General features: G+C 43.3%; 6 protein-coding genes, 2 long non-coding RNA genes, 1 other non-coding gene and 1 pseudogene across 17 annotated transcripts; 4 read left to right on the forward strand and 6 right to left on the reverse strand.

The window, feature by feature from the left end:
* The first annotated feature begins 28,721 nt into the window (after window positions 1-28,721).
* Window positions 28,722-223,937, forward strand: CIT (citron rho-interacting serine/threonine kinase). Of its 7 annotated transcripts, none has more exons than XM_074402162.1 (49): window positions 28,745-28,794; window positions 29,824-29,932; window positions 37,757-37,898; window positions 48,954-49,129; window positions 54,766-54,867; window positions 71,029-71,171; window positions 72,092-72,185; window positions 79,888-80,091; window positions 82,306-82,459; window positions 105,007-105,190; window positions 123,717-123,822; window positions 124,716-124,859; window positions 126,140-126,259; window positions 131,650-131,820; window positions 132,091-132,141; window positions 132,650-132,703; window positions 135,898-136,038; window positions 137,919-138,044; window positions 141,818-141,913; window positions 148,077-148,193; window positions 150,755-150,864; window positions 152,226-152,400; window positions 157,570-157,767; window positions 166,497-166,550; window positions 173,415-173,612; window positions 174,391-174,584; window positions 178,097-178,232; window positions 179,730-179,834; window positions 187,031-187,171; window positions 187,900-188,007; window positions 189,606-189,768; window positions 190,055-190,219; window positions 195,057-195,194; window positions 195,743-195,923; window positions 196,110-196,201; window positions 196,718-196,822; window positions 197,067-197,236; window positions 198,314-198,358; window positions 198,789-198,869; window positions 199,023-199,158; window positions 201,366-201,505; window positions 205,265-205,357; window positions 208,183-208,291; window positions 208,390-208,518; window positions 209,287-209,367; window positions 211,758-211,836; window positions 211,971-212,150; window positions 219,633-219,936; window positions 221,471-222,673. In XM_074402162.1, exons 2-49 carry the CDS (start codon window positions 29,837-29,839, stop codon window positions 221,492-221,494), a joined length of 6,255 nt encoding a protein of 2,084 aa, XP_074258263.1. In that variant the 5' UTR covers window positions 28,745-28,794; window positions 29,824-29,836; the 3' UTR covers window positions 221,495-222,673. The 7 variants fall into 7 exon arrangements, with proteins under 7 accessions (XP_003932242.2, XP_074258267.1, XP_074258263.1 ...); XM_074402163.1 differs by having other exon boundaries at window positions 219,636-219,936; XM_074402164.1 differs by having other exon boundaries at window positions 189,651-189,768.
* A 4,601-nt stretch (window positions 223,938-228,538) lies between these two features.
* On the reverse strand, window positions 228,539-241,879 carry PRKAB1 (protein kinase AMP-activated non-catalytic subunit beta 1). Its single transcript, XM_003932194.4, has 7 exons — window positions 241,340-241,879; window positions 237,391-237,554; window positions 235,652-235,745; window positions 235,255-235,369; window positions 233,034-233,167; window positions 230,131-230,199; window positions 228,539-229,880 (listed from the first exon to the last, which is right to left on the reverse strand). The coding sequence occupies exons 1-7, from the start codon at window positions 241,496-241,498 to the stop codon at window positions 229,803-229,805; spliced, it is 813 nt and encodes a 270-aa protein (XP_003932243.2). The 5' UTR covers window positions 241,499-241,879; the 3' UTR covers window positions 228,539-229,802.
* Window positions 241,880-268,379: 26,500 nt separating this feature from the next.
* Window positions 268,380-318,690, reverse strand: TMEM233 (transmembrane protein 233). Of its 2 annotated transcripts, none has more exons than XM_003932196.4 (3): window positions 318,260-318,656; window positions 282,212-282,348; window positions 268,380-270,785 (listed from the first exon to the last, which is right to left on the reverse strand). In XM_003932196.4, exons 1-3 carry the CDS (start codon window positions 318,443-318,445, stop codon window positions 270,779-270,781), a joined length of 330 nt encoding a protein of 109 aa, XP_003932245.1. In that variant the 5' UTR covers window positions 318,446-318,656; the 3' UTR covers window positions 268,380-270,778. The 2 variants fall into 2 exon arrangements, with proteins under 2 accessions (XP_003932245.1, XP_074258269.1); XM_074402168.1 differs by lacking the exon at window positions 268,380-270,785 and adding an exon at window positions 270,794-275,979 and having other exon boundaries at window positions 318,260-318,690.
* Window positions 317,321-535,263, forward strand: LOC104652046 (uncharacterized). Its single transcript, XR_745399.3, has 3 exons — window positions 317,321-318,115; window positions 356,937-357,035; window positions 534,983-535,263. It is a non-coding gene; the product is annotated as an uncharacterized LOC104652046 (long non-coding RNA).
* CCDC60 (coiled-coil domain containing 60) lies at window positions 370,841-587,133 on the reverse strand. The gene is made up of 14 exons (XM_003932195.2): window positions 586,604-587,133; window positions 493,528-493,607; window positions 447,080-447,250; window positions 439,436-439,543; window positions 429,729-429,836; window positions 417,376-417,466; window positions 411,494-411,728; window positions 399,551-399,635; window positions 396,154-396,225; window positions 393,363-393,425; window positions 392,558-392,683; window positions 382,195-382,326; window positions 379,877-380,066; window positions 370,841-371,266 (listed from the first exon to the last, which is right to left on the reverse strand). The coding sequence occupies exons 1-14, from the start codon at window positions 586,691-586,693 to the stop codon at window positions 371,165-371,167; spliced, it is 1,653 nt and encodes a 550-aa protein (XP_003932244.1). The 5' UTR covers window positions 586,694-587,133; the 3' UTR covers window positions 370,841-371,164.
* Window positions 587,134-657,806: 70,673 nt separating this feature from the next.
* LOC101052490 (keratin, type II cytoskeletal 8-like) lies at window positions 657,807-673,701 on the reverse strand (annotated as a pseudogene).
* Window positions 673,702-729,814: 56,113 nt separating this feature from the next.
* Window positions 729,815-748,196, reverse strand: HSPB8 (heat shock protein family B (small) member 8). Its single transcript, XM_003932197.4, has 3 exons — window positions 747,314-748,196; window positions 739,319-739,382; window positions 729,815-730,852 (listed from the first exon to the last, which is right to left on the reverse strand). Exons 1-3 carry the CDS (start codon window positions 747,678-747,680, stop codon window positions 730,693-730,695), a joined length of 591 nt encoding a protein of 196 aa, XP_003932246.1. The 5' UTR covers window positions 747,681-748,196; the 3' UTR covers window positions 729,815-730,692.
* Window positions 748,197-762,549: 14,353 nt separating this feature from the next.
* On the reverse strand, window positions 762,550-937,600 carry SRRM4 (serine/arginine repetitive matrix 4). 2 transcript variants are annotated; one of them, XM_039472431.2, is made up of 13 exons: window positions 936,879-937,600; window positions 817,455-817,601; window positions 810,680-810,766; window positions 808,378-808,449; window positions 805,275-805,301; window positions 803,150-803,200; window positions 798,720-798,818; window positions 794,467-794,623; window positions 779,362-779,666; window positions 774,182-774,385; window positions 771,827-771,916; window positions 771,080-771,220; window positions 762,550-768,990 (listed from the first exon to the last, which is right to left on the reverse strand). In XM_039472431.2, exons 1-13 carry the CDS (start codon window positions 937,007-937,009, stop codon window positions 768,687-768,689), a joined length of 1,815 nt encoding a protein of 604 aa, XP_039328365.1. In that variant the 5' UTR covers window positions 937,010-937,600; the 3' UTR covers window positions 762,550-768,686. The 2 variants fall into 2 exon arrangements, with proteins under 2 accessions (XP_039328365.1, XP_010341234.2); XM_010342932.3 differs by having other exon boundaries at window positions 771,827-771,937; window positions 936,879-937,597.
* Window positions 937,601-1,053,865: 116,265 nt separating this feature from the next.
* LOC120365195 (small nucleolar RNA SNORA38) lies at window positions 1,053,866-1,053,996 on the forward strand. The gene has a single exon (XR_005580203.1). It is a non-coding gene; the product is annotated as a small nucleolar RNA SNORA38 (small nucleolar RNA).
* Window positions 1,053,997-1,111,144: 57,148 nt separating this feature from the next.
* Window positions 1,111,145-1,137,980, forward strand: LOC141584983 (uncharacterized). Its single transcript, XR_012518264.1, has 3 exons — window positions 1,111,145-1,111,296; window positions 1,111,640-1,111,721; window positions 1,137,773-1,137,980. It is a non-coding gene; the product is annotated as an uncharacterized LOC141584983 (long non-coding RNA).
* The last annotated feature ends 15,453 nt before the right edge of the window (window positions 1,137,981-1,153,433 follow it).

Consider the following 1,153,433-nt stretch of genomic DNA (forward strand, 5'->3'; position numbering starts at 1 on the left):
TTTTATATAAATGCAATCATACAGCATGTATTCTTTTGTTTTTTGGGGGTGTGTTTTTGAGACAGAGTCTCGCTTTGGGACCCAGGCTGAAGTGCAGTGGTGTGATCACAGCTTACTGCAACCTTGATCTCCCAGGCCCAAGGGATCCTCCCACCTCAGCCTCCCAAGTAGCTGGGACTACAAGTGCATGCCACCATGCCTAGCTAATTTTTATTTTATTTTTTGTAGATATGGGGTTTCACTATATTGCCTATGCTAGTCTCAAACTCCCAGGATCAAGCAGTCCTCCTGCCTTGGCCTCCCCAGATGCTGGGATTACAAGCGTGAGCCACTGCCTTCAGTTTTATGCTGTCTTCTGAATGTGGCTTCTTTCACTCGGCATAATGGTTTTGAGATTTATTTATTTTTATTTATTTTATTGTTTGTATCAATAGCACATACTTTTTTTTTTTTGAGACGGAGTCTTGCTTTTTAACCCAGGCTGGAGTACAATGGCGAGATCTCAGCTCACTGCAACCTTCACTCCTGGGTTTATGTGATTCTCCTGCCTCAGCCTCCAGAGTAACTGGGATTACAGGCATGCACCACCATGGCCGGCTAATTTTTGTGTTTTTAGTAGAGATGGGGCTTCACCATGTTGGCCAGGCTGGTCTCGAACTCCTGACCTCAGGTGACCTGCCCACCTTGGCTTTCCAAAGTGCTGGCATTACAGTTGTGAGCCACTGTGCCCGGCTGCACGTACCTTTTTATTGTTGAGTAGAACTCCACTGTATGGATAGACCACCATTTGTTTATTCTGCTTTTCCTTTTTTACGTTAAATTGGGAAGAAAAGAAATTCTTACAACATTGGCACTTCTTATTTAGGAACAGGTCATCCCTCTCTTCTCACTCAGGCCTCGTTTTTAGGTCTGTAGTCAAGCTTTACAGTTTTCTTTATGAACTTCCTTGCTCTTTTCTTATTGTGTTGATTTCCAGGAACCTGATAGTTTGTTGTTACTGGAAGAAAATCATTTCTCTTTAACGTTAGCTCAATGGTGGTTGCTAGTATAATGGACAGATATTGATTTTGTGCGTAATGTGCATTCATCTTATATTGGGCTATCATTTGGAATGCTTGGTGGTTCTGATACCTTTTTTAGTTGAGTCCCTTGGATTTTGGTGGGTTTACAGTCTCATCAGCTGTAAATAATAACGTGATCTCTTTCTTTTTTTTTTTTTTGAGACAAAATCTCACTCTGTAACCCTGACTGGAGTGCAGCGATGTGATCTTGGCTGACTGCAACTTCCATCTCCCCAGGTTCAAGCAATTCTCCTGCCTCAGCCTCCTGAGTAACTCAGATTACAGGCACATGCCACCATGCCTGGCTAATTTTTGAATTTTTTAGTAGAGATGGGCTTTCACCATGTTGGCCAGACTGGTCTTGAACTCCTGACCTCAGGTGATCACTTTGCCTTGATCTCCCAAAGTGCTGGGATTACAGGTGTGAGCCACCATGCCTGGCCTTTTCTTTTTCTTTTTCTTTTTCTTTTCTTTTTTTTTTTTTTTTGACACACCATCTCACTCCATCATCCAGGCTGGAGTGCAGTGGCATGATCATGGCTCACTACAACCTCAACCTCCCGGGCTGAAGTGATCCTCCTACTGCAGCCTCCCAAGTACCCAAGTAGCTGGGACTGTTAGCACCCACCACCATAGCTGGCTAATTTTTATTTTTTTTTTTGTAGAGAAGGTGGGGGGTGGAGAGACAGTCTCATTTTGTTACACAGGCTGGTCTCGAACTCCTGAACTCAGCGATCTTCCTGCCCCAGCCTCCCTGGGCTGTGATCTCCTTTTCTGAGAGTGACGCTCCTTTTTCTTAAACGTGTAATCTCTGAGGAAAGGGAGAAAAATGGGAGGGAGATGGTTGGGGTGCAGGGCTAGGGAGACGGAAAGAGGAGACAAAATGAAGCAGCTTGAACTCCTGATGTTGGGTGGGACAAGAATGAGTTAAGTGGACTCCTTGGAGCTTAGCTGAGAGAGGTAATTAGAAAAGTCCAAGCAAAGGGCTGGGCACGGCGGCTCAAACCTGTAATCCTAGCACTTTGCGAGGCCGAGGCGGGTGGATCACGAGGTCAAGAGATCGAGACCATCCTGGTCAACATGGTGAAACCCCGTCTCTACTAAAAATACAAAAAATTAGCTGGGCATGGTGGCGCATGCCTGTAATCCCAGCTACTCAGGAGGCTGAGGCAGGAGAATTGCCTGAACCCAGGAGGTGGAGGTTGCGGTGAGCCGAGATCACGCCATTGCACTCCAGCCTGGGTAACAAGAGCAAAACTCTGTCTGAAAAAAAATAAATAAATAAATAAAGAAAAGTCCAAGCAAGAGTCCATTTCCTACATCAGAAAATTGTACAAGGTGTGGTCCTTTTCCTTTATTTTAGTCTCTGCCCCAAGCATCAGAGGATTTTTGAATGGAGGAAGGGGCAGCATGTAAGAGCAGACCACTCCCCACAAACCATTCTTTCTCTCCACTCCAAACTGGGCCTATCGGGGAGGGGAACAGGAGACGATGCATCAGACAGCACTATCAGGTACTTCGGGGCCTTGCACCCTGGTTCATGCCTGTAATCCCAGCACTTTGAGAGGCTGAGGCAGGAGGACTGCTTGAGCCTAGGCATTCTAGATCAGCCTGGTTAACAAAGTGAGAACGCATCTCTACAAAAAGTATAAAAAATTAGCTGGGAGTGGTGGCGTGTGCCTGTAGTCCCAGCTACTCAGGAGGCTGAGGGGAGAGAATTGTTTGAGCCTCGGGAGGTCAAGGCTGCAGTGAGCTGTGATCATACCACTGCATTACAACCTGGGCAATGGAGCAAGTTCCTATCTCAAATAAAGGGGGTTGAGTGTGGGCACTCTGGGAGAACTGATAACGTGGGAGCTATGAGGTGACGCCTCTTTTTTTTTTTTTTTTTTTTTTTTTTTTTTTTTTTTTTTTTTGAGACTGAGTCTTGCTCTGTTGCCAGGCTGGAGTGTGGTGGTGCGATCTCAGGTCACCGCAACCTCCGACTCCCTGGTTCAAGCGATTCTCCTGCCTCAGCCTCCCGAGTAGCTGGGATTACAGGCACCTGCCACCATGCTCAGCTAATTTTTGTATTTTTAGTAGAGACGGGGTTTTACCATGTTGGCCAGGATGGTCTCGATCTCTTGACCTTGCGATCTACCCCCCTCAACCTCCCAAAGTGCTGGGATTACAGGCATGAACCATGGCACCCGGCCGGGATGTCTCTTAAGGGTGGAAAAGGAAGATTCAGCAGAGAGTGATTGAAGGAAGAGACTGGAAAAATAATAATTCGGTTCAGTTTTGGACATAATGTTCAACAAACCAGTTGTTTTTACAATGTCAACTGTATTTCTACTATCCCTGTTTTAGGAAGTGTGCAATTAAGCCCAGAGAAGACGTTGCCATTTGGGACAAAAGCCCACTTACCTAATCTTTGTAGAAACATCCCTCTCTGAGTCAGACTTGCATCTTGACTTTCATGGCACTACCAGATGGGCAGCACCAGATAAAGCATGTCAAGGATTTTGTGTCATTAGGACAGGCACTGGTGAAAACGGGGGCTGCCCCTGCAGCTACTCTATTGGGCCACTAGATAGCGCTTCTGCTTTGAGGAGGTAAAAATGCTAAACCAAGCAATGGTGCTTTAGGTGGTTTAAAGTTAAGAAAGCAAGTAACGGAAGTAATTCCCAAGGCAGGACTCTAAAGTCTAACTCTGAAGTCTATTTGGAAGAGAAGTACAGGTGCTCATTAGGCAGTGTGGAATGAGTGTGATCTAGAAAATTGCTTGCATTCCATATGAAAAAAATGCTTGCATTGCATATGAAAAATTTATATTGCTAAACAAGTAAATTAAAAAGACACAATGAGGTACCACTTTGTCTCCATTAGGATGGCTATTATATATAATATAATATAGATATTAAATGGAAGTAATAGACTATTTATAACATATTTACAATACATGTATAATCATATATATATAAAATGGAAAATAATTTAAGTATTGGTTAGAATGTAAAGAATTTGGGCCGGGCGCGGTGGCTCAAGCCTGTAATCCCAGCACTTTGGGAGGCCGAGGCGGGTGGATCACAAGGTCAAGAGATCGAGACCATCTTGGTCAACATGGTGAAACCCTGTCTCTACTAAAAATACAAAAAAAAAAATAGCTGGGCATGGTGGTGCGTGCCTGTAATCCCAGCTACTCAGGAGGCTGAGGCAGGAGAATTGCCTGAACCCGGGAGGCGGAGGTTGCGGTGAGCCGAGATCGCGCCATTGCACTTCAGCCTGGGTAACAAGAGCGAAACTCCGTCTCAAAAAAAAAAAAAGAATTTGGAACCCTGATTCATTACTGGTGGGAATTTCAAATGGTGCATCCACTTTGAGAAAGTTTGGTGGTTCTTCAAAAAGTGAAACAGAATTGATGTATGATCCACTCTAGGTATATAAATGTACCCAAAAGAATGGAAAGCAAGGACTCTGAAAGATATTTGTACAGCAACATTCTTTCAGAAAACAGAAGCCACCCACGTGTTTATCAACAGATGATTGGATAAACAATATGTGGTATACACATGCAATGGAATATTTATTCAGTCATAAAATGGAATGAAGTTCTAATACATGTTACAATGTGGATGAACCTTGAAAACATGCTAAGCGAAATAAGCTGGACATGAAAGGATGCTTTACGATATCATTTCACTTATATGAGGTACCTAAAATGAGCAAATTCATAGAGACAGAAAGTAGAATAGAGCTTAAGAAAGCAGAGACCGGGTATGGTGGCTCATGACTGTAATCCCATCATTTTGGGAGGCCAAGGCAGGCAGATCAACTGAGGTCAGGAGTTTGAGACCAGCCTGACCAACATGGTGAAACCCCATCTCTACTAAAAATACAAAAATTAGCCAGGTGTGCTGGTGCATGCCTGTAATCCCAGCTACTTGGGAAGCTGAAGCAGGAGAATCACTTGAACTCAGGTGGCAGAGGTTACAGTGAGCCAAGATTGTGCCACTGCCCTCCAGTCTGGGTGACAGAGCGAGGGTGGGACTTCGTCTCAAAAAATAATAATAATAAATAAAATAAAGAAAGTGGAAGAGAGGTTGCCAAAGGAAAATGGAAAGATATTGCTTCATAGATACAGAGTTTGTTTGGGATGATGACAAAGTTCTGAAAATGGGCAGTGGTCATGATTCACTGCACAATATTGTGATTATACTTAATGCCACTGAATTGTATGCTCAAGAATAGTTAAATAGGCCAGGGGCCAGTTGCAGTGGCTCACACCTATAATCTCAGCACTTTGGGAGGCCGAGGTGGGCAGATCACCTGAGGTCAGAGTTCTAGATCGGCCTGGCAAAACCCTGTCTATACAAAAATTACAAAAATACGGGAGCACACATGGTGACATGCTCCTATAATCCCAGCTACTAGGGAGGCTGAGGCAGGAGAATAACTTGAACCTGGGAGGCAGAGGTTGCATGGTGCTGAGATCGTGCCACTCCACTCCAGCCTGGGCAACAGAGTAAGACTCTGTCTCAAAATAAAAATACAAATAAATATAAAGAATAGTTGAATGGATAAAATTATGCTGTGTATATTTTACCACAATAAAAATAAATAAATAGCTGGACAACATGGTGAAACCCCATCTCTATGAAAAACAAAATTACAAAAATTAGCCAGGCATGGTGGTGCATGCCTGTAATCCCAGCTACTTGGGAGGCTGAGGCAGGAGAATCACTTGAACCCAGGTGGTAGAGGTTACCAAGAGCCAAGATTGTGCCACTGTACTCCAGCCTGGGCAACAAGTGAGACTCCATCTTAAAAAAAAAAAAAAAGAAAGAAAAAAGAAAGGAAAAAATATAAATAAAGCTATGCCCTCCTATCTTTGTTCTTGGCTAAGAAAGCTGCTGCTGACATTTTATTAGCTAACTTGCAGTTGCATGTAAATGCCTATAATCAAAATACACCAAGGCGGACAGATCTCTTGAGCCAGGAGTTTGAGACCAGCTTGGGCAATATGGTAAAACCCCATCTCTACAAAAAGTGCAAAAGTTAGCCGGCCATGGTGGTGCATGCCTGTAGTTCAAGCTACTCAGGAGTCTGAGGCATGAGGATCACCTGAACCTGGGAAGTCGAGGCTGCAGTAAGCTGAGATCGTGCCACTGCATTTCTGCCTGGGTGATAGAGTGAGACCCTGTCTCAAAAAACAAAAAAACAAACAAAAAATAACAAAGAGAAAAGGAATACAAATATATGAAAGGATGCTCAACTAAAACTATACTGAGACAGCATTTAAAAAAAAATCTATTGCATAGCATAGACAACACATTTCAATAACATGCTGTGTCAGCAAAGATGAATAAAAGGCACCTTTGTACAACTCTAGTAGGGCTGTAAACTGGTGCTGCCCCTCTGGAGGGCATTTTAAGGATATCACTAAACTTCACTGAAGAGAGCATCTGACCCAGCGAAACTGCATTTAAACATTTATCATACAGATAAACTTGCACATGTGAAATATATATATATAAAAGTTACTCTTTGCCGCATTGTTTGATGTAGCAGTACATTAGAGACAATCTAAATGTCCATCATCTGGGGGCTGATTAAATAAAGTTTGATATAACCATTCCATGGAATACTCTGCAGCTATAAAAAAGAAATAAATTATAGCACTCTGAGAGGCTGAGGCAGAGGATTACTTGAGCTCAGGAGTTCAACCCTAGCCTGGGTAACAGCAAGACCTCGCCTCTACAAGAACACTAAAGTCATTCGGTTATGTGGCAGGTGCCTGAAGTCCTGCCTCCTCAGGAGGCTGAGGTGGGTGGATTGCCTGAGTACAGGAGGCCGCAGTGAGCCATGATTATGCCTCTGCACTCCAGCCTGGGTGACAGAGAGAGACCCTGTCTAAAAAAAAAAAAAAAAAAAAAGAAGAGAAAGAAGCTAGAAGCTCTTTATGTGGTAATAGAATTGCTATAAATAGATTTTGAGTCAGGGTCTCGCTCTGTCACCCAGGTTGGAGCTCAATGGCACGATCATAGTTCACTGCAGACTCCTGGCTCAAGTGATCCTCCCCCACCTCAGCCTCCTGAGTAGCTGGGTCTACAGGTGCACGCCACCATGCCCAGCTAGTTTTTGCATTTTTAGTACAGACAGGGTTTCACCATGTTGGCCAGGCTGGTCTCAAACTCCTGGCCTCAAACAATCCTCCTTGGTCTCCTAAAGTACTTATGAAGCGGGAAATCTGAGCTTTGGAGAAACTAATGGGGTAGCAGGAGGAATTTATTTAATGTGATCATGGGCCCAGTGGAATTGCTTCTCAAGACTGAGCAAAGTATGAAGAGACTGAGGGCCTTTTAAGCATCTTTGTGATGCAGGATGACACAGCAGGAAGTAATTTTACAGAACCAAGGACCAAGAACGGTTATTTAACCTGTAACATGTCTTGTGATGTATGTTACATTTGAAAAATAGCATTTTGAGAAACACATTGTACATTCTTTGGGTGTTTTCTTGCTCTGTGACCTTGCAGCTGGTCAGCAAGAAAAACAGGAGTCTTGAGATGCCTGGGAACTTTGCTGAGAAGGTGGGGATAATAGACAAGGTAGGTTTTACAGGGAGTTAGTTAATTTTAAGCAGAGCTGGGGTTTAGGTTTCATATTGAACACAACACAGTAAACTGGCTTTATTGTACAGCAATTGCAAATTATTAATTTCCCTCTTCATTTCCTCCCTTTATTGCTTTTTATTAATACTTTAATAGGAAGCAACACTTACAGGTGTGAGCCATCATGCCCAGCCCAGACTGCCATATATATAGTCTTTATTTTATGTTTGAGACAGAGTTTCGCTCTTGTCACCCAGGCTGGAGTCCAATAATGTGATCTCGGCTCACTGAAACTTCTGTCTGCCAGGTTCAAGCGATTCACCTGCCTCAGCCTCCCGAGTAGCTGGGATTATAGGCAAAAGCCAAAACGTCTGGCTAATTTTTTATATTTTTAGTAGAGACGGGGTTTCACCATGTTGGCCAGGCTGATCTTGAACTCCTGACCTCAGATGATCCACCCGCCTCAGCTTCTCAAAGTGTTGGGATTACAGGCATGAGCCACTGCGCCTAGCCGAGGGTGCCATATTTTTAGGTGCGAAAAGCAAATTGCAGAGGAGTACACATTATACTCTACTATAATTTGTAGTAAAAATGTATTGAAAACAGGCAGGGGATGGTGGCTGATGACTATGATCCCAGCACTTTGGGAGGCCAAGGTGGGAAGATCACTTGACCCCAGGAGTTTGAGACCGGCTTGGGCAACATAGTGAGAGTTTATCTCTATAAAAATAAAAATGAGAAAAAATTAGCCTGGCATAATGGTTTGCACCTGTAGTCCCAACTACTTAGGGGGCTGAGATGGGAGGATCACTTGAGTTCAACAGGTTGAGGCTGCAGTGAGCCATGATCATACCACTGCACTCCATCTTGGGTGACAGAGTAAGACCCTATCTCTTAAAATACGTATTAAAAACACAATATGTAAATATGTGCTTTTTATGTATTTAATTAAATTAATTTATTTATTTGGAGACAGTGCCTCACTCCATGGCATGGGCTGGAGTGCAGTGGCATGATCTTGGCTCACTGCAACCTCTGCCTCCCAGGTTCAAGTGATTCCCCTGCCTCAGCCTCCTAAGTAGCTGGAATTACAGGCACCTGCCACTATGCCTGGCTAATTTTTGGGGGGCGATTTTTAGTAGAAACAGAGTCTCAGTATATTGGCAGCTGGTCTCAAACTCCTGACCTCAAGTGATCCACCCAGCTTGGCCTCCCAAAGTGCTGTGATTACAGGTGTGAGCCACCGTGCCTGGCCACAAACTGCTAGTTTAATGAGTATTAGGGATGAGGTGATGGGGAGTGATCAGAGCAATAGAGACTGATCAAAGAAAGACGTGACCAAACGTGCAAATGTTTCGTAAAAGATGCCCTGAAGTGTTAAGACAAAGGGAGTGTATGGAGGGGCAACCATTGTCCAGACTAAACTATCAGCTCCTTGAGGACAGGGATTGTGTCCTATGTAATCCAGGGATTGGGGTTGTAGAGTCATAAGGACTCTATGAAATCAATGCAACTCATCACCAGTATAGACAGAATAAATGTTGCCTCCTGCATACACATATGAGAAATTTTCTTTATTCTTTCTTTTTTTTTTTTTTTTTTTGAGAAAGGTTCTCATTCTGTTGCTTAGGCTGGAGTACAATGGCACAATTGCAGCTCATCGCAACCTTGAACTCCTGGGCTCAAGTGATCCTCCCATCTCAGCCTCCCAAATGGCTGGGACTACAGGAGCACGTCACCATGCCCAGCTAATTTTTTTATTTTGGGTAGAGATGAGGTCTTGCTATGTTCCCCAAGCTGGTCTCAAACTCCTAGGCTCAAGCAGTCCCCTCTCCTTGGCCTCCCAAAGTGCTGGGATTACAGATGTTAGCCACTGTCCCTGGTAAAATATGAACTTTTTCTGTGGAATATCACTCTGGGAGGAATAATATGAAATTCACTCATTGATACCTTTATGAAGAGGAAATGGTAGTCTGGAGGGAGATATTCTCTTTGGATGTGCCTTTTGAGTTTGAACTATGTAAATATATGCTTTGCCCAAAAGTAAGTAAATAAATGGAAAAGCAGATGACTAATCCCCAAAATTTTGCTCAAAACTAGTTGCGTGGAGTTAAGAAAAGGCAAAAGGGAAACAAGATAGATAGTAATGATTTTGACATTGGTAATGATACGAGTAGCCAATGTTTATTCAATGCTTTCTGTATGCCAGACCTTGATTATAAAATGCATTTGTATGTGGTGGTTGCAGAATAGTCCCTCAAATGATGACTATGTCCTAATCCCTATAAATGTTACCTTATTTAGAAAAAGGGTCTTTGAAGATGTGATTAAGGATCTTGAGATGGCCAGGTGCAGTGGCTCACACATGTAATCCCAGCACTTTGGGAGGCCGAGGCAGGTGGCTCACCTAAGGTCAGGAGTTTGAGACTAGCCTGGCCAACATGGCAAAAACCTGTCTCTACTAAAAATACAAAAATTAGGTGGGTGTGGTGGGAGGTGCTTGTAATCCCAGCTAGTAGGGAGGCTGAGGCAGGAGAATCACTTGAAGGAGAATCACTCCAGGAGATGGAGGTTACAGTGAGCCCAGATCTTGTCATCTCATCACTGCACTCCAACCTGGGTGACAGAGTGAGACTCTGTCTGAAAAAAAAAAAAAAAAAAAAAAAGGATCTTGAGATGGGAATATTGTTCTGGATTCTATCATATATATATATATATATATATATATATATATATATATTTTTTTTTTTTGGAGACGGAGTCTTGCTCAGCCATCCAGGCAGGAGTGCAGTAGTGCAGTCACGGCTAACTGTAACCTCCACCTTCTGGGCTCAAGCAATCCTCCCACCTTAACCTACCAAGTAGCTGGGACCATAGGCATGCACCACCAAGCCCAGCTAATTTTTTTATTTTTTTGTAGACAGGGTCTCACTGTGTTGTCCAGGCTGGTCTCGAACTCCTGGGCTCAAGTGATCCTCCCAAAGTGCTGGATTAGAGATGTGAACCACCATGCCCAGCCACATATATTCTTTTAAGAGGGAGGCAAAGGGACATTGGACAACATACAGAGAAGAAGGTGATGTGAAGACAGAGCAGAGGGAGACCTAAGATGCTAGGCTTGAATATTAAAGTGATATGGCCACAAGCCAAGGAATGCTGGCAGCTACCAGAAGCTGAGTAAGGCAAGGCAAAGATTCTCCCTAGAGCCTCCTGAGGGAGTGCATCCCTTGCTGATGCTTTGATTTCAGCCAAGCAATAGTGATTTTGCATTCCTAGCCTCTAGAACTATGAGGTAATACATTTCATTTGCTTTTTGTCACCACGTTGCTGAAAGTTTGTTATAGCAGCCATTGGAAGTGGACACGCATTTCAAAACCAAAGTATTCAACTAAGTCCTCATCTTTATCCCTCACTGTGTTCGGAGGTTAAGGGACACTGATTTCTTTCAATTTGATACTCAGGGCTCTCTTGCTTCTCTTCCTCCAGCTTTATTCAGGTGTAATCAACAAATACAAATTGTGTACATTTACAGTGTGCAACATGAGGTTTGATGTATGTATATACATTATGAAATGATTAAATCAAGCTAATTAACATATTTACCACCTCAACTTTATTTGTGGTGAGAACATTTAACATCTACTCTTTTTTTTTTTTTTTCTTTTTGAGTTAGAGTCTCCCTCTGTCACCCAGGCTAGAGTGCATTGGTATGATCTCCACTCATTGCAACTTCCAGCTCGCGGGTTCAAGTGATTCTCATGCCTCAGCCTCCTGAGTAGCTGGGATTACAGGTGCCTGCCACCATGTCCAGCTAATTTTTGTATTTTTAGTAGAGACGAGGTTTCATCATATTGGACCAGGCTGGTCTCAAACTCCTGCCCTCAGGTGATCTGCCTGCCTTGGCCTCCCAAAGTGCTGGGATTACAGGCGTGAGCCACTGCCCCTGGCCAACATTTACTCTTTTAGCTAATTTCAAGCATACAATACATTGTTATTAACTAGAGTCAGCATGCAGTACAACAGATCTCCTGAATTTATTCATCTTATCAACTGAAACTTTTTACCCACTGACCAGCCTCTTCCTGTCCGGGCTCCCGTTCGCTCCTGGGTCTTTGAATGTGCTGTTCCCTCTGCCTGAAATATTTTCTCCCACCCTTTCCCTGGTTAACTCCCACCACTCCTTCTGATACCCGCTCAGAGAGCACTTCACCAGAAAAGCGTTTACAGCTTCTCTTCCTAACTTCGGGTTTGTATACTCCCAGATGAACATTCTCTAAGATAAAGACCCCTGGAAGAAACCCAGGTCAGGAGCAAATTATGTAACGTATTTCTTATAACAGCCAGGGAGGTAGGTGTTATGATCTTATTTTATAGACGACAAAATGGAGACAAAAAGACATTACATAATTTGCCTACAATCACACAGGTAATAAGGGGCCTAGCTAGAAGTTTAACCCAAGTCTGCCAACTCCAGAAAGATGTGTGTGTGTGTGTATAGTGGGTGTATGTATATTGTGTATGTACACACATGCATATACACACATACACATATATACACATATGTATATATATTGTGTATATGTTATATATTGTGTATATGTGTATATGTGTGTATGTATATATGTATATTTGTGTATATATGTGTATTCTGATGGATAAATATGTGTATATGTATGGATAAATATGTATTTGTATGTATACACATATGTATATGTGTATATGTGTGTATGTATGCATGTATATGTGTTTCTGTATATCTGTGTATATATGTGCAGGTATATATGTATATGTGTATGTGTGTATATATGTATATATGTGTGATTATATGTATATATGTGTGTGTAAATATATGGATATTTATATATTTACACATGTAAATCCACATATTTACACATACGCACACATATATACACATATATGTATGTGTGTATATGCATGTGTATATGTGTGTATATATATGGGTGTGTATGTATAATATGTGTATATGTATATGTGTATGTATGTATATGTATGTGTATATATCTTTGATTGGTTCTGCATTTCTGGAGAACCCTGAATAATATAGTCTCACTTTTTTGTCATTTTAATTTCATTGCCTTTATGAAGTTGTAATAATGGTTGCTCTTTTAAAATTATTTGAACAGCGCCGGGCGCGGTGGCTCAAGCCTGTAATCCCAGCACTTTGGGAGGCCGAGGCGGGTGGATCACGAGGTCGAGAGATCGAGACCATCCTGGTCAACATGGTGAAACCCCGTCTCTACTAAAAGTGCAAAAAATTAGCTGGGCATGGTGGCACGTGCCTGTAATCCCAGCTACTCAGGAGGCTGAGGCAGGAGAATTGCCTGACCCCAGGAGGCGGAGGTTGCAGTGAGCCGAGATCGCGCCATTGCACTCCAGCCTGGGTAACAAGAGCGAAACTCCGTCTCAAAAAAAAAAAAAATTATTTGAACATTTAGAAATATTAAAATATTATTTAAAATAAAAATAAAGTAATAGAACCATGTGCTGTGACATGCATCTGTAGTCCTAGCTACTTGAGGGGCTGAGGCAGGATTGCTTGAACCCAGGAGTTCAAGGCTGCAGTAAGCTATGATCATGCCTGTGGATAGCCACCATACTCCAGCCTGGGCAATATAATGAGACTCTGTCTTTAAAGAAAACAAAATAAAATATTATAAAACAAAAAATATTATAAAATGAACATTAAAAATTTAAAAACAATCTTCTTATTTTGCAAAATAAGTTGTTACAATCCTATGTCAGTGACACACACACACACACACACACACACACACACACACAAATTTGATCATCTGCAAAGTCTCCTAGCCTAGCTTGGGAACCAGCTGGCCTAAACTTGTTCCCTTGTGCTTTATTTTGGAGAACATCACGGCTTCTTCGGTTTCTGTCCAGTTTTCCCTTGGTGGACCAGGAAATGGAAGGCAGGAGTTCAGAATGAAGGCTATAGAGGGCACATGCTGGCATTCTCCCTTTATGTAATACGTGGGAAGTAAAGGGCTGATGTGACAGCTTCTAAAAACTATGCAGGGAGGTGCCACTTCCCACCCATTAGGACGCCTACTGCCCAACAGAAAACAACAAGTGTTGACGAGGTTGTAGATAAATTGGAACCCTGATGCATTGCTGATGGGAATCTAAAATGATGCAACTACTGTGGGAAACAGAATGGTGGTTCCTTAAATAACTCAAAATAGAATTTCCTTATGATCCAGCAATTCCACTTCTGGAGATCTATCCAAAATAATTGAAATCAGGGATTCAGAGATATTTGTACATAGTATTCACAATAGCCAAAATGTAGAAGTAAACCCAAGTGCTCATCAACGGATGAATGGGGGCCAGGCACAGTGGCTCACGCTTGTAATTTCAGCACTTTGGGAGGCTGAGGCAGGTGGATCACATGGTGAAATCCCATCTCTACTAAAAATACAAAAAATTAGCCAGGTGTGGTGGTGCATGCCTGTAATCACAGCTACTTAGGAGGCCGAGGCACAAGAATTGCTTGAACCCAGTAGGCAGAGGTTGCAGTGAGCTGAAATAGCGCCACTGTACTCCAGCCTGGGCAACAGAGTGAGATTATGATAAAATAATTTTTAAAAAGGAAAGGAGGGAAAATACAAGAAAACAACAACAACAAAAAAGAAAAAAAAAAAAAAAGAGAAGAAAAAGGGAAGCAGGAAGGCCAGAAAGATAAGGAAATGTGAGAAATAAAGGGGTCAGAAAGAGAGAGGGAGGGGAAGAAAAGGAGAATCGAGATGCTCCATTCACTACACTATTCACTTTGAAGATGGCAAATGAAGCCATGAATCAAAGAATGTAGGTGGCTTCTAAAAGCTGAAAAAGGCAAGGGTCAGGATTTTTCCCTTAGAGACTCTAGTATTTTGATCTTAGTATGTGATACCTGTGTTGGGCTTTTGACCTCTAGCACCATAAGAGAAGAACTTTGTATTCTTATAGGTTGGGCTTGGTGGCTCATGCCTGTAATCCCAGCACTTTGGGAAACCAAGTCAGGAGGATTACATGAAGCCAGGAGTTCAAGATCAGCCTGGGTAACATAGCAAGACCCTGTCTCTACAGGAAAAAATGGTGGCATGTACTTTTGTGTATGTGATTTTGTCACTGCACTCCACCCTGGGGGGCAATGTGAAACCTTGTCTCAAAAAACAAACAAACAAACAAACAAACAAACAAACAAAAAAACAAGGCCAGGCATAGTGGCTCACATCTGTAATCCCAGCACTTTAGGAGGCCGAGGCAGGCAGATCACCTGAGGTTGGGAGCTCGAGAGCCTGACCAACATAGAGAAACCCCATGTCTCTACTAAAAACACAAAAACCCAAAAACCCCATCTCTACCAAAAATATAAATTAGCTGGGTGTGGTGGCGCATTCCTGTAATCCCAGCTACTCAAGAGGCCGAAGCAGGAGAATCGCTTGAACCCGAGAGGCAGAGGTTTCGGTGAGTCAAGATCGCGCCGTTTCACTTTGGTCTGGGCAACAAGAACGAAACTCCATCTTAAAACAACAACAACAACAACAACAACAACTGTATTGTTTAAAGCCACTATATGTATGGTCATTTGTTACAGCAGCTATAGGAAGCGAATATACCGGCCTCCCTACTGTTTATTGAGTACATCAGGCTCCCTCCTACCACATGACCTTTGTCCTTGCTGATCCTGCTCTACCCCAGTTATCTGCATGGTATTTTCCCACATTTGGGGACTTTACTCCATCAAGCTGCTCCTGACCACTTTGTTTAAGATTGCAACCCTCCCCTGTATTCTAGGAGCCTTTCTCCTGGTTCATTTTCCCCCTCGATACCATGTTTTACCTCTATTTTGTATTTTTTATTTTTTTTGCAACAGGGCCTCAGTCTGTCCTCCAGGCTGGCAGTTTTGCAATCTCAGCTCACTGCAATCTTCGCCTCCCAGGCTCAAGCACTCCTCCCACCTCAGCCTCCAGAGTAGGTGGGACCACAGGTGCACGCCACCACGCCCATCTAATTTTTTGTATTTTTGGTAGATATGGGGTTTCACCATGTTGCTCAGGCTGGTCTCAAACTCCTGACTTCAGGTGATTCACCTGCCGCGACCTCCCAAAGTACTGAAATCACAGGATATTTTGCTTCTTAATCTTGCTTGTTGTGTGTCTCCACCCACTGGAACATGAGCTTCACAGGTCATGGATGTTTATACGGTTTATCTCCTGCTGTTTTTCCAACACCTAAAACAGTCCCAGCAAATAGTAGGCATTCAATAAACGTTGAGTGAGTGAATGGATAAATGAATGACTGAAGTCTGAGAAAGCCTTCCTATTCCTCCTACAAAATAAATAGTCTGGTACTTTAATTCCCGTATTTTTAATTTTCATCTCTCTTGTTATTTATTTATTTATTTTTCTGAGGCAGAGTCTTGCTCTGTTGCCCAGGCTGGAGTGTAGTGGCATGATCTTGGCACAATGCAACCTCTGCCTCCCAGATTCAAGCAATTCTGCCTCAGCCTCCTGAGTAGCTGGGATTCCAGGTGGCTACCACCATGCCCAGTTAATTTTTGTATTTTTAGTGGAGACAGGGTTTCATCACGTTGGCCAGACTGGTCTCAAACTCCTGACCACCTGCCTCAGCCTCCCTGGAATTATAGGCGTGAGCCACTGCGCCTGGCCTCTAGTCATCTCTTCAATGGCTTTTACTGATGTTTTTCTGTTTTTTGTTTGTTCGTTGTTGTTGTTGTTCTTCCAGAATGACTGCTTCTAGATATTTATTCCATGTTCTGATTCAAACCCATCAACAGTCACAAAATTCTCACATGGAAACTTAAAGCAAAGTGGCTTTTACACCTGATCTTTATATCTAGCACTTTATTGAATTATAGGTAAATTGGTTCATTCATCCACACATTAATTCAGAGAATACAAATGTATTGAGAGCCTAGCAAAGGCCAGGCACTGTGAAAGATATTGTGGATTGTCGCCTCTACCAAGACAGGCATGATTCTTGCTCTTGGCCCGGTGCGGTGGCTCATGCCTGTAATCCTAGCACTTTGGGAGACTGAGGTGAGAGGATCACTTGAGCTCAGGAGTTTGACACCAGCCTGGGCAACATAGTGAGATCCTGTCTCTAAAAAAAATAAATAAATAAAAGAAAAGAAAAAAGATTCTCTCTCCTGCAGCTCAAGTGTATGGGCATAGGAGAGGGACTTAAAAATAAGTATTATGTTGACAAGAAAGTTTGAGAGTCAATTAAATTAATTAATTAATTTATGTATTTATTTTGAGACAAAGTCTCACTCTGTTACCCAGGCTGGAATGACAATCTCGGCTTACTGCAACCTCCGCTTCCTGGGTTCAAGGGATTTTCTTGCTTCAGCCTCTCAAGTAGCTGGGATTATAGGTGCCTGCCACCATACACAGATAATTTTTTTTGTGCATTTTGGTAAAGAAGGGGTTTCCCCATGTTGGCCAGGCTGGTCTTCAACTCCTGACCTCAAGCAATCTACGTGCCTCGACCTCTTATAGTGCTGGGATTGCAAGAGTAAGCCACCACGCCTGACTAAGAGTCAATTTTATTAAAAAATTATTATTATATGAAGACCTAAGATAAGCCCAAATGAAAGATATAGGCCGGGCAGTGGTGTATATATACCTTTGCCTCCCAGGCTCAAGCATTCCTTCCACCTCAGCCTCCTGAGTAGTTGGGACCGTAGCTACACGTCACCACGACCAGCTAATTTTTTGTATTTTTGGTAGAGATGGGGTTAAATTTATATATATGTGTTTACACACACACACACACACACACACTCCCGACTGAGAGTCAATTTTATTAAAAAGTTGTTATTATATGCAGACCTTAGATAAGCCCAAATGAAAGATATAGATCTGGCAGTGGTGCAATCTCAGCTCGTCTTAGGTTTGCATATAATGATAACTTTTTAATAAAATTGACTCTTGGCTGAATGCAGTGGCTCACGCCTGTAATCCCAGCACTTTGGGAGGCCGAGTCAGGTGGATCACAAGGTCAATAGTTCAAGACCAGACTGGCCGACACGGTGAAACCCCATCTCTATTAAAAAAAATACAAAAATTTTAAAAATACAAAAATTAGCTGGGTACGGTGGCTCATGCCTGTAATCCCAGCTACTTGGGAGGCTGAGGTAGGAGAATTGCTTGAACCGGGGCCTGGGAGGCGAAGGTTGCAGTGAGCCGAGATTGCACCAGGTTGCAGTGAGCTGAGTTTGCACTCCAACCTGGGCTACAGAGTGAGATTTCATCTCAAAAAAAAAAAAAAAAAAAAATTGACTCTCAGTTGGGTATATATATATATATATATATATATATATATATATATATATATAATTTTTTTAAAACAGAGTCTTGCTTTGTCACCCAGGCTGGAGTGCAACGCATTTCAGCCTCCACCTCTGGGGCTCAAGCAATACTCCCACCTCAGCTCCCCAAGTAGCTGGGACTACAGGCACACACCACCATGCCTGGCTAATTTTTATATATTTTTTGTAGAGATGGGGTTTCACCATGTTGCCCAGGCTGGTCTGAAGCTCCTTGCCTCAAGAGAGTTGCTCACTTTGACTTCCAAAGTGCTGAGATTACAGGTGCGAGCCACCATGCCCATCCAATGTAGATCATGTTTAATCATATTCCTAGGACAAGATATTTGGCTTCTTGGAGCTTAGCCAAGCCGTGAGACACAGTTTCCAATAAGTATATGCTTCTCATCAATTTTGAGAGATTGGCATTAATCTAGTCTCTAGTAGATTAGACATCAGTAACAATTATGTTAAGTGTACAGAGAGGGGACCCGAACCACTGTACAAATTTGATAAAAATTTTTAAAAGCTGTCCTTTGAGAATAATTGGTGTGTGTCAGGTGCCTGAGTTTCTTGCATTATAAATGGCTTGGGAATTATAAAACACTCCTGCAGTCAGTGGGCTGAAGGATTAGAGGTATGTTTTTATGCCTTATAACATTTTTGAAGAAACACAATTAATGAACATACCCAAGCACTGTAGAAAAATTGCCTAAATCAAATGGCAGGGAGGCTAATTACCATTTAATTGAGTTTTGAAAATTTAGCTTTTCTTGTTAAAAGCTTTGTCTCAGGTCAAACGGGGGAAAAAAACCTTCGGAAATCATTTATTGAAACTTGGAGAAAACATTTGGAAAGTGATGGGATCAGAATGAACGTTCTAACAATCAGTTAAAATTGTCATAATATTTAAAAACTGGGAAATGTGTTTTGGTTATTTTGTGAGCTCTGGTGGCTTAATTAAAGTATATTTAATGAATTCATTGAGAATGTTCACATCATACAGTTACAGCAGGTGTTTTTCAATCCAGGGTGATCTTGTCCTCCAGGGGCTATTTGGCAGTGTCTGGAGCCACCTTCGGTTGCCATGGCTGGGGTGTGTGTGCTAGTGGGCAGAGGCCAGGGGTACTAGAATGCATAGGACAGAGCCTTCACAACAAAAAATTATCTAGCCCCAAATCTCAACAATGCTGGGGCTGAAAAACCCTGAGTTACAATGATGTTTCACATTTATTAACTGGCTTTAGAAATTTTTTTCCATTAAAAAAAATTGAAGCTGGGCACAGTGGTTCATGCCTGTAATCCCAAGGTCCTGGGAGGCTGAGGTGGGAGAATTGCTTGAGGCCAGGAGTTCAAGACCAGCTTGGGCAACAAAGCAAGATCTTGTCTCTGCAAAAAGAAACAAACAAACAAAAATAAATAAATAAATAAATAAATAAATAAATAAATAAATAAATTCTCTGGGCATGTTGGCATGCACCTGTAGTCCTAGCTATTTGGGAGGCTGAGGCGGGAAGATCACTTGAGCCCAGGAGTTTGAGGTCACAGTGAACTATGATTGTGCCATTGCACTCCAGCCTGGGTGACGGAGTGAGATCCCATCTCTAAAAATATTTTTGAAATTGAGATACAATTCACAGATCACAAATTTTACTCTCTAAAAGTGTATGATTCAGCGATTTTTAGTATATTTACAAAGTTGTGTAACCATCACTACTTTCTAATTCCAGAACATTTTTGTCACCTCAAAAAGAAACCCTGTACAGACCTATTAGAATGGTCAGAATCCAGAACGCTGACAATACCAAGTGTTGGCAAGGATGTGGAGCAGCAGGAAATTTTGTTCATTGCTGAATGCAAAATGGTACAGCCACTTTGGAAGACAGTTATGTGTTTTCTTATAAAAAAGTACACATATTCTTACCATATAACCTAGCAATCACACTCCTTGGTATTTACCCAGAGGAACTGAAAACATGTCCACACAAAACCCTGCACACAGATTCTGTAACAGCTTTATTCACAACTGCCAAAACTTGGAAGGAACCATGATGTCCTCCAGCAGGTCGTGAATAAATAAATTGTGGTATATCCAGACAATGGAATATTATTCAGTGCCAAAAAGAAATGAGGTATCAAGTCATGTAAAAAACGCAGAGGAAACTTAAATGTGTATTCCTCAGTGAAAGATGCCAGTCTGAAAAGACTACATGCTGATTCCGACTACATGACATTCTTTAAAAGGTAAAACTATGGAGACAGTAAAAATATCAGTGGTTGCCAGGGACTGGAGAAACCAAAGAATGAATAAATATGCAAAGCACAGAGGATTTTTAGCAGTGAAAAGACTGTATGATACTATATTGGTGGATACATGTCATTATACACCTGTTCAAACCCATAGAATGAATAATACCAAGAGTGTAAACTTGAATTTTTAGTCATAATAATGTTTCTTTCTCTCTCTCTCTTTTTTCTCTTCCTCTCTCTCTCCCTTCCTCCATCCCTCCCTCCCTTTCTCGTTCCCTTCCTTCCTCCCTTCCTTCCTCTCTCCCTCCCTCCCTTCCTTCTCTTTCCTTTCTATTTGATTGGCTTCTGCTCTGTTGCCCTGGTTGGAGTGCAGTCATAGCTCACTGCAGCCTTGACCTCCCAGGATCAAGCAATCCATCCATCTCAGCCACCAGAGTAGCTGGGACTACAGGTGTGTGCCACCATGTGTCAGTTAATTTTTAAATTTTATTTTTTTGTAGAGACAGAGTCTTGGTATGTTGCCCAGGCTGGTCTTGAACTCCTGGACTCAAGCAATCCTCCTGTCTCAGCCTCCCAAATTGCTGGGAGATAATAATGTTTCATCCCATTCATCAATTGTAAAAAATGTACCACCTTGGTAGAGGATAGTGATAAAGGGACAGCCTAGGTATGTGTGAGGACAGAAGATAGAAGGGACATCTTTGTACCTTCCTCTCAATTTTGCTGTGAATCTAAAACTTCTTTAAAAAAATAAAATCCGAGAACAAAAACAAAAACCGCAGTGGATCCGCTACACACCTGTTGAAGTCACTAACAATGAAAAAAAAAAAAAAAGAAAGAAAGAAAGAAAGAAGGAAACTCTGTACTACCCAGTACCCATTAGTAATCAGTTCCTGTCTCCGCAGCCCACTAATCTACCTTTCATCTCTATGGATTTACATGCTCTTAGATATTTCATGTAAATGGAATTTTACAATATGTGGCCTTTTGCATTTGCATTCTTTCACTGAGCATCACGTTTTTGAGGCTCATCCACATCGTAGCATGGTTAAGCAGTTCATTCCTTTTTATGGTCAAATAATATTCCATTGCATGGCGAGATGCCATCTTTTGTTTATCCGTTCATCAGCTGATGCACATTTGGGTAGTTCCCACTTTTCGGCTCTTGTGAATAGTGCTGTCAGGACCATCTGTATAGAAGTTTACGTCTGGACATATGTTTTTATTTCTTGTGGGCATATACCTAGGCATGAAACTGTTGGGTCATATGATTGCTCTATGTTTAACTTTTTTTTCTTTTCTGAGACAGTTTCATTCTTGTTGCCCAGGCTGGAGTGCAATGGCACGATCTTGGCTCACTGCAACCTCCACCTCTCAGGTTCAAGTGATTCTCCTGCCTCAGCCTCCCGAGTAGCTGGGATTACAGACATGCACCACCACACTCAGCTAATTTTGTATTTTTAGTAGAGATGGGGTTTTACCATGTAAGCCAGGCTGGTCTCAAACTTCTGAGCTCAAGTGATCCACCCACCTTGGCCCCCCAAAGTGCTGGGATTACAGGTGTGAACCACTGAGCCCGGCCTCTGTGTTTAACTTTTTGAGGAATTGCCAAACTGTTTTCCAAAGTGGCTGCATCATTTTACATCCTGACCAGCAGTTCAGGAGGGATACAGTTTCTTGCACCCTCACCAGTGCTTGTTATTGTCTTTCTGTTTATTTCTAGCTGTCCTAGAGGACATGAAGTGTTATTGTGATTTGGATTTGCATTTCTCTAATGACTAATGTTGTTGAGCCTCTTTTCATGTGCTTTTTGGCTATTTGCATATCTTCTTTGGAGAACTGTCTCTTCAAATCTTTTGCTTGTTTTGAAATTGGGTTATTTGTTTTTTATTGTCTGATTGTAGGAATTCTTTATGCATAATGGATGCTAGTTTCTCATTAGATATTTGATTTACAACTTTTTCTCCCAGTTTGTGAGTTGCTGGCTTTGGATTTTACAAAGCATTTCACATCTCTTAGCTTTTAAATCTCACAATAGCTAGACATAAATTTAGGCTCAAAGAGGTTAAATGATGTGTGTAGAATCAGAAGTTTGTTCACTTGTGAATTCCATAAACTTTTATTGAGAACGTACAAAGTTGACTGTCGCTAGGCTAGAAAGAGAACAAGTGTCTAGACTTTGATTTCCATTTCAGTTTTAAAAAATATTTTATTTCATTTTTTGAGACAGAGTCTCACTCTGTCACCCAGCCTGGAGTGCAGTGGCGAGATCTCGGCTCACTACAATCTCCGCCTCCTGGGTTCAAGCGATTTTCCTGCCTCAGCCTTCCAAGCAGTTGGGATTACAGGCATGCGCCACCACGCCTGGCTAATTTTTGTACTTTCAGTAGAGATGGGGTTTTACCATGTTGGTCAGGCTGGTCTTGAACTCATGACCTCAGATGATTCTCCTGCCTCCGCCTCCCAAAGTGCTAGAATTACAGGTGTAAGCCACCATGCCTGGTCTCCATTTCAGTTTAGAGCCTCAAATGGAACATCATTGGAATGAGGAAAGGGAGGGGAGAGAAAAGGAGAGAAAAAAGAAGAGAGGAAACCAAGCTGTATGTCCCTTGCTTGTGTGTGGTGCTTGGGAATCTCTTCCTTTTGTATACCCATCGTCACATAAGGCTCCAAATATGAAAACGTGAAACACGTATTTTAGAATTCAGTCTTTACTTAAGCTGAGTATAACCCATACTCCCTTGTTTCCCTCTGTTACCCAGGCTGGAGTGCAGTGGTGTGATCTCGGCTCACTGCAACTTCTCTGCCTCCCAGCTTCAAGCAAATCTCCTACCTCAGCCTCCTGAGTAGCTGGGATTATAGGAATGTGCCACCAAGCCTGGCTAATTTTTATATTTTTAGTAGAGACAAGGTTTCACCATGTTGGTTAGGGTGGTCTTGAACTCCAGACCTCAGGTGATCCACCAGCCTTGGCCTCCCAAAGTGCTGGGATTCTAGGAGTGAGCCACTGTGCCCAACCCCTTCTGTTAAATTACTTAGCCATCACGCTCTTGGTTTCACCAGATGGATCACATGGCAGGGACTGGAAGGCCCATTCTGAGGTCTCTACTTCGCATCTGAGCCAGTGTGAGAATGGCTTCTTTCCACAGGGGCAGACTCTTGTTAACAAAGACTGATGATAAAGCCACACTGTCAGTTTATTAAATTACAATGAAAAATACACTTTGACATTTGATTTGTAGTATATTTGCCCTCTTTAGGCAAATGGTTCATGAGATTGGCTGCACGTTGGGATGGCTTGGTGTATTAGTCCATTTTCACACTGCTGATAAAGACATACCCGAGACTGGGAAATTTACAAAAGAAAGAGTTTTAATGAACTTACAGTTCCACATGGCTGGGGAAGCCTCACAATCATGGGAGAATGCAAGGAGAAGCAACTCATATCTCACGTGGATGGCAGCAAACAACAGAAGAGAGCATGTGCAGGGAAACTCTCCCTTAGAAAACCACCTGATCTCATAAGACTTATTCACTATCACGAGAGCAGCACTGGAAAGACCTGCCCCCATGGTTCAATTACCTCCCACCAGGTCCCTCCCACAACATGTGGAATTCAAGATGACATTTGGGTGGGGACACAGCCAAACCATATCACTTGGGGAGCTTCATCAATGCCCAATCCCTAGGCTTGATTCTGGAACAGTGAAATGAGGATCTCTAAAGATGGGTCCCAGGTATCAGTGTTATTTCATTTTATTTTTGAGACAGTTTTGCTCTGTCACCCAGGCTGGAGTGCAATGGCATGATCTCTGCTCTCTACAACCTCCGCCTCCTGGGTTCAACTGATTCTCCTGCCTCAGCCTCCTCAAAAGCTGGGATTACAGGCGCGTGCCAGCATGCCTGGCTACATTTTGTATTTTTAGTACAGATGGGGTTTCACCATATTGGCCAGGCTGGTCTCGAACTTCCGACCTCATGATCTGCCAGCCTCAGCCTCCCAAAGTGCTGGGATTACAGGTATAAGCCATTGTACCCGGCCATCAGTGTTATTTTAAAGCTCCCCAGGTGATCTCAGTGTGAATGTAAGGTTGTGAACCACTGCTTCCGAAATACCCGCAACATGAGAAGGTATAACAAGAGGTGTGTGTAGAATCAGAAGGCAGTTCATTTGTAAATTCTATCTATTCTATGTAGGCACTTCTATCGATAGCCTACAAAGTTGATTGTTGGTAGGCTGGAAAGGAGTAATTAAATTGTAATCAAATGGACATGGAGTTAGAGTTCATCATTTAGTCCACAAACATTTATAAATATTGAGTGCTAGGTGCTGGGTTAAACATAAGTCAATACAGTTTTGTGGTTATCAAAATGGGCTTTAGAATGAAAGAACCAGTACAAGTCCTGGCTCCACTGTTTACCACTGTGTGACTTAATTTCTCTAAGCTTAAGTTTCTCTGCTGGTAAAAAGGGGGTAGTAACAATAGTGCCTACTTCAGGGGCTTGCTTGAGAATTATGTCAAATGATGCAGTGTTTCCCAAATTTCAAGATTTGTTTTAAAGCTATACCCAGGTGCAACCTGTACTACTGTTTACTTAATATTTCCTTTCCTGGCTCATTTTTTCTGCTTAAATATTTCCTTTGGTCTCATTCCCAAGTAGTTTCATCTATGAAATACCTGTTTTGATGGGCTATAGTTTTTTCTAATACAAGTAAAATATATAATTTCACAAATGGTGCCTTTTTTTTTTGCCACCTGAAAGTGTTGCTCATACCAGATGGGAACACATTTTTGGAAAATAGGGATATTTGCATCTGAGCCAGTGTGAGAGTGAGTCCTTTCCATAGGGGCAGATGCTAATAATAGTGCCTACTTCAGGGGCTATTGAAAGGATATGACTTGCACACAGAAAGCACTCAGCTAATTATAATTATTCTTTCTCTCTTCTTCTTTTTTTTTTTTTTTTGAGACGGAGTTTCGCTCTTGTTACCCAGGCTGGAGTGCAATGGCTCACCGCAACCTCCGCCTCCTGGGTTCAGGCAATTCTCCTGCCTCAGCCTCCTGAGTAGCTGGGATTATAGGCACGCGCCACCATGCCCAGCTAATTTTTTGTATTTTTAGTAGAGACGGGGTTTCACCATGTTGACCAGGATGGTCTCGATCTCTTGACCTCGTGATCCACCCACCTCGGCCTCCCAAAGTGCTGGGATTATAGGCTTGAGCCACCACGCTCGGCCTCTCTCTTCTTTTTGTTTTTTTTTTTTTTTTGAGATGGAGTTTCACGCTTGTTGCCCAGGCTGGAGCGCAGTGGCGTGATCTTGGCTCACCACAACCTCTGCCTCCCAGGTTTAAGTGGTTCTCCTGCCTCACCCTCCCGAGCAGCAGGAATTACAGGTGCACACCACCACACCTGGATCATTTTGTATTTTTAATAGAGACTGGGTTTCTCCATGTCGGTCAGGCTGGTCTTGAACTTCCAACCTCATGTGATTCACCCACCTTGGCCTCTTAAAGTGTTGGGATTACAGGAGTGAGCCACAACACCCGGCCTTTTTTTTTTTTTTTTTTTTTGAGATGGAGTCTCACTCTCTCACCCAGGCTGGAGTGCGGTGGCGAGATTTTGGCTTACTGCAACCTCCGCCTCCAATGTTCAAGCGGTTCTCCTGCCTTACCCTCCTGAGTAGCTGGGATTACAGACATTTGCCACCACATCCGGCTAATTTTTGTATTTTTAGTAGAGATGGGGTTTCACCATGTTGGCCAGGCTGGTCTCAAACTCGTGACCTCATGATCCACCCAGCTTGGCTTCCCAATGTGTTAGGATTACATGTGTGAGCCATTGTGTCTGGCCAGTTGTTCCCTTAATATAGAAGTTTCTGGGCTTGGCGTAGTAGCTCACACCTGTTATAAATCCCAGCACTTTGGAAGGTCAGAGCAGGATGGTTGTATGAGTCCAGGAGTTTGAGACCAGCTTGGGCAACATAGGGAGACCCCATCTCCACCAAAAAAAAAAAAAAAAAAAAAAAATACCAGGGACGGTGGTACATGCCTGAGGGAGGGCTGAGGTGGGAGGATCACTTGAGTCTGGAGAGGTGGTAGCTGCAGAGAGCCATGATTATGCCACTGAACTCCTGGGTGACAATGAGATTTTTTTTTTTTTTAAAAGGTGCTTGATAAATAGTAGCTGTCTATTATTGACCCCAGGAACAAGAAGTAAATTATGTTTGGGGAAGGAAAAAACAAACAAACAAATACGTATTAAGCAAGCCTGTAGCTTTAATTATGTGCTAGTGTGCGGCCGTGTGTGTGTGTGTGTGTGAGAGAGAGAGAGAGAGAGAGAGAGAGAGAGAAAGAAAGAGAGAGAAAGAGAGAGAGATGACAGAGAGAGAGAGAGAGAGAGAAAGAGAAAGAACACACTCCAGTTCTGTCTACTGTAGAATTAAGAGAGTACCAAAAGGACTTTACATATATAAATAAAACACACACACACACACACACACACACACACAGAAGTGCACACATACACACAATTTAATTATTATAAAACCATATCCATGTTACATCCATATTGTTGATATCTAGGTTAAAAAAATAGATCATAGTAGCATCTCAACCCTCTGAAAGGCCTCCATCTCTACCCCAGGTCATTGCTATTCTGACTTTTGCTTTCTTTATGATTTTGCCATTTCTTTTAACAGCTTGCACCAACATAATACATCCCTCTTTAAACAATGTTGCTTTGTTTTGTTGGCTTTGAGAATTTATATGAGTGGAATCATGCATCATTGTCTTGCTTCCTTCATTAGGCCTTATTTTGAGACTCATTATGTCTGTGGCTAGTTGCAGTTTATTCTTTTTTATTGCTGTATGAAAACACTGCAATAGACAATTTTATCTTTTCTACTGCTGATGGACATTTGTGTTGCATTCAGTTTTTTGCCAGCACGATTTTGTATTCTTATACACATCTCTTGGTGTACATAAGTAGGAGTTTCCTGCCGGGCATGGTGGCTCAGGTCTGTAATCTCAGCATTTTGGGAGGCCAAGATGGGCGGATCACTTGAGGTCAGATCAGCCTGACTTCAGTGAAAATGGTGAAAATACTCTCTACTTAAAAATACAAAAAATGAGCCAGGCGTGATGGCAGGTGCCTGTAGTCCCAGATACTCTGGAGGCTGAGACAGGAGAATCGCTTGATGGAGGTTGCAGTGAGCCAAGATCATGTCACTGCACTCCAGCGTGAGAGACAGAGCAAGACTCCATCTCTAAATAAATAAATAAATAAATAGGAGTTTCTGTTAGGTAGAGAAACTACTCCTAGCAATAGTTACAGAATGCACAAATCTTCAATGTTAACAAATAATACCAAACTTTTTTTTTTTTTCAAATTTCAAACAGATCGTATCCATTTACACGTCTACGGGTACTGTATAAGTGTGTGTACTTCCACATCTTCGCACACATTGTCACATCCTTTTGTTCTCGAATTTGAGTGTGTGTTTCTCACCGTGACTTTATTTTTCATATTTTCTGATTATGAAAGAGGTTGACACCTTTCATACATTTGTTGGCCATCTGGATTTCCCTTTTGGTGAAGTGCCTGTTTAAGTATCTCGCCTATAATTTATTTTAAAGTGTCCTTTCAGATGGTCTCAATGACTTTCACCAATTCCTTACAGGGCAGTCAGCTGGGAGATGCAGTCATCAAGGCAGGTTGAAGTCAAGCTCAAAAGATTTGCAGCTGCCGTGCGTGGTGGCTCAAGCCTGTAATCCCAGCACTTTGGGAGGCCGAGGCGGGTGGATCACGAGGTCAAGAGATCGAGACCATCCTGGTCAACATGGTGAAACCCCGTCTCTACTAAAAAAAAAATACAAAAAATTAGCTGGGCATTGTGGCGCGTGCCTGTAATCCCAGCTACTCAGGAGGCTGAGGCAGGAGAATTGCCTGAATCCAGGAGGCAGAGGTTGCAGTGAGCCGAGATCGCGCCATTGCACTCTAGCCTAGGTAACAAGAGCGAAACTCCGTCTAAAAAAAAAAAAAAAAAAAAAAGATTTGCAGCTGTAGCAGAGAACGACTGGGTTTCCCCAGGTAACGAGTACTTCTACTTTAGCCACAGGAGTGAGACAAGAAGACCCAGCAGAGCGGCCTGGCTGCCTTCCTCCTCGCTGGTGGTCGAGAGCAGGGCACAACGCCCTGGCGACCTCCTCAGGGATCCTAGATAAACTGTCGCGTCCCCAAACGCAGCATCCTGCGTAACCGCCAATTTCAAACTTCCGAGACCTGCCCTGCAGGCTTTGCCCTTCCCCTTTTCCCATTGGTCGCGAGTCAAAGGAAGAAACAATTGATTGGCTCTCCTCGTCACTTCCTCCGTCCCTTCAAGGACATGGGCGGGACCTGGCTGAGACGCCCACGTCTATCATAGGAGTGGGCACGCTGATTGGTCCAGACACGGCTGAGACCCGCCTGCACCGTTCTTCGGATTCAAACGCGACGGCGGGAGGCGCGGGGCGGAGTATATTGCAGACCAGCGGGATCCACTGAGCGTGAGTCTGATTCCCCAGCCCCAATTCTACCGCACCCCGCTCTGCAAGGCCAGGGGAGGGCTGCCTCCACCCACACCAGTCCCAGCTTTCCCTTCCGCCGCGGGAGGCTTAGAGGGTCTTCCTGGGCTGTCTGTGCGCGCGCCCACCCTCCTTGGGAGCTGAGGGGTGCGCCGGGTGGTGCCGGGGCGGGAGGTTCGTTCCTTCCCTAAACCGGGCGGAGTCCTGTGTCTCTTCAGCTCTGCCTCCTGTCAGCACCAACTGTATTATTCTGCCCAGTGCAGTCAGCCAGTTCCTTACTACCTGCGTGATCTTAGCAATTTACTTAACCTCTCTGTTTCATTGTCTTCATACCCCGTGCCCACCCCATCACCTCCTTGATGCCCCCACCTCTTTGGCTCTGCTCCAGTGCCTCTGGCCTCCCTGTTACTGTTGGAGAGGCCAGGTCCTGCCTCAGGGCTTTTGCCTTGGCTGTTCTTTTGCCAGGGATGTCTTTCTTTCCCCAGATATCCTCACGGCTTGCTGGTCACCCACTTCAGATCTTCAAGTCTTGAGTCAAGCGGTGGCTTCTCAGTGAAGTCTTCTTTTACCACACTAAAAATTGCACCGTCTCACCCACGTTGTCCTTATTTTGCTCGCTTTTGTTTTTACCCCATAGCACTTAACACCTTCCAACAAGCTGTAGAGTTTGCTTATTTCAGTCATTCATTTAATAATTATTTATTCACACCTATTCTGTGCCAGAGTACGTGTGCCCCCATGGAAAAATCTCTGCCCTTGTGGACCTTCCATTCTAACGGGGGAGATAAACACATTTATAAGAAAGAGAGTATGTCAGATAAGTGTATCACCTCCTTTTATGGTGAGTGAAAGTCTTGTGTTTAATCTCCATGATTAGAGTGAGCTTCCTAAAACTGGAGTTGTAGCTGATTTTCGCTTCCTTGCCCCTGATATCTTGAGGGAGATCAGGATCTCTCAAGCCCTTCCTGCCCAAACCATAGGACATGCTTGGCTTTTCTGATATCCTTTCAGCACCAGTGGGGAGATGCTGAAGTTCAAATATGGAGTGCGGAATCCTTTGGATGCCGGTGCTGCTGAACCCATTGCCAGCCGGGCCTCCAGGCTGAATCTGTTCTTCCAGGTAACAGCCTCACCTGCCAACTTTGCTCACCTGTGTGTTTCCTTGGAACCTCCTTGTCACTCACCTTTGCTTTTATTTATTTAGAGTCTCACTCTGTCGCTCAGGCTGGAGTACAGTGGTGCAATCTCGGTTCACTGCAACCTCTGCCTCCCAGGTTCAAGCAGTTCTCCTGCCTCAGCCTCAGAGTAGCTGGGACTGCAGGCACCTGCCACCACGCCTGGCTAAGTTTTGTATTTTTTTTTTTTTTTTAGTAGAGATGGAGTTTCACCGTGTTGATCAGGCTGGGCTCAAACTCCTGGCCTCAAGTGATCTACCTGTCTTGGCCTCCCAAAGTGCTGGGATTACAGGTGTGAGCCACCGTGCTCTGTCTGCTTTTATTATAGGACCAAGGATAATATTTTAGGAGAAATTCTGTTTTGTTTGAAACAAGGGCTTCTGTTAACTATAGGCCTGTGCCACTATGCCCGGCCAAGTTTTTAATTTTCTGTAGGGATGGGGTCTTGTTATGCTGCTCAGGCACGTATCAAACACCTGGCATCAAGTGAGCCTCCTGCCTTGACCTCCTAAAGTACTGGAGTCATAGGTGTGAGCCACTGCACCTGGCCCTCTATTTGGAGTTTTGTTTTATTTTTTTTGAGACAGAGTCACACTGTGGCCCAGGCTGGAGTGCAGTGGCCCAGTCTTGGCTCACTGCAACCTCTGCCTCCTGGTTTCAAGCGATTCTCCTGCCTCAGCCTCCTGAGTAGCTGGGATTACTGGTGCGAACCACCATGCCCAGCTAAATTTTGTATTTTTAGTAGAGATGGGGTTTCACCATGTTTGTCAGACTGGTCTCAAACTCCTGACCTTGTGATCCACCTGCCTCTGCCTCCCAAGTGCTGGGATTACAGGCATGACACACAGCACCCGGCCCTATTTGGAGTTTTATATATGTACTGATTGTATTGGAAAAAGGACAATGCAGAAGTTGATAGCTGAACTTGCCTCAGAAGGGAGATCTTTTCATATTTCTTACACTTTATACTTCTGTACTAAAGTTTGTTCATTGTTTGATTGATTGATTGACAGGGAGGGTCTCACTCTGTGGTCCAGTCTGGGGTGCAGTGGCACAATCATGGCTCACTGCAGCCTTGACCTCCTGGGCTCGAGGTATCCTCCCACTTCAGCCTCCCGAGTAGCTGGGACCACAGGTGCGGGCTACCACACCTGGCTAATTTTTGTATTTTTGTAGAGATAAGGTTTCATCATGTTACCCAGGCAGGTCTCGAACTCCTGGGCTCAAGTGATCCACCTGTCACAGCCTCCCAAAGTGCTGGGTTTACAGGTATGAGCTGCTGCACCAAGTTTGTCCTTTTATTAAAGAAAGAAAAATAAGAAAGACACTTTTTTTTTTTTTTGAGATGGAGTCTCGCACTGTCACCCAAATTGAAGTACAGTGGTGTGATCTTGGCTCACTGCAACCTCCGCCTCCCAGGTTTAAGCAATTCTCGTGCCTCAAACTCCCAAGCAGCTGGGACTACAGGCACGTGCCACCACGCCCAGCTAATTTTTTGTATTTTTAGTAGAGATGGGGTTTCACCGTGTTAGCCAAGATGGTCTCGATCTCCTGACCTTGTGATCCGCCTGCCTTGGCATCCCAAAGTGTTGAGATTACAGGTGTAAGCCACCACGCCTGGTCAAAGATGCTTTTTCAAACTACAATTTCAGTGGGTATAATCCTATTCTTTTTCATTGCAGGGATGTTTACTTTTTAAATTTAAAAAAAGTTTTGATGAATACCACACCTGTTTAACCCACACTCCTCTCAAGATAAAAGTTTTCATCACTCCAGAAGCATGAAAAGTTAATGATATAAGATTACTTCCAAATAGATTTTTAAATCTTTTGTTTCTGATGGATATGATGTATGTGGAACACTGGTGAAGTAGAAATCCTTGTTTGATTTATGTATTCCCAAGTCAGGGGGACGATAGAGACCATGAAGATTTAGAATTGAATCCCAGTCCCAGCACTTGTTAGCTGTGTGACTTTGGGTGAGTCAATGACCTTTTCTGAGTTCATTTGCTGTTCTCTAGAACAGAGGTTGTAAACCTGTAATCCCAGCATTTGGGCAGATCACTTGCGGTCAGGAGTTTGAGACCAGCCTGGCCAACATGGTGAAACCTCATCTCTACTAAAAATACAGAAAATTAGTTGTGGCATGCGCCTGTAATCCCAGCTAATTTGGAGGCTGAAGCAGGAGAATCACTTGAACCCAGGAAGCAGAGGTTGCAGTGAGCCGAGATCCTGCCACTGCACTCTAGCCTGGGTGAGAGAGTGAGTGAGATTTCATCTTAAAACAAAGATAAAATAGAGGCTGGTTCCTAGTCCACAGGGTTGTTGTGAGGATTAAATAAGATAGTCCATATAAAGCATTTAGCACCTTGCCTGGCTCTTGGTAAATTCCTCATAAACAGATGCTAATTATTGTTAATACTCAGCATAGAGTGGTATTAGTTATAATATTAATACTAAATTTGTTTCCTTAATAGTAAATTATATTTAGGAAGGTAGTTATGTAGGATACCTGTAAGATGATGAACAATGATGTATTCTTGATAACTTTTTTTTTCTCCAAAATATTGGTATTGAGTGTTTAAACGGATCCGAGTCTAAACCGAAAGCTTAGGTTGTTGTGTGGGACCATCCGCATCAGCATTTTAAGTCTTGACATATTTTTCACAAATTAATAGTCTATCTCTTTTATTTATATTTTAAAGATGGGGTTTCACCATATTGGTCTGACTGGTCTTGAACTCCTGACCTCAGGCGATCCGCCCACCTCAGCCTCCTAAATTGCAGGCGTGAGCCACCGCACCTGGCTCAATAGTCTATCTCTAACCGTAGTTGGGTGGAGGGTTGCCGCTTTTCAGCCCCTTTATCCTGTCATGTTACTTCAAAATATCTCCAACTTGCTGGGTGTGGTGGCTCACACTTATAATCCCAGCACTTTGGGAGGCTGAAGTGGGTGGATTGCTTGAGGTCAGGAGTTTGAGACCAGCCCTGGCAACATGGTAAGACCCCCGTCTCTACTAAACACAAAAAATAGCTGGCTGTGATGGCGTGTGCCTGTAGTCCCAGCTACTTGAGAGGCTTGAGCCTGGGAGACAGAGCCAAGATCATGTCACTGCACTTTAGCTTGGGTGACAGAGCAAGACCCTGTATCCAAAACAAAGCAAAACAAAAATCTCCAACTTATTAAGGGCTTTTCATGTGCTGATTATGTAATAGCTATGGCTTCCAATGTGTCTGGCATAACTGGCATGTTCCTGATATCTCTCTTCAGTCTCATAACAGAGGTAAGGACTATTTTTATTTAAACTTTAAATAGGAGGCAATAGGCCAGGTGTGTGGTGGCTCACGCCTGTAATTCCAGTACTTTGGGAGGCAGAGGCGGGTGGATTGTTTGAGTCCAAGAGTTCAAGATTAGCCTGGGCAAAATGGTGGGGAAACCCTGTCTCTACAAAAAATACAAAAAATTACCCAGGAGGTCGGGCGTGGTGGTGCACACCTGTAATCCCAGCACTTTGGGAGGCCAAGGTGGGCGGATCACAAGGTCAAGAGATCAAGACCATCCAGGCCAACATGGTGAAACCCCATCTCTACTAAAAATACAAAAATTAGCTGGGCGGTGTGGTGGTGCGTGCCTGTAGTCCTAGCTACTTGGGAGGCTGAGGCAGGAGAATTGCTTGAACTAGGGAGGCGGAGGTTGCAGTGAGCCGAGATTGTGCCACTACACTCCATCCTGGTGACAGAGTGAGACTCCGTCCCAAAAATAAATTAGCCAGGCATGGTGGCGTGTGCCTGTAGTCCCAGCTACTCAGGAGGCTGAGGTGGGAGCATTGCTCGGGCCAGTTGCAGTAAGCTGCGATTATGACACTGCTCTCCAGGCTGGGCGACAGAGCGAGACCCTGTTTCTAAATAAATACATAAATAGGAGACAACAGATATAGACAGATATAGAGGTAGGTAAGGCCTTGCCCAAGATCATGCACGTTGGGTCTTGCAGATCGAGCTAAGATGAGACTCCATCTTTGGTTGGTCCGACTCCAAGGGCTGACCACATAGCTGTTGGGCCACACTGCCTGTGCGTGTCAGTTTATTAAGAATGTCTTGTATTCAGTCATTATAACAGGAAGAATTATGGGTAAACCCTCAGTTCATCTCTTTTTAATGCTGAGTTCCCTCTGCTATTATTGCAAGTGTAGTAGATACCTATCATTTGCCTTGAGTGATCAGGTAAGGATACTGTTTGTTTTTTCCCCATATAGTGCTATTTTAATGAGGTTAAGATACAGTAGCAATTTTATTTTCCATTCAGGTAAGTACCTTAGTTTCATTTGTCTAAACTAAGTGTCCATTTGTCTTTTTTCCTTCTACTCAACAGGATTTTTTTTTTTTTTTTGAGATGGAGTTTCGCTCTTGTTACCCAGCCTGGAGTGCAATGGCGCGATCTCGGCTCACCGCAACCTCCGCCTCCTGGGTTCAGGCAATTCTCCTGCCTCAGCCTCCTGAGTAGCTGGGATGACAGGCACGTGCCACCATGCCTAGCTAATTTTTTGTATTTTTAGTAGAGACGGAGTTTCACCATGTTGACCAGGATGGTCTCGATCTCTCGACCTCGTGATCCACCCGCCTCAGCCTCCCAAAGTGCTGGGATTACAGGCTTGAGCCACCGCGCCCGGCGGATTTTTTGACATGTTTTAGGTCAGTGATTATCAGACTCTCAGCCAGCAAAAATTCCCAAATTGCCGGGCAGACATAGGTTTTTCAACATTTTATTTTGCCAAGTGAGGATGTAAAAAAAAAAAACCCTTATTATTTTCGGCCCTTTTATTTCATCAAGGGCATTTTAAGAAACAACAAAAGAGGAAGAACATCATCTCAGAATAAAGGACCATTTTTAAATTTGAATACATTTAGTTTTATAAAAGAGATGTCATGTGATGTTCATTTTTTTCTCATTTCACTGCAGGCTGTTGAAAACTTTGTTAAGAACCAGTACTGTATTTGGGAACCCCTGCTGTAGGTGGTCTGAACTCTTGAAGAATAGAAGAAACAAAGCGTTTTATTTTTCTGAGTTAGTGGCAGCTGTTACTAAAGTGACAGATATGGTGACCTTCCTGACTGACGTCTGACTCTCTTGGGGACTAGGGTCTCATTCTGTTGCCCAGGCTGGAGTGCGGCAATGTGACCTTGGCTCACTGTTGCCTTGACTTCTTGGACTCAAGTGATCTTCCTACCTCAGCCTCACGAGTGGCTAGGACTACAAAATCATGCCACTACATATGGCTAATTTATTTTATTTTTTTTTGGAGAGATGGGGTCTCCCGTGTTGCCACGACTGGTCTTGAATTCCTGGGCTCAAGTGATCCTCCCACCTTGGCCTCCCAAAGTGCTGGGATTCCAGGTGTGAGCCACCTTGCCCTGCTGGGGAACTTGTTAATGAAACAGATTCTAGGCTACAATCTGAAAAATTCTAATTCAGTAGGTTGTGGCGGAGGGGGATTGGACCAGAGAATCTTTTTTTTTTTTTCTTAAATTATCCAGTTCTCTTGTGATTCAAACGCAGCCAGTTTGTTTCTGTTATCAAGTGCTGTGTAACAAAGCACTCACAAAGTTTAAAGCAGCAGTGATTTATTTTTTCTTAGGATTCTATGGTTTGGCTGGACTCAGCTAGTTGGCTCTTCTGCTGCATCCTGTGATGTCAGCTGGGGTCACTTGTGGGACTACATTCAGCTGGGATTATGTCTGGGACTGGAACATGTGGGTGCTGACTGCTGGCTGGGGCGCCTTAGTGTTTCTCACGTGGCTTCTCTTCTCCATGAGGGCTTTCAGTAGTGTAGCCCACGACTCATAACTTTTTTTTGTAAGTAATAAATACTTTAGCCTGGGTGCGGTGGCTCACGCCTGTAATCCCAGCACTTTGGGAGGCAAGGCGGGTAGATCACGAGGTCAAGGGATCAAGATCATCCTGGCCAACATGGTGAAACCCCGTCTCTACTAAAATGCAAAAAAAAAATTAGCCAGGCATGGGGGTGTGTGCCTGTAGTCCCAGCTACTTGGGAGGCAGGGGAATCGCTTGAACCCAGGAGGCAGAGGTTGCAGTGAGCTGAGATTGCATCACTGCACTCCAGCCTGGCGACCGAGTGAGACTCTGTTTCAAAAAAATAACAAGAAAATAAATAAATACTTTAGGCTTTTGCGGGTCCTGTAGTCTCTGTTGCAACTACTCAACTTGGCCATGGTAGCACAAAAGTAGGCATAGACAATATGTAAATGATGGATGTGGCTGTGTTTCAGTCAATCTTATAAAAAGTCTGTGGGCTGGATTTGGCCCAAGGGCTATAGATTGCAGACCCTTGGTCTAACCCAAGCATCTTTGCTTGGTGGCTGGCTTCCCAAAAGTGGCAGCTGGTAAGATGCTGCTGCTGCTACTGCTTTTTTTTTTTTTCTCCCTGAGAGGGAGTCTCACTCTGTCGCTCAGGCCTCCTGGGTTCAAGTAATTCTCATGCCTCAGCCTCCCAAGTAGCTGGGATTACAGGCATCGCTACCACACCCACTAATTTTTGTATTTTAGTAGAGACAGGGTTTCACCATGTTGGCCCGACTGGTTTCAAACTCCTGACCTCAAGTGATCTACCTGCCTGGGCCTCCCAAAGTGCTGGGATTACAGGTGTGAGCCACTGTGCCCAGCTGCTGGCAAGCTTCTTAAAGGCACTGCCCTGAACTGGCACAGTGTCACTTGTGTCACATTCTTTTGGTTGAAGAGAGTCTCAGAGATGGCACAGATTCAAAGGGAGGAGAAATAGACTCCAGTGCTTAAAGGAAGGAATAACATGTGCCTACAGAATTAGAGAAACAGTTGGAGGCCATCTTTGCAGAGAGACCACGCAATCCATGGCTTGGCACATGGGAATCACTGCTCTATACCAGAGATGCAAACTTGTGTCTTTGGGTGCTGAGCAGTGAGTATCAGTGAGTCAAGCCGGCTAGTTGGAAGATGGAGTCAGACCTGCAGTGAACTCCGAAACACATCTGTTGCGTGAGATACAGTAGCAATTTTGTTTTCCTGGAGGGGCAGCATTACTCAGCTTCGGCTCAGCATCATCAGGCAGGAAGGTGAGGCAGTGTTGCTGGATCTGCCAGTGTTTCAAGAGAAGCCAGAGACTCCATTTTTATTTTTTGTATGGAATCTCTTGATTTTGAAATATTCGCAGATAATTCAAATTATCTTAAACACTACAGGCCAAACAAAACATGTCTGTGGGCCAGAGACAGTCTGCCAGTTTGTAACTGTTTCTCCAGATCATGAGTAAATTTGGCTTTATGATAGTCACTCCGTTCTCATTACTCTAGGTTGTTCAAATGCATTTAAAAAGCTGAAATTATAGGAATAAACCCCTGGGCACACATGAAAGAAGTGAAAAACCATTGTTTTCTATTGTAGAAACACGAAAGCATGTCAGAGCCAGAGGACCCAGAGGAAATATTCTCGATAGCCTCAGACTCTTAGGAACGAAGGACCTTTTCTTGTTAAGGGCCATGCTTGCAGTTTTTCCTCCCAGGTGCTGGTGAAAGAAACCCACAGATCTGGAATCATAGAAGTGATACCATGATGACTGTCAGTTGACGTTGCTTTAAGGAATGAAGCCACAGAATTGTGCTGTTAGCATGTCGTGAGCAGTTAGTTGAGTTGGTGGCTTGTAATTACTCTGTGTGGATGTTATTGATCAAAGCTTTTCATTATTGACAGTGTCTCCATCTGCTGTTTGCTGTTTTTAGGGGAAACCACCCTTTATGACTCAACAGCAGATGTCTCCTCTTTCCCGAGAAGGGATATTAGATGCCCTCTTTGTTCTCTTTGAAGAGTGCAGTCAGCCTGCTCTGATGAAGATTAAGCATGTGAGCAACTTTGTCCGGAAGTGTAAGTTTGGGGAACTTTTTCTTGAAAAGTTTTCTGAGAGTGAAAACTAGAAATATGCTTGAGGCAGAACGAGTTAGTTGATAGTAGAGGGTAAAAACTCTGGTCTATGTAAGACAGATCCAGGTTCAAGTTCAGGCTGCACCTGTTGTAGCTGGGAGACCAGGTGAGTTGGGCTTTTGGCTGCAAGTGACAAACTCAATTCAAAGACTTAATTTAGGCCAGGTGCAGTGGCCCATACCTATAATCTCAGACTTTTGGGAAGCTGAGGTGGGTGAATCACTTGAGCCCAGGAGTTCAAGACCAGCTTGGGCAACATGGTGAAACCCCATCTCTACAAAAAATACAAAAATTAGCTGGGTGGTGGCTTGCACCTGTGGTCCCAGCTGCTCAGGTGGGAAGATCACTGGAACCCAGGAGGTTGAGGCTCAGTGAGCTGTGATTGTGCATTGCATTCTAGTCTGGGTGACAGAGTGAGACCCTGTGTGAATAAAAGAGTGAATTTACTGGCTCGTGGAACTGAGAAATCCAGGAATGAGTTAAGTTTTAGCTTTAGGAATGGCTGGTTCCAGAAATCTCAATAATGTCCCCTGGCCCCATCCTTATACTCACTCAGGACTGACTTTCTATTAGGCAGAGTAGGCCTGGTGCTTAGGACCTGTGATATTTACTTTTAATGAATTTAATTAGTTTTAATTAACTTAATTAAATTTTAATTTGTTTTAAAATTATAGGAAAAAATGAACATAATCATGTATAATGATTCTGGATGACATTCATCTTTATATCAATGTAGTCATAAAATGTAATTTTTGCTTTTTTTGGAGACAAGGTCTTGCTCTGTTGCCCCAGGCTGGAGTGCAGTGGCGTATCACGGCTCACTGCAGTTTCAACTTTGCTGGTTCAAGCAATCCTTCTGCCTCAGTGGCTGCGACTACAGGTTCACATACCACGCCCAGCTAATTTTTTTTTTTTTTTTTGGTAGAGATGGGTTCTTACTGTGCTGCCCAGGCTTGTCTCAAACGCCAGGCTTCAACCAATCTTCCTGTTTCAGCCTCCCAAAGCTTTGGGATTACACATGTGAGTCCCCATGCTGGCCCCATAAAATATAATTTTTGAATTCTTTTTTGTTTTTAATGGAGGAAGGGGCTGAGGAGGGCAAAAGTACCTTGGGCCTATGAAGTCATATATTGGCCTGGCCTTCACCCTGTTTCTGACTTGGCTTGACTTCCATGTGACAGGGTGGTTGGCTGCTGGTGTCCCAGTTTCATATTCTGACATTAGTGTTTTTCAACCAGTGGGTGATTTTTGCCCACTGGAGATGTTTTCGATGTCCTAGTGTCAGTTAATGGATAAGGCCAGAGATGATACCAAACATCCTACAGGGCACAAAGCAGCCCATTATAACATAGAATTGTCTAGCCCACAATGCCAAGAGTGCTGAATTTGAGAAACCCTGCCTTGTACAACATTGCTATGCAACCAATCACCCTAAATATTAGTGACTTAAAACAATAGTCATTGTGGCTGGGTGAGGTGGCTCATGCCTGTAATCGTAGCATTTTGGGAGGCTGAGGCAGGCAGATTACTTGAGGTCAGGAGTTTGAGACCAGCCTGGCCAACATGGTGAAACCCTGTCTCTACTAAAAGTACTAACATTAGCCAATTGTGGTGGTGGGTGCCTGTAATCCCAGCTACTTTGGAGGCTGAGACAGGAGAATCGCTTGGATCTGGGAGGTGGAGGTTGCAGTGAGCTAAGATCTCACCATTGCACTCCAGTCTGGGCAATGAGTGAGACTCTATCTTTTTAAAGAAAAATAAGTCATTGTATTACCTCTCACGTGCTTTAGATTGATTGGACTGAGCTGGGGATTCCTAGGCTCTGTATTACGTTGGCCAGAATTGCAGTCACCTGGAGCTCTCCTGAGCTGGACTGTTTGTGAGGGCTCACTCAGTGTGTGGTGCCCTGGCTGGGAGGCTGGGCACCAAACAGCTGGGCCTCTTGCTCTTTCTTCATGAAGTCTCAGGGCCTTTGCTGTCCAGATGGCACCTCTATGTGGTCTCTACATCAGAAGTCAAGGAACTACAGCCTGTAATGCCGATTTTGTAAACAAAGTTTCACTGGAACATGGTCATACCCATTTGTACAGTGCCTATGGTTGCTTTGACACTACAACAGCATTTTATTTCATTTTATTTTTTTAGAGACAAGGTCTGACCCTGGCTGGAGTGCAGCAGCATAATCATAGCTTACTGCAGCCTCCAACTCCTGGGTTCAAGCGATCCTCTTGTCTCAGCCTCCTTAGTAGCTAGGACTGTAGGCCCATACCACCACTAATGGCTAATTTTAACATTTTTGTAGAGATGGGATCTTGTGAGATTACCTAGGCTGGTCTTGAACTCTTGGCCTCAAGCAATCCTCCCACCTTGGCCTCCCCAAATGCTTGGATTACAGGCATGGGCCACTGTGCCCTGCCGACAACAGCATTTCAGTAGTTGTGATAGAGATCAAATGACCCTCAAAGCCCAAAATATTTCCTGTTTGGCCCTTTTTGAAAAGGCTTGCTGAGCTCTGAGCTACACCACAGTCTCTTTAACAGGGCGGCCTCGACGGCAGCTCAGGGTTTCCAAAACACAAAAGTAGAAGATGCTGGGCTTTCTTTTGCTTTCTTTCTTTCTTTCTTTTTTTCTTTCTTTCTTTTTTTTTTTTTTTTGAGACAGAGTCTTGCTCTGTTGCCCAGGCTAGAGTGCAGTGGCATGATCTTGGCTCACTGCAGTCTCCACCTCCCAGGTTCAAGTGATTCTCCTGCCTCAGCCTCTTGAGTAGCTGAGACTACAGGTGTCTGCCACCATGCCCGGCTAATTTTTTTTTTTTTTTTTTGTATTTTTAGTAGAGACAGGGTTTCACAGTGTTAGCCATGATGGTCTCGATCTCCTGACTTCATGATCTACCCTCCTTGGCCTCCCAAAATGCTAGGATTACGGGCGTGAGCCACTGTGCCTGGCCAGCTGCCAGGCTTTCTTAGGGCTTATCCTAGGAGGGACATAGGATCTCTTTGGCTGCGCTCTATTGTTTGATGCATGTTCTAGGGTTGCCCGGATTCCACCTGAAAGGAAACTACACAAAGGCATGCAGCCCAGGAGGCACAGGCATTGGGCACTGTTTTCGGAGACTGGCTACCACACCCTGCCCAATTGTTACCTTCCATTATCAAGATTAATACAGTCACAGGGAAGATTCTAACTTGCCTCTGCTTTGGTCATTTGCCTGCCAGGAGGTGAGGTATTATGATCGATTTTGTTGGAGTGCCCAAATGGGTCAGGGCAGTGTGCTTACCAGGACTTCATGGAATAGGGGAGCACGTGGTTATGCAAAGGAGCTGGAGATGCTGAGTAGAAAAAAGTCAGCATATGTTCACTATAATGCCCTTCAATATTTTACAGGTACTTTGTTCTCAGTTTTCTCATCTGCAAAACAAGAATAATGTATATCCCTTTTTTTTTTTTTTTTTTGAGGTGTAGTCTTGCTCTGTTGTCCAGGCTGGAGTGCAGTGGACAAGTGATTCTCATGCCTCAGCCTCCTGAGTAGCTGGGACTACAGGTGTGCACCACCACACTCAGCTAGATTTTGTATTTGTTTTTAGTAGAGATGGGGTTTTACCATGTTGGTCAGGCTGGTCTCAAACTCCTGATCTCAAGTGATCTGCCTGCCTCGGCCTCCCAAAGTGCTGGGATTACAGGCGTAAGCCACCGCGCCTGGTGGGCATAATGTATATCTAATGAAGCTGTGTTGGAATCGCATGAGTTAATGGATAGACCAGACTAGTGTTGCCTGGCACACAGCAGACACTCAATAAATGTTACCCAGGAATCGTAACTGTGAACTTCAGCAACATTTAATATATTACATATCTTCAAAATGTACTTGAGGTATTCATCATTCTGTTTTTGTTTGAATAAGCTCCTGCCTTCTTTTTTGTGAATATTTAAATTTTTAAGTAGGGAGTGGGAGGGGAAGGAAATTACGTGATGAGGCTAGCTTACTGAGCCATCTGCAGGCACCTTCATTAGTCTTGAGATTGTCCTCTGGTTACTTAACAGCGGTGAATTATAGAACCATTTAGTGATCAGGAGAGTTGGTTTAGTGGAATGTAGATTCTTTCTAATAGAACCCTCTTCCAGGGAAATGTTTCATATATTTGAAGAGGTCTCCTGGGACTGGTTAAGAGGCCGTGATTGAAAATGGGTGATTACATTGGTATGGTTTTTTCCCCCACTTTTTGAGTGTCTGTTTTGGAATGTAAGCTTTGCTTTTCCATGTAGAGAAGGATCTATCAGCTGCTTCTGCCCAGGTTTCTTGAATCTTCCCATAGGGATGGAGATTTTCTCTGGAGACTGTTAGAGAAAATGGAACAGAGTGTAGCTCTGAAGGATGTCCCCAGCAGAAGTACCCCTACCTTGGGCCAAGGGAGGGAAGGGAAGGGAATGAGCATCTGGGAACCAGGGAAGGGATTTTTGTCTTTCTTAATTAGACTTACATCCCCAGTGCCTAAAACAGTGTCTGGCATATGTTAGGTCTTTGATAAATACTTGTTGAATGAGTGTATTGCTCAGTGAACAAAATAAATGGCAAACATTAAGCACAGTATCAGATAATTTGTGTAAAAACTAAACAGCAGTGTGATATTAAAACTTGCACAAAGGCCAGGCACGGTGGCTCACGCCTGTAATCCCAGCACTTTGGGATGCTGAGATGCATGGATCTTTGAGCTCAGGATTTTGAAACCAACCTGGGCAACATGGCGAAACCCTATCTGTACAAAAATACAAAAATTAGCTGGGGCATCATGGCACACATCTGTGGTCTGAGCTACTTGGGAGGCTGAGGCTGGAGAACTGCTTGAAGCTGGGAGGTGGGGGTTGCAGTAAGCCAAGATTGTGCCCCTGCACCCTAGCCTGGGTGATAGAGTGAGACCCTGTCTCAAAAAACAAAACAATACCCCCCCCCCCAAAAAAAAAACAAAGCAAAACAAAACAAAAACAAAACCACCACCACAACAAAAAAACTTGCACAGAAAAGTGTTGATAATTGTCAAAGTTGGGCTGGTATTGACAATTTGACAGTAGCTGTACCCTTTCAGCTATATTTGCTATAGACAAAACCTTCATTTACAACTTTAGTACTAATAGGCAAATGATAACTTTTGAAAAGTTTTTTTCTTTCTTTTTTTTGAGATGGAGTCTTGATCTGTCACCAGGCTGGAGTGCAGTGACGTGATCCTGGCTCACTGCAACCTCTGCCTCCTGGTTCAAGCAATTCTCCGCCTCAGCCTCCCAAGTAGCTGGGACTACAGGTGGGTGCCACGACCAGCTAATTTTTGTATTTTTAGGGGAGACGGGGTTTCACCATGTTGGCCAGGATGGTCTCGATCTCTTGACCTCGTGATCCGCCTGCCTTGGCCTCCCAATACTGGGATTACAGTCGTGAGCCAGGGTGCCCAGGCCCCCCTCCCCCGTTTTTTTTCTTTCTTATTGCAAACATAATACATAATGCAAAGTTAAATATAGAAGGTTAAATGTATGTCTGAGTCTGTTTGGGCTGTGGTAATAGATACATTAGATTTGGCAATTTATAAACAACAGAAATTGATTGCTCACTGTTGTGAAGACTGGGAAGTCCAAGATCAAGGTGCCCACAAATCTGGTATCTGGTGATGGCTCTCTACTTCAAAGATGGTGTCTCCTTGCTGTATCTTCACCTGGCAGAAGGGGCAAAAGTGATTCCTTCAGCCTTTTTTCTTTATGTTTAAAACTTTTATTTTAGGTTCGGGATACATATGTGGGTTTTTTATATAGGTAAACTTGTCATGGGGGTTTATTACAGATTATTTTGTCATGCAGGTACTAAGCCTAGCAATTAATAGTTATTTTTTTCTGATCGTCTCCCTCCTCCCACCCTCCATCTTCAAGTGGGCCCGTGTCTGTTGTTCCCTTCTTTGTGTCCTGTGTTCTCATCCTTTAGCTCCACTTACACGTGAGAACATGTGGTATTTGGTTTTTTGTTCTTGCATTAGTTTGCTAAGGATAATCTCAGTGTTTTTTTCTTTCTTTTTTTTTTTTTTTGAGCTAGAGTCTCATTCTGTCACCTAGGTTGGAGTGCACTGGTACGATCTCGGCTCACTGCAACCTCTGCCTCCCAGGTTCAAGTGATTCTCTTGCCTTAGCTGCCAGAGTAGCTGGGACTATAGGTGTGTGCCACTGCGCCCGGCTCATTTTTGTAATTTTAGTAGAGACAGGGTTTCACCATGCTGGCCAGGCTGGTCTCTAACTCCTGACCTTGTGATCTGCTCACCTCAGCCTCCCAAAGTGCTGGGATTACAGGCATGAGCCACTGTGCCCGACCCAATGTCAGCCTCTTTTATAAGGGGATTAATCCCATTCATGGGGATGGAGCCCTCTTGATTTAATCACTTCCCTAAAAGTTCTACCTTTTTTTTTTTTTTTCTGACACAGAATCTTGCTCTGTTATCCAGGTTGGCGTGCAGTGGCACTATCTTGGCTCACTGCAACCTCTGCCTCCCAGGTTCAAGTGATTCTCCTACCTCAGCCTCCCAAGTAGCTGGGATTATAGGTGCCTGCCACCACACTTGGCTAATTTGTTTTGTATTTTTAGTAGTGTCAGGGTTTCACCATGTTGGCCAGGCTGGTCTTGAACTCCTGACCTCAAGTGATTCACCCAAAATGCTGGGATTACAGGCATGAGCTATTTTGCCCATCCTCTAAAAGTCCTACCTCTTAATAGTATCACACTGGGAATTATATTTTGACATGTGAATTCTGTGGGGGCGAGGGGCACAAACATTTAGATTATAGCCCATCACATACGTAGTTAGGAAAAAATCCTTCAAAATCTTACCTGAGACAATCATTGCCAACAGATTGGTGTATAATATTCCAGTTGTGTGTGTGTGTGTGCCTAAAAAACATTTATTGTGGAAATTTATAAATATACCTCAATGTGGCCAGGTATGGTGCCTCACACCTGTAATCCTGGCACTTTGAGATGCCAAGGTGGCTGGATCACTTGAGGTCAGGAGTTTGAGACCAGTCTGACCAAACTGATGAAACCCAGTCTCTCCTAAAAATACAAAAATTAGCCAGATGTGATGGGTGCTTGTAGTTTTAGCTACTCAGGAGACTGAGGCACGAGAATTGCCTGAACCCTGGAGACAGAGGTTGCAGTGAGTCAAGACCATGCCGCTGCACTCCAGCTAGGGTGACAAAGTGAGACTCCATCCCAGAAACAAACAAATAACCAGGGAACACTCCCTGGCTATAAGGAATATGTGTTCTAATGGAGACTGAGCCATCTTGTTCTGTTTAACAGTGCCCAACATTCTTTTATATGGGCGGACTTGTAGGTTGTTTCAACTTTCCTGTTGATGAACCTTTAGGTGGTTTCTGATTATTTTTCTGTTACAACAGTTCTCATCATGAACATCTTTGTATGCGTCTTTTTTGAGCACATGTGCAAGTATTTCTATGGAGAATGGATGATTCCTAGAAATTGGATTACTGTGTTCCAAAAAAGAAAACAATACACCTAGCTATGTTGGCTTTTGGCCCTGGGTCCGGATGATTATCTGACAGTTATTCTCTGACTGCATTTTCACTGTGCTTTGAGTCCTTATCTCTACCTCATTAATATTCGACACCCACTGGGCTCTTAGATACTGTAACTAAAAGTGTACAGAGATGAAGAGTGAGGTGATGGTTTTGGGGTCACAGAAGCAGCTGGTATAGGGAGAAGTAGTGAAGTTTTTTTGTTTTTTGGATGCAGAATCTTACTCTGTTCCCCAGGCTGGAGTGCAATGGCATGTCTTGGCTCACTGCAACCTCTACCTCCCAGGTTTCAGTGATTCTCACGCCTCAGCGTCCCTGAGTAGCTGGGATTATAGGTGTGCGTCACCACACCTGGCTAATTTTTGTATTTTTAGTAGAGACAGGGTTTCACCATGTTGGCCAGGCTGGTCTTGAACTCCTGACCTCAGGTGATCTGCCTAACTCGGCCTCCCAAAGTGCTGGGATTACAGGCTTGAGCCACTCAGCCTGGCCATGCTTTTTTTTTTTTTTTTTTTTTTTTTAAATAATCATAGGCTTGAATGTAGCCTCTCATCTGTTCACCTTAATAATCCAAAAGCCTTTAGATAAAGAAATGGAGATTTGGAATGGCTTCTCAGAATTCGGAGAGAGTACTGTACTGGTTTTGCCTGCAAAGCAATGCGGCCTGTCTCCTTGTACAGTTGAGATGCCTGGTGGTTGCCAGTGAGAGACCCAGAGTTATTAAGTTGGATACCACTGAAGCAACTTTGTAAACAATCTAAGGCATAATAAAGAATTAGGAGAGATTGGCTTTCTGTATGAGCAAAAACAAAATCAAGTTAGATCCAGTAAGGTTTTGGGGAATTATAATTCAAAACTCAAATACTCGATCTGGAAGAAACTTGGAAAGAGACAGGGAAGGAAGACAGGGCTTGTCACAGCATGGTCAGGGCAAAAGGAAAACACTGTGCAGCTTTTACTTTTGCTTCTTCACAGCATTCCCCATGCAGGTGCCCTAGATTTGGTTTTTACAGTGGTCATGATTTCATGCAGATCCACCCACCACTCTTGCCTGGTTCCCCAAGGGACCAAGGGAAGGTGTATTTAGGATGACTGCTAAAGTGAGAGGTGTGGTCTGTGGCTAAGAAGACTCTCGATACCATGGCGCTTATCATCTATGCCTTTGACCCAGGAGATTTCAACTCTACCCATGCAACAAAGGAAGGGCAATAGCAGGGGGTGCACTCCCCTTGGCCTCCCAAAGTGCTGGATTCCAGAGAGCCACTGAGCCTGGCCAGTCATGTCTCTTAAAAAAAAAAAAACAACTCTGGGCGTGGTGGCTCACGCCTGTAATTCCAGCACTTTGGGAGGCCAAAGCAGGCGGATCATGAGGTCAGGAGTTCAAGACCAGCCTGGCCAACATGGTGAAGTCCTGTCTCCACTAAATATACAAAAATTAGCTGGGCGTGGTGGTGCATTCCTGTGATCCCAGCTACTCAGGAGGCTGAGGCAGGAGAATTGCTTGAACCTGGGAGGTGGAGGTTGTGATGAGCCAAGATCATGCTACTGCACTCCAGCCTAGGCAACAGAGCCAGACTACGTCTCAAGAAAAAAAAAAAAAAAAAAAGTGAAAAAAATTACATTGGCCAGCTCATTAAAATGCCACTCATTGACTATTGGTATGAAATGGCTTTCCCTTTGATGGACCAAGTCCGTCTCATTGTGTGAGCCACTTGCAGGGCTGAGTATGACTCAGAATGTAGCTCCTAAGCTTATCTACTGCCCAGCCATTGACATGGCCATCGCTTCCAGTTCCTAGAAGATTCCAGTGTGTGTTTGGGATTTTAAGACAGTATCTTGGTCTTCAGTGTGGCATCTTTCTGTTGGATTCTCCAGGGTAATTTTGATTATAAGCGTTGCTTGCCTGCTTTGGGTGTGTAATGCCTGTGTATGATGCTGTTCCCTTGTAATGTGCACAATTAAATTTTTGGGTCAGCCCCTGCTGCTCCCCCTTCATTCCTGCAAGTCATTAGAGTCATTGCACATCTAGCGATGTCTCAGGTCAGCATCTCTAGAGGGTTAATAAACATATTAGATTCCAGATCCACTGTCTGTTTAGTCCATACTTCATATGTTGAGTATATTCGACTGAAAGATTAGACTTGGAAAAAGAATAAGACTGTATGGTAAGAGTAAGAAAAAGACAGTCACAGCTGGGTGTGGTGTCTCACACCTGTAATCCTAGCGTTTTGTGAGACTGAGGTGGGTGGATCACGAGGTCAAGAGATCAAGACCATCCTGGCCAACATAGTGAAACCCTGTCTCTACTAAAAATTTAAAAAATTAGCTGGGTGTGGTGGCATGTGCCTGTAGTCCCAGCCACTTGGGAGGCTGAGGCAGGAGAATTGCTTGAACTCAGGGAGCAGATGATGCAGTGAACCGAGATCATGTCACTGCACTCCAGCCTGGTGATAGAGCGAGACTCTGTCTCAAACAAAAAAAAGAAAAAGAAAAAGATGGTTGCAAATCCATTCAGAGGTGTGGCATGTCAGCCCTGCAGAGCAAATGTCAGGGCCCCATTTGGTTCTCTGAGCCCTAAGCCCTTCTGCCCCTGACTTTTTTTTTTTTTTTTTTAAGAGACTAGAGTTTCACTCTGTCACCCAGATTGGAATGCAGTGGCATGATCTCAGCTCACTGCAACCTCTGCCTCCTAGGTTCAAGTGATTCTCGTGCCTCTGCTTCCCGAATAGCTGGAATTACAGGCACTCATCACCACACCTGGGTACTTTCTGCATTTTTAGTAGAGATGGGGTTTTGCCACGTTGGCCAGGCTGGTCTCCAACTCCTGACCTCCAGTGATCTGCTTGCCTTGGCCTCCCAAAGTACTAGGATTACAGGCATCAGCCACCTTGCCTGGCCCCCTTTGCCCCTTTAAGCACCACCACATATTAGATCTGCGAAGGCGTTACTGATACAATCCAAGGAAGATGAAACTTGGGCTGGTGGGATAAAACTAAGCACATATAGTTAGAATGGAATGATCTGGAAGCCAGGTCCCAGGTTGGTGAAAATTAGACTCATGTTGACTATGTCACACCGTAAACTAGTCTAAATGCTGATAAGCATGCTTCACCAAACACTGCCCTGCAGCCTGCAGAGAGGAAGAAGAAAAACATAATTTGTATCTTCTTTCCCTATTTTCTGAGTCTATGGGATTCAAATTGTAGCTGCCATGGAAACTGTACTTTGGAATTTCTGGAGCCCTTAATTTTAACTTTAACATATAAAAACACTTTTGTACTGATTTTATAATTATTCATGATGGATGAGAAAGTGAATGTCTTTGACAGTGAGGGAAGACGCTATATGAACGCTTTTTTCTTTTTTTTTCTTTCATAAAGATGCATATATTTGCATGCTTTATTTACCTGGGGGTAACTCTTGCATCTTTTGCAGATTCCGACACCATAGCTGAGTTACAGGAGCTCCAGCCTTCGGCAAAGGACTTTGAAATCAGAAGTCTTGTAGGTTGTGGTCACTTTGCTGAAGTGCAGGTGGTAAGAGAGAAAGCAACTGGGGACATCTATGCCATGAAAGTGATGAAGAAGAAGGCCTTATTGGCCCAGGAGCAGGTAGGAGCATTTTAACATCATGCTTTTCCCCTTTCTGTACCAGAGTGTTCATTGTAAAGACAGTAAATCTGCTGCACTTAGATTGAGGAAGCTTTCCTCTGTGACTCTGTATTTAATTATGGTTGGGGCAAAAAGGTCTCTCGTGTTCTTAGCTCATCTTCTTGAACTGATGTTGGCTAATTTTGAAGACTCACAAATTCCTCTTGATTTATCGTGTTTCTATGGTTGTATTTTATTTCAGAGCCAAGTTGGCCTTTTAACTAATGAATTTAAGACGATCTTTTATGACCACTAGCTGGGGACTCAGAATATACATATGGTGGGGTGAATCAGGTTGCTTTCGTACACGCTTTAGATATTTGTGTTGTGGGCATATGGATTTGGTTTTAAAACAGGCCTTTGAAGAAATCAAATAGAATTCTTTGTCATATGGCTAGGCAGTTGCTTGAGAGCAGGTAGAACATTATCTTTTTGATTGTGGAATTTTTCTTTCTTTTAAACAAGGCTGCTGTCTCTAGACATATTGATTCATTTGCTGTGTTTTAGAGAGATGGCCATCAGCCTTGGAATTCAGAGAGTAATTCATTACTTACATTTTCGTGCACATGATGTGTCTGATAATGTACCCAGCTCTGCAGGAAGCTTGCAAAAGGAATAGAAGTCCCATGGCTGTTATTTTCAGAGTTTAAAAACAACCTTGGAAAGTGGAGGAAAAATGCAAATGTATAAAAAGCAGGTGCCTACCAGCTAAAGTATCACAGAAGCAGGACAGCAATTAGCAAATTAATTAACGGTGATGTGAGGGGAGATGCTGTGGGTGAGCAAGGGACAGTTAGGGACAGTTAGGGACAGTTCTCACTGATGGGAGGAAATGTAGGTTCTGGGCAGCGAGAAGTGATGAGAACATGTTGGGTAGAAGTGTGACATTCTGGAGTACTAGAATGCTATGCAAGTGTGTGTGTGGGGGTGTGTGTGTGTTCAGTGGTTCAGAACAGACTGGGAAATGGCGAAATGAGGACATTTGGGTGGGGAGGGGGAAACGGGTGGGAAACTCAAGAACCTTTTTTTAAAAAATTGTGGTAAAATATATATAACATAAAGTGTACCATTTTAACCATTTTAAAATGTGCAACTGAGTGGCATTCAGTGCATTCATGATGTTGTACAACCATGACCACTCTCCATTTCCAGAGCTTTTCTACCAAACGGAAACTCTATCCACTATACAGTACCTCTGCATTCCCCTGAGAACCAGTCTCTGAACTGTGGTTTACTTTGTGAGGCCGCTGGGGATTATTTAGGCCTCTGGAAGGAGGAGGTTGGGATCAGAGTCTGGCCCTGTGGACTTCAGTGACTTTGTATGGCCTCCAATCAGAGAAGCAGCAGAGGGCAGGAAGCTGCTTGTCAGAATCTAAGAGTGATGTGGCTTTTGTGTTTAGGAATAAAATGTGAGCCACATAATAGGAAAAGTGACAGGACATGGCAGATAATTTGGAAGAGAAGAGTGGAAGATGCTCAATCAGCGTCCCAGCTCTGAGAAAGAACTGTGCCTCATCAGTTCACGCTGTCTGAGCATCTGCTCTATCTGGTATGTTTCTAGGTCCTTGGGAAGAGGCATTAAACGTAGCCCCGACCTTGTGATGCTTATGTTTTCGATGGGAAATAGTGCGTGTAAAAACAAAATAATCCAACAGACCACACGGCAGGCAAATAATAGAGATACTCAAATAGGTGCCCCTTCCTCCAGGCGAATGGCCTGAAATGACTGTGTGGAAGTGTGGGCTGGGGGCTTATAAAATTATACACATACAGGCGCTAACTAAAGCCGCCTATTCATTCCTTAAGAGGATACATTTAAGAGAAAAGTAGGGTCCTTAACTGAGCCATGGGGAGGATTTGGAATTTAAGGGCATGAGAGGAGAGGCCAGCACAAGGAGTGAAGGAAAGGATGTGCCAGAGAGGAGGGAGGGGTGCTGTTCTGTAAGCAAGGCCTGCCACCTGGCAGAGGCCCGCACACCCACCCAGGGCTCTGTGACAACTGGAAGGGGTCCTCAGAGACCGTTTGTATAATTTTAGAGACAGGGTCTCACTGTTATTCATACTTGAATGCAGTGGTGTGGTCATAGCTCTCTGTGTCCTCTAACTCCTGGGCTTAAGTGATCCTCCCGCCTCAGCCTCTCAAGTAGCTGGGACCATAGGCATGTGCTGCCACATCCAGTTAACTTTATTATTATTATTATTGTTTGAGACAGAGTCTTACTCTGTCACCTAGACTAGAGTGCAGAGGCGTGATCTCAGCTCTCTGAAATCTCTGCCTCCTGGGTTCAAGCAATTCTCCTGCCTCAGCCACCTGACTAGCTGGGATTACAGGTGGCTAATTTTTGCATTTTTAGTAGAGATGGAGTTTCACCATGTTGACCAGGCTGGTCTTGAACTCCTGACCTCAAGTGATCCTCCCACTTCGGCCTCCCAAAGTGCTGGGATTACAGGTGTGAGCCACCAGGCCTGGCCAACAGTCACAAATTTATAGAAAAGCTGTAAGTACAGTATAGTCAGGGTTCTTAGGAGAAATGGAACCAGCAGCACATATATATAAAATCATCTCCTGGATTGTACGTTGACACATAAGACTAATCATCACATACAGTATAAACAATTTTTTTTCTTGAACCATTTGATATATACACACACTGAATATATACATATAAACACAGAATGTATATATACATAGAATATATATGCATACAGAATATGTATACAGAAATATATATGTATACATGCATAGACTGTATTTACATATATATGCATATATATTTAACTTATTTTAAGCAGTTGACTTACACAGGTTTTTTTTTTTTTTTGAGACAGGGTCTCTCTCTGTCACCCAGGGTGGAATGCAGTGGTGAGATCTCAGCTCACTGCAACCTCTGCCTCCCCGGTTCAAGTGATTCTCTTGCCTCAGCCCCCTGAGTATTGTGCTACCATGCCCAGCTAATTTTTGTATTTTTTAGTCGAGATGGAGTTTTACCATATTGGCCAGGCTGGTCTTGAACTCCTGACCTCAAATGATCTGCCTGCCTCCGTCTCCCAAAGTGCTGAGATTACAGGCATGAACCACCACGCCTGGCCGCCATAATGTCTTTTAGAATAAAACGATCAGGTTGAGAATCACACGTGACACTTAGTTGTCCTGTCTCTTTAGTCTCCTCCAGTCTGGAGCAGTTCTTTGATTTTTCCTGGACTTTCATGACCTTGACAATTCTGATGATTATAGGCCAGTTATTTTGTAAAATGTGGATTTGTCTGATGTTGCTCATGTTTAGATTCAGGGTCTAGATCTTTGGCCGAAATATCAGACTAGATGCTTTGTTCTTGCTGCATCCAAGCAGGTGACTCTGAGTTTCAGTTTGTTACATTAATGTTGATGCTCACTTTGATCACTTGATTAAGGTGGTGCCAGCTATGCTTTTCCACTTGTGGAGTTACTTCTTTCTCCTTCATAATTTTATTTGTTTAACTTTTTTTAGAGACAGGGTCTTGCTTGGTCATCCAAGCTGGAGTGCAGTGGTACGATCTTGGCTCACTGCAGCCTTGAACTCCCGGGCTCAAGTAATCTACCTGCCACAGTCCCCTGAGTAGCTGGGACTATAGGCGTGCATTACCACACCTGGCTAATTTTTGTATTGTAGAGATGGGGTCTCACTATGTTGCCCAGGCTGGTCTCTAACTCCTGGCCTTAAGCTGTCTTCCTGCCTTGGCCTCCCAAAGTGTTGGGATTACAGGCATGAGACACTGCCCCCACCCCCCTTTGTAATTAAAAAAGTATTCTGTGGGGAGTTACTTTCAAATGATGGAAATACTTACATCTATGTGGACTTGCATTTTCCTATTTTGGTCAGTGAGTTATAATCCATTTCTGTTGCTACTTTTTTTTTTCTTTTTTTGAGATGGAGTCTCTGTTGCCCAGGCTGGAGTGCAGTGGTGTGATCTTGGCTCACTGCAACCTCTGCCTCCCAGGTTCAAGCAGTTCTTCTGCCTCAACCTCCTGAGTAGCTGGGACTACAGATGCATGCCTCTACACCCGGCTAATTTTTTGTATTTTTTAGTAGAGATGGGGTTTCACTGTGTTGCCCAGGTTGGTCAAGAACTCCTGAGCTCAAGCAATTTGCCTGCCTCAACTGGGCCTGGTGGTTCATGCCTGTAACCTGTCACTACTTTTATACTTGAATTGTTCCCAACTTGGCCATTGAAAACCTTTTTAGGTTAGCTTTTGTGTCCTTTTGACACATCCCCATGATTCATTGAATACTTTCCTGCTTTCTGATATAGCAAGATGTTCAGATTCTTTTGGTACTTTTACTTTCTCTGCCCTGGCTCTAGCATCAGTCATTTCTCAGAGGAGCCCTATTCCTTTCAATGGACAATGGTGTTTAGAGGCCAAGATCTGGGTACTGGATGTTTTCATTGTTACTGAGGTGTCACTGCTCCCAGACCCCTTTCAGTGGATAGCACTAAGGAATACACCTATGTATATACAATATATTTACCTACACATGCATGTATGCATGCGCACACACACACACATACATTTACATCTCTGTTTGTGTATCTATCTCTATATATTGAAACCTGTGGCTGGGCACAGTGGCTCATGTCTTTAATCTCAGCATTTTGGGAGGCTGAGGTAAGAGGAATCACTTGAGGCCAGTAGTTCAAGACCAGCTTGGGAAACATAGCGAGACTCTATCTTTACAAAAAGAAAAAAGGAAAACCATAAGTTGACACCAGTACCCCAATTCCAATCCAACTTCAGGGTTCATTTTAGTTTTCATCCTTTCCATGTTTGCAATTCTATTCTCTGACGTTATAGCCTTAATATGTTTACTTATTTTATGCAGCTGTGTGCATCCAGTCTACCGTCTCTTTTGCTATCCCACCTCCCCTTGGTGGGTCCAAATAATCTGCTGGGTTGCCCTTTCACATGGATGTCTTTCCATGTGGGCCCTGTGTGGGCCCATGATATTGGGCTGCCCCTGCACATGGTTGCTGTCCTCCTCACGTTGCTTGGGACTGGCACCCTGTCCTGGGCCACCATGACTCTCCCCATAACCAGCATGGATGCTTACCTTGTTCCACACCAGCAAATGACTTTAGGACTGAATTGTTCAGGAAGAGAATAAGAAGAGAAAAATGTTTACATTTAAAGAAAGGGAGTTTAAAGAAATATGTTAGGTAAAGCAGGTAATATACGGAGCTGGCAAAAATTGTGACCAAAGTAGGTGAATGATTGAGATTTAGGCAGTTCTGGGCTAAGTGACAGCCCCTCCCTCCCTTCCTCCCTCCCTCCCTCCCCTCCCTCTCCTCCTTCCCTCCCCTCCCTCCTCCTTCCCTCCCCTCCCTCTCCTTCCTCCCTCCTTACCCTCTCCCCCCTCCCTTCCCCTCCCTCTCTCCCTCCGTCCCTCCCTCCCTTCCTTCCTCCCTCCATTCCTCCCTCCCTTCCTTCCTTTTTCTTTTCTTTGATTTTTTTTTTTTTTAAAGCTAGAAACATCAGTTTAGGCATAATGACAGAGGCAAAGGCTTTTTTCCTTTCACGCTGAGTTCTTTGTAATTGTCTAAGTGGTTTCTTTTTTCCCTAGGTTTCGTTTTTTGAGGAAGAACGAAATATATTATCTCGAAGCACAAGCCCTTGGATCCCCCAATTACAGTATGCCTTTCAGGACAAAAATCACCTGTATCTGGTGAGTCTTTACATCTGTCTCTCTGGAATTAGCCTAGCACTCTGACACTCAGATGCATGTGGTAAACTGAATGTGGTTCTTGCCCATGTGGTCTCATTCATTCAAAGACTTTCTTGCCTTATAGGTGTCTCCCTGGTGTCCTTGCTATAAAGATCAAGAGCAAACCCATTTAGAAACAACCTCGTTGATTGTTGGATACTGTACCTGTGGCTTTAAGGCAATAATAGGAAATCATTTATTGGGGGAATAGTCTGTTATTGCCTATAAAATAAACTTACTTTAATTTTTATTTATTTATTTTTGCTTTAATTTTTAAAAACTTCCTGTGTTAGCTTGCGTAGGAGAAAAATATAAGATAATAATGCATGGTTGTTATGAGAAAATGCAAACACTGCAGATAGCCATGGAATGAAGTTAAAGGGAAAGCTCTCCATTTTCTTTTCTTTTTTTTTTTTTTTTTTTGAGACATTGTCTTGCTCTGTCACCCAGGCTGGACTGCAGTGGCACCCTCTTGGCTCACTGTAATCTCTGCCTCCCAGGTTCAAGCAATTCTTCTGCCTCAACGTCCCAAGTAGCGGGGATTACAGGTACATGTCACCACGCCCAGCTAACTTTTGTGTTTTTAGCAGAGATGGGGTTTTACCATGTTGGCCAGGCTGGTCGCAAACTCCTGACCTCAAGTGATCCACCTGCCTTGGCCTCCCAGTGTTGGGATTACAGGCGTGACCCACTGCACTTGGCCTCTCAATTTTCTTTTCTTTTTTTTTTTTTTTTTTTTTTTTTTGAGACAGAGTTTCGCTCTTGTTACCCAGGCTGGAGTGCAATGGCGCGATCTCGGCTCACTGCAACCTCCGCCTCCTGAGTTCAAGCAATTCTCTTGCCTCAGCCTCCTGAGTAGCTGGGATTACAGGCACGTGCCACCATGCCCAGCTAATTTTTTGTATTTTTAGTAGAGACGGGGTTTCACCATGTTGACCAGGATGGTCTCGATCTCTCGACCTCGTGATCCACCCGCCTCGGCCTCCCAAAGTGCTGGGATTACAGGCTTGAGCCACCGCGCCCGGCTCAATTTTATTTTCTAATCCTCCTCTTTAGGAGAAGACAGATGGTTAAATATGCTCTTTCTTTCTGACCCTTAACTATGCTCTGTGGGAGCATGGTGGGGGATATTTCTTTTCTTCTTTTTTTGAAACTGGTCGCACTCTGCCACTTAGGCTGGAGTGCAGTGATATGAACATGGCTTACTGCAGCCTCAACTTCCTGGGCTCCAGCAATTCTCCCACCTCAGCCTCCCAAGTAGCTGGGATCACAGATGTACACCCTGCGCCTGGCTAATTTTTGTATTTTTAGTAGAGACGGAGTTTTGCCACATTGCCCAGGCTGGATTCGAACTCCTGAGCTCAAGCAATCTTCCTGCCTCAGCCTTCCAAAGTGCTGGGATTACAGGTGTGAGCCACCACGCCCAGCCCCAGTGGGGGCTATTTTTCTATACTCATGTCTATAGTTTGCTTTATAAAAATGGTATGTTACTCTCTGCTTGGCTCTCCAGCTTGCTTTTTGCTTTTCATGAGTGTATTTCAGACAGCCTTTCTTCCTTGTCAGTAATACAGGTTTACTTGATTCTTTTGAGCAGTGGCATAATTTTCCCTGGTGTGTATAGATCATAAATTAGAGAATGCTAAAATTCATTTTGGGACCTTGTTTAGGTTCTTGAGGGATTAAATTCCTAAATTTAAAAAGTGTATCCTAGAAACAATTTCTGTTCCTAATTCAGCCCTTAAAAGAAGACTATCATGTTTCCCTGAATGGCGATAAACATTTACAGAGGCTCACGGAAGAGAAAAGGGGAGGAGAGAGATGAACTCCCATCTGTCTTAAACTTCTGCTGGCCAGTTTTTGGGGAATTTGCTGCTTTTATTCCTGACCTAAAATAAATAGTTTATTTGTCTTGGTTTCATATTAGTCGAGAACCCAATGCCTGTAGAGTTTTCCTCGTCCTCTGAGTGAGGACATTCACATACAAGTATATTGGAAGACTGGCCTTGACTAACCACATGTGCCTTCAGAACCAATGGCACAGCTCTTGTTTATGGCCTGAAATACCCTTTCCTTAAATATTGCCTTAGAGGCTTTCCTTCCTTGAGACCTGGGGCATGGAGCCCTCACCTTCACAAATGACCTTGATATGTTTCTAGGGTTGCTGATGTTCCAGGACATTTGTTGCAGACGTAGTATTTACCTTGTGCTCTCTGCATCTTAAAGAGCTTGTCATGTTTGAATGTATTAACAGGTTTTTTTTTTTTTTGAGACAAAGTCTTGCTCTGTCGCCCAGGCTGGTGTCGCCCAGGCTGGAATGCAGTGGTTCAATCTCAGCTCACTGCAACCTCCACCTCCCAGGATCAAGCAATTCTCTTGTCTCAGCCTCCCCAGTAGCTGGGATTACATATGCGTGCCACCATACCCAGCTGATTTTTGTATTTTTAGTAGAGACAAGGTTTCCCCATGTTGGCCAGGCTGGTCTCAAATTCCTGACCTCAGGTGATCCGCCTGCCTCCGCCTCTCAAAATGTTGGGATTATAGGCGCGAGCTACTGCTCCTTTTTTTTTTTTTTTTTTTTTTCCCCCCGAGATGGAGTCTTCCTCTGTCACCCAGGCTAGAGTGCAGTTGTGCCATCTCTGCTCACTGCAACCTCCGCCTCCAGGGTTCAAATGATTTCCTATCTTATCCTTCCATGTACCTGGGACTACAGAAGTGTGCTACCGTGTCCAGCTAATTTTTGTATTTTTAGTAGAGACGGGTTTCGCCATGTTTGTCAGGCTGGTCTTGAACTCCTGACCTCAGGTAATCCACCCGTTGGCTTCCCAAAGTGTTGGGATTACAGGCGTGAGCCACTGCACCCAGCCTCAGGAATCTTTATTAAGAAGTTTCCTTAAAACAGTAAGGCTTTTGTTTCTTTTGGTTCATGTTTATTGTTGTTTTAGGTATATATTTTTTTCTTTTTTCTTTTTTAAAGCGATGAGATCTCACTCTGTTGCAGTGGCATGATCATAGCTCACTGTAACCTCAAATTCCAGGGCTCAAGGGATCCTCCTGTCTCAGCCTCTTGAGTAGCTGGGACTATAGGTGGGAACCACCACACCGAGCTAATTTTTAAATTTTTTTGTAGAGATCGGGGTCTCACTATGTTGCTTAGCCTGGTTTTGAACTCTTGGTCTCAAGCCATCCTGCTGCCTTGGTTTCCCAAATTGTTGGGATTACAGGCATGAACCACCATACCCAGCCTGTTTTAGATATTTTAATTAGAGCTCTGCAAGAGATTTAAAACTCTAGCTTGTGAAGATAAACTTGATTTTCAAGGCAGCACAGAATCTTAGCAGTCCTGGGGTTAGGAAGGGCTTTGATGTTTTTGGACCAAAGTTGAGAGTCCATAGTTTTCTGGTCTACCTTGCACTGCTCCAGAAACTCATATTTATCTTCTCTGAGTTGAAGAGCCCACCTTCTCGGTGTCTAGTCTCAGGCAGCTTATTCTTCTTTAAAGTTAGCTTTATTGAAATGCTTTGGGATTTTCACACCATCAAGGTCCATTTTGGTAGAGGCGTTGACAAACTTTGAGAGTTCTGTGTCAAGGAACTCAGTTGAGGATTTAGTGGTCCATGTGGCAGCCTACTGCTCAGTAGCTTCAGGGAAACCACTGCTTGTCTCCTCCCTGGCCAGTGAGGATGATCAGAGGAGCCCGAGCAGGGAATGGCCAAATGTTTTTTTACATGTTGATGGTAGTGCTTTGTTTCATGTCTGAACAGTTCTCAGATCACATCTTCAGGAAGGTACTATCTGGGCATTTCGATAATTTCTCACTTTGATGTCATCATTCTTATTACCACCACCTAGCTTTGTCATAGTAGAAAGAACTTTCCTTTTTCTTAATTGTGGTTGTGGCTTTGATTTTTTTTTTTGAGGCCAAGTCTTGCTCTGTTGCCCAGGCTGGAGTTCAGTGGCATGATCTTGGCTCACTGCAGCCTCCACCTCCTAGGTTCAAGTGATTCTCCTGTCTCAGCCTCTCAAGTAGCTGGGATTACAGGCACCCACTACCATGCCCTGGTAATTTTTATATTTTTAGTAGAGACAGGGTGTCACCATGTTGGCCAGGCTGGTCTTGAACTCTGACCTCAGGTGATCTGTCCGCCTCAGCCTCCCAAAGTGCTGGGATTACAGCCATGAGCCACCACACCTGGCCACCTTTTTCTTCTTAATTGTGGATTTAACTGCTGTGAACATCTGCTTGGGCGTAGCCTTCCTGGAGTGCGTCTTGGATTGGGTTTCTGTTCTGGGACAGGCTCCCAGATATAGGGGCTTCCCTATTGATCTCTACACTGACCTCAGCATTCTTAGCTTGGCTTTTCCATCCACCATCTTACGATACAGGAGGGTTCTTAATACAGCTGTTTTTAGGAGTTCTGGTTGCTTCAGCACATTGATACTTGGGTTCAATGACATTTTTACTCCCTTCTTTTGTAGCTCAATTGGGTATTACTGATGAAATTTTATAATTACTAATATTTCCTTATCTCCATTTTCTTCTCAAGTACTTTACTTTGTTGCTTTACAGTAAAATGCTTGCTAAGGGTACAGTTTCACATAAAAATGCAAACTCAGCATGGAAATTAAGATACGATCATAGGTCTGCCATCCCTTATCTGTAATTCTGAAATACCTAGAGTTCTGAATAACCTCAAGTTCTTTTGTTACTTGTTTATCAGCAAAACCTGACTTGAACTCAGCTTTTGGCAAATGATCCAAGCTCTCTTCAGGCTCTTTTTAGTCTTTATTCATTCCCTTTAGTGTAACTTCACTGTTTGCTATAAAATGTTGAATGTGTTTGATTACAAGGTGATGTTCCAGACCTTTCTGAGGGTGTTACATTATATAAAGTGTATGTGTGGCCGGGCACAGTGGCTCATGCCTGTAATCCCAGCACTTTGGGAGGCCCAGGCTGGTGGATCACCTGAGTTCAGGAGTTCAAGACCAGCCTGGCCAACATGATGAAACCCAGTCTCTACTAAAAATACAAAAATTAGCCAGGCATGTTGGTGGGTGCCTGTAATCCCAGCTACTCTGGAGGCTGAGGCAGGAGAATCCCTTGAACCCAGGAGGTAGAGGTTGCAGTGAGTCAGCATCCTGCCACTGCACTCCAGCCTAGGTGACAGAGCAAGACTCTTTGTCAAAAAATAATAATAATTAATGAAATGTATGTACCACTTTACCTTTCTAAAATCTGAAAAATTCTGAATCTGGAAGCCCATTCTGCTGCAAGATAAGGGGAGCCTGGATTATGTTGGTGCTGTATAGTCCTGGAATTCTACTCTATTGGCCACTTTTATATCAACAAATCTTTGAAGTTTGGGGAAACTTACATATCATGCTCCCCTGGCAGCTGAACATTAATTTGTAATGCTAATGCACTTTCATTGAAGATACATTTAATTAATTATTATTTTTTTGAGACGGAGTCTCACTCTGTCACCTAGGGTGGAGTGCAGTGGTGCTATCTCAGCTCACTGCAGCCTTCAGCTTTTGGATTAAGTGATCTTCTACCTCAGCCTCCCAGGTAGCTGGGATTGCAAACATGCATCACCACACAAGGCTAATTTTCAAATTTTTAGTAATGATGGGGTTTCACCATGTTGGCCAGGCTGGTCTTGAACTCCTGGCCTCCAGTGATCCGCCCACCTTGGCCTCTTGAAGTGCTAGGATTGTAGGCATGAGCCACCAGCCTGAAGATACATTTTATTTATTTTTTTTATTTTCAGAGACAGAGTCTTACTCTGTCACCCAGACTGGAGTGCCCAGATCTTGACTTACTGCAACCTCCGTCTCCCAGATTTAAGCAACTCTCCTGCCTCAGCCTCCTGAGTAGCTGGGATTATAGGCACGTGCCATCACGCCTGGCTAATTTATGTCTTTTTAGTAGAGACAGGGTTTCACCATGTTGACCAGGCTGGTCTTGAACTCCTGACCTCATAATCCACCTGCCTCAGCCTCCCAAAGTGCTGGAATTACAGGCGTGAGCCACTGCGCCTGGCCCTGAAGATACATTTTAAATCGATGAATATATAATGGGATTCTACCTCCTGTGGAATATCCCTCCTGGCTGTCTCTTCTTTCTAGTCTTGCCTCTGCTGTGTGGGTTTCAGGCCTCCATCTTCTCTTGCCTGTGTTGCTGTGATAACCTCCTAAGGATTCTCCCTGCCATCTGTCTGGCCCTCCTCCCAGGTCTTCCACATACTGCAGCCAAGTCATCTTGCTGTTAAAACCCTTCAAGACTCCCTGCTGTCCTTTGGATGAAGTCCAGACTCTTCCACGTGACTTACCAGGACTTTCTCACACTTGCCCCCAGCCTCCTCACTTACTGTTTCTTTCTACCTTATATCCATCCTGAACTTCCTTTGGTTCTTTGACCTTGCCTCTGACCTTTTTGCATGCTGTTCACTCTTTCCCTGTTTACCTTGCTAACTCCTCTTTCTCCTTCTGGGTTGGATCACATTTCACTTCTTCCAGAACCCCCTCCTAGACCCTGTACTTCTGGGATGGTGCCTTTCTACTGTATGCTTATTGCACTCCGTACTTCTCCTTCATGAGTGGGTGTTGGTTTGTCCTACTAGGCTACTTCATCCAGAAAGGGAGAGTAGAACTTTACCAAGTGAATGCTTACACAATATTTTTTGGATGAATATGTGATTAATTTCATAGAAATTTGATTTACATTCAGATTTACTTATTGTATTATGGAACTCACATTATGTTCTCAGTAGGAGTTATTTTCTTTAACATGTGTAATTCAAGATCCAGTGAGATTTTCAAAATTTGGAATACAGTGCAAGGAAATTGAACTTGAGTTCTTTTGCGTTTTAATGGTTAAAAATTTCCCATTTGTGATGACATACCAGTAAGTGTGGCTTACTGTTTTCTGGTCTATAGAAAATTGTTGCAGACTCCATCATAATGTCTGGTTCTACATAACAAGGCTAGTCCTCAATTCTGTAGGTGGCCCATGGAAACAGTGCTCTGTTGATCTGGTTCATGAAGAAATCTGTTCAATTCTGTATAACAGATGCCTTCATCAGTGTCCTTCCATGAAGGAGCTGATCTTCACAAAGAACACATAGTTTTACATCTAACCACTTGTAGTAGTTTTTTTTTTTTTTGAGATGGAGTTGCTCTGTTGCCCAGGCTGGAGTACAGTGGCCACCTCCTGGTTCAAGCGATTCTCCTGCCTCAGCCTCCTGAGTAGCTGAGATAGGTGAATACCACCATGCCTGGCTAATTGTATTTTTAGTAGAGAGAGGGTTTCACCATGTTGATCAGGCTAGTCTCAAACTCCTGACCTTGTGATCCACCCACCTCAGTCTCCCAAAGTGCTGCTGGGATTACAGGCATGAGCCACCGTGCCCTGCCAGTATTGTTTTGTCTAAATTCTTTGTACTGATGTTTTTCCTACTGTGGTTCTCTTCAGGCTACCCTTGCTCTGAGCCTGCAATTGACCTATGGACTTCTTTTCCCTGCTGTGACCTTACAATGACTTCCTGTGTTCACTCCAAATATTTCTCCCTAGTTGCATATAGAGATGTATTAGTTAAGGTACATGCTTTGTTGCTGTATCACAGAGACCCCAATGTACAGTCCAGACTAGTAGAGCAGCTCTGTTGTATGTGTCAATTCTGGGTCCCAGGTTCCTTCCACGTTGTGACTCCCCATTCCTTAGGATGTTGTCATCTTTTACATGGCTGAAGTTGGGCCATTTCATGTCTTTGTTCCAGCTGGCTGTTAGGAAAACAGAGCAGAAGCTCAGACTAAGCAACTTTTTTATACATAAAATGCAATGATGTGGAAGTTGGACACATCATTTCCTCTCACATTTTTTCGAGCAGAACAGTCATGTGCCTGCACATCTAGCTGCTAAGGAGACTGGGAATTTTACTGTCAGCTGTGTGGCCTCTGTTGAGCTAAAATTCTTATTACTATGGAAGAAGGGAAGGATGGATTTGGGGGCACAGTTAATAGTCTGCCACAGAGGCTAAAATAGCTGCTTTTGGCTGGGCATAGTGTCTCAGGCCTGTAATTTCAGCACTTTGGGAGGCCAAGGCTAGTGGATCACTTGAGGTCAGGAGTTTGAGACCAGCCTGGCCAGCATGGTGAAACCCTGTCTCTACCAAAGATAGAAAAATTAGCTGGGTGTGCTGGCAGGCACCTGTAATCCCAGCTACTCCAGAGGCTGAGGCAGGAGAATTGCTTGAGCCTGGGAGGCGGAGGTTGCAGTGAACCATAATCGCGCCACTGCACTCCAGGCTGGGTGACAGAGTGAGACTCCATCTCAAAAAAAAAAAGACCCTCAAAAGAGAAGAAACAGCTGTTTTTGTAGGAAATACAAGTTAGACCTGAGCTTTGAAGCCAGGCCCATAATTTCACCTTCCATATTCTTACTCAAGGCATTATATATACTTCTGGATCCAAAACCACTGGTACTAGGAGGCCCTGCTAGGGATTAGTTCTCTATATTTCTTATCTTGCTTTCAACCCACACCTGTGCAATTTTTATGGGCATTTCAAACTAGTTTCCTATGTAGGAACAATTTGAAAGTGGGCTGTTTCTAGGCTTTTATGAATACCACCCTATGCTGTCATTGGGAATCTGAAGGGAGTTAATGAACACAGCTCCATTGTTTACTTCAGTGAAATGTGGCAGCTTACGATAGTTTTGACAGTGAGACATGTGCTGTTTTGATCTCTCTGCTAAGATTATCTGATTTTTCAGGCATGTCTTAAAACTCACCAGGCCTGTTCACATGCTGCTGCTTCTGAAGCCAGGGTTTGGAAGCCAGCTGCCCATCAGAATGAGGCTGTGACTTAGAATATTGGTTCTTGTTTTATTACCATTCCTTGTTTGGTCTCTCCAGAGTCACTGGCCTTTTCGGCTTCAATTTTCTCATTGATGAAATGAGATATTAATTTCTCTTATTGACTTCAATTCAGTTGCCGAGTGTATTATTGCCTTTGGGAGGTTCTTTGAGTTTTCTGTGCCTTCGAAATCTTTGTTTTTTTATTCTGGTGTTTTGAGGCATGTTTCCAGTGAGTGCATTTACACTTTTACCATTTTAGGAGCCACAATTTAATTGTGTTGTCCCAGCTTGCTTGGCCCCGTCCCCAGAGTTTCTGATTCAGTAAGCCTGGGGTGGGGCCCAAGAATTTGCATTTCTTCTTCTTCTTTCTTTTTTCGATCCAGAGTCTTACTGTGTCATCCAAGCTGGGGTGCAGTGGCACAGTTGTAGCTCACTGCAGCCTCAAACTTCTGGGCTCAAGCCATCCTCCCACCTCACCCTCTTGAGTAGCTGCGAATACAGGCACACAGTACCACGCCTGGCTACCTTTTAAATTTTTTATAGAGATTGGATCTCACTGTGTTGCCCAAGCTATTCTTGAACTCCTGGGCTGAAGCAATCCTCCTGCTTCAGCCTCCCAGAGTGCTGGCATTCCAGGCATGAGCCACTGCACTTGGCCAAGGCTTTGCATTTCAAACTAGTTTCCAAGTAATGCTGCTGCTGGTCCAGGGACCTCACTTTGAGAACCATTGTCGTATAGCTGTAGTTACAGTTAGTTTTTGGTTCTAGCTTCTTCCTTTGTCCCTTCAGTAATAGTGTACACATCTGAAATCCCTGCCTTTGCTCTTTCAGGCCCAGGCATGGCACCTGTCCCCTCTTTTGCTAGCCCTGGGGTGCTTCATCATCCCAAGTTTATTTTTCTTCTCCTGATCTGAACTTTTGTAAATAGCCCCTTCCCTAATGAATGTCCTCAATTCCTTGGTTTAGTGTTCTGTCTGTTTCTTGCCAAGACTCTGGATGATTCAATACTGAGTGAGGATTTTTTGCATAGATGGATGAATCAGGATGGGTTTCATGTTTTCTAAGATAAAGGGCCTTCTCTCATTTTCTCCTTGGTCAAAGTGACTAAGAGAAAAAGAGATTTCATTCTCAAGAAGAATAATATAGGGCCTCTGCTTAGAGGCCACTCTGCTCTGAGGACCTCTTCTCTCCTTTCTCATGCCAGAGATCAAGAACATTGGGCAGAGTGGATAATGATGCTGCAGGCATCATTACATTTTCATGGCACTTTCAGTTGTGCTGAGCGTGCAAGTTTTTCAAGGAGACATTTCTAAGAGGTGGCTAGCACAGCATGCCTCTAATGCCCTATGTGAACTGGAATAGAGTACTAAATAACTGTTCAATATTCAGCCCATCCCTGCATATGCAAGCGCGCACGTGGGTGCATTGCATATGTGTGTGTGCACATTTGTCCTTCGTTTCAAATGCAACACCATGGCTGGAAATTGCCTTCCTAGTACTGGGGTATGGATGCAAACACCAACAGAGAAGCAGCCGCTACTTCCAAACTGAACACATGTGAGATTTGCCCTTTAATTAGCATCTGCAGCTGCTGCCATTAGAAGGGTCTGTCTCTGTTGGCCTGAAAGTCTTTGCTTTAAAAGAGCAAGTCCGTTATAGCTCCAAGCCAGGCTCGTCTGTCAGCTGCTGTGCTTTCTCTGCCATCAGCAGGGTTGCCACATTGTTTTGGGGTGTTTCACTCTAGGACTGTTTCATCCTCCTGTGCCCATGGCCTTTGATTACTGTGCCTTGGTGATCACCATTTGGGTGACCTGCAGCTGCTCATTGTGTGTGCAGGAGTCATCTCCAGTCTTTGCAAGGATAGAAGATCATTGGCTTCAGTGCTGATGGACTGGTTATTTCCCAGGCCTTTGTTGTCAGTAATCTTGTCTTGATATGCAGAGAGCCTCCAGGTAGTCACTGAAAAAAATAAGAGCAACAGAAGTGATGGCTCTATGAAAGCCAAGTTTCATTAAGGGTGTTGCTGCTATAGAAACTTTTAGTTCACTTGGGGTAGCGAGCCACATTGGTTCCACAGCCTCCTCAGCAGTGGGTCCCAACACAGCGCTGGGCTAGCTGCATCTGAATCATCCCAGTAGCTCCTTAAAACTGTAGATTCCTGGGTCACACCATGGAGTGTGATCCATGAAGTCTGGGGTTATTCCCTGGAATCCTTTAAGCTCCCTAAGTGGTTGGGATGGGAAAGAGATGTACTTTACCCTACTATACTGCCTATTATTATTTTAAAATTCTTGCTGGGTGCGGTGACTCACACCTGTAATCCCAACACTTTGGAAGTCGAGGCGGGCAGATCACTTGAGGTCAGGAGTTTGAGACCAGCCTGGCCAATATGATGAAATACCATCTCTATGAAAAATTAAAAAATTAGCTAGGTGTGGTGGTGCATGCCTGTAGTTCCAGCTATTTGGGAGGCTGAAGCAGGAGGATTGCTTGAACCTGGAGGTAGAGGTTGCAGTGAGCCAAGTTCATGCCACTGCACTCCAGCCTGGGTGACAGAGCAAGACTTTGTCTCAAAAAAAAAAAATTCTTTTTTATTACACCAGAATGTCAGCTGTGTGGAGGTGGGGATTTTTTTCTGTTTTATTCACTGCTGTTACTCTAATACAGGGGTCCCCAAACTGCGGCCCGTGGGCCGCGTGCGGCCCCCTGAGGCCATTTATCCGGCCCCCGCCGCACTTCAGGAAGGGGCACCTCTTTCATTGGTGGTCAGTGAGAGGAGCACAGGATGCATTCGCATCCTGTGATCCTGGAGTACTGTATGTGGCAGCACCGTATCCTGTGATCCTGGAGTACTGTATGTGGCAGCACCGTATCCTGTGATCCTGGAGTACTGTATGTGGTGGTGCCGCAAAGCGTGGCATCTCTCACATACAGTACTACTTCCGGTGTCGCGGGACGCATGTGTCACGGCTCCGGAATTACGTCATATGACGCACATCCGGTCTGCAGCTGCCGCGCCCCACATCACCGGAAGCAGTGTGAAATAACAGCAGAAGTTGGAAGAAAGGCAAAGCACTATAACCATTACTACACAGTACAATGGCCCCCACACTCCCCAAAATGTACAACAACATAATGGCCCCTATAAACTCCCTTTGCCCAAAAGTCTCCCCCTACATTACTACACACCGTGTTTCCCCTATTATAAGACGCTGTCTTATATTAATTTTACCCCCAAAAGACAGGGGCTGTCTTATTTTTAGGAGGTGTCTTATAATAAGGGAAACATGCAGCAGTGGGCTTCCCACAGAAGAGGCCCACCACTGCTGCAGATGTCCAGGACGCTGTATACACAGTGTCACAGGCTGATCACCGCCATCCCTGTATACAGCACTGGAGGCGGTGCTGGGCCTGTGACACTGTGTACCACTGTCTGGGATAGTGGAGGCAGCAGCGCTGGCTGTGAAGGGTGTCACACCTTGCATAGTCTGGCCCTCCCAACGGTCTGAGGGACAGTGAACTGGCCCCCTGTGTAAAAAGTTTGAGGACCCCTGCTCTAATATCTAGAATAGTGGCTGGCACGTGATAGGCACTCAAATATTGCTTTAGATGAGTCTGTCTTATTTTCTTTTAAATTTTTTATTTATATTAGAGGTGGGGGTTTCACTATGTAGCCCAAGCTGGTCTCAAACTCCTGGCCTCAAGTGATTCTACTGCCTCAGCCTCCCAAAGTGCTAAGATAGGCATGAACCATCGTACCTGGCTTGTCTCATCATTTTTAAGAAGCACTTCTCGGCCGGGCGCGGTGGCTCAAGCCTGTCATCCCAGCACTTTGGGAGGCCGGGTGGCGGGTGGATCACGAGGTCAAGAGATCGAGACCATCCTGGTCATCATGGTGAAACCCGTCTCTACTAATAATACAAAAAATTAGCTGGGCATGGTGGCGCGTGCCTGCAATCCCAGCTACTCAGGAGGCTGAGACAGGAGAATTGCCTGAACCCAGGAGGTGGAGGTTGCGGTGAGCCGAGATCGCGCCGTTGCACTCCAGCCTGGGTAACGAGTGAAACTCCATCTCAAAAAAAAAAAAAAAAAAAAAAAAAAAATGAAGCACTTCTCCTGGTGATTCTGATGGGCAGTCAGGCTTGGGAAGCTCTAACCTAGAGGACCTGCAGTTGTCTTGGGGTAGAAGCCAAGCCTATCCTGGTTTTTGGGATCAGTGCCTCACTGGTTATCTCTGAATAGTAAAAGTCAGGGACAGCTGTGAATGGACCCTCTGGTACAACCTGGGTGACCACTTTGTCCTGAACTTCTTCATCATTTTCTGCTGACCCTGGTCTTTGGTTTACAGCAAGTCACCTGGTAAGAAGACTTGAAGATTCCTAGTTTGTTACTTCACATAATGCTTTTGGAACCTCTTGGTATCATTTGTAACAATCCAAACGTGTTTTCTGAAAGCATTTAAGTCCTGGGTCTTTACTGTATCTTTAAGCTTTAACAGCATGATGATTGAATGAGCCTGGATCAGCCACATACAAGCTGTCTTCTCCATGGGCTCTATTCATACTAGAATGAGCAGCTATACCCTAATAGCTGGGATGTGGGTAACGTCTTGGGATACCCACATTTACTCAGTAAATGTCTGAACTACATTCTCCTAATGGTGCACTGTTGGAATTTTTAGCGAGGTAACCTGGAACAGAGTTGGTGGGCCAAGTTTGATTAGGATCTTTGTTAAGGACCCGGTCTATTTAGAGGTCTGCCATTGAGTGTCTGTTTTGGCCACAGGTTGTGAAGCATGCTGTATAGCAGCTGTTGTAATTTTTTTTTGCGTGTTTTCGCCATCAACCCTGGTTTTGAAGAAATGGAAAGTTGTTTCTTAAACTGATCTGGTTTGGGAGGAGATTTTCAGTTCAGGGAATTGGATCTTCTGAATAGAAGCAAAGAATACAGGTCTTTTTGCCTCTCTAAGAGCTGGCTTTTGTTTTCTGAACATTTTACCGGTCATTGCAATGGAATGCCAGGAGTAGCTGCCAAATACTAAGCTGTGTTCCGTTTGTCAGTTCTTAAGAGTTGCCAGTGGCTGCTCTGCCATGCATTTGACTTTCTCAGCCTTAGACTTACCAAGCCATACTGTTTTTTTCACATCTTTAATACAGCATAGGAAATTTATAACTGTAGTGTGTCATCATAAATATGCATTGTTCTTATTTTAAGACATTTCAGTACTAAAAGTGTAAGTACTTCTGTTATTATCTGTGAATTTCTTTCCTTTTTCTTTTTTTGGATATTTAAGACCTTTTTAATGGCAATATATATTTAAAACAGACATATAATTAACATTCACCCACATACCCACGGCCTGTGGAGAACCAGGTTGGGATGAGTGGGTGAGCTCCAGGCAGCCAGGTGGCTCCTGTGGGCTCCTCGAGGACTGGGGTGAGTAACTTCTGTAGGAACTTGGGGGAAAGAAAGTGTATATGTTAGGTGCTGCCCCTGCTAAGTGTTCTTGTTCATTAGTCAAATTTTTTCCGCAATTGCTGTACAAATGGAACCTTACTCATCAAATGTAATTGTCCAGTGTCTGGCTTAATGTCTGCTATTGTCAGGAACCACATGAATGGAGTAGACTCCCAGGTTATAAGGAGCCCTTGGGAAGGAAGTGTGAGTCACTGGCTTCTCCAGGGGTCTCTGGTTTGAGGTTATCTTGGTGCTGGGCGCACTTCCTGGACCAGCCTTCGGGGCTCTGTGCAGATGCTCTACTTCTGACTTGTCTAGAGCTTTCTTCTAATTCTGGACTAAAAGCAAGCAGGAGTTTGGAGGATGATGGTGAGAATTCACATCCCCGAGTTGGCTTTTGGAATGCAGTAGTTTGTGAGATTTAGTGTTTTTTTAAAGAAGTATATTCAGATCTTGCCTTTTTCCTGAAAGCATATGAGACAACTTCCAAGACATTTATAGCATGGCTAATAAAATGGGAAATCAGGGCGAAGGACGGGAGAACTCAATAAGGGTTATATGGCTACAGCAGTTGTCAAAAAGGGTTCTAGCTTCTTGCTGGCCAGAGCAAAAAGGATCATGCAGTAAAGTGTGGGGGGTGGGGGGAAGGATGGGAATTGAATGGTAGGTGAAGACTTCATGCTGGTGCCAGGCACTGTGCCAGGCCCTCTGAGGACCTTGTCTTACTTAATCCTCACACAGTGCCGCAAAGCAGATTAGTCTTATCCCTGTTTTAGAGAGGATGAAACTGAAAGGCAGAGAGGTGAAGTCACCAGCAGGAGGTTGAAGCCACCCAGGCTAACTGGCCTCATGGCCACCTAGGGACTCAGGAATATCACACCTATTTATCATCAAAAGGAGGAAGGATTTTAGTTTCTTGGGTTAGAAGAATTTCTTTGTGCTAATCAAACATTTTACTTTAGGCTTAATAGTCTTCAGGACTTTCTTCCTGTGTATTTACCAACACATGTAATAATTCATTATTACAAAAAAGGGTTCGTACTTTATTCTTTACAGGCTTTCACTTTATATTGTCATGGACAGTTTTCCATGGCAGTATGAATAAATGGAATCTGTTTTTAATATCTTTGCCTTATCCCATTGTTTACATATATCGTATTTTAGTCAGTCTCTACCAGATGGATATTTGAATGATTCCCATGATTTTTTCCCCTGTTACAAACAATACTGCAAGGAATCTATTTATCTGCAAACTGTTGTAAGTAACTGTAAAGTAAATTGTTACAAGTGGGATTACTAGGTCAAAGGGGACATTTTCACATTTAAATTTTTAATAGAGGCTGTCAGTTGCCTTCCTCACAGACTATAAAAGGAAAAGATTGTATCACATTTATTGCAAGCCTTCTGTATTCTGCTGGGTGCTGAGGGGAATACAGAAAGGATATAAGAGAGTTGGTTGCCCTCTAGGAATATCCGTCTATACTGTACCTAATCCTAGGGAATGTCTGGGGTGTCAGCTTATGGGTGGGGAAGTGGGTGGATTTAATTCAACTTTTCAAGCTTGCCTTGCAAACACTGTGCATGGTATCTGGAACTAGTCTTTCATGATATTGATTCCCCTGGGTAACAGATGTAATTTCCTTAGGGCAGGGACTCCATCCTACGTGACTTACAGTATGCCTTACACATCTTCTTTGCTTTGTGGAGGGTCTTTGTTATTATAATACGTCAGGTGATATTTGAGGATCTAATTGAGGCATTCTCTATTTTTGGGTGTGTGAAGAATTAATAACTTTGGCATTCTGTACAGGTCATGGAATATCAGCCTGGAGGGGACTTGCTGTCACTTTTGAATAGATATGAGGACCAATTAGATGAAAATCTGATTCAGTTTTACCTGGCTGAACTGATTTTGGCTGTTCACAGTGTTCATCAGATGGGATACGTGCATCGGTAAGTGAGACACTCTGGTAGCCCGTTGAAGATTTTTCTGTGTCGCAGAAGAGTTTCCTGCATGGAAATGAGTGGGTAAATGATTTCAGGATCAAAATAATGCTCCATCCAATTTTTAGCCAGTCTACCAGTAACTGACTTAAAGCAAGCTTTCCAAAATGGAGGACAGTTCAGCTTGCCCGTCCAGCAGTGCAATAGATCTAGAGTTGTAATGTGCTCAAGTTTGCTAGTAGGATCTGTTCATGTAGCTAAATAAGACTGGGAACTCTTGCATGGGTTCTTTGGGTTATATGATAGAAAAACTGAATTTGGTTTGCAGAAGGAAATGGTATACCACATAGTAGTGAAAGAGCGTGGAATTGTACTTCTCTAACTCTGCCCATTAGTAATCTACAAAGATATTCTTCAGAATACTCAGTTGATAAGTGGTTCTTCGTGTCTTCACTCATCTGATGTTTTATGTACATCTGCGAATGTTGTAGGAATACAATGATTGCTAGTCTAGGAATCACAAAATCTGAGATAGAGTCTCAGCCTTTCCATTGGCTAACTGCATGACCTTGGGAAAATTTCATAGCTCCTTTTGGCTTTAGTTTTCGTAATGTAAAAGATGTGTCTCCAGGAGAAATAATCCATTGACTAGTGTGTGTTTCCTTTCCTTTCTCTTTCTTTTCTTTCCCTCCTGCCCTTCCTCTCTCCCTCTTTCTCTCTCCCTTTCCCTCCTTCCCTCTCTCTCTCTTCCTTCCTTTTGGTTAATATTGCTTTGCAAAATGTATGCTAATCATTTATATCCACCAATAGAGGAGGTCTATATAGCAGAATACATAAACAAAGATTTTTGGCTCAATTGAGATTCTAGGTCAGCAGTTTCTTGCTGATTGGGATGGAGGAGGCAATTCATGGTCCTGATTTTCTTACAGAGACATCAAGCCCGAGAACATTCTCATTGACCGCACAGGACACATCAAGCTGGTGGATTTTGGATCAGCTGCGAAAATGAATTCAAACAAGATGGTAACAACATGGAATAAGAGAGCTTAATAGAGTCTACACTAAAAAGTATTCTTGGTCCCCCTAAGTTTGGGAAGTGTTGGGATAAAATGGTGAACAACATTTTGGAACCTTTGGCAGTGTATGGGGATGGGGACAGGGACACAGAACTATTTCCCAGACTGTGGCACCTTTTTGTGTATAGTGCCTGTTAATACCCAACACGACATTTCTAGGAGCATTCTTATAGTTTGGTTTGAAAGAAAGGAAAATACTTATTTTGTATCTCCCTTCATTTTCCTTGCCTGTTATAGACTGTCTTCTGTTACCTTTTTTACTTTAAAATATTTCGATGAAATGGAACCTCCTGTATCTCAAATCCTCTATTTCCTATGCAGCAAAATTGAAATTAATCACTGGAGCATTTGAACCAAATATCCTTAAGTGTTAAGGATCAGGTGCTCAAAATGTCATTTTTAAGTCTTGGATCTTGGGTAGAAATTAAACTGTATTCCACATGCTAAGTAGGACGGAAGGAGGCAAGGAGGGTAGCTATTGAGATCAAGAGTGAGAATACTTTAGGAAAAAGATGACAAAGTAAAAAAAGGATTAGAGTTTGAAAATCTTCTAATAAAGTTGGTATGTACTAAAATATGAATTTTGAAGTCAACTCTGCAAAAAGGGATAGGTCTAAGAGAAAATCGACTTAGGTTTTAAGACTGATTCTACAACTGAACCACTTGGTGACCTAGACAAATCCTTGGGAAGTTGGTCTTTTATGCTTTCTCTAGAAAAAAATGATTCTAGTTAAAATGCACAATGTAATAGGTTAGAGAAGCTGCTCTTCTAAATGTCACCTAAGTCTGAGAGTTAAATCCTTTCTATAAAGGACAATAGGTAAAATTTTCTTTTTTTTCTTAAACTGCTTCCAGAAAGGTAGATATTATTAGGTCGATGTTAAGAAAAGGCTTGGAGTTGCATTAACTTTTTGCTCTCTAGCATCTGGCCTGTCTGTTCTGCAGACCTGAGACCTACTTGAGATCATTTTCTTGGTGTTCAAGCCCTTGGAAAAATAAGTTCCCTATGTTGTCCAGTGTCAGAGCTTCTCAACCTCAGTACTATTCATTTTTCAGGTTATTTTCTTGTAATCTGTTCAATTGATCATTACATTAAGAACTAGATTATATTGCTATAACTACAAAGCATTTTATGTTTGAAAAATTACGTACAATTTAGAAACAGGCATGAAAACTTAGGTATTGAATGTAGTGGAATAAAGCACAAAAAAAGTTAAAATAATGCAAAGTTTTATCACTTATGATTAAAAACATTATATGGGCTGGGTGCAGTGCCTCAAGCCTGTAATCCCAGCACTTTGGGAGGTCAAGGTGGGAGGATTGCTTCAGTTTGAGACCAGCCTGGGCAACAAAATGAAACCTAGTCTCTACAGAAAATCAAAAAATTAGCCAGGCATGGTGGTACACACTTGTGGCCCTAGCCACATGGGAGGCCAAGACAGGAGGATCGCTGGAGCCCAGGAGGTTGAGGCTGCAATGTGCCATGTTTGCACCACTGCATTCCAGCCTGGGTGACAAAGCAGGACCCTGTCTCAAAACAAAACAAATTTATATGCTACATTCATGAAATTAAAAAACAATCATGCATTTAGAAATAAATGGAAGCATAAGTACATTGATAATGTAACCTAAGCATTACTGACATTTTGATCTGAATAATTCTTTGTTGTGGGGGCTGCCCTGTATATAAGATGTTTAGCTGCATCCCTGACCCCTGTCTCCTAGAAGCCATTAGCACCCTCCCTTCCAGTTGTGATAACCAAAAATGTCTCTAGACATTGCCAGATGTGCCTGGGGTGAGAGGGTTGGGGGGAGTGGGGTTTGAGGACTCTCAGTTGATCATGACTGCAGTAGATTGAGAAGCATCAGAAAGCTAATTAGACAGGAATATGTGTTTGCAGTAAGAAAACCTATTCAGAAAAACTAATCAAGAGCCAAAGTTACTGCTTGGTAAATAAATAGGAATTAGGAAGAAGACCCTATCTCTGTGTCTGGAGTCATTCTCTTCAGAGCCCTTGGTGGAGAGACAGGGTTCTCATTAATTTCAGGTTTCTATTTTTCAGTGCTTCAAACTGCCCTTTTCAGTTTTAATTGTATCAACTTTCACTAGGGGAGTGGGGGAGGCGTAGGGGGGTGGGTAGGGGGTGGGAACCTACCAGGTTTATTTGAAACACAAGGCTCAACCTCTGATTGTTTTGGTCAAGGCGGTAGGGCACTCAATACCACACACTTGAGAATATTGCCTCTCTTTTTCCCTTGTGCTTTTAGGGTTGGCATGTGACAAGCAGATAAGAAGAAAATTTTCACATTAAGTCCAAAGTCCCTTTTGTTATAGAAGAGCAATAATCTGCAAACTAGATCAAGTCAAGAGTGGATATAAAATTATAGTTTTGGGGGGGAATCTTTTTTTTAATTAAAAAAGAAATTTCTGTTTTGAGATGGAGTCTCACTCTGTCGCCCAGGCTGGAGTGCAATGGCGTGATCTCGGCTCACTGCAACCTTCGCCTCCTGGGTTCAAGCAATTCTCCTGCCTCAGCCTCCTGAGTAGCTGGGATTATAGGTGTGTGCCATCCTGCCTGGCTAATATTTTGTGTTTTTAGTAGAGACAGGGTTTCACCATGTTGGTCAGGCTGGTCTCGAACTCCTGACCTTGTGATCCGCCCACCTTGCCCTCCCAAAGTGCTGGAATTACAGACATGAGCCACCGTGCCTGGCTGGGGGGATATTTTTAATAGTGGTATTGGGTTAAACATATTTTCTTTAAATGAAATGTATGTAGGCCTAAAGTAGGTTCTAAATGTTGCCTGTACTCATAGTATACCATATAAAATATAATCCACATTTGCTGAAATTACCATATATTACTTACCCCAAATCAATCAATCCCTTCCCTATTACCCCCACATATTATCTTGGTATTTTGGATACCTGTGAATCTTAGATCTGTTCAGTTTTCCATTATCCATTGTCTTATTTCAAGCTTTTCATTCAGAACATTGCTTTGGAGTATTTTCTGTTAATAAACACAGGGGCCTAGTGACTGTAGGACCTGCCAGGTTAGGTCACCCACTTCACTTTATTAGAATCTCGAAGAATGGTGAACAGCTGAGTTCCAATCTGTCTCATTCGGCTCTCATGAAAAGAGCTGTAAAGAGATTGTACATAAACCACATTATATAGCATGGTAAGTGGTAATCAACCCCATTTAGCAGTTGCAACCCCACAAAAGATAGCCCTTTCTAGATTTACGTAGGAGTGAAAAGCTTTATTTTCCACAATAGGAGCAACATAGTGAGAACTCCTTTTCCCCCTGTTTCTGCAGGTATATATTTATGCCCTAGGCATCTTGACGGGTAAAGTTAGGTTTAAATAGTTTTAAGTTTAAGCATTTTTTTTTTTTTTTTTTTTTAATACAGAGTCTTGCTCTGTCACCCAGGCTGGAGTGCAGTGGGTAATCTCGGTTCACTGCAACCTCTGCCTCCTGGATTCAAGTGATTCTCCTGCCTCAGCTCCCCGAGTAGCTGGGATTACAGGTTCCTGCCACCATGCCTGGCTAATTTTTGTATTTTTAGTAGAGACAGGGTTTCACCATGTTTAAGCATTTTGTGGAAGGAAAGGGGTTAGGAGGAGGAAGACATTCATCTTCTTTCTTCCTCGTCTGCCTTTTGTTAGTAAAAGACTCTGCTAAGTTAAGTCTTTTTTTCCTCCCTCCCTCCCTTGTCTCCCTCCCTCTTTCCCTCTCTCCCTCCCTTTCTTCCTTCCTCCCTCTTTGAGTTCTCCTCCTTCCTTCCTTTTTTTCTTTTCCTTCTCCCCTTTTCTACCAAAATATGGCAGACTCTTCTCTCCCCTAGTCATTCTCATATAGTCTTCTGAACTTGTTTATTTTCTTCCCTGTCAATACAGTAAAAATTAACAAAGTTTGCTGGGCATGGTGGCTCATGCCTGTAATCCCAGCACTTTGGGAGGCTGAAGTGAGCAGATCACCTGAGGTCAGGAGTTTGAGATCAGCCTGGACAACATGGCGAAACCCAGACTCTACTAAGAAAAAATACAAAAATTAGCTGGGTGTGGTGGCGTGCTATAGTCTTAGCTACTCAGGAGGCTGAGGCAGGAGAATCGCTTGAGCCCAGTGGGTGGAGGTTGCAGTGAGCCCAGTTGCATTCTTGTACTACAGCCTGGGTGACAGAGCAAGACTGCCTCAAAAAAAAAAAAAAAAAAAAAAAAAATTAACTAAGTTAAGTAATATTTGGGCCCTATCAGATAGTGTCTTCCTGCAGGCAGGCTGGCCCCTTAGTACATGTTTACTTTTAATATCTCACTCAGATTAGCTGACTGAATTGCCACCAGAGGAGAGTGAAAGCATATTGCAAAATCATAATCAGGACGTATGAGATTACATGCTGAACTGGTTTAATGTGCTTGAGAGTCAGTGACTAATGCGAACTTAGCAGTTGTTAGTTGTCATTAAAAACGTTTATTAATTACTATCACAAACTTAGAGATTTGTTAATTCACAAAAAGTAATGCCTTCATTAATCACTATTAAGCACTTAAGAGTAAGCCAGCGGGTATTTTTCCCTTCATAGCTTTCTAGTACAAATTAATAAAATTTAGAAAATTAGAAAAATGATTGTGCATAAATGTGTATAATCATGTATCTGTTAGGGGGCAAAAATTAGTTTAGGAATTATCTTTCTTTGATAAGTCTCTTCATTAGTTAGAAAATGAGGCACTGGGGCCAGGCACGGTGGCTCATGTCTGTAATTCCAGCACTTTGGGAGGTCGAGGTAGGCGAATCACAAGGTCAGGAATTCGAGACCATCCTGGCTAACATGGTGAAACCCTGTCTCTATTAAAAATACAAAAAATTAGATGGGCATGGTGGTGGGTGCCTGTAGTCCTAGCTACTCAGGAGGCTGAGGCAAGAGAATCGCTTGAACCCCAGAGGCGGAGGTTGCAGTGAGCCAAGATCGCGCCATTGCACTCCAGCCTGGCAACACAGCAAGACTTTGTCTCAAAAAAAAAAAAAAAAAAAGAAGAGAAAATGAGGCCTTGGAAATTCCTACTGTTTGGCTGGGTTGCCCTGATAAACATGCCCCACTCATTTCTTTTTTTGCAACTCTTTGGTTGTGAACAAGTCACTGTGCCCTATGAGCCACAAATTAGGAAAACGAAATATTCCTGAACAGTCTGGCAATAAAACAAAATCCAACAAGTGCAAATGGTATGTATTGGACAATTGCATAGTTGTCCAATTTTAACCTAATTACAAGGCAATTAGGCATAAAGGTTAAGCATTTAATCAACAGTACAGTAGCATTACCATTACCTACTCAAGCCAAGATGTTAGTTTTCCGTCTCTTGTTTATTTAAAAAGTAGCTATAGCTCATTGTCAACGCATTTTTACCAGAACCCTTTAGTTTAATCCTAATCCTGTGCTGAGCTCATTAACATTTACAAATGTATTAAAAAACAGAACCAGCCCAGATTTTCCATCATATCAAGTCCTCTCCTTGACTTAAGCTACTTTCAGTTCCTCAAGCTTAAGTCACCCTGTGGTTTTGTCTTAGACCAAATATTTTCCCCTTTCTCTCCCTTTCTGTCCATCAAGCCAGTCCTGCCTGTGGGTTTCTTGGATGGTGTGACCAACTCACTTTCTTGAAGGGGTACTTACAGTGGAAGTTTTATTGCCCAAAGCAGTGGACAGTCAGTGTCAGGAATGATTGTATCACACTGCTTTCTGGGTTTAGGGCTTGGAAAAACCTATGTCAGAATGTGGACCCGAGGGAAGGGGTGAAAAGAGAGAGGAGGGGAGAATGGGTCTGTTTCCTATAATGAGAAGGTCTCATGGCAGAGGAATGGATGAGATTAAAGTTACAGGCTGGAAGAGCTTCATCCAGAATCAACCCTGGGGAGAGGAGACCTCATAATGTCCTCGCTAAACATTCACTTTCCTCTCCATACCCAGGTAAAGCAAAGCAAATTTACTTTCTTGGTATAAAGCCCAGCCTTCAAGGTATGTGGGCTTACACACAAAATCCCTTGGCTCATTCGGGCACTTACCATAATGAGGAGAAAGTTCTTTTGTGCCTTATAACTGCTGACCTGAGAGAAGCCCATTATGATATAGAGTTATAGGACAGCTGGTCAACACAGTATTTAACTAAAGTTAGGGCCGCTTGGTTTTGATGGGGAGAAAGGTTAGAGAGGGAATCTTTAGACTTCAAATTTCATGGCTCAGTAAAACTTCAAAATAATTTTGAAGTCCAAAGGGGTTGCCAGCCTACTAATTGCCCAGACAGGGGTGGTTATGAGGGGAAGAAAACCTTCTTTCATCAACAGTATATCAAGAAACAAAGGACATTTAAAGACTAAAAAAGTCAGAAAGACAGATTTTCAGAAAAAAAGGACAGTCCTTTAAATGGGTTACATTTAGCTTTATAAAATGATCTATACTGTCCTAATCTTTCTTTGCTAAGGTCAAGTGCTAGGGTGCCACTGGATGATAAGCCCCTGGGGTTCTGAACAGTGGGGGAGGGAATGACAAGAACAAGGGTTGGGGTGAGGAAAAGGAACTCATTAACCTTGGGCCCTGGGTAGAAGTTAATTATCACGTCTTGCCCTGCGGGTGCCCTTCGAGTAGGAATGCTAACTACAAAAGCAGTTTTCCAAATTTTTGAACTTGAGATTCGTAATATTGTATTGCCAGCTAGCCACCAGTTTTCTACTCCCCTCTCCCTTCCCTTCCTCTCCCCTTTCCCCTCCCCTTCCCCTCCTCTCCCTTCTCCTCCCCTCTCCCTTCTCCCCCCATCTTCCCCCTCCCTTTCCTCTCCCTCTCCTCCTCTCCGTTCCCCTCCTTTCTCTCTTCTCACCTCTCCCCTCCTTTCTCCCATCCTCTCCCCTCCCCGCCTTCCTTTCCCTCCCCTCTTTTATTTTTTTTTGACAGAGTTTTGCTGTCACCTAGGCTGGAGTGCAGTGGCACAATCTTGGCTCACTGAAACCTTCACCTCCTGGGTTCAAGTGATTCTTGTGCCTCAGCCTCCCAAGTAGCTGGGACCACAGGTTTGTGCCACTATGCTTGGCTAATTTTTGTATTTTTAGTAGAGATGGGTCTTCATCATGTTGGCCAGGCTGTTCTCAAACTCCTGGCCTCAAGTGATGATCCACCCGCCTTGGCCTCTCAAAGTGTTGGAATTACAGATGTAAGCCACAGCATCTGGCCCACTGCCAGTTTTCTAGTGATGGTTAGGTTGATCTTTTAGATTCATTTTTAGAGTTTATTATTTTGCTGTTATCATAAGTAAGAGAAGTTCTTTCATATCAACAACTTGTATGAGGAAAGACATCTTTCATTCCCATTATATACCCAGCTCTCATTCATATAAGCAAAGCAGGTATATCATCAACAACTCTTGCCCTTTTGCCCTTGGATTGGATTATACGCTTTGTGCTTTTTTTTTTTTTTTTTTTTTTTTTTAATTAGTAAAGCGTTTGCATTTCCTGACAGTGTGCCACTTGATGGCAGGTTTAAGTGCCTGGGAGAATAGTAATCAGTGGCAAATCAGCTTGTGTCTGAAATGTGGCTGTTGGCAGTCTACTTGAGGATAATTGAAAGTTTGCTGTATTCATTTTATTTATGGGATTCTAGGTGAGTGCTAGACTCCCAGTTGGGACCCCAGATTACATGGCTCCTGAAGTGCTGACTGTGATGAATGGGGATGGAAAAGGCACCTATGGCCTAGACTGTGACTGGTGGTCGGTGGGCGTGATTGCCTATGAGATGATTTATGGGAGATCCCCCTTCGCAGAGGGAACTTCCGCCAGAACCTTCAATAACATCATGAACTTCCAGGTAAAGAGTCCTTAGAAGATTTGGAAGTCATATTGAGAAACGTTATTTAAACATTGTGCAAATAAATGTTTATAGAATGTTGTTTAAAAATTGTGTGTGAATATTTTATAGGTATTGTGTAAATGAATGTTTATAGAATGTTAGATGTTATTTAAAAATTGTGCAAATGAACGTTTCAGTGGTGCTGGAAAATAATAGCAAATACTTAAATCACACTTAACTTTGTGCTAAAGGGTATTCTAAACATTTTATTAATTGTATTTCATGGAATCTCAGCTGCCAATAATTATAAGACTACCATTATTTTATGTGCTGCTAAGAAAGAAAAACTGCCAGTGAGTCTATGATATTTTTTGATTATAAAATGCATCTTGATTTCAGTGCTATTAAAAGTGAGTCTTAGAATTGAGGAGATATAGTTTAGTAGTTGGGTAATCTTCAAACAACCCTGTGAGGTAAGTATTATTATTTTCATTTATAGATGAGGCAACCAAAGCACTGAAGGTTAAATAAACTTTCCCAAAATAACATAGGCAGTTTTGCTCTGAAGTCCATGATCTTGATTGTTCGATATACTCCTTCTTAGTACTAACTATTGAATATAGTATTAAAATTCAATGAGGAAATGAATTAGAAATACCATTACATACATACATATATATATATATATAGAGAGAGAGAGAGAGAGAGAGAGAGAGAGAGAGTGTGTGTGTGTGTGTGTGTGTGTGTGTGTGTGTTTTACTTTATATATATACAAAGTAAAACTTTTTTTATTTTGAGATGGAGTCTCGCTCTGTCTCTCTCTGTCGCCCAGGCTGGAGTGCAGTGGCCTGATCTTGGCTCACTGCAACCTCCACCTCCCAGGTTCAAGCAGTTCTTCTAGCTCAGCCTCCCGAGTAGCTGAGATTACAGGCACCTGCCACCGTGCCCAGCTAATTCTTGCATTTTTAGTAGAGATGGGGTTTCACCACGTTGGCCAGGCTGGTCTCTAACTCCTGACCTCAGGCAATCCACCCACCTTGGCCTTCCAAAGTGCTGGGATTACAGGTGTGAGCCACCGCCCCCAGCCTAAAGTAAAACTATTTTTTACTAACTGTACTTTCCACTACATTAAGCCTATTTCTTTCTTTCTTTCTTTTTTTTTTTGAGATGGAGTCCTGCCCTGTTACCCAGGCTGGAGTGTAGCAGCATGATCTTGGCTCACTGCAACCTCTGCCTCCTGGGTTCAGGTGATTGTCATGCCTCGGTCTCCTGAGTAGCTGGAATTACAGACATGCACTACCATGCCTGGCTAATTTTTGTATTTTTCGTAGAAGTGGGGTTTCACCATGTTGGCCAGGCTGGTCTTGAACTCCTGACCTCAGGTGATCCACCAGCCTCAGCCTCCCAAAGTGTTGGGATTACAGGCATGAGCCACTGCACCTGGCTCATGAAGCTCCTTTCTTAAGGCTCTGATAAATGTGTATTTCTTAGTTTCAACCAAAAGGAAAAAGAATGTATTTCCTAGGTTTTTGTATCTCACCCAATTTTCATCTTTCTGGAATGCTTAATATATATTTTTATGTACATACATTATTTGTTATTCTTGAGCCTCCTCTTGAGTTCAAATTTCCCCTTAGATGACTCTTGGGGCTAATTTATTTCCTTCCCTTGAGCTTACTCACTCACTCATTCATTCATTCAGTAATGAGTGTGCGTTACCATACCAGGTACTGTTAGGTTCCAGGTTTACAGGGGTGAGCAGAAGAAGCAGGCCCTCCCTGCCTTCTTTCTTTTTCATCACACCAAAATCACAGCACATTGTGTATTTGCAAAAGTAGAGTACAGAGGGAACATGCAGAAAGGAGTTATAGGATAGAAAAGGTAGCCAAGGAAAGCAGCGAGAATAGCGTGATTTGTTCAGGGAGCTTTAAATAGCTCATTATTGTTGGACAGCAAAGGGAGAGATGGGGAGCGTGGGGAGATGAGATGGGTAGGGGAGCTGGGGTCAAGCCATGGAGGATGCTGAACCCCTACAAAGGAACTCAGCCTATTGATGTGAACAGGCCACTTATTTTGGGAACATGCCTTTGGTCCAAAGGGATGAGGGCATGAGACTTTCTTCTTTAAAAAACAAAAAAAGAAACTTGCATATATGAGAAATACTTTCTTCACTATGGGGCATGAGAAACGGAATCCCTGCTAAGGAAATAATTCTTTTATTTTTTGGAACAGCGGTTTTTGAAGTTTCCAGATGACCCTAAAGTGAGCAGTGACTTTCTTGATCTGATTCAAAGTTTGTTGTGTGGCCAGAAAGAGAGGCTGAAGTTTGAAGGCCTTTGCTGCCATCCTTTCTTCTCTAAAATTGACTGGAATAACATTCGTAACTGTAAGTAGGGCTGTTTTCCTTGATTTGGGATGTTGGGATTATGAAACACTCAAAAGAGATCTAAGATTATTCTGGCCCAAAGAAGCTTCTGTAAATTACATAAATAAAGGCTTTAATTATCTATGGGAGTAGTAAAGGCTAATGATATAGCTGTCTTTGAGTAATAATTCTGGTTTAAAATTGTTTCTGTAGAACTGGGTCATTTATCACACTCTGTGTCTATGTGGCCTTTAGAACATTACCCTCAGTAAGTTCGAGGCACAGATGAATGGAGTTTGAAGGTTGTCACTTGGTTTGACACTTTCTTCCAAGAGAAAAAGTGGATCTACGTGTTTTGTTCACATTATTAGGAAAAAGACTCAGATTAGGGAACAGGTCCAGATTGTTCTGCTAATGTTTGAGTTTACACAAAAACCATGAACACCTCCCTGTGTGTGTTCATTTGTTTCCCTCCATAATATTTATCTTAGCTCACAAGCATGTAAAAACTATAATGTATATGCACAGTAGATTCATTCATACATCACTTTTTATAATCATTTAGTGCAAACTGAATGAATTCGTTAAAAACAAAGACCTGGTTTATTATCAACAGAAACCACACTCTTTTTTTCTTTTACCAATTGGTGATCTTTTAAAAATCTTTTCAATTCTTGGATGTGTTGTTGATTGAATGTGATCTAATAACTGGACCCAATGATCAGCATGGATTAGAGCCAGGAGGAAGACAGTTGGCCTGTTTGAGTATGTGTTTTGTTTTTGGTGATGGAGGGAGGTTGGGAAATGGGATCTATTTCTAGGTGTCAAAACCAGGCTTTTGATTGGAGATGTGTTTTAATTATAGCTGCTTGCATCTTCAGCTAGGACATAGTATGGTAAAAATTCTGTATCGTCCAGTAGTAAGCCATTTCGATGGTTTCTCTAACCTTCTGCTGAAATATTTAAGTAGGTTGCATTTCCAGAAATCTTTCTTGGCGAACATTTTTATTATTCAGGCGGTCACATTGCTTTATTTTTCTAAATAAATAGACATCGTCCCACAAACCTCTAAGGTTCAAACCTTTTAATCAGGACATTTTCAGGACATTCTTCCTTTTATGCTTTTAGAAAGATTTGATAGACTTTCTTTTAGATGCTCTTCAAGTACTTAATCTTTTCTTGTCTTGCCTTTTTATCTCTGTAATCTTCTTGAATACGCAGTCCTTTTTCTTATTCATGAACTTGCTTCTTGAGCAGTGATTACCTGAGTAAAGTTACAGTAGTCCCCTACCCTCCTATCTGTGGGGCATATGTTCCAAGACCCCCAGTGGATGTGTGAAACTGATGATAGTACTGAAACTCATCTACCTTTTTTCCTATGCATACATGCCTATGTTATGTAAAGCTTAACTTATAAATTAGGCATAATATATTTGACTCCCAGCTTCCCAGTAGTGACTCTGAAAACTCACAAAATGTATTTGCCTTAAAAATTTCACTTTATTTTTGAGACGGAGTTTTGCTCTTGTTACCCACGCTGGAGTGCAATGGCGTGATCTCAGCTCACCGCATCCTCCGACTCCCGGGTTCAGGCGATCATCCTGCCTCAGCCTTCCAGATAGCTGGGATTACAGGCATGCGCCACCTGTAATTTTGTATTTTTAGTAGAGATGGGGTTTCTTAATGCTGGTCAGGCTGGTCTGGAACTCCCAACCTCAGGTGATCTGCCCACCTCGGCCTCCCAAAGTTTTGGGATTATAGGTACGAGCCACTACGCCTGGCCAAAAAATTCTTTTCATTTAAATAAATCTTTCATTATTTATTTATTTACTTTTGAGACAGAGTCTCATTCTGTAAGACAGGCAGGAGTGTAGTGGTATGATCATGGCTCACTGCAGCCTTGACCTCCCGAGCTCAAACAGTCCTTCTACCTTAGCCTCCCCAGTAGCTAGGACCACAGATGTGTGCCATCACCCCTGCTAATTTTTTTGTATTTGTAGAGATGTGGTTTCACCAGGTTGCCCAGACTGGTCTGGAACTCCTGAGCTCAAGGGATCCTCCTGCTTTGGCCTCCTGAAATGTTGGGAATACAGGTGTGAACCATTACACCTGGCCCTAATTTTAATAAATCTTTTATTTTGGAATAATATTAGATTTATAGAAAAGTTGCAAAGACAGTATGGAAGAGTTCCCACATAGCCTTCACCCAGTTTTCCCCAGTGTTAACTCCATTTATTTATTTATTTAGAGACACATTCTCCCTCTGTTGCACACGCTGGAGCGCAGTGGTGCGATCTTAGCTTACCATAACCTTCGCCTCCTGGGTTCAGGTGATTCTCCTGCCTCAGCCTCCTAAGTAGCTGGGACCACAGGCATGTGGCTCCACGCCCAGCTAATTTTTGTAGTTTTATTAGAAATGGGGTTTCACCATGTTGGCCAGGCTGGTCTCGAACTCCTGACCTCAGGGGATCCACCCACCTCGGCCTCCCAAAGTGCTGTGAGCCACCATGCCTGGCCCCAAATGTTAACTCTTACGTAACAGTGTCACTGTCAAAGTAGGTGTTTGAAAAGCTATTTTTCAGAACTAGTATTGGTACTTTACTGTTGACTACACTTCAGACTTCTTTTGGATCTTACCAATTCTCCCAGTCTTGTCCCTTTTCTGTTCTGGGAATCAATCCGTGGTTCCATATTGTAGTTAGGATGTTTGTATTTGATGGGACTAGCCCTAGTTTAGATACTTAGTGTAGCTCAGCCAGCAGGACGGAACCTCATGTACACTGAGGATTGGTAGTGTGTTTTCCTGGTGGTTTTATGGCATTTCTGACTATGCAGAGAGGCATGGTCTTAATTTCAGTGTCTTCTAGCAAATTTTCCTGTTTTACACCAACCTCTGATCCCTGTGTTATTTGCAATCAACTCAGAGATTTATGATTGAAAACATTGCTTGACTCTGCGCTCTTTAAGCTGTTTTCTAACTAGGTAACTGTAACATCAATTATGCTTTTATCTAGTAGTGTTTTTCATAAACACATGTTGAGTGATTTTCATCAACCAAAATACTTCAAATCATTAAGTTTCCCAAGTTCATGGTTGCTGCTTAAATGCCTGGTGGTTCCAGGCTGTCGAATATTTCCGCCTTCTACAATAAGAGACTGTCCCTTGTTAAAAGCAACATTAGCCTTTGTGCTGTTTCACCCCTAATTCTTCTTTTTCTTGTTGTAACCAATGAAAGGAAGTACTGCTTAACACAGCAGGTAATAATCTTCTAAAACTCATTATCTCAAGAGGTGGTCCTGGCAGGATATATAAATGCAATTTAAGAAAGGTCTGGGCAAATTTATGAATGACAGAACTGGGAGTGGCTGCCGAGAGAAACTAGGATGCGCCTTGAGTTTGACACTGAGGTCAGGCGCAGCTTCGCACCCTCCTGGGTCCTGCAGGCAGCACCCCATGAACCAGGCATCTGACCCAGTTCCAGGACACTTATTCTTCCAGCAAGTCGAACACTCTGTGATGAGTGACTGCCACACTCATGGGTCACCAGGCTCTCATTATACTGTTTCATTTCCAGCCTCCCACAAGATTGGTTTTTCAGCTGCTTATTTATTATTATCATTATTTCAAAGCTGCTTTCCAAGTTTCAGTGAGGGGTTTCTTAAGCGTACCAGCTGCCCTGGTTGTGCTGTTCTGGCGATGTTTCAGATGCTGGGCCAGATTCTGGCTGTACCCAGCCTGATTTTTCTGGGCTTCAGGAGAGCTGAAGCCAATCAGAGCGCCTCTTTCATGCCTTTGAGATGATGCCTACCTTGCCTGGCATTGTGTACCTGCTCCTGTCCATGGGAAAGTTTTGCTGTCTGGTTCTGTCTTCTATCAACATCTTTTAAAATATCTTCCCCCAAGGCATCGTGACGTCAACGGAACCAGCACATTTGTACCTTTTATCCAAGGCCGCCATATCTCAACAGTGAGAAATGCGTAAGGCAAGCAGTGATCATGGATTATTTCCTAGGACATTTATGGCTAATGCTCTAGAGAACTCGTATGGTCTGCTGTGTCTGACATGGGCTTTTTCTCTTGAGTTGTCTTTCTTTTGCTATTCTCAGAAAGACACATTTCTTGCCAAATTATCCTGATTTTTCAGGTCCTCAGCATTTGTTAGCGGAAAGTACATTTTGTTTCCATCCGGCAGTGACTCAGTGGTGGTCCCATGCTGATGACACACTGAGATATTCTTCTTCCAAATAGGTATCCTTTTGGTTGTTGCTGATTATTTGCTAACTGGCTCTGAATGGTGCTAATGAAACTTCGAGCATATAATATGGTTGCTCAGTAAACCTGAGGGAAGACAGTCTTTGGTTTAGGGGAGAGGGATTCTGTGCCTATTCAGCTTCAGGTAAAATTCTTAGAATTTTTTTTGTGTGTAGAAAGCATAACGTAGCTCCTTGGGTTTTTCTAGTACTTTAGTATGGTTGGAAATATTGTTTAGGGAGCACCTATTCTGTGCTCACCACTAGGTTTTCAAGTATATTACACTATACTCCTTCAAAACACTTCTGTCAAATGTAAGGATTATTATACTCATTTTACAGATGTGGATGCCATGGTAACTTGGCCAGCGTCACATGGGTAGTGAATAAAGGATTCTGGATTTGGGCGGAGGTCTAGGTAATTCCAAAGCCCATGTTCTTTCTACAATACCATATATGCCTTTGCATAAGTCATTGTTATAAGTCATAATATTTGCGATGATGGCAAATAATAAACCATGTCACACTAGAGAGTGATTTTCATCTCTAGGTCTATTTAAGAACATTTGGAATTGCAGAAATTGATTTTTTTTTTAAGTGATGGAGTCTTGCTATCTTTCTTTGCCCAGGCTGATCTCAAACTCGTGGGCTCAAGTGATCATCCTCCCTTGGCCTCCCAAAGTAATTGATTACAGGCATGACCCACCATGCCCAGCCTAGAATTACAGGAGTTTTTGAATTGACGATTCACTCTACTATTTGCATTTCTATAGTATATTAAGTGCTATGTCAGGTGCTGTTTGTTGCTCCATTGATGAACACATTTGGATATGGCCCTGCCTTCATTGAGTTTAGAGTCTAAGAGCCTTACTGGTCTTTTGCTTGAATAGAGCTGTGGTCCTGTTAAATTGCTGTACCTCCAAATGGTGGGAAGTTGAATTCTTTGTAGGCCTCCCCTCACTGGTTTACTGAACCAAATGTGCTTGATTTTAAACAAAATGCAGACCGTAGGCTGTGACCTGGTGATCCCTTCCCCACATATAGCATCCTGCTAACCTAAACTCTTCCCACGTCTCAGATCTAGCCTGGGAAAGGACAATGTTGGATCGATGGCCTGCTTCTAATCTTGGGATTTCTAGTCTCTAGATGAATTGAGAAGACTCAGGATGTGTCCTGTTTTCTGTTTATTTAGAACAGGGTTTTTCAACCTTGGCACTGTTGACATTTGGGGCCAGTTAATTCTTTGCCGTGGGAGCTGTTGTGTGAATTGCAGGACACTGAACAGCATACCTGTCCTTTCTCCATGGATACCAGTAGCACCCTCCCCCTGCAATTGCAACAACCAAAAATGTCTCTAGATGTTGCCCAGTCTCCCCTTGGGGGCTACAGTCACCTTCACTTGAGAACCCTTGATTTGAAAGAATTGGCCAAGTTGTTACCAGGAGAGAGAACATCACAATAATCTGAATCTCTTGATACTGCCACTGTTAACAAATAGTAAAACTATTACCTTGAGGCAGTAGGACCTTGCTACTCAGAGTGTGGTCCCTGGACCGGCAGCATCAGCATCACGTGGGAGCTTGTTAGAGCTTCAGAGACTCAGGCCTGCTGAGACAGAAGCTGCGTTTTAATAAGGATCCTCAGGGGATTTCTGTGCCTACTGGAGTTGCAAAGCCCTGCACAAGAAGATATTAGATTCTAGCCTTAGTTTCTTGCTCATCTTTGTGGGTCTTCCTCATTTTGTCTTCAAGCTTAAGGTATGGGGAGGTGAACTTTTTGGGTAAGGACTCCTGTGGGTGAATGGGACTGCTTAGAACTGCTGGGTTTTAGGCCTTGCCTTGAGGAATTTAAAGCTTTTCTCCTAGACAGACATTGCATCCTTCGTATCCTTCACAACGGTGGTTTGACCTAATCTCTGCCTTCTGATAGCAGAAAGACCTTTTCTTGCCTCCCCAAACCCCACTTTACTGTTGTCCCATATTGGCTTTTAATTAAGAATGGTAAGTGCTCTTCATTAACATATTTGTATATCTGTGATATTACCATGGCATTTATTGAGCACCTGCTATGTGCCAGGAGCTCTGCAAAGTGCTTTATGCTTATTATCGTTCCATTTATTCTTCCTCAAACCTCTGTGAGGCAGGTCCTATCACTGGTCCACAATACAGAAGAGGTCATGGAGCCCGAAGTTGGCAGTGGTAGGAGTCAAACTCAGGTCTTCCTGACTCCAAGTTCTCTTTGCTTTTGTTTATTTGAAAAAGTGGTATAGCCCATAGCAAAAACTTCACATTATACGGAAGGTTATACAGTGAAAAATGCCTCCTTCCTACCCCACACCCAACCCCTCTCCCTCAAGTGAACCACTATTGTCAGTTTCTCATAGAACTTTCTGGAATATTCTGTATTCCTATAACACTAGCACAACCTATCCTCTTAACATCTTTATGCCGCCTCTCAAGAATTCAGTAACTTTTATTGGCAAATATTTTCCCGTATCGTTGAAATGAATGGAGCAGTCCTTATACTTCATTCGTTTAAGCGTGGCCCTACCATGCTTATCCTTTGAATCTGCCACTCAGCCATTGGTTTCTGATAAGCAGTGATCTTCTTCCCAAATGAAAACCCCTATGACTATTTTTTTTTAAATAAGGCCATGGCTAATGTATCCTTTTGGTTTTAACATTATTTTTTCATTTATTTATTTAGTGTCCTGCCTTTAGAATTTCTTTATTTCAATTGCTTGTGCATTTGGGGGCGGGGAGAGAGAGAGAGAGAGAGAGAGAGTGAGTGAGTGTGTGTGTGTGTGTGTGTGTGTGTATGTGGCATGTGAGCATGCATGTATTTGTTTTGGGCCTTTTAAAATTCATCTTGTTTGTGTGTGCATTTTTTTGGGGCCTTTTAAAGTTCTTATTTGGGGCTTCTTGTCATTTGAGCAGTTGTCTGGTCACGTTTTATTTTCTAAGCTAGTTCCATGATGATAGATGTACTTCTCTTGATTGGCCCTTAAATGTATCTTTCTTTTGGACAGCCACTTACTTCAGGGGCAGGAGGAAGTGAGGAAGAGGAGTTGGGTCTGTTTGGAGTATCAATGTGGAGGGGAAGGGGAGCAAGAGTGGGGGATGCTAAAGTAGTGATGGTAGAAATTCAACTTACTAGACCAGGAGCGTGTGGGCACCACCTACTCAAGCAAAAAAAGAACAATGAAGAGATGTAGTCAGTAGCTGTTATAATCTCTTATGGGATATGCAGGCAAATATTTATGTGTCTCTTGGGGACTGTTCTGTTTTTAGAGGGTAAATTATTGATGAGAAAAAATAGGCTAAAAAGAGCTAAATGCTTAAGAATTAGGATTATAGGATTTCCCCCCTCAAGTCTGAATTTAGAAACTACATCCAGAGATGTTAAAAATACGTAATTTTTTTTTTTTTTTTTTTTTTGAGACGGAGTTTCACTCTTGTTACCCAGGCTGGAGTGCAATGGTGCGATCTCGGCTCACCACAACCTCCACCTCCTGGGTTCAGGCAATTCTCCTGCCTCAGCCTCCTGAGTAGCTGGGATTACAGGCACGCGCCACCGTACCCAGCTAATTTTTTGTATTTTTAGTAGAGACGGGGTTTCACCATGTTGACCAGGATGGTCTCGATCTCTTGACCTCGTGATCCACCCGCCTCGGCCTCCCAAAGTGCTGGGATTACAGGCTTGAGCCACCACACCCGGCTAAAAATATGTAATATTCTACTTTATTCTAAGATAAATTGAGGACAGCTTATTCTAGAGATAATTGCAATATTAAAAATATAACAATTAATAAATAGAGAAATCTAGATGAAAGAAGTCTGAGGGTAGGGAAATAAAGTCAGGGTTAAAATTAAAAACAAGGAAGTTCCTGTTAAGTTGCCAACGGAAGAATGATTTGGGACTCTTAGTCTCCAGTGCCCAAGGCACAAAGGAGAATATGATCAGTTACAAGAGCCCCAGTACCATGAGAAAACAGTCCAGAATGCTTTGCTCAGAGAAGACCCAATTTTCTGAATACTGAGCCCTGAGGAATTTCACCATTGGGTGAAATGGTGAAATTCCCCTGTGACCTGGGGGGCCCCATCCCTCGGTTATGTACCCCGGCAGTTTCCATAGGACTCTTCCTTCTGGGCCTCTTAGTGTAAGCCAACAGTGCAATGCCCAATCCAAGTTTGGTAAATCAATTCTAAGTGAGATAAATTAATGCCTTTTTTGGGGAAAGATGGGAAACAAAGAGTGGGTTTGTTGGAGAGCCCATAAATCGGAGTGTTCAACCCTTAAATTCTCACTTGTGGGAAAACCTTTCACAACCAAGTAAACGTGGAAATGATTTGGCCAAAGATTCAAAATGATATTAAACATCTGGGACTTTATGCAGCAGCCAGTTCTCTAATCAATTCTATGAGTGTGGTGATTGCAGTTATGCTCATTTTCTGAGGGCGAAGTTTGGATGGAACTAAAGAGGGCGGTTGGCAGGAATCAAAAGAGATGAAAGCCTCAGGACAAAGAGTTAGAGGCCCAGGTGGTTCATGACTGGGAGTTTGGAAACGATTTCTGGTGTCTCACTTCAGAGAAAATAAATATAGCCAACTCTGCTCATCTGTGGTGATGGAACATTCAACTATAGCATTGACAGTTTGGGATCTAAGGCCACCCTTCCAGCACTTCAAAATTCTGACTTATAAAGGACACACACACAGAACAGATAGCCAGATAGGGACCAAAATAGCCACTTTATTCTTCGCAGGGCAAGCACTCGGTAAGTTCTGATGCAGGGCTCTGGTTAGTTTGCCCATCCTACCGACAGAGAAGAATGGTGGTCTTCCCTTATCAACATGGGGGCCTGATGGAAATAAGGAGGGTAAGAGAGGTCGCTTGGTTGAGTGCCTGCTACGCCTGGGCCTAGGCAGTAAAAGAGTAAGTTTTAAGCTTGACCCTTACTTTCAAGACATAGCAATTCTACCTTCTAGTAAAACATGGCCAAATAAATGTCTGCTCTGCATGAGTCAAATTACCTCCTCCTTCGTTGGAGGAGTGAGTAGAAGGGTGACACTAGCCAGGCATGGTGGCTCATGCCTATAATCTCAGCACTTCGGAAAGCTGAGGTGAGCAGATCACCTGAGGCCAGGAGTTCAAAACCAACTTGGCAAATATGGAGATACCTGTCTCTACTAAAAATAGAAAAAATTAGCTGGGCATGGTGGCTCATGCCTGTAATCTCAGCTACTTGGGAGGCTGAGGCAGGAGAATTGCTTGAACCCAGGAGGCAGAGGTTGAGGTGAGCCAAGATTGCGCCATTGCACTATAACCTGGGCAACAAGAGTGAAACTCTGTCTCAGAAACAACAACAACAACAACAAAAACCAAAACCCACCACCAACAAACAGGAGGCTGAGAATAGATGTGTGTGTTTCTTCAACATTAATACCTTATAGAGTGAAGGAACCTGTGTGTAAGCTCCTTAGACCTGAGAAGGATTGGAGACAAAATATCTTCCTTCCCAACAGTTGGAAACAACTTTGTTGAGCAATAATAGACATATAATATGTCACATGTATATTAAGTTTGACATGCACCTGTGAGACCATCACTAGGCTCAAGATAATGAACATATTTGTTCATCACCCCAAATAATTTCCTTCTGTCCCCCCTTCTCCTCCCCATCCCTTCCCTTGTCCCCAGGCAATGACTGATGTCTTCTTCTTAATGCAGTTTGTATGTTCTAAACTTTAGAAAATAAAGTTATATGCTTCAATATACATTGAAGCATACAACAGGTACTTACTTTGTCTTCTTCCACTCGACATTATTCTGAGATCCATCCACACTGTAGGAGGTATCACAGTTCATTTCTTTTGATTGCTGAGTAGTATTCCATTGAGTGGATATACCACAATTTGTTTATCCAGTCACCCACTGATGAACAATATGGATTTTTTACAGTTTTTGGCTATTTGAAATAGAGTTGCATTTATCATTCCTGTGCAAGTCTCTGGACATGTGCATTCATTCCTCTTTGGTAAGTATCTAGGGGTGAAACGGCTATGCCATGGGGTAGGCATATGTTCAACTTTTCAAGAAACTACCAAACTTTTCCCAAGTGGTCATCTCATTTTATATTCCCATCAACAGTGGTAGATATAAGAGATCCTCCTCCACCTCCTTGCCAATACTCCAACAGTTGGATTTAAAGTCACTCATATTTTACAGTATAGTCAGCTGTGGAGGTAAGTTATTTTCAAATTAGATTAGAAAATTTGGAATATTCATATATATATATATATATATGTATGTGTATATATATATATATATATATATATATATATATATATATATGTATATGTGCTTTTTTTTTCATGCCACTGACTTGATGAAGAAGCTGGGTCACTGTCCTTTAGAATATTGTCTACCTTCTGGATATGTCTCTTAGCTTCCTCAGTAGGGGGGCGGTGGTGGTGGTTTTGTGTTTTTTCTTCCAGGCCCTATAAACCAGAAAGCAGCTCCAAAAGCTAAAATAGATTCTGACTTGGCTTTTCTTGGGCAAGCATATTTAATAGAGGGGATTCCATTGGCCTAAGAGGGAACAATTTTTTTTTTTTTTTTTGAGATAAAATATTGCTCTGTCACTCAGGCTAGAGTCCAGTGTCATGATCTCGACCCACTGCAACCTTTTCCTCCCACTTCAAGTGATTCTCTTGCCTCAGCCTCCTGAGTAGCTGGGGTTATAGGCCTGTACCACCATACCTGGCTAATTTTTTAATTTTTCATAGAGACGAGGTTTCACCACATTGGCCAGCCGGTTTCGAACTCCTGACCTAAAGTGATCTGCTCACCTCGGCCTCCCAAAGTGTTGAGATTATAGGCACGAGCCACCACAACTGGCAGGGAACAGTTGAGCATCAGAAAGATGACAGTGGCTTGGAGCATATCAAATATATAAAAATTCATGGGTCTATGATGATACTGAAAAAGACATCTCATTGGTCTCTCTCTTGAAGGTTGCTGAGGCCCCAGCTCCTTACTCTGAATGTTGCTAACTACAGGGAAAGCACCAAGCATTTATCTTGCTTTCCTTTTGAGTGGTATGCGAGGGTATCCAAATAGTTGATATGCTAATAAAGGTAGAAGGAATGATGAAATTAGAAAAACCACCATTTTGCAGTCTTAATGGAATAATGGCACCAGACAGCGATCATTAATGGCTGCTGAAGCCATTGAGTGATTGGAAGGAACTTTATGGCAGAGGGATCAGGCTGATATCACAAGAAGGGAGACAGGCAGATGTTAACGTGCCCTCTAATGACATGCAGTAGTAAGTAGACTGCACATCCTGGGCAGTATCCTTGCCAAAAGAATTTCACATGAATGTCTGAAAGGCCTTGGATTTAACTGCCAATTTAACAGAAAACAGAGGGGATAGAGAAATGTGCTAAATGATGCCACAAGGTTATAACCAACCAAGTCCAGAATGTGGGAAGTTCTATGAGGATGCACGGTCCAGTTTCTTAAACCAATAAATGACATTAAAGAAAAAGAGAGAAAGACAGACAGACAGACAGACACACAGAGATAGAGACAGCGTTACAGGTTAAAAGAGACATATGAACCAAATCATTGTGTGGACCTTGGCTGGATCCTGAGTCAAACAAATCAATTATAAAGAGACATTTTTGAGATAGTTGGAAAAAACCAAACACAGGCATGGTATTAGATAATGTTAAGTTACTGTAAATTTTGTTGTGTGTGATGAGAGTTTTAAAAAAGTGGTTATATTTTTTAAAAAAGTCATTATATATATAAAAAATCTTTATATGTTAGAGCAGTGGATCTCAACGGAGAATGATTTTGCCCTGCAGGGGACATTTGGCAGTCTCTGGAGACTCTTTTTTTTTTTTTTTTTTTCTGAGATGAAATCTTGCTCTGTCGCCCAGGCTGGAGTGCAGTGGCACGATCTTGGCTAACTGACTACAGCTTCTACCTCCAGGTTTAAACTATTCTCTGGAGACAGTTTTGATTGTTATGACTTGGGGGTGCTGTTAGCATCTAGTGGATAGGTAGAGGCCAGGGATGCTGTTAAACACCCTGTAATACAGATGACAGCCCCCCACAACAAAGAATTTTCCAATCCTAAATGCCAGTAGTGCCACAGATGAGAAATCCTGTGTTAGAAGTACTTATTGCAGTAATTATGGGTGAAGTGTTATGATGTCTGATTTTAATAATGAACAAACAAGCAAACAAGGCAGAGATGGGGGTGGTTGAAATGAGAGTGGGAGTGGCTAGTTGTCGGGGCTGATGATGGGCACATGAGAGTTCATTCTATATTACTACTTTGGTGCATGTGAAAATTTTCATAATAAAAATTTAAGAATAAATCTTTTCACTGTTGGAGAAAAGTTTTGAGAGGCTGAGGCAAGAGGATCACTTGAGGCCAGGAGTTCAAGACTAGCCTGGGCAACATAGCAAGATCCCTGTCTCTACAAAATAATAATAATAATAATAAACTAGCTGGGTGTGGTGGTGTACACCTGTAATCCCAGCTACTTGGGAGACTGAGGTGGGAGGATTGCTTGAGTCCAGGAGTTCAAGGTTATAGTGAGCTATGATTGTGCCTCTGCACTCTCGCCCAGGCATCACAGTGAGATCCTGTCTAAAGTTGGAGAAAAGGATACTAAAGAGATGGGGAAGGTAGCAAAGAATGAATCTAGTCTGATGTGTTCTTGAGTGTAGGTAATTCATGAGGAAGGTACTGAAAGGGAAGATTGCTTGGGCCTATGGCCAGCAGGTGCTGATGAACTAGCTCCTTTACTATTATTTAAATGTGTCCTGGTTGGGTCGGGCACGGTGGCTCACGTCTGTAATCCCAGCACTTTGGGAGGTTGAGGCAGGCAGATCACTTGAGGTCAGGAGTTCGAGACCAGCCTGGCCAACATGGTAAAACCCTGTCTCTACTAAAAATACCAAAAAATTAGCTGGGCATGGTGGCGTGCGCCTGTAATCCCAGCTGCTCAGGAGGCTGAGGCATGAGAATTGCTTGAACCCAGGAGGTGGAGGTTGTGGTGAGCCAAGATGGCACCATTGCACTCCAGCCTGGGCAAAACAGTGAGACCCAGTCTCAAAAAAAAAAAAAAAAAAAAAAAAAAAAAAGTGTCCTGGGGGATATCCACTGGGGTGAAAAACTGGGTATATACAAAATCAGCTTTGCAAAGAAATGCACTCATGACTAGTTGCAATTTGAAACGTTCCTCTTCTGAGTATTTCTAGCCTATGTAGGTGTTTCACAGATTGCTGAGTACCTAGACTGAGAGGGAGAGAAAAAACAAAGTAAAGCTAAAATGTTAAGAAGTCTGGTTAAAGTGCACTCCAGAAGCGAGGAAAAGCATCTCTAAAAGTATCAGTCTGTGGGGAAACATAAGTTGATTACCAAAAACTTAATACCACGCAGCCTCTTAGGAACATGGCTCTCGGGTGTGGCGAGAGCCAGCCAGAGCACACAACTCCATTGAAATCCACCACCAGAGAGGTTATCTGCTTGGCTATTGGCAGCAGACCTTGGCATGGCTTACATTGATTGATGGAAGACTGCTTTAGGAATGCTGTTTTCCTTATTCATTGACTTTGAAGACAGCATTGTAAAAATTGATCACCAGCCCAAATCAATGTTACCCTGAAGTATTTTTATGACTTTTTGGGGAGGCAAAGAGATGGGTTAGTTTTTAATTATTTAAGTCTCTTGGAAACTGAATCTACTTTGTCTTCTTTTTGAACTACTTTTTTGTTTTTCTGAGACAGAGTCTTGCCCTGTTACCCAGGCTAGAATGCAGTGACGCAGCACAGCTGACTGTAGCCTTGACCTTCCAGGCTCAGATGATCCTCCTATCTTAGTCTCCTAGGTAGCTGAGACTATGGGTGTGCATCACCACATCTGGCTAATTTTTTGTATTTTTTTTGTAGAGTCGGGGTTTTGCCATGTTGCCCAGGCTGGACTTGAACTCCCAGACTCAAGTGATCCACCTGCTTTGGCCTCCTAAAGTGCTGGGATTACAGGTGTTAGCCACCAGGCCCAGCCTTGAACTTCTTATATACAAAGTATTGTGTGGGAAAGTCATGCCTGACCATTTCCTAGTGGGAGGGGAGAAACTAAGGGGCTTGCCTGAGGCTTTGGGCAGTGTAATCTGTTCTCATGGGATCGATTACTTCTGTGTATTTAGTAGCCAGCTCTATTTGCTGATCCCCTAATCTGTTCTCTTCGTTCATTCCCACAAGACCTCCGATATGGGATATCGTCCTCTTCCCATTGCAGTCTTTTCTCTCAGAGTCGTTCCTATGATAAGAGTTACCATCAAAATCTCTGCTGTTACATCAGTTGTCAGATTTTGCCACCCTTTTTTTTTTAAGCTGTTGCATTTTTTTTTTTCTTTGAGATGGAATCTTGCTCGTTGCCCAGGCTGGAGGCAGTGCCACCATCTTGGCTCACTGCAACCTCTGCCTCTCGGGTTCAAGGGATTCTCCTGTCCCAGCCTTCCAAGTAGCTGGGATTACAGGCGCACGCCACCACTGCAGGCTAATTTTTGTATTATTATTTTTTTTTAGTAGAGATGGGGTTTCACTATTTTTTAGTAGAGATGGGGTTTCACCAGGCTGGTCTCGAACTCCAGACCTTACATTATCAGCCTGTCTCTGCCACCCAAAGTGCTGGGATTACAGGTGTGGGCCACCATGTCCAGCCAGGTTCTGCTACTTCTTTCTATAACCTGAATGTGGAAAAACTCAAACTGTCTTTGCTCCACTTGCTCACCACAACTGTCAACACCACGGAAGACTTCTGTGACCAAATGTGTGGAGGCTTTCTCCCCACGACCAAGCGAGCGATCAGTTCTGCAGCGGACACCACTAGGGGTCCTCCAGTTCAGTTCTGGCGCAATCCCATAGGTGGAGGGCTCAGTCCCACAAGAATGTCCCCTCTTCAGGCATCACTCGCAAGCCCAGGCCTCTGTAACTTCTCACTGACTGGCTTCAAATTGGGGTTCTTGCAAGCCCCTCTTTGAGTTCAACTGATTGGCTAGAGCTGCTCACAGAACTTTGTAAAACACATGTACCAATTTATTCTAAAGGACGTTGTAAAGGATAAAGATGAAGAGATGTATAGGGCGAGCTTCCATGGCCTCCTGGTCACCCTTCCAGGAACTTCCACGTGTTCAGCTATCCGGAAGCTCTCTGAACCCTGTCCTGTTGGGCCTTTCATGGAGATTCCATTGGATAGGGATGATCAACAGCCATATAGAAATGGGATTGCACAAAAAGGCTATGATCTAATCCTAATAGACTGAGTGGGGAATCCCAGCAAGGCCTGTCTGTTCAGAGTCTTCTTGGACTCTGAGTATAGCATTCATTCCTCCAGGTTATGGGGCAGGGCTTCTTCTGAAATGGGGTCTTCTGACCTACAATCAGACAAGGTAGAGGAAATTTCATTTTTTTTTTTTTTAAAGACAGAGTCTCGCTCTGTGGCCAGGTGCCAGGCTGGGGTGCAGTGGCCTGCCCTTGGCTCATTGCAACCTTCGCCTCCTGGTTTCAAGCAATTCTCCCGCCTTAACCTACCAAGTAGCTGGGACCACAGGTGTATGCCACCACCCCCAGCTAATTTTTGTATTTTAGTAGAGACGAGGTTTTACTCTGTTGGCCAGGATGGTCTTCATCTCTTGACCTTGTGATCTGCCCTCCTAGGCCTCCCAAAGTGCTGGGATTACAGGTGTGAGCCGCTGTGCCTGGCCAAGGTAGAGGACATTTCTTTATGGTCAGCTCCAAGACAGAAAGGTTGGGGAGGATGAGAGTCCTGCCTTGGACAGATGAAAGGAGGGCAGGAGGAAGTCAGAGAGAGACAAAGAGAGAGAAATTCTGTTTTTCAAGGCCTACTTCTAAAGCCTAAAGCATCCCTAAATAAAAAAAAGATTGTAACAAGGAATATGGGAGTCATGAGCCAGGAACCGTGGATGAAAACCTATATATATCTATCTCATAATATTACAAGCCTGTCTCCTGTTAATCCCGTCCTGTTTCTGTTATCATTTCCTTAGTGTAGAATTTGTCATGTTGACTATCGTAGACTTGTCTGTTAGAGGTTTCCTGCACCAGCCTCTTCCACCCATCACTATTGAGATGATTGTATGCGTCTCAGTACTGACACTAACCCAGCACTCTAAAACTCTGGTTTTACATCTGTCAATCCACTAAGACTTCACTTTCATTTTCTTTCCCACCTCATTATTCACTATGCTCTTGGGCTACTGCTCTGGCTTCTGGGGCTTTTCTAAAGTAGTACTTTTCCCCACTTAGCCCATGAAGATACCTTTTAACCAGCTCTTGAGATTAAATCCCTTCTGTGACACTTTCCTGCAGGAACTTGCAAAATGTGCCGCATTCTCCATCGGCAAAACTCGCCATCAGTCAGTTTATGTATTCTCTGCTTTTTACACCCGTCTCTTGACCTCTAAATAACACAAATATTCTCTTCGCTTATTTCACAGTTCTATCTTCATAACATTGATAAGTATGATCACATTAGTGCTCCTGATTTTAAGCAACTGGAAGATAGCCAATTTTTTGGTAATCCTCCTTTAAATTTTAACATAGCGTCTAATTAGTCAATTAACATATTTTAAAGGGGTGAGGGACATCATGGTAGAGAGATGAAGTTGAAAGTGTTTTTGATTGACTGTTAGCGCATGCCCACGGTATTCTAGGCATCGTCCTGATTCATTATATCATCACACAATAATTATTTATGTGCCTTCATCCTTTATGACACAGTGCTGGCTGTTATTCATCTCCCACTTCTGCAGTCCATAGTGATGATTAAAAGTCTTAGGAGTTTTACTAGGCTCCGTTTTTTTTTTTTTTTTTTTTTTTTTTTTTTTTTTTTTTAATATGCCAGTTCTTCATGAATAAATTGGGTACTCTGAAGCATATCATTTCCTGGGTTTCTTGAAGTGGCATGTTGTGTGGAATGGCTCATAGGTCTAAATAATTATCTCCCAGGTAAGGTTCTTGTTATTCATTCATTCCCTTAAAAATCAATATTAAACATTGAATAAGGACAGCCAGGTATTGTTTGAGGTGTCAGTGGGCTATGTTGAAAAATCAAATGTGGGAATGACGTAACTGGAGCTGAAAGGAATACATTAGAAGGAGTCCCAAGAGGACAAATCCATTTGGTTTTCCTTTCCTTGTTTTTTTTTTCGAATATTTTTGATGATGATAATTTTTTCCCCCAAAAGCTTTTAATGAATGTTAGGATTAAAAAAGAGAGAGAGAATTTATAGAAGAGAAATTAACTACAGCTCCTAAAATAGCTCTTTGTTTCTGCTATCTATCTTATAACTGGAAAAAAACCGAAAACACAAAACCTCAAGAACTTACTTGTATAGCCTCTGCCACTAAGGAGACTGTGTTCTGTTGTTACCTCAAACAGGCTGATTTATTAAAAAAAAATTTATATATATATGTGGAAAGTTTTTTTTCTATATTTTTTAGTGGCTTTAACCAGTGAATAATAGATCTTACTGTATGATTTCTTATTTGTTATTAGTGAATGTGGTGGATATGGGGTAGCAGAGGGAGCTGATGATTTCATAATACTGTATCAGAAATGATTAGGGTAGGTACTCATTAACATATTTTTCAGACAGAATAGTGTTGACTTTTAAAACTTCTTCATTTAATTCAAACAAGTACCCTGTTTGTGACCTGTGTTATGTTAGGTGCTCTCTTTACAAGATCCATGTTCTTGCCATTTAATTATATATTTGCTTAGCAAATATTTACTGTGCACCTACTATGCACCTGGCACTGTACTGTGTACTGGGGTGCCATGTGTACTTCCATCAACATAGACTCAAGATCGATATGATTTCAGTAAACTAAAAATACCTGTATTAAAGCCAAAAAAATCACATTTTATGAAGATCAAAAAAGAGACATTTTATATAAAGTACAAGAAATAGAAGAATTATATCCCTAAGATATATGTGATCACATACTTGTTAGTTTTTGGACTTGACCAGATTTTATACAGTCCTTGAAAAATGCAGCATCCAGATTTTAAAGTAGTTCTCTAATCTCTCTTTCTTTGCCTCTATTAGACGTATACTGGATCTTTTCATTCTGTCTTTGTCTTCTGACCTCTCATGATTTCCAGCTCTTTGTCACTGTGTGTTGCATTGTATACAGATGCTTCTTGAACTGTGGTATGCCTGTGAATCACCTGGGGATCTTGTTAGAATGTAGGTTCTGATTCTGTGGGTATGGGGCAGAGCCTGAGATTCTTAAAGAATTAAATTCTAACCAGCTCCTGAGTGATGGTCATAATGCCAGTGTACAGACCATAGCTTAAGTATCAAGGTTCTATGTGATGCCCTCAGATCTAACTGCTAGTTCACTAAGTTTCTCTTCAGCTTTATCTAGTCTGCCATTTAACACATTTAGTGAATTTTTAACCTTAAATTCAAGAGCAAGACTTTTTATTTCTGGAAGTTCAGTTTGGTTTCTTTCAAATGTGCCTGGTTCTTTTTAAGTGTCATGTTCTTTTATTAGAAGTTCTTAAAAAAAAAAAAAAGTTCTACTAATTTACTTTGATAATAAAAATTTATTTTATGGCTCATTTTAGATTGTTCTTTTATCTGCAGCTTTTGGAGGGCCAGTTCTCCCATTTCTTGTATCTGCTGTTGCTCCCGTAATGTGTAGTGTTTGGGTTTTACTTTTTAATTGCGAATTTATTGCTGGTAGGGATTGGAAGGGGAGGGTGTTGGGGTAGGGGAGAAGAGAAAATCCTGTGTGCCCTGGGTTGCAAAAGTGCCTCTACAAGTTGTTCTCTGCTTGTATCTGCCAGTGCTCCAAGGGCTCGGAGACTCTGGACCAGTATTCACGTTAAATTCTTGAATTGTAGCAGTGTACTGTAAATGTGGACACTCTTCCTGAGGTTTACTGTTTCTTCCTATCTGCTTTATTTCCCATTGAAGGGCCCTGGACAAGGGTGAACATCTTCATGATTTTCTGGAGGGCAGAATATTTCCAGTTCCCCTGCTTCTTTTTGGCTTCAGGCTGTGGCTTCTTCCTCTGTCTCAAAGTGGCCCTAAGAAGCCCTTGTTTTCAAACTTTCCTGTTGTACTTGACTGACGAGCTGTCTAGAAGTTTATATCCCTAGCTTTTAATCTTTGCTGTGAATATCTCACCTGTTACCAGCTAGTAGATTTCACATTGACTCCTCTTTCCTTTTTTTATTTTTTTGAGATAGAGTTTCACTCTCGTTCCCCAGGCTGGAGTGCAATGGCACGATCTCGGCTCATTGCAACCTCTGCCTCCCGGGTTCAAGCAATTCTACTGCCTCAGCCTCTCAAGTAGCTGGGATTACAGGCATGTACCACTATCCCCTGCTAATTTTTTTGTATTTTTAGTAGAAATGGGATTTCACCATGTTGACCAGGCTGGTCTTGAACTCCTGACCTCAGGTGATCCAATCGCCTCAGCCTCCCAAGGTGTTTGGATTACAGGCGTGAGTCACCGTGCCTGGCCTACTTCTTCCTTTTAGCTTGAAGATTATCTGCCCTTTTTTCTAATCTCAACTACATTAAGCCAGTTTTGAGCATGGCAAGAGTTTTATAGATGAATCTTATTTTATAGTACAGGATTTCAAAATTGTAATTATTTCACTGCGGGTGGCTTTTACCCTCTATTAATTATATTTCTCACTCAGAAATGGAATTCTATTTTGGTTTCCTAAAGATAAATTAGTATATAGTGGAAAGGAATTAAAGTTCTGCTAGGAATTAAATGATATGATTAATACAAACATCCACATGGATGTGTCTGTGCCCTGCACAGGAAAGAATATTTAATACAGATTTTGCTGTATCTCACTAGCCTTCAAGAACTGCAAGTTCTGTTGTCCTAAACACGTAACTCTTGTGAGCAGTAGCGATAATATCAGGTCATCTTTTTTTTTTTTTTTTTTTTTTTTGAGATGGAGCCTTGCTCTGTCTCCCAGGCTTGAGTGCAGTGGTGCAATCTTGGCTCACTGCAACCTCCGCCTCCGGAGTTCAAGCAATTTTCCTGCCTTAGCCTCCCAAGTAGCTGGGATTATAGGCGTGTGCCACCACATCTGGCTAATTTTTGTATTTTTTTTAGTAGATATGGGGTTTCACCATATTGGTTAGGCTAGTCTCGAACTCCTGAGCTCTGGTGATCCACCCGCCACAGTGCCCGGCCACAGGTCATCTTTATGGAGTGGTTACTGTATGCTAAGAACTGTGCTAATCACTTCATGTGCATTATTTTATTTAAACCTCCCAATAGTCCATTGAAATAGATATTGCCATGTTGAAACTGAGGTTCAGAGAGGTTAAGTGACTTTCCCAGTGTCACAGAGCTAGTAAGTGGTAGAGCTGGGATTTGAACTCAGATTCCAGAACAATTGCCATTAACAAACTGCTATTTGCTTCCATGTTAGTATCATTTGCAAATGTCTCTCCATACATTTCCTCAGTCTTTATCTAAATTTCCTTATTTCAGGATGGAAAATCACCTTTTGATCCTTATGAGATACAATTTCTATTAAAACTTTTTTTTTTCTTGCTATTAAAAATGTACTGGGTAATTGAAATCAGATTGGATTTGAGCCTATGTTGATGGAAATACACATGGAATGTGGGCTGAAGCGTTCAATCTAATTTTTCTTTCCATCAGCTAATTTTTAAAGTATTAAGCAAGTAGATTCTGACACTAACAGGGAAGATTTAAATTCTCTTGAGAGGCTGGAGGTGTTAAATAATTTTCTGATAGTGTACATTTTACATTTCAAATCTTCCTCCCTCTTCCACCTCAACTCCATGTACCTGAAGCTCTGAGAATGTTCTTTTGTACTTCTCAGGAACAGCCAGACCTCTGGCTCTATCTCCTCTCCCCTCCACATCCCTTCCCTGCTCCAATTACTTCCCAGTGCCGCTTCGGATGTTGTTGTCATCGGGGAACTTTGGAAACAGCCAGATAGAGTCTGTAAGCAGAAAACAGACTGCTTGATGCTCATATCTGGCACCCAGCTTTGTCCAGAAAACGAGGAGTTAAAAAGAAGCCTGGGCTGTGAAGGGCTGTGACAACTGTCCTAGGGGGAGCTCTAGCGAGCCCTGGCGGGCAGTGACTCATGCTGCTCTGTCACTGGGATCGGCACTGGCCCCTGGCACACAGGCAGCAGCCAGGTGGGGTTACAGCCAGAGCACGCACGCACGGAGCCGGGAGCATGCAGCCTGCACTGCGGGGGATGTGATGCTCGCCTCTTCAACTCGCCTGGCCGGCCCGCCACGGACGCCTCAGCCCACAACCATGGTAACGCCTCTGGCTGGGGACACCCCCGGGAGCCCACCACGATGGGCAGCCTCCTGGTGACTGATGGACGAGTGTCCACCTCCCTGACCGAGAGCACTTTGTAGGTCGGCAGGAAGTGGAAAGGATGTAACACGCCCCCAGCCGGGAGTGAAGCCCTAAGGAGGTAGGAACCGCATATGTCCGTCCACCGTGCATTCCCACCGTCGGCGCACAGGGGTGCTGTAGATCACCCGTAGGAACTTTATTTGGCTGGTGCTTCATTATGCTGATTAAACTGCAGTGGATTTGATGGGCATGATTGTGCTGGGGAAGAGGCATAATGAACTTAAAAAAAAAAAAAAAGTGGTTAATAAGATCTTGTAGTCGACTTGTCCAGGTATGAATGAAGTAGACTGACTGCAGTGGTATCCTAACAGGAGTTCCAGAACCTCACACATCCCTTTTCCTGGTCCTTCCTCTCATATCGGTTAATCCACGAAATGTCGAAGTTCTATCTTATTTCAGCGATGAGTGCTAATCATGAATAATTTAGACCTGTCTGGAGGAGGGAATCCATAGGTTTAGGTCATCTAGCATCCTGGCACTAGCTAGCGGCTGCTCTGTAGGAGCCTTCTGGAAGGAGCAGGAAGCAGCGGCTTCCCCACGAGTTCCCCAAGTGCTTTCCTTGGCCCAAGTGACCTGTTTGAGTTTGCTCTTCAGTTTACCCCAGGCGGGAAGGCAGCCTGTCTGTGGGTTGGTGGCCATGTTGGCAGAGAAGGGGTTAATCTCTTGTTGCTGTAGGAGCCGAGGTTGCGAGCTAGATTGAAAGCAGGCGCTGCAGTGCCATCGCCAGCGCCGAAGGAGTAAGACGATCTTCTCCGCAACAGTATTGAATCCGGCTGAAAATTTTTTCCTCCCCCTCCTCCTTTCTTGTTTTTCTTTAACCAGCTCCTCCCCCCTTCGTTCCCACCCTCAAGTCTGACGATGACACCTCCAATTTTGATGAACCAGAGAAGAATTCGTGGGTTTCATCCTCTCCGTGCCAGCTGAGCCCCTCAGGTTTCTCGGGTGAAGAACTGCCGTTTGTGGGGTTTTCGTACAGCAAGGCACTGGGAATTCTTGGTAGATCTGAGTAAGTGAAAATTTGACTTCCTAAGGGACCTGCATTGATGCAAGGCTTTTGGAGCCAAAGGTGGTGGTGGTGGGGTGGTGGGGGTAGGTGGGGGGAGTGCAGCGGAGAGAAGCTGCTAGTCGCCTGCATTGGGAAAGCAGTCTACCTGTTAGGGCTTTGCGGGGGTAGCCTGTTCATATTCTCATTTTGCAGTAAGGTACCTGTTCCTGTCTGTGGTATCATAATTGTCAATTGGGTACTTTGGGTTAGTTTTTCAATCTTTGGTCTTCTTTAGAGGGGAGATAGTGGGAGATTTCTAGCAGTGCAGATCCCTGGTCAAAGGAGAAATGTGCAGGAGTTAAGATGAGCTGTCCATCTATCTAACCATCTATGTATCTGTCTCTCAAGTGGGTGGATGGAGGTTGCTATCTTGGCTGTATCAAAAGAATGCTAAAAACCTTGTCTCATAAACTAGAGGTTTCCTGATGGGTTTAACTGAGCTGCAAGTGGCTGAACCAGAGCTCTAACAGAGAGATGGTGCTCGGCTCCTCTCCAAGTATGCTGCAAGATCAGGGATCTGGCAGCTGAGCCTCTGAGCTGGTGGAGCGCTGGCGGCCAGAGAAAGCCCCGTTACTGTGAGCCACCAGGAGGGAGTGTGATGTAGCCGAGTCATTGATTCACAGAAACTGGGCTTAATAGGGGGGGGGGAAACCCAGGATACTGAAAATGGAAATCAAAATATCCCTGTAAACCTCTTGACCTGATAGGTCTTTCTCCATTCTCATAAAAGCTATTGAAAAATGCGTTAACATAGCACTTGGAATTCGAGGGTCCAGGCTTCCAGGAGCCTCCTGGAGTGTCTATAAAATGCAGTAGCTTCTGTGGATGTGGGAGGTCAGTATCTTGCCTCTTTCTCTCATGATACAATGACATTCTGTTTTCAGAGGAGTGAGTTCGCCAGGAAGGTCTTGGACTGGTGGTGTTATTCCCCAGCCACCCTGGCTGCTGCACTTTCAGGTTCTCAGAGGGTAATGTTGGGTTAGTTGCTGCCCACTTAGGAGACGAGCAGAATTTCATATGCTTCTTGGCAACATCTTCCCCTATCTGTTGTATTTGTAGCTTAGATATCGATTTATAGGGATGTTATGTTGGTTCCTGGATGGTGTCTCCCCATGGGTGCTGTTTTGACAGTAACGTTCCTGAAAAGATTTCAGACTATTGGGGAGAATTGGGCATTTGATATGAAATAAGGTCATGGGCTGTGATTGAATGTGAGAGAGATTTTTATGTTGAAAGATGTTGAAGTGGTCTTTCTTCATCCCCCCCCGGGGGCTGGGTTTGAAATTCTGGTTGGATTTTGGTAGTGTTAGATGTGCCCCTCTGTCTGATTTGCTCCATAACCCTAAAGCAATCTGGATAGTTGGTAGGAGAGGCAGAGGGCTAACTAGCTGTTGAATGTGCCATCAGATGGGTTTGAAATGGCTCAGCAGGATTGGGAGGTTTTGCCATTGGCATCAAAGATCAGGGCACAAGTGGAGGACCGATGTGGAAGGCTGCATGGTTAGTGGGCAGCATAACCTTGACACACGCAGCACAGTGAAGGTCACACTTCCGACTGGAAGGACATGTGTGGAGAGTTCTAGTTCTGGTTAGCAATGGGCTGGCTGGGTCAGAATGCAAGCTTGCTTAGGGTTAGCCAGTGATCTGAAAGACCAGAGAGGATTCGAGGGAGTTAGATTTCAGGGGCAAAGGCAGGATGATGTGGGAGATCTTAGGCATTGCAATTAATCTGAAGCAGTGTATGATTAATTACTTATTTTTCAGGAAGACTCGAATGACATCTTTCTGCTTCTCACAGAAATCTCAGTTTAGGGAGTTCTCTGACAGGGGCATTTCAGTATTGAGGCTGAGGCATTCGATAAATATTCGTTGATTTAATTTGCTCATGATCCTTTTCTCCAGAAGTGTTTATGTTGCTTATTGTATTTGAGGATGCACTGTTTCACCTTTGGTAGTTTAAACTATATCCTTAGAGCACAAAATGAGCTGCTGTTCCTGACCCAACTAAATGCTTAGTAAGATTCTTATTTTAAAAAAAGGTCCATGCAAATAAAACTGTGTGTTTTTTATCTGGAAAAAGGCATCAGAGTATTCCTATCGTTGGAGAACTTTATCGTCTTTTGCTTGGCAATGGGGTTGGAATCAGAAATTTTCTTTCATCTTGCATTTTGTTATGTGATGTTGTTGTTGGACTTGGCTGCTCTGCTGTAGGCAGCCCTGTGGGTGATACCTACAGCCTCATTTTAGAAATTCATCCACCTGTTGAATGTAGATGACCCTGGACATATCAGATTATGATTAATTAGAAATTTAATAAAAGAGAGGCGGTGATGAAACTACTTAGCAGCTCCTGCAGTTATATTGACAAAATTTGCTTGGAAAGAGGGGGAGACATATTCTGGGGGTACCACCTTTGCCGCCAGCGACCCCGTGTTTTTTCCTGAGTTTTTCTTTTTCAGCATCACAGGTTTCTATGTACACACCTTGATTACCTGTGCTGTTACTCATTCTTCACACCACGGAAGAAATTGCAGATGCTGCTGTACTGTGCTAAGTAAATTGACCTCAGATTTGTTACTAGTGAATTGAATGAAATGTTCAGAGGTGGAGCTGAATGAACGAGGAGTTTTCGTGGAGAAATTGGCAGTGAGAATGATTTAAATTCTGTGATTGCTCCTCACTTTTTGGGATCCTTATTTTGGGACCCCAGACTATTTTTAAGCCAGCCATTGAGCGCATCATTATTTTAGGCTTAGCAAGAATCTTGATGACAGCATTTCAATGGCTGAGGCGTAGTGGGAGTTCCTTGCAGCTTGAGTTGGTGGGAGCAGGAGGGTTTTAGAGAACTAGGTTTGGTTGTCTTTGGGGTGGGATTATGGTGAAGTTAGCCTTGGAGAGTGAGTATTCGTCTGGTGCCTGTTTTCCTTTTTAACCAACAATAACCCAAACCGAATCCCCAAGCTCTGAATGCCTGGGTATTCCTCTGAGCCTTTCTTTGCTTGAACTTGACAATAGTTGGGTAGTAGCAGGAAACAGCATGCTAAAGTTTTAAAAATAGGCCAGGCGTGGTGGCTCACACCTGTAATCCCAGAGCTTTGGGAGGCCGAGGCAGGTGGATCACAAGTTCAGGAGTTTGAGACCAGCCTGGCCAACACGGTGAAACCCCATCTCTACTAAAAATATAAAAAATTAGCTGGGTGTGGTGGCAGGCGCCTCTAATCCCAGCTACTTGGGAGACTGAGGCAGGAGAAATGTTTGAACCCGGGAGGTGGAGGTTGCAGTGAGCGGAGACCATGCCACAGCACTCCAGGCGAGGCAACAGAGCAAGACTCCGTCTCAAAAAAAAAAAAAAAAAAAAAATTTGAAAAATAAAACAGATCTGAGCACTTTTCCTTCCCCTGTTAGCAAAGGAGACATTTCTTCAGGTTTTTCCTTCTAGTGGAGGGATTACCTCATTTAAGCTCTTGGTGAAGCCATGCATTTCTGCAACCCGTAAGTATAAACTCTAGAACGGGGGTGTCCAATCTTTTGGCTTCCCTGGACCACATTGGAAGAAAAAGAATTGTCTTGGTCCACACATAAAATACATTAACACTAGTGATAGCTGATGAGCTAAAAAAAAAAAAAAAAAAAAAAATCTCATAATGTTTTAAGAAAGCTTACAAATTTGTAAGTTTTGAGCCACATTAAAAGCGATCCTGGGCTGCATGCAGCCCACCAGGCCATGGGTTGGACAAGCTTCCTCTAGAAGGTAAAAATCTGTTCTTTTTATGTTGTTGTTTTAAACATGCTGGTTGTATGTTTTTGCAAGAGTTGGACAACATAGAAGAGTAATGGGATCTTGATGGGACTGGAATTTGTGGGAAGATGGTGTCTGCATAGGCTGTTTTTAGGTAGGGATACTCTCTTCCTTTTGATTTAGGAATTTTTCCTTTCTTCTGAAAAGAAAGTGGTTCTGAAAATACAGCGATGGATCCAGCCATTCAAATACCGTGGAGGAATGAAGAGTGGCTGTTGCCATTGCTTCCCAGATTTTTGGGGAACCAGTTTTTGGTGTCTCTTCCTTGCTCTACTTGGGCTTCTCTGCATGTCAGTTTCCTCAACTGTAAAGTGGAATGACAGTGACAGCTTTCTCATAGGACTTTTGTGGGGATAGATGAAATACATAACACAGCTGGTCTAGTACCTGGCACATGGAAAAGCCTTGATAAACGTTCACTGTTATTATTTTTGTTATTACTAATACACTAGTCTACGTATGTATAGTGTCCTTCTATACACGCCAAGCGAATATGGAAAGGACTTAGCAGTGATTAGGTAGTCCAAAGTCATACCAGATTGGAAACCAAGATTCCCAGGCCCTGGGAATTTTCTTCTAGAGACACTTCACTGTTCTGACCAACTATAAAGGATTAATATGCAGTTGCCAAATACCTGTTGGTAAAAGCTGGTTGTTGGGAGGAGTGGATTGGGGAACAGAATTAGAAGGTCCAGTTCTGGAATGGGTACCTTCCCATCAAGTTGAACAAGTCAAAGCAGGTTATGTTGAAACAATTCAGAGAATGTAAAACAAACACCTTGCTGCAGAATATCGTGGTACAAATGGGATATCTGACTGCTTTGGGAGTTAAGAGAGAAAGGCAAAGTCCAATGAGGGACACTTGATGGGTAATTCCAATTCACAGTTCCTGTTAAATTACATTGTTGGAAATTATCTTTCTTGGAATGTCTGTCCATTTCCCCAAGTAGACTGTGATCTCAAGAGCAAGGCTGGGTCTTACTCATCCTGGTTTTCCTGGAGCAGTAAATATGCATGCTGGGACTGGGCTTGTAAGCATACTAATGGAAAGTAAAATACTAGGGTTGGCTTTTAAAAAGACAGTGGATTTGGATCAATGGGAAGAAAGATAGAGGGAATTTCAGGTGTCAGAATTTCACGTGGGCAGAGTGCTAACAGCAGCCCATCCTTACAGGGCACCAACTCTGTACTAGGCTCTGTTACAAGCACTTTACACAGATTAACTCATTTAAATTGCACAACCAGCCCAAGAGGAAGGTGCCATCATTATTCTTATTTTACAGGTGAGAAAACAGGCATGGGGAGATTAAGCAACTTGCCTAAGATTATGTAGTGGCTTAGCTGAGACTTGAACCCTGTGGATATAAACACCACAAATGGGAAAAGTTAGGAAATTTGTGTGGGGCACCCAGGTTTATGTGCTTGTCAGATGTGGAAGCCATTTGTAGAGAATCACAAATGAGGAGGTTGGGCAGGGTATGATGAGAGCTGACAGGCAGGTCTAAATGCTGGGATTCATTTTCAGTCTCTGCGAGTTTATTGAGTAGGTAGACTGTATAGCTCTTGGATTTCTCAGATTTCTTCCTCTTCTCATTTGGAGACTCTTATCTGGCGCGTGTGTGCCCGCACAAATACATAGACCCACGCGTATATACTCTCTCCCTGAATGTTCTTATTTGCTAAAGCTTAAGCTCAGCAAAGAGAGGAAACTGCACTGACCTTATTCTCCACCGTATCTTCAGGCTGATCATAACAAGTTGCTTAATAAGCATTTGGTTAATCCATCTAAATCATTTTTATGGCGGCAACCCTCATTTTGTTGATGGCTCTACCATCTATGTCTATTCACGTCTACGTTTTGTACTTTCATTTGCCTCCCATCTGTCCTGGGATGGCTTATTCCAGTGGAAGACAGCCTGAACTCGCCAGTCAGTCCTGTTTCCTTTTTAGTGAAATACTTGGAGGTTGGAGGATCTTCCCTTAAAAAGTGTTTTCCTGGCTGGGTGTGGTGGCTCACCTGTAATCCCAGCACTTTGGGAGGCTGAGGCTGGTGGGTCATGAGGTCAGGAGATCAAGATCATCGTGGCCAATATGGTGAAACCCCGACTCTACTAAAAAGTACAAAAGAACAGCTGGGCATGGTGGCCCCACCTGTAGTCCCAGCTACTGGGGAGGCTGCGACAGGGGAATTGCTTGAGCCCAGGAGGCAAAGGTTGCGGTGAGCCGAGATCGCACCATTGCACTCCAGCCTGGCAACAGAGCAAGACTCCGACTCAAAAAGAAAAAAAAAGGGTTTTCCTTTCTATATCCAGCCAAAGGCTCTTGGTCCTTGTGCTTGCTACCTAGATTCCTATTGAAAGAGTCTCGCCTGCAATTTGAATTTTTAAATAGCAGCAATAGCAGAGCCTTCTCCGGTGCACAAAGGCATGCATCTGCTGTATTTCCCAAGCAAGCTCAAAAGCCTTAGCTAGCTTCTGCCCATGGTTACTGCTCTCAGCCACCTCGTGTTGTTCCCATCCCATCATTATCTGGATTAGATGTTTAACATTCGCCTCTGTGTGTTGTGTTGGATTTTCTCCTCTCCTCTTGCTCATTCAGTTTCTTCTTTCTCTTAGTCAAGCACAGCTTGTTCTCCTACTTGCCTTATTCTGTTCTCTATTTAGACTGTGCGTGCCTGCCTTGCAGCCCTGGCAGGACCATTCCACCGCCTTCTCATTTGTCTTAAAGATACCTTTAGGAAATCTAATCCAGACGATCCTAGCCCAGTCCTGAAGATTAGACTCCAGAAGATCTGTCAACTGTGTTTTTTGCTGGCCTACACATGCTAATTTGCATGGTTGCCTGGGATCCCTTAAGAAGACAGTCATTGACTAAATGGCGCTACATGATCCCCAGCTCTGTGCCAGTCTGGCAACTCTGTCTTTGCCTACGTGAATTTCTCCCAGTTCTCTTTGCTTTGCTTGCTGTTCACCTCCTGACCTCTCTCCGACAAACTTCCTGAGAGAAGAGCCTGCACTCAACACCTTTTTCCGCTCCTTCAGCGATACCGAAATGACTGCCCGAGAAGCCGCTGATTGTACCTAACCACCAAATCTGGTGATTTCCATCTCACCATGTGATACCATTAATTACTACATTTCTTCCGGACAACCTTCTGCTTTCTTCTCTTTTGTATTATGGACACTTGGTTTTCCTCCTACCTCTCTGACCGTCATTCTCCTCTTTTGTGGCTGCCATCAGGCTCTTGAAATGTATGCACCATCCCCTCAAGTTCCATCCTCAGTTCTCTTTCTCGTTGGTTTTTGGTGATCTCATTCATTCCTTGACTTTAGTTCTCACCTCCCCATGGCCTCCTCCCGTCGTACACTGTGTTCCTCATCACCAGGATGTTTTACCAGTTTCTCACCATCCCATCCTCTGTTCCCTTCCTACATAGACAGACCCACTCGCTCGCTCAGTAAGCCACTAGGTGCTAGTTTTGGCTTCCTCATTTTATGTAAGAAACTACCACCTTCCCTACCCTTCTAGGCAAGAAAGCTGAGTCATCGTAAATTCTTTTCTTCCTCCTCCGCCATCCCATCAGTTGCCAATTTCTCCAAGTGGCGCCTCTAGGATGACACTTGCATCCATGCCCATCTTTCTGTCTTCTCTGACACCCATCTTAGACTCTTGCTTGGACTATTGCAGTAGCCTGCTCACTGATTCCCTTGCCTCTGGTTTTCCTGGCTGTAATCCATTCTCCACAAAAGTGGAATTTTTCCAAAGCATAGGTTGGATGATGTAATTTGCCAGCTTACACCTTCAACAGCTTCCCAGTGTGCTCAGAATTAATGGCTGCTTCTGAACTTGGTATTCAGTCCTGATCTGCCAAGACCCCAGCTCGCCCGTTCATTCGCGTCTCCTTGTCCTTTACTGAATCGCTTCAGTAGTGTTGTCTGACCAAGCTCTTCAAGGCTCATTAAGGATAGGACCAGGTCTTCCTCTTTTTGCCTGAAACAGTGCCTTGCCCCTGGCAGGTCTTCAGTGAACCTTTGTTGAATTGAATTAGACTAAAATGGCCAGGGATGATACCAATTCCTTCTGCATGGTTTGGACAACTGGTAATGGAGTCTGTTTTCTGTAGAGCACGTCTTGTGTTCCCAGAACCATGCGAGTACTGTATGCGCATTATCTCATTAAATCCTCACAATCTCACTGTAACTCTATGAGGTAGCTGGTATTATCCCTGTTTTACAGATGAAGACACTGACTCAGCAGGATTATTTTCCTGAGGTCCTGAAGGTAGAAACAGTTCCAAGACTTGGAGCCATATCTGGTTGCCTCCGGACTACTGTACTACCTACCCTGCCTCTAAGAGTCATGACTTTGCTAGATTATACAGGAGTTATGGATTTGTCTAATAGTAAAGGTGAGATAATTGGTTTTACTGAGAATCTACTCTTTTAGGTACTATTCTGAGTGTCTGGCAAGCATTTTCCTGTAGCCCCAGCAATAACTCATTATTTTACAGATAAAGAAAATGATGATTGCGACGCTTGAGTTACCTCTTAGGTTCACTCAGCTCGAACCTGGCAGAGGGTGGTCAATTTTCCAAGTTTTAACTTATTTATTTATTTATTTATTTATTTATTTATTTATTTCGAGAGGAGTTTCGTTCTGTTGCCCACGCTGGAGTGCAGTGGTGCAATCTCGGCTTACTGCAACCTCTACCTCCTGAGTTCAAGCGATTCTCATGCCTTAGCCTCCCAAGTAGCTGGGATTACAGGTACCTGCCACCACGCCTGGCTAATTTGTTTTGTATTTTTAGTATCGGTGGGGTTTCACCATGTTGGCCAGGCTGGTCTTGAACTTCTGACCTCAAGTGATCCGCTGGCCTTGGCCTCCCAAAATGCTGGGATTATAGGCATGAGCCACCATGCTTGGTTCAACTTTTAACTTTAGAGCTGATATCAACATGCTTATTTTTTGGGGGGACTGACTATAGCATACCTGTTCAAAGTCCAGGCTTTGGAATCAGATAGACGTGGGCTTAACTCTGGGCTTCACTCCTTGCTTGTTGTGTGAATGAGACATATCACTGCTTTCAGCCTCAATTTCCTCATCTATGAAGTGGAGGGTATAAGATCACCTATCTGATAGGTTTGCCATGGGGACATGAAGTACTCTTTGTGTTGGCGCCATGAGCAGAGTGAGTGTTCATTTCATATTTGCTACTGTTATTTAGGTCTGAGGATAGGTATGGGGTGCTTTGACTCTCTTTTTCTCCCTCTTTCCGCTTTATAAAGACATCTTGCTGGTTTTTACCCATTGAGAGAATCTGGCTCCACGTGGGGGGCCTGACAGATGTCCTAATATCTCCATCCAATTTTTTACTCTGAATGGAGTCCGTGATGTATCACTCAAACCTGCACTTTCTATAAAAATGCTCTCCAGGCTTCTGGTAGGATCCAGTGCCAGTGGGAAGTGTGCATGTTCCCAGCCTAGATGTCACATGCTCCCACCCACCCTGGAAGCACTTGGGTATCCCCTGGATGGGTGAGTCTGTGTGTCATTGTGACATTCCTGTCTCAGAACCAATGCTAGGCATCTGTAGTGCGGGTGCTGGAAAGCTTTTTCATGCCAGCGTACATGCAACACACTTTTCTTTTTGGATTCCTTTGTTCCACAGTGACCTTTAAACTGGCTACCTGGGGCACAGAAGTACTGGCACAGCATTCATTTATTCATTCATTCATTCACTCAACAAATGTATTGTTCTAGTCCTTAAGGCACAGCTCTGAGCGAGACAGATAAGGTCTCTCAAGAAGCTAGCATTTGGTGGGGAGAAACAAAGGAGAAGTAACTACTGTACACACATGAGACAATTTCAGATGGTGGTCAGGGCTCTGAAAGAGTCAGAACTGGGATTGGGACTGCCTGGCAGGGGCCACTTTAGCCTGGGTCCTCAATGAAGGGCTCTCTGAGCTGAGCATGATAATTTGTTCAAGAAGGTTGCATTGCATCCTGAGGTGATGCAGCTTTTAAGTCCATACTGAGCAGCTATGAGGTCCTAGGGGCTATTTGAGAAGCTGGGATATAGCACTGACTATGAGACAGAAATCCCTATCTTCATGGCGCTTATGTGATGGGGGCAGATTCACGTTCTTTCGTTCATTCGTTCATTTGTTCATTCATTCAGCTATTTGAGAGCCTACTATGTGCCAAGCACTTTCTAGGCTCTGGAGAAGTAATAGTGAATGCAAAGAAGCAAGATTCCCTGCCCACACAGACTGCATTCTTCCAGAATGTTCATAAGGAGTTGGTTAGCAAAAACAAGTGGGAAGAGTATTGCAGAGAGAGGAAAGAAGGGCAAAGGCCCCAAGGCTGCCACTAACCTCTGGGTGCTCAGTGAACAGAAGGCATGTTTGGGTAGGGGGAACCTAAGGATACACAGGGAACATGGTCTGAGTTGTGGTTATCAGGGCCTTTAGGTTTGGACTTTGCTCTAATTGCATTGAGTAGAAAGCTTTTGCAGGATTTTGAATAGGGACATGGAATATCTGGGTCTTACTTCACAACGGGTGCCTCTGACCGCTGTGTGGAGGGTGGATAGTGAGGGACAAGAGCTGGATCCAGGGAGGTAAGTGAGGTTATTGCAGTCATCGAGTCAAGAGGCAATGAAATTAACCTGTAAAGTGAGGCACTGGCTTAGAGGTGGGACTGCATTAAAAATCGTGCGAGTAGCTATCTTTTATTAATAGCGTGATTTTTGATAAATGATTCTTGAGCTACATATTAATCATTTCAAAGCAAATGCTCTAATTTAACCAAAGACCACTGCTGGTTGTGTGTGTGTGTGTAGATGTGTGTATTTATATGAGTATGTGTGGTGTGTGTCGTGTGTGTGTGTGGTATCTATATTGTGTGTGTGTGTGTGTGTGTGTGTGTGTGTGTAGGGGGTGCCCCAAAGCTAGAAAGATTTTGACTGTCTTTAGGAGAATAGTGTTTTTCATATTTCCAGGTGTTCCTGATCGGCCCCATTGTGTGTTTTATTTTATTTTATTTTTTGATATGGAGTCTTGCTCTGTCGCCAGGCTGGAGTGCAGTGGCGCGATCTCATATCACTGCAACTTCTGCCTCCCGGGTTCAAGTGATTCTCCTGCTTCAGCCTCTCAAGTAGCTAGGACTATGGGTGTGTGCCACCCAGCTAATTTTTATATTTTTATTAGAGATGGAATTTCACCATGTTGGCCAGGATGGTCTCAATCTCTTGACCTGGTGATCCACTTACCTTGGCCTCCCAAAGTGCTGAGATAACAGGTGTGAACCACTGTGCCCGGCCACCGTTGTGTATTTTAAAGTGGGCTTATAAAATTAGTTTACAGGCCAGGTGCGGTGGCTCACACCTATAATCCCAGAACTTTGGGAGGTCAAGGCAGGTGGATCACGAGCTTCAGGAGATCAAGACCATCCTGGCCAATGTGACGAAACCCCGCCTCTAGTGAAAATACAAAAAAATTAGCTGGGTGTGGTGGCATCTACCTGTAGTCCTGGCTACTCGGGAGACTGAGGCAGGAGAATCGCTTGAACCCAGGAGGCGGAGGTTATAGTGAACCGAGATCATGTCACTGCATTTCAGCCTGGTCACAGAGCAAGACTTCATCTCAAAAAAAAAAAAAAGTAAATAAATAAAATTAGTTCACAAATTTCAGAATGCTCAATCTTAAAAGCCAATATATTTTTGGAAACAGAATGCTGATGAGTTTTTTATTTTTTGCAGCATCTTGCAGTTGCATGTATTTTTAGTGCTACTGGCCAGCACTAAAGGTGGGGCCCTCAGCTGAGCTAATTTTGATTTCCCTCATTTTAGCTTCAAGTACTGATTCTTGATTATCCCAAGAATATCTGGGATTTGTGATCTATGTTATCTGTGATTTGGTGGCATATTTTGCAGCCATAGGGTCCTATTCCTAAGGGAATAAATGGATGGCTTAATGCTTGAGCACGAACTTAATCACAGTAGTGATTAGAGAGTATTCAACACATACACTTGCTTGTAGGATGGAGTACACATTGTATTCTCTTTTGATATGAAATATTCTATTAGCACTATTAAATGATTTTTTTTAAAAAAAAGCTATATCGATTATTTATAGGTACATCATTGGGAAAACTGCATTTTATCATTTTCACTTAAATGTTGAGGTTATAGGTAAAGCGATTTTTAGGTCACATCTAATACATTTTAAGAAAACATGTCTTCCTGTTGCAGTGGTAATGACCAAGCCCACTCTTCCTTCTGTGTCGTATACCATTATCCCTATTAATATTCTGTGGGCTTCTGTAATTATAAAGCAGATGTGTATATCAGGAAGAGATGTTGATTTCAGAGTAAATTTTTCTAGAAAATAGAAGCTGGAAAAAAAGGAAAACCCAAACTTGGCTTCGTGCTCCAAGAGAGAGCACTGCTGTGTGTGGGCGGGTGGCTGCGTGCACCCGCTGCTCAGAAGTGCCTTTTCTCTCCATAGGGATAACTGGCTGTGTATCCGAGATGTGGCCAGGAGTAGGCAAGCAGCGTGTGGGCAGGCTGCATGTTCTTTTATTAGCATCCTCACTGTACTGCATTTTGTCGAGCCCAGAGCATGAACTGGCTTGGGTTTCTAACATCTACCCTGCTTCCCACTTAATACTTCCCTGAACCCTAAAGTGAGGGAAGGAGAGTTGCTCTTGTGGGGTGTGCTTTTTCTGTGGTGGCTGTGGACCAACCTGGCATGGGGATGTTCTTGGGTACCCAGAACTGTCCTGGGCTCAGGCCTGGAGTCAGCTTCTTAACACCAAATGCAGCCAGTCGTGGATGGAGGTCACCGTGTCTTACATGTTCCATTCTCCCTTTCCTCCATGACCTTGCCCCTCTGATCCTCTGTAGCACTTTTCTTGAGTGTGTCCAAGGCCATCTAGCCAAGAAGTAGCAGAATTGGGATTTGAAGCCATGACTGTTCGGTGGTGGAGCCTCAGCTTTGAACTGGGGTTCTACTTCCCGGCACCCCTGCACAAATCGTGGTCACTGGTAGGAGAACATAGAGGTATAGGGCAAGCCCCTTCCTTAGTGCCATGGGATATTAATAATACCCATCTTACAGGGTTGTGGGGAGGATGCAGTGAGGTAACCCATGAAACATTAAACACAGTGCCTAGTACATGGTACGTGCTCAATAAATGAGCACTTGTACTGATGACAAAGGTAGTGGCATTAATTCTTTTTCCTAGATTGTCACTTTCTTGAGGACAGGAATTGCGGTTTCCTTTATACCCTCTACAGCAGAGTTTCTGAACTTGGCACTATTGACTTTTGGGTTGGATAATTCTTGTGGGAGCTGTCCTGTGGATAGTAGGATATTGAGCAGCATCCCTAGCCTCTACCCACTACATATTAATGGCACCCATAGTCATGAAAATAAAAAGTCTAGACGTTGCTACATTGCCCCATTTGAGAACCACTGGTCTGCAGATATCTCTTATGGGGATCACAGGGCTTTTATATTCTATTCTCTCTCTCTTTTGATCTCTCTCTCTCTCTCTCTCCCTCTCATATACACGCTCAGAGAAGGTGGTTAAAAAAATTGTTAAAGTTTGAGAATTTTGAGAACAAAGGAAAAATTTTGGAAGACATTTTAATGAACAGGTAGACTCTGTCCCATTCCAGGGTCAACAGAACTTCGTAATTAGATAGTTTCTTTACTCCAACTCTGTACCCCATTGCCCACTGTTTTACAGTTCTAACCGGTTATAGGAGTTTTCTTATAAACTTTCCTTAAAGCAGTGATAGTATCAGTTTTTTTTTTTTTTTGAGACAGAGTCTTGCTTTTATCACCCAGACTGGAGTACAGTGGCACAATCTTGGCTCACTGCAACCTCCACCTCCTGGGTTCAAGCAATTCTCCTGCCTCAGCTTTCTAAGTAGCTGGGATTACAGGTACCCACCACCACACACAGCTAATTTTTGTATTTTTAGTAGAGAGGGGGTTTCACCATGTTGGCCAGGCTGGTGTTGAACTCCTGACCTCATGATCTGCCCGCCTTGGCCTCCCCAAGTGCTGGGATTACCGGTGTGAGCCATCGCGCCTGGCCAGTATCAGCTCTTTAAATAATACTATGCTTGATGAAGTGGTACTTTTCAGGATAATTTTAGACAAGCAGACTTGCTGCTTGAAGAGGACAGGGTGATATTTGGTAATAATATATATGTGGTAATATGTATGTAATATTATTATAATGTTATATATAGTAATATTTGGTGTATCTGGTAGTTCTGAGGCCAGTCTTGGATCGAACCTCTGAAGCTATGATTTACATTATGGTCAATGTTAGCATAATGCAGTTACCAGCAATAACTTTCTGTTGCTTTGAAAGTCAGAAGGATGGCTAATGAAAATCTTAGAAAAAGAAAATAAATTGTAATATTTCAGAATATTTGCTGGGGAGGATCTGTGCACTCAAGAAATACATACTGAGAACTTACCATTGATGTTAGAGATTGAATCGCCCCATGTCTACATGAAAAATGAATAGAATATAAACATTTTAAATTGAGCCATGTCTGTTTGTAGTATATTTCTTTTATAGAAATTCATGGAAATGGTATATTGTAACTGAATTATTAAAATTAGGGCCAATGGGCTTTAATCGTTATCTAATACCTCTGCGTCGTTTTGAAATTTGTAGCCCACCACCATTCACTTCAAAATTGGGTTCTTACTCAAAGAGTGATGAAAAGTACCCAGTGGTCTGGCCAAAATGCCACATGCCAGTAAATGCTGGGGACGGACATACACTGAGTTTTAAATGGCTAGACCCTAAATCAGAAGCACTTTCTTCTAATTAGCACCATGGTTCTTAGTTCTGTCTGTACGTTACAGTCACTCAGTAGTTTCATACAAATGTTGCTTCCGGGGGCCGTACTCCAAGTCTGTCTGTCTCTGACTTAATTGGTCTGGTTGGGGCCTACACATCAGTTCTTTTTTAAAAGGTCTCCAAGTGATTCTAATGTGTACCTGCACTGAGGACCAGGGAAGGTGTAGGAAGCCTGATGACCTTTACCCTCCAGCCTCATCCTCCAATCCCAGGATTGTTGATGGGATTGTTGCTGCACGCCCAGCTTAGTCATAGCATTCTTACTCTAGCTTTTTTTTTTTTTTTTAAGATGTGATTTGTATTTATTCTTTAAAAAAAAAGAGATTTCTTTAGCCCCTTTATTCTGAAGAGCTCTTAATTGCCGTACTTAGAACTTCTAAACAGTGAGCATTTGTCAAACAGAGAATAGCAGAATGAAGGGGTTGGACCTCGGGTGATGAGGAGGGCTGTCACGTTGTTCTCTGTCTCCTTAGAGTGCCGGCAGGTCGGGGCTGCATGTCTCCTTGCTTCTGGGCCCACGGATAAGTGACCTAGAAATGCCTTTCTTTTTTTTGGTGGGAGGTGACAAAGCAATCTGTTTTGTACCCACAGCAGCACACTTTAAACAAGAAGCCCCACTGGGTCCAGCCTCTTTTGTGTCATCAAGTTTTTCAAGCCCCATCCCACCTATCATCATGCACCCATGCCATCGTTCTTTTAAAAGGGTGCCAGTTTTGTGCTTAAGCACAAGGAGCTGTGACCTGGGCTGTCATCCCTGACGCATGTCATGTCTGAATTTGTGACATGTGGGTGACTTTTGATCTCTGAAGGGCCAGACACTCAGTCTGTGGATCATTACTCTTCCGTGGTGGTTGGGGTCTCATTCTCTAGCCCACCTGAGTGCAATTAGGAATAAAGGAAGTAGCAAAGGAATTTTGCTCAAGGCCATGCCAAGCATTTCATCTTATGTGAAAAAGAAAAGAAGGAGAGTGTGTGTGTGTTGGCTAGATTTAGGTAGAAAACAGGCTGGTGAGAAGCGTAGAACTTGGTTAAAATTTCTAGCCAAAAGTAAGAATTTTAAAAAGATTTATTTCTGGATCCAATCCCTGTTGCCCGTTTCTATGAATAATCACCATTTGTTTTAATGTGAATAATTGCACAGAGCAAATTCAGCCCCCTGAGTTTTATCATTTTAAGCAATTGCTTTAGGCCCGTGAGGCTTGTACTATTTAGGAAGTTTCATGGGTAGTAATGAAAAAAACAATAATGACAGTAGTAACAGGTGACATTTAGTGAGCCCTTGCAGTGTGCCAGGCATTGTACTGAGGGCATTACATGCATTATTTCATTTAATCCTTACGATAACTCTTTGAAGTAGGTTGGTAATTATGCCCATTTTACAGTTAGGTAACTGAGGTTCATAGAGGTCAAATAACTAGTCAGTGGCGGGATCTGATTTTTCTTTTTTAAGAATTTATTTGTCTTGCTCTGTTAACCAGACTGGAGTGCAGTGGCACAATCATAGCTCACTGTAACCATGAACTCCTGAGCTCAAGTGATCCTCCCACCTCAGCCTCTCAAGTAGCTGGGACTAGAGGCATGAGCCACCATGCCCGACTCATTTTTAAACATTTTTTGTAGAGACAGGTGGGTGTGATACCTATAATCCCAGCACTTTGGGAGGCCAAGGTGGGCGGATTGCTTGAGCCCAGGAATTTGAGAGTAGCCTGGGCAACATGGAGAAACCCCACATCTACAAAAAAAATATAAAAATCAGCTGTGGTGGTGTGTGCTTGTAGTTCCGGTTACTTGGGAGGCTGAGGTAGGAAAATCACTTGAGTCTGGGAAGTTGAGGCTGCAGTGACCTGTGATCACGCCACTGCACACCAGCCTGGGCATTGGAGTGAGACCTGCTCTCAAAAAATGCTTTTTTGTTTTTTTGTTTTTTAAAAAAGAGACAGGGTATTGCTGGGTTGCCCAGGCTCGTCTCAAACTTTTGGCCAAGTGATCCTCCTGCCTCAGCCTTCCAAAGTGTTGAGATTATAGGCGTGTGCCACTGTGCCCAGCCCGAGATTTTGAACAGAGGAGCATGACTCGGGGTGTTGACTCATTTGGCTGTCCTACAGTGTGAGTGTGGAAATCTGTCACTGGAGTACAGCAAGTCAGCACTATCAAGCCAGCCCTTGTCATTGCCAGGAGCTACGGGGAGAGAGACGTTTTGCATTGCTGCAGGGAACTGACCTCTTTTAGTCTGGGAAGTGGTTTGGGGCAGCAGAAAGCAGAACTTGCACCTGCTGGTAAGACCTGAGTGGTCATTGACAACTAGCTCTTCAACCCTGTTACCAGGGCAACAAAGATGGGCCCGGGGGCAGTGGTGGGCTCTGCCACAGCTCTCTGTGCGTAAGAACCTATGGCCACTGTTGCTCTGGCCTTGTCCTACACTAATCCCAGTGTTCATATCCAGTGTACCAACCACTGAGGGCAGCTGCCCTGGAATCTCTTTCTCATCTCTGCCTATAATTAACTGCCTCTGGGCACATGCATGAGTTACAGAGACGAGTGTGGGTAAGTTTGTCCTTTCTGTGGGGGGCATCCTTCTGGTCCACTCTCAGGAGGGCATCCTATGTTATTTTTGTGATATTTTCCTAAGAATTGTATAGGAAGTGCGTCAAGCCAACTTGTCTACCCCAGCTCCCTCTTGAGACCAGCAGAAACCATTTATCAACTGGCAGTTTGCTTAATCTCTCTGGGCCTCAATTTCTTCATCTAAAATGAGGAGAATAAATCGTATCTACTTCATAGAGTTGCTGTGGGGAGTAAAGAGTTCAGATGTATCTGTCAGTGAAGGAAAAACAAAAACAAAGCGTTCAAATATATCTAGTATTCAAACAGAACCAGGTATGCAGCCAGTGCCCAATAGGTGTATGAGTTTCCTGTGGCTGCTGTAACAAATTATCACAAACTTAGTGGCTTAAAACAACACATGTTTATTATTTTACAGTTCTAGAGGTCAGAAGTCCAAGATGAGGCTAGGCGTGGTGGCTCACGCCTGTAATCCCAGCATTTTGGGAGGCCGAGGTGGCAGGATCACTTGCGGCCAGGAGTTCCAGACTAACCTATCCAACATGGTGAAACCTCATCTCTACTAAAAATACCAAAATTAGCCAGGCATGGTTGTGAGCACCTGTAATCCCAGCTACTCCAGAGGCTGAGGCAGGAGAATCGCTTGAACCTAGGAGGTGGAGGTTGCAGTGAGCCGATATCACACCATTGCACTCCAGCCTGGACGACAGAACAAGACCCTGTTTCCCCCCAAAAAAAAAAAAAAAAAAAAAAGTCTGGGAGTAGTTTTACTGGGCTGATATCAGTATAGACAAGGCTGCACTCTCTCTGGAAGCTCTAGGGGAGAATCTGTTTCCTTGTCTTTTCCAGCTTCTAGAGTTTGCCTGCATTCCTTGGCTTGTGGCCCCTTCCTTTGTTCAAAGCCATTGGTGTAACATCTTCAGATCTCTGTGACTGATTCCTGCTTCCATCTTATAAGGATCATTATGATTTCATTGTACCCATTCAGATATCCCAGGAGAATCTCCCCATCCCAAGATCCATAACTTAAATCCCATCTGCAAAGTCCCTTTTGCCATGTGTGGTAATATATTCCCAGCTTCCAAAGATTAGGACATGGGCAACTTTAGGGCATTATTTGTCCTAACATCATAAGCATGAGATGTTTTTGTAAAATGAAACAAATGTTGCAGCTTCCTAATGCAGCTTTTTAGGCCCACCCACTGGCCCCCTTGACGTTGGTTTTTCTCTACCTAGGTCTGTTGTGTCGGGTCTGGACTCCCCTGCCAAGACTAGCTCCATGGAAAAGAAACTTCTCATCAAAAGCAAAGAGCTACAAGACTCTCAGGACAAGTGTCACAAGGTATTTATTTCCACAGCCGGCCTCCTTCCTTGCTCCAGGATCCTCCCGTCCGTATATGCCAAGGGATCCGCCCGGGGCCACTGCTGGCTCTGAGCCGCCTGATCCGTAGAGAGCAGGATCTGAAGTCGCGTCTCCAGCAGCTCAGAGGGAGATGAATTCGGGCCTTGCCGTTGCTGTAAATCCTTTAAATCTAAACCAGAGGAGGCCCTGGATTTAAGCAGCCTGTTTCTCAGCATGACCCAGTCAGATGTCTGCTTCTTCCAGCTGGCCTGGGTCCTCACCTGTGGCTGAGATGCATCCCATCTGCTTTGAGTGATGCGAAGTCTCTCTTCCTAGTCTTTTAAAACTCCTGCTTATGTCACTGCGGCCGCTGTGTTGATTACGCTCAACGTCTCTTAGCATTCACTGTTCCTGCCCAGAGGCAACGCTCTGGAAACTAATAAGTCACTGCTTGCCTGGGACTCCTAAGAGTGCAGACGAATAAATATCTCCTTGCCCTGTCCAGGATTTGTCCTCTAGATCTTTGCAAGGAGATGGGGGGGGATCAAGATGGATTTGGGATAAAATTAAAGTGACGTCTGCAAAAAACAAAACAAAAACAAAAGCAAACAGGTGAAAAATGGTGATTGTGGCTTCCTTGCTAACTGGGTTAGAGAAGTGATCAAGTGTGAACCGGGACTTGAATGAGAGGAGTGACTTAGCATTTGGTGACTGTCCTTAACGAAGAACTGTGCGCGCCTGGGCGAAGACACAATGGTATTTCCATCCCAACTTAACCTTTGGCGAATTAGCCTTAGCCCAGACCACCAGGTGGTTTCGGAGGCTACTTGAGATGTGATTGCTCCTAATGAACCCCCACGGGCCTTGTTAACCTGTCGATGTGTTTATTTCAGATGGAGCAGGAAATGACCCGGTTACATCGGAGAGTGTCAGAGGTGGAGGCTGTGCTTAGTCAGAAGGAGGTGGAGCTGAAGGCCTCTGAGACTCAGAGATCCCTCCTGGAGCAGGACCTTGCTACCTACATCACAGAATGCAGTGTGAGCCTTCCCTGAAGCCCCCTTCCCTTGGAGGTGGCACTTCCTGTTGTGTGTGTCTCATCTTGTTTCATGACGGCTCCATGAGGCACATCACAGCCAATGGCAGAGAGTAGAGAGAGGGAGAGCACAAAAGCAAGATCTGTGTTTTGCAGAGTAGTGAGGGCCAGGTGTGAGGTCCCCAGGAAATGAGATTGGACTCATTTCCAGCAGAAAGTGCAGGTAGACAGCTGCTACCACGGAGTCTGGAGATGGGAGTGATCCATCTTTGCTGCAAGTTGCAAAGGATCTTAGCGTCTCCCATCCCAACGTCTCTGATCTGCACTGTGTCTGACCTGAGCAGCCTTGAGAATCAGACTCCCAAATATGTACAGGAAAACTTATTTTGAATCTGCCTGACATCAGTTTTCCATTGGCCAGAACCAGTGTAGCAATAAGAAAATAGCCTTGAAAATCCAGACCCTCTGTCATTATTTACCATGTGACTTTCGTTTTTTTTCTTTCCTTCACAAGAGTAGACTGTCTTCTTCTCCATTGTCTCGTTAAATTTTTCATTCAGGTGTTTTTTAAATGTGCCCAATTAAACAGTCTTAAGAAGTTGAATCACACATTTCTAAAGTTTTTTTCACAAGGGAGAGGAAATCTATAGAACGTGGCTGATTAAGAATAACTGCTATGTTTCCATTCCAGACTTGGCTGCCTTTCAGTGGTGGGTGAAGTTATTCAGCTATGTATTTCAGATATATATTTCAGTGCCATTGAAGCATTAAGGGATTTTTATGGATGAAAGGTGTCCAGGAAAAATAAGCCAGGAGGTAGAAATAGATGACTTAGAGTCTTAAATGACAACTTGGGCAGAGGATATGAAGTCATTGCTACTTTGAAAGAGGCATATGTATTTTAGAGCCCACAAGTAACTGGTATAATAGAAAACACTTTGTAGCCATCCAAATGGTGGTTGTAATAGCTACTGGGTCTTCATAGGTTTTAGTCCTGAACATGCAAGTAAGTATCTCACAGGACAGGTAGATGGTGGCGGGAGACAGGCTGATGTATTTTCCGGCTGGATCCATAAGGTTACCCAGGTTAAGACGATGTTTCTTGAACCAAGGGGTTTTACAGGATGGAGACTGGAATCGGCAACCAACTGGAAGTTGTCAACTGTGATCCGTCACCCGAAACCGTTCTGGTATCTTCGAAGCAGCTTGCAGCTCTCTTAATGAGTCTTTTCAAACAAAGCAGGATCCACAGGGCATCCCTATTAAAATTTTTGCTTTCTGCAGAGCTTAAAGCGAAGTTTGGAGCAAGCACGGATGGAGGTGTCCCAGGAGGATGACAAAGCACTGCAGCTTCTCCATGATATCAGAGAGCAGAGCCGGAAGCTCCAAGAAATCAAAGAGCAGGTAGGCCTGCTTGCCTGGGAGCACAGCGGCATCTTGGCTCGCTCGGACCTCTAATTTCAGGAGAGGCATGTTTGAGAGAGAGAGGAAGAAAGGGAGAAAGAGGAAGGGTGGGGGCAGAGGGGAAGAGAGACAGGTATGTAGGTCATTCAGAAACTTTAGGTTTCCCATAATTTATATACATCATAGGGTTCTTGTTCCAGCTTCTTTTGAAGCTGATACCCCATAATATCTGCTTTTAAAAAATAAAGATGTAGGTTTAGAGCAAGAGTGAGTAAACCTCAGCCTATGGGGCAAATTCTGTCCGACACCGATTTTCTATGGTCCACAAGCTAAGAATGGGTTTTACATTTTTTAAACAGGAGGAAAAAAAAGTCAGAAGAAAAACAATATTTTATGCCATTTGAAATTGATATGAAATTCAAATTTCAGTCTCCATAAATAAAGTTTTTTTTTTGGAACACAGCCATGCTTGGTAATTTACATGTTGGCCATGGCTGCTTTCAGGCTACGAGTCAGAGGTGAGTGGTTGTTACGGAGACCATCTGCCCCCCAAAGCTGAAGCTACTTACTATCTGGCTTTTTACAGCAAAAGTTTGCCAATCCTTGCTCTAGATGGTTTAAAAAAAATAAATTTTTAATAGCTTTTCAGATGCACTTTAAGTTTTTGAGAGAAGCCAGCCTAATTCATAGTTTTACTCGTATACAGAAATATTCTAGAAGAGAAGCTGGAGCCATTCTGGCCGAATCAGGATTAACACTGCATATCTGAGTGCAGAAAGCTGTCCCTCGTGTTTTCAGAAAGGAGAATGGAGACCTTTAAAAAGCCCACACTTTTTTTTTTTTCTTTCTAAATGGGTTTTTCTAAATGGCTCATTTTTGTATTGCCTCATTGTTTCCTTTTTAGCATGGATTTTTCTGTCTTTTGAACAATTGTAAATAGAAACTTTAATGCAGAGATGGCAGTGAGCAATTGGAGAGCTGAACTATCAGCTGCCAGGCAACTCTCATTCACTTCAGAAAATCCAATGGAAACATTGGTGGAAATGAACATTTCTGTCTCTGGGTAGCACCAACCTAGCCATCTGGCTGGAACTAATGCAAGAAACTCCTGCAAATAACTCTATCCATTAATTACTCTTTAAAAAAAGAATTACTGTCTTTGGAGGTTTGTTGCCTTAATATATTTATCATCTGAATATTTTAAAGTTGTGATCGGTTAATATCCTGTTGCTTGATAAAAACCTTATAAATGAATGTGGATAGGAAGGAAACCTTGTAAAAGGATGATCAGATCTTCGATTAATGCAATCTTAGAGGTTTTGAAGGCTGCACATAGGCTTTGAGAAATCTGCTTTGACAGTTGACTCATGCTCTTTTTATCAGCATAGTTTTTCATCCTAAAAGTTTCAAGAGGTAGGAATCATTTTCTCCCATTAGTTCCACATGCCTGGAAATTTACTTTTAGTGACATCCTGGGGAAATGAAAGCTGTGTTTGGCCACCAGAGGGAGCAGCTGGTGTCCATAGATTCCTTAGAAACAGAATTATCAGAACATTTTGAAAAGGTATATGTTGGGGGTTGAGTTCAAAGAAATGTCTTTTATGATTCATACCACAGTTGGCATGCATGTGGGGTCTTAGATTTAATGACTGCTCAAAGTTCCATTGTGGGGAAGAAAACTTAGTGGTTTCAGATTTTACTTTTCATCGGAAGAAGGATTTATTTTATGACTTTTGGTGAGTTTTGTGAGAGCAGGATGTTTGCAGACCAGGAGAAAGCTTTTAATGCTTGCAGCAAACTTTCAGTATTTGGTTTATGGCATATTGATTTCTTGCAGACTTGGGATTTGTTCTCTACTTTCTCTTAAAATCTAACTTTCTGTATGGCTCTTTATTATTATTATTATTATTATTATTATTATTATTATTATTTTGAGATGGAGTCTCACTCTGTTCTCCCAGTCAGGAGTGCAGTGGTGCAATGTCGGCTCACTGCAACCTCCACCTCCTGGGTCCAAGCGATTCTCCTGCCTCAGCCTCCTGAGCAGCTGGGATTATAGGCTCACGCCACCATGCCCAGCTAATTTTTGTATTTTTAGTAGAGATGAGGTTTCAACATGTTGGTCAGGCTGGTCTCGAATTCCTGACCTTGTAATTTGCCCGCCTCGGCCTCCCAAAGTGCTGGGATTACAAGCATGAGCCACTGTGCCTAGCCAGCTCTTTATTTTTTAAAAATATTTTACTTCCACCTAGCTACCCCCTCTAGAGTATTTACATTTGGTTTAAAAGAAAAACACCTTAAAGTCTCATGTGAAAGTGTGATTCATAGACCATTACTAGCAATTTCAGCTTCTTCCTTGCACCCCCACGCAGGAAAGGAGACAAAAGTGTGGGTAACACAGAAGGCACTTGTGTTCTAGGATTTCTGAGTGAATAGGAACATACCTGATCCTTCCTCCCCACAAAATTCTGAAACTCCATTCAGAAGACTTGGGTTAGGTAGGCCTTGAAACCTGGCTGGAATTCCCCATCCTGACCTGACACCCACCCACCAGTCTTTCACTCCATCCTGAGATACGACAGCTATCTCTCAGCGATCTTGCAAACAGACTGGACGATCACCTCTCAGGTTTCTCACGAAGCAGGGATTTGGTTAGCTACTAGATTTATAGGATTTCCTTAAAGTATCCAGCACAATATCAAAGGATCCACAAACGTGTTAGGATTTTCTTTCGCTGCTTGTAGCAGGCTGGGTGCCCTGAGAGCTTGGAGAGCTGACAGAGTGGTTGCCAGGTTCCTGCCTTCCTCCCTCTTACGTGCTGACAGCTCAGGGAAGAGAGATGTTGGGGGGGAAGGAACAGACACTCTGTCCTCACTCTTGACAAAACAGAAATTACATTCCCTTCTCGCCGACATAAATTCAAGAAAGAAAAGGGAGCTTGAGGACAACAGATACTCAAGATTTGGTGTCGATGCCTGTAGCCAGGGCTGGCTTTCCCATTAGCTCTAGCAGGCATGGTATCTAGGGACCACTTTACTTTTAGGGTCTCATAACATGTTTTAATTTTTTCATCAGAAGAAAAAATTGGGCTTAAGTCAGAGACACTGTTTTCATAGATAATTTTTTTTTGCATTTATAGGGGCGCAATTATAAAATGTAATTCTTAATGTTTATTTTTATGGAGGAAGGCAAGGAAGGCTCAGTGCTCACAGTTTTGAAAGCCATAATATGGCCCTAGTTGAGGGATCTAGAAAAACCAATGCACTATTTCACACATAGCTCATGTTCTGCCTTGTGAGTTTATTTTTATTTATTTATTTATTTGAAATGGAGGCTTGCTCTGTTGCCCAGGCTGGAGTGCAGTGGCATAATCTCAGCTCACTGCAACCTCTGCCTCCTGGGTTCAAGTGATCCTCCTGTCTCAGCCTCTCAAGTAGCTGAGATTACAGGCCCCACCACTATGCCCGGCTAATTTTTATATATTTCGTAGAGACAGGGTTTCACCATGTTGGCCAGCCTGGTCTCGAACTCCTAAACTCAAGTGATCCACCCACCTTGGCCTCCCAAAGTGCTGGGATTACAGGCGTGAGCCACTATGCCTGGCCTGCCCTGGGAGTTTAGATAATTGTAAGCAGGTTATAAAGACCTTTGGTTATATAATCCAGCATCACCTGCTTAGTATGCATGACCCAGGAAACCTGTGTGCCCCATGATTCTGGGGATTGACCTTCAATAACAGTATGCTTTTAGGTGGGAGAGAGTGAAGTGAGACCCGTGTTTCATTTGGGCCGTTTTTTCCCGTTCTCCTTTACAGAAAATATAGGGAGATATGTGCTTGCATGGAAGCCATCCAATTTTCGTAAGAGCAGCACCTCCCCTTTAATACGCCCTGGGGGATCACCTGTTACAATGGGATAAAAGGTTTCCTTTATACCCTATTATTTAAACATTGCGATTTATCATTTAGAAGAATACCCTTGCTTAATCGATTATTTCTTAGGAGAAATATTCAAATATTCCTGACCAATTATTTCTTGAGAGAATGGATCTCAGAGATGTTATTGAATATTGTGATTTTCAAAGACATTCTTGATTCAATTCCTTGTATGTTTCATTTTGTATCTCTCTTCTTCTCACCCTGTCGGGCACCTTGGATTACGTAAATGCTCATTCATAATCCTTATACTTTCCCTTGATTTTGCTAACACAGAATATTTTTATACTTTGTTTAAAAGTTTTCAAAATCACTGGTGATTTCTTCTGGTAAACTAAATTCTGAGAAACTTAAATGTAAATGTTTTGATTTCAGAAATGCATTTTGGAAAAGATTGGGCTGTTTGGATCACGTTAGAGGGTTTGCTCAAGGGAACAGGAGAGTTCTTTCCTTGGAATTTTCTCACAAGTTATTTTGACCGAAGCCAGTGTTTTGTGACTCTTCCAAATTTCAGGGTGACTTGCATTGCAAGAGCGATGTTATGGTCATCATTCAGTTTTGGGCCCAGAAAAATTAATGGTGAGAAACTGACATGATGAGTTTCACCTTCCAGAATTCTTTCCACTGAGATTTTCAATTACCCTCTTGTGCTGTCTGAAAGGTTAATTTTAAAACTAGTACCATATCTAATTTGTGTTAGGAGCATATGACTTCTAAAGGACATATCTATATAAATGATTACCCTTGGTGGAAAACTACACGTAAGCAGTTTATCCTTGTTTAAAGAACATCCCTTTCAGCTCTCCTGTGTTAGGCCTTCAGGTTCTGTGTGTATTGTATGGTGTGATTTGCATGTGTGTTCCCAGTGGTTTTACTAATGACACATACTCTACATTAAAACAGGTTTTTTTTTTTTTTTTTTTTTTTTTGAGATGCAGTCTCGCTCTGTTGCCCAGGCTGGGAGTGCAATGGCACGATCTCGGCTTAATGCAACTTCTGCCTCCTGGGTTTAAGTGATTCTCCTGCGTCAGCCTCCTGAATAGCTGGGATTACAGTGTGCCACCATGCCTGGCTAATTTTTGTATTTTTAGTGAAGATGGGGTTTCACCATGATGGTCAGGCTGGTCTCAAACTCTTGACCTCGTGATCTGCCCACCTTGGCCTCCCGAAGTGCTGGGATTACAGGCATGTGCCACAGTGCCTGGCCGAAATGGTTTTAAGGTTTAATGTTTTTTTCTCCCTCATCTTCACTCCGCACTCCTCGCCTTTGCCTACTCAGTGCCTTGTTCTGGGTCCATCTTTCTGCTCTCCTCCTCTCTAGGTCTGTAGGTCTTTTCTTTGCCAATCCTCTTCACTGTGCGTTTTCCCTGTGTGCTTAATACTCTTCCACCCTCACTGCCTGTCTATTCTTTTCGGAATTCTAAAGTTCACTTTTATGTCATTGCCTGCTCTTTAGGAGTACCAGGCTCAAGTGGAAGAAATGAGGTTGATGATGAATCAGTTGGAAGAGGACCTTGTCTCAGCAAGAAGACGGAGTGATCTCTACGAATCGGAGCTGAGAGAGTCTCGGCTTGCCGCCGAAGAATTCAAGCGGAAAGCGACAGAATGTCAGCATAAACTATTGAAGGTAGTCAGCCACCCTCCAGGAGGGGGCTTCATGGGTAAAATCATACATGATCTTAGCAAGAAAGAGGAGAACCTAGTTTAATGAGAAATAACCTAGTTTGAGAAATAATAGGATACCTTGGAAAACTCTTTGTCATTATTTACAGAAGATAACATTATTCTTATTTATTATTATTATCTTGGTCACAAAGCCCAAGAAAGTATCACAGGTCATCTACAGGAATTTTAGGTTGTTGAGATCTCCCAATATGTTGTATCTTTTTAATTTCAGGCTAAGGATCAAGGGAAGCCGGAGGTGGGAGAATATGCTAAGCTGGAGAAGGTACACTTTCCATGATTGGTTTTGCTATTAATATTTGGGGTAGATAACTTTTTTCAGTGGCCCATTGATGAAGAATGTTTGTCATCACTGAATAGAGACCTCTCATTGAGGCTTATTTTGATATCCCCCTTTGGTTGACCACACTTGGCTTTAACTATGGCTCTAAAAGAGGTAAAAGCTCATTTTTGTCATGCCTGCCCACAGCAACAAACCCAGATACTTAGTAAAACGTAATATGAAAATTCTTATTATCTTAAAGCACTGAGTGACTTTGATGCTCTTTTTGCCATTTGTATGTTGCTGGTCCTATATACATCATCAACATGGAGCTTTGCACTGGGACAAAGTCTTCCCTGAGAGGCCACTGTTCTTCCTCTCCATTAGTAGGTTCTGGAAACCCAAAGAAAAAGACCCCATAGAAACCTCAGGAGACTAGGACTGCAATAAATGTAGCAAGATGTTAATGCCAATTTGCCTTTTGCTTTATTTCCCGGGATTTTAATTATAGATCAATGCTGAGCAGCAGCTCAAAATTCAGGAGCTCCAAGAGAAACTGGAGAAGGTAAGCCCGAGGTGATTTTTCAGGAACTTACCCCACCCCCCACCTCCTTTCCAAACATCTTTCTTTGCCTTGTCCCAGAGCACGAAAGATGAAAGAAACAGAATTAGTCACTCAGCGCTGAGGAAAATGAAGGGGGAGTGAGCGATTACCTGAAAATATCAGAGTTCTGAATATAGTTTTTCCTTTTGAGACATGTCAGCAGTGTTTATTTTTAAAAACCAAGCTGTGTGAGACTCTCAAGTAAAAGTTCTAATTATACTACGACAGAACCCAAGAGGCCTGCATCTCTCGCCTCGGGGGGCCTGGCACCTCATTTATGCACATTTGTAAGAAAAGCAGTTCCCCACCCAGACTGTTTTCTGCCAGCCGGAGGCCTGCCCCTCAGAAGGCTGGAGGATCCATGGGGTTGTCACATGACTGGGGAGGGGCGTGGTTTTGGTTTATAGCATCCTGCAAAGTTTGTGCTAAAGGCTCACCTTTTATTTTGTTGTTTAATTATTTAATTAAAACATTTTTTTTTGAAACGGAGGCTCGTTCTGTTGCCTAGGCTGGCGTGCAGTGGTGTGATCTCGGCTCACTGCAACCTCTGCCTTCTGGGTTCAAGGATTCTGCCTCAGCCCATCCCCCATAGTAGCTGAGATTACAGGCACCCACCACTATACCCAGCTAATTTTTGTGTTTTTGGTAGAGACGGGGTTTCACTATGTTGGTCAGGCTAGTCTCAAACTCCTGACTTCAGGTGATCTGTGCGACTCGGACTCCCAAAGTGCTGGGACTGCAGGCATGAGCCACTGTACCTGGCCAAATTATTTAATTTTTTTGAGAAAGGGTCTCACTCTGTCACTTGGGTTGGAGTGCAGGACATGATCATGGCTCACTGCAGCCTTGACTTCCCAGGCTCAGTTGATCCTCCCACCTATACCTCCTAAGTAGCTGGGACTACAGGTGTGCACCACTCTGCCCAGCTGAGTTTCTATATTTTTTGTAGAGATAGGATTTTGCCTTGTTGCCCAGGCTGGTCTCAAATGCCTGGACTCAAGTGATCCACCTACCGTGGCTTCCCAAGATGCTGGGATTATAGGCAAGAGCCACTGTACCTGACCATTTTATCTTGTTTTTAAAATTTTTATTAATTTTTTTCCTAGCTTCTTTAAGGTATAGTTGGCAAATAACTGCATATACTTATAATGTGCAATGTGATGTTTTGGTATATATATACGCACACATTGTGAAATGATTATATCAAGCCAGCTAACAGATCTATCACCTCACATTCTTCTTCTTTTTTTTTTTCTTTTTGTGGTGAGAACATTTAAGAGCAGTTTTCAAGCTCTTCCTTTAGTCGAACATTGGAAATGCTTAATGGAAGGGCCAGAATGACTGTGGTTGTGGGACATACCTTTGGCATGGAGAATGTTTGGGAATGTGTTTGCTGGCTGGGTTTAATACAGCTCTTCTTCTTCCTCCTCCTTTTTTAAAATTGCAGTTAAAAAAAAACCCCACATAACATTAAATTACCATCTTAACCATTTTTAAGTGTACAGTTCAGTTGTACTAAGTTTATTCCCATTACTGGGCAATGGATCTCTGGAACGTTTTCGTCTTGTTCACTGAAACTCTATAACCACCAAACCTGAATTAATCTCATCTCCCTGTGACCTTTCTACTTTCTATTTCTATGATTTTGACTACTTTTATGTACCTCATATAACTGGAATCATACAGTGTTTGTCCTTTTGTGACTGGCTTATTTCATTTAGCATAATGCCCTAAAGTTGCGTTCATGTTGTAGCATGTATCAGAATTTCCTTTTTTTTTTTTTTTTTAAGAGTCTTGCTCTGTCACCCAGGCTGGAGTGCAGTGGTCCGATCTCAGCTCACTGCAACCTCTGCCTCCCGGGTTCAGGTGCTTCTTCTGCCTCATCCTTCCAAGTAGCTGGGATTACAGTTGTGCGCCACCACACCTGGCTTTTTTGCATTTTTAGTAGAGACAGGGTTTCACCATGTCGGCCAGGCTGGTCTTGAACTCCAGACCTTGTGATCCTCCCGCCTCAGCCTCCCAAAGTGCCGGGATTACAGATGTGAGCCACTATGCCCAGCCTAGAATTTCCTTCCTTCTTAAGGCTAAATCATTTTCCATTTCCTAGATATACCACATTTTGCTTACCCACTCTTTGCCCCCTGCTTCCTTATTCTTGAGCCCGCTAATGAAAGCCATCATGGCCATCTTTAGCTAGAAGCTAGTGAGAGGATGCACGCCTCTATCTAGAATTGTGCTCTCCAATCAAAGTGTGAGGGAGTCACAAATATGACTCACAGATGTCATTAAAAATTTTCTAGTAGCCACATTTAAAAACAGCAAAAACAGGCCAGGCCATGTATGGTGGCTCACGCCTGCAATCCCAGCTCTTTGGGAGGCTGAGGCAGGCAGATCACCTGAGGTTAGGAGTTTGAGACCAATGTGATCAACATGGAGAAACCCTGTCTCTACTAAACATACAAAATTAGCCAGGCACGATGGCACATGCCTGTAATCCTAGTTACTTGGGAGGCTGAGGCAGGAGAATCACTTGAACTGGGAGGCAGAGGTTGCAGTGAGCCGAGATAGCACCACTGCACTCCAGCCTGGGCAAAAAGAGCGAAACTCCATCTCAAAAAACAAAAAACAAAACAGGTGAAGTCATATGAATGATATATTTGTTTTAACCTGGTATATCGCAATATTTCCCATAGGAACATTAACAAATGAGATGATTAAAATAAGGAGAAAATTAATGCTTAAAGGCAAATACATTGATACATTGATACCTGACAAATACATCAATCCATGTAGATCTTTCTGTTTTCGTTCACTATGTTGCATTGAATCGAAGATGCTAATGATTGTCAGATACACCATTATCTTAAATAACCCAAGGAAAAAAAGCATCAATTTTAATTGTAGGATGCATTTCAAATTCAGGGATGTTAAAAAAAAAAGTACACCTTAGAATAATGAAATACCGAATAGAATGGATGTGTATATGTTTTGACAAATGGTAAACTCAGTATTACCTGCTTTTTAAAATTTAGGACACTATTGCCATTTTTTTTTTTAAACTATAAGTTCCAGGATACATGTGCAGAATGCTCTGTCACCATTTTTTTATATTAATAAATTCAGCCACCTATCTCCTGTTCCTTCTCTCCTTTTAGGCTGTAAAAGCCAGCACAGAGGCCACCGAGCTGCTGCAGAATATCCGCCAGGCAAAGGAGCGAGCTGAGAGGGAGCTGGAGAAACTGCAGAACCGAGAGGACTCTTCTGAAGGCATCAGAAAGAAGCTGGTGGAAGCCGAGGTGAGCAGGGAACCTCCAGCCCAGGCCCCAGCGGCCTCGGCCTTTGGCTGTGCCCAAGAAAGGAAACTGCCAGACCATCACTTGCATATGTTTGATCAAGCTGCTTTCCCTTCTGAAGATCCCTTTGAAACCTGAGAGGCTTGGAATCACTTCCCCGCAAGGGGAAGAAAGATTTGTCATAGCAGCTTCAAGTAGAAAGATGTCTTCCTAAAAGCTTTTTTCTTGCTGTTTATTTTCCTCTGACCTACTCACTAATCTGGGAGAATTTCTATTTTTATAGGTTCACCGAAGCGCCATCACTGGGTTTTTCTTTCTCTTCCCTCTGTTTTTTCCTTGCCTTTCCCCTCTGTGATATTAATAGCATATTAATTTCCAAGACATCACCTATTACCTGCGTGTCGACGACTCTCAGATCTGTATTTTTGGGCCTCTTCTCTACTTCAAATTCTTTGTTGTTGTTGTTGTTGTTGTTGAAATCATTTGTATAATTTTACCAGAACCACATTAGTGCCTTTTTTTCATTGTAAAAAACTTAAAACAGTACAGAATAATGTAGGATAAAAAGCGATTCTTCTCCTTGACTCCTATGCGCCTCCTCCAGCCCCTTGGTGTCTGTCCCACAGAAGGGGCATGCCATAGTCATTCTCACCCTCCTCCTATTGCTGGATCCTTTGCTTTTCCCTGTCACATTCTTGGTGTGAACCCCCTGGTACATGTCTCTTTGGGGCCATCCTCACCCACATTCATCTGCATTTCCCCCAGCTCCCCTAAATTCCAAATGAGTGTCCGAATTGGTACATCAGATTGAGAATGAACTCAAGTCTCTTCCCCGGCAAGCTGGTTTCCCTTCTCACTTTCCTCATGCCAGGCAGGGCCACCATCATTCATCTGGTCATTCGAGGCTCGAAACCTTGGTGTCATTTCCTCTTTTCTGCACCCCGCTATTCAGTGAGTCCCTCCATCCTGTAAATGCAGCCATCCTGTGTCTCTCCTGTTCATCTCCTGCTTCCCATTTCTGTAGCCCTCCTTATAGTCCAGGGCCTCTCCTCTTAGCTGAGTATATTTAATAATTTCTTGGCCATCTGTCTCCAGCTTCTCCCTCCTTCCAGCTAGCTCACTCAGTGAAAGATTCATGGACCTCAAGGACCAGATTTCTCAGAATTCCCTGCCCCATTCCAAACCTTTCAGGGGTTCTAGAATGCTCAGATGCACCCCTGAACCTGGTACTTGAAACCCTCAACCTTTAACCTTTCTGCTTTTCACCTGCTCTTCCCCTTAACACGTCATGTGCTGTAACCATTCTTGGCTTCCCTGGGGCCCAAACTGGCTCTTGACCTCCGCTGTGTTTCTGCGAATGTGTTTCCCTTTGTCCGAAACATCTTCCCCCTCCTCTCCTGTCCTTCCCACTGCAAAACACCATATACCACCCCTCTCCAGAGCTCATGCCTTTCTGATGTCTTTGCTCAACTGTCCAATTCAAAGTCCTCTTTCCTGCCTGCAACCTCCCGCAGCACTTGGTACCTCTTTGCTTTGTGGTTCTTCCTCCTCTTAAGCTATATTATGATTATTTGTGTTTGTTTTATCTCCTCCAAGGGCAGGAATGATGCCATCTTCCTCTGTATTTTCCGTGAATGCCTAACGTGGCACTTTGCAGATAGTAGGTGCTTGGTAAATATTTGAATGAATGAATGCACTCTTGTAACCTACACAACTGAGTACCTGGATTATAGAGTCTTATTTTCTCTGCTGTTGCTTTGGGGGCCTGAGACTTTTCTTCCTGACTCGAGTGTATGCTTCCTGAGGGCTCTTTCCCTCGGTGCAGGTGTTATGCCCATAGCGGTTACTCCATTAAAACTCTCTGATTGATTCATGATCTACAGGAACGCCGCCATTCTCTGGAGAACAAGGTAAAGAGACTAGAGACCATGGAGCGTAGAGAAAACAGACTGAAGGATGACATCCAGACAAAATCCCAACAGATCCAGCAGATGGCTGATAAAATTCTGGTGAGCAGGAATGAAAGTCGCCAAGTTAAAAGATAACAGGTTAGAGGTTGCAGAGGGAAGGGGGTAAGAAGAAGAGTTAACCATCATAATAAGGGAGGTATCTCCAAGTAGATGAATTAAGTGAGGTGGTTTCAGCATATGCTGCATCGTAGAGTAGTATGAATAACCAAATGATGGACATTTCAGCACTGGTAACAGATCTGTAAATATTATTTTTTGCTCTGTTTGCTACAGCCTGGCATTTTTTTTTTTTTTTTTTTTTTTTTTTTTTTTTTTTTAGTAGAATGTGCATCTATTATTTTCAATACATTTTTTATAGGAGTGTTGACATACTTCTATCAGCAGAGCTTTGGATGGTTGTCAACTTTGCAATGCCAATTTAAAAAGCTGTAGGGGTTTAGACCTTTGAGACTGAAATTCAGATTCTTGCTTTTAGAGAAGAAAGCAATTAGTCATACAGAATTGTTTTGCTAGGAGTAGTATTTGTCATAGATCCATGTTCACCCACTCATTTTCTCTGCTACAGTTGGTTATTATTATTATTTCTTTTTCAATTTCCTTAGATATTGCAGGTCTTTTTTTAGGGTCTGTAGTCATCCTGATTCTGTCTCAGGCTCTGATGACCAAATTAACTTGATCAAGGAAGGCTCAGGTGGTATTTGCAGATGTGTTGAAGTTTTGCCCTTGTTAGGGTGGAAGACAGCACCTTTGAAGGGCTCTCCTTGGACCTCAGTCCCACAGCCAGAAAGTTGACGTCACGTTTGAGAATCAGGGATGACTCGGAGTCCCTTCATATCCCACCTGGGGAGAGACTCTGAAGTCACTGGTCATTCGTCTCCACCCTAAGGAGGCAAGGTGGTGAGCGGGCCACTTCATCTGTCTTCACATCACTTCTGGGAAATGAGTCACCAGCAGCTGTTGGAATTCCACAGTGGCCAACTAAGAGGCCTATACTTGAGACCAAATCAAACTGTTTAAAACTTTACATTTCTGTTTGTGTATATTCATAAATATATGGATGTTCTCGAACCAACAGGTAAAAGAAAAATGGGTTACATTGTTTTGCCATGACACCCAGTCTTTGTATATATGTCTGCACACAAAGACAAATGTGACTGTTAGTCTACCCTTTCTGTTCTCTTGTTCCGTCATCAAAGTTTCTCTTGGCTATTGTCAAGCGTTTGAATTTTATCATGAGTATAAAATTAGATCCCACTGAGATCCCACTGCTGCTGTCCTTTGCTTGGTATAAACAAAGTGGTTAACTCTCTTGTGGTTGCAAAGTGTTTCTCTGTTTAATGGTGATGTGTTCATTCATTCATTCAACAAATATTTAATGAGCTTCTACTATGTGCCAGGCACTGTTCTAGGAGCTGAACTTTAGCAGCAAACAACAGTATTTGCATAACAGGACTGAAGAGTTGATCCAATACATCTAGAAAATATATGTTTGAAAAATGACAACAACAACAAAAAATGCCAAACCACGAAGAAGTCAGATTTTTAGAATATCTGCTCTTCCTAAGGTTCACTTACAATTAAAATGGAGGAGTAGAGAGTTCTGCATTCTTGGATTATGTGTTATAAACTCCCATTCACAAATAGACCAGAAATTTGGTCTTAAAGTTGTCAGTCTCAGATATCTGAGCTTTTTGACTTAATTTTAGATTCTGATTTCCATTCCTGTGCTATCTTATGAAGAATGAAACTGGAGAAAAAAAAAGATGTTATCAAATGATTTCTAACATAAAGGAAAAATAAGTGAATTTCTTTGTCTGAGTATATCTTGCCACCTGCTGGAGTACTTTTGTGGTTGTGACTTCATTTATTTGAAGGTGCCTTTTGCTCAAGAACCCTGTGCTTAGGCTGCAGAGTATCTAGGACATGGGCAAAGAGGGGTCCTTAGTACCATTGTGTAATGATGATGCCTGAACATAGAGCCCCAAATGTCATTGGCTTTAAAATATTTGCTATTCTGATAAGAACTTTCAAAGCAGATAATGGTAGAGTCTTTTGCTTTAATAAAAGAAGTTATTGCAAGAGATTATTTAGCCAAGTATATATCAAACCCTTTAAAATATGTTTTTCTTAATCCTTTTTACTTTCAACTGTTCAAGATCACATCTGTTGAATTGCAGTAGATCTTGTGCACCTGGCCTTAAGATTGAACTTGAGATTGGCCCTCAAAGCCAATGCTTGTAGACTTTAGAATTTCAAAAGCTTAATCACTAACATTTTAAGTGCGTGTGAATCTCAAAGTACTTTCTCACCCCCATTTTATGAACATATCCTGTATAATTTCCTCATTCTTCAAAACCCTCATAATTGCTTCTACTTCAAAAAAAAATTCATAATGGTATAAAGAGATGAAAACTTGGAGTAATGACTTCATTAATAATTAACTGATGGGTCTAGATTCATAAGAATTAATATAGATGCAGCTATCTGTGCATTTACAGAATGTTTTAGTAAATTGAATACTGCCTTTTATAAGGTCAGTTTATAAAACATTGGCAAATGAACTGCTGTAATTTTCAGGTAAATTACAGTTTTGCTTAAAAGCTGCAAACTTGGCTAGGTGTGGTGGCTCACGCCTGTAATCCCAGTACTTTGGGAGGCTGAGGCGGGTGGATCACCTGAAGTCAGAAGTTTGAAACTAGCCTGACCAACATGGTGAAACCCTGTCTCTACTAAAAATACAAAAATTAGCTGGCTGTGGTGGCTCATGCCTGTAATCCCAGTACTTTGGGAGGCTGAGGCAGGTGGATCACCTGAAGTCAGAAGTTCGAAACCAGCCTGACCAACATGGTGAAACCCTGCCTCTACTAAAAATACAAAAATTAGCCGGGTGCGGTGGTGCATGCCTGTAATCCCAGCTACTTAGGAGGCTGAGACACGAGAATTGCTTAAACCCGGGAGGCGGAGGTTGCAGTGAGCCAAGATCGCTCCAGTGCACTCCAACCTGGGCAACAAGAGTGAAATTCCATCTCAAAAAAAAAAGAAAAAAAAAAAGTCTGGAAAGTTAACAATAAAAGAATGAATAGAACATAAATGTAGACTATTTATGTTACTCCAAATTATCTTCTAATCTTTAATGTGTCTGTGTACATTTTTATGTCATTATTATCAGTGTATTGTCTGTGTGGCTTTGTCTTCATTTGCATTGTATCATATGGACATTATATCACATGCACATCTGCAGATAGTCACATATGCCACTTACCAGTCAGTTAAAATAATCATTCAAAATTTGAAGTGCTTGAATCGTAACATTAGTTTTTCTTTTTAGCTAGGGTTCTTGAGCAATAATTTTGTTAATGAAGAAAATACAAAAGTATTGTTAAAAATCATAATAATATATTAAAATGACTTTTCTCGTTTAAGGCTGTCATAGTGAAAATGGCCTGAGGTTCAAGATAGTGGTCAGGGCTTTGTCATGTACTAAACTTTCCAATGTTGCCTTGTTACTCTTATTTCTCTATGCAAAGATGAAGAGCTGCCTTTGTTTGACCTGTCACACTGATGTATTTGTGGTCCCGGGCCTCACAGCCCACCAGCTATGTGTGTATGTGTGTGCAAATACTTGGACTTGGAAAACCCAGGGCCAAGGCACAGTGGTGGTTTCCTTCCCAAGTGCCTTAGGCTAGTAATGGAGGACCAGATGCCCGTTACCTGTGGTACCTGTACCAAAGTCACGTTTCCTGTGAATGTCTAACTTGCATTGGCTGTGTCTTTCCCTCTGCACATCTGACTGTCTTTTCTTTTGTGTCTAGGAGCTTGAAGAGAAGCATCGGGAGGCCCAAGTCTCAGCCCAGCACCTAGAAGTGCACCTGAAACAGAAGGAGCAGCACTATGAGGAAAAAATTAAAGTAAAGACACTTTCTGATCTTCCGTGGCCTTCCTCCTGTAGTACCATGTAGCTCCATCTCTTCCTGGGCACTTTCGGCCACTTCTTACTAGACCAAACTACCGTTTGGGGTGAATACTGTCTTTATTCCATGGTGGGAGATTTCAGAGTGTTACTTAGGTGAAGGATTGGAAAGCTGAAGTTCTAAAAAAAATTTTTTTAAAATGTGGCCATCATTTATCCCAATTTTATCTTTAAAATAATTTAAAAAACTCATTGTTATTTAGTCCATGATCATTTCTATAATTCATTTTCTCTTTTTTTAATTTTTAATTTTCAATTTTTAAACATTTTTAATTTTCATGGGTACACAGTAGGTATATCTATGGGATACATGAGATGTTTTGATACAGGCATGCAATGTGAAATAAACACATCATAGAGAATGGGGTATTCATCCCTTCAAGCATTTATCCTTTGAGTTACAAATAATCTAATTACATTCTTTAAGTTATTTAAAAATATACAATTAAGTTACTATTGACTATAGTCACCCTATTGTTCTATCAAATACTAGGTCTTATTCATTCTATTTTTTTGACAGCCATTAACCATCCCCACCCGCTACGACCCCTTCTACCCTTCCCAGCTTCTGTTAACTGTCCTTCTATACTCTGTTTCCATGAGTTCAATTGATTTCATTTTAGATCCTGCAAATAAGGGAGAACACGCGATGTTTGTTTTTCTGTGCCTGGCTTATTTCAGTTAACATAACAATCTTTAATTCCATCCAGGTTGTTGCATATGAGTGGATCTCATTCCTTTTTATGGTTGAGTAGTACTCCATTGTTGTATATGTACCACATTTTCTTTCTTTTTTTTTTTTCCCCTTCAACTTTTATTTTACGTTCTAGGGTACATGTGCAGGATGTGCAGTTTTGTTACACATAGGTAAACAATGTGTGCTATGGTGCTTGGCTGCATAGATCAATTCCTCACCTAGGTCTTAAGCCCAGCATCCGTTAGCTGTTCTCCCTGTTTTCCTGATGCTCCACCCACTCCCCCCACTCTCCAACAGAGTTTCTGTTGTTCCCTTCCATGTGTCCATATATCACATTTTCTTTATCCATTCATCCATTGATGGACACTTAGGTCGTTTCCAAATCTTAGCTATTGTAAATAGTACTGCAGCAAACCTGGGAGTGCGGTTATCTCTTCGATACACTGATTTCCTTTCTTTTGGGTGTACACCCAGCAGTGGGATTGCCAAATCATATGGTAGCTCGATTTTTCTTTGGCTTTTTCTTTAAAATTTTACTTTGTCTTTAATTTTTCTGAGGCTTACTGTAGTGCGTCTAAATGTGGATTTCTTGGCCACGTGTGGTGGCTCATGCTTATAATCCTAGTACTTTGGGACTTTGGGAGGCCAAGATGGGTGAATCATTTGAGCCTAGGAATTCAAAACCAGCCTGGGCAAGTTGGCGAGAACCTGTGTCTACAAAAAATTCAAAAATTAGCCAGGGGTGGTGGCATACACCTGTAGTCCCAGTTATTTGGGAGGCTGAGATGGGAGAATTGCTTGAATCCAGGAGGTGGGAGGTTGCAGTGAGCCAAGATTGCACCACTGCACTCCAGCCTGGGTGACAGAGTCTGAGACCCTGTCTCAAAAAAAAAAAAAAAAAAAAAAAAAAGTGGATTTCTTTTTACTTATCTTATTCTGCTTGAGATTTACTGGGTTTTAAAAAATTAAAAAAAATTTTTTTTTGTAGAGACATGGTCTTGCTCAGTGCAGTAGGCTCAAGTGATCTTCCCGTCTTAGCCACCCAAGTAGATGGAACTATAGGCACATGCCACCATACTTGGGTATTTAAAAAATGTTTTTTTTTTTGTAGAGATGGGGGGTCTCCTGGGCTTTTGAATAGATTCATATCTTTTTATTAATTCTAGAAAATTAGTGATCATTATATCTCAAATATTTTCCCTTTCCCTTCTCTCTTTTCCTTTTAAGAATTTGATTGGGGCCGGGCATGGTGGCTCACGCCTGTAATCCCAGCACTTTGGAAGGCAGAGGCGGGCAGATCACCTGAGGTCAGGAGTTCAAGACCAGCCTGGCCAATATGGTGAAACCCTGTCTCTACTAAAAATACAAAAAAGTTAGCTAGGCATGGTGGTGTGTGCCTGTAATCTCAACTACTTGGGAGGCTGAGGCAGGAGAATCGCTTGAACCTGGTGAGCAGAGGTTATAGTGAGCCAAGATTTCACCATTGTACTCCAGCATGGGGAATAGAGTGAGACTCTGTCTCAAAAAAGAAAAAAAAAAAAAAAAAAGAATTTGATTGAGCATGAGTTAGATCAGTTCCAATTTAGCTCTTTAAAATATTTTTTATTTCTTTGTGCTATGTTTTGGGTAGGTTCTTCTGACTTATTTTCCAATTTGTGAATTTTTTCTTAGCTGTGTCTAATCTAATTTGCTGTTCCATTGAGGTTTTTTTCCTTCTCCGCTTTTTTTTTTAGGACAGGATCTCATTCTGTCACCCAGGCTGGTGTGCAGTGGTGCAGTCATAGCTCACTACAACCTGGGCTTAAGCAATCCTCCCACCTCAGTCTCCCGAGTAGCTGGGATTATAGGTGCATGCCACCAGGCCTGGCTAATTTTTAAATTTTCTGTTGAATTTTAATTTCGGTTGTATATTTTTTACTTCTAAACATTCTATTTGAGTCTTTCCTTTTTACTTCTAGACATTCTATTTGGGTCTTTCCCAAGTTTGCTAGATTATTTAAGACAATAATCTTCTGTTCCGTGCATTCATTTTCAAGCCAAACTTTTCTTTCTTTAAATGTATTGAGCATAATTATTTTATTGCCTGTATCTGACAGCTCCACATATGAAGCATTTGCAGGTCTGTTTCTGCTCTGTTATTTCTCTTGGTTCTTTGTTATGGTGACTGTTTTATTTTCCTTAAAGAATTATTAATGGAAATTCTTTGAAGCCTTGGATGAAAATGTGTGCCCACCTTGGTGGGTGATCCAGGGCTTTCGTTTCTGCCTTTTCTTGACCATTGAGGCTATAAAAACTGAAACTCAGGTTCATTTGTTTCAGTAAATACCTCAGGTTAAATCCTTATTACCTCTTACTCCTTCTGTTTTTCTTAGTTTTTGGTAATTTCTTATTCTCTTGCCAGCTTGTAGGTGTTTCTGGGAAAATGTTTTTCATATTTTATTTAGCATTTAAATCATTTTCAAGAAAAGGGCTGGCCTGACATGTAGCCCACTGTACTATTAGAAATGGCTGCCACTTCCTTTTAAAATCATATCACATTTTCATTATGATTTGTATCAAGCTTTTAATTCATTCTTATGTTCTTGAGAATCAGATGCTGTTTATTACATCTTGAATATTGTCTCTTCCTTTTTCCAACCAGACATGCAAGGGGGATTTCAATTTTTGTGATGATCTTGTTATTGATTTGGTGGTATTCTCAAAGAGTTGAGTACTTTCTTGGAGCAGCTAACATGTACATGCTCACACAGCATCATCACTGTCACCACCCTGGCATCTTTTACCCCTGGTGTTAGTGTTGGTTGTTTTTCAGCAAAAGAAATAATAGGAGGCCAGGTGTGGTGGTTCACATCTGTAATTTTGGCACTTTGTGGGGGCCAGGGTGGACAGATCACTTGAGTCCAGGAATTCAAGACCAGTCTGTGCAACAAAGTGAGACACCCTCCTCACATTGTCTACAAAAAATACAGAAAATTAGCCAGGCAGGAGGCACACACATGTAGTCTCAGCTACTTGGGAGGCTAAGGTGGGAGGATCGCTGGTTATCAGGAGGTTAAGGCTGCAGTGAGCCATGGAAAGAAATACGGGAAAACAACCCAGAAATGACCTCAAGATGTTCTCCTGTGACGCCTGGTACTTCAAGTTTTAGAAAATTATGAGAATGTATATAGTAGTCCTTGGCACCTTTGCATGATGAAAGTAACCCTTTGTAAAACATATTCTATGATTTGGTTATTATATTGATGTTCCTGTCAAAGCCATATTCTATCTTAAATTGATTTAAATGTCTTTAGTGGAATCTCTTATTTCAAACTTTTTGCTCCCCTTCTCCCCGATACATCTTGTTCATCTTTCTACCAGTTGAACCCTATGAAAGCTAAGAGAGATCCATATGTTCTTTTATTTATCTACTTTTTTTTTTTAAGACACGTTCTTGCTCCATCACCCAGGGTAGAGTGCAGTGGCATGATCATAGCTCACTGGGGCTTCGTTCTCCTAGTTTCAAGCAATCCTCCCATGTTAGCCTCCTGAGTAGCTGGGACTACAGTTATGCCCCACCATGCCCAACTAATTACTGTTTTTTCTACTTTTTGTGGAAATGCAGGGTCTTGCTATGTTGCCCAGGCTGGTCTCAAGCTTCTGTCCCCAGGCATCTCCACCCGTATCAGCCTCCCAAAGTGCTGGGATTATAGGCATGAGCCATCATGCCTGGCCTAATGCATACATTATTGATAGAGGCGTATCCCTTCCAGCCCACACTTACTTCTTACTGGTATCCTTCTTTACCAAAGTTGAGGTCTTATTTTGAACAGAGGCATCCTGAAAATGTGTTCCATTGCTTTAGCACCTCATACAAAATAAAAATCATATGCGGTCTAGATATGTGGTCTCTGCTACCTTCTAGATGGGAAGAAATTTTATATATCCCAAGGAATGTCAGGAAAGATCTTTCTTCTCTACTGGAATCTTTATGAAACCATTTCTTTTAAGCCTGTTCTGCTTTGTGTTTCCTGTTCCAGCCTCTATCAGGCCACTTTGGTAATAATTATGATCATACCCTCGATTCTACCCTGTTCTTGCTCGTAATTTTAGAATCATGCTCAGACATCCAAGAGAGTGGGCCATTTCTCATCCTTTTGAGCTTCTTCCTTTCTCTCATGACCCTGTTCCCACCTTTTGGTCTTCTCTCCCAACTTCCATTCTATTTTTTTCATCAGTCAGTTCTAGTTTAAAGACTTATTTGAAATCTGTTCTTGCCTTTCTTTCTCCTGTGGATTCCCTCCCCGCTGACTGGCTCTTTTTAGGGACGATGTCCCCATGAGCTGTGACAGTCCTTTCACAATAGACATTGTGGGAAAGACAGATTTTAGCCCTATCTGTGACCCCAGCTCTTTCAGCTTTATTCCTAGTATCCTGTTGTCCTTCTTGATGTCATCGATGTTCTCTGGAAAAGCAGAATGGAGCTGCTGTGGTGAGAAACGCAGGGCTGTGGTCAAAGGCTCGGACATGTTATGATGTTGTCTTCTTTTTTCCTTCCTTTTTGCTTGTAGTTTTGGCAACTCATAGGGCTGTGTGTGCCCCAAAGAACATTAGATCAAGCTGGCGATTGGTGATGCCATTACTGTTTTATGTTTCCTCTTGGGAACAGTAGGTGCTTACAGTGGCATTCTAAACACTGAGAACACATGATCTCTCTTCTCCTGGGAAAGGCTTCTCTTCCCAGTGACTTTTTTTTTCCTCCCCCTAGCTGGATCAGAGGAAAGAACCAGGAAAGGAGGCATTTTTTTTCTCTTTCTTTTATGTTGTCTTTTAAATCTATTGACCGTCCACTTACGTTATTGGTGGCCGAAATCCACTTGGCCCTGGTTGTTTCTGAGCATCATCCTTGGTCACACAGGCTTCCCCTGTCTTCGGCATCTCTCCCTCTTGCACACAGCCCAGGAATATCTAGAATTAATTTGTATAAATTAGGAGTGAGGACTATTCTGAAAACTATTGGTGCACTGGTGAAGAAAAAGTTGTCCCCAGGTAATATCTGTAGATTATAGGAAATGTATTCTCTAGGTCTGGATTGAGAGCAATCTTGTTTTCTCCTTCCCTTCTTATTCTGAAGTCTGCTTCATTCTGAATATATCTCTCTGGTCTTCAGGGTGCTGATTTTAAAATAAGTTCTTAGTTCAAGTCAACCTGTTACTTGCCATTGGATGCTAATATTTGACTTTTAAATCCTATCCTGGTTGATAAGCAGACTTTCAATTTTTGCCTTCTCTTTGCCCCAGAATTTGGAGACCTTGGGCCTCTCCCCTGCTTTTCTCCTCTTTCCTAAGTGTTCTCAAGTGTCTATTTAGTCTCCCCTGCTCAGCTTGGCTCCCGAGAACATTCGCTTCTTCTTTTGTTTTTGTAGGTGTTGGACAATCAGATAAAGAAAGACCTGGCCGACAAGGAGACCCTGGAGAACATGATGCAGAGACACGAGGAGGAGGCCCACGAGAAGGGCAAGATTCTCAGCGAACAGAAGGCGGTAGGTAGAAGGAGTTGCCACGCCAGTGTTCAAAGGAGGGTTTTTGAACTATGCCAAGAATCACAGCCCTGAAAAGACTCCATTTCACCTGGGGAATTCTTCCTTCTGTTGAATGCTATGGATTTGGTTGGTAATAGGATGCTTTCTCTGAAACTGTTGCCTTTTTTAAAAGCAACCGAGGTGGTGGCTCTGGATGGCCAGTTTTGTGTTTTTCAAGAACTCATGCTGATTTGCTATCTGCTAACATAATGTCCTCCTTTTTTTTTTTTTTTTTTTTGAGGCGGAGTTTTGCTCTTGTTACCCAGGCTGGAGTGCAATGGCGCGATCTCGGCTCACCGCAACCTCCGCCTCCTGGGTTCAGGCAATTCTCCTGCCTCAGCCTCCTGAGTAGCTGGGATTACAGGCACGAGCCACCATGCCCAGCTAATTTTTTGTATTTTTTTTTTTTAGTAGAGACAGGCTTTCACCATGCTGACCAGGATGGTCTCGATCGCTTGACCTCGTGATCCACCCGCCTCGGCCTCCCAAAGTGCTGGGATTACAGGCTTGAGCCACCGCGCCCGGCCAACATAATGTCCTTCTAAAGGCCCCTGACAACATGGCCAGTGACTCTTGGTCCTCCTGCAATTCTTCAATTCTTTCTTTTTTTTTTTTTTTTTTCTGGGAGGTGGGGTTTTGCTCCAAAGCCCAGGCTGCAATGTGGTGGTGTAGTCATGGCTCACTGCAGCCTCCAACTCCTGGGCACCAAGCGACCCTTTCACCTCACCTTCCCAAGTAGCTGGGTCCACAGGTGTGTGCCCCCATGTTCGGCTAATTTTTAAATTTTCTGTAGAGACAAGATCTTGCTGTATTGCCCAGGCTGGTCTCCAGCTTATGGCCTCAAGCAATCCTTCCACCTTGGTCTTGCTCCCAAAGTACTGGGATTATAGGCCACCCCTCCTGACCCTACACTTCTCTTCTTTTTACATGCTCGTTTTTCTCTTTTCTAATCCACATAGGCAGTTGTCTCAGAAACTTGTTGTCCCTAAAGTTTACCTGTGGTGCTTATTAATCTGCACCCCACCAAGGCTTACCATATCAGAATCTCTCTTTTTTTTTTTTTGAGATGGAGTGTCACTCTGTCACTGGAGTTCAGTGGTGTGATCTTGGCTCACTGCAACCTCTGTCTTCCAGGTTCAAGTGATTCTCCTGCCTCAGCCTCCCAAATAGCTGGGATTACAGGCACCCGCCACCATGCCCAGCTAATTTTTATATTTTTAGTAGAGACGTGGTTTCATCACATTGGCCAGGCCAGTCTCAAACTCTTGACCTCAAGTGATCCGCTTGCCTTAGCCTCCCAAAGTGCTGGGATTACAGGTGTGAGCTACCATGCCTTACCCCACATCAGAATCTCTGAGGGATAATCTTGGGAAATTAAAATTTTAATTAGTACTCCTACACTCCAATTTTTATGATTCATTAAGGTGGGGAGACTTTGCTGTAGAGCAGCTGTCCCCAATCTTTTTAGCACCACGGACTGATTTCGCGGAAGACAATTTTTCCACCAGGGTGGGGTGATGGCTTCGAGATAAAACTGTTCCACCTCATACTATCAGGCATTAAGGCATTTGAACCTTTATTTATTTATTTGCTTATTTATTTCTGAGACAGAGCCTTGCTCTGTCACCCAGGGTGGAGTGCTGTGGTGCAATATTGGCTCACTGCAACCTCTGCCTCCTGAGTTCAAGCGATTTCTCCTGCCTCATACTCCCGAGTAGCTGGGATTACAGGTGTGTACCACCACACCTGGCTAATTTTTGTATTTTTAGTAAAGATGGGGTTTCACAATGTTGGCCAGGCTAGTCTTGAATTTCTGACCTTAGGTGACCCTCCTGCCTGGGACTCCCAAAGTGCTGGAATCATAGGTGTGAGCCACCGCCCCCAGCCCAAGGCATTAGATTCTCATTAAGAGTGGGCAGCCTAGATCCCTCGCATGCACAGGTCATGATAGAGTTTACAGGAGAATCCCATGCCACTGATCTGACAGAGGTAGAGCTCAGGCAGTAATGCTGCTCACTGGCCACTCACCTCCTGCTGTGCAGCCTGGGTCTAACAGGTGGCAGACGGTAATGGAGTACTTGGTCTGTGGCCCGGGGGTTGGAGACCCCTGCTGTGGAAAGTCTAGTCTAGAGCAATAGTAGCTGCGTGAGAAGAAATCACTCAAAAAATGACAGCCCTCGGGGTGATGATAAATATGAATGTGCAGATTCGAGTGAGAGACTCTCGCAGGCCCAGGTCACATGTAGATGAGATGCGGTTTAATAAGGCCTGATTACTCACAGGGTGTTAGGTTCCTGAATAGGTCCTTATGTCTGTTTTAAATGCAAGCCACTTAGCTAGTGTGGGGAGATTTCATTACTGAAAAAACCATTAAGTACCATCCATTTGAGTGGTACCATCTGTGATCCTCAGAGTATTTTTGCCATCATTTCAGACGAAACTTTTACCCTGGCCCACACTGCCCCTATTACTCCCGTTCTCTTGTAATTGTGCATGAGGTTTCATAGGTGCCTGTGTTTCAGATGATCAATGCTATGGATTCCAAGATCAGATCCCTGGAACAGAGGATTGTGGAACTGTCTGAAGCCAATAAACTTGCAGCAAACAGCAGCCTTTTTACCCAAAGGAACATGTAAGTATTCAAATTCTAACTGCCTCCATTTATTATACTTTGGTCTCCTCTCATGCGGCATAAACTCCTTTCTCCTTCTGTCTGGGCTGGAGTAGACTGAATAACTTCTGTATCTCAGCTCAGCTCAGCCCTCGGATACTTATGTCCCATTTTGCCCTGCTTTAAGTGGTGTTACTCTGCCACTTTTGAGTCAGGTTTTCTTAAATGCCTTCAATTACCAACACATTACAGAGTGTTTTGCGCTCTCTAATGAGGCTATTTATAATTTGCTTGTGGAAAGCTGCAGTTCTTGTTCTGCAGACTTGCCTCCTGTAATCAGTAAGAGGAGAAATTGTGTGTGCCCAGTTTGGTCATCCATTTAGTTGTCACTAGGTTAGACCCGTAGGGAAGGAAGTTTGGGATTCAGCAAGGACCCTGTTCCAGGACCACTTCAATCTGAATCTTTTCCCCCAAAGAATTACAATCTCCAGGATTCCCCGCCCCATAGTTTCTCTCTTCAGTGATCTCCCAAAACAGTCCCATCTTAATCTAAACCAGCTTGGTAGGCTGTGTTTTGGGTCTTTGAGTTGTTCTACTGTTTGATACTTCTTTTTTTTTGGAGACGGAATTTCACTCTGTCGCCCAGTCTGGAGTGCAGTGGGGGGATCTTGTCTCACTGCAACTTCCTCCTCTGGGTTCAAGCAGCTCTCTTGCCTCAGCCTCCTGAGTAGCTGGGACTACAGGTGCACACTACCATGCCTGGCTAATTTTTTTTGTATTTTTTAAGTAAAGACAGGGTTTCACCATGTTGCCCAGGCTGGTTTTGAACTCCTAAGCTCAGGCAATCTGCCCGCCTTGGCCTTCCAAAGTGCTAGGATTTTTGGTGTGAGCCACCATCATGCCTGGCCTAGTTTCTGATACTTTTAAGCAGTTTGCTGGAGAGGAAGACCTACAGAGAACTAGAAGGGATACCATCCTTTCTCCTTGTTGCTTCTTTTTCTCCAGGGCCTGCCTTTGTGAGTTGTTGGGGTGCCCTTGTACAGTAATCTAAGGAGGACCCCTTCTGCCCCTATAGACTCAAAGAAGTAATAAACAGGCCTGTCAAAGGAGTGAAATGTTAGTATCTCGTGCATTCCCATGGACCTTACTTAGTCCTTTATGTGAGGGACTGACACTGATTGGTGATGACTAAATTGTCCCCATGTTTGTCAGGCCGGAATCATGCTTACAAGGCCAGGTCAGGAGAGGGCTAACCCAGGACTGGCCCTAGTCCACTTAGTGAGCACACCTGTCTCACTCCGTTTCCGTCTGCCTTCTGCGGAAACGGGCTCAACTCTAACGAGACTATGATTTTGTTTGGATCCTCCCACCACCCCCACCAGGAAGGCCCAAGAAGAGATGATTTCTGAACTCAGGCAACAGAAATTTTACCTGGAGACACAGGCTGGGAAATTGGAAGCCCAGAACCGAAAGCTGGAGGAGCAGCTGGAGAAGATCAGCCACCAAGACCATAGTGACAAGAATCGGCTGCTGGAACTGGAGACAAGACTGCGGGAGGTGAGAGCGAGGGGCGATCTCCTGGGAGGATTTGCTGGGCGATTCGGGATCTGAACAAGCCAGCTTTCAAGCACAGATCAATATGTACACAAGAGACGTTGTACCCGGTGGTTAAGGGGGCAGACTTGAGGCAGGAGAAAAGGGTCTGGAAGCAAGGAACTTATGGCCAATTCATGCCGAATCCAAGAACACCACCAAGGTTTGAGGGCAGGGAATCTGAGGCCCTTGTGCTAACCTATTTTTTTTTTTTTTTTAGACAGAGTGTTGCTCTGTTGTCCAGGCTGGAGTGCAGTGGTGCGATCTTGGCTCACTGCAACCTCTGCCTCCCGGGTTCAAGTGATTCTAATGCCTCAGCCTCGCCAGTAGCTGGGACTACAGGTGCCTGCCACCACACCTGGCCAATTTTTGTATTTTTAGTAGAGACAGGGTTTTGCTGTGTTGGTCATGCTGGTCTTGAACTTCTGACCTCAGGTGAGCCACCTGCCTCAGTTTCCCAAAGTGCTGGCATTACAGGTGTGAGCCATTGCACCCAGCCAATTTGTACTAACTTCCCAAAGCTGGATCAAAAGGAAAACACCTGGGTCTGGGGGCAGGTAACCTAAGGCCAATTAACACAAACTTCCTAAAGCTGAACCAAAAGGAAAATCCCCATGTCCCCATGCCCTGAGTAGCAAAGGGTCGAAGGCTACTCTCCCTGGAACCCTCCTGCCTCCGCCATGGCTCAGATGGAAAGGGAGAGTGCCTTGGATGGGCCGCAGGCCAAGGAGGGACTGTCCCTTCATCTGCATACGGTGTCAGTTCACTTCAGCCTTTACTTAACCACAGACGGGTGCCAGTTCACTTCAGCCTTTACTTAGCCACAGACCAAATTATTTATTCAGATAAGGAGTAACTGATGGGAACCTCAAAAGCAGTACTTAAAACTCAGAAAACTTCCAACCGGGCCCTTGATTCAGTTGCCCGGGCCCACTCTCATCCTGCAGAGTGCATTCTCGCTTTAATAGATCCCTGCTTTTGCTGCTTCATTCCTGTGTTTCGTTCCTTTGTTACTTTGTGCCTTTTGTCCAATTCTTTGTTGGAAATGGACAACTTAGGCCCAAGGCCCTCCCCCTGGTAACAGACTGGGCCATGGGGATCTGGGTTAGAATTCCACCTCCACTTCTTACTGGTTTTGTGACTTCTTACTCGTTTTGCAAGCTGCCTGCCTCGTCTCTGCTGGGCTTCAGTTTCCTCATCTGTAAAATGTCAGTGATAATGTATCTCCTTTATAGGGTCCTGCGGGGATTGTGTCAATTTGTGTGTCTGTCAAATGGGAACAAAGCAATTCCTCCTTTATCGAGATGTGATGAGGGCCTGTGACCTCGTCCATGCTCAGAGCTTAGCTGTGCTGGTTCAGTGCTGGCGGCAGAGATCTGTCTCATAATGACAGTGGGAGATTAAAAGACAAAACCAAATTTAGGTTTGATTGATGGAAGGTTGCTCTCTTCAAAAATACAAGGAAGCTGGGAGGAGCAGCCAGGTTTTGGGGAAGAAAATACGATACATTGGGTTGTAGACATGCTGAGGTTGATTGAAGCTGTAAAGTTACATTTATGTAGTCACTGTGTTTATCAAATGTCTGCTTTGTGTGCCAGTTTGTAGTCTGGGTTTACAGTGGTGGCAAGGCAGAACTGTTCCTGATGTGAGGGCTTTCAGCCTAGCGGCAGGGTTCGCTGGCACCAGCAGAGGCACAACTGGAGTTCAAGACAGTGGTTGCTGGAAGTTGGATACCCGGGCTGGGAGGCAAGACCCAGAGTCTGGTATATAATAGTTGTTCGGTTATTTGTGATGGAATTCTTCAAAGAGCAAATGATCTTTCTTAAGGCAGTTAGACAGCCAGGCTGGGAGGGAAGACACAGTGTCTCATGTAAAATAGTGGCTTAAATATTTGTGATGGATTCTTCAGAAAGCAGATGATCTTTCTTAAGGAAGGTCCTGTTAAGCAGACAGAGGTCTGAAGACTAAGCCTTGGGTAAGACTCATGTTTATGCATGTCTTCATTTGTCCTGGAGTATTGAAATGAAGTCATTTCTCCAAAGGACAGCAAAAACATGTTATCTCATGTTTTTTAGGGGTTGTCCAGGTGTGGACTCCTCCATTAAGGTCACTTGGAGTGTCTGGTTTTATTTTTTATTTTTATTTTTTGTAGCAATGGGGTCTTGCTATGTTGTCTAGGCTGGTCTTGAGCTCCTGGCTTTATTTATTTTTCTTTTATTATCTGCTAGGTCAGGGTTTCTTAGAAGGAGGAGTCCTGGCTTTAAGCAATCCTCCCTCCTTGGCCTCCAAAGTGCTGGGATTACAGGCATGAGCCTTAAGCCTTAGGCGATGGTTTAACTTTCATTATCCAGGCTATACTTTTACACATCTGTAAGTTTAACAGCAAGCTCAGGGGAGAATCACCCTTAAGGTTGTGAGTCTAAACAATCCAAATGGACTTCTCTAGCTTGGGGGCCTTGACTGGCTGTCTCTTGCTTTCCCTGTGCACAAATGTTCCTCTTAGGAGTCTGCCCTGCTGCTGTATCATCTGGGCTATTAAAGTGCCCCAGGGTAGCTGTTGCTTTTTACTTGAATCAGTAGAGCCAGTCCCCCAAGGATGGTAGGAGAAACTTAAAATGCTCCACAAGAGGTTCAGGCTCTATATTCTCCCTGAGAGTTTTGGAGTTTAGCTCTAAATATAACAAGATCAGTCTTTCTTCTTTTGGCCACATGCTGCTGCTGAGATTGCGGGGCAGAGGCTTCCACCTGGAGTCTGATCTGCCTTAAAGGACCCTAGGCCTTCCCCCAACTTTGTGTGTGCATCATTAGGTCTTCTCTAGCCAGGTGTGTGGAGTCACAAAGATGCAGGGCTCCTGGGTTCTTCCTGCATTATACAGCATCCGGCTCCTGCTCCTCCTCTTGAGTCACTGTCACCTGTCTCTCTTGGTTTTGCCAAGTGGCATCAGGAGAATTTTGGGCTTGCTAATAGAGGCCCATGCTGCTGTGGCTGCTGGTGTTTTAGTAAGATAGAAGGGTACGGTGTTTACCCTGCACATGGTCAAGTGCAGTGGTCAGGACATGTAGGCGTGTTGGAGGAATACAGCAACATGTTAATGGACCCTTGAGCCAGACTTTCTGGGCTCAAATGCCAGTTCTGCCTTTTAAAAAGGTTTTTATAGCTGTGTGACATTTGCTCAGCTGCCTAATCTCTCAGTGCCACACTTTGCTTTTCTGTAAAATGGAGGTAGGAGTAGTATGTCTCTCAGTGAGTTGTTCTGAAAGTGAAATGAGTTAATTCAGCACTCAGTGTGTTGTGAGGACCGTATTCATTATCATCACCATCATCACTAGAGACAGATGCTATCCCTGATTTGTTAAGGCCTCCCGGATCTACATGGCCAATCCAGACCTTTCTTTTGAGTTTCTGACCCATTGTCCTAGTAGACATTAGACATCTCCACGTGGATGTCTCCCACGGGACTCAAGTTCAGCATCTCAAGACTGAATTTCTTATCTTTTGCCTCAAACTGGCAATTTATCTCCTATTCCCTGTGATAGCAATGGTCTCACTCTGTCCAGACATGTAGACATGTGGGAAGTCATCTTTTTTTTTACTTTTCTTTTTTTTTTTTTTTTTCTGGGATGGAGTCTCACTGTGTCGCCCAGGCTGGAGTGCAGTGGCGCAATCTTGGCTCATTGCAACCTCCGCCTGCTGGATTCAAGCAATTCTCCTACCCAGCTTCCCGAGTAGCTGGGACTACAGGCATGCATCACCATGCTCAGCTAATTTTTTTTTTTTTTTTAGTAGAGATGGGGTATCACCATGCTGGTCAGGCTTGTCTTGAACTCCTGACCTCGTGATCTGCCCACTTTGGCCTCCCAAAGTGCTGGGATTACAGGTGTGAGCCATTGCACACAGCTGGGAGTCATCTTTGACTCCTTTATGTCCTTTGTTCTCTGCCTCACATCAAATTAACCACTAAATTCTGTTGGTTTTCCAGTTTACATCTTTTGCAAGTCTTCCTTCTCTTCACCCCTATGGCCTTGGGGATGTGGGTGCCATCTTTTCTAGGGAACCTTCTCCAACCCTCTAAACCTGGGTTGGAAGTCTCCTTTTCATCCCTATGGCTTTAAGGGCATAGCTCCTTGCAGTCTGTTCTTGGCAGTCCCCTTAGACAGTGAGCTCTCTGAGGGCAGCAAGCATCTCTGATGCTTGGCATTGATCTTTAGGACAACACTGTCAGTGTTTGGCAGGTCAGTAGACATGCCATGATCTCCCTCACCCCCATACCTTTGGTTGTTTTGCTTCCCCTGCCTGTAATTTTCTTTGTCCTCTTACTTGCTTGCTTGACTCCTGCAAATTCTTCAACAGAATTTAACAGATCTAGAGTGAGCTCCTCCACTCTTCTGCTGTATTCTTGCAATATCCCTGCATATCTTGACCATTGCACTTGACCATGATATATGGTAATGGTTGGTTTTCATTTTTCTCCCCAACTTGAAGGCAGAGACTGCCTTTCATCTCCAGATTCCATTTTCTACAGAAATTGCTGAGTAAATTGTTGTTGAACGGATGGATGAAAGATTGAAGAGATAGGTGGATGGATGAGCAGATGGAGGGAAGAATGATTAACTTCTAATGCGACATTAAAGTGGATTACCTAATGAGGAGACATCAGAACAAGCATGTTTAAAATAAATAGAATTCAGTCTGTTGTTCCATTTACAATCAAATTGAAAAGGTGTCCTTGTTACTAATATGATGTTATTTATATCTGCTTAGCTTTAAATGTTTTTCTAACAAGAGTAATTGTCATTTTCATTTGTGATTCTTGTTGTGTGGCTTTTCCTTTTAAAGTCTTCCCAGGCATTTTAATATATGTAAGTAAGGGGTGGTTAGGAGATATATCCCTTACCTGTTTTTATGCCTGTTGAATTCTGAGATGCATGGAAGTCAGGTCCATTTTGTTGCATCTCCCCCTCTGTGGAATGCTGAGAAGGTGATTTCAAGACCAAGTTTTGGCTGCAGATTGAGCAACAGGTCATGTGATCACTTTCTTTTCTGTTCAGACCAACCAAGGGTTTCTGTCTCTCTCTCATTCTCTCTCTCTCTCTCTCTCTCTCTCTCTCTCTGTCTCTCTCTCTCTCTCTCAGGTCAGTCTAGAGCATGAGGAGCAAAAACTGGAGCTCAAGCGGCAGCTCACAGAGCTACAGCTCTCCCTGCAGGAGCGCGAGTCGCAGTTGACAGCGCTGCAGGCTGCCCGGGCGGCCTTGGAGAGCCAGCTTCGCCAGGCGAAGACAGAGCTGGAAGAGACCACAGCGGAAGCCGAAGAGGAGATCCAGGCCCTCACGGTAGGTCTGGGGAGCAGCATCTTCAGGTTGCTAAAGGCCTCAGCTAGGATGAGTGTGGCACAGAGGATATTGACTCACCCTTAGAAATTCCAGGAGGGGAAATATGATCTGCAGAGATATTCAGTGGCCAGGAAATTGGCTTACGTGGGCTGCGTCTTCATTGGAACTAGTATATGAGCTTGGTTGGTTATATTCAAGCTTTTCTTAGTATCTTGAAAAGTTCCTCCTTTATGTATTTTCCTTCTTTTAAAAAATAATCATTATATTTTAAATTTTGGTTTCAGAGATTTATATATTTTCCTTCTTTTCAAAAAATAATCCTTATATTTTAAATTTTGGTTTCAGTCAAAGTCTGTTTATCTTGGCCTTCTACTTTAGTTTTCAATAATCGTTTAAAATCATAATGATCTTATATCTTATGGTAGTCTTTCTACCATATTTTTATTTTTTGTTTTGGTTAACCTCACTTGTGTTATTTCTTTCTTCCCCCGCCCCCCCAAGATGTAGATTCTGCTTCCTGTCTTTTGTATACATCTGGTATGATCTAGATTGGAAAAATTCTACTGAATGAAAGATTCTTTCTCTAAAAGGGACCTGGCTTCCTTGTTCTTTCTGAGAGACTAGTTTACTTAGCTGGAGAGTATTCTCAGGAGGGAGAACTTGGAGCGGGGGTGTTACTGGATTTAAACCTTAGTTCTTTTTAGAAGTCTGAAATGGAATTTTTGTGGGGCCATTTTCCCCACATTTGATCGTTCCCACAGAGACTGACCCAGAATAACAAAACTCATGAAAATCTGATATGTGAAATGCCAACTTATCCACTTGAAGGGGGAAATGCAATGGCCAGGTTGACTAGGGTACTCTGGGTGGCCAATCTTCAGATTTTCTTTTTCCCACTCAGGGAAGTATACTTAAAAGACCCTGTTACTCTTGGAAGGCTCCCTGGTGGACCTGGACTGTGAGCATAGAAAGCTGAATGAGTTTTAATAGCTAGTGTCAACCAAGCTCACGCATTTCTCATAGTATCATATTGTACCTGGCAAGCAGACAGGCACACACATGCCTACTGGTCAGGGTGCCCTCTCCTGTGGGCTGGGCACAATACAGCTGATTGGGTTTAGTGTTTTTTTTAATAAGCCACCTAAATAGGTACATGATTCATTCTGACTCAACTTGGATGCTGTTCCCATTTCCATCAGTGAACATCTTTAAACCTCTCTTTGATTGGGGTTACTTCTATAGAATGAATGGCCGTGTACATTTTTTGCTTACGATTTACCTAGATGTAATGTACCTACCTATCTATCTATCTATCTACCTACCTACCTACCTACCTACCTACCTACCTATCTTTTTTAACCTAGTTTTGTTCTTAGACGTTATTGCCCATTTGTGGGGTTTGGGGATCCCAGTGTCTGAACCAAACTGGGAATGTGATCTGACAGTGCCAGGGTCTGTATAGGAACAGTTCAAGGAACAGTGGCTTCCAGTATATTTGTGCATCCTAGATTTTCAAAGGACTTACACCAAGTTCAAATATTGACGACACAGTTAGGTTCCATAGTCTCTAGGAGCACACTCATTAAGTGATCCCACATCATGCCCCCAATATTTGCTTTGGCAAAATATAACCACAATATGTCTTTGTGTATACTGTCTTGTTTCACAGTGGACTGAAAACAGTTTGGAGAGATGCAACAGAGTAAAACAGGACAAAATAAGAAACAAAAGGCAAAGAGAAAATACGTCTGTAGAAGAAAAAATGGAGCTAGGAATGAAGTTGATATATAAGAGTTCATGCCAAGAAGGCTTATAGACTTGCTGGAGTTGGGTGGGTGGAGAGAGAGAGAGACAGATAACATTTCTTAGCTTTTACAGGGAGACACCTAAATTTCAACCACTATTATATTTAATGCATTGTATATTAATATTTTCCTCCTGTATGAATACCCAACCTCTGAAAGAAAAAGAGACATCAGTAATTTAACCCATGTTTAATAAGCCCTTGCTGTGGGCCCGGTCCCGTGTCTTTAGCCTTTTCTCCCTAGGGAATTGGCCTGTAATTCCTCAAATCCATTTATTTCGGAGCAGCTGAGAAGGACACATTTATCTTGCTGCTCTGTTGGAATCGGGAAGGAGGGGTGACTGTGTATCTTATCCTGGCCCTGTTTGGAAGGAAGAGAGCATAAAACAGAGTATGTGTCACTGCTCTTTATCTATGGGGAAATTAGTCCTTTAAATCCTTTCTTGCTGCTGGTTGGAATGTGCTGTGTCTGATGGCTGCTGGAAGCCGAGCACAGCAGCAAGTCACGACTTAATTTAGTTAGATGAGATCACTGCTTCAAAGCATCTTAAAAAAAAAAAATAAAGAAACAAACCTCCCTTGGTTTAGAAACTAGGGCTCTATTGCTCTTGCAGATGAAGATGCTGTGGAAAAAACAGGGCTTCTTCAAATGATGGCAGAAGTACCTTCATCCAACAGCTGTTTGCAAACCCATCACACGGAAATCCAAACTCCATTTTCCTTTGTTTCCATTCAGTTTCAAGGCTGTGGGCTTTTTCTTTCCCCCTTATCTTGATTATGTTCCGTAAATCTGGTTATGGACAGCATGTGCTTGTTGCCTGAATGGGTTAGTAGAATTTGTTCTGAAAAATGTCTTTTCCAAGATAAAGAGAAAATGGTCCCAAAATGCAATACTTTCTGACTTTCTCATTGTTTGAGACCCAAGTTGAGACCCTGCACAAGCATCAGTCAAATTAAATCAGCTGGATCTAAAATGATCTCCTAGGAGATTTGTGAGTTTCACAGTAGGCTGTTTTATCAATAAAAGGGAATAGTCAAATCTGCTCTTACTGTTTAATTTTAAGAGGCAGCCATCTCCTAGCCTGTGAAAAGGAGCAGTTACGTTGTTTAGCCTCCACCGCTGGGCCAAATTAGATGGAACGTCATTAAATTGAAGCTCTTCATTGAAGGGCCTTGTCAGTGTAGCTGGGAGGACTTTGTTGATCTTTATGATGCTTGCCTTTTCTCCACTTTCACTTTACCCATCCTATCAAATTTAAACAGAAACATGCTTTTAAGATACTTCAGTACTTATTGCTGGAAAAGAGAAATTTCTGCCTGAACTTGATATTTAAGACTCCACCTCAAGAGAGAGAATTTGAGTCTGCATACCTTACAGCATACGGATATGTGACGCGGTGTAAGCATTGCTCTGAAGAGGACCACCAAGCAAGGGGCGTGGTGTGTGCTCTGTGTACACCAGCCAGGCCTCACGAACGTGTTTTGTGTTTTTGCTCCTGTGTTCTTTTACTGATTCTGTCAAGTGACTAATGTTGAATAATCAAGAGCTGAAAGCTAGAGACACTAATGAAAGGAATCCTTCTCCCTGCAGAGCATGATTATGGTATCTCAAAGTCATCCTCTTTGATTTGTTAAAATCATGAGTCAATGCACGTTCTCATTCTCGTACATAAATATCAAGCCCTCTGTTTAATTAATTAGTAAGCCATCGGCATGATAGCCAAGATGTGAAATCAGGGCATGTAAGGTGACATTCTGACATTCTTGCCTGGTGCCTGCCTTCATCTGGAAAGAGGGTGGGTGTACAGAAGCCTAAGCGTTCTAGAATCCTGACCATGGCTCCCAGAAGGTGGTCAGACATCTACGCGCTTGTTTCCTTTCCTCAATTCTGCGGGTATTTCCCTCCCTCAAAGCTGCATTGTAATTTACTTTCTTCCTCTTGTAACTTTCCTGAAAATTAAGGCATAAATACTCCCAAAACAAAGTATTTCTCTGTTCTTTGTACCAGACTGGCTTCAGACTGTCCCTCCACATTTTTGCCACCCAACTCCTAGGTTAGTGGCTCCCAAAGTGGGTCTGTGGACCCCTGGGGTTTTCCGAAGTCAGATGTTTTTCATTTCCTTTTTTTTCTTTTGAGACAGGGTTTCACTCGGTTGCCCAGGTTGGTGTGCAGTGGCATGATCTCAGCACACTGCAGCCTTGACTTCTAGGCTCAAGAGTGATACTTCTACCTCAGCCTCCCAATTAGCTGGGACTGAAGGTGTATGCCACCACACCCAGTTAACTTTTTAATTTTTTTGCAAAGAAGAGGTTTTGTCATGTTTCCCAGGCTGGTCTTGAACTCCTGGGCTCAAGCAATTCACCTGTCTTGGTCTCTCAAAGTGCTGGGATTACAGACATGAGCCATTACGCCTGGCTGTCAGACTCTTTTCATAACAGTACTAAGATGTCCTTTGCCACTTTTCATTGTGTTAATATTTGCACTGATGGTGCAAAAGCAATGTTAGTGTTATTTTAAGAGAAATAAAAAATAAGTATTTGAAAAATATCTTAGTCTCAATTTCTAATGTTGCAAATGTAGGTAGATACTACATATAAACCAGAGCTCTTTGGGATCCTCAGTAATTTTTAAGAGTGTAGATATTCCCCCTAGCACTTAATACCTAAATAACACTCACACATTTCATTGAGAGCATCCAAAGCTTGTCTTACGTGTTTTTTGCTGTCTTTATGTATATATTCTATTGCATGATCTTTTGCCTTTTTGTGTATTTGTTTTACAACTTATTAAAAAAAAGCATAAAACGTATGACTTACCGTTTTGTTACTGAGATTAGTTCAGTAGTTAAGTGCTTACCCTATGTGTAGTAACCACAACAGGTCAGTTCTACATTTCGTGTTTATATTTCATAAACAATAATAAATCAAAAGCCATAATGACTGACTGTAGTTCATTACATTAATCTTCAGAGAGGATTGCCATTTAATGTGTTGGCATGATCCAAAGGCCCCATAATGATTAATTTTAATGGAAAGGGATCAGTATTAATGACTGAAATTTCAGACTCCAGTGGGAGAGTTAAAAGAGTTTTTAATGGTGCTGTGTTATTTGAAACTTTGCTATTAATAAGAAAGTGGAATAGGGTGTCCCTGTGTCTAAGCCAGTGAACTTTTTTTTATGGTCACTGGTTGTGCTTTGAAGGAGCTAACTCCACTCTCAGCTTCTTGTTTCTGTCTTTGAGAGATTTCACACCAAATGATCATTTAGAGCAGAGATTGGCAAATCACAGGCTAAATTTTGGTCTGTCGCTTGTTTTCTGCAAATAAAGTTTTATTAGAACACAATAGAAACAAACATGTCCATTTGTTTACCTATCGTTTGTGACTGCTTTTGCTCTATGAGGGTAGAGTTGAGCAGTCCTAACCAAAACTGAATGCTCTGGAAACCAAAAATATTCACTATCTGGCATTTTAAGGAAAAAATTTGCTGATCCCTGACCAAAAGTCTATTAACATAGGGCCTTATTCTTCCTCTTGGTGATTGTGAAATGAACTAAAGGGGGTTGTGCGGTCCTTGGGTCCAGGCTGCTGCTTGGTCATAGATGAGATTTTGACAGTAGTTCAGATAGCCACATCTTACTTTAGATAAGTAGTATTCTTCCATTAAAAAAGTAGTACATTTCTCATTATTGCTGGGCAAAAAGCAGATAGATTTTTAGAAAAAAAATTAAGATCTGTTAAATTAGTCCATAAGAATATAGGCTAATTATTTAGGAAGTCAATTCTAAACAATAACTTTTTATTTATAAATCTATGATTCTGTCTGTGCAACGATCTATTTTTTGGTATTTTTTATATTTTTAAATTGATATATCATTGTTACACATATTTTTGAGATACGTATGCTATTTTGATACGTGCATACAATGTGTAGTGATCAAATCAAGGTAACTGGGATATCCATCACCTCAAACATAAATCTTTTCTTTGTATTGGGAACATTATAATTCTCTTATGGCTGTTTTGAGCAACTAATCTATTTTTGTTTATTTTACCATCTCTCCAGGACTCTTCATTCATTTGTGTAAATTCAAATTTCTGGTTGCCATTTTCCATCTGCCTGAAAGACTTCCTTTAATATTTCTTACAGTACATACAGGTCTGCTAGTATCAAATTCTTTCAACTTTTGTTATGTTTGAAAAAGTTTTTATGTTACCTTCATTTTTTAAAAGATATTTTTGCTGAGTATAGAATTTCATGTAGACAGGTATTTTTTGTTTGTTTTGTTTTGTTTTTTATTCCAGCACTTTGAAGATATTGCTTTACTGTGTTCTCGCTTCTCATCCCCACTCTCCTTCCCCACAGAAAGAAATCTGTCTTTCTCATTTTTGTTTCTCTTACTGTAGCATGTATTTTTCTCTGGCTGTTTTTTTTTTTTTTTTTTTTTTTTTTTAAGATTTTATTATTGATTTTAAAAGTTTTATTATAGTGTGCTTTAGGTTAATTTTCTTCACATTTCCCATGCTTGGGACTTGTTGAATATTTTGCATCTGTGGGTTTATGGCTTTCATCAACTTTGGAAAATTTGTGGGCATTATTTCTTCAAATATTTTTTCTGTCTCTTATATTCATTCTTGAACTCTAATTACACGTATGTTAGGTTGAAGTTGTCTCACAACTCCCTGATGCTCTGTATTTTTTGAAAATGTCTTTTTCTTTTCTTATTGTGTTTCATTTTGATTTCTACTTCTTTTCTTCTACTTCAAGTTCACTAATCTTTTCTTCTAAAGTATCTAATATGCCATTATAAACTTATAATAGTATATACGGAAAAACAGACATATTAGAGAAAACATCACAGCTCTAAAATTTTTGACTCAGTTATCTTATAGATGAAATATGGAGACTTTTTTTTTTTTTTTTTTAAGAGAAGGACCGCTCTTACATTTGCCTAAACTGGAGTTAACTGGGTTCTGGGTTCTTATTTGGGTTTTCATATCTAAGCAAATAGGACCATATCCACATTGTCTATCAAGTGAAAAGTCTGTTAGGGCATCTTTGACTCCTCTTTCCTCTTGGCCACACATCTATCAGTAAGTCCTTTTCCTCATGTTTCTAAAGGAGATCTCAGTTTCATCCACTTTCTCTGTTTTTTTATTTTTTTAATTTTTGCCACCATCCTACTCCAAGCTACCATCATCTCTCACTTGAATGGCAGTAACAATACCTTCAGTGGTTTCCCTGTTATGTTCTACTTTTGTTCTATTTTGATCCTCTTCTCCCTGTAGCATCTACAGTGATCTTAAAACAACAGTAAAATCTGTCACTTTCTTTTTTAACATTTTCCATTGGTCTCTAACTAATTGAATTTTGAGTGAAACATAAATTCTTTACTGGACCTTCAAGATTCTTGGTCTCTGCCCTTGGGCCCTATCTGTCATCAGCTTGGGCTATTTTTCTTTTTTCTTCCTTGCTGTGCTTTTTCAAAAGTTGATCACAATTCACAGAAGAATACATTTTATTTGCAATCTAATAGAAGGGAGTACATATACTGTATTTCACTGATTCTAAGGTATCTGAAATCAAGGTATTACAGTCACATACAGACATAAAGATTCATAGTTTGACAGCACTTTTTCTTTCTTAATGTTACATAAAATAGTCACAGGTTTTACAATAGAAAGCACCTTAGATTTGATGAGTTATAGTGTCTAAAGCAGAAGTTTCCTGTAACAGAGCTCATGTTTACTACTCAAGGCACATTCTGATGTTTTCAATTCTGTCTTGTTTATTCTACTTCATTGGCTACAACAAACCAAAAAAAACCCCACTTGTTAGGCTTGCTATTGGGTCACAGCTTGCAGTTTGAAAAACTCTGCTCTAGCCATTCAATTTTTTTGGTGGTGGTTTTTCATCAAATGCACCAGACCCTTTCCTGCCTCAGGGTCTTTGCAAATGCTGCTTCCTCTGCTGTCTCCTGTCCATTGCATGGCTGGCTCCTCATCATACTGTAGGTTTCAGCTTACATGCCACCTCCTCAGAGAAGCCCTCCTTGACTACCCCATCTGAGTAAGTTTCTACCTACCTTTCTTATTCTTCTTTTTTTTTTTTAAACTGTTTCCTGTTTGTTTTCTTTATAACATTTGTCCCAATCTGTAATCATGCACTTATTAATTTCTGGTCTTCCCTCACCAGAAGGAAGGCATAGTTCATGGATGCCTATATCCTTCCACGGTGTCCAGCATGTAGTTTGCACTAAAAAGTCCTTGTCAACTGAACAAATGCTGCTGATTTAAGGCAGCCTTGTCTTGGAGGAAGACTATATATATTTATTTCAAGGTCGATACAGAGTTTTCTGAATGTCAGCAGCTTTTAGTAAACAACACACACACACACACACACACACAAAGTCCGTTTGTCCTGCTGTTGTCCTGTGTGTATGTTTGTGTGTGTGTGTGTGTGTGTGTGTAAGAGAAAGAGAGAGAGAGAGAGAGAGAGAGAGAGAGAGAGAGAGAGAGAAGGAGAGAGAAGGCTATGGAGGAGTCAGTTGGAGGGAAGAGGGAAAATTACTCATCTTTTCAGAATGGGAATAGGACAAATGAAGGAGAGTAAACCTTCATCCTTTATTGCTTTTATTCCCTTTTCTCCTCATAGTCTCTAGGTGTTAATATAAATATTAAAAATATTTGTACAGGGTGTGCATGTGTGGTCTAAAGAGTTAATTGTTATTAACAAAGCATTGTGTATTTCTGTAACTTATTTCTGATGTTGGGGATGATTTGATTAATTAGTTCTTTGAAAAGCAGATGCTGTTGCTGCTTTCTCAGCTTTCCAGGCAAATTGCTATTCTCTATATTTGACCCGTAGCATGTAGAATTGTATTCCACCCTATGAAAAATTTATAATCAACTTCTTACCTTTTAGGCACATAGAGATGAAATCCAGCGCAAATTTGATGCTCTTCGTAACAGCTGTACTGTGAGTATTAATTAACCAAAGACGGTTAAAATAACATGAAACTAAAACAGAGAAGGAAAAGGGGGCATCTCTTTAAAATATCGGTGACTGATTTTTGATACAAACTTGCAGCTTGAAGAAGATAATACGACCAACATTATTTGGAGTTTTTGAGCCCTAGATAACCTGTTTTGGGGAGTTCTTCCAGTTTTAAAAACGGAAACCATTCTTCATGTTTGGGGGAAGAGGGTAGTTGGAACCATTTTTCGTACTTGGGGGAAGAGGATAGTTGGAAGGGTCAAAATAATTCTCACTTGTGGAACCACTAATAGGTTTCAGCAGCTGCAACAAAAATCCCAAGGCAGTTCCCTCTCCTGCCCCAATGTAGAAGGTTCCATGGCTAGCCCAGGTCAGAGACTCTCTGATCACCACAGCAGTTGTATCTGTGAGACTTCTCCAGATTGCTGTCCCTGTGGAGGAAAGACCAACGAGCCCTTCTCCTGGGGACCTAGAAATTGTAACTTCCTTCCAGGCAAAATGTGGCTTTCTAACATGCAAATTCAAAATCTGGGACTCTTTGGGAGATGTTATTTATATTGAGAGAAGTAAATTCTGTGAGTGGATAAGCATCATCCATAGGTTATATAATAGAGTAGGGTCAGTGGGAATTCACAGTCTATTTTTGATCAGAGCGAAGGACTGAAATAGGCCCCTTTCAGAAGATAGGGATGTTCTCCTGATTCATGTGCCCCCTCTTTTCTTTGGCCTTCTTGTTACTTTATTACCTTCTTAGTCCTCAGTGATCTTGTCCTTGTTTGTATTATTTGCATTTGTGAATTTCCAGAAACACCTCCCAGCCTCCACACACATATTTTATTTTCTTCTTATGAGCTCTTTATTTCCTCTTAGTTACTGTAAATGAGATATTAAGTCCTAACAGTATTTTTTTCTTAATTTAGATATAAAATGTATCTAGTAAAGCACATAAAAGTATAGTAATTTTAAGCATACAGCTCAATAAAATATTTACACATATAGACAACTGGGTAACTCCAATGTAGGTCAAGATAAAGAACTTTCTCAGCCCCTAGAAGGCTCCCTCATGTCCGCTTGCTGTTGGCATCCTTCACCCAAAGGGTAACCACTATGCTGACCTCCAATACCGTAGTTTAGTCTTGGCTGTTCTTGAACTTTGTATAAGTGGAATCACAGAGATGTGCTCTTTGGGACTTAGCTTTTTTTTTTTTCACTTAAATGGTCTGTGAGGTTCCGCCATGTTGGTGTACCTATCAATAATTTGTTCTTTTTTTTTTTTTTTTTTTATCACTATGTGGTGTTTCTGATGTATTAATAGAAATATAGTTTGTTTATCCATTCTCCTTGTTGGTAGACGTTTGGATGGCTTCCATAATGGATCTAGCTGTTAGGAAACTGTTATACAAGGCCTTTGGTGGCTGTAAGCACTTATTTCTGGTGAGCGTATCTCCAGAAATGACTAGGCCATGAAATGTGCTTCTGTTTGACTCTAGGAGGGAACTGGCAGATCAGTTTTTTGATCTCCTGATGTGATGGTGGATTGGGATGGGCCTACCTTAATATGTCCGTGGATTTCCTCCATCCCTCCTCCCTTCCTTGAGGAGTTGGGGGGTTCCATTCTGGTAGTTTTCTGCCCTAGACTTTTAGTTTCTTGTTGTCTTAATTTATTATTTTACACAAGAGTTATTTGCTTCTATCACATACATGCATGTGAATAATCACTGAATAAAATGTAGATCATTTTATGACTATGGAATTTTTTATATTACTATTTTTTCCTTAGATAATCTTGGATTTTTAAAAATATGTGCATTAGTAATCCTTTTCCATTCATCTGGAATTCTTTTCTCTTTTTTTAGTCTTTTGGCATAAGAACTTTCTAAAAATCATTTTTTTTACAGCTTTATTGAGGTATAATTGGTGTACTCTAATCTGATGAGTTTTAACATGTGTATATAACTGTGAAACCAGCAAAACAATCAAAATAATGAATTTTGTTTTGGATAATAAGATTATCCAAATTTCATTCTTGAGCAATAAAATCAAAATATTTAGTATATTCATCACCCTCAAAAGTTTCCTTGTACCCCTTTATAATTTTTCTTGTCCCCCATTTTAAAAATTGGGAGTTAAGTTTTAGTGGAATACACTAGTATGTAGAATGCATTTGGTCACTTTGTCATGTAACGCTAATGTTCTCCAAATTTGCATTTTCTGGAATGATGACTTCTAATCTTTGCTTCACTTGCCTCTGGTATTCTGTGGAGAAGCCTCTGGGGGCCTTCCCAAGTGTGTGTGTGGGAACCCGAGAGAGATTCCCTCCATCCACATATACCCACAGCTGGGGAACTTTGTAGTCTAAGCCATGGGCTCTGGAATCAGACAGAGTTCAGTTTATAAACTGGCCTCTTAGTAACCTATGTGATATTATCCTAAGCCTCTCTTTCTTTGTCTGTGAAATGGAGATAACATTGTATATACCCTCAGTTCTAATCAATACCCTCATTGATTGTGTGATGCATAGTTAATTTAATAACTGCTCTTTGGGGGCTGGGTGAGGGAAGAGAGATAGCTGCTAGTTCCAGTATACCACATATCCACATTTCGGAAATAGTACAACTTTTGGAACACTGAGTCATGGGATTTGGTAGTAGTACCTCCCTCGTAAGGTTGCTGTGAGAATTAAATGAGATACATGCAAAATGCTTGCACAGGGCCTGATCCATAGAAAGTACTAAACAGCATTGGTTACTATTATTATTTTATTCTTTTTTGTTTGGAAAATGGCTCTGCTGCTGCTTTAAGAAGTTTGAAAACCACTATTTTAGAACAACATTTGGCCGCAATAGTAGGTCTCAATTACACTTTTGCAAGTTCAAGACCACTTTAAAGTTACTTCAGAGGAGTGTGTTGGAGGTTTTTTTTTTTTTTTTTTTTTTTTTGGCATTGTCCAAGATTGTCTCCGTTAGGAAATGTCATCTTTGTCATTTGAAAATGAGTTATTATGGGAGTTCCCACAACTCCTATAATAACTCAATTGATAGGCGCTCTCATCAGCTTTCAGAAAGCTCATGCACAGTAAGATTTTCAAGCTCAGACCATTTCTATATTTTGAAGACATTTTAAAAAAGGATTTGATTCAATCTGGCGCTTAAAACCCTACCTAAGTCTGTTTTAGAGGGGAGTTGGTGGGCAAACATATGACACAGTTTTAATTATGAATCAATCTGTCAGCTATAAGATTAAAAATAAATAATATGCAAATAGCTGCCTTCAGAAGAGAACCAGGCATTAAAATAGGATTTTAGTCCTGTGTCTTTTTAGCCTGATGCTCATTATCTGACTGGTTTCTTTACCCCTGATGTGCCATTGGACATTTATCTGGTAATTTTCCTCTGCTGATCTTCCAGTTAGGTGTGAGAGGTTCACATCTTCTCAGAACCATGCTAGCCATGAAAAACAACAGATAAGCCCAAACAGAGTTCTTTTTTCTTTTTTTTCTTTTTGACACTGAGAGTAGATTATAGTTTTATATCTTCTCTTCTCTCTTAGAACTGTACCAAGACCTCTTATCTATAAAAACAGCATATAAGAAAGCTCCGCTGGCCCCTGCGTTGTGAAGATACCTCGCCCATCTTATTTTACTGCTGAGATGGAATCAGCCTTTCAGTTTATCTTTTTTATCCTCTGTCTTTGGGGTTAAAAGTTTAACAGACTTATAGTGAACAGATCAGTTGCCCTTGGTGGGGAAAGAATATACCCAGGACCAGAAAGTAGACCTAAGAATTTTTCTTGCACATTCCCTGGATCAGAATCAAGGAGGGTTGTTCTGAATGATCAATATATCTTACCTCCATCATTTCAGTTTTCAAGGATTTGAATTAAAAAGTTGAGAAACACTTCTATCCCTATTTTAGAAAGGCAGTATAGTTTAGGGGCAAGAATAGATTCTTGAGTTTTAGTGTTGGGTTCAAATTCTGGCTTTGTTATTTACAGCAGTGACCTTGGGCAAGTTACCTGGCATCTCTGTTGCTCCAATTTCCCCATCTATAAAACAGAAATAAAATAATACCTACTTCAAAGGACAATAGTGAACATTGCCTATTATTATACCTTTTTTTTTAAAAAACCCCACAAAGACCATTAATTTACTCTCATGTCGTAAGTCAATTTAATATCTGTAAACTCAATAATGTATGTGTGTGTGCGTGGCTGCGTCCAACACTTACTATCACAACTCCAGCAACTTGAAACAAGGTCACAAGCTGTGCTGTGGCTTGGGTAGATAGAATATATGTATAAAAAGTCCAAATCAATTAAAATGCTTTAAATCTCGGCATGGGTACCTTACAAAAACATGTAACACTTCTCTTGTCAAATGGGCAGTGTAGAGATGGTGACCAAATATAGAACCAGCAATCACAAACCAGATACACAGTCAGAGACACGAGACCCTTTGTAAGCTGGATGGCAACAGGGAAATAGAAAGACCCTTTTTATTCCAATGGACCCATCTCAATTGAGTAATACCAAATTGCCTTTTTTTCAAGTGTTTCTTCTTTAGCATTTTGTAATATAATTTTGGGAGAAAAAGAAGAGGTGGCAGAAATGGGATACCATCACAAATGATAAATTGCATTTTTTTTTTGATGAATCAAAGCAGGTATCCAAAATCTTAAATATATCCTTGAATGGCAAGTATATTGTTTTGGCAATGGTGTATTTTCATATGAGTAAACTTTCTATAGTTTATTTAGTCCCCAAGAGGCTTTAAAAATGAAGCATCATCTTGATTATTCATTTTTATTCCTTGTATTTCACACGATACATTAAGGTCAAATAACACATAAAAAAATTCAAAAAATTAAAAAGTAAAACCAGATGACAACTGGGTGCCGTGGCTCATGCCTGTAATCCCAGCACTTTGGGAGACTGAGGCAGGCAGATCATGAGATCACAAGGTTGAGACCAGCCTGGTCAACACAGTGTAACCCCATTTCTAAGATGGGTGTGGTGGCGGGTGCCTGTAATCCCAGCTACTCGGGAGGCTGAGGCAGGAGAATCACTTGAACCTGGGAGGTGGAGGTTGCAGTGAGCTGAGATCATGGGTCCCCGCACTCCAGCCTGGGCAACAGAGTGAGACTCCATCAGGAAAAAAGAAAAAAAAAAAAGCAGATGACAAATATAGTATTCACTCCCATGTCACAGATGGAAAAACCAACCCAGCAAAGGTCAGATGGCTTATTTGGGGTTCCAGAATCCATTTTATAACGTTATCTTCCAAGCCAGCTTGCCCGTCTTATTTTTCTTTGGGAAAGAGGTAGTGGGAGGCATAGTAGTTAAACGGAGACATTTATGAAAAACATCTTAAGGAATGGGTTTTACTATATACAGGAAGGAGATCAGTTGAACTACTAGTGGGTATGATTTTTTCATTGTTTCTGGTTTAGGAGATTTGGCATGTCACAGGAAGGGAAATGCAGGGATCCCATAAGTCATAAGTGTTTGTCTGCTAGGCATGACAAATGTGCAGATTTTCTTTATTTGTCTTTGATAAAGAAGGTATCTGAGCTAAGGACCTGACCAGATAACTTTTATTCCCCCTCTTGTAGCTGACAGTGTACCTCAAAACAGTACATTGGGAATTAATGTGGCTTTTGACATTAAAAAGCAAATTACTAGATCATTAGAGCATGCACTAAAAGGTTATCAGCTCAGTTAACAAAATGAAACGTTGTATTTCCTCTGAGTACATTTGTGGACAAATGTACTTAATTGATGTTCTTTAATTTGTGTGCCTGGGAGGATTTTTTTTTTTTAATTGATAATCAAAGAGGGTTAAAATAGGGAATTAGTCATGAAAGCAATAGCAACATTTCATAAACGAAATCGACTTTAGGTTTAGAAATTGGAAACAATTAATAACTGTAGACTTAACAGCATTTCCTTTTAATTTCCTTCCTTTTGTTACATAAAATTTAATTTACTGCCTGTGTGCTTCAGTCCAACTATTATTAGAAAATTGCCCTTAAACTTCTAAAGTATTACACATAAAAGCTCTCTGCAGGCAGTAATACTGAATCTCAGCAAAGAGAATAGGAAAGCTAAATGCTCTGAAATTGAAGTGATTCTACTACTGAGCAGGAAAGTAATTTAGCAAAACTTGATTAAATCTCTCTCAATAAAATGACAGTTTCATATACATGGCTTCCCATTGTCTGAGAGTGAACTGTATAGTAAAATCCATTAAAGTGATGCTATAGTACAGTATTGTATTTTCGGGGTTTTTCTGAGTTTCCCTTAAGTTTTTTTTCCTTTGTTGTATGAAATTGAATTTATTGCCTATGATATTATTGAATTAACTCCTGGTGTCTTTCTCTGTCAGTCTTCCTTGATAAGAACTTCATTTTGCTCTCTAAGACTATGGCCATCTCCAATAATAAGGTCCTATGGATAGTGTCATGGACATTTTTAGCTTAATTAGCTGTTTGTGATACTTAGTCTATTCTTAATTTGCATTTTCCTTCTGCATTATATTATTTCTGTCAACTTGATCTCATTCAAAATCATCTGTTTCATACAGTGATAACTTTTGATTGCTTTTGCCATATTTTTAATATATGTCCTGAGTTAGAGAGAAAGTGAGTCTTTTTCTGCCACTGCTCGTGTTTAGAGTTAAGTGGGTGAATGTGGGAGCTTGGACGTGGCTCTCAAGGTCGGATGGGCAAACTCATGAACAGCATGTTGATTGCCAATGTCATGTGGGTTCAGAAATCCATAGTCCTAGAAGCAATTTCTCATTTAAACTGAATGTGCTTGGCGTGTAACTAGATTTCTTTCCTCTTTTAGGTAATCACAGACCTGGAGGAGCAGTTAAACCAGCTGACCGAGGACAACGCTGAACTCAACAACCAAAACTTCTATTTGTCCAAACAACTCGATGAGGCTTCTGGCGCCAATGATGAGATTGTACAACTGCGAAGTGAAGTGGACCACCTCCGCCGGGAGATCACGGAACGAGAGATGCAACTCACCAGTCAGAAGCAAGTAAGGAGGGTTAACAGAGTCATGAGATCCCTGGAAGACTTTGAGAAGGACTTTAGGAGGAGTGCTTGGTACAGTCTCCCAAGGGTTCCAAGACTGAACCTCATAAAGTAATTGGGCTCTTTTTATAATCATGTCTTGTTTCGAAGTCTTTAGAGTTTTAAAAATTGCTTTTCAAAATGTGCAGTTCTTCATAATTTTGATTTTAAAACATTGGGCCAGTGTGGTGGCTCCTGACTGTCATCCCAGCATTTTGGGAGGCCGAGGAGGAAGAATCACTGGACTGATCAGGATCAGTCTGGGCTATATGGTGAGATCCCATCTCTAAAAAAAAAGAAAAGATAAAAATTGGCTGGGCTTGGTGGCATGTGCCAGTAGTTCCAGCTTTTCAGGAAGCTGAGGTGGGATGATTGCTTGAACCTAGGAGCTTGAGGCTGCAGTGAACTATGATCATGCCACTGTACTCCAGCCTGGGTGACAGAGCTGGACCCTGTCTCAAAGAAATAAAAATAAAGACAAAAGCGAATGCTTTGGGAGATCAATGTAAACGGCTTGATTTTCCGCTTGGTCACTTTCCCTGGCTTTGCTTTGGGTTCTGCCTCTAAGGTGGCTACAGAAGTGGCCCTTCATGCATTCTTGCCTGGTCCCCTTGGGCTGCAGAAAAACCGCATTTCAAACTGTTGTTAGCAACTTGTGCTTTTCTGAAACTGACCCGACCAAAGTAATCTCCAGGAAATCCTTGTTTAAATACAAGGCACAAATCAGTGGTACTGATTTGCAGACGATGGAGGCTCTGAAGACCACATGCACCATGCTGGAGGAACAGGTCATGGATTTGGAGGCCCTAAACGACGAGCTGCTAGAAAAAGAGCGGCAGTGGGAGGCCTGGAGGAGCGTCCTGGGTGACGAGAAATCCCAGTTTGAGTGTCGGGTTCGAGAGCTGCAGAGGATGTTGGACACCGAGAAACAGAGCAGGTGGGGCTTTGTGTTTGTGGAAAGCTCATGACTGGGAACTGCAGCAGGATTGGCCTGAGAGTTGTGAACAGGGTAATCAGCTCTTCCAGCTGAGACTGAAAAGTTTCCTGGGGCACGAGCCTCCTGGTGCTAAAAACTAGGAGACTCTTGGGCCAACCAGGATGGGGGTGGTCAGCATAGTTGTAAACATGGACACTGTGAGTTGGATTCTGTGGCTGTGGCTGGTATTCATTTTCTCCATGCATGAGGCCTGGGCATCAGGGCAAATACCTCTGTTTTCTTTGCAGAAACATTCTCATCAGGTTTCTTATTAGAGTGACCACAGCAAGACTGTTACCATTTTAATTCTGGTAATGTGCAATGCTTATCTTCACTCTACCCCAGGATTCTTCAACTTTGGCACTATTGACATGTCAGGCTGGGTCATTCTCCGTTATGGGGGCTGTCCTGTGCATTGTAGGATATTGAGCAGCATCCCTAGTCTCTACTTACTAGATGCCACCAACAGCCCCCTTCCCAAGTTGTGACGACAAAAATGTCTCCAGACATTGCCTCCAATATCCCCAGTGTCTCCGTGGTCCCTAGTTGAGAATCACTGCTGAAAAAGAATAGTTAGTGATTTTTTTTTTTTTTTTTTTTGAGACAGAGTCTCACTCTGTCACCCAGGTTGGAGTGCAGTGGCACCATCTCAGTTCACTGCAACCTCCACCTCCCAGGTTCAAGGGATTCTCCTTCCTCAGCCTCCCAGGTAACTGGAATACAGGCGTGTGCCACAATGCCCAGCTGATTTTTTGTGTGTGTTTTTAGTAGATATGGCGTTTCCATGTTGGCCAGGCTGGTCTCGAACTCCTGACCTCAAGTAATTGCCTTCCTTGGCCTCCCAGATTGTTGGGATTACAGGCATGAGCCACTGTGCCTGGCTGTTTCCCCCTCCTTTTTTTTTTTTTTTTTTTTTTTTTTTTTTAGTAGGAAATGGTAATAATCAGTTCAGGCAGTATCAATCCTCTGCTTTCTCACTTTTGTTTCCACAGTTCCGCTAGTATAGATTTCACTTCCTGTGGGGCAACTGTGGCAGTTGTGCATTCCATAGCTCTAAGGGTTGCTGGTCACATTGAAGATGTTATAGATTGGAAGAGTTGTTATGACAGTTTTACAGCTCATGACAGGAAAGTGTTTTGTTTCTGACAAAATTGGTACATGATGACATTTCACAGGTGGAAAGATGTGGTCTAGAAGGACGGGTGCCTCTTTCCAATTTGTACAAAGGCACGATATGGGCTAGTGTGTGCCCCGTGACCTCCTGTCTGCACAGCTGGATTGGATCCATTTTTCATAACCTTGCTCATGTCACCTTCCTCTGAAACTTAGCTTCCTGTGATTCTCTGAGCTCCTCCAGCAAGATACTCTATCCATAGAAATGTTGATCACTGAATTAGTCTGTATCACACTCATTTGGTATCTCTCGCATTTACTTGGCCATACTAGGCTCAACTAAATGTGTCACGTGGATTATGCAAAGTTGAGTTGAGCTCTGAAAGTTTGGAGGTAAAAGATGAGAACCCTTACATTTCAAGAGAAATGGCAGAAATAGTTCCTTTTTGTAGCTCCTCCTTGCTTCCCCACTCAGGGTATTTGTTGACGTGGGGGACTTCTGTTTAACTCTCCTGTTCCAGCATCCGTCTGAATCCTTAGACTCCCCCATCCTTATTGTAAGTTGCAATTGTTTTCCCACAGACCCCTTCCCTCCCTTCCTCAAGTCCAGCTCCTATCCTAGCTATTTCTAGAGACTCACAGAGATCATTTTGGGGGTAGGATCTGGCTTCAGCATCGAGAAATACACAACCATGCATGGAAGGTATAACTATGAACTGTGCTCAGGAAGACTAGCATTAGTCTGCTTTCATTTCATGTCTGCTTTCAGGACAATCGTGAAAGATTGTGCCTTTTTTTTTTCTTTTTTCCGTTTTGGTATTATGTGGGATACTGAGATGAATAAAATATAATTGTTAATCCTTGTCCTCAAGAGGATATGAGTCTGCTGGAGGACATATGCATTCAGATATTTGGGAGAGATGGGAGGCCGAAGTGGGAGGATCACTTGAGGTCAGGAGTTGGAGATCAGCTTGGCCAACATGGTGAAACTCCATCTTTACAAAACATCAAAAATTAGCTGGGTATGGTGGCACACACTTGTGGTCCCAGCTACTTGGGAAGCTGAGACAGGAGACTCACTTGAACATGGGAAGCAGAGGTTGCAGTGAGCCGAGATTATGCCACTGCACTCCAGCCTGGGCCACAGAGTGGGACTCCATCTCAAATACATATAATATATATTTAGGAGAGAAATACAGTTATGCTTTGGATACAGAGCAAGGAGAGGTTGCTTCTGAGAAGAGAAAGTGGGAACAGTTTTATGGAGATCATAGCATTTGAATTTATCCTTGCAGACTGAGTTAGATTTGAGTTTGCAGAGTAGTGAAGGAGGGACTGGCCAGTGGAGGAGATTGTATAAACTGAAGCGTGGAAGTTGAAAGCATAATACCTAAATGGAGGAAGGGAAGTGATTTTTTTCCCAGTTTGCTTCTGGTTTTTCTAATCTTTAGCATTAATTATGGAGACACTCATCAGATTCAAGTTTCAGATTTTTTTTTCTTTCTGTTTTGAGGTAGAGTCTTGCTCTGTTGCCCAGGCTGGAGTACAGTGCAGCAATCTCGGCTCACTGTAACCTCTGCCTCCCAGGTTCGAACGATTCTCCTGTCTCAGTCTCCTGAGTAGCTGGGATTAAAGACGTGTGCCACCACTCTCAGCTAATTTTTTGTATTTTTAGTAGAGGCAGGGTTTCACCATGTTGGCTAGGCTTGTCTTGAACTCCTGACCTCGTGATCCACCTGCCTTGACCTCCCAAAGTGTTGGGATTACAGGTGTGAGCCACTGTGCCTGGCCTCAATTTTCAGTTTCTTGATGAGTACCCACAAACATTTAACTCCTTGCATGTGCTTTTTAAAAATTTTTTTTGGGAGATGGAGTCTTGCTCTGCTGCCCAGGCTGGAGTGCAGTGTAGTGATCTTGGCTCATTGTAGCCTCCACCTCCCAGGTTCAAGTGATTCTCCTGCCTCAGCCTCCCAAGTTGCTAGGATTGGGTTGCGCACCACCATGCCTGGCTAATTTTGTATTTTTAGTAGAGATGGAGTTTCACCATGTTGGCTAGGCTGGTTTTGAACTCCTGACCTCAGGTGATCCACCCACCTTGGCCTCCCAAACTGCTGAGATTATAGGCGAGAGCCACCGTGCCTGGCCTGTTTACAGTATTCTTACCCAAGCCTAACATGGGTCACATCTTTGCTCGGTAAGCTGTTGGAAAAGAAGACAGTTTGGAACTAAGAGTCAAGGTTGGGCATCTCTCTGGCCTGCAGCCTGTTTAGTTGCTCATCAGGATTAGAGACGGACCAGCCTTCTTTCAGCATGTCAGATGTAGGGGGGCTTCCAAAAGCTGACCTGTGTTTTTCTGGCAGGGCGAGGGCCGATCAGCGGATCACCGAGTCTCGCCAGGTGGTGGAGCTGGCAGTGAAGGAACACAAGGCCGAGATTCTTGCTCTGCAGCAGGCTCTCAAAGAGCAGAAGCTGAAGGCTGAGAGCCTCTCTGACAAGGTCAGTGCCCGTCTCTTCTGCTTTTTAGGAAAACATTTTCATTTCCTTCTTTTAAAGACACGCTTGATAAAAATTCAGATGCAATCCATGGCAAACATATTTCATAAGCATATGTTCATGCACTCCAAAAATGTCCCATGGTTTTGCTTTACCATGGGACATTTTTGGTTGGCAGTAGCATGGGTGGGTGTGGTAGGTACTGGGTGATCACAGTCAGCCAGTGCCTTTTTTTTTTTTTTTTTGTTTGAGACGGAGTTTCGCTCGTTACCCAGGCTGGAGTGCAATGGCGCGATCTCGGCTCACTGCAACCTCTGCCTCCTGGGTTCAGGCAATTCTCCTGCCTCAGCCTCCTGAGTAGCTGGGATTACAGGCACGCGCCACCATGCCCAGCTGATTTTTTGTATTTTTAGTAGAGATGGGGTTTCACCATGTTGACCAGGATGGTCTCGATCTCTTGACCTCGTGATCCACCCGCCTCGGCCTCCCAAAGTGCTGGGATTACAGGCTTGAGCCACCGCACCCGGCCCAGCTTTACATGTTTTTATTAAAAAATCATTTAACTGCAGTTTTTTCCTGAGTTATTGAATGTTTTTTGAACATGTGATTCTAAAAAAATAAATTGGATGGAAGTACCTACTTTAATCTTTAAACTTGTATTGGAAATTTGGGCTCCCAATATTTTGCCATATAAATAACAATGTGACGAACTTGAATCTTAATGGACATCCTTGGTTGTTTTCTTACCATTGCTTATATTAATCGAAACAGAATTATTAGATTTAAGGCCAGAGCCCTCTACTCAGGAACGCTCCTAAGTTTCCTGAAACTAGGTTACCATTTTTTTTTAAGCATGAGGAAACTAGATTTATTAGAGATTTATTTATAAGTGAAGCCTTTTATATTTAATGTGTAAAATATTTTTTTTCTAGTTGACTGTTCTTAAAGTGGTAAGCAGCAAAGTCCTTCGTATCTTTTAAAGCTCCAGACTTTGCAGTACCTTATTGTCTTGATCTTCTCCTAATTGGGATGAATCTCTTTCCCAAACCTTTCTTATCAAACTTACGATCTGACAAATCAGTCATTATTTGTGTACATGTCTAGTAATGGGCCTTTCTGACTTGATGTAAGATCCTTGAGAGCTTGGCTATCCTTTGGTCTTAAAAGCTATAATGCAGATAATAAGCATTCAGCATTTGATTATTTAATTAAATTCAGCCAAGGCATGTCAGATAAATAAATCCTTGAGCAGTCATCCTCCTAGAACTTGTCACGGCTATATTTAAGAGCCATCCCTTAGAAATAATTTCCATCCTCATATAATAACCTATGGAGGACTCACCAGTGACATGGACTCTGTATTTTAAAAAAAGCAACCTTTACATTCCGACCTTTAGAACTCAACATTCTTGATTTGTGAAGGTTCGTGGACATTCATAAACGTTGTCAGCATCTAACATTTCTAAATGTGGCATCATGCCAATTTTTCCAAATGTCTAGCTCAATGACCTGGAGAAGAAGCATGCTATGCTTGAAATGAATGCCCGAAGCTTACAGCAGAAGCTGGAGACTGAACGAGAGCTCAAGCAGAGGCTTCTGGAGGAGGTGAGTGTGAAACACCTGGGATAAGGGCCCAGTGGAATTTTTTCTTTTAATAGGATTTATTTTTTGGAGCAGTTTTAGATTCACAGCAAAATTGAACAGAAAGCACAGAGAGTTCCCACATACTCTCTGTCCCCTCCTCTCCCAATGTCCCCAACTATCAACACCCTACCAGAGTGATCCATTTGTTACAGTCAGTGGGCCTGCACTGACACATCACCATCACCGCAAATGCATACTTTAAATTAGGTTCGCTCTTGGTGTTGTACATTCTGTGGGTTTTGACAATTGTAGAATGACAGTTATCCACCTTTACCGTATCATACAGAATAGTTTCACTGCCCTAAGAACCCGCTGTACTCTGTGCTCTGCCTATTCATCCCTCCCCACCCTCCATTCCTGGCAACCAGTCTTTTTTGCTGTCTCCATAGTTTTCCCTTTTCCAGAATGTTGCATATCTGGAATCATACAGTATGTAGCCATTCAGATCAGCTGATTTCACTTAGTAATAAGCATTCAGGTTTCCTCCATGTCTTTTCATGGCTGGTGGCTCATTTATCTCTGGAGTATTTTTTTTTTTTTTTGGTCTTGCTCTGTTGCCCAGGCTAGAGTGTGGTGGTGCAATTAGTACTCACTGCAGCCTTGACTTCCTGGGTTCAGGTGATCCTCCCACCTCAGCCTCCTGAGTAGCTGGGACCATAGGTATATGCCACCATGCTTGACTAATTTTTGTATTTTTTTTGTAGAGACGGGGTTTCCCCATGTTGCCCAGGCTGACTGATTTCAAATCCCTGGGCTCAAGCGATCTACCTGCCTTGGCCTCCCAAAGTGCTGGGATTACAGGCATGCTTCCCCATGCCCTGCCTGGACTTGGAAACAAATTTCTTAAAAAGATTTTTTTATTTCAATAGCTTTAGGGGTACAAGTGTCTTTTTGGTGACATGGATGAATTGTGTGGTGGTGAAGTCTGGGCTTTTAGTGTATCTGTCACCTAAATAGTATACATTGTATCCGGTAGGTAGTTTTTCATTCCTTACTCCCCTCCTCACCTTCTCCCTTCTGAGTCTGCGGTGTCCATTATACCGCTCCGCTCTGTGTGCCTTTGCATACTCATAGCTTAGCTCCCACTTGTAAGTGAGAACATGCAGTATTTGGCTTTCCATTCCAGGTGGAATTTTGAAAGTGACAATTTGTCAGATCCAAATTAGATGTTTTGAAATTGGATTTTCAAGTAAGAGTAGGGGGAGGGTCACATAATACTTGTCTTACGGTATTTAACACATTAAAAGGCTATGTCATGAAGGCCAGAGGGTCTCTGTCATTCTTATCCTTCTACGTGATGCTTAGGAGTGCCAAGCACATAGTGTATGCCAAATAGAAGTTTATTAAATACATGGGTGAATGAATATTGATTTAAATTGTTCTTTAGAGCTAATATCCAAAGTATATTAAGTTTCATGCCCATAGGATATCGATGCAAATTAGCTTCCTGCACAGGGCAGAATTTTATCAGATTATGCTGAGTACCAAATTTCATGAAGGCTTTTGAACATTGGGTTAATTTGGTTAAAAATAATGTGTGCCCTGCTTTTAAGGCATCAAAGACAAGCTCACACTGATCTTGTAAACCCATCCTTTACACAGAACTCTGAGAATCGCTATTTAAATTGATGACTCCCACCCACTCCCCAGCCAGAGCCCTCTGTGTTGAATCACTGATGATTCTGCTTTGTTCTTTAGGATTGACCTGCAAGGACAAATGCATTTTATAAAGATACCTAATGAAAAATTGGACTCCAAAGAGTATTCTGTTTAACCCTTAGTGAGCCTGACAGTTTTAATTAACCAGAATGCCCTGTTCTGGCTGATGAGGTTTTGTCACGATACCCATAGCTCCTGAAGCGCTTTGCTGATAGAAATAATATTGTTGTGCTGTTAAGTTTGAAAAGTATAGTGAAATTTTTGCAGGTGAGTATACAATATTTTATCGAATGATACTTTAAGAAGTATGAGTGGCTGAGGCATGAGGATTGCTTGAGGCGGGAGTTCGAGACCTGTCTAGGCAACATTGTGAGACCCCTATCTCTACCAAACAAAACAAAACAAAACAAAAAAAGTCAGCTAAGTGTGGTGGTATGCACCTGTAGTCCCAGCTACTCAGGAGGCTGAGGTGGGAGAATCACTTGAGCCCAGGAGCTTGAGACTGCATTTAGTACTGATGGCACCCCTGCACTGTACCCTGGGTGACAGAGTGAGATCCTGTCTCAACATAAAAATTAAAATGAAAAATATGGGTGGGAGTTTGGGAAAGTTCTAGAAATGGATGGTGGTGATGGTTATACAATAATATGAATGTACTTAATGCCACTGAACTATACACTTAAAAATGGTTAAAATGGTAAATGTTATGTTATGTGTATTTTGCCACTGTAAAAATCTAAAAAATAAAATACATAGGTGCGCGCACACACACACACACACACACACACATTTGGTGAATACACATAGGATTCACCACACGGCCTTAAGAACAACACTACAATGGAATGTTAGGCCGGGCACGGTGGCTTGCGCCTGTAATCCCAGCACTTCGGGAGGCCGAGGCAGGCGAATCATGAGGTCAGGAGATTGAGACCATCCTGGCCAACAGGGTGAAACCCCGTCTCTTTTAAAAAACAAAACAAAACAAAACAAAACAAAAACACATTAATAAATGTTAAATGTACCTGATGGTCAAATAGAGAATGAGGGTCTTTTATGTGGGATGAATAGACAGTGTTCCCACTGTAGGCACCTCCTGGAAACAGAACAGAAATAATCAATGCCCTTGCCTGTTCTGTTTTTCCTTCTGAGAGGGTGAGCTGGCCCTGACAGCTTAATACTTTGGTCCAAGGTTATGCGGTGAGTCAGTGATGAATCTAGGAATAGAGTGCCGGGATCCCGATTCACTTCACTCCTTCTCACTTCTAACCTACATGAGAACATTTTCAGTTCCCAGGATGTACCTCACAGAAAGTTATTTGAACACAGACATCTGGCTAACATTGAGCCTGACGCAGATTTCAGTGACAGTTGAAACCATTCTGGAACCAAGAATGCTCTTTATTGTCCACATTGTGATTGGGCTCCCTGGTTGGTGTGTGCTGTATAAGCATGTGCCCAAGGTTGCCACCTAAGTGTCCTCTTTGTAGGTACAGAGACTTTTATTTTTTATTTTTATTTATTTATTTTTTTGAGATGAAGTCTCACTGTCACCCAGGCTGCAGGGCAGTGGCATGATCTTGGCTCACTGCAACCTCCACCTCCCAGAGTCAAGCAGTTCTCCTGCCTTAGCCTTTGGAGTAGCTGACAATATAGGTGTGTACCACCACACCCAGGTAAATTTTTTGTTTTTTTTTTTTTTTTAGTAGAGGCAAAGTTTCACCATCTTGGCCCAGCCGGTCTTGAACTCCTGACCTCAAATGATCTGCCTGCCTCAGCATCCCAGTGTGCTAGGATTATAGGCATGAGCCACCATTCCTGGTCTATATGGAGACTTTTAAATGGAGCCAAAATTAAAGTCTCAGAATTGAAAGACTTTTTAAATCATCCAGTCTGAATTTCTAGCACTATTCCCTTTATCTCTGCTCCTGGCAAACTTTACTAATATGGATCTTTCTTTCACATTTTTTCCTCCTGGGCCCAAAATGGCTTCAGAAGTTTTCTCAACATGACATTTTGCAGCCACTATCAGTTCATTGGAAGTAGCACCAGTGATCAAAATCCATTTGCCAGTCCTGGTCAAATTCATCTCTCATCCAAGGTAGAAAATCCCTTTCCCAACCCTCATCATTGGTAGGTGCTGTTGAACCTTGGCCTAAATACTTACAGTGACTTTGGATAGCCCAACTCATTTTTCTGCAACTCTCATTCTTAGAACATTCTTACTTTGAATTAAAACCTTCTACTTTTACCCGTTGGTTCTTTTATATTGAAACACGTGAAATTAGAACATAGTCTGAGATCTCCGGCCAAAATGAGAAATTAATATTGATTAATAGATTACTTGATTAACAGTTTAAATAACTAATGTTTAGTTATCACTTACACATGTGACTCTCTGAGTAGTACTTGACATGAGTTAACTCTTACGGTCCTTGCAACATTCCTGTGAGATAACTGGTTTTATTATCTCTGTGACAGTCAACTAGAGATCCAAGTAGCTTTTCCACTCCAAGTTGCCTTCTCTTTTATTTTTTCAATTTTTTTTTTTTTTTGTAGAGATGGGGTCTGCCTATGTTGCCCAGGCTGGTCTCAAACTCCTGGGCTCAAGTGATCCTCCCACCTTGGCCTCCCAAAGTGCTGGGATTACAAGAGCGACTCACTGTGCCCGGTCAGCTTCTCTTTTTTAAGTGAAACATTTTAGATCCCCCTCAAGTTTTGGATGTTCTTTTCTGGTAGATTTGTCTTTCCACGGGGAGTTTCTGTAAGTCCATGTGGTCTGAATAGCACTGAATACATTGGTATCTTTTCACCTCCATACTGGGCTCTAAAGCTTTGGCAATTACCCAGGCTCTTTGAGTAGTTTTGATTACACCATTGACACCATTGATCTGTTAAATCACTACCTGGCCAGGTGTGGTGGCTCACACCTGTAATCTTAGCACTTTGGGAGGCCAAGGCGGGTAGATCACGAGGTCAAGAGATCGAGACCATCCTGGTTAACACGGTGAAACCCCTTCTCAACTGAAAAATACAAAAAACTAGCTGGACATGGTGACACACGCCTGTAGTCCCAGCTACTCGGGAGGCTGAGGCAGGAGAATCGCTTGAACCTGGGAGGCAGAGGTTGCGGTGAGCTGAGATTGCACTACTGCACTCCAGCCTGGACAACAAGAGCAAAACTGCTTCTCAAAAAAATAAAAAATAAATAAATAAGTAAATCACTACCTACCTATCCACAAATTTACTTTGTCTTAAAAACATCTTTCTGTTCTATATTTATTTAGTTGGCAATGTAAAAAACGCCATCCTATTGAAGTTTTTCATGTTAGTCTTGATCCAGTCTTCCAGCCCACAGGGGTTGTTTCATGGTCTTGTTCTGCTATCCAGCCCCTTTTTTCTCTGTTTTCTGTCACCCTTGTAAAATTGTTGGACAGGTCTAAACACACAGCTAAGGCCCCTCTTTCAGTCTAACACTGACTGATCCATGAACATGCCTCTGTTTGCTTCTCTCTGGGAAGCAGGTAAGTGGTTCTGAAAAACATTTCAGAATACAAATGCCTCTCTTCCTTTTTTTTTTTTTTTTCTTCTGAATAACCAGCCTATTTCTTGGAAAGCTAATGGACAGTTGATGCGTTTATTCTAGAAAAATATTTTGGGCTTGGCTGTCACCAAACAGATTCTCATCCCCAGCACTTGTTTCTCTGGTTTCTGCCTAGTAATTAATGTTGTCCTAAAATAGTGAGAAGAAACTAAAGAGGGTAATTTGCAGAAGAAATCACTCATGCTGCGGAGGAGGGTATCTTAGCTGTTTTCTTTCTTTTTTTCCTGTATTGTAGGGGGGCTCTGTGGTTTGATTCAGAAATTCCAGGTTATGCATATGGGCCAAATGGTCTTTTAGATTTGTTTTTATTTTTTTAGAGATAGGGACTTGCTATGTCACCCAGGCTGGAATACAGTGGCATAATCAGCTCATTGCCACTTTGAACTCATGGGTTCAAGCGATCCTCCCACCTCAGCCTCCTAAAGTCCTGGGATTTTAGGTGTAAGCCACTGTGCCCAGCTCCAAGTGATCTTTAGTTGGTACCTCTTGCCTTGTGGCAGTACTGGTAGAGAAGGGCAGATGGGAGGATGAGAGGGAGCACCTTAACTGAATGGAGGGAAGAAAGAAGGACAAAGGAGATCGAAAGGACATTCACTAAGCACCTAGTATATACTGGGCACTGTGTTTAATATGTCATCCAGTGAGGCAAGCTAGTATACCTGCTTTCAGATGAAGAAACTGAAGCTCTGGGAGGTGATACATACAGACTTTAACAGGTATCAGTGATACGATAAGTGTGAAAGTCAGGATTTAATCCAGGTTAGAGTCCAGCATCCAGGTCTTTCTACTGCAACACGATGCTTTAGGGAATCAGCTACCTCTTAAGAGGAAGGGGAGGTGAGGAGTATAAATGGAAAGAAAAACAGAGCTAGAGTGAAGCAAAGAGACAGAGAGGGCCAGGAAATTCTGAGATTATCAGTGGCTCTGGGCCTGCTGGGATGGAGGGCTTTCAGGGCTGCCATAGACCTTTTGGAATCACCTGTGGTGATGTTTATTGCTTTGAGTAGCTCTCTGTCCCTAACTCTGCAGAGGGCCCAGGCTACCAGGGAAGAGATTATTTGGGCCACAGTAAGTGTAGTTAAGCTATAATCCAGGGTTTGGATAAAATCAAGCACCATCTCATCAGGATACCTGGTTTCTCCTGCTTTTTTAGAAACAGATGTGTTTTAGGAAAAAGAGCCATGAAACCAGCATTTTTATAGCCTGTCCTATTTTCTAGTTATCGTCCATTATAAAAATTGGAGATAGATTTGCCGCACAAAACTATTTTCCATGTACTCAATTGAATTTCTTTCCTGGGTTTTATCGACACTCTGTACTGCAACTGGGATTATTTCTTCTTTTCCCCCCGACGTAGAAATACCACCCACGATTGTGACTATTTGTGTACTTCTTGGGGTCTCTCACCCTGATGGGGCACTTATTAAGTAAAGGATGATAGGATTTCTCTTTGGGTATCCCACACTGCCTGCACAGAGAAATTTCTCATAGTGACAAAATCTTGAAAACAAAAAATAAAGGCAAATTGGAACTCAGTTATCATAGCACTGAGTCGAACTGCCTTCGATGTCAACTCTGATGGCTCATGGTCTTAAGTACCAAAATATCCTCAATTGGAACTCTGTCTGGGAAGGTCAACCCTGGAGTCTGGACTTCTGTGACAGTGGGGATCCTAGGACTTGTTGATCAGCAGAGGTTTCTGTGCTGTGCAAACTCATTTTAACTGTGCTTGCATCCTTTTGGAATAGATGACAATTGGTAATTCTGAATTGAGATGATTTCAAAAGCTGTACTTCTGGTGCTATGCCTGAAATTAGTTTGAAATAGGAACAGCAGGGGAACAAATTGTATTGTGTGCAGTATCAAGCATTTCCCTGGCCCTTCTCCCCACTAGCAAGCCAAATTACAGCAGCAGATGGACCTGCAGAAAAACCACATTTTCCGTCTGACTCAAGGACTGCAAGAAGCTCTAGATCGGGCTGATCTGCTGAAGACAGAAAGAAGTGACCTGGAGTATCAGCTAGAGAACATTCAGGTGAGGACTGGCAAAGGAAATCTGCTGAAAAATGGTCTGCATGGCCGGGCGCAGTGGCTCATGCCTGTAATCCCAGCACTTTGGAAGGCTGAGGTGGGTGCATCACCAGAGGTCAGGCATTTGAGACCAGCCTGGCCAACATGGTGAAACTCCATCTCTACTAAAAATATAAAAATTAGCTGGGCTTGGTGGCGGGTGCCTGTAGTCCCAGCTACTTGGGAGGCTGAGGCAGGAGAATGGCTTGAACCCTGGAGGTGGAGTTTGCAGTGAGCCGAGATTGCGCCACTGCACTCCAGTCTGGACAGCAGATCAAGACTCTGTCTCTAAATAAATAAATAAATAAATAAATAAGGTCTGCAGAGGCTGAGCACAATGGTGCAAAGTCATCTGGTAAAAGCATCGGTATCTTTGTGCTACTTCTTTTGTGTATTTTCCTCAAGATTTTATTTTCAAAGATTTCAGCCATTCAGAGAAGTTGGAAGATTTCTATAGTGACCATGACCTACAATGAACCAGTTGCTATTTTTACTTTTTCACCTATTTATCTATAAATACATCTTTTTTTCTCCTTTGCAGTAAAATTGGGACTAAATAAATACTGACTCAGTACTGTTTGTGTTGGATTTTCATATGTTAATATCCTAACAACTTCACTTTTTAGTTTCTTAAAGTCCCAGCTTTAAAAATATACTTCTGTCTGGGTCTGAGGTTGTTTTCTTGAATTTTAGGTTCTCTATTCTCATGAAAAGGTAAAAATGGAAGGCACTATTTCTCAACAAACCAAACTCATTGATTTTCTGCAAGCCAAAATGGACCAACCTGCTAAAAAGAAAAAGGTGAGTCAAAGTGTTTGAGAAGTGGGAGTTGTCAGTTTCACTCATCATTCATGGTTCAGTGGATACCACTGTGATATACAGTCATAGAAACACAGAAGAAAACCAAGTACACATTTTTTTGTTTGTTTTATTTTGGGTTGAAAAATAGATTTTGGGATAATTACAATAGGTCTGATCAAAAGATATCATTGATCAAGTCTACCAAACTACTTTTTGTTTATGGCCATTGTTAAAGAAGTAATCCCTCCCCAGCCCACATATACATAGAGCAGCTGGGGCAGAGGGGGTGTATGCAGAGAGAAAGATTTATACCTAGTCATGCTTACATGACTCTAGAGGGAGTTAGCAAGTCACGAGGATAGGGCTTCAGCATTTCAGGTCCTTGTACCACACTCCAGAAAGGACTTTAACAGTGGTCTAGTCCAGTCCTTTTGATTGGCTCACAAAGAGACCAGAACTCAGGGAGCTGGATCACCTGCCTGAAGTGTCTGACCGGACAGTTATCCCCTCTGCCAAGTACCAAACATCCCTTTTAGATTGTAAGAGACAAACAGATGACAAACTAGGGGCAGGGTTATAGGTAGCACACATGAGAAGATTGTTTTTCATAAGCCTGATCAATACATGCTTTTCCAAACCACTGAAACCTTCATACTAGGTTTAGCCAGGTGTTCTCAGTTCCAGAAAAGTCTCGGAGGAGCTTGCAGTTTCCTTCCAAATGCAGAAGCATACCATAGTGGCAGTGGCAGTGGTTTTACAGGGGAGGCCTTGATGACTTAGAATACCTAGGAGGAAGGAGTGGAGGACTGAAGTTGACAGTGGTCTCTGTATTTCCGGTGCCATCTTCCCTATAAGGGGATGAGCCCAGCCTTCAGAGGCCGCCTCCCACTAGATGTTGGCTGCATGGGAAGGATTTTCTTGCATGCTGCGTGACTGTATATGGTTGTTATGCTTACGATATTTAATCTTTTTTATTTTAGCAGTGAACTGTTACCTGGTTATGTCACTTGATTTAGTTAGGGTGTTTCCATTTGTATTTTTTTTTAATTAACTTTTTTTTTAAGTTGCATTATTCTGTTTTCCTTTTTTTCATGTAAATATTTCCATTTGCATTCTTTTTTAGTAAGTCCCTTGTTTTGACCTCATTTTAGCATTCCTTTTTAAATTTTGCTTCCTTTTACAAAACACTCATCTCTGTGTCTTGTAACTGAGCATCATGAGGCATATTCCAAGGCAAGAGTGACCTCTGAACCATCTCTCCTGACTCCATACACCATACTCTCCTGATTCCATTTTTTGAATGGGAAAGACTCAAGACATGACTCTCCTGTCTTGGCAATGCTAAAGGAAGAGGTGGCCATTCAAGCATCTTTAATCCTCTTGGTGAAAACTTCCGCACCCCTATTTTTTTCAGCTGGCTGGAACGGGCTGTGGCTCAGCCTACCCTTCCCCCCCTTCACATGCCATTTTTACTAAATACACTTACAGTGAGTATGCTCCTGGCTTTTGTGGTTTGCTCCTCGCGAGTCAGATTTCCTTTAGCTAGTTTCAAGTGCCAGTTTCCAGGAGTTAGGAGATATCTCTGTTTCCATTGCTAGGGTTTATTTAGTCGACGGAAAGAGGACCCTGCTTTGCCCACACAGGTTCCTCTGCAGTACAATGAGCTGAAGCTGGCCCTGGAGAAGGAGAAAGCTCGCTGTGCAGAGCTAGAGGAAGCCCTTCAGAAGACCCGCATTGAGCTCCGGTCTGCCCGGGAGGAAGGTAGGGGCTCGCTCTCTCCAGAGTGCTCAAGGCTGTGGAAAAGGCAGAGGACTGATCTCACTATCAGCCAAGGCTGACTAGTTCAGTGTCTTTGTTTACGGCGCATACGCTTTCCGCCCAGACAGCCCGTGTCTGAAAAACGTATGGCCCCTGTGCGTTTCCAAGTTGACGTGACGCATATTCTTTTAGTTTCGGGTCTTTGAAAGACAGCCCAGGGACGATCCACTTGGCTTGGTCCTCTAGGTGACCCAGCTAACCAAAGGGCATTGTCCTGGTCTCTCTGCAGCTGCCCACCGCAAAGCGACAGACCACCCACACCCATCCACGCCAGCCACCGCGAGGCAGCAGATCGCCATGTCCGCCATCGTGCGGTCTCCAGAGCACCAGCCCAGTGCCATGAGCCTGCTGGCCCCGCCGTCCAGCCGCAGAAAGGAGTCTTCAACTCCAGAGGGTACGTTCTCAAGGGGCCATTGGAGTTGTATGGAAATTTCTTTCAATCAACTAAGACATGCAGGCGTATGGCAAAAATTACAATAATGCTAGAGGATAAGGATTAAGAAGTCAGTCTCCCGGTTCCCCATCCTCAGATTCCTCACCCAGTGTCAACCATTGCTTTCAGCCATTGTATCCTTCCAGTGATAGTTCATGTAGGGATCCACATGTCTATATCATTCATGTATCTTACATTATGTGATTATATTTAAAGAATATGAGAAAATAGGCTGGGCACAGTGGCTCATGTCTAATCCCAGCAGCTTGGGAGGCTGAGGCAGGCAAATCACCTGAGGTCAGGATTTTGAGACCAGCCTGGCCAACATGGTAAAACCTCGTCTCTTCTAAAAATACAAAAATTAGCTCGGTGTGGTGGCATGCTACTGTAGTCCCAGCTACTTGGGAGGCTAAGGCAGTAGAATAGTTTGAATCCAGGAGGTGGAGGTTGCAGTGAGCTAACACCACTGCACTCTAGCCTGCGTGATAAAGTGAGACTTCATCTCAAACAAACAAACAAACAAACAGTATGAAAAGATCTCTCTCTCAGCTCTTTTTTCTTTTATAAATATCGTAACGGTTGCTCATGCCTGTAATCCCAGCATTTTAGGAGGCTGGGGTGGGCAGTTCACCTGAGGTCAGGAGTTCGAGAGCTGCCTAACCAACATGGAGAAACCCTGTCTCTACTAAAAACACAAAATTAGCCAGGCGTGGTGGCACATACCTGTCATCTCAGCTACTTAGGAGGTTGACACAGGAGAATTGCTTGAACCTGGGAGGCAGAGGTTGCAGTGAGCTGAGATCGTGCCACTGCACTCCAGCCTGCGCAACAAGAGGGAAACTCCGTCTCAACAACCACAACAACAAAAAGCACATCTCTCTCTCAGGACTTTTTTCTTCTATAAATATAATAGCACACTACAGTGTACAGTGCAAGACACTTTCATTTCATTAAAATGCTATCTTAGAGGGTTTCATATTAGTACATAAGGACCTACCCCATCCTTTCAGAAAACCTCACGGTATTCTATGGTGTGACTATGCAATTCATCTGTTAAATCAGACTCCTGCTGATGGCCATTTAGGTTGTTTCCAATCCCTTGTTACCGTAAACACCTTGCAGAGGACATCCTGTGCCTCTGTGGGTGTTGTGCCTGGAGGCATTCCTGGGAAATGAATCACTGGGTTAAAGGTTATGTACATTTTAAGTGTTGGTGGTTTGTGCCAATGTCTATTTCTACCGACAGTGTGAGGAGTTTTCTTTCTGGTCTCAAATGTACTCTGTTTATCTAGAGCTGAAAAGAATTTTTTAAAAAGCCAAGAAAGCTGGTTCGGAGTGTCCTAGGAAGACCAGGGTAGAGCTGTGGTTTAGCATCACGGCATTGCAATCAAACCTGTTTTGCTTATAAACCGGATGGTGTTTTGTTGTTGCTGCTGGTTTTTTTTAGCCAGAAGTCCTTTTCTTACATAACTCCTTTAATCAAAGAGCTTTACTTAAAAAAAATTTTTTTTTGAGACAGAGTCTCGCTCTGTCGCCCAGGCTTGGAGAGCAGTAGCGTGATCTCAGCTCATTGCAGCCTCTGCCTCCCAAGTTCAAGTGATTCTTGTGCCTCGGTCTCCCAAATAGTTGGGATTACATGTGTGTGCCATCATGACCCACTAATTTTTTTGTATTTTTACTAGAGACGGGGGTTTCACCATGTGGGCCAGGTTGGTCTTGAACTCCTGACCTCAAGCCATCCACCTGCCTTGGCCTCCCAAGGTACTGAGATTACAGGCATGAGCCACGGTGCCCTACCAAGGAGCTTTACTCTTAAAGTCATTAAAATAGTGATGACAGGCTGGGTGCGGTGGCTCATGCCTGTAATCCCAGCACTTTGGGAGGCCGAGGCAGGTGGATCACGAGGTCAAGAGATGGAGACCATCCTGGCCAACATGGTGAAACCCTGTCTCTACTAAAAACACACAAAAAATTAGCGGGCGTGGTGGCACGCGCCTGTGGTCCCAGCTACTCGGGAGGCTGAGGCGGAAGAATTGCTTGAACCCAGGAGGCATAGGTTGCAGTGAGCCGAGATTGCGCCACTACACTCCGGCCTGGTGACAGAGCAAGACTCCATCTCAAAAAAAAAAAAAAAAAAAAAATTAATTAAAAAAAAATAGTGATGACAACATAGAGGAAAGCAGTGCTTCTGGCTGTGAAACTTCTCTGAATAGTGATAATACTGCAGTACATTGCTTCTTCATGTATATTGCACCAAACCGTTTCAAAGCACATTCCTGTTATTTATTCCTTGCACCTTTCCAAGAAAGGAAGGAGGATGATGTTATAAGGAGATCATATCAGAGTTGGATTCAGAAATTTGGATCCTGAGATTTTCTCTCCATAGTAGTCCCCTATTATCCATGGTTTCACTTTCCATGGTTTTGGTTATATGGTCATCTGCAGTTTGAAAATAATAAATGGAAAATTCCAGCAATAAACAATTGTTAAGTTTTAAATTGTGTGCCATTCCAAGTCGCAGGAAGAAATTGCACTCGATCCTGCTTCATCCTGCCTGGGATGCAAATCATCCCTTTGTCCTGCGTATCCACACTGTATTTGCTCCCTGTTTGTTAGTCACTTAGTACCTGTCTTGGTTATCAGATTGAAAAAACAGTATCTACAGAATTCAGTACCATCTGTGGTTCCCAGCATCCACTGGGATCTCGGAATATAATCCCTGAGCATAAGGGTGGATTACTATATTGAAAGTTGCTTCTAATTAGTTAGGTCACTGTTGAGAGGGTACCTATTAAAAAAAAAAAAAAATCAATCTTGTTATTTTTTTTTTTCTCTTTGTGGAGAACAGGGTCTCACTGCATTGCACAGGCTGGTCTTAAACTCCTAGGCTCAAGCAATCCTCATGCCTCTGCCTTGCTAAGTGCTGGGATTATAGGCATGAACCACTGCACCTGGCTAATGTTCTTGATTTTAATAGTCTGGAATACAAATGTAGGAATCTGTTCTTACATTTAAATTTAAATTCTTATATTCATAAAAGTTGGATTTTAAACAAAAGGAATTTATTCATGGAAAAACTGGACATAAAAGAATTCTTCAGTTTTATATATTTGATAATTAGAAATTCTATAATTCATAATAGTGCTCTTTAAAATTGGATTCTGAAAAGCTCTAGATACATGGAAAATAAAGCTTTCATGACTAAAATGTTTACAACTGATTTAAAAGCTTATGTTTCTTTATGCTCACAGACATCTATGCCATTAGTCAATCTTGTACCACTAATATGTTCTTAAACAAAGACTGATTCCTAATAACTGGATAATGGAGATTTTAGGTTGAGTTTTATAAATCTAGATGCATCTGTTAGTGTTAAAATAGTTTCACAGTCTGTAACTAACCTGTTCTAACGGTTTTATTGACATATAATTTGCTTACTGTACAGTTCACTCATTAAAAATGTACAATTTAGTCTTTTTCAGTAAGTTTACAGGGCTGTGTAACCCTCATCACATTCTAATTTTTTGAATGATTTTGGCACCTCCACCGAAAAATACTCCACACCCATTATCAGTCCCCCACATTCTCCTTCCACTAATGTTCCTCTTGGCAACCGCCAGTCTACTTTCTGTCTCTGTGGATTTGGTCTCTTGGACATTTCATATAGATGAATCATACCGCATGTGGCCTTTTGTGTCTGGGTTCTTTCACGGAATGTAATGTTTTCAAGGTTCACCTGTGTTGTAGCATGTATCAGAACTTCATTCCTTTCATGGCCGAATAATATTCCATTGTATAGATGGCACATCTAATTATCCGTTAATCCATTTGTATTAGTCCATTTTCATGCTGCTCATAAAGACATACCCGAGACTTGGTAGTTTATAAAGAAAAAGAAGTTTAATAGATTCACAGTTCTATGTGGCTGGAGAGGCCTCACAATCGTGGTGGAAGGCAAAAGGCATGTCTTACATGATGGTGGCAAAAGAGAATAAGGACTAAGCGAGAGGGGTTTCCCCTTATAAAACCATCAGATCTTGTGAGACTTTTTTAGTACCACAAGAACAGTAAGGGCGAAATCACCCCCATGATTCTATTATCTTCCACCAGGTCCCTCCAAACACATGGGAATTATGGCAGCTGTAATTCAAGATGAGATTTGAGTGGTGACACAGCCAAATCATATCACCATTGATGGGCATGGGTTGTTTCTACTTTTTAGCTGTCATGAATTATGCTTCTGTGAACATTTATGTGCAGATTTTTGTGGGTACATATGTTTTCAGTCCCCTTGGGTATATGGCTAGGAGTGGAATTGCTGGGTCCTGGGGTAACCATGTTTAACCATTTGTGGAACTACCAGACTGAGTTCCAAAGTAGCTGCACCATTTTCACATTTTCACCAGGAATGTGTGAGGGTTCCAGTTTCTCCACATCCTCTGCAACACTTATTTTCCTTGTTTTAGACTGTAGACATCCTAGTGGTTGTGAAGTGGGATCTGCTTGGGATTTTGATTTGCTTCTCCCTAATGACTAATAATGTTGAGCATCTTTTCATGTTCTCATTGGCCATTTATCCTCTTTGGGGAGGTGTCTATTTGAATTCTTGGCTCATTTTAAAATTGGGTTGTCTTTTTATTATTGAGTTTTAAGAGTGCTTTATATATTCTAGATACGTGTCTCTTATCAGAAATTTGATTTGCAAGTATTTTTTTTCCCATTCTGTGGGTTGTCTTTTCACTTTCCTGTGGGTATTGTTTGCAGTACCCTAATGATTTTTAAAAACATTTTCCTTCAGAATTTAGTCGGCGTCTGAAGGAACGCATGCACCACAATATTCCTCACCGCTTCAACGTAGGACTGAACATGCGAGCCACAAAGTGTGCTGTTTGTTTGGATACTGTGCACTTTGGACGCCAGGCATCCAAATGTCTTGGTAAGATCAGCATCTGTGCATGTGTGCTGGGCACCTGTGTGTCTCCAGCTAAAAAGAGACTATCAGGTGGAGGTGATTTTTTCCTAACTCATCATGTAGTGCATTCATTTTCGAGCTTCTTATTTCAGTGGGAGGATGCTATTTTTCCCCTGTTAAAGCTGTGAGTTTATATATGTCTGCAGCTCATGACTCTAACCTGCTGCTCAAAGTGCCTTGGGCTTTGCTAATTCCCAGCCCCTTTTTGTCAGGCCGGTGTCTCCTACCTTTCCACTGGCTCCAATGGAAACATGCAGACATGTTCTTTACACACCTGTTTGTGGGCAGCGTGGATTGAAGCCTGGAAAACTGGGTCAAGAGCACTTGGCACTTTCGTTTCCCTTTTCTGCATGGGCCTGGCACCAGGGAAGCTCAGGAGACTACCTGCAAGTCAGGGCCAGGCTCTCCAGGCCTGGCTGGGGGTAGAGAAGACCTGGGGTTGGCTGGCAGAGGGAGGGAAGAGTCCAGGGTCGGCGGAGCATGCCCTCAGGTGGCTCACTGTTCTTTTCTAGAATGTCAGGTGATGTGTCACCCCAAGTGCTCCACGTGCTTGCCAGCCACGTGTGGCCTGCCTGCCGAATATGCCACACACTTCACCGAGGCCTTCTGCCGCGACAAAATGAACTCCCCGGGTCTCCAGACCAAGGAGCCCAGCAGCAGCTTGCACCTGGAAGGGTGGATGAAAGTGCCCAGGTACCGTGGCAGGGTGGCTTGGGCTGGAGCAGGTGCTGGCACAAGCCACTTCTGTCCCTGATGTTTTCTAGGGAAATATCTTTTCTAGGAACTCTCCCACCTCTGCCACCCACTCACCCCATCCTCCTCCAGCCTGATGATTCTTCTGAGTTCAGACATTTTTCTTTTCCATCTTTCTTTCTCCAGGAATAACAAACGAGGGCAGCAAGGCTGGGACAGGAAGTACATTGTCTTGGAGGGATCAAAAGTCCTCATTTATGACAGTGAAGCCAGAGAAGGTAAATTAAGAATTCAGGGGGAAGGTCGTTGCACGTGGCTAACCCAGGTCTCCCCAGTGCTGGCGCGAAGGCTTTGTTTTTTGGACTGCCTTGCAAGCCTTCTAGGCTTTTCCATTTTTGAAACTTACAAACCAAATGACTTCTCTAAAGGTTATTGGTGCGATACTCACATCTATAGGTCTCCCCCCTGAAGAACCCGCAGGGCGCTGCCCTGAAGATTCCACCTGCTAATACACCTTCCGAGAACTTCTGCCTCAGTCAACTAACCCATAAATCCGCATCGTCATCAGAAATTTGACTGTGCTACTCATCTGACACACTTTATTTTTTTTATCTTCCCTCTCTGCCTTCTCTGCACACCTCTGTCCCTTCTTTGTTCTCGTGCGCCTCTCTTTACACACGTACCCTGTCTCTCTCTCCCTTGCTGTCTCTCTCGCTCTCTCTTCTCCTCTCTTCTCCCCTTGTTCTTGTTTCTGTTCTTTTGTTTTTCTTTCTGCCCTTCCTCTTTGCACCAAGCTGGACAGAGGCCGGTGGAAGAATTTGAGCTGTGCCTTCCCGACGGGGATGTATCTATTCATGGTGCCGTTGGTGCTTCCGAACTCGCAAATACAGCCAAAGCAGGTGAGGAGGAGCTGGAGGAGCCCTGCCCTGGAGGTGGGCCGGGCTTGGCCAATCAGCAGGGACCGAAGGGGTGGTACAGGGAAGATGGGCTCTGCAAAGGAGGCCCATCTTCCTCTGCTTCCTGCCTTGGCGGTAACTGGGACTTGCTGGTTTGGTGGGATCTCTGATCTCTCAAGGGCCTTCCCTCCCAGTGGTAACGGGGGAAATCCACACCCAATCCTGTGCTCTCTGTGAAATCTCCTAGATGTCCCATACATACTGAAGATGGAATCTCACCCGCACACCACCTGCTGGCCCGGGAGAACCCTCTACTTGCTAGCTCCTAGCTTCCCCGACAAACAGCGCTGGGTCACCGCCTTAGAATCAGTTGTCGCAGGTGGGAGAGTTTCTAGGGAAAAAGCAGAAGCCGATGCTGTGAGTATGAAAACGGGCCCTGGAGGTTGTCTTTGTAAAGGGGGCTGACTTGGTAACTGGTGTTAACAACGAGAATCCCATTGGCCATCTTGATTCCCTTCGGGCTCCTTCTCAAAGGGCTGATGGCTTCAGACTGTCACTGCTGGAAGTCTGGTGGTGATGCAGGGACAAGTACCAGAGTTGCTTGTGTGGCATCATGAGCCATTTAGAATGTGGGAATCAGGGATGTGCTGGTTCATGCCTGTGGTCCCAGCGACCCAGGAGGCCAAGGTGGGAGGATTGCTTGAGCCCAGGAGTTTGAAACCAGACTGGGCAAGATAGCAAGATCCCATCTCTTAAAGAAAGAAAGAAAGTTAGCCAGGTGTGGTGACATGCACCTGTAGTTCCAGCTAGAAGGGAGGCTGAGGCTGGAGGATTGCCTAGGACTTTGAGGCTGCAGTGAACTATGATTGTGCCATTGTACTCCAGCCTGGGCAACAGAGCAAGATTTGGACTCTAAAACCAAAACAAAGCAAAAAGAATGGAGGAATTGGCATCAGCAGCCTACTCTGGTGGATTGTAGACCTTGGCTGTGGTGATGCGACTGCAAATGTACTTATAAGGAAATCCTGTGTCCTGTTTACTCACGAGTTAGTCTGGTTTGGAGCTTGAGTTAGAAGCACTCTGGCCACGAAGCAGTACAATAGACTGCCGGCAGCCCATCCCCTCCAGGAAGGCTTTTCATAAGCGTCTCAGTTGTTTTCGCAGTATTTGCTCTTCCGTAGGCAGCTTTGGAGTCCTACTTATCCTTAAGATGTTAGAAACGTAGGTGTGCTGTGATTGGCATCACCCCACCTAGAATGTTCCAGGATACAAACAGTGCTCATTGCTCATTGGTGTTTGCTCCAGCGAAGACCAAACAGCTCTTTTCAGACACTTCACTCCTAATAAACTCTTTATATGTTAGCAACTGAAAGATTCTTAACCATGAGCCTCTTGAAAAGAGCTTCACTCAGTGGTTAGACCTGTTTGGATGACCTGCTTGTCGTTACACACATGAGCCTTTTACTGAAATCCTTGTTAATATGTGTACAACAGGCCCGAGACTGTGTTTCTTATGAGCTTCTGCCTGCCTGGGTTCAGGTAAAGAGATTTAGAGGCGTGCTGGCTCACTGCTAACACTGCGCCTTTGCATTTCTGCTGCAGCCTGATGGGGGAAGGAGTCTTTCCTGTGTCTAAATAACCCTGAGCAGGTGAAACCTCTTTAGCTTCAGCTTATTTTGTCTCACAGAATAGCTTTCCATGTCTGCTCCTCCCTTATTTCTGCATCCCAGCCAAGTTATCACTCAGATGCTAATTAACAACTGCCCCAGAGAGACCAGTAGCACTCGCATTTTGCATTTGGAGCTCAGATCAAAATATGGGGTGAGCTAAGAGCATATATATGTGTGTTTCTGAGCATTTCCAGGAATAACATGTCCTTAACCTTCTCTTGGTCTCTCTGGATGGTTTAGTCATAGACAGGTCAGCCTCACTATGTCTTCTTTTTTTCTTTCCTTTCACCTATGAAAAGAAATTACTTGGAAACTCCCTGCTGAAACTGGAAGGTGATGACCGTCTAGACATGAACTGCACACTGCCCTTCAGTGACCAGGTAATGTTTGCGTGGGCACGGCCAGCTGGTGTCTGGTTACAGCCACACACCATCAAGAAAGAAAGGGCTGTGGAGGCCTTGTGGCTCCTACTAGAGATTGTTCTGGTGACGTGATTGTGCTTATGTTCTGCCTTCGGACTTCTGCCTTTGCAGGTGGTGTTGGTGGGCACCGAGGAAGGGCTCTACGCCCTGAATGTCTTGAAAAACTCCCTAACCCACGTCCCAGGAATTGGAGCAGTCTTCCAAATTTATATTATCAAGGACCTGGAGAAGCTACTCATGATAGCAGGTGTGAGGCTAAAGGACACGGTGCCTTTTCTTTACTTTGAAGGGAGTCCATATGTTAAGCCACGTTTCATGCTTGTAAAACACAAACTAGCAGAGGGGAGCCGTCGTAGATAAGAGCTCCCCATAGATGGCCAAGCCTCAGCTAATGGACCCCCTCTGTCCAGAGTCAGTTTTCTTCCGGTATCCAGTTTAGCACAATCTGACATTCCCAAAGAACATCCCCCTGGTGTGCCAAGTGAAGAGCGCTAAGCCTCAAAGACTCACTAGAGCCAAACCCTTTGTCCTGATTGCGATGAAACCACTGTGGGCCATGACATTCTGAGAGTTTGCTTACTCTGTTACTCTGTGATCACTCTTGAGTCACCATTTGCTAATATTTTGTCATATTTTTTCTCTCTCTTCCTAACACACACACACACACACACACACACACACTCTCTCTCTCTCTCTCTCTCTCTCTCTCTCTCTCTCTCTCTTTCCTGAACCATTTGAGAGTTAGTTGCAGGTATGATGCCACGTTCTTCAGAATATTAACCTAAGGATGAGGGCGTTCTGTCACATCACCAGGGCACAATTTATTTCTATGTTAGTGACATTAAATTTTTAAAGGGGAAAACAACAATGTATCGATTCAGTGTTTAAAACATCAACAGGGCAGGGCGTGGTGGCTCACGCCTGTAATCCCAGCACTTTGGGAGGCTGAGGTGGGTGGATCATGAGGTCAGGAGTTCAAGACCAACCTGGCCAACATGGTGAAATCCCACCTCTACTAAAAATACAAAAATTAGCTGGGTGTGGTGGTGCACGCCTGTAATACCAGCTACTCAGGAGGCTGAGGCAGAGAATTGATTGAATCCAAGAGGCGGAGGTTGCAGTGAGCTGAGATCGTGCCACTGCACTCCAGCCTGGGCAACAGAGTAAGACTCCGTCTCAGAAAAAAACGAAAAACAAACAGGCCGTTTATTTCAGGCATGTCTGGATCCAGAGACTGACATACTATGGTCAAGAACTGGCCTTTCTTAATCTCAACTTTTTTCTTCCCCCTCTTCCTTGTTTTATTCTTTAGAGCAGTTTTAGATTCACAGCAAAGTTGGAAGGTACAGAGAGCTTCGGTATATGCCCATTGTCATACGTGCCTCCCCGACTACAAACGTCCCCCACCAGAGTGATACATTTGTTGCAATCCGTGAACTGAACTTGACACAGACACTGAGACATCATTGTCACCCTGAGTCTGTAGTTTACATTAGCGTTCTCTCTCGGTGGTGTACATTCTATGGGTTTTGAAAAATGTATGATGGCATGTATCCATACGTAGAGTATCACATAGAATGGTTTCGCGTGCTATACTTTTTACATTTAGGAAATTGACCCTCAGGATAATACAAGTATCCATGATGCTGCCCATAGTTAGATTTTACCTATGGCTCCTGTAATGCCCCAGCATTTGCATTGCATTTAATCATGCCCCTTTAGTCCCCTTTAATGTGGAGCAGTTCCTCAGCCTCTTGTCTCTCCTGACATCCACATACTTGGATAGTCTCAGCCTGTTTCTTCATAGAATGCCCCCTCATTCCTCCCTCACATATTCTTTCTTTACTTTGCTGGGGAACACGTTCGAAAGTACAGTTCACATTCTCCAATTTTATGTCTGTAGAATTCCGCCCTCCTCAGAATCTTGACTAAAAGGCCACTTGTTTTTGTCTTTGATTTAAATCAAGGACCTGGGCTGTGTGTGGTGACTCACACCTGTAATCCCAGCACTTTGGGAGGCCAAGGCAGGCGGATCATGAGGTCAGGAGTTCAAGACCAGCCTTACCAACATGGTGAAACCCCATCTCTACTAAAAAAAAAAAAAAAAATTTAGCCGGGTGTGGTGGTGTGTGCCTGTAATCCCAGCTACTCAGAGGTTGAGGCAGGAGAACTGCTTCAACCCAGAAGGCGGAGGTTGCAATTGAGCCGAGATCACCCCATGGCACTCCAGCCTGGGTGACAGAGTGAGACTCCATCTCAAAATCAACCAGCCAATGAATCAATCAGTCAGTCAGTCAATCAATCAAGGACCTAAAATGTGTTTATAGGGATTTGTGGAAAACTCGGTTCATCTGTGTGGCCTCTCATGACCTACTTGTGACTAGAACTACCATCACCATCCCACACCTTTACTTAACAGCTTCACACTAATGAGAGGTTGCTTTTCCCATTCAGGAGAAGAACGGGCACTGTGTCTTGTGGACGTGAAGAAGGTGAAACAGTCCCTAGCGCAGTCCCACCTTCCCGCCCAGCCAGACATCTCACCCAACATTTTCGAAGCTGTGAAGGGTTGCCACTTGTTTGGGGCTGGCAAGGTAAGCTCTCCTCGGAGTCCCAGTTGGTGGAATGTTCTGGAAATTGGTACTACCTCGTCCCACTGAGCTCATTGATTTGAACCTTCAAGATTGTGTTGATTTAAATAATAAACAAAGAGGGGCTCTCTAAAAAAAAAAGAGATTGATCTGGGAATAAGGCTTTGCAATGGGAATTCACGTGCCATTGTCAACTACCTGGATATCTAGGGAGGTAAAGGAAGACAGAGGTTTGTAAGTCAGGATCCCATAATCTTTTTGAAATAATTATCCTTGGTTTTAAAGATTAGTAACAAGACTGACACCTGTCGGAGTTTGGACAGGTAGTCTCTGGGCAGATGTCCTGGCAGAAGTATGTTTTGTGTAAGATTGCAGTGGGCTTTGTTGTTTTTGCAGAGTCTCTTTTTTGTCAGGCATACAAGTGTGAGAACCCTCTCTTCATGGCCTTCTCCTGCTCTCATTGTCAGGGTTTTCTTAACTTTGGTGCCTCCATTTTGATTCTGACAACTTTCAGAATTGTACATCCTCAAACTAGGTTAAATTTCTGTTGCCTCCTTTAGGGATGTGAAATAATTTGTGTAGCCATGAAATTTGTACAGGTTTTGAATCTAAAGGAAATGTCTGAGAGAAAAATGGGAAGAAAATGAACAAAACTAGAAGGATGATCCATAATTTGAAAATAAGTGTGTATGTGTGTCTCCTGTGTCGGAGAGAGAGAGAAAGAGGGAGGGAGAGAGAGAGAGAGAGAGAGGGAGAGAGAGAGGGAGAGAGGGAGGGGAACCTTAAAAAAAAGATCTAATGTGGATCTCCATGTCTGAACTAGATGAAAGTATGTTTCATTACTAGAAATTTTAAAATTCAAATTCATGGCATTTACTTAAGATAAAGTCAGTTCATGAGAACTCAAGTTAATTCTTTTGTAGCTTCTGGCATATTGAAAATTGGCACATAAAATACCTTTGTTCGCTTCTTTAATCAAAAAGTCAAAAAACAGATGCTGGTGAGGTTGTGAAGAAAAGGGAACACTTATACATTGTTGGTGGGAGTATAAATTAGTTCAACCATTGTGGAAGACTGTGGGGATTCCTCGAACTAAAAACAGAAATACCATTCAACCCAGCAATCCCGTTACTGAATATATACCCAAAGGAATATAAATCATTCTATTATAAAGTCACATGCATGCATATGTTCATTGCAGCCTATTCAAAATAGCAAAGACAGAGAATCAACTTAAATGCCCATCAGTGATAGACTGGGTAAAGAAAATGTGGTACATATACACCATGGCCTACTCTGCAGCTATGAAAAAGAATGAGATCATGTCCTGTGCAGGGACATGGATGGAGATGGTGGCCATTATTCTTAGCAAACTAACGCAGGAGCAGAGAATCAAATACTGCATGTTTTCATTTATAAGTGGGAGCTGAATGATGAGAACACATGGACACATAGAGAGGAATAAAACACACTGAGGCCTATCAGAGGGTGAAGGTTGGGAGGAGGGAGAGGATCAGGAAAGATAAGTAATGGATGCTGGGCTTAATACGTGGGTGATGAAAAAATCTGTACAACAAACCCCCATGACACGAGTTTACTGATATAACAAACCTGCACATGTGCCCCTGAACTTAAAAGTTAAAGTAGAAAATAATAAAAAGGAGTGTCTGTTGGTGTATATACATGTACGTGTTTAACTTTAGGGAAGTCTGAATCAGGTGTTTAGAGACCCCTTGAGGCTACTGGCATTCTACTTTGGAAAACCATCACATTTTGCTCCTCAGAAGACAGCACACTGCATGTTGTTCATTCAGCCACTCAATCAACATTTTTTTTTGGAGACAGATTCTTGCTCTGTTACCCAGGCTGGAGTGCACTAGTGTGATCTCAGCTCACTGCAGCCTCCACCTCCCAGCTTTAAGCAGTTCTTCTTCCTCAGCCTCCCAAGTAGCTGGGACTACAGGTGTGCACCACCACACCAGGACAATTTTTGTATTTTTAGTAGAGATGGGGTTTTGCCACATTGGCCATGCTGGTCTTGAACTCCTGGCCTCAACCCACCTTGGCCTTTCAAAGTGTTGGGATTACAGGCATGAGCCACTGCACCTGGCCAAAAATTTGTTGTCATCGTTTTTGAGACAGAGTCTCACTCTGTTGTCCAGGCTGGAGGGCAGTGGTGCGATCTTGGCTCACTGCAACCTCTGCCTCCTGGCTTCAAGAGATTCTCATGCCTCAGCCTCCCAAGTAACTGGGATTACAGACGTGCTACCACGCCTAGCTAATAAAAATTTGTTTTTTAAATTAGAAATTGTTTTCATTCTAATAACTGTTCAAAACATGTATGGAACATATATATATATATATAAATCATAAAGCCTAATACTGTCGTAAACATCCACACCCACGACCCAGTCCAAGAAATAGAACATTGCTAACAATTTCCGTTTCCCTGTGTGTTCCTCCCTTATTCCAGCCCATCTTCACTCACCCACTGTACCAGCTGCTGGCCTTCATACCAGGACTGATTTGAGCAGTAAGCCCCATTTGGCGAATGATAAAGATCTGGTTGTAGCCAGAGAAGTAAAAGGGTTTCAGCTGTTCTAGGAAAAGAGCGTTTTGATGTAGAACTCTGTATATTTATGAGTTCTTAGCTAAGAACTTTTCTCTTTGGATTGGAATTTTCTCTAAATTTGGGCCGGTGTGATGGCTCACACCTGTAATCCCAGCATTTTGGGAGGCTGAGACAGGTGGATCACTTGAGGCCAGGAGTTCAAGACCAGCCTGGCCAACATAGTGAAACCCCATCTGTACTAAAAATACAAAATTGGCTGGGTGGGGGTGGGTGCATGTCTGTAGTCCCAGATAATTGGTAGGCTGAGGTGGGAGAACTGCTTGAAGCCAGGAGATGGAGGTTTCAGTGAGCCGAGATCATGCTACTGCACTCCAGCCTGGGCAACATAGTGAGACTCCATCTCAAAAAAAAAAAAAAAAAAAAAAAATTCTTTTCTCTAAATCTGTATAGCAGTCTCTACTGCCTTTCCTCTCCCCTCCCTCATTCTTTCTCCTCCCCCTCCCCACAAAGTCAGTTTGTCAAAAGATTCTGTCTCCACTAGAAGGCACATATGTGGGAAATGTGTGTGGTGTTAGGTGGCTCCCTGAAGCCTTCTCTGGATCCCAGGTAAAGCCTTGGTTCTCAACCAGGAGCGATTCTGCCCTACCAGGGGACATTTGGTAATGACTCAAGACTTTTTTTTTTTTCTGAGACGGAATCTCACACTCTGTTTGCATTGCTAGGCTGGAGTGCAGTGGCGCGATCTCGGCTCACTGCAACGTCTGGCTCCCTGGTTCAAGCGTTTCTCCTGCCTCAGCCTCTCAAGTAGCTGGGATTACAGGCACATGCCACCATGCCCAGATAGTTTTTGTATTTTTAGTAGAGATGGGGTTTCACCATGTTGGCTAGGATGGTCTTGATCTCCTGACCTTGTGATCCACCTGCCTCAGCCTCCCAAAGTGCTGGGATCACAGGCATGAGCCACCGTGCCCAGCCTTGAGACATTTTTGATTGTCACAAAAAGAAGTGCTGCAGGCATCTAGTGGGTCAAGGCCAGGGATACTGCTCATATCCCAGCACAGCCCTCCCCGCACCACACAGAAAGATCTGGTCCAAATCATCAGCGCTGAGGTTGAGAGCTTTTCCTAGTTTTGCCCCACAGCTGGTATCACACTGGTGACAGTCTTTTTCTTTTCTTGGTTGCTTTTCAGATTGAGAACGGGCTCTGCATCTGTGCAGCCATGCCCAGCAAAGTCGTCATTCTCCGCTACAATGAAAACCTCAGCAAATACTGCATTCGGAAAGTAAGTTCTGGGTCTTGCCTTGGTTGAATGTGGGAAAGCCAGTCCTGCCAGTCTCAGCAAGCCAATGTGGAAGGTGCGCCATCTTGGGACACAGCCTGGGCCAGGTTCCTTCCACCCTGCAGTCCCTCAGCCTGGTGTGACCTCTGTAGTGAGCGAGATCCTTCCTTTATGGAGGATCCTCTAGGGCCACTAGTAGCTGTGGTTTTCCTCCTTGCTTTTCTTCTCCCATTGGCGAACTGCCTCCCTATTCAGGCCAGTGCATTCAGCCTTTTATTAGAGCAGAAGATTTACTGTTAGGAAGAGATACTGGGAAACGAAAATACAAATAAATAAATAAATAAATAAATAAATAAAAATATCAAAAAAAAAAAAAAAAAAAAAAAAAGAGATACTGGAGACCTTCCTTCGAACCAGTGGAAAAAAGAAAGTGGCTCTTTCTAAGAAGCTAGCAGTCCCAGGTAGCACTTACCAGAATCTTTCTCAAGTTTTACAGGTTTCTATTAATATAACCTGGAATAACCAGTGTCAGCACTATTTTGATATGTAATTAGAGAGCTGTTGCTCCTCGGAGCAGAGTGAGCTGTGATGAGGACTGCAGTGTGGATGAAATGTGTGTTAGATCCTTAAATCTGCCTGGCTTCTGGAGAATGCTATCTGATGTCCCTACCTAGAGTGTCGCACTCTTCCTAAGCCTAATATATTTCTGGTGCTTTCGTGATTAGTCTCAAAAGTGAAACAAGGCCAGGCGCGGTGGCTCATACCTATAATCCTAGCACTTCGGGGGGCCGAGAAGGATGTTTCACTTGAGTTCAGGAGTTTGAGAGCAGCCTGGCCAACATGGTGAAACCCTGTCTCTACTAAAACATACAAAAATTAGCTGGGCGTGGTAGCAAGTGCCTGTAGTCTCAGCTACTTGGGAGGCTGAGGCAGGAGAATTGCTTGCACCTGGGAGGTGGAGGTTGCAGTGAGCTGAGATTGTGCTGCTGCACTCCAGCCTGGGCGGCAGAGCAAGACTCCATCTCAAAAAAAAAAGTGAAATGAAGGGTGAATAACATATAAGGGTCATTACCTGTTAGAGAAACTGCTACATTCTGGGCAGGGTGTTGTTGGTTTAGTTTGTGTGTTCATTGAGTGCCCACCCTACCAGGGACTGAACTGGCTGTTTTTACAAACACCTTTCACAGCAGTTAGAAAAGCAGAGATAGTTATTCCCAATTTTCAGGAAAGACAACTGGAGCTGGCAGAAAATCCTCAGTTACAAAGTTGATACCAAAACTGAAGTTTGATTTTTTTTTCTACCATTTCGCTTTTTCATGCTGCCTCCAAGTTTTCCTATACTTAGTAGGGGACCGAGAAATGTTCAGTGATGATGATAATGCTCGTTAGAATTTGAACTGTCAGCTTTAGGAAAATTCTCAGAAATCATTGCTGCTTTATGATTCTGAGCCACATACTTTGAATTGGTATGCCTGGTTTTTCGATGACATTAGTTGGCCTGAAAATAATCAGGAAGCAGATAATTAAGATGACAATAATAATGATCGTGATGATGACTGTATAGGTAATACAGGTTCAAACTAGACACTTAGAAGCTAGCGAAAAGAAGGAAACCAAAACCATTGCTGTTAACCACCACTGTTAATAGTTGGTGTATTTTTCCAGTCTTTTTTTTCCTCTGATAAGAATGTCGTATTGTTCAAGGTCTGTCTCTTCATTGGAATGGGTTTCTTTCTTTCTTTCTTTCTTTCTTTTTTTTTTTTTTGAGATGCGAGTTTTGCTCGTGTCACCCAGGTTGTAGTGCAATGGTGCAATCTTGGCTCATTGCAACCTCTGCTCCCAGGTTTGAACGATTCTCCTGTCTCAGCCTCCTGAGTAGCTGGGATTACAGGTGCCTGCCACTAATTTTTTGTATTTTCAGTAGAGACAGATTTTCACCATGTTGGCCAGGCTGGTCTTGAACTCCTGACTGCAGGTGATCCACTTGCCTTAGCCTCCCAAAGTGCTGGGATTATAGGCGTGAGCCACTGCGCCTGGCCTGGAATGGTGTTTCTGACCCTGCCTTTTTTTTTTTTTTTTTTTTTTTTGGCTACAGTTTGATCTTCTTTTTTCTTTTCTTTTTTTCTTTTTTTTTTTTTTTTTTTATTTTGAGATGGAGTCTCACTCTGTTGCCTAGGCTGGAGTGCAATGGCACAATCTCAGCTCACCGCAACCTCCGCTTCCCAGGTTCAAGTCATTCTCCTGTATTAGCCTCCTGAGTAGCTAGGATTACAGGCGCCTGCCACCATGCCTGGCTAGTTATTATTATTTTTGTATTCTTAGTAGAAATGGGGTTTCACAATGTTGGCCAGACTGGTCTTGAACTCCTGACCTCATGGCCTCCCAAACTGCTGGGATTACAGGTGTGAGCCACTGTGTCCGGCCAGATCTTATTTTCTTAGTCTTGGGTTGCATGGAACAATAGGAAGAGATAAGAAATGGATCACTGTTCATCCTAAGAGGCATGAAAGGTGAATGGGCTGTGTGCAGTGGCTCGTGCTTGTAATTCCAATGCTTTGGGAGGCTGAGGTGGGAGGATTCCTTAAGCCCAGGAGTTTGAGGCTGCAGTGAGCTGTGATCGCACCACTGTACTCTAACCTAGGCGACAGAGCAAGATCTTGTCTCTAAAAAAAAAAAAAAAAAATGAATGGCTTCTATGACAACGTGAACAAGCTTGGTGAGTTTTCTACAGGGCTTGTCTAGATGCTGTAGGCAGAAACAGAACAGCCGTGGACTATGGCTGCCCTGCATTACCTCTCACATCCTTCTCTTCTACCCTTGTGTCTCAGGAGATAGAGACCTCAGAGCCCTGCAGCTGTATCCACTTCACCAATTACAGTATCCTCATCGGAACCAATAAATTCTATGAAATCGACATGAAGCAGTACACACTTGAGGGTAGGGCCTGCATCCTCTTTCCTACCCCAGCCGTGGCTCAGGCCGTACTGAGACTCGGAACTCATTCCTGAAGCCCCACTTCTCTCCTACCTTTACAGAATTCCTGGATAAGAATGATCATTCCTTGGCACCTGCTGTGTTTGCTGCCTCTTCCAACAGCTTCCCTGTCTCGATAGTGCAGGTGAACAGTGCAGGGCAGCGAGAGGAGTACCTGCTGTGTTTCCACGGTGAGTCGTGGCTGTGCCCACTGCCGTTTTGGATGCTCATGGACACTAGGGACTCATGAGGGTTTGGAGGATGGTACCTGGGGCTCTCGAGCAGATAGGTTTGTCTGGGGGTACCGAGGACATCCTTCCAGCACCACGAAGGCCCCTTGGGGATGCTCCTCTCCACCACCAGATACTAGTGTGGTCTAATCACATTTTCTACAAAGAGCAGGCAGTTTTTTCCTCGTCCATCCCTTGCTCTTTCTTCCTCTCCCTTTCCTTTACTCTCTCTTCCTTTGCCCATTTCACCCTCCCCTCCCCTCCCCTTCCCTCCCCTCCTCTTCCCTCTCCTCCCCTCCCTTTTCTCTCTTTATTTCTTTCCTTGAGTCTGTCCTTTCCTTTGTTTCATTCTTTCTTCTCTTTCTTGGGTCTTTTTCTTTGTTTCATTCTTTTCTTTTCTTTCTTCTTTCCTGGGTCTTTCCATTTTTCCCTCTCTGTCTCTCCTCCTTCCTCTGATCGCTTCATTACCCCCCTCCCCATCTCTTTCTCTGTCCCTCTCCTCCTATTTCTTTCCTTCTTTTCACTTGAGTCTTCTTTCTTTAATAAAATTTAGTAAATTAAAAAAATCCCTCATTTTTAATAAAGCTGAGAGCTGGCTCAGCAGAGGGCCTCTGGTTTTCACAGTGAGTCCCATCTGGCTCTGCTCCTTGTTCTCCCATCAGCCAGTACATCACCGATACTCCCTGCCCTGGGCTGTGCTAATGCCTGTGTGCTCTTGACACCTTGCAGAATTTGGAGTGTTCGTGGATTCTTACGGAAGACGTAGCCGGACAGACGATCTCAAGTGGAGTCGCTTACCTTTGGCCTTCGGTACGTGAGGCTCGGTGTGGGGGGCTTCTCTTTTGCCAGCAGCTGGGGTCCTGGAAAAGAACTGCACATGGAATTTTTTTTTCCCTTAAGCACTGTGCATGTGAATTTCCACTGGATACCAAGTGCCGTGTGTAACAGTCACCTGGAGAACTGTTCATGGAAAGATTCTGAGGCTCGATGAAGAGCTGCCTAAACCAGATCCATCAGCCCACAATCCCAGCTCTGGGAAATATTTGCTAGACTCTCATGTTAGAAAGGAGACCAATCCCCTGTGGATTTACTTCAGTCATTTCCAAAGGCTACATAGTATACCATAGCATAGCCAAATACCTGTTCATTTAACCAGTTCTAATTAGGCAAAGCAGTAAGTTCATGCCTGTTTGTTGTTTTTTTTTTTTTTTTTTTTTTGGTAAGTATAAAAAACACTGTGGTGAACATCCTAGTACTACACTTTGTGCACTTGTCAGATAGTACCCCCTGAGTATAAGTTCCTAAAAGTGGAACTGTTGGATCAAAGACTAAACACACACATGCATACAAATATGTACGTACATATCTGTGTGAATGTTCTGAAATGCCATTGTGGCCCAAATACCTTTCAAGGCTATTTTGTTTCCCTGTTGCTGCATAACAAGCTGTCTGAAAGCTTAGTGACTTAAAACAACAGCTCATCATTGGCCCTGACTCTGTGGCTTCACTGGACAGTTCTGCTTCATATGGTATCAGCAGGGCCACTGGGACAACTAGAAAGCCCGAGACAGTGTCACAAACATGGCATGCAATGAGCGCTGGCCATAATGTGGGCACTCAACTGTGGCTGGTGGCTGGAGGCCTTGTTGCTTTCCATGCGGGCTTCTTCCAGAAGCTGGCAAGCCTGCTCACTTCCGCCACATTCTACTGATTAGAGCAGACCCCAGGGTCAGCCCAGATTCAAGGAACTGTACCAGGGCACGCATACTAGGAAAAAAAAAGTGACTGTAAAAAGTCGAATACCAGGTCTTGCCACCAGGAATAATAGTGCTTTTTCCCTTTAAGGCAGAAAACAGTTCTAGTCCTGTCTGCTCTAGTTTCAGTGACACTGTGATACAGAGATAGGGAATTAAGAAGACCAGCAATGTCTATGGCTGGGCTGGGTGGCTCACGCCTGTAATCCCAGCACTTTGGGAGGCTGAGGCGGGTGGATCACCTGAGATCGGGAGTTCGAGACCAGCCTGACCAACATGAAGAAGCCGTGTCTCTACTAACAATACAAAAAAATTAGCCAGGCGTGGTGGTGCATGCCTGTAATACCAGCTACTTTGGAGGCTGAGGTAGGAGAATCGCTTGAACCTGGGAGGCAGAAGTTGCGGTGAGCCGCGATCGCATCATTGCACTCCAGCCTGGGCAACAAGAGTGAAACTCCATCTCAAAAAAAAAAAAAAAAAAAAAACAACCAGCAATGTCTAAATATCTATGAACCCAGTCTTTTTAAAAATCAAACCCAGACTTTTTAAAAATTGAATTCTTTGAAGATGTTTACAATCAGTTTTGAAAGGTATACAATGAAAAGTCTCACACAGAGTGTCCCTCTCCCAAATTCTCCATCCCTCTTCCTCCAAAGAAAAAAGCTCATATGCGTTTCTTATCCTTCCAGTACTTTATGCAAATACTAGCACATAATAAAATATATACATTCTTTTTCCCACCTTTTAAAAAATCAGTAAGGTAGCATACCTCCCACATTATTCTGAACCTTGCTTATGCAGTGAACAATGTACCTTGGACATTTTTTTCACATCTGTACAAAGAGAGCTTCTTCATGCACGTTTCCAGCTGTGCAGAATTCCATAGATGTATTATAATTTTTTTTTTTTTTGAGAGACCAAATCTTGCTCTGTCACCCAGGCTAGAGTGCAGTGGTATGATCTAGGCTCAACGCAACTTCCCCACAGCCTCAGGTTCAAGCAGTTCTCCTGCCTCAGCCTCCTGATTAGCTGGGATTACAGTCACGCGCCACCATACCCAGCTAATTTTTTGTATTTTTAGTAGAGACAGGTTTCACCATGTTAGCCAGGCTGGTCTTGAACACCTGACTTCAGGTAATCCACCTGCCTTGACCTCCCAAAGTGCTGGGATTATGAGCCACCATGCCCAGCCAGATGTATTAAAATTTATTTAACCAATCCGCTACACTATACACTTGAGTTGTTTTCCATATTCCGCTGTAACAAACTACCCAGCAGTGAACATCCTCAAACATGCATGGTTATTCTGGCACATTGATATGTATTTGTTGGGTGAATTGCTTTACATGGGATTACTGGGTCAAAGAATGCATTGCAGCTAGATTTTGATTTTCCCTCTTTTCATCATTCTTTGGCCCACACTCTTCCTGCATGGTGATCACACAGCCTACAGAGAACCCTATCTGTTTGTGACCCACTTCAACTCACTCGAAGTAATTGAGATCCAGGCACGATCCTCGGCAGGGTAAGCACTGTCCTCCCATGCTTGGAAAACCTCAGCTGTTGGGGTAGGTGTCGGGGCTGGCTGCACCCTTCCTAACCTACCTAGCAATGGACGTAGTCTGCAGTGAAGGTAACTGGAACTCTGGGACTCTGCAGGCCCCCTGCCCGAGCGTATCTGGACATTCCGAACCCACGCTACCTGGGCCCTGCGATTTCCTCGGGAGCGATTTACCTGGCGTCCTCATACCAGGACAAATTACGGGTCATTTGCTGCAAGGGAAACCTCGTGAAGGAGTCTGGCACTGAACACCACCGGGGCCCTTCCACCTCCCGCAGGTAACCAGATTCTCCTCTTCCTCATTACTGGGGCCCACATGCTTTTCTGCAAGACAGAAGGAAATGTTACTAAACCAGTTGAATGATTCCCAATCGCCGCTTTGTCCTTAAACCCAAACCACTCATTTGTTTGCGATCTTTGGCACTGAAATGACACAGACCATTGTGAGCATCGGGAGGATTAGAAAATAACACCTTGTAAAAGTCAGAGGGGAACGGCCTGATCTTTCTCTCATGGGTATTTTCATTGGCTCGATGAGAAATGGAGCGCGCATAAGGCATGGATTACTTTCGCAGGTGTTTTGTGGTGCTAGTTGTTGGGCTTGTGGGAGAGGAATAATGGTGAATAAACCAGACGTCACCCCTCCCTGATGGCACTCACAGCCCAGTGGGAGAGAGATGCCAGCAATCAGATTAGAGCATGGATGGATGAGGCTCTGGTGGGGTGGTTTAAAGCCTGGATGTGGAGGTGAGGGAGGATTTCCCATTGATACGAGGTGGGGGCAGGGAAACCAGTGAGGAGTGCCCAGGTGGGAGGGAAGGAAAGCCATGCCTGGAGGCCCAGAGGTGTGAGGCGGTGAGAGCAGGCCAGAGACTCCCAGGCAGCTAGTGCCTTCCCTGGAATGGAAGACCTCCTGAACAGGATTGAACTGAAACAGCCGTTTATAAAGAAGCAGTTAAATAAATTGAAGTACAGCACAGGAAGGAATGTGATGCAGGCATCTGGGGAAAAATGAATGAAGAACTACTCACACTGACACAGAGCAATCTCCAAGACACATCAAGGCACAGGAGAGTATGCAGAACATGCTACCGCTTGTATTAGAAAGGAGGGGAGGCGGTGCAGTGGCTCACACCTATGATCTCAGCACTTTGGGAGGCCAGGGAGGGCACATCACTTGAACCCAGGAGTTCAAGACCAGCCTGGGCAACGTGGTGAAACCCCATCTCTACAAAAAATACAAGAATTAACCAGGTATAGTGGTGTGTGCCTGTAGTCCCAGCTACTCAGGAGGCTGAGGTGGCAGGATTGCTGGAGCCCAGAAGGCGGAGGTTGTAGTGAGCGAAGATCACTCCATTATACTCCCTCGGGCACAGAGTGAGACCCTATCTCAAAACCAAAAAAGGAGGGGAAGGGCACTTCCAGAATGCCACAGTAAGGACCTCTGACAACCTGTTTCTCCATAAAAGCAACAAGATCACTGGCAATCATGAAAATCAGCTTTTCAGAGCTCTGGAAATTAACCCTAGCCCTGTGAGCGGTCACTTTTGAGGCAGGATGGAACCAAGAGTCACGGCACATGGTTATTGGGCACCTCTGCTTTTCCACCAAGTTCCTGGGATCAAAACCATGCTGAACAAATGTGTTGCAAGAAAAGGCCTCTTTGTCAAAGGCATTCTTTTACATTTTATTTTTAAAATTTTACTTTTTTTTTTTGAATTGATAATCCAATCACAGGGCACAGAATTCAAAGAATAAAAAGGGTGTCCAGCATAGAGCCTCTCTGCTGGTTCTCTCTTGCCTCCTAACTCACCTTACTCTCCTGAGGTCCCCACCCGGGAAGGAACCAATTTTTTGAAGTTTTCATGTTGCCATTTACAGATCCTTTATGGCTGTACATCGAGCCCTCTCCATCTATAGGTTATGCCTCTGTAGATTCAACATACCACAGACGGAAAATATTTGAAAAAATATTGTGTTTGTACTGTACATGTTCAGGCTTTTACAAATTGTTATTATTCCCTAATATTAACAGAGCATTTACATTGTATTAGGTGTTATAAGTAATCTAGAGATGATTTAAAGTATACAATATAATGTGTGTAGGTTATATGCAAATGCCCCCCCCCCACCCCTTTTTTGACACTCGGTCTCCATTGTCTAGGCTGGAATGCAGTGGTATGATCACAGTTTACTGCAGCCTCGACCTCCCTGGGCTCAGATGATCCTCCCACCTCAGCCTACTGAGTAGCTGGGATTACAGGCATGCGCCACCACACCAGGCTAATTTGTTTTGATTTGTTTTGTTTTGGTTTTTTGAGACAGAGTCTCACTGTTGCCCAGGCTAGAGTGCAGTGGTGCGGTCTCTGCTCACTGCAACCTCTGCCTCCCAGGTTCAAGCAATTCTCTTGCCTTGGCCTCCTGGGTAGCTGGGATTACAGGCACCTGCCACCATGCCCGGCTAATTTTTTGTATTTTTAATAGAGTTGGGGTTTCACCATATTGGTTAGACTGATCTTGAACTCCTGACCCCGTGATCTGCCCGCATCAGGCTCCCAAGGTGCTGAGATTACAGGCGTGAGCCACTGTTCTCAGCCTGAATTTTGGTATTTTTTGTAGAGATGGGCTTTCGTCATGTTGCCCAGGCTGGTCTCAAACTCCTGGGCTCAAGTGATCCACCTGCCTCAGCCTCCCAAAGTGCTAGGTTTATAGGCATGAACCTGCATCTGGCCCTACACCAGTTAATAAAGGAGACGTGAGCATCCACAGATTTTGGTCCACAGGAAGTCCTGGAACCAGTCCCCCAGGAGACAACTGTACAAACAAATGAACAGAGGCAGATCCAATGCCCTGAGAGTAGGCCTTTTCCAGGGAGTGTAGCTAGGCAGGTCAGATAGCGACAGTTTTCTGGGGATGGGGCATTTGGGGAGTGTCGATCCTGATCTGCTCCCTCCAGTGGCTACTAGACTTCTGGTTTCACAGCTACTGTGGGTCCAAGGACATTGGTTTCAACTCTACTGAAGATCTGGGGAGAGGGGAGTGGGTATAGGGCAAGTTAAAATGTCACAAAACTTTCAGTTCTCGCTGAGATTCCTTTGTTTGCCTTGCATAAACACTGTTTGGATTGTTGCAGGCCTTTCTTGCAACACATTTGTTTAGCCTAGTTTTGATCCCAGGAACTTGCTGGAAAAGCAGAGGTGCCCAATAACCATGTGCCGTGACTCTTTTGGTTCCATCCTACCTCGAGAGTGACCACTTACAGGGCTAGGGTTAATTTCCAGAGCTCTGAAAAAATTGATTTTGATAATTGCCAGTGATCTTGTTGCTTTTATGGAGAAACAGGTTGTCAGAGGTCCTTACTGTGGCATTCTGGAAGTGCCCTTCCCCTCCTTTTTTGGTTTTGAGATAGGGTCTCACTCTGTGCCCAGGCTGGAGTACAGCGGCGCTATCTTGGCTCACTGCAACCTCTGCCTCTTGGGCTTAAGGGATCCCCCAACTTCAGCTCCTCATCAAGTAGCTGGGACTATAGGCACCTGGCACCACACCTGGCTATTTTTTGTAGAGATGGTATTTCACCATGTTGCTCAGGCTGGTCTTGAACTCCTGGTCTCAAGTGATTTGCCTGCCCTGGCCTCCCAGAGTGCTGGGATTATAGGGGTGAGTCACTGCACGCAACCTCCCTCCTTTTTTTTTTTTGTTTGTTTGGAGACCGAGTTTCGCTCTTGGTGCTCAGCCTGGAGTACAATGGCATGATCTTGGCTCACCGTAACCTCTGTCTCCTGGGTTCAAGCGATTTGCCTGCCTGAGTCTCCCAAGTAGCTAGGATTACAGACATGTACCACCACGCCTGGCTAATTTTTGTATTTTTAATAAGATGGGGTTTTACCACATTGCCCAGGCTGGTCTTGAACTCCCAACCTCAGGTGATCTGCCTGTCTTGGCCTCCCAAAGTGCAGGGATTACAGGCGTGAACCACCATGCTTGGCCTTCCCCTCCTTGTTAATACAAGCGGCAGCATATTCTGCATACTCTCCTGTGCCTTGATGCGTCTTGGAGGTTGCTCCATATCCGTGTGAGAAGTGATGGATGTGTCTCTCCATATCAGTGTGAGAAGTAGTTCTTCGTTCATTTTTCCCTAGATGGTCGCATCACATTCCTTCCCAGGAAGGAATTTGTTTAACTGCTTCTTCATCAATGGCTGGCTGAGTTGTTTCCAGTCTGTTGCTTCAATAAATGACTTTCTCCTTACATCATTTTGCATGCTGAGGAATCTATCTGTAGGATAAATTCCTAGGCAAGGAATGAATGGGTGATGGCTGATGTGCATTTGTAAATCTGATGGACAGTGTGGAGTCTTCTGCCCTGAAGGCTTCTCCTGTTTGCAGTCCCACCAGCTGCGTGTTGAAGTGGGATGGGCCTCCTTTTGACACAGTGCTGGGAGCCAGACCCAGTTCAAAGTATAGGAAGTTTGAAACCTTGGCCTGCAAAGAAGGCCTGAGATTATTTACCCCAGGGAATAATAAAATGATCTAAGATAATCTTCTGGATGGGTTTACCAGTCCTGTGTGTCTACCCTATAAATAGTTATGTGGACCCTGTACCATGTGGCTGGGATACAGAGGTGTAGAAAGCATTCTTCTTATATATTCCAGGGGCCCATAATTTGGTGGAAGAAACACAGCTAATATTACAAAATACTAAGCCCTTGGGCAAGACTGTCCTAATGAGTAGTCTCTCTTTTGTGGATGTATAGGAATTAATCTGAAATGTCTGGTTAGTGTGGTTTTAACCTGAGGAACTTGCTGAAAAACCAGAAGTGCCAATAATTAAATGCTTCTAACTCTTGGCTTGGCCCTGCCTCAAGAGTGCCTGCCTAGCGCGCCACAGTCCTCCCCTGAAAATGTCTAGATCTTCTATAAGTAGTTCCCAAGTCATGCCAGAAACAGATTGAAGTTTTGTAATTAGATTTTTTTCCTCTGTTGCCTCAGTAGATAGGTGGCGAGGCACCTTGCTTTTGAGACCACAGTCTTTCAAATGAGTTGCTTGTTTTGTGGTCCACACAGTTCCAGTTCTAGGAATGAGGGGCAGAAACATGTGTTTGCTTTCCCGTGGTTGCCAGGCATGTCTGGAAAATCAGTAGTTACTTATCTCTCGGCTTATAGAACGATCTTTTGGTTGCTGACTTCTGGCAGTTGAGAATGTAGAAGGCCAACTTGGCCGGGTCTGATTCACTGCAGGCTTCGTTGCCTTGGTCTATTAAGCAGAGCAGGAAATGTAACTCTTTGCCAAAAAAACCATAAAATTGATGTGGTAGATTATGGATCATTAGTGGTTAAGGAGATGGAAGACTGCCCACTTGGTTTGGAATGATGGGTGTGTTCCTTCCTCCCGTTAATCTCAGCTGACGTCCTCAATGGCCTTCCTTGAGCAATCCTTCTTCCCCTGGGCAGTGAGCACCCTCTCATTTGTTTTATGATAGTTCCCTGTGGATACATCGTATCATTTCTTTTCCATTACAAGTAGGCTTAATGTAGTTCTGCTACTCAAACTTTATTTTTTTATTTGTCCTCCAGATTTCAAAGCCATATGGCTAGAGATGAATATAAACCTTGATTTCAAGATGTTGAAATCTGAGTTATCTTAAATCTTACTGCTGCACAGACAGGAGTTCTGGCTTCCTGAGCATTTGCTGTCTGAATCTCCCAATGTTAAGAGTTGCATGGGAAACCAAGAGCAGGGCATGAAACTGTTCACTATGAACTAAGCCCCTATAAAGTTATCTCTGCACACCAACCTCTCTGTTTTACTGTAGAGCAGGAATTGGCAAACTTTTTCTGTACAGGTCTAGGTGGTAAGTATTTTCGGCTTTGTGAGCCATATGGTCTGTCTCAGCTGCTCTACCCTGTTGTGGCCATGCGGAAGCAGCTGTAAGACAATGCATAACCAGATGGGCATGGCTCTATTCCAATAAAACTTTATTTATAAAAGCAGGCATCTTCTGGATTTGGCCCTCAATCCTGTTCTAGAGTCTGTCCTTCACAGTGGGACACTGTCTTTGCTGTCGCTTCTCAATTATGGACATTGACAGAGGCGGTTCTGTTAGTTAGACCAGTAATTGAAGAAAAAAATGAACAAGTTGATAAAATGATAGCCTCCTCCAAAGAGAAGGAGTTAAATATCAAGGATTACGATAGTCCTTTGGGAAAACCACTGATTCTCTAATTTTTTTTTTTTTTTTTAATTTTTAGTTTTACTTTTTAAGAAGCAGGGTCTTGCCATATTGCACAGGCTGGTCTCAAACTTCTGGGCTCAAGTGATTCTCCTTCCTCAGCCTTCCTAATAGCTGGGATTACAGGCATGTATCACTGTGCCCAGCTTTTTCTAGTGTTTTTGAAGAGCCTTCTTTAGGATCTTACTGCAAAAGTCCAATGTGTCCAATGTTGATGTCAGAGCATGTTAGCAACAATTTTGTTGAGAGAATTAGCCCAAAACAAATCATTCTGTGATTCATACTTGGTTCATTTTTGGAATCAGCGTGTAATTGCATTGTAATTTCAATACTAAAAATATCTAGCATAAAATAAATTTGTTTTCTAAGATAAAGCCTCAATTAAACAAAATATGTTTTCAAGTAATAGTCACTATAAATTTTTGTTCCCATTTTAAGTAGGGTCCTTTCCAAGCACAAATTATGCTAAGATAACAGGGACCCTAGTAGTTTTTCAGCTTCTCAAAGGTGGGAAAGAATTGACTCAGAAGGCCACATTGTGTTTCTGGGTCTTACTATATCTTCAGAAATGGAGTTTGGGCCTTGGGTCTGCTGAAATCTTCGCTTGAAATATCCAGGCCAGGAGTGGGTGGAGGGTTAAGTTGGGTCATACAAAAAGGCCCCAGTGTTTTCAACTGTTTGGTTACTAATGATCAGCCTTTGGAGCCTGGGACATTCTCTGCGCCCGCTCTACTATTTTTGTCTGCCCTGCTCAGTTTCCTGACTATATCAGGCCTGATCCCTGTACCTCTCGGTCTTCTTATGACCATGACTGAGAATTCTCAACCTTCTGAGCATCTGCATTCGTATCAGGTGCCAGAGAGACTCCTGGAAAGCCACCTGTGGGGACAGATGACCAAACACCAGGCCCAGGAGTGGGACAGACGAGGCAGTTAACAGTGATGAGGACAGGCTTTCCCCAAACTGTTCCCTTGCACTGAGGGCTTTGGTGGGTCTCTGACTTCTGGGTCTTAGCAGGCTGACCTAGATGAAGATGTCCTTCTGTGCCTTCTAGGCTCTAGAAAATACTAGGTCAGTAGGATATAGTATGGGGCTTATGACATCAAACTGGTCTTTATTGGAATCCCAGCTCTACCACTCATTAGCTCAGGCAAACCACTCCTGTGCATCCCCATTTCCTTGACTGTACAGTGAGGGTCATACTTGTTCATAACTCGAGAGCTGCCGTGATGATTTAATGAGATAATGAGAGATGGCAGGTGAAGAGCTTAGCATAGGCCTGGCACACAGTAGCTGCTCAGTAAATGAAAGCCTGAACGGAGACCAGGAAGGTGGGTTTTCTTTTGTTGCCATCTTTGCTCTCTTCCCCGTCTTTGTTACCAAAATCAAAGTAGCAAAGTCCAAGGAACTCCAGGTCTAATCTCTTGATGATCAGTGGTGAGGCTGGGTGAAGGGGTTGCTCAGGGAAGTCGGAAAATGCCACGCTGGGGTTGTGACCTTGCAGCTCCCTACGTTACTCTTATGTCGCCAGCAGCCCCAACAAGCGAGGCCCACCCACATACAACGAGCACATCACCAAGCGAGTGGCCTCCAGCCCCGCGCCGCCCGAAGGCCCCAGCCACCCCCGAGAGCCAAGCACACCCCACCGCTACCGTGAGGGGCGGACTGAGCTGCGCAGGGACAAGTCTCCTGGCCGCCCCCTGGAGCGGGAGAAGTCCCCGGGCCGGATGCTCAGCACACGGAGAGAGCGGTCCCCCGGGAGGCTGTTTGAAGACAGCAGCAGGGGCCGGCTGCCTGCAGGAGCCGTGAGGACCCCGCTGTCCCAGGTTAACAAGGTGAGGCAGCGTTCTGAGGCCTGCGTGTCTGTCATGGAGGCCAGGAATGACTTGGGGAACTGGGGCCCCCACAGGGCCACTGTTGTTTAAAAAAGAAAGTCCATGACTGTAATTCAGACTTTATGAGACACAGAAGTTTAAGAAGAAAATGTACATTAAGAAATAACTTCCTAAGCAAATGGATAACATGTGTGTGATTAAAAAGGAATAGATATGTGTGTATAACTCAAAATATAATAGTTACCAAAAAATGTTTTCCCCTTCTCCAGAGGCAAATGGTAGCAGTTTCTAGAGCTATTCCATGCATACCAGCAAATATATGTGTGCTCTCCATTTTAAAACACAAATGACAGCATCCTGTCCATGCTTTACTTTTTTCAAACATATATACAGATTCACACACATACACTTTTTTTTTTTTTTTTTTTTTTTGAGAGAGAGCGTCTTGTTCTGTTACCCAGACTGGAGTGCAGTGGTGTGTTTATAGCTCATGGCAGCCTCGAATTCCTGGACTCAAAGGTTCCTCCCACTTCAGCCTCCTGAGTAGCTGGGAATATGGGCTGTAGCCACCATGTCTGGCTAATTTTTCCTCATTTTTTTTTTCAGAGATAGGGTCTTACTATGTTGCCCAGGCTGGAGTGCAGTGGCATGATCATAGCTCACCACAGCTTGGAACTCCTGGGCTCAAGTGATCCTCCAGCCTCAGCCCCTTCAACAACTGGGACTACAGGCTCAAGCCACCATCTGTCTAATTCCCAGCCCCACCCCACCCCACTCTTTTTATTTTTTTTTTAGAGACAGAATGTCACTCTGTTGCCCAGGCCGGTCTTGAACTCCTGGGCTCAAGCAATCCTCCCACCTTGGCCTCCCAAAATGCTGGGATTACAGGCGTGAGTCACCACGCTCGGCCTACACATGTGTATATATAAATTGTTTTTCTGGAAGGCTACACAGAAAGTGTTCACAGTGGTTGCCTTCCAGAAGAACTTTGAACTTTCAGAAATTTCTAAATCATGTGCATGAATTATCTGTGTAATTTTTAGGCTCGCAATTGCGGAGATGGATGGGTGTTGAAAAGAAGGGGCCCCCACAGGCAGGGGATGACTCAAGCGCTTGGTGCCTCCTCAGCAGGCTAGGCGGGCCAAGGAGCCACCTTTCTGCCACTTGGGGCTGATTATCTGGGTGGCATTCTTCTGATGCCACCTGCAGTTCACCTGCTGGTACAGAAAGAAGGAAACGCCATCCATATGGCTTCTTATCCCCCTGATTGACCCATGAAACTGTGTGTGTGCGTACAGATGCTTAAAGCAACACAGGTACACAGCTTTGGGATTTTCCAGTGAGTTTCACTTCCTGACTTCCCCCAGGCTTTGAGGGCTGGCTCTGGAGTGGGTGCTGCCCTGCCGAGCACCCACTGCTAACTGCTGAAGCGAGTAGCCCAGGGGCTGCAATTTCCCATTTGCATCATGTAAAGTGAACACAGCAGCTTCTGGCCTTGGGTGGCTAACACTCCTTCTCCTGGTTTCACTCCTAGGTCTGGGACCAGTCTTCAGTATAAATCCCAGCCAGAGAAACCAACTCCTCATCTCGATCTGCAGGAAAACACCAAACACACTATGGAACTCTGCTGATGGGGACCCCAGCGCCCACGTGCTCAGCCACCCTCTGGCTCAGCGGGGCCCAGACCCACCTCGGCACGGACACCCCTGTCTCCAGGAGGGGCAGGTGGCTGAGGCTCTTCGGAGCCGTCGGCGCTCAGTGTCTGCCCTGGGCACCTCCCTGCAGTCATCTCTTTGCACTTTGTTACTCTTTCAAAGCATTCACAAACTTTTGTACCTAGCTCTAGCCTGTACCAGTTAGTTCATCAAAGGAAACCGACCAGGATGCTAACTACAAGTGGTTAGAATCCTAATTAGATACTTTAAGATCCTAGGATTGGTTGGTTTTTCTTTTTTTTGGTTTCTTTCCTTTTTTTTTTTTTTTTTTTTTAAGAAACAAAATTCTTAATAGATTTGAATAGCAACGTATTTCCTGTTGTAATCATTTTTAGCTAGATCACACCATGGGGTCTTTGCTACTGAAGCATAGTGTAGAAGAGTCCCGGTCAGTTGGCCAACCTCCCGAGCCACGTAGGCTCATCCTTGTTCCTGTCCATTCTCATAGATGGCCCTGCTTTCCCCAGGGTGACATCGTAGCCAAATGTTTACTGTTTTTCATTGCCTTTTATGGCCTTGACAACTTCCCCTCCCACCAGCTGAGAATGTATGGAGGTCAACGGGCCTCAGCTCGGAGGCAGTGACTTGGGGCCAAGGGACCTCAGATGCTTTCCTTCCCCGCCCCCCGGCGTCATCTCCCCAGCCTGCTGTTCCCGCTTTCCATGTAGCTTTGGCCAGGAAAGCATGCAATAGACTTGCTCGGAGCCCAGCACTGCTGGGTCTCGGGGTTGGGGAGGGGATGGGGGCACCCACCTCCCGTCTGTGATGGCATGTTGTTCCCCACTCTGGGATGGGGAAGAGGCCTCTCGGGAGTTCTGCATGGCGGTCCACTGCATGTGCTGCCCCCTCGGGTTGCTCTGCCAATGTATTACTACCATCCCATAGCTCCTGCCGAATCGAGACCCTCTGACGACTTGCTGACTAACTGGCCACCACGAGCTGCAGTCTGTAGCACTGAACAAACAAAAAAAAACGCTCAAGCCTTACGACCAGAGAAGGATTTCAGCAAACCACCACCTCCCACTCAATGTCCCCTCCAAACTTCACACTTCCCTGCCTGCTGAGGATGACTCTGTTCACACCCCATCCAGCGCGGTTCTACCCCACGAAACTGTGACTTCCCAAACGAGCCTTTCCCTAGGGCTAGACCTAAGACCAGGAAGTTGGAGAAAGCAGCCGCAGCTCAATTCTCTTCCAGCTCTGCCCGGGTTGGGAAGTCCTTAGGTGCAGTGCGGCTCCCACTGGGTCCCTGGAGCCTCCGATTAGAGTATGAAATTCCTGGCAACTGGTATAGAACCGACCTAGAGGCTTTGCAGTTGGCAAGCTAACTTGCGGCCTTATTTCTGCCTTTAATCTCCCACAGGCGTCTGTTGCTTTGGGTCCTCCACGACTCTTAGGCCCGCCTCAAGAACCCAGGCAACCTCCTAGGTAGGCTCAAAGGTAGACCCGTTTCCACTGCAGCAGGTGAACACGACCGTGTTTTCAACCGTGTGTCCACAGTTCAGATCCCTTTCCCAATCGCAGCCTGGCCTGCATCCCAACTCCTTCCTGCTCGTGTCTTAACCTAAGTGCTTTCTTGTTTGAAACGCCTACAAACCTCCATGTTCCTGGGTCCTCTGGCAAATGTCCTGCTGTCGCGTTTTATGTGTTGCTTGGACTCTGTGGGGTCATCCTCCCTCCCCTCCCCTCCCGTCCCCAGGGCAGATTTGATTGAATGTTTGCTGAAGTTTTTGTCTCTTGGTCCACAGTATTTGGAAAGGTCACTGAAAATTGGTCTTTCAGTCTTGGCATTTCATTTAGGATCTTCATGAGAAACGGGCTTCTTGAGGCCTGAAAGTGTATATTGTGTGTCTCATCTGTGAACTGCTTCCTGCTATATAGAACTAGCTCAAAAGACTGTACATATTTACAAGAAACTTTATATTCGTAAAAAAAAAAAAAAAGAGGAAATTGAATTGGTTTCTACTTTTTTATTGTACAAGGTGCATTTTTCAACACTTACTTTTGGTTTCAATGGTGGTAGTTGTGGACAGCCATCTTCACTGGAGGGTGGGGAGCCTCGTGTGACCACCAGGATGCCAGCAGGAAATATTGTGAAACAAAATTGCAGTCAAAAGCTTATTAGCATCAATCAAGATTCTAGGTCTCCAAAAGTACAGGCTTTTTCTTCATTACCTTTTTTATTCAGAAGGAGGAAGAGAACACAAGGAATGATTCAAGATCCACCTTGAGAGGAATGAACTTTGTTGTTGAACAATAGTGAAATAAAGCAATGATCTAAAAGTATGTGCTTTAGTGCAATGACCTCTTCTTTGAGAGACCGTGAAAAAAAAAAAAAAAACAAAAAACCAACTATCACCAGCATGTCAATAGAGGTGTATTCTCATGGATGGGACCTTCTTTACATCACGGGAAGGGTAGTGTCCTCTAAAGTGGGATAGGGGATGCCACGTGGTGGTTAGGGCACACTGCTATTCTGGAATTAAGAGAATGGCGGCATTCTCTGCCAAGAGCGTGACATTGTGTAAATTTGGTCAGTACTTCCAATAACCATGAACTGGCTATTAAGGGCATTTTACAGGCTGCAGAGCTGGAAAGCTCTCTAAGCAGTCACATAGGCCATTTGGAAAGGATTACTCAAGAATGGATTACACAGTTCTATAATCAGCTAACCAGGACCAGGTCAGTTCAAGATGTTTTTCATCTGTTGTGATAAGGTCAGCTACAATTTAATGTAGATTTCTTTGTAGGGAAGAATTCAAATCAAAGGTAATTAAAAATGAAAATACTCCCACTTTTAACTAGATGAACTTGTACAGTCTGCAAGATAAATTTTTTCTCATTCTTTAGTTTGTTAGTATAAACTTGCTCAATCCAGACAAATGGGTTTTGGCAAATGGTGATGTTTTTGTTTTCATGGTTCCTGTGGGTTGTACGGTTTGAATTTTTATTTTCTAATGACATAGTCGGACCACAGTCAAAATTGGACTTGCAGAGTCATATCTGACATTCGTTGCTTGTGGTGGGAACCACAGATGCAATTCTGTTCTTTTCGATGTTACTGTTGGGCATGAAAATGTGCCACGAGGTCATAGTTGTAAGAATGAAAATAATTCAGAAGATGAAGTAAAATGTGGACCCTTTCTTTCCTCACAGCTCTCGAAAAATGTCTGTTAAATATCAACCAACCATTTCAGCAATTGTCCTGAGGATTGTGGGAGGCCACAGGAAACTTCCAAAGCTAAGTAAACATGGTTTGGTTTTAAGGAATGTCCCAAGGAAGGGGTTTAAACCCTAAGGAATAGCCTGAAAGAAACAACCAGGAAATTCCACAGCCACACCCTAAAATGAGGCCTAACACTTCATGCTGCCACTCCTGTTTCATAAGCACAAAATTAGATGTCATGTTTTCTGCACTTACAGTTTAATTTTCTCCAGACTAAAGAGGTTGATTGCATAGCAAATTTCATAACCATGTAACTTTAGGATTCGGAGGGTTCAGCCAGAAAGAATTTGCTTAATAGGACCGTCTTCAGAATTGGACCTCTTGAATGTGATTTGCTATAGGAAGCATTCATGGGGCCAGCTCAGCTTCCATTCTCAGAATACAGTGGTTACATTGGCTTGTTCCACTGGTTCTAAGCCATGGGGAGATTTTGCGTCCCTCCTCCCAGAGGACATTTGACAACGTCTGACATTTTTGGTTGTCACAGCTGGGGGGTACTACTGGTATCCAGTGGGCGGAGGTCAGAAATGCTGATCCGCATCCTGCAGTGCCAAGGACAGCCCCCCACTGTAAAGCTTCATCTGGCCCAAAGCCTCAATAGTGCCAAGGTCGAGAAACCTTGGTCTGTTCTAGTTTTAGTCAGATGTCATCTTTGGCAATTTAAATATTGCTAATGATGTCTAAATCATGTGGCTGTGGCTCTAGGCATACAGTGTTGTATGAGAAAATGTTTCTCTTTTCCCTATTCAAATGTTGGAGCTCTGTATCCTGAAGCTGGGAAGGTGGGTGGAGGTAGTGGAAATGGAGTCCAGTGTTGATCACTTTGTTTTCCGTTGAGTCTATCAATGATAACGGAACTCTGTTTGCCCTAGAGTTGTTGTTAGAGGTAGATGAAAGAACCTTGAAAATGACTTTATTACTCTACATAACTCTGCTGTCTTTCAGAGATCCACAAAAATAATAAAAAAACCAAAACATAAAATTGACCCAGAGTATGCACATCTTGGCCTGTTCTCACTGAGGAATCCTTCAGCACTTCTCTTAACCAGCAAATTAGTGGAGAAACAGAAACTAGAGCCTTCTGTGCTGGTATGCCAACTATAATTGTCCTCAGGAGAAAACACGGAAGTTGTAGAGACTGAAATACTCCATTGAGTATTTCAGAAGGGATGGGTGAATTCACTCTAGGAGAGAAGGGAGAAGAGGTAGCAGTAAGAGCTGACATCCTCATCTGGGCAAAGGCCCTTTAGTTGTATGAAAGACAAAAAAGATGATGATGTTGTGGGAGCCAACCCTGAGGGCAGAGCCCAGTGGCTCCTCCCAGAGCCAGTGGCTGGGGTCCCAGAGACGGGGCTCCAGCTGCTGCTCCAGCTTTTGAGATCTTCTCCAAATGTCTGACTCACTACAGTGAGGGTGACTTTTCGAAGGACCCTGTCGATGTTTTTTCAATTGGTTGGGTGACTGGGGTTTTAGAAGAAATGTATACCTATCTACAACTTCCGTGTTTTCTCCTGAGGACAATTATAGTTGGCATACCAGCACAGAAGGCGCTAGTTTCTGTTTCTCCACTAATTTGCTGGTTAAGAGAAGTGCTGAAGGATTCCTCAGAAGCTTTATGATTTGAGGAGTGGTCCATGACTTGTGTCTTCCTCAGTTCATTCAAACCATTTGTAAACACTGGATGTCTCAGTCCATTTAGTGCTGCTTTAACAAAATACCTGACATTTGGTAATTTATAAACAGAAATTAATTTTCTCACAGTTCTAGAGACTGGGAAGTCCAAGATTAAGGCATGGCCAGGTTTGCTTGTCTAGTGAGGGCTACTCTCTGCTTCCAAGATGGCACCGTGTGCTTGGGTCCTCTGGGAGGGAGGAAAGCTGTGTCCTCATGTGGCAGAAGGTACCAGGGCACATGAGCTGAATGCTACCTGAAGCCTCTTTTATATGAACCTTAATTTCATTCATAAGGGGAGGAGCTCTCATGACCTAATCTTTTTTTTTTTTTTTTTTTTTTTGAGACAAAGTCTAGCTCTGTCACCCAGGCTGGACTGCAATGGTATGATCTCAGCTTACTACAACCTCTGCCGGCCAGGTTCAAGCGATTCTCCTGCCTCAGCCTCCCGAGGTGCTGGGATTCCAGGTGCCTGCCACCACACCCAGCTAATTTTTGTATTTTTAGTAGAGACGGAGTTTCGCTGTGTTGGCTGGGCTGCTCTTGAACTCCTGACCTTGTGATCCGCCCACCTCAGCCTCCCAAAGTGCTGGGATTACAAGCGTGAGCCACTGTGCCTGGCTGACCTAATCTCTTCTTAAAAGGCCTACCTCTTAATACTGTCACACTGGGGACATGTGAATTTTGAAGGTGACCCAAATAGCAGAGGAGGATCAGGGAAGTGCCCTGAAAGTGAAATTGTGCTCATACAGGAGGGACTGAATTAAAATGAAATTTTGTTCTTTCCTAGAATGGTTCATTCAGCCTCTGACCTCAGCCGTAGATCGTATCATGATGTTCCAGGTTTTCTCTCTCAGCCTTAGGCGTCTTGGAGATTTCCTAATTGAGCTAGTTGAGGTGCAGGCACAATTTTCCTGTCTGGGCTGTCAACTTCCTGTTTGTGGCCCTAGTCCTGCAATACTGATTGATATTTTGGTATTTTTTAGGCTTTAATTTGGCTAAGTTAATCAGCTTCCAGAGGGAAAAACAGATCTTCATTGAAAAGCAATTTGAGTTAAACTTTGTAAACAGCCCTCACTCATAAAGGAAATGCTCATGGAGAAAGGATTACCTGGTCATAGGATACAGTTAGACATGTGGCTTTGCCCCTGCGATTTAGCCAAAACAAGGTCTCCTTTTCCACCTTTGTAAAATCACCATTAACCCTGAGTCCTTCACTTGTCGGGGGCAGGCTTTCCAACTCTAATGTACTTTGTGTTGCTCTTTAAAGAAAATGAAATCCTTTGAACATGCACAGAGATGTGTTGTCTCTGACCACGTCCTGTTTTGTGTCTCCATCTCAGCCGTGACCTCACCTGGGAGTCCTCTGTGGCCCCAGGGCTTCGAGGACTCTCGGGGTGACTGGCTCCAGTAAACTCGTCTTCCTTTACCTTGCATTTTCAGCTTGAGTTTTCTGCACCAGTGGGAGCTCATCTGCATGCTTTTCTTTCTGCTAAATTTATTTAAACTGTTTCCTGATACCTAAGAAAAGGCTAAAAGAGACACTCATAACCTTCCATCTTTTTGGGAGGAGGGACAGCGCCTCTTTTAGTGGATGAAAACAGCTCTGACTCCACAAATGTCCTGGTATCTCATGCACCAGGGTCATGATCCCAGGCTGTCCTCTGGGGCTTGTTGAGAAGCAAAAGGGAACAAACCCTCTGGCCTGGGGACACTACCAACTTGCCCAAGCCAGGAGCGTCTGCCGTTACGCTCTTCAGCTTCCCCTTGTGACGGGCTGTTCAGAGAGGCTGAGTTTTAGGGGTCCCTTCATCATGGGCTTCCAAATGCTGTGTGAATGGGTGGGTCACAGGAATGGTTCTCAGGCCTGGGCAGCTAGAGCGGCCCTGTCCACTCAGTGCCACAAGAATGGTACTGAAATGGAAGTCTGGAAGAATTCCAGTCTCTTCTCCAAGGGATGGAATAAAATCAGAGCTTGTCCAAGCACATGTCCAATTATCTTTACAAAGCTTTATTGAAATTATACATCAAGGTGACAATAATTCAGTGTTTTGAAAACAGTAACAAAAAAAGAGTGCCCCAAATTCAGGGATACCAAATAAATACTGGCACCCAGGGAACTCATTTCTCCCTCTCCCACTCCCACCAGGAATAAAGGGCATCATAAAGGTAGCTTCTGATGACTGAGGGACAGGAACCTGGGCTAGAGGGCACATCTGTGGCGATCCCTGGAAACTGAGCTGTGTGAAAAGAAGTCTGCTTTGGTCCAAAGGACATCTTCCTGACCAAACTCAGAAGGCTGCTGCAAATTCTACATTCCTTTCGGAGTAAGCAGCAACTGCTGCAGCCTTGCCTGCTAGCTAGGGGCAGAGGTCCTGGGCAAGGTGGTACAGGATCTTGTAAAATCACTGTGATTTGACCACTGTGTAGTTTAACACGGTCACCTTATTATGACTGGAATAAAAAGCTGGACAACCTCCTGGCTGTCAGTCCTCAGGATCATCCAGCTGAATGGAGAAATCCGGTGGTGGGTTGAAAAGTCTGTTCTGAGAACAGATTATTGCTGAGCAGAGTTCCTGTGATTTCTAGTCGTGGTGACTTAAACTGCCTTAAGGCTGCACAGCCAGCCACCTCTGCTTATGAAGAGTACTTAGTGCACATGACTGTAAGGAACAACTGTAAAACTTCATCTAGAAATCAGACAGCTGCTAATTTCTATAGAAGTGACACCTCCCTGGAGCCGAGAGGGACAATCTATTGCTGATTTTGAAGGAGAGGCAAGTACAGTGCTGTACTTAGTTCCACAGCCAGGCCTCAGCAGGGACAAGTGGCCGGCCTTAAAAGCACATGATTGGAGATGTTGTGTGGCCTCAGTCTCTGCTTCCCAGATTTTTACTGGCAAAGGAGTTAGCGTTCATTTTTGGCTTAAGAACTGAGAACGTGGGTTTAGAACTGTACCCAGCCTCATGCACCGTGGGGCCAGGGCTGCAGATCCTCCACCGCCCTCCCTCCTTTCTTGGCCTTGATGAGTCACCGAGGCTCCAAGCCTTGGGAGTGCTGGGAGGACCGCCAGACCGAGGCGCTGCAGGAGCCGCTCTGCCTGGACAAACCTTCAAGCAGGACCAGGGCAGGTACGAAATGTGTTCTGAAGAATGTGAAATGAGCAATATACAGTCCATCCTCTCTGGGAAGTATGCATGTGTGGAGCCTGGCAGTGCACACTGTTGCCTGGGCCACCATCGGCCCCCAGCTCTTCATATGGGCTTGTATAACAAGGTGGTGACGTACTTCTTCTTGTACCGGTGAGTTGCGCTGAGCACCATTACTCCATCCTAAGGAACAAGGTGGAAATGAGCAAAGGCCAGACTAAGTCAGGGGCTCAAGCCTCAGAGTACATGAGAGTCATTAAGGGCTTCATAAAACCACAAATTCCAGGGCCATCTTCAGAACCTGAGCCTGAGGGCCTGTGTCAGACCCTGGAAGCTGCCCTTGAAGTCATTCCCCCCAGGTTATTTCACTGCTGGGAGTCCTAAGAGCACACACTGGGCAACACAGCTGTAACGGGACAGACAATGTCATTACCTTGATGGATAGTGCATACAGGTGGTTCAGCATGACGTGATTGGGCTCAGGGAGCAAAGCTGGATCACACTGTGAGGGAACAAAGCAGCGGTGAGCATCTGGATTTGGAAACCAAGATTCTCTCCTTTATTTCACAGCACCAGCTATCAAAGGACAGGAGACAGCTCTCTCAGGCTGACCTCTCTTCCCAAGTCAGGCAGCACAAGGGCTTATTCAAGGAGATGAGGGTCATGCCTTCTGACCTGAAGGGAGCTCCCTGTATGCCTGCTGGAGGCATCCGTGTGTGTCTCCGGCCAGGCATGTACCCCGGCCTCTTTAAAGTGTGGGCCACGGCTCTGTCCTCTTATGAGAGGGAGGGGCAGGAAGAAAGCAGCTGTCTATTGAAAGCACTTTCAGAGAACACAGGAAGAGACCATCTGTACTAAACGCTCCTGAGCAACAGATTCTAAAACTTGAATCTGTAAGACTCAGACAATGAAACTGACAAATGACAACAGATACCTGGACAAGACACCACTACTCCAGAAAAGCTCCCACAGGGCTGGCACTCAAGAGCTGCTGGCCACACCTTCCTAAGTTTTAAGACAAGCCATAAATCAGGATTTTTTTTGCCATTGTACACCCCCAACTTTTATAAATGCGATTCAAATGGAAAAATGTAGAACAGCTTAGGACCCCAGAGGCTGGGCCAATCACTATGTCAACAAATACTCAGCAAACTCCTGCTGGGAGGCCGTTCAGGGTGGCTGCTGAGAGTCCCAACTACAAGGATCTGGCACCAACCAGTCTGATGTGAATGCTGGCTCAGCTAGTTCCTGTGTGAGCCTGGGAGGCCTTTTTAAAAAATTAATTATTATTTCAAAGATTGACAGATACAATTATGTATATTTACCATGTACAATATGTTGTTCTGAAATATGCATACATTGTGGAATGGCTCAATCAAGCTCATTTACATACGCATAACATGCTTACCATTTTTTTGTGGTGAGAACACTTAAAAGCTGTTTTTAGTGCACTGCTGATGGGCATGTAAATTAGTACAACCATTATGGAAAATGGTATAAAGTTTCCTCAAAAATTATCTAAAATTATCACATGATTTAGCAATCCCACTCCAAGGTATATACTCAAAGGAAAGGAAATCGGCCCGTCCGAGGTGTCGGTGTCTGTACTCCCACGTTCATTGCAGCTCTATTCATAATAGCCAAGATGTGGAATCAAGGTAAGTGTCCAGCAATGGATGAATGGACAAAGAAAATGAGGTGCAGATACACCATGGAATACGACTGAGCCTTAAACAAGGGATCCTGTCGTTTTTGACAGCATGGATAAACCTGGAGGACGTAAGTGAAATGAGCCAGGCACCGAAAGACAAATCCCGTATGATGTCACTTATGTGGAATCCAAAAAATCCAACTCACAGAAGTAGAGAGCAGAGTCGGGGTTACCAGGGAGATTTTGGTTAGACAGGAGGAATAAGTTCAAGAGATCGACTGTACAACATGCTGACTAGTATTAACAACAATGTATTGTATTCTTGAAAATCTCTAAGAGTAGATTTTAAGTGTTCTTCCCACTTCTCTGTGCCTCAGTTTCCCCATCCCTAAAATGGGGGTAATAGCACCTACTTCACATGGTTGTTGTGAGGCTTAAATAAGAATACATGAAAAGCATTTAAGTCTTGTTTGGGGCAATATAAATGTCAACCATTTAGAAATTACAACTGTGACCACAGTTTATGTTAGAGCTTCCTGCTACCTTGGACAGAGGGGTCCTGACATTCTCATATTCCCCGCGCCCTGGGCCACATTCAGCTGGTCTATTCCCAGCAGCAGTCCCCATCAGAGAAGGTGGCTAGTGAGCCTCCCTTTTCTTGAAAAAACAAAGCCTTACTAGCTTGGGAGGGCACTGAAAGTCATCTAACCCACCAACCTTTGTAAAGTTAGAGCTAAGGGAAGTGGTGTCGACTAAGTGGTTCTAAGGCCGAAGCTACGAGTCCTTGAAACTCTGTGGCCTATTTGAGACTGTTGCCAACTCAGTGCTGGAAACACGGTGGGCCCTGCCAGCTGAGGGGTGCTGGTTGGTCCTTACCACTGGCCTCTTCTGGGCCTATACCAGGATGGCCCACCCAGCTGCAGCGGGACTCCCAGCACAGGTGATGACCTGGGAAAGGGAAGTCCTATTGGGGCAGGGTAACACAAGAGACCCTGTCCCAGAAGCCCCGCAGCAACCGCCGTAGGGATGCCTGCCTGTGGACATGTTCATTCCTCGTCTCAGCACACATGCCCTCCACTTCAGGGTTGGGGGTTCAGGAGCAGCATGGCCACTTCACGCACCTCATAAATAGTGCCTCTTAAGAAAGCCGCTTGGACCAAGTTGAATTCCTGAATTCCCAAGAATTAATGGCTGTGCCATCCATTCCAGAGCTAGGTGGACTAAGCGGGCAATCCAGGTTAGATGGAACAGAAAACAGAATCACAAGAGAATAATCGGCTGTTCTTCAGGGTCCAGGAGGACACACACCTCTTTTTTGCATGTAATAATTTCCCGGAGAAGAAACGTGTGTTACCTAGATATCCCAAATTTTGATACAGGAGTACTGATGTTTCTAAAAGCAATTTAATGATTAGAACTAGATTCTAAAATGTGGGGGCCAGAGCCTGAGTTCCAGTATGTAGCATACTAAGAAGGGATGGTGACACATTTTGTCATGAAATGTAAATGGAACAGTGCTCAGGCTGAGGCAGGAGTGAAAGACAAGGAGGCAAGCGCAGAAGGCTTTGCGAGACACTGAGGAGCATCCACCCTCGGACCATCCCCACGGCAGAGGTGGACACAGGAAAGGGAGCAACTGAACATGACCCATGAAGGACAGTCCAAGCAGATGCCTGTGTACTTACAGAAATCCCCGTGTCCTTGTTCAGGATGACCTGGAGGAGATGTGGGGGGAGAATGGGCGGTGCCCGAAAGCGCTCTTCAGGTTTGCAGACGTAGGGCTCCTGATTGTAGGGTCCTGGTGGGGAACTGGACAGCTCTGTTGGGAGATAGGAACAGGACATCTACTTTGAAAATCAGGCATTCTAGGAGCAGCATTATTTATGTTGTCATCTTCTAGTTTTCCTTGTCTCTTGTTCCCTCAATGCAGATTTACATTCCCTTGAAGGATACACAGGTTCCAAGAGTGCAGAACAGAGGAGAGGAGAAACCCTTTTGGAATCTGGGTGACTGGCATAAAACTCAGTAGTCAACTCAGATGCCCTGGGGGAAGACGGAGGCGGTGGCCCAGACAGTAAGTCTGGGTCAGATCATAAGGAGGCTGTTCTCAATAACTTAACCCCCACATGCCATGGCAGAATAATGCTTCCTTCTGGCTTCAGGCTGGGCTGGCAAAGACCACATAGAAGCTGGAAGCTACGTGAGGATTACGTGGCTAAGTCCAGGTTGCGGGCACCACCAGCCACAATTCAAAAGAAGATAAGGCAGTCTGTTTGACGAGGCAATGGAGAAAACAGGCTAAATGAGGCACATTTCAAAACAGAGGGAAGAAAAATTGAAAGCCCAATTTCTAAAAGCTCTTTAACTCCATTACACTCAAGTTCTTTCCAAACTCCTGCTTGAGTATCAGATACACTGAGGAGCTTCTACAAGAGCAGTATTTCATAATGCTGTAACAGCTGCATAGTGACATTTGGCTAGCCAGAAGGTACCAAGCCATCCTCCAAAGAACACGTGGGATGGTTCTGGTGGCCAGATCACGGGGCTGGTCCAGAGAAGATCTGCTATGCCCCAGCTAAGCCAATTCCCTCAATGTCATTTTTTAGGGACAAGCCACTTTCATGTGACCCAACCATATTACAGCAAGAAATTGAGAAAAGCATTAAGTGCAGAAAACTGAGCCATAAAGTAAATTACATTTTGAGGAAGTGTCTAAATAGGAGAAGTCTGTAGAGAATGCTTAACAGTGAGAGGTCCGTTTTCTTTTCCTAGGTGGAAACTTGACTGAAAAGCTTTTAAGTGTCCTAAAATTACATCAATCAGTAAGTTACATATTTTAGAGGATATCTGGGCACACTTCCTCCAGTTCCCTGATTCCCAACTATCTGCAAAAAAAGCTAGGTATCTCTGAAAGATTAATTATCCAGACAAAAGCACACTGATTTTGGATTTCCAAGTCCTGCTCAACAAACTGTCAACCACAGTGACTTCTGAACTGGTAACAAGAAATCCTGGTGGGAGAACTTCCAGACCCAACTAGACAGTGATGAAGAACTGTCCTATAAACTGAACTGAATCTGTTTTCTTAGTGTGCCAGATACTTTCCTGGGGCATCTTTCCACTGCCTCCGTCAGGGTCCAGGAATTGCTAAACCCCCGCCTCCAAGGAGGGGAAGTGTGGTTGGCACCAACACTTCAGACTGCAACCCTCCTCCCCTTGAATTGTACGAATCACGTTCCAGGGAGTTTTTTCCTGTGGGGTTTGGATGGAAAGAATTTACTGAAACCTTGATGCCTGAAAGGCTCTTAGAAGATGGGGAAGTTTTACTGGGTTTGTATTTCTGTACTAAATAGATTCCCATCAAGGAGAGCTGCACTGTGGAAGCCCTTGCCTGTGTGGAGCCTCCTTTTCCCCTGGAGGGATTCTGACAAGGTGCTAATGTACCACACAAGTGACTGCCGAGGTCACTGAGGTGTCCATTTATCACCTGTCAGGCTGAAATTCTTCAGGCACCATGAGTGGGAGGAGATGCAGGCTTCTCCAGTGCTGGGCTGTCACTAACTCTGTCTGACCCTCCAGAGCCTCTTCAGCCCTGGCTCTGGCACGAGATCAAGCTATGGTTCCATTTCTGCTGTCTGCTTTAGCGGAAACAAGTCAGGTCTGCCAAGACCTATTGTGACCTATTGAATACCTATTGAGATGACCAGGGAAATCACTTACAGCTCCCTTGGGGCTAAATTTCAACAACCTGACAGTTAGGAATTAAGGTCTGTGGCATTTAAGGGGGGCTATAATTGCCTATCTGATTGGGCAGCTTCAGATCAAGAAAGGCAAGAGAAACAAGAGTATTTCTAGCCTGTACAGCCCCCACCTGCACACATGTGTATAAAATAACTGTGTTCATACCAGACACATCGGAGCACTTTTGGGAATCCACCATTAAAGCATCAAATACTTCAAAGTCAGTTTTCTTCACTTGAATGATGTTGTTAACTGTGCCAAGCTGGCTGGTTACTATGGGCTGGGAAGAGACAGACAGGCAGAAATCATAACGTGGAAGGTCTGCGGAGTGATTCTTCAGAGGACTTGGAATTCCTGGCTGGAAGGCCTCATCTCCTGGCTAGCCACCCTGCTGATCTTGGTCAAGTATGCCAACTGTCTGACAGTTAGTGCTGCTATCCAGCTCTGCCACACACGGGGACTTTTACTAGCAGGGCAAAGGGAGCTGGCAGCAATCTCCCAGGAAGGTGATTTATTTGTATTGTGCGGATGCCCAGAGGACTAGAGGTGGGAGGAAGAGTACCTCGGAAGGGTCGTGGGTCCACTGACCATCCACCAAGAACTTGTACTGATGCTCTCCTTCCGGCAGATCAAGGATGGCTACAAAGTTATTGTGGCTGTGAGGGACAAAACAAAACATTTTCACATAAAACCAAGAGTTCCTGCAGTAGAACAAACATTTTTAGCCCATTTAGACAATTCAGCATAACGATCTCAATCTGGACAGGCTATAAGGAAGCAGCAGTGTGACACACTTTGCTGAAAACTCACCTCACTCAAATACCAGGAAACCACATCCCTCACCTTAAAAGGTCAACAAGCGTTTGTGCATTCAAGTTTGCAAGGCTCCTGGATGCCAGGGAGGATAATACCAGAAGACAAACAGCAAGCTGCCTAGCTTTACCCTGTCACTTTGCTTTGGGCAGGAGAAGGAATCAACTGAACAGGAAGCTCAAATGTTGCCTAACCACTAAAAAAAAAGAAAAAAACCACTCTGGAAAAACCCTTTTACTGGGTTGTTTGTTCCCTTGACTTGAACTGGCCTGTGACTGCTGTGCTGAGTGGCTCCCTCCTCCTCCAATGGAACTGCTGGAAAGCAGACAGCCCCTGACACCAGTGCAGCCTGCCACACTTCCTCCCTCATTTTATCAAGAATACTCACTAAAGATGTTCTCTCCCTGATAATTTAAGACAGAAATCCATGCTGGGGTTCCTGATAAAATGTCTTACTATAATCCTTGCTAAAGGTGACTACATAGTATTTATTTTTCTTCTCTTTTTGGAGACAAAGTCTTGCTCTGCTGCTCATGCTGGAGTGCAGTGGTGCAACCACAGCTCATTACAGCATTGACCTCTCAGGCTCAAACAATCCTCCCACCCAGGCTCCTGAGTAGCTGGGACTACAGGTGTGCACCACCATACCCAGCTACCTTTTAGTTTTGTTTTGTAGAGATGAGGGTCTCACTATGTTGCCCAAGCTGGTCTTAAACTCCTAGCCTTAAGCAATCCTCTTGCCTCAGCCTCCAAAAGTGCTGGGATTATAGGCACGAGCCATCATGCCCAGCCAATGCGTACTTTTTTTTTTTGAAATGGAGTCTTGCTCTGTTGCCCAGGCTGGAGTGCAATGGCATGATCTTGGCTCACTGCAAACCTCAGCCACCCAGGTTCAAGCAATTCTCCTGCCTCAGTCTCCTGAGTAGATGGGATTACAGGTATGTACTACTATGCCTGGCTAATTTTTTTTTTTTTTGTATTTTTAGTAGGGGCAGGGTTTCACCATATTGGCCAGGCTCATCTTGAACTCCTGACCTCGGGTGATCCGCCCACCTCACCCTCCCAAAGTGCTAGGATTACAGGCAGGAGCCACCGTGCCCGGCCAACTTTTCAAACAAAGTATTATGCAGAGTCAAAGTTAGAAGAAACATCAGATCATCTGGTCCAAAACTCCCTCTTTACAGAAAGGGATACTGAGGCGACCGACAGCCTGGCCAGTGTGGGTCTCAGATTCTCAGCCCGGTGCTCCCTTTCTGCATTAAGAATAGATTTTTGTGTTCCTCTGGCAAAGTCCTGACTGAACAGATAGCTGAGTATCTGAAGTGAAAGAGGTCTGTGACATAGAAACATTCTCCATGCACAGATGTTGCTTTCCTCCAAGAAAGGTGTACTTTAAACCTAGAGACCACTAAGGTTTGCGATTAGAACCTTTTTCACTCAGACATTTGAGAAGAGCGTCTAGATAGTGAACACTCCCCAGGCAATTACCTTCTCGTGAGGGGAAGTTTACTCCAGTTGTTGAAGGACCCAGATAAGTAAACTTCCTTTCCACCCCCCGTCCATCGAAACACAGTTGGCCGAGCCTGGGCGGGAGCTTTATCATTCACTTCCAGATCGTGCTGCCAGGCCAGGAATTCCTCCTTCTCTGGTGCCTAGAAACAGAGCAGTTTATTCAGAGCAAGAAGCCATAAGCAAATTCCCTACAACAGACAATACTGACAATTCATTCTAAAGAGGCAGCTGTTACTATCTAGGTTCATAGTCAGGATTGGAAACTTACTAGTGGTGTCTCAGTTTCCCAGCCTGAAATATATTTTTTAAGGTTGTGGTGAAGACTGAGACAGTCCATGTAAATGCTCTGCATTGTGTCTGACACAGTGAATGCTTACTATTAGCTATTGTTATTAAAGAAGTTGACATCAAAATTCTAGCAGAAACTATAAAACCCACTTGTGATACCACAAATCCAAGACTAGCTTCATAAATGTCATGTTCCTCCCTGAATTAAGCAAGATTTGAAGTAGTCATGTGCACAATGCCTCAGTCCATGACTGACGGTGGATGTGGTGGTCCCATAAGATTATACCATATTATTGGATCTTTCCTATGTTTATATATATATATATACATATATATATACATATATATATATATATATATTTTTTTTTTTTTTTTTTTTTTTTGAGACAGAGTTTCGCTCTTGTTGCCCAGTCTGGAGTGCAATGGCGCGATCTCGGCTCACCGCAACCTCCGCCTCCTGGGTTCAGGCAATTCTCCTGCCTCAGCCTCCTGAGTAGCTGGGATTACAGGCACACACCACCATGCCCAGCTAATTTTTAGTATTTTTAGTAGAGACGGGGTTTCACCATGTTGACCAGGATGGTCTCGATTTCTTGACCTCATGATCCACCCGCCTCAGCCTCCCAAAGTGCTGGGATTACAGGCTTGAGCCACCGCGCCCGGCTCTAGATATATTTAAATACACAAATCCTTAAATATATTTGTGGAATAAGTGTCTACAGTATTCAGTAGAATAACATGCTGTACAGGTTTATAGCCCAGGAGCAATCGGTTACACCATCTAGACTGGGTATAGTAGTTTGGGTCTGTGTCCGCATCCAAATCTCACCTTGAACTGTAATCCCCATAATCCCCATGTATCAAGGGCAGGACCAGGTGGAGGTAAACAATTATGGGGGCAGTTTCCCCCATGCTGTTCTCTGATAGTGAGTCTCATAAGATCTGATGGTTTTATAAGTGTCTGGCATTTACTCTGTTTCCTCTTATTCTCTCTTCTGCTGCCCTGTGAAGAGGTGCCTTTCACCATGATTGTACGTTTCCTAAGACTTCCCCAGCCAGGCGGAACTGAGTCTATTAAACCTCTTTTCTTTATAAATTAGCCAGTCTCTGGTATTTCTACAAAGCAGTGTGATAATGGACTGAGAAACTAGGTGGGTAGTCTAGGTTTGTGTAGGTACACTCTATAATGTTCACACAATGATAAAATCACCTAATAATGTATTCCTCAGAACATGTCCCCATCGTTAAGTGATGGATGACTGTACATGAAAATTTAAGAGGAACAATTCTAGAGCTGTCAACTCGAAAATGGGCAAATCCAGATTTTGAGGAAGGGAAAAACTACTCATAAAGTGCTGTCTAGGCACTGGGGAGTAAAAGGCAAGACAAAGGCTGAACCCTCAGTAGGATAAACGATAACCTCCGGTGTGGTGGGCTCTGTGTAACTGACGTATTCCAGAATAAGTGAGAAATAAACTCATCCAGCTCTATCTGGGTGACATATATGTAGCCTTGCACCTTTCAGATTTTTTTCCTAGTCAGAAGCCAAAGACTTAAAAGAGCAGGAGGTTCAGGCTGGAAAAGACTCTTCAGGGAATTAAGCATGTTTCTAGCACCTTCATTTCAAATACTGACCTCTGCCTGCATTGTGTGAATTATAATAAGATGTACATTATTAAAGAATAACAGACTGGAATCACTTTGCACTAACAATAACTCATTATACCCAAAATAAGTGCACTGGTGTAGTTAAAAGAATTCATGACTTTTTTGGTATCTGGGGCATTCAACCCAGGGCTACATGATTTCAGTAACCTCTAATGAAATGAGAATGGGTGCTGTTTGAAATCATTCCCCATAGATTATGTGTGTGCTCAACATTTCCTGTAGGAGTTTTGGAATAGTAACAGAACAAATACTTCTTGAAGAAAAGAATTTTGATTCTTTTGGTGTCTTGAAGAGCCTTCTTGGGACCAGGGACCAAAATTACTTCCTGGGTAAAGAACGTCAAGTCATTGGAGAAACATGATTCGAAACGTCACTTTGCACACAGCTCTTCAAGAATGCAACAAGTTCAGAAAGCAAGTTCAAACCACAAGTTGTAGGGCCACATAAAAGCAGGTCCTTTGTAGGAGGCTCAAAACTAAAATCCAAAAGAAAGTGTGAGATGTGATCACCTCGCTCCACATGAGGACAAACACAGGTGGAATGAGTTGCCAGGCAATTAAATGGATGATGATTAACATGAAATTGGATACTAACAGGGTATGTCGGGCAGAGGGCAGCTTTATCTTTCCTAAACCTACTTTGTTCCTGGAAACAAGTAGTTCCTTTCAGACATAAAACATAAATACCAGCTGCAAGAATCACTAAGTGTCCTTGGATTGGGCTCTGCAGCTGGAATACCCACCCTATGAAGGTGGTTAACAGGAGCGTGCTTGAAGCAGGAGTCAAAAGTCACCTGAGTTCTTGATGAATTAAAACAGGCTGCACCAGGAAGAAAAATGTTGGCATGGCTTAAAAGTGATTAACTCATATTTAAACAACATCAGAGGGAAGTTCAGTAGCTGCTGACTGCCTCCTTTAGATGGACCCTCACTAGCCCCTGACCTCTAGAAGTCGAATGACTTTTCTATGTCCGCTTTAAAAAAAAAAAAAAGAAGGGTGAGGTTGGGAGCAGTGGCTCATGCCTGTAATCCCATCACTCTGGGAGGCCCAGGCGGGTGGATCGCTTGAGGTCAGGACTTCGCAACCAGCCTGGGCAACATGGTGAAACCCCATCTCTACCCAAAATACAAAAAATTAGCCGGGCATGGTGGCCCATGCCCGTAGTCCCAGCTACTCGGGAGGCTGAGGCAGGAGGATGGCTTGAGCCTGGGAGACAAAGGTTGCAGTGAACCGAGATTGTGCCACTGTCCTCCAGCCTGGGCAACAGAACGAGATCCATCTCAAAAAAAAAAAAAAAAAAAAAAAAAAAGCCTGAACCGGCCAGCACTGTAGCTCACGCCTATAATATCCCAGCACTTCGGGAGTCCGAGGCATGAGCATTGCTTGAACTCAGGAATTCGAGACCAGCCTGGAGAACATAGTGAGACACCGTCTTTAAAAAAATAAGCAGGGTGAATCAAAAGTGTTGACAGAACTAAACACCTCTGGCAACTGCCGTCAGCCGTTTCACGCTTTCAGCTTGTGTATGTACCTGGTTCGCCTCCAAAATGAATAAACTCTCTAACTTTTACAGAAGTTCCAGTCTGTGTAAAGGTGAGGGAATTTGTCTTAAAGCGGCGAAATTAATAACACCTAAGACAAAGGCAGAGGTTGGGATAAAAATGCTGTTAGCTCGACTCTCTGAATTAATTAAGAATTGAAACTCTGTCCCAGAGCTGCTTCTCCTTAATGATGTTAAACGAAGTGCCTGTCTCCTCCCTCGGGATGACTTTTCTCATATTGCTAATTAGACACAGGTTCCTGGACTGCTAAGAGGGCTCTTACGGGACCATCTGGCTTTAAGTGCACCGGGTAAGGTACCACCTCCCTCCTCCTCCTGATGGTTTTCGAAAGGATGTGGCGGGAATTTAGTGGAGGGTTCCTCTCAACATGAGTCAATGGGAACTGGATTCTCCCACACCCCTCGCACCTTGATTTCCTCGGAGTGGAAGAGGTCGGCATCCTCGGGGCTGTCCATCAGGATCTTGGGCCTGTCTCCGTCCTTGGTGCCCCCCGAACTGTCCCTCCGGGGCGTCTTATGGCCACCATGCCGCTCCAGCGCGGCGCGCTCACTGCTCGTGTTGCCCATGATGGGGGTCTGCGGGGACACGGGGAAGCCGGACGGAGCCTCACTGCAAGAAAGGGACCCTGGGCAAGGGACTCCCGGAACCGCGGGTCCCAAGGAGTCGGCGGAAGGTGTCGGAACACCCCCGCCCCGGGCGAGGGTTCGGGCGGGGAGCTGGTTTCAGCCGCGTCAGCTGGGCTGCAGAGCTCTCACAATCGCGGTTTACTTGCCCAGGCGAGCCGCGGCGAGAACCCAAGGAGCGTGAAGATAAACCGACACTTTCTCAAGCGCTCCACCACCCCTCAGCGACTTCCGCTTCCGGCGACTCCGAGAATCGGCCCGGCCTAGGGCGTGGAGGTGGCTGCGGCCGACCAAGCGCGCGACGCTATCTCGATTCCATTTCCGCTTCCGGTCTTGAGCGGTGCGGTTGCAGGTGCCCCTGCGCTGGCTCTGCAGGCCTCGGAGCGCGCAGTCGCAGTCGGCAGCCGCCCGCCTATGCCCGGCTGAGAACGAGGCTGCTGAGGGCCGGCAGGGGGCGGCCCAGCGCTCCGGCCATGGCCGTTCACACGCTGGGCTGAAAATGCCATTAACTGTCTTTGCCTACTTCTAGTTGATTCTACCTACACTCTACAGCCAGAAGGATCTTTCTAAAATGCAAAGCTAATTGAGAAACTCCTCTTCTTAAAGCCCTTTTAATGCACGCGCTGTCACGCTTTACAGTTCATTAGGTTAACCTGGAGAGCTTGTTAAATGCAGCCCCCACTGCAGAGACTTGATTTCTGGAGATTAGGGTCAGGGGTGCAGGCAGTCTTGTAAGTAAAGCGAAAATGGCAGACCATAAGATCTCCAGAAATCTCTTATATCTAGTAGGTTGGGGGTTGTAAAATGCTGGCGTTATTAGTGTATTCTTATTAAATTGAGTGTTTAATCTTTGGATACATAATTTTGCAAGATACCTGGTAATCACTTCGGAAACATCCTTCTGCGTAAGATGCATTAGCGTTTGTCGTTTATCCTAACCAGTGCTTCAACAAGAAGTGCATACAAATACGGTAGTAAAATATTCTCATCTTCTCACTGTCAGTCATTGTCATATTTTGTGTTTTTTTGAGTGTGTGACTATCTCAACATACATTGCTTTTGCTGGGTCAGGTCATGCATTTCACCCACCGAACATTTATTTATCACCTGAAAAGTACCAGACATTGTGCTAAGGAAATGAGGAACACAGGGTGATTAAGGTAAAGTTTCCTGGAGAGAATTTGGCAGTATGCATCAAAATAAAAAATGCACCTTCATTTTGACACACAATTTTATTCCTGGGAAACATCTGCAGAAATACACACAGGAAAATTATTTACAAAATATTTACATGCAAAAATATATTCCAAGATGCACCTGTTCACCCCCCATGCCCCCACATATTTTAATCTCTGAAATTGGATGCGTTTTACGATCAATGGAATCTTAGATTTGGTGTGAAATAAGGAAATGAAAAACTACAGAATCCTATAAGTTGTTCAGAGGGAGAATGGCTAAATGAACAGAATACATTCATTTTGTAGAATACCAAATACCTTTTTGTAGAATACCTTTTTAAAAAGGAAGAAACAATTTTTAGGTCACTATGGGGAAGTGTCTGTGATATTGCAAGGTCCAGAAACAAGTGAGAAAACGATACATATTCAAGAGCATGAGCTCCGAATTCAGCCTGCCCAGGTTCAGATTCTGGTTTTACCATTTAGTAACCAGCACCTGGTGAAATGGGAATAAAAATAACACTGACTTTATAGGCTTGATTTGTGAATTAATTGGGAACACGAATAAAAATGCTTAGCATAGCATTTGACTCTTAGTAAAACACTCAATAACTGTTAGCACTTTTATTAGCACTATTAGGCTTGCAAATGGAAAGTTCTGGAAGGGTATACAACTCATTGTTAATAGTGGTCTTCTCTGGGGAGAAGAGGGAGATTGCAAATAGGAGGAGACAGAAAAGGGACCTTTACTTTTTTGTTTATATAGGTCTACATTGTTTGAAATTTTTTCTATTGTGAGGATGTACTACTTTTTAATTTAAAAACAATTAAAAAAATAAGATATGGCTCTAGCCCCAAAGGAATTAATACAGTACAGTCTGGCACAGACCCAGAAAAAAGCAATAATAGAGCTCAGAAGGGACTTAAGCCAGGCCAGGAAAAGGGATGGGAGCCAGCAGGGTCTTCCTGGAGCTGATTACTGAGAATTTGAATTCACTCAATATAATCAGAAATGTTGAATGTGCTTGCTGAATTAAATAAGCTAAGATACTGTGGATGACCCACGATGACGTCTTTGAGCTGCTTTTCTAACAGGGGTCTTGACTTGGTTACACAAGGCAATGGGGTGTTGAGCTTTGGAATCTCTCCCAAACAGCTGGAGAGATAAGAAAGAACACATGAGCTGTGCATTCCTTATCTGAGCTATGCAGATGCTTTGATGCACTAAGAAAGTTTTCAGACATCTGCTCTAGCTTGAATAAGATAACAGTGAAAGCATGGACCCTTGATGTCAAATAGCAACAACAATATCCTGAGGATGCTGCCAACTGCTGATTGGAAAGTCTTACCGTATTGTATCAAGATTTCATAACAAAGAAATGAACATTGGTATCTATCAGCTATTGGCTAATATTGAAAATCATGGGTAGGGTAGACTCTCCAATTACAAGTCTCTACTTGGTTCCCAACTGTGTCTCTTATGGGTCACTTTGTGTTACTTACCTATGTAACAATAGTTCATGACTTTCCCAAGCATCAGCATGTCTCATCTTTCTCTGATTCTCTGCTGGTGTGGATGTCAGACCACTCCATCTTGGGGGCTGGAGGTGTGCCAGGAAGTACAACTGTTAGCACATTGCTGTGTCAGAGGCATCTTCTACTCACTGCTGTCTGTCTGGCACCAGGGAAAGACAGATGACAAATACCCTAGATTCTCCCCCAAATAAACCAGGGCAATTCTAACAGCCACAGCCAGGAGCACCCCCTAACCCTGCCTTCAAATTTACTCCAGCTGTAAGCACAAAAAGAAATAGGTTTTCAAGTCCTTAAAAGTCACCCAGAGTGAGATAAAATCTCACACCATGGAATATTACGCAGCCATCAAAAACGATGAGTTTGCGTCCTTTGTAGAGACATGGATGAACCTGGAAACCATCATTCTCAGCAAACTGACACAAGAGCAGAAAATCAAACACCGCATGTTCTCACTCATAGGTGGGTGTTGCACAATGAGAACACATGGACACAGGGAGGGGAGCACTACACGCTGGGGTCCATTGGGGGGAAATGGGGGAGGGAGGGGGAGGCGGGAAGGTGGGAAGAGATAGCATGGGGAGAAATGACAGATACAGGTGAGGGGAAGGAAGGCAGCAAACCACACTGCCATGTGTGTACCTATGCAACAATCTTGCATGTTCTTCACATGTACCCCCAAACCTAAAATGCAATTTAAAAAAATCTCATTTATCCTTAAATTTGTGATTAAAAGGGTTAAGGATAATGTTTTGGGGCCTCCTCCATAGGATGAATTACAATTGGTATAGTGGCTGGGCGTGGTGGCTCACACCTGTAATGCCAGCACTTTGGGAGGCAGAGGCAGGCTAATCACCTGAGGCTGGAGTTCAAGACCAGCCTGACCAACAGGAGAAACCCCATCTCTACTCAAAATACAAAATTAGCCGGGTGTGGTGGTGCATGCCTGTAATCCCAGTTACTGGGGAGGCTGAGGCAAGAGAATTGCTTGAACCTGGGAGGTGGAGTTTGTGGTGAGCTGAGATCATGCCATTACACTCCAGCCTGGGCAACAAGAGTGAAACTCTTATTTAAAAAAAAAAAAAATTCAGTATAGCACTTCTGAACTGACCAAATCATTTGTTTTATATAGGGAAGAATCTGAGGCCCAGAGATCAAACAATTTTGCCCGAGGTCACTCAAGTGGTCATAGGTCATACTGAGACTGAACTCTGTATCACCTGGCCACTTCCCGCTACCTCACGGTCATGGCACCTCATCAAAAAGAGCTTTGGCTCCCCAGCTGGTCGATCTACAAATATTTGTACTGTTCTAAAGAACCCTCTCCATGTAGGAACACCCAGGGCTCTGATCACAACTAACTCAATGGCAATATTGAGTGCCAATTATGAGCAAGGCACTGTTGTATACTCTTGGTTACAAGGCTGAATGAAAAAGGGTGAATGAAATCAAGTCCTTGCCCTCCCAAGGAAAGAGTCCACACTCATATGCACGTGTTGTGAGAACATGCAGTATTCTCACTAAACATCGGTGGCTGGAGGAAGAAATTTCACATTTGGACTATGCTGTGGACTAAATTGTATCCCCCCCCAAAATTCATACATTGCCACTCCCCCTACCAATTTGAGAATGTTTGGAGGTGGGGTCTTCAAGGGGTAATTGGGGCTAGATGAGCTTATCCCCCCATGATGAGATCAGTGTGCTTACAGGAAGAGACGCTGGAGAGCTTGCTCGTATGCTTTCTGTTCATGCATGTGCTCAATGAAAAGGCCAAGTGATGACAAAGCAAGAAGGTGGCCACCTGCAACTCGGGGAAAGAGCCCTCACTACGCATCAGCCATGCTGCCCCCCGATGGTATCAGGCCATTCTCAATGCTATGTGTATTGCTATGAAGAAATATTTGAGGTTGTGTAAATGATAAAGGAAAGAGGTTTACTTGGCTTTTGGTTCTGCAGGTTGTACAGGAAGCATGGCTCTGAGTATCTGCTTGGCTTCCTGTGAGGCCTCAGGAAGCCAAGGGGGAGCCGATGTATCACACGGCAAGAGTGGGAGCAAGAAAATAAGTGGGAGGAGGTGCCACACGCTTTCAAACAACCAGATCTTGTGAGGACAGCACCGAGAGGACAGTGCTAAACTATCCATGAGAATTCCACCCCCATGAGGCAGTCATTTCCCACAGTGTTGGAGGTCCCGCCTCCAACATGGGATTACATTTCAACATGAGATTTAGGGGGATACAATATCCAAATTTTGTCACTGACATTAGACTTCCAGCGTTCAGACCTGTGAGAAATAAACTTCTGTTGTTTAAGCCACCCAGTTGATGATTTGTTATAGCAGTCTGTGCTAAGACAGACTAAGATGTGGAGGCTGTTAGGATAAAATTACAAGCTTACTTTTAGGGCTTAACCAGATTTCCACCAGGCCTTCTGAATTTTGCCTAGCCAATGTAAATAACACGTCAATTTTTTTTGTTTGTTTTGTTTGTTTTTTGAGATGGAGTCTTGCCCTGTCACCCAGGGTGGAATGCAATGGTGCAATCTCGGCTCACGGCAACCTCCACCTCCCGGGTTCAAACAATTCTCCTGCCTCAGCCTCCTGAGTAGCTGGGATTTCAGGTGCATGCCAACATGCCCAGCTAATTTTTGTATTTTTATAGAGACGGGGTTTCACCATGTTGGCCAGGCTGGTCTCGAACTCCTGACCTCCTGACTGATCCACCCACCTTGGCCTCCCAAAGTGCTGAGTTTACAGGCGTGAGCCACTGTGCCCAGTCTAACACTGCCAGTGTTTGAGAGAATTGTCCATCTTTTGTTGCTAGGCATTCTCCGTATTCTCTCCTCCCTGAGATGCAAATATCTTTGTGATGGAGAGTCATCAACATAGAAGTAAAAGAAGTTCATTCTACAGCATTTGGTCCAGAAATATTTATAGAGAGCCAATATATGCCAAGCATCATTTTGGATGCTGCGAATAAAGGAGAAACAGGATAGATAATGTCTGTCCTTTTGCAAAGTTAAAGGGCTCCGTGTGTCAGGCAGATATATACAAGCAAACAAATGCATAAGCTGGATAATTTCACAGAGTGGTTACTACCATGCAGGAAACAAAAATGGAGTTACGTGAGAGAGTGAGAGTTACTACTTTAGCTGAAGTGGTCATGGAGCGCTTCCCTGAGGAGGTAACAATTGAGCTGAGACCTCATTAAGAAGTAAGACTAGATAGAAGTTTTGGAGGAGTATTTCAGGCACAGAAGAAATGCAAGTGCAAGGCCCCTGAGGTGGAGGTGAGCTTTGTATGCTAGAGAAACATAAAGAAAATTGATATGATGGTTTGCATATACTGGGAAGCAGGAGGAAAGGCTTGATCCTGTTGGGCCTTGGTTACAACATGCATTCTGGATTTTATTCCATGACAGTGGGACTTCATGGGAGGGTTTAATTATGGGAGTAATGTTATCCGATTCCTGTGATGATTGCTATTATAAATCTTATAATTATCATAGAATTCAGGTATTGAGCTGAGTCTTAGAATTCAGCTGATTGTAAAAATACAAACTTGCAGCAAGCATGGTGGCTCATGCTTGTAATCCCAGCACTTTGGGAGGCTGAGGAGGGCAGATCACGAAGTCAAGAGATTGAGACCAGCCTGGCCAACATGGTAAAATCCTGTCTCTACTAAAAATGCAAAAATTAGCTGGGCATGGTGGCGCATGCCTGAGGTCCCAGCTACTTGGGAGACTGAGGCAGGAGAATTGCTTGAACCCAGGAGGCAGAGTTTGCAGTGAGCCAAGATAGTACTACTGCACTCCAGCCTGGCGACAGAATGAGATGCTGTCTCAAAAAAACAAAACCAAAAATGAAGCAAAACACAACAACAACAACAAAAACAAACTTGCAAATTTTAGAAGTGCAGACTTTTGGGGAAGAGATCTTAATTAGCAAATAACCTCATTTTGTGACTTTTAGGTTGTCTGAGAAAATTCTGTTTCTTGACCTTGGTTGGTGGTTATTAAAGTGTGTGCCCTGTAGTAACTCACTAAGGCATACATTTGTGTGTGTGTGTGTGTGTCTGTGTGTACGTGCATATGTGTGTGTGTCTGTGTGTAGTTTCCTGCATATTTTACTTTTTTAAAGAAGATTTTTTTTTTTAAAGAAATAGCTTCACTTACAGGGCAAGCTGAGACCTAGAAGGCAGAAGTGCCCAACACATTTTTAAAAATAAACTTCACTTCAAGTCTATCCTTTTATTTATTTATTTATTGAGATGGAGTTTCACTCTTGTCACTCAGGCTGGAGTGTAATGGCACGATCTCAGCTCACTCCAACCTCTGCCTCACAGGTTCAAGTGATTCTCCTGCCTCAGCCTCCCTAGTAGCTGGGATTACAGCTGGGATTACCACCACACCTGGCTAATTTCGGTATTTTTAGTAGAGGTGAGGTTTCAGCCTGTTGGCCAGGCTGGTCTGGAACTCCTGACCTCAGGTGATCCACCCTCCTCGGCCTCCCAAAGTGCTGAGATTACAGGGGTGAGCCACTGCACCTGGCCTCTCTAGCCTCTTTTAAGAGCATTGAAGGAATGGAGAAGAAAAGAATGTATGCTTTCTACCACTTTTCTAGAGGACAAGTGAGAAACTAAAGCAGTATCTGGGCAAAGATCCAATGGAGGTGAAAACAGTGAGAGGAAGTCTGTCCCTGTCTTATCTCTTTAAAATGTAAGCTCCCAGCGATTTGAAGATCAAAGTTTCATAATCTTTTTAATATATGCTGTTGGGACCATCATACCCCATCCACACGTGCCCTTCTGTGCATGCCCCAAACTTCCTAACTGTGAGCAGGTGCAATTCTGAAGGGCTTCTGGAGAAAGCTTGGTCGATACAAGGGGGAACCTAAGGGGACCAGAGCAGACACCCTGAGAGAAGCCCTCAGCCAATGACAGAGCAGCCAGCTCCCTTGCCCCTTGGATGTGCTAACTCTAATGAGGTGGTGTCGTTTTTCTGGGGTAATACCCAAGGTTCGATGTCTCATGCTAAAAAAATGGAAGACATGGACACACAAGGAGTGGGTTTAAGAATGAAAGAAAGAAGAGAGTTTCCTTGTGCAGGGGAAGGGGTCCTGAGTGGGCTTCCCCGGGTTTGGGGTGAGATGCAGTTGGTCTTATGGATGGGCTTGAAGAGGAGGTGTATGATTTACATAGGGCGTAGTGGATTGGTTGGACCGGGTGTATCATTTACATAGCTTGTGAAGAGGCTGGCCGTCCCACCCTAACCTTTTATTATGCAAATGGAACTTTACCTGGCTAGTGCTCTGTTACCTGCACACCTGGCAACAAAGAAAAGGGAAGAGGGAAACTCCATGCTGAACATACCTGGTATTGAAGTATCCCTTTTCTATGGGCACAGCTGCTGGTGTTTACCTATGCAAGCTTCCAGCTCGCTTATCTATGCTTGCAGCTTGATTTTTCAGGCTGCCTTTTGTTAAAAAAGAAATGATTTGGGGGCTTCTTTTTTATGAAAAGAAAATCCTTACCGAGGACTCTCTTACCATTACTAACAGCCTAAACAATTTCTTTTTAGCTCTCATATTACTAAGATGTATTCCCTACAGTTTCTCAGAGGTCCCCAGTGGAAATGAACCTTAGATGTCCAGAGGAGTAACTGGATCAAGGAATTCATTGATTGTCTTTTTCCTTTCCTTTATCTCTTTTCAGGGGCATCTTCCAAATAAATACTCAGAAACACCTCCCAAGATGAACTACTTGCGTGAAAATCCTAGTTCAACCACGTAGGTTACAGATAATGGCTTGCTGAATTATATAAAAAGTTAGTGGTCATAGATCATAATTTGGATCTTGTGTCTTGGTTTCTTGTCCAGAGTACTATGAGATTATCATTCTTCATGATATGATAAACCATGGAGACTTTGAAAAACTAGGGATGGGCAGCATTATCATAATAGACAGAAGGTGGAAGGAATCCAAATGTCCATCCAGAGATGAATGTGTGGGCTGGGCACAGTGGCTCACACCTGTAATCCCAGCACTTTGGGAGGCCGAGGCAGGTAGATCAACTTGCGGCCAGGAGTTTGAGACCAGCCTGGCTAACATGGTGACACTCTGTCTGTACTAAAAAATACAAAAAAAATTAGTGGGTGTAGTGGTGCACACCTGTAATCACAGCTTATTGGGAGGCTGAGGCATGAGATTTGCTTGAGCCTGGGAGGTGAAGGTTATAGTGAGTTGAGATTGTGCCACTGCACTCCAACCTGAGTGACAGAGCAAGACTCTGTCTCAACAACCACAACAACGACAAAAGAAAAGAAAAGATGAATGTATAAGCAAATTGTGGTATGTTCATACAGTGGAATATTATTCTGTCATAAGGAATAAAGTACTGATACCTGTTACAATGTAGATGACCTCAAAAATATTAACGTTCTGCTAAGTAACATAAGCCAGACACAAAAGGTCATATATTGTATAATTCCATTTATATGAAATATATAGAATAGCTAAATCCATGTGAATAGAAAGCAGATTGGTGGTGACCATGGGCTTGGGGAAGAGGGAATGAGGACTTTCTTTTGGGATGATGAAAATGTTTTAAAACTTGGCATAGATGGTGGTTGGATGACACTGTGAATGGACTAAGTGCCACTGAATTGTTCACTTTAAAATGTCTACTTTAAAATGAACATTTATGTTCTATGAATTTTGCCTCAATTAAAGAAAATAGGGTTGGTTCCTGAACAAAAGGTAGAGGTGTACAGTTCATCTTTTTTCCAATTTGTTTTCTCCAGCTGTCTTACAAGATGAACTTCTGCCCACCTGTCCTTCTTTGTGTCCCATGACTCATGTCATCTAGTCCATCAGAGCCTAACTAGTTCATGACACTTGTTCTAGCTAACATTTGTTTTTTCAGAGGTCTTCAGTTTTCTAACTGCATTTTAATTCATTTCTTTCTCAATTTTTTATGGCAAAAACTTTTATCTGCCGGGCACTGTGGTAGATGCTGTGGCGAGAATTGTGGACAAAATCAAACCAGGCTCTGTCCTGAGTGCTTACAATCTAGTAGAAACGACAGACATTAAATGAACAATCACCCAACAGTCATCTGTGATAAATGCTAAGAAGGAGGAGCATGACTTAGAGAGAAGGATGTGACCAAGTCCTGAGGTCAGAGGAGGCTTGCCGAAGGAAGTGACAGTCAAGTTGAGATTTGAAAATTGTAGGTGTTAAAGTAAACGTTGTTTATCAAGCCCTTATTATGTGCCTGGCATTGTGTTTGATGTATGAACTCATGAATGCCACCAACAGTCCTTTGAGGGATCTACTATTATTATCATTTGCATTTTACAGAAACAAATGAGGCTCAGAGAGATTAAGGGACTTGCTCAAGGTCACACAACTAGAAAGCCACGAAACCAGCATTCAGACGCAGGCAAGCAGACAGATGTCAAAATTTTAGGCACCATCGATAGATCATTGAGTGAGGGATGAAATAATTTTGGGCCAGCCAATGGATGAGGCTGATCTAGATTATAAGTATAAAATTGGAATGGTCATGCAGAGAGGGAGATTGAACTAGGTGCTCAATTATTTTTACATCTATCGAATTTTCTAGGCTGGATGCAGTGACTCCCAGGACCTTTGGAGGCTGAGATGAGAGGATCGCTTCAGTCCAGGAGTTTGAGACCAGCCTGAGCAACATGGAGAGACCCTATCTTTATTTTGTTTTAAAAAATAAAAATGAGGCCGGGCGCAGTGGCTCAAGCCTGTTATCCCAGCACTTTGGGAGGCCAAGGCGGGCGGATCACGAGGTCGAGAGATCGAGACCATCCTGGTCAACATGGTGAAACCCCGTCTCTACTAAAAATACAAAAAATTAGCTGGGCATGGTGGCGCGTGTCTGTAATCCCAGCTACTCAGGAGGCTGAGGCAGGAGAATTGCCTGAACCCAGGAGGCGGAGGTTGCGGTGAGCCGAGATCGCGCCATTGCACTCCAGCCTGGGTAATAAGAGCGAAACTCCGTCTCAAAACAAACAAACAAACAAACAAAAAAAACCCAAAAAAACAAAAACAAAACAAACAACAACAAAAAAATAAAAATAAAAAAAAATGTTCTAACTACGAATCCATGGTTTTTGGTTTTTCTTTTTTTTTTTTTTTCAGAAGAGCATCAGTTTCTTAATCATGTTTCTTATTGTTACAAAACTCAATAACGATCTGAAAGTTGGAAGCCATGACGTGCTCGGTGTAACATACTAATCAAGAAGGTGGAATCAGTTATTAAATAGTCAATAGGGTTAATAGCAATGACCGTGATCATGGCAGGCAATGCTCCTAGCATCCCCTAGGTGGCAATAAAGAGCAACAAAGACGATTCCGACGGCCTTTCAAAAAATTAAATGTATGTGTTTTAAAGTATGAATGAACGTGGTTAAAAACTTCAAGCACTATGGGAGGGGGTATAGAACCAAAAACAAAAGCACACCTTCTCCTACATCATTAGTTCTTTTCCCCTCAAATAACCTGTCGAGAGTTTCTTGTGTACTTCTTGGAGGTATATTTTGTTATAATTATTATAATTTTTTAACAATTGCAACTATAGAAAAAGTACTTACATCTCTCTTCTTTAAAAATGGAAACAATTAGTACTTTTTTCCTTATCATATCTTTCCATATCAGAACATATAGAACTACCTCATTTAAAAATTTTAATTAAAAATTTTTTTTAAGTTAAAAAAAAATTTCTTAAAAGAGACAGGATCTTGCTATGTTGCCAAGACTGGAGTGCAGTGGCTACTCACAGGCACCATCAATGGCTCACTGCAGCCTCAAAGTCCTGGGCTCAAGTGATCCTCCTGCCTCAGCCTCCTGAGTAGCTGGGACTACAGGTGTGTGCCACATGTCCTGCCACCTCACTTTTGTAATGGCTGCAGATTTCATAACAAGAGGAGTTATATTTATAGAGTGCTTATTGTATAGCTGGCACTGCCCTAAGCACTTTCCTCGCTTGAAGCATTTAATTCTTATAAAGATTTAAGAGATGCATTTTGTTATTAACCCCACTTTACATAAGAAAAAAACAAGACACAATGGAGAAGTAACTTGTCCAATAGCACGAAGCTAGTAAGTGATGAAGCCAGGATTTAGATATAGGAAATTTAACTCTTGAGTCTATGCTCTCATCCACCATGCAAAACTATTGCTGCATAGATGCGCTATATTGCAGCAGGCTTCATTGGTTTTGGCACCAGCGACGGGTTTCATGAGAGGCAATTTTTCCATGGACCAGAATAGGAGGGATGGTTTTGGGATGGTTCAAGCACATTACATTTATTGCATACCTTATTTCTATTATTATTGCATTGTAATATGTAATGAAATAATTATACAGCTCACCGTAACGTAGAATCAATTGGATCCCCGAGCTTGTTTTCCTGCAACTAGACGGTTCCATCTAGGGGTGATAGGAGACAGTGACGGATCATCAGACATTATATTCTCATAAGGAGCGCACAACCTCGATCCCTCACATGTGCAGTTCACAACATGGTTTGAGCTCCTATGGGAGTCTAAGGCTGCCACTGATCTGACAGAAGGCAGAGCTCAGGCAGTAATGTGAGTGATGGGGAGCAGCTGTAAATACAGAAGAAGCTGCACTTGCTCACCTCCTGCTGTGTGGCCTGGTGCCTAACGGGCCATGGTACTCGTCTGTGGCCCAGGCGTTGGGGACCACTGCCTTAATGTACTGAATCTATCATTTCCTTAATATTTTTAAAAAATGTATTTATAAAAAATGTGGTAAGATATACTGTTCTAGAATGTACCTGGGACTTTGGGTTTATTCATATGTGGTAAGGCCAATGGATCAGAAGACTATTGCCATTAAAAATATAGTTTTATTACGCATAGTTCCTGATATGGTGTACCCACCCAACTCTCACCTTGAACTATAGTTCCCACAATTCCCATGTGTTGTGGGAGGGATCTGGTGGGGGGTAATTGAACCATGGGGGTGATTACCTCTATGCTGTTCACCTGACAGTGAGTGAGTGCTTACTATCTCACTATCAGGTGATAGTGTTCTGACTTGATCTGATGGTTTTATAAGGGGCTTTTCCCCCTTTGCTCGGCACTTCTCTCTCCTGCCGCCTTGTGAAGAAGGACGTGTTTGCTTCCCCTTCTGCCATGATTGTGTTTCCTGGGACCTTCCCAGACATATGGAACTGTGAGTCTATTAATACTCTTTTCTTTATAAATTACCCAGTCTCAGGTATTTCTTCATAGCAGCGTGAGAACAGTCTAACACAGTTCCCCAGGGGCAGGAGCACGCCATGCATGCAGAACCACAGGAGAGAACTTTGAGGTTGGTCACAGGCACAGAGGATGAGAGGAAAGCCTAGGAAAAAGCCTTTATTGTGTTGTGTTCCAGGAGGAATGGGCGAGGCAAGGTAAGCAGCTGAGGCAAGCTTAGGATTGGATAGCTTGAATAATTCAGGCCAGCTGTGGGCGATAGAGGTCATCCCTAGTAGTCTGATACTCAACCCTGGGATGATTAGGGCAGAGGAAACTTGCCTCTCAAGAGTAGAAAAGCTGGAGAGAGGAGGCGGTTCAGAGTATGGGCTCTGAATTGGTTGGAATGCATATCGGAGGAAAGTCATCTGCTATGTGTCAGAATGAGCTAACCCTGGGACAAACAGTCTCTTCCAGGTTGGTGAGTCCCAAGATGTCAAGCCTCATAAAAGATAGAAGTGAAAAATGTGATTAATACATATACATAGCATAAAATTTATTGTCTTATCAGTTTTAAAGTGCACAGTTCAGTGACACTAAACACATTTTACGTTATTTTGCAGCCATCATCACCATCTATCCATAAAAGTTTTTTCATCTTGCAAAACTGATACTTTATGCCCTCTAAACAACAACTCCTCATTGTATCTCAGATGCATGGAATCAAACAGTATTTGTCCTTCTGTAACTGGCCTATTTCACTTAGCATAATGTCTTTGAGTTTCATCTATGTTGTAGCATGTATCAGAATTTCTTTCCTTTTTTTTTTTTGCAACAAAGTCTTGCTCTATTGCCCAGGGACAGTGGCGTGATCTCAGCTCACTACAACCTCCACCTCCCAGGTTCAAGCGATTCTCCTGCCTCAGCCTCCCAAGCAGCTGGGACTACAGGCACCTGCCACCACGCCCAGCTAATTTTTCTATTTTTAGTAGAGATGAGGTTTCACCATATTGGCTAAGCTGGTCTTGAACTCCTGACCTTGTGATCTGCCCACCTTGGCATCCCAAAGTGCTGGGGTTACAGGCGTGAGCCACTGTGTTCAGCCAATTTCCTTCCTTTTTAAGGCTGAATCATATTTTATTGCATGCATACACCACAGCCTGTTTATCCATTCATCTGTTGATGGACCCTTCAGTTGCATCTACCTTTTGGCTGTTGTGAATAATGCTTCTATGAAAACAGGTGTGCAAATATTTCTTCATGTTCCCCCCCCCCTTTTTTTTGAGGTGGAGTTTCGCTCTTGTTACCCAGGCTGGAGTGCAATGGCGTGATCTTGGCTCACCACAACCTCTGCCTCCTGGTTTCAGGCAATTCTCCTGCCTCAGCCTCCTGAGTAGCTGGGATTACAGGCATGCGCCACCATGCCCAGCTAATTTTTTTGTATTTTTAGTAGAGACGGAGTTTCACCATGTTGACCAGGATGGTCTTGATCTCTTGACCTGGTGATCCACCTGCCTCGGCCTCCCAAAGTGCTGGGATTACAGGCGTGAGCCACCGTCTTCATGTACCTTTGAGTTCTTTTGGGTATACAGAAGTGGAATTGCCAGATCCTATAGTAATTCTATTTTGAATTTTTGGGGAATTGCCATACTGTTTTTCATAGCCACCGTACCATTTCCTAACAGTATATAAGAGTTCCAGTTTCTCCACATCTTCCTATATTTTCTTCAGACATTTTATCATTTTTAGGTTTTTACATTTAGCTCTATGATCCATTTTGAATCAATTTTTATGTATGGTATGAGTTATGGGTTGAAGTTCATCTTTGGGCATATGGATATCCAATTGTTCCAGCATCATTTGTTGAAAACACTATTCTTTCTCCATTGAATGACCTTTGCACCTTTGCCAAAATTCAATTTACAGCCAGGTGCTGTGGCTCATGCCCATAATCCCAGCACTTTGGAAGGCCGAGGTGGAAGGATTGCTTGAGCCTAGGAGTTTGAAACCAGCCCTGAGGAGCATAGTGGGATCCCATCTCTACAAAAAGTAAAAAATTTATCTGGGCATGGTGGCATGCACCTGTGGTCCCAGCTACTTGGGGGGCTGAGACAGGAGGATCATGTGATCCCAGGTGGTTGAGGTTTCAGTGAGCCATGATCACACTGCACTCCAGCCTGGGAGACAGAGAGACATCCTGTCTCAGAAAACAAAAAAAAAATCAATTGACTTAGTCCAGTGGTGGCTCATACTTGTCCCAGCTACTTGGGAGGCTGAGGTGGGAAGATCGCTTGAGGCCAGGAGTTTCAGACCAGCCTGGGCAACATAGGGAGACTCTATCTCAAAAAAAAAAAAAAAAAAAAAAAAAAATTGACCATATATGTGTAAGTCTATTTGTGAACTCTGTATTTTGTTCCATTGATCTATGTGTCTGTCTTGTAATCAATACCACACTGTCTTTATTTTTTTGTTTTTTATTTAGGAGACCGGGTCTTGCTCTGTCACCCATGCTAGAGTGCAGTGCATGATCATAGTTCACTGTAACTTTGAACTCCTGGGCTCAAGCCTCCTAAGTGGCTAAGACCATATTCTTGTACCACTATGTCTGGCTAATTAAAGAAAATTGTAGAGATGGAGTCTTGCTATGCTGCCCAGGCTGGTCTTTAACTCCTGGCCTCATGTGATCCTCCCATCTCAGCCTCCCAAAACTTACATGTCTGAACCACTGTGCCCAACCTCACACTATCTTGATTACGGTCATTTTATGGTAAGTCTTGAAATCAGGCAGTGTGACTTCTCCAACTTTGCTTTTCTTTGCCAATATTATTTCAGCAATTCCAGTTCTTTTGCCTTTCTATATAAATTTTTAGACTCCAGTTGTCAATGTCTACAAGAAGTCCTGCTGAGATTTTGATTAGACCTGAGAATTATGGTCTTTAATATTTATTCACAAATTTAATATTCCTAGTACTTTTTTTTCTTTAAATACTAATTTCCATCTACTTTCATTTCCCTTTAGGCCAAAGAACTTCTTTTAGGCTTTCTTGTAATGCAGACCTGCTGGCAACAAAGTCTCTTAGTTTTTAACTAAAAATATCTTCCCTTTGCTTTCATTGTTGAGGAATATTTTCACTAGAGCTTGACACCTTTTTTTCTTTCAGCATTTTAAAGTTGTCATTCCACTTTATTATGTATTTCATTGTTTCTGATGAGAAGTCAATTATCTCAATTCCCAGACTTGAAAAAAAAGTCAATTATAATTTTTACCTTTGTTTCCATGTATGTAACATGTCATTTTTCCCTCTGGCTGCCTTTTAGATTTTTTCTTTATCCAGCAGTTTGCCTAGGTGTATTTTCCTTTGCATTTATCCTGATTGGTGGTTTTTTTTTTTTTTTCCCTTCTTGGGTATGTAGGTTGATATTTTTAATAAAATTTAGAAAAATTTATATCAATTTTCTTAAACCTTTAAAATGCTCCATTCTTTCTCTCCTTTTACTTTTTAGAGTCTAATTACATATATGATAGAAGGCTTGATACTTTTCTGCAGATCACTGAAGTTCTGTTTTTTTTCTTTAAATCTTTTTTTTTGCTGCTGCTTCAATTTGGATAATTTTTATTTATCTGCCTTCAAGATCATTGTTCATTTCTTCTGCATGTTTAATCCCACACAAATAATTTATTTCAGAATTTTTTTTTTAGTTCTAGGATTTCCAGGGTTATTTTTGTTTGTTTTCTGTTTTGTTTTTACTTTCTATAGCTTCATGAAACTCTCTACCTCTTTACTTATTAATCTATTCCTCTAGGCTGGGCGTGGTGGCTCATGCCTGTAATCCAAGCACTTTGGAGGCCAACGCGGGTGGATCACCTGAGGTTGGGAGTTCAAGACCAGCCTGACCAACATGGTGAAACCCAGTCTTTAAAAAATAAAAAATAAAAATAAATAAATCTATTCTAGATTATTTAACATATGTACTGGAGTTATTGTAAAATATTTGCCTACTTATTTTGACATCTGCATTGTCTTTGGGTCTGTTTCTATTAACTATGTTTTCTCTTGACTATCATAGTTTCCTGCTTCTTTACATGTTTAGTGATTTTAAAATTTTATACTAGACATTGTGGATAACATAGCAGTGGCTCTGGATTCTATAATCTTTCTCAGTAAAGTGTTGAGGTTTGTTTTACCTGGCAGTTAAATTACAAGTGACTGATTCCTATGTTATGAAGGCATGGTTTGGGGCTTCTTTTGGGTGGGTCTATTTTGGTTTTGTGCCTTCTACATACTAGTTCTTGGATGTGGTCTTTCTGACTAATTTGTGACTTATCTGGGTTTCTACAGAAAGTCTGAGGAATTTAAGCTCCTCTAATTTGGTGGAACTTGAGCAGCAAACTCTGTTTCCCCAGCACTGATCAATGCAGTAGTTCTCACTTTCCTCCAGCTTCTTGTTGTGTTTTGTTTTCTGCTGGGTTCCACATATACAGTTTAAGAGTCAGCCGAGGATTTGAGAGGAGTTTATATTCAGATTTTTAGGTTCCTTTTCTGCGGCTCTATCATTTCTGGGATTTCTCTCATGAAATTCCAGTCACCATGGGGGCCTCAAACTCTAACCTGTGATTCTGTAGCCCGATAAGACTATTGCTTTTGGCTTGAGCTCTGGTCTCTGTGTGCTATGCAGACTGGGTGACCCTTCATAGGAAAAGCCAGGTAAATATGGATGATTCCCATTTCATGAGGATTCTTGCTCCCCCTCCCGTTTTGGCCTGCTATTAGTTGTTCTCAAGTGTCTTCAATTTGTAAAAATGTTTTGCTTAGAGTTTGTAGCTGTACTAGGCAGTGGAATTAGCCCAATGTAATTTACTCCTCTACTACTAAAAGCCAGAAATTGAATTAGTCTCTATTGATGGACATTTTTTTTTTTTTTAGATGGAGTCTGGCTCTGTCACCCAGGCTGGAGTGCAGTGGCGTGATCTTGGCTCACTGCAACCTCCACCTCCCAGATTCAAGCCATTCTCCTGCCTCAGCCTCCCGAGTAGCTGGGATTATAGGTGCCTGCCACAATGCCTGGCTAATTTTTGCATTTTTTTTTTTCAAGTAGAGATGGGGTTTCGCCATGCTGGCCAGGCTGGTCTTGAACTTCCAGCCTCAGGCGATCCACCTGCCTCAGCTTCCCAAAGTGCTGGGATTACAGGCATGAGCCACCACTCCCAGCCTGATGGACATTTTTGTTTCTCATTTTGAACTTTCATAAATAACACTGCCTTGGTATATCTATACAATGTGACTGATTCACATATCCTAGCTTGCCTATCCTGATTGTTTTCTGAGTAAAATAGTGGGAATGATTTCTAAGCAAGGAATCACTAGGTCCAAGGGTACATACCTTTAAATTTTTGCTAGAAATTGTCAAATTTCACCCCAAAAGTGTTACAGCAACAATGTTTGTGATATCCGTTTTGTACATCCCCCTCAACACTAAGCATTATTAATTTTTAAAAATTTTTGGTAATCTAACTAGTAAAATTGTATGCCATCAGTTCCCTAGGCTTTCATTAGTTTATGAGTGAGGTGGGCTAACTTTTTTATTATTAGTCCTTCTACTTAAACTTTACTTGGGTATAGAAATGTTCATTTATTAGAATAAAAATTTCTAAGAGCTACTGTTTACTGAGCAATTCTTAAGGCAGATCTCGACTGGACAATCCTACCCCTGTTGCTACAGTTTTTTTTTGGAATGGGCATGTAACCCAGGCCTGAGCACTGGGTTGAGGAATGGTTGTATGACCTAACTGTTATAGTGAGAATGCAATGGGGGTTTTGTCTGAAGGTTTAGGGTAGAGAGACCTTCCTTCTCTCAAGACATTGATGAGGAATTTGGAGACTGAAGAGCTACTCCCATGAGAGAAGCCAGTTTGAGGTCAAAGAATACGCGAAGGGGGACAAAGCTGAGAAGATCAAAGGGAAACCGAGCCATAGCCTATGAGTTTGTGATGTGCTGAATCCAACCAACCTTGAGGTTGTCTTCTATCTGAAATTTTACATTATGACAACTTGTAATAGTCCTTATCGTTAAAGCCAGTTGAATTTTCCGCTGCTTACAGCCCAAAGCATCCTAAATCATATACTTGGATGGACTCATATTCTTCAGCAATAGGAATGTAGCTCTTTTTTCTTTCCTGTATATATTATTGTGCATAAAAAATGTATCTTAGACATTGAAGTGAGACCTCACAGTTTCTTAAATATGGAATGAGCAGTCATGGAACAGTGGCTCATACCTGTAATCCCAGCAGTTTAGGAGACCGAAGTGAGCAGATCACTTGAGGTCAGGAGTTCAAGACCAGCCTGGCCAACATGATGAAACCCTGTCTCTTCTGAAAATACAAAAATTAGCTGGGCATGGTGGCTCATGCCTGTAATCCCAGCTACTGGGGAGGCTGAGACAGGAGAATCACTTGAACCTGGGGGGTGAAGGCTGCAGAGAGCTGAGATCATGCCACTGCACTCCAGCCTGGGTGACAGAGCAAGACTCCATCTCAACAACAACAACAACAACAACAACAACAACAGCAACAACAACAAATTGAATAAGCGATCCCAAAAGGAAATGTGTTATAATTAATGCAAATCTACCCCAAAAGTTCATCTCAGACAAATTTCCGTCAAGCTTGCAACTAATTAGGGACAATGGGTAACAGGCTATTAGGTCATTACATATTATTATGCATAAAAAGTAGTTTTGTTATTTTTGTGCTTAGTTATGAACTAAACTCTGAGTTAGTTTATGATTTATGGGAGTTAATTGAGTATAATGATGAAGATCAAGAATTTTAGAATCAAATGGCCCAACACTCAGCAGGTGTGTGACCTCGGACAAATTGTTTAACTATTCCATGATCAGTTTCCTCAGATGCAAAGAGAAGTTAATGGTATTTATAGCTAGGGTTGTTAATGATGATCAAATGAGAGAACATGCAAAGGTTTAGCAGAATGCCTGGCAAATAGCAAGCCATAATGTTTGTTATTATAGTTACCCACTATTTTAAAAAAAATGTTTAAACAACTACTTTGGGGGCAGAAGAGCTAAGTTTAGAATTGTAGAATATAGAGACCGAAGAACAAGCCTCACTGAGCCACTGTTTGTCTTCCACATTCACTGGGCATTTGATGATGTGACTCATGTTGAATTTCTAAGGAATAGAGGTGTAATTGTATCTACGTCATTTTTTAAAAGTTTCAGATCAGAAATAAGTCTTAGTGTGAGCCTGAAAATTACCACCAGAGATAAGCCAAAAAACTCAGTTTCTGTTTTACTAAAAGTTTATTACTCTAGAATGTCTTGCTTCTTTTCTTCATTGAAGTTGTGCGATTTTCTTCCAGTTTGTTTCTGGATCCGACACTTACTCAATAAGGCAAAGAAATGTGACATTCTTGAATACTCCAAAGTGTCTTTCTCTATTTATCCCACTAGGGGGTATCCCATCCCCAAGGAGGCTGAGGTTCCTTTGGGTCTGTATTTTTCTTTTTCTTTTTCTCTTTTCTTTTCTTTCTTTTTTTCTTTTCTTTTTTGTTGAGACGGAGTTTTGCTCTTGTTGCCCAGGCTGGAGTGCAGTGGTGCAATCTCAGCTCACTGCAACTTCCACCTCCCTGATTCAAGGGATTCTCCTGCTTCAGACTCTGGAGTAGCTGGGATTACAGGCATGTACCACCTGGCTAATTTTTGTATTTCTGGTAGAGATGGGTTTCACCATGTTGGTCGGGCTGATCTCAAAGTCCTGACCTCAGGTGATCCTCCTGCCTTGGCCTTCCAAAATGCTGGGATTAAAGCTATGAGCCACAGGACCCAGCTGGATCTCTATCTTCTTGAAATGACTTTTTGGTATAAGTTGATTTTCATTTCTTCCTTTTTCTAAACCATCACAATAAGGAACATGTGAGAAAGTTTTGAGACAGGATTTACGGCCAATACCTTGGTTAGCTTCATCTTGCTTTAAAATTCAAGTTTAAATCTTGTCAGATAACGATGTGAAAATAAAGCTACAATGATGGAGGAAGCTTTGACTCAGTGTTCTTCTTCCATTTCTCTCTGCCTTTACACCCTCATTCATTCATTTATTCATGAATTCAACAAATAACTATTGGAAACTTATGTGGCAGGTACCAAGCTAGGGACCCGAAAGACAGAGGTGAACAAGATGAACGTGGTCCCTGCACTCATGGGGGCTCATGATCTGCTGGGACAGATATTAAATGGTAATTGTAAAAACTGTATCTAACTAGCGTTGTGATCTTACCTTGAGTGAAACCATGGGGTGGTGTGAACATGTAAAAGGGAGACCCTCATGTTCTTAAAACGTTGTCATATTAGAGAAGGAGCCTTTGAACAAGAGGCCCTTAATCTGAGACAAAGGAGTGGACATTAGCCAGAGGGAAGGGTACATGGGGAAAAGAACCTTTCATTCATTCAACAGATATCTGTAGAGTATCTGCCATGGGCCAAGCCCTATTCTAGATGCTGGGGACACATCAGTGAACAGAACCAACAGGGTCTCTGCCTTCACAAGGTCAACATCCTTGTGAAGGAGGAGGTAGATAATAAAGAGGATAGTAAGTAAGCAAATGATTAAATAAACAAAAATATTGTTAGTGGTGGCAAACCCCATGGAGGAATTTAAACAGCGTGGTGTGATAGCAAGTGGCAAGGGATGGGGTGGCTGCCTTAGAGATGGGGGTTAGTTTGGTCCTCTCTGAGAAACTGAGACCGAGGGCATGAGGAAGAAAGAACCAGCTATGGAAAATCTGGAGAATGGTGTTATGAACAGAGGAGACAGCACACACAAAGGCCTTGAGACTGGAATGATCTTGTCATGTTTGGGGCCAGTGTGTGGCTGCAGCAGAGTGGGGTGGGGGTGAGGTAGAAGGTGAGATCAGAGAGGCAGCCAAGGGTCTGATCATGTGAGGCTTTGTGGGCCATCATTAAAAGTTTGGATTTTAAAACACCACATGCTCTCACTCATAAGCGGGAGTTGAACAGAGAGAATGCATGGACAAAAGGGGGGGAATATCCCACACTGGTGCCTTTCATGGGGTGAGGGGCAAGGGGAGGGAGAGTATTAGGACAAATACCTATTGCATGTGGGGCTTAAACCTAGATGCTGGGTTGATAGGTGTAGTAAACCACCAGGGCACATGTATACCTATGTAACAAAACTGCACATTCAGCACTTGTATCCCAGAACTTAAAAGAAAGTTTAGATTTTGGTCCAAAAGAGTAGATGCTTCAGAATGAACAGTCCTTTTGACACTGAGGAAGAGAACAGACCCGCTGGCCCTAGAACCCATATCTAGCGGACCATCAACTTGTTAGTGTCCCTGGCATGGTCTTTTATTCCGAAGGGAAAAAAAAATGAAGAATAAAGAAAGTTGTGGAAATTGTACTGATGTCACCTATCAAGGATGAAAGAGCAAAATGACAAGAACAGTCTCCTGATCACTGGTCAACAAGGGGAAATGCTGGTCTTAACTACAAAAGAAACGCTAACTCAGCTACAAAGTCTGCTTGTCAAGGCAAAGTAGCTTTTGTGATTTGGAGTTAAAGATGGACTTTCCAGCATTTTTTTTTTTTTTTTTTTTTTTTTGAAATGGAGTCTCCCTCTGTTGCCGGGCTGGGAGGGATCTCAGTGGTGGGATCTCAGCTCACTACAACCTCTGCCTCCCAGGTTCAAGTGATTCTCCTGCCTCAGCCTCCCAAGTAGCTGGGATCATAGGCACATGCCACCATGCCCAGCTCATTTTTATATTTTTAGTAGAGATGGGGTTTCACCATGTTGGCCAGGATGGTCTTGATCTCCTGATCTGGGGTTTCACCATGTTGGCCAGGATGGTCTTGATCTCCTGATCTGGGGTTTCACCATGTTGGCCAGGATGGTCTTGATCTCCTGATCTAATGGTCCACCTGCCTCAGCCTCCCAAAGGATGGCATGAGCCACCTCACCCAGTCGACCTTCCAGCTTTTAATAATAAAGACCTTTTCAAGGACACACACAAAGAGTTTGGATTTTACAGGCTGGGTATGGTGGCTTACACCTATAATTCCAGCACTTTGGGAGGCAGAGGCAGGAGGACTGCTTGAGGCAAGAAGTTTGAGACTAGCCTGGGCCACATAGCAAGACTCCCATCTCTAGCAAAAAAAAAAAAAAAAAGTTTGAGTTTTAATGCCATGGCAGTCACTGGGTGTGTGGGTTGGGTTTCAGCAGAGGAATGGCTTGATTAAGTCTAGGTTGTGAGCTAACCCCGGCTGCTGTGTGTGTGTTTTAACTGAATGGATGTGCTATGCAGGCAGGATGTAGTAGACAGAATAATGTTCCCCCAAAGATATCCCCACACAGATCCCTGGAACTTGTGACTACGTTGGGTTACATGGCAAAGAGGACTTAAGGGAGCAGATGGAATTAAGGTTACTAATCAGCTGACCTTAAAATAAGGAGATTATCCTGGATCATTCAGGTGGAACCAAAGTAATGACAAGGATCCTTAAGCGGGGAAGAGAGAGGAAAAGGAATCAGAGCAAAAGAGATGCAGCATGAAAAAGACACCTTAAGGGGAGGAGCTAGATACAAAGAAGATAATAAGTGAGTAAACTCGACTTTGCTGACTTTGAAGATGGAAGGGTGTCCTCAGTCAATGAATGTGAATAGCTTCTCGAAGGTGGAAAAGGGAAGAAAAGGGATTCTCTTTACAAGCTTCCAGAAAGGAATCCACCCCTGCCACCATCTTGATTTTGGTCCAGCAAAACCCATTTTAGACTTCTGACCTCCAGAATGGCAATATAATAAATTTGGGTTGTTTAAAGTCATTAAGTTTGCAATATTTGTTATACCAGAGAGCCCTATAAGAAAGCTACTGTAGGCCTGGTGTTGTGGCTTATGCCTGTAGTCCCAGCACTTTGGGAGGCTGAGGTGGGCAGAACACTTGAGGCCAGGAGTTTGAGACTAGCCTGGCCAACATGGTGAAACCCCGTCTCTACCAAAATTACAAAAAATTAGCTGGGTGTGGTGGCACACACCTGTAGTCCCATCTACTCAAGAGGTTGAGGCAGAAGAATTGCTTGAACCCAGGATGCGGAGGTTGCAGTGAGCCAAGATTGTACCACTGTACTCCAGCCTGAGCAACAGAGCAAGACTCCATCTCAAAGAAAAAAAAAAAAAAAAAAAAAGAAAGCTACTATAACTGTCTAGATGAGCTTTGGTAATGGCTCAAGAAATACTTATTTACCTTCCCTCTAGGAGTGTGTTAGGTCCTCTTTCTTGGGGGTGATCAGGTCATTTCTATACAGGCAAGATTTGGCCTTTTGTGAGTTCCTCCCAACGCTTTCACTCCAAAGTACAACTAGTCCCCATGCACGGAATTCCACGTCACCTGGGGGAGTGAACACTTGGTCACAGTGCCAGGAGCAGACAGCTTGGGTGCATCAGTGAACCAGTGTGTGGGTGTGAACTAAGAAAGGCTACACTGTGACAGGAAGAGAGATGAATGCCATGACCAGGTCATTGCAGATTTGACTGGGTGCTCATCTGAGATTTGAAACAGGTACTCCAGTTGAAACTCTCAGATGCCTCATTCAGGCAACACACAGAGGCAACTGTCTAATTCCCTCTTCTCACCCCTGATAAATAGATTTCTACTGGAATGAATGAATGAATGAGTGAATGTATTAGAAAGGGAATTCCTTCTTTCTGTGGCTTCTTCAGCAAGCATAAGTGATGCTTGAATCCTCTTTATGCCTGCCTTTCTTTGTGCTTGTTCAAACCAGAATTCAAAGTATCTTGCTTGGTTCAGGGACCTATTTTTATAGGGCAACCCCCCAGGCTTAAATATTCAGCATTCATGAGTATTTTTTAAAGAATTCGTTGTAACCCACGAGCATGAACTCTATCTTACAAGATTCTTTTTTTTTGTAATTGGTGGCACAGAACAGTCTCTTATATTTAGAAGCTTGAATCTAGGGTTACGTATCAGGATACGTGCATCGTGTGGTTTTGCTGAATGCAGCTGTCCTGCTGCAGGCCAAAGGTAATTTGCTGATCCAGGAGCTGAGGCCAGCAATTTTATATCTGCATCTGTTTCTGCCCATAACTTATGGGCAGAGATAGGGCGACTTCAAGAGCTGTGGCCCTATCAGCCTCAGCAACTCAAAGAATGGTGGGTCCGGGACCGACCCTTCCTTCTCTTGAGTATAGCCAGTGTGTTCGGCTATAAAATGACGCCATAGTACTTTGTTCATGCCTCTGTCTGGGCACACTCATGTTTCCTTCTCGTGTGTGTGTGTGTGGGGTGTGTGTGGGGTGTGTGTGTGTGTGGTGTGTGTGTGTGGTGTGTGTGTGTGGTGTGTGTGGTGTGTGTGTGTGGTGTGTGTGGTGTGTGTGTGTGGTGTGTGTGTGTGTGGGGTGTGTGTGTGTGGTGTGTGTGTGTGGTGTGCGTGTGGTGTGTGTGTGTGGTGTGTGTGTGTATGTGTGTGGTGTGTGTGTGGTGTGTGGGGGGGGAGGGTGTGTGTGTGTGTGGTGTGTGTGTGTGGTGTGTGTGTGTGAGGGGGAGGGTGTGTGTGTGTGTGTGGTGTGTGTGTGGTGTGTGTGTGTGTCTGTTCCCCTCACTGGACTATTGCCACCTTCTCGGGGATCTCAATTAAACATGCTGGAATTCCCAAAGCCTAGCCCAATTTCTGTGGTTGAGTAGTTGCTCTATAAATATTGGTCAAAGGAGGAGATGGATGAGAGTGAGAAACCCACGGGGAAATTGTTTGGAAAGCTATTAGATTACTTTTGCCTTGCATGTGGAAGGTGTAGTAAGAAGTGGCATCCTTAATGTGGACACTGGTTTTTTTTTTTTTGCCCAGCAACTCTCTCTCCTTCTGGTAAAAGCACTTTGGTTTTCCTTTGGGGAACCACCCTTCCTGCACCCTCAATCCATAAAATCTGGGTGGAGCTGAACTCACATTCAGTTCCAGTGATTGAATTCTGACTTCAGGCCTGGCCAGTGAGGGTACCACATGCCCTTGGCCACAGCATCCATTTGTGTTGGCACAGTGGCTACACTTGTTTGTTAATGACAGGTATCCATTTTGATAGGTTGGTTTCTGTTTTATATCAATTGTTCATTATATTGAATCAAACCATTTCCCCCCCCTGGAGCTATTAGGGAAGAAATACTTTCCATGGGCATTGCTAAGCAGGTAGGAAAAAGTCCAAAGCTGTTGGCAGTCGTCTTGCCCCTATTAAACTGAAATGAACTCAGCAAGTTGGGGCTGAGACCTGGAAAGGTAAATGTTTCCAAAAACCCTGTGTGCCTGGATCCACCTGCACTTGAAGCAATCCCTGGAATTTTCCATTTTATGAGCAGTAAACTCTACATTTTGCTCTATTGAGCCAGTTTTTGTAACTGGCTGATCAAAGTCCCTTGGCTGATACAATACACCAATCCCTTTTTATACTGTGCTTTTGCGAGTAGGGCAGGGGCAATCTTAGCTTTGGAGGAAGCTCTGGACAAGCCCATCATCCCAACAAAGACTGTTTTGTTGCCCTTAGAGCTTAGGACCTAGGAGATGCCCAACAAAAATCAGAGGCCCTCTTGTCCCCAAGGATCTCATTTAATGACAGGATTTATTTTATCTTACTTTCACTTTAATGGGACCAACATTTTCAGTGCCTCATAAGAGGACATTTCTGGCCATTAATTAGTTGTGAGTGATGCCTCTCTAGCACCACCCCTGGCCTCTCTGGAGTCTTCCCTGGGGACTGAGGCTGGAATAGATGAGCTTATTTTGGTTACGAAAATCTCTGGAAGGTGGGGAACCCCAAGAAAACACAATTCACACACTGTGGTACACAGGCTTACTTAAAACCATTTTTATTCTGCCTCTCAGCAACACTTTTCATTTGATTTGGGTAAAAGACCAGGGGCCCAAACACACACAAACAAAAGACAGGATGTCAGAAACAGAAGATTCAATCTATTGGAATGATGCTAGCATCTCTGTGTGCTGAGATTTCGTGTCCCTGATTCAATGTCCTCCTGGGACAAGTGCTGGCTCATCACGACATCTGGGTCAAATGACCGGTAGACTCTGATGTTCATCAGCTTTTATTTTTTGCTAGGGTTCTATATATGAAAAAATGCTGAAATTCCCCATTATCCAAGAACAATGGTTTGTATTGGCATAGAACTTAGAATCCCTCACCCCTCCAGGGTTATTCACCTCTATCGTGGCAATTAATTTCCATAACGAACCTGTGAGGTAAGTAGGCAGGCATTCTTATCCCCGTTTTTCAGGTGAAGAAATTTTAGGCATAGAAAGGCTAAGGAACTTGCCTAAAATCAGCTTGCATAGATAGTTAGTGGCCAAAACCACCCCTGCAAAAGCAAAAGGGCATTGGAACTCAGGTAATTTGACTCTCAGCCTCTTATTCATTTATTCATTCAATTAAAATAATCTTCTTTCTTTTTTTCTTGCTCTGTCACTGAGGCTGGAGTGCAGCAGTGCAGTCCTGGCTCACAGCAACCTCTGCTTTCCAGATTCAAGTGATTGTCATGTCTCAGCCTCCCGAGTAGCTGGGATTACGGGCATGTACCTCCATGCCTGGCTAATTTTTGTATTTTTAGTTGAGATGGAGTTTCGCCACATTGGCCAGGATGGTCTCGAGCTCCTGACCTCAAGTGATCCACCCACCTTGGCCTCCCAAAGTGCTGGGATTACAGGCGTGAGCGACCGTGCCTGGCCAGAATAATCTGTCTTTCTTTTGCTTTATTGTCACCAGGTTTCTAACATTAATCCTTTAAAGTGACTTTTGCCACACATACCTATCTGGTGTGTTAATTACTTGATATTTTCTTGAGTTCCCCTGTTTTTCTTAATTTATTTGAACAGAAACAATATATCACATCCCCGACTGTGGGAGGCTGTAGATGGAAGGTAATAAATAAAATAAATACCATGACACAAGACAATAGCATTAAATTCTATCTAGACAGAAGACTCTAAACCCGAGGACTGCTCTTTCTTTGTTAAAAAGGGAAAAGAGCCATTGTGTCGGGCAAGGTGTTAAGGGCCCGCCAGTGCTAAACAGAGACTTTCTCCTTGCTGTAATCAGGATGAAAAAAGAATAGGAAAGGGGAGACATTCTTTGGGATTTGGTATTACTTAAAGTCGTTCCTAGAAACTACTGAAAAGTGATCTTGTGTACCACCAGTGGCACACTCCTCATGCTCTGTGAGACATGGGGTTACTGTGTTCTGGCAGGCAGAATAATGGCATCATTAAACCAGTACGTTCACATCTAAAGGGTTTACATTTGACAGAAAAGAAATACAATGGGTGGCATTTCCAAGTGGCATCCAGGAAAATGAAAGATCTCTTGCCTGAGACTTGCTAGAGAAAGAGAGGAGAGAGAGAGAGATTGGAAAAAAAAAAAAAGCACATTGTATAAATACATCCAGTGTATTTCCAACACTGGGATGAAGAAGGTGCTCATGTGCCTAGAATTGGCCACTAAGTCCATTCTCAGAGTCTGTTTGAGTGAAGAGTGAGGTTGTGGTCAAGTCGACCAACGTGGATGCAAGCAAGAGAGGGGGCCTATTTGAAAACATTAAAGATCAAGACAAAAGGCCAGAAAAGCCCCTTCTTTGGGTCTTCGGTAACCAGATGGGTGAATTCTGGGCATGGGAGTGCTGACTCCCAGAGGAAGAGTTGCTGAAAGTTGAAGTGAGGCTACAACATGTCAGAACAAAAGGAAAAGCAAATCCACAACTTGAGCTCTACTAGACAATTTTAAACATGCTGCAAATGTTTGTGCTCGAAATTGTAAAAACTAGCACTTACTGCTCTTCTAGAAACTTCCCTCTCCCCCTATATGGAGACCCTTGGATCACCCCAGTGAAAAATTATGCGATTTCCTGAGGCTTGCCTCTGGAGGACAGGAGTAGACACCACGGGATTCGCTAAACTGCGACAGTGAGATTTCATTTTTCTTTTTTCTGTTTTCTTTTCATTTTTACAAATCAATGACTTTGGCTGATCCGGCTGTGCAGCTTGAATTTCCTAAAAATTTGGACTTCTTTTTTTTTTTTTCCTTGTTCATTTGCCAGGGACCTGCCTCTGGAGAGTCCTGGAGGAAAAGATCTCACAGTCTGAAGTCAAGGATCCATTCCTCAGAAACTCCTTTGGGGTGTGTGTGGATGAGGTGCATCCTCCATGCTCACAGCCTGCTGACCAACTGCTGATTCCTCAGGAACTGTATGGGGGAGAGAGAGAGAGAGAGAGAGAGAGAGAGAGAGAGAGAGAGAGAGAGAGATCATGGGCTGAGCTTCCCTGGTCGGCTTTCCCAACTCGATGGCTTCCTTATTTGATGGCGATTACTCTGGTTAAACACATGCTGAAATGTACAAGCCCTCCCGCACACCTCTGACTCTAAGCAAGGGCTTCCTTTTGAAAAACATATTCTATTTGGAAAATGTATTTTATCTTACATGTGATAAATGCCAAAAAACAAACAAACAAAGAAAATGAATACGGCAAAATGCCTCTTGAGCATATCTGAACCTCACTCTCCTCCCTGAGGGTTAGTGTGGTAACTCGTAGCAGTTTGATGTGTGTTCACCAGGTGTTCTTCTCTGCATGGAAACTGATCAGTAAGCATTTAGAAATTATATACTTATCATGTGTCTGTGTTTACATAATGGGATCATGCTACAATTTCTTTTTTTGTTTTACTCATTTATTTATTCAGTGCATATTTACATGCCGGGCACTGCTCTAGATGTTGTTGACAGTAGCAGTACCCAACAGTTACCTAGAGAGTGCCGGGCACTGTACTTTGTGCAATTTAACCCTCACAGCCCTAAGAGGTAGGCACTGTTGTTATTTCCATTTGATGTATGAGGAAACAGAGGCACGGACTGCTTAAAAGATATGCCCCAGGGCACACAGCTGCTTAAAGGAAGCACCTGGAATGAAACTCCAGCAGTCTAGCTTGTAAGTAGGCACTTTAAGGGCCATGCTCTGTTATTATGGGCAATAATAGAAATGAAAATGTTCCTGGAGTTCTCATGCCAGTAGGGGGAAACAGACCATAGATACATAATCTGTCAGGGAGTGGTAAGGAAGAAAGGCAAAATTGAGGGAGAGCCTCTTTGTTAAAGTAACATATGAACAAGTGCCAGAAGGAGAGATGGGAACCAGCTGAGTGGCTTTTAGGAGGAAGAGAGTTCCAGGCAGAGGGAACGGCCAGTGCAAAGGCCCTGAGGCGGGAATGTGTGTGTGCGGCTCAGAGAGAAGACTCTGACAGGGCTGAAGTGGAGGGAGTAAAAGGGAGAGAGAGGGAGTGAGAACTGGGAGATAAGGATGGGGAGGTGGCAGCCAGATTATGCCGGGCTTGTAAAGTCATAATAAGAAGGATGTTGGCCGGGTGTGGTGGCTCACACTTGTAATCCCAGCATTTTGGGAGGTTGAGGTGGGCAGATCACCTGAGGTCAGGAGTTTGCGACAGCCTGGCCAACATGGCAAAACCCCGTCTCTACTAAAAATATAAAAATAAGCCAGGCATGGTGGCACTTGCCTGTAATCCCAGCTACTAGGGGGACTGAGGCAGGAGGATTGCTTGAACCTGGGAGGTGGAGGTTGCAGTGAGCCAAGATCGTGCCACTGCACTCCAGCCTGGGCAGCAGAGCAAGACTGTATCTCAAAAAAAGAGAAAGATGCCTTCATGTTTATACTTAAAAAAAAAATAGAGATGGGATCTCTCACTATATAGCCCAGGCTGGTCTTGAACTCCTGGGCTCAAGTGATTCTCCTGCCTTGGTCTCCCAAAGTGCTGGGATTACAGGCATGAACCAGGGCACTTGGCCCTGTCTCTATCTTTAAACTGCAGTGTGGTATACAATCATATGAATACATCTCTACTAATTTAACCTGCCTATTGATGGACATTTAGGTTGTTACAAGGTTTTCCCTATTGCAGACAAAGCTGCAATGAACATTATTGCACATCTGTGGTTCACAACCCTGGCTGCACATTAGAATTACCCAGAGAGCCCTACAATCCACCAATGCCTGGCCCTAACACTGGAGATACTAATTTAATTGGTCTAGGGTGTGCCCTGGGCATTGCTTTAAAAATTTTTTTATTTTAATTTTTTGAGACAGAATCTTGCGCGGTCACCCAGGCTGGAGTGCAGTGGCACGGGTACAGTGGGCTGCAGCCTTGACCTCTTGGGCTCAAGCCAGCCTCGCACCTGAGCCTCCCAAGTAGCTGGGACTACAGGTGCGTGCCACCAAGCCCAGATAATTAAACATTTTTTTTTCACTAGAGATAAGATCTTGTTATGTTGCCCAGGCTGACCTCCAACTCCTGAGGTCTAGTGATCATCTGGTCTCTGCCTCCCAAAGTGCTGGGATTACAAACATGAACCACAGTGCCCAGTGGCATTGACATATTTTTAAAGCCCCCCCAGGTGATTCTAACATGTAGCTAGGGTGAAGCATTACTCTGTTGCATGCATTTTTGTGCACCTGTCTGTAAAACGGATACTGAGAAGTAGAATTGCTGGATTGGTGGGCGCAGCATTTTAGTTTATTAGATATATCCAGATTGACTTTCCAAAAGACTGTCCTAATTTTCTCTTTCACCACTGGTATAGTGTCCAATTTTTCACATTCCTGTCAACCTTGATATTACCCATCTTTTTAATTGTTGCAATCTGGCAGCTTTAATTTGTGCTTTCTTGATTACCAATGAGGTTGAGCATCTTTTTAATGTTCATTCTGATTTCTTCATCAGTGTGCTGCTAGCTTATATCCTTTTCAAAGCAAAAATCCTTCCACTGTTGTTGGCAACCTATCAGATTTGTCTGCATCTCCACTTAACTGAACCAACAGAGAAAGACCCTTCTAAGCTTCTGGAAATAGGTAATGATTCCCATTTTTCATTATGGAATCACAAAAATTCTCTGAGCAAAACAGTTCCCGGAAAGGCTTTCCCCAGCCAACAATGCAGAAAAGAAGAGGGATTTGCTTTTACACTTTTGCAAAACAGGTCAAGTTCTTGCTTCATGTCCACCTTAATATGTATGCCTCCTTCCAATTCTGATGCAATTGAAGAATATTTTGAGGCCAGGAAAGGATTTATTTCAATTTGCTTATGGGAGAGAAGCTTTCCCAGTGCAGAATGGGTCAGTATCTTCTAACTCTGTGCCTGCTAACAAGACACAGTCATGGGACCTTTACTCCTGTTTAAAGGTCAAGTTTTTCCTTAATGAAAACCTTGGAGCACAAAGGCTGTTGTTGCTAAGAATGGCAAATGAGCCAGGCGTGGTGGCTCACGCCTGTAATCCCAGCACTTTGGGAGGCCGAGGCGGGTGGATCATGAGGTCAAGAGATCGAGACCATCCTGCTCAACATGGTGAAACCCCGTCTCTACTAAAAATACAAAAAATTAGCTGGGCATGGTGGCGTGTGCCTGTAATCCCAGCTACTCGGGAGGCTGAGGCAGGAGAATTGCCTGAACCCAGGAGGCGGAGGTTGCAGTGAGCCGAGATCGCGCCATTGCACTCCAGCCTGGGTAACAAGAGCGAAACTCTGACTCTAAAAACAAAACAAAACAAAACAAAAGAATGGCAAATGAGCATTTTTAACACACAGCTGTGTACCTGGATATTTATACCTCAACAAGACCACTCAGAGGTATACATTCAGGGAAGTTGCATTGTATGTGCATTTAACTTATGGCAGATCATCTATTTATGTTCCTCAAAAAGAAAAAAGAGAAGCTGTTTAAATAGAGCTGGAGTTTCTGGCTACCATTTCTGGCTCAATGCTCATGAGTATGGATGGGGATATCACGTCTGTTCCTCCTATGTGAGCCCAGATTGTGGTTCCAGTGTTTAAACAGATGCCATGAATCCTAAACCCAGTTACATACTTCAGCTGGCTCTCAGCCCAAGGAACGGTCACCTCTTCCAACACTGGAAACATTCAACTGGCTGTGCTGGGCTGATCAAGATACCATGTGTGAGTCTCCAATAGGGTGCTCTTCTATGGATACTCCCAAGATCAAGTTTGATTACACACAAAGCTCACCTTGTGCCCTGACATGAGAACGTCACCCCTGAGTAACATGAAGCTCCGGTGGATTACCAGGGTCATCTGAGAATGTCATATTTGTCATACAGGACATTTGCCTCATACCCAAACTTTGTCGTGGTCAACTGTTTTTGCCGCTAAGGATGTTCCACCAAATTCCACAGAGCGTCAGATTAAGTGACCATGAGCCTGATCTCACGGAGAGAGGAAAAGAGTTGGGTGTGGCAGCTCAACCCTGTAATCCCAGCTAACTCAGGGAGCTGAGGTGAGAGGATCACTTGAGGCTGGGAGTTCAAGACAAGCCTGGGAAACATAGTAAGACCCCCATCTCAAAAACAAAAACCAAAACCAAAAGGGAGGGAGGAAGGGCAAATTTGGGAGGTGTGTAACCTTTCCAGGGAAGCTGCAATAACTGAAGCTTCTACCACATATCTTAGGTGTAATATTGTGATGTAATAAGAAATAAATATTTGGTCTCTGCCTCTGGTTCCTGAGACAGAGAGCCTGACACCCTTGTAGACTGGGTGCTAGGATAATCTTTTGTTTTGAAGTTTTGTCTTTGACTCTAGTTTCTGACACAGAGCTCTCAAATCCCTTGGAATTTCCTGGGTGATAGGACTATATTTGTTCTAATGAGGTAACTCTTGGTGGGCTCCTGGATGGCCTCAGGTTGAGGGTAGATTGCCAGGGGAACCAACCATTTGGTCAGAAGGTTGGAACTTCCAGTCCCACCCCCTGGACTCTAGGGAGGAGAAATGCCCTGAAGGTTGAGTTGATCACCAATAGTCAATGATGTAATCGATCATGCCTATGTAATGAAGCCCCCTTGCAAAACCCTAAAGGACAGGGTTGGGAGAGCTTCCGGATTGCTGAATGTGTGGTGGTACTTGGAAGGTGGCACACGTGGACAGGACATGGAAACTCCGTGCCCCTTCCTACATACCTTGCCCTAAGCATTTCTTCCATCCTACTGTTCATCTGTATCCTTGGTAATATCCTTTGTAATATTCTTAGTAATAAATGGATACACGTAAGTAAGTGTTGCCTTGAGTTCTGTGAGCCACTCTAGCACATTAATAGAACCTGAGAAGGGAGTTGTGAAAACCCCCAAATTAGAGCCAGCCAGTCAGAAGCACAGGTCATAACCTGGGGCTTTCAATTAGCATCTAAAATGGGAGGCAGTCTTGGGAGACCAAACCATTATTAACCTGTGGGATCTGACCCTAGCTTCCAGTAGATGGTGTCATAATTGAGCTAAATTATAGGATACCTGGTTGGTAGTCACTGGACAATTGCTTGGCGTGTGGGGGAAACAAAACACATCTGGCCACAGCAGCGCGTTGTGTGGACTGTGTAAGAGAAGAAAGACCGTTTATCTTTTATCTTAGGGATGTAAAAAAGTCTTGTTTGTTGGCGCATGTCCACACAGGGAAGAATGTTCCGCTAGCATCGTAGTTCTGCAACTTTAGTAGAATATTTAGAATTACTTTTGGGGGAAGGTGGCTTGCGATATTTCTAGGCTACTCAGGAAATGAGGTCCAGGAACCTGCATTTTTATAAACATCCCAGATGAATCTGTCGTAGGTGGCTCTGAGGTTTGTGCATTGAGAAACATCCCTAGAATAACCTAACCTTGCTTGAGTCCTCAAGGTATCAGCAGGAAGCAAGAGCCTGCAAATATGTTGGTTTTGACTAGGGATTTGAATTACTCGGATTGATAAATGGACGGTTACTATTTTTAGACATTTCACCTGTGTGATTTATTTCTTCACTTTCTCTAGCAACTTGAGGGCGGAGAGTTTTCTGACTTTGAAAGACTGCAAGTTCATGATCCTGTTTGGATGAGAACAATTCCCTGCTGTCAATGCAGCATTCTATCCAAAACAGTTTAATATTTCAGTTGAATGCTTCCCAGCTCTTAGGAATTTGATGTCATGAAACCCCGTGTTTCACTGTCCCAGCCACCATGTGGCTTATGTAGATATCCTGTAAAATAGGATGAATTTGGGTAAAGACTATCATGATCTGAGATTATGCTGAGGAATAAAACTACCTGGGATTTCAACCATTTGAGCTTTCAATCTGTTCTTTAACATATTGGTTACAGCATTATTGATAAGGATAAAGAATGATTTTTTAAAGGCAGGGAATCTACAATTTTTTAAAAGGCAGGAGTTTACTTCAGACAGTTGTTTTTTTTTTTTTTTTTTTTGAGACAGGGTCTCACTCTTGCTCAGACTAGAGTGCAGTGGTGTGATCATGGCTCACTGCAGCATCAATCTCCTGGGTTAAAAAGATCCTCCTGCCTCAGCCTCCCAAATAGCTAGGACTGCAGGTGTGTACCACCACACCCAGCTAATTTAAAAGAAATACTTTTTGGAGCGACAGGGTCTTGCTATGTTGCCCAGGTTGGTCTCAAACCCCTGGCCTCAAGAGATCCCCCCACCTCAGACCAACGTATTGAATTACAGGTGTGAGCCACCACACCCAACCTCAGACAGCGTTTTGGAATGAAATTAACTCAGAAAACTCACATATTCATGGATTTTTGGCTCATTTTCAGGTTTCGAGTTCTCTAATGTCAGATTTTCCCATCTCCTCTGTGAAAGTAGATTGTTACTAAAGAGCCTCCCTGTGGGTACACCTGCTAGGTGGCTCTTCATTCCCCTCCTTAGTGTTGGGTTAGACATAGCAGATTAGGATGACGAGTTTGCTATAAATGAAAACTGTCCACAAATGGCCACCATTTGCATGTTCTTCCTTGTGGACTTTGGTGGCAGGATATTTGCCAAAGTTAGGAAAGACTGTTCTGCCCGAATCCTCAGGTTGGGAGTAGGGGCAGCTGAAAACTGCAGATGTTCCTGGATCCCCCTTCTGATTTAGCACGTTGGAATCTTTTGAAGTGAGGCTCAGATGCTAACTTTTTTTTTTTTTTTTTTTTTTTTTTGAGACAGTCTTGCTCTATCACCAGGCTGGAGTGCTCTATCACCAGGCAGGAGTGCAGTGGCACAGTCTCGGCTCACTGCAACCTCCGCCTCTCAGGTTCAAGCAATTCTTCTGACTCAGCCTACCTAGTAGCTGGGACTACAGGCATACGCCACTATGCCCAGCTAATTTTTATATTTTTAGTAGAGATGGGGTTTCACCATGTTGCTCAGTATGGTCTCGATCTCTTGACCTTATGATCCACCCACCTCAGTCTCCCAAAGTGCTGGGATTACAGGTGTCAGCCACCCTGCCTGGTCGATGCTAACGTTTTTTTAAACCTCTCCAGGTAACTCTTATGTAGCTTGGGCACTTCTGCCTCAGAAGTTTCACATTGCCATTTAGTTCCTCCCATAAATGCAGGCTCGGAAATTTTATTTCAGGGGATTACTGAGAGATAGACCATGTTACTTGGAAGGCAGAATTTACTTCATTCTCTAATGGCTAGTTCCTTCTTCCCTGCTTCCTTCTTTCTTCTGTCTCTGTCTGCCTGCCTGTCTCTCTCTGTCTCTCTCTCTCGCTTTTAGCCATACACACACATGACAAAGCCTTTAAATTTGAGTTTCTCCATGGAATTATATTTTAAAATTTATTTGATTACTATTTGAGATAGGGTCTCACTCTGTCACGTAGACTAGAGTGTGATGGTGTGATCATAGCTCACTGCAGCCTTGAATTCCTGGGCTCAAGTGATCCTCCCATTTCAGCCTTCCAAATAGCTGAGAATACAGGTATGTGGCACCACACCCAGCTAATTAAAAAAATTCTTTTTTTTTTTTTTTTTTTTTTTTTTTTTTTTAGATATGGGGTCTTGCTATGTTGCCCGGGCTGCTCAAGGAACTCCTGGCCTCAAGAGATCCTTTCATTTCTGCCTCCCAAAGTGCTAGGATTATAGGCATGAGCCATGGTGCCTGGCCTGTTTTTTTCAATAGCAGAGGGAAAGGCATCTAGAAGGAATTTGACCTTACAGATGGGGAAATAATTCCATTCTCATTTTATAGTTAGGGAAATTGAGGCACAGAGAGTTGAATAACTTGCCCAGATGGCCTGTGTGGTAGAAGTAGGATTTGAATCCTGGTAAAGCTAGTGTTAAATCAGAAGCTCCAACCATGGTGAACACTGCCTTTTAGGAAGAAGCAACAGAGAGGCTATTCTGTCTCATACATTTTGTTCCTAAGAAAGCTTCGATCACAAGCAGAGACATCAACCCTTCATCCCCAGATAGAAACATATCTATGAAGGCTGGAGAAAGTCTACATATGAACACTCTAGATCCCTTGCAGCACTTCCTGGATGGAGTGCATGAGCAAACTGATCTTTGAAAGCAAACTGTCCGCTACAGATGGCAAAGTAGATAGTGTCTAGCCTGCAAATGCTTCTTTTGTTTCATGTCCCCGCCATGTGTTTTAGTAATGTGAATTGGTTGTCAACATCTAAAAATCAGGAGATTTTACATAAAAACCCAGCTTTTCAACACCTCTTGAAAAGTGAGCCCGGTGAGGCCTGCATGCTAAGCAGCCACCATTGGAGCAGAATGATGACAGCTTCCTTTAAACTGTGCTTTTGAAATCACCGTGGTCTCCACCACTTTGTATCGTCCTATAGCCAGCCTACTTCGTGTATATCCTCTGCCTGACCCTTGTACTCCTTTGATTTTGTGAACCTTGGCCCTGACTCATCGCACATTTCTGTAGCTTGAAACCTCACCATACTATTTCCCCGTAAATAAGTCCTGGAGTTAGCCACAAAGCAGGTGCTACTTACTGGCCCTTGTTACCGGGTGTACTAGATAGGACACATTGACTTAGAGGCAGTGCAGAGTTTGGCTAGGAACACAGCCTGCAGAACCACGCTATTCTGGTTTGTTTGTTTGTTTGTTTGTTTTGTTTTTTGAGACAGAGTCTTGCTCTGTAGCCCAGGCTGGAGTGCAGTGGTGCAATCTTGGCTCACTGCAACCTCTGCCTCCTGGGTCCTGGTTCAAGTGATTCTCCTGCCTCAGCCTCCTGAGTAGTTGGGATTACAGGTGCATGCCAGTACACCCAGCTAATTTTCATATTTTTAGTAGAGGTGAGGTTTCACTATGTTGGTCAGACTGGTCTTGAATTCTTCACCTCGTGATCTGCACGCCTTGGCCTCCCAAAGTGCTGGGATTACAGGCATGAGCCACTGTGACTGGCCACTATCCTGATTTTAAAACCTACCTTTTCTACTAACTAGCTATGAGACTTTGGGCAAGTCACTAAACCTCTCTGAGCCTCGGTTTCCTCATCTGCAAAATAGGGATAATAATACCTATCTACCTCTTTGGGTTGTTCTGATGACTCAATGAGGATTAATTCACATAAGAGCTTAGAACAGTACCTGACCTACGTCAAGGTCTACGTTAGTGTCAGCAGCTATTATTATAACCTACTTAGCTCAAACACTAATCTAGGCAGTACGTATTTTCACAAGTTCCCAGGAGTCAAGCCAAGGCTTGGCTTCATTCCCTTGGAACACTGTCTTTTGAGTTTCGTTCAAAAGTACAAAGACTTGAATTCTATTTAATAGCATCTTGAATTCTGAGGTCCTTTCCCAGTAATATTGATAATAATAGTAATAATGGTATTAATACATCATTTGTGTTTTTGTGCACCCACTGAAAAGAACAGAGACACCAACCTACGCATCCTGTGGGTCATCCAATTAACCTTTACAATAGCTTTATGACCTGGGTACTACCATTATTCCCATTTTACAGGTGAGGAAACTGGGTTTTGGGAATGTCAAACAATTGGCTGAAGGTCTCACAGTGAATAAATGGTGGCAGGCACCTGGGTCCAGGCAGTTTGATGCCAAAACTGCACTATTAGCTCCACACTCTGTGGCCCCCCTACTCACAAGTTCACAAGCACCTTACACTTTCTCTTAAGAATATAGTCAGGTGCATTCACGTATATTCTTCAACCATCTTTCTCTTTACAGGTCAACATCAAGTTTGTCATCCTGCAGGAAAGAAACTTTGAGTTTTCTTTCATGTTTGAGTGTCCTTTTCTCTTTTCTTTGGCCAAAGCCATTTAACTTTCTTTTGTGACACTAGCTGTTTGGATATCTACACAGCTGACACTGATTGTTCCTGGGTCTGTCTTGTCTGATAGGAAGTTGATCTACCATGACATCTGCTACTGTCTTGGTTGCCAAAGTTGGGTTGGCTGATCTGGAATGTCAAAAGAGGTCTCCTTTGTCAACCAAACGAAAGACGTTGACCTTCTCAGCTCAATGCGTGTAGAACTTTGGTCAAGGGTATAGGAGTAGCCATGCCGCTCTGGCAGAAAAGTGAAAAAATTTCTCAGCATTCTTATCTGTCTTACCAGGAATTACACAGCAAGACCCTGGGCTTGTCATTTCCAGGTCTGGGTTGTCTATCACATGACCTTGCCCACTGTCAAACCTCTGATGGCAAGTCTTATTGATTTGAGCGCCCATCCGAGCTGGTTAGAGAAATCACAATAAATTTGTCCCAGTCCAGAGGGATAATACATCAACAGCATCCATCTCTCTGTGAGATGAGAACTCATTGTCAATAACAAAAATATGTGGTGACTCTTCTGCTGTTAAACTAAGAACAGTTATGCTAGTCTGAGGCAAAAGAAGGTAGGATTTTATTTAGCAGATGACATGCTAGGGCAAAGCAAGTAGCAATCTTAAATATCCCATTTACTCTCCTGCATTTCCCACCCTCTTACAGTTACGTGGAATTATGTGACTGATTTCAATCAATGTGAGCCTAAGCGACATTTGTCGCTAGGCAGTAAAAAGCCCATGTGAGATTCTCCAGTCTTCCTCTCCCCCGCCTTTGCCTGGGGACACCTCATGTTCTAGATTTGAAGTTGGCAAACTACAGCCCACAGACAGATGCCTGTTTTTGTAAATAAAGTTTTATTGGAACACAGCCACGCCTGTTCATTTCTGTATTGTCTATAGCTGCTTTTGTGCTAAAATGGCAGAGCTAAGTAGCTGTGCCAGAGACCATGATCGAGACCATATGGCCTACAAGGCTTACAAGATTTTCTATCTGGCCCTTTACAGACAAAGTTTGTTGATTTCCATTCTCGATAGAGCAGCTGCAAGATGGTGGAGCTTCGTATAGCGTGGGACCCTGAGTGACTGTGTGGAGGAGAGACCTTCCACTGACCTACATGATCCACGTAATGAATCCATATTGTTGATTAAAGAAGGATCAAAACATTCTTTCTTGATAAATGACTCAGTCTGAGGTATTTCTTTATAGCCATGCAGAATGGATTAACACACTACTTTTGTGCTACAAAGACAGAGTTGAGTAGTTGGGACTTTGTCCCTATGTCCAGAGAATGTAAGGCAAAAAATATTTACTATTCAGTCATTTTCCAAGGAAGTTCACGCACTCCTGCACTAGGAGATCCACATTGTTGATGTGTCCCTCTGGACTGGGACAAATTTATTCTGAGAACAAAACATGAAAACCCTTTGGTTTGGGGTTGTGACTGGAGCATAAACTAATCTACTCTAATAGATATCAATAGGCATTTGAGAAAGGACATTCGACATGGGGAGGGATTCAGAAAGCCTACTTACTTCCTTGTGAAGTGAACTGCACAAGAAATGCCGATGATGAGAAGGCCAATGATGATGGAGGCGATGGCCACCCACTTAGCATTCCGCCCGAGCCGCCTGGCTCCTTCGTAGTCTCCGTCGTTGTAGCTGTTCAGAGACTGGGGGACACAAGGAGAGAGCTGGTGATGACAGACACCCCACAGGGAAAGGGGTGGGGGACCGCAGCTGTCCTGATGAAAAGGCTCCAAGAGCCTCTGGTGACTTTGCTCATCTCACTGACAGGCTGCTAAGCAAACAATGCAGTCATCCCCTCCTCCAGGGATCCTTCTCTAAACTCTAAGGATGAGTGAACTGCCCCCTCTGTATTTCCTGATGACTCTTGTCTTAGCATTTACATAATATTTTGTCTCTCCCACCAGCATGTAAGTGCAATGCGGGCAGGGGTCATCGTCTGTCTTTTTTCTTTTTTTTGAGACACAGTTTCACTCTGTCACCCAGGCAGAAGTGCTGTGGCACAAACTTGGCTCATTGCAACCACCGCCTCCCAGGTTCAAGCAATTCTCCTGCCTCAGCATCTTAAGTAGCTGGGATTATAGACTCCTGCCACCACGCCTGGCTAATTTTTGTATTTTTAGTAGAGATGGAGTTTCACCACATTGGCCAGGCTGGTCTCAAACTCCTGACCTCCAGTGATCCACCCACCTCAGCCTTCCAAAGTGCCGGGATTATGGGCATGAGCCACTGTGCCCAGTCGTCTGTCTTGTTCAGCACAGCATACCAGTGCCCAGCGCATTACTTAAGAAGATGCTGCATAAGTATTTGTAGCATAAAAGGACAAATGAGTATGTCTGTCTGGTTCACTTGAACAGGGGCTTGCAAATGATGGCCCATGGGCCAAATCCAGCCTGCTGCCTGGTTTTGTAAGTAAAGCTTACTTGGAACATAGTCATACTCATTTATTTACTATTGTCTGTGGCTATTTGATATAATTTTGTTGTAGGGCAGGTGAGCCCAACATTGGGGCCTAGCCTGGGAAGTTTTTTGGTTTCACTCAGGAAAGAATTTAAGAGTGAGCTGGTGGTAGAAGAAAGCAGCTTTAGGCCAGGAGCGGTGGGTCACACCTGTAATCCCAGCACTTTGGGAGGCCGAGGTGGTGGATCACCTGAGGTCAGAAGTTTGAGACCAGCCTGGCCAACATGGTGAAACTTTGTCTCTACTAAAAATAGAAAAAATTGGCTGGGTGTGGTGGCAGGCACCTGTAATTCCAGCTACTCGGAAGGCTGAGGCAGGAGAATCACTTGAACCTGGGAGGCTGAGGTTGTAGTGACATTGCACTCACTCCAGAGCCCGGGCAACAAGAGTGAAACTCCATCTCAAAAAAAAAAAAACAGCTTTATTGAGGTGGTGGCGTTACAGTCCTGGCTGGGTTACAGCTCCGTGACTGCTCCTGCAGAGCAGGACTATCCCATAGGCAGTGTGTTGAGAGCAGCAGCTCAAGGCAGTGCTACAGTTAGATTTATACTCACTTTTAACTATATGTAAATTAAGGGGCAGCTTGTTCAGAAATTTTTTGAAAAGGAGTGGCAACTTCTGGGTCGTGGCCCTGGAAATGGGTGGCAACTTCCGGGTCATTGCCCTGGAAAGGGGTGGTAACTTCAGGGTGTTGCCATCGCAGTGGTAAACTGTCATGGCACTGGTGAGCATGTCTTACAGAGAGGAGCTTTGAGTACTTCTTCCCTGTTTCAGCCAGTCTTCAGTCTGGTCTGGAGTCAAGTCCTGCCTCCTACCTCAGTTTGGATGTTTGTTTCCTCCAAATCTCATGTGGAAATGTGATCCCTAATGTTGGAGGTGGGGCGTGGTGGGAGAAGTTGGAGTCAGAGGGGCAGACCCTCATTCATGGCCTGCGACCCTCCTTGCAGTAATGAGTGAGTTCTCACTCTGTTGGTTCACATGAGAGCTGGTTGTTTAAAAGAGCCTGGCATCTTTCTCTTGCTGTCTCTGTCTTGCCATATGACACAATATTTTCCCCCTTGCTTTCCATGATGAGTAAAGGCTTCCTGAGTCCTCATAGGAAGAAGATGCTGGTGCTGTGTGTGTATAGCCTGCAGAACCATGAGCCAAACAAACCTCCTTTCTTTATAAATCATTCAGTTTGAGACATTTCGTTACAGCAGTGAAAAATGGACTGATACACTACTTTTGTGTTACAAAGACAGAGTTGAGTAGTTGGGACTTTGTCTCTCTGTCTAGAGAATGTAGGGCCTGCAGGGACAAAAATATTTAGTATTTGGTCATTTCCCAAAGAACTTCACCCACTCCTGCACTAGAAGATCAATTCATGAGGTCAGGGACTTTGGCTGAATTATTCATCTCCATGCCCAAGCCAAGGCTGTCATTCCCAGCTGTTAGAATGTTGAAATACTTTGTACCTGCTGATAAACAGCAGCTACTCTGAAGCTTGGCCCACTTCCCCAATATCGCAGCCATCCTGCTTGCTCTTCTGTATTTCCCCAGGTTTCCCCATGATCCAGCAACGTAAGGGTTATTACTGGGCTCAGCAGTAATAACCCTGATTCTGTGATTCTCTAATTCTGTGCTCATGCCAAACTTGTTAAATATTTAAATATCATCCTTGTTGCTAGTACTCAGAGCGGTGTCTGGCACATTGAGCTCAAGAAATATGTTATTGACTCAATGAGTGAATGAATGTGTCTGTTTCCCTACAGAATGTGAATTTTTTGAGGGCATCTTTGAGTTCTGTAGGACCTAACACAGTGCCAGGCAAAGAAGAGGTATTCAGAGACTGCTTGCTTCTGAGATGAAAGCTAGATACTGTTCTCCCTTTAATAATAAGCCCTCTTGACCAATTGACATCATGTGCCTTCTGATAAAATGCCTGGCAAGGACATTTTATCCATGTAGTTTTCTTTTCTATTTTTTTCTGAGACAGAGTCTTGCTCTGTCACCCAGGCTGGAGTGCTGTGGCATGATCTCAGCTCATTGTAATCTCTGCCTCCTGGGTTCAAGCCATTCTCCTGCCTCAGCCTCCCGAGTAGCTGATACTATGTGTCACCACACCCAGCTAATTTTTGTATTTTTAGCAGAGATGGAGTTTCACCATGTTGGCCAGGCTAGTCTCAAACTTCTGGCCTCAAGCAATCCATTCGCCTCAGCCTCCCAGAGTGATGGGATTACAGGCATGAGCCACTGCACCAGTCCTATGTAGTTTTCTCAATATATTTAACTTTTTTCCAATTAAGAGGGAATAATAGGGCAAGTTCTATTTGAATAATTTTCTGCAAGGCAAATGGCTTGAAATTATTTTTAAAAAGTCACTGTCATGAAAGACATGCACTCCCACCTACCCACCCACATCAGGAGACTCTCCTAGATTAAGGAAAACTAGATAAACCTAACAATTATATGCAATGTATGATCCTTGATCATGTCTGTGATTAACAAATAAGTCGCAATGATAGATATCATTGGGACAATTGTGGAAATTCGAAGGTAGAGTAAATGTCAGATAATAATGTCAAATTTCTTGAGTGTGATACTTGTATTTTGGTTACATAAGAGATTTTTTTTTTCTACAGAAGATACAGGCTGCATTATCTAGAACCGACATTATTGCAACATACACCCAAATTTTCAGCAAAATAAAAATGAAAATGGCAAAAAATGTTAACTAGTGATGCATAGTGGTGATTATATAGGTCATCGTGCTATCTGCTTGCTTATATTTGAGGTCTGCAATTTTTCAAAATAAAAAGAGCACACAGTTTTGAAAAATAAACTCTCTTTATCATCCCACGGCTAAGAGTCACCCAATAGTCATGCTGTAGCCCAAAGAAGACTGGAAATGTGCATTTAAAAGTTATGCATGCGAACACCTTTAGTCTAAGATACTTGGGAGGCTGAGGTGGCAGGATCACCTGGGCCCATGAGTTTGAGGCTGCAGTGAGCTATGATCATGCTACTGCCCTTCAGCCTGAGTGACAGAGTGAGACCCTGTATCAAAAAGCAAAAACAGTTATGTACTGGACTCCAGCAGTGCTGTGAATTATAGATTTCACTGAGAACCACTTCCTTGATTCTGAAATCACAGCACTTCAGTAATAATTGCTCCTCTTCCTGGACTATTAAGAGGGATTAGACGTATGCAGACAATCACAAGCCAGAGAAATACCCCAGCATACCACAGAGCTTTCTGCTTCCGGAACCTTCCATTAATTCTTGGATTGGGGCCACCTTAGTCAGCAACAGACTGGAAGACTCAGCAATGTAGAGGAACTGCTTTCAGGCCTCTTGTGTGAATGAGAGAGCGAGAACCAAAAACAACCTGAGGGATTTCCAGCAAGGTGAGTTCCTGAATTCCAAGTCATGAATTCTGGGAGTTCGCCATCTTGGGTGTTCATTAGAACCACCTGGGTCATTAAAAAAAAAAAAAATACAGAGAAGCAGGCCCTACCCTGGAGAGATTCTGATTTAACTGGTGTGTGGACCAGGCCGCATGTGTTTTGTGTGTGTGACTTTTTCGTTGTGATAAGATATACCTACAAGTTATGCTTTTAAGCATTTTTACGTACATTGTTCAGTAGCATTAGGTATATTCATGTTGTATAACCATGACCACCATCTATCTCTGGAATTTTCATCTTCCCCAATGGAAACTCAATACCTGTTAAATACTCACTCCCATTCACTCTCTCCCTAGCCCTGGACAACCACAGTTCTTTCTGACTCTATAAATTTGACTATTTTGGGTATCTCACCCAAGTGAAAGTATGTAGTATTTGTTTTCTGGGGGGATTGGATTCTTTTACTTGGACATAATAATGTCTTCAAAGTTCATCCATGTTATAGCATGTATCAGAATTTTTTCCCCTTTTAAGGATGAACAATACTCCATTGCAGGGATATATACAATACTCCATTGCAGGGAAATATACAATACTCCGTTGTAGGGATATATACAATATTCCATTGCAGGGTTATATACAATACTCCATTGTAGGGATATATACAATATTCCATTGCAGGGATATATACCATACTCCATTGCAGGGATAGATTGCATTTTGTTTATCTCTTCAGTTGTTGAGAGACACATGGTTTGCTCCTGCATTGCTATTATTATTAATTTTTTTTTTTGAGACGGGGTCTCATTTTGTCACCCAGGTTGGAGTGCAGTGGCACAATCTTGGCTCACTGCAGCCTCGACCTCTCAGACTCAAGTAATCCTTCCACCTCAGCCTCCTGAGTAGCTGGGACTACAGGCACATGCCACTGCACCCAGCTATTTTTTTTTTTTTGTATTTTTGGTAGGGATGGGGTTTTGCCATGTTGCCCAGGCTGGTCTCAAACTCCTGAGCTCAAGCAATCCACCCGCCTCAGCCTCCCAAAATGCTGAGATTACAGGAATAAGCCACGTTGCCCAGGCTATTATTATTTTTAAGCTTCACAGGATTGAAAACATCTAGTCTATGTAACTATCCTTAATGTCTTTCAGGGTCAAGATGCACACCATCTTTAAATTTATTCCAAGGAAGAATGTAATAGAGCATGGGCTTGAAATTCAGAGATCTGAGTTCAAATTCCATGTCTTGTCATCTGTGAGAGCTAAGGCAAGTCATCAACCTTTGTAAGCCTCAGTGCCCTCATCTGTAAATCGGGGGCAATAGTAATCGCACCCACTTCACCTTTGTAGATCTAGTGCATTAGTGGTTGGCATTGGCTCAGCACATAGTGTATGCTTGGTAAATGTCAGCTTTTGCTGTGAATTGCCACTTCCTGGCTTGCTCTTATTCTAAATCTGCAATCTTTGGCGTGTAACAGAATCTTCTTTACCCCTTGCTGGATCAGAATCTTTGGGAATCCAACTTTGAGAAGCTGTTTTAGAGGCTTTACAATCAAAATCACTGCATAGACAGGCGTCCCCAAACTACGGACTGCAGGCCGCATGCTGCCCCCTGAGGCCATTTATCCGGCCCTCCCCACTGCACTTCAGGAAGGGGCACCTCTTTCATTGGTGGTCAGTGAGAGGAGCACAGTATGTGGCGGCCCTCCAACGGTCTGAGGGACAGTGAACTGGTCCCCCATGTAAAAAGTTTGGGGATGCCTGGCATAGAATATTAGAAGCCTAAATTTTGAGCTCATAATCTAGTTTAGAATGATATGAATTCAGACTCTCCCAAACTGACCTATTGTGCTGCCTTGGAAAACACAGTTCTGAGATTAGTCGTGATGATGCATTCATGTTGTTGTAACCATAGGAAAAATAATGAGGTCCCCTCCCTCCCTCCCTGTCTCTCTCTCTCTCTTTCTCTTTCTCGCTTTCTTTCTTAATGGAGTCTTGCTTTGTCACCCAGGCTGGAGGGCAATGGCATGGTCTTGGCCCACTGCAACCTCTGCCTCCCTGGTTCAAGCAATTCTGTTTCAGACTCCTGAGTAGCTGGGATTACAGGTGTCCGCCACCACGCCTGGCTAATTTTTGTATTTTTAGTGGAGACAGGGTTTCACCATGTTGGCCCGGCTGGTCTTGAACTCCTGATCTTGTGATCCACCTGCCTTGGCCTCCCAAAGTGCTGGTATTACAGGCATGAGCCACTGCGACTGGCTGCCCTTCTCTTTCCTAAATGGCAATGGTTGGCTGTTCGGATGAAAAAACAGTTTCATGTTCTCAGTAGCAGTAACCAAATAAGTGGGAAGAATAGCCAGTCTGTGTCATGTAGAAGGGTACATCTATCACCTGTGCATTGCCCATGGGCTCAGGTGAAATGAGGGTCTCTGGGCCATTTGAGTTGTTCGGTATAAGGTAGAGAGGCTGTGCTTGGTGACCTGGCTGAGGGGATTTGGGTGCGAGTCACAGGTAAATCCCACCCCACTTTCATCACCTGCTGCCACTCTGGCACACTGTATGTGACCTTCCTCTCTTTGCAAACCACCATCTTTCCAGGGACGTGTAAGGGAGACCTTGAGTGAATCTAGAAATGGGGCTGCTGTTGGCTTGCAAAACAGATGAAAAACCTCTTTCATTATTAAGTATGGACTCTCCTCTCCCCATGAATCCTTTTCTGAATCCATTCTCTTCCCCGGTACTTGGAAAAAGGGCTGCCCACGGGTAGATTTACTGGGTAAAGTAAGAAGATGGGAGGAGAGACGAGAGTGGGAGACTTTCAGCTCTGAGGTTTCATTGTGAAGGACTTCAGCGGCTGGCAGGTCTCGGGCTTATGGGTAGAGAACTAACAGTGAAGCAGAAAGAATTCTTTCCCTGCCTCCCCAATGTGTCAGCTGTAATTCTTTTCCTCTTTTAATTGGAATTTTCTACTGAGGTTCTCCTGGCAGATGCAACAGACTGAAGCGGTGGAAATGGATTTTAGAGAAAATGCATGGTTTATAAATCTTTTGGTGAAGAGCTTGGAATGTAAACTATTCCATCTGGTGTAGAAGAACTAGGAAGAAATGGGGCAGCTTTAGATGCTCAAAAGTTATATGATCTTACTCTTTTAAAAATTACTAATGCAATTTGTGAACATGTAAAACATGTGAACGCTATGGAAGCATATACAGTAAACAGTAAAGCTCTTTCCCTAATCTTATTTCCCAGAGATAACCCTTATTAGCAGTTTGGTCCATCTGCTTCTAGATTTCTCCCCCCATGAATAACATGAAAAGAAAACTGACACTTTCTCCTGCTCCCTTATGACTAAGCACATCATGTATCACAGGAGAGAGAAATGGCAATTTTCACCCTGAGATAAACCGAGAATAAGAGTCCGTCTGTCTAGTCCTGAACCCTCAAATATTAAAACCTTCAGTACTTCCCATAAATCTCGGCAAAGACAACTTCATCCCTACCTTTTGCAACTATGATGTCTAAACACAGGTTACTTCTTTTGTGGCTATTGTAATATCTTGAGAAAGATACTGTTTTGTTTTCCAGGATCAGATTAATATAAAACAACTTGGTCACCTTGGCAACTTTGCATCTGTTTTCTTTTAAATAATTGTGTTTTTCTTCTTCTCTGGCTAGCTGGTCTTTTTGAAGGTGGATTCCCTTGCATTTGTTTTCAAGTAAAATCTTTGCTTCTCTGTTTGGCCTTATGTCTTTCTTTGACAAAGTAACAATGATAACAGATAAGATTTATGAGGCATTTAATATGTGCCAGACACCGTGTTAAATGTTTTTCAAGGATTATTGTATTGGTCCTCACAATATTACCAGCTAGGTGCCTTGTGGTTTTCATTTTACAGATGGAAAAACTGAGGCACAAAGAAGTCAAAGCAATTTGGCCACAGTCACATGGCTAGTTTGGTGATTGTACACATACATAGGCACAGACGCACAGGAGTTTGCGTGTTTTTTTTTTCTCTTTGTTCTAAGAATATGAATAGGCCAGGTGCAGTGGTTTGTACCTATAATCCCAGCACTTTGGAAGGCTGAGGTAGGAGGATCACTTGAGTCCAAGAGTTCAACATCAGCCTGGGCAACATGGCAAGATCCATGTCTCTATAAAAAACTTTTTTAAATTAGCTGGAGGCCAGGTGTGGTGCCTCACGCCTGTAATTCCCAACACTTTGGAAGACCAAGGCAGGACGATCGCTTGAGTCCAGGAACTCAAGACCAGCTTAGGCAAGGTAGGGAGATCCTATATCTCCAAAAAATTAGGTGGTGTAGTGGTATGTGCTTGTAGGCCCAGCTACTTGGGATGCTGAGGTGGGAAGATTGCTTGAGTTCCAGCGTTCAAGTCTGTGGTGAGCTCCAGCAGGGGTGACAGAGTAATACCCTGTCTCAAAAAAAAAAAAAAATCAGCTAGGTGTGGTGACATGCACCTGTAGTCCCAGCTACTCAGGAGGCAAGAGGATCACTGGAGCACAAGAGTTTAAGGTTACAGTGAGCTATGGTTGGGCCACTGCACTCTAGACTGGGTGACAGAGCAAGACCCTGCCTCTTAAAAAAAAAAAAAGAAATAAAATAGAAATATAAACAGTATTATGCAACATTTGTTCGGCAATCTGCTTTTTTTCTCACTTAATATGGGGTGGGCAACTTCCCAAGCTAGGGTGTCCAAGTCTGTCTTATTCTTTTCTTTCTCCATCCATGATTAAAATAATGAGTTATATTGAGAGACTTCCTGATGTTACATCATCCTTGTATTCTTGGGGAAAGTCTTAATTTGTTATGGTGCAATCTTTTCTTTGTAACTTTTTATTTTCAAACAGCTTCAAACTTACAGAAACACTGTGAGTATGATTATCTTATTCTTTTTAAGGGCTTCCTAGTGGTTCATTTAAATGCTCATGTCTCACCTATAACAACTATAGACATTTAGTTATTTAAAGTTTGTTGAGCTTATATAATATGCTGCAGAGGACATTCTAATTCAGACATTTTTGCCTATGTTTGAGCCTTGGCTTTGGGTGAGTTTCTAGGAATGGAATTGTTGAGTCAAAGGGTGTATGGATTTACATTTGGAGAGATAGAGCCAAATTGTCCTGCAAAAAGTTATCCAAATCTATGCTCCCACTAATCATATTTAAGTGCTCTTTCTCCCACGTCATTGCCAATACTGTATATTATCAATCCATTTTCCCCCATTCTGGTGGGTGAAAAAGAATCTCAAGGTAAAATTCCATTAATCAATGGTGAGGTAGAGCCATCTTTTCACCCTTCAGATATTATCTCCTCACAGAGGACTTTTCAGACCAGCTTATCTAAAACTGGCCAGCTCTCCCTGCTGACCCACACGGTGCCTGGAACATAGAAGGAGATCAATAAATATGTGTTGATTAACAAGTGTATGTATAAATGAATATCTATTGATCCTATGTATTTCTTCTTGATGAGTTTTGTACCCATACCCTTTGTCTAGTTCTCTATTGGTTTGTCTTTTCTTACTGAGCTGTGGGAAACTTTTACATATTATAGGCCAGGACTGTGCAATAGAAATATAATGGGAGACACACAGGTGATTTTTAAATTTTCTAGTAACCACATCAAAAAAGTAAAGATAAGTAGGTGAAATTAACTTCAATAATATGCATTATATTCAATCCAAAATGTCCAAAATATTATCATTCAAAGTTGTGGCACTAGCCATTTTTCAAGTGCTCCAAGTCACATGTGACTAGTGGCAACAGTACTGAATAACTGAATAATATTCCTTGATCTGGTACATATTTTGAAAAATTTTATTCCACTTTCTCCTGGTCTGTCTTTTAAAAAATTATAAAATATTATGATTATAGTATTACTAATATAACTCCTGTGTGAATTGATTTGTACCAATGACAGGTTTTTTTTCTTGAAACAGGATCTCGCTCTGTTACCCAGGCTGGAGTGCAGTGGCCTGATCTTGGCTCATTGCAACCTCAACTTCCCTGGCTCAAGTGATCCTCCCATCTCAGCCTCCCAAGTATCTGGGACTACAGGTGAGTGCTACCACTCCCAGGTAATTTTTGTATTTTTTGTAGAGATGGGGTTTTGCCATGTTGCCCAGGCTAGTCTTGAACTCCAAGCTCAAATTATCTGCCTGCCTTGGCCTCCCAAAGTATTGAGATTACAGACGTGAGCCACCATGTCTAGCCTACTCTTTTTCTGTATGTGCACACGTCTATGGAATTTTGTCCCATTGTATTAGTCCGTTCTCATGCTGCTAACAAAGACATACTTGAGACTGGGCAATTTATAAAGGAAAGAGATTTAATTGACTCACAGTTGAGCATGGCTGGGGAGGCCTCAGGAAACTTACAATTGTGGTGGAAGGGGAAACGAACATGTCCTTCTTCACATGGCAGCAGGAGAGAGAAGAATGAGTGCTGAGTGAAGAGGGAAGCCTCTTATAAAATCATCAGCTCTCATGAGAACTTACTCACTATCACGTGAATAGCATGGGGGAAACTGGCCACATGATTCAATCACCTCCTACCAGGTCCCTCCCATGAGATGTGGGGATTATGAGAACTACAATTCAACATGAGATTTTGGTGAGGATACTGCCAAACCATATCATTGCACTCCTGGCCCCTCTCAAATCTCAAGTGCTCACATTTCAAAACACAATCATGCCTTTCAACAGTCCTCCAAAGTCTCAACTCATTCTAGCATTAACCCAAAAGTCCAAGTCCAAGGTCTCATCTGAGATGAGACAAGTCCCTTCCACCTATGACCTTACAAAACCAAAATCAAGTTAATCACTTCCTAGATACAATAGGGGTATAGGCATTGGGAAAATACATCTGGTCCAAAAGGGATAAATTGGCCAAAGCAAAGGGGTCACAGGCCCCATGCAAGTCTGAAATCCAATAGGACAGTAATTAAACCTTAAAGTTCCAAAATGATCCCCTTTGACTCCATGTCTCACATCCAGCTCACACTGATGCAAGAGGGGGGTTCCTATGGCCTTGGGCAGCTCCACCCCTGTGGCTTTGTAGGGTACAGCCACCCTCCCTGACTGCTTTCATGGGCTAGCATTGAGTGCCTGCAGCTTTTTCAGCCAGGTGCATGGTGCAAGCTGTTGATGGAGCTACCATTCTGGGTTCTGGAGGATGGTGGCTCTCTTCTCACAGCTCCACGAGGCAGTGCCCCAGTGGGGACTCTGTGTGGGGGCTACAACCCCATATTTCCCTTCCACACTTCCCTAGCAGAGGTTCTCCATGAGGGCTCTGCCCCTGCAGCAAATTTCTATCTGGACAGCTAGGCATTCCCATGCATCCTCTGAAATCTAGGTGGAGGTTCCCAAACCTCAATTATTGTCTTCTGTGCATCCTCAAGACTAACACCACATGGAAGCTGCCAAGACTTGGGACTTGCATTGTCTGAGGCAATGGTCCAAGATATAACTTAGCTCCTTTTAGCCACGGTTGGGGCTGAAACAGCTGGGATGCAGGGCACCATGGCCAGAGGCTGCACACAGAGGGGCCTGGCCCTCAGAACTATTTTTGCCTCCTAGGCCTCCAGCCCTGTGATGAGAGGGGCTGCCTTGAAGGTCTGCAACATGCTCTGGAGACATTTTCCCCACTGTCTTGGTGATTAACATTTGGCTCCTTATTACTTATGCAAATTTCTGTAGCTGGCTTGAATTTCTCCCCAGAAGACGGGGTTTTCTTTTCTATCCCATCATCAGGCTGCAAAGTTTTCACACTTTTATGATCTGCTTCCTCTTAAATGCTTTGCCACTTAGAAATTTCTTCTGCCAGATGCTCTAAATCATCTCTCTCAAGTTCAACATTCTATAGATCTCTGGGGCAGAGGCAAAATGTCACTAGTCTGTTTGCATAGCAACAGTGACCTTTACTCCAGTTCCCTACAAGTTTTCCATCTCCATTTAAGACCACCTTAGCCTGGATTTCATTGTCCATATCACTATCAGCATTTTTGTCGAAGCCATTCAACAAGTCTCTAGGAAGTTCTAAACTTTCCCACATCTTCCTGTCTTCTGAGGCCTCCAAGTATCTAGGAAGTTTAAAAGATTCCCACATTTTCTTGTCTTCCTCTGAGCCCTCCAAACTGTTATAACCTCTGCCTGGTACCCAGGTCCAAAGCTGCTTCCACATTTTCTGGTATCTTTATAGCAGCACCCCACTCTCTGCAGTACCAATTTACTGTAACAGTCTGTTCTTGCACTGCTAACAAAGACACACCTAAGATTGGGTAATTTATAAAGAGAAGAGGTTTAATTGACTCACAGTTTCACAGGGCTGGAGAGGGCTCAGGAAACTTAAAATCATGGCAGGAGGGGAAGCAAACATGTCCTTCTTCACATGGTGGCAAGAGAGAGAAGAATGAGTGCCGAGCAAAGGGGGAAGCCCCTTACAAAACCATCAGATCTTGTGAGAACTCACTCACTATCACAAGAACAGCATGGACAAAACCTACCCCATGATTCAATTACCTCCCACTGGGTTCCTCCATGACACATGGGGATTATGGGAGCTGCAAATCAAGATTGAGATTTGGGTGGGGACACAGCCAAACCATATCACCCGTGTAGATTCCAGTAACCATGACTATAATCAGGATATAGAACTGCTCCATTACCACAGAGAAATTCCCCCTGTGATTCCTTGAAAGTTGCACCTTTCCTGCACTTATATTTGTGGTGCTTCGGCATTGCCGAGTTCTTTTCTAAGCTACAGAGCTCATAATTTCATAGACCAACCACCCTTATTTGAGGGTGCTAAGCAGCCAGTTGCTTTCTTCATCCTGCAAAGTCTCTTAAAAAGAAGGGACTTTAGTTTCTTATTTTAATTTTCCTCTGTGATACAAATGGATCTTAGAGTATAGAACAAGAGCATAGTCTAATGTTCTAGGAATTCATGACACTTCAGGCTTAGAATATTGAACACATGGGTTTTCATTACACATTTTATAAGGCATGCAGGAATCTCCTGCAGTGACTCTTCTCTTTGTTCTGGGCTTGGGCTCATGTTAGCAAAACCTAGTAACAGTGTTCAGGTCTTGACCAGTTGCCTTGAACTAGTGAAGGTTGCACTTTGACAGAAAAGTGAGTAAGTTCCTCTCTCCTGTAGTAAACACTAATGATCTCATGATTACTGCATCTGGTTATTTCAAACTTATTTATTCACCCTTCCCTGGATGGACACATGATACCTAAATACCCATGGGAGGAAAGTTGGGCAGGAGTCAGAAGTGAGGGTGACTGTTTCCATGCTGAACCTTAAAAAGGCTGCTGTGGGGGACAGCAAGACAGTCATGAGACTGTGCAGTAGAGACTCCCAACTACCTGTCAGAAGGTACAGGCAACTCCTGGCATCCACACCCCAGAGAAGAAGATACCAGAGTAACCCCATAAATTATGATAACTGGCACTGAATACCAGTAGGTCTAATGTTCTAAGAGTTCATGACACTTCACACCAGACGGCAAAGCTACTCCACTGCCCTAAGCCAGGAAAATTTGGAAAGTAATTTGTCCTTCCCTTCTGGTCTTTAGATCAGGACTCTTGCTACATCCCACATGACACCCTGGATAAGACAGCAGTATCTATAGGATGGCTGCCAGTGTAGACCGGAGATGAAACTCTCCAAAGTTACATTTTTATATCTCCCTGTATTCATGGTTCCCAATCCTAGCTGCACCTTAGAATTGCCTGGGGTCCTTAAAAAATTCCTACACCCAAGCTCCTTCCCAAACCAACTGAATCAGTCTCTTTGGGGGGTCCTCAGCATCAAAAAAAAATTCAGCATAAAAAAATTCCTCTGCAAAAAAAAAATTCTGATGCCATCCCAGCATGAGAATTTTTTTGGAAAGCTTTTTGGGCTATTCAGAGGGGCAGCCAGACTTAAGAACCACTGTCCTAGATGGACAGCTGTTCATTCATTCATTCATTCATTCATTTAAAAACTCCTTCTTTAGTATCACCTGTGTGCCTGGCACTGCTTTCTGCCATCATGGGGCTTATTTTCTTGTGGAGACAAAAAATAAAAAAACATGTAAATAAACAAGATGAACACAGAATATTATTAAGGCAGGAAAAGTGGGGTAGAGGAGGGAGTTTTTTTGAGCGGGAAGCAGGTGACTGAAACCTGAAGGCTTGAGAAGAATCCAGGCCTGCAGAGAGCAGTGGGGAGAGGATGCCTGGCAGGGAGGGTGGCAAGTGCAAAGGTCTAGAGGGGGGGGAAAGAACTTTTTTGTTGAAGGTTTCCCCCCAAAAATGCAGTGTGGCTCAGCTGTAGGAGCAAAAGAAAGAGGCGAGGGGACAAGAGAGGAAAGAGAAGGGTGGGCGAGAGAGAGTTGAGGTAAGGCCAGAGGGGAAACCAGGAGTTATATTAGTAATCATAATGAATCATCATATTAAAATAAGTTAATATTTATTGAATACTTGGTCTCTACCAGGCCCTGGACTAACCACTATATGTGTATCATATAACTTATTCCTTACAATAACCCCCATGGAGATAAAAGTAATCTCATCCCCCGTTTCACAGATGAGAAAACTGAGTCTCAGAGAGGAATGCAAACAGTGGTTCTGTATTCAAAGGTAGCTTTCTAAGGAGACTACAAAGGTGAGCAAAAGTTAGTGCATCCATCCACAAAGCCCTTATGAAAACTATTTTATTACACCCCAGAGAACTTAAGAGCTAGATTTGATGCACTGTTTGAGGCACCAGCACCAGGTAGATGACTTAAATTTAATAAAAATTTGGTTACTGATAGAGAAAATAGGGCAAGTAGATCTCTAAGCTGTGCTACTAATCTCACTGTTAAAAAATTCATTTTTTTTTCTTTGTTCTTGCCACATTCACTCTTGCTCTCTCTGGGTTTTTTTTTTTTTTTTTTTTTTTTTTTTTTTTGGGATGGAGTCTCACTCTCTCACCCAGGCTGAAGTGGTGTGATCTTGGTTCACTACAGCCTCTACTTCCCAGGTTCAAGTGATTTTCCCACCTCAGCCTGCAGAGTAGTTGGGATTACAGACTCACACTACCATGCCCAGCTAATTTTTATATTTTTAGTAGAGATGGACTTTCAGATATTGGCCAGGCTGGTATTGAACTCCTGACCTCGGATGATCCACCTGTGTCAGCCTCCCAAAAATGCTGGGATTACTGGTGGGTAGATGGGATGGGAACATTGTGCTTCCTCAGCTCTAAAGCCTTCCATGGCACCCTATTTCCCTGGGAGAGACTCATATTCTTCATTTTGCCCTTCCCACCCTTGCAGGGGTGGCCCCTGTAGCCTCTCTCATCTTGTTTGGATCCTTTCCCCTTGCTCACTGTCTCCCCCTTTCCTGTCCCCTCTCTTTGTCCAGGTCGTCTCCTCTCTGCTTGTGGCCCTCTTCTCTCTCTGTCTCATGCGGCCAGCATCTGCTCGTTCTGATCTTGGCTGACATGTTGGGACCTTCAAGGCAGCCTCCTCGGGCCTCCTCATCTCTTCATTTTTTATTTTTTGAGACAAGGTGTTACTCTGTTGCCCAGGCTGGAGTGCAGTGGAGCAATCATAGCTCACTGCAGCCTGAAAATCCTGGGCTCAAGCAATTCTCCAGCCTCACCCTCCAGAGTAGCTGGGACTACAGGTGCACACCACCATACCTGACTAATTTTTTTATGTTTTTGGTGGAGACAGGGTCTCCCTATGTTGCCCAGTCTGGTCTCAGACTTCTGTGCTCAAGTGATCATCCTGCCTCAGCCTCCGAAAGTGCTGGGATTGCAGACATGAGCCACTGTGCTCAGCTGGGTCCCCATATCTTGAGTAGGTCCTGTGATCATAGTCAGTGGGTTCTGACTCAGCTCCTGGTTCATTTCCTTCGTGGCTCTTGATGTGAGTCACAGTCATTTGATTCGGTGACTTTTGAGTGTTGGTTCTGCCACCTGAGTATGAGCTCTGTGAAGGCACAGACCATATCTCATTGTACTCATTGCTCCAGTGCCTAATGGAGGGTCTGATACCTAGCATTCCCTTAATATATATTCCTGATAAAAAAAGAAAAAAATTCATCCAGCCAGGTTTTTATTTTCCAACCTGTAGCCCTGCTTTTTTTCTTTTCTTTTTCTTTTTTGAGACAGACTTCTTAGGAATTTGCCCAAATATGTAACCATCTGGGCAGTTGATGATTGCTGGTGTGTAAAAAGAATGCTTGGTTGACCAAACAATTGAGGCTCTACTTCTGTGATCCTAAAGGGATTAATTTTGTTTGTTACCTGAATCTTTTTTTTTCCTCCACACTCTAAAAAATCAGATGATGTACAGATCTGAAAGACTAGATTAATTTTTTAGCTTTCACTTGATTTTATGCAAGAGTCCTGTGAACAGGACTTAATTTGGATCTTAAGTTTCCCAAAGGCAAGAGTTATAGTGGTATCCACCAATTGTTTTATAAAGTGGAGAATCTTCCATGAGACTGAAATTCGGGAGTCATAACCTAGTGTTGGCCTTGGGGATTAAGATTTTTTTCCTAATACTGAAAGGTACTATATCATAGAGGTTGAAGGTGTGGGTTCTGAGCCAGTTTGTCTGGGTTCCATCCCGGTTTTGCCACCTGCTTGTAGAATCATGAGCAAGTCAACTGATGGTACCATGTTCTCTGCTTCTGTAAATGGGGATGATGGTTAAAAAAAAAGTACCTACTTCATGGAATTTCCTGGCAGCTTGACTGGATGAATGCACTGAAAGCTCTTAGCATAGAGCTTGGCACATAACTCACATTTAATAAATGGGAACTATTGTCTAATTTCAGCCATAAGAAGGGAAAGAGTAGGTCTAATGTGACATTTCCTAGGCAACTAAAACATTGTATGCCGTTTTTCCTATGCATTTATTCATTCATTTGACAGTTATTAAGCTGCTACTATATACTGGTGCTCTTGTAAGGCTGGGAACACTAGCCACATATGCTCAGGCGGACAAAGTCCCTGACCTCAAAGAGTTGAAGGAGCCATGCTATAAGCACTCAAGCATATCATTAAAAATGCTCAGGCAGGGAGAAGTGCTTTGAAGGAAATAAGACTGAACATTATGGTAGGGAGGAACTGGTAGTCTATTTGGCCTTCATTTCATACTCCAGATTTACTGATTATTTTCTTTTAAATGGAAACTACCCTCTTCCATCTGCAGCTGCCAATATTAGTGTACGTGTATGTAAATTGCACCACGCTCCATTTTATTACAGACAATGTTATAAACTAGATATATGATTCTTTAATATAGTAGCTGAACCCAAAGGAAAATCAAGTCTTGTAGGAAAGTCTATAAAACTTAGTTTTCCTTATTATTATTATTTTTTGAGACAGGGTCTCACTACATCACCTGGAATGCAGTGGTGCTATGGCTCACTGCAGCTTTGACCTCCTGTGCTCTAGTGATCCTCCCACCTCAGCCTCCCAAGTAGCTGGGACTACAGGTGCACCTCACCATGCTTGGCTAATTTTTTGTATTTTTTGAAGATGGGGTTTTGGTATGTTGGCCAGGCTGGTCTGGAACTCCTGAGCTTAAGCAATCCACCTGCCTTGGCCTCCCCAAATGCTGGGATTATAGGTATGAGCCGTGGCATCTGGCCTCATTTGTAAAATGGGTATAAGAATATCTATGCACAGGCTTGTTGCAAGGCTTAAATGAGATGATGACAAAACGGCCCAGCATTATCTTACTTAAGTTTGAAAACTGCACAGAGAGGTTGGCATTAATGTTTCCATTGTATAGGTGGGAAAACCTAGTGTTGGAGAAGTTAGGTTAAGGAGCAGAGCTGGGATTCAGACTTAAGAATTGAATTCAGAGCCTGGCCCAACATGATGTTTGCCTTTGACTCTGTCCCCAGCCCAGTGTTCATGTTGGGGGCCAAGGGAGGAGCTACAAGCAAAAATGGAAAGCAGTTTTGTGAAAAACTCTGGGATACATAAGCAGACCTCTCAAAAAAGGTTCACAAAGTAGTGAAAGGAGCAAGGGCCAGAAAATCCACAAAAAGGAGAGAAAATATTTGTAATTCACATATCTGATGAAGTATTTGTATCTAGAATATATTTTTTAAAATCTCTTAAACTCAACAATAAAAAGACAAAAACCCAGTTAAAGAAGGGCAAAGTATCTGAATGGACATTTCTTTGAAGAAGATATACAAATTGCCAGTAAGCACAGGAAATGCTCAATATCATTAGTCATTAGGGAAATGCAAACCAAACCTCAAAAAGATACCACTTTGCATCTACTGGGATAGCCACAATAAAAAAGATAATAACATGTGTTACTGAGGATATAGAAAAACTGGAACCCTTGTACAGGGCTGGTGAGATTGCAAAATTGTGTGTGTGCTTTGGAAACAGTCTAGTAGTTCCTCAACAAGTTAAACATATCATTATCATACCACCTAACAATTCCACTCCTAGCTCTACATTGAAGAAAATGGAAAAAATAAAGTTCATCCAAAAAGGTTGTACCTGAATATACATAGCAGCATATTTGTAAAAGCCAAAAAATGGAATCAACCCAATATCCATCAATGAATGAATTAAAAAATACAGTATGAAATATCCATACAATGTAATATTATTCAGCCTTAAAAAGAAGGAAGTACTGATTCATGCTACAACATGGAGGAACCTTCAAAACAGGATGTTAAGTGAAAGAGGCCAGGTATGAAAGATTACATATTGTATGATTCCATTTATAAGAAATATACAGAATAGGTCAGTCCATAGAGATAGCCAATAGATTAGAGGTGGCCAGGGGTTGGGGGGATGGGTAGTTACTGATAATGGATTGTATTAGTCCATTCTCAGGCTATTATGAAGAAATACCCAACACTGGGTAATTTATAAGAAAAGAAGTTTAATTGACTCACAGTTCCACATGGCTGGTGAAGCCTCAGGAAACTTACAATCATGGTGGAAGGCACCTCTTCACAGGGAAGTAGGAGAGAGAATGAGCACTGAGTGAATGGAAGAAGAACCCCTTATAAAACCATCGGATTTCATGAGAACTCACTTGCTATCATGAGAACAGCATGGGGGAAACCACCTCCATGATTAAATTATCTCCCACCACGTCCCTCCCATGACAGATGGGGTTTATGGAAACTGCAATTCAAAATGAGATTTGGGTGAAGACACAGCTAAACCACAACACTCCCACTCATGACTCCTCTCAAATCTCATGTCCTCACATTTCAAAACAGAAAAATGCCCTTCCAACAGTCACCCAAAGTCTTAACTCATTTCAGCATTAACCCCAAAGTCCAGGTCCAAAGTCTCATTGGAGACAAGGCAAGTCCCTTCTGCCTATGAGCCTGTAAAATCAAAAGCAAATTAGTCACTTCCTAGATACAATGGAGGTACAGGCATTGGGTAAATACACCCATTCCAAATGGGAGAAATTGACCAAAACAAAGGATGCAAGTCCAAATTCCAATAGTAGTCATTAAACCTTAAAGTTTCAAAATGATTTACTTTGACTCCATGTCTCACAACCAGGTCACTCTGATGCAAGAGTTGGGCTCCCACGGCCTTGGGCAGCTCTGCTTCTGTGACTTTGCAGGGTATATATCCCCACCCTGGCTGCTTCCATGTCTGGTGTTGAGTGTCAGTGGCTTGCACCAGGTGCACAGTGCAAGCTGTTGGTGGATCTACCACCCTCTTTTCATAGCTCCACTAGGGAGTGCCCCTATGGGGACTCTGTGTGGGGGCTCTGAACCCACATTTCCCTTCCACACTGCCCTAGCAGAAGTTCTTCATGAGGGCTCCCCTCTTGCAGAAAACTTCTGCCTGGACATCCAGGTATTTCCATACATCCTCTGAAATCTAGGAGAAGGTTCTCAAACCTAAATTCTTGACTTCTGTGCACCCTCAGGCCCAACAGCATGTGGGAGTCCCCAAGGCTTGGGGCTTGCACTCTCTGAAGCAATGGCCCAAGTTATACCTTGGCCCCTTTTGGCCATGGCTAGAGCTGAAGCAGCTGGGATGCAGGGCACCACATCTGAGGCTGCACACAGCAGGGAGTCCCTAAACCCATGAAGCCATTTTCTTCTCCTAGGCCTCCAGGACTGTGATGAGAGGGGCTGCCTTGAAGATCTCTGACATGCCCAGGAGACATTTTCCTCATTGTCTTGGTGATTAACATTTGGGTCCTGGTTACTTAGACAAATTCATGCAGCTGGCTTGAATTTCCCCCAGAAAATAGATTTCTCTTTTCTATTGCATTGCTGGGCTGCAAATTTTCCAAACTTTGATGCTCTACTTCCTCTTGAATGCTTTATAACTTAGAAATTTCTTCTGCAAGATGCCCTAAATCATCTCTCTGAAGTTCAAAGTTCCATAGATCTCTAGAGTAGGGGTAACATGCCTCCAGTCTCTGCATAGCAAGAGTAACTTGAATTTCAGTTCCCAAAAAGTTTCTCATCTCCATCTGAGACCATCTCAGCCTGGACTTTATTGTTCATATCACTATCAGCATTTTGGTCAAATCCATTCAGCAAGTCTCTAGGAAATTCCAAATTTTTCCAAATTTTCCTGTCTTCTTCTGAGCCCTGAGACTGTTCCAACCTCTGCCTATTACCCAGTTCCAAAGTCACTTCCACGTTTTCAGGTATCCTTATAGCAGTACCCCACTTCCTCAGTACCTATTTACTGTATTAATTCATTTTCATGCTGCTATGAAGAAATACCTGAGGAAAGCTGGCATTTATCTCCAGGGCCTCCATAGTTTTTGGCTTATAGCAGGTATTCAAAAATTTTCAAATGAATGAATGAATGTAGGAGAACCTCCCTCCTTGCTTTCTGCCCTGAAGGATGGCAGTAGAAAGTTTCCCATATGCTGTGAAACCTCTGGGACCAAGCACCCTGTGGTATACTCAGTGGTGCTTCTTCATGTTGGTTTTAAGCTCTTCTCCCTCATCTAAATTCCCTCTCCCAGCTTTTCTCTTTAAATATAAGAGTCAACCGCCACCCCAATCAGCTTCTTAACCTTGGTGGCAGGGGCTAGAGATGGCCATCATTGGAAGAGAAGGCTGGAGACTCAGGTTTTCTCTGTCTTTGGCCTTGCAGATGTCTATTTGCCACTCCCTCAGCCGCTTTCATTTTCTTCCTCATTGAAAATGAACCTTGGACTTTGCTATAATCAAACATGAATGTGGACAAGAAATTTGGGGGGATGTTTGAAGTGACAGGGACATTCTCACTGCCATCTGCCATTTCCTTCTTTTAGTAGCTACACCAAATAGTGAGTAAGAGAGATCTTTCCAAGGGAAAAGATTATGGGCCACCTCTCCTTCAAAATATATCTTAGGAGTATCAAGTGCCCTCTATGTGGCTGGGAGATAGATCCAAAAAGTGGGCTTATATTAGAGTGAGCTTCTACTTGTGTGGAGAAAGGGGTACTTCTTACCATCTCAGGCTAAAAAACCCCACTGGAATCAGAACAGAAACAACAGCAAAACTGCTGTAAACTCTCCAAGCATCAACTTTGGGGCAGGAGCTGTGTTAAGATGTAGTTTATTTGTCCTTAGTGATCTCCCAGACTAGAACAAAATATCAGAATAAAAGCATTTTTCTTACATTAACTAGAGAGCTGACCATTTGAGCTCTAGAATGATATACTATTTAGAGCAAGAATCACCTTTTGGGGTGGATAAACATCTAATTACTGGTTGGGCATGGTGGCTTACACCTGTAATCCCAGCACTTTTGGAGGCTGAGGTGGAAGGATCTCCTGAACTCAGAAGTTTGGAGACCAGCAAGAAATGCAAAGATTAGTTGAGTGTGGTGTGGTGATGTGTGCCTGTAGTCCCAGCCACTTGAGGGGCTGAGGTGAGGGCTGAGGCTGAGTCTGGAGGATTGCTTGGGCCCGGGTGGTGGGGCTGCCGTGAACCATATTTGTACCATTGTACTCAAGCCTGGGAGCCTGGGAGCCTGGGTGACATAGTAAGACTCTGTAACAAAAAAAAAAAAAAAAAAAAAAAGAAAGAAAGAAAGAAAAGAAAAAAAAAGAAAAAGAAAATTGCTTCTAATTACCAACTTCGTCCTCTTTCTTGTTGAATTCCTTATTAACTTTAGAAAAATGCTCATTTCAGACTAGAAATGAGGTCTAAATACTTTTTATGGAAACTTTGGAAAATATTAAAGTTTTTAATAGGAATATTTGAAATGATAATAGCCAAGATTTGTCAAGAACTTTGCATATATTATCCTATTTAATTCATACGACAATCCCTTGGAGGTGGGTGAGATTGTTTCCAGTTTACAGATGAGGAAATAGAAACCCAGAGAGGTTAAAGAATTCAATGAAAGTCACCTAACAATGAACGGTAATGCCAAAATTCAAACCCTGGTGGGCCTAATGATAGAGTTTGTGCTCTACATATTATAACTCTTCTTTTTTTTTCTTTTCCCTGAGTACCTTCTGCACATCTACGTATTATAACTCTTTATACTATAACTGTCCATAATCCTGCTACTTAGAGAAAATCATTGTAGACAGTTTGAAATACTTTTAAGCCTTTTCTTCCCTCATGCATGTTCATGCTTGTGAGGGTATATATATGGGTATGTGGCTACTTCTAATTGATAAAGAATGAAGGATCTCATCGCACAGACAATTGTGTATTCTGTCCTGTTTTTCCATTTGATCATTCACTCAAGTACAGGCATCCCCAAACTACGGCCCGTGGGCCGCATGTGGCCCCCTGAGGCCATTTATCCGGCCCCCCGCCGCACTTCAGGCAGGGGCACCTCTTTCATTGGTGGTCAGTGAGAGGAGCACAGTATATGGCGGCCCTCCAATGGTCTGAGGGACAGTGAACTGGCCCCCTGTGTAAAAAGTTTGGGGACACCTGCTCAAGCATTTCCCTGCATCATAAAAATTCTTCAAAAGCATTATCCTAACTGTGATGTAGTACTCTGTTATAAATAGATAAATTACTCTTTACTTAGCCAATCTCCTATGGTGGAATCAATATTTATATCTTTTTCATATTTATAGCACCAATAATGAATATTAGGCAGTTACTCTGTGCTAGGCACCATGCTTCATATTTAGGAACTCATTTTATAATTTATTTCATAATTAATGCTGGATGAAGAGCTAATACGTAAATACTATGCTTCTCCATTTAGTTCATGGTTTTTCATTTTATCTCTTGGTGAAACTTTGTATACACCTTGTGTGTTTCCTAGGTTTTTTTGGGTACTTCAAATTTTGTTTGCTATTGCTTATATGTCAATATTCTGATCTGTTGAGTTGACAGTACTGAAATCCTAATTTTAGAACATTTTTTCTTTTTCTTTAAACCATGTCTTCTCTCTTTCAAAGCCATCCTCATCTTCATTCCTTTATCTGTAGTACATATTTGGTCAGTGGGGAGTGAGTTTTCTTTCTTTGTCTCTCTTTCTTTCCCAGTGTCTCTTCCTTATTCTCCTCTCCATCTGTAGACTTGCCCAAATTTCTGAACACAGTCTGATACTTTTTTTTTCCAGGTATAATAAACCCTTTTTATATAGATCAATGTTGTTTTAAATCCCAAACTCCTAGATAGCAGGCTCCCACCAAAATAGCTTGATTTATATGAGCACTTAGTAAATATTTAGCAAAACACTTGAATTTTTAGATGACTTTGGGATTTCTAGTTTTGATTTTGTTTGCTCCTGTTTCTACACGTAAAAGTTGTGCTGGGAATTCTGAGACTGGACTTCAAGACTATATAAGGTGCATGTCCTCTTCAGCACCATTAATTCATTCATGTTCATCTGTCTTCTTCTTGGGCTTTTGGGCTTTTTCTCTCCATAAATACTTTCAAGGACAAGTGAGAATTGTCCTTTCGGCTATCTATTGTTAAAGTAAAAACCTAGGGAGGAATTCTGCCAGGCTTGGTTGAGAGTATTGTATGATGCTTCTTATGTTGATGGGGGTAAATCTATTAAAAGAGAAAGCTTTTAGCACATCAAAGCTGTTTCCTATCAAAGTGTAAGGCAGGGCAAGAAGTGGTGGCTCATGCCTCTAATCCCAGCACTTCCGGAGGCTGAAGGGGGCAGATCCCCTGACCATAGGAGTTTGAGACTAGCCTGAATAACATGGTGAACCATCTCTATAAAAAATACAAAAAGATTTAGTTGGGCATGGTAGTGTGTGCCTGTAGTCTCAGCTACCTGGGAGGCTGAACTGGGAGGATCAACTGAGCCGGGGAGGTCAAGGCTGCAGTGATCTGTGGTTGTACCACTACATTCCAGCCTGTGCAACAGAGTAAGACCCTGTCTAAAAAAAAAAAAAAAAAAAAAAAAAAAAAAAAAAAAAAACCAAAAAAACAAACCAAAACCAGAACCAAAACCAACCAAACAAACAAAAGACAGGTATAGCTGTCTGATTATAATGCTTCATGAGGGTAAGGACTGCTGTGTTTGATTTTTTTGGAGAGGCTCACCACATTTCTGAGCCTCAGTTTTCTTGAGGATAAATAAGGAGGACAGTTTTCTTATTTCCCTTGCTGAGATTTTTGCAAGAAACCAGTGAAATTGTGTCAATATGAAATACTTTAAAAAGTAAAGATGCATATATAAATGTTAAAATAACAGCAATAGCGATAGAAATACTACTATAGAAATACTACTATAGGCCGGGTGTGGTGGCTCACGCCTGTAATCCAAGCACTTTGGAGGCCAAGGCAGGCAGATCCCCTGAGGTTGGAAGTTCAAGACCAGCCTGACCAACACGGTGAAACCCCATCTTAAAAAAAAAAAAAAAAAAAAAGAAATACTACTATAAAAATTATCCACAGCAAAGAACAAATGAAGTTATCAAAAGAGGGAGTAAAATAGAGAAAGCCTCCTTTAGTTTGGGGAATAGAAAGGGTAAAGGAAACAGAAAGACAGGTTCCTGAATTTCACCTGTGGCAAAAAAAGAGAGTGAAGGAGGAAGAAAATTAGCAAAAGTTTCACTATGGAGACTCAATAGAAACACCCAACTTAGCCAGGCATGGTGGCTCATGCCTATAATCCCAGCACTTTGGAGGCTGAGGTGGGAAGATCGCTTGAGGCCAGCTTGGGCAACACAGAGAGACCCCGTTTCTACAAAAAAATTAAAAAATTAGCCAGGTATAGTGGCTCATGTCTGTAATTCCAGTGCTTTGGAGACTGGAGTGGGAAGACCACCTGAGCCTGGGGGGTTGAGGCTGCAGTGAAACATGATTGCACCATTGCATTCCAGACTGGGTGTCAGAGTAAGACCAGGTCTCAAAAACAAAACCAAAACAAAGCAAAACAAAAATCATCAAAAAACAACCAAACCAAAAAACACCCAAGTTGGAAGAAAGCGGGAGAGGTGGGTCTACAACGCAAGAATGTTAAGGATGGAGTATCGTGCACTCTTCTTGTATCAACAGCAACTTTTCTCAATAAAGTGAGAGCCAAGGTATCAATAAGAACAGCATTTCCCAAAATGTGTGCTGTGGCATGTTTGACCTTATGATCCAAGAATCTGGGAAAATGCTTAGTAAATGCCCCATGCTATATTGTTCCATTAAAGAACCATTATGCACAGTGGTTTACCAAAGCCTCCAAAGGAAAGAGTTAACTTTTGCTTAATTCAGCATTTAGTTTCTCAATTTAATCCTCTCCTGCACCTGTACCTTTTTTGGTAAAATTTGTTATCACCAGACACAACCGGTTTTCTGAGAAGCACCATTTCGGAAAGTCTGGCTAAATTCTTGCACTTGCAGAACTGGAAATTCTCAGGTATGTTCAGGCTCCCATTTCTGGATAAGGGGCTTTGAGCTAAAGAGTGTCCTGCCCTGAACTAGCAAGCTGAGAACAAAGACAAATTTTCAAATGTGGACCCACTGGTCTGCAGTGTGAACATATTGGTGAGCTCTGGACCAGCCAGGAAAATTATCCTTGGAAACCAAGCCTTGGCCAACCTCTCAGTGACCCTTGGTATTTGCCTGAGTCTCTTGGATATTTTCCAAAAAAATTTTTGGCAGAAATGCAGAACACAGTTGGGGAAGGGAAGCAAATCCTTAGAGATAAAGGTAGGAGCAGACTTCGGCCTATGTAGTCATTCATTTATCAAAGCATTTATTCGTTCATCAAATGTTTGTTGCATGTGGACCTCATGCTTGACATTGTGCTAGGTGCTGGGGCTAACGGTGTAATCTTAAGGGGTTCACCTATGCACATCAGTGCAAGGAAGTAAAGATGATCTGAGAGGAAATCTGTTCAGAGTATAGTGGGCACAGTCTTGAGTGAGAGAGAGGAAGCAATCAAAAAAGGCTTCATGGAGGAGGTGACTTTCTAGCTGAGCCTTGAAAGAGGAGTGTAGTCTGCATTTTAACAAGATCCTCAGGTGATTAAAGTTCTAGAATGTGAGTCCTACCTGGGCTCCCCTTGATGATTATTTGAAGATATTTTCCAAACTCATCATTGACATTCACACATAAGCCAGAAATAGTTTTCTTATGAATTAATGACAAGCTCTACCTCACCCATGGCCTTTTTGGCCAACTTGTTTTATAGCTGCTGTCTTGTTATCTTATCTGCCACTCCTCTGGGCAGATAATGACTTAGAAGGGGAGGTTTGATCTGAATTTCTTTCTTTTTACTTTCGTTTGTTTGTTTTGAGACAGGGCCTTGCTCTGTTGCCCAGGCTGGAGTATGGTGGTGTGATCTTGGTTCACTGCAACCTCTGCCTCCTGGGCTCAAGTGATTTTCCTACCTCTGCCTTTTGTGGATAGCTCGAACAATGGTTGCTCACTACTATGCCCAGCTATTTTTTTTTTTTTTTTTTTTTTTTTGTAGAGATGGTGATTCATCATGTTAACCAAGCTGGTCTCACGCTCCTGAGCTCAGGTGATCCACCTGACTCAGCCTCCCAAAGTGCTGGGATAACAGGCATGAGCTACCATGCGTGGCCCTCTTTTTACTTTTTGTTACGGAAAGTTTTAAATGTATACACAATTTGACAGGATAATATAATAAATCCCCATGTTCTCATAACCCAGCTTCTGCAGTCATGCATTAGTGACCAATCTTGTTTTATCTCTATCCCCACATATTATGTTACAACAAATCCATCCATTACAGCATTTCATCAGTAAATTCAAATGGCCCTTAAAATGTATTTTTTAAAATTAGGAGCATACAGATTCATATGTTGAAGTAGACATAGTCTGTACCAGCAAAAATCTGAAAGGGTTCTAACAGCTGTTTAAATTCTAGATACCCAAATACCAAATGTCAGCAGCCACCAAGTGGCAAAACTTATGAAAGTAACCAATGAAGCAGGGCCATTTGGGGGAAACGTGCATATCTGCAAAATCTATGGGTATCGGGAACGTGGCCTTCCCATGATGACACACTTCAGACAGGGTCTTCATCATCTGGAACCATCTGAATGCTCTTCAGAGCTTCAAGCAAGAAATTCACAAGAAATAAGTCACAGGGGTCTGTAATTTTAATACCCCATTTCTCGGTGGCAATCTCAGGTGTGGAAAGAGCCAGAGAACATTGAGAGAAGTCACAGGGAGAGATCCAATGAATCCACATTCAGTGCTCCAACTTGTGGGCATCGTTAAGCCTTCTGGATCAGTTGCCTGCACCAAGACCTGTTATTTCAAAGTTTACAGACACACCTGATCTTCCCCCATACCTAATTGAAGTCCACCTGAAGCGGTTTTGATGGTTGAGCAGTCAAATCTATGTTTCAAGCTCTGGAGATCTTGGGTCAGATGGAAAGAACACGTGGTTTGGTTTGTCTTTCATCCTGTGAGTATTTACTGACCACTGACCTTATCATCCTCAGCAGATGTGGTCAGACCTGGGGCTTGGCTGTGGCTCACTGGACCAGCCTACAACCAGATAATAGGTTGTGACAAAGCCTTCGGACCAACCATCCATTATCAACTGCATCTTCTGTGGGAGTGAGAGACTGGTTGCCTTGTTTTCAGGAGCCTCTCTCTGTCTCTTTTCTGTGTTGAATCCCTTTTCTGGCTCCCGTGTCTTTTCCTTGACTTACTCCTTTCTTTTTGAGAGGCACATTCTCCCATGACTTCCTGAGAAAAGATGTATGGTGGACAATTTATTTGAGATCTTAAATGTCTGGAAATGTCTTTATTCTTCTCTCTCCCTTGAATGATAATTTAGTTGGGTCTAGAATTGAAGTTGTGAATAATTTTCTTTCAGGATTTTTGAAGTCATCTTTTCACTGTTATTTAGTCTTTAGAAATCCTGATAATTCTGAAGCCATTATTAATCCATATGTGGGATGCTTCCTTTCTTTAAAAGTTTACTGAACTGGAGAGAAATTTTATCCTTGAACATCTGAAATTTCACCAAGATGCGCCTTGGTATGTCTTGCTTCATTCACTTTATTGAGTATTGGGGGATTCTTTTAATCTGAAAACTGATGTATTCAGTTCTGGGATTTTTTTCATATATTACTTCTTTGATAATTTCCTCTCTTTAATTTTCTTTGTTCTTTCCTTTTGGTGGAACTTTCCTTCTAGATGTTAGATTTCTGGGAATGAGTCTCAAATTTTATTATATACATTCTTGAAGATTTTAATTGTTTTTAGAGAATATTTTCCTCCTTTTTTATTGTGGTAAAATATACATAACATGAATTTTGCCATTTTAACTATTTTTAAGTATACAGTTCAATGGCATTATGCACATTCGCATTGTTGGGAATGGATGCTGGGCATCCATTCCCAGAACATTTCCATCTTCAGAACTGAAACTCTGTACCCATCAAACAATAACTCCCTATTTCCCTCTCCTCATAGTCTCTGGCAACCACCATTCTACTTTCTGTCTCATGAATCAGACCACTCTAGGTGTTTCATATAAGTGGAATCATATAATATTTGTCCTTTTGTGACTGGCTTCTTTTATTTAGCATAGTATTTTAAAGGTTGATCCAAGTTGTAGCACGTGTCAGAATTTCCTTGCTTTTAAAGATTGAATAATTTTCCATTTTATATATATACCACATTTTGTTTATTTATTCATCCATTGATGGACACCTGGGTTACTTCCATATTTTCCATCTTTGTGATTTTTATGTTACTTCTTGAGGCTCCCTCAACATTAAATTATAATCCTTCTACTATTTTTATTTTATTTTTTTCAGCTCCAGCTCAAAGGAGCGTCTACTGGTTTTTTTTTTTTTAATCTACCCACATAATTTTTAATTCCTAAGAGATCCGTTTTGCTTCTCTGGCTGTTTTATTTTTTCAACCTGTTCTTGTCTTGTGGACACAATATAGTTTCTTATTCTCTGGGGATGTTACTGACCTAGTCTTGAAGTTTTCTTCTACATCTTGCATTATTTGTTACCTTATACTTCATTTTTTTTTATTTCCGGAAAACCACAGGTCTTTGATTTCAGAAGAGTTTCTCCCATCTGATTATCTTTGGTTGCCTCATCATATTTGAAAGTGAGACACTGAAAAGCTGCTTGGTAGTTTTTTTTGCAGGAGGATGGAGCTTGTTAATGGGTGGGTGGATTGTATCCTTTCTCTAGAGGACTCCTACAAATTTTTTCTTTTGGACTGGTCACATCCTTGGAGAGAAATTCTCCAAGTTCTGTCCAGGAAAGCAATTTGGGGAAGGAGCTTCCTTGTTCAACATTGCAGCTTTCCATTAATCTCATTTTCAGCTTGACACCCAAACTCTTCTCTCTGCTGTGCCTGGTGTCTAGAGTCATTCTGTTTCATCTCACCAGAGAGAAAATCTCTAATCCTTTGCCTGGGTTGGTGAGGAAGTGGGGGCCTGGCTCTGTGGGGTGGCAGACGATCTCTGGATCTCTGGCAGTTCCATGACTTCATAAGCAGACTTTTGAAGATTTCTCCTACCCTGTATTCCTGATATCAAGGCAATATCTTCAGTTAGTACCTCCAATTTCTGGGCTTTCCTAGAGTTTTGCAGAACAAATTGACTTTCTTCTTGTTGGCTACTATTTCTGCAGGATTTAGATTTCAGTGTCATCTACTTTGTAAAATTAGTTGATACCCAACCAGCTATTTTCCATTGTCTAAGATTTTTGTCACCATTCTCATTTCTTCTTCTGTTCTCCTAATTTGTCCTTGAGTGTTTACATCCTTTTAAACTCATTTACAAAAAATTCTGGGTACATTGTAGGTGTATACATTTACGGGGTACATGAGATGTTTTGATACAGGCATGCAATGTGAAATAAGCACATCATGGAGAATGGGGTATCCATCCGCTCAAGCATTTACCATTTACCTTACAGACAATGCAATTACACCCTTCAGTTTATTTTAAAAATGTACAATTAAGTTATTATTGACTATATTCACCCTATTGTGCTACCAAATAGCACTTACTGTCATTTTAAGTGATCTTAGAAGGGATGGGAGTAAAACAGGTAGGTTCAATATTTCATTATTAACCAAAAGTCCTCTTGCTTATTTCAATGTATTTCAGTATGGCATTATTATTTACCTTTAAGCTGCAACAAATTTTTATTCCAGTGACATGTCTACTACTGGTCATTGTTTTTATTCTTATCAAATTTTCTAGTCTGAATATAAACAGAAAAACTGGAAAAGGTAATAGCTTGTATCTCTAGAATCTTCCATTATCATCATCACCATCATCACCATCAATACTTATTGAGTTCTGGTTGTGTTCTAAGAAGTAACATGAAAACGTTTTAACTTTTATTATCTAATCTCCACAATTGCACTTGGGTAAATACTATCACAACCCCCATTTTACAAGGCAGAAAGACCAAGCTTCAGAAAGATCGAGGCACTTGTGTAAAATCACAAGCACATCAAGGAAAAGGATTTTAACTTTAATGGCTGGTCTCTAGACAGGCTCTGTAGACAGGGATGTGTGTGAGACATCTGAGGCAATGGTGTGCATGGGAATCTTGACTGGGGGTGCACCATTCCCCATGAAGGCATTTAGAAATGTAGGAGTATCTGTGGTGGTCTCAGTGATTTGTGTGTGCTACTGGCATTTGGTAGAAAGACTCGAAGTACTAATGTCCTGCCATGCTATGAATTGTCCTCCAATGAAGAATGGACAAATCCCCACACACCTATTGGTAGGTGTGTGAGAGAAGTTCTAATGAAAAGCATATAAGCCACCCAGTAAAAAGTCGTTGGTTATTTTGTATCCATGATTAGAGTGACGAGTTGGTTCGGTTTTGCAAATGATTACATCATGACGTCATCAAGAATTGAGGGTTGGCATGAACTCGTCCTCTGAGTCAGGTAGCAAATTCCAGCTACAAAACTAATAGACAGTGAACTAAGCCTAAATTTGCCAACACTCTTTCAACTTGCCTAGGGCCTCACTTCTTTGAGATCCAGGAGGGCAGAGACCTTGCTGATCTTATTTTCCACTTGATAGAGATAAAGGAATAGCTGGAATAGAGCCCGGTACATAATAGATGCTCAATAAATGGCCAGCTTGTGCTCCTCACCAAGCTATGTGCCCTGGTGCAGCGCTGTGTCTGCATGGAGAAAATGTGCCATCTTCAAATTCACACACAGGTGCAATATGAACTACCAGGAACCCAGTCTAGGGGGAAATTCTTGAGACATGTGTCCCTCAAATTGAGGTTAAGTATGCTTTCAACAAATAGACTTTCAATACATAGAGGAAGAAACACTTCTGTGTCCTTGACAATGCTTGATCCATCAACCTCTAACAGAACAAGACATGCTGGACTAGAACCCATATGTGGTGTGCCACCTCCTAGTCTCCAGGGCCCCAGGACTCCCCTGGATCTACATGGGGTGGTAGAAAGAACACAGAAATCCACAACTTGAAGAACACTCTTCTTGAATGTGTATTTTTCCAAAGTACTTTTCTTTGCCAGCACCTACTCTAATTTGGTGATTTTATGGAAAGCTTCTCAGGCTTGGTTTAATAAATAAAAGTATTGATTGTTTTGAGACTGTTGGCTCTTTTTCTTTACCATTCTGGAAATGAATTATTTTGAGCCTTGTCAATATGTTCCACACAATCCTGTTTATATCGATTTGAATCATCTTACAATCCTTCTGCATTGGGATGGAGTAGTTTTAGTATTGGGAATATGTCCATTCTTCATTGGGGGACAGCCCACAGCATGGCAGGCATTAGTACTTTGGCTCTTTCCACCAAATGCCAGTAATACCCCAAATTATTGAGAGCACCACAAATGCTCCCTCACATTTCTAAATGCCTTCATGGGGAATGGAGCTCCCCCATGGAGATTCCCTGGTACACCACTGTTGTGCCTAAACTTATTATAAATTACAGAGAAGTGAGAGTTGAAAATAGCCAGGACTGAAAATCACAAGACACCCTAGGGGTGTCTTGTCATCTGCAAACGCCTGGCAGAATTGGTCTCCCATCTTCTTTCTGCACACCCTTCCTGTCTCTCTTTGTCCTTTGGACTTTGGAGTCCTTGTGATGAAACTGATCAAGCCCAGAACTGCGCTATGTCAATGGGAAAACACTTCCAGTACCTTAGAGAAAGCGCAACAGGAAGGGTGTAGGACATGTTGTTTAGAATTTGTTTGTTTTCATATGTAACACGATAGCTCCAGGTTCCAAATCTATACATCTGTCTGACAATACTGCACGTACCTGGTACAGTGCCAAGAGCTAGAATGCTTTGTTGTGTTTTATCCTTACAGCATTTTTGCTCAACTTAAAACGGCTTTCACATTCCCATTTTATAGATGAAGAAACCAAGGCTTTAAAAAAGTACGAAACTTGGCCAGGCATGGTGGCTCACGCCTGTAATCCCAGCACTTTGGGAGGCTGAGGCCGGTGGCTCACTTGAGGTCAGGAGTTTGAGACTGGCCCGGGCAACATGGTGAAACCCCGTCTGTTCTAAAAATATAAACATTAGTTGAGCATGGTGGCTCGCATCTGTAGTCTCAGTTGCTTGGGGTGGCTGGGGTGGGAGGATTGCTTGAACCCGGGAGGCGGAGGTTGCAGTAAACTGAGATTGTGCCACTGCACTTCAGCCTGGGTGACAGGTGAGACTCCATTTACAAATAAAAAAAAGAGAGAGATACAAAACTCGTCCATAGTAAACTGTCCCCAATGTCTGTTCTGGCAACAGAATAGTCTCTTGCTATAAAATTATTGAAAAAGGATTAAGGGAGGGAATGGGAAGAGGAGATTAGAAAAAGTAGTTTCAATTCAAAGCATATGCAAACCTCATCTCCCAGGGCATATCAAGCAGCATCATTAGTATCTGACCTGTCATTACCAGCTGGAGTGCCAGTTCATTTCAGACCAATGAAGGAAAAAGCCTTTGCAGGCAGTTTTCTAAGTGGTACTGGGAAAGGGGTGAATTGGCTGCTTCATCAACAAACCACGATAGAATGTGGGCACCAGTTTCAGCCACAGAGTCTGCTGCTGCCTGGAGAATTTGGCGGCAGCATTGTTTCCAGACTCTCCGCAAAAAAAAAAAAAAAAAAAAAAACAAACAAACAAAAAAAAAAACAAACAAACAAAAGAAAAGAAAAAAGAAAGCCAAGATCGGATATCTGGGGAGAGGAAGGAAGGGAGGAAATTGGCTGGTTTGTCGGAAGAAACCGGATGCTATGGCTTCCAGGGATCCAGGATGGGAAAAAATGGTTAATGATTCATCCACACCACTCATTCATGCATGCATTCATTTCATAATACTTATTAAGCATCCACCACGTGCCAGATTTTCTACTAGATGCTGAAACTACAGGAACTGACAAATATCCCTGTCCTCATAGAGCTTATATTTTAACGAGAGGGACACAGACTGTAAACATATAAACAATTAAAAGAGTATATCAGATGGAGAGAAGTATTTTGGTCAAAAGGCAGCAGGGAAGGGGGAGCAGAGCGTGAGCAGGGTGGGTGAGTGGGTGGGGTCCTGATTTTAAACAGTAATCATAGAAGACCTCATGAAGCGACATTTGAGTAAAGACTTTGTAAAAGTACCATGCTTGGCACTGTTCTAAGCAGGCATTTTGCAATTATTATGTCATGAATGCTCCCAACAACCCCAAGAAATATAGCTATGATTTTTCCGGTTTTACAAATGTAACATGATACATTCATGATACATCTGAACTTCAGAGACTGAGGTTCAGAGATGCAGTGACTTCAGAGATCACACAGCTAGAAACTAGGAGAATTGGAATTTGAATACAGACTTGCTTTAACTTTGGCGGCTGAGCGCTTGCATGTCCGTGCATACGCGGCCCACAAACCGGCTTTGGGAAAGGGCAAGTTATGAGTGCAAATGGAGCCTTGCAGGTACCCACCAAGTGCACATGGTGCTACCACCCGTAGGTGGATTTGATGGGAGAGGGGCGGCTGGCGATTTTCACCGGGCTGATTTGGCTCTCAGTCTGTGGCCGGGGAGTTTGGTGGCTCAGCTGCAGGCAAGGTGGGCCGGTGGGGGAGGGAGTGAAACTGCAAGGGTTGTCCCGGGACATTGCCGGCCGGAACCTCACCCCGCCGCCAGCTGCTCCAGTCAATAAGGCAGGGGCCTAGCAAGCGCTCGTCACTCTCCTGGTGGGGTTCGCTCGGGTGTTCCTAGCCGGGTTGAAGGGGGCTAGGGAGCTGAGCTCCGGAAGGGCGGTCTAGAAGCCCCAGCGTCCTCTCCTAGAGAGGCTGGCAGCTCCGGAGGCCGGTGCGCAGAGGGCAGGCAGAGCCACACATTGCGTGGAGTCCCCGAGTGCATTCTTGGGAGAGCCCCCGGCGCGGGACAGAGCGTCGGAGGGGCGCCCGGGAGCCCTGCGGGACACCAAGAGAGGCGAGGGTGGGGCTACTGCACAGCAAACAGGGAGGAACTACGGCGCGCTGGGTAGAAAGAGTAAGAGAGAGACGCACGCACTTTGCTGGTGAGGGGTCACACGAAGAGCTTAAGAAAGGCCTAAAGAGGTAGCGGGTGTGAGCTAGCCTCGGGGGCGGGTGCCTTGGAAAGGGGTTGCAGGAAGGAGGCCAGGAGAAGGAGCCGGGTGTAGGAAGAAGCGAGAGGGAACGCTTGCTTGGACAGAGCGTGCCGTGCCAAAGCGCGAAAACAGCGGGTCAAAGAGGGACATCAGGAATGGCCTGGGGACCCCCGGAAAGTGGCGGAAGCGGTGCCCTTGGCGCAGCAAAGAGAGAAGGGAGCAAACGCTGAGACAGAGACAGTCCTGGGCGCCGGAGAGCAGGAGCCCCCTGCGCATCAGGGAAGGGAACGTAGAGCCTGCGCGCTCAGAGAAAGGGGCTTACCGATGCCTGCTAGGGTGGCGCGCACTGGGGCTCTAGAAAAGAGGGTTGAGAACCCCCAGGTGAGTGCCTAGGAAGGTCAAAGGAGTCAGCAAAGTCTGCGGAAGAACTTCCCCGAGTTGGAGAGGAAACTCATCCTGGAAGCTGGAAGGGAGAGGAGAACTAGGCTGGGAGAAGTTTGATCAGGGCTCTGAGCACCAAGCCGAGTGCAGAGGAGCTGCTGATAATTGCGGGGAGAGCTCTGAGACCCCGAGAAAGGTGAGGAGGAGGTGTGAGGACAAAGAACTCCTAGCGCGCACGAGCGGGAGGAGGTAGTCGCAGAGAACTGGCGGAGTCCCCTGCAGGGGCACGAAGCCGCCCGGGTCTCTCCTCCCAGGCTGCCTCTGGCCGTAATTCACTCACCATTATGGAAAAGACCAAAGCCACGATGTTGATGGGGTACGCAGGGCAGAAACACGAGACGATGGTGAGCCACAGGTAGTTCTTGGGCAAGGGGACGTCCTCCTCGGTTTTGTCATCTTCAGTGTTGGCCTCGGGGCTGCTGTCCAAAGCCCTCTTGAAGTCCGGGCTGGGGGCGTACTGAGACATGGGCGAGGCCGGTGGCGCAGGGAGGGTGGAGGAGCGCACGGTCTGTGTGGTCTAGGGCTCTGGCCGCTGGTTCGTGGCGAGGCTCTGAAAAGCCAGCGGCTCGGGGCTCAAGGGAGACGTGACCTCACCCCTTCTGCGTCCTTCTCCAGCACCCGCCCGGGCTCAGGGACCCCGGCCAAGAGACTCCTCACAAGGAGGAAGGGAGGGAGAAAAGGAGTGACGGGGGGCGGGGAGGACAGAGGGAGCGTCAGCACGAGAAACAGGGGACAGGCAGACGAAGGCACCCCGCTCCCTGAAGGACACACCCAGACACCGTCGGAGGGACCCATAGACTCACACTGAGAAGTCTGGAATAAAAGGAGGCTCCGGGAAGGAGGATGCAAAGGTCCATTAAGTTCCAAATTGGCCAGCCCGCGAGCTAAGGATGACCAGCGCATTTTTAAAAGCCACTTAATTCAAATACATTTAGAGAGGACAAGACCAACCCTATCCAGCTGGCAACAGACTCACTACTTGCTCTTGACTTCAGTGTTTTACCTTAACTGTCTGGTGTGTGGGCATTTGTCTCCTGTGCCTTAGACCTTGAACACTGAGCTCCAGGAATCTCTCCTCCCCCTCGCCCCACTACCCCAGGTGGGCTAGGAACCAGCTGCCCAGCTTTGGCTTCAAAGCTTTCCACACTCTACAGGGAGCTCAAGAGACGGGAGTCCAGTACAGTCACTCAGTGGGCACTGCCCAGTCCGTGCCTGTCCGGGTGTCCTCCCCAGTGTGGAAACAAGGAATTCTTCTCTCCACTTTTCCACCTGCAGGACCCCTGGGGAGAAATGCAGGTAGATAAGGCTGGCCTAGGCAATCTAGGTGGATGAGTGGGTTGGGGAGAAAAGAAAGGTATTCACTTTGGGGACTACAAGGAGAAAAGCAATTGTATCAGTGTCTAAGCTATTCATGAGAGGGCCATATGGACCAGAACTGAGGCTTGAATCCAGACAGAACTGGGAAATTGTCACTTCAGGAAAGTCCCTTCATCTTGCTAAGCTCCTATTTCTCCATCTGAAAAAGGGGAAATAATAATAGTCCCTGCCTCATAAAGTCATAGTGACTCTTCTATGAGTGGTACATTACAGGTAAATCCACATGCTCAATAAATATTAGCTATTATTAGCATGCTATTCCTCCTTATATTCTGAAACATAAAGTGCATTATACAGTATCCTAAACTTGATATCCCTTGCAAATATTTCACCAAAAATCCAGATATTCTGAACTGCAGGACCACAAATAAATGAAAATAATTTGATTATGCACAGTGTCAAAAGCAATTGCTCACATCATCAAAAGATTAATACTCAAAAGTATTAATCATCTTCTTGGCTCCCTCAGAATGTAAGCTGATTGCTTGGGACATTCTCACTTATCTCATGAGCCATTCTTATTTGGTTATCTGCCTACCTCATTGGACTGCACACTCCCCGAGAAAGGGGGTCATCTGGCTCATCTTCGTGTCAGCATCTGGCACAGTTCCTGGTACAAGGGATGTGCTTAGTGTAGCTTTCTGGGTGAACACACGAAGATGAACTAGTACATTCTCCACCATGGCTTCTTTTCCATTTTGATGGATTAATGAAACGGGAATAGCTAGAAGATGAGATTCATCTACTGAATTCTCAACCAAGTCTTTGCATTGGCTGTCCCCTCTGCTTCAGCAGCTTTACTCTGACTGTCACATGGCTCCTCTTTCTTATTCTTCAGGTGACAGCTTAAGTAACTTCCTCAAAGAGAGGTGTTTATTTTTGATTTATCTAGCATAGGTCTCCATCATTAGTTTACACTGGCCAGCTTGTTATTTTGTGTGTGTGTAGTGTGTGTCACAACTGTAATTTATTTCTTTACTTGTCCACTGTCTGTTCTTTCTCTAGACTGTAACCTGTTCAGAACTATATTTCCAGGACTTAAGAATTGTCCTGGCACATAGTAGGAATGCAAGAAATGTTTCTTGAATGAATTGACCAAAATTACTTGGAAGTATTAAAAGAATGATTTTCAGGTCTTGATCAAGACCTACTCGGATTAGAATTTCCCAGGTAGCACCCCAGAAATCTGTACTTTTAATGCCTGAGAAAACTGTATTTTTAGAACACCCCCTGGTGATTCTGGTGCAACTGAGCAATTTCTCAGATCCAAGTTGTCTCTAATTCTTAGGGCACAGTTCTGGATCTTTAGTTTAGAGATTCTCTCAGGTGTCTCAAACTCATTGTGTCAAAGAGGAACTCATTTTCTTCCCCAAGAACCTGCTTCTTAAGGCTTGGTCATTGGTCAATGAACCCTGCCCACTTTTCCAGTCTCTTCTGCCAAATATCTCCTTTCTTATTTATTAACTATTTATTTTTAGAGACAAGAGTCTCACTCTGTTGCCCAGGCTGGAGTGCAGTTGGACAATCACAGCTCACTGCAGCCTCGAACTCCTGGCTTCAAGCAATCCTCCCACCCTGACCTCCCAAAGTGCTGGTATTGCAGGCATGCACCACCATGCCCAGAATTCTCTCCTTTCTTACTGCACTTCAGTTACATAGACATTTTTCCCGCTTTCTCCAACATACCTAACCTTTTCCCACCCCAAAGTCTCTGTACCTACTGTTCCTCCTGGAATGCATTCTCTCTTCTCTAACTATTGGTTCCTTCTTACCCTCCAGGACCCCCTAACTCACATGTTGTCTCCTGACAGAGGCCTTCCCTGGCCATCATATCTAAAGTGGGCTCCATCCTCTTATTCTGCATCCCATTTCCTTGTTTATTTCCTATGTCAGACATGGTCTTATTGATTGATTGATTTGTCTTCTTATTTACTGTCTTTTCCATTAGAAAGGAAGCTCCACAAGGGCAGAGATTTTTTTTTTTCTGTTTTGTTTGCTTTGTTATCCCAAACACCCAGCACCGTGCCTGGCCCTTAGTAGGCGCTCAATAGATAATTCATTGTGTGAATAGACTGTGAATTTAGTCATCCAAGTTAGGCACGTGGCAGCATTCTTCTTCTCTTTCCTTCAGCCTCTCCATGAACTATTCATCAAACGATTGATTCCTTCTCAAATGTGACTCTTCATTCCATGTCCTCGTTCCCCATCCTCCTGGCCTTCCAATTCTGGCTCTAATTCACAGTGAAAAAAGGGCTCTCTGAACCAAATTTGTGATCTGAGCCTAGTGAATTTATTTTAAAAATATTTTTGTTTTTATTTTTCCCCCTTCTTTTCACAGGTGTTGATGAGGCTAGTTAATTTCTTTGGTGCCAGTAGCCCAAGGTTTGGGTGCCAAATGCAATTTTGCTTTTCAAAGTTTTGAACTGTATTGTTCACTGTAACCTACTAGTGTCATCTAAGGAAAGCCAAAAGGTGGGGTTATTGACTCATTTCCTTCTGCCAGGAAAACAGCTGTTTAACATGAGCTGAACACTCTAGAATTGCCAAACATCGACCAAGCACCCACTGTTGCACTGAGTGCATTCCCTGTGTGTATCATCTCGTTTAATTCCTATAGCAAATTTTCTGAGGGAGGTGGTGAGGTTTTCTTTTTCACAAATGAGGAGAGCTAGGGAATATATCAGTGAAGGAACATGCGTAAAGTCTTCTAGCTAAGAGGCGGTGCCAGAATTTGAACTAGGTCTGAGATATTTGTTCAGCTAGCAGGTCCAGGCCAGAAAGGTAAATGGATATCTCTGACATTCATTGGAGTTATTACACTCTGCTCACGGAAGATGGATTAATAGCTTGTTGACTGGTCTAAGATGTAGCAGTGAAATTGCCATCACTTGAAACTTTTCAAATTAAATCGAAATGAAAGTGCCTACACCAGAAAGTGTAATGTATATGGCGCTGGTACTTGAGGGATGCATTAGATCACTCAGTGGGGTTTCTAGCTCTAATTTCCTGAGCTTCACTAATTTTCTCTTGAGAGATCAGTTTATTGCTCTTGGATGAACCCTACTGGCTGATTGCTTAATAATATGGCAATACCTACCCTCTTTAAAATGAGACAGAGGAGAAAGCAACTTTCTAATAGCCAGTCTAGGAGAAGGGAAAGGCTTTACTGCAGCTTTCTGGATTCCGGTGTAGCAACTTATCTTTCTGATCTTTGAAACCAGTTTTATTTTCAAATGTAAAAGTAATATGTATTCATTGTAGAAAATTGAGAAAAACATAAACAGAAAGAGGTATTATCCAAGTAACCACTACAAACAGAAGGGGCTATTTCCTTCTGGTCCTCTTTCTACATGTATATATTATTTTCCACTAAAATGAAATTATATACAACGTTGTTTCCTCTTTTTTTCCACTCAATGTTATATGATAATTAACATCCTTTGCAGATATATTCATGGTCTGCATAATTTCCCACTGATTAAATGGATTATTATTTATGTCATCATGCCCTGATCACTAAATATTGAAGTTATTTTTAGTGTTTGCACATTGTTATTTTAAAAATTGCTGTGATGAATCTCTTTTGTATCTGAGCATCTGCATACATGAACTTTTCTTTGTGAATTGTGATCTTACAGAGTAGATATCAGTCTTTGAAAGGGCAGAGAAAAAATTCAGATGGACTGGTTAAGAAGTTGTATCATGAGATACGTACAAAAGGTATAATTAAAATTTAGAACGAGGAAACAAGCACAGAGTCAATGGACTACAGACATGAGATGCTTCATAAGAGATGAAATGAGACGATTCAAAGAACAACTTCCCAATGCCAAATGGATTCCCGAATCTAACATTCAATGGCAATAGATTGCTGTTGAATCTATGAATGTGTACTGGAAATCTACGCTTTTTTATCTTAGCTATGTCTAGGATTCCAAAATAAAAGTGGGCTGGGGTAGGGGGGTGGGTGGGGTGGGGGTGGAGAGAGAGAGAGAAAAGAGAGAGAGAGAGAGAGAGAGAGAGAGAGAGAGAGAGAGAAGAGAGAGATTGATTCTGCTGATCTGTGAGAATGCAAGACAAAGAGTCCAGATCTTTAGGAAATGGTAAGAGGTTGAAAGCATTTGCTGCCAAATTTCACATTAGTCTCAAGTGCCAGCTGTTAGTAGTCATAAAGTAACTGCTGTGGTCTCAGGGGTTTGCTACAAAATAACAGTGTCTTTTTGGCTAATATTATTAGAAAACCATTTGCCTTTCCACTTTCCAACAACTTTGGTCATCTCAAAAGGAAAAAAAAAAAAAAAGGAAAAACAGAGAAGAGGAAGTATAAGGGGGCAGCTGATCAGAGGAAAGGAAGTATAACGGGGAAGCAGATTCAGTATCCTTCCTTCCTTCCTTCCTTCCTTCCTTCCTTCCTTCCTTCCTCCCTTCCTTCCTTCCTTCCTTCTTTCCTTCCTTTCTTCCTCCCTCCCTCCCTCCCTTCCTTCCTTTCTCTCTCTCTCTCTCTCTCTCTTTCTTTTTCTCTTTCTTTTCTTTTCTGAGTCAGAGTCACCCAGGCTGGAGTACAGTGGTGTGACCTCAGCTCACTGCAGCCTCTTACTTCTGGGTTCAAGTGATTCTCCTGCCTCAGCCTCTCGAGTAGCTGGGATTATAGTTGCCTGCCACCACACCTGTCTAATTTTTGTATTTTCAGTAGAGACGGGGTTCCACCATGTTGGCCAGGCTGGTCTCAAATTCCTGACTTCAGGTGATCCGCCCCCCTTGGCCTTCCAAAGTGCTGTGATTACATGCATGAGCCACCACACCTGGTCTTGTTATTTCTTAAGCCATGCCTTTTCATAAAACTACTTTTGGTCAGGGGACCATATTAAATAAAACTCAGCCTTTCAGGCTTAAAATGCAATTCTTTCCCTATTTGTCCTCCATTGTACCAGATACTAAGAAAGCGGCCACCTGTCACTCTTCTTGCTGAATTGATGATACAAAATGCTGTGTATTGGACCATATGCTGTAGCTCACGGATGAGCTGTTCATAGTAATTAGCAAATATAGCAGTGGTAATGGAAATCAGAGGGAAACTACCCATACTCTAATTTACTGGCTTTGACATTCCTCACTGTCTCTTCTAGTCTGTGGATCCAGGTGCGATTTTCATACACTTGCAGTAAAAGTACACACACAATTTGGCATCTTGATTTTTTTCTAAAAACTTAATGCTCTATACCAAACCCTTTGCAAATTGTGGCCCTCTGCTTAATCATTTTTGATCACTTTAAAAATTGTATGATACTATAACTGTTTTCCTTTTGCTAGGTACTTTTGGGGAATCTGTTATCTTTTGTATTAAAAATAAGAAAGCATGGCTGGGCACTGTGGCTCACACCTGTAATCCCAGCACTTTGGGAGACCGAGGTGGGAAGATTGCTTGAGCCCAGGAGTTTGAAACCAGCCTGGGCAACATGGTGAAACCCCGACTCTACAGAAAATACCAACAAAATTAACAGGGTTTGGTGGTGTGTACCTGTAGTCCTAGCCGGTCAGGAGGCTAAGGTCGGATAATTGATTTTGTCCAAGAGGTTGAGGCTGCAGTGAGCTGTGTTTGTACCAGTGAACTCCAGCCTGGGTGACAAAGTTAGACACACACAAACACACACACACACACACACACACACGGAGCAGGACTTTTAGAGAGGCTTCTAAGCCCTATTTCTTTCCTCTCTTCCCTCACCAACCTACCTAGGAAAGTACCATGGCCTCATCAGAAGAAATGGAGACACTCAAAGCAAGTCTGTCTATGCTGGGAGCATGGGGGAGAGGTCTCATGAAGCAGAATTATTTCCAAAGACTCTGAACTCCAAACCACTTAGGGTTTGAAGGGCTGAAAGTTGGGTAGGGAATTGCAACCAGAGTGACGGATAATGGAGGCACTGGGAGTGGTAGATGAGCAGAGTTGGTCTGGAGAGGGTGATAGGAAGACTGGGTTGGAGGAGATGAGAATTGCACTTTGGTGTGTCCTAGAGAGGGAGAACAAAGTTCCTGCTTGGAGCACACTATTTGGTGCACCTAAGTTAAGGAGGACAGATATTCTGGATTTTTTTGTCAGCCTGTATACTTTATTAGTTACATCTTATTATTCATTAAAAAATATTTATTTGGCTACCCTGTGTCAGGCAGTGTTTGGGTGCTGGAGACAGAGTGACAAGCAAGAAAGCCATGATTCCTACCCTTATGGACAAACAAATAAGATAATTTGGGATGAAGGAAATAAAATAGGATAATGTGATAGTGACTTGGGAGAGTAGAGGATGGGATGCCTAGACAAGGGATGCTAGACATATTCTGTTTAACCCCAGGGCTATGTTCTACCTTTCTCTACCTTGTCGTCTGCTCCAGAAGACCATCATAAATGTTCTACATCAAGGACCAGCAAATAATGGTCCGCTGCCTGTTTTTGTAAATAAAGTTTTATTGGAACACAGCCACACTCATTCATTTATATACTGTCTATAATACAATGGCAGAGTTAAGTAGGTATGACAGAGACTGCATGACTTGAAAAGCTGAAAATACTTACTAGAAAACATTTGTCAACCCCTATTCTATATCAACAAGCTTTCTTGTCTTCTGGTATCGGATGGGTTTGGCCAAGAGGGAGTCCTAGAGAATGGAGAAGAATGGAGGAGTGTGGAGGGTGGTGACAGAGTGGAGTGGTTTCCTCCCTGTCCCCCCTCCTTTCCTTGAGCTGGGTGAATCACTGGGTTGAAAGCCACACATCCTCTAAGGGCAGCTGTCTTCATCGAGCTCTCCTTTTGTATTCTGGAACATTCCTGCCTTCTTCCCTTCAGGCCTAAGAAGGGTAACACCCATCTCTTTCTCGGGGAGTTCTGTCCTATCCCTTATGGGTAGTATCCCCACACTTTCGTAAATAGTCCTTCCTCTAATGTTCCTGCTGTGAATGTGCTGACCGAATCCTGCTGGGTGTATGGCTGATTGAGAACACCTCCTTGGGGATGTAATGTTTGCATAGAGATCTGGTGACTAAGGAGAAGCCAGACATTTGAAGAGCTGAGGAAATAGCATTCCAGGCAATGGGAATGGCATGTGCAAAGGCCTTGGGGTGGAAAAAAAACTCAGAGTGCTTAAGAAACAGAAAGAAGGCCATTGAGAGTAGGAGATAAGATAGAAGAGGTAAGTACAACCAGTCCATGTAGGGTCTTTTCAGCACCAGTAAAGACTCTGGATTTTATTCTAAGAACAGGAAACAAAGGAAACATTTTGTTTTATTTTTGTTCATTTATTTAAAAAAATTTTTTTAAGAGTCTTACTATGTTGCTCAGGCTGGTCTTGAACTCTTGACTTCAAGCAATCCTCCCAAATCAGCCTCCCAAGTAGCTGCAATTATAGGCACGTGCCATTGCATCCAACCTTTAAGTATTTTAACCCAGATTTGGATACGAGCTGATTAATGTTCTTTTTCTGCTAATCAGTTGCATTAACGATTGCCATATATGAGAGTAATCAACTGATCTTGGGAAATTTATTGGAAGGAAGCTTTATTTCATCAGTTCCTAGAAGAGTTAGACTGCTAGGCATTGGGACAGGCAGGAATGAGACAGAACAGATCTGGGGACCTCACCATAAAAGTTAGTCTCTTCTCATCTGGCTCCTAATCGCTAATCTGTGTCTATGGATCAAACTCTAAACTGTTGGAAGAGAGAGTCTGGCTTAAATCAAGTCTAGTGTCCCTTGGATTTCAATTTGTAGTTAGTGTTGTGAAGCAAAGGGATCATCTATCCCTTGATTTGTTCACAAATGCTGCTTGAATGCATGCCTTATACTAGGTTCTGGGGATGCATATGATGATTAGCTAAACAAACCTTGCTTATGCTCTTTGTGGAGCTTGTATTCTAGGGGTAAGTGAGTCCCTTCCTCAAAATAAAAATTAAAAAAAAGCAAACAAAAATTGAGTTATTTGAAGATGTACAAACAAATAATTTCAAAATGCTCCTCAAGGGCAGGGCTTTTATCTGGTCACAGTTGTATATCCTGAGACTGAATAGTGCCTGGCACATAGTAGGTGTTCAACAAAGATTAGTGGACTGACAGCCTGAGACAGATGATGGTAGCAAGATACTTTGATAGAATGGTAAGGGAAGAACTCACTAAGATGTTAACATGTAAGCAGAGATCTGTAGCATGGAAAGAAAAAGGCATGTGAAAAGTAGGGATTTAAGCCCATTAGGCAGGAGGAATCGAATGACCAGAGGCTCTGAAGTGAGAAAGTGCTTGATGACACATTAGGCGTGCACATGTATCTTAGGGAAAGGGGAACTGATGTGAACTAGACACATCCCCTCCAAAAAGATGTAATTCAACAGGCATTTCTGGAAGTGGCTGTGGCATCCTTTAATTGAGAACCTCAAGGGGACTGACGGTAAAGCGAGTTGCCTTGTGAATGATTGAATTGCAGTAGCCCTAAAAATGAGGCTTTCACAATGGATTTTAGTGCTTCAGAGTTGAAGAAGATTTTTTAAATTCCCACATCCACTCTTACGGTTTCTGAAATATTTCAGAGCAAAAGCACCTAATCTTGGGGTTATATGAGCTGAAGAGCCCTTTTGGGCTGGATCTCTGTTGTCCTGTGACCACAAGGAAGAGTGCAGTCTTTCATCCTGGGCTGGTTTTGCTCTTTAGTTCTCTGAAGCCTCTCTTTTCTGACCTCTGTCTCTTTGCCTCTAATTTCTTATACCACCTACCACTGGTTGAAATGATGATGGACACTTTCCATAAAGCAACAACTTTCATCTCAGAGCTTGTGCCTTATACAGCTGTCGTCTGCTCCTCTAAATATGACACCCAAATCTCTTTACCTTCTAATTGCTTGCTGACATTATTTGTACATTGTCAAGGTTACGACATGTACATGTTGTTTTCTATGATATAAAGAAGGTAATTCTTTTGGGCTTTGCCCAAAGGTGGTTTCTCACAATTGAAATCACCAATTGATAGTTTCAGTAGTGTTACGTAAGTATGATTTACTGCAGAATCAAGTAACATGATTGAATTTATAGAGAAGGACCTCATCCTATTTCATTACAGTTGAGTCCTTCAAAGGAGACTATAATTAATAAAAACTGGGAGAAAGGATCATTGGGAGGGCAGAAGTGTATTAGTCCATTTTCACACTGCTGATAAAGGCTTAACTGAGACTGGGTATTTATAAAGAAAAAGAGGTTTAATGGACTCACAGTTCCATGTGCCTGGGGAGGCCTTACCATCATGGTGGAAGGTGAAAGCCACGGCTTACATGGTGACAAGTAAAAGAGAATGAGGCCAAGTAAAAGGGGAAACCCCTCATAAAACCATCAGATCTCGTAAGACATGTTTACTACCACGAGAACAGTATGGAGGAAACTGCCCCCACGATTCAGTTATCTCACACCAGGTCCCTCCCACACATATGGGAATTGTGGGAGCTACAATTCAAGATGAGATCTGGGAGGCGACACAGCCAAACCATATCAAGATTAAGAGGATACAGCATATTGTAACTGTATAACTATTGTTATTTCTAATATATGCCATTCAATTTCATCAAGTTAATCTAGAGTCTTTGTAAGTATATAATTTATCTATTTTGTTTTTAGAGCACTCTAACTTTGTGATCTAATTTAGGCCGTTTGTATTTCATGCTTACTGAATATATGTCATCCTGAGACTTGATTTTATTGCACTCCTGTCTTAATTTCTATAGCTATTAAAAGACTTGTTATTTCATAGGACAAATCCAACCACCTTGCTTTCCTTCTTCAAATCCTCTTGGCTATTCTTGGCTCTTTGTTTTTCTTTGTGAAATGAATTTTTTTAAAAAAAATTTAATTTCAGGTGCAGAGGGCTAGTTAATGTTACTCTTCGCTTCGTTTTACATACTGTCATTGGTTCATTCAAGGCTCTGCCCTTGTTTTGCTTGATTTTTTTAATCCCCTCCATCCCCCAATCTTAGGCACCCACTAAAAGGTCTTTGGCTTATATATCTGGATACATATGTATCATAAGGCATTATTTTGTGTATATATGCTCTTAAATGATACAAACAATATTTTGTAACAGAGACCACCGTTTCTTACCTTTTAAAAGCAAGATGATTTTTGGATGTATTTATGCTGCTGTAGGTACATCTAATTAATTCCTTTTAGCAGCTGGAGAGTATTTCAAAGCATGCATCTATTATAGCTTACTGATACATTTATCTAGTAATGGACATCTAGTGGTCTTTAGCTCCCTATAAGACAAACGCTGTTGCAATGCACATTCTTAAATATGCCAGCTTAGAGTTCTGTGTGAGAGTTTCTATAGAGTATATACATTCAGGGGCATGGTTGCTAAGACCTAGGGTATACATAGATTTTCTTTCACTAACTATCGCTGCATTGTTTTCTAGAATGACTGTACTTGCTTACATGCCCATCAAAATGCATGCAGATTCTTGTTATTAGCTTATTTTCCAGCTTTTGCCAGTCTTATGGAAGTAAATTGGTATCTAACTGTTTTAATTTGCATTTTCTTGATTACTAGTGAGATTGAACATTTATTCATGTATTTTGCAGCCATTCAGATTTCTCTATATGCAAATTATCTGTCAATATATTCTTCTGAATTTTGTATTTCTATTAGAGTTTTCATCTTCTCTTGTTGATTTTGTTTTATTTTCTAGATGTTAATTTCTTGTTTGTTTTATATGTTACAAATATCTTTCAGGTTACCATTTATCTATTAACTATGTGATAACTTTCTTTAAACAGGGAACCTTAATTTTGATGTACCAGCAGTCTTCCACCTATGGTGTGGGATTTTAAATTTTATTTAATAAGTCATTTTCCATTTAGAAGTCACAAAAGTATTATCTGACAGTTTCTTCTACTAGATTTCTGCTTTCACATTTTACATTTACACCCTCAAGGCATTTGGAGCTCACCTTTGTAAAGGTGTGAGTCAGGGATTCACTTTCAGTTTTGTTCAAATAATGAGTTATTAGGTTGGAGCAAAAGTAATTGTGGTTTTGCATTATGTTCAAGGGCAAAAACCACGATTACTTTTGGACCAACCTAGTGGTTTCCTCCAAACCATCCATGATTATACGTTGCTGTAGTTCCCACTTCCCACACCAGTACTGCATGTTTTTTTTTTTATTGCTATGCATTTGTATGACATATTAATATCTGATAGTGTGATTCCTCCTCATTACTTTTTTTTCAACTTTTAAGTTTAGGGGTACATGTGGAGGATGTGCAGGTTTTGTCACACAAGTTAACGTGTGCCGTGGTGGTTGCTGCACGGATCATTCCATGGCCTAGGTATGTAGCCCAGTATGCATTAGCTATTCTTCCTGATGCTCTGCCTTCCTGATGCCCACCCTCCCATCCCCATCTCTAGACCAACTGTGTGTTGTTCCCCATTACTTTTATTAAAAAATTAGCCGAGACAATTCATATTTTCTTTAAATAGGTTTCCTGAAGCACAAACATGTATATTTCATGGATTGAAAAAAATGAAAAGGTTATCAAATCTTCCCAAATTTATTTGTATGTATTCAAGGCTTCTTCTGTGTATTTTGATAATGTTTTATAATTTTCTTCATAATTATAGTCATTATAGTTTTTCTTGCTGTTTAAATGGGATCTATTTTTTCTATTACATATTCTAATTGGTAGTTCTGAGAATGTAGAAAGTATACTGATATTTGTATGTTGTTATTCTGGATATTCTTATTGGTTCTAATGGTTTGTCTACAGATTTTCTTGCATTTTCTGTATAGCTAATCATATTGGTTGAAGAAGCTTCTTTTTCTATTCTTAAACATCATTTATTTTTCTTAATTACAATTTTTGTAACCTGATAGGAAATATTTTCTTCTTACTGACTTCAATGGGGATTCTTCTAGAGTTTCACCAGTACATCTATTTGTGATACATTTTTAAAGAAAATGTTAATTTACTTATTAATTGAAGTTTTGTTGCAATTTTAAAGTATAGCTTTACATGAATATCATTCATATGTGGCCAGAATAGGCATAAGTAAACCTAGGTGATTCAGAGTGAGGTCTTATAATCAGTTGCCATAGTTGTTTTGGATAAATATTGTTTATCATATTAAGCAAGTTTCCATTAAATTATTAATGTAAAAATTATTTATAACTGTTGGATTTTGTTGGTTATTTTTTCTGCATGAGTTGAGATAATTATTCTATTATTTGGTAATTATTTTTTCATTTGTATTTTCTGTTCTTCATTTTCTGAGTCTCCTATTAAATAAATTTTGAATCTGCTAGATTGTCCTTTGTGACTCTTAGTGTTCATATCATATTTTGCATGTCTTTTCCCCCTTAAATTCTTGACCATTTTTCCAGGCTGTACAGCAAATTAAAATTTTAGGTGGTATAACTTTTCATTTCTTAGAGCTCCTTCCTATTTTCTGATAATGTCTTTTCACTAGAGCTTATAATTGTCAACACTAATTATTATTTTAAAATGAATGTCTTCTTGGACCTCTCTGAAGCTACTAACTATAATTTAAAACATTTTCTTGTTTGGGTATAGTGGCTCATTCCTATAATCCCAGCATTTTGGGAGACTGAGGTGAGATGATCGCTTGATCTCAGGAGTTTAAGACCAGCTTGGACAACATAGTGAGACCCCATCTCTACAAAAAAATTAAAAATTAGCCAGGCATGGTAGTGTGGCTGTAGTCTCAGCTACTTGGGAGGCTGAGATGAGAGGATCACTTGACCCCAGGAGGTCAAGACTATTGTAAGCCATGATTGGGCCACTGTACTCCAGCCTGGGCAGCAGAGTGAGACCCTGCCTTAAATAAAAATATTATTTTTTTCTTTTATACCTTCTCTTTTTTTTTGGTCGAAGTTCAGTTGTGCTGTTCGTTCATCTTAGTTCACAAATGTTTGAGGATCCTTGGTTGTCCATTCATATTCAGAGTGGAATTCATTGATTAATACTACCAGCTATCGTGGATTTTCTCCACATTATATAATAGTGTTTTCAGTATGACCTCTTCTTTGAATGGGAGGTCATTATCTTAGATAACCTTCACAGTAGCTATATTAGTTATCTACTGCTGCATAACAAATTATCCCTAAACTTAGCAGCTTGAAACCACAAATATGCAAATATGTATCATTTCACGTGGAGGTATTATCTCATAGTTTCTGTGAGTCAGAAATCTGGGCACAGCTTAGATCGATATCTCTGACTCAGGCTCTCTCACAAGGCTGGAGCTGTAGTCATTGCGAAGCTTGATTGGATGGTGTGGATGGCAGATCCATGTCCAAGCTTACTCACATAGCTGTTGGTTGGCCTCATGCTCTTGGTGACTGTTGGCTGGAGACGTCAATTCCTTACTACCTGGGCCTCTGTAAGGGTACTCACAGCATGGCAGCTTGTTTTGGCAGAACAAGAGCAGATAGAAAGAGAGAGAGAGAGAAAGATGGAGAGGGAGAGAAAGAGGAAGAGAGGGAGAGAGGGAGGGAAGGAGAGAGAGTGAGAGTGAGTCTTTTGAAACCTAATTTCAGAAGTGACATCCCATCATTATTGCTGTATTCTATCGGTTACAAGCGTATCACTAAGTTCAGCACACACTCAAGGGGACTCAAAGGGAGGGCATTATGCAAAGGCATGGATGTTTGAAGGTGGGGATCACTGAGGCCATCCCAGAGGCTGTCCTATTACTAACTTCCAATGAGAAACTGGGGCTTAGCAAGGTTAAATCACTTGCTAACATCCAACAGCAAATGAATGGTGGCTGAGTCTCAGACCCAAATGGATCTGTTCCCAAAGTTTACCCATTCAGTCTCCATACCATGATTTTCCAAAGTGTAGATGCATCCCACAGATGGAATGAATGTAAGACCATTTAAGGTGGTACAGAAAGTCTCAAGTTGGTGTTAAAACCTTTAACCTTCTAACCCCTATTAATCTCCATTTGATCAAGAGGGGGCTGGCCTGGGGCTCCAAGTCTTGGGAAGACAATGTTAGAATTTAACATGGATGTCTTTTAATTGTGTTTACTTTCAGTTTTGTCAAGTAGAAGTGGTTTTAAACTAATGGCAGTGACATAAAATTTTCTCTTAAAATACAGTTTAAAAACACAAACTATATTAAAATAAAACCTTAACTAGCAAAGATGGCACTCAGATATGGAAAACATAGTGAAGGTGATCTGTAGATTACTCAAGTTCGCAAAACACTACCTAAATTATAATGCATCTATCCCGAAAAGAACCTTGTAGATAGTAATTCTTGTGGGCTCAATTGTATTTTCCCCAGTCATTTTATAAATGTGTCAAATGAAATCAAGACAGGGTAAGTGACTTCCTTACAGGTACACAACCCCCATGACCACAGCCCAAGTTCCATGACTCGTATGCCAATGCTTTTTTTTTCTCCTTCTAATACTTCTATTATTTACCAGGCTGAAGCAATTTCTTTTCACCCTCTCTACTCCCACCCCACGATTTCCCATTCACTTTCTTCTAAGTCAGGGTTTCTCCACCTCAAGACCATTGACATTTTGGGGCAGGAGAATTCTTTGTTGTGGGGGCCTGTCCTGTGCCTTGCAGGAGGTTGAGCAGCAGCCCTGGCCTCTACCCACTTCATGCCAGTAGCACCCCCATCCTCAGTTGAGACAACCAGACATGTCTCCAGACATTGCCCAATATTCCCAAGAAGCAGCAAAATCACTCTTGTTAAGCATCACTGCTCTAAAGCAGTGTTTTGTATTTCTGTAAGCTCTCAGGTGCTACTGGTCTGTGGGTGGACCACACTTTGAATAACTACTATAAACTACACAACCTAAAAAGGTAACTGTTCCTGCCTTCCCTCCCCACTCTCCCATTTTTGGAGATGGTGTATATCACAGTTGTAATGCAAAATAACACTCCAGTGCAACATTTGCTATGAATTAAATTAGGTCTCCTACATGGAAGATGGAGATTCTAGCATTAAACTTTCAGAAGCAAATTGTTCCCGAGGGATGGGGACCACACATAATCTAGTTTTATTTCCTATTCTTGGTAAATTAGAAAGCAACTGGATAAATTAAAAGGAAATGTTATCAAAAACAATCATTTTGTTATTTGTGTTATTTTGGAAAAAAAAAAAAAGACCCTTGCCTACATATTTATCAAGTGTGGTTTGAGAAAAGTTTGAAGAATGAGCATGTTTAAAGCGAATGACTCCTAAATGTTTTGTGGCAATCACACAGAGGCTGGGATGAGCTCAGACTCTTGCTCGGCAGCAGAATTGACCATTTTTAATTGCTTAAGAGAGCTTCCTGGGAGCGCTGCACATTAGCCGGGGATGGGAGGCAGTTCCATGTATAAGCAGGAAGGGTTGTAATGCCATCCTAAATGTCTTCAATTATACACTAAGGAGTGGGCTTTCTAACACAATCCGGCAAGAAAGCTTTTCTTGGGCTCCTAGGGAATTTTTGTGCATTAAGAATTAAAACTTTCCTGCATCTTTTTGGCCAAGGAAGGTTCGACATGCTTTTGCTAAGGGACGATTCTTTCTGTTGTTCTTTTGAGAAAGATTGAACGTGGGTTTTTAAAAGTCAGGGCCACAGATGCCAATACTTAACGATTCTCCCTCTCGTTTCTCTTTCTATCCCAGTCAACTGCCTCCTTCTGCATCTTCCCTTTCACGTTTCTGCTCTTTCTGTCTCTTTGATCACTTTGCTTAGCGAATCTGATGAGGGCCAACGTGTGTGTTTCTTCAGTTTCATGACTCTCGCTCTGAGGTGCTGGGTTGGTTTGTGTTCCTTACAAAAACCAAAACAAAACATCACAGTTTCAGGAAATGGGATGTGAAATTGTTTATAGTTATAAGAATTTTCAATCATATGGCCTTGGATGACTTTCGTTTCTTTTCAGGCAGCCAAAGTTTGAGAAGAGCAGAGTTCAAGCGACAATGAAAGAAGTTTCCAATATTAGGGCTAAAATTGGAATGTGATAAATGTTTTTCTGAAGATGCTGTGTAGGCTAGGGAGGTCGGGTTAGATGGGCCAGTGCTCTTCCTGGTTGCTCACCAAAGTCACCTGGGGGAGCTTTCCAAAAGGGAATGATGTATTTTTAGTCTTGGGTTCTAATTCTAGGATCTTTGTTTATTAAAATCCTCCCTTGAGATTTAGATGGAGCCAACCTGGGTCTGGTCCCAAATGGCTTTTAGGAACAGTATCAGCAGAACTGTAAGGTACCTTAGAAAGGCCTGGGGACTCTTTGAGATCCTTCATGATTTTAGAAACTAATTTAAGTCAAAGGTCGTACACTCATGTCCGGGATAATGGTAGCCTATGTAGTGCAGCCGAAGATGGCAGGGCACCTGCCTAGATAAGTCAAATCCCTATCCCCTTGCTTCTCATTTGGGTGACCTCGGACAAGTCACCCAATCTGTGAGAGCCTCAGTTTTCTTGCCTAGAAAATGGGGACAATAGTGACAACTCTAATGGAGTTGTAGCGATGAATAAAGGCGATAGTGCATGTAAAGTGCTTATCACAGTGCCTGGTACGTGATGAGTACTCAGTAAGTCTTAGTTGTTGGAGGCTTTAAAGGGACAAAGTGGGCCAGGCACAGTGGCTCATGCTTGTAATTCCAGCACTTTGAGAGGCTAAGGAAGGCAGATCATGAGGTCAGGAGATCGAGACCATCCTGACCAATATGGCAAAACCTCATCTTTACTAAAAATGCAAAAGTTAGTCCAGTGTGGTGGTGGGTGCATGTAATCCCAGCTACTCAGGAGGCTGAGGCAGGAGAATCGCTTGAACCCAGGAGGTGGAGGTTGCAGTGAGCTGAATTCATGCCACTGCACTCCGCCCTGTGAGACAGAGTGAGACTCCTTTTCAATACATAAATAAATAAATGGACAAAGTGACTTTTATCAAGAGGATTTGAGATGGCATGACATAAGCTAAAGCCATCAGGATGCTTCAAATTAGAGGGTGGAAACTTGAGAGTAGTTGCTGTCAAAATCTAAGCTCATGAAAAGAATAATGGAGAAGGTGTTATGTGTTTACAAGAATGCATGCCCTTTCCTAATTCCCAAACACTTGGGAGAAATCAGTTTAAACCATGAGACAGAAAATATTATTCTGGACACATAGTGAACTTTTGATACTGGGAGGCATACTGGTCTTTTAATTTTTTCTTCTGTTTCTTTAAATACACTTGTTGCCACCACAGGGCCTTTGCATATGCTTTTTCCACCGTCTGGAATGCCATCCTTCTGATCTTTACGTGGTTGGCTCCTTTTTGATATTCAGGCCTCAGCTCCCATGTTACCTGCTCAGCTAAGCCTCCTGTTAGCACATGAGCTAATGTAGCCACTAAGTCACTATCACATCATTTCCCTCCCATGCACTTAATATTGTTTGAAATGATCTTAGAATTCTAACTATTATTATCCTTCTCATCAGCAATCATCATAATCATCATAATCATCATCATCACTATTATTTACCCAACATCTGTCTTCCTCACTAATATGTAAGCCTCACAAAAGCAGAAACTTTCCTTTACCATTGTATCCCAGGAAGTAGAACAGTGCCTGGCATGTAGTAAACACCCACTGAATATCAAGCTAATGAATGAATAAAGTGACTATGAATGTCAAAGACATAATTTTTTATTAAGATATCAGGGTATCTAAAGACAAGCAATCTTAGGACTTGAAGCAACCATTAAGATGATTAACCTCAAAGTGTTCTTTTAAAAATAGATAATGGCATTTTTAGAGATTGGGGCTGGGCTTAGTATTCTGGTGTCCAGATTTGGGCAAGGATACATATGAAGACAAGAGAACTGCATATTTGAAATTAGAACTCCGGCCACAATGGTTGTATTGAGATGGAAAAGTTGAGAATAAATGACCATAGGTTTTGGACCAGATAAACTCTCTTTCCACAACATATCCCAACAATGAATGCCTTCCTTAGGCTGGTGGTTGTGCTTAAGTGCCATCTCTAACATTTAGGGTTCAGTAAGGGTTAATTTCAAAAGGTGACTGAATTTGGCTGGCGGAGCCTCCTTAGTGCTTGAAGAATTGACCTCAGTGTTCAGTGCTAGAAGATTGAAGACATCAGAGCACTAGCAATAAGTAGTTTGTATTAGCACTTAGCTTGGCTCCCTGGTGTCCCGTTGGGAATGGCCATACCCTACACTTTGCTTCACTGGTTGAATGGAAGGAGTTCAGAACAATAAAAAATGCCCAATATCTTCAGCTCAGGTATCTGAGATTCACATTTCCTTTTACAAAAGACATGTTATAATGGAGGCTTCAACCATTCACTCATTCATTCATTCATTTGTTTAGCATACTGTCATCTAATGCCTTCATTATGCGCTGAACTGCATCTCCCCAAAATTTATATGTAGGAGTCCTGGTCCCTATATCCCAGAATGTGACTGTATTTGGAGATAGGGCCTTTAAATAGGGAATTGCATTCAAATGAGGTCAGTGGGGTGGGCCCTAATCTTTTGCTATGCTAGAGCTTGAGTCTACCATTTTATTATTCGTTTTGTTTTATTATTTTATTATTTGTTTTGTTTGTTTCCTCTGTTTTTCTTTACTTGCCTTCCTACAGGTTGCTTGAATACTTTCTGAGATTCCATCTTAATTTATTTCTAGTATTTTTCAATATATTTCTGTAATTTTTGTGGTGGTTTCTCTGGGTAGTGATGTATATGTATGATGACTATATATGCATATCTCCATACACTTACATGCAAATATTATAAATTACATATATATTTATTATGAATTTCCTGATAAAAATGATGTATAACATCCAACTTACAAATAATTAAAATATATAATATACATTTTTTCTTCTTCTTTTTTTAAAATTGTACTTTAGATTATGGGGTACATGTGCAGATCATGCAAGACTGTTACATAGGTATATTCATGGCAAGGTGGTTTGCTGCCTCCATCGCCCATCACCTATACCTGACATTTCTCCCCACGTTATCCCTCCCTTCCCTCCCTCCCACTATCCCTCCTTTAGCCTACTCAATGCACCCCAGTGTGTGATACTCCCCTCTCTGTGTCCACATGTTCTCATTATTCTACACCCACCTATGAGTGAGAACATGCAGTGTTTGATTTTCTGTTCTTGTGTCAGTTTGCTGAGAATGATGGTTTCCAGGTTCATCCATGTTCCTACAAAGGACATGAACTCATCCTTTTATATGACTGCATAGTGTTCTGTGGTATATATGTGCCATATTTTCTTTGTCCAGTCTATCAATGATAGGCATTTGGGTTGGTTCCAGGTCTTTGCTATTGTAAACAGTGCTGTGATGAACATGCGTGTGCATGTGTCTTCATAATAGAACAATTTATAGTCCTTTTGGTATATACCCAGTAACGGGATTGCTGGGTCAAATGGAATTTTTATTTCTAGGTCTTTGAGGAATCACCACACTGTCTTCCACAATGGTTGAACTAATTTACACTCTCACCAACAGTGTAAAAGTGTTCCTATTTCTCCACATCCTCTCCAGCATCTGTTGTCTCCAGATTTTTTTAATGATCGCCATTCTAACTGGCATAAGATGGTATCTCAATGTGGTTTTGATTTGCATTTCTCTAATGATCAGTGATGATGAGCATTTTTCATGTTTCTTGGCTTCATATATGTCTTCTTTTGAAAAGTGTCTGTTCATATCCTTTGCCCACTTATGGATGGGTTTGTTTTTTTCTTGTAAATCTGTTTTCATTCTTTGTAGATTCCGGATATTAGCCCTTTGTCTGATGGGTAGATTGCAAAATTTTTTTCCCATTCTGTTGGTTGTTGGTTTGCACTAATGATTGTTTCTTTTGCTGTACAGAAGCTCTGAAGTTTAATTACATCCTATTTGTCTATTTTGTCTTTTGTTGCCATTACTTTTGAGGTTCTAGTCATGAAGTCCTTGTGAATGCCTATGTCCTGGCTCGTTTTGCCTAGGTTTTCTTTTAGGGTTTTTATGGCATTAGGTCTTACATTTAAGTCCTTAATCCATCTGGAGTTAATTTTAGTGTAAGGTGTCAGGAAAGGGTCCAGTTTCTGCTTTCTGCACATTGCTAGCCAATTTCCCAACACCATTTATTAAGCAGTGGATCCTTTCCCCATTGCTTGTTTTTGTCAGATTTGTCAAAGATCAGATGGTTGTAGATGTGTGGTGTTGCTCCTGAGGCCTCTGTTCTGTTCCATTGGTCTACGTCTCTGTTTTGGTACCAGTACCATGCTGTTTTGATTACTGTAGCCTTGTAGGATAACTTGAAGTCCAGCAGCATGATGCCACCAGCTTTGTTCTTTTTGCTTAAAATTGTCTTGGCTATGCGGGCTCTGTTTTGGTTCCTTATGAAGTTTAAAGTGGCTTTTTTTCAGTTCTGTGAAGAAGGTCTTTGGTAGTTTGATGGGGATAGTGTTAAATCTATAAATTACTTTGGGCAGTATGGCCATTTTCATGGTATTGATTCTTCCTAACCATGAGCATGGAATATTTTCCTATCTGTTTGTGTCTTGTCTTATTTCCTTGAGCAGTGGTTTGTAGTTCTCCTTGAGGAGGTCCCTTACCTCCTTTGTTAGTTGTATTCCGAGGTATTTTTATCTCCTTGCAGCAATTGTGAATGGGAGTTCGCTCTTGATTTGGCTCTCTGTTTGTGTACTATTGGTGTATAGGAATGCTTGTGATTTCTACACATTGATTTTGTATCCTGAGACTTTGCTGAAGTTGTTTATCAGCTTAAGGAGAATTTGGGCTGAGATGATGGGGTCTTCTAAATATACAATCATGTCATCTGCAAATAGTGACAATGTGACTTCCTCCTTTTCGAATTGAATACCCTTTATTTCTTTTTCCTGTCTGATTGCTCTGGTTAAAACTTTCGATACTATATTGAATAAGAGTGGTGAGAGAGGGCATCCTTGTCTAGTGCCAGATTTCAAAGGGAGTGCTTCCAGTTTTTGCCATTCAGTATGATATTGGCAGTGGGTTTGTCATAAACAGCTTTTATTATTTTGTGATACATTACATTGATACCTAGTTTATTGAGAGTTTTTAGCATAAAGGGCAGTTTAATCTTCTCAAAAGCCTTCTCTGTATCTACTGAGGTAATCATGTGGTTTTGTCTTTGGTTCTGTTCATGTGGTGGATAACATTTATGGACTTACATATGTTGAACCAGACTTGCATCCCCGGGATGAAGCTGATTTGATTGTAATGGATAAGCTTTTTGATGTGCTGTTGCAATTAGTTTGCCAGCATTTTATTGAAAATTTTTGCATCTATGTTCATCATGGATATTGGCCTGAAGTTTTCTTTTTTTGTTGGGCCTCTGCCAGGTTTTGGTATCAGGATGATGTTGGTCTTATAAAATGATTTGGGAAGGATTCCCTCTTTCTGGATTGTTTAGAATAGTTTCAGAAGGAAAGGTAACAGTTCCTCTTTGTACATCTGGTAGAATTCAGCTGTGAACCCGTCCAGACCTGGACTTTTTTTTGGTTGGTAGGCTATTAATTGCTGCCTCAACTTCAGCCCTTGTTATTGGTCTATTCAGGATTTCAACTTCTTCCTGGTTTAGTCTTGGTAGGGTGCAAGCATCCAGGAATTTATCCATTTCTTCCAGGTTTACTGGTTTGTGTGCATAGAGGTGTTTGTAGTAATCTCTGATGGTAGTTTGTATTTCTGTGGAATTGGTGGTGATATCCCCTTTATCATTTTTTATTGCATCTATTTCATTCTTCTCTCTTTTCTTTTTTATTAATCCAGCTAGTAGTCTATCTATTTTGTTGATCTTTTTAGAAAACCAGCTCCTGTATTTATTGATTTTTTTGAAGGTTTTTTTGTGTCTCTGTCTCCTTCATTTCTGCTCTAATCTTAGTTATTTCTTGTCTTCTGCTAGCTTTTGAGTTTTTGTGATCTTGCTCCTCTAGCTCTTTCAATTTTGATGATAGGGTGTCAATTTTAGATCTTTTGTCACTTATCATGTGGGCATTTATTGCTATGAATTTCCCTCTAGACACTGCTTTGAATGCGTCCCAGAGATTCTGGTACGTTTGTCTTCATTCTCGTTGGTTTTGAAGAAAATCTTCATTTCTGCCTCTATTTCATTGTTTATCCAGTCTACATTCAGGAGCTAGTCATTCAGTTTCCATGAAGTTGTGTGGTTTTGAGTTAGTTTCTTAATCCTGAGATCTAATTTGATTGCATTGTGGTCTGAGAGACTGTTTGTTGTGATTTCCATTCTTTTGCATTTGCTGAGGAGTGATTTACTTTCAATTATTTGGTCAACTTTAGAGTAAATGCGATGTGGTGCTAAGAAGTATGTATATTCTGTGGCTTTTGGGTGGAGAATTCTGTAGATGTCTATTAGGTCCTCTTGTGCCAGTTCTGCATTCAAGTCCTGGATATCCCTGTTGATTTTGTGTCTTATTGATCTGTCTAATATTGACAGTGGAGTGTTAAAGTCTCCCACTATTATCATGCAGGAGTCTAAGTCTCTTTGCAGGTCATTAAGAACTTGCTTTATGTATCTGGGTGCTCCTCCTCCCTGCTTTCAATTCTCCCTTCTGTGGGATGGGCAGTTCCTTTTCACAAGCCTTCTCAGTGTTAGTCCACGTCTCCACCCTGGTCTGCGCAGACAAGGCATCGGTCTGGCTGGGGCTGCTGGCCTGGGCTGTTGCCTGGGCCTGCAACTCAGGGTAGTTCTCAGCCAGGCGGGGTTTTCCTGGGCTGTGTGCTGCTGAAGTCTCGGAGTGAAGCGCTGTATCTGATTTGGAGTACCAAGGAAGTGATGCCCCCCGCATCCTCCATGCCAGATACACTTCCCAGGTAGGGCAGTGCCCCACCTTGCCTCAGCTTGCCCTCTTCAGGCTGCTTTTGCCACCTTTTTTGGGGTTAATTCCACTGTTCAACCAGTCCCTTTGGAATGAACCTGGTACCTTGCTCACTGATGGCGGATATTGCTCTGGTTCTGTGTCTCACTCGGTGGGAGCTGCGCTCCGGAGAAGCTCCTTTTCGGCCATCTTGGTCCCCCTTCCTAAAAAATATACAATATTTTAATAGTAAATTTCAGATATCCAATTCTCACAGAATTCTTATTGATTTTTGTAAAATTCTTGTATCTCTGGCCAACCTAGGGTTGCACTGATGAATGAGTGTAGTTTTGACATGAATGTTAGTAGATATTTTTGTTTAGGTTAATGAGAAAGGCAAAAATGAAACAAAGAAGACGTGGGAATTTCACTTGTCAATGATATGAACAACTTTTTGCTAAGTTGCATAATAGTTTCAAATACTGGAAGATTATTTCTTCCTTTTTGTTATTCATAACATGACGACTCCTTTTAAGTTTAATTTACCTTGTTAATATTTTATGTATCACTTTTAAAAGTCTAGATCTGGGTTGGCACATTACAGCTGTGGGTCAAATCTGCCCACACCCATTTGTTTATATTTTGTTTATGGCTGCTTTTGTACTGCAATGACAGAGTTTTTTTTTAATGGTGTGAAGTAGGAATCAAATTAAAAATTTTTTAATGAATGGCTTATTGTCCTAGTAGTGTTTATAGCATAGAAGTGTACTTTTCCTAGTGACCTGTGATATTTCTTTTGTCATATGTCTAGTACTGTGTCTGTACTCTCTACTCTGTTTCATTATACTATTTTTAATTTTTGTACCAATAAAGTACTATCCTAATTGCTATCATTTTCTAAGATAAGTCTTGATTTCTTTTTCTTTTCCAAAAAATGTCCTGGCTCTTTTTGGCTTTTTTTTCTCTTTTAGAATTAGCTTTTCAAGTTTCAGAAAAAAACCTTACTAGAATTTTACTGGAAATTACCTACATATTTATATAATCAACTTTGGGGAGAAATATCTTTCTTGATATAAATATGTCTTTAATGTCTTTCAAGGGAGTTGTATAGTTGCATAATTTTCTACTTGAGGCTCTGCTTACTTTTAAAATAGCTGTATTTCTGGATGCCAATTTATTTTGCCATCATTGTTGAGTATTTTATTTTATTTTTATTATTTATTTTTTTTAAGATGGAGTCTTGCCCTGTCACCAAGGCTGGAGTGCAGTGGCACAATCTCAGATCACTGCAACCTCTGCCTCCTGGGTTCAAGCCTGGCTAATTTTTATTTTAGCAAAGATGTGGTTTTGCCATGTTGGCCAGGCTGGTCTCGAACTCCTGACCTTAAGTGACCCACCCTGCCTCAGCCTCCCAAAGTACTGGGATTACAGACCTGAGCCACCATGCCTGGCCGGTTGAGTATTTTAAATGTTATATTTCTGTTTCTTGTTGATGCAGAGAAATACAGCCAAGTTTTTTTCTCATCATTATTATATTCAATTACCTTGCTAAATTGTCTAATTTATTCTAATAAATTATAGAGTCTTTGCAGTTTCTATGTGGATAATCACATTGATTGCAAGTAATTCATTTTGTTGCCATATTTTAATCCTTCTACCTTGGTTTAATTCACCTCATATTATTGCATTGGCTAGTATATCCAGTATAATTTTGAATGGAAGAAGTGAGAATGAGTGCACTTCTTTGGTTCCCTCCTCTAAAGGGAATACTTCTGAATTTCACCTGCAATTATGATTTCTGCTACAGGTTTTAGGTTGATACATTTATGAAGTTAAATATTTTTTCTTCTATTCCTAGTTTGTTAAGTGTTCTCTCTCTTTAAAAACAAATTATGAATGAATGTTGAATTCTATCCAGTACCTTTTCTTCATCCATTGACATGATCATATAGTTTTTCCTTTGATCTGAAAATGTGACAATTTACATGAAAGAATTTTTAAAGATTAAGCTAATCTTATGTTCCCAGTATAAGCCAAATTGGCCATGATGGATTTTATTATATAGTTCATGATATGATATATGAATGATATATTTCATAATATAGCTAGGTTTTGCTATCTGCTATTAAGGATTTTTGCACATACGTTTATTTGCAAGATTATTTTGTAACTTTCCTTTTTCATTTTCTGTCTGGTTTTGGTATCGAAAGTATATTAGATTGGCAGGTACAGTTCCTCTCAGAAATTCTTTGGAAGCACTGTATAAAACTGGAATTAGGTTTCTTGAAAATTTGCTGTAAGTTGTTTACAGTCCTATCTAGATCTTTTTCTTTCCTTTGAGGAAATATTTTAAATTGCTGACAAATTTTCTTCATTTAGAACTATTCATGTTTTCTATTTCTTTCTGAGCCAGGTTTTGCAAAATATAATATAATTTTCCATGTAGCCTAAACTGTCAAATTTATTGTCATAAAGTTTTTCATAGTATATCTTTTAAAATCTCTCTTTTAGGTATTTTTAGACATAGTCCTCATTTGTGATTTTTCTCTGTTTTTACTAGATCAATCTTACTGGAAGACTGCATCCATTATTATTTTTCTTGAAGAACCACCATTTGTTTTTTCTAAAATCATTTTTATTATAATTTTGATTTATTAATTTATATTATTATTATTATTTTTTGAGACAGAGTTTTTGCTCTTGTCATCCAGGCTGGAATGCATTGGTGTGATCTTGGCTCACTGCAACCTTCACCTCCCAGGTTCAGGTGATTCTCCTGCCTCTGCCTCCCAAGTAACTAGGATTGCAACAGGAGTGTACCACCATGCCCGGCTAATTTTTGGATTTTTAGTAGAGATGGGGTTCCACCAGGTTGGCCAGGTTGGTCTCGAACTCCTGACCTCAGATGATCTGCCTACCTTGGCCTCCCAAAGTGCCAGGATTACAGGCATGAGCCACTGTGCCCAACCTATTAATTTACATTCTTTCTACTGTTACTATTGCCTTTCTTCTTTCTTTGAGCTTATTTTGTTATATTTATAACTTCCTAAGCTGGATACTTAGTGCACTTACTTTTGGCCTTTACTTTTAATATAAAAATTGAAGACTATACATTTTGTTTGAAGTATTTCACCAGGTGCATCCCATAAATTTCAATTCATAGCATTTTCATTATTTTCAATTGTAAATATTTTTGCATTTTCTATGTGATTTTTCCTTGATTCATGCTATATAGAAGTGTGTTCTTTTTAAAATTGAGAAGCTTGTTCTCTAATGTCAGTATTTTTTGTTTTCTTTTTGTTACTGACTCCATTATGTTGTGATCAGAGATCATAGTCTCTATGATATTGATTCTTTGAAAGTTGTTGAAACACTTTACTGCCTGAAATGTCATCAATTTTTGTAAATTTTTCATATGCAAATGAGAATAATGTGTGTTCTCTAATTGCTGGGTACTGGGTTCTGTATATATCTATCACATTAAATTGTATTGTTCAAAGACTCAAGTTACTGCAAGATATGTGTTGAAATCTTCCATTTTGAACACCTGGATCCTGCTATGTCTGAAACATCTATCTTTGGATTTCTTTTTTTTTTTTTTCATTTGAGCCAAAGAATTTTTGTTTTTTGCTTGAGTGGGCTTGGATTGGGTTTTGTTCCACAAAGCTAAATGTCTATCAGTGGACATTTAGGTTGCTTCCACATTTTGGCTGTTGTGAATGATGCTATGAAAATAGATATGCAAGTTTCTTTTTGAGACCCTGCTTTCAACTCTCTTTTTAATGTTTTGAAGAGCTGCCATACTCTTTTTGTAATGGGGACACTATTTTACATTCTCACCAATGGTGCACAAAGGTTCCAATTTCTCCGCATTCTCACTAATATTTGTTATTTTCAATTTCTTTTGACTATAGGCATCCTTATGGGTGTGAGGTGATATCTCTTGTGGTCAGCACATTTTTATCATGCTTCTGGCACTGTGCTAGTACAGCACAGTGAACACACAGCACTGGAAGCCTTGTGGGTATAAAATATACACACACACTAACTTACAGTTTTGCAAATTGCTGTAAGGGAGAACTTCTCCAAGGGAGAAGTTACAGGGAATGGGGTGGAGGGCATTACTTACTCCTAGAGGAGGGGCATCTCTTAAAGAGAGACGTGGTAGCTCGCTCCCATGCATCCTCCTGGGATGAAGAACTTTTCATGATGATCCCTTAACAGGCTTCTAGGGAGGTGACCTTTTAGCTGCTTAGTTTTCAGAGGCCCACAGGTCCATTCTTAGCACATAGGAGGCTTCGGGACTGGGGCTTGCCAAATATCTTCAAAAATCCCCAAAGAGCTCTTATGCTGGCAAACAGTTTTCCATCAATAAACAGGGCAGTGCTTCCTGCCTAGATGCCTGTTAAACTTGCCTCTCCCCAACAGTGAATCACTTTTAGCAAATGTTGCCTTGTTGGGCAGGATGCTCTGGTGACCCTAAGGCCGCTTGATTTTGTGTGATCCCTTTTTCCAATTTGTGGCCAGAAGATGGTCATTGGGGCAAGGGGAAGTGGTGGTAAATGGAGTCACCAGAGGTGGCAGGATGGCTGCTATGTTTGGGTGTATTTTCCATTAATTCTGTCTAAATAGTTTTTTTTTTTCCTTCTTTTTATTTAGATGGAGTCACACTCTGTCTCCAAGGCTGGAGTGCAGTGGTGAAATTTCGGCTCACTGTAGCCTTCACCTCCCTGGTTCAAACAATTCTCCTGCCTCAGCCTCCCGAGTAGCTGAGATTACAGGCTCACACCACCATGCCTGGCTAATTTTTGTACATTTAGTAGAGATGGGGTTTCACCATGTTGGCCAGGCTGGTCTTGAACTCTGCATCTCAGGTGATCTGCCTGCCTCAGCCTCCCGAAGTGCTGGGATTACAGGTATGCGCCACCATGCCTGGCAGCTAAATAGTTTTTAAAATATGTATATAGAGTGGCAAGATTGGACTCAATGATCTTTTCTTGCTTGGCATTTGGGGAGCTTGAGAGGCGGTGCTTAGGACAGTCATTTTAACATTTTCTTTGAAGAGACAGGATGACACCACCCAGTTATGCTAAATTCTTGAAAAATTAGTGCAATAGCCTGCTCTTTCTTGTTCAAGAAAGTCCAGAAGAAAGCCGAATTATAGGCTGGGTGCAATGGCTCACACCTGTAATCTCAGTGCTTTGGAAGACTGGGGTGGGAAGATGGTTTGAGGTCAGGAGTTCAAGACAAGGCTGGGCAACATAGTGAGACCTCATCTCTATAAAAAATTTAAACCAATCAGCTGGGTATGGTGGCACCTGCCTGTAGCCATAGCTACTCAGGAGACTGAGGTGGGAAGATCACTTGAGCCCAGGAGTCCAAGGTTAGAATGAGCTATAATTATGCCATTGTACTCCAGCCTGAGTGATAGAGCTCTACAAAAAATTCAAATTTTAAGTATAATATTATTATAGCAAAGCATACTTGACATAGCACCTGGCAGTTAGACCTGTGCTCAAGAGCATAAGCTATTTTTATTTTATTATTATTTTTGAGATGGAGTCTCTCTGTGTTGCCCAGGTTGGAGTGCAGTGGTGCGATCTTGGCTTACTGCAATCTCCTCCTCCTGGGTTCAAGTGATTCTCCTGCCTCAACCTCCTGAGTAGGTAGAATTATGGGCACCCATCACCATACCCAATTAATTTTTGTATTTTTACTAGAGACAGGGTTTTGCCATTTTGGCCAGGCTGGTCTCAAACTCCTGATCCAGGTGATCCTTCCACCTCAGCCTCCCAAAGTACTGGGATTATGGGTGTGAGCCACCACACCCAGCCTATTTTTAATTAATAATTATTATGTATGTTTTAGGCCTAACTTTCAACCAGGGGTAGCCAAACCACACCCTCATCATCCAAATCCATCCTGTCATCTATTTTTGTATGACTTGAGAACTAAGAATACTTTTATGCATTTTTAAGTTGCTAAAAAAGAGAGTAATAGTCCCTGACATGTGAAAATTGTATGAAATTCAAATTGCAGCATCCTTAAATAAAGCTTTATTGGAACACAGCATTACTTGTTTGTCTGTGAGTGCTTTCATACCACAATGGCCAAGTTGAGTAGTTGCAGCAGAGACCATATGACCCACAAAGTCTCAAATATTTATTATCTGTTCATTTACAGAAAAAGTTTGTCGAAACTCTTACTAGACTGTCATATCCATTGGAATCTGCAAGTACATATTTGTGGAATATTTGTTGTATCTGTGACGTTCAAGACCATGTTCCTCTTGGTCACCATTGTCTTTCTTTCTCTCCCTTTCTTCTTTCTCCTTTCTTTCTTTCTTTCTTTCTTTCTTTCTTTCTTTCTTTCTTTCTTTCCTTCCTTCCTTCTCTCTCTCTCTCTCTTTTTCTTTCTTTCTTGTCTTTCTTTCTTTTATTTTTGGAGTTTCGCTCTCTTGCCCGTGCCATCTTGGCTCACTGCAACCTCTGCCTTCTGGTTTCAAGCAATTCTCCTGCCTCAGCCTCACGAGTAGCTGAGATTACAGGCATGTGCCATCATGCCCAGCTAATTTTTTTTTTTTTGTATTTTTAGTAGAGACGGGGTTTCACCATGTTGGCCAGGCTGGTCTTGAACTCCCAGCCTCGTGATCTGCCCACCGTGGCATCCCAAAGTGCTGGGATTACAGGCATGAGCCACCGTGACCAGTCTCACCATTGTCTTTCTATTTCTGAATACAGAATTGATCTCAATCATTCTGTGGAGTTCATCATATCGCAGAAGTCTTGGGATTTTCCGGCTTTCATGGGTCCTCTTCCATTACAGTTATTATATAATTGTTTGAGTTCTGTTTTGCATTGATCCAGAAGAATTGCAGTTTTGTACCAGTCCTCCCCAGGCATTTCTGAGGGTCCCTGAGGAATGCTTTCATGTTCCCACATCTGTTTTAAGAGTAACCTGGACCCTAAACCCTGGACTTTACATGTTTTAGAGCTTATACATTGTGCTCACGAGCACCCCAGCTGGTGACCTTTCTCTCCTGCCACGGTGGTGTGGGCTCTGCCTGTTTCCCATGTCGGTGGTGTCTTTGATTATCTCTCCTCCAAATTCCAACTTCCACTTTGTTCCAGAGAGGAGGAGAATCCTTTCCTCTCCATCACACAGAAGTATTCTTCAGAGAGATGCATTTCTTCCCTCCATGAAGACCTTTTCAGAAGAGATTTCGGCTAGGCACGGTGGTTCACACCTGTAATCCCAGCCCTTTGGTAGGCCAAGGTGGGCCGATTGCCTGAGGTCAGGAGTTTGAGACCAGCCTGTCTAACATGGTGAAACCTCATCTCTGCTAAAAATACAAAAATTTACCCAGGCATGGTGATGAGCACTTGTAATCCCAGCTACTCAGGAGGCTGAGACATGAGAATCACTTGAGCTGGGAGGTGGAGGTTGCAGTGAGCTGAGATTGTGCCACTGTACTTCAGCCTGGGTGACAGAACAAGACTCCATCTAAAAAAAAAAAAAAGAAAGAAACAAGAGGAAATTGCTTTCCCTTTGCCTAGCTGAAATGCCTCCAGGAGTCCAAGAGTGTTCTCCCAAAACAAAACAGGTTTTTCCTCCTCTTTTCTTCAGACCTACTGCGATGAACTCAATTTCTGTCTGACGAGTAGCTAAAAAAAAATACTGGTGGCTTTAAAATACCTGTTTGTCCCCCACTTTGAATTTATGAGGTAGTAGAAAATATCAGAATTCAGTTTCACAGCACAAATGAATAAATGCATGAACCTCCTCTATATATGTATATGGAAAAGTACAATGATCTGTATAATTTCACATAGCACATATATATAGTACATAAATATATGTACTTTTCTCTATATAGCATATCATACAGTAAAATATTATAGGGCCAGACACCGTGGCTCATGCCTGCAATCCCAGTGCTTTGGGAGACTGAGGCAGGAGGATCACTTGAGGCCTGAAGTTTAAGTTCAGCCTGGGAAACATAGTGAGACCCTGTCTCTACAAAACATTTTAAAAAGCCAGTTGTGGTGGTGCACACCTGTGTTCCTAGTTGCTTGGGAGACTGAGGCAAGAGGATTGATTGAGCCTAGGATTTGGAGGCTGCAGTGAGCTATGATTGTGCCACTGTACTCCAGCCTGAATGACAGAGCAAGACTCTATCTCAACAAATAAATAAATAAATAAGTAATATATTGAATTACCTAAAAACATTGACACTTCATTGTTAGTGGCTCATGTCTTTTTTACTTCGTAGGGATCCAGACCCAATGTTGGTTAGTCTCTGTTTCAGAAACGCTGGGCCTAAGAGCCAGGTGCTGACGCCCGAAATTGTAAGATGAATTTCTGTTTAGGCTTCTTGGCTTCACTCGTGCTTTTCCATGCCCACAGGCTGGTATCCTCCTCCCATGTTAGCCAGTTCTAGTGTTTAAAAATGATCTCCACAGTCCCTAGGTCTGGGGGCAAGCGAGGTGAGCAGTGAGGATGGGACAAGCGTGGGCATTGATTGATGATGACCTCCTCTTCCTGAAAGAGTCTTCCAAGTGTCTGCCCTATCAGTAGCAGGTTATTCTAGGCTTCTAAGTCTGTGGGGTGTGATGGTGTTAATAACATCCTGTGCTGAGTGGGCACAGGTGGAGGAAGTGGATACCCAGGAAGCTGGAGGAAGGGAAGAGAGGCATTGAGTGGGTTCACAGACTGAGAAAAGCACTTTGATGTGCTAGTGGGATCTGGTGTTAGACTTTGGCTTTGAGGTCCTTTCGGGGGTAACAGCTATGATCAAAGAACCGGTGGCATTGGTGATGGTGGTGAGATGAATGCCTGTTTATGTCTTTTTCTTTGCTACTTTTTTTTTTTATAATGAAGGTCATAGATTCATTTTTTACATTTAAAAATATATGTAAGAGAATAAAAATGCATCCCGTCACTGAAAGATTTCATCAGAAAATATCTATGGAGCTTCACCTATGGCTAGATTCTAGGTTCTGGGAATAGAGGGAGAACAAAACAGACACACTCCCTCCTTCCTGGAATTTATGAACAGAAGAACAAATGAATAGGATATTTGCAGATAGTGATAAAGGCAAGGGAGAAAATAAAAGAGAACATACAAGTATCTTGGTGAGAGGTTAGTTTAGCAAGAGGTGATCATTATTCACATTTGTGTGTGTGGTTTTCAAGGTCTTTTTCCCCTTCAGTATCCGTCCTTCTCCTTGCATTCTGATCTGATTATGCATCATCTATCTAAAAATGAGATCATGATGTACGCTCTGTGTTGTAACCTGATTTTTTTAAACTTACTTGGGAACATCTTTGTGTTTCATTTATTCATCAGCATCATTATTTTTACAGATGCAGAGCAATTCATCACATAGGCTATACCATGCTTACATAACCAGTTCTTTATGATTGCACATAGGTGCCTTCCACTGTGTTGAAAAGATGCTGTGTCTGGAACCTGTCCCTTTCCTTCCATTGCCACTACCACCTCCCTGGCTCAGGTTTGGGAGGTGGCAGGTCCCTCGCTTGGACCATCGAAGTAGCCTCTTAACTAGTCCTCTGGCTTCATTTTATACTCCTCTGCCAAGGTCTTATATTTCTGATCATGCTACTCTTCGGCTTCCAAACTACCACTGGCTTTCTATTGCCTACGCAATAAACCTAAACATCTTGGATTTATGATGGTTGGGTTGTGCACTAGTAAAACTGGATGGCTTGAAAAAGCATGTGAAAATATGCCAAACACCCTTAGTCATTAAAAAAAGGCAAATCAAAACCACAATGAGATACCACTTCACCTTTATTAGAATGGCTGTTAAAAACAACAATAACAATAATGGAATATAACAAGTGTTGACAAGGATGCAGAGAAACTGGAACCCTTGCACATTGCTGGTGGGAATGTAAAATGCTGCAGCCACTGCAGAAAACAGTATGATGGTTCCTCAAAAAGCTAAGCAGAATTACTATACAACTCAGCAATTTCACTTCTAGGTAGATAACCAAAAGTATTGAAAAATAGGACTTGAACAGATCTATGTTTACGGGCATCAATGTTTATTGGCTATTGCAGCACAATAGCCAAAAGGTGGAAACAAACCAAATATCCATCCACCAATGAATGGAGAAAGGGAATGAGGAATATTCATACGATGAGATATTACTTAGGTGTACAAAGGAATGAAAATATGGTACATCCCTCAACACGGATGAAACTTGAACACATTATACTAAATGATATAAGCCAAACACAAAGTGATAAATGTTGTACAATTTCACTTACACAAAATGCATAGATTAGGTAAATTTATGGAGACAGAAAGTAGATTAGAGATTACCATGTTCCTGGGAATGGGGAGTTATTGCTTAATGGGTACAGAGTTTCTGCCAGGGTGATGGAAGAGTTTTGGAAGACAGAAAGAGTTTCAAGACAGGGATGATGGTTGTACAGCAATGTGAATGTAATTAATGCCATTGAATTGTAAACTTAAAAATGATTAAAATGGAAAATTTTATATTATGTACATTTTAGTATAATTTTAAAAAACCTGGATGAGATGTCCATCCCTGTCTCCATGACTTCATTCACATAGCTTGCTGTAGCTGGGGCACATTTTTCTTGCACGTCTGCCTATTGAAATCTCATTCTGTTTTCAAGGCTTATCTCGAATAGAACCTCCTTCCTTGTTGACTTTTCGAACTTACTGTCTCCCTATGTGTTCTCAAACCAATGTGATCTTCCATTTGAGCTCTCAGACTATGTTCTATGTCTCTTTGGGGCCATTTCTTTGCCTTCATCACCTACTAAGCTGTAAGTTCTTTGAGTAGAGGGACCTTGTTTTATTCATCTTTGCATTATTCACCCAATAAATATTTACTGAGGCCATGCTATGTGGTAGCCTGGAATATAATGCCAGTACGCTGTAAAAAGTCAATGACTGTTCAATTAAGTTGCCATGTCATACATGGTCTGGACCTCAAATTTTCTGAAGACTTTCAGAGTATGTAACCTTAAGGAGGAGTCAGTGTCCTCCCTATTTAATAGTCTTGCTGGCTGTCATTCTTGGAAGTAGTGGACCATAGTAGGTAGTTTTTGCTTTCTTCTGGGAACAATACGTCATTCTTGATTTTTGGGAAATCAATTTATTTTTTTCTTCCTTGACTCCAACCCATGTGATTTGAGTGATCTGCCATGCTTTTACATTATCTTTCTCTCTTGGTTACTGTTCATTGGTTCAAGGTGAACACCTGATGCAAGCTGGACCTATCAGAGCTTTGCCCTAAAATTTTTGAAACCAGAGCACAGAGAAGAGCATGGGGAGTTGAGAGGCCCCATTGCCACCTGTGTTAGAAGCCAGCATGCAGCAGAATAGGATGTGGCTGATGCACAGAGAGAAGAAGAGAGAAGCAGAGAGAAAAAGCCACTGGTACCAGTTGTATCAAAGACCCATCTGCATCTTTGTTCATTTCAGAGCTTCATGTTTCAACACTTCATTGTACTTCTCGAGGCAACACATTCTCCTTTAGTCTAAGTTAGTTTGAGTTTAGACTCTGTCACTTGTAACCAAATTGCTGCACCTCTCTGAGCTTCAGTTTCTTCATTATAAAGTATTGATAATGACCTCTTCCTCCTATTAAAAAAATTTGATGCATATAAAGTGCTTATGTTGGTTCCTGGCACATTTACCTACCCAATAAATGTGAATGACAATTACTATTTGAATCAGCATACATAATGCCTGGAGATGATGTGAATGAGAACACAAGTCTATCAAATAAGAATAGATATGATTCTGATTTTTCTTTAAGCTCTGTCCAAGAGAGAAGGGCCATTTTATTTTTCATGACTTTAGTACCTCTTTGCTTTATGCCCTTGTAAGGCCTAGACATGCCTCCTCCTTTGATGACAAGGAGTTCTCACCACCATTAGCCAGTTCTCATTGCGGTGTCTCCACTCTGGGGGTCTGAGACACAGATGGGCTTGTTCCATACTCCGAGAGGAGCCTTGCCTCACTACGTTCCCATTTGGCTCCAGCTGATAGACATTCAGTACACAGTTCCAAGGCTTAATTGCATTCCACTTGTATGTTGCCAAACACTAAAACCTTGTTGTTGGAGTTAAGTGTTTTGGGAAATGTTCTGTAATAGTTCACCAACCGAGACTTCAAAAAGTTGGAATTACTGAATGAGCTGCCAGATCCAAACTTGATCTCCAATTGTCCCACCTGTGCTCACTGGAGAGGAACATGTTGAAACCTTCCCTGTGAGCTCCGTGAATTCATTTAAGAAATATTCTGTCCCTGCAGTGGCATTTAGTGGTACATCGTAGGCTTTCAATTGTGGATTAGCTGACGAGGGTGGCCAAGTATACATATTCAACAGGTTACAAGAAGAGTTATGAATATTTATGAAGGCAGTTATGATATGTACTGAACAAATGTTCATGTTACATATGACTTCACCTTGGGGTGGGGCTTGACGTTTGCATGTATTATAATTAGGTCTTACGTGTCAAAACGTATTTTTAGGAAGAAGGCACTCATATGCACAGCCTCTGTAAACTGGCCAGAATCAGTCCATGGCTGGTGGTCTTTTTATTAGAAGAAAGTTATTGAAATCAGTTTCTTGGCTAATCCAAGCTGTAGTTATGGCTGGTGGAACAGGAATGGTGTTGGGGAGATCAGTCAGTGTCTGGTGGTTGGTAAGTTGCAGTTGCTTTAACATTGCTTATCTCAAGACCCTGGTTTGTTTAGCTGCTAGAGAAAAAGAAAAACCTTGTGGCAATTAGAATACAGTTTATTCTTTTTTTTAAATTGCATTTTAGGTTTTGGGGTACATGTGAAGAACATGCAAGATTGTTGCATAGGTACACACATGGCAGTGTGATTTGCTGCCTTCCTTCCCCTCAGCTATATCTGTCATTTCTCCCCATGCTATCTCTCCCCACCTCCCCACCCCCCATCCCGCTCCCATTTCCCCCCAACGGACCCCAGTGTGTAGTGCTCCCCTCCCCGTGTCCATGTGTTCTCATTGTTCAACACCCGCCTATGAGTGAGAACATGCAGTGTTTGGTTTTCTGTTCTTGTGTCAGTTTGCTGAGAATGATGGTTTCCGGGTTCATCCATGTCCCTACAAAGGACACCAACTCATCGTTTTTGATGGCTGCATAATATTCCATGGTGTATGTGTACCACATTTTCCCTATCCAGTCTATCATCGATGGGCATTTGGGTTGGTTCCAGGTCTTTGCTATTGCAAACAGTGCTGCAATGAACATTCGTGTGCATGTGTCCTTATAATAGAACGATTTATAATCCTTTGGATATATACCAGTAATGGGATTGCTGGGTCAAATGGGATTTCTATTTTTAGGTCATTGAGGAATCGCCACACTGTCTTCCACAATGGTTGAACTAATTTACACTCCCATCAACAGTGTAAAAGTGTTCCTATTTCTCCACACCCTCTCCAGCATCTGTTGTCTCTAGATTTTTTAATGATCACCATTCTAACTGGTATGAGATGGTATCTCAATGCAGTTTTGATTTGCATTTCTCTAATGACCAGTGATGATGAGCATTTTTTCATATGTTTGTTGGCCTCCTGTATGTCTTCTTTTGTGAAGTGTCAGAATACAGTTTAGTCTTTAAGAGTAGGAGTGTGTGACTTAACTCTTTCCTGGCATGGCCTTAGGCCCTGTTTATAACTTGGTATCTTAGTGCTACAAATAATTCATTTTGTCAGTCTCGTGATCTCTATTTTAACATGAACGCTGGTCAGTTGTTTCTAAACTACACAAAAGAGGGGGTATAACAAGGTGTGTTGAACCTCCTGTTCTTGTCATGGCTGTGAACTCACTTAAGGTTTTTCTGGGGGTCTCTGTGGCCAAGAGGGGATCTGTTCTGTCAGTGGGGCAGGGGGCTTAAGACTTTATTTTTAGTTTACATAGCACATCTCAGTTTGGACTGGCCATGTGTCAAGGGCTCAATAGCCACATGTGGCTAATGACCACCATGTTGGATGGTGTAGCTCTAACCCATTCCTCACCCTGCAGACAGAGCAAACTTTCTAAAATGTAAATATCACCAGTTTTCTCAATAATTTAGAACATACCCCTTCATACCCCTGACTTCCTATTACTCTCAAGATAAATTCTTCAAGGCTCCTTGTCATTTATTTTCAACTCACCCCATAACTTCGCATATGGACCTTCCAGCCCTAACACACTTCTTTTTTTTCCCCCTAATATATAATTGTTTTTCAGGTCACCGTGACTTGGCACAGGCGGTTTTCTCCACTTGAAATGCCATTCCTGTTCTCTTGTTCTTCCCACTTCTTCACCTGGAAAACTCCTCTGTTCCCCTCAAATGCCTTCTCATTTATTATACACAATCTTCCAGAATTCCTCTGGGATGGGTTAGTTCAACCCTCCTGTGGATTCATAACGGAACATTGAACACAGCTTTTATCATATTTGTTGGTAGCTGCCTATGTGCTCACATCTCTCACAAGGTCAAACACTTCATCAGAGCACGGATCATGGCACATTTCCCTTTCTGCTCCCAGTACCTTCCTCTCTCAGTGCCTGTCAAATATTTGACACGTACCATTAGACCCAACTCCTTCCATTCATTTGTATTACTTGCCTGGTCTTGGTCGAAATGTAGATTTGGGACCGTTATAATCTAGCTCTCTGATTTTATAGATGGGGAAACTGAAGCCCTAGAAGAAAAGAAGACTCAATGTATTACCATCTGACCCACTTCCTGGCTAGCCCTGTTCATCTATCTGCTGTTCTTCATTGGTGAGTTTTCTGGAAATGTAAAATGTCATTAACTTGAAGAAGAGATGAGGAGGCCCGTTGGGCTACTTTATGCAGTCAGTGGTTCATGAAATCATAAGGTGTAAATAAAATGTTTGTAAATGAGACCTCCTGTCAGATGCCCTAGAGTTGCTAGATGTATAATGCAATCCCCTTACAAGTTCTGTTATAATGAGAAAAGAGTGTTGCATTTATTGTCTTTGTAAAATTTTATCCCCTTCCTCCCCTGTTGGAACTGCTTTACAAGTGAGATCCAGCTGCTATTTTAGCAAACTTGGATGGTGATGTTTCTGTGTCACCCCATGTAAAAATGGTTTGGGGTGGATGATCTGCTTTTTGATTCCCTGAAGCCTCAACTCTCCTTTTGATCATGGGGTAGGGTTGGGGGAGAAAGAGAGAGAGAGAGAGAGAGAGAGAGAGAGAGAGAGAGATTGATTCAGAATGTGATTAGAAAAACCAGTTTGTGGGGTGAACTAAAGAACACTGCAGAGTGGCCGGGCATGGTGGCTCACATCTGTAATCTCAACACCTTGGGAGGCCAAGGTGGGTGGATCACGAGGTCAGGAGTTAGAGACCAACTTGGCCAATATGGTGACACCCCGTCTCTACTAAAAATACAAAAATCAGCCAGGCATGGTGGCACGTACTTGTAGTGCCAGCTACTCAGGAGACTGAGGCAGAAGAATTGCTTGAACCCAGGAGGCAGAGTTTTCAGTGAGCTGAGATCATGCCACTGCACTCCAGCAGCCTGGGCAACAGAGTGAAGAGAGACTCTGTCTGGAAACAAACAAACAAAAAACAAAACAAAACAAAACAAACAAACAAAAAACACTGCGGAGTATTATTTCGTGTTCCTTAATTTAGGTACTTGGCCATTTGACTCCCATTAAACTGGGAGTTGTGTGCTTTTTTTTTAAAAAAAAACCTCTATGTAAAGTTAAGTTTTTTATGCACAAGGTTGGGGCATTGTTTCTCTTGGCAAACTCACTTTTGTTGGGAGAGAAGCTAGAGCGCCAAGGAGGAGACAGAGGAAGGGTTAATTAGGAGACCAGTTGCCTGGGGTCATTTAATGCAAAGGAAGAGAACTCATCTTTCAGTATCTGAGAGCATCACTGGGGTACAGAGAGAGGAATGCCAATTAATAGACACTCTTGGTGCTCTAGAATTAATATTAGGAGATTTAAAGATGAGGCATTGGAAACTTATCAAAAGTAACACTGGGGATGAGAAGACAAGAATACCACTATTATCCCTCTCATATTGTGGAATGCCCAACTTCTCTTGGGTTTCTTGGCTTGCCGGATACCAGACACGTGATCTCTTTCTCAGTATAGACTGAATGAGGGTGCCAGGGTCAATCCACACTCAAACTACTCGTAAAGCTTCAAACAGATTTTCGCTAAGATAGCTATAAATATAAGTTCTAATTTTTTTCCGCTCCCTAATGGATCATCTTATGCAACCCTTCCACTTTGAAGACCACTGAGCTAGGAAATTTACTTACCCAGCAGCTCTTTTCACAGTGGTAGAGACATGAGGGTTGGCTCTCACAACAATCCCCACCTTGCATTTGTTTCATGCTCTTTTAAATCCAAATTGGCACTTTCACACCCGCTGCAAAATGGAGCGATAAAACATCTGTGTTCTTAGTCTTTCCCTTTTCTTTTGATTGATGTGAATTTAACTCAGGATTTTGCTTTAGCATTACCTGTGTGATATATCCCATGACAGTGCCTTCCTCTATGACCTCACTCGCCCTCTTAGAGGAAAGGGTCTAGAATGTGACTATGTTTATACACAGACTTCTTTTCTTTCCCCTGTTGCATTAATTAGGAATCAGTTTGTTGCAAGTGAATGAAATCATATTAAATCTGGCTTCAGCAGAAAGAGAAGTTGTTAGCCACCATAACCAAAAGTTATGGCTAGAGAGTCAGGTGCCCAAATGATGTGACCAAGATTTGATCTCTCTTTTGCTGCATTTCTTGGCTTGGTTCTGAGAAGCAGTGGGCTTATTTCATCCTTAGTGTCAGCAGTTCCAGAAGAAAGAGGACTTTTTGTTCTCTCTTCCAGTTCCGACAGAAGTTCAGGAACTGAGTTTTGTTGGATTACTCTGGGTGTCCATCCTGAACCATTTGCTATGATTAGGGAAATGCCATGCTTGGATTATCCAGGTCTTGGTCACATGCCCACACCTGGCACTGGATTGAAGCACTGCTCAATCCACAATGAATGAGAGCCAGGAGGAAGGGGTTGCTGCCTAAAGAAGAGGGAGTGGGCAGGCACGAGCTACGCATGTGTTCCACTTTGAGTGAGGACTTTCTTTGACAGAGGCTTAACCACAAGCTTGGAATGATACAGTCCTTTGCCTGAATTACAGCTTTCATTTTGCTATGTAATTGTGACGCTAACTATCTGGAGGTAGTTCAAAACTTACAGATTAAGGGTACACAAGAATGTTCTCAATTAAGAGATCATTCATAGAGGTCCCAGGCTGCCTACACTTCTGACCAACTGGCTGCAATTTGGGGGCTCCCATTAGCCGCTCTGGTCCATTAATTCACCACTGATTCCACAGAAATACAAACTATCAACAGAGATGACTACAAACACCTCTATGCACATAAACCAGCAAATCTAGAAGAAATGGATAAATTCTTGGACACTTACACCCTCCCAAGACTAAACCAGGAAGAAGTTGAATCCCTGAATAGACCAATAACAAGTGCTGAAGTTGAGGCAGCAATCAATGGCCTATCAATCAAAAAAAGTCCAGGACCAGACAGGTTCACAGCCAAATTCTACCAAACACACAAAGAGGAGCTGGTACCATTCCTTCTGAAACTATTCCAAACAATACAAAAAGAGGGAATCCTCCATAACTCATTTTACGAGACCAACAACCTGATGCCAAAACCTGGTAGGGACTCAACAAGAAAAGAAAACTTCAGGCCAATCCCCACGATGAACATAGATGCAAAAATCTTCAATAAAATACTGGCAAACCGACTGCAACAGTACATCAAAAAGCTTATCCACCATGATCAAGTAGGATTTATCCCGGGATACAAGGCTGGTTCAACATACGCAAGTCCATAAAACGTAATCCACCACATAAATAGAATCAAAGACAAAACCACATGATTATCTCAATAGATGCAGAGAAGGCCTTTGACAAAATTCAACAGCCCTTTATACTAAAAACTCTTAATAAACTAGGCATTGATGGAACATATCTCAAAATAATAAACGCTATTTATGACAAACCCACTACCAATATCATACTGAATGGGCAAAAACTGGAAGCATTCTCTTTGAAAACTGGCACAAGACAAGGGTGCCCTCTCTCACCACTCCTATTCAACATAGTATTGGAAGTTCTGGCCAGAGCAATCAGGCAAGGAACAGAAATAAAGGGTATTCAATTAGGAAAAGAAGAAGTCAAACTGTCTCTATTTGCAGACGACGACATGATTGTATATTTAGAAGAACCCATTGTCCCAGCCCAAAATCTCCTGAAGATGATAAGCAACTTCAGCAAAGTCTCAGAATTCACTATCCTGCATATCATATTTTGCTGAGTTCTTATCTGTGTATAAGACAGAACAACCCACAGGACTCAACACAGTATGATATATATGATTATAATATTATTATAAAGGATATAAATCAAGATGATCCAAATTAAGAGTAACACAGAGTGGGGCCTGGTGCGGTGGCTCAAGCCTATAATCCCAGCACTTTGGGAGGCCGAGGCGGGTGGATCACGAGGTCAAGAGATCGAGACCATCCTGGTCAACATGGTGAAACCCCGTCTCTACTAAAAATACAAAAAATAGCTGGGTATGGTGGCGTGTGCCTGTAGTCCCAGCTACTCGGGAGGCTGAGGTAGGAGAATTGCTTGAACCCGGGAGGTGGAGGTGAGCCGAAATCGCACCATTGCACTCCAGCCTGGGTAACAAAGAGCGAAACTCCACCTCAAAAAAACCAAAAAAACCAAAAAACGAGTAACGCAGAGTGAGTCTGGGTGAGTCCAAAATATGGCGCTTCCATGTCTTCAGAATATCGATATATGATTATCAAATAGGGAAGCTCACTGGAGTTTCAGATGTTCAGAGTTTTGATTAGGGCTTCATCATGTAGATACGCTCGGTTGACTCAATGGCTGTGTGATTGAACTCCACTCCCAACCATCCTTCTGTCCTCAGAGCACAGGAGGATGAAAGGATATAACACGATTAAGAACCCCAACTCGCTAATAACATTGTTGGTCTTTCTGGCATATTCAGCTTCCAGCATAAAACTATCTAGAGACCCACTGTGGATCACCTCATTAGCATAAACTCAGGGGTGTCTGAGGGGCCCACCATGAATAACAAAGAAATTCTTCTCACTCAGGAACTTCTAAGGGTTTAGAGGCTCCCTCCTGGAAATGGGGGATAAAGACCAAGCCAATTCTTTAAGACACACCAGTCCTCGGTGCTGGATCCCAACTTCTCACTAATCGCTAATATTCCCTGTCTGCTCTGCTGCCACCACTTCTGGACCCAACGCCAACTCCAGCCGAGGCTTTCAACCTCTTCCTCTCTCAGCCTGTCAGAGAGAGGACGTCTCTTGTGGGGTCTCCTCCTGAACCCGACTGTCCCCTATTCCCAGCCCTTCTTTCCTTTCTTTTCCTCCCAAAGCTGGTGACTTTGGAAGAGTTTCTTCATTGGTAAAATGTAGGATATGGATTGGTTTCAACTCATCTGTTACTTCTTCCAGGAAGCCTTCTCCAGAGGACATTTTTTTTTTTTTTTTTTTTTTTTTTTTTTTTTTTTTTTGTGACTAGCATCTGAGTCCTTTTCCTTTTCTTGGCAAACTTTCAGTCTATGAGATTAGTATTTCTCCTATTATAAAAGTCAAAATATCCAGATATTTGCTTTCTCAGCCTTTTTTTTTAGGTGAGGATGTGATCATGTGACTTAAGCTGTGCAATTAGATTTTTATGTTCTCAGAGGCAGTTATGTAAAGACTCAGAGTTAAATTAGCCAGAATCAGATTCTATTGCTTGCGTATAAAGCAATTGGCTAATGTGCATTCTTTGACTTGCCAGACTGGGGTGGTGTCTTTCTTGCTCCATCTTTCTCTGCCGCTGCTGTGATAGCTAAGATGTATTGAGTTCTTACTGTAAGCCGGATGCTTTACACAGGCTATCTCATTGATTTTTTTTTTTTTTTTTGAGATAGAGTCTCACTCTGTCATCCAGGCTGGAGTCCAGTGGTATGATCTTGGATCATTATAACCTCTGCCTCCTGGGTTCAAGCAATTCTCCTGCCTCAGCCTCCAGAGTAGCTGGGATTACAGGTGCTTGCCGCCACTCCTAGCTAATTTTTGTATTTTTAGTAAAGAGGGGGTTTCCCCATGTTGGCTAGGCTGGTCTTGAACTCCTGACCTCAAGTGATTTGCCCACCTTGGCCTCCCATAGTGTTGGGATTACAGGCATGAGCCACCAAGCCCAGCCTAGTGTATCTCATTGACTCTTTAGTGGTGTTCCCATTTTACAGATGAGATACATAGAAGTGAAGATAGCTTTCAAGGTCATACAGCCAATGAGAGCATAACTAGGGTCTGAACTTTTTCGGTTTGACACCTAAACATTTTCTTTTAACCATTGCACTATAGCACCACTATGTAACCTTTGGAGGACAGAGGCTATCTTTATACCTCTGGCATCTCTCAAATAATCTGGAGCATGAAAGGTACTCAATGATATGCAAGCTCAGATAGATGACAAGGTCTTGCCTGGCTCAAACACTTTGTGAGTTTCCTACCTTCACCCATCAAACTGCAGCCCTTCTTCCGGCCCCTTCTCCCACTTGTTACCTCCAGGACTTACTGTCTAATCAATATGAACTATGCTTCACCTCCTTCACACACCTGTTCCCATGAACACCTTAAAACCAGTGTTGGAAATCTTCCCCAGTCACCAGTTTTTCTTTTTCACCCCTGTTCATAGATTATTTTGACTTTGGAGATGAAGATGTCTTTGCCTCATGAAGGGCCTTATGTTCTGTGCCTTACTCCCAACTCCTTGGTGACCCCTGAGTTTCACATCTTTGGGAACGTTTTAGCAGAGTTAATGTTGCTGTTTGCAAGACACACTGCTGCCTTTTTGTGGAGTCCTAAATATGATAAATCTGGGTTCTCTTTGGCATGATGACATCTTACTTGAAAGAGTCAAAGGCTTTCTCTGAGATTTGCAGAAGAGGGAGTTATCATTCAAATAGCTATCAAAAGAGCAGATGTTGGTTAAGGGAGAGGAGTGAGAGTGATATTGTTATGGGTTCCTGTAACAGTATTTTCAGCGTCAAGTAGCAGAACACCCAGACTCAACTGCTTTGGACAATGAAGGTTGTATCATCTCACTTCAAAAAGTTCCAGCCAAGGTGAATCTTCCCCTTGTTGGCAGCAAGATGCCTGCACAATTTAGTGAAGATAACTTCCAGGAGAAGGACTAGTTTCCTCTGTGTTTGTTTTTAAGAAGAAAGAAACCTTTCTCAGGAACCTCTTCTTGCAAACCTGGGGTCACATGACCACTTATAAATCAATCCTAGCATGGAGAATGGAATTGCCAATATAGATTTAGACCAATCAAGTTTTATCCTGATTCACATGGGGAGGGTAGACACTTGAACAAAATCAGGACTCCTCACAAAAGAAGAATGGGAAATGGCCATTGAATAGCATCCATGGTGAAGGATATAGTCCCAAAAGGCAAGTGGGAGAGCCTGTTCATCAGAACATGAAAAGTGGATTGGGGCAAAGGATGCGGGAATTTGCCAGCTTAAGGCATGTGATGGAATGGACTAGCTCTGTGATGTTTAATAGAAAACCTGCCCCAAGCTCTGAAAGTAGGCTTTTTACCTTTAAAAGTCTAAGGTCAAAGGAATGCCTCCGTTCTATTCTTACCAATCTGTTGGGTCATTGAGGGAACTGTTTGTGCTGGCCTTGCCTTAGGACACTGAACTGTGAGTTTATTTCTTACACGATCAGACTCCACCTTTGCCAGGATGGGCAGTCTCACATATATGCCAGCCTTCTGGACATCTCAATTTCCTAGAAGGCAGTGGGGATCTGAAGAATTCTGATGAATCTAACCCTGTGATGGCTTCTTTTAGTTTCTCTCAGTCATCCATCCATCTATCTTTCCATCCATCCATCCATCCATCCATCCATCCATCCATCCATCCACTCAACTATGCATCCATTTATCCACTCAACTGTCCATCCATGCATGCAGCCATGCATCCATCCACCCATCCAGGTATGCATGCAGCCATGCATCCATCCATCTATCTATCCATCCATGCATCCATGCATCCATCCATCCATGCACCCACCCACCCATCCATCCATCCATCCATCCATCCATGCATGTAGCCATGCATCTATCCACCCTTCCATGCATGCATGCATCCATCCATCCATGCATCCATCCATCCATCCATACATCCATCCATCCATCCATCCATCTATCCATGCATCCATCCATCCATCCATCCATCCATGTGTGCAGCCATGCATTCATCCATCCATTCATCCATCTATCCATGCATCTGTGCTTCCATCCATGCAGCCATCTATCTATCCATCCATCCATCCATGCAACTATGCATCCATGCATCCATTCATTTAGTTGATCCCAGAAATGTTATGAGAAGTTCTGGGACTACAATGACAAATAAAGCAGATGTAGTTCTTGCCCTCATTAAGGCGAAATCTAGTTGGTAAGACAGATAATAAGTAAACAAAAAAAGTTCAGAGCTATTTTGAGACTAGCCAGAAAGGAGTTTGTCTCCTCTCCACTGTTCACTAGTGTGGTTCCTTTGTCCCAGGGCAGTGTGGCGGAGAAAGCTTGAGAGTTAAATAGCCAGACCCAAATCTCAAGTTACTAGGTGTGTCATGTCTTCAAAATGCAGGTGAGATTTTCTTTGCACATCTCAGAGGATTGCTTTGAAGATCACATGGTGCTAATCTATGTGAATACTCCTCAAAAATATAAACAGTTTCTAAATTTTATTGTCACTAAAGCTCTAGCTCTGGTTCTCGCACCAAAAGATGATCAATTTGGACCCCAAAACAAGATCTTCTAAGTAGAGAGGCAGTGTAATGTGGTTAAAACAATCTTGCACAATCTCAAGACAACCAGGATTTGAACTCTGAATTAATTGCTTGAAGGCATGTGACTTGGGCAAGCCACTTCACCTTCTTTAGCCTCAATTTTCTGTCATCTGCAAATGTGAACAAGCATAATGCTAGCTTCACAGGGTAATTACAAGGAATCCACCAGCAAAGGCATATGAATTATGTAGTGCCTAGCATAAGGCACTTAGAAAATTTTCACTTTTATTAAATTCTTACTCTACATTATCTTTATCTGACTTCCCCTGGCTACCTCCAGATCCCAAAACAGGGAAGGACACTCAATCTCAGCCATGCAGGTGCGGCTCAGGGACTCAAATGAGCAGTACTGGGTAAAGAGGGAAGTGATGCAGGCGTTGTTTTGACATTAGCTTGGGCTTTTATTTTGATATCGGTCTCTACAATTGTTCATAGCTTTTGGTCCAGTCCTCCCTTACCGGCGAACTTTTAAAAGAAATGTCAAGGCAGGGCGATAACAACAGTCTGGCTCTTGATTTTAATGCACTGGTATGAAACTTCAGCTTCTTTCCTCCTTCATATAAAGTAGGAAGATAGGAAGTGAAATGACTACCAGCATAGCAAATTAATGCAGAAGTTTGTATACTAAGCTGACGATATCTGTTAAAAAGAAAAAACGTTACCTACCCAAATTATGTAGCCTTGGGCAGGTTTCTCAACTTTCTACACCCCTGTTTCCTCCAGAATAAAGTAGGGGGTCAGAGTGATATCTACCTGATAGAGCTGTTGTAAGGATAAACTATAATTGAATGCAAAGCACTTAGAATAATGTGTGGTATACAGTAAGCACACAGTAAATGCTTCATTTTAATTAATTAATTAGAAATGTTTTGCTTGTACATGCAAAGAATATTCCTGGAAAGATATACAAGTTAACTGGGTACAGTGTGAGAGCCTCCGTACACAGAAATGGGGTCTGAGAGTTGGAGGGGGAGGGATACTCACTACTTAGTTCATATCCTTTTGCACTGCTAGGATTTCTGCATACATGTCTTTTCCACAAAAATGACAGAAACTATTCTGAGTAGTGCCAAAATCCCCTTCGTCTATATATTTGCCATATTATGTTCATTAGTCCTGCTCGTCTGTTTTTTGGGGGAGCCTAGAACATTCCTCTTCACTCTGAAATTTATCCTGAAGCAGGGATCAGCAAACAATGACTCATGGCCCTAATCTGGTCTGTGGTCTCTTTCTGTATGACTTTTAATTTACAAATGGTTTTTACACCTTTAAAGGACTATATATATATAAAGAACATGCAGCAGATATTTAATATCCCGTGTTTTATAGAAAAGAGCTTCTCTAGGGTCCATATAGCTTTGAAAATTCTCATGTTAACAACTCAGATGGCTTGGTCAGAGCTTGGTATAGTGACTCCTTGGGACCCAGCACCTGGTAGGTGCTCAATTAAGACGTCTATGGAGAGGCTGACAAGCAAAAAAAAATTCTTCCTGTGGCTCTTCTTAGAACCTGGAAGCTGAGAGGGGATGTGTCGACTCGTCCTAGTCCCCAGTCTATTTTTGTAGTGAAAGGTCTTCCCTTGTTTGAGTAAACACTCCTCGTCTAAGCAGACTAGGTCTTGTTGGTGCCGTTTTCTTTTTTTTTGGCAGGAAAGTGACATTCTGTTGGGAGGGCTGGGGGGAAGTAATACTGATAAAGGCCACTAGATGGAGCTACAGCTCTGAGAAATAGGCTCAGAAACTGCCACGTGGAAGGGCGGAGTAAGTCTTGGAATTTCATATTGCCCCGACTGGGACAGACAGACTTCCATCCAGATTTGGCTTTGCTACTTACCTGCTATATGACGATTGGGCAGTCTTAAGTCTCGATATCCTTCTTTGTAAAATGGGGATTATAATAAGGTCCACTTCAGAGGGATGCTGTGAGCACCGAATAAGGTAATACTGGACAAGGCACTCTGGAAACTGTGGAATACAGTACAAACGTGAGCTAATACAATTCCTGAGAGCCTCCTCATTAGATGAGTTCAATTCCAAAAGCACAATAACTCTCGTGACCTCCTTGTTTCGTAGAAGAGGGGGCTGCAGGTTGGAGGGAAGGGTTGGAGAGAGGGGGTTCATAGTCAGCTGGATATTCGTACAAAACACTTCTCAGAGCCTCCATTTCATCATCTGCCAAACAGGAAGGAGACAAGAGCCCTTCTCTGCAGGCTTGTGAAGATGGAATGAGATCATACATGCCAAGCATTTTGCAAGAAGTCTAGAACAAAGCAGCCCTTCGGTAAATGTTATTTTCCTAATTTTTTATTTCTTTTGAGACAGAGTCTCTCAGGCTGTCACCCAGGCTGGTGTGCAACGCCGTGATCTTGGCTCACTACAACCTTCACCTCCCGGGTTCAAGGATTCTCCTGCCTCAGCCTCTTGAGTACTGGGATGGCGGGCATGCACCACCACATCCAGCTAATTTTTGTATTTTTAATAAAGACAGGGCTTCACCATGTTGGTCAGGCTGGTCTCGAACTCCTGACCTCAGATGATCCGCCCACCTTGGCTTCCCAAAGTGCTGGGATTATAGGCTTGAGCTATTGCATCCAGCCAGTAAATGGTATTTTGTGAGTAGGCTTCTTGATGCTTTTTGTTATTCTGTCCTGGAGACCCCCTCTCTCCTCTCCTCTCCTTGCCTTTCTTCCCTTTTCTTCCTTTGACCATCTTGACCTAGGGGATGTTGATGCTATGTTTCTGTCTCCCGTGCAGCCTTCTCTCCTGAGTTATGCATTCCCCCTACCTGACTGCCCCTCAGGCATCTCCAATTCAATATGCTTAAAACATAATTCTTCACCTTCTCATTATGAAATTCTTTTCTTCCTCTTCTCCTGGTACATTGAAGGCATCACCTTCCACTCATGATTCCTTATATTCCTGCCCTCCCACCCCTTACTTATAATCAGTCACACCAAGTTCTGTTGATTCTACTGTTCAAATATCTTTTCAATGAGTATCTTCACCCCATCTCCACCACCATTGCTCTCCCCACAATCGCTGCCACAGCCTCATCGTACCTCCCTCTTCCTTGTGGGTGCCATTTCCCTGCCCCCAAAAGCAAATGTAATTATTCCCTTCTTCAAAATCCTTCCGTGGATTCCTATTTCCAGGAAGATAAAGTCCAAACTTCCTAACGTGGCCTATAAGGTATCTAAAAGATCTGGCTTCTACTTACCTCCCCGACCTTCCTCCTCCCTTTCTCTGTCCTGTACCCCCAATTCAAAATATGACCCAGCTGGACTTCTGTTTAGGTCCTCAAATGACAAATTAAGCTTATTTTTGCCTCTTGGCCTTTGCACATGCTGTTCCTTCTACCTGGAACATTTTTTTCTTCCCTCCTTATATGCCTACCCATCTCTTTCTGGCTAACTAGCTCATCTTAGAGGTATCAATCACTTCCTCTCAAAAGCCTTTCCTGACATCTCAAGTATGAGTTAGTGCTCCCTTCCCTCGTGTCCACTGGGATCTTTTTGTACTTGTTTTAATTTGCCACCATTGCACTGATGATTTAGTGTAATTAAATGTCAGCTGTGATGGTCACCTGACATTTGAGGTATATTTCAATTTGGTTGGGTTCCTGTCCCATGTCTAGTGAGAAGCCAAATGTCTGTTTAAGTTTTCTATAAACCTTGAGAGCTCATGTAGTAGCAGTCTCTATAGTTTTGACATCCAGTTCCTACTACACTGTTTTTTTTTTTTTTTTTTTTTTTTTTTTTTTTTTTTTTTTTTTTTTAGGTAGGGTCTTGCTCTTTTGCTCAGACTAGGGTACAGTGGCGTGATCATGGCTCACTGCACTCTGGACCTCCTGGGTTCAAGCGATCCTCCTGCCTCAGCCTTCTGAGTAGCTGGGACAACAGGTGGTACCACTGGCTAATTTTAAGAACAATTTTATTCTGTAGAGATGGGGTCTTACTATGTTGCCCAGGATGGTGTTGAACTCTTGGCCTCAAAGGATTCTCTCACCTTGGCCTCCAAAAACACTGGTATTATAGGCCTGAACCACCTTGCCAGGCTCTGAACTCTTAACTGTTCAGGATCTGAGTACCTCAAGCCCCCTTTCCTGCCCTGAGCAACCCAGATGTAGAACACAGCCCCTTTTCTTTATGTCCTCAAAACATTGCCCACAGAAGACAGTTGAGTGTGTAACAGAAACTACTAAAGGTCCAGAAGGATGAAGTGGAGGGGCTGGTTTGCGTTGTAGTTCTTAGAGACCCACCAGCCAGCCCTGCCCTGCTCCCCTCACCCCACCCCGATTGGTTTTCTCCCACAGTTCCCTCTACCCTCCCGTAACTCAGCTCCCTTTTCCTCCCCTGTCTCCTCTGTCCTGTTTTTCTCCTTGTTAGGTTCTCCTTCTTTCTTCTCTGCTCCTCCCTCATGCAAATTCCTATTTAATACAGAGACCTGTAGGGTCTCTTCATTTTGTAGTTTCCTTGCAGAGTGTATCTCACCTTTGTAGCCTGAATAGTTTTTCAAGGTTTACTGTTAACCATAGGGTATCTCTGTGGAGGGACGTGTGATGTTACATAATCCCTCGGCCCTCCCTGTGGCATTTTATTGACTTCTCTGGTTTTATGCAGACTCCGTGATCTCATCTTGGACCATGTGTCAAAAAAGAAGAAATTAAAAAAAGTGACAAACTCCATGGAACAGGGACTTGTCTGCCTTGTTCATTGCTGTATCTTCAGCACCTGGGACTTGGTTGGTGCATATTGGGCTCTCAATAAATATTCATTGAATGAATAAATGACTGAATAGGTGAATGGATACGTGTGATATGCTTAGACTGAAGAGTAATTTGAATTTAACTCTCCTCCCCACTTTTAGATTGCCAGAGAGAGAGAGGTTCAAGTCCAGCCTACACAAAGGCTCTGATAATCCAGGCACAAGAGCCAATCAAGTCCAGCTGTCCAATTGTTAATGCAGCATGGCCATCACTAAGGGAATTAAAATGCCTACAGTTCCTATAACTTAGTGAGAATGTAGATGAGCATAAGACCAAGATGAAAAAAGAGGTTATGAGTCCACACACATTTTGAGATGATAGGAAGATAAGCTTCCTTCCTGTAACTAAGACCAACAGAAAACATACGAGGACTCAAGGCTGAAATTTTCTTGCATACTATTGCCTTGTTAGGGAATGTGCCATCAATCCATCCATCCATCGATCCATTCATCCACCATTCATCCATCCATCCATCCATCCATCTGTCCGTCCATCCATCCATTCATCTAACCATGCAACCATCCATCCATCCATCCATCTATCTATCCATCCACACATCTCCCCACCCACCCATCCACCCATCCACCCATCCACCCATCTACCCCTCCATCCATCCATCAAACCATCCATCCAGCCACCCATCCAACGCAGTATATATATAATATTGAGAAATATGCTTTAGCTTAATCAGTGTGAAATTAAGCTAATATCAGTGCTTAACCAAGTTATCATGAGACTGAAATGGTATTATTTAGGTAAAGCACTCAGCACTGGGTCTCAATAAATGGTAACTATTGTTATTAGGATCCAAATACCACACCTGAATTCCATGGCCCCAACTCTTTCCAGACAGACATCAAACATTCAGTTCAATTTTATTCTCCAGTATTTGAGGAAGATAAATAGGGTAAAGGAATCTGAAGAGGAAGGAGGTAGATTCAGGTTGGACCATTGAAGAAAAGAGACTGTAGGTTGTGTCTGGGGTGTAGAATTGAGGGGAAGGCCACCTGGGACCATCCCCCTTTAAAATGTTGCAGGAAGTCAGTCTCCAGATGACCCTACTATAGAGGGTCATCCATAAAGAGCATCCATGAGGGTAGTCAGGAGGCAGGAACACAGGAAGGATACAGGAGCGTGATATAGGTAAACCCTCCTCCACCGCAACAGCTGGTCAACCCAGGCCCAGCCTACGTCAGGGTGCTGTAGGGCCCGATGGGTATGTTGATCCGGTTCTGCAGCCAGTTGATGTAATCCTCTTGAGGCATATGGATGATGTGTTCTCGCACAAACTGTGGGGCAGACACAGCGGCAATCTTAGAATTTGGTCTAAAAAGTAGACTCCACTTTCTCTTCCTCCCCTCAAGATCCTGGAAGATTTGTGGTTGAGACTGGTGGCCCCAGGAATACCATTCAGGCATTCATAATGCTTAGAGCATCAGATTGAAGTGGTCCTTTGGGGAAGAGGATATCTTTCCAGCTTCCTGGCTCAGCAGGATAATTTTAAGCCCCTTCTTATTGCTACTGATGCAAGGAAATTTGGGGAGGGCAGGAAAGCCCAGCTATCTGCATTTTACTTTCTTTTCCACTCCTTAACATCTTTTCAAAAAGTCTTTTGTCTCTAAACATTTTTGGTTTGTAGATCCCTTTGAGAGTTGGCAACAGCTATGGGCTTGCTTTCCTGTGTGTTTAAGACACACAAAAGACAGAGTTTCATGTAGACCCCCACATCCAGGTTATTAGAAGTTCTGTGATGTTGGGTGGCTGGCAAGATGGCTGAACAGGAACAGCTCTGGTCTGCAGCTCCCAGTCAGATCAACACAAAAGGTGAGTGATTTCTACATTTCCAACTGAGGTACTCATCTCATCTCACTGGGACTGGTTAGACAGTGGGTGTAGCCCATGGAGAGTGAGCCAAAGCTGGGTGGGGCATTGCCTCAACCAGGAGGGGCAGGGGTCAGGGAACTCCCTCCCCTATCCAAGGAAAGTCATGAGGGACTGTGCTGTCAGGAATGGTGAATTCCAGCCCAGATACTATGGTTTTCCCATGGTCTTCACAGTCTGAAGACCAGGAGATTCCCTTGGGTGCCTGCACAACCAGGGCCTTGGGTTTCAAGCACAAAACTGGGTGGCTGTTTGGACAGTCACCAAGCCAGCTGTAGGAGTTTTCTTTTCATACCCCAGTGGTGCCTGGAATGCCAGTGAGACAGAACCATTCACTCCCCTAGAAAGAGGGCTGAAGCCAGGGAGCCAAGCGGTCTGGCTCAGTGGATCCCACCTCCAAGGAGCCCAGCAAGCTAAGATCCGCTGGCATGAATTTCTCACTGCCAGCACAGCAGTCTGAAGTTAACCTGGGATGCTGGAGTTTGGTGGTGGGGAGGGGAATCCACCATTACTGAGGCTTGAGTACATGGTTTTCCCTTCACCTTGTAAACAAAGCCTCCAGGAAGTTCAAACTGGGTGGAGTCCACCATAGCTCGGCAAAGCTCCAGTAGTCAGACTCCCTCTCTAGATACTCCTCTCTGAGCAAGCCATCTCTGAAAGAAAGGCAGCAGCTCCAGGCCGGGGTTTATAGATAAAACTCCCATCTCCCTGAAACAGAGCACCTGGGAGAAGGGGCAGCTGTAGGTGCAGCTTCAGCAGACTTAAATGTTCCTGCCTGCTGGCATTGAAGAGAGCAGTGGATCTCCCAGCACAGTACTTGAGCTCTGCTAAGGGATGGACTGCCTACTCAAGTGGATTCCTGACTCCTTGCCTCTTGACTGGGAGACACCTCCCAGCAGGGGTCAACAGACACCTCATACAGGAGAGCTATAGCTGGCATCTGGCAGGTTCCCCTCTGGGATGAAGCTTCCAGAGGAAGGAACAGGCAGCAATGTTTGCTGTTTTGTAGCCTCTGCTGGTGATACCCAGGCAAACAGGATCTGGAGTGGACCTCCAGCCAACTCCAGCAGACCTGCAGCAGAGGGTCCTCACTATTAGAAGGAAAATTAACAAACAGAAAGGAATAACATCAACATCAGCAGAAAGGATGTCCACACAAAAACCCCATCTGAAGGTCACCAACATCAAAGACCAAAGGTAGATCAATCCATGGAGATGAGGAAAAACCAGTGCAAAAAGGCTGAAAATTCCAAAAACCAGACTGCCTCTTCTCCTACAAAGGATCACAACTCCTAGCCAGCAAGGGAACAAAATGGGACAGAGAATAAGTTTGATGAATTGACAGAAGTTGGCTTCAGAAGGTGGGTAATAACAAACTCCTCCAAACTAAAGGAGAATGTTCTAACCCAATGCAAGGAAGCTAAGAATCTTTAAAAAAGGTTAGAGGAATTGCTAACTAGAATAACCAGTTTACGGAAGAACATAAATCACCTGACGGAGCTGAAAAACACAGCATGAGAACTTTGTGAAGCACATACAAGTATCAATAGCTGAATTGATCAAGTAGAAGAAAGGATATCAGAGATTGAAGATCAACGTAATGAAGTAAAGTGTCAAGACAAGATCAGAGGAAAACAAATGAAAAAGAACGATCAAAGCCCCCAAGAAATATGGGACTATGTGAAAAGAGCAAACCTACATTTGATTGGTGTACCTGAAAGTAACAGGAAGAAGGGAACCAAGTTGGAAAACGTTCTTCAGGATATTATCCAGGAAAACTTCCCCAACCTAGCAAGACAGGCTAACATTCAAATTCAGGAAATACAGAGAACACCACAAAGATACTCCTTGAGAAGAGCAACCCGAAGACACATAATCATCAGATTCACCAAGGTTGAAATGAAGGAAAAAATGTTAAGGGCAGCCAGAGTGAAAGGTCAGGTTACTCACAAAGGGAAGACCATCAGACTAACAGCAGATCTCTCTGCAGAAACCCTACAAGCCAGAAGAGAGTGGGGACAATATTCAACACTCTTAAAGAAAAGAATTTTCAACCCAGAATTTCATATCCAGACAAACTAAGCTTCATAAATAAAGGAGAAATAAAATCCTTTACAGACAAGTAAATGCTGAGAGATTTTGTCACCACCATGCCTGTGTTAGAAGAGCTCCTGAAGGAAGCACTAAATATAGAAAGGAGAAACTGGTACCAGGCACTGCAAAAACATACCAAATTATAAAGACCATTGACACTATGAAGAAACTGCATCAACTAATGGGCAAAATAACCAGCTAGCATCATAATGACATGATCAAATTCACTCATAGCAATATTAACCTTAAATGTAAATGGGCTAAATGCCCCAATTAAAACACACAGACTGGCAAACTGGATCAAGAGTCAAGACCCATCAGTGTGCTGTATTCAGGAGACCCATCTCACATGCAATGACACACATAGGCTCAAAATAAAGGGATGGAGGAATATTTACTAAGCAAGTGGAATGCATTAAAAAAAAGCAGGAGTTGCAATCCTAGTCTCTGATAAAACAGAATTTAAACCAACAAGGATCAAAAAAGACAAAGAAGAGCATTACATGATGGCAAAGGGATTAATGCAACAAGAAGAGCTAACAATCCTAAATATATATGCACCCAATACAGGAGCACCCAGATTCATAAAGCAAGTTCTTAGAGACCTACAAAGAGACTTAGACTCCCACACAATAATAGTGGGAGACTTTAACACCCCACTGTCAATATTAGACAGATCAATGAAACAGAAGATTAACAAGGATATTCAGAACTTGAACTAAGCTCTAGACTAAGTGGACCTAATAGACATCTACAGAACTCGCCAACCCAAATCAACAGAATATACATTCTTGGCAGGGCACGGTGGCTCACGCCTGTAATCCCAGCACTTTGGGAGGCCGAGGCAGGTGGATCATGAGGTCAAGAGATCGAGACCATCCTGGTCAACATGATGAAACCCCGTCTCTACTAAAAATACAAAAAATTAGCTGGGCATGGTGGTGCGTGCCTGTAATTTCACCTACTCAGGAGGCTGAGGCAGGAGAATTACCTGAACCCAGGAGGCAGAGGTTGCGGTGAGCCGAGATCGTGCCATTGCACTCCAGGCTGGGTAACGTGTGAAACTCCGCCTCAAAAAAACAAAAACAAAAAACAAAAAACCAAAAAGAATATACATTCTTCTCAGCACCATATCACACATATTCTAAAATTGACCACATAATCAAAAGTAAAACACTCATCAGCAAATGCAAAAGAATGGAAATCATAACAAACTGTCTCTCAGACTGCAGTGCAATCAAGTTGGAACTCAGGATTAAGAAACTCACTCAGAACTGCACAACTACATGGAAACTGAACAACCTGCTCCTGAACAACTACTGGATAAATAACGAAATTAAGGCAGAAATGAATAAGTTCTTTGAAGTCAATGAGAACAAAAACACAATGTACCAGAATCTCTAGGACACAGCTAAAGCAGTGTTTAGAGGGAAGTTTATAGCACTAAATGCCCACAGGAGAAATTGACACCCTAACATCACAATTAAAAGAACCAGAGAAGAAACAGCAAACAAATTCAAAAGCTAGCAGAAGACAAGAAATAACTAAGATCAGAGCAGAACAGAAGGAGACAGAGACATGAAAAACTCTTCAAGAAATCAATGAGTGCAGGAGCTGGTTTTTTGAAAAGATTAACAAAATAGATAGTCTGCTAGCCAGACTAATAAAGAAGAAAAGAGAGAAGAATCAAATAGACACAATAAAAAATGATAAAGGGATATCACCACTGATCCCACAGAAATACAAACTACCATTGGAGAATACTATAAATGTCTTTGTGCAAATAAACTAGAAAATCTAGAAGAAATGGACAAATTCCTGGACACACACACCCTCCCAAGACTAAACCAGGAAGAAGTTCAATCCCTAAATAGATCAATAACAAGTACTGAAATTGAGGCAGTAATTAATATCCTACCAACCAAAAAAAACCCAGGACCAGATGGATTCACAGCTGAATTCTACCAGCAGTACAAAGAGGAGCTGGTACCATTCCTTCTGAAACTATTTCAAAAAATAGAAAAAGACAAATTCCTCTCTAACTAATTTTATGAGACCAACATCTGCCAAAACCTGGCAGAGACACAACAACAACAACAACAACAATAACATCAACAAAAAAAAAAAAAAGAAAAAGAAAATTTCAGGCCAATATTCCTGATGAATATTGATGTGAAAATCTTCAATAAAATACTGGCAAATCAAATTCAGCAACACATCAAAAAGCTTATCCACCATGATCAAGCTAGCTTCATCCCTGGGATGCAAGACTGTTTCAACATAAACAAATCAATAAATGTAATCCATCACACAAATAGAACCAATGACAAAAACCACGATTATCTCAATAGATGCAGAAAAGGCCTTTGATAAAATTCCACACCCCTTCATGCTAAAAACTCTCAATAAACTTGGTATTGATGGAACGTATCTCAAAATAATAAGAGCTATTTATGACAAACCGACAGCCAATGTCATACTGAATGGGCAAAAGCTGGAAGCATTCCCTTTGAAAACCAGTACAAGACAAATATGCCCTCTCTCACCACTCCTATTCAACATAATATTGGAAGGTCTAATCAGGGGAATCAGGCAAGAGAAAGAAATAAAGGATATTCAAATAGGAAGAGAGGAAGTCAAATTGTCTCTGTTTGCAGATGACATGACTGTATATTTAGAAAACCCCATTATGGTAGCCCGAAATTTCCTTAAGCTGATAAGCAACTCCAGCAAAGTCTCAGGATACAAAATCAATATGCAAAAATCACAAGCATTCCTACACACCAATAATAGACAAACAGAGAGCCAAATCGTGAGTGAACTCCCATTCACAATTGCTACAAAGAGAATTAAATACCTAGGAATACAACTTACAAGGGAGGTGAAGGACCTTTTCAAGGAGAACTACAAATCATTGCTCAAGGAGATAAGAGAGGACACAAACAAATGGAAAGACATTCAATGCTCATGGATAGGAAGAATCAATATTGTGAAAATGGCCATACTGACCAAAGTGATTTATAGATTCAATACTATCTCCATTAAGATATCATTGACTTTATTCACAGAATTAGAAAAAACTACTTTAAATTTCATATGGAACCAAAAAAGAGCCCATATAGCCAAGGCAATCCTAAGCAAAAAGAACAAAGCTAGAGGCATCATGTTACCTGAATTCAAACTATACTACAAAGCTACAGTAACCAAAACAGCATGGTACTGGTACCAAAACAGATATATAGTCCAATGAAACAGAACAGAGTCCTCAGAAATAACTTCATACATATAAAACCATGTGACCTTTGACAAAGCTGACAAAAACAAGCAATGGGGAAAAGATTCCCTATTTAATGCATAGTGTTGGGAAAACTGGCTAGCCGTATGCAGAAAATTGAAACTGGACCCCTTCATTACACTTTATACAAAAATTAACTTCAGATGGATTAAAGACTTAAATGTAAGACCTAAAGCCATAAAAACCCTAGAAGAAAACCTAGGCAATACCATTCAGGACATAGGCGTGGGCAAAGACTTCATGACTAAACACCAAAAGCAATGGCAGCAAAAGCCAAAATTGACAAATGAGATCTAATTAAACTAAAGAGCTTCCACACAGCAAAAGAAACTACCATCAGAGTGAACAGGCAACCTATGGAATGGGAGAAAAATTTTGCAATCTATCCATCTGACAAAGGGCTTATATTCACAATCTACTAGAAACTTAAACAAATTTACAAGACAAAACCCCATCAAAAAGTGGGCAAAGGATATGAACAGACATTTATATGTCTGTTCTCAAAAGAAGTAATTTATATGGCCAAAACACATATGAAAAAAGGCTCATCATTACTGGTCACTAGAGAAATGCAAATCAAAACCACAATGAGATACCATCTCACACCACTTCGAATGGCAATCATTAAAAAGTCAGGAAACAACAGATGCTGAAGAGGATGTGGAGAAATAGAAATGCTTTTACACTGTTGGTGGGAGTATAAATTAGTTAAACCATTGTGGAAGATAGTGTGGCAATTCTCCAAGGATCTAGAACCAGAAATACCATTTGACCCAGCAATCCCATTACTGGGTATATACCCAAAGGATTAGAAATCATTGTACTATAAAGACACATGCACACTTATGTTTATTGTGAGACTATTCACAATAGCAAAGACTTGCAACCAACCCAAATGCCCATCAATGATAGACTATATAAAGAAAACATAGCACATATACACCATGGAATACTATGCAACCATAAAAAAGGATGAGTTCATGTCCTTTGCAGGGACATGGATGACACTGGAAACCATAATTCTCAGCAAACTAGCACAGAAGCAGAAAACCAAACGCCGCATATTCTCACTTATAAGTGGGAGTTGAGCAACGAGAACACATGGACGAAGGGAGGGGAACATCATACACCAGGGCCTGTCAGGAGTGGGGGTCCAGGGGAGGGAAAGAATTAGGAGAAATGCCTAATGTAGATGATGGGTTTATGGGTGCAGCAAACCACCACGGCACATGTATACCTATGTAACAAACCTGCACATTTGTTACATAGGTACACATCATATATATATCATATATATCATCAACATATATATATGTTCTCACTGGGAGAAGAGCATGCTAAATTTTATTAGCCAGGGCTGTGGACTCACCTCAGATAAAAGTGGAGCCCCTGGCACTCTTTTTACCCATGCAGGGACTACCTTTTCAAGTCCTTCATAACTTCAGGTGGAGGTTGGACCCCATAGCCGGTAAGTAGCAGGTGGAAGTTGCCCTATAGTTTTGGCCTAACCTGCTAGAGTCTTTCCTGAAGAAGCTTCATAGGTCATGGGGAGTATAGTCTGGGCATTCAAATTTGTCCACAAGGTCATCCTCCTCCTTCCACTCTTAACCTTGCCCTCATTAACACATCCAGGTCATCCTGTGGAAAGGCCCTCCTGGCAGGAAAATGTCAAATGCTCCATAGCCTGTTCAAGGCCTGAGAATTGGACCTTTTGAGTCACTTCTTTACCAGGAGGGAGGCCTCAAAGGCCCTGTTAAAATGCACGTAGGCCATCAGATAAAATTAAATAAATGACTTCATTAGCCTCTGCTAACCTCTTACTGTGGAGTCCTTGTATCACTGATGCCTTTTGACAGAGCACCAGGAACTTCCTCTGGTGATGATGGTGACCAACTACTGAAAACTGTTTAGTGGCTCCTAAATTTTTATATTGAACCTCAAAGGTCAGCACGGACTGACCTCTCTAATCCCCTGTGAACCAAGCCCTCCTTGCCCACTTCCTTCCACACTCATTGACTGCCAGTGAGTTCTCCCAACAAGTCAAGTCATGTGCTGCTTTGGGATTTTTGCACATGCTGTCTTCTCGATCTGCTCTTTCCCTTTCTCTTCATGGTGTCATCTTCTCACGGTTGAGGTCTCACGGTAAAAGTCACCTTCTGAGTTGCCTGAGTTAAGGTAGATCCCTTCTAACTTATGCCCGGGGCTCCTCAAACTGTATGGTGCATACAAGACACCTGGAATCCCATTAAAATTTAAACTTGGAGTTAGCAGACTGACTTGAAGCCTGTGATTCTGCATTTCTAACAAGCATCCAGGCGAGGTCCATACTGCTGGAGTCCACGGACCACACTTTTAATAGCAAGATAAAGGACTCCTTATTATAACCGCCCGTTTTGTATGCCACTCCAAAGCCTCTGAGTTTCCAGGGAGTACCATTTACATAGAATATAATGTCCCTTGCAGTTGGAGTTAGGCAACCAGGTAATGGGACGATCCCTCTCCTATTAGAATATGAGCTCCATAAATGGAGCGGCCTTTGTGTCCCCGCACTTAAACAGTGCCTGAATGTTGAGAGGCGATGGAATGGGGACACCTGAAACACTGTGGGGGTAAAGGAGGTGGTGGTTACCTCAATAGCCACAGCAATGTCAGGGGAGCACAGTTCCCAAATCCTCAGATCCTGCAGCACCTTCAGGAGTACGTGGGGTCGAATCCTCAGGTCTAGGTTTTCCCCAAACTTCTGCAGTTTCACCAGGATCTTTTTGGCAGGGCGGAAGTTCTTTAGATCCTCTGGCAGTTTGGACAACAGATCAAAGTACCTTCAATTCCAAGAGGAGAGGGCAGGTTAGGAAGCTGCTGGAAGATCTGAGCACCTCTGGCCATCCCTCTCCACTTTCTCTTTCTGCTACTCTGTGATGTCTCCAGGGCAGCAGGACTCTTTATCTGGGGGCCTTTCCTCTGTGGCCCACAGATCAGGCATGTTTTTACTTTTAGAGGTAGGAAAAGATGGAGAATGACTTGCATTTCATTAAAAAATAGAACAAGGGTGTGCTTTCAAGGGATGCATTTGTAATTTTTCTGTCAGACAATGTGAAATGTTAGAAGAAAGGAATGGACTTTGGTATCTAAACTTCTCTTCTGAGGGTTAATCAGGTCGGAGTGGACGTACATACACCTGCGGGTTGTCTTCAAGAATGCAGGAGGCTCTCACACCTAAGATGGTGTGTGTGTGTATGTGTTTGTTTGTGCATTTTCTATCTCTTTGACTAATGAGCAAGGTTGGGTCAAAGCTTTGTGTATTTCAGTGTTACGTGAATTTGAGAGTAGTTTTGGAATCCATCCTTGAAGAACCTACTTCATCTAACCTACTTTAGGCCTAACTTAAGGAGATGGTTCAGACGTGATCAGGTCTTAAGGCAGGTGGATCTCAAAAAAAAAACACGACTCCCTCACCCCTTGCTATATATGTGCCCATTGTAGAAAGTTTTGAAGTTGAAATTGATCATCTGTTGTATATTTTGGGCTTCTCATACTTCTTTGTAATTTAGGATATATGTTTATTATGTTGATTCCTGTCTCCTTGTTTAAAATAAAATTTCATTGAGGAGAAAAGGAACCTCATCTGAGTTACTCAGTATTCAGTGTTAGAATCCTGCCTTACTGATAGTAGGTGCTCAATAACTATCATTTGAAAGACCGAATGAGCAATTGGATGAATGAAGAACTACAAACTCAACATCACTCTTATTAGGCTGTGGTTTGTTTGACCTGATTTTTAATGTTACTATGGAGGGCAATTACTTCCCCCATAATAACACCGGAAATTCCACTATTAGAGACAGAGGCTGAATCCCACTGTGGGAGGACCAGCATTAGTTTCCTTCTGTTTATGTGAGTTAGTTCATAACTTCCTTTTTCCCCCCTGACCCACTTCCATCCCATAGAGGGAAGAGGGTTTGCAGAAGACTCTTCCCCCCTTTCATAGGAGGGTTCCTCTTAAAAGCCTCATGTATCTTCAGGGCCAGACATTGCTTGTGAGAAACTGATGTCCTTGGATGTGAGGTTGTGTAGAAGTTCCCACAACTCTGCAAAGACTCCACGGACCTGCTTATAAGTTCCTGTTTCACATTATTAAACTCATGGAAAGGATTCTGGGTACATGTTTTACTTTCTCATCTTACTCTTAGATCTTAATGTATTCACCCTGCTAGGATGGGGTTTGGGACACCACAGTTCAGTACATTCCAACTCTACATTGCAAGTGAACATACAGATGATGTTAGACAGGAGTTTGAATCCTAAATTCACCATTTACTGCTGTTGTGACCTTTGACAAGTGAATTTACCCCTCGGCCTCTCTGCTTCCTTGTTTGTGAAATGGGGGTTAATATGTACCTTTCAAGATTACTTTGTTGGGGGGGATAAAATAGACAATTTATGTAAATTGCTTATGTGGTGACTGCCACCCAGTTATCACTCAATTCATGTTGCTTTTTCTTTGTTACTTATCATCACCCTTGTGCTGGGGCACAGTGTTTCTAGGATACGCCTGCCTAGTTTTGCATTTTTACGGGATTATATTACTTGGGTGGATGTAGCAATCACTACCCCATAGACCTCAGAATCTGTAGAAAATTTTCAGGTTGATATGCCTCATCTGCCTGTTCCACAGGGCCTGGCAAGGCTGTCCTTATTTGCAAGTTTGAATCAAACAGCAGGTAAGTATGGAGAACACAATGGGTTGGATTATCTGTGATTTCAGAGTTCTGGGCCTGACTGTGCTCTGGATTTAGTGTGTCTGCGGCAGGGGGGATCCTACTGGCCAGTGACAGTTTTGGAGTAATTCCTCTCTATGCCTTGAAGGACAGTGGAATGAATTGTGATCTTGTAATAACAATACCGTATCCTCTTCCAGGGACCATCTTATCTGGTTCTTAGGATATTTACCAGTGGTCTGCAATTTCTTCTGCATCTCCTTTTACTACAGATATTTGATGTCTCATTTTTGCTATGTCCTTTTGAAAATTTGAGACAAGGACAAAAGCACGGAACTTCTGGACACCTCTCTCTTCTTGGCGCCTACAAGGTTGTATGAGAAAGGGAGAGAAGAATAAGATACCCTCCTCCTATAACCATCCTAGCTGCCCTTAGAGATCTGACTTAAATACCTTTTCATTCATGAGGCTTTTCTTTTTCTTATATATATATCTAAAAGAAATATATATATATATATATATATATATATATACACAAAAGAAATATATATATATATATATGAAATATACATATACACACACACACACACATAAAATTGCACTTTAGGTTTTGGGGTATATGTGCAGAACATGCAGGATTGTTGCATAGGTACATACATGGCAATGTGATTTGCTGCCCATGAGGCTTTTCTTAACCCTCTCAACTAGTCTTTAACTTAGGATCTGGCTTTTGCCACAAGAGGATACAGCTCTCTCCAAGGTTCTGAAGCACTATTTTCCAGTTAAATCTAGTCACTTTTTATTAGCTTTCATTCTCTTCCTACTTCTGATTGTATTTACACAGCTTTTCCATCTGTAAGTTGGGGAAGAATAATGATTCCTATTTGTCAGAGGTGAGGATTAAATGATACAATGTGTGTAAAGTGTTGAGCTTCATGCCAGACACACAGCAGAGGAGCTCATGCTGGTTCCTCTCTTCCCCACTCTCCTCATCATTTTGTGCCTATGTTCTGTCTCTCCAATGACACTTTATATTATAAATATCACCATTTCACCCCACTGTATACAGCTTTCAATGACTTTTCAGTTTACTCAGAATAAATTCTTCTCCAAGACTCTAAATTATTCAGCCCCCACATTTTCTGGCTTTATCTCCATCCTTTCCATTTCTTCTCTTCCAGAATTGTGTCCTTTGGCTCATGATCAAAGTCCCTGTGATAAAGCTCAACCACCACAGCTAGACTACCAAGTCCTTTATAATCTGGCTTATCTACCTGTCTGATCACCTTGCAACCACCCTATGCCCCAGCCACACCTGACTACTGGCAGTTCCCTGACTCTCTGTGTCCCTCTGACTTCTGGGACCTATCTGTTGCTTTTCCTTGAAACCTTCTGCCACCCTACTTTTCCAGCATGACTTTAAAAAATTGTTTTAGGTTTGGGGCTACCTGTGAAGGTTGGTTAAATAGATAAACATGTGTCACGGAGATTTGCTGTACATATTACTACATCACCCAGGTATTAAACTCTGTATCCGAGTTATTTTTTCTGCTTTTCCCCCTCCTCCCACTATCTCCCCAGTGTCTGTTGTTTTCTTCTTTGTGTTCATAAATTCTTATCATTTAGCTCCCACTTATAAGTGAGAACATGTGGTATTTGGTTTTCTGTTCCTGTGTTAGTTTGCTGAGGATCATAGCTTCAAGTTCCATCTGTGTTTCCACAAAATACATGATCTTATTCTTTTTTATGGATGCATAATATTCCATGGTGTATATGTACCACATTTTCTTTATCCAGTCTGTCATTGATGAGCATTTAAGTTGATTCTGTGTCTTTGCTATTGTGAAGAATGCAATGAACATTTACAGGCATGTGTCTTTATGGTAGGATGATTTATATTCCTCTGGATATATACCCAGTAATGGGATCATTGGGTTAAATGTTAGTTCTACTTTTAGCTGTTTGAGGAATATCCATACTGTTTTCCACAATGGTAGAACTAATTTATACTCTCATCAACAGTGTATAAAGTTTCCTTTTTCTCTGCAACCTCACCAGCATCTGTTATTTTTTGACTTTAATAATAGTCATTCTCTAGATGGGTGTGGTGGCACGTGCCTGTAGTCTCAGCTACTTGGGGTGCTGAGGCAGAAGAATCTCTTGAACCCAGGAGTCGGAGGTTGCAGTGAGTCAAAATCAGGCCACTGTATTCCAGCTTGAGCAATAAAGTGAGACTCTGTCTCAAAAAAAAAATTAATGTGTCATTCTTACTGATGTGAGATGGTATCTCATTGTGGTTTTGAGTTGTATTTCTCTAATGATCAGTGATGTTGAGCTTTTTAAAATATGCTTCTTGGCCACATGTATGTCTTCTTTTGAGAAAGTGTCTGTTCATGTCCTTTGCCCACTTTCCAATGGGTTTTCTCTTGTAAATTTCTTTAAGTTTCTTATAGACACTGGATATTGGACCTTTGTCAGATGCATAGTTCTCAAATATTTTCTCCCATTCTGTGGGTTGTCAATTTACTCTGTTGATAGCTTCTTTTGCTGTGTGAAAGCTGTTAAGTTCAATTAGATCCTATTTGTCAATTTTTGCTTTTGTTGCAATTGCTTTTGGTGTCTTTGTCATAAAATCTTTGCCTCTTCCTAGGTATGGGATGGTATTGCCTAGGTTGTCTTCCAAGGATTTTATAGTTTTGGGTTTTACACTTAAGTCTTTAATCCATCTTGAGTTGATTTTTATATATGGTGTAATGGAGGGGTCTAGCTTCAGTCTCTGCATGACTAACTGGTTATCCCAGCAGCATTTATTGAATAGGGCATCTTTTTCCCATAGCTTGTTTTTGTCAGCTTGGTCAAAGTTCAGATGGCCATAGATGTGCAGCCTTATTTTTGGGCTCTCTGTTCTGTTCCATCAGTCTATGTGCCTGTTTTTAGTACCATGCTGTTTTGGTCACTGTAGCCTTGTAGTATAGTTTGAGGTCATGTAATGTGATTCCTCTAGTTTTTTTTTTTTTCTCAAGATTGCTTTAGTTATTCAGGCTCTTTTTTTTGTTGTTGTTCCATATATTTTTAAAGTAATTCTTTCTAGTTCTGTGAAGACAATTTGATATGAATAGAATTGAATTTATAAATTGCTTTGGGCAGTATTGCCATTTTAGTGATATTGATTCTTCCTATCCATGAGCAAGGATGTTTTCCATATTTTGGGGTGTCTTCTCTGATTTATTTGAGCAGTGTTTTGTAATTTTCATTGTAAAGATCTTTCACTTCCCTGATTAGCTAGGTATTTTTTGTGGCAGTTGTGAATGGAATTGCTTTTCTGATTTGGCTCTCAATCTTGTTTTTGTTGGTGTATAGGAATGCTAGTGATTTAAAAAAAAAAAAAAAAGCAGATCCAGTTTTAGGGAATACATTTTTACTTTGAGACTAACAAAATGGCCTTTTATTTTTTGTGTGCTTAGAGATTGCCTGTATTTTACTTTTTTTCTGAAATTTACACCTAATTTGAGAGTTAAATACACTTACTTAAATAATTCATAGAATTACATATACTTATACATAAAGGTATTTTGTAAACTGCATATCCCTGTGCTCAGATGTTTATTGTTGTAGCTAATAAAGATGCTAGCTATAATTTATTGAGCAAGATATATGCAAGATGCTTTTTGTATACAGTTTGTTTAATTCTTTTTTTAAAGAAGAGGAAGAAAGAGAAAGAGGAAGAGGGAGAGAGGATGGGGGTATTGCTTTATTGCCCGGGCTAGAATGCAGTCTAAATATGGGTATGCCTATAATTGTCCTTAATAATGGAGACATAAAAGAAAATGAGGGAAGAGAATAACAAACAAGGAGCCAACCAACATTTCGTTTAAACTTCTAAGTTGATATGATGTGGTACTGATAAGAGTGTATATTTTGTGTATTTAAAGTGGAGAGTTCTATAAATGTTAATTACGTTTACTTGTTCCAGATCTGAGTTCAAGTCCTGGATATCGTTGTTAATTTTCTGTCTCATTGATCTGTCTAATATTAATGTTGAAGTCTCCCACTATTATTGTGTGGGAGTCTAAGTCTCTTTATTAGTCTTATATGTCTGGGTATTCCTGTATTGGGTGCGTATATATTTAGGATCTTTAGCTCTTCTTCTTGTTGCATTGATCCTTTTATCATTATATAATGTCCTTCTTTGCTTCTTTTGATCTTTGTTGCTTTAACGACTATTTTATCAGAGGCAAAAATTGTAACTTCTGCTTTTTATTTATATATTTTAGCTCTCTGGTTGGTTGGTAAATCTTTCTCCATCCCTTGTTTTGAGTCTTTGTGTATCCTTGAATATGAGATGGGTCTGGATGCAGCATACTGATGGGTTTTAGTTTTTTATTCAAATTGCCTGTCTGTCTTTGGATTGGGGGATTTAGTCAATTGAAATTTAGAATTAATAATGATATATGTGAGTTTAATACTGCCATTTAATATTAGCTGGCTATTTTGCCCATTAGTTGATGTAAATTCTTCATTATATTCATGCTCTTTTTGGTATTTTTTAGAAAGGCTGATACTGTTTACACATAGAAAGGCTGTTCCTTTCTATGTGTAGTGGTTATTTCAGAAGCTCTTGTAAAGCAGGCCTGGTGGTGATGAAATCTCTGAGTGCTTGCCTGTTCACAAAAAACTTTATTTTTCCTTCACTTATGAAGCTTAGTTTGGCTGGATGTGAAATTCTTGGTTGAAAGTTCTTTTCTTTAAGGATGTTGAATATTGGTCCCCACTCTCTTCTGGCTTGTAGGGTTTCTGCTGAGAGATCTGCTGTAAGTCTGATAGGCTTCCCTTTGTGGGTAACCTGACCTTTCTCTCTGGCTGCCCTTAGTATTTTCTCCTTCATTTCAACCTGGTGAATCTGACGATTATGTGCCTTGGAGTTGCTCTTCTTGAGGAATATCTTTGTGGTTTTCTCTGTATTACCGGGAGTTGTGTCTTATCCTGCCTTACTAGGTTGGGAAAATTTCCTGAATAATATCCTGAAGCATATTTTCCAGCTTGGATTCATTCTCTTCATCACATTCAGGTACACCTATCAAGCATAGATTAGGTCTTTTCACATAGTCCCATATTTCTTGGAGACTTTGTTCGTTCCTTTTTATCCTTTTTTCTCTAATCTTGTCTTCTTGTTTTATTTCATTGAGTTGGTCTTCGACCTCTGATATACTTTCTTCTGCTTGATCAATTCGGCTGTTAAAACTCATGCATACTTCACGTAGTTCTCGTATTGTGTTTTTCAGCTCCATCAATTAACTTATATTCCTCTCTAAATTGTGTATTCTTGTTAACATTTCGTCAAACCTTTTTTCAAAATGCTTAGTTTCTTTGGATTGGGTTTGAACAAGTTCTTTTAATTCACAGAAGTTTCTTATTGTCCACATTTTGAAGCCTGCTTCTGTAATTGGAACACACTCGTTCTCCATCAGGCCTTGTTTCGTTGCTGATGAGAAACTGTGATCCCCTGCTGAGGGAGAGGCATTCTGATCTTGGGTATTCTCAGCCTTTTTTGGCTGTTTTCTTCCCTTCGTTGTAGATTTATCCATCTGTGGTCTTTATAATTACCGTCTTTGTAATTGGGTTTCCGAGTGGACGTCCAACTTATTGATTCTCAGCGCCGAAATCTGAGCAACCCACTGCGCTGACTAAATCAGCGGCGTTAAGATTGATGGTGCTTTTCTGACTGCACCAAGAACCTATGCTCCGAGGCACCGGCAAAACCGCCTCGCTGGTCACAAGAGTCATGCTGGCCACCCGTGGGACTCCTCCGCTGGGAATCTCCTGGTGCCTGAGCAACAAGAATTCATGTGAAGGTATGGCGTCCTCTCATTCTTTGTGCTTTCACTGGGAGCTACAATCCCGAGCTGCTAGTGATCAGCCATCTTGGATCAGTTTTCGATTTTTGTACGTTGATTTTGTATCCTACAACTTAGCTGAAGTTATCAGCCAAAGGAGCTTTTGGGCTGAGACTATGAATATTTTGTATATAGAATCATGTTGCCTACAAACTGATATAGTTTGACTTCGTCTCTTCCTATTTGGATGCCCTTTATTTCTTTCTCTTGCCTGATTGCTCTGGCTTGGACTTTCAATACTACAACAAATGGAAGCGGTGAGAGAGGATATCCTTGTCTTGTGCTCACTTTCAAGAGGAATGCTTCCAGCTTTTACCCATTCATTATGATATTGGTTGTGGGTATATCATAGATGGCTCTTATTATTTTGAGCTATTTTCCCTCAATACCTAGTTTGTGGGGAGTTTTTTTGTAACATGAAGGGATGTTGAATTTTATCAAAAGCTTTTTCTGCATCTGTTGAGATAATCAAATGGTTTTTGTCTTCAGTTCCGTTTATGTGATAAATCACATTTATTAATTTTTGTATGTTGAACCAACCTCATATCCCAGGGATGAAGCCTACTTGATCATGGTGGATTAGCTTTTTGATATGCTGCTGGATTTGGTTTGCAAGTATTTTGTTGAAGATTTTTGCATTAATGTTTATCAAGAATGTTGACTTGATGTTTTCTTTCTTTGCTGTGTCTCTATCAGGTTTTAGTATCAAGATGATGTGGCCTCATAGAATGAGTTGGGGAGAAGTCCCTTCTCCTCAATTTTTTGGAATAGTTTCTGTAGAAATAGTACCAGCTCTTGTTTGTACATCTGGTAGAACTTGGTTGTGAATCTATCAGGTCCTGTTCAATAAATGGTGCTGGGATAACTGGCTAGTCATATGTGACTCCATCAGGGCTTTTATTTGGTTGATAAACTATTTATTACTGATTCAATTGCAGAGCTTGTTATTAATTTGTTCAGGGAATCAATTTCTTCCTGGCTCAGTCCTGGGAAGGTGTATGCGTCCAGGAATTTATCTGTCTCTTCTAGGTTTTCTAGTTTGTGTGCATAGAGGTGTTTGTAGTAGTTTCTGATGGGATGATTTTATTTCTGTGGGGTCGGTAGCAACATTCCCTTCATCGTTTCTAGCTGTGCTTTTTGAATCTTCTCTATTGTATTTTATTTTATTTTTTGAGGGGAGTCTTGCTCCGTCTCCAGGTGTGAGTACAGTGGCATGGATCTTGGTTCACTGCAAACTCCACCTCCCAGGTTCAAGTGATTCTCCTGCCTCAGCCTCCCAAGTAGCTGGGACTACAGGCATGCACCACCATGCCCAGTTAATTTTTGTATTTTTAGTAGAGACAGGGTGTCACCATGTTGGCTGGGATGGTCTTTATCTCTTGACCTTGTGATCCACCTGCCTCAGCCTCCCAAAGTGCTGGGATTACAGGTGTGAGCCATCGTGCCCAGCCTCTCTCTTTTATTTTTAATTAGTCTAGCTAGTGACCTATTTATTTTATTATTTTTTTCAAATGACAAACTCCTGGATTTGTTTATCTTTTGAATGGTTTTTCATGTCTTGATTTCCTTCAGTTCAGCTCTGATTTTTGTTATTTCTCATCTTCTGCTAGCTTTGGGGTTGATTTGTTCTTGCTTCTCTAATTCTTTCAGTTGTGAAGTTACGTTGTTAATTTGTGATCTTTCTAACTATTTGATGTGGGTATTTAGTGCTATGAATTGCCCTCTTAATATTGCCTTAGCTGTGTCCCAGAGATTCTGATACATTGTATCTTTGTTCTCATTATTTTTAAAGAACTTTTTGATTTCTGTTTAATTTCATTATTTACCCAGAAGTCATTCAGGAGCATATTGTTTAATTTCCATGTAATTGTATAGTTTTGAGTGATTTTCATTGTGTTGATTTCTATTTTTATTGTGCTATGTCTGAGGGTGTGTTTGATATGATTTCAGTTATTTTACATTTATTGAGGGTTGTTTTATGTCCAATTATGTGGTCAATTTTAAAGTATGTGCTATGTGGTGATAAGAAGAATGTACATTCTGTTGTTTTTGGGTGAAGACTTCTGCAAAGGTCTATGAGATCCATTGGGTCCAATGCTGAATTTAGGTCCTGAATATCTTTGTTAATTTTCTGCCTCAATTATCTGTTTGTTACTGTCAGTGCAGTGTTGAAGACTCCCATTATTATGGTGTGGGAGTCTACGTCTCTTTGTAAGTCTCTAAGAACTTGCTTTATGAATCTGGGTGCTCCTATGTTGGGTGCATATATATTTAGGATAGTCAGGTCTTCTTATTAAATTTGAACCCTTTACCATTATGTAATGCCCTTCCTTATCTTTTCTGATCTTTGTTAGTTTGAAATCTGTTTTGCCTGAAATTAGGATGGCAATGCCTGCTTTTTTCTGTTTTCCATTTGCTTAGTAGATTTTCCTCCATTTCTTTATTTTAAGCCTTTAAGTGTCATTATGCATGAGATGAGTCTCTTAAAGACAGCATACCATTGGGTCTTGCTTTTTTTTTTTTTTTTTTGAGACGGAGTTTCGCTCTTGTTACCCAGGCTGGAGTGCAATGGCGCGATCTCGGCTCACCGCAACCTCCGCCTCCTGGGTTCAGGCAATTCTCCTGACTCAGCCTCCTGAGTAGCTGGGATTACAGGCACGCACCACCATGCCCAGCTATTTTTTTTGTATTTTTAGTAGAGACGGGGTTTCACTATGTTGACCAGGATGGTCTCGATCTCTTGACCTTGTGATCCACCCGCCTCAGCCTCCCAAAGTGCTGGGATTACAGGGTCTTGCTTTTTTATCTACCTTACCTGTGCACTTTAAGCAGGGCATTTAGCCCATTACCTTCAAAGTTAGTATTGTTATGTGTGGATTTGATCCTGTCACTGTGTTGTTAACTGGTTACTCTGTTGGCTTGTTTGTGTGGTTGCTTTACAGTGATGCTGTACTCCTCATCCTTCAGGACTTATTTGCTTATCTGAAAAGGATCTTATTTCTCTTTCATGTAGGAAGCTTAGTTTGTCTGGATATGAAATTCTCGGTTGAAGATTTTTTTCTTTAAGAATGTTGAATATAGGCCCCCAATCTCTTCTGGGTTACAAGGTTTCAGCTGAGAGGTCTGCTGTTAGCCTGATGAGGATCCCTTTGTTGGTGACCTGCCCCTTCTCTCTAGCTGCCTTTAACATTCTTCATTTTGACCTTGGAAAATCTGCTGATGATGTATCTTGGGGATGATCTTCTTGTGTAGAAACAATCAAGAGTTCTCTGTATTTCCTGAATTTGACTATTGGCTTCTCTAGCAAGGTTGGGGAAGTTTTCATGGATGATATCCTGAAATATATTTTCCAAGTTGTTCAGCATGACTCTTGGGTTTGAATTCTAGCTTTACTGCTTAGCCACTGGAGAACCTTTGACAAGAGGCATCTCTGAGCTCACTTTTATCATCTACAAAATAAGTCTAATAATAGCACCTATCTCATAGGATTGTTGTAGCATTAAATGATACATAAATCCAAAGCTCTTACATCCATGAATGGTTCATAGTAAGTGCTCTGGAACTATCACCTATGTTTATTAAACTGAAAATACTGTTTCCAGCTGGGTGTGGTGGGTCATGTCTGCAAACCCAGTACTTTGGGAGGTCAAGGTGGGAGGACTGCTTGAGGCCAGGAGTTTGACACCAGCCTGGACAATATAGTGACACTCTACCTGTACAAAACAAAACAAAAAAACTTAGTGCTTAAGGCTGCAGTAAGTATGATTGTGCCACTGAACTCCAGCCTGGGTAACAGAGCAAAACCCTATCTCTTAAAAAAGAAAAGCAAAGAAAATGCTGTTTCCTCCAAGGAGACCTTTCTGAGGGCTGTCTGGGGTCAGGTGGGGCATCCCTTTTTTGTTCCCTTAGCATGCTGCTTCCTCCTGCAACCTCTAGACCTCTCTCTGCTAATTTCCTGTTTAATTTTCCACTTTTCCCTACTGGACTGGCAGCTTCCAGAAGGAAAGGGCAAGGATTAGTGTTCTCCAAACCCTGGTCCCAGAGCATTCAATCCATCAGTGCTATGAGAATGAGAGTGTAACGGGCCATCATGCAAACTTTGTTCCATAGATGCATTCATTGGAGTGGATGGCCTCTGGAGTCAAGAAGTAGGCTAGAAAGGGAGGAAGTTATTGGGTTGTCAGAAGAGAGAAGAAGAGCTTTCAATGGCTTTCTGGTGCTCTTAAAATCAAATCCCATGTCATAACTGTGGCATTTGTGGCTTGCATGATGCAGCCCTCATCAAATTCTCCATGGCCCTTCTGGACTTGGGAATTTGCATGCACTTTTCCTTCTGTCTGGAATGTCATTCCAGCTTCTCATCACACTGCTGGCTCTTCCTCATCCTTCAGGACTCATCTAAAAGTCACCTCCTCAGAGAGGTCTTTCCAGATTTCCCAATCTAGATTAGGTATCTATGCGCTCTCTCTCTCATAGCACCCTGTTCTCTTCCTGTAGGACCATGGTTATAATTTTTACCTATACACTTATGGATGCAGTTACTTCACTTCTGCCCATATTTTCCAGAAGACTGTGAGCTCCTTGAGGATAGATAACAAGTTCTCCTTGTCTATGATATAGCCCCAGCACCTGGCATCTGGCGTGCATATAGTAGGTACCCAGGAATGCCCTTTGAATGAATGGATATATGTGTGCCCTTACTTCATGAGGATTTCCATCTTGTCCTGCAGGCAGAAACCAGCTTCCTGGGCTACGCTGTAAAACTTGGCCCTCATGGTGTTACACACCCCACTCTTGTATTGGATGTTGATGTCATAATTAGTGCGGCTGTGGACACAGATAAGAAAAGCTTGGGGGATGAAGCCCAGGGATGTCCCCTAGTAACCTCCCTAGTAACCACTCTGGCCTCCCTGGGCCCCAATGTGCTCTGCATCAGGGACTCCCTGTAGCCACCTGGGTTCTCTGCCCTCACCTTGAGCCTCCCTAAGCATCATCCTGGACACAGGAAGGACAGATCTTCCCAATAGCATCAGGATGGTGGTTCAGACCCTATTAACGGAGCCCACAGTGAGAGAGCTGGTTGCTGGTGCCCAGCAAATGTTAAGGATGGTGAGATGAAATTTGTAGCTGGAAAATTCAGGCTTAAAGTCCAGCTCCCCCACTTCTTAGCTGTGTGGCCTCAAGCAAGACATTTTACGTGGCCAGGTTTCAGCCTGCTCCTTTGTAAGATGGGCTAATGCCCCTGCCTCATAGGATTGGTTTTGAGGAACAAGCAAGGTAATGCAGATAGAATGCTTTTCATGGTGCCTGGCACAGCAGAGGGATTTCTTGCCCTTGTTTGCATTGCTGCTCAGCTTCTTGGCTATGAGTGCCTTGTCCTTCAGCATCATCTATGGCTTTAGGGAGTCTGGTCTGCATTGGGTCATTTCCATACCCCTGGGAAGATAGAGGGTGTGGTCACCATATTCCCTCCTGCCTGGGTCCCTCCATTGCCCTCCTGGCTTACTTTTTAGACTTCTTCTGGACTGGCTGGGTGTGGCTTTCTGCACTTGTACTGCTGGATCTCTCACTGAAACACAAAGGGATGGTTTCGAGTTGCTCAGAGTCTGCTTTTCAAGAAAAGGGTGCCTTCAGGGCCCCATGGTACCTGCTAACTTCCAGGATTCAGGCAAGGGAGGTGGTTATAATCAAGGCATCAGTCACAGAACTCTACGAATTTTTCCCCACCTCTTGGGCTTTCCTCCTGCCATATCCCTGCCGAGACGGTACTCTTTGTTTCTTTTCTACCTACTTATATCCTACCCTGCTTTATGGTCCACAGCAAGTCCTGTATATCTGGACTCTCCAGTCCAACTTCGACCTTCTGCCTCTGCATGTTGTCAGGATTACGTCTTTTCTGGATCTCAGTTTCATTTGTATAAAATTGTTTTCTTTGGAGGGTGAATTGGTTTAGGACCTCTCCACCCTCCTCTCCATACCCAACACTTAACACTGGGTCAAGAGCAGATTTAGTGAAGCTCAACACCTGTTTTACCCCTTGTCTGTCTATGAGCAAGCAGCTCCCTTCTGGATGGTCGGTTTCCTCATCTGTGACCCATAAATTCATCGTGCTATCCAACCCTTTCTAGATGTGGATGATTGAATCCTCGTATGGATACCACCTCCTGTGACTCTGCCTGGGCAAGCTTCCTAAGGGTGATGAAGGGCCCCTACCCCTGCCCACCCTGCCCCCCAAGCCTTTCTCCAGGATCCTTGTTTAGGGACTTGGGCTTTCAGCACCATTGTCTAGCACCTTCTCTCTGAACCTATTTCCCCTTCTTTCTTCCAAATACTTGGGAAACTGATCTGACCACTTTATCTGTGTGGCTCTGGGGGAGGGGGTGGTAAAACCGGTTTCCTTCTTCCTGTAATGTGTAGGTAACCCTTTGCTTCTAGCCCTGTGGCATTTGGGACTTTTTTAGGCAGGCGGCCCTGGCCATTTTCCAGACCGCTCCCCATAGAAAGGTCCTGGCCTTTGCTGGTTTCCCCAGAAGCTCACAGGACTAGACGTGGAGGTCTCAGGCCTAGTAGGTAATGGAGCAAATTTTCATCCTACTTGGGGAAAATGCAGACCCCCCATTAACAATATCCAGAAAGCCTTGATTTTAGATTCCAACCAGCTGCCCTAATCCCTGCAGATGAATCCTTTAGGGGAGCATGGTGGCCCTGACCTTCCTCCTGTAGATGGCTCTCTTCTTTTCAAGAGCTTTGACAGTGATTCAGGGAGGAGGTGGGAGGTAAGGAAAGTGGTGTTATTAGCTGGTGATAAGAAAGAGTCAGAAATAAGCAGTAAAAGACCCTTCCACCTGTCTCACACCGTGCCCCCTGCTTGGCCCTCTTTGAGTTTCAGCTGCATTGGTCTTTGCTTGGTGCCCCTGAGATTCCTCCTGCCTCAGGACCTTAGCATACGCTATTGATCCTGCTCAGAACAGCATTCCCACCTGTTTCTCCTCATAGCCTAGTCAATTCTCCTTCGTCCTTAAGTTCTCAGCTTAAATGTCAGACTCAGACTCAGTCTTTGTTAGCACTCAACCCCTCTACTTCTTTTTCAGAACACTTCACAGTCATGATGTTATGGCCAGCTGTAGGATTATCTGAGAAACGCTTGACTCTCCCATTAGACAGCAATTCTTAAGCATGGGTAGAATCCAAGGGGTCCATAAATGCAGATGGGAAAAAAGTTGCACCTTTAACCAAAATGGAAATTGTAGGTATTTGCCTATTATGTTACATTTGTGGGAGATATTTTAAAAAATCATTTATACTCAACACTAATTCAAAATTATAGGAGTTGTTAGACCTGTTGGTAAGTCTTGTTATATAATGCATTGTGAAAGGCATGCATAGATGACCATATCCCAAATTTGATTGTAATATAGCAATCTATATTACTATGCATTTCTTAGTAATCTTTTGTAATGTGTAATATGCATTTAAAAACATTTTTCTTAAAGGAGTCCATAGATTTTCTGACTTCCAAGGAGTCTATGGCACATAAAAGGTTATAACCCCAGCCCAGATACAGAGATCCAAGAGGGCAGGCTGTTTGTTTCATCAGCTGCTGAATCCCCCAAACAGCACAGTTACTGGCACAGATGGGAAATCTAAGAATATTCTCTAAATTGGCCAGGCATGGTGGCTCATAGCTGTAATTCCAGCACTTTGAGAGCCTGAGGGGGGCAGATCACTTGAGGTCAGGAGTTCAAGACCAGCCTGGCCAACAGGGTGAAACCCTGTCTCACTTAAAAATACACAAATTAGCTGGGCATGGTGGTGTGTGGCTGTAGTCCCAGTTACTTGGGAGGCTGAGGCAGGAGAATCACTTGAACCTGGGAGGGTGGAGGTTTGGAGGTTGCAGTGAGCCGAGATTGTGCACTGTACTCCAGCCTGAGTGACAGAGCAAGATTCCATCTCAAAAAAAAAATTTCTCTAAAATAAATCGGGGGATCTCCACCTCCCCCATTATAACTTACCCAATAGAGAGAGAGAGATAGTCTTGTACCACATCCTCCCTACCTCACTTCTCCATGATTAGAACATTTTTAACTTGATGGTGTATAATTGTTGGGGAGAAATGCCTGGATTCTCACCCCTGGCCCTGAATTAAAAGGGCTTGTTTCTGGCGAGGTCATAAGAAGGAAAAAGTGCTCCATTTTCTGTCCCACTTTCCATGGTCTGGGGAGGAGCTTCCCTGCAGTGGTCCCTTTAACGGTGGGCTGCCTTCCGCGGCACCTGCTGCAGGCTCCAGGCTTTCCTACCTTGACTTGTGGGTGGTCTGCATTTCCTTATAGGCAGAATTGCTCTTGTTTTGTTTCAGCACTGACAAGATGCTGCAAAGCAAAGTGAGTCCTTTAACAAGGTGCTGAATACATGAAGATTTTGTGGAGTAACTACATGTGGGAGGAGGGGGAATTCTTTTTCTGGAGCAGGAATCTTCAGACTCCACTGGGCACAGCATTCACCTGGAGCGTTTGCTAAGAATACAGATTCCTTGGCCATATTTCTAGGGACTTGAATTCATTGGGCCTGGAGATGGGCCCCAGAAGCGTCATTTAGATCACACACACAGGTACGTGCACACACACACACACACACACACACTCTCTCTCATCTTAAAATTCCACAGCATAAGGTAAAATACTGTGCAATAATTCCCACCTGAAGTGCTTCTTTAAAAAATATAGCTGTTGGCTGGGTGTGGTGGTTCATGCCTGTAATCCCAGCACTTTGGGAGGCCAAGGTAAGCAGATCACTTGAGGTCAGGAGTTCCAGACCAGTCTGGACAACACTGTGAAAGCCCGTCTCTACTAAAAATACAAAAATTATGTAGTCCCAGCTACTCAGGCATGAGAATCGCTTGAACTGAGGCAGGAGAATGAGGACGAGAATTGCTTGAACCCAGGAGGTGAAGGTTGCAGTGAGCTGAAGATGGCACCACTGTACTCCAGCCTGGGTGACAGAGTGAGACTCTGTCTCAAATCTATATGTATCTCGCTACCTCTGGAGATTATGATTCAGTGGGTTCTGGGATGAGGAGGTGTAGAAATTTGTATTTATCATAAGTATCCCAAGCTGCTTCTAATCTTCAGGGACACTGCTACAGGATTTTAAGAAAAGGCTGTGTTTTTAGATGACTAGGGGGCAGTCTGGCCTTGAGGCTGGGGGCTGGATGCACTGGCTTATAGGGATTTCTGAAAGCCCCACAGTTCAGTGTTAGCTTTGATGAGAGGAGATTTGGGATCTAAAGTGAGAAAGGAATCCAGCTTCCAAAGTGAGGGGGCAAAAGAGAATGTGCACCTTTCCTAACCGTCTCTCTGTAGCTTTGCATTGAAGCTTCACTGTCTGCTGTCTTAGCAAAAGATTAGGGAGAATTTTTTTCCCCCAGAGGAATTAATGAGGAAGGGATACTTCAACACATTCTTGCTCTGTAACCATGGTTATTTTATCATTAAATTGAATGCAGAGGCCATGTGACAGGTCTTGTGAGAACCAGGTTCTAGTGTGGTTTTGTCTTTGAGGACCTTATGGAAGCCACTGCTTATTGCTCTTTGACATCTGTGAGATGGGGTGATGGTAATGATGAATGTACCTGTCTCAGCAGAAGAAGAGTCTGTGGGGCAGCATGTGTGAGATAAAAGTGACAACTATCCTCACCACCATCCCCACCATGAACCTCACTGCCATTTATTGAATACTTACTGTATGCCAGGCACATGCTAATATGTTAAATAAATGCATTATCTGACTAAATGCTTAAAATGGCTCATTGAAGTAGATGTTATTTCCATAACATTAGTAATTTTTTACAGGGATATCATCTAATTCTCACTACAACCCTTTGGGATAGACTGCTAATGAGCCTCATTTTACAGAAATAGAATCAGGCTCAGAGAAGTGAAGAAACTTGCCCAACATCACCCAGCAATTAGTCATGGGCATGGAGACTGACCTTAGTTTGTTGGGTTCCAAAGCCAATGCTTTGATGCTACACAATCTTATTTGATAGATGAAAAAACTGAGGTTTAGAGAATGTCTAGATGACATGTCCGAGGGCAACAGGTTTTAGATCCACGTTAGTCTGACTCCAAAGCCAGTGCTTGTGCTGTGAGTTCTTACAAAGGAAGGAGCCTCATTGAGCTGCTGTTTCATTATTATTGTCTGTCTCTAATGCTTATAAATCAGGCACAGCAGTGGGGGTCTCATGGGTCAACATTGTCTCTGAGTGCCTCCAAGTGCCACCTTTCAGTGCAGCCCCAATGAGAATCCCGATTCTCAACAGCAGATGAATGCATCATTTTTCCCAAGCAGAGGCGAGGTGTGATTCATGTGAAAGTGCACAGTGAACAGTAATTACAGTAATAACAATAACCAATAAGTCATAGTTGGCATCGCAGTGGGCTGAAGGCGACGATGAACCTCTTCTAGTGCCTCACTTATTTTCAGGAAGTAATTTGCTTACTCCCCCTGCTCCCCGCCCAAAAAAAAATCTGCACTTGGGAAGGGAACTCCGGCTCTAGGCTGTGTGGTCTCTGGGGCTTTTAGAGGTCAGAAGCCTGGTGGACATAGCTTCCCACCAGAAAGGAGATGTCTTAGGTTCAAGTCTGATAGTGCCTCCTTATGAGCCAATCATATCAGTTGCCAGCTTGAAACTTCAAAGGATTCCTGATGTTTTTAGAATAAAAACCAGAATCCTTGAGTTTCATCCCATTTTGGCTGCGTTTCAGTTTCTTGAAGGTGCTATGGTCCCTTTTGACCACGTCTGCACATGTGCTGCCTGTAATACTCTCTTCCCCGCCTCCCTGCTCGCCCATTTACATGCTTTATCTAAATCTCAGCTTAAAGCTTCTTCCTTGGAGGAAACTTCTCTGATCCCCATCCCCAGCCCAGACTAGGTCAAATGCCCTGATTATTTGTTCTCACACTTTCAAGCTTTCCTTTCATGGACACTTCTCACAATAATAATGAGTACACAGCCCACACATGTTCATAAGTATTCACTCGAAGGATGAATGAATAACCAGAGAATTCCTGAGAGGCAGCACAGCAGAGTGGAAAAGAGAATGGTTTTTGGAGTTAGAGATGTCTGGATTTGCCAAATATGGTGATTCGCACCTGTAATCCCAGTATTTTGGGAGGCTAAGGTGGGGAGATCACTTGAGCCAGAAGTTCAAGACCAGCCTGGGCAGTATATTAAGATCCTGTCTCTACAAAATCAAAAAAATTAGCCAGGTGTGGTGGTGTGTGGCTGTAGCCCCAGCTATTTAGGAGGCTGAGGTGGGAGGATCACTTGAGCCCAGGAGTTGGAGGCTGCAGTGAGTTATGATTGTGCCACTGCACATCAGCCTGGTTAACAGAGCAACCCTGTCTCAAAGACAAAAATAAAGCAAAAAGAAAGGTCTAGATTAGATTCATGACCTTATCATTCACTGGCTGAGTGACCTTGAACTAGTCACATAGCCTCTCTAGGCCTCATTTCCTTACTTGTAAAATGAAGATAATAGTATCTTCCTTGTAGGATTATTGTAAGAACTCAGAGAAGTGATACACATAAACAACACAGTTCAGTGCCTGTCACAGAGAAAATGCTCAGCTACTACAGTTAGTGTGATTGCTATTATTCTAAGCTTTATTTACCCCAGGAGCCAAGGAACATACCTGGGTGCTTTTCTTTGCATCTCATTTTCTATAGTGATTATCCTCCGGGCATCCTCTCGAACCATCTCCAGGAGCTTCTGCAGATCTGATGAGAATATGAGAGGTCACTCTTGACCAGAAGTCACCCCTGAGACAGGATTGTGCAGGGCAGGGTGCAGGCCTCAAGCCAGGGTCATCTCTGCTCCTGAGGGTTGGGATCTAGAGAGGGATTCCATCGGGGTCCAGAAGAGGTGGCTCATAGTGCTAAGCAGGTTGTGAATCCGATCATGCCACGCCCCTGCTTAAAATCCATCAGTGGCTCTGTTTCTTTTGGCTAATGCCTGTAATGCCAGCCCTTTGCATGGTCTACCTCTAAAAAATGTACAAAAATTAGCAGGGCATGGTGGTGAGTGCCTGTAATTCCAGCTTCTCAGGAGGCTGAGGCCCGAAAATCACTTGAATCTGAGAGGCGGAGGTTGCAGTAAGCCAAGATCGTGCCACTGCACTACATTCTGGGTGATACAGTGAGACTCTAAATAAAATAATAATAATAATAATAATAATAATAATAATAATACAATAAAAAATAAATACATTCCTTCAATGTGGCCTGTAAGGCCTGCCAGGATCCATCTGCTCTTTTTATCCCTGGTTTCATCTCCCTTCCCTTCCCCACCTTAAACTCTACTGCAGCCAGGGAGAACTGTTTCCAAAGCTGAGAGGAAACCATCTTGCTCAGGAAACCCTCTCTGATCTCCATTGGCCTGAATTTTTAAACCAGCAATCCACAGGCTGAATTCAGCTCACAAATGTGTTTTATTTGATTCCATGCAGATGTCAACCTTTTTAAACTGGAAGATTTCACATGAAAATCCAGACCTCCAGCTTCCCTAGAAAAGAGTCTGAGATGGGACTACACTGCCCCCATTCTTGCTGCATGCTAGATGTGCCTTTAGATAGGCATGTGCTCTCCCGCTCCCCACAGCTCCCACCACTCCTCTTTCCCTGACCCAACTTTTATTTTCATACTTAATATTGATTTTGGCCAGGGGCAGTGGCTCACACCTATAATCTCAGCACTTTGGGAGGTTGAGGTGGGAGGATTTCTTGAGCTCAGGAGCTCAAGGCCAGCCTGGGCAACATGGAGAAACCACCATCTCTACTAAAACAAAAAATATAAAAAATTAGCTGGGTATGGTTGGGTGCGCCTGTATTCCCAGCTACTCAAGAGGCTGAGGTGGGAGAATCACCTGAGCCTGGGAAGTCGATGCTGCAGTGAGCCAACATCATGCCACTGCACTCCAACCTGGACGACAGAGTGAGAACCTGTCTCAGAAAAAAGAATATTGTTGATTTTATATAGTATAGAAATATTTCTTCATACCCAACTGTTACGGGTTGAACTGTGTGACCCTCCTTGCCAAGATATGCTGAGGTCCTTATAACCCAGGACCTCAGTCGATGACATTATTTGGAAATAAGATCACTGAAGACTTAATGATAGTTGTGTCATTTAACAATAGAGGCACATCTTGAGAAATGCATCATTAGGTGATTTCATCATTGTGCAAACATCATAGAGTGCACTCACATAAACCTAGGTGGCATAGCTTACTCTACACATGGGCTATGTGTTAGATATAGCTTATTGCTCTCAGGTCACAAACCTGTACAGCATGTTACTATACTGAATACTGTAGGCAATTATAAAACAATGTTAAGTATTTGTGTATCTAGGCATAACATAGAAAAGGTACAGCCAAAATATAGTATAAGAGATTAAAAATACACCTATTTAGGGTATTTATCATAAATGGAATTTCCAGGACTGAAAATTGTTCTAGGTGTCAGTGAGTGGAGTGGCTAGTAAATATGAAGGCCTAGGACATTACTGTGGACTTTATAAACACGTACACTTAGGCTACACTAAACTTACTAAAAATATTTTTCTTTCTTCAATAATGAACTAAACTTAACTTACTGTAACTTTTTTACTTTATAAGATTTACACTTTTTAAGCTTCTTGACTCTTTTGTAATAACACAGCATAAAACACAAACACATTCTATATCTGTAAAAAAAGTTTTCTTTTTTAATATCCTTATTCTGTAAGCTTTTTTCTATTTAAAAAAATTTTTTGCTTTTAAATTATTTTTGTTAAAAAATAAGGCCAGGTATGGTGGCTCATGCCTGTAATCCCAGCACTTTCGGAGGCCGAGGCAGGTGGATCATCTGAGGTCAGCCTGGCCAACATGGCAAAACTCTGTCTCTACTAAACACACACACACGCAAAATCAGCCAGGCATGGTGGCAGGTGTCTGTAATCCCAGGTACTTGGGTGGAGGCTGAGGCAGGAGAATTACCTGAACCTGGGAGGTGGAAGTTGCAGTGAGCTGAGATTGTGCCACTGCACTCCAACTTGGGCAACAAGAATGAAACTGTCTCAAAACAAAAAACAAACAAAAACCAAAAACCAAAAAACTAAGCCACAAACACACACATTAGCCTAGGCCAACACAGGGTCAGGATTATCAATATCACAGTCTTTCATCTGCATATCTTGTCCCCCTGAAGGTCTTCAAAGGCAGTAACACTCATGGAACTATCATCTCCCAGCAATGCTTTCTTCTGGAATATCTCCTGAAGGACCTACCTAGGGCTGTTTTACAATTCACTTTCTTTTCATAAGTAGAAGGAATACAATCTAAAGTCACAATAGAAAATAAAGTATAGTACATATATAAACCTGTAACATAGTCATTTTATCATCATCAAGTATGATACAGGTTTATATATGTACTGTATGTAATTGTTATACTTTTATATGCAGTATAAAATGCAGTAGGTTTATTGACACCAGCATCATCACAGACCTGTGAGGAACATAGTGTGCTATGATATAATGATGGCTAAGATATATTAGGCAATAGGAATTTTTCAGCTTCACTCTAATCTTATGGGACCACTGTCTTATATGTGGTCCATTGTTGACCGAAACATTGTTATGTGACAGGTGATTGTAGTTATGTAAAGGTAAGGTCACACTGGAGCAGGATGAACCCTCTATCCAATGACTAGTGTCCTTATAAGTAGAAGAGAGTGACACACAGGGAAAAGATAGATGTGATGTCAGGGGCTGTAGATTCAAGTGATGCGTTTATAAACCAAGGAATGCCAAGGATTGGCAGCACCCACAAGAAGTCAAGGAAGAATTCTCTCCTGTGGATTTTAGAAGATGCATGGCCCTATAGACACGTTGATTTTGGATGTTTAGTATCCAGAACTGTGAGACAATAAGTTTCTGTCATCAGAAATTTTACAGCGGTTGTAGGAAATGAACACACTGACACTCCCAAAAGTTGGGAAATGAAATAGAGATGGAGTAAGTTACTGTCAAGAAAAGTGGGAGAGTGGAATTGAATGGTCCTGTCTTATGTGGATACATATTTCCAAATCGCTGGATGCCTTGATACTTTCCACTCCCTAGCATGGAATCCGCTTTGATACAAAACCATGAGCTTTGGGACCGCTTTTTCCAGAATGTTTGTAGCTGTCCACGGTGCTGAAATATCAGTGTGAGGTTGTCTCTTGATGACTGAATACTCCAGAATTTCTCCCCAGATTTATGAACAAGAAGAGAGAAGAAGGCACTTGGAGTGAGAAGAGGAGGAAATACACAGACAGAGAGCCATTGGAGATCAGAGATATATCAAGAAATAAAAGAGAGGAGACTTTTGAGATGGCTTTTAAATTCCAGGAACTAAGAAGAAAACTTCGATAGCCAACTCGTGGAACTTGAGCAACCGAAGAGAGAGCCTTAAACACGTATTTTTAGTGGTGCAACAAGATTGTATCTCACAATGAACAAATATGCTAGACGGCTGTCTCCATCGGGTAAAAATAATATTTGATTTTTATTTTCTATCTTTATGAGACATACTGGTGGCTTGCACTGTCTCAGAACAGAAAGTAGAGGGGCTGATGTTGGTTTCATACACTTTTGATAGATCTATCACATTTTCCTCCCTCCTCTGGGATTCTGGAAGAATACTCTCTTCCCATCTCCATCCACTGCACCTGGTAGGGTGCCCACCTGTGGACTCCTGCAGCGAATTGTCCTTCTGACCCCGATCATAGCATTGCTTTCATGTGATGGTCATTGCCTGTTCACTTGCAGGTCTTTCCTCTAGTCCGTGAGTTCCTTGATGTCAGGGGCCACATTTTATTTGTCTTTTTATTGATAGCACCTGGCAGCATGCTTAGCACATGGGGTCTCAATCAACAGTTGCAGAATGAATAAGTGAACAACTAGGGAGGAAATAAAGGGAAGGATTTGGGACTATGAGTGAGATTTGGATAGCAATGAATGATGACAATGCCAGCGCACCCACTCATTCCTTAGTGGGTACCTGCAGTTGGCTCAAGCTCAGGTCTCAAAAGCCATACTGGAAGGGAGGCCTGAAGCCCAGTGCTTCCCAAGACCATTTGTGTCCAGCTTTGTATATTAATGCAATCACTAGATGCTAGGGAAAGAATGCCTTTCCTTAGTGACTTTGGAGCCATCCAGGCTGTGATAAATGTTAGCATTAAGCCGTTTTCTACTTCAGCTCTCAGTTTGTGGGCATGATTCCATTTAACCTGAACTTGACCTTTATTTTCATCTTGTCATGCCCACCTTCCCTAGAGCCACACATCCCAGAATCCATGGAGTGTGTCCAGAAGCCTATTAGCAAGGGAGCTGTGATTGGTTCTCGTAGTTTCTTCTCTTCTCTTTGGAACCAAGCAGCAACATCTGACTGCTCCACCACTCCTGCCCCCAACTCATAAGCAAACCAGCCCATGGATGGGTGGATATGGATATCAGCAAATGATCACAGTGACCTGGCACATTCTAAGGCACCAAATGACAAATTATATCCCAAGAGAAAAAATCCTGACTTCCTTTCTCCATCTTCCATGCCCAGCCTATCTAAGAATCTCATCCTTGAATGCGTAAATCCATTTCTTCTTTTGGGGGAGAGGGGATAGAGGAGGTCTTTTTGTTGTATGGGGCTAGTTTGAAGGGAAACATGAGATGGTATAGGACCCATATTTTGAGATGCTATTTAAGTGAGTTTCTCCTCTAATAGTTCCAAGACTCAGAGCTTCAAGACTGGCAGGAGGAACAGCTTGGGCTTTTGTTTCTTGGGAATCTCTCTGCCATTGATTTGGGGAGGGAATCATTCCATGGAGAGGCCACAACCTGCTGTCTCCAGTGATTTGCATCTACAAAGACCTCATTATGCAGAAGCCTTGGAAATTAGATCTTGGTCAAATAGTGTGTCTTTCAGAATAGGACTCATGAATTCAGAATCAATTTGAGTAGGTTTTAGAAGGCAAGAGAGGCTGGGAATTAATCTACTTTTGTCAATGCTGTGACAAATGGGATGGAGATTAAAGTATAAATGGAGGAAAAGATTTGGGAGGTTAAAGTAGCAAACTTTCCCTCCCAGGGAATAATTCATTTTTTTCAGCCATTTTTGTGTCCCTACTGTGTGCTAGAGAGAAGGTAAATAAGATGTTATTGTTGTACACCTGCAGGGAGTTCACATTCCTTTTTGCCTTCTTTCTTAGTAATTGAACTATGATACTTTCTATGCATATAAGGGAAAGCATTTGCTAGCTCATTTTTTCAATATCCTTTGCAGCTGGGCATGACCCTGTGACTAAGTTCTTGGCAGTGAGATTTTAGTAGAAGTGTAGTAGGGAGCTCCTGAGAGGATTGCTTAACCACAGCTGGGAATGGGCACTTTTGTACTTTGCTTACTTCCTTTTTCTTACAACCTAGAATGTGGGTGTGATGGCTGGAGTTCTGGCAGCCATGGTGGATTATGAAGTGATGTTAAGGATGGCACAGAAGAAAGAGAAGGAGTAGGACCCCTGATGATTTATTGGAGCCACCTTACCAGCCCTGGACTAATCTTTAATCTGTACAAAAAATAAACTTTTATCTTTTTTTAAGCCACTGTTTTTTAGGTCTCTGTACTCAGCCACAAGAAGTTCCTACTGGATACAGTGAGAGGCATTTTAAGTTAAAGTTAATAATTCAATAAAAGCAAATACTAACTACTAACAGGCAAGAGTAGAGGAAACCTGGGTGAGTCAGAGAAGGTTCCACAGAGGAGTGAACATTTGAGCTGGGTCTTGAAGGTTGAGCAGGAGTCCACCAGACTGAAGGGTCAAGGGTGAACAGACATTTCAAGTAGAGAAAGTCATACAAGAATGTGCATTGCTTAAAAAGAAGAAAGTGTTTTGATGAGGTTGGTGTGCCCCACTTAAGGTGTGAGCTAGCAAGAGTTGACCTGGGCAGGCTGGGACAAGATCAGAGGCAATGTAGTAGAGAAAACGGAGAGTCTTTGAAAGATGTTGAGCTAGAGAGAACTATATCAGATTTTTAATTTAGAAAGTCCCTTCTGACTCAACTTGCAGAAAAATAAGTGAGTAAAGGCAGAACAAGAAGCCGGGAGACTAGTTAGGAGGCTGTTGATATTGTTTAGGTGAGAAGTGAAGAGACTCTAGACCAGAGGTCTCAAACCCAGGTGGCCTTCGGGGGCCAGGTACCAAAAATGAGTGACATAGGTTGATGTAAAAAAAAAATCAAATTGTTCTCTTGATCCATCTTTTATTTTTTCCTGAATACTTGGGTAAAGCAGAGCAATCAAGCTTGATTTGAAGGCCAGATTGCTTGGGTTCAAGTTCTGCCTTTATTACTTACTAGCTGTGTGACTTGGGGCAAATAACTTAACCTCTCTGTGACCCAATGTTCTCCTCAGCAGAATATGCATGAAGAAGTTCTTATGAAGATTAAATGAATTAATGTACATATAAAGTTGCTGATACAAAAATACTTTTTTTTTTTTTTTTGAGACCAAGTTTCACTCTTGTTGCCCAGGCTGGAGTGCAATGGCGTGATCTTGGCTCACCGCAACCTCTGCCTCTCATATTCAAGTGATTCTCCTGCCTCAGCCTCTCTAGTAGCTGGGATTACAGGCACGTGCCACCATGCCTGGCTAATTTTGTATTTTTAGTAGAAACAGGGTTTCTCCATGTTGGTCAGGCTGGTCTTGAACTCCCAAACTCAGGTTATCTACCTGCCTCGGCCTCCCAAAGTGGTGAGATTACAGGCGCCTGGTCCCAAAAATTCTTTTAAGTTTTAGTTATAGTTTTATCATCATCATCATCATCATTATAATCATCATCATTCTAAAGAAAACAATGGGGCAAATGTAATAATAATGGTCACACACTCAGCCAACTGGAGCAATGAGTGGAGCAATAGGGAGTGATGAAGACTATGGAAAACTGGAGAATGCAAACCCCACCTAAAGGAGCCAAGCTCCAGTTGATTGTTGTTGTTCAGGATTGCAGGCCCACTGTTGCCAAAAAGAGTGATTTATTTTATTTGTAGAGGTGGGGTCTGGCTATGTTGGCCAGGCTAGTCTCGAACTCTTGGCCTCAAGTGATCCTCCTGCCTTGGCCTCTCAAAGTGCTAGGATTACAATTGTGAGCCACCATAACTGGCTAAGAGTGATTTGTTTGTAAAAAGTCAGAAGTTTTAGGTAAAGTATCTTGATCTCGTTTTTTTTTTTTTTTTTTTTTTTTTTTTTTTTAGGCAGAGTTTCAGTCTTACTACCGAAGCTGGAGTGAAATGGCATGATCTCGGCTCACCTGCCTCATCCTCCCTAGTAGCTGGGATTACAGACCTGCGCCACAACACCTGGCTGATTTTATATTTTTAGTAGAGACAGGGTTTCTCCATGCTGGTCAGGCCGGTCTCGAACTCCTCACCTCAGGTGATCCACCAACCTTGGCCTCCCCCAAAATATCTTAATCTTAAAAAGTCACAGCTACTTTTTAAAAAACATAGTTTTTTGTGTTTGTATGCTAAACAAAACATAAGTGTCAGGATCTCCTTATATGCCTCCAGTTCTCTATCTTTAAACTAAGACAAAAGCAACAGGTATGAAGAAGGTAGAGTTTGAAGGAGTTTTAGGAGACAGCAGTGATTGGAGCAGGCAAGTGGCTGGATGTGAGGGGAAGGTGGTCACCGGGGAAAGGCCTATGGTGTTGCAGGTGCCTGGAGAGATGCTCCATTTACCCCTCCCCTCATTGCAAACTCTCCTTCCTCTGCTACTCCCTTCTGCTGCCAGCACCAGTGTTCTGCTTGCCCCTGGGAGAACCATGTGCAAGCTCTGGAGCTGAGGCAGGACCTTGAAGCCGGGCTCTCTCTCTACTCTTCTTATTTAAGAGCAAACCTTTTAGAGTTGAAAAATAAAAAAAAGAAGACATGGATATAACACTAATAACCACACAAATATCTTGGAAAAGCAAACCACGTCTAATCCCTCCTGTACTGAAAACTTTCCAGATACTTCCTCTTGCACCTGGAGTAATTATGAAGTCTTGCTTGCTCTGCAAAGGTCTTGCATGCTCTGGCCTCTGCCTCCCTCCCCAGCTTGAGGTCTTCAGGTGTCAGTTCAAACATCAGAGCTGAGAGAGGCTTTCCTTGATCGCCCTTGCTAATTTAGCTCCATGACTGCCAATAGTCTCTCTATCCTAGCATCCTGTTTTATTCTTTTCTGAGCATGTATTATATGCAATTGCCTTGCTCAGGCGTCCCCAAACTTTTTACATAGGGGGCCAGTTCACTGTCTCTCAGACCGTTGGAGGGCCACCACATACTGTGCTCCTCTCACTGACCACCAATGAAAGAGGTGCCCCTTCCTGAAGTGTGGCGGGGAGGGTGGGGGCGGATAAATGGCCTCAGGGTGCCGCATGCGGCCCGCGGGCCAGGCCATAGTTTGGGGGACGCCTGGCCTTGCTAGTTACAACTTTCTTTTTTATTTTGTTTATTTTTAGAGACAAGGTCTTACTCTGTTGCCCAGGCTGGAGTGCAGTGGCACAATCATAGTTGGCTGCAATCTTGAAATCCTGGACTCATGTGATCCTCCTATTTCAGCCTCCCAAGTAGCTAGGACTACAGGCATGTGCCACCATCAATGGCTAATTTTTTGAAATTTTTTTGTAGAGCTAGGGTCTCACTATGTTGCCCAGGCTGGTCTCAAATTCCTGGTCTCAAGCCATCCTTGTGCCTCGGCCTCCCCAGCTATTGGAATTGCAGGCATGAGACACTGCACCCAGCCTATGGGTTTCTTATTTATCATTTGTCTCTTCTAAAATGTAAGCTTGGGAAGGGCGGGTACTCAAATAACTGTTTTGGTCACACAGTTGATGCTCAGTAAGTATGTGTTAAATGAAAGAAGATTCAAGAAATCCATAAGTAGCCAGGAAGCTGAGATGGGAAGGTTGTTTGAGCCCAGGAGTTTGAGGCTGCAGTGAGGCATGATTGTGCCACTGCATTCCAGCCCGGGCAACAGAGTGAGACCATGTCTCTAAAAAATGTAAAAAAAGAAAGAAATCTATAAGAATCACTCAACTGCTGGTGGTCTATCTTAGTTTCTTCCTATCTCAGATAATACTTCCTCTGTTCAGAAAATAGCCTTTTGGGTCTTGGATACTTTCCTAGTCCCCCTGTTGACAAGCAGGGGTGTTGGGAACTTTTCTCACTGGCAGTCAGTACTCTGAACCCTGGCCACCCATCACATCCCAGTGCGTGTTGCTCCCCTCCGTGTGTCCATGTGTTCTCATTGTTCAACACCTGCCTGTGAATGAGAACATGAGGTGTTTGATTTTCTGTTCTTGTGTCAGTTTGCTGAGAATGATGGCTTCCAGATTCATCCATGTCCCTACAAAGGACACAAACTCACTGTTTTTATGGCTGCATAGTATTCCATGGTGTATATGTGCCACATTTTCGTTGTCCAGTCTATTGTCGATGGGCATTTGGGTTGGTTCCAGGTCTTTGCTATTATACACAGTGCTGCTATGAACATACATGTACATGTGTCTTTATAATAGAATGATTTATAATCCTTTGGGTATATACCCAGTAATGGGATTGCTGGGTCAAATGAAATTTCTATTTCTAGGTCCTTGGGAAAGTGCCACACTGTCTTCCACAATGGTTGAACTATTTTACACTCACTCCCACCATCTTTGACGATCAGGGCCTCACACAGATTCTTAGTCTGCTTTGACCTCCTTTTTCACCTCCTTGAATCTATGCTACACCCAATCCTTGTCACTCAGCTCAGCCTCGGCTGCCCAGGCATTCCAGACAGTGTGAGAGAGAACACTGGCCAAACAGGGAGGTTCAGCTGGACACCACAGAGGGGACATCAGAGATGAGGAGAGAGCAGAAAGATGTCCCATGCATCAGAGTCAAGAATGTTGTGGTGGGCCGTTCCTTGTCTTAATCTCTCTTCTTGCCACCTTCTCCATCTTTCTGTACGAATTCTTCTGGATCCTTCTCTTGCTTTTCCTATCTCCTTTTACTATACAAGCTCAAGCCAGAAAGTTCTGAAAATGAATCTTTTGTATGACATGGAATCCGGTCATGATTCTATCTAGTTGAGGTTCACAGCACTCCACCCAAAATATTGTGCAAAATTGTGTATATGTGTGTGTTTGAATTTTTGAAGGCTCATAGATTTCAGGGAATTTTCCTTCTTTTCCTCCCCTCCCCTCCCTTTCCCTTCTCTTCTTCTCTTCTTTTCTTTTCCCGTTTTTAGACAGGTCTTGTACTGTTGCCCAGGCTAGCGTAAAGGAGCAAATCACAGCTCATGGCAGCCTCTACCTCCTAGGCTCAAGTGATCCTCCCACCTCAGTTTCCTGAGTAGCTGGAACCACAGGCACATGCCTCCATGCCTGGCTAATTTTGAGGGTTAAAAAAATTATTTTTTAATTTTGTTTTTTTGGAGAGATGGGGTTTCACCACGTTGCCCAAGCTGATCTCATACTCCTGAGCTCAAGTGATCTGCCCACCTCCACCTCCCAAAGTTATGGGATTACAGACGTAAGCCACCATGCCTGGCCTAATTGGATTTTTTTCTAAAGGACTTATTTCCCTCAAATTTTGAGCTGCTGAAAAGGCTTTCTCAGGGTGAAGATCACAGAGTGATACAACTTCCATTTATAAAATGCTCAGAAAAGACAAAGCAGCAGAGATAGAAAGCAGGTTTGTGGTTGCCTGTGGGTTCTGGGTAAGAAGGGCACAAGGTTTTCTTTTGAGTGGATGGAAATGTTCCGAAATTGGATTGTGGTGATGGTTACATAACTCTAAGTTTACTAGAAATCACTGAATTGCACATTTAAAATAAGCAAATTTTATGATATGTAAATGTTTAACAAAGTAGACACCAAATTTCAAAGACTTAGTATAAAAGAAGATGCAAAATATCTCGCTAATAGTTTTTACATTGGTTACACATTGAATTGATAATGTTCAGTATAAATTGGGCTAAATAAAAAAATATTTTTTGAGTCTCTCTCTGTGGCCCCGGCTGGAGTGTAGTGACACAATCTCAGCTCACTACAACCTCCATTTGCCAGGTTCAAGAGTTTCTCCTGCCTCAGTCTCCCAAGTAGCTGGGATTACAGGCATGCGCCACCACATGCAGCTAATTTTTGTATTTTCAGTAGAGACAGGGTTTCACCGTGTTGGCCAGGCTGGTCTCAAACTCCTGACCTCAAAGATCTGCCTGCCTCAGCCTCCCAAAGTGCTGGGATTACAGACATGAGCCACCATGCCTGGCCTAAATAAAAATATTTTTAAAATTAAAAAAGGGCAGTTGGGGACCACAGGCTGTCTCCCTAGGAGAAATGGCTCAGGGCAATGCAAGTTATAGAGTGTATTTCTGATCTCCACTGGGAAAAACAAAGAGGTCCAAGGAAATTGAACAAGGATGGGGGATCCTGTGCCACCTTTAAATGAGTGGCGGTGCACTTGGGGCAGGAGGGTTTCTTGATGTCTGGCTTAAAGGCAAAGGGTCAGGGTGGATGAGTCAGATCTCAGGTAGGACTTACTCATATGCAGAGCTTCTTCATCTGGCTTGGTTGAAGATGACTCATTGTCCTCAATGTCCTTGCTGCTGGTCACCTGGTTGTTCACACTCGGGGGCTCATCTGAGCCAGGGTTCACAGAGACCATGCTGCTCTGGGGAGAGGACCCCCCACTGGTCCGACTCAGACTGAGTGTGGAGCTTCGCCGGCTTGGTTTTCGGCTGGTAACCCGCATCGCAGGAGTTTTGAATTTCTTGGTCTAAAGGAAAGAGAAGAAAGAGAGGTTTCAGGAAGGAGTGGGGGAAAAAGATGGAAGAAAGACAGGAAGAAAAGGAGGGAAGGAGGGAGGTAGGGAGGGACAGCAGACAAAAGCAAAGCCTGGGTCTAACTGTGAATTCCTTCTGGCTCTTTCCAAACACCATGAGACATGTTCTGGATCTGGAGTGACCTTTTGTTACAAATCGAGATAATTGAAAAATGTGTATTATTTGAATCAAATGTGACAGTGTATTCTATTGAATGAGTGCATAGTTGCCCAAGAAATCACCATAGGAAGCCAAATGTGTTTTCCATGATACTGTCAAGGCCCAGAGCACGTGTTTTTTAAATCATATTTTAAGTTCTGGGGTGTGCAGAATGTGCAGATTTGTTACACAGGTATACATGTGCCGTGGTGGTTTGCTGCATCCATCGCCCCATCATCTACATTAGGTATCTCCCCTAATGCTATCCCTCCCCTATGGTCCCATCACCTGCTATCCCTCCCCTAGCCCCTACCCCTCCAATAGGCCCCAGTGTGTGATGTTCCCCTTCCTGTTTCCATGTGTTCTCATTGTTCAATACCCACTTATGAGTGAGAACACGCGGTATTTGGTTTTCTGTTCTTGTGTCAGTTTGCTAAGAATGATAGTTTCCAGCGCTTTTCTTTTGTAATAACTATTGGAGTTGATTTTCAACCTTTGTATGAGGATTGGTCTAATTTTTAGACATATCTTGGTTTTGGCTCCAGATTGCATATATTAACTTCTCAGTCCCCAAGTTGACACCTGGGCCTCAAATAATCATTTATAATCATGAAGGTTTTCTAAAGAACACAGGATAGGGAAAATTCTAGGCCTAACATTTAGGAAGTGAAATGGGAGGAAGCAGATATGTCTGGCGCAGTGGCATTCTTGAGGGAGGAGCCATGATTATGTGGACTAGGAGAACTGGATGAGAAGTTCCGGAAGGGATTGAGAGGTAAGTAGGGAAAGTCCTGTGGGTTTTTGGAAGGAAAGGAGTAAGAGAGAATACACACATACTCTGTGTGTGTGTGTATCTGTGTGTGTGTGTGTGTGTGTGTGTGTGTGTGTGTGTATCTGTGTGTGTGTGTGTGTGTGTGTGTGTGTGTGTGTGTGTGTGTACTTTCCTGCAAGATTGGTATCACTTCAGAATACACGGTTTGGAGTTATGTCCTCATGTAACTCATGATCCAAATTTCATGGAGGCTTCCTAACCTCCTCAAGGTCACAGCAAGAAAATAGCAGAACCAGAATCCAGACCCAATTCAGGTTAATGCCAAAGCTCATTACTATGCTTGGCTTCAAAATACTTCAAAAGGTTTTTTTTTTTTTTCCCAGTGGCATTGAAAATGTCCTTCATCCCATGCTAATGATTCCTTATGATATTTAAAATGCCAGGTTTACACAGGAGGAAATGGGCCCTCAGCTTCTCTAGAGAAAGAGCTCAACACAGAGTGGGGTATAGTTTATATTCACTTAATAGTACTAGTTTTATTTGAGCACATTTAAACTGGAAGCTCTTGATGGGTAGACTGGTGTCTTCTTTAGGTGAAACTCATAGCGTTTGATACCCTAGGAAAGGAGACAGGGAGAAGACAGCGCTAAAGACCACACCAAGATTTAATATGCATTGCACAAGGTGGAGAGAATTGTATTCAGCGGAATTCATTTCAGGGAGTCCACTGTATGTGATCAGAAGCAATATTTTGAATGGCTACCTTGTAGGGCCCTGATTATGGGTGGGACCTTCTTGCACTAGAAGAGAGGAAGATTTCTTGGTTTCACAGGGGAAGGAGAAGGTTGGGGAATAGAAGGGAGAGGTGTGGGCCTTAAGCTGTGACCTCAGCTAGGTGTGGTGGCCCACACCTGTAATCCTAGCATTTTGGGAGGCTGAGGTAGGCAGATTGCCTGAGCTCAGGAGTTCGAGACCAGGCTGGGCAACATGGTGAAACCCCATCTCTACTAAAATACAAAAGAAATTAGCTGGGCATGGTGGTGGGTGCATGTAGCCCCAGCTACTCAGGAGGCCGAGGTAGGAGAATTGTTTGAACCCAGGAGGTGGAGGTTGCAGTGAACCGAGATCGTGCCATTGCACTCCAGCCTGGGCAACAGAGCAAGACTCCATCTCTCCACAAAACAAAACAAAACAAAACAAAACAAAACAAAACAAAACAAAACAAAACAAAAACACCAGAAACCAACCAAACAAACACAACCCCAAAACGACGTGATCTCTCCCTGTGCCTGCCTCATCACTCTCAAATCTTCAGTGAAATTCTATACAAATGACAGAATGCTCTAGAATATGATAGACTGGAGAACTGGATTTAACCAGATCTTCCAGAGGCCATGCAAGTTACAAAATGACTGATCAAGGAAAGCCAAGCACCCAAAGCAGGCCTGTCCTGTCCTTTGATAAATTAGGAGCTTGGTACAATGCACCCATTGTCCTGATGCTACAGGACAAGAGCTTGCCAGACCGACAGAAGGTCTCTGTACTCTGTCACTTTGGGGAGAGATGATGTCAGAGCTCAGGGATGAAAAATGTAGAAGGTGCCTCTTTCCATTTGACCTAGAACAATATGAATTCCTGACTCTAGAACCAGACTCTTCAGATCAATGTAATTTTTTAATTTTAATTTTAATTTTTGAGAAAGGGTCTCACTATGTCACCCAGGCTGGAGTACAGTGGCATGATATTGCCACTGCTTCCCAGGTTCAAGTGATTCTCCTGCCTCAGCCTCCCAAGTAGTTGGGATTACAGGCACCCACCACCACACCTGGCTAATTTTCTCTTTTTTTGGATTTTTGGTAGAGATGGGGTTTCACCATGTTGCCCAGGCTGGTCTTGAACTCCTCAGCTCTAGCAATCTGCCCACTTTGGTCTCCCAAACTGCTGGGATTATAGGTGTGAGCTACTGTGCCTGGTAAGATCAATGTAATTTTTGAAGGCTGGACAGATTGTGCCATGGGGCAGCCTGGAATCTTGCAGTGAGCACTGGAGTCAGAGCCAAGGGACTTCAGGGGTCCCTGAGTAAGTCAGTCTGCCCCCTCTCGTTTATAAGTTTCCTCATTTGTAAGACAAAGAGAATAACCTTCCATATCCAGGCTTCTATGTGTATCTTCCTTGAGCTAGGATTTCATCTTATGCTCCCAAAGTTGCCATTAATTAAAATTTAATTAACCATCCTAGCCAGGAAATCCAAAGTGAAGGGCTGACACTTGTAATTAATTGAAAGTGGCAGAAAAAAATAAAGTGTAGGGGGAAGATGTGACAGGGACTTGCTTGCCTTTTATTGAACTGAACCTCTCCGAATTGACTTAAATCCCTAAATGCTTCTTCTCTATTTTTTATATTTCACTGAGCAGTAGTGTTAACCAGTTGCTATGTTCCATCACAGCAGGGACTGATTTTTGAAAATGGAGGAAAAGAATTTGCTGAAAGGTTCCTTACATTTCTATGAAGTAGGAGTTGTAGACTGGTGGCCCATGGGGAGATATGTTTAGCTACCCAGAATTTTACAAATTGGGAGGCCTTTATATAAAAATGTAAGTTTTTGGTTTCTCTTAGAAATAATAAGCTCGGGGCTTCCATTCTCCCAAGGCAAAATGAGCTAAAGCTGCACAGAGATTCTTAACTTCAGCTGTGCAGGACTGCTCCAGTTTGCCACAGACCCCACCACTCCCTACTGTCACATTCGGCCTGGTTTTTTTATTTCATTAATAACACAAGTTGCCTGGCCCCTGCGAACACTGCCTATACATACAGAGGAGCATTAGGGGTTGTGTGAGCTGGTTGGATTCCCTCTTTCGAAGTCCTCATTTTATAGGTAGAGAAACTGAGGCCCAGGAGAGGGGAAAGGACTTGTCCAAGATCACATGGTGAACTGAGTCGCCATGTCCGAGCCAGGTCTCCTGCATCCCAATTTAGTGCTCCCTTATACCCACAGTGGAACGTGCTGCAGCCCAGGGTTTGACCCACAAACTTGCTGGTGAATTCAGTTTTGCAAGAGTTCAAGCACAGCTATTAATTCTCCCTCTCCCCTCCTCCAATTTTGGTGGTGAATATCCTTGAAGGATTTTTTTTTTCCCCTGAAAGGTTTGTGGCTCCCGCTGCTTTTTCTGTGCATTTCTGAAGACAGATGCACACTGTATCTCCATAGCAACTTTCTGCCATAAAAGCCAAGGCTCTTACTTCTTAGATGAAGGAGTAAGCAAATGGTGAAATTCTTCATGAGGGGCAACTAGAATCATGAGGTCAGGGAGAACAGGCATTGGATGTTCATATGTTTGATCAACAGATTTATGTTTATATGTTTAATAAACTATGTTTAACAAACAGACCCAGAATTAACTTCTGGCTCTGCCATTACCCAGCTGGGTAACCTCATGGAAGTCACTTAACCTCTCTGAGCCTGCAAATTCCTCCTCTCTCACCTGGGGCTAAGAACAGTGCCCCACAGGGTTATTAAGAGGGCATAACTAGATAATATACCTACAGAAGCTTCCTTAGCACAGAACCTAGCCCATTTACAATTATGTTGAGCAGTGGCCTCTAAAAGTTACATAGCCACAGGACTGCTAAGCATTTTCACATTTTTAAAGTGAGTTTGCCTTCTGTTTATTTCCTGGCTTTCTTCACTGAAGTTGTGAGGTAGGCAGGCAAGTCCATTATACCCATTTTATGGGTTAGGGGACAGGTTCAGCAAACACTCTAGTTCTGTGCTCTGTTACCTTTACCTGTCTCAGTATCACCTCTTGCCATTATTATTATTATCTGTTAGGCTTGTTTATTGAGCAGATGAGTTTGGGAGGTCCTGGGTTAGGAATAACTTTGGGTAAATAGAATCTGTATCTTGGTGTCCTCTTAAACGCATGTTTCAGTTTGTAGAAAATCTCGTCTGTTGAATCACTCACTTTTTATTTTCTTTTTCTCAGAGACAGGATCTCACTCTCTTGCTCAGGTGGGAGGCTGGAGTGCAGTGGTGAGATTATAGCTCACTGCAGCCTCCAATTCCTCGGCTTAAAATGATCCTCCCACTTCAGCCTCCCTAATACCTGGAACTATAGGTGCACGCCATTATGCCCAGCTAATTTTTAATTTTTTTGTAGAGACAGGGTCTTACTATGTTGCCCAGGCCAGTCTCAAACTCCTGGGCTCAGGCGATACCCCTGCCTTGGCCTCCCAATCCTTTGGGATTATAGGCATGAGCTACTGTGCCTGGCTTCTATTTTCTGACTAGGTTAAAGAGGGGGGAGAGAGAGAGAGAGAGAGAGAGAGAGAGAGAGAGAGATAGAGAGAGAAATGCCTGTTATTGATTTAGAAGATAGAGTGAGGTGAGTCCATTTCCTTCTGGTGACATCCTGTTAAGCAGCTGCTTAGCCCGCCCCTCCCGTCCCCATTATGTGGCATCCAGCCAAATGTCATTTCTCCTATAATCCCCAGATAACTGTTTTAATTAAAATTTACAAAGAACCATCCAACAGCATGTGGCTCTGACTTCCCTTCACTCCAAGAACCAACTAGAAAAAAGAAATCCCATCCGAGGAAAGACTGGCAAAAACATTCCTCAACAAAAACTGGGGCCTCAGAGCCAAAGGGTTGAGTCGCATGTGGTTGGTTACCTTTGGTGCAGTGATGAAGTGCTCCCACTTCTGTCCCATGGACTTGTCCTTATTGATTTTTTTAATGGTGCTCTTGCTTCCCCCCGGGTCCCTGAGTGAGAAACAGCTTAATGAGTTTCCCGTTTCCAGAGCCTCGGTTTATTACAAGTTCTTTTAAGAAACGCAATAAATAGGGAGGAATAGTGGCTGGGCTCTGTTAGGATTTCCGCCCCCACTCCTGTACTTGTGAAGACATGGGAGGGGTAGTTCTCCATAGCTGGCTCTTTTGAGTGAAATCGAGGTTTGAAGAGACTTTTGCTTACTGAGTGGAGGAGGGAGGTGGTATATATTTGCATATTGTTTGCATCTATTTTCATTTTAGACCTGGTCCTCTCATAGATTCCTGGGCAGGTCTGTGATTACTCCTGGGGGGTGAATTGAAAAGCCTGTTCATTTCAGAATCTTTGCTTTTTCTGTTGCCTGAGGGGTCCACTATCAGGGACATTTCTGAGAGACACACAGAGAATATTACTGGGTGGGGCTGGGGGTGGGGCTGATGGGGGTGGGTTACACAGTGAAAATCACTGATTGGAGGTTGATTGGGCAAAAGTTCTCTACAATGCTGTGGGCAAAACCCTACTGTGCCTTCTCACTGAGTCATCTCAATCACTATAACCTTGTGATGTAGTCATTGTCATCTTCTTTTTAGACGAGAGAACAAAGGGAGTTTAAGTCATTTACAGTGAAACAAATGAAGCTAAAGCTTCAGGGCTCCTTACTTATGTGGGTCCCTCTTCCAGGACCCTGTACCTAATTTGATATTGTAATTTTATATATATATATATTTTTTTGTAAAGTGCCCTCTGCCTAGTTAAATAAGCTTCAGGCTCTACAAAATCTGGATCGTCCTCTCATGGGTTGGGAATTTTCTGGAAAGGATACTGAAGCCCAGTAGGTTCTGTGGGTGACACACCCGTAATCCCTTATCTGAAATCTGTGGGACCAGATGTATTGCCAAATTGACAATTTTGGCGTTTTGGAAAGGAGACGTGCTGCGTATACTATATGTTAACATAATCCCTCTGCGGGGGCTAAGGGGACAGCATCTTATAACCAAACACACGCATATTTCTGTAGTGAAACACACTGATATTTACACTAGGTGGGAGAAAAAAGACCAGAAGTAGTTTTAAGTCAAACTTTGCTACCAACTTAGATTGGTTCATGTCAGATTTTGCTGCCAAATGACTTATGAAAAAACTGAGTTTGCAGAGCTTTTGGATTTTGGACTTGTGGCTATGGGGCAGTGGGTTTGTATTGATAAGAGAGCAGGCAGTCTCAATGTGTAATCTCTCAACCACCTTTACATATCTATTGATCGACTGATTGGTCTGTCAGTCTCTCTGTCCATATATCTTTCTTTCCATTCATCCATCCACCTATCTCTTTCTTTATCCCCTTTTTCTTTGCAGAAAGAATTTTAGATCATGAGGATCCTTTTTACTATTTGGCTAGCTCTCACCTAGCAGAGAGCAGGAACTTGAAATGAGAAGACGAGCCGGGTGTGGTGGCTCACACCTGTAATCCCAGCACTTTGGGAGGCCGAGGTGGGCAGATCACCTGAGGTCTGGAGTCGAGATCAGCCTGGCCAACATGCTGAAACCCGTTCTCTACTAAAAATACAAAAATTAATCAGGCGTGATGATCCCAGATGCTCTGGAGGCTGAGGCAGGAGAATAGCTGGAACCCAGGAGGCAGAGGTTGCAGTGAGTCAAGATTCCACCATTGCACCCCAGCCTGGGCAGCAAGAGTGAAACTCTGTCTCAAAAAAAAAAAAAAAAAAAAAAAAAAAGAAAGAAAAAGGAAAAGAAAAAGAAAAGAGGACGAACAGAACTGCTTTGGTTTGGGGAGACACTGACAAGGGTCTAGGCTTGTTAGGGGCTGCTGAGTGCGGGTAGTTGTGGGTAGAAGGGAGGTGCTCTGATATAGAAGGCAAAAGGTGATCAAGATAAACCTAACTTGAGGCTGACTTCTCATGGCATGGAGATCTGAGCAGCAGAATCAAAGGCTTTTCCCAGCTGGGGGTGTCTTCTCTTCACCAGTGGGACTTTGCTGAAGATCTGCCAGTGAACAGCCACCACGCAAGAAATGCATACAGACCCAAAGTGGAAGTCGGGCTGGGGAGGTGGGGTGAGAATGTGCCTCTAAGCTTTTTGTAAGACTTTATGTTTGATTACACAATAAAAAGCCCTCTGAATAATTAACAGTGAAGCTCATTTAAGCTGGTTCTGCCTGCCTCTCCCCCGAGTAATCAAATTAGTGGATATTTAAAATCCAGCCAGAGAAAGGAGCAATACTTCAGTCCTACAAACAATATTTAAACTAGCAGTGCTTTTGAAGTCTGATTTAAGGTTCACCCACTGGAAGCTTTAGCGTTATTTTTTTCACTTTGGAGCGTTTCTTTCAAGACCACAGGGCTTTTCGCATTTCCCTTTACTAACGCAGCCCCTGCTGAGCCTCCAGCCTTCTTCTTGAAGTTCAAAAGCAACCCCCTCTCCCCTTTTAAAATTAAATCTGGTCCCAGAAAAGCTTTCAAAATCTAAAATATTCAGGTCCAATAGGGAAGATGGAAGTTTTTCACTAATGCTGACTTCCAAGACGACCTGAAATCTATTGCGACTTCAAGGAGCAGGCTAAATGAGTTAAAAATGCAGCAAGATTTCCACAGACCTGAAAAAGCCCGGAGCCCTTGCTCTTGCAAACCCATTGATAAAGAAAAGGACTGGTTAGACGGAATCGGTCTTTCTGATGTTTCATTTTCAGTAGCGAATAACCCAAAAAGGAAGATCAATCGGGAGAGAAAGAAAAAAATAAAACCACCTAAGCTGCCTCGTCCATTGCATACCTTGTGGAGAAGGCAAAGAGGGTTGGTGGTCCTTCCGCCTGGCCTGGTGGGGTAAGCATCAGTGCTATCCACGAATCTTCCCTGCTCTCTGAAGGCAAGTGTAGCACTGTGGCTTGCTTTGTTCAAAAATACATGAGTGAAAGTGACATGCGGGACTTTGGCTAGATGCTTTCAGAGCTAGTCCTAAAACCACCTTTTTCTGCCTCGTTGATGGTGGAAGCTTCTATCAGCGTGAGTCCCTGAGTGACTATAATGAGCAGAGCCTCCCTGATAGACTTGAAAGGTGAGCCAAGGAATGAGCTTCTTTTGCCTTAAACTGCTGAGATCTGGGGGTTGTTCGTTATGGCAGCCTAACTTACTTAGCGCACCCATTTGATATCTTTGTGATTTACTGTCTGTGTGACCTCGGGCAAGTCTCTGAATATCAGGACCAGAAAAGTGTTATCTTCGTGGTTAAGCGTGAATTTAAGAATAGGTTGGACCAGCTGTTCGAGTCCTCTGTCTGCTCCACTGCTTCTTACATGTGTGATTTTGTATAAGTGGTTTAGCCTCTCTTGAGCCTGACTGTCTTCATCTGTAAAATGGGTGGATAATAGCCGCTGTGACAAAGGATTGCCGTGAAGATGAAAAGAAATGGGGCTTGCTAAGGGCTTCATGGGTGCTGTGTCTAGAGATCTAAATACAGTTCAGCTATTTACAACAATAACCTCTTTTCAACAGAGATTTACTGTGGCTTAGAGGAGCAGCTGATGGTAGACAAGGCACTAGGGCAGATCCTGGGGGAGATGTAGCTATAATTTTCAGACCGTAATTTCCCCCTGCTGAAGCCTCCTAGGGGATCCAATTTGCCAGAAATCAAGGGACAAGGGTGTTGAGTACTGTCAAATCTTTTTTAACTGTGTTCGCCAAGCACATTTTGTTCCAGGCAGTCACTTGAAGATGTCTATCCACGGTGGCAATTCGGAGCAATTTTCTCAAATACTTCGTGCTTTCTTTCTAAACTCCCATCTGGGGTAAAACATCTGCTTCCCAGGGCGGAAAGCTGTTGGCTAGGTTAGGACGTGCACATGTGTCCATGACCGTGGGGAATAGCTGCTGATTCTGTATCAGGGAGAGGGTAGAGGTCAGAGCTCTGGGACTTCCCAGACCAGGTGGCTCCATCCTGCCTCCTGAGTGAAGATCTGATCCTCCTGCCATGTTCTCCCACTCCATAGAGATGTCCACTGGAGTACCACAGTGGAGGAACCATGTGATTAAATCAGTGCAAAGAGGAGAGCAGGGGAAATCAGAGACATCACTCACATGTCACCTTCTGAGTGAGTCTTTCCTTGACGATCCAATTTAAAACTTCCCTGCCCATCACTGTCACATCAAGCATCAATTCCTTCATGACACTTATTCCTATCTCAAAGTATCTTGATTATTACATGTTTATCACCTGTTGCTTCCCTCACCCCCTCTAGAATGGAAGCTCCTGAGAACAGGGGTGTTGTCTCTTTTCTTCATGGCAGTATTCCCACTAGTGACGGGAAAAGGCAGATATGTGAAAAATGAGATTTTCTTGGTTGTGGGGGAGGAGTACTACATGACAATGGGAAACTAATTTAAATTTAGAAAATGCTATTATGTGTGTTGTTCAGACCGACTGCGGCAGTATTTCATGAAAGCAAAAACTTGGAAAAGACTTAAAGGTCTTGGAATATTGGTTAAATATATTTCAGTACATTCACATGCTGATAAATTCCACAGCAGAGGTTCAGATTTGGAGAGGTGCTTCTTATGTACTAAGGCAAACAGCAAAAATTTAGTTTCAAAACAATATCTGCAAAATGGCACTTGAAATTATTTTGTAAGAGAAAATTGCATTTTGCATGTCATAACATCTTGATAAGTCCCTTTTGTGTCCTGGGGCCTCCCAGAAAGTACCACGTTGTAATAAGATCTTTTCATGGAGTGGGGGACACCAGATTATTCTCTAAATTAATCAAAGACTTTGGGCTTTAGCTACAGAGGAACAACCATTTGGGAGTGAAGCACCCATACTTTGCAGCAAGGTTACCTGGGTTCAAATCCTGACTTACCTTTTGCTAGCTATGCAACTGTGAGCAAATTAATTTTCCATGCCTCAGTTTCCTTATTGGTAATTTAGAATGAGCCTTAAATAAAGTAATACACCCAGAGCAGTGCTTGACATAAAAAGCCCTTAAGTGCCACGCATTTTCATCATAAAACAGTAGATGGATTTTGATGTTTGTGTCATATTTGTAACGTCAAAGTGTGGTTGCCTTTTGCCCATGTGTGTATTTCTAAAGGAGGGTGGGTTTTTTGTGCCTGGGCAGCCCAGTCCTTGAATGTCTGGTGTCCCTTAAGAGTAAGGATTACAGCCGGGCGCGGTGGCTCAAGCCTGTAATCCCAGCACTTTGGGAGGCCGAGGCGGGTGGATCATGAGGTCGAGAGATCGAGACCATCCTGGTCAACATGGTGAAACCCCGTCTCTACTAAAAATCTAAAAAATTAGCTGGGCATGGTGGCGCGTGCCTGTAATCCCAGCTACTGAGGAGGCTGAGGCAGGAGAATTGCCTGAACCCAGGAGGCGGAGGTTGTGGTGAGCCGAGATCACGCCATTGCGCTCCAGCCTGGGTAACAAGAGCGAAACTCCGTCCCCCCCCCAAAAAAAAAAATGTAAGGATTACAAGAATCAGGATTATAAGAATCAGGATTGTAAGCATAGGGATTACATCCACCTGGTCTCCCCGCTAAATAGTGGGCCCAGTGGTGTCTCTCTGGGCAGCCTGAAGCAATAAGACTTAGACAACTGTACTGCCCCTGTGGCATTAGGGGAGAGCACAGGACTCTGGCGACTCAAGCCTGTTGGAACGATTCCTTCAGGGTGTGTGCTGTACCTGCTGGAGGGTTAGTTGGTAACTCTTCACTCTTTAGCCAGGGGTCTGGCCTGTTTTGTCCTCGCTGCAACTAGGGAAGATGGCCACGGGGGTAGAGGAGGCAGCATTAGAGCTTGTCACATTTCCCCACACTTGATGTTGTCTGCATCTCTGCAAAGTTCTACTCGTTTCTAGGTAGATCTTCTAATAAAATCAATACAGGTTCACAGCCACTTAACCAATTCTAAACAATTTAAATAGCTTATTTGGCAGCAGAGTGTGACAAAAACTGATTGGAGGCTATTGATGACCTCTTTCTTTGACCTTTGTTATGCACTTAAGATAAATATTCACTTCTTTGTTTTCTGCAGAAATATTGTGTTTGATGGCAGGCCCCCTCTGGGTGTGTGATGTTCTATATGGGACATGTCTCATATTTTGTTTTTTAAATGCAAAAATAAAAACAAAAAAAACCCTCAGAATTCTGGAATGCAGTTGGCCCTAAGGGTTTCAATAAATGCTTATGGGCCTTCATGAAAAAAACCAGATCCTACTTTGTCTAAAAAGAGGCTTGTATCTCTTGGAGAAGAGTAATTGGCACATTCATTATTGAAGGCTTGATTTCCGTTTCTATTGTGGACCTGATCATCTTGTCAACTGAAATAAACTCTCTTGTTAGCAGTGGAATTAACAAGGATGCTGAGAAATGATAATGTGTTTGAATTGCCACATGAAATTGGGAAGTTGAGGAGTTTTTTTTTCTCAATAAAGCAGAGACTCAGATGCAACTCATAATGACATCCTAAAATCTGTCATCTGTTCATTTACCCAAACATCCACCAATCCATCCAAATATGAGATCATCCTGCAACTAACAAAGATCATTCTGCTTGCAGCACAGTAACCTCCAGTTAGTGAATTTTGCTGCCTGTAGAAAGCCCGTGTTGAGGTATCGAACCACCCCCACTTTCTTGCTATGAAATCCGTAAGAGGGAGGAACTGGATCTACAGCTGTCATTATGCCTAATCGAAATGGAGCCTCTGAGATCTACTGGTCCCTGAGGATGGATATTTCCTTTTGGAAAATGCATGGTGGGTGTCAGGGCCCAGCATTTAAATGTCAAAAGGCTTTAGTAACAGGAGATACTGGTTGCCTGATGGTGGAGACTCAGAAAAGCACAGTCAGGTGAACTGGAGATTTGGTATTACCTTCTTGGGCTCCTTACCTGGGTTGTTTATCTTTGCAACTAGGTTTTGGGTGGCATTGTGTAGCTCTTTTTCCCTGTTTGTTTGTATACTTGTCTGTTCACCCAGTGAACAAAGATCTTACCTGTTGGTAAAATTCTGCTCAGAAGCTCCTTTCTTTCCTAGCCTTCGGTCTCAATGGTACTGGTAATTATACATCTTCCTTCTCTTTAAAATAGGGATTTCTACCTTTTATAGCTCTCATTTAGTGAACATGCATTGTGTTCCCAGATATTAGGCTAAATGCTCTATGGACTTGATCTTGCTTAATCCTTACAATAACTCTTCTGAGGCAGGAACCCATTTGACAGATGAAGAAACAGGTCTAGAGATGTCAAATGACTTGCCCAAGGTCACACAGCTATTAAGTGGCACAGCCTTGACTCGTTTGGGTTCAACTGATGCTAAACCCTTTGCTCTTGATCACTCTAATCCCTCTGGGTTTGAAAAAATGCACTTGAAGATTTGGGAGAATTCACACTGTTCTATAAGGGTGAAACTTCATAAATAGAGATTAAGCATTGAAGAGAAGAGCTCTTTCTGCTTTCTTATAACAAAAAAGATGTGTTCTGACACTTTATAGGGAACTTAAACTGCCCCCCCCAGATTCACAATTTTTAAAAATGAATCCCAAACAGTGGTGTGCTAGAGCTGGCTCATACTGGCTCACAAAAACAAATTCTGTATATCTCTTCCCAACTCCAAGTTGAAGGACATCATGTTGGTAAGATTGAAATCAGCCATAGTGGGAGTATTTACTCCATTGAAATTGGCATTGTCACAAATCATGGTTCCTTACCTCCTAGAGAACTGGTTGTTAAAACATTTGCTAGCATTGTCATTGACCCTAGGCTAAAATACCCACCAGGAAGAAATGGACAACTAGAAAAAACAAACCCCAACAGATACGCTGACTTCCTATGGGAATCTTCCTGGGCTGCATTTTTTTTCCCTCAGGATGGCTGGTTCTGATTTTATAGAGCTGGACATCCTTGGGGCACTGATGGAATTCTACCACTATAAGTCACAGTAGAACATCTGCTACTCTCAATGTGACCACTACATCTTTTTACTATAGTTAACAATTTTTGGTCACATTCTGAGCACATTTCTAAAAATGACCAAAGGAAAGAAACATGGCCCTTTTTCTCTTCTCAATCCAAATTCTACATGATGTTCTTTTCTCAGTTTTGGAGAATGGGTGCCCACGTGTAGGAGGCAAAATGTTGCTGTTGGTGGTTTGCTCAGGGAGATGAAATGCTATCAGAAGCCCTCTGGCTCAGAGGCCTTTTTCTTGAATGTAAGAAATCAACTATGGAAAAAAAGATATCATTTTTACCCAGGAATTCTCATTCCCAGAATCCAGCCAACAGAAACACTTGCGACTGGGCATAAAAGATATGTTTGAAGATATTCCATGCAATATTACTTGAAATGTCAAAAATTTGGGAATGACCTCAGTGTCTGTTAATAGAGAAATGGGCCATACTCCATCCATACAATAGAATACTCTGCTGCCATTGAAAGAATGTGTAAACTTGTGTATACCAGTATGGAAAGATGCCCATGAGTCACTGCACAAGGGGAAAAATAGAGAAAGATTTTGAAGGACTTTTAAAAGGAGATTTCTTTAAGAAGGGGATATCAGGGAGGGAAGAAAGCCATTCGTACTTTATATACTTATACATTTTTTGAAAGACTTTCATAAGCACAAATTATATTCTCATATTACTTGAGCAGTTTTATTTTAGAGAAAAATAAATAGCCTGTAATCCCTGCTACTTGGGATGCTGAGGCAGGAGGATAGCTTCAGGCCATGAGCTAGACATCAGCCTGGGCAACATAGCAAGACCCTGTCTCTAAAAACTTAAAAAAAAAAAAAACTAACCAGGTCGCAAGCATTCCTATACACAAATAACAGACAAACAGAGAGCCAAATCATGAGTGAACTCCCATTCACAATTGCTACAAAGAGAATAAAATATCTAGGGATATAACTAGAAAGGGACCTGAAGGACCTCTTCAAGGAGAACTACAAACCACTGCTCAAGGAAATAAGAAAGGACACAAACAGATGGAAAAACATTCCATGCTCATAGTTAGGAATAATCAGTATTGTGAAAATGTCGATACTGCCCAAAGTAATTTATAGATTCAATGCTATCCCCATCAAGCTACCATTGACCTTCTTCACACCACTTGAAGAAAACACCTTAAACTTCATATGGACTGAAAAAAGAGCCCACATAGCCAAGACAATCCTAAGCAAAAAGAACAAAGCTGGAGGCATCACACTACCTAACTTCAACCTATACTACAAGGGTACAGTAATCAAAACAGCATGGTACTTGTACCAAAACAGAGACATAGACCAATAGAACAGAACAGAACAGAGGCTTTGGAAGTAATGCCACACATCTACAACCATCTGATCTCTGACAAACCTGACAAAAACAAGCAATGGGGAAAGGATCCCCTGTTTAATAAATGGCGTTGGGAAAACAGGCTAGCCACGTGCAGAGAGCTGAAATTGGACCCCTTCCTTACACCTTATACAAAAATTAACTCCAGATGAATTAAAGATTTAAACATAAGACCTAACACCATGAAAACCCTAGAAGAAAACCTAGGCAATACCATTCAGGCCATAGGCATAGGAAAGGACTTCATAGCCAAAACACCAAAAGCAATGGCAACAAAAGCCAAAATAGACAATGGGGTCTAATTAAACTTAAGAGCTTCTGCACAGCAAAAGAAACAATCATTAGACTGAACAGGCAATGAACAGAATGGGAAAACTTTTTTGCAATCTATCCATCTGACAAAGGGCTAATATCCAGAAACTACAAAAAACTAAAACAAATATACAGGAAAAAAATGAACAACCCCATCAAAAAGTGGGTGAAAGATATGAACAGACAATTTTCAAAAGAATACAGTCATGTAGCCAACAAACAAATAAAAAAATGCTCATCATCACTGGTCATTAGAGAAATGCAAATCGAAACCACATTGAGATACCATTTCACGCCAGTTAGAATGGTGATCATTAAAAAATCTGGGGACAACAGATGCTGGAGAGGATGTGGAGAAATAGGAACACTTTGACACTGTTGGTGGAAGTGTAAATTAGTTCAACCATTGTGGAAGACAGTGTGGCACTTCCTCAAGGATCTAGAACCAGAAATACTATTTGACCCAGCAATCCCATTACTGGGTATATACCCAAAGGGGTATAAATCGTTCTATTATTAAGACACATACACACATATGTTCATTGCAGCACTGTTTACAATAGCTAAGACTTGGAACCAACCCAAATGCCCATCAATGATAGACTGGATAAAAAGATGTGACACATGCACACAATGAAATACTATTCAGCCATAAAAAGGATGAGTTCATGTCCTTTGCGGGACATGGATGAAGCTGGAAACTGTCATTCTCAGCAAACTGACACAAGAAGAGAAAACCAAACACCCATGTTCTCAATCATAAGTGGGTGTTGAACAATGAGAACATATGGACACAGGGAGGGGATAATCACACACTGGGGTCTGTTGTTGGGTTGGGGGGCTAGGGGAAAGATAGCAGGGGGTGGGGAGGTTAGGAGGGATAACATTAGGAGAAATACCTAATGCAGGTGACGGGGGGATGGAGGCAGCAAACCACCATGGCATGTGTATAACTATGTAACAATCCTGCACATTCTGCACATGTACCCCAGAACTTAAAGTATAATTTTTTTAAAAAAAGGAAGAAAAAAAATTAGCCAGATGTGGTGGCATTCACCTGCAGTACTAGCTATCTGGGAGGCTGAGGCAGGAGGATTGCTTGAGCCCAGGAGTTCAAGGCTGTGGTGAGCTATGATTGTGCCCCTGTACTCTAGCCTGGGCAACAGAGCAAGACTCTCGTCTCTTTAAAAAAATAAAAGGCATAAAAAATGTTTTAAGGCTGTGGTTTTCAAACGAATTTTGGAAGCCACAAGATATTTTGGAAATACTTAGGGTGCCATGGTGAGGACAGAAGTAAGTTGGAGGGGTCCTAGCTCTCCCAGGCCCCCAAACCTCTTGCTTCATGAAGAAGTTTGATTTAGAAAAGTCTGTTTTACATTATAGGGGTTTCTATTTTTAAAAAATGAGTGTCTGCTGCTTAAAAAAAATAGTCTGTCAACCACTTATATCAAAAAATGAATATAGTTTAAAATTCATTCTAACTCAAAACACTGAATTAATTGGAGTTACTGATCTATCAATGGATGCATGATTTATATTGCTGGTTGCATTTGAGGTTAGTTTCTCTAGGTCCTGGTGTAAGAGATGACTTGGGGGTGGAGGAGAACTAGGGAATGGGTAATAAATGTCTTAAAGAGGAAAGAGTTAATTAAGACTTAAGTTTTGGTTGGAGGAAGACTAGGTCCACCTGGGAGGCAGGACTGTGAGAGGGTGGCAATGTCAGTGCACAGGTTAGCACCGCAGGTGGGGAACTATCTCATTTAACTCAGCCTGTGATTTTCACAGTGAAAATCTGATTCCTCAAGTCAGGGTTCTTTACCTTTTTTGTCCCCTTCTTACAAACAACCTGACTCTTCTTAAAGAACCAGTGTCTTTACCTGCCTGTCTGTTCTTTGTTCTGCCCTGTGTGTACAATGCTGTTCCTGCAACAGTGGCCTCAAAGCTTTTGCATGAACTCTCTCCTCTGCTGGGAACACTTAACACTTCTCTTGACCTAGGCGACATGTTCTGGAGCTTCTGCCTGTACAAACCCAGCTGCTCCAGGGAACTGAATACCAAATAATCCCTTGTGTCCAAGTGGAGAAATAGCCACCAATGTATGTTAAAAAAACAAAAAGGCCAAAGCAAAATGAAACGCAAACTTCAAAGAAGGGATAAAAATAAGAACAAAAAGAAAAGAAAGAATAAGAGGGAGGGAAATGAGGAGGAAAGGGAAGAAGAATAAAAAATAGTGTTAGGGAGACACAGTCCAAGAAGAGAGTTGGAGAGCATTGGAGCTGTGGATCCAGTGATGGGCTTCCATAGCTTGCCAATTTCTGTGGTGTAAATACTCCCATTGTGGTTGGCTGACTTCAGGCTACCCGTGTGATGTCACTGAATGTGGAGTTGGGAAGAGATGTGGGAAGGAGATGCACACAGCCGGCTCCCATGAATCTGCATAAGCTGTCTCTGGTTCTCCCCTGTTCAGATCCCACAGAGCATATATAAGAGCTCCTAAAACAACCTACCCACCAAAAACAGCAAAGGGAGCAGAAGAATGTACAGGAGTCCCTTCCCCACTGCCCAGCCTATTGCTAGTCTACTGCAAATTGGAGGGTTGAGGCGTACTTTGGATTCCAGCAGGTGATCACAGGCTTCATGGTGTGGTGGGTGTGGTCGATAGTCAGGGCCTCCAGAAGCCAGTGGAGAGCACAGAGCTGGCGGAAGAGGGGCTCGCTGCAGACAGACAGAGGGAATACAGTGGGATCCTGTTAGAACAACATTCTTCACAAAAATAGCCACAGAAATAGTAGAGGTACTTGCTCCCAGTGAGGGAGTGGGCACTATGCTCCAGGCATGCGTAAGTATTTGGCATGTATCATCTCATTTGGCCTTTGCAATGTGCCCATGAGATATTCTTTAGCCCATTTTCTAGATGAGGAGTCAGAGGCTCACAGGACTTAACGGTGTTGTGCCAGGTCACCAGGCCAGTAGGTAGTAGAGCCAACTTGAAATGAGATTATCCAGTGCCAGTTTCTGAGAATTTGTATATATAGCAGGGAGAGAAAAAAGGAGGGGTTCCCCAGCTAGAAGTCTTGACTCAGGCAAATGAGAGGCTTCAAGGAAATCAGTATCCTATGTAGGTCCAATTGTTAATCTGATAAGAGTACAATAAATAAACTAGGAGTGTGTAAAAAGTCTGGAAACACAGGGAAACTAGTGTGTTAATTGTGCTTCCCCTCCCCAGATTAAAAATTGGATCCATTGCTTTGCGTTTATGAGTCCTTTGCCTGAAAATACAGCTGGGTTTTGAAGAAAAACACATAGAGCATATTACTTGAAAGTGTTCGCTAGACTGGGTGCGGTGGCTCATGCCTGTAATACCAGCACTTTGGGAGGCCAAGGCAGGTGAATACTGAGGTCAGGAGTTTGAGATAAGCCTAACCAACATGGTGAAACCCCGTCTCTACTAAAAATACAAAATTAGCCGGGTGTGGTGGCGGGCTCCTGTAATCTCAGGCTACTCCTGAGGCTGAGACAGGAGAATTGCTTGAACCCAGGAGACAGAGGTTGCTGTGAACTGAGATTGTGCCATTGCACTCCAGCCTGGGGGACAGAGCGAGACTCTGCCTCAAAAAAGCAAAAAAAAAAAAAAAAAAAAAAAAAAAAAAAAAAAAGAAAATGGTTACTAAAACACTGTTTAAAAATACATCACAGGTTAGGCATGGTGGTGCATGCCTATAATCCCAGAACTTTGGGAGGCTGAGGCAGGTGGGTTGCTTGAGCTCAGGAGTTCAAGACCAACCTACAAAAAATACAAAAATTAGAATAAGCTGGGCATGGTGGCATGCACCTGTGATCCCTGCTACTTAGGAGGCTGAGGTAAGAGGATCACTTGAGCCAGGGAGGTCAAGGCTGCAATGATGAGCCGAGATCATACCACTGCATTTGTGGCACAGCTAGCCACTGCTATTGCTAAATGGACATGGCCTATGTGTTTGTTGTCTTAAACAACAATTACATGGGTCTCACCTACATTTTCTGATTTTTTGGATACTTTGTATTAAATGCCTACAAGGAGCCAGGCATTGATAGGGGCATTTTATACACATTATTTAATTCTTCCAGCAGCCTGCTGGGGTATGAATTATTACACACATTTTAGAGAAGGGGAAACTGAGGCTCAGAGAGGTGGAATCACTTTGCTCAATGTCAAAGAGCTTATTGGTGACTGAGATGGTTCCCAGTATCTCATTTAAAGCTCACAGCAGCCCTAGAGGTAATATACCGCTCCCACCTCCACTTTACAATGGGGGACGGGAGGATTAGAGAGGGGCAGTGAGTGACTTAAGGTCGCACTACGAGGATTAGTGAGAACTTGACCAGTGTCAGTTTAACTTCATGTCTGTGCTTTCACAAGCCTGGGCTCTGATGAGGTGCTGATGACGCCAACACAGTGGTCTCCCCGAGAGCGAGGTCAGGAGAGGGTTAACCTGCTGTCTGCCTTTTTTCCTGGAACCAGGTGGAGTCCTGGCCAGCTGCCCTCCTCCCCGCAAGATTTCTCCTCTTACGCTAATGGGCCAGATGCCTCCATTAAAGACCTGTGTAATTGCTCTTCTCTGAAACTGCATCCTGCCCTGATCCACACTCCCCAGAGTTCCTCAGCCTGGTGTTCCCAGGGGCAGGAAGGTATCTATACTCTCTGTTTCCAGGAAGGCACCACTTCAGAAGGTGATACCCAAACCCTGGGCTCAAATGTGGAGCTGACCCAGGGTTATCCCGGTTAATCCCTTAAGGGGCATGCATTTGCTCAGCTTAAAGGGGAATGGCCCTGCCCTCACCCACCCCTCAGCCCTGTGTACTAGGGTGGCTGTATCCACCAGGTCTTTGGAAAACTACAGTGAGAAACTCTCTTTCCCTTCTTCCCTCGGGTCTTTTCCTTCCACAAATTATTTACTAAGCACCTACTATTCCTTTACTTCTAATTTAAAGAACTTGTAAGCCCACAGCCTTTTCAGCTATTTTATTAAATAAAACTTCTTTTTTTTTTTTTTTTAAGAGACAGGCTCTCATTCTGTCACCAGACTGGAGTTCATGGCTTACTGCAGCCTCCAACTCCTGGGCTCAAGTAATCTTCCTGCCTCAGCTTCTAGAGCAGCTGGGACTACAGACACACATCACCATGCCCAGCTAACTTTTAAATTTTTTTTGTAGAGATGGGGTCTTGCTATGTTGCCCAGGCTAGTGTCAAACTCCTGGCCTCCAGTGATCCTCCTGCCTTGGCCTCCTAAAGCTCTGGGATTATAGGTATAAGCTATTGTACCTGACCCCTTTTCAATTCTTGTCTCTTTCTTCTCCCTTAACACTGTCTTGAGCCCTAAAGGTGACAGCATTTTGGTAGGTCTGGGCACAGAGGCCATGTCCAGCATTCAGCACTAGCAGCAGCTAGCTGTGCCACATGCCTGGCACTGGACCATGAGCACCTCACTACACCCTCCCCACAACCCTAGGAGGTTGTGAGAGGCTGAGGGAGAGACCTACCGGCTTTTCTGTTTTGCAACTTGGAGGCTCTGCAGGCCTGGGCTTTGGCATGTGTGGGGTGGGGAGGGAAATAAACAAAGGAAGTGAATTGGTGAGATGGGATCTGCTTGGTCACAAGGGGTGGAGGGGAGGTGGGGCATGTGAGCATCAGATTCATTTCTGCAGGTGACAAGAACAGATGCCAACCTGACCCTCTCCCTCTTTTGCTTAAAATCATCAAACTTTGGCCAGGTGCAGTGGCTCATGCTTGTAATTCCAGCATTTTTGGAGGCTGAGGCAGGCAGATCACAAGGTCAGGAGTTTGAGACCAGCCTGACCAACATGGTGAAACCATGTCTCTAATAAAAATACAAAAATTAGCTGGGCGTGGTGGCATGTGCCTGTAAATCCAGCTACTCAGGAGGCTGAGACAGGAGAATTGCTTGAACCCAGGAGGCAGAGATTACAGTGAGCCAAGATCCCGCCACTGTACTCCAGACTGGGTGACAGAGCGAGACTCCACCTCAAAAAAAAAAAAAAAAAAAAAGAAAAGAAAAATCTTCAAACCTCCTAAATAATTTGTAATCGTCTGAATTGTGGACATCCCAGATTCATTTGTTGAAGCTCTAACCCCTGTACCACAGGGTGTGACGGTAATTGGAGATGAGACCTTTAAAGAGGCGATTCATTTAAAAATGAAGCCATTAGGGTGAGCCTTAATCCAACCTGACCGGTGTCTTTACAAGAGGAGGAAATCTGGACACACAAAGAGACACTAGGGCTTCGAGCACTGAGAAAAAGACCGTGGTGAGGACACTGAGAGAAGGTAGGGAGAGAGCGATCCTCCTACCTCAACAGAGTTGGGAGAAACCAAACTGACAGCACCTTAATCTTGAGCTGTCAGCCTCCAGAACTGTGAGAAAATACATTTCTGTTCTTTAAGCCACCCAGTCTAGTAGTTGACTATGGCAGCCCCAGCAAACTAATGCACTGTCACACGTAAGGCCCCACCCACCTCTCCATCACACAGGAGGCCCCGCCCACCTCTTCATCACACAGGAGGCCCCGCCCACCTCCCCATCACACAGGAGGTCCGGTGAGCCTCTTCTTGAGTTGTCCTGTCTGTTCCTTGTGCTACCATCTGCAACCTGGCAAAAATCCACTCAGTTGCTCAAGCTCACCATGGTCGCTCTTTGCACTATCCAGGTTTAACTTCTTGCTTTGCCACCTACTGGCCCTCTGGCCTTGGCGAAATTACTTAACTTCTTTGAGCCTCAGTTTTCTTATCTATAAAATGGTAGTAATCGCTGTACCTCCCTCAAAAGGTGAGAGTGAGGGTGAGGTGACGTGCTTAGCACTATTCCCTGCTTCTGGTACATATTTCTGTTCCTCTTCCTTCTCGACTCTCAGTTATTGGGCTTCAGCTCTTATCTCCATCAGGAAGCCTTCCTTGATTGCTTTAGGTCTGGGCTGGGCTCACTCTAAGGAGGTTTAAAAGGGAGGTTTCCCATCCTTACAATGTGTTCTCCTTGTCCCCGCCTTTGGGTTCCTGCTCTACTGTAACTGCATGTTTACTTGTCTCTCCAGCCTATGAGCCTGCAAGCTACAGGGTCTTCACCACAGGGTGCCCTGTTCCGAGCACAGAGTAGGCTCAATAGATTTCCAGTTACTGATGGAAGACAGTGGGAATGAATTGGTTCAGATCTGATATTTTTCTGAACTGATAACTTGAGCAAAAAAAATGTTTTTTGAGATAGGGTCTTACTCTGTCACCCAGGCTGACATGCAGTGGCATGATCTCGGCTCACTGTAGCCTCTGCCTCCTGGGATCAAGCAATCCTCCTACCTCAGTCTCCTGAGTAGCTGGGACTATGGGCATGTACCACCATACCCAGCTAGTTTTTGTCTTTTGTAGAGATGGGGTTTTGCCATGTTGCCCAGGCTGATCTCAAACTCCTGGGCTCAAGTGATCTGCCTGCCTCAGTTTCCCAAAGTGCTGAGATTACAGACATGAGCCACTGCACCTGTACTCGAGCCTAATTCTTATATACAGAATCACTGAGATAATGAAAAGTAGTATCAAAAACAACAACAACCAAAACAACAAAGTAACAGTAATGGTAAACACTTCCCATATGAGCACTTACTCTATGCCAGACACTGTTGTGCCCAGTATGCATTAATGAATTTCATTCTTATTCAATCCCTTGAAGAAGGTATTATTATTATCCCCATTTTGCAGATGAGGAAACTGAGGCATAAAGGGCCGTGTAACTTGTCCAAGGTCACAAAAGACAGCAAATGGCAGAGTTGGAAAATTTGAGCCCAGGCAATCTGGCTTCTGAATTCATGCTCTTAATGACAGTGTGGATGTTGTCTCGTTATAGGGTAGGGACTCCCTTTACATCAGAATAGGGTTTCATCTGATAGGTCTGGTCCTTTTTCTCCATTTATAAAAAGTGCCCTAAACCTGATGATTGCTCATCTGATCTGCAGTGAAACAAACTTTAAAAAAAAAGTCCCCAGAAGAATGCTTGATAGAAATCAGTCTTTTCTCATAATGATCATGTGTCAGGTCATAGCATAGTATCTTGGATTTTATCAAATTAAAAGAGAGAACATTTATTTTTTTTTAAATGCAGGGTATAAGAGGTGAGAATGCTGAACAGGGATACACAAAGCATGCTTCTGAAGTCCCTGAGCTCAGAACTCTGGGCGAGCACCAGCGGTCAGCACACCTGAATAGCTCACTCTATTAAAACTGCTGTACCAACCAGAATCCCAGTGGGCATAAACAGCTCTGAGAAGAAAACATTTTTTTTCCCTTTTACTAAGAGAAATTGGAGAAAGCATTCAAAGCCATTCCAAGCACCCCATGCTGACTGCCAAGGGCAAATCTGGACACAGGTTTCAGGCATTGCACTTGCTGCCCAATTGCTCATTAAAAGCTGTGGGGCATAGCCCAGTCATCTAAGAGGGAAAAACGAGGGGCTGCTTCTCATTCCTAGAGACCACCCCTTCCTTTTTTAAAGATAAAGGTCAGTCAGTCTCTTGGTACATGATTGAATTGATCCCTACACAGTCCATTTGGAATTAGCCACTTTTGGGATCAATCACACAGGGATTGAAGGGACTGACCAGGCTGTGATCCACATTGGCTGATGTGACAACTGAGAGTTTGGGAATTACCAGACAGAGCCAGCCCTGGTACCTTTTGGTAGACTGATTACAACAACACCATCCCTCTCTGCTTTGCACAGTTTGGGATGTGACTTTGCTGCTTCCCCTATCAAGAAGTGAAGTCTTTCCCTACACTCCCTGTATCTAGGCTGGCCTGTTGACTTGCTTTGGCCAGCAGAATGTGGTGAGAGAGAGTCTAGTTCATGGATAGAAAATGCAATAACCATCACCAACACCGTCATCATCAGATGATGATTTCCCTCAAGGTGCTTTGGATACTTAGGATCTTGTTCTTGGAACCCTCTCTGTTGCCATGTGAACAAGTCTCAGTTCACTTGCTGGGTGTTGAGAGACATTCAGCATCTCACCCATGTCACCCTGGTCACCAAACAACCAACCAACAGACTTGAGAATGAGGCCATTCTAGATCAGCCAACCTCCAGCTCACCCATCAGCTGGGTGTACACACATAAGCACATCCAGCCAAGATCAGCTGAGCCAGCCTGACCAGCAGAACCACCCTGCTGACCTGTAGGCTTTGGAGCAATACTAAATAGTTGTTTTAAGCCACTCCATGTTGAGGTGATCTGTAATACAGCCATACCTTACAAATAGAATCATCAAATGCAGCCAGAGCCTTCGAAGAGCTGAGGATAAGAAAAGGCAGCCTTCAGTCCTGGACAGGGACTATAGCAAACTACAGCCAGTGGGCCTGCCACTTTTGTTTTGTAAATAAAACTTTATTGGCACATAGCCACATCCATTGCTGTAGTTTTCATTCTACAACAGCAAAGTTAAGTGGTTGTAAGGGAGACCACCTGGTCAGTGAAGCCTAAAATTTTTACCGTCTGGCCATTTAAGGAAAAGTTTGCTGACCCCGGTCTAATACGAATGTAAACCATATCCACTGTGACACTAATAATAATACTAACCTATGTAACAAACCTGGTGTAAAGATCTGACTTAGCTGTCAGGAGATCAAGATTCCTGTTATAAATTTGCAATTGCAAAAATATGTAACCAACCCAAATTCCTATCAATCAACCAGTGGATAAAGAAGCTGTGAGATATATATATATATATATATATATATATATATATATATATACTCAGCCATAAAAAGGAATGAATTAATGGCATTTGCAGCAATCTGGATGAGATTGAAGACTATATTCTAAGTGAAGTAACTTAGGAATGGAAAACCAAACGAAGTATGTTCTCACTCATAAGTAGGAGCTAAGGTATGACAATGCAAAGGCCTAAGAATGACACAATGGACTTTGAGGACTCAAGGGGAAAGGGTGGAAAGGAGGTGAAGGATAGAAGACAACAAATTGGGTGCAGTGTATATGGCTCAGGTGATGAGTGCACCAAAATCTCACAAGTTACTGCTGAAGAACTTACTGATATAACCAAACACCACCTGTTCCCCCAATAACTTAAGGAAATAAAAAAATATATATATTTTGCTTATAATACATTTATTTCTATTTTTTTGGAGTTTCACATAATTTATTTTTAATAAGTACTTTATATTCCTTGTATTAAAGGCAGTAGTGTTTATATTTTGCTACTGTGTGTGTACAAATGTGTAAAAAATATTTTCCCACTAGATAGTGTACACTCTCCATCTGTGTAGCTATGCACTTTTTTCTTTTCTTTTTTTTTATTGCATCTTAGGTTTTGGGGTACCCCAAAACCTAAGGAAATAAAATATTTTTAAAAAAAGATTTCTGTGATGAGACTTTTGGCAGGTTCTTCCCCCTTTCTGCGCTTTACTTTTCCCATCTGACATTGACAGAAGATGGGTGAGAAATTCTCTCCATCTCTTCATAGCTGATTTAAGTAAACCTCAGTAGCTCAGACCAAATAAATTGTGAATGGGGCTCAGGGATATGCATTCTCTGAAACATTTCCTCCCTGCTCTCCCCTCAGCCCCAGATGATTCAGATGCAAGGGAAAGCCCACTGGTTCTATACCAATTGGTTCTGGAAGGCTTGTCCATGGAGACATGACCAGAAGTGCAAGAGTGTATTTAAGAGACATCATGAGAAGTTGCAAGGCCCATTTTTGCAAGTCAATGCTTTAAAGACATCAAGTTTAGGCGCCAGCTATGTTATAATCGTAATACCAATCAAACAGAGGTAGGAGGAAAGTGGGATGGAGTGGAGTGTGATGGGGCTCATTAATGACTGAAATATTAGGGAGGGATGATGATGATGGTGATGATGATAACGATGGTAGGGATGATGGTGATGATGATGATGATGATGATGGTGCTGGGGATGATTTTTGCGTCTTCCATTCATGCAGTAAGTGCTCTAATTAGTGATTTTCTTTTGTTGCCATCTTATCTTATGATTTCACTCTTGCATTCTGTTACTCTTCACGTATAGGAAACTTGGCTTGCCAAATACATTATGGGCTCCTTAAAGGCAAGGCTTTGAGATCTACTTTCTGTGTAGTGTGTGGTGATGAAAGCTTGGGCTCTGCAGTCAGATCGACCTGAGTCAGCAACACACTGACCTCTGTGACCTTGAACAGGTGAATATATGTCTCTGAGCTTCTGCTTTCCCATCTGCAGAGAGGGGATAATGATACACCTACACAATAGGGAGGCTGAGAGGACTGAGTGAGATAATGGCTGCAGAGTGATGAGGAGTGGCCATTATCACTGCAGACACTGTAGGATCCTAATAAATATTTGATAAATGAGCAGACAGAGAAGTCTGGAATCATCGTATCACAGCTCTGAATGAATACATTGCCCTAAAGCAGTGGTTCTCAATGTGGAGTGTGTGTGTGTGTGTGTGTGTGTGTGTGTGTGTGTGTGTGTGTGTGGTGGGGGTGGGGGTGGGGGCTCATTCAGTTTTGCCCCCAGGGGACATTTGGTAATGTCTGGAGATATTTTTGGTTGTCACCGCTGGCATCTAGTGGGTAGAGGATGGGGCTAAGCATCTTGCAGTACAGAGGACAGCCTTTCACAACAAAGAATTAATTATTTCTCTCCAAATGTCAGCAGTGTCAAGGCCAAAAAACCCTGCCCCAAAGTCAAAAGCTTATATTCCTGTGCCTGAAATCTACCAGCTGAAAAGTGCTAACTGGTGAAAGAAAAAAAGTTGGTCTTGAGATTCTTTGGAATAGACACAAGGGGAACAAGATGTCAAGATTTTCTAAAGCAAAAGTGTTCTTTGGAAGGTTGATTAGCTCCTGTTGTACCATGCAATGATGAGTTCATGTCTCAGGTCAGAAAACTGGAGGGGCTTCTCTGGGAAACAGCTCCTTGACTCTTCGGGAAAATGTGTCCCCTGAGCACAGGCTGAGATGTTCTCACATACACTCGACGAGGGCTGTAGACAGATTTTATCAGGCTTTGCAAACTATTTGACATTAGAGTGTCTGGCTTGGTAAGAAATGAAATGACTCAGTCCCAGCTGACTCGCCACTTAGCTGTAAACTACGGTGTCTACTTTCTGTTATTTTTATATGCCAAGTAGCTTTGCCAGCTCCAGGCTTCATGCCCCTTTCAAGAGGACAAAGGAATAGCTCCTGACATGACAGCTCATTGAGTCATTTCAGTTCGGCTTCAATTTATAAGCTAGCAAAACAAATGAGCTGGAGGTGCAACTACTTACATGTGAGCCTCGGGTAGCAAGGGAGAAATGATGCAGCTGTGGATGGGAGTGAACGGGCGACGTGTGACTCCAGCTCCCAGCTTCTTGAGCTTCTCATCATCATAGGTGCTGAAGGACAAGCAGACAAAGAACAAAGTGAACCACGAGCAGTAGCTTTGAACACCTCCTTCTCTCACTAGGATCTATTTGGCAGATATGACTGGGCACTTACTATGTATCAGGCAAATAATTCCTGCCAGAGGGATGAGAGTTTTAGATGCAGTTCCTTAACAGAGCATATAAAAGTCCCTGCCCTCATGGAGTATATATTCTGCTAGAAGAGCCAAGAGAATAAACAAGATAAATCATGTGGTATACTAGTATACCACACTAAGGGTTGGAAATGTTTGTTTCAAGGTCCAGACAAGAGATATTTTCAGCAGTGTTCTGGAAATAGCAATTTAATACCATATTTAGGTATTTTTTTTATTTCCACCATCACAGCAGAACAAATCCTTTCCATTATAGAAAATAGGGTTTTTTCGGGGAAGGGGGTTTGTCAGGCTTGAGTCATAGGAGATATATATTTTGTTGTTGTTGTTGTTTGTTTGTTTGAGACAGAGTCTCACTCTGTCACCCAGGCTGGAGTGTAGTGGCGTGATCTTGGCTCACTGTAACCTCTGCCTCCCAGGTTCAAGGGATTCTCGTCCCTCAACCTCCCAAGTAGTTGTGATTACAGGGATGTGCCACCATGCCTAGCTAATTTTTTTGTATTTTTAGTAGAGATGGCCTTAGCCAGGCTCGCCTTGAACTCTTATCCTCAAGTGATCCACCTGCCTTGGCCTCCCAAAGTGCTGGGATTACAGGCGTGAGACATCACACCTGGCTGCAGGGTATATAGTTTTTGTTCATGGCCAACTTCAGTCCACAGACAAGTTTTAATTAATCCACTCTTTTTCTCTTTGTCTCTCTCTCTGTGTGTATGTAGTTGAATCAATTGTCCACATTTTAAAATTGGAAGATGTCACATAAACATGGAAAAACTTTGGCTTTCAAAAAATTGAAAGTTCTGACCACTCGGGACCTGTGTTTCTACTGATAAGAATGATGAGCCACAGACTGCTTTGCATGAGGTATGCGCTTCTTGAGTTGCCCCAAACACAAGGACCCTTGGTTCCCACTCTGCTTTTCTTTCTAATTTATGCCATCTGCCTGTTACCTGATGGTCTTTTAGCTTCTGAGCCGCAGTCTAGGTACTTTCATTGATTGGATCATTGACAGGTTCCCTGATTCATTCATTTCTACCAATAATTATTGAACCTCTTCTCTGAGCTGGAGGCTGCCAATACAGCAATGCATGAAACAGATCCAGCCTCTCCTCTTCTGAAGCTTAGGGTCTAGTGGAGGAGACAGGCATAACCAAACACACAGTTGTGATAAATGTGCCAAGGGGAAAGTGCTTTAACAGCCTAGAATCGTAAATTTGACTGAAATGGAAGCCAGGGAATACTGTACTTCCTTGAGGAAGTGGCAATTTCAAAACATGTCTCCCAAATTCTTTGAAACTTCTCCAATCAAGAGGTGGGTCTATGTTCATTTGGCTCTGTAATCAGCTGACCTAATAGAGTGTGTCAGAAGTGATGTGATTTTTGAGTACCAGAAACTGGCAACCTCTCCTTCTTGTGTCCTGGGATGCTCACCCATCATTCAGCTGCCATGCTGTGGGGAAGCTGGCAGCCTGTGAGGAGGCCCACAGGGAAAGGAACCAAGCTCACGAACTGACAGCCAAATATAGCTTGCCACCCATGTGAGTGAGCTGTCTTGGAAATGAGTCTTTTGAGCTTTCCCAGCTAGTGTTCTGTGGAGTAGATACAATTCTTCCCCTCTGAGCCCTACTCAAATTGGAGATTTATGAGAGAAAAAAGTTCTGATTGTCTTGAGTTAATGTTTTAGAGTGGGTATTCATGGCAATAGTAACTGTAGCAGAAGTAAATATTGAACTGAAATTTGAAGGTTGAATGGAAATTAACTGGGTAAATGGAGAAGGGGAAAACCTTCCAGCCAGAGGGAACAGCATGTGCAAAGACTCTGTAGAGGAGGCCATGTCATGAGTAAGAAAGTAGGAGAGTGTGGCTGGGGTAGACTAGGGAGTAAGAGGAGGCTATGAGCTGAGGCTGGATAGGCAAGCCACAGGCTACCAGGTGTCCCCAAACTTTTTACACAGGAGGCCAGTTCACTGTCCCTCAAACCGTTGGAGGGCCACCACATACTGTGCTCCTCTCACTGACCACCAATGAAAGAGGTGCCCCTTCCTGAAGTGCAGCGGGGGGGGGGGGGCAGATAAATGGCCTCAGGGGGCCACATGCGGCCCACAGGCCATAGTTTGGGGACGCCTGGGCTAGACCATCCAGGGCCTTGGAACCCCTGCTCAGACTTTTGTGTTTACCCTAGAAGAATGGCAACCACGGAGGCTGTTAAGCTGTATGCAATTTGTATTTTGAAAAGATCACTTAACTTGGGGCTTGGGGAATAGGTTGGTGGGAGCCAGTGGAGATGATGCTGGGATGCAAGTTAGGTGTTTGCCTTTCTCCTGGGAATTTGAGGATAATCCTGGTGTCACGGAGTTAATGAGAAAATAGGACCAGAATCCAGGTCCTCCAATTTTCACTTCCACTGACTCTTTATTCAGCCCTAGAGCTGAGAAAACCACAAACAAATACATGGCTGTGACCTCTTCTTACTGGCTCAATCGTGTCTTTCAGTGGTTTAGGATATGTGGAAATTAACCCAGCGTTTACATCCTTAATCTCTGGTTTTATGTCTTCTCTCAACCACAATAATAAAACACATTCTACCCATCATTTCCCCCCACCTTTTCAGCTGAATCTGTCCTGAAAAATGAGGTCACTGAGCACAGTGGGAAAGACTGCTTGCAGGCAGAAATCTTTGGGGATGTGCTTGATTTTCTTTTTTCCCTGCATAGTTTGTCAGACTTAAAATTTTTGTCTAAAAAATGTATTCTGTGGTCTTAAATCCAGAGGGGAGAAAATAATTCCTTTTGCTTTTATGATGCACAAGATCAAAATGTGAAAAAAAGTCTTTATAATTGAGCACTTGTATTTTTGGTACTTTTGTGATTGGAATTTTATCTATAGATGCATCGCTGTTAGATGTGAGATGCTTTTTAGCTTTCATGGAAATTAAGATTTTTAGCCATAGATTTAAGGATTTTAGGTAATTGAGGCTCAGAGAGCTCAAGCTCACTTTATTGCATCATAATAGATAACATTTACTGAGCATGTCTTAGAGGTAGGCTCTAGGCTAAGTATCATTTCATTTAATCCTCATAATAAGCTTGGGAGTTTGGTACCATTTTTTTTATGTAGGTGAAGAAAAAGGGGACTCAGAGAGGTACAGGGATTTGTTCAAAGTAAAACAGTTGTGTGGGGGAAGTCCTAACTGGTTCCAAGACTTGTGTACTTCACCACCACTACCCTGTCTGGGTATAGACAATCTCCTAATGTTATTTTATAATGCCTCCCACCCGTGCATTTGATGGCTACCTTGCAGTAATGACTTCCAGTTTTATTTTAATAACCAGCCTTGTACAGCCCATAGAACCTACCAGATAAGACATAACTAGGCAAAAGTCTACAAGAGGAGTGATCTCATCCATATTTAAAGTTATTAAACTAAATAAACCACGTCTCACACACTGAAACATGGATGGGAGAGGGGAGAATTGCGTTCTATGACCGTGGATAAAAAACTCCATCCAAACAAGTGAAACTTTACACCTGAGCCATTTAAACAGGCAAAGGAGTGTCTTTTGTAGACACCCTCCTTCTCCAGTGCTTGTTGAGTTTGCCTGTCAATCTGAGCATAGCTCCTACAGAAAAAGAGCCATGAGTTCATGCCTTCTCCTTCTTCCCCGGGAAAGGCTGCCAGTCTGTCACTAGGAGTATCAGACTCTATGGGTGCCATTGAGCTTGGTCACGAAGGCACAATTTGTGCTGAGCCCAGGGTCTACACAAATGCGGAGTCAAAGAGGAGACTCTTTCCATGATATTCTGGGATCCCAACAGCCATAAATCAGAGGGAGGGTGACTGGAAATATACCAGCTCCATGATGTCTTGCAGTCTGGGTTCTCATCCATCACTTGGACCCTTGAGCTTTAAAGAGGTCAAGTTCTCAGCCCAGTGCGGTGGCTCACGCCTGTGATCCCAGCACTTTGGGAGGCTGAGGTGGGTGGATCACCAGGTCAGGAGTTCAAGACCAGCCTGGCTAAGATGGTGAAACCCCATCTCTACTAAAAGTACAAAAATTAGCCAGGCATGGTGGTGGGCGCCTGTAATCCCAGCTACTCGGGAGGCTGAGGCAGGGAATTGCTTGAACCTGGGATGTGGAGGTTGCAGTGAGCTGAGATCATGTCAATGCACTCCAGCCTGGGCATAGAGTGAGACTACTTCTCAAAAAAAAAAAAAAAAAAAAAAAGAGGTCCAGTTCTCCTCCAACTTGTTACCCGAGGCCTCACAGACAAGAAACCTTGTTCTATGTGAAAAAATTATATATTTTTCTTTTTTTCTTTAAATAGATGTAGGGATCTATGTTGCCCAAGCTGGTCTTGAACTCCTAGGCTCAAGTGATCTTTCTGCTTCAGCCTCCTAAAGTGCTCATTACAGGTGTGAGCCACCATGCCCAGCCTGAAAAAAAAAATGTATTAAGGTGAAAGTCAGAGAACATAAAATTAACTGTTTTAAAGAGTGCAGTTTAGTGATATTTAGTACGTTGCACCATTTTGTGCAACCATCACCTCTTGTTACAAAAACATTTTCATCACTCCCAAGGGAGACCTCAGACCCATGCAGTCAGTTCCCATGCCCCCTGCCCACAGCCGCTGGCAACCCCAATCTGCTGTCTAAGATGACTCTCAAATGCATTATAAGTGGAAGAAGCCAGACACAGAAAGGTCATGTATTATAGGATTCCATGGACAGGACCCTTGTTTATAAGAAACACATACTCACATGTCTCTAAAGTAACATTCTGAAGAATAGAATTTGGGAAATGATGCAGAGGAGAGGGAGTGCCTGTTGTGGCTTCTGTTTCATTTTCAGCAAATGAACTGGCAGTTTGGATTCCTGAAGGCAGCCTTAGCATAATGGCTCCCAACCATGGCTTCGCATGGACTCACTCGGGAACTTAAAAAAATTCTATGAATATATCTAAGCCAACATCTATTTTTTTTTTATTGTGGTCATTCTTTGCAGGAGTCAGGTGGTTTGCATTGCAGTTTTGATTTGCATTTCCCTGATAATTAGCAATGTTGAGCATTTTCCCTTTTTGGCGGGGAAGGTAAACTAGTACAACTACTAAGGAAAACAGTATGGAGATGCCTTAAAGAACTGAAAGTAGATCTACCATTTGATCCAGTGATCCCATTACTGGGTAATGGGTAATGGGATTTTCATACAATGAAAAGAAGTCATTGTATGAAAAAGTCACTTGCACATGCATGTTTATAGCAGCACAATTCACAATTGCAAAAAATATGGAACCAGCCCAGATGCCCATCAATCAATGAGCGGATAAAGAAAATGTGGTATATAGATATACACCATGGAATACTATTCAGTCATAAAAAGAAATGAACTAATGGCATTCACAGCAACCTGGATGAAGTTGGAGACCCTTATTCTAAGCGAAGAAACTCAGGAATAGAAAACTAAACATTGTATATTCTCACTTATAAGTGGGATCTAAGCTATGAGGATGCAAATGCATAAGAATGATATAATGGACTTTGGAGACTCCTAGGGGAAGGGTGGGGGGGTATGGGATAAAAGTCTTTGCACTGGGTACAGTGTACACTGCTTGGGTGATGGGTGCATCATAATCTCAGACATCACCACTGGAGAACTTGTTCATGTAACCAAACACCACCCCAAAAACTATTGAAATTAAAAACAATTTAAAAAGTGTATGAACAGCTAATACACATTAGAGCCTAATGTAACTGGCCTGGACAGTGATATTTTGAAAAACTCTCTTTCTACTTTCCTTCTTTTCCTTCCTTCTTCCTTCCTTCCTTCTTCCTTTCCTTTCCTTTCCCCTTCCCCTTTCCCATCCCTTTTCCCTTTCCCTTCTTCCCCTTCCCCTTCCTTTCCTTTCCTCTCTCTCTCTCTCTCTCTCTCTCTCTCTCTCTTTTGAGATGGATTCTCACTTTGTTGCCCAGGCTGGAGTGCAGTGGCATGATCTTGGCTCACTGCAACTTCTGCCTCCTGGGTTCAAGCAATTCTTCCGTCTCAGCCTCTGGAGTAGCTGGGACTACAAGTGCCCACCACCATGCCTGGCTATTTTTTAAATTTTTTAGCAGAGATGGGGTTTCACCATATTGGTCAGGCTGGTCTCGAACTCCTGACCTCAGGTGATCTGCTGGTCTTGGCCTCCCAAAGTGCCGAGATTACAGACATGAGCCACCATGCCTAGCCTGCAGGCCATTTTTCTACCCTGTCTTTCCTCCCTGGCTGCCTCGGCATTTCCTTTCCATCCTTGATTTGTGCCTCATTCAGTCTGCACAGGCTCAAAGTATCCCAGGATTTTGTCCTTGCCAAACAGTGCAGTTGATGGATTTTGCTGCCACTGAGTTTGGGACTCTGAGTTGCTTTCTAACTACTGACCTGGGGGAAGATTAGTTAACCTCTAAGCTTCATTTCTCCATCTCTAAAATGGGACCAATAGTAGCACCTATCTCAGGAATGTTTTGAAATTTAGCCAAATAGGTGTGCATAAAGCACACAGTAAACATCATCATCATAGTTGTATTTATTGCTGTTGTTGCTATTATTATATACATGAACATTTCATAATGGACCAGTCTGTTGACAGTCCTTTTCCAACCAGGGGCAAGTCCTGTACAAAAACAGGAGGCATTTTTTGTGCACCTGCTTTGTGTGATCAGTGAGCCAGGCCCTGGGGCTGCAGCTGAAGGTCTGGAACAGAGATACTAATGTGAAATAAACAAACTAGCAAGTAAACACGTATGACGGGGACTTGAAGTGGAATGGTGCAGGAGGTGGTTGAACTGAAATCCAGGAAATATTGGGAGAGGGCAGCATTTAAGCTGGGTGGTTAGTGATAAGTGGAAGATATTCTAGCAAGTACCAGAAAGCGGGGCTATCAAGGTTGAACCAGACTAAAGAAGGTGTTAGATGTAGCTGGGTGTGGTGGCTCATGCCTGTAATCCCAGCGCTTTGAGAGGCCGAGGCAGGTGGATCACCTGAGGTCAGGAGTTTGAGACCAGCCTGGCCAACATGGTAAAACCCTGTCTCTAATAAAAATACAAAAAATTAGCTGGGCATGGTAGCGAGCACCTGTAATCCCATCTCTCAGGAGGCTGAGGCAAGAGAATCACTTGAATCTGGGAAGAGGAGGTTGCAATGAGCCGAGGTTGTGCTGCTGCATTCCAGCCTGGGCAATGAGAGCAAAATTCCATCTCCAGAAAAAAGAAAAAAAAAAAAAAAAAAAAAAGAAGGTGTTAGAAGCCAGGCTGAGAAGGGGCACCTGCTCCGAGATAGCTGCCCTCGCTCGACCTAACCAGGCAGGGTTCACTCTCAGTGGTCGTTCCCCAGACCTTCAATGCCATAGATACTGTACCGACTTACCCCAATAAGGTGTCCCCATAGGGGATTTCTGAGATCTTTTTGGCTGGCTGGAATTTATTTCTTTCTTCCTCTTTCAGTTTCTGAAGTTGCTGTTGCTTCTTTTTCATTGCACTCTCTTCCCTCAGAATAGCAAAATATCCACGGCCTATCTTCACAGACTGGATCAAAAACCTGGAGACATGCAGCGAGGAAGAGGGAGAGCGGGAGGGAGGGAGAGAGAGGGAGTGAATGAGTGAGTGAGTGAGAGACAGAGAGGAAGAAGGAAAGAGAAGGAGAAAGAACGAGAGAGAAAGAAAAAGAGAAAGAAAGAGAGGAAAGAGAAAAGAGAAAGAAACAGGTAGAAATAGAGAAGGAGAGGTTCAGGGGAGAGGGGAAGATGGGGAGAGGGAGGGAGGAAGGAGAGGGAGACACAAATTTTAAAAAAAGATGAGTTGACTCTTACTGTCTTGGAGCCAGTAACCTTGGAGCGTGCCCTTATGCCTGTAGGGCAGGAGCCTTCCCACCTGTAGATTTCCAGACTCAGCCAGACCTGAGTTTGAATTCTGGATCCACCTCATACTGAAGACCCAGTCGAGTCCTTGAATCTCTCTCAGCCTCATTTCCTTCATCATCCCATCACTCAGCAAATATTTATGGAGTGCCCACTCATTGCACCAGGCACTCTGCTAGATGCTATGGAGTGGGCAAAACAATTCGCAGCCTGCAGGATTGGATACCATGGGAAGGGGTCAGCAGCGAGTTGCCTGGCATGGAAGAGGGGCTCCTCTATAAAAATCAACGGCAGAGCAGGCAATAAAGGGCCTAGGTCCTGGCCAGGGCTGCCCTTTCTTTGATTTGCCTGAATGCTCACATCTATGAGCGTGACCGCTACAGCACATACTAATGTGTGGGTTCTTTCTGTGTCAAGCAACATATGTTAGGACGTCATGATTCTTTTTGTGCCAACTAAACGACTATTTCCTAATCAGATGTCTTGATGCTGGCTTGATGTGAAGACATTCTCAGCCCTAATGGGCTACACACCTCCCTGGGCTTTGCCAGTCTTCACCTTGGGGTCAGAGTTAGCAGCCCTGTGGTGGAGAAGGAGTGAGGCACAGGTGTCCACATGTTTCTTTCTGTTGGGCTGCACACTTTGTTCCTAGATGTAAATATTGGTTCTCAAATTCAATGTTATTTGTTCTCCAGATTCCTACTAAGCAACCAACATGTGTTGGGTATTGTGTTGACTGTTGGGGAAACAATGATGAGCAAGATACTGGGTTCCAGAGAGACAGACAGGCAGAGACAGAGAGACAGAGAGAAAGTGGGGGGAGGGGGGGGAGAGAGAGAGAGAGAGAGAGAGAGAGAGAGAGAGAGAGAGAGAGGGGAAATCAATAATACCACACAGTAATGGGACTCTGGGCTTTGGGGAAGCGGGTACCTAATTGAGACTAGGGAGAAGCTGGAGACCATTCCTGGAGGAAGTAATATTTTCTTTTCCTCTTTGAGGGTGGCCTCTTCCTTTCCTCTGTTCTCTCTCTTGTGCTCAGTTATGCATGGGAATATTCCCAGCCAGCTGTCATGGCCAGACCCATATGATTAGCTGACCCCTGCTTATTTGCTAAGATGAGTTAAGGTGTTATTAAGGGCATTTCATTTCAGCAGGGGACTCTTACAAATGCCTATTGGGAAAATGCTGGGAGGTGGGAGATGGAGATTTTTCCGGCAGTTTTCACATCACATCACACAGGTGGCAGCTAAGTGATAACATTTCATTCATTCATTGCTCTGAGGGACTTTGGCTGAGAACCTGCTATTCCAGGCACCAGTTCAGGGGACTGGGACTGCCCAAAGCAAAAAGATAAAGCATTTGCCCCCAAGGAGTTCACAGTGTAATGGAGGAAGAACACCCACAAACAGACACTCTCCACCTAAGTACCACAGGGCTATAGGAACCTAGAAAAATCTTGGAAGGCTTTGTGGAGGAGGTAGTATTTGGGCTAAGTAGGAATTCACCAATAGGACAAAGTGGGACATGGCATACCCGTGGATGGAATATCAGGTGTAAATGCAAAAAGGTGCATCTGATTATGGCTCTTTAGGGAGCTAAGCTATCTTTAAAACACTGGAGCAGAAGCCAGGTGCGGTGGCTCACACCTGTAATCCCAGCACTTTGGGAGGCCAAGGTGGGTGGATCATGAGGTCAGAAGATCGAGACCATCCTGGCCTACATGGTGAAACCCCATCTCTCCTAAAAATACAAAAATTAACTGGGCGTGGTGGCATGCACCTGTAGTCCCAGCTATGCGGGAAGCTGAGGCAGAAGAATCGTTTGAACCAGGGAGTCGGAGGTTGCAGTGAGCTGAGATCGCACCACTGCACTCCAGCCTGGTGACAGAGGGAGACTCGGTCTCAGAAACAAAACAAAACAAAACAAAACAAAACAAAACAAAACAAAACAAAACAAAGCAAAACACTGGAGCACAGAAGGGTGGCTGGAGGTAAAGCAATAGTGCAGGCAGCAGAGTCTTGGGTTCTTAAGTGAGCCTGGATTTGGGAATTGCTTGGACTGTACCTAAAAACACTTCAAGAGTCTGCAAATGTCTGAGTTTTCATTAACAACTTTTAAAGCTATTAACAACACTCACAGCACAAAACATTCTGTTATATACCAGATCAGTTCATTTTGTACATTTTTATTGCATCAGCCTTTGTTCACCAATTTTGCAATGCCCATTTTTTCACATCTCAATGTCCTTGACGTGAAACTGTGTCTTACAATCATTGGCCATTCAGTCACTGCCAACCATGTGGCAATTGCTTTGCAGTGTCATGGCCTCTATGGGTTTCAATTTGGTTGTTATTCCAAGTAGCCTGACTGCACAATTGCCCCCTCTAGGCGATAAATCACTGGACCAGGAATTTGAAGTCTGAAAAGTCTTTTTCTTTGACATATTCTTATAAAATCAAGAAAGTAGGCTTGGTGCAGTGGCTCATGCCTGTAAATCCTAGCACTTTGGGAGGCAGAGGTGGGTAGATCACTTGAGGTCAGGAGTTCAAGACCAGCCTGGCCAACATGGTGAAACCCCATCTCTACTGAAAATTAGCCAGGGTGGTGGCGAGTGCTTGTAATCCCAGATTCTCAGGAGGCTGAGGCATGAGAATCTCACTTGAACATGGGACACGGAGGTTGCAATGAGCCAACTGCACTCCAGCCTGAGTGACAGAGTGAGACTCCATCTCAAAAAAAATTTTTTTTTTAAAGCAAGAAAGTGCCATTATAAAAACTTTCAGACTTGGAACTGGAGCTGGGAAGAAATCCTGGAGACAGTATAGAAGCATTGCCTTAAGAAATGTTGCAGAGGGCATCATTGACTCTGAGTGGAAAACTGATTCTGAAGAGGTGGGCTTTGAATGTGAAGAAGTCAGAGAAATACCTTAATCAACGCATTTCACCTGTGTTTTCCTTTTGGTTTGAACAGAACATAAAAATATAAATGGAATATTAAAAAATTATTTAAGTAGGTGAAAGGAGTTTTCTTTAAAATTAGGAAATAATATATATTTTTTAATTTTATAAAAAATTATAATATTTGTAGAGATGAAGTCTCACTATGTTGCCCAATCTGGTCTCAAGCTCCTGGCCTCAAGTGATCCTCTTGCCTCAGCCTCTCAAAGTGCTGGGATTATAAGCACGAGCCACTGCACCTGGCCTACAGTATTTTTACAAAATAAAAATTCTGGCCAGAATGATGGCTCATGCCTGTAATCTCTGCACTTTGGGAAGCTGAAGTGGGTGGATCACCTGAGATCTGGGGTTGAAGACTAGCCTGACCAACATGGAGAAACACCGTCTCTACTAAAAATACAAAATTAGCCGGGCATGGTGGTGCATGCCTATAGCCCCAGTGACTTGGGAGGCTGAAACAAGAGAGTCACCCGAACCTGGGAGGTGGAGGTTGCAGTGAACCGAGATTGCACTATTGCACTCCAGCCTGGGCAACAAGAGTGAAACTTCGTGTAAAAAAAAAGAAAATTCTAAGTAATAAGAAAGAACAATCTTATTTTAATTGGCAGTGTTTTTGTTTTGTTATGTTAAAATTTTTAAATAAAACAATTCTTTTTATTGTTTAATTTTTTTTTTTTTTTTTAGTAGCTTATCTTAGATTTGATGGTGGTTTAGACTCAACAACATGCAGTATTTGTGCTCTTTGTGAATGTTCCACTGGAAGATCACCACTGAACTTTTGCTAAATTTAAACCCTGCTTCTCAGCTTATGTAAAATTTTTTGAATGTTTATGCCATATGTCATATATCCATCCCAGACAGTCAGTTGCAGGCAAGGGTCAGTCATATCTGCTCAGCTCATGTTCTTGTCATTGCAAAATAATCTCTCCATTTCCTTATGCACAAAATTGTGCAAAAGCAAATGAATGGGCAACCTATTATCACTTAGTAATGCCATATTCCAAATCACTTTTAGCCCCTAATTTTCAGTTACAGGTGCTTTTGCCTGGCTTTAATTTTTAAGTTTAGGAATGTGGGCAGTTAATAGGAGGTGGAATTCATGTTTAAAACAAAAGTGTGCTTCAATTTTGCTTTTGAGCTTCTGAATCAGGAGGGTCCTGAAGATGCAAGGGAACTTGATAAAAAGAAAACTGTTACCGTTTTCAACCCTCTTAACTTCACACAGGAAGATTTTCCTCTGTGTAGCACAAACAAAGCAAATGCAGAGATAATGTAGGAGTGGGACTGATGTGACAGCAACTGCCTTTCACTGTTGTGCTACTTTACAGAGATGGGATGGACTCCGTTTTAGTGTGCTTGGGCTGCTATTCTAAAAATACCATAGACTGGGTGGCTTAAACCACAGAAATTTGTTTCTCACAGTTCTGGAGGCTGGAAGTCCAAGATGAGGGTGCCAGCATGCTTGGGTTCCGGTGAGGTTCCTCTTCCAGGTTGGAGGCTGTCATCTTCTCACTGAAACCTCACATGGAGGAACGAGAGCAAGAGAGCTCTCTGGAGTCTCTTTTATAGGGGCACTAATCCCATTCATGAAGACGGAGGCTAATCACCTCCCCAAAGTCCCACCTCCTAATATCATATTGGGAGGGGGGCTGGAATTTCAACATACGAATTTGGTGGTGGGGGGTGACACAGACATTTAGTCTATAACAGACCCTTCACTGCAAATTTGGTTCAGAAGTCAATACTGATACTGATGCAGGGCAGGCATGCTCCAAATTGGGGCTTAGTGTGGGAGGGCGCTTGACTTCACCCAGGAAAGAATTCAAGGGTGAGCTGGTAGGAGAAGAAAATAGCTTTACTGAAGAGGCAGGGTTACAGTTCCGTGACTGCTCCCACAGAGCAGGGCCATCCCATAGGCAGTGGGCTGAGAGCAGCAGCTCAGGGCAGTTTTGCAGTCATATTTATACCCACTTTTTTTTTTTTTTTTTTTTTTTGAGACGGAGTTTCGCTCTTGTTACCCAGGCTGGAGTGCAATGGCGCGATCTCGGCTCACCGCAACCTCCGCCTCCTGGGTTCAGGCAATTCTCCTGCCTCAGCCTCCTGAGTAGCTGGGATTACAGGCACGTGCCACCATGCCCAGCTAATTTTTTTCTATTTTTAGTAGAGACGGGGTTTCACCATGTTGACCAGGATGGTCTCGATCTCTCGACCTCGTGATCCACCCGCCTCGGCCTCCCAAAGTGCTGGGATTACAAGCTTGAGCCACCGCGCCCGGCCTATACCCACTTTTAATTACATGTAGGATAAGGGATGGTTTGTGCAGAAATTTCTAGGGAAAAGGTGGTAACTTTTGGGTTATTGTGTCATTGCTGTGGAAAGGGGCAGTAACTCCCAGAATGTTGCCATGGCAATGGTAAAGGGACGTGGCACACTAATGGGTGTGTCTTATGGAAAGGTCCTTCTGCCCTGTCCCTGTTTTAGCTAGTGCTCAGTTTGGTTCGATGTCCAAGGCCTACCTCTGGCATTGAGCCCTACCTCCCACCCCAATACAATGCACACACCAAGAAAATATGAAATGGGTGATTACTCACATAACTAGATTTTCTGGGGAGGGCAAGGAAGTCTCCCGAGCAGGTCTTAAAACAGTCTGAGAGAGGCCAGGTGTGGTGGCTCATGCCTGTAATACCAACACTTTGGGAGGCTGAGGCAGGCAGATCATGAGGTCAGGAGATTGAGACCACCTGGCCAACATGATGAAACCCCGTCTCTATAAAACACAGAAAATTAGCCAAGCATGGTGGCATGTGCCTCTAGTCCCAGCTACTTGGGGGGCTGAGGCAGGGGAATTGCTTGAACCCAGGAGGTGGATGTTGCAGTGAGCTGAGATTGTGCCACTGCACTCCAGCCTGGTGACAGAGCAACACTCAGTCTCAAAAAACAAACAAACAAACAAAAAACCAAAAAAAGTAAAAACAGAAAACAACAAAAAACAAAACAACAACAACAACAGAAACAGCTTGAGAGAGCAGAAAGGGCCAGGGGCTTGGAGTTTTATGGTGGTTAGGGGGTAAGGTAGTGGTTTCACATTTGGGCATGATTTGAACTTCCCATCAGCATCAAAGGAGGGTGCGTCTGGGCTTTCTTATGAACTTGCCCAGATAGCGGACAGAAGGGAATGGTGTGGGGGGCTGGGATAGAGTGGTGGGGCTTGAAATTTATCAGTAGTCAAACATCGAGATTGGAGTCAGATTCTTTATTACATGGATTAATCCCAATTTCCAATTTGTGTGTTTGCCTAAATAACTGCGTCATTATCAATCATTCAACGGAACCATTCAACAAATATTTGGTGAATGCTTATTATGTACCAAGCACTATGTGTTGAGGATGCAGCAGTAAACAAAATAGCTGCAGAGTTTTGGCCCTTGTGAGCTCATATTCCAGAGGGTGGAGATAGATTCAAAACAAAGAATTAAACGGTACCCAAAATGCCAACTGCTATGGAGGAGCAGAGCAGGCAAGTGAGAAGAGTGACTGACAGGGATGAGGGGCATCAGTGTATTTAGAAAAAGATGATCAGTGAAACCGTCAAGCCTGTAATCCCAGCACTTTGGGAGGCCGAGGCGGGTGAATCACGAGGTCAAGAGATCGAGACCATCCTGGTCAACATGGTGAAACCCCGTCTTCTCTACTAAAAATACAAAAAATTAGCTGGGCATGGTGGCGCATGCCTGTAATCCCAACTACTCAGGAGGCTGAGGCAGGAGAATTGCCTGAACCCAGGAGGCGGAGGTTGCGGTGAGCTGAGATCGCACCATTGCACTCCAGCCTGGGTAACGAGCGAAACTCTGTCTCAAAAAAACACAACAACAACAACAACAACAACAACAACAACAACAACAACAACACCCTCACCTAGAAGGTGATGTTTGCAGAAAGATGTGAAGGAGGTAAACCATGCAGATACTTGTGGGGGGAAGAGTGTTCCAGTAGTGGGAACAGCACGTGCAAAGGCTCTGAGCAAGTATACTTTTAAACTAAGAAAAGTTTAGATTCCATTGAGTGAAATGTTATATGAGATTATATAATACATTGTGTGCTACCAAAATATGGGCTTTGCATGTTTTAGAAATTGGTGTTGTTGATGGAAGTAAAACCAAACTCTGTAAAATATTCCAGAGAGGTTTATGCCAATATGAATGGCCCTGGCCTGGAGAAAACACAAACCCAAGAAGCCTGAAGTGGCCCAGAGGCAGAGTACAGCTGTTTTATACATTTTAGGGAAGCGGAAGTTACAGGCAAAGTCATACATCAGTACACCGAGGTTTTACTTTGGTTTGGCCCAAACAAGGCAGGATATCTTGAAGCTGAGGCTTACAGGTCATAGATGGGTTCAGAGATTTATTTAATTTGTAATTAGTTAAAAGAGCAAGAACTTTGTTCAAACACTTGGAGTCAGCAGAAAGGAAAGCTGAAGTTCCTGGGGGCTGGACTTCAGTGTATGAATTTGTTGGGGACACAATTGAATCCATAGCACTGACATTTCAGGATCCGATGTAGAGTAGGTTGCAGTTTCTGTACATCATCATGAGATGTTTTGCCAGAGTTGGGTTGCAAGAGCAAGACAATACATTGGGTCAGAGCGACCTGTAGTTCCGCATGACAATCCTTGTCCAGCATAGCTTTAGGTCCTGTTTATAATTTGGTATCTTACTGTCACCAGGAGTCAGTTTCATCGGTCTTCTGATCTCTGTTTTAACATTCATGTTGTTCAGCTGTTGTGTCTAAGTTCTAAAGGAATGGAGTATAATGAGGTGTGACTGATCTCCCATCCTGTCATGGCCAGAACTCAGTTTTTAAGGTTTTTCTGAGGTTCCCTTGGCCAAGAGGGGGTCCACTCAGCCAGCTGAAGGGGGATTAGGATCTTATTTTTAGTTTATAGTGTTCTACTTAAGACTTGTTTGACAGAAAGGTTCTTCTATGGAAAAAGAAGGAAGGAAAGAAGGAAGAGAGGAAGGAAGGAAGAGGAAAATGGAGGGAAGGAGCAAGGAAGGAAGGATGGAAGGAAGCAGAAAGGGAAAAAGAGAGGGAGGGAAGAAAAAAGGAAGGAAGGAAGGAAAGAGGAAGCAAGGAAGGGAGGGAGGAAAAAAGAAGGGAAGAGAGGAAAGAAGGAAGGGTGGGCTGTGTCCTAAGTCGGAAAGGTAGGGAGACCCAGGTGACAGTGATGGTCTGGGCGCCTGCTTCTCAACTCCTTTACTCCAGGGTCCTACTCCAGGAGGCCATAGACTACCATTTGAATTAAGAAGCGTATTTCTAATAACTCCGTCTAACATCTTCATGTGCAGGGCCACAGGAACAGAGCTGTGGAAGTTCCTGTCTGCCACGTCAGTGAGGCTTCTCAAGTGCTCCCGGTGCACACTTGAGAGGCTGCAAACCATTCACACCAAAGCCCTTGTTAAGGTGAACTAGGCACTGTTGGGATTTTGCATCCGTGGTAGACCTTAGTGCTTCTTACCAGCGATTTTGTGTCTCACGTTCCCAACCTCTCCATTTTTGGGCACGTGTGTTAACTTATTTATCCCCACGATGACTCTATGTTATGGGTGCTATTATTATCACTTCCATTTGCAGATGAGGAAACTGAGGTCAGGAAAGGCAAGGGCACAGAGCTGGAAAGGAGCAGAGCTGAGGTCTGAACCCAAGTGGTGTGTTCACTGTAGATCCTGGCTGTTCCCTGCGCTGCTTGGTAGAGGGTCAGGATGTTTCTGAATGTGGCTGGTCAGCCTGTCCGTTGGGAAGTCCCACCAGCATGGGCCTTGACCTTGAAAGATTCCGTGAGCCACTAGATCAAGGACTAACTTAAGTGGTTTATCACTGACTGGTAGGTGCCAGAGGTCTGTTGCTGTCCAGATTCTCTCATACATTGGAAGGCTGTCAGAGTGACCTGCTGGGTCCGGAGACAGACTATGGTCTGTAGGGGCAGAGAACAAAACAGGCACTGAGGCTAGGCATGGTGGCTCACGCCTGTAATCCCAGCACTTTGGGAGGCCAAGGTGGGTTGATCACTTGAGGTCGGGAGTTCGAGACCAGCCTGGCCAACATGGCAAAACCCCATCTCCACTAAAAATACCAAAATTAGCCAGGCATGGTGGCAAGTATCTGTAGTCCCAGCTACTTGGGTGGTTGAGGCACGAGAATCACTTGAACCTGGGGGGTAGAGGTTGCAGAGAGCTGAGGTTGCATCACTGCCCTCTAGGCTGGGCAAGAAAGCAAGACTCTGAGAAAGAAAAGAAAAGAAGTAAAGAAAAGAGAAGAAAGAGAAAGAAAGAAAGTAGTTAGGCATGGTAGCACATGCCAATGGTCCCAGCTGCTTAATAGGCTGAGGCGGGAGGATCACTTAAGCCCAGGAGTTTGAGAATGCAGTAAGCTATGACTGTGCCACTGCATTCCAGCCTGGGTGACAGTGAAATCCTGTCTCTAAAAAAATTCTGTCTTTACCTCTGCATCTCAGTCATTTACTTTTTTGTAGCAATTAACAAGTTGGTTAAGATTTTTTTTCAGCTATTCATGCTCTTATTCTAAAAAGAATTAGAAACAAAGAAATATTTTAAAGTGAGAAAGGCAGAAGGCAGAAAAAAAAAAAAAAAGGAAAACAAAATCAGGTGAGACAAGTAACAGAACTCATGCCACATCATCTGGTGCATGAATTTGGCCCAGAGCATCCTCGTGACCGAGACAAAGAGGAAAACACAATCCTGATGTGATTCCTAATGGCTGTAAGATTTTTAAAAAGCTGTTTAGGAGAGGCTGGGCTGTTCCTCATGCTGCAACTAGGAAGAAACTCTTTCAAGGAGCCGTACAGGGAGCATACTGTAAAAAGCCAAGTCTGTAACAAACCCCTAGATACAAATAGAGTGATAAATGCTTGTCTTATCAATTAACTCCTCAGAAAGAGACAGCGCAGTCACTGTTGGACAATTTGAGAAACCTAGCAAGCAAATTTTCTGGTGGAATTTCAGTCCCTCTTCAGGCAAGGCAGCCAGATGTCCAACTGCCAGATCTCCCGGAAAGGCCCGAGTGACAGATGAATGTGGTTGGGGGAGGGTCTGGGCCCTCTTGTCAGACACACCAGTCTATTCTGGGAACTTCAGGCTTCGGGATGTTCATTCAACGAGCTTGGGAAGTGCTCCCTTGATACCACGGAGGCCCATTTAAAAACGCTTAATATTTTAGCAAATTCTCATTTAATTCCCTGTATGTTCCCTACATTTTCTTCATCATTATTGCTGATTACCAGGCTATTTGTGTGAAGGGAGCTATTTGCAGGGAAGAGCAGTTTTCGTCTTTAAATCCACTCACCCGGGGCCTCCTGCTCACTGCTTTGCGCGATGTAAAACTCCCCTGACTAACATCACACGAGGAACGATGGGGAGTAAAATAATTAACTGCATCAGGCAAGCAGAGGAAAAGCGGATTATAAAATGGAAAGTTTTCTCTACCCGATACAACTTCTTCTCAACCAGTGCGTGGGAGAGGGTGCGTCGTGATTATTAAGGAACATATGCTCTCTGTCCAGGAGTCTGCATGTGAGCTGATGAGGGGAGGATGCTTACCGCAGAAACGGGAGTATTCTCAGCAGGGCTCAGCCAAGAGACCGGAGGGTTGGAAGGAAGGAAGCCCGGGCTCCGTTTCCAAGCACCTGTGGACTTGAGGAGCATGTGGGAGATAGGAAGGTGTGAGAGGGGACTGCCTCTGGATGGACTTTCCACTTTCTCACTCCCTTAGGGTAGTTTTAAACCTCTCTGAATCACAACCTCTTCATCTTCAAATGGGGAAAATACTAATTCCTCCTCCCACAAAGGGCTATTGGGAGGATTCAATGAGAGAGTAAAGATAATAAGTTTACTGCAGTGCCTAGTACATAGGGCTCCATAATGGGAAGCTGTTGTTACGATCATCAACTTGCTAGCAGTCTGGGGAGGTTGGAGTCATTTACAGATGAGAAAACAGGGAAAAGGTTAAGTAAATGATGCAGGTCGTAACAGCTGGCACGTGGCCAAGCAGAGATTGGAAGCCAGTAGGGCTGATTCCAGAATTTCTGTCTGAACATATCTGTGCATACTCCAAGCATAAGTATGTTCAGTAGGAAGCTTTAAGGCTTTGAGTTTATGTACTTCTGGGCTGTTTGTTTTGCAGATTTCATCTCTAGGCCTGTAGAATGCAAATTAGTGGCTTACCTTTTTCCCCTTTAGAACATGTTTTACCCAATCCAAAGCACCATCTGTGGCAGATTAGATTTATTATTGAGCAAATATGCTCTTCCTCTCTCATCCCCCACATTCAGGGTTGGGATGTATTTTCCCAGTGTCCAGAACTGGGACTAGGACATGTGTCTCCTTTGGTTGATGATTATTTGCAGATATAAATTGAATGGATACATAAAATGAACTTTCTCAGTTGGGTCCATGTGAACAAAATCCATGATCTCACTGGACCCAGAAGAGTAAAAATGACATGGAAGACACCTTTCTGAACCCAGCAATTCTAGCCTAGCTCAGCCAAGGCTGGAGCAAGAAATAAATATGTACTGAAAGTCACTGAGTTTGGGGGCAGCTTGTTATACAGCGTCATGATGAAAATAGTTGACTGATATATCATCCATTATAAAATGCACCGATATTTTATGAATCACAAAGAAGAAAACACAAAAACACATGTCAATTAAGTTAAGATATGATTTTACATTGCAATCCAAGTTCAGAGATGATAAAATGTACAAAATATGTGCTTCTTAGACATAATAAAATATGGTATTAAGAAAGAAGTTGCCTCAGACCTGAGAAAGATGGCCTGCAGTAGGACTTGGAGCATGATGTAATTAACAGCTCCTTCTGAGAAGTATCTAGCAAATCTGATTAAAATATCTGACCAATTTTCTGATACTCTCTGTGAGATTACGAGTCTTTTCTAGAGTACTGGTTTTACCCATAGTGCTGGCCTGACAGACTTACAAGACTATTTAAGCCACTCCTACCTCAGGTGATGCTGCCTAGTTCCTTACTAATCAAAGTGTGGTTCAGTAGCATCAGCATCACGTGAGAGCTTGTTATGTAACTGCCTGATGGGTTCATCTTACCCGCTATACAGATAAAGTCACTTTACTGAGATAGCATTTTGCAATAGAGAAAAAGTTTTATAAATGTGGAGTAAGCTAAGTGGAAGGACAACAGTTTACTATTACTCAAATCAGCCTCCCTGAAAATTCAGAGGCTAGGATTTTTTAATGATAGCTTGGTGAGCAGGGGCTAGAGAATGGAAAATCCTCATTGATTAGGTCCAGGATGAAACTATAGGGAGTTGAAGCTTATCTTCTCGAACTGAGTCAGTTCCTGGTTGGGGGCCACAAGACCAGATGAACCAGTTTACTGGTCTGGGCAGCACAAGCAGGGCCATGAGAATGCAGTCTGTAAAATGCCTTGAACACCAGTCTTAGGTTTTATAACAGAGTTGTTATCTATAGGAGCAGTTGGGGAGGTTAGAAATCTTGTGGCCTCTGGCTGCATGACTCCAGAGCCATAATTTCTTTTTTTTTTGAGATGGAATCTCACCCTGTCACCCAGACTGGAGTGCAGTGGTGTGATCTTGTCTCACTGCAAGCCCTGTCTCCCAGGTTCAAGTGATTCTCCTGCCTCAGCCTCCCGGGTAGCTGGGACTACAGGCGCGTGCCACCACACCTGGCTAATTTTTTGTATTTTTAGTAGAGACAGGGTTTCACAGTGTTAGCCAGGATGGTCTCCATCTCTTGACCTCATGATCTGCCCTCCTTGGTCTTCCAAAGTGTTGGGATTACAGGCGTGAGCCACAGCACCCAGCCATCATTTCTAATCCTGTGGCTAATTTGCTAGTTTTCCAAATCTTGTTTTAGAGTTAAACTGAATTCCTACTATGGTTATCTAGATCTATGCCCAGGAATGAACAAGGACAATTTACAGGTTAGAAGCAAGATGGAATCAGCTAGGTCAGATTTATTTTATTGTCATAATTTTCCTATGCCAGGTTTTTCTCACTGTCATATTTTTTTCAAAGACAGTTTGGGTTAGAATTGTAGAATCTTGGGCCTCACCCCAGACCTCTTGAATCTGCATCTGTGTTTTAAGAGGATCCTTGTGTGACTCACATACACACTGAAGTTTGAGATGCACTGGTCTAGATACCTTTACCCTGCTATTGAAAGAAACTCTGTGTAGAAAAAAAATCTTCCAGTTGGCTTTACTAGAAGGCTGGTCCCCTTCCTGCAAGTCTGAACAAAAACTTTGCCACATGCTAGCAACCAATTACTCTCAGAAGTTCTTTAAGATCTCTTGGCAGGCATGGTGGCTCACGCCGGTAATCCCAGCACTTTGGGAAGCTGAGGCGTGTGGATCACCTGAGACCAGGAGTTTGAGACCAGCCTGACCAACATGGTGAAACCCTGTCTCTACTAAAAATATAAAAAATTAGCCAGGCCTGGTGGTGGGCATGTGTAATTCCAGATACTCAGGAGGCTGAGGCAGGAGACTTGCTTGAGCCCAGGAGGTGGAGGTTACTGTGAGCCAGGATTGCACCATTGCACTCCAGCCTGGGTGACAGAGTAAGACTCTGTCTCAAAAAAAAGAAAAAAAAAATCTCTCTATTGGACATTCTTATTTTGAGGGTACTCTGCCTGAGTAAGTCTCCCATTACCTGAGTCAGCCTTCCTCCCAAGGGCCCTAAAGGAAAGTAGGGCTGAACATTACCTAAAACAGACTTTCCCGGTCCTCTTCTCAGGAACTTCACAAGAAGCTGCAGAGTACTAAAGATTTGAAAGGCGGTGAGGGAAACTCACGTTCAACCTTTCTATTACGGGGGACATGGGATTAACTACCACAAATCACTGTGTTAAAAACTAACAGCCCAGATGTACTTAAAAAAAAAAAAACCAAAAAACTTCTAATGGTATTATGGCTCTACATCCAGCTGGTTTTCACTTACATTTTCCATCTCTGCCTACAAGAAATATGGGGCTATAAAGCCAGGAGTGCTTTGACGGGAAAGGCAGAATGACATTAAGATGAACAAACACTCTCAACAATCCGATTTCAGGGATGTCCTGCTCTTGCGGAAGGGAATTGCCTACATGGGAAATTTTCACTTAACAAATTTTACTGTTTTCAAATAATAGCAAATAAATCAGTTTATTCCCAGTTGGTTGAGGCTAGAGGCTTGGGGAGCCCACTTCATCTGGCTGGCTCAGGCCTTGCTCTGTCAGCTCACCCAGAAGTATTGATTTCGGAGGAGGAAAGGGCAAAAATGATGAAATGAAGGAATCTGAAACACCATCCTTAAGTTCTTGAATTTTCAGGCAACCCATAGAGGCAAATTAATAACGCAGCCCCGGTTCAAAAGCACCAAGCAAATATTTTGCATTTAAATTCCTGCAGTAGAATGCCCTGTTTATACAATAACTTAATAAATCTAGCCTGGCTGCCAAATTGACAAGAAGGTGAGAATCATTCATTAAAATGCAAATGCAATTGAGATGAAATTTGGAATACATTTATTACAGTAATTGAACTTCAGTCAACTGTAGTCACAACACAGATTTTGAACTGCCTTTCAGACAAAAGGACGTGTCGTATTATTCTCCCCGCCCCCTACCAAGTTAATATCTTTGTCAGCATGCAAATTAAAGCTATTTCCTGAGTGCTAATGATTTGCAATGGAGGATTTCACTCTTCTTTATAGGACAAGATTGCCAGAGATAAAGGTCAACTACATACACAAAAGATTGCTCTGGTAGCATATTGTGTATACAGCAAATTGATTGCAAACATATTCTGAGTGCTTATTGCAACCACATTCTTCTTAGATCACATTCAAACATCTCCTTACCATCCCTGGGTCATTTGCTAATTGTAATGCCCAACAATGGGAAATTTGCTGAGTCAGGATTTCACCTCTCAGATCAAAGGTTTCAGATGGATTTCTCTCCTTTCTGAATGACTCAGCCCAAAGAGAAAGACCCGTTGATAGATTCCTTTTTATCATATATCAGATGGAAGAAAGATGGTACAGGGACTTTGTAATGGCCCAGAAAACTTGACTCTCAATGGATGAGAAGTTCCTTCAGTTGCTTCAGTTTTACTCTCTCTGGCACTTTTGCAAAATTCTTGGGTCTGCGCAAAGTGCACACATGGACCTAGCAGACTTCCATTTGATTTGGAAGAACGTGGAGTGTTTCTTTGGCCAATGGTAAGTGTGCTGTTCAGAAATCACTCTAGGGTGGCAAAAACCAGTTTGTTCCAACTGTAGAACAGAGAGATTGCTTGGGTCAGAGGTGTATAAACCAGAGCAACTCCATCTTGAATGGGGCTAGGTAAAATGATGCTGAGACCTACTGGGCTGCATTCCGAGATGGTTAAAGCATTCTAAGTCATAAGATGAGATAGGCAGCAGGCACAAAATACAGGTCATGAAGACCCAGCTGATAAAACAGGTTGCGGTGAAGGAGCCGGCTAACTCCCACCAAAACCAAGGTGGCAACGAAAGTGATCTCTGGTCGTGCTTGCTGCTACACTCCCATCGATGCCATGACAGTTTACAGATGCCATGACAATGTCAGGAAGTTACCTACATGGTCTAAAAAGGGGAGGCATGAATAATCCACTCCTTGTTTAGCATATCATCAAGAAAATGGGCAACCAGCAGCTCCTTGGGGCTTTAGTTTTATTCCTTTGCTTTACTAATAAACTTGCTTGCACTTTACTCGCCTTGAATTCTTTCTTGCGCGAGATCCAAGAACCTTCTCTTGGGGTGTGGATCGGGATCCCTTTCCTGTAACATCTTTCTGGCCACCACGAAGGGACTACAGTGTGGAAACCCCTGGTAAGTGTTGGGGTTCTGTAACACTGTGCCTTTTGACCCCTTTCATATTCAGTTAATTGATCCTGAAGTGATGTCAACTCTATTTTCTGAGTATGAGTTTACTCTCTTCCTGTTGCTACTGCCCTAGCCAGAAACCATCCTTTACTTTAGGTAGTTTCCCACCAGATCTTTTCCTTTCTATTGTCCTCTTGGCTGCCCAGGACTTTTTTGAAAGCGGCAAATCTCATCATTCCCATCTTAATGCTCAAAATCCTCTAATGGCCCTACTGTTCTCAGGGTGAAGTCCAGAGTCCTTCCTTCTCCTCCTAGCAATGTCCTCTAAGATCTGAGGTTTATCTCTAACCATCCGCCCTGGCATTCCTTTGCATTTCTCTGCCCCCTTGAAATTGCACATGCTTCCCTCCTCTCCTCCCTTCCCCTTCCATCTCCTCCTCTCCCCTCTCTTCCTCTCCTCTCCTCTTTTCTCTTCCTTCCTTCTTTTTTTTCAGAGACAGGGTCTTGCTCTGTTGTCCATACTGGAATGTAGTGGTGCCATCATAGCTCACTTCAGCCTCAAACTCCTGAGCTGCAGGGATCCTTCTTCCTTGGCCTCCCAAAGATTTTAGGGTTACACGCATGAACCACTGTGCATGTCCTGCACATGCTTTTCTTCTCTCTGCATCGTCTTCTCCACTGTCTTCATTTGTCTTGATTTCTATTTGTCCTTCAAGGTTTGGGTAAAACTATCAAATGTTGGTCATTCAATACCCCTCCCCTTCTGTCCTCCCAGTTCCAGGCTCAGTCAAGTGCACCCACGGCTCCTTGTGCCTATGTACTTCCCATTATTGCACTTAGCGCACTACATGGTGATTGCTGATTGTCTTGTCTGCCTTTCCTACTAGTCTGTGGACTCCTTGAAGACAGAGTCCAGCATGTAGAAGGCCATCAGCCCTTGGTTTTCCTTCCCTACTTCTCTCTCTTGCTCCCAATGACAGAAAGTGCCAGTTGTGTATCAGATATCAACTATTCCTAGCTTCTTCACTAACAGACTGCATTAGCTTGTGCATCAAAATGCCTAGATTAAAAACCAATAAAGCAAAGCAAACAAAACAACAACCACCACAAACAAAAACTACGTTTCCCAGCTGCCTTTCCAGATAGGACAGGCCAATGAGGTACCAGTGGAAGTCATTGGGAGAGGCTTCTGGGAAAATTCTTTAAAGGAAATTGGCAAGCTGGGTAACATGTGTTTCTTAGCCCCTTCTTCAGTTTCTTTCTCTTGCCTGAAACTTGGCTGTAATGGCTGCTGCTTCAGCAGCCATTTTCTGAGCATGAGGAATTCTGACAGATGGGAACAAATACAAAGGACAGTGGATAAAACCTTGGGAGGAACCCAGGTACTGGATGACCAGGAAGCTGCCATACCAGTACTAGATCACCTTCATCCAAATATAAACCCTTTTTACATGAGGGAGGTAATTCTTTATCTTGTTTAAGCCATAGTGATTTCAGGGCTCTGCCACCATGTAGCACAATAAAGTCCCAAGAAACAATGTCTCTTTCTCTGCTTCTTTCTTTTTTTTTTTTTTTTTTATGACCAGACTGTCACAATTCACACATTTAAAATACTTTTGTCCTTGGCTAAATCAATGGCTATGGACTAGAAAAAGATATTGGGAGAGATTGGTTTAGATAATTGGATAGTGGCAGGAAACTTAGAAGCATGAAACTCTGTCAGGAGAATTTGGCTTGGGAGAGTCTCTGCTGAGGGTGCCCAGGGCAGCTGGTAAAGAGATAACAGGTGAATCTGAGTCTGTAATAAATGAGGGCTGGGACAGTAGGGAGTGGTTGTAGGTAGAGAGAAACAGGAGGTTTCTCTCTGCAGTGATGGCTTGAGTGGGGCACTGAGATAAGCACTTTATATACATGATCTCATCAAACTCTCACAACATCCTATGGAGTAAATACTATCACCCCCATTTTGCCAAAAAGGAAACTAAGGCTCAAAGAGGTCAAATAGTCTGACCACAGGATAAGTAATAGGTGGCACTGGAATTTAAACACAGGCAGGCTGATTCCAAAGTATTACCTGAGAAAAATATGGTCTGTTCTAGGTTTAACTGGCCATCATTTCCTTGTCACTCAATGTCTGTGAGTCATTTTATTTCTTTCAGATGCCCATTCCTCACCTTTAAAATTTGGGTCATTAATACCCGTCCTGGGACATGGTTGAAAATCATATATGAGAGGCAATTATTGTGGTGCCTAGCACACGAGCTCTTCAATACATGGTAACAATAATCATTTTCTTCTTCTTTTTCATCATCATCATCATCATCATCATCATCATCATCATCATCATGGTAACAATCATCAAATCATTGTCATTGCCTCTTCCTCCTCCCCACTCTTCCCCCTCCTCCTCCCCCTCCTTCTTATTCCTCTTCCTCTTCTTCTTCCTCCTCCTCCTCCTTCTTCTTCTCTTCCTCCTTCTTCTTCTCCTCCTCCTCTTCCTTCTCCTCCTCCTTTCCTCCTCTCCTTCTCTCTCTCCTTTTTCTCATTCTTTTTCTTCTTCATTGTTGTTGTCACCATGAATGCCTTCTGGGAAAACTTTCTCACTTTGCACACGACCAGGATGATGCTTTGGCTGTAAGCCCCACAGGCTTCTGGGAAGTGGCACTTAGTTCAAGTGGTGAGCCTAGGAGGAGCCTCTTCTCTGGGGGTGATGGCAAGAAGAGTCTAATTAGATCACAATTATTTTGGGATTTGGTAAATTGCATTAAGAAGTAATTCACAAAGGTCTGTGAGTCCGCTGTGCCCAGTGGTGGTAGGACAAATGCTTGGTTATCATGTAAGTAATGAAATTTATTAAGCTAAGCGGTCCAGGAATTAACCTCAGCTCTGCTGAATAAGAAATGACACGCAGAAAGCCTCTAATTATTTTAAATGGTTTTCTTTTCTTCATTCTTCTTGGATTTAATCTCGTCTCAGATCTTCACTAAGGAAAATGACGACGGAGGAAAAAAAGTAGGAGGGAAAAAGGGGAGGACAAATAACTGAAAAGAAGAATCTGAAGACCCCTGATCATCGTCTATGAACACACAAATGTTTCACAGGAAGACATTGCTGATAACAGTAAATTACAACCAAATCTAAGGGTTTAGGCCAAAGTGGGATTAATGTCAGCTAAAAAGCCAAGTTCTCCTTCTAACTCTACTAACGAATTGCTGTGGGATTTAGGCAGATTCATGAACCACTCTGTTCTGTTATCTCGGAATGAGTGACTGTTACCTCTGCTATCTCCACCATCACCACCACCATCGCCATTTCCATCACTATCATTGCAACTAGAGTATGACCCGTTACTGTGTGCCAGGAACTGTGAGGAAGCTTTTGCAGCTACTGGTTTCTTTAACTTCTGAAAACATTCCTCCAAGGCAACCATCAGTAGTGTTATTTGCCTCATTTCATTGTGGGGAAACTGAAATGCCAAGACGTTTAGTGACCTGATGGGTGCAAGGTACCCAGCCTGGGGTGGAGTGGAGTCTGGACTGGTTCCGGGGCCTGAGCCTGTCTCTCTTAGCCATTGTTTAAGACAATATTGTTTTATCTGAGTTGTTGTGAAAGACGAAAGATTAGGAAATAGATGCAAAAGCAGTTTGGAAGGTCTTAAAACATGCCCTGCAAAGAGAAAGTACAATTCTAAATTGGATATTCAAAACTGCTTTATAAAGAGGGAGGACTGGTTCTTTTCACCTAATCACTTCTTGCGAATTGTCAGGGCCACAGTTAGAAAAGCAAGCCCTCTCATCAGTGTAGGATATGCACATAGATGAGTAGGTGATGAGTGAGATTAAGATGCAAAAAAGCTGTATCTCTATGCAAAGCAGCTTCAGAGTTTTGGCTAAACGAATCTCTAGAAATTAAATTCCTTGAGGCAGACACCATATTATACTCATTCTTCCACCCCTCTCTCATCCCTTTGGCACATAGTGGAAACCTAATGTTATTTTTGATCAAATGGCTAGTTGGTTCAGTGAAGAAGAAAAGATTATGTTGGTAATTTGATCTCTTGGTGGAGGCCGGTTCTATTCTTATCTGTCTCTAAACTTAGGGACCAACATCTTCAGGCAGCGTTTCTCATGATTTGCAAATTTACTGCCAGTAAGTATTTATCTAATCTAAATCTCTTCACTGCTTGCCAATCCCATTTCCATGTGTTCTGCCTAATTTTGAATGCAATTCATTTAATTCCTTCCTTCCTGATATCTTTATTGGACACTGACTGTGTACAAGGTGCTGTGCCATGCTGAGGAAAGATACAAAAAAATTGGTAAGATTTGGACTTTGCCTCCAAAGAATCTACATTCTAGATGGCATTTGAGGGCCAGAGCTTTCCACTCCTGGTGTCCATGGCTTGGCATTAGGGATTAATGTTTTGACCTGAGTCAGAAGCTAGACTGAGAATTTTGGAGTAGAAAGGACCCTTGGGGAAAGTCCCAAGCCCTCATTTTGCAGATGGAGAAACTGAGGCCCAGAGAGGAGACATATCACAGGACAATAATGGTGCAGGGTTTGGGGTGGGGCTGGGTGGCGGTTTCTGGATTCCCAGTCCGAGGCACTTTGTTCTAAACCCCCTATCACCCTACACATCACTCAAGGAACTGAACAGCATGATATGTTAGGCTGGGGCTTTGGAATTCAAAACTTTTGGCAATATAATGACCAAAATGTTATTTTGCTCTTCCACTTTGCACCAATTATCTCCCTAAAGGTGCAGAGGCACATCTTGTGAAAAAACACATCCCTGTTTGAAGTCTTTCCATGGCTCCCCTTGCTTCATGTTGCCTGGACCTTGCTGTGTCTCAGGACTCTGCCCCCCATGGGGCTGAGTACCAAAAGTTTTCTATTCAGGTTGCCATGCTCAAAATTCAAGCTGTCATCATCTTTCCCCTGCATAAGGGCCACTCCCTCTTCATTGGTCTCCCTGCCTCAGACTTCTTTCTCCTGATGATGCTTCCCTGTATAGTACACACCTTCTCCAGACTCCACAGTCCAGCCAGCGGGGCTCCGTGAGAGCTGGACTTGACTCGTCTCTTTAACCTCCTCCTTGCCACTGGATGCTCTAGCAATACCCAACATCCCACTGCACAGCCACGCTCTCCTTCATCTCAGTGCCTTTGCTTGTCCCGCCTAGAATACTCTGTCCTTCTCCACCTGGCAAACTTCTACTCATCCTTTATTTTTAAAAATGGTTAAAAATTTTATTTTTATGGATTTAGGGGGTACAAGTATCATTTTGTTACATGGATATATTACATATATATCCATGAAGTCTGGGCTTTTAGTGCAGCCGTCACTGAATAACGTACATTGTACCTATTAGGTAATTTCTCATCCCTCGCCCTCTCCCCCACCCCCCACAACCGTCCTGGTCTCCAATGTCCATTATTCTGCTTCTACATACATGTGTGCACATTATTTAGCTTAATATAAATAAGAACATGCAATATTTTACTTTATGTTTCTGAGTTATTTCACTTAAGATAATAGCCTCCAGTTCTATTCACGTTGCTGCAAAAGACATGATTCCATTTTTTTTTTTTTTTTTTTTTTTTGAGACAGAGTCTTGCTCTGTCACCAGGCTGAAGTGCAGTGGCACAATCTCAGCTCACTGCAACCTCTGCCTCCCAGGTTCAAGCGATTCTCCTGCCTCAGCCTCCCAAGTAGCTGGGACTACAAGCACGCACCACCATAACAGCTAATTTTTTGTATTTTTAGTAGAGACGGAGTTCACCCCGTTGGCCAGGATGGTCTTGATCTCTTGACCTTGTGATCCACCCCACCTTGGCCACCCAAAGTGCTGGGATTACAGGCGTGAGCCACTGCGCCTGGCCAATTCCATTCTTTTTTACCGCTGAGTAGTATACCACATTTTCTTTGTCCAGTCATCTGTTGATCGACACTAGGTTGAGTCCTTGACTTTGCTATTGGGAATAGTGCTGCAATAAACATACGAGTGCAGGTATCTTTTTAAAATAATGGTTTCTTTTTCTTTGGGTGTATACCCAGTAGCGGGATTGCTGGATTGAATGGTAGATCTATTTTTAGTTTTTCACAACTCATTCTTTAGAACTTGATTAGGTATGAGCTCTACCTGCCCCCAACCACCCCTTACCGGAAGTTACTTCTGCTTTTCCTGGGCTAGGTTATGCACCCCTGGTCTGTGCTCCCACGAACCTGCTGACGGACCTGTCCGGCCGTGCACCCTCCTCTCCCACACCCACCACTAGACTGAGCTCCTTGAATGCAGGGCAATTTTTTCATCTTTCCTATGTCCTTAGAACCTGGCACAGTGACTAGCACATAGAGAGTACTTAAAAAATGTTTATTGCACGAATAACCAAACCATTTGAAACTCTTGAATTTAATCCTAATTAAATACACGCCTGCTTTTTTGACATGTAATAATGGCCCCTTATTACACTGATGTGGTGCATTCACATTCTCTTTGGATGGAGCAGGTTATAGAATCCTATGTTCAGAAGCTAAATGATCCAAACGGGATAGAGATAAATGGGATGCCTTTGAAATATATATTTTTTCCAGCTGGGAACTGGAATATAGCTGTGTACTGGAAGAATTGATCAAATGAAACAAGCTCCCTACATGCCTCTCAGGAAAGTTATTTCTTTCGTTTGTAATGCAGTCTCTGACCTAACTTATACCACATGACTAGGAGTGGTGTTTAAAGCCCCCAAAGGGAAGGCAGATCTAGCATTTAATATCAGGTTACGAAAGTGTGTGCATGTTGTGCTTTGATTGATGGCAGAATCTTATGGACTTGGCAAGCTTTTGTGACCTGTTCGCATATGCATACACATACACATACACATACACACAGACCCTCAGGCCACACAGCATCCTGCCGCCCCAAAAAAGTCACCCCATTCCTTGGGAACACAGTGACAGCAACCTAAAATGGCCAATGGATTAGAGGATGCTGACCAGGCTACAATCCCCACCGTGTGACTTCTGTGTGGTTGAAAGGCGCCTTGGCCCACGGCTTCTCTTTAATTAATGTGAGTCAGCGTTTGTGTAAGAGGACTGCATTTCTTCTGGAAGAAGAGGGATAAAAACCTGCCAAGTGTCAACAAACAGTTCTATATGCATCCCAATTAGGGTGGTTTCTGGAAGGCAGCAGAAGCCCACCAAGGCTCTGGTTTCTAGGCAACTGCTATTAAGAGTTCTGAACCTCATTGGAAAGAGAATATTGCCAAGTCTGCCTTGTTAAGGAACCTAATGTACCTCTTCCTGTTCTCCTCCCCTCTCCCCCACCCTTCCTCTCTATTTACCCCATTATATTTAGAATCAAATGATGGCTTGGAGGGGTGTAGAAGAAGCTAAATATCTTTGAGGGCAAAAACCCCGGGAAAGGCTCAGGCTTGGAAAATCACACTCTTGATAGTCATTATTTCTAGATCACTCACTCTCTGTGTGTCGGAGAGGCCCCGACGCTTCACATGGTGACATCATTTAATCCCGACAAGAGTCCTACAGAGAGGTGCTATCATTTCAAAGATGGAGAAACTGAGGCTCTCAGATTGAAGCCACTTGCCTAAGGTCACACTATGAGAAGGTGGCAATGCCGGGACTCGGATTCTGGTCTGTCTGAATCCTGGAGTTATCGCCTTTTTAAAATAAATTTGTTGATATTTAAGATACATCACTTAATGATTTCATATATGTATACATTGTGAAATGATCACCGCAATCAAGATACTTAATATATCCATCACCTCTCACTGTTACCTCTTTTATTTTTTTCGGTGATAAGAGCACTTGGGATCTACCTGCTAAGCAAATGTCAAGTATACAGTAGAGTATTGTTACTATAGGCACCGTGCTGTACATTAGAGTTCCAGAACTTACTTATCTTGCATAAGTGAAAATTTGTACCCTTGACAAACATGTCCCCATTCCACTCCATCCCCCTCCCACCCTGCCCCTGGCAACTATTCTTATACTCTCTGCTTCAGTGAGTTTGGCTCTATTCCATTCAGGAGCCACTCTCTTAGCCACTGTGCCTTCCTGTCATCTGTCAGCACCCAGGCAGCTCCCCTACATGAGAAAACAGAAGCAAAGTATTCTGCATGGCAGTGAGTTCGGCAGTCCGTTTTCCGTTCTGAGATAAAGCAGTTCAATATGTTTTTTTTTTTTCCTGAATGCAAACTCCACCCTGCCATCCCTGTTATTACCTGTTGTGCTTAATGACTAAATGGAATGGGAGGGATTGCTCTTATGGACCTGCCATTGTGGCTATAGAAAAATGCATTAGCAGGGAGAGAGGCTTTTTCCAGGGCACGCCAACAATGTCCAAAGCTCCCCTGGTTTATAATTTCAGGACAAACCACAGACAATGGAATAAGACACAAGACCACCAGCCTGTGATGTTTCGATAAGCGTTCTGCTTGATTGACAGCAGGGACTGCTTGCTGGAGACCCACAACTCCTTAGGAATTCACAATGGTTTTTTCACTAAGCATCAGTACATGGGGAAGTGGGAGGGATCTGAGGAGCAATGCAGTTGCCAGAAGGTGTTGTCAAAGCTTCCCTGTTGAGTTTACAACTTGAGTCTTGCCTGTCACCATGCAAAGAGGGCTTCTGATGGCCTCCTGGACATGGGGTGGTTACCTGACACTCGTCCTTGCTGCGATATATTCAGAGGGACCCCAGCAGATATAAAACCTCCTTCCAGGACCATGGGCCAGCTCTCCCCTTCATCCAGAGTTTGCTGAGCTGTGTCAGTATGAAAGCTATTCCCTTAACTGCCTGATTCCCAGGATTAAGCTATCGTCTCTCGTCGTGTTCTCACATTGGAGATGACCTTACATCAATCCTCACCCAGTGCCTGGCTCACAGCCGAAGCTTAGCAGAAGGCACCCAGGCTTCCGGGTGCTTTCCTGTGACCATGTGCATATTGCTTTCTCTGCCTGGGGTATCTCCACCAACTCCCTGTGACTTTTTAAAATCTGGTCATTACCTATTATCTTTTCTAGACCAAAAATATCCAAAGGGTCCGAATTAAAAATAAAAACAAAAATTTACAAGGGCCATGAAGGTAAAAGGTAAATGAACCGAAACATACACACCCACACAGGCGCACATAGCTTTTAAAGCTGTATCTAGTGAACCATCACAGACACTCTGACTCATAATTTGGTCTGTGATTCATTCTCTGTCTCTCTGCCTCCCTCTCCCTCTCCTTTTTTAAATTCCTGTCCCCTTCCTCCTATATCCTGGGTGACCCCCCAACCCAGCTCTTTCAGCTTTTATTTTTATCTTTGATAACTATCAATAAAGGGCTGTTCAGCTGTATGGCCTCAGGGTCACCATTGACATTGTACTCTACTAATTGTGGTGGCATTCGCCCTTGAGCATGTATTGTGAGTGACGCCCCCTGGAGTTGTGCAAAAGGGCAGCCTTGCCCTGAACATACACTGCTCCCATCTCTGCCCAGTCCTGGGGCTTGGGTAATGGTAGACCTTCAGGAAAAGTTAATGGGATTTAGGGATTGCTTATCAGTTAATGTGCATTTTGAGTTGTCCCACAGCAAGGATAGAGATTCAGATTCCTGTTTTAACTAGTTGTTTAGATCTGGCTTTATTGAATAGACTCCTACATAAGCTTATTTATTCATTTATTTATTTAAGAGACTGTCTTGCAAAACAACGCTGTACTTAAGTTTCTTTAACTTTGCACCCATATTCTTCCAGGAAACACTGAAATTTTATTTATTTATGGTATTTTTAAATTTTTCCATAAGTTATTAGGGCACAAGTGGTATTTGGTTATGTAAGTTCTTCAGCGGTGATTTGTGAGATTTTGGGGCATCCGTCACCTGAGCAGTACACACTGCACATTATTTGGAGTCTTCTGTTCCTCACCCCCTCCCACCCATCCCCGCAAGTCCCCAAGTCCATTGTATCATCCTTACGCCTTTGCACCTCCATAGCTTAGCTTGAGAACATACGATGTTTGATTTTCCATTACTGAGCTACTTTACTTAGAATGATAAACTCGAATCTCATCGATTGCTGCAAATGCCCTTAATTCATTCCTTTTTATGCCTGAGTAGTATTCTAGAAAACACTCTTTTGAAGCTAATCCTACTCAATAACTTCTGAAGCTAAACACATGGTCATGGGTGCTGAAGGGTCAGGCCATACACTTTTAAAAACTGGAAGGCACAATGAGAGTCAGAATGTCTTGACCCCCAGACTCTGTCTGCCTCAGATGCAACCTAAGAGAACCTGTTGAAGAAGTGTTCTAAACACTTTGCAGGCTGTTTGATTTGGTTGTCCTGCTTTTTTTTTTTTTTTTTTTTTTTTTTTAGCTCAGGGCAGAGAAATACTTCTCAGGATATTTTTTTTTTCTTTTTTTGAGATGGAATCTCTTTCTGTCACTCAAGCTGGAGTGCAGTGGTGTGATCTCACTGCAACCTCCGCCTCCTGGGTTCAAGTGATTCTCCCACCCCAGCCTCCCAAGTAGCTGGGACTACAGGCATGTGCCACCACACTCGGCTAATTTTTGTATTTTTAGTAGAGATGGGGTTTCACCATGTTGACCAGGCTGGTCTCAAACTCCTGGACTCAAGTCGTCCATCCTTCTTGGCCTCCCAAAGTGCTGGGATTACAGGCATGAGCCATCACACCTGGCCAGTTCAAGTATATTTTGAAGGGATCTTGCTATTCCAGTGGTACGGTAAAGTACAGCTGTGGTGAGGTTGAGGATATTTTCACTTTGGGGAGACATTTCCTTCCACATCACTGTTCATCTATTAAAAGTCTTTATATACTATATCTGGGCACTTAATAGGAAAAAAAAAAAAAAAGCCACTGTGCTCTTCCTGTAAGTTTTTCAGCCAGAAGGGGCCAGAAAACCTCTTTGGTTAGACATTAGAGCAACTTCCCTTAAATTGAGCAGAGGTAAGGTATCTCGGCGCTCCTAAAGGTACCTCCCTTGTGCAGGTAGCCTGGTGGTCTGGGGGAAGGTATTTAATCAAACGCTGTGGGTTCTGAGAGCATTGGTGGTGTGGATCAGGGAGGTGTCAAAGAGTGGCCAGCATGGTCTGGCCAAGACTTTGGAGGACGTGTTTTCTATGGTGGCACCTTGTGGCCATTAAAGGCAATGGCGGCGGAGGACAAAGCACCAACTTTCTCCTCCCCTGGGTGTGCATTAGCAAAGAAAACTCTGCTTATTAGACAATTCAAGGTAAAAGGTGAGGATCCTAGAGGGAGACTCTTGACTTCCCATGAATAATTCATGTAATGGCCTATGGCTAACTGGAAAAATAAAGAGGCGAGACTTGAATGTGTAGCTCAGTTCATGTTACAAAAGAAATGGTCCTTATGATGTTCTTATTCACTTTCCTCCCAGTGACGAGACTATGAGAAAGGAAAGGAATTAGGTTGATTCAGCTCTTATCCAGCCTTTTCTCTCCCCATTGATTCAAGCCATTGGCTCTACTTCCAATAAATAGCAATAAGAAGAACGCTGGTAATGATAAGAGCCAGCACTTACTGTGACAACTCTATTCTAAATACTTTCATTGTGCTAACTAGCGTATCCTGAAAACAGTGTCTGAAAAGTATCTAGCTGTCTTTGAAGGCAAAGAAAGAACTATAGAACTTTAAGTTTCTTAGCTGTATGCTCTCTGGCGTCTGAGTTTCCCATCAGACAGGAATAAGACAACTTTGGGTCCCTGTACAGATAATAAGAAAATCTCACCTGCAGAGTGGGCAGAGTCCTGGTGGCATAGCTAAGCAGCTGGAATTGAGGTATAAACACAAGCCTTCAGAGATATCAGCTGTTCGTGTGTGTGTGTGTGTGTGTGTAACACTTATGTCATCTATGTGCCAGGTATGTGTATCTTATTTAATTCACAACAACCCTGCGAGGTAGACTTTATTATTCCCATTTCATAGATGAGGGCAGTGAGATTCAGGGAGATTAGATAACTCATCCATATTCAAAAAGCTAGTAGGTGGTAGAGTCAGGATTCATGCGGGCTCCAAAAGCCATGAGTTATTATATCGCCTGTGACTTTATTTGATCAGGTAGGTGATCACGAAGCTGGTTCTAAAGACAGTTTTTGTTTTCATGTACTTTGGAATAGAGCCATGAGGAAATTAATACCTGTTGAAATCTATTTGTAGATTTTCAATTAATTTGGGAACAACAGGGTTTAAACTGCTTGCTATTTTATTATTATTATTACTCTGTACTCTGGCAGGTTGTGGGTTGGAAAAGTGACAGATGCGACCCTTCCCCCACAGTGGGCTGCAAGGCCGTTTTCCATCTAGCGTCCCAGGTGTTACTCCTGAGAACTACACAGATGTTCTGAGGTTAGCTTGGTGAGCTTGTAAGATTTCTGGCTTTTAAATATAATTTTGTTTTATTTTACTTTTAAGCAAAATCATGACTGCAAAATATCAGTTAATATGACACAGAGGACCCAGACAAAGAAGTAGTCAAAGGCTGGTCTTTTCAGGAAAAATAGAAATTTCCACTTCCATTGGAAAAGGCAAATACATTGGAGACATTGGCAATTAGCTCAACTGAGTAAAAGCCATCAGAACAATCATTAATGGAGGTGCTGATCCTAAGAGGTTACCGAGTAGGACAAAGACTTTATGTAAAGAATCCTACAGAAAAAAAGTGATATTCCTGATGCAGGCTGGCTCTGTATGTGTGGCGCAGCTGGACATTGCCAGGAAATTTAGGGGGAGAGTTACTTTCATGAACACTGTCTCTTTTCATTTTGCTTTCTATAAGCTGCTTATTTGCTGCTGATGACTCTGCTAAAGTCAAAAGAGCAAAAAGTCAAGTCTGAAGTAGTTTCAACCTCTTTACATCATATTTCTGGCTTTTTTTCATTTCTTATGAGAAAAGTTTATTTTGTTTCAGGCATTTATGAACTTGTCAGAAACAGGAGCACTGTATAAATTTAGACAACTTTAGTTAAGTGTTGAGAGTCTTAAAGCTGCATGCTTTAAAATTTAAACTGGTTGGATAGATAATACTACATTCTTATAGTGAAATATAATGCATCCATGCAAAGATAGTTATTATGTTTTTTTTTCTTTTTTTATTGCATTTTAGGTTTGGGGGTACATGTGAAGAACATGCAAGATTGTTGCATAGGTACACACATGGCAGTGTGATTTTCTGCCTTCCGTCCCCTCGCCTGTATCTGTCATTCTTCCCACCTCCCCACTCCCCCGTCCCTCCCCCATTTCCCCCCAACGGACCCCAGTGTGTAGTGCTCCCCTCCCTGTGTCCATGTGTTCTCATTGTTCAACACCCACCTATGAGTGAGAACATGTGGTGTTTGATTTTCTGCTCTTGTGTCAGTTTGCTGAGAATGATGGTTTCCAGGTTCATCCATGTCCCTATAAAGGACGGTAGTTATTATGTTTGCATGGATATTGGATAGCAAATGTTTTTAAAGTTATGACAATGTTATTGTGGTTATAGTTTTAAACAGTCCTTATCTTCTCTAAATAGTTGTTTTAAATATTTATAGATAAAATGATATAATGCTTCAAAATAATGGGAAAGAGGATGACGGATAAATGAAATCAGATTGGTTATGCTGTGATTATTGATCTGAGCAATGGGTGCATAGGTTACAAATATATTTCAACAGATATTAATTTCCTCATGGCTCTATTCCAAAGTACATGAAAACAAAAACTGTCTTTAAAACCAGCTTTCCAATCACCTACCTGATCGAATGTATTCAAGGGCAATATAATAACTCATGGCTTTTGGAGCCAGCATGAATCCTGGCTCTACCACCTACTACCTGATTGTTCTTTTTCATAGAAATGTGGTTTTGCCACATCGCCCAGGTTTGTCTTGAACTTCTGGGCTCAAGTGATCCACTTGCCTCTGCCTCCCAAAGTGCTGGGATTAGGGGCATGAGCCACCGCACATGGCTCGTTTGTTATATTATTCTGTCTGCCTTCATAGGTATTTGAACATCTTTATACTAAAAAGTTGAAAGAAATGAAGTCATACATGGCTGTACACTTATTGCAGTTACGAAAGATGCTCATAATCTTTTGCTAAATAAAAAAACAAGTAGTCTATGCAGAATGATTTTTTTTTTCTGTAAAAAATACACGTGGATCCATGAATGCGTAGAACATTATTGGAAGTTGAGATGCCAACATAGGGGCTATTCCTGCATAGTGTAATTATGGATAGTTTTATTACTTATTTATACATATTTATTTGTATTTTCTAGCGTTTCTAGATTGTATTATTTGTATATTTTAAACTTAAAAAAATACTGGGCTTGAGAAACTGTTTGGCAGTATATTCTAAAGCTGATCCTATGCAAACTCTATGAGCCAATTATTTCGCTTTTAGGTATATTCTGAAAAGACGTATGTACATATGTTCAGCAACCAAATAAAAGTATAAGAATGCTCATAGCAGCTTTACTCATAATGGCTTTAAAGTGGAAATGACCCAAATGTCCGTCAATACCAGAATGGATAAGTTGTGCTTTTCTCACACAATAAATACTACGCAGACACTGAGAGAGAACAGACTCCAAGTAATAGAGACAACATGGATAAATCTCAGAAACACAATATTGAGTGAAAGAAACCAGGTACAGTAAGAGTGCCAACTGAATAATTCTGATCATTTAAAGCTCAAGACAAGAGGAACAAATCTAAGTTTTAGAAGCCAGGATAGTGACTTTCTTTTTTAAAAAATTTATTTTATTTTATTATTGTTATTTTTTTGAGATGGAGACTTGCTCTTTCACCCAGGCTGCAGTGCAGTAGCACAATCTCAGCTCATTGCAGCCTCCGCCTCCTGGGTTCCAGCGATTCTCCTGCCTCAGCCTCTCTAGAAGCTGGGATTACAGGTGCACACCACCACGCCCGGCTAATTTTTGTATTTTCAGTAGAGATGGGTTTCACCATGTTGGCCAGGCTGGTCTTGAACTCTTAACCTCAAGTGATCTGCCCGCCTTGGACTCCCAAAGTGCTGGACGACAGGCGTGAGCCACTGTGCCCAGCCAGGATAGTGACTTTCTTTGGGGTGTTAGAAACTGAAAAGTGACATGAGGAGGTTGCCTGGGAGGCCTTGGTAATGTTCCTTCCCCTGATGTGGATGTGGGTTATGTGTGTGTATTTGTTTCATGAAAATTTATTGGGTTGTATGCTGAATGATTTGTGTGCTTTCCTGTATTATGTTATATTTCAATGAAAAGTTCAAAAAAAACTACAGGGCTTATGGTATGTAGTGTCCAGTCTTAAGTAGTGAACTGCTGCTTTACCGTGCAGCCTGTGGTTACATCCATTAGTGTAATGGCTTGTTCAACAATCCCAACAGGAAGAGATTTAAAATTAGATATGGAAATCCGGGACGAACAGCTGCATTTGCACAGCCTCCACTTATGAATATCCTGACCCTCCCCTCCACCCTATATCATGTTTGCTCCAGCTGTTCCTGAAACATGGACCTCCAAGCTTCGGAATATGGCCTATCTGGTGAACACACCGGATCTGGTGCTGAGCTCTGCCTGTAGCCCCACAACTGGGGTCAGGCAGAAATTCATGAGATTGTGATCATATTGTAAAATAGTTGCATCTACTCAGGGAACATGAATGATGTAATACACACAGCCACCATTTACCAAGGACTTACCCTGTGTCAGGCATTGTTCCAAGTGCTTTGCATGTATTAGCTTATTTAACCCTCATCACAGCCCCAGAGAGTAGTTTGCAATCTCCACTTTGGAGATCAGAGAAATTAGGCAGCTTATTCATCGCTGTGCCTCAGTGTGGTGCACCTGGAAAGGGCGGTCCTAGCTTCAGAGCTCCCCTTGGGATTGGCCAAGGTCTCTTAGTGGCTCCATCATGTTCACCTTCTCCTTCTGCCCCATTCTGCATCCCCACTCCCTCACAGGCATTGATCCTGAGAATACTTCCCGGCTAACCCCCTGCACACAAGCTTCCATCTCAGATGCTGTTTCCCTGGGAACCCATCTTACAACACATAGGAAATGTCAATGGATTTTATATCCAGATTTTGTTTTATTTTTATTTTACTTTAAGTTTTGGTATACACATGCAGGTTTGTTACACAGGTATACATGTGCCATGGTGGTTTGCTGCACCTACCAACCCATTATCTAGGTTTTTTGTTTTGTTTTGTTTTTTTGAGACGGAGTTTCGCTCTTGTTACTCGGGCTGGAGTGCAATGGCACGATCTCGGCTTACCGCAACCTCCACCTCCTGGGTTCAAGCAACTCTCTTGCCTCAGCCTCCCAAGTAGCTGGGACTACAAGCTCATGCCACCATGCCCAGCTAATTTGTGTATTTTTAGTACAGATGGGGTTTCACCATGTTGACCAGGATGGTCTCCATCTCTTGACCTCATGATCCACCTGCCTCAGCCTCCCAAAGTGCTGGAATTATAGGTGTGAGCCACTGCACCCCGCCCTATCTAGGTTTTAAGTCCCGCATGCATTAGGTATTTGCCCTAATGCTCTCCCTCTCCCAACCCCCCTTATCCCAACAGGCCCCGGAGTGTGATGTTCCCCTCCCTGTGCCCATGTGTTGTCATTGTTCAGCTACCCCTTACGAGTGAGAACATGGTCTTTGGTTTTCTGTTCCTGTGTTAGTTTGCTAAGAATGATGGCTTCCAGCTTCATCCATATCCCTGTAGTTATTTTTCTTTCATTGGGAGGATCATCTAAGGTGTCTAGTTGGCTATATGGCCAGAAATGGAAGTCATGCCTTAATGGCTAGGAAATGCTGGACTACCTATATTTAAGTAGACTTCTTTACTACTGGACTTTGCTGAGTTTTAAAATAACACTGTACACTAAGAATCTCTGGGGTGGGGGTGCAGTTCACAGCGTTTCTTAAACATCTGTGACAACAGAACACTTTTCACAGTGAATTTTGTAGGATGGGTGCCCTGCTCAGGGAAACTCTGGGCAAGATGACCTGTTTGCTTATAGAGCTAAAACCCAGTTGGTCTCTAAATCATTGGCTCTCTCCGTTCATAACTTGGGAGAAGAGAGGTCAGCATTGTTGCAACAATATTGAAATGATAGAAGAGGGATAATTGCCATTTGCTGTCAGCATTTTATCTCCTAACATTTCCTTTCTGACTGTAGCTGATCAGGACTCTCCCACTGGTAAATTAAGGATGTAAATGAGTCAAATTCTGACCTGGGTATCCCCTTCTCCCCTCTAGGTCTAGAGAAGCTACATATAGTGTGGAGTCTACTTTGTACAACATTCTCTCTCTCTCTCTCTCTCTCTCTCTCTCTCTCTCTCTCTGTGTGTGTGTGTGTATGCATGTGCACACACACATAAGTTTGATCAACAGAATAAATTCACCTAAGGACCCATTTACCTAAGAGTTTTGTAGGGCAATGCAGGGACTGAGCTAACTCTGTGTGTGTGTGTGTGTGTGTGTGTGTGTGTGTGTGTGTGTGTGTGCCTGCCCAGAAGAAGGATGTATACACTATTTGTACTCTGCAGAGTAAAATCTCACCCTGCATCTTCAATGATGAGGAACATGTATTCTCATGGTCTGGGACCACAGAAGCCTGGAGAGCAGAAGATGCCAGAGTGATGTATTCTAGTTAATTAAAGATAGGTGGGGCTACTGGGCTCTGAATTCTTTGGCCTCATCTCTGTTCTCTGTGCATTGTAGGATCTAAGAAAGGGAAGCAAAGCAGAATGGGGGATTTTATGTACATTGTCTCATTCTGTCCTTATTCATCACAAAAATCCCTGTAGGAAGGCACAGTCCCATCCCAAGAGGAGAAACTGAGGCTCAGAGAGGTGAAATGACCAGCCCAAGGTCACCCAGCTGACAGGAGTCTGGTTGGGTCTTTCTGTCTGCATAGCTCATGTTCTGCATTGCCACCCATGAATATTTTCAGATACTTTCAAGACAGCTAGCAGAAAAAGACAGGGACTTCCTTTTATTAGTCTATTCATATATTCCTCATCCATACTGTTCTCAAAAGTTCAAACATCAGTGTGAAATAGATCATGTTATCTCTGTCTTCCATACCATATATAAAGTGATTGAGGTCTGGAGAAGTGAATTCATTTGTGTACAGCCACCCAGCTAATAACTGGCAGAGTTAGGATGTGAACCCACAGCTGACTCCAATGCCAGAAGACTTTTGACTATGCTATGTGAGCCTTCCAAGCTTGGCTATAAAACTGAGCACACTGCTTGTCATCTGGAAAAGAATTTTGGAAAACAAAGTTTTGTGCAAAGCCCTGTGTAACAACAGTTTCCGAAGTTCAAAATATTTTTGATGGTTAAATTTGAAAGCATGGTCCTCTAGTTAAATTCTCTTTTATTGGGGTCTTCCGAGTCAGACTTTGACACAAGGAAGGGAATAAAAAATATATTTACCCTCAGGGGAGAGTAGTGTAAGAAAAGCAGAGAAGAAAACTCACCCTAAAATTATGATTAACTACAGGTGTAAAAGATTCATGATGATACCAGAAACAGAGAAAAATGGGTAGAGCCTCTGGGTCACATCCAAGATGATAAAACCGCAATTAACTTGAGACAGGTCCCTCCAACCCATAGCAGCGACCTACCCGTGGGGTGTGCAGTGTGTTTACCAGTTCTGGGCTAAGAACATGGGGCCAAAGGTTTGTTCTTATGGGACAAAGTGGGGACTCATTAATGGCAACTTGCTGTCTGCAGGGTGTGAGGAAAATGTGACTCAGGGGGACTAAGGTCTTCTTTGAATGATTCATAAGAGCATTTCAGAAGTTTTAATCATGCCTGCATCCAAGGTATTGAACAACATACAAATCCATGATCTTAAACAATCCTGGGGCTTTGAGGCAAGGTCTCAAGTCAGGGAGGGAACAATGGGAAGAACCTAACTTCTAAATGAAGTTCTGGGCTACTGGCTATGGATGTGGGGATCCTGAGTGTTGAACAATGAGATGCAGAAGCTACTGAGAGCAGTCAGTAAATGCCTGAGATCAACAATAATTTTTCCAGCTACTTAAATTCACTTACTAAAGGCAGCTTCATTCATAAACTGATTTGGGTGAGATCTGATCCTCCCGCTGGTCCCTCATTCTCTAACCCTCAATTTAAGTTAATAAGATGCCATTATAGATACCAAAGTTTCCTTTTGAGATTTCTAATTTAGAGATAACAAACAAATGAAATCTCATGTAACCATTCTACCCCATGGTGGTAGCTGCCTGGAATGCCAGGTTGAGAAGGTTTTTAGAAAATCTGGGTTTGAATTAAAGAGTGTTGTGATCCATTAGTGATGTCTACCCTGGGCACAGGAGAAAGGAGTAGGAATACGTGTGTCACATAACTGTCATCAAACTTGCATTGTTTCAATGCATTTATTAGTTTTAACCCTTCTTATTTATAAAAAAGTTAGGAGATGCTCACCCTAACTGCCAGGCAAGACACAAACTGTATCTCAAAGTAACCATCATGAATGCTATTAAACATCCTTAATGCAAAAAGTAGTCCAAGAAATAGGGCTGGTGGGATGATAAAAGTGCTACATGTCCTCTTGATTTCTCTGCACTCTATGGACAAGGAAATCATTTTGGTTGGGCTCCTTGGTTGACAAACTAGCCTACCGGAGAGGTGATTATTTAAAGAGTACATATTGGAGTCACAAAGGATAGGAAAGGTCTCATGGAAATCCAAGATCAGAAACTTCACAGAAAGTAGGACTGGAGATTTTCTATAGAAGACAGCTTCAGAGACCCGAGTAATGCAGTTAAAAGTACAGGCATCACTCAAGGAGACTTGCCTGCTTCCCTTTGCTTGCTCTGTTCTCTAATTTCTTAGTTGGCTTCTTCTCCATCTTTCCACAATTTAAAGCATCTGCTCACCTATAGTCATTGTTCCCTGGAACCTCTGGCTCCAAACAGCTCACCATGGCCCCTCTGGACTCCCTTTCTCCTAGTGTTCCAGCCTCCGTGCCCACTGCTATTTGCCTAAATGACGTGCTTTCCACTTGACATTCCCAAGAGTGAGACTCTGATTTGTACAAATTATCTGATGACACTAGCTCATGTATCCAAGACAAGTGCAGAATTAGCTGTGTGACTGTGGTAGATTGAAACAATGGCCCCAAAGCACCACCATTTGTAATGTTACTTTGCAGCTGTTCCCACCAAGAAGTAGAATCTGTTTTTCCACCTTTAACTTGGTCTGGATTTGTGACTTGCTTTGACCACAAGACTATGGCAGAAGTGACGTTTTGCCAGTTCCTAACTTAAAGCTCAAGAAGTCTCACATACTTTCATTCTTTCTCAGGAACACAAGCCCTAGCTAACCTACTTGAGAACAAGAGACCATATTGTTCTGGACAAGACTATCCTAGACCTGCCTAGAGCCAGCTGACCTCCAAACATAAGAGGGAAACCAGCCAAGATCAGCAAAACCACCTCCCTGACCCTTAGCTGATTACAATTGCACAAGGGAAGCCATCTGAGACTAGAGAACCTCCCAATGGAGCCATAGCCTCATAATCACTAATAAATGCCCATTGCTTTAAGTTACTGAGATTTTGGGGTAGTTTGTCATGCAACAATAGCTGACCGATATAATGACTTTGAGTAGATCTCTGAACTTCTCTGAGTCTCAGTTTTCTCATTTGAGAAATTAATCAACAAGAATTTTCTTGCCTGCCTTGGGGCAGATTATAAGATGGCATGTAAATATAAACTTCAGAATATTTATTTAGTGCCCACTGTATGCCAAGCACTGAGCTAGACCCTGGGGATTTGCAGGATAGGTTGATTCTTTTGTAGGAAAACATTACTACCTCTTCCTTACAGCCATAGACTCATCATCGATAAGTCAATGTGGGCACTCCTGTTTGAATGGCAGTGGGAAAGGGAGAAGTTATCAGGTTCACCTGGAAGGCCTAAAGCAATGGGCTATCTTATCCCTTGATTTACCCACAAATTAATTTATAACCCACCTCACTTACTCACTTTCCCTACTAAGTTAATAAATAAGCCTTCCCCTTTATTTTAACTGATAAATTCTAGAGATGGATAAGATAATTCATCCCATTGAAAAACACTCTGTGGGACCAAAAGAGTGGACAAGATGTGGTGTGTGGTGTGAGAGATGGAACAGGTCACTGTAGAATATAGATGCACAATGAGGTTCCCACATCCAATCCATTAGCCAGTCCTGTGGCTCTACCTCCAAAGGAATCCTGAATCCATCTGCTTCTCCCCATTTCACTGCCATTTCCCTGATTGAAGCCATCTCTCACCATAGCTTTCCAACTAGTCTCTGCAGTGGATGGGATGTTCTTTTAAAAATCAGATTACTTTCATCTCTTGCTCAGAATGCTCCTTTGATTCTTGTGGTACTTAGACTAAAACTTATACTTTTCATCACAGCCTACGAGGCAGTGTGTGGGCCAGCCCTTACCCAGCTCTTCAGTTTTATCTCTTGTCTCTTATCCTCTCTCACTCTGTTCCAGCTGCCCAGCTCATCTTAGTTCTTCCAGGATTTCCAGCTTGTTCTGACTTTGGGATCCACTTATTTGTTGTTCTCTGAAATACATCACCTTTCAGCCTACTATGTCTTTATTGGATGGTTCTTTCTCACCATTCAGTTATTGGACCCAGGTTTCCCTTTATAAACAACTCTTCTCTGACAGCTCTAGCTAAAGCAGCAGATTCTTTGTCACCACTATTTATATATCACCTGGTTTTAGATCCCCACCTTCAAATTCTCTCTCTTTTTTTTTTTTTTTTGAGATGGAGTTTCACTTTTGTTGGCCAGGCTGGAGTGCAATGGTCAATCTTGGTTCACTGCAACCTCCACCTCTCAGATTCAAGTGATTCTCCTGAGTAGCTGGGATTAAAGGCATGCGCCACCATGCCTGGCTAATTTTGTATTTTCAGTAGAGATGGGATTTTTCCATGTTGATCAGGCTGGTCTCGAACTCCCCACCTCAGGTCTCCCAATCTGGCCTCCCAGTGTGCTGGGATTAGAGACATGAGCCACCATGCCCAGCCAAATTCTGTTTATTTACTTGTTAATTTGATTGTTGTTCACCTCATTATAATGTAAGTCATCACCTCTTATTCATCAAAGACAGGAATCTTGTCTGTTTTAATCATCTCCGATATATATAGCAATGCCTGGTGTACACCTGGTGATATCTCATACTCAATAAATATTTGTTGGAAAAAAAAATGAATGAGCACAGAGAGCTAAGGAGGTACCAAGAAGAAGTGCCTAACCCAATAATAATAATAATAATAAAAAGAATAGCTTCTTTCTCTGCCCCAGATTCCACCTTTGTTATTTCCAATTACTTTGCTTCAGCTGTCTGCCAAACACAGCTGGAAAGCAAAGTCTCAGACCTCGTAAACACTTGCATTACCTGGACCCTGCTGGGGGTAGGGGAGAGTGGATAATTCATCACTGTTTATTTGCAATTTCCTGGACCTAAGTAAACTTTGCCAAGGGTTAATCATGGCTTCGTGTTCAACATTTCAGTTGTTTTCATTGCAGAGATGTTTATTTTCCTTAAAACATTCACAGCAAAAAGCGCCAGCACCTTTTCAGGAAGGTACGTTATTGTGCTTCAAGAGTCAACCAAGAAATGGGCACAAGCAAAGAGGCCCTGACTGTCAACTTCCACTGGAAATTCAACACGTTTGTGCGTGGTGTGCTACTTAATGCCACTGAACATCTGGCAGAACAGGCCAGGAGGAAAGCAGTTAGAGTTTTATTCTTTTTAGTTTCAGGTTAAATTGGCCATGAAAACCAGGGATGGTGCCATTTACTTACAAGAGGGCTAAAACATTAAATAAAAATCCAGGAGAGAGTAGTTTGGCTCAAGGTGGGCTAGACTCTAACAGAAGGGGAAACAAAGTTAAGGAACAAAGGATGGAAAAGTCAGCATCGTCTTTGTTCACAATTCACCTCATTTAGTACCAGGATATGGGGTCAGGCAGTTTGTACCATTTGGAGAGAGGTCTTCCTTTGGAAAACACAGTGTTTCTTTTTGGAGGGGGTTCCTGATTCCTCCCTTAAATGTTAGTGGGATCCAGAAGTGTGACCAGATGGAACATCTCATTGTCATTTCTTTCTTGCTTGAGGCTTTTCTGTCTGGCCTTTCCCCCATTCTCTTTTGTGTCCATCAGTGGCACAGGTTAAGCGTGCCTGAGGAGAACATTAAATCTTAGCTTGCTTCAGCATTACGGTAAAAGCATCTGTTGGGAATGACTCAGCTGGCCAACTGAAGAGTGGCAGAACAACTGTTGCCTGTATTACCTTTTATTAAGAATTAATCCCCTCTATTCTACTGGGTCAGTGGGAAGTGCAACCTTGGTCGTTCTTGGGGCACATCCCCAGTGGTGGTCAACGTTTGAAAACCGGCTCTCTGTTCGGGTAGGAGGTTCAGTGAGCCCTGATTTGTAGTGTTTGCTGATTTCCATGGTGCAAATATTGCCACTGTGGTGCAGATATTTCCACCAGTTGCTTTCAAGCTACCAACGTTGTGACGTCAGTGAACACAGAGCTGGGAGGAGATTTGTTGTAGCACTCCATATATACCAACATAGATACTACAACCATTAGTAGCCTCCAGAGAATAGATATTAGCAAATGGTATAAAACAATTAGGAAGGGATGAGTTCTGAGTATTTATTACCTGTATTTTAATAGAATGTATTTAATTGTAAATTCATACAATTAATTTTTAACAGTAGCTGTGTTTAACAATTGGTTTGCAATTATAGATATACATTTATGTAAGTAATCTTTAATAATAACTGTATTTAATAATTGGATCAGTAATTTTACACTGAAAATTTAGCAGTGGGCTCTAGTTACAAGCTGGCACACCACTACTTTGTTGCCCTTCTTAGGCTGAGTCGGGTCTAGGTGAGGGCATCTACTGGCATCTATCTCATCATCAGCCATTTGCCTACAGTACGCAGATTCTTGTGGAGACCCTTATTCCTCAGGCTCTAGAGATGCTGGTATGTCTTTGCAACTGGGGCTCTTGGTTGGCCTCCTCTACCTCAAGGCTGATAATATTTAGCTAGTAAGAATTTATGATCATATTATGGTCATAATGGTTGGATATGGCCAGTGTCCGTTATGACTGATTGGTGCCCATGAAATTCTGTATTTGGAACCTCTCTTCTGATCCAATGTCAATGCTGCACCATTCCTGTGAAGCCTGGAACATCCTCCAGGCAGAGCTTTAGAACAGAGTGCAATTCCCTGCTGGGACGCTCATTCCCCTCTGTGCCATGTTCCTTTTCAGCTGCCTGCTACAGCTGCTGCCCCTACTCACATGGCTCTTGGCTTCTTGATCCTACTTGCCACCAGTCACTGTGGCTCCAAGGCCATCTGCTCAAAAGCCCTCTAACTTGGGTTCAAACACTGTAGATGAAACTGTGCACAAAGACACAACGTACCGGAATCTCTGGGACACATTTAAAGCAGTGTCTAGTGGAAAATTTATAGCAATAAATGCCCACATGAGAAGTAAAGAAAGATCCAAAATCGACACCCTATCGTCAAAATTGAAAAAGCTAGAGGAGCAAGATAAAAAAAAAAACTCAAAACCTAGCAGAAGACAAGAAACAACTAAGATCAGAGCAGAATTGAAAGAGATAGAGATACAAAAACCCTTCAAAAAATCAATAAATCCAGGAGCTGGTTTTTTGAAAAGATCAACAAAATAGACCACTAGCCAGATTAATAAAAAAGAAGGCCGGGCGCAGTGGCTCAAGCCTGTAATCCCAGCACTTTGGGAGGCCGAGGCGGGTGGATCACGAGGTCAAGAGATCGAGACCATCCCGGTCAACATAGTGAAACCCCATCTCTACTAAAAATACAAAAAATTAGCTGGGCATGGTGGCACGTGCCTGTAATCCCAGCTACTCAGGAGGCTGAGGCAGGAGAATTGCCTGAACCCAGGAGGCGGAGGTTGCAGTGAGCCGAGATCGTGCCATTGCACTCCAGCCTGGGTAACAAAAGTGAAACTCTGTCTCAAAAAAAAAAAAAAAAAAAAAAAAAGAGAATAATCAAATAGATTCAATAAAAAACAATAAAGGGGATATCACCACAGATTCCACAGATATGCAAACCACCATCAGAGACTACCTCAAACAACTCTATGCACATAAACCGGTAAACCTGGAAGAAATGGATAAATCTCTGGACACTTACACACTCCCAAGCCTAAACCAGGAAGAAGTCAAAACCCTGAATAGATCAATAACAAGGGCTGAAGTTGAGGCAGCAATTAAGAGCTTACCAACGGAAAAAAAAAAAAAAAAAAAGCCCAGGTCCAGATGCATTCACAGCTGAATTCTACTAGACATACAAAGAGGAGCTGGTACCATTCCTTCTGAAACTATTCCAAACAATCCAAAAAGAGGGAATCCTTCCCAAATCATTTTATGAGAACAACATCACCTTATACCAAAACCCAGCAGAGACTCAACAAGAAAAGAAAACTTCAGGCCAATATCCATGATTAACATAGATGCAAAAATCTTCAGTAAAATACTGGAAAACGGATTGCAACAGCACATCAAAAAGCTTGTCCACCATGATCAAGTAGGCTTCATCCTGGGGATGCAAGGCTGGTTCAACATCTGCAAGTCTATAAACATAATTCATCACATAAACAGAACCAAAGACAAAACCACATGATTATCTCAATAGATGCAGAGAAGGTCTTTGACAAAATTCAGCAGCTCTTTATACTAAAAACTCTCAATAAACTAGGTATTGATGGAATGTATCTCAAAATAATAAAAGCAATTTATGACAAACCCAAAGCTAATATCATACTGAATGGGCAAAAACTGGAAGCATTCCTTTTGAAAACTGGCACTAGACAAGAATGCCCTCTCTCACCACTCCTATTCAATAGAGTATTGGAAGTTCTAGCCAGAGCAGTCAGGCAAGAAAAAGAAATAAAGGATATTCAATTAGGAAAGGAGGAAGTCAGTCTCTATTCACAGACAACATGATTGTATATCTAGAAGACCCCAACATCTCAGCCCAAAATCTCCTGAAACTGATAGGCAACTTCAGCAAAGTCTCAGGATACAAAATCAATGTGCAAAAATCGCAAGCATTCCTATACACCAATAATAGACTTTAAGAGAGCCAAATCAAGAACAAACTGCCATTCACAATTGCTACAAAGAGAATAAAATACCTAAGGAATACAACTAACAAGGAACGTAAAGGACCTCTTCAAGGAGAATTACAAACCACTGCTCAACGAAATAAGAAAGGACACAAACAGATGGAGAAACATTCCATGCTCATGGTTAGGAAGAATCAATATCGTGAAAATGGCCATACTGCCCAAAGTAATGTACAGATTCAATGCTATCCCCACCCATCAAGCTACCAATGATCTTCTTCACAGAATTGGAAAAAAACACCTTAAACTTCATATGGAACCAAAAGAGAGCCTGCATAGCCAAGTCAATTCTAAACAAAAAGAACAAAGCTGTAGGCATCACACTACCTGACTTCAAACTACAAGGCTACAGTAATGAAAACAGCATGGTACTGGTACCAAAACAGAGATATAGACCATCGGAACAGAACAGAGGCCTCCGAGGCAACACCACACATCTACAACCACCTGATCTTTGACAAATCTGACAAAAATAAGCAATCGGGAAAGATTCCCTGTTTAATAAATGGTGTTGGCAAAACTGGCTAGCCATGTGCAGAAAGCAGAAACTGGACCCCTTCCTGACACCTTACACTAAAATTAACTCCAGATGGATTAAAGACTTAAACATAAGACCTAACACTGTAAAAACCTTAGAAGAAAACCCAGGCAAAACCATTCAGGACATAGGCATAGGCAAGGACTTCATGACTAAAACACCAAAAGCATTGTCAACAAAAGTCAAAATAGACAAATGGGATCTAACTAAACTCCAGAGCTTCTGCACAGCAAAAGAAACAGTCATTAGAGTGAACCAGCAACCAACAGAATGGGAAAAAATTTTTGCAATCTACCTATCTGACAAAGGGCTAATATCCAGAATCTATAAAGAACTAAATCAGATTTACAAGAAAAAAACAAACAAACCCATTCAAAAGTGGGCAAAGGATATGAACAGACACTTTTCAAAAGAAGACATATATGAGGGCAACAAACATATGAAAAAATGCTCATCATCACTGGTCATTAGAGAAATGCAAATCAAAACTACATTGAGGTACCATCACATGACAGTTAGAATGGCGATCATTAAAAAATCTGGAGACAACAGATGCTGGAGAGGATGTGGAGAAATAGGAACACTTTTACACTGTTGGTGGGAGTATAAATTAATTCAACCATTGTGGAGGACAGTGTAGCGATTCCTCAAGGACCTAGAAATAGAAATTCCATTTGACCCAGTGATCCCATTACTGGGTATATATCCAAAGGATTATAAATTGTTCTATTATAAGGACACAGGCACACATATATTCATTGCAGCACTGTTTACAATAGCCAAGTCTTGGAACCAACCAAAATGCCCATCAATGATAGACTGGACAGAGAAAATGTGGCACATATACACCATGGAATACTATGGAGCCATAAAAAATGATGAGTTCGTGTCCTGTGTAGGGACGTCAATAAACCTGGAAACCATCACTCTTAGCAAACTGACACAGGAAGAGAAAATCAAACACCACATGTTCTCACTCATAGGCGGGTATTGAACAATGAGAACACATGGACACAGGGAGGGGAGCATCACACACTGACATCTGTGGTGGGGGGACTAGGGGAGGGACAGCAGGGGGTGGGGAGTTGGGGAGGGATAACATGGGGAGAAATGTCAGATATAAGTGATGGGGATGGAGGCAGCAAACCATATTGCCATGGATGTACCTATGCAACAATCCTGCATGTTCTTTACATGTACCCCAGAACCTAAAATTCAATTATACATATATATATATATCATATATATATTATACATCATATATATTATTATATATATCATATATATATATATATATATATAATAAATAAAAAAAAAAGAAACTGTCATTGCAAAATTGTAACAGACATCTGAATTAAACTACATCTTGCTTCTAACCACCAAGCTGTCCTTGTTCATTCCTGGGCATAGGCTGAACTAACTTTGGAGTAACTTAGTTTATAGTTTAAAACAAAGATGAGGCAGGCTGCGGTGGCTCACGCCTGTAATCCCAGCACTCTGGGATGCCAAGGCGGGTGGAACACGAGGTCAAGAGATCGAGACCATCCTGTTCAACATGGTGAAACCCCGTCTCTACTAAAAATACAAAAAAAGTTAGCTGGGTGTGGTGGCGCATGCCTGTAGTCCCAGCTACTCAGGAAGCTGAGGCAGGAGAATTGCTTGAACCCAGGAGGTGGAGGTTGCAGTGAGCAGAGGTGGTGCCACTGCACTCCAGCCTGGTGCCTGGTGATGGAGGGAGACTCTGTCTCAAAAAGAAAAAAAAAAAAAAAGACAAAGACGATAACAGCCTTTTCTGAAAACAAACCTCCCTTTTCCCTAGGGACTAGACTGCCTTTATAGGACTAACGAATTGGCCACAAGACTAGAAATTTTGGTTTAGGAGTCATGCAGCTGGAGGTTACAAGATTCTGACCCTCCCTAAACTGCTCCTAAGATCAGTTTAGGATCTTGAGAAGTCTGCTTTGTCTAGGCAGCAGGCAAGATGAACCCACTGGGCAGTTACAAATTCAGGTAAGGTGAATCCACTGGGCAGTTACATAGAGGCCAGTATGTCTGAAACTAACAGAGGATCCTTGTGGGTCTACGCTCTCAATTTGGAGATCCAAGTTCAAATGCCGCCTCTGAGCTCAGGTCTGCAAGGGAATCTGAGACTGAGCTCCGCTGGACTCTTTGAGCTGGATCATTCTCTGTAAGAATCCCAGCATTGACTCTTACGTATTAGTCTGCTGGAGCTGTCCTAACAGAATACCACACCCTGAGTGGCTTAAATAACAGACATTTATTTTCTCACAGTTCTAGAGGCTGGAAGCTGAAGGTGCAGGTGCCAGCAGGCAGGGTTAGTTTCTCCTGAGGCCTCTCTCCTAGACTTGCAGACTGCCACCTTCCTGCTGTGTCCTCTCATGTGACCTTTTTTCTGTGTGCTCATGCCTGATGTCACTTCCTTTTTCATAAGGACACCGACCACATTGGATTAGGGCCCCACCTTTTGACTTCTGTTAACCTTACTTGTTTCTTTAATGGTCCTAACTCCAAAAACATTATATTGGGGCTTAGGGCTTCAGCATATTAATGTGTGTGGGGGGCGGGGGGGGGGCGGGGAGGTGGGCAGGGGCACAGTTTAGTTTATGACAATTACTGGGCACTTGAAATGTGACTGGTCCAAACTGATGTGTGTTCTAAGTATGAAATATATCCCAGATCTTTCATCATTCATTACTTTTCATCCTTTCATTGATTTTCATCATGTAATAAAAAACATAATGAAAATAATCTCATTAATACATTTTGAATACTGATTACATGTTGAAAGACGCTATTTTGGAGGTACTGAGTTAACAATATTTTATTAGAGTTACTTTCACTTGTTTCTATTTACTTTTTTTAGTGTGGCTACTCAGAAAGTTAAAATTACACACAAGGTTTGACTTGTTTAACTAGACTGTGTCTAGAGACCCTCAGAGAACCAACACAGCCATGCCTTGCAGTCAGTAAGAATATGCCCTCTGGGACCCTCTCTTCATCTCTCCCCTAGGCCCTTTAACTCCATTCCCTTACCCCACCTTCCAGGAGTCCTCCTGGGCTCAGTCATCAGTTCTGTCAAGTTGTGCATGGGTACTCCCTGGAAAGTCCAACCACGAAAGTAATCCTGTCCTCTGCTCCTCCCTGGGTTACCCTCCTGTAAGTCTTCTGCTCAGGGTTTAGGGTTGGGGGATTCTGGGACTGGGCAAGAACTTGAAGGCAACACCCCACTGCCTGCTCATGCCTGTTGGGTTGTCTATGGATCATTCCCTGCTGGGCTCACTCACCGGCTTCGTATAAGGTCCTTTTTGAGGTTTATTATTTCCTTGTCCATATACTTGATGCTCTTCATTGGCTTGTCTGGGACCTGATGAGAAGACAAGGGGTGAAAGTAAAAGGAGTGTTAATACAATGGTTACGAATGGAGCCAGGCACAGGCATGGTTTATCTGAGATGTATGGCTGGGTTTGAGGGGTCCTGGGCAGGACAGAGTCTACCTTGACACCGAAGAGGGGGCTGCCGTGTGACACAGTGGGCATGGTAAGGGCTTTGAAGACAGGTGGACCTGAGCTCTGATCCTGGTTCTGTCTGATGACCAGCTGTGTGACTTTGAACAAATTACTCAACCTCTGAAGAATTCGGGCTTCAATTTCTTCAGTAGAATGGGAGAATAACTCCTACTCTGTTTTGAGGATTAAATTAATTGCTAAATTCCTCACTTACAGCAAGTATTAGATAAATAGAAGTGACTACTATTAGCATTACACTTAAAGTAAAGCAAAAAATTAGGCATTAAAAATAATTATTGTTGGTAGTTTCAGCAGCTGATTTGGAGAGCTGAATCTTGTCAATGTAAAGATACAAATATACTTCCCCTCTCTTCCTGCCCCCACAGCAGAGGTTTATGAATGAATTATCCAGATAATTGTTCATGACCATTTCTTTCTCCCCATGAATTTTCCTTGACTATACATAAGGGAAATCTCACATTACTCAGAAGTTGATATAGGCTCAACATAAAGAAGAGAGATAAATTAACTATATTATATTTTATTATTATTATTATTATTATTATTATTATGTTTAGAGACAGGATCACATTGTCACTTAGGCTGGAGTGCAACTCACTGAAGTCTTAAGCTCCTCAGCCCAAGAGATCCTCTTGCATCAGTCTCCCAAGTAAGGCTAGGATTACAGGTTTGAGCCATCATACTTGAAAAATTATGTTTTAGTATAAAAGTCATTTTTCTCAACCCCTAGTTTGGAGAAACAATAATCAGAATATTATCTGGATTATCTTGTCTTGAAATTTTCCTGCACCTTATGATTTTTTTAAAACAAAAAGAATACTAAGAAATTAGGGGAAAATGGGCACTCTCAGATAAAGCTGGTAAATACTTTGTGCTGGCATTCCAGAAGGGCAACCAGATGCTTTAGAAATGAGCATGTCCTTAGATCCAACAACTCTGCTGTCAAGAATTCTAGGGAAATAGCCTTTCATGGGCATAGAGGTTCATCAAAACTGTCCACCAGGATGCTGCTGGTAATAGCAAACTATTGGAAAACAACTTTGCAACTCACAATAGAAGACAGGTTAAATAACTATGGTGCATCTAAACAATGAAATACTATGAAGCAATTAAGTATAATGGCAACATAATGTAAGTATGTTTATTGATATATAAAGATGTTTGATTTCTTTGAGTCAAAAGACATGTTACAAAGTAATATTTATAGCATGATTCTGTTTTTGTTTTTGAAAAATGATCTGTGTGGATAGACACATATCAAAGATATGAAATGACATAGCTCCAAAATGCAGTTATTCTCTCTGGGGGTGAGATTATGGCAGGTTTCATTTCTTTTTCTTGGCTGATGTGCACTTCCTATAACTTTGCACTAAATATTAATTAGTTACATAGTGAAAGAGAAAAGATTTAAAAAGTAAATGGCAAGGTGAAATATGACAAAGGCTGGTTGGTAGTGGTTTTTGAAGGTAGGATGAGAACACGTTGGGTGCTCACTAGCAGAAATCCCAGTATCGATGTGTGTGGGGAGGCAAAGTAATTTCCCTGGAGCCACCATCATTGAAATTGGGCTATGGTGCCTGCTGCTCTGGGGCTTTGAAAGTGAAAGGTGAGAAGTATAGTTGTTTCAAAGTTGAATGACGTTTGTGGCAGAGTTGGGTGGGAGATGGTGGGAGATGAAGTGGAGGAAGGAACTGCTTCTGGCCTGCTTGATTCTATTTTTCTCCTGGGTTGGCCAATACATATTTCCATGTAAGGCAGCAAAGATGAAGAGTGAAGAGTCTATGACAATTCCACAGACTATTTGTAACTGCATCTATTACTTGCCCACTCAAGAAAGTGGGGCCAGGCACAGTGGCTCATGCCTGTAATCCTAGGATTTTGGGAGGCTGAGGCAGGAGGATGGTTTGAGCTCAGGAACTTGAGACCAGACTGGGCAACGTGACAAAACCCTGTCTCTACAAAAAATACAAAAACATTAGCCAAGCCTGTGGTGGTGCATGCCTGTAATCCCAGCTACTCAGGAGGCTGAGATGGGAGGATCGCTTGAGCTCAGAAAGTCAAGGCTGCTGTGACCTGAGATCGTGCCATTTAGTCCAGCCTGGATGACAGAATGAGACCTTGTCTCAAAAAAAAAAAGGAGAAAAACAAAGGAAAATATAAAGAATGCAAAACAAAACAACAAAACAAAACGTGGATAGCCTTGAATCAGGTCAACTGGATAGGAAACAATGAAATCATTTACAAATTTTGTCTCTGTATTAGTAGTAATGAATTACAGGCACTACGTCTTCCTCGTCTCATTATACCAGGGGGCCTCAAGAACCCCTTGGCTGGAAATTGATGACAGACCCATCAGTGTTCATGGATGAAGTGAGTGGAGAGACCACCCTGAGAGGCATGTAAGGAACTGCAGGAGTGCTTCCCCAAGCTTTTGCATAATGAACATTCATTTGCCTCACACATCCAACATCTGTTTACCCTCTGTGTTGATATCAGTTATTTCCCTGGTTAGGCCCTTTGCCTTTTCTTTAGTTGGCACTTGCGTCTTGCGAGATGCTCATGGTACCAGCAGCAGATGAGGCCCTGAATAACTGAAGCCAAACAGCACAAACCTGTCAAAGTGGTTGGTTTATGGATGATCATGTGACCCAGTTTGGGCAAATGAGATGCAAGCACTTTCTAGAGGCTTCTGGGAAGCACAGGTAGAGATGTTCTCCTTCCTTGCTGACTAGAAATGGGGAAAATGATATTCCTTGGGAGCTGCTCACAGCCATTTTGTGCCCATGAGGGTAGCCAGCCTTGGGCAAAGATGATGTGGAGGAAAGGCAGAGAAGAGAGAGAAAAACTCGTCCCACGGTGCCTTGTTAAACTGATCAAGCTTCATTGGATCTTGACTTTTCATGAACATTTCCTTTATTATTTATAACAGCTTAAATTAGGTTTTCTGTTACTTGCAGCCACAAAATTCTATCTGAAATGCGTTCCTCTCTTGGGAGTGGCAAAACAGCTAAAAGACTGAGACTTATTTTAACTAGTTTTTCTTCCTTTCCCATCACTGCTTTTGAGGCATCAAGATCAGACGACCCCCATTCTGGTGTATTTCACAGTGAAAGCAATGAGATTGGCCGTGTTGAGATCAAATATTTTAAAATGAGGTTGCCTGTCTTTCTAATCCCACTTATTTTGGAGAACCTCATTATGTATTTCCTGCAGGCCAAAGTAACTTTCCAAAAAGATGCTGTGAACTAAGCATACTTATAAATGAAGGAAAAATAAGCACATCAGAAATTCTCCTGCCAGATAATTTGAAAATACATGATTGAAACCCTGTTTTATGCTACGGTCATGTCTTCAACATTCTCCCAAACATCTTCAATTTCACCTTCCTCATGAAACAACTATGAGCATTTTTTGTCCAACATTCAAGCATTTTTTTTTTCAAATGTCACCTAATGATAGCTGTCTGTGCACCAGGAATTTACATCATTGTGTAAGAGTGGATTTGGAATTGGTACTGAATTGTGTCCTCAACTTGACGCCAACTTTAGCAGCATGAGATGGCCCCGCTTAAGCCTCACAACTATGTCAGCATTTCAATGGAGTCTCAGGAAACCATTTTTGTCAAAGTATAATTTTGTAATTATAAATATAACTTTATGATTATAACTTTATAATTATAGTTTTGTTTAAAATTATAATAAGCCAGCAGAAATAACTAGTTGTCAGGACATTTATGAACATCATTTAATATTAACACAATAAAAAGTTTATAAAGCACTCAAAAATCAGCCTCTCTACAACCTTTCTGGAGGGCAATTTAGACATGCGTGTGACAAGCTTTAAAAATACATATCCTCTTGCCCCAGCCAAGGAAATTATGTCGCCAGGATGAAAAGATTTATCCCCAAGGATATCTATCACAGCAGTGTGAATAATAGTGAACAACACCTAAATGTCCCGCAGTAGGCATTGTGGGGATAAATCATGGTCTAGTCAGACAGTGGTATGTGATGCATTTGAGTCTTGGTGCTATCACTTAGTGCTGCTATAGCTGTTTATTTACTAATGTGGAAAGTTGATAATGGAACATAATTTCAGATGAAAAATGCATGCTACAAAATGTAAAGACAGTAGATGATAGAGAAGTTTTAAGATTTATACTGATAAAGTCTATAGAAATTTCCAGAAATGTATGTGATCTGATACAAATGGTTTTAAAATACTGATATATGACAAGACATATATGTAATAATATAAGCTGGAAGTAAATACAATAAATTGTTAATAGAGATGTTATTTCAGGTTGTTTGAATTATAGGCAATTAATAATTTTTTGTTTTAGTTATCTTTTTTCCCTAATTTGTCTACAATTTACAGAGATTAATTTTAATAAAATAATAGCGTTTTTCATGTTTGTAAAGCAATTTTGACTAATTCTCTCAAGGCAGGCAAAGGAGAAATGTTTAATGCCAATTAAAATTGAGTCATCTGAGAGTCTGGAATGATGTAAGCCAATAGTTTAACATACTGGATCAGGCAGGGTCTAGGCAGGAGATCAGAGCTCATGACAGGTAGTTGAACAGAGGGAATTTAATACAGGGAGCAGTTACAAAGGTGCTGGAAGAGCTCAAAAGTCACATAAAGGCTGGTGAGGCAAGCTAGAGATTAGCAAAAGGAAACCTCTACCATCTCCAGGGCTGGAGGAATTAAGGGAAAAGGTGGCCTTCAGAAGCCCTGGAATCGGGCCACGTGGCTAAGTTAGACTTATGGAGGAGATGTAGTTCCAGCTGGAGGTGCCACCGAAAGCCGAATGAGAGAAGGGGCAAAATGCCCGGGCTTCTGTTTAGCAATCACCCTTCAGTTTCCTGCTGGTGCCTCCTATTGGCTGAACCTACCTGGAAGCCAGCTGCAAGGGCACCTGGGAAATGTAGTTTGCAAGGATCAGTCCCCTGTAGGGAGCAGGAAATGGAAATGAGGGTGAAAGCAAGTGATTAAGGTCCGACGTATGCAAATGCCTTGGCCCCAGGCCACTTTTGGACTATAAAGCAGGTCTGCCCCTTAATTTAACCAAGGATTCCTTTACAGATAACTTTGGATATTCCTTTTGATCTTAAGCCTGAGGTTCCCAGAGTTTTCCATGGCTTAAATGCATATCCAGAACTGTGATCATGCCCCTCACTTCCTCCAAAAAATTATTATCAAAAATCATGATTCTAGGATATTCAGAACCCTCCTACTTCTCCCAATTTCTCCAGATCTTTGTAGATCATCTCCCCTCCCATCAAATCTTACCGGTTCTACTTCCCACATTGTTAGGTCTTAATACTCCTTACTGACACTCATTTATGTGTCTCCCTACCCAGGTAATTTGTAATACAACTTCACATTTAATATTTTATATTTTATTCTGGTTTTGACACTAACGAACATTGTATTGTGTTGGTGCACAAGTCATTGTGGTTTTTGCCATTGAAATTCACTTACCATTGAATGAATGCCAAAAATTCATTTGCCATTGAAACGGCAAAAACCACAATAACTTTTGTACCAACCTAATAGAAAATCAGGAAAGGATAAAAAAATTAGGAGAAAATAAAAGCCAAGCAAAACTGAACTGTATCACCATCTGATAGTTTGGATCTATATTCCCACCCAAATCTCATGTTGAAATGTAATTCCTAATGCTGGAGGTGGATCCTTGTGGGAAGTGATTGGATCATGGGGGTAGTATCTCATGGTTTAACACCATGCCCCCTTGATACTGTCCTTTCAATAGTGATTTCTTGTGAAATCTGGTTGTTTAAAAGTGTGTGGCCATGTATGTTTATTGCAGCACTGTTCACAATAGCAAAGACTTGAAACCAACCCAAATGCCCATCAATGATAGACTGGATAAAGAAAATGTGGCAATATACACCATGGAATACTATGCAGCCATAAAAAAGGATGAGTTCATGTCCTTTGCAGGGCCATAGATGAAGCTGGAAACCATCATTTTCAATAAACTGACACACGAACAGAAAACCAAACACCGCATGTTCTCACTCATAAGTGGGTGTTGAACAATGAGAACACAGTGACACAGGGAGGGAAACAGCACACACCGGGGCCTGTCAGGGGTGGGGAGCTAGGGGAGGGATAGCAGGGGGTGGGGAAATCAGGGAGGGATAGCGTTAGGAGAATTACCTAATGTAGACAACGAGGTGATGGATGCAGTAAACCACCAAGGCACATGTATACCTATGTAACAAACGTGCACGTTCTGCACATGTATCCCAGAACTTACAATATATTTTTTAAAAAGTGTGTGGCATTTCTCCCATCCCTCTCTTGGTCCTGCTCCTACCATGTAAGATGCCTGCTCATGACTTGCCTTCTGCTATGAGTGAAAGCTCCCAAGGCCTCCCCAGAAGCAGATGCCAGCATCATGCTTCCTGTACAGTCTGCGAAACTGTGAGCCAATTAAACCTCTTTTCTGTATAAATTACCCAGTCTCAGGTATTTCTTTAGAGCAATGTGAGAATGGGCTATCTCTGCAGAATACACCATCTCTGCAGATATCATTTGTTTTGTGCTTTGTGATGACTTCCAGCCTGGTTGCCTAAAAGCCATCTTGGGGACAGTTGATTTTGATTTTCTGTCTTTGCTTCCCTTAGATGTGCCATTGGCTTCAGAGCTTTCAGTTTTCCTATTGCTCTGCAGAACACGGGTGATGACTCCATTCTTTGTTTACTAGAAAACATAGTCAAGTCTCTGCCTTGCCCACCTTTCCTACAGCGTGTGTGAACACCATCCTTTCTCTTATTGCCCCAATGAGTCGTTGAGAGCAGGATCATGAGAAACACCACGTGACATCCTGTACTGCACCAGGCTAAAAGGTGGTAAATGGGGGTGGGAGGAGTCCACTCACAGTGGATTCTTAGATGGGGATGGTTTTCTTGGCAGGTATACTCACATTCAATATTCATGTGCTGGGGCTGTTTAAATAATAACATCTGGAAGTGATGTGGTTTAATCTGATGGCTGAGAAGTGGAATGTGGCAGGAAAGGATGGAAAGACCTTTGTTGTCAGAAAGACCTTGAGTCCTGGCCCTGTCACTTAGGAGTTCAGTGACCTTGAGTGAGGTACCTTTACTCCCCATTTGTGAAATGGATCTAATGCCAATTCTACCAGTCACATTATTGTTCTCCTATGTACTATATGTGCACAGTACCAAATATGTTCCTTCTTTTTTTTTTTTTTTTTTTTTGAGGCAGAGTCTCCCTCTGTCACCAGGCTGGAGTGTAGTGGTCTGATCTCAGTTTACAGTAATCTCCGCCTCCTGGATTCAAATGATTCCCCTGCCTCAGCCTCTGGAGTAGCTGGAACTACAGGCACACACCACCATGCCCAGCTAATTTTTTGTATTTTAGTAGAGATGGGGTTTTACCATGTTGGCTAGGCTGGTCTTGAACTCCTGACCTCATGATCCACCTGCCTCAGCCTCCCAAAGTGCTGGGATTACAGGCGTGAGCCACCGTGCCTGGCCCCAATCGCGTTCTTATATGAAATAGATGATTCCATCGAGTCCTTGCCGTATTCTTATTTCCATTCTATAAGGGAGCAAGTGGAGGCTTAAATAGGTGAAACTGACTTGCTACTAAGTGGCAAAGCCTGAATTTGAACTCAAGTTCAAGTGACATGGAAGCGTGTGTTCTTAATCCCTACTCCATTCTGCATCCCCATCCCCCTTCCCCTAGTTTGCGTAGTGGGGACTACTGAAGGGTAGCAGTTGCTAGCTATTGATTTACAGATACTACCTCCAAAACTCTTCCACTGAATTTTGTTAGATTTCATCATAAAGAATTTAATATGCAGAAAATCAGAATGATTTGTTGAAGGTCATGGCCGGAAAGCCAATCTTCTACTTATCTGTTGTTCTCTGTGTTTTATGAAAGAATGTTCTGAACTCATCTTTGTTATTCCTTAAAATATGATCTACTTCCTAGAATCAGATTAAGATGGAAATGAATTCCTGTTAAATGCACCCGGGCTGATACAGACATCAGGGAAACAGCTGGGATGCTCCGTGGAGGGGTGAGGGGGAAGGGAGACTGAAGAGACAACACTGAGAAGCACACATGCTGATTAACAAACTTCAGACTCATCACGGAGAAGCTGTAAAGCACGGAGTAGGCGGGATCATGGTGGGAGTACACAAGTCAACCCGGAGACCTTAGCTTGCACACTGATGTTTAAGTTTGTGGTGGTTTTAAAATGTTTATTTCTTAAATTTTTGTGGGTACATAATAGGTGCATATATTTATGGGATACATGAGATATTTCGATACAGGCATGCAATGTGATGTAAGCACATCATGGAGAATAGGGTATCCATCCCCTCAAGCATTTATCCTTTGAGTTATAAACAGTTCAATTACACTTTTAGTTATTTAAAAGTGTAAGTTATTATTGACTATAGTCAACCTGTTGTGCTATCAAATAGCAGGTCTGATTCATTCTATTTTTTTGTACCCATGAACCATTCCCACCTTCTGCTCCCCGTCCCCCACTATCCTTCCCAGCCTCTGGGAACCATCCTTCTACTCTCTATGTCCATTAGTTCACTTGTTTTGATTTTCAGATCCCACAAATAAGTGATAACCTGTGATGTTTGTCTTTCTGTGCCTGGCTTGTTTCACTTAACACACTTCACATAATGATCTCCAGTTCCATCCCTGTTGTTGCAAATGACTGGACCTCATCCTCTGTTTGTGGCTAATATTCCGTTTTGGTGGTTTTATGATGATGATGGGCAGTTTCTTTTGGAGAGAGTAAGGATTTTTTTTGTAATAAGGACATATGATGGGTATCTACCTACATAGAGATAAGCCAGAAATAGCGACCTCATCCATACACAGACCCTTCAAACTGAAAAAGGAAGTGTGCTATAGAATTTTTTCGCAGCTCTTTGTTGAAGGCAGGTTGCATCCTTCAGAGAATATTTTGATTCAACCTCCCTTCCCCCGCATCTTCTTATGGACTCAGGAGAAAAGAAGTTGGGGTCTGTGGATTGGCAGGGAGAGGTGGTGGAGGAAGGGACTGTCATCTGGGGAGATGAGCAAGTCCTCTGCTGAGAGCTTAGGGGAGACTAAGTAGCAGGAGTCCTCTGGGAAGAAGAGGAGAAGGAACAATGGTCCCTGGGAAGGAGGCTTCTGATACTCAGCTTCTGGTATCAGAAGCTTGGCTCTATGTTCTTTCTGCTGTTGCTGAATGAATGAAAAGACGAATCCATCAGAGTCTCAAGGTTTAACCCCACCAGTTAATGATTAGTTACAAAGGAAACGAGGTACCCATATAACGGTGAGGTCTGGCAGACACCACTTTAACCATCACGGCTGTGCTTAGCGTCACCAGTGATAGGACAGACTCTTATCAGGTGCACCTAAAGTGATGCACTGAGAAGAGCACACCATCACCTACATGGTTACGTTACCTACATGTGTGTCCTGTGCCAAAGATCCAATCTGAATCTAATCATGAGAAAGCAATCAGAAAAATAATAAGGTTATTTTGCAAAATAGGTGACCTTGACTCTTAAAAGATGTCAATGTCTGTGTCCATTGGGGCCTCTGGGAAGCAGACACGGAGAGAGGAGTACAAAATGCTCATTGCGGGTAAGGCCATGAAAGAGAAAAGGAGGAGGAAGTGGGATCTGGCAGGAGAGCCTCAGACCACGATGCAGATCTGACAAAGTCCAGCCAATGCAACAGGGAGCTCCAGAGCAAAGACTGCTTAAGTCCAAGCGCAAGGCAGAAATGGCCAGAGCCCACTGATGGGGGATTTCTGGGGAAGATTCAGACTTCTGCTGCGGGAAAGCTGCTGTCGATGCTGGCAGTGTTAGCAGCTGGAGACTCTCAGCTACCTGTGCCTCTTGCTGGCACGTTCTTTCTTCGGAGACAAATGCAAAGGATACACCTCTTTGTCTTCTAACGGTGTCAGAAGATCTGTTTCTTTAGGACACCAAGGGGACACAACAACTCAATGCAATGCATGGTCCCTTGATTGAATGCTGGATTGGAGACAAAGCCATAAAGGGCATGACTGGGACAACCAGGGGCATTTGCATAGGAACGGCATGTTCAATAAGAGCATTGGGGCTCACATCTGTAATCCTTGCACTTTGGAGGCTGAGGTGAGTGGATCACCTGAGGTCAGGAGCTCGAGATCAGCCTGGCCAACATGGTGAAATCCTGTCTCTACAAAAAATACAAAAATTAGCCAGACATGGTGGCATGTACCTGTAGTCCCAGCTACTGAGGAGCCTGAGGTAGAAGAATCGTTTGAACCCAGGAGGCAGAGGCTGCAGTGAGCCAAGATCGTGCCACTGCACTCCAGCCTGGGGAACAGAGTGAGACTCCACCTCAAAAAAAAAAAAAAAAAAAAAAAAAGAGAGAGAGAGAGAGAATAACATTGGATTAATGTGAAATTTCTGTGTTAACTGTATTGTGACTATGAAGGAGAATGACCTCAGGTAATGCATTCTCAAGTGTTTAGGTGTAAAGTGCCTACAACTGACTTTCAAAGGGCTCAGCTTAAAAAAATAGTAAATATACACACATATTATATATATAGTACACACATACATATATACACACATATATGCATATATAAATATATATGAAAAATATCATGGCAAAATGTTAAAGAAAAACATGGCAGAAAGATAACATTGTGAATTTAAGTTAAGGGTATTTGATTGCCTGTTGTACTATTTTAGCAAACTTTCTGTAGGTTTGAAATCTTTACAATGAAAAGTTTGGGAAAAAATATGAATCTACTGAAACCCCAGTTACAGGTTTTCCCTTGCTGCAATTAATTTACTTGGGTCTTCTTTAAATGTCAGTGAAGCACGACTGCCTTATGGAAGCCATACTTGGGGAATGAAGGAAGGGTCTGGGCTTCTTGCTGACATTCAGGGTCGGGGCTTAGATGAATTTGGGAAATAAAGGTAGGACCCATGCCCCTGAGGCTGGAGAAATTGTGGCCCAGCAGAGCATACAAGTTACCACCTGTCATAGAGTTTTTTGGTTGATTTGTTTGTTTTGCCTAAGTTTTTAGGTCCTGGCTAGATCAGTCAGTCCCTCTTCTTGAGGAGTTAAGGTCACACCTTAACCACTTCCTTTACTGGGCTCTCTGGGGCCACTACGCATCTGCTCAGGACAAGGTACTAGTTAAATAACTAGGGGGACAGAGCCTGATTGTATCTAATAGAGAAGTAACTCCATGAAAGGAAATTGGGTGCTCTAGGAAGGGGGATTGCATGCCTGTCAGCCAAAAGCCAATAAAATAGATAAAATAAGAGAGGGAGGAAAAAGAGAGGTAGAAAGAAAAATCTGATGTATTCCTAAAAGTAAAGATAAACCGTTCCCTCCTCCAGGCAACATCCCAGGCTGGTTAATAAGATCTCTCATCCTCAGGACAACTGAAGTTTGGGACCAAATTGCTATTTGTTGTGGAGGATTTTCTTGTACATTGTACAACGTAGCATCTCGCCTGCAAGTTACAACAATCAAAATGTCCCCAGACATTGCCAAGTGTCCTCTGGGAAGCAAAATCACCCTCAACTGAGAACCATTGAACTAAACCTTCATGACGGGAGGGGTGGGAATCTCTTTACAAAGACTCCATTCTAAATCCTGGCCCATCCCTTGATTTGTGGGGAGATTTTTGAAAAAACTCAGGACACCTGAGAAAAATTAAAACAGCAAAATAAACATTCTATTTGATGCCATGCAATTTATCTGTTCTTCAGCCCTGCTTCAGGCTGGAGCCTTCTTCCCACCTATAAAGTTGTTTTGAAGTAAAAAAAAATCTACTGAGCTGTGTGAGGAAAGTTGTAATCAGCAGGGATTTTTCCCCCTTCCCAAAGATTCTGATTTTTCTGTGTAAGTTCTATTTGTTCTTTGTTTAGGGGCCTCAGTAATAAAGAACTTCATTTTCTACCCTGGATGGCCATTTTGAATGTAGCTGGATGTTCCTCACTGGAGTGTGTTTGTGGATGAGCCCTCCCTAGTTTGTCCTACAGCAGACATTGACTTATTTAATCCTCACACCAACCCTATTCCTTATTCCTGTTTTCCTGAAAAGGAAACCCAGTATCTGAGAGGTCAAGTCACTTATTCAAGGTCACAGAGATAGAAAGTGGGAAAACTCAGTGCCCTCCCATCCTTGATACCTTTCCCTACCCTTATCGAATCCAGGGGTCAGCAAACTACAGCCTGCGGCTGGTTTTTGTATATTACGGTTTTACTGGGTCACAGTCACACCCATGTGCTTATTATGGTTTATAGATGTTTTCCTGTTATAACAGCAGAGTTTAGTAGCCGTTTCAGAGGCTGCGCATCCTGGAATGTTTACTATTTGGCCCTTTTGAGAAAAAGCTTATCTTTTAACTCTGCTGGGCTGCATTCCTTGGTCTCTCTAAGCCTGGAAGGCTGTCGTATAAGGATGCACAGGTTGAACACTGCACAACTCTGGAGAGATACACTATTTGCATTTTAGTGAATGTGAATGGAGTCTCTCTTTAAGTAGTCAGTGAAAAAAAGGTGTGTCTAAGTCACGTAAATTGACAAATTATTGAAGAATTGCTACACATCAGCACTGTGCTAAGCATTTTGCATTATCAGTCTCCTTTACGTCTTCCAATAACCCAGTGAGACGGCTACTAAAAAACCCCTTTTATGGAAGGAGAAATGGAGGCATAGATGAAGTTGTTCAAGGTTACACAATTGGTTAGTGGTCAGAACCAGGATGAGAACCCTGGTCTTCCTGCCTTTAAAACTAGGTTTCGGGCCAGGTGTGGTGACTCATGCCTGTAATGCCAGCACTTTGAGAGGGCAAGATGGGAGGATCAGTTCAGGCCAGGAGTTTAAGGCCAGACTGGGCAACATGAGAACTTCCTCTCTACAAAAAACAAAACAATTACCTGGACATGGTGGCATGCACCTGCAGCCCTTGCTACTCAGGAGGCTGAGGCAGGAGGATCACTTAAACCTGAGAGTTTGAGGTTAAGATGAGCTATGATTGCACCATTGCACTCCAGCCTGGGCAACAGCCTAAGACCCTGTCTCTAAAAACAAAACAAAATGAAATACAAAAACAAAAACAAGACAAAAAACACGAGTCCTCAGCCATTAAGCCTCCCTGAAAATTCAGTTTTCCCATCCTTTGGGCTGGGAAAACTATTTTGTTTTTTAAATTCTCCCTGTTTTTAAAGGAGGGTTTGCTGAGAAGGAAGATGAATATGAAGAGGGTTGTGGAAGAAACACAGTGAGAATGAATGGTTCCAGCTAATAAAGACCAGAGTGGCTGGGCGTGGTGGCTCACACCTATAACCCCAGCACTTCGGGAGGCTGAGGTGAACGGATCACTTGAGGTCAGGAGTTAGAGACCAGCTTGGCCAACATGGTGAAACCTCGTCTCTACTAAAAATAAAATATTTAGCTGGGGGTGGTGGTGCATGCCTGTAATCCTAGCTACTTGGGAGGCTGAGGCAGGAGAATCGCTTGAACCCAGGAGGCAGGGGTTGCGGTGAGCCAAGATCGCACCACTACACTTGCGCCTGGGCGACAGAGTGAGACACCATCTGAAAAACCAAACCAGAGTGACAGACAGTGGACGGCTAGGAGGGGACGTGGGGGAAAGGGTGAGGGAAGGGGAAACTGATATCCAAGAAAGAACCCACAAGCTGCTAAAGGACTGTATTATTTTTTCTTGTGTGAGGTGCAATGTAACCTTCTCCCTCTCTTCTGTGAACTCTTCAGTAAAATCCCCATTATGCACTGGCACATGTGGAGTGGGGATTATGCTTTGAGGGGCTTGATGAAGCAGCCCCAAGGTGGGTGGGGGAGCAGAGGTGGACAAGGGACAGATTCAGGAGAAAAAAATGTGGAGTTGGAATCCCCTTTCCATGCGCTGCCCCTGTGTGACCCCAGGAAAGTCATCTCTTCTGCACGTCAGGGCTCCCACCTGGCATCTGCCTGGTCTTCATGAAACTGTGGCCAGGATGCTAAGAGCCCCGCTTGGTACACAGGGCTTTGTGAACCAGACAAGCCAAAGAAATGTCACTATTACTCTCACTATACCAGGAGTACCTGTAGTTTATACACATTGAATCAATTATGAGCTATGCATGAAAAATGTAACTTGAGTGAGACTACAAAAATGTTCCCCCCAAAATGCCTTAAGGGCCCAGTAAGACTGTCAGTGACCCCCGTGGTCAGCAAAGGTAGCGATGCGCCGATATAACAGTAGGTGGCACTAGATGCCATAGCTTTCAATCAAATCCTGGTTTCTTTCAATCTTTCTCTGCCTCGCTCTTCTCTCATTTGATTGAAATGGAAATTGGCTGCCAGCATCAATGAGCCCCCAGCAGCCCTGGGACTGAGCTGGCATGCCAGCAGCCAATGTGTTATCCACCCAGCTAATTTAAAAAAAATAATAAAATACATTAATCTCATAAGCTCTTTTGAAAGACTAAGTATGAGGGGCCAGCAGTCCAGCTGTCAGGCCCTGGGAGCCAATGGGAATCTGTATGATGGGCTAGGGGCTGCTGTTCAAAGTCCTGGAGGAGCTTCAGGAAACAGGTGCCCCGGGATGTGACAATCCCTCTATTCTGCACCATGAACCTTGCAAATGGCGTGTCTGGAAATGCACAAGGCTTGAGATGGCAAATGGGCTCCAATCTGAGTGCCAGCTTCAATCTACCCATGAGCAGTCATTCCGTCTGGAGTGCCCTCCAGTCCAATCTTATCAGAAGAAATATCTGTGATTGATTAGCAATGTCTGCCATGGATCCAAGAAGGAACAGCAACATCAATGATGCCTCATTGCCTTTCCTGCAGTAGCGGGGGGTGGGGGGCGGTTAGCTGCCTTTCTCATTGAATCTTCATAGCCACTACAAAAGCTGGTATTGTGATTATTATTATCCCTATTTTCTGACTAAGAGACTTAAGACCTGGAGAAGTTAAATAACTTGCCAGAGGTCACCCAGCGAGTGAGTGAGGACTAGAACCAGAAGTCTGAACGTATCCAGTTGGCTGGAGGGCTCCCTTTATTGCATATTACACCACAATTTACTTCTTTTCCGGAAATGAAAAAATTTATTTGGCAATTCATCCTGGATAAATGAAACAAAGAGCGGTCTAGGAAAGTATCATTGCATATTGCTGATGTCCTGATAGGAAGAATGTGTGTTGGTGGTTAAGTCCCTATGTGGCTTCCATCCATTTTCTGTCTCCCTGGAAGAAGATAAAGTTGACATCTCTGCAGCAATCAAGCGAACCCCCTGAAGGTTCAAAGAAACCCGGCCTCCCATTGGCTAATAACTTTTAACTTCATTTTTTAAATGTGAAGAGCAGAAGCAGAGCTGAGTTTAAGCCACTGATGAAAGAGAAATGAGCCAAGATGCAGGAGAGCTGGTCGGGGCTTGACTCTTGGGCTGAGCTTTAGTGTGACACCAGGGATGCCAGGATGCTGTTCCCTGGATGCCATCTGATGCCAATTTATATGGATTACCTGCTGAGGCTCAGGGGCAAGAGCAGCTCACATATTTCTTAAATATCTGTTATGAGTTAGAAAACGTCTGAGGATATGGTGCTGAACTAGGGACCATCCCATCCTCAGGGATCTGGTGGTCTCATAGGAGAGACTTAACTAGGCTGTAGGGAAGTGCAGGTACCAGACACAGTGGGGGCTGGAAGGGCTGTTGGCAGCGATTCAGACTGTCCTGAATGCAAAATGTGGGGGGAAGGGTGAGTCCAGGCTCAGAACATGGTACCCCAAAACACGGTGCCTTGGTATACTAAGTCTTTTTGGATGAAAAGAGATGGGGAGGGGCTAAGAAACAAGGTCTCTCTGACTTTCTTTCTATCTCTCCTCTTTCTTCCCCGAGAAGGTCATAGAAACAGGAATTTCTCACCCCCAAGGTAGCTCATAGAAACTAGAACTTCGCTGTCCCAAAGGAAGCCGTAAAACATAGAAAGGCTCCTCTCTGGTCTCCTCCCTTCCACCCTGCTGGTTCTATGTGACATGTTTCTGGTCCCATACCTGACAGAGACACAGAAAATCCGAACACACAGGCCTTCCTAAGCATACCTCCCCTAAGTTTATTACCTTTAGATCACACCCCTTTTGTCCAGTCATGTTTCTCTACCACTATCCATGTTTCTCATCAGACTTAGCATAAAAACACACAGTTTTCCTGGGCCTTTGGTTCTCCTTTTCTGAAGGCTCCCATGTTATGTAAAACTTTGGCTAAAAAAATAATTTTGGCTAGGTGTGGTGGTTCACGCCTGTAATCCTAGCACTTTGGGAGGCCGAGGCAGGCAGATCACTTGAGACCAGCCTGGCCAACATGGTGAAACCCCATCTCTACTGAAAAAAAAAAATTACAAATATTAGCCGGATGTAGTGGTGGGCACCTGTAGTCCCAGCTACTTGGGAGGCTGAGGCAGGAGAATCCCTTGAACCCAGGAGGCAGAGGCTGCAGTGAGCCAAGATCACGCCACTGCACTCCAGCCTGGGCGAAAGAACGAGACTGCATCTAAAAAAAATTGTTATGCTTTTCTCTTATTAATATGTCTTTTGTTATGGGAATGTCATCCAAGATCCTTGTGATGGGTGAGGTAAAGGATTTTACTTTTTCTTCCCTATAGGTGTTTCAGACAGAAGGAATCAGAAGGAGCTGGAATGGTTGGAATGCAGAGTATGGGGTGTGTGTGTGTGTGTGTGTGTGTGTCTATTGGGGCGTGGTGATGAATGTTTTTCTGATGTCACCAGGCAGGAGAGAACATTCCTGAAGCTGGTAATGCTGTTGAGAAGCCATTTCAGCAAAATCAGCTTGGGGTGAGGGCCCGGTGAAGGACTGAAGAGGAAGCCTTGAGTTTTCTATTATTCCATCATTTTTTATTACTTTCTTTTTTTAAAGCAATTAGTATTTTCAGATGGTTTAAAAAAAATCAAAAGGTATGTGACGTTTTCAAATGTATTACTTCCACCTTGTCCTCAAACCATTTATTTCCCTCCCTGGAAATGACTAGTGTTATCAAGTTCTTGTGGACCCTTCCAGAGAGATTTGGAAACACACACACACTCACCTACACACACACACTCTTACACACACACATTCTTTCCAACACTAGCATCTACCTTTCACACAAATACACATGGTAGCGTTGTTTGTGCCCTGATTTCTCCCCGCATAACAAGGCATCTTGGAGAGTGTCAGGGTATTGAGTATTGAGGGACCAGAAGGAGGCTGGAGGAGGTTGATGCCAAGCTCTTGAGTCTTTGGAGCTGAATCTGGGAGTGAGAGTAGTGGCTAAGAGGTTGTCATTGATGCATGGATTGGAGCTCTGAGAGGAGGGTGGAATTGGAAGTTAAGGTAAGGAGTGTTGAATTAACTGTCAGAGAGGGAGGTGGGGAAAGGGGGCAGAGAGAGAGAGAGAAAGAGTGACAGAGTGAGACACAGAGACAGAAGCAGACAGACAGAGACAGAAAGAGACAGCGATGGGGGCCATGGAGGGAGGAGGGGAGAAGGGGATGCTAAGATTATGAAGATTAGAAGGCCAAAGACTGACACGGGGGAAACTGTCGAGAAACAGAGAGGACCAAGAAACTACAGAAAAGCCTGCCTGTTTCTGCAAATAAAGTTTTATTAGAACACAAGAAAATGGATATTGAGTGAAATCCCAGTTTTCTTATGTTTGCAAAATCCCAAACCATTTATCTTTTTTGCATTTCTTAATTATTTGTTGGTGTGAGAGCTGGAGCACATTTTGGTGACAATAAAGTTGTCATTCATGAAGGGCCCGCGGCTGCCTGGTGGCTGCAATGCCTCCTCTTCCTCACTGCAGGGGAGACCTTCAGTAGATAACGAGGTAACTTCCCAAGGTGTTATCGAAGTTCTTTTTGGTCTTCACAACTTGCTGGGGGTGCATTTAGTAGATGCCAGTGAGGCTGCTAAACATCCTACAACGTACAGGATGGTCCTTCTTCCCCCACAAAGCTGTATCAGATCCAGATTGTCAAGAGTGCTGAGGTTGAGCAACAATATTGCCAAGGCAAGTGCTGTGTTTTTATTTCTCCTGAAGATCTCGGGGCACCCAGCACCTAGGTTGGTGATGATCAGGATCTAGGTTTTGCGGTTTTGCTTTCCCTACACCGGAGTCTGTGGTAGGCAGCCTCTAAGACACCCCCCATAATCCCCGCCTCCTGGCACTCACACCCTTGTGTAACCCCCTCCCCCTGAGGTTGGGTTGAACCCCGTTACTCACTTCTGATGACTAGAATATGGCAAAAGTGATGCTATGTCACTTCTGAGATTAGGTTACAGGATAAACATGGCTTCTGTCTTGGGTACCTGCTCTTGATCTGGGGGAAAACCAGCTTCCAAGGTGTGAGCTTCTCTTTGGGAGAGATCCACATAGCAAGAAACTCACTAACTTGGTGCAAATGTAATTGTGGTTCTTGCTATTACTTTTAAATGGCAGAAACCACAATTGCGTTTGTGTCAACCTAATATATCCCTAGCCCACAGCCAGAAAGCACCTGATGCCTGCCAATAGCCCAGTGTGTGAGCTCAGAAGTGAGCCCGTCCCTGTTAAGTCTTGAAATAACTGTAGTCCCAGCTGCCAACTTCGTTGTGGCCTCAGGAGACCCCGAACCAGAGGCTCCAGCTAAGCCATGCCTGGATTCCCAACCCACAGAGATTATGAGATAATCAATGTTTATTGCCCTAAGCGGCTAAAGTTTAGAGTAATTTATCACATAGAAATATGTAACTGAAATACAGCTATAGAGGAATAAACTCCCCACAAGAAACAGTTGATGATTTGGGTTACATAAACTCATTTACTTTCTCTTTAGGGGCTAGTCACAAAATTAATAGTACTTCTTTGACTATATCGGTCTCCCCTATTAGCAAGAAAAATGTGTTGGTCTGTTTCAGGATGTGAGTCATTACCTGGTTCCCATAAGCATTTAAAAAAAACCTTTTTATTTTTAATAAAATAAAACTTAGGAAACCTTTTTATTTTTAATTTTTTTGGTCCACTGCCTGGGCATGACTTGGTTGCAAACAAGATAATTCCATAACCGAACTACCACAGGAGAGAGTAGATTGTAGTATTGAAAAGCACGGACTTTAGAATCGGACTTGGTTTTAAATCCCAGCTCTGCCATTTGCTAACTGTTAGTTTGGGCAAGAACCGTAAGAAATACGCCTTCTGAAATACCCATTTCATAGGTTAAAAAAAATCACTACCAAGGCATGGAGGGGCAGAGAGACTGCACATAACTACAGAATCAGGAAGTGAACCCATGGTGATCATTAAGTCAACAAACTTCTGGGTCATTTGCAAGGTAAGCAAGTAGACAAATGATCTGGGGCTTTCTTAATTGGTACATATTCACGCATGTGTACTTGGACAGATACAACATATTTTTAGTAATTAATTAAATTATTTTTGAGATATGGTCTTGCTGTGTCATCCAGACTGGAGTGCAGTGGCATGATCATAGCTCACTGCAGTCTCGAACTCTTGGGCTCAAGTGATCCTCCTTCCTCAGCCTCTCAAGTAGCTGGGACCACAGGAATGTGCCACCATGCCTGGCTAATTATTTTTTTTTGGTAGAGATGAGTGGTCACGATGTTGTCCAGGCTGGTGTTGAACTCCTAGCCTAGCCTCAAGTAACTGTCCCACCTTGGCCTCCCAAAGTGCTGGGATTACAAATGTGAGCCACAGTGCTTGGCCAGATGCATCATCTTATAATTTTAACTCTCCCACTGCACATGATCACCTTGCTTCCAGTGCTGTCGTGCTCTACTTACATACACACACCCACCTGCATGGGACCTTCATGCCAAGGGAAGTCAGAATATACCCCTCTATGACCCTGGATGTCCCCTGGGTGTTCTCTGCTGATTCCACTGGCATCGTGGTGACTGTTCCGGCACCTCTCACGATAAGTTATTTGTCCTCAGCTGTCCTTAAAGTGGTATTTCCAGCGAGTGTGTTCTGAACACTGAATGCTGTAAAGACTCATTGCTGCTGAAGGAGCTTTACAAACATGAAACCAAAATGCAACTGTGATGCCTCTCACCGTCTCTCAGTCCCTGGAGGAAGTATAGAAACTCTGGTATATTGCCTCCTCTGGTGCTCTGGTTTGAGCCTGAGAATCAGTGGGGGTAGGTAGGTAAGTGGGTGAGGCTGGAGCATCAAGACTGGGCCTATATTCATGAAGCATAGAGAAAACCAAGCAGCTCCAATTTAACATCTTTTTAAAAATTTTTTTGCTATATTCAGCTTACCTTTTTATTATGTTTTATATTCATATTTTAAAGATATTCAAAACCACTGATTTAAGCAGCTATTCCTCTTACATTGTAAATTCTGTGTTTTCTCTTTCCTCCTCTGGGTTCTGGCATTGCGATGTGTGCAAGAGTGTGACCTTGTCACATTGTGATTTTGGTTTCAGGCACAATGCCAAACCAAGAGTGGCTCCTTGGCAGTTACTTGTTCAGTGAGCGGATGAAGGTATGAAAATAAAACTTTAATGTGTGTTGATTTTCCAACTTTTAGACAACGCAAAGACAAAGCCTGGGAAACTGAATTATGGGTATGGAATGAGAATTCTATTGATCTTGACAACGTAAAAATAGTAGTAAAGACATAAGGAGAGCTGATGAGACACTCATCTCCTCTACAAGGTAAGGAATCAAAGATACTCTGTATGGTGAATGAGGCAAGAAGTACAAATCTATCATCTGTATTTTTAAATTACAGAATTAACCAGTAGGGGAGCTAAAGGTAAGGCTACTTTTGGAGGGATGGGAGTCACGGGTGGGGAGTGGTGTGGGGATTCAGGGAACTAGTTCCTCATCTTTCACAGCAGAAAATTATTCAGGTCTTAAATGCATAAGCTAAGAAATACCTGTAAGATTTCATAATTTAGAAGCACAGGTCATTGGAAGAAACAGCACAAAGTGTTAGACGTGGCTGCCCCAAGGGATGGCGTCAAGGATGAGAAGAGGGCAGGGAAGAGGGACTCCTGCTTTACAGTAGAAGATTTTTGATGATATTTCTTTCTTTAAAAAAATCTGTGTACATTTTACATTAATTTTCTAAAAACTTAGTTTGAGAGCCCTAGTTGGAGTTAAAACACAGAGCCCTGCTTTGTTCCTGTGAAAATCAACAAGCATGACAAGCCTTGTAATATCCACGCTCATTTCAGAGTCAAGACAAAATTAATTTGGAAAAGAAAATACAGCCGGGGAGCAGAGTTAGCAACCTCAGGAAATTCAGGGAAATGTAATTGAGTAAGAATTATCTCCTTAATTACTTCTGACCAAATCAATAACAACGCTGGATGAGAAACCACAGTTGCCACCAATGAGGATCAAGTCGCTGAGAAACTAATTGGGGTTCAGGCTTGTTTGAAAAGCAAACCACCTTCCTCCTTATTGTTAGCAAACACGGTTCCTGGGGGTGTGCTCGGAGACAGAAGAGTGCAGTTTACATCCTGGGGTGGAGAAATGAGCTGAGCCTGCTTATTATTTCCGAACGTGAAAGCCTGAAGAGAGGAGCCCCTTTCTCTAAAGAGGTGCAAGCATGGATGCCCTTGATGATGTCAAATGCTCATTTTCATGCTTTCCTGGGGCTAATCAGAGACCCAAGCAGGTTCGTCATGCAAATTAGAAGGAGGTGAACCAAATGCCACAAAGGTAGGTGAGGGAGCATTTTTGTTTGCCAAGCACGAGCTTTTTGTGGGAACTGCAAAGATTTCTTTCAAACCCTCTCCATGTGCCTTTGGGAAGGGAGTGGTGAGGATCTTCGTCTCTATAAGGGGCTCTGCTGGGTACAACCTTCTAGATCGCTCATGGTTTAGGATCAGTGTTAAGGTCTTATCTAGAGCTGAGATTCAAGAGTGCCCTATCTGTAGGTAGTGTCCTCCTCCCTGTTGGGGGTCTTTTGGCAATTGACGAGGACCTTCTCAAGTCCCTCTCATACTAGGTGCCTTGCTCCTTGCTGACCTGTGGACTTGTCAGTAAATCATCCTTACTGTGCAGATATTTCTCCATTCAAAAGTCTTCCTGAGCCCCTCTGGGGGTCCCAGCTCAGAGCTAGGAAACACACACCTGCCCCAAAACTTCCTCCCAGAGTCTCATTGGTGGTGGTAGTGGGGAGTAGGCGGACAATTAACCAGTTAGGATACCATATGATGTGGCTGCGGTGGGAGTGAGGGAGCTGGGAGTGTGAGCACACAACTGACCCAGCAAGGGTAGAGGGACAGTCAGAAGGATAAACGAAATGACTTTTTTTGGGAGACAGAATCTCACTCCGTCACCAAGGCTGGCGTGCAGTGGCGTGATCTCAGCTCACTGCAACCTCAGCCTCCCAGGTTCAAGTGATTCTCCTGTCTCAGCCTCCCGAGTAACTGGGATTACAGACATGTGCAACCATGCTCAGCTAACTTTTTTGTATTTTTAGTAGAGAGGGGGTTTCGCCGTTTTGATCGGGCTGTTCACGAACTCCTGATCTCAATTGATCTGCCTACTTAGCATCCCAGAGTGCTGGGATTATAGGCATGAGCCACCAAGTCTGGCCTAAAGGAAAAGACTTCTAAGTCTGAGCAGAGTTCTGAAGGATGAGGAATGGTTAGTATGTGAGGTGATGGATTTGTTAATAGGCTTGACTCAATCATCCCACAGTGTATACATACATCAAAACATCACATCGTATGCCATAAATATATACAATTTTTCATTTTTCAATTTAAAAAACAAAAGAAGAGGAAGGAGGAAGATGTGCCAGGCAGAAGGGCCAGCATGTGCGAAGATCGGCATGGAGATGAGTAAGAACTTGAGAGTGAAGGTGGCTCAGTCCAGCTGGAGCATACCAATAGGGTTGGTAGAGGGGAGGGTGAGGAGCAAGGGAGCTACAGGAAGGGCCAAATCATGAACACGACAGCAGCTGGGATCTGGGATTTTATGCTCAGCACAGGGGCTGAGGGGTTTGAGCGTGGCTGCTGGGACTCTTCCCAGGCCACTGTGGTTGGGAGAGGGACACCAGTTTGCAGCTAGGTGATTAAAGCCCAGTGTTATGCTCTTAGACTCTAAGCTCAGGAAATTTGCAGACTGACAGCTGGACTGTACTAGTCTCCTCCTAGGCATAGACGCACCAACCAACTCCCAGGGAGCCTTCCTCTCTGGCCTTCAATCCATGTGGCTTCAGAGGTGAACTCGGGATGCAGGCCCAGCCAATCAGAATATTCCACCTCCCTGGCCGCAGGGAGGATCTTCTTTTTTCGTGAGTCTGAGGCCCAAAGAAGGGCCAGGGTATTTAGTCCCAGGACATTCGCTGCTGCTTTTGGGAAAGAGAAGATCTCTTTCTGCTGGGGTTGCTCCCATGGAAGAATGTCAGCCTAGAGCTTTGGAGACTATCTTGGCCATCACCTTGGTAAAGCCTACCTGAGAATGAAGGCAACACAGAAGAAAGAAGAGTATGTATCTGGAAATAATGTTTGAACACTTGGAACTCATTCTTCCTAAAGCTAGGTTTACTTACGGACTTTTTGTTTACCTTAGATAATTAGTTTTCTCTTTTGCTTAGGTCACATTGAATTGGGGTTTTCTACCATTTGCAACTGGCAGGATCTTGATTTGACCATAATTTTGTTAGCATATGGCAAATATTTTTGTCAAGACAACCCCAAACTACACCTCTGGAGGGTTACACTAGTTCCCTGGGGCTAAACCAAAATCCATGGGAAATCTTTCATTTTAAAATTATCAGAGATCATCAGCGTTGAGAGATTACCCAGCACGACACCTCCATCACATGACGGACACGCTAGCTGCCATTTACCCACTGTCTTACTAAGGGCATACTATGTGCTACCTGCTTAGTTTTAAACATATTAATTCCATTTACCTTTGCAATATATTTTGTGGGATAGGACTGCTATTATCTCCATTTTACTGATGAGAAAACTGAGGTACAGAGAGGTTAATTTCCAGAGTTACATGACAGAGTGAGGAACAGAGTTGGCGTCCAAATGCAAACTGCACTTTGGCTCCAAAGCTCGTATTCTCTCTGCTTCACCAACAGATGTGCCATCTAAGACTCAGGGAAGCTGGAGAATTTTCCTATGTTCACACAGCAAAGGAATGGAAGACTCAGGAAAAGAATACACGGATCCTCTCCTCCTAACGTGTCACCCAGCACGTGCAAAAAGTCAAAGGTCAGGGTATGGGATTTGGAGTCATACAGATCTGAGTTCACCAGCCAGGGTCTTTGGCAGATAAGATTACTGTCTGAGCCTCAGTATCCTTGTGTGCAAGGTGAGAATAATCACAGAACCTACTTCATAGGCTTGTGATGGAATCAGTGAGCTGATGTGTGTGTCAGGTTCTCAGGACAGAGCCAGGTTTATGGGGGCTCTCAATAAATGTTAATCGTTAATGTAATTGTTACAATTAATAAGCTGTGCTGTTAATGAAGGTGTAAAATGCAGGTGATCTGCCATAGGACCACAGGCTAGTTGCTGAATTACAATGGCCATTGCTCCCACTGGTAACATAGAAGGGTTATTATCTGCCTTTTGCTCATGACACAGGGCGTTACAAGAATTAATTAGAAGCTTTATAATGTGCTGTGCACTTTGATGCTCTATAAACAGAGAAATGTGATTGTTGAATATTTATATGATGTACATTATTGAGGATATTTTGAATTGCTTTACTGATGTTAAAATAAATTGAACCTTCCAAAACTGGATCCATCTATCTGAGTCAAATGAAAGAAGACTGGGCTTTTATTATCTGCCAACACCTTAGAAACCCACAATAACTGGACATCTGGAGATCCACGGGCTGATCTCAATGCCCGTGTCTTGAATGTAGAAAGAGATGCTGAGATTGTGGTGCTGTCTCTTCCTCTAGATCTGAGCTCCTTTGAGGCTAAGATTGCATCTTGTCTCGCAGTAGATCCCCAGCCTTGAGTGCAGGCTTTGACATGTGGCAAGAGCTGGGTAGATGCTTGATGAAGGAAAGGATGATGGATGGATGCACAGATGGATGGACAGCTGGATGGATGAATGGAATTCTGAACCTCGTGGTGATAGAGATTAGGTGGGTCTGGCCTCAAATACTTGTGCCAAAGTAGATGGGGAGTCACATCAGGTACTGGGAGAGAAAACCACTCAGGTGGTGGGGCAGATTGGAAGGACGTTTGGCATCAAACAGACCTGAGTAACCAGCTCTGTGACCATGGACCTTGGACCAAGCTCCTCTTTCTTCAACTGAGAATGTTGATAATATCTTTGAGCAGAAAGTAACAGGAAACTCCACTCACTCTTGCTTATACATAAGGAAATTTATTACTCCACGTCAGAGGAAGTATGGAGTAGGATTTAGGATTTCGGGGTTGACTTCAGAGGTCTCTCATGTCACTGAGCTCTGCACAGAGTCAGTTGCCCACAGAAGCAGCCTCATCCGTAGCCATCTTCCCCTCGTGGCTATAAAGTGGCTTCTGGTAGCAGCCAGGGTCAAGGCTTCTTTCCCACACTCACTGGCCCAAATGGGCTCCAGGATGCCCATCATTTGAACCAGTCATTGGATAAGCGAATAAGATAGCTGTGACTGGCCAAGACCAGTGCTGCTCAAGCTGTGGTCCATGAACCAACCAGCAGCATCACTTGGGAGCTTATTACACCTGCAAATTCATGGACCACATTCTGGCCAAGTGAATCAAAACCTCTGGTGTGGCCCAAGGAATCTCTGCTTTCAGGCATTCCTGTGGCTGTTAAAGTCTGAGAAGCACTGGATTAAACTCAACTGGGAGGGGAGAGACAACCACAAATTCGGGTGATAATGCCAACTTTAGAGGGTTACTAAGAAAACAATATCACATACATAAAAGACTATCACATAGCAGGTGCTTAATACATTTTGGTTTCTTTAATTTCTTTCCTTTTTTAGTGATATCAAAATATTTACTCTTCTCCATCAGTTATCCTCTGCCACCCAGTGCTAAATGTCCTGATGCTGCTCTGACCTACAGAAACCAACCTGAAGGCTAATTTATACTAAGGTGGGAGTGACACATGGCATTGCTACCTTAGTAGCATCTTCACCTTGAAAATGGAGAGCATGGAGTGGACAATACTTAATCTAAAAGGATGCTTGGCAAATGGTGTAATATTAGGCATGTACCAAGTTTTGGTGTACAGAGGTATGTTTTAGTGTGGGACCATTTTGGTTCATCCACAGATCATACCCCATAGGTAACTTCCTACCCTGGCCACACTGAAAGGAAGTTGGCTAAGCAGGATGCCCGGTGGCAGCCATGTGAACACAGGGTGGGAAGGCTGAGGTTAGCCAGGCTGATGGCATCACCTTCATCTTTCCCTTCCCCCCTGTCTTCAGAGCCCTGTTGGGGACTGTTAGGGAGAATGTAGTCCCTTGTGAGGCTTTGATCTTTGGCTCTGTGAGTTCCAGATTCCCTTTGAGGTATAATTATAATTAAAAGGAAAATCCCAAGCAGACACCAGATGAGGTCTGCACCTGACAGGCTCTGTTGGCAGAGTTTCCTAAGTCAACAGCTGGCTCCGTGTGTCAGGCTCAAAGGAAAAAAAAGAAATTGGCCACTCATTTGAAGGATATTTATTCTGAATGAGCTGGAACTGAAAAGGTCCCTTAATCCCTGGAGAAAAGAGCAGATGGGAGGGTAAGGGGAATGTTGGTAGTGAGAAGAGGATTAATTAAGTTGGATTCCAGGTCCCTCTTTTGACAAGATGATGCCCATTTGGGTTCTGGGTGTATCTCCTTTTGAGCACCCCATGCACTAAGAGGGTGACCCCAGTTTGTCATCCAGGCTTCCAGAACTGATTCTTTATCCCAAGCTGGGGACATGAAGACTTCTTCTTTGGGATTTAGATAAATTGGGTCCTTTCGAATTTATGAAATATCCATACCCCACCACCCTTCATCCTATATTTTTTTCTCAATGGTTTCTGTTGGTTTGAAAAACTTCCTTTGGCATTGCATGGCCCTAAATTACAGGTCAGTGCCATCACTGTGTGACCCTGGGCAAGTTAGAACGTCCCCATGTGTCAATTTCCTCATCTGTAGAAAGGAGACATTCATAATATTGCCTTTCTTTTTGGAGGTCTGAGAATTACAACTAATGAATTCAAGGCACCTCGCATAGTAACTGGCATTTAGTGTGTGCTTAATAAATATTATCTATTAAGAGAATTACGGGCTCTGCCAATAAGCTCCTCAGCTCTTGAAGGCCTAAACTAAACGTTACTACAAATAGCCAGTATGTATTAAACAATCTTAAGACTATAATATAAAGGGCTCCTCAAGACAGATTATCTAATTGTAAAATACTGGCTTCACCACTTACTAATGTCCATAACCACTTTTATCAGTAAAAAGAAAACGTGAGCAATTTAATTTTATTTTTAAAGAAATGGAGTCTTGCTCTACCATCCAGGCTGGAGAGCAGTGGTACCATCATGGCTCACTGCAGCCGGGAACTCCTGGGCTCAAGTGATCCTCCCACGTCAGCACCTTGAGTAGCTAGGACTACAGGCACACACCACCAGGACTGGCTAATTTTTAAAATTTTTTTAGGGACAAGGTCTTGCTATATTGCCTAGACTGGTCTTAAACTCTTAAACTCAGGTGATCCTCCTGCCTTGGCCTCTCAAAGTGTTGGAATTACAGGCATGAGCCACCGTGCCTGGCCAGTGGTCCCTTCCAATGGGACTCAATGGGACTCACTGTGTCATTACGACCCCCTTCTTTCTGGGAAAGGGCCCACACTGAAGTCCTTGGTGTAATACTGGGTGGCTGTTCCACTGCTGTATCCATGACCCATTCCCCCGCTGTGGGGCTGGCTTTCTGGCTGGTCTCCTAGGTTCCCACTGCCACTCTCACTTCTACACAATCTGGAGTGGGTTGAATAGTGTCCCTCTGAAACTCACATCCACCCAGAATGGGACCTTATATGTTACCTTTGAAGATGTAATTAGTCAAGATAAAGTCGTACTAAATTGGAGCCTAAGTCCAATGGCTGGTGTCTTCACAAGAAAAGGAGAGGACGAGGCCAGGTGTGGTGGCTCATGCCTGTAATCCTAGCACTTTAGGAGGCTGAGGCAGATGAATCACTTGAGGTCAAGAGTTCGACACCAGCCTGGCCAATGTGGTGAGACCCTGTCTCTACTACAAATACAAAAATTAGCCAGGTGAGGTGGTGGGTGCCTGTAATTCCAGCTAACTGGGAGGCTGAGGCAGGAGAATTGCTTGAACCCAGGAGGCGAATATTGCAGTGAGCTGAGATCACACCGCTGCACTCCAGCCTGGGCGACAGAATGAGACTCTGTCTCAAAAAAAAAAAAAAAAAAAAAAAAAGAAAGAAAGAAAGGAAAGGAAAGGAGAGGACACATGTTAGAGGAGAATGCCCTGTGAAGATGGAAGCAGAGACTGGAGTGACGAGGCTACAGGCCAAGAAACACCAAGGATTGCAGGAGCCACCAGAAGCTGGGAGAGAGGCATGGAACGTGCCAGAGGAACCAACCCTGCTGACATGTTGGTTTTGGACTTCTCACCTCCTGAACGGTGAGAGAATAAATGTCTGTTGTCTTGAGCCACCCATTTGTGATCATTGGTTATAGCAGCCCTAAAAACTAATGTGCGATCTTTCCGTAGAGTGAAGCTTACTACCATGCTAATATGGTTCGAGTCTTTGTTTCTGCCCAAATTTTGTGTCAAATTGTAATCCTCAGTGTTGGAAGGTGCTAGTGGGAGGTGACTGGTTGATGGGGGGTGGATTTCCCCTTTGGTGCTGTTCTCGTGATAGTGAGTTACTTCAAGATCTGATTGTTTAAAAGTATGTGGCTCCCCCGCCACCAACCTTTCTTCCCCCCTTGGTAAGATAGGCCTGCTTCTCCTTTGCCTTCCACCATGGTTGTAAGTTTCCTGAGGCTTCTCCAGAAGCCAGCATCATGCTTCCTGTCCAGCCTGTGAGCCAGTTAAACTTCTCTTCTTTATAAATTATCTAGTCTCAGGTATTTCTTAATAGTGGTGCAAGAATGGACTAATACACATGCTCTTTCTCAAGACCCTTCAGTGGCTTCCACTGACCACAAAGCAAAGCCTCAATTCTTTGGAGCATTCTATAGAGTCATTCATGACTTTGCATCTGTTAGTTGCACCTCTGCCCACACACACTCTTTCCTGCAGTCACTCTGAATACTTTTGAAACATACTGAGCTCCTGGAAGCACATTATACCTTCTGCAGGCAATGCTGTTTCTCTCCTCCCTCACTTGGAAAACTACTCATCCTTCAAGACCCAACTTAAATATCATCGCCATGATGAAGCCTTTCTAAGCACCCCCTTCTTCAGTCCTCCCTCCACTGGCGGAGTTAGTCATTCTTCTCTGTGTTTCCATCGCTTTTTGATCAAGTCTCTCTTCTTGGAACACCAAGCTCATGCACTAAAGTTACTCGTTTTATGCATCTGCCCCTATTCAGGTAGGGATCTGATCCCGAGATCAGAGCTGGCCTTGTCTTTGCAAGGGATCAAGGAGTGTTTGTTGTTTGACTAATGAAAGTTGGAGGAAAATGATGTAATTTAACAGGAGATGCAACAGCTGGAAGGTGGCAAGGACAAAAAGCACATGAAGGACAAAGGTATTCAATTTTCCCATTCAGTCTTGGGGAGACCAGTTGCTCATGTGATCATGTACACCATGCCTTGGTCGCTCATGAGAATTACTGTTTTCTGTGCATCCAGAGGGGTATTCATTCTGGGAGTAACTAGCAAGTGCAACTGTGCTTTTGGGGGGATGTCTGGGGATCAGTGAGAGGTCTCCTTTAGCTTTGCAAGAGGCATGATGTATGTTGCTGCCTGGACACTACCACATAGTGGGTGGATGCTAGTGTGTAGATCCCTTGAAGCATGAAATTACCCTGTTTCCTTTGTAACAGGTAGAAGGAACTAGGGAAAATGCTTTGTTGTGGTGGTGGTGGTTGTAGAGATGCGAGTTTCACTATGTTGCTCAGGCTGGTTTCAAACTCCTGGGCTCAAGTGATCCTCCTGCCTGGGCTTCTCTTTGTTCTCCTTCTTCTTCTTCTTTCTTCTTCTCCTTCTTCCTTCTTCCTTCCTTCTTCCTTCTTTCTTCTTTCTTTCTTCTTTCTTCTTCCTCTTCTTCTTCTTCCTCTTCCTCTTCCTCTTCCTCTCCTTCTCCTTCTCCTTCTCCTCCTCCTCCTCCTCCTCCGCCTCCTTCTCCTCCTCCTCCTCCTCCTCCTCCTCCTCCTCCTCCTTCTTCTTCTTCGTCTTTCTGAGATGGAGTCTTGCTCTGTTGCCCAGGCTGGAGTGCAGTGGTGAGATCTTAGCTCACTGCAACCTCCACCTCATGGGTTAAAGCTATTCTCCTGTCTCAGCCTCCGGAGTAGCTGGGATTACAGTTGCCTGCTATCATGCCCAGCTAATTTTTTTTTTTTTTTTTGTATTTTTAGTGAAGACAGGGTTTCTCCACATTGGTCAAGATGGTCTCCAACTCATGACGTCAGGTGATCTGCCCGCCTTTGCCTCCCAAAGTGCGGGGATTACAGGCCTGAGCCACTGCACCCGTCCTCTGGGAAAATGCTTTTAAGAAGAAAAAGGAGAGGGTTTGGGGAGACAAGAGGCAATAATGTGGATTTTAGTATCAGACAGACATAGGTTTCAAATCCTCAAGCTTCTGCAATTACAACTCACTGCAGCCTCAACCTCATGGGCTGGTGGAGTGACCTTGGACAAGTTATTTATCTTCTCTAAGCCTCTATGCTCTCATTTCTACAATGGTCAAGGTGCTTATAACAATACCTGCCTTGCGGTACAGTTGTAACAATTAAACTTAGTGAATACAGAATGTCTGGCATGTAGCAAGCTATTGGTAAATGGGATCTGTCATTTTTTATCTAGCATAATTATTATAAGTTCCACAAATATTTTCTGGGAGCCTATTAAGGGCCTTTCACAGTTCCAGCATCTTGAGACTCTAAAATACTTAAATTCAAGATAATCAGGGCTGTTAAACACTGTTTTACAACGCCAAAGGTGGTATGTGTTGAGTGCTCACTCCTGAAGGTGCTGGTTAATGTCTGATGGCTTCATTGTAGCCCTGTTGCACCAGAAGCGGTCATCTGACCTTCTGTCATTTACTAAATGAATCCTTATTTCCTTGCTCTGTCCCTTCACTGAAAATGTCACACAAAAGCAGGAAGCTCCAGACTGATATTTCTTTCCTGCTGAAGGCTGTCCAGGTGTGGGCACGAGTTGTCACTTTGAAGGCTTTTTTCTAAGCCACTGGGAGTTAATTCCATTTGCAAAACTTTCCCTGTGTCTTGCTCTCCAAGGGCGAGTTGATTAAGCATGTTTGTCTGCGTTTACTCCATGTACATTTCAAAAGTTGTTTACTGCAGCTACATTTGAAATATATAAACATGATCCCTGTTTACTGCAGGTACAAATCTCCAGGATGTGCATTTGTGAGCCTAGGGCGTAGGTGGAGATGCAGACAAAATAAATACTATTCGGGAGCAGTGAAAGCAAAACAAGGAATCATTTGTGAAAGAGAGAATGACTGCAGGAAGTATAAAATGAGAAATATGCTGTGGAACTCTTGGATGCTATTGTGAAATGCATTTTCCCCCTCCTCCTTTTCAAAGGAAAACTTAAACCATATTTCCTGCACGGTGAAATCTTTGAAATGGCCCAAATCTCATTTTAACAAAAACAAATGATTTGAGTTTGTCTAACTAGAGATTTAATGAGCTGTAAAATGTATTGTGAGTACCTGGCAACCCTCAGAACTCTTTCTTTTTTGAGACAGGATCTTGCTCTGTCACCCAGGCTGGAGTGCAGTGGCACAATTACAACTCACTGCAGCCTCAACCTCATGGGCTGAAGCGATTCTCTCACTTCAAGCCTCCTAAGTAGCTGGGACCATAGGCATGTGCCACCATGCCCATCTGATTTTTTTTTTTGTATTTTTGTGGTGATGGATTCTTACCATGTTGCCCAGGGTGGTTTCAAACTTCTTGGCTCAAACAATCCACCTGCTTCGGCTTCCCAAAGTGTTGGGATTATAGGTGTGAGCCACCACACCTGGCCACAAAACTGTTACGTAGCCCTTGCACTTCACGAACACGAGACTCAGGGTTAGGATGTTCAACTTGGTTTTGTTTAGGAGGCAAAGTCCAGTGTTTTCCAAAGACAGATTTTGTACAAACATGTGGTTCCTGCATTGGTATAAACCAATGATGCTAGCTGAGTATCAGCTAGCATGGCTGATGGAAGCCTATGGCATTCCCTGATTGATTGATTGATTCATTCATTCATCCCATAAATATTTATTGAGCACCACTTTGTGCTAGGCCTTATGCTATGGTATTGGGTATTGGATACAACAATGATCACAACAGTCATTTTATTGAGTGCTTATTATGCACCCTGTGTTGAGTAAGAACTTGGCATGGAATCTCTCATTCGATCTCTATGGCAACTCTACTAGGCAAATGTTACTATTATTATCACCATTTTACAGATGAGAAAACCAGCCAGGAGTAATTCAGCCTTAATTCCAAACTCTCAGGGAAGAACCTTATTGGCCCAGCTTGGGTCAAGTGTCCACTTCTCCCCACAGCAGAGGTGAAGAGAGTGGAGCTGTGTCACACAGTTCAAAGCTGGCTACAGTCAAACAGGAGGCAGTTCTCAGAGAAACAGGGTCTCTGTGAGTAGTTGCATTCTTCCACGTCTGCTGGGCTGCAGAGGGTGGATCTGAAGTGGTGGATATCCTAGGCCAGTGATATCCTAGGTCTTGGGAGTCCACTGGGAAGGTCCCACAGCATCTCCTACCTCTGAACTCCACAGGACACCCTTTGTCTCTAGAATAAATTCCCCTCTCTTGATCTCTGAAAGGGTTTATATTACTTAATGATTGAGAGGGCCTGAGTTAGCTGGTCTTATAACCATAGATCGCGAATACTTCCAGAGCTCTGTCCCGAGTTTTGTTCCCAGACTGCTGCAATAATGCATACCAAATTGCATAGGGGAGCAAAGCAGTAGAAGGTGCAGCTGTCTCAAGCGCTCAGACATGCCACGCAACCCACTGGTATGCTGCAGCTTCCCACTGCAGAAGGCTTCCAGAAGGTGGCCTCTTTAGACCAAGCATTTCTGCAGGGTTCAGAAGGAAGAAAATGACACTGGACCTTTGCTTATCCTAATACAGAAAAGCCCTGTCAACCTACAAAACAAAATTCTTTTAACTTTCTTTACGGGTACCAACAACAACAATAACAGTGACAATGATAGCTCTCATTTGCTAGGTGTCAGACACTGCAGCATCACATTGCATGCACATTACCACATGCACGTTATGCACTTCTCTGTTTGACATTCACAAAAGCTCTTTCCGGTAGAGGTTATTGTTGCTGTCATTGTGCAGAGGCAGAAACTGAGGACCAAGAAAGCTAAGTAACTTGCCCAAAGGCACATAGCTATGAAGTATGGATGGAGGCCTTCCAATCCAGATCAGTCTGAGGCTAGATCCCAAGTTCTAACATTATACCTATTATATCAATGCCTAAGACATTGAGGCATTGTCTGGTGTTTCTGCAATTTGATGGTTAGTGTTGAAGTCCCCAGGGTCTGCAGTTCAGAATACCCTCTATAAGTCCTGAAAGCACCCAGATGTGGATGGCATTTTGAGAAAAGACACACACACACACACACACACAAACACAAACACAAACACAGGCACATACTTGGAAAAAGAAGTCACACTGGTATGAATGGTGACCCTAGGTGTTACTGGTCCCACTGTGTCTTAGAGGAACGCAGAATAGCCATGGAGACACATGGGTAACAGTCCATTTTCTGATGCTTCTTGAATTTGGTTCAGCTCAGCAACCTCACATCCTCCCCTCACATTTTATAAAAAGTAAAGTCATGCAGTACTGGGTGCTTTGTTGAGGAACCTGGTTAATCCGAAATGAGAAATGGCATCATACAAAATCCTGAATACGTATTGAGGTCTGACTAGTTGGCCTGACGTTAAGCAGCAGGAAATTAAGCCAAGTGGCATGGCTGCCCCGCCTGGAAGCACTGCTGCTTTTTAGAACTTTTGTAAAAATAAAGGTCAACGAAGGCAAAGGGAATGAGTGCTTTAAAAATAAATGCACCTGCCACTGTTCTTGCTTAAGATCATCTAACTCCTTGCTACCCAAAGTGTGACTCAGGAACTACAAACCTCTATGTCACCTGGGGACTCATCAGAAAAGCAAGTTTCAGCCCTACTCCGAGTTGCTGAATTCAAATCTGCATTTTCACAAGGATCTCCAGGTGATGCCTCTTGCAGATTAGAATTTGAGAAGCAGAGAGCTTTCGGTCATCAAATAACTCATCTTGGAATCATTATACTGAAAGAATGGCCACTGGATTCTCTGAGGGGTCTACTCAATCCATTCATTCATTTGTCCATTCATTCATTCATTGATTCATCTCTTTAAAAATATATTGGTTATCCACTAAATGTCAGGCACTGGGGCGCAGACTGTAAACAGGAGAGATGTGATTTATAAACCGGTTGGAGAGAAAAGACATTAAGCAAACATTTATTTAGTTATTATGGTAAGTGCCAGGATGGATACATTTAGTAAGTGCAACAAACACAGTGTTATAGGGACCTGATCTGCTTGGTGACAGGGAGCACTTGCAGGGAGGATTATGGAAGGTGTCTTGGGGGACGTGGTATCAAAACAGACCCAAAGAAGGACAAAGGTGTGTTTATTAAGGGAATGTTCTGGGCAGCAGGCGTGGCCCATGCAAATGCCTGGAGGTGGGAAGATGCAAGATGTATTTATTTATTATTTTTATTGCATCTTAGGTTTTGGGGTATATGTGAAGAACATGCAAGATTGTTGCATAGGTACACACATGGCAGTGTGATTTGATGCCATACTGCCCATCACCTATATCTGGCATTTCTCCCCATGCTCTCTCTCCCCAACTCCCCACCCCCCGCTATCCCTTCTCTATTTCCCCCGACAGACCCCAGTGTGTGATGCTCCCCTCCCTGTGTCCATGTGTTCTCACTGTTCAACACCCACCTATGAGTGAGAACATGCAGTGTTTGGTTTTCTATTCTTGTGTCCATTTGCTGAGAATGATGGTTTCCAGGTTCATCCATGTCCTTGCAAAGGACACGAACTCATCATTTTTTATGGCTGCATATTTTCCATGGTGTATATGTGCCACATTTTCCCTGTCCAGTCTATCATCGATGGGCATTTGTGTTGGTTCCAGGTCTTTGCTATTGTAAACTGTGTGCAATGAACATTCGTGTGCATGTGTCCTTATAGTAGAACGATTTATAATCCTTTGGATATATACCCAGTAATGGGATTGCTGGGTCAAATGGAATTTCTATTTTGAGGTCCTCGAGGAATCGCCACACTCTCTTCCTCAATGGTAGAACTAATTTACACTCCCACCAACAGTGTGAAAGTGTTCCTGTTTCTCCACATCCTCTCCAGCATCTGTTGTCTCCAGATTTTTAAATAATCACCATTCTAACTGTCATGAGATGGTATCTCAGTGTAGTTTTGATTTGCATTTCTCTAATGACCAGTGATGATGAGCATTTTTTCATGTTTCTTGGCCTCATATATATCTTCTTTTGTAAAGTCTGTGTTTATGTTCTTCACCGACTTTTACATGGGCTTGTTTTTTTATTGTAACTTTGTTTTAATTCTTTGTAGATTCTGGATATTAGCCATTTGTCTGATGGGTAGATTGCAAAAATTGTTTCCCATTCTGTTGGTTGCTGATTCATTCTAATGACTGTTTCATTTGCCATGCAGAAGCTGTGGAGTTTGATTAGGTCCCATTTGTCTATTTTGGCTTTTGTTGACAATGCTTTTGGTGTTTTGGTCATGAAGTCCTTGCCTATGCCTATGTCCTGAATGGTTTTGCCTAGATTTTCTTCTAGGGTTTTTATGGTGTTAGGTCTTATGTTTAAGTCTTTAATCCATCTGGAGTTAATTTTAGTGTAAGGTGTCAGGAATGGGTCCAGTTTCTGCTTTCTGCACATGACTAGCCAGTTTTGCCAACACCATTTATTAAACAGGGAATCTTTCCCGATTGCTTATTTTTGTCAGGTTTGTCAAAGATCAGATGGCTGTAGATGTGTGGTGTTGCCTCCGAGGCCTCTGTTCTGTTCCATTGGTCTATATCTCTGTTTTGGTACCAGTACCATGCTGTTTTGATTACTGTAGCCTTGTAGTATAGTTTGAATTCTGGTAGTGTAATGCCTCCAGCTTTGTTCTTTTTGCTTAGTATTGACTTGGTTCTGTGGCCTCTCTTTTGGTTCCATATGAAGTTTAAGGTGTTTTTTTTTTTCAGTTCTGTGAAGAAGGTCATTGGTAGCTTGATGGGGATAGCGTTGAATCTGTAAATTACTTTGGGTAGTATGGCCATTTTCACGATATTGATTCTTCCTAACCATGAGCATGGAATGTTTCTCCATCTGTTTGTGTCCTCTCTTATTTCGTTGAGCAGGGGTTTGTAGTTCTCCTTGAAGGTGTCCGTTACATTCTTTGTTAGTTATATTCCTAGGTATCTTATTCTCTTTGTAGCAATTGTGAATGGCAGTTCGTTCTTGATTTGGCTCTCTTAAAGTCTGTTATTGGTGTACAGGAATGCTTGTGATTTTTGCACATTGATTTTGTATCCTGAGACTTTGCTAAAGTTGCTTATCAGTTTCAGGAGATTTTGGGCTGAGACAATGGGGTATTGTAAATATACAATCATGTTGTCTGCAAATAGAGACAATTTGACTTCCTCCTTTCCTAATTGGATACCCTTTATTTCTTTTTCTTGCCTGATTGCTCTGGCTAGAACTTCCAATATTCTATTGAATAGGAGTGGTGAGAGAGGGCATTCTTGTCTAGTGCCAGATTTCAAAGGGAATACCTCCAGTTTTTGCCCATTCAGTATGATATTGGCCATGGGTTTGTCGTGAATAGCTTTTATTATTTTGAGGTATGTTCCATCAATACCTATTTTATTGAGGATTTTTAGCATAAAGGGCTGTTGAATTTTGTCAAAGGCCTTCTCTGCATCTATTGAGATAATCATGTGTTTTTTGTATTTGGTTCTGTTTATGTGATGAATTATGTTTATAGACTCACATATGTTGAACTAGCCTTGCCTCCCCGGGATGAATTGTACTTGATCATGATGGATAAGCTTTTTGATATGCTGTTGCAGTTGGTTTGCCAGTATTTTATTGAAGATTTTTACATCTATGTTCATCGTGGATATTGGCCTGAAGTTTTCTTTTCTTGTTGAGTGTCTGCCAGGTTTTGGTATCAAGATGATGTTGTTCTCATAAAATAATTTGGGAAGGGTTCCCTCTTTTTGGATTGTTTGGAATAGTTTCAGAAGGAGTGGTACCAGCTCTTCTTTGTATGTCTGGTAGAATTTGGCTGTGAACCCATCTGGACCTGGGCTTTTTTTTGGTTGGTAGGCTATTAATTGCTGCCTTAACTTCAGCTCTTGTTATTGGTCTATTCAGGGTTTCAACTTCTTCCTGGTTTAGGCTTGGGAGGATGCAGTGTTCAGGAATTTATCCATTTCTTCCAGGTTTACTAGTTTATGTGCATAGAGTTGTTTATAGTAATCTTTGATGATGGTTTGTATTTCTGTGGAATCTGTGGTGATATCCCCTTTATCTTTTTTATTGCATCTATTTGATTCTTTATCTTTTCTTTTTTATTAATCTGGTTAGTAGGCTGTCTATTTTGTTGCTCTTTTTGAAAAAGCAGCTCCTGAATTCATTGATTTTTTTGAAGGTTTTTTTTGTGTCTCTATCTCCTTCAGTTTTGCTCTGATCTTAGTTATTTTTTTGTCTTCTGCTAGATTTTGAGTGTTTTTGATCTTGCTCCTCTAGCTCTTTCAATTTTGATGATAGGGTGTCGATTTTAGATCTTTCCTTGCTTCTCATGTGGGCATTTATTGCTACAAATTTTCCTCTAGACACTGCTTTACATGTGTCCCAGAGATTGTGTGGTATGTTTTATCTTCGTTCTCATTGGTTTCAAAGAACATCTTTATTTCTGCCTTCATTTCATTGTTTATCCAGTCAACATTCAAGAGAAATTTCATATCCAGCCAAACTAAGCTTCGTAAGTGAAGGAGAAATAAAATCCTTTATGGGGAAGCAATTACTCAGAGATTTCATCACCACCAGGCCTGCTTTACAAGAGCTCCTGAAAGAAGCACTAAACATAGAAAGAAACAAACAGTACCAGCCACTCCAAAAACATACCAAGTGGTAAAGAGCATTGACAGAATGAAGAAAATGCATAAACTGATGGGCAAAACAGCCAGCTAGCATCAAAATGGCAGGATCAAATACACATAACAATATTAACAGTAAATGAAAATGGGCTAAACGCCCCAATCAAAAGACACAGACTGGCAAATTGGGTAAAATGCCAAAACCCATCAGTGTGTCATATCCAGGAAACCCATCTCATATGCAAGGGTACACAAAGGCTCAAAATAAAGGGATGGAGGAAGATTTACCAAGCAAATGGGGAGGAAAAAAAAAAAAAGGCAGGAGTTGCAATTCTAGTCTCTGATAAAATAGACTTTAAACCAACAAAGATCAGAAGAGACGAAGAAGGACATTATATAATGGTAAAAGGATCAATGCAACAAGAAGAGCTAACGATCCTAAATACATACACACCCAATACAGGAGCACCCGGATACATAAAGCAAGTTCTTAATGACTTACAAAGAGACTTAGACTCCCACACAATAATAGTGGGAGACTTTAACACTCCACTGTCAATATTAGATCAATGAGACAGAAAATTAACAAGGATTTCCAGGACTTGAACTCAGACCTGGACCAGTCAAACCTAACAGACATTTACAGAACTCTCCACCCCAAATCCACAGAAAATACATTCTCAGCACCACATCACACCTACTCTAAAATTGACCACATAATTGGAAGTAAATGACTCCTCAGCAAATGCAAAAGAACAAAAATCATAACAAACAGTCTTTCAGACCACAGTCCGATCAAGTTAGAACTCAGAATTCAGAAACTAACTCTGAACTGCACAGCTTTATGGAAACTGAACAACTGGCTCTTGAATGTGAGATGTATTTAAGCCTTGTCCTCTACATTTTGAGAGTAGCGTTATTGTAGCATTACATGTACTAGTGAGATGTTAGGAGCCCTTTCCCTCTTAGGAGAGAAGTTTGATGACCTATTTATTTTATATATGAGAATATGCATCAATACAGACTAAACAGATGTACTTCCCTATGAAGAAAGTCTACTTCTTTCACGTGGCCACACACCAGGCAGGAGTCAGGGTGTTTTCCTTGATGCAGAGAAGAGGAAGGCATCTTTGTCTTCCATTTGCATTTTCCATTTAGTTTTTAAGTCCTCAGCCACACCCATTTATTTACATATGTTCTATGGTTGCTTTCACAGTGGTAATGTGTGCAAAGCCACTACCCAAATGAATGGCAAGCTTGCTCTGTGTGTGTGTGTCTGTCTGTGTGTGCATGTGTGCATGTATGTGTGCCTGTGTGTTGGTGGTAATTTGTGGAAGTGATGGGAGGTGGGTAACCCTAAAGATGACTTGGGTCTGGGGCTCAGGGGCTCAGACTCACCATGGAGCAAAATCTCCTGTTTTTTCCCACTCTACCTGCTTCTTTTCTAAGCCTATCTAGTATGTTACAGCTTTGTGAGCACAAGTAGTGTATTTGGGAGGTGATCCTGGGAAACTCCCATAGGACAGTGAGACAAGGAGAGGAAGGTGTGTTAACAAGCAAGCAGGTGATCACTGTGGGCAACTTGGGGCTCAACCCTGCTGGCATCACAGGGGAATAATATAGAGTTGGGGTCCGCAAACTTGTCTAGAAAGGGCCACGCCATAAATATTAGGCTTTTGGGGGTATACAGTCTCTTGTACAACTCTGCCTTTGTAGTATGAAAGCAACCATAGAACATATGGAAATAAATGGGTGTGGCTGTGTTCCAACAAAACTTTATTTATAAAAACAAGTGGTGGGCCAGATTTGGCTGGTGAACTGTAGTTGTTGACTCTTGATATAGAAGCTGTCTTTGAGTTGTTGCATTCTGAAGGCAAGGCAACTCAGGTACTTATCTGTTATCATTTTTCTGCCATTGGTAGAGGGATGCTCCTTAAGGCATTGCCTTCTTGTCCCTTCTGGACTGCCCCAGACCACAGATGGAGAGCCACAGGTGCTACTGTGGGAAGTCATGAATGTGCATGAGCATGGGAAGAGCCAAGAGGGAGGACTATTTTACAATGAGTGAAATAAGACTTAGAGAGGTCAAACGATGGTATGAGGGCACAAGGTAGGAAGTGGTCATGATCAAAACAGGGCTGATCCCTATGCTGTTTGTACATGATGACATGTAAATTTCCTCCTAAAAGGAGGAAATTTTATGCATTGTATTCCAATTGCATTTTAACATCTGTCTGGGAAATTTTGTTCAGAAGCACACCGTTTATAAAGCACGTCACCATAACCTATCCCACGAAATGGATTTTCTTCTGCTCCCCAAACTGTTATAGAGGCACTTGAGAATCAAAATAAGAAGATACATAATTTGTTTATTCTTAAGACTCTTTTAAAATGTCTTGATTATACGTGTTTCCAGGATGTACATATAGAAACTTTGCAAATCAATGAAAATGCAGCAAACTGCCTACTAGAAAACAGAGCAAATAATACAAATAGGCAATTCTCCAAAGAGAAAATATAAATAAACAATGAATATGTAGATGATCCTCAATCTTGATAATGAGGTAGGTACAAGAAAACAACAAGATATCCTCTCTGCCCATCACACTGGCAGAAAGTTAAACACCTTATGAAAACGTGGATGAAGATGTAGAGGAACTGGTACTTGGCTATTCAAGTAGGCTGTAATTTTCTGGAGGTTAATTTGATTAATAAAATCTGTTTCCTCTCACTTTATTCTTCCAAGAACGAGAGGGGGAATCAGAATTGGTCCATGATAGTGATGGTCATCGCATTCCTCTTGCCAGTGGCAGTTGTATGTGTGAGTTTGCAGCTCAATCCTGGCCAAGGGGATCCAAGGGCAGCTGAAGAGGCATGTCTGCACATGTCACCTAGAATGTCTCCAGCCATTACATGACCCCTGGGGGAGGCATTCTCAACTCTCTGAGAGTCGCAGATCAGAAAGATGGAAAGAAAGCACCTGGCTTCAGGATGATGGCATCGAGCCACTGAATTAACCATCTTTGGACCACCCTAACCTTCAGAAATCACCTTAACAAGAGAAAATAAAATGCTTATTGCTTAGCCACTGGGATCTTCTTTTATTTGCAGCCAAAAGTATCTTAACTGATATAATTATCTCTCCCATATAGAAATTGGGGCTTATGTGTCCAGATAGGCCATGTACAAGTGTTTTATTATAGCATTGCATGTAATCGTGAGACATTAAGAGTAACCTGAAATGTGCATCAGAGGGGAACAAGGGAAATAAACTGTGATTCAGTAACACTACAGAATTCGAGGCAGCCGTTAAAAGCAATTAGGTAAATTTTTATGCGCTGATCCCAACATCTCCAAGATCTCCAAGACATTTAAGTTTTAAGGAGTTGTGAAATAAATACATATGGTATAATCCCATTTATGAAAAACAAAATAATTCTCAAAATAAAATGTGTGGAGATTCATATATATACATTTATACTTATAGAAAACGGGGGTGGGATGAGTCACATCACATACATAAAAGCATTTACCTCTGGAGTTGGGAGATGGGAAGCAGGTGAGAGTTAAGAGAAATTCGTGTGTGTGTTTTTAAAAATATATATGGCATTTGTCCTTTTAGCAACACAAATGAGTGAATTTATGGCTTTGTCATAAAAAGATGTTTGGAAAATAACCCACATGCTCATTAGAAAAATCTAGCAAATACTAGAATGCACAGATGTTAAGTTTTTGTTCAAATCATGCAAGGCAGAGGTCTTTAAAAACAACAACAACAACAACAATATTTCAGGTTTTCTGAGGGCAAAGAGGAACTTCTCCTCAGCCCCTCAAATGATTTTCATGTGTGCAGCACAATTACGCAGGCAGAGTTCAGTGTGTTTTTAATCAAAAGCTACTTGTCAAGTAGACAATGTCACTTTGCCTAGCCTGCGTAAACAAAGCTTGGTGGGGACTGAGTTTGGAAGTGGAAGAGCTGAATCTTTTAAATTGGAGTGTGTGTGTGTGTGTGTAGGGGGGGGTGGAGGGGTGGGGATAGAGGAGGGGGTGGATGGAAGAGGGGAGGTGCATGGAGTGCTCTGTGCTACATACATTATTTTGGACAATTCTCCATAGAAATATCCACCCTGTGTTTTCCGGCACCAGCTCTGCTCCCAACCACTTGGAACCATAAGAATTTGACCTTCTGAAGGAGAGAGGCTCCCTAGCAATGCCTGGCTGGTAATGACTGAGTTGTAGGCACGGACTGTTCCATAATTGCCTTCCAGTTGTCTCCTACATTTTTCCGTGTTGGGTACCATTAGTCTCAAGGCTCCTGTCGTGTGGCCATTAAATCATTGTTTTCTCTGACAGCGTCATTTCTGCAAAACCCTGGAGAGAAAATACTACATATTCTACAGGACTGGAATGCCGCCACCTGGTCATTATGCCCAACAGCCCTCAGACCAGCTACTCCTTAAGACGTGCACATTTGCGGCGACGGCACCATGGCTCCCCAGACTAAACAGCTCTGGAGACCTTACTGCTGTACTGGTTCAAGTTTTTTTTTTTGTTTGTTTTTGTTTTTTGTGTGGAATTACCCTGGTCAGCAAGCATCCTCTAGAACTAATTTAGGAGACTGAGTCTGACAGATGGGTGTAAAGAAAAGAAGAATGGCAGGAAAAACATTGTTTTTTCAGAAATCAAAAAGGATGCTTCTCTAAGGGTATCACTTATTTTTCCCTCCACCCCCTGCAACCTACCCAGGGCAAGAGCAGCAGCAAAATTTTTCAGACAGGGTCTAACTGTTGTCTGAAATAAATGAGAACAGGGAGACTTGAAGACTGCTGAACATGGAAAGATGAGGTGGGAGGAATGGTCTTCCTGACTGATTTCCAACAGCTGAGCTGCAAGGCTGAATAAAGAGGATGCCAATGAGTCTTTAACAAAACACTGAAAAACCAAGGCTTGCTACCTTCGGGGATCATCATTTATTCATTCAACAAATAAAAGATTGAATGGTTAGTGGTTGCTCTGTGCTGGACATTCTTTTAGGTGCTGGGGACACAGCAATGGACCAGACAACATCTCTATATCTTAACTGGGCTCTGGGAAGGAAATTGGTGATGTACTCAAATCGGGAATTGGAGGAAGAGTTGAATAGAGGGACTATTTGCACAGATATAGGTGAAAGAAGGCTGCAAGGGATTGTGCAGTTCCCTGGGGCTAGCAAAAACAGGGAGCTGTTACCACCCTGACGGGGCACAGAGCGGGAGCAGCGGCTGGCAAGGAAGAGGTTAGTGTAGGGAGAGGCTGTGTAACAGGAGCCAAGACCAGAGAGTCACAACCAACCAAGCCTATGTAGCAGAAATGAAACTAGGAACAGATAAAACCTTTCTCTCCCCCTTCCCTTTTGTATTAGTCTGTTTTCATGCTATTGATAAAGACATACCTGAAACTGGGTGATTAATATTTTTTAAAAAGGTTTAATGGACTCATAGTTCCATGTGGCTGGGCCTTACAATCATGGCAGAAAGCAAAAGGCACATCTTATATGGCGGCAGGCAAGAGAGAATGAGAGCCAAGTGAAAGGGGGAAGCCCTTTATAAAACCATCAGATCTTATGAGACTTATTCACTACCAAGAGAACAGTATGGGGGAAACCGCCCCCATGATTCAATTATCTTCCTTCAGGTCCTTCCCACAACATATGGGCATTATGGGAGCAACAATTCAAGATGAGATGTGGGTGGGGACACAGTCAAACCATTTCACCTTTGGTCTCCTAGTAGTGCTTTCTATTGGCTGAATCTAACTGGAGGCTGGGGAGCAAGGGAGATCATTAATTTGTTCTCCTCCTGGAGTACAGGGCAGGGAGGAGAAGGGTGGCAAGTGTCCCTGGAGAGGCAAATGGAGTATTTCCAGCACAGTCCTTGTCCTCAAGGAGTTAATATTCTACCTAGGGGACACAGACCATAAACAAGCCAATAACTTTATAATACAATGTTGCCAGGACTTCATTAATCTAAGCAGCACCTCTGTGCAAATTAGAAAAAGCCACCCTCTCTCTAAATGGATGCAGCCCCATGCCAGGGCACTTGGTTTAGCCAGTGAAGCGAGGAGTGGATATCAGCCCCCACTCAATGTTTGGTCAGGAGCTTGTGCAGAACTCAACCCACAAAATGCAATATGCTTCGTAGCCAAGTGGTCAAGGTGTCATTAAAAAAATAGAATTCATGACTTGGAATGAGCCAGTGACAGGTGATGCACAGAAACAGCTTTTCTAGGTCATTAGGCTTGGTCATACCAGTGACATGGTGACAGGCTGCAAATGCAGGGTCATTAGGGGGCCCCGAGGATGCCCAATGGGCTGCCTCCCCAGGACCAACCCCTTGCAGCTTCCCATAAACTTCATAGGTAGGCAGAAGCCAGGGTGGGTCCCTTGTAAAGTCAGCCACCAGTGGGAGCTGCCCCAGAGCTCACAGGGGACGAAGGGCTGTCTTCTCCCAGCTCCGGCTCCCTGAACTGTGATGAGCAATTTGTCTTTCAGCCTTGATCTGCTGTCAGTGGGGCTGACACTGACTCCGAGTATTAATTTCTTCTTGAGCTGTCTTACATTGCAGTCGACAGAGGGACGAAAAATGAAGTGGATTTGCCAGATACAGAAACTCATCACCCAGCTGCCTTTATTAGTGGTGAAGCTGTGGGGAGAAAGGAGGCCTGAGCTGTGCTCCTCTTCTTTCTTAAGAAGCAGATGCCAAATCCCTAATGAAGCATCTTTCATTTTGCAGCCCTGTGCTTTGACACCTTTCTCCCTTCACTCTCCCTTGGCTGCACAATGTCTTTGCTCTGTCTCTTTAAAGTGGCTTGGCAGAGATATTACAAAGAAACCGATGGATACCCCAAGTCTTTTCATCTGCCTATAACAGGTTCACCCACTTCATAAACAGGCCCTCTTGAAGGTCTCTTGTGTTGTCTAGATTGTGTTTTATTCAGGGGTCTGTGGTGGGTAGAAACAAACAGGTTCATTCAGTTCAAGTTTTTTAAAATGTAGGAAATCTCATGGTGTCCAATGACAGTAAGGCTCAGCTACTTGCTGTGTCTCTTGAGCTCTCAAAAGGGCATGGATGCTCAGATACACTATTTTCTGCACATCCCTTTCTTTATTCTTTCTTTATCCTTGCTCCTTCTGCTCTCCCACACAGCCCATCATAGCTCTCCCAGCCCTAGAGTTTATGGGGCCCTCATTTCCACACTCTGTGACTATCTGGATCAGTCTCTCAGCATCCAAAGTCCAAGTTCCCCCACAAGGAAATCTGATTGGTGCAGCTTGTATCAGGCGTTTTTCTTTGGTCCAATCATCTGTAGCCTGGAGGATGGGACCATGTGGTCTGTACAGCTTCCCATCTCCGAAATAGGAAATATGGGTGGGGCCAGAAGACTTCTCTAGAACATCCAGAAAGAGATGCTATAGAGGCAAAAGTAGATCTGGATAATATATGTTTTATTTTAGTTTTGTAGACATAGAATCTCACTGTGTTGCCCAGGTTGGCCTTGAACTCCTGTGCTCAAGCAATCCTCCTGCCTTGGCCTCCCAAAGTGCTGGGATTATAGGTGTGAGCCACTGAGCCCAGCCCAGATCTGAATTTAAATCTCTATTCATCCAATCACTTCCAGACCTGTGGCCTTTATTTAATTTCCTTAATTAATTTAATTTCTAGTGCAGTTGCCACCCAGGGTTATGCCTGCAAGACCAGCTTCAAAAACATGGTTAACAGGCAAGCACAAAGAGATTCCCCCATGAGTAGACCTCCAATTACCCTGGGTCTGCTGCATTTTCAGTGCCTCATCTCTTTGGGAGCAAAGGGAAGTAAAGCTTTGTATTCACATTGAGTGTGTTGGGATGGGTGGCTGGTGAGATAGTCACAGCTTGGTGGCCTGGCATGTCTGGGGAAGCATGAAACATAACCACATCACGATTATGTAGAATGCATCCATGGCCTCCCCTTGCAGTTAGACTCAAGGTCAAAATTCCTCATAACGGACTTGAAAGACTATGACTCAGCCTGAGTGTACGTCTCCATCCTCATCTCCCAATGTGCCCCATTACACTCTGCTCATTCATTCATTCATTCCCACTGTTCTGAATGTCTACGATGGGCCAGCCCAGTAGTACAGGCCATACTGGGCCTCCTTGAGCTCCTGCTGTCTCATGCCTCAGGGCCTTCACAGATACTCTTCCCCCTGCCAGGAACACTTTTCCCTCTACCCCCTTTATCAGTTAGGCACTCCCACAGTACTTTGCATCCTGTTCCCCTCCTGTGTCGGGACTTACTGGGATGAAGACAGAGGGTAGAAATGGAGCCCATCTTGTGCCCCTGTACCCGCAGTGACCGGTGCACTGGTTGTCACACAGCGGGGCCTCAGGCCAAGTCTGCTGAATGGGTTAACGTTGAAAACAGGGCTGGAAGACACATCTCTGCCTCATGGTAAAATGTTAAAGACTGCTATGAAGCTCATTAGCAGATTTTGAGAAAATTTTAATTACTCAACATTGACAAGGGAAAAAGGAATTGTGGCTAAAGCACATGAAAATCAGCTTCATGTTTGTGGAAGAAGAGAGGTACGTATTTGCCTGGATGAGGGTCAAGTAGGGTTTCTCTCCTATCCTGCCCCTGCCCTGCCTTTCTCTCTTTCTCTCTCTCTCTCAAGCACTAATGATAAAGATTGGAAGGTCATGCATGAGAAGGTGTCAGATGCCTGCAAAGAGGCAGCCTGCTTTGTGTTCACTTACTGCACATTCTTCTGATTTCAGAAAACAAGGCTTTTCCTTAAAGGGTCTCTGGTTATAGCACGGGCACCTCCCCATGTCTCCTGCTTCAACTTTCAACTTTCCATTGTAGAGCTCAGGGTCTGAGATAAGAAACCCTTGTCATGAGCTTGGAGCAATGACTTTGGAGTCACAGATCTAAGAGTCCAGATTCCACTGCTTGCTGGCCAGGTGACTTTGAGTGACCCCAACTCCCTGAGCTCCAGCTTCCTCATCCTTAGAAGGGAGTGGCCATAGGAGGTGCCACTAAAGTGTTGTGAGGTATAAGTGATGGAATTCATGGCGAGCTGTCAGCTTGGGGCCGGGTACACAGGAAGGCCACAGCAGACAGCAGTTATTACTACCACTGAGACTGAATATCAGGATATCACACCAAGGATCTGGTTTTCCAAAGGACAAAGATAGGGAGTTAGAGACTGTAATTCCAGAAGTTTAATGCATAGAAACAAATTATCCTGCCACTTTTGCTTGGTAACCACAGACTAATTCCTCCTGTATAGGGAGAACAGCTTCAACTGGAGAAATGTTGACACACCAAGTCCAGAATTAGACCTTCAAGGTCATTATGGCTCAGTTCACCATAAAGACTCATAAGCCCATGAAAGTTAATGGAGATTTTGAGCCAAAGACAAACCAAGGATAAAAACTGGGAACCTTGTGGACTGAATAGTTTTGGCCCAATATGAGAGTATTGTGAGAAATACGCTTAATTTAAACATGGTGGTTATGGGGAGGAAAGAAACAATGCAAAAGTCCCTTCTAATTCAAATGAAACGTTTCACTGATCACAGTAACAGAAGATGCCTTGCAAAGTGGTGACCTCCCACCCCCCATCACTGGGCATATTCAAGCAAAGTCTGCCTGACCTAGGTCACGTCTGTGTTCTAGACATGTTGGTCATTCACAAACCACCTTCAGGATATTTGCCATCTCTCTACATTACTTTTATTACAATTTGCTTAATATTTGTCTTGAAGTGAGCTCTAAGAAATGTGATAAAAAGAAAACTTGCTACAATCACTGTAGGAAGAAAGCCATTCTTGCACTGTCACAAATAGAAAGTAACTATAAAAGTAAATACAATAAAAACAAAACAAGGTATTTAATTACAGCTAGGTACTAATCTTCACAAGGCTCTGAGCCTGAGGCCTGCCCTTTCTGTTAAAAGGGAGAGTAGCCAGTCCTTGGAGAGGTGTTAAAGACTGAACAGCACTAAATTGAGACTTTCTACTTTGCATAATAAAAAAGGACAAGCGAAAATTTAAAAACAACGACCTTTTCTGCTATGCGATTTCATGTTAATGTGTATGTAACACTGAAAAACCATTTCACCATCTGCTGGTAGTAACTGTCACATCCTCAGAGAAACTCCTGGGAGAAGAATTCTAGCACTAAATCTGAGGTTGGGTAAGAGAAGACCTAAAATCCCTTCAACTCTGAGATATTATGACCTCAGATTCTCACCGTACTTTCTTGATATGAATTTCCCAACAAACACTGGCAAATCCTTAACAATCTACTCTCCAGGGGAGAGGGAAAGGCCCCGATTAGACCTACAGTGCTTGCCAATTCCCACGGTGTAAATACACCCATCATGCTCTACCAATATGATGTCACCAAATGCAGAGTCGGAAGGAAATGAATACAATAGATTCAGTATCAGCTGCTTCTAGCACACATGACTGTTCCCACTCAACTGTGGTTGTCCTCTTAAGAATATAAAACAAAACTGTACCTGAGGGATTTATATCTAATACTGAAAAATCTTGAAAAAGCCTCTGAGATGCTTGGCCATCTCCTAGAGAATGTGTGTGTGAGGAATGAACTAGAAGACTTCTTGCAGTCCCGCTCCACAATCTGATTCCATTTGGGCCCATTTCAGAGACAGAGACATTGAGATACCTTCTTGCCTGCACCTCCACACAAACACTTTAGTAACCAGTGGAGTTGGGCTTGACTTTTGATCATCCACTGTACATATCGGTATGTATATGCACATCTATACTTTCAACTTTCAACTCATTGCCAAAGGGCCACCCTACCTCCAGTAGCTTTCCTGGATCAGCTCAAACCAGTCATTGCCTTTCCATATTTAGCATCTCCTGCACATTGATTACCATCTGCAGGTGAATTACTGTGTTTGACTATGGCAATTAAATCTTCCTCTGATCTGTTTGCACATTTCACTGTACATACTTTCAAGAAGGCCCTGGGTGTAAGTAACATTTCACTGAGGCCCATTATGTGACAGGCATTGTATGATTATTAGAGTGTCTATTTCACAGAGGTTGAGATAAGAGGCTTACCCACCTCTGCCATGCCATGGCACACTTCCTCTTGGTTCCTGTAACCCAACAAAGTCTTGTGGGTCCCTGGTCAACACTCATGATTGGTGGTAAGGCTGCCAATACCTCCAGATGCAAGCTCTGGCTGGTCTTCAGTCCAGTCCAGCCCTTTAAACATATCCTGAGTGTCCAGGCCACAAAACATTTGAGTGTCCTCCACCTGGAAAATGATGTCCTATATATTATCACTTAAGTTTAATTGTGAGTAGTTTGGAGGACACCCCACATGGGGTGATTTTATACACAGTTATTATGTTGGCATATGTGTTTTGTGATCTGTGGCCATCCACAGCAACAACTATTTTTAGCTTCCTAGCAAAGGTTTGGCATGAGTTCCTGGTGTTTGCTTTTTTTTTTTTTTGTTCCCTTCTTCTCCCCTTCAGGGCTGGAATTGGCCTCTGTCTGGTACAACCAAGCCAGGCCGAGCTGGGGGCTTCCAGAATGAGTGGAGAACTCCCGAATAAAGCTGTCCTCTGATGACCTGGCCCTCTGGTTCCAGACCCACCAGGATGTGTCGGCTCTGGGCTGAGCAGCGATTGCTATCAACATCTCAGATGAGTGTCTTGCTCACCATGTACAGAGGGAGGATTCATCCATGGGTGTGGCTTTCTGTACATGTCCAACAGGCTTACCGCCTGCTGTCTTGACCAGCATGTGTCCATTTTGGCCCGTGCATAGGGCTTTGTCTGTGATATTATCTAGGCTTGTCCCTTGAAGATTTTGGCAAAAACAAAAACTAAAACAATGTCAGCAATTCACTTACCACTGTTGGAAGGACAGCAAATTTCAGCTGTGTCCTGGGAGGCAGATGCCATGTTTATTAAGACTATGGACCGACCTGGCTTCCAGTCCTATCTCTGATGTTAATTAGTTCTATGACCAGTTACTTAATTTTCTTGAGCCTCAGTCTGTGGGCCTGCAAAACTGGGACCAATGACACTGGCTCTCATGAGGTGGTTGTAAAGATTAATTGTGGTACTTTGTATAGTGCTGATACAGGAGCTAGAAAGAAATTATTCAGGCAGATAGTGAGGGTAAGGGAATCTTGGTAAGGGCAAGCCCTACATCATTTCTTTTCTAACAAAAAGCAGCCTGTAAAATCAAGCTGCAGACATAGAAAGGCAGGTGAGAAGCTTGCACAGGTGAATGCCGGCAGCTGTGCCAATAGGAAGAGGCTACCTGAGGGTCAGGCACATTCAACATGGCAGCTCCATCTTCCTTTTCTTCGTCAACTATGTGTACAGTAAGGAACAGATGACATGGCACTGGCCAGGTAGAGAACTCATCTACTAAGAAAAGATTTGGGTGGGATGGCCAGCTTCTTTGTACACTATGCAAATGTCATACCTGGTCTGACCAACCTCTCGGACCCTGTGAATCAGACACCGCCTCCTCAAGCTCCTCTATAAAACCCTGTGCATTTCACCATGTAGCTGGAAGTCCCACTCAGGAGCCCCTCTCTCTCTGCAAGAGAGAGAGAGCTATACCTTTTTCTTTCTTTCACCTATGAAACCATCACTCTTAAACTCACTTCTTATGCATCTGCATTCTCGATTTCCCTGGCGTGAGACGACGAACCTCAGGCATTTACCCCAGACAACGATGCCACTTCAGTGCCTGGCATGCTGCAAGCACTTCTTTATGCTCCTTGGCAAAGTGTTTAAGAGCCTGTGTTCACACAGTGGTTAAATTTGGTGCAGAAAAAATGCCTAGAGGCAGAATAAAAAGACTTTGAAACTAAATTTTCCTGGGTTTGATTCCAAATGTTTTCATTTACTAGTTGTGCATAAAAGTGGGGATATGGAAGGACTCATACTCAATAGTTAATAACTATTTTGTTAGTTATAATAACTAATTATTATAACTAGTTAGTTTAGCTCATAACTATGTAGTGAACGGTTGTTACTTCTGGAGTAAAACTGATTTGGGATGATGGTCAATGATACTTTTAATTTTATTTATAATATTGTAACTGTTTACAGAGTTAAAGGACTGATGTTATTACTTGTGCATGGAAACACTGAGAATAAAAGGAAAACAGAACTGATTATTTGAATTTACCAGATTTTTGTGGTCACAAAGACAAGGGTTTATGACAATTGGAAGATATTTCTTATTTTACTTCTCCAACTCTTGAGACTTAGGTCGTTTTGTTTGTTTGTTTGTTTGTTTGAGATGGAGTGTTGCTCTGTCACCCAGGCTGGAGTGCAGTTGCACTATTTTGGTTCACTGCAGCCTCCACCTCCTGGGCTCAAGTGATTCTCCTGCCTCAGCCTCCCAAGTAGCTGGGATTATAGGCACGCACCACCAGGCCCAGCCAATTTTTGTACTTTTTGTAGAGATGGGGTTTCACCATGTTTCCCAGGCTGGGCTTGAGCTCCTGGACTCAAGTGATCCACCCACCTCAGTCTCCCACAGTGCTGCAATGACAAGCATGAGCCACCATGCCCGGCCCTGTTTCTTCATTCTGGTTAATTGGATACCTGCAGGTATTCCTAGAGAGGTAGGACAGGAGGGATCAAAGTGATCAAGGAAGAGCCTTGTAGTGTAAGGCAGTTTTTGGAAAACCCCAATCTTCAGCTCAGAGAGAGGTACCTCCACTGTTCCAATTGAGTGGGTTAAGCTTCACCAGGGTATTAGCAAGTGGGTTTCTCTGAAGGTGGCCATGCTTTCTTTGTTATTCATGAAATACAAGGAGAAAATGTGTCCAAAACACAAATGTGGATGGGGCATGGGTATGCGGGCCCTTTTCCAACAGCCACATTTCTTGGTATAATGTGACCTTTCTGTCTGATTACTACTCTGCTCTTTTCACCAGAGGAAAGTCTGGAGAGGAGGTCTTTTAAAGAGACAATGGGCAAGTTGATTAGGTGGCTCTACATTTGTCAGACTTTATACGAAGAGCTTCGAAGGAGGGGCTGGTTGTTGCAGGAAGATGCTGAGGACTTGATTCATTTTAAAAACTGGCACCAGCGCCTTCTGGCTAACCCGCTTCCCCACATTGTACTCTGCCTGCATCAAAAACACATGAAATTTTCATGACATCCAAGCCATTTCCCTCCATTTTTGGCTCCATTTTTGTCCATTCTGCTGAAAACTGTCTTTGTCATATGCGGGGAGCAGTTTAGGTAGAGGAAGGACACTGGTCCCTCACTCCCTAACCCCACACCCGTTGTTTTGATTGATTAAATAAAACACAACCCTCACTGAGCTATTCATAGAGAGATGAGGGGAGGGGCTCATGGAAACATTTTATTTGTACTGCAACATTCTCTGATGGGTCAGTAGCTAGGGTGGAGGGATGTGGTCTGGGAAAGACAGCCCAGGGAGATCTTTCAAGTCCAGGGAGGAGAAAGCAATGGTGTACTAGCTGTTGGGAGTGATTGTGTGAGAGCTGGTTGTAAATATCTTCTTCCCAATTCTTTTTTCAGTGATTGATAGCTCTAAATTGGCCACAGTGGGAATATTTACACCACAGAAATTGGCAAACATAAAAAAATTAGGGTTTTTTGCTTGCTTGTTTGTTTTTTTCTGTTTACCAACCAGAAAGCTGGTTGGTAAACATTTACTGGCACATCACTGAGGCAAAAGTTTCTGTTCATATAGATACATTCTTTTTTTTTTTTTTTTTTTTTGTTGAGACAGAGTCTTGCTCTGTCACCAGGTGCCAGGCTGGAGTACAGTGGCACTAGCTCGGCTCACTGCAGCCTCCGCCTCCCGGGTTCAAGCAATGCTCCTGCCTCAGCCTCCCAAGTAGCTGGGACTACAGGTATGCATCACCACGCCCAGCTAATTTTTGTATTTTTTAGTAGAGACGGGGTTTCACCATTTTGGCCAGGATGGTCTCAATCTCTTGATCTCATGATCCACTCGCCTTGGCCTCCCCGACTGCTGGGATTACAGGCTTGAGCCACTGCACCTGGCCATGGATACATTCTTAAGACACATTGTCCTTAATCCCCACTGTCAGAGGCGCTTGAACCAGAGCAACTGTATTTTGAATATGGACTGGGTAAAATGAGGCTGAGACCAACTGGGCTGCATTCCCAGGAGGTTAGGCATTCCTAGTCACAGGATGAGATAGGAAGTTGGCAGGCCTGGTGTCACAGAGACCCTGCTGATAAAATAGGATGCGCTAAAGAAGCCAGCCAAAACCCACCAAAACCAGGATAGCAACGAAAGTAACCTCGGGCGTCCTCATTGCTCATCTTATGTTAGTTCTGATGCATCAGCACGCCAAAAGAGACTCCCACTAGCGCCAGGACAGCTTACAAAGGCCAAGGCAACAACCAGAAATGACCCTTACATGGTCTAAGAGGAGGCGGAACCTTCAGTTCTGGGAATTGCCTGCCCCTTTCCCCAAAAACCCATGAAAAATCCACCCCTTGTTTAGCGTAGAATCAGGAACTAACTATAAATATACTCAGTTAAGCAGCGGAGTAGCCGTTCTTTTGTTGTTTTTTTTTTTTTTTTTACTTCTCTAATAAACTTGGCTTCATTTTACTCTGTAGGCTTGCCCTGAATTCTTTCTTATGTGGATTCCAAGAATCCTCTCTTGGGGTCTGGATCAAGACCCCAAGAGAGGGGTCTTGCTTCCACCACCCCTCTATAGCATTTCTTATCATACTTTTCGGTCCAGATTGTAACTTATCTACATAGTTGTCTTAATTATTTCTATAAGGTCTCCTGTCCTAACTCCATACTTTCTACCTCTGAAGTTGGGGCAGGCAGCTAACTTCTCTGTGCCTCAGTTTTCTCATCTGTAAAATGGGGGAAGAGTAATAGCATTAACAGTTATAGGGTAGTTTCTACATGGCTGCCATGGAGGAGTGGTGTAATACATCATATTTAATATTTTAATCTATTTAATCCTCACAATAACCCAGTGACAAAGGTAATTATTATCCATATAAGGAAGAGGAGGCCCTCAGATTTGAAGTCTCTAGATGAAAGTCATCAGCCGTTATTTGGCGGAGCTGGGATTAGAACCCAGAGCTCTTGGAATTTCAAAGTCTGTGTATCTAACCAACACAGAAAATTGCCTTTTCAGCATAGGTTTTCTCCCTCTGGGAAGCTGGCTTCCTACCATTCAGCCCTGGGCAAGAGCTGGTGTTCTGTCAGGAGGAGAGAAAAAAAAAAGATACAGTTCTCTTCATTTCTTTCAAAGACACCTTTCTTGCCTCAAAGAGAGAGTGAGAACGGAATTGGCGGACGTTCGTTTGAAATGCCAGGTTCGTTATCCATGTACTTAAAGCCTGTCTAGATGACAAACGAAACGTGAAAAATGTAGTCAATCATCCACATGTTTGGTCTCTGCCATGTCAGAACTGGTATGCTTTAGAAACATCTGGATGGCTAGAAAAGAGGCTAAGCCAAGCTTTTATTAATGAGAACTTGTGGAAATGAAGGAGGACCCCCTTCCCATCTCATTTTACAGATGACGGAACTGAGACCCCCCCAGAGAGAAAGTATCTTGCCTAAGTTTGCACAGATTTTTGGTGGCAGAACTAAATCATCAGCTTTCACCAGTGCCGTTTCAAGCTCACCACGGTGTTCCTCTTTGCTGAAGTTGCTCAGCCGGGTGCCACACACAGAGTCCCACACGCAGAGGCATGTAGTAAGTGGTTTGGCAGTAAGCTTCTATCGACAGTGCCTCAGTTGTGATAGGCAGGGTTGGACTGATGAAAACCCCTATTTGCAAATGAGGAAACTGAGGCTCAGAGAGGGTAAGTAACTGGCTTGGGGTCACATTGCTGCTGGTGGGGTTTAGAGTGATTGGAACCAGCTTTCCTTAAGGCCAATCAGTGTTCTCTTAAGCACCACCAAAAGAATCACAGATTATGGAGTCAATGCTATGTGCTAGGCATTTTATGACTGTAAGGGAATTGAGGTTACATTCTGAGCTCCCCATTTAGCATCAGGGAGTTAAATTTTAAAAAATGAGGGCTGAGCATGGTGGCTTACACTTGTAATCCCAGCACTTCAGGAGGCTGAGGCGAGTGGATCACAAGGTCAGGAGTTGGAGACCATTCTGGTCAATATGATGAAATCTTGACTCTACTAAAAATATAAAAATTAGCTGGAAGTGGTGGTGTGTGCCTGTAATCCCAGCTACTTGGGAGGCTGAGGCAGAAGAATTGCTTGAACTAGGGAGGCGGAGGTTGCAGTGAGCCGAGATCACGTCACTGCACTCCAGCCTGGGACGACAGAGCAAGACTCCATTTCTAAATAAATAAATAAACAAAAAACCTCAAGTATCTACTTTAGTTCTCTCCTAAGCAATAGCATCCATGACATTATGCCTTTGAAAATGCGTGTTAGAATTGTCCTAATGCACCATTGAAATTAACACATCATAAACAATGAAGAGTAAAAGCGGCCATCCATTTTAAAATGATCCTACACATACAAAAAAAAAAAAAAAAAAAACTAAAATAAATAAAATTATCCTCTGAGGCCCAGGTATTGTGGCTTGTTTAGCGGGTTGTGCAGCCACGTCTGGAGTCCAGGTGTCGTGTGAAATCTATGTCATGCCCGCTGATAAAAGCAGAGGGACTCAAGCACCAAGATATCTCTGTGTGGGGACTTGCAGGTGGAGGTTTAAGACTGAAGCATTTTCCAGGAGCAGCTTTGGACTAAGGCAATGTCTGCCTTCCATAGTGTGAGGGATTCTTTATGTGTCAATCAGATCTCTGAGATTTTGCCCAGTGATTGTCTCTGTCTTGATTTACGATACCCTGGGACCCTGGAAGCCATGGCATGGGAGGGTGGTTCCTAGTTACCAGGGCTCTATGTGTCAGCTCGAAACCTCACAGCCTCTTGCAAGACTGACATTATGCCCCAGGTTTGCAGATGAGAGCTTAGAGAGGCGAAGTGGCATAGCCAGCAAGTTGAGGAGCCTAGCTTCAAGCCTGGGCTAGCATAACTCTTAAAGATTATGACTACCTACTGTTCTTTTTATCTTTATTTTTGAGATTCAGTCTTGCTCTGTTGCCCAGGCTGGAATGCAGCGATGCTTTCTCAGCTCACTGCAACCTCTGCCTCCTGGGCTTAAGCGATTTTCCTGCCTCTATCACCCGTGTAGCTGGGAATACAGGCATGACCCACCACACCTGGCTAACTTTTTTGCATTTTTAATAGAGATAGGGTTTCATCATGTTGACCCAGCTGGTCTCGAACTGCTGACCCCAAGTGATTCACCCGCCTTGGCCTCCCAAAGTGCCGAGATTACAAGCGTGAGCCACCACACCTGGCCCAAGATCATGCTTAACTGCCATTCTAACCCCTGTGTTGATGCCACCTCCCACCTAGGATCGCCAGATTGAGAGAGTCCTTGGGTGGAATTATCACAGAGACTCAGCACAAGCCCCTTTTAATAATGGATGTAGGCTGCAGTGGATGCACCCTTCCCAGAGCCAGGGAGGGGAATTCCTGGCGAGGCTCTGTAGGAAGAATTCCAGGGTGGTCTGTTTCCTCAAGGCTGGAGAGAAGCCTATTTCTAAAGAAATGAACAACTCTGCCGTTAGGAAGCACAGCTGTGTGGGGAACTGAATGTATGCTGGGGTTTGTTTTAGAAAATCGAAACAGCAACTTGGGAGCACTTCTGAGATCCCACCAATGGGAAAACTTCAGGCCCAGACAAGAGAAGTGTCTTAACCAAGATTTGATGGCCTTTAGGCAGCAGACATGGAATTCTAACCTGGCTCTGACTGTAAGGGTAGTCGTTTCTCCTGACACAAAACAGACCGAGTCATTCATTCACTCCTCCATTCCACAACTATTTATTGAGCCACTGCTCCATCCAGGTCTTGGGAATAGGTTGGGAACTATGAGATTTGAGCTTTGGAGAAAAACCCGTGGAATTTTCTAGATTTAAGCCCTTTCTTCCCTCTCTCCCATTGGGCATGAGTACCACTTGGGGTGTCTTGCATTTTTTGCTAATTATCTCAAGTACCCATTTTGCTGATGGAGACACAATGTCATGATCAGATTTTGTTCTCCAGTAGAAGGAATCAATTCCCCAGTGATGGTGGTTTAATGAAGAAACACAAGGCTGTCTCAAGAAATGCAATCAGGTGGAGAGAACCAAACCATCCCGTCGCCAAGGCATTAGGGTCCAGGGCCCATGGGATTAAAAAGCTACTATTTTACTTTATTTTTTAAAATAGAGACAGTGTTTCACTTTGTCACCCAGGCTAGAGTGCAGTGCTGTGATCATGGCTCGCTGCAGCCTCAACCTCATGGGCTCGAAGGATCTCAGGAAGAGGCAGAGGGATTCAAGCACCAAGATATCTCCCACCTCAGCCTCTTCAGTACCTGGGACTACAGGGGTGTGCCACTATACCTGGCTAAGTTTTCTGAAAATATTTTGTAGAGATGGGGTTTCACCATGTTGCCCAGGCTGGTCTCCAACTCCTCGCTCAAGTGAGCCTCCTGAGCAAGGAGTTTGAGCCTCCCAAAGTGTTGAGATCACAGGCATGAGCCACTATGCCTGCCTATTCTAAACCAAACTGTGGAAGAGGAAGCGTTTTTGATGAATGCTCCCACCACTTCCAGGCTTAAATTATTACTGAACTTCTGCACTTCAGCCTTCAAGACCTAGGTTGTTAGTGAGATATCAGAGCTGTTTCTGAGATGAGCAGGGAGGAGTGGACTGCTCCATCCATGTGACCCCTTCACATAGATCTCACGCCCTCAAGTACAGTTTTAAAGAGCTGTATTGTCTGGGCACGGTGGTTCACACATGAAATCCCGCACTTTGGGAGGCCAAGGTGGACAGATCACTCGAGGTCAGGAGTTTGAGACCAGCCTGACCAACACGGCGAAACCTCATCTCTACTAAAAATACAAAAATTAGCTGGGCGTGGTGGCGGGCTCCTGTAATTCCAGCTATTCGGGAGGCTGAGGCATGAGAATCGCCTGAACCTGGGAGGCAGAGGTTGCAGTGAGCCAAAATTGCCCCCCTGCACTGCAGCCTGGGTGATGGAGCGAGACCCTGTCTCAAAAATAAAAATAAAAATAAAAAATAAAAAACTAAAGAACTGCGTGGAAAATAACTTTCTCCCATCCATCCCTGTGATGTGTGTTTGGGATTGTTGCCTTGCAAATGAGGTACAAGGTGTCGCCTTTGCGAAGCACTTCTTTTCTCAATGCGACATGATATTCTGGATCTATTCCCAAGCCTAAGTGAGCACAGCAATTCATTATCATGACAACTTAAGCCATAGTCCCTGACGTGGAATGCGCCACGGGGTGCGTGCTGTCTGTCTGACATTTGGCAACTTTGCCAAGAACTTAACAATAGTACATGATTGTATTTGATATGCTTTCCTTAATTCATTATGGATTCCGTGGGTTGGTGAAAAAACGAACTTTAAAAATGGATCGTGTTGCTTGGAATTGTCTAAGTGCAGGGTCGGGCATATGGGGCTGAATCAGACATTGGGCAGGTTCTCAGGCGCGTTGGATCATGTTAAGTGACCGCCTTTCCTGAAGGGGTCTCAAAGCTGAGTCTGGCCTGGTCTTTTTCTGTGTTTGATAGGGAGGTATAGGCCCTCAACCCCAAGCTGAGTTTACTCATTTGTATTTCCTGCCTGGGTCTTGAAGACATTTACATTTGAAATCCCTGCTTTCAGGCGGTGGATTGAAAGGCAAAATTCTGAATAGTTGAGGCACTTACTGATGCCCTTGGCAGGCCCTTGAACCCCGATTTCATCACATTCATTCATTCATTCAACAATCGTTTACTGGCACCTGCTCCATGCCAGCCCTGTGCTGGGTACTGGGAGGCAGCAGGCAATAGTAATGAATGAACACTAATAGGAGAGGCTCCTTCAACACATTAACCCATTTATCCTTCTAACAACCCCAGAGCTAAGTACTATTATTTTCTCCGTTTGTAGATGGTGACTGTGGGGCTCAGAGAGGCAAAGTAACTTGCCTGTGGTTGCACAGCTAGTGAGCAAGTCCATGTTCGTAACCACTGTGCATCACTGGCAAGGTGATTTCCAGGGAGCTTACATTAGCTTTCAAGAATTCACTGGGCTTTAAAGTCCTGCAGCCCTCTGAATCTTTGCCGCTCTGCTGATTTAAGAAATGTAATGCAATGCAAGTGTTTTTTCTAACCCAATAAAACTAGAAAGCTTCCCTCCACCCCCCAGGAATGCCGTTTGTCAGCTCTGCACTTACAATTCACCCTTTTCTGGGCAGAAAGGAGACTCGTTGGAGATGAGCTTGGTGCTTTGTGAACTGTAAATCTTTTTCAAACCCACATTGCGAGTGTCTTTCTCTCCAAATATGGCTGCTTCTCAGGCCCGGATTTTGCGTTCATTCCTCCAGCACAGGCAAGGAAGGCCTCATATAAGGTCATGCTTGTGTTATTTTCTTCTCTTGCACCAACCTGCACGCCTGCTTTTACCTCCTGTATCCCTAGTTCTGCAGCCTGGAGTTCTACCAGCTGACACCGCACTGTGTGGTTGGGTATTGAGACTCTTACCTTTCCACACTTCTTTTGTCACCAGAGAGAATAGGCATTGTCTCTTCCCACCCATTCCTCTTTCTTCATCCTCTCTCAGGGTTAGTTCAGAAAAGCAGGATGAAGAAAGGGGAAAAAGAACTATAAAATGATCAGGTTAACACCAGGGTAGAAAGAGAAATAATTAGCACCAATTAAATTTGGGGTATTACAAATAAAATGGTGAATAAGTGGAGGTTGGCCTGAACCGAAGCACAGAGATGCAACTGGGGCCACATTAATTATGAGCAGGGATTGCCATGGAAACCCAAGGTGGGCACATTCATGAACTTGTGTTAATTACAAGGAAATTGCTGCACTGCAAAATGGTGCTAAGGGCAGGAGGACGTGTATTTGAAAGTTGAGGCCACTGGTACAAACTTTAGAAGCTGCTGACGACAAACCTAATTTTAGATGGTTTCCCCCACGGTTGCAAATTCTCAGCTCAGAAGTCTAAAGCTGCAATTTGTTACTGTGAGGCCAAGAATACCGCCCTGTGCTCCCCTGGCCACTCCACTCCCTCTCCAGCAAGCTCCTTGGACTTTCACACGATACAGCAACAAAAGTGTTAATGGCGGGTCCAGTGTCCTAGCCACACTGATTGCTCAACATTTAATATCATTGACTATCATGCTCAGTTAATACTTACTAGACAAGAAAAATGAGGCTTGGGCCAGAAGCTCAAGGTTGTACAGCTATAAAATGGCAGCTCTGGGGTCTGAACCCAGGAATTCTGCATTAGAGCCATCTTCTTCTCCTCCTCCTCCTACGCCCCCTCCTCCTTCCTCCTCCTCCCTTCTGCTCCTCCTCCTCCGTCCTCCTTCCTTTTCCTCCTTCTTCCTCCTCCTCCTTCCTCTTCCTCCTCCTTCCTCTTCTTTCTCCTCCTTCCTCTTCCTCCTCCTCCTCCTTCTTCCTCCTCCTCCTCTTCTTCTTATTCCTATTCTGAAGGCTGAGTTAATCTGTGGAAAATTGGTTAGAATCGTGTCTGGCACATAGCGAGTACAATATAAGTGTTTTCAGGCCAGGTGTGGTGGCTCAGGCCTGTAATCTCAGCAGGCATGAGATTTTGGGAGGCCTCTGGGAGCAGAGGTGGGTGGATCACTTGAGGTCAGGAGTTCGAGATCAGATTGGCCAAGATGGTGAAACTCCATCTTGACTAAAAATACAAAAATTAGCCAGGCATGGTGGCATGTCCCTACAATCCTAGCTACTCGGGAGACTGAGGCAGAAGAATTGCTTGAACCCAAGAGGCAGAGGTTGCAGTGAGCCGAGATTGTGCCACTGCATTCCAGCCTGGGTGACAGAGTGAGACTCTGTCACAACAACAACTACAACCCCAAAGTGTTTTCTATTCCTTCTGTTCTTACCTAGGAGGTGTCCCCTGACTAGTCTTGATCCCAGAGGTACATGGGGTGGGTTGCTGAAGGCTATGCTTGCACTAAGAGACACTCACGGTCTCACTGGCCTTGCTCTGGACCTCAGTTTTCTCATCCCATTAAATCAGGAGAATGGGCATATGCCATCAAAGCATGTTAAGACTCTCTCTTGCTACTTGATTTGCTCATGGAGTTCCCCCAGCCTGCCCCCCACACATACCCAAGGCACAGTTTTCTCTCTGTGTGTGCAAGTGCGGTTTCTCAGACCCTCCAGTCAGAGAGTCAGTCATCCTATGCCCTATCCCATCTCTACCTTGCTCCTCCTTCATGAGAAGTGTAGATTCAGGAGAGAGCAAAGGTGAAAGTCAAGGGCTTTGGTGGAAAGCAGAAGAGTCTCCTAAACATGAGTTTTGAAGCCAGACAGGGCTGGGCTCGAATCCTGCAATGACCACTAATACTGTCACCTGGGACACGCTACCTCATCTTGACTCTGATTCTTCATTCATAAAATGGAGCGAAGTGTACTTCTCACAGGTGTTCTGAGGATTAGACAGAATCACATTTTTAAGAAATGTCTATCACCACACTGCATCGCTGCGGAGATGTTCAGTAATGTACTAATTAGAATTTTCTTATCTCTAACATGGGGCTAAAGTCATCTACCCTGTATGGTCGTTCGAAGGTGAAATGAGTGAGTTCACATGGAGCATCTCAGCACAGTGTATGTATATGGGAATAATTGTCTATTTACGTAGATAGCTATAGTTATGTCTCAATGCATCTTTGTTATTATTATTATTGTGAGGCCAGGACTTCAGGTGGGAAGCCTGGGTCTTTTAAACATTGTAATCTTGGCCCCCATGCCCTTTACTTATTTTTTTATTTTTTATTTTTGTTTTTTGAGACAGAGTCTCACTCTGTCACCCAGGCTGGAGTGCAGTGGTGCAATCTTAGCTCACTGAACCTCTGTCTTTCAGGTTTAAGCGATTCTCCTCCCTTAGCCTCCTGAGTGGCTGGGATTACAGGTGCCCGCCACCACACCTGGCTAATTTTTTTTTGTATTTTTAGTAGAGACGGGGTTTCACCATGTTGGTCAGGCTGATCTCGAACTCCTGACCTCGTGATCTGCCCGCCTTGGCTTCCCAAAGTGCTGGGATTACAGACATGAGCCACCACACCCAGACTCCCTTTACTTATTAAGCAGACCATGGTCCCTGCAATTTGTGAGTTTACCAGAGAGAAACCGTCCTGATCTCCATAGGATGTTAGGCGCCTGCCTGTGTGTGTCCTCTCAAAGAAAGCATCCGCTAGTATTCTAATCACATTCCTCTGTTAATGCCACATATTTCTACGTAAAAGGAAACAAATTACATGCAGGCAACACCAAATATGAAAGCTTCCAGCAACACTTTCATTGTTGAGGCAGCATTCTTTCCGCACTGCTTCTGAGAATGTAAAGTTAATTGGCAGTTCTATTTATCTTGCTTTGGTTAACGCATAGATCCCTTTGCCCTTTAGTTTGTAAACACCTCTTGGTATTTCTCTGATCTTGCTTTTTTTCAGCTCTTTCTTTTAGCCTCTGACCACAAAACAAAACAAAAACACACACAGACACGATAGTCTACATTGGTATGATGTGACAATTTCAGGGTAGACTGCATAGGATTTAATACATTTGTCAGTCATCAGTGTCTTTATTTTTAATTTAAACAATTAACTAAATACAAATGACGAAACACAGACAGTAGGCTCAAGTATTTCCTTTCCTTGGACATTTATTCGTTCAATAAACAAAACTTTTTTGGGGGTTCATTACTGCCAGGAACATGTAGATCCTTCTTGAACCTGTCCCTTTTGGTCTACCTCTTTTGCAATCAGTGTAACCAGGGTTGGTCTCAGGACAGGGAGGAGGCATGAGTTTTGAGGCCAGAGAGAGCTGGGTTCGAATCCTGATGTCATCAATAATGCTGTCACCTGGGACACATTAACTCATCTCCTTGAATCTGATTCCTCGTTCATAAAATGGAGGTTAATATAGGTCTCACAGGTGTTCTGAGGATTCAGTGGAAAATATTTTTTTTTTTTTTTTGAGACGGAGTTTCGCTCTTGTTACCCAGGCTGGAGTGCAATGGCGCGATCTCGGCTCACCGCAACCTCCGCCTCCTGGGTTCAGGCAATTCTCCTGCCTCAGCCTCCTGAGTAGCTGGGATTACAGGCACGCGCCACCATGCCCAGCTAATTTTTTGTATTTTTAGTAGAGACGGGGTTTCACTATGTTGACCGGGATGGTCTCGATCTCTTGACCTCATGATCCACACGCTTCGGTCTCCCAAAGTGCTGGGATTACAGGCGTGAGCCACCGTGCCCGGCCTGAAAATAATATATTTATTTTTATTTTTATTTTTATTTATTTATTTTTTTTTGAGACGGAGTTTCACTCTTGTTACCCAGGCTGGAGTGCAATGGCGCGATCTCGGCTCACCGCAACCTCCGCCTCCTGGGCTCAGGCAATTCTCCTGCCTCAGCCTCCTGAGTAGCTGGGATTACAGGCACGCACCACAATGCCCAGCTAATTTTTTGTATTTTTTTTTAGTAGAGACAGGGTTTCACCATGTTGACCGGGATGGTCTCGATCTCTCGACCTCGTGATCCACCCGCCTCGGCCTCCCAAAGTGCTGGGATTACAGGCTTGAGCCACCGCGCCTGGCGAAAATAATATTTTTAAGAAATGTCTATCACAATGTCTGCCTCACTGTGTAGATGTTTGGTGATGCACTAATTTCCATCTGCCTTCCACGTCCAGTGAGTTTTCTATATGCCTCTGAGCCTGTCTCAATCTTCGCATCATTCACTTCCAGTCATTCTTGTCATCCTTGACTCTCATCTCAGAGCTTCTTCATGGAGCGTTTCCTGAGTCCCTGAACAACGCAAGGTCTTTCTGCTGTTTGCTCCTGTGACAGCCTGTACTTGCCTTTCTGCAACACCTATCGTGCTTGAAATTGTCCAACAGGAGATCCCCTTGTCCAGGCTGCATCTGACACAAACATGGAGTCTGTCACCAGGGTGGGCATCAATTATAAGACGCACCGTGCACCAGCAAATTTTTTAAAGGAGGAAAAACTGGAACTGACCCAAATGTGCATCAACAGGCGAATGGACAAACTCTGTTATATTCAAAGGATTCATATTATTATTCAGTAATAAAAGACAGCAGGCCAGTGATATATCCAACAACATGATGAGTATGAAAAACATGTTGGCTGAAAGACGCTAGACACAGAGAAGCTTATACTATGTGATTCAATCTATAGAAAATTAGACAACAACAACAACCAAAAAAACTAACTTAGAGTGATATAGATTAGGGTTGCCTGGGCTTTGGGGTAGGAGGAAGAGATTGACATCCAATGGGTATAAGAGGTCTTTCGGGGACTGTGAAAACGCTCTATATCCTGATTGGGATGGTGGTTACATGGGTGCATACAATTGTGAAATCTCATTGAACTGTAGACTTCAAATATGTGCATTTGATCGTAAGTAAATTATACCTCAAAAAGTTGATTAAAAATAAATGAGTATATCAGAGTAAAAACAAAGGAAGGAGAGAAGGAAGGGAAGCAAATATGCTAGCTCGAAATCCCCCCAAATTGAAGCTTGTTTTCAATTTCTGAGTAGGCTGTGGCAGAAAGCGGAAGCCTATTGTTTTCACTGCAACAACAGGAAGATGAAAGATAAATTACGAGGATCATATTTTCAAAGATACCAGAGAGCCATGGAAGCAAAGGAAGACTGGATGAACTAAAATTCCAGGGGGTGAAGAGTGCTGCTTAGAAATTATGAAAGACATAAAACAACAGAATGACATATTCAATGTGATAAAAAATGAAAACCCAAAACCCCAAACAACCAAGCGAACACCAAAACCCCAAAACCTGCTCACCTACAGTTCTGTATCCAATTAAAGTATTTTTCAAAAGTGGTAGCAAAATAAAGGTATTTTCACACCTTTCACACCTACTAAAGCTCAGGAAATTCCTCACCACCAGCAGGTCAGCACTACAGGAAATACTCAAGCAGCTCTCCAGGCTGCAGGGAGTCGATCCCATATTGTATATGGAAACAATACAACGAAGAGACCAGAAGGAGCAAATGTATGTGTGCATGGGTAGAATACTGAGTGTTTAAAGCAATATTAATAGCTGTGTCTTGTGGCTTTCTAATAAGTATAGGAGAAAAGCTCCAGCTATAATTTAAAAAAATGGATAAATTTGACTTTGTTAAATTTAAGAATTTCTGCTTATAGAAGGCACCATTAAAGAAATAAAAAGGCCCTTGGTGAATACACACACATACACACACACACACACACACACACACACAAACACACACGCACACACACAAACGACTCATACTTAGAATATATAAAAAACTCTTACAAATCAATAATAAAAGACAAAGTTTTGTAAAGACAGAAGACTCAAACAGGCATTCACAAAAGAGAAATCCAAATGATCCGTAACAATATGAAAAGATGTTCAACATCATTACTCATCAGGAAAATTCAGATTAAAAGCACAATGAGGTATCAGTACACATTCACCAGAGAGCCTAAAATAAGGAAGCCTAAATTTTGATGAGGATGTGAAGCCACTGGAGCTGTCATACACGGGTGACACTTTGGAATGTTGAAATGCAGCCAACTTTCCTCCCTCCCTTCCTTCCTTCCTTTCTCTTTCTCTTTATTTCTTGCTTTCTCTCTCTCTCTCTCTCTCCCTCTCTCTCTCTTTCTCTCTTTCTCTCTCTCCTTTCTTTGACAGAGTCTGTTTCTGTTGCCCAGGCTGGGGTGCAGTGGCACAGTCTCAGCTCACTGCAACCTCCACTTTCTGGGTTCAAGCTGTTCTTCTGCCTCAGCCTCAGCCTCCTGAGTAGCTGGGATTACAGATGTGCACCACCATATGCACTAACTTTTGTATTTTTAATAGAGACGGAGTTTCGCCATGTTAGCCAAGCTGTTCTCAAACTCCCAGCCTCAAGTGATCCACCTGCCTTGGCCTCCCAAAGTGCTGGGATTACAGGCATGAGCCATTTTGTGGGCCAGTTTCTGACTAAACTAAACATAATTCTAGTCTGTGAAACAGCTAAGAAAATCTAGTGTATATGTTCACCCAAAAGACATGTAAAAGAATATTCAACAAGATTTACTCATAATAGTCTTAAATAGGAAACATGCCATATGTCTGTCAATGAGAGAGTAAATAAATTATGGTATTTTCATACAAGAAAATACTATTTACCAATGAGAAATAGTAAACTACTGATACATGCAACACCATGAATTAAATCATCCAGATGTCATGGTGAGCAGAAGAAGCCAGGGATAAAAGAGAATATGTCCTATGAATTCATTACTTAAAGTACAAGAATGGACACAACTCACCTATTGTGAAGTTGGAATACTGGTTACCTCTGTGGTGGGTGTGGTATTTATTTATTTATTTATTGCAAGGAGAAATGGGTGCAGTATTGATTAGGAAGAGATGACAGAATCTTCTGGAATGTTTTATTCATTTATTAAGGTGATGGTTAACAGGTATACAGTTATGTAAAATTTAATAGAGCTGCAACTTAAGTTATAAACATTTTATGGCATGTAATTTACATCTCAAATTTAAAAAGGGCTGACTCTCCCCTAAGCCCCTTCTCATACATCCTAGAATCAACCTCCAAGTCTTAAATAAAAACAAATTATAAATACATGCAAGTAGGTAGACAGATAGATAGATAGATAGACACAGCTATATAGATAGATGTTTAAATAAAAATGAGATTAGAATTCTCTCCACCAGACATATATGTTTGTCCAGGACAATCTTAATTTATATATATTTTTCCTGGATAACTGAATATGCACCACATTTTACTCTAAAAACTCTCTAAGTTAGGCAATAAATTATATGGTCATACTTATTATACTGTACATATAATGATCACTACCCCAATCGAACTATACACAATGGCCATCTTTCCATGTTTATATGTATGGATTTCCTTTGTTCATTTTAGTGGCTGCATAATATTCCACAGTATGCATGGACGTAATTTATTATTTGATTCTCTTATTGGTACACATTTTAGATTGTTGCCAATTATTTGAAAATATTATTAAAGTTGATGTAATAGACACTGTTTTTGTCTTGTCAACATTTGGGCTGCCTTCTTTTGATCAAAGCACCTGGATTTCGTCTTGGGATTTATCCCTTCTCCATCCTCAGTATTTGTTGCTCAAATGTGGATGACCCTGGTCCCCGGGCTCCAAGTAAATAACTCAGGGGTGATTCTTTTGGAACCCTTGATGATTCTTCAGGGAAAGAGAAGCTTATTTGTCCCCCCTCACCCCGCCCCCCCACCCACTGCTACTAAACCAGAAGAATTTAGGCCTGGAGCTGCTGGTGGCCATTTTGACACTCAATGAAGAATTCTTGCCTGAGAATGAAATTATCACAAATGAAAATAGAGACAAGGAGTACAGGCAGATTCTTGATGACTTTGTCTAAACTCCTGGACCCAGCTATGCCTGGAACCTTAGAGTTTCTGCAATGTGAACCTCTGATTCCAATGTTTTTTGCTTGTATAAATTTGAGAGGGTTTTCTGTTACTTGCAACTAAAAGATTTTTTTGATAAAATAGACCTGTGATAAGCATCTGTTTATATATTTTAAAATATATGTATAAGTCCTCAATATTCTCGATATTTATTCTTGAGGACAGTACTTATCAGGAGTATTTCCATGCAATCAACACCTAAAAGTGAAATGACTACATAAAGACTCTTCATGTATTTAAAACCATGTTCCAAAAATGTGCAGAGTTTCACTCTCACCTATACCAGTGTTTATTTCCCACATCTTGAAGCAGAGCTGAGATATGTGTAACAATGGAGAAATGAACAAGAGATTTCAACTTGCATTTCATGAAAGAATATATCCAAATGGCCAATAAACCTATCAAACATGCTCAACCGCATTAGGCATTAAGGAAATGCAAATTAAAGCATTTCCACAGTATGATACTACTAAGCACCCACTAGACTAGCTAAAGTTAAAAACACTGACAATACGAAGATTTTTGAGGATGTGGGACAACTGGAGATTTCCTTCACTACTGGTGGTAGTATAAACTGAACCACCCCTATGGATAACTGTTTGGCAGCATGTAAACCTTATAAAGCTGAACATATGCATTTCCTCTGGCTAGAAATTCCACTCATGGAAAATCTACATTTATTCACCAAAAGGCATTGTACAAAAAACATTCATAGCATTTTGTAACAGCTCCACTCCCATCTTCTCCCTGAAAAAAACATAACCCAAAAGTCCTTCAAGAAGTAAATAGCTGAATTGTGGTACAGTCATATTGCAGAATACTATATAGCAACAAGAATGAACAAATGACAGTTATGCACAAAAATATAAATAAATCCCATAAACATAACATTATGCAAATGAATCCAGATCCAAAAGAGTATACCCTATATGTTTCATTTATATGATCAAGAAAAAGGCAAAAATAATTGATAGTGATAGAAGTCAGGATGGTGGTTACCATCAGAGAGAAGGAAGACCATGTTTGAGAGGGTGTTTGAGGGTTTTCTTGGGGGGCTTCTGGTTGTCTTAGTTTGTTTTGTGCTGCTATAACAGACTACTTGAGACTGTGTAATTTATAATGAACAGAAATTTATTGGCTCAGCATTCTAGAGATTGGGAAGTCCAAGATTGAGGGGGGATGGCGTCTTTTGAGGGTCTTGTTGCTGTGTCATCCCCTGATGGAAGGTGGAAGGGCAAGACAGGGGTGAGAAAAGACCAAATTCACCTTTTATAATAGCAACAACCCTACCCATGAAGGGGAAGCCTTCCTGTTCTAATCACCTCTTAAAGGGAACTGAGGTCATTATATTAAGTGAAATAAGCCAGACACAGGAAGACAAATATTGCATATAATCACCTGACATGGTTTGGATCTGTGTCTCACTCAAACCTCATGTTGAATTGTAATCCCCAGTGTTGGAGGTGGGGCCTGGTGGGAGGTGATTGGATTGAGGAGGTGGATCCTTCATGAATGGTCTAGCACCATCCCCCTTTGTACTGTCCTCATGATTATGAGTGCTCATGAGATCTGGTTGTTTAGAAGTATGTAGCTGGTCTTGCCCCCAACTGCCTTTTGCTCTTGCTCCTTCTACATAAGACATGCCTGCTTCACCTTCACCTTCAGCCGTGATTGTGAGTCTCCTGAGGCCTCCCCAGAAGTTAAGCAGATGCCAGCATAATGCTTCCTGTACAGCTTGCAGAACCATGAACGAATTAAATTTCCTTTGTAAATTATCCAGTCTCAGGTATTTCTTTATAGCAATGTGAGAAAGGACTAATGTATCATTCATATTTGGGATCAGAAAAGTTGATCACTGGCCAGGCATTGTTGTATGTGCCTGTAATCCCAGCTATTCAGGAGGCTGAGGCAGGATAATTGTTTGAACCCGGGAGGCAGAGGTTGTGGTGAGTTGAGATCAGGCCATTGCACTCCAGCCTGGGCAACAGAGTGAGACTCTGTCTCAAAAAAAAAAAAAAGCTGATCACAAGGTGTAGAGAATAGAATGATAGCAGAAGCTGGGAAAGACATGGGTGCTGGTGTTGAGGGGAATGGAGAGAGGTTGGTGAATGGGTATTAATATGTAGTTAGATGAAAGAAATAAGTTTTGTTGTTGGATAGCAGAGTGGTGTAATAATAGTTATCAACAATGTATTGTACATTTAAAAACAGCTAGAAGTAAGGACTTGAAATGTTCTCAACACATTGAAATGATAAATGCTCCTGGTGACAGATATCCTAAGTACCCTCACTTGATCATTACACATTCTATGCATGTAAAAAAGTATCACCTACCCATCTACATATTTACAAATACGACCTTTCAATTAAAAAGGCCCCCATCTCTTAATAGTGCTACAATGGAAATTAAATTTCAACATGAATTTTGAAAAAAAAAAAAAAAAAAAAAAAAAACAAAAACAAAGATTGAAACAACAGTACTGGTAATGGTCTGTATCTTGATTTTGGTGAAGAGGTTGCATGGATCTTTTCACTGTAAAAACTTATAAAACCATGCACTTATATTTGTGTACTTTTCTCTATGTATGTTATACTTTAATAAAATTGTTTGTTAAAGCATTTGGGTGAGAATAAAATTATTTGGAAAAAATCTACTAATGGAAAAAAACTTCAGAACACAGAGACAAATGCAAGACATTGCAAAATTGGTTTTCATGCAAGATACTGCAATGATAAAAGGACAATTTTTCAGGCCTTTGTTGCAAACCCAAAGTGAAACATCTGATATATTTCTCATTTGCATTGCTAGGAATTTGGACAAACACAGGAATAAAGCGAAAAATGGACCAACAGACAATAAAGGAAGAAAACTGGATGGAAACTTTGGGGAAAGTTCACTACAGGGTCTGCATCTGGGGACTGCTACTGTATTGAGAAGGTAATTCTAGTCATAGTCTGCATTAGACTTTGGAGAAAAATGGTCTAAAAAGTCTCATAAAAGATTGCCATGAGTTCTTTGCTACAGTTGCTAGAAAGAAATATGGCATTAGATGGGTGAGGAAATCTAGAAAATGAAATGAATATGAGTGAATGAATGAATCTGAATATAAATGAAATGAATGAAATGGATAACTGCGTAGCATTCTAATAACAAAACAACAGGTGCAGTACCTAGGGAACCTTGATTTCCGTAGAACACCTGATCTCAGATATTCAAAGAGATTTCACCAAAGATGGCTGGTCCCAGGAGTAAATGGCTCTCTAAAATATTCTGGAATTATCCAGAAAACCTAAAGTTAAGAATGAGTGGAAACTTAAAAAAATAAGAACAACACATTATAAATAGAATGTGTACTGTTTAGAGCAAGTAGGTATACAAGGAGATAATAGGTTCACTATTTTGAGAAGATGTTACATTAATTTATTCAACAAGTATTTATTGTGTTTTTTCCATGGGGTTTAAATGGTACTAAGGTAGGAGGCAGGACTTGGCTCTTGAGGTGGGGCTTGGACACTGGACTAAATTGAGGACTAGCTAAAAGAGGGACAAGGTGGAAGCAGTTTTTTTATAAGACGTCCACCAGTGTGCCACGTCAGCTTACCATTGCCATGGCAACAACTGGAAGTTACCCTTTCCATGGCAACAACCTGACAACCTGGAAATCAGCACCCTTTTTCTAGAAAATTCCACCTAATCTGCCCATTAATCTGCTTATAATTAAAAATGGGCATAAACGTGACTGCAGAAATGTGTCTGAGCTGCTATTGGGGTCACACTGCGTATGGGGTAGTCCTGCCCTACAAGAAGCAGCAGTTCTGCTGCCATTGTACACTGCCACTTCAATAAAAATTGCTGTCTAACATTACTGGCTTGCCCTCTAGGGCAAGCCCCAATTTTTTGGCAAAGCCAAGAACCCTCCTGGACTAGCCCCAATTTTGAGGCTCATTTGCCCTGCATCAGTACATAGTAGGTGTGCTGCAAATAGTTTTTGAATGAATGAATGAATGAGTTCAAAGATCACTAATGGCTGTTCCTGCTCTAATGAATCTGCTGCTGGTGGTAACACAGACATATCAGTAGTTGAATGATAGAAGCCAAGACTGTGGAGCCCTGCAGAGCTGGGCAGGAAGAAAACAAGGAGAGAATCAGAGAAAGCTTCTTAAAGAGAAGAACTTCCTAATCTGTCTTGTTTTAATGAGCTCTACATATGTGCCTGAACCCAGACCAATAATTTTATCAACAAATAGGAAGACAATATAGAAGATCAGATCACATGTAAGTACTGGGTCCACCTCAAGCCAGCCCTCTCTCAGGGAGAGCAGGATACCCTGGTTACCTAAGTTTCAAGACTTTTAAAAGTAGGCCCTGACTTTATCTCCATTTTATGGATAAGGAAACTGAGGCTTGGCATGAGAGGTGATTTGCCCAAGGGTCATACAGCAAGGATATAGCAGAGCTATGGCTCATACTGTGCCCGATAGCCAGCAACATGACCATATTCTCCCATTTTGGATAGAAAGCTGGTTAGATACCCTACAAAGTTTCCCTATGACTCTGTGGCTCTAGATGATGGGGCCCTATCTTCAGAACTGGGAGAATCTATTGGTTTGGATTGTTCTGCCTTTTAATCCAAGAAGAGATTTCTTTGGCTTGGTCTCTGTTAGCCTGAATTCTACTGCTACTTGAACACAAAGACAATGTCTGAGTGCTCTGTGACCCTGGTTGAAGCAGCAGCAAAGGCTGGGAACCAGGCTTTGCAAAATGAAGAAATTATTTGTAAGAACATTTTATGGTCTACATTAATAAGCAGTAACTTGATATCAAGTTCTTTATCCTAACAAACCCACATCCATTAGCCTGGAGCCCCGTGCACTGTGCTGCAGCTGGAAAGAAAATCTTCCTGTTTCTTTGTTAAAGCAGAAAAGTGAACCTTCAGAAAATGGCGATTTATGCTGAAAAACTCTGACAGACTCTTAACTGAAATTGTATGAATTGTGGTCCTGTCACTTACAGCTGGAGACACCCTGATGATTTTCTGCTTTTGGTTTAAAACATTACCTAAGCCACTCTGTTATCAATCTTATCTAATGATCTATTTACCCAAACTACGCAATTACAGACAGACTCCCATTACAATCCAGGCAGATGAAAGAACATTAATGAAACAAGGAGTCTGTGGGATTGGATTGCCTAGCAATTGGTCTGAAAGTCTACTTTCCTTGATGTCCAAATGGACAGGCTGTCTAGGGTTTTTCTCTTCACTTTTTAAACAGATAAAATTGTTACAATTATTTAAAAAGCTAAAGGGGAGCACAGGAAGAACTAACAAATATTGTTAAGTGTCATGATGGAGGGTAGACAGAGAATGAGAGGAAAGTGGAGAAAAAGGGAAAGAGCAAGGAGAGATGAGAGAGAGAGAGAGAGAGAGAGAGAGAGAGAGAGAGAGAGAGAGAGAATGAGAGCAAGGAGGGAGAGAGCAGATTGCAAGAAAGAGGGTGAGAAGAAAGGAGTGTGGCCGGGTGTGGTGGCTCATGCCTGTAATCCCAGTACTTTGGGAGGCCGAGGCAGGCGGATCACTTGAGGTCAGGAGTCCAAGACCAGCCTGGTCAACATGGTGAAACCCCGTCTCTACTAAAAATACAAAATATTAGCCTGGTGTGGTGGTGGGCACCTAGAATCCCAGCTACTTAGGAGGCTGAGGCAGGAGAATTGCTTGAACTCTAGAGGCGGAGGTTGCAGCAAGCTGAGATCATGCCTCTGCATTCCAGCCTGGGCAACAAGAGCAAAACTCCGTCTTAAAAAAAAAAAAGAGAGAGAGAGAGAGAAGAAGAGAGGGGACAGAGAAAGAAACATGGAGAGATAGACAAAGAATGAGAGAAATGAGGGAGAGAGAGAGAGAGAGAGAGAGAGAGAGAGAGAGAGAGAGAAATTTTGAGAGGTTTGTTTAACGCAGTTTCCAAACCTTTGGTGAAAGAAAAACTGCTTTCTGGGGAATGACATTATTTGATTTCCTTTGGATCTGGGTTGGCAACTTAATGGGCATCTGACCTCTGATCAACATCTCCAGCCACTTCATGAAGTCCCCTATCATGGATTAAATTAAGGTCCTTTAAGTTCCAAAAAAGGCCATCTTCCTTCACAGCAGACAAGGAACAGTGGAACCTGGCTTCCTTTCAAGTCAATTTGCAGGAGGACCATGTTTATATATATGTGTATATATATATATATATATATATATATATATATATATATATATATATATACACACACACACACACGGAGAAAAAGGGACACTTTGTATTGAGAATGACCCTGAGACAGCTGCATCTGATGTGGACAGTGTCTTAACCCCCTACCCCCACTCCACCCTCCCAAATGCTCCTGTAACTTCTCCTGAGCTTAAGAGGCTTTGGTAGCAAGGAGGGATCATACAGCCTGTATGAGCATGATCTGGAAGTGAATTTATTTATTTATTTTACTTTTTAATTTTAATTTTTGAGATGGAGTGTCACTCTGTCACCCAGGCTAGAGTACAGTGGCACAGTCTCAGCTCACTGTAACCTCCACTTCACTGGTTCAAGTGATTGTCCTGCCTCAGCATCCCAAGTAGCTGGGATTACAGGCACCTGCCACCACCATGCCTGGCTAATTTTTGTATTTTTAGCAGAGATAGATTTTCACCATGTTGGCCAGGCTGGTCTCAAATTCCTGACCTTCAGTGATCCACCTGTCTCGGCTTCCCAATGTGTTGGAATTACAGGCGTGAGCCAGCGCGCTTGGCCTGGAAGTGAATTTTTGAGAAACTTGAGAATGAAGCCAAGACTCCATTTCAGCACATATAAGCATCTCTGGGCATCCTGGAGAGGGAAATGTTGGGACTTTTGGGCCAGACCTGCCTGGTTTTGAGGGTCAGTTCCTCCATCCATTAGCATTGCAACATCACATAAGCCATGTTTAAATTCTCAGCCTTGGTTTTCCCATCTGTAAAAGGGAGGTGATATCACCTTTCTCACAAAGTTGTCATGAGGCCTCAAAATACTGTTTGTAAATCACCTGGCACACAATGAACCTTTAGTAAATAGTAGGATAACAGGATAGACTAACAGGCAGGATAGTAACACATTTTGGACCCATGTCTCATTCAAATCTCACATCGCATTTGAAATCTCCAGTGCTGGAGGTGGGGCCTGGTGGGAGGTGACTGGATCATGTGGATGGATTTCCCCTTTGCTGTTCTCACAACAGTGAGTGAAATCTCGTGAGATCTGGTTGTTTTGAAAGTGTGTAGCTCTTCCCTCTTCACTTTCCCTCTCTCCTCCTGGCCATGTGAATACATGCTTGCTTCCTCTTTGCCCTTTTGCCGTGACTATAAGTTTCCTGAGGCCTCCCCAACCATGTTTCCTGAGAGACAATTCAACTTCTTTTCTTATTAAATTACTCCTTCTCAGGTAGTTCTTTAGAGCAGTGTGAGAACCGACTAATACAGAAAATTGATACTGGGAGTGAGGCATTGCTATAAAGATATCTGAAAATATGGAGGTGACTTTGGAACTGGGTAATGGGTAGAGTTTGGAACAGTTTGGAGGGCTCAGAACAAGATAGAAAGATGAGGGAAAGTTTGGAACTTCTTAGAGACTTGCTGAATGGTTGTGATCAAAATGCTACTAGTGATATGGACGACGAAATCCAGGCTGAGGTGGTCTCAGATGGGAACGAGGAACTTACTGAGAACTGTAGTAAAGGGCATTCTTGCTGTGCCCTAGCAAAGAGTGGTTCTTTCATGAATGGCTTAGCACAAACCTCTTGGTGCTGTTCTTATAAGATCTGGTTGTTTAAAAGTCTGTAGCATCTCCCTCTCTCTTGGTTCTGCTTCTGCCATGTAAGGCTCCCACTCCCGCTTTGCCTTCCACCATGAGTAAAAGCTTCCTGAGGTTTCCCCAGAAGCAGATGCCACCATGTTTCCTGTGCAGTTCCCAGAACCATGAGCCAAGTAAACCTCTTGTCTTTCTAAGTCACCCAGTGTCAGGTATTTTTTTAATAACAATGTAAGAATGGTCTAATGCAGATAGTATAGACTGAGGGCCCAAGGTAGGCATCAGACACCAAGTGAAAGTGAGAAAGACCACCCTGAAGTCATCTTCAAGGTAGCTATGGAAGAACGAATCTCTCAATTCTTACCCACTTTGAGAATACAAACTAGAGAGTGGAAAGGGAGAGAGGCATTTGTGAAGCAATTTCATCAACAGCTTCTGTGATGCTTTGAATCCTGATTCCAAAGGGAAGAGGATGCTTTATCCTTCACCTCAAATGAAGGAGGGAGAGGCCACCACTGGGATGGCTCCAGAGTTGAAGATGAGATCCCTGCAACTGGGGACTGGTGGGCTGTTCTCTGACAGCCTCCTAGAAAGTTCAGAGAGGCCTGGCACAGTGGCTCCCGCCTATAATCCCAGCACTTTGGGAGGCCGAGACGGGTGGATCTTGAGGTCAAGAGATCAAGACCATCCTGGTCAACAAGGTGAAACCCTGTCTTTACTAAAAATGCAAAAATTAGCTGGGCATGGTGGTGCATGCCTGTAGTCCCAGCTACTCAGGAGGCTGAGTCAGGAGAATTGCTTGAACCAAGGAGGCAGAGGTTGCGGTGAGCCGAGATTGCACCATTGCACTCCAGTCTGGGTAACAACAGCGAAACTCTGTCTCAAAAAAAAAAAAAAAAAAGTTCAGAGAACAGAGGCAGGCTAGGAAGTGCTTCTAGGGCAAGGTAGAGAGATGGAGAACAGCTGCTACCTCAGGAAGTGGTGCTTGTCTTCAGTCATAGGCCAGGGGTGTGTGAAACCTGGGGATCAGATGTGGCATCAAAGGCAGAAACAGCAACCTGGGATCCTGCCCATAATGACTCCTACCAGTAATGCAGGAGACTCCAATATCATAAGTCTGAATGGGGTAAACTTCTGGTAAACCAAGATCTGAGGGGCGTGCACAGCTGGTAGATAATGTGTTGAGAGCTGTAACCAGAGCACTGTAGTAGAGAACTTTGAAAAAGCCAACAAAATTACCTGCAGAATGAGCCAGTTTTAGGCATCTGCTGGACCCAGAGAAAATAGAGTCACTTTATGGCAGTGCTGATAAGACCTTCCCCATGTCTCCTATTTTCTTTCCCAGCCAATACAGTAAGAAAGCAAAGGAGAGGCCAGTCACAGAGGCTCACACCTTAATCCCAGCATTTTGGGAGGCCAAGGCAGGCAGATCACTTGAGGTCAGGAGTTTGAGACTGACCTGGCCAACATTGAAAAACCCTGTCTCTACTAAAAATACAACATGGTGAAACCGCATGCCTGCTAAAAATACAAAACAATTAGCCAGGTGTGGTGGCATGGGCCTATAGTCCCAGCTACACTGCAGGCTGAGATGAGATAAACGCTGGAACCCAGGAGGCAGAGGTATGCAGTGAGCTGAGATAGTGCTACTGCACTCCAGCCTGGGTGACAGAATGAGACTGTCGAAAGAAAGAGAAAGAAGAAAGAAAGAGAGAGAGAAAAAAAAAGAAAGAAAGAGAGAGAAAGAAAGAGAGAAAGAGAAAGAAAGAGTAAGAAAGAAAAAGAAAGAAAGAAGGAAAAGGAAGGAAGGAAGGAGAGAGAAAGCAATCAAGCAAAGAGAGCTGTGGATCTCCCTGGTTAAAGAAAGGAGCACACCCCATATCTCCCTCCTGGGTGGCCTGCCTGAAGCCATCCTTAAAAGGGAGGAGAAGGGGACCCTTCTTCTCCTTGAGGGAAGGTTGAAATGTTGCTTAATATCTTATGTCAATGCTTTTGATTTTTGAATTCTGACTGTGTTTTGTGATTTAAAGAGACTACTAGTGTGGCTGTCACCCAAGGGTGAGCAGAAAAAGCTCACCCTGGGTACACCATTTTTATGCAGGCTCCAGATTAGAGCTTCCTGCACTGAAAATATCTGAAGGGAGCAATGAGAGGCAAATATAAAGTTGTGTTGATTAGATAATCCCAGGCTTCATTCAATGAACGGGTATATTTGTGATTAGTGACATTGCAAAAGACGAGATGGAGACTTGGTGGGGTTCTTGGAGGAGGTGGAGTGGACTGAGAGTCCTGTGGAATGTCTATCAGTTGTCAACTTCAGGCACTGCTGGGGTAGATAGAGTGTTCTTGAAACACGTTCTGGGCCGGGTGCAGTAGCTCATGCCTGTAATCCCAGTACATTGGGAGGCTGAGGCAGGTGGATCATCTGAGGTCAGGAGTTTGAGGCCAGCCAGGCCAACATTGTGAAAACCTATCTCTACTAAAAATACAAAAATTACCCAGGTGTGGTGGTACACACCTGTTATCCCAGCTATTCAGGAGGCTGAGACATGAGAATTGCTTGAACCTGGGAGGTGGAGGTTTCAGTGAACCAAGTTCATGCTGCCTCTCTAGTCTGGGTGACAGAGAGAGACTCCGTCTAAAAACAAAAGAAACAAGCAAACAAACAAACAAAAAACACACCCTGGACCTTGGTCTTGGTAGGTGAGGACAAGCCAGAAGTGAACAGCTTATAAGATGCAGTCAGTGTTTGTTCTCTCTATCCCCTTAAGCTTCTCAAAGTGGGTGGTTTTCCTTCCTTCTCCTCTTCTTTTGAGAATGGGGCATATTTTCTGTCAACCCACCCACCCCCAGGGAAATGTCAAGTTTACCTTGTTGAGAAATGCAGCATAATGGTTAAAAATGGTGGATGGTCCACTAACCAATAGCTGTATGACTCTTGTTGACAGATTTCCTCACCTGTAAAATGGAATTAACAATGTCTACCTCTTATCACTGTAGAGCATATGGAATTGCATAACTCACATAAGGGGTTTGCATGGCACAAGGCACACAATTAAGTACTCAGCCAATAATGCCAGTTACTTATATTATGATAGATCATTACTTATTCTTAAAACATTGACATCTAAATAGATCATTTACTTATTCTTAAAACATTGGCATCATTTTTAACCTCATGTAGAATACAAAAACATACCTCCAGGATGACCTTTGGAGATGATGATTTTTCAGGAGGAGATTTCTTTTCTCAATACTATGCCATCTGTGTGTGTGTGTGTGTGTGTGTGTGTGTGTGTGTGTGTTGACAAAAGAGCCAATTTGACATTAAATGTAACAGAATATGGGGATGGTTGGGATGTGTGTAAAACATCAAGAGCATTGAAAAATATTAACCACAAGTCAACATTAGCTATTATTTTGGACTCAGTCCTTATGAACATTGTCTTGAATCTTCACAGGATTCAATCACAGGTGAGAGTCTTCAGCATCAGAGAAGTGAAGTGGGTAGTGTAAGATCACAGAGCAGGCAAACAGCATCAGAATCAGGACTCAAAACCTAGAATGAGCCCATGACCCAGGCGCTGTCAATCAGCTGTGGCTAGAGTTTGTCTGTTCAGTGAAGGAAATTCAAACACTGTGCTTTTACTGGGGCAATTAAAATCCTGAGCCATAGAACACAAGGAAAGCTGACTGAGAGGGCTATTTGTTGGTTGGAGGCACAAAGTGAAAAGATGAGGAGGCTAGTTAGGGTTAAAGAAGCATTCTAAACTGCCTACTCTGGTTCTCAAAGACCCTGTAGAATGATCTCACCATTCTCCCATACCCTATGAGAATCCCATATTCATGATGTCTCAAATTCCTTGGTACCTGCCAACAAACATTGCTTCCTGAGTTTTGAGGAGCCTCTTTCAAGAGGTCTAAAAATATCAGAGAAGCACTTTGATTAACAGAGGATGGGATCAGCTAATAAGTAATAGCAACACAGACGACAGTCATGTGCTAATTGCCTTTTGGACCTTTTCTTCAAGGGCTCTTAGAAGTGAAAGATTTTAGTTATATTATCCTTTTGGCTGTCTTTTACTGAATGCATGAAAATGATCAGCATAAGTATCGTCATCTCTGGAAATGTCAGTATTTAAATGTTTTAGTTCTTGATATTTGGGAGCCATTGGCTCCGATTTCGAAGTGGGAATATTAAGAGAAAATATTTTGTGAGCACTTACTACGTGCCTGGGGCTATCTCTGATCCTTCCAACAACTAGATGAGGCAGGAACTGTAATTATTTTGGATGGAGGAGAGGGAAACCGAGGCACAGAGAGTAACTTTGCCAAGGATACATAGCAAATAATAGAATGGTATTCATATTTATGAAGCACCCAGCATGAACTGGGAATATAGTAATAAAACATTTGTGGGCCTTGTCCAGATGGAATTTCCAGTTGCCTGAGGAATGTGTTGCTGCACTGTGTGGAGCTATCCTTGGTCCTGAGAAGAGAGACTAAAGAATACTGGACATTTTGCCAGAACCAGCCCCTGTACTAGGCTCTGGGATAGAATCATGAGGAATGCACAGTCACCTTCCTCAAAAAGTTACAAGTCTAGTGATGAGATCAGAAAAATAGATAGGCAATTATGATACAGGGTATTTTTTTTTTTGGAGAAAATAAAGAATTCAGTGGGTCAGAGCTTAGATTCAGAGTGAATCCATTTAACTTGATATTTACTCAAATTATTCAACCCAATTAAGCTGTTTATGATTATCAACATCTCAGCCACACACACCGCAGAGCTTCGTCTCTTATTAGCTGGGCCTGTCTTCCTCTCCATTTTATCTAGCAGGTCTTGGCAGTGTACTGACCCAGGATCAAAATATGCCTTTCTTGGAAATGTGACTCTAATTAGAAATGGCTTATGAATCTTCATTGAAACGAACATTATTTAGAAAGATGAGTCTAGGCTGGGCATGGTGGTTCACGCCTGTAATCCCAACACTTTGGGAGGTCAATGTAGGAAGATCATAAGGTCAGGAGTTCAAGACCCACCTGATCAACATGGTGAAACCCCATCTCTGCTAAAAATACAAAAATTAGCGAGGCACAGTGGTACATGCCTGTAATCCCAGCTACTCAGGAGGCTGAGGAAGGAGAATCTCTTGAACCCAGGAGGTGGACGTTGCAGTGAGCCAAGATCATGCCACTGCACTCTAGCCTTGGTGACAGAGTGAGACTCTGTCTCAAAAAAAAAAAAAAAAAAAAAAGAAAAAAAGAAAAGAAAAGAAAAGAAAAAATGAAAAGAAGGATGAGTCTAAGCCACATGCAGATTTTCTTTCCTTCTTTTTCTCATCCTTAGCTGTGTTTTTTTTTTTTCTGGCAGAAACTTGCTAGCATATTTTAGCAAAAGCTCAAGAAAACGCAAATGTCCTTGTCTGTGGTCACGGGCAGAGTCACATTCTTGTTTGCATATCCTACAGCTAAAATTGGTGTTTTCCCCTTTATTCCAGATATTTTAAAATGTACTCTTTAAAAATTGCACCAATAGGCTGGGTGCAGTGGCTCACGCCTGTAATCCCAGCACTTTGGGAGGCTGAGGTGGGCGTATCAAGAGGTCAGGAGTTTGAGACCAGCCTGGCCAACATGGTGAAACCCTGTCTCTACCAAAAATACAAAAATTAGCCAGGTATGGTGGCAGGCACCTGTAATCTCAGCTACTGGGGAGGCTGAGGCACAAGACTTGCTTGAACCCAGGAGGCAGAGGTTGCAGTGAGCCAAGATGAAGCCATTGCAATCTACCCTGGGTGACAGAGCAAGACTCTGTCTCAAAATAAATAAATAAATAAATAAAAATAAAAATAAAAAAGAAAAAGAAATTGCACCCGTAGATGCCCCTTTTAGGGAGATACTTACACCTTCTTAACTGCCACCTACCAGGCTCATCTTAAGAGCACAGGCTTTCTGTAGTTATTTGGTCCTGGATTCAAATCCTAAAACCATCACTTGTTTCTCTGGTGTCTCTGGGCAGGTTGTAAAACTTCTCCAAGACTCATTTTCCTCATCTCTACAAATAGAGATTAGATGTCATGATAGCATCTACCACACTGGATTGAAGAGCTAATTTTAATAATATATGCAAAGCAATTGGTGCAAAATAGATACTCAGTAAGTGGTACCCATTTTCTTTTCACATGCTATCAAGGGAGCACAGCAATTTCCAGGTTAAGACTCCCTGCTTTTCAGATGAAGACAAAGAAATAAAAGAGGTTAAGTGGTTTGTCCAAAGTCATACAGCCAGGCCAGACGCGGTGGCTAACGCCTATAATCCCAGCACTTTGGGAGGCTAAGGCAGGTAGATCTCTTGATCCCAGGAGTTCAGGATCAGGCTGGGCAACATGGTGAAACCCCGTGTGTACCAAAAATACAAAAAAAAAAAAAAAAAAAAGAAAAAAAAATCAGCCAGGCAGGGTGGTGTGCGCCTGTAATCCCAGCTATTTGAGAGGCTGAGGCAGGAGAATCCCTTGAACCTGGGAGGTGAAGATGGCATTTAGCTAAGATCATGCCACTGCACTCCAGCCAGGGTGACAGAGTGAGACTCTGTCTCAAAAACAAAACAAAAAACAAAGAACAAACAAAAACAACAACAAAACACAAGTCATACAGCCAGATAGCGACAAAGCTGGAAACCAGGCCTCTTAATTCCAGGCAAGGGCTATGCCTGCTCCACCACCATTCAAAGTTCTGGAACGGTATTGCTATGAAAAACCAATAAGGATTTGGCTGGTTGAAGGGAGGTCTTAAGAGGTAGCTCCAGGCTATTCTCTTCCTATGTTCCGTCTAAACTGTAGGCTCTTTTTTCTGTCTTTTTTTTTTCTTTTTTGAGACCGAGTCTTACTCTGTCACCCAGGCTGGACTACAGTGGCACGATCTTGGCTCATGGCAAACTCCATCTCCCAGATTCAAGCGACTCTCCTCCGTCAGCCTCCTGAGTAGCTGCGATTACAGGCGTGCGCCACCATGCCCAGCTCATTTTTGTATTTTTAGTAGAGATGGAGTTTCATCATGTTGGTCAGGCTGGTCTAGAACTCCTGACCTCATTATGTGCCCGCCTCAACCTCCCAAAGTGCTGGGATTACAGGCGTGAGTCACTGTGCCCAGCCTCCTTTTTCCGTCTTGAAGAGGATTGGTCTGGCTTTAATGCTATGTAATTAATGGCTGCTTATGAGACAAGAGAGCTCTAGAAAGATTTGCCTACTCATCCAAGTCTTAACTGCACTTCTACCACGTGGCAGGTCCTGTGGGATACCAACGTAATAGCAACCAAAAAGCTACCATGTTTCTTGCTCTGGAGGAGCTTGTAGTTTTCTAGGTAAGATAGTGTTACAAAGGGGAATTTTATGGTACAAATGAAGCATGTGACCTGGATTGGGAGGTGGTGGCCAGGGAAGGCTTCTCAAAAGGAATGACATTTAAGCTGACACTGAAAAAAGTAGAAGAGGTGTGTGTGTGTGTGTGTGTGTGTATGAGAGAGAGAAAGAGACAGAGAAAGAATGTTCTAAGCGGTGGAAGAAGACAGAAGGCAGCATATTCTATAACTAGTGTGGTTCCTTACTGGTGACTAAGTGATGAAAGATGAGGTTGAAGAACCTGGCATGGGATGGATCATGCAGAGACTTTTAAACTTCATTAAAGACATTCTTCTTTATTTTGAGGACAATAAGGGGTCACTGAATTGTTTTAACAAGGGGAAATGACAGTATCACACTTGGATTGAAAGACAATGGGTCAGATGGAAAGAAAAAAGTACAGTTATGGGTCCAATGGGATGGTCCAGGCAAGAAATAATGGTGCTATGGACCAGGTAGTAACCTTGGGGAAGGAGGTAGTGTCCACAGAACACCTGCCTTATGGCAGTGGACATATGGGGTGATGAAAAGGCAGAGGTCATAGATGAAGCTTGGGTTTCTACTTGAGCAACTGGGTACGTGACGGCATCATTTATTTAGACGGGGAAGGTTTTGGCTGGGGAAAGGTATTCAAGACTTTAGCATCCCTCTACTAGTGATTCTCACTTGTGGGTAGTTTTGCTCCCTGAGGACATTTGCCAATATTGAGGCATTTTTGTTTGTCGCCACAGGGAGGCTGCGACTGTCACCTAATAGGGAGATGGCAGGAATGCTGCTTCATGCTCTGCAATGCCAGGGACAACTATCTGGCCTCAAATGTTCAATAGTGCCAAGTTTGAGAAACTGCTGAAATGCGAAGCCTGGAGAGGAGTAACACACTAAGTATTTCTAATTATTTAAAGCTTTAGTGGGAGTTCATGGGGCATAGTCCTCCTAATTTGACAACCCTTTGGGACAGACACTTGGGTAACTTTGTGTATGGAGAGGGAGAGTATGAAAAGAACGATCTGCTGGAGCTCAGTGAGGGACCATTTTGTCAGACAGGATGCCAAGAAAGAACTTGTTTTTTGCAGGAGAATGGTAATACACCCCCTCCCTTCCTCCCTGATGTATTAGAAAATGAGTTCTAGGTTTGGCTCAGTGTCTAGTACCACCCCAAGTCTATATCCAGCCAACATTCAAGATTCAGATGGCTTCACTGTACCTGCCTTTCCATGATAGAACTTGTTTTTACCTCAAGCTCATATATATATATATATATATATATATATATACATATATAGTTTGTCTTTCTTTTGGTACTTGTTATTCACCGTCTTGATTCATAGTTATTTATAAATGTTCTCTCTGACAGCACTGTGGGTTCCTTGGGAGAAGACCACAAGTCTGCTGCATTTCAGAGCCCTCAGAACATCTGTCACATGGTAGGTGCTCAATATATACTCCAAAAGATGATCTGATCATGTACCAGGCTGCAATAGGGGATATTCTCTGTCCTTTCTGCCCCTGAGCTACAGCCCACCACGAAACTCCTGACAATGCTGAACCTATCCAAGAATCTGTCCCAGTTGTATAATCTCACCACTTTGTGAAATCCAGAAACCCTGAGGCATTTCCAGGCTTGCAAGCCAACTGCCAGACGCGGCTAATTTTCAAGTTATTAAATAAAACTACCGATTGCATAAATTCCAATTTAGGCAGAGATACATTCAATCAAAATTGAGCCCCACAAGAAATTTTCTCAGCAGAGTTTGAAAACAGGAGTTTAGAAGGGAAAATGCCACCATCTCATGATAGAAGGTATCCCATTACTGATGATTATGATTTTGAATTTAGCTGTCAGAAATATCTCTGAGAAAAAATTTGTTGGTTTATTCAGCCCAAGAAAGGTTTAATTGGCTTCTGTCAGATTTTATGTAAGTGATACTTGCCAATGAACCCCATACGAATTTTTGCAGCTTTTGAATTTAACAGCTGATGGCTGAGTCTTTGGAGGCTGCAGGGATGTTGAAAGGAAGTCAAGAATAAGTTTCCTTCCACAGTTGTGCAAAGGCTTATCTAACCAGAATTTCCTTAAGCTTCACCAAACCATGGAAACAGATGGGGGTCGCAGGAATAAAGATGGAACACATTCCATTGCTTTAGATCCAGGCTTGTGTTATTCTCCCTATATTTTTCAGAGTGTCCGAAATGGTGTCCCATTTGATTTTCTTTATTCATTCTGTATCCCCACCACCTATAACCATGCACATACTTGGAACTCAGTACACGTTAGTTGAATGCATAAATGTTCCCACTCTACTCTACTCTGTCCCTCACCTCCGCAGCTCTTTGATGGGCACTACTTGTGGACGAGTGCCCTTGAGATTCCTAAGCAGTAGTGGTGTAGGGTAGGGGATAGGGATGGCTCTCTTTTTTGGGTTACCCTCTGTCAGTGTGCGGCTTGGGGTCCCTATTTAAGTTTTTGTGAAATCATTCGTGCAAGTCACTGCTGAAAAGTCAGTCTAATACTCATCTTCAATGTCACCACTGCTTCCTTGCCCCTGCTTTATTTTTATTTTTTGAGATGGAGTTTCACTCTTGTTACCCAGGCTGGAGTCCAATGGCACGATCTTGGCTCACTGCAACCTCTGTCTCCTGGGTTCAAGTGATTCTCCTGCCTCAGCCTCCCAAGTAGCTGGGATTACAGGCCCGTGCCACCATGCCCAGCATTTTTTTTTTTTTTTGTATTTTTAGTAGAGACAGGGTTTCACTATGTTGGCCAGGCTGGTCTTGAACTCCTGACCTCAGGTGATTCACCCGTCTCCAGCCTCCCAAAGTGCTAGGACTATAAGCGTGAGCCACCATGCCCGGCCAGCCCCTGCTTTCCATACTCATATTAGATGCATACTTTCCCAGCCATTCTTACTGCTAGAAAAGACAGGTGACACTGTTCTGGAAAATTAGAAATAGAGAAAATAGATGGGGAAGGTTCTTGGAAAGCTTCTGTTTACCTCATAAAAGGGACAAACATAGTTTTTACTCTCGACTTTTTCCTCTTTCTGCTGGAATATGGATGCAGTGCCTGGACCTGGGACAGCCATTTTGTGACCATGAGGGAAAAGGTCTTGCCAGCCTGATGCTAGTAAGCTTTAGAGCCAATGCCAACAGCCGTCCATCTCCAGACTTCTCATATGAGAAAAAAAAATTCCTATTTGTTTACTTCACTGCTTTTCAGTTTTTCTCTTGCTTGCAGCCAAAAACAATCCTAATCCATATATGGTGTTTTCCTTTTATTTTTTCCTCTCTACCCTTTGGTTCTCTATGGGATTAAAACATGAATAATGAGACTGAGCTGAGAGATAAATCCAAGGGATCAAACCATGCTCAGAAGCACCCCCTTCTCTACAACTAAGGTTTTTGTCTGGATCAAGCATTTCTGCCTTCAGGATGTACACTCTCCTGAAAGATACCACATCTCTCATGCAAATATACTCTCATACCAACTCTAAGAATATCTTTAGACCTGCTTCTTCCCTTCTACCCTTAAGCTGGGGCCTGGCCTTATTAAGCCTCATTAATAAGCCTCATTACGTGACTTTAGAGTTAATACTCAGTTTCCTCTTGACTTCATTTCTAGGCTGACCGTATCTTCAAAACAGTCATGGTAGCACTCATGTCCAATCAGAGAAGGGGGAGGAGCACAAGTAAGAATAATGACCACTGTCACCACTGACTGAAGACTAACTGGGTATTGGGCTCAGTATTTCACATGCATTATTTTATTTAACCGTTCCAAAACATCTATGCCATAGATCTTATTGTTCCTCAACTCCATGTCCCAGAAACTCACACCAAGAGTGTCAAAAAGAGAATTTAAAACCACCTTTGCCTGACGTCAAAGGCAGAGCTTCTAACTAATCACAAAGCTTATTATCCCATCAATAAGACTTATTGATCATTTCTTCACCCCTTCCCGCCACCATCCTTTCCCCTGCAGAGCAGGTGCCTCTTTGTAGATGGGACAAAGAGCCTGCTTCATTTTGTCCAGCATGAAGAGTACCTATCACTCTTCCCGTGTTAGGAGGTAATGAACATACTCCTTCCCTGCATCCTGATTTATCATGGAGGGGAGCCGACTGTCACATGGGCATGCAATTAGATACAGCAAGATTCACTAAGGCAAGCATTGCCTGTCCAAAGCATTAGGCCATAAAGAAACAAAACAAAACAAACTGTCTAAACAAAAAACATGAATTCTGCAATTTATCTCATGCAGTAGCAATGGAGCTGGAAGAACCCCTTAGAGAGAGAAAAGACTCTCTTTTCCCTTGTTGCTGTTTTCCTGGCTTAAGTCATGAGCAATATAAAAATGGAGGTACAGCCAGCTGAGATTCTTTAGAATCGAATCTCAAGTGGTTGGTAGATATTTTATTTTATTTTATTTTTTTCAGGGCAATCAGTGATTCCATGCAGGGGGCATGGTCTCAGTGATTAAACGCAAGAGAGATCACTGAGTGCTAAGGTCACCTTTAACAAAAACCAAAGACTCACTACAGCCCGGCATTTATCTCTTCAGGTCACAATTTATTCTATCTGGACAAGGAGGAAAATCGCTTTATGTCTGCTGTGGAGACGTATTGTGCTGGGAGTCCAGGTTTCTCTTGCTGGGAAAAATGTTTCTCAAAAATGTTGCTTCTCCTTTTCTGACTCCAGGCAGCCCAGCTGGGTGTATGCTGTGGGTTTCCAAGGCTGTCTCTGGATACATCCATCCTCATCATTTGGTGGTGGGGTGAGGGGGCGGTGGGAGGATTCAGACTGTCAGGCCCAGGTATTTTCTATATCTGGGATTCTGCCTGGTTTGCCCCCTTCTTCCGGTACCTGTCAACTTACCTCTCAGCAGAGAACTACACCCTGGGGATCTTCAAGCTCTAGTGTATCTAGGTACTAAAGCTTATTAACAATACCTCTATTACAGACTTGTTGAAAGGATTAAACACCACCATAACAATGGCTACCATTTAATGGTATTTACTCTATGCCAGACTCTGTTCTAACAGCATTACCCACATTAACTCATCTAATTCCCACAACATCTTTTGGATGGGGAAGTATTTTTAGATGTATTCCATCTATTCTAAGATGTACCTTTTCTATCTGCATTTTAATGCCTCTGAAACTGGGACACATAATTGAAACAGGTGATAGTTTAATTTGTTGAGTTTTTGTTTTTAGCAGCACAAGAAAATGGTGACGCATCTGGAAATGGAATGCTTCTTGGATTAGATAAAACGTGATGCACTTGACAGAGAGGAACTGAGCAGCCCAAGGTCACACAGCCTAGTATATGGAGCATTGGGGTTCAAACCTACAGAGTTTGCTGACAAATTTGCTCTTTTTCTGGGTGGTTGATTGACTGAGACAGGGTTTTGCTCTGTCACCCTAGCTGAAGTATAGTGGCCCAATCACAGCTCACTGCAGCCTCAACCTCCTGGGCTCAAGCAATCCTCCCGCCTCAGCCTCCCAAGAAGCCTCCCACCATAGGCATATGGGACCACCACACACACCTGGCTAGTTTTTGTGTGTTTGTTTGTTTTGTGGAGACCAGGTCTCACAATAGTGCCCAGGCTGGTCTTGAACTCCTGGGCTCAAGTGATCCTCCTGCCTCGGCCTCCCAAAGTGTTGAGATTATCGGCACGAAACACCGCCCCTGGCAGAATCTGCAATTTTAATCACGAAAAACTAGGATATGAGCAAGGCACCCAGAATGGTTCCTGGAAGTTTCAGGGTCTTCCCAAAACAAGTATGCTGCTTTTCTCACTGGGTTTTTAATGACAACAAGGTAGAAAGTTCAGGCACCAAGAGACAGAGCTTGTATAGAGGATTGCAAACCTTTACAGTTTTTTGCCAAATGCTACTTCTGAGTTCTCAGTCTAGAACACAAAGCGGGATGTTCTAAGCACCTCTCTCTCTCTCTTTTTTTTTCAGCCTTTTCCGGGCAGAAATCGTGGGTCTGTGATAATCCTATACACAATCTGCTTCTCCTCTCCCCCATGTCTGATCCCATCAGACTTCTGCTTCCTTGGGAAACAAAGGGAAAAGGGACTCCCTAAGTAGATTAGGGAGCCCAGCATAAGGACAAGCTAGATGGTTTCTTTAACAAAAGACTTGCAAATAGAGGATTGGCATATGTTACTTATTTAAAAAAAAAAAAAAAGATCCTGTACAAGGCCGTTGCCAATTTAACATTATACTGGCAGGATATAGCAACTTCCAACCCTGTGAGAAAGGAAAACAACCAGGTTCAGAGGGTTTTAAGACCCTTTTGAGGCTTTTTCCAACAGGCATTCATTATACAAGCATGCAGGGGACTCTTAATGTTACCACGCAGCCAGTGTGGCCATACCTTCCTCCCAGAGATGCCACTCCTCATGTCCCTCCGCATTGGACCCTTACTGGGCTGCCTGGTATTTTGTGATTCTATTTTTAGGTGTCTTTCCCTTTCCTCCTCCAAACAAACCTGGAAGTTATTTGAAGCCAATGATTATGTCTCACATATTAATTTTGCAGCCTGGTCACACTGAACAGAACAATCATTTATCACAGCTTGATAGGATGGTGAGATAGCGAGGGCTGGGCTTGTGCTCAGAGCCAGACAGATCCAAAGTCAAACCCCAGTTCCGTTCCTTGCCCGTTGGGTGTCCTTGGGTAAGGCACCTGTCTTCTCTGAGCCTCAGTGTTGCTCCCTTATGAGGAGGTAACAGTTCATAGCTTGAAGGATTATAGAAAGTTCTGAAAATATCACACTTAATCTTTTTTAGCTCGAAATGTGGCACATGTAGCATGCATACTCAATACATGCCAACTATCATTATCGTCATCATCATGACTGCAATTACTGTTTGTTTGATTTACCTCAGACATCAATCCTGATCTCTACATGTTTGCTTGTGGCTTGTCACTTTCTAGTAACCCTAGATTAGGCTAATCATTGCTTTACTATAGCTCTAAAACCTTGAAATTCCTAGAGGCACGATCTTTTGAATGTGAGCTAGGGACCCCCTCGGGTCTTCATTATTTCCTAGAAAGTAGAGAGGGGTGCAGAAAGATTTCAATGAGGCCTTTGGGCTGGAAGTCTTGGTCTATCCAACAGTTCCCCAGAAGCCTTCTTCCCATCCCTTGACCTCCCTGAGTCCCACTACCCTTCTCCCAAGAAAGAGATGATCATTTCGAGTTCTGCATCTTCCTCCACTCTCTACATCTCTCTGTGTATGCCAGGATGAAAAACTCTATTGCATTTATTTGAGTACATGGCTTGTTTCTTCCCCAAATCCAACATGCAGACACACACACACAAATACACACACACACACCCCCAGACACACACACAGACATACATCTGAATTAGCTATCCCTTTTCTTTGCTCCCACAACACCCTCTGATACTTCCTCAACACATCATTAATTAACCTGCATTATAACAATGTTTCTTATCTCTTTTATTCCCAGTCCCAAGCATACATGCTATAGATTGTGAGATTCAAAGGCAAGTCTCATTTTTAACTAGACCAAGTGTTTAGCACCTAACAGGGGTTCAATAAATTTTTTTTTTTTGAGACGGAGTTTCACTCTTGTTACCCAGGCTGGAGTGCAATGGCGTGATCTCGGCTCACCGCAACCTCCGCCTCCTGGGTTCAGGCAATTCTCCTGTCTCAGCCTCCTGAGTAGCTGGGATTACAGGCACGTGCCACCATGCCCAGCTACTTTTTTGTATTTTTAGTAGAGACGGGGTTTCACCATGTTGACCAGGATGGTCTCGATCTCTTGACCTCGTGATCCACCCGCCTCGGCCTCCCAAAGTACTGGGATTACAGGCTTGAGCCACCGCGCCCGGCTTAATAAATCTTTACTAAATAAATGAAATGACAATATAACTAAAACCTACCATGTGCTTCCTATAGGTCAGAACTGTGCTCATAGCTTTTGGCATACAGTAACTCATTTAATGCTCACAGCGATCCCATGAGGACACGATGATATCCCCATTTTGCAGATGGCAACAGTGAAGCCGAGAAGTTCTGCAACTTGCCCAACACCTCAGGGCCGCTAAGAGGCAGATCCAAACCCAGGGTGATTCTGTCTGCTCCTCCTTGCTATTGAAGCGTCCATTTCCTTCTTCATTTTATCCCTCATTCCTTCCTCCACTGCCATGCTGGGAATTTCAGTCCCAGCGTGGTTTACTCGGGATTGAACATCCTTCTGTGTAGTATTTTGAGATGGAAGGAGATGGAAAAAGCCTGTATCATGCAGTCAGGCAGAGTGGTCTCACTAAGAGGGCTGAGTAATGAGGAGTACACAGAGATAGGTTAAGCTTTAGAGAAGAGCAGCTCGGGTATGTTTTGGACCACATGGAGAGCATTGGTGATTTTTTTTTTTTTTTTTTTTTTAAACGGAGTCTGTCATTGTCGCCCAGGCTGGAGTGCAGTGGCGCTATCTTGGCTCACTGAAAGCTCCGCCTTCTGGGTTCAAGCAATTCTTCTGCCTCAGCCTCCCGAGTAGCTGATATCACAGGCACATGCTGCCACACCCAGCTAATTTTTTTATTTTTAGTAGAGATGGGGTTTCACTATGTTGGCCAGGCTGGCCTCAAACTCCTGACCTCATGATCTGCCTGCCTCAGCCTCCCAAAGTGCTGGGATTATAGGTGTGAGCCACCGCATCTGGTCATTGATGAGTTTTAAGCTGTTCTTCATGGACTGACCACCCACCAGGCCCGCCTTCCTGGGGCATGACTGTGAGCCACAAGTGTGCCCTGTGGATGCACCAGAGTGGACCAGCATTGCTGACCTTGGCCAATCCACGCAAAGTGGAGTTTGAGGGTACAATAACAAAGGTACATTTAGAGTTGTGCTTACCCAGTTATGATCATTGAAAAACAGGAACCACTGACTCCAGTCATTCAGTACATACCGACTTTTCTTTGCTTTTCAAATCAACAACACTGTTCCATGTCCCATAAACACATTATCCAGTGTTAACATCACAGGAGACAATTTTCATAGCTTATTCCATTTAGTCCTCACACTGCTCCTGCCTAGTTGATGTTCCTGTTCTAATTTCACAGACATAAGGAAATAAAGCCTCAGAGACGCTAAGCAATTAACCTGTCTAAAGTCTCACAGCTGGTGCATAGGAAACCTAGCCTTCAAATTTCAAAAGTTGACTCTCTACAGCCTCTTCATAGAGAGAGGCGATGTGCCTGTTCCCAACAGATCTCTGAGAGTAAGTTTCTGCGGACGGCAAACCTACAATTCATCTTAATTTTTTTCTGATGTTCTACAGTGTCACTGCTGATTTATTCCATCATTTTGGAATTACTGGCTAATAGGATGGCCCAGCTCACCGCTCTGGTTCGCGTTTTCATTCTTTAAGAGAAACCAACCATTGATAGCAACAGCGATGTGTCTCGACAATTTAATTACACCATGACTCTCCTCTCTCCCCCTCTCCCTTGTTGGTATTGAGGCTAATTCCTATTTCACTTGCTCTGAAAAACATGATTGGTTTCGGCAGAGAGGGAAGACTTACCTGCGTTAGGTTCTCCGAGGCATAAAAGGGCCGGACAGCCCCCGCGTTGTGGGAACCCTGAAGCTTTTTGGTAGCTGGAAACTTGGTCATCTTAAAAATCGTTCAGGCTTTAGCCTGTGCCTCTAAGGCAAGGGTTTTTCCAGAATCTTCTACTTCAGCAGCCACTGGTATGAGAGGTTCCGGCAACTTCTCCCTGATCCCCAGGTCCCAATTACACGAATTCCAAAAGAGTTTCCATCTGAGAAGTAATGAGAAAGCACCTGGGTCTCCCACAGGCTGGATAAGGAAGTCCGGTTAGAGCGGAATAAGGCGAGCCTGGGATTACTTTTTGAAAGATTAGAAACTTCTGTAGCTTCCTCGTCTTCGGAAGGGGAATCTTTCTCTTCTATAAGCAAAATAAATATGAACTAAAAAAAATAAAATTCCAGCGACAAAGTGTGAGGGAGAGTCCCATGGAGGAGCTCCCAGATCCCCATCCTCCAAGAGCGCCCGAGAACTAAGGCGGCCCTAAAAAGGGGCTTATAGCTCTGTGGGGAAGTTAGGCAACTGCTAACCCCCGCGGGGGGCGGGGGAGAGACACGCGGTTGCTTGGCAACGGGACGCCGAGGAGCGCTTCCTCATTGGCTGGAATTGGTGGGGGCGTGGTCGTGGGGGTTTTGAACTCTCCCACGTTGCTGGGACGCCGCCGGCTTTGAGCTGCCGGAGCCAGCCACATTCTCTACCGGGCGTCCCCAGACTACGGCCCCCGGGCCCTGAGGCCATTTATCCAGCCCCCCAACCACACTTCAGGAAGGGGCATCTCTTTCACTGGTGGTCAGTGAGAGGAGCATAGTATGTGGCGGCCCTCCAACGGTCTGAGGGACCGTGAACTGGCCCCCTGTGTAAAAAGTTTGGGGACGCCTGCTAGACCAACTGGTTTCTCTTTTCAGGCCTGAGGACCATACGCTTTCTCTCTAACTGCAAGCGACTGACTGCTAACTCACTAGTGATTTTTTGTGCCGTGGGGTGGGTGGCCTGTAGTCCTGCAATTCTTAACCCGAGATGCCTATTTTTCCCGTTTTCCACCTGACAAACTCCTGCTCATCCTTCAGAGCCCCTTCATTTTATGAAAAGAAATACTAGTATTTCGGCCGTGCGCGGTGGCTCACGCCTGTAATACCAGCACTTTGGGAGTCCGAGGCGGGCGGATCACCTGAGGCCGGGTGTTCGAGACCAGCCTGAGCAACATGGCGAAACCCCGTCTCTACTAAAAATACACAAAAATTAGCCGGGCGTGGTGGTGTGCGCCTGTAATCCCAACTATTCGGGAGGCTGAGGCAGGAGAATTGCTTGAACCCAGGAGGCAGAGGTTGCAGTGAGCCGAAATCGCACCCTTGCACTCCAGCCTCGTCAACAAGAGCGAAACTCCATCTCAAACCACCACCACCACCACCACCACGACCACTACAACAAAAGAGACTCGCCTTCAAGAATCTCACGATGTATATTGTGTATGTTTGGGATGGAGAACAAAGGATAAGAAATACTGTTATAATGCAGCGTGATTTATCATAGGGTATTATCACAGCCGGGTAGTATCATAGGGTAATGTGGGAGCAAAGAAAAGGGACGGCTATATATAGCTATATGCACATGCATATACATATACACACATATATGAATATACATATATACGCATGTATATATGTGTGTGTATATGTATTTGTATGTGGAGGCACGTGTGTATATGACATTTATTAAGGGCTTAGGATGTGCTAGACTCTGTTCTAAGTGTTTTAAACATATTGACTCAATCCATACAGCACTTCTTTAAAGAAGGTGTTTTATTACCCCATTTTACAGACTAAGCAACTGAGGCACAGAGACATTAAATGACATGTTTAGAGTCACACAAGTATTGCAGCTGAGATTCAAAGCCAGGGTGGTTTGAGTCTAATGACCAAGCTTTTAAGCACTTAGATGCCTAACTTTGCTGAGTTTGGCTTCTATGTCTTTAAAATGGGGATAATAGCTTTGCCACAGGTTGTTAAGAATTGAAATGGATAATGCATATGAAGGCTGAGCCTGTGGGGCGTCCTAGCTAAGTGGTACTATTATTATTCCCTGACATCATGTCCCTGGGAAGAATTAGGCATTCTCACCGTGCTGGGTTCATTTCACAGCAGATGTTAATACTAACTGATATTTATTGATCACTTGCTCTGTGCTTGGTACTATACTAAGCACTTCGAATACATTAATTCATTTAATCCTTCCAATAACCCTATGGGGTACGTTCCCAGCCTGCAGCAGATTTATTTCGCATGTTTGGATTTGAATGTCTTAGCCTTGGCATTGTTTCACACTGGATCGATCTGATTCATGTTTTATCCCTCAACCTTGAGCTGCTGGGGATTAGGATATCATTATGGCCTCATTCTCTGTTTCTTTCTTTCTTTCTTTTTTTCTTGGGGCGGAGTCTTGCTGTGTTGCCCAGGCTGGAGTGCAGTGGTGTGATCTCAGCTCACTGCAACCTCTGCCTCCTGGGTTCGAGCAATTCTCCTGCCTTAGCCTCCTGAGTAGCTGGGATTACAGGGGCGCACCACCAGGCAGACCCAGCTAATTTTTGTATTTTTCATAGAGATGAGTTTTCACCATGTTGGCCAGGCTGGTCTCAAACTCCTGACCTCAAGTGATCTGCCCGCCCCAGCTTCCCAAAGTGTTGGGTTTGCAGGCATGAGCCATAGTACCCAGCTCATTCGTCTTCTCTGTAGAAGGTATCTACTGCAAGACGATACTCTACAGAATGCAAAATGCCTAGCCATGTAGCTCTAGATACTGATGGCTGAAAGTCATTATTTTCTCACCGTTGCCTGAAGACTAACCCTGACCTTCCCTTTCACAGGAAGTTTTGGTTCTCCTGCTTCCTTTGTGGGCAGCATTAAGCAATCAGCAGACACCTTCAGAATGAAGCAGATAAAAGAATCACGTTTGGGAGATAGGGCTGGTGATGGGGGATGAGAAAATAAGATAGGATGGGAAATGTTCAGCCCTGAGCAGAACAGACAAAAGCTATCTTCATATGGTTTTGTAGAACAGCTTGGCAAAGAGGAATTCAACTAGTTTTGCATTAGCTCAAAGAATAGGAGAAGGGTTTGGGTTCAATAAGAAGAAATGTGTACACAGCAGAACATAATTTTAAAAAGTGTGACCTCTGGAGTCCAACTGACTTAGCCACGGAGCACTTTCAATGATAATAATTCTCATAGGACTGTGATGAAAACCAAATGGGATAACTCATGTATATAAATAAATATATGCATAATAATATTTATTATAAACAATAATAAACATTAGCTCTTATTTCTTTTGTTGTTATAATACTCACCTGTCAGAGCCATGTGAGAACTGTAAATAAGAAGGGCTCTAGAACTGAAAAGACCTGCATTCAATTCTTGACTCTGCCATTTACTGCCAATAAGACCTAAGTCAGGTTCACTTCTCCAAGCTTCAATCTGATCATGTGTGTAAAACCCATGTGTAATGAATGGTTATGCCCATTTTACACCTGTTACTGGGAGGATGAAGCAAAATAATAAATTTCCCTTCCCTGTCTAAGAAGGAGTATATTCCTTAGAGAGGGGATGAACTCCCCAGCACTGGAGGTATTCAACTAAATGTTATATGGCTTCTTGGATTTTGATCACTTGGGGGTGTTAAGCCAGATGACATTTAAGCCTCTTCCCAAACTGAGACTGACATATGAGTAGTTGAGCAACTAGTTAAACCAGAGTCTAAATCCCAGTTCAGCCATTTAGCAGCTGTATAACGTTAACTTGTCTGCCCAAAGCTTTGATTTTCTCATTATAGAATGGAGATAATAGTACAGTCATGAAAAAGATATCATGTACATAAAACATTTAGTATAGTTGGCACATAATAAATCCTCGATAAATGTTAGCTTTTTAAATCGTATGAACAAAAATATTTTCTAGAATGATTTAGTGCTTTTGGGGGCCACCTAGAGTTAATAAGAAAGCTCTTTGGTCTTATAGCATCCCCCAATTTAGCTCTAGCGGGGTGGAGAAGAATCTCTCTCTTTCTCTCCTCTCTTTCTCTCTTCCTCCCCCCCCCCCCCAAACACACACAATGAAACAGTATACAAGGTGTTCATTGGGATCCTCCAAGAAGATGTCAGAATGAGACTAGATGTGTTAGGGATTTATTGAGGAAAATGGTTGCAAAGGATCAAGGAGTATACAAGGAGTATACAAGAAGGAGTATACAAGGAGAGTCTGTTGAAGAAGAGAAAGAAGAAAGGACTGGGTGGGAAAAGCCAGCACTGAGACACAGTTCTGAGGAAGTTTCAGCCAGGCTGACAGGGAGACCCTGAGCCAAAGTTGCCCAATAGATGAATCTCCCATGGGGCAGGAAAGTCCTGGTTCTAGGACCCCTATTCTGCTCACTGATTAACTAGGAACAGCTGGGCGTGGGATGTACACAGTAGATTCAAAGATGCAGCATCTGTCAATCAACTATGTTCCCTGCAGCATTCTCTTGGTGAGACATCTGAGCCGGAGACGTCCATGGTCCTTCCAGGTCATCTTTTATGCTGCACAGATTCACTTTAGAATGTATGTCCAAGGAACAATCCCTCCCTCCTGGCCCCTGCGGTCATCCTTTCCTGACAGGAAACTTAGAAAAGGGAAATTCATGGGATAAACTATGGCCTCCATCACTGCAACTGGCATTGGGGCTGAAATTAGTGTTTGTTCTTTTCTTCCTTCACTATACATTCTAAATCCCCCCTCACCCTTAGCTTGGTCCTGTCGACTTAGGTAGTGGAGTGACCAAAATCTTTATTCCTGAGAATTCTGTTTAAGTAAATCTACTCTCCTCATTGTCCCAGGATTGCTGCATGTACCCATTCCTACTTAAAACTGATCAAGAGAGTACTCACTAGGAGGCACCCAAGTGGATCACTCGGGTTCCATATGTATTCCTTCCTGCCTCTATCTGTATAATCACTGATCAGAGTCAATTGTCCTTGCCAAAATTGTGACTCCTCACCTACTGGTTCCTGGACATAGGAATTCAAAGTGTCTGGTGGCAACTGCAGCTAAGAGTTAATACAAATCCATGCTGTGTCCCCTGGCAAGAGTGTCCCCACTTTGGGAACCTTGACCTCTCACCTTGCAGAGCCCAGAGCTGCAGAAATGGAAAGGATGCACTCCCTCAGTGGCTCATTGGGCATGAGGGCAGTGGGACCGCTCCTGGTTCCACCTATTTGTTCCCGGATCTCTGGGGTTTCTGGATCTCTGGGGTTCCTGGATCTTGGTTCCCATTGGAAACACAACGTTGTACAGAGGTCTGATTTGATGCATACGCTTCAAACTACAGGATAGACTATTCTTGCTTCAATAGACTGATCCAGAACTCTGATGCCAGCTGCTTCTGGGTAGTGTGGTATGTGATACTGCTGGATCCCATGACCACTGAGAAGGAGGTTTCTAGTGCTTGGAGTTTCCATGGGTGTAGAGGGGCAGTGATGGTGGCAGACACTGTCAGAACCCAGCTCATGCTCTCTTAACACTCAGAGTTCCTAAGGACAGACCCTTGTTGCCATTTTGCCTGAGGCCTTCTTCTGTCTACAGTAGAAGTTTCCCAATTTTTGTGGCTATTGGCACCCTCTACTTTCCAGTAATTTTTTTCACACCCCCTCTAAGCCAAAAGAAAACTTATTGAGAATCCCATTTATGAAATAATTAGGTCTGCACAGCTTAGTATGTATATCCTAATCATGTGAAAAATAATACATACAAATGGAAAGAAAATATTATTTGTATTTGATTCTTCCATTTCTAGCATATGTGCTGCTGAAGTGAGCATAATATTTGCTTCTTAAATAGCCACCACTGCTTACTGACGGGGCATGTGCACCTGGTGGGCACTGCACAGCTTCTCAAACCTTGGAATCAGTTTGGACACCATCACCTTCATTTTCTGCAGTACATTAATTTTTGTGCAGTTCTCACTTTTTTTAGCACAGCAACTGCCCCAAATCCAGCTTTCTCAAAGATATTTCATGAAAATAATGTCATGGAATCTACTGCTGAAACTGAGTGCATGTCAGCTCGGGCTGTCGTAACAAAGCAGTCCAGACTGGGAGGCTTACACAACGGGCATTTATTGTCTCACAGTTTTGAGGCACAAGTTTGGGATAAGGTAATGGCAGGTCTGGTTCCTTCTCAGGCCTCTCTCCTTGGCTTGCCAAAGGCTGCCTTCTCCCTGCGTCTTCACATGGTCTTTCCTTTGCACCCATCCGCGTCCAAATCTCTTCTTCTAAGGACTCCAGTCCTAATCAAGAGAGTACTTACCAGAAGGCACTCAAGTGGATCACTCAGGTTCCATATGTATTCCTTCCTGTTCCTATCTGTGGAATCACTGATCAGGGTCAATTGTCCTTGCCAAAATTGTGACTCCTCTTCTCACCTGCTGATTCCTGGACACTAGGGGTTCAAAGTGTCTGGTGGCAACTGTAGCTAAGAGTTAATACAATCCTTGCTATGTCCCCTGGCAAGAGTGTCCCCACTTTGGGAACCCGGACCTCTCACCCTGCAGAGCCCAGATGAGGGCCCACTCACACGACCTCATTGTAACTTCGTGACATCTGTAAAGATCCTGTCTCCAAATAAGGCCACCTTCTGAGGTCCTAGGGGTTAGAACTTCAACATGTAAATCTTAGAGGGGCACAGTTTAGCCCACAACACTGAGCTACGTTTCACATGGCGTTCAATAGATGTTGCCCCGTTTCCCTCAAAAATTAAAAACATCTGTAGCCTCATCTGTGAATTTGCTGTGGCACTCTGGGGCTCCTTGGTACACAGTTTGGGAACCACGGGGCTACAGGAATGCATTCTGCCTTTGAGCAGAGCAGGCTAGAAGTGCAAGAAGTTAACACCCATGGGAATAGCCATAAAGCAACGACTAGTGGGAGTTTGTGGATACAAACTCTGCCTCCTCACCCCTCGGGTAGGACAGCTCTGGAGTCTGGTCGACACTGCCACCATGGTCCCCTGCAGGACTGACTTGCAGGAAACACCACTGCATACGGTCATTGGCTCCTCCACCCAAATGCCCCACATTGGCTTTCTACCTTTTCTAGTCTCATTTCCCCACTCCTCTCCTGGTACTTCCGGAATGGCCTCCCAAAAAACGACTTCCATCCAAGCTGCTTCCCTGGGTCTGCTCCTGGGGAACCCAACCCAGGTTAGTGTTGACTGAAATAATCCAGGGAGGTCAGACTTGAGTGAGGCTCTGGCACTGAACCAGAGCTCGCTGTCAGGGCACCTGAATTTTTTCCTCTCGCCCTCCTTTGATCACCTCATCCTATAATCTCCTTCTTATCATTGCTCTCAAGTTTACCATAAAGGGTTTCTTGATATTCTCCACCTCCCTTAAACACTGAGAGGCCAGCATATTTTCAGATACGTAAATACATCCCCCAACAGCGAAATATTTGACAACCGAGATAGGAAATGATTGTTTAATGCTTAACTCCTGGTTGATTTATGCAAAATATAAGCTGAAGGACAGGAAGCGACAGGCATTCTCTCTTCCCAATTTGCCAGAAAGAAAAGTATCCGAAGAAATTAAAAATAGACATATCAAGTAGAAGAAAAATGTTGGAATGTGTCAGACGCCAGCTGGGGTAGCTGAAGAGAAATCTTGAAATCTGGTAAACACTTGAATTTCAGTCAGTAATACATATGTTTGGCATTACAAACCTATTGGAAAAGTCATCATTTTTGGAATATCTTTAATATGCTTTTTTGTATGTGTTGCACCTAGCACCCAGAAAACTCCTTCTGGGTATTTTTACTGAAATGTCAGCACTGGATTTACAAGTTATGGGGCCCAGGGCAAGAGCAAACCTTGGGGCTCCCCAGACACCTGGTAGCTGGCAATCTATTGAAGAACTGCTTCCAGGTTGAAATACCACTGGATAATGTGTATTTGTACCACCTCATGGATTCCTGTCCTTCATTAGATTAAAGAATTACCACATGCTACAGTGCCCCTTGTGGGGTCTCTGGGCCCACATCCCGTTCCTACTCCGTCCTCCAAACTACAGCCCCAGGGGAGACAGGATTTGGATCTTTGAGAACGAAGAGAAGAAAATGTAACGCTAACCTCCCTCTACTCTCCTTTCTTTTGTACTTTGCTGTGTCTGGTGTCTTAGTCAGTTCTCACACTGCTAGAAAGAAGTACCTGAGACTGGGTCATTTATGTTTAAAAAAAAAAAAAAAGAAGAGGTTTGTTTAATTGGCTCACAGTTCTGCAGGCTGTACAGGAAGCCTGGCAACAACTGCTTCTGGGGAGGCCTCAGGAAGCTTTTACTCATGGTGGAAGGCAAAGTGGGAGCAGGTGTTTTACATGGTGGGAGTAGGACTGGGGTGGGGGTGGTGCCACATACCTTTCAACAACCAGGTCTCATGGGAACTCACTATTGCGATGTCAGCACCAAGAAGGGATCGTGTTAAGCCATGAGAAACCGCCCCCATGTTCCAATCACCTCCCACCAGGCTCCACCTCCAACACTGGGGATTCTAATTCTACAGGAGATGCGGGTGGGGACACAGATCCAAACCATATCAGCTGGCCTAGTAGCCGAGGAAGAAGTGTGGCTCCAGGAGTATTCTTAGCAAATATGGAGTCCTACTGGAGTACTAGGATGGGGTCCAAGCTACCTCCATGAGTAATGTTTTCCATTTTTATATGTTTCAAGCCGCAGTGTCCTGGGAGGAAGGCCAGATTGGATTTATGGAACTATTAATCCCATGTAGACATTGAAGTAAGCTCTGGCATGTAGTAATTTGTTAGTGGTGGAGGTTGTCCAAGAACCCGTTTTTTCAATTCCAAACTTAGTGATTTATTTCAGCACTCTGTCACACTGTCTTAATGTTCTTTTACTTAAAGGTGTGTGTGTGTGTCTGTGTGTGTGTGTCTGTGTCTGTGTGTGTGTTTTGTTCAGCAGAACAGCCTGAGGTTACTTCTGCAAGTAACCAAGAAACAAAGACAATTGGGATTTCCAAGCCATCTGGAAGACGATCTTCCACAGCTTTCTGGAGGAAGTCTTGACATTAACATCCAAAGAAGACACCTCAAGCCCCAGTACTGGGTCGGAAGGTACCTGCTGTGCGACCCGTAGAGACCCTTCCCGAAATAATTCAGTCCAAGGAACCGCTGGGCCGAGTCCAGGTTTATTGGGGTTTACGGGCAACTCGAGCGGGAGAGGGAAGAGCTGCACCCAGCAGCTGCCGGAGAGGGTTTTTATAGGGAGGGGGCCCGCGTAGGTGGGGTGTCGTGGAGTGATTGGTGGAGATTGGACATGGGTGGAGTGGGAATATCGTGGGGTGCAAGGGTTGGTTTAGCTTTGGCGGGCTAAAGTGAGGAGATGATTGGTGGAGGTTAAACAAAGAAGAGGGAAGAGCCCCGTGACTAGGTTTTGGCGGGCTGCTGTCGGGGCGTGTCCGGGTTTTGGCGGGCTGACACAGGAGAGCAATTGGCTAGTCCTGTTGCTGGGCAGACCAACCTCCAGAGGCAGCCCGCTGGATGTGGGCCCCGGATATGGGGAATGGGCTATTTCTACCCAACATTCCCGACTCCCTAAAAAAGGAAAAAGGATGACGAGGTCGTTCTGGCTACTTCCTGCTGAAAGTGGGCGGCGGAGGGATCTGATCTTTAGGGAGCCTGAGAAGTGGGCAGAAGGGCGCAGCTTTCCGGGGAGGTTGGTGGGGAAGTGGTGTAGTTGTTCTGGGGAACAGGTGCTGGTGCGGTGCTACTGTAGTTCGGCTCCGGTGGGGGGAGGACTGGCTGTAACATCATTTGATTGATGGTGACTCGGGTCAGTTCTTGAAATCGGCGTTGGAGGAACTGGAAAAAACAAGGAGCAATGAGCAGAAGAAGACAGATAATTAGTAAGGGTCCAAGTAGTGGGGATAGGAGGGTATACATGGAAGATGACCACCATGCGGAGGCCTCTGTTGAAAACTTGTAATTCTGGAGGCTGGTTTTGATTTTTTGGAGATTTTCGATTCGCATTTCTACCAGTCCAGATTCGTTGACATAGTAGCAGCATTCCTCTTGTAGGAAGATGCAGGTTCCTCCACGCTCTGCTGTTAGTAGGTCCAGTGCTCTACGATTCTGTAGGGCTACTTGGGCAACCGAGGTGATTTGTCGTTGGAGAGATGCGAGAGATGCTGCTGAGTCTTCGATGGCTGCCTGAAGTTGTGAGGAGAGTCGGGCGAGGGCTTGGTGAGAGTGGAGCAGAGCCCCACCTCCCAGCCCTGTGGCCAGCGCCGAACCTGCGAGGGACAGACCTACCGCCACCGGGAGGAATGCTGCCCTTCGGGTGCGATGAGATGGAGCCTGCGGGACTTGTAATAAGAGGAACTCAGCCGGGGAGTAGATAGTGAGTCGAGGTACTAGGGTGACTGGAAGGCATAAGAGGGTTGGAGGCTGGCTGGAAGACAGGGTTTTTGTTAGGGTGCCATTACACCAAAAGAAGATGCCCCTTGGAGCGGTTAGGCTGGTTGAAACCCGCTTGGTGTGGTTACAATAGGAATAGTTGTGGCCTAGGGAGTAGCAGGCCGGGAGCTGAGACTCAGGTAAGGCATAGAGTTGTACGTTAGGAATGGGAGTAAAGGGGATAGATGATCCCGGAGCATTACGCGGAAAGGGAACTGGTACCGCAACGAGAGGAGTCTGTCCTAGAGTGGCACACAGAAGGCAGGAGGTTAAATTAGTAAGTCCGGACTGGTTAGCAAGTGCTAACCCCTCCCTGAGGAGGGCTATCCAGGAAAAGGGAGTATTGTGGGATTGGAGTTGGGTGGTTAGCACTTGTTCCTGCTTTTGTATAGAGGCGCTTACAGAAGTGAGCACATAAGCGCGCCATATGTAAAGGTGTGAGGAGGGGTACGATTGCCCTGGGAAGTCATAGAGTGCTGCCTTTTGGGGGCTGGTCCATCTTGGGTCCCAAGGGTCGGGAATGGGCAGAGTGAATTGGTCGTCTCCCGTAGGGGCGCCCTGGGAATTGAGTGCGTCAGTTTTGGTTAGACGTGAGAGACTGTTTCTGCCTTTTTTCAGAGTTTTTTCCAGGGCACAGGAGTTCATCCAGACACAACCCAGACAAGAATGCCAGGTAGAAGTCTTACAGGGTTTAGGTTGTCTGTAATGGTAGCAGAGAACAGGGAAGGGGACCCTGGAATTGTAAAACCTAGAAAAGTTGAGCTGTATGGGGCGTGAGCACCCCGTTGTGGGGCAGTCAGTGGTGGCTAGAAGATAATTGTGAGAGTAAGGGGGAGGGTCACAGATATGTTGTGTTTTGGTATAGTTTTCAGTAAGGAAGAATCTCCAGACATACTGAGAGGAGCTAAGTTTTGGTAAGCTTGAGAGATAGAGGGCCAGTAGGAGTACACTCCCAGCGGGGAGAGAGAGAGCCATCAGGGCACCTCTTCACTCGGGACAGGTGGACCCACGACGGGATTTGTGCGACCTTAATGGCTGAAGGGGTGGCGAGGATAACTGTGTAAGGACCCTCCCACCGAGGAACTAGGGGCTTTGGGGTAAGGGTTTTTATGAGGACTGAGTCACCAGGGGAGATACCCTTGGAACTGGTAGGAGAATTAGAGGGATGGGGTATGGAGGAGTTGGCGTGTTCCCTGAGGAGGTTTCTGAGGAGGGTGAAGTAGGGGAGATAGTTTTCTAAAGGGGTTGTGTTTGGAGGTGGAGGGGTGGACAGCAAAAAGGGGCGCCCGTAAAGGAGTTCAAACGGGCTGAGCTGTGATGAGCCCCGTGGACGTGCCCGCAACCTGGCAAGGGCTAAGGGAAGCAGGGTGATCCACGACTGTCGGAGTTCTAAGGAGAGTTTGGTGAGCTGCTCCTTGATGAGCCCGTTGGCCCGTTCCACCTTACCAGAAGATTGAGGATGGTAGGCCGCGTGGAATTTCCACTGGATTCCTAGGGAGGTAGAGACCGCATTAGTGACTTTGGAGATAAAGGCAGGACCGTTGTCGGACTGGATGGTAGCCGGGAGTCCAAAACGAGGAATGATGTCCTGGATCAGATGGTGGGCTACTTGGTCAGCCGACTCAGAGGTGGTAGGGAAAGCCTCTATCCATCCTGAAAAAGTGTCAACCAGGGTTAACAAATACTTAAAGCGTTTGTGTTTAGGCATATGGGTGAAGTCTATCTGCCAGTCCTGACCCGGTAGAAACCCGCGAAGTTGGTGAAGTTGCTGGCGGAGGTGACACGCCCCTTGAGAATTGGTCTTTGCACACGTGGAGCAGCTTGCGTGGACTTGGTGGATAGTTTGAGCAAGTCCACTGGGGTGTAGCAGAGGTGTAAGGAAGTGAAGTAAGGCTTTTGGTCCAATATGGAGCGAGTTATGGATGTCCTGTATGATAGTGGTTTTCTGGGACTGGGGAAGGATAAGTAGGTTATGCTTAAAGGCCCATCCATCCCTGAAGGCAACACCAGGGGTTTGTTGCAGGGTTTGGAGTTCGGTGTCAGAATACTGGGGGTTGTAACAATGAGATAGAAAACATATTTTGGCTGGGGGTGGACAGTTTTGCGCAGTGTTCCTTGCTGTCCTGTCGGCAAATGCATTACCGAGTGCCTCAGGAGACCCCGAGGACTGATGTCCCCGACAATGAATGATGGCTACTTGTTTGGGCAGTTGGATGGCCTCGATGAGGCCAGCGACAAGCTTGCCATTGATTACCGGGGTACCCTTGGTGGTGAGGAACCCTCTTTCTTTCCAGATCATACAGTGAGAATGTGCAATAAGAAAGGCATACTTGGAGTCTGTGTAGATGTTGACAATTTTGTCTTTTGCCCATTTAAGAGCTTGGGTGAGCGCGACAAGCTCTGCCTGTTGGGAGGTGGTACCTAAAGGTAAGGGGCGGGTTTCAATGACTTCAGAGTGGGTGACGACGGCATACCCAGCTGCGCGAGGTTTGGAGGGACGTGAGAAAGAGCTGCCGTCTACGAAGAGGGTTACGGCTGCCTCTATGGGGGTAGACTGTAGATCTGATCGGGGGGACTGGGCCTCAGATAGAACCTCGGGGCAGCTATGCTCCAGGGAGGGAGCAGCGGGATTAGGAAGGAGGGTGGCCGGGTTTAGGGCAGGACAGTGGGAAAGAGTAATGTTGGGATTTTCTATAAAAAGTAGATGCATTAGCTGGATTTTAGAAGGTCCCAGATGTGGCAAGGACTGATGGGAAAGGAGTTCTCGGAGCTTATGGGGGGAGAAGACCTGAAGTGGCTGCTGCAAATTTATCTTGAGGGCTTCTGGAGTGAGAATAGCGGCTGCCGCCAGTGCCCGGAGACAAGGTTGCCACCCTCTTTCGGTGGGTCCCAGCTGCTTAGAGAGATAGGCTAAGGGAAGAAGGGTGGGGCCAACGGGCTGCACTAAGACTCCTAGGGCCACATGAGCCCTTTCGTCAGTGTACAGGTGGAAGGGGAGGCTAGGGTTTGGTAAGGCCAGGCCTGTGGAGGCGCATAGAGTTTGGAGTAAGGTGTGGAAGGCTCGTGCGACCACGCCTGGAGAGGACAACGGTCCCTCAGGAGTGTCCGCGGCGGCTTGGTATAATGGTTTTGCCAGGAGGGCAAAATTTGGGACCCAGTGGCGGAAGAACCCAACCATTCCCAGGAAGGAGAGTATTTCTGCTGCCGTCTGGGGCGGTTGGAGGGACCTGAGGGCCTGCAAGCGGTCAGCTGTGATAGATTTTTTCCCAGGAGTTATTTGCAGGCCCAGGTAGGTTACAGAGGGGGTGGCTATTTGGGCCTTTTTGAGGGATACGCGGTACCCCCTCGCGCCTAGAAAGTTCAGCAAGAGGGTGGTGGCCCGAATACATTCAGGGTGGCTGGGGGAGCAGACCAGCAGGTCATCAACATATTGAAGGACAACAGAAGGAGCGAGGTTGCAGTCAAGGAGGTCAGCGGCCAGAGCTTGCCCAAATAAGTGAGGGCTGTCCCTGAAGCCCTGGGGGAGGACCGTCCAAGTGAGTTGTTGAGAAAGGTCCGTGTGCGGGTCCTCCCAGGTGAAGGCGAAAATGAAGTACGAATCAGGGTGAAGGGGAATGGTGAAGAAGGCATCCTTGAGATCCAGGACTGAAAAGAAAGCAGCGTTGGAGGGGATCTTTGAGAGCAAGGTGTAGGGGTTGGGGACAACCGGGTGTATGGGGATGACGGCATCGTTGACCAGGCGGAGATCCTGGACCAGTCGATACTCTCCAGACGGTTTGCGAACAGGGAGGATGGGAGTATTACATGGGGAGTTGATGGGGATGAGGAGGCCACGACCTTTGAGTCTGTTAACGATGGGAGAAAGTCCAAGGCGATGCTTCCTGGAGATGGGGAACTGGGGACGACAGAGGAATCTGGGAGAATGTTCCTTAAGGGAAATTTTGACAGGCTGGTGGTGTTTTGCAATTGTGGGTGTTTCAGTGTTCCAGACCTGAGGGTTGACGTCCGGGAGGAGGGAAGGAGAGTTAGTGGGAGTTGGCGTAGGGTCTGAGCTGTGGAGTAGCGCTAGGAAGCTGCAGTTGGTGATAGGAGGGAAGGTGATGTTGGCGTGGAGTTTGGCAAGAATATCTCGGCCTAACAGGGGTACAGGACAGGAGGGGATGACTAGGAAGGAATGACTAAACAAAGTGGGACCGTATGAGCAAATTAACGGAGGGGTTTGCCGTGGGACGTGAGGGGCGCCATCAATTCCCACAACAGAAACCTGGGAAGGACGAGTTTCGCCATGGTAAAAAGGGAGTGCAGAGAAGGTAGCCCCCGTATCGAGTAAGAAGGAAACACTTTTACCCGCTACCTGAAGCGACACCCTGGGCTCGGCAAGGGTAACCGGGGTTGAAGAGCCAGGGCCTCCCTAGTCGTCTAAGAGTCCCAGCAACTCGGGGCCGAAACCTCCGGAAGAATCCGACTTCCGTGCACTTTGGCCGGAGGCTGGATCATCCGGGGTTGCCCTGCGCGATCCAATCCCTCTGCCAGGGGCGGCTGAGGTCTCGGACGCACTAGGGCAGTCTGACTTCCAGTGTCCCGTGAGTTGACAAAGGGGGCAAGGCTTAGTAGGCGGACGGGGTTGTGGGCAGTTGGAGGCCCAGTGACCCTCATTCCCGCATTTGAAGCAGGCTCCCGGGGGGGGCCGCTGACGGCCACCCGTTTTTCCGCCTCCTGCCGGCCGCAGAGCTGCTACCAAGGCTTGGGTTTGTAAAGCGACCTTCTGTTTCATTCGAGCTTGGCGAGCTGCCTCTGCCGCATTTTCCCGGGCTTGGCGGGCTGCCTCTGCTGCATCTTCCCGGGCGTTAAAAACTTTAAAGGCCATTTTTACCAGGTCCTGTATGGGGGTTTCCGGCCCATCCTCAACCTTTTTTAGTTTTTTTCGGATATCAGGGGCAGACTGTGAGATGAAATGAGAGGCGAGAACAGTTGCCCCGTTTTGGGACGCAGGGTCTAGCCGGGTGAAACGGACAAGGGCATCTTGCAAGCGGCTGAGAAAGAGAGCGGGATTTTCATCTGGCTTCTGAGTTATTTCTCTGAGTTTGTCATAGTTTACTACCTTATTGGAGACAGTATCCATGCCCCGTAGGAGATATTGGAGCATGCGATCGCGAGCTGGGATGTGGGATCCTGGCCCCTCCTGATAATTCCACTGGGGGTCTGTGCTAGGGAGAGCTTCAGCTCCAACGGGGACCTGGTTGGGGTTTATAGCATGGTCCCTGTCAGCTGCATGCCTAGCTGCTGCTAGGATGCGCTCATGCTCTTCCGCGGAAAGAGTGGAGGTGCAGATGACATGGATATCATGCCAAGTGAGACTATAGGCCCGAGTAAGGTACTGAAACTCCTTAATATAGGTGGAGGGGTCGGCTGAGAAAGATCCAAGTCGGCGTTCAATTTGAGCCAGGTCTTGGAGAGAGAAAGGAACGTGAACTCTGACGAGTCCCTCCGTCCCGGCCACCTCGCGGAGCGGAGCCAAGATAGCTGGTGGGTGGGATCTAGTACGGGCCGCAACTGGAGAGCTTAAAGGGGGCGGCGCCGCTACGGTCGGAGGGGAGGGGGACGGAGAAGGAGGAGGAGGAGCTGCGGGAGTGGGGGCAGGGTTTGCAACCCGCGGAGGAAGGGAGTTGAAGTGAGCAGGAGGGGGATGGGATAGGTGGTCAGGCAGCTCCTCCTGCTGTTCGTAAGGAGGAGGAGAGCTGACCTTGGGAGGGGAGCGAGCTAAGAGAACTTGATGAGTGGAACAGGAGGAGCAGAGGTCGGGGTGGGAACGCAAATCCCAAAAAGCCTGGACGTAAGGCACCTCACGATCCTTGCCAGAACGGCGACAAAAATTGTCCAGATCTCGGAGCACATTGGAATCGAAAGTGCCAGTCGGAGGCCAATGAGACTGGTTATCAAGTTTATATTGGGGCCAAGCAACCTGGGATAAGAAAATGAGCTTTTTCTTGCGCAAGGTTTGTTTATATCCCAGTTTAGAAAAATTGAGGAGTAAGCACCCGAGGGGGGTGTTACTAGGGATTTTAGACTCCGTGTTCCCCATGGCGCGTGTGGCAGGACCTTCCCTTTAGCGAGATTGGGCTAGAGTGGTGTGGGAAGAGGCGTCCCGTCTGTCCCACGGCCCCTCTAGAGGACGGTAGGAAGAGTCAGGAAGGGCGTCCCCTTGTCTGACCGTTCCTATTGTGGAAGTGGAAGTGGGGGAAGGACCAGAGGAGGCGTCCCTCGTCTGATCACTTCCAAGGCTCCTGGAGCCTGGTTGGAGGATCTGACTCTCGGGCCGGCCGGCGCTTGGCGAGGGATCCGTGGAAGGGGAGACGCAAAAGGAAAAGAGGCCACCACACGCACCGCGGGGAAGATAGGCAAGTAAATGGACTTACCTTATCCGGAGCGTGGAGGCCAATTCAGAGGAAGGGGGGTCGCCGGAGGGAGGGGGCCGCTGGTGGACCAGCCGCCCACACCTCCCGGGTTTCGGCACCAAATGTGCGACCCGTAGAGACCCTTCCCGAAATAATTCAGTCCAAGGAACCGCTGGGCCGAGTCCAGGTTTATTGGGGTTTACGGGCAACTCGAGCGGGAGAGGGAAGAGCTGCACCCAGCAGCTGCCGGAGAGGGTTTTTATAGGGAGGGGGCCCGCGTAGGTGGGGTGTCGTGGAGTGATTGGTGGAGATTGGACATGGGTGGAGTGGGAATATCGTGGGGTGCAAGGGTTGGTTTAGCTTTGGCGGGCTAAAGTGAGGAGATGATTGGTGGAGGTTAAACAAAGAAGAGGGAAGAGCCCCGTGACTAGGTTTTGGCGGGCTGCTGTCGGGGCGTGTCCGGGTTTTGGCGGGCTGACACAGGAGAGCAATTGGCTAGTCCTGTTGCTGGGCAGACCAACCTCCAGAGGCAGCCCGCTGGATGTGGGCCCCGGATATGGGGAATGGGCTATTTCTACCCAACACCTGCCTCCAAGTATTTCCATGAATTTCCAAGTAGCTCACAATTTCCTGTTCAGTGTACCTTCTAGCCAGTTTCCTAACTGCATACATAGAAGGATATCCCCCTGAAAAAGGTGTGCTCGAGTCTTCAGCCCCAGTGTCTGTGCCTGTGACCTTATTTGGAAATAGGATTTTTGCAGATGATCAAGTTAAGATGAGGTTATCTTGGATTAAGATGGGCCCTAACCCAATGACTTATGTCTTTATAAGGAGAGGGAAATTTAGATCTAGAGACAGGAGACACACAAGGAGAATGCCGGGTGATGATGGAGGCAGAGATTGGAGTGTTACATCTACAAGCCAACGAACTAACAAACAAAAGAATGCCAACAAAAAACAGTAACAGGCTGGGCACAGTGGCTCACTCCTTTAATCCCAGCACTTCGGGAGGCCGAGGCGAGCGGATCACTTGAGGTCAGGAGTTTCAGACTAGCCTGACCAACATGGTGAAACTCCATCTCTACTAAAAATACAAAAGTTAGCTGGACATGGTGGTGTGTGCCTGTAGTCCCAGCTACTCAGTAGGCTGAGGTGGTAGTAAGCACCTGAAGCTGGGAAGTGGAGGTTGAAGTGAACCGAGATTGTACCACTGCACTCCAGCCTGGCGACAGAGTGAGACTCTGTCTCAAAAACAAAACAACCGACCAAAAAAATCAACAAAAATCCAATAACAAAAGTCCACCAAAGATTGCCAACAAATACCCAAAGCTAAGAATAGGCAAGAAGAATCCTTCTGTAGAACCCTCAGAGAGAGAGTGCAGCTCTAAGTGATGTCTTGATTTTCGATTTCTAGCTCAAGAACCAAGACAAAAAATGTCTGTTGTTTTAATCCACATAGCTTGTGCCAATTTGTTCCAACAGCCCCAAGAAACGAATACACCACTCCTCTTGGCTGCAGCTCCATTTCCCTCTCCACCCCAATTTATTTATGCCCTCAAAATGCTATTTTCCAAAGGTGGTGTATAGTAGGATTTTACTGGAGTTTTGGGATAGCAGAGGAGAACTGCAGCACAGCTCTGCATAGTCAGTAACTTAAAATTAGATATTAGGCATCACTGAATTTTCAATTATGTAAAAATAAAGTTCCTGGGGGATTCTAACACACAGGTAAGGGTAAGGACCTTCATCAAATATGCTGTTTGTAAGCTGCTTTTTCACATAAGATATAAACACCTTCCATTTCTAGAGATGTATGTTACATGTGGCTCTGAAATGAATGCTTGCTGAAATGGAATTTCAGTTTACAATTGTCCAGCAGCTTGTTCAACTGGCTCCTTATTACTGGACAGGAAATTGTCTATTTTTTATTTTGTTTTATTTTACTTTAAGTTCTGGGGTACATGTGCAGATCTTGTAGGATTGTTACATAGGTATACATGTGCCATGGTGGTCTGCTTTCTCCATCCCCCTGTCACTTACATTAGGTATTTCTCCTAATGTTATCCCTCCCCAATCTTCCCACCCCCTGCGATCCCTCCCCTAGTTCTCCAACCTCCATCAGACCCCAGTGTATGATGTTCCCCTTCCTGTGTCCATGTGTTCTCATTGTTCAGTACTCACTTATGAGTGAGAACATGTGTTTGGTTTTCTGTTCTTGTATCAGTTTGCTGAGAATGATGGTTTCCAGATTCATCCATGTCCCTACAAAGGACATGAACTCATCCTTTTTATGGCTACATAGTATTCCATGGTGGGTATGTGACACATTTTCTTCATCCAGTCTATCTTTGATGGGCATTTGGGTTGGTTTCAAGTCTTTGCTATTGTAAACAGTGTTGCAATGAACATACATGTACATGTGTCTTTATAATAGAATGATTTATAATCATTTGGGTATATACCCAGTAATGGGATTGCTGGGTCAAATGGTATTTCTATTTCCAGATCCTTGAAGAATTGCCACACCATCTTTCACAATGGTTGAACTAATTTATATTCCCACCCACAGTTTAAAAGCATTCCTATTTCTCCACATCCTCTCCAGCATCTGTTGTCTCCAGATTTTTTAATGATCACCATTCTAACTGACATGAGATGGTATCTTAATGTGGTTTTGATTTGTATTTCTCTAATGACCAGTGATGATGGCATTTTTTCATATGTTTCTTGGCCACATAAATGTCTTCTTTTGAAAAGTGTTCATATCTTTTGCCCACTTTTTGATGGGGTTGTTTGCTTTTTTCTTGTATATTTGTTTTAGCTATTTGTAGATACTGGATATTAGCCCTTTGTCAGATAGGTAGCTTGCAAAAATTTTTTCCCATTCTGTTGGTTGCCAGTTCAGTCTGATGATTGTTTCTTTTGCTGTGCAGAGGCTCTTAAGTTTAATTAGGTCCCATTTGTCTATTTTGGCTTTTGTTGCCATTGCTTTTGGTGTTTTAGTCATGAAGTCCTTGCCTGTGCCTATGTCCTGAATGGTGTTGCCTAGGTTTTCCTCTAGGGTTTTCATGGTGTTAGGTCTTATGTTTAAATCTTTAATCCATCTGGAGTTAATTTTTGCATAAGGTGTAAGGAAGGGGCCCAGTTTCAGCTTTCTGCACATGGCTAGCCAGTTTTCCCAACACCGTTTATTAAACAGGGAATCCTTTCCTCATTGCTTGTTTTTGACTGGTTTGTCAAAGATCAGATGGTTGTAGATGTGTGGTATTACTTCTGAGGGCTCTGTTCTGTTCTGTTTGTCTATATCTCTGTTTTGGTACCAATACCATGCTGTTTTGATTACTGTATCCTTGTAATATAGTTTGAAGTCAGGTAGCGTGGTGCCTGCAGCTTTGTTCTTTTTGCTTAGGATTATCTTGGCTATGTGGGCTCTTTTTTAGTTCCGTATGAAGTTTAAGATGGTTTTTTCCCATTCTGTGAAGAAGGTCAATGTAATTTGACAGGGATAGCATCGAATCTATAAATTACTTTGGGCAGTATGGCCAGGAAATGGTCTATTTTTATCTTGACTCTACAACTGGGCAGTATCTTGAAGGTATGATGATAGTTTATTGGTTTTGGAGCCTTGAGATAGACTTTAGCTCAGTGTCTACAGCTGTGAACATTGTAGGTACCTAGTGCCAGTACATATAGCCAAAACCTCATTGTAATTGTAATTTACGACTTTTGTTGTTCAGAATCTACACTTCCATTGGGGAACTGGTCCCATCCTACTCCTATAATGGGATTCTTGTGAGGGTCACAGGAATGAGCTCATCACCTAAGCCCATAGAACAGGAAACCCTATTTCCTCCTGACTACAGTGACTGCATCAGGAGTAAGAATGTCACCCAAACTGGGTCAATCAGAATTATCTTCTAGATAATTTTTTTGTAAGACACTCAAGTGAAGGGGACATCCTTTCAAGTCAAGGAACTAGAAAGATATGAACTGGACTCTGTCTGAGGTGTGTGCCATAAAGAAAAGCCTTTCTGTTAGAGAGAAAGCAGATTGAAGAGAGAGACTGAATTCTAATGAAATGTGTTTGTGTGCCTGAATCCAGGTGGGCTTGAGGCTAGCACTATCACCAGATTCCATTTATGTGAGTCCGTGAACACCATTTTGTTGTTGCTGCAGCTGTGTTTGTTTTTACTATTCTCCTTCAAATGATTTGAGTTGAAATTTTTGTCATCTGCATTGGAAACAGTTGACTAGCTTAACTCTTTTCTACCTAGAGAGCTGTTTCCCACCCCAGTCCCTGAAAATTCTATTTGGAATTTTAAAATAGACTCTTACACAAGAGGTAGGCCACTTTAACTGTAGAGTCATGAGAGTCAGGCTTGAGGGCGGGTGTGCATTAGGCTGAGAGGCACTATGGGTGTAGGGAGGAAGAGCCTGAAATTTAAGCTGAACAGAATTGAGTTCAAATTCTGCTTTTTCATCACATACATTGTCCCTGTTGCCTTAAGTAAATTTCCTAACTTATACAAGCTCCAATCTCTCTATTATGCAGACTAAAAATCAATATTTCCACCAAACTGTGGGGCCACTGAGGGGTTGACATAATTATCTATCTGTCTGTATATCTATATCTATCATCTGTATATATTAGATATAAAACATATATTAAAACATGTGTTAGGCATAAAATATGTTAATATATGTACTAGGTATAAAATATAAAATATATAACATAAAATTGGTACAAATAAATTGTAGCTATCATTATTACTTTCCAAGTCCTTTGTCCCTTGGAAGTATCTCTCTCCCTCCATCCCTTCCTCCTTCCCTTCCTTCCTTCTTTCCTTGCATTTAGAATCCACTAATGGACTCTACTCTAAGAATGAAGGTAAACAGGAAATAGACCAGCGTTTGCAAACACTAAAACTCAACTTTAATTCAACTCAACCCCTGACTAAATTAAGGTGATCCTCTCTTCTATAACTGATGGTCAGAAGTCAAAATTATTTCTCTACAAAAGGTGCTAATACTACTCAGAGTTTCAAAATAAATATAGACATTTTTTCATGTACATTGTCTGGCAGTCAGTAAAATATTACCAGTATGCTAGAAGATAGGCCCAGATAACAGAAAATCAAGAGAAATAAGAAACGATAGAAGCAAACCCCCAAAGATCCACGTATTAGAGTTATCAGACACAGACTTTAAAATAACTAGGACTAACATATTCAAGAAAATGGATATTTCTATGTCATCAAGTTCATTAATCTTTCCCTCTTTAAGATTTATCAGTCCCACTCAGTGTATTTTTAATCTCAGACATTGCCATTTTCCCTGTAGAGGTGAAATTTCAGTCTTCTTTTTATCTTTCATGACTCGACTTAACATGTTCAATCTTTCTTCCAGCTACTTAATAGTTTTAATATATTCATCTATTAATAGCTGTCATTTAAGAGTCAGTTTCCATTGTCTGATTTTTATATTATTATGGATTATATTTTTTGATTTTTTTTATATGCCCAGTAATTTTTTATTGGATGCCAGACACTGAAACTTTTACCTTGTTAGGTACTGGATATTTTTGTATGCTTAAGAGCTTTATTCTGGGACACAGTTAAGTTTGTTCCTTTTGAGTTTTGCTTTTAAGCTTTTTAAGGCAGATTTCATTTAGGATTTGTCTTGCCTCATTATTGAGACAAGCCTTTACGATGCCCCATAAATTGTGAGCTTTTCCAGTCTGAAGAGCTGGAACAGACACCTCTCCTGGCCTTACATGAGATCTGGATATTGCCCTCTGTAATCTCTTTGAATGGCTCTTTCATAGCCTCTGTTTGTTTGCTCACATGCATGCACTGGTCAGTACTTAGCTGGAGACTCAAGAGGAACCTTCTGAGGATTGCCTGAATTCTTTTGCTGGGCAGCCCTATCCTCTTTAGTACTTTTTCCTGTGAATTCTAGATGTCCTGGCTTCCCTGAACTGCTAGCTTCATCTCCTCAGCCAGAGACTGTCATTCTCTCTTCCTGCGCTGCGGTCTAGAAACCCTCCAGCCTGTAAACCAGGTCAACTGCAGGGCTCACCACGCTTGTTGGTTTTCTGTCTCTCAGAGATAACTGTCCTTCATTGGATGATGCCCAATGTCTTAAAAACTATTTTTTTTTTTGAGATGGAATCTTACTTTACTGCCCAGGCTGAAGTGCAGTGGTGCTATCTTGGCTCACTGCAACCTCTGCCTCCTGGGTCCAAGCAATTCACCTGCCTCAGCCTCCTGAGTAGCTAGGATTACAGGTGTACACCACTACACCCAGTTAATTTTTGTATTTTTAGTACAGTTGGGGTTTTACCATGTTGGCCAGGCTGATCTCAAACTCTTGACAGCAGGTGATCCACCCACCACAGCCTCCCAAAGCTCTGGGATTACAGGCACAAGCCACAGTGCTGGCTAAAAACTCTTATTTAATATAAATATTGTTTGATCTTCTAGTATTTTGGGCAGAAGGGTATATTCAATCTCTATTACTCCATCCAGGCCAGAAAGTCTATAATTAATATGATGTAATAACTAAAAGTATGTACTCAGTAGATAGATACAAAATTATATTAAGCCAAGAAGAAAAGAGAATGATATTATCTTTGGAGAAAAGGGGAAATGATAACTGAGGGGGGCCCAGGGAGTGTCTGTGCTGCTGATAATATTCTGTCTCTTGCTTGGGATGGTGATTCTATGAGTGTGTTTATTTTGTGACATTAAATGTTATAGATTCTCATTTGTGTATTTTTCTGTACATATGTATGTTATACTTTAATAGTTAAGTTTATTTTAAAATATATTAAAGCTATAAAAATAAAACAAATGGCAACATTGTTATTGGGGGCAAATCTTAAGATTTATACCAGGATCCAATATCCCAGGGCTTTGGATTCAGGTCTGCCTGACTTAAATTCTGGGTTTAAATCCTGCATCTATATTTACTACATATATAACTTTGAGCCCTTTCTCTTCTTATAAATGGATATAATGGTAATACCCATCCCACAGTGTGGATGTGACAGCCAAATGAGATATTTTATTTAAAAATACACCAGGCACTTAGTAGGTTGTGAAAAAGTATTCCTTCCAACTTAAAACATCTATTAATAGAGACCTGGTTAAATAAATTATGTTACTGTCTTACAGCAGAATATCACTCAGTTTTAAAATTATGATGAAATCATGCTCTATGTATGGCTATGGGATGATCTAGATGTCAGTCAGGGCACCAGAAAGAGACATGACATAGTCATAGGGCAATACTTGAAGAGAGTTTAAGTGATGGGTTACTTACAAAGGTGCGGGCCGAATGAACAGAAACCAAGAGCAGATAGTGCAGTGTTTCAAGGCTGGCAACAATGGGAAGCTGTTACCACCCCTAGATCTGAAGGGACAAAGGGAGGGAAGAGTTAACAGAATGAGAACCTGTAGAAGAAAGCTGCCAGCAGAAGCGGTCGCCTTCTGAAGAGGAAAGCAGCCAGCCATGACAACCTCGCAGGGAGGGAGAAGAAATAAACACCCCAAGCTCACTTTCCTCCTGCCTTCTTGTCAATTCTAAGTTCCTTCCCTTGCCAGTTGACCTCCAATTATCAAAGCCCAGCTAGATGCCACAGGTCAGCCTCCAGAAACACAGAGTGAGGTGGAGAAAAGTGGCAAGTGGATTGGGCAGAAGTTGTGCAAATAAGTATGCAAAGTGTATTCAGCACAATCTGCAAAAGATAGTAAGTTTTCCTTAAAGAGGATATAAATAGGCCAGGTGCAGTGGTTCATGCCTGTAATTTTGGCACTTTGGGAGGCCAAGGCTGGTGGATCACCTGAGGTCAGGAGTTTAAGACCAGCCTGGCCAATATGGTGCAACCCTGACTCTACTAAAAATGCAAAAATTAGCCAGGCATGGTGGCAGGTGCCTATAATCCCAGCTAATCAGTAGGCTGAGGCAGGAGAATCCCTTGAACAGAGGGGGCAGACGTTGCAGTAAGCTGAGCTCTCACCACTTCACTCTAGCCTGGGTGAAAGAGCAAGCGAAACACACACTCTCTCTCTCTGTCCCTCTCTCTCTGTCCCTCTCTCTCTCTCTCTCTCTCTCCTTCTCTCTCTCTCTCTCTCTCACACACACACACACAAACACACACACGTCTATATAAATATATGTATATGTGTGTATATATATGTATATATGTATATGCTTATGTATATTTAAAGTACATCATATATTAACATTAGAGAGAGAGATCTGGAAGGATAGGAGGATACCCAAGAAATTGTACCAGTGGTTACCTTGAAGCAGGGAACAATAGCATTGAGGAAGAATGAGGAATGGGAGGGTGTGTCAGTCAGGGCCCCAGCAGGACGCAATGGCAGACTCACATCAAGATGATATGAGGAAGGCTCATTTACAAAGGGGCCATTTACACAAGTGGGAGTGCAGTGGAACATAGGAGACAGTGACATAACCCAGAGATAGAATCAGTGACGCTGTGGCCACTCCTAATCCTCACGGGACAAGGAGAGGGAGTGGTTACCAGCACCAGGCAGAAGAGAGATCATGTTGAGGCCTCCTGAAGAGAAGCAGTAATCTCTAGTTGAAGGATTCTGCTGGTTTGAGGCAACCCTGCATGCAGGAAGAATGCCAGAGAAATAAATGCCCAGGACACATCCTGATCCTTTCCCCTAATCTCCTGCCATTGCTTCCGGTTGGCTCAACCCACATAGAAGCCAGCGGGTGTGTGAACCTGGTAGGTGCCATAGAGGTAGAAAGTAGATCTGGGGGCAAGTGGAAGATGTCTAGCATAGAATGTAACTTACTTTAAACTAGTTGTCTTTCATACTGTTTGATTTATCTTTTCTAACCCACATGTGTGCATTATTTTAAAAATACGCAGACCCAGGTGGGCAGATAACTTAAAGATCAGGAGTTCAAGATCACCCTGGCCAACATGGTGAAACCCTATCTCTACTAAACTAGCCGGGCGTGGTGGTGGGTGCCTGTAATCCAAGCTACTTGGGAGGCTGAGGCAGGAGAATTGCTTAAACCCAGGAGGCGGAGGTTGCAGTGAGCCGAGATTGCACCACTGTACTCCAGCCTGGGCAACCGAGCAAGACTCCTTCCCCCCTCAAAAAATGCAAATAAAAATAAATGTCAGTTCTATTCCCCATTTTGCACATAGAAGCAAAGAGAAAAGTGTTATCATCAGAGATGAAGAGGTAAGAACAAATGACCTTTTAGTCCAGACACAAAGCTTGGGCACAATCGTTTCTTCCACAGAGGGCTGAGTGTTGTAGGTGAGGCTGCTAGATTCATTACCAAGACAAGAATGGAATGTTTACATTTGTGTGTTTCTGTCCCAAATGCATCTCTTTTCTGTGATCTTTTCTTCCTGATCTTTTGAAAACATGAAAGGCAGGAATTTAGTTTACCACTATTGCTTTCTTTGTATCTCTCTCCCTTCTTTCTCTCTTCCTCCTATTTTTTCCTTATAATTTATTCTTATAACTTACAATTTTGAACTCACAATTGGATGAACTATTGGGGTGGCAACACTTTTACTTTTACTTTGTTTCAGGCATCATTGTTTAGATAATCTGGATGGGGTGGTGCCATTTGTCAATTTCTTCCTTGGAGTCTCTCTCTGCCCCCTCTCTTTCGATCTGTCCTCTGTCACGGTCTGGATTCTGCTCAAGGACAGTCTCAGAGGCATACCACCGTTTCCAGCCTAGCTGTCGCCTGACTTGGGCACTTGGATAGAAACTGTCTTTCTTTCTCTGAGCTTCAGTGACACTTCTTTCTCAATAAATTATTCTCTTTCAAACAGATGTTGAGGAATATGACATTTGGAATATATAATAGTTACATTGTCACATAGACCTTCATCAGACAGTAGCTAAAAGGAGAAAAGGAACTCACTGATGTGGAAAATCAATGCAAAAGATTTGCATATTCTCCCACCCCACCCTCCCCACTCGGCTCCACCCAGCCTTACTTTCCCTTGACTATCTATGTTTTCTGAATTTTCTTTTTCTTTTTTTCTTTTTGAGACCGAGTCTCACTCTGTCACCCAGGCTGGAGTGTGATGGCACAATCTCAGCTCACTGCAACCTCCTCCTCCTCCTGGTTCAAGCGATTCTCCCGCCTTAGCATCCCAAGTAGCTGGGATTACAGGCACTCGCCGTCATGCCCAGCTAATTTTTTGTATTTTTGTAGAGATGGGGTTTCATCATGTTGGCCGGGCTGGTCTGGAACTTCTGACCTCAGATGCTTTTCCCGCCTGGGCCTCCCATTGTTGGGATTACAGGTGTGAGCCACCGCGCCCTGCCTGTTTTCTGAATTTTCAAGATTTGTTTGCAAACCTCTTTCTCCTACTGAAGAATCTTGGAATTCAAACAAAACAAAACACACTTTTCCCCCTCTTACTTTTACAATAACACTGTTTATCCTGAGAAATGCATACAATGCAGAGTTAACAAAAGAGAAAAATAGAAAAAACATCTAGAAATGGGCACTGTTAAGATTTGGGTATATTTCTTTCAGATATTCTTCTTTGATGGTTTTTAGAAGTGTGGTCATGCACTGCAAATGAGGTTTCGTCAGTAACGAAACACGTATTCCACAGAGGTCTCCTAAGATTAGAATGGGGCTGAAAAGTTCCTATCACCTAGTATTGTTGTAGTCATCAAATATTTTAGCACAAGGCATTGCTCGCATGTTCGTGGTTATGTCGGTGTAAACATTATCACTGCCAGTAATATAAAAGTATATACATCCAACTATGCACAGTACATAATACTTGATAATGATAACAAATGACTATGTTACTGGTTTATGTGTTTGCTATTTTTTTTATTGTTAGAGTGTACTCCTTCCACTTATATAAAAGTGTTACCTGTAAAACAGCCTCAGGCGGGTCCTTCAGGAGGTATCCAGAAGAAGGCATCGTCATCATGAGAGATGACAGCTCCATGCATGTCATTGGCCCTGAAGACCTCCCAATGGGATGACATGTGGAGACGGAGGACAGCGATGCTGATGTCCTGACCCTGTGTAGGCCTAGGCCAATGTGTGTGTTTGTGTCTTAGTTTTTAACAAAAAAGTTTTAAAAAGTAAAAAGTGTTTAAACATGAAAAGGTTTATAGAATAAGGATATAAAGAAAGCAAATATTTTTGTACAGCGAAATAAGTTGTACAGAGGTAAAAGGTATTTGTTTTAAGCTAAATGTTATTACAAGAGTGAAAAAATTTTAAAAAGTCATAGCTTATAAAGTAAAAAAGTTACAGTAAGCTAAAATTAATTTATTATTGAAGAAAAAATAAGCACACAGAGTTTATAAAGTTTTAGTGGCGTACACGAATGCCCAAGGCCTTCACACTCACTAACCACTCACTGACTCACCCAGAGCAACCTCTAGACCTGTAAGTTCCATACATGGTAAGTATCCTATACAGGTGTACTGTTTTGATGTTTTTTTTTTTTTTTTGATGGAGTCTTGCTCTGTTGCCCAGGCTGAAGTGCAGTGGTGCTATCTTGGCTCTCTGCAACCTCTGCCTCCTGGATTCAAGCAATTCTCCTGCCTCAGCCTCCCCAGTAGCTGAGATTACAGGCACACACCACCATGCCCAGCTAATTTTTGTATTTTTTTTTTTAGCAGAGACGGGGTTTCACAATGTTGGCCAGGCTTGTCTCGAGCTCCTGACCTTGTGATCCTCAGCCTCCCAAAGTGCTGAAATTACAGGTGTGAGCCACTGCACCCAGCCCCACTTTTATCTTTTAGACGTATTTTCTATGTTTAGATACACAATAATTACCACTGTATTACAATTGCCTATAGTATTCAGTACAGTAACATACTGTACGCAGGTTTGTAGCTTAGGGGTAATGGGCTGTGCTATATATTGTAGGTGGAGTGGATCGTGCATTTAGGCCTATGTAAGTACAGTCTATGATGTTTACTCAATGATGAAATTACCTAAGGACACATTTCCCAGAATGTATTCCTGTCATTAAGCAATACATGACTAAATACTTATTTTTCAAAATGAAAACAAGCTTTAATGTTTTTTACTGTAGAAGTAAAATATGTTTTTAAAAAAAGTGTACCTGTTAACAAACAAACCTGCACATTCTGCACATGTATTCCAGAACTTAAAGTATAATAATAATAATAAAAAGATTGTCAGGGTACAGTGGCTCATACCTGTAATCCCAGCACTTTGGGAGGCTGAGGCAAGTGGATCACTTGAGCTTAAGAGTTTGAGACCATCCTGGGCAACATGGTGAACCCCATCATTTTTACAAAAAAAAAAAAAGAAAATTAGATAACCCCCAAAATATTCATATGAAAAGGAAAAATACCATAATTCCCCTCTTCCTGAAGGCATAGTAATTTATCTTTTTGTTATATGTAATTCCATATTTTTCAGATATTTCTTTATCTGTTGTTTTTTAAATAAAACTTGCATCGCATTAAGTATATTACTTTTAACTTAATGATATCTTTCAGTGAATGCTGATTTACCCCACTGGTTTTTAAAATTGTTGTACACATTGTGAGAAATACATTTTAAACTACAATTCAGTACAGTATGTGTACTGCGCGTATATATTTATAACCAAATAAAAGTTTCATGAACCAATTCTCACTTCCATTATACATTATATACTCTGTTATTATCTATTTTATTCTCTTTCATTTAAAAAAAATGCTGGTTATGACCCAGTAAATTGATTTCAAGATCCATTAATGGATTGTGACTTGCATTTTGGAAAGCATTCTCCTATGTCACAATTTTAATGGCTTTATTATATTTTGAACTCCAGAGTTTTGAAGTTGTATGGAGTTACAGGGGAGGTCTTGTCCAGGCCTCTTCATCTGATATGCAGAGAAGTGAAAATTTAACTTTAGCAATAGCTGGTAAGAGAATTCCCCTCAGGGAGGGAATTTTCTTTGTTTAGGGAAATACCTTCTTAAATGCTTATTGAGAGGGGTGCTGCTGAGGAGGGAGCAATTGAACCACTCCACACAAGGAATAAACAGGAATTTGGAATAGACAGCTTGAGCCAAGTAGCACAGGGAGAGGGCAGAACCTGAGTTAACAAGACAAAGAACTTTAGAAAAAAAGAGTATGTGAGCCGGATGGTTCTCGCCTGTAATCCCAGCACTTTTGGAGGCGGAAGTGGGCCGATCACGAGGTCAAGAGATCGAGACTATCCTGGCCAACATGGTGAAACTCCTTCTCTACTAAAAATACAAATATTAGCTGATCATGGTGGCATGTGCCTGGAGTCCCAGCTACTTGGGAGGCTGAGACAGGAAAATCGCTTAAATTGCTTAAACCCAGGTGGTGGAGGTTGTAGTGAGCCAAGATCGCGCCACTACACTCCAGCTCTGGTGACAGAGAGAGACCTCGTCTCAAAAAAAGAAAGAAAGAAAGAAAGAAAGAAAAGAATATGTAATATTGAATTTATGTTATTTATTCATATTATTTGCTGCCCTGTAAATGTATCTGTCTGCTGAATTTTCAGTAGTTTTCAGTAAAGTTTAACATTTAGTGAGATCTCTTTCAGGAACAAGTGATAGAAAAACAACCCAAATTGGATGAAGAACAAATAAGCTTAGGAGTGTTTGTTTGCTTGTGAAATTGAGTACGCCAGGCATGGTTGGATCCAGGGTCTTAATTAATGGCATAGAAACTTAGTGCCCCTCAGTGCAGCACTATTCACAATAGCAAAGACACGGAATCAACCCAGGTGCCCACCACTGGTGGACTGGATAAAGAAAATGTGGTACATATATACCATGGGATACTATGCAGCCATAAAAAAGAACAAAATTATGACCTTTACAGCAACATGACTGCAGCTGGAGGCCATTATCCAAAGCAAATTAACAGAGGAACAGAAAACCAAATATCTCATATTCTCACATATCAGTGGGAGCTAAATGTTGGGTACCCATGGACATAAAGATGGAAACAACAGACAAACACCTGGGGACTACCAGGTAGGGGAAGGAGGAAGAGGGGCAAGGATTGAAAAACTAACTATTGGGTACTATGCTCAGTACCTGGGTATGGGATCAGTGGTACCCCAAATCTCAGCATCATGCAATATACCCACATGATAAACCTGCACATGTGTCCCTGAATCTAAAATAAAAATAAAAATTATTTAAAAAATAAACAAAATACAAAAATATATGAAACTTTGTGTCTCTTTATACATTTTTTTTTTTTTTTTTTTTTTTTTTTTGAGACAGAGTCTCACTCTGTTGCCCAGGCTGGAATGCAGTGGCGCTATCTTTCTCACAGCAACCTCTGCCTCCTGGGTTCAAGTGATTCTCATGCCTCAGCCTCCTGTGTGGCTGAGATTATAGTCATATGCCACCATGTCCAGCTAATTTTTGTATTTTTAGTAGAGATGGGGTTTCACCATGCTGGCCAGGCTGATCTCAAAAGCCTGACCTCAGGTGATCCACCAACCCTCCCCCCTCAACCTTGGCCTCTCAAAGTGCTGGGATTACAAGTGTGAGCCACTGTGCTTGACCACTTCATATATCTTCTATTTTGACTTCGCTTTCAGGTATTGATTTCCAACACGTAGTTTTTTTTTTTTTGCCCCAAGAAGACCCAGTACTGTCATTTGATTGACTAGGGTCACATGACCATCTTTGAGCCAATCATCATGGCCAGGGGGAAGGAGTGCTCTGGCCGGCCAGGAGTGTGTCATGTGTTCGCCTTTGGAACTGGCCGTGGGGGCACGTCCACCCCCACTTGGGTTGAAGTGGGCAAGGAAGGGGTTGTTTCTGGAAAAGTGGGTTCACTAAGGAGACTCAGTGGTGGGCGGTACACACAGCAGGTGACCACAGCACGCTCATTCACACAGATAACCTCATGTGAGTGGTTAGCTTGGTGGAGATTAAGAAAGAAACTGGATTCCTCATCTGCCTTCCCCAGTGCAGAATCGGACCCCATGAGTGAGACATCAAGATGATCCCTAAATAGAAGACCAAAAGAGGAGCCGCGAAGCTGGGAGTTCACAGAATCCTTGTCGAAGGTGCCAGATTTTCTGATTCGCGTGAAGTGTATCTACTAATTTTATATAGCTCTTAAGGGAAAGAGGATCCCTGTGGCTATCTGGGTTGCATAAATGGGTGAACCAAGGCCTAAAGAGGTTGGGAGCTCTGCCTACAGCCACACAGCTAATTATTATTGGAGCCCGGACTGGACGCCATGCTTTGCCCGGGTCTCAGCAGTTTCCTCTGCGTGGCTCAAGTGGCAGTCCCTTTCTTCTGCGGCTTCTCTAAAACCTGGAAACATCCGAAGTGTTCTTTTCCTAAACTTGCTCTTGTGAGCCCTTCGCCCAGTACTTGGGCCTGCCGGAGAGCTCTGCGTGGAGCCAGGAGCTTGCATGGAGGGTCAGACTCCAGCCTCTTTAGGAGACTGGAATCTCAAATGTGTGGAAGAGAAGCCCAGGATGCAGGACCCAGCAAGAGAAGAAAACCCGTGGGCAAGAAGAGCAGAACAAGAAGAAACGAGAGAGAATAAACAGCGAAGAGAAAGGATGAGTATTTGTTGCTGTGTCCCTACTTACCAGGCTTTTGCATATTTTATTTAATCTTTACAAAATTTTCAGTTTCAGGGAACACAACATAGCTGAGTGACGGGAAAGAAAGGGGGTTGGGGTAAAAGTGGGGATTGGCAGAGGCCGTGCTGTGAAGGGCCTTGAATTGGCTGAATGAGTGAGTGAATGAACCAAGGAAGGAACGGAGCTTACACCTTGTGAAAGTTGTCAGAATCAGCAGGGGGTCGCTAGTGTTAAGAAAACCCTGACAAATAGAGCCTGGGAAGGCCATGAAGAAAGAGTTCTCAAGCGTGTATGCCTGATAACAAAAACCATCACAAAAGACTACAAAACCACAACCTCACACAAAAGCCATTGCAACCTTACACACACACACACAAATACTTCTGAAAGGACATCTGCTCAGCAACTGCCCGGCCAACCTTGGACTGGCGTTACCCTTGTTACCTTTGTAGTCAAGAATAATTTTTTTTTTTCTTTTCTTTCTTTCTTTTTCTTTCTTTCTTTCTTTTTCTTTTTTCTTTCTTTCTTTCTTTCTTTCTTTTTCTTTCTTTCTTCTTTTCTTTTTCTTTCTTTTTCTTTTTCTTTCTTTCCTTCCTCTTTCTCTCTTTCTTTCTTTCTTTTCAAGACTGGTTCTTGCTCTGTCACCCAGGTTGGAGTGCAGTGATGCAATAATGGCTCACTGTAGCCTCAACCTCCTCAGCTTAAGTGCTCCTTCCACCTCAGCCTCCCTAGTAGCCAGGACTACAGGCACACACCACTATGTCTGGCTAATTTTTGTATTTTTTTTGTAGAGATGGGGTTTTGCCATGTTGCTCAGGCTGATCTCAAACTCCTGGGTTGAAATGATCCTCCCGCCTAGGCCTCCCAGAATGCTGGGATTATAGGCGTGAGCCACTGCGCAGGCTAAGGATAATTATTTCTAAACAGTTACATAATCCTCTTCATCTTCTTTCCTTTAAAAACCTTTCTCGTCTTTCACCTCCCGGAATAGGCACATAGTTTACCGTGGCATGTGCTATATTCCCAAGTAAACCTCTTTTCTTTGAGAGAGCCTCTCTCTGTTATTTGGTTTGACAACTTATATTCATTTGCTCAGGCTGCTGCAACAAGGTGCCACTAACCAGGTAGCTTAAACAGCAGACATTGATTGTCTTACAGTTCTAGAGGCCAGAAATCCAAGATCAACGTGTTGGCAGAGTTCGTTTCTTTTGAGGGCTGTGAGGGAAGGATTTGTCCCAAGCCTTTCCCCTTGCATCTGGACACTTGCTGGCGATCTCTGGTGTACCTTGGCTTATAAAAGCATAAACCCAATCTCTGCCTTCTCTTCTATGCCGTCTTTCCGGAGGGCATGTCTGTGTTTACATTTCCCCTTTTTAGAAGGACTCAGTCATATTGGTTGAGGGGCCCACCCCACTCCAGTGTGACCTCATCTTAACGATTTAATCTGTGACCACCCTGTCTTCGAAGACAGCTCACTTTCTGAATTACTGTGGGTTAAGACTTTGACATGTGGATTTTGGGAGAGGACACAACTCATCCCGTAACAAGCCCTAAGTGAAATCTTGAGAAAAGCTGGGTTAAGCAAAATTCAACAGATTTCTTTACTCCAGGGCCTCTGTGGCAGTTTGACCGCGTGGCCACAAATCTCTTACACTCCTCCCATTAAGAGATGGGGTCTCTGTCTCCTCCCTTGAATCTGGGAATGATAGAATAGGGTGGAAATGAGGTTATGTGACTTTTAGGGCTGGGTCCTAAAAGGTCATTCCACATCTGCCTTATTTGCTGAAGCATGGAGCTGTCAGATAAGAGATTGGAATACCAAGAGGCCATCCTCCTGAGAGCCACATGTAAAGGCTCTGGCCTGCAGTCCCAGCTAAGCCTAGCCCTTCAGCTATCCTGCTAAAGTTCCAGACAGGTGAGTTAAAAAGCTACCTAGCTGAGCCAGGCGCGGTGGCTCATGCCTGTAATTCTAGCACTTTGGGAGGCCAAGGTGGGCAGATCACTTGAGGTCAGGAGTTCAAGACCAGCTTGGCCAACATGGTGAAACCCTGTCTCTACTAAAAATACAAAAATTAGCCGGGGATGGTGATGGGCGCCTGTAATCCCAGCTACTTGGGAGGCTGAGGCAGGAGAATTGCTTGAACCTGGGAGGCGGAGATTGCAGTGAACTGAGATGGTGCCATGCACTCCAGCCTGGGGAAAAAAAAAAAAGCTATCTAGCAGGGCATGGTGGCTCATGCCTGTAATCACAGCACTTTGGGAGGCTGAGGCGGGAAAATCTCTTGAGCTCAAGAGTTTGAGATCAGCCTGAGCAACATGGTGAAACTCCACCTCTACAAAAAATAGAAAAAGGAACCAGGCATGATGGTGTGTGCCTGTAATCCCAACTACTCTGGAGGCTGAGGTGGAATGATCGCTGGAACCCAGGGAGGTCGAAGCTGCAGTGAGTTGTGATAACTCCACTGCACTCCAGCCTGGTCAACAGAGTGAGACCCTGTCTCAAAAATAAATAAATAAATAAATAAATAAATAAATAAATAAATAAATTGAACAAGCGATAATACCAGGCCAGCTTTTCTAGCCTCAGCCGTTTGAGGCTTCCCAGTTGAAATCTCAGAGAGGTCTCTTTCTTGAGTCCTGAGCCGTACAATTAATGAACATCATAAAATGATGTTGTTTTAAACCACTAAGTTAAGGCTGTAAATTTATTAGGGTTCGCCAGGGAAATAGACCAAAAGAATTTAATCTACATCTGTATCTATATCTATATAAATTATAGATCTATATCTATAGCTCTCTACGTAATTTTATATCAATCTCTAGATATAAATCTATATATAATTTGATACAAAGCTATATCAAATTCTGTCTGTATACAGAATTTCCATAGGATATACATATTCAGTAGGATATATGCATCTCCTATTGGTCTCTTTAGAGAATCTCTTCCACCCCACTATATACAAAATTTTATTTTAAGAAACTGGCTCACGCAATTACAGAGGCTGGCAGTAGCTCGAGTCTGAAGGCAGACTGCAGGCAGAATTCCCTCTTCTTCAGGAGAGGTCAGTCTGTTTCCTCTTTAGACCTTCAACTGATTGGATAAGGCCCACTCATATTATGGAGAAAAATCTGCTTTACTCAAAATCTACGGATTTAAGTGTTAACCTCATCTAATAATTCCTGAGAGTAACATCTAGACTAGTGTTTGACCAAAAATCTGGGTCTCCTGGTTTAGCCAAGTTGACATAAGATTAACCCTTGCAGGCTGGTTGGTTCTTCAGTAGCAGGTAAGTAAGACAGCCTCTCACAGCTGCTGTGTGTCATGACTTTCCACATGGCTGGTTATATGTCTCACTTTCCAATTCTATTTGGAATTGAAACGAGGAAAAAGGGAGGTGGAAGATACTCATCTCCCTTTCTCCCCATCCCGTTTTTTAAAAACAGAGACCTGATTGGATGTGGTGTTCTGCAGAACACCTCTTAAGAAGCTCGGGCCCAGAGTTGGAGTCAGACACAACCAAGTTGAACTCTTGAGGGTGCGAACTCTTAGCTATGTGACCTGGGGCAATTTACTGCAACTCTCTGAGCCTCGGTATCCACATCTACATAGTGAAGTAATCATACTGGGGGCTCGGTGATGTTGCAAGATACAAATTAACTGAGCCATGGAAAGGACTCAGTTCAGTACCTGAGCAAATGGTTTTTACTCCTGTATTATTCATTTATTTGTTTTTTAATTTACCAGTAGGCCCCAAATTTTACCAGTCTGCAGTGCTGTTCTCTCTCTTCTTTTTTGTTTTTTTGAGACAACGTCTGGCTCTGTTGCCTACGCTGGAGTGCAGCGGCTCACTGCAACGTCTGCCTCCTGGGTTCAAGCCATCCTTCCACTTCAGTCTCCCTAGTAGCTGGGACTATAGGCGTGCACCACCACACACGGTTAATTTTCGGAGTTTTTGGAGAGATGGGGTTTTGTCATGTTGCCCAGACTGTTCTCGAACTCCTGAGCTCAAGCGATCCTCCTGCATGGCACCCCCGCAACCCCCAAATGCTGCGATTACAGGCATGAGCCACAGCGCCCAGCCTGCTCTCTCTTTTAAGACCTTAATTGTGATGTTCAGACTCCCATCCCATTCGATTTCCAGAAGATTCTCTCCATTCTCCTTTCCCTTTCTTCCTTTCCTTTGCTTTGTTGTTTTGTTTTGGTTTGATTTTTGTTTTTTCCTCTTCTTTTCACTTTCTTTTGTACAACCAGGTTTCCCTCGCTGGGGAGCACGGGCATGCTCCGCAGATCCATCTTGCCTGTCACTGTAGCCAGCTGCGCTCTCTGGACCGCTGCCTCACGTCTCCCATGAGGCGCGGCTCTCCCTGCTTCAGCTCCCCTCCTTCTCCCTCCAGCTGCTGCTGCTCTGCCAGGTGCACCTCCCCCTCCCCTCGGGCCCAGGACAGACCCTCTCCTTGCTGTCCACAGCCCCAGCAAAGAACAAGCTGCAGCTTTTATGCTGAGTCTACTGAAAGTTCCAGGATGATAGAAGGGAAGGAGGCGTGAAGTGTCGCACCCAACTACTCCCAGAGGCAACGTGCTCAGAGCCCAGGGCCCTCACTGGGCACACGCACTCACACAGCACACGCCTGGGTGGAAGGGCATGGAATGTCTTGGAGCCCATGCCCACCACAGCCCAGTCAAAGCCCTGTCCACTTGAAGGTTGCCTCTCCATAGCCTCATTGTCTGACCTCATTCCAGGATGCTGGCAGTGGAAATTTCCACTCCCTTCAGGAAAACTCTGGCCCTATTGTCAAGGGGTATGCTGCCCTGGGGTCCTCTGTATTAGTCAGGGTTTTTCAGATAAACGGGAATATATGCCCCCCTACCACCGCCCTCTCTCTCCTTTCTCTCTGTATCTCCACATACAGATTTATAATAAGGAATTGGCTTACATCATTATGAAGCTGAGAAGTCCAAACTCAGCAAAGCTGATGGTATAGTCCAGTAGTTCTAATCTGATTCTAAAGGCCTCAGTACCAGGAGAGCTGATGGTGTAAGTTCCATTCTGCATCCCAGTGTGAAGGCAGAAGAACACCAATGTCCCAGCTCAGAGTCAGGCAGAGAGAGAGAGAGAGAGAGAGAGAGACAGAGAGAGAGAGAGAAATTGTACAGCCTTTTCCTTTTTAAAAACTTGATTTTTTTTTTTTTGAGACAGGGTGTCACTTTGTTGCCCAGGCTGCAGTGCAGTGGCACAATCACTGCAGCTTCAATTCGCTGGCTCAAGTGATCCTCCTGCCTCAGCTTACCAAGTAGCTGGAACTACAGGTGCACATCAACATGCTTGGCTGATTTTTGAATTTTTTTTTTTTGTAGAGACAAGATCCTCAGCCATTTATTCTATTTGGCCTTCAATGGATTGAAGAAAGCCCTCCCACACTGGGGAGGGCCATCTACCTTACTCAGTCTGTTGATTCAAATATTACACTCATTCAGAAACACCCTCACAGACACACCCAGCAATAATGTTCAACCAGCTATCTGGGCACCCCGTGGCCCAGTTAAGCTGACACATGAAATTAACCATTGCAGCCTCAATTGTAATCTGAGCCCAGCTTCCCGTCACTGGCACATGGCTCACTGCTTCTCTCTCTCTCTCTCTCTTTTTTTTTAGAGTCATCCCCACTTTCTTTTCCTCCAAGAGCCATTTTCTGACTCCCTCACCCTTGCTAAAAAATGTCATCTCCAAAGTGCTCATCTTCATGTCACCTCCACCACCTGACCCTGCTATTTTCTTTTTTTGTTTGTTTGAGACGGAGAGTCTCACTCTATCACTTAGGCTGGAGTGTAGAGGTGCTGTCTCAGCTCACTGCAACCTCTGCCTCCTGTATTCAAGCGATTCTCCTGCCTCAGTCTCCTGAGTAGCTGGGATTACAGGAGCCCGCCACCATGCCTGGCTAAAATTTTTTTTTTGTATTTTTAGTAGAGATGGAGTTTTACCAGTTTGGCCAGGCTGGTCTCGAACTCCTGACCTCAAGTGATCCACTCCCCAGTGGGCCTCCTAGAGTCCTGGGATTATAGGCATGAACCACCATGCCCAGCCCCAACCCTGCTATTTTATTCCTGACACTTAGTACAATCTGGAATGCTCTTGCTCATTCTTCCTGTGTATCATCTGTATTCCCAACTAAAATATAAGGTCTGTGAGGACAGGGGTTTTGTCTGTCTTGTTCTTCACTGTGTCTCCTCGTGCTTCAATACCTGGCACAAAGTGGGTTTTAATAATTTTTTTTTTTTGCCAGCTTAGGCAACATGGCAAGATCCTGTCTCTACAAAAAATACAAAAATTAGCTGGGCATGGTGGTTCCTGCAGTCCCAGGTACTCAAGAGGCTGAGGCGGGAGTATCACCTGAGCCTGGGAGTTTGAGATAATAGGCGTGAGCCACTGTGCCCGCAGTGAATGATGATTGCACCACTGCACTCCAGCCTGGGTGACAGAGCAAGACCCTGTCTTAAATAAATAAATAAATAACGTTTTTATGAATGAATGAATGAATGAACGTGGATTCTTATTGTTCAATTTTGAAGCTTCATGTGAACTTGCAATTTAACCTCCTCCTCTCCCTATGCTAAGAGACTTCAGCAAAGTGCACAGACATGTCTTGGGGGAATGGATGGATTCTTTTTCTGGGTGGCAGTTACAGGAAACGGCTGACAATCATATCCAAATCAATGGTGATTAACAGAGAAAACCCACATGGAAACAGGAGCCTGAAACCAGGAGGGACCATGCTGGTATAAACCCCCAGGGATTTATAGGAATCCCAGTAGAGCTTTGGAATCTCCTAGAGCACGGAGTGAGGCTTGAGCCAGGCTCTCAGGGGACCTGAACGCTTCCCCTCACTTCTTCCTCAAAGATGCTGTGTTACTTTGCTTGGGCTACTCTCTAACAAAATACCACAGCTGGAAAGCTTACACAACAGAAGCTTACTGTCTCGCAGTTCTGGAGGCTTGAAGTCCAAGAGAAAGGTGTTGGTAGGGTTGGTTTCTTCTGAGAGCTGTGAGGGAATCATCTGTTTCAGGCTTCTCTACTTGGCCGTCTTCATGTTCACATGACATTTTCCCTGTATGCATATCTGTGTTCAAATATCCCCTTCTTAAACAAACACCAGGTTCAAGTGATCCTCCTGCCTCAGCCTCCCAAATAGCTGGGATTACAGGCATCCACCACCACGCCCAGCTAATTTTTGTATTTTGAGTAGAGGTGGAGTTTTGCCATGTTGGTCAAGCTAGTCTTGAACTCCTGAGCTCAAGTGGTTTGCCTGCCTCAGGCTCCCAAAGTGCTGAGATAATAGGTGTGAGCTACTGTGCCCATCCTTAACTTGTTTCTCTCTTTAAAGACCCATGGGTCACTGTATTTGTCAGGGTTCTCCAGAGAGACAGAACCAATGGGTTGGATGAATAGATAGATAGATAGAGGATGGATGATAGATAGATGATAGCTAGATAGATAGAGGATACATGATTGATAGGTGGATACATGATTGATAAGTAGATACATGATTGATAGATACATCATGATGGATAGATAGATACATGATAGATAGATAGATAGATACATGATAGATAGATAGATAGATAGATAGATAGATAGATAGATAGATACATGATTGATAGAAAGATACAGAGGGGATGCATTAGGGGAATTGGCTCATACAATTATGGAGACTGAGAGGTCTCGTGACAAGCTTCTGCAAGCTGGAGACCCTGGGATTCTGGTAACATGATTCAGTCCAAGTCTGAAGGTCTCAGAACCAGGGAAGCCAATTGTGTGACTCACGGTCTGAGGTCAAAGGCTTGACAACCTGGGGTCAGAGGGGAGGGGCACTGGTTGAAGTCCTGGAGTCCAAAGGCTGGAGAACTTACAGTTGTCCAAGAACAGGAGAAAAGGAGTGGGTCCAAGTCCAGCAGACAGAGAGACATATTTGCCCTTCTCTGTTTTAGCTCGCTCTGGGTCCCCAGCAGGTTGGATGGTCCCTGCCCACGCCGAGGTGGGTCTTCCCTGTCTTGTTCATGCAGACTCACATGCTAGTCTCCTCTGGAAATATCTTCACAAACATACCCCCAAATCATGCTTCACCAGGTTTCTAGTTATTCCTTCATGCAGTCACTTTGACACCTGTGGTATTACGATATGTGTTGGTTTCTGTCCACAGTTCCTGGCTCATAACTCCCAAAGCCCTTGTTACAGACGTTTTTAAGAATGCTGGGTGTGTTCCGCCTTACCTGCAGGCCTCTGACTTTCTCCTGCCCTCTTTTCACTCCAATATTCCCTCCCATTTCCACTCACTGTGGATCTTAAGACCTCCCATGAGAGGGTTCCACCCTGTTTGCTAGGGGAAGGAATGGTGATGTCATGAAGCTTCCATAAAAATCCTAGAGGGGCCAGGCATGGTGGCTCACGCCTGTAATCCCAGCACTTTGGGAGGCTGAGGCGGGCAGATCATGAGGTCAAGAGATCGAGACCATCCTGGCTAACATGGTGAAACCCCCTCTCTACTAACAAATACAAAAATTAGCTGGGTGTGGTGGCATGCGCCTGTAGTCCCAGCTACTTGGAAGGCTGAGGCAGGAGAATTGCTTGAACCCAGGGGGCGGAGGTTGCAGTGAGCTGAGATTGTACCACGGCACTGCAGGCTGGCGCCTGGTGACAGAGAGAGATTCTGTCTCCAAAAAAAAAAAAAAAAAAAAAAAAACAAGAGGGGCAGTGTTTGGGGAGCTTGCAGATAAACATGTGAAAGGAAACTATCTTGGGCCTCCAAAGTCACTAAGCTAAAGGGAAAAGTCAAGCTGGGAGCTGCTCACAGCAAACCTGCCTCCCATTCTATTCAAAGTCACCCTTCTGCTCACTGGAATCAATATATATCTGATTGCCTCCTTTGGAGAGGCTAATCAGAAACTTAAAAGAAGGCAACCATTTCTCTCTCACCTACGTATGATCTGGAAGCCCTCTCCCCACTTCCAGTTGTCCCACCTTTCCAGAAGGAAGCAATGTTCATCTTACCACCTGTGTGGACTGATGTCTCATATCTCCCTAAAATGTATAAACCAAACTGTGCTCTGCCCACCTTGGGCACATGTCAGGACCTCCCGAGGTGGCGTCACGGGTGCGAGTACTCCACCTTGGTAAAATAAACTTTCTAAATTCAGACCTGTATCGAATTTTCAGGGTTCACAAACACATGGAGGCTCCCGGAGGGTGGTGCCCAGGGAGGGCACGGAAGCTCTGCACCCCTACCCCTACGTTGCCCTATTCAGCTCTTCATCTGCATCCTTTGCAGTATCCTTTATAATAAATTGGTAAATGTGACTAAGTGTTTCCCTGAGTTCTGTGAGCCACTCCAGCCAATTAATCAAATCCAATGTGGGGGTTGGGGGAACCCCTACTTGAAGCAGGTCTGTCAGAAGTTTCAAACTTGCAACTGGTGTGTGTGTGTAGAGAGGCAGCCTTGGGGACCGAGCCCTCAACCTGTGGGATATGATACTATCTCCAGGTAGATGGTGGAACTGAGTTAGAGGACACCCGGCTGCTGTCTGCTGCTTGGTATGTGGAGAAACCGGTCCCCCACATTTGGTTACAGAAGCCTTCCGTGGTGTGAGACTAGAGAAAAAAGGCAGTTTGAGGAGAGTCTTCCCTTACACAACACCCGAAATGAACCGTCACAGTCACACTCCGAAGTCCTGTGGGTTACGACGTCAAACTATACATTTGGGGGGAGGAACCCATTTAACCCCTAACAGATGCTCAATTGGACACTTCCAAGCTGCTTCAGGAAGAGTGGGGGTGTTCTGTAAGCCCTAACCCAGAGGAATATTATGATGGACAGATAAAAGCAAAGCATTTGATTGCTTGTATCTGCTCAGCATCCATCTCCCTTTTCTTGGGTACACACCCTGACTTTTCTTTGAGGACCCACTCCATGATGCCATCAGCCCATATGGTTAAAATAGAATTGGTCTCACCCCAGAAACAAGATTGGGTATACTTCTGGGCATGGTGGCTCACACTTGTAATCCCAGCACTTTGGGAGGCCTAGGGGGTGGATCACTTGAGGTCAGGAGATCCAGACCAATCTGGCCAACTTGATGAGACTCTATCTTTACTAAAAATACAAAAACATTATCCAGGGGTGACGGTGCGAGGCACCTGCAATCCCAGCTACTAGGAAGGCTGAGGGGGGAAGATCGCTTGAACCCTGGAGGTAGAGGTTGCAGTGAGCCATCCATGATCCTGCCACTGCACTCCTGGCGACAGAGCCAGACTCCATCTCAAAAAAAAAAAAAAAAAAAAAAAAAAAAAAAAAAAAAAAGAGAGAGAGAGAGATTGGGCATATGACCCAGGTCTAGCCAATCAGCATATCTCACCCTCCAGTCACAGTGATTGGTTCCCTGTGAGTATATGACCAAAGCTGAGCCAACGAGACTTAATTCTAGGAGCTGATAGGTTGAAAGCTTGGGAATGCTGGGGACCGTTTTTCCCTGAGAAATGAGCCAGAGACCTAGAGAAAAACAGGTGAGAGTTGTAAAGAGCCTGAGCCCACTGGCGTGGTTATAGCCCCTGAATTGAGCTGTGCCTCAAGGTAACTTTGGTGGTGGCCTTTTCCGTTACAATGCAGTCCCTTTTTGCTTTAATGCCAGTTCCATGTGGGGTGAAGTGATTTGTAACCCAAACTGTTCTAGTGAATGTTACTACGCCTCCGCCTCCCTCCTGTTTGTGTACCTCCGTCATTCCAGGAAGCCGCCAGTAGGAAATCTTGACCAAGGAAAAGAGAATTTCTTTCAGGCTTCCTGCATTGTCTCAAAAGAGCCTGGTTGAAAGCCCCAGTGGAGATGCCTATAATTGGCCAACGAGGGCCAGCAGCCGGGCCGGGGATGCGTGCCAATAAATAACTCAAGCAGGTAAAACTCTCAGGGTTTTATAATTACGTGAGAAGACCTAAGATTTCGGTAAGGCAGGGGTCAGCAAATTAAAATTCTCCCAGGAGCTAAGGGCTTCTGAATGCTTGTTTCTGATAATCTTGTTTATGTCCTGGGGTAAATAAATCTGTCTTTTGTTCTGTATTATTCAACTCTCAGCAATGTTTGTAATTAAAGGGGCGGAAGGTGGAGAAATGAATGAGTTCTTTAATGGGCTCTGTTCTGGGTCACATGGAGTAAGAAAAAAAGGCTCTCGTCAGCAGGGGTTGAGGTGGCCTGCTCTGCCCTGGGAAATGGTGATAAAACACTGGGCAGCTGTCGATCAGGTTGCAAAGGGGAAGGAATCCATCATCATTAATGTGAGCAGTGAGCACAGGCTGAGCCCCCACTGTCTGGGGCTCGGGTTCCCCTGAGATATGGAGAGAAGCAGAGGGAATGTCTGGTTTCAGAAGTTGCCTTCATGTCAAGAATCTCCAGGCAGAAGTGTCACTCATTCTCTGCATTTCCTCAAGCTGAGCTCTGGGGGTTGACCAGAAGATGAAACAGAGCAAACAGAATCCTACCAGATGGTCAGATAATCCTGGCTTATAACAGCGTGTGACAGAATTAGGTTAACGATCACACAACACAAATAACAACAATAACAGATACCACAGCCAACGCATGTTGAGCAAGGCACTGTGTTAAGTGCAACATATACATGATTTCTTTTTTTTTTTTTTTTCTTTTTGTTTTTGAGACAGGGTCTCGCTCTGTTGCCCAGACTGGAGTGGTGCAGTGGCACAGTATCAACTCACTGCAACATCCGCCTCCTGGGTTCAAGTGATTCTCCTGCCTCAGCCTCCTGAGTAGCTGGGACTACGGGCACAGGCCACCATGCCCAGCTACTTTTTGTTGTTTTAGTAGAGACGAGGTTTCGCCATGTTGGCCAGGCTGGTCTCAAACTCGTGGCCTCAAGTGATCTGCTTACCTTGGCCTCCCAAAGTGCTGGGATTACAGGTATGTGCCACCATGCCTGGCCTATACATGATTTCTTTTAATACTCTCAAGAATTGCTTGTTACAGGCACAGTAGCCTGAATTTTATGGGTGAAGAAGTGGAGAGAAGTTAAGTAACTTTCCAGAGGTTCTCCCTGGCAGGGGATGAAGCCGGCCCTCGTGTCCAAGTTCCGGGCTGCGTGACTGCACTTCTGCTGCCTGCATCGCGCTGCCTGCATGCCTTCCTGCAGCTTTGCTCTGCCCTTGGTAGATTTTCTATTCCTCACCTCGTCTTGTCTCTCTGGGTCTCAGGGTTTGTTTGTTTTTTAAAATCTGTAAAACGGGGCTAACAACAGTTTTTTGTAGCAGGGTGCTTGGATGCCAACAACAGAAATAGATTTTTTAATTGTAAGCAAAAATAGAATGTAATGAGCCATCAAGCCATGAAAAGATGTGGAGGAAACTTAAAGAAATGCATATTGGTAAGAGGAAGAAGCCCATCTGAAAAGGCCACACACGATATGGTTTCAGCGATGAGACGTTTTTCAAAAGGCAAAACGATGGGGACAGTAAAAGAATAAGGGGTGGCCAGGTGTGAGGGTGGAGGGAGAGATGAGTAGGTGGGATTTCCAAGGCAGCAAAAGGCCTCTGTATGAGACTGTACTGGTGGGGACATGTTATTACGGACTTTGAGTGATAAGGTGTCAATGCAGCTGCATCAATTGTAATAAATGGTCCACTCTGGTGGGGGATGTTAGCAGTGGGGAGGTTTGGGGAAGGGGATATATGGGAAATCTGTATCTTGCTCTCAATTTTCTTGTGAATTAAAAACTGCTCTAAGCAATAAAGTCTATGTTTTAGAAATGAAATATATTGAAAGCATCACAGGGAGTTCATGGATTTCTGGCCTCTTTTGCTCCTGCAGAGGGAGACAGGTCCAACTCCTACCAAGAACTGCCCAGCGGGGGATTCTCCTCCAACAGAGAAAGGGTGTTCAGATGTGAGTATCCAACAATAACCCCCCAACCCCATCCCAGTAAGGTTTTGTGGTGATGGATGTTTTTAGCACCAGAACTGACACACAGTAAAAGCCCCGTGAATGGTGATTATTCTTATTCTTATTAATAATAATATCCAGGAAGAGGCTGCTCAGCCTGTCTCTGTGCCTGTAGCATAAATTCCGGGCCACATTTCTTGTGGGATGATTTAGACTTCCTTTATGAACAGAGACACAAACCAAGCTAACATACCCTCAAGACAGAAGGATGCTAGCATGTCTGCAGATTGGTCACTAAAGCGTATCCTAAATTGAGAAGAAATCAAAACAGATTGCATCTAATTTCTCACTGTTCCAAGCAAGAAATTACGTTTTTAAGCGGAACACCATGACTTTCAAGCTGTTTGCAAACACAGGGTTTTTTTTTGGAATGTTTTGTCTTGGGCTTGGGTTGGTTTTTTTAAGTGGATTGTCTGTCTCTGTGGGGCTAACTGGGTTTTCAGAGAGAAGAGACACAAGAATCCGCTTCTCTCACTTCTTCTTCATGCTGTTAGGAGCATGGTGGTTTTCATTTCTCTTACCGGCTGTTGAGTAGGTTATGATAGGAAAAAGGATAGACTTTGGAGCTACACAGACCTGGGTTCGAATCCTGCTCTACTGTTTCCTGGTGTCCAATAGTTTCCCCTTATCTGCAGTTTCACTTTTCCCAGTTTCAGTTACCTGTGGTCTACTGTTGTCAGAAGAGAGATGAGCCCAGTCCAATCAGAGATTTAGAAGACAGAGAGACCACATTCATATAATGTACTGCAGTACACTGTTATAATTGTTCTATTTTATTATTTTTACTGTGGTTAATCTCTTACTGTGTCTAGTTTACAAATTAAAGTTTAATTTGTAAACTAGTATCATAGTTTCGTATCATAGAAAAAAATAATATATAGAGAGAGTTTCGTATCATCCATGGTTTCAGGCATTCAGGAATAAGCAGAGACTCCTGTATAACCTTGGGTGATTCATTTGACCCTCTGTGAGCTCTGTTTTCTCATCTTAAAAATGGGATAATCATTATTTACTTCCTAGGGACCGTAGCGTCTTGCAGTAGCTGTTGCTTTCTCCTTGGGCAAATACTAGCCGGTATGACCCCACGGTATGAAGTAGAACAATGCTAGCAGATGTATCTCGGGTCAGAGTTTATGGCTTGCTAAGCAGGGCACAGGCAGGATTTTATCCCTTCCTTAGCCACTCAGGTGGTGCCCTTGTGCAGCATGCAACCTGTGCAACTGTTCATAGCGGCCCTGATATTTAACTGACCAGTAAGCTTTTTAAACCTTTCTTTTATAGGTAGACACAGACCCCGTGGCCAAGAGGATGGGAGTATAGCTGAATTCTGACTGAATTATCTAATGACAAACAGTGATTGGCCCGAAGAATGGCCATGTGACCCAAATAGTCCAGTCAGAGTTTTCCCCTGGGACTGGTAAACACATGCTGGGAAAAGTTAGCACTTTATACGCTGGGAAAATAGCAACCATGTTCCTCTTATGGGAGAGGCCTGTTCGTAGTATGAGTGTCTTAATCTGTTTTGTGTTGCTATAACAACACCACAGTCTAGGTAATTTACAAAGAAAAGAAACATATTTCTTACAGTTCTGGAGGCTGAGAAGTCCAAAGTAGTGGGGCCTACATCTGGCGAGGGCCTTTGTGCTGTGTCATCCCATGAAAGGACAGTAATTGAGTGCAAGGGCAAGAGGGACTGGAACTTGCTGGAACAAAGCCACTCTGGAAGTCGTTTCTGGAACCCATCACTGATCTCAGTTCCTAAAGCTCTTATGGTGACTCGAAGTCTAACTCAATTCTCCTCTCAGTTACATGAGCCCAAACACACTCTTTTTGCTTGAGGTAGTGTGCGTTGGTTGTCTGACAACTGTAACCAAAACTGTCCTGATAATTGGGGATTTGCTATAAGCTGTATTAGGTATGGAAAATCTTTTGCTCAAAGTGGCACTCCAATACAAAAAAAAAAAAAATTGTTGGGCCTGATGGCAGGCGCCTGTAATCCCAGCTACTTGGGAGGCTGAGGCAGGAGAATCACTTGAACCCAGAAGGCAGAGATTGCAGTGAGCCAAGATTACACTACTGCACTCCAGCCTGGGATGACAGAGCAAGACTCCCTCTCAAAAAAAAAAAAAAAAAAAAAAAAAAAAAAAAAAAAATCAAAGGGTACTTTCTAAATAATAGCTGCATATTGCTGCACTGAATCACATGGGAGTTTCACCACTTCGGTTCTTTGGAGTGTAAGGAGGATGTGTCTCATTAGATTTGGGGTATCGGATATGCCAATAGCCCTTGATTTCATGCCATGGCGGACATCAGTAATCCATTAGCAGAAAACATTAATTCATAAAGGCTCTGGTGGATATATATATATATATATATATATATATATATATATATATATATATATTTGAGGCGGAGTCTCACTCTGTTGCCCAGGCTGGAGTGCAGTGGCGCAGTCTCGGCTCACTGCAACCTTTGCCTCCCGGATTCAAGTGATTCTCCTGCCTCAGCCTCCCAAGTAGCTGAGATTATAGGCGCCTGCCACCATGCGCATCTAATTTTTGTATTTTTAGTAGAGACACAGTTTCACCATATTGGTCAAGATGGTCTTGAACTCATGACCTCAGGTGATCCACCTGCCTCAGCCTCCCAAAGTGCTGGGATTACAGGTGAGGCATGAGCCACCACGTCCAGCCAGAGCTTTTAAATTCTTGCTGTTTGATTGTTTCTGTTCTACCTGGAAATGGTCTCAGGGTCCTTCCTACTCAGTGCTACAGGCAGTTGCTACTAATCATTTGGAAATTAGATAGGAGATGAAACCAGACATTTTGATTGTCTGCGATTTTTGACAAAATCCATTACAGTTCATTTTTTTAGCCTCTAACTCATGGAAGCATACCTACAGAGGTGAGAGAATGTTACTTTAAACTAATACCAGAAGGTAAGGTACTCAGAAGAGCACCACAGAAGTCTAAATGGCTAGTGAGTTTGGCAGAAGGTTTTTGTGAGCTTGCGTAGAGCATCTGGGTCAACCAGGAAGCAGATTCCCAAAGACACAAGAAAAGATTAGCTGGACTCCACCATTGTATCTGGAATGAAACTCACTTCCTCATAATCTTTTGGGGCTGGTGAGAGAGTCCTGGTGAATATTCCATCCAGAGGAAGACTTTTTGGTGGAATAGAAAAATAAGACAACGTATTTGAACTAAAAAGACAATGTAAACAATTTCAGAAGTAACACAGAAATTTAAAATGAACACAGAGCTTTAAAAAAGCTCTCCTAACTAATTATTTTTTCCCATTTTCATTTCCCAGAGGCAATCTATAGTGGGATGTGTGTCTTTCAAGATCTTACTTAGGTGCCACAAATAATACATGCTCAACACAGAAAAATCAGAAAATTCAGATAAGCACACGGAAAGATAAAGTTCCACAGCTTGGAGATAACTAGGCAGAGCATGCTGATGTATTTTCTTTCTGTCGTGTGTGTGTTTGTATGTGTGCATGTGTGTGTGTGTGTGTGAGTGTGTGTGTGTGTTTTCAGAAGAAATATTTATTGAATGCCTGTTGTTGTGTGACCAGCCTTCTGGGAAAAAAAGATGAGCAAAACTCAACCCTGGCTGCTGGGTCTCACAGTCTGGTTGTTGCAAGCAGTTACGGCCTTTTCTTCACCATTCCAGGGTCTGCTTGGCTCTGTTTTTCCAATGGCACAGTGAGGATGGCGTAGGAGACCCCTAAGAGGGATGAAAATCCAGTGTGTACATTGCCTATGCACGAAGGACTGAGTAAAGTACCCATGATAGCTCTATGATATAGTTCCTGTTGTACAGATGAGATGAGGCTCCGGGAGGTGAAGTCACCTGCCCAAGGTTGCCTGTCTCATAAAGGGCAGGGCTACCATGCTGCTTTTCCTGCAATAGCCCTCTCAGGAGTGGGCCAACCCATGTCCACAGACAAGTCGGGGGAGGCCACAGTTGCAGGGTGGTGGGAAGAGTGGCATAGCACAGAAGTTTAGAAAAAGCCTTCAGAGTTTGGTAAATCTGGATTTGAATCTTGACTCTGCCACTTCCAAGTCCCAAACCTCATTTAGCTCATCTGTGAAATGGGGGATTATTAACCTATTGACCTTAAATGGCCTCATGTATGTGAAATGCCTATAAAAGCTTGGGACAAAGTAAACTGCTCAGTAAGTGTCACCATGACTCTTTTTGGAAAACCATGACTTAGAGTGACTAATATTTCCTTGTGGGATTAGGTGACATCTGCTCCCCCCAGGGGCTGTGGCTGTGTTTCCGTTTCTGCTGGCACCATCCTTCTGGGGACTTTGGAAAAAAAACAAAACTTGCTCCACAACCCCACAGGCTTCTCTTGTTGCTGTGATAATGGAACTGGGAAGGAGGTGGGACTATGGGGAAGGTTTCCCTGAGGAACATCCTAGGTGGGTCTGACCAACTTGGTTCCTGGGCATGCTAAGCCCTTTCTGAGTTCCAGAACTCTCCTTCATTCTGGCATTGTTCTCTGTTCATCACTTTATCCTTTGTCTGAAAGTCTTCTGTCTTCTCTCTGCTTACCTGACTGGAACCCTTCTAGGGCCTGGCACAGAGCCTAACACTCAGCAAATGATCGTTGAAGATGGAATTAATGATGAAAGCATTAAAAGCCTGGTAGACAGAATGAGATGGGAAGTGTCAGGGAAGGCACTTCTCTGGGTCTCAGTTACCATCTCTGTATAAAAAGGGTAATAATAATACCAACCTCTTGGGTTACTGGGAGGATTAAATATATACTCTGTAAGGAACTTAGCACAGTGCTTAATAAGTCATATCTGCAGTTGTTCCCGTTCACCTCTCCTTTTTCCTTTTTCGGGGACTTTCCACACCAGAAATCCAGTTTTCCATGTGTGGTCACTTGATTGAGTTAGACAAGAGAAAGATACTCTTACGGTTCTGATTCCCGCCCCAGTCCTGATGCTTAGGGTATGATATTTAGACACCCTCCATTTACAGCCAGCTTCTCCACCCTCACGGTCCTGTTTCGTTTCCTTTCAGCCTTGTCTCTCTAACCACTGCCACCCGCAAACCCTGCGACGGGGTCCCTCCATTCCCCCTAAGACATTCTCCTCTCTCCTGTATCTTCTGTAACTCACAGAGCAGGGTCCTCTAGCTATGCTGGGTAGAGCATTTGATCAGGATTTGTGAAAAGTGTCATAGAGTCAGTTCCTTTCACTCAGCAGAGCAAATCTGATGGAACTCAGCCTGGACATAATGTTGGCCAGCAGCCGGGAAAGACAGACCCACTGATTTCCTCCACGGGTACAGCTGGGATTGATGGAAGTGACCACGTAAACAAGCTGAGTTCTCTGGCCTCTCATTCGTCTCAGAGCATTCCTATGTGTGAGAGTAGTGTTTTCAGATCACTTTACGGATCCATTTTGCAGATTGAACAACTGAATCTCGGATAAATTACTGAGTAGAAAACTGATTTGGGGGAAATTGACGTGAAACAAAATGGGCAGCTATTCTCTCTGATGTTTTGGAAATGTGTGAAAATGCTGCACTGGGAACTGGGATGCCAAATTTGATTTGAGATGTGAAGCTCACATGTCACACAAGATTACTTTTCCTCAGGACCCACTGGGGGCAGAACTAGAGCATGAGGAGACAGCAGAAAGGACAAGAAAAGAATCTTCTTATCCGATAATGAAAAAGTATTTTCAGCTCTGATTGTGTTTACAGACTGTGTAACTAAGGATTTGTGCCAAAAATGGGAGGTGTCTTCCATATAAAAATGATCTGGCAACTTTTGAGGTAAATTCTGTAAGAGAATCAGAGCCGTCTGAACATAACTGAGGAATTGAGAGGATGCCAAAGGAAAATAATGATGATAATGGTGATCATAACTATCTTTCTGTGGGCCAGTTACCATAATTGGCATATTAAATTTATAGTTTTGATTCTCCAAAACTTGGAGGTAGATATTTTCATTACCATGTTTCAGATGAGGAAATTGAACTTCAGAGAGGTGAAGCAACCTGCCAGAGGTCACACAGCTAGTAAATGACAGAGCTGCAATTCAAACCCTGATTTCTATAAGTTTAAAGCCCACTCACCTTCTGTTATGTTACTCAGGCCTTGGGTTAGGCTCCAGGAATTCAAAGATGTGTTGAGACACACTCCCTGCCCTCAAGAAGCTCTGTGTTTTATAGGAAAAAGAACTATTTCAGCTAAAGAGTTCCCTGTTGAAGTGTGAATCATGTATAAATAAAATAGCTCATCTCCACCGCTCTCCGGTAAAGAAAGAAACCTGTGAATGCATAGGTTCTGCATGGACATCCCTTTGTCTTAGTTCTGATTTTATTTTTTAGCATCTTCATGAGAAGTCCCAGGGCATTTTCCCTAAACCCCAAAGGAACAGAATTTCTACCTATGTCTGTGCCGTGCCTGGGACCTGAACTCTGGGTGAGCAGTCCTTTTTGCATTATGATGCTTGTGCAGGCAGCAGACAGTCTTGGCTCCCACCCCAACTTCCCTCCCCAACCCACCCTGATGTTTACCTTCAGAAATACAAATGAGCAAATATCCCTGTCCAACGGAGACAAGCAAGATGCCCTCCCAGGAACCAGCATTGTGATCACAGCATATGCAGTTTTCCTGTGGGTGGTGACCCAGCAGGGATGGGGTGGAGGGGTTCTTCATGCTCCACTCTGGGGCATAGACTGCTCTCAGCCATTCATTTCCTCCTCCTGGACTGTCCAGCCCAGGGCTGATAATCAAGGGCAACCCCCTTGGCATTTAGCTCTGAAATTCTGGTTTAACCTTCACCTGAACAAGCAGTTCATAATAAGAGCAACCACTTACTGAGTGCCTTTTGGACCCTTTCTGTATACAATGCCTATTGGATGCTTTCTCCAAATAGCCCGTATATCGAAAGAGCAGGGTTGTGGGATATGATCATAAAGCTGCTTTTGTTGTCCCCCTCCCCTATTGTTGTGTAATTTCAGGACTGGTCCTCTCTGCTTCTGAATGAATGTCAGCCAGGCCCCTGTGCTATGAATTTGTTATTTGTAGGTAATAAAAATGTCATTGGCATTTGTGGTTCCCCAAACCACTTTAGTTCAGTGATGAATGTGTCCAGTCCAGTGCAGGGTCACACCTCTGACTTCATTTGCTCAGATCTCCTGCAGGCAGAAGCTGCGGTGGGAAATGGGTACCAACAGCTTCGTGAGTTTTCTCTAGAAGAGTGGTCATTTTGCCCTCCAATCTCTTCCTCAGCCAGGCTGCCCTTGCCCCTTTAAGGTTGGTGAGGGCACAATGGGAGGAGATAAAGGGTAGAAAAAGGTCTCTATTGACTGGGTTGGCTGCTGTGAGCTGGGTCCTACAGGATGCCACTCTCTCGTGTGAACTTTGGAACTCTGTTTCCATTGGCATTGAAACACAACATCTTTGCAGGGATTAGAAAAAAAGGTATCAGACAGCCTCAAGTATGCTCAGCTTGGCAAATGGATGCTGTCTTGTGCAAGTTGGAAAAAACCTTTCCCTTTCTCTAGGTTTCTGCAAGCCCACATGGGTATGTACATCCTAAGAGCAGAGCATGGCTGGATGTCTGCAACACTTTTGAGCTAGAGCTTTTGTGCATGCACTAAGGACACGTCCCCATCTTCAGGGACCTTATATGCACATCTCTTACCTGTGGTTCGCCAGCCCTAGAGCTGCATGAGCTCCACGTTCCAACTCTCCAGTCTTGCATGACATTCCCTCTGGCCTTGGCCCTTCATGGCCCACCTTCACAGATGCCTATCATTCCCAAGAAGATTAGGCAAAGCATCTTTCAAATATCCCCAGGTCAGCTTGCTTGTACATGCTCTCTCTGTCCCTCTCCTGCCCACCACAGAAAACAATGGCCTTTGGTGGAAATGCAGCCGCTTACCAAATTGCAGCCCTCTTCAGCCATCCCTGGGCCCCTTAGATATCTCAGGTATGAGTCAGACTCTAATCCGCAGGGTTTCCCAATCTTTAGGGGACAGAAATCAAGCTCCGCAAGGGCTCTCTTCAAAGCCCATTTAAGTAGGCTTCAGGAGGGAGGAAGCCCTTCTCTCCTCTGACAGATGACAACTGGCCTTTCTGCATTGATATGGTGAATCCTGATGGGGCACTGGCCACTTCTACTGCTGGTGTTAAAATGGGGCACACTGTCTCTGTTTGGACTGAGTCCTCTAAGACAGCTATCTCCAAATTTATTGGGACCAGGGACTGGTTTCGTGGAAGACAATTTTTCCACAGACCAGGTCAAGGGGATGGTTCCAGGATGATTCAAGCACATTACATTTATTGTACATTTTATTTTTATTATTACATTTTAATGTATAATGAAATAATTATAAACTCACCATAACGAAGAGTCCGTGGGAGCTCTGAGTTTGTTTTCCTACCACTAGATGGTCTGATCTGGGGGTGACGGGAGACAGTGAGAGATCATCAGGCACTAGATTCTCATAAGGAGCATGTAACCTAGATCCCTCACATGCGCAGTTCCCAATAGGGTCTGCAGTCCTGTGAGGATCTAATGCTGCTGCTGATCTGCCTGGAGCTCAGGCAGTAATGAGATGGATGGGGAGCGGCTGTAAATACAGATGAAGCTTTGCTCACTCTCCCACTGCCCACCTCCTGCTGTGTGGCACTGTTCCTTACAGGCCATGGACCATTACCAGTCTATGGTCAGGGCACTGGGGACCCCTGCTCTAGGAAAGCCAAGAACAAAACAATAAGTGCCAACTCATCCGATGCTCCAGAGTGAGGTCTGAGACTCTCAACACGACCAGCAAAGGAGGTGGCCAGAGCTTGTTTCATGTCCCTTTAGCCTTTCCTCTAATTTGAGGACATTAGAGGGTTCACATTGAAGCGTGGAGAGGGGAGGAAATTGGAAGGGAAATTCTTTAGATAGGGTTGATGGAGCTCTGTGACACATTCTCTCCCAATACTGGCAGTAGAAGTGGTCAGTGCCCCATCAGAATGTATCATATCAACCCTGAAAAGCCAACTGCCATCTGTCAGTATCGCCATCTGTGTGCTTGGGGGCTTTCTCTGAAGGTGAGGAAAACCAGTCTGCCCATTCCCAAGGTAGACCGGAAGTGCCAGGGAATTAACATCCTCCAGGAGAAGCCATCAGCCAATGACTGATGGGAGCTGGTATATAAAGCTCCCAGATCCCTCACTGCTGAGTTGGAAGAACGTTGAGGCATATGTTCTGCATGGTTTTCCAGAGTTCCTATGAAGTTATTTTTGATTCCCACCAAAATGGTAGCTGGCTTGATTTTAAAAAAGTTTTATTGGCTTTTGTCTCTTCCCTGCCTCGCTTTCCCCATGATATGGTTTGATTCTGTGTCCCCACCCAGATCGCATCTTGAATTGTAATCCCCAAATTCTCATGTGTTATGGGAGGGACCTGGTGGGAGGTAACTGAATCACAGGGGCACTTTTCCCATACCATTCTCATGGTAGGGAATAAGTCTCATGAGATCGGATAGTTTTATAAGGGGTTGTCACTTTCGCTTCTGCCTCATTTTCTCTTGCTGCCAACATGTAAGAAGTGCCTTTCACCTTCTGCCATGATCGTGAGGCCTCACCAGCCACATGAAATTATGAGTCCATTAAACCTATTTTTCTTCCCTGTCTTGGGTATGTCTTTATCGGCAGTGTGAAAACAGACTAATACATCCCACTCCCCTTCCATCACCTCCCAAATAAAGTATTTATACTCAAATCCTGATCTCAGGGTTCTTGATATGGCTTGGCTGTGTCCTCACCCAAATCTCATCTTGAATTGTAGTTCCCATAATCCCCACACGTCATGATAGGGACCTGGTGGGAGGTAATCGCATCATGGGGGTGGTTACCCTCATACTGTCCTTGTGATAGCAAGTGAGTTCTCACAAGATCTGATGGTTTTATAAGGGGCCTCCCCCTTTGCTCGGCACTCTTACCTTCCGCCACGATTGTAAGCTCCCTGAGGCCTTTCTAGCCATAAGAAACTGTGAGTCAATTAAACCTCTTTCCTTTATAAATTACCCCATCTTGGGCATTTCTTCATAGCAGTAAGAATGGATGAATACCATCCCTTGCTGGTGGAACTCAAACTAAGACAAAGCCCTGTTATTCAGATAATATCTTTATAACTAGCACATCCCTAATCCTTTCCCAACCTTGCAAGATGGGTGTCTTTTTTTCTCCACTGAGAAAGCAGAAGATCCTAGGGTCAATGTGGTTTAACATGGCAGGACTGGGATTCAACCTCAGATTTATATGACTCCAAGAAAATGCTCTTTTCCTCACACCATTCTGCTCCCTAGCAGTTGTAAGCCATTCCCCCCCACCTACAAGATACAGTTCTTTAAATGGACACCCCTAGTCTCTGTTTAATCTAGCACTTTCTTGTTGTTCATAACTTTGGTTCTGAATCATTTGCTCAGTGCTATTCCTCACTCTCCAGTGCATCCTGCTTTTAATATCCCCAACTTCTAGTTTCTGTTAGCCTTCTGGATGCAACATTGGGCGCTGTCTTCCTGGCCCTTGACTTTGACTCATCATCCAGCTCCATTGCCCTAGACTTGCCTTCAGAAATATTCTTCCTAGTTGGACTGTGTTCCAGGACTCCCTGTCTTGATTCTATCCATTATGGATGATGTTCTGGTCGGTTCATATCATGGCTGTCCCTGTAAGTCTTCTTTCCTCTATGTCCTAACAATTCCTATCCTCAGCTGGAGCAAAATGAATTTTTATCCACTGCTTAAAATTTGAAAGCACATCCGGGAAGCTGTGCATACTAGCTGAGCAAGCCTGAGTGCCCATGAGGAGGACTTGGACACCACTGCTGGGAATTGGCTAAGTGGGAAGATTTTAATTGTTCCCAGGCTTGTCGCATCCACCTAATTTTCTCTAACGAGCACACACAAAGCAACGAGGAGAGGTGCGGGATTGGATGGCAATTCAACGCCTCATAATGCCAGATGAATTGCAGCGCCTGCTCCGCAGTATTGCACTTGCCGATGTCTGGGAGACGGTCTCCATGGATGCTAATTCAATTATGCTGAAACATAGAAGGAAATTGGCAGCCAAATTGCTGCCACGCTGCCGAGCTGTACCTTGCTTGTGTCCCCTGTGCTGTTTCCTGCTGATTCAGCAGCACACGATGGCTCTTCTAGTTTGAGAATGACCAGGGGCTATGTTCCACTTGGTATGGTTCTTCAGGCAGACTTCCCATCTTAGAATTCCAAATAGAGAAACCATTCCTATTTAACCTTTTCCTTTCCTCCTTTCACTCCAGAAACACCTCTTGTTTAGTCATCATCAACAACAGAAATATATGATAAGTTAAAGAGTACTACATTGTTCAACCAGTAAATCTTAACTGAGCATCAGTTAAAGACAGAGGACACAGCAGGGAACAAAAATAGGCATAAATCTATGCCTTTAGGAGCTTACCGTCCTGCCTCACTTTCCAAGGAGGGAAGACTATTGGGTCAGTTTCAAGGCTTTCTTTGCTTTCTTAAATCTGGGTAATGGATACATGTGAAAACTCAAAAGAGATGGAAAGGCCCAGTTGATTCACAGGAGAAAGAGCTGCCTGAGAAGAGAAAACTAGGGGACACAAGCCAGCAGGCACAGCTAGGTTTGGAGATTTTAGGGAGCTTGGAAAATAGAAGAGAGGAATGTAGTGGAGCCTTTGGTGGGGAACACAATTAGAAGAAGAAACTGCGTTTCAAGTTTTGCTCTGTTGTGAATGAATGGAATGCTTCTGTGCTCTGTAATATTTTTTAAGAGACTTCAGTAATTGCAGTTTTAAACTTGCTTTTAAAAAAAAATCAATCAGTCAACAAATATTTATTGAATGCCTACTATGTTCCAGGTATAAGACAGATGCCATCTTTTTCTAATCTGGCATGTAGTTCCAAGGGAAAGAAGACTGAATACATGATAGGTACATGTATGAGAATAGAAGTCCATCCAGGAAGACAGAAGCATTCACTGAGCAAATGAGATTTCTGTTGAGCTCGGAAGGATTAGGAGTTTGTCAGGCCAAGAGACGCGGGTGGGGAGTATCAGTTTCAGACACAGGTTATGGCTTTTGAGGGGGATTCATGGAATGAAAGAATGCAGTTTATTGGCCAAAGCTGTCCCATCAAAAGTAACAAGGCTGTGAACTTCACCAGACTCTTCTCAATATTGAGTTTTTAGTTTCAATGAAATTGAATATTCTCGGGTGAGTTCCTGTAGTATATGCCTGAATCTGTCTTGCTCCCAGCCTCTGAAGCTGATCCTACCCCTGCCACTATTATCAAGAAAACAAGCTGAGATAAAGCTGATGGTAGATGGTGCAGTGGGCAGAAATTGCTTTTCATACTGGCTGCCAGAACTGAGGTTTCTTTGAATAAGGTTCTGTGCTGTGGTGACTTCAAGGTTTTGTACTTATTAGGCACCTACTGTGTACCCAATTCTGTGTAAAGTCCTCGGAAACAAAAGTGAATAAAAGACATGGTTTTGTTCTTGCTAACATCTGTCACAACTGTAAAAAGGCTTTCACAGTGTTTTAATGCCCTAAGACTATGACAGTGTTAGTTAGTAGTTGGCTTCCAGAGCCCCTTAGGGAGGTCAGAGAGACCTGAGCTGGAATATGGGTTCTACCCAATAATAGCTGTGTGACTTTAGATGAGTTAATTCTCCTGCTTTTAAGTTTTTTTTTTATCTGTAAAATGAGGATTATAACACCCACCCGAAGGACTGTAGTGAGGCTTAGAGATAACCCGGGTGTCACTCATCTGGCAAATAAGCAGGTCTCTGTAGAGTGTGAGAAGACCCTCTCTTCTCCACTGTCCATTGGCAAGGCCGTGGTGGGCTGAAGCTTTTTCTGACCACTGGTAAAATTTTGAGCAGCCTCTATCACTCAACTGGTTATTCCTGGATAATAAAATGTCCTGCAGTCATTTTTCTCACAGAATAGTACCATGCCAGTAATTAAAATGCCTGCTCTTGTCATGGTTAAAACTCTGAGTTCATTTAAAGTTTCTTTCAAACAAGTCAACTGTTTAAAAAAAAAAAAAGACATTTGTGAAATAATCGGAGAAACGTGAATAGTAACTGAATAGTAAATGAAATTAAGGTATTGTTCACTGAGTAATGGTAAATATGGTTATGTGGATATTTACGCTGAATTACTAAAGATGAAATAATGTGCTGTCTTAGATTTGCTTTTCCGTAACTAGTGGTTTGGGGGTAAAGGGTTGGGGTATAAGTGAAACAAGAATGATCATGTTTATCTTATTTTTTGTTATCCTATCCCCTACTTTTGTAAATGCTTGAAAACTTCCAAAATAAAAGTTCGAAAAAGATTTTGAAGCATCTTTCCTGAACACCCTTACATAATTGGCAGGTTGTATAGCACATAAATCTAGTGGGTATTCATTGTATCATAGACATTGTCAGTCTACGTATTGATTATAGCAGTTCTTTGGCCGATGGCAGTGGTCTGTTGCTTTAATAAAATCAGCATATTTTATTATACTGGTAGATAAACTTCTGTGGTAAGCCTCTAATTATCTTCTCCTCCTGGTATTCACATCCTGTGTAATCAACCCCCTCCCCGCCAACACACATACACACGCCTTGGGGCTGGACCTAGTGACTTTGTTCTGATGAATAGAATAGAGTAAAAATGATGAAATGTCACTTCCAATATTAGATTATAAAAGACTATCTTTTGTCTGACACTCTCTCTCTCCAGATTTTCTCTCTTGCTTATTCTGAAGAAACAAGCTGCCTTGTTGTGATTACTCTGTGGAGAGGCCCACGTGTTAAGGAACTGAGAGCATGACCACTGGGCAACAGCCCTGGACTGAATCTTTCCAACAGCCATTTGCATGAGCTTGGAAGAGGATGATTCCTCATCCAAACCTTCAGCTGAGACTGCAGCCCTCCTGATACCTTGATTGCAACCTGGTGAGAGATTCTGAGCCAGAAGGCTCAGCTCAGCTGAGCCTAGATTCCTGAGTTGTTTTAAACTATCAGGTTTTAGGGAAATTTACTATGCAGTAAAAGATAACAAATACAGTATATAATGACAAACCAGAAAAATAGAGGTAAAGTTCTTGGAGGGGGCACTTTTTTTCTAGTTCAAACAAAAAAGTAGTATCAGTGTGGGTTAGCAGTAGTCACCCCTCTCTCAGCTCAGATGTTGGGGAAGGGGGTTGCAGTCGGCTTCCCTAGGTCTTCTCTTTTCTCTGATTGCTAGCCAAAGGCCCAAGGGAGCAGAGGGAGGAGAGGCAAGGGCAGATTAGGGCTCTCTTGACCAGTACTGTCACAATTTGGCATTGGTGCTCTCTGCCTGGCAGGTATTTAAAGTTCCTCCAGCTTTGGCATGTGATCAAAGCCGAGTCAATTTGAGGTGTATTGTGGATTCTTTGAGGTCCCCATTAGCAGTGTGCACACTGCACAGTCCCCCAACTGTTCACCTGAGACCTGTGTTCAGGTGGGGATTCTTCGGTTACCCTCTTGTGGTGACTCTTTCCCAGATTCCATATCAGGTGGTAGCATCTCTTTCGGCTCCTGTCTGGTGGGATGCTTCTAAGATGCCTCCATTCCAGTTTCTCCACATCTGCTTGATTCATGGGAAGCTCATGCATCCTTGGCACCTGGATCAGGGACTTAGCATCTGCTTCTAATACTATCCTCAGTCCTCTTCCTGAGATCTCGATAGGCTCCAGCTGAGGTCTGACTAACCTATACATTTTTCAGGTCTCAGTCAGATGGCATTCTTCCCAGACTCCAGGGAGTTCACAGCAAACTAGAGATATTTCCTGGAAGTTCCTCTTACCAGGCAAGGCTGTGGTCAGCAGTCATTGCCTCTCTCCTCTTCCAGCGAGATTGAGACTAACTTCATACTGGACTACTTTCTCCAGAAAAATCCTCTCCTCAGCTTCCAATTCAACCTTTTCAGAGATGGCCGTTGGACCAAGAGTCAGAAAACGATTTCCATTTAGACTTTTTCAAGGCCAACACCTTGCTTGGAAATGTCAGGTATTTGAACACTTCATTTTGTTTTTGGCCCGTGGAGCCTCAGCTGAAACCAAGACCCAAATATTCCATTTTAACATCCTGTGATATGCATACAGTTGCTGTTCAATCCACGGTGTTTTGTTACTTTTACCTTGTTGTGGGAGATTTACTGCACTGTTGGACCTAATTAATGGTGTCTCTGCATCCACACTCTTTGCCAGGACTTGTTAGCCCCTCTCATCAAGGGTTGAAGTCTATTTCCCAATTCTTGGATTTGGGCTAGTCTTGTGATTGCTCTGACCAATAGAATGTGGCAGAAGGAACATTATACCTTTTCTGAGCCTGTGAACAAGAGACTCTGCGTGATTTTGGCCTGTCTCTTGGAGTTCTCCTTCTGTCCTGTGAATAAACCCATGGGTAAGAATGAAAGACCATGTGAATAAGAGCAAAGTCAGTTCCATTGTCCCAGATATGCGAGAAAGCCCAACCAAGATCAGCAGAGCCACCTAGCCTGACCACAGAGACACTTGCAAACCCCACCAAGCTTAGCTCAGATGGCTCACATGATTAGAGCTGCTCAGCTGACCCACACTGACTTGTGAGTGAAAATAACCAATTGTTATCATGTGCTACTGAGGTTTTGTGGTTGGTTGTTATGCAGCATTATGATGACTGATACATTGTACTGGGTACCTAATGAGAGTGTTTTTGAGCAGATACCAGCTGACAAAACTGACTGCTGGCTTGGCCTTGTCATCCATCCACAGTCCTCCGGGAGGAAGACTGCTTTCCTTTTCCTAAGGCACCCTCAGTTTTGGCATGGATAGATTCCTCCTGGGCTTGTCAAAACTTTCCAGAATGCAGAATAGAAAACAGGGATTCCTCTGGCAGCTTGTTAGGATAATTAAAATGTGGGTGGAAGCTCATTAAGCTCCCCTTTGTCAACATTCTTCCTTCCAGGCCTGGAGAAGCTGTGAGTTCTGTCACATCCCATTAACACTGTGTCTGGGTGGTTTCTGCACCTTTCCAGGCAAATCAAACACACAGAGTCTACATTCAAGGGAGAAATAAATTTATTCCCATGGAGAGGGGTGTGTTTACGGAAATGTAAGGACACTGGGGTGGATGATAAGAAAGAGAATGAGAAGATCTAAGAATGCTTTGGAAGTAAAATACATACAGCAAGCATTTGAAGTCTGTTCTGAACATCCTCAAGTTCCCTTCTATTCCTGTCTCAGCGGGCCCCCTACAAAACGCGATCTTTATGGAAAAGATTTTGGAGTCAAAAAGACTTTTGTTCCAATCCCAACTGGGTCATAGAAATAAGACCAATAATAATGTTAACTTGTACTGAGCATGTTTGGTTTGCCAGGCTCTGTGCTGTGAGTTTTATACAGAAAAAATCTCATTTAATCCTAGACAAGAAGCTTCCTAGGATCAGGAGTGGATGCTTCTTTTTGTAATTTTTAATTTTTGGGACAAGGTTTTGTTCTGTTGCCCAGGCTGGATTGTAGAAGTGTGATCATGGCTCACTGCAGCCTTGACCTCCCAGGCTCAAGCTATCCTCCTGCCTCAGCCTCTTGGGTAGCTGAGACTAGAGGTGTGTGCCACCACACCTGGCTAATTGTTTACATTTTATGGAGATGGAGTTTCACTATGTTGCCCAGATTGGTCTCAAACTCCTGGGCTCAAGTGATCCTCCCACCCTAGCCTCCCAAAGTGCTGGGATTACAGGGATGAGCCACCTTGTCCGTCCGTAATGCCCATTTTGCTTTCCAGTAATAGATCCAGTACACAGTACAATTTTTGGCATTAGACGTTCAATAACTGTTTAGTGAACAAATGAATGAATGACAATCCCGTGAGGTGGAGGTAACTACTCTTCAGGATAAAGAAACGGAGGTTCCATAACTGACCAATGTTTCCACAGCTAGTGAGTGGCAGGAGGGGCTTTAAGCCAAAAATGCTGTTTTCAAGTGCCATTATTTCATTTAGTCCTTGGAGTGTCTCTGGGATTCCTGGGAAGTGGGAATACTAACAATACCTGTCTCATGAGGCTGTTGTGACAATCACACACGTCAGGGAAGAAAATGTGTAAGAGATTACCTACCTGGCACACAATAACAGCACACATGCTAGCTTTGTTTATCTTACGTTTGTTTGTGTCCTTGTTTTCTAATAAAGTGTCGAGGGGGTGGGTGGAGAGGGAGAGTAGTTAAAAAGGGACCAGAGGAGACCTCATGTGCACAGAATCAAAACAATATGAGTTCAAATCGTGACTCTGCCACGCAATTGTGGCACCACCTGTTTAAAGCCATGTACAATTAACGTCATATCTACCACGTAATATTATCCTATCACTGGGCTGTGACTTCCAGAGAAGATTGTGTGGGCATGTGAACGAAACCAATTTATCATTAAATGCTTTTCTATCAACAAACACCATATGCTTGTGCAAATCAATCAACAACAATTAGTTTTAAAATGTTAATAACACAAAACCTGCCTCATAGGATTGTTTTCGAGATACAGTTAAGCTAATGCTCAATGAAGCCTAGCACTTGGTAAACTCCTAATAATAATAATAGCTAATAATTAGGGCTTACTGAGCAGATGCCATGGGCCAGCACTTTCTACACAATATCTCATCTAGTGTTCTTGTCAACCCTATCAGGTAGGTACTGCTAATTGCTCCATTTTACAGTTGAGGAAACTGAGGCACAGAGGTTATGTAACTTGTCTAAGGTCAAGTATCTAGTAGAAAGGCTAATTTCATATGAGGCTGAACACATTTTCTACAGGAGGAGAGGAAGGGCGGAACATAAGGGCACTTGGCTTGAGCTGAAGCAAACCCCCTGTCCTTTGTAAACCCAATTTTGGGTGGTTTCCAGCTTAAGGGGTAGGTGGCATTTCTGGTATGTATAAGAAGCTACTTCTGCAGCCCATGGGTTACAAGGTCACTTTTAAATGGGTTGTTTTGATGATCTTCAGGGCAGAGGAAATGGTACTTCTATAACATTGTCTTTAAAGGGGCATTGTATTTTAGCAACTAGAGGAAGAAAATTACCTGAGGATAATTATTGAAAATAATTGTGCTCTGATCGAATAAATCTGGGATTGGCTAGTCATCACGCTAGTCAACCCTATTTTGTTGGTTTTAACGGGCTGGAATTTCTTTTTTCATTTTTCTGTTTTTTTTTTTTTTAATAACTCCACACATATTTATTCCACATACTTTTGAGGCAAACAAGTAATTACTTCTCTGTCTCTCAGATTTAAGAGTTTATTCTCAGCTTGCTGCCTTCAGCACTTTCACAAGCAGGCAAACACAGTAAATTTTTCTGTGATACTTGGTGAACATCAAGATCAACATGTTTGATTAGCAATGTCTGCTGTGGGTGAAGGAAGGATGACAGAGGCATGTGTGACATGAATTATTGACCCTGACTTATTTATATGCTTTGAAGTGTACTCTAGGAGGGCAATCACACTCTCCTTTGTCAAAGTTTTTGGGGTATGCCTCATGGTTGTCTCTATAAATCATGCACAATTACACATTTCATCGAAGAAGTGTTGCTATGTCATTTATCACTGAACCCCTACTATGTGACCAGGCCTTTCTGCAGATTATCCAGTAATTATCTAGGAGAAGAAACAAAGGCTCAGAGAGGTGAACTAACTTGCTTACAGCTGCACAGCACCTAGTGCAATGTCTGACATGTAGTAGACAACCACTAAGTTATATGTTAATTGATCAGATGATAAGTGACCTACTGTGATTCAAGCCCAGGTTTTAAGCTTTAAGATGAACGCCTATTCTATGGCTCAGTTACTGTCTCTACAGAGGGCCTCATTCTGTGCTGGGTGCTCTGCTAAATACAGAAATAAGTAGTGATCTGAATGCTCAAGGAATTTACAATCTTATTTCCTCCTTCTCCTCTTTATCAACCCTCAGAGAAGATTCCAAATCTTCTGGAAAGAGAAAGAAAGGGTCACTGCATTTTATTTGGTTACAAAGCACTAAACGGTAAATTGCCTTTATGTTTTAAATTGCTGGCACCACCAGATTCATTACGAATACAACTGCATCTTTTTGGAGTAATAGCCATTTTTATGTTGCTGATATAGAAAAAGGAAATATGGCCCAGACAGCAATCTGATGAAGGGCTTGAGAGCAGTCCTGAGGCTCATGGGGCCTAGAGAAAGCCACTGAGTCTCTCTGGACCTGTTTCCTCCTTATGAAATTATGTTTGATCTGTGTCTTGGTAACCACAGCAGGGGACAGTTAAGGAAACCTAATAAAAAGTCTCTGTGCAAAAACAAAATAATGAGAATACTGCATGAGAAATTCGCTTTGTGTTAGCAATAAGTCCCTTCTGTTTGTTCAGCCCTTAAAGCCCTCTCAAATCTAGTGTCTCACATGATCATCACGGTCAACCTGGAGGTTCGTGAGCTGGCGGAAGCAGGGTCTCAGGGAAGTAAAGTGACTTGCCAGAACTCACACCGGCTAAAGAGGAGCGGTCAGACACCTCAACACAGATCTAGCTGGGTCCCAGTAGCATCACTTGCATGATTGTGCTGAGGAGAAAGAAGATTAGAAGCCCCTCCTAACAAAGAGAATGTTTGTTGAATGAATGCAAGTGACTGGGTAAGATGGTGAGTGAGTAAACTCCCGTAATTCTTTCCAAGTAAAATTCTTGATTTTACTGAGAATGTCAAAAGTCTTAAAAATGTAAATTTCTTCTGGTCCCATTCTTTCCCCTTGTTAAGAATTTATCCCAAGGAAATAATCAGATAAGATATAAAGATGTGGTATCTAGACATTCATATTATTATTTATGAAAGCCAAAAAAATTGTATATAATCTAAATGTTCAGCAGGACACTGGTTTAAATAAATGAATAGATAAATAAATAAATTATGACACTCCTGCATTCTGGGCATTAAAACAGTATCTTTGATGAATAAAAAAAAAATGTGCTTAGCTACAGGGGTATTTATTGCAGCTTTCTTTACAAGAGCAAAAAGAATACAAACCTAAATATCCAACAACAAAGGTTTGGATTTGCAAATACACTGGAATTCTATAGGGTTTCTTTTTCTTTTTTTTCTGAGACGGATTTTCCCTCTTGTTACCCAGGCTGGAGTGCAATGGTGTGATCTTGGCTCATTTTAACCTCCGCCTCTTGGGTTCAAGTGATTGTCCTGTCTCAGCCTCCCAAGTAGCTGGGATTACAGGCATGTGCCACCAAGCCTGGCTAATTTTTTTGTATTTTCAGTAGAGATGGGATTTTGGCATGTTTGCCAGGCTGGTCTTGAACTCCTGACCTCAAGTGATCTGCCCACCTTGGCCTTCCAAAGTGCTGGGGTTACAGGTGTGAGCCACTGTGCCTGGTCAAGGTTTCTTAAAGCAACAGTGTAGCTACATCATTACAGGTAGGAAAAGATCCACAATGCAAATTAAGTGGATGAAGGAAAGAAAAGAATATGTGTGACATGGTATCTCTCACTCTATATAACTGCAAGGATATATTGGAAAATGTTAGCAGGGATTATCTTTGGATGATAGGGGCATATATTTGAGACAATTTCGCTCTTGTTGTCCAGGCTGGAGTACAATGGAATGATCTCGGCTCATCACAACCTCCGCCTCCCAGGTTCAAGTGATTCTCCTGCCTCAGCCTCCCGGGTAGCTGGGATTACAGGCATGTGCCACCATGTCTGGCTAATTTTCTGTATTTTTAGTAGAGATGGGGTTTCTCCATGTTGGTCAGTCTGGTCTTGAACTCCTGACCTCAGGTGATCAGCCCACCTTAGCCCCCCAAAATGCTGGGATTACAGGCATGAGCCACTGTGCCCGTCTGGTAGGGGTCTATTTTTAAACAATGATAATTAGCATAATTCTTATCATAGGTGTTACTATTCATTGTGCTGTATGAGCTATGTATGTGTCCGTGCTAGGCTCACAGACCTGCACCCATTCTGAATGCAGTGCACCTCCATGAGACAGGTATTCTTGCGTGATTAGGACTTTAAGCACGGGTTGACCTGGGAAGAATGATGGAGAAGAAACAGGAAGGTGCATAATTTTGATAAATATTATGTGCCTCTGTGCCAGATGCTTAGTGAACATCATCACACTGAATCCTGCACTAATTATTCAGAAAAAAATATGATCTCCCATTCATACATGTGAAAATTGGAGTTCAGAGAGGCTGAACACCTTGCTCAAGGCCACCCAGCTTGCAAGTGGATCCTGACTGATTCCAAAATGCACATACTCTCTAACTTGTGCTATTGCCAGGAGTGTCTACTTCTCATAAGCAATGAGGCCATGGCCAAACCCAACAATAAGCAAAGATTGCGGGAGTTTCAAGGGGCTTTTTATCACCTAGTCCAGCCTAACCTTACAGTGAGGTTGGAGGTGTTAGAGTGAACTTCGAGCTTCTCTTCAAAGAATCAGTACGTCAGTATGTTCAGTTCTTCGTCCGCCCTTTTCAGTAAACAACCTTTCAGTAAAGAACCAGCAGTTCTCATCAGTAGTTCACATCTGTTCCCTTGATCCCCTGCTCCATCCTGATTCATCCCGGTCACCTGCTTTGGTCACCTGCTTTGACCTAGGTCACCCCTGGCTACCTGCTCTGACCTGTCCTATAACTGTCTTGCCCACCAAACTACCCACACCACCACTCCAGCTTGTATCCCTGCTCCCCTTAAAATAACCAATCAGAATTAGACTAGACTGTGTGGTCTAACCCTACCCAACGGGGGAATGACACAGCAGTAGGGGCTACCTCTGTCAGGAGTAAGAACCCCTTCCCCTCCCTTGTCCACGTGTGTGCCTGTCATTGTTCCATTTGTGAGCTGTACCCTTCTATAGAAGTAAATTGCCTTGCTGAGGAAATTTATATTTGAGTGCTACTTCTTTTGCAGCACTGAAAATTTACATTTCCCAGGAAGAGTCCAGCCTGGGACCTTCTGGACCCTTGCTCAAAGCTCTGCTTCTGTCCTATGGGATAGCAGTGATCCCCATCCCTGCCTCTGACTTTGGAAATAGATACACAAAAGTCACACCAGCTTTACATAGCTGTGAAACTGACTCTAGACCTTCATTTCGCAAGTTGCTTTCCCTCTTGAGGTGTTAGTTTCCTTATTCATAAAGTGGAGTTAATAATAACACTCGCCTTTATGGGGTGTTCAAAAGTTAGAAATAATCTTTAAGAAACACTTGGCACAGAGTAGGCACTCATAATTTGAAGAGGGTTTCTTCTGTTTTGTTTACTCATCCTGAAAACATAGGAGCGATAACATGAAGGGAATATTTACTCTTAGTGAAGCCAGTGACACAGGCTAGGCCGATATGCATGAATTTTGGAGCCCCAAGGAAAAGCGTTTCAGGTTTTCTTTGTCAAATTAAAATCAGTTCCACTTTAAAATTCCCCTCTGCAAACATTTGGAAAGATGGTATTTAATTGATCATAACATCCTCAGACTCTCAGGCAGGCTCTTTCCTCCTCTTGCTCATCACCGCTGATTACTCAAGGTATTTTTATGTAAACAGAAATGGCTCCTGCATAATTAGACCCATCCACCTCCACACTCCCTGCTCTTTCTTTGCTTCTAGCCTCTTGGAGCTGCCCAGCCACCTCTGAGGCTAATCAGCTGAAGGTCTATGCCTCTGCTGAGCTCTGAAGATTCCAAGAGGGCTGTAGTCGGGCCGCAGACACTGACTGCGGAGCTGGCATCTAGGGCTGTTAAGAGCTGCTGAGAAAAACACACAGCCCTGCATCTTCGATTTTGCCCTCTTGATTCCCTCCAGTACACCCTACTATTCCCAGTGCCCTGTTCTACCTGTTGTACACATCAGGGAGACATTTTTCCAAACTTAGCAGGCCTGTCTCCCATCCCTGACTTTCTGTTAGGTAACTCCAGACAAGAAGGGGTTAATATTAAAATCATCAAATCTCTGTGTGTGGTTTACATCTATGTAATACGTTCCTTTCATGGTACCTTCCTGGGTATATGCAGGGCTGGAATTCTTCGTTTCCATCTTGATCTTCCTGCAAGCCCTCCACCCACACCCCTGGCCCTGACAGACCACACCATAGCTCTCAATGGCATCACTGAGGGCAGGGAGTGTATCGTATCACGCTGCCTTCTCCATCCCCCATGTTTGGCACAGTTCTGAGAGTTAGCAGGTGCTCTGTTTGGGGACTTCAGGTTCAGTCGAGAAGGCATGGTAATGCTGAGAAATAAGTCCACAGAGGTAAGTAAGATTAGAGCGTTGAAAGGTTTGGACTTTATCTTACAGGCACTGAGGAGTTTTAAGCGTGAAATCATCAGACCTGTGTTTCAGGAAGTTCACTTTGGCCGCCAGGTGGAGAGCAGACAAACGGGAACAGGCACACTGTTAGAAAGTTGTTAAAATAATTCCAGACACCTGCAGCCTGAACTAGGCGGCGGGAGCTTTCCTTAAGCCCCCAGGGTTTTTGCAGTCTCCAGTGCCTACTCCCGGCAGATGCTGTTGGGAGGTGCACTTGGCACCCGATCTGCACTCCATAGGCCTCAACTGTGTGTGGCGGTTCTTGGATGCTCTGATGACTTCCTGTACACTGTGGTGCTTTCCAGCGTCTCTCAGCCTCAGGGTGTCCTTGGGCCACGGTAGTGTGCTTGGTACCCTCAGAGCAGGTAGGAGGCACCAGAGGAGTGATGTGAGTGTTCCTCAACCAATGAGGAAGAATACCCCAGCTTCCTTGATTCTTGGAGAAACAATTCTGAAGCCTGTTCTACTTTGTCTACTAGAAGTCAGCTGCAGGATTAAAGCCCAGCTGATCACAGGAGGTGATCAACTCACTAAGATATCCTGGGTTGCTGTCTTCCCTTCTCCGTCTGACTTCCCCGCTCCTTCACAGTGCTTCCTGGAGTCACTTCGCCAGAAAACTCTTTGCACCCAAATCCTTGTCTCGGAGTCTGTTTTTAAAGGAACCCAAACTAAGATCATAGCATTTTACTATAATTTCATATTACGTGAGTGGATAAATACACACGTTTTCATTCATTCATTCATTCATTCATGCTATCCCTTGTTACTTGACGTTTTAACACCAACGATTCCTTTAAGAATGACACATTTGGCTGGGCGTGGTGGCTCACACCTGTAATTTAATCACTTTGGGAGGCCAAGGCAGGCAGATCATGAGATCAAGAGACTGAGACCATCCTGGCCAACATGGAGAAACCCCATCTCTACTAAAAACACAAAAACTAGCTGAGCGTGGTGGCGTACATCTGTAGTCCTAGCTACTCAGGAGGCTGAGGCAGGAGAGTCACTTGAGCTTGGGAGGCAGAGGTTGCAGTGAGCTGAGATTGTGCTACTGCATTCCAGCCTGGTGACAGAGCCAGACTCAGTTTAAAAAAAAAAAAAAAAAAAAAAAAAAAAAAGGAGAAGAAGAATGGAGAAGAATGGCACATTTGCTTTGCTCAAACTTCTCAGGCACAGCATTTAGTCACTGACAATATGCATGGACCCCAAATTTCAAAATGCAGCATGGAAATGCACCTGGTTTTAAGTGTCCAAAGTCAAGGTGCAAGAGGTTATGAGAAAATGGAATGCCCACTTCAGCAGCTGCCTCCTGCTGGCTCTGCCCGTGATATTCGGACAGGACCCAGCAGAGGGCAAATGGAAGGGATCCACCGGAGGTGCTATCATTTAAGCTTCCTTACCTGGGAGAGTTCACACGAATTGTCTAAAAAGCGTCAACTTTATGGCTGGTGGAGAGTGAATATCGTCTCATTTGTTTCCTTGGAAAATATTCTGGTCTTAGGAAAAAAAGTGACCTCAGATTACCTCGACTGTAGCGGCAAAGGACTGCTCTGCATCTAAAGTTTATTGTGAAAATTCGGAGGGCTGGGATAGGAACGTGCCAGCCGTGAGTAAGCCCATGGTTTTCGACCAGGGGTGACTTGGCTTCACAGCGACACTGACAATGTCTAGAGGAATTTCTGATGGTTACAGCTTGTGTGGGGGGGTGTGTTACTGGCATCTCATGGGTAGAGGCCAGGGATGCTGCTCCATATCCACAGAGCAGCCTAGATTAGCTCGTCCCAAAGGTCAATAGTGCTGAGATTCAGAAACCCTGCTTTGGATGAATCATGGCATCCTAGCTTCTCTTTTTCCCTCTAGGCTTGGGGAGGGAAGGACCAGAATCATGGGGCGTATCTAGGGATTCCAGCATCGGGCAGTAGAGGATGGTATCAATCCCTGGGTCTGCCTTTGCTTGGGGGTGAAGTGGTGGTGGTGAAACTGGAAAAGTTCCCTTACCCCCTCGCAGGGTGTTCAATGGGGGTGTGGCTCGATTCTGGCGTGTCCCACAGCTTAAACCCCTAGAGGGAGCATGCAGACGGGTGGGTTGTGGGGAGCATGGGCTCCCACCCCACAGCAGCATCTAGGGTGGAGTGTTTATAGCTCCCGAAGCCCCAGTGGGCATACGCTACAGTGTCCTCTTTTAGCTTAGCCGCCCACAGGTGGCTTATGTTAATCAGCTCAATTAGACTCTGCCTTATCACAAGGACAGAGGGCTTTCTGTATCCTGGGTTCTTGCCCCCGTGTGCTGGAAAAATCAGATCACAGGTGGGCTTGGATGATGGGTGCAAGGTTTTATTGAGTGAAGGCAGCTCTCAGCAGACGGATGGGGAGCCAGAAGGGGATAGATGGAAAGTGGTCTTCCTCTGGAGTTGGGACACGCAGCAGCTGGACTGTCCTCCGACCGCCTCCAACTGAATTCCATGTTGTCCTGACGTAGATGGCCTGCCGGCGTCTACCGCTGTCTGCCCGTGTGTTGCTCTTGACGTCCAGCTGTTTGTGTCTGTGCCTGCTGCGGTCTCGGGGTTTTTATAGGCACAGGATGGGGGGTGTGGCAGTACAGAGTGGTCTTGGAAAATGCAACATTCGGGGGTGAAAACAGGAGTGCTTGCCCTCACCTAGGTCCATGGGCACAGGCCCAAGGGTGAAGCCTTTGCCAGGGACCCTGCCCTTCTTTACCTCTCCTGTATCAGTGGTGGGAATCACAGGGCCGTTGGCATCGCTAAGGGCCTTATTTCAAGTTGGTCTCAACAATGGGATGGTTTAAAAGCAACCAAAGCTTATTTAAAAAGGAAACTTGGTATCATTACCATAAATTATAAAAACCAGAGTTACTCGCCTTAATTAGAAGGTAATCACAAAATAAATCCAATGAAAGTAATAAAATATTATTGAATATGGGGGAGTTGAGCAGGCTGGAAATCAGGAAGCCTTAGGAGAATCCCATTACCTCTCCAGGCTTCGATTTGCTCAGCTATCAATTGAGATTTGGTTAAAATAGTGTTTCTCAAAGAGTGGTAAGGGTAGTACATTTTGTGCAAAGGAGATAATTTGTGGTTGCACGCAAAGGCAGCATTAAATAACAATGAAATACTTGGTGAGAAATTGATCCCCTTTTCCCATTTTCTTTTAATCCCTCCAAACATAACAAGGAGAAAGTCTCAGTTGGGCTGCTAACATGTCTTTAACACCTTTTGGACACTTGCTGATTTCCCTTCTGGCACAAGACAGAGCTGTCCACAGGGTCAGGGCATTTGTCAGGTCACCATGCTCAGTATTTAGTGACATTCTACAATTTCACGGTACTCGACGTTCATCAGCTCCCGGTACTCACGCAGCTGCCGCGCCGCGTCCTGCTTGGCCCGCTGCAGGGCAGCCTCTAGCTCAGACAGCTTGGTGTTGGCATCCTTAATGGCCAGCTCCCCACGCTGCTCAGCGTCTGCGATGGTGGCTTCCAAGGAAGCCCTCTAGCCTGTGAGGCCCTCAATCTCAGCCTGGAGCCGACTGATGTTCTGGTTCATCTCGGAGATCCCAGTCTCTGCATGCCGAACGTCATCCTCATGCTTCCCAGCCAGTGTCTGCAGCTCCTCATACTTCATCTGGTCCATGCTCTCAGCCTCAGCCCGGCTGCAGTTCGTGATCTCTTACTACGCCTTGACCTCAGCGATGATGCTGTCCATGTCGGGTGAGCAGCTATTGTCCATGGACAGCATCACAGATGTGTCCAAGATCTAAGATTGCAGCTCCGGGACCGCCTCTTCCTGCAGCTGCTTGAGGAAGTGGATCTCGTCAGTCAGGCCTTCCAGGAGAGACTCCAGCTCCACCTCATTCATATAAGCGTCATCTACAACCTTCTTGATGAGGACAAATTCCTTCTCCATCTCTGGACGCTTATTGCTCTCATCCACATACTTGTTCTTGACGTCCTCCACCAGCCCCTGCATGTTGCCACCCTCCGCCTCTGCCTCCAGCTTCAGCTTCTCCTGGCCCAGAGTCTCCAGCTGCTGCCTAAGGTTGTTGATGTAGCTCTCGAACGGGTTGTCCATGTTGCTCTGAGCCATCTCCTGCTGCTGCAGGAGGCTCCACTCGGTCTCCAGCGTCTTGTTCTGCTGCTCCAGGAACTGTACTTTGTCGATGAAGGAGGCAAACTTCTTGTTGAGGGTCTTGATCTGCTCCTTCTGCTGGATGACAATTCAATTGCTTTTTTGTGTGCCCAAAATAAAACCTCAGCTAGCTCTGCCAAAAAAGAATTGCATTGTACTTATTTTGATCGCCTTCTATTCACGTAAAGTGGTACTAGGTTTCCATTTAAGTGGTATTATACAAATTTTATCTCGAAATACATCTATGTAAGTTCTGTAAGTGAATCAATTTAATCATATTAAATAAAAATGAACAGGTAGTATGTAAAAATAGTAAAGATTATGACTTTAGCAGATATTATAATGCAAGGAAGTCGGGTTGTCCTTCTTCCAGGGATAACCTTAAAATCACTGTATTTTTTTTTGTACTTGCAAAGTTAATAATTTGCAAATAAATAGGAAATATCTATGCTTCAAATATTACCTTAAAACTACATAGGACTCTCTTAAAGTGAGCCAGTTGACATTTGTAAACGCCTCCAGCTCTGTTAACCACTCATTCCTCCTCTGACTCATTTTATAGTATCTTTTGTGGGAAGCATTATTTCCACACCTAACACAGTACTTGGTACAAAGCAGGCACTTAATAGGTGCTTGTTGAAGAAATATATGCAGACAAGTAATAAAAAAGGAAGTTTTCAGTTGCTATTGACAGAAAATCCAACTCAAGCTGGCTTACCAACAACAAAAAGACAGAGAAGTGTTCAGAGGTAAGGTGGGTTGTAGCACTGATGTGATGTGGGCTGTGGCTTCATTTCTCTGCCATCTTTTCAGATCTCTTATCCTCTGTGTCCTTGTCCTCTGGGGGAGATTTGTATCATGGTAGAAAAATTAGCTGCTGAGATCTCATAACCAGACACCACAAAGCCAGGGGAAGAGAGCATCTTGTCTCCAATATTCCAAGGAATTGTTTTGAAATTCACTCCAACTGGACCATTTTGGGTCACATGTCAACCCCAAAACCAATCACTGAGGCCAGAGGGATGAAACCCATTGATTGGTTTCTTTTGGGTCACATGTCCCATGCCTGTATTCAGGGATGGTGCCATCTTTCCCAGAGTTACATGAGTTCTCAGATGGGAGTTGAGGGCTGTTAGGAAGCATAAGTTGGGAGGGGACGGAATAGATGCTAGAAAGCATGAACACATGATGGACAGCCACTCCATCCATGAATGACAGCTGACACTGATAGGGGCCATGCTGGTTCATGAACCATTTGTGGTTTTCCAGGATGAAAGGAGAAGAATAATTGATGGTAGGCATTTGAAAACTTTTAGAGAAGTTCAATATTTGTACAACATCCAAGTGTGTGATGAGCAGACTCATCTTGTTGAACATGGTTTAGACCACAAGCATTGGCTTATGAAGGATGGGAAAAAATTAGTCTTTCATAACAGGTAATTTGAGATGTGCAGGTGTAGAAGCTGTGTCTTGCAGATTGTACACTGTTAGAAGATTGGTTTCCATATTCAGCTGGAATGGAGATAGGTTTGTCTGGTTGAAAGGAAGGCTAAAAATAGTAATAATAGCTACGTTGGTGAGAAATTAATAATTTCAGTTACAAATGCAAGGACATCAGGCTGTCCTTCTTCCAGGGATAATTACAAGTTGAAATTATCATAGCTTGCCAATCCAGTGTGTTAGTCTTCTCTTTTCTCTGCAACCTCATCAACATCTGTTATTTTCAATGCTAGCCATTCTGACTGGTGTGAGATGGTATCTCATTGTGGTTTTGAGGCATTATTTTCTCTAGGAAAAACAAGCAAACGAAAGACAAGAAGACATGTAATCCTAGTACAATACTAAGGAATTAACATTACTTACATAATTCTAATAATAACATGAAACACTAGTTTAAACAAAAATTGAGATATGAGGAAGAATTGGGGGTAGGGGAGAGAAAGAGAGAGAAAGAGTTACATTATGTGGCTGAGGGGTCATGATGTAAAAGAATTAAAATTTTTCTTCCATAGAAAAATAGAAAATATAATAGATGATGCTTACAATTGATAACTCAATAAATAATAGTATCAGTGTGTTACTTAAAATATGGGAAAGAATACCAGAAAAGGCAGCCTAAAATACTGAATGTGGTTGCCTCTGCGGAGCAAGACTAGGGGCTGATGTTGCCTGGGAACCTACATGAGATTGCTGACATTTTGCAACAAAATTTCAATCAGTCTAGACAAAAGCCTGCCCCATTACTCGTTCTTTTCCCTCCCTCCCACCTTTCATCCCCACTTCCTAGAGGAACTTCATTAATTCATTAGGTTTAATCTCCCTTTAACTTCCTGACCAGTTACATTTATCAACTCCATTTGTTTTTGCTTTCTCATCAAGCCAAACCAACACCCCCAGAAAAAAAAAATACATGTACATTGCTTCTCACTATGTACACGTGTTAGTCTTGTTAAAATAAAATTATTTAAAAGTTTAAATATTCCACATCACAGACTACAGGGAGAAAATGGAAGCAAGGAACCATCTTGAGTATTTCACTTTATAAAACAGAATCCCTTAGCTTCAGCTTTACTTTTTGTTGTTGTTGTACTTCGTAGCTTTGTTACTCAACTAGGAGATGGAAATGACAGAATTTATTAATCTGCTTCATTAACAGACTTGGTATTTTGCCCCTTTGGCCAGATTTGGGATCCTGCCATCACTGAGTTTTCTCTCTCTCTGTTAAAGCTTCTCTTCCATTCGCAAAGATACCTGCAATGTGAAAAGGGGGAATTGAAATTCTAGTCATGTTTCTCCTCGGTTCGGTCTGATTTTCAGAAATTGCAGTAAATCAGTGTCACTGAAAATTGGCCTTTTTTTTTTTTTTTTTTTTTTCCGGGGGTGTTGGTTTGGCTTGATGAGAAGGCAAAAACAAACGGAGTTTATAAATGTAACTAATCAGGAAGTTAAAGAGAGGTTAAACCTAATGGCTTAATCAAGTTCCTCTGGGAATTGGGGAGAAGAGGTGGGAGGGAGGGAAGAAAGGAGAAACAGGCCAGGCTTTTGTCTAGACTGATTGAATCAGCCCTTCTGTGGAGTCAACTCTGAGTGTCGGGGACTTTTTTTTTCCCTCTCTCTTCCTGTCTGTTCTTTCTGGTGGGGGCACGGAGAGCTACCCAAAAGTAGCAGCCTGCTGTGCGGAGTGGAGAGAAGGTATGGGCTGCTAGAAGACGTGGGCTTTGATTTCTACTCTGTCTCTTACTACGGTTGTGTAACCTTAGAGAAGTGCCTTTACTCTTTGAGCTGATGTCAAGCCCATCTATAAAATTGGGGTGAAGATTCCAATTTTCCAACACTGTAAACCTTTTAAAGGCCAACAGAGATCGTCTTGCTGAATGCGGAGCTGGAGGCGGAGATGGAGAGGGGAGATTGGCCAGCACCTGCCAAGGCCTTGAGGCAAGATGGGCAAAGGTGATAGTAAGTTTAGAGAAAGTGGGTAATCTGGGGTCAAAATAGCAAAAAGCAGTGTAGTTCACATTAATGATTTTCATCTTTATCTTGAGAGCTGTGAGAAGACCTTGAACTGTTTTAAAAATGACAAAGAGGCTTGCGATGGTCAGGTTTGTCTTTTGAGATCATTCTTGTGAAGAAAATTTCCAGGGTTCCATGTGTCCTCTGTATCTTGGTGGCTCTCACATCTTTAGCTCTGGCTCATGCCTTTATTCCAGGTTTCATAGATGTATATTCAGCTGTCTCTAGGTTATTTCCTAGCGCTCAAACCCGGAATGTACCAATCTGAACTGTTGATCTTCCTCCCCAAACCTGACTCTCCTTCACTGTCCCCTCCACACTGTATTTCTTTTAAATGTAAACTGTAGCAGAAACTGTTAATTGCTTCTTCCTTCTACCTTAGTAATAGAATCTTGGGCAATATGCCTAGCAAAACACTATGTTTCTACATTTCCCAGACAGTCCCACAGCTGAAAGTGACTGAGTTCTAGCTGATGAGATGTAAGTGGAAGCTTTGCTTTTAAGATAGCTCTCTAAAGGGGCTCCATTTTGCACGTCCTCTTTTTCTCTTTCTTATACCCCGAAACATAGGTGTGATGGCTGGAACTCCTGCAGCTACTTTGGACCCTGAGGTTAGAATGAATATGGCAGAGTGGTTGAAGAGATAGAACCAAGTTTTGAAGAACTTCCAAAAGGCTTGGACTACCTTCAGATGACTTTCACCTGAGGAAAAACAAGTTCTTCTTGCTGTTTAAGTCATTAGAATTGGGTTTCTTGTTCCTCACAGCTGAAACTAATCCTAAATGTTATAGAATTCTGGGACTCCTTCCCTAAATCTACTCATACCCAGTTCTGTGTTCTGGCTATCTCTCCAACACATCTCCTTTCATCCTTGTCTGAGCCACTGGGGTGATTCTAACAACCTCCTCACTGCCCCTTTGCTTTCAAGCTCCTCCCCACCAATGCCCAAGCTCAAAGAGTTTCTACCATTTAGTTAAAAAGACATTCTGGAACTCAGTTATCGTTATGACTCTGCTACTTCTGGGGGAATCATGGAATTAGGGGCACTAATTTCTTACTTGTTGGTTTGGCTTAATTTAAAAAAAAAAAAAAAAGCAAATGAGGGTTTCCATGGGCCTCTTGTGATTGTATGTAAATTACTCAAAATATAAAATAATGGGCTCACAGGTAAGCCCAGCACTTTTAGAGGTTGAGGTGGGTGGATCGCTTGAAGTCAGGAGTTCGAGACCAGCCTGGCCAACATGGTAAAATCCCATCTCTACTAAAAATACAAAAATTAGCTGGGAGTGGTGGTGGGTGTTTGTAATCCCATGTCCTCAGGAGGATGAAGCAGGAGAATTGCTTGAACCTGGGAGGCAGATTGTAGTGAACTGAGATTGTGCCACTGCATTCCAGCCTGGGGCACAGAGCGAGACTTCGTCTCAAAAAATCTATCTATATCTACATCTACATCTATATCTATATCTATATCTATATCTATATCTATATCTATATCTATTTCTATGTATCTATCAAAGTGGACCTCTCTGGAAAAGATGCAGAGTTTTCCACAGATTCTCACAGGCATTCACCAAAAATTAAGAATTTGGCAAGTCTATCCTTCTCATTTTATAGATGGGGAAACTGAGGCATGCAGCAGTTAAGTGACATGTCCAAGGTCACAAACAGACTCAGTGGCAAAGCTGGAACACAGACTAGTGCTCTCTTCTCCACGTAGGTGTGGCCAACTGACAGTCAATGCACATGCTGAGACCTTGTATTTCTCTCCTTGAGGATTGGGTGTTTGTTTTCACTCAGTCTACTCTGATTGGACTCATACTGATGACGGCTGGAATGTAATTAGTACCAGTGAATACCCAAAGCCTTAGGAGAGTTATTAATTATATACATTTCTGTTTACAGGAGAATAATACTGTTAGCTTCATTAAGCATCATTATCAATGAATGATCTAATAGTTTCCACATAATGAAACTGATACATTTCAGAGGAATGGAAGGAAATATTACACACTACAAATTGGATTATTCTGAGCTAGGAAGTCTTTGAGGCGGTGATAATAATTGTTCTGATAATCCTCATATCTAATTGGTACTGTGCTTTACAGTTTACGTATCTGTGGAGGTTAAGTCAACTCCATCTTGAGTGCTGATCTGCCATGTTAGCTTCTGATTAACCCGTTCCAGGAAGGCCTCTGAGATTTCCAGTGTATCTGTTGTTCCTTGTGTAAGAGTACTGTACTTACTATAAATCCTGCCCTTAAGGCTATTTCTTTCCTTTCTTTCCCTTCCTTCCCTTCCTTCCTTCCTTCCTTCCTTCCTTCCTTCCTTCCTTCCTTCCTTCCTTCCTTCCTTCCTTCCTCCCTCCCTCCCTCCCTCCCTCCCTCTTTTTCTTTTTTTTTTTCCGAGATGGCGTCTCACTCTGTTGCCTAGACTGAAGTGCAGAGGCATGATCTCGGCTCACTGCAACTTCTGCCTCCCAGGTTCAAGTGATTCTCCTGCCTCTGCCTCCCAAGTAGCTGCAACTATAGGCATGTGCCACCACGTCCAGCTAATTTTTGTGTTTTTAGTAGAGATGGGGGTTTGCCATGTTGGTCAGGATGATCTCGATCTCTTGACCTTGTGATCTGCCCGCTTTGGCCTCCCAAAGTGCTGGGATTACAGGCGTGAGCCACCGTGCCCGGCCCTCAGGACAATTTCTTACCTGTTCTCTGTGAAACATGTGTACATCTCCCCTAGGGTATATACTCTCTAGGTCTGGAGGTTAATGGTGCTGCAGGGATCCACCATCTTGTCTCGTCACCACTCAAGACACAGGCATGGCTTCTGTTCCTAATCTCCTATTAAATATTTCTTCCTAAGAAACTGGATTTGTCAGCCTCTTTCTTCAGCTTCTCAGCTTCCTCAGACTTTGGGGTAGGTTTGCATAGGCCTGCCCAAGGCAAAACAGTGTATTTTTCCCATTCCTTATTATCTTGTTTCATTCTTCCAGAATTTTGGAGAGGGCAGAGAAAACAGTGTACTCGTTAGGAATATTTTGGTTGCAAGCAACAGAAAAATCCAACCTAAACTAGTAAGGAAAAAAGAAATGGGGAGAGGGGTCAATGAGAAGCTTGTTGGCTCACATAACTGAATTGCCCTGTAATATTCTGATTCAGGAATGGTTTGATCCAGGGGTTCGTGCTACCATTAAGGCTCTGGCTTTGTTCCTGGATGATTCTCGCAGTTGCCTTGTTAGCATCCTCTTCTGGTTGACTCTTCCATAGTGCGATATTTCTGGCCTCCTCATAAGTCTTACATCACACCACAAAAAGCAAGCAGATGCTTCTGGTAGGTCTTTTGAAAGATGGAGCACTCGTCTGTCCCAGAAACCTCAGAAAACCTTCTTACGTGTCACATTAGTGTGAACCAGGTCAGATGCCCATCCTTCAACCAAACCACAGTGGACAAGGGATAGTATGCACTTACTGGCTTAAGCCAATCTGGACCTGCTCCAGAGCTGGGGGTGAGAGCAATCCCACTGAAAACAACAGAGCTGAAGATGCTGAGGGTGTGTAGTTACCTCTGGAAAACGTTCAGTGCATGGTAGGAAGGGGAGAAACGATCTGTGGAACAACCCAGTGTTCCATCACATGGTGGTTCAGAAAGATTAAGAGATACCTCAGAGTCACAAGAATTATGACTGGCGGGACCAAAATATAAATGTTTTGTTTCAAATCTTCTGCCTTAAACATGAGCCTTCCTTAGAAAACTGAAGGATTTTCCCACCATTATCATACTTATCTACCATCTCTGTTCTTGGAAAAGCACTGGAAACCCCCTGATATCATTCTGAGCCAGGAACTTCCTGTCCATTCCTACTGAAGACACAGAGCTCAAACTCCAGATAACAGAGGAAGTGAGACTAGTTGACATTGTCCTTCATGCATAGAAATTCCCTCCAAGGCCAGGCATGGTTGCTCACGCCTGTAATCCCAGTACTTGGGTAGGCTGAGGCAGGTGGATCACTTGAGCTCAGGAGTTTAGGACCAGCCTGGCCAACGTGGTGAAACCCTGTCTCTGCAAAAATCAGCCAGGTGCGGTGGTATGTGCCTATAGTCCCAGCTACTTGGGAGGCTGTCACTAGAGAATCACTTGAGCTTGAGAGGCAGAGGTTGTAGTGAGCCAAGATCGTGCCCATTCCAACCTGCCTGGGCTGTGGAAGTGAAACCCTTTCTGAAAAAAATGAAGAAAAGAAAAAGAAATTCCCTCCAATGTTGTCATGGGAAATAGCTTGGCAGAAACAAATCTCAGTTATTTTTTTCACAGCCCCACACCCTTCAAGTCAAGTTGTGATTTAAAGTAGGCAAGTCCCTTCCTCACATCACAGATCAAATCACCATGATGATGACCTCCCCAGGCATGCTGCTTTCCCCAAGATTCCAATTCACTTTAAAAAGAATCATCTCCAACTACGATGCCTGGAACTGGTCAACAGTACCTCTAGCTACATGTCCTGAGTTCCTCTGTGCTATGGACCACGTACCAAAGTCCTTCCAAAAGTTTAAATCAGGAATCGCTCTCACTGTTTCCCAGGTGATGAGAGCCTCTGAGAGGTGAGATTACACATGCCAGGCTGCACAGCTGGGGAGAGACAGTATCTCCTGTGCCAAGTTCCATCTCCCAGCTAGACTGAAGCTTTGTGAGAATTTTATTCAAGTCTGGATCTCCTGGGGCAACCAGATTGTGCCCTTGATGTGAGATTGTTGTCAAAACAAGAGTGATCATTTATTGAGAACTTACTGGGTGTGAAGCCTTGTGCTAAAAGGATTTTATGTGCTTTGAGTGATTTAATTATTTTTCCCAGCCACCCCGTGAGGTAGGTAATATGAGTAACTCTGTTTTATGAATGAGGACACTGACTCAGAGAACTACAATAGCTCTTCCAAAAATTACTCAAGTAGCAAATGTTGCAGGTAGGATTTCAGTTCATGTCTGTGATTCTCACATGCCATGTTGCGAAGCTAACCAGGTGCCCAGTGCAAGAAGAACATATCTTGGTTGCATTGGGAAGCATGTGGAAGACGGTAGATTGCACAGTTTTCTCCTGCCTGGATTTGACAGCAGAACTCCCTTTCCTGTCGTCCATCACTCATATCCAGGAAGGAAAGCCTTGATTGAAAGACTTGTCCAGGAATACAGCTTTAACATGGCCACCTGCTCAGGACACAGTAAGCAGTGACAGGAAACATCTGCTTTGGAAATGCCAGTGCTTCTGTTGATTGAAATGTACACACAGAAAAGCTGTCTTCCAGTCCGGTAGAGATTCTGAGCTGAAGAGATTGTGGTATTCTTGGCCACACCCTGCAGAGCTGGAAATGGAAGAACTCCTTGGTGGTGGAGGAGCAGATCCTGGGCCAGCGGGGGTCCTCTTGGTAATAATAACCATCGCTGATAAATATTGTTTCATGAAGAAGCTTGTAGGGACCCCTGAGGTGTTTCAAATGGGTAATTGAATTCCTGTGGGGAGGGGAACAAGGATGTCTTGGTTCACCCCACTTTGGGGAGTGGTCTCAATGTAAATTAATGTGGAAATGTCAGACCCACAGGGCATTTTTGTTTTTGTTTATTCATTCACTTGTTTGTTGTTGTTGTTGTTTTTGCAATGGAGTCTTGCTCTGTTGCCCAGGGTGGAGTGCAGTGGCACAGTCTTGGCTCACTGTAACGTCTGCCTCCCAGGTTCAAACAAAATGATTCTACTGTCTCCCAAGTAGCTGAGATTACAGACATGTGCCACAACACCTGGATAATTTTTGTATTTTTAGTAGAGACGCGGTTTCACCATGTTGGCCAAGCTGGTCTGGAACTCCTGATCTCACGTGATCCACCTACCTTGGCCTCCCAAAGTGCTGGGATTACAAGCGTGAGCCATGGTGCCCGGCCCCATAGGCATTTTCATTTGTGTGTGCACATGCAGACGTGCAGATGTATGTGTTCATATCAGAAAGACTGCTCATTGAATGTGAGAATTTATCACAAGATTCCCTGAAGCCCTGATTTCTACCCTGGGTAGTTCGAATAGAATTTGGATTACGAAATCCATTTTGGTTGATTTATCTATAAGCTTTCTGTAATATACATACTGGGGGAACTTAGACCTTCTTCCTTCCCCTTCTCCCTTTTCTTTTCCTGTAGCTTTTCTTTTCGTCCCTCCTTTCTTCCATTCCATTACTAAACAAACTTTAGTTGAGATACCAGTGCTGGGTACCAGGTACTCAAAGATAGATAAGAAACAGTCTGGAGGCTAGCTGGCATCTATAGCAGTGGTTTTCAAATAGGTGTGATTTCCCTTTACCCTTAAGGGGATGCTAGGCAGAGACCTGCTTGGTTGTCACAAGAGGAGTGGGTGCTGCTGGCATTTAGTGAGTGGAGGTCAGTGTATCAGTCTGTTCTCACATGGCTAATAAAGACTTATCTGAAACTGGGTATTTTATAAAGGGAAGAGGTTTAATTAACTCACAGTTCCACATGGCTAGGGAGGTCTCACAATCATGGTGGAAGATGAAGGGGAAGCAAGACATGCCTTACAGGGCAGCAGGCAAGAGAGCATGTGTAGGGGAACTCCCCTTTATAAAACCATCAGATCTCGTGAGTCTTATTCACTATCACAATAACAGCATGGAAAAGACTGGCTATCCCCATGATTCAATTACCTCCCACTGGGTCCCTCCCACAACCCATGGGAATTATGGGAGCCACGATTCAAGATGAGATTTGGGCGGGGACATGGCCAAACCATATCAGTCAAGGATGCTCCTCAGCATCCTGCAGTGTCCAGGACAGCCCCACCACTCCCTACAAAGAGTTATCTGGCCTACCTCCTCAGTAAATGCTGAGGATGAGAAATCTGATCTCGAATATGGTAGAAAGAATTGGACTTCACCGGGTCCAGTCCTGGCTCTCTCTATCTCTGGCAGAAGACCTTGAGTAAGTCCTTCAATCTTTCAGAGTCTCAGTTTTCCATCTATGAGAAGGGACAAAGAGTGATGACTGCTTTGTAATGATGGAGAGGTTGGGCATAAATCATGCCATTTAGTACCCGGTGGATACTCAAGAATCAATAGCCACTGGGCTTATCTAAGCCCAGGCTTCTAGGGTCTAAAACCTATCACTGGGTTCTCCTGAAGAGAAATTCCAAATAAGTTCTTCTTTTTCTAAGAGGAATATTCTTATCCAAAGAGAATCCCCTACACTCTTCCCTTCCTGGCATCATTACAACCTGTAGCTATAGATTTATTTGTGCATTTAATTAATGCCTCTCTCCCTGACCTACCACAGACCATAAAGTCTTTGAGGGCAGAGACTGTGTCCTCCGTTGTCCCTTCCTATATTCCTAGCACCCAGCACAGTGTCTGGCCACATAGTATCAGGTCAAAATAACTGAAGCCAGACTGCCTGAGTTGAAGTCTTAGCTTCTCTCACTCACTAGCTATGTGACCTCAGGCAAGTTACTCCAATTTTCTGTGTCTCATTTTCTTCATCGACCAAGTGGGAAATATTCTGTATTGCAAAAAGTTGTAGTGAGAGTCAAATGAGCTACTATACGTCTGGAGTCTGGCACCCAGCATGTGTTTATAAGTATTAGTTATTATTATTGGTATTATTACTTTATTATTTTTACTTTAATTAAAGAATGTCACTCTGCTGCAGGATGCCAGCACCCGGGGAGGGACCTGCCTTTGTCTTTGGGGAGAATCGTTTCTGCAAATTATTTGGAGAAAGAGCTGAGTTTGCAGAGAAGCTGGCAGCTCATCTAAGCAGAAAAGTAGAAGTCAAAGTGATTTCTTGGAGAAGACTCACGGGGGCCTCCTGGGTCACCAAACAGCCTTCTCTCTCACCTGGAAGAAATAGGAATTGATTTGAAGCTTGTCCCATCTGAAGAGGTCTGGCGGGAGCCAGAAGCAGAGCATGTTGTCGAGGATGCTTTTGGTCTTTGGTCCAGAGAGGAAGTGATTCATGATGATTTGCTTTTCCAGGGAGCCAGGGAGATCCAGTGGAGATGCAGGCTGAGGTCCCAGGGGCCTGCTGGTTTACATTGTTTCCCTGAGCAGCAGGAAGGGAGGAAAATCAAGGAGCCGGTAGGAGCTGATGAATGAGGATAGGAGACCCAGGGAGACCCAAAGTGGGGAGCAAGGGGGGTTGAGAATAAAGTGCAAGGAATTAGAGAGGATCAGAGAGGGACAGAGAAAGGTTTATTTCTTTTTTTTTTTTTTATTTTTACTATTTTCGAGACAGACCCTCACATTGTCCTCTTGGCTGGAGTACAGTGATGCAATCTCAGCTCACTATAACCTCCGCCTCCCAGGCTCAAGTGATTCTCCTGCCTCAGCCTCCCAAGTAGCTGGGATTATAGGTATGTGCCACCACATCCAGCTAATTTTTCTATTTTTGGTAGAGACGGGATTTCACCATGTTGGTCAGGCTGGTCTCAAATTCCTGGCCTCAAGTGATCCTCCTACCTTGGCCTCCCAAAGTGCTGGGGTTACAGGCGTGAGCCACTGTGCCCCACCTCTGACACAGAGGGGTTTAGAGTTAAGAAGATCAAAAGCAACAACAACAACAGCAACAATAATGACAGCTCCCACCAATAGGGCTCTGCTGTGGATGATGTATTTGTGTCTTCCTCAAATGCATATGTTGAAATCCTAACCCCCAAGGTGATGGTATTAGCAGGCAGAGCTTTTGAGAGGTGATTGGCGTAGGAGAGCAGGACCTTCATGAATGGGATTAGAGCCCTTATAAAAGAGGCCTAAGAGAAGTCCCCTTGCCCCATTCTGCCATGTGAGGACACAGCAAGAAGACGGCTGTCCATCTGTGCACCAGAAACGGGCGGACCCTCACTGGACACCAAATCTACCAATGCCCTGATTTGGACTTGCCAGCCTCCAAAACTGTGAGCCTGAACAGACTAAGAAAAGTGCCTACTGTGTGCTGGATGCTTTATACACCAAAGCCCATTCAGTGCTCATCATGACCCTATGAGGGAGCATAACCCATGCATGTCAAGCCTCATTTACCTGTGGATGCTTAAAAAAAAAGGTCACGGGTGGGTTTGGTGGCTCACGCTATGTAATCCTAGCACTTTAGGAGGCTGAGGTGGGCCACTTATATGGGCCCAGGAGTTTGAGACCAGCCTGGCCATCATGGCAAAACCTCATCTCTACAAAAATTAGCCAGGTGTGGTGGCACATGCCTGTGGTCCCAGCTACTTGGGAGGACAAGGTGGGAGTATCGCTTGACTCTGAGAGGTCAAGGCTGCAGTGGGCCCTGATTGCACCATTGCACTCCAGCCTGGGTGACAGAGTGAGACCTTGTCTCCCCTCAAAATAATAAATGAACAAAACATTTAAAAAGGTCATATTGCCTATATCCATTAAATCAGTCATTCATCAAATATTTTTTGAACGGAATGTCTAACATATGTCAGGCACTGTTCTAGGCACTAGAGATGTAGCAGGAAAGGAGACAGACCACAGTCCATATTCCCTGCCTCCATGGAGCTGACCTGACAGCGGGCGGGGGTAGGGTAGCAACGAATTAACAACTGTGTCTAGGACGTCAGATGGGGAGGAGAGCTGTATGGAAATGGAAGCACGGAATGGGGATGGTGAGTGCAGGGGTAGAGTGAGGTCGCAACTTAGAGAAGTATGGTCAGGAAGTCTCCCTGGGGCAGGTGCGGTGGCTCACACCTGTAATCCCAGCTCTTAGGGAGTCAGAGGCTGGAAGAGAGCTTGAGCCCAGGAGTTCGAGACTTGCCTGGGCAATATCGCAAGACCCTGTTTTCCACAAAAAGTCTGTGTGGGGGGCAGGGGGGTGGGGAGAGAAAAGTCCTGAAAAGGTAACCTGAAAAGTTACCTAAAAAGGTAACATTTGAGCAAAGATCTGAAAAAGGCAGAAAGTGAGCCGTCTGCATGTTTTGGAGAAAAGTACAATGGGAAGAGAGAGCAGCTAGTGAAAAGGCCCTGGGGCAGAGCATGTCTGCTGTGTTTGGGAGAACAAGGAGGCCGGTGTGCAGCAGCAGAGGGAATGAGGAAGGAGGGCAGTTGTAGGTGGGACAGAGAAGGTCCAGGGTGTTGGATCCTGTGGGCCTGTGGTCAACGTAAGGAGTCGGCTTTGATCCTGAAAGAAATGTGGAATCTTGAGCAGGAAATTGATGTGATCTGATTTAGGTTTAACAATCTCTGTGGCTGCTGTGTTGACAAAAGTTTGTGAAGGGCAAGAGAGGAAGTAGGGAGACCGGTTAGGAAGCTCCTGCAAGGACCCAGGTGAGGGACGATGGCAGCTCAGAGCAGGTAGTAAGAGTGGAGCTGGTGAGAAGTGATGGATGCCGTATCCAGGGTGGGTGGGCACAAGTCCTAACCTACTTATGCAAGAAGGAAAGCTCCCATCCTGTTCCCTCCAGCTCTCACCTGTGCCCAGCAGCCTGAGAGGCAGATGCATTCACTCACAGCATCAGGCTGTCCTGTCCTCTTCTGGCTCCACAAGTCTTCAACCAGTGAAGCCACTTGGAGTGGTGACACTGTCACCACACCAATGTCCATGCCGGGAAGCTACCTCCTGGTGCCTCAAAGCTTCTGGTCTTGGGGCTACCAGGACGGCACCGTGCCCATTCAGTGGTGAGAAGAAAGGCTATTCTTTCTTTGGAACATACTTTGCTACCTGGGCCCCAAGGCTGTCCTGCGTGTGCCTCACACAGCTCAAAGACTTTCATGAGCATTCCCATCAGCTTCTGATCCTCACTCCCTCTTGCCATAGGAGGCTACTCCAACCTCAGTTTCTTTGGGGGACCAGACCCATCACCATCTGGTCCTTCTTCCTGCACAATAAACCTCATCCTGCTTCCCAGGCTGGAAAACGAAAGTGTCCAGAGAACCGCCCTGAGTGTGTGTGTGTGTGTGTGTGTGTGTGTGTGTGTGAGAGAGAGAGAGAGAGAGAGAGAGAGAGAGAGAGAGAGAGAGATGCTGAAGGAAGCAGGTGTGAGGGTGTGAAGGGAAGCGGCTTAGGTTGATGCTATCACCCCAGTTTTCCTGGTGAATCAATGAAAACTCAGAAAGGTTAAGTAATTTGTCAAAGGCCATCTCTTTTGCATTAAAATCCCCCAGTAGTCTCCTTTCCTCTACAATGTGAAGACTACAGGCCCCTCTTCCCCTTTTTTAAAATACAAAATGATTTGACCGTGAAACAAAAATTTCAAAATTGGAATATTTGTATTTAAAATCTTGGACCTTCTGTGGCTGTATCTGTAGTAGCCAATTAAGCAGTCATTCAACAAACATTTATTGAGTGCCTAATAGATACCAGGCCAAGAAGCTCAAGTAAGAGACGGTGAGTCCTATTTCACTTTCGTTATCTGGAAAGAATTCTAGACTACTCCTTAAGAGGAAAGAACAGAGCCAGAAATGGGGCTTAATCCTCGCCTCATTGTTGTGAGTGGTACAATGATAGCAGGAAGGCAGTGTTGCAAGGTCAGGCAAAGTGGGTTCAAGTCTCATGTTCACCACAACCTGGTTGACTCCTAGTGTCTGGGGTTCCTTTAGCCGGGGACAGATGGGGGCAGGGTTTGACACAGGATAAGCACTTGACAGATGACCGCTACCATTGCTGGGCAGGCAGTGGAGCTTCAATACAGACAGAAACAAACTGAAAAATTCTGCCCTGAGCCCTTTTTGCCTACAGTCATGCTTTGGAAGAGGAAAAAAACTTGTCAGTATCTGGGTATGAAATGGTCATTGGTCCCCAAAGAGTTAACAGAGTTCCTCAAATCACCTGCTTCCTGCAGCTTCCCAAAGGTTCTCTAACTACGGGAAGGTAAAACCTTTCATGTTTGCCAAAGACTTTGCAATTTCACTTTTCCATGGCTTCTAGCAAGGGCAACACCTTCCCTTCTTCACCCTCAGTGCCTGTGGAGGATGAACTAACATTGCAGATACTTTTCTGGGTGATTAGATGGATCACGTTATCCAGAATAAGGAATTAAGGTCCGTGGTGGGGGTAGGGAGAGAGGGGGTGCTGGTGAGTGTGTTAGACAAGAGCATAAAATAATATTTGAAATCCTGGGAAACGGGAGGAATATTTGGTCAACAGCCCTTTGTCCACTTACTATATTAGAGCTGCCTGGAAATTTGGGAATCTTGGTCCATTATCTCAATAGACTGTAAACTGTATTGAAGGTGAGGATCATGCCTTGGTAAACTTTTCCCTATAGGACCTTGAAACTAGTAGGAAGCTTTATATAGGGGTCAGGTTCCCGTTAATACTAACAGCTAATGTTTATTGAGTACTTGCCCTATCCCAGGAACCGTGGTAAGTGTTTCATAATTACCTTAGCATATACCCAAAAGAAAAAAAAAACAACTATTAATAGAAAACAGTGTTATTATTAGCTATCTATTATTTTAAGATTATTGTTACCATTTTACAGAAGATAAAATTGAGGCTCAAAGACATTGGCTAATAAACTCAAAGTCACAGAGCTCATTTTTTCTCTTTTAAGACAGAAGCTTGTTCTGTTCCCCAGGCTGGAGTACAGTGGTGCCACCTTGGCTGACAGAGTCTAGACCTCCTGGGCTCATGCAACCCTCCCTCCTTGGCCTCCCAAGTAGCTGGGACTACAGGCATGCAGCACTATGCCAGGTTAATTTGTTAATGTTTTTTTTGTAGAGACAGGGTCTGACTACATTTCTCAGGCTGGTCTTGGACTCCTGGGCTCCAGGGATTCTTTGGCCTCAGCCTCTCCAAGTGCTAGGATTATAGTCGTGAGCCACTGCACCCAGCCTCACAGAGTTCCCAAATGATAAGAGTGGGGATTCGAATCCAGGTATGTAAGATTTCATTCTGCTATGCTGACCTCAGACTCAATCAGGTATGGGTCAAAACATCAGCCTTGTCTTGCCAGCGATGTGACCTTGCACAAGTCACTTAAACCTTCTGAGCCTTAGTCCTCCAGTCTTTGAAACAGGAATAAGAAGAACATTCTCATAGAGTTGTCGTGAGATTGAAAATGAATTACAGAAAAGCACCTGACATTGTGTGGGCAACTCCAAAACATGAGATCCCTTCTAACTCTTAATGAAAGTTTATTGAAAGAATAAAAAATTTTCCTCCCTCTCAGCCTGCAGAGGGTTAACTTAGAACCTCAGGGTGTCAGCATTTTTCTGATCTTGGTACCAATTATGTACAGAACTCATTTTGCTCTGACACATATAATGAAAACAATTGTACAGAAATGGAATTTATCATGCAATATGTTACGAGCAGCTTTTTTTTTAAGACTACCTCAATTTCCCCCACTTTTCTCTTTTTCCCTCTCTTCTTGCCAGATAATCAAATACAAAAGTTATATTAACCTCCCAACCACTTCAATTAAAATGCTCATCCAAAATTTGAAAACAATTAAAAAACCCATTATCTCAGATTTAACGTTCTCTGATTCTGTGTCTATTTTCTGCTACAGCATAAATGGCAGGTAACATTATCACAGTAGGTGCCTTCTAGAAAGTAATGTCTCATTCTCTGCCTGTCGGTCCCATGGCTGCTCTCTCGGCACCGGTCTTATTAAAAACCCACACACCCTGGTGTACTTTTGTCATGTCCAAATGCACCGAAATAATTGATTGTTTTAATGAGCTCTCCATCTGTCTCATTTTCTTCTGTCTTTCTCTTCTCTGTATCTGGTTTTAGTGAGAGGAAAGGACAGACTCCACTCTTGGGAGGTCACAGACTGAAAGACGGGAGGATCTCTGGCTTGGATCTGCTGCCCAGATGTTCTGCATTCCCTGGTGAAATTAGAAATGATTTTCCCAGGCCGGGTGCGATGGCTCACGCCTGTAATCCCAGCACTTTGGGAGGCTGAGACAGATGGATCACTTGAGGTCAGGAGTTTCAGACCAGTCTGGCCAACATGGTGAAAACTCATCTCTACTAAAAATGCAAAAATTAGCCATGTGTGGTGGCATGCGCCTGTAGTACCAGCTACTCGGAAGGCTGAGGCAGGAGAATTGCTTGAACCCAGGAGGTAGAGGTTGCAGTGAGCTGAGATCATGCCACTGTGCTCCAGCCTGGGCGACAGTGTGAGACTCTATCACGGGTGGGAAAAAAAGATTTTCCCAAAGGAGAGGATGCGGTGGGCGGGGGGTAGGGGAGTGGGTGGGGAAGAAACGATTTTCCCAAAGAAGAGCATGCAGGAAGTGTCAGGTGCTGTACTAGCTACTTGGGAGGCTGAGGTAGGAGAATCGCTTGAACCCAGGAGGTGAAGTTTGCAGTGAGCTGAGACCATGACATTGCACTCCAGCCTGAGCAACAGAGCGAGACTTCATCTCAAAAAAAAAAAAAAAAAAAAAAAAGATTTTCTCAAAGAAGAGCATGCAGGGAAAAGTGTTAGGTGCTGTGGTGGCTGCAAGGAGCACAGGCCCCTCAACTTAACCCAAGAAAAAGAAAACTCTGTAGTCACTCCTTGAGATAAAAAGAGGACACCTAATCACTTCAGTTTGGGACAGCAACCAGGGATTGAGTGCCTACTGTATACACCAGCCGTTATGCCAGACGGTAGAAATGTGGTTTTCAGGGTCTGGCAGAATCAATCAAAAAACTCCTTGGGTCAGATACATTCACACACTACTGGTAGGAATATAAATTTTTACCCTTCCTGCAGCGTAATTGAACAATATGTATAAGAGATTTAAGAGACGAGCATGCCCATTGACCCAGCAATTGGCCTTCTAATAATTTATGATAAGGGGATAATCACTTATGTGTGCAAAGATTTAGCTGAAGCTGTGTTCATGGCAACATTATTTACAAAAGCAAAGAAAAAAATATCATTGCAAAGCCTAATTGTTCAACAACAAGGAATTATATAAATTCATGATGACATATCCTTAGGATGAAATACTAGAAAATCATTTAAAAGAATATTAGAGGAGGGTATTTATTGACATGTCCAACAGTCAATTGCACATTTTTTTTTTTTGAGATGAATTCTTACTCTGTCACCCAGGCTGGAGTGCAGTAGCATGATCTCAGCTCGCCGCAACCTCTGACTCCCAGGCTCAAGTAATTCTCCTGCTTCAGCCTCCCAAGTAGCTGGGATTACAGGCAAGTGTCACCACACCCAGCTAATTTTGGTATTTTCAGTGGAGGCAGGGTTTTACCATGTTGGTCAGGCTGGTCTTGAACTCCCGACTTCAAGTGATCCTACCACCTTGGCTTCCTAAAGTGCTGGGAAATGATACACTGCTAACTTACGGTAAACAAATAAAGTACCTAATAGACAGTATGATCTAAGTTTTCTGAAAAAAAAAATTATGTCTGTGATTACATGGGAAAAAGATAGAAGGAAATGCACTATTCTGGGAAGACAAGAATCTGTGTTATACTTAGATTCTTCTCTGAGGTTCTTCTGATTTTTTTCCCTATAATAATGCATTACTTGTTATTTTCAAAACAGAAAAAGCTGTTTTGAAGGGCTCTCTCCTGGCATGGCTGCTTTCCTCCATAGATCCATTCTACTCTCTCTACCTACTGGGTGTGTTAGGCCATTCTTGTGTTGCTGTAAAGGAATACCTGAATCTGAGAAACTTATAATGAAAAGAGGTTTCACTGGCTCACAGTTCTTCAGGCTGTACAGGAAGCATGGCTGGCATCTGCTCAGATTTTGGGTGACCTCAGGAATCTTACAATCATGGTAGAAGGTGAAGGGGGAGCTGACATATCACATGGTAAGAACAGGAGCAAGAGAGCAAGGGGCGATGCCATACACTTTTAAACAACCAGATCTCACAAGAACTCACTATTGCAAAGACAGCAGCAAGGGGATGAGGTTAAACCATTCATGAGAAGTCCACCCCATAGTCCACTCACCTCCCACCAGGCCCCAGCTCTAACACTGGGGACTACATTTCGACCTGAGATTTGGGGGCATGCACATTTAAAACCTTTCATTGCTTACTCATGGTTCTGCTGCCTCCAAACCTCTGCCTGCTCCTGGTCTATCAGAGTCTCTCCGGCCAGAAGTCAACCTCATGACTCTGCTACTTCAGTGCCAAAGCGTGACTATTTTGGTCTCTGGGTATATTTACTTCTCTGGATATGCTATACATAGTCCAAATTTCCAGAAGAGAGACTCCTCTCTTCTTTACCAGACCCAGGCTTATGTCACTGGCTGGATCAGACCTGATTTGGTGGATCGTATCTAATCGGGTGTGGTCCAATCAACAGTGGGTCAGAGTCAAGGGTTACTGGGCTCATCTCTTAACCAGGGCATGGAGGTGGAGCATTTCCCTTTAAGAGTTTCTGTGGTTGGGCGGACCCAGTGACAGACATCTTCAGCACAACAGTCCAATCAAATAATTTAAGTAATTCAGGGTCCAGCTATCTGCATGGAAACCAGATCTCAACTCCTTTTCTCAGCTTTGATCAACTAAATTAGGCCACTGTTGATTCTAACTGATTTGTGGGCTGACATCACAGCTCACACAATTTTGGGGGGCAGGGTATTAGGCCTATCCAACTCAAATATGTAACGAATCTAAGCTTTATTCAGGTTATACAGGCAGACAAGGCAAAATCAAAGTTAGATCATTGTCAGAAGAGTTGGATCAGTATAGCAGAGCATGTTAATGATAATAACAGCTATCATTTTTCATACAATAGCATATAATTTACTAACTGCCAGGCACTGAGCTTCACAGGTGTCGTTCTAGTGACTCCTCAAACAATCTTTTTTATCAGTTAAGTACTGTTATAATTCCCATCTCATAGATAAGGAAACTGAAGATCAGGGAATTTAAGTAACTTTTCCCCAGGTCACACATGACTAGAAGGTCACTGGGTTAGAATTCAAACCCAAGCCTTTTATAATCCCAGATCCTGTGGGCTTTACTGCCTCCCAATACCACCCAAATACTTTCTGTCCAAATCCCTTATTTTGGAATAATTAAAAAGAATTATCATCACTTCTAGCCATTCTCTGGCATTTTACGTAGAGCAGGATAAGACTCTGGCTCAATCTGTCCCAGGTCAGACAGGTTATGTAACTATAATAATTGGAATGTTTTTGCTAACAACGATGGGAATCCCAACACAAACTGGGAATATACTAGTTCAGCAACGGAACAAACTTCTGCTTCTCATGAGAAGGGAGTAGCAGAGATGAGATTGGTTTTCCTCCTGCTGAAAACAACCAAAAAATAGATATAACGTATGATGCAATGGTTCTCAAACTTTGGACCTCAGGAAGCAGAGGACAGTTAACCTTGAAAGATGGGAAACAAAGTGAGCCGTTTCCAAGCTGCAGCCTAAAGAAGGGGATTCCAGGAGACTCCCTAAATTAAGGAGACAGAGCGGAAAGTTTGGAGAGGCCCGGGTGTTTGGAGGACCCAGATTGGAATAGTGGAGAGAAGAGAGTTGCAAAGAAGGAGAAAGCCAAAGATTGGCCAAAGAGTATCCTTGGATTTTCAAGGCAGGAGTGATCAGCCTGCATATTTGAGGAAATGACCCAAGTTTGGGGAAAGAATTATCAGAAAGGATTAGAAATAACAGTGTTGGGCATTTACATAGGACCAAGAACCGTATCTGTTCCCATTTGCCAGACTGGAAAACCTCACGAATCTCAGGGCATTGAATAGACTACAGACGGGCCTTACTCACTGGTGGGGAATAATTATCGCTAGACTGAACACTGAACAAATCTTAAAAGGGATTCCTACAGTTAACAATATACTTAATGGTAAAAAACTAGGTACTATCTCCTAAGATCAGAATAAGACAAGGATATACTACCACTTCTTCTGTTTAATAATTTGCTGGAGGCCCTCGCTGGTGAAATAAGGCAAGACAAAGAATTATCTTAAAAGGAATCCAGATCAGAAAGAAAGAGGTAAAACTATCTTTATTTGCAGACAGCATGATCGTCTATGTAGAAAATCCTATATAATCTACATAAAACTACTATAGCTAGTAAATGAGTTTAGCAAAGTTGCAGGACACAAGATCAGTATACAAAAATCAATTTTATTTTTACACATTGGCCACAAACAATTGGAAATTGAAATTTAAAATACCCTTTACAACAAATTCAATACTTAGGGATAAATCTGACCAAAAAAGGTGAAAGAACTGTACATTGCAAGCTATAAAACATTTAAAGGAGAAATTAAAGAAGATCTAAATAAATGGATAAATATATCATGTTCATAGGTGAGAAGCCTCAGTTTTGATAAGATGTCAGTTCTCCCCACATTGATCAATGCAATCTCAATCAAAATCTCAGTTGTTGTTGTTGTTTTTTTTTTTGGTAGAAATTGTCAATCTGATTCTTAAATTCGTATACAATGCAAAATATTTACAATGTCCAAAACGACTTTGATAAAGAAGAATCAAGTTCAAGACTTACGCAGTTATTGTGACCAAATAGTATGGCATTGGCAAAAAAAAAAAAAAAAAAAATAGACCAACATATTCATGATTGATGGGCTAAAATAAAGTCCAGAAATACACAAATGTATATATAAACAATTGAGTCTTGACAAAGGTGTAAAGATAATTCCGTGGTAGAAGTCCTCTCATCAAATGGTGCTGGAAGAATTTGATATCTAGATGCAAAAAAAAAAAAAAAAAAAAAAAACGAAAACGAAAACAAAACAAAACAAACTAAAAAAGCACTTTGATTCATACCTTGTATGAAATGCAAAAATTAACTCAAAATGGATCATAGATCAAAATGCAAAACCTACAACTATAAAATTCCTAGAATAGTAATTCTTAATGGGGGCAATTTGACACCCCCATCCCACAGCCCAGGAAATATGTGGCCATATCTGGAGATATTTTTGGTTGTCATAAATGGGGTAGCATGCTATAGGCATCCAATGGGTAGAGGCCAAAGGCACTGTTAAACATTTTGTAACGCACATAATGACCCCAACAGCAAAGAATTATCTAAAGTAATGTGTCAAGAGCACCAAGGTTGAGAAACTCTTCTCTAGAAAAAAATACAGAAGAAAACTTTTGTGATCTTGGTACAGGCAAACATTTCTTAGATCTGACACCAAAAGTACAATCTATAAAAGAACAAATTGACAAATTAAACTTCATTAAAATTAAAACACTTCACTCTTCAAAGACATTGTGAAGAAAATGAAACGACAAGCCAAAGGCTGGAAGACAATATTTGCAGATCATACACCTGACAAAGGATCTGTATCTAGAATATGTAAAGAACTCTCAAAACTCAATAATTGGTAAATGAATAACCCAATTAAAAACTGGGCAAAATATTTGAACAGATAATTCACCAAAGAAGCTATAAAGATGACAAATAAGCACATCAAGATGTACCCAACTTCCTTAGTCATTAGGAAAATGCAGACCAAAACAGCAGTGAGATGCCACTACACACCTATTTTAGAATGGCTAAAATTAAAAGGACTTTATCATGTTGAGTGTTGGCAAGGATGTGGAAAAACTGAAACCTTTTTTTTTTTTTTTTTTTTTTTGAGACAGTCTCACTCTGTCGCCCAGGCTGGAGTGCAGTGTCATGATCACAGCTCACTGCAGCCTCAACCTCCCAGGCTCAAGCCATCCTCCCACCTCAGCCTCCTTAGCTAGGACTAGGGGCATGCACCGCTGCACCTGGCTATTTTTTTTTATTATTTTTAGTAGAGATGGAGTTTCACCATGGTGCCCAGGCTGCACTTGAACTCCTGGGCTCAAGCAACCTGCCTGCCTTGGCCTCCCAAAGTGCTGAGATTACAAACATGAACCAGTGCGCCTGGCTGGGAGAAATGACCCTCTGATATGCTGCTGGTAGAACGTAATATTGTACAACTATTTTGGAAACCAGTTTGACATTTCTTTAAAAAAATAAACTGTATCTGCCATCAGACTCCTCTTGTCCACTCTTAGGTTTACAACAAGGAGAAATGAAAGCATGTGTCCCTGTAAAGACAGACGCACTGCTTATGGCAGCCTTGTTTGTAATAACCCCGAACTGGACACAACCCAAATGTTCATCAGCAGGTGAACGGACAAACAAACTGATGTAGCCATGTGGTGGAATACTGCTTAACAACAGAAACGAACTGTTGATATGCATAATACGGACGAATCTCAAAATAATTATGCTGAATGAGAGAAGTCAGACCAAAAAAAGGCATATACTGCATGATTCCATTTATATGAAATTCTGGAAATGACATCCATAGTGACAGAAATCAGATTGCCCAAGGCAGGGGTTGAGAGAGGAGGAAAAGGGGCAGGAGGAAACTCAGAAGGTGATGGATATGTTCTTTATCTTGATTGCAGAGATGGTTTTACTGGTGTATACATATGTCAAAATACCAAGTTGCACACTTTTAAGTCTATGCTGTCTGTTGCATATTATACCTCAATAAAGCTTTTCAAGTTTTTTTAAAGTGAAAAAGTTTGAATATGCAGATTTTTCAAAATTAAACAGTAATGAGAGTAATTGTGGCTTCAAGCATGTATGAGAAAAAAGAGCTCAAATGATATCTTGATGTGCAACTTCTCTTTCTCCGATTGTGGAGCTTTCCTCCTGCGATCAATGGGGCTGCCTCGACTCCTGAATTTCTTTTTTTCCTTCTTGCTTCTCTTTCTTTCTTTCTTTCTTTCTTTCTTTCTTTCTTTTCTTTCTTTCTTTCTTTCTTTCTTTCTTTCTTTTCTTTCTTTCTTTCTTTCTTTCTTTTCTTTCTTTCTTTCTTTCCTTTCTTTCTTTCTTTCTCTTTCTTTCTTTTTCTTTTCTTTCTCTCTTTCTTTCCTCTTTCTTTCTCTTTCTTTCTTTTTCCTTTCTTTTCTTCTTTCCTTTCCTTTCCTTTCTTTTCTTTCTTATCCCTCTGTTGCCCAGGCTGGAGTGCTCACTGCAACCTCCACCTCCCAGGTTCAAGTGATTCTCCTGCCTCAGCCTCTGGAGTAGCTGGGACTACAGGCGAACTCCTCCACACCCTGCTAATTTGTTTTTTGTTTTGTTTTGTTTTGTTTTGTTTTGTTTTGAGACAGAGTTTTGCTCCATTGTCCAGGCTGGAGTACAGCGCCACAATCTCTGCTCACTGCAGCCTCCGCCTCCCAGGTTCAACCGATTCTCCTGCCTCAGCCTCCAGAGTAGCTGGGATTACAGGCGCACACTCCCACGCCAGGCTAATTTTTGTATTTTTTAGTAGAGACGGGGTTTCCCCATGTTGGCCAGGCTGGTTTTGAACTCCTGACCTCAAGTGATCCACCTGCCTCGGCCTCCCAAAGTGCTGGGATTACAGGCGTGAGGCACCGTGCCCAGCGACTCCTGAATTTCATCCTCCCAGATTCAAATCCAGAGGAAAGATAGGAGCGTCTTTTCCCCAGTGTGCCTCTTAAAACTCTGAATTCTCTCTGATTGGACCAGCTTAGGTTTCATGTCTGTGAATGCACCAGTGGCTGCACCTAGGGCACCTGATTGGCTCAGGCCTGGGTATGAGGACTGAGAGCAGAGAAGGAACAAATTCCTAAAGAAAAGTCAAGAAGGATATTGGTTACTGTGGTGACTGTAAGCATGCACCTCTCACATCTCTGCTGCAGGGAGCATGATGGATCTAGGGCTTCTGCTGCTGTGCTCCGAAATCCATCATTGTATTTACGCCATGGCCACATGTCCCCCCGGGCTGCTTCCAACCCGTGGCTGAGTGCAACAGGAATACTAAGGCAGTCACATTCTGGGGAGACACAGAACTGCTGACAGGTGACTTTGGCTCAAGGACTCCCTGCTAGCCTTGCTGAGCAACCTTGCATTGCAGTCCAAGATGTCTGTACCCACTCTCCTTTCTTTCTCTCTACCCCTCACTTGGGATTAGACCTGCATCAAGGTGGTGGATGTCCCCTCTCCCCTCTTCCCTGGCTCCCTTCCCATTTTCACTCACAGGCATTTCCCCCTAATCAACTTCTTGCATGTTTAACCTCATTTGGGCACCTGCTTCTTGGAAGACCCAAATTAACACAAATACTGGAAAGGCAACTAGCAAATCTCTAACTCTCATCAAAAGTTCTAGGGTTTGGCAAGTAAGTTCTTACACCATATCTTATTTGACTTGTGGCTTTTGTTAGAGGAACTCCTAGGGATAAAAGCTTTGAAGTTGGTATAATAATATTCACTCATTGGTTAATAACCCTGCCTTCTGTTTGCCAAGCACTCAGTGACTTACAAAGCTCTTTAAGGTATGTAATTTCAGCTGGTCTTCAGAAAAACTCAGTGAAGCAGATGGAGCTATTTTTTGATGTTAGTCATACAGAGACTGAGATTCAGAGAGGTTAAAATACATTCTTTAAAATCCCAAGATTCATGTTACTGCTGTGCCTAAAAAATTTTCTAGACTTTCCATTGCCTTCCAGATAAAGACCAAACCATTGCTGTCATGATACAGGGACCCATGGTTTGGGCCTGGAAATACTGAGCTGTGTTCAATGTTCTCATAAGGCCCTGCACTACGTGGCCTCCAAGGCTTTGCATATGCTGTTCCTATTTCCTGGAACGCCCTTTCCATACTCTCTTTTGGACATCAACCACTCCTGCTGTCCTGTAAGAAGCTGTTCTTTAAGATTGAGTCGCGTGCTTCTGTGGGCCCCAAACCTCCTCTTCTTATTCATTTCATAGCACACTGCAAACTATATTGTAATTTATACTGTAACTGCTTGTCCTCACAACAACTCATGAAGTAAGAAAGATACTCATCCGTTTACAGATGAGGAAACAGAATTAGGAAAGTGAAATGTATCAGTCAGAAGGCTCCAGAGAAACATAACCAATTGAGAAGAGATTTATTAATTTATTATAAAGAATTGGCTCCCGTGATTACAGAAACCAAGAAGTCCCAAGATCTTGGCAAGCTGGAGACCCAAGAGAACAGAAGCAGAGTTCCAGCCTGAGTCCAAATGCTTGAGAATCAGGAGGATTGATGGTTTAAGTTCCAGTCTGAAAGCCAACATGCTTGAGACTCAAGAGGAGCCAATATTTCAGACCAAGTCCAAAGCCAGAAGAGATTGATATCCCAATTCAAGTAGTCATGGAGGAGAAGCTCTCTCTTACTCAGCCTTTTTGTTCTAGTCAGGTCCTCCATGTTTGGATTGGGTTGGACTGGATTGGTCCAGTTGATTGGATGAGACTTATTCACATTAGAGAGTGTATTTTACTCAATCTACCAATGAAAATGTTCATCTCAGGCCAGGCGTGGTGGCTCACGCCGGTAATCCTAGCACTTTGGGAGGCCAAGGTGGGTGGATTGCCTGAGCTCAGGAATTTGAGACTAGCCTTGGCAACATGATGAAACCCCGTCTCTACTAAAATACAAAAAATTAGCAGGGCATGGTGGCACGTGCCTGTAATCCCAGCTACTCAGGAGGCTGAGGCATGGGAATTGCTCGAACCCAGGTGGCAGAGGTTGCGGTGAGCTGAAATCATACCACTGCATTCCAGCTTGGGTGACCGAGCAAGACTCTGCCTCAAAAAATAAAATAAAAACAAATAAATAAACAAATAAAATGTTAATCTTATCCAGAAATATCTTTACAAGCCCATTAAGAATAATAGTAGGTCAAATGTCTGGGTACCCCATGGACCAGTCAAGTTGACACACAAAGTTACTCATCACATGGGTTAACAACCCAAGATTGCACAATACTGTATTCAGCTAGTCTGGAGAATAAACTCTGTCTCTGAAGCCCTTTTTACACCACCACGTCCCTGTCATTATGGACCAGGCAGCTGTGGAGTGGTGAGACCTGCCTAAGCATCAGGAGTTTCTGTACTTCTTGTGGACGCTTGATGTGTCAGGCTCTATGCTTGGTATTTTATTAGCATCCCTCCAACTTTGTATTGTCACAATCTCCAGGCGTATGAACATTCGCGGAGTGCATAAATCCCCATTTGCTAGAGAGGATAACTCCCTTATTATGGATTATTACAGATTTATTATTATGGATTTGAACCCAGAACTATCTGACTCCACAGCCAGGACTCCTTCCATTGCGTTGCCCTTCTTGAAAAAGGACAGTTTTATTGTCCCAGACTCTTTCTTTCTCTCCAGAAACATGTCTTCCTGGAGCTTGACTTTCGTCCTCTAGGGGGCTGTGGGCTGGGCAGGGCCTGGGAGCAGGCTGAGAAATCTAGAATCTCAGCTCCCCCAGGAGCATTCCTGGCAAGGAGGCTTCATCCCCTTGCCAGAGCAGACTTGCCCAGCTTGGCAAGCTCTCCGGGGCGCTGCTGAGCAGACCCTGGGTGCAGGAGCCCAGCCAAGCACCTCGAAGGTCTGCTGGCATCTGATCTACCCTCTTCTACTGCAGTGTCTCCAGATGTACAGGGGTTTGCTGGGTCTGCGGTTCTACATAGTAGCTTTGTTGAGGGGATTTGTGTTTTTTCTCTTCCTTTCTCTCTTAAAATCTTAGCAGTATCTGCCCCTTCATGGTTCCAAGTATCTCAGACAGACATCAATATTGACAGAAGAGGCCCCCAGGCCCAGCAGGGAATGTTGTTTCAGAAGAGTAGCTGAGCAAGTTCATTAGGGTGGCTTCTCGGCACCCTTTGGCAGCCCCAGTTACTTGGTTCTGGGCAACATGAATATTGATCAGTGGGTAAGGGCCTCATCTGGATTAGGCTTTTTTTGTTTTTGTTGTTGTTATTGCAGAGGAAGTATAGAAGAGGGTTTTAAGGTCACACGTTCTGGAGTCAGAAAGGCCTGGCTTCCCATCCTGCCTCTGCCCTTGGCTACCCATGTGACCCTGGGAAAGGGCACTCATCATGCTGAACCTCAGTTTCCTTATCTGTAAAATGGACATCATGATACTATGTACTTCAAAGCTTTGCTGTTGAGAATCACATGACTTAATGCAGTTAACACAGGGCCAGGCACGTAGTAAGTGCTCAGTAAATGCATCAGTCCCTCTGTTGTCTCATCAGGAGACGGCCACATCCAGAGGAACTGGTCTCTTTCCTAAGACTGAGGAAGCCTTTCCCAAAAAGCTCCTGGCAGAGTTGGGTGACGTGTTAATTCCTAAGCCAATCGATGGCTAGGGGAATAGAACTGTTACCGTCCTGGGCCCGTGTTTCATTAGCCAGAATTAGGTCATGTGACCAGCTTCTGATTGGCATTCAATCAAAGATGATCAAACATTTGAAGAAGCAGGAAAACATGACTCCTAAGGAGGAGTAAAATCAATCCATTAAAACCAGCCTACAACAGACATAGATGTTAGAATTAACTGAGAAGGACATTAAAACAGGTATTCTAACTATATTCCATAGGTTTAAAAAATGTTACACAGAGCTACAGAAGACATAAAAAATACACAATTGAACTTCTAGAGATGAAGACTACATTGTGTGAGATGAAAACTACATGGAAGTGTATGAACAGCAGATTAGATATTCCAAAGAAAAAAATGAGTAAACTCAAAGACTTAGCAATGAAAACTATCCAGTGTCACACACAAAGAAAACATATTTTTTTAGATGAACAAAGCATCAGTGAGATGCTTCAAGTGGACAACTTCAAGCAGTCTATTAATAATATATGTGTTATTGAAGTCACTAAGGGAAAGGAGACAGACATGGGATCAATATTTAGCTGGACACAGTGGTTCATGCTTGTAATCTCAGCCCTTTGAGAGGCCAAGGCAGGAGGAGCCCTTGAGACCAGGAGTTTGAGACCAGCCTGGGTGACATAGCGAGATGAGACCCCATCTCTATAAATACATTCCTTTGATTAGCCGGATGTGGTGGCACATGCCTGTCATCCCAGCTACTCAGGAGGCTGAGTTGGGGGGATCACTCGAGCCCAGGAGGTTGAGATTGCAGTGAGCTATGATTGCACCACTGCACTCCAACCTGGTGACAGAGCAAGACCCAAGACCTTGTCAGAAAGAAAGAAAGAAAGAAAGAGAGAGAGAGAAGGAAAGAAAGAAAAAGAAAGAAAGAAGGAAAGAATCAAAGAAAGAGAAAGAAATAAGGAGAAAGAAAGAAAGGCTAGAATGGCTGAAAATTCCCATATTAGACAAAAATCTTTGGCATCAGGTAGAGCCTGGTTTAAGTCCTGGCTATGCCATTTACCACCTCTGTGAACCTGGGGACTTTACTCACCTGCTATGGTCTTTATTGGTAAATTGGGGAAAACAATACTAATGTCATAGGATTAATGTGAGGAGATGCTACTTATAAAGCACTTGGCACAGCGTCTGGTGCATGGTAAGCTCCTGATACAGGTCTGCTATTATTTTCATTAGAGTCTTTTCCAGCTTTGGCTTTCTGTGGCTTGCAGAGATTCTAATGTTCACCCTCTGATTTATTAAGTAATCACTAACCTTTACTGGGTGCTTCTACTACCCCAGATTCTGTGCTAATTCTTTATTTGTATTAACTTACTAAGTCCTTAAACAAACCCTTTGAGGAATGTATAACACTTTACACGGCACCCCATTTTATAGATGAGAAAACCGAGGCACATAGGGTTAAGTAGACTGTCCCAGGTCACCACTGATAACTGCAGCACTGGGATTTGAAGCACTGAGCTCTCCTGCCTCTTGAGAAGGCATCTGATGATAGCTAGTTCAGTCTCATTGTTTTATAGTGCATGAATCTGAGGCCAAGAGAGACTGAGGTTTTTGCAAAGAGGTTACACAGCAAGTCAGTGGCAGAGACAGGGCTAGCACCTGATGCTGAGCTCTTTTCATTTCCCTACAGCACCCCTCTAACAGCTGAGATTTCCAAGGCTTTTTGGCCTGTGTTTGTCAACATTTGCAACCACTTTTCTGAACTCAGGCCAGAGCCCTGGGCAGAGCCTCCTTTTTTGTGCCCTCTTTTTATCTCCCAGTGCAGGTAAGCAGCTTGCTTCAGTCCTGTTCTCTCCAGCCAGCTCCTAAGAACTCTGATGGAATTATTCATGCAAACATCTTACTCCCGGGGCCATTGGAATTCAAAGGAGCTGCTGGGAATGGACAATGCTTAACCGAAAGGGGTGAATTTCTAGTGACAGGATTTGCTATATTTGTGCTGGAAATGTTTTATGGTAGCAGTGGAATCTCACTGGCATCCCTAAAACACACTAATCATTTTTCCCTCTTGTTTTGTTCATTTGCTTATTTGATCAAATTACTAAACCAGGGACCTTGCTTGATAATCGCAATGCAAAAGTAAAAATGGGTGAGGCATTGTCCCTGTCCTTGGGGAAGACATAGAAGTGAATGGATGACTACAATTGCTGTGATAAGTGGAATGGAATAGAAGGCGTGGAACAGATTGCATTTCTCACTCACTGGGTCCATCAGGGCAGGCTTCCTGGAGGAGGTGACGTGAGTTTAGTTTTGAAAGACTAATACCATGTCACCTCTTTCCACCAGAAGTTGAGCTCCATGAGAGCAGAGGGTTTGTGTGTTTCACTTACCACTGGATTCCCAGATGTCAGAAAAATGCCAAGCATTGTAGGTGCTTGTTAAATAAAGTGAGTTCTAAGTTTCTCTTCAAAGAATCAATATATCAGTATGTTCACTTTCCCACTTCTTTGTTCTCCATTTTGAAGTTTAACTTCCCCGTCTCCTTGCCCCTAATTTCAGTAAGCAACCTTCCCACTAGCTCTAATTAGTAGTTCATATCTGTTCTCATGTTCACCTGCTCTGTCCTGAGTCTCCCTTGGTCACTGGCTCTGACTTGAGTCACCTTTAATCACCTGTTGCATAACCATCTTTCTTGCTGAAACTGCTCACCCTGCCACTCTGGCTCATACCCCTGTTCTCTTTAAAATAGCCAATTGGAATTAGCTTAGACTGTACAGTGCAGCCCTAGCCAATAGGGGAACAACACAGCAGTAGGAGCAACCTGCATCAGAGATAAGAACCCCTTCCCCTCCCTTGTTCAGGTGTGCCCTGGCCATTGCTCCATCTGCAAGATGCACCCTTCTATAGAAGTAAATTGCCTTGCTGAGAAAATTTATATTTGAGTACTATTCCTTTTGCAGCACCAAAACTTGATCTCTAACATTGCTCAATAAATATTTCTTGAATGAATGCATAGAGAAAAAAAAAGATCCAGGAAGGAGTTCCAGGCAGAAGGAACAGCATGTGCAAAAGCATAAAGAAGAACAAAAGGTCATGGCACATTTGAGAACAGTAGGAAGCTCTCTGTGGCTTTAGTATAGGATACATAGTGGGTGATAAACGAGCCAAGGCCAAAGATAAAAACATGGAAGTCCTTCCTTGAGCCATAGGCTTAGTTTGGACTTGGCTCCAATAGCAATGGGAAGTTATATATAGGTTTCAAGCAGAGTCATAGCATAAGTAGCTTGTGCTTTAAGAAGATTATCCTGTCTGTTATGTGGACGAGAAAATGGGGGTGAAGGAGAGACAGGGGCTGGATGCCTAGAGCAACATCAGTTCAGCTAGATTGTACAAGGACCCCTAGAGAGAAAGCGAGGCTTGACTGAGGGGGCACAGGGTGGAATGACTATGGAGGCTTGAGGGAAATCTGTCCCCTGATTCATCTTCCCTGGTCTCCTGCTGGCAGGCATGTGGTCATGCAGAAAGCCCATTACCATCTCACCAGGAGAAGCTTTCCCTTGTTAAAATTCTGGGCCATGGTGTCTTGTATTAAAGCTGATATTAAGCCATAAAATGTAATATGTTATGACACCATAAAATGCAATGTAATTGCTATAAAACCATAAAATGTAATGTAACAGGCACAATGTCCATTATGCAGCGTCACAGTCTAAAACAGTTAGCTTCCACTCTGCTTTTAGACAAACAAACAATTCCTATTCATTGCTACCTCTGGAGAAAGGTATAGGAAAATCATCCTGGATGGGCACGAATTGTAACACAAACAGCCAGGGAAGATGCGGTGTGGTATGGAGGAGAAGCCTTGGGCTTTGTAGTTAGATAGAACCTATGCTACAATTCTGATTCAATGATGTCTAGATCGAGATCTCAAACAACAGAGCCAAAGACAGGGACTCAGACTAGATTGCTCCTGAAATCCCATTTGTTTAGCTCCTCCCTCTGCCTGAACATGTTTTCTCTCATTGTCCTTTTCCTGGAAGATAATAATTGGTGGGCCTCAACGTCACTGAGACATTAGCCCAGAGTGTCCCCTGCGAAGGGATGTGACCTTCCAGGTGACTGTGAGCAAGGCATGCAAGTGTGACTTGTTAGCAACCACCGTTTGCAGTGATTGGGTGACAGGTGCACTTGCTAAGAGGGTGAGAGTGAGACGGGGGTGAGAGTGAGACGGGGATGGCACCAAGAGTATCTGTAGCAAATAACTTATAGTTGTGTTACTGTAGCCAAAAGACTTTCCCCTCTAAGCCTGAATTTTCTCATTATAAATGCAGATAATATTACCTATGTTTATATAAATCAAATGAGATCAAAAGAAGTCTTGTGTTGTCCCACATCTGTAGAAAACACTTGAATATACAGAGATTCTGTCATAAATTTATTCACACACAGTATTGCACACATCTCTTAATACTCATGTATTAAAAAATGACAGGATATACATGCTGTAGGAAACACCAGTGCCTATGTGTCCAGAATTAAGCTTGCATATAGAAGTGAATATGCATATAAATGTGCATATAGAAATTATCTTGGGCATACAATAAAGCTGTACTAATCAAGGTGTCTTGATAATATAACTCAAGGCAAAGAAAGAGGCCAGGACTCCCCTGGCTTACTGTGCTAACAGCATGGCTGTGTGGTAGGCTCAGTTGTCTTGAACTTGCTCCATCTAGAAGCCAAGCTACAGGAAAGGCAGCATGTGGTGAGTCACAAGCACTTGGGAGAGATGCCAGAGACAATGTGCAGGTGTGTAGTGAGGGGGAGATGGGGTACCAATGTTGTCTGCTACAGGGAGAAGAGAGAGACAGAATGAGTGAGAGCACACGTGAGAGAGCACCAAGGTGGTAATGGGGAACTTATGAGTCCAGAATAAAGGTCTCATGCCTTTTAGAGAGCTGGGGGACAAGCTAAACAGAGGAGAGTAGCCACTCCCATCTCCCTTCCCTGGGGAAACTGTACAAGTGGAAATGCATGGCTTAAACTGAAGGAAAAGGACCATCACGTATGTTAATTTGCATTCAGAACATGTGATCAGCTAACTCAAGGGAAGACATTTCAGTCAAGTACTGGATATCCCTGTCTTTGGACTCTTAATAGTGTAATATGCTGATGCTGGTTTTGTCACTTAGGATTAGATTCTGCTACAAGTTACAGAGACACAGAAATATGGGGAAGCACAAGTAGTTTATTCTTTTCCATGAAAAAGATGCCAGAGGTAGAACAGTTCAAACTCAAAGTTCTAGAGCGGACAGAAAGGAATGTAAATGAGGGGATTGGGTGGAGTGGGAAGCAGAGGGCACAAGTCCCATCAAAAGGGTGCATCAATTCTCCATTTTCACCCAATTGTGGCCATGGGGAAAGTGGGCACCATGTTGCCTGAGCTATTGATCTTTTCTTTTCTTTTCTTTTTTTTTTTTTGAGTCTGGGTCTTGCTCTGTCACTGAGGCTGGAGTGCAGTGGTGCAATCATGACTCACTACAACCTCCGCCTGCCGGGCTCATGTGATCATCTCACTTCAGCCTCCCGAGTAGCTGATAGTACAGGCATGTGCCACCACACCCAGTTAATTTTTGTATCTTTTATAGTGACAGGGTCTCACCATATTGCCCAGGTTTCTCTCGGTTCCTGGGCTCAAGCAATCCACCCATCTCAGCCTCCCAAAGTGCTGGGACTACAGGTGTGAGACACCATGCCTGGCCCAATTGTGTTGAATACAATGAGTTCCAAGTTTCTCTTCAAAGCATCAGTATGCCATTACCTTGTTTCTGTGTTCTTTGTTCTCCATTTTAAAGTTTAACTTCCTCATTCTTTTCATCTCCTTGCCCTTCGTTTCAGTAAACAACTTTCCCACTATGTCTAATTTGTTCACATTTGTCATCTGCTCTGTCCTGAGTCACCCCTTGTCACCTGCTCTGACCTGAGTCACCTTTAGTCACCTGTTCCATAACCATCTTTCTTGCTGAAATTGCTCACCCCATCACTCTGGCTCATAACCCTGCTTTCTTTAAAATAGCCAATCAGAATTAGCTTAAACTGTGCTGTCCAACCCTAGCCAATAGTGGAACAACACAGCAGTAGGGACTACTAGCATCAGGGATAAGAACCCCTTCTTCTCCCTTGTTCAGGTGTGCTCTAACCATTGTTCCATCTGTGAGACTCACCCTTCTATAGAAGTAAATTGCCTTGCTGAGAAAATTTATATTCGAGTGCTATTTCTTTTGTGACACCAAAAATGTATTTCTAACAGTTTTATAAAGAAAAGTTTAAAACCTGGATTTTGTATATGAAATTTGACTTCTAAATGTTACAACTAATTCAAAAACGTAAAAGCCCTCTGGACCAAGGATAACCTGTAAGGAGGACATATTTGATCCAGGGCTGCTAATATGAGATCAGCTGCCAGTTCTTAAGACAGCTGATCTCATAAGAACCATAGAAATGCCTATGTGTGCACTCATGTGCATAGATCAGTAGGCAAGCACATCAACGCTGTGGTTGAGTGAAGGGTATTCTTGTTGAGCTATTTCCAAGTCATGAGTGCATTCTTAATTCTGGGAATTCAACAGTGAATAATCAGGTTAATTTATGAGTTCAGTTAAAATCCTGTCCTCTGGGAGGTTTTAGACTGTTTATCAGGTCAAAGAAGCAGAATCAGTATGAGTTATATAAGGGTTTTATGATAGGGTTGGAACTTAGGTGACTGTGCTGGTTGATGGTGCTACTTATGTAAGCCTGTTGCCCTGCATTGGATGCTGAACCTGGGTTCAGCAGGGCTGTGAATTTTTAAGTGATTATGGACATGAAATGGGAGAGAGCAGGAGCAACATGGAACCCATAAGGATGAGCTGGACAAGGATGAGCTGGAACACACCAAGGAAAGCTGGAACCTGCCTCTCCCCTGGGAGCTAAATCAGTCTCTCAGTGCCTCCAGACTTTTAACTTCAGTCATGCCATAAGCTTTGGAAGGACCATGGAGCTGCATCCAAATCTGGCCCAGACATTAGATAAGGTAAAAGAGGAGATCAGTGGGAGGTGCAGGAACCCCAGCCCTGCCTGCTGCCCCCAGGCCCCCAACAGGGTGAGCCATCAAGCCCATGACAATGTGTGTGAGGTGCAGCAGAGCCTCAGCTCACATCAAGCCTTGGAGCATAAACACAACTGCTGCTTCATACCCACTTTCCAAAGCCCACCCAAGTTGGGTGGCCGACTTTAACACGAGCACTGCAGGAAAGGGAATTTGGGGAAATGCTCTTGATTTAACTAAGATGACACAGTGCAACGCCACTGTGTACAGGAAAGACACAGTGAACCAGGGAGTGGCAGTACAGTTGGTGGGAGCTACAAAAGAGGAAAGGAGCCACCAGTGGTTGGTTGCTTACCCAGCAGGAACAGGTATCATCTAGGGGTTCAGGCCAGAAAAAGTGATGGCCATGCTGAGGGATGAAGGGAAGCTTCATCAAGTGAGGTGAATGTTGCAGGAGAAAAGAAAATAGTGTGTGGAAGTGACAGGGTGGGGCGGTGAGAGGAAGAAGGGGGAGGAAGAGGAAGAAGGAGGAGGATGAGGAGAAGGAGGAGGGAGAGGAGGGAAGGAGATGGAGGAGGAAGGAAGAGGAGAATGAGAAAAAGAAGAAAGATGACAAGGAGAAGGAGGGGGATGAGGAGAAGGAGAGGGGGGAGGAGGGAGTGGAGGAGGGAGGTAAGATAAAGGAACAGAGCTGACAGAGACAAAGAAAAATGCAAAGACAGTGTCCAAGGGAGGGACAGAGTGATCAGAGAGAAGGAATTTAAGGAGAGCATATGTTTAGAAGATAGAATGGTATGAGATGGGCTAAAGAAATAAGCAGGGGCCAATGAAATATGAACACACATCCTCAGAGAAGGAGATCGACACCCTGACATTAACATTATATAGACAATCCATACTTGCATGCACTAAACAACTCGTCCAGTTAACACACAGTATGCGTAGACATCTATCCTTATGAGGACACACACAAAAAACACATATAATTAATTCCTCAGTGATTCTCCCTGACTCCCTCTGCACACCAGAGAGGCAGCAGAAGGGGTTAACTCAGGTCAGATCACCTAAGCAGGGCCTTGGGGGACATTCTCTAAGCTCCTATGAAGCTTTGTCCCCATGCGTTTCCTTGGTGATGTGAACACTCAACTGGCCACAGCTATCCCATGGGTAGGTAGCCCTGGTAGATGTCTCGTCTTGTTCGGGGGAGAAATATGACCCCTTCTGTTGCGAGAGCAAAGCCTGATTGTGCCACACGTGGGCTTGGCTTCTGAGGTCCTCGAGAGGAGGCCTTGTTTCTGATGCATTTTACAACCTGCTTCACAGTGTTATTAATGAATGAGACAGATCATAAAAGCAGGGAGGAAATGAGCCAGCTATAAGGTTCCCGCTATGAATTTTGGTGAGAAACCCAAGGAATCAACCAGTGGAAAGGACATAGAGCCACAGTTTTGGGAAGTGTTGTTGGAGACTGGGGTTTGAAAGCAGAAAAGAACAAAATGGACAACTCGGGACCTTCCAGCATGACTCAGTTGTCTGTGTGTCCACATATGTCTGAGTGTGTGGCTAGAAGAAGGAACCAAGTGGATGCATATTTAGGGGTGCCTGTCATATAAATATATGGGTCTGAGTAAACAGGAGAAGGCATCTAAAACCCCAGGAACAAATGCTAAGATCTGGTCAGTCTAGAGGAAAATGGTTCTCCTCCCCCACTTCTGCTTCTTGAGAGTATTTTTAGGAAGGAGGACGTGCTGAAAAGCTTACTGTAAAGCAAATGAGAGGGAAAGTGCTGCTGTCAGTTTCTGCTGTTAGGTTGCTACAAGAGTGATTTAGGTTTTGCCGTTACTTTCAGTAATTCTTCGTGTTAAGCTGTTGACCTGGGTTAGATGCACCACCAAAGCTTTTGAGTAATGCAAAGGAATTTCCTTGAGCTTGTCTGCGATAGAGATTCAGACACTATTCATTTGCTTAATAAAATGAAAGAAAATTTTGCGGATGTCCCCAGGCCCTGGGAAGCTGGAGAAATACGTGTATAAGAGAAGTAAAAGACAGTCTGAAAATTTCCCTGCAGGGTTTGGTTAAGGAGCTTTAAGGATAGAGGCAATGAATATGACTTTGTAGGTTGTTTCCTGTTCTACACTGTGCTGTAATTCACTTCTGATGTTGCTAAACCTTCCATAAAATTCTGTGTATTAGTTGAGGTAAAGGTTAAGCTGCTGTAACAACGAATGCCAAAATATGGTGGATTATAAAAGACAGATATTTATTTCTTATTCATGAGATAGTCCTGAGGTGAACAACCTAAGAGTATATTAGACTTTGCTTGGCACCTTCACAGAGGGAATGCAGCTTCCTTCCATTGTCCTCATTGGCATGGTTCAGCTGCATACAGGCACATTCCTGTGCCTTTGTATAAAGGGACAGGGGGCAAAAGAATATGACCCACCATTTTTTATCAAGTGAGGCAGTGTTGCACACATCTCTTTTGTTTACATTCCATTGGTTAGAACTTAATCACATGACTCCACCTTGCCCCAGAAGAGGCTGGGAAATGTAGTCCCCTGCTGAGCAACAACATGTTCACTTACCACTATGCAAAAAAGACAGAATGGAATTTGTTAGAAAACTGGTGATATTTATTAAGGTATTGGACCTGGTTTCTTAGCTGTATTATTGCAATAATCTGTCCATTGCATCCTTGCTGTAGTCTAGGGATGTCCAACCTTTTGGCTTCCCTGAGCCATATTGGAAGAAGAGAAATTGCCTTGGGCCACACATAAAATATACTAACACTAATAATGATAGCTGATAGTTTAAAAAAAGAAAGGAAGAAAAAGAGAAATTTAAAAAAATCTCACAGTGTTTTAAGAAAGTTTACGAATTTGTATTGGGTTGCATTCAAAGCTGTCCTGGGCCAAATGTGGCTCACGGGCTGCAGGTTGGACAAACTTGCAGTTTAATCAGTGTATTCTGAAAACAGTACTGCTGCTTAAATGTGATTCTCTGCTCAGAACTCCCAGTGGCCTCTGGCATGCTCTCAGAGTAAAGCCAATGTCTTTGGAATTGCTTACTAAGCCCTACATGACCCGACCCACCACCCAGTTCTAATCTCATCTCCTCCCACTCTCCTCCTTGCTTATTTTCTCCAGTCACAATGTCTTGTTTGCCTTCTTCAAACATGAAAGGCATCTACCTGCCTCAGGGCTTTTGCACTGTTGAACCTCCTTCCTGAAGCACTCTTTCTCAGCCATCATGTCCTCACCTCCTTCAAGGCTTTATTCAAATGCCGCCTTCTCATCCAGGCCTTCTCTGACCCCAACCATTTAAAAAGGCAACTCTACCTTCTGATACTATCTGACTTCCTTCCCCTGGATTTTCTCCATATTGCTTATAACCAACATATATACATAGACATATGTGTACATGTTTATATGCGTATGCATGTTGATGCATGTATATAATTTTGATGTGATATTCCATAAATTACATCAGATATTCAACCTTCTATTATAATATAGACTTTGTGTTTGATGATTTTGCCCAACTATAGGCTAAGTAAATATCCTGAGCACACTAAAGATAGGCTACGCTAAGCTAGGATGTTCAGTAAGTTAGGTGTATTTATGTGTTTTTGTTTTTGTTTTTGAGATGGAGTCTTGTTCTTGTCGCCCAGGCTGGAGTGCAGTGACATAATCTCAGCTCACTGTAACCGCCTCCTGGGTTCAAGCGATTCTCCTGCCTCAGCCTCCCAAGTAGCTGGGCTTACAGGCACCTGCCACCACGTCTGGCTAATTTTTGTATTTTTAGTAGAGACGGGTTTCACCATTTTGGCCAGGCCAGTCTCGAACTCCTGACCTCAGGGGATCCACCAGCCTTGGCCTCCCAAAGTGCTGGGATGACAGGCGTAAGCCACCACACCTGGCCTATTTATGCGTTTTTGACTTACAATATTTTCAACTTATGATGGATTTACTGAGACGTAACCCCATTGTAAATCAAGGATCATCTGTGTATGTGTGTGAGTGCCTGGGTGCATGTGTGCATATGTGTATATGACTTGTTATCCTCCTCCCCCATTAGAGTGTAAGCTTCATGAGAGTAGAGGTTTCTGCTGGATCTATGTGCATGCACATGTGTACACATGTATGTGACATATATGTGTATGTACACAGTCAATCTCCTAGTGACAGTAGTCTGTCATATATAATTATATATCAAGCAAAGATTATAATAAAGCACAAAAAAGAATGTGATGGGGCCGGGCGCGGTGGCTCAAGCCTGTAATCCCAGCACGTTGGGAGGCTGAGGCGGGTGGATCACGAGGTCAAGAGATCGAGACCATCCTGGTCAACATGGTGAAACCCCGTCTCTACTAAAAATACAAAAATTAGCTGGGCATGGTGGCGCGCGCCTGTAATCCCAGCTACTCAGGAGGCTGAGGCAGGAGAATTGCCTGAACCCAGGAGGCGGAGGTTGCGGTGAGCCGATATCGCGCCGTTGCACTCCAGCCTGGGTAACAAGAGCGAAACTCTGTCTCAAAAAAAAAAAAAAAAAAAAAAAAAAAAGAATGTGATGGAATTTTATGTTTTTTTTTTTTTTTTTTTTTTTTTTTTTTTTTAAGCATGGTAATGTATTACATTTAATTAATAAAACACCAAATGTATGACTCAAGAACGTAAATACTGTGGAGACAGAGGTAAATAAGCCATCCAATAGTTGGTAGTGAAAGGCAAAGGAGAATATGGAGTTACTATGCCCTGGATAAGTGCTACAATAGAGATAACTAGAAGAGAAGATGACAACACTGATATATCCAGTAGATAATTAGAAATGAGGTGAGAGTCAGTGGCTAGAGATAAATACGTGGGAGTCATCAGGTGTTAGGTGATGTTTGGAGGAAATAAGAATGAGTGGAATCTCTGAACAATCCCCAATCAATACTGCATCTTGTGTGAGGGACGTTAATTATATGATCAGACCCTAGATTATCTGTGATTATAAAAAGAAGTTTTTGCCGGGCGCGGTGGCTTAAGCCTGTAATCCCAGCACTTTGGGAGGCCGAGGCGGGTGGATCACGAGGTCGAGAGATCGAGACCATCCTGGTCAACATGGTGAAACCCCGTCTCTACTAAAAGTGCAAAAAATTAGCCGGGCATGGTGGCACATGCCTGTAATCCCAGCTACTCAGGAAGCTGAGGCAGGAGAATTGCCTGAGCCCAGGAGGAGGAGGTTGCGGTGAGCCGAGATTGCGCCATTGCACTCCAGCCTGGGTAACAAGAGCGAAACTCCGTCTCAAAAAAAAAAAAAAAGAAGAAGTTTTTAACCCAGCAAACCCATATATGCCAATATTGTAGATGTGCATTTTATTTTTAATGTATACTTTCTTAGTTTCTTTGTGCATTAATAAGTATTAAAAGATAAGAGATACCGCTAATGACAAACTCTGTCCTTGGCCCAAGACGAGATGCAAAATGAATAAACAGACCCACATTTATGGGGTTCACTTTTTGATAGAGGAAGACAGGCAATAAAATACATGGGAAAATAGTAAATATGATAATTTTATAAGGTGATACATGCTATGTGGAAAATATCTTGGCATGCGTCATTGATGAATGATGGTGGGGGAGGGGGACTTCTTTAGATGGAGTCTTCAGGAACAGCCTCTTGGAAAAGGTTGCATTTGAGTGGAGGCCTCAGTACACAAGGGAGCCAGCTGTGCAAAGTGTTGGGAACATAGTATTTCAGGCAGAGAAAATAGCAGGTGCAAAGTTCCTGAGGCACCAATAGGATTGGGGTTTTCTGAAAGAAAAGCAGGAAGCCTCGAACACAGACAGCAGCAGCTGTTATATAGAGATGAGGGTGGGAAGAAGGTACGGAATGGGTCATTGAGAGCTTCCCTGTCCCCTTCAGTAGCCATTAACCAGATGTGGAAATCGAACACTTCAAATGCATGCAGTCCCAATTGAGATGTGCTGTAATTGTAAATACACTCCAGATTGCACAGACCTAGAATGAAAAATAAAGAATGTAAAATATTCATATTTTATATTGAGTACATGTTAAAATAATAATATGTTTGATTTTGGAGTTAAAATATATATTTATATTTGCATATATATAGATATAATAAATAAAACATATTATTGAAGTTAATTTCATCTGATTTTTTTTTTAACTTTCTAAATGTGCTACCTACCTGTGTGTATTGCTATAAGGCTGCCTTGACCTGCAGCCCTATAATCCTCATTGAGAAGTTTGAACTTTATTCCAAGAGCAATGAGAAGCCATCAGATGATTTTAAATGGAGAAGTAAGACACTTGGATCTGTGCCTAAAAGAATTACTCTGCTGTTGGACTCCTGAGACACAGACTCTGAGATACAGATCGTTGTTGAAGAAGTTTATTAGGAGGTGCTCTTGGGATCCACACTTGTGGAAGGTAAGTGAAAGCAGCAGCATTGAGCAGAGGGAAGTCAGGCTGTGATGCATCTGCGGGAAGGGCTCAGCCAATGCCACGGGGAGCTCTGAACCTGGGATGGCCCTTCAGAGTTATTCCAGATTGAGCGACGAACCTGGACCTTTCTACCTCTGCAATGACCAATCTCTATGTAACCTGTCTTGGAAAGAGAACATGACCTTGGAGAGGGAAGCCTGGGAAATACATTATTCATGCTTGAAGGAAGATCTGGTCAATGCATCCATCATCCACTACTGGTGTCATTTCATGAATTAGGGAAGGAGGGGCTCAGAGTGGAAGCAGAGAGACAAGTTAGCAAGATCTAGCAAGGGATGACTCTCAAGGTGAGGGGCCCCTCGTGGGCAAAGGTGCAGAGGTGGGATTACATAAGAACTTGTGAGAGAATATGAAGAGCCAGACTTCACTGGAGGGAGATGAGTGCAATGAGGGTTTAGGGTTTTTGCCGTTAGTTGGAGACAAGATGCCCCACGCAGGGAATGGAAGCCTCTTTGCTCCCCACACTCCAGGACTGGCTCTGTAAGAGCCAAAGAAGAAGCCAACCAAACAAAAGCATTCTTGGCAACCCGGTATTCCTGACCAGTCCCTAGCTCTCTGACAAGCTGTGTCACAGTATTGATCCAGTGCTGAAACTGACTCAAGTCCTAAGTAATATCCCTGTTAGAGAGCTTGCTGTCTGAGAGGCTGAGTGCACATGCCTGGCATTTCATTAGTGCCTCAAGAGGCAGAGCCAAGGAGGTGAAAGGAGGTCGTGGTCTGCACACTCTGTCCTGCAAGAGGGGCTCTTACAAAAAAGGCATTGGATTGAGGTTTCAGAAACTGAACTTCCAGATACAAGTTGCAAGCCACTTTGTGACTTTGGGCAAGGTATTTCCTTTCTGAGACTTTGCCATCCCAAACACAAGCCACTTTGGCAGGGAGGAGCGGGAGACTCAATGGTCCTTGAAGATTCACAACAGCTTCTCTTTATGGAGGGCTTCTGATGTGCTAAGCACTTTACATGAATGGTCTCATTTAATTCCTACCAGAATTCTATGACGTGAACATTATTATGCCCATTTTATAACTAAGGAAACTGAGCCTCAGAGAGGTTAAGTAACTTGCTCCAGGTAACACAGCTACTAAATGTCAGAAGCATTTGAATGCCAGCAGTGGAGCCTGCAGTATTTTAGATTTTTTACATTTTTAACTTTACAACTTGGGGGAAGATGATTTATCCATAGTCATATACACTTAGATCTGCAACCGCAGCAGAGTCAATCTGACTCCCAGCCTCTCTCCTAACTTCTGACTGTCTTGATCTTGGGCTGGAATCGAGGGTGAGGCTCTGTAGAATTGACTTTGGCATTATCTCAAGAGAACCAGAGTTTGGGGCAGGCGTAGAGGTCTGGGACTTGATCCTGACAAGACTCTAACAGCTTTATTGACAAATCTCATTCTGGCAAAAAGCCACATCTCATCCTGCCTCAGGGTGCAACTAAGACTCTCATCAGACACTAGAAGTCCAGTCCAGGCTGGGTATGGTGGCTCACATCTGTAATCCCAGCACTTTGGGAAACCAAGATGGAAGGATAGCTTAAGCTCAGGAGTTCAAGACCAGCCTGGGGAAACACAGCAAGACCCTCTCTCAACTTAAAAAAGTAAAAATTAGCTGGACGTGGTGGCACATGCCTGTAGCCCCAGCTACTTGGGTGCTGAGGCAGGAGGATTCCTTGAGCCCAGGAGATAGATTGAGGCTGCAGTGAGCCGAGATTGCACTACTAGACCTGAGCCTGAGTGACAGAGTGAGACCCTGTCTCTAAATAAATAAATAAATCGATAAATAAATAACTATATGTAACTGTGTCTTTAAATTCCAGAACCACTCTCAATGTGGCCAAGATGCCCTGTCTTTGCAGGTGGGAAATGGCATCAGCTGAGAGTTAGGCAGACGTATTTGTCTTGTCTCATGCCTGTCATGGGGTACACATTTATCATGTGGAAGAAGGAGGCATAATTGCTCACATATTTGTACTGATATTCCTCTCTTTTTAATCTTAACTTTTTGAAGCTTCCCTAATGACATTTCATCAATTTTAATATGCACAATGTTCCTAATTTTCACATCCCTGAAATTGAGATGTATTTTACAATTTGCTATCAACCAGCCAGCAGGCATGATATAGTTTCATTCCCTGTGCCCAAGCCAACTTGGTCCTAGCTGCTCACATTGTCATCACTTCAGCTGAGTTATGCACATTGCAAGTACTTCACGTGTTGATTTTAATTGCCACTTAAAATGTCTTCTGGAAGATTATACTGATATGATGTGGCATTGAAATGGAAAGTCTGTATATATACAGAAAGGTCCCCAACAGAGCAGTGGTGTGGAAATTTGATATTAGTGAATCAAATATCAAAGTCTTTGGGGAAATGACTACAGTTTCATATTTTCATGCAAAGCAGCAATCAGATCTTTGCCAAACCCCTAAAAAGGAAGAAACTACAAGTAGATGAAGCCATGTCACATTTTGTCACTGAGATACATGCAAAATGATTTCTTTTTATATACCAAGCCAAGCAACTAGGGGCAATCCCTTGGAATAGATGAAAAGAATTTCATACAAGCAATGTTGTGATCAATCAATGTGTGTCATTGGACCAGAAGGCACTGGGTCATAGCTTAATTGAAAGAGCTTTAATTTTTTCTTTCTTAATTTTACATAAATTAATAGTGTATCTTAAAGTTGATGATGTTTTACATTTAGTGAAAGGCAGTTGAATTCAAGTTAGTTAAATACATGCGATGCAACTCCAACTTAATGATCAATTAATTCTCATTGTATAATGTTGATGTGTCATTGATATGATTTGGCTGTGTCCCCAGCCAAATCTCATCTTGAACTGTAGCTCCCATAATCCCCACTTGTCGTGGGGAGGACCCAGTGGGAAGTAACTGAATCATGATGGTAGGGTTTCCTGTGCTGTCCTCGTGATAGTGAATAAGTCTCAGGAGATTTGATGGTTTTGTAAAGGGCAGTACCCCTGCACATGCTCTCTTGCCTGCCACCATGTAAGACATGCCTTTGCTCCTCTTTAGCCTTTCCACCATTATTGTGAGACCTCCCCAGCCATATGGAACTGTGAGTCCATTAAAATTCCTTTCCTTTATAAATTTCCCAGTCTCGAATATGTCTTTATTAGCATACTGGTAACAGACTACTACAGTTACTAACTTTTTAAAAGCTTTTGATTTGTTAGAGATGTTTCCCAACTATGAAAAAGGAAAGGAAGAAACGAAAACTCTCCATTTTGATGGTGAAATGCGTCTGTGTGTGTGTGTGTGTGTGTATTTTATGGGCGTGCAACAATACAGTACCAGCAAAACTATGTATATCTATTTATTTGGAAATACTACTTCTAGGAATGTATCCTAAGAAAGAAAGGATGAATGAGTACTGATATTTGGCTGCCAGGATGCTTATCTCAGCTTGGTTTATAAGAATGAAAACTTAGAAACAAGCTAAAGGTGCATTAATAGGACTGTTCTTAAATAAATTATAAGACATCCATACAACAGAATTTTATAGTAGGCAGCCATTAAACATTAATCCTATCTATATTTACTAGCAAGGAAAAAGGCACTCATGATATGTAGTAATAAAGAGGAGGAAATACACCAAGTTTGATGTCATTTCTGTAAAATAATATTAAAAACAATATTATCTATACATTGGTGCATGTGAAAGTTGATGGGGGAAAAAAAAAAAGCCCAGAGAAAATGTAATAGTTAGAGCCTTCTCTGAAAGGAGGGAATGTGAATGATTTTTGTTTTCTTCTGGGTTTTCTGATTTTCCTGTAACAAAATGTTTTAGGTAGTTAAAAATAATAGGAGGAGGGGGAAAAGGAACTGATAAAGATCCTGTCAGAAGGAATGAGAAAAGGATGGTAGCGTAGGCTTCCTCTGTGGCATTTCTTCAGATGCCCACAGCCTCCTACTCCAATAATGACTTGCCTGCTGGAAAAAAAAAAATCCTAATCACACTACTAATAAAAACCTTGTGGTGGCAAATATTTTTAGTGCAAAAAGTTGAGGCAGCAGTAAGCCTCCAGTGTCTGTTTGCGTTTGTGTGGAAAGCTAGGGAGGGTTTTGCCAGGTTTGTAAATATTTGGTGCTTGGGTGAATCTTTCTTTCTTTTGCCTTTACTCTCTCTCCCCTCTTTAGGAGTGAGGAGGCTTTTGTTTTCACCACTAGCAGTTTCTCTCTCAGTGGAGTGTGGATAGTAGAATTCAGAGCAGGGAGGTAGGGGTAATTGCAAATGACCCTGAGTGTTTGTGTCCCACCAAAGTTCAACTCCTAATGTAGCTGTATTTGGAGATGTGACCTCTAAGGAAGTAATTAAGATTAGATGAAGTCATGAAGGCGAGGCCTTGATTTAATGAGATTAGTAGTCTTCTAAGAAGAGAATCTCTGTCTGTGTGTGTGTCTCTCTCTCTGAGAGCAAGAAGGTGGCTGTCTGCAAGCCAAGAAGGGAGCCCTCACCAGAAGCTGAATTTGCCAGTACGTTGATCTTGGACTTTCAGCTCCAGAAATGTGGGAAAATAAATTTCAGTTGTGTTTAAGCCACACCATTTGTAGTATTTTGTTATGGCAGCCAGAGCTGACTAATACAGACTCCCTCCATAATGAGGGGCTCTGAACTTCCCACCTGCTATACAACAATGAGAAGCCTCCCTTATATGTTGTCTGACCTGAGGAAGGGAATTAGATGGACCTGCGTTCCAATTTTACCTCTTGTCACTGCCTGGCTGTGTGACCCTGGAAAGCCCTTTCACGTCTCTGAGACTCAGTTTTCTCATCTTTCCAGTAGTGGTAACAGTTGCCTAGTTCCCTCCTCAGGACATGGTGAGAATTAAATGAAGTAATGCATCTACATGCAACCTGACTGGTCATTCTCCTGCTTAAAAATCTCTTTGGATGAGACCACATTACACAGATGAAAGAATGCCTGCAAAGTGCCTGGTGCACAGTAGGGACTCACCATAGATAAATTTTCTCATTTCTAAGGATTCATTCATTCATTACTCATCAAGTAATTGTCTTTCAGTGCCTCACTTTTCTCAACTGTCAAGTGGGTGGCACTAAAAGATATTTGATTGAATCATATAAAATTGCTAATATTGGACTGTTTTGACCTATTAAAAATGGCAATGTTATGGAGTGTGACCTAATACCACCTGGGTATTGTGATAATGATGAAAAGAGTTAAGCTTTATGAGTTCAGATTTGTAAAATGTTTAGCACGTGGTGACAGTGCAAAAAAACAAAAAAGTACATGAACCCAAATGATGGCTCTAATGACAATGATGATGGCTGATGACACTTACTGTATACAAGTTCTGAGCTGTTCCCTGAAAGTATGATAGGGACAGAGCACTATTTTATTCTTCAGGCAATTTACAATCTAAAGGGCTGAGTGAAGTGGATCATGCCTGTAATTCCATGACTTTGGGAGGTCAAGTCAGGCAGATCTTGTGAGGTCAGGAGTTCGAGACCAGCCTGGCCAACGTGTGAAACCCCTTTTCTACAAGTAATAAAAAAATCAGCCCAGCGTTGCGGTGCACGCCTGTAATTCCAGCTACTCAGGGGGCTGAGGCACAAGAATTACTTGAACCCAGGAGGTGGAGGTTGCAGTGAGCCGAGACTGTGCCACTGTACTCCAGCCTGGGCGACAGAGAGAGACCCTGTCTCAAAAAAAAAAAAAAAAAAAGGAAGAAGAAACTTAGAGTTTAGTAAGGGAGGGAAGTAGTTGTGGGTGACCCAGTGACAAGTGCCTTGATGGTTACGCAGTCTGTCTTGGGAGCCCCTGGTATTAGGGGAGACAGCCAGAAGAAGCAGAGTGTTAAAGGTAGGAGCATCGGCTAGAACACCGAGGATAGGCCATAATGTTGCAGGCAGAAAGAAGCGCACATATGAACAGCTGGAAGAGAGAACACCAGGTGTCTCCTAGGTAACCCACGTCTGTTCTGGCTGTCTCTCTCTGAGCTGCTGATCTCATATGGCTCAAAGACAGAGGTCATCATTCCTGAATCACAGTCCAAGATGTTTGAACCCTCAACCCTTGTGTGCCCCTCCGAGCCCCACCTTGATTTCTTGCCCAGTCTCCCTCTTAGTGCCAAACGTGTTCCTGCAAACATGATTGAGCCTTCTTTACTAACACGGGTCTCCTTGCCTGTGGTGTCATCTCGTTCCTGCCACCCTACTTCAAAGCTCATACAAGCCTGTCCTCCTCGTATCTCATAAGGACTATCGTAAGATCTGTGTGTCTGTATCACTCAATGGACAAGTGTGCTCATGTATTCCCCCAGCAACTCGCAAAGTGCCTGGCACATAGGAAGTACTCCTTAAATGTCTGTTGCAGAATGAATAAATGAATGAAGATGAATAAACAACATATATTGAGTGCCTGGCCTGTAACAACCCCAGACTCTTGGACCTATTGAAATAATCTAATCCAGTAATTCTCAAGTGTATTGATCTCTGGACACTTTAGACTCTTAAAAATTACTGAAGACCCCAAAGAATGTGTCTGTATAGTTATAGCTATCATTATTTACTATTCTAGAAATTAAAACTGACACATTTAAAAAATATTTATTCATAAATCCATTTAAAAACAACAGGCAAGCCATGTGATATTAACAAAAATAGCACAGTTTTATGAAAAATAAATATATTTTCCCAAAAATCAAGAAGAAGTACATTGCTTTACATTTTTTTAAATCTCTTGGACGTTCTACAATCAATGATGGTTGGATTCTCATCCCTACTTCTGCCTTCATTCTACTGTGATGTCACTGGTCATATCGACTCTGCAGAATTCTTCTGTCTACTCATGAGAGTATGAGAGTAAAAAGGGCAAATAACACCTTAGAAGTGTTACAAAAAATAGTTGTAATCTCGTGGACCCCCTGAAAGTGTAGTGGGGGCCCTCTGGAAGCTGCAAATCTCTCTCTCAGAAGGATGGATTTAGTCTGCCTCTTCTATTTTAAATTTTACAGAGGAGACAACCACAGGCTGAGACATAAAGGGATTTCTTTAAAACTAGAAGCAAATTTCTCAGGTAACAGCAATAACAACAATGAAACCTATCATGCATTGAGCTCTTACTATATGCCAGGCACTCTGCTCAGCACTTTAAGTGCCTATCTCATGGAATCCTTAATGCAATTCTCTAGAGTTGGAACTATTTTGACCTTGGTTTACAGGGGAAACTAAAGCTCAGAGAGGCTACGTCAGTTGCCCAAGATCACACAGCCAGTCAGCAGCAGAAATAGGATTCAAACCCAGAGTTACGTGTTTGGGTTTTGGTTCCTAGTTCATGATGTACATTCCTGGAGCATAAATATGTGAGGGCTGGGCGCAGTGGCTCACGCCTGTAATCCCAGCACTTTGGGAGGCCAAGGCAGGCATGTCACTTGAAGTCAGGAGTTTGAGACCTGGTAGCCAACATGGTGAAACCCCATCTCTACTAAAAACACAAAAAGTTAGCCAGGCATGGTGAGTACCTGTAATCCCAGCTACTTGGGAGGCTGAGGCAAGATAATTGCTTGATCCCAGGAGGTGGAGGTTGCAGTGAGCTGAGATCGCACCACTGCACTCCAGCCTGGGCGACAGAGCCAGACTCTGTTTCAGAAAAACAAAACAAAACATACTTGTGTGTGGAAGCTAATGAAGAGGACAGGCTCCTTTTGAAATGTGGGTGGCTTTCAGTGCCCAGAGAGAGTAGGGGTGCTCCAGAGGGTGGGAGTAGAGCTGGGGGGTTAAGGCTTTGGCCAAAGTTGGAGGCAAAGGTAGTTGGAGGTGAATGTTTGTGGACCTCCCCCAGACCTCATAGGAGGCACTCTGTCTGCCCCAGCAGTTCACAGTCAATTTGACCAATTTACCAAAAATCAACTACATAATAAGCAGTTCCCTAAAATATCACGATGCTTAAAATCAACTGATCCAATCCGTCAAATTTGCTCTTTTTCCAAAACCGCATTTTAGGGAAAGCTCTTATCGAATATAATTACTGAACACGGTCATACTGCTCTTGAACATACTCAATGACTACATTCTTATAATATGCTCTTTTAATCCGTTCAATGATAATTCTCAATGAATTTATGCTTCTTGAATACTCTTATCCAAAAATGTAGCCAGGATATTTTAATTTTATTCAAGACTGTTTAAGATAGTCAAGAATATATTCTTCATTAGGAGACAGTCATAAGAAAACTAAACAGACCCTGTGATATTTAGTGTTAAACAAATTAAGCTTAAAATGCTGCTGAGAAGAATATATTTTCTGAATATGTTCAAGACTAATTTATTAAGAAGATCATATTAATATTCATTGAATATGTTCAGGAAGGCTCGTCTTCAAGAACATTTTTGGCAAATTCAGAAAACTGGTGGACCGGTGGTCTGTCTGGGTTTCAGCCAGGCATTCGTCAGAAACCTCTTGTGCCAGTCTGAAGCCAGGCGTCCTGCGATTACCATGGGAGTCATGAAATTGACAACCCTGTTTGAAGGCTCTGAGTTGCATTTGAAGCCTCAGAGGATTAGAAAACATTGCTGTGTCCCCAAACACCATTTTGACCCTTTGGACACCTTCATGAGAGAAAAAAAAAGCAGAAGAGAAAAGGGAGAGGGGGTTCTTGTTGCCTGCCACTCGCTTCCATGTCCCAGGACACTGTGAGCATTATCTCCCTTAGCCAACCCAAGGGGATGGTAATAAAATTACCCCTTTACTAATGAGGATACTGAGGCGTGGATAGGTGAAGTGACTAACCTAAAGTCCTCTGTCTCATTGAGGGCAGAGTGAGGATTTGCACTCAGGCAGGGTGGGAAATTGCATTCAGGCAGGGTGAGGATTTGGACTCTCAGAGAGTGGAGATGTGAACTCAGGCTGAGTGAAGATTTGCATTCAGGCAGAATAGAGATTTGAACTCGGGCAGAGTGGAGATTTGTACTCAGGCAGAACACACATTTGTACTCAGGCACAGTGGATAGTTGAACTCAGGCAGGGTAGAGATTTGAACCCAGGCAGAGTGGAGATGTGTACTAAGGCAGAGTGGGGATTTGGAGTCAGGTAGAGTTGGGATTTGCATTCAGGTAGAGTAGATATTTGAACTTAGCAGAGTGGAGATTTGAACTCAGGCAGAATGAGGATTTGAACTCTGGCAGTGAGAGCACACGGTCTCAGCTGTACTTTCTCCCATAAAGGTGGACTTCTATGAACTTTACTGAATCAATGAAAAACAAAACGCAAGGGGAGGTGGCACCCTGTTGGTGGGACCGAATGGATGAGGACTTGGAGGAGGGAGCCTGGGGAGCTGTAAGGGGGCTTAACAGGGTTTCCATTCGGATATTAGAGGAACCAGGCGATGCAGAGGGAGACAATTGTCAGTCAAAAGCACAGGCCCCTTTCTTTTCTCTGTGCCACATAGAAACAAAAGTAATAGAAATCCTGATGACTTACCTGCCTATTTCCTTGTTCCCTGGTCATGTGTTTGCTTAATCTTAGTGGTATTATGTTCCCTGAAACATTAAAGTATAAAAAATAAAAAATAAAATCAGCATAAAGAACGATGGAGGAACAAGGTTGGACACTGAGCGGGTGTTTGTACTGTGTCCCTGCAGCACTTTAGGTTCCAAAGGATTAATTTCATTCTTCCTTTTGAGGAAAAAAAAACCCTTTTATTTTGTTCTTTATTATTCAATTAAGACATACCCTACATGTACCTGGCTGATAAATTAGAAAATACAGTCTGGGAACGGTTGCCTCATACCTGTAATCCTAGCACTTTGGGAAGCCGAGGCGGGCAGATCATGAGGTCAGGAGTTCGAGACCAGCCTAACCAACATGGTGAAACCCCATCTCTGCTAAAAATACAAAAATTAGCTGGGCGTGGTGGCGCACGCCTGTAATCCCAGCTACTTGGGAGGCTGAGGCAGGAGAATTTCTTGAACCTGGAAGGCAGAGGTTGTAGTGAGCAGAGATCACATGACCATACTCCAGCCTGGGTGACAGAGTGAGACTCCAACTCAAATTGAAAAAAAGAAAATACAGATAAGCTAAACCAATAAATTAAAAATCGCCAATACATCTGCTCTCCCTTACTCCAAAAAAGTCACTGTTAATATTGAGTATATTTCTTTTCAGGGCTTTCATTTTTATGAAGTTTTTAAATGGGATCATATTGTACCTGCTATTTTATAAGCTGATTCTTTCAATTTATTGTGATCATATAAATAAAGACAATTTCACAATCTGATTTTTATAACTGCAGATTTCTGATTGTTGGTTATTTATTTCTTGTTTTCAGAGAGGTGAGAGGTGGAGAAGCGTTTTGTGGCTGACTGGGGCATTGGCTGTAGGGCCAGGGGTCTTTCCGCAGGATGTAGTGGGGCTCGGAGTAACTTGGAAACTTCTGATGGAAAACATTTTGAAAGACTTTACAATAACACTCCTCTAGCAGCCAATGCCCTCCTCTGTCAAATGGGTTAAGAATTGAATGAAATACACATGCTAATGCCTAGACAGCATCTCCTTCTTCTCCTCCATCACTCCATTGAACTAACACAGATGCCTTCATAGACACCAGGAGTGTTCTGCCAACCCCTCCCAAAGAAAATAGTTATTTGAGTTTTACTTCCCCCAAGACAATCATTTTTGGGCAGGGCACAGCAGAACTTGGTGGGACGTCGTGACCAGGTTCTTCTGAATGGCAAGAACTTAGTTCCAAAGTTCCTGGGCTTCAGCTTTCTTTAACTCCCCAAGAGCTGGGCTCTTCCAGTTCCAGTTCCTTCTCTCCCACCTCCCACTGGTCTCCTTCCACTATCCTCTGTTGTCTCCTTTTGGGAGTCTAACCAGAGAGGGGAGGCCTTGGTGTGGTGGTGGTTACTGCTGCTGCTGATAATGGGAAGTTGGGGAAGTCCTTGGGAGGTAAGCTCTGACCTGGGGCTGGACCACCTCTCTTAGACATCACTCAGTGTTTGGGAATAATTGTAAAGAACAGACGACCTCAAAGAAGTCATTTTCCTATGCAGCAGAGACTCAACGTTTTATCCAGTTAGTGAGATAACGTATATTTTTTAAAAACAGAATGCCTGGCACATAGTAAACACTCGGTGCATGCTACCTATGATGATTATGGTTATTATTATTTTAAGAGGCATAGAAAATATCAGGCCCCTGCATCAGGGGAAGTTTAAGATGAACACAGTTCTTGGAAGGAGATCCTCTCCCAACTCCCGCCACCCATGCCCTGGAACCAGCCCCGGGCAGACTGCATGCTGAGGAGTATTTTCATTCCCCCTCACAGCCCGAAGACATCCAGCATGTCGCCAGGCAGATAAATGCACTCACCGTCTCCCGCTGAAATTGGCACGTCCAGCGTAGAGTTTCAGTGATTTATTTACCAGTGACAGTTTCTGCTCTGGGGTGGAAGTGCCCTGGTTTGCTGAGTGGTTCATTCATTTATCTTGGTTGACAACGCAGGCCCGTGGGATCCCCCTCCCAGCTCCCACCCATGCCTTCTCCTTTTGCATCCTGCTGCTCACACTGAGAGGGCACAGGCATGAGGGCTGGTGCCGTGTTTACCTTCCCGCCTACAGAAGTGCCATCTTGGGTCTGCTTTGGGTAGGGAGGTCCTTGGGAGTGGTCATGGAAGTGGAGGACATACATAGCATTAGAAAAGCCATATACCTATGATCATCCCTTTGGAAGATGCTACTGGAGTCAGATTGATGCAGGCTCAAATGCCTTCTCTGCTATGTATTTGCTGTGTAGCATCAAGGCAATGGCCTGACCTCTCTGAGCCTGAGGTTATGCATCATCTTTTAGGAGGGAATAATAAGAATACCTAGTCCTTGCTTTCTTGTGAAGGGAGTTATGAAAGGCACCTGGCATCTAGTAAAGTGAGCCTGACATATGTACGAAGCTCTTAATAAAAGGTGGTTATTATTCATAGTTTCATTCTTGTTATTACTCTCCTGGGCCCAGCGCTGGTCCCTGGTGAAGAAGGAGTTTCCTCTCAGGCTTATGAAATATCAGAGCTTGACTCAAAGAAAAAGCCTGGCAGCTGGGTTGAAGCTCAGACTCCCCCATATTTATACACTGTGTGGTCAGGACAAGCTACTTCACCTTTCTGAGCCTCAGTCTCCTCATCTATAAAATGGCAATAAATGAGATACATCATGGAAAGTATCTGATGTCAAGGGTACTCAATGAAGATCAGTTCTCTTCCACCCTCTCTTACTTGCATAATACCTTATGATATAGGAAGGGTGGTAACAATCATTATCTAACATGATTCCCACCTTCACACCTTGTGCTCCAGGGACAGATCGTAATCCCTCATTCACAGGTACAGGGGCCCAGAGAAATGCAGCAACTCAACCCAACTTATATTCATTCACTCAACAAATGTGTACACTGAGTGCCTCCTGGGCATTAGCCACTGTCTTAGGTGCTTCAGACACATTGATGAATGAAATGGGCGAAAAAATCCCTGCCCTTGTAGAGCTTACATTCTAGAAGTGGACGGAGATAATAAATAATGGAAATCATGAATAGATACATTATATAATATGTCAGAAAGTGGCTAGGGCTGTGGGGAAAAAAAAACAGATCAGATAAGGGAGATTAGGAATTATGAACAAAGGGGAACAGTTACAGTTTCAAATGGGGTGTTCAGGCTCAGCCTCACTGAGATTATATTTGAGCGAGTATTTGACAGAATGAGGGGCTCAGCCATGGGGATGTCTTGGGGAAGAGCACTGGCAGGATGTTCAAAGGCCCTGGAGTGGAGGTGTCCAGGGGCTCTCATGGAGCAGCAAGGCGTGGAGTGGGGAGGGGTGAGTGATGAGGCTGAAGGTGCACAAAGGCAACAGTGTATACATGCAAGTGTGGGTGCATGTGCATGTGTGCATGTGTGTGTGTGCATGTGTGTGTGCACGTGTGTATGCATGTGTGTTGTGTGTATGTGTTTAGGGAGAATCCTTTAGGGCTTTGTAGCCATGATAAGGACTGTGGATTTTTGCCTAATGGAAGAGACTTAAGGGGATTTGATCTGAGTCATATTTGAACTGAGTAATATTTTACCGAGGTCAATCCAGCTTTAGCGTTCAAATTGACTGCAGGGTATACATCAGCAGATACATGTATGCACAGAATGTCACACAATCCGTACAATGTGGAATCTTATTCAGTCATAAAAAGAAATGATGTTTCAATACATGCTATCACATGGATTAACCTTGAAAACATTAAGCTAAGTCAAAGAAGCCTGACATGAAAGAATAAATATGGTATGATTTCACTGATATGAAATGTCTAGAGTAGGCAAATAATGACGCTAATCCCATTCACGAGGGCCTCATTCCTATGGTCTCATCACCTCCCAAAGACCCAACTCCTGAGACAGAAAGTCGAATAGAAGTTTCCAGGGGTGGCCAGGTGTGGTGGCTCAAGCCTGTAATCCCAGCACTTTGGGAGGCCAAGGCGGGTAGATCACAAGGTCAAGAGATCAAGATGATCCTGGTCAACATGGTGAAACCCCGTCTCTACTAAAATACAAAATAAAGTAGCTGGGCATGGTGACGTGTGCCTGTAATCCCAGCTACTCAGGAGGCTGAGGCAGGAGAATTGCCTGAACCCAGGAGGCGGAGGTTGCGGTGAGCTGAGATCGTGCCATCGCACTCCAGCCTGGGTAACAAGAGTGAAACTCCATCTCAAAAAAAAAAAAAAAAAAGTTTCCAGGTGCTGGGCGGAGGGAGAAGTGGGGAAGTTGTTGCTTAATGCTTATAGAGGTTTTTTTTTTTTTTTTTTTTTGGACAATGAAAAGTTTGGGACATAGCGGTGGTGGTTGCACAGCATTTTGAATGTCATGAATGCCACTGAGTTGCTCACTTGTGCAAATGATTTAAATGATGAATTGCATGTTACATATTTTACTACAATACAAATAAAAATCAAATTGGCCAGGCATGGTGGCTCACGCCTGTAATTCCAGCACTTTGGGAAGCCGAGGAGGGCAGATCACTTGAGACCAGGAGTTCAAGAGCAGCCTGCCCAACATGGTGAAACCCCATCTCTACTAAAAATACAAAAAAATTAGCTGGGGGCCGTGGCACATGTCTGTAGTACCAGCTACTCAGGAAGCTGAGACATGAGACTTGCTTGAGGCTGGGAGGCAGAGGCTGCAGTGAGCTGAGACTGTACCACTGCTCTTCAGCCTGCATGACAGAGTGAGACTCTGTTGCAAAAAAATAATTATAATAAATAAATAAGAAGTGACTGTCGGGACAAGTGTGGAAACAACCTATGCTGTCACATAGGCTTGGATCAAGGTGTAGGCAGGGGAAGGGGTGGGAAGTGGTGGTTGGACACTGGATATTTTTCATTGATGGATTTCCTGATGAATCATATGCAGAGTTAGTAATTCTTGGGGCCAAACAAAAAACGTGAGTCTCTTGAACCCTCCCCTGTAGCCCAGGACACACAGTGAGTGTTTTGTGATGACTGCAGGTCACCAGCCTCCCTGTGTTTCCAGCCTCTGCTGGCCTTGCCAGGACTATGTGCTGGATTCCTCTGGCTCATCAGGGGCGCAGGGTGCTAATTCCATAGAGGGGACATTCTGGGCTGGAGCCCTCGTGAATGTCAGCCGTGGTACTGGGCTTGCACCACCAATCCTGCCTGGGCAGCTCCTCTGTTTGTTACATCACTCTGGTTGCCTGGGAGATGAATTCCCAGGTCATGAGCCCAGATTAGGGCTGGGTGGAGTAAAGTGGAGCAGATGAGCTCATCAACAACACTGTTGCTGTTTGCACCGTGGACCTTAGTAACCTGCCAGAGACAGATGAACTCAGATCTTACTTCTTCTGCATTCAGGCACCATGGACAGAGAAGGTCCTGGCAGGACCAGCATATAGGTTTTAGGCTGTCAGCTCTAGGTTCAAACCCCACCTCTACTTTCTAGTTCCTGTGTGACCCTGAGCAGATGGCTTTCCTTTTCTGATCCTCCATTTCCTTCAGCTGAGATAATATCACCCATCCACTTCCTTGACTTGTAAGGGTTAAGTAATAAATGAATGACTGGGTTTTGTAAAGTGACAATTGCTGGACAACAGGAGGACTCATATGACAGAAGACAGTACTGGCAGATAAAGATCAGAGTATGGCCAGTACCTTGGCGACAGGCTGACAAGGAGAGAAGTCTAGCAGAGTTCTGGGTTTTCTGAGGGGAAGGTGTTAGTGCTGGGTAGTCACTTGGGGGAAGGAAGGGAAGGGAGCCATTTGCAGGGAAAGATAGTGGATTCTGCTTTGGACATGTGGAGTTTGAGAATCCTGTGAGTGGAGATGTCTAAGAGCTACCTGAAACCCCAGAGAGCTGATCTGGCCTGGAAATAGGGATTTGGGTATGTTCACTTAGAGAAGGCTGCGGGATGTGTGGGATACTCCCAGCAAAATGCATGGGGGCCTTAGGAGACGACTCCAGCACAAATGCATTTGTGGGCCGCTTCTAGGAAGAGAACTCTGCAAAGGAAAATGGGGGTCAGGAGGGGGAGAGGTGGGAGGACTTGGCCAGGGTCACAGAGGGAGTTAGTAGTTTGGCTGGTTTAGAACTCAGGTGTCACTTTATAGGTAGCATGGGAGATACTATGCTGCCCTGCCTGATCTCCCTCTCTCCCTCTCTCTCTCTCTCTCTCTCTCTCTCTCTCTACCTCTTTCTCTCTCCTCTCTCTCTTTCATTCTCTCTCTGCTAGTGTACTTACTATACCATAGGAGCTGATATTCTTTGTTTTTAAGTGAAACAAATATATTTCACCTAATTTGGGGGGAAAGGGATGTGGGATAGTTCACTTAATAGAAAAGACAAGTTGAACACTATCTAGATGTCAGGGAGGACAGGAATGGGACCACTCTGGGGACCTGGAGCAAGGAAAATGGACATCTCAGGGCACTGTCTCTGGGATGAATCAGCATCAACTATTTTCCATCCTCAAGTCTCTCTGCATGAGGTTCCCCATGAGAGAGGATCTGCTTGGCTTAGCTTGGGCCATATGCCCACCCCTAGCGAAGGAAGGATGATATCCTTTGTTGGACATTCCCAGTGAATCTGCACAAAGTGGTAAGAAAGATGTCCCAAAGAGCTATTGAGGGGCTATGACCAGAGTAAAGGGGCACAAATGCTACCAGGCAGAAGCCATGGGTGTCTGCCCTCCCCTCCTCCACCCCAGGCTTGCACAAGGCTCTCTGGAGCCTTCAAAACTGGGTTAGAAGGTATTCCCTGGAGCAGGTGAGACTTGAGCATAGATGAATGCGATTGGCCAACCTGATTAATTCATCACTACCCACTTATACCTGACAGGATCCCCAAGGAATGCAACAGAAGGTGGAACAGGGTAGCTTTAATGAGAGGGGGAAAGAGAGGCGAAAAAAAGACCTTAGCCATTTAGACTAATTAGAGATGAGGGAGGGGTGTGGGACGACAGGTCTGTGCTGCCAAAGTGCTTTTTATTTGCCAGCAATTGCTCTAAGTATTTTACATATCTTAATTCATTTATTCCTTTCCCCCCCGCAACTCTACAAGGTACTCTATCATCACTCCTATGCTATTGCCAAGGAGCCCGAGGCACAAAGAAGTTAAGAACTCTGCTCAGGGTGACCCAGCTAATAAATGACAGCCCAGAATTGAAACTAGGGCTGTCCCGCTCTGGAGTGTGTGTGGATAATCTCACTCGGCTATACCAATGCCACATTCTAGGGTGGGAAATAAAATTTGCATCAGGTGCTATATTAAATCAAAGATTTCTTCATGAGAATCTCCTAGACCTAACAGCTAGGTTTACTTTTCTTGTTTGAAATGCAATCCATTCTCTATGAAGAATATTTGAAAAGCAAAGAAAAGCATCGTTCCTAGCCTGGGCTGTTATAATGAAGCACCACAGAGTGGGTGGCTTCTGAACAGCAGAAATGTATTCCTCCCAGTTCTGGAGCCTGGAAGTCCACCATCAGGCTGCCAGCATGGTCGGGTGGTGGTGAGGGCCCCTTTCATGTTGCAGACTGCCAGCATCTTGTTGTGTGGTTACATGGCAGGAAGAGGGTGAGAGTGCCCTCTGGGGCCCCCTTTTATAAAGGCACTAATTCCATTCATGAGGGCCCCATCCCTATGGCCTAATCACTTCCCAAAGACCCAATTCCTGAAATGATCACATTGGGAGCTAGGATTTCAATATGTGATTTTTGGTGGAACACAAATGCACACTCCATACAAGCATGAAGGAAAAAATAATGTGAACACTCAACTTTTTAAAAGAAATAGTGGATTTTGCTGGGTGTGGTGGTTCAACCCTGTAATCCCAGCACTTTGGGAGGCCGAGGGGGGTGGATCACAAGGTCAAGAGATTGAGACCATCCTGGCCAACATGGTGAAACCCCGTCTCTACTAAAAAATACAAAAATTAGCTGGGTGTGGTGGCGTGTGCCTATAAGTCCCAGCTACTCGGAGGCTGAGGCAGGAGAATCGCTTGAACCCAGGAGGCAGAGATTGCAGTGAGCCAAGATGGCGCCACTGTACTCCAGCCTGGCGACAGAGTGAGACTCCATCTCAAAAAAAAAAGTGGATTTTAAAATAGAAATGCAAATGTTTTTGGAAAGAAGTCTCACTTTGTTGTCTGGGCCTGGAGTGCAATGGCATGATCTCAGCTCACTGCAACCTCCGCCTCCCAAGTTCAAGTGCTTCTCCTGCCTCAGCTTCCTGAGTAGCTGGGATTGCAGGTGCCTGCCACCACGCCCAGCTAATTTTTGTATTTTGAGTAGAGATGGGGTTTCACTGCGTTGGCCAGGCTGGTCTCGAGCTCCTGACCTTAAGTGATTTGCCTGCCTTGGCCTTCCAAAGTGCTGAAATTACAGGCATCAGCCACCATGCCCAGCTAAGGAATAGTGGCATTTTAAAACAAAATAGAAATGGAAAGTTATATTTACTTATTTTAAATGAAATATCATACTTAATGATTATTTGAGGCTGGCTTTTCCCACGTGTCATTTCTGTGACCATAAATCATCACCAGGAGCATGATATTTAGTGGCTGCATGCTGTTTTCAGCCATTTGTCCAAGTGATTCCCTGCAATTGAACCATTTCTCACTTCCCCTTATTCATGCATATAAACGGGGCAGACACTGCAGGTGGTCTGCCCACATTCTTCCCACCTCTCTTTCACTGTTTCTGTATATGCCTCCCCTGGCCTCTGGGTGCTTTTGTTTCCCTGATTTCGTACCTGTGACTATTCTGTGGAGGGACTTCCCTGGGGCTACTAGAGCCATTTTAGGCTCAGGGTCAAAGGACTTGATGTTTATGTCCTGACTGGGAGTTTACATGTCCCACTTCCATCCCCAGGGCAGATGTGAGACAATGATTGTTGGGTGTAGAAGCATTAACACCCGGCTCTCTTGCCTTAGGTTGGAACAAATTCAGGTCCACTCTTGGGTTTCTTTATAGTGACAGTGGTGCGGTCCAAAAGCATATAGCAGAAGTAATGCTATGCCGCTTTCGAGAATAAATCACAAAACACACATTGGGCTTCTGCCTCATTCTCTGTTGGCTCACTTGCTCTAAGGGAGGTCAGCTGCCATGTCATGAGGATTCTAATGCATCCCCGTGGAGAGGTTCACGTGGTAAGGCACTGAGGCCTCCAGCCAACAGCCACGAGAGTCAGCTTAAAGTCAGACCCTCCAGCCCTGGTCTAGCCTTGAGATGGCTGCAATCCCTGCTAACATCCTGTCTGCCATCTCATTTAAATCAGCCTCATCCAGCTGAGCCTCAGCCGAATTCCTGAACCTCAGAAACTGCAATCATAACTGTGTATTGTTTCAAGTCACGAAATTTTAGGGTGATCTCTTATGCAACAACAGCTACCAGCTGTATCTTCCTCTCGGAGTTTCAAAATGCACATCACCGGACTAAAGAGGAGTGTTTAACTTTGTCTAACCTGGCACTTCCCAAACTTACTCAGCTGTGGAACTCCACCTCATTTCCTGTCTGTAGAACCCACTCTAGGAACTGCTGATCTAGCATGGAATCTTGGACACAGCCAGAAAGTCCCAATTTCTGTTCCTTCTGCAAAGGCATTCTTTGTTCCCCAACAACCGTGTCTGTGTTGTCTTCGATCTGAGGTGTGCATGGGCGTGTGTGTGTGTGTGTGTATGTGCGCACGCATACACGGGTGCCTATTGGCAGTAAGCTCTGTCATCGTGTCTGCTGTGAATTTTGTAAGCTGTCACTGTCAGATACAGAACAAGCTGGTGTGTCATGCAGGCACAGGAAAAATGAAATTGTCCCATAACAGGTCACTAGGCAACGTTTCCAAGACAGCTGGTCCTTGTCATTCCTCTGCTCTCTGCTTCTCTCAACTGCTGGGATAGTGATAATAAGTAAGCAATAGCCCTGTTTACTTTACTAACTCTTTCGTGATCATCCCAGCAATTCTTTGGGGAATATTAAATGTGATTATTAATTATTTCCATTTTCTAGATAAAGAAACTGAAGCTATGAGTGAGAATTAAGGGTTTCATTTGTTTTAAACAACACACTCCTGCCGAGTGTGGTGGCTCATGCCTGTAATCCCAGCACTTTGGGAGGCTGAGGCAGGCGGACCACTTGAGGTTGGGAGTTCAAGACCAGCCTGACCAACAGGGAGAAACCCTATCTCTACTAAAAATACAATATTAGCCGGGTGTAGTGGCACATGCCTGTAATCCTAGCTACTCAGGCTGAAGCAGGAGAATTGCTTGAACCCGGGAGATAGAGATTGCGGTGAGCTGAGATTGTGCCATTGCACTCCAACCTGGGCAACAAGAGTGAAACTCCATTTCAAAAACAAAAAACAAAACAAAAAGCCCCCCCACACTACTAAATGCATGCATTGTCATTCCCTCTGCCAGAAACTCTTAACCCTGCTTTTCACCCTCCCTGGCTGCATGGCCTAGCTAACACATTGGTCTGGAACAAGCCTGCTATAGTTTAACACTGGCTCATCATTTCCAAGCTGTGGGATCCTGGGCACGTTTCTGGATCATGATGCTGCCTTGCAGGGTTGACTGCAGATTGAATGGAAAAATGAGTGTGAAGAGCATAGACAGTGCTGAGCAGCTAATGACATTCAACTTCAATAACATTATTATTAATCCTCCCCGTTTCAGGTTTCAACTGGACATTATTTCTTCCATTTCCTCCTAGAAGCCTCCAGTAACTACTGCATTCAGGCTGGGTGCAGGCAGAGACCCATGTCTGTGTTCCTCAAGGCGCAGTGCTATAACTGCCACATAGTCGGCCTGTGTGTGTGTGTGTGTGTGTGTTCATGTGATATTCAAAATCTTTAACTAGTAGGATATGGCACTGATCTTTCAGAACAGCCATTGGTCCAAAGGCCTCCTGCTGAAGAGATATTAACACTTCAGCTGTTGATTCCTTTTTTTTTTTTTTTTGAAAGTGACTTATCCTCATATATTTAGCACTTTTTGATCCTGTTGATTCTCAGAAGGAGTTGGAAGCGATAGGGGCGGGGCTATATTTGAAATTGTAGCCAGGGATGGTGGCTCACACCTATAGTGCCAGCACTTCAGAAGGTCAAGGTGGGTGGATCACCTGAGGTCAGGAGTTCGAGACCAGCCTGACTAATATGATGAAACTCTGTCTCTAATAAAAATAGAAAAATTAGCCAGATGTGGTGACTGACATCTGTAGTCCCAGTAACTGGGGAGGGTGAGACACGAGAATTGCTTGAACCGGGGAGGCGGAGGTTGCAGTGAGCTGAGATTGTGCCACGGTACTCCAGCCTGTGTGACAGAGTGAGACTGAAAAAAAAAAAGGAAGAAAAAAGAAAAGGAAAGAAAGAAGGGAAGAAAGAAAGAGAAAGAAAGAAGAAAGAAAAAAAGAAAGAAGAAAGGAAGAAAGGAAGGAATCGTAGGTATTATTGTTATTTAGGTATTGAAAAGATAGCTTGTTATAATCAAAGATTCCAAGAAGTGGGGGCACCCCACGCCATGGGAAACCACAAAGGAAAACTCGAGGCTCCCTCAGTAGGCAGAGGGAGTAAGAAGAAAACGTGAGCTAGAGCCTTTATTGTGGCTTCTGCAGGAAGGCAAGGGTGAAGTAGTGCATGCAGGTTTTGAATTGGCTCATTTGAATAATCACAGCAGGCTCTGGGACACAGGAGCTGTCTCTACTTCTCTGGTTCCTGGCCCTGCGTGATTAGGGAAGGTGGAGGGTGACCCCAGGGCTGAAAAGCACAATAAAGGAGGTGGTTAGGGGTCTGGGCTTTGGAGAGTTTGGTTTGCATATGAAAAATGTGCTCCTCTCCCAGAGAGTCCTTTTCTATCTCTAGAAATTGACTGGCCCTGGGACAGGCAGTCCCTCGGGGTCAGCAAGGATCCAGATGCCAAAGCATTAGAATAAGAAAACATGTCTAATACAGGCCAGGACACTGGGCGTCCTGAGGGGCTCAGGCAGTGCTATTCACCAAGTGGTAATGAGGTATCTCTTTATTTGAACACTGGCATTCTGTACCTGGACATACCAGTTGAATTTAGTTCCAAGCACAAGTACTCAGTAAATGAATGGCAATGGCCATGCCCTTCCACATGGCTGCTCTTCCTCCTTCCCAAGGGAACCACCAGGTAACTCACATCTGCTTATACCTGGGAGGCCTTCCAGCTATAGGACAGCTGACTTGGTTTGGCCAGCCTTCAGCACCCTGAGAGCTGGGCCCGCAGCAGGCCTTGAGACTCCCGCTGCTTCTAACAACTCCTGGGCCCACGACATTGGGTAGGAGGGGACCTCCAGGCAGCCCCACATCCTGCCAGCTCCAGGTGTTGGCTCATTTAAGAGCCAGTATTGATTTTCACATTATAATGCACTCCCCGTGAGGCACTAAAGGGAGGAGTTGGAGGAGAAGCCAGCCACTGATTCCCGGAATTTATTTTAAGACACATTAATTTGTTTCTTCCCTTCAAGGTCAAATCAAGTCATCTCCATACATCACCACTGGCAGCCGGCTGGCTAGAAGGCGGCTGGGAGTGGGTAGAGGTGTGCTGCGGATAAAACTCTCTCAGAGCTGGGTCAAGACAGGGGGCTGGAAGAAGGTTCTGGGCATCCCCTCTCCCCGTAGCATCAAAGTGAGAGCTCAGGAACAATATTTCTCTGTCATTTGATTGGAGATCTCCAGGAAAGGGTCAAGTCATCTATTTTGATGCCAAATCTTGTGTCTTTGAGCTTGAACCTCTCAGAACTGAAATGAGCCACGTTTCTGGGGTTTGAAATCATCCCTTTAGCCTAATTTTCCATGGTGACCCACAGTCACCATTCATTCATTCATCTATCCACTTAATAAATATTCATTGTTTCTGATGTGCCAAACATTCCCATTTAGCGTAAAAGACAGTAGTGGACAAGACAGACAAATAAGATGCCTACTTTTTTGGAGTTTCCATTCCAGGGTGTATCTGTGTAAGTGATGTGTGCTGAGGGTAGCTTACATTTTAATAGGCACGTGTGTTTTCTACCAAGCAAGCCCAATTCTCAGAAGTGCTTTGATGGAAATAAAGCAATGTGATCTATTTAATAGTGATTGGAGGGGATGATGGTGAGGCCTCTCACAATATTGTAAGACTTGAGCAAGCAGGGGTAGGGTTGCGGGGGAGATCTGAGGGAATTAGGATAGGAAGAAGGCAGCCAAAGAGCTGGGGCGGAGTGTTCACAACCAAAGGAATGGAGAGTGCAAAGGCCCTGGGGTGAGAAGGACCACGTGTCCGAGGAACAGAAAGGTGGCCAAGAGATGAAGTTGAAGACCTGACAGGGGCCAGATCATGTGGGACTTTGAAGGCAGGAGGATGAGTTTGGATTGTATTTGTTCAATCAATTCATTCATCTGTGCATCTGACAAGTATGAAATGCTTCCTCAGCACCAGGCACTGTGTTATGAGTTAGAGATACTGCAAAGAAGCACCAAAGAGTGTTCTCTGTCTGTAGTCTACCAGGGGAACATTCTGGATATCTGGGAAAAATCATGCTCTTTTGAGATATTTAAATAAAAATGATGTATACCCCTATCAAGTACCCTCTCCGAGAACCTCTCAGGAGACCATTCTTGTGGTTCCTTCTTCAAGTTCCTGCCCATGAAGAATTCTCTCCATTTACCTTGGTGGACATTTACCATACACCAAGACCACTTGTATAAAGCACCCGCAGGTGTGTGAGACTTTCCTACAGGTTGTACTGGCATATGAGTTTTATATCACAATGCAAAGAGTTTAAAATTAAATATTGTGCACCATATTTTAGATTCTGGCTCCCCACCACCTGGCCTTCCTCACGAATCCCCTCTCACTGAAACCGCCTTTGGAAAATTATAACTGAGGACATTGTGACAGTGAAAGAAATCAGACCTAACTGACTTATCTTGCTTCTAACTCTTAAGCTGTCCTTGTTCATTTCTGGGAGTAGGCTGAACTAACTTTGGGAAGGAATTCGGTTCACGGTTTGACTCTGAAACAGAGTTGACAAAAAGCCCTTTCTGGAAAAGACCCCCTTCCTTCCTGGGGACTAGTCCGCCTTTTCAGGACTAACAAATTAGCTACAAGATTAGAAATTACAGTTTAGGGTCATGTGGCCTCTGGTTCCAAGAGTCTGAACCTTCCCAAATTGCTCCTGGGGGTAACATCACTGTTGTGAAACCTAGATCGGTGCTGGAGATATTTTGCAGACCTTCACTCGATGGATCAGCTGACACCAACCAGACGGCCAACTAGCCTGGCCAGTTCTGCCATCCCACCCAGGAACAGAAGACGTTAAGAAAACCTCACTTCGATGCCCTATGATTCCATCTCCAACCTGAACTATTACTACTCCCCACTTCCCAAGCTTCTACCCACCAAACTCTTTAAAAACTGTGATCCTGGAAGGCTCAGAGAGACTGATTTGAGTAATAATAAAACTCTAGTCTCCTGCACGGCCGGCTTTGTGTGAATTACTCTTTCACTGTCGCAATTCCCCTGACTTGATAAATCGGCTCTGTCTAGGCAGCGGGCAAGGGGAACCCACCGGGTGGTTACATCACTACGGCCCAACCATCCACACATTGCCAGGCCCCCTTGTTTTAGAGACCCTGCTCACTTGCTTGAGCAGATCTGTGTGGGTCTCCATGTACTTGGGTGGGAACCCTATTATGGATGAGCTTCTACTCTACTTGCTTGGAGTCTCACCACTCAGTGGCCTAGACCTAGAGAGCTTGGAAATAACAATCTTGCTTTCCTCCTCTCACCAAGCTCTTGAAGTATGAGGAAACGGGATCTAAACCCCAACCCAGAGCCTTGCACATGGTGGGTGTCCAGAAAATATTTGTTGAACAAATATCAGTTGGGTAAGGATTCTTCCCTTGGCTTGAAATGATTCCTCTTCCCTTCCTTGAAAACAAAGTAGCTAGGATCAGTTTTGATTTTTGTTACTGTTATTATTATTTATTCTGCTACACAAATACCTAGGCTGTCACAATATGATGTGCTGTGTTGGGATGAGGGTGAATGAAAGGAGGCTCTGGCCAGCCTGGAAGGAGGCCCAGCAGAGACCCTACAGAATTAGCTAAAAAAAGGGGTGGGATGGTATTCCTTGGAAGAGAGAGAGTAGTGTATTCAAAGTCCTGGTAGCAAGTAAGAGCCTGTCTGGTTGGAAGAACAGAGGTAAGTTAGGCGAAGCAGGAGGGAGAGAGTTGGGGTTTGGGCTGCAATGGGGAAAGGTCACCCAGGGACTGATCCAGCAGCCTAATAAGTCTTGCAGAGAAGTTTGCACTTAATCCTGTAAACAATGGGAACCATTGAAGGATTTTGAAAGGAACATGCCTTTTGCCTTGGCTCATGTGTTTTCTTCTGCCTATGAGGCACTTCCCTACCCCAAACCCTGCTTGCTCAAGTCCTATAACCGTGCCTAATCCTCTAGCCTGCTGCGAGTGACCCCTCCTCTAAGAAGGCAACCCTGATCCCCCTGTGCTCCACAAAGCCCCAATTTGAAATACCTCTCTTCTCTTCCCATAATTTGATGGACTCACTTAAGGCACACATATTTTGCTTTGCTAAGAGAAAGTCAGAACAGAGTAATAGTGAAGAGTGAGGGTCCTGAAGTCAGGTTGCCTGGGCTGGTTGCTTCCCAGGCTTATAGTTTGGGCAGGGCACTTTTGCTTCTCTGAAAAATGGAGATAAATGCTGGACTTATCTCGGCTGGGTGCATTGGTTCACACCTGTAATCCCAGCACTTTGGGAGGCTGAGATGGGCGGATCACTTGAGGTCAGGAGTTAAAGACCAGCCTGGCCAACATGGTGAAACCCTGTCTTTAAAGAAAGGGTTTTTTGTTTTTAGAGAAAAATAAAAAAAATTAGCCAGGCGTGGTGGTGGGTACCTGTAATCCCAGCTACTGGGGAGGCTGAGGCACGAGAATCACTTGAACCTCATAGGTGGAGGTTGCAGTGAGCTAAGATCGCACCACTGCCTTCCAGCCTGGGTGACAGAGTGAGACGCTGTCAAAAAAAGGCAAAGAAAGAAAAGAAAATTGGACCTACCTCGTATGATTGTAGTGCAATTAAATGTATTAAATATACATAAAGCACCCAGCATGGTGTCTGGCACAAATCGAAGATTTAGTGAGGGCCATTCTTTTATTTGCCTCTCTCTGTTACTGAACGGTGAGCTCTTTGCAGGCTGGGATTGTGACTCACGGTTTGCTCTGCGCTTGGCTCCTAGCACAGGCCCCAGCAGAATGTATGTTCGGTCAATGATTCTGCTGTCTTTTGGGTGTTTGGAGGTGCTCTTGAGAAGCAGCGCAGCAGCTCCTTATTAACTCTTCCGAAAGAAAACATATGGCTGGGCACGGTGGCTCAAGCCTGTAATCCCAGCACTTTGGGAGGCTGAGGCGGGCAGATACAAGGTCAAGAGATCGAGACCATCCTGGCCAACATGGTGAAACCCTGTCTCTACTAGAAATACAAAAATTATCTGGGCATGGTGGCATGCGCCTGTAGTCCCAGCTACTCTGGAGGCTGAGGCAGGAGGACTGCTTGAACCTGGGAGGTGGAGGTTGCAGTGAGCCAAGATTGTGCCACTGCACTCCAGCCTGGTGCCTGGCGACAGAATGAGACTCTGTCTCAAAAAGAAAAGAAAAAAGAAGGAAAGAAAAGAAAGCAAAAAATAAAACAAAACATATAGGTTCGAGTTTTATAACATGTGACTTACCCAAGACACTTCTTTCTGGGCCTCAAGTTTCTTCATTGCAAAAATAACAACATCTACTTTAGGGTGTTGTGAGGATTAAATGGGATTGGCTTCAGGGATGGAGCATGTGACCCTGACCCAGGCAATCAAAACACTGATTTCTTAACTTTCCCCTTAGCTCAGGGAATGCTCATGTGATCAGGAGGGTCCAATAAGAATGACTTTCTGTAATAAGGCACAGGGTGCTTGGTTTACGCCTGTAATCTCAGCACTTTGGAAGGTCAAGGCAGTCGGATCACTTTGATGTCAGGAGTTCCAGACCAGCCTGGCCCGCATGTGTAACCCCGTCTGTACTAAAAATACAAAAATTAGCTGGGCGTGGTAGTGAGCACCTGTAGTCCCAGCTACTCGGGAGGCTGAGGCAGGAGAATCAATTGCTTAAACCTGGGAGGCAGAGCTTTTAGTAAGCAGAGATAGTGCCACTGCACTCCAGCCTGGGTTGACAAAACGCTAGCCTCTGTTTAAAAAAAAAAAAAATGACTCTCCAAAATGGCAGATGCTATGGGAAAAGACTGGCCTTTCTCCCTCAGGACTGGAATGTGGATGTGGAGCTGTAGTGACTGCAGCTGTAGTGACCTTGTGGCCCCAATGAGAGGATGTGGGGGCATGGGTAGCACGGGCAACAGAGAGTGGGAAGGAAGCCACCACTGCAGAACCACATCAGACGGAGGGAAACAGTTCTGTTGATGCCATTAGTGCCCCAAATCCAGCTGTACCAACAGTAGCTCTTATTCTGGACTTCTCAGCTATGCGCACCAGCACCCCTTTTGGCTTAAATTAGTTTGAGTTGAGTCTCCTGGCACTTACCACAGCAGCCCTTCTTACTACCACCCTCCAGTCAGGGATCTGTGTTCCTGGCAGCATCCCTGTCATGGCCATCCTTTTCCCTTTTGCCAGAAATTGGTGTCAGGGTAGGCTTGTGACCCACTTTGGGCCAATGAGATAGAAAACGAAGTCTGCTGGGAGCTTCTGGAAAACATCCTGCTCACTGATAAAAGAAGCAGCTAGGTGATAATACCTTTATATGACTTCCTTCTATTCCCGTACATTGTCATATGAGGATGAGATGCTTGGAGCTGCTGCAGCCTTCTTGCAACCGTGAAGATAGACGGTGACTACATAAACTTATTGGAGATGGCAGAGGAAAAAAATGGAAATCTTCTGGGTTCTTGGTGTTTTTTGCAGAGCTGAAAAAGACGACTCTGAATCTACTTACCCCTAAGCTTTCTGTGAAGTTAGAAAACAGCTATTTATATCATTTAAGCCACTATTCGTCAGGCAGTATTACTTTAAGCCACAACATTGCTAACTGATGTTGTATATGTAGGTGGTATTACATTTAGTTCCTCATTAAAAGAAGCCCACAGAAAGTATATATTAAAAATAAGAACCGCCGGGCGTGGTGGCTCAAGCCTGTAATCCCAGCACTTTAGGAGGCTGAGGCGGGTGGATCACGAGGTCAAGAGATCGAGACCATCCTGGTCAACACGGTGAAACCCCATCTCTACTAAAAATACAAAAAATAAGCTGGGCATGGTGGCGCGTGCCTGTAATCCCAGCTACTCAGGAGGCTGAGGCAGGAGAATTGCCTGAACCCAGGAGGCAGAGGTTGCGGTGAGCCGAGATTGCGCCATTGCACTCCAGCCTGGGTAACAAGAGCGAAACTCCGTCTCAAAAAAAAAAAAAAAAAAAAAAAAAAAAAAAAAAAAAAAAAGAACCACAGAAGGCTAAGAACATCAACTCCTTTATTATTAATTATTTACTATTATTTCCCCCTAAACAACAGCACAACTCAAATAACAATGACACACCCGTCCCGTCCATATACACAATACCACTAGCCTGTCTGCCAGGCTATCTGGCCTCTGCTTGGTTCCTGCCGGAGCTGTCTGGAGACAGCTCCCTCTGTAAAAATCCCGACTTAAACATAGGGGACAGAAGAAAGGAGAGACTTTGGCCAGATCATAAACTGAGAGGCTTCCAGAGTCCCTAGGGAGTGTTAACTTGGAAACCTTGGGAAAGTGCTGGAAACATCTGGGCAGAGGCCAGAAGGCACTGTTTGTTTTTATGTGGTTGATGGATACATCCCCATATGGGGAGGTAAGACCTGTATATCACCCTTTGCAGGCCAGGCATGTGGAAGCACAGTGGGGTGAGCTATTGGGTTTCATTAACCAAACCACGTGGCATGGTGTGGGAGTCACGGGAATTGGGATCCCAGAGTAGGAACCTGGGTGATGGGGAGGTCCCCAGAGAAAAGTAGCCCTCGCATTCGCTGCAAGGTAAGATACAACATGAAAAGTTAAGTCCCCTTTCATTTGTTTTGCAACTGTAGAATGTGCAATATTTCCATCAAGATAGAAAAGGTAAAGAAAGAAAAGCTAGTATTTTGGCCTCACGCAACCAAGCATGATTTGCCAATTGCGCTATCTCGTGGAGAAATCTACCACTATGCTATCCAGGGAATCTGTGGTCAGTCCCCATCCCCCCCCCCACCCCCCAACATTTTAGTTGCACTAAATCTGAGTTCAGCTAAAGTAATGTAGCCTGGAATCAGAGAAGCCCTAGGGTTGGGGACAAATCAAGGATGGGCCAGTGCTGGCATCTCAGGTACAGGTGACTTCCTGGCTGTCCTGGGGGAGCTCGTTGTTGAAACTGCTCTCTCCAAATGTTGAGTAAGGAGGGACCTGAGGAGCTTCGATGATCAGCAGACCCTCTGGGGAAAGTGAGGCAAATACTGTCACGGGATCCACCTCTGCAGGAAGCCTAGGAGAAACATAATTTTATTCATTTATTGCTGTTAATATAGCTTAAACATTATTTTATTCACTTGAAGGGAAATATTTTTGATAAACGTTCAGGCTTTAGGGACATAAAATGCTGGGTTTGAATCCTGGCTCTACCCCTTTCTAGCTGTGTGGTGGTCTTGGGACGATCACTCAATTGCTCTGAGCTTGTTTCCTTGTCTGCAAAATTAGGATAATAATATTGAACTTGTAGAATATCTGAACTTCAGAGTCACCGAATATGCTTTGCAAATGGTAAAATGCTGTTTAAACAGTAGATCTTAACTTAAAAGAGAGCTTTGGTCCACATGTTTGGTCCCAGGTTGAAGTCTTCACCTTAATACCAACTACTGACCACAATTACTAGCAGAAATGGCACCACTACAACCCCTTTATAGAGCGCAAGTAAGGTATTATGCATAGCAGGCAACACATTTTCATTTGACATGTGCTTGCTAGAAAGTGCTTCACCACAAACTGCATCAGTGGTGATGCAGGCACTAGGCACCTTGGCAGACAAAAGTGGCCAGGCTGGCCGTATGTAGATTTCAGATGGCAACATACTCTATGGTATTAAAAACAAGCCTTGATTTTGGTCATGCCCTAAGTATCTCTGATATGGTTCAGCTGTGTCCCCACCCAGATATCATCTTAAATTGTAGCTCCCATCATTCTTCTGTGTTGTGGGAGGGACCCGATGAATTGAATCATGGGGTGGGGGCGTTTCCCCCATACTGTTCTCATGGTAGTGAATAAGTCTCATGAGATCTGATGGTTTTATAAGGGAAAATCCCTTTCACTTGATTCTCATTTTCTCTTTTGTCTGCTGCCATGTAAGACATGCCTTTCACTTTCTGCCATGATATTGATGCCTCTCAGCCACATGAAACTGTGAGTCCATTAAACTTCTTTTTCTTTATAAATTACCCAGTCTCAGGTATGTCTTTATCAGCAGTGTGAAAATGGACTAATACACTCTCTTAGCAGACCATAATTATCTTGTTCTTAAAACTAAATTATGAACAACACCCAGTTGGAGTATTATAGAGGTAATAATTAATATGCCCAGCTACAGATCACTAAACAGTCTGAGGGGAAGTCAAATGACGAGCTCCATAAGTGAGAAAGCATCAAAGATGGGGTTTCCAAATCCAAATCTGGTCCAAGTTCTAATAAGGTATTTTTATGATTCTTGGATTGCTTTGAGTGAATGAGACTATCAAGAATTTGGTTTCTTCAACAAACTGTTAAAACTGAGAGGACATATTAGTGGTCTCATTGGGGTGCCATTTTTTTTTTAAATCATGAAATCCATGACCTGTTGAGTACTTTCAACATGTGCCAGCTACTTTGGCTGAATCATATCATTTTGGTGTTAACAGTAATCCCACCAGGAAGATTCCATTGCTATCCACATTTTACAGATGAAGAAACTGAGGCTCAGAGAGGTGAACTAATTTGCCCAAGGTCACTCAGCTGGCAAATGGCAGATAGGAAATGCAATTGGAATCCTGGTCTTCAAACTCAGAGTATCTGACCATGATGCTCTCCTGCCTCTCCCAGTACCAGCCATTTGAAAAAAGGACTATGGCAGGAAGGCTCGGAAGTTCAATCAAAGATTTCCACTGGTCCATGCTGGTTCTGCATATTGTAAATACAAGGGTCTTGAAAGAACCAAGGCATGAGGTAAGCCCATTCCTGATCATGGGCAGGAGTCCTTTCTGGAGGGGCTGGGGGGTTTCCTTCTTTCCTTCCTTCCTTCCTTCCTTTTGTCTTTCTTTTCTTTTCTTTCTTTCTCTCTCTTTCTTTTTCTTCCTCTTTTCCTTTCTCCTTCCTTCCCTCCCTCCCTTTCTTTACTTTTCTTTTTTCTTTTCTTTCTTTCTTTCTTTCTTTCTTTCTTTCTTTCTTTCTTTCTTTTTCTCTTTCTTTTTCCTTCTTTCTTTCTCTTTCTTTCTTTCTTTCTTTCTTTCTTTCTTTCTTTCTTTCTTTCTTTCTTTCTTTCTTTCTTTCTTTCTCTCTTTCCTTCCCTCCCTCCCTTCCTTCCTTCCTTTCCTTTTTTTTTTCTGTGTACAGCAACCTGTAGCCACATGAGCTCTATCTACTCAGGAGATTCCTTGCCAAATTGGAACCATGGAGATGAACGAGGGTGCTTCTGGGAAGCACATTTGGAAGAGAAAGAGGGAACTAGGAAGCTGCCAAGTCAAGATTTTGAAGCAGAGACAAGGTTGAAAGTTCAGCTCTCCCTCCCAATGCTGGGAATGGGCTGACTGTTTCACCATGCGCACGCCAACCCAGTGCACACCAGGTACAGTGTGACAGGGTAGCGATGGCCCAGAGCATGTGCTTTGCAGGCAGGCCAACCTGCATTCAAATTCTGACTCTTCCTGACTGCACAACATGGGGCTGGTGATCTTGCCTCTCTGAACCTATTTCTTTGCAGAAAAGGGGGCCAATAATAGTATCCACCTCTTAGAGTGGTGTGGGAATTACGGTGCAATCTTTAGCCTTACATGTTGGCATCTTGACAGCAAGATGTAGTTTCATACAAATTGCAGTGTCATTGAACCACAGAGTATCAGGGCCCCAACAGATCTCCCTGATTGTCCATGATGATGCTCTCATATTACACATGGGGAAACTGAGGCTCAGAGAAACAGACATGTCCAAGGTCTCTCACCAGATGACTTGTATGTTAAACCCACTTGGTGGAAAAGCAATTTCTCTTCAGTTCTCTTTCAGTGCTTCTACTTACATCTGAAGGAATGTCTTAGCCAAGTACTAACATGCCTTTAATGCCTTCAGCCTCTATCACGTGCTACCTTCCCCTTTTAATAATGAAAGAGCTGAGGTCCTTAGGCAGGCAATATTATCTGGTTAGAATTTAACCACATTTTGCTTTCAGTGGATTTATTTCATGATTGCCTTCCTCAGTGAACATTTTAGTGATGAGAATTTAACTTTATCAAAAATGAGTTGATTTAAAAGAAAAAAAAAACCTTTGGTAAATCATGATACAGCAATGTAAGCATATAAAGCAAAAAATAGTGAAGACAGTATGTGAATGACAGTGTTGCAAATGACTGTAATTTGGTTTCCCCTAACCAAATAGGAAGGTCATGGACTTTGAAAGTTGAGAGACCTGTTGTTCAGGTCCCAATCTGCTCTTTTTTTTTATTTTATTTTATTTTTATTTTTTTTAAACAGCTTTATTGAGATATCATTGGGATATAAAATTGTATATATATTGTATATATGGTATACAAGTTGATGTTGTGATGTATGTACACATCGTGAATACAGTGATCACCACAGTCAAGCTAATGAACATAGATTTTGTGTATCTATGTGTGTTGGGAAGATTACATTTAAGTTAAGAAGATTAAATTTGCTACCCTCCTAGCAAATTTTGAATGTATGACATAGTATTGTAAACTATCACTGCCATGCGGTACATTCGCTCTCCAGAACTTACTTATCTTGCAAAACCGAAACTGTGTATCCTTTAACCAACATCTCCCCATTTCCCATCCCGTACCTGCCTCTGACAACCACCGCCCTACTCTCTGCTTCTATGAGTTTGACTATTTTGGATTCCACATATCGTGAGATCAGGCAGTATTTCGCTTTTTGTGTCTTTCTTATTTAACTCAGCAGAATGTCCTCTAGCTCCATCCATGCTGTGCCAATGGCAGGATTTCCTTCCTGTTTTTCCTCTGTCACCCAGGCTGGAGAGCAGTGGTGCGATCTTGCCTCACTGCAACCTCCACCTCTGGAGTTCAAGTGATTCTCCTGCCTCCGACTCTCGAGTAGCTGGGATTACAGGTGTGCACCACCACACCAAGCTAATTTTTGTATTTTCAGTAGAGATGAGGCTTCACCATGGTGGCCAGGCTGATCTCGAACTCCTGACCTCAAGTGATCTGCCTGCCTTGGCCTCCCAAAGTTCTGGGATTATGGGCATGAGCCACCACACCCAGCCTCCTTCTTAAGGCTTAATAATACTGTACTCTAGATTTCTTTTGTTACTCGCTGTGTGACCTTAGTTGAGTCCTCTGAGCTTCAGTCTCTTTATCCACAAGATGGCCAAAATAATACCTACTCATGGCCACGCATGGTGGCTCACGCCTGTAATCCCAGCACTTTGGGAGGTCAAGGTGAGGTGCGTGGATCACCTGAGGTCAGGAGTTCTCGAGACCAATCTGGCCAACATGGTGAAACCCCATCTCTACTAAAAATACACACACACACACATACACACACACACACACACACACACACACACACACAAAATTAGCCAGGTGTGGTGGCACATGCCTGTAATTCCAGCTACTTGGGAAGCTGAGGCAGGAGAATCGCTTGAACCCAGGAGATGGAGGTTGCAGTGAGCTGAGATCACATCACTGTACTCCAGCCTAGGTGACAGAGCCAGACTATGTCTCAAAAAAAAAAAAAAAAAAACGAAAAAAACACCTACTCAATAGGATTTTTCTAAAGATTAAAGAAAATTAAACCTATAAACCTCTTAACATGGTTCCCGGCACATCATAGGTGTCACATGTGGCAAAACAGATACCTGGGAAGACGTGGAACGAGGGAAGGAGGAAAGTAAAGATTGCCTTGGTTCTAGGCATCCTTCCTCGGTGATTTCCTGCATCCTTGCTTCCTGTCCTCTTATCCAAGTTGGGTGTGGAAAAGAGCCCAGCTGCAGTCCTTACCCTGCCCCCAGCCTGATAGGAAACCCAAGACCTCTCCCTTTTCTTCTCATCCAGTCCAAATGGGGCCTTTCACGTGGAGATGGATGTGTTGGGATGAATTTCCGGCCACGGTTAAGGCAAGCAGCTGCAGCATCCTGCCTGGGTGGAAATCTCCAAGGATCTCAGCCTCGCTGAAGGACTCTCCCTGTCCTCTAATGACCGGAGTTTTCCCTGGGAGAGGAGGTCATGAGACCTCCTGAGAATGGTCCAGAGGTGTCCCAGCCTCCAGTTCAACTGCTTGGTGTCTGGAGCCTGGGCAGAGCCAGGAGCTCCCAGGAGTCCCAACTGCTAAAGTGTAAGTCAGCCTTGTGAAGTCTTTTCATAGTATTAGTTCCCACGGACACAGCTCTGAGTCTGTATTCCATGCTTAACGCTTTATACACATCCTCTCACTCCTATCACATCCCATCCATGTGGGGATGCAGGAATAGAAGCTCAGAGCACTTAAGCAAGTTCCCCACTCACTTTCTCATGGAGCCAGGACTCCTTGTACCCAGAGCTGAAATTCAAAATATTTAACAGCTGGCACAGCTGGGCACTGACCATTCAGAAGGGATGGGTGTATGTCACAGTGATGAAGGCAGGTCCTGGGACCCTTTAGTTGTTGGAAGGTGGGGAGGTTTAGAGGGTGGTGGGGAGGTTTAGAGGGTCCTGGGGACAGGATCAGGGTGACTGCAGTTGACTAGGGAGGGTATGTGGGGGGCTCAGGGCAATGGCTAGCCAATATTCAGGGGTCCCCAACTCCCGGATCGTGGACCAGTACCCATCTGTGGTCTGTTAGGAACCAGGCCACGTATCAGGAGGTGAGCCGCACGCAGTTCAGCCAGCATTACTGTCTAAGCTCCGCCTTCCATCAGATCAGGGGTGGCATTCGATTCTCACAGGAGCTTGAACCCTGTTGTGAGCTGTGCATGCGAGGGATCTAAGTTGTGTGCTTCTTATGAGAATCTAATGGCCGATGACCTACGGTGGAAGCATTTCATCCCTCAGTCCATGGAAAAACTGCCTTCCATGAAACTGGTCCTTGGTGCCAAAAAGGTTGGGGACCACTGAATATTTTAACTAGGCCAGCTCAGCAGTTGAGCACTGGCCTGGAGCAATTTTAGGCATCTCTCATCAGGTTACTTCCAGCAAGCTATTTCCTTTAACGTCTTGGAGCTTGCGAAATCCACACACACCCCCAAAAAATCATCACCCTTTTAAGATGGTTAATTCACCTCTTTCTCACTCAGTTGCTTTTACAGCTATGCCCTGCTTGTGGCTCTACCCTGAGACACCATTTGAGCCTTGACATCAGCTTCCCCCCTCTCTCTCTTCCTTCCTCTCCTCTCAACAATGTTGAATCTGCTTGCTGTACCAGGGAGAGGTGTGGGGCAGGGAGATGGCAGGCAAGCCAGCGAACACGAAGAACAAACAGTTTTGAGTTTGCCTTATCAGGAAGTGTCCACAGGCTGCCAAGAACTGCAGAGGCTCTGGGAGGGCCTGGGATGGACACATGGGGAGAGAGGCAGGAATGTAGAATCCCAAAGCTGGAAGAAACCTCAGAATTCAGAATTCAGCTAGTGTGATCTCTCCAGACACAGAATGTCTTTGCAAAGGCTGGTGGAAAAGTTAAGAGTCAACAACAACAATAATAATAACAAACTGCCACGTATGAGCAGTGACCTCGTAAGTGGCAGTTTGCTGTGCCGTGACCTCATGTCATTTTCAGCCAGGAACTCTGAAAGGCTGGAATCAGCATCCCTTTTACAGATGAGGAAACAGCATCCCTTGCTCAAGAACTGAGTGTGGAACTGAGGTCAGGGATCTATTTTGGGCCCTTCTAAATTCTGGTTGTAAAGACCTTGGGTATGTCCTTTCACCTGTGGGAGACTTAGTTTCCCTGTATTGCAAGGAGGGTCATGTCTCTTCTTCCTGATGCACGCTTTTGCTGCAAAGGCTAAATGCAACAATTAGGGGTCGGGTGTGGTGGCTCATGCCTGTAATCCCAGCACTTTGGGAGGCAGAGGCAGGCAGAACACTTGAAGTCAGGAGATCAAGACCAGCCTGGCCAAACATGGTGAAACTCGTCTCTACTAAAAAACACAAAAATTAGCTGGGCTTGGTGGCAGGCACCTGTAATCCCAGCTACTTGGGAGGCTGAGGCGGGAGAATCGCTTGAACCCAGGAGGCGAAGTTTGCACTGAGTTGAGATTGCACCACTGCACTGCAGCCTGGGTAACAGAGCAAGACTCCATCTCAAAAAAAAAAAAAAAAAAAGTTTAGTACCAGAAATGCACACTGTGGGTGATGCTGATTGCTGATGAGAGAGCAGTATATATGAAGCACCTAGCAGTTGTTTAAGGAGTGCAACCATCATGACCACATTGTGCAACTCTTCTCCATATAGGTATTACCAGTTAGGGGTTCGTGGTGGTTTTGGTTCACGGCTTCAGCCTGGTTGTCTTTGGCTGCTCTCATGGTTCCCCCCAGACTCCCTTTACCCCTTAAACATAAATACCTTCTACTCCCTGCCTTCAGCAAAATGGCCCCTCCTCTGTCCCAGTCTCTCAGCCTCCAAATCCCTCTGGGTAGTGCACATTGGTATCAGGATACTTTCTAATTTCATTTTCGTGGGTGGTGTAGAGAAGGTGCTCATTCTCCTGGCAGGGCAGAGGCAGAACAAGCAGCCTGCAGGATATTCTGCTGGGACACTTGAGGAATCAGGGGATGGTCTTTCTGGATGGTGACAGGGATCCTCTCTCAGCTATGCCCCGTGGGTAGGGAGGGTGTGATTGTGGACAAGTCATTGTCTGGCTTACCCCCAGGTGCTTATTCTATAAAAGGGGGTTGTTGGTTGGGCACAGTGGCTCATGCCTCTAATCCCAGCACTTTGGGAGGCCAAGGTGGGTGAAACGCTTGAGCCCAGGGGTTCAAGACCAGCCTGGGCAACATGGTGAAATCCCATCTCTACTAAAAAAAAATACAAAAATTAGCCAGACATGTTGGCACATGCTTGTAATCCCAACTACTTGGGAGGCTGAGGCACGAGGGTTGATTGAACCCAGGAGGTGCAGGTTCCTTAAGCCGGAATCACACCACTGCACTCCAGCCTGGGTGACAGGGTGAGACTCAGTCTCAAAATCAATCAATCAATTGATGGATAATAAATAAAATGAGGTTTTTAATACCCACTTCACAGGGCACTGAGCAGATGAGAGGATGCAATTACATACTCCCCCTTCTGGGACCCTACTGCAGGTCTGCTGGGATACTTTCTTCTTGTTAGGTGTGAGGGTTCAAGTCCCTGCCCCAAGAGGGCGTCTTTTTTTTTGAGACTTTGTTTCTCTCTTGTTGCCCAGGCTGGAGTGCAATGGTGAAATCTCAGCTCACCGCAACCTCCGCCTCCCAGGTTCAAGCAATTCCCCTGCCTCAGCCTCCCAAGTAGCTGGGATTACAGGCGTGTGTCACCAAGCCCAGCTAATTTTGTATTTTTAGTAGAAACAGGGTTTCTCCATGTTGGTCAAGGCTGGTCTTGAACTTCTGACCTCAGCCTCCCGAAGTGCTGGGATTACAGGTATAAGCCACCTCTCCTGGCCCAAGGGGGTGTCATAAAAGAGAGATGCCCAAGAGGAAGAGACCCCAGATTGTGGGTCCCAGGTGTGCCCCCTCCTCCACTCCCACCCTGAGCTCCATGCCTTGGGGTTACTTACTGGATTTTCTTTGTGAAGTTCTTAGAAACGATGCCACCTTCTTGCTGTTTCTCTTCGTGTTTGCCTGGAAGGAAGGGAAACGGGGGAGGTCAGCGTCTATGTTCCTTGGGCATCCTTCAGGACTCAGGCTTGGATTCAAACCCTGGCCCTGGACCCGCCTTGCTGTGTGGCTTAGGCCAACCCAGAGACTCCAGTTGTCTAAGCCTCAAGGACCTTGTCTGCCTCACAGACGCACTGAGGTCCACCTCCAAGGCTGGCTGTGAAGGTGAAATAAGATCACTGATGGAAAGGAGGGGTAGGCTGTGGTTTGCAGGTAATTAAGGGTAAGTCTTAGGAAATTGCAGAAACTGGGCCGTGTGCTGTACCAAATCGTCCAAGTCTCCCACCTGACCCCTCTTCCCTAAGCTGCCAATAGAACCCTGGGGCTGACATCCTAGACTGGGTGGCAGGTTTGAAGTGGGGTCATGTGCTGAGGGCGACTCTGCCATGTAGCTTGCTTTACAGCTGACAGCGTGCTTTCCTAACTCTGAGCCCAGACGTCATTCTGTTTCCCACGTGGAAACTGAGGCCTGGTGATGGGTCCAGGGTCACCCAGCAGGTCCGCGGTGGCTGTGGGCTTTGAACCAGCTTGCGTCGAGTCTAGGCCAAGTTCTGGGACCTGAACGCCCTTCTGCCCTGAATTTCTGTCTGTTCCAGCTCCCGTTTAGCTCTTTAAGCCGAATTATCTGTACCCAGTAGTGAAAGCACAGCCTGGCAAAAGAATGCTTCAATCTACCAAAAACACCCCGCTTTTCCTAAGGGCACTGCGGATGTGAAATTCCACCAGCCCTGCCTCCTACCGTGAGATAAGCCAGGGCTTCCCAACCTGCTTAGGGAGGAACAAGATGAAATTACAAGAGGGCTTGGGCCTAAACTGGTTTTGATCTTGAAATGTACATAGCACGTTCTAATTCTCTCGGCCTCTCCTCATTTCTTTCTTTCTTTAATAGAGAGAGTGTCTCCAATTTCTTGTTAAACAAACGGGATTAGCACAACAATGGGGCTATTCAGCTGTTACTTTTCACTTCTCATTTGTGAGTCCACCTTCCAAGGGTAGGAACCCTCTTTTACACAGGAAGGTGCTTCTGAGGGGCTTTGAAATCTAGAATGTAAATAACTTTGTTGAATACGGCAGTCCAGACTTTTTTAAACTGACAACTTATAGCTAATTACATTACTAATGACTTTTAATTATTTCTTTTTTAATAGCTCTTTTTGTGGTTATAAGACGATGCATGTATATGTTAGAAAATAGGCCAGGCATAGTGCCTCGCTCCTGTAATGCAGGCACTTTGAGCATCTGAGACAGTAGGATCACTCCAGGAGTTTGAGACCAGCCTGGACAACGTAACGAGGCACCGTTTCTAAAAATTAATAATAATAGGCCAGGCGCGGTGGCTCAAGCCTGTAATCCCAGCACTTTGGGAGGCCGAGGCGGGTGGATCGCGAGGTCAAGAGATCGAGACCATCCTGGTCAACATGGTGAAACCCCGTCTCGACTGAAAATACAAAAAATTAGCTGGGCATGGTGGCGCGTGCCTGTAATCCCAGCTACTCAGGAGGCTGAGGCAGGAGAATTGCTTGAACCCAGGAGGTGGAGGTTGCAGTGAGCCGAGATCGCGCCATTGCACTCCAGCCTGGGTAACAAGAGCGAAACTCCGTCTCAAAATAAATAAATAAATAAAATAATAATAATAATTAGCCAGGTGTGATGGTGCGTGCCTGTAGTCTCACATATTTGGGAGACTGAGGTGGGAAGATTGCTTGAGCCCAGGAGTTTGAGGTTACAGTAATCTATGAATCCACCACTGCACTCCAGTCTGGGCGACAGAGTGATATCTAGTCTCTAAATTTAAACACAACAACCAAAAAGGAAAGAAAATACTTTAAAAAAGAAAAAAAAAAAAAACCATCAAAACTACCCATAATCCTGTCACCTTAAGGAAGCCATGCCATCCCCCAATCCATGGAAAAATTGCCTTTCACAAAACTGGTCCCTGATGCCAAAAAGGTTGGGAACTGCTGAATATTTTAACGAATATTCTGACTTTTCTTTCTATGCTTCTTAGAAATATGCAAATGTTCTATAATATCGATATATATCACTATTCTATCAAACGGGATAATTCTATGCATATGTTTGAAACTTATTTTTATCTCTTGCTAACACATTATAATTACTTTTTCATATTACTAAATATTCTTTGGCAACATAATTTTTACTGGCTGCTGTGCTCTATTGAGGAATATGTAAGAGCTAATTTAGCCAGTCCTCTACTTCTGGACACTGACGAAGTTTCCAACACTGGAGTGTCTGGCTAACCAGAATGTGCTATTCTGTGAATGTGTGGCTGCTTAAAGAGTCTATTCTGGCTGGGCGCAGTGGCTCACACTTGTAATTCCAGCACTGTGGGAGGCCGAGGCAGGCGAATCGCCTGAGGTCAGGAGTTTGAGACCAGCCTGGCCAACATGGTGAAACTCCGTCTCTATTAAAAATACAAAAAAATTAGCCGGGGGTGGTGGCACAGGCCTGTAATCCCAGGGACTCGGGAGGCTGAGGCAGGAGAATCACTTGAGCCAGGGAGGCGAAGGTCGCAGTGAGCTGAGACCACGCCACAGCACTCCAGCCTGGGCCACAGAGTGAGACTCGGTCTCAAAAAAAAAAAAAAAAAAAAAAAAAATTAAGCAGGAGTGTCTGGCTAACCAGAACATGCTATTATGTGAATGTGTGGCTGCCTAAGGAGTCTGTTCTGTGCTGCCAAATTCGTGACCACCAACTGCCTGGCTCTGGCACAGGCCTGTGGCCAGAAGAGCACTGTCTGTTCTTCGGTACCCTCTTCCCAGCCAGGACGCCGGGAGACCTGCTTCCCCTGGGGACGGGCCAGTGCCTCTGACTCAGCCCTTTTGCATCCTAGACTCATCCTGCATGCTGGTGTTCCGGGAATAATAAATGATGATGATACGAATAATAACAGCAAACTACTGGAGTGCTTCCTTGGTATCAGCCACTGTCCTAAGCACCTTATCTATATCAACGCCTTTAATTTTTGCAGCAACCTTAAATAATAATAGTAAAACAATAATATAAGCGGGCACTTTTATTATTACCATTTTGTAGATAGGAAACCTGAAGTTCAGAGAGGTTAAGTGCTGTACCCAACGTCACACAGCTTGGAAGTGACTAGCGCCAAGACTCAAAAGCAAGCAGATAGGTTCTGGAATACTGGGTTTCAGACTTAAGTCTCTACTCTGACATTTCCTAGCCCATCTCTAAGTTTCTCTGAGCCTCAGTTTATTCTCTGAAATGGGAATGGCACCTGCCTTGCTGGGTTACTGTAGAAAGCAAATGAAAGTGAGTCACAGAACGGCTTTGGAAGTTATCAAAATACCGTGTGAAGGTAAACGTTTGTGGTTTATTTTGATGTTTGGGGAAAGGACTGCTCCTCAGAAACTAGATGCCTCTGTCAATGCTCTGAAAATAGGGTGCTGGGATTAGGGAAAGGAGGCTCTCTGAGGAGGGAAAGCTCCAAGATTTCCACAAGAGGGGCCTGGAACTGGGGTAACGTGCTTGAAAGAGGGTATTAAGAGGATCACCTTGAAAATTAATTTGCATCTCATTTGCATACCTAGCTTGAGGCAGTTTAAGGATTATGAGTGATTTTTAATTTCTTATTTTGCCTTCTAACTACTCTATCATGAAGACATTTTATTTTTATAAACAGAAAATAGTAATTATTATGATTTTTAAAAACTGCGGCCAGGCACAGTGGCTCATGCCTGTAATCCCTAGCACTTTGGGAGGCCAAGGTGAGTGGATCACCTGAGATCAGGAGTTCAAGACCAGCCTGGACAACATGGTGAAACCCCGTCTCTACTAAAAATACAAAAATTAGCGGGGCATGGTGACAGATAGCTGTAATCCCAGCTACTCGGGAGGCTGAGGCAGGAGAATAGTTTGAACCCAGGAGGTGAAGGCTGCAGTGAGCTGAGATCGTGCCATTGCACTCCAGCCCTGAGTGACAAGAGGGAGATCCCATCTCAAAAAAAAAAAAAGCATCTAGACATCAGAGACCCCTTGCAGACATGCTTTTTTCAACATGCCTCGGAGAAATAAATGTAGGTAGAACACTGTTAGCCCAGCTAAAGAAAGAAGGTGCTGTTTCCAGGGAAGGCAGAGTCCCTGGGACTAAGGAGAGGGGTGGGAATAAGGCCTTGGGGATTTCCAGTCTCTATCTTAGCCAGGATTTGGCCCAGTGGCCCATGAAGGGAACATTTCTTGGCTGGTAGTTGCAGGATGGAGGCAGGGGAATCTGAGGCTTGCTCAGAAATTGTCTAGTCCAGCATTTTCCAAACACATCCCTGAATGAGACACTCATACCTGGTCAGATAAGACAAGGCTGCTCTTTAGAGATTCATAAACTATATTGGTGACTTAAAGGCTCTGATAAGTCCTGCAGTGAGAAGACCTGTTTATAATTTTGTTTCTACTGGTGCCTTATAAGACTTTGACCTCTCCTCCTTCTGTCTCTCAGATGCCTAGTAACAGCTTGAAGTTCACTAGTAAATTCTGATCTTGTCTACCTCTTCACAAGACCAACAGTAAAACTGAGGCCCCATAGGCTGTTGGATTTGCCCAGGGCTACACTGTCAGAAGTAGGTCCAGCCATCCTGACTCAGAACCATCCAGAGAGGCCTGATATTGAATGTTAGACACTGCCACGGAGAAGTGGGTGATCTCAGGTGAGTTACTTTCTCTGGGCCTCAGTTTCCTCATCTATATAATGGGGTTAACAAACCTACTCGAATTTCCTAGGAGGTCCTTGTGAGGAACCACAGGTAGGCGTTTAGCACGTGCTTGTGAAGGAAGGGATTTGTCATTATGTGGTGCAGGGCGGGAAACTGGATCTGACTTCCGACTTGTCTCGAAAGTTGTTTTTTACTTATTGTTACTTATTTTTATTTTTTGAGACAGACTTTTCTTTCTTGTTGCCCAGGCTGGAGTGCAGTGGTGCGGTCTTGATTCACTGCAAACTCCGCCTCCTGGGTTCAAGTGATTCTCCTGCCTCAGCCTCCTGAGCAGCTGGGATTACAGGCACCTACCCAGCTAATTTTTGAAATTTTAGTAGAGATGGGGTTCCACCATGTTGGCCTCTGGCCTCAAACTCTTGACCTCAGGTGATTTTCCCACCTCGGCCTCCCAAAGTGCTAGGATTACAGCCGTGAGCCACCACGGCCGGCCTGAAAGTTACTTTTCAAATACAGCTCCTGATGTCAAGTTTATTTTTTAAACCTCTTTTATGAAAGCCCTTGTATGAGCTGTCAGGGAATTTGGATTCTGTCTAGCTGATCCCACTAATTACACATCTGAAAAGCTTTGTCTTTGTCTTATTTAAGCTCCCAATGACCCCATTTTACAGACGCAGAAATTGAGGCTGCATAACTCACCCAAAGCGTCCGGATTAGTAAGATACTTAGGTGAGATCTCAACATGGAGCTGCCAGACCCCATCTGTTATGAAGCACCTACCAAAGAGGATGGTGAAAAGCCCTCCAGACTGGACAGAGGGCCTCCTAGAGGGGCCACAGGGTGGGGTAGACCCTTGGATTTGGGCTGGAAACATCTAAGACCCTAATTAAAACAAGGACAGAAGGAATGGTGATAATCATTCTGTTTAGAGAGTGCCAGACAAGCACTATTATTCATTCCGTTTTACAGACACTCTGCATATTATCATAGGCAGTCTGCACGTGTTTAATCTTTCCTACACTCTTGCAGGACAGGTATTATTATAATCCCCATTCTGCAGATGGAAAAATTGAGGCTCAGTGGGATGAAAAGACTTTCTTGTCCACATCCACCATGCTAGTGAACAGCAATGCTGGGATCTCAACCCAGGTTTCAAAGAGCATCTATTATTCATTATTTATTGGCGCCTTCCTGGGTGCCTGGCACTCTAACGACAACGATGACAATAATAATACTGACTCCTTTTGTTCCAGGTCGTAGAAATGTGAAAGGAAAATAAATCTGGGGCTCCCAAATCACTAAGCTAAAGGGAAAAGTCAGGCTGGGAACTGTTTAGAGCCAACCTACCCCGCCTTCTATTCATAGACACCCCTCTGCTGGCTGACATAGATGCGTATCTGATTGCCTCCCTTGGAAAAGCTGATTAGAAACTCGAAAGAATGCAGCCATTTGTCTCTCACCTATCTGTGACCTGGAAGCCCTCTCCCTGCTTCAGGGCTTCCTGTCTTTGCTTCCAGTTGTCCCGCCTTTGCAGATAGAACCAACGTACTTCTTACGTATATCGACTGATGTCTCCCGTCTCCCTAAAATGTATAAAATTAAGCTGTGCCCGGACCACCTTGGGCATGTGTCATCGGGACTTCCTGAGGCTGTGTCACAGGCGTGTCCTCGACCTTGGAAAAATAAACTTCCTAAATGAACTGAGATCTGTCTCAGATTTTCTGGGTTCACGGGTATGTACACATTTTACAGCATCACCTCATTTAATACAACAACCTGATGGTGCAACTATGTGAACCCTAATTTCCAGAAGAGAAAACAAAACAGAAGCACAAAGAAGTGAAGTAATTTGCACATCCTGCTGTTTAGAGTTGGAGCCAGCTTCTCGGATCTCGTGCCTGGCTTCCCAGCCAACTCAGAGATCTGGCTGACCCTGTCTGCCAGCACGTGGCTCCAGCGTGTCTCCCGGCCCACCACACCCGCCAGAGCCTCTAATGTTTATAATTCTGCCGTGACTGGCTTGAAACTCCCCCTGAACGCTGCTGGGGCTTGTTCCTGCCCTGCCTTTGTTTGCAGTGGCTTTAATTGACTTTCTGGAAGGCAAGCTTCTGTCGGGAACACAATCCTTGTCACGGAGGATTAACTGTAAATCGGGAGGGAAGGAAAAGAAAGCTTTTTCTGCTGCCCACCTTAACAGGGTCTGAGCTTCCTGTCTTCTCTCTCTTTTTTACCCCTAGTATGTTTCTATCTCCCAGGGTGGGATGTGGCAATAATAGCCCTGGCCTAAGGCTGTGGACAGGTACAGCCCCCACTCACATCCTCTTGCTGACTCATGGCATGACTGTGAGTAAGTCCCACCCAGGCCTCAGCCTCATCACTGCAAGATGGGCCTAGCCACCCCTGCTACTCTGGGCTGGTCTGAGGACGATTTTGGAGAAGAAGTCTAAGAATTTCAGCCCAGTCCTTGGTACCTAGTAGGTGCTCAGTAAATTATCACTTCTTTCTGGCATCCTAATTCTTAGATAGCCTGGGTCTGAATCCTTGGTGGCCTTGAACAAGTTACTTCAATCTCTCTGTGCCTCGGTTTCCTCATCTGCAAAAAGAGAAGATAAACTGTACCCACCTCCTCTGGTTGTTGTATTAGCTGAGATGTTACGGGCAACAGCACTTAGCAAGGTGCTGAACACGTAGTTAGCACTCAAAGTTACCACTTAGTGTTATAATTACTAGTAAGCCTCAGTTTCCTTGTCTGGGACAAGGATAGGTGTCTCACGGGAAGCCAGTTGTGGTTATTAGCACTGTCACTGTTCGGCCTTAACGTATACTTCTAGACCTTGTGTTGTGAGGCTGGAGTGCACAGAATCCCATTTCTTCTTTGTTTTTTAATTCTTCGATATCTGCTTAAGCTATTCTTTCTATTAAATGCTCTCTGTCAAAACATCCAACATGGTTTCATTTTCCTGCTGTACCCTGATTGATCAGCACCCAAAGGCCCTAATAGCTGAGTCAGGCAGGTTAAGTTCTCTCCAGGGAGCCGGGAGAGGAGATCTTTTCCATGAAGATAACTTTGCCGGCTGCATTCCTGAGCCCTGAGGTCACCTGGGTCACACTGTCACAGCATCTGCTCTCAGGAAACTTTCTCCTGGCTATTCCCAGGGCTGAGGCCTACACCCCCTCCCCGGTCACCTCTCCCTCCTGCCCCCAACTCACCAGACACCTCCACGTATCCATCTTTGGTCTTCACCATCAACTCCTCCGGCTTGAAGCTGTGCACATTCACACACACTTTCCAGGGCTCCCCAGGAAAGGGTGGAGGGGTCCTGCCCTCGGCAGGCACTCCAAACCTGGCGGTGGCGGTGGGGCCCCGGGGCACCATGCCTGACCTTAGGGTGCCTGGCCAGGCTGAGGAGAGCCGAGGCAGAGCCCAGTCGGGCCAAGGGGCCGTCAAGTCGTCTGGGAAGGGGTCCATACCGAAGCCATCATCCAGCAGGCGAGAGGAGAGGGGAGAGTCCCGGAAGGGGTCTCGGCGCAGGCGGCTTGGGTAGTGGCAGGAGAAGGGCATCTGACCGTCAGCCATGGTGGCTGCTGAGCTCAGAGGGAAACAGAGGCTGAGAGAGACGGAACCACCTGCCCAAGGTCACACAACAAAGCGGTGTGGCTGGGCTGGTTTATTCTTCGGCTTCCGAAAAGGCTGCTCTTCCGCAGCGAGAAGCAGAACCAACCGCTGCCAGGGACGGCTGTGCCCCCTCGGCTGGGGTCCTGGCCCCCAAAGGTGACCCCCAGGCAGGTCCAGCAGAATCCCAGAGGGCCCCTCTCTGCACTGCCTCACGACAGACCAGCAAGCCACTGTCCTTCCAGACCGCCCGGGCTGGCAGCCAGAGCCGCTGAGGTCTAGAGTGGAGCCAGGAGCTTAATAAACCCAGGGCACGCGCGCCTAGAAACTTCTTCTGGCTCCTTCTGGGCTGCAAGCCTTCTATTTATTTGCTGTTGGAGGCTGGAGGCGGGTTTTGCAAGCGTCTCCTGTCACAGGAGTATTCGGAGGTGATGAACCAGCCCCGGAGAATCCACAGAGGGAACAGCTGGGCTGGCTGGGAGGGGCCGCGTCCAAGTTCAGCCAGCCTCTGCAGACACTCTCTCCTCCCCTGGCCACTCTGCTCAGCTCCGCCCTCTGCTTGCTCCGGGAGCTGGAGCCGCCCACCGCACGCAAGGCACCAAGGCCTGGCTATGAATAACCCCGAGCCTGGCTGAGGGCTCAGGTCACCCTCTGGAAATACCTTCCCCAGAGCGAGTTGTATCCTGCCTTTCCCCTGGGGACCTGCAGAAGGGAAAGAGAGAGACAGGAGCTCAGTGGATTTGAAGGATGGCCCTGGGTTGGAATCCCCACTTACGAGGCGGCCAAACTCCTAGAGCCTCAATGCCCTCGAGGGAGAGTGGTGAAAAAAAAAAAGTTTTTAAAAATGTATATATACATATATATACACATATATATTCACGTGACACTTGTTAAAGTAAGAATAAAATGTTTTTAAAAGATAAAAATGTTTTTAAAATGTATATATGTATATGTGTATATATATATATATATATATATATATATATATATTCATATGAATCTTGTTAAAGTATGATAAACAAGACTTTACTGGGCAGGGGAACTTTCTCCATAAATGCAGGGATCCCAGAAATGGGATTTTGCAGTGAGGGAGAAAGATTAGACTCGACACCCAGTAGGTCATGCGTAAGTGGGAATTTGTATCCAAGAAGCAGGTGGGAGGGTCAGCGAATGGAAAATTACTAGGAAGAAGGTCCAGGGATCAGGGCGATTCTGGCTCAACTAACCTAAGAGGATTCATGCTGAAGACAGGCCACGGTGCTCAGACATCACCTGGGGGATGGTGGAGGATGGGGAAACTAATCAGATATTGAGGGTGATCAGAAATCGAAGATGGGTGATTGCTGCTAAACAGACTTAGCAGAGTTCTTGCCAAAACTGAATTTTTATAAAGAACTGCACAGATGGGCTTAGGGGAAGATTCAGGAATCTGATTAATGTTTGGTCAAGCAAAGCATTTTATCGGCAGTAACATTATTCCTGGGCACCTCCAAGTTGTCAATGTTTTTCCTTATAAATGGACATAATAGTAGCCAACCTGCAGACCTGCCATGAGGAATACATTAGTTAATTCTCTTCCAGCACCCAGCAGTCTGATGGGCACCTTTGCATTTTCAGTTTTGAGTTATTAATTACATAATGTTTGCTATAGGCCAGGCCCTGTTCAATGGACTTTATAAATATGAACTCATGTAATCCTCACCAGCAATCCTGTGAGGTAAGAGTACCAGTATTATCCCATTTTACAGATGGAAAAACTACCATAGATGTGTTCATGAACAGTATCTTCTATTATTATGACTGTTAATACTGATAATTATCAAAAGGTGTTATAACTCAGGCAGGATGTCTGGTCTGAAACTCAAAAGCCCCAAATCTAGACTTTCCGGCTCCTCCCACGCAGCTCGAAAAGTCAATTCACAAATCCTCTTTTGGCCTGGAGGCCTCTTGGGCTTGGGTTCTCATCTTTGATCTGTCCCCAGCAGGTAGACGATTTGGGGCCCGTCATTTTCCCTCTGTGGGCTTTGGGGTCTCAGCCCTGCTTTCTTCATGAGATGAGGGTAAGTTGAGGATATTAAGGAATTTGGTGAGTCATAGGTTGAGAAATTGTTTTGCTATTAAACAGTGCCTGCATGAGGCAGTTTGCTAAAAATAATAATATGAAGAAAATCACTGTCGTCCATTGCTCTCTGTGCATCTGCTTTTGGAGTTAGTAGATTTCAGACATTATGGAGTGAGAGTTAAACCCTCACTAGATAGTTAAACGTCACTAGTATCATCAACCCCATTTTGCAGGTGAGAAAGTAGAGGCGCAGAGCCTTGGCTCTTGTACACAGGTGGAGTGGCAGTGCCTGGGAGGGAACCTGAGTTGCTCTGAATCCTGGATCTGTGCTGAGCAAGCAGACAAAGACACCTGCCCTCCTCCCCAGCTGAGAAAGAATGATCGAGACCCCACGGTGGGACATGTCCCGAGTGACTGAGCCCCCACTGGATGTGGGGTGAGCTCATCAGGCTGGAAGCTGCGGGCTGACGTCATGGCTGGGCACAGAAGCCTCAGCTCTCTCTGTAATTACAGCTGGGCGGGGCCGGCTGAGTTGGAAGCCAGTTGTGGGGATCACTCGCATGATGCACCGGATAAATCTGGTCCTGCCTGGGACCTGGGCAGGGGCTGGGGTGAGGTTTCTGAGTGGGTGGGACAGGGTGGAGTGAGTTTGTGTATGGATTTGAGTGGGTGCTGGCATGCGTGTGTGCTTAGGTGTGGAAGGGGCTGTGTTTATGGGCGAGTCTGCGGGTGGGTGTGTTCAGGAAGAAACTCCCCTCTTCCTCCCTTCCCAGGCCACCCCAAAACCTCCAGAGGACTCCTCTGCCTAAAACAAGGCTCAATTGGGACCAGGAGACTCGGGAGGAGGGGAAGCCTGGTGAGGGAGCAGGGAACTGAACCACGGTGACTTAATCCACCTTCTCATTCAAGGATGAGGGGGAGGGAAGGGAGGACGCAAAGGTAGAAAATAGAAATAACAAACATTCGCATTTATGGGACACTCGCCCAGTGCCACCTTCTGTTCTAAGCACTTTTAATGTATGTGACTGAAATATTTTACTTCTCCCTACAATCCTGTGAGGGAGGATGTTTTATTTATTTAATATTTATTTATTTATTTTGAGATGGAGTTTCGCTCTTGTTGCCCAGACTGGAGTGCAATGGAGCAATCTCGGCTTGGTGCAACCTCTCCCTCCCAGGTTTAAGTGATTCTCGTGCCTCAGCCTCCCCAGTAGCTGGGATTACAGGCACCTGCCACCACGGCTTGGCTAATTTTTTGTATTTTTAGTAAAGACAGGGTCTCACCATGTTGGCTAGGCTGGTCTCAAACTGCTGACCTCAGGTGATCCACCCACCTCGGCCTCCCAAAGTGCTAGGATTACAGGCATGAGCCACCATGCCCAGTGGGAAGGATGTTTTATTAAATCCACTTTAGAGATGAAGAAACTGAGGCACAGAGAGATTACCTGATTCGCCTCTGTCAGTGACAGACCTGGGATTCGAACCTGGGCAGTTTGACTCTTGACTCATCTGCTACACTTCCTCTGAAATCAGAGTCATGGCTCACATTTATTGAACACTAACCATGTGCCCGGCCCTGTGGTCAACAGTTTTATCCATGACCTCATGGAATCCTTGTGGTTCAGAGAGGTGAAGCCACCTGTCCTGGACCACGCAGCTGACCAAGGATTAGAATCCAAGCCAGTGGGACTTGGGAGTGCATGGTAATAACCAGTATGTGACAGTATTGGCCAAGTTCTGCCCTGCAATCCTTCCACACTGGTGTCCTGTTCCCCCTTGGGCTTTCCTTACATTCCTAGGTCTGGCAGTCTTTCATTTCAGGAAGCTGAGGAGGGAGGCAGCTGCTCCTGCTGCCCCGGCCACCTGGTGAGGAGTCAGCTAACACACGAAGAAAGCAGTCACTAAACCCTATGGGCTGTCACCAGTCAGGTGAAAATATGACTCCAGGTTCAGGAGAGGTCCAGAGGAGAAGGGGCCTCCAGGCTGGTCCTGCCGGGGAAGAAGAGACCGTAGAGGGGGCTGTGGTGCAGGGGAAGGATGGTAGATCCTGGGAACCAGAACAAAGTTCCTCTTGGCTGCCACCCTCTTAGAGCTTTCCTTCGGGGCACACCGCTATTCATTCTCAAAACAGCCCAGGAGGAGGGTGAGATCACCCTGCCTGCCCGAAACTGGGGCCCAGCGGCAGGGAAGCGGTGGTCTGAAGTCACATAGGTGGTCCTGGGACAAAGTAGGGCAAAGACACAGCTTTCAGGTTCTGTGCCTTTTCTTTTCAATATAGTAAGAAAGATAAGTTTCTACTCCCTCCCCCAGGGGATTCCCAGCCCCCAGCCTCTCCCCACGGTCTGAAGACCCATCTCTGTCTCCAAGTCAGTTCTGTTGGGTGGCCCTGGATTCCAGCACATCCTCCAGAAAATAGGAAGTAAGCATGCTCACGCCTTTTTATTACTTTTGTTTCTCGACCCCCTACGATAATGCGAATGGAATTTCCAGCACACTCGGCTCCATAATAGCAGGACCCTTGAGTGTCCTGTTCATGGCGGTATCCCCAGTGCCCAGAGGGTGCCTGCTGCACTGTAGAAGCCCAGCATACCTTGGATGAGTAGAGGATATCGTATCAGCAACCCTGGGTCTGAATTGCCCAGCTCCCCACTGAGTAGACTCTACATGCAGTTATAACATCAGAAGAATATATATATATATATATATATATATATATATATATATATATATATTTTGAGATGGAGTTTGGCCCTTGTTGCCCAGACTGGAGTGCAATAGTGCGATCTTGGCTCACTGCAACCTCCACCTCCCAGATTCAAGCTATTCTGCCTCAGCCTCTCAAGTAGCTGGGATTACAGGCATACACCACCACGCCTATCTAATTCTGTATTTTTAGTAGAGACGGGGTTTCTCTATGTTGGTCAGCCTGGTCTCGAACTTCCAACTTCAGGTGATCTGCCTGCCTTGGCCTCCTAAAGTGCTGGGATTACAGGCATGAGCCCCCGCTCCTGGCCAACATCAGAATATTAACTAGGATTTCTGCAGACCATAGAAGGTGCCAGGGACCAAGCTTTCCCAAACATGCTTTTTTTTAATGTTTACCACAGCCCCCTGGAGGTTTTATACTATCATTATTTCCTTTTTACAGATGAGGAAACTGAGGTACAAGATATGAGGAGACCTGCCTGAGGCTACCAGCTTATGGATTCTGACTCCAGGTCTGTCTGAACTTCAAGCCCACACCTATTTTCTCTGCCACACATGCCAGCAAGAATGAATAAATAAAATAAAATAAACAGCACGTATGGTCCCTCCCTAAATGAGTCTATGCCCTCACCATCCTGGGAAAGTAACACTTACTTATTTGACCTCTAGCTTTCTTGTATTATTTTCTCCAAAATTCTTTTCAGGAATTTCTTTCCCTGACCACCTCTGCAAATAATAATGATAGCAGTAGTAATAATAGTAGTAATAATAATAAACACATATTTAACATTTTGTGCCAATTATAAGTGCTTTGCTTATATCAACTTATTTAATCCTCACCTGAATTGCTCTAAGATAGATATTATTATCCCCATTCATAGATGACAATATCAAAACACAGAAATGGTTAAATAACTTGCCCAAGGTCACACAGCTACTAAGTGGCAAAGCTGGGATTCACATCTAGGCAATCTGGCTCCAGTCTGTATTCTTAACCACTATGTGATTCTGTGAATAACAACAACAAAATAACAGTGATGATACCCACCATTATTTGAGAACTATCCCGTACCAAGCTCTGCTAAATGCCCTATATGTGGAGCCTCTTTTAATCCTCACAACAACCCTTGGAGGTAGAAGTCCTACTGTTAACCGTATTTTACGGTTGAACAATCTAAGGCACAGAATCAGATCTGGGATGACTGTCTGCAAAGCCTGTACTTTCAGCTGCCAGGGAAACCTGTGCCACCTGACCCCTGGTGTATGCCCAGCCAGAGCACTGGCCTTCCAAACCCAGATCTACCAGCAGAACACAGCTGAGCTTCAGGTCACTGGACCACCTCTTCCCCCACCTTCTTGCCAGGCTTCGTTCTCTGAAAGCTTCTTCAGCCCTTCTAGACTTTCTCAGCTGAACAAGTGACACAAGGAACACATTGACATGGGAGGAGCTGTCACTTCGTTGATCAAAGGATCCTTACATGTTACTGATGTGAAAGCCACTTGGGGCTAGGGCAGGGGGTGGGGGATCCCCAAAACTTAATGACAGCTCCTCTCGGCTGCAGGTACCCCCAACAAAAGGGTCAGGGCTCAGCTATGGGACAGAGAGGATCATCCTGCCCTCTCTCCACCCATCCTCAGGGAAGGACATCCCCAGCCAGGTTTTCAAGGGCTCTATTTCTTATACCTGAGCCTAAATCAAGACTTCTGAGATGTTTCACAGTCCAAATACTTATTCCCCGTTTAGGGAACCAATATCTCAACTAACTAGAGTTTTCAGAAAGTGACCAGGTTGCTATTTCTCACTTAAGAAAGACAGTAAAACATAAGTGGGTAGGAACTCAACCAGATCTGAATTTTTTGTTGGCTCTGCTGCTCTGGGCACGGACCTTAGTTTCTCTGAACCTCTGTCTTGTCTTCCGTAAAATGAAGATGATCCTAAGACCTAACTCCCTCAGTAAGCGTCAGCATTGATTATAAGAGGAAATGGTTAGGGAGGTGGGTGTGCCCTAGATCACACTGGACCTTGCAGACTCCAGTAAGGGGTCAGACTTTGTCCTGAGCACATTGAAGAACTCTTGGACTGTTTTTTTTTTTTTTTTTTTTTTTTTTTTGAGACGGAGTTTCGCTCTTGTTACCCAGGCTGGAGTGCAATGGCGCGATCTCGGCTCACCGCAACCTCCGCCTCCTGGGTTCAGGCAATTCTCCTGCCTCAGCCTCCTAAGTAGCTGGGATTACAGGCACGCGCCACCACGCCCAGCTAGTTATTTGTATTTTTAGTAGAGACGGGGTTTCACCATGTTGACCAGGATGGTCTCGATCTCTCGACCTTGTGATCCATCCGCCTCGGCCTCCCAAAGTGCTGGGATTACAGGCTTGAGCCACCGCGCCCGGCCTCTTGGACTGTTTTGAGGAGGAGAGTGCTGTGATGAGAAGTGAGTTCCGGGAAAATCACCACCTGCTTTTGGAGAAGATCTTTTGGCTGTTTTATGGAGACAAGCTAGGAGGCTGTTGTAGCAACTCCAGTGAAATGGTAACCTTGGCTATGCTGTTGGCTGAGCAGTAAAGCGTGTATATAAGCAAGGTCTATTAAAGAAGCGGGAGCATTTTGACTGCTGATTGTGATGAGAGGGGAAAGGAAGTTTGCATCAAATGCATGTCTTGGTTTTCAGACCTTTCAACAGGGTGAATGGTGGTGCCACTCAGTGAACATGTGAGAAGGAGCAGATGAGGGGAGTGGGAGACACAGTCTGTTCATTTACTCAGGATTCATTCATTCCATAATTGCTACATTCTCACTTGGAAAGCACTAGCCGAGGAGAATGGCTTGAACCTGGGAGGTGGAGGCTGCAGTGCAGTGAGCTGAGATCACACCATTGCACTCCAGCCTGGGCGACAGAGTGAGACTCTGTTTGAAAAAAAAAAAAGAAAGAAAGAAAGAAAGAAAGAAAGAAAGAATGCAACCATTTGTCTCTTACCTACCTATGACCTGGAAGCCCTCACATCCCCGCTTCGAGTTGTTCTGCCTTCTCCTCTCGTTATCCCACCTTCCCGGACTGAACTCATGTCCATCTTACACATATTGATTGATGTCTTGTGTCTCCCTAAAATGTATAAAACCAAGCTGTGCCTCGAGCGCACGTCGCCGAGACCTCCTGAGGCTGTGTCACCGGCGCGTGTCTTCAACCTCAGCAAAATAAACTTTCTAAATTAACTGAGACTTGTCTTGGATTTTGGGGGTCCACGAAATAAGCAATAAAAAGAATTTCAGATGCTGTCGGTGGCATTTGAACCAGAGCAATTCCATCTTGAATAGGGGCTGGGTAAAATAAGGATAAGACCTGTTGGGCTACATTCCCAGGAAGTCTGTCACAAGATGAGATAGGAGATCGGATGCAGGTCACAAGGAGACTGCAATAAAGCAGCCGGCGGAAACCCACCAGAACCAAAACGGCAGTGAGTTACCTCAGGTCATCACTGCTCCGTTTTTGCTAAGTATAATGTATTAGCATGCTAAAAGACACTCCCACCAGGGTCATCTCAGTTTAGATGCCATGGCAACGTAAGGAAGTTATATTTAGACCTCTATGGTCTGTAAAGGGGAGGAACCCTCAGTTCCGGAATTGCCCCCTCCCCAATTCCTGGAAAACTCATGAGTAATCTACCCCTTGTTTGGCATATAATTAAGAAATAACCAAGTTATTAGTACTTTCCCAGTGCTAATATTATTCTAAGGGGTAAATCATTTTGCCTCCTCTGTGTAGAGCTTGGCTGGGAAAGTGGGACATGTTCCTTTCAGTTTGGAGCATTTATGAAGAATTCCATCATGGGCCCCTTAGACAGAGGGTGGCTCTGAGATCTTTGGAAAAGGGAGAGCTGGAAGGTCTGTAATCTTGAGGGCCCTCTCCCAGATACCTCTGAGGTCAGAGCAGAAGCTAGTTTGACCAGTTGGTGACTTTGATGCCTGACAACTGCTTTGAAAACAGCTCTTTCTAGGTCTGGGAGTGACCGTTCTCAGGAGCGTTCAGCTGACAGCAGTCTCAAGCTTTGTTCCGGGAGCGGGAGGAAGACTGGAGGGGCTGGGCAGGATGTATACAGATGGAGAAGGAAAGATTAACAAGATATTCCTTCTGGGGACTGTCTTAGCTTCACCCTGAATTTGAGTTGGGAGTAGCTGTAGCTGCAAACAACAGACATTCAAAATAACAGTGGCTGAAACAAGAGAGAAATTTATTTCTTCTTAATGTTGAAGTCCAGAGAGATTCTACCTGAGGCTAACATGTGTCCCTCTTCCACCATGTCCTCAGGCTGGAGAGCCCTTCTATCCTCCTTTATCCATATGGGCTTTATTCCCAAAGCCACCTCATGAATCAGAAAGCCACTTGTCCACATTCCAGCCATCGTGTACACATTGCAGCCAGCAAGAAGGAAGGAAGGAAGGAAGGAAGAAAAAGAACAGACAAATCTCTTTCATAAAAATTTCTGGACACTAAGAATTCTGTCTATAGATCAGACATCTTGCAGCTATGGCCACCCCTAGCTGCAAAGGAGGCTGGGAGATGCAGTCTTTATTTTGGATGGTTATAATCCCAGTTATAAATTGGGGTTTCCTGTTACTATGCATGAAGGTGGCATGGCTATTGGGAGGCAACTAGAAACACTGCCACATCCAGAGACAGTGAAGACAGATTTTGCAGAAGCATTCCGAAGGTTTCATTGAGTTGAATCCCTTGGAAAACTGGTGGAAATATATACCTCCTCTGCACTGAAATGCTAATATTTTAACATAGAAAACTTGGCTTGGGATTTCAAATGATTCACAGACTCTATGAAGCCTGAGCATAGGAGGGCATAGTTTTCTTTAAGATACCTTGATCTAGAAATAGGTTTTGAGGTGAGAGAGACTGAAAAGAAAAAACAAATCCTCTCTCTCTCTCTCGATGTGTGTGCGTGTGTGTGTGTGTGTGTATGTGTGCGTGTGTGTGTGTACATCCATTCCAACCCATTTCCATTGGGCAATATGGCTCTCTTTGATGTGATTTGTGTTATTTTGGTTTTCAATTTGCGAGTGTGTTGTCAAAGGGACATAGTGTTATATCTTCAGAAAACATTTGACAAGTTTCCATGGCAAAGGGGAAAAAAAAGGCAGAAAGAAAAATTTCCGTGAGTCATCTGGCTATAGGTTGGCCATAGCTGTACAATGGCTGAGTGCCAGCATTCCAAGGGAGTGGTAAAGCCGTTTTGTAAACCCACTATGGGTGGAAAGGCGTGAACAGTGCCCCAGTGTCTTTCTATTGATGGGTTCATACTAGAGCCACTTGGGTGGAAACTGTTGATGAAATATCAGGATGGGGATCTACAGGGAGATTGCCAAGTTCTCAGGAGGCTTTAGATCCTTCTGAGGAGAGGCTTATGGAGGGGGCAGGTGGGAGTGCCTCTCTTGAGAATCTGGTGTTGTAGGTGATGTAAGATCTATCTGCTCTATCTTTTGCCAAGGTGACCTGAAATCCTTCCAGAAATTATCGTGAGCTTACATGGGCAACTGATCTTCGACCCTCACCCCCTCCCCAGGGCTTAAAAAAAATTATCAGTAACAATGAACTACCAGTCAGGCACTTTGCTAAGTCCTTTTTCAGGAGTCTCCTCTACGAATCTTCACAGCAGCCTTATGAGATTGATCTCTTATTATTCCCACTGGAAAGATAAGGAACCTGAGGCTCAGAGAGGTTAGGTCACCGACACACAGACACACAGGGAGGAAGTAGCAGAGTCAGGCTCAAGTCCAGGTCTGTCTGATTCGCAAGTCCTTGCTTTTAGCCACTGCCTTTTAAAAATTGTGCCATTTTCTAATCTAAGTATATCTATCCAGTGCTTCTAACAATGCTGGACAAACAGTAGGTGCTCATGTCTACCCTACCATAGATGCTGCTTTCTCTCACTCTCAGGGTGGAAAGAGAGTGTGCATGAGAGATCCTTAGAGTCCCTGTGTGGGACATGTCACTGCCTTGCCACAGTCCTCCCCATCCCCCACAGAAGCTAAAAATTAAGCAGCTTAAGAACGAATAGGCATGGGAAGGGAGCGGGGCTGGCACTCCAGGAGGATTCAGTCGCTTGACAGCTGGCCACATGCTGCTGGATGTACAGAGATAAATGAGGCGGACAAGACTCCTGTCCTCATGGAGATGGGCAGCAAACAAGTAAAGAAGAGGGCCGGGCGCGGTGGCTCAAGCCTGTAATCCCAGCACTTTGGGAGGCCGAGGCGGGTGGATCACAAGGTCGAGAGATCGAGACCAACCTGGTCAACATGGTGAAACCCCGTCTCTACTAAAAATACAAAAAATTAGCTGGGCATGGTGGCGCGTGCCTGTAATCCCAGCTACTCAGGAGGCTGAGGCAGGAGAATTGCCTGAACCCAGGAGGCGGAGGTTGCGGTGAGCCGAGATCGCGCCATTGCACTCCAGCCTGGGTAACAAGAGCGAAACTCTGTCTCAAAAAAAAAAAAAAAAAAAAAAAACAAGTGAAGAAGTAAGCACACTGGTTACAGGTGGCAGTAAGCCGCATGGAAGGAACATGCTGGGGAGGCAGGAGAGGCAGGCGGGTGTCATTGACTCTGGCCCTGTACACACTCAACTGCCCCTGTCTGAGATGACTTCCTTCCCTCCTCTTTCTTTTTCTTTCTTTTTTTTTTTTTAGACATAGTCTTGCTCTGCCACCCAGGCTGGAGTGCAATGGCATGATCTCAGCTCACTGCAATTTATGCCTCCCAGATTCGAGTGATTCTCCTGCCTCAGCCCCACTGAGTGTCTGGGATTACAGGTACGCACCACCATGCCTGGCTAATTTTTGTATTTTTAGTAGAGATGGGGTTTCACCATGTTGGCCAGGCTAATCTCGAACTCCTGACCTCAAGTGATCTGCCCACCTCCGCCTTCCAAAGTGCTGGGATTGCAGGGATGCGCCACTGTGCCTGGCCCTTTTCCTCCTCTTTTTTAACCCTTCCTTTGCTCGACCAACCCTATTCATCTCCCAGGATCAACCTAGAGGTCAGTTCCTTTTCTGCAATGCCTTCCTTGACCCCGCAATGCTGTTTCACGAGCCTCTTTGGACTCACTTTTATGCTAACATCCAGCTGTTACCACTTACTATCTGTGTGACCTGGGGAAACCTGTCTGTGCCTCAGTTTCTACATCTGCAAAATAGGTATCAGAAACTGTATGGATCTTATAAGGAGGTTGTGACAGTGAACATATAATTTATGTTCATGTTTGTGAAACACTTAGAAGCATGGCTAGCACATAGCTGGCTCTGTATGTGTTGGGTGATTTCTCTGCTGGTTTTATTGTCCCCATTACGGCATCTAGTAGAACACCTAGATCACTCAAGATACCAGACCTGGATGGCATTTTGGGTGCCATCTAATTCAGTGACTTTCAATCTTGGCTTCATATCAGAAGGCTCTAGGGAGGCTTTTAGAAACACCAATGTCACCCTGAGAGATTCTTATCATTTGGGGTGGGGTGCAACTCCAGCAGGAGTGGTTTTGTAAAGCTTACAGGTGAGTTTAATGTCTAGCCAGGGTTGTGGACCACTGGCCTGGTGTGTTCTGTTTTAACAGGTAGAGTAACTAGGTCCTGGAGAGGGGCTTGATTTACTTAGGGCCATGCAGCAAGTCTTGGTCCCTGGCCCTCAGGAGGATTTGTTTTCTGATGTTCCTCCCACCCCTCTGCCTATGCTGTTGCTTCCACCCCATGGAAGGGCTGTGTGTGCCCCCAGGGCTGCCCACGTGAGGGTGTTGAATGCATGCCACCTCTGCTCCATTATTAGACAACTGTCAATCTGGCCTGAGACAGAGACATCTCCAAAAGGATGTCTCCTCTGCAGCCCAGACCCCTGGGGCTGCAGAGAAGTGCCTGCTGAGAGCAATTGCTGGACAGACAGACACATGGATTCTGGTAACTTGGAGCAGGAGCTAGAAAGGTGAAGGCATCTTCCAGTCTCCTGGCAGTCACGATTTATGGGGGAAAGTTACCGGGAGCCCCTAAGGATGGCTAGCTCTGAGTTGATGGGGCTTCCACCCTCAGGGAGTAAAGAGGTATAGCAGAAATGACCCTGGGGCCCACAGACCTAATACCTACTAGCTATGTGGTCTTCCCTCCATAAGCCTCAATTCTTTCCTCTGTCAAATGGGGCTAAATGATGTTATGAGAATGAAATAAGTGTATGTACCCCAAAAAGTTATAATTAGGTAACCCTCCCCAAAGGAGATAAGTTAATGCAGGCAAATGGCCTGACAGGTGATAACTGATCCATAAAAGTTTCTTATTATTAATTACCATTATTTGTTAACGAAGCCTCTGAAGAGGACACTGGTTGTTGGTTTATCCAAACCTATTTGGGAAGAAAGAAATCAGTGTGTTTGGGGGGACTTGGGGAGGGTGGTATATGGTCATGGATGTACCCAAAGGAGGTTATCCCATCCAAATGATTCCCAAGGGAAATTTCTGCTGGGCAGGATACAAGGGAGGCAGCAGCACTCTGCTGTTTTCTTTCATCTTTCTCCTCTAGTGGATAATCGACTCAGTTGTGGAGTGTGTGTGTGTGTGTGTGTGTGTGTGTGTGTGTATGAGTGTGTTTTGGGCCCACATGGTATTTGAAAAAACAATGAGTTTGAATATTTTAAAATGGGGAGATTTTAAAATTGGAAAATTTGGGTTCTCTTGAAAAAATGGGAAGATTTGGCAACACGGAGCTGAGAGTAAGAGTTCTATCTGGCATTCAACTATTGAGTTCTCCAATTTCCCACAGTTCTAACTTGTCTATTTCCCTCACCCGCCTGTCCCCAGGAATGTTTTCAGCCCCTGCTCTGGAGGGAAAGAAACAGTCTAATTCCACACTTAGGACATTTCCACAGGGCCTCGCACAGCTCCCGCAGATCCAAGTTGGCTACTTCGGGCTGTTTACTTCATCTTCATCACCATAGCTCAGTCTCAGTTTAGGAAACAGTCATGTTGCTCATTAACAGTCACTGACTACTTTTGGTGCCTCCTTATTTTTTAAAGCCACCATCTCATTTAATTCTCACCGCAGCCCAGGGAGATGGCTATTGCTCTCCCGTTTTACAGATGAACAAACCAACCAAGCACCAACAAGGTATAGTGCTTGCCTAATACCACCCAGCTGGTAATGGCAGGGTCTAGATTTGAATCTAGGTCTTTGGACTCCAAAATCTGTGTCCTTCCTCTCAGCCATGAAGAAGAGCTCAAAGAAAAATAATTCTATCAAAGAACTCTGGCTGCTCATTGCATATACTGGAGTGCTACAGAGCAAAGAAGTTGAAAACCTGGGCTTTGGAGTTAGCCTGCCTGGATGTTATCATTGATTCTAGATTCTGTGGTCCTTGGGAAAGTGACTTTTCTTATTTTATTTTATTTATTTTTTTTTTTGAGATGGAGGCACCCAGGCTGGAGTGCAGTAGTGCGATCTCAGCTCACTGCAACCTCTGCCTTCCGGGTTCAAGAGATTCTTGTGCCTCAGCTTCCTGAGTAGCTGGGACTACAGGTGCCCACCGCCACGTCCAGTTTATTTTCGTATTTTTAGTAGAGATGGGGTTTCACCATGTTGGCTAGGCTGGTCTCAAACTCTTGCCTCAGCCTCTCAAAGTACTGGGATTACAGGCACAAGTCACTCACTGTGCCCAGCTGACTTTGCTTTTCTAAGCCTGTTTCCTTATTTGTAGGAAGATGTTCCTAACACCTTCTTCATAGGGTTGGTTATGTTTGCTGAAGACTAAGATAATGCATAAAAAATGCTTCCAAAAAGGTCACCTAAGGCACTCCATAGATGCTACTAACATATATACATAATATATATATATTGTGTATATGCTATACATATACCAAAAATCCAAAATATTTACAGGTTTGTTTGGAAGCTTGAAGATGTGAGCCGAGCCGTGTGAACATGTATGGCATGCAGCAGGTGCTACTTAAATCTTCTCTAGCTCCCTTTCTCCCTCCCTGCTTTTTGCTTCTGAGTACCCCATACAGACAGAGGACACTGAGCCGTATATGAGAACACCATACCATGGGACCTTTAATTAGAACAGAGACATGTTTCCTTCAGGCTGAAAAACCAGAAACCCCAGGAAGGTTATGCTGAGCTTCGGAGACCAGAAATCAAGCAAGCCATGGCTGCTGTGTCACTGGGCAGAGGACAGGGTCCCAGGATGCTGAGGACAGCAGCTTCTTTCCCTCTGATGTGGGTGCTCCAGGCAAAGGCTGTCTGGTCAGGCTGAGCTGGGCTGGTGGTGGGTCCTCAACTTGGGAATTTTCCAGAGGAGATTCCCAGCCTCCAATGTAGAGAAATGGCCTTGGGGTGTACCACGTCCCCTAGGCCAATGTGGTGGATGATGCTAAGTCCTTGGTCAATCGTTGCTTGGGGAAATAGCTAAGAATTGGGAGAAAAAAGATACTGTGCAGAGAGAAGTTCTCACAGCATAGTGCCCCAGAGAAAAAGCTACCAAGGGAACGCCGGACATTGAGTCAAGCCGATCTGAGCTCCAGGGAGCTTGGGCATGTCAACTCCGTTTCCTCTGTGTCACTGGATTATTTGAACGATTGTACAAAAATATAGCCTGACAATGAACAGTGGTTAAATCCAGAGCAGGGCAAGGTAAGCCCATCTTGGTCTCTCCCGTGATGACTTTGGACCACGGGTCTTGGAGAGAAGTTCAGACTAAATATAGAGGGCTTTAACCCAGGACACAAGAGTTATCAAGGTGACAGCAGCTTGAGGTCTCCCATATATGACTGTGGGACTCAGCAACTGTGACCTCACTCTGCAAATGAATTCCAGGCCCCACTTTTTGGTTTCCTTCCTTGGTTTACACCATTTAATCTGCAGTCAGCAGAAGGGACTCAACGGACAATATATCCAACAGTATGGAGTCCATAGCATCAGGGCTTGAGCCCCGCTTTCCACCTTGCAGATAATATATAGGACAAGCCCCATTTTACAGATGACAAGATTGAGGCTAGAGACCCATTCTATTTCATTCAGACAGATACACAGGCCAAATAAACACATAGGAATACCATGGCTGTCTTTTTGGCTTGGCTTGTTAGAAGATGAGGCATAGCTTTTCTTGGTCAGACAAAAAGGGTTTACAAATTTTCTTTCTTTTTTTTCAAGGAGTTGCGACTTTTTAATGGAAGTTGGTTCATGCGTAGGCATTTTATTCCTCAATTAATTTCCATCTAAAGGAGGTTTTCCCAGAGATAACCAGTGTTTTAGTTTCATTTGAGCCTGATTTGTATGACTGAAGCCTCCGTGTCTGCCAATTTCAATTTGCTTGGTGAGTCTTGCACTCGCTACCTGGGCAGTAATGCCCCTGCTGCAGGCAGCAGCACCCAGAGTTGGGAGATGAACCAGTTTTCAACAGCAATTCAGCGAAAGAGGTGGTCTTTCTCTTTTTCCAATACCAGTCAATAAACAGGAAACAAATTATTAAATAAGCCATGTTCTGATGGGGTTCCCCCATCACGGTATTTACAATGCAAAACAACAGCCACAGGAAGAGCTAAAATAAACCACAAAAACGTTAACTCTAAAAACAACAACCACAGATAGAGGAGAGATGACTTTTGGGTCAGTATCATTGGCTCATTGGTGCAGAAGTGAGAAGAACAAGGTTTCAATAAAGCATTGCTCAATCACATTGAATCTAGCGTTATGTTTTTCAGCTGGATTCAGTTGGCCAGTGAGGGAGGAAGCATGTTTGGAGGAATCCTGTTTTTGACTTTATTTTACTATTAGACAAAATTTTCTGTTCAGCTAAAGGGGAAAGCGGGGCAAGACACGTGCGCATGAGACCATTTGGAACATCTGTGAAAAAGAAGAGGTGAAAAGACACCAGCAGAAGAAAAGGTGAAAGCTGGACTGGAGAAGAACCATGTGCTTTCTTCGCCTTTGAGAACACCCTGAATTTTGGCCTCTCCGAGCAAACCCTTTTGCAAAACAGGATGGGTCTGAGTGAATGAAGTGATGGGGCTCTCTGAGATGGAGACCTTGGTTCTAACATCTTAATTTTTTTCTGCTTCTGAAAGACCAACAGTCCTTCAAAGAAGGGAAGGAATGCAGCTAGGAATTTGGTCAAACCTCAATGAACCAGAAGGTTACTAAGTGGGGGTTTTGAGTTAATTAGCATTGCCTAATTAACGGAAGGGAGATCCAATCTTGCTTTTTGTTTTTACTCTCCTGGATAGAGAACCTCCCAAACACGCCTGGGGCTCTTTCCTTTTCCCTCTGAGTTTCAGTGAAGCTCCCTCTGTCTTTGGTGACGCTCTCAGGCCTCAGGCCAACATTTTGAACTTTTATCCCCCAAGCCCCTCCATTTAACAGAGGTGGGAACTTTGCCCCAGGAAAAGAGAGCAATGTATCCAGTTTCTGTCATCCAGTGCCCATCCATAGTGGGAAGGTCAGAGGCTTGGGATGCATGGTGCTTGACCTCAAGACACATCCCCCTCCCATTTTGGATGTTGGTTTTTGAGACAAACCCTCACCATGGGGAGCATTCCGGTGATCTGTCATAGTCCCTGGAAGCAGAAGGTAATGAGGGCGACATAAGCGTAGGAACAGCAATACCAGGAATGAGAGGTTCTGGTTGATTGAGATTATCAGTGCCTCAACAAGCACATTGTTTTTGGAAAGAAAAAAAAGGAAATATAAAAGAAAGTAGAGAAACACACCAAGTGAGAGAGAGATAGACAGATTTTCCCGAAGCAGGCATTTAAGCAGCCTTCTTGTAAACTTCCCCCAGGAAAGGGGCACTTCCTTGCTTTGGGTTAAGGCTGGGTAGTCACATTGCCAGGGAAACAACCAGGGATGTTGCAAAAGTCTCACTAAACCCAAAGCTGGACCAGGCAAGCTGGAAATTGCAAGGCAGCGGACAGTGACTTTGGAAAGGGCAAGAGCTGCCTCCAGCCAGCAGCCAGAAGACACTGCCAGTTGGTGAGATAAGCAGAACTGATAAAGATCTCTGGATCCGGGGCCCTTCTAGGATGGGTTAGGAAATGACCTTCTTGGCAGGGTCCTGTGGAACATCTGGCTGCTCCTTCCACCTTTTTTTTTTTTCTTTTCTAATTTGAGAAATAAGCTTTGTGCCTGCCCCTGACGAACAGCAAGAGATCATAGATAAAGGCTTTTGCTTTCGGGTTGGTGGGTCTCACCCAGGAGGGCCGATGCCTCTTCACAAGGCAGCCTTCAAATCTCAGGGTACAGAGAGAAATTAGGTACTGTGGAGCGGAAGCACATGTAACATACATGAAGCCAACTAGATGTGCTCAGAGAAGCTAAGGAGTGGTCCTGCTATGTGCCTTGGAGTGAGGGTGAGATCGAGGTGTGTGTCTTCCTTCAGTCAGCTCAGTTCCTGTCTCCATTCTCATGGTGTGAGCACCTCATCAACCACACATGCAGTTCCAGTACTAAACCAGATATCATTTTCATCCACCATGGCCCTCAAAATACAAGGCAACTACTTCAGTAAGTACTCAACTGAAGCCTTGTCAATCTGCTAAGATATAGCACATCTGTCTCCAGTCTGGGGCCTCCTTAAGGGACGTTCATAAGGGATTTCGACTTTGGGCAGCCTTGGCCCCACGTGCCAACTTTCAACTCTGACGTCCGCCTAAGCTGCAACTCCACTATGTCAATTCATCACTGGAGCTCATAAGCCTCTGGGCTGTTTGCATCTTTTTGATAGCCCAGGGAGGTATCTGGGAGACAGGAGGCTGGGGCACAGGCTTGACTCTCCTGGACTCTGGGTTAAGTGATGAACCTTGGGACGGATGTGCCTCCTTCTGGGCCAACTTCAGGGTGTTCCAGGATTAGAGCCTTCAGGGAAAAAGCCAATAGCCCAGCCACCTTTGGCTTCTCAAATCCCATCCATAAAAACAGGAGAAAAAAAGAGAGATGCACAAAAATAATTTAGGAGGAGACCCCCCCAACACACACACACACACACACCCCCGCTCTGTATAAATAAATAAATAATTAAATACTGCTAATGGTGAGAAAGAGAGAGGCAGTCATCACATAAATAAATAAATAAACAGATAAATAAATAAAATAAATAAAAAGGTTTGCTAGGAGCCCTAGGCAAAATGGTCCCCTAGAGTTGTCTCGATGAAGGCAGTCCAAAGGCGAGGCTCCGTTGCCTCTCACAGCTGTCCTGCTAAGAAGGTTTTTGATGGGTCCGGGAAGCCTTTGCCTCCATGGAGGGAGACTGAAGTCCAGTCTGGGTTCCTGGGCAGGGACAAGGGTTATTTACAGTGGCTGTACATGCCCTCCCCAGGGCACCTGCCCCTGTCCCGGTCACCTGCCATCTGGCCTTCTGCGGTGACAGCATTGACATCCATTAGTCTTCGTGGGTGGGGCTTAGGCCCAGGCCAGAGGCCTGGCAAGGGAAGACCAGTCATCCACTGCCTCCTGGGGGCCTCGATCCTCTCTCCTGATGGAGGAAGGACTATCGTGGTGGTGGCTGCATGGCTGTCTCTAACCTCATGGGTTGACAGGATGGGAAAGATTGGGTAGGGGAGAGGTCACTGCTTCCAAGAGAAAGGACTGTTTTCCGAATGTTTTCCCTGGGGTGGGAGGGATAAAGAATGTTTGGTCCCTGCTTCGCCATAACCCAAAATATCCAAAAGCTGGATCTGTCCTCTCTCCCTGGCTCCCTCCATGCCCTGCCCCGCTGCTGTTGCCACCACAAACTTGAAACTCACCCACAAGCCTCCGGAAAGCCAGTCAGCTGGTGAGGGGGATGCCCAAGAGTTTATTTTAAGGATCTTATCCCTCACCTCCCTGTTCTTAGAGCCTTCTGTGGATGAAGCAGCTGGTGGTATTTGTGTATCAGAGATCAGCTTACCCTCTCTGCCCAACCCTGGGCAGGGGGAACTTGGGGTGAGGGCAGAAATAAAGGTGAGTCTTTCCCAAGCTAGCAAAAAAACCTCAGAAGCCAGCAGGAGCCCAAGACAGGCCATATCCAAGTCCCTCTCCCCTGGACTCTGGATTTGGGTCTTTTCCCCCAAACCTGAGCTGCTGTGCCCCATCCTGGCAAAATTCCTGAGAGGCAAGGGGAGTGGCATAACCTGAAAGATGGGTGGGTAGGTGCCAGGCTGCACTGGGTGGCATCCAGGGCGTGGCAGCCTGGGCAGAGGGGAGAGGGCTGGCAGGCACCCACTGGAGGGTAAGGCCAGACTGGCTGGCGCTGGGGCCTGGCAACCAGCCATGGCACTGGGGAATGTTCAGCAGATGGTCCCGTGGAATTAAATTGGTGCCAGCTAGTGGGGCTGAGGCATATTTGGGAAGTGCGGCTGGAGACCAACCTGTCCTGACTCTCCTTTCTTGTGAGGTTGCAGGGCCCCTGTGAATGGCCAAGAGGTGTTTTGTGTCAGCCCCACGGTGGCCTCTCCATGGCTGGGATCTGCTGGGCCCTGTGCCCTGACCATGCTGAGATATTGGGAGCAGCAGACTGACCCCTTCCATTTTTGCTATCTATCTTCATACCCAGAGAATCCATCTCTTATCTCCTGACACCTCCCACCAAGTCAAATATCCATGTCAGGTATTCAAAGATATCCCTTCTTCTAGGACCCAAGTGGCTCCCAGCCTTTGCTCTGGCCTGTTTGAGGAAGTTTAAGGCCTGACCCCCTTATCTTGAACCTGAACTGCCATTGGTCACCTCTTCCACATCTCCCCGACATGGGGGTCCATCCACGTGCAGCCATGAGGTTGGAGGAGGGGACCATTGGGGGAGGTGGGGAGAATTCCCACGGGCCTCCTGTGAGCAGTGGGTGAGGAGAACGGTCTCCACGTTTTCCTGGCCAGGGCTCAATTTCTGAGTCACGGACCCATTGTTTCTTACAAAACCTTGATGTTTTCGTTTCTTTCCTTTTTGTGCCGCAAGAGGATGGTTCTCTCCAGAGTCCCAGGCCTGAGCTGGGCCCCAGGATGGTGCTGGTAGAGGCTCCTAGCAGCTTGACCTAGAGGATGAAGCCCCCATACCCTCTTCTCCTCTTCCCCCAGGCAAGCAGGAAGGACAGGTATAGGAGCCCTCACTATCGGTCACCAAGGAGAAGGCGGGGAGGGCAGGTAGTTGAGGGAGGCTGGCAGCGCGAAGGGGCCCCCACGGGCAGCTGGCTCAGGGGCACTTAGCGCCTCGTGCTGGAGTAGCTGTCTGCTGAGCTGTAGCTCCGGCTCCGGCTCCGGCTCCGGCTCCGGCTGCGGGAGCCCAGGCTGGGGCTGCGGGAGCTAGAGCTGCTGCTTGTGCGGGTCCGGCTCCGGCTCCGGCTCCGACTCCGGCTCCGGCTCCGGCTCCGGCTCCGGCTCCGGCTCCGGGAGTAGCTGCGGCTGGCCGAGCGGCTACTGCTGCTGCTGTACCAGGAGGAGGCGCTGCTGAGGCTGCCGGATGAAGAGGGGCTGGGCCGATAGTAGGGGATGGGGCGTTTCCGAGCACTGCAGAGACCAGAGAGAGGAGGGATGAGGGCCGGTCCCTCCCAGCCTCCCCGCAGAGAGCCCCAGTCTTGTCCTAAGGAAAACCAGTATCCTCCCTTTTCCCAGTCCCTTACGAAAAATCCTCCCTTTCCACTTCTCTTGCAGTCCTGAGAACACATCAAAGTAAAAAGTCTCAGCTTCGTGGTAGTATGTCTTGAAAAATGATTATCTCACTGTTTTCTTCCCCCCATGAAGCAAGCCTGGGGCTCAAAGCCTCCAGTTTGCAACAGAATCTACATCTAAACTTTAATCATAGTTTTGTTTGGCTATTTTTACTTTTACTAGAACCATCTATTTATGGCAAAAGAGGCTAATTTTCCATTTACTGTAGCATGTCAAGTTTCCTTTACAAATAAATGTATGAACCTTTTAAAAGGGTCATATCTATTTAAAGAAAATTAAGAACAGTACAGTGGATAAGCAGACAAGGCATACGTGGTAAAGATGCTGGTAAATGACTGAACATTGGGAAACACCGAATGGGTTAATCAAGATCAATTATTTCAGATTGACTAAAGAAACTAGCCAGCCTTTTGGAAATGCCACCCTCTGTCTTAGCCTTCCTCCAAGTTTTTCCCATAGATAATAATAATAATACCAACAACTTCCATTTTGTGCTTACTATCCTGGCCACTTACTAGCTGTGTGACGTTGGATCAAGGAAGTGGGTTTAGGAATTACATATATTAATTATATTCTTTTCAGACAGTGTCTTGCTCTGTCACCCAGGTTGGAATGCAGTAGCACAATCTCAGCTCACTGCAACCTCCACCCTTGGGCTCAAATGATCCTCCCACCTCAGACTCTGGTGTAGATGGGACCCCAGGTGCACACTACCGTGGCTGGCTAGTGTTTTGTATTTTTGGTAGAGAAGGAGTCTTGCTATGTTGCCCAGGCAGGTCTAAAACTCCTGAGCTCAAGCAATCTGCCCACCTTTGCCTCCCAAGGGTTACAAGCTGAGGCAGGGTGGTCTGTGGGATATTTGAGAAGGGGACTCCATCACCCTACTCTTGCTATCTGGGGCACACATTCTTTTTCCTCCTCCAAGTCATCTCCAGAGAGGATCCCTGATTCCTCAGTCCAATCTCTGGCCTGAGGGGCAGATCCTTGGAAGACCAGAAACAAGAGCCCAACCCAATCTTAGGGCAGCATTCAGCTATTCTCCCAGCTTTCAAGGCCTGAGAAATTTACGTGCTCTCAGACTTCTCTGCTAGAGCTTTTCTCTCCTGGGGCCTTACTTGTCTCAGGAAACGTACCCACCTATTCTGACCATTCAATCAACAACAGTGGCACATTGCGTGCTCTGCATTTACGTTTACAAAGCACGCTCACGTCTTTTGCCCCTTTTCGTTTCATCCTCATGATACTTCTGGGAGTTATTTCCTCCAATATCTCATGGGTGAGGAAACTGAGGCTCAGGAAGGTAAGAACCTTTCCCAGGTCACCTGCAAAGAGGCACATCCAGGATTCCACTCCACATCCAGTGCTCTCCGACTTATCAACCGTGGCTCCCTCAAGGTACTTTTGGCATCCAAGCAATCCTGTTCTCCCTCTCCTCACTTGATTCAAGGTATAAATACATATAGGTTTATTTAAGCCTGACAGCTGAGTGTACAGATCTGAGGCTCTATCTCCACTGCCCGGGATCCACTACGAGGCCAGGGTCCTACCCCATTGATTGGCCTCCATTCCCTGGCCTGACGCCACTCTCTCCCAGCTCGGCCGCCCCGGCCCCAGCTCCGCCTCCCAGGCCCCAGCTCCACCCCGAGGCCTCGACCACACCCCCAGGCCACACCGGATCTTCAGGGTGGCCCCGCCTGTGGCCCCCGTCCCCTTCTTGCAGGCCCTGCTGCTTGAGTTGGGAGACTCAGTCCCGAGGCTTTGAACAGACATGTAATTTCAATGATGTTGGGGTTAGGGGACCTTCAGCTTCCACCATCCTGAATCCCAGCCCCAAGCAGGCCTAGGGAGAGCCTGAGGCTCAAATGAGTAAGAATGGGGGTGGAACGAGGGTGAAGATGGGACCCGCACCCCCACCCCCTGGCCTTACCTGGTTATCCTCCGGGCCTCCAGGTGGCTCGGGGAGTCTCTCCGGCGCTTCCTCATGGGTGAGTAGGACCGACGTCTCCGACGCGCTCGCTCGCGCTCCCGCTGCTGCGAGTCCTTCTCACTGTATTTGGGATCCCGCTCCCTGAAGGGGCGCGGGGGTTACTGGGGAGCTGGGGCTGGGCTGGATTTTCCGCTTTGAGCGCGTGGGAGAGGGACACTCACTTCCTTTCTTTCCCACCCCCACTGGATCAGGGGATGGGATCTGCGTGGAGCCGCACGAGAGACGGGGAGGAGGGTGACGGGGCTGCGGGAAAAGTGTGCGGGGGTTAGTACCGTAGGGGCGGGGGCTGGGCGCGTGCAGGGGTGTCAGCCTTTGCAGGTGGGCATCACAGCGGTGCAGGTGCCGCAGGGGTGTGAGGACGTGAATGTTAAGCGGGCCTTGGTGCTTGGGTAAGGACTGGGGGCTCTGAATAGAGGGGTGGTGGGTAGAGGCTGAGGGCTGGGCATGTGAACCGGGGTGTGTCTGTGGGAGGGTCTGGGCTGGAGACGTTAGGCAACAAGGCTCTATTTGGTGCCTCGCTGCCACTCCTGATTGGGCAAAGGCAACTGCAGGTCAGGGTCAGACCTAAGAGGTAGAAGGTCCGAGAACGAGGAGGCGGGGCCAGAGAGGAGAGTCAGCGCAAAGGGGTGGAGTCTAGGGCGGGCCTAGCTGGAGGGGCGGGGCCAGAGCCTGGGGCGGGGCCTGTACCTGCTGGGACTGTAGCGGGAGTAGCTGGGGCTGCGGCGGGACCGAGAGCTTCTGCTGGGCGGGCTCCTCTTGCCAGACTTGGAAGAATAGCTGGGAGAGCGGGAGTATGACCTGGGGGAGAGGTCACAGCCTCTGAGGAGCCTGCTAAGTGCCCGCCTGGGTTATCCGAGAAGACTTGTGCTTTATTCAGTGGGTCCCTGGGCGGTGACCTTTTTCCTTCTGGAAACCAGGCAGAGTAACTGGGCCCAGATCAAAGAGTGAAAGCCCCTCCCCACGGGTGGTTAATCATAATACCAATAACTTCTATTTTGTGTTTACTGTCCTGGCCGCTTGCTAGCTGTGTGCCGTTGGCAGATGATTTCGCTTCTCTGGGCAAGTTTTCTTGACCATAAATGCAGGTAATAATAGTTCTTAACCTATGCAATTGTAAATTGAATGAGTATATTCAGGTAAATCACTTAGCATATTGGCACCTATGCTGAGTACCAATTAGAGAGGACACAGGAAATGTTAGCTATGACTGTGACATATTGTATTATGTGTCAGACTGAACCAACGCTTTGTGTTCATTATTTCATTTAATCCTCAACACATCTTAGGGTTAGGTACTATTATCAATTTCTCTTCATAGATGGAGAAACAGAGGCACAGAGAGGTGATGCACTTTGCTCAACAGAGCTGGTAGAAGATGTGAACCCACGTCTGTTTGCCTCTAAACCAAACTGCATTCAGATCTGTTTGGTTGCAAAGTGCTCTTGATTTTTGTAGACTAGATCATTATGCATCTAAATGACTAATCCTTATGCTCCTCCCAGTTTTCTTTGCTCTCTGCGAATGCAGAGAACAGGGGCAGGAATAGCTCTCCCATTATCAGTGTCCTGGGCAGTGTCCAGCTATGGTCTCTGGAAAAATGTGCTTTTGCCAGCTTACGCTTTGGCTGTTCATTGTGAGATATAAGAAAGAGTCAAGATGAAACATGTTTTTGGACACTTTGAAAGGATAGTGTCAGCTATTTCTATTCACTGCACCATGGAGTTCCTTTTCTGTAGAGCCATATGAGTCATTTTTCATACACTTAAAAACCTGAAATAGCTGTTCCTGTGAGCAACTGGTTCAAGTCTTATCTTTTTGTTGTTGTTGTTAGTAATATAACAAATAATGAAGTAATTTTCCTCTTTGCTTTGTCTGTCAGGGAGTGCAGATGTCATATTTGAAGCTTACCTCCATAGCAACTATACTGAATGGTAGGACATGCTTTTGGGACTTTCTCCTGACTTTGTATATTTCTTTTCTTAATTTTCCTTTTAGCCTGATTTGCTCTTCTATTTATGTCATTCTACCATGTTGAACGTTTTTGTCAGCTGCCTTGCCTCATTTTTTGGAATGGACCAGTCGAGATGAACAGCTAAATAAACAACCGTTTTTTGATTGTATAGTTGTAAAAGAGCCTCCTATTGGGAATTTCTTTTTGCAGAGGAAAACTGGACCCCCCGAATTTATGGGCTGATTCATTTGAATAGAATCTTCCCATTTCTGAGATTTCATATCTCATTTTTCTACATCATTATGCCACATGAGGCAATCAAGCAATTACCAATAGCTGTTGAAACTGGGTGGCACAATGCAAAAATGGCCATAATTTTTCTTCTGCCTGTGTCCACATCCCCTGCAATGTGACTTTGAATCTGTATTGGTCTTGTGACTTGCTTTGGCTAATAGAATAGAGAAGGGATGCTATGTCACTTCCAAGCCTAGAAGCCTTGCACAATACTGCGGTTTCTCTTGGAATTCTGTCATCAGCATGTGAACAGACCAAGACAGGCCTACTGGAGGAGGAGAGACCACATGGAGCAGAGATGAGTCTGCTGGGGTCTTTCAATTCCTCCAGCCCCCAGCCAACCCACCAGCCAATCAAAGGCATAAGTGAGATCAGAAGAACCACCCAGCTGAGCCCAGCCCAAATGCCGATCCACAGGATCAGGAACTAAGTAAGCACTCGTTTTAAAGATGCTAAGTTTAGGGATATTTTTTACACAGAAGTTAATTGATACACATTAGCTCATTCTCATTCCAATTGCAGCAACAATAACTGATATTCATTATGTTCCATGCACTGTTCTAAGAGTCCTTAGAACAATCCTTTCTGGTAAGAATTGCTATTTTTTTGTATTGCAGATGGGAAAACAGAGGCTCAGAGAGGTTAACTGACTTTTCCAATTCCACAGCTAGAAATGGGCAAAAACGAGTATTCAAACCTACATCCGTCTGACTTCTCTCCCCCATTGGTCAAAGGACATCTGCAGTTAACTAATTCCCTTAAAAGTGCTACACAGCAAAGGTCAAAACTACACTCACCTCTTTTCAGAAGAAATGGATCGGCTTCGAGTGTACCTGGGGGAAGCCCTGGGATTTGGGGATTGGGAGGAGTGACTGGAGGATCGTGTGCTGGCATAGGAGGAGCTGCGGGAGCACCCTTTCACGGGTGAGCTCTGGGCTGTGGATGGGACCAAACTGGACTTCTTCACTTCAGCACATTCCAGACACGGTGACTGAAATCCCCTGCAGGAGGGAAAATGTCCATGAGCACTGATACCCACTACTCTGGGAGCGTCTTGTGTGAATACCTCCCTACCTTGGCCTAGGCTGTGGTGCTCTCATAGAACCCTCCTTGCACCTCTCCCCATCCTACCTCTCCAGAAAGACTTCCCAGGTCACATATGTTAGAGGAGTAGAGATAGAAGATACATTAAAAGTAGACAATTCAGGTTAGCACTTCCCCAAGTGTGAAACATATCACAAGGGTAACAGTGGAGTATTTTAGGGTGTCATCAGGCATGGGCATGCTGCTAACTAACATCCAATCACATGGTGAGAGGCTTATTCCCTGTCTAGTCTTTTTCTGTCCTGATTAAGTTAATGAGAAAGCCCCTGTTGGGTGCTAGTCAGTTTGTAACAGCTCTCTAACATTTTGTAATCTCTCCAAGAGAGAGGAGTACACCTCAGACTCAGCCTTGGGTAGGCAACTGCAATTAGTAGGATTAAATCCATTATTTCGATTATCCATATTTTTTTTTCTTAATTGAGAAATTAAGACAATTTTCAATTTCCAACCGGGCTGGAGTGCAGTGGTGCAATCTTGGCTCACTGGAATTACAGGTGCCTGCCACTTTGCCCAACTAATTTTTGTATTTTTAGTAGAGATGGGGTTTCACCATCTTAGCCAGGCTGGTCTTGAGTTCCTGACTTCATGATCCACCTACCTCAGCTTCCCAAAGTGCTAGAACTACAGGCGTGAGCCACCATGTCCAGCAATCATCTGTATTTTTATAGGTATCTTTTATTTAGAACATATTATTATTATTTTTGAGATGGAGTCTTGCTCTGTCCCCCAGGCTGAAGTGCAGTGACACCATCTGGGCTCACTGCAACTTCTGATTTCTGGGTTCAAGCAATTCTCCTGCCTCAGCCTCCTGAGTAGCTGATGTTACAGGTGCGTGCCACCACTCCTGGCTAATTTTTGTATTTTTAGTAGAGATGGGGCTTTCACCATGTTGGCCAGACTGGTCTCGAACTCCTTACCTCAAGTGATCTACCCACCTTGGCCTCCCAAAGTGCTGGGATTACAGAAGTGAGCTCCCGTCCAAGGACATTTGATTCTCATTTTCTATTTAAGGTAGTACTGTAAATTTCCTTTTACTTACACATTTAAAAATGAGTTTATTAAAGTAAACAGGAATATCAGTGGTACATGGATATGGTAAAAGTCAAGGTGACCTATTGTTGGTTTAGTTTTGGGAAACTTTGATGTAACCCATTTTGCAGATGGAGGAATTGAGACCACCCCTCCACCTCCTCCCCCCAACACACACAAAAGATGGAGGTTTCAGAATTATCTGAAAGATAGGCTCCTGTCTTCTGTATTCCCACCCTGCCTAGGGCCAGACTGACCTCCTGTTACGTTCTCAGTGGAGGCATATTTATTTGGATTGGGCCTATAATCAAGTTCAAATCACATTAATATGGTTTTCAAGGCTCATGATGGCCTGGCCCCTGCTCGCCCCTCCAGTCGCAGCTCTTGACTCTTTCCTCTCCTGGCTCCAGCTGTAATAGATTGACTTGTTCCTCCTGAAATATCCCTATTCTCTTCCTTGTCTCCAGGTCTTAGAACTTTCTGGCTGTCTGCAACCTTCTTGTCTTCCCTCTTCATCTGGCAACTCCTACCAATGGTTCTGGCTTTAGTTTGACCTCACCCTTTCTGGAAAACCTTCCTTGACACCCTCTGTCCCCTGTCTGGGTTGGGCGATTTCCAGTGTGTTACCATAGACCTTAGTTCCTATGTTTCCCCCATCCCTATTTGGCTTACTTAGTCTTATACTTTTAGGCTGTCTCTTCTGTCCCAGATACTGAGCTCCATAGGGACAGCTCTCTGGGACCTTTTTAATTTTCTGAGCATTTCACAAGTATTATTTCATTCCCAACAACCTTCTGAAGCTGACACTATTATTACCCCCAAATTTACAGAGATGTCTCAGAAGGGTTTCTTATTTGCTCAACGCCACCCAGCATCCCAAACCCTGATCTGTCCAGCTCCAGAACCCACACCACACCCCTACCACCCCACCAGCTCCCTACCTTCAGTGTCTATGGTTCCTTTGATTTAGAGCAGTGTCTCTTCCACTCGGCACATATTTATTGAGCATGACATAAATAGCTGTGGACTTAACCATCATTGGTATTTCAAAGTGAAAGGCTAGGCCTAAATTATTTAATTTGGCTGTCCTTGGAGATCAAATTAAACAGGTAACTGCTACATGTCTCCCAGGCTTTAGTTACTCTTCTGGGGATGTATTTGTATCCCCAGAATCCTGGTGCTGCCACTTATAACTGAGTTTCTCAACCACTCTGAGCCTCAGTTTCCCCATCAGATAAAAAAGGGTTACAAATAGTACTTACCCCATAGCTGTTTTGAGGAGCTCAGGAAGATTATTTTTGGAAAGCATTTGGCATGGTACCTAGCATGTGATTAGGGCTCAACGAATATGAACTGCTGTTACTGTTGTTATTGCTACTGCACTGTTTCCTGCATAATAGCACTGCAGCGTATCAGTCAACATGTGTCCTCCTGCTCTCTTCTGGGAACTTCACTGCCTGTTCTTGGAGACATGGACATTTGCTCTGGCCCAGCTCAGGTTCTCAGCCAAGCTTGGGTGTGAGCTGAGGCCAGGGATGTCCTGGGGCAGGCAAACGGGCAGCCAGTGCTGCATGTGGATGTCAAGCTGTTTGTCCAGGACTGAAGTGGGGTATGTGTTAGGGACAAAAAGTGTTCTGTCTTTGAAGAAGCTGTTAACTGCTTCAGTCCTAAGGCTTTAGTCATCTTTTGAAAATCTTGGCTACATGGAACAAAGGCAAACACCCACCTTCAGAAGTAGAAAAACCTCACTGCTAGTGTGGCAGAGGGCACCAAGGCTTTTCCACACCTCCTGCAATCTGTGCATCTGCCCCATTAATTATAAGCTCCTGAGAAAAAGGACCATTCAATTTTTTATATCCCCGGCACCACGCTGAGTGTCTGGCGTAAAGGACTTTCCTGATAAACAAGTTGAGGCATAAATAACAGAATGAATGGTACAGACTAAGTGATCGGTAAATTTTAGTAGCTGTTATGATGACAACACCCTCAGTGATTAGCATTTTGCTGTGATTTCTTGAGTGAGAGAGTAAGTGGGTGACGAAGAGGAATTACAGGTGGCTCATCAGCCGCCGTACGGAAGCGCTTTCTGCAGGAAAACTGCAGCTAGTGAGTGTGTTAAGATGGGCAAAAAAGTTGACAAGTCTCCATGTTCTCTGATACGTTGATAAATTGTACTATGGTATATCTATATCTATAACCGATAAGTTTTCGTTTTTAGAGCAGTTTTAGTTTCATAGCACAACTGAGTGGAAAGTACGGGGAGTTCCCATTAGACTGCTTGCTCCTACATAGGCACAGACTCATTCCCCACTATCAGCATCCCCCACCAGCGTGGTCCATTTGCTATGATCGGTGAACCTCTGCTGACACATCATTATCACCCAGAGTCTGTAGTTTACCTCAGAGTTCCCTGTTGGTGTTATACATTCTATGGATTTGGACAAATGTATAATGACAGTTATCCACCATTGTAATCCTCTGTGCTCTGCCTATTCATCCCTCCCTCCCCTTACCCTCTGGCAACCACTTATCATTTTATTTTCTCCATAGTTGTGCCTTTTCCAGAATGTCATACAGTTAGAGCCATGCAGTGTGTCAGCTTTTCACGTTGGCTTCTTTCACTTGTATGCGTTTATGTTTCCTCCATGTCTTTTCATAGCTTGCTACCTCATATCTCCTGAGCACCGTATGGCATTCCATTGTCTGGATGTATCACAATTTATGTATTCACTCAGCTCCTGAAGGATATCCTGGTTGCTTCCAAGTTTTAGCAAGTTTGAATAAAGCGGTTATAACACCCAAGTGCAGGTTTTTATGTAGAGATAAGTTTTCAATTCATTTGGGTAAACACTGTGATATGTTCTTAAATGACAGTGACTTATGATGAATTTAATGTTAGACTTTCTTTCTTTCTTTTTCTTTTAAAATGGAATTTCACTCGTTGCCCAGGCTGGAGGGCAATGGCTCAATCTCAGCTCACAGCAACCTTCGCCTCTCAAGTTTAAACGATTCTCCTGCCTCAGCCTCCCAAAGAATGGCTGGGATTATAGGCATGTGCCACCATCCGTGGCTAATTTGTATTTTTAGTAGAGATGGGGTTTCTCCATGTAGGTCAGGCTGGTCTCGAACTCCTGACCTCAGATGGTCTGCCCACTTCGGCCTCCCGAACTGGTGGGGGATTACAGGCTTGAGCCACTGTGCCTGGCCAATGTTGGCCTTTCTTCTAAGATTATTGGTAAAACTGACATGTTTTTTTTGCCTGCCTACCCTCCATCTCTCCTGATACCAATACCCTGGCTTTTCCTGTAGAAGAATGTGAGAAGTTTCTACTCATTAGCCCTAGTGATGGCATGTGACATTCTGGCCAAGAGCATCCTCTGGGCCATGGATGGGCAGATGACCTAAGCTGGGCTAAATAGAACCAATGAGCACTTGCCCTGGTGTGTCGCTGAAATCTTTGAGAAAGAAGCATTGTTCTCCTGTTGGCTGGCTGAAGCGATAGAATGTTAGCTGACAATGCCAACGTTGTCAAATATGTTGGCATATTTGACAATGCTCTGGGAGGATCTGCTTGAGAATATGATCAGCAGAATGAGGAAGCACAATAAGAGATGTAATGAGAAAGAAAGATTTCCAGCAGCATATTTTTGAGCCCCTGAATCCAGCTGTACCTGAAGCTAATTCCTCTATCCCTTTAAAACAATTAAGCCAATCTGAGTTGAATTTTCTCTCTCTGGCAAATAAAATAATCTTGGGGGTAGAGTGGGGGAGGCTGGGATCGGACAGTGAAAAGGCGGACATAGGTGGGAGACACCCTGCCCCTGACCCCATGCAGTTCACTGACCTTGACTCTCTGCCCTTGCTGGTGGGAGAGAGATTCTCCAACATGGCCCCCTTGTTCTGGGGTGAGGAAGTGGTGAAGGAGTTCCCTGAATCAGAAGTGTTGCCACTGTTGAGCTCCTGGCTCTTGCTCAAGCCCCCACTGGGGCTCCCCTTCTCCTGGCCCCGAGACCTGGCTGAGCTGGTTTGCGTGGAAGGTGGCGAGGACGTGTCGTTGCCTGAGTCGTACTCCTGGGAACGTCCTCGCGAGGTGGTGAGCGGGCTGGCTGTTTTGGTAAAGAGGTCAGCAGCAGGCCCAGACCCAGTGATCTGAAAGCAAAAAGACCCGTTGGACACTGCTGAGCGCTGGGCCCATGGGCTGTGTCTAAATAACCAAGAAATGTTTACCGTCATGATGCACTGTAACGAAAGGAAAGAGAGAGAGAGGAGAGGAAAGAAGAGACGCCAAAAAACAAAAGCACAAATTCCTGAAAGAATACCACAGAAAGGAGATTTTTTTTTTTTTTTACCCCCTGCTAGGATAACTGGAAGATTTAGGTATCATGCAGAGAAAAAGCATGCGATTCAGATTAAACAAAAGAAAAAGGAAATTATACAAAATTTAATTTCTAATGAATTAAACAAAAGAGTCAACTCAATAGAAAGGGGGGTGTGAACACCCTTAACTCAACCTAAAGCAATAATAAAAAATAAAGGAAGGGGAAGGGGAAAAAGAAATGGAACTATGGGCCTGAAAAAATATATCTTGGAAATTAAAAATAAAAGGAGATAAAGCCAAAATTTTAAACTTCAACCAAATCCTCAATAAATTTAACAATTTTTTTTCTTTTGAAAAGAAAAAGTTGCCTGAATAGAACCCTAAACAAATATCACATGGGGAAAAGAAATGAAATAAAGATGAGAGTTTTTTTTGTTTTTTGTTTTTAAATATAAAGTCAAGGTCGCAAACTGACATTTTAGCAGTTTTCAACTAAAGGGGAAAAGAAGGAGGGGACCAAAAAAAAAATGGAAAGTCAAATAGTCTGACCAAAAACAAACGAAAAAAAAGATCTCTACAGATATTTGCGTGTGTCCTTTTCCCCTTGTAGAAGGTAGCTAAGGCTCTTGAGTGGCTTCTAATAAATTCTCTCATGTCTTTGCGGATCATATCCACTTACCAAGCAAGAACTCCTCCTTTAGTAGGTAGGTAAGGTGTAAGAGAAAGGGAAGAGCGGGCAACGTGAGTCCATCATTAGAGTCGCAATTGACAAGAAAAAACACACACCTTTCTGCACATCCTCAAACTAGGCCCTGAACTTTGAGTTTTGTTTTTTTTTAGTGCCCTTGACAGGTGGGGGGCATCAATTCTGGTTGGTTTTGTCATAAAGGGGACCTAACCTAGCCAACCTAATCAGTCCCTTAGGGCCCAAGTGGGGGCAGGAAACCCCTGTGGAATAATGCGAATGGCGGCTAGGGTATTGCATCTACTACCTACGTGTGAAATGGAGGGGTCGCGAGGGAGGGAGGATGCGCTTGCAACAGAGGGCTTTGGAAGGGGCTTAGAGATTGGGCTTTGGGGTGACTGGGAATAAAGAGGGGCCCCCAGAACCCTGTCTGGGGCTGATCTAGGGCTGATGAAGGAGTTAAGGGAGGTGATGGAAAGCCAGCACTTGGGAAGGTGGGCACGCCTTTAGAAGCATGATGGGGGGGTTTCTTTAAATGTTCGGACCTGTCGTGGCTGGGATGACACAGTAAGTTTGATGCTGGCCTCTGCCAGCAGTACCGTGCTTAGCTGTGGATAGAAGGGACCCCTGCCATGGGCCTCCTCCAGAGACAGTCATCCCTATGGGATGAGAAATCTGGGGTCCAAGAAGGCATCCTCTTAAAACGACTGCCTGTCTCAACCACTCTCTGAGTACCTGAAATCCCAGAATTCTCTGTTTAAATGGTTCCCATGCCCCTTTCCAGGTCTCTGTAGGCCTCATCCACGGACCCATTCTCCCGCAGGTGGACCATGCTTTGAGTGTCCACACTCCTAGGTCCAAGGGTAGCTATTTGGACAGAACTTGGATGCTCAGGCTGAGGGGTCTGTATGCATGTGTGCAAGCCCCGTCACGATGTTGGATGTGCCAGAGGCAGGGAGAGAAAGGGATGGTTCCAGGGCAAGATTCTCCCCACACTGCCATGTCACAGCCTGGCACTCCGAAATGGTCCAAGATTCTAATTTCATAACTGACTTCCAGATCATTCTGAAGGTATGTTTGCCAAGATAAATGAACATATTTTATTTAAGTTTGCTGACTTATGTATAAACATTTAAACCTCTAGTATATGGACCTTCTTCTATATCTTTGCCCTGACCCCACAAATGTTAGGGCAGGCTTTGCCATAAAAAGCCAGTCTTCCCCCCAAACTTTATCTTATGCATCTTGGCCCTAAAGGAGGGGGCACTTCTGGAATTTCTTAAGAACCATTTCTGCCTTCTCAGCAATTGCTCATGAGGGTAAAACACAGAGACATTGGAACTGTGAGAATAGCGTAACTCCAGCGCTCAGGATGTCAGCTCCTGGAACTGGGGAGGCCGGGTTTCCTTTGCAGATTCTACCAGGAGGCTTTGCACACGGGTAAGGTGATAACCTATCTTTAGCAACTTCTGTCCAGCACAGCTGCCACTTTACCTGCTTGGCACCCTGGATAGCTTTTCTTTGGGAGAAGGGACCTCAAAATAAGGTTGTTCTGGTGGAGTTTTCTAGAGTTGAGACTTCTACAACAATAATGTAAAGGTTCTGTCTCCATTCAGTTCTCCTATTTATTTGTCTTCTTATTTTGCATTTTGGATGCAACATCTTTCTCAACTCTGGAGTTCAATGGCAATAGGTGTACCTCCACCACTTCTGTCAGGAATGCATCATGCCAAGTAACTAGACCCTGAGATCTGTGATCTCTGGCTTGGGCTTGGTCCAGGGATGGGATCATGGAATCTTTGCCCCAGAGATGGTGAATGGTTGGTAGCCAGTGTATTACAAGTGAATCTGGCAAGCCCGTCTTGGAGGGAACTAGGCTGGAAGAACTCAAGGGCAGGGGCCTGTGAGTTCAGTAATTTTCATTGTCTTGTGGTTTGCTACCTGGAGGCTGCCAGGCTGGGCTCTTCTCTCCCAGGTATTTGTTCCTACTCTTGACTACGAACTTCATTTTTCCTAGTGCACTATGGATCCCCCCAGGCAAGGCCCCTCTGGGCTAGTGGATATAGAAGGGCATCTGGCCTTGTTCATCTTCTCAACCCCACACCCTGAGCTCACAGGGATGCTTTCAGAATGTCACCACCTGGCTATGACTTTTCCACATGTAACTTGTGTGGTTAGAACTGAGAAATCTACAAGGCATCAAGTTTTTTCCATGATCACCAGAAAACAGAGATAAAGGCACTGTTGAAATGTTCTCATTGGGTTAAACTTGATGCCTGAAAATACCAACCTCTCCTGCATGTTTAAGAATCCCATTTTTTAAAATGGATCTAAACTCTTTGACATAGATGACAGTGTTTTTTTACACCCCAGCCCTGCATACTTCACAAATAGCATTTCTTCCACACCGTCCCACCCCTACACCAACAACCTAAGCTGACTGATTCAGATTCCAGTTTTCTTAGTTCTGCCATCCCATGTTGTTTTCCTAACCCCAGGCCATTTGCACATGCCAATTCCTCTTCCTAGAATGCTCCCCTCTTCCCTACTTCACATGGCTAAATTTATCTGTCCTCCAGGTGTCCTATCACCTCTCCTAGAAAGCCTTCTCTCATCCTCCAGACCAGGATAGCACAATACTCTGTACTTCATTCATTCATTCAATCTTGAATTTACTCATTATTCAAAAATGAGTGTCATTTGTTTGCCACATTCCTGTTCCTCAGTGGAGTATTTGTTTATTTTATTGGCCGTCTCTCCGACTGGGTGGGGAACTTGCTGAGGGCAGGGTCGTGACTGGTTCTATGTTGCACCCAAGCATTCACCAGTGCTTGGCACAGAGTAGGCACTCAGTAAATTTTGTCTAATGCACAAGTTTGCTCTCCAGTCCCTTGGAAGCCTCTGTGGGCCTGCCTGGCTTAAGTTATTGTAGAGATGGCTGGGTGATCAGGCCCTGGTGGATCCAGCTGGGTGTCTCCCAACTTTGAGAATTTGAGAAGAAACCAGCCTCCATCACACTGAGAATCGTTCTAGGAAACTTGGAGACCCCTGGCTGAAGCTTGGGGTCTCAAGACCAGCTTGGCTGGGTATGTGAGCTCAAGAAAACCTCTAGAATCAAATATTTATTTTTATTGATACATAACAGATATACATATTTTTGTAATGTATGTGATATTTTGATACATTCTCATAATGTATAATGATCAGATCAGAATAATAGAGATATCCATCAACTTAAACACGTATCTGTTCTTTATGCTAGAAGCATTCAAATTATTCTCTTCTAAGGCTGGGCACGGTGGATTATGCCTGTAAAACCAACACTTTGGGGGTCTGAAGTGGGTAGATTACTTGAGGTCAGGAGTTTGAGACCAGACTGGCCAACATGGTGAATCCCTGTCTCTAACAAAAAATACAAAAATTAGCCAAGTGTGGTGGTGTATGCCTGTAGTCCCAGCTACTTGGGAGGCTGAGGTGGGAGAGTCAGTTGAACCTGAGAGGTGGAGGCTTCAGTGAACCAAGATTGCACCACCACACTCCAGCCTGAGCCGAAAAAAATTCTTCTCTTCTAGTTACTTTGAAATATCAATAGATTATTGTTTACTAAAGTCACTCTACTGTGCTATCAAACACTAGGTCTTAGAAGAAAGTCTGAGGTCCAGACCCCTGGCAGAGAGAAAGAATGCCCTCTGCTCGTTCTCTCATTCCCCTGACACTCCCCAGACCCAGGACCCTGAGAGAAAGCACACAGAGGCTCGCTACAGATTCTCAACAGCATAAGCTCCAGGCTTCAGGTGAGACATTTCAGACCTGCAAAGCCTTCCAGATGAAACAACCTGTGCCGGATCATCTTTTTATTCCACTCTCTGCTACTATGGGCGCTCAAGTTCAAAGACGGACTGGGTTCGGTCATTTGCATGCAGCAAGGCTGCCAGCCTACACAGTGACTTTGTTCCTACTAGGAAAAGGTACTCCTCTAGAGAGTGGAATGATGGTTACTAGAGACTGGGAAGGGTAGTGGGAAGTGGAATACAAGTAGGAATGGTAAATGGGTACAAAAATACAATTAGAGAGAATAAATGAGCTCTAGTATTTGGTAGCACAACAGGACGATTATAACTATATATATATATAGTTTTATATATATGGAGAGAGAGAGAGAGAGAAAGAGAGTCTTGCTCTGTCACCCAGGATGGAGTGTAATGGCATGGATCTCAGCTCACTGCAACCTCTGCCTGCCAGGTTGAAGCAATTCTCCTGTCTCAGCCTCCCAAGTAGCTGGGATGACAGGTGCCCACCACCACACTGGCTAATTTTTTTGGATTTTTAGTAGAGGCAGAGTTTCACCATGGTGGCCAAGCTGATTTTAAACTCCTTACCTCAGATGATCTGCTCTGCTTCTATCTCCCAAAGTGTTGAGATTACAGGCGTGAGCCATCACACCCGGCAGAGTTAAAAACGATTTATCTTATATTTTAAAATAACATAAAGAGTGAATTAGAATGTTTCTAACACAAAGGAATGATACATGCTCGAGGTGATGGATGTGCAATTACCCTGATTTGATCCTTATACATTGTATGCCTGTATCAAAACATCACATACACCCTGTAAATATATACAATCATTATGTAGCCATAATAATTAATTTTTAAAAAATTTTTTGAGACAGAGTCTTGCTTGCTCTGTCACCCAGGCTGCAGTGCAATGGAGCAATCCTCGGCTCACTGCAACTTCTGCTTCCTGAGTTCAAGTGATTCTCCTGCCTCAGCCTCCTGAGTAGCTGGGATTACAGGCATGCACCACCACACCCAGCTAATTTTGTATTTTTAGTGGAGATGGGGTTCCTCCATGTTGGTCAGGCTGGTCTTGAACTCCCGACCTCAGGCGATCCGCCCTCCTTGGCCTCCCAAAGTGATTACAGGCGTGAGCCACCATGGCTGGCCCATAATTAAATTTTGTAAAGGAAAAAAAAAAAGATGTTCCTTATGGGTCAAGAATTAGAAAAAGATGGTCAGACAGATGAGAAAATAGATAGTACACCTTTTTCTGGGCTGAGGTAGTCCTGCATCAGTATTCGGGGCTTGGCGAATGGAGGGCAGGGGGTTTTTGATCTCCCAGCTGTTCTCCATGCTGGTCATCCTCTCAAAAGGCACAACCAGCGTGTCATCACGTCCCTAGCAGGTACATCTGGAGTGTGTCAATTGTCTCACTCCATTTGGTCTGCTTAGAGGATTCCTCTGGCAGAGGAGGTGACAACCTGAAGACATTTATTCCTATTTCTTTTCAGCTGAATTCTACTTGGTATTGTCTTTACATGTCTTGATTGGCTCTGTTTACCCTTCCAGGGGGCAGGAACATTTTCACCAAGTCATCATCAGAGATGTTCTGATAGTTTAATGGTCTCCTAAATCCCAGACTCCATCTTCTTCAGAGCTCTCCATTCACTCCACATGAAGAGGAGGAAGGAAGACATAATTGAGGGAAGCCCAAGGTAGGATGGGTTTGTGTTGGGAGAGATATGATCAAGAAAATGCAGAGGAGGCATTAAAGTTGTGAATGTCTGATGGGCTGATGATGGGGGCCTCCCATGACCTTGCCTCTGCCCTTCCATCCCTGGGTATATTGCCTTGCTAGTCAGCTACTCTCTCTGTCACATAAGGTACAAACAGCCCCGTCTGACGTTGATACAACAGGACGGTTCTCCTTTGCCTCTTTCTGCCTCCTTATTTATATAACAGGCCTCTCAAAATTCATCTTTGAAGAACTCTTCATGCCTTGGGAGTTTCTCTCTGTGCATGTAACTGCTCTCTGTCCCGGAGACACTTGTTAGCAAGAGCCACTCCAGGTCCTCTGTCATCTGGTAATAATCCCCTTCAGGTACCCAAGACCACCCTTGAAGACCTGGAGTCCTCACACTAGCATTCTCTTCTTTTGGTCCAATTTTACCTCTTCTTCCATCTCAGCCCTCACCCTCCGTGATGTCTACATAAAAGCCTACTTTCAGGGTATGGCATGAAAATCCAGCTCCTATAAGATCTACTTAATGACCAAGTGAAATAATGCCTGTCTAATCTGGATTCTTAGAAATCGAGATGGAAAATAGGTGCTGATTTGAGAGAGGAAGGAACCTTTGCAGTGGAGTGTGTAAACAATGTAGAGGGGAGAGCGAGCCAATAAAAGATGCATCATCGAACCAGTTATTACAGTGGGCAGCTGATGTTTAATCCCAGTGAAGACACCATGGGAACCAGTGTAGAACATGCACCCCAGAGTTAACCCCAATCAAGGAGTGAGGGAGCTGGGATATTTATACACCAGTTCCCCATCACTCACAGGTTGAAGGCTGAACACTGGAGCATAAATTCTCTAGTATGTCCAGACCACCAAACAGGCAGAGAAAATAGGTTTTGGCAGCAGAGAATACCATCTGGAAGCTGGAAGTCAGCCATGAGCCCCAAAGGGCTGAGGGTGAGGATCTATATATGGACTCTATCTGCTTCAATACCCCAGATCAACACTGGAAAACCAGTGAGCTGAGTTATGCTTTGTTTTAGATATGCTTTCTTCAGCTCACTTAGGATGTTTGGAAATTTGAATTAACTGCCAACATTGGTAGAATTGGGAGGTTTTGCATAACAACCCCATTTCCAGTTCCTGTTGAAAAATAAGATCTGGCAACATTGGGTCTACATCCCTGCCTGGCAAGAACTGGCTGAGAGCAATTACAGCTGCCCCTTTTAGATGGGACAAGAGTTCTCCTGACCCCAAACCCCACGAGGTCATCGTTACTCACATCTATTAGCTGCCTGGCCACCAAGACATCTAAGTTGGAGACCCTCTGTTCTACAAGTTTGTTGCTGCTCTGATCCCTCTGTAAGCAACATAAACCCGGTACGTCTTGTATGTTTCATCTCTTCCGCCCAGATCTGTGACGCAGATCGCTTCATCTCTCCCGTCTCTACCTGTTTATCCCTGTTGGACTTTCGTCAGTAAAGGAACCAGGAGACCACATCCGTTCAACCATATCCAGAGCTCAGAGCTATTATAAACTCTTCTTTTCTGGGTCAGGGTAGTCAATCTCAGATTTTTAAAAAAATTCATTAAAAAATTTTAAATACAAAATGGTTTTCATAAACTCAAGGCCACTGGGGGGAAGTGGGCAAATATTTTCCTTTTTACTCCGTCAACCCCCTCCAATGTGAAGCTCCAGTTTCTGGTCCCTCTCTCTGTCCACTCCAAAGCTAGCCTCATCTCCTTGCTCTTTAATATACTCAGTGTTCACACTCAGGTTTTTCTAAAAGTAATTAAATCCCCCCACCATGAACTCCAGCTCCCTGGCGTTTCACTGGGAGTCTCTCTCAGCCCTCCAGGGAAGCCGGCACTGTTATTTATTGTTTTTGTTTCAAATCATTATTTAATCAAGAACGGGGGGAAAAAAGGCAACCTCTCACTTACACTTCAAAATTTAATTTCAGCTGAATTCCGAGATCAAGAGGCAGCACAGCCTAATAGGTTACAAAAATACAATCAAGAAGAGAATTCCAATTAAACTGAACAAGTCCATTTACTGAGCTTCAAATGGCCCCATGGAGAGAGAAGGCTATAAATTTTTTTTTTCTTCCCTGCCATATGGGGGACTGGAAATTCTCCTGTGAGTGTGGAGCTGTATGGCAGAGCTTTTAGCTAGAGGGTTCTGGTTATTCCTTAAAAAAAAAAAAGGGCTTTTGTTTCACAAAGACATTAAGTTTATTTCCCTTTCTGTTGTTCGTCTTCCTTAGTGCACTAATTAGGAAGATAGCAAAAGAATGGATTCATTGACCTGGTGGGAGTTCATTTGGGAGGAGGAGGAGATGGAGAAAGACAAGGGAGACATGCCGAGCATTGTGGGAAGATGACAAAGTCCTTTAGGGCTGGGGCTATCCCGTGGGGCTGTGCACTGCATTGAACCTTTGGTAGGGAGAGGTGGTCTGGCCTCCTTATTCTTTCCCTCAAGCAGGAGCCAGAAAGGAATGACAGCTTCAGGCTCATCCTTTCTTCAAAGCCTCTCCTGAGGACCCCCTGCCAACCTGTTCTCAGAAATCCCCACCTGGATCCATTGAGACACATTTTTCACCAGCCCAAATTGAAACAAGAAAAAATAAGTTCAACGTAATTAGTTTTTCATCCTGCTAAATGCTTTCGATTTAAAGACTCATTTTTGTTTCCAAGGTCGTGTTTTTCCTACTTCTGGTGGTAAAATCTCCCTTTAGTGATGGAAAATGGTGGTTTCTTTTTTTCTGTCCTTCCTTAGCAAAAGTAAAAGTTGACAAAGCCATGTCACCTCCCGTTAAACAAAACAAAACCAGTGGCCCAGAAAATCCCCAAATCTCATCTCATCCACCTTCCTCTCTTCTCTCAACTATGACGACGGTATTGGATGTCGCGTGTTGAGTCTCTGGTTGAGCAGGAGCTCAAAGGCTTTGGAGAACGTGCAAGCACCTGGACCAGGGGTCGGAAGGCCTGGGCCGTCCACAGATTCTTCCTCAGCCCTATTTTCCCTATCTACAAAGTGGGAAACATATTCCCATGTCGCCTTTCTCCTGGGGTTGTTGTGAAGTTCATCTGAGATCTTGGATGGATTCAGCTTTTTGAGGCTAGAGATACTCTGAGAACATCATATCTGGGGTTATTTGGGGTAAGTTTAGTAAAACTGCTATGATAACAAATAATATTATGGCAACTAGCATACATTGTGTGTTATGTTCTAAGCACTGGGATAAATGTTTTCACACAGAGCATAAGCTACATGAGGGCAGGAGAGTAGATGCTCAATGCTTATTTTCGAAATATATGGATACCTTATCTTACTCCATCCTCATAACAATCCTATAAGTACGTATAATTATTAGCCCAAGGCACAGATGAGGATACTGAGGCCCAAAGATGTGAAATGGCACAGAGGAGGTCATGTAATTAAACATGTGGACTCTTGAGGTCAGACTGCCCAGATTCAAGCCCCAACTTCTCTATTGAATAGCTGCCTTTTACTTAACTTTTTTTTTTTTTTGGCTGGAGTTTCCTTATTATAAAGTGGAGATATTCATGGAAGCTCCATTGAAAAGCTTTATAAAAATAAATGCAATAATGATGATACATGTAAAGAATCAGCCTAGCACCTGGTGCATAGTAGGTGCTCAGTAAACACCTGGTGCATAGTATTGCTCAATAGGCTTTACTGTTGTCACCCAGGGTCTCACAGGGAGAGATCAAGAACTCTAGGGTGCCCAGATCTACTCCAAAGCCCATGTCTTAATCACATTGCCTCTTCCAGTTTACAAATTTCATGAGCCCCTCTTTTATGGACTACGAGTTCTGCTTTTATTATTATTATTTTTGGTTTCAACGTCTATACTGGTTTTGTTGACAGGGGTCAGCAACTATTGGCCCAGGCTGGAAGCAAGAGGAGGAAAAAAGAAGCCAGCCATTGTCCTTGGCCCAGCCCCAGTCTTGATCAGCTCCCTTCGAGATTTCCTCTCTGCTTATGGTAGACTTGATAGAGAGCCCCATACCACAGATAAAATGCTTGGCTAACCCCTGGAGCCATGAGCCTCTCCATCATCCAATCTACCCTCCTCATCATCCAGTTCACCCTTCACGCCAGCTATCAGGGTAAGCTTTCAGGGCACGAACCACAACTCATAACAGCTCTTCTTTCTCCCACTTTGGTTGCATTCCTAGGTACCAACACCTCACAGGGCCTGTTCTTCCATCTTCAAAATGGTGGTAATAATTGCACCTACTTCAAATAACTGTTTTAGGTATCAAATGAGGCAAAAATTATGGAAAGTATGTGACAGTGCCTGACACATAGCGGTGTTTTCCCCTCCTTCTGTCCATGAATCATTGCAACCCAATAAGCTCCTATGCATCCTTTAAAGCCCAGCTCAAATGATCCTTTATTGTTACAGCCTTCTCAGACAAAGACATCAAGACAACATTGTCTGGCCCTTACTCTGTGCTTCCATGACACATTGCAGTTGCTCCCATCACTGCCAGGGGTGACATTCACAATATTCAACAACTAGTTGGTTGTGAGTACTGCCCCACCACAAAGGAAACTGGCTTTGACACTGAAGGGAAGTAGGTGTCCCTTTTCAGTTTCAGGATTCTGAGAAGATCCAGAAGGTGCCAAGGGAGAGAAGGGATGGCTGGGTTGACTGGGGTGGAGTGAGGTAATGACTGGGCCTATTTACCAACTGGCATGAAAGTATTTGAATATTTTAACAACTGGAGAAGGTACTGGTGCTCTTGACTCAATCTCAGCCCTAATTACAAACCAATCACACTGTATTACATCATTTTTCTTACTACTAAGCTGTGAGATCCCGGAGTTCAGGAAGACTGTTTTTTAACGATCTCTCTGCCTCCCCAGTGCCTTGAACAGAGAAGATGGAGTGAAGGTAAGGACTATGTGTGAAGCTGCAAAGGGTCTCTGTCTTGGGATCTTCTATTTGGATTTTGGCTCTGACCAAGCGAGAGAGCCTCAGGTTACCTTTAGCTCACCAGTTAAGATTCCATTAAGATCCAACCCCCAAAATTTGAATATTCTTATATGCAAATAAGTCCCTTGATACTATGCAACTGTCCTCGATTTCTATAAAAGAGTTGTGCATATGAAATACCTGTAATCAAATATGGCATAGGAGATCCTTTATGCTCAGGCTCCTCTTTACCTACAGAATCTATATCTTGCCCTGGAATTTTATCTCAACCCCCAACTCCAATCTGTATTTTCCCCCACTTCATTTGCTCACCCTTAGCTTTTCAGGTATTTGTTACCTTCTCTGCCTAACCCTAACCCTAATCCCCGTTCCCTCCCCTGTCTGCCAACCTTGTACCCCACCTAAGTATCTCAGCACCAATTGTTAGGCATTGTCTTTAACTGTTTTTACCTTGTCTGTCTCCCCTCATTAGAAGGCACAGGCTCTTTCTTTCTTGGTAATTGGATCCCGAGATAAGTCAGAGTCTGCTCCTATGTAGATGCTCCATAGGTGTTTGTAGACTTAAATTAATGATTGGATCGTGATTCAACAAAAACGACTCTGCTGTTAGCTTTAACAGAGAGAAAAACTTGGGGCCAGGACTCTTGGGAAACGTTCGATCCAATCTGGAAACTTCTTTCATCTCTGCTTTTGTAATAAAGAAGATGAGAAAGGGCCAGGCATAAGAAGCACTGGAAGAACCAATCTGGGGCCACATGATTCTTCCAAGAGCCAGGCAACCTTGAATGGGGCAGGGTAGCCATTTGGGCTGAAGCTACCATTTAGGATGGAAAGGAATTGGTCTGGGAAGCAGGGGCCCTGGCTCTAGTTCCAGCCCAGCCTGTGCCCGGAACTATACTACTATTACTACTACTACTGCCACTGCTACTACCACTGCTACTACTGTTGTGGCTACTACTGTCACCACTGCTATCACTACCACTTCTATCACCACTGCTATTCCTACTATTACTTCTACTGCTGTTACTATCACTAGCAGTAAGCGTTACACGGCATTTACTTCTTGCCTGTTACACTCTAAAACTTTTACTTACATCATGTCATTGAATTCTCATAACAATCTAAAGAGGTAGGTCTTGTTGCTAACCTTGTTTGGCAGTTTTTGAGGAAACTGAGACACAGAATGTATGTCACTTGCTCAAGGAGCCACAGCTGGTAAGTTCAGAGCCAGGATCTGGAACGTTGTCATTATATTTGTCAAGTTTTTCACCTGTGTCAAGTACTGGGCTCAACAGCTGCCTTTTGAAGAAGAGACTGTTATTATCTTTATTATTATTATTGTTTGTAGATAAGGAAACTACAGCTCAGAAAGGTTTAAGTAATTACCTCTACCTCAGAGACACGATGTCACCACAAATTCACAATCTCATGTTTTTCAACAACTCTGCCTTGCCACAGCCCATGTAAACCATTTCTCTTCTGTGAATCTCAGTTTCCCTTCTTAATAATCAGAGCATTAGGCTATCTGAGCTCTTAAAACCTCTCTAATAGGTACAGGTGAACCCTGGCTTTTAGCTCTTCTGGTAGGGCCAGGCTCATGAAGAACAGTGAGGTATTGTGTCTCAAAGCCATCAAGAACCCCTGTGTTTCAGGAAATCAAATTACCAATAGCCAATCTGGTAACCTCCCTAGCTTGTGTTGGAGGACAGTCTCAGCTTTCTGTAACATCTTGACAGACCTGCCTTGTTGGAAAACCATCCCAGACATGTAGGAAGGTATAAGCCAGCTGCTTCCAATGGCACTTTTTTAGCTAGGGTCAATTGTGACCTCCAGCTGGACCACCACAAATACCATGACCAGGAAGATGAGGCATCCTTTACTAACTTAAAAACATTCCTCTACCACTTAATGCCCACATCTCAGATTTATCTTTACCTTTGCCACAATCCCCCTGGGAGACAAGTGGAATAATCTTGCCCATTTCTCAGGTGAGAAAGCTGAGGTTGAGAGGGCTAAAATGATGAGTCCAGCCAAAACAAGACTCAAATCCAGGCCTTTGTACTTGTCATGTTGGGAAGAACCCTTCTTAGGGTATTTGTGTGAGAGAGTATGCAGGTGGGCATTTGCCATCTGTAAGCACTCAGTAACCACAGGTGTCTCTACCAAGAAGGGGTCTGGGGAGAGTTACAGATGATTTCAGGTAGGCAGAGGATTTGGGTAAAATTAGACCTTGGTGATGCTGGGTGCCTTGACTGGGAAAGAAGCTTCCTGGAATGCACTGCAGATAATTATTGCATCAACCAGACCCAACTGTTGTCATTGCTTTCCCTTTCTTGACATCCCCACAAGCACCCTGAGCTTTTCCTTGCTTCCACCTCATCCTTCCTTAGGGAGCATCTACCTGAAATTTTCAAGTTCCCATGTAGCTAGAGAAGACAGTCCCTTTAACAGCTGTCTGCTGAAATTGTTGACTCTATCAGTGTTGAATCTCTCCCTGTTTGTCTCTCTGTCTCTTTAGAATCTACAAAATGCCTTCACATCCTTTATGTTTTCGGATATTCCCAACAATCCCACACGGAAGCAGTATGCAAGTTTACCAATGAGAAAATGGAGATTAAGTAATTTGCCCCAAGTCACACAGCTAGGAAGTGGCCAAGTTAGGACTGAATTCAGATCCATTTCTAAGTCTCTTGCTCATGGTGTCAAACCATCTGAAGTCAAATTCCAGCTTGTCCTTGTTGCTTGAGGCAGCAGGGCTTAATTCTATTCAATACTGGGTTGTTAAATTGGATTAACTCTTGCCTTGCTTTGGGGCTTTACTCCAGTCCTTAACCTCTCTGAGCCTTGATTCTTCTGTCCCATCTGTAGAAGGGACTAGTGAGACAGCTGTGCCCTCAACTCTCAAGACCTTGGGTAGCTACACAAGAGAATGCAGGTCAAGAGCTATGACCTCCTTGGAAGAAAATTCTCATATAAATTCAAGGTCATGTTTATAGGTGAAATGAAATCCTAGCTGCCAACCAATGCTTCCAACCAGCTGGCATAAAAGATGCAGACTTCATGTAAAAGGTGGAGTGTCTCTGTTATGTCAAAGAGCCCTTCTTTTCCTTCCTCTCCAAAAAACAAACAAACAGAAAAACAAAACAAAAAAACCCTCCTATGGTGTCTTAAACATGTCTTCCTACAGATATTACTCTGGAGACAAGTATTTATTTGTCAACATTCCTCCGATAAAAAGCCTGGGTATTTAATTTTTCTCCCCCTGCCCCCAAATCCCCAAGCCAAGTGTTGCCAGAGCCTGGTGAATGACCATTTGTTTCATCAAAAATGAGGTCTGGAGCCAGTGGGATATTTTGTCAGAAATTGAATTAAAGTGTATCATACACTGCCCTGAACTTGTGCCTCCACCTCCCCCAAGTGTCGTAGCCAAGGCTGGCAGAGGAGGCTGTGAAGAATACTTACTACACCCCTGGCTGACAGGTAGCCAAGCATCTGGAGGGGTTGGCTGGGTGGGCGACTGGACCGGGCCTCAGGGCTGTCCTTGCAGAGGGTCTTGGAGCAGCGCCGGGAGTGCCTTCGGCGGGACTTCTGCCCTTCCTCAGGAGACCGGCCGCGGTGCCTAGGGGTTGGGGAGAGAGACCTGAGGGTCTTTTGAAGGGGAGCATGGCAGGGAGATGGATGTAGTACGAACAGGATCTGAGGGTGATGAAGTGTATTTGGGGGTGTTTGTATATGTTCATATGTGATTTTGTTCCTGTGTGTGTATGAAAGCTGGACCGTATGTATATCCATCCATCCATCCATCCATTTAGCCATTTGTCTAAACAATCATCTATTCATCCATCAACCCAACTATCTCTCAATCATCCATCCATCAGTCTAACCAACCACGTATTCCATCCATCCATCCATCCATCCATCCATCCATCCATCCATCCTTTCATTTGTCTAAGAAACCATCTATCCATCCATCTAACCATCCACCCATCCATCCATCCATTCATTCATCTATCCATCCATCTAGCCATCTGCCCATCCATCCATTCATTCATCTATCCTTCAGTCCAACCATCCATTCAACCATCTATTCATATATTCATCCATCCACCCAACCATCCAATTAAACAATCATCCATCCATCTGTATATCCATCCATTTATCCATCCAGCTAACCATCTATTTAACCATCCATCCAACCAACCAACCAACCAACCAACCAACCAACCAACCAACCAACCATCCATCCATCTGTCCATCCATCCATCTGTTCATCCATCCACCCAACTAATGATCCATCCATCCATCCATCTATCCATCCATCCAACCACTAACCATTCATCCATTCATCTAGCTAACCAACAATCTATTCATCCATTCATCCACCTATCCATCCATCTATTGATTCCTTTATTTATTAATTCTCTCATTTTTTCATTTGACAAATACTACTTCACATGCCTGGCACTGCTTTGGGGTCTGAGGATGCAGCTTTAAAAATAGAAAAGGTCCCCATCCTGATTCAGTTATTCAGTTTAATGTCACTTGTGTGCCTCTGTGATTGTCTGTCATGTGACTGTGTGTACGTCTGGGTGTGTCCATCTGTGTTTCCATGTGTTTGTCTATAAATGTAACTGTGTATAACTGTGTGTCTTTGTGTATGTGATTTCACCATCTGTGAAATAAAGACATCCTGTTGACTGTCACCCAAAACTTTGGTGAAAAAAAGTGGCTGACAAAAACGACAAAGATGCCTTCTGCAAGTTTGTCATGTCTAGATCTGGCTGCGTGGTCTGCAGTGAAAACCAAAGGCATGTCTGACTTCTTAGAAAGGGCATGTTTGGACTCTGCATATCTCATTAGATCTCTGAGCCACAGGAGTAATAGAAATAGTACATTATGGATTTGCATGGCATGTACAAACCTCTCTTGAAGCACTTTCACAGTCCTTCCTACAACTTGAAGACAGAGACAGGGAAGGTATTACTTTTCCATTTTACAGATGAGCGAGCCAAAGCTCAGAGATGTTTAGGAATCTGCCTGAGGTAAACAGCCTGGAAGCGACAGAGCAAGGGCCACAGCAGTCTTTTGCCCCCCTAGGAACTGGTGCCTCTGGTTCATGCCTTAGAGTGCCCCTGTCTGCTCTGTGGCTTGAAAATCATGTTTCTACTGAATAGGTAACCTGTGTACCAGGTCTCAGTTTGCTTCCATTTCTGCTAGGGAGCTCCTCAGCTCAGTAGGGACTGGGAGCTCAGATGCCAACATCATTAGGAGGAGATGGGACAGCAGAGGAGGCCTGGGGTAGTATTTGTCATGTTAACCATTTATCTAGCAGGTAAGTTGCTAGAGCGTTGTATGATTCTCTGGCCCAGGCCAGTAGGGCTTAGCTGCTGAGAGATAATTCAGCCTGTGGTGTAGGTGTGGTGCTCAGGCTGAGTCACCCCAACCCGGTGCCTATTCCAGTTCTGCCGGACACTTCCTATCTATGTGACCTCACTCAGATCCTTTTGCCCACCAAAAGGCAGTTGTCTCTGCTGTAACAGATCAGGGACGTGGTATAGCTCAGTTGGCCAACATTCTCCAGAAAAAGGCCACCGGGAGTCCCCCTGGGGATGAACAAGCATAGTGGTTACTCCTTGATACTATAGGTAAGTTTCAGGCATCTCTGTAAGACAGTGTTAGAAAGAACCTATTATAGGCTTTGGGCTGGTGGCAGGTGGTTTGGGGAGCGTTTACAGATCTGGAGCTTTGTTCTGAATTAGATGCTGCCAGAAAGTGGGGGTAATTCAGATTGGATGTCTTCATCACTCTTATCCAGAAAAAGGGAGGAACAGACTGAGGCTAAGGCTGGCCACCAAGGAAGCAGCAGCGACTCATATTCGGCAGGCTAGCGAGATGCTTGGTCACTTCTGTGTTTTGCACAGCGTTCTCACCTGGACTCCGACTTGATGACAGAGGGGCTTAGTTTTGTCTTGAGCAACGAGGGTTGCGGAGTGGCTTTGTTGAATAGTGATATTCTCGGACACTGCTGTTGTTCAGCAGAAACACCAAGGCCTAATCGTGATAGTAGGTACCAGGGACCTCTTTCTCAAATGCTTCCCACACATCACCTGGGGAGTTTTAAAAATCTCACTGTTCTGGCCTTATCTTGTCTGAATTTAAGTCAGAACATTTAGAGGGTGGGATCCAGGCACTGACATCTTTTAAAACTTCCCAATTGATTGAAAAGGGCAGCCAAAATAGAGAAGCAGCAGCATTGCACATGGTGTTATCAGAACCATAAGAGAGAAAATGCCTTGAAAATCTTTGCGCAGTGTCTGACACAGAGCAGGATCTGCGTAAATATTTCTCTCCTGCCTCCTCTTCCTCCTTCTCCCCCTTCTACATTCTCCTCCTCCCTTTTTCCATTATGCTTTATTTGGGTAAAGTGGGGCCAGGACAATGACATTTTAAAATCTCCCCTGGTGATGTGAACAGGGTCAAATGTGAGATGCCTTTGAGAAAGAAAACCCAACAAAGCCCCAGTTCTTACCCTTGCTCTTCTTCCCCTCCTTCTCATCAACAAGATGGCCCCTCTCTCCCTTCTCAGGTTGGGACAACCAATGTATTAGCATAGAGAGAGTCCAGGTTAGAAGACTGTCTTGAAAAAGCATTACAATGAACTTGCTACTTTGCGTTGTTTGGTTTTTCATAGTTTGTTTAGCTTCTCTGTGCATAGAGTGGTCCCTTAGTGAGAGTGTGAAGTCTAGAGCCATGTTCCCTGGCTTTCAATCCTAACTCTGTCACTTTGTTGCTAGCAAGTTCCTTAAACCCTCCATACCTCAGTTTTCTCATCTTTAAAATGGGAATAACAATAATGTCCACTTCCTAGGGTTGTAGAGAGGATCCTGCAAGTAGATGTACAAAGAGCAGCCAGGGCCGGGAGCGGTGGCTCATGCCTGTAATCCCAGCACTTTGGGAGTTCGAGGAGGGTGGGTCACTTGAGGTCAGGAGTTTGAGAGCAGCCTAGCCAACATGGTGAAACCCTGTCTCTACTAAAAATACAAAAATTAGCCATGTGTGGTGGTGGACACCTGTAGTCCCAGCTACTTGGGAGACTGAGACAGGAGAATTGCTTAAACCTGGGAGGCAGAGGTTACAGTGAGCCGAGATCGTGCCATTGCACTCCAGACTATTACAGAGTGAAACTCCATCTCAAAAAAAAAAAAAAGCTAATATTGGTTTCATTCCTATAAGTGATGACAGTAAGACCTTTTGTCTCCAGCTCCGCCCCCCCCCCCCGTTTTTTTGAGACAGAGTCTCACTCTGTCACCGAGGCTGAAGTGCAGTGGCGCAATCTTGGCTCACTGCAACCTCTGTCTCCCGGGTTCAAGCGATTCTGCTGCCTCAGCCTCCAGAGTAGCTGGGATTACAGACTCCCGCCACTATGCCCAGCTAATTTTGTGTATTTTTTGTAGAGACCATGTTTCACCATGTTGGCCAGGATGGTCTTGAACTCCTGACCTCATGATTTGCCCGCCTTGGCCTCCCAAAGCGCTGGGATTACAGGCGTGAGCCACGACGCCCAGCCTCTCCAGCTCTTTCTCTAAAGGGAAGTAGTCCAGCTGCTGAGTGTGAGGAAGGCCTGTGCTGGAGGAGTGGAGGCGAATCTAACGCTAACAGTCTTAGGCTGGTTGCAGCTGTGGCTAAGGGAAGAGGATCCTGGGGCGAGGGGTTACCTGCTCTCACAGCTTGAAGGGCGCGACTCCGAGCTCTGGGACCGCGATGGGCAGCGGTGATGGCGGTGACGGTGAGACTTTCGGGGCCGGCTTCGAGATCTTGGGGGGATGAGAAGGAACGAGTCAGAGGAGAGGAGAAAGAGAGTAAAACTGAGTGAGAGAGATTTGATCTTGTGACACCCGTTTTTCCCTTGCCCTCAAGTCACCATCCCTCCCGAAGGTCTGCGTCTCCCTTACTCCCATGCGTTTGTCCAGCTTCCTGCCTGGGTGCTGGGGGGCGGGGAGGGGCATGGAAGCAGTCCATAATGAATGGTACTGAACAGGGGTGAGCAGAAAGGAGTCCTCTGGAAGGAGTGCGGATGACTCAGGACCCTTCCCCGTCCCCAGATGACAACCTAGGCAGAAAGTCACTTCCCCATGTTTCCTCTGCCTCCGCGTCACAGAGCTTCAGGACCATACATGTACGCATCAGCCAAGCGCTAACACAGTGTTACCCGAAGGCTCAGTTAAAACAGAAGGAGCTGCTTTGCCTCCAGAATATTTGCGTGGTGATCGTCTAATTTTTCAAGTGAATGCGGAAATACAGATTTTTAGGTAAATATTCTTATTTTAAATGGAAGCTTACTATTTTTTTTTAAAGGCACTTTTTTGGGCAAATGAAACACATTTGCAGAGTAAATTAGGCCTTCAGGCTGCCAGTTTATAACCTCAGACCTGGAAAATGAAGCCCAGGTTCTTAAAACGGAGTCAAAAGCCTCCTAGGATGGGCTACAAACCTCATCCAAAACAAAAATTAGAAGAACAACAATTACTACTACTACCGCGAATGATGGTGTTACTGCAGGTTACTTCAGCTGCTTCTAAGTAGTAATAATTCAGAAATAGTAGCGGCAGTGGCAGTGGTAATTGAGGATGTATAAAAGATGTCAATGGTTTGGGCCGAATGAGAAAGCCAGTGGGAGTTAGAGATGATTCTATCGGGAGGTACTTTGGTTATCTCAACAAAGGACTCAGGGATTCCTGCAATGTAATCATCAGACCATATCCCTTCCCTGCTTAAAACTTTCCCGTTGCTCTCACGAGTCCAAACTCTGATCCTGAACCTCGGGCAGCTTCAGGAGCTTGCCCTGGCCTGGCTCTCTGGCCTCACTGCTTGACTTCTTCTGCCCTGGCCTGGAGGGCTGAAGCAGCTCTGAACTGTGTGTCTGCTGACTCACACATTTCCCTGTTCCTGATATCTTAGGGATGACGACGATAATGATGGTGATGATGCCAGGTACCGCGCATCTAATGCATACTTCATGCCAAACACTGTATTCTAAGCATTTTTTTCTAAAGAGATCCATCTATTCTTCCTAACAACCTACGAAGTGGGTGCTCTTATTAGTGTCATCTTACAGATGAAGAAACCGAGGCACACTACGTTTAAACCACCTGCCTAACTTGCAGCCTGGAATGGTTACTTGCTATCCTCGCCTGCAGCCTAGACGCTGCCTCCCTCAGGAGGCCACCAAGCCCCTTTTCCCAATGCCCGTGTTCCCACAACGTCCAGGGTTTCATCTGCTGTGCTGTGACCTGCCCCATGTCTGGCTCCTGTGAGCTCTTCAAGGCCAGGACAGTGTCCAGCTCATGTCTGTCCTTGGGCCCAGCACAGGGTCTCATTAAGGGATGTTGAGTGAAAGGCTAACTCTCTGTAGCAGCCACTTGCCTGGCAGGAGTCCTGACCATGGACTTGGCAGGAATAGGCCATCGTTTCTCTTCGGGATGTCTTATTTTTCTTGCTGTTTTCTCCCCTGCCTCTTGTCTTTTGGCTTGCACAAGCTTTCTGATGCTCTGCTGGCAATTTCTGGGACTCATCCAGCTCTTGGCACCGGGGAGGGTGGCCAACCTTGCTGCCCTTATGCAGGCAGTCCTTGTCTCAGTGATGGTCCTTCCTAGTGCTCTTGAGGTATGGGCCTACCCCCCTGTCTCTGTGGCTGTCTGTCCTGGGGCCCCACGGGCCAGGTGACACTGAGATTGCTGAGAACATGTACTCTATCTGTGCCTAGTGTGAAAGTACATTCAATACATGCGGCCAATGATTGTCTCTTGACTTGAGCTGAACAAATTCAATGATAGGGAAGTTCTTCCCTGAGCTAACTCAAGGCTCTACCACTTTCTTCTGGAACGTTCCCCAGGCCTCCGTGGTGGTGGTTGAAATGCCCTCCTTTGTCCTGACCTTGCATGAAAAGATCCTTTGGGACAGCAAAGCTGGGCACCCTTCCTCTGCAACCCTGCCTCCTCTTTTTCCTCCCTGGCAGCTGACTACCTTTCATCTTATTGTCTTTGATCCTCTCTTTAGAAGCTTCTTGGCGGGAGATAAAATATTAGTTGATTGGAAAACACAGGCACTAACATTTGCAGGGTATAAAGTAGGTAGGTTGTAACCAAATTTACTTTTAATTTGGCTGGGAACTGAACTCCGCAGGCAGCACGGGCTGATTTGAATTTCTACTACCAGCTATCAACTGTGAAACAGCTGGGGCCCCGAGACTGGAGCTAGGAGCTTCACTGATATTTCCACACTATTAAACCAACAGCCAGGACCTGAATTCATATACACGCTCACACATATGCGCCCCTGTGATCACACCCCGTGACCACCCATGCACAGGTAAAAATCACCACACAGCCGTGGTACACAAAATGTACACGGATATTTAAACAGTGCACACACACAGTGCATAGAATTTAGTGTGTCCTATGTATACCATTCACGTTCGTGCTCACACAAGCACACACAAATGCATCGGTGTGAGCACAAATATAGAGCACACACAATGTTCCCATATTGTACACATTTGTATATAGGGTGTACAAAAGTGTAGAATGTACAGACAGCTATAATGTGCACACTAGAAATATATATATATATATATATATATATATATATATATATATACACACACACACTATGTAGAAGTATACGCACAATGTACACACAAGGTATACTCCCAAGGGACACACCAGGCACACACATGTACACTTTCATGCAGCAGAAACAAATGTGCATACACTACTGTATCACAATACCGAACCTACGACCACATAGTTTGCCTTTCTCTCTCTCCCTCTCCTCTCCCTCCTCCTTCCTTCTCTCTTTCCTTCCTTCTTTCCTTCCTCCCTTCCTTCCTTCCTCCCTTCCTTCCTTCTTTCCTTCCTTCCTTCCTTCCTTCTTTCCTTCCTTCCTTCCTTCCTTCCTTCCTTCCTTCCTTCTTTCCTTCCTTCTTTCCTTCCTCCCTTCCTTCCTTCCTCCCTTCCTTCCTTCTTTCCTTCCTTCCTTCCTTCCTTCTTTCCTTCCTTCCTTCCTTCCTTCCTTCCTTCCTTCCTCCCTTCTTTCCTTCCTTCTTTCCTTCCTTCCTTCCTTCCTTCCTTCCTTCCTTCCTCCCTTCTTTCCTTCCTTCTTTCCTTCCTTCCTTCCTTCCTTCCTTCTTTCCTTCCTTCCTTCCTTCTTTCCTTCCTTCCTTCCTTCCTTCCTTCTTTCCTTCCTTCTTTCCTTCCTTCCTCCCTTCCTTCCTTCCTTCCTTCCTTCCTTCCTTCCTTCTTTCCTTCCTTCCTCCCTTCCTTCTTTCCTTCCTTCCTTCCTTCCTTCCTTCCTTCTTTCCTTCCTTCCTTCCTTCCTTCCTTCTTTCCTTCCTTCCTCCCTTCCTTCTTTCCTTCCTTCCTTCCTTCCTTCTTTCCTTCCTTCCTTCCTTCCTTCCTTCTTTCCTTCCTTCTTTCCTTCCTTCCTCCCTTCCTTCCTTCCTTCCTTCCTTCCTTCTTTCCTTCCTTCTTTCCTTCCTTCCTCCCTTCCTTCCTTCCTTCCTTCCTTCTTTCCTTCCTTCCTTCCTTCCTTCCTTCCTTCTTTCCTTCCTTCCTTCCTTCCTCCCTTCCTCCCTCCCTTCCTTCCTCCCTCCCTTCCTTCCTTCCTCCCTTCCTTCCTTCCTTCTTTCCTTCCTTCCTTCCTCCCTTCCTTCCTTCCTTCTTTCCTTCCTTCCTTCCTTCCTTCCTTCCTTCCTTCCTTCCTTCCTTCTTTCCTTCCTTCCTTCTTTCCTTCCTTCCTTCCTTCCTCCCTTCCTTCCTTCCTTCTTTCCTTCCTTCCTTCCTCCCTTCCTTCCTTCCTTCCTTCCTTCCTTCCTTCCTTCTTTCCTTCCTTCCTTCTTTCCTTCCTTCCTTCCTCCCTTCCTTCCTTTCTTCTTTCCTTCCTTCCTTCTTTCCTTCCTTCCTTCCTTCCTTCCTCCCTTCCTTCCTTCTTTCCTTCCTTCCTTCCTTCCTTCCTTCCTTCCTCACACCCGCTAACCCTCTCCTCCCTTTCCCTGTTTATTTGGCAACTCTAAGACTCTGGCTTTTAAGAAGCCAGATTCCCCCAACTCCCCACACAGACGAGCACAGTTCAGGTAGTATCTACTTACTGTTTCTTATGCCTCTTCTCATCTCTTCTTTTGCTTTTTGGGCTAGAGGAGCTAAACAAGAAATGGTCAATTAATTGAAAGATGCGAAATTCTAGTTAAAGATAAATAAGTGGTTAAAATGCTTAAACACAGTGTGAGGTCCAGGCAGTTTGGGAATGGACACCACTCATCGCCTCAGACTGGAAAATTCACTGCCAACATTTTCCCGCAGCAAGTTCGGCCAGGGATACCGCTGCACACATACACACTGAGAATGGAGGACGGAGGATGCCAAGGGCAGCTTCGCTAGGTTAATAATGATGGCAGCAATAAAGGTAGTAATAACAATGTCTGCCAGTTCTGAGACTTTAATTATAGGCTAGGCATGCTATTGAATACTTTCTGTCAAAAACCTCTCTTTATTCTCTCCACAATCTATGGGTAGAGGCGCAATTTAACAAGTGCTCATTCTACAGATGTGGAAACGGAACCTCAGATGAGCAAAGAAACTTGCTTAGGGTTGCACAGGTGAGCTAGGATGTGGCCACAGATTATGGGTCCCCAGAGTCCATGCTCTAGACTGCTGTTCAATCATTTGTAAGAGAAGCAAGCTGGGCGTGGTGGCTCATGCCTGTAATCCCAGCACTTTGGGAGGCTGAGGCGGGTGGATCGGCTGAGGTCAGGAGTTCAAGACCAACCTGGTGAAACCCTGTCTCTACTAAAATTACAAAAAAATTAGCTGGGCGTGATGGCACATGCCTGTAATCCCAGCTGCTTGGGAGGCTGAGGCAGAAAAATCGCTTGAACTCAGAAGGCAGAGGCTGCAGTGAGCCGATCGTGCCACTGTACTCCAGCCTGGATGACAGAGAGAGACTCTGTCAAAAAAAAGAGAGGGAAATGAACGAACTATCCAAGAAGATATTTGAGCCCTCACAAATCTTGGTAGATTCTGAAATGATCTGCCCGTGCATATTCAAGTATCCGCGTTTCAATTTTCTTTGAGTCATAGGGCTGGCGTCTGAGTACGAGGGATAAGAATGACTTGGGTTCCCAGGGCAGTCAAATACAGCTAAGGGAGGACAAGCACACTATTTGGTAGTTTAATCTAGACTGGCTGCAGAGGGTCACCAAGAACCCATTACTGGCCTTGGACCTGGGAAGGGGAAATTTTATTTCATTGCGCTATCTTGCACCTTGAAGCTAGCCACAGGATTTATCTTCATGTTGAAACTCAGCCCAGGCAGTGGGAGAGCCCAGGACCTCGCTGACAGATCCAAGTTCAATTGGATTCAAGACCCGCCTCTGCTTCTTAGCTGCTGTGTGACATCAGGGAAGTTACCTCTCCTCTCTGAAACCTGTTCTTCAACCATGAAATGGGGTCACAACTCAAGCTGCAGAGCAGAGTGGACAGATGACACTGGCACCCAATATCTACTGATTAAGTAAATAAATGAAAGGGCTTTGCATTTTGCATATTGCTCTAGATGTGCTTATTGTTATTTAAGAAGCCACCGTCACTATTCTGATCCTCTGTCCACAGATTGGGGTTTGAATTTTGGCTCCAGTACCTTCTGGTTTTATCTGTGGACATTCCTGTTATATTCTATCTTAGTCTCAGTTTTCTCATCTGTAAAATGGCAACAATAAACATGTCTACTGTGCAAGGTTGTGGTGAGGATTAATGAGAATTAAATGGAAGGGGTTTAACTCAGGGTCCAGTTTGGAGTGAGGATCCCATAGTCCTCACTCTTTTGTGTGTGTGTGTGTTCACCCAATGTGTCCAGTATAACAGGACTTGGCCCCTGTTCCTTGGCCAGATCTGGGAAGGTTTTGGTGGGGTGACAGGGCTGATGTTTCCCTATGTGCCCCAATTCAAGATTCCAACCAGTGGCAGGGGTGACGAGACATTCTGTGGTCAAGACATCAACAGGGCTGGTCCACGTGGCCTGATGGAACTCAAAAGCTGGCTTGGAATGCTGATAAAAACAGCTCAAACCTTCATTTTGGAGGAAACTGAGGGCCCAGGAAGACGAAGGGGTCATGACCAAGAGCACAGATGGAAACTGAGGGCTGACCTAGAAGCTGCCTAAAGGTGGCTGAGAAAGCAGAAAGTTGAACAGGCAGGCAGAGACAACAGGAGTCTTACCTGTGCCTTCTCTTCTTGGAGAATGACCTGAAAAAAGAAAAGAAAGAAAAAAGGAATGAAAAAAAAAATCAAAGAATAAAAGGCAGAGAGAGAGAGAGGGAGAGAGAGAGACAGAAGGAGGTAGAGAAGGAGAGAAAGAAAGGAAGAAAGGGAGGGAGGGAGAAGGGAGGAAGGGAGGGAAGAAAATAAATATAGGTGAGTCTGAAAGATTTTTTTCCAGGTATGACAGTATCAGTGTATTTGTGATCATGCGACAGGGGGCCAGGACACCTAGCTCATCGTCCTTCTCTCTTAGATTCCAGAGAATATGAAAATTGTTTGGGAGATTCTGGTTTGTATTCTGAATTTCCAGATCAAAGCCTACCAGTGCTTTAATCCTCCCCCAGAACTGTCAGTTAATCTGTCCTGGATGAGGAGGACGAAAGAGAGAGTCTTCTGCCTTACCCCCCACTCCATTCTCCATCTCATCTTCTCGCTCCCTTTTTGGGGATTCCCCTTCCTCATGCTCGTCCCCCCACTCCTCCTCCTCATCATCCTCATCGCCATCATCATCATGAGACAGCCTGCTTCCACATGTGGAATTCTTACCGTGTGCCAGGCTCTGTACTTAGCACCTGTCACACATAATCTCATTCACTCTTCCCCAAGTCCTGTGGAGTACTACTGACAACTATTTCACAAAGACATGAAGATCAGAGAGGTTGATTAAGTTGCTCAGAGTCAAACAGCATCACCCATGTAGCTTCTACTCGTTCTACAGTGCTCCAGTCGGAGGTCACCCTCTCCTTGTAACATTTTCTGAGTCCCTCAGACTGGTTGGCTGCCTCCCCTCTCCTCCCTCAAGCTCTGGGTGAGCCTCTGAGCTTATCATCATCAGGGTACATACTTCTCCATATTAGAATGACCCATTTTCCCCACTAGAGTGTGAGAAATTGGTGGGTAGGGACTGGGTTTTGCTTTCTTTTCTGGGACCCAGAATCCTCATTCATGACACACAATGCGTGTTCAGTAAATAGATGTGAAAAATAATTTTTTTAATTTGTATTTTTATTCTAAGTTCCGGAGTCCATATGCAGGATGTGCAGGTTTGTTCCACAGTTAAATGTGTGCCATGGTGGTTTGCTACACCTATCAGCCCACCATCTAGGTATGAAGTGCAGCATGCATTGGCTGAAAAATAAAAATGTTTTTAAAACTCAGGAGCTTTGCTAACTGAGGAGAGAAGAAAAAGAATCTCAGTGCTTTTGCTACCCCTAGCTCCCATCTCCAAAATCGTCGGCTATCATTAACCAAACATTTCAGGAGCTGGACCAGGAGCAGGTTGGTACTCGGGAGGTCAGGGTTTGAGAAGGAACAGCAACGGAATTTCCCTGCCTAATCATCTCCGTCTTATGAACCCCTTACTCTGTAAAGCTGTAAGATCTGGGCTGACTGTTGCCGGCAGGAAAAGCCTGTTTCTGATCATCAGGTACAGTCTCTTTCTCATGAGAAGGATCCTGTAAGTGAGAAGCCACCTAGCTTCCAGAACGCAAATATGGGAAAGTTGTTCTCCCTTTCCCCAGTGAACCCCCAAAACTGGGAGGAGCTGCTCAGCAAAGGAAGGTGACCAAGTGGCCGTCTAGAGTCATAGGTGGGCCCTTGCCTCTACAAAGGGCTCCAGGTGGAGAAAGATTTCCAACACCAAATTAACACCATTTCATGAATTGGTTTGCCCATGTCTTGTAGTAAACACAAACTCAGTTAACATCAGTCAGGAAGTCTAGGCAGGTGGCTGACATAACCAGTGAGAGCAAACTGAGTTTGAGGTCATTCTAGAAACCAGCACTGAGATGTCACATCCCTGGACTGGGAAAAGCCATGTCGGTGCAACTTTGAACTGGGCTTGAGATGCAGGGGGAAGCCCCAGACAACCTCTTATCTCTCATTCATCCTGTTGCCAGTTGCACAAGTAATCCACAATTGATGTAGGACAATTGGAAGATACAGATAAGCAAGATTTCAATACAAATCACACTTCCCTATTATCCTCAGCTCACTGCAGCAAATTACTTGTGTAGGGAGCTTCAAACTTCCTGCCTCCAGGGGCCAAGCAGGCTTTGTAAGTGGGTAGAGCGGGCTGGACATGTCCTGCCTGAGGCCAGTTAGGGCACAAGTACCCACTCTGTCTAAATGCAGGGCAGCGCCTCAGCTCCAGGGAATGCTGCCTGTGGGAACACCGGCCCAGAGAGATATTGGGGCACAAGTACCCACTCTGTCTAAATGCAGGGCAGCGCCTCAGCTCCAGGGAATGCTGCCTGTGGGAACACCGGCCCAGAGAGATATTGACAGATAAGACAGAACTTGTGACTCTATAGAGGAACTAGAAAGCCGAATTTCTGTGTTGCAGAATCTTCTGATTATAAAATGTTGGCTTGGGCCATAAAACACAAATCTGGGCCCTCTGTTGTATATCATTTTAGTCTTTTCTTTCCCCTGTAAGCGTACGTGTGTGTGTGTGTGTGTGTGTGTGTGTGTGTGTGTGTGTGTGTGTGGTGAAACACAGGCCCAGTTCATAATGCCCTGTAACTACCGTTCCTGCCTCCCCATGCACCAGCCTGGGTAATCCCAGTGCGGCCATGTTTTTCAACATGATCCCATTCTCTAGGAGGCAGTCGGACTGACAAGAGGGGCCCTTCCTTGGGAATTTGGAAGAAGGAAGAAGACAGATTCGGTGTCTCCTTGTAACTCGGCCTGCAGTATGGAGAGATGGGGCATGTGCAGCCATGTCCCTCATGGGGACCAGGGAACAGCAGGCACTTCAGGCCCCAGGTGGGTCCTATCAGCTCTCCACTCCCTGTTCTAGCCCCTTGCTCAGGCCTGGCTTGTCCCTGAGCCATTCCTGCTTCGTTATCATCAAGTCCTCCTTCTGGTCTGAGTTAGCATGTGTGGACCTCTGCTCCTCGAAGCCAGAGTCCCAACTTATACAACACACAGATATGTAAAAAGACATAGATAATTATTTCACGTAAATGACATGATATGCTTCCAGATGACCTTTTGGTGCCATCGACTGTCCCCTCCCCCCACCCGGGGAGGCCTTATTTGCAGAGAAAAAGGACAACACCTGTGTCGCTTATGTTTCTTGGAACTTTTCTTCTTCTTTTTCTTGACAGGCGATGGGCTATAGGATGAGGACCTGCCAGGGAGGGAAGACACACTTCAGAGGGAAGCTCTTAAAGGCCAAGGTTGGTTTCGAAAAGAACTTTCCCCAGTCCCTACATAGGGTTTTATCTCTTTCAGGAACACACATCAAAGGATAATAGCCATGCTAATATTAGATTGCACTTGCAAGCAATGTTTAATTGCTCACAAATTTAATTTTACTTTTCATTTAATTTTAATTTTTAACCAAGTTAATGCAAACCATTACCTTGTGTTTTGTACGCATTATCTCATTCAATCCTTCCACACGCATCTCAGGTAGGTACAATTGTTACCCTCACTTCTCAGACAAAGAAAGTGAAGTTCAGAGAGGTGAAGTGACTGGCCCAAAGACAAACAGCTAAAGTAGATGAGCTGGGATCCCAGTGGTTTTTGCTCTTAGTCACCACAGCACCTCACAGCTGCCTGCCTGGTCAAGCTGGAAAGTCTTCCTTCTGTCTGCTGCTCTCCCTTCAGGCTACGACCCTCCTCTCAAAGTCTCAGGGTCTCTCGTTTGTCCCATCCTTTGTCTCCCTGGTAAGTCTGGGCCCCTGGAGGATATCTTGCCAGGTTGCAACTGCATGGAGAGGACCATCAAAGGGTTACCTGAGCAACGGAGCTACTCTCAGTCCATGGCGATGACTCAAGACGGAGGCCCAGGTGACCTATGTTCCAATCCTGCCTCTACTACCAACTCACAGAGTCACCTTGGGCATGTCAAGGCTTGTCTCTAAGTCTCTTATATCCTTGCTGACAAAAGACCAGGGTTAAACAGATGAGAGGTTACAAATTCAATGCCAACAGGGCCCTCTCAGATAGCATGAATGGATGATGCCAGCTGGGTGGAAGACCATGGGGAGTAGTGGGGACTGTGGGGAACCAGAGACGTTCTGGCTGGAGGGGTTCTGCTTCTCAGATCAGCTGAAGAGCCAGTGTAGGAATGCAGGTCTGGCCTTCTAGAGCACCCGCCTTTTCTAAAGGAGCCTCCAAAACGCCACATTTTAATATGAAATCTCCTGATTTGGAAATGTTGACCACCACTTACTTTGCAGGTTAAACAAAACGTGTCTGCAGAGGGGACTGGCTGAGAAACAATTCAGCCTTCAAAGACTCACAACATTTGTCTCCAGACATATGCCAAGTGAACACTGATTGGATGAACGAGTGAATTAGTGAATCTTAATATCTGAGGTTTCCTGTTTTGAAGTATTCTCTGGTCCACCCTTCCAATTAGGAAATCCAAAACACTCGCCCCAGTTTCATCTCCTACCCGACAATGGCTAGGACTTCAACCACATTTCTCTCTGGGTCCACTTTGAGCCGGTCCTTTTAGAATGAGACTAAGGGGCATCTGTGAAACAAGGTTCCAGAAAACCTGGAGTTGAAGCCCAACGTCAGATGCTGCTCTCTGCTGCCCCCTACAGGTTTCTATAAATACTGCCTCAGAGGTTTGGTGTGATTCTCGGTTGGCAGCCCTAAGGGTTAATTAAGCCTGCCCCTCGGGTTGACACACTGGACATGCTTTTAGTGGCAGGTTTTTAGTCTAGTTAGTGGCAGCCCACCAGCAAATCCGGAAATCATTTTAAATGTGAAAAAAAATTTAAAGAAATTGGACATAGAAAAAAATGCATAGGGTACCAAAGAGTTAATAGTTGACCAAAACAAAACAAAACAAAAAAACCCACCTATTATCCTAGGCGTTTAAACACGAAGGTGGGTGTAGTAAAACCAGCTGAGGACCTGGGATCAAGCCCCTGTAGATCCTGTCACCCTTTCTGTGAGCCTTTATTTTCTCATCTCTAAAATGGGGATAAGAACGCTTTCCTGGTAGACGATGGTCAGAAATAAAAGAGATATGAAGCTGGCAATGCTTAGTGTCGTCTTCTGTATCCAGTAACCTCTCAATAAATAATTCAATATTCATGCTAAAGACGATGCTTCTCATTAATTGGTTATTTACTAGGTGCCAGGTACTGTGACAGCTGCTTTTACACGAGTTTTTTTATTTAATTTTCACAAAATCGCAAAAGGTAGGTATTATCACCATTTTGGAGAAGTATAACAAAGCAGGTACAGAGAGGTAAAGTGACTTGCCCAAGGTCACGCAGCCGGGTAAGCATCAGAAGGGGATTTGAACCCAAGAGTGAGTCACTGTCTCACTTTGAAACCCATAATGTGCCCCTGCCTGCATCTTACAGGTTTCATCTCCCTCCTGGTGCTCTTACCTCCTTCTCTTCTTCCGAGTAGATTTCTTCTTTTTCTTCTTCCCTCTGGAGGAAGGCGGTGGCGTCAAGTCTTTGTCACGAGAGGCACTGTGAGGAGCAATGAGAGGGGCCTTAGAGAACTCATGGTCGCCCAACTCCACACCCAGAGTTGGTGCCGCCAAGGAAGGAGCCAGTTCCTTGGATGATCAAGGACCCACAGCAGGTGCCTCATTACCATCTCATGGCTGATTGGGTCACACTTCAGACTAAGTACCTAAATAAGGGCTTAATGCCGACCTAATGAGACAGACGTTGTACGTTACCCAGACACAAATTGATTATTAAAAACAGAGTTATAGAGGTTAACTACTCCTTAATAGGTTTATTATTGAATTTGCAAATGGCTCGCCTTGGTAAATAAATCACTTTTTAAATAATTCATCAGCCGTTCTGCCCCATTCCTCCCTGTCCGTAGTTCCTGCTGGAAATTTAATAGGAGGCGGAAGGTATATTAAGTAACAGCTGATTATTAAAAGTATATTTGCCAAGGTCTAATGTAACAAGATACATATCTTATATTGCCTGGCAGAACCTCAAAAACCTCTGCTTTTCAAGAATAATTATTTCCTGTTCAATTAAATTCAAATGCTGAGGCTGCAGTTAAATGAAGTCAAGTTATCTCCTTTTATAATTGGGGCAGGCTCGGGGGATTTTTTTAAAACACTATCCCATGGCAAAGGAAGATGGTTTTAGATGAAAAACTGCTTCGGAATTGAAACATGCCAACCTAGCAGAACCTCACGGGGAAACCATAATCTTGCTACTAATATTATTGTCATTATTTTAGCAGTGACACAAGCAGCATTTATGCACTTGTTATGTGCCAAGTTTTTTATATATTAGGATGCCAACACTTTGAGAATGGTATAACTTTTACTGTCTTATTTTAGAGGTAAAGAAACTGAGGCTCAGAAAGTTTAATTAACTTGCTGATGGCTACACAATTAGAATGTGTCCAGGCTAGGATTTGAATCAAGGCCTGGGTGATTCCTACCCTGAGATTTTCCCCACAAAACCAGCTGCCTTCTCAAACTTGTTTGTGTGGCCAATCATCTGGAAATTACCCAACTTTTTATAGAATATCATAAAATACTGCTGTAGTTAATTCCACTTTAAGAATCTGGATCATTATATTTAGTAAAAAGAATGATAAAATGATTAGAATACATGTCAGGTTTCTGTATCTCCAGCAAATGAGAATCATATAGCTATGTTTATAATATTTTGATGAGAGTCACTTTTTAAAAATTATCAGATGTCATTTTATTTAAACAGCTGGAGGAGGGACGATTTATCTTATTGAGCTTTTCTACTAATTTGCTTTCCTAAATGTGGAACTGTAATACGTTATTTTAAAAATTTTTTTATTTTAATCTTTTATGTTTCCGAGTACGTGTGCAAGACCTGCAGGTTTATTACATAAACATGTGCCATGGTGGTTTTCTGCATCTATCAACCAGTCACCCAGGTATTAAGCCCAGCATGCATCAGCTCTTTTCCCTAATGCTCTTCCTCAGCTCCCACTCTCTAACTGACAGGCCCTGGTGTGTGATGTTCCCCTCCCTGTGTCCCTGTGTTCTCACTGTTGAGCTCTCACTTATAAGTGAGAACATGCAGTGTTCGCTTTTCTGTTCTTGCATTCGTTTGCAGAGGATAATAGCTTCTAGCTTCATCCACGTCTCTGCAAAGAACATGATCTTGTTCCTTTTTATGGCTGCATTGTATTCCATGGTGTATATGTGCCACATTTTTTTAATCCAGTCTATCATTGATGGGCATTTGGGTTCATTCCATGTCTTTGCTATTGTGAGTAGTGCTGCAGTGAACATACGCATGCATGTATCTTTATAATAGAATGATTTATATTCTTTTGGGTATATATCCAGTAATGGGATTGCTGGGTCAAATGGTATTTCTGGTTCTAGGTCTTTGAGGAACCACTGTCATCCACAATGGTTGAACTAATTTACATTCCCACCAATATGTAAAAGCATTCTTATTTCTCCACAACCTCACTAGCATCTGTTGTTTCTTGACTTTTTAATAATTGCCATTCTGACTGGCGTGAGATGGTATCTTATTGTGGTTTTGATTTGTGTTTCTAAAACAGCCCCCCCCCCTTTTTTTTTTTTTTGAGACGGAGTTTCACTGTTGTTACCCAGGCTGGAGTGCAATGGCGCGATCTCGGCTCACCGCAACCTCTGCCTCCTGGGTTCAGGCAATTCTCCTGCCTCAGCCTCCGGAGTAGCTGGGATTACAGGCACGTGCCACCATGCTCAGCTAATTTTTTGCACCATTAGTAGAGACGGGGTTTCACCATGTTGACCAGGATGGTCTCAATCTCTTGACCTCGTGATCCACCCGCCTCGGCCTCCCAAAGTGCTGGAATTACAGGCTTGAGCCACTGCGCCCCGCCTAAAACAGTCCCTTTTAACCTTAAAAACAAATATCATAGGAATTAAGTACTTAGCTACTTAACTACACTTATATGAGCACAGGGCACAGTGTGCATGTCCAGGAAGCAACCAGGACACTTGTGTAAACAGGGTGAGCTATCCCCCATTTTTTTTGAGACAGTTTTACTCTGTTGCCCAGGCTGGAATGCAGTGGCATGATTTCAGCTCACTGCAACCTCCTTTTCCTGGGTTTAAGCGATTCTCCTGCCTCATCCTCCCTAGCAGCTGTGACTATAGGCGTCCACCACCATGCCAGGCTGATTTTTGTATTTTTTAAAGTAGAGACGGGGTTTCCCCATGTTGGCCAGGCTTGTCTCGAACTCCTGATCCCAGGTGATCCACCCACCTCGGCCTCCCAAAGTATTGGGATTACAGGCATGAGCCACTGTGCCCGGCCACCAAATTCTTTCCTTAAAGAGTGCTTGATACAGAGCAAAAGCCTAATCAATATTTATTCAGTGACCAAACGAGGGAATAAATGAATGAAATAATTTAGCTCCTTGTTAAATCATCTTGTTTCATATAAATACTTCCCAAGTGCAACAGCTCCTGGGAATACGATGGGGGAAGAAAATGAAAGGAGAAATACTCGAGGTGGGGGGGGGAGGCAGGAGAACTGCCTGAACCCAGGAGGCGGAGGTTGCGGAGGTTGCGGAGAGCCGAGATCGCGCCATTGCACTCCAGCCTGGGTAACAAGGGCGAAACCGTCTCAAAAAAAAAAAAAAAAAAAAAAAGTGTGTCTTATAAAATGAGGAAAGAGCCTATTGTTTCGGTCAACTACTCTAACTTCTGGAATCCCAGGGATCCAGCGGAACACGATTTGAGAACATTGTTCTTAATTGGCATTTAAGTAATGGGATAAAACTCAGAAAGCCCTCCAATTTGGAGACATTTGAGGTCTGTGAGGTGGGGATCATCAACCCCCTGAATAAATCCCAAATGCCTTTATCCAGGTATGCCTACATTTCTTCTTCCTGCTTTTCTTCCCTACCCAATTCTATGTGTACCATGATAAAGGGCCAGGAAGGGGCAGAAGAGCGGTGAAGCACACCCTGGTTACGTGTGCAGGGGTTAAGTACATCATGCTTGTGTATACTCCGGTTACATATGCATGACTGTATACAGTGATGAAATGTGCAACAATTCAGTAAGCCCATCAGTTGAGTATGCAGTGGTTGCATGTGCAGCAGTTAAGTCTCTAGTGGTTAAACATGCGGTAGTTAAATGGACGTTGGGGAAGTAGCAGAGGTTAACTGTGCAGTGATTGAGTGCTCAGTGGTGACGTGCACAGTGGCTAAACACGCATCGATTAGATATGCAGTGGTTCAAAGCACAGTGATTACATATGCACTAAAGCCTGCAGCAGTAAGGAATGCTGGTCCAGAAGCTGATGAACCTGGATTTAAAGTCCAACTCTCTTACTTCCCCACAGGGCTCAGCGACCTCTCTGAGTCTCATCTTGATCATCAACAAGATGGGAAGAAACATGGTACCTGTGTCCTAAGTTTGCTGCCAGGATTGAAGGAGCTGACCTAGGTAATGTGCCTTGGTCTGGCATAGAGTAAGAGCACGGTAAAAGGGGTTTCTGTTATTATAATGATAATAAATGTATTATATTGGCATTTAAGTAATGGGGTAAAACTCAGAAAGCCCTCGAATTTGGAGACATTTGAGGTCTGTGAGGTGGGGATCATCAACCCCCTCATAAATCCCAAATGCCTTTACCCAGGTGGGCCTACATTTCTTCTGCCCCCTCTTCTTCCCTACCCTTGTTCTACGTGTACCATCATAGAGGGTCAGGAAGGGGCACAAAAGCAGTGAAGCACACCCTTGTTACAGATTTATTACATAATAATTAAATTATTGTATATTTTAAGATTACTCTTATTATCACTGTTAATATCGTTATCATCATTATTGTGGTTTTGTCGCATCAGAGAGTCAGTCACAGATAGAAAGAACCAAGAAGCACAGACCTCGTACACAAGAGTACAGCACCGCTACAGAAGAGACACTGTACAGCCTGGCATCATTGTTTCAGATTTTCATGGCCAGAATCTTCTCTTCTGGCTTCATGAGACCCTCACTAATATATTTTAGGATTTCCTATGCTCTAGTCTCACTGCCACAATTTGTACCTTCCTGGTCTAACTTACTCCTCATCCTGACCTTGAGAATGGCATCTCAACATCCCCATTTTACATCTGGGAACACTGAGGCCCATGGAGGAAAAGAAACTTGCCCAAGGTTGCTCGGTTCACAAGCTGCAGGGTCCAGATTTGTACACGCAGATTCCATCTAGGAAACAATGTTTTTTATTTTTCATTTTGAGACGGAGTCTTGCTCTGTCACCCAGGCTGGAGTGAAGTGGCGCGATGTCTGCTCACTGCAACTTCCTCCTCCTGGGTTCGAGCGATTCTCCTGCCTCAGCCTCCAGAGTAGCTGGGATTACAGGCGCCTGCCACCACACCTGGCTAATTTTTGTATTTTTAGCTGAGACGGAGGTTTCACCATGTTGGCCAGGCTGGTCTCCAACTCCTGACCTCAAGTGATCCTCCCAGCTCGGCCTCCCAAGGTGTTGATATTACAGGCGTGAGGCACCGCAGCCCGCCCAATGTTTTCAAAGTACGGAAATTCCCTTTCTCCTCACCTCTCTCCTTGTCTCCCTTTGCTTATCATGGAAACAACTTTCTTCCTGTTTCCTGGAGGGAACAGTCCAGACATGCGGTTGAACTTCACTTCTCCAAGCTGATAGGGCTGAACTGTTTCTCCCTCTTTTAAATTGCAGCCTAGCTAAAGTCTGGAGCTGAGGGGGCAGCCTAGGTGGCAGGGTAGACGTCATTCTTGAAAATTACTCCATTTAAGCCGGGCGCGGTGGCTCAAGCCTGTAATCCCAGCACTTTGGGAGGCCAAGGCGGGTGGATCACGAGGTCAAGAGATCGAGACCATCCTGGTCAACATGGTGAAACCCCGTCTCTACTAAAAATACAAAAAATTAGCTGGGCATGGTGGTGCGTGCCTGTAATCCCAGCTACTCAGGAGGCTGAGGCAGGAGAATTGCCTGAACCCAGGAGGCGGAGGTTGCGGTGAGCCGAGATTGCGCCATTGCACTCCAGCCTGGGTAACAAGAGCGAAACTCCGTCTCAAAAAAAAAAAAAAAAGAAAAAGAAAAAGAAAATTACTCCATTTAACTCCCACTTATAAGAACTTATGAACACAAAGAAGGAAGCAACAGACACTGTGGCTCCACTTGAGGGGAGAGGGTGGGAGGAGGGAGAGGAGCAGAATAGATAGCTATGGGTACTGGGCTTGATACCTGGGTGTTAAAATAATATGTACAACAAACCTTCATGACACATGTTTACCTATGCAGTAAACATTCACGTGTAACCCCAAACCTAAAAGTTAAAACATAATAATTAAATTTAAATAAATTACTCCAGTTTCCCAAGCCACTTCTCCAAAATTCAGTAATCACATCTTCTAGAATTAGATTTTCCAGAGGCCAAAGATGGGCCATGCTTTATAAGTGTATGCTGCAAAATTGAAAAATAGGAGGCAGGGAGAATTTTTTTTTTTTCATGAGCACCCATGGGATAATGGAGTGGGTTTTAGTCGTGGATTTAAGATCAGAGAGACTGGAGTTTAAAACTTCTCTCTACCACTTACTGACTGTCATTCTGGGCAATTCACTTTACTTCTCCCAGCCTCAGTAAAATGCTGAGTATCCAGTATTTTTATAGAGCATGTGTATGTGGTGCTCTCTGTATATGTGTGCTAACACAGTGCCCATCACACAGTGAATGCTCAAAAAGTACTGGTTAAATAACTGAGTAAAAGAAAAAACACAAAGATCTGAAACTCCTGAGACAGGTCTGGGCTGAAACTACGATTTGGGAGTCAGTGGCCCACAGAGCCATTCAAATGGAGAGGAACACTATCATTTAAGGTAGGACTTACTGAACTACAGCCAGTGGGCCAATTTAGCCTGCCTCCTGCTTTTATAAATATAATTTTATTGGAACACAGATATGCTCTTTTTGTTTGCATAATGCCTGTGGCTGTTTTTGAACTACAAGGGCAGAGATGAGTAGTTGTGACAGAAACCACTGGGTCTACAAACTTAAGATATTTACAATGTGTTCCTCTGCAGTAAATATTTGCTAGCCCTTGATTTAAGGGTTTGAAAGAGGAACTTGCAAAAGAGAGAGGGGATCCATGGCAAGAAAGGCAGACTTTATTTCCGTATCTTCAACCTGAACGTCCCCATTGGATCTCACCTGTGTGCTCTGGTGGCATCCAGTTCCCGACAGGCCTTGTCTCTCTCCCAGCTGTTGGTGCCCAAGGCCTCAGTGGCCAGATGCTGACCCAGCTTTTCTGAGGGGCCATCCTGAGGTGGGACCACAGGGCTATTCTGGGGCTCTGTCCTACAGAGGAAGAAATAAGGACACAAAAGTGTTAGAATATACAGAGACACTTAATGTTCATTAAATATTCATAGAATTCCTAGTATTTCCCAGCTTTCCTTGCAGTTAGGTTGAGCTCATGAGATTATCTTCGGCCAGTGGTCTCTAAGCAGGAGAGAACACATGTAATTTCCAGTTCAAGGTAATCAAAACCCACGTGCCTTCTCCAGCTCTCTCTTCCTCTGTGGTAGTGACTTTAGAGTGCACACATTCTGAAAGGTCAAATTATTTGATGGAGGAAAGATGCCTGAGCCACATTAGACTTTGCAAGAGAGAAATAAATGGAAATTAGGCTAAACCACTTTGCCGTAGGTTTATTTGTTACAGCAGCATAGCGTATTCTATTTGGACTAAATCACAGAGAGATGCTGGAAACCAGCATTTCACTTCCTTTCTCAAGATGTAATGAGAGGTCAAAGCATGATAGGATTTGTGCAAATTCCCCTTTGCCATTTGTATTCCTTTTCTCTGCCTTATTTCTGTTTGGACCACATGTATGAAAACTCAAATAGTCTTAACAGTTTAGGGGCTAGAGTATCTGGGACCAGTCACAACATCGCTGAGTGGCAGTTTCTTCAGTTATAAAATAGTGAATAGTGGCCGGGCGTGGTGGCTCAAGTCTGTAATCTCAGCACTTTACGAGACTGAGGTGGGTGGATTATGAGGTCAGGAGTTCAAGACCAGCCTGGCTAAGATGGTGAAACTCTGTCTCTACTAAAAATACAACAATTACCCAGGTGTGGTGGCGGGTGCCTGTAATCCCAGCTACTCAAGAGGTTGAGGCAGAGAATTCCTTGAACCCAGGAGGTGGAGGTAGCAGTGAGCTGAGATCCCACCACTGCATTCCAGCCTGGGTGACAGAGTGAGACTCCTTCTCAAAAAAAAAAAAAAAAAAAAAAAAAAAAAAAAAAAAAAAAAAGTGACTAGTATCAATTCATGTATTGCTGAGCTATTGTGAAGATAAAATGAGATCAAATATATAAGCAGAAAGGCCTCAAAGGTGTCAGTTCCCTTTGCTTTTACTTCCTTGTAAATAAAATCTCTAATCTGATGTCCTTAAATGATATGAGTCACCCACTTGAGACAGCAGTTCCCATGATGGTCTGAAGTCCCCTCCTCTGCCACTGACACAGGCTGCAGAGCCTATGAGTCCCACTTCTTCATGGGAGTTCCTGAGAGGGCAAAGAACCTGCCTGGTTACTTGGCCTTCGAAGAGACTGTCACTCAAGTTCCTGGCTCCTAACTAGGAAGAGTAAGGAGTTTGACAGTCACAGGTGTCTTTGGTGCCATGCAGTGAGCATCCTTCCCTGCTTGCCCTGCCTTCAGACCCCAGGTCAAGCATTGATCAAAGGCATTAGCGTGTCTCATGTGCCAGCCTCCTGCGTCAGTGCATCCAGACTGGGTTTATGAGTCAGGATGAATGCATCTCATAAGCCCCCTGCTCCTTAGGGCTTCTAAGAGAGCAAGCCAAGCCCAGTCAATATTGAAGGAAGGGCAGCAAAACACATCCATCTCTGTCAGCCGCTTACGAGTGAATCTTTAGAAGCGGAGCAGGTAGCCACTGTGAGCCCTGGAGGGATGGAGATTCTAATTAGGGCTTCTCAGTCCTTCTCACTGCCAACTCTGTGCTTCCAGAACTCCCTTCCGTCCCGCTCAGCCTCAGTTTTCCCTAAATCTCCCTGCTGTGGGTGTTACCTTTCCATGCTTTTACTTCTGCCCATCTATCCCTGAGAAGTGTCCTGCATTCTGTCAGACAACAAAGCTTCTCTCTTCTGCCTAACACCCAGCAAGTCTTGCCTCTTCCCATACTTGTCCCAACCTAGAGTAACCTGCATTCATTAACTCCAATTTCCTGAGTGTCTACAATGTATCCAGGCCAGTTTTAGATGTGGAGACACGGTGAACAAGACAGAGATGTCTCCTGCAATTATAGAATGTTTGCATTCTAGATGGAGGAATAGATAATAAACACATAAGCAAGGAAAAATATGGCTTGTTGAATGGTAACACATTTTTTTCTGAGACAGTCTCACTGTGTTGCCCAGGATGGAGTGCAGTGGCACAATCACAACTCATTACAGCCTTCAACTCCTGGGTTCAAGCGAACCTCTGACCTCAGCCTCCCAAGTAGCTGGGACCACAGGCACACACCACCACATCCAGCTTTTTCTTTTTTCCCCCTTTTTGTAGAGACAGGGTGCCACTATAATGCTCAAACTGGTCTTGAACTCCTGGGCTCAAGCAATCCTCCTGACTTGGCCTCCCAAAGTGCTGGGATTACAGGTGTGAGCCACCATATTCAGCTGAATGGTAATAGATTTTGATGTGAATAAAGCAGCCTACAGAGCTAAGAAATGGGAGGAGTGGCTGCTATTTTGTATACAATAATCGGGGAAGTCTTTCCTGAGGAGTAGCAAGGGAGTGGAGACTTTAAGGATTCAGGGCTTATCTTAAAGTTTGGGTGGTTTAGAATGTGTTCATAGATTCTTTGACACTCTTGTCATCAAAAGACCAAAAGATGGAACTTAATTTATATCCCCTTAAATATCAGATGGGCTTAGTGACTCACATTTAATGAAAAGAATGTGGTAGAAGTAATAATGTATAACCCTCAAGACTTGGTCACAAAAAGGTAGCTTCTGCCTTGCTCTCTTGGATTGAATATTCTGGTGGAAGCCAGCCACCATGTTGTGAGGATACTCAAGCACCCATATGGAGAGGCCCAGATGAAGAACAACTGAGGCCTCCTGACAACAGTCAGCACCAACTTGTCAGCCCTATGAGTGAACCACCTTGGAAGTGGATTCTCCAGCTCCAGTCAAGCCTTCAGATGAGACTGCAAACCTGATTGACATCTAACCACAATTCCATGAGAGACGGTGAACCAGAACCACTCAGCCAAATTCCTGAGTCACAGAAACTATGAACCATAAAAACTGTTTATTGTTGTTTTCAAAAAGATTTGGGATAATTTGTTACACAGTTGTACATAGCTTCTACACAGGTATCTGCTGGAAGTGAGAAGTGTGCCCTAGGCAGAAGGAATAGAAGGTTCAAAAATCATTAGCACACATAAGGAACAGCGGCTGGGCACAGTGGCTTATGCTTGTCATCCAGCACTTTGGAAGGCCGAGGAAAGTGGATCACTTAAGGTTAGGAGTTCAAGACCAGCCTGGCCAATATGGTGAAACCCTGTCTCTACTAAAAATAAAACAATAAGCTGGTGTGGTGGCACACGTCTGTAATCCCAGCTCCTCAGGAGACTGAGGTGGGAGAATTGCTTGAACCTAGGAGGCAGAGGTTGCAGTGAGCTGAGATTGTGGCACTGCACTCCAGCCTGGGGGACAGAATGAGGCTCTGTTTCAAATAATCATCATCATCATAATAAAGAACAGCAAGCAAGGGCTAGAGTGGCAGGAGGTGAGATCAGGGATCAGGTCATGCGAAAACCTTTGAGGCTCTGTAGCTGAGACAGGAGAGAAATCTTTGGAACAGGAGTGATAGGGTCTGGATTACATTTGAGAAAGATCACTCTAGTGGTTGAGGAACACAAGGCTGAAGGGAGAGAAGGGCAGAGATGGGGAAATAGTTGCAATGGTCCTGGCTCTGATCAGTGTTATAGCAATGGAAAGGGGGATGAGCTGTGTTCTGATTCTAACAAATTTTAAAAGTAGTACTGACATGATTTGCTGCTGACTAAATGTGACAAGTAAGAGATTCAGACAGGAGGAGGAGTCAAGGATGACTCCAAGGTTTTGAGCCTGAGCAACTGGAAGGATGGAATTAACATTGAGGAGATAGAGAAGGTAGAGTAGGGAGCAAGCTTTTGGGGAGATCTATCCCCTTTTCTAGGATGTGGTATACCTTTGCTCCCCTACCAGCAGCTTTTTTTTTTTTTCAATAAGATGGAGTCTTGCTCTGTAGCCCAGGCTGAAGTGCAGTGGCACAATCTTGGCTTGCTGCAACCTCCACCTCCCAGGTCCCAATTCAAGTAATTCTCCTACCTCAGCCTCCCAAGTAGCTGGGATTACAGGCACCAGTCACCATGCAGCCAGTTTTTGTATTTTTTAGAAGAGATGAGGTTTCACCATGTTGGCAAGTCTGGTCTTCAGCACCTGACCACATGATCTGCCCGTCTTGGCTTCCCAAAGTGGTGGGATTACAGGCGTGAGCCACTGCACCTGGCCCAGCAGCTCTTAATAATATATTGTTGTCATTTAGTTGTCTTTTATCAAACTAGACTATGAGCTCCTGAGAGTGGGACTGTGTCTTACTGCCCTGGAGCCTGCTGCTTAGTGAACCCTCAGGAATGTTTCTTCAATTAACCAATAAAAGAGCTAACAAATTGGCCAAAGAGAACATTGTTTCAAAAAGTTAGAAAGTGCTTTTGAGATGCTTTGGACTAATTTCCTAATGTTATAATTGGTGGAAATGGAGTCTTGGAGAGGGCCAATAACTCAGCCAATGCTTCAGTCTACTGAGACTGCTCAACCCATGTCTTCTCTGTTCAGCCTCATATTTCTTTCAGAAAAGGTCAGTGAGCTTACTGACTTGTGTGTATTGTCCAGCAAAGCCATGATACATAAGATAGTTCCTTTCTAAGATGGCTCACTCATATAGCTGGCAAGCTGGTGCTGGCTGTTGGCAGAAGACCTTAGTTCTTCACATAGGCCTCTCCATATGGCTGCTTGAGCATCCTCACAACATGGGGGCTGGCTTCCCTCAGAATAATCAGTCCAAGAAAGCAAGGCCAAAGCTACTGTTTGTGACCAATTGTTGCCAGTAACACATTATTATTATGTCAAGGTGGAGACACATAGTACTGGTACCACATGGTACTAGACCAATGGAAAAGAACAGAGGCCTCAGAAAAAACGATACACAACTATGATCATCTGATCTGTGACAAACCAGACAAAAACAAGCAATGGGGCAAGGAGTCCCTATTTAATAAATAGTATTGGGAAAACTGGCTAGTCATATGCAGAAAACCGAAATTGGATTCCTTCCTTATACCTTATACAAAAATTAACTCCAGATGGATTAAAGGTTTACACATGAGGCCTAACACCATAAAAACTCTAGAAGAAAATCTAGGCAATACCATTCAGGACATAGGCATGGGCAAGGACCTCATGACTAAAGCACCAAAAGCAATGGCAACAAAAGCCAAAGTAGACAAATGGGATCTAATTAAATTTAAGAGCTTCTGCACAGCAAAAGAAACAATCAATAGAGTGAACTGGCAACCAACAGAATGGGAAAAATTTTTTGCAATTTACCCATTTGACAAAGGACTAATATTCAGAATCTATGGAGAACTTAAACAAATTTACAAGAAAAAAACAAGCAACCCCACCAAAAAGTAGGCGAAGGATATGAACAGACAGTTTTCAAAAGAAGACATTTGTGCAGCCAACAAACATGAAAAAAAGCTCATCATCACTGGTCATTGGAGAAATGCAAATCAAAACCACACTGAGATACCACCTCATACCAGTTACAATGGTGATCATTAAAAAATCAGGAGACAACAGATGCTGGAGAGGGTGTGGAGAAACAGGAACGCTTTTACACTGTTGGTAGGAGTGTAAATTAATTCAATCATTGTGGAATACAGTTCAGCAATTCCTTAAGGATCTGGACATAGAAATACCATTTGACCCAGCAGTCTCATTACTGGGCATATGCCCAAAGGATTATAAAGCATTCTATTATAAAGACACATGCACACGTATGTTCATTGCAACACTGTTCACAATAGCAAAGACTTGGAACCAACCCAAATGCCCATCGATGATAGACTGGATAAAGAAAACATGGCACATATATACCATGGAATATTATGCAGCCATAAAAAAGGATAAGTTCCTTTACAGGGACATGGAGGAAACTGGAAACCATCATTCTTAGCAAACTGACACAAGAACAGAAAATCAAACACCACATGTTCTCACTCACAAGTGGGTGTTGAACAATGAAAGCACATGGACACAGAGAGAGGAACATCACAAACCAGGGTCTGTCAGGGGGTAGGGGGCTAGGGAGTTAGGGGAGGGATAGCGGGGGATGGGGGGATTGGGGAGGGATGGCATTAGGAGAATTACCTAATGTCAATGATGGGGCGATGGATGCAGCAAACCACCACCATGGCACATGTATACCTATGTAACAAACCTGCACTTGTACCCCAGAACTTAAAGTATATATATATTTAAAAAGTATAATTTTGAACTCTCTGGAGCATTGTAGAAAATAAATCCATACCACAAGCAATCTCATGATAGGCAAAAGCTGAGAGCTGTGAGGAATTTAGCAGTGAATAAACACATGGTGAGTGTGCTGGCATTGGGTGGAGGTCTCAGTGACTTGTCTAATGGAGAGAGTAGAGGGGTGAGTTATCTGAACTGTAGGGTAAGCTGGTGGATGCTGGTGCTAGAGCCCTGGGATGCAAGGCTTAGGGTGAAGACAATGCCTCATCCATCATTGTCAGCAACAGGGGTCGAAATCAGATATGGGGAAATCTTGAAGATGATTTGATGAGGAAAGACACAATGGAGTTGCAGGAATATGTGTGACTTTATATTCTCTGATGTGGTAGATTTTTGTTTTTCTCCAATAGAACTTGTTTCACCTTCCTGGTGTTGGGGACCCCACCTGAAATTTTGCAATAAAACCAGCAGAAATATAATGAAATCTACCAGGCAGACAGGAAGTGCTGAGGGGAAGAAGAAGGAAATCTTCTGTAATATACCATAACATTTAAAGTCTTTTTTTCAGGATGTCCCAATATGTTGCTTTTCAGCGTTCTTAAAACTTAAAGATTGGGAGGCCGAGGCGGGTGGATCACGAGGTCGAGAGATCGAGACCATCCTGGTCAACATGGTGAAACCCCGTCTCTACTAAAAATACAAAAAATTAGCTGGGCATGGTGGCGTGTGCCTGTAATCCCAGCTACTCAGGAGGCTGAGGCAGGAGAATTGCCTGAACCCAGGAGGTGGAGGTTGCGGTGAGCCGAGATCGCGCCATTGCACTCCAGCCTGGGTAACAAGAGCGAAACTCCGTCTCAAAAAAAAAAAAAAAAAAAAAAAAAAAAAAAAAAAAAAACTTAAAGAGATTCAGAGAGCGTGCAGTCCAGGGTTTTCCATGAATGGCACAGTATCAGAGGCCTTTAAGGAGCTTTAAAAAAATACAGATTCCTAGGTCCCATCCTAGCTGTAGTAAATCAATGTCTCAAAGGGGTGAAACCCAGGAATCTGCATCTTGAAGACACATTGCTGGCAATTCAGCCTCCTATTGGATCAAGAATAAAATCCAAATTGGCTGTCCAGACTGAAATATTTGGCATGATCTGGTCTCCGACCCTGGTTTCAGTTCCCCTCCTACCCATCTCCTACTCCTCTTCATATCTCACTCTGTTCTAGCCACATGACATCATTGCTGCTCCTCAAATGCTCAGAGCCTTTGCGCTTTCTCTTCCCTCCACCTGGTATGCTGTTCCTCCAGCTCTTTGCATGGCCAGCTCCTTCTTTCCATTCAAAAATCACCTTTTCAGAGAGGCCCTCCTTGACTCCCTTGCTCTCCTCTCCACCTGATGATGGGAATCATGGTAGCCTGCGGTGTCTTTCTTCACTGCATTTGTTACTGTTTGAAATGATCATTTTATATGTCTATTTGCCAAATGATTGTCTTCTGGACTAGAATGTAAGCTTTATGAGAGGGAACTCACCTCCTTCCTCACCCTTGAATCCCCAGAGATACAGTGCCTGACATCGTGTAGCTTCCTGCTTAATGAACATTTATTGAATGAACAAATGAATACGTGGATGGGTGAACAAATGAATTGTGATTGCTGATCTCATGGGGGAACCACAGGTGGGATCCTAATCTTCCTTACAAATAAGAAGCAGAGATTCCAGGGAGGAGGCCCAGTCTGAGGTCACTCAATGCTTCAGTAGAATCAGACTTCAGCCACAGCCCTCAGCCCTCCACAGCCCCACCCATCTCCCTTCCCTGCCTCCAGCCCTTGCACCTTTGCAGGTCCTTATGAAGAATCCTGTGTTCCATCTTTGCTGAGGAGTGCTGGCGGTTGCCTCATTTTCCTTCGATAGCGCATTAAAAACAATACTTAAAAGAAGGCGAAATCTTCGGGGACAGCTAAAACAGTGGAGTCAAGGGCTGGCACACTCCACTTCACAGAGGGAGGAAGGGAGCCACGAGTGCTGAATTCCTCAAGGCCTCCCGGCTCTGTTCCTGCTAATCAGAGACCTAGAGCTTAGATGCTGTCTCTGTCGTCATGGCAACTGGCAGATTCCAAGGCTCTGTTGAGAGTCAGGGCTGAACTTTTCTGCAAAACTCCTCGAGAGGCCTGGCTCCCTAGCTGCTTCCCTGCTTCCCATCAAAGCTCTTGCACACCGAGCCGATCAGCCAGCTGCTCCCAACAAAGTGCTTGTTTGGCCCAGCGCTGGGTACAGATCCTCGTGCCCCAAGCACTAGATTGAGTTAAACACTGTTTGGGGAATCAGAGACCAACAATGGTGGAGTGGGAAGAACCCCAGATCCAGCTCAGGTCTGTGCAGAGTGGAGAAATGGAGGCCCAAGAGGCAAGGGGACCTGCCCAAGGTAAATAGTGACGCCTATCTTCGCTCTGGCTACTACAATTGCCACCTTTTGACTCCCAGTCCAGTGCTCTCTCCACGTCCCTCGATCATAGCAGCAGCTACTGTTTGTCAAGCACCTCCTGCAAGCCAGACACTGAGCTAACTAAGCACTTCTCACTCATCTTCTCATTGAAGCTTTCAAAGAAACCCATGAGCCAGCATTGCCATCCCTACTGTGAAGAACAAACTGAGACCATGAGAGGACATCAGTGGCTGCCCTGCCTGTTTATGAAAATCAACCAAGGACAAAAAGGAGAAGACTCTGGAAGACATTTTTTTTGAGATGGAGTCTCGCTCTGTTGCCCAGGCTGGAGTGCAGTGGCACGATCTCAGCTTATGGTAACCTGCGCCTGCCAGGTTCAAGTGATTCTCTTGCCTCAGCTTCCCAAGTATCTGGGATTACAGGCCCCTTCCTCCATGCCTGGCTAATTTTTGTATTTTTAGTAGAAAACGTTTTGAAAATACAAGAAGGGATAAGTGAAAGTACAAGGGGAACCTTGGTAATTTTGCTGTAAGGTAAGACTGGTCTTAACGTGTTTGGAGAGGATCTGCAGCTCAAGGTTTGGCCTGAATCTTATATTCCACAAAAAGAAATGACACTTGATCAGGAGATTGGAGACATCTCTGACATTTATTGCCTCCATTCCACAAATAGGGCTCCTTCTGTGTATAGAGGGCCAGTGTCTAATCCAGTATCTCCATTGATTCCTGCAGCCCTCCGTGGGGTATGCAGCAGCAGCTTGGTGAACCTCCTTCCCTTGCATAACCAAAGGCACTGAAACCTGGAGAGGCAAAAGGACTTGCTTCCATCCAGGGCTCATGCCCCAGGTACTTGTTCTACCCTTACACCCAGAGCTGTGAATGGTCCAGCCTCATTCCCACACTTGCCAGACACCCACATTCTACCTGTTTTGATAGCGAATGAAGGCCTAGACTCTCATGCTTAAGAGCTCACCAGAAAGCCCAAGCCTTATCATGGGGCTGACCTAGTGCAGAGACCAGAGGAAGTTGGCCAATTTGTGCCTTTTTTCCTGGGACTTCAGTCTGAGCTGTGTTAATAATGTCCTGGCCTGAGATCTTGGCATTCCAAGTCCTTTTCAAGGTGAATATAGTTCATTAAGGCTGGATGGGGATAATCTGCAGGAGCTGTGACTCTTTGAGCTTTGCCATTGTGGCTGGAAAAAGCAGTGGAGCTTGGGGGAAAACGGGATTGCTCAGAACTGCTGTGGGAGAAATCATTTGGATACAGGGGCAGTAATGTTCATTTTGGTAGAAATTGAATGAAAAATGAAAGGCAGTTTTATGAGGCTGTCATTTCTCTCATTATTTCATTCATTATTCAACAGTTGTTTACTGAACACCTACTTAGAATCAAATTTCAAGGACCCAAAAATAACCAAGATGTTGTTTCTGCCCTGCAGGACTTCTCACCCTGGAAGGGGAGACATATCCCTAAACCAGTAATTGCAATGTGGTATATAAGAAGTTTTCTAATAGAGAGAGGCTTAGGGGGCAGTGGACCCATAGAGGGGGCACCTAATCCAGCCTGGGGAATGTGGGCAGGTGGTCACGGAATGTGTTTCTAGTAGATGAATACAAATTGTCAGGAAAGTGGAGCAAAAAGGAAGAAGAGCAATCACAAAGGTCCAGCACCGAGACACAGCAGTGGCCTTCATGTGACTGCAGAGGATGCCGTAAGTTAGAACAGACAGTGAAGGTGGAGGGTGGGAAGCAAGACTTGAGGCTGGTAAGGAAGGCAGGGTCTGGATCCTTCAGGGCCGTGTAGACAGGTGCTTTTCAAGCCTTCATGTACACAGGTCACCTGGGGATCTGGTCAGACTGCAGATGCCGATTCTTCAGTAGATCTGGGGAAGGGCCTGAGTCTCTGCATTTCTAATCAGTTCTCAGGTGAGGCTGCTGCTCCATGAATCATACTCTGAGTAGCCAGGCTGTAGATTCTACAAGGAATTTGAACTTGATCCTGAGGATGGAGCAACACAGACAAGCACAGCTCCCCACAACTCCCTCTCCACAGGCAACTGATGAGAATGGCTTAGTCCAGTTCTCAGGGCTGAGAGCAAGCGTGTGTGTGAATGTGTGTGTGTGTGTGTGTGTGAGTGCATGCATGTGCGCGTGATTATGAGTGTGTGGTAAACACTCTTGTATATCAATAATTGCTTGGTTCTCAAGTTCAGGTCAAAGGACAAAAAAACCATATGGAGAAAAATCAGCTCAGCATTTCTTGCCCAGCTCAGCCAAGCACGTCAGGCACCCAACCTGCCTGGGTTTTGAACTGTCATCACAGAACACATCCATCCACTGCCCTCCAATCAACCCTACATCCACCCAGTCATTTCTCCCTCCACAGGCTGGCCTGTCGATTGCCTATTTGCTTTGTGAGAAATAAAACTGCTGAGAAGTGGATTGGATTCGATTATTGGGACTGACTAAAATGCAGGCTGCACCCAACTGGGGAAGGGACTGAATTCCAAAATGTCATGGTTTTCCACTTGAGCTGGGTGTGTAAAAGGTAATTAGGTGATGCTGAGAAAGTGCATGTGGCCTGGAGTCCTGCTGACCTGGGTTCAAGTCCTGATTCTGCTAAGTTGTGTCATCACAGGCAAGAATAACATCTCTTCTTCCAGCCCAGGGCGCCCTGGGGATCAGCTGGAATCGCAGACAGAGTTTGGATTTCTCTGGGGAGGGCGAGTTGCTAATTATGTTTTCTTGCCATGGGAGGGACAGGACAAGTGTCTCTTTTGGGCATCATCACAGCCACTATTAGAAGAAAGATGAAGCAAGCAAGAGTCTACCGGGAAGTGGGAAGAAGCCCTCAGTTTAAGAGGAAACCCCGCAACCCAGGAAAGGAGGAGCCTTCGTACAAGACCTGGGAGAGTGTAAACTGGCCCGAGAGGTGATTCCAGGGGCCATTCACTTACTCTTCATTCAACAAATATTTATTGAACTCCTATTATGTGCAGGCACTGGGAACAAGATAGAAGAAAAAAAAAAAAAAAAAACCTTGCTTGGCGGAGCTTGCATTTTACCGCAATGGGTGGAGGTAGGAGGACAGCAGAAAATAAACATCATTAAGTAGTAAATATTAGAAGGTAAGGAGTGCTACAGAGTAAAGATTCAGAGCAGGATAAGGAGATGGAATACTACTGGGAGGGGCTTGCAATTTTAAATTGGGTAATCAGAGAAGGCCTCATTGAGAAAGTAATGTTTGAGCAAAGACTTGAAAGTGATGGGGAAGTGAGCCTTGAGCTGCCTGGGAGAGCATAACAGGCAGAGTGCAGCCAGTGCAAAGGCCCTGAGGTAGGAACATGCATAATGCACTGAAGAATAGCAGTATGGAGCCGAGGGAGCAAGCGGGCGATTAGTAGGAGGCAAAGTCAGAGAGGTAATGAGGGATCAGGTCATAAGAATCTGGTGGGCTTTCGCAGGGCCTTGGCTCTTTCCTCTCAGTGAGATGAGAAGCCACTGAAGTCTTCATTGGAGAGATATGTTCTGACTTAGGTTTTAAAGGATCTCTCTGGCATCTTGCTGAGCATGTACAGCAAAGGAGCTGGGATAGATGCAGGAAGACCAGTGAAGAAATGACTATAATAATCCATATGAGAGAAGATGGTGGCTGGGGCCAGTGTTTTTTCTGCAGTAGTGGTGAGAGGTGGTCAGATTATGGCATTTTATTGAAGGTAGAATCAACAGAGTTTTTGCATAGATTGGCTATGGAGTGTGAAAGAGAGGGGGTCAAGGATGACTCCAGGGTTTTTGGTCTGAGCAACTGGGAGGGTCTTGCTGCCAGGCCCTGAGCTGGAGCAACTGCAGATGGGGAAGGGTGTTTTGGAAGAGTCTTCTAAAAGTTCAGTGTTTTTGGAGATGCCAATTAGACATGTATGTTGAGATTGCAGGTGGGCAATAGGGTACATGAGCCTGGAGTTCAGAGACGAGATCAGAGCTAGGGAAATGCGTTTGAGAGATGTTAGCATTTGGACAGTATTTAAAGCTGGGAGGCTGGATCTTCTGGGAGTAAGATGCAAAACCTGGCTAGTAAATACCTAGATTAAGGGTGAAAGCTGAGGAGGGAGATCAGCTCCAGTGGCATTCTACCAGTGGGGTTTTAAATAACAAGATGGCTCAATAGAAGAGCCCCAGCCTGGCTCTTAAAATATAAAGCGACCGACAGCTCCAAGTCACTTATTTAGACACAGTGATTCATTTATTGTGTGTGCATTTATTCATCCATTTATTCCCCAGCGATTCATTCACACACTCATCTGCTAAGCACCATCTTATTCCCAAGGAGAGTTGTTTCAAGATGACCCAGACATGAGTCTCTCCCTCACGTGCACAGTCCAGAGGAGGAGATGCAGCAGGTACATTAGAAACTCTCCCATAGGGGTACGGGGTGGAAGTGACTGAGAAAGGAGACATCCTGAGCAGGGAAAGGCACATGTGCTCGGAGGATGCAAGGCAAGCTGCACAGAGGGGACAGAGTTACTAATCCAGGAGGGTTGGGAGAGCATAGTGAGTAGACTCATCAGATAGACTCTGCCTGCCACTCACCAGTGGGTGACCTTGGGCAAGTCCCTTCGCCTCCCTGATGAAACCACAAGTTGCAATCACTTCACATGGCTGCTGCAAGAATGAAATGAGACGATGCATGTCCAGCACTTAGACAGTATCTGGCACATGGTGGTACTTTGAATATCAGCCACATTTTCCAGGAACAGACAACACTGGTCTGCAGCCTCACTAGCAAAGCTTGCCTCTGGGACCCACTCACTGTGACTCTGATCGCCTTTCCTCAAACATCCAAGGCAAGGGATTCTGGGAAGGAGAAGGACAGGAGGTTGAAGTGCCCTGGAGGGTCCCAGGAGATTCTCCTACACTGGGGCCTTGGCTTCCTTGAGTGGCTATTCAGAACCTAGAAATGGCCCTTCCCCAGTTCCTACTGAGTTCAGGCTTCTCTCTCCACAGCCCAAGGATAAATTTGTCTCTCCCTCCACTGCAGAGTCACTCACAGGATCCTCTCATCAACTAGAGCTACAGACAGGGGGCTTCTGAGAGGTTGGCTCAGTTAGGACTCTGTGCTCCTGCAGACACACACACACTCATGCCAGAGGCTGAGGCTTGGGAGAAAATTCCTAACAAGCCGAGAGTAAGCCACTGCTGAAATCTGCAGAGAGGACAGATCAGACAAGCCACAAATCTCCATGGCAGGCTGTGAGCTCCTGAGGTCTGGGTTCGTTAGTTTTAAAATAACACAGCAAGAAGTGAGATAAAGGGCTCCAGTCAGAGCAGCTGTCAGACACCTTGCTTCACACTGTTGGGGCCACCAGAACGGTCTCCTTGTCTCTCCTGCTGGGTTACAGAAACTGAGATTGCCAGCTTGGTCAGTGGCATTGTTGCCAGATCAGAGTCAGAACTTGTCAGAGCTGGGCCAGCCCTTGTAGGGCACTGAGTCCAAGCCTGGAGAAACTGAGGTCCAGTAGGGGGGCACTGGGTGAGTTAGGGGCTGAGAAAGGACCGTCAGCTCTGTTCTTCTGCAGCCATAGTGGATGCCGTTGGTCAGATCCTAGATCCTCTTTCCAGATTGGTGGGACTGTTGGCTGCAAATGCCTAAGGGATGCCCCTTCTGGAAGATTTTGCCCACTCCTGTTGGGATGTGAGGAGGGAATCCACATTCTGGAGCTCCCCTGAGGATCAGGCTGAGGCTTGAGTCCAATTGAAACCGCATCTTTTCTTAGCTTCCTTCCCCTGTCCTATCCTGCTGGGAGTGAAGACTCCCTTTCTCCTAGCTCAATAAGTCACATGCACTCAGACCCCTATCTCAGGCTTTCTTTCTTGTGAATTCCATCTAAGACATAGACCCAGACCATGTTTTCCTCTATCACACTATTAACCCTAAATGCAAAATGATGGTTAAGCATTTAGCCATCATTTGCAGAAGACAGATGAAGTGACTTGCTCAAGATCACAGCTTGAAAACGGCTGAATCAGCTTTTCGGCTCGAGTCTGCCTGATTCCCCAGCTACCGGGGTCTCTTAGTTATTCAGTCCCTGCTCCTTGTCAACAGAGAAGCCAGATTGTACTGTCAGAAGACAAATAGACCTGAGTTTGAATCTCTGCTTTGCTACTTCCTGGCTGTGTGACCCACAGGAAGTTCTTTAATATGATCAAGACTTAGTTTTCCCATCTGAGGAAGGGAAAGGTTAGTAGAGATGTTAATATTACTGCTTCATAAGGCAGTTATAAAATGCATATTTCCCGATGCCTAGTAAATGCTCAATATACCTTGGATGATGATGATGGTGATGGTAATGATGACAGTGATGATAGTGATAGTGTTCTTGACAATAATAGTGATGGTGATAATGGTGAGGATGATGATGATGATACTGATGATGACGGCAGGATGAATAGAAAGGCTGGTCTATACCAACTCCACCAATCTGTGCAAAGCTCTCAGAAGACTCCACCTCTGCAGCTCCAGCACCAATCATCAGCAAGCTCTCAAATCTGCCCTCTCCATTCACACTGCTTTAGGCTTATCCCGTAGGCTCCATTCTTTGTCATTATCATTCTTCTCTGACAAAGGATTCTCCGTGGGAGAGAGGGCGCTCTGGAGAGAGGAGATGTCTGGCTTTTCGCAGAAGTGGCAATTTCTCAATGCCAGCCCAGGCATCCAGCTGTTCCCACCTGTAGGAAATGCCTCCTCCACGGTGATTCTGAATAAAGAGTTGATGGGAAATATCCATCCTTCCGTTGGGACTTTTATCTGCCTTTTAAAAGTCAAACCCATTACCTCAGGATTGTGGGTTTATGAGAGCTTTATCTTTATTAGGCAATCAGCTTCATGATTATCTCCTACCAATTTTGGTGGGTTCCCCGTGGCTCCAGAGGACTTGGGGTGGTGCGGTGGGTTGTGGCACCCACTTGACTGGGTCATCTTAGCACAGCAGCCTCCTGACCACATGGGCAGAGGGTCTGACCACATGGGCTAAGATGGGTTCTCATGGACTCTTTAAACTGTATGGCTTCTCTGTTGACAAGAGGCAGGGACTGAATAAGTAGGAGACCCCGGGAGCTTGGGAATCAGAGAGCTGAAAAGCTGATTTGCCATTTTCAAGCTGTGCTCCTGGGCGAGTCCCTTCATCTCTCTTCTGCAAAACCAGGATAACGATAGCGTCCAGCTCATAGAGATGATGCACGCTAAGTGCTTAACACCATTCCTTGTGCAGAGTAAGCACTTAATCAATGTTAGCTGTCACTGTAATTGTAATTATTCATTGTAAATAACCTTTGGGACCTAGTCTTCCAACCTCTCTGTCTTTGTTCGGGCGGGTCCCTCTGCCCAGAGTGCCTTCTCTACCCTTGTCTGTCAGGAAAAGCCTCACTCATCCTTCATAGCTCAGCTCAACTATCCTAACCTCCTTTTCTGACCCACACTTACTATCCACCCTGCCATGCAAAAGGAATAAATTTTTTTTTTTTGGAGACAGAGTCTCACTCTGTCACCCAGGCTGGAGTGCAGTGGCATGATCTCAGCTCACTGCAACCTCCACCTCCTGACGTCAAGCAATTCTCTTGCCTCAGCTTCCTGCATAGCTGGGATTACAGGCACACACCACCATGTCCGGCTTATTTTTGTATTTTTAGTAGAGATGGGGTTTCACCATGTTGATCAGGCTAGTCTTGAACTCCTGACCTCAGGATCTGCCAGCCTCAGCCTCCCAAAAGTGCTGGGATAACAGGCGTGAGCCACTGCACCCAGCCTGGGATTTGATTCTTTGCTACACTATGTTCCAGCATCTCTTTGTGAATCCCTCCAAGACATCACTGCATGGCCTTGGGCAAAGTCCTTCGTCTATTTAAGCCTCGGTTTTCTCACTTTAAAGATGAGGATAATAATACCTTATGTGTTGCAGTAGTTGTGGAAAATATATATTAAACTAAGTACAATGTTTTATTATTATAATTATCATTGCAATTATTATTCAAAGAGTCTCAGTAACTCCAATATAAGAAATAATTTCTACTTGGTGAGGAGTCTTATGGATTATCCTTTCCCAATTATCTTTGAGGGGGTGCATGACTTTTAATTTGCCTGGAATCCTTTGGGGAACCTGAAATCAGGGGAGTGACCCCGATGACCTCTGATGAACCTGCCCAATTCCAGGATTTTTGTAAGTTAAATTCTTCTCTGGATGGAAGTCATCCCCATCATTTTATCTCCTTCTGAATCACTGTGGGGCAGCACAGCAGGACCCAGAACTTACCAATGTAGCCCATGAGCTCCCAAGTTAAGGATGATAGCTGTCATCTCCAAAAACAGCAATTAAGTTCAAAGGTTGAAGCATAGGTCTACCAACTTCTCCAACTCACTGTGTCAGAGTAAAGGGATCTCACATTTATTGAGCACCTAGTATGTACCAAACGCCTCATCAGACAATTAAAACCCATTATTTTCCTGTAACCCTAGCACTTTGGGAGGCCGAGGCAGTGAGGCAGGTAGATCACGAGATCAGGAGATTGAGACCAGTTTGGCCTGGTGAAACCTTGTCTCTACTAAAAATACAAAAAATTAGCCAGGCATGATGGCTCCCACCTGTAATCCCAGCTACTCGGGATACTGAGGCAGGAGAATTGCTTGAACCTGGGATGTAGAAGTTGCAGTGAGCCGAGACCACACCACTGCACTCCAGCCTGGGCGACAGAGCAAGACTCCATCTCAAAAAACAAACAAACAAAACACAGACCATATTTCATTTAAGTCTCACAGTGAACTCTTGAGGTGGGTATTGTAAGGGTTATTTTTAGGTGAGAAAACAGGCTCAGAGAGGTGCAGTGACTTGCCTGAGGACACACAGTGAACAAGTGAGAGAGCCTAGCATTCTCAAGGAACTGTGGCTGGGTGTACCTGGTTTCCAGATTGAGCATGGCTCCCCAGTCCAGGAAGACCTATGTCTACACAGCTTTTGAGGTCATTATGTCTCTTTCCACTGCGGATCATGTCTCCGCATCCCCTATGCCGATTTCTGTTCCATCTTCTCCCTATTTTCTCTCCTGCGCCCAGTTCCCTGGCTGCTGTCTGCACAGTCTATAGACTGAGACACTCAATCAATCAGCCAGCCTGTTCGGACAGCTAAAAAACACCCCGTCGACCAATTTTCCCTCCAGCGCCTTTCCGGGGACCATGAAACCTCACTAATTTGGAATTTGCAATGATTTCTGACACAGAACTTGCATTTCTCATTCCAATAGAAAAAAACGTCTGAATGAAATGTCATTACACGGACCCCTGGGAGCTTCTGAGCCAGGCCCCGGCAGGCTAAAGGGCCCGTTTCCGCTCCTTTTCTCCCTGTTCCTTCTCCTGGCTTCTTTCGCCTGCATCCATCTCTATGGTTGGATTTTATGATTGACAGCACCACTGTCAATGCTGTTATTACCAGTAGTAACAGAGGATCTTCACGGAGCATCAGCTAGGTGCTGGATACTGTTCTAAGTGCTTTGCATATGTTCCATCTTGCCATTCTCATCACAGTTGTTAGAGGCTGGTACAATGATCAATCTTGTTTACCAGTGAGGAAACTGAGGTCATAGGAGAGTCTGCTAAAAGGTAGTAGAGATGGAATTCGAACCCAGGCAATCCGACTCCAGAGTCCATGGTTTTAACCCTTTCGCCATAGTACATCTCTTGGGCTGGGCACCGTGGGAGCCATGTGCAGATCCTCCAGCCCCAGCACTGCCTCCCACCTTGGGCCTCTGAGAGCATCACAAAATGGGGCAAGAAAGCTTTGTGTCCTTCTACAGCTGTGAGATCGGTGTTTAGAGTCAGGGTTTGAAGCTAAGCGGAAAAGCTACCTCCAGGCTTCAGTCACAATGGACACTGCTGAGTGGGAGCCTTCAAAAGAAATTAGTGGCAAGGATTTGAGAAGGATCTTTTCGAGGTTCAAAATTCTGGGGGTATTGGTTGACCTTAGGGATCAACCATTTAGCCAAAGCTCTGGCTTCTTCCTAAAGCTATTTTGATCTATGCGGCTGATACAAATAGGAAACACACAACCAGAAAGCTGTGCACCATCCCATTCCCCCTTCCCCATGCAGAGGCCCTGCTGCATCCTTCTGCATAAGCCCAGAGTGCACTTCCTCTGTGGATGTACACGATGGCATCCTCCTTTTCAGGGAGGGAAACATCAACCTCTCTGGTTGCTGTAGGATATAGTTTGAGCAGAAAAGGCGTAACATTCAGAAAAACTCATGGATGTGGCGTGATTCCACCAATTACCTATTTGGCTGCTGGGGTGAAGACAGAGTCTTGTTTCCCTGTACAAATATCTCTTAGCCCCTGGTGGTGGGACCTGTGGCTGAGATAAGGGTTGGGGACAGAATGGAAGCAAAGGACTTTAGATGGATCAGACATCTCTCAGCCGCAATGAAGCTGCCTCTCTAGGAACTGCATATTCCAGGCCATATTTTTACTTGTACCCAACTAAGAATGTCCAAATGAGTATATAGGATGTATCCAGATGCGTGCGTGTGTGTGTGTGTATGAAGGAGGTGGAACCTGGATCCAGATGTTTTCAATATCCAGATGTGCCTACAGGAAGGTTAGTTACGTCTAGGGTGACCATGTAATCCATTGTCCAAACTGGGATTCTTTGGGGAACAAAGAGGGAGGTGACAATAAGTGTCCAGGTGTTTATGGCCCTCCTGGTCATCTCTTTGTCCTGAAGAGGCTTGAATGTTATTTCTACCTCTCCATGTGAAAGTCCCACAGGCACCTCAAACTTAATGTGACCAAATTTCAACCTGTCACCTCCCCTTCAACCTGTCACCTCTGCCTGCTACCTACTCATCCAAGCAGCGGCCTGGCCACCACCTGCTTCCTCCTTCTCTCACTTTTTTGCCCATTCTGACTCCAAAGCTTTTCAGCCTCCATCTCCATTGCCACCTCCTGGTCCAAGCCACCGCTGTCTCTCACCCAGACAACTGCAGCAGCCTCCAGAGCAGCCTTTAGCTTTCATGCTGACCCTGCTCAGCCTGATGTCCATGCAGGAGACAGAGCTGTCTTTCCAAGGTACAGATTGGATCATGTTGTTCTCTTCTGCAGGGTCCTCCAAGGCAGGTCCAAACTTCTCAACATGGCTGTCATGCGTCTTCAATTTCTGGCCCCAGCTAACTTCTCCAGGTTTATCATTCTCAGCTGCTTCCCGCTTACCATGCTCAAACCATCTGAAGGCCTTGCAGTGCCCTGAAAAGCCCCTGCATCTTGGCTGTCTTCGTTTTTTCTGCTAGATGCAGCAGAGCATGAAATTCAAGGGCATGGCCTGGAGCCAGACTGCTGGGTTCAAACCGTGGTGCTTCCACTCTGTGAACTTGAGCAATTGACTGCCTCTCTGGGCTTCAGGTCATCGTCTGTAAGATGAGGGTAATAATAGTACCTACTCATAGGGTTATTGCAAGGATTAATGGGAATATATATGTAACTGTTGGAATAGTGCCTGGAATAGGAAGTGCTTTGTGTTTGCTAATTTAAAAAATGACATCATTCACCTTGCCTACTTCAACTTGATCATCTCTTGCCCATTTCTCAGATTTCAACTCAGATGTCACCTCTTTCAGGAAGCCTTCCCTGACCGCTAGGTCTGTTGTGTTCTTTCTCTGTGTGCACAATTCCCCTCCATTGCAGTTATCTGTTTAATTCTCTATTTTCCCCCACTGGATGATGTGAATTTTGAGGCATAGCCCAAGACTTCTGCTTCATTTTATCCTCAGTACCTAAGAAAATGATAGGCCTTCAACGTGTCTTCAGTAAACGTCAGTTGAATGAGAGAATCAACCAGAGAAATAGCCCAATCAAGCCAGCAAGGGAGAGGTTAACTGAGGGGGCAGGAAGCAGATGGCAGTGTGTCTTACTAGCAATGTGGCTACACATAGCCTACTGGAGACAATTCCTGAATCCCAATACACTGGTATCTGTAATAGCAATTTCTCCAAGATAGGCAGGTACAGAAGAACAGACGGGTTTCCCCTGAGGATACTGCACACAGAAATAGTGCAAGACTCTAGTCCCAGTATCCTGCTCTGATGTCCAGTCATTTGCCTGCCTTTTCCTCCTACCTTCCTGAAGAGCTAGCTCCTCAGCTCCAGGGTGCAGAGGACCAGCAGAATCCCTCTGTTTGGTGTTCAGGAGTTCCCTTCTCCTGCTCTCCTCCCTCTCCTCTCCTCCAAATATACACCTTCTACAGCAGTCAGACTCTCTGAACTCAGAGGACTGGGTTCAAATTCCAGCTGTTCCACAGACTTGCTATGTGACCCAGGGCAAATAAATTTACCTCTCTTTGCCTCAGTTCCTGCACCTGTATAATGGAAAGTGTAATAGTGCCTACTTTGTAGGGCTGTGGTGAGGTTTCAAGGAGATGATGCACTTTGTAATGTGCATGGTTTATGGCAATAGCTCAGTGATGTTTTTCAAGATGTAAAAAATAATGGTCCCAAATTCTGTATCTTGTCTGTGCTATTCTGATCTTCTAATGCCTTCTTCCTATGCCTCTGCGTGACCAAGTCTTACTGATCGGATCTCCTATGTGCATTTAGATGCCCAGCTGCTGTTATCTCCTCTAGCACAAATCCAAGTTCACTGTAGGCACAAAGCAATGTTCTGAGCAGCTGTACTGTTAGCTCAGCTCTGAGCACAGTGGTTCTGAGTTCCTTTTCCAAAGCATCAGCTGACCAGCAAATGTCCCTGATCATCTTGGGAAGGGGACCATTTCCTTATATGCAGCATTAGAGATAAGAATTCTGGGGTAAGTCATTTATTTGTGACCTGATCCTAGGATGCTCTGGGAAGGAAGCTGGGAGGAGAAACAGGGAAGGAAGCCAGTTACCACTGCAGGTGTCTGGAGCTCAGTATCTCTGGGGAATCCTGGGAACCTGTATAGGCCATACACCTCAGAGTTGTTCTACCTAAGCACCAGGGAGCTGGGATAGTTATCCACCAGCTTCCATCAGTCATTGGTTGAAGGTTGCTCCAAAGAGATATTAATTCCTGCCTTGTGTATGGCAGAAATCCTGGAAGGCTTCCTGAAAGAGGTAATGCCTATGTTAAAATCTGAAAAATGGACAGGAGGTGATCAAGCTGAAGGAGGCAAGATGAAAATGCTGGATGACCAGAGTGCACTCAGGTAAGGAATCGCAGATCCCATGAGTCAGAAGTGAAGTTGGTATGCTCAGATATGGTGGGCATTGGCAGGATATGGGCAGGTCAGTGGCAACATTGCCTACTTAATCTGTGCATAGGCACTGAGTAGGGCGCCTACTTAGTCTGTGCATAGGCACTGAAGAGTGGCAGCACACGGCGGTGCCCCAGTGAAAAGATCAGCTGCCTAACTGCCCGGAGCTTTCACAGGGGTGTCCTGAATTCAAGGAAACACCAGCCTTCACTCTCCTTACCAAATCCTCCTCTCTTCCCTGCTTTCCTTCCTACATTCTTTCTCTCCTTCCTTGGATCTTTCTTGAGCTTCTGCTCTGCCCAGCACTCTTAGGGCATAAAGATCAGGCAGGATGGTAAAGTCCCCAAGTCCAAACCCTTCTCCCATAAGGTGCAGAGAAGGATCTGACCTGCTCCAGGTCACATAGCCAGTGAGTGGCAGAGTGGCAAGCAGACCCCTGCTTCTCTGACATCTTCTGCTTCAGGCTACTCTGGAGGGCTCTTCTGGAAACTCCATCACCGCTCACTCTGCCAGAACTGCTTCCCCTGGCTGGAGGCCCAGGGTGGGGCTGGCTCCAGGATGAAGGGGTCACATGGGGCTGCTGGGTGCAGGGCTGGCAGCAAGTGAAGCCTTCATCCCATCACAGCGCCCCCGGGGCTGAATCACCAGCTCATCTGGCTTGGCCCAGCATTCAAATGCATCCTTACGAGCTGCAACAGTCTGAGAAAGAAAATACGATTCTGCCTTTTGTTGCAATTTAAAAGAAGGGGGAAAAATCACGAGCACATTCTCCTTCTCACTAGAGAGCAGCCCATTTGAGAAGATCAATCAAATGTTTTCTGCCAAAGCCCCTACAGGTCCACATTTTCCCAAATTACACTAGCTGAAAGGAAGACGGGAAATACTAAGAAAGAAGTGACGAGGCCAGTGTGGTGGTGGCGGGGGCGGGGATGGCTTTACATTTAATGGAGGAGGAGGAGAAACAGAGGCTGGACGGTGTGGGACTTCTTCCCTCAGTGGAGAGTCTTGGATCCTGTTCAAAGGAGATGCTGAGCCCTTTAGAGACCCCTGCTGGGACTTCAGCCCACTCTCAGTAACTCCTGCCGAATAATGAGGCTGATCCTGGGACCCACAAGCCTAAGCCAGAAATGCGACAAACTGGAGAAACAATCTCTCCCTGCAGAACGACCCAGTGGCTGTCAGCCACAGTGTGGCGTGCTGATCTGTCATGATCAATTGTAAGCTCTGCCATGGCTTTGCTACTAATGATTATTAAAGACTAAAACTTGAGAATGGTTTCCAATTAAAATAAAGGTATAAATACATGAATCTTCATCACCTCCGTTAACGGCAGCTCCTCCTAGCTGTTCTGGTGGTAACCTTGGCGTTGTCCTTGAGTTCTCTCTCTCAAACCCCAGTTCGGAACTATCAGCAGATCTAGATGTTAACTTCAAAATGCATTCAGAATCCAATCACTTCTCTCCTGTACGTGGCCAGGGCCCTGGTCCAAGCCCCCATCATCTCTCACCTGTATTATTGCAAAGGCTTCCTAACAGGTCTCCCTGCTTCTTGCCTTCTTGCAGCCTGTTCCCCAGAAAGCGGCTGGAGGAATCCTACTAAAATTAAGCCGCATCATGGTGCCGCTCCAGTCAAAGCCCTCTGGCCACTTCCCCAAAGCCAAAGTAACTACAAGGTTTGCACAGTCTGGCCACCGTTACCGCTCTGACCTCACTTCCTACTCCTTTCCCCTTGTTCTCTCCACTCTGGTCCCACAGGCCTCTTTGCTCTTCTCCGATGTACCAATTACATCTCTGCCTCAGGAGCTTTGCATGGGCTGTTCCCACTGCCTAGAACACTTCTTCTCCAAATAGCTACAACTTCCTCCCTTATTTTCTTCAAGTCTTTGCTCAGCCTTCCCAGTGATACTTCCTCCCTGACAACCCTCTAAAAACGTGATTTAAAATGATATTCCCAGGCCAGGCACAGTGGTTCGTGCCTGTAATCCCAGCATTTTGGGAAGCCAAGGTGGGAAGATCACCTGAGGTCGAGAGTTTGAGACAAACCTGACCAACATGGAGAAACCCCGTATCTACTAAAAATACAAAAATTGGACAGGTGTGGTGGCACATGCCTGTCATCCTGGCTACCTGGGGGGCCGAGGCAGGAGAATCGCTGGAACCCAGGAGGCAGAGGTCGCGGTGAGCCAAGATTGGGCCATTGCACTCCAGCCTGAGCGAGAAGAGTGAAACTCCATAAAAAAAAAGTCCTCCCTCCCCATTGTAAATGTTTCTCCTTTGTACATGTTCTCCTGCTTTATTTCTTTCTATAGTATTTGTTACCCTGTAATATAATATAATCATTTGCATATTTATGTTGTTTATTAGATGAGCCCCTTACTGCCACTAGAATCTAAGTTTCATGAGGGTAAGTGTTTCCATCTGTTTTGTTCACAACTATTTCTCAGATCTTTGAATAGTGCCTGCTATTCAGTAAAGGCTCAGTTAATATTTGTGAAATGAATAAGCAAATGGATTCCAAATTTCTTCTATGATAAAGCTCCTTACCCTCAGTTGCGTTCTGTCATGCTTTCCTGAACAGGAAAGAAAGGTGTGTATGGAGCTTGTGTGCTCAGAATGTTAACATCATGTGATCTTGGGTTTATGCATGGAGCTATGTTATGCAGGTAAATATCACCTGTTATATGTTTGGACTCTTGAAAAAAGATATCCAGAATAACAGGACTAATGAATTAGCAGATTTAGGGCACTTCACAGCTCTTCGTTGCTGTGTGGCTTTAATGCAGCTGCCTGCTCTCTCTCTCTGAGAGATAGCTGAGGAATAACGCAATGGTAACTGCTCCCAGAATGACTTTGGCTCAGGTCCTGGCTCTGCCACCCCTAGCTGAGTGATTTTGAGTAAGGAACTTAAGTTAAGAAGCTTCTGTTTTTCTGGAGTAAACACGAGAAGAAGGAGCCACGTGGTGGGAGAAATGAAATGCGAGTGTGAGCTTTGGAATTAACATCAGGACTTGAGTCCAGCCACTTACTCTCGCTGAGTTTCTGTTTGATAACCTTAAATGGTTATAACCTAAGACCATTATTGTGAGGATTAAATAAATTGCCACATAGACAATGGATATGGAAATTAAACAGGCAATTCCACTTATATTCTAGTCATTGTTCTAAGTGCAACATATATATGTTAATTATAAAATTATACATTATTTGGTGCTCACCACAATGCTATGAAGATAATATTTTTTCTCCTATTTTAAAGATGAGGAAACTGAGGTACAGTGTAGTTAAGGAATTCACCCAAGGTCACACAGCAGAGCAAGGTTTCAAAGATGTAAAACCAACCCTTCCTCTTTCCTCCCTAAATAGAACAACTGAGGTCCCTGAGATCCTGACATCTCTCATACAAGCTAACAAAGCTTAGGGGCTAAGACTAGCGGACACCCCACATTTTCCAGGTATGGACGTACATCTTTAAGAATCAGAGTTCTCCTGAGCATTTCAGTGGAGAGGGGCACCAGGCAGCTGAATTCAGGTTGATTAAATCAAGGAGAAAATCAATTAAATTTAAATAAAGAAAAAAGATTGGAAATTAGGCACAATGCCTTCTTAATTACAATACCTAATCACCGGCTGAAAAAAAAAAATAACTTCAGAACATTTCATTTCATATACGGCCTTGTGTATCTGAAACGAGAGGCTCCTAACGAAATGCACATTACCCCACTTGACTAGTAATTGACTAGGCAGTCCCGACAGTTTCACGGGTAGAAAGGATCGGGCATAATAGCCAGGGCTTTTTAAGGATGTGACAACACGGGATGCTTTGGGAGTTTACTGAGAGGTAGCTGACCCCCAGGCCCTCTTTCCTTTTCAGTACAACTCAGAATTCTCCCGACAAAGTGTGCAACCACTGGGCAGGGCTAAGTGTGCAATGCGGCAGGCGCACATGATTAGATGGCTTTTCTCTGCACAGTTTAGAGTCATTGTAAACACAAGAGGCCGGGGAAGATCGCCGGCAATCAGAGACCAAATGCCTCAAAAAAATTGCTCTGACAAGTATCCCTGCTATCCAGATCTTGGACTGTAGCCTTCTAATTGGTCTCTGTCTCCCATCTCTCCCCTGCCAATCTTCCTTATCCACTGCAGCGAGGACCATCTTTATAAAGCAAACCTCATTGAGTCACTTTCATGATTAAAACCCTTTGGATTCCCCTTGAAATTAGAACAGTCCAGACTCCCGACCGTGGCTCAGGAGGCCAGACACGATCTGGTCTCAGCCCATCATTTCTGCAGTTCTTGCTTCCTCCTTCTGTATCCTCGGTTCCAAGAAAACCATCCTGATGGTGCCGCACCAGACCATTCTTGCTCTCATGATTTCATGTCTTGGCATATGCAGTTTCCTCCACTTGGAACACCTTTCCCTCCCATCCCTACCTCACTCACACCTGCATCACATCCGGCTGGGTTTGCAGCCCCTCTCCTGTGCTTTTGTTCTGTTTTGTCCATAGAATCTAGCAACACAGTGTCCAGCCCAGAGTACATTCTTAAAGATGTGCTTTGTTTTTCACCTTTCAATTTTTTGATACAAGTCTCACTCTGTTGCCCTGGCTGGAGTGCAGTGGTGTGGTCATAACTCACTGAAGCCTCAAACTCCTGGACTTGAGTGAGCCTCCTGCCTCAGCCTCCCGAGTAGCTGGGACTACAGGCACATGCCACTACACCTGGCTAATTTTTGAATTTTTAATTTTTTTTGTAGAGATGGGTCTCACTACATTGCCTAGGCTTGTCTCTAACTTCTGGGGTCAAGAAATCCTCCTGCCTTGGCCTCCTAAAGTGCTGGGATTACCGGCATGATCCATCACACCCAGCTTAAAGACTTTGTGGAATGAATGACTGTAGATTTGCTAGTGATACTGGATGACGAATAGCCTCCCCCTTGCAAGATGAGGCATCAGCAACACCATCTTTCTCTCAGGATGCTTTCTTGCCTTTTTGACTATGAATGAGTGTGAATAGGCTCACTGCCTCCTTATTCTTCTGGCCCTTTAAGAATATGTGCAGCAGTGACTAGGGCTCTTGGAAATGAACACCACTGATTCAGTTGTCCAGTCATTCAGGCATCCAGCCCCCATTTATTGTGCACCTGCAATTGCCCAGCATCAAACTGGACACCTGAGCTTCAGAAAGCTGACTAAGGTGATATCTCTGCCCCACAATAACTCATAGCTCAGTACACAACTGGTGGGCAAATGGATGCTTATGATACTGAGATATAAGAAATGAATAGAGTCCCTCAATGATTCCTTTTAGAGGAGGGGGCTGAGGCACAGAGATGTGCTATAGTTTTCCCAAAGTCACAAAGATGATATCCAGCAGACATGGGAATAACATGCCTTCCACCTGCCACCCCTCAAGTTGCTTATGTTGTCTTTGGGTAGGCGAGGGTCTTCAGAACCACCAATAGACAGACCCAGTGAATAAGACCTCAGATGGATAAGCTTGGATGCATTTTGGCATTAGTGAGGCTAGAATTTGAGCTAGTGAGACACAAAGTGACTCTATGAAGTGAAAGTTCAGAGATCAAGAACCCTATACATTGGGCATATGGAAAAGGTCCACTTTATAGTGTTGGGGAGAGAGGAAGTTCCCCTAAAATCACTCTTATTGTCTGTAGATTATGGAAGGTAATTGTTGAACCACTCATTAAATTCATTCATTCTACTCTGTGATTGAATTTATGGGATAGCTACTATGTGCCAGACAGCGTACTAAGAGCTCTATTGACGTTTTCTCACTTAATACATGACTGTTGAACTAAAGTTGATTTTAAAATATTATTATAATTATTACCATGTTGCAGATGCAGAACCAGAAGTCAGAAAGGAAAATAACTTGCCTACCTAGTTATAATTAATAATAATGATAATAGTTGACATTTGTAGGTCATTTATTACATGCCTGGCACTGTGCTAAGCTAATATGACAAATTTAATCCTCACAATGAAGTTATGGGGTAGGTAACATTAATATCCCGCTTTACCAATGAGATGATTTATGTTCAAAAAGATAAAATAACTTGCCCAAGGTCAATAGCTGGCACGTGATGGAGCCAGAATCGTGTGTTAATTCCAAGTCCAGAAAAGAGTGGCACATGGATCACTTACATCAGAATCACCTAGGATAATGGTGATTCATTTTCACAAAATGAAAACTGCTGAGCCCACATTGGATCCCAGGATCTGAAGGCAAGGCACAGGAATCTGCATTTATATAAAATTCCAGGTGATTCTGACACTCTCCAAAGTTGGAGAATTTTACTGCCATTGTATAGGCAGAGATCCAGCAGCTTTCAACATAGAAGAAATATCCCATTTGACTTTCTCACTGGACTGATTTGGAAAAACATAATGAAAGGAAGAAAATCAGTGAAACTCTCCCTTGGTCTCAGGAGAACTGCAAGAGATATACAACAAATACAGCAGAGGCATTTTGATGTCAGTACTCCAGCAGATGTGTTTACGCAAGTCAGTTTGATTACAGGTGCTAAAAATACCCCCTTTAAATTTAGGAGCCCAGAACATTTCCCAGTGCTTTGCCAAAAAGCAGTTTTAAAAATTCTTAATTCATTCCTAACCCCCACCTCCTACAAGTTATTAGTATTGATGCTGGAGCCCCAGAGTTTGTTATCAAGAATTATAATGGCAAATCATGGAGACATTTTCTCTGATTACAGAGATTCTGTGTGTTTGGCTTCCACCTCCCTGAGAGCAGTTCCTCTGAATCAGCAAAGCGCCAGCTGTACTCTTGCACTTCCTTGGGGTGGTTGAATACCAGACCTCAACAACTCCCCAGAATAAATTTTCTATCCAGTGTGACCAGCCCTTACTTCTTTCTCCTCAGATGCTTTTATTACATTTCTTACTTTACAACTTTGATATCATTTTCATCTCTGAGAAGTTCAAAGACTTAATTCACAGATAAGGAAACTGAAGCAGAGAGAGGAGAGTAACTTGCCTGAGGTGACAAAGCAATGTGGGCACAAGGAGGAGCCCAGCGTCTTGGGTCTGAATGCAGGGTTCTCCTGATGCCAGGGTTTTGTCTTCTGGAATTGTGATCCCCACCACCTATTAGCCTACAAGTTTAGGCAAATAACCCTCTCAAAGCTGTTTTTCTTCATCTGTAAAATGGGTATAAAATACTGTCCACTTCAAAGGGTGATTGGGAGAATTAAATAAGTTAATCCATGCAAAATACTAAGCACAGTGGCTTGTAATAGTAAACCCTCAATAAATGGCAGCTGTCATTGTTACCACTATCATTATCATCATTGTCATCATCATTATCCCCACTGTCATCACCATCATTCATTGTCACTATCCTCATCACCATCGTCATTATCAGCACCATTACCACCACCATCACCATCACCACCACCACCATCATCACCATCACCATCATCACTATCACCACCATCATCATCGACATCATCATCACCATCACCACCATCATCATCATCACCATCACCATTATCACCATCACCACCATCAACATCACCATTATCACCATCACCACCACCATCATCACCATCACTATCATCACTATCACCACCATCATCACATCATCATCACCATCACCACCATCATCATCATCACCATCACCATTATCACCATCACCAGCATTATCATCATCATCATCACCATCACCGTCATCATTACCGTCATCACCACCATCATCACCATTATCAATACCATCATCATTATCATCACCACCATCATCATCACTGTCACCACCATCATCATCACTATCACTATCATTATCACCACCATCAGCATCACCAACATCATCACTATCATTACCATCATCATCATCACCGCCATAATCACCATCAGCATCACCATCATCACCGTCATTATCATTACCATCATGATCATCACCATTATCACCATGATCATCACCATCACCACCATCACCATCATTACCATCATCATCATCATCTTCTTCATCATCGAGTACAGAGCCCATGCTAATACAATAAGTAGTTATTAATATCAGCAAATTATTTTTTTTACCCTGCTCATTTTTTTTTAATAAGAAGAAACAATGTCTGGCACATTGTGTCAAAAATATTTGTTAGATGTTTTGTAAATGAATAAGAAAAATCCAAAAAGATGAACCTCATTCAAAGTTTTGAACGAATTAACATTTATTTCAATTGGAGCTTAGAAATGGTAACCACTGGTTTTTTGATTATCACATGATCCATCAGTCCTTACAGAAGGGACACTTGCCTCTATCACTGCTTATCCACCAGGACTCACTAAAATCCCCGCTCTCTGTAAGTCCTCAATTGCACTGTCTATGAGCCTCTTCCACATTGCTTAGCCTCATATTCTCTTCCTTCTCATAGGAATTCATTTTTCTTACCAAGAAAAGTGATACACAAGAAAGTGTCTAATGGCTGGTACAGTGGCTCACGCCTGTAATTCCAGCACTTTGGGAGGATGAGGTGGGTGGATCACTTGCGATCAGGAGTTTGAGACCAGCCTGGCCAATATGATGAAACCGTGTCTCTATTAAAAATACAAAAATTTTCCAGGTGTGGTGGCGGGTGCCTGTAATCCCAGCTACTCAGAAGGCTGAGACAGGAGAATCGTTTAGATCCAGGAGGCAGAGGTTGCAGTGAGCCATGATCCTGCCACTGCACTGCACTCCAGCCTGGGCGACAGCAAGACTTTGTCTCAGAGACAGAGAGAAAGGGAGAGAGAGAGAGAGAGAGAGAGAGAGAGAGAGAGAGAGAGAGAGAGAGAGAATATAGAGACTCTGAGAAGTTATGTCACTTGTTCAAGGTCACACAGCAAAAAAGTAGTAGGGCCAGGATCAAACCCAATGTTCTTAACCACCTGCCTCATATACATCACTACACTTCCCTGTTTTCTCCCAGACCAGGCAATTCATTTGGCAATCTACCTCCCAGACTCAGTTCTTTCCTTGGAGTGTCACACTTTTTTCTTCCTTTTCATGTGTTGCACATGCCTCTTGTCTTGCCTGCTCACTCAGATCACCCTATAGTGGACAAGTTGGGTGTTAGCTGTTGGCCCGATCTCATTTCTCTGTTCCCTTTTGGAGGCAATGATGATTGTGAGCACTTTTGAATTCACCTGAGCTAAATTCAAATTTGAGCTTTGACAGATGCTGTGACCTTTGGGCAGACATCTTAAAGCAGCTGAGCTCCCATTATTCCTTCTTACAGTGGGAGTAGGAATCATGGCCAACTCACAGGGCAATGGTGAGAATTCATGCATGTGAAGGGTCTGGAACCTCAGGGAGGCTCAGAAACAAGCCAGTTAGTAATAGTAGCAACAGAAGTTGTTCCTATTTGGAGAAGATAGCCTATCTGCCCAGAGGCTGGCCACCTGCCTATAACCGGAGCAGACTGGCTGGCTGGCTAGGACCTGGTGGTGTCCGACGTCTCTGTTCAATTACCTCCATCTGTGGGTAAAACAGCCCCTGCGTAATGGACTGATTAATCTCCTTATCGCACCGAGCACACAGTGTAATTACATCAGAGAATTCAGATCCCCAAGCGCAACATCAATCAACTCAGAGAGCAGCTTCACCCTCCCTTCCCTAACAGCCTGGGGAAAAAAATAGATCTTCCCTCCCTGCCCCCTTTGCTCATCCTTCTTCAAATAAGAGATCAGGACTAACAGTGCCTGGGCAAATGGCTGCCTGGGGAGCAGGTAGGGAAGAAAGGTGAGAGGAAGGGGCTGTTTTTAGGTCAACCCCCTCTGAGGTTCTGTGACACCTGTCACACCCCCTTCCCCTGATAAGTCTGGTTTCCACTTGAGTTTGGAGTAAATAAGTAGGGGGAAAGGAACCCCATTTCTTAAAATAGCATGGCCAGACAGAACAGTAATAATGAATACTCACAGTCACCTTTCACTGAATTCTTACTATTATGTCTGCAAAAGCATTATCTCCTTTTGTCCTCATGATAACCCTATGAGGAGGGAAATACTATTATTAGTACCCATCATACAGATGAAGAAACTGAGCCTTGGAGAAGCTGACGACTTCCCAGTTGGTAAGTGGCAGAGGCAATGATCAAATGCTGCAGAGCTTTACTCTGAAACATGAGTTCATATTTCTCGCCCAAGACTCAGCCATTCACTCATCAAATAATCCATGAGCATGGACTGTGTGCCAGATGCTGCCTAGGTGCCAGGAAGGTAAAGTCCTAGACACATGCAGCCCACCTCAGAGAGTTCAAAGTCTGATGCCAAGACCTTTGCTGAAAAGTAACAAGAGTATGGCCGGGCGTGGTGGCTCACGCCTGTAATCCCAGCACTTTGGGAGGCCGAGGCGGGTCACGAGGTCAAGAAATCGAGACCATCCTGGTCAACGTGGTGAAACCCCATCTCTATTAAAAATACAAAAAATTAGCTGGGCATGGTGGTGCGTGCCTTTAGTCCCAGCTACTCAGGAGGCTGAGGCAGGAGAATTGCCTGAGCCCAGGAGGTGGAGGTTGCGGTGAGCCGAGATCGCGCCATTGCACTCCAGCCTGGGTAACAAGAGCGAAACTCTGTCTCAAAAAAAAAAAAAAAAGAAAAGAAAAGAAAAGAAAAGTAACAAGAGTGACTACAGCAGGCAGCATGACAGATCTCACAGCTGCCACGCTGTGCAAAAGAAGCCACACTTAAGAGATGGGACTCCATTTTTGTGAAGTTCTAAAACAGGCCACAGTCATTAGTTCTGGGAATTAGGGACTGATTAAGGAGAGACCTGAGAAAATGTCTTCAGGTGACGAAGTGTCTTATGTCTTCATGGAGGGCGAGTTCCAAGGACTTGCATTTGTGCAAACTCGTAGTATTGTATACTTTCTTTGTTGCATGTTAATTCCCCTAAAATATTGTAAAAATATTAGAAAGCAAACAGAAATCACAATGACAGCAGCTGTTTATTGTGTGTTTCGTATGTGCTGAGTCTTAACAAGCATAGACAGATTCAATTCTCACAACCACATTATTGAGGCTCAGAGAGGGTAAGCAACTTGCCCAAGATCACACAGCTAGAAAAGGCCAAAGCCAAGATTCCAACACACATCTGTGTTTTACATGAAAATCTGTGCTCCCAACCACTGCTGTATCCTGCCTCCCCTTTTTTATTGTTCTCAGCCATTAAATGTTTGGTTGTGCTGGGCACTAGGGCTAGGTTTGTAACCATATGATTGAAACATACCCCAACTTTGAGCTAAAGAAGCTACCAGGCTTGTGAAAGGACAAACATGTAAGTGATCATATCACAGTGTAATATGGCCTGCCATGAAGAACCTGAGTCCTGGGGGGAACACACCTAACCCCCCACCACCCCCCACAGGAGAGGTCATACCCAAGCATCCAGATTCATCAGCTCATAGCCAGTCCTGGTACCATCCCCTCCTCCCCGCCCTGTTCTGTTTAATCTCTGAGCCTCAGAGACAGTGGAGTAAAGACGGGGAAGATCTGGCATCCCTAAAATCAGGTCAGTGGGGACAAGTCCCTGAACTCTCACCACGAAGTCTCCTGCCATCTGGTTTTTATTCCAGTGTCAGGGAGGCAGGACCCTGTCAGACTCGGAGGGGATAGTGGCACAGTGGACTTTGGACCATAAAGTGGGATGAATTGAATAAGAATGAAAGCGGCAGTTTCTCAGTCCACTCTACCTCTTAGGAAGCCAGGAAAATGGTTTCTCATGCTGGTTTGGGGACCAACTACTTGCATATGACCTAGGACATTTCATGCCACCTTCTTGGTCCTTAGTTTTCCTATTTATAGGCTTGGTAGCCATCTAAAACCTCCCCATATAAAACAGATAAAAATAGAGCTCTTTGGCTGGGCGCAGTGGCTCATGCCTATAATCCCAGCACTTTGGGAGGCCAAGGCAGGCAGATCACAAGTTCAGGAGATCAAGACCATCCTGGCTAACATGGTGAAACCCCATGTCTACTGAAAATACAAAAAATTAGCCTGGTGTGGTGGCACATGCCTGTAATCCCAGCTACTCAGGAGGCTGAGGCAGGAGAATCGCTTGAACTCAGGAGGCAGAGGTTGCAGTGAGCCGAGATCACGTCACTGCAGTCTAGCCTGGGCAACGGAGCGAGACTCCATCTCAAAAACAAACAACCAACCAAATAATAGAGCTCTTCTGTGTGAGGCAGGGGGTGGTAATTTGGAGATCTGGGTACTCAACCTTCTCTTTGCTCCTCAAGACAAAAGCCAAGATAGCTCTACAGAATATAGTTTAGAAACTGCAGACATAGGTGAACTCTCTAAGATGCCCCTACTCTAAAATCTGGGTATCTATAACTTAGAAGGCTATTGTCTGTCCTATTCACATCTGAATCCTTCATGCTCAGAACAGTGCTTGGTCCAATAAATAGATGTTGAATGAACGTATGCTTGAAAGGCCCATTCATTTGGTGGACAGGTAGGAAGTGGCTAGATTTTTTTTCTCCCTTGTGTGAAGAAGCTTCTGGAAGGAAGGTGGACACAGACACATTTGCTTATACTGTAGAGTACTTTTCATAAACTCAAATTCATTGCCAACATTTCAAAATAAGGTACTTCATGTACAAATTTTGCTTTTATGAAGGATCAAGATTGGAGGCAAGGGACTGCATTCCTCTTCCAAGCAACCATCGGCTGGATCTGCTTAGCAGTGCCCCTCCCCTGCACATCCCCCACAATTCACAACTCACTTTAGTCCCCACCTGGCTCACTCTACCCATTTATGGTATCTATACGAACCTGGTAGGTGTTTAATTTTGAGATTCCCTGGTTTCAAGGCTAGTTTCTTCTGTTATCCCCCAAAGGTGTTGGAAATGCACAGAGCTAACCATGCCTGGGTCTACGCTTGCCATAAGCCACAGCTTAAGTGACAGTGGGTAACCTGGTGGTGGCTTTCTGATTCCATGCACCATCTAACAAATAAGCTGACCTCTATGAAACTGGCCCAGAAAATGAAAAAGTTCAGTCTTTTCTCTTACTTTCAGTGGAGAAGCAGGAGAGTGGATTTATATCTTCCTGGCTAGAGGTGCTCCAGGAATTTCTCACATAGGTCAGAACCCACATCCTCTAGTCGCTCGTAGGGAGGATGAACCCAGCCACCCACTTTCTCCTTTTGTACACAAGGGTCTTTGTTCCCAGGTTCTAAAATGTTGGCTCGGCCCCAGTCAGATTTAGAGAGTGCCTTGCAGCTGATGTTGTGGCCGCCAGCTGGTAGGATTATATTTTAATCATTTAAATCCACGGCCTCCCAGCGTGTGTCCACACCCCGTGCTGGTAGAGCTACTTCAGAATCACGGAAGGCACTTCCCATAAATATGAATTCCTCGGCCCCACCCTTGGGGATTCTGATGTAATCGGTCACGGTGAAGGAGGGGTGGACTCCAGCATCTGTGTTTATAAAAAGCTCTCCTGGTGGTTCCCGTACCCAGCCAGCGGTGGGTACCTGTGATAACAGGCTAAACCACTCACTTTGTTCCACCGTTTGCTTTCCAATCCCTTAAATGTTGACTTTACTATTTAGGGCTTTCCCGTTTCTATTTTTGCCTTACCTTGAACTTCCTTCAAGGATATCTCCCTAAGCCTGATGGCTTTTTTCTTGATTTTCTCCCTCAGCCACCTTGAATTAGATCAGTGGGCTTAGTGCAGAATCCCAAATTTCCTGTTCCCTGGTGCTACACAGGCAGGAAAAGGGACACCCCAGAACAGTATATCTGGGGAAAGGATTTAAAATAAGAATCAGACAAACCCCAAATCATCACTCATCACCCTCCCCTCTCCATGCCTCCCATGGGGATTCCTCCCAGACTTCAGACCTTCTTGTTTCTTTTCCTTGCCATCTCCCTCCTCTCTGTTTCTAAGCCTCACCTTCCTTTTAAGATTAATTAATGGGAACAAGTGTGGTTTTATCTCATGCCTTTGGAAATCCATCAGTTGTTCCTGACACCTCAGTGGTGGGTGTTGTAAAGAGTAAGTCCTGAGCAGGAGCGATGGAAAATCTATGTCATGCCAGTGTGGATTCCTATGCCCAGGGGTCTGCAGCATGGGAGATAAATACCTAAAACTCCCCAAGCCGTGGAAACAGAGGCTTTTCAAAGTGATTTTGCATATACACAGAAGGAGAAGAAAGTGGAGTTCGGATGAGGCCCCCACCCTCACTGCAGCTGACCAGACCTTCTCTTTGCTTGCTGAAGGGACGAGGTAAGAAAGAGAGAGAGAAGGAGAAAGAAATTAGGCTAGTGGCAGAAGCAGTCTGCACAAAGCCTTCCTTGGCTCCCTTTTTGTCCTGCACCTCCCAGGCTGGGTCACAACAGTGATCATGATGGCTATGACAGTGATGACAGCTAACAGGTGTTCAGCGCCTGCCACGTGCTGCTGGCTCAAGCTGAACGTGGTTCTACGTGCTCTCCATGCATTTGTGTCTCACAACAGCTATGACACAGGCCCTAGGTTCCCAATATTGTTACAGATGAAAAAAATGAAGTATAGAAAAGGTCAGAAGCTTGTCCAAGCTCACAAAGCCAAGATGAGAAGGAGCCAGATATTTCTCAGTCTGAATCTGAACCCTGGTATTCAAACACAAGGTTAAGCTGTCATGGTCCTGGGCTCTGTCCTCACTTGGACATTCCTGGTGGACTTGCATTCTGTGAACATATGCTAGGTAAGGTATGTGCCATCAACCACTTGAAGAACTTGCAATACAGATGGGAGGGCAGATTTAATAAAAATGAAATGCTAGCCCTCACAAACAAGCCATAGTGCTAATAAGTTTATGTGCGTTATCTAATTTAATCTCTCCACCTACTATATTACCTTCATGTTACAGGTAAGAAAACTGAGGTTCAGAGAGATTGAATCACATGCCCAAGGACATATTGTGTGTAGGTGGAGGAGCTGGGATTCCAATCCAGGCTTGTTGACTTCTAGAGCCCAAGATCTGACCTGATAGATTCATGAAAAGATAATGCACCATACTAGGGTTGTTACAATAAGAAATATGATAAGAAACAATGGGCTCCCAGGTCTATATCTGCAGAAATGCTTATTGAGCACTTACTCTGTGTCAGACATGGTGCAAGGTGCTAGAGATGTGATGTTAAGAGAAACAAATACGGTTTCTGCCCTCGTAGAAGGTTTGATTTGATGGAGATACACAAGGTGCATGATTATACAAAAAAAGGAGGAAAGTGGATAATATGGCGTGGACATGCAAAAGCACTGACTGGAGCAGAAAGAAGTGAGTGACAGAATTGTGAAGCGAAACTAGAAGGGCAGAAGGAGCTGACTGCAGAGGCTGGAGGCCATGCATAGGTGATTGGACTTGATCCTGAGAGAAGCAGGGCGTCATTGATGGTTATTAGGCAGAAGAGTGACATACTCCGGTCCACTCTTGGGAAAGAGTCCTGGCTTTAGTAAATGTATGGATAGAATGAATGTGTGTACATATGAATCATGTAGAGAGGGGCTAGAACCAGTTGCAGGAAGACAGGTGGGAGGCCTTCATGGGAATTCATCATCGTGACAACAGATGATGGTGTATTTATGAAGGAGGGAGGAACTATTTAACTCATTCTCCAACACAAATTCCCTTCCTAACTCCAGTTAACACTGCTGGTAACAAGCGACATCAGGTGAAGGGCTGTAGATGATTTAGTATAAATGTATCCTTGCAACCTAAGCAAGCAACATTTCTAGACTACAGCAGTGATTGCCAACCTGGAATGTATATCAGAAACACCTAGAGGGCTTGTTACAGGGCACAGATTGCCCAGACCCACTTCTGAAGTTTCTGATTTGGTATTTCTGGGCTGGGACCCAAGAAATCACATTTCTAACAAGCTCCCAAATGATGCTGATTCTGCTGACATGGGGACCACATTTTCAGACCTAGTGGTGTAGAGTAAAACCAACCCTATTTGCAACCGCATTCACTTAGAGCTGAATCCAGTTTTTTTTCCTCTTTAAGCTGGGCAGAATTAGATGATCTCATTCAAGTTTATTTTTTTTCCATCTATAAATGAGACTGGTAATGTCAACACTGTGAGTTTGTTGTGTATTTACCGTAAATCAAGTATAAGGTTTATTACAATACTTGGCACATAAAAGAAGCTGAATAAATAATAGCTATTGTTATTATTAGCCAGAGAAAAAGCTTAAACCAGCACTTGGCCAATGACACATTAGGACTGAGACTAAAGATGATATCTTCAATGGGTACACAATGCCTGAAACCAGTAAAGTGACAAGTAGCTAATATTGGTGAATAATGACAAAAATTCTGTAAGGCGTATTGAGGGCTTACTCTTTGTCAAGCAAGACTTCAAAGGCAGACAGAAATTGGAGGCTATTTTTTCATGGCTGCTAAATTAGCTTGTCTATTTATCCTTTTATTAAGTGGAAAACACTTTCATTAATTCACCCCCTATCATTTTTTATCCACCTACCCATCCATCCATTTATCCATGCATCCATCCATCCATCCACTCATCCATCTACCCATCCATCCATCCATCTATCCATCCATCCAACCATCCATCCAACCACCTGCCCATGGATCTTTTTTTAAACTCCTACTCTGGGCTATCAATTGTGTTAGGTTCTGTGAAGTTCAATGGAAACAACCCTTAGTCAAGTGGACCTGATATTTGAATTGGCTGATGTTTCCCCTTTTCAGTCAGGGGATCTAACTAACTTGGAGCTGTCTACATCCTTGATAGAGTTGGGCTGAGGGCAACTCAGAACAGTGTGTTCTCAAGAAATGTGAGAACCAAAGGAGACAGGATATTTAGAGTTGAGGTTCTAGAGCCAGAGATCTGAGGTAAGTTCCTGATTGCTGGTCCCACCCCTTATTAGCCGGGTGGCCTTAGACAAGTAACCTACTTCTGTGAGCGTCCATTTTTTTTCTCTAGGAAAGGGAAGTTGATAGTACCCAACTCCTTACAGTGGTTGTGAGATAATACATAACATATATAAAGAGGTTAGCATGATTCCTAGTATATGTTAGTTAAATGCTAAACAAATAATAACTAATATTGTTATCAGTAAAGCAGGGGAATTAAGGATTGATGGGAGCAATTTGCTCAGATCAATGTCTTCATTATCAACGGAAGCCGAACTTTGCTTGGGGTTTTTCCTGACAATACACATCCAAAAAAGACCCTAGAAAAAAAGGTTTTTTTTTCCCTTGTCCACAAATTTCTGCCAGGTAAATTGGGGTCTGGTTTGAGGAGCAAGGAAGGGAAGCACTTATTAATATAATACATTTATAAAGCACTTTCTGCATTCCAAAGTATGTTTATGTATTTTCTCTCAGTTTATCCGGACAAAAGCCTAAGCTTTAAATAAGCAAGATTTTTCTTAGCCTCATTTTGAGAAGAAGGAAATGAGGAGGTTAAGTGGCTTGCCTAAGGTCACATAGCAGGGTTATAGCTAGTTTTCTGAAATGCACTTTCTACTATACCACATGCCAACCTAAGTTCAAGTTTTTGGTTTTTCCCCTTTTAATAAATAGGAAACCAGAGGACTTTGGCTGATTCCACTGGAGTTTTATACTCTAATGCCATCACTAAAAAAAAAAAGGGATGCATTTTTTTGGCTATTGTAAATTATTAATGACAATCTCTTTAGTGTGTCAATTTCATTCCTTTGTTTGAAACATTCCTTTTGGCATTGGCAACAGCGCTGAAATAAATAGTTTATTTGCCAATAACATAGCTTGTTAAATTTTAATCAAATAGAGTATTGTAAGCAGATAGTTACCAGGATATACCCCTTGGGAATGAGTGAGATCACTTTAGAAATGAATTAATAATGGGGATTTTGGTAGCCAAAATGAAATGGACAGTGCAGATTGGCCATTGATGTGGATTATTCCTACTTGAGTTGTAAATCAATGGAGTTGCTCTCACCCTGCTCCCATTAAAATTTTCTTATTAATTATTTTCATAAGATAATAGGATCAACCAGATGTGGGAGTATTCCTTTTGCCTCTTGTTTTCTTTTTATAAGTATAAGGTCTTCCTATGTTTTTAGTATACAGCCCAGGATCATGGTATGTTAAAGCCTGGGGCTCTTACATGGGTTTAGGAATGGAGATGAGAGGCTCCACTAATCTCAGTTTCCCCATCTCTCTCTGTTTCTGTCTCTTCCAACTTCATTCTCAAGAGAATAGGACATTATACTTTGTGTGTGATGATATTCCTTACTCACTATCAGAGGATGCAACTACTGAATTGTTTCTATTAGTGGAAAGGGTTTTACTCTTACAAGATTCACTCTGTCACTCTTACTCATAATATTTCTAGGAAACCAATGGCTAGCATTTGTAAAATATTTGTGTGGTAGTTATTAAGGCCGTTAATTAATATCTTGGTTCTCCCAGGCATGTGGTAGGATTGTACTTACTCTTCCCCTTGAATTTAGGCATGGTACCATGACTTTCTTTGACAAGTGAGGTATAAATATAATTGATGTGTGAAAATTCTGGCTAGAAGCTATAAGAGGGTGATTCTCCTTTTCCCCTTCTCCTCTGTCTTAATAACTACAGACATTCTAGATTGTTCCTTCAGTTTGGGCCCTTGAGAGAGGAAAACATGGAGCAGGACCTCTGGTCAGCCCATGACGAACACATAGTATGAGCATGAAAAGGAACCTTTGTTGTCTTAAGCCCTGACCTGATATTTGTAGGCTGGTTGTTACTATAGCACATCCAAGCCTATCCTTACTAATACATGCAGGATAAAATCTCATTCATACCTTGCCGTGGGAGTCATGTGTATTGATAACCATGACATTACATCTGGAACTTACTGATTCTTTGCGAAAAAGATTGTGACTCATTCATCTTTGAACATCTATTGCCTAGCAGAGTGCCAAGTATTTAGGAGATACCCGTAATGTTGTCTAAATGAATTCTTTAGAAATATGACAGTGTAAACAATTGAAGTTAAGTGGCTGAGATAATAATGATGAGGAGGATGACAAAAACAACTTTATTCATGACACTGGCATTTAATGAAGGCTTACTATGTGCCTAGCACTTTGCTAAATAAATTTTAGCAATATCTTATTCAGTCTTCACAGTAACCCCATAAGGTAATATTAACATTGTTCTCATTTTGCAAGTAAAGCCATGAATCAGGTAAGCCCATTGCCCAGGACCAGTAATAAGTGGCAGAGCCAGGATTCAAATCCAGATATGACTGTGCACCACATAACAATCTTTTGGTTGATGGCAAAAGGCAAGCTGTACATAGATGGTGGTCCCATGTGATTATAATGCAGATGAATATTCTTATCACCTAGTGATGTCTTGATATCCTGACCCTGTATAGGCTTAGGCTAATGTGTGTGTTTGTGTCTTAGTTTTTTGTTTTTTTGTTTTTTTGTTTTTGTTTTTGTTTTTGTTTTTGTTTTTGTTTTGAGACGGAGTTTCGCTCTTGTTACCCAGGCTGGAGTGCAATGGCACGATCTCGGCTCACTGCAACCTCCTCCTCCTGGGTTCAAGCAATTCTCCTGCCTCAGACTCCTGAGTAGCTGGGATTACAGGCACGCACCACCATGCCCAGCTAATTTTTTGTATTTTTAGTAGAGACAGGGTTTCACCATGTTGACCAGGATGGTCTCGATCTCTTGACCTTGTGATCTGCCCACCTCGGCCTCCCAAAGTACTGGGATTACAGGCTTGAGCCACCGCGCCCAGCCTTGTGTCTTAGTTTTTAAGACAGTTTGAAAGTTTAAAACAGCTTAAAGTTTTAAATTGTTTAAACTGAAAAAAGTTTAAAAGGTAAAAAAATATTTTTTAACGGAAAAAAAAAGCTAGTAGAATAAGGGTATAAGGATAGAAAATATTTTTCTATAGCTTCACAGTGTGTTTGTGTTTAAGTGCTACTATAAAATAATCAAAAGGTTAAATAAATGAAAAAGTTTATGAAGTCAAAAAAGCTAAAGTACACTGTAAATTTATTATTGAAAAAAGAAAATTATTTTAAAAATTAATTTAGTGTAACTTAAGTTTATAGAGAGTTTATAATGTATAGCTTAAATTGACAGTGTTTATAAAGTCTACAGTAGTGAACAGTAATGTCCTAGTCCTTCACATTCACTCCCCATTCTCTCACTGACTCACCAGGAACAACTCCAAGCTCTGAAAGCTCCAATAGATGCCCTATACAGAGGAACCATTTTTGATCTTTTATACTGTATTTTTATGTATCGTTTCTTCATTTAGATATGATTATATACACACACACACTTGCCATTGTGTTACAGTTGCCTACAGAATTCAGTACAATTACATGCTGTACAGATTTGTAGCCTAGGTGCAGCAAGCTGTACCATGTAGCCTAGGTATAAAGTAGGCTATCTTGTCTAGGTTTGTGTAAGTGCGCTGTGTGATGCTTGCATGCCAGTGCATACCTCAGAATGTATTCCCATCTATAAGTGATGCATGACTGCACATCTATCCATAGATTTTCAATGGAGGTGGGATTTTTTGCCATCTGGGGGTATTTTAAAAAGTACGTCTTCTTTCCCAGTTGTGACAAATGTAATGTAAGCATCTGGATTGTAGAGGCCGGGGAATCTGCAAGTGTCCCTGCACAGAGCAGTCACCCAAATAATTATCCAACTCCAAATGTCAATATTGCTGAGAAATCCTGGTATATCCTATCATGCTCTTAACTACTAAGTTATAGGAAACATCTATCTTTTCAGAAATCAGAGGGACAAAAGCTACTAGCTTCCTGCCTCAACCCCTTGGAAGATTGTTTGGAAACAAATAAATGTGTTTCAAGATTGATCACATTATAAAATATAGATTTACACAAAACTTTTCAATAGCACACGTTCCATAAAAGTGAGAGACACTTGAAAAGTAATGTAGCTAGTAGATTCAATAGGCAAGGACGGCGGCAACAGCCAGTTAGTGCTTTCATGGTTGGATTCTCTGCAGCCCGTTATTTAAGCCGCGGTCGCTGTCCCTGGTGCTGAACAACCGTCCGGCTCCAGGAGACATGAATCAACAAAGCCCCTGGATTTGAGCGGAAGTTCTGCCAACACACCTAAGTGCACACGCAGGGCTACACCTTTTTTCTTTTCTAACCACATCTCAAGGACACTCTGCCCCCACCCTTGGAACAAGCTAATTAACATGCAGGAAACATTGCTATTTTTGAGTGGATATTGAAGAATTTTCGGTCTGGGGCTTGACAGGGTGGCGATTGTTTTCCTTCCATTATTCATTCCGTCAACCTTCAAGGACTTTTCTGCTGCTGAGTACACAGCCTTGTCACACACGCTGTTGCATGTGCACATGCGCACGCATGCACACACACACTCCATACTAAGAGGTGCATGAAGAAAGCAGGCATGCTCAGATGAGAACAGAAAATAACACTCCAGTGTCCTACAGGAGGAGGTGGGGGAGGGATGTGACAGAGTACAGGGCTCCATTCTTAAAGCAAACTAGCCAGTGACCAGCATTTACTTGGCAAGTAGGGATTATGTCCCTCCTCGCATCTCACACTGTGAGTTAGGTTGATAAGATGTTTGATAAGAGCAGGTGTGAGTTAATCTCATCCCAGAAGCTGTCTTCCAAGGTCATCATGTCCTTTAGGAGTTGGAAAACTTGGAATGTAAAATGCAGAGGATCCGGCATATGGGAGAAATCCTTCAGGGTTAAAGATAGAATGAGAAGCTGAGTGTTACATGGTTGAAGTCCTGGTCCTCATTCTTATGCTCTTTTGAGCCATACTTGGGATGGATTTTGTAAAACAAATTAAAGATAATACAGAAACTCTACTAATTCCTGCAGAACACTCAGAGGTCTGACTCCCATAAAGAGCACTTGAGATACTGAAAGACCCTCGGTGCATTTAGGTAAATGGACGAGGGTGTAAATGAATTTGAGTGTGTACATGCATGCATGTTAATGTACACACATGTAGTTATCCATGTCATGTAAATGTGTGGGAAAGCTCACATGAATACATGTGAAAATGTCCATCCACGTATAGCAGGGTGGGATAGGAGTGGCATATCAATAGATATTTCCGCTTTGAATCCATGGCTTTCCTGGGCAGTTTATTTTATTTTCTCCTATTTTGTTCATCTGTCCACCAAAGTGAGTAATCCCAAGGAGATAGGGTTTTGCATCATATATTAATATGCAGGTATTTTCAGCCATTGTTTTCTCAGGTATCATTTTGCTCTTCCTGGATACCCATTAGTTTGTGAAATACCAAAGCTGAAAGAGCCTCCAATCACTTTATTTTATAGAAGGAGAGACTGAGATTTGGAAAAGTGAGTTAAACCTACACCAAGTCAGGGCAGTGCCTAATCCAGACTTCCAACTTCCACCCTATGGCTTTCACTTTACTAATCATGGTTCCTCAGTGTACAGGAGATTGGATTGACATGAAGCAGAGAACTGGCTGAGGAACCAGTTATGAACTGACTGCTGAACCAGTGGCTGCAAGTATGATATTAACTGTATCTGTATCTGGTTGGCACAGCACCTGTCATACATGCAAAATGAATGGATGAATAAACAAATGAAAACAGCACTCTGAGTCTTTTCAACACAGTTGACAGGGGGTTGAATGTAAAGTAGAAAGGGGCAGGGTGGGTAGGGAAGAGGACATTTAATTGGTAGAATCAATATGTCTTAAGCCAAGACCGAAATAAAAGTGTTTACAGGGCTGAGGACTGCTCTGGAGACCCTGAATTGCTGCTCTGTTGTTCACAGACCTTGAGCTTGCTGGGCACAGAGGAGGGTTGGGTGGAGGTTTCTCCAGCTAAATAGTTGAAATCTATGGAGAGTTAATTGCAGGATTTGAAGGCAACTTTTTCCGTCTGGCTCTGCTGGGGTTGGGGTGGTGATCACAAACCTCTTCATTGCAGGGCTAACACACACCATTGCAGGGTGGGGTGGATGGCACCAAATATAGCGTCTATCAGCAAGGGCAGCCTTAGAGAGAAGGTGAAACATGTGAAGAAAACAATGGCTCTGGAAGAAAAAGGGAGGAGAAAGAGGAAGAGAGGCAGGGAAATAGAACTGGAGTGTGTTCTCTAGGGAGAAGAGACAGTAACTGGCTTGTCTCCACTCCAGGGAGCATTAAAAGAAGTGGGGAGGGGAGAAAGATTTCTGATAGTGGCTGGCACTTCTAAGGAATGTTCATGTCATTTTCACTAGAAATATTATATATTATGCTAGACCCTCTACCATAGAAGGACTATAAGAAGGGCAATGTGATCAATAGATTGTAAACTTGGACTTTTAACTCGAAGTACCTGAATTCCATTTCCAGCTTTGCTACCCTTGGGCTGAGTAACATGAGAAAGCTCTTTAACCTCTTCAAGCCTCAGTCTACCATTCTGTAAGATGGGGATAACTCCCATACCAGTCTCAGGGAATATCCATGTCATTGTTATGAGGGTTAAAAATAAGATTGTTCATGTAAGGCACTGAATACAGCATGTGGAGCACAATATGGACTCAGTAAAGATTGAATAATTATTGTTAATCTTTACTATTTGTTAACAACATGTTAATCTTTATTATTTATTAATGACTTCATTAATACTTAGTATTATTAATGTATTAAATGTTATTATTTATTTATGCATTTTAGTGCACTCCAAAATGTACAGTACCTAGTAGATTTCAAATAAATATCATACAAGTAAATGAATGAACAGATGAGTAAATCAAGAAAAGCGGTATTATATGCCCAGTACTTGAAATGAGGCAGTCACGTGCTTTGTACCTATTGTTCTCTCTTCTGGGAACTCCCTTCCCCATCTTCTTTCCCAGTGATTTTTTTTTATCTATAGGTCAAGAATCAGCCCAAAAAGTGTATTTTCCAGGAGATGTCCTTCCTGGCATCCCTTGGGAAAGATAGTGGGGTTTTGTGCCTTTGTTGTAAAAGCAGTTGTGAGGGATAGAAAAAACCCTGGAACAATGGCAATTACTAAAAAGTCCAGAAACAACAGATGTTGACAAGGTTGCAGAGAAAAAAGAACACTCTTACACTGTTGGTGGGAGTGTAAATTAGTTCAACCATTGTGGAAGACAGTATGGTGTCTCAAAGATCTAGAACCAGAAACACCATTTGACCTACCAATCCCATTACTAGGTATATAGCCAAAGGAATACAAATAATTCTGTTATAAAGATGTATGCATGCATATGTTCACTGCAGCACTGTTCACAATAACAAAGGCATGTAATGAACCCAAATGCCCATCAATGATAGACTGGACAAAGAGAATGTGGTACATATACACCCTTGAATACTATGTAGCCAAAAAATGGAACAAGATAATGTCCTTTGCAGGGACATGGATGGAACTGGAAGCTGTTATCCTCAGCAAAGTAACACAGAAACAGAAAACCAAGCACCGCATGTTCTCAATTCTAAGAGGGAGCTGAACGAGGACAACACATGGACATGTGGAGAGACTAACACGTTGGGGCCTGCTGGGGGTTTGGGGAGGGAGAGCATCAGGAAGAACAGCTAGTGGACACTGGGCACTGGGCTTAATGCTAGGTGATGGGTTGATCTTTGTAGAAAACCACCATGGCACACATTTGCCTGTCTAACAAACCTGCACTCCACATCCTGCACATGTATCCCAGAACTTAAAAGTTGAAGGAAAAAAAAAAAAAACAACTATTTCTTTCTTCACCTAATGAAAAAAAGAAAGAAAAAAAAACATGAAACAAGAATCTGAGGATGTGAGTTTTCATTTCTTTTATGTTCTTAGCCTTGAAGTGACCTTGGAAAATCCCTGGATATTCTGTGCCTGTATCTTATCATCTGTTGAATGGGAGTGAGGTCGCTTACCAGTTAACATTGCTGCAAATACGACTCTCCTTCCTTCAAAAATATTTACTGCCAGAAAGATTCCAAGATTTAGGTACTATAGTGGGCTCTACAGAAACCTTAGTGAACAGGACAGGTAGGTCTCTACTATAATGGAGCTCACAATTTAGCATGGGAGACAGGCATTAAGTAAATAAGTGATCTGGGAAAAAAATATGTGTAATTGTATTTGTGATATGTGCAACGAAAGAAGAAGGGGTGAGCAACTGGGAGGGAACTGCTTGAAATCTGAATGGTGAGGAAAAAAAAAGCCATGCATGCAACAGAAGGCTGAGTGAGAACAAGTGAGGCAGAGAGAACAGCATGTACAAAGGCCCTGAGGTGGGAGAGAAAGCTTAGTGGCTTTGAAAAACTGAAAAGAGGCGAGAAAGACTTCAGAAAAGTGGCAATGGAGAAGAGAGGCAGAAGATAAGATCAGAGACGTGGGTAGGCACCAGGTCTTGAATGCCTTGCAGGTCACAGCAAAGAGATTCTAAGTAAGACAGAAATGTGAGCTGTCTTAATCAATGGTAAGGCTTCACAGGAATGTTACATAAGACCATCATGACGGACCTGTCACTAGTCTTTTGGTTTCTCCATCAGCAAAGCAAGATAACATCATCTTTCCTGCCTCGCCAACCACCCAGGTAAAGTGATGAGGTGGCATCTCCTTGTAACTGACATCAAATGACATCTCTACATGATAGTATAGCATACTTAAGCCTCACTGTGGCTGCACCAGGCACTGTGGTCCTAGAGATGCCAGAACTTAGACAAAGCTGAGCTGTTATCAAAGGGGAGGGAGAATTGTGCTGGCTGTTTTGGAGCCAGGATGTACATGGCTATTCTGGGCTTTGTGGGAGGGAGACTGAGAGGGGGGCTGGCCGGAAGAGCAGAGTTATTTCAAGACATTGCAGCAGGCAATTGTAGCCAGGGTGTACAGAGCAAATCTGGATAGACTGGAGGAGCCCAGAGACCCTGCAATTACCGGAAGCTAAAGGACGTCCCTACATGGCCCCAGAAGAGATCTGGTTCTGTTGTTAGGCAGTACAGCATGGTCCTGGAAGCAGAAGGGGCAGGTATCTACGCCTGCTCTGTGACCTTGAGCAGATGCCTGCCACATACAGTAATTCCTTGTGTCCTCCCAACAGCTTGATGAGATAGCTTCTGTGTTGCTCCCATTTCACAGATGGGGAAACTGAAGCTCAGAGAGTTTAAGTGACTTGCCATGGTTCTGCTACTATTTGAGGCAGAATCAGGATTTGAACTCAGTTCTCTAGAGTTCATTGTCCTGTGTTATTCTCTCTCCCTCTTACTACTCATGACAGAACAGGCTCATCTGACAACTAAATGAGGTGGCACATAAAAATATCCAGCACAGTGCTTGGCACATAGCATGCCCTCTTTGAAACTGCTACTAAGTCCAACCAAATGTGTGGCCCTTCAGTCTTGCAGCGGGAATTAGAGGCGGGTCTTCAAAATCCAGCAGAGGCTGACTAAATTGGGATTTTGAGCGTGGTACTTGTCACTTGGAAGAAAAAAAAAAACCTGAACTAATATGTTTCTTATGGAAACCCTGGAGGGGAAAAAAGCCACAATGTTAATTACATTTATAAATAACATCATTGCATGTGCTTTTTAGAGTAGTCTTGCGAGGCATGTGGGGAAGGAGTTACTGGCCCCATGTAGCAACTGAAAACACTGAGACCCACTAGAGTTTATTGGGTTGTCTGACACAGAGCAAACCAGCAGGAGAGAAGTGACGAAACTCCAGTCCGTTCCCTCCTGTGTGGCCCATGAATCTCCTCAATGAAGACTGTAAATAAAATGTCACAGAGGGCATAGTTTTCTCTACTGAACACCCATTCTCTCTTGTTATGACAAGCAGCAGATTCTTCTGTGAGGGACCAGCCCCTTCTCTACTTTCAGTCCATCTGACGCAAGTAGAGGTGGCTTCATCCCAGCTCCAGGGAAGGGGCATGACTCCACCCTGGTCATTTTAAACATCACATGCCTCTGGCCACAGTGGTTGGTTCAGAGATGAACATCTATCAAAGCCAGGACAACCAGAGCTAGCGAGACCCAATTCTGGAACTTTTATTGGAGCCATTAGGAAGAAACTGTCCTTCATTAGACATTGCTAAAAAAGGATAAAAGTGTGGCATTCTGGTAGCACTCTTGTCACCCTGAAGGACAGTTGCCTTGGAATCAACACCATGGGGTATAGTGCCATGAAATGAATACAGGAATGACATTGTTCAAGCTCCTGGATCCATCTGAACCTGAAGCCATTCAGCTTTTCATGTATGAGAACCAATGTATCCCCTTATTATTGGATCCAGCTTTGTGTGGCTTATAGCTCCTGAACATAAAGGACTCCTAACTAATACAGTCATCCTCATCATCAACAACAAAACTTTGCTGTGGGTCCACAAAATGCAGGAGAGTCTGGTTTCTGAGAATGGTTAGGAGCATGCACACTGGAATTAGGCTGACTGAATTTGAGGTCTGCCTTTTCCACTTTCTAGTTGTTTGATTTGGGTAACTTACTCTATTTCCCTGTACCTCATCTGTGAAGTGGGATGATAATATTCCCCACCTCGCTGAATCACTGAGGCTGTTAAAAGAGATAATGCATATCTAAAGATTATAACAGCATCTGGCAGAGTGAATGCTCAAAAAGTGCTACTGTCGGATGAATGGATACATAAAATGTGGTACATATACACAAAGGAATACTATTAAGCTCTAAAAAGAAGGAGATCCCGTCATTTGCAACAGCATGAATGGAACTGGAGATCATTATGTTAAGTGAAATAAGTAGGCCACAGAAAGACAAACTGCACGTTCCCACTTGTTCGTGGGATCTGAAAATAAACACAGATAAACTCATGGCCATAGAGAGTAGAAGGATGGTTACCAGCAGATGGGAAAGGCAGTGAGGAGGTTGGTAAGGGGAGGAGGAGATGGTTAGTGAGTATAAAAAATAGAAAGAATGAATAAGATTTACTATTTGACAGCGCAACAGGGTGACTATGACCCATATTAACTTAATTGTACATTTAAAAATAAAAGAGTATGATTGGACTGTTTGTAATACAAAGCATATATGCTTAAGGGGATGGATACTGCGTTCTCCATGATGTGATTACTATGCTTTGCGTGACTGTATCAAAACATCGCATGTACCCCATAAACATATGCTCTTACTACATACCCACAACATTTGGAAAAAAAAATACTACTGTTGGGATTCTGATCACAAGGAAGGTTGTTTTACCCCAAACGTGGGACCCTTAGAGGCATCATATGTACAAATGGATGTTAGTCACAAAATACACATAGTGGATGTTTCCATTTATTGAGTGCCTACTATGCGCTTTATATAATTATTTCACATTGACTATGTGATAAGATAGGAAATTTATTATCTGCATTTAATTGACAACAAAGCAGACTTAGAGAGTCACAAGCCTTTCTCAAGGCAACGCAGTGCGTGTTGGAGCTGGCTTTTAATCCAGGTTTCCTTCCTCCTAAGCCACGTCTCCCACAGAGCATTTCTTAAACCTCAGCTGCCCACACGAGACCAACAATGATTACTGTCCATTTATGTATGTGTTTCCTGTACTATTATTTGCTTATTATTATTTTTACAATTGACTTACTTTTTAACTTAATACATGTAATTAAAGAGAAAGGCTCATATTACAATTGTAAATGAAAAGTAAATGTCCTGTTATAAATAGAAGAAAGCCTTAAAATAGATACAAATGAAAATAAAAGAACATTGTTAAATTCCACCTATACACTGCTACTTGCTCCAGGCTCTGAGCCTGACACCTGCTCCTTCTTTTGTTAAAAAAAAAAATGGAAGATTAGCAAGTGTTGAGAGGTGCTAAAAACACAGTAGCCCCAAACTGAGACAACTCTGACAACTGGAAGGAGAGAAAGAGAGTTGAAAGCACAATCACTTTCTCACCATGAGATTCCATGAAATTTCATTCTGTTTCTATGCAGCTACCTCAAATCTCTCAGGCAAATAATAATTTGGGCACAGAACTTTGAAAAACATAGCACTCCAATTTCTAATTTATTTACTGCCAAGGGAACTTCCTTTTCTATACTACAGCATGTCCCCTCTGTCTCTCAACAGTTTAACATTCTAGGTAATCTCTATGCTGGTACTTGGTTGGAATTAAACTAAGCTATAAAAGAAAGTTTGTAGTTTACATATGTCTTTTCCAGGTGAGTCTGGAAACACCAAATTGCACGTTGACATATACACCCACACAATTATTACCAGACAGGCAGACATGAAAGCTAACGGTCTTTAGGAGTAAACACTCACTGCCTGTCCCTGTCTTTTACATGAGCCAGCACCCATCACTGCTACAAGTGAACCATCCACATCCACGAGAGAAGCCACAGTTGCCACGGTGATTATTCTAAACACAGCAGGTGATGTAATTCCCCTTGGGTGTGTGGCATAAAGCAGATGAACTGGGCACATTGCATCTGATTCAGCCTCTTGAGGAGAAAGACTTCACATGGATCCAAATAGACCCCCAAGAGGCAGAGAGAGGAAAATGATACATAACTGCCAGCCAGGCTCTAACATGGTACTCTCTAGCTGTGTGGCCGTGGGTAAGTCATTTAGCCTAAATCCACATACTCTAGATGCTTCTCACCAAATACCAAAACTTGCCCATGATCACCTGGATAATAACAGAAGTGTGAACGGACCCGGAAGACAGACAGATTGTTTGATATTGCCTACCATGTCTGATGATGCTGTAAAGCATTTACCAAAATGTACTCCACCAAACACTCGTTCTACCATAGGTTAATAGTGGCCTGCTCCTCTACCATGGAGTGGGGTTGGGATTGTGTACTCAAATGAGATTAAGAAACATGAGATTAAGCAAAAGAACCAGATTTTGTTGCTGCAGGACTTATCAGTGCCTTTAATGTGTTCAGTGCAATGTGAAGGCTAAAGAAGGGAAAGTATTGTGTAGTCTTTCTCAGAAATTTGGGGTCATGGAATTTTTCTTTTGTAGTCTAGTGGGCACTTTGAGAAACATGGCCCCATGGAGTAATCTCAGAGTACTTTCAATAAGAGGAAATTCATTTCCTCTACTTTCAGAAACCTCTAATGCTTGGGAAAATTCTCCCTTAACTAAGACAAAAAAAAATAATAATAATAAACCACCAGATTTCCTGTAACTTGCACACTTGAGTTCCATTTCACAGCCCTCAGAGACACATCTCTGGGCCTTGCTTTTTTTCCCCAATAAAGTAGGAGTGGTTTTGGACTTACTTTTCTCCCAGTGTTAGGAGGATTACATTGGATAACTCAACTTTGTGAACTGTTGAATGTTGCAAATATGTGAGCTCACATATTTACAACACTCAAAATAGCATTGCAGTCTTACGTAACCCACAAAACAGCGTCTTATGTAATCCACAAAACAGCATCACAGTCTTATGTAAATACAAATTGCTTCGGGTAGAAATCCTTGGGCTCTCCTAGAGACTGATAATCTACAACGTGGTTTTTCAACCATGGCACTACTGGGAGTCTGTCCTTAGCACTGTAAATATTGAGCAGCATCCCTAGCTTCTATCCAGCAGACAGCAGTAGCAATCTCTCAGTTGTAACAACCAAAAATACCTCCAACCACTACCAAATTCTCCCGGAGGAAAAAATTCTCCTAGGTTCAAGCGACTCTCCTGCCTCCGTCTCCTGAGTACTCGGACTACAGGCAAGCACTACCAGGCAAGACTAATTTTTGTATTTTTAGTAGGGAAAGGGCTTCTCCTGGTTGATAACCGCTGTTCTAATTCTGCAAGCTTTCTCTGGCAATAGAAATGTTTTGCATCTTGTATCTTTCTGTCCAATATGAGAGCCACATGTGGCTACAGTGCACTTGGAATGTGGCTAGGGTGACTTAGAAAAGTAACTTTTAATTTTAATAATGCATTAATATTAACTAAGTAATACATTTAATAATAAACAATTTAATTTTATTTATTTTTAATGTAACTATAAATAGCCACAGTTGGCTAGTGGCTACCATGTTGAATGGCAACGTTCTAGATAACATAGTTTGAGGTCCATCTATTCATTCAACAAATATTTGTTGAATATCTATCAGGTGCCAGCCAAGATGCCACCTACTGGATATATAGTGGAAAATGGCAGACATGGCTCTTGTTCTCACCAAGCTGTTAGATACAGACAAATAAGCTATGTCGAATACAAGGTCATGTATGCTTTGAGCTTGCATGACCAAAGATACTTCCCCTACAGGCCTGTTGCTCTGCTGAAAGTTCCACCATATGCACTCCATTGAACTGCAAGGTCTCTAAAAGGCACACATGTTACCTCAAGAGGAAAATTTATGAACACCCACTGAGGCATCAGGATGGATTTTGCTTATGTGAATGGCTATGCTGAGAAAAATCTCCAGGAGCCCCTTGAAAGCAGAGCCCTGTCCCACAGCCAGAGAGATCCTTTCAAGTGAAAGTCAGATCATGTCAGTTCTTCTCTCAAACTGAGGCTTCCTATCTCACTCAAATTATAAAGCCAAGTCCTTACGATAACAAAAAAAATCACTGTGCAAATTGGCTCCCTGTTATTTCTCTAATTTCATTTTACCATGTTCCTCTTCCCTCAAATTGCTCCAGTGACACTGGCCAAGTATACACCCACCACCAGGCTTTTGCATGTGCCTGTGATACTCTTCTCCCAGATGTCCCCTGGATTGTTTCCACACTTCTTTTGACTCTTTTCTCAGCATGACTTCATCAGTGAGATTTTTAAACACCAGATGTAAAAAGTAACCCAGGATCCCTGCCCAATACCAGACTTTCCCTATCCCCCTTACCATGTGTGATTTTTCTCCTTTACACTCATTATGACTATCATACTGTATATTTACTTGTGTATCTGTCTATATAACCTGTCTTCTTCCACAGAAATTTAAGCTTCATAAGGGCTAAGGCTTTCCTATATTTATTGCTATATCTCTAGCACTAGAACTGTGTCTGGCACACTGTAAGTATCCAATAAATAAGACTTGAATGAATGAATCTGTCCTCATAACCTCTTGGTGCAATTGCTGTTATTATTATTATTGAGACAGAGTCTGGCCCTGTTGTCCAGGCTGGGGAGCAGTGGTGTGATCTCAGCTCACTGCAGCCTCAGCCTCCTGGGTTCAAGCAACTTTCCCGCCTCAGTCTCCTGAGTACTCGGACTACAGGCAAGTACGACCAGGCCAGACTAATTTTTGTATTTTTAGTAGGGAAAGGGTTTCTCCATGTTGGCCAGGCTGGTCTCGAACTCCTGACCTCAAGTGATCATCCCGCATCAGCCTCCCAAAGTGCTGGGATTACGAGTCACTGCATCCGGCCAGCAATTGCTATTATTATTATCCTTATTTTACAGGTAAGCAAACCAAGGCTCAGAGAATTCACATGTCCAGGTACAAATAATGAAGGAGAGCTGGTGGCAGGATTTGAACCCAGTTTTCTCTGCCTTGGATTCCCCATTCTCTTAAACACTAGGAGGGACTTGGAGAACTCTACTCCAGGCAGATGGTGATGATATCTCCCAGAGCTCACAATTCATGTTTATTCTCACTGTGTTATTGAGCTCCTTCACCTCCATCACATGGGCTCGCTAAATGTGTCTTGATGATGTGATTTTAGGAAGAAGAAGAAAGGTAATGGCCACTGGGAATTATTTCCCTTCATTTGGACTCATGGGCTCACCCATGATTTGGGACTGGGTTAGGGAGACCCAGAGCTGGGTCTTGGCTTTTCCACCCTCTCCAGCTGTGGTCTGGGGCAAGCTCCATTATCACCCTGAGATCCAATGTCCCCACTGTAAAACAGAGGTTCTAATTCTTAGGGTTGCATTGGGGGCAACATAAAAGAAGGTTTGAGTGAGGAAAACTGAAAACTGCAAAGTGGCATGCACATGGAAGGCAGAATTCTCTCTCAAGCTCTAGAGCTGCAACGTTTGTCTCTTACAAGACCTGCTAGTGTTGATTGTGTACCGTAGCAGGTTGCATTATGGTTCTCTCTTCTACTTCCTTGTCATGTGTCTTCCACACTCTTTGTCATATGACTTTGCTGTTCTTCCTACTAGGAATTGGCTTATTTGTCCACCCATCAGCATTGGGGTTGATCGTGTGACTTGCTCCAACCAATGGAGTAGGGAAAGAATGACATTATACCAGCTCCAGGCTCAGACCTGAAGAAAGATTGTGTTTTCCACTTGCCTCTCCTGCACGTCTACCATCACATTGGAATTTGTCCAGGACACCACTGGTCTAAGGGAATGAGTGCATGTGAAACAGGTCTAAACCCAAGCCCAGCGGGGCTCAGCCTAGATAAACTTACTGCAGTTGCAAAAGTGAGAATAAATGATTCATGTCTTAACTCATAAGTTGGAGCTAAACTATGAGGGTGCAAAGGCGTAAGATTGATACAATGGACTTTGGGGACTTGGTGGGGGAAAGGGCGAGAGGTGGGTGAGGGATAAAAGACGACACATTGGATACAGTGTACACTGCTTAGGTGATGGGTGCTCCGAAATCTCAGAAATCACTACTAAAGAACTTCTTCATGTAACCAAACACCACCTGTTCCCCAAAAACCTATTGAAATTTAAAAAAAGTAAATAATTAAGAAGTTAATAATAACATTAAAAATGAGTCATGTCTTAAGACATTGAGTTTGGATGTGGTTTATTACACAGCAGTATTGTGGCATTAGCTGACAGATGTACATGCTTGTTAAATGTCACTTTATTCTCACTATCTCAATAAAATGTGTGGTAAATTTCATTAATCTTTCCATTTTAAAGGAAACTGAGCACAGAAAGTTTCAGAGATTTTTCCAAGATTGTCCAGCAAAGAAATGGTGTAGCCAAGCCATAAAACATTGAACTGTGTGAAGACAGAGTCCACACATTTTTGTGCTGCAGGCTGTGCTGCTTTCTTACACCTGTGAAATAGAAGACCGAGTTGTATCCAGATAATTCAGGCTAAATAAGGGCCATATTATCAGTGTTCAAGATATTTCAGATACCATGCAGTTAGTGCAAAGAGACTGGATAATGGAGAATTTACCATGGTGAAATTAAAAGCAAACATACAAACAGAAAACAGTAACACGGAGGCCTCAAAAGATGTGGGTTCTGATTCTGATTTTGCTGCCAACTGTGTGTCCTTGGTTAAATCATCTCCCTTCTTTGGGCATTTACTGCACAATGATGATGTTGAACTGTGAATCGTTCATAAAAATCATTTAGGACATGTCTCCATTCAGCTCTACATGTTTCTTCCACAGGTTGTCTCATTTAATTCATACAAAATTCTTCCAGGGGCCAGGCACGATGGCTCATGCCTGTAATCTCAGCACTTTGGGAGGTTGAGACGGGCGGATCATGAGGTCAGAAGATCAAGACCATCCTGGCCAACATGGAGAAACCCAGTCTCTACCAAAAATCCAAAAATTAGCTGGGCATGGTGGCACGTGCCTGTAGTCCCAGCTACATGGGAGGTTGAGGCAGGAGGGAAGCAGAGGTTGCAGTGAGCCAAGATCACACCACTGCACTTCAGCATGGCAATAGAGCAAGACTCCGTCTCAGAAAAAAAAAAAAAAAAAAAAAAAAAATCTTCCAGGGCCTGTTAACAACCCCAAACCCAAAGAAGTTAAGGTTAAATAGCTGGAATCCAAACCCAGACTGCCAGACTTATTTCAGAGCCAGGGTCCCTTCTAGTTCTCTGATTATCTGGGTGAGTTTCAGATAGAGGCCAAGAGATCTCTCTTTCTTGGCTGAGGTCAGACTTCGGCTTTCCTTCTCCTGTCCCTAGGAACCCATGTCAAAAGCTCTTTGATGAGGGTGAAGACAGGATCACTGCTTCCCTTCACTCTATCCAGGCCAGGCTGAGAAGAGTCAAGAGGTTCTAAAACCCAGCCCTGGGATGTAATAGTGCCCAAAGCAGGCCTCCTTTCCCCAACGGTGGGTTGCCAGGATTGTTCATTATTTTCTTTATAAAAAATAATTAGTCCCAATCAAGGCAGAAGCTCTTCAGAATTACAGCTCATTAGCTGTGCCATGCATCTTCCAGTTCCATAAAAAGTCACGCAGCACTGGTGAAAATTACAGGTCCTTGGAATCGGCATTGGAGAAAAATCTAGCCAGGATTCCCAACCAATTACCACCAGCCACATGCAATTGGCTTCTGTAATTACAGATGGAGAAGCAGGGCGTGTGTGTGTGTGTGTGTGTGTGTGTGTGTGTGTGTGTGTGTGTGTGTGTAAGGGGAGTGTTGGGTGTAGAGGACAGAGACAAACTTCTGAGAGTTCTTAAGTCTTGATGATAACACAGTCTGCCCTTTCTCCTTATGGAAGGGACACATTTTCATCAAAGATATGGTTAAAGGTTAAGTCAGAAGAAACAAGGCATGTGGCACTGGCTGTGGGGAAGGGGTGGGGGGTGAGTCTTCCACTTTGGAAAGTGTGGCAATGTGGAAAGGTTTCTGAACAGGGATTCTGGAGTCTTGGAAAGTCTCGAGCCTGTAAGCAGATCCGAGTTCAAATCCCAGCTTTGTACTAACTGCATGTGACCCTGGGCGTGTCCACCTTTTGGATCTCAGTCTCCACATCCATATGGCTCAGCCCAGCAATGATACGAACAATGAGAGCTATCACACATCTAACACCTGCTCTAAGTACTTCATTTGTATTGATTCTCATGAACAATCCAGGAAGGTAGGAATTAGCTTCATTCCCATTTCACAGCTGAAGAAACTGAGACACAGCAAGGTAATTAACTTGTTCAAGGTCACTCAATGGCAGAGCTGGGAACGAAATCCAAGCATTCTAATGCATAAAGTGCATGTTCGTACCCACGACATCCCCACTGCCCTTCTGAAATTTTAGCTGAAGAGAATCCCCCCACTCCAACTCTGCTGGGGGTCTCAGGTGCTCTCTTTTATTAATAGCAAAAATTATAACGTATCAAGCACTTTGTATGTGCCAGGCTTTTTTTTCTAGATATTTTCCATATATTTTTATCTTCCTGGTTCCTCCCAGCAGCCCTATGACCTAGGAACTGTCTCAATCTACATTTTGCAGAAAGCGAGGCTCAGAAAGGCTAAAGGACTTGGCCAAGTCTACACAGCTGGGTCTGTTTGGGCCCAAAGCTTGTGCCCGTAACCATGGCACGGCACTGTACCAAGAGCTTGCTGTGGGAGCTCTGGGAGGCAGGACACATGGCTTAGGAAGCTCTGCCTCTGACTCCATTCCCCTCCCTGGAGTCCTGCATCTCCATCTGTGAAAGGAAGAGGATTAGCTTTAATAAAAACTCTGGGCATGTGCAGCTCTGAAATGCTACTGTCTGCCTGAGCATGCCCTCCTCATCTGCCAAGGGTACCCGCCAGGAGCTGCATCTAAGGACCGGCTCTGTCACCAGAGGGTTTGGGGAGGGACTAGCACCACTGACATAGAAAGTCTTCCTGGGTTGGAAAATAGCCTGGAGAGTGGCAGCTCCTGGTGCCACCCTAGTGTCAGAAGTCCGGTCTGGCCAATGGGTCCTCAAGGGCATCGAGAGATGTCCAGGGCCGTGTGTGTATGTGCCTTTTTCTTCTCTCCCCGTACCCTTTGTTTTTTCTTTGTCCTTTCTTCGTTTTTGTCTCTCAGCATCTATTGCTCTGTGCCCCCTGACTTCCCTGGTCTTCAGGTCTTCCTAAACTTCTTTTTGCTGTATGTATGTATGTATTTGTTTTTAAATTTTATTTTACTAAGTTCTGGGATGTATGTGTAGGACGCGCAGGTTTGTTACATAGGTAAACGTGTGCCATGGTGGTTGGCTGCAAAGATCAACCTATAACCTAGGTATTAAGCCCGGCATACATTAGCCATTTATCCTGACGCTCTCCCTCCCCCATCCTGACAGGCCCTAGTGTGTGTTTCTTTCCCTGTGTCCATGTGCTCTCATTGTTCAGTTCCCACTTAGAAGTGAGAACATGTGTTTGGTTTTCTGTTCTTGTGTTAGTTTGCTGAGGATAATGGCTCCCAGCTTCATCCACGTCCCTGCAAGAGACATGATCTCATTCCTTTTTATGGCTGCATAGTATACTACTGTGTCTATGTACCACATTTTCTTTATCCAGTCCATCATTGATGGGCATTTGGGTTCAATCTATGTCTTTGCTATTGTGAACAGTGCTGCAATGAACATACACATGCATGTATCTTTATAACAGAATGATTTCTATTCCTTTGGATATATACTCAGTAATGAGATTGCTGGGTCAAATGGTATTTCTGTCTCTAGATCTCTGAGGAATAGCCAGAATGTCTCTCACAATGGTGGAACTAATTTACACTCCCACCAACAGTGTAAAAGCGTTCCAATTTCTCTGCAGCCTCGCCAGCCTCTTTGCTGTATTTCTGTTTTCCCTCACGTCTCTGGAACTCCCCTCTCCCCTAGCTCCTTGCTTTCCCTCTCACGCCTCTCATAATCACTCTTTCTTGTTCCTTATCTCCTTTCTCTCCTCTTTTCTGTCTCCTCTCTTCTCTTTCCTCAGCTCCAAACTCCCCTCCACCACTCTCATTCCTTCCCTCCCTCTTCCCGCCCTTCTTTCCTCTTCTCCTTTCTTTTCTCTTCCTCCTCTCATCCCCTCTTGCTCGCTCCTTTTTTCTCCTTCTCTCTCATCTTCCATTGTTCACCATCCCCTCTTCCCCTCAGATCTGTCGTTTGCTGTTGCTTGGCTGGCAGCATCCTGGTGGGTTGTGGATCACACACATCAGAAGTTCGAATCAAATGAAATTGCACCTGAATTATACTAACAAACCAATTAAACACCATTCAAAAAGTAATTTTCATAACATCTCTCCTATTTATTGCAAATCATGTTTTTCTGTCACTGCCTCTCCATTCCTTCTACATGTCTCCTCTTTTTCCTCTTTTTCTTTCTTCCCCACCCTCTGACCCCTTCTCTTTTCCTCTCCCACCAGGCCTGCCTACAGCCCTTCAGCCCACCTACCTCACTGTACAACCTGCTTCTTCAACTCGGGATTCAAACTTCATTATAGGGCAGTTAGTCAGATGAAAAGACCACTGACCTGGGAGTCGGGAGACTTGAGTTCTTGTTCTTGGCTCTGCCACTAACTCTGTTCTTGGGAAAGTCTTGGAGTCTTTCTAAGACTATTGCCATCTGGCAAATGATGGCATTGGACTGGGTGATTTCCAAGGTCATTCTTTGCTTGTGAAGTTGGTTATATGACCACAAATGATATTAAAGTTTCCAAAAGATAGAGGGTCCTGGAGAGATTTGTCACTACCCTCTCCCCACTGCCTTAAAGGAGGGCACCTGGTAGGACCAAGTCATGCTGAGAAGATGGAGCTCAGATTGCTATTTGTAGATAGGTGGCATTCTTCCACTTTCACTGGGAATGCTTGTCACTCTCTGACTGCTGTCCAGAGCATCTAACCACCTCTGTCCCACTATTTCCTCTCTAAAAATAGGAGTCTCAACTATTCAACGCTACCTGATTTTCAATCAGGAATCAAGTGGGGCATTTGTTGGACTCCATTTGTACCTATTCCACCTCAGATCTCTCTAAAAATACAAAGGCATCCTACAAAAGCTAAAGAGATCAGAGATCTTGGTCTGGAAACAAGCCTCACCTTATCACCTGATTCTGCTTTTCAATACAGAGTGCAACTTTGAAATGTCCATGGGATACAGACTGCAGGGATGTCTTTTAAACCCGTATGGCTTATCATTTTATTCTTGAAATTGAAATGCCATTAATATTATGTAAGTTATGTCAAAATAATTTATATGGGTAAGATGTGAAAAGTACTTTCCTACCCACCATTTCACTGGATCTTCAGAATATCTCTGTAAGATTAATCAAGACGTATAATCCTCATTGGACAAATGAGGAAACTGAGGCATCAACAAGTTAAGGGGCTCAACCAAAGTCATATTAATTTAGAGGTGTGACTCCAACTAATTAGACCCACATGGAACTGGATTCGAATCCCAGCTCTGCACTTATAAGCTGGATGTCTTGGGCAAATGGCTTCACCTCTCTATGCCTCAGTTTCCTCATTTGAGGGATGGGGATAATATAAGTATGTTTCATAGAATTATTAAGGATCAGATAAGCTAATATATGTAACAAATGTAACATGATCCCTGGATATAATGAGTACTCAATAAAGGGTAGCTGGCCAGGCATGGTGGCTTACGCCTGGAATCCTAGCACTTTGGGAGGCTGAGGTGGGCAGATCTCTTGAGTTCAGGAGTTCAAGACCAGCCTGGCCAACATGGTGAAACCCCATCCCTACTTTAAAAAAATACAAAAATTAGCTGGGAATGGTGGTGCTTGCCTGTAATCCCAGCTACTCAGGAGGCTGAGGCAGGAGAATTGCTTGAACCCAGGAGGTGGAGGTTGCAATGAGCTGAGATCATGCCACTGAGTGACAGCCTGGGAAACAGAGTGAGCGAGAGTCCTTCTCCCCCAAAATAAAAATAAAAATAAAGCGTCATTTATCTGATCCAGCAATCCCACTGCTAGGTATAACCCTGAGAAAAAGAAGTCATTATTTAAAAAAGATACTTGCACACACATGTTTATAGCAGCAGAATTCACAATTGCAAAATCGTGGAACCAACCCAAATGCCCATCTATCAACGAGTAGATAAAGAAATTCTGATATAGATCTATATATGATGGAATACTACTCAGCCATAAAAGTGAATGAATTAACAGCATTTGCAGTGACCTGGATGAGATTGGAGACTGTTATTCTAAGTGAAGTGACTCAGGAATGGAAAACCAAACATTGTATGTTCTCACTCATAAGCGGGAGCTAAGCTATGAGGACACAAAGGCATAACAATGATACAATTGACTTTGGGGACTTGGAGAGAAGAGTGGGAGGGAGACGAGGGATAAGGCAACAAACACAGTGCAGTGTGTTCTGCTTGGACGATGGGCACGCCAGGATCTTACAAATCACCATTAAAGAACTTATGTAACCAAATACCACCTGCACCAGAATAACTTACAAAAAATAAACAGTAGCTGCCATTACTATTATTGTTTTTCTTGTTATTAATGTTGCAACAGGTGCCCTTTTTCTCCTTTTCTCGCATACACGTCTTGACCCTTAGGGGAGGTGACTTCTACCCGCTCTTTTTCCATATGGGAAAGTTACATATAACTACCATTTCTGACCTTCTGTCCTCCCCATATTCACTCCCTTCTATGAGGAATTTAGCAGCCTAACAGTCAGAGAATGGAAATAACTGGGACAGGCTTTGCTGGCGTGTGGGTCAACGCATGTGCCTCACCTGCTGTTTCCTGCCCTGGTGTATGGGTGGCTGAGAAAAGCTCGCTCTCTCTCCAGCCACACCTGCAAATGTGGGTCTCAGGTTTCAGGATTTAGTTCAGGTATCAGAGGCAAATGTCCTAATTCAGCCTCAGAACCAGGTCACATTTTCTATGCAGCCTTTTCAAGTTCAGGACTGGATATTTATAATACTTTGTGGTTTTTGTTTGGTTGTTAATCTGCTGCATGGCTTATACACCACCTTGGCAAGGTGTCCAGCAATCTTAGTTTGTCTAAGACTGAGGGAGATCTGAGATATGAAACTTTCAGTGCTAAGACTGGGAAAGTCCTACACCAACAGAGATCAGGTGGGCACTCTGCATATTGGTTCAAACTTCGAAGTGATGAGTGATTTACTAAACTCCTTAAACAAATAATCATAATAGTGTAGACATAATACTACTAGTGGGAAAATGTGAAAATAATAGGACATTTGAAATACCCAAGGAAAAAAAGAGACAAGAAAACAGCTGATGTCACCTATAATTCCATCACTCAGCAACCACCCCAGCCAGGCCCTCCAAGAGACACCCTTGTGTGTACTCAAGAGCACGCCATTTACATAGGCTGTAACATACACGGTGCTTTCTTGGCATGCTGTGCAGTTGTATCAACCCTGACTGCAACACCACTGAGCTTGGTTTTGATCTTTTCCCCTGAGAGAGCAGGGAAAACCCTGTGGCAGGACATGGGGTGCTGGTGCTCCATTTTGGTGATGAGAGCTGATTTGCTCCAACTCTTAGCGTGTTTCAAAAAGTAAGAGCTGAGATGATGCTTGTTGTGTTTGAATCCAGTCCCGTCTCAGATTTTCTTTATTTTTTCAGCTCCCTGTTCAGTAGCCTTGCATTTTGAGCATTGCAATGTAAAGCTGAAGTGGACAAGATCTGCTCTCAATAGGTGATGTTAACACCTCAAGGGATCAGCTGGGTCTCTTAAGGCCTGTTCAGCTCCTCAATTGCACCCTTCTGGCTCTCATAAGTTTTTGGAGGCCAAGGGACAGTGAGAGAGAATCATAATGCCCTTCTACAAATCGCTGATAATACATCGGATCTAACTGGGCAGAGGGAATACGACTAGCAAATTCCTGAGGACGGAATCCTCTTGTAGCCCCCATGAAGACATGAAAATGAAGAGGAAAGGCAAAGAAACGTGGTACAGGAATCCAGGACACTTGATACTGTCGGACAAGAAGGAGACAAAAGAGGCCACAGAAATGGTGAAGTAAACTTTGCTGAGTTAAGGACAACTGTTATCTGCAAGTCAAACAGACATAGCAAGTTCCAGGAACAAATCATGAGCAAAGACAAACAACTAGAAATTCTGGTAAAATTTTAATTTCAAGGATAAAAAATCAAGTGTATTAGCAAAGTAGAGGGAAATTACTTATCTGTTCTGCCGCTGGACTGTCAACACGAAGGCAGAGGCAGTGTCTACTTCATCTTTGCTGTCCTCCCCAGCCCCTACCAAAGTGCATGGCCCATAGTAGTTGCTCAATAACTGTTTGTTGAATGACTAAATAGACATAATCACATTATTAATCCCTACCCAAGTTAGTCATTCCTGTAGCATTTCAGCCACTGTCATACCTCACTGACCTGCTGACTCAGTAGAGAATATTATTATCCTCATTTTACGGTCGAGGAAACTGAAATTCAGCAAGGAGATGCTATTATTCAAATTTACGTATCCAGCAATAAATGGAATTAGAATGAGAACCCAGATATTTCAAGTCCTAGATCTGGGCTCTGGCCTTGAGTGCTTAGAAGCAGCCCAGATACATTTCCATGCTTTCCTTCCCCTTCTCTTTGGCGAATGTTCAGCTGCAGTTATACCACATCCCCAACAACACATATATATAAGCCAGCGGTCCCTATGGTGATCACCATCTGGGAGGCCTAATAGACACCCACAGGGTACACATATAAATAAATCAGCCATGTTGACCCACAAAGAAATTCCATGTGATAACCTGGCCCTTGGCAAAGAAATCTTGATTCATGCAGATCTATTTTCCTTGGTGGATAATTTTTCATCCAGACTGTAATGTGACGGAAAGTCTTACAGACATCCATAAAACATTCAACAGAAATCCAATCCTCAATCTGAAGGGCTGGTGACATCCTGTGTCTCCCCCCTGCCTTCCAGCTTCCCCATCAGCTCCACCCACCCGGCCCCGATATCTGTTTTGCATTCTGGACAGGAAAATCTATTTTCTGATGACAATCCTTAACTCCTGGGGCATTTTCCCCCTCACATGGCATGGTATTTTGCAGTCTGAGTGGTATTCATTCTGATAGAAATCTCTCTCTCTCTCTCTCTCTCTCTCTCTCTCTCTCTCTCTCTCATCTCTATCTCTTTCTCTCTCTCACACACAATCCATTTCTAAGATCTTTCAGGAGTGGTACAGAAATTTCTTTGTGTGCCCTCTTTCCCCAGAAGCCTGAGTTGCTGAAATGAAGAGAATGGACAAGAAGCCCACCCAAAACAGTACCCTTAACACCATCACATCCCTGAAGCTCGAGTTGGGGTGCTGGGACTGCCCTAGGAGCCCCGCACACAGTTGGCTTGAGCCATGGGTACTTTCAGAAGGCACGTATGGGCATCGCAGAACACCCGGCAGGACCGTTTTCCTTTCTGTCCAGGGTCCTCTTTCTTTCCTTGTCTTTTCTGCACTCAACCACATTTTTTTCTGCTTCTTTCCCCCTTAAACCTGGACCATCATTCCCTGGGACATTATTTGAAATCTAACTGGCAAGCGAGAACTCCTCAGGGGTGTCATTCATCTCCCTCCCCTGGTGGTCCCCAAACTGCCACTGAGATGATGAGTGAAATATACACACAGAGGAAAATCTGTCTTACTCCTTTATTCAACCCCAAGACACTCTGTTTCTGCTGGAAGCTGAGGAAGGGAAGCTCTCACAGCCAAAGACACATTGGAAAATAGCAGCAGGATATGGGGTTGTCAGAGAGAGTATGGAAGGAGGCCCAAGCTCAGCTGCAAGCTGCCGTATGCTCAGAACAATGGCCTGGGAGCAAATGGAAGAGACCCTCGCTGAGCCTCACAAACACCTGCCTGGAAGCCAGGGCGGGCTATCAAAGACACTGCAATCACATTTTGGAACCTACCAAAGCAAAGCGGAGCCGATGGCCACAAGTGGAGCCCGTGGCACTGGTTTCTAAAGTATTTGAAGTGTGAAGACGTGGGGCACTGCTGAGATCTTGCTGACTGAAGTTTGACCCCACTTCTGGCTTCCTCACAAACAAGAAAAAGAGTTTTTTCCATGCAGGCAAAACTCCTTGCCAAAGAGATTGTTGGCTCTGTCTCTCTTATCTCTCCAAGCAGCTGACTCTTTGAAAACGAAAAGGAAAATGACAATAAGAGTTTTCTCTTTTCCCTTCATGTGGCCTGAAATGTCCAATCAGAGGTGGACGGAGTCCTTCTTAGATCACCTGTAGGCCTCCCATTTATTAGAAGCAAGGACTTCACTCTCTAAAGTAGGGGCCAGCAGATAAAGACATTTAGCCATATGAAAAGACTCCAAGTATGGAAGAAAGGGATAAAGAAGGAGACTCAACAATGTAGAGTTACTACAAGCAGAAAGGTTTAGAAATGTTCCTGGTAAGATAAAACAGGGCATCACATCTCTGTAACCAGAGGGGATCATCAGAGAGGGGCACCTACGAAATCTGGAAAATGCCATGGTAATAAAAAACAACTTGATCCAATTAAAAATAAAATTGCAATAGAAGCTTTATTAAATAGTAGACTGAAAATGATAAATGATCAATTTTTAAAAAATAAAGATAAGGTTAAGAAAACTCAGAAACATGGAGATGAAAAAGGAAAAATAAAAGATACAGAGCATGGATCCACAACACCCAAAATTGGGGGATGGGAAGAGATGCCAGCGTACCAAGAAACAGTGAAGAAAACTTTATTTGACTGAGTAATTACTCCTATCTGCAAACTAAATGCACCTACTAAGTTCAGGGAAAAAAATGATGAGAAGCAACAAACAAATATATTGGTCAACCTTTTTTAGTTTCAATAACAAAGAAGCAATTCTACCAGCAAAGCAGGGGAGAATCGCTACTGCTAAGAAACAAAAAATCAGGCAGGCCCCAAATTTCTTCTCTACAATGCAAACAGTGCAGTTTTCGGGGAAAAAATGTGACCCAAGAATTATATAGTTAATGAAGGTAATATTCCAATTGAAGAGGAGAAAAGCCACTTTTTTATTTTTATTTTTATTTTTATTTTTTGAAACAGAGTTTTGCTCTTGTTGCCCAGGCTGGAGTGGAACAGTACAATCTCGGCTCACTGCAAACTCCACCTCCAGGTTTCAAACAATTCTCCTGCCTCGGCCTCCCAAATAGCTGTGACTACAGGCTTGTGGCACCATAGCCAGACTAATTTTTGTATTTTTAGTAGAGATGGGGTTTCACCGAGTTGGCCAGGTTGGTCTCGAACTCCTGACCTCAGGTGATCCACCTACCTCAGCCTCCCAAAGTGCTGGGATTACAGGCATGAGTTACCGCACCTGGCCAAAGCCACATTTTTTTAAATGCGAGAGGTTAATTTTTTAATTTATACACTCTGAAAAAAATTATTCAAGATTATACTGTGGCCAAGTAAGACATTAATCAAATAAAGAATTATATAGTTCATGTGATGAAAGACAGGAAATGAAGTAAAATTTTAAGAAGCATGAACATTTTCCCTAATAAAACAAGATGTTATATTGGTTTTGACTGTAATTCTAAAGGGGCTACATTTCAGTGCTAACCACCAGTGTTCTCAGTTGTGAGTCAAAAGTAAAACCCCAAGTCTGTCGTATGCTTTTTATAAGGGATGCACCTTAAAAATGACAAAAAATGATTAGGAATAAAAGTATGGCTAAAGATCTATCAGATACACCCAAAAAACCAGGGGCGAAAATGTCCACAAACATAGAATTCAAGGCAAGAGAAAACAATATTAAAAGAGGGGGTTTTGCAGGGGCAGGAGATTCAAGCCATAAGGAAGATGTAATACTGTAGATATTTCTGTGTTGAATGGCACAGCTTCAAAAGGTATAAAGCAAAAACTATGAAAAAGAAAAATACAAGGAGAAACAGCGAAATCATCATTTTATTGGGCCACTTTAACATTCAACAAACCAAGTAGGTAAAATTGGTGAGTTTGAGTAACAGGCATGCATTGGATTTTTACAGTGCTGAAGAAAATGACACAAAGAGTTTTCTCTTTTCCCTTCATGTGGTCTGAAATATCCAATCAGGATATTTCAGGCCACGTGATATTCAAACATGGTTCGTGAGCACCAAACGAACAAGTCCCCAAACTTAGAAATTCTGCAACTGTGATGGAGACCGGAATGCCCCACTCAGATTCATTTCCAACAAGGAAGAGTGTATTCTCCCAGCCACTGAGGGTCCTTCCAGCAGACGGCATCAGCTGTCAGCCCTCTCCAGAGTCTGTTCCCACGGAAGAGTCCAAAGCCATGTCCTCTTCCTGAGGCAGCCTATATTCAATGATTGGTGTGGGGAATAAAGGCCTGTCCCCTTGTTCCCAACTCCAGACAACTTGAAAAGGTCCTTCAGAGGTCTCTGCAGGGTGGGCTGAGGCCTCTGCTGAGAGCTCCTTGCAACTCAACTTCTCCCTCTGCCCGGTTCTGCTCCCTTTCCTTTCCTTCCACAAACGTCACTTGACCCCAAGATCCCTTGCTCCTAAGTCCCCTGAATGCTAATTTCCATCTCATATCTTACTATCCAGACAACCCAACCTGTGAAACAAACTAATACTAGAATTGTTTTTAAAATATTTCAACAAAAACACCAGAAGGATATATACGAATGTATGTGTTTCTTCTATACAGTTACTGGAAAAAGACTGAAAACTTTATAGCTGACTTTGAACATATTGGCATTGGGAAAATTACATATCAAGTTGATTAATACATGCTGCTAATCCTATACTAAGTAGAAAATTCATAGTGTTAAATGCCTTTTTATTATAAAAGAAAGAATGAAAAATCAATAAAGCAAGAAAAATCAATCCAGTAAGGTGGAGGAAGAGACACAAAACATGTCTAAGAAGGTGAGAAAAGTATTTGTTAGAGATGCGCCCTGAGGTGTGTAGGGGTGAAATAACATAATCTCAAGGGTTTTGTTTAAAACGTTTCAGCAAATAATATAAAGAAAAGAGAAAAAGATGAAATAAATGTGGCAAAATGTTGGTATTTGTTGTATATCGCTCATGGATCTGTGAGGAAGCATACATTATACTATTTGCCCTAATTTTTAGTGTGTTTGAACGTTTTCATTAAAAAAATTAAAACGGGAGGAAGGAATAATAAAAATAACTGAAGACATTAATAAAGTTTTTAAACATTGAAAGCTAACAGAATGGATATATAAACTGGATCTTGAAAAAAATCGATAATAAAATAGGTGATTCATCATATCTAACCAAGGGTAAAGCAAGAACCAAATAGTACATACAATTAGGAATATAATTACAGATCAAAAGTTAGATTTAAATATTATAAGACTATTATAACTTTAGTGGATAAATTTTAAATTGTCAACAAAATGTTCAATTTACAGGCGAAACATAAATTACCATATTAACATAAAAGACAGAAAATTGATGAGACTTTTTTTTTTTTTTTTTTTTTTGAGACGGAGTTTCGCTCTTGTTACCCAGGCTGGAGTGCAATGGCGCGATCTCGGCTCACCGCAACCTCCACCTCCTGGGTTCAGGCAATTCTCCTGCCTTAGCCTCCTGAGTAGCTCAGATTACAGGCATGTGCCACCATGCCCAGCTAATTTTTTATATTTTTAGTAAAGACGGGGTTTCACCATATTGACCAGGATGGTCTCGATCTCTTGACCTCGTGATCCACCCGCCTCGGCCTCCCAAAGTGCTGGGATTACAGGCTTGAGACACCGTGCCCGGTCTGATGAGACTATTAACAATAAAGAATCTGAAGGACTGTTACATGGTTAACTCTGTTAAGTTTTGGGCCTTGGCCACTCTAGAGTAAGATCTTTCCGACCTCCAAGAACCAACAATATCATACTTCATGAATTACATCAAGACATAGAGAAAGGAGAAAGTTTCCCGAAGTATTTGAGATGAGCATAATCCTAATCTTGATAAATAAGCAATCAATCTCACTTTAAATACAAATGTCAAAATTATTAATAAACTATTGCCAAATGGAAAATAGAAGTTTTTAAAGAGAGAAAGAGGGCCACAACCAATGAGATTTATTCCAAAAAGTCAAGTAAGAAAAAATATTGGGATCATTTAAATTTACACTCTCCTCCCCAAAGTCAACACTCGTTATAGATGTATTTGAAATGTCTTTGCATAACAAATAAATTTGATCAAGAATATTTATTACATAGAACATTATGCTTAATGGTGGAACACTGGGTACATTCTTGAAAAAGACACTTACTACTACCTTTTTATTTTACAGTTTCACTCAGAAGTTCTAATTAATACAGAAAACTGAAATAACAGGATTGGTATTTCCATACCCTGTCCGTTCCTTCCATACCAACAAGAGAGATTCTAATACCCTTTCTTGGGAGAGGACCCCTCATTCCCAATCAGGATACACACTATTGGATATTATCACACCATCACTCATTGCTCAGGTGAGAAGAGTGAGGAAAAGATGAACTGTCAATTAAAGAGTAAAGATAAATAATGAAACAACAAGATTACTAATTGCTATCAAAAGTGAACTTTAGATGATTAATTTGGGGGGTGGAATTTTTAGAAAAAAAGCAAAAGAAGAAATTACAAAGTAAATTAGTGCTGGGTTTGACCATTTAAAAATTAAATAGTTTTGTAAATTTTGCAGCCAAGACTTTAAAACAAATGATAAAATCAGAAAAATATCTAAGATGTGCATTAAAGACAAATGGTTAATCTTTATTCTATTAAAATTTTGAACACCTTTTTTATGGGAAAACATTATGAATTAGCAATTTACAAAAGAAGAAATAAATGAGCTCTCAAATAAATGCAAATAAACACAGGATATTTTATTTTCTTATCAAATTGAAAAGACTTTAAAAATGATGGTAGCATTGGTGAGACTTTAGGCAGCTAAGCTTTTTCATTTACTCCTCATGGGAAGATTAACTTATGTGGCTATTCCAGGGGTCAATTTATCAATAAATCTCAAAACCCTAAATATGTTCACATCATTTTGTCTAGCAATCCACTTCTAGAATGTAGTAGGCATACTCCAAGATGATTCCTAATAATCCCTTCTTCCTGGTATTCACATTCTTGTATAATCCCCTCCCCTTGTGGGTGGGCAAGATCTAGGTCTTCCTTCTAACCAATAGAATATGGCAAGGGTGATGAGCTATCATGTCTGTAGTTAAGTTACATAAGATTGCAACATTTATCTTACTGTCTGACTCTTTTCTTTGCTAGCTTTAATGAAAACAGCTTTCATTCTGTGAGCTGTTCTGTGAAGGAGCCCACTTGGCAAGGAATTGGGGGGAGGTCAGATGAACAGCCAGCAAGAAACTGAATCCTGCTAATGACCACCTGAATGATCTTGAAAGCAGACCCTTCCCCAATTGAGTCTTCTGATGAGACCCAGTGCCCATCTACACCTAGGTTGCAGCTCTAAGAGAAACCTTGAAGCAGAAGAACCAGCTTAACCTGGTGAAACTGTAAAATAAAAAATGTGTTGTTTAACTGTTAGATTTGTGGAAACTTACTACACGACAATACACAACTAGTGCAGAAGGATTTGCCAGAAGAAAATAATCATGGATGTGTGGCAAAGATATAAACACAAAGACATTCACTGCAAATTTTTAAATAATTGAGAACATTAGGCAATATCTTAAATGTCAATGAAAATAAGGCTGGAGAAATCAATATAATATAGGCAAACCACATGAAATCATTTTTGCAGGTTAAAAAAGGTCAAATAGCACTAATTTTATGTGTTGCAACCTAATGTATTCATATAATATGGGCATTAAAATAGTATTTATGAAAAATACAATATGGGGAAACATCATAAAATTTCATGATATATTGTTATATGAGAAAAATAGTCTATAAAACTATGAAAATATGATTTTAATTTTGCAAGAGAGATATACAGATATGCATAGAGAAAAAGACTACAGATATACCAATAAAAAGTGAAAAATGTTTACCTTCAAATTATAGAATTTGGGGTGATTTTTGTATTTTTTTCTGTACTTCCCACAACAGACACACATTATTATTATTATTGCAATCAACAAACAAGATTAATTAGTACAAGTCAACAATGGAATACATTCCTAAGCCAGAACTAAAACTCTCTGTTTAGAACACTGTCTCTTGTAGCTCACAAATCACTCTGCTTGATTTCCTGGGCTTACAGAATCCCTGAGAGTGTGTTTAGAGGCGCCCTGTGATATCATCAGCAGCTCTACTGGATTACTTCTCTGCCTTATGGAAATCTGTTATCCTCCCTGTGGGCAGGTTCCTCCCATCCTGTGTCATACCCTTCGTTCTTTGAGTTGCTCTCTCCAAATCCCTTGGTTCCTGACATTTCATAATGCTGGACAGTAGAGGGAATTTTTAGAAAAACATGTGTGCTGAAAGAATGAGGAAAATCACTATGCATTTTTCTCTCACGTTTCAGTTACCTCTGCCCTTCTGTTGCTGTTCCATTTCATCTGTTACCCAGCTAATGGCCCTATTAGAAAGCTGAAATGTTCCCCAGCTTAGTCAAGAATGGCTGATGTATTTTCTCTCTCAGACTCCAGAAATGCCTTGGGACAGCTGCACAGGTCCCCAGGGATGGGCCATTAGCTGGAAGGTCATCCTCACCGAGAAACCTATTTCCCTACATTAGAATTTGCTCCTACCAGATTTACTTGGTGCTGTCTGCCTACTGTGTCCCTGACCACACCATGTCTGCATTAAATCCAAGGCTCCCACTACCTGGAGGATAAGGGGATCTGTGTGATGTGATTTTGGCATATTTGGCAAGTTCCATCACCATCAAAACATGTTTTATCACTGCAGGAAGAAACAAGCATGAAGGAGAAAAGTGAGTTGGTGACTCTACATTTTCTTTCACTGAGAAAGGTCTTAAAATATTTCAACTTCAAAGCTAAGTCTAGGTTGTGACAAGATGGATTTAGAGCAACCAGGAAGACAAGGTTCACTTCTGTTTGACTCACCAGGCATCTATGACCATCCCTGGCACAGAGGGGGCTCCTAATGAATGGTTGTTGAATGATTCAGTGGTTGTTGAATGGATGACATGAATTTCTAGTGCAATATTAGCTTGGAATTTTCACCTATTGGTCCACTTTCTTATCCTGGCAATCACGCAGCACAGACCTTCCCTCCTTTGCATATAGATTTTGAACTGTTGGCTCACATGCTTGCATCTTCATGTCTTCATCGGGGCTTAACATTCCCAGTACCTTCAATCACTCTTATAATAGTGTCATTTTCCACTCAGTGACAAAGGAGAAATCACTCTCCTTGTCCTGTGCTTTGATTAAGGAAATTAGAATGGGAATTAGAGAGCAGGTTCTAGTGGTAGTATATGCAAGTCATGTTCCTCCTTCTTCCTTGGGGGAATGGGGATGATATAATGCCTACCCATCCCTCTCATGAAAAAATATATTGTAAGTTATTTCTCACCTTTGCATTTGGGGCATAGTATTTTCCCATCTGTGTACTTTCTGCAGTGGTGACTTCCTTCTTGTCCCTTGCAGTGTCTAAGATATCTGCTATTTTCCTGCTCCCTTTTATGGAGTAATCCTGACTGCATGTCCTCACCATAATCCCTCCTACTATGTAGAAACCCCAGGGAAAGTGTCTATTAGTTGTAACTTGGCAAGCCCAGTGTTTCTCTCATCTTGCCTGTAACCTCAGATCACCGATTCAGATTTATTTTCCTTTAAGACTTTTTCTTCCAAGAAGTCTGTCCTGCACGTGCAGCCCACTCTTGTCTCTCCTCCCAAATTTGTGGTGCATTTATATCTGGGGACAGCATGGTACAAAAACACAGCATGGACTTTGGAGCCTGGGTGACCCAGGTTCAAATCCTGGCTCCGGAACTTGCCCATTGAAGGTATGGACAGAGGAGTTGCTGTATTCATCTGTTTTCATGCTGCTGATGAAGGCATACCTGAGACTGAGCAATTTACAAAACAAAGAGATTTAATGCACTCACAGGTCCATGTGGCTGGGGAGGCCTCACAATCATGGCAGAAGTGAAAGGTACATCACATGGGGGTAGATAAGAGAAGAGAGCTTGTGCAGGGAAACTCCCCTTTATAAAACCATCAGATCTCGTGAAACTTATTCACTATCATGAGAACAGCATGGGAAAGACCCATCCCCATGATTCAGTTACCTCCAACCGTGTCCCTCCCACAACACCTGGGAATTGTGGGAGCTGCAATTCAAGATAAGACTTGAGTAGGAACACAGTCAAACCATATCAGTTGCCTGTGCTAAGCCACTTTTCACATCTGTTTAATGGGGGTAGTCACCCTTCCTTCATGGAGTTATTTTAAGGCAGTGGCTCTCAAAATGTGACCCCCAGAACAAATATCACCAAAGAACTCATTAGAAATGCAAATCCTAAGACCACCACCCCAAATCTCCCAGAAAGTCTAGGGGTGCTGTCCAGCCATCTGTGCTCTAACAATCCCTCCAGGTGATTCTGATTCATGCTGAAGTTTGAGACCCACCAAGAATTAGCAACAACACGTGCAAAGCACCTGCATATATACGTTTAAGAATCTTTGCTGTTATTATCCTGTGCATACCCCCTCAGCGTGATGCTGTCTTGCGTTAATTAATCTCTATATGGAGATGCAAAAGAGCATGGTGGTTACAAAAATACAGGCTCTGAAGTCAGACTCAGTCTGCTCTACATTCGTTTATTCCAGCTTTGTGGTCTCAGGTGAGTTCATATCCTTTCTGTGTCTACATACCTGTAATATGGAGACAATGGCAGTAATAACAAATACTCTGTTGTTTTAGTGGGGAGTAAAGCCTGACAAGAGACGTTGAATGCTTGTCCACTGCCTGGTGCAGGCGTCCCCAAACTACAGTCCGCGGGCCACATGCAGCCCCCTGAGGCCATTTATCTGGCCCCCCGCTGCACTTCAGGAAGGGGCACCTCTTTCATTGGTGGTCAGTGAGAGGAGCCCGGTATGTGGCGGCCCTCCAACAGTCTGAGGGACAGTGAACTGGCCCCCTGTGTAAAAAGTTTGGGGATGCCTGGTCTAGTGTATAATAAGTATCCCCCCAAGTTATCTTATTATAGTCTCTAATTGTGTTCATCTCACCTCAGTTATATCATAAACTCTTCAAGAGCAGGGCTGATATCCTCTAGCTCATTTGCATCATGCAGGGTATACAGTAAGGGCACAATGAATGCTTGTAGATCTGACTCTCATCGTACCATATATTAATATCTTACAAGTTAAGAGCACTAGCATTCTCATGACAAGGTGACTTGAGTTGACATCAAAAAAGAAAATTGCCATTGCGAAACGGACGTGATTGTTCAGGAAGACCTAGGATTGTGTCCCTCCTCTGCCACCTACTATAAAACAGGATTGTTACTTTATATGAGTTTAGAAACAGAAAATCTTAACTCACATGGCTGCAAATCATTAAAAAATACAAGATCTCATCTCAATTCCCAGGAGTCTGGTGGTTGGTGGTTGGGTAGGTGAGTTAGGAGGTGTCTAGTATTGGTTTAGTTGGTGCTCATTGATGTCATTTGGGGTGCAGGCTCCTCCCATCTTTTTTCTCTTCTGTTCTTGATGAGAGGGCTGTGCTCTCAGCTACTCTCCTCGAGATTTCCAAGATGCCAGGCAGTCCCAGACATCACGCCCAGACATCAATGTCCAAAGGAAAAAAGGAACAGTCTAAATGTGACTCCTTCTTGAGAAGAAGAAATCTTTCCCCAAAGATCCCCAGCAGACTTCTCTTATTCCTAAAACATTTGCAGGGGTAAGAATGGGATTACCAAGGTTAGTTCACGTTGATCATCTGAGGTGTTGTGGATAAACTGGGGGTTATCCAATGCCATGCCTAGAACCAAACTGAAAGGATCATTGTGGGCCAGGCAAGGTGATTCACGCCTGTAATTCCAGCACTTTGGGAAGCTGAGGCAGGCGGATCACTTGAGGTCAGCCTGGCTAACATGTTGAAACCCTGTCTCTACTGAAAATACCAGAATTAGCTGGTGTACCCTGGCACAAGAATTGCTTGAACCCGAGAGGTGGAGGTTGTGGTGAGCCAAGATTGTGCCACTGCTCTCCAGCCTTTTAGAAAAAAGATCTCTGAGGTGATAATTAGATCATTGTACATACATTATGTCTAGCACACAAGTGACACAGAGGTGGCCTTCATCCTCTGTCACTTCCTCTTTGGGTCCTTTTTCTTAACACTCCCATACACGAACCAAATTCTATACATTTTGCCTCCTTAATTTAACTTCAAATTGTCCATTTCTCTATGTGATCCTACCACTTTCCAAGTCTGGGTCAACATGATCTCTCTCCTGAACCTGGGCAGTAGCTCCACCCCACAGTTTCTTTTTTAATTTTATGATTGAACTCTTCCTACTTAACTCCTCCACAGCCACAGAGTGATTTTTTTCATAACATAAGTTGCTTAAAACCTTCTGTGGCTTCCTATTCTCCCTAGAATAAAACCAAACCCAGACATGGGGGTTCAGAGAATCTACTTCCCAGTCTTCAACTGCAGAGGGCACCAGGACCTCCAAAGTGGAGCGCTGACTTTGTGGAAGGTCAAACATCCCACAGTTGCTTCCAGTCGATGGCTCAGTGGCCGTGGTCTAAGGCAGGGACACATGGGACTCCCCTGATGCCTGGCTTTGGTTTGAGGGCTTCCAAAGTGCCTTGCTGAACCCTTCTCAAACTGCACAGCAGGCTAGGATGCTTTTGCCCAGGCTTTCTTCCTCCCTTCTCCTTGGCTCAGGTTCTGATCACTTGCATGGAGGTCTGATGCTTTCTCAACCTCTCTTGCCATTTCTCTTTTGGGCACTTTCCCCTAGTAAAATCCGTATATGAGCGATGTTGTCTTAACACCCTCATATACGAGGGCCTGGATTAACAAGCCTCTAAGATAAGGACTCTGCCTGACTGTCCAGCCTCATGTGGCATGCATACTCCTTGCACCATCTACTCAAACCCTGCTGAAATGCAGACAACCTCCCCTTACATGCTGGTGTTTGCACCACTGCCCCCTCCTCTGCCCCAATACCATGGCCACCTACACTCCATGTTTGGCTAATGTCTCAAGAGTAAGTGTTCTTTCTCCTGGAATTCTTTATTCTCCCTTTTCCTACACACAAATACACACACACATCCTCACACCCATCCACCAGGGTTACATGTCTCTGCACTGAGTGCCCAGAACACTCTTCGAACCTCCATCGAAGCCACATCCATCTCTGCTGCAATTTCTGACTCAGGTGCTTCCCCACATAGAATGAGCCTCTGTGTGGGGTAGCACCATATCCTTTCATTCCCCGTTTGTCCGATTCCCAGAATAGGACCTGGCACACAGTAAGTGCTTGTGGCCCGATGTCTCCTTCTCCTCCTATCATCCCCATACGTGGCTAGGGAGACACAGAGAATCCTTGTTTTTGAGGATAGAGTGTCCTGAAAAACATTCATGTTACACTTATTCCCAGCATCAGCCTGGGTTGGACATAAAGGGATTGGAAAAGATCCCAAGGCACTAAGATCAAGCTTAGAGTGGCCATCCTGGCCATCGCTGGGTTTAGACAGGAGCAGTTCTCAGCCCCAAGGAAGCTCAGTTTAAATGCATGTCAATCATGCTCTGGAGAACCCTGGATTAAAAGATCAAAGCTGACAAGCTGTCTGTTAGGGGAGGGGGCAGCCAGGACATCCAGGAGATGTGTTGAGTAGAATACACACAGACAATGGGCTTATGAAGAGCACAGCTTCTATGTGTGTGTGTGTTGCTGAGTTATACAAAGGCGCCCAGCCTAGGGGACTTGTAGGGGCTGAAACTCAGCCCACGTTCCCTCCACCACCCGGCGTGCCCTGCAGCGAGACTGAATGGGCTATAATTCAACAACACAGAGAAGGCGCCTTTGGTAACTACACAGAGATACGCCGCAAGCTAGCGGTGAGCCTGGGTGAGGATGGCTGGACTCTGGGGAAGAACTTGGAGCTGGGGGTCAGCAGAGTTGAGTTCTGGCCCTTGTCAGCCTCAACGTGTTGAATGACATTGGGCAGAGCAACTCCTCCCTGGGGCTTCAGGTACAATCTTTGAGCCCCCATGATGGGCCAGGAGCTGGGTTTAGACACTGCAAATACAGCTGAGGACAAGACAGAAAGTCCAACAGTTCTCTTGAAATGCATGAATCAATGGGGAAAGTAGGCATTCAACAAATAATCACCTAAGTAAATAAAAACAAATGTGATAGGTATTATGAGGAAAAGCCAAGAGTGCAATGAGAAAGAATTAACGGGGAAGGTCTCACCTGCAAGAAGAGAAAGTCTTGTTAAGGTCGAAGCATGAGAAGGAGTTAATTGAAATGTGGAGCATAGGGGAATTTGGCTGAGGAACAGTATTTATCTATTTGAATATTTATTGAACACCTATTATGTGCTGGGGTCTGAAACAATGAAGACAAGGAAAGGGGTCATTGACGCAGGAACAAAGAAATGGAAGGAAAAAAAAGGGATGAGTTTATGTAGAAGGTGGAGGCAGTGATTAGATCATTTAAGACCTTGGATAGCAAGATAAGAATTTGGGGTTTTCTCCTGAGGGTAATGAAAAGATGTTGGAAGGTTTTAAATAGCTGTGTGACATAATCTTGTTTGCATGTTGGGAAGGCCATACTGACTACTTTTGGGAGACCCAAAGCCTGACACTAAGGGCTGCTCAAGCTTGGCTGGCCTAGGACACAGCAAGCAGCCCTTAGCCATGTGACTGGAGACCTGAAACCTCTTTCTTTATCATTTGGCTCTTGATGGGGACCAAAGGAATTGCTGTATCTTTTGGAAGCTTGGCTTCCATTATCATGCTCACCTATGAGAAACTAAGTTGAGGCGGAAGAAAGGATAAACAGAACTAACTGTACCACTCAGGTACGAAGCTGTTCCCAGTTCTCACCTCCATGCAGAATCACCCAGTTTGATCTCCACCTTGTGACTTGGGGATTAGTTCATGGTGTCTAATTTGTCACTGAGACCCATCATTATCTGCCCAGCAGATGCTTTCCTCTGTGCAGAATGTGCAGGTTTGTTACATCGGTAGGCATGTGCCATGGTGGTTTACTGCACTTATCAATCTATCACCTAGGCACTAAGCCCTGCATTCATTCACAATTTATCCTGATGCTTACCCTCCTCCTGCCTTCCCAACAGACCCCGATGTGTGATATTCCCATCCCTGCATGAAGGATCTAGAACCAGAAATACCATTTGACCCAGCAATCCCATTACTGGGTATATACCCAAAGAAATATAAATCACTCTATTATAAAGATACATACACACATATGTTTATTGCAGCTCTATTCACAATAGCAAAAACATGGAATCAACCCAAATGCCCATCAATGATAGACTGAATAAAGAAAATGTGCTACATATACACCATGGAATACTATGCAGCTACAAAAATGAATGAGATCATGTCCTTGGCAAGGACATGGATGAAGCTGGAAGCCTCATCCTCAGCAAGCATTCTCTTTCGATGAAGTCACAAGAACATCTATTTCTACTAACTTTAGCTCAGGGGTGAGGTCCCCAGTGGGAGGGGACAAAAGCTGGAATTTTCAGTCATCTATGAGAAGGCAGCTCCTCAAAATGCACATCTGGCAATAATGACCACTGGGAGGTAGTTGGTGCACACTCGTGTGCACACACACATATTGGGTCCCGGGAAAGTTCTAGTCTGCTCAGATTCCTGCCTGCCCATCTGACTCAAGGAGTCCTACATGTTCTTATTCTCTGAACCCCTACCCTGATGAAAGCACAGGCTTCCACAGCTTCAAGTCGGCCAATCTCTTCTGATAGTCATTCTGCCTCTTTTCCATATGGTTTTGTCTTCTGCCTTGACCTACAGGTCCCATCTCTTCTGAGACACTATGACCACAGGATCACTTCTTCTTCTTTTTTAATGTTAGTAAACTTTTAAATAAACTAGTATATACTTACAGAAGAGCCCCAAATGATCAAGGTAGAACTCCATCAATTTCTACCACATTAGAAAACAAAATATTCCCCATGTCCAGAAGCATGCTCTTGCCCATCTCCAGTGATTCTCTCACCTCCTTTCCCTGACTTACCTGACGTCTAGATGTGTTTTGCCTGGGTTTTGAGGAAACTAAGGCTCAGAGGGAGGAATCACAGGCAAAGTCACCCCAGACAACCAGCAGATCACAGCACCTCCTCCCCACTGTCTCTAGGAATCACTTTCCCGCTGCCCCTACAGTGCCCTCTACGGGCGAAAAGGCATCTCCTTTCCCTGTCTACCCAGTAGGGCATTCCCTCCTTGGAAGAAGAGAACACCCTCTCCCCGCTTTCTTTGTAAAAGCCCTTCCTCATTCTCGGTTCCAAAATAAAATCCTCTTTATTTCCCCAGCTCTTTCCTTTCTGTGATCTCGATATAAAACCTCACCAGCTCCTCTTGCAATTACCACGGAGAGAAATCTCATCTATTTTGAGCGATTCATTTGTGCTTTCACACCAGGCCTGTCTTTAACACACCTGAATGATCCTCTTCAGGACAGCCTGCTGGCTCTGAGCTACACCTTTTCAATGCCACCAGCTCCGACTCACTCCCCCTCCATCAGGGCTCTTATCCTTTTCATGATTTCATTCCTTGCGCTGTTTGAAATGGATCATTCTACCCAGACAGTTACTGATAAGACGGATAGCTCCTCCTTGCCTGGGGCCACTGGGTTTACACTTGGATGTAAGCGTCTTCTCAAGGATTTAATTTAGATATTTAGACAACAGATTTTTATCTACCTTACTGGTCGTATTGCCTTTTAGTAGAGAGAGCATAATCAATGGGCTGTTTAATGAGGAGGCAGGTGAGATTGTCTGTGTATGTTGGGTGTAGGGAAATATAAGAGCAAGGACAAAGGGCACACTGTGCAACCTTAAAAGTGTCCCATCCCCACGCTGGGCTTCAGAGTCCCGTCGGTATGATGAAGGGGATGTGAACCAAGTCAGAGAAGGAGGAACTTGTGGGGGCGGGGAGGGTCCATGCACCACCACTGCTGCCAATGGTGCAAGTTTTGATCTGCACAAGGATACCCTGTTGAGAAGGTAAGAGAGGGTGGAGTTTAGCCCTACTCCGCTGGTCACACTGTGTCACCCAGAGAAAGCAGCTCCCTTCCCTCATTTACATGAAGGTGCTGTACGGTTAAGCAGTAGCCTGGATGCTGTTGCATACACGTGATTTTTTTTTTTTTTTTTTTTTTTGGTTGGGGGTCAGTGGGGAAGTACCCAGAGCTTTCCAGCTTCTCAAAGCATCTGAGTCCCCACAAAGGCTTCCAAGCCACTAGTTTATGAGGTCTCTCAGGCTTCCCTGCCACTCTGTAAGTTTTCTTGGTGTTTCCTTTCCTCTCAAACTTTCCCCTTCTACCTCTCAAGTGATCAATAACCACAGAGCCCTACTCTTCAAATAAAATAGCAGGAAAGGGGATGTCGGGCTGGGCAATGATTTCATTTCTCAGAGAAGCAGTTTCATCCCAGGGAGACTGTGGCAGGATGTTCGTGGGCAGAGAAGGGAGTTCTTAGGAAGGGTGATGTAGGTTAGGGTAACAAGTTAATAAAATATGTAATTTCGGAAGGTAACAGGGTACCTGGGCAGCTGCCAATAGACAAGGCAAGGAGCTGCTGTTGTCTGAGGTCTCAGACTGACAGCAAAAAATTAAAACAAACACAGCTGGAGTGAGTGGGTGGAAGGGAAATGCTGGGAAGAATTCAAGCCCTAAGAAGCTTCGGGGACTAACTTAAATCCCCTTTCTATCCATGTTGACCAGAGGAAATGAGGCAGCAGGCTCAGATTCTCAGGCAGCCCCCATCTGCCGAACACCCATTATTTCAATCCAGGGGTGGTTGACGTGTCTTTGATTAGGATTTGATCGTTCACATTGCAGAAAGGATTTGGGGCTCAACTTTTTAAAGCCTCAATTAAATATTTAAGTAGCCGGCCCCCAGAGCATTTGAATTAGAATTTGATTTATGTCACATTGATTTACACATTGCTTTTACCGGTCAGACTCCCTCTGCAGGGAAGGTGGCATTGTGGCGAGGAGATTCAGTCGGTCAGCTTTGGGGAGCGGACCAGGAAGCTTATGAAGGGTTGAGGTCCATCCCTATCATTTTGGAGCAGTTCAGTTCTGGGAGAGTTCCCTGTGATAAACCTCTTTCTTTCCACTTGAGCTTCATTAAGTTTGAGACTTTTTTGCAACCAAATCTTTCTGAAGGAGACTCACAAACTTCAGCCACTCCTGGGGGTGACTAATTGCAGAACTGATTCCCTAGAATGTTCAGTGGGGCCTCTATGATTCCTAGGGTACTTGAAAGTAGGGATACCCTACTTTTTTAAAAAAAGGAGGACACAAAATTTCTAACTTACAACAAAACAAATTAGGTAGAGTAATTCTTTCCATTACTCTACAGTACCAGCCATAGGATTCTTTCTCAATATGCATGGCCACCCAGCATCCTCAATTAAACCCATTTCTTCCTGTTCTTGTTCTTCAGGTGTCTGAATGAATGTTTTTCTCTCTACCTCTCTCTCTTCTTCTCTTTTTCTCATAATAATTATAATAGCTGTAATGTTTTGAGCTCATACTACATCCTAACACTGAAACTGTGACCGAAAGAGTTAAAGAAACCAATGCCTGATAAAAAAAAATTCTTGAGTTTGCAAGATGAAAGATAAGGAATGGAACAACTTGCTGAAACACTGAAACTTACTTGGCTGAAGTCAGTTGGAACCAAGATGGCCGCCTGGAGCCCATGCTGAATTTCCTTGGTATGTGCATGCCAAAGCTCTTTCCCAAATCCCCTTTTTCTTCCACCAATCACCTGCTAGTCTCAGAGTCTATCCTCTGAGGCTTTTCTAATGCAAATATTGCCTTAAAGCCAGCACAGAGACACAGATTTGAGTCTGACTCTTGTCTCCTTGGGAGTTGACTTTCAGTGTAAAGCTTTTCCTTTCTCAAAAACCGGGCATCATAATTTTGGCTCAAAGCACGTGGGGGCAGTAAGCCCCTTTTGCTTAACAACAACACTGTATTAAGCCTTTGATTGACACTCTTTTATTTAATATTCACAACCATCCTGCTAAATTATTCTGCTCCAAGTTAATGATGAGGAAATTGGGGTTCAGATGGGTTAAGAACCTGCCCAAGGTGACATATCCCATACGTGGAAGAACCAGGGTTGAACTCAGGTCAGCCTGAGTTTAGAGGATGGACAGAGTGCCTCTACCAGCATGCAGGTGGGTGGAAGCAGACAAGCTGAGAGGAGTGAGGCAGAGTGAATTCACCGTGGCTTAATAAGCCTATAGAATCTTCAAAGCGGGTGAGAGAGGGTCTCTGCTAGAGCAAAGATGAGATGGACCACCCAAAGGATGCCAGAAACCTTTACTCTCAGCTGGCTCCCGTGATGAACTTCACTCCTTGTTTGCTACTCCTCTTCAAGTCCCCAAGATGCTAGTCTTCCACTTTCATCTGCATAGCCACACCCACATCTCCTCCCCTGCTCCCACTCCTGACACCCCCTTCCACTCTTTCCCAGCCTCCTCCTGTTTGCTGTCCTCCTCAGCCCAGGGAATGCAGCAGCCATCTGCCCACTGAGTATATGCTGAGTCCTCAGCCCAGACACACAAGTCCACAGTCTTGAGGGGGCTTAGTCAAAGCTCCAAAAAGTAAATATCTAGAAAGAATGAAATGCCTAACCCAAGGAAAAGGGATGCTGATGTGCCTTTCCAGGCATAGCATCAAGGAATTTTAGAACTGGAAGAAATTTTAAGGGGATGTCAGTTTCAAGATGGAACAGTGAAGTCCAAAAAGGGAGAGACTTTTTACCATCACACACTTGATGTGTTTCATTCATTCACCTATCCAAGGAAGATTTACCAATCAGCCATCCTGTGCCAATCATAAAAGCTGGAGATTAAAAATGGAATAAAACAACTTCAGGGGATTTATAGACTAGGCTGTGGTGACATGCTCCCATCTTAAAAAGTCTTATAATAATCCATGCAGATATTAACATTTGCTATTATTTTAACAAGCTGGATAGTACTTTACATATTTCAGACCCCATGGCATTTACAAATATCATCTCATTTAATTATCACAACAATCCTATGAGGTAGGTAATATTTAATTCCCATTTTACAGATGAGAAACCAGAGTTGCAGAAATGTGAAGTGACTTGACTAAGGTCACACAGCCAGGAACTGACAGGACTGGGGTTCAGACTCAGCCTGCCTGTCTGCAGTACACCACCCTGCCTGTCCCAAGCACTTCCATAGCATGATATTATAAGGGAAAAAAGAAAACTACCAATAAGCCCCTCACAACATAGTAAAATAGATAAAAATACAAACAATGCAAAGTCAGAATTAAGAAGAAATAAAGGCACTCAGTAGCCAAGGTGATAGAGGGGAACAAGGAACAGGAATCTGTAAGGTCTGGCCTTTACCAGGGTGATGAGTGTTGAACCATACATTTGTATATGAGTCTCCTGGCAGACAAAGGGAAAATACAAAGTCTTCGCTATATGGTTTTCATAATTCTTGATTAGAAAACAGTTCTTTTGAGGCAGTGTAGCAGTCTATTTTTTCTTTTTTTAAAAAATTACATCCTACTGAATCCTGAACTCTGAGGGCAAAAACCACACCTTGTTTATTTCCAGGGAGAGTCCCCTCATAGAGCATGATGTGAAAGGTGGTTATTGAATGGGAGATTGGGGGAGTGTGTTCATTTCCTAGGACTGCTATAACAAAGTACCACATGCTGAGTGGGTTAAAATGACTGACAGATATTCTCTCATGGTTCTGGGGGCTAGACATCCAAAATCAAGGTGGTATTAGGAACACGCTTCCTCCAAAGACTCTAGAAAAAGATGTTGCATTGCTTCTTCCCACTACTGGTGGCATCAGCATTCCCAGGCTTGTGGCAGCATCATTCCAACCTCCGCCTTTGCCTTTGTCTTCCTTCCACATCTGTGTTTTCTCCTCTCATCACAAGGACACCAGTCATATTGGATTAAGTGCCCATCCTTCTCCAGTGTGACCTCATCTTAACTAATTATATCTGCAATGTAACAGCAATGATTCCGTTTCCAAGTAAGGTAGCATTCAAAGGTTCTTGGTGGGCATGAATTTGAAGGGCATGCAATTCAGCCTACTATACGTCATCAGAAATGGCCTTCCCGAGAAGGCAATGATTTTGCTGAGATGTGAAGAAGAATGAGGAGGACTTGACCATGCACAGGTCAGGGGGAAGGACAGCCCAGGGTGAAGTGTGAGGACTCTAAGCCTGGGATAAGGATGGTGTTTCTGAGGAACATCCTGCAGGAGGTAGAAGGGTGAGTGGGGGCCAAAGGAGGAAGGAACGTGGGGGCTGGGGCTTTGACAGGAGCTTGGGGTTTTATTCAGAGCACAGCAGCACGGATTTTGAGCAGAGGAACAATGTGAGACTGGTGTGGTTTATAACACTGCATGCAGCTCCACTCTGCGGGGAGTGAACAATGTCAACACGGCGGGGTTTTTGGGAGATGGTTTCTGTAAGTCCAGTTGAGAGGTGATAGCTGCTCTAACTAGTTCAATAGCACTGGAGATGGAGGAAAAAGGGATTCCGGCTTTATTTATAACTGACAGACCTGCTGGTGGATTGATTATATGCTGGGGAGGCAGAAGATGATCCTGGAGTCCTCGGTGTTACACTCTCTCCACATCTACATGTGGCTGTCATTTTTTCACTCAACAAACACCTCAATCATCTTCTCATATCCACACCTATAGTTCATCCTCATTCATTTTGACTGCTTCCTTGCATTCCATCTTATTGGCAGATCACAATCTAGTATTTATTAATTCCTCTTTTGTTGGATGTGTGGGTTATTTATAATTTCTCACAGTTACAGCAATGGTGCCATAAATATCAATTAAATCACTCAGTTCTTCAACAGATTTCTTGAAGAGCATTTGGGCACATTTCTCCCAGCTAGAGGGGGTGTAGTTGGGTTGCAGGGTACTTTTGCTTTAATGGAATTGTATGTAATCATAAGATACTCCCATAGTTTCAGTAGACAAGGACGAGCTGGTCTCTTATGAAGCAGAAAAGGACCATCTCTTCCCAACCCTCTGAAGCTAAACAGTCCCAGAGGAGCCCGCTGTACCTCCCTTCTCACCTCCTCACTTCCTGTGCCTTCCTAAATTTAAAAATTGCAGGGTTCCTGTAGGCCATATGTTACCTTGTGTCTAGTCTTTAAAAACATGGAGTGGCATTTTGGGAATGGGGATCAGGCTGCCAACTGCAGCTTGGATCTGGGAAATAGCCCAAGCCTCCTTGCAGACAGTTTTTCTTTCCTCTAATACGTGCCTTCCTTTGAACCCGGGTCCAGCAGGAGGAGAGATTAGAGCCTCATACCTGTTCTGACTCATAGCTCTCCATCTGTTACAGCAAGTCATTCTTGGTAGAGAGAGAGAGAGAGGACTGGGGAGGGAGGTAAAATCCCATTTTAATTCCTATCCCTTCTCCAAAGCTACCTATAATTTTTTTTTGTCTGTTCTAAATCTCTGTACTCATCAGAAACAAAGTTTGAGGCAACACACATGACAGAAGAATAATTCCTTTAATATGCAAAGAGCTCTTACAAATTAAAAAATGAATAATCAAATTCCATTAAATGGATGAAAGACATGAAAAGGTAATCATAGCAAAATATAAAATGGTCAGCAAACAGGCAAAGACGTGTGCCCTCACTCATTAAAGAAAGAGAAATTAAAACAAGTATACACTACTCCCTAATTCTCAGAATGAGAAAGATGAAAGAGCTTGATAATTCCTCAACTTGTAATGCTCAAATAAAATGATTCTTACACCCTGGGTTGGGAAGAAGGGGAGGGCAGCCTGCTCACTTTGGGGTGGGCAAAGAGACATATCATTTTCTGGAAATTTCTCATAATTTATAGTATAGATATACCCTCCAAGGTGGGCAAAAATAAATGTATCAAAATGTTTACTGTAGTATTGTTTATTATAGCAAAAATCCTGAAAACAACCTGATTATAAATCAATAGGATATTGATTAAATAAATGACTCATCTATACAATCAAATACAATGCGGCCATTAAAGCAATAACAGAGTAGTTCTAAATGCAGTCATATATTTTAAAGACACAAAGTTAAGAAGGAAAGGCAAGTTTCTTAGCATAATACATTGTATTTTCATATAAAATATTTCTGGAAGAATACATCAGAAAGCACAGTAGTGTTTGTACCTAAAAAAAAGGAGTAGTACAGAGTAAAGATGAAGGAACTTTTGGGTTTCTTTTGTACTTCTGCAGTACTTTTTATAAACCATTGCCATGTGCTACATTTAAGATTAAAACCCGTTTACAAAATATTTAGCAGAAAGCAGATAATTCAGTGCTGAACTTAAAATCTGAAAATCAGATCATTTGAATCTTAACCCCTGTTCAAGTTCTGTTTGTGGCTATATTACACTGGGTTAATTGCTCAACCTTTGTGGGCCTGATTTTCTCATTACTGAACTGGAAATGCTACAGATTTGTTGTTGATGATGTTTTTTATGCTGAGGGAGGGGCAAAATGACACAAAGTAAACAGCCTGATTGACTTCAAAATTTTGTTACTCACATGCAAACATTGATCTAGTATTCTTGAAGATCATGTCACTTGCTTAAGAAAACAGTAATGTTTCCTCACGTGAAGACCTATGTGGAGACATTAGAGGGTGATCTAGTGTTCACTTTTCCTTCTGTTAATTCCACCTGTGGCCTAGCGCATGCTGAGAGTAAATAGCATTACCTCCTGGGTTGATGCAAAACACCTGGTGAGATTTTTCTTTGGCGCCTTCTCTAATGTTTAGAAGGTGATTGGGTCCGTCTATGTCTTGGGTAGGAGTCAATGGAGACGTAGTAAATATCAACAGAGACAATCACCAAACAGAGGAGATATCAATAGCGACAAGAAAAGCAGAAACGCTTTTCCCACAAGTGAGAAGTATCTGACCACATGAAGATAAAGGGACATTGCAGAGTCTTTGCAGAGAGAACAAGGGTGGAGTCCACATGTGGCTGCAGGAAGAAGTCGGCTCAGTGAGCAGGAGTGCCCTTAAAGAAAGAGAGGGGGAACTCAGTGGCAGACAAAGTTCATCTTAGGGGAGTCTGTTAGTTGAGAAAGAAAAGAACAGACAAGTAGATGAACGAGAAGAACAAGAGAAAACTGTGTTCTTACGATTGTTATCAATTTGCCCTACAGCTCCAAAGTGGGGAAAGGCTGAGTATGGGCCAGGGAATGTGGTCAGGAGAGAAGAGTTCACGAAGTTCACAGAAAGCATAGTCTCCGAGGAATGTTGCTAAGTCAGGGGACACCCTCTCAGGAGTTACATCATGGCAACCTTGATGAAAAAGACACCCAGGTGAATCCAGTTCAGATGCCAGGTTGTGATGCAGCCTTTCCATCCCCCCAGGGGAAGGACTCATTCATCTCTATCTTAAGGAAGGGCCCTTGGTCAGCAAATTATAAACCCTTGATGCACAAAGGAATGAATGGTGCTTTCACTCAAGGCAGACATCTGAATTCCCAGACTATGATCCCAGGGAGGTGAGAAAGAAAAACTCTGGTCCTCTTTTGCCATGTAAAAACTGTTTATTTATATCGGGACACTGACTAATATACAATTTACACACGGTATCACCAAGAGAATTATGGCTACCATTTACTGAGCACTTGAGATCAGGACTGTGCTAATGGTTTGCAGATGTTATATTACTTAATCCTCGAATTCAGCCCATGAGATGGATACCACCATCATCCCCATTTTACAGATGAGCTTAGAGCTTTGGAAGGCAAAGTGGCCTGCCCAATGTTGCCCAGCTAGGATTGGCCACTAGGTCTTCCAATCCTAAGGCTCAAGCTATGCACACTAAGATGCCCACAACTAACATTTGACAATGGCACTAGTCTCCCTGTTTTATAGGAGGGACAGACTCAGGGAGCTTAACACTGTCAGACTCCAACCACATGCTCATTTCACTGTGCAGCTCTGCCACTCCCCAAACCCATGGGAAGGCAGGAGACACAAACCAATGTGACTTTTATTTTATTTTTTACTTTCCAAAGTCTTAGACATCTCTTTATTTGCAAACGTGGTCTTAATGGTCCTGATGTTTTCAGCATTTCAGATTTTTCTGACTGGATCATCTAGGGGTACATTGGAATGTATCTCTGGATCAGTGGTTCTCAACTAGTGGCAATTTTGCTACCCAGGGGACATTTGGCAAGGTCTAGAGACATGTTTGATTGTCACAGCCCAAAGGGAGGGTGGTGCTAATGACATCTAGTGGGTAGAGGCCAGAGATGCTGCTAAATATCCTGCCGTGCACAGGATAGCTCCCCACAAGGAAGTATTATCTGGCTGGCCCTAAGTGTCAGTAGTGCCAAGGCTGAAAAACCTGACGGTGGAAATCTAATCTTTGTAGGACTTCGTTTATTTGTTTTTTGCCATTTATATGTCTTCCACCCACTCTTCTCTTTTGTTTTCTTTTTTTTTTTTTTCAAATTCATGTTTATATACATAACTAATACAGGAGGAAAGCTTGTGAAATACGAAAACATTTTTATTAAATATGTAAGTCACAGAGATAAAATATCTCCCTCTTCTTCATAGGTGATGCTGTCAATGACAGTTTGGTGTACATCCTTTGAAGCATTTTTCTACACATATATATTTATATACAGTATATAGTGTTCTTTTGTATATAGAGATAGATAGCAAAAATGCTTTTTTATACACATATCATATAAAATAACATTACAATTTGTGTGTCATCCCACAGTTTGCTTTTTCCTGTCACAATCTCTTAGAGATCAACATCAATACACATTAATTTACTACATTTTTTTCAATCGTTGCATTGTATTCCATAATTATGCATATTTCATAATGTACTTAGCTATTTTCCTAAGTAAGAGCATCTGGGCTGTTTGCAAATTCTTCTTGACACAAACATGGCTGCAATAAACACTCCTGAACTCACCTCCTTTTTCCTTTAGTATTGACATCAAGAGCTGATCATGGAGTAGGCAAATATTTTTAAGTTTTTGATAAATGCTGTAATAGCTGCAACAGTTTACACTCTCACCAGCAATGTATGAGTGTATCTATTCCCTGACATCTTCACCAAATGTGATATTACCACACTGCTTTTAGTTTTGACCAATCTGGAAGGTATAAAATGTGTAATTTAAACTCTGAATGAACAAAGAGAACTTTCAAAGTGGACAATCCCCTTGTTGGCCTCCCATGTAAGGGCTGGCACTTTTCATCTTCAACCACTTAATATATGTGGGGTTTCTAGTGATTCATCTCTGAAAATATTTTGTGAGGCTGGGTGCAGTGGTTCATGCCTGTAATCCCAGCCCTCTGACCAGCCTGGCCAACATGGTGAAACCCCTCTCTAATAAAGATAGAAACATTAGCCGGGCATGGTGGTGGGCCCCTGTAGTCCTGTCAACTCGGGAGGCTGAGGCAGGAGAACCACTTGAACCTGGGAGACGGAGGTTGCAGTGAACCAAAATTATGCCACTGAACTTCATCAGCCTGGGCAACAGAATGAGACTCTCAAAAAAAAAAAGAAAATACTTTCTGAGAGCCTACTATGTGCCGAGCACTGAGCTTCTCATACAAAGAAAATCCACTCCTGCTGGCAAACACTCATGGAATATTATGGGATCCAGTTACAGCAATAATGAGCATCAGCTAGGGAATTAAGGAAGACAGGGAAAACATTGTTCTGACAAGAGTCAAAGGGGAAACATCTGAAAATGTTGCTTGAAAGCAATCAGTATTTGGGCCCTAGTCACAATTTTCTTTTTTACATTAGTTGGTTCCCTTGTTTATTCTCTGTACTCCCACCCCCATCATATGTTCTCTTGTATCTCTGACTCCTAGCACAGTGCCTGTATACAGCAGGCACTCAGCAGGCATTTGCTGTTTAAATAAATGATATTAACTGATTTGGCGACCTGGTGAGTAGGTATTGCTGTGATCTCCATTTTGCACAGAACTCCTAGGCTCAGAGAGGTGAAGTAGTTGGCCCAAGGTCACGCAGCTGTCAAGGAGCAAAACTAAATTAGATCCAGGAGTGCGGAGTTCAAAGCCTTGCTCTTGATGCCAAGCTTTTATTTTATTCTTTTATATTTATTTATTTATTTATTTTGAGACAGAGTCTTGCACTGTCACCCAGACTGGAGTGCAGTAGCGCGATCTCGGCTCACTGCAACCTCTGCCTCCCAGGTTCAAGCAATTCCCTTGCCTCAGCCTCCCAACTAGCTGGGATTACAGGTACCTGCCCCCAACATGTGGCTAATTTTTTTGTATTTTTAGTAGAGATGGGGGTTTACCATGTTGGCCAGGCTGGTCTTGAACTCCTGACGTCGTGATCTTTCTGCCTTGGCCTCCCAGAGTGCTGGTATTACAGGTGTGAGCCACCGTGCCCAGCGGATGCCAAGCTTTTAGAAGGCAGCCCTGATGACAGAGGCAAAGAAATTCATGTAGGGTAACCACAGTCAGAAAAATAGAAGTGGTAATTTTCCCAAATCATCTTGTTTTCAGGCCCTGGGTGGGAGAGATCTGGTTCTCTGAGACAGGGAGCAGATCAGTATTGGGCCGTCTCTTCCCCATCCGCTTCCCCATCGTCCCATCCCTTTCCTGCCTGGGATGCTCTAGTTTAATTGTCTTTCTCTCCCCTACTCCCGTCCCCCTTCCCCATCTCGTCCAGTCCCCGGGGTCTGCCAAAGATGCCATTCGGTGGGATAATTAAACTTCCCCTCCTGTTAGCATCTCGCTCCGGAGCCCTCCCAGCAGCTGTTCAGCTGGAGCGGGCCTGGGAGGGCCGCACAAAAGCTTTGCTAATGATTGTGTCTACAAGCTGCGTGCGCTAGTGAGTGTGAGTCTGTGTGTGTGTGTGTGTGTGCGCGCGCGCGCGCGCGTGTGCAGACCGCCAGCGTGAGACCGGTCTTACCCCACCCCTTTGGGCGGGGGGCCACGGATTCATTACAGACTTCTCTTGGTGGCGCTGAGAGGAGGGAGGGGAAGGGGACCAGATGGCAGACAGGCGGGTGGCGGTCGGCCCTGCCTCCTCCTCCTCTCACCAAGCAGATGCCCTAGGAACAAGGGCCCCAGGCAGAGGCAGGATTAGAGGGGGAAACTCCGTATCAATTAGTGTCAAAGGCCCAGAGCTGGTGGGGGGAGGGGCGGCCCGTTAGCTCTGGCTGGTGGGGGAGGGGAAAGAGAGCTAAGATGAGGGAGGGGTTTCAAGACCAGGCCTGCGCCCATCAAAAGGTTAACCGCGTTCTCACCGGGAGCTGGAGGTGAGGACAAGAATCACCTTCAGAAATAATCAAAGGCTTTCAAAGGTGGGGAAACTGAGGCCTGGTGAGGAGATGAAACTTGCTAAGGACTGGAGCTACTCCTACCGTTAGAGCTCTACCATGATTAGATGTTACATAACACTAGATAAGAGTAGATATCAGAAAATATAAATAGACATTAGATAACATTAAAATTGTTATTCATATATATATTTTTTGAGACAGGATCTCCCTGTCACTGGAGTGCAGTGGTGCCGTCTCCTGCTCACTGTAGCCTCAATTTCCTGCGTTCAGGTAATTCTCCCACCTCAGCCTCCCAAGTAGCTGGGACTACAGGCGTGCACCAGCACGCCTGGCTGATTTTTGTATTTTTTGTAGAGATGGGTTTTGCCATGTCTTGAACTCCTGGGCTGAAGCAATCCGCCCGCCTCGGCCTCCCAAAGTGCTGGGGTTATAGGCATGAGGCACTGCAGCAGGCCTATTCATATTCTAGTAATACCCAAAATTCTAGCAGCAATGGAAGAGTATTAGCCTCACAGTTGAGCACCCGCTATGTGCCATGTACCTGGACAGTTTCTTCTCTGACAAATCCCCTTAATGGCCTGACAAGTTAGATCTTAATAGCCTCATTTTATGGATAAAGAAGTTGAGGTTCCCGAGAGGCCTCCCCATTATAGAGAGGAGTCAGGCTACCAAAACCACACAGCTGATCAAGATGGGGCCGATACTCAAACCCAGAACGGAGCCAAACAACAACCGGAAAGCAACGCTTGTCTGAGTCCTTCTTGGAGTGGGATTGGTCCATACCGGTTTACAGGAGCAGTGCTGCTAAACCCTTACTCCTTCTCACCTAAAAAAGGGAACCATAGTTCAAGTCCCAAGACCAAAATTCAAGTTCAGGTTTGTTATTTCCAAGCTGTGTGACCTTGGGCAAGTCACTGAACCTCTCTGAGTTTGTTTCCTCATTCTCTAACGGTGTCATCCAACCATGGCAGGTGGGTGAACTTCTTTTGATAGATGTCAATAACAGAACACTATAAAGGCATTAAAAATGATGAGATGGATGGATATTTACATGGGAAGGTACTCAGACTGTATTGCTAAATTTGTTAAAAAGTCTGGAATAAAACAACATGTCCAGTATTATCTCATATTAGTAAAGGGGGAGAGAGAGGGAGAGATGAGAAATAAGAGTAAGTTAGTGAGTCTAGAAGGATAAACTCCAAAATATTTATGTTGATGACTCTGTTCAGTGATATTTCCACTTTTTGTACATCAGTATTTACAAAACTTGGTATTAATACAAGTGATGAATATTAAAAGGCTGTTCTCTCCTCAGTCTTGCCCAGATCTGAGTGTCATGAGGTTTTAGAATCTGACTCTGCACACTTTTAAATTGCATTCCATGTGCGATGGATGGTTCGTGTCTTCAGAGTGGGCTGGAGAGCGGTCGGATGTGAGCCAGGGTCTAGTCTACAGCTCAGTTAGGCCAAAGTCAAAAAGAACCAGCAGCTAAGGGGCTGCTAGGGAGGGAAGGGTTAATGTGCAGATCCATAAAGCTGACCCTGAGGTGGCCCACTTAGGAGACCATCTGCCAGCAGGCCTGCAGCTGCCAATCTCAAGCAGGCCCTGCCTTCTCACAGGCTCCTCCCAGCCCACACAGCTCAGAGCAGCCCAGATGCCTCTGCCTTGGCCTCGGTCTCCTGCCAGGGGAGATCAGCCTGGCAGATTCAACCCATCTCCATGCCTGTCTCCACCAGAAGCACTAGCATTTCAGGAAATAGAGGTTGCAAACTCTTTCTTGCTTATGGTTGCATTTGATCAATAGAAGCAATGGTGGTTTTCCCATTGTATAGCAGAGAAAACTGAGTCTTGCAAAAGCTCTGTGGCCTGGCCAAGGACACAGATTCTCCTTGGGAGACAGCCCAGACTCCTGAAGGGAGCAGCAAACTCCCATGGCCTGATATTCTTCCACAGGCAGTAACTTCTCCAAGAGAAATTAAGGAGCCAGTAGGGATCCCACATTGCAGAGCCCATCCCCAAGAGCTCAGGGCAGTTGGGTGGAGTGGGGAGCAGAAGGGCACTATATGGGAGTCCAGGAAGCTGGGTTCAAATCCCAGCTCTACCTCCCACTCGACCTCATCTCCTGGTCTTTCTAGAAGGTCTCATAGGGACGTTCCAACTTTTCCATGGTGGGAAATCCAAGATTACTGGTCACCTCCTGACCCCAGGAAAAGAAGGAGTCATCACTTCCTAGTGTCTCTTCTCACACACCATCACCTCATGCCCTAGCGTCAGATCCTCGTAGACCAAAAGAGGGGAGAGAAAAGAGTTAAGTTGAGAGGCAGATGGAAGAGGGACAGAATCCTTCCTGGAAACTGCCCAAATGTCAGACAGAGCAGCTCAGGACTGGCGGCCAAAGGAGGCAGAGAGAGAACGGAAAGCTCCCAGAACAGATGGGCCAGCCAGGGCACAAGGGGGATGCAATGGGCATCATAATCGTAATATCTCAAATTCCTCTAGTGCATTCCTGTTTTCAAATCTCATCCAAATCCATTATCTTATTGGAATCTCACAGCTTCCTGGACAATAGATGGCCAGGGGCTGTGAGACCCATCTGGCAAGATGTGGTAACTAAACTCAGAGAGGTTAAGAGCCTTGCCCAAGGTCACACAGCTTGTTTGCTGTCAGAACAGTCAAAAAGGAAATCAGATCTCCTGAATCCTGATTCAACCATCAATGGATGTGGGGATTGTGTTCCCCCATTTCCCATCCTGAGACCTTGAAATGGTGACATTCATGATAAGTAACAACAGTAACATCAGTAACAGTAATACAAACATGTATTGATCAATTACTCTGTGATAGTCAGTGCTTTAAGCAATTAATACATATCATTTTATTTAATTCCCACTTGGACCCTACATGGGGCAGCTCTAATTTGTTAGCTCTGATTTGCAGAGGAAGGAGACAGAAGCCCATGTGATTGCTGAAGCACATAGTTATAAAACAGTGGAACAGAGAGGTAGAGATACACCTCCCTGTCCCTTCTCCACCACACCAGCAGTCCCCAACGGCGGTGCCCATTCGGATCACCTAGGGAGCGGTTAAGAAAAGCGCAATGTCCAGGTCTCTTCCCAAATTAATTAAATAAGAATGTTTGGAGGTGGGTCCTAGTGTCAGTACCTTTTAACGATTCCCAGTTGATTCCAATGAGCTGCTAGGTTTGAGAAGCACTGCGTACACTCTCCTCAAAGATGGGTCCATTGATCATCTCAGAGGAACTATGGGACAGCTGAGTTTCCTTCAGTTTCCCTGTCTATAAAATGAGGCCCCTTCTGTTTTGACAGACTAGAGTCCATCCTCTCCAGGGTTGGGGTAGGAAAATGTTTATCCCTGAGTGCTTTGAACTGAGAGCTCCAGAAGCAGTTCTGTTCCTGACTGTCCCTTCTCCTCCTTTCCCCCAGAGTCAGCCAGAGTTTGGGGGGCCTACAGTGAGCCTGTTGTCAAAGTTTTATTATGTTTATTTGAAATAGGTTTTTGTGCAACCACAAACAGTGAAATCTGAAGCCAAAGGAACTATGATGCTGCTAGCAGCCTGTTTTTATCTCCTCTGGGAGAACCAGTTGGGTGCCCCTGAAATACAGCAAAATAATAGCGGAGCGGGGAGCCCTGGGTTCCGCCAAGGGAACAAAGGAAAATTGATCCTGGAAGAAGGACATGCGGGTTGGTGGCAATGGGGAGATATTTATTTTTCAGACACTGGACATCGTCTTCGCTTCTGCTTTTAAAATCATTCTCCACTTCTTCCTCAGCAGGAAGTAAAGTGCCTTCTCCGTGCTTGTCCTCTTTTCTGAGTCTGGAGGGGGGAGCCGAGAGGAGAGGAAAGGAGTCTTAGCCATCAGCCGGGCTGACTTGTGGAATGGGCTTGGATCAGTGGCTGCCATACTCTGGTCAATTTCCTTGCCTGTGAAAGAAACTTGCCTGTAAAAGAAGGGGTCAGAGCTCTGATTCTGACCCATCCTTTGCTGGCAGGAGACTAGTTCTCTCAATCCACCTGTGAGCCGCAGGATGGAAAATGGAGAAATCCAAATGAATGGAGAATTCTGAACAAAAGCAGACGTCCTCGGAAGCTCTCTGCTGAAGGCTCCCCTCCCCCTCTCAGGAGCAGCTGCTTCAGAAGCTACTGTGCTTTCCCCTCTTGGACCTTGCAGACCTGGTTTACAAATGCTTGAGGGACACATAGAAAAGCTCCAGGATTGTGAAGTCTAGGGGCCAATGTTCTAATGAACAATATCACATAGGAGGCGGGGGGCAGAATGGTTGGGAGTGACCCTAAAGGGATCAGGAGATGACAGACCTTGGATCTGGGGAACATGCAAACTGTAGAATCTTACGGTCTCAGAATCTTAGAATCAGGGACATAACTGGGTGTGTGGGACCTGAAGCTCACACAATTTTTGAGGTCCTCTTTAAGAAAAAGAAGATCAAATTTTCAAAAAAAGTTTGGTGCCAAGGTGGATATTTAGAATCAGACCATAATAACACATGACTTCTTTTTAAAAGCTGAGAGAAACCACAAACATTCAAAATCCAGATGAGAACATACTTTTTATTAATTAAATAACGGATCCATTAACAATTCATTGATAATTAACAGCCTGAAACATCTCTGTCATACTCTATTCCCTGTACCTTTTGCCTGCATATTCTGATCACCTCTTCATAGGACTATTTTGTAATAGCATCATCTGTAGAGAGAATAAAGTGATAACTCAGCATTTTCTCTATGGTGGTTTGGTTAAGAGAACTGGGGGGGAAAAGGGGCCATGAAGATGAGAGGTCTAAGGGTTCCACTGAGATAGGAAGGCGGAGGAGATACATGGCAAGGACAGACCTCAAGCTACTGCAGCAAGCCCTTGAGGAACTGAGGGTGACAAGACCTTCAGTGTCCCTCTGATCTTTCTACTGCCCGCTATGAGGGCTTCCTTTTGAAGCTGATCGGGTGTGGTATCTTAGCCACATGTCATTATCTCTATCTGGCAGGTGCCTCATTTCGGGTTGGTGATCTCCCCTCGGAAACTACCAGCTCTGCCGCTTAACAATCTCAAACCCTTGGGGGAAAGCAAGGAGGGGAAATAGGAACTGAACACATGTATAAAATTGCCCTTATTTTTGACAGCAATCTACGCAATTGCCGGCTTCAATCTTTTATAGCATGTCCCTGAGATAATCAAAAATCAAGGATGCTACAGAGTCCTGGGGGCTGCGGCTCAGGCGATGCCAGAAACTGTGAAGGCTCAGAGCTATTCAGTTTGGGTCTTAGATTGGATCACACTGGTGGCAGGGTCCGAGGGGCAGGTAGAGAGAGCACAGTCCAAGTGGCTGGATTAAATCTATTTGCCCCTGGTCTTTGAACATAGGTTGCAGCCCAAGACTAGCCATCTTCACATATGTCCTTTCTCGCTGGGACCCAGAGGTAGCTACATAGAGATAACTGGTAGCAGTGTGGCATGGTGATTATGAGTACAAGGTGTGGGATTCAAACCCCTGCTTGATTCCTTACTAGCTATGTGACCTTGAATGAGTGTTGTCACCCCTCTGAGCTCCAGGTTTCTCAACTGTAACATAAGAATAATGAAAATGTACCCACCTTACACGGTGGTTGTGAGGTTGAAGCAATTTCACTCAAAGGCATTGTCCAGCAGCATGGGGTAAACACTGTCCTTGGTGTCGACACCTAATAGATGCTGTGTGTTACTGTGATACTTCCTGTCCAGCATGGCCTTTGTCACCACCAGAGCCCGTGAGAGTCACTTTCTCCCATACTTAGCCCCAGGGAAGGGCTGAGATTGGCTCTCCTAGTATCATATGCTAGTCCTGCACCAAACCCGGTACCTAGGGTAACTGAGAACTGTAATGGTGTCTATTGTGGCCCTAGGTGGGATACAGATAAGGCTGTGTCAGAAAGGGAAAAGTTTCTGGAGAGAACAAAATAAAACTTATAACTCCCTTCTTACTTGGTTTACCTCACAAATGGGAAATAAACACTCCTAATCCACTAGATTTTCATCCTGACCCATCCGTTCAACCAGACTCCAAGCGTCCGACAATTCCAGTGCCACTTCTCAGAATATCCCAGAACTTAGGAGAATGAATCCATCCCACACCCTCACTCTGTTCCTTGAGGGGAGGGACCGTATCTGGCTCATCTTCACATACCAAGTGCCTCGCACTGTGATAATCCTACAAAACACATTCAGTAGACACATTAACTGAATGTGAAAATGAAAAAATGGGACACCAGTTTGCAAGGGAAAAAAACCATCAGAGCAGATAACTTAACTCCTTGAAGATCAAAGAGAAACTTTCCGATAGTTAAAAAAATTTTTTTGCTTGTTTTCTTTTTGTAATCAGCAACCAACGAGCACTAATGGCATGTCAGGCAACTGGGCTAAGCACTTTGTCTGTGGTCATGTTAATCCCTCAGAGCCACATTGAAAGCTGTATTTCACATAGGTAGTGTGGTCTAATGGGTAAGAACACAGGCTTTAGAATCAGACCGAGAGTCAGAATCAGAATAGATCACGGCTCCAGCATTTTCTAGCTGTGTGATTTTTTTTTTTTATTTTTATTTTTCAAGACAGGGTCTCACTCTGTCACCCAGGCTGGAGTGCAGTGGTGTGATCACAGCTCACTGCAACCTCCGCCTCCCAGGATCAAGGGATCCTCCCATCTCAACCTCCCCAGTAGCTGGGACTACACACATGAGCCACCATGCCTGGTTAAGTTTTGTTTATTTTGTAGAGGTGGGGTTTTGCTGTGTTGCCCAGGCTGGTTTCAAACTCCTGGGTCCAAGCGATCAGCCTGCCTTACCCTCCCAAAGTGCTGGGATTATAGGCATAAGCCATCACTCCCAGTCTAGCAGTGTGATGTTGATCAAGTTACTTCTCTCTTTTGGGTTTTCCTTATCCATAATTAGAAGTAACAATACATACATGACAGAGTTCATATATGAAACATAGTAAGGCTTGGGAAAATTTAACATAATGCCTGGCCCATAGTAAATGTTCAATAAATAGCAACTGTTATTTTTCCTGTCCCTTTCCACTTATACGGAGAAAGAACTCATCAGAGAAGCCTGAGATGCTCACCTTAATATGTGATTCCTGGGCTGAAATGTAATTCTGACCTTGAGAGAGGTTGGTACTAAGCTTCCTTCCCTTCCCACTCACACATGCTATGAGGCTGCCCCTTCCAGTTATCTTAGCACCCAGGGAACCTTGTGACAGGCTTTCACCAATGGAATTTAAAGAGGAATATTGAGTCATTTCCAGCTGTGGCAGCTAAGAGTGGGTGGGACCTCTCCAACTTTGTTCACTTTCCTCATCTCCCATCTGCACCACGTCATGTAACTTTGAAGTCATGCCATGAGGGTGGGTCGCTGTATGCCATGAGAAGCACAGCTGTCCTTCAACCAACATGTGGAGGATGAAGATAAGAACAAGAAGGCTGGGCTCGGTGGCTCATGCCTGTAATTCCAGCACTTTGGGAGGCCAAGACAGGCAGATCACCTGAGGTTGGGAGTTGGAGACCAGCCTGACCAACATGGTGAAACCCTGTCTCTACCAAAAATACAAAAAAAAAATTAGCCAGATGTGATGGCACATGCCTGTAATCTCAGCTACTCAGGAGGCTGAGGCAGGAGAATCACTTGAACCCAAGAGGTGGAGGTTGTCGTGAGCCGAGATTGCGCCATTGCACTCTAGCCTTGGCAACATGAGCAAAACTCTGTTTCGAAAACAAAGAAACAAACAAAAAAACACAAGAACAAGAAATGAATGTATCAATGAAGCCAATGGGCTCCCAGGGTTCATCTGTTACAGCCGCCAATCTTGCCTATCCTAACTATGCCACCCTCATTTGATGGCCTTTTTGTGACAATCCAAGATGGCGCTATTCTGCTTATTCTTTGAGCCCAAATGGTGTGTACAGCCAAGAAATGCTTCCTCATGGCCAGAGACAAGTTTCCTTGGCAGAAAAATGGTGCTGGTCTGAGAGATTCATGGGAAAGAGGATAGGAAATGAAACCTCACCTGCTTCTCAGATTTCCCCATTGGCCTAATGATCCCATGACTGTGAACCGTGATGAGCTTCCATTTAAGTTAGGCTCTGCCAAAATGCCTCCCTTTCTAGCTGTTTCTTGAGAAAACTCACAACGAATATAATTATAGCCCAAGGATAGCGCTGTGCATGGTTAGATGACTTGTAATCACAAAATCTATGTTCCAGTGGTAAATAGATTTTATCTGTCCTTCTTTTTGCCTCTCTCTTCCCAGAGATGCCTCTTGCACCTAGAAATAGTTTAACCCAATTCCGACTAAAGCTCTGGTCTGATCTTGCCTACGTGGAGACCAAGAACACTGAGGTCTTTAGTACGGGGCCAGTCACAAGAAACACAGCATCCACTGGGGTCAAATGTATTGGGAAGTTCACAGCTTCTTGGTCTGAGTGCCTTCTTTTCCAGTGACGGAGGTCACGAAGGGGATGCTAAGAATAAACTTGTGTTACTCCTCCGTTACAGATGACTAGGCTTATTTTAGCCAGTCACCTTGTTCACTTCAGCAAGGGAAATATTAGCTCACTGCTGTAAAACTACTCCGAGTGTGTGGCTAGGCAGCTACAGCATATTGCTCTTCTTTGATATGTGAGGTGTGCCGGGCTCTCTTCCCATGTATCAGCTCCAGTGCGCACAGGCCTTGGGAGAAAGTTATTTCCCCCATTTTATAGATGATAAAATTGAGGCTTGGGGAAGTGAAATATAGTACAGTACAGGGGTTACTTCGCTGTACTGTAGAAAGTTATCATATTATGTAGTACGTTCTGTACAAAATACAAAGTATCATATGTCATAATACCATAACAAAGTACAGCGCAGAGCAGTAAGTGCCTTCCCAGCTCCTGGAATTATTTTTGATGTGTCAAAGGATATCAACAAAACATAGTACTCGTTCCACTTAGTGCCTAGTATTAGAGCACCATGCTAAGGCACAAATATACATAAAGTGTCTGGGAAATTTAAAGCAGTATATACATGCAAAGTATTCATTAACAAGTTAATTAGTTGAATGACATGGAGGTAGCATAGCATAGAGGTTAAGAATATGGGCTCTGGAATCAGATGGGACTGGGTTTGATAAAGTTTTGACTTCTCTGAGCTTCAATTTCCTCAGCTGCAAAATAGTTAAAAGAATATTTCCTAAGCTGGGTGCGGTGGCTCACGCCTATAATCCCAGCACTTTGGGAGGCTGAGGCAGCTGGATCACCTGAGGTTGGGAGTTCGAGACCAGCCTGACCAATACGGAGAAACCCTTCTATTTTTAAAAATACAAAAAATTAGCCAGGCGTGGTGGTGGGCACCTGTCGTCCCAGGTACTCGGGAGACAGAGGCAGGAGAATTGCTTGAACTTGGGAGGTGGAGGTTGCAGTGAGCCAAGATTGTGTCATTGCACTCCAACCTGGGCAATAAGAGTGAAACTCCATCTCAAAGAAAAAAAAAAAAGAATATTTCCTGTCTTAAAGGGCATTATAAGGCTTTGATAAGTTACTGCATAAGAAATACTTGGTATAATGCCTAACATATACTATTGTTAATGTTGTTATTATAAATAACTCTGTTGGTCTTAGTTGTTTCATCTATAAAATGGAAAAAAACACACACACACACAATTCTTCCAACCTCACAGTGATTTTGTAATTTGAGACTCTTTAAAATGCAATATGCCAATGTTGCAAATATGATAAATCAGCCCCCAAACTTAACACAGGCAGGACACAGCTGGGAAAAGATGTGGCAGAATAAGATTGGGCTCCCTGAGGCTGCCCCTCCCTGCTGCCTTCCCCTCCAGCCATGACATTCAGGTGCTCCTGGCAAGACAAAGCTGGCATTGTCCCGACTCTGAGTTCCAGAGCCCCAGCAGCAGATCCGGCTCCTGCAGCCTCCCAGCACACTGCTGGCAGAACACACAGCCAGAAATAGCTTCCCAGGTGCAGGACTCTCCCTCCTGGACTTGCCTGATGGTATCACGAAATGTGTCTGCATAGCTTGGTATCCTAGGAATCAGCAGTGTGGGGGCTGGCCCTTGGGCCCCTTGCGCCCTTCCAGACAGGATAAAGAATACCTTTGTCCTGTCTTCACCAAGATTGTCTCCATTATGTCTTCCCGTTCCCACCCAGTAGCCAACTCCACTAGCACTCATGGATTATACAAATATTTATTATGTATCTACTCATGCCCAACCTTAAACTAGACACTTTCCCATGATATGCATAACGAAATCTCTTTACACCCCAAACCATTGTCTTGCACAGGGTCTGTTCACAGTTCTAAATAAATATGAGTTGGGCATCAGTTGTGTCCAGAGCCCTGTGCTATTCACCGGGAATAAAGAGATAAATAAGACAGATCCCTCTGGTCAAATATATACATTCCAGGAACCAATTAACAGGTTCCAGGATTGTTTCTCGATTGACATTTCTATTCATCAACCTCATGGTTTATGTATTTCACAGTAATTATCACAGCTGGTTAGCCATGGACCAGCTTCTTTAGCCTTGGGCAAGTAACTTCACCTTTCTGACGTTCTGTTTTCTCCTCTGCAAAATGTGTCAGGAGAGGGAATCCGGTGATCAACGTTAAATGAAATAGTGAATGCAAACAACATGGCACCAACAGCATAGTAAATGTTCAATAGTTAGCACTTGATCTGATTCTTCCAAAAGCTGTAGGGGACTTCCAGGTGGGGGAAAGATAAATACATCGTATGCATGCTGCAACCCCCCTTTCCCACATCAATGACAGACATTACTAACTGATCCAAGCACTTTTTGCTACTGATCTCAGATACAGCCCTAGAGTCCATCTCAACACAGTACTCCAGGCAAACACTATCAACTGGTTACAGATGTTGACACTCTCTGTGATCTTTTTTGCCTTATTGCTCTTATCCACTCAGTTGCACGATTCTGTAGCTTGGCTAGCACTCTAAGAAATATCTCTTTCTGAACATTTTTCTTGGGTGTTGAATGTAGCCTCCTCAGAGACCAAGCTAGGTGACCCTTAGACCCAGATGTATGCAGATAGTGTTCATTAAATGTAGATCTCGACTGATGTGCCTCTGACCAGCAAACTTGGCTCCCATTCTATTGACTTGCTGAACAATCTTGGGCAAGTCCATTTTCCTTAGGGAACAATTTTGATACATATTTTTCCCATACAGATAGTATGTCAGGAGGATGTGGTAGTTAAAAGCTTGACAATTAGTGCCTTACGAGCTTGAGTTGGACTCCTAAATCCACTTCCTAGCTGTGTCACCTTGGAGAAGGCACGTAATGTCCCCACGCTTCAGCTTCCTCTCCTGTAAATGGAGACAATGACAGTATCCACCTCAAATACTTAAGCAGCTTGAAGTAAATGTTGCATGTGCAATGGGACAACATTTTGAGATAATGATCTGTGTGGATTTTCCCCCCTCCCTATATTTTCCTCTTTTCTTTTTTTGCCGTTTAAGCCAACCATGGGTTCTACTCTTATTGCCTCAGGGAGGCATGTGTCAGGCTGAAAACAGAAAGAATATGAGAGTGTTTTTGCTCTTTGCTTTTTGGAAAACTCAAAGCCCTTTGGGGAAGGGAATTTATGGACTTAGGAGAGAATCATGAAGAAACGCAAAGGAAGAAAGATTTCTCCAGAATAAAAAGAGATTGCCTCCAGGCTGGGGAGAAGGGAAAGAGAGAGACCCATAAGACCAGAAAGGTGCCACATGGGCAGGGATGATGGACGCTTCCACGGGAACGTGTGTGGACTGACGGCCAATAGCCAGAACTCTGCTAAGTTGGGCAGCCCTGGGCAAATAAAATAACCTCGCGAGGCTTGTGTTCTCCCTTACATTACAAGGCTGTTTTCAATCACCCCTTAAGTGACTATAAGGAAGTAGAAATGCCTAGCAAATCCGGTGCTTAGAGAACGTTTACCCTGCTCCCCCCAACACCTTCCTCACTACCAGCGACTCAGTTTATACTCCTCTGGGGTGCCATCTTTGAGTTGAGCTGTGGTCAAGAACACATATGGTTAACTAATATCTCTTGTTCCCTTGTCTTGAAGGGTTTTCCCTCTTCATGGATAACCTTCCTGCTGAGAAGACATTTCCAGACTGGTTGATTGTTCTTCTGAGTGATTGCCCAGTGCAGGCTGGGACCCAACCTTACCCCACCACAGCCCTATTCAGCCCCATGAGGTCCACCTCGTCTCTGCAGAACCTTCCTCCTCTATCTGAACTCCATCTTTGGATGGACTCCCACAGAAGGGATCACCTGGAAACTCAAAAGCAGGAGAACAGTTGGGCCTCACAAGTGACATTTTCTGCTCCATACCTTGACTCTGGGAAAAGTTTTATGGGAGAGAAAACTGTGGAAGCAAGCATGCCTGGGCTGACTCTGACCCTTACAAAGTGATAACCTTGACCAAGTTCCTTAGACTCTGAGTTTCACATCTATAGTCTATAAAATGGAGACAGTAATACCTATTTCATAGAGCTGTGGTGAGGATGCAGTGCAATCTGTCTATAAATTGCCTAACACAGAGCTTAGTTTAGGAATAGAAGTTATTTTAAATTACACAGTATTTGTATTAACTTGTATGACCTTGGGCAAGTCACTTTACCTGCGTTGGCCTTAATTTTCTTTTTGATACTCTTAACTCCTGCCCTGCTTCCTAGTCACTAGTTATTTATAAACAGGTCTCCCATACTAAAATGTAAACAACTTGAGACTAGAGACAGTTTTATTCATTGTGTTTTGCATATGTGAAATCTCTTTGCACAAGTGAAAAATAAAAGGGTCATAGCATTTGTTGTGATCCTTTGTTGCTGATATAAATGAATATGCATGATTATTTAAATATGCACAGCAAAAAAACCCCAGAGAAGAAAAACAAACCCAAGATGCCTGTAGTTCTTTGGAGTCACAGTGTTTTAGGTGTTTTGGAGAGAGCTAGGCTTGGAAGATCAGGTTTAACTTTATCCCTGTGTGGTCTTGAAAAAAATAATTTGAGCTGGTAGTTCTCACTGTCCGTTAAATGAAATGAATAAATCTTACTTTACCGTAAGTGTAGGGAAATGGTGAAGAAAGGCACCATTTCTTATGCCAATTGATCAGTCAGTAAATATTCTGACTGCCAAACCATAAGCAACTCTCCATCAATAGCTAACTTAGATGCTCCATAAATGTTGGTTGGATGAGGTGGATGGATGGATAGATGGATGATGGATAGATGAATGGGAAAAGAAAATAATTGTAGAATGGGTGAATAGACAAATAGTTGGAAAATGGATGGATAGGTGAATAAATGCATTAATTGTTGCTTGACCGATGGATGGATAAAGGGTGGATGGATGGATGAACAGGTGGTGGGTGGATAAATAAATGGATGAAGGAATAGATGATGAGTAAATGCATGATAAATGGATGAGTGGATGGCTGGATGCATGAATCAAGTTCTCATCAAGCATGTAATATTGTGCATCTGAAGAATAACCATGATTGCACAATGACTGCACCTCAGTGGGTCAGCTTGGGCTGAGCATTGCAATTAGAAGTCCCAAATTTCTCACTCAAGAAAGACATTCTCCTTGTCTTTTTCTCATTCCTAGGGAAATTTGTTTCCAGAAAGGGTTCTACATTAATGTAGAGTCAGACTGGCAAGTCCCAAAATAAAACTATGGGGTAGTGCTGGTGGACAGACATCCTGAGCCACGTTCTCTCTGATGCATCACTGTGGCCCTGGGATGGAGCAGAATGGAGTCACGTATTGGAAGATGTAAACAGCTTGTCGAGAACTTTCTTGTTTCCATATGGTGCTCCTGAGTTTCCTCATCTCTCCTTATCTCAGGAGACCGGCAGAACAGGTGTTCCCAATAAGAGTTTGTCAGAGCTACCAGCACAGGATTCAAATTCTGGTTCTGACATTTTCTAGCTGTAAGAGTTAGACACATCACTGAACTCTCTGATCCTTAACTTTCTCATCTACAAAATGGAAATTGCCACGGTATCTGCCTCAAAAGATAATTGAGCAGATTAAGTGACATACTGCAGACAAAGCATTTTTCTCACTGCTGGGTGTATAGTAAGTAGTCAGAAACTATTATTAGTAAGTATTATTAAGCTTTTTGGCAGATGAAGAAGTTGAAAAGTTTACATTTACGAGGTCACTGAGACAGAGGAGTGAGCTTTAGGGTGAGGAGACCTTGATTCCCATTTACTGTGACTTTGGGCAAATGCCTTTCCCTCTCTGAGACTTACTGTCTCCATCTGCATAATAAAGAATGAAACCCACGAACTGTGAGGCTTAGCATTCTTGACCAGGGGTATAATCCTAGCATCTTTTCTCACTCCACAACCACTATCAAACTGACTCACTTTTGAACATGAGCCTGAATGGCCAAAGGCAACCATTCCAAATACTCAGTCATACCAGGAATCGGCAACCACTTGAGTTAGGAATTTCTATCCCCATATTACAGATGAGGGCATTAAGGATAGTAAAGGGATTTGCCCAAGGTCACATGGCTAGTAGATGGTGGAGTAGAATTCAAACCCAAGCACATTAACTGCAAAGCCAGCACTCAGTTCTAACTACACAACACCCCTCCCTTTGCATGTGTCATAACTAACATTTGCTTGGTGACTGGGAGTTGATGCTTTCCTTAGGCTAGAGGGTTAGAGGGGTGGAAATGTAGAGCACACTATTTTCCAGGGAGAAGAAAGGCAAAAGGCTTTTAAGAACTGGAGTAGGGATAGTAAACATCAGGGTGGTGGAAATGGCATCTTGCCCAAGTCACAAGCTGGGAGTCCCTGTGGTGGAAGCCTCAGCTTGAGCTTCCCTGGAAAACATTAAACGCATCTAGGAGCACTTAGACCATAGCCTCTAGCTCCTGCATTCAAATCACCAAATGGGGACAGTTTGAGAGTTGATATGTTAAAAGGACATAAATGCTATAGAGGCAGGGTGGAACAGCCAGTGTTCTGGGGTGCGGATAGGAGTGGTCAGTGGAAAGCAATCATTTAAAATTTTTATTTATTTTTACTATTTTTTTTAGAGTTGGAGTCTTGCAATGTTGCCCAGGCTGGAGTGCAGTAGCTATTCACAGGTGCGATCCCATTACTGATCAGCATGAGTTTAGAACCGCTCTGCTTCTGACCTGAGGGCCAGTTCATTCTCCCTTTGGCAATCTGATGGTTCCCACTCCTGGGAGGTCACCATATTGATGCCAAACTTAGTCCAGACACTCCATTGGCATAGCACACTTAAGCCCAGAGCTCCTGAGCTCAAGGGATGGATCATCCCGTGTCAACCTCTCAAGTAGCTGGAGCTGCAGGCATGTGTTATGGCACGCAGCAGAAAGCAATCATACTAGTTTTTCTCTTTCCAAAAACCCACAAGTGCTCTACTAGGAGCCCCTTGTCAATGGCATTAATTGCTTGTGAGACCATGGGCAAGTGACTTGACTACTCTGTGCCAGATTCCTTCTGTGAAATGAAGAGTTAGGCAGGGTTAGGCTACAGTAATCTTGAGGTCACCCCTACTTCTTCTAGTTGTCAAGATGTCTCTTCTTTGGGGGCCATATATAACCAGGACCCGCCATGGAAAGCTTTCCTGACCTGCATGCACTCTTCTCACTGCAGTTTGGGGGGCCTGTTTCCCCTTAATCTGGTCTCTGCCATAATGGGGTACATGATGTTTCTTTCTAAGGCTATTGGTCTCTGGCTGGGCTCCCCTTTCAATTTTGGGGTCCCACTCTAATCCTCCCATGTCCCCAAGGCCATTAAGAAGAATGTCATTCTAAGAGACTCTCCATGCAGAAAAAGAGACAGTATCTACAGAGCAGTTGAAGGCGTGATGCTGGCACTCTATGGGTGAACAGAAATGAGGCGGATTGAATGGGATTGCTTAGGCAGTGCAGCCTGGGTCAGTTATTACAGGCAGTCACACTGTTCCCACCTTTGCCTGTTGATCCCTGCTCAGCACACAACCTCTTGGGGTTCAGAAATCTTGTGCCACAGTGGGATGAGGAGTCAAGAACTTGGAGTCAAGAGATCTGGAGTTTATTTCAGGTCTTCATAAGACCTTGAGCCTCAGTTTCTTCATCTTTAAAATGGGCATAAAACTGGAACTTACTATGGTGAGGATCAAACAAGATCAATAGTAACTGTTTAACAGTGACAATAATAATGATATATCATTATTTCATGATGTGACCTTAGGAAAACCATTTCACATCTCTGAGCCTCATTAGTCCATTTGCAAAATGTGAATGAATTGATGTTTCTGTCTTCTTCCCCCAAGGAACTCTTGCGCAGTGTGGTGTCTTGGGACTGGGTGCCAAGCAGCCCATCGTTTAGCTACAGCTTTGACACTAATTTTCCAATGCAGTATGGAATGTCCTGTGCTCTATCTGTGCCTCAGTCTCCCCATCTATCAAATGAAGAGGCTATATTTGAGTTCTGAATGTCCCCTCTGGCTGTGGACTAAATGCCTTGGTGAGGCAATGAGGAGGTATAAGGAACTGACCATTGAAAGGTGTTCTAATGCGTTCCTCCCGCGAACAACCATCCATATGATAGGTGTTGCACCACTGCTCAGTTATCCACCCCTTCTGGGTGTGGGCTGCATCCCAGAATCGCCAGCCACCTGGCTGTAGATGAGAGGCTGGGGCAAAACACTGGCCAAACAAAAGCCCCTTATCAGCCGGAAGCTCTGAAATCTGATTCCAGAAACAGCCAGAGCTGCTCACCTGCTCTGCTAGGCATAGGCTGGGTGCAGATGGACATCTTGTCAGGATCCCCAGACCTGTGGGTGGGCAGCAGATGCCACAGGAGACCTCGAGGGGGCAGAATGTCATGTATCACAGAGTGAATGGGGTGACCAGAGAGAACCGGTGTCTGGTCATCTGGTCACAGCAGAGAAGTTCAAACAGGAGCCCTGCCCTTGGGCTAACATCACTTCTCTGAACCCAGAGCTCACCTACAGGCTACACACCTTAGGCAAATCTCTCTCCTGTTGCAGGCTTCAGTGTCCTACTCCGCTAAAAGAGGAGCTGAGTTACATCAGTGGACTCCAGAGTTTCTTTTATCTCGTATCTCTTTCAGTGAGAAATGCTGAGAACGAAACCCCAATATATGTGTCTTTATTTACAAATTATACATGTGCACTATTGTTTCAATATATTACGCAGGGTACCAAACAGATCCCTCAGCCCTCCACGTGCAAAATGAGATCGGACGATCCTTAAGGTCCTGTTAGCTCTGCAATCCTAATACTACACCCTTGTAGGTCTCTGAGTTTTCTCATATGTACAGTATGTTGATGGTTGTATTGCCCTCATTAACAATTTATTCAACAAATATTTAAAGATCACCAACCTTGAGCCACTGTACTAGATGCTGGGATACTGCAAGGAATGAGACAGGCACAGTCCCCATGTGCAGCTTCAAACAATTCTCCCATGAATCAGAAAAAAAAATAACATTGCTGGTTTTGAATATTGGCAATTCCATATGGTTCAGGCTATCAGGAGTGAAAGTGATTCAATGAGGGGAAAGTGCTACAATTCGTGCATTCTACCAACATGTGTTTGGCCCCCTGCTGTGTATCTGGGGAAAAAGATTCATTCAACAAGGAGCTCATAGTCACAGTCCCTCTCCTCATCATGCCTCATCCATTAGGAGAAGTGTGCTTTAACCTGTGATTGCCCAAATCCATATACAATTACAAATGCGTTGAAAACAGTGATAAGAAAGTAATGTCTGTAATGAGGGGTATGACTTAGTCTCCAGCATTGTGGAAGGATCCCTGAGGAAACAGCATTTGCTCTGAGCTCTAGAAAGTGGGGCAGGTATAAGTCAGGCACCAGGGGAGAGGAAGAGCTTTCCTAGCAGCATGTGCAAAGGCTCTGTGGCAGGAAGGAGCCTGGGAAATGTGAGTAACTAAAAGGAATGAGATGCAACTAAAGCAGAGGAAGTGAGAGGTGGCGCTTTAGAAATGGTCTCAGGGAGGTGGGCAGGAACTGGACCATGAAGAGTCTAGAGCTGGCTCTGTATACTTTAAAAAAAAAAACAAAACAAAACAAAACAAAAAAAAAAAAACAAAAAAAAAAACATGGGTTTGGGCATGGTGGGTCATGCCCCAGCACTTTGGGAGGTTGAGGTAGGTGGCTCACGTGAAGTCAGGAGTTTGAGACCAGCCTGGCCAACATGGTGAAACCCCATCTCTACTAAAAAAAATACAAAATTAGCTGGGTGTGGTGGTAGGGACCTGTAATCCCAGCTACTTGGGAGGCTGAGGCAGGAGAATCGCTTAAGCCTGGGAGGCAGAGGTCTCAGTGAGCTGAGTTCGCACTACTGCACTCCAGCCTGGGCAACAGAGCGAGACTCCATCTCAAAAACAAAAACAAGCATGAGAAAGTTATAGAGGGCTTTAAATGGACGGAGAGAGGGCTTACATGGTCTAATGTGCTTTTCAAAGAGGTTCTTCCGGGTCTGTATGGGTCATGGATAACAGGGGCAAGGAGAGAGGAAGGAAGAATTGCTGCAAGTCGTATGAGATGGGATTATAACAATGGCAATCATCCAAGCTGATTGAACATAAAACAAGATGAGAAAAACAAAACAAAAACACCCCCAACCTTAAAACCCAAACCACAGTGACAGAAGACAGTCCAGCCGGGAGAGAATATACTTGCAATCAGGCAGACCTGAATTCAGTTCCTGCTTTCATCCCTTACAAACCTTGTGATTGTGGGCACATGCTGAATTAAGATTACGCAGAGACAAAGCCAAACCAAACAGAACAATGCCAAACCCTGAAAACAGTCATTAAGCAATTCACATCTCCATGTGTCTGTTCAAAACAAATAGTAAGATCCCTCGGATGCAAAGGTTTCTCAACTAGAGACTCCCCTGGTTGCTGGATTCCCAGAACTCGCCTCCCCTCTCTGATATCACTTTTTTCTCCTCTGCAAAGTGTCTTCTCCTCTAACCATGTTGGTTAATAGCTCTGGGTTCTCAACCCAATTCTGACTCTTACCAGCCATGCGTCTGTGAATGGATCACTTCTACTCTCAGAGGCTCTGTTTCCTCATCGGTAAAATAGGGTCTCGAAGACAGCTCCCTCCTGGAGTTATGATAAGGATAGAACTAGATAAGAGATGAAATGTGTTCAGCACAGGGCTAGGCACACAGTAACACGAGGCTCTTGGCACACACATTTTCACCACGAATGAGCGCGTGCACACACCATGAAGACGCACGCTTCGGGTCCAAATGGCACCTCTCTTTCTGCAGAAGTGGCAACTGTCTTCTAAATTCTTGCTCACTTGCCTAAGCCTAACTTTTAATGAAGCCAGAGAACAGTGATCCGTTGGTGTTTGCACTCAGCAAAGCTGTCCGACAGCAGCATCGAAGCTCTGGGAATCCAGCAACCAGGGGATTCTCCGGATGAGAAATATTTGCGTCCAGAGGATCTTAATATTTGTTTTGAACAGACACATGTAGACATGAATTACTTAATGACTGTTTTAGGGTTCGACATTGTTCCTGTATTTGGTTTGGCTTTGTCTCCATGACATCTTAATTCAGTGTTTTATTTTACGGAGCTCCGCACACAGGCTGTAGCATATGGGAGCTCCCTCAGCAAAATTTCAAATGGAGTGGAGAACTGGAAGACGGTGGGGGTGGGGCTGGCAGGGGTGGGGTTTGCGGGGGAGAGATACACAGAGGGAGAGACAGAGAGAAAGAGTAGACTGTAGTTTCAAGGGTGTGCAGTGGAGGGGGCTATTGGGTGCAAGGGATAGTCTAGGTTTGCATGCATGAATATGAAAGACCAAACCCTTGAATTTGGGAACAAAATCTATCACTGCTCTCTGGAAGTCTAAACAGAGTCTTTAAAATTCCCTGATCTGATTGATCACAATCAAAGAGATTGTAAATTTCATGCTCGTCCATAACACACGAAGGGGCCCAGCCAAGCTTCTGATGCTGCTGTTCGAATTCATCCCTGGCTGCATCAGAGTCAGGAAAGAGGAGTCAAGAGAAGCAGATCAGACCTGGAGCCCTGCCTGAGAAGGCAAGAAGCCCCCTGGGACCACCTCCTGTCCCTAGCCTAGGACCTAGGAATTTCCTGAACTGGCTTACAAGGCCCCACTTGATCTGTTTTCTGCCTACATCCTGAGAATCATCTTCTGTCGCTCTCCTACTCACTCACTCTGCTCTAGCCACACGGACCTCCCCGCTGTATCTCAAAGACACCAAGCATCCTTGTACCTCAGTGCCTTTGTGCTTGCTGTTCCCTCTGCCTCAAACACTTTTCCCGCACTTATCCTCACAGCTCATCCCTCCCTTCATTCAGGTCTCTGATCAGGCTGTCGAACAAAGCAGCTCCTTCCCTCACCCTCTGTTCTTTTCCTTGGCTTTATTCCTCTTTACAGCACGCGTTACCACCAGCTCTCCATTATTTATTTGGTTCTTCATTCATTGTCTTTCTCCTCCATGGGAACAGAGAGTTCCTGTGTTCGTTCACTGTTACATTGAGTAGTGGTTCAATAAAAATGTTCAATGAATGAAAGTACAACTTAATTTTTTTTAAGCCAACGTGCAGCTTCTTCCACTTTGTGTATTCATTCCCCTGTGATTAATTTTATCTTCAAACACTGGCAGGCTTGCTATAATCCCCCCATCACTGGTGGTTGTTCATGGAATGCAGACTGGATTTCCTATTAGCCAGAGCTAGTCCATGAAGGACAAGAAGCCTAATAGCCCACACCAGAGACTGCATCCTTGAGCTGGAAAATTTATATTATATGGGCAGCTCCCTTCCATGGCTCCCCTCCACTGGCATTAACTATTCCCCAGCAGTTAATGTTCCCTTCAGAGAGTTTAGCCTGCTTTTTTTCCCCTGGGAAAAGAAATGGTCTTTGAGACCCTACTGAGGTCAAAGACCTGATTTTTTTCTGATCATTCTTTGCATTTGCAGATAAAGTTGATGAAATAGAAGAATCATCCCCATTTCTCAGATCAGATAACTAAAAATAACTGTGTGACTATAAGCAAGGGACTCCACGCTTCATTAAAGGTCTCTCCCTCCTCTGTTTTTTTTTTTCATCCTCTGTCTTTATTCCTCCTACATTATCGTACTTAGGACAATAATATGTTTTATAGTTTCAGATAGCTAGAATGAGAATACTTAATATTTCTAATAAAAGAAATGATAAATGGTTGCCACGATGGACATGTTAAATACACTGATCTGATCACTGTACATTATACATATCAACCATCACTGTGTACCCCCAAATATGTACAATTATGTGAAAACAAATTTTAAAAATTGAAAAGACTATCTGCCTTATGAAATATGTACTTATTTTGTGTCTACCTTTGCTACTAAACTCTGAGGCCCTCATAAGAGGACACTGCATTGCATTCAACTTTTTTCTCTCCAATAGGTCTGGCACATAGTAATTAAAAAAAAACAATAATTTATTATTAATAGCAAGAGCCAACACTGATGGAGCCCTGACCAGGTGCCAAGTAGCACTTTCCATAAATTAGCTCATTCAATCCTCATAGCAGCTCTTGGAGGGAGCTGCTATTATTAGCCCCATTTTATGGATGAGAAAACTGAGATTGAGAAGGTCAAGCTGCTTGCCAAGCACCTAGCCTGAAAGCATTTGCAACCAATAAAATAAAACATTTTTTTTATTAGCATGCCCTTGGGATCTGTCAAATGTTTTAAACCAGTCTACCCATCTCCCGTGGCTCTTTAGGGAGCACCAAAACCACATTTAAAACTGAATATGGAGCACTGGAGTGCTCAGGAGTCAAGTCCACAGAACCCAAGCATCACTACTGAACAAGCACAGTCCAGGTACTAAGGGGCTTTAGCATCCCACCTCTGCATCTTGTTGGGTAGCCCCTGGCATAGTAACAAGAGCATCTGCTTTAATGGAGGTCTGGGTTGTACCAGGCACAGTGCCATGCTTTGTATATAAGTTGTCTCATTCACTCCTCACTACACCCCCAACAGGGGAGTATTTCACAGATGGGGAGGCCGAGGCACAAAGAGGTGAAGTGGCTAGCAGGTCTTGCAGCTTGCAAGTGGCAAAGAAAGATTTGAGCCTGGATAGATTTCACTTCAGAGCTCAAATTCTTCATCATTCCACTTTCTCCACCTCAGAAATATTCTCTCACACTTCAGTGAAAGTCTTAGGAACAAGCAATTAAAGAGATCTAGTTTTGCTAAGCCCCTGTGAATTCTTCCACTTCATACGGAGGTAAATCCAGCCACTCTAAAAAAAATGATATTTTAAAAATGTATTGTGCTCCTACAACACACCTGAAATGTTCGTGGAGAAGAAGGCGCATGACCTGGGCTTCCTTCCGCACTTAAAGGAGCTAGAGTTTTAAGGATGTTCCCAGTTTTGGTGGCCTGGAGCAAGGGTGGAGGTAACAGAAACTCAGAGGCCTGGAAAGCATGCCCAAGTGGCATTGAGTCCAACCTCCTGCCCCCATACTGGCTGACATGTCTACTTGCCCAGCCAGACAAATGTCTCTATCTAGGGAACCTCATTCTGACACCCGGGAGAGTGAAATCTGTTTCCAATGTATGTGTCTTTCAAGTTGCATTGATCAGAAGCCTCAGTGTCTCAGAATTGGAGGTGGGGAAACAGCTAATCTGTTGCTAGGTTTGAACCATACACACTCATCCAATTAATGCATCCAGCATTCACTAAACATCTACCACATCCTGGTTCTCTAAGATAGTACGTTTGCCAAGTGAACACAGCAGAATGTCAGAAATGACCCCTGCAACCGACCGACCCCTGTACCCCATTCAACAAAATTAGCCTTTCAAAAGGAGAAAGGTTTGACCCAAACATTAACCCTCCCTTCCTAGAGAAAAATGCTCATTCACCACCAGGGCAAGCATTTTCTGTGACCCTCAGTATATTGGCTCTTAACCACAGGCTGCTGCCAGAAAATCACCTCTCAACAGCCCCTCCCCCTGCTCCTGGTGACCAAGTCAGCACAAACATGCTAAATGATCTCTTGGCACTGAGGGGAGTCTTGAATTAAATGGTTCAAAGGCATTTTTTTTCTGCCTTACAATTTGGGCATCTTTCCCTTTATGCAGTAAAATCTCCAATAGTTTGGAATTTATGGCCTTTTGGACAGGGCCTGGGATGAAGTCTGCTTCTGGTCTATTCTGCATAGAAAGGATTTTTGAAGAAAATTAACAGCTTGTGAAAAGAATCATAAGGAAAATGTGTATTCTACTTAAGGGGGTCTCTTTTCTAGCCCTTTACTAACACTCATACATTCACAAACAACTGATATGCTAATTTCAAATGATTTTTACATGTTCATTAAGTCCTTAGCTGCTACTATTTGCCAATATGGTGATATGAAATCATACTGTGGTTTGATCTAGCCTTAAACGCTAGGTTTTCACTAAGCTGAAACTTTATAGTCACAAACTTTTCTGGACTAAGCAATTAAGAAAGAGAATTAAGTTAATGCCAGGCAAAATGACTACCTTTCTTGTGGGGGAGATAAAAAGGAGATGGCTCTTTACACTTTAGAAATTCACATAACTGATAGATTCATACTGATTCCCTTCCTGTTGGTAGATAGAGTTTGACTAGGACCACTCTATAACCTGGTTTGCCTGAAATTATTTCTGTTAGATCTTCCATCCTAGAATAATTACTAACGACGCCTTCTTTCATTCTTAATGAAAGACATTTTGATATAAACTATAAATCACATAGGCACTGTAGATTTGATGAAACAACAGAATTGAGCTTGTAATTTTTGAAGGAGTTTGAGCTTTCTTTAGACTGACAGTACCTGATCTTCTCTATACAAACAAACAGAATGCTCCATGGAAATGTTATACCAATCAATTCCAAATCCAGATTATTATTTATTATCTCCAACCCTCTTACGCGAAACAGTCAGATCAGAAAGCAGCTAACCTGTTCTCAGAGATGAGAATTATGGGACCACTCTCTACCCCGCCTCATGTGTGTTAATTTCATCTGAATGTAGTTGTACATCAGGAGTTGAAATCCCAATAAAAACCATCAGCATTACTTGGGGAAGAAATGGGTAGGCATGGAGAATACAATAATGAGAAACTGCTGCTTTCCTTTTGGCCACTGTAAGCCTTGTTACAGAGCCAATGTCTACTAAGTGAACACCATGTATCACACACAGGGGTGGAGCTTTACCTAATTCAATCCTTACAGCCTGCTCTCTAAGGGGCTGCTGTTATTATTTCTATTTTCAACTTCAGCGTGGTAAAGCTACTTGTTCAGGATACACAGCTAGTAAATGATAGAACCAGGACAGGAATTCAGGCTGTCTTATGCTCAAGTCTGAGCTCTTAACCACTATAATATACTGCTTCCCACTCTGCTATACTGTTCTGACATTTGAGTCAGACATCTGCTTGCAATTTGATACGTTATAAAGCTATTGCCTCATCAAGTATGCCTCACAGAGTGGGAGAGGAGAAAGAGAGACTAAGTGGGGGTTGCTTGGATTGCAGTTGTATGATGTATGCGTATTGCTATGAAATCAACAAATTGAATATATGCTTCAATCCTGGTACTAAATTACCTTCAGAGATAGACTAAAATATCCTGAGGAAGTTTATTCAGGGGAGGTGGCCTTCGTCGATAAACAAATATTAAATGTGTCACCAACAGAACTGACTAGTGCTTCCTCCACTCACTCCCTCCTGTCTCCCTGCAGACTGCTACATGTGCTGATCTGCCCACTGTGATCTGGGCTTGACTCATGGAACTAAACAGCATTTCTGACAAGACCAAGTCCCCAGATTGCCTCTAGAGGAAGCCACCAAAACCCAGCTGATCTTGTGCCAAAGTCTCTGTCTTTTTTCCTCCTGAGAACTCAGCGTTGGAAACATGGCACTTTCACCCTTAAGTAAGCGTAGAATATTGAAAAGGAAGTGGAAATTGAATGTCACTGGATGCGGCTGGCTTGGGTGAGAATAGGGATGATTCAGGTTTTATCTGGTCTGTTAAAATACAACTCCAACCCAACCTTTCCTGAGGACTTGGAAACAAATGTTCCCTTCTCACTCTCTACCCCAAACCAGGAGTAACAGCTCTACTGAAACTGGAATCTGTTCTACAGAGAGGCCACGCCTATTACAGAAGTATTACACAGGATTCTCCTAGCTTGACATAAATCGAGGGTTTATGGCTCAAGCTTTCACCCCAGGGGTGGTTTCTCAGGGAAAGGAGACCCATGACAGTATAAGACACCAAGAGTGAAATGATACTGGCTGCAGAGGAGGAGTAGTGTTATCAAAGTCTCAGGAGATTACATTAGAATTAGCAAAAAGCTGCAGAAAGCATGAGGACTGAAAGATCTTGTGGGCCACTCATATGATTGCAAATATGATCAAGAAAAGGGCAGGACAGTAACAGACAGACAGACAAAAGTGGAAAGTACCAAGCAAGGTGGGCATTAGGTGTGTTTTCCTGAATCAAAACACCACCAGGAATCCACTTTTCTCTCCCTATACCCCTAAAATAGATGGAAGACTCTGGACTAAATGCCATACTTCTAGTTTCCAGTTAAATTTCCTCTAGTTCCTTCTACAAGGACATTTTCTTTGGCCTGTGCAGCACCTGATTAGCCAACAGTAGGTACGTGTCAAAGGTGGAATAGACAGCAGAAACCCAGGAAGATAACACTGCTGACGTCAAAACTCCGTACAAAGAACCTCCTTCCAAGCAGAGAAGCATCAGCTTTTAATGGCATTTGGTATTATTGTTCCCCTTCTCCAGCTTGTGTCAGTGGGTGGGTGGGTGTCCCCTCCTTCCCATCTGCAAACACTGGCTGGTGCTGCTTCTGCTTGCAGCCTGCTACACCCTACTGGCCTGTTGTGTTGCTTACCCACCCATTCCCAAAATGGGACACCCATATTTCCAAAGACCTGTATGATCCTCTATAAGACGGTGAAGAAGAAACTTCTCCAGTCTGTTTCCTCTTCAGACATAATGTTTGATTCTTCAGACGTAATTCCCCATACGTCTTCCACCTCCCACCCACCAGAAAGTTCAGAATCAGTTGTGCCAGAACAGACGTTCAGTCTGTCCGAAGCACTTTTGCGGACATGTTTTCAATCTGCTCCCTAATGCAGACTGCCAGGATTAATAAATCCTCCAAGTGATCCCCCCATCCACTTCTTTCTTTTCTCCCACACAACCACTCATCCAACACCAGCAAAAGATGAATTTTCAGACCATCGTGATTTTCCCTGACAGAGGGCACAGCCTTCTTCCCTTCATTCTCAAACTCCTCTAAATCGAATGATTGATGAAAAGAACTGGATTTCTTCCCTGTCTTGGAATGCTTCCATTTTCCCCCAACCTTCTCTCTCTCTCTCTCCCCTCTTGTCCTCCTCTTCCTTGCATTTCTTCCCTTATTCTTCCTTCCATCGGCACCATGTCTACCACCATGGAAAGATCTCTTCTCATCCATGAGTTCAAAGCAATCAGATTCTTTTTGAAAAAATGAATAAATAAATAAAACTCTTCCAAGATCATCTTCACGATCTTGGAAGGCTCCTCCCCGACTCCCGAGCTCAGAGTCTTGGTTTTGGATGCTTGAGAGGAGAGAATTCAGCAGCAACGGCAGCAGCCGCCAGAAAGGCGTGGAGGAGGGTGCTGTTTTGGGTGTATTTGAGGGAACAGCATATGGGCTTTTGTCAAAAATGTTCAAAGCTCTCTAGTTTCTGAGCCGAGGATGGAAATGTGCTGCTATCTCTGAACACTGGTTGAGCTGGCTCAAGTCTCCTTTTCTGGTACAACACCCCCCAAACACCTCAGATCCACTATACCTTGGCCCACCTGCCCTCTGGACTCTGTGACACCAAGAAAAGTTTTTCAGTCAAGTCGTACCCCACCTGCACCGCCCACCCTCAGGCAGCAAAGCCTCTTGAATAGGAGATACGGGGGTCCGTTGAGCGTTGCTTCCCCCAAAGAATTTCTGTCCCTTCTCACCATCTTCCACTCACATAAGCAATGAGTTCCCATGTTCCAGCGGGAGCCGCCGAGTAGTGACGGGAAAAGGCAGGCGCCCTAGCCCGGCTGCCTGCATCCACCCCTCTGGGCTCTGGGGCACAAGCCAGAAAAGAGAACCTTCAGGATTCCCCCTTTTAAGAAGGAGATCATTACCTTGGCAGCGGCTTGCGGGCCGTGATACTGGCGACGATGATGCTCTCGGGACGTGGGGTGGCCACCGCTTTGAAGGTTCCTCGCCAGAACTTCTCAAAAAGCTGCTTCTCGCCTTGCTGAACGCTCGCCATCGCCAACCCAAAGGGCCCTGGGCGCCCGGGCGCTGTCCGAAGTGCTGAAACGTGGATTCCAAACGGAGGCGACACCCAGCTCCGGGCTCTGTCCGGGTGAAACCCAGAGAGGGGTGGGGTGGGAGAGATCGGAGTTAGGGGCGGGGGAGGGGACGCCCCAGCCCGGGCAGGCAGCAGAGAAAGGAGCCTCGTCCGCCAGCTTTCTTCGCCCTTCTGGGTCGGCTCCGGGCTGCGCTCTGAGCCGGCTGAGCCTCTGCGCCCCGAGAAGGGAAGGGAGGGCTGGCTTTCTGGGCAGCGCCAGGAGAGAAGAGGCGACGGGGTCGTTTGTGTGTGCGTGCGCGTGTGAGCTCCGGCGCGCCCGGGTTTTGTCTCTCGCACAATGTGACGTTGGAAGAGGAGGCTGGTCGCGCGAGCTGCACTTTCCTCCCCCCGCTCCGTCTCTCCTCCTCCTCCCCAGTACCCCCCTCCTCCTAGGGCTCAGCCTCCTGCCGCCATCTGCATAACAAAAGCCCGCAGGTCTTGGGAGGAGAGAGGGCGGGGCGTGCGCCTGTCACGGGGGCCCCGCGGCGACCGAGTTGCAGCGCTGACCCCTCTGAGAAGCCATCCTGGCACCCCAAGCAGGATATCCTGCTTCCCAGACCCCTCTCCTCTCCCATCCTCGCCGGCCTTGCCCAGCCCTCTCTTGGGTGCCCTTGGGGCCAGGCCACCTTTCTTCCCAGCCCCTTCACAAGTCTTGTAGCTGGCCTTCTGGTGTAGGGTGGGGATCGGGGGAAGTAAAAAAACTTATCCTATCCGCCCCAGCCGGCCTCCCCCGACCCTCACTTTTGGGAGAGACTGCGTAGGCCGGTACAGAGGGTCCCCTGCGTTCCTCTTTGCGCCTGGGGTGAGCGAGGTCTCCACCACCCAGGAAGTGCCATTTGATCGGCAATCCGTCACCAATTCGGCTTCTCGCCATCTGCTGAGCCGGGCCCCAGCCCGCCGAGGGGCGCAGCGTTACATCTGTGCATGCGGAGCTGTCAAGGGTATCTCTTTTGTGTCTCACAGCCGGCCTGCCCAGCGTCCCCGCCGCCAACCCCGTCCAAGGGGAAGAGTCCCCCTCCCACCCCACCCCTCCCCACCCCCATCCACTCTCCCGGAATCCGCTCGCAGCCACTTTTCCTACTGCCGCTTGTCTCGGGAAAGGAGTTCGTTTTGGAAAAGAAAGCGCTTAGTGGGAGGGTTGGAGAGGAAAATCTCGAGGATCAGCAGGAGGATAGTTACTTTTCGGTCTCTCCTCCGCATCTTCTTACCGCCTCGCAGTTCAATCGTAATCCCAAGCAAGTGGAGGTTTAGAATCCCAAAGCAACCCCAGACACAGAGGATTTGGGTAGAATGACTTCTTGTCTCCCCCCAGGATTTTCATGATAAAAAAAGAGATCGTGGCGGGACCCCTCAGCCCTTGCTTTCCTGGAAGGCTTTTAATCTTAGCAGAGATGCGACTCCCCCATCTCCCACCTAACGCCAACCACCCCCAACTTTCCAGGCTGTAAATTCCTAGGAGGCCTCACTCAGTCTTAAAGGCCTCCAAGCACCTGGCATTGGGTCCCAGACACAGTGAGAATAAACTGTTCCTTGCTAATGCAGATAGCAATGGGGACCCCTAGGGCGGTAGGGCGGAGTAGGGCGGGGTAGGGCGTGGGGGTGGTGGTGGTTGGGGGAACAAACAATGGCAACTTCAGAAATTCTCTGAAGGGGAGTAGGAGATAACTAGGAGGTGAAGAGGAAGAGGAGGACAGAGAGGATTAGATGGGGCGGGAGAAGAAAGAGCCTTGGAGTAAATGAGCACCCGTCCCAAGGAGTATGTACGTTTGAAGCCTGTGTGTTCGATGTTCCTGCGTCAGCTTGAGAGCCTCAGAGCACTGCTCGCTCTGCACTGACCCCTTCTGGTCAACAAGGAGAGAAGCATTTGCTGGCTTAAGCGGGTTGTGGGGGGCGGAGGTGGGGTCAGGCCTGGGAGGGTTGGAGGTGAAGCAAAGTGGAGATTAGGCTAGCCCCTTCCTCCCTCTCCCTCTTACCGTGCATCAAATTTCCCATTCCCCGATTGGTCCCGACCCCCATTTCCCACCCAGAAGTTGGTATCATTGTAAGTGCAATCCAGAACTGGTGTCTTTCTTAAGTAGCCTGGCATATTTAAAACTATCCTTAGTCATGACATTTAGGGTATTAACTGAATGACTTGCAGGAGAGAGGTAGGTGAGATCCTACTCTCACAAGATCATTCAACAATCTTCCAGCTGTGTGCCTGCTCTTAACCCCTAGAATGTTGATAAAGCTCCTACTTGCAAGACATTGCCTTTTTAAAATCCCACAGTAGCCAGACGAGGTGGGAGAGAAAGCCGCTCTTATTCTATTGTATTTATTTATTTTATTTCAACAGCTTTGAGGGTGCAAGTGTTTTTTGGTTACATGGATGAATTGCATTGGATGAATTGTGAAGTCTCGGCTTTTATATACCTGTCACCCAAATAGCACCTTACCCCAGAATGGCCATTGTTAAAACATCGAAAAACAATGGATGGTGTAGGTGCAGTGAAAAGGGAACACATATACACTGTTGGTGGGAATGTACAACTATGGAAAACAGTATAAAGCTTTCTCAAAGAACTAAAAGTAGACCTGCTCATTTTTTTTATAAAGACACATGCACATGTATGTTCACTGCAGCACCATTCACAATAGTAAGGACGTGAATCAACCTAAATGCCCATCAGTGATAGACTGGATTAAAAAATTATAGTGCATATACACCATGGAATACTATGCAGCCATAAAAAAGAGTATCATGTCCTTCGCAGGGACATGGGTGGAGCTGGAGGTCATTATCCTCAGCAAACTGACCCAGGAACAGAAAACCTAATACCACAGGTTCTCACTTATGAATGGGAGCTAAATGATGCGAACACATGTACACATAGATGGGAACAACACACACTGAGGCCTTTTGGAGGGTGAAGGTTGGGAGGAAGGAGAGGATCAGGAAAAATAACTATTGGGTACTACACTTAATACCTGGGTAGTGAAATAATCTGTTCAACAAACTCGATGACGCAAGTTTACCTATGTAAGAAACCTGCACTTATACCCCTGAACTTAAAATAAAAGTTAAAAAACATAGACCTGCTATTCAATTTTACTCTGTTTTAAAGATGAAGAAGTTGGAAATGAACACCAGGAGAGGGCCCATGCCAGGGATTGCTGTATTCACCTTTGCCTGTGGGGTCATACATCTCTGACCCAATAAACAGGAACCTTACTCTAAAAACATAAATAAATAAAAATAAAGATGAAGAAGTTGAGGATGACCAAGTGACTTCCCCAAGGTGATTCTGTAGAAAGCAAAGGAAATCTGTGAAAAATACAGTTTCTGTTTTTGCTTGGCGGAGTGGAGGATGCAGTGGCATTCTATATATACCAGGATGGGGGTGCATCTAAAAATAAATCAGGTAAAAATGAGCCACATATTTAGAAGCAGTTGGGGTTGAGGCTCCTAAACTGGGAATCTACAGTAATAAGTTCAGGACTTGAAATCCAGAATGCCTGGTTCAAATTCCAGCTCTGCCGTTTCCTAGCTGTGTAATGGTGGAGACTTCATTTGCCTATGCCACAATTCCTTTATCAATACTATGAAGATTATGTAAAGGTTATAAATAATATGTTTAGATGAAATAGCTGTGAGGATTGAAGGAATTAACAAGTGTTCAAGTTATAGAATGGTGTCTAAAACACAGTTTACCAGAAGAGATCATTTACTCAGGTGGTTAAAAGCATAGCCTGTGGATTTAGAGAGAACTGGGATATGAAGCCCAGTTCTGCCATTATTTTAGGTGGATGACCTTGGGCTGATTAACCTCTGCCTTTGTTTCCCTATTTGCAAAAATGGAGATGCCACACAGTGGTTGGGAAGATTAAATGAAATGTTACCTGCAAAGGACTTAGCACGTTGTCTGGTTTATAGCAACTGACTATTCAATGGTAGCTCTTCTGGCTGATGATCTTGGAATAATCACCTGTTAGTATATTAAGTCAGGCCAGGTTCAGTTCAATAATCACTAATTTATGCCCAATCTTGGATCTTGCTCAGGCACAGTCCTGGGCCTGGAGGACTCAAGGATAAACAAGACATAGTCCCTTCCCTCAAGCAGTTCAGACTGATTCACCTTCTGAATCCCCATCGACTAACGCTTATCCCCTTTGCATCTTATCACAGTGACTTATACTTGAGGTCTGGCTTCTCCAGTATAACATGAACTCCAGTTCCTCCATCACTGTATTAAAATAGAACCATTGTGAGTCTTATTCCCTCAGGGTTTTGCTTTCTCTTTTCCCAGATGCAAGCCAGCCCACTCCATAAACAAGGACCTATTAATATGCTGGTTAATGAATATAAGCTTATGGCACAATTATTCCTTACCCTCTGGCAGATCACTGATCTGATCTTATATTTCACTGATCTGATCTGATCACTGATCTTGTATTCATTAAAATATAATGTCGATATCACTGATCCATCACAATACTCTTTCTCAGACTGACCCTCAGAATCCTTCTCAACACATAGTTTCTAGATAGCCACTACTAAAAAGTTGGCCTTGGCATTCCAGATAAAATCAATTTGCCATCCATGTCTAGAGGGTGTTTCTTTCCCTAATTACCTATTGTTTTTCCATTTGAAAAAGGGGGCAGCAAGGAGAAATGATTGCAGGATTTGCAAACCCAGGCATTCTAGAGCAAGAGTTAAAGAGATTCTTATGCATCTTTCTCCCTAGTGATCCAAATATACAGCACCTCCCCTCCAGAGAAATAGCTACCCCTTCTCCCTAGGCAGTTCAAATCACACCTCACTAACATTCCCTTGTTACCTTGTGTAAATCTCTTAATCTTTCTGTGTCCATGATTTCTCTGAGTACAACGGAGCCAACTATTATCTACTAGCACCAGATACATTAGGGAACTTGACAGTCTGTCCCACTTCTAAAAGTCCAGAGAACAGTGAAAGATTCAAATAATTACTGAGAGGATGGGAAATATGATGACAAGATCAATTCATCTGTCTTTGTGTCTTTAAACATCATGCTAAACCATTCAAATTACAAGATTCTTTATTTCTTCATATATAATAGATGTCTGGGGAGAAAAATAGGACTGCACTACTCAGTAGGTTTATTAATCCTCACTCCTTGACTTCTTGATTCCAAATTTGACTTCTTCCTTTAATCCTCACTTCTTGAAAGGTCTACCTTGTGTCTAACCTGAATCCGACCTCTGTTGCTTGTTGTCCATTCTTCTTCTGGGACATACCTATGCACTACTTCAAATACTCCTGGACTAACATGGATAAACCAGCAAGCCTCCTTCCGACTGCATAGATCCCAAGATTCCACAAGACAGATGGATTCATTGCTATCTCAAACAATAATAATTGCTACACTTACCAGGTATATGTTACTATGTTCTAGACACAACATGTGCTTAAACCCTTGATAAACATTATCTCACTCAATTCTCACAACAGCTCTATGATGAAGAAACTGTCATCATCTAAATTTTGCAGATTTGGAAACTGAGTCTCTGAGCAGTAGAATTACTTGCCCAGAGTTGCATAGCTAGCAAGTAGAGGAGTCTGCTTTCAAATCCAGATATGTCTTAACCTAAATTCTAGGCTATATTGACCTCCAGCAACAGGATAAGAAAAGTATAACATTAAGAAACTGTATCCATCTTCTCTTCATCCTGTGTCCATGTCTAGAGCTGCCCATTAGTCTGCATATCTATCTATGCTACCAAGGATGCTACTTTCAGACCCTCCACCTTCTTCCTATAGAATAGCAAAGAATACTTGCCTGATACTACCGTAATATGAGAAACCTGGTATTTTATATGTAGCTGGCAGGACAGGACATAAATCTCCAAGGCTACCATATGGATTTTGTTGAAGAAAATCAAACTGAAGAATCTAGTGGGAGCAGAAGATGGGGCTGCTCAAAATCAAGACTAGACTAAAGGGGCCACTCTGCCTTCCGGCTGCAAGAATTCAACTTCTGCGAACCCATCCTTTGTGCTTACTCTCTCTAGGGCATTTTTTCCTTCAAACTGGGGGCCTACCTATAATTTCCTTCTGTTGAAAACCCCACACTGACTCCCCCAAATTAGTACGGTAACTGCTAACTCCTCTGCACTATGGTGCTCATGATCTGGTGCCTGCCTTCTATCTGTCCTTGAACTTCACCCTCCAGTCATTTTGAATTGCTCATCGTATCTCAATATACCCCGTTCTACTCCGTAACTCTCCAAATCATGGGAAACGAACCCCTCTGATGTCTCTGTCCTTTTGAAAATGTCCTTTTTGTTCTTTGATATTTCATAATCACATTATCTCAGAAGTTATATCTTATGCATTGCTAGCTTTCCATACCCATAATAACATCTTCCTCTCTTGGGCCTCCTTTGAGCCATGGGCATACTTTACAATTTATTTAGAGTTACTTGTAATAGTATTGGCCAGGAGATCCTTGAAAGAACAGACTATGTCTATTTCTTATTTGGGTCACTAATGCCTAGTATAGAATTGGCACATAGGAGAAGTTCAGTAAATGCTGGTGTAATGAGTAGATTCCATATGCAGTACACAACTATATTAATGTTCAAGTTATCCAGGCCCACAGGTGATAAGGCTTGATTTTATACTCACATATTACAATATATTCACATTGTGCAATATGGTAGCCTTGGAGATTCATGTTCTGTCCTGCCAACTACCTATAAAATACCAGTTTTCTCACATTAGGGTAGTGTCAGGCAAGTATTCACATATGATATTACAGTATTCACACTGTACTTACTGGTATTGTATGTATTCACTTAACTGTGAATTGATGAGAGAAAAGCAGTGTATTTTATGTATACTCTCTATATATTATGCATAGCATTATTACATGTATAACAGTAATAATATGCAATTATAACAATATATGTTTATTGGCATTTTTCTAAGTACTGTTAAAAATAGTATCTCACTGAATGTTCACCAAAACCCTATGGATTAGATCCTGCTATTAACCATATTTTATAAGCTGAAACACAGAGAGTTTACGTAACTTACCCAAGGACACACAGCTAGAAAAAGATGGAGCCAACACATAGATTCAGTCAGTCTGACCTGCAGAGTCCTTAATCATTCTTATATACTGCCTCTAATATAATTTTTATATTTAAAGTAACATTCATTCAATGTGCAAGCATGTATTGGGCATAGCAATCGGACAGGGACTAAAATAGGCCCCGCGCTCCTGAAAGCTTCAGTCCAGTTGGGGGTGGTGGCAATTATGTCAAATAAACACCATTTTAAAAATCCTGCCTCAAAGGAGAAAGTGATATAAAACTGAATAACTGGAGAATGTATTAAGTGTAAAGAGAATGCACTGAGCGTAAAGAGGTAAAGTCCCTACAAGACAGTTGCATTTAAGTTTCAACTAAGTGTAAGAGGCATTTGCCAAGCGAAGAAGGGAGATAAGATTTCAGGAAACGAGGTCAGTATGCACAAAGACCACACACTTGGAAAGAGTTGGGTGTACTCAAGGGAGAAGCTGAAGCACAGAGAACACAGTGATAGAAAAAATGGAGGGAGAATTTTGGATTTAGTGATGAAAATCTGTGCTGCATGCAATGAAATTATACTGAGTCTCATTTTCCTTTTAAGTGAGTCTCATTTCTCTTTCAAATGCAAAATGAGAGAATCACCATTATTACACCCAGTTTTAAAAGCCAATTATTTTATAACATTTTTTCTCAAAGTGAGGAGCCTTGAACCCTAGTGGTATCCCCCTGCCCCGAGTAGGTTTTAGGTGATATCCAGGCAGATCAAGCACACTAAATAACGATGGAACACATGTGAGAAAGTTTTTTCCAGTTCTCTTTCTAGCCATTGGGTTACTTCCAGAAGTCAATCTACAGGCCTTGATTTTCTTGAAATGTCTTGAACCTGTCTTAGGCCTTGCTTTTCAACAAGAAAGTGATTTCAGATTCAGAGGTTTGGACAACTACAATTTAATAACCTTGCTTTCACTGAATTTATTTTTATAGTTATTTTCTACCATTGGCATGTGATACTGGCTTTTCATTTCTGAAATGTACTCTTTAGGTAAATTTGTTAAGTAATGAAGCAAATGGTTTTTTAAACTTTTTATTATAGAAAATTTAAAACATACACAAAAATAAAGAGACTAACATAATGAGTCCTGATGTCCCCATTGTCTAATTTCAACAATGATCATTACACAGTTAATTTTGTTTCACTGGTACCCTGACCCATTCTCCACACTACTAAATTATTTTGAAGCAAATCTAAGACACTGCATTATTCCAGTTGTAAATACAACAAGATGCATCTCTAAAATATAAGAACTTTTTTAAAAGCATAACTGCAATATCATCCCACAAAGCAAAATTAATAATTTCTGAATATCATCAAGTATCCAGCCAATGTCACCCTTTTTCAATTGTCTTTTAAGTATTTGTTTCTTGTTCATTGGCTTGTTTGTGTGAACTGGAATTCAAATAAGGCCCATTCCTCATGGTTGGGTGACATATCTCCTTAAATATCTTTTAATTCCTAGGTTCTCCGCCACTGCCAACATGCACACAAACATTCTACCTCTTCTTTATTTTTCATAAGAAACTTGATTATTTGCCTAGTAGAGTTTTCCATAATCTGCATTTTGCTGAGTTTGCAAGTCTGTGGCACTGATAATATGTTTCTCTGCATCCTCTATTTTTTGTTAAGTGGTGGTAAGTTAGAGGCTTAATCAATTTAGGTTCAAAAGAAAATCCACCGGGAGGTTAATAATGTATGGTTTTCTCTTTTCCTGTGATGCTAGCTGATACTGAAGACCATTGCCTAATTTATAAATTTACTAGTGGTTGCAAAATAGTGATATTCTAATCTATCATTTATTTTTTCATGTATTAGCTGGAATACTTCTATAAAGAAATATCCCTCATCAACTATTTGGTTAACTCAGAGCACCTTTAGTATAGAAATGGCAGCATAGATATTTGATTCTTTCCCTTTTATTTCTTAGTTTATAAAATAATAGGTTGAACTGCTAGTATCCTTATAAGGTACTACAGGTTGATTTGTTATTGTCATTTTTAATCCTCATGATGAACTCAGATTTAAATAAATTTTATGTGCTTCAATCAATTGTCACTATTATTCTAACTGATGCTTTAATTGTTCCACCTTTAGCCAGGAGAGCCTATTCAATTGGTTCCTGAGACCTTTGATATGACCTAGAAGGCTTTCAGTGGCTTTCTCACTTTCTGATATGTCAAGGTGTTCCAAGCTTAACTTACAAACTTCCTGACCCAGACCAGGAATCAGCCATTTCTCCAAAATGCAATGGTCCCTTTTAACAGGTGTCAGAGTTTTTCATCATTATTGGATTAGTTGGTCATTGTTTCCAGGATTTTTTTTTTTAGCATACAGACCTAGGACATTTTATTTTAAGACCAAAAATATAACATGAGTTTTAACTTGTATTTCTAGTTAAAATAAGAGCTACAGATTTTTTTTACCTCATAAATTGTACCCGTCTGTGTCTTTTTCTGATATGCCCACAATCTACATTTAGTGACACCAACATAATTACTTATTTCTTTATCCCACAGCATACACACACACACACACACACACACACACACATCTTAGGATGGCTATACTTATCCTACCTCCGTAATATGATTACTAAAATCAGTTAAAGATTTTTCTTCGCCTCTCATTTGGATGTATATTCAAAAGACTGTTTTAAAGTCAACTGGAATAGGATTGTACTGAGGTTTATCTGTTTACTTTTGATTTTTAAGGATTGCTTTTTCAATATAACTTTATTTCTTTAAATGTAAATTATTTACATGGCTCTGAAGTCAAAATCATCAAGAAGGTATATTTGAACAAGTCTACACACCCAGTCCTGCCCACTCTATTCCCTCCCTCTCCACAGGTAATTCTAACCATTTTTAATGGTTTATCCTTTCACTTAAAAATAGTCCTCATTCAGAATTATTCCATTTTTAAAAAGAGTAAGTAGTATATAAGAGCACCAGTGAGAGAAAGATGCTATGGAAACCCTAAAGTAGTATTCAAGCCATTAACATTTGTGTGCATCGTGTTACCTATCTATGAGTAATAGCCTAATATCAGTGAGACTTCCTTTGCCAAGGCTAGAAAGGATACGTCTGGCCTTTGACTCGACAACCTTTTTGTGTAGAGGTGTGTAGCTTAAGCCCTTTCCTTACAAACAACATGTATTTGACATACACACACTGTGAGCATCTCACCTGTTGTATGAAGCTAGTGTAATATTTAAATATAGATGTGCGAATCTCTGTTCCTATAAACAGGAAAGTGGGAAAAAAACTTGCCTGAAAGAATCCAGTTTTGCATCTAAAAGCATCTCTCTATCTGTCATGGCTCGTCTTATTTGTGTGTGCGTGCGTGTGTGTGTATGTGTGTGTGTTGTGTGTCCATATTATATATTGCCTCAAATGCCTTCTGCCTTGAAAGATAGGCTGCAACTTTTGAATGTGCTTGCTTTGTCTTGTCTGTTACTCTTTTCTACTGAAAAGAGTACAGAATTCTCTCCTGGAATGCTTTGAAGCAGAAGACAAAGGCAAATGACCTTTGGTTTGAAAGAAATAAAAAAGGACAAGGAAGAGAAAATCAAGGCTGTTCACATGCCCCAAACACAGAAGATTTGGAGGCAGAACTGAAAAACGAGTATCCTCCACAACCAGGGGCTTTGGCGGAAAGCTCTTTGCAGCAGCACCCTCCCTTTTGCCTTGCCCCTGGATTGGATGTTGCAGAAATAATTACTGAACAAATCGATAGTCAGTGTTGTGATGTGACCACGTCTGTTAATGCATCATTTTCCTCCTGGAAACTCAGTTTGCCTTACAGGCAGGCCAGATTCTATGTAAGCTCCTGACAACCCAAAACCCAGAATAACTTCTGGAGCACTTAATCTTCCCTCTTTGGTATGAGCACTTTATGTACACATTCGCATTTAATTATCACAGTGACCCTTTGAAGCAGTCTCTGTAAGAAGTGAAGGGACATGTATGAGGTCAGACAACCAGAACATCTAGACATCTAGAATGCATTTCTCTTTTACTTTTTCATGGCAGGGCATGAGGAGGATGCATTTGTGATTACAATAAATATGCCATAGAATTTTGTCTTTAAAGGTGATAAATGCTGATTTTTTAAAATCCCATTCAGTTAGACTTTATGAAAAATTCCCTAGGTCTATTATTCAGGAATATCAGCAACGAGTCATGACTCCCAGTCTGATCTCCTTCAAGGGGGACATTCGATGAGGTTTGGCAATGCATTGAGGGCTTGAAGGGCCAGCATTCTGGTCCTCATTGAACTTAGGCAACTCTTACTCCTAAGTCTGGGCCTCAGTTTTGCCATCTGTGAAATTAAAGGGTTAGGCCAAGCATCCCCAGTGAACAGGGAGCCAGTTCACTGTCCCTCAGACCGTTGGAGGGCCGCCACATACTGTGCTCCTCTCACTGACAACCAATGAAAGAGGTGCCCCTTCCTGAAGTGCGGCGGGGGGCCGGATAAATGGCCTCAGAGGCCTCATGCGACCTGCAGGCCGTAGTTTGGGGACGCCTGGGTTAGGCTCTCAGAGGTCTCAAGCTAGCAGCCCAGAGTATGAACCTGGCTTACAGATGTGTTTTGTTTGATGGTCACTGTGTCTTTAAGAATAGAGAATGTCAATGACCACAGGTAAGGAAAATGCTCTCCTTTTGCCACAGACCCCGCCAATCCTAACTGCATTTCATCCAGGCCTTTTCATGTATATACCTTTCCCCTATTGGCCATTGCAACTCCTGGGCTTGAGGATCTCTAAGGGCTCTCTTAGGAATGACATTCTGGAGCGTCTTTGTATTTTTCTGTCCTTAGAGTATTCATAACAATAATTTTAATAACAGCAGAAATTAGCATTTGTTGAGTGACTGCTATGTGTCTTGCATTGGAACTAAGTACAGACATCATCTTACTCCCTTCTTATACCAACGCAATGAGGGAGCTGATATTGGAATCCATCCTTTGTATATGATGAAGCTGAGATTTGGCAAGATAAAATGTCTTGTCTATAGTCACACAGTGGTGGTGGATAAAAAAGCTGGAATTTAAATCTTGGTCCTTCTGAGCCCAAAGCCCATGACTCTTACCCAAGAGTAATATTCAAAGCGCTTAACAACTCATATGGGCTGGGTGAGGTGGCTCACTCCTGTAATCCCAGCACTTTGGGAGGCAGGGGTGGGTGGATCACTTGAGGTTAGGAGTTTGAGGCCAGCCTGGCCAATATGGTGAAACTCTGTCTCTACTAAAAATACAAAAATTAGCTGGGCATAGTGGTGTGTGCGTGTAATCTCAGCTACTCATAGGCTGAGGCAGAAGAATCACTTGAACCCAGGAGGCAGAAATTGCAGTGAGCCAGGATCACACCATAGCACTCCAGCCTGGGCCACAGAATGAGATTCTGTCTCAATAAACCAAACCAAACCAAACCAAACCAAACCAAACCAAACCAAACCAAACCAAACCAACCAACCAAACAAACAAAACTTATATGGATGGCAGGGCTCTGACCCTTCAGATGGTTATTGGGTATAGGACAGCTGGGGTTCCAGGGAAATGGTTGCAGTGGCCAGGTCAGTGCAGAGGGTGGGCACTGGAATGAGATCATAGGAGAAGCTATTTCTCAAGTTAAATGGGAGTATTTTTATATTCAGCATCCAGTGTGAGTGAACTGAGCTCTCTGGCTGAGTGTCCAGCTCTTAACTACCTCACTTGCCCTTTGTCATGCTGACTAGGAGGCATCTGTGGTGTCTTAAGAACCTACCTCTGACAAAATGTACTAGAATCTCTGAGACACAGCTAAAGCAGTGTTTGGAGGGAAATTGATAGCACTAAATGCCCACTGGAGAAAGCATTAAAGATCTAAAATTAACAGCCTAACATCACAATTAAAAGAACTACAGAAGCAAGAGCAAACAAATTCAAAAGTTATCAGAAGACAAGACATAACTAAGATCAGAGCAGAATTGAAGGAGATAGAGATGCAAAAAGCCTTCAAAAAAATCAATGAATCCAGGAGCTGGTGTTTTGAAAAGATTAACAAAATAGACTACTAGACAGACCAATAAAGAAGAAAAGAAAGAAGAATCAAATAGACACAATAAAAAATGATAACGGGGATACTATCACCGATCCCACAGAAATACAAACTATCATCAGAGAATATGATAAACACCTCTATGCAAATAAACTAGAAAATCTAGAAGAAATGGATACATTCCTGGATGCATACACCCTCCCAAAACTAAACCAGGAAGAATTTGAATCCCTGAATAGAACAATAACAGGTTCTGAAATTGAGGCAGTAATTAACAGCCTACCAACCAAAAAAAGCCCAGGACCAGACTGATTCATAGCTGAATTCTACCAGAGGTACAAAGAGGAGCTGGTATCATTCTTTCTGAAACTATTCCAAACAATAGACAAAGAGGGACTCCTCCCTAACTCATCTTATGAGGCCAGCATCATCCTGATACCAAAACCTGGCAGAAACACCACAAAAAAAAAAAAAAAAAAAAAAAAGAAAGAAAATTTCAGGCCAATATCCTTGATGAACATTCTCAATAAAATTCTGGCACATCGAATCCAGCAGCACATCAAAAAGCTTATCCATCACAATCAAGTCAGCTTCATCCCTGGGATGCAAGGCTGGTTCAACATATACAAATCAATAAATATAATCCATCACATAAACAGAGGCAATGACAAAAACCACATGATTATCTCAATAGATACAGAAAAGGCCTTCAACAAAATTCAACAGCACTTTATGCTAAAGACTCTCAACAAACTAGGTATTGATGGAATGTATCTCCAAATAATAAGAGCTATTTATGACAAACCCACAGCCAATATCATACTGAATGGGCAAAAAACTAGAAGCATTCCCTATGAAAACTGTCACAAGGCAAGGATGCCCTCTCTTACCACTCCTATTCAACATAGTATTGGAAGTTCTGGCCTGAGCAATCAGGCAAGAAAAATAAATAAAGGGTGTTCAAATAGGAAAAGAGGAAGTCAAATTGTCTCTATTTGCAGACAACATGATTGTACGTTTAGAAGACCCCCATCGTCTCAGCCCAAAATCTCCTTAAGATGATAAGCAACTTCAGCAAAGTCTCAGGATACAAAATCAATGTGCAAAAATCACAGACATTCCTATACACAAATTACACACAAACAGAGAGCCAAAATCATGATTGAACACCCATTCGCAATCGCTACAAAGAGAATAGACTACCTAGGAATACAACTTACAAGGGATGCGAAGGACCTCTTGAAGGAGAAATACAAACCACATTGCCCAAGGAAAAAGACATGACACAAACCAATGGAAAAACATTCCATGCTCATGGATAGGAAGAATCAATATTGTGAAAATGGCCATAATGTCCAAAGTAATTTATAGATTCAATGCTATCACCATCAATCTACCATTGACTTTCTTCACAGAATTAGAACAAACTACTTTAAATTTCAAATGGAACCAAAAAAGAACCTGTATATCCAGGACAATCCTAAGCAAAAAGAACAAAGCTGGAGGCATCGTACTACCTGACTTCAAACTTTACTACAAGGCTACCATAACCAAAACAGCATGATACTGGTACCAAAACAGATATAGACCAATGGAACAGAACAGGGACCTCAGAAATAATGCCACACATCTACAACCATCTGATCTTTGATAAACCAGACAAAAACAAGCAATGGGAAAGGATTCCCTATTTAATAAATGGTGTTGGGAAAACTGGCTAGCCATATGCAGAAAACTGAAACTGGACCCCTTCCTAAACACTTTATACAAAAATTAACTCCAGACAGATTAAAGACTTAAACATAAGACCTAAAACCTTAAAACCACTAGAAGAAAACCTAGGCAAAACCATTCAGGACATAGGCATGGGCAAAGACTAAAACACTAAAAGCAATATCAACAAAAGCCAACATTGACAACTGGGATCTAATTAAACTAAAGAGCTTCTGCACAGCAAAAGAAACTATCATCAGAGTGAATAGGCAACCTACAGAATGGGAGAAAATGTTTGCAATATAGCCATCTGACAAAGGACTAATACCAGAATCTACAAGGGACTTAAAACAAATTTACAAGAAGAAAAAACAAACAACTGGTCATTAGAGAAATGCAAATCAAAACCGCATTGAGATACATCTCATGCCAGTTAGAATGGCAATCATTAAAAAATCTGGAGACAACAGATGCTGGAGAGGATGTGGAGAAACAGGAACACTCTTACACTGTTAGTGGGAGTGTACATTAATTCAACCATTGTGGAAGACAGTGTGGCGATTCCTTAAGGACCTAGAAATAGAAATTCCATTTGACCCAGCAATCCCATTACTGGGTATATATCCAAAGGATTATAAATCATTCTACTATAAGGACACATGCACATGAATGTTCATTGCAGCACAGTTTACAATAGCAAAGACCTGGAACCAACCCAAATGCCCATTGATGATAGACTGGACAGGGAAAATGTGGTACATATACACCATGGAATGTTATGCAGCCATCAAAAACGATGAGTTCGTGTCCTTTGTAGGGACATGGATGAACCTGGAAACCATCATTCTCAGTAAACTGACACAAGAGCAGAAAATCAAACACTGCAAGTTCTCACTCATAGGTGGGTGTTGAACAGTGAGAACACATGGACACGGGATGGGGGGAGCACTACACTCTGGGGTCTGTTCGTGGGGAAATAGGGGAGGGACGGGGGGTGGGGAGGTGGGGAGAGATAGCATGGGGAGAAATAACAGATATAGGTGAGGGGAAGGAAGGCAGCAAATCACACTGCCATGTGTGTACCTATGCAACAATCTTGCATGTTCTTCACATGTACCCCAAAACCTAAAATGCAATAAAAAATAAAATAAAATTATAGAGAAAAAAAAGTGGGCAAAGGACATGAACAGATACTTCTCAAAAGAAGACATTTATGTGGCCAACATATGAAAAGAAGCTCATCACCACTGGTCATTAGAGAAATGCAAATCAAAACCACAATGAGATACCATCTACTCCAATTAGAATGGCGATCATTAAAAAGTCAGGAAACAACAAATGCTGGAGAGGATTTGAAGAAATGGGAACGCTTTTACATTGCAGGTGGAAATGTAAATTAGTTCAACCATTGTGGAAAACAGTGTGGCAATTCCTCAAGGATCTAGAATCAGAAATACCACTTGACTCAGCAATCCCATTACTGGGTATATACCCAAAGGATTAGAAATTATTCTATTATAAAGACACATGCACACGTATGTTTATTGCAGCACTATTCACAATAGCGAAGACTTGGAACCAACCCAAATGCCCGTCAATGATAGACTGGGTAAAGAAAATGTGGCACATATTCACCATGGACTACTATGCAGCCATAAAAAGGGATAAGTTCACATCCTTTGCAGGGACATGGATGAAGGTGGAAACCATCATTCTCAGCAAACTGACACAAGCACAGAAAATCAAACACTGCATGTTCTCATTCACAAGTGGGAGTTGAACAATGAGAACACATGGACACAGGGAGGGGAACATCAAACACTGGGGCCTGTTCGGGGATGGGGGGATAAGGGAGGGCTAGCATTAGGAGAAATGCCTAATGTAGATGACAGATTGATGGGTGCAGCAAACCACCATGGCACGTGTATACCTATGTAACAAACCTGCACGTTCTGCACATGTATCTCAGAACTTAAAGTGTAATTAAAAAAAAAAAAAAACCTACGTCTGAGAAACCTACGTCTGAAAACCTACATCTTGCTACCAGAGGGCAGCAAGACCAGGTGATTCTGGGGCTGGGTGGGGTCTCCTGGGAGATGAGGACGTTGGGAAATTCAGAAACAATGGCTAGACTCCCTGGTTGCAGAAACTTATAAATAAGAAAGGAACATGGGGTTGACCTAGAGAGATAGATAGGTGGTTTCCACATGAGTTAATGAGGCCAGAGTTAATATTAAGTGGACCACTTAATATGGCTCTGGCCCCAAACCACGGAGAGAGTGTGGCTGACTGGAAAGGGAACTCAAGTCAAGAGACCTTTCTAATTATCATATCACATTGACAAAATGTATTGGGCACAGACTAAGTGCCAGGCATTGTACCACGTGCTGAGGTTTCAACAAAGCAGTAGGAAAAGCTCTCTGCCTCCAATCCAGGGTGTGGGCGGAGTCATCTGTGATATTAAGGGCTAAACTTAGAGGGCTGAGGATGTGCATGAAAAAAGACTTCTCAGTGTTAATGCAATTAGGGAAGATTAAGACCCAAAGTATGAGTGATCCAAGCCAAAGAGGCAGGGAGAGTGGAGGCACCTCAGGGAGAGAGCTCTCCATGTACAAAGACCCAGAGGTAAGACAGAACTCACTTTGCTTACAGTAAAGCTGTATTTCTTGGAGTGAAGTTGGGGCTAGCAGCATCAGCATCTCCTGGGAACTTGATAAAAATGCAAATTCTCAGGCATTACCATAGCCTTACTGACTTAAGAGTTTCTGCGCAGCAAAGGAAACTATAGAAGGTGGAACCCAGCAATCTGTGTGTTGACAAGCTCTCCAGGTGGCTCGAATTCAAGTTTAAGCTCAAAAAACATTGAGTACAGAATTTCATGGTTGAGTGGTCACAGGTGTGCTTGGAGAGAAGGGTGGGAACCAGATCGTGAGAAGCCTGATGTGACTGATATTTTGTCTTCAGGGTAACTTGCTTTGGAGGAGCTTTAATAAGAGTAGTGACATGACACTTGGATTTTCGCTTCATAAGTGTTCCTCAAAACTGCTGAGCTTGCTACTACTTCTAAGCCTTTGTGTTTGCTCTTGCATTTGCCTGAAACACTCTACCTCCAGATTTTTAAAATATGAACTCCTCTTTGTTGAGATCTCAGTTCAAATGATACTTCCTCTGATCACCCCACGATAAGTGGTCCTTCTGCTTCCCTCTCCCATCAGCTTGGTTTATCCCTGTAGCTCTTATCCGCACCTGCAATCATCTTGTTTAGTACGTGTTTGTTGTGTCTCTCTCTACTAAAATGTAATCCCATAAAGGAGGAAAACAGTCTGCCTTGCTCACCCCTGTGCATCACCACTCCCCCAGTGCAGTACTCTGCACATAGTAGGTGCTTTCAATCAGCAAACAGTGAATAAAGGAAGTGCAAAGCCCATGGCAACTCTCACCATGGAGTTCTCACAGTGGTCATCAAAACAGACTCTGAGAGAGCTCAGAGGAAAGAAGCTCTGGACCAGGTGGGTTACCTGCGACGTCTTCCAGAAAGAGGCAGGCACTTAATTTTTTTTTTTTTTTTTCAGGACAAGGTGAGGTAAAAAGGAGAAGGGAGGCAGTAATTCAGAAAGCAGACTCAAAATGAGCTCAGAATTCAAAACCAGCAAGTGGAAGGCAGGGAGTCCAAGTAGATTAAGTGTGTAAAGGCAAACCAGCGAAGCAGAATGATGAAGAAGGTGGGTGGGGAGCAGGAAGTCAGGTGTGATTTAGGGGGAGCCTCGTGAACTTGGAGAACATTAATGAGCTCTTCCTCCTTGGCCATTACTCAAAGTGCCTTTGGGTTTTCTGTCCCTCAGTCCATCCATCCTTCTTGGGATATTGATCCTCCCAAGTTAGAACAAACATTTCTGGATAGTGGGTTTTCACAAACAAGCATAACTTTTTAAATGTAAATAAGTGAAATAAATAGAGGCTGTCACTTTTTCTGTCAAGTGTGGACAATTTTTTAAAAAGAATCAACTATCATAAATTATCATGATCATTTCACAAAAGGAAATACATTTTAAACCCAAAATGTAGGAAAGTGGAAAACATTATCTCAGAATTATAGACTTTTCTCCTAAATGGACTAAATCTCACTTACTGACAAATTCCCAGCATTGTCCATATTGTTTTTTTTTTTTTTTTTCCCCTGTTGCTACAGATTGGTGAGAAAGACCCACATTAGAACAGAGGTAAACACTTGGAATCCTGCCTTGGATGTGATATAGCCAGTCCCAGAAGGAGGCTGGGTGAAGACTAAGTATATTTGAAATAAAGCTAGGCATGTTGGCTCAAGCCTGTAATCTCAGTAACTTGGGAGGCTGGGGCTGGAGGATTGCTTGAGCCCAGGAATTCGAGACCAGTCTGGGTAACAAAATGAAATCCCATCTCTACAAAAAAATTAAAAAATTAGTTCAGCATTGTGGCACATGCCTGTGGCCTCAGATACGTAGGAGGCTGAGGCAGGAGGATTGCTTGAGTCCAGGAGGTGGAGGCTGCAGTGAGCTGTGTTTATACCACTGCACTCCTGGGTGACAGAGAGAGGCCATGTCTCAAAAGTAATTAACTAATAAAAATAAATAGCAAAATCAGTGGCTTCTTACTTAGCCTAGAAAGTTGAAGTTAACCTTACAGGATCACTGGTGTTATAGATTCACCTATTCAATCTTCATACTTGCACTTTTTGTTACGGTTAAATATATGTGACATAAAATTTGCCATTTTAGTGTATAACTCAAGGGCATTAAATATGTTCACAACATTGTGCAATCATCACCAGTTCCATTTCCAGAACTTTTTCATTATCCAAAACAAGCTCACATTAAATAATAACTCTTCTTTTGTCCAAACACCCCCTGTCCCAGATCTTGGTAACCTGTATTCTATCTTCTCTTTCTATATATATATTTTTATTTAATTCTAGGTGCTTCATATAAGTGGAATCATGGCCAGGCATGGTGGCTCATGCCTGAAATCCCAGGACTTTGGGAGGCTGAGGCAGGTAGATCACCATGTCAAGAAAATCAAGACCATCCTGGCCAACATGGTGAAACCCTGTCTCTGCTAAAAGTACAAAAATTAGTTGGGTGTGGTGGCACGTGCCTGTAATCCCAGCTATTTGGGAGGTTGAGGCAGGAGAATTGCTTGAACCTGGACCCAGAAGGCAAAGGTTGCTGTGAGCCGAGATCACGCCACTGCACTCCAGCCTGGCGACAGAGTGAGACTCCATCTAAAAAAAAAAAAAAAAAGAGTGGAATCATAAAATATTTGTCCTTTTGTGTCTTGCTTATTTCACCAAAATTAATGTTTTTGAGATTCATCCACACCATGGTATGTCTTAGCACTTCATTCCTTTCTGTATCTAAATAATATTCCATTGTATAGATACACCACGTTCTATTAGCTGATGAACTCTTGAGTTGCTTCCACCTTTTGGCTACCATAAATAATGCTATTACGAACACTGGTGTACAAATAATCTGTTTGAGTCCCTGCTTTCAATTCTTTTAGGAGTGAGATTGATGGATCACGTGGATAATTCTATATTTAACATTTTGAGGAACCTAGCCCTCTTTTTACCTGTCAAGAAATTGAAGACTGGAGTGGGTTTGAGGCAACACAGCATTGAGGAGGTGGTAGAGTTGGAACTGGATTCCTGGACTTTCTGTCAATCCCAGTGGATAATAACAGACGGAGGGAAGAAACCAGAGAGCCATGATCAAGGTGAGTAATAGGCGCTGGGTATCCCAGGGCAAGAGAGTCTGCTTTTCTGCAGTTTTTCCAATACTGGGCCAAGCACAAAAATGTTCATGTCTCTACAACTGTCAACCTAAGAGACTGGGTGAGCAGAACAGTGTGGAAGAAGTAAGTCCAGAAATGGATAGGAATAAAACTAGAACACCTTTGTTCAGGTGCTTGAGGGAAAGCACCTTCATCTTGGGAAAAGTTAGAAAGCAATGAAAACTGATAGGGAGGGGAGCACTGCACACTGAGGTCTGTTGGGGGGAAATAGGGGAGGGACAGCAGGGGGTGGGGAGTTGGAGAAAGAGAGCATGGGGAGAAATGCCAGATATAGGTGATGGGGAAGAAGGCAGCAAATCACACTGCCGCGAGTGTATCTATGCAACAATCTTGCATGTTCTTCACATGTATCCCAAAACCTAAAATGCAATAATTAATTAATTAATTAATTAATTAATTTAAAAAAAAAAGAAAGAAAATTGATAGGAATGTCCTGACTTCAGAACTCTAGGCTACTCCTACAAAAGAAAGGCTTGCTTCTAAATAACTGAAAAGCAAAATTTGGAGGCATAAGATGCCTACCCATGATACAAGCTCAAGCCTTAGTACAGCAAGAGGTAGAAAAACTTACTTGTGAAGAGTGTGGATTTGGGATAGAGGCTGCAAACCTGGGTGCAAATTCCTGGCTCTTCCAATTATCAACTTTGTCACTTATGGTAAGAGATAACCCCTCTTTGAGCCTCAGTTTACAGATCTGTCAAATGGGGCAATAATAGTACCTATCTCATCGGAATTATTATGAAAATGGTGCTGATGCTGCTGATGTTGCTGATGCTGATAGATCATCTCATCCCAATGCTGCTGGACCCTGGTGGCAAATTAGATCACCTAGACAGTTTTAAAGTTACTGATGCATGAGCTCCACACCCAAAGAGTCTGACTCAATTAATCTGAGACTGTGCCTGTCCCCCTCTTTTTTTAAGCTCCCCAGGTGATTTCAAGGTGCACTAAATTTGAGAAACAGTGTGTTCTAGTGCTTTTCAAGAATCCTCTGGGAATCTTTTTTTTTTTTTTCCACAATCTTGCTGTGTTGCCAGCTTGCAGTGGAGTGGCGTGATTTCAGCTTACTGCAACCTCCAACTCCCTGGTTCAAGTGATTCTCCTGCCTCAGCGTCCTGAGTAGCTGGAACTACAGGCGTGCACCACCATGCCCAGCTAACTTTTGTATTTTTACTAAAGACGGGGTTTCACCATATTGGCCAAGATGGTCTCGAACTCCTGACCTCATGATCTGCCCATTTCAGCCTCCCAAAGTGCTGGGATTACAGGCGTAAGCCACTGTGCCCAGCCCTGGGAATCTTCTCAAATTGCAAATTCTGATTCAACAGGTCGGAAGTGGGGCCAGAGATTCCATATTTCTTTTTTTATTTTTTCTTTAATTTTTTTAATTTTTTTTTATTTTTTAAATTTTTTTATTGCATTTTAGGTTTTGGGGTACATGTGATGAACATGCAAGATTGTTGCATAGGTACACACATGGCAGTGTGGTTTGCTGCCTTCCGTCCCCTCACCTGTATCTGTCATTTCTCCCCATGCTATCTCTTCCCACCTCCCCACCCCCCGCCCCTCCCCCATTTCCCCCCAACGAACCCCAGTGTGTAGTGCTCCCCTCCCTCTGTCCATGTGTTCTCATTGTTCAACGCCCGCCTATGAGTGAGAATATACGGTGTTTGATTTTCTGCTCTTGTGTCAGTTTGCTGAGAATGATGGTTTCCAGGTTCATCCATATCCCTACAAAGGACGTGAACTCATCGTTTTTGATGGCTGCGTAATATTCCATGGTGTATATGTACCACATTTTCTCTATCCAGTCTATCATCGTTGGGCATTTGGGTTGGTTCCAGGTCTTTTCTATTGTAAACAGTGCTGCAATGAACATTCGTGTGCACGTATCCTTGTAGTAGAATGATTTATAATCCTTTGGATATATACCCAGTAATGGGATTGCTGGGTCAAATGGGATTTCTATTTTTAGGTCCTTGAGGAATCGCCACACTGTCTTCCACAATGGTTGAATTAATTTACATTCCCACCAACAGTGTAAAAGTGTTCCTATTTCTCCACATCCTCTCCAGCATCTGTTGTTTCCCGATTTTTTAATGATGGCCATTCTAACTGGTGTGAGATGGTATCTCAATGTGGTTTTGATTTGCATTTCTCTGATGACCAGTGATGATGAGCATTTTTTCATATGTTTGTTGGCCTCCTGTATGTCTTCTTTTGTAAAGTATCTGTTCATATCCTTCGCCCATTTTTGAATGGGCTTGTTTGTTTTTTTCTTGTAGATCTGCTTTAGTTCTTTGTAAATTCTGGATATCAGCCCCTTGTCAGATGAGTAGGCTGCAAAAATTTTTTCCCATTCTGTTGGTTGCCAATTCAATCTACTGACTGTTTCTTTTGCCGTGCAGAAGCTGTGGAGTTTGATTAGGTCCCATTTGTCTATTTTAGCTTTTGTTGCCATTGCTTTTGGCGTTTTGGTCATGAAGTCCTTGCCTACACCTATGTCCTGAATGGTTTTGCCTAGATTTTCTTGTAAGGTTTTTATGGTATTAGGTCTGATGTTTAAGTCTTTAATCCATCTGGAGTTAATTTTGGTGTAAGGTGTCAGGAAGGGGTCCTGTTTCTGCTTTCTGCACATGGCTAGCCAGTTTTCCCAACACCATTTATTAAACAGGGAATCCTTTCCCCATTGCTTGTTTTTGTCAGGTTTGTCGAAGATCAGATGGTTGTGGGTATGTTGTATTTCCTCTGAGGCCTCTGTTCTGTTCCATTGGTCTATATCTCTGTTTTGGTACCAGTACCATGCTGTTTTGATTACTGTAGCCTTGTAGTATAGTTTGAAGTCCGGTAGTGTGATGCCTCCTGCTTTGTTCTTTTTGCTTAGAATTGACTTGGCTATGCGGGCTCTCTTTTGGTTCCATATGAAGTTTAAGGTGTTTTTTTCCAGTTCTGTGAAGAAGGTCATTGGTAGCTTGATGGGAATAGCGTTGAATCTGTAAATTACTTTGGGCAGTATGGCCATTTTCACGATGTTGATTCTTCCTAACCATGAACATGGAATGTTTCTCCATCTGTTTGTGTCCTCTCTTATTTCGTTGAGCAATGGCTTGTAGTTCTCCTTGAAGAGGTCCTTTACGTTCCTTGTTAGTTGTATTCCTAGGTACTTTATTCTCTTTGTAGCAATTGTGAATGGCAGTTCGTTCTTGATTTGGCTCTCTTGAAGTCTATTACTGGTGTATAGGAATGCTTGTGATTTTTGCACGTTGATTTTGTATCCTGAGACTTTGCTGAAGTTGTTGATCAGTTTCAGGAGATTTTGGGCTGAGATGATGGGGTCTTCCAGATATACAATCATGTCATCTGCAAATAGAGACAATTTGATTTCCTCCTTTCCAATTTGGATACCCTTTATTTCTTTTTCTTGCCTGATTGCTCTGGCTAGAACTTCCAGTACTACATTGAATAGGAGTGGTGAGAGAGGGCATCCTTGTCTAGTGCCAGATTTCAAAGGGAATGCTTCCAGTTTTTGCCCATTCAGTATGATATTGGCTGTTGGTTTGTCATAAATAGCTTTTATTGTTTTGAGATACGTTCCATCAATACCTAGTTTATTGAGGGTTTTTAGCATAAAGGGTTGTTGAATTTTGTCAAAAGCCTTCTCTGCATCAATTGAGATAATCATGTGGTTTTTGTCTTTTGTTCTGTTTATGTGGTGAATTACGTTTATGGACTTGCGTATGTTGAACCATCCCCGGGATGAATCCTACCTGATCATGGTGGATGAGCTTTTTGATATGCTGTTGCAATCGGTTTGCCAGTATTTTCTTGAAGATTTTTGCATCTATGTTCATCATGGATATTGGCCTGAAATTCTCTTTTCTTGTTGAGTCTCTGTCGGGTTTTGGTATCAGGATGATGTTTGTCTCGTAAAATGATTTGGGAAGGATTCCCTCTTTTTGGATTGTCTAGAATAGTTTCAGAAGGAATGGTATCAGCTCCTCTTTGTATGTCTGGTAGAATTCAGCTGTGAACCCATCTGGACCTGGGCTTTTTTTGGGTGGTAGGCTCTTTATTGCTGCCTCGACTTCAGACCATGTTATTGGTCTATTCAGGGTTTCGGCTTCTTCCAGGTTTAGGCTTGGAAGGATGCAGGTGTCCAGGAATTTATCCATTTCTTCCAGGTTTACTAGTTTATGTGCATAGAGTTGTTTGTAATAATCTCTGATGATGGTTTGGATTTCTGTGGAATCTGTGGTGATATCCCCTTTATCATTTTTTATTGCATCAATTTGGTTATTCTCTCTTTTCTTTTTTATTAATCTGGCTAGTGGTCTGTCTATTTTGTTGATCTTTTCAAAAAACCAGCTCCTGGATTTATTGATTTTTTGAAGAGTTTTTTTGTGTCTCTATTTCCTTCAGTTCTGCTCTGATCTTAGTTATTTCCTGTCTTCTGCTAGGTTTTGAGTTTTTTTGATCTTGCTCCTCTAGCTCTTTCAATTTTGATGATAGGGTGTCAATTTTAGATCTCTCCTTTCTTCTCATGTGGGCACTCATTGCTATATATTTTCCTCTAGAGACTGCTTTAAATGTGTCCCAGAGATTCTGGTATGTTGTGTCTTCGTTCTCATTGGTTTCGAAGAACATCTTTATTTCTGCCTTCATTTCATTGTTTATCCAGTCAACATTCAAGAGCAAGTTGTTCAGTTTCCATGAAGCTGTGCAGTTCTGAGTTAGTTTCTGCATTCTGAGTTCTAACTCAATTGCACTGTGGTCTGAGAGACTGTTTGTTATGATTTCTGTTCTTTTGCATTTGCTGAGGAGTGATTTATTGCCAATTATGTGGTCAATTTTAGAGTAGGTGTGATGTGGTGCTGAGAAGAATGTATATTCTGTGGATTTGGGGTGGAGAGTTCTGTAAATGTCTATTAGGTTTGCTTGTTCCAGGTCTGTATTCAGGTCCTGGATATCCTTGTTGATTTTCTGTCTGGTTGATCTGTCTAATATTGACAATGGGGTGTTAAAGTCTCCCACTATTATTGTGTGGGAGTCTAAGTCTCTTTGTAAGTCATTAAGAACTTGCCTTATGTATCTGGGTGCTCCTGTATTGGGTGTGTATATATTTAGGATCGTTAGCTGTTCTTGTTGCATTGATCCTTTTACCATTATGTAATGTCCTTCTTTGTCTCTTTTGATCTTTGTTGCTTTAAAGTCTATTTTATCAGAGATGAGAATTGCAACTCCTGCCTTTTTTTGCTCTCCATTTGCTTGGTAGATCTTCCTCCATCCCTTTATTTTGAGCCTTTGTGTATCCTTGCATGTAAGATGGGTTTCCTGGATACAGCACACTGATGGGTTTTGGCTTTTTATCCAATTTGCCAGTCTGTGTCTTTTGGTTGGGGCATTTAGTCCATTGACATTTAGGGATAGTATTGTTATGTGTGAATTTGATACTGTCATTTTGATGCTACCTGGCTGTTTTGTTGGTTAGTTGATGCAGATTCTTGATTGTGTTGATGCTCTTTTACCATTTGGTGTGTTTTTGGAGTGGCTGGTACTGGTTGTTCCTTTATATGTGTAGAGCCTCTTTCAGGAGTTCTTGTAGAGCAGGTTTGGTGGTGATGAAATCTCTGAGTGATTGCTTGTTCACAAAGGATTTTATTTTTCCTTCACTTATGAAGCTTAGTTTGGCTGGATAGGAGATTCTGGGTTGAAAGTTCTTTTCTTTAAGGATGTTGAATATTGGCCCCCAATCTCTTCTGGCTTGTAGGGTTTCTGCTGAGAAATCTGCTGTGAGTCTAATGGGCTTCCCTTTGTGGGTAACCCGGCCATTCTCTCTGGCTGCCCTTAGGATTTTCTCTTTCATTTCAACCCTGGTGAATCTGACGATTATGTGCCTTGGGGTTGCTCTTCTTGAGGAATATCTTTGTGGTGTTCTCTGTATTTCCTGGATTTGAATATTGGTCTGCCTTGCTAGGTTGGGGAAGTTTTCCTGGATAATATCCTGAAGAGTACTTTCCAGCTTGGATTCATTCTCTTCATCAAATTCAGGTACACCTATCAGACGTAGATTGGGTCTTTTCACATAGTCCCACATTTCTTGAAGATTTTGTTCATTCCTTTTTGCGCTTTTTTCTCTGTTCTTGCCTTCTCTTTTTATTTCATTGAGTTGATCTTCGACCTCTGATATCCTTTCTTCTGCTTGGTCAATTCGGCTGTTGAAGCTTGTGCATGCTTCACGAAGCTCTCGTGTTGCGTTTTTCAGCTCCATCAATTCACTTATACTCCTCTCTATGCTGTCCATTCTCGTCAGCAGTTCTTCCAATCATTTTTCAAGGTTCCTATTTTCTTTGCGTTCAGTTAGAACATGTTCTTTTAGCTCACTGTAGTTTCTTACTACCCACCTTCTGAAGTCTGATTCTGTCATTTCATCACCCTCCTTCTCCATCCGGTCTGGTTCCCTTTCTGGTGAGGAGTTGTGATCCCTTTTAGGAGGAGAGGTGTTCTGGTTTCGGGAGTTTTCATCCTTTTTGCGCTGGGTTCTTCCCATTTTTGTGGGTTTATCCACCTGTTGTCTGTCTCTGTCCCAGGGAGTTGGAGCTTTATGAGTTTCCCTTGCACTACTGCCTTTTTTGATTTTTCTTTCAGGTCGGACCCGCCCAGCTAGCAGCACGCCTAGCCACTGCCTGCCCGCAGGGGCTTTGCTGAGCTGCTGTGGGCTCCGCCCAGCTGCCCTGAGCTCTTCCCTGTAGTCCTTTTTATATGGGCGTAGTTAGAACTGTCTGGGCAAGGGTGGCCCCGCCTCTGTTATGGCGGACTCTCTCTGTTGCGGCAGGTTGCCTCGGCAACGGCGGGTTGCCTCCGTAGCGGTGGAGAGTCTCAGTAATGGCGGAAGCCCCTCCCCCGCGGAGCCGGACCCTCCCGGTTCAGCTGTGCTTGGTTTGAAGGGCTCAACCCCGAGGGTTTCCAATTACTGTTTTTGTTTTCGTTGTTGTTGGGGGTGGAGGGGTGGGACCAACCGAGCCTGATCACCTGGCTCCCTGACTCAGAGTCTTTTCTTTTAAGTTGAAGGACCCCGCGTTCTGGTCGCTTGTTGAAAAGGCGCCGGGATCTCCCGTGCTGCGACTCACTGAGTCGGCTCGAACTGCGGCGCCGGCTCCTGGCGGATTTTTTGCCTAGGAATCTCCTGGCCTGACTCGCTATTTCAGATGAATGGGCAACTCTGCCGTCTCAGGGCTCTGCTTGCCAGCTAAGAGGGCTCCCAGACCAGTGGCTTTTGTACGGAGAACCGCAGCAACAGTGAGTGGTCACAGCAGCCGCGCGGGCGGAATCAGCCCCGCGGGGGCCAAAACAGCCGCACCGGCTGGGACTGCGACGCTGGCGACCCCTCTGCCTGGGTATCTCCTGGTCTGTGGGCAATAAGAGTTCATCTGGAAATGCGGCGTCCACTCACCCTCTGCACTTTCACTGGGAGCTGAAGTCCTGAGCTGTTCTTAGGCGGCCATCTTCCCAGCATTCCGAGATTCCATTTTTCTAAACAGCTCCCAGGGCATGCCGGTGCCCAAACCACACTTTGAGGAGCAAAGTTTTTAAAAAAAGACTACCAGAATTTACAAAGAACTAAAACAGATCTACAAGAAAAAAACAAACAAGCCCATTCAAAAATGGGTGAAGGATATGAACAGACACTTTACAAAAGAAGACATACAAGAAGCCAACAAACATGAAAAAATGCTCATCATCACTGGTCATTAGAGAAATGCAAATCAAAACCACATTGAGGCTGGGCACGGTGGCTCAAGCCTGTAATCCCAGCACTTTGGGAGCCGAGGCGGGTGGATCACGAGGTCAAGAGATCGAGACCATCCTGGTCAACATGGTGAAACCCCGTCTCTACTAAAAATACAAAAAATTAGCTGGGCATGGTGGCGCGTGCCTGTAATCCCAGCTACTCAGGAGGCTGAGGCAGGAGAATTGCCTGAACCCAGGAGGCGGAGGTTGCGGTGAGCCGAGATCGCGCCATTGCACTCCAGCCTGGGTAACAAGAGCGAAACTCCGTCTCAAAAAAAAAAAAAAAAAAAAAAAACCACATTGAGATACCATCTCACGCCAGTTAGAATGGCGATCATTAAAAAATCTGGAGACAACAGATGCTGGAGAGGATGTGGAGAAATAGAAACACTTTTACACTGTTGGTGGGAGTGTAAATTAATTCAACCATTGTGGAAGACAGTGTGGCGATTCCTCAAGGACCTAAAAATAAAAATCCCATTTGACCCAGCAATCCCATTACTGGGTATGTATCCAAAAGATTATAAATCATTCTACTATAAGGACACATGCACACGAATGTTCATTGCAGCACTGTTTACAATAGAAAAGACCTGGAACCAACTCAAATGTCCATCGATGACAGACTGGACAGGGAAAATGTGGCACATATACACCATGGCATATTATGCAGCCATCAAAAACAATGAGTTTGCATCCTTTGTAGGGACATGGATGAACCTGGAAACCATCATTCTCAGCAAACTGACACAAGAGCAGAAAATCACACACCGCATGTTCTCACTCATAGGCGGGTGTTGAACAGTGAGAACACATGGACACAGGGAAGGGAGCACTACACACTGAGGGGAGGGACGGGGAGGTGGGGAGGTGGGAAGAGATAGCATGGGGAGAAATAACAGATACAGGTGAGGGGAAGGAAGGCAGCAAACCACACTGCCATGTGTGTACTTATGCAACAATCTTGCATGTTCTTCACATGTGCCCCTAAACCTAAAATGCAATTAAAAGAAAAAAAAAGACTACCCCAGGGCTGGTTAGATCTGGATGAAGTGTGTGGTAGACATCGGTAAGAAGTAATAATGTCTTTAGACGTGATGTTTAAGATGCCCACTGGGTGCTGGAGTGAGGAGAGTGATCCAGCAACAGGAGTAAACCTCCGAAGTTTCCTACAAGAGGCAAAGGTCCTGTTGCTACAGCGTGGGCTTCAGTTGATGTGAATAACTTCACAGTAGCTCCTGTTGCTCAGAGAGATGGGAATAGAAGGCCTAAGAATAACTATCATCGTGAACTGGAGACCCTTGCCGCGGAGTCAGCTGGAGTCTCAGTTCTCACATTGCATGGGGGTTTGCATCACACAGGAATCCACGCTTCGGGGCTAGGAAGTGAATGTTTGGGGATAAGAATTAGCACACTCCATTCGTTTGTTCAGGAAATATTTACCGAGCATCTCCTAGAGCACAGTGTTATAGTTGGCACCGAGGGTCAAGCTTTAACCACAGTCCCTGCCCTCAAGGAGCTCATAATCCAGTAGGAGCGGGACAAACCATAAAACCGGTGAAACCCAGAATTCAGAGGGATCTTTAGCGGGGGAAGCCTTTGTGTGTGTGTGTTGGGGGGGGGGGGTCCTTGGCCCAACTTGAGGGAGTTGGGAAATAATTCTTAGAGGAAGCAGCGGCTGAGCTGAGCCTTTAAAGATAAATATGAGCCCCAGAAGTGTGGGTGGAAGCAGAGGGGGTCCCAGGCAGAGGAGAGAGAGTAGGCGGCTAACACAAGAGGCAGAGAGAACAGAGCCTCTTCCCAGAAGTAGCTCAGTTCCTGGGCGTTGGAAACGGGGATGCAGCCAGAAAAGAGTCTGGTGAAATGCAAGGGGCTTGAATGTCCTACTAATGCATTTGTATTGCGTTTTGAAGCCAGAGGTCTATGGGGTAAATAAACTCCCGAATATGTTGTGCTTATATATCTATGTGCATTATCCTGGGATAAAACTATTGCGTTTTCATCAGACTTTCCAAGGGACTTTCGATCCCCAAATAGATAAGAACCCCTGGGTATCTCCATTGGTTAGGCTCATTCTGTGCAGGCAACGAAGTATCAGACACTGGGGTAGAAGGTGCAGTGATAGAAGAGCTCACCATGCTTTTGTTTCTTCCCCCTTGAATCTTTCCACAGCTGTTGTCTCTGCCTGGGACGTGCATTCTCCTCCCCACTGCCACCCACCTCTCACCCAGATAATTCTTATTCATCCTTAAGATCTCAATTCAAAATCCGCCCCCTTAGAAAAAGACTAGCTTGACTTCCCCTGTGATATCAACCCCCCCATTACACACACCCAGAGCTTCTTTGAAACAAGTGTCACATGTTATAATTATATAATACATAACGTAATTCATCACTCAAAGCTATCTGCTCTCCCCATCTACTAGTAAACATTCCTTGTGGGCAGATAACATCTTAGCTATCATCTCAATTCACTAAACAGGTTCAGGTACATGGGGCCTCAATAAATATTACTGAGTGATTACATGAATATTTGAATAAAAGAGTGGATTCACATAGCTGATCATTACACCATAGTATGGTGGAAAAGAATTGCAGTAGGAAATTGACTGTACCGGACAGGTTTCTGAAACTTGTCCTGGTGGCTTTATCTGAATGTTTTAAATCACTTAGTGAGTGGATGCAGTCGATGTGCTAGAATCCTGGGACCTTTCCAAAGTGGTCAGTGAACCCCATCATTAGTCAGCACCAGCATGTTATTCACTTTTTTTTTTTTTTTTGAGAACCTGATATCTATTTTTCAGTGAGCCTGTTGCCCTACTTTGCTTATTCTTTTTCCGAGCTGTCAGGAAGGTGGGAAGACTTTCATTTGTTCTACATCATCCTGTGTGAAGAGAAGAGGAAAAAAATACCCGCATTACAATAGCAGCTTGGGGTTTAATATTGTTGGAGTAAGAATGAGTAATTCTGAAGGCAAAGAGTGCAACTAGGGTGAGTCAACGAAGTATTTCAGTGGATGTCAAATTAGCAGAATCAGCCTCCTTATTCTAACTCCTACCCGAAGGCCAAGACTCCTCCAAATCTTCATATTACCTCATCAAGCCTGAACTTTCATGAGCCTTAGTCTCCTTATCTATAAAGTGCTGAGAAGAATATTTATCTGTTAGTATCATTGCCAAGATTACATGAGATAGCATATGCAAAGGTTCTGCCTCTGTATTTCTTTCTTCATGTATACTAGCCTATACTTCCAGGAAACCTTTAGGTTAACGTAGCTGTTGAACTCCCCATGCTAGGCAGTTCCAGTAACACAGATGACAAAAAAAATGTGAAGCCTTGCATCAGAAAAGCCTTGCATCAGTTCCAGTAATACACATCACAAAAAAAAAAAAAAAAAAATGTGAAGCCTTGCGGAAACATAGTAGAACAAAAAAGAAAATAAAACATATTGAACAGCTTCTTAGATAGTATTAGCCCAAAGGTTTGATTACGCATCTTTAACCAATAGGGAACTTTTTATGTCTGTAAGCATTTTCTCTTCAAATAATTGCTGGCTTTTTTTTTTTTTTTTTTTTTCAAAGCTGATGGAACGGGAAAGAAGAAGGAAAGGAAGCCACTCTCATTTTCATTTCTTCAAAGGCAACCCAAATTTGATCCTGATAGTGAAAGGCTCAAGATAAAAAAAAAAACTCCACTTCAGTCTGCTTTCTGTGATTAAACAACTCTTTTGTTGGTCAAATAGCAGGAAGACGAGAATAAAGGGGGAAGCTCTTGTCACTGGTTAAGTGCTCTAAAAGTGCACTCCCTCCCAGCTCTCAATGGGTTAGGTGTGCCAGTGCCTACAAAGGGATTCTGAAGCTGGGAGGCAAGGCTGGACTTCAACTGCTTAGACTAGGAGAGAAAATGGGATGGGGATGGCAGACCCTGAAAAGCCTGCATAGGACTGCGGAATTCCCAAGCTGGGAAGGTTGAAAACTCATGTGCTCTCCCACCTTTGTCCACGGATATTGAGACACTGGAAATCAGTCGGTTCCACCACATTCTCCATACAAGAAGTCACATTCTTGAACAAAACAACTGCTCAGAAAGCTTGTTGAGAGTCTGGAGGAGGGGTCTAATCTACATCTTGCTTCAGTGAAATTCAACTTCCGCTTGGCAACGTGAGAACTTGGGTTTTCATGGGAGGCAAAAAAATTTTATGTAAATTGCTCTTAGGTTTTAAAAGTTCTGGTTGGAGGGCCGGACGTGGTGGCTCAAGCCTGTAATCCCAGCACTTTGGGAGGCCGAGGCAGGTGGATCATGAGGTCAAGAGATCAAGACCATCCTGGTCAACATGGTGAAACTCTGTCTCTATTAAAAATAGAAAAAAAAAAAAAAAACGTAGCTGGGCATGGTGGCACATGCCTGTAATCCCAGCTACTCAGGAGGCTGAGGCAGGAGAACTGCCTGAACCCAGGAGGCGGAGGTTGCGGTGAGCAGAGATCACACCATTGCACTCCAGCCTGGGTAACAAGAGCAAAACTCTGTCTCAAAAAAAAAAAAAAAAAAAAAAAAAAAAAGTTCTGGTTGAAATATGAAGGCAAAGGTGTTGTCCCATTGAAAAGGTGGACAGATGTAGGAAAAAAAAAATAGGACACCAGTTAAATTTAAATTTCAGGTGAACAAGGAATATTTTTTAAAGTATTAGTATATCCCATGTACCATTTAGGATATCCTTATACAAAAAAAAAAAAAAAAAAAAGTACTCAGCTGGGCATAGTGGCTCACTCATGCCTGTAATTCCAGAACTTCAGGAGGCCCAGGTGGGAGGATAACTTAAGGTCAGGAGTTCCAGACCACCCTGGCCAACATGGTGAAACCTCGTCTCTACCAAAAAATACAAATATTAGCTGGGCGTGATGGCACACACCTGTAATCCCAGCTGCTTGAGAGGCTGAGGCGGGAGAATCACTTGAGCCAGGAAGGCAGAGGTTGCAGTGAGCTGAGATTGCACCACTGCATTCCATCCTGGGCAACAGAGTGAGACCCAAAAAGAAAAAAATATATACTCATTGTTCATCTGAAATTCAAATTTAAATGAGCATCTTGTAATATTTTGGTTGGCAACCTTACCTACTGACAATTTAACTCCATCTTTCATTTCCTGTTTCATTTTGTTATAAGCAGCATGGGGGGTGTGACAGTGGGGGTGGACATGGATAAGATCAGAGATGCTTTGAAAGCTTTTGGAGGACATCGCTGGGGTGATTCGATATCTAGGTTTTAACGTCAGGCAGGGCTAGATTCACACCCCATGCCTGCCTCTCTGCGTGATCTCCAGCAATTGACTCCCCCCTCCTAAGCCTTCCTTAATATTCAAGAGTCTTAATATTCACCTTCTACAGTTGCTGAGTTGAAATGAGGTGACATGAAAGCACCCAGCACACTGTATTTCCTGGATAAATGACACCTCTTAATATACACCCTCTAGTAGGCAGCTCCTGCCTGGAATGCCCTCCCCAGACTCCTACTTACTCATGAGGCTTTCTGCATCTTTCCTTCCTGAACACTTAAAGAATTGTAACTAAATTGCTAGCAAAGCCCACATCACTCTGAGGTATTGCATTGGTATCAGCATCATTGTTTATAAATGTTTTCCCAACTAGACTGTAAATGTTTTGACATCAAGATACCCAGTTTTCTCCATCTCCACAGGTCCAGCATCTAACACAGGGCTTGACACACAGGAGGAGCTGGATATTTCCTAAATGAACATGTTATCAAGCCATTAACACTTTGGCATAAATTATCTGTGATGGCAGTTTCTAAATGATAGTTTGTGGTGCAAAAAAATAAAGTCGATGTAAGGGAGTTTCTTAAAAGCTAAAATTATTCTATTTAAAGGTTTCTCTTTTATTTGAGACTATTCTTATTTGTTTAGAGTTTTTTTTTAAAAACCATGTCATTTGTGTCCTTATGTCATTTAACAATTTTTAAAGGTATTTGGAAGAATAAGGAGTTGGCAATCTCTAATTCAAGCTACATCCACGTCTCTGTGTCTGTGTCTTTATCACTGTCTCTCTCTACATTTCAACGTGGAAGTTTCAACATGAAAAATGCACTAGTACTTGAAATTCACAAGTCTGAGAACCACTGCTTTATGAAATGAGTAAAAAGTAGAATTGCAGGGGATATCATCCAGGATTGGTACATTTTCATTGGAAGAAGAGAAGAAAGAATTGCAGCATTGGACACAGCTGGAAAGATATTTTATCTGACTAAAAAGGAGTTCGGGGGTGCAAAATGAGGAATTAAAGAAAACAAACTTTCCCTATTTCCCAACTCACCTAGGACTGAACCCCACCATCACGGAGCTCAGGAAGTTAACTTACTTGAGTCTGAGGCCCTCCCAACTGTCCCTAATCCAGTTGCTCAGGTCAGCAACCCCCTTCAAAGAATAACAATACAGTACAAGGAGGGATGTCCATCCCATTGACCTCCAAGGACCCTCCTATCTTCAGAATCTTCGTCAGGCCCCTCCCTGTAGATGAGAACCGCAGGACCAGTGCCCCAAGCAAATTCTGGGAACTCTGTCCTTGGATCGGCCTCAGAATTACATTTCTGTAAAGACAGTCCCTTCAACCTCTGCAGCTCCACTGACCATGATTCCAGGCATTGTGAGGTCATTCCTCAACCCTACCTCTCTCTGGCCCTCCCCTCTTTGTCCTATCCTAGATGGACACATCTGTCACTTTTAAGTCCCTATTGCTCATCTGTCACGGTCCACAACCCAGAAGAGACAAGGGAAGGGGCCAGATGAATGTTCTGCCACCAAAAGGAAGACTTTGACATTTAAAAAATTCTCCAGATCTTTCCATGTCTCCCATCCCCGACACAGAAAAAATAATAATGGTAATAATAACTTTATTATTGTCATTGAGAGCTTGTTGCGTGACAGGCATTATGTTAAACACTTTACATGCATTATTCTATTCAACTCTCAGAAAAAAACCCATGGGGGAGACGTTAGTATGTTGCAGATGAAGACACTGAGCCTCAGAGAACTTAAATTGCCCAAAGAGCTTCTCACACCTGGTAAGAAGTGGCAGAGGGATTGGAAAGCCAGTGTTCCCAATTCCAAATTTCTGTGCTTAACCCTGCTTAACACTGCCTCCACTCAGCCACCTTCAAAGTCTCCTAGCTGTCCACCAAATGGAGTTCAAAATTATCTCACAGACTCTCAAGACCCTTTAAAGCCTGGTCTCCACCTCCTTCTGCAATCTCATCTTCTAATAGCGCCCTCCTAGAATCCTCCATGGCAGGTATTTTGGAGTCCCCTCTCTTTAAGAAGTCTTTCATCTCTAAGCATCCTCCCACATTGTTCCTCACTCTGTTTTCCAATCCCAAGTCTACTCACGTTGCAAGCCCCAGTTCAAGTTCCAGCTTTCTCAGCACACCAGGCCCAATGGGTTCCCCCTAATCTTAATCTCGTAACACTTGAGTTTGGTGAACCATGTAGCGTCCCTCACCTATGACCCCGAGTTGCTAACAATCATCCCTCATGTGTATTTTCTGGCTTCTCATCTTGACAAACACCCATGGGGTGGAACCATGTATGGCACCCGTGTCTCAAACTATCTTACTGGAAACACGGTAAATGCCTAGTATTTTATGACTGATCTCTTTCTCGCCTCCTCCTTTCTCTTCTTTCTTCTTACTGTAACTGCACTGGACCAATCTGAGTCAACTTTTATGTAACAAAGCTGTAGAGTCATTTTTTTTTTCAGTTGCCATGGATTCCCAGGTTGAAGGTCACATAATCTTAGCATGCCCAGATAAATCAAGTGTGCAACCACAAGGGGAACCTAAGTGCTCAGACCAAGGAGCAGGACTGAATTAAGACATGGATATCACATGGCAGAATCCAACATCCAATCAGATCAAGCTCTGGTATCACCCCATGGTGGGAGCCAGTCAGCTCATTCCTCTTGGCATCACCTCATTGCAAGATCCAATCAGATCACATCTCATTACCCTATCCTTATAAAACCTGACTCAGCCTCCAGCTCAGGAAGGCACTGCTTTGGGAGCTATCACTCCTGTTTTTCTTGTTTACTGCAAGTAATAAAATTCCCTTGCTAAATCCTCTTTGTTTCTGGTCATTGGGCTATCAGCTGACAAGTGCTAGAACCCAACATTGTGCGAGTAACATTCTTTCTTCTTCCTCATTCCCTCCTCACCCTCTCCGTTTGGTATTTCCTTTCCTTCTTTCTCCTCTCTGTTCCCCTCTGCCTTGCTAAGCATGGTAGGTAGCTGCTGATGTGGCTCCCATTGATCCCTGTTTCCTGATATTTGCAATCTTGTGCAATCCTCTCCCATTGGGGCAGGGTGGACCTAGTGATTTACTTCTAATGAACGGCAAATGTAATGGCATGCCACTTCCATGATGAGGTTACAAGAAACATGACTTTTTATTGTTTAACACTCTCCTGGCAGCTACTCTTTCTTGTCCTTTCTCTTGCTCAGTCTATTGAAGGCAGCTCCCATGTTGTAAAATGCTCTATGGAAAAGCCCATATCACAAAGAATCAAGGAAAGCTGCTAGCCAACAGCTCAACTGAGAACTGAGGGCTCAGTCCAGCAACCACAAGGAACTGTGTTCTGCCAGCAACCACATGAGAGAGTCTGTGAGGTGGATCACTCCCAGTTGAGACTAGTGAGAGATCCAGAACTGGAGGACTCAGCTAAACCATACCCAGACTTTTGACCCATAGAATGTGAGATTGTAAGTATGTCGTCTTAGAGGATGATTTGTTAACCAGCAATAGATAACTTATACATTATGTATCCATTTACTCAAACATTGGTTGAGCATTTAACATGTTGTCCAAGTGAAATGAGGGAACACTTAGGTGAATCAGTTCTCTAGTTTCAAAAAGTTCTAGCTAGCCTAGAGGAAAATTGTGAAGAGAGACAAGTTGTGATATTATTGTAAAATCATATTTTAAGAACTCTAATAGGAAAAAAAAAAAAGAAAGAAAGACCTAGTAGAGTTTCATTGTTGTTGTTGTTTATTTTGTTTTGTTTGAGACGGGAGTCTTGCTCTGTGACCCAGGCTGGAGTGCAGTGGCATGATCTCGGCCCACTACAAACCTCTGCCTCCCGGGTTCAAGCAATTTTCCTGCTTCGGCCTCCTGAGTAGCTGGGATTACAGGTGCTCACCACTGTGCCTGGCTGTTTTTTTTTTTTTTTTTTTTTGTATTTTTAGTAGAGACAGGGTTTCACCGTGTTGGCCAGGATGGTCTTGATCTCCTGACCTTGTGATCTGCCCGCTTTGGCCTCCCCCTAGTAGAGCTTTTAAGAGCTCTAGCCTAGTTGGGAGTTGTTAGCTCATCATGATATCTAATAGGAGAAGGAAGAAGGAGCTAGCAGAGATGTGTACAAGCAGCACCTCATTCTGCTTGGGAGAGTCTAAGGAGGCTTCAAAAAGGTGAGTGTTAAACAAGGTCTTGAAGGATAAGTGGGAAGTCAGCAAACTGCGGGAGTTGATGGTGGGGGTGCAGGGAAGAGCAATGTAGGTAGGAGGAACACCATAGGCAAAAACACAGTGACACAAAGAGGCTTGCCATAATTGGGCAAACAATGAAAAGTTTAACATTTCTTATTCTGACTCCAACCAAAAAATATGCATTCATTCCACGTTTGCTCTGCTAAGTGTTAACACTCAGTAGCTCACTGAATTCTTATAAATGGGAAAAACTCCCAATTATAGGCAAAGAAATTGAGGCCCAAAGAGTAGAAGTGACTTGCCCAAGGTCATAGAGCAAGTCACTAGCTAAACTTGAATTTGAATGTTGATATGTCTGACTTTAGAGCTGTTCTCTCAACCACCCAATGCCTGTATTACATCTGTATGATACAGTCGATACCTGTATTATATCTGTAACAAGCAACACTGAGATGGAGGGGTTTCTAGTTGCCACTGAACAGGACAAGTCTCCAATGCCTGTGGACTCACACATTTTTCTCATGGTCTGATATGAAAACAAACAAACAAAAAAAGAGGCTATCCTGAGGCAGTAGTGGAGTGGAGTAGACAAGGGCACAAGCCCGGGTTCAAATCCTGGCTCTTCCACCAGCTAGCTGGTGAGTGACCTTGGACAAGACATTTAATATCTCTGAGCCTCAGTTTTTACATCAGTAAAATGGAGAGGTAATAGTACCTAACTCATAGACTCAATGTGATAATCCATGAAAAGCAGTTTCAGTAAGAAGTTGATTGAGTCAGGACCTCAGTATAAAATCCATTCACATAAAAATCTAGTAATGAAGAACTTTTTTAGAGTAAGGGGAAACAGCGAGAGAGAGGAGAGAGAGAGAGAGAGAGAAAGAGAGAGAGAGAGAGAGAGAGAGAGAGAGAGAGAGAGACTGAGACTGGCTATTCTAGGCAGCCCCATATATTTCCCTTAAATTCTGATGATTTCACAATGTTTTCTCATATTCAACATACCATTCTCTTGAAACAAGTTGATGTTGTTGGGACAGGGAGTGGAACAGGAGGGGGAACATTTATTCCCCATTCCTCATGTTTCTCTCTAGAGGGACCTCCAATAGAGTGACATTCTGGACCTCTTGCCCCACTTGACTGGTGCACCTGGAAGAAGGAACTGAAAGCACTCATCTGAGTCATCCCCCAACTCTCTTGGGATCCACCTGCCTGCAGAAAATGTTTATTCTGAGGTTAGAGGATTGGGCATTGTCCTACTGGTTTGGCTGAAGTGGAGTGAGGGATAAATTTAATTCAGGGGAGTATTTGCAAGCTATGTCCTCCAGCAGAGCTTTTTTATCAGTAATAAAGGTGACACTTTGATCTCCATCTGACTGAGTCTTTTGTGTCTCTTGTAATTAGTTTTGTATTGCCCTGAAAAGGTTTACTCCTCTCTTTATGTTGCTCACTTCAATTCTTCATTAAGTGTTCTTGTTTCAATTCCAGATGGCTATCCTAAGAAACTTTCTACAAAGAGCTCTTCTGGCTTTCTTCTCCCCTAATATTCTGGCTTCCCCGCCGCACAGGTCCTGAATCATGGGGCAATTTGGCAGCCATGCCCTACACTCTGCCAGCCTTGCAGATGCCCCAGCTCATCCAAGTCTTTTCTAATTACCTCTTGGCTGATAACTATTCTTGCAATTTCTTCATGTCTGGTAAATGTTCCAATTTCTGCACTTTGTCTTTCTCGTTGACTACTTAAAAAAAACCTTGGTAACTCTGGTATTTTTGAATCATCACTAATTTCAAGCTTGTCTTCTTTTATTAGCTGTCCTACATTCCCACCAAGAACTTTTTCCTCTTTGATACATTTGAGAGCCTCCATTTAATTTTCTTTCCCATCACTGAGCTAGGACTAACATGGACTAACTTGCTACACTAATGTCCTTGCAGAAGCAGCAGCAGACAGAGCATCAGGGTGGGAGTTCCCAAGGGTAGACAGCTGGCACTGTGCACCCTCAAAAATCATTTCCAAGGGCTTGCTGCTCATCTGTCTGTTCTGAAATGCTTTCCAGGAATTAGTCTTCTCAACTAATGAGAGGCAGGCAAAAGTCTCCAGAAGGACACTAATGATGTCCATATTTACTATGAGAGAAAGGCGGACTGATCAACTAGATTTCTCCCATTAACATATATGAGATTATTTACTTTTCTCTTTCCAGGTGAGCTACCTTGTCACTAGCAGATATTTCCCTGGGAGGAAAGGGCATGCAGAGGTTGTTTTTTTGTTTTATTTTTATTTATTTATTTATGAAACGGAGTCTCACTCTGTCACCCAGGCTGGAGTGCAGTGGCATGATCTCGGCTCACTGCAACCTCTGCCTCCCAGGTTCAAGTGATTCTCCTGACTCCTGACTAGCTGTGATTACAAGTGCCCACCATCATGCCTGGCTAATTTTTGTATTTTTAGTAGATATGGGGTTTCACCATATTGGCCAGGTTGGTCTCAAACTCCTGACCTCCAGCGATCTGCCTGTCTTGGCCTCCCAAAGTGCTGGGATTACAGGCATGAGCCACAGCACCCAGACTGCAGATGTATTTTATGGGAGATAAAAGGCAGAGAAAAGGGATGGGTTTAGAGTTTGATTCTCAACAAGGCTGCCTGTCCAGTAAGGCATTCTGTGATGATGAAAAGGTGTCATATCTGTGCTGCCTGACATCGTAGCCACAAACCACATGAAATGTGGCTAGTGTCATTAGGAAATGGGATGTTATCTTTTATTTAATTTCAATTAATTTAAACATAAATAGCCAAATGTAATAGATGGCTACTATACTGGACAACACAGCTCTACAAGATATTATTCTGTGACTATCTGGGTCTTCTCCTTTTACAAAAGCCATAGTTCTTTGTGAGTCCACAGATAACATATAAGAAGACAAAGATTAATCTGACTCTCAGAATCTGGGGCCAATGGATGGATGTCATGGATTGTAGCTCCATGCCCATGAGAGCTGCACTCTAGAGGTTGTTTCAAGCAGCAGTCACAGATTGGTAGTCTTCAAGCTAAATCCAATCTGTAGGCATGTTTGACTTACACAATTAAAAAATTAATTAGTTGCTGACATTTAAAAGATAAAAAAAACCTTTATGCAAGAGAGTTTGCATAAAGATTTGGATTTTCAGCTAATCTTGAAAAATCAGAAGCTCCCCCCACCACCAACACTCCCCCACCACCCCCATCACCCCCACCACCCCCCCACACACAGCACCTGGCAATATTCAGATGGAGATGGGTAGCAGAAGCCACCTTTACTCAGGGTAGGAATTTTTCAGTTGCCCACATTCCCAACCACTCCCTGTCATCTGAGCTTCCCATGAAGGCATTTGGCTTTATTTGTCCTAGAATCACAGTTATAGGCATCAGCGTTGCTCAGCATCAGACAGTGAGTTTGAATCTCATTTCTGCTTTATAACAAATTGTATGACCTTGAGCAAGTGACTTCACTTCTCAGAACCTCCTTGAAAGTGGGGGCCAGGTGCAGTGTCTCATACCTGTAATCCCGCCACTTTGAGAGGCCGAGGCGCATGGTTCACTTGAGGCCAGGAGTTCAATACCAGTCTGGCCAACATGGTGAAACCCCATCTCTACCAAAAATACAAAAAATTAGCTGAGCGTAGTGGTGTATACCTGTAATCCTAGCTATTTGAGAGGCTGATACAGGAGAATCACTTGAACCTGGGAGATGGAGGTTGCAGTGAGCCAAGTTCGTGCCATTGCACTCCAGCCTGGGCAACAGAGCGAGATTCCATCTCAAAAAAAAAAGTAAAGTGGAGAAGGTCATAGTTGTACTTCAGAGGATTGTCCTAAGGATTCAATGGAACAATGCTTGTAAAATTCTTGAAATAGAGGCAGGCCTATGCTAAATGCTCAATATTTGGTAGCTGTTGGAAGGAGAAGGAGGCGATGAAGGAAGAGGAGACAAAAAAAGAAGAGACAGAGGAAGAGGAGAAAGAAGAGAAAGAAGAGCTCCTGGTCAGTTTCCAAACACATCGAAGATAACAAAGAAGAAAAAGTGGTATTTCCCCAGTGAAAGATTCCCTAACCTGTTTCCAGCATAATGCCACAACTACTCACATTGTAAACCCGTGGATGGGGGTGGGGAAGAGAAGGAATGTGTGAATAAAAGCAAGGAAATAAATCAGCGGGTCCCTGGGGCCCTTGCCCTTGGATCTGCAATCTTTGCCCTGAGAACCAGGTCTCCTGTTCACTTCTGTTAACCAGGTAACAGCTCACACACTTGGGACCTTGTAACAGAAGCACCGGAGGATCTGGACTTCCTAAAAATCTGTGGGGGCTCAAGCCCGTTTCGCACTTCACTGTCAGTAATCAGAAAAGGTTTCCACGCAGCAGTGTGTACAAGTCTACAAGAGGAAATCAAATCCCATAAGACAAATAGAGGGAAAGTTACCAGGTGGCTGTTTGCAAGAAATAAAGCCAGAAGACTTGATTAGATTCTCAAGCGGTTATGACTTCAGGTTCCCCAGCGTTTTACACAGTTTCTCAAAGTTGATCAGAGAACCATGTAATTTAGAATATTCTGGGGGAGGACTATCCAGAGTCCTGCATCTAGATACCTAGAATTAGTCCATTTTGGGGTGGGTTTGAATCTGTATTTTGTAGATATACAAGCTGTTTTACCAATCAAGGCACCTTAATGATGGAGATGAATAGTCACACCTCTCACCTCTGGGGAAGCATGAGAATTACTGCAAACTGGGTAGTCGAAGAAGGCCTCTTGAAAAGGGGCACCTTCTGTGGGATTTTTTTTTGTAATTGCATTTTAGGTTTTGGGGTACATGTGATGAACATGCAAGATTGTTGCATAGGTACACACTTGGCAGTGTGGTTTGCTGCCTTCCGTCCCCTCACCTGTATCTGTCATTTCTCCCCATGCTATCTCTTCCCACCTCCCCACACCCCCGCCCCTCCCCCATTTCCCCCCAACGGACCCCAGTGTGTAGTGCTCCCCTCCCTGTATCCATGTGTTCTCATTGTTCAACACCCGCCTATGAGTGAGAATATACGGTGTTTGATTTTCTGCTCTTGTGTCAGTTTGCTGAGAATGATGGTTTCCAGGTTCATCCATGTCCCTACAAAGGACGTGAACTCATCGTTTTTGATGGCTGCGTAATATTCCATGGTGTATATGTACCACATTTTCTCTATCCAGTCTATCATCGTTGGGCATTTGGGTTGGTTCCAGGTCTTTGCTATTGTAAACAGTGCTGCAATGAACATTCATGTGCACGTGTCCTTGTAGTAGAATGATTTATAATCCTTTGGATATATACCCAGTAATGGGATTGCTGGGTCAAATGGGATTTCTATTTTTAGGTCCTTGAGGAATCGCCACACTGTCTTCCACAATGGTTGAATTAATTTACATTCCCACCAACAGTGTAAAAGTGTTCCTATTTCTCCACATCCTCTCCAGCATCTGTTGTTTCCCGATTTTTTAATGATCGCCATTCTAATTGGTGTGAGATGGTATCTCAATGTGGTTTTGATTTGCATTTCTCTGATGACCAGTGATGATGAGCATTTTTTCATATGTTTGTTGGCCTCCTGTATGTCTTCTTTTGTAAAGTATCTGTTCATATCCTTCGCCCATTTTTGAATAGGCTTGTTTGTTTTTTTCTTGTAGATCTGCTTTAGTTCTTTGTAAATTCTGGATATCAGCCCCTTGTCAGATGGGTAGGCTGCAAAATTTTTTTCCCATTCTGTTGGTTGCCGATTCACTCTACTGACTGTTTCTTTTGCCGTGCAGAAGCTGTGGAGTTTGATTAGGTCCCATTTGTCTATTTTGGCTTTAGCTGACTCATGCATTCATTTACCAAGTATTTCAAATATTTACTGAATACCTCTTGTGTTACTACTTTGTTCTAGGTTCTAAGAACAGAACAGTAAAAAGGATAGACAACTGGGCATGCCTGTAGTTCTAGCTACTTCGGAGGCTGAGGCAGGAAGAATTGAGCCCAGAAGTTCAAGTCTTCGGTGAGCTATTATTGTGCCACTGTGCTCCAGCCAGCCTGGGTGACAGAGTGAGACTCTGTCTCTAACAAATAAATCAATAAGCAAATAATAAAAATGTTTACACTGAACTTTAAGAGAGAAAAACCTTCTGTCCTCGTGGATTTACCTGGGAGAGGCAGGCAATAAACAAAATATGTAAGTAAAATACTTAGCTTGTAAGACAGTGATAAGTGCTAAAAAGAAAAATAAAAGCAGAAATCTTTGGTGGAAACATGTTTCAAATTTGAATGTAAGATGATGTTATATAAGTGTGGGTCCCTGTCCAGTGGTGAGATCTTGGAGGGAGGCTTCCGACTAGGTGAACCATCACATTCCAGATCTACCTATACATATACCCACCCATCCACCCATCTATCTACCTGTTGTCTATCCATCGTCCATCCATCCATCTATCCACTCATCTATTCACCCATTCAAATGGCACCTGTCCATCCCCCCATCTATTCTGTCTTCTATTCTTTTCTTCATTCATTTATTAAATCTACTTATCCAACTGTGTGCACTTGACCTTCTGTGAAGTTCTGGGAATACAAAAGTGAACAAAACAGACATTGTTAAGGGCTGAATTATATACTCCATTTCCCTAATTCCTATTTAAAAGCCCTAACCCACAGGACCTCAGAATGTCACTATATTTGGAGATAGGGTGTTTAAAGGGGTAATTAAGTTAAAGTTGGGGTCATTAGGATGGGCCTTAATTCAAAATGACTGGTGTCCTTATAAGAAGAGAAGATGGGGACACAGAGATACCAGATATGTTCAAGTGCAAAGAGACAACCATGTGAACACACAGTGAGAAGACGGCCATCCCCAGCCAAGGAGAAAGGTCTCAGAAGAAACCAAACTGCTGTTACCTTGATCTTGGACGTCTAGTCTCCAAAACCATGAGAAAATAAATTTGTATTGCTTAAGCCACCCAGTCTGTGGTATTTTGTTATGGCAGCCCTAACAAATGAATTCAGACACCATCGCAGAAACAGGTGTTCACAATTAAGAGGCAGAGAAAGACAATTAAACAGACAATTACAATACAAACACATCTCTTTACCCTGCCTGAAAGCCTACCGATAAAAATACATCTATTTGAATTAATCATTGCTTTTTCATTAATCCCATGAATATTTATTGAGTACCTACTAGGTTTCTGGTGTTACACTAGGCATGGGGGGTAAAATGACAGATAAGGTAGACATGTCCATTGACTTTAGAAGTACTGAGGCTCTTCTACACTTCCCTGCAGACTTACCTCTGATTCTATTCAGACTGTAATAAGGAGACACAGTGTAATGTGATAGGTAGAATCATGTTCTTTGAAATCAGACAGACTGGAGTTTGGGACCAAATTCTGCTGCTAATAGGCTATGTGACCTCAGCAAGCTTAACCAGTCTGAGCCTCAGTTTATCTCTGAGATGGCCATAACAATGCCCAGGTAAGACTGCTGTGAGACTTAAAAATGATCATGAACATAAATTAAGTACTCAGTAGACGTTTGCCACAGTTATCGCTGCAGCTTCTGAGGCATAGCCAATTGGGTGATAATAAATATTATCACAAATACGGAGTGCTTTCTTAATATCAAAGCCTCTAAGTAATTTGCATGTATTATCTTTCTTAAATGAAGGAAGCCTCTTCCCCACCTCCCCAGCCTTTCCTAGTTTCATTTTTTGATTTCTTTTGTCTACTTAGTTTTTTATAATTCTCAAGGAAGAACTTAAGCCCCAAGACAGTGTGAAGGAGAGGCTATAATCCTGTCGGGAAAGAACTTGTGTCTTTCTTCCCAGCATAGCTCCCCATCTCTCCATGGTGTATGTTGGCCCAGGCAAACCTGGAGGAGATGTCTGGAGGGAATTGGCTGCAAGACTCTCCATTACAGCTGCCGTCATGGACAGCATATTTGATGACAGGTCCCCATCAAGGTGATGCTGTTGTTTCTGTATATGTCATCTCTGCCGGTTTTGTAGTTAAATTTCCTCTAGCACCATAGGGATGTAAGATCTGCTTTCCCTTCAGAGAGGCCAGAGATGGGAGAGAGCAGAGAGTTGTTATCATGGAAACCACGTCTCCCCCTGAGCCCCAAGGGGCACTTCTGGAAATGGTTCGGAATTTGATCACAGTCTTCAAGCGTGGTTAAAAGCTGTTATTTCCTCGAATCTGATAAATGGTTGTCGAGAAGCTGACAGTTCTGGTTTCGCTGGGGAAGATTGGATTGGGGGAGGATGTGGGTCAGAAGAAGGGAAACAGATAACAGGATGGGGGTGGCAGATCCTTGGACCCCTATACAGCACCCCGGAGTGACTGGATGGTTTGGAGATGGTCCCACCTTGGTTCCCTGTCAAGAGTGAGAAAGTCAAAGGAACATTGAGGTTAGGTGGCACATCGAAAGTGATGCACCCTTACCTCACAAGCGGCTCAGCTTTAAAGAAAGAAATAGAAAAACTTGGATAAGTATCATCAACTGTGAGGGCCTTGGAAAAAAATTCTCCAAAAACACGTTGAGGAGTTGCAAACTCAAATACCTGTAGAAATCAAGAGGAAAACGCCACAGAGTTAAGTTGAGATGAGTTTGGTGAGGCTTTGTGGGAACAGGAGAAAACATACCTCATCTAAAGGGAGTGGCAGGTACCAGCTCCAGCCCTCGCCAATTCCCCACTTCTCTAGGAAAAGCCCCAAATCTGGATTTCCAGATAAAAATCTCCCAACATTGAAATATGAGCTAAGAATTCAAACACTTTTTAATCACGTCGAAGGCCAAATAAAACACGCCTGAAGGTCAAATCCAGTTCATTCATTTCAGTTTGCAAACTGTGCTATGAAAGCTGAAATGAAATCTGAAATTCCAGAAGCGGGGGGAGGGGTGGAACTTTATCGTACCTCAATCACCATAATAAAAGACACAATTAAAAAAATAGTCATGATTTACTCAGTTTTCACTGTGGTTATACTCCTCCATTGGGTCCTCACTACAATCCCTGGGGTTTGAGGAATTTTTACCCCAACCTACAGATGGGGAAACTGAGGCTCGCAGAGGTTAAGACACTTGTCCAAGGCCACACTTTGCTACACTGAAGTTTCTGCAGAAGTTTTTCATGAGGAAAACACTGTGACGTTTTCCTCTTGATTCCTACAGGTATTTGAGTTTGCAACCCCTCAACATGTTTTTGGAGAATTTTTTTCCAAGGCCCTCAGAGTTGATGATTCTTATCTAAGTTTTTCTATTTCTTTCTTTAAAGCTGAGCCACTTGTGAGGTAAGGGTACATCACTTTCGATGTACCATGTATCTCCAGTATCTCTGCAGCACAGAAGGCCCCAGATACTGCTTCCTTCTTCCAAATTTTGCCTTGCTATATGCATTAGGCTTGTTTTAACGTAATGGCTCTTAGCCGGAGCAGAGGGCATTTCTGACCTCCCTCCAGGGGTATCTGGCAATGTCTGAAGACAGTTTTGGTTGTCATAACTGGTAGAGGCAGAGGGTGCTTCCAGCATCCAGTAGGTAAAGGTCAGGGACACTGCTTCGCATCCTGCAGTGCACAGAACAGCCCCACACAACAGAGAAATCTCCAGCCCAAAATGTCAGTAGCACCAAGGTGGATAAAACCTCATCAAAAAGAATTAGGGGAGGGAGAACTGAGGGCTGAGGGTTACTAAGGAGATAAGCAGGAGCCAGCGGATACTGCGGATTACCTGTAAAAGCAGCTGTGCCGTCAGCGAACCTGTATGATTTGCTAAGTGTTCTTAACCACACCGTCTCACCAGATCCTCACACCAGTCCCACAACACATCTTATTGCCAGTCCACAGACGAGGAAACTGAGGCCCAGAGAAAGAGAAAGACTTTCCCCCAGGCTTCATATTGCACAAATACTTATTGAGCATCTGGGATATCTTGGTTCTGGTTTAGGGATCTGTCCCTCCTGCTAACAATTATGAAGTATTTACTTACCTGCCAGGCACATAGGTAAGAATTTTACATTCATTGTCTCATTCAATCCTTCCAACAACCCAGTGGAACAGGTACTCTGTGTATCCCCATTATTACAGTTGGAGAACTGAGATTCAGAGAAGCGAAGTCACTTGCCCAAAGTCATTGAATTCTAACCAAGGCATTTATGACCTTGACTCCTGTGATCTTCACCACTTCACTGCCCTGAAGCCCCCCACAATGCTAATCCAATGAGGAAACATGTATCGAGTTCCCCATTTAGATAAAATTAGAGACACACAAAACCAATTATAGGCCAGGTGCAGAGGCTCATATGTGTAATCCCAGCACCTTGGGAGGCTGAGGTGGGAGGACTGCTTGAGCAAAGAAGTTAAGACCAGTCTGGGCAACATAGCAAGACCTTGTCTCCACAAAACATTTTTAAAAAAACAAATTAGCTGGGTATGGTGGCACATGCTTGTAGTCCTACCTACTTGGGAGGCTAAAGCGGGAGGATCACTTGAGCCCAGGGGTTGGAAGTTGCAGTGAGCCATGATCATGCCACTGTACTCTAGCCCGGGTAATAGAGCAAGACCCCAACTCTTCAAAAAACAGAAAGAGCCGTTCTGGAATGCATCCTGACTTCAAGGAGCTTATGCGCAAATGAAAGATCAAGCACATTTACCACAGCTGTAACACAAAATGAAAAGTGATCGGGTATTAATAGTCCGATAAATCACTGTCAGACCTGAGTAAAATTATGACCTGCAGGCCAAATCTAGCAGTCTGCCTATTTTTGTAAATAAAGTTTGATTAGCATGCAGCCACACCCACCTGTTTACCTTTTTACATATCGTCTCTGTGTTCTTTTTTTTTTTTTTTTTTTAGATGGAATATCCCTCTGTTGCCCAGGCTGAAGAGCAGTGGTGTGATCTCGGCTCACTGCCGCCTCTGCCTCCCAGGTTCAAGTGATTCTCCTGCCTCAGCCTCCAAAGTAGCTGGGATTGCAGGCATGCACCATCATGCCCAGCTAGTTTTTGGATTTTTAGTAGAGATGGGGTTCCACCAGGGTGGGCAAGGCTGGTCTCGAATTCCCAACCTCAGTGATCCTCCTGCCTCAGCCTCCCAAAGTGCTAGGATTACAGGCATGAGCCAATGTGCCCAACTTGTGGCTGCTTTCAAGCTGAATCATTGCTACAGAGACCATCTGGCCCATAAAGACAAAAATGCTTAATATATGACCCATTACAGAAAAAGTCTGCTGGCTCTTGCATAGGAGAAAAAGAGAGGTGATAAATATTAAAAATTACCCATCTTCCACACATCTCTCTAGATCTATTGGTGACTGGTTGTTTCCCAAAAACATTGGAATGATGACCCCAGGAGATGAAAATATTAACAATGGAAATAAATTCCATGCACTGGGTGTTGACTATGTGTGAGGCATCGGGCTAATCCTCTCTAATTCCCCCAACAAACCCATCAGGTAGGTGTTATTCACCCCCTTATAGACATGATGAACTTGAGGCTCAGAGAGTTAAGTGGCAAACTCAAGTTCAGTTAGCTAGCAAGACACAGAAGCAGGGTTCAAAGGTGAGCATGTGCAGCTCTCAAGCTCTTAGCCACCTCTGTGTGAGAACACGCAGCACAAGTCCTGGCTCCTGGTAGGTCTTCCCCAAATAAAATGTTCTTCTCTTTCTTGATCAGGGTTCCTACTCCTGCAAACCAGTAAGAAGCACCTGCAGGTCCCAGAAAGGCCAGAAAGCTCAGGTCATAATTTTACTCAGGTCTGACAGTGATTTACCAGACTATTAATACCCGATCACTTTTCATTTTGCGTTACAGCTAGTGGTAAATGTGCTTGATCTTTCATTTGAACATGAGCTCCTTGAAGTCAGGATGCATTCCAGAGCGGCTCTTTCTGTCTTTTAAGAGTTGGGTTCTTGCCCTATTACCTGGGCTAGAGTGCAGTGGCATGATCATGGCCTATTTCAAACAACATCTGGTAAGTCCTAAGTTTCAGCAGGTTGCAAAGCTGCTAACTCAGCCTCACCTCAGGAAGCTGGTGCCGCTTCCAGCCCGACTCAAATGCCTTCCCACTCCCAGTGGTCCAGCAGTTGATATTTACACAGCACTTTACAATCTCCCTTGGTTAATCCAATGTGTTCCCTGGTCACTTCCCATTAAGCCAAGTGGAGCCTCCTTTTCACTTGTTCTGAATTAAAGTGTCACTTTTCCCAGCAAGAGACTGCAGGTGGAAAGGATAAGCACCAAGCTTGGAAGGCAAGGGAGGGAGGGAGACTGGGACAGCCCCGAGTCAGCTCCCAGACCCTTGCCTGGACCCATAATGATACCACCACACGCAACTCCTTCCCACACACAAGTTACTCAAAAATAACCTCAGAGCCTCAGGGAGTTTTAAAAGCTAAGGCTATCTGGCCCAGCTGGTGCAGGAAAATATTTGAGAACAGCAGTTGGACCTGTAAATATCTTGTGTGTGGCATTCCCAGGCCAGCCAATTATACCAGCTGTGCAGCCAAAGCCCACCTGGGATGTTTCTGAGACAACTAGCTCATTGCAGACTGCTGCTCTGATGTCAGCTGTCCCTGGTCAAGGAGCCCAGAGCCCCAGCTCTTTCTCCCCAGCTTCACTGCAGACCATAAAAGCCAATCGCCTCCCAAGGTGTTGGGTGACTGACAAATTGCTGCCCTAGCAATGGTGAAATGGTTACCTGGCCTTGCTTTGGCTGTCAAACCAGGAGCAGGAGAAAAGGGCACCGCGAATTTTAGTAGAAAGGACTTGGGTTTTAATTCTCCAGCTCTGGTTCTCAGCTATTTGATACTGAGCAAGTGACTCAGCATCTCCGAGCCCTGATTTCTTCTTCCAAAAGACAGGTTATCGTCTGGGGCTGTCTTCAGGATGTAATTAGAAAACACAACAATATGTTTTTTAAATTGTAGTAAAATACACATGACATAAAGTTACCATTTTAACCGTTTTTAAGTATATGGTTTAGCCATATTAAGTACACACACATCATTGTGCAACCATCACTGCTGTCTGTCTCCAGAATTCTTTTCATCTTGCAAAACTGAAACTCTCTACCCATGAAACACTAACACAATGATATTTTTGGTTAGTACCTGGAACATTGTGTCGGTCCGTTTTGCATTGCTATAAAGAAGTACCTAAGACTAGGTAAGTCATAAAGGAAAGAGGTTTATTTGGCTCACAGTTCTGCAGACTGTACAAGAAGCGTGGCTCCAGAAGCCTCTCCTGGTGAGGGCCTCAGAAAGCTTCCAGTCCTGGTGGAAGGCAGAGGGGGAGCAGGTATGTCACATGGTGAGAAAGGGAGCAAGAGGGAGAAGAGGGAGGTGCCACACTCTTTTAAATAACCACATCTTGCTTGAACTCAGAGCAAGAAGTCACTCATTAGCAAAAGGAGGGTACCAACCCATTCATGAGGGATCTGCCCCCGTGACCCAAACACCTCCCACCGGACCCCCCCCTCTAACATTGGAGGCCACATTTCAACACAAGATTTGGAGGGGACAAAACATCCAAACCATACCAAACATGTTGATATTCAGACCTAATGACGATTACCACGAATGCTGTGAGACCTGAATCATGACAAAATCATGACAAAAGCTGAGTTTTTCTTGCAGGTCTGAATGTTTCTCACTCCAAGGTATAGAGCTCTTTTGAGGGAGAAATTTGGTATTTACTGAAACCTATTGTGAGAATTCATACTTCTCTGGGCTTCACCAAGATGTTCTGAAGACGTATAAAATAAGTCCAAAGCAACCATCTAGGTGGTAAAAGATCACAGTGTGAGGGTCATAGAGGCCTGGGTTTGTGACCTACTCTGCCATTTGTGATTTTCACCAAGTCATTTATGTCAGATCCTAGCGTAAATGAAGCATTCCATGGATATTTGTTAAATGAATAAATGAGAGAATGAGTGGGTGAATGAATAAGCTCTCACTTATCAATAAAATCGTACCTGTTCCTGGTATGTTCTATCAAAAAACAGAATTATTTGCACAGTACTCTGCAGTTTTGAAAATATCTGGGATGCAGTAGAGCTGAGTGGTTCAGGGCTTCCATTTGCATATTTTCAAATAGACACATCTGGATTTGGATCCCAGCTCTGCCAATACTATCCATGTGATCTTGGACAAATTATGTAATCCTTATAAACCTTAGTTAGTCCATTTTTTGAATACAAGAATAATAGACTGGGCCAGCCAGCCTCAAAGATAGCCTCCACTAATTTTGCTTCTGATAGTTCACTTCTTATGTAGTCTTCCTTGAAAATGAATAGAGCTGAACTACACAGCCAATAAGATGTTGCTGCCATGATGGAGTGTGACTTCTGAGGTTTCCATAAAGGACACTGCAGCCTTTGCCTTGGTCTCTCTTGGATCACTTAGTGTGGGGGAAGCCAACCACCAACTATGTAATGAGCATATTCAGGAAGCCCTATGTAGACTCCACGTAGCAAGGAACTGAGGCCTCCTGCCAACAGCCAGTGCCAACTTGCCAGCCATGTGTGTGAGTGAAATATGTTGGAAGTGGATCCTCCAGCCCCAGTCAAACCTTCAGATAATGGCAACCTAATGAGACAGGCTGAGCTAGACTCACTCAGCAAAATCATTCCTGAATTCCTGTCCAACAGAAGCCATATATGAGGCAGTACATATTTATTGAAATTTTTAAGTTGCTAAATTTTGGTTACTCAGTTACTTGGCAATAAATATCTGGTAGACATACCTCATGTGGCCACTGTGAAGTTCAAATGCATATGAACAGTCTGTCTTGTATGATTGCCTGGCCCATGGTTACAGCTCAGGAACGACCACCTATTATTCTCACTTTGAGCCATAAAAAAAATATTCTTTGCTTTTTCCTCTGATTCAAGAACTCAGGAAATATCTACAAAAATATTCCCTGGAAGAGGCATCAAAAAACATCTGTGTTATGTAAGTAATAACACAGATGATGCAAGTCCAAGAATAAAACTTCTCTATTACCCATATTAGATGGAGGGGATATTAAGCAAACAAAAGTCTAAAAGACTAAAATTTCTTTTCAGAATTGCAAGGACTTAGGTAAATCAATGGCAGGAACACTGGGACCCAAATTAAACACAAACTATAAAGAATAGAAGATTCAGAGCGCTGTTAGAAACACTATTCTTGTTCCTTACACTTTTATGATCTGTAAAGTACTTACAGAATTACATCTTTTAATGCCCAGAATAACCCCATAGACTGGCTTTTTTTTTTCCTAAGAAATCTTGTTATAGCAGGATGGTTATTCTTGAGTCCATTTTATGGATGGGCCAACTGAGGCTCAGAGAGAAGGTAAGCCTGCAACCTTCCTAGGAATATATAGTCATCAGGTGCTTACTGATGGGTTTTAGACCAAGGCGTCCAGTCCTCTTGACTTGGACTGAGCTCAGAGCTCATTCCATGATGCCAGACTTTAGTCTCTTCCTCTCTCTCAACCTCATTTTCTTCAAATACAGGTTTGGGAGAAAGCAGGGACATGCATTCAGAAGCCTAATGCACAAGGAAGTTTATTTAAGTAAGAGAAGCAAACTGAGTAAAATCCTCTTGATAAACTTGAGGCTGTTCTTTTTGGTAGGAAATGAGTATAGAGCATGGGTTTTTTCACTACAGGGAAAATAATAGCACACATGCAACAACACATAACAAATGACACAGAGCCTTGGAGTCGGGGAGGCAGTAGGGACTGGTGAGGACTCTGGCAAATTGTAGGGTGCCTTCTTTCTTGAGAGGGCATTTTCTGCTTAGCTCTAGCCAGGTGTAACCATGCAGGGACGTAAACCTACAAAGCTACAAGATCACCTAATTTTAAAGAGAAGCTCAAATCTGTATTTATATAAATTCTCTCCAAGTTAAAAAGTCTGTTTAAAGAACACTAAAATTGAAAAAAAAAAGAAAAAAGAAAAGAAAGAAAGAAAGAAAAGAAAAAAACACAGTGTAGCTCAAACACACACATCTGCAGGTCAAATCCAGTCTATGAGTCAGCATTCAGAGACTCTAGACTAGCAAATTTACAAGATTTCTTCCTGCTCTAACACTGGGGTGTCTTTATCAGTACTCAGCACGCCCTGTGTGTGATTACACAGAATACTGGGCAGCCTCATAAATATTTCAAATAGGTTTTCATGTGCAGATGTGAACTGTGTCCTCAAATAGATCCTAGACTTGCTGAGGGCAGGGACCAGGTCCCTGGTTTGCTGGGGTCTCTGTTTCTGACTCCTGGAATGAGGGCTCATCTGTGACTGGAGCAGAGAGTCAGGCTGAGTGATTCTCCCTGAGCAGTGGCCCTGGATGGCTGTGAGACTCATACATTTGGGGGTCTGAGCTCTGGATCTTGGGAGGGCAGCTTCCATCACTCCCGGTGCTCCAGGGAAGTGAGGCAAGGGAATCAAGGTTAAGTGCTTCCACTTACATCTTGTCTGGCAGATGTATAAATTAGGTCTCTGTTTCCTTGGGGAATCCTGCCTGCTGCTGGGAAGATGTGGCTGCTTTTACAGAGTGAAGCAACTTCCTTCCCAAATCAACAGGCAGGTTCTTCTGGGCGTTCTCTCCTTGGGGCCCCCAATCCATCATATCTGTGGTTTTGGATGACATAGTACAAACTCACACAAGCTCTGAGACCCTCTCTCCTTGGGTTCAAATCCCATTCATGAATTGGCACAACCGAGATTAGAACTGAAGCCCTTGTGTCTTATTCAAAATGCTCTTGATCACTCCTGTGCTTATAATGATGAAGAATTTGTTTTTATTTTTATTTTAATTAATTAATTGATTGATTTTTGAGACAGAATCTTGTTCTGTCGCCCAAGCTGGAGTGCAGTGGTGCAATCTCAGCTCACTACAACCTCTGCCTCTCAGGTTCAAGCAATTCTCCTGCCTCAGCCTCCCAAGTAACTGGGACTACAGGAGCATGCCACCACACCCAGCTAATTTTTGTATTTATAGTAGAGATGGAGTTTCACCACGATGGCCAGGCTGGTCTGGAACTCCTGGCCTCAAGTGATCTGCCCACCTCGGCCTCTCAAAGTGCTGGGATTACAGGCATGAGCAACTTTGCCCAGGCAAAAGTACGTTTTTAAAGATACAACTCATGTTGTCCCTCCTCAGGAAGTTATAATTTAATGGAGGAGACAAAATAAACTTTAAACAAAGGTTTAGTATAGATTATGAGAAATTATGGTCCACTGCAGTAAATTACCATTAACAAAAGAGTTGTGAAAAAAAAAGTATTATAAGAGCAAAAAGGAGGAGAAAAAGAGCGCAACAGATTCATGTAGGAGGGTTAAGACCTTAAAATTCATTGAAGCTGTTTGCAGGGCATGGGGCTTTTTGCAGGGAATAGAGGGACAGTTATGAAATTTGTTATGTCTGTCCCCATAGAAGAGCACAAGGTAGGACAGTGGTTGGAAGCACAGACTTAGGAGTCAGACTCAGATATAATCCTGAATTTGCCACAGAATCCTTAGTTGAAAGTGAGAGACCCCACTTAGCTGGTGTAAGCAAAAAGAGGCTTTACTGGTTCACAGGATGGAAGTAGCTTACAGAACCGACTATAGGGAAGTTCTCAGGACTTGAGAAACTGAAGGTTCCTAGGACTGTCTGACTCTATCCATCTTATTCCAGCTTTTCGTTGCCCAGCCTCACACTTTCCTGCTGGAGAAAGGCTTTGTCCACATGGCAGGGCATATGCCACCTGAAAGCTCTGGATAACAGCCCTTGAGTCCCATGACCCTAGTCAATAGGCTATTTTTCCTGCAGCTCCAAGTAAAAAGTCCTTGGGAAAAGCTCTGATTGACTTGTCTTGGTCACATGACTCTCATGGGTCCTTTTCAGTGACCAGAGGAGAGGAGTGTGGTCTTATGATTGGACAGGTTTCGATCATTAATAGAGTTTTGTGATTGACAGCTTCATCAGAACCACAGTAAAGAGGGTAGCAAGACAGACTTCCACTACCCCAAGTTGGATAGGATATTTATCAATGTTTTGTTTTGGAAAAAGATCTTAGAAATAATCTAGCCTAGTGTTTCCTGCTCCTGGATAAGTTTGTTAAAATTTAGATTCCCAGTCATCATCCAAAGTCAGGGACTAGAACCCAGAAAAAATTTTAACCAGCTTTCCAGATAATGCCAGTGATCAGCTAGATACGGGAATCACTGGCTTATCCAAATACTGTCATTTTACTGAGGAAAAAACCAAGGCCTCTGTGGGAAAAGCAATTCACCCCAAGCCACATATTCAGGAAGTGGCAAAGAGTGAGATGAGAGTCCTCCTACTTTGCAGTCCCTTGTTGTATTAGTCTGTTCTCACCCTGCTAATAAAGTCACACCCAAAATTAGGTAACTTACAAAGAAAAGAGGTTTAATGGACTCACAGTTCCACATAGTCGGGGAGGCCTCACAATCAAGGTGGAAGGCAGACGAGAAGCAGAGTCACGTCTTACATGGTGGCAGGCAAGAGAACTTGTGCAGGGGAACTTCCATGTATAAAACCATCAGATCTCACGAGCTGTATTCACTACCATGAGAACAGTATGGGAGAAACCGTCCACATGATTAAATTATCTCCACTTGGCCCTGCCTTTGACACATGGGGATTATTATAATTCAAGATGAGATTTGGGTGGGGACACAGTCTAACCATATCACCTATCCATGCCTCTTATAGTTCATTGCTTCCCCAGCCTGTTTCAGTGTCTCCCCAACCAGAGAAAGGGGTGTGAGAAAGGAAGGAGGGCCCTGTCATTCTCTTCCTGATCTTTCTGCAACTGGATTTGACTCCCAAGCATGAACTGTCCCAACAAATGCACATATAGTTAGATACTTCTCCAATAGCTGTGTCCCCTGCCCCCACAACTATAATCTAGCATACAGGAGCCAAGGTGGGGAAGGAGAGAGGAGTGGATTGTAGGCAATTTGGTGTGATATAATGGACTGCAGAGAAATGGACTGCTGGGGAAACTGAGGAGCAAAACTGAGGCCTGGAGGCAAAAATAGGTTGGAAAAAGGCAAAGAATGGAAGGACCAATGTCTTGGGATGGAAAGGAAAATGAAGAGGAGATTGGAACTTAATAACGTTAAGATATGATTGGAAAGGATTTAATGCCATATTCCCAGATAAGGAATCTGGCAAGAAGAAGGGATTTTCCACCTTCTGAGGTTATGTTTATGCCCATATAAACCCAATGAAATTTCTTTAATAATGGAGATATTGTTTAATAGCTGTACCTATGTACATTCAATGGTCTACCACTTAAAAAATATAAATCATTTTCAGTTTTTCATGGTTCTATATAATGATCAAATTCCATCATTAAAATTTTGAAAATGTGTTTTAAAAAATGATATTGTAGAGCCAACCCAAAATATTTTCTTTGTGACACTTGCCCTGTGATATGCACTTTCCAAAAACGTTCAGTGCTGGAAAAATAATAATAGTCAGAAAATTCTGCCATCCCTAGTGTCCCTCCTGAAGAATCTCAATGATTAAAGGATCTGAGAAGTTCTACAGGTAAGATGCCTACTGATCTTTGTTAGGTTCAGTGTCTCACACTTTGATCATAAAAATTATTTCTTGGTTAATCTTATAAATATTGCACTATAATTTAGTTATCCTGTTCCTTCCTGGGCTGAGGGGTGGGCTTTGCATGTCCCCAGTGTATTCCTACTCAGTAAATCAGACAGGAAACAAAGGGCATGTGTCACTATAGAATTGCTACTTTATTTTAAAAGCAATTTCACTTAATACCTTACTACTTCCCCAAGGCACAGGAATACGTGGCTTCATATACAGACATGCATTTGATAATTTGGAGGTAAACACAACAATGTAATAGAACATTGTACAAGAGAAGGAAGGGAAAAACTGTCAGATTAATTTTGCAGAGAGAAGATTCACTCCCCTGTTTATCTGGCTTCCAGGATCTGGTGTTTTGTCTGCAGTATTTTCCTCAATGGGTCACACCTTTTTTTTATTTGCTGGTATCCCCAAGGTGAAATCCTAACATATACCACAGACATATGTTTTTTGGGCCTGACCTATATTAATTCCCCTTCTTCTGATGAGAGCATCGATAATCCACTCCCTTCCTATGCTCGGGCTGCAATTCTGTTAGGGTTGACAGCCCTTTGCCTTCCAAGGATGAGCACAAGACCCAGGTGTGGCCAGTGAGCATATTCTCACTGGCCGTTGTGATTGGTTCAGAGATGGGTATGTGACCCCAGCTGGTCCAATGAGATTTGACTCTGGGATTTTACTGAGACCATCAATAAAGATGATATGGTTAGGTTTTGTGTCTCCACTCAAATCTCATCTTGGATGGTAATCCTCATAATCCCCATGTGTCTAGGGAGAGACCTGGAGGGAGGTGATGGGATCACATGGTGGTTTCCTCCAATGTTGTTCTCATGATAGGGAGTGAGTTCTCATGAGATCTGATGGTTTTCTAAGTGTCTGACATTTCCTCTGCTTGTACTTCTCCTTCCTGCCACCTGTGACGATGGTGCCTTGCTTCCTCTTTGCCTTCTATCATGATTCTAAGTTTCTGAGGCCTCCCCAGCTATGCTGAACTGTGAGTCAATTAAACCTCTTTCCTTTATAAATTACCCAGTCTCAGAGAGTTCTTTATAGTAGTGTGAAAATGGATACGAAAGATCTATCCTCTTTCCCTTGCAATTGCTGGGCTAGAGGGACATATACTTACAGCAGCGTATGTCCTTGGAGAGCCCACCTGAGAATGAAGAGAACAGAAAGCAAAACAGGGCTGAAATATGGAGAGAAAGATTGAGTGCAGATGATTTCATTTGAACATGTATATTCAGCTGCTTCTGAAGTTATTTTCATCTAACTGTATTTATATGAATGAATACAGTTTTATCTCCTCAAGCTAAGTTTCAGTCATTAAAAAAACTCCAAGCTTCTACTAAGGCATATATATATAGTTTGTTGTTATTGTTGTCGTTGTTGTTGGAGACAGGGTCATGCTCTGTCACCCATGTTGAAGAGTAGTGGCATGATCATGGCTCACTCCAACCTTGACCTCCTCTGCTCAAGTGATTCTCCTGCCTCAGCCTCCCAAGTAGCTGAGGCTATAGGTACACATCCCCAGGCCTGGCTAATTTTTGTAGAGATGGGGTCTTGCTATGTTGCCCAGGCTGCTCTTGAAGTCCTGGCCTCATGCGATCCTTCTGCTTTGGACTCCCAAAGTGCTACGATTACAGATGTGAGCCATCACACCTAGCCCACATGTGTAACTTATGAGGTCACAATCATCTAGCAAAAATTTAATGTGCGATTATTATGTGACACATTCTGAGCTATAAATGAGGGCTGGTGTTACAAATACAAATCAAACATGTTCTTACCCTTAAGTAGTTGACTGTCTAGTGAAATAGAGGCATACACAAAAGCAGATAACCTGATACAATGTGATGCATACCCTAATTGAGTTATAAACTAAGTCTCAAGGGAGAAAAAAGAAAAAGAAATCAGTGGAACACAAGGAAACTTTTGGAGGTACTGGATATGCCTATTATCTTGATGGTGCTGATGGTTTCATGGGCATATGCATATGTCCAAATTCATCAAATTGCATATTAAATATATGCATGTTTTTGTATATTAATTACATCTCAATAAAGCTGTTTTTTGTTTGTTTGTTTGTTTTTTGTTTTTTTTTTTTTAAAAAAAAAGAAAGAAAAGGGAATAATGCTGGGAAGATGGCCGCCTAAGAACAGCTCAGGACTTCAGCTCCCAGTCAAAGTGCAGAGGGTGAGTGGACGCCGCATTTCCAGACGAACTCTTATTGCCCACAGACCAGGAGATACCCAGGCAGAGGGGTCGCCAGCGTCGCAGTCCCAGCCGGTGCGGCTGTTTTGGCCCCCGCGGGGCTGATTCTGCCCGCGCAGCTGCTGTGACCACTCCCTGTTGCAGCGGTTCTCCGTACAAAAGCCACTGGTCTGGGAGCCCTCTTAGCTGGCGAGCAGAGCCCTGAGACGGCAGAATAGCCCATTCATCTGAAATAGCGAGTCAGGCCAGGAAATTCCTAGGGAAAAAATCCGCCAGGAGCCGGTGCCGCAGTTCGAGCCGACTCCGTGAGTCGCAGCACGGGAGATCCTGGCGCCTTTTCAACAAGCAACCGGAACGCGGGGTCATTCAACTTAAAAGAAAAGACTCTGAGTCAGGGAGCCAGGTGATCAGGCTCCGTTGGTCCCACCCCTCCACCCCCAACAACAACGAAAACAAAAACAGTAATTGGAAACCCTCTGGGTTGAGCCCTTCAAACCAAGCACAGCAGAACCAGGACGGTCCGGCTCCGTGGGGGAGGGGTTTCCGCCATTACTGAGACTCTCCACCACTACGGAGGCAGGCTGCCGTTGCCGAGGCAACCTGCCACAACAGAGAGAGTCCACCATAACAGAGGCGGGGCCACCATTGCCGTGACAGTTCTAACTACGCCCTTATAAAAAGGACTACAGGGAAGAGCTCAGGGCAGCTGGGCGGAGCCCACAGCAGCTCAGCAAAGCCCCTGCGGGCAGGCAGTGGCTAGGCGTGCTGCTAGCTGGGCGGGTCCGACCTGAAAGAAAAATCAAAAAAGGCAGTAGTGCAAGGGAAACTCATAAAGCTCCAACTCCCTGGGACAGAGACAGACAACAGGTGGATAAACCCACAAAAATGGGAAGAACCCAGCGCAAAAACGATGAAAACTCCCGAAACCAGAACACCTCTCCTCCTAAAAGGGATCACAACTCCTCACCAGAAAGGGAACCAGACCGGATGGAGAAGGAGGGTGATGAAATGACAGAATCAGACTTCAGAAGGTGGGTAGTAAGAAACTACAATGAGCTAAAAGAACATGTTCTAACCCATCGCAAAGAAAATAGGAACCTTGAAAAAAGATTGGACGGACTGCTGACGAGAATGGACAGCATAGAGAGGAGTATAAATGAATTGATGGAGCTGAAAAACGCAACACGAGAACTTCGTGAAGCATGCACAAGCTTCAACAGCCGAATTGACCAAGCAGAAGAAAGGATATCAGAGGTTGAAGATCAACTCAATGAAATAAAAAGAGAAGGCAAGAACAGAGAAAAAAGCGCAAAAAGGAATGAACAAAATCTTCAAGAAATGTGGGACTATGTGAAAAGACCTAATCTACGTCTGATAGGTGTACCTGAATGTGATGAAGAGAATGAATCCAAGCTGGAAAATACTCTTCAGGATATTATCCAGGAAAACTTCCCCAACCTAGCAAGGCAGACCAATATTCAAATCCAGGAAATACAGAGAACACCACAAAGATATTCCTCAAGAAGAGCAACCCCAAGGTACATAATCATCAGATTCACCAGGGTTGAAATGAAAGAGAAAATGCTAAGGGCAGCCAGAGAGAAAGGTAGGGTTACCCACAAAGGGAAGCCCATTAGACTCACAGCAGATCTCTCAGCAGAAACCCTACAAGCCAGAAGAGATTGGGGGCCAATATTCAACATCCTCAAAGAAAAGAACTTTCAACCCAGAATCTCCTATCCAGCCAAATTAAGTTTCATAAGTGAAGGAAAAATAAAATCCTTTGTGAACAAGCAAGCACTCAGAGATTTCATCACCACCAAACCTGCTCTACAAGAACTCCTGAAAGAGGCTCTACACATGTAAAGGAACAACCAGTACCAGCCACTCCAAAAACACACCAAATGGTAAAAAAGCATCAACACAATCAAGAATCTGCATCAACTAACCAACAAAACAGCCAGGTAGCATCAAAATGACAGTATCAAATTCACACATAACAATACTATCCCTAAATGTCAATGGACTAAATGCCCCAACCAAAAGACACAGACTGGCAAATTGGATAAAAAGCCAAAACCCATCAGTGTGCTGTATCCAGGAAACCCATCTTACATGCAAGGATACACAAAGGCTCAAAATAAAGGGATGGAGGAAGATCTACCAAGCAAATGGAGAGCAAAAAAAGGCAGGATTTGCAATTCTCATCTCTGATAAAATAGACTTTAAAGCAACAAAGATCAAAAGAGACAAAGAAGGACATTACATAATGGTAAAAGGATCACTGCAACAAGAAGAGCTAACGATCCTAAATATATACGCACCCAATACAGGAGCACCCAGATACATAAGGCAAGTTCTTAATGACTTACAAAGAGACTTAGACTCCCACACAATAATAGTGGGAGACTTTAACACCCCATTGTCAATATTAGACAGATCAACCAGACAGAAAATCAACAAGGATATCCAGGACCTGAATACAGACCTGGAACAAGCAAACCTAATAGACATTTACAGAACTCTCCACCCCAAATCCACAGAATATACATTCTTCTCAGCACCACATCACACCTACTCTAAAATTGACCACATAATTGGCAATAAATCACTCCTCAGCAAATGCAAAAGAACAGAAATCATAACAAACAGTCTCTCAGACCACAGTGCAATCGAGTTAGAACTCAGAATGCAGAAACTAACTCAGAACCGCACAGCTTCATGGAAACTGAACAACTTGCTCTTGAATGTTGACTGGATAAACAATGAAATGAAGGCAGAAATAAAGATGTTCTTCGAAACCAATGAGAATGAAGACACAACATACCAGAATCTCTGGGACACATTTAAAGCAGTCTCCAGAGGAAAATATATAGCAATGAGTGCCCACATGAGAAGAAAGGAGAGATCTAAAATTGACACCCTATCATCAAAATTGAAAGAGCTAGAGGAGCAAGATCAAAAAAACTCAAAACCTAGCAGAAGACAGGAAATAACTAAGATCAGAGCAGAACTGAAGGAAATAGAGACACAAAAAACTCTTCAAAAAATCAATAAATCCAGGAGCTGGTTTTTTGAAAAGATCAACAAAATAGACAGACCACTAGCCAGATTAATAAAAAAGAAAAGAGAGAATAACCAAATTGATGCAATAAAAAACGATAAAGGTGATATCACCACAGATTCCACAGAAATCCAAACCATCATCAGAGATTATTACAAACAACTCTATGCACATAAACTAGTAAACCTGGAAGAAATGGATACATTCCTGGACACCTGCAACCTCCCAAGCCTAAACCTGGAAGAAGCCGAAACCCTGAATAGACCAATAACATGGTCTGAAGTCGAGGCAGCAACAAAGAGCCTACCACCCAAAAAAAGCCCAGGTCCAGATGGGTTCATAGCTGAATTCTACCAGACATACAAGGAGGAGCTGATACCATTCCTTCTGAAACTATTCCAGACAATCCAGAAAGAGGGAATCCTTCCCAAATCATTTTACGAGACAAACATCATACTGATACCAAAACCTGGCAGAGACTCAACAAGAAAAGAAAATTTCAGGCCAATATCCATGATGAACATAGATCCAAAAATCTTCAATAAAATACTGGCAAACCGATTGCAACAGCATATCAAAAAGCTCATCCACCATGATCAAGTAGAATTCATCCAGGGGATGCAAGGCTGGTTCAACATACGCAAGTCCATAAACGTAATCCACCACATAAACAGAACCAAAGACAAAAACCACATGATTATCTCGATTGATGCAGAGAAGGCTTTTGACAAAATTCAACAACCCTTTATGCTAAAAACCCTCAATAAACTAGGTATTGACGGAACGTATCTCAAAACAATAAAAGCTATTTACGACAAACCAACAGCCAATATCATACTGAATGGGCAAAAACTGGAAGCATTCCCTTTGAAATCTGGCACTAGACAAGGATGCCCTCTCTCACCACTTCTATTCAATATAGTACTGGAAGTTTTAGCCAGAGCAATCAGGCAAGAAAAAGAAATAAAGGGTATCCAAATTGGAAAGGAGGAAATCAAATTGTCTCTATTTGCAGATGACATGATTGTATATCTGGAAGACCCCATCATCTCAGCCCAAAATCTCCTGAAACTGATAAACAACTTCAGCAAAGTCTCAGGATACAAAATCAACGTGCAAAAATCACAAGCATTCCTATACACCAGTAATAGACTTCAAGAGAGCCAAATCAAGAACGAACTGCCATTCACAATTGCTACAAAGAGAATAAAGTACCTAGGAATACAACTAACAAGGAACGTAAAGGACCTCTTCAAGGAGAACTACAAGCCATTGCTCAACGAAATAAGAGAGGATACAAACAGATGGAGAAACATTCCATGTTCATGGTTAGGAAGAATCAACATCGTGAAAATGGCCATACTGCCCAAAGTAATTTACAGATTCAACGCTATTCCCATCAAGCTACCGATGACCTTCTTCACAGAACTGGAAAAAAACACCTTAAACTTCATATGGAACCAAAAGAGAGCCCGCATAGCCAAGTCAATTCTAGGCAAAAAGAACAAAGCAGGAGGCATCACACTACCGGACTTCAAACTATACTACAAGGCTACAGTAATCAAAACAGCATGGTACTGGTACCAAAACAGAGATATAGACCAATGGAACAGAACAGAGGCCTCAGAGGAAATACAACATACCCACAACCATCTGATCTTCGACAAACCTGACAAAAACAAGCAATGGGGAAAGGATTCCCTGTTTCATAAATGTTGTTGGGAAAACTGGCTAGCCATGTGCAGAAAGCAGAAACAGGACCCCTTCCTGACACCTTACACCAAAATGAACTCCAGATGGATTAAAGATTTAAACATCAGACCTAATACCATAAAAACCTTAGAAGAAAATCTAGGCAAAACCATTCAGGACATAGGTGTAGGCAAGGACTTCATGACCAAAACGCCAAAAGCAATGGCAACAAAAGCCAAAATAGACAAATGGGACCTAATCAAACTCCACAGCTTCTGCACGGCAAAGGAAACAGTCAGTAGAGTGAATCGGCAACCAACAGAATGGGAAAACATTTTTGCAGTCTACCCATCTGACAAGGGGCTGATATCCAGAATTTACAAAGAACTAAAGCAGATCTATAAGAAAAAAGCAAACAAGCCCATTCAAAAATGGGCAAAGGATATGAACAGATACTTTACAAAAGAAGACATACAGGAGGCCAACAAACATATGAAAAAATGCTCATCATCACTGGTCATCAGAGAAATGCAAATCAAAACCACATTGAGATACCATCTCACACCAGTTAGAATGGCGATCATTAAAAAATCGGGAAACAACAGATGCTGGAGAGGATGTGGAGAAATAGGAACACTTTTACACTGTTGGTGGGAATGTAAACTAATTCAACCATTGTGGAAGACAGTGTGGCGATTCCTCAAGGACCTAAAAATAGAAATCCCATTTGACCCAGCAATCCCATTACTGGGTATATATCCAAAGGATTATAAATCATTCTACTACAAGGACACATGCACACGAATGTTCATTGCAGCACTGTTTACAATAGCAAAGACCTGGAACCAACCCAAATGCCCAACGATGATAGACTGGATAGGGAAAATGTGGTACATATACACCATGGAATATTATGCAGCCATCAAAAACGATGAGTTCACATCCTTTGTAGGGACATGGATGAACCTGGAAACCATCATTCTCAGCAAACTGACACAAGAGCAGAAAATCAAACACCGTATATTCTCGCTCATAGGCGGGTGTTGAACAATGAGAACACATGGACACAGGGAGGGGAGCACTACACACTGGGATCCGTTGGGGGGAAAAGGGGGAGGGGCGGGGGGGTGGGGAGGTGGGAAAAGATAGCATGGGGAGAAATGACAGATACAGGTGAGGGGACGGAAGGAAGCAAAGCACACTGCCATGTGTGTACCTATGCAACAATCTTGCACATTCATCACATGTACCCCAAAACCTAAAATGCAATAAAAAAAATAAAAAATAAAAAAATAGAAAAATAAAAATAAATAAATAAATAAAGTAAAGGAAAAAGAAAAAAAAAGATGAGTCTATCCTGGATGGAAATAGCTGGGCCCTATTATCCTTCTTATAATTAGCCATTGGCTTGAGCTGCCCCTCAAAGGACAGTACCTTCGTTCAAATGCTGAAGGAGTTAACAGTGGAAGGCTGTTAGCTAACCACATTCCTTACAGCTGGACAGCCAGTGCTTTCATGGAGGGAGATCTGAGCAATGTATCTCTGTGTGCGCCACAAGTCCCAAATGAAAGGAGGTGTTTTACTTTCGTTTTTTTGTTCTGACTATATAAATAATCAACGTCCATTGTAAAAATGTGAACATAGAAAAGTAAATGGAAAAAGGTAAAAGCCACCTAACACTGCTAGTATTTTGGAAAATATTCTCCCATACATTTTTCTACACATATCTATATATTATGTAAATGGCATCATATTATGATGTAGTTTTTACAGCTGACTTTGAAAATCTTATCTTTTTTACTCTTTTTAAAGATTCTTAATACCTCACCACTCCTTCCGGTCCTTCCTCCAGATAACTCTTATCAATAATCTAGTGTGTGACTACCTTATATCTTATAGACACATAAGAGTTTAAAAAGTGCTTTCAAAGGCCGGACATGGTGACTTATGCCTGCAGTCCCAGAACTTTGGGAGGCTGAGGCAGGTGAATTGCTTGAGGTCAGGAGTTTGAGACCAGCCTGGCCAACATGGTGAGACCTCATCTATACTAAAAAATATATATACAATAATTATCCAGGTGTGGTGGCATGTACCTGTAGTCCCAGCTACTTGGGAAGCTGAGGCAGGGGGATCACTTGAGGCTGGGAGGCAGAGTTTCCAATGAGCCAAGATTACCCACTGCACTCCAGCCTGGGTGACAGAGCAAGACTCTGTCTCAAAAAAAAGTGCTTTCACGTACAAATTTTTTATCACTCTCACAAGTGCCTTCTCAGATGGCAAATGCAAGCTCTGTTTCTCCATTTCCAGAGAAGAAATCTATAGCCCAGAGACATTAGGTAATTACTCAATAAAGTCACTCAACTTGCAGATGACAGAGCCAGGATTCAAAGTCCTAGACTTCTCATCCAGGGTCCTTCCCTTTAAACGCTGTATCTCCAATACACACATGATCTCCCTTTCTGCTTGTCTAGGTGCGCCTGGCTCCTCATTGTGGCTGGTGGTGACTAGTAGTGTCAGGTAGCAACCTTCCTATGCCAAAAAGCAGTCAAACCAAGCTCTGATGGTCATTCATCAGAGTCAGGATTGAGTAGATTCTTGTGCTGCAAATGGGGATTTTGCTGCAATGCCATAGCGCAATGTCAGCAAATCAGCATCTATCGACAGATAAGAAATCCAGCTATGTCAGTTCCAGTGTTCGTACCACAGACTCACCCTCCAAATAGCAGTGTTCAGACACTAGCTGGGTTTGTTGTTGTTTCAAAATTTCTATTTTGTGCTGCATCTCTACAGAACTGCAAACACTGGGTATATTAAAAGAGCATGGAGACAAATCATAATATAATGTTAATAGCCCCTATTTATAATCCACATGAGCTGCTTTGGCCAGTGAGCAGTGGAAAATGTACATGTTTAAATGTGAGGAGGTTCTTTTACTGGGTTCTTTGGTGGAAATGTAGGTGTGCCAAGTAAGCAGTAGTTATCAGAGATGTCCAATGCATCTAGTTAGATGACTTATTTGGAAGCTCTTGGGTGTGAACATGCAATGACAAAGATCATGGGCTCCAATATCAGCCAGACCTGAGTCCAAACATGGGTTCCTTCACATCCTGATTTTATGACATTGGGCAAGTCATTCAACTTTTCTGAACTTCCGTTTGCTTCATGGGTAAAGTATAATAATATTTTACATTTCTCGCTCTGTCATCCAGGCTGGAGTGCAGTGGCACAATCTTGGTTCATTGCAACCTCCAGCTCCCAGCCTCAAGTGATCCTCCTGCCTCAGCTTCCAGGGTAGCTGGGACTATAGGCACATGCCACCACACCTGGCAATTACAGGTGAGGACTAAATGAGATAATTTGTATAAAGTTCTTAGCCCTGTGTCTGGCACATAGTAAGTGCTTGACAAATATTAGTTGTTTTAATTACCAGAGTAGAAATTAATTAGCTGCAGTAATTACTAATATGACTATTACTTCGTTATTAGCATTATAAACTCACGTGTTACAGATAATCCTGGGGACAGAGGATTTTCCCTAACTCAGGATATCAGCTCTCCCAGTGAAGCTGATCTAAGTCATGAATCTATACCTTGTGAACACTAGTTAACTTCATTTTACATTATTAAGTGTATGCTCTCTTAACCTAAAATAGCAAATGTTTCAACAGATATTTCACAAAATGTGAAAATAGTAGGCCTGCAGATATTAATACTTGTTATTGGAAAAAAAAGGAATTAGTGATCAAACAAGTTTGGGAGATACTTGGTTAAATAAAAACAAAGTGACATCAGTTTCCTTCCTGCAGGACTTGACAGGGCCTTTTATATTCCCAAAGGACTAGTGCCTCTCTAAGCAGCAGATATAATACTGTATTAATCATGAGATTTTCAGTTGCAAAGGGTAGAAACCCAGATGAATTCCACTTAAGCAAAAAGAGATTTTATTTGTTCATGTAACTCTAAGTCCTAGGATTGCATATACTTTAGGTTAGTTGGATCCAGGGGTTCCAATTATGCCATTTGATCTTTCCAGCTCCTTAATCTCCTGCCCTCCATCACTCTTTCCCTTCAGCTTCCTCTTCTTCTATCTATTCTCTCTCCTCTTCTAGTGAAACAGCTTTTCTCTGTCTGGCTTCATGACTGGCTTTTGCAGTTGGCAGCAATACTGCTCCACAGAAATCTGAATCTTACAATCTATGATACAGAGAAAGAAAATATTTTCCCCAGTTTACCCATCTTGAGTGATGGACTCATGTTTGATTCAATGTCTGTGGCCAGGGGGTATGCAGTGGTATGATTAGCCAGGTGAAAATAAATTAAGCAGAGAAGAGGAGGGAAGGCATTTCTCCAAAAGAGGAGTTAATGACAGACACCATGTATTCACTCTGAATATTTAACATTCCATCATACATGCGCAGTAAATAATGCTGACTTGGTACAAACCCAGTCCCAACACACGAAAAGAAAATCACCATTTTGAGCTGTCATTTTTGAGTATCTATTATGTGCCTGTTACTCTTCATGGAACTCGGATACAAAGATGAATGAGGCACAGTCATCATCTTGCAGGAGTTCACAGTCTAGAAGGCAAAGCTTGTAGACAGACAGTAAGCAGCCAAGTACAATGCAACATTCCAGGTGTTACAGCGGAGGTACGATGAACTGCCACAGGAACACGGAGGAGGGACAGAATCAATCTGCCTTGATTATGACAGAAACACTTGATAGAGAAGAAGACATTTATGTTGAGGATGAGGCCAAGTTTGAGAAGGGCAGGTTATTCTGGCATAGAGAATTATCTAAGAAAGCCTGTACAGTTTGAGAGCTCATTGCTTAATTTGGAACTGAATGCCAGTTGTGTGATTTTAACGCAGCCTGCATGGTCAGCCAAGAGATGAAGAACTGTGGAGCTAGTGTTGACTCCTCGATCACAGGTCATCTCTTCCTCCTCAACGTCCTTCCTGAGAGCTTTCTTCAAACCCTATGAATGCTGATGTAAGCTTCCTCATTCCTCTTTCTCTTTGAAAAGACACTTTTTCCAGGTCCACAGGGATTATCATAAGATGCAGTCCAAGCCAATCACATTCTATGTTTTCCTAATTACTATGATTGGTCTAGGGGTAGGCATGTGACCTAAACACAGACAACCACGTCTTATCTCTGCTTTTTATGGAGAAGTATTTAGAGAAAGTAAATAATTTTCTTACTGTGGGTAAGCAGCTGAAAGAAATGGACATGGGACTGCTCCAGTATTCTTTCATGCTGCATGCTGTTATAGCTTAAGTTGGGTTTCTGTCCTTTGCCCTCCAAAATGGTCACTTTCTCCAACATTCACCTGAATCCTGCAAAATCTCACTGCAAGTTCTTGAAAAGGGCAGGAAGTCTCTACTACATGGGAGGAAGTGGCACAGCCAATAAGTACAATCTTTGAAGCCCTGCCTCATAACTCTATCCTGCTGCTTCTCAGGGCTGTGACCCCTTTGAGGATTAGATGTCAAAGCCTTTCAACAGAATTCTGCTTCCTTAAGTCAAGCCTCACACCCCTCTTCTCTCCAGACTCTTCTAACTTGCATCCCTGCCCCTCCATTTGCCTCCACCTCCAATCTACTATTTACATTGCAGCAGAGGACTCTGAGAACTCAGATCTGACCAGGTCACTTGTTGATGAGGCCAAAGTGTAATATCTGCAATCAGGGGTCCTAGTTCTTCAAGTCAGCCTATAGAATCTTCCAAAGTTAGGATTCTGACCACTGTTCAAGCCTCATGTCTTAGCGCCCTCTAAACCACAGTTTTCCCTTCACCAGCATTGGGTGGCTTCTACTTGTCTGTACATACCATTTGTCTTAGTGTATTTGTGTTGCTAGGGCAAAGTGTCACAGACTTGGCAATTTATAAAAAACAGAAGTTTATTTCCTCACAGTTCTGGAGGCTGGGAACTCCAAGATCCAGGTGCTGGCATCTGGTGAAGGCCTTCTTGCTATGTCCTCACATGATGGAAGGCAAAAAGGCAGGAAGAGTCAACTCCCTCGGTCAAGCCCTTTTTATGAGGACACCTAGACCCATTCACGAGTGAGGGGAAAGAGCCTTCATGACCTGATCACTTCTTGAAGGTCCCACCTGTTGATATTATCACATTGGCCACTAAGTTTCAACACATGAGTTTTGGAGGGGGCACATTCAAATCACAACACCATGCTTTAGAGCCTCTTCTCTTGGGAACATCTACTCATCCATTAATATCCAGCTGAGATACTTCTTCAGTTCCATGTTGATGCCTCAGAAGGAATTGTGTGTACTTCTATCCCTATACTTCTATCTGCTTTAGGATTGTATGCTAGGGTGCCTATTACTCCATGAGGAGAAGAGCTCTGCCTTATTTCTCTTTCTCTCATATCTAATTCATATGCAAATCTTGGCAGCTGTACCTTTAAAACCTTTAGAACATACTCCAAATCTAACCCCCCAGTATCACCAGCACCTACGACCATGGTCTAAGCCACCATCATCTCCAATTTATGTTGTTTCATCAGCCTTGTAACAAGACTCCCTTGTTGTCCTGGCCACCCTTAAATCCATGGCCAAAATGGCAGCCAGCAACATTTTTTGTTTGTTTGTTTTTTGTTTTTTGTTTTTTTGGGAGATGGAGTCTTGCTCTTTTGCCAGGCTAGAGTGCAGTGCCACGATCTCAGCTCACTGCAACCTCCATCTCCCAGATTCAAGTGATTCTCCTGCCTCAGCCTCCCAAGTAGCTGGGACTACAGGCATGTGCCACCACACCTGGCTAATTTTTTGTATTTTAGTAGAGACGGGGTTTCACCATGGCCAGGATGGTCTCGATCTCCTGACCTCAAGATCTACCTGACTCGGCCTCCCAAAGTGCTAAGATTACAGGCATGAGCCACCGCACCTGGCCCCAGCAACCTTTTAAAGTGAAATTCAGTTCTTGTTAATCATCTTCTCAAAATCTTACAATTGGCTTCTCATTTACTTGGAAAAACATTTAAGTTTCTACAATGGCCTCTTATATGATATGGCCACCTGTTTCTTCCTCAAATCATCAACTACTATTCTATTCCCAGTTCAGGCCATACCAACCCCAGTGGCCTCCCTGCAGTTCTGCAAGCTAGCCAGGGGCATGCTCCTGCCTCACAGAGTACACATTCACTGTTCCCTCTGCCAGGATTGTTCTTTCATAAGGCTTCCATCTTCATCTCCTCCTCCAGGTCTTTTTTCAAATGCCACTCTTTCAGCCAGCCCTTTCCGAGTACCCTATCTAAAGTTTCAGCCCCCTTTTCAACACTTCCTATCCTCTTTACTTATTTTCTTAATTGTATGGCATTATACCACATACTTTCCTTGTTTATTTGTTTTATTTATTGTGTGTATCCTGAATCCTCTATCCCGAGAAGATCAGCTTCTTAACGGCAAGTTTTGAGTGTTCCATTCATTGATATAGTCCCAGTGCCTACAACAGTGCCTGGCACACAGCAGATGTTCAATAAATATTTGTCAAATAAATGAGCAAATGAATAAACAACTTACTTGAATATCAACTGCCTAGTAGATAGCAGACACGTGATATAATTGATTGAGTAAATTAATCAACTCCATTGGAGTCTTCTGATACATCAAATGAGTTTTTTCCTAGTGTTATCAAGTTTCTCAATCTTCTTAAATTTCCAGGTCTCCAGTTTCCTAATCAATTGTCCATGAGAATTTGTGCCCGTCTCTGACATGATTCTGTGACTGTCTTCACCAGTAGTAAGAACAAAGAATCAATCAATGAGGAGTTGACAATGAAGGGTCGAATTCCAACTGACAAAGTCTGGTTCCCTTTGGGGAGTCTGTCATTCTTAGTGACACAAAACCAGGCAATGCCACAATTCTCCATCACAAATTTCTGAAATATTGGGCTCGACATTCATCTTCAGACAAAACTAAATTCTTTGGATTCTGGGCTCTTATAAGGAGGGCTATGTGGAGTAAAGTTGATACTGAAATAATTACCTCAAAATAACTGGGCGGTCTATTTGGAAACAAACAGATTTCCATTCAAATAGAGATATGCGCACAATTCGTCTCCATTCAACCTTTATGAGACCCATGGATAACTTGGCATTAAAGAGAATGAGTAGCATGAACACTGAACTTTATAGTTTGTAATAAACTTTCATGTGCATGATTTCATTTGGGTTTCGTAAGTACCCTGCGAAGAAGAAGTTATTATTATTTCCATTGGGGTAGGCTACATTATTATTCCAAGTTATTTGCTGACCTCTCTGTGAGAGAGTTGGTATAGGACTCTGCTAACTTCCATGTAACCTGCACTGCCTCTCTGTGGGGAAGTATAACATTCCTGCCCCCAGGGCAAATAGAATATGAGCATTGCTGATTACATAGTACATCCAAGCAAAAGCTTAAGCAATCCTGCATGACTCTGCCATTACCCTTTATCCCCTAGTCTCAAAGCCAAGATAGCAAGCAGGTGCTTCTGCATCCTGGACCCCAGAATGAAGATCTACATGGACAGATCTACAGCTGAGATCTGCTTTATAGCCAGAATATATGAGTGAGAAATAAATGTTTGTTGTTGTAAGCCACCTAGATATGGGGACAAGGGTGCTGTTTGTTACCACAGCATAACTAGCTTATGATGACTAATATACCCATTTTACAGATAAAGAATCTAAGGCTTAAGAGATGTGTGACTTGCCCAAGACACTCACTTAATGAATGTCAGAGCTAAGACTCAAACTCAGGCTGTCTCAGCCCTAAATCCATGGTCATCCTTCCAGATCATTCCGGTTTGAGAAAATGTCTTTTTCTGCACATCTCCTGTTAGTAATCTGGAAAACTGAGTGGTATCAGACCCCAGGCTGCTTTGTTTCCCACCCTTTCCTCTCTCAGCCTTTGCCAAGTCAGAAGAGGGCTCTGAATTTCAGTTATTTAGGAAAACAGAGTTGGCTCAATATAGCTGTTCTCACAAACTGGTCTCTGGAAACCATCCCAGCCCAGGGTAAAATATAAAATTTAATCACAGGGGGAAAGTAGCCAACACCTCCAAGCTTCATTGACTGCTCCTCTTGTTTCTTATTAGGGCTCACTTGTTTTTCAGAAGCCGTTGAATGGACCTGAAAGTGCTCTAGGAGACAGGATCAGAATATTAGTTTTAATCTGTCCTTTTATTCTTTTAGACCTTTCCTAATGTTCTTCTAAGGACAGAGGCAGCCAGGGATACCTGGGGTCCCAGGCAAGCTTGTCACTAGACTAACATACCTGAACAGGTACAAGATACATACGTATAACTTATTCATTTAGTGCATAGTTTAGGGCATAAACATTTAATTCTCAAAAGATAAAATCTGGGCCAAAGGTATTAAGCATAGGAGGAAATGATCCATGTCACCCAGGCAACGTGACTGTCCAGTAACGTTTCCAAGAATTCTGAAAAACAAATGTCCTTGGGTACTACTGGTAGACTAAGGCTGGTTGTGGCTGGAGCTTGCTCATAAGGGCACAGGGGAGAAAAGCAGAAGTTAGCTTGAAAGCCCCACTTCTTTCCTATCTTTGGACTCCCCAGCATATAAGAAAACCCAAAAGGAATTCATCTAAGTGTAGACATGGCTATTAATCCAGAATCTATGTAGTGATGTGCAAAGGAAATGTTTAGAGTGGACATTGGCCTAGCATTTATGACATGCCAGACACTTTTCAAAGCACTTTGTAAATATCAACTTATTTAATGCCAAAACAACCTTCAGAGGTAGAAACTATTATTATCTCTATTTTACAGACAAAGAAACTGAAACACAGAGTGGTTAAGTAACTTACCCAAAGTCCAAGGGCCAGAAGGGGGAAGACAGGGTTGGACCCCTGCAGTCTGCCGCCAGAGTTTATAATTTTTATCTCTGTGCCGTGATGTTCCTAAGATGTCATGGAAGAATTAAATCTTGGAAAAGCTGTGAAATTGATGACATCTCTCTGGAAATAGTATACGTTCTCTTTCAGATGTGAATCACTCAGGATGAGAGGGCAAAGCCCCCGCCTTCCACGGTAGACATAGAACACAAGACATTTTCCCCATATTTCTTGTTCTTGAGTGACTCCTCTTTTTTTTTAGAGACAAGTCTCACTCTGTTGCCCAGGTTCGAGTACAGTGGCATAATCTCGGCTCACTGCAGCCTCTGCCTCCTGGGTTCAAGCAATTCTTCCACCTCAGCCTCCTAAGGAGCTGGGACTACAGGCTGGCACCACCATGCCTGGCTCATTTTTGTATTTTTTGGTAGAGATGGGGTTTCACCATGTTGGCCAAGCTGGTCTTGAACTCCTAACCTCAAGTGATTCACCCACCTCGGCCTCCCAAAGTACTGGGATTACAGACATGAGCCACCGTGCCTCGTCTTGTTCTTGAGTAACTTCTATACTGTAACTTCTATACTGTTACTTCTATACTGTAACTTCTATATGCAGGAATAGGGCTACCCTTTGCACCACTGTATCCACAACAGCTAATGCAGTGCCTAAATTAGAGAATGCCCAGTGTTTGTTAGCAAAAAAGAAAGGAAGCATGGAAGAAAAAAAAGGAGGGAAATAGGAGGGAAGGAGAGAGAGAGACAGACAGAGAGAGAGAGTGAGAGCAAGAAGAGCTATTTATTTAGTTTTCAGCTAGCCATCATCTAATTCCCAGTTGTGTGTTAGCTTGAATTGTTGCCCCTCCTAGGGATGTTTGGAGATACTCTCAAAAGGTTATTGAGAGATGCTCTCAAAAGAAATAATAGTTTCAGAAGCTGATGTAGGTTTTGCCCACTCTGCCTCTTTCCTCTGCAATGTTTTTTCTTTGGTTTCCACATCCCTTATTTATTGTTGAACTTTAACACAAACATACACACATCCACACACAAATACATACACCCACACAGCCCTATACAGCACTGTGTGTGCAACCAGCTAAGCCATGGGACCTCATTTTCCACCATGCTTCTCTATCCTACAAAGGACCAGAGAAGGGACCCAAGAGGGAACATCTCCTTGGCTTCTCTTGTTTGGGCAGCAGTGATGCCCACAGCTCCAACCTCCTCTCTGGCCATAAGAACTTCAGCTAGTAATAGTAATTAGCTACAGGTGAAATGTCACAGAATTTGAGAATGCAATAGCCCAAATGGGCCTGATAGATTATCCTGTCTAGAATTTTTTGTGACAGTGCCTTCCTCTGTCATCTAGGCTGGAGTGCAGAGATGGAATCACAGCTCTCTTCAGCCTCAAACTTCTGGGCTTAGGTGATCCTTGCACCTCAGCCTCCCAAGTAACTGGGACTACAGATAGGCACCACCACACCTGAATATTACATGTTTGTTTTTTGTAGAGACAGGTTCTCCCTGTCTCTCCCAGGCTGATCTCAATCTCCTGGGCTCAAATGATCCTCCTGCCTTGGCCTCCCAAAGTGCTGGGATTACAGGCTTGAGCCACAGAGCCTGGCTAGAATTCTTAATCTGAGACCCAGAGAGTTGGCTCTGGGGAGTCCATGAGTATCTCTCCAAGGTCTCACTCTCCTCATTATTCTACACTGTCTTTCCACCCTCATGTCTTTTCCCATTCTTTCCTCAGTGCAACATCTTCAAACAAGGTAGTACAGCATTTTAGTTCAAAGTGCTAGAATCAGAGTAAGAGAGACTGGATCAATTCCTTGCTCAACCAGTTACTGGCTGTGAATCTTAAGCTCATGCCTTCCCCTCTCTGAACTCATTATATATATGAGTTCTCCCATATATATATAATGACAGTAAGAATAAAAGCTACATCATGTAATTCATTAAGGAATAAATGAGGTAATACATCTAAAGCACTTAGCACAAAGTTCAGCACATAGTGAGTATTCAATAAATACTTAAGATTATCTTAATTCATCATGCTTTGTCCACACTCTGCCTTGCTCCCCAGAAAATAGCAGCATCGTGTTTATGACTTCACATGATTTCACTTGTTTTGAGAGTCAGGAATAGCCTTCTTTTGTAACCCTCATTTGGAAGGCAATTTAACTCCCTGACATTAAAAATTAAAATATAAACAGCTCAGAGCCTGATTTAATGGACAATTAAAAATTAAATTAACAGTTAGTAAGTGATAAAGTGATGAGCTAATTTTGTTATTGTAACCACATTAGCCTCATGCTTTGAGGAGTATGAAACGGGGGAAATGGGCTCCTTTAAAAAATACAGGCAAGAAAAGATTTAAACTCATATATCATAGCCTTGACAGATTCATTCTTTGAAGCTACTTGCTCTGTAACCCAGTTGTCTGATGCTCATAAAAAAATGTTTAGATGCCAAAATAATGAGAATTAATGATCTGGTAGAAGGAAAAAAGATACTAAAGTAATATTTGATTGCAAGATACAGAGCAAACAGCTGAGTAAAACAGCCTGGGTCATCTTACCCCATGCTGGTTGGCAACCTCTGGAATAAGTAAAGATATTCTTATTTGTCTTCAAACACATGATCTGCCAAAAGTGCTAATTGCAGGTCTCAGGTCTGAGATTGTACTAAGATTCTTTTGATTTTTATTATACTTTCAGTTCTGGGGTACATGTGCAGATCTTGCAGGATTGTTACATAGGTATACACATGCCATGGTGGTTTGCTGCCTCCATCCTGCTGTCACCTACATTAGGTATTTCTCCTAATGCTATCCCTCCCCAACCTCCCCACTCCCTGCTATCACTTCCCTAGCCCCCATACCCCAACAGACTCCAGTGTGTAATGTTCCCCTCCCTGTGTCTATGTGTTTTCATTGCTCAACAGCCACTTATAAATGAGGACATGTGGTGTTTTTCTGTTCTTGTGTCAGTTTGCTGAGAATGATGGTTTCCAGATTCATCCATGTCCCTACAAAGGACATGAACTCATCCTTTTTTATGGCTGCATAGTATTCCATGGTGTATATGTGCCACATTTTCTTTATCCAGCCTATCCTTCATGGGCATTTGGGTTGGCTCCATGTCTTTGCTATTGTAAACAGTGCTGCAATGAACATATGTGTGCATGTAACAGAATGATTTATAATCCTTTGGGTATATACCGAGTAATCGGATTGCTGGGTCAAATGGTATTTCTATTTCTAGGTCCTTGAGGAATCACCACACTGTCTTCCACAATGGTTGCACTAATTTACACTCCCACCGACAGTGTAAAAGCATTCCTATTTCTCCACATCCTCTCCAGCATTTGTTGTCTCCAGGTTTTTTAATGATCACCATTCTAACTGGCATGAGATGGTATCTGAATGTGGTTTTGATTTGCATTTCTCTAATAACCAGTGATAATGAGCACTTTTTCATGTTTGTTGGTCGCATAAATGTCTTCTTTTGAAAAGCACCTGTTCGTATTCTTCGCCTGTTTTTTGATGGGGTTGTTTGCTTTTTTTTCCTATAAATTTTAATTCTTTGTAGATTCTGGATATTAGCCCTTTGTCAGATGGGTAGCTTGCAAAAGTTTTTTCCCATTCTGTTGGTTGCCGGTTCAGTCTGATAATTGTTTCTTTTGCTGTGCAGAAGCTCTTAAGTTTAATTAGATCCCATTTGTCTAGTTTGGCTTTTGTTGCCATTGCTTTTGGTGTTTTAGTTATGAAGTCCTTGCCAATGCCTATGTCCTGAATGGTATTGCCTATATTTTCTTTTAGGGTTTTTATGGCGCTACCTGACTTCAAACTATACTATAAGGCTACAATAATCAAAACAGCATGGTACTCGTACCAAAACAGAGACATAGACCAATGGAACAGAACAGAGGCCTCAGAGTAATCCACACACCTACAACCACCTGATCTTTGACAAACCTGACAAAACAAGCAATGGGGAAAGGATTACCTGTTTAATAAATGGTGTTGGGAAACCTGGCTAACCATGTGCAGAAAGCTGAAACTGGACTCATTCTTTACACCTTATATAAAAATTAACTCCAGATTGATTAAAGATGTAAACATAAGTACTGAGATTTTTACACTGAGCTCCAATAGGAGGGGAAGATGAAAAACAGCCCCGCTGAGGTGTTTCAGCACCCTGGAGAGTGCTTAGCAGAAGGTAGGGCAATGAACTTTTTTGGAGAGAACTGCATCTCACTCCAAAAAAGTCACAAAACTCCCCTTTTCTTCTCCCGCCTCTTCTGTTCCAATTCCCCTCCTTTTCTTCAGGAAAGCTCTTATCACTTTATTATTACTGCATTTTGATATGTCTCTCCTTTCTGCTAGTGTATAAGGTTGATGAGTTCAGGAACGCCTATCTTTTTTGCCATTAAATGCCAGCACACATCATAGTGTCTGGTATACAGCAAGTGATCAATATTTGTTCTCTTGGATTGATTTAATGCTACTGAGCTAAAAATATGTTCAATCTCAGATGTTAGGGACTCAAAATGCCACTCTTCCTAGAGGCATCTGCCATTTGAATACAGGGATTGGAGATCGCAGTACTGAATCCAAAGAGATGGCTCAAGAAGTGACCAGAGGCAAAAAGGATAGTGTTGAGGGGTGCTTCTAATAACTCATGAAATCACAGCTTGTAGATGTCTATCTGCTCTGATTACATGCTGGACTGGCTTCAGTGAACAGAAACAGTCTTAGGAGCAAAGAACACCACTCAATTCTTAAAATGTGTGAAGTGTCTGACAAAATGCGATCTGATGCTGATAGGATGTGATCTGAATGGGGCAGCCTTCTGCCATCCTTCCGTCATCACCTCTGTTGTTTGAGATCCCCACTGTTACAGTCTCTGCTTTGGAGAAGAGAAGATTTCTTGCTTTTGGTACGGCCCCCCACCTCCACCCCACATCCATTGCCTCTTGCTTCCATAATAGTTTTAAATTTTCTTTTGGGAGAATTTCCTCTCCTTTGATGTGTGTAGTCTTAATAATACCAAAAGTCAAGGCAATTTTCCTTCCCCACCCAAGAGTCTATAGGCCAAGGGTGACCAGTCAGCCTTTTCCTGGTGTGGTTTTTGTGCATCTTGAGTGGAGTGACATAAGGAGGAAAAAGCAGTTGACACCACTTCTTCCAGAGTGACGCCCTTTCAAGAAAGTGGTCCACTTTATGCTACCAATATCAGAGCAAGTCCTTTCTTCTTCTGCACTGGGTTTTCCAGCCTTCTCATTGATTCTATGATCCAATATCCTTCTAATAAGTTCACTTTCTGCTTAAATTAGCCTGAGTCTGTTTCTCAATTAGCTTACAGCATCTCTAATTGATGCTGTTGAGTTGAGGAGCAAGAGGTAGGGCAAGAGGTGAACATCACCTGGGCTTCCAAATTCTCTCCCAGTGACAGGTAATTTATCAGATTTATTACTTAGACTCTTCCAAGGAAAAGAACCCAAATGAATGAATGCCTAGTGAGTAAAAGGAGGGGAAGAAATTTCAGTGTAGAATCATGGGGATGACAAGCCCTAGAGGTGGTGAAAAGAAAGAGAGATAGTTGCCAAAGGAAACAAGTTCCTTGCCTCTTTTTCTTGGCTTAAGCCTCAAGTAAAATATTAATTTTAATTTCAACAGTTTGGGGAGGTTCAGGTAGCTTTTGGTTATATGGAGAAGTTTTTAGTGGTGATTTCTAATATTTTAATGCATCTTTCACTTGAGCAGGGTACACTGAACCCAACGTGTAGTCTTTTATCCCTCACTGTCTTCCCACCCTTCCCCTGAGTCCACAAAGTTCATTACATTATTCTCATGCCTTTGCATCCTCATAGCTTAGCTCTCACTTATGAGTGAGAATGTATGATCTTTGGGCTTTCAATCCTAAGTTATTTCACTTAGAATAATGTCCTTCAGCTCCATCTGCATTGCTGTAAAAGACATTATTTTGTTCCTTTTTATGGCTGACTAGTATTCTGCGGTGTATACATACCACATTTTCTTTATCCACTCATTGGTTGATGGGCACTTAGCTTATTTCCATATCTTGGCAATTGTGAACTGCGCTGCTACAAACATGTGTGTGCATGTGTCTTTTTTTGTATAATGATTTTTCCCCTTCAGCCTCCAGTAAATTAAAAGGTTCCAATAAATTTAGCCTCCAGTAGGGAGGTAGAGATCCTGCATGACTAACAGGACTCAAAAGGCCTTCCTGACGCAAGTCTTCCTGGAACCCGGTTTCTCTGTCTCAGTTCCCAGGGGGTCTGGGTGCTCAGTCACAAGTCCCCGCTTTATCTCTACAGACTGACCCAACGCTGCAAGTGGCATGGAAAGGAAGCCTCATAGACATTGCAGGAATACCGTGTCTGAAAATCCCATGGCTTTCCAAAAGCCCATAAGTCAGAAAACAAATTGGAGACTTATAAAATTTGTCTTCTACCTTTAATTGACAACACTCACATGTACAAAGGTAAGAAGTTCTGTTTCTGAATCCATTATTAGGCACAGTCAATGTCCAGGCATCCCCAAACTATGGCCCATGGGCCGCATGCAACCCCCTGAGGCCATTTATCCGGCCCCCCTGCCGCACTTCAGGAAGGGGCACTTCTTTCATTGGTGGTCAGTAAGAGGAGCACAGTATGTGGCAGCCCTCCAACGGTCTGAGTGACAGTGAACTGGCCCCCTGTGTAAAAAGTTTGGGGAAGCCTGGTCCATAAAAAGGAAGAAGGAGGAGCAACAAAGGGAATAGGGATGTCAGTCGTGCTTATTTCCTCACACCCACTTAAGGAAACTGTCTCATATCCGTTATTGCTTCAGCAACCTCCTCCCACCCTGCCAGCTAATTGGGGCATTGCATGGACTCTGACCCAAGTATGATGGATCTAACCTGTGACCAGTGACTTAGGACCCATATCATCTGGGATGAAAATATCTCTTCAGCCAATCAGACTCCTCTGTGATACTGAGAATTATCAAGCTAGGAAACTGATATAGCATAAGGGCTGGGGATGAAAAGTCACTTTGAGACATCACAGGCGAAATCATGAATTCACCAAATTTCAACATGAGAAAAAAAGATGAAGAATATGAGGAAAAACATAATCAAGAGAAAGGAGAATTGGACAAATAATTAGAGAGGACAAGAGAGAGAGAGAATGAAAGAGGGACTGGTTCCTAAAACAGGCGCAGCTGTTGACAACTTTCCAGTTCTAATTACAGTTCACGGCTTCTAATAATAAACCAATTTTAAAAAAGGTAACTTGAAGGAGTCTGTGTCTTGCAACTGAAAGAACCAAACTGAAACAAAGGAAATCCAGCCACAAAGATCGAGGAGAACATGTGAACTAATCCCTATTTTCTCTGACCCTAGCTTTCAAGCTGGAAATGGATCTGTCTGAAATAGCCTCTGGTGCCCAGAGCACATTATATGTCTCACACTGTGTGCACTATTATACCATTTGAGCCTAATGAAAGCTCTGTGATATAATTATGTTGCACACACACATTCATTCAACAAATGTGCCCAGTTTCTGCCATATATATATATATATCACAGCATTCTTTTAGGAATGAATGAGGAAATAAAAGAAAGGTTAAAGAACCATAGACCCTGTCTTAGAGCAGGCTGTCAGCTGTGGACAGAAGTATTTGCATTGTGCAAATGAAATAGACCAAGGTAGGACATAGGTGCATTCCAGTTCACACAGCTAGTTAGTCAAAAGGATGAGATATGAGTTCAGGTCTTCGGAACTAATATTTCTCAACTTCCATTGCAGGAGGACCATGCTTCTTCAAAGGCTATGACCCCATCAGCGGTTGGCAAATATTTAAAGAGCCAGATAGCAAATCTTTTAGGCTTTGCAAGCCATATGGCCTCTGTCATGACTACTCTGCTGTTATAGCACAAAAACAATCTTAGTTAACACGTTTAAAAAAATAGGTGTAGCTGTGTTCCAACAGAACTTTATTTACCAAAAAAGTGGCTGGCTAGATTTACCTACAGGTTGCACAGTTTGCTAATCTCTACTAAATAAATCCCTGTGTACTTGAAGGACTCTCCCTATCCTATGGCACTGAACTCTTTGAGTCTCGAGCACTTTAAAGAAGACAAAGCCATATAAGTCAAGTAACATTTAGGTCTTTTATTAACCTTATGATGCTTGACTGATTAGGCCATAGGAGAATATTTGCCATTCCCAACCGGACTTAGAAATGGATCATTTCACGCAGATAACATATTTTCTCCAAGAGCCTCTCAATATTCCAGTTGCCCATCACCATAACAACCCACACTGTATAATGAAAAGGTAGAAGCAATAACTAATAAGGGAAGAATTCAAGCATTGACTTCTCTGAATATAAGTTTTGATATTTCAAGGTATGCTGCTAACAGACCAGTCATCAGTGTCTTCAAACGTTCTGCATTTCTTAGATTCTTATAATGTTGTAAATGTATTTGTGCTTTCCTAAAGGCCAGTAGTCATATATCAAGAGTCTTAAATTATTAAGAGTATACATACTTACCAAGAAGAAAACTAGGTCTCCATCAGGGGAGGCAAAAAACAAACAAACAAACAAACAAGTAGAATCAGAGATGATATACCAAAAAATTAACTGAGAAAAGCTAATAGAGGACATTATGTAAACATGGATAATTCAGCTTCATGCAAATTCCTAGTGGGGAAGATAGAGAGGAAGCCAAAATATATTTCACATTTTTCTGCTAGTGGAATGGGTGCATTCTAATTCCATTTGAATATTAGGCTTTCCTGTTAATAAAGTTGTGACTCTTCTATCATCAGTACCCATTATGAATAGGGAGATGACAGACCTCTGAACACAGGTACATGTCCTCCTCCCTTCTGCTGGGTCCCCCAAGTGATAGATTATCAGGACATGCTCTCCTCATCCACTGTCTCAGCCCTTGGAGTCCCTGGTCATGAACTCTGTGAAAGGTGAAAGGTCACAGAATATTAATGACAGTTTTCCTCCTGGTACAGCCTCCAAAAATATCCTATCCTGTGGCTTCCCAAAAATTGGGAGGAAAGCAGCGTTTTAAAAGCCCAAATCAGTTCTGCTTTTGATGCTGTAACTCTGGAGGAAAACTGTATCCTGGGGCTGTTGTTTAGAATTCCCAAACCTATTCCTTTCCAGCAAATGTATCTACTTAGTTTCAGGCAATTCTTTCCCTCCTTGCTCTCGGGGGCTTCTTGATGATGCTAGAAAGGAGAAAGAGAGACCAGGGAAGTACATCTGCCTGCGGTTGTGGGTCACTGTAGGGGCTGCCTTTTCAGCCTTTCAGGCAGTGGTAGCTCATTAATGTTTTATTAAATACCTTCCTTGGAATGGTTCTTAATGAAGGAAAATGGCTCCTCTCTCAAGGCTACTATGAGCATCTTTTCTGACTTCATGTTTATGGGGCTTTCCCTTTTCCTTGCTCATGTCTTGAAGATATCAAATAGCAATGAAGATAATAATAATTATAGCTGACATTTATTAAGCACTTACTGTGTGTCATGGATTCTGCAAGCAGTTTTACATCCATAGTAGCATTTAATCTCTAGAAAAGCATTTGAAGTATGTACCAGAAGCATCCCTTACCATATTACCATAAGGCAATAGAATATGGTCTTTAATAGCATGAACTTTTCCTGAGCTAAATCCTTTAAGTTCAGATCCAGTTTCTCTACTTACTGAGGAATCTTGGGCAAGTGACTTAATCTTTCTTGTATTAGTCACCAATTACTGTATAACATATAACCTCACAACTTCGTAGCTTAAAACAATGCACATTTATGATCTCACAGCTTCTGTGGGTGAGGAATCTGAGCATTGCCTACCTGGGTCTTCTCATCGGGCTTAAATCAAGGTGTGGACCAGGGATTCAGTCACCTCATTGGTTGACTCGGGGAGGATCTGCCTTCAAGCTCACCCATGCTTGGCATCCTTCAGTTCCCTGAGGTTGTTGAATAGTGGGCCTCTGTTCTTACAAAGCTGTTAGTAGGAAGCCACCTTCAGGTTCTTGCTACATGGACATCTACAAATGGCAGCTTGCTTCATCAAAGCCTGCAAGCTGAGAGGGCAATCAAAAGAGTCTGCTAGCAAGACAAAAGTCACAATCTTCTATAACCTAATCATGGAAGTGACAGCTCATCGTCTTTACCATATTCCATTGGCTGGAAGTAAGTCACTAGCCTAATTCACACTCAAGGAAAAGGCAAAAAAAAAAAAAGGAGGAGGGGCATGGATTCCAGGAGGTGGGAATCACTGGAGACCATCTTAAAAGCCTGCCTTCCATATTCTTATCTGTAAATTGAGTCTCAGTATTCTTATCTGTAAATTGGGGACACCAGTACCTACCCCAAAAGGTTGTTATAGACAGCAAATGGTTGTTATATGCAAAAGCACTTAGGTTGGGGCCTGACATATAGAAAATGTTATTAAAGTATTTGTTATTATTATTAAAAATGACAATGAGAGTTTAATTCACTTGCCCAAGATTGTTTGGCCAGAGCCAAGGTCATGCCAAGGTAGTACTGCTACCCCAAGGTTGTGCCAGAGTGAGGACTGAACCCAGGTTATATTTACTCATTCTCAACCATGTATTCAGGGATGGATGCAGCAGTAAACCAGAAAGACCCAGTTCCTGCTAACATGGAACTTCCAGTCTAGAAGAGACAGACATATTTAGAGAATTACCCAAATAACTCCAAGTATGGTAAGTGCTACAGATAAAAATGTACCACACACTAAGAGAGCACATCAAAGTCTGCATGATAGGGGTGTCTAATGTAGGATGGCTTATCAGGAAAGGTTTTCTTAAGAATGACACACTCCAGCTGGCATTGAAAGAATAAGTAGGATTTGGTCTGGCAAGAGGGGAAGGAAGCATGCTTCAGGAAAAGTGAACAGCCTCTGGAAGACCCTGCAGCAGAAAAGACACAAACTAAATGACATTCTTCTCAAATCTTCCTCCCTAGTCTCTTATTCACGTTCCATCCTTCAAATGACAGACCTCATACCACCTCCGACATGGAAGTATTCATGATTTTCCTTCTCTAATATCTGAAAATATTGCAGCTGCTTTTTCAGTGCATTTGCGTCCATCTTGGAAAGCACCTGTCACAGCATCTCTCTCACTTTGTTTCCAGTAAGTTTGCTTCTGAGATGCTTTTCTAGCTACTCAGCTGACTTGGAAACTCCCAGAAGATAAAGTTCATAGATCTCGCACCTTTTCATCTCAGGCATGTTCACAGTTGAGTTTGGGGGCGAGGAGAGAGGCTGGGGAAGGAGAGTTTGCTCTATCCACTGCTGTACCTTTGGATTTTATAATATTTGCAGATATTACTTATTCAAGAAGGTAAGAGAGATTAAAATTTATAGTGAAAAAAGAGACAATGTTGCTGAGTTGAAAATGCATGCACTTTGTAATCAGACATTGCACATCTGTGCCCTGAGATTCTGGCTGTGTGATTCTGGGCAGATGTTTTACCCTTTCAGAGCCTGTTTCTTCTTCTGTAAAATTGGGATTATTCCACCTTCCTCGAAGGATTAAATGAGATATGAAAACCAATGCACCCAGTGAAATATTCAGCACACAACAGGGACTATAATCTTACAATGCAGGCCAGTGGGGCTACTATTATCTTTCGTAATCCTGCTAGGATTTTAGACATTTTAGCTCAGACTTTTTCCTGCCCATTTTCCTCATCTACCTGCCAGTGACATGGGGATTTTCTTGTGCTGACTTGTTAAGCATTTGTCTTAGATGAAAGAAGATTGCCAGACTCTTTAAGGATGTACAAGGTGGAACTCAAACAGTTTCTCCCAAGGTGCTTTTGATGGAGCTGAACAAAATCGAAGCCATACAAGGGAAAGGGGCTTAGGAAGGAAACCAGCCTTCCACCCCTGTGTGGGTTCTCACGTTGGGAAATAGGTCTGAGCAAACCAGAGCCTTGCAGTGAAGAGCACTGAGGAGCTGAGCAAAATTTAGGTCAAACAATGGATTTCCCCGTAGACCACCATTCCTGGAGACAGAGCTATTTTCACTTTTGCATCCCAAAACTCTACCCCAAAGCAGACCCCTTATAAACAATTATCCAATCACTGATTCATCCTGGCAGCTATTCATCCAGCCCTCCAATTTGGCATAAGCCCTGAAGTTCTTTATCCAGTTCACAGACACTGAATTCACCAGTTAGCGACTCAACTTTGCACCTCCCAACACAGGTGAATTTTCTCACAGATCTGTGCTTCAGCGTGGGGTTTCTAAATGAACAGGCAGCAGTGCGTAGACGTTAGATTCACACATTAAGATCAGACATCTTTATGCCAATCACATCATCCCTGCCACCTCCTAGATATGTGACCTTGGCTAAGTCATTTCATCTCTCCGGCATTTTTATTTTTTTGAGACAATGTCTCGCTCTGTCACTCAGCCTGAAGTGCAGTGGTGCAATCATTGCTCACTGCAGCCTTGACCTCCTAAGCTCAAGCAATACTCCCACCACAGCCTCCTGAGTAGCTGGGACCACAGATGCATGCCACCATGCTTAGCTAATTTTAAAAAAAAAAAAACTTTTTTTTTTGTAGATACAGGGTCTTGTTATGTTGCCCAGGCTGGTCTCAAACTGCTGGGCTCAAGATATCCTCCCGCCTCAAGCTCCCAAAGTGCTAGGATGATAGGCATGACCTGGCCACATACCTCTCTTCATTCCCCCAAGTGTACAATGAAACAACAACACTGAACAAGAGCTTGGTACTTACTGTCACTTACCATGTACCAAGTGCTGAATGAGTACTTTACATGTATTATTGAAGGAACCTATTTCATATCATTATTATGCAAACCAGTTAAGGGTCAACACAGTGACTGGCACATAGAACGTGCTCAATAAATGCTACTTTTTGCTGTTATTACTTACCAATTGGGGCATGAAGTCTTGCTTAATTTCTACTTCTTGATTTTGTACAAGCCTGCCACCCAAGATAACTTCATGGATACTGCCATCTCCCCAAAAAGATGAGTGACCTTTCCAGCCCTAAAATAAAAGCCCAGGTAAAAATCACAGGCATCAGTGTTCTGCATTTGTGGATACATGGATATCCACACTTTTGGCAGTAGGTATTATTACAATAATACTAAATAAAATTTGCAGAGATTTCTTTTGGTCTAATACCAACTGTAATCCCTTTTAGCAGTGTCTGCTGCCCTTAGGGATATACACCTTAAAACACTCACAAGCAGAAGTCGATCTCTTTCCCAGGAGGAACTTTTGCCATTGCAACTGTTTTCCAAACTGTTAACCAAAGGATGGCTAAATAGCATTTTTCTTTGCTTATGAAAATGCCAGAGAGATAACTGGAGGCAGGAGCCCCGCTCTTCACTTTGGAGCCCAGAACGTCATGTACCATCCCACCTTAACGACAGGGCCCCCCACTCCCTAAATTGCTTCTAACCCCTCTCATCTCCTATCGTGCATTACCACCTCCGCTACACTGCAGTATTAATTTAATTTATGACCCAGCCACCCCACCTGAGGCCCAGGAAGATGGCTCCCCTCCGATCGCTTCCATCAGCAGCCTAAGTGGAAGGTAATAAAAACCCATACGTGGCTCAGACTTTCAATTTCAATTGGAAATTGAAACTGTGCAATATGATTAAAGTTTAATCTGCATCATCAATAAACATGTGTGTGAAAGCAATGAAAGCTGCTTCCTCTCCCGGTTACAGGCATGGATTTGATGAGCAGTGCCTACTGTCTCTTGTCTAAGCAAAGTGTTTACTGGAGTTAGGGTTATACACACTGACATACGTGTGCGGGCATGTGGGAAGCAGATATATTTGTACAAAAAGATAAAAATCATCATAGAGACATGATTGGGAGAGAAAGATTGCTCACGCTCAGATGAAACCAGATTGAATCAATAGCTCTGCAAGGACTTGCTAAGGGTTCAATGGTTTTTCAAGGAGTACTAACATCTGCGTATTTATTCATTTACTTAGAAAGTATTTATTGAATGTATACTGGGTTAGACCCTGCACTCGATCCTGGGGTCTTAATAGTGAGAGGGGTAAAAACAGACACCCATGGAACTGCTCTTATGGAACTTCCAGTAATGGTTGAGAGGGATGTTATCAGATAATTAGGCAATTAAATGTAAATTTGCCCCTCTATTAAGTGCCCACATGGAGAGGTATACAATTCTGCTAGTATTGTAAAGAGGGAAATGTGACCTATTCTATGAAGTTAGGAAGAGCTTCCTGGAGTTGGAGTTGGTGATGATGGAGCTAGGGTCTAAAGGAGGAAGAGACACAGAAGAATTCAGCCACAGGAAGCCATATGTGCCAAGGGCAGGAGACAAGAGAAAGATCCAGGGAAAAGAAAGCAGAGTGGCTGGAACCAGAGCAAATAAGAAGCTCAAAGTGAGGCTAGAGAGGTGGACAAAGAAACCACACAGAGCTTTGCAGGATGTGGCAAAGGGCCGAGATTCTTTGTCTAAGTGCAATGAGAAGCTAACAGAGGGTTTTAAACAAGGCAATTACGTCATCTTTTTAAAAGGCTGCTGCATGGAGAAGGAAATGGAGGAGACAGGAATGGATGGGCACAGACAAATAAAAGGGGCTATTTCTGTGCTCTAGGGGAAAGACAAGGATAACTTGGACTGCTTCCTGACAGTGGAGGTGAGAAGTAGAAACACTTTCTCCCTGGTGAAAGTCAATGCCTGCCTTTTAAATACATAATAAATGGCCTCATCGCATCTCCATTCTCATGAGCTCTGCTCAATATGTGTCTACCGCCCCCATGAACTCTCTCAGCCTCAAACTCTCCAAGAAAACATAAGCCATTCAGTATGCACTCTGGCCACCTTGCCTTTCATCTCCAAAATTATCTGCATCTCTTTTTTTTTTTTTTTTTTTTTGATAGTCTTTCTCAGTCTTCCAGGCTAGAGTATAGTAGAGTTATCGTAACTGACTGCAGCCTTAAACTCCTGAGTTCAACAGATCTTTGACCAAAGATCTTTAACCAAAACCCATACGTGGCTCAGACTCTCAACTGGGATTACTCTGCCTCAGTCTCTTGAGTAACTGGGATTACAGGTGTGCACCACCATGCCCAGATTTTTATTATTTTTACAAATGGGGTCTTACAATGTTGCCCAGGCTGGTCTTGAACTCCTGGGCTCAAGCAGTTCTCCGCTTTGGCCTCCCAGAATGCCTGCATTACAGGCATGAGCCACCACCCATGCTTACCAGCATCTTTACCCATCCTTCCCTATTTATCTTCTTCCTGAGAGTAAAAGTCTTTGCTCTGTCCTCCAGATCTTTGCACACATTACTCCTTCTGCCAGGAGTACTCTTCTCTCATTCCTCTCACTCACTTACTTGTACTTACATTCCCAGTCTCAGAGATATTTTTCTGGGAATTCTTGAACCTCTGGCACAACTGGCATAGACACCATGCTTAATTGCCTGTTTAGTTAGCTTTTAGCAATCAGTAGACTGTGCAAACCTTGAGAAAAAGACCAAAGCTTGTTTCCCATCGTATCCCTTAGTGTCCTATGCAGTGCTCTGTGCAGCGAATACAAGAAGAGCTCAACAGATACACTTTGGATGATTGCAGAACTCTTCCCTATTTCCAATGCCAGCTCCTCTCCTTGTGCTATTGATCACAATTCTTCCTAATTCTGCATGACCTTATTCTAGCAATTATTCCTTCTCACTCCTACGTATTCAAGCTCACCAACTTGACTGTATCCTCACTCACAACAAGAAATTCACTTTTCCGCACCCTAAAGAGCACTGTCATTCATTCCTGGCTTCCCCCTGAGAGTAGAAGCTTCTTCCGACCTTCTACTGTTCAGTCAAACATCTAGAAAATATAGTCTAGATTCACTATTTCTATTTCCTCATCCCTTACTTCTCTTACCATCTGACTTCCATCCACATAGTTTCATCAAAACAGCTCTAGTGAGCCCTGGGGACCTCCCAATGCCAAATTCAATGGTTACTTTTCAGCTTTCATTCTACTTGGCTTCTTGGTAACATTCGATGTCGTTAACCACCTGCCTTCTGCTTGAAACTCCTATCTCTTGATTTATGCAGGAATAATTCCTGGCTCTTCACTTACATCTTTGACTGCGATTTCTCATTTATTACTGTTAATTGAACTTCCTGGGTATTTTATGCCATTTTACAAGTGAATAAAGTAGGGCTATAATAAGTGACATGATTGTGAATATGTTCTTTTTCAAAAGTCTTAATCTGTTGGTGATATTCACTTAAGTATTTTTGAGTGAAATGATACAATACCTTGGAATGCCTTGAAATACTCCAGATGTGCTGGGTGCAGTGGCTCACACCTGCAATCTCAGCACTTTGGGAGGCTGAAGTAGGAGGATCATTTGAGGCCAGAAAATTTGAGATCAGCCTGGGCAACATAATGAGATCCCCATCTCTACGTAAAATTTAAAAAATTAGCCAGGTGTGGTGGCACATGCCTGTAGTCACAGCTACTCAGGGGGCTGAGGAGGAAGGATCACTTGAGCCCAGGAGTTCGAGGCTGCAGTGGTCGCACCACTGCACTCCAACTTGGGTGACTGAGTGAAAGCCTATTTTTTAAAATACTTAAATAAACTACTCCAGATACAGTCAAGTGTTATTCGTATTATTTTTAAAAGTAAGCATAGTTGAAAAATAAAATAAAAATTATATGACTTACTACCATGATTCCATTTTTAGAAACTCAAGTCTCCTTAAAAGTCCTAAAACCAATGGTCTTTATACCACAAAGATGGATGTACTGCAGGCGATCCAGGCAAGGGCTTAGTCAGAGTGAGGGCTGATAGGGTTTTTGCCTTATTTACAGAAAGCAAGGAACCACGGACTCTGTGTTACAATCTAGGAAACCTGGACATGTTTTCAGAAGACCTGGGTTTTGGGTTGGCGCTGCCAACCTAATTCAGCACGGGGCCTTGAATGGCATATTTGTCCATAATGAAGTGAACCTTTCCACGTCTGTAAATATACTTAGAACAATAGATTTCCCTAAGAGAAGTTATAACTATCAAGGAATTTTAAAGTGTGATTTGTAAAGAGAGGCAGCAAGGTGCCACGGTGAAGAATCCAGGCTCTCATGTCAGATAGCCCTGGATTTAAACCCTTGCTCCATGACTTACTGGCTAGGTGAACTTGGACAAGTCACTGGGGTCCTTGGAGCATCAGTTCCCGTGATGCCATCTGGAGAGACCAATTTCCTAACCTGCAGAGGATTAAAATGTAACAACCAGAACAGAGTAGTTGTCCCTGAATTCTTATTGGGGGTGGTGGACAAATGGGAGGCAGGAGGACCATGAGTTCTTCTTGGCCTCTCTTTCTACTTCCTGCACATCTCATTCACTCAGGATGATTTGCAGTTGGTGGCAAATCCAGCCCTGGGACCAGAGATCTGAGGCTAGTGATAAAACTGTCAGCCAAGATTTGCTGCATCTTTTTTTTTCACCCCCTAGTCTCCCATTAAAAATGATTTGTCGTTAGAACAAAACATGGGAAAACAAACGTGATTAAAATTTTCTCATATTAAATACCTGTGTGGCAAAGGCAGGCCCAAGCTGAGAGCTCTGGAAAGGCTCTGATTCATCCATCTGGAAGGGGTCTGAGCAGCTGGCAGAGTCAGGAAGTGAGTAAGAGTCTGGGTTTGCTCCTCTGCTGCCTCATTCCCGGCATCTTTGTTCCATCTTGCTGACATCCTCCACTGACTCCATTAAACACAGATTATAGGTATCCGGGGCGTGGGGTGGGCATCACCATAGCATTGTGAAGGTAGGAGGAAGATGGGGAAGGAGGGTATGCTCTGCCCTCCCACTCTGCCTTCCCAGAGGGAAAAAAATCTCATAACTTTCAGAAATGTGATAGATCTGTCAAAAATCCATGAAATCAGTTGCATAGGTTATGAAACTCACTTCACAGCTTTGGTATCTCTAGGAAACCTTTGCTTTCTTAAGGTTTGAGGTAGATTAACGGTAAAAATATCTACAACTTTTCATCCTTCTCTGCACATCTCTTGCACGGTGACCTGACAGCTCTTCTCCTCAAGAGGAAAAAACTTTTCCAATCCTTAATATGGGCTAGGCTACTGACTTGTTTTGGCTATAAAGAATATATCAGAAGTGAATTCTTGTAAGTTTCAAGGATAGGGCTCAAAAGGCTGAACACTTGCACATTTCAACTCTCTTGTAAAAAGCCTGGCATACTGGTTGGGCATGGTAGCTCATGCTTGTAATCCCAGAACTTTGGGAGGCCAAAGTGGGTAGATCAAGAGGTCTGGAGTTCAAGACCAGCCTGGCCCACATGATAAAATTCTGTCTCTACTAAAAATACAAAAATTAGCTGGGCATAGGGGCAAGTACCTGTAATTCAGGAGGCTGAGGCAGGAGAATTGCTTGAACTGGAACCCGGGAGGTGGAGGCTGCAGTGAGGTGAGATCGTGCCACTGCACTCCAGCCTCGGCTAGAGTGAGACTCCATCTCAAAAAAGTTTGGCTTACTCTACTGGATGATGGGAGACACCTAGCCCAACAGCCAGCTGACTTCTAGGCATGTGAGCAAGGCCATCCTAGACTAGCAAGCCTCCACCAACTGCACCATGACCACAGATTCATGAGAAAACCCAGCCAAGATCAGTTCATCTTATCTTCGACCAGTAGAACCGTCCAGTTTACCTGCAGACTGAGAAGCAATAATAAATGCTATTGCTTGCCAGTTACTTAGCTTACAGGTGGTTTATTATGTTGTGAAACTAATGGACACAAAATGGTGTGACAACATGGTCACATCTTGCTGATGTGTGCCCTACCCCCTGCAAATAACTTTAGCCAATTATGTCCCCAAATTGAAAGGGTGAGGTTTTTTTTTCCAGCTTTGTAGAATCTGGGAAGGTCCTTGGTTAATGTGAAAAGCCCTAAGAATTCAGACTATAAATATTTCTTCTTGTAGGTCTAAAGTGTTCAGTCACCCAAGGGCTGAGACATGATGCACAGGGCATCTGTTATCCCACTCCAACTTACGACATTGGTTTCTTCTCCTCAGGGTACCTAAGAAATTTCGGTTAATAGGAGAAAGAACCAAGGGTATAAGTAAATTTGCTTATTCATACTCACAGAGCTTCCTCTTCTTCATTCAATCACCAAAGAAGGGAAGAGTTGATCTGGACTGATCAGATGAAGGACGTGTTGGGGCAAAGGCTTCACTGGACTGAGGATGGCAATCAATCTCTCACTCTCTTCCTGTTCTCCTCCCCCTCTGCTTCCTCTTCCTTCTTCTCTTCTTCTTCTTGCTCTTCTCTGTTTTCTCTTCATGAGACTGGAAAAAAAGATACTACCACCTCCCTCTTGGGCAGAATGGGCACTTCCCCAGCCCTTTTAGAATGTCAAGGGGAACTAGAATGAGGCCCACAGGAAAGGCTCTCTCTGCTTGTTTAGACAAAGAAAGAAATCCATATGGTCTCTAAAACTTGGAAGGAGAAAGAGTGGCTTGGCAGCAGCTTCACTTGACGGCATGCATGTTCTTGATAGTGCCCTTCACATACCCACTTCAACTCAAAGACCTGTCCAGGAGGGCCAGGTGCAGTGGTTGACACCTGTCATCCCACCACTTTGGAAGGCCGAGGTGGGCAGATCACTTGAGGCCAGAAATTCAAGACCAGCCTAACCAACATGACAAAATCCTACCTCCACGGAAAATATAAAAATTAGCCATGCATAATGGCAGATGCCTGTAATCCCAGCTATTGGGGAGGCTGAGGCAGGAGAATCATTTGAACCCAGCAGGCAGAGGTTGCAGTGAGAGCAGATTGTGTCATTGTACTCCAGCCTGGGTGACAGAGTAAGACTCTGTGTAAAAAAATACAAAACAAAACAGAACCTGTCCAGGAAATGCCTCCTTCAGAGGACAAACATGACTGGGAGTGAAGGATAAAGGAGGGAGTGCCTAGGAAAGTCTTGGACTAAAAAGAGGACGGCAGGCAGGGTGGGTTACTTTAAATGGTGATGCTAAGGTTGAGAGAAATAAAAATGGCATCAGTGATGGAGACTTGGAGTTGAAGATAAAATTGCATCTGTTAGTATTCCTGTGGAAATATTAGGCTGTAATGAGAGTGTGCGAGAGGGTCTCTCTTAGATATGAAAGTATTAATCGTAAACTGATGATGGAATGAGCAAATGTGAACATATAAGAAGAAATACTTTGAGTTTTTCCCTACACAGAAATCTTTCCCCAAAGCAGAACTCTTCCTCCTCAAATCCATCTCTACTCTGCAACTCTTAACATTATCAGAGTTCTTACTTCAAAGCAATTGTACCACTTTCTGCTTGCTTACCTACACCAATCTTCTTTCATTGCTCTTCCTGTTCTGCTTTTTGCCTTCCAGCTTTTGTTATACCTTGGGAAACACCGGATTCACTCCTTTCTCCAGATTTTTGCAGACATATCATCTCTTCCTGGGGCATTCTATTTCCCTAGCTAATTCTTCATGTTGCAGCTTAGATGTCCCTTCTCCAAGAATTAGGGTCAGGGGACCCTCAGGACTGTCCTGTTTTTGCAGTTGGGTTATTCCTGAGCCTTTTCTACATGTTATTGCTTCTTTCCCTATAGATACAGAGGTGGGTACATTGTTTCTTAACCTGTAGGTTTCCTTCCCTTGTAGGTATAAAGTAGATACAGATGCAGATACAGATTGAAAATTGGGTATCACAGCACCAAAAGATATGGACTACTTCATGCACATGAGATAATTTCTGAGTAACAAGGGGTCATGAACATGAGATAATTTCTGTGTTACAAGAAGAAAGAAAACAAAATCATAAAGCATTCATTAAATTCACCTTGCTTTACACCAGAAAATTTTTTGTTTGCTTGCTAGTTACTTATATCACAGTCTAGAAGAAGCCTGCCCAAACAGAAAGAAAAGTTTATAACTGGATTTATCACTGCCAATTATCCTGGATACAAAGTGGAGGGCAGGTCATCTATCCTGTGGAAGGAATAGTAAAGTAGAGACCAGGCTGTGGTCAAAGAGTTTCACCTGGATAAATCTTGCTCCATCCCATTTTCCCAAGATCTAGGCAAGACAAGGGAAATGGGGATGCTTTCATTTTAGTTAGACCTTTGAAGTTTTGTGAGAAGAGAGCCTCATGAGCAAAGAGTTGAAAAACTAATGGGGTAATAACTTATTATTCTTTTTTTTTTTTTTTTTTTGAGACGGAGTTTCGCTCTTGTTACCCAGGCTGGAGTGCAATGGCGCGATCTCGGCTCACCGCAACCTCCGCCTCCTGGGTTCAGGCAATTCTCCTGCCTCAGCCTCCTGAGTAGCTGGGATTACAGGCACGCACCACCATGCCCAGTTGATTTTTTTGTATTTTTAGTAGAGACGGGGTTTCACCATGTTGACCAGGATGGTCTCAATCTCTTGACCTTGTGATCCACCCGCCTCGGCCTCCCAAAGTGCTGGGATTACAGGCTTGAGCCACCGCACCCGGCTGTAACTTATTATTCTTAATGGTACCTTGAGGAGAAAATAAAAAGGTTTGTTGATGGGGATGGGGGAGCGGAGGCTGAACTGATAGGTTACTGTCCCTTGATGTTCTGAACCTTTTGCTGACTGCTTTACAGAAAGAAGCAATTAATGAACGCACAACTGGAAAGAATAACTTGCCCTTAGAGTAAGATTATCCTTAAAATAGTAGGTTTTGCTAATCCTACATAAATAGCTTTAGGGCTCCTTCTCTAGCCCCACAGACCTGGCGTTCCTCCTCCCAGAGTTCCCTTTATTCCCTCACCCACCACCAGACTAAAAGCATCTTCATGGCATGAGCTATGTTTTATTTACATTGGTGTGGCTGATTCTGAGAACTCATAAGAATGTAATCTGTAATTCAGACACACACTCAAGAGAGGTTCTGACCACCAGTTTTGTTCAGACCAGTTTCCCAAGATTAACCAATTATCAGCTTTGTTCTTGCAAGTCAGTTGGCTGAAGTAAATCATCCTGTACTCTAACCAATTGTTATTTTCTAGTGAGAAGCCAATCCCTTTGGAAGTCCAACTGTCTCAGGTATCAAAAAAAAGACCTGGGAGTAAATCCCACGCTTGACACTTACTTGGGAAAGTCACATATCCTCTGTGTCTCAGTTCCTCATCTGTAACATGGGAATAATAATAGTGTATCTCCTATAAACTGCTTTCAAGGAATTAAAAGTAGTACATATAATCTTTTGGCCATGGCAAACCTATGTGAGTATTTGCCATCATGATAATGATAATGATGACACTGATTAGGACTTCATTAATAATGCTATACCTATTCATTCTTAGGCTGTGTAGATGAGCTGGGTAACATTTACAGCAGAATAAGGAAAGAATATGAGCCAAATACATATCTGGTATCCAGTGCAGACTTAAACGTAATTAGCACCCTTTGGGCTGGTTGACAGGATGTTTCTGTTTCCTTATTTGTGCTTTCTTCTCCCTTGTCTTTGAGTGTTTGTATCACCTGGTGATTTAGAATGCACAAACATTTCCTACTGACAGGAAAGTCAGAGAAAGCGCAATCTTACAGCTCAGATATTAGTTCAGTTGCTCTGAGTCTTGGTAGTGTGATTGATGGGAGTTTTATTACAAATGTAAAAATCTGCATTCCCTTCCTCCCATGTTGGCACATCAATGTTTTGGTCTCACACAACACGTCCCAGTACCTTGAAGACAATAGACTCTAATGTCCTTGATAGCTCTGCATCGAAGCCAGTCAATGCGCCATCGGCTTAGATGACAGAAATGACTGGGCCAATGACACTCACACACCCATCACCTGGTAAAGACAACAACACTCCCAAAGCTAGAGATGGAGAGTATTTGCCAATATATCATTAATTCCACCAACATTTATTAGATTCAGGTAGCAGTGAGACTTAAGCCCGCACAGTGCCAGGCACGTGGATGAGTGTATATTCAATTCTTTTTAAATGAGTGAACGGGTGACTAAATAAATGAATGAAAGTCTATATATTGTGAAGTCGCTGAGGAATTCATAACGCTTCCTCATTTGGAAATGGAATTTTTAAAAAGCAATCAAATCTGAAAGAAATTAGCTAGAAGCGATGAATATGTGGCAAAAGCCCAAAGATGTTAGTCCAGCTGCTGCAAATATGACTAATGCACAAATCCAAGGGAGTGGATACTCACTTGGCTGCCAAAAAAAACCCTGAAAAATCTAAAGAGACTTAATTTCAAGGAGACAGTGTTTGACCAAGAACCATAGGCACAAGCTGGATATTACAGATGAGTAGCCTTTGTTTCAGCCTATGTCCTTCCAAAACTTGATGTTATTCTACTCAGTAGCAACTGGATTATAAAAGGATTTAGGAGCCAAGGAACTTATGAAGAGCTTCCAGTCTAGGGAAGGAGAGAGAAATGGATTCCAGGCTCATGCTTAGATCCTGGTGGTGCCTCACTACTCTATCCCCAGTAGCTAGCTGAGTACCTGGCACACAGTACATGCTCAAAAAATAGTTAAGTGCATGAAGGATGATATCTATAAAATGTGCTATCTATCTGCATTACAATATTGTATGTTATTCGCTTTACTGTGAAAGCAATACACAGTGAATAATGTATATCTAGTATATCTGCATTACTTTCAAGGTTCCATTAGATAACATTTAGTCTATAACCTATAATAAGAGGTACCATCATTCAGAAGAGAAACACTTGTGGGGGAAGTCAGAAGAACGAGAAATGCCTTCAAACCTAGGGAAACTGGGAAAGGACGTAGGAAATTACGAAAGAGAGGGCATCGAAGGTAGGACTGGAAGCAAAAGCAGAGCTGAACATTGTACAATCCAAGCTGAGGAAAGAGTAGGAGAAAATGTGCAGCAAAACAAAATGATAGAACAGTGTTTCTCCAAGTGTATCCTAAAAACCTCTTTGCACAAAATCACCTGGGGACAACCAATCCTTAGCCTACTGGATCAGAGTCTGTTGACAGGGCTCATGAATCTGAAACTCTAAAAGACTCTGTAAGTCATTCTTACATGCTACATTTTTGGGGAACCATTTATAAGAAGCACCGGCTGGGCACGGTGGCTTATGACTATAATCCCAGCACTTTGGGAAGCTGCAGTAAGTGGATCCCCTGAGGTCGGGAGTTCGAGACCAGCCTGACCAACACGGAGAAACTTCATCTCTACTAAAAGTGCAAAATTAGCCGGTCGTGGTGGCCCATGCCTGTATTCCCAGCTACTCGGGAGGCTGAGGCAGGAGAATCACTTGAACCGGGGAGGCAGAGGTTGCAGTGAGCCAAGATCGTGCCATTGCATTCCAGCCTGGGCAACAAGAGTGAAACTTCGTCTCAAAAAAAAAAAAAAAAAAAAAAAAAGAAGCACTCACCTCACTATTTAATTTCATCCTCTTAACTATTCAGGGAGGTAGACATGATTGTTCCCATTTGATGGCGGGTTTATTGAAGCTCACTTTAGTGAAGTGATTTGTTCAAGGTCACCCAGCCTGTAGGTCAAAGAGCTGTGATTTAAACACAAAACACCAGTCATCAAACCTTTACTCTTTTCCCACTACCCTTTCTGCATACAAGGCTGCAGGATAGGCTGTAGGAAGGGAAGCTGCAGATGATGACTTTGAAAGAGCACATTCTGAAAATAATAGTAGTAGAGATCCATAAAGACAATGATAGTGTTTTATCACTTTAAAAAGAAAGAAAGAACACACTACTCCAGCTGTGGCAGACTTTATCCGGAGGCCCTGATTAATGAGCAAAGCTCTAACTTGGGCTACCAACAGATGCCTGTTATGTCACCGGGAGATTTTCATCTCAGCGATACACTGCTATAGTTTGCTTGGGAAGCAGTGTCAGTTCTGCCTCAAGTTTGATCAGGCTCATCTTTGTTTTTCAGTAAAAAGGTCAGTAACCACATGCATCCAGTGGAGCAACTAGTGATCAGGAAATGAGGCCGAAGCAGCTGTTAAATAGTCATGGGGAGGCAGCTCAGGAGGGGCTGTGAATTCTGGGATTGGACATTTCACTTGTGGAATGGTAGCCCTGGATCTTCCTCAGGGTGCCTGGTTGATAAGAAGTGTTGGTTAATAGGAGAAAAAAAGCCAAAAGTAGAAGTAAATTTGTTTAGTCATACAGAGCTTCTTTCCTCATTCAATCACCAAAAAAGGATTGTTGATCTGATTGGTCAGGCCAGGGAAATACTATCCAGGCAAGGTTTTCACTGGATTATGGTTGGGAATCAATTTCTCTCACTCTCCTCCTGTTCCCCATCTCCTGCACTAAGGCCAAAGGTACAAGGTCGTGGGTTCGGCTGACCGAGAGAATGCCAGCATCCCTCACTGTTCCAAAGCCCCACCTACCTCCCAAAGATACCTGGCCACCCAAAAAGCTCATTAAAAGACTACATCATAAGCTCTGGCAAAACAGAGGTCTGCCTCATTCCCTCACATCGTTCAGTTCCCTACTCAAATGCCAACTTTTGAAAGATGTCTTTGACCACCTACCAGGAATATCATGACTCATTTCCACATGATTCCTCCCTCTTACCCTCCTTTCTTCATTACTCTTAGTGACGCCCAGTATTACATCATCTACTTATTTGTTATTTTGTTTACTGCCTGTCTCTTTCCACTAGACTGTAAGCTTCCTGTAGTTAGAATCTGTTTCCCCTCCATTTCCCAAATATCCAGGACTGTGCCTGTTTTGTCATAGACATTGCATAAATATTTGTTAAATGAAAGGACAATATATCAGTACAAATGCATCCTCTATCCCCAAGAAGTCATTTGATTCTCGTTCTAACTGCCTTTGCTTGTGAAGCCACCTAAAAATAAAAGTTTTTAAAATCTATCACCAGCATTTTTCTCAGCATGCAAACATTTTGATGTTGTTTATTGGTCCCTCTGTTTCTGTTCGAGGTTCCCCTTCAGCCCACCTCACACCCTTCTCTGCCTTGCATCTGTGCATCATGCATTCCTTCAGATGGATAATAGAACCTGCTTTTCCCCACTCTCATGTCCTGCCATGTCACCCTCTCAGCCTGAAACACTCTTGCCTCATTCTTCATGTGGTTAATTCCTAAGCATCCTTCCACACTCCACTTAAACATCATTCCGGGGGCTATCTTTCCTAAATTCTCAGGCTCAGCTAGCTCCCTTCCACAGCAGCCTGCATTTCCACCTTGTTACATCTAAACCTCCGAACATTTGTTCAGTGTTTGTTTTCCCCTTGAATTCCAAGTCTGTGAACTCCATGAAGGTGGGAATGGGTCCTTCTTTCTGACTTCTGACTTCTCAACATTTAGCACAGTATGTGGGAGAGAATCAGTGCCCTATATATATTGCCTTTGTGAATGAATGCGTGCATGACTAGCAGAGCCCAGGAGTTATCTCCCACTGGAATTACCTCCAAATACAGAATAAACTCAGATAAATTCTCATTCCTCGAAATGCTGTGTGGGAATGAATGATTTGGGGTCTCAGTGTTGGCAACAGATTCTCACTCACTTCCGCTTATTCTCCAAGTCCAGCCTCTTATGAGCAGATTAAGTCTTTTTCTTATCATCAAAGACCCCTGACCCTGACTCCAGGAGCTGAGGCCATTACAAAGTCCATGCCTGAAATGGCAAAACATTAGAGACCTGGCTCTTTTGCAAATGTATCATTCAAGCCCCTAGCTAAGAAACAACACTTCTGTTTCTGGAGGTGAAAAATTTGCAACTAACTCAGCACCCAGAATGCTAGCAAAATTCGAAGCAATCTGGAGAATTGTGCTGAAATTGCAAAGCCGGGAGGCCAAGGGGAAGAGGCCGTGCTAGCTTCACATTAATAGAGAACCCCAGAGCTGGTCTGAAGGCCACAGGGGAAAAAGATAGAGGGGCTGAGTAGGGAAGAAAAACACACAGAGACTTTTATTGCTTTTGTTGAGTTCTAATTACAAAAATCATAAACACACACAGAACTCTCCTGTAATTAACTGCCCAGAGAAAACAACTTTTAACATTTAGCTGCACGCCCTTTTGGTGCTTAAAAAGAGGGGCTTGAAAGCTATGCTTATTATTGAATAGCCAGCCTTCACTGAACAATGCAGCACAGTCATATTCCAATGAGAGGCAGAATTGGCACTGGTTGAGAGCATGGACTTTGTAATCAGACAGACCTGAATCTCACTCTTACTGATCTCTATACTAAGTCAGCAACTTTTGACAGGATGTTTAAGCCCTAAATTCCTCACCTATAAACTGAGGACAAAAGCGGAATTGATCTCTCTGTGTCAAGAGGATTCAATGAAGTAAAATATGTTCATTATTAATACTGAGCTTGGTGCACAATAGCTGTTCAAGTAGCTATCGCTATTGTTGGCATAATAATATATAATATTGGTACAACATCAGCAATCATTTTTTTCTTTCCAGCTTTTATTTTAGGTTCGGGAGGTCCATAAGCAGATTTGTTTGTTATATGGGTAAATTGCGTGTCACAGGGGTTTGGTGTACAGATTATTTTGTCACCCAGGTGATAAGCGTAGTACCTGGTAGGTAGTTTTTTGATTCTCATCCTTCTCCCACCCTACATCCTCATGTAGGCACTGGTGTCTATTGTCACCATTTTCACGACCATATATACTCAATGTTTGGCTCTCACTTATACATGAGAACATGTGGTATTTGGTTTTCTGTACCTGCATTGATTCACCTAGGACAGGCGTCCCCAAACTACGGCCCATGGGCCGCATGCAGCCCCCTGAGGCCATTTATCTGGCCCCCCGCCGTACTTCAGGAAGGGGCACCTCTTTCATTGGTGGTCAGTGAGAGGAGCACAGTATGTGGCGGCCCTCCAAGAGTCTGAGGGACAGTGAACTGGTCCCCTGTGTAAAAAGTTTGGGGATGCCTGACCTAGGATAATGGCCTCCAGCTCCATCCGTGTTGTTGCAAAGGACATGATCTCACTCTTTTTTACGGCTGCATAGCATTCAATTATGTATATGTACCACATTTCCTTTATCCAGTCCTCTGTTAATGGGCACTTAAGTTGATTTTATGTCTTTGCTATTGTGGATAGTGCTGTGATGAACATATGCATACATGTGTCTTTATGATAGAATAATTTATATTCCTTTGGGTATATATACACCAATGGGATTTCTGAGCCAAATAATAGTCTAGTTTTAAGTTCTTTGAGAAATCTCCAAATTGCTTTCCATAGTAGCTGAACTAATTTATATTCCCACCAGCAGTGTAGAAGTATTCCCTTTTCTCAGCAACCTCACCAGCATCTGTTATTATTATTATTATTATTTACTTTTGAGTAATGGCCATTCTGACTGGTGTGAGATGGTATCTCATTGTGGTTTTGATTTGCATTTCTCTAATAATTAGTGATATTGAGAACCTTTTTCATATAAAAAATTGTTGGCTGCGTGTACATCTCCTTTTGAAAAGTGTGTTTATGTCCTTAGTCTACTTTGTAGTGGGGGTTGTTTGCTTTTTGCTTGTTAATATGTTTAGATTCCTTATAGACTGTGGATATTAGACCTTTGTCAGATGCATAGCTTGCAAATATTTTCTCCCATTTTGCAGGTTTTCTGTTTACTCTGTTGATAGTTTATTTTGCTGTGCAGAAGCTCTTCAGTTTAATTAGATCCCATTTGTCAATTTTTGTTTTTGTGTTGCAGTTGCTTTTGGCATCTTCATCTTGAAATCTTTGCCAGGGCCTATGTCCGGAATGTTATTTTCTAGGTTTTCTTCTAGGGTCTTTATAATTATAGGTTTTATATTTAAGTATTTAATCCAACTTGAGTTGATTTTCGTATATAGTGAAATGAAGGGGTCCAATTTTAATCTCCTGCATATGACTAGCCTATTATCCCAGCACCATTTATTGAGTAAGGAGTCCTTTCCCCACTGCTTGTTTTTGTCAACTTTGTTGAAGGTAAACATGGTTGTAGGTGTGTGACTTTATTTCTGGGTTCTCTATTTTGTTCCATTGGTGTATGTATCTGTTTTTGTACCAGTATCATGCTGTTTCGGTTATTGTAGTCTTGCAGTATAATTTGAAGTTGGATAATGTGATGCCTCCAGCTTTGTTCATTTTACTTAAGATTGCATTGACTATTTGGGTCCTTTTTTAATTCAATATGAATTTTATAATAGCTTTTTCTGATTCTGTGAAAAATGGCATTCATTGTTTGATATGAGTAGCATTGGATCTGTAAATTGTTTTGGCCACTATGGTCATTTTAACAATATTGGTTCTCCTATCCATGCACATGGAATGTTTTACCATTTGTGTCATCTCTGATTTCTTCAGCAGTGTTTTTTAATTCTTATTGCAGAGATCTTTAACCTTCCTGGTTAGTTGTATTCCTACGTTGTTTTCTCTGTTTGTGTGTGTGTGTGTGTGTGTGTGTGTGTGTGTGTGTGTATTGTGAATAGGATTGCATTTTTGATTTGGTTGTCAGCTTGGAAATTGTTAGTGTATAGGAGGAATGCTATTAATTTTTGTAGATTGATTTTGTATGCTGAAACTTTGCTGAACTTATCAGATCTACAAGTTTGGGCAGCAACTATGGGATTTTCTAGCTATCAAATCACATCATCTATGAAGACAGATGGTTTGCCTTCTTCTCTTCCTATTTGAATGCCTTTTATTTATTTCGCTTGCCTGATCATTCTGGCTAAGACTTTCAATTCCTTGCCTAATAGGAGTGGTGAGAAAGAGCATCCCTGTCTTATTATAGTTCTCAAGGGGAATGCTTCCAGCTTTTGCCATTCATTATGATGTTGGCGATGGACTTGTCATAGATGGCTTTTATTTTGAGGTATGTTCCTTCAGTGCCTAGTTTGCTGAGGGTTTTTAATATGAAAGGATGCTGAATTTTATCAAAAGCCTTTTCTGCATCTATTGAAATGATAGTGTGGTTTTCCTTTTTAGTTCTGTTTATGTGATGATTCACATTTATTGATTTGCCTATGTTGAACCAACCTTGCATTCCAGGAATAAAGCCTACTTGATTGTGATGAATTAGCTTTTCGATGTGCTACTATTTCAGTTTGCTAGTATTTTGTTGAGGATTTTCGCATCTATGTTCATCAGGGCTGTTGGCCTGAAGTTTTCTTTTTTTACTTATGTCTCTGCCAGATTTTTGTTTTCTTTTAAGTTCTGGGGTGCACATGCAGGATACGTAGGATTTTTTACATAGGTAAATGTGTGCCATGGTGGTTTGCTACACCTATTAACCCATCACTTATGTATTAAGCATAGCATGCATTAGCTATTTTTCCTAATGTTCTTCCTTCCCCCACCCCACCCCATAAAAGGCCCCAGTGTGTGTTGGTTCCCTCCCTGTGTCCATGTGTTCTTATTGCTCAGCTCCGACTTATAAGTGAGAACAGGCAATGTTTGGTTTTCTGTTCCCGCATTAGCCTGCTGAGACTAATAGCTTCCAGCTCCATTCATGTTCCTGCAAAGGTCATGGTCTCATTCCTTTTTATGGCTGCATAGTCTTCCATGGCATATAGGTACCACGTTTTCTTTATCCAGTCTGTCATTGATGGGCATTTGAGTTGATTCCATGTCTTTGCTATTGCGAATAGTGCTGCACTAAATATTTGCATGCATGTATCTTTAACACAGAATGATTTACATTCCTTCGTGTATATATACAGTAATGGGATATCATTGATATCAAATATCAAATGATATTTCTGGTTCTAGATCTTTGAGGAATCATCACACAATCTTCTGCAATGTTTGAACTAATATGCATTCCCACCAACAGTGTAAAAGTGTTCCCATTTCTCTACAACCTTGACAGTATCTGTTGTTTCTTTACTTTTAAAAAAAATAACATTCTGACTGGTGTGAGATGGTATCTTATTGTGATTTTGATTTGCATTTCTCTAATGATCAGTAATGCTGAGCTTTTTTTTTTTTTATATAGGTTTGCTGTCACATGAATGTCTTTTTTTGAGAAGTGTCTGTTCATGTCCTTTGCCCACTTTTTAATGTTTTTTTTTCCTTGTAAACTTGTTTAAGTTCCTCTGACAAAGGTCTAATATCCAGAATCAGCCAGGTTTTAATATCAAAATGATGCTGGCCTCATAGAATGAGTTAGGGCGGAGTCCCTCATTCTCACATTTTTGGAATAGTTTCAATAGGATTGGAACCAGCTCTTCTTTATACATCTGGTAGAATTCAGCTGTGAATTCATCTGCTCCAGGGCTTTTTCTGCTTGGTAGGCTTTTTACTACAAATTCACTTTCAGAACTTCTTATTGGTCTGTTCAGCGATTTCATTTCTTCCTACTTCAACCTTGGGAGGTTATTTTTCCAGAAATTTATCTATTTCTTCTAGGTTTTCTAGATAATTTGCATAGAGCTGTTCATAGTAGTCTCTGAGGATTCTTTTTTTATTTTTGAGGAGTTGGTGGTAATGTCTTATTTGTCGTTTCTGACTGTGTTAATTTTGGATTGCTCTTTTTTTATTAGTCTAGCTAACAGTCTATCAATCTTATTTATTCTTTCAGAGAGGAAATTTTTGCTTTCATTGATCTTCTGTATGGTTTTTCATATCTCAATTTCAGTCAGTTCAGCTCTGATTTTGGTTATTTATTTTCTTCTCCTGGCTTTGGGATTGGTTTTCTCTTGTTTTTCTAGTTCCACTAGGTGTGATGTTGTTAATTTGAAATCTTTCTAACTTTTTAAAATCATACTTTTTAATCATACTTTTGTTAATATGAAATCTTTCTTTCTAACTTTTTTTTTTTTTAATCATACTTTAGGTTCTGGGGTACATGTGCAGATTCTGGATATTGGCCCTTTGTCAGTTGGGTAGATTGCAGAAATTTTTTCCCATTCTGTTGGTTGCCAGCTCACTCTAATGATTGTTTCTTTTGCTGCACAGAAGCTCTGGAGTTTAATTAGATCCCATTTGTCTATTTTGGCTTTTGTTGCCAATGCTTTTGGTGTTTTAGTCACAGAGTCCTTGCTTATGCCTATGTCCTGACTGGTTTTGCCTAGGTTTTTTTCCAGGGATTTTATGGTGTTAGGTCTTATGTTTAAGTCTTTAATCCATCTAGAGTTAATTTTAATGTAAGGTGTAAGGAAGGGGTCCAGTTTCTGCTTTCTGCACATGGCTAGCCAGTTTTCCCAACACCATTTATTAAACAGGTAATCCTTTCCCCATTGCTTGTTTTTGTCAGGTTTGTCAAAGATTGGATTGTTGTAGATGTGTTGTGTTGCTTCCGAGGCCTCTGTTCGGTTCCATTGGTCTATATCTCTGTTTTGGTACCAGTACCATGCTGTTTTGATTACTGTAGCCTTGTAGTATAGTTTGAAGTCAGGTAGTGTGATGTCTCCAGCTTTGTTCTTTTTGCTTAGGATTGTCTTGGCTATGTGGGGCCTTTTGTGATTCCATATGAAGTTTAAAGTGGTTTTTTCCAGTTCTGTGAAGAAGGTCATTGGTAGCTTAATGGGGATAGCATTGAATCTATAAATCATTTTGGGCAGTACAGCCATTTTCATGACACTGATTCTTCCTAACCATGAGCATGGCAAGTTGCTGCATCTGTTTGTGTCCTCTCGTATTTCCTTAAGCAGTGGTTTGTAGTTCTCCTTGAAGAGGTCCTTTACATCCTTTGTTAGTTGTATTCCTAGCTATTTTATTCTATTTGTAGAAATTGTGAATGGCAGTTCATTCTTGATTTGGCTCTATTTAAGTCTGTTATTGGTGTATAGAAATGCTTGTGATTTCCGCACATTGATTTTGTATCCTAAGACTTTGCTGAAGGAGATCCAAGATGGCCAATTAGACACTACTCCAGCACACAGCACCCAGTGAGAGAGACACAGAAATCCAGAGATCTCCTAGCTCCAACCAAGGTACCAGGTGCATTTCAACATGTCTGGTCCAAGGGTGAGCAAAGCCCACTCAGGGCAGACCAAGCTGGGGAGGGGTGCTGCTTCACCCAGAAAGTGCATCCAACTGGTGAGTCTGAGGCTTCCCCTGTAGCACTCCAGTCCAGATGCAGTGCTTCCCCCAAAGTCTCAGCAATACACACAACAGGGGATCTTTGCCAATCAAGCGCCGGGAATTACAAGCGCAGAGTTGAATAAGAGCCTACGGACTGAGCTATCGCCCCCTACTCCTGCCCAGAGAGAGAGGGAGCTGTTAGTGGGAGCAGCTGGGTGCACCTGGGCGGTTCCCTCCCCTCCCCCACAAACCCCAGAGAGCTGAAGCTCTGACTCTAGTGGGGTTACATGGCCAGTGCCACAGTCCGAGATGAACCCTGAATGATCCAGCCCAGTGGAGGAAAGGCACAACCCACCAATAGAGGGGTGGGACTGGGCTACATGTTTTAACAAAAAACATAGGAACCCTACATAGCAACGGATGGCGTTCTTGACAACCCAGCAGTGCCTACAGGTCAGCAGAAGAGGCAGGCCTAATCTCCCATTATAAACAAAAAAGACACAGGAAGCTTCCCTAGGAACCTGAATGAGTCCCTAGAAACCCAGCAGCACCTCCACAGGCAGACAAGCGATCTCACCAAGGAGCTCCCTGACACCAAGGCCAGGTAAACCCACAAAGATGGGAAAAAAACAGCACAAAAATGATGAAACCATCAAGACCAGAACACCTCTTCTTCAAGGGATCACAACTCCTCAACAACACAGGATCACAACTCGACCAAGGAATGTGACGAATTGACAGAAACAGGCTTCAGAAGGTGGATAATAACAAACTTTTCTGAGCTAAAGGAACACATTCTAACTCAATGCAAAGAAACCAAAAATCATGAAAAAAGGTTAGACGAAATGCTAACTAGAATAACCAGCTTAGAGAAGAATATAAACAACTTGATGGAGTTGAAAAACACAGCACGAGAACTACAAGAAGCAAAAACAAGTTTTAATAGCCAAATCGATCAAGCAGAAGAAAGGATATCAGAGACTGAAGATCAACTCAATGAAATAAAAAAAGAAGGCAATACAAGAGAAAAAAGAGTGAAAAGAAATAAACAAAGCCTCCAAGAAATATGGGATTATTGGAAAAGGCCTAATCTATGCTTGATTGGTGTATCTGAATATGATGGGGAGAATGAATCCAAGCTGGAAAACATGCTCCAGGGTATTATCCAGGAGAACTTCCCAAGCCAGCAAGGCTGTCCAAATTTCAAATTCAGGAAATACAGAGAATTCCACAAAGATATTCCTCAAGAAGAGAAACCCCACAGCACATAATCGTCAATTTCACCAGGGTCGAAATGAAGGAAAAAATGCTAAAGGCAGCCAGAGAGAAAGAACAGGTCACCCACAGAGGGAAGCCAATCAGACTCACAGTGGATCTCTTGGCAGAAACCCTACAAGCCAGAATAGAGTGGGGGTCAATATTCAACATCCTTAAAGAAAAGAACTTTCAACTCAGAATCTTATATCCAGCCAAACTAAGCTTCATAAGTGAAGGAGAAATAAAATCCTTTATAGACAAGTAATTATTGAGAGATTTTGTCACCACCAGACCTGCCTATAAGAGCTCCTGAAAGAAACACTAAGCACGGAAAGGAACAAGTATCTGTCACTGCAAAAGCAAACCAGTTGGCAAAGACCAAAAATGCAATGAAGAAAATGAGTCAACTAACGGGAAAGAAAATTAGCCAGTAACAAAATGGTAGGATCAAATTCACACATAACAATATTAACATTGAATGTAAATGGCTTAAATGCCCCAATCAAAAGACACGGACTGGCAAATTGGATTAAAAAGTCAGAACCCATTGGTGTGCTGTATTCAGGAAACCCATCTCACATACAAAGACACACATAGACTCAAAATAAAGGGATGGAAGAAGCTTTACCAAGCAAATGGAGAACAAAAAAAGATCAGGGGTTACAATCCTAGTCTCTGATAAAATGAACTTCAAACCAACAAAGAGCAAAAGAGACAAAGAAGGACACTACATAATGATAAAAAGATCAATCCAACAGGAAGAACTAACCATCCTAAATATATATGCCACCAACACAGGAGCACCCAGATACATAAAGCAAGTTCTTAATGACCTAAAATGAGATTTAGACTCCCATACAATAGTGGGAGACTTCAATACTCCACTGTCAATATTAGACAGATCAATGAGACAGAAAATTAACAAGGATATCCAGGACTTGAGTGCAGAGCTGGACCAAGCAGACCTAATAGACATATAGAGAATGCTCCACCCTAAATCCACAGAATATACATTTTTCTCAGCACCACATTGCATTTACTCTAAAATTGACCATATCATTGGAAACAAATCACTCCTCAGCAAATGCAAAAGAACAGAAATCATAACAAACAGTCCATCAGACCACAGTGCAATCAGACTAGAACTCAGGATCAAGAAACACATTCAAACCCACATAACCACTTGGAAACTGAACAACTTGCTTCTGAGTGTCGACTGGATAAACAATGAAATGAAGGCAGAAATAAAGATGTTATTCGAAACCAACCAGAATGATGACACAACTTACCAGAATCTCTGGGACACATTTAAAGCAGTGTCGAGAGGGAAATTTATAACAATAAATGCCCACATGAGAAAAGATCTAAAATCGATACCCTATTGTCAAAATTGAAAGAGCTAGAGGAGCAAGATAAAAAAAAAAAACTCAAAACCTGGCAGAAGACAAGAAATAACTAAGATCAGAGCAGAACTGAAGGAGACAGAGACATAAAAAACCCTTTAAAACATCAATAAATCCAGGAGCTGGTTTTTTGAAAAGATCAACAAAATAGATCACTAGCCAGATTAATAGAAAAGAAAAGGGAGAAGAATCAAATTGATGCAATAAAAAGTGATAAAGGGGATATCACTAGTGATCCCACAGAAATGCAAACCACCATCAGAGATTACTACAAACAGCTCTACTCACATAAACCAGTAAACCAGGAAGAAATGGATAAATTCCTAGACACTTGTACTCTACCAAGTCTAAACCAGGAGGAAGTTGAAACCCTGAATAGACCAATAACAAGGGCTGAAGTAGAGGCAGCAATCAATAGCCTACCAACCAAAAAAAATCCAGATCCAGATTGGTTCACAGACGAATTTCTCCAGACATACAAAGAGGAGCTGGTTCCATTCCTTATGAAACTGTATCAAACAATACAAAAGGAGGGAATCCTCCCTAACTCATTTTATGAGACCAACATCATCTGGATACCAAAACCAGGCAGAGACTCAACTAAAAAAGAAAACATCAACACAAAAATCTTCAATAAAATACTGGCAAACAGATTGCAACAGCACATCAAGAAGCTTATCCATCACGACCAAGTAGGCTTCATCCCAGCAATGCAAGGCTCGTTCAACATACGCAAATTCATAAATGTAATCCATCACATAAAAGGAACTGAAGACAAAAACCACATGATTATCTCAATAGATGCAGAGAAAGCCTTCAATAAATTCAACAGCCCTTCATGCTAACAACTCTTAATAAGCCAGGCGCGGTGGCTCAAGCCTGTAATTCCAGCACTTTGGGAGGCCGAGGCGGGTGGATCATGAGGTCAAGAGATCAAGACCATCCTGATCAACATGATGAAACCCTGTCTCTACTAAAAATACAAAACATTAGCTGGGCATGGTGGTGCATGCCTGTAATCCCAGTTACTCAGGAGGTTGAGGCAGGAGAATTGCCTGAACCCAGGAGACAGAGGTTGCGGTGAGCTGAGATCGCGCCATTGCACTCCAGCCTGGGTAACAAGAGTGAAACTCCGTCTCAAAAAAAAAAAAAATACTCTCAATAAACTAGGTGTTGATAGAACATGTCATAAATGATAAAAGATATATATGACAAACCTACAGCCAATATCATACTGAACAGGCAAAAGCTGGAAGAATTCCCTTTGAAGTCAGGCACTAGACAAGGATGCCCTCTCTCACCACTCCTATTCAACATAGTATTAGAAGTTCTAGCCAGAGCAATCAGGCAAGGAACAGAAATAAAGGGTATTCAGTTAGGAAAGGAGGAAGTCAAATTGTCTCTATTTGCAGATGACATGATTGTATATTTAGAAGACCCCATCATCTCATCCCAAAATATCCTTAAACTGATAAGCAACTTCAGCAGTCTCAGGATACAAAATCAATGTGTAGAAATCACAAGCATTCCTATACACCAGTAACAAACAGAGAGCCAAATCAAGAGCGAACTCCCATTCACAATTGCTACAAGGAGAATAAAGAAACCATCATTAGAGAGAATCGGCAGTCAACAGAATGGGAAAAAATTTTTGCTATCTACCCCCCTGAAAAAGGGCTAATATCTAGACTCTACAAAGAATTAAAACAGTAGCCTAGTCACAGTCTGCCAGCAGAGGCATTGCTGAGCTGCTGCAGGCTCTGCCCAGCTGCTGTGTGATCTGCCTCGGTGGTAGCAAACTGCCTCAATAGTGGTGGTTGCCCTTCCCCCCACTGAGCTAGACCATCCTGGGAAACTCTCAATCCAGAGTGTTTCAGATTGCTTCTTTTGTGGGGGTGGTACCTGCCTAGCCAGATCGCCTGGCTCCCTGTCTCTGCCCTCTCCCTTTCAGTTAAATGGGCAGCTCTGTCTCCCAGGTGTTCTAGGCACCAGTTGAAATGGCTGCCCAGATTTGTGAGTTTCTGTGCACCAACCGGCACCAGATGAAACTGCTGTGCTGAAAACTCATGGTACTTTTCAACCCGGGGATCTCTTGGTCTGTGAGCAGTGAAAATTTGTTTGGAAATGCAGTGGGCACTCAACCTCTGCATTGTTTTTGCTGGGAACTGCACTCCAGAGCTGTTCCTATTCAGCCATCTTGAATCCTTTGCAACTTCTTGATGTGGGTATGTAGTGCTATAAACTTTCCTATTAACACTGCTTTAGCTGTGTTCCAGAGAGTCTAATATGTTGTATCTTTGTTTGCCTTAGTTTCAAATAATTTTTTATATTTCTGTCTTAATTTCACTGTTTACCCAAAAGGCATTCAGAAGAAGATTGTTTCATTTCCATGTAATTGCATGATTTTGAGAGGTCTTCTTAGTATTGATTCATATTTTTATTGTGCTGTGATCCCAGAGTGTGATTAATATTAATATTAATCACACTAATATTAATATTAATTACACATTATTACATGTTACACATTATTATAATCACACATTAATATTAATATTGTGCTGTGATCCCAGAGTGTGATTAATATTAATTAGAAAAAATTTGTTTTTTTTTAAAATTTGTTGAGAATTGTTTTATGGCCCATTGTGTGGTCAGTTTTCAAGTAAGTACCATGTGCAGATGAGAAGAATGTATATTCTATTCTATCAATGTCTGTTAGGTCCATTTGGTCAAGCATTAAAAGTCCTAAATATCTTTGTTAGTTTTCTGCCTTGATGGTCTGTCTAATACTGTCAGTGGGGTGTTGAAGTTTGCCATTATTATTGTGTGGCTATCTAAGTCTCTCCATAGATCTCTAAGAACTTGTTTTTGAATCTGGGTGCCCTAGTTTTGGGTGTATATATATTTGAGATAGTTAAGTCTTCTGGTTAAATTGAACCTTTTATCATGTAATGCCCTTCTTTTTTTTTATTGTTGTTGGTTTAAGGTCTGTTTTTCTAAAATTAGAAAAGCAATTCCTACTTCTTTTTTGTTTTTCATTTGCTTGGTAGATTTTTCTCCATACCTTTACTTTGAGACTGTGGGTGTCACTGCATGTGAGATACATCTCTTGAAGACAGCATACAGTTGGGTCTTGCTTCTTTATCCAACTTGGCCACTCTGTACCTTTTAAGTGGAGTGTTTAGCTCATTTACATTCAAGGTTAATATTGGTATGGACAGATTTGATCCCATCGTTGTCCCAACATCATTTTTGATGGTCAAAAGTGTTGTAGTAAATAGATTTGCATAACCACTCCCCTATTGTTGGATATATACATTGCTGCCATTTTACCTTTTTGGTGACTGGGGCTTTGGGATGAGTAGCAAGACCAAGGGTCCCCAGGAGAAGACAAAGCACAAAAAAAGGATGGCTTCCAGTAAATGTGCTGGTACCAACTGGTGGTAGTGCCAATGGTAAATGGGGTCCCAAGAAGAAAGGGAGAGGAGGGGAATCATTCAGAGTAGGACAAACAAGTGGTCTTTATTCTTACACCATTGTTTCTCTGGGTTGAGGACAAAAGTAATAGAACAACCCACAGCAGACAGAGTGATATTTTACAATGTAAAGCAGACACTCTATCTCCTTTAAAACAAAGTGAAAATTTTATAAAATCTTGACCTATGAAATCCAGGATAAAGTCTTGCACCTGTCTCTCTCTCTGACTGTATGTCCTATCACACCTCCTCCACTTTGCTTACACCAGTCCAACCATGGAAGCCTCCTTCCTAGTCTTCAAACCTTCTATGTTCATTTCTACATCAGCACCTTTCCATTTTCTGTGCCCTTTGCCTGGAATGCTCTCTCCTCAGATCTTTGCATGATGCACTGCTCATAAGTCAGGTCTTTGTACCTCCTCTGCAAGATTTTTCCTGACCACTATATCTAAAATAGCTTCCTTCCACACCACCACACAACTTTTCTATAATTCCTTGCATGATTTGTTTTTCTGCATAGCATTTATTTCTATGTATTTGTTCATTTTCACTCTTCCACGTGGAAGCACAAGCTATGTATGGAGGAGCCATGTCTGCTTGTTCATCAATGTATCCCTGGTGCTTAGAAGAGGACTTGGAAGATAGTAGGTGCTCAATATATATCTGTGGAATGAATGAATGAATCTCCAAGCTGACTTGAGGTGCTGGGACCAACAGCTATCCAAGGAGTAAAATAGGTCCACATATTTGTGGTTTACAGTTGCTATGGTCTGATTATTTCTGTCCCCCCAGTATTTATACATTGAAACCTAATCCCCAATGTGGTAGTGTTAAGAGGTGAGGCCTTTGGAAAGTGATTAGGTGATGAGGGTGAAGTCACCATGAATGAGATTTGTGCCCTTACAAAATAGGCCTGAGGGAAATTGCCCCTTTCACCATGTGAGGATAGTGGTCTTGCTTCTTGACAGTAAGAAGTGAGCAGTCTACAATCCAGAAGAGGACCCTCTCAAGAACACAACCATGCTGGCACCCTCATCTTGGACTTTCCAGCTTTTATAACTGTGAGAAATAAATGTCTGTCCTTGATAAACTATGCAGTTGATGGTATTTTCTTACAACAGCCAAACACACTGAGACAATGGGGTATCACAGTGATTAAGGACAGAAACAAAAGCATTCATTGGGCTGCTGGCATCATTACTCCCAGATGTTTGATCTTGGGTAAATTATTTGACTTCTCTCTGCCTCAGTTTCTCCTTTATAAAATGGGAATGACAATGGTGTCTATTTTATAGTGTTCTTGTAAGGATTAAATGAGATAATCTATGTACATTGCTTAGCAGAGTATCTGGGACTTAGACCTCAATAAAAACCAATTTTTTCTATTTTTCATAAATTAATTCTTAAATCCTTATCTCATTAATTGATTCAGCCATTTAGTCATTCAAATATCCATTCACTGATTTTTCCATTTTTCAATGATTTTTTTTCTCCTTCTTGCTTCTATTTATTAAATCCTTCCACCCTCATACATCCACTTATTCATCTATTTGTGGTTTAAACAAACGTTTATCAAGTGTATTTTAAAGGATCTCAAGGCAACAGTCAGAGTAGAAATATGAGGTTTAAACAGCATCAGCTTTTAAATGCTGTTCTGTATCTAGCCTAGTTGTACCTGGGGCCCACTCGAGAATGACTGTCATGCAGGATTGATGTTCAGCTGGTAGGCATTGGTATAGCTCTGCCCACCTAATTCAGCAGTTATTCCCAAAGTCTCCTTCTTTACAAGTCTGTATGGTAGGGAGACCAAAGGCACTAAGGGTGATGCTGAAGATGATCATAATGATGGTGATGGCACTAAAGACATTGTACATGAATTTGACTACTACTACATGCCAGATATCAATATTATTTTAGAGGATCTCAAGGCAATAGTCAGAAAGAGTAAAAACACACACCCTTCTGTGTCCCGTTCAGTTGTACCTGAGGCCCACCTAAGAATGCATAGCCGGCCCCCCATCTCCAACATTTTCTCCTTCTAACCCAGAGACGTAGGTCCAAGGTCTCAGCTTCCATCCCTCCATCTCCCTGCAGCCCAGGGGGTCCTTTGCTTTCTCAGCCTGTACCACCATTTAGTTTGCAGATAGAGTTTCTCTCTTCTGGGCCAGGAGGGCACACTTCACCCCAGCCTGAAGTGCTGCTGAGATCTCTTTATCTACTTCATGTTAGAATATTGTTCCCTGAGGTGCCTAAAACACCCAGTGCTGAGGCCAACTCCCCCACCCAATCCAGCAGTTATTCCCAAGAAAATCCCTACGGTGAGGAGACCAAGGGTGCTCAGGGATGATGCTGCAAATGATGATGACGATGGCACTAAAGACAGTGCCCATGAATTTGACTCTTACTACATGCCAGGTATCAAGAACAATATTCAAACATATTTCACAACCCGGACAACCTGACCAGTCAGAGTGGATGCTAGCTGCAAATAACCGGCACAGCTATCACAATGCCTACCAGCTGAACATCAGCTCTGCATGGCATACCTATCAATTAATGAAACCCCTCAGCAGGCTAGGAGGTGGTCATGTGAGCCCATTTAACAGATGCAGAAGTGGAAGCTCAGAGAGAAAAATATCACTTAGAGAAGAGATAAGCAGATCTGGGCTTTGCTGAGTCCTGAGCTTGTTTGCTTACTGCACACTGTGTGTATTTACGTACGTACTTGTATCTATTATGAGCATATTTGTTTTACTTGTTAACAGTTGTGTTTTTTTCATTCTTTAAATTTTGGAAAAAATTTATACCTACAGTAGTTAAAAGAATAGTTTACTGAACATACATACACCCTTCAACTAGATTTATCAAATTCTCTGTTGCCCTCCCTCTCTCAGAAGGAAAACACACACACACACACACACACGCACACACAGAGTCATGTGTTGCATAATGACCTTTCAGTCAACAGAACACATATATGGCGGTGGCTCTATAAGATTATAATGGACCTAAAAACTTTCTGTTGCCCAGTGATGACTTATACATCATAATATTGTGTTGCAATATGTCACTCAAGTTTTTGTGGTGATGCTGATGTAAACAAACCTACTGCACTTCCAGTCATATAAAAGTATAGCACATACACCCTTCAACAAAGGTACGTTTATAGTTCCTTGTCTTTGGACATATAAGAATTAGAGGCAAAGAAATGTGGACCTGCAGAAATCTGGGGCCAGCTTGCTCCTCACAGGCTCAACATCAACCATCCCACATAGAAAAAAAAAATGAAAAAATATTTTACAAAAGGAAAGCACACACAATTATGTACAGTCATAATACTTGATAATAAATGACTGTAACTGGTTTATATATTTATTAAACCATACTTATTATTTTTTAATGTTCTCTTCCTACTTATAATTTTTAAAAGTTAACCACAGAACAGCCTCAGGCAGGTCCTTCAGGAGGTGTCCAGAAGAAGGCATTGTCATCATAGGAGCTGACAGCTCCATGCGTGTTGTCCCTGAAGATCTTCCAGTGGGACAAGACATGGAGGCGGAAAACAGTGATGTTGAGAATCCTGACTCTGTGTAGGCCTAAGCTAATGTATCTATTTGTGTTTTTAACATAAAAAGTTTCAAAAGTTTTAAAAGATTCATAGAATAATGATATAAAGAAAGAAAGTGGCTGGATGCACACCAGTAATCCTAGCACAATGGGAGACCAAGGCAGGAGGATCACTTGAGGCCAGGAGTTCAAGACCAGACTGGGCAATATATGAGACCCTGGCTCTACAAAATATAAAAATAGCCTGGTGTGGTGGCATCCATCTGCAGTCCTAGCTACTTGGGAGGCTGAGGTGGAAGGATCACTTAAGTCCAGGAATTTGAGGCTGCATTGAGCTATGATTGTGCTACTGCACTCCAACCTGGGCATCAGAGTGAGATCCTATTTCATATATATATATATAAATATTATATATATTTCCTATATTATATATTTTATGTTATACATATTATGTATGTGTTACATACAGTATATATAATGTATACATACATTGTATAGCTGCACAAAACATATGTGTGTATATATGCACACACAGGTGTATACAAACATACATATTTTGTATTATAATATAGAATAAAAATATACTATATATTATATATAATTTTATAATATATTATTTTATTATTATAGTATATTTTAATAATATATTTATATATAAATATATAATAGAACATATATTTTATGATATATTATTAAAATATATAATATATATAATAAATGATATATTATTTAATATATTATAATATAAAATTATCATATATATTATATAGTATATTTTTATTCTATATTATATAATATAGAAATTATTACATATTATATATTTTAATTACACATTATAATATATATTATACAATACATTATACATTATATATTAATACATATGTGTATACCTATGTGTGCACATATATACACACATACATTTTGTACAGCTATACAATGTGTTTGTGTTTTAAGCTAAGTGTTATTGCAAAAAAAGGTAAAAAGTTTAATAAAACTAAAAACATTTATAAAGCAAAAATGTTGCAGCAAACTAAGGTTAATCTATTATTAAAGAAAGAAAATTAAAAACTAAATAAAGTTACTGTAGCCTATGTGTACAGTGTTTATAAAGTCTACAGTAGTGTACAGTCATGACTTAGGCCTTCGTGTGCACTCACAACTCACTCACTGACTCAGCAGAACAACTCTCAGTCCTGCAGACTCCATTCATGGCAAGTGCCCTATACAGGTGTACCATTTGTTTTTCATATTCTATGTTTACTGTACGTTTTCGATACTTAGATGCATAAATACTTATCATTGTGTTACAATTGTCTACAGTATTCAGCACAGTAACGTGGTATACAGGTTTGCAGCCTAGGAGCTACATAGGCTGTGCTATATATAGCCTAGGTGTGCAGTAGGCTATACTATCTTTGTGTAAATATGCATTTCTCAGTCATATCCTCATTGTTAAATGACACATACCATATATACATATATATTTTTTATTTCATCTATAAGTTGAAACTACCACGGTTCATCCCTAACAACTGCTTCCAATTTACACTGGTAACTACTGCCCCACACATAATCCTGTTCCTGAAGCCCATGAAGAGTCTTCCTTTACCTCCCAGCCGGAAGTGACCACACCTGTGCTCCTAGACAAGCTCCAGATGCCTGTTGCTCACCCATGCCTCTTAATGGGAAGCTCCTCACCTACAACCCTCCTGATGGGACCCCATCCCCTGACAGACAAGACCAGGGACATTTCTGTCCCAGAGGGATCCCAGCCACGGGCTGGCCAGTGCCTGTGATTTGGGTGGGATGACTCAGATTCTTGCTCTTAGCAACTTCAACTGAGAGGAGGCATAGTTTATGGGGAGTTACAGACAGTAGAACTTAAAAGGTCAGGTGGACTCAGGAGCCACTGTAAAAGTTGAAGTCATGAGCCACCAAAAGGAAGATGAAACAGTTGCAAAAATGTAATGTACCAAAAAAAAAAAAAATGTTTAGGACAGGCGCAGTGGCTCATACCTGTAATCCCAGCACTTTGGGAGGCCGAGGCAGGTGGATCACGAGGTTAGGACAAAGAGAACATCCTGGCCAACATGGTGAAACCCCGCCTCTACCAAAAAAAATACAAAACTTAGCTGGGCATGGTGGCTTTTGCCTGTCGTCCCAGCTACTCAGGAGACTAAGGCAGGAGACTCGCTTGAACCCGGGAGGCAGAGGTTGCAGTGAGCTGAGATGGAGATCGTGCCACTGCACTCCAGGCTGGGCAACAGAGTGAGACTCTGTCTCAAAAGAAAAAAAAAAAAAAAGAAAAAAGTTTATAATAATAACAGCTAATATTTATTGAGAATATAGTATGTGCTAAGCATAGCACAATTATTAACTCATTTTAAATTGACAATGGCAGTATATACACTATCATCTCCTCTGTTGAGATTAAGGCACAGAGAAGCAAAGTAACTTACTGGGGGTCACACAGCAAACAATTGGAAGAGCCTATTTTTCTTACCACCATCCTGTGGGTTCCTGGTATGCACCTTGCCCTTCCTGAGGCCTACTGTTCTGCTTTCTCTGGACTCCCAAGAGATCTTTCTGTATCTTAAAGCAAAGCCTTAATTGTACTGGAACTAAGTGGAGAGGGTTTCTCTAATCAAAAGAAGCATGAATAAAGCCATCTACACTTAGCTGGGACTCGGTTTCCTCAAGAATAACACTCGCTCTCACCATTCTGACCAATTGCCTGCAAGTCTGCAAAAGACTCACAAGTTTTCTGGGGAGCTGAGAATGAGGCACGAAGATTAATTATACATAAACCATTATCAGTCATTTTATATGCACACACTGTCTTGGATGGTTTCCTTATTTAGATGACACTTGTGCTTCATTTTATAAATGCAAAAGAAAATTTATCAGGGCTCTCACATTTGCACTGGTGACCTTACACAACATAACCCAATTTCCCAGAAAAGAAAAGGGCTTGAATTTCCCCACCACTAAGCTTTTCAGAAAACCAAAGCTTGTTTGATTAGGGAGAGACTGTTTTTTTTTTTCAAACCATACTCAGGTAACGAATTTATAGGAAATTAGCATTCTTCAAAGTACAGATAACACAAACGACAGCAAACATAATTGAATCTCTCTCTCTGATGATTTAGGAGGTACTTCTGAATGTCACTCCCCTTTATTCAAGACTGTAAAAAAATCTGTATAATAAAATTAAAGTTTTACATTTGCTTGTTAGAGCCTTCTGAGTATTACATGGTTGTGGGACTAAGTCCAAACATAAATGTCACATCTAGTTTCTTGGGCTGTTTGTCAAAATCATCTGAGTCACATTGAATAGCACAAGAAGACACTCAGCCCACTGTCTGGGGTCGGTCTACTGATCCCACAGTAGAATGCTTCTACCAAGCTGGTCGTATGCCTAGAATGGCTCTTTTAAGCATAGGATATTGGCACTGAATTCCAAGATAGTTGAAGAAAACCATGAAATATTCGTATTTGGGAGATAACAATTCCCACCAAGCAGTGGAATTTGAATATTCATAGTTTATATGTTCACATTTATTACACAGTGTCTTGTGCCTAGTAAGTGCTCAGTAAAATGGCAAATGGTAAATTATCATACTAGGGAAATGTATGAGAGCTTGAAAGAAGCTATTCTTGTAGGTAGCTCTTAAATTTTCCAGCTTGCATTAGTTTTCCTAGAAGATGGAAAATCTACTCTACCCCACATTGTTTCTTTTTAGAAAACAATTCGAGTCTTTCTTAATGGATGGAGAAAAACGCAGAGAGAAGCAAGAAGAATACTGGAGGCCAGAAGCTGTAGGTTCAAGGAAGCTTACGTGCCACAAAACTTTACAGAACCAAAGGGCAAAATCCTTGGGTTTGTGTCCTTACTCTTTTTTCCAGTCAGCACTCGGAAGCGACCCCTTCCACTGTTGGACATGGTGTGGTGTTATGAAGTGTTTTAATGAAAACCGCATCTGTTCCTTTTTTAACTTTTACCACTAGCTCATTTGTTTTTTCTTTTTTTATTCATCCAATATTTATAAGGCAACTACTCTGAAACTGAAACTGTTCTTGTTGCTGAAGAAATGCCACCAGGAAATGAATCAGATGTAGGTCCGCCTTCATAAAATGTTTCAAAGAAGTGCAGAGTTACGACAGGAATGCATAAAGACCTCATCTAGTCTTGGGGCTCTAGACCTCATGTAGTCTAGATCTCATCTAGAGGGGAGGAAGTTCAGGGAAGACTTCCTGGAGGAAGTGACATTTAATCTGAGACCTGGAAGATAAGAAGTTAGCATTCAAGTTTTTCCTTGAGGAGCAACACAGAAAAATATTCCACCTTTCAAATATTTGAAGTCAGCCCTCTAGCCTCCTTTCCTAGCACCGTCCTATACTGTCACTCTACTCTGAACCACAGTGGTCCACACTGAGGACTCATTTTCTCCCATAATAACCTTTTCTTTCCCCAGACCACATAATTCTAGGCCCTTTATCATTCTAATTGACCTCACTATCAACAGGCTCCATTTCACCAAAATTTCTAAAAAAGGTGATGCATCTTCATTAATTTTTATCCTTGGACTCCCTACCATGTGAACCAATGATGAAAAATCATACATTGATGGCAACAACAAAAAAATCAGAGTTTTCTTATATGCACAAGCCTCCACATCTGGAATGCTTTTCTATTTGGAAGTGTTTCTAGAAGCTGAATTATATGCCAAGCAAGGAGCCAGATACAGAGAAAAGATGATTTCGTGCAAGTTGGGTTCCCCAGGAAGCAGAAGTCGGGAGACAGGAATTCAAAATGGTGACTGGGGAGTTATATGTGCAAAAAAGGAAAAGGGGGAAGCTGAACTGAGCAGGAGGAGGCATCAGCCCAATTCAGACCTGACAAAGTCTCTACTAGCCAAACACAGTGCTCTGGAATAACCATTGCCCTTTAGAGGAGTGACCCATTGAGCAGAAATGACCAGGTCTTGTACCATTCACCACCTTTCTGAATTACAGATTAAGGGCTGTCTTGAGAAGAGCATGCCCGCAGCTCTCATCATCTTACTCAATCATTGGCCAGGGGTTCTCCTGAGAATAGTGTAACTTTGGTTTAAAAATTGAAGCAAATATTGATTAAGTGAACAGCTGGGGATTGCCAGTTAGCCTCACTTATTTAAACTAGCCAATGAGTCCTTTCTTGAAGGAAGATCTGGGCTGTGTATCTCCATATCTTCCACAGTGGTAAGCAAAAATCAAATGATTGCTGCCCTGTAGAAGCTTGTAGCCTGGGGAGACAGACTCTGAGCTGCTAATCACACAACAAATATTTTAGTAATGACTACAATTTTTAAAAGAAAACATTCTCTTACATTGAAAACTATAAAACATTGTCATACAAAATTAAAGAAGACCTAAAGAAATGAAAATATATCCCACGTTCATGGATTGGAACACTTCATATTGTTAAGATGGCGGTACTATAATCTACAGATTCAATGCAGTTGCTACCAAAATGCCAGCTGCCTTTATTGCAGAAATGGACAAGTTGGCCATAAAATTCATACAATATTGCAAGATACTGCAAATACCCAAAACAAACTTACAAAAGAAAAAGCAAAGTTGGAGGATCTTCACTTCCCAATTTCAAAATTGACCACAAAGTTACAATAAGCAGAACAATGTGGCATGGGAAATGACAGACATATAGATCAAAGAAACGGAATTGGAAATCCAGAAATAAACCCATGTGTCTATAATCAACTGGTTTTCAGCAAGCATACTAATATCATTCTATGGAGGAAAGAATAATCTTTTCAATATACGGTGCTAAGACAACCATACAGTTACATGCAAAAGAATGAAGTTAAAACCCTACCTAAAGACATGTACAAAAATCAACTCAAAACTGATCAGAGACCTAAATGTAAAAGTTAACTCATAAATCTCTTAGAAGGAGCCATAGCTATAAATCTTCATGACCCTGGATTAGGCAACACTTTCATAAGTATGAAAACAAAAACACAAGCAACAAAAGAAAAAAATAAGTAAATGTAAACTTTATCAAAATTTAAAACTTTTATACATCATGGATGCTATCAAAAAAGTGAAAAGGGGTTCCAGGCACAGTAGTTCACACCTGGAGTTCCAGTACTTTGGGAGGCTGAGGCAGGATGATTGCTTGAGTCCAGGAGGCAGAGGCTGCAGTGATGCAAGATCATGCCACCGCACTTCAGCCTGAGTGACAGAGTGAGACCCTGTCTCAAAAAAAAAAAAAAAAAAAAGAAAAGGAAAGAAAGAAAGAAAATTCCACAGAATTGCATAAAATATTTGCAAATCACATATCTGATAAGAGTATGGTGTCTAGAATATACAAGTCTTATAACTCAACAAAACAACAACAAAAAAAAAACCAAGCAACCCAATTTTAAAGTGGGAGAAAGAATTGAATAGACATTTCTTTAAAGAAGATACATAAATGGCAATAAGTACATGGAAAGATGCTTAACATCATTAGTTATTAGCCAAATGCAAATTAAAACCACAGAGTTATCACTTCCCACCTACTAGGATGACTACAATAAAAAAAAAAGAGGAAATTATCAACTGTTGGTAAAGATGTGGAAAAATTAGAACCCTTGCCCTAAAGAAGTTAAAAAAAAAGAACTACCATATGACACAGAAATTCCATCCCTAGCTATATACCTAAGAGAACTGGAAACATGTTCAAATAGAAGTTTGTACACAAATGCTCATAGCAGTATTATTTATAATAGCTAAAAAGTAGAAGCACTGGAAATGTTCATCATTGGACAAATGGATAAATGGAAAGTGGTATTTCCATACAATGGAACACTACTCAGCCATAAAAAAGAATGAAGCGTTGACACGTGCCACAACATGGATTAACTATGAAGATACTTTGCTAAGCAAAAAAAAGCCAGTCACAAACGGTCACATGTTATATAATTCCATGTACATGAAATGTCCAGAATAAGCAAATCCATAGAGATAGAAAGTAGATTAGTGCTTGCCAGACGCTGGGGAGAGGGAATGGGGAGTGACTGCTTAGCGAGTACAGGATCTCTTTTTGGGGTGATGAGAATGTTCTGGAATTGGATAATGGTGATGGTTCAAGAGCATTATGAATATACAAAAAAAACCACTGAATGATATACTTGAAAATGATTTCAAAAGTGAATTTCATGTTATGTAGAAAAAAGTGAAGGAGAAAGAAGAGGTACAGGGTGTGGTGAGAACAAGCTAATAGGAGAGCCTTGCCGTGTCTGGAGCAGTCTGGAAGGCTTGACGATAAATGGCTTTTTTATTCTTCTCAAGGCCCATTCCAACTTCCAGGGGTTATCTTGCCCCAACTGCTGGGGCTTTGATAACCCAGGTTTCCAGGGGTGGATGATGTAGGTGAAGGTCCCCAACAAGGTCATTTTCTCTCCACAACTGAACAGAAGGACAGAAGGAAGAAAGGGAGAAGAGGAGAGGAAACAGTGCACAGGCATCACCCAGGAGGAAGACAGAGAGCGGGACAAGAAAACGTTCTTTTTCTTCCTTTTGTCTCCAAAGCCTGGTGACAGAGAATGGAAATGGGGAATGTAGATCAAAATGTAATTTTCCCTTACAAGCTGCAGTGAGGCCAGGGGCTGGGGGGTGGCCTGCCCTGGGGAGCTACTCACACGGCAATAACTCACCAGCAGCTCTGCACAAAAGCCGTGCTTATTAAAGGTCAAATGGAGCCAACAGGGGGATAGTAGGGGGAGGGTTGATGGAAGCAATCAAGGGACACAAGAAAGACAGGGGGCCATTGGGAAGGGCTGATTCTGATTAAGAATTTGTCCCAAACAAGGCAGAGGCCAGCTATTCAAGTCAAGAGGTGATGCCCCTGACACCCACCTGGGATTCCTGGATTGGAAAATGCTGCCTTTGTCTTTATGAACCAAGAATTTCCCTGGCCCCATGCAAAAATCTGTAGTGAATCAATAAAACACTGGCTTGTATGAGAAACAATTATCGGCAAGCCAGAAAAACAGCATTGGGAGCCCTCTGCCTCTGCTCACCTGCAAGGGGATGGAGAGGTTGCTAAACTCTCAGAGGTCAGATGGCTGAGGAATGGCCTAACCACCCAGGTGCCAGGACTAGTTAATTCACCATCACCAGCAGCAGCATCATCATCATCATCATCATCATCATCATCATCATCATCATGATGTAACTTCTACTATCTGTCAAACACTCCACAGGGCTCACAATCTTACTGAATTTTCTCAATAACCCACAAGTGCCGTTATTATTCAGATTTTGTAGTCGGGAATGCTAAGCCTTAGAGAGCTAAGTCATCTGCTCAATAGCACTTAGCTACTGAAAAGGCAGAGTCAGGGCATGACACCAATCTATCCAACCCCAAACCCTGAGCTCTCAATCATCATAATAAATGGCCTCTTACAATAATCAAGTGACTATTGAGTGCCTACTATGTGCCTGGCCATGAATGCTTTGCTGGGATTTGAGCTGAGTCTTCCCTCCCCCCACCTCCACCCTTTAGGGCCTCAGCATTCTCACTGATTACATGAGGAGTTATCACTGATGTTCCTACCCAGGAGGGAAGCTCAGAGTATCAAGTCATACTCAGAGCTTCATTTGGGTATAAATGAACATGCACTTAGAAAAATGGGACCTCTGTGCACCTAAGTGGCTGTCCCTCTCACTGTCTTTCCTCTCTCTGACATACTGAGTATGCAGGACAATCCCAGAACAGACAGGCATCAGGGTTCCCCATCCACCTTGCAGGGGAGCAGAGGCAGAGGGCTCCCAATGCTGTTTTTCTGGCTTGGCTCAGGGTTCTGAGCCAAGACCAAAACAGAACCTGGAGTGGGAAACAAAGCGTGAAGGCCACGGGATGAGGAAACAAGGATGGGAAAACGCTGTTGAGCTGATGACAACCTTAAACAGGCAAGGCCCAAACCGTCAGGCCTCTGATGCTTCCCTGTGAACGGACATACGACAACAACTTGCTAATTGGTCTTGCCCGGGAGATGCTGAGGTTCTGCATTTTTAACATGTGTACGCCAGTTTTAAATTTTATTTTTTTAAATACTTGGTGATATAGTTTGGAAATTTGTCCCTGCCCAAACCTCATGTTGGATTGTCATCTCCAATGCTGCAGGTGGGGCCTGTGGGAGGTGTTTGGGTCATGGAGGCGAATTCTTCATGGCTTGATGCTTTCTTCGCGGTTGTGAGCTCTCACAAGATCTTCATTTAAAAGTGTGTGGCACCTCTCCCCCTGCCACTCACTCTCTCCCTTGCTCCTGCTTTTGCCACGTGACACGACTGTTCTCCCTTCATCTTCTGTCGTGGTTGAAAGTTCCCTGAGGCTTCACTTGAAACCAGGAGATGCTAGTATGATGCTCCTTGTAAAACCTACAGAACCATGAGCCAATTAAACCTTTTTTCTTTTCCTTTTGTTTTTTTAAACAGAGTCTTGTCTTGTCACTCAGGCTGTAGTGCAGTGGTGTGATCTCAGCTCACTGCAACCTCAACTCGGGTTCAAGCGATTCTTCTGCCTCAGCCTCCCAAGTAGCTGGAATTACAGGCAGATGCCACCATACCCACTAATTTTTGTATTTTTGGTAGAAGCAGAGTATCACCATGTTTGGCCAGACTGGTCTCAAACTCCTGACCTCAAGTGATCTGCTCGCCTCGGCCTCCCAAAGTTCTGGGATTACAGGTGTGAGCCACCATGCCCAGCCTAAACCTCTTCTCTTTATAAATTACCCAGTCTCAGGTAGTGCTTTATAATAATGCAAGAATGGCCTAACACACTTGGGTTGCCAGTAAGGGCTGCTTGGCAATCCTGAGAAGCACTCACCTCCTCAGAGCACCAGCTGCAATGGAAGAAAGTAATTCGGGAGGTAAAGAGGAAGGAGAGAGAATTGGGAAATCTTTTTGTGTATGAGCATGTGCATGTGTTATCATAATAGGTTTTTAAGATTAGAAAGTTCTAGAACTTTTATTTACTTCGACATTTATTTAATTTATTTATTTATTTATTTATTTTTGAGACAGGAGTCATGCTCTGTCACTCAGGCTGGAGTGCAGTGGCTTGATCTTGGCTCACTGCAACCTCTGCCTCCCAGGTTCAAGCAATTCTCCTGCCTCAGCCCCCCAAGTAGCTGGGACTACAGGCACGTGCCACCACGTGACTAATTTTTGTATTTTTAGTAGAGATGGGGTTTTACCATGTTGGCCAGGCTGATCTTGAACTCCTCCACCTCCCAAAGTGCTGGGATTCCAGGCATGAGTCACCGTGCCTGGTCTATTTTGACTTTTAAATACTGGTAGGTAATGCCATTTCAACTGTTTCTTCCTGACCCAGTGACATCTGTCAGTCTTGATCTCACACACAGCAGATCTACTGAGGCAAAAGATGCTTCTGGTGCTCAAGTCATATTCCAACAGCTCTCTCCTGACTTGGCACACTGACACCAGCCCACTCAAGCATCTTTCCAGAACCCAGAACCCCTCTGTTTCTCTGCCTCAATGCTTTTTGTAAAGATGCAAGAACCTGTTCAGTCTCAGGCAGGTGAAACCCCAGAAGTGCAGGGGGTTACACCCCTGTAACTGTAATAGGTTCATTGCCCGACGTGCACAGCAAGTCGAGACACCAGGTTGCAGAAGAGAAAGAGGTTTAATCAAAGGATCACCAAAAATCTCAAATCCATCTCCTCGAGGAATTTGGGGTTAAAGTTTTTTAAGCATTCTGGAGTGGACTGAAGTGTGGAGGCCATTGATTGGTGGAAGAACGGGTGAAGTCAAGGCACACGGGGAGGAAGAAGCTGTCTTCACAGGCGGATCCCATTCAGGATCCCACTCCTGAAGAAATTAGCCACACCCATCCACAAAAGCTTTGAGTGGAGATCAGAGGCAGCAAATCTTAGATCGGATCCTCAGTTTGTATCAGGCATTTGGTGTGTTGCTTTGGGATAATCATATCCTAACCAACTCTTAGAGTATCATTATTAGCAACACTGAGCTAACCAGAAGGAAGCGGTCAGGATTAAGAGAAGACACTCAGGTATGTCTCACAGGTAACAGTAGTGTAGGCAGGCAAGAAATAAAGTCCAAAGAGGTCACCTGTGGCAAGTAGAAGAAACACCGGGCCCTGAGACTAGGTAGAGAGCAGAGCCCAGAGGAGTCGAGGGGCAGATGAGTCCTGAGGGGAACCCCCATCTTATCATGCAGTTGTTCTCTGCACCCAACCAGTCTTCTGCTAATCAGCAACACCCTGCAATCAGCACCCTGCAAGAGGGTTTTAAATAAACTTATTAGGTTGGTGTAAAAGTAATGGCGGTTATTGCCATTAAAAAAACTGCACCAATCAATATATGAACTTTAACCAAAGACCATCTCGGGGCGGGGGGGGGGGGCATTCGTTTGTTTGTTTGTTGTTTTTACCCTAGTAGTTTGTATTTTTTTTAATTTTCTTTTGTTTCTCTCTCTCTCTTTTTTTTTTTTTTTTTTTTCCACAATAGCAAAGATTTGGAATCAACCCAAATGCTCATCAACGACAGACTGAATAAAGAAAATGTGGCACATATACACCATGGAATACTACACAGCCATAAAAAAGGATGAGTTCATGTCCTTTGCAGGGACATGGATAAAGCTGGAAACCATCGTTCTCAGCAAACTGACAGTGAGGGCATTTTTAAGGATTTCCAAAATTCTGGAGTCAAGACAGAAAGAAATAGTCAAATGTGTGCCTAGCACACACTGGCAGCTTGTTCTTGCTCAGCCTTCACCTCTTCCTCTTCTCATAATATCACAACACTTCCCCTGTGCAATGGCTCCCCTCCAGCCCCAGTTAGTGTGCAGCACAGTCAAGATCAGGAAACTGAGGCTCATACACAGGTGAAATAACTTGCTCAATGTTACACAATGTGGTGAAGTCTGAGTCAAATCCATGACTTCAAGGCTATCAGGGTTAACCACTCTGCAAGTCCTCCTAGTCTAAGCTGCAAGTCTAAGTTGATCCTAGATTGCAGGGGAGGGACAGTTTTGCGGTGAAGTTCAAGCAGAAACTGCGATTTGTTTGCTCACCTTTGGCTTCACTCCTTTCTTCAGTCAGTGAGGAAACACTTGCATAGCACAAGCAGGGAGAGAACTGAGTTCATTAAATGGCTAATTCTCTCCTTCCTGGGCCATCCCGATCACAGCCCCCACAGTCAGCAAAACCTGCTATCTGCTTCATCTGATCTTATGCGGTGCCACAATTTATTTTTGAAAATATTTTCCTTGTTGGATAATGACAATCCCGAAAAGGCTCTATTGATTTCTCGACTGCAGGTTTATCCGGACTGAGTGAGCCCAGCCCTCCACCTCCACTGGAGTCTCCATTCAGATCTTTATCTCACCTTTTCATAGCTTTAAAGACTAAGTTTAGTTAAGACCACAGGGATGGGTCCTGAGGGTTGCATTCATAGCCATAATGAGACAAAATTAGAAGCTACTTTAGATCTTAACAACCTCTGTATTCACCGTGCTGAATTACACACGGAGGAGGGAGTAGGAAAATGGAGGTGAAGTTGGTACTGCAGATAAGCTTGTAGTCTTGCTGCAGACACATAATTTGCAGGAGGGCAAAGCAGACGAAAACTTTTCTTTGATGCAGACATCAGGCACCTAGAATAAATGCTCAGCCTTGCTAGGTCTGTTCTTTATCCCCAAATGGGGGTAATATCATCTATCTTCCAAACTACATCACAGACTTATCAATAAAATTAATAGTTCTCGGTAGAAAAACACTTTAGAACAAATGATCGTTATCTACATGCCCTCCAGACTCAGTCTTCATACACTGAAGGGAGTCGTAAAATCTTGCTTCCTCCAAGAACCTTTCTTTTTCATTCATTTATTCATTCAGAAAACATTTATTGAGCAGACACTGGAGATATGGATTGTTTTCACCCACCCTTATGCTCTCACAGACAGCCTGCTCATTCCTCCTGTGCTAGACAATTTGTAAGCTCTACCTCACATCCTCTTGGCCCACCTGTCTTGCCCCAGCCACTGCTACATCGCTACAGCAAATCACCTGTTCGCAGGTGTATTTTCATAGCATCTTGCTTCCGCTGCACCACATACGGCTTGCTTTCTGCTGTAGGGCTTGATCCAAGAACCTGCTGGTGCGTACGCAAAACTGGAAATGTGATGGAATTAACACCTCTTAGGGCAACCCTTGACCAAAGGAGGACAGGAGCTGAGATGCATTTTATACGGTTCTCAGAGGGGCTCTATTGAATATGAGCCCCAGTGGCCCACATCTTAGCTCAGTAACACACTTTTGGACTAGCTTTCCCTATTTCACCCTTCCAAGTCACCCTCCTCTGTTCCCTGGCAACTCTTCCTAACCGGTATACCTGCATGCAAGCTCTGTTCTCAAGCTCTGCCTTCGGGGAGAATCTGAGCTAAGACCCCAGTTTTCAAAGAGATACTTCCAGTCTCTGCTGGTTAAGCAGCAGGCCACATGATCCTATCCATTCTCCCCATCCTCTGGGCCGGGAGTGAATGACTGACAGGAGCTAAAGCCAATCAGATTTTTCTCTTTCCTAGACATTCGGAATGCAAACTATTCAATCTCTGTGGGATGACGTTTGAAGCAGAAAGGATTATAAAGCCTGGGCTGGGAACACCCATGTGCCCATGGAGGGGAGAAAACTAGTTTGCAAAGAGAAAGAAACGAAGATCACACAGCTTTGTGGAGACATAAGAAAACAGCTAGGTTCCTGGTGATCTTGGTTTTTGGTTCAAGTTTCATAATTGATCCACTCCCCCCTCCTATTGTTGGGTTCCCTGAGACTCTTTTATTCTTCTGATAAATATATTTTTTTCCTGCTTATACTGGCTTGAGCGAGATTCTGTTATTTGCAACCCAGTAGTTTCTAAATCAGAACATCTTACTGTGCCAGCCACTGAGTTAAGTTCTCCTTGTATCATAATGAACAAGACACAGTCCTGCCTTCAGAGTTTAGCATCTAACTGATTAAAAGTAAAAAATGAGGTAGTGCCCCAGTGTCTCACAGCATTTTCTATGTGTCAGAGAGCTAATCTTTTTCATCATAGACCTGCAAATTCCTCCATCCATAATAATCATTAATTAAACCATTCATAAACACTGCAACCATTATCTAATCCTTACCATGTATAGGACACTGCACTGAGTGCTGTGTGTGTGTCAGATCTCTTCACTCTGCTGAAATGGTCCATTTCTTTAGTGTTAGGGATAGAGGAGTAAATAAGATCATTTCAAGTTATGATAAGTGCTGTGAAGGAAATAAATTGAGTGATGTGATAGGGAGAAAGCTGCCAGGGCGGACAGAGTAGAAAGAAAGTGTTTTAGATGAAAAAGGGAGATAGTCAGTGAAGTGAGGGCCTCTGCATTTGAACTGAGGCTTAAAAAACGAGAAGCACATAGATGTGCAGAAAACCAAAGGAAAAACATTCCAGGCGGAAGGAAAGGTAAGTGCAAAGACCCGGAGGCAGGAATGAAATGAAGGAATAAGTGAATGACTAGACTACTAAGACAACTGCCCCTGATGCTTGAATCACATCTGTGGTTCTCAGGTGCACAGTGAATTTTTTTTGAGACAGACCTGTGTTGTCACCTAGGCCAGGCTGCATTAGCACAGTCAGCTCTCTGCAGCCTCAAGCAATCTTCTCGTCTCAGCCTCCCAAGTATCTGGGACTACAGGCATGCACCACCAGTCTTGGCTAATTGTTTTCGTATTTTTTGTAGATAGGGGGTCTCACTATGTTGCCCAGGACAATCTTGAATTCCTGGGCTCCAGCAATCCTCCTGTTTCAGCCTCCCAGAGTGCTGGGATTACTTAGTTGTAAACCACTGCACCTGGCCCACAATGAACTTTTTTAACTCACTGCATAGTGAGGTTTTTTAAAAAGGAAAAAAAAACCAACAACAACAAAAAACCCCAGCCAGGCATAATAGCCCACACTGGTAATCCCAGCACTTTGGGAGGCCAAGCTGGGCAGATCACGAGGTCAGGAGTTCAAGACCAGCCTGGACAATATGGTGAAATCCTGTCTCTACTAAACTATTAGCTAGGTGTGGTGGCACGCACCTTTAGTCCCAGCTACTCCGGAGGCTGAGGCAGAGGAATTGCTTGAACCCAGAAGGCAGAGGTTGCTGTAAACAAAGATCATGCCACTGAACTCCAGCCTGGGCGACAGAGTGAGATTCTGTCAAAAAAAAACAAAACAAAACAAAAAAAAAAAACCCAAAACAGAAAACCTACATTTAGGCTAGTAGTGCTAGCTAGTAGCTAGCTGTTTTAAAGTAGCTAGGCTACAGGAGTAGCCTAAACATGCATATGTTTTAAAAACAGTTTAAAAAATATATGTTTTTAAAACAGTGAGTTTTTAGTGCCTTTAAAACATGCCCATGTTCAAGCTACTTCTCTAGAGATTTAGATTTTATCAGTCTAGGTGGAACACAATTACCTGTTTTATTTAAGTTTCCAGCAATTCTGATACAAAGAAAGGAAGGAGAACAACTATACTAGATAGAAATTAGTACAGTATAATTTAAATAAAAAGGAAGCAAGCAACAGAGAAATGCGACAGCTAGGCATCTCTCAAATCTGGGTTCAATTCCTTGGTTACTGAGGCCACAGTCTGTATCCAGGCAACAGTCTCCCAGATGTGGAATTCTGGAGGCTGAGAGAAAGGATGTGGATGCATCCCAACGAGGAAGTGCTTCATTATAAGAAACTTTGTCAGTTACCAGACTCTCCCCAGGCTGGGTCAGGCCCCCGCGTCTCTGCTGCTCAGCTCCCTTGCTTACCCCGCTAAAGACTTATCACATGGTGTGATACATGCCATTCAACGAAGGCAAGAACTGTGTCTTCTTCCTCGGGCATCCTATGTATCTCTCAGGCCTCCACTCAGATGCTGCTTCCTCCAGGAAGCCATCCTTGACTTCACCCTAAGACGGTTTAGGTGCCTCCATTGGGAGTCCCTTTATTATAGAAATTATTGCCCTATTTTTAAACTGTATTTAAATATGTCTTCACCAATAATCTGGGAACTCTTCAAGTTTGCTATTGCATTCATCTAGTTCACTGAAGAAAAATGGAACTGCTCTCATGGAGTGCATGTCACCACGGTGGGGGAACAGGCAACATACCCACAGTGTCAGGTAAGTACCCTCAGTGTAATGGGAAGACCTGGAGGCCATTGGATGGTTCTGAACAGAGGCATGATGTGACATCACCTTGCTTTTGAAAGCATCACTATGGACTCCGTCAAGAAGAGAGAATGGAGGACCTGGCGTGGTGGCTCACACCTGTAATCCCAGAACTTTGGGATGCTGAGGCAAGCGGATTACTTAAGTTCAGGAACTCAAGACCAGCCTGGACAACCTGGTGAAACCCCGTCTCCACTAAAAATACAAAAATTAGCAGGCGTGGTGGTACACGCCTGTAGTCCCAGCTACTTGGGAGGCTGAAGCACTAGAATTGCTTGAACCCGGAAGGCAGAGGTTGCAATGAGCCAAGATTGCACCACTGCACTCCAGCCTGGATGACAGAGTGAGACTCTGTCTAATAAAGAAGAAGGAGGAGAAGAAGGAGAAGTAAAAGAAGAGAGCATGGGGAGACAAGGGAGAGTGCCAGAAGAACATGGGTAGGGTTATTGCAATTAACCAGGTGAGAGATGGTGGTAGTCTGGATGAAGTGGTAGCAGCAGGAATGGTGAGAACTGGTCAGATTCTGGATATGTTTTTTAATGGCTTTTCCGAGGTAGAACTGGCATATTCCTAAACTGTACATACTTGAGAATACAATTTGACGAACTTCGATACATGCGTATACGTGAGAAACTACCACAATCCAGGTAACGAACATGCCTACCTCCCAAAAAGTTTCCTGTGTCTCTTTGAAATCTTGTCTGTCTCTGCTCATCCCCCGGTAACCCACAATGTGCTTTTTGTCATTATAGATTAAGTTCTAGAATGTTCTATAAATAGCACCATGCAATACTCTTTCATGTTTGGCTTTTTCACTAAGCATAATTATTTTGAGATTCACTTATGTTGTTTATGCACCAATCATTTGATCCTTTTAATTCCCGAGTAGTATTCCATTGTATGCAGGTACTGCATTTGTTTATCCATTTACCTATTGATGGACATTTGGGTTATTTTTCATATTCTTGGTGTATTTTGAAGGCAGAGCTGAAAGAATTTGCTGGCACATAGGCTGTAACATATTGCAGAAAGAGCAGAGTCATGGATAACTCTGAACTTCTTAGTTTAACAACTGGGAAGATGGAGTTGACAGTTACTGAAGTGGGGGACATTGCTGGCCAGAATGAAACACCTCTAACATCCAGCACATTGCCTGGCACATGGTGAGTGTCCTATTGATATCTGTCAAAGAAAGAATAAGGGCAGAGAGAACAAAAGGAGGTGTACATTTAGTTTTGGATGCTAGCAATTCAAATCCTGAGGTTCAGACTGACCTTTATCTGTTCTCTCCACTTTTCCACATCCCCCTCGAACTCCTGAAGCCCAGGTAGTCAACATCATAAAGAGACTCCTTGGGCACAAAACAGGTAGAAGGCAGATTCAATTAGAGCAGGATCCCTTGTTCTCAAATGGCCTCCAGTCCAGGAAGCATTGTTCTCTCCCCGGCAGGGGGCTGAATGCACAACTCTCCTCTTTGGTTTCTGAACAATAAGCTTCCAAATTACTCTCCTCCTGGCAGATCCACTTGAGATCTATGAGCCTCTGAGAAGTCCCCTCCTTCTCCTCCATCCATCCGAAATGCTCCAACACCACTAACTGATGCTTCACCAGAGCCGGGTACTAAGGTGAACTGTTATAACAAGGCACACGCATCAATTCTTTCAATGGCAAAAAGATATAAAAAGGCAATACACAAATGAATACATACAAATGGCCAATAAATGCAAAGAAGGAGGTACCCAGCCTCACTAGCACTCAAATGAGAATTTCTGTGATCTTGAGAGAACATCCTTTTCCTGTCAAATTGGCGTAATTAAAACAAATGCAAATAAGCTGACATTGGCAACAGTGTGAGGGCACAGACAGAAATGTTCTTTGCTGGTGAAAGTGCAAATTGGTACAATTTAAATTGGTAAATTGGTACAATTTAAATTGGTTGTACCAATTTGCACTTTCACCAGCAAAGTACATTTCTGTCTGTGCCCTCACACTGTTGCCAATGTCAGCTTATTTGCATTTGTTTTAATTACGCCAATTTGACAGGAAACTTCACTTTAAAAAGTGGCCATAGTCTTTGATGCAAAAGTTCTGCATCTAGAAGTCCACCCTGTTTGAATTGTTAGGGATGTCTGTGAAGATATCCATGCCATCATTATCAATAATACAAAATGTCACTAATAACCTTAACATGTTGTGATGTAAGAAAACTCTGTTTTCTCTTACTCCACTCTCACTACATATCGTCAAATGCCAGGCTGGAGTGCAGTGGCACCATCTTGGCTCACTGCAACCTCTGCCTCCTGGGCTCAAGAAATTCTCCTGCCTCAGCCTCCTGAAGTAGCTGGGACTACAGACGCACGCCACCATGACCAGCTCATGTTTGTATTTTAGTAGAGATGGGGTTTCGCCATGTAGGCCAGGATGGTTTCGATCTCTTGACCTCATGATCTACCCGCCTGAGCCTCCCAAAGTGTTGGGATTACAGGCATGAGCCACCGTGCCTGGCCATATGTGGGATTTTAACCCTACATGTCAAGTGAGCAATCAATTCTGCAAGGGACACCAGCTGGGTGTCCTCTAATTCAATTCTGACACTATCTACCTGGAGACAGCATCTGATCCCATAGGTTGAGGGCTCAGTTCCACAAGACTGCCCCGCAACTTCAGATGCCAATTTCAAGTAAAAGGTTGCCACCTATGCTTGACTGATCAGCTGTAAATCAGAGTTTCCATGACCCTCTTCTTTGGGTTCAATTAATTTACTAAGACGGCTCACAGAACTCAGGGAAACATTTACTTACGCTTACTGGTTTATTATAAAGGATATTAGAGAGAATACAGATCAACAGCCGGATAGAAGAGATGCATAGGGGCAAGGTGTGTAGGAAGGAGCATGGAGCTACCATGCCCTCTCCAGGAACTCTATCCTCTGGAAACCTGTGTTAATCTCTCTGGAAGCTCTCTAAGCCCTCTCCTTTTAAGTTTCTATGGAAGCTTCTTCACACAATCATAACTGATTAAATCGCTGTCCCTTGGTGATCAGTCCCTCTCCCCTCTCCAGAGGTTGGGGAGTGGGGCTGAAAAGTCCCAACCCTCTAAACCTGCCTTGGTCTTCTCTGTGAGCACCTCCCATCCCCACCCGTCAGTCAATCTATTAGCATACCAAAAGGCACTCATCTCTTTGAAGATTGCAAGGACTTTAGGAGTTGTATGCCAAGAAAGGGAAGCCAGAACAAAGACCAAATATCTACTTCACAGCACCACAGCATGTAGAGAAATTATGGCACTGCCCATCAATAGAATAGATAAATGCAAATGTGTATATTCATACAATGACTTGTACAGCAATAAACATGAATAGACCAGAACTATATGCAACCACATGGGTGAATCTTTCAAACGTAACAATTAGCAAAAGAAGAAAAAAAGGATACACAGATTACAATTCCATTACATAGAGTTCAAAAACAGGCAAAATTAAACTATTTTTAATGATGCAAACACAGGTGGTTGGACTGTAAGAGAAAACAATAAAATGATTTCAATTAAAGGCAAGATAGTAGTTGTCTCCAGGGAAAAGGAAGGAGGGAGGAGGGACATACAGGGAGCTTCTGAGGTCCTGGCAATGTCGTGTTTTTTTTGGTCGGGAGTGGTAGTTACATGGGTGCTCAAATTGCTCTGATTCTTTATGCTGTGTCTTCTGACCTCTGGTTCTTTCACTGCTAATCAAGATCAGAGAATGAGATTCTTTCCTTCAAAGTTACGAATGAAACATCTCTGAATTTGCAAAAATTCAGCATCAGTGAGGGGGAGAAACAGCTGATACAGCTTGCTAAAGTTCTGCTCTTTAATTAGTTAAATAAAAATGTGTCTGAGTTGGGGACAGTGAGGGAAGACAGAAAACAAATGCCAGATAATCAGAGGTCACAGATTCAGCCCCCAGCATATGTAGCTTCTGTTAAGTGCTACGCACTGATCTGGACATTGAAGTAGAGTAAGAAGTGATGGCATCTGGCCTTAAAGAACTCACAGTGCAAGGAAGGTGGCAGGACAGTAGGGAAATCACTCATTTCTGGGAGGTGAGAGGAAGATTTGAGGCCAGGGAAGAGAAAAAAAGAAGCAATGAGGGTGCTTTTATCTTTAACCTGCTATTTATATTCTAGCCCAATTCTGCAATAGATAGCAACTATCTAGTATTCAGAAGCAAAGAACGGCTTCCTTTTTCCTTGCAGGCTTAAGTTCAAGCAAATGTCAGTGCATCCAGTGCCCTCACCTAGGAAATAACAAGACTACAAGTCCACAGGAACAACTGGGTTCTCCCTGGTCAAAAGGAGACAATGAGAGTGGAGCTCAAGAATTCTTCATGTTAAAGATATTCTAGCATCAAATTTAGAAGCCGAAGTGCTTACTGGTGATTATTGTTAGTTAAAACAAAAACAGTAACAGCCATAAGGATGACTCTAAAATTTACTGAAGAATTAAAGGTACCAGATGTTTAAAGTGCATTATTTTGTTGTATAATCTAATAGGTAATATTTTTTGATATTATTAAAATTCCAGTGAGGGAATGAAGAAACGGAGAAGTGAACTTAACTGGACCAAGGCCACACAGCTGGTTAGTGGCAGAGTTTGCGTTAGAACCAGAGCTGCCTGACTCCTAAGCACTATACAAAGAGGTATCACATGCATATACTGTCGTGATATATAGGTCCAGCCTCCAAGAGGGACCCGTGGCCATTTTGCACTGCTCTGCTTACTCCAGAAGCACCGACTTGACAGCAAGAGAATTTCCAGGCCAAGGAAGGCAGGGTGGCAAGGAAGAACCAGGTGATGTTGAATTGTTTTCGTGACTTTTCTCTAACACTGTTCATGGTTCTTGGGGGGATGACCAAGCATCCTGAGATCCTGGTGACAGGTGACTGCATTCCTAATGTAAGTTTGATTGATAAATTAGTCTCCACTCTCTCCTCTCATGCTGGCCAGGGGCCTGGACCTTGAAATTGTTGAGGTGGAGGGAGAAGAGCTGGGGAGGAAAGTCTTTGGGCTCTATTGAGTCACTGGAGGAGGGATTAAATTAGATGTGGCAATTAAGATCTTTAGATACTTCCCACTGGCATCATGAGGAATCAGGGAGGGGGAAGATTCCATACCACTGGGTATTTCTTTCACCCCTTGAGTCAAAGTGATGAGATTTCTCCTGACTTCCCTCAAATCACATTCTCAGGCTACACCACTGTGAATCCATGGCTCATTCTTATGCTTCTGAGAGTGGTGAGATCATTATCAGTGGCCTATGGGGAAGTGAATGAGACTGAGGACAAAGATTAAGAGATTATAGAGACTTGGGAAGGTTGTAGGGGAAAAGAGTAAAGTCATACAAGAATTCCATGAATGATTCTGATAACAACCACCATTTGTTAAAGACTGGCTACAGGTTAGGAACGGAGGCTCACACCTGTAATCCCAGCACTTTGGGAGGCTGAGGCGGGCAGATCATGAGGTCAAGAGATTAAGACTATCGTGGTCGACATGGTGAAACCCTGTCTCTACTAAAAACACAAAAATTATCTGGGTGTAATGGTGCCTGCCTGTAGTCCTAGTTACTCAGGAGGCTGAGGCAGGATAATTGTTTGAACCCAGGAGGTGGAGGCTGCAGTGGACCAAGATCATACCACTGCACTCCAGCCTGGCTACACAGCAAGTCTCCATCTAAACGAACAAACAAACAAACAAACAAAAACACTCACTACATACCAAGCTCTTTGCTTACTACTTTATTCATATTATCTCTTTAACACCTCACAAGAAACCTACAAAGCAGGTACAATTATCAGCTCCATTTCATAGATAAGGAAATTGAGGTTTATGAAGTTCAGGTGATGTTCTTAGGATATTAATTGATAAGCTGTGGTTTTGGAATCTGAACCCCGATCTATCTTTTTCCAATGGTCCATGCTCTTAGCATTACAAGATACTGCTTTTCAACTCAGAACAATTAGTTCTGAAATGAGTTTAGTAGATCTCAGACACTTAAAAATTAAATAGATGAGAAGAGGAGAGGAGGGGAGGGGAGAAGGAGGAATTATCAGAGTGCATTAGGTGTAATGACATGTGAAACAAATATCAGACAAATATAAGCATTTATCTCCTACTGGGTGTGTGTGCACACATGCGTCACCAGTTTCGCCATGTAAAATATATTTTACATGGTCAAACTGCTTTGAGAAAGACTGCTTCAAGCTCTTTAGTATCTTCATTCTTTCAACACAGTTCCAAATGGATGCAAGGTGCTGTCCGAGGTGCTGCCCAAAGCACCCAAAACACGGGTATGAATGCATGAGCCCTGTCCCAAACGAATTCAAGTCCAGGAGAGGAGACAAACTTAAAGCATGCCACATGCAAAGCCCTATGATGGAGGATGCTCAGGAAGTCTGAAGGGAAAGCCGAATCCAGGTTAGGAGGAGGACAACTCTCAGGAAGAGCTTTGCAGAGGAGGCCCTCCACGAACTGAGTCCTGAAGCTGTCAAAGCACATAGGTGATGAGGTTCCTGGGGGAGGATGTTGCTCTATCGTCCACATGATAAATGAGAAGTAAGAGCGCATCCCCATACTTGCTTCATGGGAATAATAGAGGATACTTATCGAGCATTTACTATGCGCCCCACTTTACAATCACAACAATCACACAAGGAGGGTCCAGGATGATCATTCCAATTTATAGATGAGGAGACTGGGCTTCAATGCGGTGAAGTGATATGCTCAAGATTTCAGAGCTGAAAACATCAGGGATAGAATTTATAGTCAAGCAGGTCACTCCAATGTGCATGTTCTCAATCACGGCTATATTCTTCCTCTCTGACCATATCAATAAAGAGTTTAGAAAGGGAGGGGCCGGGCACGGTGGCTCAAGCCTGTAATCCCAGCACTTTGGGAGGCCAAGGCGGGTGGATCACGAGTTCGAAAGATCGAGACCATCCTGGTCAACATGGTGAAACCCCGTCTCTACTAAAAATACAAAAAATTAGCTGGGCATGGTGGCGCGTGCCTGTAATCCCAGCTACTCAGGAGGCTGAGGCAGGAGAATTGCCTGAGCCCAGGAGGCGGAGGTTGCGGTGAGCCGAGATCGTGCCATTGCACTCCAGCCTGGGTAACAAGAGCGAAACTCCGTCTCAAAAAAAAAAAAAAAGAAAGAAAAAAGAAAAAAAAGAAAGGGAGGAGAAAAAGCAAGGAGGATATTAAAGGAATGGGGTAGAGATCAGGGGATCTTGAAATCATGACTTTGTATACATAAGCCCAACAAGCCTGGGAAGTAGGTACAATGATCATTCCACTTTACAGATAAGGACAGTGAGGCTCAGAGTAACAGAGTGATGTCCTCAGCAGCCACATCCATGTAAACCCCGGTCCTGGGTCTGCATTGCCCCGGTTCTGCTTCCTGATCCAGAGTTTGGGAAACCCCCTCGCCTCTCAGGCCTTGGTGGGGAGGCCTCTGCTGCTAGCCTAGTTGATGAGGCATCCCATCTCTGCCTGGGAAATGTGGAAGCCATGCACCAGTAGCCCCGAGCCCCAGAGGAGACGAGACTTCTAATTAGATGACTGTGTTCTGGTGTCTGCCCAGACTCTAGCAGACAAATGGAGACGAGATGAGAATCCCAAATCACTCTGTCTTTTTGGACCTCTGAAGGTGGTGCCCCAGTAAGATGGCATTTCTGAAAAGTGGTGATGGGGTCTGGCTCTGGGACAAGAGAACAAAGAAGTGTGGCAGGAGGGAAGGAGAGCTGGCAGTGGAGGGTGGTAAAGACACCACCCTCCCTGCAAGAGAAAAAAAAAACAAGAGATGAGCATTCATTGTCCTGGTTTTGAGTCCTAGGAAAGGCTGGCATTAAGAAGTAGCTTTGTAGATTGGGAAGAGCCCAGCAATTGGGCAGGGAAGGCAGGCTCTGCAGTCTTATTTCCCCTCCTAACAGGTATGTGCATCCTCTTCTGTAAAATGGATGTAAAAATGGCCACACCTAATAACCCTGACACAGAGGTCAGGGTGTGCCAGATTTTCTTCTAAGGTGCCACTTTTTTAATTAGTTTAGTCCTCAAAACAATCCTTCGAGGTAGATATGTCCATTATCCCCATTTTACAGAGGAGGAAACTGAGACACAGTAGTAATTTGGGTTATAAATGGAAGAGACAGGGTTTGAACCCCAAATGTAGGTCCTTAGCTGTTATGCTGCCAGAAGAAAGAAAGACATTATTATAAATGGTGCTGCTTACTGAGCACATTCCATACTCATGTGCTCTCATTTAATCCCCCTGGTATTGGTTTCGTCAGTCCCATTTTACAGATGGGGCAACCCTAGGGCTTGGAGAGCTGTAGTAACGTGTACACGGTCTCAGAGAGGTCAGGATATGACCCCAAGCCCAGATACCTAGCTACCACACTGGTGGGCCCCCTTTCTGGCTAATCCTAAAAATCACCCGGGAGAGTGCTAAACATTCAGATTCCATTCTTACAGCCTTTTCGGAGTAGGTCTAAGTACGTGTACATAAAAGGTACACTCAAGGGGTTTCTAATTATGTGTCACTTGCCAAAGTTACATAATACCAAAATGCATTGGCAAACTGCAAAGTGACATAAAAATGCTATGAAGTATCATGATGATAATAATGCATACCCTTATTATTAATGACAAGCCATTGTAAATGTGTGCAAACCATGGTAATGTGTGCAAAGTTCTAATGAAGGTGATATCTAAAAAATAAAAGGCACATTTCCTGACCTCAGAAGGTACAAATTTATTAATTGAGATAAAGGGTGGTTTCTTGCATTTTTTCTTTCTTTTTCTTTCTTTCTCCATTTCTCCTTCTTTCTTCCTTTCTCTCTCAGGAGTGAGTTGCTAATAGAATGTGCCAAGAAATAATAAGCGAATTCATGCTACTGCCAGCATAGAAAACTAGTGTGCTTTCAATTACCTGTGTTCACAGAGCAAAAGGAGGCTACACTGTATTTGAATTCCTTGAATCCATTCTGTCAGAGGGTGGGAAAGGGACTGAGAATAGTCTAACAAGTGGGGAGAGTGGCTATATCACACTATGGGTGCAGTGTCTGGGCATGGAGGAGGGAGGTTCTATCGGAGATGTGATAGAGCCAGCCAAAGAATATCACTGGACTTCCTAGCTCTCTGTGTATAGAAATCACCCAATTGTCATCAAGATAGAAACACCCACACACTGCAAGCGGCTTCGTACTAACTCAAGTTGAACCCTGTCTACTTAGCTAGGGTTCTGCTGATGATGTTCAGGACAAGCATGGCTTTGTACTCTTACAAACATACAACTCTCTCTTCTTCCATTGCTCAGTTTTTAATACTGCTTGCTCATGTTTTCTTTCACTCCTCTGTGATTCATTTAAAACAAATGATTATCTTTGCCCCTGGTCCTCTCTGGGAGCCATGTTTATGTCCAACCCTGGCAAATCTTTTTCAAAGTACCTAGTGGTTTTCCCAGGATCCACCCAGATTTTTGAATCTGAAGATCCAAGAAAAGCCTTTAGGAAGTCTGTATATTTTTTAAGAGACAGGATCTGACTTTGTTGCCCAAGCTGGTCTTGAACTCCTAAGCTCAAACCATCCTCCTACCTTGGCCTCCTAAAGTGCTGGGATTACAGGCATGAGCCACCGTGCCCAGTCAGAAGTCTGTATATTTTTTAAGAAACAGGGTCTGGCTTTGTTGCCCAAGCTGGTCTCAAACTCCTGGGCTCAAACCATCCTCCTGCCTTGGCCTTCCAAAGTGCTGGGATTACAGGTGTGAGTCGCTGAACCCAGCCCAGGAAACCTGTATTTTTAACAAGACCCCCCAGTTGACTTTTACATGTAGCCAAGTTTGAAAGACACAGGGAACTTCATCATATTCACTCATTCAGCAGTTATTTGCAGAGCACCTACTATATGGCATGGTCAAACTAAGACCAAGAGATATACTTATGAACAAAACCAGATAGGGTTCCCATCCTCACAGACCCTAGAGTCAAGCAGGGACAACGGAAGAGTCATAAACAGTACAAGAAATGTGTAGGCTCAAAACACGTGGGAGCTAGAAAAGGGAAGATCAGGGAGTTATGCTGGTCAGCCTAATTCAGACTGGAGGTCGGTGACCAGGCGAGGTTATCACCAGTTGCAACATTTTGACTAAAAGTTTAGGAGTCAACCAAGAAGAGAATGAGGCTGGGGTGAGAATCCAGGTGAGAAGGGAAGACAGAGCTCCAAGGAGGGGAATAGCACATGTGAAGCCCCTAACACAAGAGACAGAGATGCCCCAAGGAACAGAAGGCAGGCAGGTGGGGCTGCAGCATTTTGATCAATGTGTCACAGATTCAGAGTGGGATGGAGGCAGGGCCAGGTCAGCATGTGTCAGGAGTTTAGATTTGACCTTAAGAGGGGTGAGAAGTTCAAAGGTTTGAAGTGTGAAGTGACATGACCTGAATTTATAATCTTTAAAAAACAGCAGAGAGCCTCCTCCCACCCCTAGGATATTTTAATCATCTAATGTCCATGGATAAGACTGCACTTCTGAAGAGTTGATCCCATTATGGAATACTCGAAGGAAAATTAGCAAGGAAGTGGGATCCCCAGCCTCCAGCCTGCTCCCTTGCCCCCTCTCCCAGAGAGTGAATAGAAGTCCATTTTGAAATTAAACGTGGGGTCACGAGGACAGGAAGGAAAAACCCCCCCATGTGTGTGTGCTCTCATCCCCTTGCTACCACCTTTTCAATTCCATACCTGCTGGGACTGAGTCTCTGCTGTGTTCTCCAGAGAGCGAAGTTATCAAAAACCCCTTGTATAATAAACACTGAAGAAGAGTCCACAAAGGGTCTTAGAGGAATGACATGCTGGGCTGGGCAAGGCCTGATTGCTCCAGGACTGTGGGTTATGAGCATTTAGGAGGCTGCACAGGGCATACTGTAGTGTCTGCTCAGCATCCAGGACTCCTTCTAGTTTGGGTGGGTGGAACAGACTCCATATCTGTACATAGGATAGCTCAGAACCGGCCAATCAGGTGTTCACCCTGGTCTTATTGATTGATTGAACGACAGGATTAGGAACCAATCAGAACCAACAAACTCTATCCTTTGAATTTGGGGGAAATGCCAGGAAAGGAAAATACCTCCATTGTGTTATTTGAGTTTTCTTTTTTCTTTTCCTTTCTTTTTGAGACAGAGTCTCACTGTTGCCCAGGTTGGAGTGCAGTGGCATGATCTTGGCTCACTGCAACCTCCACCTCCCGAGTTCAAGCAGTTCTCCTTGCCTCAGTCTCCCGAGTAGCTGGGATTACAGGGATCTGCCACCATGCCTGGCTAACTTTTGTATTTTTAGTAGAGACGGGGTTTTGCCATGTTGGCCAGGCTGGTCTCCAACTCCTGACCTCAGGTGATCTGCCTGCCTCAGCCTCTCAAAGTGCTGGGATTATAGGATTAAGCCACCTTGGGTTTTCTAAAAGAATAGAATGTGAGCCTGGAGCTGCTGGTTATCTTCTTGTCATCACAAAGGGAGCGCCTGCCTGAGAATGAAACCGACAGGCAGTAACTAAGAGTTGAGATGGGAGAGGGGGTAAGGATGGAGGAGACAGGGAGGAAGAGAGAGAGAAGGCTACAGAGGATGTCATTTGACCCTAGGGATCCAGCTGGAATGACCAATGTTTCAGTTGTATGGACAAATATAAACCATTTTGGGGGACCTGGTTATCTTTGAATTAGGTTTCTGTGTCTTGCGACCGAGAGTGCCAAATCTTGCAGATGCATCTCCCTTTCTCCTCAAACTCTCGCCACATCTCGCCCCAGCAAGCTTTGGAAATGTAGGAGACAGAAGAGGATCGTGACAAGCGCAATCTGCACTGGCTGTCTCTCTTTAGACATGAGCAATGGGGAAATTCAAATTCCCATAAATAGGAGGAGAAATAAAAGTATGACATAATGCAGTTGCAGCATGCAGGGTTCAAACTAGACTCCTAGAAAGACTTCCTCAAACAAGAGATTCTATTGAATGAGAGTATTTCTATCAATAGTCTCTTCATGATCATTCCTTTAATTGGAGCAAACAGCTCTTGCTCAAATCAACCTGTCTGCTCTGGATCACAATGTTTCCAAAAAAAAAGCGAAGGAAAGAAAGAGGAAAAAAAGAGGGAAGGAGAAAGGAAAAAGGAAGGGAGGAAAGAAGGAGGGAAGGAAGGAGGGAAGGGAAGGAGGAAGGAAGGAAGAGGAAAGGGGATTTTTAAATCAGCAGTTCTCAGTCCTCACTGCATATCTGAATCACCTGCGGAGCTTCTGAAGACAACTCACGTCCAGGTTCTACCTCCAGAAATTCTGATTTAACTCATGGTGGGTGGGAGGAAAAGTCGGCATTCTCGGAAGACTACTCCGTGGTGCTGGTGCCTTCCTCATGAAAGTGTGGCCCATGAATCTGCACTGTCAGCATTGCCTGGGAGTGTGTTTGACACGCATGTGTCTCAGGTCCTGCCCCAAGCCTGCAGAATCCCAATCTGTGTTTTTGTATGATCCCTAGATGATTCAGAAGGTTCATGTGCACATTTAAGTTCAAGAAGTTTTAAGAGACAGGAACCTCCCTGAAACTAACATCAATTCTGGGGAGAAGACATTGCTCTGTGCCCTGAGACACTCACAGTGTCTTCAGAGGAGCAGCCTACCCTGCAGGGGAGGGGTGAGTGTGACTCTTCAAATAGAGAGGAGAGGACCACTTCAGCCAGGGAGATGGAACTACCCAGAGCTCCCATGCCTCTCTATTGCCCCTGCCTTCCAGGCATGACTCACTGAGCTGTGCAATGGGCACTTCAGTAGCCCACACACAGAGCAGCCCAGAATTGCAACTCTGGAGCAGCACCCCACAATTAGAACTGAGGAAATCACTTTTATCTTTCATTAGCGTTCCTTAATAGAGATGGTCTGCTCCAAGATGTGACTGCCTCAGTGACAAGCTGGACTAGCTGCATGCCCTTTCTACCAGCCAACTCCGATGTAAATATCAATCACCAGGGAGACTCTGATTTATTTCTTCTGGGGTGGGGCCGGGATTCTGCATTTCTAACCAGGTGGTGCTGATGCTTCTGGTTCTTTGAGTCTTGAGGAGGACTCTGCCTCCACACATATGGCCAGAAGACTCACTAGGAAGCATTCCTGTGCTGAGAGTTTTCTCTAATGCAAACTCATCTACTTCTTACAATGCCATAAGGTGGTGGAATTATCATAAATTATACCCACTCTTCATCAAAGGCAACTGAGACTCAGAACCCACTTGAACCTCGGTCAGCTGAATTCCCAGACCTAACCAAGTATTAGAATGGCCTGGGGACCTTTTCAAAATACACCCCCTGGAAGATGCGGATTCTGGGGAGGGTGCAGGAATATGTATCTTTTAAAGGTCTTCAAGGAATTACAATGTAACTAGTATGTGGACTGACTTGCTTTTAAGACATCACCACCTGTCTGGAACAGATCAGAACAATCTTGCCCTTTCTATTTCCTTTAAAGAGTGGTTGTATCCACCATAGCTCACGCCTGTAATGTCAGCACTTTGGGAGGCCGAGGTGGGTGGATTACAAGGTCAGGAAATCAAGACCATCCTGGCCAACATAGTAAAACCCAGTCTCTACTAAAATACAAAAAATTAGCCAGGCATGGTGACTCACCTGTAGTCCCAGCTACTCAGGAGGCTGAGGCAGGGGAATTGCTTGAACCGGGGAGGCAGAGGTTGCAGTGAGCCAAGATTTTGCCACTGCACTCCAGCCTGGTGACAGAGCAACTCTGTCAAAAAAAAAAAGAAAAGAAAAGTAGCTTTATCTGATTTTCTTTATGTCCTTGACACCTCGCTCAAAATCTGCCAAAAAACAAGAGCTTAATAAGAGTTATTGATTGACGAAATGAATTGATATGTGGCTAGAGGATGGATGGATGCACGCATGTAAGTGTGTAAAGAGGGAAGAAGGCTGGGAGACAGAAACAAAGGTGGGAGGAAGGAGGAATCCATCTGGGGGCTCCTAGAGCTTGCCATTTGCACCCAAACTTGCATCAATTTCTCAGAAGCATTTTTAAAATACCATAGATATAAAATAATGGGTAGTATCTCAGCAGGTGAGCAATGCAAGATGCAATGACTACATTCACAGGATGCACCAGAATCCAGGCCAATTAATGGACAAAGGAGGAAGGGAATGGAGAGCCTGACTCTGCTGGAAGATGTGGAAGGATTGTGTCAGCATCTGTGCCAACCAGCGTGACTGGCTCCCTGGGTGTCAGGGATTAAACTAAAGCCACAACCTATTTGCAGAGACAAGCCTCCCTGGGCTCATTTTGCCAATTTGAATATAACCTAGTCCTTTTTCTTCTTCCACTCTTCTTCCTGACCTGGCCTCCTTTTTATCTTAATTTCCTGCCTTTCCCTCTGTCTTGTTCTCAGGGTCTTATAACCTTCTGTTCAATGCCCAGTGCTCCTCACCTCTATCTTTACCTTTCTCTAGAGGTAGAATTGGGAGCACTTTCTCATTAAGATCCATCCTGTTACCATCAAGCGTGTAGAACCAGCCAGTCTTCAGCACAACCACAAATTAAGTGAAAGTAGTCTTCACATTCTTACCATCTCCCAGCCCCATTGAAACACAAGCCTCCCTTTTCCCAACCTCACACCAAATAGTCATTTCCCATCCAGTCTCATGGCTTTCAAGAGGCACTATACACTGATGACTCTAAAATTTGTATTTTATTTATATTTGTTTTGTAGAGACAGGGTCTTAGTCTATGGCCCAGAATGCAGTGCAGTGATGTCATCATAGCTCGCTGCAGCCTCATAGTCCTGGACTCAAATGATCCTCCCACCTCAGCCTTCCAAGTAGCTAGGACTACAGGTGTGTGGACCATGCTCAGCTACTTAATTTTTCTTTCTTTCTTTTCTTTCTTTTTTTTTTTTTTTTTGTGGAGACAGGGTTTTTCTATGATGACCAGGCTGGTGTTGAACTCCTAACCTCAAACAATTTTCCCACCTCAGCCTCCCAAAGCGCTGAGATTACAGGTATGAGCCACCATGTATTGCCTGAAATTTACATTTGCAATCACCACTTGTCCCCTTGCTTCCAGGCTTGTATATCTAACTGAGTCATTAGGGCTTCCCCTGGAAGTCTAACGATGATCTTAACATAACCTATCTATGACCAAACCTCTAACTCCCTTCCATTCTTCTCCACCCATGGTCATCTCCACCTTAGTTGTGGGACCACCATTCACCCAGTCTCAGTCATCCTTGACCATTTCCCATCTCTCACTCCCAGAGTTAATTCTTTGGAAAGTCCTGAGAGTCCAACCTTCACCATACATTCTGAATGGGAACTCACATCATCCCCTTCATTACCACCCTCGTCCAAGCCACCATTACCTCCCTCCTGGATAATTTCAACACCCTCCGAATTGGTCTTCTGGCTTTTCTTATTGCCTTCCACCATGTTCACCCTCCCTACAGAGTGAACCTTTGAAAATAGACATCGGTTCCTAGCACTCACCTGCTTAAACCTCTCTTAAAGCTCACCATCCCTTCACCGTTTAGCCATTTCACTGTGACCTTCAAGGTCCTAAACAAGCTTGTCCCAGGCTATCTCTTCAAACATACTTCCTAACATTTTGCCTGCTCACAATGCTTTTGAGTATTTGTAACATCTACAAGTAAATCTCTAACTCTCCCCCTCTCTTCTCCTCCCATGATCCTCCCCAGCACCAACCTCCTTCCCACTTCCCTACCTTTGAACTTGCTGCTGGTTCATTCTTCACTCAGATATTCATATAACTTACTCCCTATATCAAGTTTTGCTCAAATTTTACCTCCTTAGAGGGTATTTAAAATAGTATCTTGCTGTATCTTTAATAAATGCTGCTGAGAAATTTGTATATCCTAAGCAAATGAATGAAACTAGACCCCTATCTCTTGCCATATACGAAAATAAAATCAAAACGGATTAAAGACTTATATCTAAGACTTGAAACTATGAAACTACTAAAAAAAATGGGGAAAACTTTCAAGGAAATTGGTCTGCACAAAGATTTTTTGAGTAATACTTCAAAAGCACAAGGAACCAAAGCAAAAAGGAATAAATAGGATCACATTAAGCTAAACACCTTCTGCACAGCAAAGGAAGCAATTAACAGAATAAAGAGACAACCTGCAGAATGGGAGAAAATATTTGCAAACTATTCATCTCACAAGAGATTACCATCTAGAATATATGCGGAAATCAACAGCAAAAACAAACAAACAAAAGACGAATAATCCAATTTTTAAATGGGCAAATTAGCTGACCAGATATCTGGTCACACAAATGGCCAACAGGTTTATGAAAAAATGCCCCACATCACTCATTAGGGAAGTACAAATCAACACCACATGATACAGCATCTCACCGCGGTAAGAATGGCTATTCTCCAAAAGACAAAAAACAACAAATGCTGGTGAGGAAGCAGGAAAGGGGAACTCATATACTGTTAGTGGGAATGTAAATTAGTGCGGCTGCTATGGAAAACAGTATGGATATTCCTCAAAAACTAAAAATAGAACTACCATATGATCTAGCAGTCCCGGGGTATACTCCGGGGTATATGCCCAAAGGAAAGGAAATCAATATGTTGAAAGAATATCTGCATTCTTCTATCTATTGCAGCAGCATTCACAATAGAGAAGATAATAGAATCTAGCTAACTGCCCATCAACAGATGGAAGAAAATGTGGTGGAATACTATTTAACCATATAAAGAACACAATTCTATCATTCACAGAAGCATGGATGAGCTCGAAGGACATTATGTTAAGTGAAATAAGCCAAGCACAGAAAAATAAATACCCCATATCTGACTCATATGTGGAAGCTGCAAAACAGATCTCATAGAATTAGAGAACAGAATAGTCATTAAGAGAGGTGGGGAAGGATGGGAGGAGGGGAGATAGCTAAAGGTTAGTTAAGGGAAACAAAAGCACAATTAGTAGAAGAAATAAGTTCTAGGGTTCTACAGTACTATGAGGTGACTATTGTGAACCACAGTTTATTGCATATTTTCAAATAGCTAGAAGTGTGGATTTTAAATGGTTTCCACACAAAGAAATGATAAACGATTGAGATGATGGATATGCCAATTATCCTGATTTGATCATTACACATCGCATCCATGTATGGAAATATCACACTGTCCCACTTAAATGTGTACAATTATTATGCATCAATTAAAAATAACAAAAGCAAAACAAAATAATGCCTTGTCATTCCTCATTCTCTCTCCTGAACCCATCTTATTTTCCTTCATACAACCTATTACCAACTCATTATATTTGTAAGCACACACTCATCTACGCGCACACTTATTTCCTTATCATCTGTCTCCATCCGACAACAAAAGAGCCTCATAAGACCTTTTCTATACTGATCTCAGCTGCATCCCTGATGCCTTGGAAAGTGCCTGGATCATAGCAGACATTGAGTCTAGTTGTTGAACAAATGAGAATTGTCTGCTTCTGCCTTGCTCAGCCGCATGTTAATCTGGATTATAAAAACCATGCTTTATCCGTTCATATATTCATCACTGTCCTGGCGTTTTGCTTTTCAACAAATAAACTCAGTAAAAGCTTGCTTCTATATGGCTTGTCAGGTAAATAACAACACATTCACATCATGGAATTCCACATATTCTTATTCCATTTTTTGTAAAAAAAAAAAAAAAAAAAAAAAAAAAAAAAAAAAAGACAATGCTTATAGAAAAGAAGATAAGAAGGTTATAGCACAAAATGAAAATAAGATAATCTTTATAGGATGATGACTAAAGTTTTGTTACTTTGTTGGCTTTTCTCCATTTTAAAATTTTTCCATAATGAAAATTTACCACTCACACAATCAAAATCTAATTGAAAAACATTTTAATGTAATCCTGTTTGGAGGTAAAATCACTAATCATCTAATGCTCTGACAGTTTATATGCTGAGACCTGAATTCTCACCTCTGCTCCTTAGGTTGCTTCCGGGCAAGACATTATCTTCTAGGACCAGGACTCAGTGTGTTCCTCTGAAAAATGGGGACATAATTTGTTCTTGATATAGAAATGTGATGAGGCTCAAATACCGATGTCTACGTGCAAATATTTTGAAAACAGAAACAGCAGTGCAGTTTGAGGGCTTATCACTAATGAATCCTTATAGAGCATTGGTAGGTATTATAGAGTTTGCTCCCTTCTTAGCAAAGACATCTGCCTATCTGTGCTTCATCCCAAAGGGGTGCCTCATGGTGGAAATGTTAGGCACTGTAGGGAGGGAAACGGAGGAACCAGTTTTTCATCAGGCCGCCCTTTAGGCTCCCCTAGATGGTCATTACCTAAGTGACCACCCACTGTTTACACGCAAGACTGGATGTTTCAGGACATTCTCCTGAAATGATCTCTCTGGGGAGGAGGGCTACAGCAGGAGCTAAAAGCAAACAATTGGACCGTGAAACCCTCTTTCTTTCCCTTTCTCTTCAAGTCACACCCAGATTCCCAACCATACCCCATAACCCACCCAAATACGCCAACACTATCAAGCATGCATATGACCAAACAGCCTTCATTTAAGTTTTGACAATTTTCCCTTCAAAAATAAAAGTGCATCTGAGAGTCTGTGATATTTTGCCCAAATTGAGCTGAGTGCTGCAGATCAAGGATGACGGCAGACACCAAGGGTTGGCTCATTAACCTTGCCTCATGTCTCCTACCACAGTCTCTGAGAGAAAGGCTCACTGGGCAGCCACCAGACGAAACCTCCATTGAGTTCCTTCCCCTTGTACGGGCCTCAGTTTCCCTATCTGTAACATTAGGAGGAGAGCAGGGAAGAGGGAATCAGATAAGGATCTCTCTTACATATATCACCTTGTAGTATCCTATTTTTTAAAATTCAAAAGAAATTAGCCCAGGCCCTCATCCCACATGCAGCAGAAGACTAAGGTTTTTTTCCAAATTGGCCCAGGGAAACTTAAGGGTGAAGGTGAAGCTTGTATTTCTTCATAAGCAGATAAGCAGATTCATTCTCTCTCTCTCTCTCCCTCTCTCACTCTCTCTCTCTCTCTCTCTCTCTGACAAGGTCTCTCTCTCAACAGGGTTTCTCTCTGTCGTCCAGATTGGAGTACAGTGGCATGATCCTTGATATCTCAGGCTCAAGCAGTCCTCCCACTTCAGCCTCCAAAGTAGCTGGGACCACAGGTGTGTGTCACTATATATGCCTGGCTATTTTTTTAATTTTTCGTAGAGATGGGGGTCTCACTATGTTGCCCAGGCTGCTCTTGAATTCCTAGGCTCCAGCGAAGCTCCCGCCTCAGCTTCCCATATTGCTGGGATTACAGGCATGAGCCACCACATCCAGCCTGGATTCTCCGTTTCGCTGTGTCAGTTTCATTTGTGGATCATCACGTCGGCACCCCACATGCTCTCTTCTTTTCCCTTATTACGTCATCTCATACTGAACACTGCTCCCATTCCTTTATTTTCCTAAATGCCACCAACACCAAGTCTCAGCCTGTATAAATGACTAGTATTGTCAGTTTTGGTCAACAAATTGGAAATGAGGTACTCTGACTTTGAAATCTTTGTCTACTCTACCATAAGGAATTTCCCATGTTCTCATCCATTCCCTTTGAAGTTCCACACCCAGCATATAGTTCAGCCTCTTTTCTCCTACACTACCCTTTTCTTCTCTGTCTCTCCTGCTTATCCACAATCTTGAATTCTTATTCATTGGGCAGAACAATTTACCTCCTGTTTTCTTTTGCTGTTTTGTTATAGCTTATGTCCTCCAGGCCCTGTCTTTAACACCTAAAACAACCTATAAGAATATACCTAAGACAAAGATGGTTTTCCCTCTAGAAGGACCTCTGGAAGCCAAAGAGTTGACAGCTTTTGTGATACCCACCACCAATCTCTTAATTCCATGCCCAAAACAGAAGTTACTAATCAATCTCACCACTCTTTGCTACCAATAGGCTCTCTTCCCAACAGCTAACTGTGGGAAGACTGTATCAGTCTTGTTCTCATGCTGCTAATAAAAACACACCCAAGACCGGGTAATTTATAAAGGAAAGAGTTTAACTGACTCACAGTTGAGGGAGGTCTCATAATCATGGTGGAAGGCGAATGAGGGGCAAAGCCACATCTTAACATGGCGGCAGGCAAGAGGGCATGTGCAAAGGAACTTCCCTTTATAATAAAAAAAAAAATCAGATCTTGTGAGTCTTATTCATTATTATGTGAATAGCATGGGAAAACTGCACCCCCACGATTCAATTACCTCCCACCGGGTCCCTCCCACGACACATGGGGATTATGGGAGCTACAATTCAAGATGAGATTTGGGTGTAGACGCAGCCAAACCATATCACAGACGCTACTGGTTGTCAACAGCTGCCACATTAGGTGCAATCTCTGTGCACTCTCTGACCCCCCGGATGACATCCAAGATTTTTTCTAATTTTGATTTTCTAAGGTTACTGAGAGCAGAATATTAACTGTAAAAAAAATAAATAAATAAAAAGTCAACTGATGACAACATAGTCACATGCATGGAAATATTCCAGGTGGCCTGAATAGGACATATTCTTGCCTCAAACGATTCCCTTCCCTCAGCTCCAACAGTGTGCCACAGACCCTCATGTCATCGACATTTGATTACACCTTTGGATTAAAATAGGAAATATCCTGGTTCCATAAGCATCACATACCTCATTCTCTGCTCAGAATGTTCTCGCCCACACCCTTTGGCTCGACTTTCTCCTATTCAATCATCTAGGCTCAGCTGAAAGGTCATTTTCTCCAAGGAGACATCTCTGATAGACCTTTCCCCTTCCTTCACTAGGCGCTTTTCCCTTACATGTGCTCCTCCTGTCTAACTCTTACCAACATTTAATTATATCATTTTAATTAGTGTCTACCGTCCCAACTAGACTCTAGCCCCAACACCAAGACACGCCCAAACATAGAAGATACTCAGTAAATATGTGCTGAATGATTGATTGGTTGTTGGCTGATTGATATATACTTGCCAGGTAGGTTGTGAGACTCAGAGATGCGTATTGTGTATAAAATGCTTAACAAAGTGCCTGGCACATAGTAAGAGCTTCATAAAGAATAGTAATAAAAATATTACTAATAGAGGACTCTGTGTTCTCTCTCCCTCTATGTATTATCTCATTTAATCCTCACAACAACATCTACAAAAGCACTGGGGTTGTTCCCAGTAGAAAAAGGAGGAAATTGAAGCTTAAGGAAGTGAAATGACTTGCCCAATGCTGCTAAGTGGCAAGCTCAGAGCCTCTGCCTGTGGGCCGTTCTAGAGGAATCAGCGAAGGGGCATTAGGACAGGGATTTGAAGGTGAGTGAGGGCTACACTGCAAGGAAAGGGTGAGGACAGGAGAAGACCTAACTAAGGCTCTGAGCCTTAGAGTCAGAACCACCTGAGCTCCAGTCCCTCCTCAGCCATTCCCTAGCCCAGTGGCTTGGCTGCCCCTCTGAACCTCAGTGCTCTCCCCCATAAAATGGAAATAATAATACCTCTGTCTGTAATTGTGACGATGAAACAAGATCCCGCAAGTGAAGCACTTGGCAACTTGGCATACTGTGTGATACATTATGCAATACTCATAAAAATGAACACGAAAATGTTTTTCTTCTGATTTTCTTCTCCTCTCTCCTATGTCTCTTCTCGCTCCTTCTCTCTCTCTCTGTCACACACACACACACACACACACACACACACACAAACTCACACACACACAGACACATACACACACACCCCCTTTGATTCTTAGAACATTTTTAAGTGAGTAAAAAAGCTGAGCAGAGGCCTCTCTACCCACTGCTCAGTAGGAATATGTGTTTTGGGGAGAACAGGGTTTTTTTCCTAATGCCCCAAAACAAAGGGAGATCATTGGGTACGATTAATTGTTCAAACTGCCAGAGATGTGAAAGTAGAGGGAGGAAACAGATGCTGCTCTGAGCTCTGCGCTCATTAACTCAGAGAAGGGATTCATTTCCTATGCATGATTAACTCCCCATCGTCGGTGATTTACACAGCAGATGATCAAATGAGAATTCATTATCCCTCAGACAGAGGGTCTGAGCACTAGGCATTCAGCCTCCTGAGACATCTCTGTCCCCGAAATTCCTAGGGTGTCTGTGATTAGTGCCTTGACCCAGGAATATGCTGTTTGTTTTTGGTCAAGTTCTCCCAAGGGCTCTAAAAAGAACAATCATTAAAAGCAGCTCCAGGTGAGCCACAAGACCTCTCTGTGCTCCATGCCCAGAGGGGACCCAGAATTCAGCCACCTTTTGTCTCCACTGCATCTTGCCATTGTTTAAAGGAACAGCTGTCCTCTGCAATGTAATGCCAACCATGGCAAAGCTCACGTTCAACAGAGAAAGCTCTCAGGACCAAAAGGAAGAGCTAACATCACAGAGTCCAAGGTTGAGCCATAGAGACTTGGTAAGTATTTATTGAGCCTCCTATAAAATGAAAATTCAAGAATATCATAGCCTCTTTCCCCCACATTGGACAGCAAATGTCCTCCTGGAAGGCTGAGTGTTTACCTTTAGTGCTGGGTTAATAGCACAAAAATGCAAGGGGCTCTATAAGTCCCTCACCTTCCAGAAAAGCATAATTCTACTCTAAGGGCTTTCTTTAACCATCAATGGCACAGAGACCAAAGGATGAGGAACCAAAGCTACTCGAGAGAAAGATCAGGGTCCCTGCCCTGCACTGTGCTCGATCAAACAGTCTTACACCACTCACCACAAGCTGGGATGTGCTGGGGAGATGGTGGTGATTCAGACACTTCAGAAACTCGGGTTAGAAGTGGTGGTAGGGTAAGGAAATGAAGAATTAGACAACAAATTTTCCATATGCCCTTCTCTGGACCAGGGCTTTGCTGTGATTAATTCTTTACTAGGACTCAGAAACAAGAGAAAAATAAGAACCACCCTTGTGATAATTTTTCATAGAACTAAATTGGTTTGTTAGAACAATTCTTTATTTTGAAATCATGCACCGCCTTCCCTTTCTCTCATGTTTAAATAAGTTTCTTGGCCAGGCTCAGTGGCTCATGCCTGTAATACCAGCACTCTGCAAGGCTGAGGTGGGAGGATCACTTGAGCCTAGGAGTTTGAGACCATCTTGAGGAAGAGAGTGAGACTGCCATCTCTATTAAAAAGAAAGTCTTTAAAATTTAAATATGAAAAAAGATAAATACATTTCTTTTATAAAAGGAGGGTGGTGACAGGATTTGTTTGTTTCGAAGCCTTTTTAGCAAAATCCAAAGTTGTCGAATCTATGTCAGACATCTTCTTTAAAAAAAAAAAAATCATGAAATTTCCAAGTCAGGCAGCCACAGCTATAAATAAGGGCAGTATAGATAAAGCTCTATGGAGGCTTAGCAAGGAGGGCAATGTGTCTTCTCACTTGGGTGAAATCAGAAAAGGCTTCAAAAGAGCTGACATTTGGGTTGAGGCTTTAAAGATGGATGGGCTTTGTATACATCGCGTTTGAGGTGAATTCGAAAGGGCATTCCAAGTGGAAGACACAGCCAGAACAAAGGCACAAGGATGGGAACAGAATCCCAGAATGAATCACACACTGCAGGAATGGCAAAGACCTAGTTTAACCAGAGCAGTGGTATCTAACCGGCGAGCCACCGCCTCCTAGAGGACTGCAGAGGTATTGCAAGGTATCTGCTGAGGTCTCATGCCCAGCGCGACTCCTTGCCAAGGTCTGTGTGCCCATACCTTTGAAAGCACTACTGAATGCGTAGATATATTTGGTCAACGAATGGCTCCTCAAACAAAATTTATTCAAATTCCTGCTGTTTTTAAAAAAGCCATGATTTTTTTAATGTCAAAAAGAGATCATTATGCTCATTTCCTATCCATTCACTCAGCAAGAATTCATTGGGAACCCGCTATATGCCAGGCACTGTGTTCAACACAACCTGCTTTTCTGAGCAAGATTTGGATCAGGGACACCACTGAGGAGGTTCTTGTAATCTGGGTGAGAGACGAGGAGAGACAGGCTGGGATGATAACAAAGAAAATGACCGAAAGGGGGCAGATTCAGGCATCATTGAAAGTAAAATAGACCAGAGTTGGCAGCAGATTTGATGTAATCAGAGAAAAAGAAAGAATCAAAAATCATTCCTAGGATTTCAGGCAGAACAACTAGGTACGTTGTATACACCTACTATGGACTCACAAAATTAAAAATACTTTTTAAAAAATATATAGAGAGAAGGGCAAGAAGTTAAAAGCTCCTTCTTGTGTGAGATAACCCAAGATAAATTCTCCCTTCATCACTCACTGGCTGTGTGACCTTTTGCAAGTCATTCAACTTCTCTAAGCCTCAGTTTCCTCATCTGTAAAATGGTAATGCACAGAAAGCACTGAATACCATGTGTCCAGAATACAGCAGGTGATGATACTACAGTACGATAAAAAAGGTTGAAGGCATTGGACATTCACATGCAGCTTGTGAAGGTGGGTGAGAGCGTCATTAGAAATAACCCTGGAGGCCAAAACGTAAGGGTGAAGGGAAGGCAGAGGGCCTCAAATGCCAAACCAAGAAGCCTAGACTTTCATAACTGAAGGTGTTTTCTGTATTTTCTCCAGAAAGTCAACAGCTTGGGATTCCTGAGAATCCCTGGGGGAGATGCTCTTCAATCAGCCAACACTCACTGAACACCAACTGTCTATGCAGTCACCAGGCTTGGCACCATGGGGGATGTAAAGGAAGAGATCATTTCTGCCCCTGAGGAGCTGGTTAAATCTCGATAGTCACAGATCAGATGTGTTCATCTTTAACAGTGCTCATCTTTAAACAGTAGCACACTGTAAGATAGGTCCTGGTAGGAAGCTGGGAAGCTGGAAGTTGTCGAGATCCTTATGAGAACTTAGCTGGAAATCTCCTGGGTGATATCAGCGTGGGTCTTCCCTTCATTTCTGCATCAAGATGTTCATCCTCACACTACACAAGAACAGAAGTGATATGCTCACTTCGTTGGGTTCCCATTCATCAGCCTTCACCCTGACAACTGTTCGTGCACCCAACTGATCCACTTTACCAGCCCAGGACATCCATACCCTAGGTGTTGCGAGTATTGACTGCCAGGCTGACATCTGCCCTAGAGGAAAACTGCTGTCAGCCAAACAGTAGCCATCTCACCAAGAAAGCTCACTTCCCCCAAGACATCCTGCATCCAATAACTGACTGACCTGGAGTTTTAAAAGGCTCACCTCCTTGCTATACCACGAGATAATTTCTGCACAATTCATCCTCCGGAGCTCCCTGTGGGGCCAGGTCATAGTTTCCAACTGAGGCCATATTCTTGCTTGGCTTCTTTCTCTGATCACTCCTGCTTCTTTCCCTTTCCTTCTCCTTTTCTTCTGAGGGTCTTACCTCAATATATTACATTCACGAGAATCTCAGTCTCATATTCTGCTTCCATGGAACCTAACCTAAAATCTCAACCTTGCACTCTACTCTCCAACCCAGTGTTACTATTAATAATAGATAATCCCAGCACTTTGGGAGGTCAAGGAGGGTGGATCACCTGAGATTGGGAGTTTGAGACCAGTCTGACCAACATGGAGAAACCCTGTCTCTACTAAAAATACAAAAAATTAGCAGAGCGTGGTGGTGCGTGCCTATAATCACAGCTACTCAGGAGGCAGAGGCAGGAGAACGGCCTGAAGCTGGGAGGTGGAGGTTGTGATGAGCCGAGATTGCACCATTACAAAACTCCAGCCTTGGCAACAAGAGCAAAAACTCTGTCTCAAAATAATAATAATAATAATATAATATTTGTGAGCTTCTGCTATGTACAAATCTTTATACACCTCATATTATATTATCTCACAGATTCAGTGCTATTACCTCATTACATAGACAAAAAAACAGAAGCTCTAAGAGGTTATCATGTGTGGTATGCCTAACAAGTTTCCTCTGGCCTCTGGGAAGGAACCCGGATGTCCTACGGGATCGTACTCTTCATTCTCCAAAACGATTCTTTCCTCCCTTGCAAACGCTCCTCTGACGTCGTCGTCTTTCCCCCTGCTTTCTGGCTTCTCCTATCCACCCACCCCCTCTGAAAACCAGTGGTCAATTACGTGGGTTTCACAGCTCAAGATCTCCTGGGGCAGAAAATTCAATTTATTTCCATCTGCTTTAGTTTTCTCTCAGAATGCCTTTTTTTAAAATTGGCAATAAGCACTTTAGTCCTCCCAAGGATTGTTCACTTACCAACATGTTCCTCGCATTTCTAATAGGTGTGTGTGGTGGGAGGAGGGATCATACATCCTTCTCTTCCAAGTGCTTAAAATAATTGATGAGATCAGGGTCTACTCTAGAAATCACACAGAGTTCTCTCACCCAAAAAATCAGGCTAGTGCCAGCAAAGTAAAAAGGTAAATATCCAAACCCTTCCAGAAGGAAGGGACATAAGAGAGTGAGGATGACTTTTAAAAAAAAGAAAGGAAAGAAAGGATAGGGTGTAGGAGATACAGCTAAAGGAAGAAGACTACGTGCTTCACATACGCCGTTACTTCTGCCTGCAATGGCTTCTCCTCTTCTCCAACTGTTGCACTCTAAAACCCGGTTTAAATTTCAGCAACTCTAAGATGATTTATATGAGCTTCTCCAGCCTCCTCACACAGTCACTGCTGTCTGTGGACATACAGAATACCACCCATTCTCAAAATGTACTGATGGAATGAGTGGTTAATGGGTACCAAAAAATAGTTTAGAAGAATGAATAAGACCTACTATTGGATAGCACAACAGAGTGAGCACAGTCAATAAAAACTGTACATTTAAAAATAACCAAAAGAGTGTACTTGGATTGTTTGTGACACAAAGAATAAATGCTTGAGCGAATGGATACCCCATTTTCCATGATGTGATTATTGCACATTGAAAGCCTATATCTAAGCATCTCAAGTACCCCATAAATATATACACCTACTATGTACCCACAAAAAATAAAAATAATTTTAATATAATGGTAAGAAATTAAGAGCTCCTTCTTGCGTGAGATAACCCAAGACCAAACTCTCCCCTCATCACTCACTGGCCGTGTGTCCTTGTGCAAGTCACTCAACTTCCCTAAGCCTCTGTTTCCTCATCTGTAAAATGGGAATGCACATAGGACACTTAATGCCATGTGTCTAGAATGCAATAAATGCTCCATACAATGATACTAAATTTTCTTATTCCTATCACCATCAACACTCCCTCCTCTGAATTCCCTAAGCACCATTTTCCTATTGTTCATTCCATTAATTTGCTATTTACCCTAGATGGCCTCTTTTTGTTAATTAACATTCCATGTGTATATATCTCTTTCCCTTAACTACATTGCAGGGTCCCTGGGGACAGGAAGGGCATCTTATACTTTTATATCCCGCACAGCTGTGAGAGCAGTCCGAACACATAATACATGCTCAAATATTTGCTGACTAAATTCTTAAAGGTTTGGCTACAAGTATAGCTGGTTATTTTGCTTGGCAACAGGACAGGTAACATTTGTGTTTACACTCTGGCTTCTAAGGCTAATTGATGTAGGTCTTAAACTTATAAAAACCCCTTTAAACTCTCCCCTAATAATGGCAGAAGCCATCAATTAAACAAATCATTAGATGTATCAACAATCTATTAATCCACTCTTAGTGGAGGGACATTGGTTGATTTTGAGCTGAACGGCTGCACAGTGGAATTGGACTTAACTGGAATATTCTGTTTGGTTTCCAGGTCTTAATCAGCATTGCTTACTCTATGAAATGAGGATTAAACGATAATGTAGCCAATGCAAAAAAAGATATAGATAGGGATATGCAGATAGCCTCTAACCCAATCCCTGGCATATCGTGAATCTTTAATACATGATGGCTTTAAAATTTTGGAGGAAGAGCTGAATAATAGAAAGGGGTTCAAGCCCTAGCTCTGCCTCTTGCCAGCTATTATGTGACCTTGGGCAAGTCATTTCATCTCTTTGATCTCTAACTTCCTCATAAGCAAAACAGGGATAAAAGCATTTGCATCGCAGGATTATTATAAGCGTTAAATGAGATTATATATATAAAATGATGGTGTCCCAATCTATTTAACATAACCTTCCTGCCTTCAAGCATCACTTTCTCTACTTCTGCCATCCTTCATTCATTCAATTCAACAAATATTTACTAACCACTCACTGGGCTCCTGAAATCATGCTTGATGCAAGAGATATAGTGGGGATAAAAGAACAGAGTGCCCGTCCTCAGGAAGTTTATAGTCTAGGGACAGATACAATCACTTAGTACAAGAGCAGCAAGTGCGTTTATAGAAGGTGGTGCTGGGGACCAAAGGTACACATAGGAGACTCAGTGAAGGAGGAGGTCACTGAAGGCTTCCCCAAAAGAGGTGAGCATCAGCTATCATACTGCCATCACTCAGCTTCCACCCATCCTCTGACCGTCTGTGTGGGGACGCTGGGCTGCAGCGACATCCTGCCCTCCCTGCCTCCCTGGTAGATTCTGTAAGATGAATGGCTCCAGAGATGACTTCAAGGATGGAGGAGGCTGTATTAGGTTGCTAGGGCTGCCACAGCAAAGTACCACAAACTGGGTGGATTAACCAACAGAAATTTACCACCTTTAGAGTTCTGGAGGCTTGAAGTCCAAGATTAAGGTGTTGGCAGGGGTGGTTCCTTCCCAGGACTGTGAGAGAGAATCTGGTCCATGCCTCTCCCCTAGCTTCTGGTGGTTTGCTGTCAATCTTTGGCATTCCTTGGCTTGTAGGAATACCTTCTGACCTTCCTATTCCCACTGTCTTCCCTCTGCTTGCATGTTCGTGTCCCAATCTCCACTTTTTTATAAGGAGATTAGTTGTATTGGATTAGGATCCACCTGAATCCACTTCATCTTAACTAATGACATCTGCAATGACCCTATTTTCAGTGATGTCTCATTCTTAGATACTGTGGGTCAGAACTCCACCATATGAATTTGGAGGGATGCAATTCAACCCATAACAGAAGCAGAAGTCGGCATCCTGCTCCTGCCAGTGCCAGATGCTGCAGAAACAGCCATCATCTCCTGTTTCCAGGTGATTTTTTTTCTCATACTCCCAGAAACAACCTCATCGTACCCCGTCAGATTTACCAGTATTAGCCGGCGGCGGCCATCTCCTCAGAGTCAGTCTCAGCCCCAGGAGAATCTCCAAACATCCAGATTCTAAAACCACAACCTTCCCTCTTTGTTCTTCCAGCTCTCTGGGATTTATTGGTTTCTTTCTGCCTGTGAGGGGCATCCTCAGATGGTCCTCAGTGACCTGTGTCCCCTGATATTAATGCCATTGGGTAATCCTGTCACAGGATTTTGGTGTGGCACTCTTTCAACCTCTGTGGCTGGTGACACCTTTGCCTGAGCTTTGCTCAGGTCTGCTGGGCTTGTCCCCCTCACTTGGCCTGGCAGGCTGCACTCAGCTCACACTACCAGCCTGGATCCCATTCCTGCCAAAGGTGAGCCAGGCGTGGAACTGTGAGGGGTGTGTGAGTGAGCACAGGGTCTGGCCACTGTGCACAGCCAGGCAGGCTAGCTGTGGCAGGGTAGGTAGCTCCAGGCACTGGCATAGGTGCCAGCTCTGTGTGAGGCTGTGGCTGGACAAGGCACACCATGCATGACTTCCACTGTGGGCACCAGGGGGTACGGTGGTGTCCAGAAGCTTGCAGATGCCAAAAACCACAGGGACACAAAGAGAGTGTCACAGCCCTGGCTCAGGGAGCTAGATCTGGGCTCCCCAAAGGGCCACAGCTCTTCTCTCCTTCTCACCACCCACAATGGGGTGAGCAGGGGGCACATTTCAGCCCTGTTTACAGCTCTTTCAGTCCCACTATTCAGTGGGTCCCAAGTTCTTGTCCCGCATCCAGGAAGAATGAAGTACATGGACAACTGGAGGATGAGCCAGGCAGAGGGGAGCTTCACTGAGCAACAAAATAGCTCTCAGGAAACCTTAAGTGGGTAGCTCCTTTCTGCAGGCGGGTCTTCCCAGATGAGTGTCCAGCAGTGAGGACACCCAAAGTGGTAGCTCCTTCCCACAGCTGGTAAGTCCCGACATCTGTGTGAGCCTGGCTGGGGGTAGTTTTTATGGGCTCCGAAGGGAGGAAGTGCATGCTGATTGGTCTATGGGTGGCCAGGGGCAGCCCAGAAAAATCACCATAACCTTTCAGGGCTGGGGACTCCAGCCGGAACTGGCAGCCCCACCCCCAGTTAGTGAAAGCCTACCTTCAAGCCAGGATGGTTTCAGGCTGTCCCTGGCTTGAAGGCAGGCTTTCACTGGGAATCTGCTCCTTCCCACCCAGGAGCCTGTCTGTCTCCTGCCACTGTCAACATGCCATCCATGGCACCCAGGCTGTCCGTGCTGAGGGGTACCTGCAGTCCTCAACACCTCCCCCTCCCTCTCCCCCACCATCTCCCTCTTGCACTTCTTGGAACCCAAAATCTAGAGGGGGCTGGGGCAGCAGAAGGCTGGCATGTCAGCACTGCCCCAAGTATGCACACACCTGGCTGGGTTGTGACAGCACCCGGGCTTGGCCACTACTTTGCTCCACTCCAGCGTGAGCACCAAGAGCTGGGAGAGGCCAGGAAGCAGGAGCACACACTCCTGAGCCCAAAGGGACAGGGGTCTTCCTGGGTCCCCAGGAGCACAGGGATGCCCAGGTCCACAGCCATGGCTGGAAGGCTGCAGCTGCACCCAGGAGCATGGGGCTCCCACCCAGCCAACTCGGAAGGAGACGGAGCTCCTGCCAGTTCCTGGCTCCCGACGTCTCTATGAAGCCCGCAGCCCCAGCCACACTTCCCCTGCTGCAGTTGTGTCTCGGCAGCGGCTGCTCCAGACAGGCTGCTGCTGCCATCAATCCCATCCCCTGGAAAGGAGGGTGGACTTACCGACTCACTTCACATAGCACAGAGATGGGAATGTTACTTCTGAGATTTGAATAATATAACTGCAGCCTCCATCGTGGGTTTTCTCTCTTGCTTACTCACTCTGATGAAGCCAGCTGCTCCCTTTTGAAGCTGCTCTATGGAGAGGCCCTTATGGCAAGGAACTGAGCGGGAGACTGCAGCCAGCAGACTCTGATAAACTAAAGTCTTCAGTCCAACAGCCCATGAGGAACCAGAGTCTGCCAACAATCACTTGAGCGAGCTTGGAACCAGCTCCTTCCCTAGTTGAGACTTCAGATGAGATGACAGTCCCTGCTGATCCATTGATTGTCGTCTTGCAGGATATCCCGAGGCAGAGGATCTATTGAAGCCACACCCAGATTCTTGACCAACAGAAAATGTGAAATCATGAATTTTTGTTGTTTTAAGCTGCTAGTTTCAGGGTGACTTGTTATGCAGAAATGAATAACAAATCCACTGCAATTACTCTTGGTTATCTCAGTGTCCCCTCTTTACCATTCCATCTTCTAATAGGTATTTAACCAATTCCTTATATTAAATGCTGTCAATTAAAGTAACTGGCATGATTCCTATTTTCCAGATTAGACACTGATGACCCAATATGGCATCTAAGCTGTGAAAGAACTTGCAGTTAGTTAAGTAACAGGATGGGAAGAGTGTTTCAGAAATCAAAAGCAACATATGCAAAGATCTGGGCACCATGTATTCTTTAAACATATTTATTAAGTATCTACTATGTGCCAGACTCAGTGATAGATGTTGCAAATAAAGATAAAAATGAGGGAGCAAGATGCTGGCCTCATGGAGGTTGCCTTGGTATGCTCAGCAATGAGATAAAAGCTAAGACCAGTACATCAGAGACAACTCACACTCTAGGCTTCCTCATAAAGGACATCGACACTTGGTGTTCTTAATCTAGACATGAGACTAGAAACCACCTTTCAGCGTCAGCTTCTCATCTGTAAAGTGATGAAGACAATCTTCCTCACAGGACTGCAGCACTGATCAAAGAGGTTTGAGGGTTTAAAGCAGCTTTATATAAGAGACAGAACTCTACTACCATTAAGACAAAGTAGTCCTGTTTTAGCAGCTAGACTCAACTCAGAATGATCAAAGTCTCTCCTCTGTCCAACTGGCCAGCATCCCTCTGCTGGCCTGGGGCTGGCTGCAGCCAAGGCCTAGGTTAACAGGATTAAACAAAGAGCCTGTCGCTTCTGGCACCGGCCAGTGGGTTGCTGGCCATTGATAAAAAAAAAAAAAAAAAATAGGCTGTAATACAAAGAGTAACCTCCCTGTGGTCACCCACCCTATAAATCATCTGCTACCAAGGGCTATTGAATTACCTCGGGAAGATGGATGACGCCAGGCTGGAAGGCTGCTTGATAAGGTTTCCCTTTGAATAATTTCACGTAGAAAGCTGGGTTTGAGAAATGGGGTCTTTCCACCAGCTCAGCCCCATCCATGTCGTCTCTGCCAGGTGCATTCAAGATAAACATGTTTTCTTACAGCCTGCCGGAGTGTCTGTGATGAAGGAAGAAAACGTACCGCCAGGCCTCTGGGAAGTATCTACTTCTATCTGAGGCACAAATGGTGGCTCTGTTTTATTATTATTGTTTGTCATTTATTGTACTAACTTATTAATAGTATCTATCATTAAGCATATTTTATGTGCCAGGACATCTGCAAAGTATTTGAACTTACTAAGTCCTTAAACAATCATATGAGAGAGGTCCTACTACTCTCCTCATTTGACTGATGAGCTCGGAGGGGTGACATGACTTTCTCACGGTTACAAAGCTAGTCAGTGTTGGAGTTGGCAAACCTATGCTCTTAATAGGAGTTGGCAAACTTTCCATAAAAGGTGAGACAAGAGGTATCTTAGGCTTTGCAGGCTATGCTGTCTCTTTTGAAACTGCTCACCTCTGTTCTTGTAGTGCAAAAGCAGCCACAGACTATGTGCATGGCTGTGTTCAATAAAACTTTATTTATATAAACAGATGTTGGGGGGAGGGCGGGACCTGATTTGGCCTACGAGCCATAATATGACAACCTCTACTCTTAACAATTATATGCCTCTAATTCTCTCCAACCGGACTTTACAGTTTCTTGTACTTATCTGTTTTCACTTAGAAAATGCATTGGCTCCTCATGGAGTCATCTGGTTTATTCAATTCATTTATAATTTCTTTATTGCCTTCTTGAAGGCTCTAGCTCTATGGAGAAAATACAGAGATCCTTCTAGTCAGAGAGGCAAGATGTGTAATATATTTCAATTACTCGTTATTTTAGTAAGGAAAGGGTTTGCTATGCTGCAGTAACAATAAATCCCCCAAATTTCCATGCTTTAGCAGAGGGTCAACTTCAGTGTTACTGCTATTTTGGGGCTAGACATCCTGTGTCGTACTGTGCATGATAGGATTTTTAGCAGCATTTCTGCCTCTACCCACTAGATGTCAATAGCATCTCCCTAGTCATGACAACCAAAATGTCTTCAGACATTGGCAAACGCACCCTGGTGGGTAAGGGGGGCAAAATCATTCCCAGTCGATAACAACTGGGATAGGACAATACAAGTTTATTTCTCACTCATGAGAATGCAAATAGGTGTCATCAGCTGTCCTTGACACTTCCCCTGTAATGGTGCACAGAGAACCTAGATGCTTCCATCTACACTCTGCTATCTCAGAGTTCTTCACTTCCTGCTGTGCATGTGGAAGTGACAGAGAATGGAGAACTCACCCCTTCTCTTGACTTTCTCAGACCAGAAGTGTTGCTTATGCTAGTGGGTCACTGGCCATAGCTTGACTACAAGGGAGAAAGGGCACATGGGAATATTTGGCAATCTCTACTGGTCATGCAATTGCTCAATAAACATTCAGTGGTGACCTATTCTGGTTGACAGTATACTAATGCTGGGCAATCTCAGTGAACAAATCAGATTCTGTCTCTACCCATACAGTGTTCACATTCTTGGTTTAATGTGCTCTTTGGGTTGCAAAATAAATAAATAAATAAATAAGGAGTATGCTCAGGTGTGATAATATGGATTATTGAAAGGATACAAATAAATGTGAGAAATAAGATAAAATTATCTCCACAGTTATGTTGAGTGCAAAGCTCCAAAAGCCCCGTGAAGAACCTGAATAAATAACTTGAAGTCTGAACCTAGTTGATCCTTTTTCCCCTCATTCCCGTACTATTCACATGTCCTAAAAGACAGAATACAAGTGGATCAGTTACCATCCAATAATGAGTCTTTGTTGAGCATTTTCACTAAGTTATGCTGTGGTCACAAACAACTCCAAAATGTCCATGGGTTACAACCACAGGTATTCATTATCTGCTTGCCTACCCGTCATGCGCAAGTTTTTCTTGAGTCACATTTCAGCTCTGTCCTATATCCGTATCTTCCCTTATTTCAGAACTGAATGAATGACAGCCCCATTCTCAGTCATGAGTCAGAAGAAGAGCAGTATTGGAATCACTGTTAGCCCTTAAAATTCCTTCTCAAGGCATGAAATTAATATCTATGGAAATCCCATTGGCCAAAGCAGTTCATGTTACCAAATGATGACATCAGCAGGGCAGGAAGTGTATTTATTACTCAGGAAGAGACACCAGAAAGTAGCACTAGTTGACAGATGAGTCCATCATTGACAGATGAGTCTATCAACTAGAGAAGGACTCTGGCATCTAGTAGGTAGAGGTCAGAGAAGCTGCTAAACATCCTAGAATGCACAGGACAATAAAAAATTATATAACCCAACATGTCAAGCAAATATCTTAATATAACCTATCACAGCAATTTTAAATTTTGTCCCCCAGGAAATATTTGACAATGTCTAGAGGCATTATTTGCTGTTTCGACAGGGGAGATGCACTCTGGTAGAGTCAAAGAATGCTGCTAAACATTGCACAGGAAAGTCCCCCACAACTAAGAATTATCTCACCCCAAAAGTCAACAGGTTGAGATTGAGATACCCTAACCTACCATAAAAAGCATCTGAGTTCTTCCATTCATTCATTCATTCATTCATTTATCTTCTCATTATTAATTAATGATTTGCTGAATGTCTATTGGATGCCAGGCACTGTGCTAGGCCCTGGGGATACAATAGGAGCTAAAATAAACACAATCCCTGTTCAAATGGCATTTGTAGTCTACTCGGAGAGGCAGACATTAATCAATTAATCAAGTAATTACATGACTGGGTGTTTCATTACAAATTAAAATAAATGGGAGAATGGAACAGATTTTATAACAGCCTGTGGGAAAAGGGGGGAAGGTGGAAGGTCAGGAAAGTCTTTCTTAAAGAAGTGATGAGAATTCTGAAGAGTACGCAGGAATTAAACAGATAAAGAGGAAGGGAAAGAGAGTTCTGGGGTATGCTGTGTCAGATGCTCTGAAAAGTCTCCTGGGATAAACACACAGAAAGTAAAGGGTGAGTAACGTGATGCAGCTTAAGAAGACAGCAGGGACCAGATCACTCAGGGCTTTGTAGACCAGTTTGGAGAGTTTTGTGTTCCTTTTATGAGCAATGAGAAGCCACCAATAGGTTTTCAGCAGAGAAAATAATGTACTTTGTATTTCAAACAGATCACTTAAGCTGCAGTGTGGAAAATGGTGTGGAGGGGGGATAGAACAGATGCAAGGAGGTCTATCGGCAGACTTTAAGTCTTTCAGAGGAGGGAGGATGGGAGCTCAGAGCAGCAGGCTCATGGGGAAGAGAGAGAAAAGTGAATATATCTGAGAACTAATTAGGATGTAGGGTGTGAGGAGGGGAGAGATATTCAGACTGTCTTCTAAATTTCTGAATGAATAAATCTGATGGATAATGGATGTATAAATGGATGGATGGTTGTGAGTTTTGGTTGAGACAGAAACTAATGGTAAAAGACCAGGTTTAGGGGCAGGGGAGTAAGAAGGCAATGTAATCTATAATAGAATATCAGCTTACGAAGTGATTGAGGCAGCCTGCTGAAAACATCAATAAAGCAGCTGGATATATGTGTGTCTGCAATTCAGAGGGGAGACAAGACTAAAGTTATTAATATAAGAATAATCAGAATATAGATGTCCAAACCTCCCATGGAAGCTATTGAGTTGGACCCTAATCCCTGGTTTCATCATTTGTGGCTGGTTTTCCTTGACTCAATGCCAGTAACCATAACAACTCTATGAAGATAGAACCACTTGTCTGCTTCCCTCAGAATTCACTCATTCAGGGCCGGGCGCGGTGGCTCAAGCCTGTAATCCCAGCACTTTGGGAGGCCGAGGCGGGTGGATCACGAGGTCAAGAGATCGAGACCATCCTGGTCAACATGGTGAAACCCCGTCTCTACTAAAAATACAAAAAATCAGCTGGGCATGGTGGCACGTGCCTGTAATCCCAGCTACTCAGGAGGCTGAGGCAGGAGAATTGCCTGAACCCGGGAGGCGGAGGTTGCGGTGAGCCGAGATCGCGCCATTGCACTCCAGCCTGGGTAACAAGAGCGAAACTCCGTCTCAAAAAAAAAAAAAAAAAAAAAAGAATTCACTCATTCATTTCACAGTCTTGGATGACTGGGTGTCAGACTTTGTCCTTGGGGGCTGGTGATACAGCCGTAAATGAGAACAAACAAGGTTATGGCATTTATAGGCATTTAATATTTTATGGCTTCTTCCTTCATATAAATTGTGCAAAACAACTGATTCTTGCTCTTTCCATGTCTGATCTGGAGTAAATCATCCCACACTGAAAGAAATGCTTGCCTGTAAAATAAACTCAAAATCATAATAGGATAATAGAATTATAGTACCTCAGCCTTACATTGGTAGGGTCCACTTAGGTGGATGATGTTAAATAGATTTCCTCTCACATGCCAATTTTAATTGATTGGTAGTAGCCTCCTGGAGAGTTAGACTGAGAATGATTCAGTTGGAATAAAAAAAAACAAAGCAACTGATTAGTGACGTCTGCCAAGGGTTTGATATGGGAGAGTGGAAGGCAATTACCCACTGCTCTAATCTCACTGATCATTTTTATATATTGCTAAATTCTACTTGATAATATTCTGTCAAGAAATTTTGTGTGTGTTTGTGAGTGATACTGGTCTATTATTTTCTTTTTTAAAAAATTAATATCCTCATTAGGCTTTCTTATTGGAGTTATGTTGGCTTAACAAAATGAGTTGGAAACAATTCTTTATTTTATAAAGGAGTTTATGTGATACTGGCATTGTTTTGTCCTTAAATATTTGATGAAATGTGCCTGTAGTAGGGGAGGAAAGCAGGGAGAGGTACCTGGAGGGCTATGTAGATCTTCTATTTCTTTGACTGTTAATTTTAAGTTGTATTTTTTGAGGAATGTGTGCATTTCACCTAGGTTCTCAAATTTAACCCATTCCTTTAAAAGGTGAAGAAACTAAAGCTTGGATATGATAATTACTATGCCCCAGGTAACAGAGCAAATGACAGATCAACAGAACTCAGATCTTCATGGACTGAGTCCGTTGCTCCCAATCTGCCATATCCAGATTTATCCTACTTCCAAAAACCACAGGGGATTGTGTGAGGATCTTTCCAGAAATGACATATGCATGCATTTCAAATGCCCCATGCTGCAGTGCTCAACATGATCTAGTGACAGAGAGAGCCATCCAGGGCAAAACCAACAAACTCAAGCCTTAGATTTTAGCAGTCCTACCTGTTCAAAGCCTGAGGCTTTTTCAGGAAACTCACAGATCCCAAGGAAGAGAAACCAATTCTGTTTGAATTGCCCTGGAAAGCAGTCAAGGCTGCCTTTCCTCATGGTGCCCCTAGTTCAGTGTAGGAAGCCAGGCTGCCCACGCAGATTACTACCCCCTGCATCTGGGCCTGACCACTGAAAGATAAAGTCCCCAGGAACCATTTCTGTCTAACCTGACCTACTTAGATGTGACACGCCTGACGAGGTTGGGAGTAGAGCTAATGGAGATGGACAAGAAGGCAGGCCTGGGGTGGCCCAAGGGAGGTGAGCTCACAGGCCTTGGCTCAAAACACTCCTAGGGGAAGGTCTCTCTAGAGGAGAAGCATCTGTAAAATCTGACCACATCAGCGCCCTGCTTAAAACTTCTCAGTGATATCCTCATGTGCTCATGAAATGATCTAAACTCCTTAATGTGACCTCCAAGACCTGCCCATGTGATGCGTCTTTCCCCATCCTTCCTCCTGACCGCTGTCTTTGAGTAAAACTCAACTGTCTGTCTTTAGTTCCGAAATGGCATTATGCTTCCCCTTAACCCAAGGCCTTTGCACAGACTGCTTTCTTTGACTAAAGTAAGTTCTCCCCTTATCCGCATTTGGCTTGTCGTATTGGATCTTCAAGGTTGTAGCTTAAATATCACTTATTCCAACAGCATTTCCCAACAGCACAAGTCCATGACCCTTCTGCATGTTTCCATAGCCCACTGCACTCACACTATGGTCACACTTACACATTGTTTTAGAACAATCTGCCCATTTTTCTTTTACCAGTATTTCCCACTAGACTGTGAGCTACATGGCCTCTGCCCTGAGGCCCACAGTCTCATAATCCATTGCTTAATCAAAGTCTTCATCAGCATGTGCATTAGCATGATGGACTTAACATATCCAATACTGAACTTCTGATACTCCTACCAAAACCAGCCCTCCCTAGTTTTTTCTATCTCAGCAAATGGCAACTCCACCCATTTAATTGCTCAGGCCAAAAACCCTGGAGGCATCATCAATGCCTTTCTTTGCATTTTCTCCTATGACTTATCCATCGGCAACTCACATTTCAAAATATTCCCAGAATCTGGCTGCTTCTGACACCTGGTGTTGCTACCCAGATGGAAGCCACCATGCCCCCTCACCGAGGTTAATGTAACAGGCTTCTAAGCAGTCTCCTAATCTACCCTTGCTTCCCTACATTCTATTTATTTTCCCCTTTGATTTTTATTTAATTAATTTATTTATTCATGTTGGGTCTCACTCTGTTATCCAGCCTAAAGTGCAATGGCATAATCATAGCTCACTGCAGTCTTGAACTCCCGGGCACAAGCAATCCTCCCACTTCAGCCTCCTGAGTCATTGGGACCACCGACACTTGACACCACACCTGACTAATTTTTAAATTTTTTTTGTAGAGATGGAGGTCTTTCTATGTTGGTTTCCCAGGCTGGTCTTGAGCTCCTGGGGTCAATATTTTATTTTTATTTTTTATTCAGGGGGCACATGTGATGGTTTGTGACATAAATATATTGTTTAATGGGGGAGGTTTGGGTTTCTAGTGTACTCATCATCCAAACAGCGAACACTGTATGCAGTAGGCAGTGTTTTAAATCTTCACCATCCTCCCCACTTTGGAGTCCCCAGTGTCTAGTCTTTCAATCTTTATGTCTGTGTGTACTCACTGTTTAGCTCCCACTTATAAGTGAGAACATGCGGTACTTGATTTTCTGTTTCTGAGTTATTGCTCTTACAATAATGGCCTCCAGCTCCATCCATGTTGCTGCAAGGGACATAATTTCCTTCTTCTTTATGGCTGCCTAGTATCTTCAACGGTGTATATGTACCACATTTTCTTTATCCAAGCATCTATTGGCGGGCACTTAGGTTGATTCTGCGACTTTGCTATTGTGAATAGTGCCGTGATAAACATGTGAATGCAGGTGTCTTGTTTATACAATGACTTCTTTTCCTTTGGATAAATACCCAGTGGCAGGATTGCTAGGTTGAAGTCAGATCCCATCACTTCTCTGCACATGGCCCCCTCAATCTTACTCATAATATAAACCACATTTTGCCATGGCCAACATGTCCCTGCATGATCCGACCCAGCTACCTTCTGCTCTTGCTACCTTCTGACTCAGCTACCTTCTTCCCTTCTCCTCCATACTCCCAACAACCCCATCATTCCAATCCAGCCATTTCCACCTCCCTGCTGCCCCTAGAACGTGCCCAGCACACTCCTGCCTTACAGCCCCTGTACATGCGATTGCCTCTGCCTGGAATGCTCTTCCTCCAGAGAGCCACAGCATTCCTTCTCCCTTTCCTATCAGGTCTCTGCTCAAATCCCACTTTATAAGTGAGGAATTCCCAGCTGCCCTATGTAAAGTGTCAGTCCTCCAGCCCTTCCTCCCCTTCCTCCTCCATCCTCCCTTACTCTCTTTTATTTTTCTCCATGACACATATCATCAGCTGACTTCTGTATGCCATGTGTATCTATTTATTGTTTATACTTCATCTCCCCCTGCTAGAATGTAAGCCCCCTGAGGGCAGGGACTTCTGCTCTTTCACTGACGTAACTCCAGTGAGCAGAATCTTCCAGCCACACTGCTGACTGAAATACTTAGACTCCTGGAAACATGACCCATTGATGGCCATAGACAACCTCAATGCCACAAAAATGCTATTAGAAATAATTAAGCAATGCAGATCCAGGCTTAAACAAAAGAACATCCCAAAGGATCAAAAGTAAAACAAAAAGAGCTCAACATTATGTGGGTGAACTCCAGCTGAGACCAGGGCAACCCAGGGGAGTTCAGACACAGAACACAAGCTCTGAGGGGCTGAGGGCTGGAATTCTAATGTCACCATGGCAACAAGGGACATGGATTTGGGGCTCTGCAAAGAGAGGAGCTGAATGTGAGATTGTTGCATAAAGTGGGGTCTCTCAAAGGGAACGGAAGCAGAAAGGTTTCCCACCAGCCCAGATTAGCCTGGGCTCTTGGTGGGTCTTTTAGTCTGGGTTCCGCCAAAGCAAACTCTGAAACAAAGATTTGGATTCAGGTAGTTTATTCAGGAGGTGATCCCAGGAAGCATAGTGAGGAGGTGGGGAAAAAAAGAGAGGAAAAGGGGGAAAAATCAGTAATGGGTGCAGAATAATCAAGTCACTGTTGTGGCCAATTGAGGTTTAGTCCTGCTGGGGACCTCAGGGAGATTGTGTGGAACTCAGTTAGGAATCGTTCCACCTCAGATGGGGAACGGCACATTTATCCACCAACTCTCATCCCCCAAATGTTGAGCGTTGCTCTAAGGGTATTATCTTCCCTTGTGTTTCCATACTGTACCAGAACTCAGCCAGAAAAGCTCCCATGAAGCCTAAGAGAGCTCCCATGCAGAGAAGGAGAGGCAAGCACTTAAGGATGGCTCGCGGTAAGCTGTCAGACACATGCTGGGAAACATCCACGGCTCATAATTAAAAACAAAACAAAACAAAACTCTTAGCCTGGGCAATGTAGTGAGACCCCATCTCCACAAAAAATAAAATTAGCTGGGTATGGTGGTACATGCCTGTTGTCCTAGTTACTCAAGGGGCTGAGGTGGGAGGATCATTTGAGTACAGGAGTTTGAAGTTACAGTAAGCTATGACTGCACCACTGTACTCCAGCCTGGGCAACAGAGTGAGATCCTGTCTCTTAAAAAAATAAGGGCTCAAAGGGATACAGCTTGTGGCATTACTACAATGGGGAAAAACTGTCTCCTGCAAGAAATTGAAACCACAATCATGTACATATCATGGCATATGGGTCTGATTTTTATACTCGCCACATGATATAGAAATCCTCAGACAATAAATTAACATAAATATACAGCTCTTGAGGCCCAGTAGGAAGAAAAGCAATAACACTTTGTAAATGGAATTCTTTACTGGGAGGGTCCATTGAGGCATCCACCTACCACACTGAGTTTATGGACAATGAAGCCAGATCAGTGGAAATGACCAGCAGAAAGCAGCAGCCCACACTCCCGGCATAGAGACGCTCCCATGTGGAGAAAACAGAGGGGAAAACGATCAGCTCCCCAAGGACAATGTCATGAGGAAAAGTCCTCTTCTCGCCTTCCTCCTTCCCACTTGAACACAACGGCAAAGAAGCAGGAAAGTGTGTGGGATCCAGGAAGAGAGGAGGCCAGACCCATCTTGCCAGCCCCGCCGGTGCTGAGAACTGAAAGGGGGAACTTGGAAGCAAATATAACATTGAAGTTTAAAAATGGACTGGATTGTAAAATTGGGACCCTTGGGCATGGTTGGTGGGAATATAAAATGTACAGCCACTGTGGAAAACAGTATGGTAGTTACTAAAAAAAAAAACCAGAAGATTTATCATCTAATCCACAATCCCACTTCTGGGCATATTCCCAAAAGAACTGAAAGAAGGATCTCAAGATATTTGTACACACATATTCTCAGCAGCATTATTCACAATAGCTAATATGTGGAAGCAACCCAACAGTCCATCAATGGATAAATGAATAAGCATAGCATGGTATGTATATATATATACAGCACAGGAGCACAATGGTCCTCCTATTTAAAGTGCTGGGAAAATGCCTCGATCCTCTTCACCTGCCAGATTGGGAAAGAGAGATGGAAATGGATTAAAGAGGGGAGGCTCTCTCTCAAAAGCCAAGTTCCGATCCACGATCCAAGATGGCTGAACAGGAACAGCTCTGGAGTGCAGTTCCCAGCAAGAACAACATAGAGGGTGAGTGATCACAACATTTCCAAATGAGTTTATATATATATATAGCTAAATAATAATAGTCCTACATACATATACATAGAACTAATTTTTTAACTTTTATATTTTATATATTTTAACCTGTATATTTATATAGGATAGGGCTAATAACAGTCCTATGTATATAGGACTTATTCACCATTATTAATCCTATCCTATATAAATATACATAGGACTATTATTTAGCCTTAAAGAAGGAGTCAGCACAGTGGGTCATGCCTATAATCCTAGCACTCTGGGAGGCTGAGGCAAGAGAACTGCTGGAGCCAGGAGATCAAAACCAATGTAGGCAATATGGTGAGACTCCATCGCTACAAAAAAAAGTTTAATAATTAGTCAGGCATGGTGGTGTGTGCCTGTGGTCCTAGCTACTTGGAAAGCTGAGGCAGGAGGATCACTTGAGCTCAGGAGGCTGAGACTGCAATGAGCTGCGATCACACCATTGCACTCCAGCAAGGGCAAAAGAGCAAGACTTCTATCTCAAAACCAATAATAATAATAATAAAAGAAAGAAGAAAAGAAAGAAATTCTGACACATGCTACAATATGGATGAGACTTGAGGACATTATGCTGAATGAAATAAGCCAGTCACAAACAGACAAATGCTTCATGATTTCACTTACTTATGAAGTACTGAGAGTAGTTAAATTCACAAAGACAGAAAGCAGAATGAAGTTGCCAGGGGTTTAGGGAGAAAGGGAGTGGGGAGTTGTTTAATGAGCACAGAGTCAGTTTTGCACAATGAATAGGGTTCTGGAGATAGATAGTAGTGATGGTTGGACAACGATATGAATATACTTAATCTCACAGAACTGTACACTTAAAAATAGTTAAGATGATAAATTTTATGTTATATGTATTTTACTACAATAAAAAATAGAAAATCATGGACCAGTGACTAAGCTATTTTAACAGCCCATGGAGATTGAAAAGTTATGAGATCTAATTGACTTACCAGGTAGCAAGAAAGCCAGATGAGGGTGGAAAGTGTAACAGAGACAGTCCTTGTGGTAACTACTGGGAAAAATACAAAAATTTCATGTTTATTTCTCAATTGTACAGGCTACAGTGGCAATTTCTGAGATCTTTTCCAAATCAGATACATTTCCCCAATTCTATGTCTAGTGTTTACCCTCATGCAGGCATGTGGGGACACACAAGTGCATGCATGCACACACGCACACACACACACACACACACACACACACACACACACAGAGCTGAAGAAGACCCTTGACGCTGGCAACGTCCAACAGACATTGCTGTTTTTATTGGTAGCACACAGGGCATTTTAACAAGAATATTTCTAGCTCTGCTGAGAAGCAGAGTATCAGTAACCATCACAGTCACAAAATTTCCCACTTCTATTCCAGTTTGTTTCAGAAGGTTTAGAACATGGCACACTTTCATTCACTGGTGTGCGCACACACACACTCCCCACCCATGGGAGGAATTGCAGTTTTGAGATGCTCCTGCCCAAGTTTAACACGATGTAATAAAATCCCAGAACATCTGTCAGGCAATTACATGGTCCTGTCTCCATCATTCATGTACTGTGTCACACACCTGTTCCACGATGCTGAGACAACTCCCCTTGAGGCTTTCCCTGTAACTTGTGGCATACTGAACTGCCATGTTGGTTCTTTGAGCTTCATTCACAGTGGTTCCTTTTTCTCGTTACCTTAACTTGGGTCTCTCAGCTTCTAGAGAAGCATGGAGACATTGGCCAGAGCCCTGGAAAAACATTTTTGAACAAAAGTGAATTGTGGTCATAATTCCACATCTTACAACACACCTTTTCCTCTTTACCACACAACAACACAGTGGCCCTCTTCATTAAAGTGCTGGAAAAATGTCCCAATCCTCTTCACTTGCCAGGTTGGATAAGAGAGATAGAAATGATTAAAGAGGGGAGGCTCTCTCTCAAAAGCCACGTCCGATCCACGGTCCAAGATGGCCAAACAGGAACAGCTCTGGAGTGCAGTTCCCAGAGAGAACAATGTGGAGGGTAAGTGATCACAGCATTTTCAAACGAGTTTTTACTGCCTACAGACCAGGAGATTTCAGCATGACTGTTTCAGCTGGTGCCACAGGTCTCTGCACAAAAAGTCACACAAATCTGGATGGCCGTTTCAACTGGCGCCTAGAATGCCTGGGATATGTAGCCACCCATCAATTGAAAAAATGAGGGCTGAAACAGGGAGCCAGGTGATCTGCTTCAGCGGGTCCCACCCCCACAAAGACCAGCACTCTGAAAAACTCTGGATTGAGAGTTTTGCAGCAAGTGCAGCTGGATCCCAAATGGTCCAGCTCAGTGTAGGGAAGGGTGTCTGCCATTACTGAGGGAGTCCACTACTACCGAGGCAGTCTGCCATTACTGAGGCAATCTGCCTCTACTGAGGCAGTCTGCCATTACTGAGGCAGTCCACCATTACTAAGGCAGACTGCCATTACCGAGGCAGTTCTAACTGTACCTCTGCAAACAAAACCACAAGGAGGTTCACACAGCAGCTAGGCAGAGCCCACAGCAGCTCAGCAACACCTCTGCTGGCAGACTGTGACTAGACTACTTCCTTGCTGGGCAGGACATCTCTGAAAAAAGGCAGCAACAGGTCAGGAACTTATAAATAAAGCCCCACCTTCCCAGGACAGAGCAACTGGGAAAAAAAGGTGGTTATGAGTTCTGCTGCAGCAGACTTAAATGTACCTGCTCAGCAGCTCTGAATGGAACAACAGAGCTCCAGCTCAGCAATTCAGCTCCTATAATGGATAGACTGTCTCCTCAAGCAGCTCCCCAATCCCCATATATCCAAAGAGACACCTCATAAAGAAGAGCTTGGGTACCCTTTTGGGATGAAGATAACAGAAGAAGAAACCAGCAGCAACCCTTACTGTTCTGCAGCCACTGCAGGTGATCCCCAAGCAAGTAGGCTCTGGAGTGGACCTCCAGCAGTCCTATAGCAAAGGGGCCTGACTGTTAGAAGGAAACCTAAAAAACAGAAAGAAATAACTTCAACATCAACAAAGGACATCCACTCAGAGACCCCATCTGAAAGTCAACAACTACAAAGACCACAGGTAGATAAATCCACAAAGATAGGAAGAAACCAGTGCAAAAAGGATGAAAACACCAAAAACCGGAACACCTCTCCTTTTCCAAGGGATCACAACTCCTCACCAGCAAGGGGACAAGGCAGGATGGAGAATGAATATGATGAAGTGACAGAAACAGGCTTCAGAAGGTGGGTAATAACGAACTTCTCTGAGCTAAAGAACATGTGGGTGGATCATGAGGTCAAGAGATCAAGATCATCCTGGTCAACATGGTGAAACCCTGTCTCTACTAAAAATACAAAAAAGTAGCTGGGCATGGTGGCACATGCCTGTAATCCAAGCTACTCAGGAGGCTGAGGCAGAAGAATTGCCTGAACCCAGGAGGCGGAGGTTGTGGTGAGCTGAGATCGCGCCATTGCACTCCAGCCTGGGTAACAAGAGTGAAACTCCATCTCAAAAAAAAAAAAAGAAAGAAAAAAAAAGAAACCAAAAACACTGAAAAAAGATTTGGCAAAATGCTAATAAGAATAAACAGCTTAGAGAGGAAAATAAATAACTTGATGGAGCTGAAAAACACAATATGAGAACTTTCTGAAGCATACACAAGTTTCAATAGCCAAATCGACCAAGAAGAAGAAAGGATATTACAGATTGAAGATCAACTCAATGAAATAAAATGAGAAGGCAAGATCAGAGAAAAAAGAGTGAAAAGAAATGAACAAAGCCTCCAAGAATATGGGATTATGTGAAAAGACCTAATTTACATTTGACAGGTGTACCTGAATGTGACAGAGACAATAAATCAAAGGTGGAAAACACTCTTCAGGATATGATCCAGGAGAACTTCCCCAATCTAGCAAGGCAGACCAACATTCAAGTCCAAGAAATACAGAGAACACCACAAAGATATTCCTCAAGAAGAGCAACCCTGAGGTACATAACTGTCAGATTTACCAGGGTTGAAATGAAGGGAAAAATGCTAAGGGCAGCCAGAGCGAAAGGTCAGGTTACCTACAAAGGGAAGCCCATCAGACTCACAGTAGATCTCTCAGCAGAAACCCTACAAGCCAGAAGAGAGTGGGGGCCAATATTCAACATCCTTAATGAAAAGAACTTTCAACCTAGAATTTCATATCCAGCCAAACTAAGCTTCATAAGTGAAAGGGAAATAAAATCCCTTATGAATAAGCAATTGCAGAGATATTTCATTACCACCAGGCCTGCCTTACAAGAGCTCTTGAAAGAAGTACTAAACATAGAAAGGAACAATCAGTACCAGCCACTCCAAAAATGTACCAAATGGTAAAGACCATCAACACAATGAAGAAACTGCATCAACTAATGGGCAAAACAAACAGCTAGCATCAATATGGCAGGATCAAATTCACACATAACAATATTAACCTTAAATGTAAATGGGCGAAATGCCCCATTCAAAAGACACAGACTGGCAAATTGGATAAAAAGTCAAAACCCATTGGTGTGCTGTATTCAAGAAACTCATCTCACATGCAAGGACACACATAGGCTCAAAATAAAGGGATGGAGGAAGATTTACCAAGCAAATGGAGAGAGAGAGAAAAAAAAAAGCAGGAGTTGCAATCCTAGTCTCTGATAAAATAGACTTTAAACCAACAAAGATCAAGAGACAAAGAAAGGCATTACATAATGGTAAAAGATCAACGCAATAAGAAGAGCTAACAATCCTAACTATATATGTGCCCAATACAGGAACACCCAGATACATAAAGCAAGTTCTTAATGACCTACAAAGAGACTTAGACTCCCACACAATAATAGTGGGAGACTTTAACACTCCACTGTCAATATTAGACCAATTGACGAAACAGAAAATTAACAAGGATATACAGGACTTGAACGCAGATCTGGACCAAGCAATCCCAATAGACATTTACAGAACTCTCCACCTCAAATCCACAGAATATACATTTTTCTCAGCACCACATCACACCTACTCTAAAATGGACCATGTAATTGGAAGTAAATCACTCTTCAGCAAATGCAAAAGAACAGAAATCATAACAAACAGCCTCTCAGACCACAGTGCAATCAAATTAGAACTCAGGATTAAGAAACTAACTCAGAATTGCACAACTTCATAAAAAATGAACAATTGGCTCTCGAATGTTGACTGGATAAACAATGAAATGAAAGCAGAAATAAAGATGTTCTTCAAAGAAGAAGACAGATGTTCTTAAAGAAGACATAATGTACCAGAACCTCTGGGACACATTTAAAGCAGTGCCTAGAGGGAATTTATAGCAATAAATGCCCACATGAGAAGCAAGGAAAGATCTAAAATCAACACCCTATCATCAGAATTGAAAGAGCTAGAGGAGCAAGATCAAAAAAACTCAAAACCTAGCAGAAGACAAGAAATAACTAAGATCAGAGCAGAACTGAAGGTGACAGACACATAAAACCCTTCAAAAAATCAATAAATCCAGGAGCTGGTTTTTGAAAAGATCAACAAAATAGACAGACTACTAGCCAGATTAATAAAACAGAAAAGAGAGAAGAATCAAATAGATGAAATAAAAAACAATAAAGGGGATATCACCACTGATTCCACAAAAATACAAACTACCATCAGAGATTACTACAAACAACTCTATGCACATAAACCAGTAAACCTTGAAGAAATGAATAAATTCCTGGACACTGTCACCATTCCAAAACTAAACCAGAAAGAAGTTGAAACCCTGAATAATGACAACAATAACAAGGGCTGAAATCGAGGCAGCAATTAATAGCCTACCAACCAAAAAAAGCCCAGGTCCAAATAGGTTCACAGCCAAATTCTACCAGATGTACAAAGAAGAGCTGGTATCATTCCTTCTGAAACTATTGCAAACAATCCAAAAAGAGGAATCCTTCCCAAATCATTTTAGGAGACCAACATCTTCCTGATACCAAAACCCAACAAAGACACAACAAGAAAAGAAAACTTTAGGCCAATATCCATGATGAACATAGATACAAAAATCTTCAGTAAAATGCTGGCAAATTGATTGCAACAGCATATCAAAAACATATCCATCACAACCAAATAGGCTTCATCCTGGGCATGCAAGGCTGGTTCAACATACACAAGTCCATAAACGTATTCCATCACATAAACAGAACCAAAGACAAAAGCCACATGATTATCTCAATAGGTGCAGAGACAGCCTTTGACAAAATTCAGCAGCCCTTTATACTAAAAACTATCAATAAACTAGGTATTGATGGAACGTATTGCAAAATAAGAGCTATTTATGACACACCCACAGCCAATATCATACTGAATGGGCAAAAACGGAAAGCATTCCCTTTGAAATCTGGCACTAGATAAGAACACCCTCTCTCAACACTCCTATTAAATAGAGTATTGGAAGTTCTAGCGAGAGCAATCAGGCAAGAAAAGGAAATAAAGGTATTCGATTAGGAAAGGAGGAAGTCAAATTGTCTCTATTTGCAGATGACATAATCGTATATTTAGGAGACTCCATCGTCTCAGCCCAAAATCTCCTGAAACTGATAAGCAACTTCAGCAAAGTCTCAGGATACAAAATCAATGTGCAGAAATCACAAGCATTCCTATGCATCAATAACAGACCAAATGAGAGCCAAATCAACAGTGAACTCCCATTCACAATCGCTACAAAGAGAATAAAATATCTAGGAATACAACTAACAAAGGATGTAAAGGACCTCTTCAAGGAGAACTATGAACCACTACTCAAGGAAATAAGAGAGGACACAAACAGATGGAAAAACATTCCATGCTCATGGTTAGGAAGAATCAACATAGTGAAAATGGCCATACCACCCAAAGTAATTTATAGATTCAATGCTATCCCATCAAGCTACCATTGACCTTCTTCACAGAACTGGAAAAAAACAGTTTAAATGTCATATGGAACCAAAAGAGAGCTGACATAGCCAAGACAATCCTAAGCAAAAAGAACAAAGGCTGGAGGCATCACACTACCTGACTTCAAACTATACTACAAGGCTACATAATCAAAACAGCATGGTACTAGTACCAAAACAGAGACATAGACCAATGGAACAGAACAGAGGCCTTGGAGGCAATGCCAGACACCTACAACCATCTGATCATTGACAAATCTAACAGAAAAAAGCAATGGGAAAAGGATTCCCTGTTTAATAAATGGTATTGGGATAATTGGCTAGTCATGTGCAGAAAACAGAAATTGGACCCCTTCCTGACAACTTACACTAAAACTAACTCCAGATGGATTAAGACTTAAACGTAAGACCTAACACCATAAAAACCCTAGAAAAAAACCTAGGCAAAACCATTCAGGACATAGGCATAGTCAAGGATTTCATGACTAAAACACCAAAAGCATTGGCAACAAAAGCCAAAATAGACAAATGGGATCTAACTAAACTCCAGAGCTTCTGTTCAGCAAAAGAAACAATCATTAGAAATGAACTGACAACCAACAAAATGGGGAAAAAATTTTGCAATCTACCCATCTGACACAGGGCTAATATCCAGAATGTACGAGGAACTAAAACAGATTTACAAGAAACAGACAAACAAACCCATTCAAAAGTGAGCAAAGGACATGAACAGGCACTTTTCAAAAGAAGACATTTATGAGGCCAACAAACATATGAAAAAATGCTCATCATCACTGGTCATTAGAGAAATGCAAATCAAAACCACATTGAGATACCATCTCATGCCAGTTAGAATGGCGATCATTAAAAAATCTGGAGACAACAGATGCTGGAGAGGATGTGGAGAAATAGGAACACCATTACACTGTTGGTGGGAATGCAAATTAGTTCAACCATCGTGAAAGACAGTGTGATGTTCCTCAAGGATCTAGAAATAGAAATTCCATTTGACCTAGCAATCCCATTACTGGGTATATATCCAAAGGATTATAAATCGTTCTATTATAAAGACACATGCACACGTATATTCATTGTGGCACTGTTTACAATAGCAAAGGCCTGGAACCAACCCAAATGCCCATCAATGATAAACTGGACAGGGAAAATGTGTCACATATACACCATGGAATACTGTGCAGCCATAAAAAATGATGAGTCTGTATTCTTTGTAGGGACATGGATGAATCTGGAAACCATCATTCTCAGCAAACTGACACAAGAAAAGAAAATCAAACACCACATATTCTCACTCAAAGGTGGACATTGAACAATCAGAACACATTGACATAGGGAGGGGAGCATCACACACTGGGGTCTGTTGCAGGGGACCAGGAGAGGAACAGCAGGAGGTAGGGAGGTTGGGGAGGGATGACCTGGGGCAAAATGCCAGATCTAGGTGAGGGGGGATGGAGGCAGCAAACCACATTGCCGTGTATGTACCTATGCCACAATCCGGCAGGAGCTGCACAGGTACCCCAGAACCTAAAGTACAATAAAATACATATATATATAAAATGGGAGGAACATGGCTTATATATATATATATAATATATATATATTTATTTATTATATATATTTTATATATAAATTATATATATAACATGGCTCATATATAATAGATAATTATATATTTATATTAGATATATATCTATTATATCTATTTATATTAGATAATTATATATTTATATATTTATATATAACATATATTATATATTATATAAATATACAATTATATATTATATATATATACACACATACATATATATGCCATGTTTATATATATATATAAACGATGTTCAAAGCCATGTTCCTCCCATTTTGGGTCATATGCAAGGGTTGCTCCCACTACCTGGAACACACCCACCCATGCTCTGTCCCTCACTTAATCAATTCTGGCATCTCCTTTAGATTTCAGCACCCAAGTCACTTTCCGAGTGTAGAGCAGATGTCTTTGTCAGCGTCTCTTGCAGGAGCAAGTCCTTGTCCTGCACATTTTGTTCACTTTATAACAATTCACCATTTTTTAGAGAAGCAGAATACTATCTACCTTTTTACCCAGACTCTAATTTTTCCCATTCAAGTGCTAGTCAGGCCCGACCCTGCTTAGCTTCCTAGATTAGATGAGATCTGGCGCATTCAGGATGGTATGGTCGTAGACAAGACTCTCATTTCTATGACAGCAAAGACTGTCTAATTTTGTTCACCAATATATCCCCAGAATTTGGCACATTGCCTGGTCCACAGAAGGTACTCAATATATATTTTAATTACTAAATCAACAAATACTATTTTGCTGAGGAATACAAACACAGTCAGTAAATATTTGTTTGAATAAGCTAACCAGGATATTTCAAAGCTGATATAAGTACCTACATAATAATAAATAGCACTTATTTAATAAAGTTATTAGAAGAATTACATTAGTTAATGCAAATAGCTTTTAAATGGTAACTGGCATATAAGGAACACAAGATAAACATTAGTTCATTTTATTACTGATATCTTGTTGTACCCATAATAGGAAGATATTTTGAACTGTTATCTAAAGTGGGCTTTCTTTTCCATATTTTCTGGTAACCTAGCTCTTCTTTCAGCCTGAGCAGCATTTTTCAGATGTGGAAACTGAGGTTCAAAGAGACCCTAAGCTGCACAGTCAGGAAATGGCAGAACCTGAATTCCAATATATATCTCTTAAACTCCAAAACACTAGTGTTTAATCTACTTTTTTTCTCAAACCATCTAGCAATTGCCAAATAAACAGACTAAAAGAATTTCAACATTATCATTTTGAAAGATCAAGTTTTGGAGGTGGGGGTGTTGGAGAGAGACGCCTAAAGAGAAGGTATTATTTTGCTCAGTAATCACCACCATTTAAAAAGTACCTACAATGATAATAATCCCATGCCTAGCTAAGAAATAAATCTCCTTTTCTTTTTATTATAACAAGGACAATGGTATGCACTGATGCAGTACTGGAAACAATTATCTCTATAACTGGTCTGGGCTGTAGCTCACCAAGAAGTTGCTGCCTCAGCTGCTACTACTTACAGAGGGTGCTTTTTTTGTGGTTGCTTTGTTTTTAGTCTCATGAAGTATATTTTAACAGTGAATAGGAGACCTTTTTGGAAAAATCGATTACATATTTCCATTTTAATGTAAACATTTAGAGTCCAGCGCTTTGCCTCACTATCTCATTAGCATTTGAATGCCAAGAACTATTCCAGATATTTATTTCAAAGCCCTCCTTTTTTTTCCAGGCAGGGAGAGCAAGTAGAACAAAATAGTCACCCCAGCTGATGGTTGACTAAACGCAATCATCACGATGAAAGATTGCCAGGGGTAAACTTTGGGTGAAAAAATAAAAATATATGATCACTTTAAATTCATCTTCTACTCCCAGGGAACTGTTAAGGTGCTTATCCGGATTTTTTGGGAGTATCTTTTCAGTTCTGTTTTGCAAATCTTATGCTTCTCCCCAAATAACAATGCATAAACGAAGTGGATTTTACAATGGTCAGTTGCAGCCCTAAATGACCACATTTTTCCTTTCTCTATATTAAGGAATTACCACCCTGAGGTCACCAACAAAAGGGTCTTTTGCTGACATCTGTAGGGTTTGAAAATAAAGTCTTGTTTCCAGTCCAAGGCTAGGTTAAGTCTTATCTCCCTGGTAAGCTGGTGACCTGCTTCCAAGACTGGGGAAGACAGCCCATCCTGTTCCAGAGAAACATTCAGCCTGTCTGAGCTGCATCTCCTCTACCCAGCACACCAGGTGCAATTGAGGCAATTTAGGCTGAGTGAAAAGTGCTCCATTTCAGTCTGAAATTATGCCAAAGACTCCTTACAAACGCTACATTCAGCACCTCCAATTTCACATGCCTGCTGCACGTTGTCTGCCATTATATTACCCAGGATTCCAAAAGCACTTGGCTGCATTAAACAAGAGCCAGGGAGGAAAACAATAGCAAGGAGCTGCTTGAGGACACAAAGCTGGAAAAAATGAAGAGGGAGCAGCCAGAGATGTCAACTGAGTTCTGAAAATAGATGTGGCTTAATGAACACGAGAGGGGTTAGGTTTATCCAAAAACGCAGATTCAACCTGGTAAGAATTTGATCCTTACACTCTACTGATAGAGGTGTACCTTGGTTCAGCTCCTTTGGGGAGCTGTTTGGCAATATTTATTAAAACAAAAATGAGCCCTAGGATCCAGAGATTTCGCTCCCTGGCATCTATCCTAGAGAAAAATGCAGATGGATGTGCACAATGAGAGCTACACAAAGATTTTCAATACCGAGTTGCTTGTAATAGCCAAAACATGGGAAATGATCTAATATCCATCTACGGGGAAATAATCACATTGTGAAACACTTTGTAGCAGCAAAAGGACCACGTCCTCCGTCAAATAGATAATAATATCCATGCACAAGTATCTAGGGGAAGGAGTGCTCCAGAAACACTCCTAAATGCCTACCCACAATGAACAGCTTAATCCTTACAACAGTTCTTGAGGAGGCTCCCAAATTGTGCTCACAGAACAACTGAATCACCAAGAGGTTACATAATGTGCCCAGAGTCACATGAGTACACAGGACATTCAAACCCAGGTCACCTAGCTCCAAAAGCCATACTACTTTTCAAGAATTTCAACAACATACTTTGAATTGAAAAAAAAAAAAAAAGCAAGTTGCAATATGATGCATACAATATGATATGATTTATGTTTGTATATACATACATACAGGTGAAATATTATATATTTTCCTTATTTATTTATTATTTGTGATTTAAAAAAAAAATAGAGATGGGGTCTCACCATGTTGCCCAGGCTGCTCTCAAATTCCAGGTCTCAAGTGATTCCTCCCTTTGGCCTCCCAAAGTGCTGGGATTACAGGTGTGAGTCACCATACTCAGCCCTACATGTTTTCTTTCTTTCCTTCCTTTCTCTTTCCTTTCTCTTTTCTTTCTTTCTCTCTCCTTTTTCCCTTCCCTTCCCTTCCCTTCCTTTCCCTCCCCTCCCCTCCCCTCCCTTCCCCTCCCCTCTCCCCCCTCTCCCTTCACCCTTCCCTCTTTCCCCTTTCCGATAACATCTCACTTTGTTACCAGGCTGGAATGCTGGGAGTGCAGTGGTGAGATCTCAGCTCACTGCAACCTCCTCCTCCCACGTTCAAGTGATTCTCCTGCCTCAGCCTCCCAAATAATTTTTGTATTTTTGTAGAGAAGGGGTTTCATCATGTTGGCCAAAATGATGTCAATCTCTTGGCCTTGTGATCTGCCCACCTTGGCTTCCCAAAGTGCTGGGATTACAGGCATGAGCCACCGCACCTGGCCAACATGTTTTCTATGGACTTTTTTTTATTTTATTTATTTTTATTTATTTTTTATTGCATTTTGGGTTTGGGGGTACATGTGAAGAACATGCAAGATTGTTGCATAGGTACACACATGGCAGCGTGATTTGCTGCCTTCCTCCCCTTCACCTATATCTGGCATTTCTCCCCATGCTATCTCTCCCCAACCCCCCACCCCCCACTGTCCCTCCCCTCTTTCCCCCCAACAGACCCCAGTGTGTGATGTTCCCCTCCCTGTGTCCATGCGTTCTCATTGTTCAACACCCACCTATGAGTGAGAACATGCGGTGTTTGATTTTCTGTTCTTGTGTCAGTTTGCTGAGAATGATGGTTTCTAGGTTCGTCCATGTCCCTACAAAGGACACAAACTCATCGTTTTTGATGGCTGCATAATATGCCATGTGCATATGTGCCACATTTTCCCTGTCCAGTCTGTCATCAATGGGCATTTGGGTTGGTTCCAGGTCTTTGCTATTGTAAACAGTGCTGCAATGAACATTCGTGTGCATGTGTCCTTATAGTAGAATGATTTATAATCCTTTGGATATATACCCAGTAATGGGATTGCTGGGTCAAACGAAATTTCTATTTCTAGGTCTTTGAGGAATTGCCACACTGCCTTCCACAATGGTTGAGCTACTTTATACTCCCACCAATAGTGTAAAAGTGTTCCTATTTCTCCACATCCTTTCCATCATCTGTTGTCTCCAGATTTTTTAATGATTGTCATTCTAACTGGCATGAGATGGTATGACCTTCTTCACAGAACTGGAAAAAAACACCTTAAACTTCATATGGAACCAAAAGAGAGTCCACATAGCCAAGTGAAGTCTAAGCAAAAAGAACAAAGCAGGAAGCATCACACTACTAGACTTCAAACTATACTACAAGGCTACAGTAATCAAAACAGCATGGTACTGGTACCAAAACAGACATACAGACCAATGGAACAGAGCAGAGACCTCGGAGGCAACACAACATATCTACAACCATCTGATCTTTGGCATATCTAACAGAAAAAAGCAATGGGAAAAGGATTCCCTGTTTAATAAATGGTGTTGGGAAAACTGGCTAGCCACGTGCAGAAAGCAGAAACTGGACCCCTTCCTGACACCTTACACTAAAATTAATTCCAGATGGATTAAAGACTTAAACATAAGACCTAAAACCATAAAAACCCTAGAAGAAAATCTAGGCAAAACCATTCAGGACATAGGTGTAGGCAAGGACTTCATGACCAAAACACCAAAAGCATTGGCAACAAAAGCCAAAATAGACAAATGGGACCTAATCAAACTCCACAACTTCTGCACAGCAAAAGAAACCATCATTATAGTGAATCGGCAACCAACAGAATGGGAAAAAATGTTTGCAGTCTACCCATCTGACAAAGGGCTGATATCCAGAATTTAAAAGAACTAAAACAGATTTACAAGAAAAAAATAAACAAGCCCATTCAAAAGTGGGTGAAGGATACGAACAGACACTTTACAAAAGAAGACATACATGAGGCCAACAAACATATGAAAAAATGCTCATCATCACTGGCCATTAGAGAAATGCAAATCAAAACTATATTGAGATACTCTGGACACTTTTTTCACAACACGGAGAAAGGTGTGGAAGGACACATTCCAGAGGAAAGAGGTAGGAAAGGAACAAAGATTGAGGGGGTGGTTAAAAGAATTCTTAGCTTTATTTATAATGTTTTAATTTTTTCAAAAAAAGAAGAATATTGCCATGTGTTACTTGTGTAACTCAAAAATATTTTTTTTAAATGGGATTGTTTAAAAGAACCTCGCTGAATTACTTGCAGAAACACCTAAATGAGTCAGGCAGAAAATGTTTAGTGGCTTCCATGTGTGCAGCATTCTATAGTTTGGAGCCATTTCCACCAATATTGTTCTGTTCAATCTTTTTTGTTTGTTTGTTTGGTTGGTTTTTTTTGAGGCAGAGTCTCGCTCTTGTCACCCAGGCTGGAGGACAGTGACACAATCTCTGCTCACTGCAACTTCCACCTTCCTGGCTCAAGCGATTCTCCTGCCTCAGCCTCCCAAGTAGCTGGCATTACAGTCGCATGCCACCAAAACCAGCTAATTTTTGTATTTTTAGTAGAGACAGGGTTTCACCATGTTGGCCAGGCTGATCTTGAACTTCCAACCTCAGGTGATCTGCCTGCCTTGGCCTCCCAAAGTGCTGGGATTACAGGTGTGAGCCACTGCACCCAGCCTTCTATTCAATCTTTATGACAACTTCAAGAGGCTATCATTTTTCCCATTTGACAAATGAAGGCAAGGAGACCTGAGGAAATCACACAACTTGCCCAAAGATGAAGTAAGCAGTGGTGGATTCAAAGGCTTCCCTGGCTGGCCTGAGTGCAGGGCTCCTTCGACTCCATTGTGGGAGCTCCACTAACACCCATACCAACCCCTACGAGGGGAGACCTGATTGTTTGCCTCAGGGCCCAGTGGATACAACATCCACAAAATAGCTTTGTCAAGTGTCACAACAAGCTACATCCATAATAGAAAGTAAAAATGTGAAAATGAAAGAGGCAATGAAAATGTCAGTGAAGAGTCAGACAGACCTGACTGCAGCTCTGTCACTTTCTATGTAATTTCAGGTAAGATACTTAACTTTTCTGAACTCTGACTTCCTCAAATAAAAATAGAACCAATAATTAATACCCCTGGAAAGTTTTTATTAGGATCAAATAGTTAATATATGAAGAGTTCCTATTAAATAAAGGTACTTTGTAAATGGCAGCAATTATTAATTCATAGAGTATTTAACAAGTATTTGTGAGGTAGATTACTATGTGCCTGCACTGGCCTAGGCATTGGGGATACATTTGGGAATAAGACAAGCAAAATCCTTGCCCTCCTGGACTTATATTCTAGAGTGGAAACACATGATAAACAATTAAACAAATATGACCAGATGGTATTAATTGGCTCAAACTGAAAGGAGAGTCTCATGAGAACTTTCAATGAAACAATAAATAAGTTGAGGAATCCACAGAAGAATAAAGACTCAAGTTTTAGTAAATTTAGGCTCTGGGAGCCCCTTCCTTCCCTCCTCTCCTTCTCTCCTTCCTTCCCTCCCTTCATCTCCGCCCCTCCTTTCTCTTTCTCTCTTTCTCTTTTCTTTTTTTTGTCAGAGTCTCACTCTGTTGCCCAAGCTGGAGTGGAGCGGAGTGTCTTGACTCACGATAACCTCTGCCTCCTGGGCTCAAGCGATTCTCTCACCTCAGCTCCACTGAGTAGCTGAGACTATAGGTGCACGCCACCACTCCCAGCTAATTTTTTTTATTTTTAGTAGAGACGGAGTTTCGCCATGTTGCCCAGGCTGGTCTCGAACTCCTGAGCTCTGGCAGTCCATCTGCCTCAACCTCCCAAAGTGTTAGGATTACAGGCATGAGCGACCAAGTGCAGCCCAGCTCCAGGAGTTTTTTTGTAACAGTGGTTCTTAACCAAGGGCAATTTTGTCCCCTGCTATGACATGGATGTTTGTACCCCCTCCCCTTAGATTCATATGTTGAACCAAATCCCCAATGTGGTGGTATTAAGAGGTGGGGTCTTTTGCAGTTGATTAGGCCATGAGGGCTCTGCCTTTATAAATGTAATTTGTGTCCTTATAAAAAAAAGTTTGAGGGAGCTTGCTTGCTTCTATCAGAAAGAAATGCCATCTTTGAAGGAGAGAGCAACCCCACTTACGCCAGCACTTTGGGAGGCAGAGGCTGGAGGATTGCTTGAGCCCAGGAGTTCAAGACCAGCCTAGGCAAGAGAGGAAGACCCTGACTCTGCAAAAGAGTTAAAAAAAAATTAGCCAGGCATGGTGTCACACACCTGTAGTCCCAGCTGCTCAAGAAGCTGAGGTGGGAGGATTGCTTGGGCCTAGGAGGTCAAGGCTGCAGTGAGCCATGATCATGCCACTGCACACCAGCCTGGACAATACAGTAAGACCCTGTCTCAAAGGGCAGGGGCGGGGGTGGGGGGCAGGGAGGAAGGGAAAAGAGAGAGAGAGAGAGAGAGAGAGAGAGAGAGAGAGAGAGAGAGAGAGAACCTCACCAGACACTGAATCTGCTGGTGCCTTGATCTTGGACTTCCCAGCCTCCCAAACTATGAGAAATAAATTTCTGCTGTTTATAAATTACCTAATCTAAGGTTGTTTTGTTACGGCAGCCCAAGTGGACTAAGACACCTCCTAAAGGATGTCAATGACCGAAGATTTTTTAACTGTAATGACTTGGGTAGGGTGGCTGGTGTTACTAGCATCTGTATAACAGAGGCCAGGGATGCTGCCAACACATCCTACAACGCATAAGGCATACCTGTATAACAAATAATTATCTGGCTTCAAACATAGTGCCATGACTGAGAAACCTTGTTCTATAGGAATAAATCTAACCTGTCCTGTAAACCCAGAATGACATATGCATACCACTGCCCATTTACTCTCTCTACGGAGAATCTTCTCTAGTGCTTCTTATTCAGTGGCAACCATAACCTTCTAGTTGCTCAGGCTCAAACCTTCAAATCATCTCTACTGCTTTCCTAGGACTCCTATAACAACATACCACAAACTGGGTGACTTCAAACCACAGAAAGTGTGTCCCTATTCTGGAGTCAAGCTATTGGAGATCAAGGGACTGGCAGCATTGGTTACTCCCGGAGTTTCTAAAGAAGAAATCTGTTCCATGCGTCTCTCCTAGCTTTTGGTAGCTTCCAGCAATCCTTAGCCTCCAAATGCATCACTCTAGTCTCTGCCTCCCTCTTCAGTTGGTGTTCACCCTGTATCTCTGTGTCTCCCCATGGTTGTCTTATGAGGACACCAGTTGTACGTGTGACTTAGCCATAACTGATTACCTCTGCAAAACTCCTATTTTCAAAAAATGTCACATTCTGAGATACTGGGGGTTAGGACTTTAATATATCTTTTTTTTAAGGCATAATATCATCCTTGCCTGGTCTTCTTCCTCTCCCTCTCCAGAGCCAAGTTGTCAGAGCATCCTACTAGCTCTGCTTGCAAGGTATATCCAGGATCTGACCGCTTCTCCCCACGTCCACTGCCACCACCCTTGTCTGGTCCTCCATGACCTCTCACCTGGGCCTTTGCAGTGACCACCACCTCTCTCTGCGCTGCAGTCTATTCGGTACAAGCAGTCAGATGGATTCTATCTGAACATAAGTCAGTTCATGTTATTCCCCTACTCAGAATCCTGCAGTGGTTCCCGGTATACTCAGAGGGAAAGCTAGATCCTTGCCTGAGCCTACAATGCTCCACATGAGCTAGTATCCCTGAACCTCTCTCACCTCCTCTCCAGTCCCTCTATTTCTGCTCTCTAAAAATATTGGCTTCCTTGGACTTCCTCCACTTTGCCAAGCTATTTTTCACCTCAAGACCTTTCTACCTGTTATTCTCCCTGATTGAAACGCTGTTTTAAATCATCTTTTAAATGTTGAATAGATGTAAAATAGTATTTATGAAATATATACAAGTCTAATGAATAATACTAGAACAAACATCTGTGTACTCATCATAAATTTTTTTTTTTTTTTGAGGCGGAGTTTCGCTCTTGTTACCCAGGCTGGAGTGCAATGGCACGATCTCGGCTCACCGCAACCTCCGCCTCCTGGGTTCAGGCAATTCTCCTGCCTCAGCCTCCTGAGTAGCTGGGATTACAGGCACACACCACCATGCCCAGCTAAATTTTTGTATTTTTAGTAGAGACGGGCTTTCACCATGTTGACCAGGATGGTTTCGATCTCTTGACCTTGTGATCCACCGGCCTCGGCCTCCCAAAGTGCTGGGATTACAGGCTTGAGCCACCGCGCCCGGCCTCATAAAATTTTTTTAAAAAAATTGATTACTCTTCTCCTGGGTATCCACATGAATAACCCCTCAGATTTCTGCTCAGATTCAATACCCAGCACTTGAAAACATTTATGGGACATAACAGGTACTCTGTGGTCTGGGGACAGAATTTGACCTTGCAGGATTACAGTTGGATGAGTCAGCACATGGAAAGCAGATCTTCCAGTGCACTGTGAATGCATATCGACCATGTCCACAAGGCTGGGGAGTAAAACCAGAGTGTCAATTTATTAATTTACAATGAGTATTGCACTTGCTGAGAGGAAAGACTTAGAGCTTTGGTCCAACGCTGCAGACATACCACTTAAGAACCATAATCATTTTTATTCTTATTTTGTAACAATAACTTTATTAAAGTATAATTAAGATTTTAAAACTGCACATCTTTAATGTATATAATTTGATGAGTGTGGATACAGGGATATACTCTCGATAGCATCAGATTTTACTGATGGGGAAGCTCAGCCATGGTAAGGCAAAGAGTTTGCTCATAGTCACTCAGCTGGAAAGTGGAGGAGCTGGAATTCAATCCCTAGTATCCCAATTTATAAAAATTTTTACTATTTTATCTACTGCTTTCTGGTGATTTCCAAATTCAGGAGACTGGTATGTAATGTGTGAATTCAAAGGTATTACTTTGCAATGAAACTCTAACTTTCAACTGGGTTGGACACTTGGGTCCCCTGGTCAGCATACTTCTTCCCAGAAAACCAATACCACTAAAACCCAAATTCTCATCAGAAAACTACCTGTTATGATTGGATCTAGAGCAAGGGGGATGCTCTTTAGAGGACTGTTTGATGCCGTGTATCATTTATCTGCACTATACAAATGCATCTGCCAGCCAGAGGAGAAGATTTTGCAGAGCCTCGTGGCCCATGACCTCCCATTCCCTGAACAGCATTGAACGCACTTGACCATCATCTCCTTTCTCTGTTTCCCAGGCTCATCACTCTCTGCTGACAGCTATTTATAATTCTTTTTAGATGTGTCTGTTCATTCAGTCAAGTCTCTATCAAGTCTGTAGACCTGGGAGCCCTTTTGTCTTTTTAAGATTTGTTCTACCCAAAACCAGAAGTGGGAGAAGGAAGTACATGGAATAGTTAAGAGCATGAGGTTTGGAAACTGAATATCTAAGTTTGAACCTGTGCTCCACCTGTGTCCTTGGGCAAATGACTTCATCCACTTGAGCCTCATTTGTAAACTGGGATTATGAACAGTTCCCACCTTATAGGTTGTGAGGACAATGTACAGGCCATATTTGGCATAGTTCTTGGTACATCAAAAGCTTCTCCCTTGTCCACACCCAGAGGGAAAACAAATCACATTTTCTTATTTTTTTTTCCTTCCTAGAGAGACACCTCATTCTATCCAAAGGAACATGAGTAGCAAATTCAATTCAACGAGTAACATTTACTAATCACATTGGACCAGAGTCATTTGTCATTGGAGGCTATCCAGTAAACTACTCCTCCCGACCTGATGGCACACGGATCTCCATTTTGGAAAGTCTCCCATTGCAAGTGGTTCTGGATGAGTGCCCCTTCCCACTACAGAAGTCATAAAAGGTGGGACAGTGACTCAGATTCATCGAATCAGGTGCTCTCTAGGGGCTCAGAATCTTGAGCAAATATCTGAAGATGGTTAAAGCTGTGAACCATATCATTCCTGCTGCTGGACATTTGCTGGAATTCCTGGTGCTTATTCTCTTGCAAGCCTGATTCTTCAGCTCCTCGTTCACTCATTTCATGCACCCCCAAATCCTTCTTGTATGTTTTCTTTTAGGTGAAGAAAGCGAGAGTGAAATTTCTTTCAGTTGCCACCGGGAATGATGGCTGATACACCTACTGAGCACAAGATGCTGTGTGCATAGGAACTAAGAGGACACCAGCAGCCTCTGTGCTCACACTGCCCACAGCCTTACAGGGAAGTTCAGAGCATTCTCATTGGGCATTGGGTTATGCAGCATCTCCCTCTTTCAACCTCCCAAAAAGGCAACATCTGATTAGAACTGAGATGAGAAAGAAGGACAGGTAATTACTGAACAACTGATATTTGACTTCCCTACATACTATAGTCCCATTCTAGAGACCAGAGACCATACCCAAGTTTAATCTTATGGGCCTATTTAGAAGTCTGGCTAATTAATGACTGTAAAAGCAGTTTGGACTTTGCAAGCCTTTTGTAATGTGCCTCATTTAGACATAATGGGCCCAAGATTGCCCCTGGCATCCTCAAGAAAATTAAAAATCCAGTAGGCAGCAGAATTGCCTCTATGCGATTTTCCTATTACTTTTATTTTTATTATGATTGCAAATAGCAGCATTACTAATGGTACCTTGGATGAGGATGCCTTTCCAGGGAAGGTCTAGTTGATTTCTCACATCGACAGTATGATTTATTGGGGTCCTTTAGCCAGCAGCATGCTGGTTCCTTCTGTATGATGTTATTGAACACTGGCCAAATGGAAGGGGAACTTGAGGGCTCTTGAACACATGGAGTCATTCCTAACAGGGGGCCGCTACAAAGGGAGACACTATTCATTACCCTCCAGCTCAACAACAGAATCCTAATTGCTATTTCTCTAATCCTGGGCTCTGGACAAGCAGGTATCTGGCATGTGTGAGCTGGACAAGATTCGGTATGCTGGAAGTCTGAGTTGGCATGCAGTAGAGAAAGATGGCAGTTAATGAACTGGATTGAGGGGGCATGGAATAGTATGATGAAATCTCCAGCCATCCCATTCTGTCCCACCTGGCATAGGAATCCTCCTTCTGTTCAGCATCCCCACCTGTCAGTCACTTAGAAGCCATCTAGGTCATCGGATTGACTGTCACAGTATTGCAGTGCTTGTGTTCAAGTAACCTTTATTTTACTTAGTAATGGCCCGAAAGCATAAGAGCAGTGATGCTAGCAATTTGGATACGCCAAAATGCTTCCTTAATGTAAAAAAAGTGAAAGTTCTCGACTTAATGACGGAAGAAAAAAAAATCATATGCTGAGGTTGCTAAGATCTACAGTAAGAACGAATCTTGTGAAATTGTGAAAAAGGAAAAGAAATTCATGCAGGTTTTGCTATCGTATCTGAGACTGCAAAAGTCATGGCTACAGTGCATGATAAGTGCTTAGTTAAGAAGGAAAAAGCATTGCATTTGTGGGTGGAAGACGTAACAGAAATGCCTTCCAATGGATGGAAATCAGGTACAGCACTATCTGTGGTTTCAGGAATCCACTGGGGTCTTGGAACATACCCCCAAGGATAAAGGGGGACAGCTGTATTGTCAGGAATGAAATCTAAACTGCAACACTTTAGCAAGGACAACTGCTACCACTGTGCTACGGACACCTCAATGTAACTGTCTTAAACACCACCTCTGTTAGGGGTTTCCATTTTGAGGCTGATCAAGGAAAAAGATAGGACCAGCAGAGGTAGCGATACACCACAAGCATTACTGAGCAATGCTTGAATGTGGCTGTATGACAGGTGAAGTCCTCACAGCAGGAGACCATCCAGAGGAAAGGAGGTCAAGGGGACTCCTGGAAGAAAGGGGTTCAGACAGCAGGGTTATTTGTCTAAATGATGGGACTCATCAGCACAGTAGGGGGTCTCTGAGTCAGAGAGCTCCAAAGGGCAGTAGTGGCTTGGGGTCCCATGACTACAGGGCCCTTTATTTTTTATTTATTCTTTTTTATTTTTTTTTTGAGATGGAGTCTCACTCTGTCGCCCAGCCTGGAGTGCAATGGTGTGATCTTGGCTCACTCTGCCTCCTGAGTTCAAGCAATTCTCCTGCCTCAGGCTCCTGAGTAGCTGGGACCACAGGCATGCACCACCATGCCCAGCTAATTTGTTTTTGTATTTTTAGTAGAGATGGCATTTCACCATGTTGTCCAAGATGGTCTTGATCTCTTAACCTCGTGATCTCCCTGCCTCAGCCTCCCAAAGTGCTGGGATTACAGGTGTGAGCCACCACGCCCAGCCCAAGGCCCTTTCTTTCCGAAGGCTAAGAGCTGAGGTTTTCCAGCATAGGCTTTAAATGACTGGAAATCCTTTAGGGCTATATTTTTTAAACAATTGGATGTGCAAAAATGTGAATTTCATTCCTTGGGCTTTTGACCTAGTAGGTCTCAGTCTACAGTGAAAAAATAAACAACCAAGGGCCAATATACAGAGGCCAACTTGGGGCTAATAATACAGAGGCCATTTATAGCTCATTTATATAACAACTTCTTGCCATTGCTCCCCTTGAAAAGCTGGGTGTGTCTTCCACCATGCTCACCCCAAAAATTGACATCACTTGTATTAACCTACCTGTGTTTCTTACTTCTATATTGATGACTTTTGTTGGTTAATCAAATTGGTGAGATTAGGCTGGTGGCACATTAAGGGTGGTGGGAATAGCCTGCCCCAGTTGCAAAGAGTGAGAGATGCATGGTTACCAGAAAATTTTAAAAGGCCTGGCCATGGTGGTTCACACCTGTAATCCCAAAACTTTGGGAGACTGAGATGGGAGGATTGCTTGAGCCCAGGAATTCAAGACAAGCCTGGGCAACATAAGGAGACTCCATCTCCACACATGCTTAAAAAATTAGCCAGGCATGGTGGTGAACAACTGTGGTTCCCAGCTACTCAGGAGACTGAAGCAGTAGGATCACCTGGGCCAAGGAGGTCAAGGCAGCAGTGAGCCATGATTGCGCCACTGCACTTCAGCCTGAGTGACAGAATGGGACTTTGTCTCAAAAAAAAAAAAGAAAGAAAGAAAGAAAATTAAAAAGCAATATAATCATACTAACTACAATTAGTGTGCTTTATATTACTGCCATGAGCCAGTAATTGTAAACAAAGTCAATGATAAAGCATATCTTCCAGGAGGGGCAGACAATGCCCACTCTTATTCCTTGGTAGACCACAGGATTCATTCACATTCCTGTGCCCCAGCTACACGCGTGAAATGTATTTGTCAAGTGGGATAACAACAGAACCTACGGCACAGGGTTATTGTGAAGAAAAATCAATACTGTGAGGACATCAATCCTCCCCAAATTGATATAGACACTGTAATCAGAATCAAAACCCCAGTAAGTTTTTGTTTTGGTGGATATTTACAATGTGATTCTCAAATATGTGTGAAAAATCAAAAACCAAGATTATCACAAAGAAGAACAAGTCAGATGATTTTCATGACTGGATATCAGCAGTTATAATAAAGCCAGAGTAATTAATGGAGCACACTTTGATATAGGAAAAAGAAATAGACCAGTAGAACAGCATAAAGAGCTCAGAATCAAATCCCTCACACATAGAGACTTTTCATTTTATTTTATGTTTTTGAGGCAGGGCCTTGCTCTTTCCCAGGTTACAGTGCAGTGGTATGATCATGGCTCACTGTAGCCTTGATCTCCCAGGCTCAAGTGATGCTCCTGCCTCAGCATCCCAAGTAGCTGGGACTACAGATAGACACCACCAAGCCCAGCTAATTATTTAATTTTTTTTTTTGTAGAGATGGGGTCTCCCTGTGCTGCCCAGGCTAGTCTCTAACCCCTAGCCTGGGCAACAGTCTTCCTACCTCAGCCTCCCAAGGTGCTGGGATTACAGGCATGAGCCACTGTGCCCAGCCTAGAGACACTTGATTTATAAGAAATGTGCCATTGAAGAGTGATGGAGAAACAATGGCTTTCTCAATGAAAGGTTCTGGGTCAATTGGCCATCCACATGAAAAATTAGAATCTTGATGGCTACCTCATATTATATACAAAAAACAATTCCAGGTGGGTTGTAGATCTCCATGTGAAAGGAAACAAGGTAAAACTTCTAGAGACAATATAGAAGAATATCTTGAGCTTGAGGTAGGCAAAGATGTCTTAAACAAGACACAAAGAAACTGGGATAGGTGAAGCCCCATGGTGCAGTTGGCTCAGAATAAGGGGAAATCCACAAATGAGACTCTTTCTCCAAGTCTTATCCCTTAAAGTTTCCCTGCCTTAGAAACATTTTAAATCTCAAAATATTCAGGCTGAAGCATTCCAAAGGAGAAGAGAATTTCCCATGATGCTCTTCATGACAAGCCTCTATGTCTATGCTGCTTTAATAGAGGTGGTGATTGTTTACTATGTGCCAGGCTCTGTGCAAAGCACTTTGCCATTTTTTATTTTAGAGACAGGATCTTGTTCTGTCACCCAGATTGAGGCACAGTGGCATGATCCCAGCTCACTGCAGCCTCGACCTCCTGAGGTGAAGTAATCCTACCACCTCAGCCTCCAAAGGAGTTGGGACCACAGGCATGTACCATCACACAGGGCTAATTTTTTATTTTTTGTTAAGACGGGGTCTCCATATGTTGCCCCAGCTGGTCTCAAACTCCTGTGCTCAAACAAAACTTCTACCTTGTCCTCCCAAAGTGCTGAGATTACAGGAGTGAGTCACCATATCTGGCCAGTTTGCCATCTTTTTTTTCTTATCTGTATTTCAGCTAGCAGTTAACGCCTGCAAGTTGGTCACCATGGAAACAACACAAGAATATCTCCCTCCACTACCACATCCTTTAATATCTGAAATTTTAAATTTATAAAATTAAGATAAAAATAATCAATTATTAAGTCGAAGCTTAAATGAGTGTTTTCTGCTACTGTGTGTTGCTCAAGGTAAAACTTTAACCTCGGGTTGATGACTATAACTTTTAAGTCTATTTCCATGCATTTTCTTACTGAATCTCTGTGAAATAGCCATCACTGGCATTGAATTTCCATTTTCCAAATAGGTAAACTGAAGCAGCCAAAAACTGCCTATAGTGTCTGGAACCAATGCTGAAAACATTTTCAGTCGTATCCCCCATGAGTGAGAGAACTGGGTGGTCAGTTTGGCAGGGGCCTTCTCGAGTGAAGGATGGGACTGCTATTTCTAGGTTTGTCTCTGTATAGGTAAGTAACTGCAGTGGGAAGACAGTTACTTTAATTATCCGTGTTCAGAACCTCCTCAGCCTATTTCTTTTTCTTTTCTTCTTTTCTTCTTTTTTTTTTTTTTTTTTTTTTTTTTTTTTGAGATAGAGTCTCTCTCTCTCGTCTAGGCTGGAGTACTATGGCATGATCTTGGCTCACTGCAACCTTGCAACCTCTGCCTCCCTGGTTCAAGTGATTCTTCTGCCTCAGCCTCCTGAGTAGCTTTGATTACAGACACCCACCACCACACCCAGCTAAATTTGTATTCTTTAAAATTTATTTATTATACTTTAAGTACAGTTCGTACAGTTTTATTACATAGGTATACACATGCCATGGTGGTGGTTTGCTGCATCCATCGCCCCAACATCTACATTAGGTATTTCTCTGAATGCTAGCCCTCCCTAGTCCCCCCACCCCCTGTTATTACTTCCCTAGACCCCCACCCCCCAGGTGTATGATGTTACCCTCCCTGTGTCCATGTGTTCTCACTGTTCAGCACCCACTTATGAGTGAGAACACACAGTGTTTGGTTTTCTGGTTTTGTGTGTTTGCTGAGAATGATGGTTTTCAGTTTTATCCATGTCCCTGCAAAGGACATGAACTCATCCTTTTTCATGGCTGCATATTATTCCATGGTGTATATGTGCCATATTTTCTTTATCCAGTCTGTCATTGATGGGTATTTAGGTGGTTACAAGTCTTTGCTATTGTGCACAGTACCACAAGAAACATAAATGTGCATGTGTCTTTATAATAGAATGATTTATAATACTTTGGGTATATACCTAGTAATGGGATTGCTTGGTCAAATGGTATTTCTATTTCTAGATCCTTGAGGAATCACCACACTGTCTTCCACAATGGTTGAATTAATTTACACTCCCACCAACAGTGTAAAAGCATTTCTATTTACCCACATCCTTGCCAGCATCTGTTGTCTCCTGATTTTTTAATGATTGCCAATTTTTGTATTTTTAGTAGAGATGGGGTTTCATGGTATTGGCCAGGCTGGTCTCAGATTCCTGACCTCGTGACCTGCCCACCTCAGCCTCCCAAAGTGTTGGGATTACAGGCGTGAGCCACCGCTCCTGGCCAGCCCATTCCTAAGCTGCTCCTTCTGACTTCATATTTTTGCCATTCCACACATCTCATGGCAGCACTCCCAGATTCCCTTGTGTACAACAAAGTTCTGATAATGTTACTTCTTTGCCCCCAAATCATTCCTTTTACTTCTCTTCACTTGTTTTTAATACAGCATCTGTAACCAAACACCACCAGAAATAATCTTGGCTCACATTTTGACACCAGTGCTTACCAATAATGCTTTTGGTCTACTTCCTTAACTTCTCTGAATCTCAGTTTTCTCATCTGCAAATTGGGGATAAGACTAGAGTTGATGTGAGGGTGAAGAGGAATATTGTAAGTATAATGACTGAATACATTGGTGCTTTTAAAAGATAGAATGGAACTCGATTCCGTTAACAATAAAACCTTTCTTTTTTTTTCTTTTCCTTGTTTTTATGTTTATTTTTTTATTTTTATATCAGTTTTGTGCCAAGTCTGTGCTAGCACTTTTCAAGCAGGCCATTACCAAATTAGCACAACTACCTCCTGAAGTAGGAATTACTATTTTCTACATTTTTATATACACAAAGAAACCAAAACTGTCAGGCACCACCCAGCTGGTAAATAACAGAATTTAGTTTTAAGCTCAAATATGATTGACTTCAAAACTCATACTTCTCACAGCTGTGCTTGGATCACCTACATCAAAGTCTCCTGGGGGAATTGCCAAAATGCACATCTCTGTGCTTTGCTCCAGGTCAGTATGATGGCAATGGCTAAAATTCCAGCAGAACTCATCCTCCTCTTCTCTCTTTGCAGCTGGAATATGGCTGCATGTCTAGAGATTGCATTTCTCTGTCTTCTTTGCGACTGAATGCAGCTGTGTGACAAGTTCTCACTAATGAAATGTGAACAGAAGTAATGCGTGCCAGGCCTAAGCAAGCTGGATAAGAAATATGCATGGCTTCTCTACTGTCTCCCATTGCCTGGAATCTGAATACGGTTGTAAGTTAACTTTGTAAGTAAATGATAACTAACGTCGACTAAGATGTTTGTTGAAAATGGGGGTGCCTCAAGAGGAAAGAAACCTGGGTCTTTGAATTCCTATGTGGTTTCGTTATCTATAGTTACATAACAAACCCCCCTAAATCTCAGTCACTTTAAATAACGGTCATTTATTGGACCTGTGAATGTACAATTTGGGCAGAGATTGATGAGGATGGCACCAGGTGGGAAGGCTTAACTGGGGCAGGAGAATCCACTTCCGAGGTAACTCTCATAAGCAACAAGGTCAGTTTCTGACTGCCCAATGCCTCTAAGATAATTAAGCCCTTGCAAGTAGTTGGCAAACTGAGCCCATCTAGGGCTGACAGCTAGAAACTCTATCTCTTCTCCACTTGTGCCTCTGCACAGGGTGTTGGGCTTCCACACAACATGGCTGCTGAGTTCTAAGAGTGAGTATTACAAGATCAAAGAAGTAGAAGCCTACAGTCTCTTAAATCCTGAGCCCAGGAACTAGCACAGTGTCACTTCTACAACATTCTCTTGGTTAAAGCAGTCAAAAACCCTGCCCAGATTTAAGGGGAGGGGTCAGCAACCTCAATGAGAGGATTGTCAAATAATATGCGGCCCTCCTTACTCTGCCACATCATATGAAACAGATTCCACCAATAACGAACCCTCACTTTGGATTGTTGTGCATGCAGAAGCAATAACTTCTTTGTTCTCTAAGCCATGTTATTACTGGGCCTCTTGCTTAGCTTTTTACCATAACAAACACTCCTAGTGAATCAGAATTTCTAGGTACCTGGATCAGGAATCTGCAATCTAAAAAACAACCTGATGGTTTAATGCACACTGGCATTTGAGATTCATTCTGCTAAGCAACAAGGGAGGTCAGTTTCCAACTGCCCGATGCCACTGAGATATTAATAGTTAAACCCTTTTATCGGATTGTTCATGGGGTTCAGATCTCAGAACAGACAACATCTCCACAGGGATGATCTGCAGATCCACAACTTGGCTAAATCCCACTTGGAAACACTCCAAGGGGCCTCAGAGCCCATGTGGTGAAATCCTCACTGATATGAGAGTTCTTGATATGCTAGTGTTACAGGATGCTCACTTCGGTGGCAAAAATGACAGAAGTCCATGATTGAGGAACATGTTTTCTGACTGTCTTTTCTAAAATGCAACTCCTACAGACAATTAAAATCAAATGATTTAACTATTTCAGAGACATCAAGAGAACAGAAACTGACAGTATAGTAGTGTTGCTCAGCCAGGTGGATCTGAGATACCACAGACTTGACACTAATTAATAGTGAATCACTTTATGAGTTACATACATTTTACATAACAGGGGAGACAAGTTCCTATCCCAAGATGTGAAAACTCTCTGGGCAAGAAAGTTGCAGAAAAGAGCAGTGGTATTTAAAGCAATTAAAGCAGATGCCCAACCAACAAAAGGATGGTTTCTAGACAATTATCTGGTTATTCAAAGCTCTTTCCACCTGAGAGTCCTATAATACCAGGTCTCTAATTCAAAACCATTCTCCTCTTCTTCCTTTACTTCTCATTCCGTTTGAATACTAAGTTCCTTATGGTTAATGTTGAGTCCCTGCAGACTTAACTTGGTAATCTTCCTCAACAGACATTATGGTAACTGTCCCGTGTGGTTGTTGCAATAATTAAATAAGATAACAGGAATATTCATGCAATGAATATTCATGATAAAGATCCATAGGACATGTAATACAATGTTTAAAACCACTCGGCTGCATAGAACATAAAAAAGTCCCTTTCATTCCTTCCTCATTTGTAGGAAATAACTTCCAAATCTGAGATAGCAGCCAAATACAGCCATAGATATTTTGTTTACTATGTGTAAATATTTTTTAAAAATTAGATTCCAACAGAAAAATTAGAAAATTTTACATGAAAATTCAGACTTTGGTTTTTTTCGAAAGGAACAGAAGCTCCAGGAACACAAACTAGCATGGCCTCCTACTGGCATGAGTCTGAAAACCTAGAACTTAATTTTCTCTCCCACTTAATTTTGCCTCTTAGGCCTACTTTCCTGGGCTATTATTTGTCCCCTTGGTCTGGGGCTAGTAAGTAGGAAAATAATTTGCTGAAAGCTTTGACATCACCATGGATTTGAGTGGGGAAAACTGCATTTGATTCTTGGTCAGCTGCTGGGTGCAGGCATTGACAAAGGACATGCTAATAGTACTGTTTCTGAAAAAGATAATACATCTTCATTATAGCTTCCCTAGTCAATTACCACTCAACCACAGAATTGCTTTCAGAATCACCGTGTTTTAACCATCTTTTGATTTAGTGTATGCCTACTATGTTCAGGCTCTATCCTGCGGCATATACAAAACTGGCAAGAAACAGACCTTATCAAATTAACCCTGTTCACCTCTTAGGTCTCAGCATTAACGTCTCTTCCTCCAGAAAGCCTTCCCTGATTCTTCTGACTAAGTTAGACACCCAGGTATGCACTTCTGAACCTTTCCTTTGTTCTGTGAACTCTCAGTATCTTTCTCTATCCCCCTCCTCTAAGTTCCTTATGATGTCCTTTTAATTATACCCCTGGTTCCTAACACAATGCTGATACTCAGGAGTCCCTTAACCCTATGCTGGAAGAAAGAATAACTGAATGATTTAATGAGTGAATAAATGAATGACAAATTTGATGTTTATTTAAATAACTGTAGTAGAACTGAGAAGTGGGGCCAATGTTCTCATTGGTCAATGGCAGTCAGCTACCATTTATTAAAAATTTAAATATCACCCCTGAATATTGGGAGTTAAGTGTCCACTGTATTAACAGCTATAATTAATTAATAGCTAAAATAATTACACGCATATAATTATTTTCCAGTAAAGGGGCAGTTCTCTCCCCACAAGGAATTCTGGTATAAAGCTTCTTCTGTAAATTAAGCTCCTAGAACACAGTAGGTGCTCAATGCATAGAACAATAGTTATTATGAGTGTTGAGATTTATAATATTGCATTTTAAAATCTTCACTGAATATTCTCAGAACAGAATCTGGTTCATAGTGTGTCCAATAAATATTGAGTAAATCAAATATATAATTAATGATGACTTAACAATATTAGCTCAAAGAAAGAAGTCTGATCTTTCTAAGGACTATTTGAATGGGTCATAAGGCCCCAGAGTGCACTCTGAGATGCTTAGGGTCAATGCTAGAAAGGCCAGTTTTCCGCCTCAGATATAGGGTCTCTCCAGGATCCCAGAACCTGTGCTTCTTATCTGGTCTCTAGAGGGTCATGCCCAAGTTAATTCTGCCACCAAGGCCACCTTATCTCTGGCAGCACAGGAGGCTGAGGGCCCCAGATAAGCACTACAGGAGAGTGGGGCAGACTCCGATGGGGGCTCTTGATTAGAGCTAAACATTCAGAGGTCTGCAGGAGTCTGGGGGTGTGAACTGGTATTTCAGGTTTCTCCACAGGAGACTCCTCTTGTATTTCACAGAAAAACTGCAGAGCTGCAGGGCTGGGAGGAAGAGGGGTAGGGGATTACAAGAGAGAAAAAGAAAAGGACTGAAGATAGAGAATAACAGAGACTTATGCATCACACATACAGGCTCAGATGCACAGACAGATGCACAGCAGGGCAAGACCAGAGAAAGGCAAGACACCCCAGAGTCAGACCAAGTGTACCAGGGCAGAGACCACAGGGATACACACAGGAACAAACTCAAGAAAAAGAAGAAATGAGAGAGATGTAGACAGGCAGTGATTCAGAGACATCAACCAGAGAGATGACACAAGTATACAGAGACAGATGAGCGAGACAGAGAGTATGTGTGCACAAGAGAGACAGACCAAGAAAGGGACAGACACAGAAACTGACCGAACGAAACACAGAAACACAAAACAAGAGAGATACAGAATGAGAGAGAGAAAAACATAAGGAGTGGAGGTTTAAACATTTACCTGATGATACGGTTTTGCTCTGTGTCTGCACCCAAGTCTCATCTTTAATTGTACTCCCATAATCCCCACACATTGTGGGAGGGACCCTGGGGGAGATAATTTGAATCATGGGAGTAGTTTCTTCCATACTGTTCTCGTGGTAGTGAGTAAACCACTCGAGATCTGATGGTTTAATCAGGGGAAACTTTCTGCTTTTACATCTTCTTCATTTTCTCTTGCTGTCACCACGTGAGAAGTGCCTTTCACCTCCCACCATGGTTCTGAGGCCTCCCCAGCCATGTGGAACTGTTTAAGTCCAATTAAACCTCTTTTTCTTCTAAGTCTCAGGTATGTCTTTATCAGCAGCATGAAAATGGATTAATACACCTGACAGGCAGGTAAATCAGGTAAGTGAGTCAGTTTTATCTGGAGTAGTTCCACCAGAGATTCTGATTCAGTAGTTCCAGGGGTCTTGACCATCAAAAGTTTTGAAAGCTCTCCAGGTGACTCTCACATGCAGCCTGGGATGAGAACCATTGCCTAAAGCAAGGATTTGTTCAGTGGGAGAACCTGTATTAAAATGACTTGAGAGTGTTTGTTAAAGATGAAGGTTCTTGGGTCCTTCCAGGGCTGTGAGTCTGACCTATGGATGTGAAGCCCAAGAAACTGTATTTTTACAAGCTTCTCTGGGGATTCCAAAGTATACTTCAGTTTGAGAACTATTGTTTGAAGCTGGTGGCTTTAGAAAAGCCACATACACACTCATGTGCACACACATATACACATCTCAGGGTACACTTGATGATGGTGCCCCCACGTGCTTGGGCTGGCCTTTACAAAAATTCCCTAGCCCAACCTGTCTTTATTTGTGGAACCATAATACTCATAACTACTTTATGACACAGATATTTTGCTATGATTATGACCACTTTACAAATTTGTAAGCTGAGGCTCAGAGAGGTGTAGTATTTTGCCCAGGGTCACAGAATAAGCAAATGGTAGAGCCTGGTCCCTTATTATTTTAGATCTAAAAGGACCAGTCTCAGTAATAACTTCCCTCTATAGTGAGGTCCTCCAAAGTTCAGTGAGATTAGATGCCTGATCAAGGTCATAGAGGGAGTCTGCTATATCCTACTGCAAATTATTTTAAACAAATGTCAACCATGCCAGACAACATGCTTTTATATGTAGAAAATCCTAATGAATTAAGCCAAAAAAAATCTACTAGAATAAATTAATTTAGCAAGGTCATGAGATCCATGTCTATATATAATAAACATAAATTTTATTTCTGTTAGCAACAAACAATTGGAAAACAAAGTTAGAAAAAAATAGAATTTATAAAAGCATATGAATATATAGGTCTTATACATTTTAAATTAAATTTATTTCTAATTATATCGATCTTTGATGAAAAATATCTTTGCTGATATAATTAGAAATTAATTTAAAATATGCAAGACCTTTATACTGAAAACAAAAAAAGAATGCTTAGAGAAATTAAAGAAGCCTTGAATAAATGGAATAATATATACCATGTTCATGAATCAGAAGACTTAATATTTTTAAGATGTCCATCCTCCTCAGATTGAATGGAATTCAAATCAATATCCCAGACAAAAGAGATTGACAAGCTGATTTTAAAATTTCATGGAAGAGAAAAAAACTGATGTATTAGTTTTTTAGGGTGGTTATAACAAAATACCACATACTGGGCAATAAAAACAACAAATGTTTATTGTGTCACAGCACTAACCATTTTTTTAAATTCATAAATTGGATGTCCTAACAATTAAAATCTGCTGCTCATTTAAAAAATACCATTAAGAAAATCAATAGGGAAGCCACTAATTGACAGAAAATAGTCACCATAAATGTGTCTATAATGTTGCTCAAGTCTATTTGTTGGTATTCTGCCTAGTTTTTCTATCCATTACTAAAAGCAAGTTATTAAAATCTCTAACCATTTTTGTTGATTTGTCTGTTTCTTTCCTCATTTCTGTCAGTTTTTATTTCACATGTCAATGCTCTGTTGTTTGATGCATTTATAATTGTTGTATCTTCTTGATGGATTGACCCTTTTATCATTATAAAAATTCCCCTTTATCTCCAGTGACATATTTTGTTTTAAAGTCTATTTTGTTTGATATTAGTATAGACACTCTATTTTTCTTGTGGTTTCTGTTTGCATGATATATCTTTCCCATTTTTTTACTTTCAATTAATTTGTATCTTTGAATCTAAAGTATGACTCCTGAAGACAACATATAGTTGGATCTTGTTTTTCCATCTAGTTTGACAGTCTCTGCCTATCAATTGGATTTCTTAATCTATTTATATTATTATTGTTGATCTGGTTTAATTTATGTCTGTCATTTTACTATTTGTTTTCTACATATTTCGTGTCTTCTGTTTCTCCCCTCTTTTTACTGCTTTCTTTTGCCTTAAGTGAATATTTTCTAATACAGCATTTTAATTTATTTAATAAATGTTTGTCTTTCCAATTTTTATTTTAAGTTCAGGAGTTACATGTGCAGGTTTGTTACATGGGTGAATTACATGTTGTAGGGGTTAAACTGTTTCCTCACCCATGTAATAAGCATACTATCCAATAGGTAGCTTTTGGTTTGCACCCTTTTCCCATCCTCCACTCTCAAGTAGGCCCCAGTGTCTATTCTTTGCTTTTTTATGTCCATGTGTACTCAATGATTAGGTCCCATTTATATATGAAAACACATGGTATTTGGTTTTCTGTCCTTGTGTGAATTTACCTAGGATAATGGCCTATAGCTCCATCCATGCTGCTGCAAAGGGCATGATCTCATTCTTTTTCATGGCTGCATGATATTCCATGGTGTATATATGCCACATTTTTTATGCAATCCACTGTTGATGAGCATTTATAAACATTAAACATGTTAAAACTAACAGACACTATAGAACACTTCACCCCAAAACTCAGAATATACATTTGTCTCAAGTGCACACAGAACATTCTTCAAGATAGATCATATGCTATGCCATAAAACAAACCTCAACAAATTTAAAAGGATAGAAATAATATAAAGTATGTTATCTAATCACAATGAAATAAAATTAGGAATGAATTTTAAAAAAGAAATGTGGGAAATTTTAAAATATATTGAAATTAAACAACCTACTTCGAGGTAACCAATGGGTCAAAAAAGATATCAAAAGGGAAAATAGAAAATACTTTGAGATGAATGAACTGTCAACACAAGATACCAAAATTTATGGAATGCTGCTAAAGCAATGCTTGGGAGGAAATTTATAGCTGTAAATACCTATATTAAAAAGAAGAAAGATATCAAGAATAACATACATTTCTGCCTTAAGGCACTAGGGAAAAAAAGAGCAAACTAAACCAAAAGCAAAGAGAAGAACAAAATAATAAAGATTAAAGGAAAATTGGTGAAATAGAGAATAGGAAAAGAATACACAAAATTGAGGAAATTGAGAGCTGACTCTTTGTAAAGATTAACAAAATTGACACACCTTTAGCTAATTTCCAAAAGAGAAAAAGAGAGGAGCCTCAAATTACTAAAATCAGAAATAAAGAGGGGAACTACTGGCTTTACAAAAGTAAAAAGGAATTATAAGGAACATCATGAACCATTTTATGCCAATAAATTAGATAATGAGATGAAATAGACACATGCCTGTAAAGCCATGAACTACCTAAACAGACTCAAGAAGAAACAATCTGAATAGACCTATAACAAGTAATGAGATTGAATTAATAATCAAACTACTCTGAAAGAAAATCCAAATGTCTTTTTTTTTTAATTGTACTTTAGGTTCTGGGGTACATGTACAGATCATGCAGGATTATTGCATAGAGACATACGTGGCAAGGTGGTTTGCTGCCTTCATCCCCCCATCACTTATACATGGTATTTCTCCCCTGGTTATCCCTCCCCACCCTCCCCACTCCCTGCTGTCCCTCCCCGAGCCCTACCCCTACAACTGACTGCAGTATGCGATGATCCCCTCCCTGTGTCCATGTGTTCTAATTGTTCAACACCCACCTATGAGTGATAACATGCGGTGTTTGATTTTCTGTTCTTGTGTCAGTTTGCTGAGAGTGATGGTTTCCAGATTCATCCATGTCCCTACGAAGAACACAAACTCATTGTTTTTTATGGCTGCATAGTATTCCGGTGTATATGTGCCACATTTTCTTTATCCAGTCTATCGTTGATGGACATTTGGGTTGGTTCCAGGTCTTTGCTATTGCAAACAGTGCCACAATGAACATATGTGTGTGTGTCTTTATAATAGAACAATTTATAATTCTTTGGGTATATAACCAGTGATGGAGAAATGAAATCCTTTATGGACAAGCAATTGCTGAGAGATTTTGTCACTACCAGCTCAGTTGTCTTTGTGAGTCAATTTTGTCAAACATTTAAAGAATATAGAAGGGGAAGGAATATTTCCCAATCCATTTTTTGATACCAAAGCTAGACAAAGAAAAAAAACTAAAGACCAATATCCTTTATGAATATGGATTCAAAAATCCTCCAAAAATATTAGCAAATGAAACCTAGAAACATATAGGGAAATTATACACCACAACCAACTGGAATTTTATTTATCTTGGGAGTGCAAGGGAAAGGTTAATCTAACATCTGAAAGTCAATTAACATAATACACCATATCAATAGAATAAACAACAAAAAATACATCATCAACTTGCTAGATGCAGGAAAAGCATTGGATAAAATTCAAAACTCTTCATTATAAAAACACGCAACAAACTAAGAATAGAAAGAAACTTCGTTAACCTAATAAAAGATATCTATAAAATACCTCACAGCCAACATAATACTTAATAGTGAAAGACTAAATGTTTTCTTCTAAGATCAGAAATACAAAAAGGATCTCTGCTCTCACTTCTTCTCTTCAACATCATACTAAATTTCCAACCAAAGCAATTAAGCAAGAAAAAGAAATAAAATATATCCAGATTGGAAAAGAGGTAAACTGTGTTTTTGCAAATTGCATAGATTTTCTATATGCAAATAGCATATAGAAAATCCTAAGAAAACCACTAAAAACTATTAGAAATAATAAGTTCAGTAAGATGGAAGGATACAAGATTAATATATAGAAATCAATTGTATTTCCATTTACTTTCAATGAATAATCAGAACATAAAATTAAGAAAATTTCATTTACAATAGACACCAAAAGAATAAAACATACAGAAAAAAATTAACAAAAGTATAAAACATTCTCTGGAGGCTACAAAATATTGTTGAAAAAATTAAAGAAGATATAAATAGAGAAACATGTCATGTTCATTGATCAGATGACTTTGTATTAAGATGGTAATACTCTGGGGCTGGGCGCAGTGGCTCAAGCCTGTAATCCCAGCACTTTGGGAGGCCGAGGCGGGTGGATCATGAGGTCGAGAGATCGAGACCATCCTGGTCAACATGGTGAAACCCCGTCTCTACTAAAAATACAAAAAAATTAGCTGGGCATGGTGGCGCATGCCTGTAATCCCAGCTACTTAGGAGGCTGAGGCAGGAGAATTGCCTGAGCCCAGGAGGCGGAGGTTGCGGTGAGCCGAGATCGCGCCATTGCACTCCAGCCTGGGTAACAAGAGCAAAACTCTGTCTCAAAAAAGATGGTAATACTCTGAAAATTGAACTATAGATTTAATGCATCCCTATCAGAATCCCAACTGACTTTTTCTGTAGAAATTGGCAAACCGATTCTAAAACTCATATGGAATTGCAAAGGAACCACGATAGCCAAAAACATTTTGAAAAAGGACAGAGTTGAAGAGTTTACACTTCCTGATTTTAAATTTTACCACATAGGAACAACTCTCACAACGTGTGGTTCTGGCATAAGGATGGACACATAGGAAGACAGATTAGAATTGAGAGTTCAGAAATAAACCATGTGTCTATGGTCAACTGGCTTTCAAAAAAAGAGCCAAGGCCATTTAATGAAGAAAGAATAGTCTTTTGAACAAATAGTGTTTGAACAACTGGGCAGCCACATGCAAAATACTGAAATGTGAGCTATCTCAACCATACACAAAAATTAGCTCCAAGTAGATAAAAGACCTAAATGTAAGAGTTAAAACTGTAAAACTCTTAGAAGCAAACAGAGGGATAAATCTTCACAACCGAGAGAGATCCAAGATGGCTGATCACTAGCAGCTCGGGATTGTAGCTCCCAGTGAAAGCACAAAGAACGAGAGGACGCCATACCTACACATGAATTCTTGTTGCTCACGCACCAGGAGATTCCCAGCGGAGGAGCCCCACGGGTGGCCAGCGCGACTCTTGTGACCAGCGAGGCCGTTTTGCCGGCGCCTTGGAGCATCGGTTCTTGGTGCAGAGTCAGAAAAGCACCATCAATCTTAACGCCGCTGATTTAGTCGGTGCAGTGGGTTGCTCAGATTTCGGCGCTGAGAATCAATAAGTCAGACGTCCACTCAGAAAACCAATTACAAAGACGGTAAATACAAAGACCACAGATGGATAAATTTATAACAAAGGGAAGAAAACAGCCAAAAAAGGCTGAGAATACCCAAGATCAGAACGCCTCTCCCTCAACAGGGGAATCACAGTTCCTCATCAGCAACGGAACAAGGCTTGATGGAGAACGAGTGTGTTCCAATTACAGAAGCAGGCTTCAAAATGTGGATAATGAGAAACTTCTGTGAATTAAAAGAACTTGTTTTAAACCAATCCAAAGAAACTAAGAACTTTGAAAAAAGATTTGACGAAATGTTAAAAAGAATACACAATTTAGAGAGGAATATAAGTGAATTGATGGAGCTGAAAAACACAATACGAGAACTTCGTGAAGTATGCAAAAGTTTTAACAGCCGAATTGATCAAGCAGAAGAAAGGATATCAGAGGTTGAAGATCAACTCAATGAAATAAAACAAGAAGACAAGATTAGAGAAAAAAGGATAAAAAGGAACGAGCAAAGTCTCCAAGAAATATGGGACTATGTGAAAAGACCTAATCTACGCTTGATAGGTGTACCTGAAAGTGAGGAAGAGAATGAATCCAAGCTGGAAAATATGCTTCAGGACATTATTCAGGAAAATTTTCCCAACCTAGTAAGGCAGGATAATATTCAACTCCAGGTAATACAGAGAACACCACAGAGATATTCCTCAAGAAGAGCAACTCCAAGGCACATAATCGTCAGATTCACCAGGGTTGAAATGAAGGAGAAAATACTAAGGGCAGCCAGAGAGAAAGGTCAGGTTACCCACAAAGGGAAGCCTATCAGACTTACAGCAGATCTCTCAGCAGAAACCCTACAAGCCAGAAGAGAGTGGGGACCAATATTCAACATCCTTAAAGAAAAGAACTTTCAACCAAGAATTTCACATCCAGCCAAACTAAGCTTCACAAGTGAAGGAAAAATAAAGTTTTTTGTGAATAAGCAAGCACTCAGAGATTTCATCACCACCAGGCCTGCTTTACAAGAGCTTCTGAAAGAACCACTACACATAGAAAGGAACAAACAGTATCAGCCTTTCTAAAAAAATACCAAAAAGAGCATCAATATAATGAAGAATTTACATCAACTAATGGGCAAAATAGCCAGCTAATATTAACTGGCAGTATTAAACTCACATATATTATTATTGATTCTAAATTTAAATTGACTAAATCCCCCATCCAAAGACAGACAGGCAATTTGAATAAAAACTAAAACCGATCAGTATGCTGCATCCAGACCCATCTCACATTCAAGGATACACAAAGATTTAAAACAAGAGATGGAGAAGGATTTACCAACCAAACACAGAGCTAAAATAAATAAATAAAAAGCAGAAGTTACAATTAAGCAATAAAGATCAAAAGAAGCAAAGAAGGACATTATATAATGATAAAAGGATCAATGCAACAACAAGAAGAGCTAAAGATCCTAAATATATACACATCCAATACAGGAATACGTAGATCAGTACCACATCATATCAGCTTAGAAGTTTAAACGAAATCTTGGTTGGCTCCTTGTTTGTTATTCTCTTCCCTCATTTTCTTTCATGTCTCCATTATTAAGGACAATTATCGGCATGCCCATATTTAGACTGCATTCTAGCCCGGGCAATAAAGCAATACCCCCATTCTCTCTCCCTCTTCCTCTTTCTCTTTCTTCCTCTTCTTTATTCTTTTTCTTATAAAAAAATAAAAATAATAGAAAAAAAAAGAAAAATGCTGAACCTCATTTGCATTTCACTAGAGAAATGCACATCAAAACCACCATGAGATACTATTTCACACCCACTAGGATGGCTGAAAAAAAAAAAAATCTTCACAACCTTGCATTTGGCAATGGATTATTAGATATGACACCAAAAGCACAACTAGCAAAAGAAAACTAAAAAATAGATTTCAAATTTTAAAACTTTTGTGCTTCAAAAGGTAAATCCAGAAAGTGAAAAAGCAAAGCACAGAATGGGAAAAAATATTTGCAAATAATATATCTAATAAAGGACTTTTATCTAAAGAGGGTAAGGAACTCTTACAACTCATTAAAAAAAAAAATTAGAGATTGAGCAAAGGACCTGAATAGACATTTCTCTAAAGACATACAAATAAGCACATAAAAAGATGCTCAGCATCATTAGTCATCAGGGAAATGTAAAAGAAAACCACAATGAGGTACCCACTTTACACTTACTAGGATTGGCTAGAATAAAAAAAGTTGAATATAACAATGGTGAAAGATGTGAAGAAATTGAGTCTCCCAAATCCTGCTGGTGGAATGTAAAATGACACAGCCACTTTAGAAAACCGTCTGGTAATTCTTCAAATGATTAAACATAGAGATATCATATGATCCAGCAATTCCACCCTACAGATCTACCCAGGAGAAACGAAAATACATGTTCATGTAAAATTTGTAGGGAAATCTTTATGAGAGCATTCATAATAGCCAAAAGGTGGAAACAACTCAAATATCCATCAATTGATGGATAAATAAACAAAATGTGGTATTACATTTCCATACAATTGAATATTATTTGATTTAAAAAAAAAAATGAAGTTCTGACACATGCTATAACATGGATAAACTTTGAAAATACTATGCTAAGTGAAAGAAGTCAGTCACCAAAACACATATTACATGATTCCATTTAAAATTACCAGAATAGTCAAATC

This window comes from Saimiri boliviensis, chromosome 7, assembly GCF_048565385.1.
Source record: "Saimiri boliviensis isolate mSaiBol1 chromosome 7, mSaiBol1.pri, whole genome shotgun sequence".
Lineage (NCBI taxonomy): Eukaryota > Metazoa > Chordata > Mammalia > Primates > Cebidae > Saimiri > Saimiri boliviensis.

Bases quoted from the DNA above. Each gene is read 5' to 3' on its own strand.
- CIT (XM_074402162.1), top strand. From the start codon at position 29,837: ATGCTGAAGTTCAAATATGGAGTGCGGAATCCTTTGGATGCCGGTGCT. The intron at 126,260-131,649 runs GTAGGCCTGCTT...CCTGCTCTTTAG, and splicing joins TCCAAGAAATCAAAGAGCAG to GAGTACCAGGCTCAAGTGGA. The intron at 197,237-198,313 runs GTGAGTATGAAA...TGTGTACAACAG, and splicing joins AAAAAGCAGAAGCCGATGCT to GCCCGAGACTGTGTTTCTTA.
- PRKAB1 (XM_003932194.4), bottom strand. From the start codon at position 241,498: ATGGGCAACACGAGCAGTGAGCGCGCCGCGCTGGAGCGGCATGGTGGC. The intron at 237,555-241,339 runs GTGCGAGGGGTG...CTCTGTTTCTAG, and splicing joins TCCACTCCGAGGAAATCAAG to GCACCAGAGAAGGAGGAATT. The intron at 229,881-230,130 runs GTAATGACATTG...CTTGTTCCTTAG, and splicing joins TGTATGCACTATCCATCAAG to GATGGAGTAATGGTGCTCAG.
- TMEM233 (XM_074402168.1), bottom strand. From the start codon at position 318,445: ATGTCTCAGTACGCCCCCAGCCCGGACTTCAAGAGGGCTTTGGACAGC. The intron at 282,349-318,259 runs GTGAGTGAATTA...TGTGTCCCCCAG, and splicing joins CTTTGGTCTTTTCCATAATG to TCTCTGAACAGCTACAACGA. The intron at 275,980-282,211 runs GTAAGTAGGCTT...TCTCTTACACAG, and splicing joins GCAGTTCACTTCACAAGGAA to TCCACACAACGCGCTGCTGT.
- CCDC60 (XM_003932195.2), bottom strand. From the start codon at position 586,693: ATGACCAAGTTTCCAGCTACCAAAAAGCTTCAGGGTTCCCACAACGCG. The intron at 411,729-417,375 runs GTAACCAACCAC...TCTTTCCTTTAG, and splicing joins ACTTCATCACTGCACCAAAG to ACCAAGAAATTCAAAACTCC. The intron at 380,067-382,194 runs GTAAATATCCTA...TTGGAATTGAAG, and splicing joins GAAGAAATTGCAGACCACTG to GTACTTTGATCTGTTGTCCA.
- HSPB8 (XM_003932197.4), bottom strand. From the start codon at position 747,680: ATGGCTGACGGTCAGATGCCCTTCTCCTGCCACTACCCAAGCCGCCTG. The intron at 739,383-747,313 runs GTGAGTTGGGGG...CCTTCCTTCCAG, and splicing joins TGGATACGTGGAGGTGTCTG to GCAAACACGAAGAGAAACAG. The intron at 730,853-739,318 runs GTAAGTAACCCC...TGTTTCTCCTAG, and splicing joins AACTTCACAAAGAAAATCCA to GCTTCCTGCAGAGGTGGATC.
- SRRM4 (XM_010342932.3), bottom strand. From the start codon at position 937,009: ATGGCGAGCGTTCAGCAAGGCGAGAAGCAGCTTTTTGAGAAGTTCTGG. The intron at 810,767-817,454 runs GTGAGATCCAAT...TGCTCCTCACAG, and splicing joins GATGCCACCAGAGCACACAG to TGCCTCTCGTGACAAAGACT. The intron at 779,667-794,466 runs GTAAGTATTCTT...TTTTGCTTTCAG, and splicing joins ACCTGTCAGCCAGGGGTGTA to ATCACTGGGTCTGGGCCTGC.